The sequence below is a fragment of the Euleptes europaea genome, chromosome 2 (genome assembly GCF_029931775.1).
Source record: "Euleptes europaea isolate rEulEur1 chromosome 2, rEulEur1.hap1, whole genome shotgun sequence".
Classification (NCBI taxonomy): Eukaryota; Metazoa; Chordata; class Lepidosauria; order Squamata; family Sphaerodactylidae; genus Euleptes; species Euleptes europaea.
Genome location: NC_079313.1, coordinates 45,772,954 through 46,926,386, shown reverse-complemented (window position 1 = coordinate 46,926,386; position 1,153,433 = coordinate 45,772,954). Strand labels below are relative to the sequence as shown.

Sequence of the window (1,153,433 nt, the reverse complement as noted above, 5' to 3'; positions counted from 1 at the left end):
AAAATGAAAACTACAGCTGCTTAATAAGTTCAGTGAGAAGAATGTAAAGTGATAAGCCTTCTGTTTATTTCCCCAAAGTTCAGTTCTCTGCTCACTTGAATGCCAGTTGGCAAATAGCTGTGCCAAATAATAGGGTTGGTGTCTCTGGAAGAAGATTAGTTCAGCATTCGTGCTCAGTGAGTGTTTGGCTGTTGCACAGAATCCCAGCAAGGAAGTCAAGTGTAGGGATATCTTTTCTGATGTGGACACCTGAAAACAAGATTGGGGCATTCAGTTGATTGCACAAAAGCCACCAGATGATCACTCCTTCCACATTTCCAGTGCCAGCCTTGGCTGGATTTGAAACGCAGGCATATAAGGGTCTAAATACCATTATCCCCCCACAACAAGCACATTTTTTCATAGCATGCAAAGCTTTCTCTGTGCCATATGCATAAGAATTTTTAATACCTCTTTAAGAAAAGAAATGAATAATACACTACTATATGAATGGCATAGTGTATCATAAGCACTTATGTGCTACATTTAATAGGAACACCTCATAGCTCCTCATGGAACACCAAGTATACTTGCTCTGATAAAAAAAATATTTCCTATGGTCATCCAATGAACTGAGTGACATTAAAGGAGGTTTCTACTGATTTAAGAGACATTAGGATCTACAGAAATCTCTGTATACTCACTGCTGCAGTGATCTTTAATCTATAGGTTGAGACTCTCAGATAGGTTATGGAGCCTTGTCTGCTAGGTTATGAACCCTTACAGTGCTGCCATTTTTTTTTTGCTGCCTTTGGAAATAACAAGGATGCCATGCTTCCTGCCTCTCTTTGCATGTGTACTGAAAAGAGCATAAGGGCAAGAAGGTGGAGAGGATACGTCCATGGTTCTGACCCTTGGCTTGTTTCTCATTAGAGTACATGTCTTGGTTCTTGACTTGTGTTTGCTGACTGCCCCCACCTCTTTTGGTCTGCTGTCCATAGTCCTGGCTTTGAAAGTTAAAAGCCCCCCTCTTCCCATACTATCCAGCCTGCCAGTTCAGATATTCCTCACATGCCCTGCATTCTGTAATCTCTACCTTCAGAGGTGAGGCAAGTGATGGCCAGAGACAGGGCTTTTTTTATTATTGGCATCTTAACTGTGGAATACCCTTCCCTTTGAGACTTGCTTGGCATCTAATCTACTCTTTTTGGGGGGGGGGCACTAGGCTAAAATGTTTATTTTTTACCCAGACTTTTAATATGATCAAATTTGAGGTACATATGTGTTTTGGGGAAAAGAGGCTTGATTATCTTAGATTTATTTTTTTTAAACCCTGTTCTTAGTATTCCAACAAAATATTATTGGGGGGCATGGATATTTAAATCAGCTTCAAAGTTGCATAATCTATAACAGTTGTTAATGCAAATATCTTATGCTTTGGGCCTTGAGAGCTGAAGACTTGGAAAAGAAAAGCTTTGAAGTGCAAGCCTACCTTTGAACCCATGTTATCTCACTGAGAATGAATTGATCTTACCAGAGATGAAAATTCTGTGCGAAAACAAATCAATTTCAAAAAATAAAAATAAAACCACCCCCAAACCAGGAGGGAAATCTCAAGGACAAATGCAGGAGTTTGGCAGGCAAAGACAACCAGTATCCATGAGGGAGGATGTAGTCTGGGACAGACTTGCCCTGGAAGTGGTCTATAAAGGTACCTACAGAGAACAGAAAAGCATGAGAAACCTTGTCAAATAATCATTTATGAAGTTGGTTTGACTTTAGTACAAGAAAAAAATATTTAAAAAGAACCTAGCTGAAGCTGGCAGACATTTTACAAAGCAGCTTAACTGCAGGCAAGATGATAAAAAATGGGCTTGAGCTTAATCTCCAGACCACCTGGGGTAGGCTCAGCAAATCAAGGAACCAGAACCAATGCCGTGTAACTCCAAATAGGTGAAAAATCCAGCTTGCAGTTCAAAATGCACCATGGAAAATGCTATTGACATTTCATCCACACAATGGAAAAAAGAGTGTGATGCCTGCCTTTGTCAAGAAGACTCACAGACTGAAAGAGTTCACAAAAGATGCAGCACTTTCTTCTCAAACCTGTCAACACACAAACAGTAGTAATTGTTGGTAGTATGTCTGCAGTTTGTCAGTAATTTTCTTTACACTTGAAGTCATCTAAAATGGATGGGTATTTTATGTTGAAATGCTACTGGTTTTACATATGAATCTGTTTAAATAGTGCAGTGTTCTTACACATCCAAATGCCAGAAGGCATGAGGAATTCCCATGGGTTTCAATAGATATTATTTCTTCCCATCTCTCTCAATTTCTAGACAAAGGTAAAAGTATGCAAGCATCACAGTAGGGCACTACAATGTACCAAAGGTCTGTGCATCCCTCCCATATCTGGTTCTCTTTCACGGCTTATGCTATGGTGCATGAGTAACTTTCAACATGCAAGGATTGAGGGAATGCTGTGTCACGGCTCGTGTCGTTAAGGGGTCTACACTCTTAGAATGTATCACTTACTAAGAAGTGAAGTTATCTTATTCAGCGAGACTTTACAGACAGGAGTCAATGATAATTCCTACTACTGTAGGCTTTCTATTGAAGTGTGCCAGAAAATTTATAAACAATGGACTTCCTTGCATGTGAATATATACATACTCTCAAAACGTGTCATAAAATACATTATGATATATGCAAGCAGTTTCAAACTATCTTTATAAGCAATTTCTATGTTTCATAATATTTCTCTCTATGAGAGTTTAAACCTTTCAACTTGTATTTCTATTTCATTTAGTATACCACAGTTACAGAAACTTGTAAAAACATGGTTAGTGTATAATCATTACAGAATCCCTATCAAAACATGATTAATATAATGGGAGGGAAGATATGATTAGTAAAAACATCTTAAAATCATTTCAGGTATCATAGCAATATTTCAGGACAAAAGACATGCTTTTGTCTTGCCCGGTCATCTGTAAATCATCTTAACTTCATGGGAACTGAATTTATATTCAGGATATTTATGTTTCAATATGTGTTATCTTTACTCAATGCTGTGTGTAGAGGATAGAATTCCATAAGCTTCGTATTTAATCTATTCTATGTTTATGGACTTTTGATCATTGTTAAGATCCGGAATGCTACATACATGCTGAAAGTATGTGTGTATTTTAACAGTCAGCAATGCAGAGCTTATGTGTTATGTATAATTCATTATGTGTAAGCTTAAGGCTGTATTAATGTTCTATGGAAGACTCAGTTATTCTCTGGCTTTGCCAATTTCAGAGAATATGTTTACTTGGTTAAGAGTCTCCATAAATAAGCCTAATTGGTTCTGTATATGTTTTATGTAAGCACTGCATTATATGTGCCTTGTGCATTATATGTGCCACAGAAAACAGAGATCTTCCTTTCTTTTCAGGAATATCTCTGGCCTCTTACCCTGAGAAAGTTCTGAAGCCCTTCTATTATTTCGAAAAGACTTCTGAACAGATCCAGGGAATTATCTATATAGGATCTATATTGGATATACAATCCTCATGCCTGCCAGCATTTGGAAAGCCAGGACAGGATAAGACAGATCTTCTTTGAGGTTCCATTAATCCTTGCTAGGATCAATTGAGGCTCAATATACCAAATATGGTGAAGATCCAATACACTTGCTGAACTGAATTCCCTTTCAAAAGGTATTTCTAGCTTTAGGCAAGAAGACTGTAAATCTGTTCCATAGTATGCAAGAGATGGTGAGAGAGTGAGGCCTGACAACCAGAGTTGTCTTCCTTCAATCTTCTTAGGTTTTACATCTTTCAAGATGGAGAGAGCAAGGCCAGACAGCTGAAGCTGTCCTCCAGTTACTCTCTGCCTTCTGGCAGTTTGGTTCTGGCTTTTATTCTCTCAGACCAGCGGTCATCTGAGCTGAGAGACCAGAAGCTTCTGCCCTGGGTTGCTACTCTAATACCTATATCCCTGCAATTGGCCACACATGGTGGTGTGCCATTGTCACTTGGTCTGTGAAGAAAGCATTACCATGTTCTTGGCATTGAGTCATAAAGTTCACAAGTACAAGGTTACCATCTGTTATACTGTTTGAAGACTAGGTCTGAATCATTAGATTAGCATTATTGGTAGCATTATTCCCTCCTCGCGCGGTAGCTATCAGAGGGGCTAAACTCCCAGGCAGAAATGACCGTCTTGTTAATGTCAAGAAGAGGCGAAGAACCTCGGATAAGTGATGCTGATATTCTTCCAGACACAACAATCAAGCAGTCAACATTGCATATCATAACCTTGTACTCTTGTAGTTTATTTATCTCAGAATACTGAGAATAGTCTTAGCCAGCAACTCAGTAACATCATGACCTTTACTCTACTTTATTTACTACATCAACAATTCTGTTCAGAGAAATAAGTCTCTATAAACCTTTTTGTTAACCTTTACTTTTATGCTTTACTCATGAGATTCATAGGGAAACCACAGGTACAGGCTCCCTATCACTCAGGTCTGCAACAGCTGTGGACAGGAATATGGGCGATATGGGCAGACCTCTTGTTGATCCTAATGACCTATGCCCATGATCCAAGCAGGAAGTAGGGAACAGAGCCTTACGCGTAAATGTACATGGGCACTGATTCTGTGGTGGGATCATATTGTGCCCATCATTAAACGTTAAAGAATTGGGAACCACAACAGAGTAAATGGAAACCGTGATCTGTTCTCCTGATCATCAAATTTATGGAGCTACTTAAAGGGCTGAGACAGTTTCTCCACACTTGAGGGCAAACATTCATTTTGTCATGAGTACGCTGCAGGATAAGCATAAGTACAATACACACACCCAATGCATAGTGTTTCTGAAAAATGGCATGCAAATAAAGTTAATCAGATGCAGCTGAAATATGCAAATGTGTGATATGGCCATCATTGTCAAACAAGTGACTCACTACTTGCTTAATTAGCAGTACTCTGTGATTGTATATTATAGCTGCAATCCTAAACATGCTTACTAGGAAGTCGGTTCTATTGAATTCTGCAGGCATTCTGAATAAACAGGCATAGGATCAAGATAAAAGTGGTAACTGATGAAGATAATGTGAGCAAAAATACTGGCTGCACATTTCTATCTCATCTTGAAGAAACCAGATGTTATGGGATATCATGCAGCATTATACTTGTGGAGAACAAATGCTTTGTTTTTTCAGAACATCCCATTTAAAAAAACCACAAAAATATCTGAAAGCAGAGATGCAACATGCTCTGTGTGCTCTGTTATTTCAGGACATGACCCACAAAATGAACAGTTATCAGGTACCTAATGTTTCAACATGTGTCAAATGACAAAGGAGGGGTAATTATCCAACACTACCAACTGTTTCATTGATTCCCTTCTTTGGAGAAGGGAATTAATATGCAGAATTAATGCAGGTTTATTTCCACATACCTTTGTTTCGGCTATGCCAAATTATATGAAGGTACTTTCTACTTCATAGCAAAGAAAGAATAAGGGTACATGAGAGCAGTCACAGTTAATTGTGTGTTTGAACACCTGATTTATCAGTGTATACTTTGGCTGGCCAGATGTCTGAGAATTCAGAGCCAAATCAGACATTACCATGCAAACTCATAAGAGTTTATTGTCGAAGGCTTTCACAGTCAGAGTTCATTGGTTCTTGTAGGTTATCCAGGCTGTGTAACCGTGGTCTTGGAATTTTCTTTCCTGACGTTTCGCCAGCAACTGTGGCAGGCATCTTCAGAGGATTAACACTGAAGGACAGTGTGAGACACTGTCCTTCAGTGTTAATCCTCTGAAGATGCCTGCCACAGTTGCTGGCGAAACGTCAGGAAAGAAAATTCCAAGACCACGGTTACACAGCCCGGATAACCTACAAGAACTCATAAGAGTTTGTTTTTTTTAATGAAAAGTAGTTGTTGGAAGCTGCAACTTTGTGGAGGACAAGGGAAAGGGTAAAGCACCAACATCCCCTGTGCTCTACCACTCAAGCTGGCAGCCTCCAGTGGCTGTTAATGCTGGTACGATCCTCACAAATCTGTGCTCGAAAATTGAACTGGCTCCATTGCTCACAGTTAGGGTTGCTGTGAATTTTGCTGCAAACTTGTTCAACTGTTGGGCTTTCCACATTCAGAGGAGGCAATCAGATGTGCGCTGACTACTCTGTGTGTTCACTTTGTTTATAATGGTTGTGATTGCCGGCCAAACTGGTTTCCATTGGGTTTTTCCAAACTGTGCATGTGCACAGATGCTGCTAATCCAAACTGATAGATGGCCATTAGTGTCACAATGACTACCGAAGAGCAGGATTTTATTGAAACACAGCATTTATTAATGACTGATTTATATGATTTGTGAGTGATCCAATTCTCTGTTTGAACAAATGCCTAATGAGCAGAGCATTTATGCAACAAGACCTCAAGTGGGCTATAGAGAATATGCATGTGCGAAAAACCAATTGCACTGTACCGCATGGTTAGTAAGGAATACAGTGAAACAACATGCCAAACACCCATGGACAGATTGATCAACTATAGGGCTGTGCAAAAAACCAAAAATCAATCTGCTAAATTTCAGGTTCAGGTTTATTGGACCCAATTTTTTCTTGTAAACCCAAAATAAGCTGAATATCCATACCAGTAAATATGTGAATTTGGCTTATTTCCAAGTTTACCGGAACAATTAGGGCCCATTTACAGTGAGGGGAAAAAAGTATTTGATCCCCTGCTGAATTTGCCCATTTGCCCTCTGACGAAGAAATGACCAGTCCATAATTTTAATGGTAGGTTTATTGTAGCTGTGAGAGACAGAATAGCAACAGGAAAAACCCCAGAAACCCAGAAGACAAAAGTCAGAGATTGATGTGCATTATAATGAGTGAAATAAGTATTTGATCCCTTTGCAAAAGATGACTTAGTACTTGGTGGCAAAACCCTTGTTGGCAATTACAGAGGTCAGACGTTTCTTGTAGGTGGCCACCAGGTTTGCACACATCTCAGGAGGTATTTTGTCCCACTCCTCTTTGCAGATCCTCTCCAAGTCAGTAAGATTTCAAGGCTGATGTGTAGCTACTCGAACCTTCAGCTCCCTCCACAGATTTTCGATGGGATTAAGGTCTGGAGACTGGCTAGGCCACTCCAGGACCTTAATGTGCTTCTTCTTGAGCCACTCCTTTGTTGCCTTGGCCATGTGTTTTGGGTCATTGTCATGCTGGAATACCCATCCTCGACCCATTTTCAATGCCCTAGCTGAGGGAAGGAGGTGCTCACTCAAAATTTGATGATACATGGTCCCGTCCATCGTCCCTTCGATGAGGTGAAGGTGTCCTGTCCCCTTAGCAGAAAAACACCCCCAAAGCATAATATGTCCTTCTCCATGTTTTATGGTGGGGATGATGTTCTTGGGGTCGTAGGCAGCATTCCTCCTCCTCCAAACACGGCGAGTTGAGTTGATGCCAAAGAGCTCGATTTTGGTCTCATCTGACCACAACACTTTCACCCAGTTCTCCTCTGGGTCATTCAGATGTGCATTGGCAAACTGCACATGGGCCTGTACATGTGCTGTCTTGAGCAAGGGGACCTTACGGGCTCTGCAAGATCTCAGTCCTTCACGGCATAGTGTGTTACCAACTGTTATCATGGTGACTATAGTCCCAGCTGCCCTGAGATCATTGACAAGTTCCCCCCGTGTAGTTCTGGGCTGCTTCATCCCCTTTCTCATGATCATTGAAACTTCACGAGATGAGATCTTGCATGGAGCCCCAGACCGAGGGAGGTTGACAGTTAGGGTTGTCACCTTCTCACCAAGCTGCTTGGCAATAGTCTTGTAGCCCAGTCCAGCCTTGTGCAGGTCTACTATCTTGCCCCTGACATCCTTGGACAGCTCTTTGGTCTTGGTCATGGTGGCTAGTTTGGAATCTGATGGACTGATTGCTTCTCTCGACAGCAGAACCCTTCCCTAACCCTAACCCTAATCTGGCTGGTTGATAGGGGATCAAATACTTATTTCACTCATTATAATGCACATCAATCTCTGACTTTTGTCTTCTGGGTTTCTGGGGTTTTTCCTGTTGTTATTCTGTCTCTCACAGCTACAATAAACCTACCATTAAAATTATGGACTGGTCATTTCTTCGTCAGAGGGCAAACGGGCAAATTTAGCAGGGGATCAAATACTTTTCCCCCTCACTGTATAGGGATTTTTTGAAGCTCCTGGGGGGGGCATTTTTGGAGGTAGAGCCCCCAAGTTCACAGCAAAGCTTGAAGGAACTCTTTTTGCATGGGAAATTGAATTTTCCCACACTTGTAAATTGGGACATTGAGTTTTCCCACACTTGTAATGGCCACTTCCTCCCTCCCTTAAGAACTCAATTTCCCATGATTAACTGCAACCTTGCAGTCAACCATGAGGAAGGAAGCAGACAGGGACCATTACTGCCAAGTCTAAAAAGGTAAGTACTTTAAAAATTCTCCTGGGGGCGTATTCTTGGTGGTAGAGTCCCTAAACTCACAGCATAGCTTGAAGGGACTCTTGTTGCATGACCCCTGAGGTTTGGTGAAGATTGGGTAAGGGGTCCGATTTTATGGGGTCTGGAAGGGGTCGCCCCCCCTCCATAGAGAAATATTGCAAACTTTTCAATGTTTCTCTATGGAGGGTGGTGACCCTTTCCAGACCCCATAAAATCAGACCCCCTTACCCAATCTTCACCAAACTTCAGGGGTTGTGCAACAAGAGTTCCTTCAAGCTATGCTGTGAGTTTGGGGACTCTACCTCCAAAAATGCCCCCCCTAGCCGAACCAGAAAAGCCGAATAATTATAATAATTATTCGGCTTTTCCCAGGAATTGCCTATTTGGCTCGGCTGATTCAAGTGTTTTTTTCCCAGTAAACCCAAGCCGAAAATAAGCTGAAATGGCAATTTTCTGCTTTATTTTCAGCTTGGGTTTACTGATATGCACATCCCTAATGAACTATCAAACTGATAATCAAAAAAATCAGGTCTATAACTGGCAAAAAGGATGTGAGCCAAACAGGCAGTTGTTTGACCATTCCTACTCATAATGCCCATTTTCTCCTGATCCAATCATGCATACTCTTCTATTGTTGATATATTCTCAGTGGAAAGTTCTCTGTATTTTTGAGTTTATGTGTTGCTTTTGCATCTGCACAGTTAGCAGTGTCCATTGGTCATCACTGCACTAAGCATTTTGCTGAAAGCCACTGTTAGTGGGTGCACAAAATTATAATACAGAGCATTGTGACACAATGCAGTAAATCATAAATACCGAAGATTATGCAAATATAACAGTGCAATCTAAGCAGACATACACTCTTCCAAGTCCATCAGCCTCAGTGGACTAAGAAGGATATAACTATGCTTAGTATTGCATTATAAAATTACTATTTGTATTAGCTTAAAAGAAGACAAAATATTTAAGGGCTGGTTCATTAGAACTGGACAAAGGGACATGTCGCTAAACCGTACGTTCACTCTACTATCTTTCTCTTGCGTCTGTCTGTCTCTGTCTGTCTGTCTGTCTATCTATCATCTATCTAGTACTGTTCATACAACTATAGCCTTGTGCAGAAAATAAAGGAATAAAAATGCCTTACTTAGTGTTATTCTTTGGTATTTAATTATTGCCCCTATAAATTGTGCCATAGACAGTGTAAGAGAATTGTATCTGATAGTAGCCATGTCATCTGCAAGATGCCTCATTGAACATTTCCATATTTTTAAATAAAGGAGTAATTAAACTGGCCCTCAGCTAACAGTGTTCTGTAGTGGTTAGGCTAGGATCTGGGAGACTAAGGTTTGAATACCTTTCTGCAATGGAAGCTTGTTGAGTGACCTTGGGGTAGTCAAATACTCTTGGCCTACCCTACATCACAGAGTTGTTGTGAGGATTAAATGGAGGAATAGAGAACCATGTCAGCTTGGGTCCTCATTGGGGAGAAAGGTGGAGTATAAATGAAGGAAGTAATTAAACAAACAAATGTGCAGAACAGATTTGATTTCAAAGTAGTGGTAACAATAACTAAAGCCCAGTACTGAGCAAAGAAATGTCATAAGACATTGGTGTTTCTGTGTGCATGCTCAAATTCTGTAAGATATATGCTGGCTTCCATGCAGGCAAGATTCTGTGTTGTGGAGCATCTCCAAGTCTGGATGTCCTCTAATTTGAAATGTCCTGATAGCCAAAATGTGCTTTGATTGGGGAATTAGCACACAGATGGCAATTACAATATTTATATAGCGAGATGCAACCAATGTATACCAAAGCCCGTATCTGTGACCTAAGAATAATGACAGAGGCAAAGGATTCCAAGTTAAGAGAGTTTATGTAATTCAAACATTCAATGTGGCAACACAAACATACACACACAGAGTCTAGGAACAAAAGGTGGTAAAAAGAGACTTTTGCCAATGTGGCAGGCTTAAAATGGTGGGGAAATACTTCACCTGTCTTGGAGCGAAGTTGTCCTGAGTTCCGTAGGCTAAAGGAGGGGGGAGGGGTATGGATTCCCGTGGCGTACCCAGCAAGGCTGGGAAGCTGGGTGGTCTGGCATTGCTACTCAGACCGACAGAGTGACAGCAAGTATGGAGGGGAAGACCTAAGGTGGGGGTATGGACTTTTGGGGACTCCAGTTATACCTTTCTCTGGGGGTGGGGTAATGAGATTACCCTGGTGGTTCCCACTGTAACACAAAAAAGGTGACAAAACAACTAATGGTTGGCTGCTGGGGTGTGGAGGTTGGGCAATTGAACAAACTATTCTAATTCCAGTGATTTGTGCAATACTAAAAGGGTCAAGAGTTGATTGAAGATGGGATTATTAATCATACACAAAGGCGCTCTTAGCTTTCTCCGGGGTGCGTCACTTTGCATAGCCGGAGGAACGATGTTTAGCTGTTCTCTTAATGTCTGTCGATGGATCGTTGATCGTCGCTGATGATGTAAGGGGAGGAAAGGTGTCGATGGGTGCTACGTGCATGACTGCTCCCTGCAATATGGCTTCCACTAGAACAGGACACACAGGAACATGGATTCCCTCTGGTTCTCTGGAGGGACCGTCTTGGCTGCTGTCCTTTGACTGCCGGTTTTGCGGGATGATGAGGAGCCCTTTCCGTGGTGGTACAGGCTTGCCGCTTGGTCTGGAGAGGCTGCTGCATGCGTCTGCTGGGGTTGCCATGACCAATCCAGGATATTGGCACTTTGTTTCCTTACAGTCCTGTCCTACCTGTTCTTTCAAGAGTGGAACTACACCAGTGGTTCCCAACCTTTTTTTGACCAGGGACCACTAGGACTTTTTTGTTCGGTGCAGGGACCCAAGGTTCAAAATTAAAATTCCGAGAATTCGAAAATAAACTTTAATCATAACTGTTAGTTAAACATTAAACTTAGAATAATATTTGAATATATTTTTATAATAGAGAACTTTTAATTGAAAATATTAATTTATTATGGGTTTATAACTTTGTTTCGCAGACCTTAATTTAGTTCTTGCGGACCCCTGCGGGTCTGTGGACCCCCGGTTGGGAACCAGTGAACTACACAGTCAGTTTATACATATCTATGTATATGTATATATGTATATATGTATATAAATACTAAAAATATAATTTAGTAACACTGTCCTTCAGTGTTACTCCTCTCTCTCTCTCTCTCTCTCTCTCTCTCTCTCTCTCTCTCCCCCCCCTCCCCCCCTTCTGTTTTCAGGTTGGGTTTTATTCCCCTCTTTTTTCTTTGACTAAAGGGAGCCTCCACCAGGGGCAGTAAACATCTGAATCTTAGTGGCAGCAGGCAATATCAGGGAAATGCCTTGGTCTCCATGTCCTGTTATTGGCCCTGCAGAATAATTGGCTGGCCATTATGTGAGACAGAATGTTGGGCTACATGGGCCACTGGACTGATCCAGCAGGACTCTTCTTAAATTCTTATGGTGCCTGAGCTTATTACACTATGGCTCACATTCAGCATCTGAGGTTCCTGGCAAACCCAGAGTCCTTGACATCCTTCAGCTTTTGCAATGAGAAAATGTCTGACCGAGCTATCTTGATGACCAGCACATTCAAAGAAACCCTTCCAGTTTAGACGGCACAGCCTGAGTAACACCTCAATCATCTATCTAGAAGAAAAAAAGCATCCAGAGATGCACTCAGGTTTCTGTCAGTTTCTGCCAGCCTCCAAGTTTCTATTATGCCTCTCAAATTTCATCATTTTGATTGATAATTTAATTTTGCTACTTTCTTGACAGTCTGAGTGTAGTTATGAGTAACAGAGAAGCAAGATATTAAGCCAGTGAAATAACATACTGCCAGTTAAACAGCATAGAAGATGCTAATATAAAATTAAATCTTGTTTACTCAGGAAAAAAGAATGTGGCATCTGTTCTGATCAATCTGATTGAGGAACTTTAAATCAGAAGGCAAGAAGCCTGTTAATACTTGGCACATTCGAGCTCTGAAGTGCCTTACATGGGAAATGTAGAAAAAATACTGCAAATTTGCTTATAATGGCTGGAATTAAAGATGGTGCCCCCTGTCTGATTAGGACATAAAATTCAAATGGATGAGATTAATTACTCAAGGGAGTAATCCTAAGCATGTCTACTGAAAAGTAAGTTCCAATCTTATTTATTGGGGCCCAATAACTATTTGAGTATTTGAGGTGACTATTTGAGATCAAATAGTCACCTTCCTCCAATGTATATGTCCTCTCTCCAGTGCTTAGCGGTCTGTAAACCCTGGCACTGTGATAACCTCATCACTCAGCTACAGGGCCCTGAGTATTGGCCCACGTTATACCCTTCCTATAGCCAGTTTGGCCCGCCATACCAACCCCTTAATTGCTACAAACTAGGAAAAGCTGGCAGGACCCAGTGCATGGTGTGAAGGCTGCAGGCTTTGTGAAAGCCCTTCACTGTCTCACGTATGCACAGTGTATCGAAGGAATATAGGAATTATGGGCAAGTTGTAGGGTTGTGCAAAAAAAAAATTTCAGTAAATTTCGGGTTTGGGTGTATTGGCCTTGATTTTTTTTTTTTTTTTTGGTAAACCTGAAATAAGCCAAATACCTATACCAATAAATATCGGTATTCAGCTTATTTTCAGGTTTCCTGAAAAATGTGGGCCCATTATAGTCTATGGGGATTTTTCAAAGCTCCTGGGGGGCATTTTTGGAGGTAGAGTCCCCAAATTTGCAGCATAGCTGCAAGGGACTCTCCTTAGATGGTCACCAAAGTTTGATGAACTTTGGGCAGGGGTCCAATTTTTGGGCCAGCAAAGGCGTCACCCTCATCTTTCAGGCATTTGCGAGCTGAGCTGACCATTGGTTTTCAGATTCAAAAGTTCAGCGTTGCTGAGGACTGGTGGAAAGAACCGATTCCAGGCTGTTGCCTCAAAGTCTGGGGGCTGCCTTTGTTTCTGGGTCACTTTGCATGATGGGTTGCTTTGCATGCAAATGAGCTTCCAAACGGGTCTGGGTCACTTTGCATGCAAATGAACTTCTAAACGGAGGGAAAAGGCTTAAATGCAAGAAAAATAAGGCACTGAAAACATTTCTTTTGGTGGCAAATGACATTCTGTGAGCAGTCCTTTATTGTGATCATGAAAAATCTGATTCCAAGAGATGGTCATAGTGACAGGAAACAATATCATAGCCAGCCGAAGTCATGACCAAGGCAGCTCATGTTAAGGAGATTGCTCATCCACCCAGGTGAAGGAGTCTTCTTCAGAAGGGTCATGATCAGCTGACAGAAACTAACATTCTCTGGACTGGGTGAGCCTTGTCTTTTAAAGCGCAGATCAGGTCAGCTCACTGCTGTTAGTTGGTCAGACCAAGTTAGCTCCAATTACATGACCCCTACCTCAAAAGGGCCCCAACTATGGGCCCTAACAAAACCTGTCAAAAAAAGAAAGAAAAACGGGAGAAAGCACAGAGTCGTGCCTCTGAGCAAAAGCGAATAGCCAAACCCAAAAAGCCAAATACCTATTCAGCTTTTTCAGGAGTTGCCTATTTGGCTTTGGCTTTATCCCCAGGTTTTGGTATCTGGTAAACCCAAATCCTGAAAATTACCAAAACGGCCAATTTCTGGTTTATTTTTGGTTCGGGTTTATTGATATGCACAACCCTAGCAAGCTGTTGTAAACAACCTTCTAGTTCATGAATCACCTTTTGATGCTTATTTCATAAACTGCTCAGCACACAGAATAATGTCAGATCTCAAGTTATTTATGCAAGAGATATGAATCAAACCAAGCCTGTGCATCTAATAACTAGGCGAAGGCTAATTAACATTATCTTAGAAGATGTTACTTCCCTGTTAATTCACATAGATGATTGAATACTGCTTGGAAAATGAATAACATGGATGATGTTTTATCTTCCAAGCATAAAGCAACAAAGCAATCATTTCTCCTGGAAAGCAGGGGTCATATCACTGCCACAGATACCCCACCATGTCATTACCCAGTTTCCTTTTATTGAGTGGGACTTCCATGCAGGATATTCCCCACAGAGTATAAAGGTATATGCTTCAGACCCTGCTAGCTGCCACTGAACTACAAAAATCTGAGCTTTCAAAAAGAGCAGAGTATTTCATGAGGGTTAAACATGACGGGGATGGGGAGGATTCTGCCTGCTGGCCCCTCCCTGTATGCATATTCAGCATAACCTGAACAGAACATATGCATGTACAAACTGTATGCCCATAAGCTGTCTCCAGGACTGGGTCCCCATTTGAGCATACAAAGAGAATTGAGAAATTATGCTGAATGCACATAGGGGCCAGGACTAGGAAACATGATCCTCCCCAAACACATATGCATTCCCATACAATAGAATCTATCCTAACATAAAATCCTGCCAGTTGTGTAGCAGTGGGTTGGACTGGATGGCCTTTAGCCCTGCTCCAACTTTTTAATTCCATGATTCACCCCCGAAGCTGTGGAGAAGAAAATTGACATTGTAGGTAGCTTGGGTGAAATACTTACCAGGATTGGTTTTACTGGACCTTATAGTAACCAGTGAGTAGTGATGCTACATTTGTTTAGTTTCCACTCATGTATTATATTCTCTTTGACAACATAAACTTATGCATAAAGCAATATCACAATCCCATGTCTCCACCACAATGCACTGTTCAACCAAAAGTAAACAGAAAACATCCCAGGTTTAAGGAACACCTTTATTTCTGTTGCAGAAATTAGTTCTTCTGATTAGAGAGTTCCATAATTTCAGTACAGATTTCCACATCCTCAGCTCAGAGGCATACATCATGGCTTCTCCAAGTCATGAGGACAGATTGGTTTGGACCCATTTTTCACATGTAGGGTCTCCTAGGATAGCACTCAATACCTCTCTTCCACTGCCTTTGCTTTTGCTCTCTTTGAAACACTTAGAAACTTTCTTTTAAAAACAAGAAAAATGGGTGAATAAAATTAAAACAGCCTCGGGTAGTTCTAACTTATCCCACAGCACATGTGGTACTTAACACCCCAAATTTCATTATTTTACCATCGCTGGAGTTCTGTTTTCTCACATGAAATATTCTTGGACAGCTTTCCCAGTGTCTGAGTACCAAAAATAAATAAAAAAATTGTATGTTTCCCCCACTCCAGCATCAGCACACATTTTCCCCCCTACAGAGCATATTAGTTTTATCCAGGATATTAAAGCCCTGACATTCACTAATACTTGAATGCTTCTCCATTTCTTTTTATAATATCCTGAGGTCATGACTGTTTCCACACTGTTGTGTTCTGAGAAATTTGGACAGATCCCTCATGTTGTTGACCCAGGTGTAACAACTGCGCTCCAGTTTTGCCTGATATTCATTTCATGTAAATCCTTAGAAATGACTGTTTACCATGTCAAACTGAACCAAGTATATCCCAAAGCTTTGCAAAACATAGGATTGTCAAAATCGATGCTTCATTTGGGTGAACTATACTTCCTAAGGTAGCTCTTGGCTACTGTTTTCTTTATTAGAAGCATATTTGTGATGGATTTTAATTGAAGTCAAGCCTGCTCTACTCAAGGAGCAGAATGAGGTGTTAATGAGGAACAGAGTGTTGAGGTGGTGGAATGGACTGTACCACTTCAGACTGCAGGTGTAAGATTACATTTTTCAAAGGTCCTCTCAATTAATAATTCCATATAAGTAGAAAACCATAAGTAGAAAACCATATAAGTAGAAAATATTTATACAAAAGCGTAAAATAGCACTGTTCTCCATCATGTCCCAATTTTTAATTTTCAGTGAGTCTTTTTCATGGGTCAGCACTTAAGTATTTTGCCACCTCATTCTGCTGCAAGTGTAGACCAGGTCTTCATGTCTCTGGGAGCCAACCTTGGTTGAAAAGCAAGGTTTAAATGTGATCTATAATTAAGTAATCTAAAAGCCAATATAATGTACTGAAATTGGTTTCTCACCAAAATATAGGCCTGTTCAGAATGCTAATGATACTTATGTTGATTATCTGTGGAAACATCTGGGGCCACCTGAATTATGAAATGGCATCACCACATGGTGGCTCCAACCTTTTGAGCACCCTTGGCCAACTTAGTCTTGGGAGCCACATAACATTCCTGCAATGTGATGAGGGGTAAAGGTTCCCTCAGTGAAAGATATTAGATCTATAGACTGAAAGGATGACAGAGTCCATTTTGCAGGCATAAAAAGATCTAGGGCTTGATTGAGCTAGAAGGCCTAGCTCTAAAAGAAAATCAGGATAGTGTTGGTTTATGAATCAGAATCCTGGCATCCCCCAGTATCTAGTACTAGTCATGCCTATATACAGGACTACTTTGATTTGCATGGTCATAACAGCTCAAAAATACTGCCCCCATTGCACAAATCACAATGGCGCCCAGTATAGTCTACATATGGAGATGACAATTCTCACAAAGCACATCCACATGCACCTTATTGGAAAGTAATCCCATTAGTGGAACTGCCAGTTTACATGCAGCAATTGCTGGAGAGGCTAGAAAAAGCCAGGGAGGCAGCCAGGAGAAAGTTAGAACAGGCCCAACACGGACAAAAGAGACTTTATGACTGAACAGCTAAGGAATGAACCCTACAGGAAGGAGATCAGGTCTTAGTCAGCCGAAGGATCTTTGTTAGATCTATCAGTAGCCTTTGACATGGTGGACCATGATCTCTTAGATCACCGCCTCGCTGACATGGAGATTCAGGGTACAGCCCATCAATGGCTGCACTCCTTTCTCCAAGGTCGGGGACAGAGGGTGACGCTGGAGGAGGAGGTGTCGCAGCGACACCCTTTGGTGTGTGGGGTGTTGCAAGGAGTGATCCTCTCTCCTATGTTGTTTAACATCTACATGCATCCTCTTGCCCAGCTAGTTTGGAGTTTCGGGCTGGGGTGTCATCAGTATGCTGATGACACCCAGCTTTATCTGTTTATGGATGGCCATCTGGACTCTGCCCTGGACACACTGGCCGGGTGTTTGGATACTGTAACTGGTTATTTGAGAAAAAGCCTGCTGAAGCTGAATCCAGTGAAGACAGAGGTCCTGTGGCTGGGCTGGGGCAGCTTGGGGTCAAAGTGCCAACTCCTGGCTCTTGACGGTGTGCAACTGACATCTGCATCCACCGTCAGGAGTCTGGGTGTGATCCTGGATGCCTCCTTGTCTATGGAGGCCCAGGTCGCAACCATGGTCAAGGTGGTTTTCTTCCATTTACACTGGGCCTGGCAGCTGGTGCCCTTTCTCTCCCACCCTGACCTAGCCACAGTGATCCATGCAATGGTCACCTCTTGGCTAGGCTACTGTAACTCACTCTACATAGGGTTGCCCTCGAGACTGATTTGGCGGCTCCAGCTGGTACAGAATGCAGCGGCGAGACTCCTCACAAGGGTCTCGCCCCAAGAACATATAAAGCCAATGCTCTGCCAACTGCACTGGCTCCAGCTGGAGTATCAGATCAGGTTTAAGGTGCTGGTTTTGACTTTTAAAGCCTTACATCTTGTATCTTCTGGACCGCCTCTCCTGGTATACCCCCCAAAATCTCTATGCCCATTTGAAAACAATTTACTGGTGGTCCCTGGCCCTAAGAGTGTGCAGATGTCCTCGACGAGAGCCAGGGACTTTTTGGCCCTGGCACTGGCCCGGTGGAATGCTCTGTCTGGTGACATCAGGGCCCTGCAAAATAGAGCTATTCCACTAGGCCTATGGTTGTGGACAGCCATAAATATCATCTGCTGGCCTCCCTATTCTCCCCCTCCTTTTATATTATTGATGTTAACTGAGGGGTAACTTGCTGCGTATATCTGGCAACATGAGTAGTGTTTAGGCACCATCTGTAGTTCTGTAGTTTTTAAGTTTTTAAAGTTTTAAATTGGATTTTATTATTTTAAATTTAGATTTTGTGGTTAATTTTATTATTGATTAATGTATCTTGTATGATGTTAGCCACCCCACCCTGAGCCAGCTTCGGCCGGGGAGGGCGAGCTATAAATCACAAAATAAAAATAAATAAATAAATAAATAAATAAATAAATTTTTAGTCCAACCTGGACGACTGGGTAAGTCTCCTTATGGCAATGGAAACACACTACCATTGTGGACCAGCAGGCACGAATCATGGATACCGAACTACCGGAGTCCACAATGGCTTTCAGGTTGCGGCCACTCAGCCCAACAATAATCATGAGGGGATCAGGTCTGCCCCGAGTCACTTGGTGTTGGAGGGTATCATTCCATCCCAGGTCACACTCCATGAGTGGACATTCCCTCTTAAAGTGCCTCCACTGGCCACCCATATAACAAGGCGTGGTCCCGACCCCTGCTGGCTGCGGGCCAATTTCTTTGGGAGGTGGTGAGGGTGCAGCTCATGGTTTCTCAGTATTGAGAGGGATCCCTGCCGGGGCCCAGCAGGGATGTCCCAGGGCCCCAGGAGTGGCCTTGGGCCCAAGACAGAGACATCATCAGCAGAGGTTCTCCAGTGTCCCTGGCAGGCAAGTCTTCCCTGAGAGGGCCTCTTTATTGGCTTCCCTGCCTTCCGAGGTTACCGTGTTTTCCAGTAGCCAAGTGCTGCATATAGGCAGAGACCAGGCTGAGGTGCTTGGCCCCTGACCCCACTCCCAACAATGGAGGGTACTGGGGGGAGCAGAGTAGTGTGGGCGGACTAAGTGCGTAACCCAGGCAGCACTCTAAATAAGGAACAGGTTAACTCACCAACACAAGTTCCTTCTCTTCAAGGTCTAGGCTAGGTCCTCTCGGGTTCTGCAGGGAGGCCGGAAGGGCAGGAGTGGGTAGCTGGCACCTAAGCAAGACAATACTGTGCACAGAGATCTCAGCACGAGCAGCAGAGCTTGTGTTAATTAGCAAAGTTGTTCCCACACTGAATGACTTGACAGCCCAAGATTTATGGCTGTTGCTCAGCACTCCCATCCAGGGCCAGCTGTTCTGCACCACTCACTGGTGTCAGTTCTTGTAAACATTTACAACCAAGTGCTTGTAATCTCGCGCTTCGACGCCTCTCCTGCAAACTGAGCCGAACCTTTGATCTTTGCCGGCTAACTGGGCTGGGTGGGTCTTGAGGTGATAACCTTCTGTGTTCCTCTGCTCCTTGCCAATATGCACCACCTTCTTCTGCATCTGCATCTGGCTCAGAGCTACAGTCCAGTCGCCCTGGTAAGACTTCCACAGATGCATCACCCTGCTCTGCCACACCTTCCTCCTCTTCCTCTGAGCAGAGTTCAGGCTGACTCATGACACCAAGTGGCCTCACTCAAGTCTGCTGGTTTATTGTAGGCCAACCAGGCCTACAATAACCATAAGTAACTGCTCGAGCACCACCTTGTTGGCTACCTGGCCTGGCCTTGGCTGACTTGGCATTCAACCAATGGTACGTGACGCCTTGGAGGGCTGTGACGTAGACCCAGGGCTGGCCTGTCCTCCGCCAAGTCATGCCTCTGACCTTTGACAGTACATTTCCTCATTTATCTCATAACGGTCGAGGATGGCCGCCTTTAGCCTGCATTATCCATGGCCTCCACCTTTGGAAGGGACTTGAAGGCCACCTGTGCTGGGCCAGTGAGGTACAGTCTCAACACAAATGCCTACCTCTCCTGGGGCCAGCCAAATGTCTCAGCTGTGCGTTCAGACGTTGCAAGGAACTCTTTGATCTCATCCTCGGGGCCCAGCTTGGTCAAGGTCACCAGCCAGGCCAGCAGGCATTCCTACAGTACTGGTGCCACTGGTGTCTCTCAAAGATTGCACAGCCTCTATCAACTGTCACAGTTCCCTCACCATGACCCCCTGGGCCTCCTGCTGCTGGCAGTTAATTTCCCAGAACAGCCGCTCATCTCACTCAGCGAGCCACTGGCCGAACTGGGTAAAGTCCATGGTGGGTGTTAGGGGAGCGTTGTTGCACTCTGCAACATCTGTCTCCAGATTTATTTTAGAGCCAGTGGTTAGACCGGCCTGTCTTTGAGGGCCTTGGGTAAGTTGCAGCACCTTCTTCTCCTTGCACCAGGTCTTCCTCCTCGCCGCTTGGGTGGGCGTTCTCCCCACATCGGTTGTACTCCAACAGCATCCTCTTTGGCCTTTCTGGGCCCTGCAGCCACATCTCCCTGGTCCGCCTTCCCTGGCGTGAGGCCGTGCTCATCGCCGGCATCTTTCGCTCCCTCTGGGCCTGCAGGGATGGTCCTGGGGTGGCTCTGCCTGAGAGCAGGGGAAAGTCCTGAGACACCAGTAGGCATCTCATGACTCACCTCTTAGTTTCAGTAGCTAGTGTGTAATATGGATGTTGACTGGAATGGGTCGTAGGAACCATATCACTCCAGTCTTGTTCCATCTACACTGGCTCCCAATTTATTTCTGGGTGCAATTCAAGGTGCTGGTCTTGACTTTCAAAGCCCTATATTGTTTGGGGCCAATGTACCTGAAGGACTGCCTACTCCCTTGTAAGCCTGGCCAACCACTATGGTCATCTTCAGAGGCCCTACTTTGGGTGCCCCTGCCTTCTCAGTTTAGGCAGGTGGCAATCCAGGAGAGGGCCTTCTCAGTCATGGCACCAAAGCACTGGAACTCTCTTCCGCCAGCAGGTGAAGACTTTTACATTTTGTTTGGCATCCCTGCGGTGACCCCCCACCCTTTCTGACCAATGTTTTAATTGCTTATGCTCTCCCCCACCGGTCTCTCTAAAGAGGGTTCCATGTCTATTAAGTTTCAAGGCCTTACTTGAAAGAAGTCTCGTCTCTCTCGTCCTGGCTCTCTACCATAGAGCTTACGCGTGGCCTCAGATACTCGAGTCCCGGAGACCGCTCATTTCCAATCCTTTGACTTGTGGTCTCTATAGTTTAATAGTCAACGTTGACCAGCAGCTTTAGACCCAGCTCCTCCTCCTCAGCCTGCGCTCCTACTCTTTCTTTTACAGTTTTCTCTTCACCACTTTCTCCACCCACCAATTAACCTTAACTGTCTTCCCTTTAATTCTGAATTGGTTTCCCCCTGATGCGTCTCCTTCTTGTCTTTCAGAGACCTTCCCATGATCCTGTATTAATGTTTCACTGCTTTCCCCTCCCCGAGGACCTTTCTGTCTCTTTGCTATCGTCTTCCTTTCTTCCCCCTGGTCTGTCAGGCCCCCTTCTCTTTCTCCACTTTGCTTCTCCCGCTGTTTCTCTTTTCTGCCCTTCTCCCTGGACGTCCCTCCCGGCCATGACCCAACACGCCATTTCCTCAGTCTTCCCCCTTGGGAAGTGCAAGGAATGGCACATTGCTGTTTTCATGTCTTGTTTGTATTTTAACGCTGTTTTTGTTTTAATGACGTGTGTTTGTGGGGGTTGCTTTTTAATGGTTTTAAAATGTGACTTTATCATTTATGTTTCAAATTGCTAGCCACCTTGGTGGTCCTTGTGAGGACAGAAAGGCAGGATATAAAATTTGTAAAATAAATAAATATGGAGATAATAATATTATCCTCCCTTTCAAGGTTGTTGTAAAGATTTGTTGAGCAAAATAGTACTGTGTGCTATACAATTAACAAAGGGTTGGATCCAAACCTTCTTTCCAGCTGGCAAAGGGACAGTTCTCATGGCAGTTTCCCATGTTGTGTTCTGGGGAGGTCTCCTGACCCTTCAGGGACAGCATTTCATGGGGGGGGGGCGGCAGTGGAACACAGGGGGAGGGGGAGTGTGAATGTTTTGTTCTAGGAGAAGAGCTTCACTTGCAGTATTTTCGATCCAACCCAAAATCCCTACTCAAGTCTTCCAACGCATTTCACTGAACAGCTATCCACAAGCAAGTAAATCATGAAAACAGAATAATGTCTTTATTTTTTAATCATGGTTCTGAAACCTAAGTTTTCTCCTTCCAACATCTCCAGTATTTTACAGACTAATAATACAATACTAAACAAATTTACATTCCTAAAAGACTGCAATGATTGAACTGGAATTAGAAGGGTGTCATTCTGTTTAGGACTATACTATAATTGTCCCAATAAATTGTATCATCTCATTCAGTTTGTGAGTTGAATACCATGGAGTGGAATGATTTTAATCTGCACAGGAAAGATTTTCATCAGATGACTTCCTCATCTCTTTTCTCCCTCTGCAACCTAAAATGCCCTAAGGGGCAGCACTGGGGGGGATTTGAGGCTGCAGTTTGAGGGGGAAGCAAAAAAATCACACATACTGATGGAGCATTTCTGCTGATAGAGGGATATCCATGGGATCCAAGCTTGTGTTTCTAATTCTATGGGTGTAACATGGTTGCCAACACTTCATTTGCCACAAGTCATTACATTTCCATATTCAATAATATAAATGTTCCAAGTATTTAATAACTGAAACCAATGTATGCCTCTTTAGTAAACAACTACGGCCTAAATGTTTCAAAGAGAATTTTTACAATGCTTATTTCAGTTCTGTTCTATGGAGTCAAGTATGTTGTACGTACTTGGGTGAAATCTACTGAGCAGCAAAATGGGGGGGGGATGTATGCCATTATAAACACAAAGAGAATCAAGTCAGAATTCTATTGTAAAGGTACACTGGCATCAGTACAGAATGTGCGCAGTGTGTACTATTTTAAGGTGAAGTGGAGAGAATCAGAATATTAAAATGAAGGCCTTTATGAAAGTGAATTTAGAACAGAAGCTACCCTGTCATTACAGATGATATGTGACAGTTCGGTGAGGATTGTTGTTGTCATGTTGGCTTTCAAAACAATAAAGATGAACAGCATTAAAATGTGTTCACTGATGTGTGCTACTTAGAGTGATGTCAAGATCAGAAGGAAAATTTCCTAAATTTTGCTTATATTAAAAGATTATTCCTTTTGTACTAACTCCTACAGATATTTAATGAAGGTTCTCAAAATCACAGTGGTGGGGGCTTGGAAGGGGGATATTGTTTCACTGAATCTTCCACGCCCAACCCAGTACACAGAATAGTTTAAGAGACTAGGAAAAGTAGAGGAAAAACTCTAATTGAACAGCCATCAAATGTCTAACTACAGTGAACTCTGTTGTGTGGGTGGGAGTGCGCTTTTCCAAAGACTCTCCAGTTTACTTTATTTTGCAATGTTTTGCTCAGTGGCAAAATAGACAAAAAGGCCATTTAATGATTTCTTTGAACTCCCTAAGATCAGATGATAGTTGTATAAAAAAGTGATTGCATGATACTTTCTCAGGAGGATTTTTTTTGTTGTTGTTGCAATTAGCATTCTATGATTAATTCCAAATTCAGTTTGTATTAATCCAGGCTGCTTCAGCAAGATGAATTGCAGGGAGTGAAAGGCATCCTTGGATGACACATAGGTTGAACAAACTGATTACGGTGGTTGGATCTTCCCTTCCATTGCCCTAACTCCAATTAATGGTTCTGAATAGAATACTTAGCATTTATATGACACATTTCAGGTATTTAAAGTATCTCTCACACACTCTCATGGTAAATTTTCCAGCAGTCTCGTAAAGTCCATCGGGATCATTCTGTAAACTTGCAGAAGAGGAAGAAGCACAGGTTCTTACTAACACAAGAGCCTCGTTTGCCGGATTGCGCTGGGGAGAGGGCAGAGCCGATGCGGGGGGCAGCAGGGTACTGTCAGGGGCCCGGCTAAGGCCATTCCAGGGATCAGGGGGCCTCCGGGGCCAGCCAGCATGCCACAATAAAATGGCAGCTCTCAGGGAGGCAGGGAGCTGAGCCGTAGTGTCTTTTCCTTGGTGGGAGTCTTCCGGCACTGCTGCTTGCCACCCTTTCAACATATACACAGGCCTCGCACCCCAACGGCATTCGACTTCATGCTGTTGGTTGGTGGTGTCCCAGTAACTTCTACAGTGACCACACTACAGCACGCCTCTGCCTAGAGAGCAGGGTTGGGGTAGGGCAGCAGTGAGCCAGATCCCACCTAAAATGTCCACAGATGGATGTCTGTCTGTGGAGTGCAACTTCCCTGCTCCCCACCCCTGCTGCAGCCCCAACCCCCCCCCAATGCTGTTCTGGGAGATTCCCTAGAAATAACTTGAGGGGAGTCAGAGGTCTGCTTGCACCCTTCAATCTGTAGAAATTTTAGTTGTCCCAGTAACTTCTACAGTGACAACACTACAGCACGCCTCTGCCTAGAGAGCAGGGTTGGGGTAGGGAAGCAGTGAGCCAGATACCCAGATGCTGCCACCAGCCAGCTAAGCCTTGTGGTATGCAAAGGAGCCCGCCACGGAGCAGCAGGATCCAGGAGCCCAGTACTGTGCACTGGGCTGGGGAGTGTGCTGGATCAGCTGCTTGGCTAGAGATCTCATGGTTGGGAGCACGTGGTGTGCATAGGATGCCTTGGCACCTATGCTTTGGCACAGAACATGGTCAGGATGGACCTTTGGCTTCATGGCATCAGGCACAGTCTGAGATCATGGTTACAGCGCTAGGCATAGGTGGAAGTTCACCGGGTCCCAGCGGGTTCCCAGCAATCTTATGTGGCAGTTTGGCATGGGGGCTGGATCCAGTTTGGGGGGAAAGCCGGCCTGCATGCCCCCATTCCCCCACTTGGAGGATCCCAATAAGGGATTTTGGGGGAGGCCTGGATTGGGACAAGCCCAGCTCAGGGTCTGTCAGGGGACATGCCCAGCTCAGGGTCTGTTGGGATGGCCTCCCACCAAGTGGCAGGAGACCACACAGCTGGCCTCCATCCAAGTGGGTTCCGCATACTGCCATCTCATAATACTCCCAGCTGGTGGGCTGGGAGTGAATATGCACTGATGGGCAGGTGGGTCAGTCAATGTCTGGGATCATGCCCCAATGTCATGCCAATGCCTGTTGCTGTAACCAATAAAGTTATGGCCATTTCCATACAGCATCTGTCTTCAGTCGCATGCCAGGGTCAATAGTGTAACGGGGGTTGGTGTTGCATGCCAGGGAAGGGTAGGAATCGGGGTCTGGTAGCTGGCTCTGGATACTCCCCAATTAAGCGCTAAGCCAGCAAAGGGTAGTGTCTTGTCTACATCTTCTGTGCAAGTCCATGGGTAGGTGGTATTTGAACCTGGGAGTTCCCAGATCCCTGTGCAGGCCACTGGCAATACAGTGACATTAGGTGGGATCCTAACTAAAATTTCTACAGATTGAAGGGTGCAAGCAGACCTCTGACTCCCCTCAAGTTATTTCTAGGGAATCTCCCAGAACAGCATTGGGGGGGGGTTGGGGGCTGCAGCAGGGGTGGGGAGCAGGGAAGTTGCACTCCACAGACAGACATCCATCTGTGGACATTTTAGGTGGGATCCAAGCCATAGTCAGTGTACAGTCACTGGAGGGCAGTTCTTGAAGGAAATGGAGTTTTTCTTAAGAATTATTCTGATTAAGGACTAAACAAAGTGAGTTTATTCAGAAATCACAAACTTGGTAAACGACTGAGAGACAGGCTTACCGTATATACCCGTGTATAAGCTGACTTGCGTATAAACCGAGGTGCCTAATTTCTCCCCAAAAATGGGGGAAAATTAGGCACCTGCGTATAAGCCGAGGGTCGCCTTATAACCCCTCCCCCCCCCCAGCAGGCTTACCTTAGATCCAGGTGCGCAGGCAGGAGGCGGCAGCGCCCCCCCCCCGCAGCCCAGGAGGCCCCACAGGCCGCTCCTAGGCTGCTCCAGGCCCGGCAAAGGTGGCGGCAGCGGCGGGGGGCCCTCCCTGAGGCCCAGGAGGGCCCCCAGGGCACTCCTGGCCAGGGGGAGACGCGTGCGCCCGGTGGGGCGGCTGCGCGGCCTTCCAGCCGCCGCAGGAGGCCCTCCCAGGCCGGTGCCGGCCAGGAGGATTTGGGCGCACCCGGCGGCAATGGCGGCGCGGGCCTCCAGCGGCCGCAGAAGGCCCTCCCAGGCTGGTCCTGGCCGGGGGGAGCCGCGCGCGCCCGGTGGGGGCGGCGAGCCTTGCAGCGGCAGCAGGAGGCCCTCCCAGGCCGGTCCTGGCCGGGTAGAGCCGTGCGCGCCCAGCGGGGGCGGCGGCGCGGCCTTCCAGTGGCTGCAGAAGGCCCTCACAGGCTGGTCCTGGCCGGGGGGAGCCGCGCGCACCTGGCGGCGGCGGTGTGGCCTTCCAGCGGCCGCAGGAGGCCCCCCCCACGGCGCTCCTGGCCGGGGGAAGCTGTGCAGGCCTGGCGGCGGTGGTGGCAGCGGCGGTAAGTTCCCCCCTCCCTCCTCCCTCCCTCCCCTCTCCCTCCTCTACCGTATTGACCTGTGTATAAACTGAGGCCGGCTTTTTCAGCCCTTTTTTTGGGCTGAAAAACTCGGCTTATACGCGAGTATATACGGTATTTCTAACTAGGGTCCATAACTAAAAGGGCAACATGCGGCCTGTTGCTCCTCTCTTTCACTGTAGCAAGAAGGAAGAGGAGGGGTGCATTATGGGAACACAGGAAGAGAAGGGAGAATGATCACAACCTTTCTATCTATCTAACTCTTACACTTGCTGCCCCCTGCTGATCTTCCTTTCTTTAATTAATCTTTGTGCACTAGACATTGTATTTCCAACAGTTCTTTCATGCAGTGGAATGTAGGGGTGTGCAAAAAAAATGCACTAAATTTTGGGTCTGGGTTTATTGGGCCTGATTTTTGGGTAAACCCAGAATAAACCGAATACCCATACCAGTAAATATTGGTATTCGGCTTATTATCAGGTTTACCAAACTTTTTTGGCCCATTATAATCTATGGGGATTTTTTTTGAAGCTCCTGTGGGGTCATTTTTTGGGATAGAGTCCCCATATTTACAGCGTGGTTTCAAGGGACTCTCCTTAGATGGACACCAAAGTTTGATGAACTTTGGGATAGGGGGTCCAATTTTATCGGCCAGTAAAGGGGTTACGCCATCCTCCAGCCATTTGCGAGCCAAGCTGTCCATTGGTTTTCAGGTTCAGAAGTTCAGCACTGCTGAGGACTGGCAGAAAGAGCTGATTGGCAGGCTGGTGCCTCAAAGTCTGGGAGCTCCAGTTGTATCTGAGGTGCATAGCATGTTGTCCATGCAAATTAGCTTCCAAACAGGAAAACGGCTTAAATGCAAGGAAAATAAGGCACAGAAAACATTTCTTTTGGTGGCAAGTGACATCCTGTGAACAGCTTATTATTGTTGTCATCAAAAATCTGATTTCAAGAGATGGTCATGGTGCGGGGAAACAAAGTCTCTACTCAGGGCAATCTTCAGTTTGAGAGCAAGTTTTTAGGGGGTGATGGTGATAGGAGCCAGCCAAAGTCATGACCAAGGCAGCTGTTGTGAAGGAGATTGCTCATTCGTCCAGGTGAGGAGGCCTCTTCAAAAGGCCAATGAGTAGCTGTAGAAGTGGTCTTTTTTAGTTGGAGGGTATATATCCCGTCTTTTAAACAATCATTTTGCTTTATCCAAATTAACCCACTGAATGGTGATGGACGGATGGTTGTGTGGTTGGATGGTTGGTCAGACCAAGTTGGCTCCTATTACACAACCCCTACCTAACAAAACCAGTAAAAAAAAAAAGATAGAAAAATGGGAGAAAGCACAGAGCCCGTGCACCTGAGCAAAGGCAAATAGCCAAACCTGAAAAAGCCGAATATTTATTCAGCTCTTTCTGGAATCACCTATTCGGCTTCAGGCATATTCCCAGGTTTTGGCATCCAGTAAACCTGAAACAGCTAATTCTAGGTTTATTTTCAGTTCGGGTATATCAATATGTACAACCCTAGTGGAATGTCTTCTTAGACATATTCCACAGAAGTCAATTTGATGGTAAAGACAGGGCCAGAGAAGAGTTGTTCTTCCAATATCCAGACCCCATCAGGAATATGTAGATGGGTAAGATGCATGTACTTGATGCACAGAGGCTAGCAACTGGCCAGAGGTGGTCAGGATTGGTCAGTTTCCTAGTGGTCATAACTATTAGCCTGCCTTCCATTGATTTCTACAAATCCCCAAAAGTAAGAGACTATGGAGCAGAAAGATCAGCAACGAGAATCATAATCCAAATACTAGCTAGTAGAACTAATCTTCTTATGTAGTTAATCAGAAAGAGAATTGGGGCCAGGTCACCCATCCATGTATATCACTTGATAAATATGCCAACCAACTGCATCACTTGCATGTGTGAATAGAGCACCACAACACAAATATAACCTTCATCAGTTTGTGTTCTTTTGGGATCAAAAAGGCAGCAAATGTCAATGGATATTTTTCACTGAAGATTTAGAGGTAGGATTTTAAGCTGCATGGGCAATAAACACCATCTGATATTCTCTTGTAAAAAAATTGCAGGTGACATTCTCCACAGCAAGGAGATAAATATATATTATTTGCTGAAGTCTGCAGATTGAGCTGCTGTCTGGGGCACAGCTACAACAACTGGTTGAAAAATTGGCAAGCTGTATTTTGCATATAAGCAGTCCTCTGTGACCTTGCTAATATATCTAGGTGTTTCCACCATTGGGTTAGATCCTGTGCAAGAATGATGTAAGGACCTCCCAAGAACCCCCCTCTTCCTGGCTTTCCCATTCCCCCAGAAGCCAATTCCAACCTAGGAATTTTGTTTCCAGGGTCATGGAACCCACATGAAGTAATTGCTATGCATGTTGTGAGGCTACAATGGGGAGAGGAAAGGGGATGAAACTGCTCTCTTCTTCCTCTTCTATCAGCAGAGAACTGCTCATAAAAGAGGAAGGACAGCATGATATGGCCCATTCATAGGGTTGCTAACCTCCAGGTGGTGGCTGGAAATCTCCCACTATTACAACTGATCTCCAGTTGACAGAGATCAGTTTACCTGGAGAAAAGGGCCACTTTGGAAGGTGGACTCTATAGCATTAGTCCCCACTGAAGTCCCTCCTCTCCCCAAACCTTGCCCTCAGGCTCCACCCCAAAATCTCCAGGTATTTCCCAACCAGATCTGGCAACCCCACCTCCTGGCCTATGTGGCTATTATTCCATGCCAGTCCAGCAACCCTGGGAATAAACTTTCCTGAAATTGAAAATGTCTGCTTGGGGAAGACAAAAGCTGGGAAGGATGGCAACTGTCAGTGCCTTTGTTGCATACAGGCAGGGACCAGGCTGAGGTGCTTGGTCCCTGACCCCACTCCCAGCAATGGAGGGTACTGGGGGGAGCAGAGCCTGTTGCGGTTTACTCTTCCCAGTAGTGCAGGCAGACTGAGTGCATAACCGAGGCAGCACTCTAAACAAGGAACAAGGTCACTCACCAGCATGAGTTCCTTTTCTTCAAGGTCTAGGCTAGAGCCTCCCAGGTTCTACAGGGATGCTGGGGGGCAGGAGCTGGAAGCTGGTATCTAAGCGGGAAAACACTGTGCACAGAGATCTCGGCATGAGCAGAAGAGCCTGTAGTAATCAACAAAGTTGTTCCCACACTGAATGACTTGACAGCCCAAGTTTTATGGCTCTTCCTCAGCACTCCCTTCCAGGGCCCACTGTTCTGCATCACTCGCTGGTGTCAGTTCTTGTAAACACTTACGACCAAGCGCTTCTAATCTCCCGTTTTGATGCCTCTCCTGTAAACGGAGCCGAACCTTTGATCTTTGCCGGCTAACTGGCCTGGGCGGGTATGGAGGTGATAACCTTCTCTGTTCCTTTGCTCCCTGCCAATATGTACCACCTTCTTCTGCATCCGCCATCTTGGCTGGCTCAGAGCTAAGGTCCAGTTGCCCCGGTAAGTCTTCCACAGGTGCAGAACCCTGCTCTGCCATGCCTTCCTCCTCCTCTTCCGAGGAGAGTTCAGGCTCACTCACGACAGCCTTCTGGTGATGGATCACAGGAGCCCTCCTATGTTTGTTTGTTTTTTCCATTTAAGTAATTTACAAGAACCAATAAGTAATTTACTGTTTGTAGCAAAAGGATGTCAGGTAGTCTGGATCCTGTTTGTCTTTATTTTATTTTCTCATTTATTGCATCCTATGATATCATTTTGAGGGTGGCAGTTGTGCCACTGGGTTATAAGGTTCTCTGTTCAGCAATGTCCCTGGGTGGTTCTGAGCCAATCACAATTTTTCACAGTCTAGGCAGTACAAACTGCATGAGTTCCTCATGGGGATGAGTTCTGGTGGCAACTCATGGTTCAAGGTGCAACAGGGGCAAATCTGAATTAGAGCATGCAAGCATTCAGTGCATGTGCTGATTCCCATTGGAGCAAAAAACGTGGCCCCTCATGACCTTGGGCTGTTTCAGCCACCAAAAACAGCACAGGGGAGAAGGCAGGCATTTCTCCTGCTCTCACACAGTGGCTCCAATTTGAATCAGGCCATACTTCATGTTTACTCACAGGTTGCCACTGGGAACTAGCAGCTTCAGTGTAGCTGCAAATTCCCATGGCAAACACATGCAGTTTATGTGGCAATTTGTGGGGGGGGGGGTGGGGTTCAATCATGTAGAGCTTCTGGGACAGGCCTAGAGAAGGTACTTTTTACTTCTTGACAGAGATTCTTAAATATCTATTTAGATATTTATACCCTGCTTTTCTCCCCACTGTGAACTCACAGCAGCATAGAACATCATTCTCCCTTCTTTCATTTTAGTCAGTCTGTGAAGCTGCTTAGGCTGAGAGTTTGAGGCTGGCCAAAGAGTGAAGATTTGAACCTGGGTCTCCCATGTCTTAGTCTCACACAGAAACTCCTACACCATGTGATGCTACTATCAATATAACAGGTGGAAGTTCAATTTAACAGATCTTATACCAAGCATATAGGTGTGTGGGGAAATGCACCAGCTGAATTTATGCTTGTCACACCATTGTTAAAGAACACAGCAACTCTGTTAGGAAAAAAGATGGCAGCATGGAAAAAAAACACAGTAAATAAATGCATGAATCATCCTTCTGTTAGTGTTAAAGGGTCTGATTTAATGCTGTTGGTTTACATAATCCAGATGATTAGAAAAAGCAGGTGCAGCTGGAATTTTAAAATGTGAAAATGTGCATGATTTTTTTTTAGTCTCTCCACAAGGTAGAACCACTTTCTCTTCCCTTGTCTTCTTTATCTGATTTTTTCTTTCTTCAGGTGAGGCTTCTTCTATGTTCCTGCTTCTTTCTATGTTCAGCTGGAAGCATTAACCAACAGCAAAGTGTGATCCTGTCTCTCCAGTGCTATGTGTTGCCAGGCAATCAGGGCAGAAATAATTAACACATGAAAGTGGTCTCTCAGTCTCCTGCTGAATGCAATTGGAAAGAGTTCAAATGGGGAAAAAAAGATTTCTTAGCTTTACCATTTTCTGGGCTGCAAGCATAGGAGTATTTGGAAAGAAAGCTGCCAGGTTCCATTTTGAGCAGTGTCCCTGTGCTAACTCTAGCATTTGATTATGAATTCCAACCTGATTCCTATTTAATAGGGATCATGTTTACAGCATTTGTTATGCTGCCTTTTTGCCTAGGAGTACTAGAATCTCCCACAGCTCCAGTTATCCAGGAACAATCTCTTGAATCGACAGACAATACCTACATGATCATGAATATGAATCATCAACAAAGTAGAGGCAATGCCTTTATTCACAAGAGAGGTGCCACCCAAACATTACTACAAGAAGCAAAGGTTCAAAAGAAAAACAAGCTAGAACAAGTGTTATTAGTTCAGGTGTGCCTGTACAGCCCCTAATTTATCTGATCTTGAAGAATGACCCCTTAATGTGCAACTGCTGTCAACTGACTTCATTAAAACAGATAGAGTTGACATAAAGGTTTCCAACTAATGGAGGGGAGGGGGAAATGACCTGACTCACTCCCTTTAACTGAGAATTTGGATTATAATGCTGACTCTCTAGATTCCTATGTTTACCATGTTCCTGGACAGGGGCATCTCCAGTCATGAGACATGGTCAAAACAATGCCTCACCAACAGACATATGGGTCTCAGAGGAGTTTGCCCATCCCTGCAATTATCTGCACATGCAAGAGAGGAGTATGCTACCAACTGTAATTCAGGGTGCTTCAAGGCCAAACTAGATGAGACATTGAGTTGGATCCTGTGGTTCCATCCCACTAACAGAGGTGCTTTCCTCAAGCCAACAGAGCCTTGCAGCAGCAGCAGAGTCTCCCACCAGAGAAAAACACATCTGCTAGTGGAACAGACCCACAGGAGTCAGGCCATTGGTGGTCCATGTTCTGATCTCTCATTTTTATTAATGAATTAATCTATTAATAGCAGCCATGGGGAAGAGGGTTCTGCATTAGATTAGGGCTATAGCACCAAGGAAGGTGTTAGCCAAATTGTTCTTTAAATGGGGAAATTAGCTTGAGCAATCGGAAACTACAATATTTATAAAGCAGGAGCAACCTTTGTATACCGGAGCGGGTATTCTGTGACCTCTAGAATGACGACAGAGACGATGGAATCCCAAATTAAAAGAGTTTATGTTTTCAAGCATTCAGTGGTGCAACACAAACATACAGAGAATTCTAAGAAATCAAAAGGTAGTAGAGTAAGGACGGATGCCAATGTGGCAGGAGATCGTTGGTGGGGAAATACTGCACCTTTTCCAGTTGAGGAGTTGTCCCAAGTTCCAGTAGACTAAGACAGCGGAAAATAAAGAGAGGGTGAGGGCAAGGGGTTCCCGTAGACTCGGCCAGCGAGGCGGGAGGGAGCGTGGTCAGGCTGCGCAAAACCTTAACCAACAGAGTAACGGCAAAGATGCCTGGGAAAGACCTAAGGTAACATTATGGGCGGTGGGCACCCCAGGTATACTTTTTTTCTGGGGGCAGGGTGATAGGATTACCCCTCCGAGGCTCCCAGGTGACAAAAGGTGACAAAGGACAATGTCCGGCTGCCGGGGTGTGGAGATTGGAATTTGGAAAACTATTCTAATTCCAGTGGCTTGTGCAACCCGGGAGGAACTGGGAGATCCTTGCTGATGGGCTTAACGATCCTAAAACAAAAGGTGTGATCATAATAATGTCCAAATATAGTGATCTCGCATAGCTGGCAGAACGAGTCATCGTTATCTTAATGTCTCTGAATGGCTTAGCTTAAGCAGTTCGATGTTGCAATGGAGGGGAAATGCAGATGCAGGCTACGTGGTTGTGCGCTTTTGCTGGCATGGCTTCTGCTGGAACGGAGATGACCAGGAACATGGCATCTCTCAGGCTCTCTGGAGGTTGCTCTGGCCTCAGTCTCTCAGTTGCTGGCTGCTCGGAGCACACAGGAGCGGTCGTGTCAGTTTCACTGGCATGCGCGCTAGCCTTCCCTGTAGCGTTAAGGGCAGGCGTGTGGTTGAAACAAGGGCACACACGTAGCCTGTTTGCGGGTGCCATAACCAGTCCGGGAGATTGGCACTTGTGGGCTTCCATCACACCATTTTTCCAGGGTAAGGCACACATAAACCAGGAGCCCTTCATTTCTCCATCAGAGCAAATATGTAAGTGATTTCTCAATTAGGGCCAATAGCAGTTCATGGTGGAGAAGGGGGAAATGGAAGATGTACACTGAGATTAAAAAAATGGCGGTGGGGAAAAGAATAACTTCCTGCTCCCGCGCTGTAGCCCTGATCCGATTTGGCCTCTGCATGGCTGCTAATAATAGAAATGTAAAAAGAGAGCAGATCTTCAATGTCTTGTCCTGCATTACGACAAGCAAAACAGTTTTTGTTTTCACTGTACTGGTGGTAGTCCTCTGCAGAGGCTGTTGCTGTAATGGAGATTTAGTCTCCATTATAACAACAGCAACAACAAACATTAAAAAAAATTATTTATCACTACAGGATTATCTCAAAGAACTCTGATGAACAACAATACCAAGCCTCTGTCTTTCAATTTCCTCTTGTTCCATGTCTGATTCTCCCCACTTTCCACAAATGAGGGAGGTAACTGCCTCTCTGCTTGCTTACCCTAAACAGTCTCCTGTCTCTCCACTGCAAGAGGAGAAAGAGGAAGGAGAAGACTTGGGTTATCCACTTGTCTAACCAGTCCAAGCACTTGCCAGGAAAGCTGCCTGGAATTCTTCCTCCCAGGCTCCTTTCTTGCCAGATCTGTGGGATCTGACCTCTAACCTGAGATGCCGAGATAATAAATATTGGCTAGCTCATCCTTCTCCTGGTGCTAGAGGAACCAGGCATACTTTTAAGATATACCAGACATCCACATAGCATGCAGTTTCCTTTTGCCCACTGTTTGGTTAAAAGAAAAATCTCCCCCACCCACCATCAATGTTAGCATACAGTTTCATGGGATTGGGGGGAATCTAATTGATCTTCATTAGTTACAACCTCATTAATAGTATCTTCATTAGTTACAACCTCATTAATAGAGAATAGTATTTGTGGTGAAAGAGGGAAGGAAGAGTAAACATCTATTTGTGCAAGAGCCTGTATATGCACCAACTCTGGGAGAGAATTTTTTCCAAGCTGCAAGGTAGAAATAAAATTGACTAGAATTCTCTCCAGGAGGAGTGAAGATGGCATGGTATAGCCAAATCTCATCAGATCTCAGAAGCTAACCAGAATTGGTACTTGGATGGATGACCATGAAAGAAAGCTCCGTGGAGGAAGGCAATGGCAAACCACTTCTTGCCAGGGTCATCATAAGTCGGTTGTGACTTGATGGCACATGCATACAGATGTAGAATTTTCTCCCACCTTGCCAGTTTAACTGACCAGAGAGCAAAGACCAGAGAATGGTGAAGGAAATGGGTGCGGCAGGCAGCCTGGTAATGCAGCAAGGACAGGTCACCAACCGCATCAGCTTGTCTCCACAAGGTGAGACAACAGTCAGTCTGAAAGCTCCACACTGTGATTACATTTGAAGCTTTAAAAAACATCATAAACTAGCTGGGGGGGGGGCAGGTGAGCAACAGGGAAAGCACACGAATGAAACACAATGGGAGGAATTTGGATCTGGGGAAACAAATGAGGGAGTGAATTGTGTCAATAGCGGTGGAAAAAAGGTATTGTCAAAGCACCCTTGGGGGAAAATTGTCCCTCCGCTATCAGAGGTTTGGCAACCATTGTTCCAATAGCTTTTCTGCTATACAGCTTGTATCTACATGGTAGATTTGCAGTTTTAACACTCCAAAATTGCTACAGGTTAGTAAGAAAACAAGCTGTCAACATCACTTTAATATCCCCACTACAATGTGTGACCATACTAGTTCAGCTAGCTTCATGTCTACTCAAATCAAGAAGTGTATTTGTACTGAAGCAAAAAATAGACGTAGTCACTATGTTAACACTTCCTTGGCATGTAGGAAACCAACTCCAAGTTGCATAAACAAATTATATAACACCCGGCTCATGACAACTGAAATACCAGGACTGCCATGTATTCTTGAAAGGAAGGATTTGTGGGGACTATGGGGAAATAGTTCCAGTTTTCCTGGTTCTCAGAGAGGCCATGGCACAGTTGAGAGAGATAAAAGAGGGATGGTCTGTGAAGGAGATACATCTGCTCTAAAATGGCTGCCAGCCTTTCTCTCATACTACCAGAAGAGCCACAAATGTACCAGTTGGCCTTGTGTGAAAAGCCCTCTTGCATAAACAGCAGAACCAGAAATCTGGACTGGGCTGGGAGAAGAAAACCTTCAGCTATAAATTTATTTCCACATTACAGAAAATTTAACATCAAAGGAAACTTTAAAAAAAACATTGCTCCAGGGAGCAAGCCAGATATTGTTTCAAATAATATTTTTCAAATAATCTCCCAGCCCCAGTTCAGGAGTAATACTGATGCAATATTTCACCGCTGGTCTTGAGATATATGCTTTGATTATTTAACATGTATAAGATCAGGGCTTGGATCATAAATCCCATTTCTTACATTCACTTGCAGAAGAAGGGATAATTTTTGCCAGTTTCCCCTTCTCACTGCAGCCTTTTGCTTCAACCATTATGATGTTCCTGGGAATCCACTGACTCATAGGAGCACAGTTTTGAGAGCATAGACTGCACTGGGAAGGGAAAGGAGAGAATGTTACCATTTATGCAGCACAGCTGCATTCACACTGTGTAGGATGGAAACCCAGGTGTTCTGGGTCCTGAAAAGATGTGATCACGATTTATAAAATCTGAAGTGGTACAGAGACTGGATAATCAAGCCAATAGCTGAATGGAAATATGGACCTGGGCTTTCCTGCTCAAAGTCTACATTTTAACCAGTCTGCAACATTTCTCCAAATTATTGAATATATATTGATAATAGTTAGGGTTGAGAAAGTGATAACCCTACTGCCTCCCAAAGCACTGTTTGTCTGTCCAGACTCGCTGAGAAAAAATTATGCCTCCCACACCCACTGCAGGTCTTGTCTACTGAAGTGCAACTTCAGCCCTGTTGGCTGCACTCATTGACCTGCTTCTACACAGACCACCACTCAAAGCCTCAACCTAAGCGTCCAGCATCTCAACTCTTCAGCAAGTCAACAGCCATGGAGCTGCCAGGCAAAAGTGTCAAGGAGGTGGACAGAGGCTCTTTTAAGCCCATCTTTCCCTCTGCACCCCACTGGCCAATGTGCATTGGCAACAACAGCAACTGACAGTGCTTGTAGCCCTCTTCCTCCCTGCATCTTTATGCCACACCCCCTTCAGTTTCTGTGGGAGCTTGGGAAAGTACATCCGCTAGGAGAGAGAGTGGCATCACTGCTAGAGGGGGCATGATGACAGCAAACCCCTCAACAGTGGAACCACAACAGGAGAGGGCCCTTGACCACTGCCTTCCTTTTGCCCATTGGACAAAGCAGCCCTAACTACAGAGAATCGTCAACACCTAAGAGTTTACTATTGTGACCAATACAACTGAACATGTCAGATATCCAGAATCGGGAGCTAAAAAGCTAGTAACTTCCAGCTTCTGTCCATGAATTGCTATATTGGTTTTGTTTAGTTGTTTTTGCCCCACTTCTCTCCCAAAGACTCAAAATGGCTCACAATCAGTAATTCATCATACAGCAAATAGTGCTATACGTGAATTCTCTGAAACTCTTCATTCCAGTAATATAGAGTGTGCTGACTCATCAGAAACTTCAGTAGTTCCACCCCTGACTAGGGATGCCAGCCTGCAGATGGGGCCTGAGATCAGTTCCCCTGGAGAAATTGGATGCTTCAGAGGGCAGATTGTATGGCATTTACACTACTGAGATCCCTGTCCTCCCCAGGCTCCAACCCCAAATCTCCAGGAGTTTCCCAATGTGGAGCTAACAACCCTAAACCCTTCCCCCCCCCCCCGCTCCCACCGGTGGCCAGGAGGGACCTGGCAACCCTACCCCTGACCCATTCAATTCTATTCTGTTTCAGCCTCTCCCCTGAAAAGACTTTCAGGTTTTATCCTTCACCTGTCAAGTTCTCCCTTTCTTCCGCTAAACACACCCCATCGCATGCCAGGAGCACCTCAGTAATTTAAAAAAAAAAAAAACAACTAGTAGCCATTAGGACCATTCCCCTTGTGTCTCTGCCCAGTTAGGAGCTGTGAATTCACAAATCTCAAATAGTGAATTCACTGATGATGGAGAGACAAATGCCTCCTTGTGCTTCTGTGGTGCAGCATGATAACTGAAAGGCAATTTCCATGTTCATTTTGCAAGTTGTGAATGTATGACATTTCTTGAATTCAAAGCTCACTGCAAATATTTGACTCAGCTGTAAAAATCTAGTTTTGATATTTCCAGCTTGTAGTGATTGGCAGATGTAAAGGACAGCAAGCGCATAGCAAGAATGGAAAGGAAAGGATCCTCTGCATTTTTCTCTCTGAGATTTTATGGGTCAGTGGCATTTAGGTTGTGATTAGTTTCATGCTTTCACAGTGTGCATAACAATTAGCACCCACTGGAAACGATGCCCCTTTGCTCCGGTTCTGGCATTTTCATTCTGAACTGTGAAGCCAGCATTGCAGTGGCTAGAACTGCACATGGTTTGGGACTGAGGTTCCAATCCTGTCTAGTTTATGAAACTTGTTTTGCCCTTTGGCCAGTCATCATCATTCACCCTATCCTATCTCACTGGGCTGTTATAAATAAAAGTCTGACAACCTCCGTATAAGAGGAAAGTATGAAAATTAAAAATCTAGCTGGTTGATTTGCTGTATTATCCAGTAACTACTTTCATTTTCATAACTGTCCAAGATCAGAGTGGGTAACTGGTGGGATGGTGAGCAAAACAGACTGGGGAAATACCAGTTCTCACCAGTAACCTCATGCTTCTCAGAGCAGCAACAAAGGAACAGAGGAAATGCATAATTCAGCTTTTTCCTGGACTATACCTTTTCAGATATGCAAAGCCCTTTTTTAGTGTGCAGTAGCATTCAAGTGTGTAACCCCCCATTGTAAGTTCATATGGGTGAAATGAAGGCCAAGCAGGTCTGGCCAGTATCCATGAGGAACCAAATAATTTTCCAGAAGATTCTGCAAGGTGCAGCCATTTTGATCAAATGCTCATGGGTCCTCAGCAGACAAGTCAATGTGGGAAAAGCTCCATGATGGTGCGAAATTTGGTTCTTGTAGCCATCATAATCAGAGACAGAGGGAAAGGAAGGTAAGGCTGGACCATTGCAAATTGAATTTTGATTGTGCAGTAGCATTCAAGTGTGTAACCCCACCCCCACCCCCATTGTCAGTCTAAAATGGTACACCAAGGGGAAAAAACACATTATGAATATTTGGATCATTCATTTCTGTTAAACGTGGAACTCACTTCAGCCAAGTTTTGCAACTAGCCATCGTTGTGAGCAAAGGGACCATTTTTAAAAAAGCTGTCCTTTCTGTTCTGCTTTTCATAGAATGCACACGGATAACCTTGACAAACAAAAGGGCAGTGCCAGCACCACATCAAAGAATGTGATTTTGGAAATTGCCCAGATGGGCAATTTTGAAGTATCACCTTACCAGCTCATGTTGACTCCTTCGTGTAGGAACAGGGGCTCCAAACAAGTCAATTTCCATGGGATGCTGGGTTCCTCAATGGCTTACTACGGATTCGTCTTTCTAGGGGAAATGGTGGACTAGTTTCTCTTAAAAACTGTGTCCACTGCTTTCATTTATCGCTTGCAACGTGTAACTTCTGGGGATGTTAGGGGGTTTTTGAGGCACATTCTAAGTTCATATGGGTGAAATGAAGGCCCAACCGGTCTGGCCAGTATCCATGAGGAACCAAATAATTTCCCAGAAGACTCTGCAAGGTGCAGCCATTTTGATCAAATGCTCATGGGTCCTCAGCAGACAAGTCAATATGGGAAAAGCTCCATGATGGTGAGAAATTTGAATATAGGTCCTTGTAGCCATCATGATCAGAGACAGAGGGAAAGGAAGGCAAGGCTGGACCACTGCAAATGGCTTTCCCATCTGCGCCACCAACATGACTCCCCTGCACACGCATCTCTCTTATAGTTCCATGACAATGGTTCCACTTAAAACAATTGCATATATAATACTTTCTTGTTATAGGTCAGACTTAAAAAAAAAAACTTTATGAAATTTGACCTTATTAAATTGATCTGTTATTTCCAACAGTTTATGAATAAGTTTCAGTCAGAAGACTTCTCTTTTTTTCCTCTTGCCATAAAGAAGGTAAGCTGCCTTTAGGAACCAAAAACAAAATGCCAGGAGACAGCTGAAAAATTAAGCGAACTTAATATCAATATTCATAATCATGTCAGTTTTGCTTTTTAAAGCGATTTCTAAAATGTTAGTTTGCCGTAATTGCTGGTCAGAAGCACAAAGGTTAGGTTAAAGCTTCCTCATTAATGACTTGGCTCAGAGCACCCAGCAGTGTAATGTATTTTATGAGTGAGGGAAATGATATTGGTTTGAGAGTTCTCATGTAACAGTCATATCCTGTCCAAATGTAATTTTGAAAACAATCAGAGCCATTATGACCCACACAGAAAAGAAAGATAAAGACAGATAGCTGTATATGGGTTTTTAATAAGTAATTCACCCTGGGTCTTGAAACATCAGATTGCCGAGTAATATTATTAATGTATAAGCATGTGGGTAAAACCCTTTTATTCTTTCCCATTGGCTGAATATATAGATATGTTTCTGATGCAAATATATTATAAGTATATTGACTCCACGTTATGTAAATAGAGCAGAAAATGCATCCGTCAAGTGTTTCCCCTTCATTATTCCACACCCTAAAGAGCTTTTGATGACATCAATCTACATTCTGCCTAAATATAACATTCTTCATCCGTATTATGCACTATTTTACTCCATAACTTATACTAATTGTTTGACAAGTTCATTGCTCATCATTGTGCTGAACTTTAGAATCATAGAGTTTGGAAGGGCAATTCAGGCCATCTAGTCCAACCCTCTGCTCAATGCAGGATCAGCCTAGAGCATCCCTGACAAGTGTTTGTCCAGCCTCTGCTTAAAGACTGCCAGTGAGGGGGAGCTCACCACCTCCCTAGGTAGCTGATTCCACTGTCGAACAACTCTTACTGTAAAAAACCTTTTCCTAATATCCATCTTGTATCCCTCCACCTGTAATTTAAACCCATTATTGCGAGTCCTATCCTCTGTTGCCAACAGGAACAGCTCCCTGCCCTCCTCTAAGTAACAGCCCTTCAAATGCTTAAAGAGAACAATAATGTCCCCCCTCAACCTCCTCTTCTCCAGACTAAACATTCCCAACTCCCTCAGCCTTTCCTCACAGGGCTCAGTCTCCAGGCCCTTGATCATCCTTGTCGCTCTCCTCTGCACCCACTCCATTCTGTCCACTTCCTTTTTGAAGTGAGGCCTCCAGAACTGCACACAATACTCCAGGTGCAGCCTGACCAATGCTGTGTACAGTGGAACTATGACATCCTGTGATTTGGATGTTATGCCTCTGTTGATGCACCCCAAGATCGCATTAGCTTTTTTTTGTTGCTGTGTCACACTGGCCGCTCATATTTGACTTACAGACCACCCATACCCCAAGATCTTGTTCACACACACTGCTACCCAGAAGAGCATCCCCCATCCAGTATGTATGTGCCTTATTTTTGTTACCCAGATGTAGAACTCAGCAGTTATCCTTGTTGAATTGCATCTTGTTCACATCCGCCCACTTTTCCAGTGTGTTCAGATCTCGTTGAATTCTAGCTCTGCCTTCTAGTGTGTTCACTGCTCCTCCCAATTTTGTGTCATCTGCAAATTTAATGAGTAGTCCCTCCACACACTCATCCAGATCATTTATAAAAATATTGAAAAGTACCGGGCCCAGAACCGAACCCTGTGGCACCCCACTGGACACCTCCCTCCATTCAGATGAAATGCCATTGACAACTACTCTTTGAGTGTGGTTCTCCAATCAGTTCCCTATCCACCTAATTATCCTAGGGTCCAGTCCACAGTCCTCTAGTTTACCCATCAGAATATCATGGGGAACCCTGTAAATGCCTTACTAAAATCTAGGTAAACAACATCAACTGCATTTCCTCGATCCAGTAAGCTCATCACTCGATCAAAAAAGGAAACGACTTCGGTCTGGCAGGAACTGTTAGGGATCGATCCATGCTGACTTCCCTGGATCACTAAGTTGTCTTTCAGATGCTCACAGACTGATCTCTTTAATATTTGTTCCCTGGGACAGAGAGCATCTTCCCTGGGACAGAGGTCAAACAGACTGGCCTGTAGTTTCCTGGGTCGTCTCTCCTCCCTTTTTTGAAAATTGTATAACTTTCGCCCTTCTCATCTTGTGGAAAAGATTAAGGGGGAAAATTGAAGCAAAATAGGCATTGAGCCTTTCTGCCTTCTCTCTGTCTTCTGTCAGAGTTACTCCATTTTCACCCAACAGTAGGCCCATGGCCTCTTTCCCCTTGCATTTGCTCCTCACATATCTGAAAAACTTTTCTTGTTGTAGCGAGCTTCCCTGGCCAGCATCAGCTCACTGTGAGCTTTGGCCTTGCTGATGGCTGACCTACTATGACACACACCCCTTCCAACCACTTCAAATATCCCACTCACTCAGCCCGGCCGTATATGCTGAGGGGAAAAGGCGTTGGCCTGAGTATATTTGTGAGGAGAATTATTTTCCTTCTTCTCCTCCAGTCCCACACCCGTATTTACCTCAGTGAAAAATAGGGGACAAGAGGCTTTTCAACTTAAACAGAGAAAACAGGGAAGTTTATTAAAGAGAACTCACAGAAATAGGTTTTCAAGGAAAAGGCAGAATATTTTGGAGGGAAAACTCAGAGCTAGATTGATAAAAGCAAGATTGCTTCAGAGAAATACCGTATATACTCGCGTATAAGCCGAGTTTTTCAGCCCCAAAAAAGGGCTGAAAAAGCCGAACTCGGCTTATACGCGGGTCAATATGGTAGGGGAGGGGGGAGGGGGGAACTTACTGCCGCCGCCGCCGGGCCCACGCCGCTTCCTGCTGCCAAGAGCGGCCTGGGGCGGCCTCCTGCAGCTGCAGGGAGGCTGCCTCGGCCCTCGCCCGGCCGCGCCGCCGCTTCTTGCGGCCGAGAGCAGCCTGGGGCGGCCTGGGGCGGCTGCAGGGAGGCTGCCCTGGCCCTTGCCCGGCCGCGCCGCCGCCAGGCCTGCGCCGCTTGCTGCCGGGAGCCCAGGTAAGCCTGTGGGGGGGGGAGGGGTTATATGCGGGTGCCTAATTTTTCCCCATTTTTGGGGAGAAATTAGGCACCTCGGCTTATACGCAGGTCGGCTTATACACGGGTATATACGGTAGCTTAGATGTTCCCTTTTCTCAAGTTACTTTCAGTTCTCAAGCTTAGTTCTATCTCTTCAGAACTATTATACACATTCAGCTTCAGCTTTAGTTCTATCCCTTAGAACTACTACTATTCAGATTCAGACATCAAAACTGCCATACAGCTTCAGACTCTCAAAACTCTGTCCCCAGCCTAGCTCTCTCTCTGACTACCCCACCTTAGTGGCTGTAATCCTCCACACCTTCCTGATACCGGAATAGCTCCACCTCAGAGACTAATTCCCCTTGGGCCCTCTCTAACCCAAGTCTCACTCCTGTCACTCCCACAGGTTGTGTGTGTCAATAGCTTTGGGTTTCACAAAACCCCTCAGGTTCACAGAGTCTAGTCTGGCTTCTGCTCGGTCTTGCTACCAAGCTCTGAATCTCACACAGCCCTCTCTGGCTGGTCTCAAGCTTCCACTACTTTCTCAGACTCCTCTCTGGCTGGTCCCAAGCTTCAAATCCTATCACAGCCCTCCTGTCAGGCTGGGTCCCAAACTTCGAATCCTTTCTCTGTCTCTCTCAGCTCAGAGTGTCAGCTCTCTGGCTCCACCCACTCTTCGCCTGTCAGCTCTTGCTGCTGGTTAACCCCTTATCCGTCACACCTACAGTGACTAGCAACCCGCAGATACTCTTATTTAGAGGTAAGTCCTTACCTCCATTTCTTGAACATGTCTTTTTTCTCCCTTAGCTCATCATGGAGTTCTCTGTTCATCCACATTGGCTTCTTGGATCCTCTACCATGTTTCCTTCTTGTTGGAATAGTGAGGGCTTGAGATTGCAAGAGTTCTTGTTTTAGGAGAGCCCACCCTTCACTTGCTTCTTTCCCTTCCAGCAGTCTTGCCCATGGAATGATTCTCATCATGCCTCTGAGTTTATTAAAATCTGTCTCCAAGCAGACATCAGGGAAGTTGATATTGCCCAAAACTACCACCTCTTGTTGTTCAGATAACCTGTCAAACTACTCAAGGAAGGTAGCTTCCACCTCCTCACCCTGGTCAGGAGATCTGTAGCAGACTCCAGTCACAATACTGGTTGTCCTTCCTTCCCTTATTCTCACCTGGATACTTTCCACTGGGCTGTCTGTCAACATATGTCAAAGTTATGCCTAGTCTGCAGTTTGCTAAACAGATCATACTGATCAGAGTGACAGCTAAGTCATGTGATGAGGCTGGTCTGATCCAGTTTGTACAGCCAGGAATGGGGATTTCCAGAATGACTCATCTCAGGTGAACTGTGATTGGTCATGAATGTGTATATAAGTCTGTATAGTGAATGTGAGTTACCCTCTTGCTGAAATATATATGCTGGCGGAGCATGCTGTTGCTCAGAGCTGTGAATGTTAACAGCCAAAGGACTCTGTGTAGATATTGTAAATAAACTGTACATAGCAGAACTGCGTGGTATGAAGTTGCTACCAGGTAAACTCCTGAAGTCCAGACAAGCTGTGCGTGACAGGGTTATGGGCCCAGATAGACTGCGCTGAGAGCTGGAGGTTCTATTGGAGTTGGTGAGCTACTGCCGTGAGTTGCTGCTGTGAGCGGTTTGGATGTCTACAGAGGCCAGCGACACTGAGGACCTTGATGTACAGTCTGCAGATGGTTCAGTTGTTTCTGACAAAGAGTCGGAGGAGGAACCAGGGGAAGATAATCAGCTACTGCCGGTGAGCGAAGATATCATGGCTCAAGCTGCTTCTGCCCTGCTGGTTGATAAACTGACTGCAGATAACTATGCCGTGTGGTCCCTGCGAATGGAGCATTATCTTAAGCGTGAGTCATTGTGGACGTATGTGGATTCTCCCCCACAAGCTCCCACACCTGAGGAAAGTTTAAAAGACCAGAAGGCATTGGCCACGTTGATATTAAGTGTTGCTGATGACCAGTTGGTGCATGTGGCGGGACAGGGGTCAGCTAAAGATGCCTGGAATAGCCTCAAGGCTGTATATGTGCAAGACACGGCTGGGTCTCTTATTTCCCTGATGAGAAGGATTTATAGAAAGACTATGGAGCCAAATGAGAGTGTTAGAGCTCATTTGAATACCTTAGCCACGTATTTTCAACTGCTGGCTCAGAGGGGAAAGCAGATTTCTGACCAGGACCAGGTGTTTATTGTCTTAAGTTCCCTGACGGAGCGTTTCGACCCACTTATCTCAGCCCTTGAATCTGTGGATGCAGCAAAGTTATCTTTGCAGTACATCTCAGGGAGATTGTTAGAGGAAGAGGCGCGATATACGCAGCGGGAGTTGGCAGTCAGCCAGACCGGGAGCTGTGCCAATCAAGAGATAAGGAAGGATACAAGCCTCAGCTGTGAAACAAGCAAGCCTATACCTGTGGCTTTACGTGTCAAGAGATGTTACAGATGTGGAAAAGAGGGGCACATTCAAAGATTTTGCCCTGCTGCAAAGAAATACAAAGAAGGAAAAAAGACTCAATTTGTGACCAAACAGCAAGCTACGCTGGTGAGAGCAAGTCCAGACTCCCTGAATGACTCTTGGATAATTGACTCAGGAGCTTCACAAATATTTGTGAGGGAGGAAAGACTACTAATGAACTCACATCAATCGGCATTAGGTCATGTAAGTTCGGCAGATGGACGTTCTGCAACTGTTTCCTGTGAAGGAAGTGTAATGTTTGGAAGTTTAAACCATACATTCAATGATGTGCTTTGTATGCTTTGTATACCCTCTCTTGAGAAAAACTTATTAAGTATAAGTGCACTAGATTCTGCTGGATTCAGTGTGACTTTCAGAAATAAGTGCTGTAATATTCTCAAAGGTGATAAAGTTATGGCAGTGGGGAAATTGAAAGATAATGTGTATGTGCTAGATAACATGGCAGGTAAAGCACAGTGTTAAATAAAAACCCTCACCATAAATGTATACATTTGCTACATAGAAAACTTGGCCATGTGGGCTGGGGCACCTTAAATAAAACTCTTGCCCTGCTGGGCAAAGAGAAGGTTGAAGGGTGCAAAACATATCTGGATTGTGATGTGTGCAAGCAAAGTAAGTCTAAAGCACACCCAGTTGCACCAAGGAGTGACAGAGTAACAAAAACCCTTCTATATCTTATTCATAGTGATGTGGTAGGCCCTTTCCCAGACAGTATATCTAAAAGAAAATATCTTCTTCTTTTGATAGATGATGCCACAAGGTTCACATGGGTGTATCCCATAGCAAAGAAGTCAGAGGTGTGTGACACTATAAAGATGTGGGCTAACAATGTGCAAAGGCAATTGGGGCATAAAATTTGTAAGTTCCAAAGTGATTTTGGGGGCGAGTACATGTCTGGTGAAATGGCTCATTGGTTTAAGACTCAAGGTATTGAACATAGAATTGCTAATGTATCTATGAGTCAAGAAAATGGTGTTGCAGAGAGAAAGGGAGGAGTACTGCAAACAATGATAAAATCAATGCTACTTGATGCTGGATTGCCAAAAATGTTCTGGGCTGAAGCGGCAAAAAATGCTTGTTATATATCAAATAGAATTTGGACAAGTGCCACAAATAATATTCCATACAAGGCTTTGTATGGGAAAGATCCCAGTTTGGATCATATCAGGATATTTGGCAGTAAAGCATGGGTTAATATACCACTGAAACAACGTAGGAAAGGTGGTGAAAGAGCAAAAAAGTTGACATTCCTGGGGTATCAGACAGGAATGAAATCTTACCGTTTTGTAAATGACCAAAATGCATTAAGTTTCAGTCGTTCAGCTACATTCTGTGAGGATGCTAATTGGCCTAAGATACATGCAAACCAATTACCATCCACAGTACTGTTACCTATGAATGATGATTCTGATAACATGCCAGAGGTAAAACAGGAGGTGCAGTCACCAATACATGCAGACTCTGAGAGTGTGCAAAGTGCAGATCAGAGAGTAGTGCCAAGAGTGTCCTCTAGATCTACAAAAGGTATTCCACCTCAAAGGTATGGTGTAACTGCTAACCATGTGTTTGTTAAAGTTCCAACTGATTACAATGATGTGTTAAGTCTAGCCTCAGAAGAGAAAAATGCTTGGCTGCAAGCCATGGAGGCGGAATATAACTCATTGGTGTCAAACGAAGTATTTTCCTTATCTGAATTGCCGGCAGACAAGAAAACTCTGAGTTGCCGTTGGTTGTACAGACTCAAAACCTTGCCAAATGGGAATGTTAAATATAAGGCAAGATTAGTTGCGAGGGGATTTACGCAGGTGGTTGGACAGGATTATTATGAATCATTTGCCCCCATGATTCGCATGGAAACAATAAGAGTTGCATTAACCAAGGCTGGAGCAGAAGGAATGCTAGTTGATCATTTTGATTTTGATACTGCATATCTGAACGCACCTATTGAGGAAGAGTTATATCTTGATCAAATACCAGGGTTCAAATGTCAAAACAGTGTTAAAATTGCACAAGGCATTATATGGCTTAAAGCAATCAGGACATGCATGGAATATGTATATAAAAAATGCTTTAACCAAAAAAAAAAGGGTTTAAGCAGAGTGTGTCTGATCCATGTCTGTATCAAGTGGAAATATGTAAACAAACCTGTTATTTATTACTTTTTGTGGATGATGTATGTTTAATGTACCACAACAAGGAACAGTTGAAATGGTTTATGCAGACCATACAGGAAATGTTTACAATGAAACATCTAGGCCCAATTAAGAATTACCTAGGGGTGCAAGTCTCCAGAAATGAGAATGGTTGGTGTGCACTAAGCCAGGAGACTGAAATGTTTGAATACTGAAAGATTTCAATACTTAAAGAAATGGCTGTGTTTAACAAACGTTTGACTAGGGAGGCGTGTCAACATATGTCAAAGTTATGCCTAGTCTGCAGTTTGCTAAACAGATCATACTGATCAGAGTGACAGCTAAGTCATGTGATGAGGCTGGTCTGATCCAGTTTGTACAGCCAGGAATGGGGATTTCCAGAATGACTCATCTCAGGTGAACTGTGATTGGTCATGAATGTGTGTATAAGTCTGTATAGTGAATGTGAGTTACCCTCTTGCTGAAATATATATGCTGGAGGAGCATGCTGTTGCTCAGAGCTGTGAATGTTAACAGCCAAAGGACTCTGTGTAGATATTGTAAATAAACTGTACATAGCAGAACTGCGTGGTGTGAAGTTGCTACCAGGTAAACTCCTGAAGTCCAGACAAGCTGTGCGTGACACTGTCACCCTCCTCCTCCAGTATTTATTGACAAGCAATCCCTCATCTCACACACAGCGCCACTCAGCCACCTCTTCAACCTTGTCGGTTCTTCTTGAACAACTCATATCCATCCTCTACTACATTCCAGTCATGGGAATCATCCCACCAAGTCTCTGTAATGTCTACTAAATTATATCCGTCTGACTGCATTAGAAGCTCAAGCTCTTCCTTCTTATTGCACAAGCTTTGGGCATTGGTACATAGACACCTGAAGCCCCGCACCTTCATCTTCGTTAGACCCAAACCTCCCAGGTGGGCCTCTGCTGTTTGCTCTCCTTCATTTAAATCCCTGTGTTGGTCATCTCCTTCCCCTTGCAGTATTAATTTAAAGCCCTCTTGATGAATCTCTCCAGGTTTCTTACAAAACATTCTTCCCCAACCTTGAAAGGTGAATCCCATTGCATGCTAGTAGGTTGTCATCCAGAAAATCTACCCCATGGTCCCAGAACCCAAATCGCTCCTGCCGGCACCACCAACAAAGCCAGTGATTCACCTCCATTATCTTATGTTCACATTGTATTCCCCTTTCTCTGACAGGAAGGATCGAAGAGAACACCACCTGACTATGAAGCTGTTGGGAGGAAGCTGAAGGGAATTCCCTTCAGCTTCCTCCCAACAGCTTCATAGTCAGGCTTAATGTTTTTGATGGTGTTCACAGCCATGTCTTTGGTTCTCACATGGACCATCATAAATGGGTAATAATCTTTAGGTTTGACCAGTTTTGGTATCTGCTCTACAATATCTTTAATTTTCACCCGTGGCAAGCAACACAACTCTTGGGCCATGGGGTCAGGCCTGGACACATGATGTTCCATACCCCTCAGCAGGGAGGCACTGACAACTAACACTTTCCTTTTCCTTCCAGTTCTGTTTCTGTCCCCCCATTCTCTTCCCTCTGTCTTCCTTGTGTTCGTGATTCTTCCACTGGCAGTGTTTCCAGCTCTGCCACCACCGCAAGGGTCTGGAATCGATTCCTAAGTTATAATAGCACTGAGTGGTATTAGAATGACCACATGCCCCTGTAACCTTACCTGAAAGATGGACATGGCAGCTTCTTGGGAATATGATTGGAAAATGTCATACCAGTGGGTTGGATCCAAACTAAATTGGCAATTTTGAACAATTCCCCCATTCTAGTGGCAGACCCAATTCATGTTATTCCTCTGGGTCCCCTATCTCCCAGGAGCAGCATTTTGTGGAGATCAGTGGCTTGCAGTGGGAGGATGAAGGCAGGAAAGTAAAGGAAATTTTAGTCTGGATTGAATCCTTTATCTGTATCTGATTCAATGGAAGCATACATAAAGAAGCGGATAGCTTTGATTTCCACAGAGAAGACCACTACAAAGGCAAGATAAAAATATACCCAAATGTTAATGGTTGCTGCACCCCTTGAATTGCTGATGAAAAGATAATGTAGAGTAACTCTTAGAACCAGTCTATACAATCAGCAGAATCAAGAGGTAAATCTTTTCCCAGGCTGTAGCACTTCAGTCAGCCAGTGGTGGAGGGTTTCATGTCTGAATGTTTTCCCCATGGGGGAGAACCTCTCTGAACAATGTAATCTAGAATATAAAGAAGAGGTCAACCTAATTATCTTTTTCTTTTTGCAAAAATAATGAATGAAACCTCTATGAAAATGCAGAGACATATTAGACATGTGATAGCAACATTTGCAACTTTTTCTAATCTTGATCTCCCCACTTTCACTCCTCATGCTGAATTGTTCAGACTTTGACTGTCAGTCGATTAAAGAATAGTTAGCTGATTAATCCTCACTTCCATTTGGACTGACTAATCATTCAACTACATTGAAATAAATTTGCATATTACAAAACTTTGCAACTTTGCTGGTTATGTACCGAATAAAGACTTGATTGATTGATATTACAAAACCCTTGATATAGTTAGGAATAAAATGCCATTGGAGCAGAGAAGGTGAGACCTAGTGTGGGCCAGGGATATTATTCAGGCCATATTAGGCTTGATTTATGGATCTGAAATATGCACATACCCACCTTTCCACTGAGCATCTGAGGAGCCAAGGTGAGTATCAACAATGTAAGCATAATTTGATAAAACAACAGTAATCAGAACAGATGTTAAAAAAATCACTCCCTTTGTAAGGGGAGACCTAAAACAGCCAACAACATGCTTGTAGGGTTGTGCATATCGATATACCTGATCCAAAAATAAACCTGAAATTAGCTGTTTCGGTAATTTTGGGGTTTGGGGTTGACCGAATACCAAAACCTGGGAATCTTCTGGAAGCCGAATACACAATTACCAAAAAAGCTGAGTAGATATTTGGCTTCCTTCTTCACTTTCTTTTCACAAAGGTTTAGTCACCATGTATGGTTGCCTGTTGTTAAAGAAATCAAAATGGTGGCTCAGTGGTGATAGAGGAATCTCACAAGAATCTACAGAACCCTATAGGGCATGTGTGGCTTGCTATACTATTTTGAAAGAAAGCAACAAAGGGGTAAGGAAGGTCATCTTCTCTAGCTCCTCTATGGGGTAATGTCAGCAGCACTGAGATTTGGGGGTGCAGCAGAGGGATTATTGGCAGAAGCTATGTCCACTGCCTAACACATTGAACCACTGCTGGTCACCCAGTTTACAGTCCTAGGGTGTGTGTCTGTCATCAAGTACTGGGTAAAATGATGCAGATGTATGTGTAGTAGGGTTGTGCAAAAAAAAAAATTCAGTAAATTTCAGGTTCGGGTTTTTTCAGCCCAATATTTGGGTAAACCTCAAATAAGCTGAATACCCATACCGGTAAATATGGGTATTTGGCTTATTTTCAGGTTTCCTGAAAAATTTGGGCCCATTATACTCAATGGGGATTTTTTCGGAGCTCCTGGGGGGGGGGTGTTTTTGGAGGCAGAGTCCCTAAATTTGTAGCATGGCTGCAAGGGACTCCCCTTCAACGGTCACCAAAGTTTGGTGAACTTTGGAACAGGGGGTCCAATTTTATGGTCCCACAAAGTGGTCGCCCCATCCCCCAGGCATTTGCAAGCCAAGCTGTCCATCAGGTGCAAAAGTTCAGTGTGGCTGAGGACTGGCGGAAAGAGGTGATTCCAGGCTGTGCCTCAAAGTCTTGGTTCTGCTTTCGTTTCTGGGTCTCTTTGCATGATGTCCATGCAAATGAGCTTCCAAACGGAGGAAAAAAGCTTAAATGCAAGAGAAATAAGGCACGGAAAACATTTCTTTTGGTGGCAAATATCACCCTGTGAGCAGTCCTTTATTGTGGTCATGAAAAATCTGAATCTAAGAGATGGTCATGGTGGAGCCATGATATCGGAGCCAGCCAAAGTCATGACCAAGGCAGCTCATGTTAAGGAGATTACTCATATATGCAGGTGAGGGAGTTTTCTTCAGAAGGGCCATGAGTAGCTGATGGAAACTAACGTTCTCAGACTGGGTGAGTTCCGTCTTTTAAAGTGCAGATCAACTAGTTGTCAATTGGCCAGACCAAGTTGGCTCTGATTACACAACCCCTACCTCAAAAGGGCCCCAACTATGGGGTCCTAACAAAACCAGTAAAACAAAAAGAAAGAAAAAGGGGAGAAAGCACAGAGCCATGTCTCTGAGCAAAGGCAAATATCCAAACTTGGATATTCAGCTTTGGCTTTATCCCCAGGTTTTTGCGTTTGGTAAACCCAAATCCTAAAATTTACTGAAATGGCTAATTTTGGATTTATTTTCGGTTCAGGTTTATCGATATGCACAACCCTAATGCATACATTCTGTATATGTTACATAGAAAAGCCACACAGCATGCGTACACAATGCAAGCAAATATACAAAACCAAGAGTAAAAAAATGGAGAAATGAATTGATCAATAAAAGTATAAATGAGTATAAAAATAAATTTCAGAGGAGAGCCTAAGCTGGTCTATTTAGAAGTAAGTCCTATGTTATTCAATGGCACTTACTCCCAGGACACTGTCTTTAGGATTGCAGTTGAAACTGGAAACTTTTTCTCAGTTTTTATCAATAACACTTATGGGAAACTTCTCCCTAAGTGTGGGTCTCATGATGGCACTGCAAAGAAAGAAAGAAAGAAAGAAAGAAAGAAAGAAAGAAAGAAAGAAAGAAAGAAAGAAAGAAAGAAAGAAAGAAAGAAAGAAAGAAAGAAAGAAAGGAAGGAAGGAAGGAAGGAAGGAAGGAAGGAAGGAAGGAAGGAAGGAAGGAAGGAAGGAAGGAAGGAAGGAAGGAAGGAAGGAAAGAAAGAAAGAAAGAAAGAAAGAAAGAAAGAAAGAAAGAGAGTTCTGTAGTGCAATCATGTATGCAAAACATTTCAAGAATATCTCCTTGTGGTTAACTTTCTCCCCTTTTGTTTGCTAGCAATATAAACCACACCATAACCCTTGTGCATTTGAATAATTTTTAGTTAACAACACCATATGAGAAATTTGTTATTGCTTAGTGAAATACTAATTTAGTTTCCCCTCCTTCTTTGTTTACTAGCCACATAAAAAACTGCCTTATGTATTTGATTAATTTTTAGTTAACACAGCGTATGAAAAATGTTGCATTGCCTAGTTAAATGCTAATTTAATTCCTAGCACCAATGTATGAGGGATACTCTTGTTTGTTGTGATACCTGTGAGCTACCTCTGTTAAAGCAGCAGCAATAAAAGTATGCATTTTTAATCTTTTCAAGGCCGCAGGCCAGTTTTTTTTGGGGGGAGAGACAACAAGAGGGGTAGTAGCAGCACATTATTTGTGAAGCAACGGAGCCTATAGCAGATGGCATGCTGAGTGGGATGGGACCAGAAAAGACAAATAGACATCCGTAGGATTGGACTATAGGTTACCCACCATGGTGTACTTTATCTGCTTGAATGGAGCCAGCAGAACAAGCAGACTTTAGCAGTCCTATTTTCAGCAAGTGTTGAAATTTGGTACTTCATATTACATTTGTCTGACTGGAAAAACAGCACACAGAGGAATCCAAGAAAGAGGTTTGTTCAACAGAAAAGGGTCCAAGTGAGGAATTCTCAGCTGTGAGCACCCTGTTCATGAGTCTGATTGCAAAACAGTGCAGTCATACCACACAGGCCTGGCAGAACATAGGACTGCTTTTCTAAATCCCATGTACATTTCATTTGTGAGAGTTTCAGACAAGCAGCGGCCTGACAAATGGGCCAGGTAGGGCAAATATTGTTTTATGAATTGAATGTCAATTTCAATACTTTGCATGAGATTCAATACAACAAGGACAACCAAAATCTTGTGTGCCACAATTTGAAGCCGCTGGCTTGGATTACTGGTAAGCTGAATACTAAGGATGAGCTGATTTTTCATGTTACATTATTTTATTGTTCCAGAATTTCACTGTACTGACTTTTGTTCTTCTCAATTCACTAGAGAATTTCTATAGCAGTTTCTAGAATGGGAGCATGTAGAGATTGCTAGAGCTCATTTCTATCTTTTCCCTCCCCTACGGCACTGGTATGTACATGCACACTGAAAAAATCCCGCAAGAAAGAGAAAAATCTTGATGTAATTTGTATCTTTGATCATAGCAAGATTTCTGTATATGTTACCTATGTTCTGGAACACTTGCTTCTTTTCAGTAAAGCAACATTTTGTTTGTTTGTAGTCCACATTTCTCAATGCAACTCAAGGTGGATTACAAAATGTAAATCAATATAATCACTAGGATGGGACAGCCAATAATCACCTGAAACCTTAAGCACCTACCTGATCTTGTAGAACAAAGCTTCCTGTCTGCTTTGCAGAAGAACAATCGGTCATACCCGAAAGGGAAATGAATCCATACTCTGGCTAAGGAATTCTATAAGGTGTAGGCCACAATGGAGAGGCAGTTGTTGATCTTGCCTATTTGCAGGGTAACACCTGCAGAAGGCCCTGCTCAGATGAGCGAAGCTGTCATGGTGAAGCATGGGGGAGGGGCCATAACTCAGTGGTAGAGCATCTGCTGGGCATGCAGAAGGTCCTAGGTTCAATCCCCGGCATCTCCAGTTAAAGGGACTTGTGCAAGCAAGTAGGTGAAGTTTAAGATCTCTGCCTGAGACCCTGGAGAGCCACTGCTGGTCTGAGTAGACATTACTGACTTTGATAGACCAATGGTCTGATTCAGTATAAGGCAGCGTCATGTGTTCATGTGTGAGAGGCAGTCCTGCAGACATAAGTATCTAGGGCCATGAAAATGTTTTTAATGTGATTGCTAATATTTTGAACTGAACCCAGTAACAGATGGGCAACCAACAGAGTGACTGCAGACTGGGCATAATATGCATGCTCCACTTAGCTCCCAATAATAACTGAGCTGTGCCATTCTGCACAAAATGAAGTCTCCAAGTTGACTTTGAGGGGAGAGCATTGATGTTACTGTGGCATGGATCCAGGTTGCTAGATCAGCTGAGTCAAGGTAGGGGGCATCTTCTGGGTTAAACTGAGTTGGAAAAAAGCATTTTTTGAAGCTGCATTAACTTGCTTCTCTTGCAGCTGGAGAATCACATCAAGACTTTTTTTTTTTTTTTGCAGTGATAATGAAGGGATCTTTGACTCTCAAAAGATTATACCTTGAAAATCTTGTTGGTCTCTAAGATGCTACTGGACTCAAATCTAGCTCTTGTACTGCAGACCAACATGGCTACCCTTCTTAAACAAGGGTCATGGGTTACTCTAGTATTTCTGTCTCTATGCTCATTCCCTCACTGCATCCAAACCCTACCCCAAACCTCAAATCTTGGTGGTAGCTAAATCCAGCAGCTTGTACATTCATACCTCTTCCTTAGGAACTACACCATCCCATTTATTTTGTTTGTATTTTAGCCATAATACAAAATAGACCTTTCTGGTGCACCTCTATCTTAAGCAGTCTTCCTATGCATATGATGTTAGGATGTGATAAGGAAAGGCAGTAAGGGAATCTGTATTTTTGTGGGGTCAATGTGAAAGGAAGAGGGTGTGCCTGGGGAAACTCTAGATACTCAAAGAAAAGGCTGAAGATCAATTATTTTCTGGGGAGAACTTTTGTTTCTGTATTTTTTCCCTTGCTTTGAACCCTCTTATTTTCAAATTATAAACAATCCCCAAATCTTTGGAATAAACACCTCTATTGCATAAACAAATACATTAGTTCTCCCTGCAATAGCCAGGATGGATGCTGTTAATGTAGCCCTACTGAAGAAAAATTGTCCTCATAGATTAAACCAATGAAAGTTTGCAGCTCTAAGTCAAGCACATTTTCCTAATGGATAAAAGACCATACTGTACATTCCCAAAATATGATAAGCATTTTATTTATTTGACATACCTTACACATAACTGGAACACTCTTGATTGTGAAGAGGGAGTAGGGTTGCAACCTCCAGGTACTAGCTGGAGATGTCCTGCTATTAGAACTGATCTCCAGCTGATAGAGATCAGTTCCCCTGGAGAAAATGGCTGCTTTGGCAATTGGACTCTATGGCATTGAAGCCCCCCCCTCCTCAAACCCCACCCTCCTCAGGCTCTGCCCCAAAAACCTCCCGGTAGTGGCAAAGAGGGACCTGGCAACCCTAAGAAGGGGGTTGCTCTGGCAATTGCTGTACATTCTACTTTCTGGCTTGGGACACTGGCCTGTTTACTCAATCTACATTTCATTCAATTACAAAGTTCAAATTTCTATTGCTTTCCCCCATCATAATACCCCCCCAAGATCCAAGCACTTCTTTCTGTCCAGATTGCAAAAGCTCTTAGCCAGCTTCTTATCTGGCATCTCTCTGCTACTGTAATCTCTGCTTCTCTGGTTTTGACTACTTCAATCTCATCCCTTGCAATCCCATTCAAAGCACTCCTCCTGCAAATATTTGCTTCCTTATCCATCACAATGATTACAAGGTTTGTCAGCCTGAGGGCTTCTGGCAGGCAGCCATGAAGAAAGGAGTTCACTAGGGATACAGGCAGGGGCAGGGGAGATCAGAAGGCAGACTTAACTGAGGCTCCGCTCCAGCACACACACAGGCACAGACCAAGAGTCAGTCTCATCCACTCTCTCTCTTGATGATTTGTGCATCCGAAGATATATCCAAGAATCTTGGGGAGCCCTGACTATAAAGACACAGAGCAGGTTAATCCAGTGCTATGTTTGCATTCTAACTTTCTCATCACAGTTCTTTGACACAACCATTGTCCTAGCTGAGGAATAACAACAAGAAGTGACCGTGTATTGCTGTGCACATGAACACTGAATTGCAGAATGCAACCATATTTAATGGTTTTACTAAAGGAAGGATTTCAGCAAGTAATATTTTTCTGACCCCTGCTTGATAAGCTGTGACTTCTCATATTCCCTCTTCTACACCTCCCTTTACATCTGGTTACCTTAGCTTAGCTACAGGGTCCCCCAAAAGGCTAACTTTGTTCTTGGAACCAACAGTCTCTCAGGCTTCTATATTCAACTCCCTACCTCCTCATAGACTCTGCCAGGTCACCATCATCAACACTGCAAGGGAAAAGGAGGCCCCGGGAACGCAGAACCAGGCACCAGACCTTGCATGATCTCCACCACATGGGTGCAAGAGCCTTCATTAAAAATGCTGGCATGGGAAGATCCAAAGCAGCAGAGCCCCAAGGAAGGAACAGTTTACAACCAGGAGATTAAAATGTCAAACTCCCAGATCATGTTTGCTATCATAACTGGTCTATCACAGCCTTTCCTAATAATTCTGGCTTGTCTAGGCTTCAGATTGGCCTTGGCCTGGTTCTTCTTCTGGTTTGACCTGCATTTCAGTGAGGAACTGGTTGGCTGATCTTCCTGGCCAGTCAGTCTGTAACTGGGAAGTCATAAATCATAAGCTTTGGGGGGAGATTGAACATATCTGCCTCCACTGCTGTTCAGACCAGAAAAGCAGAGGGTAGAGGGGGACCCTTAGAACCCCTGGGTAGAGGAGGCAGGACAAAACAGACCCAGGCCCTCATGGTGTCTGTCTGATCAATGCTGATAGTTGGATGGTGCAGAAACCTGCTATTTGTGTTGCTGGGCACAGACTAAAGAAACTCCACCCAGTTTTCCTTTTATGAACAGCACAGAGGATTATATAATCTGTTGCTTCTTAAAAGTTTTTCTCCCTCAGTGGGTTCAGACTAATTGCCTTTGTGGGTTCAGACTAATTGCCCAGAGACGTCCACAGAGCTGGCTTTTATCTAGCTGAGTACGGCCTCTGAAGCCCCTGGTACACATCCTGCAAAAGCTATCATGCTGGTTCTGTGTGTCCCTTAATCACTATGTTAGTTGAGCAGACTCTAGTCTTAGCATAGCATTGCATTGCATGGTGGATGCCCGATGAGGTTTCGATGTGACTGTGTGCTCCCAAGCCGAACCCATGACCCCCATCTTGTTACACCCTGCCCTCACCCGTAGAACAATCATGCAACTGAAGATACAGAGATCGTAGCTGGATGAAACTGGCCACAACTTTATTGATTGCAGCAATGAATTACTGGCAAGGCATACGGGTGTGATCTGTACCATCGACCTGCCCGCCTGCAGGCCAATGCGCTTAATCTCCCAGCCCGACTGCTGGGACCAAATCGAGATGGCAGTATCTGGGACCCAAGTGGGTGGCAGCCAGCTGCATGGTCCCCTGCCACGTGCAGAGTGGCCTTTCTGTCAGCCCCCCCCCCTTGTGAGGCATGCCCGTGGCAGTCCCACCTTAGGCATGTCACCCTCAGGCCTCCCCCTAAGTCCTTTTAAGGGGATCCTTTAGTTGGGGGAAAAGGGGCACGCAGGCCGGCTTTTCCCGCAAAGAAGATCCGGCCCCAATGCCGGACTGCCAAAGTTGTGACACATGAAAACATAACAAACAAACCATACAATACAGCGGTGGGTGGGGCAACTGGAAGCCAACTGAGAGTTGCTTGCTGAGGGCCCCTTTTTATGCAGGGAAACCAGTCCTCAATGAAACCACCCCTGGTCTGGCTTCCTGCAAGCCCCACCCCCATGGTGAAATGGGCCTGATTGGCCTTTTCAAACCAGAGGCCCCTGGCCACAGCTGCCCAGCAAAGAAGGGGCTCGCCTTTTCCCAGCAGCGACCATCTCTTGCAGCTGTGCCAGGCCCCAAGCTGCATGAGTGACCCACCACATAAGCCGGGCCAATTGAACTGCACTCCTCCTTCCTCCAGCTCTCCTATGCCCCCACTCAGCCCAGGCCAGCAAACCAGGCTTGTCAGAGGTGAGTCAGAGCCTTGCTTAGGGAAGTCTGTTTGATGTACAAAATGCAGATGGAAGATTTTAAGTGAAATGCAGGAGTGATCTATGGACTGAGCCATTCTATCCAGAGGAGATTACACCCAGGGCTTATGTTCTTTCCAACACAGCCCCTCCTAACCTCTGAAAAGCTGCTCCAGAATGTGAAGAGAACCCCCAGGATCCAGAATGGACTCTGATACAGCACAAGGAGCTGCATTCAGAAGGGAAATTCTCATTATATATGCATGGAAGTTGCTACCAACACCAGCTGGTAAAGCCTCAAGGTGTTACATTACGTATATAGGATCTTGTGCTACTCTACTTTGGATCATATAGTTATCCTATTATTTGTGTATTCTTGGTGCAGAACAGACACACACCTAGATAAATTTATCTTGGCATTATGGTTCATTACAGAATTCTGGGAATGTGAATAAGCTTCAGTCATCTTATATCATAATGTCCCACACCTCTGCAAGCTTGTCTGTCTGCGTCATCTTCTAAACCACTTCACTGTTGTGGGAAGGAAAGGTACCTTTCAAAAGCTTACAAGGGCAGAAAGGTAAGAGAGCTTATGCACTCACAATGTCCCACTCTACTGGGACTACATAGGAAGATATTGCTGTTTCCCCTTTCTTTAGAGATCAGTCAGTGCCTTCATAATGTCAGCAGGCAATTCTCACTCTTATCACTATCTGCTTTCATGCCATTCAACCAACACAACTCACACTAAAGAAGGTCAAATGGAGTTACACAGGCCTGGAAGCAGTGGATCAAGAATGGATGTGGCCTGGGCATACTGATGGGTGCGCCACCAGCACAGCTATGCCAAACACATTCCCAGTACTGGTGTGCATCTCACTCATTCAAAGCATGACACGGCAAATATTTTAAATAATTAATATGAACAAAGGGGAAACATCTTGGTATTAAAATACATGCGGATCAGTCGACTTTGAAAATTTTTTGGCCATAAGAAATCTGGAAAAAACACGCACAGAGTGTTTTCATCATTGCAGAGATTTATTTATGGTCTTGTAGTGGAAATTGTGGAAGACAATTGTACTCACGAGGAGGTAGGTGGTGCTCAATACAGCCCTTCTCCATGTGAGAGCAATCTCAGGGAGTTAATTGTCACACCGCACTGTAAATAATGAGCACCTGGTGATGGGGAAATAAATCTGGCTTCGCTCACTACTGAAGAGAAGAGGAGGAGAAGAGGGCTCCAGATAAGAAGCCAGAGACAGAGAGAAGGCGCGTCTGCAGAACAAGGACGGGCTGCCAGACAGGACGGAGTGGCTTGCTTGCCTCCCAGGAGACGACTTCCCATCTTCTGAAGGTTATTAGCTTGGGTAAAGGGTACTGTTTGTTTAATAAAGCTGCATACCTTTTTCTCCCCAATACCTGCCTGTTGGAATCCATTTTTTCTGAACCATGGGTAATACAGGTCTCCACTTGAACCAGGTTTCTTGCATCTTGGAATTAAGAAACAACAGGTATGCTCTACGGCGGCATTAATAACAGAGAGTGTTGTGAGCCACAACATCTTAAATTGTAATGGCCCAAGACAAGAGCTAATGGCCCATTGAAGGACATCCCATGATGTTAATGGTAGTTATATTTTTGTCACTCAATTACACTACAATGTACTTCTCTATATTCTATTACATGTATGGAATAATATAGTTTTCCTTCTATAAGGCTAAAATTCTACAGTGTCAACATACGTCAAGGCACATACCTTGGTATTTTGTTAGACATACATGCAGGAAAGACAGAGCCAGCATCTGTATATTTTGAGGTCTAGAATTTCTGCTTTCCCAATTTTGTGATTCATGTTTTTGATATCCAACTCATATCTATTCTTGAATGCAACTGGTGACTGTCAGAGAAATATGTATAATCTTTTTGTCAGGATGCAATGCTCACCAAACATCTTCTAATTCTAAAATTTCCATATACTTAAAAACCTTCTTAGGAAGTTTACCTCCAATCTTTTTGGATCTATCTTTTTTAGTATCTAATACCCCGTTTATATCACCAAAAATTAATACCTCTCCTTCTTGAAAGTCCAGTAATACTTGATAATTTTTTTCAAAAAAATATTTTGGTATCCTTTGGGGCATATATTGACACTACCATCCATTCTTGTCCTGGTAATCTAATATTTAAAATTAAATATCTTCCATTTTGATCTTTTAATTCTTCAAATACTTCAAGGCTTGGATTAGTAATATATATGGCAACACCTTTTCTTCTTGTTTGTGCTGAGGCAATATATACTTTACCTAATTTTTTGCATTTCAATACATGTTCATGTTCCTTCTTTATATGGGTTTCTTGCAGACAATTTGTTAATTTTTTTTGAGCATTTAGAAGGTGAATTAACAGTGCATTCCTGAGTTTTCGACATGGGGGAACGGCGGGGAGGAGGCGCCCTGCACCAAAAACTCAAAAAAAGCATTTTAAAGGCTTTTAAAATTTAAAATGGGGCTTTTCGCCCTATGGAGAAAAGTGAGGCTGTGCCTGCCGCCAGCATGCCCCAGGCGAAAGGGGCCAGAAGGCTGCCTAACGGCAGCTCCTCCCCCCCAGCCCGCCCCAGGAATGCCTCCCAGGGCGCCGGAATGCCCCCCTGAATGCCGGCGTGGGCGGAAGGCCCCGTTGGCATCCAGGGCAACACTGCCACAGCAGCACCCAGAGACTGGTGTTTGGGCCTCCCTGCCAGTGTTGGGGCCACTAATGCTGGCGTAAGTAGCCTGGATGCTGGCGCAGGGGGCCCTAATGCCAGCGCAGTGCCTTCCTGGCCTCCTAAGGGCTTTTGCCCTTAAAGCTCAGGAATGCCCTGTGAGTCCATTCAGATTTACAGAAAGAATCTTTAATGCAGTCATTTTATCCCCCTCTTCTTTCCCCCCCCCCCCCGGCATTTCTCCTTCTATACAGTTCCAGGCTAATTTTCACAAAGGCCTGCACTCAGTTAAAGTCACACAGACAGGCCACTCGATGTAGTTCATAAACTTTGATTCCAAATCTATATCTATTTATTCTTTCATAATCTGATACCTCCGATTTGTGATTTAAAAAAAATTAAATGGGGCTTTTTTCTCCATAGAGAACAGCTAGGCTGTGCCTGCTAAAAAAAACAGGTGCAGCACCACCGTTCTCACTGCCGGTGTGACGGGCTGAAAGTGGACAGGGTGCCTCCCCCTGGCACACCCTGGGAGCACCCCCAGGGATGCCGGAAAGTCCTCCAGAACACAGCCGTGGAACTTTACACCGGTGGGACCAAGGTCCGGGCCTCCCTGCCAGCGTTGGGCCACTTACGGTGGCATAAGTAGCCCGGACGCTGGCATGGGGGCCCCGATGCCGGCGCAGCCCCTTCTTGGCCTCCTGAGGACTTTCATCCTCAGAAGTCAGGAATGCGCTGTTAGTCTCATTAAAATGGTAGAGAGCTTCAAGAGTCTATTCTTTTATCTAAATCCAACTGATATCCAATGAGTTTGTTAAAATACAACTAAGCAGAAAAGAATGTAATCAAAATGTAATCAAAACAAAGTTCCAAGATATGTCCAAGCTGTAAGCCAAAATATCTCACAGACAGGTAAAATGCACAGTTCCATGGATATCTCAATGTTTACTAGGTCAGTAATTTAAGCAGATTTCTTCTTTCTTACTGCAAACCTTCTCTGGCAAAGTCTCCAATAACCTTTGGAACATAAATTTGTACTGAATTATTTATTCAGTCATTCAGTAATTAATCCTAAACCCATGTAAATTCTGGAAATATAATACAGTTCATTTGGGGCTGGCAGGCTTAAACGTATTCACTGTAATATAGCCGCATCACTTCCTCCCACTTCAGTCAAGATGAAATCCACAGTTAGGAGCTGGGAGTTTAAAAAATAAGCTCCCACTCTGTTACCTGCACTTGTTAACCAGAGCTTCCATTTAGGAAGTTTTCAACCCTCACCTGGCCATTCAGGCCCATGAAGTAGGAGAGCTTGTAAGGAAAGTGCTTTTCATTCAGCTGTCATGATGCCCCCCCATCCTTGCCTCTTCTTAATTGCCTAGCACTAGTCTAATTAGGAAGGAACAAGCCCTATGCTGAAATTTAATTTGAGGTTGTTGTTTTTAACCAGTCCCTATCTGGATAGCTCAGGCTAGCCTGATCTCATCAAATCTCAGAAGCTCCCCCACAACCCACCACCAAATGTAGAACTAAGAAAACTTTAAATAATTTAAAAATAAACCAATGTGTTCAAACCAGTCGATGATCAATGATCTTCACTGGGCAGGTAGGTGTGTTCTAATCCACCTCCAGTTGCAGACTCACAGGCAGCCGCAGCAGACCTCCAGCGGCTCAGAGCAGCAGCTGAAGCTTGGAAGTACACACTCCAGAAACCTCTCACTGCAGTAGAGTCTAACTGCAGCCAGGGCCTGCTTTTATGCTCTTTGCCCATGCTCAGAAGAATCAGAAAGAAAACCAGCTTATGAAACAACTCCTGTGATTGGGCAAAGAGCACTGCCCCCCTAACATGCAATCCTATTTCCCTGTGAAAACGATCTCCTTCCCCCCTCCCTCCTGTTCCCTGAGAAATCAGCTAATGGGACGGAAGCAAGGTTGTTGGACTCCACACTTGAAGCCATACAACCCTGTAAAACAACTCCTGTGATTGGGCAAACAGTACAGCTCCCCCTAATGTGCTATCCTATTCACCTGTGAGACAAGCCTCATCCCTCCTCCGTCTGTTGCTATGGAAACCTCCAAGGATGAGAAAATGTCAACTTTGGAGACCTTTAACTGTTGCTATTTGGCATTCCCGAATAGACCTGAATAAACCTGATTTTTTCAGGATAAGCAGCTACCATGGGGGATTCTCAAATGTGTATTCAGATGGCGGGGGGGGGGAATCCAAAAAATATTGGTAAGGTATTTTCCAAGTATTTTTTTCAGCTTGAATACACTCAGATACACAGCTGTAGTGCTGGCACATCTGCCCCCTCCTCCGTTTCTGCACACCGATCCAGGCAGCTGAGTCCTGGAAAAGCCAGGAACCATATACTGCTGCTGTGAAAATACCATCAACACTTTGCAGTCCACTGATCTTGGGACTGGTCTGGAATAATGAAGTGCCAGCAGTAGTCCAAGACTGGCTCCCAGGATGCCTGGTGTTGGCTAAACCTTTGCATTCTCTTCCTCAGGAGGGAAGAAGATGGTCATGCCAGAGCAGTGCAAGACTTTTTGGACAAGACCCATAAGAGCACCAGTAGTCATTTTCTATGACATCTGAAATAACTGATACATCCCAAACTAAACTTCATCAGAATCTATACATTAAGCACAGTAGGAATTTAGTCATAGGGTTGCTATACATGTATACACAATCAAGTACCAGCTGCTGTTCTGCTTCAGAACGTGTAGAATTAAATATGTGAACATTCCTCAATATTAAATAATATAGGATATCTACATGTCATGAAGACAGCTTTTAGCCTAACCTTCTTCCAGTCTTGCAGAGAATTGCTCAAAATTTGGTCAGCATCCAAACATTCAATAACAACACAATGTCATGAAAAATGAGGGGAAAGAGTACCTCATGGACCTGTGTATTGGCCCAATGAGCTTATCCATGGGACACTGTTGTTACAGGACTTCTTCAATTACCTTTGTTCAAGTGTCTGTAGAAATGAACATTGTGGTGGAGGCTGGCTGTCTGAATCCATTTTTTTTCAGTTTAGTGTGTTAAGCCGCAGCCTGCACACTGCTTAGTACCAAATAAACCCATTGGCTTCAAGGGCAAAAGGATTGAGAAAGGCAGCCTAATGGCATAAAAATCCAGAGTAGGGATATATTTAAATCTGAAGCAGAACAGAAATCTGTAAACAGGTTGTTGATTACAAGGGTAAATTATTCTTGTGCTTAGAAAAGGATGACGCCATAGATACTGACTCACCCACAGCTGACCCAAGGGAACCATCTGGAACAATACCATGGTAGGGGGACTTTAATGGAACTCTGAGATAAGGAGAACATTCTGAATACATGGAAACAAGGACTTTGAAGGTGAAAAGATAACCATCTCCCTCGAATTAAACCTTGAGATATCTGTGAGGAGAAAAACAGAAGAAGAAAAAAATTAAAATGCTAAGCTCATTTCATTATTCAGTCATCATTACCGTGTCCTCCAACAAACCATCAAGTTGATATTTGGAAACATTTATTTTGCAAAGTATCTTTTAACAAATGGAAGGACTTTAGAGGATTTACACACATTTTTATTGAAGGGCCAAACAGCAAACATTACTAATTTGCTAATTTACCCCAATGTTGGTTCAAAAGAAGAGTTCCATTTTCACAGAAGCTTACTGACAAGGCCTGTACAACCCTCCAAACTGAGGGCATGTACTGACATATTCTGTAGTGTATTTCTACCATCTCAGGAGCTTTCTGCAGAAGTGTCATTCCATTCATGCAAACTGGGAGACCACCACTACTGCTTATTGAAAATGTGTGGATCCCCACAATGCACCCAATACATGCAGTTCCCCCTAACACACCTGGAAAATCAGGATTCTGGTTCAAATGAATGGAAGGTGTACCTGCATGGAAAATCTGCATCGCCCAATTCACACAAGACAGCAACCACGTATATCATACTCCCAATATGGAGAGCTGTCAGTTTGTGCAAATGGAACAAAATATCTGCAGAGGGCTAGGCCAGCAACAATATCAGGTTTGTCAAGCCTCTGGTAGGTTGAACAGCATTGGCTTAGTGTGGATCAGGCCTGTACAACCTTTAACCCACTAAGCCAATGCAGTTCAACCTACCAGAAGGTTCACATATGCAAATGGCCTCTTTTTCCATCTCTGTGGGATTTCACACAACTGTGCTCTGGCACCAAGGGTACTATAAATGTATGAAACCACTTTTTGCCAGATTATTGCTCTATCTGGCTCAGAGTTTTCAACCCTGGCAGCAGCTCTCCAAGATCTTGGGTCCAACATTCATCATCTTGCTAGCTAGAAATGCCAAAAATTGAAGCTGGGATCTTGTCCATGCAAAGCATGGACTCTGCCACTGAGCAACTGCCCTTACATGTCACATCATATGCTATGCAAATTAGTACACTCAGAACAATTTCCATGCTTACAGAGACAATTTTGGAGGGGAGAATCACAAGGGTGGGGAGGGAAATAGCTACTTGTATCTGTCCCACTGGATTCCATTTTCTATTAACATCATTCTGTTTACAAGTGCAATGCAAAGCCATGTTGCTTGAAACAATGGTACTGTGATTAAAGAAATTATGGCCAAATGATTGGGTCTAGAGTATATTGCCCCTAATTCTCACAGTGCCTTCTTTTCCTCCCAAGGTTGGTGAACGACTTCCCCAATAATTGCCCTTCTGAGAAGATGTGTAGGATCAACTCTGAACTTTCTAAACAAGCACCATTCATTTGTGCTTTCCCTTGCCTTGGTTATAGAACACACAAATGCACTCTTAGTAAAGGACACTTGTGAAGTCTGGCCTAGAAACAAAGAGCCATACAATTCCAGCTCCTCAATTATGGTTGCATCCACACATCACTGGATATTGTGCTATCATTGAGCTATAGTAATCATTCACACCTGGATTTTCCTGTGTGGATAATCAAATCCATTGGTAATTATTGCTATAGCACAACAATTGCACAATAACAAATGGTGAGTGAATGCACTCTTTTTCTCCCGGGGGAGGGGGGGAGAGAGCTAGCCACCAAGCTGCTCATAAGAAGCCATTGCTCTGCTTTCCTCTCAGTGCTTTCAGTGCCCCCAAAAGTGGATGCTTGATTGAATACTATGCAAAGCATGGATTTATTACTGCTGATTAACTTTATCAGAACAACTCAGTGCATCAATATGTAGGAGTAATGGACCCATGAGAAATCAACTTGGCATTCTCTTCTGTAGGAAATAACCATGTTGTCAGAAATGTCCCAATTAGAAAAGCATCTTCTGTTCCATCTATTGGCAATCTTATAGGGTGGAGGGGCTATGGCTCAGTTAGTAGAGCATCAGCTTGACATGCAGAAGATCCCAGGTTCAATCCCCAGCATCTCCAGTTAAAAAAGCCAGGCAGTAGATGATGTAAAAGACCCCTACCTGAGACCCAGGAGAGCTGCTGCTGGTCTGAGTTGACCTTCGTGAATCATTGACCTTCGTGAATCAACATTGACCTTCGTGAATCAAGGGATTGATTCAGGATAAGGCAGCTTCATGAGTTCATGGAGTCAAATGCCCATGCTTTCCCAGATTATGCTGACTTCTGCAATCACAACACCCTCATTCATATGGAAATAGTTTGTTATAAGGGGGGACCCATAAGACTTGAGGAGGGTCCCATCCTCCCCCTTTTCTGCTGACCTGATGCATGGCTCCCTGACACCCCCCCCCTCCATCAGGAACATCAAGCCTGGCACAGCTTCCAGCCTCTGACTTTGCTTCTGAGCTGGGAGCAGGTCCCAGCCTCCTCATCCACTGCTGGACTGAGAGTGGCGTCCCTCCTCTGCTGCCAGGCCTGGCACAGCTCCCAGTCTCCACTACTGAGTGGCTTCCAGCCACTGACAATGACAAAAAGGTAGGTTTGGGGGGATTTAAAACTGCCAATGTAATTTTTGAATATTTCCAGATTTTTCTGTAAACCTGGAGGGGTCCCCTCAAGTTTGCCAAACTGTTTTCTGTCGGTGTGGTCCCAATCAATGGATTTAAGTATCCACACTTGATTATTAGAATATACGATGGGGAAAATATGTGATTCGTTCAATTTTCAACTTGGTCAAGTTGAAAATTTGATCCTGCTGTACTGACAATATTTTCCAAGATCAACATGCAATGGACTTTCTCTAGAAGCCAGTTTCACAAGGATGCATTTGTATGGCAATTACTGAGGACTTGGGGAGGTGTGGCCATTGCACCCATTCTTAGAGACATGCCAGCTTGATTCACACAAAAAAAGTTTTCATTAACTTATAGGCCACCTCTCCTGCATTTGTGGGGCATACAAATTACTTTCCCCCCCATTAATACTGATTTTTCTGAAAAATAAAGCAAATGCAGTAAGGAAATGATAAATAATGTAACAAACCTATCTCCATAGTGCAAAATGTATCAGCTGAATTCCAACACATTTCTATTTCCCCATTTTTATTTGCCCACTGGTCCATGTATCGAGGAATACTGTAATCTTTTCCTTTTTTTGGTATCTCCATAGGAGTATTAATACTGGGGGTGGGGGGGGACGAAGGCCATGAGGTACCTAAAGGAATTCAGTTGCCATGAGGGGATTCCACAGAGGTGGGAGAATATCCAGGTGACCCAATTACATGGACCCATGGAATCAATATGCTCTCTCTCAATGGTGTGATCATCTCATGTGGAAAGGCACATCCCATCCACCTACTTGTGTAATTCGGACATTCCCCCAGCCATGTTGGATCTGCTCATGCTCCTACACATTGGCAAGAATATCTAAGGTCATCATACATTACTTGTAAGATAAGTATTTTTAAAAATCCAAGAGATGTGGGAAGAAGTATCAGGGAAGATAAAGAATAAGGGTTCAACAGCCATCCTCACCTTGTCAAAGACCCCAGAGGTAGGGGGTGGAAGAAGACACACGGCTTGTCCTTGAAAGGTGACATGGTGCTGGGATTAGAGTATCAGACTAGAACATGAGACTGCCATGGGCCCATCACAGTCTCTCAGCCTAATCTACCTCACTAGGTTGTTGTTGTAGGGACAAAATGTAGAAGTGAAGAACAATGTGATAAATTGCTTTGGATCCTGATTAAGGAGAAAAGTGGATATACATTTTTGAAAGGCAAAGAATGAAGGACAGCCAAGTAGTAAACATCAAGCAGTTGACACCTATCATCAGCTGGTATCCATGAGCAGCCTACTTGTAAGAAAAAACCTCTAGAAGGGCTTTTCTGCATGGGTTTTTTCATCAGTTCTGGCCCCATGTGGCTTCAGTTTATGCCCTGATTTCCGCACACATTTTTGTGCCTTTAGTTTTCACTTGGCTTCTCCCCCTCCCCGGGTTTTCCCAGTTCTTTTGAGACCTTGATGTTTTTCTAGAAGCTGATTTTGAGTCACCTTTTTCTTCATGTGTAATGTTTCTCTTGGTTTTCTTTGTCCCATCCACTCTCACCTCCAACCCTCTTCAATTACTAAACTGTCACGATCAAACAATTCTCTTTCCTCCTGCCAACACTGGTTTTCTTTGCTTTTTTTTAATGGCAGTAAAATATTGTTATATCACTAGCATGTTGTAACAATAAGCTTTGCAAGTTCTCTAAATACTCAGTTTTCATTTTTAAAAGTACGTTTTTAGCCTTTTTCCTTGTGAAGATATAAAGAAATTTGTGTGTGTGTGTGTGTGTGTGTGTGAAGTGCTGTCAAGTCGCTTCCGACTCATGGTGACCCTATGAATCAATGTCCTCCAAAATGTCCTGTCTTTGACAGCCTTGCTCAAATCTTGCAAACTGAGGGCTGTGGCTTCCTTTATAGAGTCAATCCATCTCTTGTTGGGTCTTCCTCTTTTCCTGCCGCCTTTAACTTTTCCTGGCATGATTGTCTTTTCCAGTGACTTTTGTCTTCTCATCATGTGACCAAAGTACGACAGCCTCAGTTTAGTCATTTTAGCTTCTAGGGTCAGTTCAGGCTTGATTCGCCTTATAACTCACTGTTTTTGTTTTTTGGCAGTCCACGGTATCCACAAAACTCTCCTCCAACACCACATTTTAAAGGAATCTACTTTCTTCCTATCAGCTTTCTTCATTGTCCAGCTTTCACACCCATACATAGTAATAGGGAATACAATGGCATGAATTAACTTGATCTTGGTTGCCAGTGACACATCCTTACACTTAAGAATCTTTTCTAGCTCCTTCATGGCAGCCCTTCCCAGTCTCAATCTCCTTCTGATTTCTTGGCTGCAGTCCCCCTTCTGGTTGATGATGGAGCCAAGGAATAGAAAGTCTTGAACAATTTGAATTTCCTCATTGTCAACCTTAAAGTTGAGTAATTCTCCTGTAGTCATTACTTTTGTTGTTCAGCTGTAGTCCTGCTTTTGCACTTTCTCTTTTAACTTTCAGCAGTAGTCATTTCAAGTCTTCGCTATTTTCTGCCAGTAATGTAGTATCATCGGCATATCTCAAATTTTTAATGTTCCTCCCCCCAAATTTTCAATAGGCATAGACAAAAGGGAAGGGGATAGAGACTTAGGTCGTTTATGCATGGGAGTTTTACCTAAGGTTCATTGCTTGTTCGACCCACACTTTCCTGTTGGGGGTCTATGCACCAGCAGTCTCCAAACTCAAATCAGGAAGTATTTGAATCCACACTCCTTGAAATGCTGCTTCCTACTTGGCTGTAGTGAGAGAAAAGTTCCTTCCCCCAAAAACCCAATTGCCACATAAAAAAGCATTTTAAGAATATAAAACAAAAAACGGAGCAATCTGAAAAGAAGGGGTGGAGAAATCCAAGCCTGGGTTTTAAAAAGACTTTCTTCTGCTCAGAAAAAGCTCTGAGGAAGCAGGAAGTATTTGAATCCCCGCCTCTGGACATGCTGCTTTGTAATTGGCTGTGAGTGAAACTAAGCTTGTGTGTCCCGCACTTTGCCTTATGCACGGAGATTTCACCCGGGCTGGAGAGGGAAGAATTGGGTTAACAGAGGAACGAAAAGGATTTGTGAGGGCTGGCAGAGAGGTCATCTCTAATGGAGGGAAAATGCATGCATAACTCCAAGGAACAACCAAGATAGATTGGGGGTGGGGAGTGAATGTGAGTGAAAGTACCCATGCATAAATGACCTTAATTGTTGTTTTTTTAATGAAAGCTCGGAATTCAGAGAAACTGCTAAACCTATTGTTACAATACTCTAGTGATATATCAACATTTTTATTGCTATTTTTAAAAGGGTGTGTGTGCTGTGGTGCCACCAATGACCACAACGCCCTCCCTTGAAAATCCTCATTATTGAAGGTATACAGAAGAAAATAAATAGACTCCACAACTGTGAAAATGCAGAAGGAAAGCAGACATGTGGAAGAACCCTGCCCAAACCAATTCCAATGCTTGTGGGTCGACTGACAAGAAAATCAAGAATAAATCAAGTGTGCAGAAAAGCCCAAGGATTAAGGGTCTGCTCCCAAGCAAAGCAAAAGAAGCAGGAAGTGGGCATGGCTGGAAAGACAGATGAAAAGGCTGGCTGAAGAGGAAGAAAGGGCTCTCAAGAGTTATTACTTGTAATGGAGTTCTAAGGCAACCATGGCTTGCCCTGCCGGAATAGCTTTTACTTGAAATTCAGAATGCACTGCTCAACAGACTGGCCTGTATTTATTATATTTTTAAAGGTAACTGACTGTGCCCCTTTAACTAATCTCTCTCCCTCTCTCCCTCTCTTTCTGGTGCACAGTAGTTGTTATTTTTTGTTCAAAGGAATTGTGTTTTTTCCCCAATTGAACTCAGTAGTTAGAATATATCCAGGGCATAACATGTGAGTCAACTGCTTTTTGTCTGAATGAAAGCAGCGTCCCCAGTCCTTCGCATCACACAAGGGTAATAGGATAGCAACAATTAGATATTTAAAATCCCTCTTAATCCCATGTTTTCCAGCACTGTACAATTGAAACCACTGTCCGAGTTGTAGGTTCTTACACATTTTCTTTGGGACAAACTGCTTGGCTGCTTATTAGTGTCACATGTTAACTGAGCTGATTGCAAAAGATTACTGTAAAGGATGCTTTCCGCCCTGGTACTAGACTGTCTGTGCACACACAGACACTCACAAAAGACAACAATGCTTGGCAGAAAGCCATCTTTTTTTTTAACATCCTGCAAGGGAGGAAAATCTGCCTTTTCCATCTCTGATGTATATTGATCCTACCGATGTTGTAGCTTGTAGTGCTGCATTTAGAATTTAGTTCTGCTTTAAGGTTGCAATTCAACAGATCTGACAGGGTTTGGAGGGTGGTTTTGAGGGAGACACAAACCCACCCACACACACACTCACACACACACAGAGAGGGAGAGAGAGAGGGGGGGGGAGGTTTCTTCTACAAAGCAAAGCAGCTGGCCCCAGGAAGAGAGGACTATTATCTGACATTATCATGAGGTTCCCTCATGCCCAGCAGCTAAGATTAGCACGATGCAGCTGCCAGACCACCAGCAGTCAAAGCAAAAAAAAAAAAAGTCACCTTCTCTTCCTAGAGAGAAATGAACCTACTGAAAATGGAAGCATCCTTTGTTTTCCAGGTTTATTAATGCAGAATAAACACTAGCTTTCCAGCAAGCTAAGATTGGTTTAGAAACCTAACACAGTGTGTTTTAGGATACCTTCTCCAGGCCAATGACCAGTAGAAGGGCCAGGCTGCTATCTGAGGGGCCAGCTTTTACCAAGCAACAGTGATGCAGCAGATGTTGCTACACAAGTTGTCCCCCCAGCCTATTGCTAAATAACTTACATTGTTCCCTAGGTTTCTCCCTGAAGCAGTTTACACAGTCAGGAAAATGCAATCAAAATACAGTACAAAAGAAGTACCATATAAATAAACAAAAAATAACCAGCTTTAGCTTGGGTCAGACTGGTGTAGGGTTGTGAGGTGCATCCCCCAGGAGACTTGAGGGTAGAGTTGGGACTTGAGGGTAGAGTTGGGAGAGGGAAGGCATTGCATATGCAATGCCACTTCTAGATTAAACCTTAAAGTGACATCACTGATATTGTAGGTTTTACCTATCTCTTGGCAAAATCCTAGAATGGTGGTGATGACATTTCCAAATTTTAGCTGCAAGTGATATTGACATGTACACAATATCTTCCTCCTATTTCTCCTCCTGCTCCACTCATTCAAGCAATGGCAAGGGCCAGAAGGTGGCAGAGGGTGGGTAATTTGGGAAGCCTAATCTGATGGGACAATTAATCAAAGGCCAAAGGGTACAAGCCATGGGCCTACAGACTGGCTTTGCTGGGGAGGGCGGGATATAAATTTAATAACATCAAATAAAACCAATAAGAGCCCTTTGGCTCTTGTCCCTGACCACACCCAAAACTTACATCTGGAGACAAATAGAGCAAACAAAAGCTCAGCATGGGTTGTACAGGCAGGAGCAGTGTTCCTTCCAATCTACCCTCCCTCATGAGAGGGATATTCATTTTTCCCCATAGCTGATGGGGAAGATGAGTGGCCATCAGTGCAAGAAACCAGAGGGGCAGGCATGCAAATGGTAACCTCTTCCCCACATGGAAAAGAGCAGGTTTCATTGGCTCTTTTCACTTATAATGCCTGGTTTTGTTCTGTACCATATTGCGCTTCTCCTTAAGAGCATTAAAAAAACTAATTCCAGAACTGGCGCATGAGCAGTTTGCTGCAGCATTCAGTTCCTTCAGCTCATGTGCCTCTTGTTCCCCTTCTATGTTACCAGTGTGTGAAGTCATAAAACTCCACCCCCAAAACAGTAGACTTGTCTTTACATCATTCCTTCCTGCCTGCTGCCTGGAGAAGACTTTAAAGGGTATGAGATATCATCGTTTTCCTTTCAAACCAGTTATTGTATTTGGAGCTTCTTTTCTTTTCATTTATTTTTTAATTTTTATTCATGCCAAAATATACAAAATATACAAGAAGACTTAATATGCAAAAAGAAAAAAGTAAAGAAAAGAAAAGAAAAAGGGAGACATAAAACAATACAGGAACCTGAAGCGGGTCAGTGCCTTTCAGTGCCTATGCTCTCAGAATCGACCCCTTCCTGAGAAGAAGTATGTTATGTTATTCAGTTAGACACCTAATAAGCAGGACTCAACTAATTTCTTACCAGAGTAAGCATTTTATTTAATAGCTTCAAAAATATGTATATATAAAGTATGGAAACAAGTAAATAAACCTTCAATTACAGACTGGAGAGAGAAATTATGGTTGTATAAGAGGATGGCCAGATTAACGGAATTTCTGCATGGAAATGATATGGAAGAATTCAAACAAACATGGTCTAAGGCCACCTCATATTGGGATAAGATGGCAAAAATGGATTTTACGATATTATTTAGTGAGTTATAGAAAAATAATATTCAAATAATTTTAATTTTTTAGATAATAGGTAAACAAAAACTATCCAGACACTTCTTCGGAAGTCAGGTGAAGGGTTACTCTTTTTTTGGTGGGTGTAAGGGAAATGTAAGTATTGGATACTTTGATCGATTATGATTGTATTGAATATGTTGTAAAAATACCCTTTTAAAACTTTTTTTCCTTTTAATATTATTGTATTTTACTTCTTGTTTTTTTATTTTTTAACTTTTGTTAATTTTTTTCTTTTTTTATATTGTATGTTTTGTTAAAATTTAATAAAAATTATAAAAAAAGAGAGAGATTTGGGTAGGACAGGGACCTCAGTGTCAACATGTGTCTAAGTTCAGTCTAGTCTGCAGTTTGCTAAACAGATCATACTGATCAGAGTGACAGTCATGTGAGTATGCTGGTCTGATCCAGTTTGTACAGCCAGGAATGGGGATTTCCAGAATGACTCATCTCAGGTGAACTGTGATTGGTCATGAATGTGTATATAAGTCTGTGTATTGAATGGAACTTTCTTCTTGCCTGAAATATACGTGCTGGCGAAGCACTTTGTTGCTCAGAGCTGTGAATGATAACAGCTAAAGGACTCTGTGTATATATTGTAAATAAACTGTACATAGCAAAACTGCGTGGTGTGAAGTTGCTACCAGGTAAACTCCTGAAGTCCAGACACACTGTGCGCGACACTCAGTGGGTTAAAATGCCATAGAGTCTACCCTCCAAAGCATCTATTTTCTCCAGGGGAACTGATCTCAGTAGTCTGGAGATGAGCTGTAATTCCAGGGGATCTCTAGGTCCCACCTAGAGGCTGGCATCCCTACCAACCACTCACCTAAGGGAGCCTGGGTTAGGAAATATGCCCTAGTTATAGCCACTCATATTCCACTCTTTCTTCAAGGCTCTCAAGGCCAAACTCAATGGGAGGGGGAAGGGACCCCAAACCAATTTCTTTTTAAGATGTGGGTGGGGGTCCATTTAAAAAGAAGACTCAGTGGGGGGAGTGGAGAGAATGTTTAACTCTGCCCCAGCTTGTCTATTCTCCCCTATACTCCCTCATAACCCTGACCTGGATGGCCCAGGCTAGCCTGATCTCATCAGATCTCAGAAGCTAAGCAGGGACAGCCCTGGTTAGTATTTGGATGGGGGGACCACCAAGGAATACCAGGGTTGCTGTGCAGAGGAAGGCACTGGCAAACCACCTCTGTTTGTCTCTTGCCATGAAAACCCCAAAAGGGGTCGCCATAAGTCAGCTGTGACTTGAAGGCACTTTACACACACACACACTCATAAACTACCCAGAGGATACCTTAATTGCATTTTTTTTAATCATTGAGACCAGGGTCCCTAACCTTTTTGAGTCTTTGGGCACCTTTGGACTTTGGCTGCAACATTGGGTTGCCAGCTTCAGGTAGAGAAATAGATTTGTGCCACAGAGTTCTATTGCAAAAGTGGCCGTTTTCTTCAGGGGGCCTGATCTCTGTCACCTGGAAATCAGTTGTAATAGCAGGAGATCTCCAGCCATCTCCTGGAGGTTGGCAACCCTACTGCAACAGGATGTAGAGCCAGTGACAAAATGGCTGCCTCAGCTGACCTTTAATCACACAGTGAAGATCGTCATGCTATGATGGCAGCTGTGCTATGGTGGCAGTTTTTTAAAAATCTGCAAAGCCAGAAGCCTTGCTGGGTAAAATCCCCACCTAGTCCCATCATTTTCTAAAAAACACTTGGCAGGCACGAGGGAAAGTGTTGGCAGGCTCCATGGTGCCCATGGGCACCATGTTGGGAACCCCTGATCTAGACTCCATGACCAGAAATGATCCTTGCTTGGGGGGAGGATTGCCAGGGAAGGGGGATTTGAATGAGGAATTGGAAGGTGCAAAGGGTGTTAACCATTCCTCCTGCCTACCCATCATCTCCTACCCATGCATTTAGACTTCCCACCTCTGCCCTCTTTAACCCCAGCCAGACTATAAGCAAACAGGAAGAGATAAATGCACTCTAAATTGCCACGCTACAAATACAGGCAAATCAATCAATCAGTACCTTTATTGGCATATTGGTTATAATAATAATCATATGCAATGAATTCTAGTATATAAAATACAACTAATAAAATTCATTCATGGTAGTGATCGGGTAAGGTCTGCTTAGTTTCTCGAACTCTCATGGCAGCTAAAAGAAACTTTGCTACCTTCTCCATGGTTCAAGAGTGCCAGACAGCCCAAAGAAAAGCCGCTTTGTCTTTTGCCGAGCGATATAAGGTATCTTTTATCAGCGGTTCAATATGAACTTCCCGTAGAGACTCATAATAGACACAATTCCCAGCAAGTGACGCAGAAAGATGGATTGGGTTAGCTGTAAACTAGCATTTAGAGAATTTATCCAAATTGGGATCCCATAGAATAGCTGGGAAAGCACTTTGGCTTTATAGACTCGTATGGCTGCAAGGACGAACTGGCTGCCTTTGGCATAAAAAAAGTGGGAAACTACCGACAATGTTAATTTGGCCATGCAGGCTAATCAATTTGATACTTGAATTAAGCTGGTAACTAGATTAATTTAGAATTTCCCATTCCAGTTTTATGCTGGCATGATACCAAAGTAATCAGTGAATACACACATTCCTCAAACTGGAGAAAAGTAATAATAAAGCAGACCAGACCCCATTTACATTATCATCTATAAATTTCTTGTCCCAAGCAGTAGAAAAGAGCAAGAGTCCAGTAGCCCCTTAAAGACTAACAAAACTTCTGACAGGGTATGAGCTTTTGTGAGCCACAGCTCACTTCTTCAGATACAGTTAGAATGTGATTCCCTCCATCCTTGAGACAAGTGAATTAGACACACAATGGCAATGTAAATGTCAATTCACTCGTGAATACATAGAAGTAAATGCCACTGCATTCAATGGGGCTTTCCCCAAATAAATATTTTAATATGCTGAAAATAAGGATTATAGCCTTACAAGCAGGTGACCTGCAATGACTTGCGGGGGGGGGGGGTGATCTCATTTTTCACTCTCTTATTAATTCTGCTTTCCCTTCCCTGAAAGTCTATAGCCTCTCCCTTTAGCCTCTCCCTATAGCCTCTCCCTTTTCTCTGCTTTCTTCTCTCCTTCCCACTCACCTGCCAACCTACCTTCATCTCTTCCTTCCCACTCACCTGCCAACCTACCTTCATCTGTTCCATGTCTTCAGCCTTCCTTCCCTCCCCAAGACAGGCTCTCCCTGGGAAAACTCTGTGTGGTTCCAACATCTGAGCTAGGTCAAGCCCACTAATGCAGCAGGGAACCCACAAAGACTTGCAGGGGGCACTTCAAACCCGCTGACTGAATGTCTCTAGGTGTTCTCTCCAAACTGGGTGAATAAAAATGGCAAGTGATATTCAATATGTGCAAAATATGCCCTGGAGCAAAAAATCTACCTTCACACATACATCAATGAGACCTGAACTGGTTGCAGCTAACAAGGCTTCTCTTCCTTCTTCATATGCCCTTCCCTAAAACCTTCATTCTACAAGCACCACAGTGCAATCATATGCAGAGTTATACTTTTCTAAACCCATTGACTTCAGTGGACTCAGAAGAGTGTAATTTTGATTGGGATTGCACTGCTGTTATCCTATTTAAATGTAACAGTCCCAACTCTGTTTCCCTGCCTTTGCTTCTTTCCCACTGCAGCTCCTGCTACTTCCAGCACTCTTCTCCCTGATTCTTTTCTTCCATTACTTACCTCCAGCTGCCTCTTTTAGACTCATCTCTTCAGTCTGAATTTCCTTATAGGCTCTCTTTCTTCTCTTCTTTCCCTTTCCTCCCAGCAGTTTCATCTTTAACTGTAGATTGCAAACCCACACGCAAAGTTTCTTTCACTTTTAATTTTTGTACAGCACCAAGAAGTGTTAGCTGCTTTCTAAATAGTAATTAGGATATTGGGAAGAATATCTTGTGGTTGGATTAGAAAGCTCAGGGGAAAATGTTGACTCAAATGTGCAGTGGCAGTGAAAAAGGCAAACTCTGTATCAGGAAAGAGCTTAAAAATAAAACTGCTGGTCTCATAATTCTTTTATATAGGTGGTGCAGCCGCATGTGGAATATTGAGTAAGAGCAGTAAGTAAACCTCCCTAGGCACAGTTTGTAATGAGCTCACCTCAAACAAGTGATTTGGGCTCAATTTAATATGGAGCTGAATTAAGACAGTCAGTCCCATTCCAAATAAAGGCTCCATTGTAATCAGAAATACCGCAAGGCCTGGCAACTTCTCCCCATCCACACCCATGAACCCTTCTGCCACCCCTTTCCTTTCTCTAAAATATATCTGGCAGTGAGGCCTTGTGCTAGACAAAGACCTCCCATTTACCTACCTGACCAGGCAAATTACCAGCTCTTATCCCCAAGGAATGGAAAAAGAGAAGATAAAATAGCTGCTACATAGTGATGCTCCAAGAATGTCCCCTGATCTCTATGGTCAATAACATCATTTGGAAGTGAAATCACCTCCTCCTCAAACTCCGCCTTGCCCAGGCACCACCTAGAGTTACCATGTGCCTATTAGGTGTGGGAGATCTCCCACCTCCAGCAGACTTTGCATACTGGCTCTCCAGCAGCTGGAGGGAGAAAGAAAATATCTTTAAAAGTGACTGTGACAGCATGATATCACTTTGGTTTCCCCTGGAAATGACATCATACCTCTCTAGAAATTTCTGTAAACCGTATGGTAAAATTATCGCTGATGGTTGCACCCCCATTTCCCCACTGCACCCTGTCTCATGTTGGCAACCCTAGCTCTGCCTCCTAAATCTCCTGGCATTTGCTGTTGGAAACTCTAACTAGAGAAGCCATTCTGTGGGGCCTCCACTAGACCTCCAGCACATTGGTGGCATTGTATGCAAAATGACCCATGGAAAATGTAGTTCCCACAAATCCTGACATTGTATAAAGTTGTCAACTTCTGTGCAAACTACCGTATATACTCGCGTATAAGCCGAGTTTTTCAGCCCAAAAAAAGGGCTGAAAAAAGCCAACTCGGCTTATAGGCGGGTCAATACGGTAGGGTAGGGGAGGGGGGAGGAGGGAGGAGGGAAAACTTACCACTGCCGTCATCCTTCGCCGCTGGCCCGCTCGCCTTCCCGCGGCCTTCCCGCGGCCAGCGGGGCCTGCCTGGGAGCAGGCAGGCCTCGTGGTCGCCCCCCCACCCCCGCCGCCGGCCTGCGCCCCTTCCCGCGGCCTGGGAGCGGCCAGCGGGGCCTGCCTGGGAGCAGGCAGGCCTCGCCGCCGCCACCGTCACCCACCCCCGCCGCCGGCCCGCGCCCCTTCCCGCGGCTGGGGAGCAGCCAGCAGGGCCTGCCTGGGAGGCTGCCGGGCCCGTGCCGCTTTCCGCCGCCCGGAGCGGCCTGGGGGCGGCCTCCTGCGGCTGCAGGAAAGCCGCCCCCACCGGGGCCACGCCGCTTTTCGTCGCCAGGAGCCGGTCAGGTAAGCCTGCGGGGGGGGGGGAGGAGTTATAAGCCGATCCTCGGCTTATACGCGGGTGCCTAATTTTTCCCCATTTTGGGGGAGAAATTAGGCACCTCGGCTTATACGCGGGTCGGCTTATACACGGGTATATACGGTACATCTCCTATGGATCCTTGCGCTCAGGCCTTTCGTCACTTTCTTCACTTGGAGTAGCATTTTCAACTAGCATTTCCATCACTGTAAATTGGAAGGCTGCTCTTTTACTCCAAAGGTAGGACCCTGCGGATTCCATTCAACAGTTAAACTACCAGAACTTAAGACAGACAGGCCATGTTCTGGATGCTGACCCTTTATTCATGCTTTATTTTCCAGCTGTGATGTAAAGGATCCAGATATTCAACTTTTCACCAATATTTTGGACCCTGTTAGTGTTTTTGCCTATCATTAAGTTAGAGAATTTGGTTGCCCCAAACTTAATTATGGAATCAGTTTTGCTTGAGAGCCACAGTTCCTCCACATTTCATGTAGAAAGGCAATTATTTTTTTTCAAGTGATAACAGCTGGCCATGAAAAGCAGAGCTGCCAAGGCAAACAAATTCTGCTGAAGCCCAAATCCAGACACACTATTAAAAGTTTATGAAGAGTAACCAGACAGGAACTATATACAAAAAAAGGTATAAAAATTAATTCTGCAGTGTGAAATTTGCCACTAATTGGACTTCTATATTGGCTGTGGGGGAGGGGGAATCCTAGGGCTATGCAGCATTATAAGACCATTTTATAGCAAAAGCAGAAGTAGTCCATTGTTAGAGGTGCCCTTATCAAGCAAAGGGCAACAGACTTCCAAAAGCAATATTATACCTGGTTGTCATGAGGATAGGCCATACGCTATAGTATAAAATTCTAACTACGGCTGAGCTGAGAGTATTTCCTGCATTTCAAGAATATTTTAAGGAACTTCAAAAAGCAGCTTCTCTTTTGAATTTTCCCCCCTGCACGATGTATGAAAATGGTTGCTTACTCATTGATAGTACCCTCTTCACTTGCCCTCAGTGACATCATCATGTAGAGAAATATGATTGTCTGGGTAGGATTGTTCACGCTGTGGTCTTGAATTGGCTGGGATTACCCCTGTGAATAGGACAGGAAAAAGAATAAGGCAGTATGTAGAAAAGGTGCAGAAGGAGGTAAGGAAAATAATGAACGGATCTAAAAAAGAATCTCATAATTAGGGTTTGGGGGAATATATACTCACCCCAAAAGCACTATTTTCAGCCCCCACATATAAATCGGATCAAATTGGTATAGCCCTATACCCAGCTAATTGATGACGACAGTCAGTGGTTCTCATATTAGCCTTTTGATTACGCTGCAGACATGGCTACCAAACTTTCACAATGGTCTCAACACAGCATATTCCATATAAGAAAGAGGAGCAAGGCATCTTTGGCATCATCAAAAGTCACCAGAAGCTGCATTTAAGAAACTAGGATCTGGGTGTCTGAATGAAGTAAGGGCAACATCCATCTCCCATTCACTGAAGTCTTGCCCTGCAGAGGGTTGTTTTTTAAGAAACAGACAGATTACCATATTCAATTTACTGATCCAAATAACTGATCATCCAAGACAGCAATTTGACAAAATATAGCAAGGGAGCCAGGCTGCCATATCCCCTCTTGATATTTGTCACATGAAAGACTAAAATACATTCCCAGAGTTTGGTGGAGTCTTTCTCCTTTCCCCAACCCACTTCACAAGAAGTATGAAGCAAATGAAAAATAAACAGAAAGTTCCACTACATGAATAGCCATGCCTGATTTATAGATTGATTTACTTTATTTACACTCTGCCTTTCTTCCTGAGGCTCAAGGCGGATTGCACAGTGTAAATCAATGCAATCAACAGGTTGAGACACTTAATAAGCAATAATGGGACTAGGATTACAGAAATCTGCAACAAAGGATGAAGTATTAGACATGACAAGTGGGAACCTGCAAGGACTTGTGGGAGGCATCTCATTTCCCCTTCCCCCACTATTTCCTCTTTTCTTTTCCTGAAAGCCCCTATAGCCTCCATCCTTATTCCAGCTCTCCTTCTAGAGTTTCCACCTCCAGGTGGGGCCCAGATATCTCCTGGAGTCACAACAGATCTCCAAATTAGAGATAAATTTCACCTTAGAGTTCCAGCTCCAAGTTGGGAAATTCATGGAGATTTGGAAGTGGAGCCTTGGGTGGGCAAGATTCGGGAAAGGAAGTGACCTCAGCAGGGTATAATGCCACCCTTCGAAGCAACCATTTTATCCAGGGGAACTGATCTCTGTCATCTGGAGATCAGTTATCATTCCGGGTGATCTCCAGTCCCACCTGGAGGTTGGCAATCCTAGTTCCCATGGAGGAAATGGCTGCTTTGGAGGGTGGACTCTATGTCATTATGCCCCTCTGAGGTCCCTCCACTCCTCAAACCCCACCCTCCCCAGTCTCTAGCCCCCAAATCTCCAGTAATTTCCTAACCTGGAGTTGGCAAACCTATCTCCTTCCCACCCAACAGCCAGCTTACCTTTATTTGCCCTTTATTTGCCAGCCTACCTTTATTTGTGTTCCCTCTCCCCCTCCTCCCAGCAACCTCTACCTAGGAAAACTGTGGTCCAGTTTGTGGTACTGGTCACTGGGCCAGGCCCACTAGCATGGTAGAAAACCCCCAAGGACTTGTGGGATGGCACTTCAGTTTCCCCTGTATCCACCTCTCCACACAATTTCTTCTGTCCCCCTCCTGTCAACCCCCATATTGTCTCCCCTTTCCCTGCCTCATTTGCTTCCACAGCAAGATAGCGATTCGAACCTGGATCACCCAGTCCCTATTTTGAATCTCTAACTGCTACACTACACTGGATTTCATAGGGTGGCTACTCTTGAACAGTGGCAAGCAGCAAGACCTAGTTTAGCCATGAAAGTTGGCTGGTATCAAGTCACTCAGAGGTTGCTTCCAGGCCAAGGGTTGCTAAACTCCATGTGGGACCTGGAGATCTCTCATCATTACAACCAAACTCCAGACAACAGAGATCTGTTCCCCTGGAGAAAATGACTGCTTTGGAGGGTGGACTCTATAGCATTATATCCTGATGAGACTACTTCCCTCTCCAAACCCTGCCCTCCTCAGACTGCACCACAAAATCAGCAGGAATTTTCCATCCTGGAGTGGACAACTCTAGCCAGGCCTAGCCCCAATGAGTCCTTCCTCAAAAGCCAAAATAGGCCTGGAAAGGACCCTGTCCTCTCCCCCTGCCTTTTACTCACAAAAACTGAAGCCTGTAATGCTATGGTTGCCTAGCAAAAGCTACTGAAGGAATCCATTGCTTACAGCTACAGGTGTTCCTTTTATCACTTTCAGGTTTTTTAAACACCCCAGTGTATTTTTTTTTAACATTTCACATTTTTACACAAACCTGGGGCCCTTTTCAGGTTTGTAGAAAGATCTGTCTTGCTCGTTCACAGCTCTAGTCACCGAATTTAAGTATCCAAAGATTTGACCAACTTTGCTATTAGAATATAAGATACTACATACAGAAAACAATATTACATACAGAAAACAATGAAGTGTGAGCAGGATGATAACATACAACAAATAGATAATAATACTGTATACAGTGGTATTGTCCACAGGACTGTTGTATTTATAAAAGCTCCTTCTTGAAATATTATAATTTCAAGCCTTATTACCTTTATAAAAATGGCCTCTTGAACAATTTTGTTTTACATAGATTGCAGAATGATAGAAACATCATTCCTTCTCATGCAGGCCATTTCACAAGTGCATGTAAATGGGCAGTTGTTGAACTTTTGCAAGGTGGTGCTTTTAGAAGGCCTGCTCAGATGAGCAAAGCTGTCATGGTGGAGCATAGGGGGAGAGTCTGTCCTGCAGATATGAAGGTCCCAGACCACCTACGAGTTTGAATGTGATAATTTGTACCTTGAATTGAACCCAATACCTGATGGGCAGCCAATGCAATAACTGCAGAGTGGATGTAACATGCATGCTCTGCCTTACTTCTGATGATAACCGAGCTGTGGCATTATGTACCAACTGGTCTCTGAGTTGACTTTATCCATATTAAGTGCATTTGTCAAATCTCATTGCTACTCAGGCATGGATCCAGGTGGCCAGATCAGCCAAGTCAAGTTAGGGGACTAACTTGAAGTTGCAAGAGAGTGTTCTTTGCAGCTACATTAATTTGCTTTTCTAGCAGTAATGCTGGATCTAGTATAGGCTCTTAACTGAGACAGCAACAGTCAGCTCAACCCCACTGAAAGTAGGATTCACAATCTTCTTCAAGACATCAGTCTTCCCAATCAGCATTACCTCTGTCTTGCCAGAATTCAGTTTCAAATCTTGTGTCAAAGTCTGCGAATAAATCCAATAAGAGCAACAAAGAGACATGGTCTTTGTCTACATTCAGTCACAGATCCTCAACTAATGCCACCAATACTGTCTCCATCCCATAGGCCAGCTTGAAACCAGGCTGAAAAGTGTGTAAAGCAAATATGTAATCCAAAAAGATCTGGAGTTGGTCTGCCACTGCTCTGTCAGTCACTTTGCCCAAAAAGGTGATAATTGGTCACATAAGTATTCGATAAGGATAGTTTTTTTAATTAGTGTTTAAAAAAAACAGCTGTCTATTTGACTGGCCAAGGGAGGGTGCCCTGAGTCAATGATTGAAATGTGATGGACACCAATGACTCATTAATGTGGTCCTTACATGATTTCAGCAATCAGTATAGACAAGGATCCAGAGTATAAATTGTGGCCTTCATAGATCCCAAGACTCTGTCAATATCCATGACAGTTACTGGGTCAAAATGATCCACAACCAGCATTTAAATCAAAACATATTCAAGAGATTTTATCAGCAAAGAAATTTGCCACAAACATCACAACTAATTATCTGTTTTTGAGACAATAAAGGCTCAGATTTAGGAATCAGTATGTGTTGAGATACCTGAAACAATTGGGATGGTCATAAAGTAGCTGATACAACGATAGCAGAGAAGTGAAATTTCTTTGAGACTGTCACCGCTGCTTCATAGGTCTTACAATGAGCTCTATAGCACACTCTGGCAGATTCAGTGTGAGTTTTCTGCTAGTGTCACTCTAGAAATCTCGTGGCCCTCTTCAGAAAATCAGCCCTCTGGTAAACCATGGGGAGAGGTTCTTCCACCTTGGTGGGAGAGGTTGATTAGGGCAACCTTGTCCATAGCTGCTAGGAGCTTCGCATTCCAAGCTCTCACCACAGCCTCAACAGAGCATTTGTTTGGAATCCTAAAATCCTCCAAAGCATTGTGGAATCCAATAAGATCCATGAGTCTCTTGTGGGTGAGCCCTTTTTCCTGTGGGGTGTCAGGCCACTTTAACATTTGCCTTGAGTAGATAGTGGTCAGACCATGGTATGGGCTAAACTTCCAGCCCCAAAGCCAGACCTTCCTTCAAAGGCTCAGAGCAAAAGATTAAGTCCAAAGTGTGACTTTTTAATGTGTTGGGCCCATGACTACTTGAGAGAGGCCCATGGCAGCCAAAGAGGCTACAAAATCCTCAGCTGGCCTTAGCAAGGAAACTTCAGTGTGAACTTTGAAGTCTCATAGAACGCTCAGTATAGGTGTCTCCAGCACCACACCCAAGAACGCTTCTGCCAACTCAGAAGGGTGGCCTCAGGGGATACAGGTGGCTGGTGAACAAGCAGAATGCCTCATCTGTCCATAGACCCCAATATAAGGAGCATAAAATCAATGCCAATGATAGTTTGCCCTGGACGTCTTAGAAAGGGGAAACACTCACACCACCCCTCCTCTCCAGCCTCTGTTTTGGGGTTGATGAACAGCACATATCTAGGCAGAATTAATTAGGACAGATCCACCACATAATTTTCTTCATACCACTTCTCTGTTACACAAGTCAGATAAATTTTATCTTTCTCCAACAACCTAAACAGGGGAACAGTTTTGTTCCTCACTGATCTGGTATAGTACAATATTAAACATGTAGAGGCCCTTCCATCAGCCTCTCTTGGGATGCTACAGATATTAGATAAGCAGAAAACATTCTTAAAACCAGAGAAGTTTGGTGTTCTCAACAACCACTCTCACCTTCAAAAAGCTTTCTGCCTCTACACTGTTTAAAGATTGTTACTACTCTTATAATGGGAAAACTGTCCACAGCAAAGGATGCTTTAGTTAGCTAAAACGATGATTTGTTTTGTATTGCTGCGTGTATTATTTTTCTCTTTAACAAAGTTTAGCCATGCTATAAACATGCCCTGGGCAATGGAGCCAAACCACACTGACTCCTGAGCTGGAAGAGATATTAGTCATTAGTTATAGGCAATCTGCTCAAGCATTTAATGCCAGTGTGAAGTAACAGAAGATTATGACGATCCCAGCCAGTCCCATTTTGTAAGACAGCTAATTTGTTGGTAAAGAAAAGTTTGTTGGCTAAACAGGGAATGGTTTTTTTCCACTGAGCTACTAAGAGATTAGTAAGGTCCCATTTTTCCTTAATGATTTGTCCATTAACTCTTCCGATTCAAATACTTTAGCCTACAATAAAGCCATTGAAAAGCATCTGCAGCAATAGCATTCTCACTGAAAACATGTCAGGATCAGTTGGGATTCAACCACTGGCATCCTTCTGGTTTGCCACAGGGATTCAGATTAAGGAAGAAGAGGGACCTTTTCTCCCCAAGGTCCCAGCATAATTAAACTCAACCCCAAATTCCTCCTGATCTGGCATTGGTGTAAATACTTTCAGTCAAGGTCTGAGCTTTTGCCTGGTCAATACCCTGACCTCACTTGGGTAACTCCCCAGCCTCCCTGCATATTCCTATTTTTTCGTCTCTTCACTTTTCCTACCTGCCCCTTTCTTTCTCTGCCACTTTCACGTTAACCCTTGCCTCCCTCCTGCTTATGCCCAGGGATAGATTTTGTAATTCAAACCCTGGTTTCCAAGATTCTACCTCCATATTGACAGTGCAGGCATCAGCATTGGCTGAGGTGGGGCAGATGCTGAGGCCCACCTCTGCTGTAAAATAGTTGATTTCCCCCCCAAAAAAACCTTGCTAATTTCACATCTGAAAATGGCAACTTTATTACTTTGTGTGTGTATATGTGAAGTGCCATCAAGTTGCTTCCAACTCATGGTGACCCTATGAATCAATGTCCTCCAGAATGTCCTATCTTTAACAGCCTTGCTCAGGTCTTGCAAACTGAGGGCTGTGGCGTCCTTTATAGAGTCAATCCATCTCTTGTTGGGTCTTCCTGTTTTCCTGCTGCCTTCAACTTTTCCTAGCATGATTGTCTTTTCCAGTGACTTTTGTCTTCTCATCATGTGACCAAAGTACGACAGCCTCAGTTTAGACATTTTAGCTTCTAGGGTCAGTTCAGGCTTGATTCGCCTTATAACTCACTGTTTTTGTTTTTTGGCAGTCCACGGTATCCACAAAACTCTCCTCCAACACCACATTTTAAAGGAATCTACTTTCTTCCTATCAGCTTTCTTCATTGTCCAGCTTTCACACCCATACATAGTAATAGGGAATACAATGGCATGAATTAACTTGATCTTGGTTGCCAGTGACACATCCTTACACTTAAAAATCCTTTCTAGCTCCTTCATGGCTGCCTGTCAGGACTTCAGTACCTCGTTGTATATCAGTAATAGTAAACTTCACTCCAGATGGTGCAGCGAGTTAAAAGTTTTATTAAGAAAGCAAAACAAGTTCAGTAGGTCCATACAAACGTAATGTCAGAATACAGATGGGGGAAATACAGGTCATCTTTATAGGGAACATACAATAGAATTGATTACACGTAATGGCGGAACACAAAAGGATAAGATGCAGCAGAGCTGACCTGAATGGGAAAGGATACAAGTTTACAATAAGGAAGTATTTGCCGGTGATTACCCATTACGAGACATACTGGTGAAATTGACTAGTAAATGACCGGGCGATCTCTCGGGCTCCCAGGCATAGTCCTGCGGCTCCAGCTAGCTCACAGCGGATGTCTATTGAAACACTAATGCCGAGCGAGAGAAAGAATGAGCACGGGGGGGGGGGGGGAGAACGGAGCTTGCTTATCCGGGGCCTGAATGGAAGCCCTTGCTGACACTGCCCTTCCCAGGCTCAATCTCCTTCTGATTTCTTGGCTGCAGTCCCCCTTTTGGTTGATGATGGAGCAAAGGAATAGAAAGTCTTGAACAAATTCAATTTCCTCATTGTCAGCATTAATTTCCTCATTGTCAGCATTAAAGTTGAGTAATTCTCCTGTAGTCATTACTTTTGTCTTCTTGATGTTCAGCTGTAGTCCTGCTTTGGCACTTTCTCTTTTAACTTTCAGCAGAAGTCATTTCAAGTCGTTGCTATTTTCTGCCAGTAATGTAGTATCATTGGCATATCTCAAATTTTTAATGTTTCTCTCCCAATTTTCACTCTACCTTCATCTAAATCTAATCCAGTTTTCCTAATTATATGTTCTACATACAGATTGAAGAGATAGGAAGATAAAATATGTCCTTGTCTAACACCTTTGCCAATTGGAAACCATTTTGTTTCTCCATATTCTCTGTCCTAACCGTGGCCTCTTGTCCAGAGTACAGTTTGATCATCAAAATGATCAGATGCTGTGGAACACCCATTTCCTTTAAAACCAGCCATAGCTTTTCATGATCCACACAGTCAAAAGCTTTGCTGTAATCTATGAAACACACCTTCTGAAATTCTCTCATATGAGCCAGTAACCAACATAAATTTGCAATATCATCTCTAGTGCCTCTTCCTTTTTTTATTACTTTATAGTGATGGATAGTTTGAGAAAGTCAAGATGCAGCTTAAGCTCTCACCAAGGCACCGAAGGACAATTTGCCCACACTATTCACACACACTCCCTCTCTATTAAACCAATGGAAGAAGAAGAGTTGGTTTTTATACCCTGCTTTTCTCTACTGTACGGAGTCTCAAAGTGGCTTACAATTGCCTTGCCTTTCCCCCCACAATAGATACCTTGTGAGACAGGTGGGGCTGAGTGAGTTCTGAGAGAACTGTGACTAGCCCAAGGTCACCCAGCAGGATTCATGTGGAGGAGTGGGTAGCCAAACCAGGTTCTCCAGGTTAAAGTCCGCCACTCTTAAACACTACACCATGCAGGAAATCAAATAGTTTCTTTGGAATTTCTACATTTCAGAGATACAACAGGAAAAGATCTTCCAAGCATTGTGTTGGACAGGGTGACAGAAATTGTTGGTATCTAATATTTGTTTGTATCTAATATTTGTGGATAGAGCCCCATGGTACAGAGTGGTAATCTGCAGTACTGCAGTCAAAGCTCTGCTCATGACCTGAGTTTGATCCTGATGGAAGTCAGTTTCAGGTAGCCTCTCATGATTGACTCAGCCTTTCATCCTTCCATGGTTGGTAAAATGAATACCCAGCTTGCTGGGGGTAAAGTGTAGCTGACTGGGGAAGGCAATTGCAAACCACTCCATAAATATAGCCTGCCGAGTAAATGTTCTGATGTGGCATTACCCCATGGGTCAGCAATGATCTGGTGTTTGCACAAGGGATTACATTTACCTTTTACCTAATATTTATGGCCAATACTGTGATAATGGTGCTAAACGAGTTCAAGCCTTTGCTCTAGAAAAAAAAATCCTTAGGCTTTCTTAGTAGCTCATTCTCCCCACAACTGATTTTGTATTGGTGCCTGCTGCAGAGTGTTCTAGAAGGGAAAAGGCCAGGTCCCAATGTTATTGAATAGTGTGACAAATAAAATTGTGGAAAGCTTACTTTCTTCTCTCTGGTTTTATATAAAGTAATAAAAGGTAACCAAGAAAGCAACATTTTGTGTGATTTCTCTTGACCAGAATATGCAAACTGAAATGGGATAGGGAGTGGCTAAAGAAGAAAGGTAGAGCCAAAGAGGAGAGGCCAAGTCGAAGGCATGTTATTAGAAGAGAAAGGGAGTACACCAAAGGGGAAAGGGAGCCCAGTTATACTCCAGTTATACTCACCCAGACTCCATGAAAAGCTGGAACACACCCTGCATATTGAATCTCCGGTGAATCCATCACTATGTTCCACTGAACTCTGACTCAGGGCTAGATCTAGAGGGGTGAGGGGGGCAGCTACCCCAGGAGTAGGAAGAGAGGGAGTGGTAACAGACAGGGGGCAGCAGTGTGGCAGCAGCAGCAGCCACTAGGGTTGTGCATATCAATATACCCAAACCGAAAATAAACCTGGAATTAGCCTTTTCGGCAATATTTGGGTTTTGTGTCGACCGCATACCAAAACTTGGAAATCTGCCCGAAGCCAAATAGGTGATTCCTGAAAAAGCCAAATAGATATTCAGCTTTCTCCCATTTTTCTATTTTTGACTGGTTTTGTTAGGGCCCTATAGTTGGTTTTTGAAGAAGATTCCTCACCCAAGCAGATGAGCAATCTCCTTCACAAGAGCTGCCTTGGTCATGACTTCAGCAGGCTCCGATATCAACCCCCCAAAAAACTTGCTCTCAAACTGAAAGTAGCCCCAAGTAGCAGCATCATTTCCCCGCACCATGACCATCTCTTGAATCAGATTTTTGATGTCTATAATAAACTTCACAGGATGTCATTTGCCACCAAAAGAAATGTTTTCCATGCCTTATTTTTCTTGCATTTAGGCCATTTTCCTCAGTTTGGAAGCTAATTTGCACAGCCATCATGCTATGTGCCCCAGATATGGAGCCCCCAGACTTTGAGTCACCAGCCTGCCGATTGGCTCTTTCTGCCAGTCCTCAGCTACGCAGAATTTCTGAACCTGAAAACCGATGGAGCTTGCAAATGCCTGGAGGATGGGGGCGACCCCTTTGTGGGCCCATAAAATTGGACCCCCTGTCCCAACATTCACCAAACTTCATTGTCCATCAAAGGAGAGTCCCTTGCAGCTACACTGCAAATTTGGTGACTCTACCTCCAAAAATGCCCCCACAGGAGCTTTGAAAAATATCCCCATAGACTATAATGAACCCGAATAGTTTTGGTAAATCCAGAAATAAAGCCGAAATACTCCTTTACTGGTATGGGTATTCAGCTTATTCAGGGTTTACCAAACAAATTGGGCCCAACAAACCTGGACCCGAAATTTACTGAATTCTTTTTTTACACAACCCAAGCAGCCACTGGTCAGAGGCTGCAGGCGGCTGCCCACCTAGCTGCTGCATGCGTCGTCCTGCTGAGCATGCATGGTGGGCTGATGACATCCCTACCCCAGCTGCCCATGTGCCTGGGAAGCAGCATGATGAGGCAAAAGCTGCATGTTTTTAGCTCATGGCCTACAGACTGAGTCAAGCTGCAGCCGATCAGCTCAGTCTTGACTCTTGCTGCCCCCAGCCAGGCCTCAGCACACGTGGGGTGTTACCAGCCCTTCCACCTCCCTCTTCTTTGCCAGTGACCGACTTCCTCCTGACCCGGGCAATGAGTAGCTGCTGCATTAGATTGCAGCCTGGGGGTGGGGAAGGATGCGATCCTGCTGCAGGGGGGAGAAGAGGTGATCCTGCTGTGGAAGGAGAGGAGATACTGGTGCTGGGGGAGGGAAGAAGAAACGATCCGGCTGCGGGGGGAAGAAAAGGCGATTCTGGGGCGGGGGGGAGAACAGGTGATCCTGGTGCATGGGGGGGGAGAAGAGGTGCTCATGCTGCGGCGAGGGAGAAGAGGCAATCCTGGTGTGGGGGGAGGGGATCCTGCTGTGGGGGGGAGGGAAAAAGAGACGATCCTTCTGTGGGGGAAGGAGATGGGATCCTGGTGCGAGGGGGGGAGAAGAGGCAATTTTGGTGAGGGGGAGGGCAGAAGATGTGATCCTGCTGTGGGGGAAGAGGAGACAATCCTGCTGCGTGAGGAATAAGAGGCGATCCTGGTTCAAGGGGAAAAAAGAGGCAATCCTGGGGCGGGGGTGAGAAGAGGTGCTCCTGCTGCAGGGGGGGGTGAAAAGAGGCAATCCTGGTGTAGGGGGAGAGCAGAAGACGGGATCCTGGTGCTGGTGGGGGGAGAAGACTTTATTCACAACTTGAAAGCAGGACCCTTGAATTTCGGAGGGAGGAGATGTTTGATTGCTTTTTGAGTGTTTGTGCATTTGCATGCTGTTTCCCCAGCCCAAGCAGTCATCCCTTGTCATTGTACTATATTAAAACATATCTTGTTATATATTAAGCACAAAATGGCGCTTAGAATATGTGTGTGTGTGTTTAGTGCCATCAAGTCGCTGACGATTTATGGCAACCCTGTGAATTAATTACCTCAGGTCTTGAAAACTGAGGGTCAGGGCTTCTTTTATTTAATCAATCCATCTCATATGGGGTCTTCCTTTTTCCCTACTGCCTTCCACTTTTCTTAGCATTATTGTCTTTTCCAGTGACCTTTGTCTTCTCATAATGTGACCAAAGTGCAATAGCCTCAGTTTGGTCATTTTAGTTTCTAGGGAGCTTTTAGGCTTGATTTGATCTCTGTGTGTGGATTATATGCAGTCAAGTCACTTCCAACATGGCAACCCTATGAATTAATGGCCTCCAAAAAGTTGTTAACAGCTTTGCTCAAGTCTTGCAAATGGAGGGCCATGTCTTCATTGATAGAGTCAATCCATCTCATGTTGGGTCTTCCCCTTTGCCTGCTGCCTTCCACTTTTCCTAGCATTGTCTTTTCAAGTGAGAGGTTTTTCAGAAGTAAACTTGTCTAAAGATCTCACCTACTAGAGTTTTATCATAGATTTGCCATGAAGCCTGAGTAAGGAAGGGGGGATAGGGTGAGAATAGGTGTGGTTTATTCATGCACCTTGATATCTGCCTCAGCCACCCCAGCCACAAACCAGAAATTTTGGGCATTCTTGTTTCAGAACGAGAAAGGGGTTGCTTGTTCAGGCCGGATCTGTAGAAGTCTTTCTTATTTCAGCCTTCAAACCTTCAGCAGAATGATAAGACATGAACACTTTTCAGGATGGGACATAATTTCTCCACACTGTTCCTGGTTCATCATACTGTCTAACCAATATCTAAGCTGTAGGAGTGGAATTGGTTTTCTATTATCTTTGTGCTAAAACTGGAGTTGTTTGTTTTAATCACCAGCCTAGAGGTGAAACACCTTGTAATTCTTTATCAAATATAGTACTTTTAAAATACTGCCCTTCCTCCAAGGAGCTCAGGGTGGAATACTTCAACTTCATTCTTTCCTTCTCCAATTTATCCTGTGAGGTAGGTTAGGCTGAGATTATGTGACTGGCTCAAGGTCACCCAGCAAGCTTACATGGCAGAATAGGGATTTGAACCTGGGCCTTCCAGATCCAAGTCCAATATTCTGCCAATACATTATTCTGGAAGACAATTAAGAAATGGAAAAAAGCTGAGTCAACATGCCATTTTTATTGACATAAGAAATAAGAACATAAGAAAAGCCCTGCTGGATCAGACCAGTGGTCCATCTAGTCCAGCATCCTGTCTCACACTGTGACCAAACATTTCCTCTGGAGGTCTAACAACAGGACATACAGGCTGAGGCCTTCCCCTGATGCTGCCTCCTGGCACTGGGATTCAGAGGTTGCCTGCCTCCAAACATGGAGGTTCCTTTTAGTCACCATGGCTAGGAGCCACTGATAGACCTCTCCTCCATGAAACTATCCAATCTCTTTTTATTTTTAAAATATATTTTATTAATTTTTTTCAGGGTTTAAAAAGGCAAAATAAGGGAGAAGGGGTAAGAAAAAATATAATAGTGATATACAACACTCTTTACCCTCCTCTGGCGCACAGGCAATCCTCATTGCAATCTTAATTGCCGCCCTGATGTCTTTTCTTATATACATCATTCCTACATTAATTCACTAATGTTACCACTATATTACCATATTTGGTCTTTTTAACTTCTATTCATATTTCTACTACTGCTATGCGTTCTTTACATCATTAATTTTGTTTTACCTGTTACGTAACTTATGTTTTCTAACTGATCACCACTCTTTCATCGTCTAGCGTAGCATAGCTAACTCTAATACCCGGCTTGTTGAGGGTAAAGGGAAGATGACTGGGGAAGGCACTGGCAAACCACCCCGCAAACAAAGTCTGCCCAGGAAACGTCGGGATGTGACGTCACCCCGTGGGTCAGGAATGACCCGGTGCTTGCACAGGGGACCTTTACCTTTTTAATACCTATGGCAAAGAAGATACATCAATACATAAAATCACAAATATCTGTCATAAAAAGGTTGTCATCTTTGTTTGTGATCTTCAATCATCTTGTATTGGAGTAAAGCTAAAAGTCTTGACATCGATGCATATTCATGCATATTTGTAATCCACATCCTTAAATCGGGTATCTTCCTGTCTTTCCATTTCATTGCAAACACCGTTCTCGCCGCTGTCATTGCACATTGGTATAGCTCTTTGTACTTCAATTGAATTTGAGTTGGAATTATTCCCAATATAAAGTATTTAGCTTCTCGTTCAAAGCTCGTTTGCGTCAGCTCTTGTATCTCTTTATGTATCAGCTTCCAGTACATTTGTGCTTTCTTACATGTCCACCATTGATGAAAATATGTTCCCTCTGTCTCTGAATATTTCCAACAATTAGAATGATTAGATTTGTACATCTTTTTTAGATCTTTCGGAGCATAGTGCCATCTGTAAAACACTTTATACCAGTTCTCTTTTACTGCTTGTGATCTCAAGAATTTGATATCTACTTTCCACATTTTTTTCCCAAGTTTGCATTGTGGAATCATCTCTCCAAAGTTCTGCATCCACTTCACCATACAAGTCTTCACTTGCTCTGGTGCAGTTTCTAAGGCAAACAGCATTTTATAAATTTTAGACAAAAGATGATCCTGTGTTTTAATAATCATGAGTTCAAATCCCATCAGTTTTATTTGCTTCGCTCCCTGAAGGTAATCCGTTCTTAAGGCGTGTGTTATTTGGTGAAACGTGAACCAAGAAATCTTAACGTTCTCTTCCTTAAGTTCCTGTAATGATTTTGTTTGCCCATCTTTCTTAATTAAATCATTAACCCAATCTCCTTTTAAAGCTGTCTATGCCTGTGGCCATCACAACATCCTCTGGTAGCAAATTCCACATTTTAGCCACTTGCTGTGAAAAGAACTATTTCCTTTTGTCCATCCTGAATCTATTGCCCATCAGCTTCACTAGATGCCCTCAAGTTCTAGTGTTTTAGAAGAGGCAGAAAAAGTTTTCTTTGTCAATTCTCTCCACCCTGCATAATTTTATAAACTTCTATCATGTCCCCCCCCCCTTAGTTGTCATTGTTCTAAACTGAAATGAGACTGCACATGGTGCCACACTACTCTGGATATGCCTATCTTGGTAATGTTATTGGTTATATGTAAATGTACTGGTCTCCATGTCACAATGATGTCAGAATTTCTACAATTGTACAAAGTAAAAACTGTAGAATTGTACAAAGGGCAAACTGTACTTTGAATCTTTGCAACTGCTGTGGATTCTTTTGGGTGTCAGGCACTTGCCTTGGCCAACCAATAAATGTAGTTTTTCTAGAATAAAGTATTTGACAGTGCCCTTAGGAGGCCAGGAAGGCGCTGCACCGGCATTCAGTGCCCCCGCGCTGGTGTCTGGGCTACTTATGCCAGCGTTAGTGGCCCGAACGCCGTTGTGAAGGCCAGGATGGCAATTGCCAGGCGCTGCTGTGGCAGCGCTGCCCCAGGATGCCAACGGGGCCTTACGCTGGCGTCCCACCGGCATAAAAGCCCACACCAGCATCCCAGGAGGCGTTCCCGGGTGGGGTGGGAGCTACTGTTGGAGGGGAGGAGCTGCTGTCCCCTTTTGCCCCGTGAACGCCAGTGCAGAGAAGAGCAAAGCTGTGCCTGCTTTTTAGCAGGCGTAGCATCACTTTTCTCTATGGGGTGAAAAAGACCCATTTCACAAAAACAAGCCGCTAAAAGGCTTTTTGTTTTGTTTTTTGACATGTGGGGAACAGCTTTAGGAGGCGGCACGGTGGCGCTTCCTCACTGCCGTTCCCCCATGCCGAATCTCAGGAATGCGCTGTAAATCTATTTGGGCTCTCTTCATTGGAATTTAAATTTGAATCATGGTGAATTCTCTGCCACATGTCGGTCTTACTGACAGCTTGAGTTTGAAAGAGCTCTTGTTTTATGAGAACCCACCTTCACTAGCTCTTCTCCTTTCCAGCATTAATTATTGTTCTAGGCTTCTGTAGTTCAGGGATAGGCAAGCAGGAAGCAACCATTCAACTCAGGACTCATAAGTTCCCACTATTGGACTTCAGGGTGGTGGGATTTCCAAAACAACTATTCTCCCTTCCATGATTCCTCATGTGTATCCCAAGTTTGTTTATTTATTTCATGTATACCCCACCTTTTCCCCCAGGGGGGGACAGAAAGTGGCTTACATTGTTCTCCTCCCCTCCATTTTATCCTCACAACAACCCTGTGAGGTAGGTTAGGCTGAGTGTGCGTGACTGGCCTAAGGTCACCCAACCACCTTCTGTGGCACAGTAGGAATTTGAAACTGGTTCTCCCAGATTCTAATCCAACACTTTAGCCACTGCACCATGCTGGCTAGTTGCATATTCTAACAACCCTTCTGGTATACATCTTGCTTTATTTAAAAGCTCAGTTTCAAATTTACAGAAAATGTATTTTCTTTTGTAAGCCCATCTCAACTATAATTGAAATTATATGTCCCTGCAATTGAACTTACTGCTGATTTGTTGTTTCTCATTGAAGATCACATTTCTGAGAACGAATCCTCAATTTATTCATCTAAATTTCCAATCTCTATTGCATGCACATGAGTTACACCCTTTGTCCTATTGTTCTCAATATGTCACACCTTTCCAATTGGCAACGAAGACCATAGCTAATCAACAGTTAACAACTGCACTTTCTACAACAGCAGTGGAAGGGTATTATTTATCAAAAGCTATATTGTAATCTCTTGATAGTAAAAGATCAAAGATTGCCTCTTGCTTCAAATGGAATTATGATGCCATAACATTTGATATTGTTATAGCTGGTATCAATCAGTCCGACAGCAGGCTGCACAGAAGGCTTTTCAGTCAATATCACTGACATGCTAGAACATCTGAAATATGGCAGCTAACTGCCATGTACTTTGGAGGGAAACTGGAGTGACAGGAAGAACTAAGGGACTAACTGCTGGGCACATATTCCTAACACCAGCCTCTTGGGAAACCTAATATATGCATGTGATCTTGTCTTCCTATAGCAGGGGTGGGGAACCTTTTTTCCCACCAAGGGCCATTTGGATATTTATAACATCATTCACGGGCCATACAAAATTATCAACTTAAAAATTAGCCGACCAAGCCCCAAGCAGGCAGCTGCCCCAGATGACCCCCCACACACACATGGGCAAGCAGGCAGGCATCCAACCAGTGGCGCACTTGCCCACCTGGTGGAACAGGATGGTCTGTTGCACCAGCCAGGCGTAGCTGTCCAGCCACACACCGGAGTTGCTCCTGCTCGCATGGTTGGGGCCAGATTCTACAGCTGGCTCCTGCTACCTCCACCTGCAGGGATGAAATGAGGACACATTGGCTAAGAACTCGGGGGGGGGACACACATTCTAGCCCTGCCTCCTTTAACCCCTCCATTTTTGCCACTTCCGCCACCAGCCCTCTTGTAGTACAGGGGAATACTTTTCTCCATGGCCTGGATGAGAAAGGATTAACACAGTTTCTTGGGCAATTCTAGCAGCTCCATAGCTAATGACTCTTCTGCAAGGGGGGGGGAAGGTTCCTTTTTTTGGCAAAACAAACTCATATCTGCCTTTACAAGGATGTGTGTGAATGCAAACGACAGCAAAAATACTAGCATATATCAATGACTATCTGATGAGGATGCCATCAAGACACATTGATTGTTGGAGTCACATTACCAAAGCTCTGGAATCCAACCAACATTCCTATTCCAAAGTGATCTCACTGAAGTTCCACTCCAACAGCTTCTGGATTGCACATCAGGGATGCAATCTATGAGCAATTTGTTCTATTTAGGACTCATTCAGATAAATGGGGTTAAAGAGGTTTGAGTGGTTTGGATCCTATAGAAGGATTCCATTAGTGGAAAGGGGTTAGAATTATTGATTCTCCCTTTCTGCTGCAGACTTCTCTCATGCTGTTCTTGGGGGTTCTCTGTCCCCTGAAAAGAGCATTTCAGATATCATTTAGTGTTGCAATGGAAGGGGAGAAGTGAGGAAGTCCCATCGCACTGATGGAAATCCCTTTCATTAGTGGAGACCAAGCCATTGAGTCTTAAACTGGTGATCTAAGGGACCTTGTGCTGTCAATCATCAGCCAGCTCTGGGCACAGGAAGGGACTGAAAAAAGATGAGACACGACATCCAAGGAAGGCTTTTTATACCAATAGACTAGAGCATATGAACACATGGAGTGTTTTAACATTTGTCTGTCTAGTTTATGATTTTCTACTGGCAGCTACAAGTATCAGTAACTGAACATGAGTCTTTTTGCATGCAGAGCATGTGTTGTAATGCTAAGCCACACAGTCTTTCAGAGAAGAGCAACTGATATTCTTTGTTCCATGTAAGTCTCCAGGTCAGGTGTGAATACTGGTTCAAGCAGGTAAGAGACCTGCTCTTGCTGCCTTTGCTTTCCTCTCCTGCTGCCTCTGCATTGTGTGGTTTTCAACTTATCCTATGCTCCGCTTCATAGGAGATGGGTCCAACATATGAATCTGCAAGGAAAGATGTTCATCATATTATTTGATGCATGGACCTAATTACACCAGGAGAAAACTCTATCTGGGTAAGCAATTGCAACAAAGGCACTCACATTGTGTACTGTGCCTGCCTTTACACCCCTACTACCTCTTATCTGCTGTATAGCACTATGCAACTTATGACCAAAGGGCAGACTTGATTAGCTGAGCTTCCACATATGTTTTGAAGTATCTTTCCCAACTGGTTGCATCACTTTATGCTGTCACAGACACCATACTTCCTGACCATCCACCAGGCAACTGATGGCTAACAGACTACAACAGTCCTACTCTTTAGCCCTGAAACACTTATCTCAGTCAGCACTACCCCTTGTTCCTTCTTCTACTTCCCTCCTCCCAGATGATAGGTGACCCAGGTACCAGTCCTTGGGCAACAAGATTTGTAGAGCTGAAACACACAAACGCTTTCACCACCTCTTCTTTTTGCATTCTTCTTCTTGGGATCATTATGTACTTTTTATTAGTGGTTCTTTGCAAGCTTTTAACTCTGTCCTCATGAACAGCAGAGCTACCAAGAACCACCATGGGCCCCTGGACATAGATTCCACTCCCTCCTTTTGACCCTGTTCCCAAACAAATATCATAACAAAACAAATCACTTGCTTTCCAGAATAAAAATTGTTCATTAGATAAAAAACAGTAAAGGAAAAGGGACAGAACTATTAAATAATAGATTTTAAATAGATTTTAAGTAATTAAAAATTACTTAATTTATGATGATTTGCACTGTGCAGACTGCAATAGGACACAGTGCAAAAAAAAAAAAGAGCAAGCAGAATAAGGAACACTCTGCAGCCAAGGGGCCTAGCCAGATTACTGATGTGCACTATAAATTAAATACAGATTAGACACAAACTACCTGAGAATAAGCCCCATTGAATGAAGTGAGACATTAGTCTCACTCAAAAGTACTCAACCGAAAAAAAATACTTTAAACCATTTGTACTCACCCAAAACAAAAAGTTCATAACGACATAAAGATGCTTAATCAGTAAGGAAAATTGGGGAGATGTGACAAGTCGGTGATATCCTCCATGGAGAGGAGGCATGTTAGTTGAGTCCTCTGGATTTTCCCTGAGATTGTCCCTACAGCAGCCATTTCTTCCCCCCACTCCAGAAGGCTTAAATTTTTTTAAAGTGGCATTAGAATATCATTATATCTAACTAATGTTATAAGTATGTGTACCAGGTTCTCTGATTTTACAGCTTTCGTTTTTTTAAAAAAGTAAGTCTTTATCCTCTTCTGCTGTGAAGCTATGAGGAAAGCATATATTAGAAATGGAAGGAGCTAGAGACTTCTTTTTTCCTTAAATGAAAGCTTGGACTTCAGAGAACCCAGAACACATAGGCCCCTGGAACTTTGTCCCCCCTGTTCTCCCCCTCCTGGCCACCCTGATGAATAGTAGACTGATTGTTCTGTCACCAGAACTTACAGCCATGTTGTCAATTTAATACATAGCTTTGATCCCATTTCATACCAAGAGACACCAGACTATGTATGAGATGTTCCTTGTGGTACCCTCCAGATTCTGACATCACTGAAATATGGTGTGAACACAGCAACTATTTGGACAAACCTGAGTATATCCATTTCTGCCAATCTCATTGGCACACTGCTGAGAGGGAGGGTCCCAACAGGGTGGCAGAGACCTATGCAATTGGTTCTACCTGTGTGGCAGTGGTATTCATCCACACACCACAGACAAGTGGAACAGTTCCATGAACAAGCAACACTTCTGCACATTGGTGTGCAAGAGCCCCAAATCCATGTATACTGCAGAAATGTAAGTGTGCTAATGCCATCATGCAGGCTACTATTAACTCATTAAGCCTCACAACTCCATTCCTAGCAGAAAACAGATATGAGGTACTCCAGACAATCCCTTCTAGAAGCAATTGTGCTAAACAATAACTAGAATTGTGGCTTTCCTATTCACACAGACATTGTGGAAGCGTTGTATATACTGCTCCTGCTGTTGCAGAGGATAACAGGTCTGAAAACAGCTAGACAGATTTTCTCCTTTATGTAACATCAGCTTATCTAAGCCTTAAATAATTGACCATTTTCTTACCAGATGCATGCTACACAGCTAATTTGTTGAGCTTAAAATGACTGCACAGCCCAGGAATCCAGATGTTAAGGGGCTACAGTCTGGCATTTCAACCTTAAAAAATTTCCATTGATGTCCATAGCTGCATCTCAGGTGTAATAATATCCTTGCAAAGTTGGCATAATATCCTATTTGTCTTAGAATCTGGCTGTTCTAATTATATTCAAGGCTGTGCATATTTGAAAGCACACCCAGACCATGAATGTGTGATGATTTCCCTGAGTATATTTTTAAAATACTGGATTTGGGCTGCCTTTATGCCAACAAGTCAAGTTGCCACATGATGCAGGAAACAAGCTAGCAAAGCACTGTAATTGCTCGTATGTTGCAGCTCAGGGGCATTGTAGGATACTGCCCTCGTGGGACTATACTATTTTCTGAAGCAGGTGGTGACCAGTATATCTGAATGCTCATCCCTAACATGAAAAAGTGCTAGACAAAACAACTAGCACATCATGGGGAAGGAAGGCTGGTGCCACAAGGTGATTGGAAAGGCAACTGTCTGGTGTGATCAATGCTAGGAGCCCTCATCCAGCCAATTGATAAGAGCCATGAGTGTCATATCCATTAGTGTTAGGACATCAGCAACCACCACCATTGCCCTAATATACAATGTATTCTTTATCTTTCCCCCCTCCCTGTTCTGCCTCCATGCAAAGCCTTTGCCCCCGTGTAACAGGTGCCACCTCAGACAATGAAGTAGCTCACACAAACACAGGTACTATGCTTATCCCTCAGAAATCCCTTCCAATGTGATGGAGATGTAGCAATGATATCTGGAAATTAAAAATTCATTGCCTCAAAACACAAACTGGCAGTATGTTGTTTAGAGGGTAAATTTACTAACTGTTCTGGTTGGATGATGTCCCCGATCAAGCACCTGTCTTCAGAGAAACTGTCTCCCTTTGGTCCTTCTTCCACCTCAGAGTGCCTGGAAAAATGAAATTAGATACTAAGGCATCAGAATAATAGTCAGATTGAAAGGTTTCTGACTTCTCCCAAATGTCAGAATTAATTCTGTTCAGATTTGGAACTTCAGATGTATCTAATTCTGAGCATGGCTCCAGAATGAAGATTTTTAAAATCTGCACAATGGGGACCTGGTAGAGATTGGGAAGATGTTTCTGATTTAAGACAAAAACTTAACAGAAAACAGTTGAGATGAGACAATATACATAAAATAATTTAGAATAGCTAAGTTTGCATGAGAATACCTCACAAGATCTTGGCACCCATTTTAGATTGCCTAGGCAACCACAGCCAATATATCTATATTGTCTGTAGTTGCCAAGATATGGTATTGTCTATAGTAGCCTAGACAATTCAAAATGACTGATGAGAGTCCATGAGATTTCAGTGATCATTTACCTGAAGATGAAACTGAAAGATGGTTAGTGGGGTGGGGGGGGGGAGAGAAGGAGAGCCAAGCATGAACATAGGGTAGGGGAGGAGAATGAATGGGGGAGCAGAGCCAGGATGGTGAAAGGGACAGGCAAGAAGGCTGGGGAGGAGAGGAGAGTTGAAGCAAAGCCAGATGGGAAGGAAAACACAGTGAAAATGTGAGAAAAGGAGACCAGAAGGGAGAAGGAAATTCCTTTCCTCAAAAGCCTTATGTATCCCATCTCCTCATGTAATACATTTATGAATGGACATGCTTCAGGCCTGATCTTGATTAGTAAATCTATGACTGCATATCTCTAATAATAAATTGAATTTGATTAACTGACCAAACAGAGAGGAGCAATGTGGACTCAAGCCATGCTCACCTTGATCTAGTGATCTATTTCAATTTGGAAGTTTGGAGGGATATATATGACACTCCTTACTAGTGAGAGAAAACAAATGCTTAGCAGCTAACAACAACTGGGAGGCTTTAATCCTAGCTACCAATAGAAATGATCAGAAACTATTTTGGAAGATTATTAATAACAGCAAACCTGTCAAATCTGGCTCTTCAGATCTTATCTCTCCCCTCAAATGGGTTCAGCACTTCAATTCCTTATTTGCTCACCTTTTAACTGACAAACATTTCATCAATCATTTATCTCCTCAGTATGAGCATTGGCCTCCGGTAACCGCAGAGGAGGTGACTTCTCTAGTAAAACACCTTAAACCAGATAAAGCTCCTGGCCCAGATATGATCCCCCCTGAACTGTTACTAGTAGATCCAGCCTGGTGGGGCAAATTGCTTGCTCCCATTTTTACCAAAATTAATTCCTCGGGGATTATTCCCAAGGATTGGAAGCAGGCAGTTATAGTACCAATCTATAAGAAGAAAGCTAAAGACTACGCTACAAACTATCGCCCAATTAGCTTTCTATCATCCCAGGCAAAGTCTACCTATTAAAAAGGCTGGAGGACTGGGTAGACTCAGAAGTAATCTTCTATCCCAAAGAGATAGGTTTTTAAAAAGGGGTCTCTGTACTTGATCACTGCTTTATCCTGTGTCACCTTGCCAAGAAATATTCTACCTTCTCAAGAAGCAGACTTTATGTGTTTATGGATCTCCGCGCTGCCTTTGATTCCATCTCGAGATCCCGCTTATGGGTTGCGTATTTAGAGTTGACAGTAGATTCCTGTGGCTAATCTCAAAATTATATGAAAATCAAATTGCACAAGTACGCTTCAGACCTGAGGGCCAACTGACATTATGATCCCTAACGTCAGAGAAGTAGCAAAACATGCTCCAATTTTAGCAGGCCGTGAAATGCCAGTCTTGCTACACTGACGATACACTCTTGTTATCAAGATCTGAATCTGGACTCCACATAGGAATGAACGCTTTTGTTGAAAATTGTAATAGAGGAGGCCTTTCAGTAAACTATCAGAAATAAAAAATAATGAGATTTTCTTTAAAAAAAACATTTGCAGCTCTAAATCGTGGCAGGTCACATGTGGGAAAATTGAGCAGGTTCCACACTTTAGATACCTAGGTATTGTGTTTAGCCATGATCTTTCCTGGAATACCCATATACGTTTAGTGTAGGGCTGTTGCAAAAAAAAAATTCAGATCCGGCAAAATCTGGGCCGTTTTGATCCGGGAAATGCCAAAGTCTGAACTCCCCCGCTTCGGATCCGTGGAATTTGGTGAGACATTCAAGTTCGGGGGAAAATCCGGCCGAATAAAGCCATTTAAAGCACATTCGCTCCTTTCTGCGGCTCTGGGGGGGGGCTTTTTTTGAGGTGGGGGTCCCAAACTTTCAGGGTAGCTTGGTGGGACCCTCCTTGCAAGAACCCCCGAGTTTGGTGACGATTGGGTCGGGGGGGCTGGAAGGGGGCTTGCCCCCTTCTCCATAAAAACCAATGCAAAACCTGTTGCTTAGGGCTTAGGGCTATCCATGGCTACTAGTCAAAGTGAATACTAGTCATGATACATATCTATTCTCTCCAGGGTCAGAGGTGCATGCCTGTTATATTAGGTGCTGTGGAACACAGGCAGGATGCTGCTACTGCAGTCGTCTGGTTTGGGACTGAGATAGTGAAAACTCATGGGAGGTTTTGCTTGGATTTGCCACCCTCTAGATGCACATTTCCACCAGCCAAATTCTCAAAACTCAACAATAAGCCCCCATGCAGAGTTCTGAGAATCTGGCTGGGGGAAATGTGCATCTGGAGAGTGGCAAATCCAAGGCAAAACCTCCCCTGCTTAAATGACCAAGAGGTTCACCCGGCCGTCTTCCCGGGTCTCCCAGGGAGTCAGCTGGGTGGTTCTTTAAAAAGAGTCCCGCACCCAAGCCTGGGTGCTACCCTACCTAATAACTAGTGCACCCTTACACAAAGTTAACCACCAACACCACAATTTACAAACAAGGCAGCTACCTTGAAGCAGATCGATCTCCTCTGCAAGCAGGAATCACACAGGTGAGGCGGCGCAACACTCTAGGAACCCAAGCTAACTTCAACCAAAGTACACTGGATCCCCCCCGCAGGCAGAGACTCACACTGACCCACTTAACTCCAGCCAAAGTTGGCAACCACAAAAAACAGCAGGAATAACACTCCCACAAAGGCAAGCCCACCCCAACCAGAACAGGTAATTCCCCCCCCCAAAAAAAACCAGAACAGGCCAGAAATCACAGCACACACACACAGAGCAACAACCCAAACATCAAATTTAAAATAAAGAGCCCCAAACCAAGCCAAGCTTAACAGAGACTCAGTCAGTAAAAGCCTATGCCAACTCCAGGCCACAGCAGGAATTAGAAAGCCAAACTTGGGAACAGCAACACAGGCCAGAAATCACAGCCCGCACACACAGAGCAACAAACCAAACACCAAATTTAAAATAAAGAGACCCAGGCAGAAGCCTGGGGCTTGCCCCAAATAAATACAGCAGAATCTGCTCCCCCACCCCCAAGTTATAAAGAAAAGCCCCAAATTAAGTAAAATGATAGGGTCAAACTGTGGATGTCTTCTTCTCTTCTCTTCCACGTCCAGGGACCACCATGAAGCAGGCAGGCGCAGTCAGGGAATTATAATCCAGTTAGATACATCCAATTCCAGCAGGCAGGTTTACCTCAGGATCCCAAGAGGAGCACTCACAGCAGCCAGCACCAGCTGGATAGAGGTCTATAAAATTGTGCATGGTGCAGGGAAACTGGACAGGGAAAAGCTTTTCTCCCTCTCTCATAATAACTAGGACATGGGGTCATCTGCTGAAGCTGGAGGCTGAGAGATTCAAAACTGATAAAAGGAAGTATTTCTTCACACAATGCACAGTTAAATTGTGGAACTCCCTGCCACAGGATGTGGTGATGGCTGCCAACTTGGAAGGCTTTAAGAGGGGAGTGAACATGTTCATGGAGGAGAGGAATATTCATGTCTACTAGTCAAAATGGATTCTAGTCATGATGCATCCCTATTCTCTCCTGGATCAGAGGAGCATGCCCACTTTATTAGGTGCTGTGGAACATGGACAGGATAGTGCTGCTGCAGTCGTCTTGTTTGGGGGCTTCCGGCATGAATATACACTGTGCAAGAACTGAAGGAGATCCTTCCAGATCCATTGTAGTCAATGTAGGGTCGATTTTGAAGCTCGCTCAAACCTCTCTTTAAAAAAAAAACTTTCAAAACCTTTAAAATGACTACTCACTGTCCCGATGCAAAAGCAGAAATTCCCACCCCACCCCACCGCACTCGCCTGCTCATTGTTTGCATGTATGTGTTAAGTGCCATCAAGTTGCTTCTGACTCATGGCGATCCTATGAATCAATGTCCTCCAAAATGTCCCATCTTTGACAGCCCTGCTCAGATCTTGCAAACGAAGGGCTTCCGTGGCCCCCGCCGGCGGCAGGATCGTCTGGGAGATTGGAGGGGGGAGATTGGAGGGGGGAAGGGCAGGCGATCCTCCTGGCCCTTGCTGGCGGCAGGATCGCCCGGAAGATTGGAGGGGGGAAGGGCAGGCGATCCTCCTGGCCCCCGCCGGCCCCAGGCCCCAGGAGAGTGTGGGGGTGGCGGGGGAGGAGGGAGGCAGCCGGGTGGATCTTCAAAAAGACCCGCGCTGCCTGGCGCCACCCAGGCGCCTCCTAGGACTTCCTGCTGAGCTCTTTTTTGTTTTGTTTAGGAAGGCAGGAAAATGGCGATTGGCAGCGATACGGAAAGGAACGCCGAATTTATCCGAATAAATTCAACGTTCCCTCGAACTTGCCGAGTTCGGTTCATTGTTTTCCTGCCTTTTTTGAATTTGGTTCCATCCGAAGTAGAAACCGCAGAATTGAGGGAAATTCGGCTGTTTTTTCGGTTAGGACGAACCAAATCGACAGCCCTAGTTTAGTGTCTCAAGCAGCCAATGTTTCTGTGAGGGCTTTATTAAGATACTATTATACTAAAGGTGCCAAGTATGTCCCTGCTGCTATTAAAGTACTTAATGCTAAAATAGTTCCCCAACTACTATTTGGAGTTAGCATTTTGATTAGCAGGGTGACAGAGAAGCTTGACAGTATGCTCCTAAACCTCTTATGGAACATTTTGGGGGGGCCCAGGCTGTTTTGCCGGTACTGCACTCAGAATTGAGTTCACACAACACTCTCTAGAATCCAAAGCCTGGATAGCAGCCCTAAAATTGAAGCTTAAAGTTATGTTTACTGATTCTAATTTGCAGAGTGGTTTTTGCACCTTGTTGACAAAGACAACTTTGGCAGCTTCTGGGAACACCTAATAAATAGCAAGCTAATTTTCCTAGCCTTCTCCCCCCCGCCCAATCTTTGACCAATTTAAAAAAGCAGGAAATTATGAGGGAGATGAAGCAAAGATTATTCCATCTGGATTTCAGCAGTACTCAAAATACAGGACGTCGATTCTGCTCTACTGCTGCAATGGGAATACCTCCCCCAGAAACCCTTCCCATATATTTTGACCTTCTAATCAAAGGCATGCTTTTACTTTGGCAAGATTGAACAGATTCCCTACACAGGTATTGAATGGTAATTGAAACTTTAGATCAACTGATCCTCTTTTGTAAGAAGTGGGAAGCAGAGAGAACCCGATGGATTTTGCCTTTTTTAGTAAAGTGTGGTCTCCCCTTAAAACCTTGGATTATACCGCTCCTTTTATCAGATCTAGACTCAGATACTGAGAAAGTACATCAGATAGAGAAATAACTTTATTGCTCATTAGTCAATGAGCAATAAAGATTTTGGAATTTGGAATTATTTTCTAATTTATTTCAGTGAAGGAAGATACTTGATGCGCATAGGTTCTCCTATGTGCATAAGAAATCTGTGTGATATTGAATAAAAGTGCATAGTAAAAGCTATTCATATTTTTGGTGTCAGAGTGCCCCGAGTCCTAAACCATGACAAAAACTCAGTCACCTTGTGGGGGGGGGGAGGGTTCTTTTATGTACCCTTCTTCAATCCCGGGCAGCTTGTCCCGAACCAAAGAACATGTCAGAAACTGTTAGCAAGGCAGAGCAAAATGACTAATTTGCATTCTTTAATGGCATATAATTGGCTTCATCTGCAAAGCTGGCTGAGTGAAGTAAGATCCTGGCTTCCACATTTTATGTTTGTTTGTATACTGATTTCTCTCTTAAAAACACTAACATCAAGCAATGGGGTCTGCACAATAAAGACATAATTCTATATGTTTAAAAAGAAAAAAATCCTAAATTCATCCAACTACAGCAGAAACAAAGATTCATCAAGATTCAAAATTTGCCAAATGTTCCCATTTCACCACATTGACAGTAAAATTTCCAGTTCACATTTGAATGAAATATATGCCCTTAAAATTCAACAGCTATTAGGGAAGAGCTAGTGCTATGCTTAATGATGTAACTGGACTAAAGCCAAAAGGACATTCAGTTGTCCTTTTGTTCAAAAGAAGCCCCCTCCCCTCAGAGGCATATCCTTGGTATGAAAGGATATCTGTTCATCCCCCAAGGAAGGGGTCCCTTCTAAGTTACTACATCCCCTTACCTCAGAGAGATGATCTCCTTCCCCAAGGTCTCCATCATCCATGACTGGCAGGGAGCCATCATCCTGGGACCGGGATGCGACTATTTCATCCCTGGAGTCCTTATCCACCTCTCTCTCTGCATGTCTCAGCTCCTCCAGTTGAGCTACCTTGGTCTCAAGGAAATGAACTCACTCCTTGAGAGCCAGGAGCTCCCTGCACTGAGCACACACCCATGACTTCTGTCCAGCAGGCAGATAGTCATACATGTGACGTTCCATGCGGCACACTGGATAGCCCCCCGACCCCTGCTGACTACCTATCTTCATAACTGGTATTTTATTTATTTATTTTTGGTGTTTTATCCCTGGAAATGAAAAGTGTCCTGCCCTCTATACCCTGCCTTCTTCCTGTACTGAATAAGAACCTTGTGCCCTGGCTTCCTTGCCCTGCTGCTAACTCACACCAATGCTTAACTCACTCAGTACTCCTGCAGGGCACACAGATCTACTCTGCCCCGATAACTGGATTCTTTCCCCATCCTACAGGGTTCCTGGGCTCAACCCCCAGGTTAAGAGCCACAGGGCAAGAGCTCTTGTGCTCTCGCTCTTTGGTTCATGCCTCTGTCGAGGAGAAACTTTGCAATTTAAATGCTCACAGCCGCCACCTCTCACACACAGCACCACACAGCACTAATCAGAACCTCCTCTTTAACAGGCTACAAACACCTACTCACCCTCAAACACAGTCTTCTCACAGCAACCTCAGTTAATGTTCCCCAGCAGTTTTAGGAAATGCAAAGCCAGCACTCACCTTGACAGCAGTCCTGTTTCCCAGCCCAGCTGATTTACATTTACATACATGATTCCTCTTGGGCTCCCAGTTTGTATCTTCTGATAGCACAATCAACACAACCTTGTGTTGATACTGAAAGTAGAACAATGGGGCCCTGAGAAGTTGGGGAGGGGAGTTGGTTTCAATCAGCAAAACTATGCTGGGATAAATAATTAAAACTCTTCCCCCCTGCCCCACATAGCTGATATCAGCATTTTTTTCATCACAGATTTCCCAGTGCCTTGCCTTCTTTGCCCCTAACTCCGGAAGGTCAACTTAAATTCTTAAATTTAGATTCTCAAGTAATGTAGCTGGCCTGAAGATGAATGGGTACAGGATATGGTTCAAAAGACCAACATATAGAGAGTAAGCATAACAGATTTTGAACCCAGAGTATATTCTTCTTAGCCAAGAGGAAATCTTTTCCTGGGGGAGAAATAACCATTAAGGAGTTTGGTAGGAACTAATCATCTCTGTGATTTATCACAGAAGGTAAGATTTTAATCCAAACTTGAAAGACAATGTGTAAAAAGGAGTGGTTGAATCTCCACAGGTGAGCAGGTGACAATGTCATCTATCAAATGTTGTCAGATACTAAAAATCTTGCATGTCAGCTATCAAATTTGTCAAATGTTAAACAGCATCACATGCCAGCTTTCAAATACCAACCAATATCAGCTGTCAAATATTAAAATCAATTGTCAAGGGACCCCCAAAATGGGGTTAAATATTCAGAGGATACTCGGCAACTATTCAAGTATTGAGAGAACATCCAGAAAATATTCAAAATCAAAATGGTACAAGGAGAATTTTGAGGATTTTACACTGTAAATTCATTTTGGCTACCATTTTAATGGAGATAAGAAAGCTATAAAATATCGCCTTAGTCACATGATCAGCAATGGTGCCAGTCACCCATCAGGGGTGGCGGGGTGGGAAAAAAAAGTAGGTGACTGAATCCATTATATGGTTATTTTACCACAGTGATTCTAATCCCTCCAACCCCCAAATGTATTATTGAACTTTCATTTATAACATGACTAGGACACTGGCTTCATTGAGACACTGATGGGCATCAACTTGGCTATCTGCCATGCTCAAACACTCTTTCCCTCCCTCCATCTGTTGCACATGGAACATGAACAAAAGTGTCCTGATTTTGGAAGCATTGGATCAATTCCAATTTGCTGTGATGCCTGGATGCAGCCATCTAGGGAAATTGGAGTTTGTCTACCCCCACCCCCCCAACCGGAATTCTAAACTGGGACATCTGAATGTGGCCCCAGCAACAGACCTGAACATAACCCCTTGTTAAAAGGCTACAGCTTCACATGCGTATGGATGCTTTTGGTCCCCAAAATGTTTAATCTGTATTAAAGCTCCATTCCTATTGCTTTTGTTTTGCAACAGTATTTGAACATTTATGAATATTGTAAGCTTTTTAATATATAAAAAGTACAATAAAAAGGATGAAAACTGCTGCCATTCCTGTGCTATCTGAACAGAAAACTGCTGTACTTTATATAAAATACCATGGTCTACAATTTTTCATTCCCTTTATACTCCCTGTTAAAATAACCACCTAAGTATTTCCCAGGCAGGTACCAAAATACTCCCCCAAAATAACAATTCTTGGAGAAGGATATTCCTATCTCTTATGCATAAGATATGTATGCATATTCATGTAAAACATTTGGAAAAATTTGTACCAGTTATAATTAGCATGTCTTGTGCATCTATTTTCTTTGCTATTAAATAACAAATGTGTAGTAACCATAGCAACTGAAACCATCACATGGTACTGGTGCTATTTTGGGGATAACATAAGTACCTTTCTTAAAGAAGCATTCACACCTCTGAGCTATGAATTTTAATAATTTTCAAGGGAAAATATCTGGTGTGATCATTTTTTATTCATTTTCTGTAACACTAATTTAATGTAGAATGCATTCTGGTTTTTCCTCCTCCTCTTATTCATTGACTCCTGTTGATTTCTTTTTCAGATTTTTTTTTTTTTTTGAGAGAAAGGAAATAGAAAATACTTCAGATAAAGAATGAGATTTTTTTAAATTCCTTTGAACAATTCAGTCGCCTGATAGCTTTATATGAATGCGAGTGGGGCAGAAAACCTAAGGCCGCCTAGAAAGTGCATAAAGTGAGCGCAAAAGGATTTAGCTAATTTACATATTTACTACATGCCATTAGCATAATTAGCATATTTTTTCATGAAAATTCTGTCATGTGACCAATCTGACACAAAGTAGGGGGACGAGAACACAAAATTGTTGTGGGGTAAGGTTGCCCTGCCTTCCAGCCTTTGGCTTTGTCACATGGAACAGACTTGTAGCAGAAGTTACTTCAACAGGTGCAGCTGATGTCACAGCAGAATGCTACAACAGTGAGACAGACACCACCTGCCCCAAATCCCAAGGAGACTGACAGTGTCATTCTGAGTAGTGATACCCAAACTCCCAGAGGCTCAGTTCGCATCACGATTATGCCGCCTATTTACCGATGATCAGATTGACTGTTCACTGACCGATTCATGGCTGTTCGCTAGGTGGCTGCATTCCTAGCACAATAGCATGCATACATGATCAGCTTTCACATATGCATATTGTCTCAGTAACAGCCTGTGCCACACAAACATACTTCTTTGTTCAGCTACCAAATCACAGATTTAAATATGTTGTGAATTATAATTTTCTGGAAAATGAATTTGTTCTAAAGGGAATCCTACTTTTAGCTGTGCCCATTAATGATATTTGATTATCACCACCAATGAGTGTGGTTCTGTAGGGTTTTTGTACATGTACAGTCTTGCAAAGGCCATGGGAATTGTAGTTCTCCTTCATTTTCTGGTACTCTATCCATCTGTCTCCAACTAGCACAATTAAGCCCACTGTTTTCCAAACTTTTTCTTTTTAAAAAATTTATAGTTATTTTTAATGTAGAAAAGAGAAACTTATTATTTCTGATTTCTACACACATGAGGGTGGGAGGATGGTGGATATTGAAGTGCACCACTGGACTTTAGCTCTACAAAGGGGAAGAAGAGAATGGTCCTGGTGCGGCCTTCGCTTTTAATGCCCAACTGGCTAGGGTTTTGCAGTATAACAACTTGACCCTTCAAGCAGTTCCATGTAGAATGACTGGAAGCAAGGGTAAAAAGAAAAGGGCCCACCACTGCCTTGTGACTGGATGCAGCTGAAAACTTTTTTCCCCAGCTTCTGTCTTGGTGTGCATTCTCATTTGCATGTTCATGCTCCTCCAGAACCCCCCCCACACACACACACACGCACGGACACATTCCATCATGGATGTGGAACAACCTGGTTCATCAGGACTCTGGGTCCATCCGTTAATAAGGCATGGAGGTCAAGCAATTAGTACAGCTAGTAAGCACAAATGCTACTGGGCTGCTGAAAACAATGTGGAAGTAGTTTGGGACATATGCCACACTAATGAACTAATCTGGGGATCAGCTCACCAGATTCACTACCATCAAATATGCTAAATTTGGCTAGTGAACTCATTCACAGTTAATGTTGTGGCATGTCTAATTCTAAGCAGAGTTGCACTGTTCTACGCCCATTGACTTAAATGAATTTAGAAGAGTATAAATATGCTTAGGATGGAGCTGCTGGGGGTGGGGAGAATCCTAAGCCAGTTTCCTCAGAAGTAAATCTTATTGAATTTAATAGAATGTAATCCTAGGTAAGTGTTCTTAGGATTGTAGCCCTAATGTTGTAAGACTGGCCAACCTAAGTGGAGAAAACGTGGATGCAAGTTGCAGCGTAAAGTACATGTCCCCCTTTCTCAAACATGCAGAGTTTGGAGTGCACCAATCAAAACCAGGGGAATTAAGTGGGAGACATGACAGAGCTCAGTTTAGATGCTCCTCATATTTCCACCCCATAGACATTCATGTAGTTCTCCCATGTGTAATAAAGATCTAATCAATAATAATGCTGCCCTTTTATAGTGACCAAGACCAGCAAAATAACATCCAGAATTTCATAACCTGATCATACCCTTATCTGCTAGTTTGCTGTGAAAAGAATGGCTCTTGTGGATTTAAAACATTCTCCAAGATATTTTGATTGTGTGAACATTCAACTTATAAAAATACTGTTCAGAACTGTTATTTTCCTGCCTATTAGGCATGCCACAATATTAACTGTGAATGAGTTCACCAGCCAATTCATTCCTGCCTATTCATTTGCACCACCCAGCAAATGAAGTTCAGTGTTGGTAAGTGTAAGGTGATGCACACTGGAATAAAAAAATCCCAGTTTCAAGTATAGGTTAATGGGGTCTGAGCTTCATGAGACGGGGGGGGGGGCGGAGATCCTGGGGTCGTAGTAGATTGCTCAATGAAAATGTGCTGCAGTGGTGAAAAAGGCAAACTCTGCATTAGGGATTATTAGGAAAGGGATTGAAAATAAAACAGCTGATATTACAATGCCCCTTTATAGATCTATTCTGCAGCCTCATTTGGAATACTGTGTGCAGTTCTGGTCACTCTATCTCAAAAAGGACATTGCAGAACTAGAAAAAGTACAGAAGAGGGTAACCAATACGATTAGCGGGCTGGAGCACATTCCCTATGAGGAAAGCCTGAAGAGTCTGGGACTTTTCAGTTTAGAAAAGCCATGACAAAGGTGTGTAAAATGATGCACATCCTCCTTCTCCCAAAATACTAGAACTTGAGGGCATCCAATGAAGCTGCTGAGCAGTAAATTCAGGACAAATAAAACATGATTAAAATGAGAAATTCACTGTCAGAGGATGTAGGGATGGCTACAGGCTTAGACAGTTTAAAAGGAAATTAGACAGATTCATAGAGGATAGGTCTATCAGTCAGTATTAGCCATGGTGACTAAAGTGAACCTTCTAATTCCTCTGAATACCAGTGCCAGGAGGTAACATCAGGGGAAGGCCTCGGCCTCTGTGCCCTTTCGGTAGCCCTCCAGAGAAACTGGTTGGCCACTATGTGCGACAGGATGGTGGACTAGATGGACCACTGGTCTGATCCAGTCTGGATCCTCTCATATTCTTATGTTCTTTTTCTTAGATTAGTCACATGTGTGATTCCAGGCAACTAGGGAATATATGTTGAAATTGGTGAGGTCACGAAAATATGGCCAGTCAGGCTAGGCAGACCAAGGATTTCTGGCACTCTTGGCCAGGAGCAGATGGGATATCAATAGAGTTGTTTCAAGCTATGGAAATGGAGTCCATCAAAATCTTAATAAGAATATGACAATAAATATGGAAAACAAAACAATGGCCCACAGACTGGAAACGCTCAATTTACATTCCAATATTGAGAAAAGGAGACATCAAAGACTGCAGAAATTACATTAATTTCTCACATGAGTAAGGTAATGCTTAAAATCGTACAATAAAGATTGTTACCATATAGGGAATGAGAAATGGCAGGTGTTCAAGCAGGATTCAGAAGAGGCACTACAGATCATATTGCGAATTTACATTGGTTACTGGAGCATACCAGAGACTTTCAAAACAAAATCAACTTGTGTTTCTTAGATTACAGAAAAGCTTTTGACTGTGGATCATGAAAAGCTATGGTTGGTTTTAAAAGAAATGGGTGTGCATCTGATTGTTCTCATGTGCAACATGTACTCTGGATGAGAGGCTACAATTAGGATGGAATATGGAGAAAGAATGGTTTTCAATTGGCAAAGGTGTCAGACAAGGATATATTTTGTTTCTCTGCCTCTTCAATCTGTATGCAGAACATATCATTTAAAAAACTGGATTAGATTTAGAAGAAGGTGGAGTGAAAATTGGTGAAAGTAACATAAACAATTGGAGATATGTAGATGATACCACATTACTGGCAGAAAATAATGAAGACTTAGTTGAAATTACTACTCATGAAAGTTAAAGCAGAGAGTGCTAAAGCAGGATTACATTTGAACATCAAGAAGACAAAAGTAAAGACTACTGTGGAATTAAAAAAACTGTAAGGTTGATAATGAAGAAATTGAAATGGTTAAAAAAATTATGTTCCTTTGGCTCAGTTATCAACCAAAAGAGACTTCAACCAAGAAGTCAGGAGACTGAGACTGGAAAGGGCAGCCATGAAAGAGCTAGAAAAGATTCTTAAGGATAAAGATCTGTTGCTGCTGACAAAGATCAAGATAATTCATGTCACAGTATTCCCCATTACTATGTATGGGTGTGAAAATTGGACAATTCAGAAAGCTGACTGGAAGATAGTTGATTTATTTGAAATGTGGTGTTCGAGGAGAGTTTTACCTGGGTTAAAGTTTTACGGAAACAGTGAATCGCTGGGGGGGGGGGGTTAAAATAAGTGGGTTCTACCCTGAACTTTCCCTAGAAACTAAAATTACTAAACTGAGGCTATCATACTTGGCTCACTTTATGAGAAGGCAAGAGTCACTGGAAAAGACTGGAAAACAGCAGGAAAAGAGGAAGTCCCTACACAAGATGGATTTACTCTATAAAGGAAGCCACAGTTTGCAAGACCTGAGCAAGGCTGTTAATGATAGGGTGTTTTGGAGGACATTAATGCATAGGTCTGCCATAAGTCAGAAGCAACTTGAAGGTACTTAACACACACAGGCTGGAGTAGGGAAGCCCCTCTCTGCCCTCCTTTCCCATTTACCACAGGAGGGCAGGAAGCTCCCACCTGCAATAATGGCCCTAAAAACAAGGTCCTCACCCCCCCATGGAGGGAGGGAGGGAGGTAAGGGAAAGAGCAGGTTCCCCACAAGCCACCCACTGAGCTGGGAGTACCTTCCTGGGCTGCTGAGTGCCATAGCAGACCTGAATGCAATGGGCAGGTGGGTGGAGCAGTGAGAGGGGCTGGCTGGTGCCTCTCCACTTTTGGTACCCTAGGCAAGTGTCTAATGGATGGGCCAGCCATGCATTCAGGTTTGGCTACGTAGTAATGTCACTGAAGGCAAACTTGTGTTAATTACATGGGTAATCCAAATTCATCAGAGAATATATGAAGAACGATTTTATTTCATAGCCCCATGCAGCTATGGCTATGTGATAATGACATGGAGGGCCAGTGATCTCAATTAAGAGCAAGCAGTATAAATGTAGATGAATACGTTCAAACTGAATGCAAAAAATCTTTTAAAAGGTTTTTTCCATATTGCAAAAGAGTGATTGAAAAATGGAGTAGATTCCCATTGTTAGTGCTTTCCATGCATATTTTCACATGCAACATTTATGCCACCTGTCTCATTTTTATCCAGCCCTTCTTCCAAGAAGCTTAGGGCATACATTCTCTCACCCTTCGCCCCAGCACATTTTCTTTTTGTATCAGCATTGTGAAATGACTGGCCCAAGTTACCCAGTGAGCTTCATGGCTGATCTGAACCCACATCAATGCATTTGGCTGTGTGATTTTTGGTAAGGGCTATTTCTAGTCAAGGTTTTTGCAAAGTTACTGCAGAAATTATCCACAATGAGATTACAATTGTTTTTCTCTCTCATATTCCAGGGCACAGTAAATTATTGAGTAAATTATATAGGTTTTTACAGTTTCCTTTGGAAATATCACCATACCAAAAGCCCTACTGTTAGATTTATTGTCTTTAAATGTCCTGTTCTTAATCAAACTCTGAATTTGGCACCAAAGATTTACCATTGCATTCATTCTCAATAATTTTCTCCATCATGATGATCTCTTAATTGACAGTTCCTTTGTAATTCCTGCATAAGAAAGGTTATTGTTAATGAGGCAGTGCTGGTCTGGAGATGGGAGTGATTGTATCAAGGTTACTATCAATGGCTCCAGTAGCAGGCAAAAGTTGGCACTTTGATGGAAAAGGCAACTGATTGCTGCAATAATGAAGGTTGTTTCTACCCATTATATAGAAATTGAATATGTTTCAACATTGGCGATCCCTGGCTGCTTCTAATTCCAGCAAGAGATACAGGGTTCAACCCATTATAATTGCAAAGAGTACAATTTATTTGGCAATTTTATTCCAACCTGCAAACAGTATGTTTAAAAGCCAACAGCCAACCCATGCAATCTACTCTCAGATAACTGAAAGTGAAAAAAGTAAGGGCAGCAGATTTGCTGCTGGATCCAAAGCATACTTACTAAGGATGTGTATTTTGGATAAAATCTGATCAGAGTCCCAAATCAAAAAAAGTCTCTTTCTTAAGACAATTAGTATAACTAATTCAAACTGGGGGGAAAAGGACAATAATATTTGGAGATGTTCATGTCTCTTCAGTATTTTGGCCCTTGGCTTTCTGGCTCTGAGATCACAAAGGTCAAAGGGAGGGTGACTCAGTAAATAATTTATTTTTAACTGAGAAGGATGTTTTAGAAGAATAAAAGTTGGTTTTTATACCCCAATTTTCTCTAACTTTAAGGAGTCTCAAAGCTGCTTACAATTGCCTTGCCTTCCCATCCCCACAATAGACACCTTGTGAGGTAGGTGGGGCTGAGAGAGTTCTGAGAGAACTGTGAGTAGCTCAAGGTCCTCCAGCAGGCTTCATGTGTAGCGGTGGGGAATAGGGCTGTGCAAAAAAAAAAAAAAAGGTAAATTTCAAGTTCAGGTTTATTGGGCCCAATTTTTTTTTTTTTTTTTTTTTTTGGAAACCTGGAATAAGCCAAATAGCCATACCAGTAAAGGGGTATTCTGGCTTTGTTTCCAGGTTTTCCAAAAAACAATTCAGATCCATTATAATCTATGGGGATTTTTTTTTTCAAAATTCCTAGTGGGGGCATTTTTGTAGGTAGAGTTCCCAAATGTTCAGGGTAGCTTGAAGGGACTTTCCTTGCATAAACCCTGAAGTTTGGTGAAGATTGGGTTGGAGGGGGCAATTTTATGGGGTCTATTAGGGGTCACCCCCCATCCTCCATAGAGAAGTATTGTAAAGTTTACAATGCTTCTCTATGGAGGAGGGGGTGGATCCCTTCCAGACCCCATAAAATTGGACCCCCTGCCCCCAATCTTCACCAAACTTTGGGGTTGATGCAAGGAGAGTCCCTTCAAGCTACCCTGAAAACCTGGGAGCTCTACCTCCAAAAATGCCTCCCCCAGAGCTCATTAAAAAAATTCCGATAGAGAAAAAGCCAATTGTGTAAAAAAATAAATAAGAGGTGTGCCGTTAAAAATGTTCATTTTAATTATTTTTCATAATTTTGGAAAGTGCATGATTATAATTGGCATTAAATTTTGGGACTGTATTTATTGTATTGGAAAATCACATTGAGGAAAAATTCAATTTTCATTAATGTCAGATCAGTTGTCTTCCTATTATTTCTTATGGGGGGAACAGCAGGTTTTCTGGAGCAGATTTTCACCCAATGGCACTAAACTTTTAGCAATTCAAGTCCCTTCTCTCTCTGAAATATTCCCCAAAATTCAAGTGAATTGGACAAACAGGTCCAATTTTATGGCCCCTGAGGATGTCCCTAGGCTTCATTGTTCCCAATGGGTAAAAAGACTGGGAAAGAGGGGGGAGCTATCTAATAATAATAATGAAAAAAATAAAACCAGTCTATATCCGGATGAGGATCCAGCATAGGTTTGCCAACTCCAGGCTGGGAAATTCCTGGAGATTTGGGGGGGTAGAGCCTAGGGAGGATGGGGTTTGGTTAGGTGAGGGACCTCAGCAGGATAGAATGCTATAGAATCTATACTGCAAAGAAGCACTTTTCACCAGGGAAACCGATCTCTGTCACCTGGAGATCAGTTGTAATTCTGGGAGGTCTCCATGCCCCACCTGGGGGTTGGCAACCCCAGTCCAGCACAGGAGTCCAAGCTCCAGTCCAGGGTCTGCATATTCCAAGCTAGGGAACTTCAGATTGCTCACCACAGGCTCACCCTGGGACAAGTTCAGCCTTTTGAGTTCACAGGCACGTGCGTTCGAGTCAGGTATGCTTGTCTTGGCCATAGTTGGGACTTTCTTATGGGAGACTGACAATCTTCCCCTGTTGCTATTCAAGGAGCAAATGCTCTATTTATTTATTTATTTATTTTGGAAACTGAAGGCAAACTCTTTGCCAAAGCAAAACAACTCGTCTTGATCTCCCAACAGCCATTTTGTAGTGGTGCAGGAAGACAAAAGGTAGGTAGGATCTGTTCTGACCACCTCTCTGGGGAGGAAATGGTATTAATTTATTAGAGAGAATGAATTATGTCAATTTTGGAGAAAAGCATTCGTATGAAATTGGTCTGTTGCTATGATGGTATTGAAAATATAAAAATCACAATAAACTAGAGCTTTAAAAAGATGGAAGGAATGCAGGCTATATAATTTATCTGCATTGTCTGTAATAACATGATTTCCGTTTTGGACAAAAGGAAGCAACCGATGATTCCCAGGAGAAGGACAGAAATAAACAGTGTATTTAAAAATCTGAGGGAGTAACTGATAGCTAATCGTATGACCCTGTTAATAAGCAAGTGGGTGGAACCAATCTCTTGCTGCTGCTACTGCTTCTCTCAGCTACTGGAATAGAAGTGTTGTGGTAAAAGAAAGCAGGAATAGCTGGATATCCTTCTGTGCCTTCAATTACCACTATGTGGGGGTCAAGCTGGGATGCAGCAGAGCCAACTGTGTTTATTGTAGCCACCACTAAAAGGGGAGAGGAAGGTTGTGGTCTCCACATCTAATGACTGCTTCTATGCCTTCCCTCATTAAGAAGCTGCTCTGTGAATTAGCCCATCTACATTGTGCATCTTAGCTAAAATGAATGAGGAGAAGACAATACAAGAACTAGATGCACCATTTGAGATTTGGAGGGAGGGCATTTCAATAGAGGGGCAAAATCCTCAGCAGGGAGGTGAGGAAATTCGCTGTGAAGTTTAAATTGTGCTTGGATACTATTAAGATTAAACTGCAAAAAGCAGTGCATTTTAAAGGACGTTCGTTGAGATTCCCTCTTCTGTATCTTGCAATAGCAGTAACAATGTTATCAACAGAGGTCAACCAATGAATCCAATGATCCTGTATTAAGCAAAGGGATTTGGGCTTTTGGCATCCCTACTTAGTACATAGGGCAAATTTAATTATTTAAGAACACAAGAGGCCTGCTGGATCAGACCAAAGGTCCACCTCGTCCCAGATTCTATTTTCAGCAGTAAAAAACCAGCTGCTTCTGGGAGGCTCAAATGCAAGGCATGAAGGAAATTTGTCGTTTTCTACCTAGCATCTGGAGTCAGAGGTTGGCAACAAAGTCACTCATTGTCTAAAGTCTCTGAATTGGCCAGAAATATAATTCCTGAGGAATTATCACATCTGGACTGAAGAAAGAGGGGGTGATTGATTTTTGCTCAAAACCTTTGGTTAAAGGAGCTGATCAATGAAGAAAAGGTAGAGAGAGGGAGATGATCCCCTTACCCTCCATAAATGCCTTGATGGAAAGGGGAAGGGGGGCAGTATGGTGGAGTCTAAGCACGCAGCCATATATTGTACTGAAAACCTCCCAGAGGGAGGATAAATGGGTGGGGTGGGCAAAGACTTTATCGCCCAGTCTGACATGTGTGCCAGCAAGCATGAATAAATCTTTTACCTCTGTCCTATGAGTTCTAGACACTCTGTCACTCTGTGTATGAATGTGGGGTGGGAGGGAAACCAAAGTTTTATTCTGGTTGCTCTGTCCATTTTGCTCTTTAGTATTTTGTATTTGTATTCTCTCTTACAAACCATTTAGATTCCTTATTCTGTTCTTCATTCCTTTCTTTTGGATTCATTTCCACCTGACATTTGCTGTTTTCTACTCAACTGCTATATAATTCTCAGGAATTGAATCCTTCACCAAAAGAATCCTCCCTGCCACATTTTAAACAGTTTGGAGGAAATACCACCATTTTAGTGACAATGAAAATTCTCACTTGTATAGAGGGCACAGTTAGGCATGAATAGGCACATAACATGGTTTCTCCTTTCTCAGGAACTTACAGTGGTGATTGGGAAGGCTATTTTTTAAAACAAAGATGGTATGCATGAATGAGGACACCTAAACCTCACTGCCTCCTTGCTATGCTCCAGTGTTTCTCCCATGCCATCTGACCCCCTAGCCTGGCGAGAAGGAAAATGCTTCAAAAAGTGGATTAAGACAGGGGCAAGGCAGGTTTTGCCCTCCCTCACTCATGTATTCTAGTTTAATTTTAAAATAGACCCATCCCCATTTTACACATGAAATATGAAGTACATAGGGATGTGCACCACACAAAAATTTGGAATTTTTCGGATCCTGATATCAGGGAGACAAAAATATTGGTAATCCCACTTATCTGGGTTCCAAATACCTGTTTGGTATTCAGATCTGGGCTTTATTTCAATATTCCTCTATTATTTGGCTCCATTATTCCCTATGAGGAATATTTCTGGAGGAGCTGGTTTTTTAGTAAGTTGCACCAAAATTGCAATGGAGCTGCTGGTTTCAAGGGAAGGTCCAATTCTATGGGCCCCTGAAGAAGCCATCTTCTGTTTTTTGCTATGGCGGGGTTGGGATTCCATGCTTTCTCCATGGCAAAGAATAGCCAAAGACACAACAGCAAGCAAAGTAGCTCTTGGCCAAAAGCCTCTCAAAGCAGACAGAACAAAGAAGCCCAAAGAACCAATGCAGAACCAGGGAATCCCAGCAGAAGTGCAGAACAATGCGGCCAGCTGAACACAACAAATATACAATCTGAGAATCCGACCAAATGTGAAACCAGAGATTCATCCAAGCAAAACAGAATAGGAATCCTGTTGCAAACCCAACAAATGTAAAATAATAGAATCTGAGCCAATGTACAACCTGAGAATGAAAGAATGCAATGTCAATCCCAAGAATCCACCACAAACAGTAAACCTAACACAAACCAACTTGCGCAAAGAATACAATGTTGCAAGACCAACCAAACCAATATTTACAGAATCAAAGCCAAACCAATGCCAATGTATACAATGATCTTTCAATGGTATGTGATTTTGTGTTGGGGGTGTGTGAGATAACTCTTGGGATTACAACATAAGCCTTTGTTCCCTGCTCCCATCTATTAAGCTCTATATATGAACCAGCAGAGCATTCATTGAGAAGCATGTGGAGGGGCTCAAGTCTCGCCCTCCCCATCACCTCAGCCTTATTAGGTCACCTGATTCGTTAACTGAATTAGATAGTCTTCATTTTGATTGGGATAATTAGCTGTGGAGACTAAGCCTTGCAAGAGGTTGGTTAACCAAGATATTTTCAGCCGATGTATACAGGGATAAGTCTCTTTGGAAAACTCTCAATAAAAAGGCTGTGTGTTCCCAATAAAATGGGGTTTTATTATAAAATAATTTCCAGCACACAATATAAACACACACATAGTTCATCCAAGAGCTAAAGAAAGTAAAGGGTAGAGAGGTGGGAGACAGAGTGTCATAGGCCAACCTGAGCTGCCCTCCTCCTCTGAGGAAGAGGAGGAGTGGGAACCTGGGCCTGTTCCCCCAAGGACTGCACTGGAACAGCAGGAACAGGCATCAGAGCCACCAAGACCTATGGCAGGGGATGAGGGCTGCTCATTCTGGCAGCAAACAGAACAACAAGAAGAGCAGGACTCCTCGCCTGCAAGTTCTCCCAAGCCGGCTGAGAAGCAGAGAATCAGGGCCCGGCTTCAATTAAGGGAACGAAGGCAAAAGGCCAGGTGGGCCTTGAGAGATAGAGCAAAGACAATCAAGCCTAATCAGGGAGGAGTGGAAAACGCTGGAACCACAAGGCTGATAAAAAGCCAGGCAGATTGCCAGAGTTCTTGTGGGTTCAACACATGTTGAAGGCCACTGACTGAGAGAAGCAAACAGAAGCTCCAGCAACTGAAGCTATCCCAGTCAACCCTGGCGTGCAAGCTGACGCCTGATCTGAGAAACAAGGAGATTGGACTGGTAAATGCCTCTACTCCTTTACCTGCTAATTACTTTGGTCTAGCCCGGTCCACGGGAAGAGAAAAGCCTGCATCAGGCTCTGGTCAACGCAGTACTCCCATTGCTGTTATTGAAACCAGAGGCCAAGCCTTGGGCCTGGTTACTGCCTGCATGCTACACTCTTGCCTGAGTATGACACAGAGTTAGTTTTTTGGGTGATATTTATCAATCTAGTAGAGCAACATCCAATGAAAGGAGAGCTGTAGAGGGGGAAACAATCTCTGAAAGCATCTCTGAAAGCAAAGTGAGAGACCTTACATGCAAGTAAGGGGTGAGTGGATCCAAGACAAACACACACACTATGAATGCCACAAGGGCTAATACTGATACACCGAAATGAGTCCTGGGGTGCTATGAGGTAACTAGCAAAGGAAGCTTTATTAAGGACAAAGAACTTTGGATGCTTCTCTGGGGTCCAGACAAACGAGGGAGAGAAGTTTAATGTGTCTCAGGAACCAAAATAATGTCTGTGTGATTGCTTGATTAATTGCTGGTGATTGCCCTGCACAGGTATTAGAATGTGGGGAAATGTTTTAGGGGATTCCGAGGATGGGTGTGAGTCAGATGGGAAACATTTGCTGAACCTCCTTGGAATGCCTGATGACTGGCTTGAGGGGTGTTAAGGTTTAGCTTCCCTGAACCCACAAGCTTGCCATCATCGTTATGTGAGAAGAAAATTTCCCTTGGCTGCCCTTAGATGTAATTAAGAAGCTTAGACGCTGTAGTTGATTTTATAATAACAAAAATAATTGAAGTTTATTATGTACAGAGAGGTAGATAGATTGATAGCTTTACTTCAAGAGAGGCACAAAGCTCAGTTGGTTAGGAACAGTTCCGATCTTGAATGGTTACAAAATCATAGAGTTGGAAGGGACCACCAGGGCCATCAAGTCCAACCACCCGCACAATGCAGGAAATTCACAACCACCTCCCCCTCCACACCACCAGTGACCAGAAGATGGCCAAGATGCCCTCCCTCTCATCATCTGCCTAAGGTATAGAATCATAGAAATGTACAATGCTAAGATGGTTACAAGATATAGCACAGCACTTAGTTACAGCACAGAATCTTCAATCTATTCAGTAAATATTCAGACTTTAAAAAGTAGGTTTATACTCAGTGTGGACTCAGTTTACCCTAGCACAGGAAGGAAGACCTTACAGATCTCTCTTCTCTTCTATGGAGAACACCATAGAATGGAGGTTTATCCACAACCTCTCCCCTTGTTCCTCCCACCTCAGATTTGCCCACACCTTGTGGGAAACATCATTCGCTAAAACACTGAATTAGGAGTTTCCCTATTTCAGGAGCCACCTCCCACTTTGTGACTGATTAAAGGGTTTTTCTGTCTACCCCAATCTTCCCTCTATCACCAAACTCAGGTTTGGTTTATGTGAGCTAGGTAGTTTGTGAACACAAAGGTTCTAAGAGTCTCAACACACAACTGAACAGTTTGGGAGCTCAGAGCCAAAAGATCCAGATCTTCTCCCTCCCTCAGAGAAGGCTCCCTGTCAGCTAACCAAACTCCGTCCACTGCCTGCTGGCATTGGCTGACAGAATTCCTCAGTCTCAGAGTCTACATTTAACCCTGTATCCATCACAAGGGGCATCAGATATGCAGGAGAATAGCTAGGCTTTTCCTGAATAGCTTTGATTGTCACAGTTGATGGAATTTAAAGTTCTCAGGGTTTGCCAGGTGTCTGCTAGGAGTACTTAATTTAATATGCGAGGGAAGCTTTGGCCATTCCTACTGTTTTCAGTCATTCACACCCTGGGCCTTGGAGAAAATGCAAAGTGGTCAACTCCTCTTCCAACACCAAGGTACAGCACAAACACAAAGAAGGATTCCAGGCCCCTGAAAGAGTGGTTCATCTATGTGGAGCAATGCCCTGCTCTCATGCCAGCTTTGGTCCTATATGCACTTAAGGCACCCCAGGTAGCTGGAGCCCTAACAGCTTGGCCTTGGAGAGAAAGGAGGGGGTTTGAGAGCACCTGAATCCTCCTCTTCTCATGGGCTCCTTTCCTGCACTGCCTGGATTAAGTAGACAAGGACCTCCTCACTGGCAGCACTGCAACTGGCACATGCCTCCCTTTATATCCTTTTGCCCCATACACCAAAACAGGAAAGCTGCCTGTGACTGATAGGGGAAACAAAGTCCTCTCGCCTTTATCCCCCACACTCTGTGCAGACCTGTTTGTCCACCAGCAAATACAATTAAAGTATTTGCCCCGATTCTATGAAGGGCAAACACACTGCTTATTACTGGGAAGAAGTGGCAAAACCCATACTCTTGGCTCTGTCTTCCACCTTGGCTGCCCTTCTGGTCAGTGGGTACACAGAAAGCATTGTTCTTGTGGCATTATATAGTGGTTGAGTTTCGCAAAAACACTGCAACCCTTAGGACCTCTCATGATTTTACAGAAGCTAGAAAATACATTCTTCTTTGCTCTCTCAAGAATGCAAGAGCCAACCAGTACCAAGCTTAGAGTTTTAAGTGCCTGGATTTTGGAATCCCTGTTTGTGATACTCATTTGGTTTACTATGGAAAAGTTGTACATTGAAGCTGACATCTTTATGCCAACAAAACTACCATTGAAACTTGCCTGCTGCCCAGCTTTGCATTAGCACAAAACCATCTATTCTCCAGCTATTGCCACCTGTGACAAGAGGAAGAAGTTGTTGCCATGCAGGTCTCGGGCAACATTTCATATTCATGTAATTTAACTGGCAGTGCTTTGGAATACATTGAAACGATTCCAAGTTTTTTGTTTTTGTTTTGTTTTTTGCAAATCTTCTGAGAAGTGTGACACTAAGAAATCCCCTGCTTCCCAATTCTACAAGCAGATAAAATGTTTAATGGGGTGTAGGTGTCTCATATTTATTTTTATTTTTCAAGAATGCATTCCTATCACTGATTTGGAGAAAATAGATCACATAAATCATGCCTGGAGATAAATGTAGCCAACCAAGAAGCATTCTCATTTGGGGCTGCAAGTTTGGCTGCATGTAAATACCAGCAAGCACAAAGAAGCTCAATGATACAATTACTTTTTGTTTTAAAAACTATGGACTAATTTTGGCAGCCACAATTCTTGGATATTAAAACATTTATTTACATGTAAGCCATATGCTAGGCTTCTGTGCAACTCCACTTTCCTTGCACCCAGGCATTTTCCAGATAGATAGGTAAATAGGTAGGTAGGCAAGTAGATTTAGACGGACGGATGGACGAATGGGCAGACCAGTGGATGGAAATAACAATTTTATCTTGCCATTCCTTCAAAGAGCTCAGGCAAGCATGACATTCTGAGGGCAGCTGAACATCAGTTAAAAACACAAGACAGATTGAAGGAGGAGGCTCATCTAGCTCCAGTGCTCAGTTATCTTGTGCTAGAGCACTCTTATTCCCCCCCATTCTTCATGAGGTCCCAGATTGTGTAGGAGGACTGCCTATCACCTTATCCCTGATCATCCCAGCAGTACCTTCTGTTCATTCCCTCCTTGACATGTAAGAAATTACACAGCTCACTCTTGGGCCTTTCCATTGGTGGCCCCTGTGGTATGGGTCTTCCAGAGAATGTTGGGAAGGCATCCACCCTTAAATAAGAACATAAGAAAGGCCATGCTGGATCAGACCAAAGTCCATCAAGTCCAGCAGTCTGTTGACACAGTGGCCCACCAGGTGCCTCTATTAAATCCACAAACAAGACAACTGCAGCAGCATTATCCTGCCTGTGTTCCAAAGCACCTAATATAATAGGCATGCTTCTCTGATATTAGAGAGAATAGGTATGCATCATGACTGGTATCCATTTTGTTGAGCATTGAGCAACAATGTTTTCTGTCTTACAATTTCATAAAAATTGAGGGAACTATCAAACAGATTTTTGTTGTTCAAGAGTTCAAATGCATACAATAATTAAGAAGGACATTTATTTCCAAGTGGGAAGAAGCTGACAATAAGAAAATGATAAGGAAATCAACAACACACTGGATTATAAATGTCAAATTATTAGGATACATGTAAGAAGACATGTAGCTACTAGGGACTAAATTCAGCATCTGTGGGAAGCATTGGTGCCTTTATCACGGCTTCAAATATCTCTGAGGACTCCAGTCATTCACTGTCACACTTCTGGGGTAAGATAATGAGATGCATGTCAACCAAGTGTCCCAATCTGCTTTTTTTGCCTGTTCAGGACACAATGATACATCTCCATATTTTGAAGAGAACTCTAGGAATACTAGACCTTATAAGGGTTTGCCTGTTAATATTCAGTTACGAAATTTTTCTTCTGATATGTCATGTTTTGACCGCAAAGAACACAGGTCAGAAAGGGAACAAGCAGCATGTGGTCATGTATTGGAGTCCTCAGACCAGAATTAAAATGCCAACCATGTCGTCTCTTTGAGAATATTTCATAATGGCATTCAAAACTATGTTCTCAAACACCTGTATTTGACTCCAGCATTAACTTCAGCAACAAAGTACTTCTATAGTGTCTGTACTACCAATGCAGTGAGGAGTAAATTATTTCTGTATGCTTTGGTAGGTTTGCACTTACCAAGATGAAGTACTGCTGGAGTAAAACTACTGAGTGTACTGAAAGCCAGAGTGGTGTTGAGGTTAGCGTGTTTGGCTAGGATCTGGGAGTGTGCTGGGTGCTCCAGATCTAGTCATACACTGTTAGCCTACCTACCTCACAAAGTTGTTGGGAAGATTAAAAGGAAGAGGGGAGAATTATGTAAAGACACTTTGGGTCCTCATTGGGGAGAAAGGTGGGATATAGATGAAGTTAAATAAATAACTTCAGAACACAGGTGTGAACACACCCTGACGCTCCATACCTCTGCAGGCTTACTTGGGAGCTTGGTGGGACTTATTCCTGAGGAACAGGTTGCTGTGCAAGAGCAGTATTTAACTTGCAAGACACTTTGTTTAACTAAAAATTGAATATTAATATCTTACAGAGGATGGTGGGGATATTTACCACATCGGAATTGACACAACTTCTGAGTTTCTTGAATGCATTGGAGTTGTCAAATGAAGTTTCCTTTGTAGACAAATACTTTGGGGCTTTTTTTTATCTGGTCCTCAAAAATATTTAAAAAGATGGAAAGAAATATGCAGATTTGAAGTCTGATCCATACTCCATTCAGTTTCATTCACTATCCAAGGATGAATGTATTGTAAATAATAGTAAATACAGCTGCCTTTAAACTAAGTTCATGTTCCAAGATGCTTTTAAGGAAGAACTCATTACTTTTGGGAAATACTAAAGAGAAAGAATAGCCTCTAAGATTGCTGAACCCAAACAGATGTCCTCCAGGGCAAGAACAGAAGAATCATGACCAGAAATTATGGTCAAATGAAAAAGGGCAGAATGAAAGAATACACACACTGCAGCTTCTAAATCCAGTACATCCATCCATTATTGCAGATTCTTTCTGGGGAACAATTTCAAAAGACCCCCTCCCAGGGATGCATTACCAATTTCTACCCAGCCAGATGGTGAAGGCTGCAATGTTTAGCCTTGTGTTTCAATTCTGTGGACACGTTTGTGAGATAAAGTGGTCCGCAATCCTTCCCAGGGCAGTCTCAGCTTCCCAGCTTAAAGAACAGCATTCCTGACAATCCATTCATTTATTGTAAAATATATTTAGACCTGTTTCCCTTGAGACTACTTAAAATTAAATACTTTTTCAAAACATTTCGTCAAATCATGTTTTTAATCTAATTTATTTCTGTTCTTAAGAGGCAATTGAATGTGCTATCTATTCTCTGAACATGCCTGGAGATAAATCTTCTGGTCCCTCTGCTGAGTTACTTTTCTGTTGTTGTTGTTGTTGTTTTAGATAAATCCATCTCTTTTGACCTGGCTCTCACACAATGTCCTCAAGAGCTTGCCTTGGAAATCTCATAGTCCTCAATTCCATGTGAAATATAGTCCAAGAAGAAAAACTTGCAGACCTTCCTGAGCAAGGAATATACTGCCAAGCTCTGACCTTTAAACCAGTCACCCAGTGCTTTCCCATGGATAGTTTGAACTCCCTTCTCTATCAGTACCCTGACTGCCCAAATCTACTTGGTCTAATCCCTATTAATTTGAGATAGCAGAATTCAAAACTACAATTTGCTAATGCAAGGATCCAAATTAATATACTGTGCATTTAAATTCCGTTTAGTCCTCAAATGAGAAGTAAAACTTATGAACTGCCCCAGAATACTTAAAAGGCTCAAATGAGCTTTGCTCTGAGATGGAGCAATATCTCTGATATCCTAGAGCTGTCCCTGGTCCTGAAGATCCTTCCTAAAACTATTTATTGCCTGCTGTGCTGTTAATACTCTCAAGCTTCCTGACTGCAGATGCTCTGTCTCCCCTGCTGATGACCACCCTTGTTACTCCAAACTGATCCTCTAGTGATCTTGGATAATATCCTGCATGCCTTCTGCCCACCTGGAACAGGACATATTTTTCACCAGGCAATTTTTACAAATGTCAACCACCATTCCTGTCTTTAACCTAGTCATCTTCTAATGTTCAAAATTTATCTTCAAATATATCTCATTCTTTGGAGCACTACAAGTTGCTCCCTTGATGCCTTGATGATAATTCTGCCAATCAAGTTGATTTCAGACAGCACTTGTATAATATATATAGTGAATATGTATAAAACATTGATTGAATTAAAAGAGTCATCCAAGATACTTGGGTACTAAAAAGGCAAAAAAATTAAATAATACAACAAATATTTGGGTGTGATGCATCAGATGGATTAAGCAGTAACTTGGTTGTCCTAATAGTATTCAGTGATGAAGATTTAGAACAGGGTCGTTACAAAGAAGAATAACACATGTATGTAGCCCATCTGTATTGGCAGAGGGAGGAAGTTAAGGCAAGGATGTTTGAAAGGGAGAGCTCCACTCCCTGAATAGACACACAGTTGCTATTGGTCAATTTTTGTTTTTGAAACACACTTTTATGCAAAGGTACAGGGTCAAACACAGAGCTGTATACCAAAGCAAAAGCTTATTGCACTGAAAGGATTTAGAAAGCAATCCTAAGCAGGTCTTTTTGGAAGCAAGCCCCATTTTATTCAATGGGCGTTACTTCCAGTAAAGTGTTCTTAGGGTTGCAGGCTTAATCATACTAATTCTTGAAGCTGCATTTCTGACACCCATTCCATGGCATTCATCATAGGTAAATTGATATAGCTGAAGCCAATAGAAAGACTTACAGAGTATTATAGTTCAAATGTTTCCCAACTGTTATCTAGCTGTCTTTCACATTTTATCCTGTATTCTCTCCAAAGATCTCAGATCATTGTTCACAGGTTTCCCACACTCATTTTATCCTCATAACTAACCTGTGAAATAAATTATGCTAAGAGATAGTGCCCAGTCCGTGAGCTTCATGAGTAGGGATTTGAACTCAATTCTGTCAGCACGATCGCCACACTGGCTTCTCAGTAGTAATCACTAGCAGAGAACATCTAGGGTCATGAGCAGCTGTGTATGTTATACTTCAGGAAGACAGCAAGGAAGGTGTTGGTATTCTGGTCAAGGAGGGAGGTCAAGAAAGGTTGGGAAATGAGTGAGAAGGAAGGTAGAAGCACTTGGAGCAAGAGGGGCCAGGGCAAAAGGAATGGGAGAGAAAAGCAAGTGAACTAAGAATAAGCAATGGGTGAAGAAGGGGTAGAGGAGAAAATGGCGATGATCAGGGGGAAAACACATATCAGGTAGAAAGGACTTTATGTTGTTGATTGTATTTGTTGACAAGAAAGAGGAGCAAGGGAAACCATGTGCCATGAAGATGAAAAGACTGGGAAACCAAATATTGCGTATTCATTTGTAATAACCTGCCAAATCTTTTTGTGTTATTGAATCTTGAACTGAAATTCATTTCAATTCTATTCACAAGTTACATTGAACACACATACAATCCATACACTTGATTTTTCTTTAAACTCTTGTTGAGTAATTATCATGTTACATTCAATGAATATACACCTGAACATGGGATTGAAACCCAAAAAATTATGTAGGTACTGGTCCCAGTTTCATTTGTCAAGTGAACATGTGTTGCTGCTTTCTCACAAACAGATGTATGCATGTACATGTCATCTTACAGTGAGATGTGAACAAGGTAAGATGTAAACAAGGCTTTTGTCTCACCCACCAGAACAGCTGGGAGGCTTAGGACTAAGGACCCTGCACTATGCTTTACTCATGTACTGCTTTAATAATTCATCCTTTGCCACTTGGAAAATATTACACTTTTTATTACTGTAGTTGACTGCTTCACAAGAAAGATACAAGTCTTCTTTTACACATTCGCTAATCCCAAACTGCAGTTCACTGATGTTGCTCACAAGATCCCCCTGTACTATTCATTCATTAATTCAAAGTAACTGCCACTGGTTGGTTCCATACCTCTAGGATCAGCAGTGAAGATTTTAAAACTATTTCTTTCACGTAAAAAGCCATCACTGTAAGTTTCTTTAGCCATTCTCACTGTAAGAACAAGAAGGTCCTTTAAGCGTGCTAAAGGGTAATTAGTCCATGCTGAGTAATGCTGCACCCCGAGGAACTACTAAAAGCAGCAGTGGGATGGTCACTTAACTTCCTGGAAATTTCCTGGTGGGCTGCTCTTCCTGGAGGGCCACTGGCAGCCAAGAGCAAGCAGAGGCAAGGCCAAGCAGCTCTGCCAGTGCTGCAGGAGCCCCTCAGGCATGGACTGTTCAGTGGTGCTGATGAATGGTGCCAGTTCACCAGCTGCCTCCTCTGGTAAAAGAGAAAGCAGTGAGTGTGTCAACACCCATAACTGGCAGTACTGGCTGGGTATGAGATGAGCAGCCCCTACTGTACTGGCTCACAGTACCACAGGAGACACTTGGCTTGGTTTGTTTCTGGGACATTGTTTTGGGGACTTCCCAGTCCACCCCTGACTAAACATCTGGATGGCCCATAACACTGAGAAATATGGTAGTTTCTAGTCCACCATCTATCATAAACTTTCTGCGTTCCAGCTTCTGACAGATTTCGTTTAGACTAAAATCAGGGCCAGTTCACTTAAGCATATGCATCACTTGATCACTCACAGCTCCACCACAATCATTACCTTAACTGTCACTTCCTTCTTCCCAACCACCATGCAAGTGACTTCACATATGGAGTGGAGTCACCATTCTGGTACCCAGTTCCAGGGATATCCTATTCTTGTTCCAAAAAGTAGGAGGATATTGCACGAATCCACCAGTCATCTGATTCATTCAGCCAGTGAGGTGTGTCTGATTAATTCTTTAAGTTATCTACATGTTAGGGGCAAGGAATGCCTGGTCTTCCCCACCCCCTTTTAGAAAGGAGAGCAGGTTCAATCCATAGACCAGGTTACAAATGACAGTGTGAAATGGCTCCATTGAAAAACATGGTGTTTGAATGGATTTGGGGTGAAATAACATTTGTTGGTTTGATGGTGACCAAGCTGCAATGACCCATCACTTAGTGCAGCAGCCTATAAGTGATGACCCAGCCACACATATGAGAGATGCAGTACCTGTCACTATGATGTCCATTTCCTCTTTGGTTTCCTAAATTGGAGCACTTCAAATTGCAGTTCTAAGCAGAGTCCACTGAAGTCAGTGCTTAGGATTGCACCATATGCTTCATACAGTCATCTCAACAATAACCCAATAAGGAAGTATTATTGTATGTTGGCTTAAGATTGGAGGGATGAGGGCAGAGACACAGTCTGCTACACCACCTCCCTCTAATATGAATATTTTTGTAAATTAAGAGCAGGTAAAAGACCAACTGTGACAGTCCAGCGCATCCTCTTGGAAATCCTTGAGCTCAAATACAAAGCAGGAAAGCAGGGTGTGCTAGACTCGTGGAAATGTTGGCAGAGGCATTGATTCAGTGTCACAGTCATATTCCTCAACTTAGGTCTCTGTTTTTGTTTATTTGTTTGTTTTTGTATCTCTACACATAGACACTGTTTTACCAGGTTGATAATTGCACACATATTTTATATGGGAGACATATACAGCCCAGTATAACAACTTGAGACAATCTAACCAGATGTTTGTATACTTGGAAATATACTATAAGACCTATATTCATGCCTGGTCTGATATATCATTGTCTGTGTATGTTTTACATGGGTTTTAATTGCCAAGGAGGAAGGCCAAATAGGCTGAAATGCGTCTGGCATGTGGTTACAGTATATCAACCATAGGAAATGACATTGTGCTGTTTTAACCATATTTTAAATTTTTTACCTTGACATAGCACCTTAAATAAATTATATTTTTACTATCAATTTATTTTATTTATCCCACCCATCCTTGGATACCCAGCAACCAGCCACAGCAACCAACAACCAGCCACAGCCTCGGGTTACATCAACACAAATTCCAGATCTGGTTTGGTTTTTAAAAAGAGACTTCTTTAACTTTTGCTAGAAGAATAGTGTCTGCCATTCAAAGCCAATTGCTTGGCTCAAGGCTAAATCCATTTGCAAAAGGCAGTTTGCACCTTGCATCCCTGGAACCTTTGAAGCCATTAGGCGACCATGCCTCTGGGGAATATAAGAGCCCCTTTGGGCTTCTGCTAGGGCCAAGTGGTACAAGAAGACCTCACAGAAATGTTAATTGTGGATAGCTTCAGAGTGCCTGGAGTGCTCCCCTTCCCCTTCGTCCCAGGCTGAGAGCAAGCTGGCTTCCCACACAATGGTGATGTGACAGAGGTGGGAGAAGTGCTCCTCCCTCTGTTCTCCCTTCACATCTGTGGAAGAACACAATAGCCACTAAACAGTAGCCCACAATGGGGAAAGGAGGGAGGGATTAATGCCTGCTCAAAAGACCACTTGATGAACAACAGTTGCAGGTAAGTGCAACTCTGTTTTCACCTTCGTGGCTTCTATGCAGTCCCTCATGGGAGAACAGCAAGCTCACCTACCATGGAGGTGGGTGTGGGCTTGTCACCAAATTAAAAGACAACTCTCCCAAACAGCTGCTTCCCCCCTGAAATCCACATCTACAGGGCAATGCCGGAGGAATGTAGATGGAAGGATCAGGTTGCCGCTTTACAGAAGTCTTGGAGATCTGTCGTGGCAAGGAAAGCAGCGAAAGAGACATGAGCCCTGGTGCAAGGGGGCTCCTCATGGAGTGGACAGTTTAGTTCAGCATTACCATAAGCACATCGTCTCACAGCATCCACCCAACCGGAAACAGTTTCCAAAGAAGCTACTGCTTCAGCCTTCTTTGCACCATAGACCATACGAATAGGTTGCTTATCTGCTGTACTGAACCTAAATGAAATGGTCTTCTGGCACTGAGTGCATGAAGAGATTTCTCAGCGACTGAGGATTTGGCGGGGAAACAGGTTAGGCAATGTCCTGAAACTTGGAAATGGAACACTACCTTAGGCCGAATTCCAAGCTAGGTAATACTACCTTAACCACATGGAAAGTGATAACATTTTGGTTGAAATGATAGTGACCAGAAATGCCACCTTACAGGATAAAAGAAAAACAGGTTAGACATTGCCATTGGCCCGAAGGTTTTATGCATAATTGTCAACAGTACTATATAAACACCAAACAAGAATAGAGGGCATTAGCATAGGAAAATAGGCCAGTCAAGCCCCTCAAAACCTTTAGCAAACTGGTGCTGCAAATACTGAGTAAATCAAGCATGGGGGACTGAGATGACTTCCAGATGTGCTTGATGGAAGTAACAGCCAGGCCAGTATCATTAAAGAGTAATGACACACCTCACATAATGGTAAAGTATGAGGTTGCAAGCAGTCTTACCCTGATCATTCAAAAAACATAAGACGGTCATGTGAGCAGTAAGCATAATGCTATCAACAACCTTTGCAACTCTAGCTAGGTCCTGTCCGATGGTTTGTGATAACCACAACACCCAATGTTGTGAAGGGACATCGTGGCAGAGTAGGGGCCATACCATAATCAAATCCTCATCAGAAGTAATCCACAGAGTGGGAACAGAAAACATTGTGGCCAATAGGGAGCTATGAGCAACACTGCTGTCCTGGTTCTGTGGAGCCAGGGAAACAGAAAAAAGGCATCAATAGAAACGTGACCAGCAGAACTGGAAATCATACCCAAGGGCCTCATAGCAGCAATGTCCTGGAGCAAAACAGGGACATTTTGTATCGGCACTTGTGACAATAGGACTCTACAAGGGAAAACACTGTTCCCTAAAAAGGGAAACCAGGGCACATAGAGTGAGGAACCACTTGTGGGTTGACGAAACCTGTCTGCTCGGGAAATCCATAACAGAGTACACTTCTCCAACCACCTGGACAGCCAGGAAGGAAATGTTGCATTGTGTGGTCCTTTGCCACAGCTGGAAGAACCTGGCACAGCAAGAGAGGGAACCCTCACACACACACACACATGCTATGGAAATTTACACTGCTGTACTGTGTACACTCATGGCAGTGGATGAAAAAGGTACAAAATGGTACCTGATCATCCTGACTTCCAGTAGAGGAATGTGATCTCATGAGGGGAAGTATTCAGGTGTCTTTTAAAAAGTGCTGTGAGAACCTCTGTATTGGAGAGAACACAGCACAGCTCTGGATACAGGAAGACTATGGCCTTGAAGTGGTATCAGCATAACATTCGCCCTGTCAGACAGGATCTATTCCACTAGTCTTGGAAGGAGTGGGAACTAAAGGGATATGAGATAATCCCAACCATACTAGGGGGCAAAGACTGCAAACACAATATTTTGGTTTATGTTTTTTTGTGTCCTCTTGAAGACACTGTTTTGTAAATTTGGCTACCAGAGGTCTATCGGCCTTAGACCAATGATCTACAATACACACAGAAGGGTATATTCCCTACTCTCAGAACCAAGCTAAAAACCATTAGGTGTGTTTTTTTGTTTTTGTTTTTTTTGGAAGCCACAAGGTAAATCCCCTAGGATCTAGTCCAGTAGAAATGGTGACCCAAAACATTCCTTTTAAGAACTGATCTACCCTTGCAGATAAATCATGCAGCTACCAGAGACTGAAACGCCATGGACCATTGAGCCACTAAGGGATTGAATGAAAAAGCATTTATAGTAGCCGCCAAGAATGCTATCCCTTGAGCAATTACACAAATCAACTAGCAAACCCAAAGATGCATAGGGTTCAGGAGGCTACAGACAGGCAAACCTGCAGGATTGGTAAAATGATTGTCCAATAGCCAATAATCCAGTTACAGATCTACAGCACCACCTGCTGATGGCAGGAAGCAAGTGCAACAGGTCTGTAACTGTAAATCTACTAGGGCCAATTAACATAATTGCCCTTAGATCCAGGACTACAACCAAAAAGGCCCCCAGGCAATAGAGGAAGGATGTCCGAAAGGGAAGTATCCTGAAATTTGGCACCTGTGGATCCATATTAAGGAGTCTGAGGTCCACTCAGGGCCCCTTACCAGCATTTATAGAATCATAGAGTTGGAAGAGGTCATACAGGCCATCTAGTCCAACCCCCCACTTAATGCAGGATCAGCTTAGAGCATCCCTGACAAGTGCTTGTCCACCCTCTGCTTAAAGATTGCCAGTGAGGGGGAGCTCACAACTTCCCTAGGTAGCTGATTCCACTGTCGAACAACTCTTACTGCAAAAAGTCTTTTCCTAATATACAGCTGGTACCTTTCCACCCGCAATTTAAACCCATTATTGAGAGTCCTATCCTCTGCTGCCAACAGGAACAGCTCCCTGCCCTCCTCTAAGTGACAGCCCTTTAAATACTTAGAGAGCAATCATGTGCCCCCTCAACCTCCTTTTCTCCAGACTAAACTCCCTCAGCCTTTCCTCATAGGGCTTGATCTCCAGGCCCCTGATCATCCTTGCTGCTCTCCTCTGTACCACTCCATTCTGTCCACATGCTTTTTGAAGTGAGGTTTCCAGAACTGCACACAATACTCCAGGTGTGGCCAGACCAGTGCAGTGTACAGTGAAACTGTGACGTCTTGTGATTTTGATGTTATGCCCCTGTTGATGCACCCCAAGATCGCATTAGCTTTTTTGTAGCTGCATATTTAACTTACAATCCACCTGTACCCCAAGATCTTGTTCACACACACTGCTGCCCAGAAGTGTAACCCCCATCCAGTATGCATGTCCCTCATTTTTGTTACGCAGATGTAGAACTCGGCACTTATCCTTGTTGAATTGCATCCTGTTCACATCCGTCCACAGTAAGCCAAATGTATACTATATCGGTTTCACGTAACACCCCCCCCCCATTTTATCTGACTTCAGAACTAAGGGAGAGTATCAAATTTTCCAAGCCTATGCCATCCAGATTTACTGCTCTGAATAGAGCTGAAGGATCCCGTGGGTGAGAAAAGCAGGATCTCTGATGGGATCCATCAAATCGGACTGCACATGAGCCCTCCCTCCTTGATGTCGAGGGGGGCATGTCAGTCAACTTCAGGATCAGTGGGAAGACGTTTATCACAGAGGGGATGAGCGTCCATGCACCCATGGAGGTGTCTGCATTCCAAAGCAAGCAACCCAAGAAAAGGAGAAAATATGGCTCTGGGGTAAGAAGGGGGGATGGAACATGGCTAGAAGTCTTTCCCACATGTTGGACAATGTTTCAGCCCTGCTTACCCCACCTGCTTACCCCACCAGCAATGGTGATGCCTGATGTCGAGGGAAATGGGGGGGCTGCAATAGCAAGCCTCCTCCCCGAGTCCAAACGTATGTCGCCTCGGCAGTGATACCAAAGGGCGACTTGGAGGTGAACTTGAACCCACTCGTCTCAGCACCGAGGAGGAATCAGTGTATGACGTTGATGAGAACCAAGCATCAGTTGTGTTGATGCACTGGAGGTGAACCAGCATGGAGGGGGTTTTCACTGGAAGGAGGGGTAGACGTTCCCATCTCCTTGGCATTGCTCAACCTCGAGACCTCCTCCCTGCATGTCATGGGGGACTGATCCCCTCGTGCTGTAGACTAGCAGGCTTTCCTCAGAGCCTTTCGACTTTGAGGTCTTATCCATGCACATCACAGGAGACAGAGCCCGTAGTGCAACAGTAAAACAGCTTACTGCGCAGCCTTTCAACTTTGAGGTCTCAACCATGCATGTAATGGGGGACACAGCCCCTAGTGTTGCATCATATCCAGTCTTTATCGCAGCTTTTCAGTTTCGAGACCTTTTCTGCGCACATTATGGGGGAAACCGAGCCCCTAGTGTATTAGTAAAGCCAGATTTCCTCACAAACATTTGAACTGGAGACCGCAAGCCACAGCACCATGGTGACATCAGAGTAGGCTACAAGGCTGTTTGTCTTTTTGATGGGGGTCTCAGAAGTGAACACCAACTTTTTATGAAGAAACACTGACCGCTGTTAGTGATTTCTCTCACAACACAGGCTGAATGACTTGTTAAAAATGAGAGGGTGACAAGATGAAACACATATCTGAAGCACAGCAAACCATAAATTTGTGACCTACTCATTCTGCATTTAGCAGAATTGTTAAATAAAGCCATATTGGCAAAACAGAAATCAAATGCTGAAGAGAAAACTTTTCTGAGGTAGAAGAAAAGACATGAATCTCTCAAACAGAACAACAATCATTATTTTGTGCCATACTCATTCTGCATTTGGCTAGGGCTGTTGAATTTAAAAAAATTCGGTATAGTTCGGATTCAGCCGAATTCGGCCCGTTTAGATTCGGGATATGCCAAAGTCCGAACTCCCCCACTTCGGATCCGTTCAATTCGGCGGGAATTCAAAGTTCGGGGAAAAAATTCGGCCGAATAAAGCCATTAAAAACACAATCGCGCCTTTCCGCGGCTCTGGGGGGGCATTTTTGGGGTTAGAGGTCCCAAACTTTCAGCAGAGCTTCAAAGGACGTTTATTGAAAGACTCCCCAAGTTTTGTAAAGATTGGGTCAGGGGGGGCTGAGATATGGGCCCTGAAAGGGGTCCCCCCCACCCTTAATGAGCATCTCTCAGCAGAGCTTGCCGCCCACGCACAAAGCTCCCAGCCCCGACAACAGCTGAGAAATTTGCAAAGCAACTGCAAAACAACACAACCTTGTAAAACAACACCTTTGCAACAGGGAAAACCAGAAAACACACAACTGAAACCTCCCCCCTCAAACCAGGGAGCGAGAGACTCGAGGGGGAACACACACCCCAGGCAGAACCGACGAAAGCCCCCTTTGGCTTCCCCCCCACCCACAGAAACTGCTCCCTCCCCACACACACACAGACTCTGCTTTCCCACACACACACACACACATACACAGGAGAAAAATTATAGATTAAAGCCCCAAAGGGGTCTTACTGTGGCTGTCTTCTGTTCCATCAGGAGGGGCTGGGGAGGACTTGTAATCCAAGATGATTCCAATTAGGCACGGGACATTTTGCTCTGGAGAAGATGCACACATGATCGGCTAATCCATTCATCCCAATAGGGGAAAGGGGAAAGCCCATATCTCGGAACCCCCTGACCCAATGTTCACAAAATTTGGGTGGTCTCTTAAGAACACTTGTCTGAAACTCCGCTCAAAGTTTGGGGTCGGCACACCCAAAAATGCGCCCCCTGCAGCCACAGAAAGAGAAAAGGGGGGAGCCGATATTTCTGCCCCCACTGAACCCATCTTTACAAAACTTGGGTGGTCTCTTAAGAAGGATTGTCTGAAGCTATGATAAAAGTTTGGGGGCTGCACCCCCAAAAAAGCGCCCCCTGCAGCCACGGAAATGGAAAAGGGGGGAGAGGGAAAAGGGGTGGAGCCCATATCTCGGGACCCCCTGACCCAATGTTTACAAAACTTGGGTGGTCTCTTAAGAAGGCTTGTCTGAATATCTCCTCAAAGTTTGGGGTCTGTACCCCAAAAAATGCACCCCCTGCAGCTACAGAAAGGAGCGAATGTGCACACACACAAGGATTTCCCTCTCTCTCTCTTTCCCCGGCGGGGCCACACATCAGCTGATTCCTCCAGTACTCAATCCTGACTGATTGGCTAGAAGAAGACCCAGCTTGGTCACCAATTGGCCAGGGGAGGAGAATGCTGCTTACTGAAGGTTATGCTGCTTACTGACGGCCCCGAATTGGCCGGATTTATTCGCGAACTCGCGAACTCGCTGAATTCGGCCCCCCCGGTTGCCCTCCATTTTTGAGTTCGGTTCGTCCCGAACTAAAAACCACCGAATCAAGGGAAATTCGGCTGATTTTCAGTTCGGGCCGAACCGGATCAACAGCCCTACATTTGGCACATTTGTTAAATAAAGCCATACTGGCAAAAAGAAGAAAGAAATCAAATCCTGAAGAGAAAACGTTTCTGAGGTAAAATAAAAGATGCTCTGAAACAAAGCTAGTCCTCTCTCCACAGCAGCAAAGACAGAACTGAGGGAGGAGCTCTCCTCCCCCCACCTTCACGTGACTGTTGGGTGGGAAACCGGCTTGCTCTCAGCCTGGGATGGAGGGGAGGGGGAGTGCTCCAGGTGCACTTCTCAAAGCTTTCTAGTCAGTTCTCCACAGCTGGCCTGCACAAGTGCAGTTCCCATGCAGGACTGCACAGAAGCCACAAAGATGAATACACACATACCCACAGAGAGAAGCAAATTTAAACAGGACTACAATACATGCAAAGACAGTGACTTTCATTTAGGGACATTCCATGATGGTAACAGTCTGAGGTGTTCAGGTTGGAGTGGAGGAGGGATTTGAAGAAAGAACAAAGAAGGTGGTATTCTGTGGCATCTGGAGTTCTGTTTTTTAATTATGTCCCAGGATTGAATTCTCATGCTTAAAACACTCTGAAATTAAGTCTTGGATTCTGTCACACTTTGGTCAACTCCTTTAACTGGGAGATACAGAACTATCTGTGATTATTCCAAAATCTTTTCGGATTTGGGAGTTCCAGATCACTTAGTCTTGCTTCTGAAGTGGATTGGATGAATCAGGAATTCTTTGATTTGCATCTTTACGTCTGAATGTTGTACAGGGTACTGACTATGTGCTGCCTGCCCAGTTTCCATGCTTTTCCCTCTCCTCTACATTATCAATGGACAGATGTGAAGTGCATTGCAAAAAAAAAAAAAAAAAGATTGTTGCACATGATGATTGCAACAAAATTCTTTCTGTATTTTACCAATACACAGTAGCACATGTGTACATCAGCAAAACACAACCCATTCAGAGGGCAGCTTAGTGCACCCAATATTTTGGGTGCATTTTCTCAATGCATGTGGGAGCATGTTCATGAAAGTTAGGGCAGGGAAGGAGATACAAATTAATTGAAGGATGTTGCAGGATCATTGTGCATGTGCCAATTCTGGAATTAATTTTAGAAATTATCCTAATTAAGGCAGAATTGAGGAGGAGTGTATCTTTGCACAGGGAGACCTTCCAGAAACTACAGCAATAGTGGCACAGCATGCAGGAAATATTTATTCATCTACTTTTAGAATGCCAGTATTTATATGCCACCATTGTACCCAGTGGGTCCCCAAGGCAGCTCATAAATGGACTCAAACATATACACCCCAAGTCATGATTTGCTTCCCAAATATGGCTTTTTAAATTAAAGGAGCCTTAGAATTTGTTTTATTTTATTTTTTTAAACAAACCCTGTAGATATTGTGTTAATGTCTCCTGCCTCTGCGCTAGAGAGAGAAAAATTATGTCCACTATAATAAATACTGAACGTTTGGCAAATAAGTAATGCCATCTCTTTTGTTCCCATTACAAAATACAGATTTGCCGTTTTAAAAGAGGAATCTGGAAAAAGAGAAGGGAGAATTTTTGGTTGGAGAGGGCAGCACTTTCTGTACCTCAAGTCATACCTCAAGCTATGGGATGAATCATAATGTAAAAGGCACCAACCTCCATCGCCCCCCCCTCCCTGAGGCCAATGTTTGCAAACAATAGAAATCTAGGATTTCAGAGATGAAACGAACTGTTATGAATCAGCGTCTCTTTCAACAAATAACGCTTCGGGGGGGGGGGGACATTAGCCCGCTCTTGATGTCCCAAAAGAGCCTAGCGGGTCTCACCCAGCATCTTAGAGCAGGGCGGCTCGAGTCACTGAGGATCCGCCCTGACTCTTTTGTAAGCAACCTTCGCCACGAAGCTTTTCGCCGTCTGACCAGCAGGGGGCTCCTTCGCTCTGCCTAATGCAGTTCCGTTTGGCCTCTAAACTGGCACGCTGGGGGTGTCGTTTGAGCTGGCAGAAAGTCCTCGCCCCCTGCAAACAAACAAACAAACAGCGTGGGGGGGGGGAGAGATTACCGCTACCCAACGAGATCCCCCCCCCCTTTTACCCCCAAAGAGCGGGTTATCCCTTCCCATTTCCTATGAGTCAGACGACCTTTTGGATACGGAGCCTCCAGAGGAAGACTTTTCCCGTCCCCAAAGCAAAAAGATGCTGCTGGGTTGGCGGCTGGGCATGCCTACGGAAGAGAAGGCTGGTCAATTGCAAACACGTGTGTCTGTTTGTGTGAATACAATTAACAGTGGATTGGCATGTAAAGGTGCCCGAGGGTGTACATGACCCTCAGTGCATAGTCGTGATATTGTGTGTGGTGGTGGTGGAGATATACCAGCTCCATATACTCACAGGTTTTTGTTTACAGAGTCTTCTGTGAACCGCCTACCGCTCTCTTTGCAGGGAAAAGGCGGGCTACAAACTGTTTGTAATCAAACAATGACTAGGCCTTCATGCGCATGCGTATCCGCCCGGATGCTAAGTATGCCTTGGTGTAAAAGCGGCATCCAGATACAAGCGTGTGTAGTTGCGTCCGTCATCTCCATTAATGGGGATTGCGAAAACGGTCCTTTAAAACAATGAGGCATCCGTTGGGTAAGCATTCCGTTCGGAAAACAAGAAATGAAGGGTGAAGCCCCCTTTTCTTTCCTTACTCTCAAAACATGTTTTTTTTTTAAACGTCCTGAATAAAATAAATAAATAAATTAAAATAATGCTGCCTGCTTGGGAGCTGCACCCGAAGGCCTGGCCTGACCAGGTCCTCCCGGAGCTCTTGCCCCTTTGTCTGGACGTAGGGTTGCCAAGCTCCCGGGGGGGCTTGCAGATCTCCCTGAACACAGAGCTCTGTCCCCCCCCCCCCGGAGAAAAAGGGCTGCTCCGGAAGGGCGGCCTTTACGGTAGTGTACCCCTGAGGACCTTCCACTACCCCAATCCCACCCTCCCCGGGCTCCACACACACACCCCAAATCTCCAGGAATTTCCAACCCAGAGCTGGCAACCGACTCAGCCAGGGGCGAGGGCCGCCTGGCTCCAACTGGGCGGCGGCCTTTGAAATGAGAGGCAGCCCTTGCAGGCTCGGCAGGCCAAGTCGCCGCGCTCTGCCTCTGCTCCGGCGGGGGAAGCTGGCCGCCGGGCGGGCGTTTGGGCGTCGGATCTGCCGCTGGAGCGGTGCTGGTGGGCGCCCAGAGGACGTGCCCTGTTCCTGGCTTGGGGGGTTGCGCCTCCCCCGATTGGGAAAAGGCCCCCGGGAGGAGTTGCCGGGGCGAGGGCTGCTCGGCCACCCTGCCCTGCCGGCAGGAGGAAGACAACGGCTCCGAGAGCGCACAGACAGCGTCTCTTTCGGGCACGCACAGTGGACCCCAAAGGAGCACAGTGGACTGCAAAGGAGCACATGCACACACACACGTGAACCCACGAACACACGAAGCTGCCTTCTCCTGAATCAGACCCTTGGTCCATCAAAGTCAGCGTTGTCTACTCAGGCCGGCAGCAGCTCTCCAGGGTCTCAGGCGGAGGTCTTGCACGTCACCTACTTGCCTAGTCCCTTGAACTGGAGATGCCGGGGGTTGAAGCTGGGACCTTCTGCATGGCAAACGGATGCTCGACCACTGAGCCACCGCCCCTCCCCAGAGCCCGCAAAGGCAACCCGGGGGTGGCGGAGGCAGGCGCGGCTCTCCCGCCTCCCGCCCGTCTGGGGCTCTGGCCCTGGGCAGCGAAGAGCTGCCCCTCACGTCTTCGTCACGGGAGAGCATCGCCCCGCATTTACCTCTTCCAAGAGGAGAGGCTCCTCTGCAAACTGGAGACGCAGCTCCGGGCAGACGCTGGGCACCGCTAGACTCAGGGACATCCAGAGGGATGTAGTCAGCGCAGCCCAAAATATATCACCGACCTGATCTGGCTGTCTTGCTAAGGCTAAAAAACAAAAAACACCAAAGGAAAACTGAATGGCTGCCTGAAAAGGCTCCAGCCAGAAGGTCAGCGGTCCTTCCAGCCACCAAGCAGCGGCACACATAGGGAAGCCTTGGGATCAGCGACTTTTCCTGCAGGCCTTTAACTCTGTCCTTTCACTTGGCGGGGGTCAAGTGAGGTCATCAGACCACGTGCTGTCCCCCAGCCTTCATTGCTGAGATGACAGCTTCGGCAACGGGAAGGCGCCCGCTTACTCCTCGGAGTTGAAAGACGCCCAGTGCGAAGTCCAGTGATGTCACTCCTTTGGGACTGTCCTTGAAAATATTGTCGCGTGCTGATAGGCAATCCTCATCCCACTGAACCCAATGGCAGAACTTCCATAGATTTTGAATAGGGTGTGGATGCACTCTGGTGCTTCTTTCCTTCCTACACAGCTTTTGGGAAGTAGTTGGTTCACAAGCTACACAAACAAAATGTGTGACACGAACACATGTTATGAATACTCCTCTGATTCTTTCATTATTATTATTTTTTAAACAGGGCAAATCAAACGCTCTCCTTCAAGCCAGCGATTAATAATTAGTCCACCTTAGTATCTCCTAATAGGACGTTTTGCATATTATTGATCGACTCCTCGCTTGTGCTGTATGAAGTGCCGCCAACTATCACTGCGGGAATCATACCTGACAGAGAATCAAAAGTTACAATCCTCCCTACAGAAATATCAAACGATCTTTATCAAGAGGCAATTAAGTGAGGGTTTTTCTCCCCTGTTGGGCTGCTGCTCCTCCATAGCTCATCTCTTCTTCCCGCTCAGCTAATTCAAGAGCGCTGAGACAAGCTATCACACCCTCTGTACCCGGAATCATGAGGGCAGAATAGTGACCATTCCCTATTCTCTGCTCGTAGTCTCTAGCAAGAGCCGGAATTCCCATTGCCCATCTTCCAAGGTAGGAAAAGTTAACTCCATCATCAGCTTGAATGGTAGGTATAAAAAAACATGGCTGAGGTGCAACTGAGATGGGCATCCTAAAAGAGAGGTCTGATCTGAGTTACCTTCCTGGCTGACCAGCAGAAATCTCTTTCACTAGGATCGAAACTGCACCCCTTAACCTCCCCTTTGACTTGGCTTTCCATCATATCTCCCTTCTGATGACTAAGAAGGAACTCACACCCTTGTTGGGCTTAAGCTCCATAATTTAACCAAGAGATGACAAGAGGATCTGGCTAAGCATTTCTCCTGGTCCGATCTCGAGGAGAGAACTGAACTGGGGAATCTCTAACCCGTGGCAATGCTGAATATTTTGAACAAAACGCTCAAGCTTTCGCAAATCAACAGAAAGCATCTAAATTCAAAATAGCGGAGAAAAGGGTAATAGTGGACGTTACACCTCTCTCTCTCTCTCTCTCTCTCACACACACACACACACACACCGCTAAATAAATATGTAGAGCCCCAATCTTATCCCTCCGGAAAGTTGCCTGTCTGCCTAAACCAGTCCGCCTGCCATACCTTTTTTGCAATAGGCTTGCCTGGGAGGACTCGGAGGCTGACCTGCAGAGGGCAATCGTTGGACACGAATGATAACAAAGGCAGCTGGGGAGATTAGGCTCAGACACGTGGCTGTGACCCAGGATTGCTGCGTAGGTAGGCAGCAGTGCTTAATTAATGGATATTGAAACAAAAGGGGGGGAGTTGAATCGTTTGTCTTTAGGCTACATTTTCCAAGGCTAATCTAATTCATAACCGTTAGGTTTGTCCTAAAAAAATTAACCCACACTTTTAGGAGACACGTCCAGTTAACTCTAGAATTATCCTAAATACTTAATTGTTTACTGGAACATTAAAAGTCGGTCATTTGGATGTTTCTCCCGCTTTTTAATTCTCTGCTAATCAAATAGGGAAGCATGGAAACTGACAAGAATCTTAATTGCACCAGCCTTTGACAAGAGAAACGTGTAGACTTTGTAGAGGAAGGGGACAACGCACAGACACACACACACAGAGGTTCCAATTCTTGCTAATAAATTTGCAATTAGACTTTTTTTTAAAAAAAATCTGGATATTACCTCTGCTTTTAGACCGGTTCGTTTTTCTTTTTCAGCACCAAGAACGTGGACAGCAACCTGCTCGTTTGCATGTTAGTTTGAGCTCTTGTCAATTCTTGCACAGATATGCATTCACACGAAAATGTCTTTGCGCTTTGAGTCTATTTAAAACCCGCTCTGGCTTAATTTGTTCTGGGGTTGTGAAAATGTAACCCGCTCTCCCATGAATAATGTGCTTATTAGAGAGGATGTTTGTTCACTGGGCATCTTCTATATATTTAAACAACTTGCGAGTATGGACTAAAACCTGTTTAAACAACTTGTATGGGCTTTTAAAAAGCACATTTGGGGAAGAGGTTGTTGGCAGACGGAGTAAATGCAGTTAGGCACGCGCAAGCATACACACACACACACACACAGAGAGAGAGAGAGAGAGAGAGAGAGAGAGAGAGAGAGAGAGAGCGAGAGAGAGAGTCTTCCCCTCCTCCCTTGTCTGAGCCTTAGGAGGGGGGGCATATATAATCAGTGTATGTCCAAATTTCAGTGATGGGAAATGTCTTTTTCAAAAATAATTCCCACTGGAGGAGGGGGGAGTCCAAAAGGTTCCTGGCATTAAACTGACTTTGTGTCACTCGTGATGAAATTAACAGCGCTGAGATTTTAGAGACATTATCAGGATGTACTGAGATCAGATTGACGGTATAGGGTGGTGGTTGTTTTTTAAGCGTGGATATGAACAGGAGGCTGCCTAACTTCCCCTAAAGGACTAAGATCGTGAAACAAGCATATGTTCAGAGCTTGTTTTCCATAGAGAGTTAATATATGTTCCTCTGAAAATGCAAGCTGTGGGAATTGCTTCCTCTGGTCAAGAACATCCCTTCTCCCCCACCGCCAAACCTGCTGAACGGTTCTGCTGGGCACATGTTTGGTATCAGAGAGAAGGGCTGGGAACACAGAGCCATTTTTCTTAGCAGCTTTTTGTTGTTGTTGTTGTTGTTGTTGTTTTACTGCACGTTTACCATCATCCCACCCAGCATCGGTCCTTTCCCTCTGGGAAGTCATGAATAAGAACCTTCTGAAGCCTACACGTCAGATCTTCCTCAATTAATCTACCATTAGCATGTTTGGGATCTAGCGCTTGATGGCTTAACGGCAGCTCGGGTAACTGTGCGCTGGCCACCCCCAATTAAGCTCTGTTCAAAATGAACTCGGCAAGACCAGCCTTTCCTGAGCTGTCAGTGACTCCCGTTTTTCCTTATTTTAACGTTTGTGTGTAGTGGCAGGCGACAGATGGTGTGGATCAGATCGATTTGATTGCATTAGGAGATTTTTTTTTCTCCCCTCTCTCCCTCCTCTTCTCTCCCTCCCTCCCTCCCCCACCATCACTTCTTTTCTGGAAGCCCGCAGCATCTGAAAGGCGATCGCCCGGGACTTGGAGAGCACCAGCATCCGCCGAGGTGGGAAGGCAGCGGAGCACACACAAAGCCAGCTAGAGGCGCCGAGGTCCCTTTCCCAGGGCTTGTTAACTATAATCCGGCTCCAGGAGGGAAGAAGGGGGCAAAACAGCAATTTTCCGCTGCCCAGAGCCTGTTTCCCTAGCTCGTCAGATGACTCCCTGGGTTTTACACACAGTTGGAGTTCGGCTCGAAACCGGGATTTAAAGGGTAAGCACTTCAACAGAGGTGTATTTCTGGGAACTGCATGGGGAGGAAGTGGCGAGAAGTGATTCTGGGCTTTTGAAAGGAAGGCAGCACTTTAATCAAGATAAACATTTATGTTGTTAACCCTCTCCACGCGTTGCCATCCCATTTTATTTAGTTCAGAGTTCATACAAGTCATAGTATTCGTGGTTCGCTTCAACAGCATTTCTCTTCTGTGTGTCCACCTTAGTGGCACGGCTTTAAAGCTATATTCTTCCTTGCTGGTTAGGGCTTACCCTTTTATTTTCTCTCCACCCCCACCCACCCCCCCAATCAGCACAGAGAAACATTTGACATTAGAAGGATCCCCTTGCTTGTCTAGGATTCTGATCCGTAGGTTTGGGAGGGCTCGGTCCCTCCAGTTATTACGGTAGGTGGGGAGGAAGATCCTAATCAACATGGCTTTCGATGAACAAAGGTAGTTAATGCTGATGCTGAGCGTCGCTCCAGGCGCCGCAAGCTGCAAAAAGGTGTAGAACGAGCGACAAAACGCCAGCGATCGCACTCGGGTTTGTTCCTGTTGTGGTGTGGAGAGTGTGTGCGTACGTATGTGTGTGTGCGAGAGAAGGAGAGACGAAGAGAGAGCTCGCCTTCATGGGTGGGGTGGGGTGGAGATAGAGCCAGCTTAAGGAGGTTTGGATTGAATATGCGCCCAGAGGCGAGCGGTCTGGTAGGAAATGGTGCTCTCGTAAGTCATCCTCCCCTGGCAAAGGAGCCGCCGCTGTTTGGCTTGAGGCTCTCCAGATCTCTCCCAGAGCAGCGTGGAGGGGAGTCTCCAGTGATGGAGCTGTCCACCCCGTCTCCGGTGCTGAACTGTGTTCGACCATTTTGGAAGGTGCTCTCCAGCAGGAGGGCCGTTCACGGTAATCACTGCATGCAAAGCCTTAAACGGGGCGCGACTGTACTAGCAAGTTTCGAAAGGGGCGCTTGATACCCAGGGAGGGGACGAGAGGGCTTCTTTCGCAGCCCGGGGAGGAAATTGCCAAGGTAGCCTTGCATGCGGGTGTCCCTGTTTTTCTTATATGTAATGGTGAGAATACTCTTTGGGAAAGTTTGGATGTCAAGGCTCGCAGCCTACCATGCATTTTGGAAGAGAGATGTATCCCAGGCTGGCTGTTTTTTTAAAATTCAGGGTGGCAAGATGAGGTGCCTCTTATCTTCACAGACTGGTCTGTATGTTGACTTTTCTCAAACGGGCTTTTGTGGCTGAGAGTTCAAGAGGAGGAAAGAGCATCAGTCGTTTTTTCCTCCTTCACCCATGCTGTCTATAGTGTCTCAGTCTTCAATTGTACACACTGCAGGGAGAGGAATCTTTTCATGTGCTGGTGTTTCTTTTATTGCCGTTATTTTATAAGACAGCAACAGCCTGCTACTCTCGGGAGGGTTAGAAACGTGGCTGAAAGCTGAACAAAATGGAAGGAAGTTACGTGTGTGGGAGTGTGTGTGTGTGTTAAATTATTATTCACGATGTATTTTTAAATGATTGAAGTGGGAGAAACTGACTTTGTAGAATTTTGAAAGCAGACATTCTTAGGGTGTTGGGGGTTTTTTTGGTGCAGTGATTTGGTATTAAGACAGGCGCAGATACTAAAGGAGGAATCTGGAGAGAATAAACGCAAGCATCTTGCCTGAATGTCACTTGCAATCTGATCTACAAGCTGGTCAGTTGCAGACCTTCGCGGACTAGGCAGTTGCCTCGCAATGAGGCTTTCTAGGAGGACCAGAGCAGAATCCACACCCAGGCTTTTAGCTGTGCTCCTTTGTATTTTGCAGCCAAGGCGGAGGAGAATTAAGAATGTATAGCCCAAACTTAACTGTTGTCTGAAATTTTTTTTTGCTCCCTTTCGGGAACCGAAGGATCAACTGTCATCTTAAGTGCCGTGGTAACCTCAGCTGGTTTGCCAAACAAAGACTTCCTTTGCTACCTCCGCTCTTTGAATAGAGAACATTCATATTTTGTGTCTGAAATGTGCAGCATTACAGGAAGGTTTGGAAAAGAAAACTTTTCCAAAAATATGTGGACGGGACCTTGGAAACGTCTGTAGTAGGGGAGAGAAAAAAAGGGGGAGGGCTCCGTTAAGCTTTCACTTTGGAGATGCGCTGGTCAGACAGTGAGGTGCGCAGAACGGTCCGTGGGATTTGCTTTCACGCGTTCATCAGGCGATTGCGAAATGTTGCCTTAGGGAAACATCACCCACTCGCAGCTCAGACCCAGCTCTTGAGGGCACGTGTGGAAGGAAGTGGAATACTTTTGGAGTTGGAAGCATGGCTTGCCTCACGTTGCCAAGTATCGGAGAGGCCTGCGGTCTAAGGGCTGTCGGAATCCGACCGGTTCGGGTCGCTTTTTGGTAGGTGGCAACGTCGGAGAGGTTTTTTTTTTTCCTGTGAGCCCGGACCTCTCCAAAGGCTCCCAGGCGTGTCTAGGCTTTCTTGAGGAGGGCACCCCCTCCTCTCCCCCAAGCAAACAGCTTGGTAAGATGTGTGTGCTTAACTGTACCTCTCTTCTACAGGAATCCGCGTCGGCTTCTGCGAAGAGCCGTTCAAGTAACACCCCCCACCCCCAGAGAACTCCCGAGAGGGGACGACCAGCGAGCCCCAAAAGAAGAAAGCGGGAGCTGGCCAAGGTACGCTTAGCCGTCCCTGCCCTGGACGGAGAAGTGGATGAAATGACGGAGAAATGAATGGCTGGCTGTCCTGTGCTTGGAGGTATGCAGGTGGCTGCATGCGTGTACAGTCTGTGTATGCAGATGATGCGTCTGTCTTGCTCCCCTTCGTGTTTGATGCGGATGACTGAGCTGTGTGGGTTTCTGGTACCACGCGTGGCATATGTGTCTCTCTAGGCGGAGGCTGGCTCGGCCGCTCTCTTAGCTAGGGGTGCGGACTGCCGGGATATTCCTGCCGTGGTGGACGGATGGCGTGCAGCACCCAGACCCAGCGCCTTTTGTAAACCCGTGTCCCTGTCTTGTGTGAATCGGGGCGCCCCGCCCAAGGATCCACGCATGTGCGTGTGTGGCCAGGGCCGCGCGCCTCCCAGCAACGTGGCGGGCATGCCTGCGTGTGAGTGGCGTTTGCCTGCCTGTCTGCTTGTGTCTTGGCCTCTGTGGGCACCTCCCGGGGTGGGGGCTGCCCCACTGCCGCTCCACTGCTTGACGGCAGCCTCTTCTCCTTTGCCTTGGCAGGCCCTTGGGAGTCCAGCTTGGATTTGGGACCCACCACCGCTAGCCGGGCGACTCCTCTCTTGGATTCTCCTTTCCTCCGGGACGTACCGTTGTGGATTTATTGGCGCGGGGCGTGCAGGCTCCAACACACCCTCTTCGCCTCGACCAGCAGCCACCGGCACCGGCACCAGCTTTCTGACTCTCTTCGGTGACGGGTATTCTTGGGTGGATAATACGGATTACGTTGTTATTGCTTAAGAATACGCGTAGTCGAGGAGAGTACTTGCGGCAGGCGGGTGGGCTGCGACCGTCCTCCCCGTTGGCTTCTTAATCGGCTCTTGTTGCCAAGGTAGCGCCTCTCTTTCTTTCTCCCTCTCTCTTTCTCTCCCCCTCTTTTTTTGCTCTCCTCCCTCCCTTTCGTGGTACCTCGCAACCTCTCAGGGCTCAAGACCTCATCCGGGGCGGGGTTGTCTCCTAGCAGTTTGCTATTCCGGAGTACTGCGGAGAAATGGCTGGCGCCGTCTTCTGAGCTTGACTCCGGACGGTCCACTGATTCTCGCTTAATGCGGATTATTGGACACCCCACCCTTTCACATTAATAATTTCCACCGACTCTCAACCAGAGTGGAATTCTTCCACTCGGTTTCTACAGTGGGAATTCTAATCCGCGTTAAGAAGTTGGGAGGATGGGGGATTTAGTCCGGATTCAATGAAACTCGGATTGCAAAGGGGTGATTTTTTTTTGTCCTTGGTGGATATGGGGATAGATGCCAATGAGGACTAGTGGACTGAGTGTTCAAGTGTTATCGATGCAACATTTGTATCTTAGCTACCACTCCGCTTGCTACCGGCGTTTGTGCGACTCTGCTGGAATTTGGAAACAGACTGAGGTCTGCGTGTCCAATAGGAACAATGCAGAATCTGAGGCATTGCAGCATTTGAGGCACTGGCGAGCCGGTTGCTTTTCGGGCAACATTTCGCCATTCCGCCTCAAATCGTTTTCTTCCCACAGAAGCCTGCGGCTCCCCATGCATTCTGGCTTGCCTGGTGTAAAGCGAATGAAGCACGTTTGCTCAGAAATAAGTCCCATTTAGTTCAAGGAGGCTAGTAAGATCGCAAGAGCCGTGAGGCCCCATCCTAAGCATGCTCCCTTGGAGCAGCCCCAGGATAAACACATTTAATCCCAGGCAAATTCCACTGAATTCAGTAGAATGCCAAGTAAGCGCGCATTGGTTTTCAGCCCAAATCCCACTGAACTGGTCTGGAGATCCTTCGATCCTACTGCACAGGATCCAGCAACACGCCTTCTGTCCGGTTTACTCCCAAGTGAAACAGTTTGGGATTACGGCCCTGAAGCCCTATCTAGGCATGCTTAGTCCGAAGTCAAATCCCGAGGGTTCAATAGTGTTTACTCCCAAATACTGGCAGCTGTAGCGCACCAGCTCCCTTGAAAGAAATGCTCTGGAGTGGCTTCTGGGTGCGGGACCAGGAGAGAATGCCCCAACAAGTGTGTCTCGTCATTCATGGAGGGATGGGACGTATCGCCTTAGGTAGCACTTCGAGCTTGTAAACGGTTGGGGATAGCGGGCTGGACAGCACCGGCGTCTCCTTGCGGGCATGGTGTGGGAGAAGCGCATACCACGGGCATGTGGAGACTATTGTTCTAAAGCGAGGCTTGGGAGCCGCCCTTCCAGGCTTCTGGCATTTGTAGGGAACAGCCAAGTGTCAGGAAGGTATGCGGGAGAAACTTTCTCAAAGACAGGGCGGGGTGTCTGTCCTATTCTTCCCGCCCCGGCCATCCCCTCGCTGCTTTGGGAAAGGAGGGGCCAGACCCTAAGGCAGACCACTCGGTGGGGGCCCTCTCCGCGCCGCATTTGAAACCAGGGCATTCGATAAGCTGTGGGTCCGCCTCTGTGATACCCAGAGGAGAGTGGATACACTGCGGACAACATGCGAAGGAGCGCCCCTTGGAAAGAGTCGCCTCTCCTCTCCATCCAAATGCACAGTCCAAACCATTTCTCGCAGATCCTAACAAGTTTACCCCTCTTTTATATGTAGTCAAAGGAAAGGTCTGTACCCATACACACACATTCGTGTGTATGATGATCCCCTATAAAGGCTACGGAATCGAGAGCTGGGGGGGGAGTAATTAATCCGGAGTAACAGGAATACGACCTCGTGTTGTCAAGTTCACACAAACCCCTTCGCTCTCTTCGGCCCGCCCCTCCAAAATCCCACCTCCGCCCGCACAGGGAGCAAACCAGCCGTGATCCCACCGCCTTGCAACGAGAAGGAACTGGCTGCCTGGGAGGGACGGAGGCAGGCTGTCCCGGCCATCTCCATCGCTTGCAGGACAGTCAGCTCGCCCGCACCAGTCAAATACGCTCCAGGGACCCACAGCTTTAGGCGTTCCTCATCCAGATTCTTCTTGATTCGCACTGTGTTTAGTTCGGAATTACACTCTCACCGGTGGGCCCCACTGCCCGGAGCCAGCCGGCCCCAAGCAAATCCCATCGGGGGCAGAAGCAATACAAATCAGCCGCAAGAAAAAAAAAAGTAGCCCCATCCTCACCACCCCGCAGGCCTAGCAGGCGATGGTGCCAGAAACAGGGCCGCTGTGGTGTGTTACAAAAACAGCAGGAAATCGTTTTTTGTTTGTTTTTAATAAAAATAAAACTATGGCCATTTATGCCCTGGGGGTTTTGCCTTGGATTTGTCGCTCTCTGGATGCACATTTCCCCCATCCAGATTCTCAGAACTCTGCATGAGGGCTTATTGTTGAGTTTTGAGAATTTGGACGGGGAAAATGTGCATCTAGAGAGCGGCAAATCCAAGGCAAAGCCTCCCGTGCATAAATGACCGAAAACTCTCTGGGGCGTCTGAACAGACTGTCTGAACAGCATCAGCTTCCTCACGCATGCACGTATGTTCAGTAGGTAAATGTATATGCCGCCTGAGAACAGAGGGACCGTTTTTTAAAAGGGACCAAGCGATGCCAAAAGTTGAAGAGACGGCGGCAGGTGTGGCATCTCTGGTCCTCGGCGGAGCCTTCAGATCCCTGGGCCCAAAGTTCCAGCTCGCTCCAGCTTTCTTGCTGCTGTTTCCCGTCGTGTCCTCAAATGCAGCTGCAAGGATTCCTTGCTTCCCTGCAATTATTTTTTCCCCAAAGAACAAAGGTCTGCCGTGTGGTTCCTTCATTCGCCCCTCTCGCCTCTGTTCTCCATCCCGATCCGTGCGGCTCAGGGAACGGGCGCTGTGGCGTGGACGCAATCCCCTCGGAAGGAAGGAAGGAAGGAAACGCGAGCCTTTTGTCTGGGGGCTGGTAGAGTGGACATCAAGCGAAGCTTCTTTCTGTCCCCTCACCCTTTCCCCATACTCGACATCATCACGCCCGAGGTTCCTTCAGGCTGTACGGAAGGGGGGAGCAAAAAAAAAGGGGGAATGGAGCAAGAAAGGTTGAGAACCACTGAAAAGGACCAGGCAAGCAGGTGATGTGAAAGATCTCTCTGCCTGAGAGCCTGGAGAGCCGCTGCCGGTCTGAGTAGACAATACTGACTTTGATGGACCGAGGGTCTGATTCAGCACATGGCAGCTTCATGTGTTCATGTGGGTGGAGGGGGAGCTGTGAGATTCCTGGATGGGAGCGCCAAAGTCAGGGCAGTGGTTCCAACCGCGCTGTTGGGTGTAGAGGGGCGAATAGAGAGGCCGGTTGCTTTCAGGAGTTTTTTCCCCCCTCGGTCATTTGGGGGAGGGAAAAGTAAAATCGCCCCACCCCACCCGAGTTCAAAGGAATTCCTCCAGAAAACGTGCTGATAAACGTAGGAGACCCTTCCAGTGAAAGTGAGAGTCCTCGCAAGTACCGGTTGCCATTTGGCGTGTTGGCGCCGTCGAACATGCGGTGTTGGCTGCACCAGAGCTATAGTAGGAGGGGGGGGGTCTTCCTGATGGCGGCCATTTTGCCAAGACTTGGCTATGGCCAGACTTATTGGCTAAACCCCCTGTGACTCCTCATGTTCTTCCTCCCCACTTATTTTTATTTACTGATTGATCGTATCTGACGTTTCATCCTCAGACTCACCAAGTGCCTAACAGCCTGTTCCAAGATACAATTAAAAGTTCAGGTGGCTAAAAAAGGCAAAGTTGTAAAAAGCAGGAAATAGCTACTCAAACTATTAAGTTTCAGTGGCATGTGACTCGAAAGCCCCCCCCTTTAATAAAATATAGCTGTCCTTTCATGGACAGTAAATTAAATAGTATTGGAACAGCAATTCATTTCTTTCCTTTGTCAGTCTAGAAGCCCAAAGCTAGCTTTTCCTTGGGTGTGTGTTTGGCGCAGGGGAGAATGGACAATGATAGATGGCGGTATAATCAGAGGGCTGTATTAGTATGGTTTTCAAATCCAGATATGCTGGCGCTCTCTAGTATTTAGATGGGGAGATATGTTGAATGCATAGTCAGCGAGCATCCTCAGATGTAATGGGTTTTTTTTTAAAAAAAAAAGGCAAGGCGTTGCGGAGTGTGTCTTTCTGTTTTTGCTCTCCAAAGATGACCTGCCTAAAGTAATGGCTATTAGCGTAAATTTCTATTTTGGAAAGGATTAGATAAATAGATGACTATGGCTATTAGTCATAAGGGTGAGGGACCAGTTCACAATGATGTTCTTTCCCTGCATCATCTCCGCATAGGAAAAAAAATAGGAATAAATTTTCATAGACTTGCCACTTGATGTGCGGTGCCTCAGTTATTTCATTCTAGGCCCATAGTTTGAGGAAAGTGTATTGTAAAAATTACATTGGTGAAGTGTTCCTAAGAATGGAAATCTGTGTTTAGGGGCAGAATATGATCAAATAAAGGGGATTAACAACAGGAAAAAGATATCACCACATGTTCTTTTTCTGAATTTCCCAGTAGCATTGGCTGAAAATGGAGTACTGGCCTAGATGGACTTTTGACTGTTGTTCTTCTTATAGTGTCTTCAGTATACATAGTGTGAGTTACATAACGGAAGGTCTGTTCTGCCAAGGAGGTTCCAATCTAAATATTAGCATTGGAGACGGTAAAGGATATAAAAGGGGTACGGAGGAAAGGGGAAGGAGAGACAAACATAGCAAGGGATGACTGGGAGTGCGTCGTTTCTTTGTCATAGTCAGGACTATCTGAAATCAATCAATAATGTCATAGCATACATACTATATATAAAATATATAACAGGGTTTGAGATTCGGGTTTGTTGCCTTAAGTGCTGAGCTATCTTGGCCTAAAAACCAGACCTGTTTCTGTTCCAAATTAAATGTTAATGTTCTGCCTCGTTCACTTTTCCCAACTGGCATTCTACTCTACAGTAGGTGGGGGGAAAGGGCCACACCCTTGACTGACTGGTGGGAGACAGTAATGAAGGATCTATTGATTCCAGTCCTATTGGAAATGCCTCTGATTGAGACCCAATTCCTCCTCATCTTTGGCCTTCCCTTTTTTGCTTTAGTAGCACAAAATTTGGCATCATTTCTTCAGTCTTGATTAACAGTGCAGTCCTAGGCAGCATTACTCCAGTCTTAGCCCATTGAAACCAATGCTCTGACATACCTTTGCAGGACTGCACAGTCAGTGCCTCTTCTGATGTCTGGCATTACATGGATGTTGAGGAGACACCACACTTTGGAACCCATTTTAAAACTCATTCAGGAAGAGAAGAGTGACTGTTGGCCTAAGATAGTCCATTGCTGCCTATTTTAGTCTTCTGTATACCTTCAAGTTTTCACTCAGTGATGCTGTATTGCACAGACTTTGTTAAAGCCAGTGTGGTGTAGTGGTTAAGAGCAGTGGTTTGGAGCGGTGGAGTCTGATCTGGAGAACCGGGTTTGATTCCCCACTTCTCTGCATGAGCAGCAGAAGCTAATCTGGTGAACTGGATTTGTTTCCCCACTCCTACACATAAAGCTAGCTGGATGACCGTGGACTAGTCACACACTCTCAGCCCCATCCACTTCACAGGGTGTCTGTTGTGGGGAGGGGAAGGGGAGGTGATCATAAGAGTCGGCATATAAAAACCAACTCTTCTTCTTCTTCTTCTTCCTTTTCTCCCCACTCTTGAATACATTGGTGGTGAACAAGGCCCTGAGTTGAACTTAATAATTCCAAAGAGGTCTTTTTATCCCCAGTAGAAAATCAGCATTTTCAGTGGTTCTTCAGAATGATGTAGGCAGATCTCACTCCCTTATTTTCTGAAAGCCTCATTTTTGTAACAGCCTCTTTAAAGAAGATTTTCTTTCCCCCTCCATCATAAACAGAATGGGGGGGGGGAGTAAAATTGCTTGTACACTTTTTCCAAGATAGCTCCTCTCTGAATGCAATGTATTATGGCTGGGCAGGGGGCTGGGGAATTATTTCCTTCTGATTGTTTTAATATTGCTGTGATCAGAAACACACACATCCCTTTTAAAAATTATGTTTTAAGAAGCAAACCTAATTCAGATCAATACCTGAGCTGTGCAATCAGAAGTAGCACGGCAGGTGTTCACAAAGTTGTGAGATGGGCTAGAAGTCTCTGGAAAAGCTGGACATGTGTTAAAACCATCTCTCTGCTCAGCTATTTCAATCATCTCCTCTCTTGTATGAAGAGAGCTCAGCGCTGTCCTCATCATCCAAGGGAAAGGCAATGGACAAGGCTTGTTTGCTTTATGATGCAGCTCTGTCTCTTGTGGGGGTTAGAAACTGCTGGGGCCATTCACATGTAAGCTTAGCCAAACATCTTTTTCAACTTGTATTTGTTTCTGTGGTTTAATATGATTAGCTGGTGGATTTTTCCCCCTTTGGCTGAATAATGCCTTAATGATAGAGGCTGATACATTTTTAATGCTTGTACTCTTTGTCATTGTCTAAATTAACATTTTGATGACCATGGGTTTCTCCCCCCTCCCTTCTTATAATGTTTTGGAGATTGCTGCATTGTGGGGCTAATAATAGCAGATGTATATGCCCTGCTTTGAAATATATAATGGCGAGAAATGCTAGAATGGCACAAAGGTAGCTAGAGTTCCATCCCCCGTGGCCTTGTATAACATATATTCCTGTAAATGGCTTCGTGGTTCCTGGGCTCTGCCATCTAGGTGCCATCTTCAAGAACTAGAAATGCAGCCAGAATTCTTGAACGGCAATCAGACTGAAAGCCCTATGGAATGATTATTTCTGTAAAGCTTTTTTTTTTGGGGGGGGGGTGCAAGGAGTATTTATAGTTATCTTACTTTTCTTCACTACAACCCTGTGAGGTAGGTTAGAGAGAGAGAAATAATGCTTTGCTTAAGGTCCCCTGGTCAGTTGTCCTTTGCTGACCAAAACTGTGAGCTACCAGCGTCTCTTGTCTGAACTCAACACTGCATGCATTTGTGCCCAGAAGTAGGCATTTTGTTTTGGAGAAGAGGCTTTACAAAGAAGGGGCATCATAAGAAAACACAAGACATGGAAAAACCTCCGCTCGAGTAGTCTATAATTGCTTACTTTAAAATGAATGAATGACGCCATTTGAATAAAACTCAAAAAGGAGTGCCAGGTGCTTATCACTCATCCCAGTACCTTTGCGCTTGTTGGCCAGTACACTGGAAAGAGAAGTTGGTTTATTTGTTATTATTAGACAGAATGCTGCCTGAAACGTCTTCCCAATCATTAGTAAATGCAATGCTGGTCATTGAAGGAAATGGCCTGTAATATCGTACAGGGAGCCAAGCCCCAGCAGCCCTCCTGGAATGTCACTCAAGGAGCCAAGCCCCAGCAGCCCTCTCTGCTCTTGGCTAAGGCCCTGCATCTGCTGCAGAATGCAGGCAAGAGGTCTGCTTCCATGCCCTGAAGCAGGGTTTCTCCCTAGCTAAAGAAACACCATGCCCATGTTTGCATCCGCCTGTCCATCTCTATAGATCAGCGTGCATCACCCAAGCAATACTGTGCCACAGGGAACAGCAAATCACAGGTCAGTCCTAAGCACTGATACACCCTTCTCAGCTCACTGAATTCCGTGGGCTTAGAAGGGTGTAACTCTGCTCAGCAATGCACTGTATAATATAATTAATAATAACTGTTGTATACCACGCTGCAAAGTGAAAGATCTCATTCTACTGGGGGATGTTAAGTACTCTGAGCAGGGGACAATTCCTTCCTGATCCCATGCATAACATTTGGTGTTTCATGAACCCTAAGGTACAATTTCTCTTTTCCCCTCTCCCAAGCAGGCATTTATTATATATTTATTTATTTCACTTATAGACCACCTTTCCTGCTGAAAAATTCAGTCATTTATATCCCATTTTGTCCTTGTCGCAATTCTATGAAGTAGATGAGGCTGGGAGATTACAGTGATAGACCAAACTGAGCTTCATGGCTGGAGCCAGATCTCCCCAGTTCATTGGGTCTGCTGCAGCACACTGGTTCTCTGCTAACAACCCTCCCCTCCCCCCCCAAAAAAATCTTACTATGAATAATAAGGATGGAAAAAATCCTTAGATCAGTTAAGCTGAAATTGCTGTGTAGACGTCAGTGGTGTTACACCAGTGTAAGCAGGCTGTGACTCATCCCTTGAAAGACCCGATTAATGGATGAAAGGTTAGTTTGCCACTGTTCAGGTTGGAGATAAAAGCAAGCATTGGCTCCCCCTGCATACAGTGTTTCCAAAGAGTGAAAGTGTCTATTTGTCTTACAGAAAAATAAAACTGAATCATACCAGCTGCCTTACACTGCATAGTCCAAAGAGTGCATATTCCATTCTGGGAAAACCTGCAATTTCACACAAAGCAGGGAGACAGAAAACAAAAAATATACAGTTATTTAAAAAATAATGATGACCCATTCCCACTACTTTATTTTCCATTATATTTATATACTAATATTTTAAACTGCTTATCTCTAATTTATCAAGACAACATTATTATTTAAAAAATTTTTAAAACCCAGTGTAAATCACTCCCAGGGAGAGAAAAATACAAAATGTTACAATGTTGAATTTAATTTTCCATTGCTAAGTCCTTTTTTCATAATACAGTGTGAACCCCCCCCACACACACACACACACACACACTAAACAATTCTCACTGCTCATTCAAGGAGGTTAAACTATTCCAAACCCAGATTCTGATTTAACTGGGCTCTTGGTTTATCCTCCCGCCCCCCCAACAATTGAAGTAGATACTTCTCTGTAGCACACAGCAACTCATATGTCATGTTCAGAAAAGTTACATTTTGAAATGGAGGGCCACTGTTACTCTTAAATTCTTTTATGGGGGGAAATTAAGCTGTTTCTGCCATCCTGAATTAGGTACCATTCTTACTGACCTCAGCAAAGGCTGCAAGGGTAGACCATAATTGATATTCAATAGCAACAAGCTCCAAGTGCAAATTTGTCATAAACATGCTTGTATATGCAGTTAATCAACACAGCCTGGAACAGAGATGGTGTTTTTCTTGTGCATTAATCCAGTTTCCATTGCACACCCAACAGGCTTTCTCATTGATTTCAAAGGGGATTATAGTTTGCACCAAATGTTCATGGCCAGTTTTTGTATTGAAGCTATTCTCATAATAAACCTTCCACATTCCTGAGACTGACAAAGACTTCTATTTTAAAGTGGAGAAGCAGCAACATTTTGCACATGTGAAACATTGACAGTGCTACGGGAGACTGCAGAAAAGTTAAGGAAAGCCCTGTTAAGGAAAAGCACTACAACGCCAGTGGGAAGCGGGCTGGGGGGGGGGGATTCCGAACAACATCAAACCCAGGGTCAATCACCTGCATGGAAATGGTCTACATGGCATGAGTGCATTCTTTTCAGTTAATTTACTGTATGATCTTTTCAGTTAATTTACTGTATGATCTTGACCGTCATCTCAATTTGTCCAACACAATAAATTCAGCAAAATTCAAATATAATTAAATGTATATCAAAAAGAAAACAAAGGCCCACATATGTCTGATGTAGTGAGGCATTCATTATATAGTCACTACTCATAATTGCTTGCCTTGAACGCAGATAAAGAATGTTTCAAGGAATCTTGAGCCCTAGAACTGTTAACATTCAAAGAACCTTCAATTAGAAAGAGTTACAACTAGCCACAAGGTTATATTTTAAATTGAAGTATGGTAGGAATGCCATTCTCAACATATTGTTTGTATATTGTTCTTAGTGATCTGAATTCATTGCGTGTTCCCTTGGATTAATTAACCTTTCCATGTACTTAGAGATTTGCCTATCCAGATGTAGTGATCTTGCGCCAGATTACTCAAGAAATGTGAGCCTCTTAAGATGCAACAAATAGGTGTTTGAAAATGTGTTTTGTACAGGTATACTCCTTAGAGAGCCAAAAAAAAAGCAACATCTCCCTGTTACAATGCAATGTTTCTAAGGTTGTAAATCTGGCAGTTGTGGGTCTGTTTGTATCCACTGGGTTGTTTCTATGGATGAAAAGATGTCTGCTGGCAAAGCGCAACTTTCTCACCTCCTCCTCCCAGTTCAAAAATGCCAGATGAAATTCTGTTCTGTGCTGTCGTCCCCCCCCCCTGCCCACCAGCACCAGGAACAGCAATTTGGGGTACATTTCGGGCTTCAGCAGGAGTGCAGAAGTGAGAATGTTGTGCTCAATGAGCAGAAATCTTTCTGTTCGCAGAAACACTCCAGTGGATCTAAACCCTGTCGATGTGGTGATACAGTCTACTGAAGGGAAAATTGCAGAATATGGTAGAGATGGACTTGTCTTCAAATAGTGAGAGGTGGAAAAGGTACAGAGGGGTCTTCTGTAATGTAAGTCCATGTTTGTACAGACATTTCTTTAAATAAAAGTGAGGCTGGAATGGTTCTCTATAAGGTGGAGTGCATATACCACATCGAGTCCTAGTCTGAGGTACCCCAAAATTTTTGTTTATATTATATAGAAGGACAGAGGGTAATCATTTTTCTATCAAATACCCAGTTAAGATAGTTTGGATAAATAAATTCCAACCTTCCTTTTAAAAAGATATTAGAGGTTCCCCTTCTCATCTTGACAGCAGTAGTTAGAAGACCAGGCTTGACAAGAGGAGATACTGTCACTCCTGTCTGTCTTACTCCCCAAGGGTTTCATACACATCAACAAGACTCACACACAGGTGGGTTTATGATTACACTGATTTTTGTTCAATGATCCTAAACAAGTTGTGTAAAGTAAGTTTCAGTGAGACTGCTAGCTAATTCTGTTGTGATCAGGAGGCAATGGGGCACAATTTTCCATGTGTGACTGTAATACTGCAAGTGATGCCCTTGTTCTGGAACCCATAGTATGTAGCTAATGTCAAGTGTGTGTAGAGTTTCAAGTGCGAAAGCAATAAACGGATGCTTGAAAAGGTCTGCCATACAGGGGCACCCCTCAGAGACCTTCTAAGTCCATCAATTTAGGATTATATTGCAAGAAACAATTCTTGGATGGATTTAACAATTCTTGGATGGATGTGTAATTTGATAGACGCCCCTAGCATCTTACAGGACACAATGGAATGGATCCAGGCTAAATTTTGCTTTAGCAGGATGGAAATATTTTGGCTCCCCCCCTCCCACTGTAGCCCACTGTTCTCCACAAAATGCTGCTTCTGGGGAACAGGGCACCCTGAGGAGTGATGGGTGTGTGTGTCTGGAGCAGGAAGGGCAAATTAATGAAAATTGCCAATCTAGTTTGGATCCATCCCAGTCACTTGTATCCTACCATTCTGCTTAGTAATGTTGAAACTTTGTGCCCCCTGTGACCAGGCATACAACACCAATAGCTGAGGTGCAGCACAGTTGCTAAAGTAAACAAGCCCTGTAGAAGGGCTTAAATGGGGGGGGGGATTCCAGAGTTTAGCACCACCATATTGAATATGGCACTAAGCTTCCACCCCACCCCACCCCACCCCACCCCACCCCACCCACCTTACTGGCTGTAGGCAGAGTTTCTTAAAGAAGCTCTGTCTGCCTTTCTCCTTTAAGTCAGAACAAAGGAGGTTTGTCTTTGCTCCAGCTTAAAATGGAAAGTTCCAGGAGTCCCACAAGCTATGGCTGGAAAGAACACAGTGTCATGTGGAAGCTCCCAAATAAAGTGGGGGGGGTATTGTATTCCACTAGGGTTGCCAACCTCCAGGTAATAGCTGGAGATCTCCTGCTATTACACCTGATCTCCAGCCAATAGAGATCCGTTCACCTGGAGAAAATGGCCGCTCTGGCAATTGGATGCCATGGCATTGAAGTCCCTCCCCTCCCTAAACCCCACCCTCTTCAGGCTTCGCCCCAAAAACCTCCCGCTGGTGGCAAAGAGGGACCTGGCAACCCTATATTCCACCCAGGAAAAAGTCTCCTCTATGTGGGAACAGCTTTAGTTGCAAAATAAAGCTATGGGGCTAAAGTAGATTCAGGGTTACAGCCCTCAGAGAGGGAAAAGGTTGCAGTCCTCAAGAAAGGGAAATGGTTGTAGCCCTTGGGAAACTTTCCCAATGCACGCTGTTATCCCAACTGAAAATAGACCTCCTAGGCTGCTATAAGCCCCAGAAGCTACTCTCATGGTATTGATCTTTCCCCTCATTGCTGGGACTTTTATCTCAATATCTAATACATTTTAACTCACCCTTCCTGTGAGGTAAGTTAGGCTGAGAGGGGCTTGACTCCACCAAGGTCACCCAGCAAACTTCATAGCAGAGTGGGGACTTGAATGTAGGCCTCCCAATTTGTATTTGACACTTCAACATACTATACTACTTTTGATTTCTTTAAGCAAATGCAGTGGAAACAGTTCACCTGAAGAAGAAAAAAACTATTTGTAGTGCTCTTTGTCACCTCTCTTCCCTCACTAGGGTTGCCAACCTCCAGGTACTAGCTGGAGATATCCTGCTGTGACAGCTGCTCTCCAGCTGATAGAGATCAGTTCACCTGGAGAAATTGGCTGCCTTGGCAATTGGATTCTATGGCATTGAAGTCCCTCCACTCCCCAAACCCCGCCCTCCTCAGGCTCCACCCCAAAAATGTCCAGATATTTCCCAACCTAGAGCTGGCAACCCTATCCCTAACTCCCTTGACAACTTCCTTTTAGCCTCTAAGTTATTTCTCAGGGGGATCTACAGTACCACATATAGTTGGGGCATAAGAGTTAAACCATAGTTTTGAGGAGGGGTTTTAAGGAAAAGGAAGAGCAAGGAAGCCTCCCATGTAGTACTGTGGGAATTCTAGATATCCAGGGAGAAAGGGCAGAGTGCAGGAAATTTTTGGTTGTTGTCTGAAGGGAGTTGTCTTGGAAGAGCAAAGGTCACAAGCAGGTATATGTTGGGATATGAAGGCTGGGAAGGGGGAAAGGTTGTGGTATCTGAGAGTGAAGAAAGAAAATCGCTTTGAGGGTCAGAAATTGACTTCTTAGAAAACCAATTAAAGAAGACTGTGTGGGCATGTAAGACCATATAGATGGATTGATGGACAGTTAAACCCACTATCTGCAACAAGATAGAGGGTTAAAGAGACTAAGTTCATAAGGCTGCCCATTATTATGTTCCCATTTTCTAATAAGTGTGAAACGAAAACTTAACCTACGAGTTAATCATTAATTTTGCTGCTAATTGAACTACAGTGTTCTTCTTCCTAGAGAGAATTAGGGGTACCGGGGAAAAAGGCTATAGATGGCTTTGCAGTAGGAAAGTCATGTTCAAAATGGGAACAATGCCGCTAAGTGGATTTAATCCAATTGCCAAATACCCCTTCCATTTTTTAAACAATTGGAAAATTTACTACATGGCTGGGCAATCTGCTAGAAAATGTGTGGTAGAGAACAATCCTATACAGGATGAGAGATCTAATTCCCCGGGGCCTTTCCCATTGCTATCTTGTGTAATCTCCCCATGTAATCAAAATCATTCTGATATTTTATGTTATTATCAAGCAGGGGAGAGGGAAGCAGGTCCATACTGGGCTTTCAAAACAAAAGATGTTCTTTCAAATATGTCTCGTGTTCACTGTACAAAACATTTCTATTGTGGTCTCCTATCTCTGTTCCAAAACTAATTGTCAGCAAATGTTGTTTTCTTTCTCTTCCCTGTAGTATTTTATATATATCTCTTGTTCTCTATATCTAAATATATATTCATGTAATGTATGCTCTGGCGAAGTTGATTTAACATCACTATTGAAATATTGTAGCTGAATTTCCTCCAATATTAAAAAAAGATGCTGATTCATGATCCTGGTTGGTAATTTTAGCTGTCCTCTTACTCAGACACACACAAAAAATATATCACAGAATTCTTTTACCCTAGAGGCTGAAGCAGCCTTGTAGAAGTCAGTAAAAATCTATTTAAAAATGGTCATTTGGGGGAATGGACTTTTCTGGTGAGAAGTAAAATAATATCGAGAACTGAGCAGCATTTTAAGCGAACAGTCTATTCATGAAATCCACAGATGGGGGAATATAACGTGCCCGTTTTGCACAGAAAACTTAGCATTTCTATGACTCATTTTACATTACCAGAGAAAAATATCTTTGGGCACTTAACTTTTTACCAAGAAGTCTCATTGCTGGAAAATTCATATTTTAAAAATATAGAGCTGACATTACAGTGGAGGAAGAAGGTTTAAAAAAAATCGAATGGCAGCAAATAAGTACACTGTAAGTAGCTGATGTTCCACTAATACATCATATTTTGGAATCTAAAACACTAATACAGTCTAATTATACATTAAAAGGGAAATGATCATACAATTATCTGAAATGCATGTAACAGCAGTTATCTTCCTAGCTGCTCCGTAGAACATGCTTCCTTCAAATGTAAAATTATACAGTTTAGCGCATGCTGTTTTATTCAGGTGTTGGCCATCACCCACTGTTTTGTCCATAGCAATGGTAGAAAATGGGGGGCCATAAAGAGAGGAAGCATGTTTCTATATCTCTTTTTATTGGGGCGGGTATTTCCTTGTGATATACCCAGTGAGGGGAAGAGGAATTTATTGTTGTGGCTCATAATACATGTATAATGTCCTTCTTCTAAAAGGTACACTGGACTTTATAAAAATGCTTCCTTTTATCACAGTGCAGCTTGAGAAGCCAAGCATTCTCCCCATTTCAGTCATTTGGATTAAATATGTGTTAGCATAAGGAGAGAAATTGTTTAATTTACTTGACTAACCTTCTGCACCTGCTGTTTGTGTATATACTTCTATGATTCTTAAAATTACTCATCAGTGGAATAATGAAGATTGTACAAACGGAGACTGCAGAGTTCATACGCATGAGGACCAGAGCGGCCAGATATCCTCTTTTTTAAAAAGCTTTTTCTTTAAAATGTTCGGGTTCTGCTTCTGTCCAGTAACGTCAACTGCAATGGCTGTGTGGGCTAGATTCCTGACCAGTCTTAGGGTACCCATACCTACCAGCAGTTGGAATGCTAAAACTATCCATGCTGTTTAGGGTGAATTAAAGATGATTTCAAGGGAAAGTGAGGGCCTTGAAAAGTCCACTAAATTAGCACCTGGATAGCGGAATAAGCTGGCACTATGATGAGTTATTTGATTTAAATTATAGTAATTACAAGTCTATGAATGTAAATTAGCATATGCAAATTTGTGCAAATATGTCGACTTTTGAGGGCTCTCATTCTAATTTTTAGTCATCCTAAAATGGCCACTTTCATTGAGACTTGGCATTAATATGATAAGGGGTAGATTGAAGATAAATAGGGAAGCTAGGTAGCATAGGTCTTAAACACCCTCTTTCAAGTTATTGATAGGGTAATGTGTGAAAGAAAAAAGTTGTATAATTTTTTTTGCTGTTTCTAAAGTAGAAATAAGAATACATCATCTCCATTACACAAGACCCTTAGTTTGCAAACTAGGCTTTGTGGGCAGTTGATACAGGCTCATCCATGGTCGGTACCAGGCTAATTTTCATGTATAACTTGATTGAGCTAGGAGAAAAAGCATTGATTGCCTCTCTCGAAACAAGTGGGAATGTAGGCAAACCCTGGATGAAGCAGTCCTCCAACATCAGAATGAGTTTAGTTCCAGGGACATTAATTCCTTTTGTCTACCATGATTGAAGCTCATGGTCCTCTGCTGCTCATAGATGGGAGACTAGTTGTAAGGAGTTGCTTCTTTTCTTTATTCAGGCTGATTTCTTATAACAGGGTTTGAAAAGGTTTTGTTTCAAAAAGTTTAATAACTGGTGATTAACTTAATGGAGTTTAATGGTTTCCTTTAAACAAAATTTGGGCATTTGTTATATATGTGAACTTTGGGTCAGCACTTGTTCAATTTGCATTTCCTGTTAAAGTTGATTCTCTTCCTTAATCTGACTTGGTCAACTTTGATTGAGATTAGAATAGGCAATCTTGGAGCCATCGGTTTTTGTCATTGCACACCCTAGACGGCCAGTTATAGTATTTGGAGGCTACTATTTCTAGGCACTGGTTTACAGACCTGAATTCTACATGGATGATCATATTCTATGATGCAGTTGGCTTAAACTTTAACATACTAGTGAAACTGCCTCATACTAAATCAAATGACTGGTCCATTTTGTCCAGTACTATCTCTAAATTACAGAGAAATATATCTTTAACCATGAAATGCTAGTGACTGAACCTGGGATCTTCTGCATGCCAAACATATGCTCTACCACTGAGTAACAGCCCCTCCCATAGCAGTAAACACTTCCCTGTCAGATGGCATGTGTACCTGAATGTCATGAAGTCACTGGGATGTTTGGTGTGTGTTTTTAGGAGAGTTGAGGAACAAATATTCTTCCTTGTCCAGAGGCAAATTGAAAGTGGTCCTTTTTCATTTCAGGATAGCTCTGAGATACCATTAAAGTACATGATGGAGTATGTAAGGTAACTGATTGCTGCTTTTCTTTACAATTGAAACCATGAACAGAAGGTTTGTCACACCTTGAATAAAATTTGTTAGGGCCATGGGGGTGGCAGATAAAATTGTTTTGAGAGCTATATCCCACCTACAGATCACCAGCTGGTGTCCTGTTTTCTGTAGCGTAATTCCAAGCAAATTGAAACTAGTTTTTTTAAAATCATTTTATTTGCAGAAAGGTAGGGGAAGCAAGATCAATCGGCATTGACCGTTTTAGTCTGAGATTTCTTAATTTATATTTAGAATCCTTGTATATTGCTTTGCTACACAGGAAGAATACTGGCCCTTCAGCTTTACTAAAACAAACCATAGGCAAGTCTCTCCTGTTCAATGCTTCTCAGATTACTTTAGCTTGATGATTTGACTGGAAAACTCTGATAGACATTTAGAGGTTTATGCAGACTAGCTGGTACTAGCTGGCCATTGCCCCAAATCATGAGGAACTTTGCTAACAAAAAAATTGATAGCTTTTGAAATTGACGAAACATGTTGCAGGTGTTGGTGGTACAATAACACAGAATCGTAGACGTGTTGGAGCAGGTCATGTTGAGAGGGCATGACTTTCTGTGTCTTCTGTACGCATGTTGTCCCCAGTAGATTTGCCTGCATAGACAATATGTTTATAGTGTGATACAGATGAGGTACACTATATCAGAGGTTATTTGGGGGGATATGTTGTTCCATGGAGATGTTGTTCCATAATTGGAAAGGCCCTCTCTTGTGTACCGACCAAATAAATTGGCTATTCCAACTGGGGGGGGGGGGATTTTCAAGTTAGGTCATTATTTTGTAGGAGAAGGTGCTTCTCCTCTACCAAATTATTCGTTCCTTTCACCTAAAAAAAATAAAAATAAATGCAAGCATTTTGAACTATTAGACCATGCATAGGGTATCCCCACCTATACTGGCAGCTGCCTTTCTAGTGACAATGCAGTGGGACCTGTGCCAGTCTATGCTAATAAACACTTGAGGCCTGGTTTCAGTGTGATGCTGAGCATATGGTTTTTTAAACAAAATAAAACAAATCTTTTCCCTTCTTGAATCCATGCAGCCTGTGCCTTGTCTGAACCTCTGTAATTTGCATACCAGAGACATTTGGACTGGCAATATGGCGCACCATTGTACATGGGTAGGTGTGATGACCTGTTGTGAGATGTGACTGTGGCTGTGGTGGATCCTGCACAGGTAAGTTCTGTTTTCATCACACTGAAACCATTCCTGAGAAACCATGCCGTGAAATCAGTGACACTTTATCATCCTTACTTGTTTTCATTATTTACAAACTCTTTTCTCCTTTTGGCTGTTATTTGACAATGAAGCCGTTGGGGATCACAGCAGGATATGTTAATATAGCATGGGGTTTGATGGAAATGCATCAGAATCCTTCTTTGCTGTGCAAAAAATAAAGCAGAGAAACAAGTCCTGCTCCATCGCTCAACATGTTCTTCCAGGGGAAGAAAGAGAGAGTCTGGGATTTTCTCCCTGTGTTAACCTGAAAGGACCTGTGTTCACCCAACTGAATGGAGGAGGTACCTGTTTTCCCATGGAATGTATAGCAGATGGGGGGGGGGGTGACTTACAATGGTTTTGGGGAAAATGCTGACCCAATTTGCTCTCTCTCAGGCTCCTTTGAATGTGTAACATAACTGTGGGAGATCCAGTTGTGGATCTTTAACTGTCTTATCTAATTTGGCATTTAGAATTTGGAGCAGATAACTAGCTGGCTCACATGCTGAACTGGTTGCAGCTTTTTATTATTTCAAACTGGTCATATAGGATTTAACATTTGAATGCTCCTCTGTATTAAAAAAAAAAAAAGTCCCACGCATGCAAATTAGTGCCTCATAAAAAAGACTAATCTAGAGCCCTTCGACATGCTAATTTTATACAGGATGGCAATAATCTTGCAGATGGAATATTAGAATGTTCAATCTTCCATCTCAAGTGGTACAGTCCAGCCCAGGCCAGTCATGTGATTTTGCTGATTGCATGGCCTTTACAAAATTTTCAATATTCATGGACTTCTGTCTACATCTGATCCAGTGGCGCAGGGCAGACAGCAACCATTTCAACACAATAAAAAAGTGTCTGTCTTTACCCCAGAAAACTCACTGTATAAACTGAATAAGGCTTGAGGGAGCAAACAAAAAAGGACCGAGAAGGGGATGAAGGAAAGTACAGGAAAACTGCACTGACAATTAAAGGATGTGAAACAATACTCTGTGATGCTTATTACCTCTTATTCGTTTTTGCGCACAAATCCTTTACTGCAGTAACAACAACAATTATTATTATTATTATTATTAGAAATATAATATTTGTTTTCTTATTTTATTTTATTCTTTAAAATATTGCAGCATAAATGGTGATAGGATTCCACTGTCCTTGAATAATAATATCTTGCCTAATGGAACAGAAATAATAATTCCAGAGGGGTAAGTGTATTACAAAAAAAGATAAAAGAGGAGTCTTGGGGCACTGGAAAGACTAGCAATGTTTTGTCTCTGCATAAACTTTCATAGAGCTCACTGACATAGATGCACTTGCCCAAGTGGGCTAAAGTCCATGAAACTTTATGCTGGAAAAAAACCTTTAAGATGCCACAAGACTCCTATTCCTTTCTGAAATCATAAAGTTGTTTAAAATCCTTTTATGCAAGGGATTACAATGGGGTGCTTCCACACAGGGAGTTTTCCTTGCATAGAGAGAAAGACTCCCTTGCAATAAAGGGGAGCATCAAGGTTATGGCTTGACCAATCTGCAATGTCTCATCTTGCTCCCATTTTTCTCCTACTCCAGAGAAAACTGAGCTTTTTTGTGGTGGTACTCACTGGTACTGTGTGCTGGTGCCATTTGGGTCCTGGGGGTAGAGTAAAAATCAGTAAAAATCAGTGCCAAATAAAAGAAGCACTGAGAGAAAATACAAACCTAATTTTCCCTGAGTGAAGTGGAAACTGTAGGGTTGCTGTGGTTGAAGTGTCCATCCAGATGCCACCACAGGCAAGGGGGCCGAACTGAGCTCCACATTTCCCCCATCCTCCTTTCAGCCTCTTAAAGACCTTTTTTACCATTTTTTCTGAGTCATGCTGTAGCAAGACAGCATGGTTGGAAACAGGGGAAAGGTCTTTAAAAGGCTTAAAGAGTAGAGAAATGTGGAGCTCGGCTCTGCTGTTTTGAAGGCAGAGCTTAGAAAAATCCCTTCACAGGGTTTTAAAGGGGGTTGTAGGCTGTAGTAGTGTTCTGCATGATGTGCAGGGACAACAGGGAGGACCAGGCATGGGGGCAGCAGCAGACAATGGGCGAAAATGCATGGTCGCTTTATCCTCCTTTAATCCCTGTTTCAGCCAGGATTCAGCCAGGATCGAACACATGCGTTTCGCCTAATGTGAGTTCGATCCTGGCTAAAACAGGGATTAAAGGAGGATAAAGCGACCGTGCGTTTTTGCCCCAAGTGGCACACAGGGATGGTCTTGGTGATTCTGGGGCCCTGGGTAATGCTTGAGGATGAGGCCTCAGAATCACTCAGGCAGCAGCAGTAGGGTGGCTTGGGGCCCCCATTACTTCCCCACCTGAGTCTCAGGGAGCCCAGGGGATCAGAAGTGGCTTTGCAGCAGCGGTGGCTTTGGGACTGTGGCTGAAGGGTGATGGGAGCTTCCAGCATGGGGCCCCTCCCGTCGTGGGGTCTGGGACAGCTGCCCTGGATGCCCCATGGCTACAACTGCACCTGACAGGAGGGGAACAGGGTGTGTGGATGCTGTCCCTGAATCCTGTGTTTCTACTGTCATGGTGTGGTGTCTTCTGCTGATACAACTGAGTTGAATATGAGCTTAGTATCTCTCTTAACTACTACCCCTTCAATGTTATTGAGCAGTTAAAATAAGAGCATTGAATGGGAGTCTGCAGCCAGTTGCAGCCTCTACAGCCGCTGCAGTTTTCCAAAGTGGGTTTGCTTTATGACAGTTCTGCTAATGTGTATGGGAAGCCTTTTTGTCATGCCTGACAATTCTTTTGCAAAATTCTCTATGAAAATATGCTAAGTTTGTGTAAAGACAGCTTTCTCGCAAGTCCACATTTTGAACTGTGCATCCACAGAAATGGCCAGATATTCTCTACGTTATCCCTTCCCTGCCTAGACACCCCCCCCATTTTATGATGCAGCACTCTTTCACACATCTCTAATTTTAAAGCAATAATTAATATAATTTGATTTGTTGTTTTCAGTACTTGCAAAGCTGTGGTATGTGAACCTTTTTACTGTTTGGCTTTGAAAACACAGATCATAGAGGGATGGGGAACAGCCTTAACATGAATGCATTAAGAGGAGCAAAATCAATTGCAGTGCTCAAAGAGATCTCTACTGGCAAAGAATATTAAATAACCTATTACCAGTTGTGCAGTGATTCTGCTGCTCTAGCAGGGAAAACAAACTAAGTGGTGAATGAACGGGGAGGGTGTGAGAGGAAGAAGAGAAGGGAAAATTCTGCAGCATCTTCCTGTCTGCAGAAAAGACAATCACAGGTGGCAAAAATAAATTCCCTGTTAAATTCAAAATGTGTTTGTTTTTAACAGTCAACACTTTAAAAGGTGAAATTATCGCGAGGAAGAAACATTCTGCAAGAAGGGAAGAATGTGGATGTGCTGGGCGGGGGGAATACAGTGAATTTGCATTTGTAACAAAAAAATCCAGATGTATTAGTTTGCCTTTGGATCTAACTCATCGGTCACTTGTGTAATGGTAAGAGTTTACTTCCAAGCTTACTGCTGCACAACAGCCATCCAGTGTTAGTTTGGTGGTGTATGCCTTTGATCTGAACGCACATATAACAGGGGCTGGTGCAAGTGAACTGTGGCTTCGTGTATGCTGTGGTTTCACAAGAGTGCAGCTAGATTCCACAACATAGTCCTGGGTACACAGTTTATCAAACTGAAAATCTCTGCTTCAGTGTAACTGCGTAGCTCTTTGCCTAAGAAAACCAGAATACACCATTCACAAATTATGCGAGTTGCAGAATTCTGTTTTTGGTGTGGAGGATGTAGATTTTGGATCATGCGGGCACAGAATTTAATTTTTGTTAGCATAAGCAGTCCTGGATTTAACTGGTGCACTTTCATTCCGCATGACTTTTCTCTCTTTACCCATATGCTCAAAAATCCTCCTGGCATTTCCTTCCGCTACATTTAAAATACATTCTGTGTAAGTCAGAAGAGTTGTTAGGTTCCAAATTTGATGAAAATTGGCCAGATCCCTTCTGAATAAACTGTGTGTGATATCACATGTGACAAATCAAACTTTGTATCTTTCAATATGCGCATATGAGGGTGGAAGGCGAGTCGCTGGAGTAATTCAGGCCATATGGTGTGCATGAGTCCTCCCACTTAACTGCAGTTCCAGTTAATGCAGTCTTCCACAGTTCGAAAGTATCTTTCTAACTCCTGTGCAAGTATATTCCCCCAATACCAGCATATCTGCAGCTTTCTTTGCTGTTTAATGTCACACCTGAATTAGCCTTTAAATAAAGGAACCATTGTGCTTTAATATTGTATGCACGTGTCTATACATGTGCCCAATTTCAGTTTCCTCTCACATCAGTATATATATTGGCTTGGAAAGTATCTGTTATCTATGCCATCCAAGTTCCACTAATGTGAGCAGAAACCTAGGACTTAACAGGGGGTTATGCAAATAGGAGGCTTGTTTCTTAGTAGCTCCTGTGAAGTTCTATGGGACAAAGTAAATGGCCTGAAGTCAAGGAAGAGATAGTGCTAAAACAGTCCATTGCTCAAGACTTTGGGTTGGATAAAGTGCTCTGCTTGTACAAGGATCACAGATCTTCACATATTTCCCCTCCCCCTAGTGTTGCCTTCTGAGCCCAAGAAAGTGGAATCCTTGGATTGCAGGACATAGATTAAGAGCCACACAGGTCAGTAGGCTACTGTGAGAAGAGGAGATAGCAGGGAAGATCCGTGACCATCAGTGCCTTCCACTGACAGATTACTGGATCCAATGCACAGCTTTCACCTTCAGCTGGGAACAGTTTAGGTCCCTCTCTGATAGTGTCTCCAAATGCAAGTCTTGCACCCTCATAAAATTGAATGGTTTCCATTTATGTCTGAGGGAAGGTGGATTTCTCCACTAGGGGATCCTGTTATGGTGAGGACAAAGCCTATGTTCATCCTAACATTTGATGGCCTATTCCCCAGTAAATGATGTCTACATGCAGCCAAAGTGCCTCTTTAAGTAGAGGCACTTATGCACAGCCCTCCTGCCATCATGGTAGTGGGCATTTTGCTGGCCAAGTAATAAATTAATTGTGACATCATAAGCAAGGATTTTTTTTAAAAAAGGTGTCACTTTGTGTCCTGCAGTGCTCAGTTCCTTGTTCTTGTAGAAATGTGCTTCTCTTCTGTTTGTGCATGACTGAGTGGTAGATTCCCACACTCTCAGTTGCCAGATTCTTGCACTGTACTGGAGGTGTGAGAAAGTGAACAGGGCTACTTCTTCCAAACAGCCATTCACTTTTTTCTCAGAGGCTATGAGCCATTCCTCATGTTATATGGCTTCCATGTACCTTCAATCTGACACATGTATTTTCAAGCATCTCCTATGCATGATGCATCTCCAGCTGTTCTTTGCTGGTATGCATTTTCACTGTTGTATACTCAATGCCATGTATGGTACAGCTGGTGTGTGGACACAGCTGCCTGGCAGTTGTTTATGCAATTGCAGTTGCACCTTTTCATGCCAAAGCTTTCACACGATCAATCAGGGCAGCCTATCCATGGATAGATTGAATTGGGCTCCCCATGAATGCATCCCCAAGACAAATCAGGATGCCTTGTGCATAGAAGGGTTTGACCACATGAACCAGGCCAAAGAATACAGTGGTGTGTGAAAATGCATGTACCTGTAATGTAGGGAAGCAGCATCCTATTATATGGGTATTCTAGTGCTCTGGTAGAGATTGTGCAAATAGTCCTATAGAAGTTGAAGAAGTTGAAATTCCCAGTGGGAAAGATAAAAGACCGGCATCACCAGCCAGACACCACCACATGGACTGTAGAAGGTCACATTCAAAAACACCCCTCTTCAACTCAACTATCAAATATGATTTGGTTATCTATCTGCTGTATCCAGTTTTCCTGTAGTATAGCAGAGTCCTATGCAAAAATTAACCCATTATTTTCAGTGGGCTTACACAGGAGTGACTTTGCATAGCATTGTGTTGGTAGAAATGCACCCTGGGACTATTCACTTATTTTGCAGCAGCGAAGTGTTCCATAGACAAAACTGAGTGTGCTTTCTTCACATCGTCCTTTTGGGTTCCTGCTTCCACCTTCCTTCATTATTAAATGGTTATCAGGCTTTCCCTAGTTATTGAGACAGTAACTCTGAATGCAAGCAAAATATATATTTTAGAGAACAGGATGATGCAATCAAAGAGGGGAGATGAGAAGAAAGGACAGAACTAATTTAGTAGGCTGATGGGACTGCAGCAAAGCATGAATGGAAAGGGAGACGGGGAGAGGAAGCATTCTAGCTACTGTAATAACTCCTTTATCTTGCTTTGGCCCCACTGAAGTACATAGGACTTCAGTGGAAGCAAAACATAAATAAGTAAAGAAAATGAAAGAAAGATGGAATTGTGCTCTAAGGAATTTACACTCTAACAGTTCATTCCTGAGCCACGCAGCGGCTGGGGACAGTGTGGCCATGGTGTCGCCACAGCACCTCCAAAGAGGTTTCCCGGCCACTTTTTAAAACCCTTTTAAAAAACGAAAAAGCAAAAATGGGGGGAAAGAGCCCCATTGAAAACAGCAATGCTGCACCAAGAAAAACCTGGTTGCAGCAATGCTGTTGCTGGAGGGGGTGTTCTCCGGCTGAAGGGTCTTAGGAAGCTGACTACAGTCAGCTCTGCCCCTGGGAACGCCCTGGGAACAACACTTCCCCCCATGCTGGCACCACATTTCTCTTCCGGGATTTCGGTCTCAGAGAGGCTGCGGCATCGGAGGATCACTATGCAGCTCCAAGGAGCCCAGGCACCAACGGAACTGCCCATGATAAGAGGGCGCTTACGCTGGCGGCAGGGTTACACCGCCTCCATTCCACTTCCAGCCCAATCCCCAGGAATGGGCTGTAAGTTTCAGCAAGAAGGGGTACTTTTCTAGTAATCTTTAAGAAAGGCAATATCATCGCCTCTCTTTAAACAAAAAAAGCCTGCTTGTAAATCAGTATTCTTTGATTCCAGAGGGATAACATTGTTGGTCTGTTGCAGCAAAAAATCAGCAAGAGTTTCAGAGCATACATTTTTATTCTAGTTAAAGCTTGTGCAAAAATAAAAACTTGTTAGACTTTAGAATGGTGTACATTGAAAAACAGCAAGTTATTTTAAAGTTCAGAGGCTTTTATTTATTTATTATGAACAGTGTTGTTATTTTTTTTAAATTCCTGATGTTGCCTGTAACAGCCTGAATGCTCACAATCATTGTACATAAATGGCGAAGTGCTCAAATAGGATAATGCTGATTTTGGGGGAAAAAGCACCAGGAGGATCTTTGATTTGCCTTTTCAGGCAGGTCACACAGGAGGCGTTTGGAACTCTGTCACTTTGAGCGAATATTAGTTGACACTATTTTTTGCAACCTGAAATTTCCCAGTTCCAAAAGAAACTTTTGTGTGTGTGTTTTTTTTTTAAAAAAAACAGCAACAGAGATTGGTTCTTGTAGGTTATCCAGGCTGTGTGACCGTGGTCTTGGTATTTTCTTTCCTGAAAGAAAATCTTACCACACCCTCATTAGCACATTATCTTGATACTTACAGGACAATGATTAGCACATTACCTTTGATACTTTTTGCAGGACAATGATTCAGCTCAAACCCAACCCCTTTCTGACTATATATTACTCTTCCTACACACTTGACACTGAGAGACACTGTCCTTCAGTGTTACTCCTCTGAAGATGCCTGCCACAGCTGCTGGCGAAACGTCAGGAAAGAAAATACCAAGACCACGGTCACACAGCCTGGATAACCTACAAGAACCAATGAACTCTGACCGTGAAAGCCTTCGACAGCAACAGAGATATCACAAATGTAAAGAAATTTCTTCCCTCCCCCCTTTTTTGGAAGAATGCATACACCAGGAGGTAATGGTCCTGCACCTCTGAAGAAGTACCTTGCATCGGTACTCATAGGCAATTGTTATATTTACATCTATACACATTTCTATCTATACACATTTCAGTAACATGATATAGTCCAGTATGGTAACAACCATGCCACAGTTTACCTAGAACAAGATTGGTCAGATACAAAATGGATGACTCAAAGCAATGCTGACTCATGCCAAGCAACTATTGCAGGCAAGCCCTGATCTAACCTAGCATTAAGCACTTAGCTTTGAGGAAGTAGGTGGGTAGATCTGTAGCAAGGGGTCCTGTGTCTAAATTTTGTTTATAATCACATAGCTGTGAGTTGCCGAGTGTTTACTGTTTGGAGCACCCACATGGCGTAAAATGGCAAGATGCTACAAATACAGTTTATGTGAGGGCTCTGGTTTCAAATATATGTTCCCCTCTCACTAATACAAATCTCAGGCACAATTTCTTGTTTACTTAATTTAATTTATAGCAACATGAGAAGTGCAGCAAATCAGGCCTGGGTGTGATCTCCAATACAAAGACCTCCCAGCCAAGGAGAAACTTCTTTAGCAAAACCATTTTGAGAGTTATACGTACATAAATGTAAGTAGAGATAGGGGAGTCAATGCAAAATGCATTTCCAGATTACCCTGTGATTTGGTTTCTTCCAAATCATAAAAGTCATCCTATTAAAACAAAAACACAATGATTTTAGATGGAAAAATGCAGCATTGATGTTTTCATCCTAGTCTTTCTTATCTGAACCCAAATGATGAGATGCCCAATTGTCTAGTGAGATGCTAGATGCCAGCAAAACCATTGCTTCAGTTTCAGATTAAACCAGTGAGACCTGTATTAAAATTTCTGTTTGATCAGAATCACAGAACACAATAGGGTTACCAGCCTCCAGGTGGGGCCTGGAGATATCCCAGAACCAGAACTAATCTCCAGGCAACAGAGATCAGTTCCCTTGGAGAAAATGGCTGCTTTGGAGGGTGGGTTCTGGCATTAGACCCTGCTGAGGTCCTTCCCCTCCCCAAACCCCACCTTGCCCAGGCTCCACCCCCAAAATCTCCAAGCATTTCTCAACCCAGAGTTGGCAACCCTGGAACACAAGGAGAAGGGGCTGCAGCCTCCCTTCCATTCACACTGTTCTCTCAACCTGAAACAGTCTCAATTATTTGCCCACTGGGGACTCCCCATATACTAGGGTTGCCAGCTCCGGGTTGGGAAACACCTGGAGATTTTTGGGGCAGAGCCTGAGGAGGGCAGGGTTTGGAGAGGGGAGGACTTCAATGCCATAGAGTCCAATTGCCAAAGCAGCCATTTTCTCCAGGTGAACTCTATCGGCTGGAGATCAGTTGCACTAGCAGGAGATCTCCAGCTACTACCTGGAGGTTGGCAACCCTACCATATACTTATGGGGTACATGAAGGTTTCCCCAGCAGGGCAAATAGCCCTCCACTGCTTTGGGTTGAGAAAATGGAGGCTTAGGTATGCTATCCCTGAAGTCAGAATTCTTGGTCGAAACTGGGCCCCATGCGCTTGGGAATTGAGTACTTGGTGGAAAACTTGCAAGCGCATGTGGCCGCCCTCAACCCATGGACTGTGTTTTGTATACTTAGGCCTTAGGCAAGATTCAATTAATCTGACTCCCAGAGTCCCTAGTAGGATGGAATGCCACAACCCCCAAGTACACTGTCCTGAGTGCCTTGGAGGAAATGGGAGTTACAAGATTTTGTAAAAAATATCTTTTTATTTGAACAATGTTGTTGCTGAAAGAAGTGATATAAATATAATTGTTGGTAGCAAGCAACACCATCGGAGTACATAAGGAGAAATGCAAATGGACAAATGGGGGGGGGGGGGACAGGCCAATGGCCTAGGCAGACAAGTACAGGCAAGACCAAGGTCAAGGTTCAAAGAAAAGACAAGCAGCCTCTTCCCGTTTCCTTTGATACAGACTTCAGGGATCAGGAAAGGTCAAGTTACCTCAGGTAATCCTGCATTCTGAGGCAGGGCATGGCATGGCCAAAGAAAATTGATTCCTGGTAGTTAGAGGGGTGAGGAGAAACAGACACTCATAATTTTGTTCTCTCTTAAAGTAATTTTAATTCATCAATTTTGGAAGCGAAAGCTAGGAGCCATCCAGCAAGTGTGGGACAGAGCAGATTTAAAGCCATGTCAGATTCTTGTCCATCTCTGCCAAAAATCAACCATAATACATGAGTTTTGGGCAATGACCCAAAAAGCCTTTATCCATTTACTGTAAATACAGCTTAAATCAAGTTTCAGCTGTCAATGTATGTTTCATGTCAATTGTATTTTCTCACCACTGGGCACAATCCATTGGGAACTGCTCCTGGAAAGTGGAGCTATATATGCAATTTCCAGTTTATTGTCACTGGGCTTTGTGCAACTGGATTCCTGCCTTAGGAACTAGCTTGTTTGCATTAGTGGCCTTCAAGGGCCCAATGGTGTCCTCAGGGCAGTTGCAGAAAACGGGACAATGATAGAAGATACTTGTTACTGAACAGGAGATTTTTGAGCCGCCTTTATATTAGAGTCAATATTAGCCAGCTAACTGTCTTGGTTATGGTGGCACACATTAGAACATACTTGGCCTATAAGCATGTCCAACCACATAACTTATGCAAAACCCAAAGGAAAATCAACATTGAATTGTGGATACATCTGTCTTGCAATATGTGAAAACAGTTTTGTTCTCCTTATGAACAAAATGGTCAACAGACATTTTTACCGCACCTTGATTAAAATTTGGTAGAGTAGACAGATAAAAATTTCTTCCATTTGTCATCCCTAGTTTATGGAATTGTTTTTTATGTGAACATTTTCACTATTTTTATATGTGCATGTTGCAGACTTGCCGTGTACCTGCTAACAGCCATAGTGTCTGATGTGCAGCCAACTCTTTTTTTATTCTTCTAATGAGACTGCAGAGCAAGCAACAGCTTCCAAATACATGAATGCAGCAGAGCAGACACATGGTAGCATATGCTGATATACACAGGGTTTTTTCCTCCTATATCTAAGTATGGTAATGTAGAGAAGAGGTTATGTGTGAGGCAGATCTTTAGATGGTTGAAAAACCCTTCTGTAGGAGAATCATTGCTGAGTCACACATTTGTGTAAATTGACTCCACAAGATGTCTCATGTATAGATGGTTTGCAGTGGAACAAATAAAATGTCTGCATCAAAATAACAGCATTCATACGTCACTTTTCCAGAATGATCAAAGTATTTGGGGAGACACTGAGGCTCAGTGCTAAAACGACTGCTTTGCATGCAGAAGGCCAGGTCTTCAGTTGGAAAGATCAGGTAGCAGGTAGTAAGACCTGAGACTCTTGAGAGCTGCTGCCAGACAGAGTAGACAATGCCGACCAGTGGACTGACTCAGGATAAAGCAGCTTGATATGTGTGTTCACATCTGTTGTCCAAGCAATTCTTAGAACAACCCTGTATGGTAGGTCAGTATTGTCATCCTCTTCTATTCATAGGGGTAGTAAGATCCCCTTTCCTATTACCACATCTCCAAACCATCCCAGGCCAGCCAGTGGGTGCTCTCTGTGGTTAAACTGTGTGATTTGTTCATGGTTCTCTAACATTGTATTAGTTGAGGTCCTTAGCCACTACCTTACTTACACTCTTCATTGGGCAAGACCAGACGTAGAAATCATCTGAGATTATACTGTTGTAATGTTATGTCTGACTTTTACTTCTGCCGACTGTGACTCAGTAGTGTCAGTGTTAAATGATGGTCCTGCATTTGAGAACATGACAACATTTTTGGTTATACTTTTTTTTTAACTGTCAGCTTTTAAATCATGAATTTAAACCACATGCTGTTGTTTACGTATTTAATATAGGAAGAATCTAAACTGGCTGTTTAATTTGGATTAACTGATGGAAAATTCATATAAGCACATGAAAGGATATCTTAAACAGCACAACCACTGAAAATGACAAACCTGGATTAGGTTGGCTTCTCCAGTCGCTTTTAAGGCTCTGACAGTGCAATCCTAAGAAGAGCTGCACCCTTCAAATTGGCCTTAGAATGGTGTAACTCTAGTTAGCATGGCACTGTGGAAGGCTCAGATTCTGAATGTTCATGAACATTGCACCTTCTTTTTTACAGCAACCTGTGTTATTTTTTTGTCAGTAGAAAAACCGGATATGCATATCATTTTTTTTCAAAATCTGACTTAATACAGCAATATGTTAAGATTGTATGTTTTGAAAACTGAAAGACAAAAAACGTCCACTGTTGGATTCCCCAATAAAATAATCTTTAAGCAAATGGTATCCTCCTATGGTGCCTCAGTCCCATCCACTTGATGACCTCAACTTTCCTAAACAAACCTATGTTGTTGCTGTGAAGCCCTTACTGCAAGACTCTGTCCTAAAGATTGGCCCTCCATGAGGGAGTTGGATTGCATGTCAAAATGCATTTTCTGTTCTGAAAGTAGGATTTAGCCATCCTTGAACAGGCTATAGAATATAATTCTATAATTTATGAATATCATTCTGTAATTTATGAAGTCCACTGGTGTTTAATCTAATCAAAGATTTGGATCCTTCATTGTTGATCTTAGGATGTAAAGCAGGCATGTGAAGTACAAGATGTTCATGTTGAACCATTACTAAAAGCCCTAGTTGGGTGCTCACTGAAAAGTGGTAGGATGGAACAAGTCACCCTGGTTAGAATGGGTACTTTTATGTCAGAAGGGAGACAGACCCTTTAATATCCTTTCATTCCTCTTTCTTTCTTTCTTTCTTTCTTTCTTTCTTTCTTTCTTTCTTTCTTTCTTTCTTTCTTTCTTTCTTTCTTTCTTTCTTTAAGTGTGTGAAGACTTATTGCCGACCTTTCATCTAAGCAGTCCTATTGCACAAATTACCTAACTAGGGACGCTGTGTATTTAAAATTTACAAATGGGTGATTTTAATCCTTTCCAACAACCAGTTAAAAGCTTCTGCCTGATGCATAAAAATTAAGTTAACAGTAATTAATGTAACCAGCTTGGAACCTTAGCAAGCTCCTGCCAGTGAGTGTCTTTGGGTGTACTCTAGAGGCTGCAGTATGCTTGATAGTGTCAGCAAACAGGTTGTCGATTGTAAACACTGTAATTAGTTAGTAAGTTTCTAAATCTCTACTTACCAGGCTAGTGGTCTGAATTGTTGGAACAGAAGAGAGAAAAACAAAGGAAGGGAATTAGTGAAACTTTGCTTTGCTTTGCCAGCATATGTCACTGGGCCACTGCTTAACCTGGCAAAGATTTTTGACAATGTGATAACTGCAGGCTTTCATGCAGCATACTACCATAGCTACCCCACTGGAATTATTATCATGGATGCCAATCAGTCATTAAAATGATCAAAATTCCTAAAACATCGTTGAAAAGTTTAGCAGCAAGTGTTTTGTTTTTGTTTGTGCAGCAATAAAAGCATTAATAGCACATAAGAATATAACAAACTATTAGGCAGATAAAAATAAAGCATGTAACATTTTTTTTATGTCTGATCAAATAATCAGATCAGCACAGAGAAACTGAAGACTGTTGCCAAGTCACCCACAATAAAAATAAAGGACAAAATACCTGGGCAAATAAAAACATTTTTAACCTGGCACTGCAAGGAATTCTATAACTGCAGCCATGCATTGTAAGGCCTCTGTAGAAGAACTTAATGCTCAAATAGGCTCATGTGGGAGAAAGTGATTCTTACAGTATCCATGTCCCAGCCCATTTAGGGCTTTAAAGATAAGCTTTGAATTATGCTCAGAAATCAATCCATAGTTAGTGAAACTCTTTCAAAACTGGAAAGAACTATTCCTATGCAAATATGTCAGTTAACAACCTGATGGTAGCATTCGGCACCAGTTAAAATATATGATCAGTTTTCAAAGCCAGCATAGACCACAATGCAGTCACCAAAACTGGATGGATCATAACATTCGATAACTGTGGCAAAATGTCCCTTTTCCAGGAAGGGATGCAGCTGGCAAACCAACCAAAGTTGATGGAAGGTACAGCACACCACAGATAAGATTTGAATGTCTATCAGCAGCAGTGGATCAAATAGTACCCCAAGCTACAAGCCTGGTCTTTCAGGGAAGTACAACTTCATCTGGAGTGGGCTGACTTCTAAATCCTTGATGTTGTTGAGCAATAACACCCAGTCTTGTCTGGTGGGCCTAGCTTCAGTTTATTGGCCCTTATAAAGCCCAGTACTAGGTTCTGGTTTAGAACAAGCTTTGCTTGCTTGATCCTGCCAAAAAGGAATAATAGAGTTGCATGTCATCAGTATACTGAAGACTAGGGCTGTCAATTCGGTTCGGTCCGAACAGAAAATCAACCGAATTCTCCTCGATTCGGCGCTGTTCTGTTCGGACGGATCCGAACTCAAAACTGGCGGGCAACCGGGGGGGGGGCCGAATTCAGCGAGTTCGGGAGTTCGCGAATAAATCCGGCAAATTCGGCCATCAGTAAGCAGGCGCGGGGTGCCCATTAAACTGATCTGCGCCTCCCAGCCGGGAGGCGCAGATCAGTTTAAAGGGCAGCCCACCCCCCTTCAGGGGAGCCCGCTGAAGAGGCGCGGGGTGCCCTTTAAACTGATGTGTGCCTCCCGGCTGGGAGGCGCAGATCAGTTTAAAGGGCAGCCCGCGCCTCTCCAGGGGAGCCCGCGCGCCTTCAGGGAATCCCTCTGAAGGAGCGCGGAGGCCGAATTTTTCCCCGAACTCCGGATCCCCCTGAATTTCCGGGGATCCGAAGCGGGGGAGTTCGGACTTCGGCACGGCCCAAATAAAAACGGGCCGAATTTTGCCGAATCCGAACTGTACCGAATTTTTTTTTTGACAGCCCTACTGACGACACTAACCCCTATCTAGTTTACCTCCATGTGTGCATGTGCAGAGGATGGATTGTTACAGCTGCTGGTTCACCACCTTAAGCTAAGATACCCTGTGGGTATAAGTTAACACACCCTTTGAGCAGAAGAACAGCCTGGTCCAACTTACCGGCAAAAGATCTGCTGGAGAGTTGCACCCCATCCATCCCGGGAAGATATATTGTTTCAGAGTAGATTCACCTTGAAACAGCAGTGTAAACAAACAGATAATATACCTGGTTCAATAATATACTCAGAATGTAGTTTTAATGAGGTTGCCAACAATAGTTAAGCTCCAGCTTTGCAATCTTCCTGAAATGCTCTGCTGTACAGCTATTCAAGACAAAGGTTATATTAACCATATTAGTGGAAATTAATCTAAAGCAAATGTGCACTTTATTTCTCCCACAGAATTAAATAATCAGTTCTCACCAAGATAATGCTCACTCCATTTTATGAAGATCAGAGCCCTTTTCAGGTGTTACGATTGCACTTACCAGGAGTATAGGAGCAGGTGGTCTCCCAATCTTCCTGATATGCACAGTCTCCATGTGTAACCAGGAACACTACAGGTATTTAACATATGTCCAGCCTTAATATAAATGAACAGGAACCCTTGAAAATCCAGCGGTCAGTTCACACTTACCGGAGCTGTATGCAGAAGGTAAATATGTGTATTGCCCCTGTTCACACAACATGTCAGCTGCATGCATTGAGAGGAGCAATATGTTGTTTGTAGTCTCCTGATACACCTGATCATAATGTCTGAAAAGGTCTACTGAAACCAAAATAGCCATTTAGCTAAATATTCAGAGGCATCCGGCTGCAATTTTTACTCAGGAATTGAACTCTGTGGGGACTTACATGCATAGTGTCAGGTTCCCTGAGCACCAGATGCTGGGAAGAAACCCTGAGGCCATTTATGCAGGATCGATTTTGATGCTCGCTTAAAGCTGCTTTTTTAAATCCACCCTTTAAAATGACTATTCATGGTCCCGATGCAAAAGTCAAACAAATTCCACCCCCACCCCCCTCTCGCCTGCTCCTTCGTTCTTTCGTTTGCATAGCCATTAGCAATCATTGTTTGCATTGCTAAGCCGCGGCTGTGATTTTTCATGGTTCCTTCAGTTAATGCTTTGATGCAGGGGCAGAGCAAATACAAAAGGTCGCATTAAAGGGGCTCTTAAGAAATGTGAAGCAGGTATGCCCCAGCTTCACAGTGACAGCTGGAATGACAGTTCAGCGTGAAGAAATAAAAAAAAAATATGTGGGGCACTTCAGCCTGGAACGCACTGCTAATTACCAAGCATAAATGGCCTGAGGGAGAGAGAAGGAGGGTGCCTTCATATCCTGCTTGACAAGCACTGCTGAAAACCAGATGCTGGGTTAGAAGACCCCTTGATTTGATCCATCAGGGCTCTTCTTAAGAATGGTTTGTAGAAATAAATCCAGTTTCAAGGAAAAGGGACCGGGGGGGGGGAGAGAGTAAGTGCTTTTTTTTAAAATTTAACCTTATGCTGCTGCCAATGAAGTTAGGAGTCACTGAGATAACTCATTATAAAGTGTAGGAAACTTAAAAAATAAATCTGCAAGAGACAGCTGGTGTTGGAGGGGAACATGAGTCTGAGGCAGCAAAGAATCTGGCCTACAACCTCAATTCTACAAGTATTGTCTGCTTAGTTATCAAGGATGAAGAACCTTCAACAAGAAATGGCATGCTCTGTGATGCAGCAAAGACTCACAGTGTATTCCTAAGGAGAATTACTCAGTTCTAAGCCCATTTATTTCAGTGGGCTTAGACTGGGGTAACTCTCCTTAGGAATGCACTGTAGCAGAGCAATCCACAAGGGGAGGGGCTGAAATGGGATAGGAGCCAGCGTGACCCCTGCACCAGCATTAGTGCCACTTGAGCTGACTAAACTGGCACTAATGCCAGTGCAGGGCCACTTATGCCAGTTCCAGGGAGCAGCACGGTAGCATGAGGCTACGGTAGCATGGAACTTGCACCTACCACCATGGCTCAGTGGTAGAGCATCTGCTTGGCATGCAGAAGGTCCCAGGTTCAACCCCCAGCATCTCCAGTTAAAGGGACTAGGCAAGTAGGTGATGTGAAAGACCTCTGCCTGAGACCCTGGAGAGCCGCTGCCAGTCTGAGTAGACAATGCTGACTTTGATGGACCATCAGTTTGCAGAGGAGCCTCTCTTCTTGGAAGAGGTAAATGCGGAGCGATGTTCTCCTGTGACGAAGACGTGAGGTGCAGCTCTTCGCTGCCCAGGGCCAGAGCCCCAGACAGGCGGGAGGCGGGAGAGCTGCACCTGCCTCCGCCACCCCCAGATGCCTTTGCGGGCTCTGGGGAGGGGTGGTGGCTCAGTGGTAGAACATCCGTTTGCCATGCAGAAGGTCCCAGCTTCAACCCCCAGCATCTCCAGTTCAAGGGACTAGGCAATTAGGTGATGTGAAAGACCTCTGCCTGAGACCCTGGAGAGCTGCTGCCGTCCTGAGTAGACAATGCTGACTTTGATGGACCAAGGGTCTGATTCAGGAGAAGGCAGCTTCGTGTGTTCATGTGTTCATCTGCAGAATTGCTGGTACATCCCTGTTAAGCCCTATGGAGTGGTTTTACAGGGTTTCCCACAAAATAGTCTTTTCAGCTTGCTGCACCTGGCAGCTCAGGAGGCAGTATGGCTGCGCCATCCCTGGATGCTCCCAACCATCACCCTCCACTCAGGATTGTGCTGTAAGAGCTTGCCTGTCCACCTTTCACTAGAACATCCCCTAATAGTCCAATCACTGGGTTGCTATAGCTGCAACTGCACTGGACCAATATGCGAATGAAGTCAGTTGTTGAGTTCAACAAAATCAACTTGTTAATTACTGCAACCTGCCAGCTCTGTGTTGGGAAATACCTGGAGATTTGGGGAGTAGAGCCCAAGGAGGGTGGGGTTTGGGGAGGGGAGAGACTTCAATGGGGTACGATGCCATAGAGTCCACCTTCTGAAGCATCCATTGTCTCCAGATGAACTGATCTCTGTCACCAGAAGATTACTTGTAATATCGGGAGATCTCCAGCCACCACCTGGAGGTTGGCAACCTTATTTGCAGACCTTGCCTTTTCCAAAGTAAGATGGCCCACCGAGGGGATCTTACCCAAGGGACCTCAGAGTCCAGGAGCCAGCACTCTAAGAGGCTTATGGAAGTTCACCATCATTTGCAAAGATATTTATGTCTATCATTTAATCTATCTGCTGACTGGTAAAGATAAGGCTGTTACTCTATCCGTAGTTTATTATTTAATGGCTGCTTTGAAGTGACAACGAAAGTTATAAGCAAGTTATGCCTAAATTCTTATTTGCATACAGGCACTCTTTTTGCACTGGAACGGGAACTCTAATCTAAACGGGGTGTTCTGTAAGCCACATTATATTTAAAGGTAAGTATCAGTTTAGCAAAGGTCTGTCATGTGAGGAGCTGTGGCTTGGTGCAAGAATGCATGCTATGCATGCAGAAGGTCCCAGGTTCTGTTCCCAGACTGACCAGTTAAAAGGATCAGGTAGCAGGTGATGTGAAAGATTTGGACTTGAGAACCCGGAGAGCTGCTGCCAACCTTGATAGAGCAGTCATCTGACTCTGTGCCCATGTGTTCAAGAACAGAAATCTAAGCAGTAAAGCAAATTGCTCTTCACCCCCCATCCCCCATGTTGCTTAACAGCCCATTCATCCTTTTTCTGACTGTCTGCGTGCATAAAGTGACTCAGATGGCAAATTCAAATTAAATTAGGGCTGTAGGAACCATTTCCCACTCATCCCTGTATCTAAACCTGGACTGAAGTTTTTGGTGTGTTTTTTTGGCTGCCAGAGCTCAGTGTTACTGCCTTAGGGTTTAATTTTCATGAGCACTGGCAAGCGGGCCAATTAGACTTTGGACTCTGACCATTCATCATCCTGTCCTCTGAGAGATCATCTGCTCACCTGTATGGTCAAGCTGGCCTTGGGTCAATTTACTGTAATCATCAGGTGTATTCATTTGTTAATGCCAGTGCTTTCTCTGGAATGCATCCTTTTCACCAGACTGAGCAAAAAAAAAACACCCATTAATAATACTTTTATCTTCTAGTAGAAAAGCAAAATAGATACATATAAAACATCTGACAATATTATATGTAAGCATTGCCATCCTAAACAGAGTTATACCCTTTTATATTCATTTAAGTCAGTGGGATTATAACAATATGACTTTCTTTAGGATTCCAGTGATAGAAGATTATCACATATCATATGTGATATTGTGACCACAATCCTATGCATGCTTAAGTAGCCCTGTTGAAATTTTCTGAGTAACCAGGTATAGATCAGGCTATATATTTGGGTTGTGTGTGTGTACTGTAAAGCTGTATCCATTGTAAGTCCACCTAGATCTATTCCTAATTAACCCTCTTTGAAAAATTCTAAATTCCCTCCTATCAAAATTGTTTCTGATGGTGGGTGTTTGTTTGTGTGTGTCTACCATCCAGACATTATTGATAGCATTTCACAGAAGGGTACCAGTGGCTCTGTTAAGATGTAATTCAAAATGCTGGCTTATTTTAACTCTAGTTAGTTGGGATGTGCATATCAATAAACCTGAACCAAAAATAAACCCGAAATTAGCCGTTTTGGTAAATTTCGGGTTTTGGGTTTACCAGATATCAAAACCTGGGGTTAAAGCCAAAGCCAAATAGACGATTCCTGAAAAAGCTGAATAGATATTCGGCTTTTCAGGTTCAGCTATTCATCTTTGCTTAGAGGCATGGCTCTGTGCTTTCTCCCCTTTTTCTTTCTTTTGACTGGTTTTGTTAGGGCCCCATAATTGGGGCCCTTTTGAGATAGGATGTTTTAAAAGATGGGGCTCACCCAGTTTCGTCTGGAGGGATATACGCTCCAACTAAAAGAGCGGACTTCAACAGCAACCCACCAAGCTTCCAAAGGAGATTTCTTCATCCACACGGTTAAGCAATCTCTTTCAGACAGCCCCCGTGGTCATGACTTCAGTCAGCTCCAATACCACCACCACCACCCCATGAAAACCTGCTTTCCAAAAGAAGGATCCTGAGTAGAGGATTCGTTTCCCTGCACCGTGACCATATCTTGGAATCAGATTTTTCATGACCACAAAAAAGTACTGTTCACAGGATGTCATTTGCCACCCAAAGGAATGTTTTCCATGCTTTATTTATCTTGCATTTAAGCCTTTTCCCTCTGTTTGGAAGGTAATTTGCATGGACATGCAAAGCGACTCAAATACAAATGGAACCACTGGACAGCTCGGCTCGCAAATGCCTGGAGGATGGGGGTGACCAATTTGCGGGCCCATAAAATTGGATCCCCTGTCCCAAAGTTCACCAAACTTTGGTGGCCATCTAAGGAGAGTCCCTTGCAGACATGCTGAAAATTTGGGGACTCTTCCTCCACAAATGCCCCCCAGGTACTTCAAAAAATCCCCATAGACTATAATAAACCTGATTTTGGGGTGGGGTGGGAAACCCAAAAATAAGCCAAATACTGAAATCTACTGGTATGGGTATTCGGCTTATTTCATGTTTACTGGGGGGAAATTGGGCCCAATAAGCCCAAATGTGAAATTTACCAGAAAAAGTTTTTTTGCACAACCCTAATGGTTAGTTTGTGAAAAAAAGTATTTGACTTGTGGGCTGTTATTCAAATCCTACTTTGCCTCAACAAATGCCGGTTCCATTGGTCAGGGAGACAGCTAGTGGGAGTTAGCGAAATGCAAGAGTGGTTTCAATTTTGATCCATTGTGGCTAGGCATCTCTGTAGCCTTGAGAGCATGTGAGGATAGCGCTTGTGAATAAACAAGGATAGCTGTATTTGAACATTATGCAAAACCACAGTTAAAGCTGACTGGGGTTAATAAATAAACTGGAAACCATGGTTCTGTTCTCTAAGTAGTCCTAGCTAGTAGGATGACTCATGTTCAGATGATCACATTAAGTATTGTTAGCTTAATTAGCCCTTGTTTTATATGATGTCTGAACTGAGCCAGTGTTCCAACAGCTGTGGGAATCCCACAGTCAGAGTATGAGGGCAAGTGGTGGTTGGAGATCTCTCAGAATTAGGTCTCCAGGTTAAAAAGGTAAAGGTCACCTGTGCAAGCACCGGGTCATTCTTGACCCATGGGGTGATGTCACATCCCAACGTTTACTAGGCAGACTTTTGTTTGTGGGGTGGTTTGCCAGTGACTTCCCCAGTCATCTTCCCTTTACCCCCAGCAAGCCGTGTACTCATTTGACTGATCCTGGAAGGATGGAAGGCTGAGTCAACCTTGAGCCGGCTACCTGAAACCGACTTCTGTCGGGATCGAACTCAGGTTGTGAGCAGAGAGCTTGGACTGCAGTACTGCAGCTTACCACTCTGCGCCATGGGGCTCTCCGGGTTACAGAGAGAGAAAATGGCTAAAGAAAGTGGCTGCTTTGGAAGGTGGACTCTATGACATTATACCCCATTATACCCCACTCCCATCACCAAACCCCTCCCTCCACAGGTTCCACCCCCAAAATCTCCAGTTATTTCCCAAGCCAGAGCTGGGAACCCTAGCAATCCAGTTTGTTGTTGGTCTCTGGATCTGGTATTCAGAGAGATGCTACCTCTGAAGGTGAAGAATTTTGTTTAGTTAAACTTCAAATGGTCATAACTAAACTACAGGTGTAGACAGCTTGAGCACTGGTGGCTAGACAGGTGCAGCCTGACCCAGCCACCATGGATGCTTTTCCTCAACTTTTCCAACTGTCATTGGCAGTTCCATAGATCATGTGGGAGACAGGCTGAGCTGCACAGGGGGGAAGCAGTTACAATTATCCTGGGAAACACTTAGCATGCACAGGCAATCTTCAAATAGTCCAAAGGTGTGCAAATGGGCATTGTGCCTAACAGCTACAGTTCTTTTCTGCATTCAAAGACGGAATGGCAAGTTTGTTTGTTCCAATTATCTGAGTTGGAAAAGCTTTCTCAAAATGTACAGCTACCTGATCGGTTTAGAAAAGAAGCTCACACTGGGCAGGTTGACAGTAGCACTCATTTGTTATGTGAACACTGCAGATGAATTTGCTGGAAAGTGCTTTGGGAGCCACTGTGGTATAGTGGGTAGGGTGATAGACTAAGATATGGGAGATCCAGGTTTGCATTCCTGCTAGCTAGCAAAGGACTTTAAACTGGTCACTCTCTTAGCCTAATCTGGAGATAAAATGGTGATCACATGCATCGTTCTCAACTCCTTAGAGAAACTAAGAGGAAAATGTGACAGGCTGCTGGTGCTTCTCAGGTTAAGAGAACTATAAACCGTTGAGAATATTGAAATGATGCCATATCACGCACTAAATTCTGACAACACATTGGTGATTTAAAAAAAATCACAGTACATATTGATAACAGAAAGCAGTATGTTTTATTAACATATTTTAATATGTGGATAGTTGGGGTGCTATTTTGAATCCTAACTTTTGGAATGCAATGTTAAAATTTCAGTTGTTAGGTCCTATTCCCATTGAAATAGCTCTGAATTTACTGTTCAGTGCAGAGTGTTCCCCTCCTAGGCAACCACTTTAATTTTTCTGTCTGGTTGAACCAGTCCTGGCAACAAACCTGTGTTCATGTTCCCAGGGACTGTCAGAACCTCTCATGATGTGATGCTTCACACCTCTCTTTTAGAGCAGTAATGGGAATATTAGGGGATCTTCATGGCAACTGGAGCCAAGCCAGTCAGCTTCTCTCCCTCTGAATGGTGAAGGCTGTTGCTTTAGCTGCGTCTCTGTTTGCCCCACCAGAGCTAAAGCAGCCCCATAGGATCAGGTAGTAAGAACATTAGCTTTCCTCACTTTTGGACTCTCCAGATCACATGGCGAGCATTCATTTCAGAGTCTGTCCTTGGAGTGTGGCAGGCCCAATTTTCGGCTTGTGTATATTATCCCAGCTCTGGAGCTGTGTCAATTTAGCTTTCTGTGCCTGGATCGTCACCAGAACTGCTGCTGCAATTACGACCAAAAAATCTAACAATTGCAGCAGAAATTCTTTAGTCCTTGGCACGGCTCTCCCAAGCTCAGAAATTGATGGTGGGCCCTGCGGGTCCTTCAGGGATATCACTGGCGTCCAATATTGATATAAATGCTACTCTCCAGCTGGTATCCCCTTGGCTGGATTGTTTCCCAGTTAAATAGTAAATTGCAGCAACCATAGTGTAGCCGACATTATGGAACATGCCAAGCTCAGGCAATAAAGAACCTCGAGAGTGAGTTTCTCCCTTACAGATTGTCCTGTACTGTAACAGCAAATTGGGTTGGGGGCCAAGAGAGCTTTAAAGTCATCTTCTCATCTTTTTTTTCCCATTATGGCCCAGACGAGCAACTGCTTTGTAGCACAGCTCATATCAGCTCCAGCTGTACCCTTTCTGCAAGGCTATTATGCTGAGAGAGAAGCAAGAAAGCATCTGCCGATCTCTTCCTTCTGTATACACAGAGAAATCCTCCACCTATTACCTCTTCAGGCAAAGGAAGGATTTGGCCTGGAGACGTTACAAAAGCTGCACGCTCAAAATTCTGCCTTAGGAGCACTTATTATCCAGCGCAGAATACAGTCTGATCTGAATCAGTGGCAGGCAGATCCTGCAATTACATAAATAATAGGATTTTGACAGTTTGCTGCAGCAGTGTCACCGAGGGCTGCGTTTTCCAAGATGGTTTGTACTCAAGTTTGGATCTCTGAGTACAAAATGCATGTTTATCACATCAGTTATGGGTGCACCCATGTATAAATCACAACATTTCCTTTTAAAGTAGTAGTAATAGCATTAACATGGCAGGTTTTAAATCAACAAAGACATTTCTTATACATTATCCAATTCATCTTTACAATATCCCTGTACGGTAGGCTACTGTCATTATTTATTACATTTTTTACACGTGCTTTAAAAATTTATAAACCAGATTGCCCATGCAGGTCGGTGTAATCAAAATATAAAACAGAATATAACAGTAGAGTAAAAAGATCAATTAGTAGTCAGGAACCAGAGGTATTAAATTCACTTTGGCTAGGAACTACAGATAAACTCAGGGTTTAAGTCAAAGCTACAGGGTTGGTAGGTAAAACATTTAAAATCAAAATAAGTTAAAATACTTAGAAGCCCTGAAAAATAAGGAAATGTTAAGGTTGGCACCTATAAAACGGAGCTCTTAGGAAGATTTCTTTGGAGGCTCAGTGATAGAGCCACTGCTTTGTATGCAGGAGGCCTCTGGTTCAATCCCAGGCATCTGCAGTTAAAAAGATCAGTCAGTAGGTGATTGTAAAGATTTCAACCTGTGACCCAAGAGAGCCGCTGCTAGTTGGAGTATAAAATACTGACCTTGATAGACCAATGGTCTGAATAAGGCAAGTCCATAAGTGCTGATGCAGACCTACAGCTGAATTAGTAGCCAAGGTGATGTATTAAGTAAGACCATCCTGGCTGATACCTTGCACACTTCAGCAGCTGTACAACAGGCTAATAATAATAATATTTATTAGTTATGAAGCAACTCTGAAACTAGGCACCACATAATAATTAAATCCGCAGAACAGTCCCTTCCTACAGGCATGCAGCTGAAAAAGACAAGACAAGGAAAAAAGAGAGAAACAAAAGGATATCTCAGGAGAGGAGCTAGCGATCTCCTGCTTACCGCAAATGTGGTGTGTGTTTTTCTTTTGTTTCAGTGCATTTTGGTACATTAAAACATGTGTGGTTCTTAACTGCCTTGCATACCCTTATAGGAAAGCTAATTATGCAATCTAGAATGAATTAAACTAGGGGCTAGGCTACAAAGTAAAAATGCCTGACCCTCAAGACAAGCAACGTATTTTGTGATACAGGGAGACCAGTAAAAAAACCTATTTTCAGTAAAGTCAAGTAACAGCCCATCTGCATTAGGGCTATAGGGGCAGGTGGCTATACGGCCACCCTGCATTAGGGCTATAGGGCCACCCTTTGTGTGGTTTGGTGGAACAAAATGGGCCCTCTCTCCAAACACATACACTGCTATTCAGGATGGGGTGCGGGGTGTTGAACGGTTCATTTGGCAAAATCATGTAAGGAGATGAAGGATTAATCCTCCCCCTTCCTGCCTCCCTGACTTCCTCTGTTTCTCTCTCACACACTCATAGACACTACAGCTCTGCACCACTAGTATTTCGCTTTTTCAAAGACTTATTCCTGGATCTACCAATGTGTCATCTGGTTTGATCATGAATAACAGTCCAAAGACTTGTGTTTTTTTTATCCCAGTTGGTTATTTCTGTTTTAATGTTACAAGTACTAAAAAATGAATGTTGAGTAATGAGTAAAGTTGTGCAAAAAAAAAAAAAGGGAAATTTCGGGGATATTGGGCCCGGAAATTTTTGGTAAACCTGGAATAAGCCGAATACCCATACTGGTAAAGGGGTATTTCAGCTTTATTTCCAGGTTTACTGAAAACTTCAGACCCATTGTAGTCTATGGATATATTTTTTTAAGTTCCTGTGGGGGCATTTTTGGAGGTAGAGTCACCAAATTTGCAGTATGGCTGCAAGGGACTCTCCTTAGATGGTCACCAAAGTGAACTTTGGTGAACTTTGAGAGAGGGGGTCCAATTTTATGGGCCCACAAAGGGGTCACGCCTATTCTCCAGGCATTTGCAAGTCAAGCTGTCCATTGGTTTTCAGGTTCAGAAGTTCAGCACTGCCAAGGACCAGGGGAAAGAGCCGACTGACAGGCTGGCACCTCAAAGACTGGGGGATCCCTTCATATCTGGGTTGCATAGCATGATGTCCATGCAAATTAGCATCCAAACTGAGGAAAATGGCTGAAATGCAAGAAAAATAAGGCATTTCTTTTGGTGGCAAATGACATCCAATGAACAGTCATTTATTATAGTCATAAAAAATCTGATTTCAAGAGATGGTCACGGTGCAGGGCAACAAAGCCTCTACTCAGGGCTACTTTCAATTTCAGAACAGGTTTTCGGGGGGGGGATATCGGAGCCAGCCGAAGTCATAACCAAGGCAACTCTTGTGAAGGAGACTGCTCATCTGTGCGGGAGAAGAGTCTTCTTCAGAAGCCCAATAAGTAGCTGCTGAAGCTGATGATTTTTAGTTGGAAGGTATATCCCTCCAGATGGGACTAAGTGAGCCCCGTCTTTTAAAAAACCCTTATGCTTTATCCAGATTAACCCAGCTATGGGGCCCTAACAAAACCAGTCACAAATAAAAAGATAGAAAAATGGGAGAAAGCACAGAGCTCTGCGTCTGAGCAAAGGCGAATAGCCGAATAATTTCCGGGAATTATTTCGGGAATAATTATTCAGCTTTTCCAGGAATCGATAGTAAAATGGTCTTGTGACAGATGCAAACAGAGGCTGAGTGTAGAACGGGCTGCTGTTTTTTGGACCAATAATTATTCAGCTTTTTCAGGAATCGCCTATTCGGCTTCAGGGAAATCTCCAGGTTTGGGTATTCGGTAAAACCAAACCCCGAATATTGCCAAAACGGCTAATTTTGGGTTTATTTTCAGTTCAGGTATATTAATATGCACAACCCAAGTAATGAGTACTTTTGTCCTCATGGGCAAGATTCAGAGGTGTTTGTTGTAGGGCAGTCCCAGCATTCTTTTTCCTGCCTTCCAAAGCAAGAGATTTTATGGTACTTTAGTCACACATTCCTGTGCTGATCAGCTTCTCAGAAGTCAGATCACAGTGCTTCTCAGTGGGACTGATGGTTGCTCCCACCAAAAATAAAAAGTAGCCCCACTATTGTTTCTGTGATTAGTCATTCCAGGATGAAAAAGCAGTGAGTCAGGAGCCCCTGATCCTGCCGCTCCCTCTGATTCACACCTTGACTGCATAAACAAATCTCAAGCTGGTGTGAATTCAGGGCTGATATCCCAGAATAAATGAAGAGTGAGCCTGGAATGCTTGATGAGTTTAAAATAATCTCCCTCCCCGCAGTGAATTATGATTCTGGTGTGGCTCTTGTTTAGATTTTGGAAAATACCCATGTTGCTGTTGGTGAATGGGAGAAGAAATATCTTTTGTAAGGTCTGTTCCGGGACCTTTTTGTAAAATCAATATTCGTTTGAATATGTGATAGAACTTGTGAAAGCCTTTTTTCTTTACAGAATCCCAGGCAGAGTTAAAACAGCGAAATTTAGTTCAGAGACTATGGTTACTGAATCTTTTAGGATCAGTAGACTTGTGGAGAAATAAACTCAGTTCCTCACAGAACTGTTAAATAAAAATCAGATTTACTTGCTTAGTTACTTTCATATGGTTAAACTGAACTTACACAAAACAAAGTTACATTCTTACAGTCATGTATAACAGTGTAACGACTGACTTGAATACACTTTCTTAGTATAGTAAGATACAGAGCAGACAGACAGTCTGAGAGATAGTTTAACAAACCCACATAACAGAAAAACAGCAATGTTCCAACTGTCAACAACAGTTGCTTTGCTCTCTCCCTCCAGTAGATTCAAGAGTCAGTGTTCTAATGCAAGGCTGCAACATCCCAACACACCCATCCCCACCCAGAACCTTGTTGGGTTGCCACCAGTGCGCAGTTAGGGAGAGGTACCCATGCTGTGACTGCTGGCTACTCCAGATGTAAGATGTGAAGTGCACAATTCTCCTGACAGCGCGGGAAATCTGTGCCTTCACATACTCCCTGGCAGCCCTGTACAATGAGGTAGGGCTGTCGATTCGATTCGTCCCGAACCGAAAAACTGCTGAATTTCCCCCGATTTGGCGGTTTCCGGTTCGGATGGAACCAAACTCAAAAAAAGGCGGGAAAAGAAAGCGCCGAATTTGGCGAGTTCGGGTGAATGCTGAATAAATTTGGCAGGTTTGGCATTCCCCGAACCTGCCTTTTCCCGTCTTTAAAGACCGACCTGCCCTGTTTCCTGGGAGTCCCAGAGCACTTCCCCCCCAGCTCAGCTGTTGGGTGGGTCTCCCCCTGCCCAACAGCTGAGCATCAGACCGGGAAGGGGGGAAGTGCTAAACCCCCACCGCCCCCCTTCCTGGGACTCCTGGGGAAAGCGGGCGGTGGGTCTTTAAACTGCAAGCAGTTTATTCGGCCAAATTGATTCGGGAATTCAGCCGAATTCCCCGGATCCGAATCGGGGGAGTTCAGACTTTGGCATTTCCCGAATCAAATTCAGGCCGAATTTTGCTGAATCTGAATTTTCCTGAATTTTTTTTCAACAGCCCTACAATGAAGGTATCATGGCCCTGCTCATCATGGTGTGAGCAGAGGGCATGTACTAGGGAGCCAGGTCATGGAGCATTTTTTGGTAGCCGACTTTCTCTACAATGTTGAAGGGCAGCCCATCAAGGGTGATCATCTAACTGATGAAACAAGTGGTCCTTCTCGCTGCTGCCTTAATCCCACCTTTTGGCACCCTACCAGTGCCTCCCTCACAAGCATATCAAACAGAGTTGCTTGGCATCCCTTCCCTACCAGAGATGCTGCACTATGTGCAGCAGGGAGAGCATGAGGTGATCGACTCTTCCCTCAGCTGCCTCCGGACTCCTTGGCCACTGGCACACCAGCCTCTCTCTTCCCCTGAAGAAGCACCAAGTGGTGGTGCTTCATCAGATGGTTCCAGAGTCTGGAGGTCCAGAGATTATTAAGGTCTCTCCCTCGACTTATCTGGGCCCTACACAGCTGGCACTGTAACATGAATCCTCCTCCACCTGGATGTGCTTTGAAACTGAGGATGTGAGGTGGCACCCACACTGCCAAGCAGCTACAGGCATCACCGGAGATGCCTCCTTTGAGGCAGACACAACATGGGGCAGCTTGGGGCAGACACACTGTGTCTAGGGGATGCAGGGAGAGATAGCGGCAAGGGAAGGGGTTGAAATGGTTGCACCTTGGGGTGCACCTCTATCTCTTCCTTTTGCACTTCCTCCATCTTCTCCTCCAGTCTCCCCTCAGAAGGACTGCTGGTGTGTGAAGGAGGCAAAGATGATGGTTGGCCCAGCACCTCTGCAAGCAACTCCACCACCCTCCTGGGCCTTGGGGTGGGCTCTGAAAGACTCGTGTCCATGAAGCTCAGCCACAAAGACACCCCAGGCTGCTCCTCCTTCTCCTGCTGATGGGAAGGGTCAACAACAGCAGGAGGAGGAGGGACAGTCTGAGCAGCAGACCCCCACCCAGTGCCAGCACTTGTGGTCACCTGCATGGGTGGGGCAGCTCCAGAGGCTCCCTCTACAAAGATTCTTCATCACACCACTCCAGCCTGAGGCTGGGGTGATCAACCGAGGTTTTGGAGCTGGTCTTTGCTCAGATTGGGGGAGAACCACAGCCCTCCTTCTCCCCCTCCCCTCCACCCCTCTAGTCTTCTCCTTTGTTTGCCCCCAGGGCTGAGCTGCACCCCTGTCACTCTGAGCTGCACCCCTGCCACTCATTGTTCCCCTGGGCCAAACTCTGGGCCTAGCTACCTTTCCTGTACTGTGATCAGTCCCTGCTCTCAAAACTTTTTATGAATCCTCCCCCAAGAAAACTAAGGGTTTTTTGGTAAAAACAAAAAAAACAGAGGCCCTAACCTAACCTTGAGTTAATAATTTAATGTTTGTTTTTTAAACAACTACCTGGTGATGTGTTCCTGGTCCACAGCTGTCCAAGTTTAACTTCTCACACTGTCCAGGAGATGGAACTCTCACAAAAAACCTCTCCCTAAAGGCAACAATGAGAACGATGACAACAACACCATAGCAGGTCCTCCCCCCCCCCAAACAATCAATCAAATCACACCCACCTTTCAGGTGAAAGCCAGCAATGAGGCAGAGAAACCCTCCAAAATCCAAACAGTAGAACTGTGAAAGAGCAAGCAGTGGAGAAATGGAAGCAGTGCCCCTCCAAACAATCAATCAAATCACCCCCCTCAAACTAGCAACTCCTCCCACCAACCAACAGGCCAAGGCATGCTGGCTTCTAGCAAAATTTAGAAAATAAGCCCCAAGTACAACAAATGGTTTAAAAGGAAAACAATGATCGCTCAAACCCTTTGATGTCTTTTCCTCCAGCAGGCAGGAAGGAATCCAGTCCAAGGAGCAGGTTGCTGTAATCCAGCATGTCAGGATGGGGTACCAGGACTCAGAGGGAGAATCAGGCAGCAGGAGCTAAAGCCAAGCTTTGCCAACAAACTTTCTCAAATCTCTGTGAGGAATGAACACATGAACACACGAATCTGCCTTATACTGGATCAGATGCTTGGTCCATCTAAGTCAGCATTGTCTGCTCAGACAGGCAGCAACTCTCAAGGGTTTTTCACATCACCTACTTGCCTAGTCCCTTTAACTGGAGATGCCAAGGATTGAACCTGGGACCTTCTGCATGCCAAACAGATGCTCTACCACTGAGCCACGGCCCCTCCCCTAAATGGCCTGGTCTGGAAACCAGACCTGCTTTTATATTCTTTGGCCAAGCACAGAAAAGTCTGAAAATAATTCCAGCCAAAAAATACCTTCTATGATTGGTGAAAGAACACTGTTCTTCCTTACCTGGATTCCTGCTGACCAATGAGAATTCCTGGCCCTCCTCCCTTTTCCTCCCTAGGTTGTCCTCTGTTGCAATCCAGGTAGATTGCGCCAGCTGGCTTTGCAGCAATGCAAAATGCACTGCTGCCATTGGCCACATGGGAAACTCCAGTGAGCCTTCCTATTGGCCTCTCCAAGATGCCTGCTCCCTCCCTCCAGTTGCCCTGGAAACCAGCCAGGGGCAGGATTACAAAAAAAGAAGATAGCTCTCCTTTAAATGCAACAAGAGCCACCACATGGAGACTCCGCAGAAGGCGAACAGCCGAAACCCAAAAAGCCAAATATGTATTCGGCTTTTTTCGGGGATTGCGTATTTGGCTTTGGGCAGACCCCCATGTTTTGGCGTTTGGTAAAACTGAAGCCCAAATATTGCCGAAATGGGTAATTTCAGGTTTATTTTTCAGTTCGGGTATGTCGATATGCACAGCCCTACTCCCCAAACCCCACCCTCCCTAGGCTTCACCACAAAATCTCCAGGTATTTCCCAACCCAGACCCACAACCCTACTTTTGCAGCATTCTAGTTCCTAGGTGTTCCCAGGGTTTGGCTGCCTGCATTGGATCATCACAGTTCTGCTGAGGTTTTGATTGTGTCCTAAATAGGGTTGCCAGCTCTGGTTTGCGAAATACCTGGAGATTTTGGGGGTGGAGCCTGAGAAGGGTGGGGTTTGGGAAGGACCTCAGCAGGATATAATGCCATAGAGTCCACCCTCCAAAGCAGCTGTTTTCTACATGGGAACTGATCTTGATCAGCTTGAAAACAACTGTAATTGCAGGAGATCTTCAGGTGCCACCTGGAGGTTGGCAACTAGTCCTAAATCAGCAATTCTTTACTGGTCTTCCTCTCCACAAATATTATATGTTGCCATAGGAAGATGTAAACTTCCACAAACATCAAAGGGCATTTTCCTGCCATGTTTAATTGCAGACTAGCACTGTTAGCCTGTGGCAGAAAAAAAACAGGAAAGGGTCTTGTGGCACCTTAGATTTATTATGGACTAGTATCCATGTTAGTAACACTCTTTCATTGTATCTGGAGAGTATCTCCATTGATTTTAATACAAAACCTAAATGTATAATACTAAGACTTTGTTCATGAATGTGACCAGTTCTGCATACAAGGAAAGAATGGTCTTATTGGTGATGGATCTGGCTGCAGTCAGGGTGATACAACAGCAGAAACTACAATTCTGTTCAGCCTTTCTGATTATGGCTTCTGTCCAAGCTGTTACTGAAACAGTAATGATTCAGGAGAGTGAAAATAATGATACAAATGCAGCTCTAAATTGTACTAAATTGCATCTCCTCTAGTGCCTTAAATTAAAATTACTGCAGAAAAAAAGAGAGAGAAATTATTAGTATAGTTTTCCATCTTTATTGCTGAATTGTCTACAGCTCCATCTTCTGCAACAGCAATTTATTGAACAGGACCACATAGGACTTCTACCGGAAATTATTCCTCTGTATTTTTCAAATGAGAAGGAAGCATATTATTGAAGTGGTGAGATGGGAGAGTCTGGCCTAATGAGTGTATCGTGATCCTTCTTCGTGTGTGCTCAGGGGGAGAGAGAGACTGCTTGCTTGTTTTCCAGAGTGTTTATTTGGAGTTTTAATTTTCTCCTTCTTAGTCCCCTTTACTTATTTTACCTCAGAAGAAATGAGTCACCAGAGGCTTTTTCAAGTTAACAAACAAGAAACAGAGATTTATTGAACAATGTACAAGGGATAGATTTGGAGGGAAAACAGTATGTAGGAAAAGCATAGAACAAGAGCTAATTTTATAAGTTTCACTTCAGAGAAGACCTAGATCTTAGATGGCACAGAATTACAGTTCTTAAATTCAGTTCACTAATTCAATTCAGTTCCCAGAACCTCTTGTGGATGTTTCTATTCAGACTCTGCTGTCTAGCTATCAGGGAAGGTAGAGATCATACAATCTGTCTTCCCTAGAGAAACACAGAAGTATGGAGATTTCTCCTCAAATCTCTCTTCCAGTTCTCACTATTGATGTACCCCACCTCTGTGGCAGTAATCCCTAAAAAACACCTTGTATTTGGAATATCTTCTTCCCAGAGCCTATTCCCTCTTAGTGACCTGAGAAAGGGCCCCTTTCCTCCCAATCTCTTCCTGTCACACCACAGGATTTGTTTCACACCAGCTTAGGCAAAACTGAACCCTCAGGTTCCCAGAGTCAAACACAGCTACTGATCATACTGGTTACCAATATCAGAGTACAATTCCTTTCTTCAGAACAGTGAGAGGGAGTTCCTTAGCTCCACCCACTCCCTTTATCTGTGATTCTCTCAAAGATTAACTCTTTGTTCAGCACATATCCCACCCTCTGAGATCATTGCTAAAGGTGAGGTCATCTCAAGCCTCTCCTGTGGAATAGGTGTACCTGCAAAACCTAGTTAACCTTTAAACATTTTCAATTCTAAACATTACACAACTATCACTACCTTTTCAGCATTAATTCAGATTTTATCTATCATAAACATTTCAGTTACAACATTTTAATTACCTGTACTTAAGGTTGACTCAGCCTTCCATTCCTCTGAGGTTGGTGAAATGAGTACCCAGCTTGCTGGGGGTAAAGGGAAGATGACTGGGGAAGGCACTGGCAAATCACCCCGCAAAACAAAGTCTGCCTTGGAAATGTCGGGATGTGACGTCACCCCACGGGTCAGGAGTGACCCGCTGCTTGCACAGGGGACCTTTACCTTTACTTTTTTACATTATGTTATCTTTCTGGAGAGTGCATCAGCTACCACATTCTCCTTACCTTTTTAAGACAGTTAAATACACACGTTACCATATTCATTTTACATCTTACATACCTTACAGTAGGCTAAACTGTGTAAGAATTACAGTTTATTGTTTCCCCAGAAAAGAAAACCCTGCATTAAACACATTTTAAACATTGCAACGGAATACTTACACACTACACTTATTTAAATAACCGTTCTTCTTCTCCCTTCCTTTTATTTAAGCACTGTCAAAGGGTAAAGACCTCGAGCAACAGACTCCAATGCAACAAGTTGGAACAAAAGCCAATTTAGTTTGATTAAGACCCATATCATGGCTAGACAGACTTCCTTGGGACATTGTGGTTTCCCAGAAATCAGCTTTCTATTAAGGTAGATTCCTGTTACCCGAAAGGAAGGAATACAAATCAAATTGGTCTTACCCTATCTTTACTGTGATTTGTAGGTGGAGTTTTCCCTGAGCTATCTACAAGCAGATATTTAAGGATCCTCAGTACACACTTCCCCTGCCCCACTTGCACTTGGATTGGATTGGCAGACAAGCTCGACCTCATACCTTTAACTCTAGGCAAGCCTGTTGCACATAAGCGCTAACTATTTATTCTCCTCCACACATGCAAGTCTTACAAACCATTTTTTATAGAAATATGGTCTCATCAACTTAATATTCATGTCTCTGGCCTTGGCATTGTACCAGGTCTTCTGCTTCATTTGGGTTCTGTGCATGTTGTCTGCAGCAGCCGTTCTCAGCTCTTTCTGGAGCAGTTGGAGATAGGTGACGACGTCTCAGCTCTTGATGCTGTCTTGTCCCATCCTTGCCTCTTTCAGGATGTCCATCAGCCCCCTTGGTTGATGTTCGAAGAGCAGCTCAAAGGGACTGAACCCTGAACTTTCTTGTGGCACTTCTTGGTAACCGAAAAGGAAATGCTGCAGTCTTTGGTTCCAGTCATTCGGATGCTTGTGTGCATAGGTCTTCAGCATGTGGTTCAAGGTGTCATTGAACCTTTCATTAAGGCTGTTTGCCTGTGGATGGTATGCAGTTGTCGTCAGGTGCTTGATGCCACAAACCTGCAACAATTCTTTCATGATCTGGGACATGAAGGTGGTTCCCAAATCAGTCACTATCTCTTCTGGAAAACCTAGCCTCGCAAAAACGGTCAGCAACGCATTGGCTACGGTCTTTGCCTCGATGTCCCTCACTGGTATTGCTTCAGGGTACTTTGTGGCATAGTCCACAATAGTCAAGAGGTACTTGTTTCCTCTTCTGGCCACTCTGGATGTCCTTGCCAACAATGTCCAATCTTAGAAAAAGCTTCAGTCATGATTGGTATGGATTGCAAGAGTCCCTTTGTCTTGTCCTGAGCCTTGTCCACCAGCTGGCATGCTTCAACAAGTCTTGCAGAAGGCTCTAATGTCCTTTCCCATACTTGGCCAATAAAATCTTTCCTGTACCCTGTATCTTGTGTTGTTGATGCCTAAATGAGCAGCCATTGCTGTCTCATGAGCTAGCTGTAGTATCTGTAGCTTGTATTTTTTTTGGAATGACTAGCTGCTTTCTTTTCTCCTAGAGCACAGTACAGTTGTATCCCCTAGCCACTCGATAAGGTGCAGGGATACTTCACAGTCACTACATCTGGAGAGTTTTCTGCTTTCTGCCACAGTTCTGCCAAATAATCATCCTGCTTCTGTTTTGCTAGAAACTCTGTTGCATGGATTCCTTGTATCAACTCCTCTGTATCAATTTTACTGGGCTTGTGATTTCTGTGGCTCTGCTGATAGGGTCTGCCCTTCTGAAGCCTGAGACCTACTTCTGGTAATTACATTCACTGTGTTAATCTGTTGTTCTAAGTCATTTCCCAGTAAAATAGGCACTCCTATATCATCCAAGACTCCCGTTATACATGTTCCCTGGAAGTCTTTATACTTGATGGAAATTTCTGCCAGTTTAAGTTCAAACTCAGGCCCACTGGTCCCTTTAATATGTTAAGATCGGCCTGGCAAGTACTGGTTTTTCTGTACCAGATGGGGTTTAATTAAAGACATTTCAACCCCTGTGTTCCTCAAGCCTACCAACTCTTCATCATTCATAATTACAGCCTCCATATAATCCCTGTTTAGATCTTCTTTTACCGTCCAGACCTGCAAGACTTTGGCTGGTCTCTCAGGTTGGCTCGCCTCAGCTTGATCAGGGTTATTTGGCTGGTCAGTGACACGGTCTGCCTTTTTCATAAACGTTACAGATTTGGTAGTAGTTGGTGTTCTGGCTTTTCTAACTTTGGACAATGGGATTTTATATGCCCCTGTACTTGGCAGTAATAACAAGTAATCCTTCCCTTTCTGCTTTGTGGAGGAGTGTTCTGCTTTGCAGGGTTGGTTTTAGATGGATCAAACTTTTCTGAGGGGCCCCAAACTCTACTTTTCTTGCTGGGTGTTGGGAATATGAACCCTCAAAAGTCCCCTTCTATTTTATCAAGTAAAGTAGCGGCTTGCTTCACAGTTTTTAGCTTTTTGTCCCTCAGGAACCAACTGAACTATGAGGGAATGCGCTTATAGAACTGTTCCAAGCCTACTAGGTTTTTAAGTTCTACATATGTCTGAACTTTACTTCTTTCAATCCACCTATGCAAGGTTCTATAGACGGTATTAATTTCACCAGGCTTTCTTTTGATTTCCCTAAATGTTTTCCTGCTCTGTTCAGCAGTAAGCTCAAAATGTACTCTCACTCTTTCCTTAAAAAGCAAATAATCTAAGGTTTCCTCCTCTCTCATTTCTGCATAAACTTCACTGAGACTTCCACAAATCTGTGGGCGCAAATGCACCATTCTGGCTTCATCTGGAACTTCCACATCTTTACAAGTTCTCTCAAAGCTAAACAGAAAAGCTTCCACATCATCTCCTTTCGGATATCGTGGAAATCTCTTTCGTTCTCCTGAGGTGATTTCCCCACCATTCTGTGGAACTGGTAACTCTGCTCTCAGCTGTATTTCTCTCATTTTGTAATTAAACATTTCTTTCTCATGTTCTCTGCAGGCTTCTCACTCTCTCTCTCTGGTTTGCCATTCCCCCCGTCTCTTTTTCTGCTTCAGTCTTAGCCTTTTCTTTTTCTGCTTCAATTTTGGCTAATTGAATTTCCTTCTCTTCTCTGCTTCAGTTTTAACCTTTTCTTTTTCTGCCTCAATCCTAGATTTCTCTTTTCTGGCTTCAATTTTAGCCATTTCATAAGTTCTAACTCCTAACTAGGATTTTCCTCACAGGAGGCTTCCCCTGTGCCTCTTTTGTTTTGTGTGGGGCAATTTCTGACAGAGATGTCTGAGGTAAAATTACTCAAAATATTAAAATAGTTTCCTTTTTTTCTATTTAGTATTTATTGTGGGACTAACAGTTGTGAGTTCATTTCATATCACAGCACTGTCACCAATATATCATGATCCCTCTTTGTGTGTGTGCTCAGGGAGAGAGATTGCTTACTGGTTTTCCAGAGTGTTTATTTGGAGTTTTAATTTTCTTCTTCTTAGTCCCCTTTACTTATTTTACCTCAGAAGAAATGAGTCACCAGAGCCTTTTTCAAGTTAACAAACAAGAAACAGAGATTTATTGAAAAATGTTACAAGGATTATTGTCGAAGGCTTTCACGGTCAGAGTTCATTGGTTCTTGTAGGTTATCCAGGCTGTGTGGCCGTGGTCTTGGTATTTTCTTTCCTGACGTTTCGCCAGCAGCTGAGGCAGGCATCTTCAGAGGAGTAACACTGAAGGACAGTGTGTCTCAGTGTCAAGTGTGTAGGAAGAGTAATATATAGTCAGAAAGGGGGGGGGTTGAGCTGAATCATTGTCCTGCAAAAAGTATCAAAGGTAATGTGCTAATCATTGTCCTGTAAGTATCAAGATAATGTGCTAATGAGGGTGTGGTATGTTAATATGGAACCATTGTATCCTGAAGTAATCTGTTAACATGTGAAATCCAAAACTAATCTGCATGGCTATTGTGGACTGTAGTCTTTGTTAGTCTGGAGGTTTTCAGGACAGGAAGCCAAGCCTTATTCATTCTTAAACTCTCTTCTTTTCTGTTAAAGTTGTGCTGATGTTTATGAATTTCAATGGCTTCTCTGTGCAATCGGACAAAATAGTAGGTAGACTTGTCCAGTATATCAGTGTCTTGGAATAAGACCCTGTGTCCTGTTTGGGTCACTCCATGTTCAGCCACTGCTGATTTCTCAGGTTGGCCAAGTCTGCAGTATCTTTCATGTTCTTTTATCCTTGTTTGTATGCTGCGTTGTGTGGTCCCGATGTAAACTTGTCCACAACTGCAAGGTATACGATATACTCCTGCCGAGGTGAGGGGGTCTCTTTTGTCTTTTGCTGATCGTAGCATTTGTTGTATTTTCTTGGTGAGTTTAAACACTGTTTGTAGGTTATGTTTTTTCAAAAGTTTCTCCATCCTATCAGTGACTCCTTTAATAAATGGCAAGAATACCTTTCCTATGGGAGACTGTTTTTCCTGAGTTTTCTGATTTTTGTTTGGTTTAATGGCCCTTCTGATTTCATTTCTGGAATAACCGTTTGCTAGCAGTGCGTGATTTAGATGATTAATTTCTTCCTTGAGAAACTGTGGTTCACAGATCTGTCTTGCACGGTCCATTAATGTTTTGATTATTCCTCTTTTCTGTCGGAGGCGGTGGTTGGAGTTTTTGTGTAAGTAGCAATCTGTGTGAGTTGGTTTCCAGTAGACCTTGTGACCTAATTGAAAGTTTGTTTTACGGATGACAAGGGTATCAAGAAATGGGAGTGTACCCTCAATTTCCTTTTCCATGGTAAACTGAATGTTTGGATGGATATTATTGAGATGGTTTAGAAAGTCCATTAATTTTTCTTCACCATGGTTCCAAATAGTAAGTGTATCATCTACAAACCTGAACCAGACTGTAGGTTTGTAAGGTGCCGATTCTAATGCTGTCTTTTAAAAATATTCCATGTAAAGGTTTGCTATTACTGGACTTAGAGGACTTCCCATAGCTACTCCATCAATCTGTTCATAAAATTCTTTATCCCATAGAAAATAACTTGTTGTCAAACAATGGTGAAAATAGGCTGTTATATCTTCTGCAAAAATCTGGTTAATCAATGAGATTGTGTCTTTTACTGGAACCTTGGTTTGCATGTAGAGATATAACAGCCTATTTTCACCATTGTTTGACAACACGTTATTTTCAATGGGATCAAGAATTTTATGAACAGATTGATGGAGTAGCTATGGGAAGTCCTCTAAGTCCAGTAATAGCAAACTTTTACATGGAATATTTTGAAAAGACAGCATTAGAATCGGTACCTTACAAACCTACAGTCTGGTTCAGGTTCGTAGATGATACATTTACTATTTGGAGCCATGGTGAAAAAAAATTAATCTAAACCATCTCAATAATATCCATCCAAACATTCAGTTTACCATGGAAAAGGAAATTGAGGGTAAACTCCCATTTCTTGATACCCTTGTCATCCGTAAAACAAACTTTCAATTAGGTCACAAGGTCTACCGGAAACCAACTCACACAGATCGCTACTTACACAAAAACTTCAACCCCCCCCCGACAGAAAAGAGGAATAATCAAAACATTAATGGACCGTGCAAGACAGATCTGTGAACCACAGTTTCTCAAGGAAGAAATTAATTCTGATTTTTGTTTGGTTTAATGGCCCTTCTGATTTCATTTCTGGAATAACCGTTTGCTAGCAGTGCGTGATTTAGATGATTAATTTCTTCCTTGAGAAACTGTGGTTCACAGATCTGTGATTTCACATGTTAACAGATCACTTCAGGATACAATGGTTCCATATTAACATACCACACCCTCATTAGCACATTATCTTGATACTTACAGGACAATGATTAGCACATTACCTTTGATACTTTTTGCAGGACAATGATTCAGCTCAAACCCAACCTCCTTCTGACTATATATTACTCTTCCTACACACTTGACACTGAGACACACTGTCCTTCAGTGTTACTCCTCTGAAGATGCCTGCCACAGCTGCTAGCGAAATGTCAGGAAAGAAAATACTAAGACCACGGTCACACAGCCCGGATAACCTACAAGAACCAACTTACAAGGGATAAGCTTGGAGGGAAAACAGTATGTAGGAATAGCATAGAACCAGAGCTATTTTATAAGTTTCCCTTCAGAGAAGGCATAGATCTTAGATGGCTTAGTTGGTACAGAATTACAATTCTTAAATTCAGTTCACAAATTCAGTTTGGTTCCCATAACTTCTTATGTATGTTTCTGAAGCTCACTCAGGGGGATTGCTTAAAGAGCCCCATGGCGCAGAGTGGTAAATTGCAGTACTGCAGTCCAAGCTCTGTTCACGACCTGAGTTCGATCCCAACGGAAGTTGGTTTCAGGTAGTTGGCTCAAGGTTGACTCAGCCTTCCATCCTTCCAAGGTCGATAAAATGAGTACCCAGCTTGCTGGGGGTAAAGGGAAGATGACTGGGGAAGGCACTGGCAAACCACCCCGTAAACAAAGTCTGCTTAGTAAAGGTCGGGATGTGACGTCACCCCATGGGTCAGGAATGACCCGGTGCTTGCACAGGAGACCTTTACCTTTTACCAGGGGGATTATCCTGAATCTTTTCTTCCTCTCTCCCTTAGTAATATCTATCTGTCCAAAAAGATACATTCCGAGGTACTACTCCCCACAAACAGTGACTTGTAGAACTCATTACCACTAGATGTGGTGGTGGCCACTGGCTTAGAAGGATTTTAAAAGAGTTGGAGATGTTTACGAAGGATGGATTTATTAGCCATGATAGCTGAATGGCACTTCCAGAGACAAAATGCCGTGGGTTGTCACATGCTGTGAATAAGTCAGCAGGCTGCCAGTTTGTGGACTTCCTTGTGGCATATTACTGGCCCCTGTTGGAAATAGATGGGCCATTGGCCTGATGCAGCATGGCTTCTTCTCATGTTCATTTTTATCTCACCATTTCCCCCTGTGAACTCAGGGCAGCATATATCATTCCCCTCTTTTTTGTCCTCAGAGCAATTCTGTAAGGTAGTGACTGCAAGAGAATGACTGGCCCCAGGTCACCAAGGAGTTTCATGGCTGAGTGTGGACTTCACTCCTAGTATTGCATCTCTGAGGGACTTGGAAACATTTAGTTTGGAGAAGAGGAGGTTGAGGGGGGATATGATTGCTCTCTTTAAGTATTTGAAGGGCTGTCACTTAGAGGTGGGCAGGGAGCTGTTCTTGTTGGCAGCAGAGGATAGAACTTGCAATAATGGGTTTAAATTGCAGGCGGAGAGATGCCAGCTGGAAATTAGGGGATTTTTTTTACAGTAGTAGTTCAGCAGTGGAATTGGCTGCCTAGGTAGGTGGTGAGCTCCCCTCACTGGCAATCTTCAAGCAGTGGCTGGACAAACATTTGTCAGGGATGCTTTAGGCTAATCCTGCATTGAGCAGGGGTTTGGACTACATGGCCTGTATGGCCCCTTCCAACGCTATGATTCTATGATTACTAATCTGACACTCTGGCCACTACACCACTCTGACTCTAAGGTGTACTATAAAATGTATGACATGGTTGTCATTGCATTGCAGTGCAAGTTTTGCTGCCCATGCAAGCAGCAGCAAGAAGGGAGGGCAGGATCAGTTGTTCATAGTAAGTTGTTCAGGATCAGTTGTTCACAAGCTACAGTAAATGCACATACAATCCATGTATACTGTTCCCTTGATTTTTCTTTATATGTGCATTGAGTAATTCTCAAGTTACATTAATCACATGTACAGCTGAATATGTGATTGTAACCACAGGTATATCCAGGTACTGGTCCCCAGTTTTATTTGCAAAGTTGAATGTACATTGGCTCTTTCTTATGAACAGATGTACTATGAACGGGGCTGATGACATACCATGTGCTGACGTAGTCATAGAGATAGATCATCTCTATGGGAGAGAAGGGAAGGATGGTGGCTTGCTGTTTCCCACTTCAGCCACAAATCTTCTACTTTGTCTAATTTCTAAGGCATGGAGACTCTGAGAGAGAGGAAGGCTACAATGAGAGTATGAATTCTGCTTCCCAAGACAGGTGCTTATGAAAATAACTCTGGTTTTTCATGAGGCATTATCATTTGAGTCAGGCTGTAAGGGCCACTTCTCACATTACAGTTTTTAGGTGTGCCCCTGAGATGGTTCCATTTTTCTTCGAGAGGTGTTGCAGAAAATGGGGGTTCGGGGTGGGGGGAGAGACCCAGAGATCGTTATCAAGAAAAACAGTTTTATTCTAGCTGGTCACCCAGTTGCTCTAGCAAGCAAAAATAACTGGTCCCCGATTATACTGGGGCGAGAACTTTTATTCTATTTCCATGCTCTGACAGGACATGTCAACATTCCACACCTATCTGGTTGTTTTACATAGTCTGGAGCCTAAGAGCTTCAGCGATTCCATCCAGTTATGTTATTGTTCACTCTGACTTCTCCATGACATTTACCCTACTAACTTAGCACACACACACACAGAGAGAGTTATCCTGCCCAGCAACAAGCTATTCCCTTGCTGTCTTAATACATTTCAATACATTTACAGAAAGGAAAAGAGGTTATCACAAATTATTAAATCAAAATACTTAAGTGGATCCTCCACATTCAGAGGAAGTCTATCTTGCTGTCTCAGAAGGAAGATCTTGTGGTGTCTGGGGCAGGGCTTTGTCTGTAGTGATGCTGCTGCTATGGAATATCTTCCCAGCAGAGACCCATCAGGCCACCAAGCAGGCCATTGAAACATTGGTGTTGACCCTGGTGTTTGGAGCTTTTTCCTGGATGGGGGGAGGGTAGTGCTGCTGCATGATCTCATTGGCTTTCAGTTTTATTTTATACTCTTGCCTTAATAGTAGTGACTTGCCCATGATTTACCCATTATCTGGAAATCGCAAGAATAACGAAATCTGTGATGTGATGTAAGATTTTTAAACCCGGAATAAGCTGAATACTCATACTGGTAAAGGTGTATTTTGGCTTTATTTCCAGGTTTACAAAAAATAAATAAATCGGGTCCATTATACCCTACGTGGATTTTTTTAGAAACTCCCGTGGAGACATTTTTAAAGGTAGAGTTCCCAAATTTTCAGGGTAGCTTCAAGGGACTCCCAAGTGCCCAATGCAAGCATTCATCGGAAACTGAGTTTTCCCACATTCTTGGGTGAGGAAGCAGGCAGCCATTATAAAGCATAAAAAGTATTTTTAAAATTCTTCTGGGGGGCATTTTTTAAGGTAGAGTCACAAAATTCACAGAGTAGCTGCAAGGGACTCTCCTTGCATGAACCCCAAAGTTTGGTGAAGATTGGGTCAGGGGGTCAAATTTTATGGGGTCCATAAGGGCTCAACCCCCTCCATAGAGAAGCACTGTAAACTTGACCATGTTTCCATATGGAGGAGGGGGAGACCCCTTCGGGACCCCATGAAATCGGACCCCCTTACCCAATCTTCACCAAACTTTGAGGTTCATGCAAAGAGAGTCCCTTGAAGATACCCTGAAAATATGGGACCTCCAAAAATGCCCCCCTCAGAGCTCATTTTAAAAATCCCCATTGGAAAAAGGCTGGGGAAAGCCGAAAAAAGCTGAATACCTATTCGGCTTATTCAGTGATCGGATATTCCCAGGTTTAGGTATTCGGTAAAACTGAAACCCGAATATTGCCAAAACAGCTAACTTCAGGTTTATTGTCAGTTCTGGTTTATTGATATGCACAACCCTACCTCTCACAGCTTGAAGACAGACAGAAACTCAACAGGCCCAGAGAGATTGTGTTCAAAACTCTGCACTTGATAAACCTCTGCCTGCCAAAGCACTATTTAAACTACTGATTCTCTAAAGGAGGAAGGAAGCTGTCGGTCGCTATTGATGTGAAGGAACTAACACAACACAAAAGACATCCTGCCTCCAGGCTGAGCCTTTATAGCCCCTTTCTTTTTAGCCCATCACTGGTGCAAGGGCTTTTGAGTGGAGAATCTACCTCCAGACCAGTTCATCTTACCTGTTGTTGATTTCAGTAGCTGTTCCGCTAGAAATTAATAGTGAGGTCCTGCCAACTGTGACTATGAATATAATCCAATTCAAACAAAGTTCTGTTAAAAATAATAATAGTTAATGCAGTTCTATAGCTAGAGTGCAGGCTCAATTGTAGAGAATTAAGCCTATAAAAGATGAAGATATTTCAAGAAACCATGAGCTTTGGAATGGAGACTTATGGTGCATTCCTGAGATTGGGGGCTGATTCTCCTTAGGAGGCGGAGTGACCTCACTGCCGGCGTGTGTCTTGTGCTGTGATTAGACAAACTTACGCTGGTGGCGAGGGTAGTTCCGTTGGCGCCTGAGTGCTGTGGAGCCGCGTGCCGCTCCTCTGCCGGCACAGTCTCCCCGTGGCACAGAGAGGCGGCGCCTTGGGGGGGTGTTCCCGGGGAGGGCCGGGGGAAGGAGCCACCGTTAGGTGGCTTCCTGTCCCCTTTCACCTCATAACGCCAGTGCCGAGAACAGAAGGTACAGCCTCGTTGTTCTCTATGGGGTGAAAAGGCCCCATTTAACAGAAAAAAGCAGCGAAAAGGCTTTTTTGTTTGTTTTTCGGCATAGGTGGACTGGTTTTAGGAGGCGGTTCGACTGCACCTTCTCCCCGCCGTTCCCTTACGCCGATTCTCAGGAATGCGCTGTTAGCCTAGCAGGATATACATAAAGCTGATGTAATTTTTCTATCCAAAGGTGGAAATGCAGTCATAAACACAGTCTGCAGATGACTGTGTGGGCAAGCAGCAGTCCCAACTTTCCTTCAGTCCTTTGGTGCATAGTTTCCTCCTTGTCCATTTCTTGAGACCTATTTGCTGTCTTGTTTTCACCTTTATCAGAGGTTACTGCCGCTCTCCTCTTTTCCCTTCATGTGCACAGCACATGGCTCCACACAGCACATGCAACCCACCCAAACATGTTGTGTGGCCTGGGGCCCCACCACCAGTTTGGCAGCTCAGCAGGCATTGGTGGACTCCATGCCTCTGTTTGACTGCAGGCATCAGCTCAGCAGTGTCAGAGTAGCTGGGTGTCAATGAAGAGACACCATGTGGACAGGAATGGCAACTTTTAGACAAGCTACTTAGAGGCATAGATGCCTGGGGTAATTGCCAAGTCAACCATTCTGGCTCCTAAGTTCTCACAAGAGCTCCCATTCTCATGAGACCCCACAAGCACCAACAGGCAAGGAATGGCTTGCCAAGCATTATTTTAAAAGGACTGGAGGGTGACCGAAGAGGACACACTCTGCCTCATTCTGTGGAAGGTAGCCAGTGGTAGCAGAGAGAAGGAGGTAGCTAGTGGCAACATGATCAAGAAGGCCCCAATAACTGGAATTCCTTTCATCAATAAAGGGAAGGGGGAAACAACAAAATTCCAGACTACATGGCACTGTGGGAGATGGCCAACAACTCTCCCAATCATCTGTATGTCAATCTCTAGCTTGTAGCAGGGAACTGCTCCATTCTCCCATTCAAGGCTGGCCTTGGCCTGGGGCTCAGAGAAAAGGACTGAGCTTCATGAAAGGAGAAGGAGCAATTGCTTTGCAAAAGCCACTGATCTCCAAAAGACATTGATGGCTTCCTAAAACAGGGGGAAATATTTGTATTCCTTTGGCAGTTCCTAAGAGGAAGGGGTATTTGGAGGGGCTCCCTTCCAGGTGAAAGCATGCAGTTTTTCCAAACACATGCTATTATCTTCCACTCATTCTCAGTTTTCAGATATAATCTCTGATACCTATGCTGGCAGTGGGTGGGATTTTATGGTATAAAACAACAGCTGTTCATTAAAAAGAATAGCTTGTTACCAGCCCTATACATATTTGTTTTCATGTAAATTCCACTGGATTCAGTGGAATTTATGCATAAGGTTGCAACTGTAATCTATTTCCTTCCTTTCCTCTCTATATTATAATCTAGGAATAGCCATTTACACATATGAGAAGACCATATGTAGTTTCCTAATCTAATTCCATGGAATGAAAAGAACGGAAGCATTGTCATTTATGTGCTACACATTGTGTCCAACTTCTTTTATCAGAATCCTTCAAAGCTTCAGCACATGCAAGTTGTGAACAGAAAAGCAACCAAAGATGGAGAGGTCTTAACCCTTTCCCTCACAGTTTCTCCATTTCAGACCATTCCTCCTATGAAGTTTTGCCTTCCCACCCCTCCCAATGGGACTCAATAAACAGCTAAATGGGTACTTTGAATAATGCCAGGAACAGGGAAGCCATGACAGGGGTAATTTGGAGTGGAGAAATTATGGTTAGGGTGGGAAAAAGTTAAGCACACACACACACACCCTACTGTTTCTCTGCTCAAAAAGTCCCCTTCCGAGGTTACTTTTCTTCAGCTTCTTCCTTCACCCCCACAACCCATCAGAGCACCATTGCATGTACTTGCACATAACATGTAGTTAACCCCAAAGTAGGCTCCTTTTCCAACACAGATTAATCTCCATGTCATAAAATCTAATGTGTGAAGTGGCCCTCAAAATCATATTGCAAAAATAATTCCCATGCTCCAAGTCTCCAGTATTACAGCTGGCAACTGATGTGATGTAAGTGAAGTGTTTTTCCCCTTAAGCAGAAAAGATTTGTCATTAATATGACATGTTAACATTTTAAGATGAAGTACTTCTGTTTCATAAGAGGTATGAATTAGAATTGGGGAGGGAAGCCCACATCTTTTTTTAATTGTAGCAGGTCAGCAATCTGATTAAGCTGATTATTTCATTAAACCAAAAGCAAAAGCTACAGTAGATTGGTTTAGAACACTGACAGAAACCAAAGAAAGCAATGACATACTTTAAGAGTCAAGTCATTTGCATATTTTACCATGGGCTTGAATAGCAACTCCCGTGTAGTTTTCTGATATTTCCATAGTAAATCCAGCCATTACAAATAATTGGGAGCATTTTCCCATTGTATATGACTACAGAATCCAAGATGTGATAAACAATGGCTTTCTTGATCCATCAACAGCCATGTGTGTCTGTTTTAGGGTTTAGATGGCGGCATGTTAGAGAATCATGGGGCTCGAGGGGTAAAGATGGCATCTGGAGAGCAGAAAAGTGGAAGATGTTGCAGATAAGGAAATCTCCCCTTTTGCAGAAGAAGGCCAGTATGTTCAAATAACAAAATTTAAAAGCAGTGAAAGTGTCTCCTAAAGGATTAGTGTCACACTTAGACCTGGTTTATATGTACAGGAAAAGGAGGTGGGAATGGTCCTGGGGGTGATAATATGAATTGGACCAGTTTAGACTGCATATGGTACAGTCCTGCTTCAGAGCTTTCCTTACATGAAAAACAGCCTCTATGCAAATATAAAACTAGCTGTTTTTTGGTTTGCTGGGAGTTTTTGAGTGCGATTCCAAAATGTGACTGTCCATCTGCAGTCTGAAGTGCTGCAGACCATTCTACTACACCATTCTCCTGATGTGTTAAGGAGACCTTTGGGGGGTGTTTATTTATTTATAGTCCACCTTTCTCACTGCAACTCAAGGCAGATTTGTACAATGTAAGTCAATGTGATCAACAGGATGAGGCATCTAACAAGCAATACTGTAGGGCTAGGGTTACAAAAATTTGAAACAAAGCAAAAAGCATTAGACATGGTATGTCAAACAATGCAAAAAAAAAAAGGTACTCCTAAAGTAGAGAACAACAAACAGATAACACATGCCATATACAGTGGTGCTGGTTGCCAGGTGCCTCTTTGCCACTACTGCCAAGTGCTAGTGTACTGAAAGATTGATCAAAACACAGGAAATAAGTGAACTCCCTGACAGTCAGGCACACTAACAGGAATGGTGACCATTTTGCTGATTTTCTGTACCTTTTAAGAGCAGCCACCGGTGGGGGTTTTTTTTTGGGTGGAGCCTGAGGAGGGCAGGGTTTGGGGAGGGGAGGGACTTCAGTACCATAGAGTCCAATTGCCAAAGCAGCCATTTTCTCCAGGTGAACTAATCTCTATCAGCTGGAGGTCAGTTTTAATAGCAGGATATCTCCTGCTATTAAAAAAAAGCAGGAGGTTATTGAATTCATGGTGGGTCACTGTACATAGCTTTGGTTAGTTACAAACAGGACAAGCCTGCTCTAGTGACTCCCATGCAGTCAGTGAGGGTTATGGGGGTGGGGGGAACTGTACCACCAGTTGACACAGGTTCACAAAAAGGGCAAGGCATTAGGGGCTGTGATCTCTGTCCTGAGAGCACTGGGTATGTTACCCTGAATAAAAACTATTGATCTTCGGTGCAAGGACATTTGACACTTAACATGGAGAGCTCAGGGACTGGAGGTTCATTATCATTTGTGGATTTGTGATTCAGCAGTAAATCTTGTATCCTGCTTGAGATGAAACCTTCAATGAGAACTTCATTTGAATGAGAATAAGTTGCCACTGAGCATCTGTGTTCACATTTCAACTCAGTGCTGTGTTGTGAGAACAGCAGAAAAGCCTAAGTCCCTTCCTCTTCTCAACGAGGAATAATTTATTAATTATAGATCCAAGGCCAAACCTTATATTTGGACCATAAAGCAAAAGCTTTTCTCTTAAGCTACCTTTCAGAATGCAAAGTATCCTTGTGTAGGTAAAGCAACAACAAAGCACTCCCTAAAGCTGTCTATATGGGCTAGATTTTGCTCCTGGCATCTAGTTGCCTGTCCCTGTGTTACATCTGACATTTGATGAATGTTGGCATTCACATATAAAAAACTGACAGTCTTGGATGGATTTTGTGACTATACAAAAATAGAAATACATTTCCCCAGTTGTTGTTTTTTAACAAACACAAGTGAATGCAACTGTAATCCCTTTATTTAACCATTAACATTCACCAATGTATCTGACTTTTCACATTTTTGCAAAATGCATATGGAATTGTCAGCTTTCCCAAAGGAACATTAACAGTCACCTTGTATGGACATTCGGCTAGAACATCCAGCCAGCCATCCTGAATCAAAGCACTGAAAACCTTCAGTAAAATGGCTTCCATTTGACAATTATAATGTAGTGCTATAATGAGGCATTTTTTCACTGTTGGAAAAGTGAGTCATATGCCACTGTAAGCTTAAGCACCCTTAGTTAGAAGTGTTCCATTTTGCTCAATGAAACCTTCTGCTGATTACTTACTGCTGAGTAAATGTGTTTAGGATGGAGTTGGCCTAAATCTAAAGACTGGTTCTTGTGTACTTTTCGGCTTTTCCTCCCAATCATTGAAATTGTCCCACAAGTGCCTTTTAACCAGTGCACAGGAGTCTGTTAAATTTTCAGTGGCCTTCATGCACTGTTCACCAGCATAAACTGGAGGGAGGCAAAAATACTATAGTTTGGGTGTGAGAAATGCCATGCCTCCATTTGCTTCTTTTGCTGGCTAATCTACTTCTGCATAAAGGCATGCACTGATTTTGAAGCAGTTTTACAATCCCACCTATATTATCATCAAAACTGAGACAAAAGATGTTGTGGCCTTTACTGAAAAGTGGCATGAGGAGAGTGATAGCCATATTTCTGATGGAATAAACAGCCCTGGTTTAATGGATGATCCCTCCAAGTACACTGGAATTGTCCAGCAAAAGAGCCCACAGTCTCCTAAAGTTAAGCAGGAGTCCAGAGGCATCTGAAAGACAAGACAACAATTTTTCTAGCAAAAGCTTTCGTGAATCAGAATTTACTGCATCTGATGAAGTGAGTTAAGGCTCGGGAAAGCTTGTGTTGGAATAAATAAATGTTGGTAGTCTTCAAGGTGTCACTGGGTTTCTGTGTAATTTTTGCTGCAACTAACATGGCTACCCCTCTGCAATTATTATCATATAAATTCTTAGAAATGTTTATAAATCCTTCTTAGCCTCACCAAGGTGGCTACAGCATGTACCTTCAGTCCATACCCAGGGATTAACACTGGCAGAAATTTTGAAGCCATGAAAACAGCCTCCCCACCCCCACACATTGTTTCAGAAAAAAAAACTTTTTGTGAGAAAATTGAATTATATGCAATACTTCTATCAAGCCTAAACCCATTTTGCTGCATTAGAATGCATCATGTATAACTTGGTTAGCATATTATTAATTGGCTTATTATTTAATTGGCATGGGGGCAAACATACCAGAGTCTGGGCACCGCTGGCCCCTGCCACTGGCATGGGGGGTGTTCCTGGGGGCATTCCTGGGGTTGGAGCTGCCTTTAGGCAGCTTCCACAGCCCTTTCACCCCAGGAATGCCCCCTTGAGCTGCATTTTCAATGGGACATTTCCCCCTGTTTTCAATGGGGCATCCCCCCTTTTTTTCTCTATTTTATTTTTTTAAATGCTTTTTTAGGCTTCACGGTGGCCCTGAAACCTCTGAGGAGGCACCCAGACTCTGACGTGTTTGCCTCTGCACTGGCAATAGGTGCTACCTTATGCACTTACACTGGCACAGGGTCACACCAGCTCCAAAGAAGCTTCACCTCCCCCTTCAGGAATGGGCTGCCCATCTTTAAAAGAATTTCACTAGTGTGTGTGTGTGTGGGCACTCCCTGAATCCCACAATTTTCCACTGGGTTATAATAATAATTTATTAATACGGTCACTGACCAGCAGAAAAAACAACAACAGCCATAACAGGTAATAAGAAAACCACAACAACAGCTACTACTGCTACTACAAATAATCTAAGACTAAAAAGTACAGTTTTCCATTGAAAAGATCCTTGTGAAAAAAGGATTTTCTGGATTTTTTCCAGGTTTTTTTCTGGACTTTCACATTTGTCTCCATACCTTATGACCTTTGTATAAACTTTTTTAAAAGAGAAAGAAGAAAGCTCCTGAAACTGACAATTGACAAAATGTCAGGTTGACAAAAGGGTAACAAAGTGTGTCATATGTTACAAACAATATACCATAGGGTCCTTTATCATCTGTGAAACCATATTGTTGCCAAACCAAACAACATTTTTTGTCTGTTTTTCTTGCAATTAACAATTTTGCCTTTAGCTGTTAAAGAAAAGGCCCCAGCCAGTCGGAAGGCTGACCTGGAATATTTTATCAAGACCTGGGCCCCTTTCAGATTACCATTCTAAACCAGATGTCATCCATTGTTGGCCCATTTCCAAGTAAAGAGATACAGAAACGGGTGTTTCATACAGCTGACTTCAATCCGTCTATGAGCCATCTCTAAAGCACTCTGAAGTGCAAATCTCAGAATGTTTTTAAAAAGCTAAAAAAGAACATGCTGCAGAAAAAGGCAGGGGGGAGGGTGGTCCTTTGAGAAGGGCTCCAGACATTTTAAACAGCACATTGCGGTGATTCAGAAGCGCAAGGAAAAACTGAAAACCAGCGCAAGCAGTTTTCATAAAAATTGGCTGAGCCCCAGGATGCCAATGGGATACAAGTGGCTTTGTCTGAAAAGGTTTTAAAAAAATTAGCAGCCAGGAACCAAAATGGTTGTGTCTGAAATGACACAGAAAATCCGTTAGCAACCAGCTGCTAAAATGGATTATTAGGGCAGTTTGAAAGGGGCTTGATTAAAAAAGCAGGGAGTGTGGATTTTTCTCATTTTTGTCCTCTATGGGGTTTTTTTTTTGGGGGGGGGGTGTACAGCACCAGGCAAGACCTGTTGACCAGGGAGGGAGAGTTACCATTGTCAATTGAGCTTCCATCATCCTTAGCAGGTGCTCCATTTCTCAGAGTCTGGCTTTCAAGTGTATATACCTGGCATTACAGTCTTCTGAATGACTGAGGATTTTGTTGGTGTACTGTCCACTTACCCCACTGGCCAACAGTCTCTCTACCTGGGCTCATGATGGTCTCAGGTTTGGTACTGAGATCCCTGAGGCTAGTTGCTGTTGACAACTTCAATAAATGTGCTGAGGTATATTGACTGAAGTGGTCCAGGACTTCAAGACTGCCATGACAGCTGTGGGGCTGTCAAAAATACAGCATGAGCCCCATGCATGTGGCTGATCTGTTGTTCAGTAGTGGAACTGGATTATATGGGTCAGTGAAGTCTTTACAGCTCTTTTGTCATTAACTTAATATTACCTGATAAGGTTTAGACCAATAGCATCTTGTATCATATATGTGGTAGTATGGTGGTAGGCATTTCCCGACTGCCTTCTGAAAGTGTATTGCTGCCAGTACTGGCTCTTCTGTTGAAACTTTGGTATTATCTGGAATGTGGAGATAGCCTAAGTGGTTGACAATGATCACACCTAAGCATTCACTTTGCTCCTGTAGACCTTAGGTACCTTGATTTACTGAGGAGCTAAGGGCAATGGATCACAGGGGTACTTGGAGCACAAGTGGAGGGGGAAAAACTCACAATGATCATGACTGGTCACAGGTTAGAGCTTGTCTTTGGACCTACTCTGTGGCAGTGAGGTGTCATTTTGTGCATCTCCACAAAGCTGTCCAGTGGAGCTGTTCTGAGAAGTCAGGGGGCTATTAAAAGATTTAGACTCAGAATATTCTGTAGCTCTCTGGGACATTTTTGAAAGCCATTTTGCAGATAAAAGTTGATCACATTCACCAGGACTTTGAGTCTGTTATTGTGACAATACCATTACAAAATGTTATCATTGTTCCATCAAATCACAATTGTTTGGATGAATTTCAGTAATTGTAGCCTGAGAATGCGGGCATTTTGCTTAAAGAAGCCTTCCAACTTCCTCCATGCTTTCTCTTCTCCCTCCACCCCCATTTATAAAAATTAGCTAAGAAAAACTAGCATGTTGGGTTCAAGATGACTAAAAGCATCAGTGGAAGGAGCAATTCCAAGGAGGCCCTCCTGAAAAAAACCCTCTCATGATGTCAAAAAGCTGAAAAACGAACACCATGTTGCTAACACCTTTCTTGAGCAAGGTGCATGAGCAAGTGGTGGCTGGACATCTTCAGGTTTTCTTGGAGATAACTGATGAAGCCATGTTTCAGTCTGCTTTGGGTCAGGTTTTGGAGCTGAAACTGCCTTGATTGTCTTGTGACTTACTCTGGGAGAGGGACAGGAAAAGTGTGTTCCTGCTGATTCTGCTAGATCTCTTGGCAGCCTTTGATACTGTCAACCATGGCATTCTTCTGTGCCCAGTTAGCAAAGATGGAGATTGGGGGCACCATTCTCTGCTGGTTACAATCCTATCTTGCTGATCAGTACAAGAAGATGGTACTGGGGGATAACAGCTCAACCCCACAGCACATGCGCTGTGGGCCCCCAGGTTCTATCTTATCTACTGTGCTTTTTATCATCTACATGAAACTTATGGGTGAGGTCATCTGGACACTTGGAGTGAGGTATCGCCAGTTTGTGAATGACACCCAGCTTTATTTCTCTTTTTCATCTGATTCAGGTGAGGTGGTGGATGTTCTGAATCCTTGCCTGGAGACGGTAAATGGCTGGATGGGGGTCAACAAACCGAAGCTCAGTCCAGATAAGATAGAGGTGCTGTTGGTCAACAAACAGGGCCAATCAGGAGTTGAGGAGTTGGTCTGTCCAAGATGGGGTTGCACTCCACCTAAAGGAGCAGGTTTGCAGTTGGGGGCTGCAAGAATAATATATCTGGTTAGTCTGTAGCACCTTCCACCATCTTTGGCTGGGGAACCAGCTGTGTCCTGACCTTGAGTGTTGTGCTATGGCCACATTTCTCCATGCACTGATCACATCCAGGTTGGAGTATGTATGACTTGCCTTCAAGACAATTTGGAAGCTACAAATGATACAGAATGCTGCAACAAGATTGGTTACTGGGGTAGCTGATACAGAACATATCATGCCTATTGTGAAACAATGTAACGGGCTGCCAATTTGCTTCTGGGTACAAATTCAAGATGCTGGTGTTCGTCCTTAAAACCCTAAATGGCTTTGGACCAGGATGTCTGAATGCTGTCCTGCTTCCATATTTCCTGTTCATCAATTAAGATCTGTATCATAGGTCCTGCTTGTTCTTCTGTCTGTGGTGGAAGCAAGACTTGACCCTACAAGAAGTAGGGCTTTCCCAGTTATGGCATCCCAACCTTGGAATGTCCACCTGTAATGTTCCTGACATTGGACTTGATGAGCTTTAAGTCTTTTTGTTTGTTTGTTTGTTTGTTTGTTCCTCAAGGCATTTTAGGTGAATGGTTAGTTGGGCTTGGTTTAATTGTGCCAGTATTATTTGGAGACTTATTGCCAATTTGGGTAGAATAGTACTTTTATATCTTTTTTAAAACTCTTCTGTTCTATAATAAATCTTGCCACTTTGCTTTGTATATTTGTATGATTGCATGATTGCTCTTATCTGGTTATAATTATTTTACTATAGCTATGTTTATTGGTGGTCTTGTGGTGGGATGGATGTTTTTTGATACATTGTATATTTGTATTTGATATATTGTGAGCTGCCCAAGAGTCATTGTGCTAAGTGGCAGGATATATTTTTAAAATAAATAAACACATAAATAATGAAGTTAAGCACCTTGTCAATTTTTTTCAATGGGTTTGTTAAGCTTGTGCTTAAATATCCTCTTTGAAACGGATGGAACTTCAAGGCACAAAACTGGTCTGGATTGTGCCAATTAATTTTTAAAAGAATTAACCATACCTGCTTATCATTCTTCTGTACTGTTTGATTCTCTTGATATTTCTATTGTTTGATGAGTCACTTGGTTGCTGTCCCTTCATTCTGTCGTCCTCCATGCTATTTCCTAGCTATATTCTGAACCCTATTTATGTAGTAACATTCAAATAGTAGTAGTTACCAAACAGCAATGGATGTGTTATTTGGGGGTGGAAAATAACATGCTTTCTGGTATAAAATACTGCAATTTAAAAGCTCTGAATGTGAACTATCCCCCACCACACACAAAATAAATTTGGAAGAAAGATTGACAACAATTGTGGTATGAATGTATATGTATTATGAGCCTCTCCACCCAAAATCTTAGGTAGATAACCTTGGTTTTTCCCTTCCACAAATGTTAACTACACATTAGAACATGGGGATGGATTCTGTGCTTTTGGTATTGGGAAGGAAACAGACTCCTCTCACTGCCATTCTTGCTTGCATTTGATATGCTTTTCCAGGTATTAGAACCAATGTATAGCAGATCCATTGCTCCAGAGGCAAGCCACAAGTGTGAATGAGTTTTAATATCAGAAAGTGACCCAATCAGAAAGCAGCCTTCCTCCCCAAATGAATACTAAACCATGGGGAATCCATATAGTTGGGCTGTGATAACTAGCACACAGCTTATGGGCAAATCTAACTGGTGCAAGACACAACATTCTTTTCATCCATATCTGAAGAGCTGCACAGCCCACTGCATGGAGGAAGGGGGTATCAATTAAAGCAACCCTGCAAGCCCTTTGTACCCATCATAGCTGTAAGCATCAATGGCACATGGCAGTGCCGTTGCACTGCCAAATTCACAGCATGTTCCACCAATCAGCCACACCCACCATATTGTGCCTTTACCATGCCCTGGTAAAGGGGTATTTGGCTTTATTTCAGGGAAAATTCAGGCCCATTTTAGTCTTTTTTTTTTTTCAAAGCTCCTGTGGAGACATTTTTGGAGGTAGAGTTCCAAAATTTTCGGGGTAGCTTCAAGAGACTCTCCTTGCATGAGCCCCGAAGTTTGGTGAAGATTGGGTCAGGGGTCCAATTTAATGGAGTCCTGAATGTGTAAATTTTACCATGCCAGCCCGATGAGCTCCATCTCCAGGATCATTTTGGCAGTTGCCCTGGGGGGGGGGGATGTGGCAGGTTGGGGGAGGGGCAGCTGTCTTCAATAGAGGCCAGGACAGCCCAGCCTACCAATAACATTTAAAGTTATTTAACTATTTGGAAATCAATATCTTTTGCTCTTTTTAAGGCCTAACAGAAGCCTAATTGGTAAGAAACTGCAGCCCTACAGTTATGGTTCAAAATCAAGGAAAATGTAAACCAACAAGCTCCTAACAGGCCCTTATTAAAGCTAGTGTCTCTAAAATGGCTGAACAACGAGAAACCTTCCAAGAGAGTGTGCTAGACTCAATAAATCCACCAAAATGTTATGCAGACCAGAGAACACAAGAACACACCGAACTGCCTAACCATAAAAAAACCTCTCTAAAGTCAACAATGGGAATGATGATGAGAACCTAAACAAAGCAGTGCCCCCCCCCAAAAAAATAATCAAACCACCCCTCCTTTCAGGTAAAAGCCAGCAAGATCTGAAGTAGAGAAAACCCCAAAATTCAAACAGTGCAACTTTGAATCAGCAAGCAGTGGAGAAATGGAAGCAAGCCCCCCTCCCAATAATCAAATCATCCTCTCAAACTAGCAACCCCACCAAACAACCAACAGGCCAAGGCAGGCTGTCTTCTAGCAAAATTTACAAAATAAGCCCCACATAAGCTAGTTTAAAAGGAAAACAATGATATATCAAACCCTTTGATGTCTTCTCCTTCAGGCAGCAGGCAAGAAGGAATCCAACCCAAGCAGCAGGTTGTAATCCAACAGGTCAGGATGAGGCACCAGGATCCAAGAATGCAAAGGGAGAATCTGGCAGGAGTTAAAGCCAAGCTTTGCCACCAAACTCTCTCAAATCTCTGTGAGGAATGTCCTGGTCTGGGAACCAGACCTGCTTGTATAGTCTTTGGCCAAGCACAGAAAAGTTTGAAAATAATTCCAGCCAAGAAATACCTTCTGTGATTAGTCAAAGAACACTGTTCTTCCTTACCTGGATTCCTATTGGCCACTGAGAATTCCTGGCCCTCCTCCCTCCCCTCTCTAGGTTGTCCTCTGTTGCAATCCAGGTAGACTGCACCAACTGGCCTCGCAGCAATGCAAAATGCATTGCTTCCATTGATCATATGGGAAAGCTCCAGTGAGCCTTCCCATTGGCCACTCCCAGATGACTGCTCCTTCCCTCCTGCTGTCCTGGAAACCAGCCAGGGCCAGGAATACGAAGAAAGGAGACAGCTCTCCTTTAAACACAACAAGGGCCACGAAATGGAGAATCCGTAGAAGCCAAATAGCCGAAACCCGAAAAAAGCTAAATAAGTATTCAGCTTTTCGGGAATCACCTAATCGGCTTCAGGCAGATTCCCAAGTTTTGGTATTCGGCTGAAATGAAACTCGAATATTGCCAAAACTGCTAATTTTGTGTTTATTTTTGGTTTGGGTTTATCGATATGCTCAGCCCTAATGAGCAAATGTCATTCATGTAGGAAACAGGCGGAGCAAAGTACTTGGAGCTCATTCTTTTGGTGTAAAGGAATTGCTAAATGGTAATTAGCAAATATGTGGCATTTTGTATCTTTACCTTCTAAAGGCAACATTTGATGTATCATGGGTGTGAAATGTGAGAGCAAAGGTGGTTAAACATGGTTAAATATGTTCAAGCAATTGTGTAAGTTCCTCCACAAAGGACTAGGCATGGGGTTGCAACAAGGTGTGACTGTTAAGGGGCCCCTACACTTATTTCAGTCCCTGAAAAAGAAGCATGGATTATCAAGGTCCTCAGTGACAGAGAACCTGAACCGTAGGCTTCCCTTTTAGTGTGTGATGGCTCACTGTTTATGATTTTGTTATGAAAACAGTAATTAAGAAGAATACAGAGAACCTGTGTTCCTGCAGAAGCAGCTAGGTTCAATCCCTGCCATTCCCAGCTAAGCAATCTTGGATAGGTATAGGGAAAGACCTTTTCTCTGCCTGAGACCCTGGGAAGCTGCTGCCAGTTAGAGCACTGAACTAGATGGGAGCCCCACTGAACTCAGTGCGATTTACCTCTGAGAAAAACCACACCCAAGCTGTAAGGATGTGTAAGACATGTCCTATTGCACTCTGCAAAATTCATTGTTGAGGAAAGTTGTGCTGGATCAGGTTGCATGTTCTACAGAGTGTTCCTTTCTATATGGAGGCTTTTCAAGAGATGCTCTTAAAAATGGTATCCATGAGATCTCTTAAAAATGGTACCATGAGATCAAACCAACAACCCTGGATTGTTTAAAAATATCGATACTTGACATCTAAGAGCTTGGCTGCAGCTTAGGCTGCTTTTACAAAAGGCATTAGATCATTTATTTGTATTTCCTGTGTCTGCATGATGAGCCTTAGAGGCCTGCATGATTTATGTTCCATTAATGGCTTCATACTCTTAGCAATACCATACCCACCATTGTTTAGCGTAGAGAAGGCCATGCACACACCCATGGATGGTGTGGGACCCAGATGGTCTGCTTCCCTGCTGAACAAAAGGGGAAAAATAATGGCAATCACTGTCCATCTTTAAGGCCACATCTGTTCAAAAGCATGTTCACTAGATCGCTTACATTAAACCATCAAATTTCTAGACACAACTGTTTAAATGTTTTTAAAATGGCTGGATCCCATGTTATCTGCCAAGCTGAATATATTCACAGATTCAAAGATAAAATGGCATTCTTGGCTTTGTGTGTGAAAAGTGATTTTTAAAGGTAAAGAGGTGAATCCCATCAAGCATCTGGGAAGACAAAGAGGTACCTTATCTAAGCATCTTTGATTCAGCACCTTTCATTTTACGCAGCTGACTGTACATTTAGGTTGTTTGATTTTTATTGATACCTTCCAGTTAACTTTGAAGAGCCAATCCAGCACTCTGGGCATCAAAGTATTCTTTTACAAGGAGTGGGGGGAAATAGCTATCAGAACAGCATTTCCTCAATTCTCACAAATCACTTTTCAAAAGATGACTCCCTGCTTTACTCCACTTGCTCGTTCAGCCCAGTTCTTTTAGGCAGTCATCTCCAAACACAGATTGATGTGGGGGTGGAAGAGGAGAGATGCAATTGGCTTACTGAGCCAAAAAATACATATTTGTTCTCTGTCTCTGTTCTTCTTGGACAGCTCACATGGGAAGGATTTGAGCAATATAACAAATGAAATTCAAATTAAGTTTTCCAAATGCCATTATAATAGGACTGGAAAATGCTGCATGGAGAACTGCAGGAGGAAAGCTGAGTTTGTTGCACCATGGAAATTAATTTATTTAAATATCTCTAAAGCCACTGCATGACTGATGGCTCAAACCTGTCTTTAAAAAATTTTTTTGAAGAAACTTCAATTCCAAAGCAGTTCTGGCGGTAAATATGTTGGTGCATGGCAATATTTTCCATGCACACCTTAAATGATGTACTAGGAAAAGGTAACAAGAATAGAATTACAAAATATTCTTTTCTAGATGACTAAATAGCAGTGAAGTATCTTAATTGAAGATTTATTGTACGCTAATTTCAGGGCAGGGTGTTTAACACATAATTTCACAGATAAAAACAGGCACAATTTTGTATAGTTGAAACACCAATCTCATCAAGGGTCACTGTCTGAGCCTCCATTATACACAGAGATAATCTTGCTTTCTCTCACACACATACACATATATCTTTAAGACTGTTAAAGAAGAGCCTGTGTGGTGGACTAGTTAGAGTGTCAGATTAGAATCTGGGAGACCCAGGTTTGAATCCCTATTGTGCCACGGAAACTTGCTATGTGACCTTAGGCCAGTCAATCACTCTCAGCCTAACCTGCCTCACAGGGCTGTTGTGAGAAAAATTGTGAAGATAATGTAAGCCATTTTGGGTTCCCATTGGGGAGAGAGGTGAAGTATAATTGAAACAGATAAACTCCTAGTGAGGACAGAGAGATGGTTGATCATGAAAGAAAGAGCAAAATGAAGAAGGAAACAAGTGTGGAAAAGAGGAAGAGAAATTAAGAAAAAGACAATGAAAGGTTTTATTGTTATCATCATCACCATCATCATTATTATTGTGCTTCAAAAAGTAACAGGGCTGTCCCTTTGGAAGATCTGACTGTGCAGACAAAACTATGGAGCTGGGAGGAAGGAAGAGAGGAATCATAGACTGCTGGAGATAACAACCTTATTAGGCGGCTGCATTCTGGCAATGACTATAGCTTGTCGAGGCTGGTCTTGCCTTGCTCCAGTGCTGGCTTGGCTGAAGGGTTTAGCAGGATATGATCAGCAAATGGTTTCCCTCAGCCTCTTAGTTAATGTTTCAGAGTCAGAGGTCATTTATGCATGGGTACTTGGACTCGCGCTCGCCCCGTCTGACTCGGTTGGTCCTTGGAGTTCTGCATGAGTTTTCCGTCCATTAGAAATGACCTCGCAATGTCTGGGTCTTCCCATTCCTCTGTTAACCTGACTCTTCCCTTTCCCCTGAGCTCAGCCAGGCTGAAATCTCTGTGCAGAAGGAAAAGCAGGGGAAAACAAAAGCTGGGCTTCTCTCACAGCCAATCACAAAGCAGCCTGTAAAGAGGCGGGGATTCAAATACTTCCTGCTTTCTCTGAGCTCTTTCTGAGCAAAAGAAAGGCTTTTTAAAACGGAGGCTTGTATTTCCCCACTTTCTTTCAGATTGCTCCGTGTTTTGTCCTTAAAATGCTTTTTTATGCAGCAATTGGGTTTGTGGGGGGGATCTTCTCTCACACTGAGCACTGCAAGTAAGCCAGTTACAAAGCAGCATTTAAAGGGGCAGGACTTGATTTGCGTTTGGAGACTGCTGGTGTATAGATTCCCAACAGGAAAGTGCGGGTCCAGCCAGCAGCGAACCTCAGATAAAACTCCCATGCATAAATGACCAGAAAGTCCAGTCCAGCAGAATCAGAGCAACTCCTGTTTACTTTGCTCTGCCTTGCCATAGCCTCTAGTGGCTGCAGTGCAGAGCTGCATTCGAATTTTAAAGAATTCGAAGCTCATTCCATGAATGCAGCATGATCATGGTTTCAGAGTCCCTTCAGCTGACTTGGGCCCCTGGAATTTTGCCCCCCCAGTCCCCCCTCCCAGTGTTCTTGCTTCCAAGCATACCATCTGGAAAAAATGGTGCATGTTTTTCTACCCTTGCAAGCTGGATCCCCCCTCCCAACATCGACACAATTTTTCCATTGTCATCCCCTGATGTTTGCCATTTTCCCAGCATTGGGAGGGCTGTCATTGGGAGGGCATGACACAGAGGACTTAAAACAAATTAGTAATGGTTCTTTTGGCTATAGCATTCCAAGGATCTATTGCCACTCCTCTATTTCAAATGTTAATAGAACCATTGTAGCTCTGAAGTATACACATGACGAAAAGAGTGAAAAGGGGGATGGTAGCTATGACGCCATACCCTCAAAAGCCAATGTGGGATCATGTCACTGTAGAGTACCTGTGGAAGCAGAAAGACATCAGAAAATGCACAGAAAACTCTCATGGGTGGAAACTCCATTGCCAATGTGAATGCACTGTGGAGAATCTTCAGCATATGGATGCAGCCTCAGTTTCTATTTTTCAGTCATCCCCCCAGCTCCCTCTGCAGCTCCCTTCTTCAATTATCCCTTCTTTTCTTCTTTGCACTCACTCCCCTCTGTCTCTCTCTGTTTCTTTCTCATCCATCTCTCCCCCCTCCCATTTTTTTCCTATTTTCCTACCCACTCATGCTCCATGTCTCAGACCTGATTTACACAAGACGTACCTGTGGGACTTCGTGCTTGCACAGTGTCTCATGTAAGCTGGATATAAATTAAGCAGTGGCATGAGTTTAAGTAGCACACCAGTGCAATGCCTGCCCAGGCTTTGGACCCCTGGCATGCTAGTTTAGCGCACTGCTGCTTTGCTCTGACAGCAGCCCAATGGGATTCTGTGTGAGTACAAAGCCCTATGGGATGAGTTCTTGTGCCTCACCAGTGTATCGTTTCAATCAGACCTCAGTTTTTCTTCCCTCAGTCTCTCTTTTTGCTTTTCCATGTCCTCAACTTTTTAAAAAACTACACAAGTTGTACACAACAGAATGGCTGGCTGGCTAGCTGCAGCAAGCTGGAAAAACTAGCATCAAGTCCACTGTGTACCTCAGAATCCATTGAGAAAAAGATGAACAATATAGAGGGAGCAATGCTAGATTCCTCCTGCTATCTTCACTCCTGCTAGATATTCCCATAAAACTGGGGAGGGGGACACAGCTGCTAATACTATTTGGAATTCCCCCGAGGGGTGGCAAATATATAGGGAAGAAGCTGCAGGCGCACCACAGGGCTCATTGGGAGGACTGTTCTAAAGAAACTAGCTCACCAGTGATATTAGCAAGGATATATTTAGCTGCATGAAAACTAATGAAGAACCATTAATTGAACCATGATTCCATATTCCAGTTGTGCATAGAAACAATTATAAACATGGAGTCCTGAAAATTTCACCCCTATTTCACAGCCCTTGATATGAATCAGAAAGCAAAGTTTTGATTTATTAACGTCAGCCACGCCACTTCCCAGACAAAAGAATTAGATTGAAAAAGAGAGTTGGGATTAGTGCTCCAAGAGATGTTCTAAAAGCCTTTGGATACTTGTTAATATCATGCTTCTCAATGTGAGCCTCTAAAGAAATAAAAAATGTTGCATGATGTTAAAAAATGGGGTAAAAATGGGATAAAAATGGGGTAAAAAACGTGGAAAGCTATGGTGACCTTCAGAAATGATCTCACCCAGGAAAGTGGAGCTTTTCAACAGCTTGTACCAATTTGGGTTTTTGCAGGATGGGGATGAGAGTATGCGGTACATGTGTAAGAGAGAGACCATTTGACTTCAAAAACATTTTAGGGGTATTTACTGCCATCTTTTGTTATATGCTATAAGGTTTACCTCAGGCTCTTGTAACTTGTAATGCACCAAGTTAAAAGTGCCTACAGACTATGAATTGTGGCCTAACAGATGTTTATTTGATTTATATTTAGAAGAAAAAGAAGAGTTGGTTTTTATATGCTGACTTTCTCTACCACTTAAGGAAGAATCAAACCGGCTTACAATCACCTTCCCTTCCTCTCTCCACAACAGTCACCCTGGGAGGTAGGTGGGGCTGAGAGAGCTCTAAAAGAGCTGTGACTAGCCCAAAGTCACCCAGCTGGCTTCATGTGTAGGAGTGGGTAAACAAATCCAGTTGACCATTTTAGCCTCCGCTGCTCATGTGGAGGAGTGGGGAATCAAACGCGGTTCTCCAGATCAGAGTCCACTTCTCAAACCACCACTCTTAACCACTATACCACATTGGCTCTCTAAAAATATTTAGATATTTTAATGACATTTTTCTCTCTGATGGAGATCCAAATGGCTTATAACAACATTCTCTTCCCTCCTCCTTCATGTTATCCTCAAAACAACAAACCTGTGAGGTAGGTTAGGCTGAGAGGGTGTCACTTGTAGAAACTCCCCGAGCAATCTTCCATGGCCTAGTAGGGCTTTGAGCCAGATCCTAGTCTAACACTCTAACTATTACACCACACTGGCTTTTAACCATTCTTCCTCCACTCAACTTTTAAACCAGGGGTTGTGAAGGGAGGCTTGTAAGGCCTTTGGGAAGTTGCCAGGCATGGATGGCAGCTGGAGGTGCTACAAGTCCCATCTACCATGCCAAACCACCATACACCCCTCTCCGATGAACCAGGAAAGTGCTTAATGGAAACTCCATCTTAAGAGGCAGTATAGTTCTGAGTGACACTGTGGACAGAGAATAGTGGAGCTTGTAACCTTGGAAGCATTTGGCAAGTCACTATTGGAAGCTTCAGTCAGTGGATCAAGTGACTTGATGAAGGCCACACCATTGGAGGAAGAACCACTTAAGTTGGAGGAAGTCTCCTTCGGCTGGAGGAAATCTCCTCGGAGGCTGGTTTGGATCCACCATGCCAAGTGCAAGGCAGATCTGAGTCCCAAGCTCTAAACCCCCATTTTACCCCCATCTTCAAAGGGCCATTTCTGACTCTGAATTTGCTGGTGCATCTTGCTCTTCTCAACCCCTTACCGCAACAAGCCATATTTTAGAAGATTGGGGGGGCAGGTAATTTGGAGAGCTTCACAGACTACTTTCTCCCACACTGTACAATTCACGTATGGAGCAGAATGCAGTTTCTGCTGCTATTTAGATGAGAAAGAAAGAAAGAAAGAAAGAAAGAAAGAAAGAAAGAAAGAAAGAAAGAAAGAAAGAAAGAAAGAAAGAAAGAAAGAAAGAAAGGAAGAAAGAAAGGAGCTGAGGGAGGTTCAGTTATCCACTGGTATTACCCATGATAGCTAAATTGAATCTCCATGTTCAGTGGCAACATGCCCCTGAATTCTAGATATGAGGGACAAATGACAGAGGAAGGCCCTCACTTTCATGCCTTGCATGTGACCTTTCAAAAGTATCGGAAAGGCATAGCTCATGCCCAAATTAATATCTCTTCCAGATCCCCACACTCATTCTTCCCAGATCATTTTACAATTGCCACATCTGCTCCCCCCAAGAAAGAAATATCAATTTTTCTTATTCATTACTAACTCTGTCTCCTCTAGTCTTCTTTCCCCCATACAGCTTCATTACTGGTTTTCTGACTTAGTTCAGAATCAGTTGCCAGGCTTCTGCCTCCTTCAGGCTTCCCCAGGTAGTGCAGTGCCTCTTGGGAAAGGCAGAGAGTGATCCCTGCAAAGCCTTGTATTGCTCTTGGTTGACACAGTGGTGTTGGCACCAATTCTCCTAGGAGCAGCAACAGAAATCATGTTAAAAATAATTCCAGTGACCTCATCCACACTGATCATTAAGGAATCTCTTCCCTGTTCCAAAATGGCAGGAGTGGTAACCAAATGGTCGGCTGCATTTGGCCTGGCAGATTAAAAGTTACTGTCTTTCATGTATGCAGTATAGAGAATCCATATATTAGTAGAAAGGTAATGCTCATATATATAACTTGATCAATTTCATAGCATTCCTTTTAAAAAACAACAAATAACCCCCTATTTTATAGCCCCTTATAACCCTCATGTCTTTTAAAAAAAATTAATAAACCCAAGAGGTGTTCTGATATTATTGCAAATAAAATACTTAACAATGTTACTGCTCCCCCCTTTTTTTTTGGTCTTGCTTGTTCTGTCTTTAAGTCCATTGCCTTGTAATGTGATTGATGAAACCACACTTTTGCTTGACTTGCTAGATGTGAAAAGGGGCAGGAGGGGAACAAGGAAGGAGGAAGAGATTCTCAAGCAGAGAGGGAGGTGGAGTGGGAGTCAAAATTAAAAGAAGGAAAAGGAAAGACAGCAATGGAAGCAGAAGGAAGATCAACTGAGAGAGGGAAGGAGGAAAAGCTATCAAGAGAAACCAAGAGTACTAAAATGGAAAATATATGGAGAATTTTGAACTCCCATCACCTTGCAATGATGTCAGCTTCATCAACTTGAAATCATCTCACTCACTTTTAAGATGTATGTAGCACTTTATGAACTTCATTTTGCATGTGTATTTATATACACATGCATGTATATATTAGGGCTGCCAGTGAATTAAAATTATTTTAGCTATTTATTTCTCATTTAATCAATTTATCAGTCCCTGTTACTAAAACCTTTTTGCATAAAATCACACCATTTAATAAAGCTGCTGTTCTAAAAGGAGAGAAAAAACTTTAACTCTTTTTATTCATTCTTACAGTTATATTATAGAACCAAAACAGCCTTTCAGCTTGCAGCACCAGCAATGAAAATTCTGTTCCTTCCCTGGAGGTTTTCTATTCCTTCCCTGGAGGTTTTTAAGAAGAGGTTAGATGGCCATCTGTCAGCAATGCTGATTCTATGACCTTAGGCAGATGATGAGAGGGAGGGCACCTTGGCCATCTTCAGGGCATGGAGTAGGGGTCATTGGGGGTTGGGGGGGAGGTAGTTATGAATTTCCTGCATTGTGCAGGGGGTTGGATTAGATGACCATGGTGGTCCCTTCCAACTCTATGATTCCATGTTTTACCCCAGCTAAAATTGGCCCTTGCAAATTAATCTGTTAAAGTGTGTGTGTGAAGTGCCATCAAGTCACTTCCAACTCATGGCAACCCTATGAATCAATGTCTTCCAAATAGTCCTATCGTTAACAGCCTTGCTCAGGTCTTGCAAATATGTATGCATGCATGTATATGTATAGTACCTGGACTATCTGGACATTTGTTACTTGCTGATATTCCTCTGTGAATGCAAAGATGTACCAGTGAATGTCATTTTTAGATGTCTTAAAGGTGAGAAAACAGAGGTGGATTTTGAATCATTCAGAAAATGCATCCAATACTCTCTATATTTACATGTGAATGTTGATATTCACTGGATCACTGCAAGGTATATAAAGTAGAACCATATATAATGTTTTTCTTTTGGGTCTGAGTATTGAACTGGTATATGTGTATATGAAAAGCATTCACTATAACCCAACAGTTGCTATTTTAAAAGCCATATGTCAACCCCATTCTTTTCCTACATTCTGAGAAGAGAGGAGAACATCCAAATTTGTTCCAGGGATGCTGGTCTTTTTCTTGAGCCTTGTAATGTTTGTGGCTGTTCATGAAATGCATTTACTACATGCCCAAGTCTGAACTCTCATGTTTAGCAGTTCCCTGTTTATGAAACCACCACAGAAGGCACAGGAATGTGGGCAGCCTGACCTCAGATGAGACCGTGTTTTTTGTGGATGTTCATCAGACCATCACCAACTGAATAGATTCAACCATCTGAAGGATATGTAATAATGTGCAATTTGCTTGTTATTTTTATTTAGAGATGGGGGGATCACACTCAGATTCCACCATCTGAATACAAAATACAGCCTGATAAAACCAATACCTCTCCACAACTGCTGGCAGTTTCTGGATTTTATTTCTCTAACGTTTTCAGAATGTACTTTCCCCCTTTTATTTGGCATCCTTTCAAGAGCAGTTATAAATGCAGAAACTAAAAATACTGTGCCATTTATCACTAACTAGTTGAAGCCTAAGCAAAACTCAATACATAATAAGCTAATAAAGTATTATTTTGGGGAAGAAAAATAAACCCAGCCTAAAGAACTGAAGAAACCCAACCCCTGCTACTGGGTGGGGGGAGATGTAAAAAACACCAGATCAATATAAGTGGCTTAGGAAGGGAAAGAAGAATACTACAAATTAATGACTGGATGTGTAGATGGTGTCGTCAAGAAAGGTTTGGATTTCTGGACCACGGCGTACACTTTCGAGAAGAAGCTCTTCTCTTGGGAGATGGTTTGCACCTCACAAGGGTAGGGAAAATGTGTTGTTTGGTGAGAGCCTCGAAACCTGATCAGGAGGGCTTTAAACTAAATCCTATGGGGAAGCGAGACAAAAACTTAAAGCCTATTATGATGACAATAACTGGAGATGAGAACAATAAAGATTTGCAGGGAGTGGCATGTATGCGAGGAAACAAACTCATGGGTAAGTACAAAAACAAAAACCTCAAGGCACATAAACCACAGATTCCAATGTGTGTACACTAATGCGCAGAGTATGGGAAACAAACAGGAAGAACTTGAAGCCCTAATACAAGAAGGGGATTTTGACCTAATAGGCATTACTGAAATGTGGTGGGATGTCACTCATATCTGGAATATTAAGATTGAGGGGTACAACTTGTTTAAAAGGGATAGACAGATAAGGAAGGGGGAGGAGTAACTGTATGTCAAAGATATGTATACTTGTAAAGAAATACATTAATCTGAGCAGAGAAATCCAGTCGTGAGTCTATGGGTAAAAATAAAAGGAGTAAGAAATAATAGTTATATTATGGTGGGGGTCTGCTATCAACCACCAAACCAGGCAGAGGACTTGGGTGAGACAGTCCTAGACCAGATTACAAAGTTCTCAAAGAAACGGGACACGGTGGTCATGGGAGATTTTAATTACCTGAATATCTGTTGGAAGTTCAACTCAGCTAAAAATGCAAGATCCAATAAAATCCTGACTTGTCTTGCTGACAACTTCCTATTCCAGGAAGTGGACAGGAAATCAAGGGGATTTGCTGTCTTAGACTTGATTCTCACCAACAGGGAAGAACTGGTTGATGAGGTCAAAGTAGTAGGCACCCCGGGTGGTAGTGACCATGTAATCTTGGAATTTACAATCTTGGGGAAAGGAAAAACTGTAAGTAGTCAGACATATAGGTTGGACTTTAGGGAAGCAAATTTTAACAAACTTAAACTTATGGGTAAAATCCCATGGTCAAAAATACTTAAGGAGAAGGGAGTTCAAGAAGGGTGAGAGTTTCTTAAAAATGAAATACTGGAGGTGCAATCACAAACCATTCCTATGAGAAGGACAAATGGGAGGAGCCTAATGAGGCCAGGGTGGCTCCATAAAAAGCTTTTTAAAGATTTGAGAAATAAAAACGACTCGTTTAGGAAGTGGAAGGAGGGCGTTATCACCAAAGAGGAATATAAACAAATAATTAGTGCTTGTAGGGAGAGTGTTAGGAAAGCTAAAGCTCAGTATGAGCTTAGGCTAGAGAGAGATGCTAAACACACAAAAAAAAGGGTTATTTTCCTACGTACAGAGTAAGAATAAGAACAAGGACATGATAAGCCCACTGTGGGGACCCGAAAGTGAAATTGTAACCAGAGATGAAAAGAGGGCAGAACTGATGAATTCCTACTTTTCCTCAGTGTTTTCTTGCAAGGGAAATGGTGCTCAACATGGCATAAACAGAACTCATGATGAGGGAAGGGAATTGCAGCCTAGGATTGGCATTGGGGTAGTGAAAAATCACCTAGTTTCTTTAAATGAAACAAAGTCCTCACTTGCAGATGTCATTTCTGGGCCTCTTACCATTATTTTTGAGAATTCTTGGAGAACAGGTGAGGTGCCAGAAGACTGGAGGCGGGCAAATGTTGTCCCCATCTTCAAGTAGGGGAAAAAGGAGGATCCGGGTAACTACCAACCCATCAGTTTGATGTCTATACCGGGAATAGTTTTTGAACAAATCATCTAACAGTCAATCCTTGAGCATTTAGAAAGGATGGATCTAATTACTAAGCACAGGTTTCTCAAGAACAAGTCATGTCAGACTAATCTTATCTCCCTTTTTGAGAAAGTTACTACCTTTCTGGTTCAGGGGAATGCAGTAGACATAGTTTATCTAGATTTCAGTAAGGCTTTTGATAAGGTTCCCCATAATATTCTTGTTGACAAATTGGGAAAATGTGATTTAGATCCTGTTACTGTTAGGTGGATCTGTAATTGGTTGACAGATTGCACCCAAAGAGTACTTGTTAATGGTTCCTCATCCACTTGGAGAGGAGTGACTATTGCAGTGCCTCAGTGATCTGTTCTGGGCCCTGTGTTGTTCAATATCTTTATAAATGATTTGGATGAAGGAATAGAAGGGATGCTTATTAAATGTGCAGATGATTATTAAATGTGCAGATGATATTAAATTGGGAAGGGTAGCAAATACAGTAGAAGCCAGGATACAGGATGACGTTGACAGCCTCGAGAATTGGGCTAAAGCTAATAAAATGCATTTCAACAGAGATAAATGTAAAGTTCTGCATTTAGGTAGGAAAAATCAAATGCATAATTATAGGATGGGGGAGACTTGTCTTAGCAGTAGTGTGTCTGAAAAGGATCTTGGGTCCTAGTAGATCAAACACCAAACATGAGTCAGCAGTGTGATGCGGTAGCTAAAAAGGCAAATGCAATCTTGGGCTGCATCAACAGAATAGTGTCCAGATCATGCGAAGTGATGTTATCGCTTAACTCTGCTCTGGTTAGACCTCACCTAGAGTATTGTGTTCAGTTTTGGGCACCACAGTTTAAAAAGGATGTAGACAAGCTGGAATGTGTCCAGAGGAGGGCAACAAAGATAGTGAGGGGACAGGAGACCAAGTCCTATGAAGAAAGGTTGAAGGAGCTGGGTAAGTTTAGCTTGAAGAGGAGAAGACTGAGAGGGAGTTGGACTAGATGACCATGGTGGTTCCTTCCAACTCTATGATTCTATTATTCTTGGTCTGAGTTAAGAAGGCAAGATTAAAATCAGGTTTGAAAGAACCTAGTGACTTAGTATTTACAAATTTTAATACCAGATTTTGGGGGAGAGGGGTGAACAAAAGTAAACACATATGCATCTGTCTTTTGCTTGCTTTGATCTGCAACCAATAGGTTGCCTTCCTGATCTTCTGAAACATCAGTGCAAGTCCTGCAATAGGAGAAGCCTCTGATAAATGCACTTATCCCAATTTGCATTTCACTGTATCAAGTCATCAAAGCAATTTTCAAATCACTTGTTTGTCAGAGAGGTGGTGTAAATTTATCCAGGGCTGAAGTTGTATTCTTTCCTGCTGGTGTGAGAAATGAAATGAAATTCTGGAAGCACAACTTGCAGCTTATAAAAGATATCCCAGGGAGCATGATATTTCAGTAAGCTGACATGGGGGGAAATGAGAGCATGAACTTTGAAGATGAGATTGGGAAAAGTTATTGCGGGGGGAGGGTCTGGCAAGCCAAAAAAGGATGCAAGAAGCCATGAAATAACCTGCATTTCAAACATACTTTAATGCCTAGCTTCTTGATCCTGAGAATCATTCCACTGATACATTGATGAATAGGTGGGGCACTATGTAATTTCCATACCCAGACATCCATGAATCTAAATTCTTCACCAAGATCAGGAAAACTCTGTGACATGAATAAACTAAGCAAAGTAAAACAGTTTGTGTACATTAGTGGTTTTGCATGTGTTATTCTGCTTCTCTTAGTCATCAGCCAGAATTTCACCTAACACTGAAGCCCTTTTTTCTACCACAAGGAAGTCCTAACCTCCCACTGGATTCTGGGAAATTAACAAGAATGCCACAAGTTTTCACCATGACCTGTCTGCAGAAATAAGGGCTATAAAATTGCTTTAAAGCGTGAGATTCTTCAGATATCAGTTCTACAAGAGATCTAAGATTCTGCCTTTGTTCAGTGCAAGATACAGTGTACAGCCCTGCTCATTTAAACAGTGTAAATGTTCTTGCAGTGGCTTAACAGTCCAGTGGTTGTACCCTGACCTTTTCCAACAACTTCATGCCAAGTGAGCTTGTTTAACACTGGTTGGACAGATCTGTTGAATTGGAACTGAGGGCTAACAGAGCAGCCTCAACATCTGGTGGTTTTATGACAACTGACTCTTAGTGTTTTACATGACAAATGACACAGGGCACCGTGGTTGAGGTCAGGGGTCACCAAGACATAATAGGTTGGATCCTGCCAGCTTTTCCACTCAGTATCACCCAGTTCCCCTACTCATTACCACCCCCATCCTAAGTGTCTTTTGTTCACAATGATCCTACTATCTACATTATAGCTGGTGGGTGATAAAAAAAGGGTGTCTCCTGCTGCTTTCACCAGTGGAAATGCTGGTAGGATCCAACCCATTGGTACCTGAAATAGAAAATCTAAACTGAAAATAGAAAATCACATCTCCACAGATTGACCTGGGGCTCAATCCACTGGGAAACACTTCTGTGCAATCATCTTCTCATGCACATTTCCCATTCATTTCAGTGGCCATTGAGCTGGAGAATGTCCGGGTAGGTGGGGTCCTGTGGATCTGATCTGCCTATCTAATGGTACAACAAGCTCTTACCGGTAGCTGCATTCCTGTTGCCACACTTATAATAAAGCTTTAGACTTCCTGGGGCCAATGCAACCAAAGTGGCTTCTTAACACTGGACCAAAGACTCTGGGGTCATCCTGTGGAGTACAAGACGTGACAAGGCATGGCAAGTCTGTAGCCAGCAAAACAAGCCCACCGACAGCATTCTCTGTGCTAGTCATAGATTATCATGACTGCTCCTGCGGGGAGGGGGGCTGGTTTGATTATCATGCTGCAGGATCAAACCATTAGTTTTTTGAAAGGATTTGGAACACACTTTAAATAGCCCTCATTTGTTAGGATGGCACCACTGTGTCTGTTTCCCAATGAGCAGAGGAGAGACAGAAATAAAGTAGAGTGTCCTGGGCAACAGTGATTGTTTAACACAAATTGATTTACAGCAGAAATAATAGGACACCGAGGGAACGATGATGAGAAATGGAAGAGCTGGATGTAGAGTCAGAGAAGCAAACAGACATGGGGGGGGGGGTCGATTTAGTAAAAAAAAGAAAGAAAAAGAGCCAATGTTCTATCCTGCCACACAAATTTAATATTTTGTGTAATGAATCATGCACAATCCATGAGTTACTAACAAGGGCTGGCGAAGAAGGAGGAGGAGGAGGAGGAGGAGGAGGTGGAGGTGGAGGAGGAGGAGGGGGTTGGTTTTTATATGCCGACTTTCTGTACCACTTAAGGGAGACCCAAACTGGTTACAATCATCTTCCCTTCCCCTCCCCACAACAGACACCCTGTGAGGTAGGTGAGGCTGAGCGAGCTCTAACAGAGCTGTAACTTGGCCAAGGTCACCCAGCTGACTTCGTGTGTAGGACTGGGGAAACAAATCCAGATCACCAGATTAGCCTCCACCGCTCATGTGGAGGAGTGGGGAATCAAACCCGGTTCTCCAAATCAGAGTCCACTGACCTTTGGATAGTGTATGAGATGAGGATCAGGAAGACCAAGCGCCTGGAAGCTCACTAGTCACCTTTGGGTCAGTCACCATTTCTCAGCATAGCACACAGGGCTGTTTTGAGGTGCATGTATCCAATTGCCTAAGGTCCTTGGAGGAAGACTGGGATACACATTTAATAAAAGCCAAATGTGATTAATGCCAATTCTTTGAGGAGTTTTTGTTTGTTTTGTTTTCATGATGTACATCGATTGTGGAGAACCTACTATCAGGTTTTGTGTTGCTTTCAGTGGCGTTTCACAAATATGTTTGCATTGTACAGTGGCTCATATAAATTTAACTAGCATCCTTTTTGTTTATGCTTTATTGTCAAGATCTTTTAATCGTTTACAGTAAGATTCCTGTATTATTATTTTTTAAGCTAACCTTCAAAAATGCACATCCAGCTAAAATGCTGTGTACATGTGATATTCCAGAGAGGCTAATTCATTTTTATCTACTGAAGAAAAAAACGGTTCCTATTTTCAAATTATATCTGGCTACAGGCTTTTAGTAGTTTGGGGTGCTTTCACTATAACAATTAACAGCTCTCGAAATTACTAATGTAGAAATGTAACCACTAATGTTTTATAGGTATATAGAGAGATGGAATATTTTAATCTTTCATAATGGCTTTTTTTTTTAAAAAAAAAAACTGTATTCCGAACACATTTGTTCAGTCTACTGCCTACAGTACTGACATTTTAAAATGAAGCATTAAAATTAGGAGCCACTAAGACATGGTGTGTGCTGATTCTTCTCATCCTTACACCAGAGAAAGCCAGATGAACACTACAAATAAAATTCATACTCAAATCTTTGACATCTCAATCCCAGGCTATCTAAACCAAAGCTATTTTTTTGGCATTAAAAATGCAAATATGAGAACATTGTACAGCAGCAAATGGCCAAATAATACAATTACATGTCTTCAGAGCTGAAACAAATTATTAAATATCCAATTTGTTGAGAGGGCAGGTCAGCAACTCCCCCCAAAGTGTTGTATAACAAGGACTTTGTAAAAAAAAAAAAAAAAAAGAGTCTTGCATCATCTTAAGGACTAAGGGCTTTTGTGGGCTGGAGCCCACTTCATGAGATGCGCCATGTGTCCTCATTTGGCAGGCACACAACAGCATTGACATACAGAAGATATTTAAACGATGGAATCATACCTCAATGAAATGTGAGAAACACAGGCAGTGACATATCTATATGCATTATTGTACACAAAATAAGCACAATGCCCAAGAGGAGGCCATAATTGTGACTCATTCATAATTGGACAGTGCCAATTCTAATTTAGCAGTTTCATTTTGAAGTCTCTCTTTGAAGTTTTTTTATTGAGGAAAAAACAGTACATTTCTGGTCAACAGCTAAGTGTCCGGGTAGACTGAAATGTTCTCCCACTTATTTCTCAATGTTGCCATATTTGATATCAGATTTAAGTCCATGTATTCATTTATGCAGAGACTAACATCCCAGTCCTGGGGGTGGGTAGTTAGTTGATGGCTGGGAACAGTGAAGCCACACTGCTTCCTGAGAGGCTTCCTGGGCCAGAAAAAAAAAAAAGGTTAAAACTGTATTTTTTGGGGGGGAACACCATGGAACTCCCCCATTAAGTTTCACAGGGATATGCAAGCTATTTTTCAGGCATAACTTGACCCCTGCAAAATGGCATGTTCCTGGGGCAAAAGAGCTTTGGAAGCTGCCTAAAGGCAGCTCTGCCCCCAGGAATGACCCCCGAACACCTGCGCAAGCACTCGTGTCAGAAAAAATCTGCCAGAGCTGGCATAATTTGCCCTGCACCGACATCCATGCCACTTTGGACAGCACAAGTGGCATGGACGCCAGTGGTGGGGTCACATCAGCTCTTAAGCGGCTCTACCCCCCTTCAGGATTGCAGTTAGTATGCTTTTCTAAAAACTGAGTGAAAGTAGTGAAAATCAATGAATTACACATTCTGCATATTTGCCATGTTTTATTCTGCTTATGTTAGATATGGAAATGTGCAAAGAGCTTTCCAGCTGACACTGGTGAGCAATGTCCAAAGAGAAAAGAAGATATCTAGGACCTGCTGCACCTATGCAGACTGCAATGCACCTCTGGAAAGATACAGCATTACAGCACCAGCACTTTGTGTATCCTGCCTCTCCTCCTGCTGCAGAGGTGAATTATAGCCTGCATAAGCTGCACCACACAAGCCACCCTTTCTTGGCTGCATGATCCAACACATCCATGGACCATCACTGCAAAGAGCCATGCAAACCCATGTGAAGTATGAAACTCCTTTATTCCTACTAAGACTACTGGTCCATCTTGCTCAGTGTTCTCTTATCTGCCTGCCAGTAGCTCTTCAAGATCTTGGGTAGAGAGACAGACTACATCTGCTACCTGGCATTCTTCAGCTGGGGATATCACAGATAGGGAAGTGCATTCGGGTAAAACTGAATGGAAAATATACCCCAAAATACCGTATTCCTAGGTTTTCACAGTGCAATAGCAGGCATGGGGTAATCTTAGAGCCCTGTCTGTACTAGCAACCATAGATGAAATACTGAAGGCTACTATAGATGTAGCATTTTACAGCTCCAAGCCCATGAAAAGCAGCTATTGTGATTTTACCACTCTCATCAATAACGATGTTCATTCTGATTTACTTTCCTTGGTACTTTTGACAATAACCTCCCCACCACTACCATCAGGAATTTATCAATTTAGGATCTAGCTCCAACTTTGAATTTAGAATGCCTCTGTTACCGCAAAGAATGAAATTGATCTGGAAAGAGCACTGATACCCAGTGCCTGGTTCCTATCTAGTAAAGGATTTAGAAGTGACCTGAAGCAGTTGGAAAACATATATCAGTTTGCATTCTGAATATATGAAATTTCACACAAGGTTGAAAAAAACATACCACCTGATAACATTTCATGGAACTTGCTTTTGGTCTGGTTTACTGACAGCAGGAAATCTCTGACAGCATAAATTGATGACCCAGTGCTTCCAAGGGAGGTGGCAAGGAAATAAATAGATATTTAGGGCTCACACACCATTAGGGTGTCACATCAAGCAACACCGGCCAAGGAGAGAATTTGTTTACCTTAATCTTAGTCCAGTATGTGATACTTCAGAGCTACAGGGCACAGAAATGCCAGTTGGGAGAGATCCCCTTAACAGGGAGCAGTGGAGCACTTCAAATCTCTCAAGGGGGAATGATAGCTTTCTATTTCTGAAGTGGAAAGCAAGGACCAAGGTACTGATAATCGTGTCCATGGATGCCTGACACTGATTGAAGATGTCAGGTTGGGACTGGGAGCTCTGCATTCTTTCTGCAGGGAAAGATGAGACCAAAAGCCTTGATTGCCAACTGTAGCAATAGCCCCAGTCAAAGTCACAGCCTAATGTTTGCCACCCAGATCACTGTGTGTTCTAGCAGTTGACATCATGTCCAGACTCTGAAAGTATTTCCTCCTCTTTTACTGAATGAACCAAATAATAATAATAATAATAATTCTAACCTTTCTTTTAAAAAATATTTTTTTAAGTTTAATGTTTAATTTCCTCCTTTTGCAGTCCCTAACATCACATCAATGAATGAAAACCATTCATTTGTTCATATGTTTAGCCCACTTCATTTTACTATTGGGAGCCAGCATGGTGTAGTGGTTAAAAGTGGTGGTTTGGAGCAGTGGACTCTGATTCCCAGGTTTAATTCCCCACTCCTCCACATGAGCTGTGGACGCTAATCTGGTGAACTGCATTTGTTTCCCCACTCTTACACATGAAGCCAGCTGGGCGACCTTGGGCTAGTCACAGCTCTTAGAGCTCTCTCAGCCCCAACTACCTCCCAGGGTCTCTGTTGTGGGGAGGGAAAGGGAAGGTGATTGTAAGCTGGTTTGATTCTTCCTTAAGTGGTAGAGAAAGTCAGCATATAAAAACCAACTCTTCTTCTGGTCACCAACTGAATTCTTTCATTATGCATGTAGCCTTCTTAGGTGTTCTGTGTGAAATGAGAACAGTGGTATTGTGGCCCTTAATGGGTTTTGGGGACCTTAGCATTTGCTTGGCCTCATCACACTCTGGGTCAACCTGGGTTATGCCACATGGTGTGCAGATGGTATACTTAAGAGAGCACTCTTAGTTCATTTTAGAAATTATGGCAAGGCATGACTTTTTCATGTAATAACAGCAAGCCATACCCTATGGAGATATAGTATTCAAGATAAGAAAAGCTTGCTCATTCCCTTGTCTCTTGAAGTTTTAGTGATGTTCACAGCTTCACAGAAAAACATTTGACAATCACTTTCATGGGGGGAAAGTCAGTAATGCTCATATATGAAGGCCATATGAAACTGTATAAGGTAACTAGACTTTCCTGACAGTAAAGTTTTATTCCCCTGACCAGGCTTAACATTTTTTCAGACTTTTTCCTTTTTGTGTGCCCATCTCCTATCTGTCAATGGGTTCCACATTTAGAAACAAATGAATCAGTCATCTAGATCCCCTCGTGGCTTCAGGGATCATCTTACCCAAACACGATTTGCAAGATTCATAATTGCAAGGCCATATGTCAACACAATTTGGGTGAGCGTTTTTATTGTGCCTGAGACTTTTAGAAGGTCAAAGTCTTATTATTTCCTGTGTCCTAAGGTGGCTAATAATATTCAGATGATGTTCAGGATAGATAAAAATATACTTGAAATATATGAAAAGTGACTATTGGATTTGTACTGTTCATGGTTATTGTCTCAAAGCTGACCTTTTAATTTTCCCCACCCACTGAAATCTGTGGAACTAAACCAAAGGTTAGGGCTGGGATGAATAGATCCCTGGCTAATTTCAAACCCACCATCGCTTCCAGATAATATGCTGGAAGAGGCAGGGGAGGAGACAAAACAGAAGCAGCCAGTAGAATACAGATGGCAGAACCCATTGATATTCCCTGAGAAATAGCCATAGGACATCTTCAGTAAGCAAATTCTTGAACCCAGAGACCACTGGGGAGCATATAAGTGCACACAAGTGTAAATTGCTTCTCATTGTCTATTAATAGTAACATGTTTTAAAAATCAGTGCATATTTTCCAAATAAAATGACATCAGCTGGATGGGACAGTGCCAGGAGACCCTGATGTTAATTCTCCCCAGTAATTTTAGATAAATTCATGGCTTCATAGGTATATCAGGTCTGATTAAAAAAAAAAACAAGCAAACTTTGTCCCACTAAAACCAACAAGGCTTCATTGTCAGGGTTAACTTAATTTTTTTCCATTTCATCTGGATCGTGCCCTTTATTTTTAAAATGTCAAAGAATGAGTCTGGTTCCATATGCACATTTCCCACATGCAGAATTCATGTCATTCCTTCCGCAAGCACCAACCCATTGCATCTGCCATGTATTTGCAATAGGGTTGTGCATGTCAATATACCCAAACCAAAAATAAACCCGAAATTAGCCATTTCGGCAACATTTGGGTTTCAGGTCGACCAAATACCAAAACCTGGGAATCTGCCTGAAGCCAAATAGGCGAAGCCTGAAAAAGCCAAATAATTATTCAACTTTTTCGGGTTTCAGCTATTCACCTTTGTTCAGATGCACAGTTCTGTGCTTTCTCCCATTGTTCTATCTTTGACTGATTTTGTTAGGGCCCCATAGTTGGGGCCCTTTTGAGGTAGGGGTCATGTAATCAGAGCCACCTTGGTCAGACCAAACTCATCTGGAAGGGTCATTTTCAAATACAGGGCTCACCCAGTCCCGTCCAGAGGGATATACATCATTCTATGCACCCCTGGCTTTGAGGCACTCCCAGACTTTGAGGCACCAGCCTGCCAATCGGTTCTTTCCACCAGTCATCAACAACGCTGAGCTACTGAACCTGAAAACCAATGGACAGCTTGGCTCGCAAATGCCTGGAGGATGGGGGCAACCCCTTTGTGGTCCATAAAATTGGACCCCCTGTCCCAAAGTTGACCAAATTTTGGAAAATGTCTAAGGAAAGTCCCTTGCAGCCATGCTGCAAATTTGGGGACACTCTCGAAAAAAAATATCCATAGACTATAATGGGACTGAATTTTTCAGTAAACCCGGAAATAAGCTGAATACCAAAATTTACCAGTATGGGTATTCGGCTTATTCCGGGTTTACCAAAAAAATCGGGCCCAATAAACCCAAACCCGAAATTTACAGAAATCTTTTTTGCATAACCCTACATAATATGATTTGCTGTAGAAGGCAAAAAAACAGAATGGTTATGAATTAGATGGTACACTGATGTAGCAAACACAGATGGCATTATACCAGTGCAGCCATTGAGAACAGTGCAGCTTCAGAGGTGAAATTAAGATTTCACAAAGGAAGCATGCAAATCCAATGTGGTCAAAGACAAAGTATTATCAGATGCTGTGTGACTCAAATCGGGAGTGTAAGATCTGTGGCTAATGCCTTCATCCCTACCTCTCCAGGACCTCTGGATGGAGGGCACTAAAGGCAGCTCAAGTCAAGATCCTGACACCACAGACAAGAAGCCTCCTAATCCTGGAAATCAAGAGATCCAAGGAAGTTGAATCACATGTCAGTGCTTGCTAAACAGTTCCAAGTCCTGCTCTGTTGCTGGTGGAAGCCCTCTGTGCTTTCAGATTATTCATTAGCCTCCCAATCTGTTGATCCATCTGCTCCAAGGGTTTGCCTTGCTGCTTCACCAACTTTTGTGGATTGGGCATTGTTAACACTTAGACTGGGAGTCAGGGCACCTTACCGTCTTATCCAGGTCCACAGGACCAGGGACCCCACTGTGCCTGTGCAGCATTCCAACCAATCCTTCTCAAGATATACAAGAATCATGGTTCACATCTGAAACAGGCTCCAGGAAGATCCAACTGGGAAACAGCTTGCCTAGCACTGATCTTTTGTAGATATGCAGAGGATCAGGCTGGTTGAGGTGAAGGCTTGTTTCTAGAAAATGAAAGCAGTATCTTGAAAATAATATCACTAGGGACAGAGAGATTTCAATAGGACAGTGCCATGCTGAACCAGGACTTCAACCTCTTATGCTGGCAATTCTTGCAACAAACCATGTGGTATTGTAGGGTGGTGGAAGCAAGGAACAATATCATTCTCCCAGGGCTCAGCATAAATGCCCCCATTTTATCCTTAGGCCCCTATAGGCTTTGTCTGGCTATAAATGCTTCTGTGTCACTGGCCCTGAACTGGCTTGAACGGAGTCACTGGTCTGGTCGCCTCTGAGTCACTGATCTTGTCTGTATGGCTTGCTAGACTTAGAATCATAGAATCATAGAGTTGGAAGGGACCACCAGGGCCATCAAGTCCAACCCCCTGCACAATGCAGGAAATTCACAACTACCTCCTCCACACACACCCCTAGTGACCAGAAGATGGCCAAGATGCCCTCCCTCTCATCATCTGCCTAAGGTCACAGAATCAGCATTGCTGACAGATGGCCATCTAACCTCTTCTTAAAAACCTCCAGGGAAGGAGAGCTTACCACCTCCCGAGGAAGCCTGTTCCACTGAGGAACCGCTCTGTTAGAAAATTCTTCCTAATTTCTAGACGGAAACTCTTTTGATTTCATTTCAACCCGTTGGTTCTGGTCCGACCTTCTTGGGCAACAGAAAACAATTCGGCACCCTCCTCTATATGACAGCCCTTCAAGTACTTGAACATGGTTATCATATACCCTCTCAGTCTTCTCCTCTGCAGGCTAAACATACCCAGCTCCTTCAACCTTTCCTCAAAGGACTTGGTCTCCAGACCCCTCACCATCTTTGTTGCCCTCCTCTGGACACTTTCCAGCTTGTCTACATCTTTCTTAAATTGTGGTGCCGAAAACTGAACACAGTACTCTAGTTGAGGTCTAACCAGAGCGGAGTAAAGCGATACCATCACTTCACGTGATCTGGACACTATACTTCTGTTGATGCAGCCCAAGACTGCATTTGCCTTTTTAGTTACTGCATCACACTGCTGACTCATGTTCAGTGTTTGGTCTACTAAGACCCCAAGATCCTTTTCACACACACTACTGCTCAGACAAGTCTCCCCCATCCTATAATTTTGCATTTGATTTTTCCTACCTAAATGCAGAAGTTTACATTTGTATTTGTTGTTGTTTTTGAAAAATAATTATTCTTTTTAATAATATCACATCAATTTTCATTATATTCATTTAAAGAAAATAATAAAAATTACAGATATAATCGTTACCAAGAGGGAAAAAAATATGTAAAAAGAAAAATTGACTTCCCCTCCATCCTCCTTTGTCCATTTGTATTCTTAGTAATCCCCTTTGCGATAGTTTTCTATAAACATCATTCTCTATCCTTGGATTATATTGAATATCTCCCTATTTAAAAACTAACTATATCATTCTTATATAACATTCAAAGATATACCTTGGGATTAACATAATTCAAATCCTTGGATATTTACTAAGTTAAATTCATTTCCACAATACCTTCTCCATGCCTCCCATTCTCCCACAAATTCCCCATTGTCTTTTTGATTTATCAATGCTGTTAGTTTAGCCATTTCCACTAGTTCCATCATTTTATTTATCCAATCTGTCTTGTCCGGTACTTCAGATAATTTCCATTTTGCAGCATACACCAATCTTGCTGCAATGGTGGCATATATCAAAAAAGATCTCTGAGTTATAATAGTATCCGGTATAATACTTAACAACATCATTTCTGGTGTTTTAGGGATATTTTGCTGTAAAATCAGTCTAAGTTCATTATAAATCATATCCCAATTTTTTTTAGCTTTTTCACATGTCCACCAAATATGGTGGAAAGAAACAACTTCACTTTGGCACTTCCAACACTTTAACGACATATTTCCATACATTTTTGCCGTTTTTTTTGGAGTCTTTGTTGAAGTGCATTTTATTAGTTCTAGCCCACTTCTCCATCCTGCATGTTGGCTCTGTCTTTTACCGTATTTGCTACCCCTCCCAATTTAGTATCATCTGCAAATTTAATAAGCATCCCCTCTATTGTGTGAGGTATTTCTGCCTGCCAACCTGCCTCCCAGTTCTTTAGCCTTCCATCCTGCCATAGTTCTTCAACCTGTCAGGAAATAATGAAAGAAAGTAACAAATCCTCCATAGCATAGTGTTTACAGTGTTGGAATACAGTCAGACAAACCTAGGTTGAAACCAAAGTCCAGTGGCATCTTAAAGATTAACAATATTTATTTCAATATGAGCTTAGTCTTTAAGGTGCCACTGGGCTTTTGGTTTATTTTGCTACAGCAAAGTAAAATATTCTGATCTGGAATAACTATAACAATAACTATAATAATAAATCCCAATACAACAATAATAAAGTTGTCTGTGCACATGTCTAGAAACTAACAGCTTCCTACATAATAGTTCTACCAATCAGAAACAAAGAAGGCCACTGTTTGCATTAAAGATTCCAGTTTAGTTTGCTTACAAGGCAACCTATGTGAACAGCAACCTTGGTATGATAGTTCACTGCTGAACTGTAACACTTCAGACTGGTGGGAACTATGGTTTAAAGGCACCCCCACCAAAAAAAAAAAAAAAACTTCCTTTCTCACATGCTAATTTTCAATGTGCAGGAAATACTGTTATGGAGAAAACAATGACGCATTCAGCCCCCACCTGCAGTAGTAGAGTCCAGCAAGAGATAGATTGCCCCAGGTTGCTGCTTCTGTATTTTGTCAGAAGTATAAGGTGGGAATCCCAGTGCAGTCTGACTAGGGTTACTGCTTTCTGTACCACGGATGCAGCCTTGGCTCACGTGTCACCTGGGTGCCCCCAGAGAGCTGCTGGCATTGCACTAGACAACCACAGGCAACTCATGTCTCAGTTATGATTGCTCTCCTGGTCCGCACCAGAGAGGCAACACAATTCCATACTGTCACTGCTGTTCAGGGTCAGGATATTTATCTTTTAGCAGTCAAGAACAAGGAGCATCTTTTCAGGCAATAAATAAATAAACCAGAAACACATGCACATAAAAACGCTGCAACATACCAAGCCCTCAGTTGGTTTGAATTAGTCGCGATGGCTCAACTGGAGTCAATGGTGTCCTGCCAGTTCCTCCAGCTGAGGACCTGGCCTTATAAATCTATGAAATATTAATATATCTTTATGACTGTTCCAGAATGAAACAGTAGATCAATTTTTTTAAAATGAACTGCAATACATGGAAGTTAATATTAAATATGACCCATCACAGCTGATGGTAAGGATATTTTGAGAGAGGATAAACAAAAACATGTTCTTTTATTATCAAAACTGGCCTTTTAATCCCTCTTATGCACTTCATGTTAAGATGGTCCTTCTTTTGCCTCTATATATTCAATTTTATTCCATCTTCCTTCAAGGAGTGGTGAATATGCCTCCCCCATTTTGTCCTCACAACAACCCTGAGGGTGGGGATTTGAAACTGGGTCTCTCAAGTCCTAGGCTGACACTCTTAACGGCTACATCCCAGTTATAGCACAAATGTACCGGCAATTCTGATTTCTTGCTGAACATGGCTATTTGGGTGGAACATCTTGCTTCATACATATGGAATGAGGAGTGCCTTCCTGCCTGTGTCATGGTCATGCCACCCTGATGGTGATTTTCAAATAGAAACATGGTGATAATTCTGTCACTACACTGAGCTATATGCTTCCATAGTTATTCAACTTAATTTTCTGTCATTTTGGCCCAGATATGGGAATATACACCTACCAACAATGCAAGTTAAGCAACAAACAACACTAATTCTCTGAAGTCCACAGATGAAAGGGGGAAAGAGAATGTTTAGAACCTATGAGTATAGTGAAAGACAAAGCTTCCAAGATGTTTTTAAAAGATGAAGTTCCAAAGTGTTGCATAAATGCTGAAACTGTTAATTGCATCTGTATTTTATTTTGCTGATTATAATACCTGTTATTTCCCTGATCCAGGTCTATTCATGAATAGTTTCATGTCACAAATGACATCATATGTACCCATCAAGTTCAAAGAGCATCAAACTGTACATCAACTTCCAGATGTGCAGTCAGGTCTCCCTTGTTGGTTAAAGGCAGATGTTACAAGAAAGTTGCAAGCTGTAAGTCTAGTATGAAAATCTGACTACCTTAAAATATATCCAATATATAGGTTCCAATAATAAACTATATCATAACAGCATGCTCCAAGTTTTTTGTTTAAATGTAAGATTTTATTGTTCTTTAATAATGGCAAACAAGAGTCAAAGGGATGAGTCAGTAAGGACACTTTTGTTTCTTTTCTTTTTTTCATATACTGCTGTTAACTGTTGTCATCTATTGTGCTGGTGTTGCTGGTCTTTTGTTTCTTGTACACCATTTCAATATAATGTTTTCCCATATTTATACTGTTTGTATTCCATTTACACATATACACCAAGGGAGATACAAAATCGAAATACAGATATTCTAATCAAACTAGCTGACTTTCAAAACTCAGCATCCTTCCAGTAATAAATCAATAGCCCATTGACCAAAACATCTAGGACTCTTATTTCATCATCTGGTCTGTGGTCAAGATCAGCTGACATCTTCTAGAATTTGCTGATCATGGACTGAACCTGGATGGGATGTGAGTGCTGTTTGCCCAATTCGCTTCAAAAGATAGGGCTGGTTCCACACAAATAGGATCCACAAATAGAAGAAGCTGCTCCATCTATTGATATGAAAGTGAAAGTCCTTGCAAGACTGAGAACTCCTTGCAAGACTGAGAATAGGAGCCTAGGAGCCTAGCAGCTCCAGTTTCCTGCAGCAGAATCTGAGTAAGGAGATGCAGTTACTCAGGTTTTCTGCACTTTAGTTCTCGCTATTTTAAAACGAAGACCCTTTTGACATCAAGAAAAACCATCTGCTGTGCATACCACTGAAGAGCTGGCTCTAGGAGGAGAACAGAGAAGAAAATTCAGGGAAGAAAATGGAATGTGAAAGCCAAAGTAGGAAAGACAAAAGCAAAGGATAATTCCAACCAAAAAAAAGGATACTCTTGCAATCATTCTCCTGGGCATAGTTCTTGGAAGAACTAAATCCAAAGTCCCCTTGGGAGCCCCTTCATTGATTTTCTAGTTGTCTTCGGACAAGGCCTTTAAGCATTTTGTGAGCAGAAAATGCATTCAGGACAGAACTCTTAAGCTTTAATTAGCGGCATCATTTTAATGCTTCCAGCTTTATACATTAAAAGCACAATCCCTATGCTCTTATTGTCTCTTGGCAAAGAGATCCAAATACGAATTAAACAAATTTTCATTTCCTAAACTCATAAAGGATACATCCGTTTCTCATGCTTTTTCCTGCTATTAGAATCCTTGCATCATCTATCTTTAAAAGAAAAAGAAAAAGAGGAAAAGATGAGTACATGATTATCACAAGAATCCATCAACATGGTTACTGCTTTGGGACCAATCCACCAAGCATTCACCACTCATTTCAACTTGACTATTGGAAAATAAATGAAGGTTGCCCAGAGGCAGTGCTTAGCGGATTACACATTCAGTCTTTCATTCCCCTTCTCAATGCATCACTTATTAATAACTTTCCTTTGGGCAACATGTTTGTTAATAATGTGTAGCTTGTTTTCATTTCTGAAATCTATAATAAAGCATCAATCTCAGAATTCAGTCGCCAGTTTTATTCTAGTAGGCTTCAGGAACATTTTGCCAGCTCTGGCTTCCTGACTGTCATTGCTCAAAGAACAGCAACCACAGAAAAAAATCCCAACCACAATTAGCACATCTTTGCATTACTAAGCAGGCAAAACATTGAACATTGCTTGATCAATAACTAGCATTGCCAAAGGTCCCTTAAAATCTTCAACAGCTAACAGTAAAGTGTTGCTATAGGCTATGGAACTCAAAATATAAAATGGTGAATTACAGTAATAATTCATGCATCTTGGGACATATAAAACCAACATTATGTCAATAATGCAGGCATGCACTGCAGAAAACATGCAGGATTTAGATGCTCTATTATACTATAAAGCACATATTTCTTGGTGAAATATATCCTTTCTTTATTTGTGTTTTTCATCCTCTTTTTTCCACTGCCACAATGAGACTTTTCCATTATGATATGCACCTAGGGGAAAAAACTGGACAGAAAAAGAGACTGATTCCATGCTTCAAGGGGGAAAGCGCATGCACTTATTGAACAAAGATGCATTAAACATTTATATAACAGAAGGTGGAAGTGTTAGGACTGGTCAACAACACACATTTAAAATATTTGAAATTCAGGGAGCGTTCCTGTGTAAAAATAGACCAACTTAGAATTCCACTGTTATCCCCTCATTGATCATTAAAGGAACAAAACTTTATTGTCTGGAGACTTCTTTAAAGGAAATACACAAAATCCATTTTTATTTTGTTCGGAAAATGTGTCTTGAGTATGTAAACCAAGCTACCCTTGTTTGTTCTGGGTTCCAAAGCAAAGAATAATCTGTTTGCATTTGAACATATGAGACTGTCTTCACTGAATCAGGCTGTTGGTTTCCTAGCCCAGTTCCTTCCATCTGACCTCTGATGGTCAGGTATAGCCTGTATGGTTGTGCAAAAAAGATTTGGTGGGTAAATTTCGGGTTTGGGTTTATTGGGACTGATTTTTTTCAGTAAACCCAGAATAAGCCGAATACCCATACCAGTAAATTTCGGTATTTGGCTTATTTCCAGGATTCCTCGGAAAGTTTGGTCCATTGTAGACGTATTGTGCATTCCCGAGTCTGGGGGCCGATTCTCCTTAGGAGGCGGCGTGATCTCGCTGCCAGTGTAAATGCTTCTTGTACCGTGATTAGATGCACTTATGCTGGCAGTGAGGGCAGTTTGCTGGCGCCAAGAACAGCATTGCTGCACCTGCTTTTTTAGCAGGCGCAGCCTTGCTGTTATCTATGGGGCAAAAAGTCCCCATTTAACAAAAAAAAGCAATGAAAAGGCTTTTTTGTTTTGTTTCTCGGCATAGGTGGAATGGTTTTAGGAGGCGACTCAACTGCACCTTCTCCCTGCCGTTCCCCTATGCTGCTTCTCAGGAATGCATGGTAAGGAGATTTTTTAAGAAGCTCCTATGGGGGCATTTTTGGAGGTAGAGTTCCCAAATTTTTAGGGTAGCTTGAAGGGACTCTCCTTGTATTAATCCTGAAGTTTGGTGAAGATTGGGTTGGTGTTCGATGTAATGGGGTCTAGAAAGGGTGGCCCACTCCTCCATGGAGAAGTATGGTACAGTTTACAATGCTTCTCTATGGAGGAGGGGGTTGACCCCTTCCAGACCCCATAAAAGTGGACCCCCTGACCCAATCTTCACCAAATTTCAGGGTTCGTGCAAGGAGAGGCCCTTCAAGCTGCCCTGAAAACTTGGGAACTCTACCTCCAAAAACACCTCCACAGGAGATTTGAAATAATTTTTCACAGACTACAGTAGCCCTATTTCACACGTGCTGGGAATTGCCAAACCCACTTTCTCATCATTGGTTTCCATGGACCCAGCAATGAGGCAGAGAAACCCCTCAAAATCCAAACAGTAGATCTGTGAAAGAGCAAGCAGTGGAGAAATAGAAGCAGTGCCCCCCAAACAATCAATCAAATCACCCCCTCAAACTAGTAACCCCCCTTCCCACCAACCAACTGGTTAAGGCCTGCTGGCTTCTAGCAAAATTTAGAAAAAACGCCCCAAATGCAACAATTGGTTAAAAGGAAAACAATGATATCTCAAACCCTTCAATGTTTTCTCCAGGCAGCAGGCAGGCAGGAATCCAATCAAAGGAGCAGGTTGTTGTAATCCTGCAGGTCAGGATGAGGCACCAGGACACAGAGGGAGAATCAGGAAGAAGGAACTGAAGCCAAGCTTTGCCACCAAACTTTCTCAAACCTCTGTGAGGAATGGCCTGGTCTGGAACCACACCTGCTTTCATACTCTTTGGCCAAGCACAGAAAATAATAATTCCAGCCAAAAAACACCTTTTATGATTGGTGAAAGAACACTATTCTTCCTTACCTTGGTTCTCACTGGCCACTGAGAATTCCTGGCCCTCCTCCCTCCTCCTCTCTAAGTTGTCCTCTATTGCAATCCAGATAGACTGCACCAGCTGACTTTGCAGCAATGCAAAATGCATTGCTGCCATTGGCCACATGGGAAGCTCCAGTGAAACTTCTATTGGCCACTCCAAGATGCCTGCTCCCTCTCTCCTGCTGCCCTGGAAACCAGCTAGGGGGCAGGATTAAGAAAAAAGGAGATAGCTCTCCTTTAAACGCAACAAGGGCCACAGCATGGAGACTCCACAGAAGGCAAATAGCCGAAACCTGAAAAGCCACGGGGATCACACATTTGGCTTTCGGCAGAACCCCAGGTTTGGGCGTTCGGTAAAACCGAAGCCAAATATTGCCAAAACAGCTAATTTTGGATTTATTTTCGATTTGAGTTTATCAATATGTGCAACCCTAAGTATAGGTCTGTCGTTGCTCTGCTGACTTTTAACTGGGGGTGCTAAGGATTAAACCTGAAGCTTTTAGAACGTTAAATATGTGCATTGCCGGTCAGTGATGGGCCCTGCTTTAATTTAATTTAAACTTTTTGCCTCCATTTTGTTGCAACTTTGGAAAAAAATAAACAGGGCTTTATAGAAAGAGAAATCCACAAGTATCATTATCAATATATATAATTTTCATTGTGGCCCCATCTGTGCATACTTAAATCCAGAGACTGGGGCCACAGACAAAACAGATGTTTCTACAAACCTGAGAAAAGCCCCAGGTTTACAGAGGTTAAAAAAATCTTAGGTGGATTAATGCCCCTCCAAATGAGAAAAGGAGCTCCTATAGTTTTAAGAAATAGATGTCTTCAGAGGCCATTGCTGGGCAACCGTAAGTAGGGTTGCCAGCTCCAGGTTGAGAAATCCCTGGAGATTTTGGGGGTGGAGCCTGAGGAGGGTGGAGTTTGGAGAGGGGAGGGACTTCAATGGGGTATAATGTCACAGAGTCCACCTTCCAAAGTAACCATTTTCTCCAGATGAACTGATCTCTGTTGCCTGGAGATCAGTTGTAATAGCGGGAGATCTCCAGCCAATAACTGGAGATTGGCAACGCTAACTATAACAATATTCAAGCCTTCTTTTCTGTCAGGAAAAGTCAGACATAGGAGAAGGGCCCTTTCCAAGGCAACTTTGACCTTTGATGAAGGACTTATTGGGGCCAGGACTAGCAGCCACCACCAGACATCTTGCTGCCACATGACTTGCATGACACCTAAGCCCAGCTGCTTAATAGTGCTGAACAGCAACCTCTGCATGAAAGCCATTGTAGCAGTTAGAGTTTCGGGCTAGGATCTTTGCTGTGGAAGTTCACTGGGTGACTTTGGGCCAGTCGCCCATTCTAAGCATAACCTAACTCACAGGGTTGTTTTGAGGATAAAATGGAGAAGAGAACATAAGAACATAAAACAAGGCATGCTGGATCAGACCAGAGGCCCATCAAGTACAGCATTCTGTTCACACAGTGGCCCACAAACTGCCTCTAAGATGTCCACAAGCAGAATGACTGCAACAACATCCTCCCATCTATGCTCACCAGCAAATGATAAAAAAGGCATTCTGCCTCTAGTAGAGGGAATAGACATCCATCATTGCTAGTAGCCATCATGACTAGTAGCCAATGATAGCCCCATCCTCCATGAGTTTGTCCACTTCCCTTCCAGGTTGGCAGCCATCACCATATCCTGGGGCAGGGACTTCCACAATTTAACTATGTGCTGTGTGAAGAAGTACTTCCTTTTGTCTTTCCTGAATATCCCACCCTTCAGCTTCATAGGATGACCCTGGGTTCTAGTATTATGGAAGAGAGAGAAAAGTGGCTCCCTGTCCACTCTCTCCATACCATGCATAATTTTATAGACCTCTATCATATCTCCTCTTAACCTCCTTCTTTCTAAGCTAAACAGCCCTAAGTGTTTTTAACCACTCCTCATAGGGCAGTTGCTCTAGCCCCCTGATCATTTTGGTTGCTCTTTTCTGCACTTTCTCAAGCTCTGCAATGTCCTTTTTTAGGTGTGGTGACCAGACCTGTACAGAGTATGCCAAGTGTGGTCTCACCATAGATTTGTACAAGGACACTATCATAGCAGTAATTTTATTCTCTATTCCTGTTCTCATTATGGCCAGCATGGATTTGGCCTTTTTCATAGCAGTTGCACAGTGGGTCATCATTTTAATCGAGCTATCCACTACCATCCCAAGATCCCTTTCTTGGTCTGTCACTACCAGCTCAGATCCCATATGAAGTATATGTGAAGTTGGGTTTTTTGTCCCAATATGCATTATTTTACACTTTTCCATTTTAATGCCCATTTCCCCAGTTTCGAGTAATTCTTTTGTGGCTCTTCACAATCAGTTTTTGTCTTAATTACCCTAAATAATTTTGTGTCATCTGTAAATTTAGCCATCTCACATATTGTGAGCTGCTTTGGATCCTCATTGTGGAGAAAAGCAGGATATAAATGAAGAAAATAAAAATATAGCTGAAGATGGGGGCATATAAAAAGTAGGCTTTTGGGTTATTGGGAAGGACAGAAAGAAGCACATAAAGATGAGGATATGGTGGCTGCGACAAGGATGGAAAGAAGAAATAGCATGGGGAGGGGATATGGGAGAAATTCAGTGGTCCCTCCAAGTTCCTGCAGATTCCTCACTGCACAACTGGACAAGGTTCAGCCAGCATTGCAAAACCTGGGCAAAGTTTTCCCAGGAAGGTGATGCCAAAGGGAAGAAAGGAGGGAAAAGTTGAAGATGGTGCAGAAGAAAAAAATAGGTTGGCTGGTGGGTTGGAAGGAGAGAAGGAAACAGGAAAAGGGACAAGGGATCAGAGCTTTCAGGGAAAGGAAAGGGGACAAACTGGGGGAGGAGAAATGAGATTCCCCCCACAAGTCCTTGTGGGTCCTCCATTTGCTATTAATATTAATAATGGTAAGAATACAAGATGTTTAACAGGTTCAATTATTTGGGGAGCAACTATATAGGATGCAAAATATTCATGGTTGCTATGCATATACATATTCATATTAATATCATACTACACCAGCGTGGTGTAGTGGTTAAGAGCAGTGGACTCTAATCTGAAGAACCGAGTTTGATTCCCACTCCTCCGCATGAAGCCTGCTGGGTGACCTTGGGCTAATCACAGTTCTCTCCAAACTCTCTCAACCCCACCTAACAAGGTGTCTATTGTGGAAAGAGGAACAGAAGGCGATTATAAGCCAGTTTGAGACTCCTTAAAGGTAGAGAAAATCAGGTTATAAAAACTCTTCTTCTAAATATTCATAACTGGTGGGGGAGTCTGACTGGCAGTGAAAATGAAATCCACAAATGAACTGTAAGAAAGCTACAATTCTAATTTTAAGTAATAAATGTGTTCCTGAAAGGGCAAGTATTGTTTCATTATTGCCTTGGTTGGATCAGAACTATTAGTTACAGGTCCCAAATAGTATTCATATAGGCTCAGTCAAGTACGGTCAAGTTGCAGCCGACTGATGGTGACCCCATAGGGTTTTCAAGGCAAGTGATTAAGCAAAGGTAATTTGCCATTACCTTCCTCTGTAAAGTCTTTCTTAGTGGTTTCCCATACAAGTATCCACCTTACTTAGATTATGAGATCTGATGAGATCAGGCTTTATTAAGCCATTCCACACACCCCTCGAGATTCTTAGATATTATGAGAAACCTCTCCCAGAACAATCTGTGTTGTTTTTGTCTGTGGGTGCCACTGGCTGGCTACAGCATGTGTTTGTGGTGTTTGTTTGTTTTATTCTACTGATTTCTCGAGCAATGGCATTTCTCCCTTCCAATTGGATCCTTGTAAGGGAGGAGCACAGATTGTTTCCAGACAAACATCTTTGGGGGCAAGCCTCAGAGAGCTGCAGTTCAATTTCTCTCCCACCTTTGTGAAGGTGGAGCCAAGACCTTGGGAATGAAGACAAGAAGAAATGATACACCTTTAAGTGATAATTAGGATTGCTTAAATATCAGTTGTATTTTTTAAAGGGCAGGAAATGTGATCTCTCTCTCTCCCCTTTCCCCTCCCCACTCCAGCACCCACCAGTGATTCAAACAGGATTGAACAGGTGATCTCTATCATAATGTTACAGTTCATTCCTGAGAGGAATGCCTGCCCAGCTGAAACCTCCTCGCAGCGCCAAAAATCCATGCAACCCACATAGGGTTGCACGGGAGATACTCCTCCTAAAAGGTATCTCGTATCTCAGCCCAAAAAAGGGGGGCGTTCCCAAGTTGTAATGGCTTAGGCAGCCTGACGGCAGCCCCACCCCCAGCCCAGCGCCGTGACATCCCAGGAACGCCTCCCGGGATGACGACGCGGTCTGGGCCCAGCACTGCCGGGGCAGCGGCCAGCAACTGGCGTCTGGGCCTGCACGCCGGCACTGTGGGCCCTTGCGCCAGCGCAGGCCTTCACTGGCCTCCAAAGGCCTTTTGTCCTGGCTTCGGGCACGGCTCAGGAATGCGCTGTCAGAGTGAAGCATAAATGACAAAAAGAACCAAAGGACTCCCTGAGGACTCCCTGAAACATTGGTCCCTTTTAAAATGGAACCTCTTAGCTCATTTGGTCTCTTCGCTGGATGCATGATTATAATGTGGATGCCTACCATTGATACACAGCCAGTTTTAAATCTCTCACTGTGACTGAGCCGGTGCCTCTTGATTTAAAAAAAAAACAAAAACAAAACATGCCAACAGTATTTATGCTGTTGAAAAATGACTGGCTCAATTTATATTTTTCTCTCCACTATCTCTTTTGTCTGAGGGGGAGAGTTAGCTGGCACTCTCTCTCTCTCTCTCTCTCTCTCTCTCTCTCTCTCTCTCTCTCTCTCTCTCTCTCTCTCTCTCTGTCATGCTTACTTTGATGACATGATTTATGGTATGGCACAATGGTGGCTCTCATTTACACTTCTAATCAGAGATGGCATATTGGGAAGAAAATAAAGCGTTATGTACCTTTCTTCAAAAATCACTATCTCATGTGCTTCATAATAGCTACAGCTGGCTGGACCACTGCAACACGGTGTTTGCAAACATTTGTCTGAATTCCAAATTGCTCTTCACCTCAGTGGCATTCTTGCCTCTTTTTATTTCCTATTCACAAAAATTTCACACAAATGCATTCATGTATGTGCTACATATCTGCCAAATTTCCATTGTGTGCAAGGATACCTATATTCTCACGTAAACAGACGAGAATGTCCAGTAACCACAATATCCACCAACCAGGAATACCTGTATAATTGCTTTTTTTAAAAAAACCTTCACTGTTATCTGTTCATTCACTGGACAGGTTAAAAGAACAGAAAACAAGATGCTAGAAGACTCTGGAGATTAGATGCACAGCTTGATTAGCAAATAATGGGCATGATCCTCCTTGAAGTTATTCTGCATAGGCCCCATTGAAATTAATATGTAGACTTGGACACCCTTCATTCAGATCTATGTGGCTCATGCAAAACAAATGTCAGGTAGATCATGTTTATATACACTGAGAATTTATCTTTCAAGAATTCACCACAAATAAATATGAACTTAACCTGCAATTGTGTTTCTTAGCATGACTTATATTGGATAGTTTACAATGCCTGCTCACTCAGAAGTATCTATTCAAGGAGTGATCACATGAAATAATGACAAGTTGGGCTTATGGGAAGAAACTTAAGCTATACAGAGATAGTAATAGTAAATCTCATCTCAAAAATCTGATTTTTTTTCTTGTAACTGTGTGACTTTTAAAATTAGAGGTGTGGCAGACAAGTAGCAGATTTTAGTACTGGTATTATGGGGAGGGGAATTCCTTTTCCAAACATTAACTTTTTCCAGATAAAGCCATTATTCTTATTCCATTGTACTTATTCCCGTTTTTCTCCTTTAAAAGAGGAATTTCTCATTCATTCTCATTGATTACTCTTTGAAGAGAAATCAATTAATCCTTTTGTATAGGGTTGTTGAAATTTTTTTAGTAAAATTCGGATTTGCAAAATTCGGCCTGTTTTAATTCAGGAAATGCCGAAGTCCGAACTCCCCTGCTTCGGATCCATGGAATTGGGCGCGAGATTTGAGTTCAGGAAAAAAATTCGGCCGAATAAAGCCATAAAAACTACATTCCAGCCATTCTGTGGCTGCAGGGGGTGCATTTTTGGGGGTACAGCCCCCAAACTTTCAGCGTAGCTTCAGAGGAGCCTTCTTGCAAGAACCCCAGAATTTGTAAAGATGGGAACAGGGCCCCCCAAAATATGGGGTCCCCCCCTTTTCCCTATTGGGATGAATGGGATCAGCCAATCCTATGCATCTAGAGAGCGGTAAATCCAAGGCAAAACCTCCCATGCTAACCATTGCAATGCAAAGAAACACGCGAGCGACCATGGAAAGGAACAGAAGCGCACTAGGCTAGCTATAGCAAAAAGGAAAAAAGGAGCAGGTGACTTGGACCGTGAAAATGTATTGTGAAAGTCAGATTTTGCAAAAACATTGTTGAGCGAGCAGCAAAACAGACGGTGCAAAAAAAACCCCAGTGTTTGTATTTTCTGCCCTGCTCCTTCTTCTCATGGTGGAGGGATGCTCCCCCTTATGCAAATGACCCCACCAAACTCAAGCAAGTCTCACCAGCACCACCCCCACATCTCCGACCAATACGGCGCCGCGGTGCACCCCCCCCAAACAGGGAAAAAATCCAAGATGCAGGGGATCTCACGCAAGCCGCCCCATTGCACTCAACCCCAGGCTAGGGGCAAAAACAGGGGAAAACACCAAGGAGGAGGCGCGGCCTGGGTGCCGAGTGGAGAGAGACTCGCTAGCCGCCGCACAGACTCAACTTTAAACTTTAAAACTTTAAAAGCAGTATACACACTCCCACAGAGGTGAGCAGTCACACACACCTCAGCAGAATGGGCAAAAGCCTCCTTTGGCTTCCACCCCCCCCACAGAAACTGCCCCCCACACACACAGACTCTGCTTCCCCCCCCCCACATACACATGGGAAAACATTATAGATTAAAGCCCCAAAAGGGGTCTTACTGTGGATGTCTTCTGTTCCATCAGGAGGGACTGGGAGGACTGGGTAATCCAATACGATTCCATTTAAACACGGGACGTTTTGCCTTGGATTTGCCGCTCTCAAGATGCACACAGGATCGGCTGATCCCATTCATCCCAATAGGGAAAAGGGGGGACCCCATATTTCGGGGGGGCCTGATCCCATCTTTACAAAACTTGGGGGTTCTTGCAAGAAGGCTCCTCTAAAGCTACACTGAAGGTTTGGGGGCTCTACCCCCAAAAAATGCACCCCCTGCAGCCACGGAATGGCTTGAATGTGTGCTGTAAATGGAATAAAAATGCACATTAAGGGGGGGACCCCTTTCGAGGCCCATATTTCAGCCCCCCCAATCCCATCTTTACAAAACTTGGGGGTTCTTGCAAGAAGGGTCCTCTGAAGCTACGCTGAAAGTTTGGGGGCTCTACCCCCAAAAATGCACCCCCTGCAGCCACGGAAAGCATTGAATGTGCACACGCACCCCCCCAAGGGGATTTCTCTCTCACACAAACAGATACTCTCTCTTTCTCTCCCCGGGCCATGCAGCAGCTGGGCTCATGTGCTCAATCGCGACTGATTGGCCAGAAGAAGACCCTGCTTGGCCACCGATTGGCCGTGGGAGAATGCTGCTTACTAACTGAGGTTATGCTGCTGCGCCGAACCCCGAATTTGCCGAATTTATTCACTGAACACCCCGAACTCGCCAAATTTGGCTCCCCATTTTTCCGCCTTTTTTTAGTTCGGTTCCATCCGAACTAAAAACTGTCGAATCGGGGGAAATTGGGCTATTTTCAGTTCGGAATGAACCGAATTGACAGCCCTACTTTTGTAATTTCAGCCCTTGCAGTTGTTTTATGTAACACACCACAGGATGGTGCTCTAGCAGGATAATAGGAAAGTTTAGGAAGACGTTGCTTGCCTCTGAGCATCTACAGAGGGAAACTCTAAAATTCTGCAGAACCACCCTAGCTAGAAATTTCTGTTTTATCAAATTGGAATTGATTAGAAACAGACTTCAGATTCCTAAAAAGAAAGACAGGAACAGATTGTTGGATTTCAGGGAGAAACTGGGTAATGAGAAATTAAGAGAATTTCTCTTAATAATGCCAAATTTTAGTTTCTTGAACTCCAGACATTCACTTGTTGCTTTGATCTTTGGATATCTTTCAGCCTTCTTGTAAGCTTCCCTCATTCCACGCTTCTCTTAAGAGAAGACAGTCTGTGGTCTTCAAAGGGAGTGCTTCATTTTTTTTAAAAAAAAACTTCCATTATTTCTCTCTGTTTATTGTTATGAGCAGTGAAGGAAGATGAAATGTATTATTCATTGCTACTACTCATAAAATCAATACCTTTCAAAATCCAAATACAATTCAGAGAAAATGGCACTTGTTGAGCACAGATCCTAATAATGAGTATGATTTCCCAACAATTTCTTAAATTATTTATCCAGGAGATGGGTACTTACATATCCCGGAGAGAATATTACATGTCTGCTGTCACTGTCAGCCCAATGGAAAATGCTAAGCAGTACACCCAGATTTTTAACACCAAAAAACTAATGTTCTATCAATACACATCAATCAACTCAAAATTGCATTGTATTGTTAATGTCAAGCAGGGTATGTAGAAAGATGATCATTTTGACATAATGGAACAAAAGATTAAGATTGAGCTGCTAGAAATCAATTAAAAATATAATGGCAACCCAGATAGAAGTGGTTGAACAGTCATCACTAGGAATATGGCTAGCATTGTGCATTATTAATCTGTTATAAAGCACTTTGGATTTAAGGAATATTTTACAAACTTTTATAATGTTCATAATCATAAGCAGGCTACTTTGGTACAATTCTGTTTCTCCATTTTATACAGAGTGAACCCATGGTTAAGATTCTCTGGATTTTTTGGCCTCTCAAATTCAGGGAATGTGAATTATTATAAAACAAGCCCCATCTCCTGCAATTCAGTTGTCAGAACATTCAGTTTTGATCTCAGTGACCAGAGTTCAAATTTCCTGCTTCGGTCTCCACTTTAGAGCCATCTTCTGTACAGCAGGAATTGCAGTGATTCACAGGATTGTGAGAGCACATAAGATAATATGGTCTTGGGGACCATTCCCAAGGGATATAGAAGTCCTCAACTTTGACTGAATGTGGCCCAAAGAATACAGAGCAATCTATACATCAATATGTACCTATACATTAGGGGCTTTATCAGTTTGATTAATAGGGGCCAATTATAATTATAATATAATTATAATATAGGAGCCCCGTGGCGCAGAGTGTTAAGCTGCAGTACTGCAGTCAAAAGCTCTGCTCACGACCTGAGTTCGATCCCGACGGAAGTCGGTTTCAGGTAGCCAGCTCAAGGTTGACTCAGCCTTCCATCCTTCCGAGGTCGGTCAAATGAGTACCCAGCTTGCTGGGGGTAAAGGGAAGATGACTGGGGAAGGCAACGACAAACCACCCCACAAACAAAGTCTGCCTAGAAAACGTCGGGATGTGACGTCTCCCCATGGGTCAGGAATGACCCGGTGCTTGCACAGGGGACCTTTACCTTTTTTTTATAATTAGTGGGAACAGACTTTATTTATTAATCAACTTTAATTAACTTCACTTATTTTGCCACTTGCAATGTGGGTACACACAGGGGATTCCCACAAAGATCAGTAGAGTCATATTTCCTTTGTTCTCCTATCCCCACTGTGCCCTGTCCCTAAGACATGTTCCTATGAATTGGTATTAACTTACCCAGCACACAGAAATAAGGGTGGAAGGAAATGTGGGAGATCCTTTGGGTCCCCATTGGGGAGAAAGGTGGGTATTAAATAAATAAATAAATAGACTCCTCTGGAAGCTCACAAATAGGGCAATAAACTGATGGCAAAATTCTGGTATTCAAAGATTCAAAGATTTAAGAGACAGCATGGTATAGTTGTTAAGAGCAGGGACTCTAATCTGGAGAACTGGGTTTGTTTCCCCTCTCCTACACATGAAGCCTGTTGGGTGACCTTGGGCTAGTCCCAGTTCTCTCAGAACTCTCTCAGCCTCTATCACGATCCATGCGTACCAAGTGAGAGAGAGACTGCTTTCCAAAATGTTCAATTGGGGTTTTAATTTTTCTCCTTAGTCCCTTTACTTATTTTAAAGGTAAAGGGCCCCTGTGCAAGCACTGGGTCATTCCTGACCCATGGGGTGACGTCACATCCCAACGTTTTCTAGGCAGACTTTGTTTGCGGGGTGGTTTGCCAGTGCCTTCCCCAGTCATCTTCCCTTTACCCCCAGCAAGCTGGGTCCTCATTTGACCGACCTCGGAAGGATGGAAGGCTGAGTCAACCTTGAGCCGGCTACCTGAAACCAACTTTCGTCACGATCGAACTCAGGTCGTGAGCAGAGCTTGGGACTGCAGTACTGCAGCTTACCACTCTGCACCATGGGGCTCCTATTTTACTTATTTTACCTCAGTATAAATGAGACACCAGAGGCTTTTTCAAGTTAACAACCCAGTATCAGAGATTTATTAAACACTGTACAAGGAATGGACTTGGAGGGAAAACGTTAGGTAGGGAAAGTATAGAACCAGAGCTAGTTTATAAGTTTTAATACAGAGAAGGCATAGATCTTAGATGGCTTAGTTAGTACAGAATTATAATTCTTAAATTAAGTTCCCAAATTCAATTCACAGAACTTCCAATACATGTTCCTATTCAGACTCTGCTACCTAGCTAACAGTGAAGTATGGAGATTATACAATCTCCCCCGCCCCAGAGAAAAAAGAAGGATGGAGATTGCTCCTCAAATCTCTCTTCCAGTTCTCTCTATAGATCTACCCCACTTTTGTGGCAGTAATCCCTTATCAAAACTCTGTAATTGGAATATCTCCTCCCAGAACCTATTCTCTTTCAGGGACCTGAGAAAGGGTCCCTTTCCTCCCAATCTCTGCCTGTCACTCCACAGGAGTTGTTTCACAACCGTTTAGGCAAATCTGAATCCTCAGGTTCCCAGAGTCAAAAATAGCTACTGAACATGCAGGTTACCAAGAACAACCTCCCCCATTTTTTCAGAAAAGAGTGAGCTCCTTAGCTCTGCCCACTCCCTGCCAGTTTTTTTCCCTGAGCTTCTCTTTGTTCATCACAGCCTCACTTACCTCACAAAGTGTCTATTGTGAGGAGGGGAAGGGAAGGTGATTGTGAGCTGGTTTGAGACTCCTTAAAAATAGAGAAAATCAGGATATAAAAACCAAGTCTTCTTCTTCATGATAGAGCCATTAGTACACATGGCACATTACAGGATTTTGTAGGGAAAAACAAACAGACCTTCTGCCCAGTGGAGCTCACATGCCAACATTCATGGATGTGTCATGTTGCCCCTTTTCTTAGAGGCCATCACCTGTAGTAGTGAATCCCACAAGCTATTTACATAACTGAAAGTAAGCTGATGGCAGATTGGCTTGAGTTACAAGCTGGGCACATAAGAACATTGTCACATGACTGCACAGATGCTCCCAACTCAATATTCTCAAAATGCCACATAGGCATTGTGAACTATGTGTATAACAGCTTGTGACTCTCATTGTCTCCCTTCAGTCTCATTATGTCATATCTCCAAATCTATTCCATTTGCTGAGAACTGTCCTCCGTTTTCAAGCACAATTGCCCCAAATTAACCATGCAAAGGGTAGTCTTCACTCTGAATGTCATGGCTCTTTAAAGTTCAAGTCAGAATTTTAATGATATTTTAACCTTTTCTATTAGCACATTAGGGGGGCCTCAAATGATGGCTCACAGATAATGTCTTGCAGAGCTGTAGAATGGAACCTTTGAGAACTTTGAAGGGATGGGGAAGGGGAGGGAGATAAAATGTTAGAGGAAACCCAGGAGAATGATTAACAAGTAGATCTGCTTCAATGCATAAGAGGTTAGGTGAATGCACAAGCTGAAAAATTAGTGCAAAAATTAAAAAAAAAGAAACTCATTTGGGACAGGGGCTTACAGCACAGAAAATCAGCTTGGAGTGAATTAATGCTTTATTATTATTAGCAATTATTCCAATGAACTTATCACATCTTTGTGCAGTATCATCTGTGCTCTTCTAACATATACAGCATCCCACTGACAATGTGCTAAATATTGAAATGTAAATAGTATACAGTGTAGAAGGCCTAAGGATCCTTAGAATTCCATTCACACGGATGAGAAAGTAATGACAGAACCAGAGGACTCATGAGAGGTGGTGGTGCTGCCACTTGCCAAATCAGCATTGCCCCAGTTTCTGGGAGGGGCAATGTTGGAATGGGGAACAGCCAGCAGGTGGGCTCCTCCCATCTTTGCTGGGATCTCTCACATTACCCAAGCAACAAAGAAATGAGCCATGCTACAGCAGTTCATTCTGTGCCAGTGTAATAGAAACAGGGACCTTTCCAAACGTACTTTCACATAAATCTATTTAAGTTTGGGGTGTTTTGAAGGTATGGTTAAATTGTCACGCTTTACTTTGTTATCTTTGTATGTTATTATTGTGGTGCATTTATTGAATACAATACAGCAGAACAGTCTGTTCCCCCTTCTGATATTTGTGTGAGTTGGTTTAGTCTCACAGGGTGGAGTCCCTGCTTGGTTCTGTTAGAATTGTAGATTGCAGGGGCTCTCTCGACAAGAAACTGGTTGCTCCCATCCTTGTACCTCCTTGCTAATAAATGGATGTTTTGAACACTTGTCTCTGCTGTGTGAATTGAGAGCAGGAACCATATTCCTAACCTGCAAACAAAAGGAAATGTCACAATTATCACTGTAAAAGAGAACCAAATGCTGTTGATGTTTCAAAAGTTGTTATTGTAGTTTGCTGTTCCTTGTTGAAAGACTGCTTCATAAAAAATGTTGATTGATCAATAAGTACCAGTTACTCATTGCTCTTTTGTAATTCACAAATAACTGGGGTTTTAATTAGAATGTGAATAGTCTCTGGAAGAAGGTTCAATTCTGGCAACATTGTGGCTGATGGTCTTCAGTGTTTGTGTTCAGTATCTTTCAATAGCATACAGCAGTGCTTAAATTCCACAACAAGGAGGGGGGGAAATCACACCTGAAAGCACTCTTAATAATCTCAGATGTGTGGAAGTCTGATATGGTTTGTCATGTCCCTACTTGTGGGGCTTCAAAGGGCACAGCCTCAGCCTGTGATTTTGCCCTGCTGACCACCCCTGGCACCACCACTTTAAGCCACTGGGGAGGTTTACCCCATCAGTGGCCCTATCTTTGTGTGCTCCAGATGTGCAGTTCTGATTATCCTGTGCCCAATCTCTACATTGCCTTCACACTGGGAGCCAGGTGGCAGTTGTAAAGGGTGATCGACCTCTAACAGAGGTGGAGGGTTGGACTACTATTTCACAGTGAAAGCTTTTATTCCCATTCTCTCTTATTACTTCTGCCTCCCTGGCTGGTCTCCACAGACATCATCCTGTATACCTCTTATCAACTGGGGTGAGAGATAAGCCTGACACTTGGCAAGCCCCTCTGAATCCTTGAAACATTACTTTGTAAGTATTTATTGAACCAATAACTTATTTTGCAATTTAGTAACGACAAGCTAAAATCTTTTAATTGGTTTTATAATTTGGTTCAATAAATGTCTCCATACTGGGGTGTTTTTTTTTTCTAGAGTAAAATAATGGTGGTTCAAAAAAAGATAGAATTGTGCTAATGTACAGCTGCTTTTTGGAATATAGATGCTGTCACTGTTTGTAGCAGTGGGGGATCAGTTCTCCGACTGACCTAACCCTTGGATATTTACTGGGTTGCCATATGAAATAGCATGGATTGACTGTATTTGTTTGGGCCTTTAGCATTAAATATTTGACACACACAAATGTATCATTTGAAAAAGGGACCTTATATGGTATACACCCAGTGATCTCCACAAAGCAATATTCTACTAATCAGCCTGCTTCGCTTAACAGCAGATTTACCATTCATAGGAGAATGACAGATTTACTATTCACTGCAGAACTGTATTAACATTTCCTATTGTGTCAGGACCTCCCAAGGAGATAAGCCTGAGATTCTGCACTATTGCAATCATGCTACTCCTATGTCTTTTCAGCCAGCCACGACTCAGAGCACAAAATATCGTTAAGTAAGGGAGTTAAGGCCTGAGCCTACGAGTTAAACTACAGTAAAAAAAAGGATCAGAATGGGGCACAATACCCAATACAACAGTGCGATCTTAGGCCATGCGACATTGCCACAGCCTTGCGAACATAGCCAGAATACCTTACTGGGAGAACAGATTGGTCCTAATATGCTACGAATGCACCAAATATAATAACAGCAATGAATCAAACTTGGGTTTTAGGTCCTGCTGTGAGAAATCCTCACTCACGACGGCTGTGGTGTGTCTCACAGGTATCAGTCCTGCAGATAGCTAGGCAGGGTAGCAATCCCATTTTTTCACATTATGAGATACATCTGAGAAGGCATCAAGGAGAATGGCATTTTACAGAGCTGCTGTGAAGCTATGAAAGGAACTACAAAACCATGAACTATTATTTCTAATTCATATATTTCTTCCTTTATTATATTATTTTTAATTACTCTGGATGGGTTGGTTGCTGCCTAGCAGGCAAGCAAATGAACAGCAGCTTAATGGCCAGAAAATATAAACCTGCCATTGTTAATGGAGGGGTAGAGACCATCACTGCAATTGCAGGCACTCCCTAGAGGACATATCTTCCAAGAACCCATACTTTGACACAAAGTTGGGTTCTTGGGTTGCCAACCTCCAGGTAGTGGCTGGAGATCTCCCGCTATTACCACTGATCTCCAGGAGACAGAGATCAGTTCCACTGGAGAAAATGGCTGCTTTGGCAGTTGGACTCTATGACATTGAAGTCCCTCCCCTCTCCAAATCCCACTCTCCTCAGGCTCCACCCCCAAAATCTCCAGGTATTTTCCAACCCAGAGCTGGCAACCCTACATACTTTTGATAGACGAGTGCCATCCTTATTGATTTTCTCAGAAAATGTGCTTGTCTTCTTTACAATGCATAACACGCATTCATACATTCTTTGGCACAAAGACTATGCCATGTTTCCTCAGCAGAAATGAGAATGCCAATGTCATTTTTTTTAAATCCAGGGCTGAGCTCAGGTTACTCACCATTTTTGTGAAAGTCTGAAAAACTCCCCTGCTTATCAGAACTACTTCCCCCCCCCCCCCGAAGAACTTGCCAAAATCTTGGATTGCCTTGCCTTGGGCTCACTCTCAAATTCCCTCATTCATTATGTTCTTCCATTTGATTTGCTTTGCTTTTGTGTAACATCTGTTTGGACTATATTTTATATTGGATCAATTCAGGAAAAAACAACCAAGATCCTACTGTAAGAGTAGAGAAAACTGAAGAAGCTGCAACAAGGTAAAATAATGGGGACAAACAAGATTGGGGGAAAAGGGCAAACATCCATACAATCTAAATAATTGGGGGGGTATTCTGTCAACCTCACTGTATTTGCCCTGAAATTAAAACTAGCATTTATGTGGCATTTTTAATACATTGGGTTGGATCCAGCCAGCTTTTCAGTGGTTCAAAAAGAGAGGAAGGGTCCAGTTTGACCATCCAAAAAGGTATGCTGGGGATCATGTGACTTGCTATGTGGAATGTGGTCTGTAATAAAAAGAAGAATTAGAGGCTTAAGTGAGGCTGAGTGCAAAAGCTGGCAGGAGCCAACCCACTATTTCCAAGTGAGTTCTGCACATCTGCCATGCAAAAATGGCCACAAGCCTCTTAAAAATAGTCCAACAGGGCTATACTAGGTTTCAGACCACAAAGTCATATGCAGGACCATGCAGTGTAGATCTGGAAGAGGGAGGGGGACACCCAAGAGGCAAATCTTGTACAATAAACAGCTGCCTTAGAAGATGTTACTGAGATAAAAGGCCAAGGGACAAATTTTCTGCTCAGACAGTGTCGGAAAAATTGTGCGCACTACATGTGTGGTTGTCACGCATAATGACTAACACATGATTTGTGTGGAATTTCCTTCACTAGAGTGTTATCAGAGCAGAAAATCAATCACATTTGACATGCTGTACCATGAATCACCATGAAGCAATGTGTAGTTTGGGATGGCAGATTCCAGAGGGGGCATCATTCTCCTGCCTCTGGTCCATCTTTGGGTGTTATTTTTATTTTTTAAATGCAGAGCATCAGGGTGGGTCTAGGGTGGTTTCAAGTTTTACTTCAAATGTGGGGAAATGTGGCTGGTACTGTAATCCTCAGGTACAAAGTCAAACTAGATATTGAAAGATCTGTGAATGGACTTCAGCATGTTTTATCTCTTGGTAAATGGCATCCACAGGAGGCTCTCTAATTTAGGTAAGGGCCTTGATACAGATTAGTGGAATTAACCCTTTCTTCACATGCACTTGTCCTGACCTCAAAACAACTCGCAAACCTGCTATATGCCAAATAGAGAAAACCAGGCAGGCCAAACATACACTTTCCCCAGCATCATATGTTGTTGTTGTTGGTAGTCGGGTTGAGCAAATGGCATGGAGGGAGAGAGTTACGTCACCACTGTCCATGCTGCAGCCCTAATCCTAATAAGGTGGGGGACTGAAGCTGTTATTTGCTAAGGAATTTTTATATTTTGTTAAAATATACTCTAGCTTTCCTCTTGGCCCAAGGTGATTTACAGTAATCGCTAAAACATCCCAAAATAAAATAAACAAAGTCCATATATCTCCCTGCCTCACAAAAGATACCTGCTATTCATCTCTCTCTCTCTCTCTCTCTCTCTCTCTCTCTCTCTCTCTCTCTCTCTGTGTGTGTGTGTGTGTGTGTGTGTGTGTGTGAAGTGCATCAAGTCACAGCTGACTTAGTGCAACCCCAGTGAGAGGCTTTCAAGGCAAGTGAGAAGCAGAGGTGGTTTGCCATTGCCTTCCTCTGCAGAGCCTTCCTGGGTGGTCTCCCTTCCAAGTACTCACCCTGCTTAGCTTCTGAGATCTGACGAGATTGGGCTATACCATGCCACCTTCCCTCCCGCTGCTATTCATAGCACATCAAAATAACTGGCAAAAATCAAGCCTTGCTGCACCTTCTAAAGATTTCCAATGAGGGAGCTCCCTTCACCTCTCCAGGAAGCCCATTCTGCAGAATGGGACCCATGATGGAAAAGGCTTGGGGTCTGGTTGATGCCCCAATTAATTGGGGGAACAGCAAGCAGGTGGCAGGTGGCAGTCTGAAGACTGTCGTGGGTGCACAGGAACACATGGACAGAAATGGTCCTTCAAATATGTGGTTCCCTGGCCATGAAAGGCTTTAAAGGTCATAACCAATACATTGAATTCAATTAGAAGAAGAAGAAAAAGAAGAAGAAGAGGAAGAGGAAGAAGAGTTGGTTTTTATATGCCGACTTTTCTCTACCACTTAAGGGAGACTCAAACCGGCTTACAATCACCTTCCCTTCCCCTCCCCACATCAGACTCCACCGCTCCAAACAACCGCTCTTAACCACTACACCATGCTGGAAACAAATTGGCAGCCAATGTTGCTGTTTCAAAAGGGGCAACATCTGTTCCCATCAGCTAGTGTCTGACAATACTTGTGTTGCTACATTCGGGACCAGGTACAGTTTCTGGGTTGTCTTCAAGGGCAGCTCAACACAAAGTGTGTTACAGTATTCCAACCATGAGATTACAGAAGCATGGATCAATATTACCAGGTCAGCCAAGTCTAAGAAAGCAGAAAGTTAGAGAACCAGATGCTGCTGAAAGAAGGCATTCGTGGCTACTGTGCCCACTTGGTTTTTTAAGCAGAAAGGATGGGTCTATTGAGTACTCCAAAGGCTTTCATCTGGTCTAGGAAAAATAATCTAGAGATCTGTTTACAGAGCTTTCAGCATCTTGTGTTGTCTAACCTGTACTCTCCAGCTCCAAGAAAAGGCTGGATACCTGGCTAAAAAAGGACACCTGACTGTGATTTGGGAGCACCATCTGTACCAGGCAAGGGAAGCACTTAGAATAAGGAACAGCAGTTTATCTCACAAGGCAAGAAGCAGCTGCCACATCTCTCAGCTTCCCACCACCAAAAAAAAATCAAAAAAAATCCCCAAATAAGTAAAGGAAGCTCAAGTCATTTCAACTTGCCTTGAAATCAATACAACCTGAATCTTAATTAAAGTCTATACAATATTTTATTTTGATATTTGCACTGGTTGAAGCCATATTTTTAAAAGCATGGTTTCAGAAAAGGCACCAAGATCCTTCCTATCACTATGCTTAGAGAATGGTCTTTATTATTCTGTTCCCTTTTAAATTTGGAACAAGGTATTCCCTGTAAGCTCTGCTTGCAGGGTTGCTTTGTGGCTCCAATTGAGCAGAATTGTTATTTCTGTCTAATTGCAATGAACTTTGAAATTTATTCAGACAAGTTGCTCAAACAATGTGTTTGCAAACCTTTAAAGTGTTGTTCTTCGTAACACAGCTCTGCTTCTTTTTTACCAAATGCTTGGAGCAGAAATGGACAGCACAACCCAGTACTTTTCTCAGTTTAAGGGTGCAGAGCTGCGTAGCACAATACTGTGTTCAAATCAACTAGGGTTGTGCAAAATAAAAACTGATAAATTTCGCGTTCAGGTTTATTTGGCCCGATTGTTTCTGGTAAACCCGGAATAAGCTGAATACCCATACTGGTAAATTTGTATTTCAGCTTTATTTCCGAGTTTACCAAAAAAATTGGGCCCATTATAGTCTATGGGGATTTTTTCAAAGCTCCTGTGTGGGTATTTTTGGAGGTAGAGTCCCCATATTTGCAGCGTAGTTGCAATGGACTCTCCTTAGATGGTCACCAAAGTTTGGTGAACGTTGGGACAGGGGGTCCAATTTTATGGACCCACAAAGAGGTCGCCCCCATCCTCCAGGCATTTGTGAGCCGAGCTGTCCATCGGTTTTAAGGTTCAGAAGTTCAGCGTTGCCAAGGACTGGCAGAAAGAGCTGATTGGAAGGCTGGTGCCTCAAAGACTGGGGGCTCCCTTTGTATCTGGGGGCGCATAGCATGATGTCCATGCAAATAAGCTTTCAAACTGAGGAAAACGGCTTAAATGGTCTTCAACCACATTGGATTTGCATGCTTACTCTGTGAAACCTTAATGTCACCTCTGAAGCTGCACTGTTCTCAATGGCTGCACTGGTATAATGCCATCTGTGTTTGCTACATCAGTGTACCATCTAATTCATAACGATTCTGGTTTTTTTGCCTTCTACAGCAAATCATATTAGGTAGGGTTGTGCAAATAAAAATTTTGGGTAAATTTCGGGTTTGGTTTTAATGGGCCTCATTTTTTGGTAAACCAGGAATAAGCCAAATACCCATATCGGTAAATTTTGGTATTCAGCTTATTTCCAGGTTTACCAAACATTTCAGTCCCATTATAGTCTATGGATATTTTTTTGAAGCTCCTGGGGGGCATTTTTGGAGTTAGAGTTCCCAAATTTGCAGCATGGCTGCAACGGACTCTCCTTAGATGGTTGCCAAAGTTTGGGGAACTTTGGGACGGGGTCCAATTTTATGGACCCACAAAGGGGTTGCCCCCATCCTCCAGGCATTTGCGAGCCGAGCTGTCCATCGCTTTTCAGGTTCAGAAGTTCAGCGTTGCCGAGGACTGGTGGAAAAAGCCGATTGACAGGCTGGCGCCTCAAAGTCTGGGGGCTCCCTTCGTATCTGGGGCGTGCAGCATGATGCCCATGCAAATTAGCTTCCAAACTGAGGGAAATGGCTTAAATGCAAGAAAAATAAGGCACAGAAAACCTTTCTTTTGGTGGCAAATGACATCCTGTGAACAGTCCTTTATTATAGTCATAAAAATCTGATTTCAAGAGATGGTCACGATGCAGGGAGATGAAGCCTCTACTCGGGATGACCTTCAGTTTCAGAGCAGGTTTTTGGGGGGGATGATATCGGAGCCAGCTGAAGTCTCGACCACGGGGACTGTCTGAAGGAGATTGCTCATCTGCGTGTATGAGGGAATCTCCTTTGGAAGCCTGGTGGTGTGAGCAGCTGTTGAAGCTGGTTCTTTTTAGTTGGAGGGTAAATCCCACTTGATGGGACTTGGAGAACCCCATCTTTTTAAAAACCCTGAAGCTTGGTCCATATCAACCCACTGAATAGTTGGGGCCCTAACAAAACCAGTCAGAAAAAGAAAAATGGGAGAAAGCACATAGCCGTGCATCTGAGCAAAGGTGAATAGCTGAACCTGAAAAAGTCGGACAGTGAAATTGTAACAGGAGATGAAGAGAGGGCAGAACTGCTTAATTCCTACTTTTCCTCAACCTTTTCTTGTGAGGGAAATGGTACTCATCCTAGCATAAACAGAACACATGATGAGGGAAGGGAGTTGCAGCCTAGGATTGGCATTGGGGTAGTGCATAAACACCTAGTTTCTTTAAATGAAACAAAGTACTCAGGGCCAGATTAAATGCATCCAAGGGTACTTAAAGAACTTGCAGATGCAATTTCTGAGCCTCTGTCCATTACTTTTGAGAAGTCTTGCAGAACAGGTGAGGTGCCAGAAGACTGGGGGTGGGCAAATGTTGTTCCCATCTTCAAGAAGGAGGAAAAGGAGGATCCGGGTAACTACCAACCCATCAGCTTGACTTCTATACCAGGAAAAGTTTTCAAACAAATCATCAAACAGTCCTTGAGCCTTTAGAAAGGATGGATCTGGTTACTAAGAGCCAGCATAGGTTTCTCAAGAACAAGACATGTCAGACTAATCATATCTCCTTTTTTGAGAAAGTTACTACCTTGCTGGATCGGGGAAATGTTATAGACATAGCTTATCTAGATTTCAGTAAGGCTTTTGATAAGGATCTCCATAATATTCTTGTTGACAAATTGGGAAAATGTGATTTAGATCCTATTACTGTTAGGTGGATCTGTAATTGGTTGACAGATCACACCCAAAGAGTGCTTGTTAATGGTTCCTCTTCCACTTGGAGAGGAGTGACTAGTGGAGTGCCTCAGGGATCTGTCCTGGGCCCTGTGTTGTTCAACATCTTTATAAAGGATTTGGATGAAGGAATAGATGGGATGCTTATTAAATTTGCAGATGATACTAAATTGGGAGGGGTAGCAAATACAATAGAAGACAGAGCCAGGATACAGGATGATCTTGACAGGCTGGAGAATTGGGCTAAAACTAATAAAATGCATTTCAGTAGAGATAAATGTAAAGTTCTGCATTTAGGTAGGAAAAATCAAATGCATAATTATAGGATGGGGGAGACTTGTCTTAGCAGTAGTATATGCTAGAGCTGTGCAAAAAGTATTTTGTTAAATTTCAGGTTTGGGTTTATTGGGCCTGATTTTTTTCAGGAAACCTGAGATAAGCTGAATACCCATACCGGTAAATATGGGCATTCGGCTTATTTCTGGGTTTTCTGGGGGGGAAAATCAGGCCTGGAAGGGGTCATTTTTGGAGGCAGAGCCCCCAAATTCACAGCGTAGCTTGAGGGGACTATTCTTGCACAAACCCCAAAGTTTGGTGAAGATTAGTTCAGGGGGTCCGATTTTATGGGGTTCAGAAGGGGTCGCCCCCCTCCTCCATTGAGAATCATTTCCAAGTTTTGCAATGGTTGTCAATGGAGGAGTGGGGGCAGCCCCTTCCAGACCCCATAAAATCGGACACCCTGACCCAATCTTTACCAAACTTCAGGGGTTGTGCAAGGAGAGTCCAAAAATGCCACCCCAGGAGAATTTTAAATTCACTGATCTTTTTAGACTTGTGTTGTTAGAAATGGCTGCCAGTCTGCTTCCTCCCTCCCTCATGGGCAAGTGTGAGGTTGCTGTTAATTATGGGAGATTGAGTTTTCCCACACTTGTAATGGCCGCTTCCTTCCTTCCTTAAGAACTCAATCTCCCATAGTGGTATAGGTTAACCACTAATCATACCAACACATGCCAACTATTGGGGTGGAGAGGTGAAGGGAAATTGGGAAGGATAGGTGGGATGTGGCAGGAGAGGATGCTTGTGGGAGCAGCAAAAGGGGTAATAGGGGATTTGGAGAATATTTGGTTATACGGTACAATGTAAATAAAGAAACAGTTTGTATTCTTATTTAAAATTTAAAGCTGTATTTCAGCAGCCTAAAAATCATTTATTGAACCCCCCCTAAATTTCTAGGAAGCCCTTCCCTAAATTCCCCACGGCCTGCCTCCATAGATAGTGGCAATGGAGGCCCCTCCCTGTGATGTTACTGGCTCCTTCTATGATGTCATAGCAATGCCTCTGGCCCAGCCCCATCCCCCATGGGAAATTGGAAAGTCTACGCCCCTGAGAGGCACTCTACATATTCTCAGTTGTACTTTCCATCTCATCTATTTCTCAGCACTGTTATTAAACACAGACTCCTCCCCCTCCCTCTCCTTGTAAACTGTATCACATGGGAAGTATTACATTGTCCTTTTGTTTCATATAATAGCAGACCAAATTAGGGTGTTAGTGCCAATACATTTTATCACTGGTTGACACATCCACAAACCTTAGTAATTTTATACAAGGTTAATTATAATTGATTATTTATACATACTTCTGCTCTGGAGAGGTTTTAAGGTTTCTTAAATCTATAGTATAACTTAGCTTACGGATATATTTTTGTTATCTAGATTTGTATGAGCAAGTTTCCATGTTGTAAGACCCATGGTTTTTGTTAATAGTTAACATCAGGCCACGCAAGATATAAGGTATATATGGTCTTAATAGGCTTGCCAACTGCCTGGTGGAGGCAAGAAAAAGCCCGCCAATTCACCAGGCTCCCTGCCGACCCTCAGCTGGTCAGCAGGCAGAAGAGGGCCAGAGGAAGGGAAACCATAGAGTTTCGGAGGCGATTGCTAGAGCAGCCGCGTTGCTTCCAGGTAAATCCAAAAGTGATGTTGGCACATCACATGGGTTGTACACGTGCCGATCGTGGCTGCCAGCCATGCCCCTGCAAAGCTTTCACCGATGGCGAGGAGCGACCTGGCAACCCTAGGTCTTATATTTAATGATTTTTCAAAATTTTTAAAAATTTCTTGTTATAGTAATTATATTGGTCATATTAATTAGACTCTCTTTTTTCTCCCTCCTCTTAAGGTTTTCTATTTTCAGGTAAAAATACCCTGTCAGGTGAATTTCCAGATGTGTCTTTCATAATCATGTTTTGTATTTATGACCACTGAGGAAGGTCCAATAGGCCAAAACGTGTAGGGTTCTGAATTGGTCATTTAGGTGTTTTATGCATGGTCGCTTTAACCTCCTTTATTCCCCATTTCAGCAGGATCAAATTTTTCAGTATGCACGATATCTCATTCCTTGGAAGCTCAACGCTGTTTTGATGCAAAACGAACCCAGCTTTTCCCATTCCTCTTCTGGCCTGAATTAAATCGTTCATCCTGGCTCATTCCGGAATCACAGAGTGTGCATACTCTGTTCTCGGGTTGAGCTTCCTCGCGCCATCATGCCCCACCCTTTTCTAACCCCCTCCTCAAAGCAGCATGCCGATGGTTAAACAGGAGAAAACAAAAGATTGGCTTCTCTCACAGCTAGTCACAAAGCAGTGTGTAAAGAGGCGGGGATTCAAGTGCTTCCTGCTACCTCGGAGCTCTTTCTGTTCTTAAAATGCTTTTTTATGCAGCAGTTGGTTTTGCGGAGAAGGAAATCTTCTCTCACAGGGAGCACTGCAAAGTAAGCCAATTACAGAGCAGCATTTAAAGGGGTGGGACTTGATTTGAGCTTGGGAGACTGTTTTTCTGTATTCATGGTTCGATTAGCACACAGTTTCGTCCCTGATCATTCAAGCCAATTCATACAGTTTCCCCCAACCCGGGTTACTTTTATGTGCGATGAACCCAGGTCCAAGCAGGGAGATCCAACCCATGCATAAAAGGCCTTATAACGAGAGTATCATCAACTTTGTTGGAGATCTTTGCAACAGTTTATACTGATGTTTTTATATGTAGCCTGTATTTCAGGCCCTGTGTTTTTAACAAACTTATTGTGTACACCATATAATAAATATAATTATTTTGTTATAGATTTTATAGTTTCCAGCTCAAGCATTGAGGTTCCCTAAGTCAGGGTAAGGCCTTGGCACACCATATGTCAGGAAGAAGCATAACAGGCAAAGATAGTTTGCCTATGCCAATTAAAGGAGAATCATGAAAAAGAAACTTGCTTTTGTGAAATATGGAGAGAAAATGAGGAGCAGGTTTTAGAAGGGAACAGTGTGTGTGTGTGCATGTGTGTGGCCTGTCTCTTTCTCTCTCTCTCAACTTCCTGGCTGTATTTTAGTGGTGGGATCAGAGCTTAATTGCAAAGCAAGAGGAGCACGCAAAGCTTTTAATCTGAGCAGGAGGTCTGTCATGGCTCTGCAAATCCCACTTAACTCTAAGGCCCAAACTACACATCATCATTTTAAACTAGGGTTGCCAACCTCCAGATGGAGCCTGGAGTTCTCCCAGAATTACAGCAGCAGTCTCCCAGCTCAAAACAAGACACTTGTGAGTCCCTGCCCCTTGAAATGCCACTTTGTAATTGGCAGTAGTGCTTAAATGTCCTCTCCCGAGAAACCCAAGTGCCAAGTCAAAAAGCATTTTTAAAACCAAAAACAAAATGGAGCTCCCTAAAAGGAATTGTGGGGGGAAGAGAACCTAAGCCTTGTTTCTAAATGCCTTTCTTCTGCTCATAAAGAACTCCAAGGACGCAGAAAGCAGGAAGTATTTGAATCCCCGCCTCTTGACACACTGCTTTGTAATTGGCTGTAGTTCTTTCTGTGACAGAAACATCCCTCCTCCAAGCTTCCTTGTCCCGCGCTTTGCATTATGCATGGGGATTTCAAGCAGTCTGAGCTCAGGGGAGATGGAAGAATCAGGTTAATAGAGGGATGGGAAGTCCTGGGATTTGTGAGGGCTGGCAGAGAGGTCATCTCTAATGCAGGGAAAACTCATGCATAGCTCCAAAGAAACAGACAGACCAGGGGCGAACGTGAGTGAAAGTACCCATGCATAAAAGTCCTATAGAGATCAGTTCCCCTGGATGAAATAGCTGCTTTGAGGGCAGATTCTATGGTATTATACCCTACTGACATCCTTCCCCTTCCTAGACCCCACCCTCACTACGTTCCACCCCCAAATCTCCAGGAATTGCCCATCCTAGAGTTGTCAACCTCATTTGGAATGTGTAGGGTTGGGGTTCCCCTGACTTCACTTTGATTCTTACAGTTAGACATCAAGAGCAGGGAACTAATTTTCCAAGCATTCAGCGACCTTAAGTCAGATTGGGACTTTGACACGTGGGAAAAGGGGCTTCAGCCTTCCCCCCCCCCACCTTGCTGCCATTTTCCTGACCTGAACTCTGGGGGAACCCTGACTCTACATGTCACAAATCATAACACATGATTTGGGGGTGTGGTGGGAGAGGAGGATGCAGTTTTTCAAGAGTCAGGTCCACAAATGCTGCATATGCTCAGGAGTATTTTATTATTCCTTGTCATTCCTACTTAAGAATTCTGAGTTATGGATGCTCTGGTTGATGCTGGGCTAGGCAATTTTTGTTGTGCTTCATTGTTCCATAGCAGCTGTGAATGGGAATATTGTCCCATAGATGGGATATATGTAGTATAGAGCATCTATACGTGTTTATGGCAGATGCTAGATTTAAAGCAGGGATTTTTTTGGGAGGGTGCAATTCTAATGTAATTCTAGAGGCAGTATATGTTTACATAAATATCCCAAGATCTCCATCATTAATTGTGTCTGACTTTCTTATGAAAAATAATAGTAACAGGGAACACGCTCTGTTTGGGATACCATCCCTTGCCACTGACTCTCAACTCTTCAAGGTTGATTTCTTGAATGTATCAACAAATCAGAGGTTGCGAAATCAATTCTCTTGTAAGGCTCCTAAAGTTTCCTAGCTGTCCTTGGTTCAAAATCAATTTAAACAATGTTTTGTGCTGTTGAGCATACCTATAACTATTGTCTAAAACTGGGGAAATCCGATGATCTAGCTAGTCGTTAGTGGTTGTGTGGGATTTGGGAACATTCTGATTCAAATGTCCCCTGTTCACTCATAACATGGTCTGAAGCAAGACTCTGTCTTTCTGTCTCTGTCTCTCTCTCTCACATACACCTTCACAGCTGCAATATGGGAATAATACTAACTGGCTGTATATGCTAGGAAACTGTATGCTATTTTCCATGAACCTATGCTGTGCTATACAGGAGCTAATGAAGCCAATATGGTGTAGGGGTTAGATTCTTAGATTAGGATGTGGACAACCAGCAGGAGACTGGGGAGTTGGTGACATGGGAGGTGCTCTCAGCATGACATTGCTTCCAAGAGAAAAGCTGAAAGTGATGTCACACTGACTATTCCTCGAGAGGACAGATGTCACTTCTAGATTTCTCAGGAAGTGACATCACACCAATGGCCCAGCAGCCATTTTTTCATATTCTTTTTCTCCCACCATTGCTCTGAGCAGCAATGGGAAATGGGAGCTGGGGGCAAGGCAACCCTGCTCCCATGAGGGCTTGGCAGCCCTAGGACAACCTGGGTTCAAATCCCCAGTCTGCCATGAAATTTTCTGGCTGAACTTTACCCAGTCATTCTATTAGTTTAACATCCCTTGTTGTTATGAAGAGAAAATATTGAAGGAAGATTTGTGTATGCTGCTGTGGCCTCCTTAGAAGAAGGGCCATTGAAAAGCAAACTTTAGATAGTTTAAAGGGAGGCTGCAAAATTGTCCCTTCTTTGTGTTAACAACCTTGAAATGACCTTGTTGCTTTGACCTGGGTGGTATCAGCAAGGGGCAATATCACGATGGTGTTGGTTCTCAGTGGCCTAGTTCAGTTGTCTGAAGCGCAATGCCGATTAAAAAAAGCTCAAGAAAACACCTTCCGCTTTCACTCGCCACTTATATATTTAAAGGAAAATCTAGGAGAGCAATTGCTTGATCCCCATGCAAAACAAATACATCTGATTTCATGTATTTAGACACAAAAATCAAAATCACTCCAATGAAACGAGCACCTACATTCCGAAGAAAAATCTTCTGCGCTTCAGTAACCATTGTTTAAACAGGCCCACAGTTCTGACAGAAATCAATACATCATTTAAAGTTACAAGAGCAATGATTAAGCCAATGGAAACTGAAGAGAGAGTAAGGGACACTTTTCCCCAAACAAATTGGGTATCAGAATTATGGTGAGTTTCAGAGCACAACATTCTCTGCAGGACCAGGTCGTGTTGCATTTATGCAGATGATGTCAGGCTTTTCCGACATCGCTCTGTGAACTCCAAAGAGAAACATGTAGTTGAATCTGTTCACTTTTTTAAAAGGGGGAATGTGTGTTTATGGATTTTTAATGTTCTTTTATAAAGATATTGTTATCCTGCTTTTTTGCTAAAAAGCCTGCAAGGTGCAGAGGCATAAAACCACAAACAGCACCGAAAGTTAAGATAAAATTATTGAAACAACAGAACAGAGAAACCACAACACAATTAAAAATAAAAGAGCAATAACCAATAGCAGCCGTCAATATAAAAAGAGCTCAGTCAGAACAAATTTTAAAAAAATGATTTAACTTGGAAAGGGAATTCCATAAGTGGAGAGCCCCCACAGACAAGACCTCAGGCTCCACCTGCATAGCCCCTAGGGTTGCCAAGTGCCTGTTGGCAGCGGGTAAAATCCTGCCAATCCACCAGGTTGCCCGCCGACCAGCTGAGGGCCGGCGGGTAGGGCTGTTGAGAAAAAAAATTCGGAAAAGTTCGGCTTCGGCAAAATTCAGCCCTTTTAAATTCGGGCCGTGCCGAAGTCCGAACTCCCCCGCTTCGGATCCCCGAAATTCGGCGGGAGATCCGGAGTTCAGGAAAAAATTCGGCCGGGTCTTTGAAGTGCTGGGCGCCGCCCTCTTCACTCAGCTACAATTAGAGAAAAGAACAAAGGGAACCACTCAGAATCCCCTCCCAGTAGGCTCCAAGAACCCACTCACTCTCACACACTATCTTCTCTCACAGCCACCTCAGCCACTGCTCCCCAGCAGTTTAGGAAAAACAAAATTAGGATTCACCTCTCTAGTAGCTCTGCCTCACACCACAGCTGCCTCAGCTCTGACCCAGCTCGCGCCTCTGGCCAGAGCAGCCTTCTTAATTAAAGGCTCTCAGCCCCACCCCTCAACAGCCAACAGCAGAGGGCAGGATCAGCAGTTAACCTCAGTCACACAAGCCCTCTTCACTCAGCTACAACTCTGTAGTAGCTCTGCCTCATACCACAGCTGCCTCAGCTGTGACCCATAGATATCTACAAGGGCAGTATGATAGCAGCAGTTTCATTCTCTATTTCTTGTCTAATTATGGCCAGCATGGAATTTGCCTTTTTCATAGTAGCCACATACAGGGTTGACATCTTCATTGAGTGATCCACTATCACCCCAAGATCCCTTTCTTGTTCTGTCACTACCAGCACAGATCCCATCAGTGTATATGTCAGGTTTTTCACACAACGCATAGTTAAATTGTGGAACTCCCTGCCCCAGGATGTGGTGATGGCTGCCAGCTTGGAGGGCTTTAAGAGGGGAGTGGACATATTCATGAAGGAGAGGGGTATTCATGGCTGTTAGTTAGAATGGATATTAGTCATGCTGCATACCTATTCTCTCTAGTATCAGAGGAGCATGCCTATTATTTTTGGTGCGGTGGAACACAGGCAGGATGGTGCTGCTGCACTCGCCTTGTTAGTGGCTTCCTAGAGGCACCTGGTTGGCTACTGTGTGAACAGACTGCTGGACTTGATGGCCTTGGTTTGATCCAGCAGGGCCTTTCTTATGTTCTTATGTTAAGTTGGGATTTTTTTGCCCCAATATGCATCACTTTACACTTGCTCACATTGAATCTCATTTGCCATTTTAATGTCCATTCTTCCAATTTGTAGAGATCCTTTTGGAGCTCTTCACAGTCCATTTTTGTTTTAACCACCCTAAATAATTTGGTGTCATCTGCAAACTTGGCCACCTCGCTGTTCACTCTCAACTCCAGGTCATTGATGAACAGGTTGAAAAGCACCAGTCCCAACACAGATACCTGAGGGACCCCACTGCTCACATTCCTCCACTGTGAGAACTGTCCGTTGATTCCTACTCTCTGCTTCCTATTTTTCAGACAGCTCTCAATCCATGAAAGGACTTGTCCTCTTATCCCATGACTATGAAGTTTGCTTAGCAGTCTTTGGTGGGGGACATTGTCAAAAGCCTTTTGGAAATCCAAATACAAAATCTCCAAAGGCTCATTCCTATCCACATACTTACTGACACTTTAAAAAAAAACTCTAAAAGGTTAGTGAGATATCAAAAAACTCTCAAACGTTAGTGATATCATTTGGTGAAAAACCGTCTGCACAGGGAAATCTGCCATTTTCCTGTGCATGGAAAACAAACATCCATCCAATCTGAATGGAAATGAAACCTGACACATCTTCACAACATGACAACACTTCTAAGATTTCTTAAACCCAATACACCTCCCTTTTCTTAAATTGCAATACAAAATCGAAACAATATCTTTTTTTTCCCCCAGTGCACACCCCTAATAGGCTTCTCGGGGGTACCAAGTTCTGTCACCAGAAAGAACTTAAAAACCCTGAGGCTTACATACTGCACACTGCAGATTGGATCCCTGCCTGTATTGTTAAAACCTACATGTTGATGCACTAAGCATAGATATAGCTACTATTATATGGGTGCAACTGGACATTTGGGTGTGTAGGTATGTTATATAATTTTGCTTCTGTCAGTCTACAGTCAAAAACAGAAATGTGCTATTTTAGGGGACAATGCTGAAGCGGCAAGTCTCAGTACATGTATGCATGAAGTTATTGTCAAGGTCTGAAAGGTTTGGCAACCAATCAAAATCATCCTATGCAGCCCGTTTTGAGATGCTCCTTATACAATGACTGCCAGTTACAATTTCATTAGCACTACATTGTTGCCATGGCAATGTGATACCAACTCAATTGATGGGCTTTTCATCATGGGCTTATTACGGAATTTCTCTTTCCATCAAAGACACATTATAGGAAAGCTGCCAACAGACCCTATAATCTAAACTTTAACAAGGATTTCTTCTCACTATGAGGTGGAAACGAAGCAGAATGTCTGCTTTGTGAAATCCAGCCCAGGCTAGACACAAAGAGAGGAGAGTTGTGATGTGACACACATGTCAAGTTCTAATTCAGAAACCAGGAGAGTTGTAATATTTTCCACCAGGCATCTACATACCCTGCTGTCGTATGCCCAAAGAATATGATAATCATATGTGATATCACATTTTATATGAGAATGCCACAATCTAGGACACTTCCCTAGTATTTCAGACTAACTGTGGATATTTTAGGCAAGGGAATTTCATCAGCTTTCTCTGTACCTTACACAATTTTCAGTTTGAAATAAATCTGCAATCCTACTGAGGTTGATGTTCAAAATCTATTACATTAAAGTAGACTTTATTATTCCTTGAGGGCCAGGTTAACGTATAGCCGAGGAAATGCAAGAAGTCCACAAGCGCGTAACATTCATATCACATTTGCCTGTTAGAATGCTGGGAATCTCCTTTTGTAAAGATTCTAGTCCTCATCATAACAGAGAAAATAGGAAGAAATACAAAAAACACTATATATATTATATCACCTGCACACTGTGTCTTACAGATAGACACAATGAACTTTTAAAGCCAGCCTGCGATTGACTTTTGAATAATGATTTGGACTATGACTTATAAAACATGTCAAGTCTTATGCATTTTATTTGGAAGTAAGGTCCACACTGTCTTTAAATGGGCCAGGTCAGCATGCATAGGACTGCAGTCTGAGACTCTTGTGCCCCTGAGCTGCAGCTGCAAGTAGACCTTAAGTATATGGTGCAACAAACTGTACTAATATTGTAACAAATCCCATTGTCCTGCCAAAGATGCTGGATTTGTCCTGCAATCAAAATTACCACATATATGTGAAAGTTTCTTGTACACTGGGTTGTATCCAACCAGATCCAGTCTAAGGATTTGGGGAACCCTAGGCTAGGGAGCCCAATTGCCCCTCCAACACCATGGAGAAGTGGTAAGATGACAACCCCCCCAGGCCATGAGAAGATTGCTCCCACCTTCCTCCCTGCACCACAGCAAGAAGCTGCTGTTGGCCCTCCTCACCCTCCCTGTGGTGGAATGAGGCATGGTACAGCATTGCCTATCCTCCTCAATCCCACACCATGGCAGAAAGTTACCACCTACCTTCTTGCCCCCTCCCCATCAGGCAAGGTAGTTAGGTGTGGCAGAGTTTAGGAGGAATAGGGCTAGCTCTACCCTGCCCCCCCCCCAACAGAGGGCGAGAAGAAGGGTACAGGCTCCCTGCCAGCCCCCCACTGGGACCAGGGGTGGCTTCCAAAAGCAGGTTAGGATTGAGCAGGATTACCAATGCAGCTTTCTAAAGCTGGATCACCAATGCACCATTCTCTATTGAATACCTGTTGGGAAGATCAGATCTACATGTCTCCCTATCGTTGCAACATTGTTTAAAGAAAAGGATGATGAAATTCTTACATGATGTTGTGGAATGATCTAGACATCCTGTTCCTTTTCTCTACGTTTACACTGGAATTATACCTACCTCTTCACGTGACTTCAGTGATGTTGCTGTCTTCTTTTGCACTTGTTACTCTACTATATGGACTCTGACTTCTACATCACCAATGTTTGATTGTTCTACTAGCTCATACTTCCATTGGAATGTGTTACATAGAATGTTAGTACATATGGTTTACTTGGAATACCCTACTGACCTGCATTTGTCACTCCACATAGTATTTTCAGTCGCGCTGCTCCTTGGGCGTGGCCGGTGCGGGGGTCTCTGACCTGGAGGACGCTGAGGCTGAGACAATCTCTTCCGCCTCAGACCAATCCGAGGGGGAGTCAGAGCTCGACTCTCCCTCGGCCGTCGCCAGGTTGCCACAGGACACACCTTGTAGCTCAACTCTGGCTTTCTTATCCTCCCCGGCAGGCAGACTTCTCTGGCCTTATATACCCTCCAGGCCAGAGAAGCCCCTCCCAGCTCCGCCCCTAACCCTCCCCCAGGAAATCCATATAAGGGCGGGGAGGGCTGGCTTCCACGCCCTAGGCAGTCAGGCGTGGTCCCCGCCGCTTCCCCGCCCTCGCCCACCCGCCGATCAGCTGGGCCGCGGGTGGGGCCGCTCCCGCTGCGGCCCTCTCCATGCCCTTCCCGGGCGCTCCTACTCTGGCCGCCGGCCCTGTAGGCTGGCGGTCCTCAGCGGCCCCTGCCTCGCCGGTGCAGGGGCGGCATGCGGCGCCTCCAGCTGGTGCGCCTGGGATGGCGCCGGTTTGGGTCCCGGCCCCCTCAGCGGCGTCTGGGCTGGTGCAGCGTCGGCCCGCGGCTCCTGCTTGGGTCGGGCTGGCGGGTCGTCTGCTGGCGGCTCCTGCGGCGGCTCCTGCTGGGCTCCCTCCTCGCCGGCCGGCTTGCAGGGCTGCTGGGGGGAGAGGGAGCCGCGGTGACGACGCCCTCCGAGGCCCCCCGGTGAGTGTGGGGGCCGCCTCTAGGCCCGGGAAGGGGGTTTGGGGGCCCCTCCCAGGACAAACCTCTCCCCTTAAGACCCTGGAAACCCCGCTGTCTCCATCCTCGTATACCCGGGACAGGTAGTCGGCTGGGACATGCTGCGCCCCGGGGCGATGTCGAATATCAAAGGAGAAGGGTAGGAGCGACAGGTACCACCGGAGCACTCGGGGATTGTGGTCTTTGGTCCTGTGGATCCACATTAGGGGTGCATGATCCGTCACTAAGGTGAAGTGGTTGTTGTCCAAGTAATACTGGAGGGCTCCCACCGCCCATTTTACTGCTAATGCTTCCTTTTCTATGGTGGCATAATTTTTCTCGGCTGGTCTCAATTTGCGATTTAGGAAGAGGACGGGGTGTTCCTGGCCGTCGACATCCTGAGTAAGCACGGCGCCAAGGCTGGACTCCGATGCATCCGTATGGACCGAAAAAGGGCGAGAAAAATCTGGATTGTGGAGCACCGGCTCTTGTGAGAGGGCCTGTTGGAGATCCTGGAACGCCTTGAAGACTGCTGGGGTCCAACGAATCGTGTTTGGGCAGGTCTTCTGTAGGCAATCGTCAGGGCACTTGCTCGACTAGCGAAATGGGGAATAAACTTGCTATAATAGCCGACCAATCCTAAAAATTTCCTGAGTTGTTTCTTGGTGCGGGGTGGGGGAGTCTGCTCAAGTGATGTGACTTTGTCAGGCAGGGGCCGTAAAGACCCCTGGCCCACGATGTATCCGAGGTATCTGATTTCACGGAACCCCAGGTGGCTTTTGGTGGGGTTTACTCAAAGCCCGGCGGCATGAAGAGCCCGTAGCACTTTTTCCAGATGCCATAGGTGGTCCTCCCACGTAGCACTGAAGATGACTATGTCGTCTATGTAGGCCAGGGCGAAACCTCGACACTGGCTTAACACCTGGTCCACCATCCGTTGGAAAGTGGCTGCGGCCCCATGTAAGCCAAAAGGCATCATGGTGAATTGATAGAGTCCTGAGGGGGTGGCGAAGGCTGTCTTCTCCTTGTCTTCAGGGGCCATGGGGATCTGCCAATAGCCCTTGGTCAAGTCAAGGGCCGACAAGTACTGGGCTTCGCCTAGCTGATCTATCAACAAGTCGGCCCTTGGCATAGGATACGCATCATACTGGGCCAGTTTGTTAATGGCTCTATAGTCCACACAGAAGCGGGTGCTCCCATCGGGTTTGGGCACTAGCACGATGGGGCTTCGCCAAGCGCTTTTAGAGGGCTCTATCACACCTAGGTCTAACATTTTGACCTCTTCCTGCTCTATGGCTTGCCATCGTTGATGAGGAACGGGCCTCCACGGGACCCGTGCCACTTTTCCCTCCGGTGTTCAAACAGCATGTTGCACCCCTTGGATACGCCCGGGGGTCGACGAAAAAACCGGTGGTAAGGAGCTCACTAAGTGCCGTAATTGCTTTTGTTGGTCCACGGGTAGAGCTGAGTCGATCGTGGGGAGGGCTCCGGTCGTCGATGTGGGCTCCCAGGGTAGCTCACCCGTCGGTAAATCCAAGGGTTCTACTCCCAACCGACACTCGGCTTGTATCCCCTGCCGTTCTACCCATTCCTTCAAGTCGTTGATATGGAGCCGTTTACATTGTCGACGCGAGTCGCCACATTGCACCTCATAAGAACATGGTCCCAATACCCGGAGTACTTTGAATGGCCCTCTCCACGGGTTTTTCTCACTTGGCCCAAAGATCCGTCCTTTCACCAGAACTTGGGCCCCCGCCACTAGCTGGCGCTCCTTGGTCCCCACATCATACCGCCCTTTGTCCGTGGCTTGGGTTCGCTCCAAATTTTTCCTGGCCAACTCTTGGGCGATTCGTAGTCGCTCCTGTAGTTGACGCACATACTCCTGCGGCTCCTGTCCCGTCTTGGACCCTGAGACCCCCGTCCATTGGCCTGCCATGAGCTTCAAAATCCCCCGGGGCTTCCGCCCATATAAAAGCTCGAAGGGCACATACCCCGTCGAGGTCTGAGGAGTCTCCCGAATAGCAAACAACACAGGGTCCAGGAACAAATCCCATTGATTGGGGTGGTCTCCCGCTAATTTCCGCAGCATCGCTTTGAGCGTCTGGTTTAGCCTCTCTACCAGCCCGTCGGTCTGGGGGTGGGCCACTGCTGTAAACACCTGGCGTACCCCCAGGGCCCGACACACCTGCTTGGTTACAGCTGCTGTAAAGGATCCCCCCCTATCCGTGACGATTTCCCGGGGAATCCCGACTTGGGAGAAGAACCTGATCAATGCCCTGCATACCCCTGGGGCTTGCATGGTCCGTAAAGGAATTGCCTCAGGGTAGCGGGTGGCATAGTCGATGATCACCAGTATAAACCGGAACCCCCGCGGAGTTTTAGGGAGTGGCCCCACAAAGTCCATGGCAATGCGGTCGAACGGGGTGTGGATTATCGGTAGGGGGTGTAGGGGGGCTTTGGGGGGCCGTCGCCCTTCCCACATCTGGCACCGGGGCAAGATCGGCAGGATTGCTTCACTTCCCTGGAGACTGTGGGCCAGAAATATTCTGCTTGGAGACGAGCCAAGGTATTCTTAACCCCCTAGTGGCCTGCCCAACTATGATTGTGGCTCAGCTCCAACAGCCGAGCGCGATAGGCCAAGGGGACTAGCAACTGCCGGGTTTCGCCCGTACCCCCACGCACTACCCGATACCAGACCCCTCCCTCCTTCTGGATTTGGGGCCAACGGTTGGCCAGGCGGTCATCCAGGATTTGTTCTTCACTTACCGCTACCAGCTTTCGCAACCCGGCCAGTGAGGGGTCCTGGTTTGGGGCTTCCTGGAAGCTAGGGTCGCCTTGCCACTGGGTCGTTCCTCCGGGTAGGTGTTCAGGCGGGTCGCCTCTATCCGGGGAACCTCTTCTCTCAACTCGCGACGGGCCTGGTTGGGCGTCATCCGTGGCCTCAATGATCCAACCTTTATTCTGACTGGTCCGGCGTTGAGTCCCTTTCAACATGTCAGCAAAAAACGGGGCATCCCGTCCAACCAACAGGGGATACGGTAACTGAGACACTCGCGCCACCTCCATCTGGTAAGGCCTGTTGCGCCACTTTACGTGGATGCTAACTATGGGATAATGCTCGACATGACGATGGAAACAAGCGATGGTGGCTATCCGGAGTACCGGGAGGCCTTTAGGCAGTAGGGTCATGCGCACCATGGAAATCGAGGAACCGCTGTCGATTAGCGCGGCCCGTGGACGTCCGTCCAACACGAGCGTATCTACCAGCGCCTCTGGGCGAGGGTCTACCGGCTCCACATGCCACACGTTGTCTATGCCTAGATCGCATTCCATGGTGGGGCAATCACAGCGGAGGTGGCCCCACTGACCGCAAGTGAAGCAGGGTCCCAGCCCCTTAGGCTCGGGCTTATGAGATTCCTCTCCCGTATTTCGACTTCCTTCACTCGCGAGGAAAGGCCGAGACGCCGCGCCTGGTGCGAGCGCCCCTTGAGGACGAAGACCCCAGTTGGAGGGGATCCGAGCCGACTGGCGCGCCCGTCCACCCCTGTTACCTCCTTCCGGGCCTCGGGGTCGCACGTCGCCTCGCCCGGGGTCCCGAGGGAGTTCTCTCTGGTCCAACCCCAACACATTTTCTAGGAGGACCATGGCCTCCTCCACGGTTTTGGGCCTATTGCATATGATCCAGTCCCTCGCTCTCGGAGGTACCACCTGTACTAGCTGCTCCAGCACTATACGGTCCACTATGGCTTTACTTTCCCCTGACTTAGGTTGGAGCCACCGATAGGCCGCGTCTCGCAGCGCATTCACGAAGGCTCGAGGCGCCTCTCCCTTCTTCCAGCTGAGTGACCGGAATTTGTGGCGATATGTCTCATCCGAGATTGCGTAGCGTTCCAGGAGACATGCCTTCAGGCGATCATAATTCCCACCCTCTTCCTTGGGCATGGCTTTTAGGGCAGCTTGCGCAGGACCCATCAAGTAAGGCCCCAGAATGGTGGACCAACGGTCCTTGGGCCACCCGGAGGCCTCGGCCATCCGCTCAAAGGCCTCAAGGTACCCGTCCACCTCGTCGTCCGGCCCCAATTTTGATAGCAACACTGCTGGCATCCGTATTTCGGGGCCCGGTGGGGTTCCCCCGGTTCCTGCCCCCCTTCCTGTCTCGAAGGTACGACATATGTCTCGCACGAGGGCGGCTTGAACGTCTAGAGTTTGCCGGGCCATATCCTGCATCAAGCGGGTTTGCGACTCCTGTTGCTGCCTCCATAGGTCTTGCATTAGGCGACTCTGTTGCTCCGTTAACCACTTGCCAAACTGATTCAGGTCGGCCGGGGTGCCAGTTGGGGCTTCCCCTGGCTCCATGGCCCGGGTCGTCGTTCCTGTAGGCCACTGCAAGAGGGGTGCTCTCAGAATCGGCCATGTAGCTTTCCAGCCTGGGGGGGCGGGGATTTTTGGTGGAGCGCGCCGGCCTATAGCGCCAATGCCCGCATTCTCCACCACCTTGTAGCGCTGCTCCTTGGGCGTGGCTGGTGCGGGGGTCTCTGACCTGGAGGACGCTGAGGCTGAGACAATCTCTTCCGCCTCAGACCAATCCGAGGGGGAGTCAGAGCTCGACTCTCCCTCGGCCGTCGCCAGGTTGCCACAGGACACACCTTGTAGCTCAACTCTGGCTTTCTTATCCTCCCCGGCAGGCAGACTTCTCTGGCCTTATATACCCTCCAGGCCAGAGAAGCCCCTCCCAGCTCCGCCCCTAACCCTCCCCCAGGAAATCCATATAAGGGCGGGGAGGGCTGGCTTCCATGCCCTAGGCAGTCAGGCGTGGTCCCCGCCGCTTTCCCGGCCTCGCCCACCCGCCGATCAGCTGGGCCGCGGGTGGGGCCGCTCCCACTGCGGCCCTCTCCATGCCCTTCCTGGGCGCTCCTACTCTGGCCGCCGGCCCTGTAGGCTGGCGGCCCTCAGCGGCCCCTGCCTCGCCGGTGCAGGGGCGGCATGCTGCGCCTCCAGCTGGGGCGCCTGGGATGGTGCCGGTTTGGGTCCCGGCCCCCTCAGCGGCGTCTGGGCTGGTGCAGCGTCGGCCCGCGGCTCCTGCCGCGGCTTGGGTCGGGCTGGCGGGTCGTCTGCTGGCGGCTCCTGCGGCGGCTCCTGCTGGGCTCCCTCCTCGCCGGCCGGCTTGCAGGGCTGCTGGGGGGAGAGGGAGCCGCAGTGACGCCGCCCTCCGAGGCCCCCCGGTGAGTGTGGGGGCCGCCCCTAGGCCCGGGAAGGGGGTTTGGGGGCCCCTCCCGGGACATTTTCATGTGTGTCTGAGCATATGTTATGAGTTACTAGTAAAATCATTATTATTAGTAGCCATTGCCTGGATGTTTTCCAGTGTTTTTGTATTCACCTAGCCATTTATACTGATGTTTGTATTACAGCTGTACATTTAGCATTAGAGTGGTCAGAAAAGCACGTGACATATTTGCCATCATCCTGGATATTTTTATCAATATTTATTTGTGAATAAACAGTTACACTGCTGAACCTTAAACAATGCATGAATAATGTTCTCAACTAACTGACCATTATCTCAAACAAAACCTAAGAACTGCTTGATTTTTAGACCTGCACAGATATCATAACAGAAGATATGCTAGTATCTCAAATGATCATGTTTATGCACATGTGATACAATTATGTTTGTTAATGCATAAAACATATGACAATTCTCCAGCATCATTTGTTTCTCTTGAAGCCTTCTATAGTAAAGACTTGGTAAGGAATAAATGTCATTCACCAATGAATGGTCTTATTGGCTCAATGAAACTTATTCTTCAATTGAAAATAAATACATATCACTGCCTTATGCCTAGACAGATCATTGGTTTATCTAGTTTAGTATTGTATACTTTGACTGGGCAGTGGACCTCTAGAGTCGTAGATGGGAGGTCTTTCCCGTTGCTTGCCATCTAAGGGCCAAAAAACACAAGTTGGGTTGGGGATCTCCTAACCCCACTTGTGGTCACATGTGACACTAAGGAACAGAAGTTCCAAAGCATTCTAGGGCTGATTCAGGTCAATGCAGTGTGAGTGGAAGAGGGACTTCAGACTTCCCTCCTGTGTGGTTTTCCCCAACTGAAATGTTCACGGAGGGGGTCCTGTTTGCATCAAGGGGGGTGTCACATGCTTCAGCCACTACATGTAGAGCCCCATAGGGGAATCCCAACCTGACTCATGTCACATGTTGTGTCTAGTTTGGCCTTAAGAGCCATTAACTGGCAATTCTGGGAATTAGATCTGAGCCCTTCTGTGTGATAAGTATGTGCTGTACCACTGAGCCTGGTAATAAACTTTCCTTGGATCAGAAATGGCTCTGGAGGAGGGGGAAGATCCTATACCATCAGTGTTTTCTGTTGGTGGTTTGTGGGATGCAAGCCCATTAACTCTAGCCGATTAATCAGCTATGGGGCTTGTTGGTTAATATTGCCATGGAAATAAGTATAGATTGTAGCTCTAAAAAATGAAAATGATTGTCTTAAATGATTGCTGCCAGTTAAATAGAGGCTACAATCCTAAGAACACTTTACCTTTGAGCTTAGTAGGATTTACTACTGACTGAATTGCTCAAAATTCCACTGTAAAGCTGCCATAGATAATACAGTGATTTTAATATTTGTTAAAGGGAAAAACATAAGAAACTGTGTTGATCTGGAGGCTTCAGTGGGACAAATATGACTCTGAGAGCTAAACAAAGGAGAGCTGGGAAGTTCCATGAATGGAGCTCTGAGCGTTTCCCCCCCCCCTCTTTAAAAACTGGTATGTGAGGCCTTGATTTAGATTAAGGCTGTGTCCTGAAGGAAGGGGGAGGTGAAGGTTTCCTCCTGCACTGTTTTCTTGACCTGAAACTGCCCCCAAGAAACTGTTAGTTGCCCCTTTGGGGAACAATTCAGGTACTAATACCAGTTTCAGAGTTCTGCCTCTACTGTAGATGCTGCCTGGTGATGCAATGTATGTGCCCCCAGAAAGAAGAAGAAAAATGCAACATCAAAAGGAGAGTGACGGTTTTGCTTCAGTGTTAGCTGGAGACTGGAACAACAGCTGCTGATAGCTTTAAGGGAAGCAGCAGGTAACTTGCTTACTTGTGCTCAATTTTTTTTCTCCTCATGGATTTTCATTGTTTGGTTGATTATTGTATCCTGCTTAGATAAGGCATACCTTTTTTCCTTCCATTGCACGAGGTGGGTTACAATTCAGTCTATCGTTTCTTAGCTTTATCGTGTTGGGTTTGTTTTGATGTCAATGGTAGATTATAGGGGTGAGATAACAGTCAGGATAATAAAAAATGTGCTTTCCATTATAGATGAGAAGTTTGGTTGACGTTACAAAAGTGCCATCAAAGCTCTTGCTGTGTGAGGAATGACAGAGGTGCACAAATGGGAGGGGAAGATTTTATTCTATGAACAATGCACAATGTCCATGGAAATTGAGGCACTTGGTAGCGTTGCTCTGGTTTGGGAAATTTCTGGAGATTTTGGGGGTGGTGCCTGGGAAGGGCATGGTTTGGGGAGAGGAGGGACCTCAGCAGAATGTACTGCCATTGAGTCCACCCTCCAAAGCAGTCATTTTATCCAGGATAACTGATCTCTGTAGCCTGGAGGCCAGTTGTAATTCCTGGAGATCTCTATCCACTACCTGGTGGTTGGCGACCCTAGCACCTGGTAATTAGATACCTCATCCATGAACCTGGCCAAAGCACTGCAACTACTCTGCTGTGAACAACATGCCATTCAGGAGCTTATTTACTTATTTACTTCATTTATGATTTGCCTTTCTAACCAATGAGGACCAGAGCAGCTTACATTATTCTCTGTTCCTCCATTTTATTCTCACAACAATCCTGTGAGATAGGTTATGCTGAGTGTGTGTGACTGACCCAAAACCATCCAGCAAGCTTCTATCGAAGAGTGGGGCTTTGAACCTGGGTTTCCCAGATCCTATTCCAACAGTCTAACCACTATACCACATTAGAATTTGATCTCCCCATCTTTGATTTAGTTCTTATCTCTGGACTTTTAGCTTGATGTACAGAAGTAAAACTTTTGCAGTCTTACACAGATGAACCAGGAAACTGAAATCTAGAAAAACTATTTTCAATGTCTGGTGGTGTAAGAACAGTAAACTACCAGTACCCTGAACTTGTGCACCAGCTTTCCTTAGCAGCAGCATAAGCAATGTCTTGCCATGTTCTCTCAAGAAGTCCTGGTCCTCTTCTTTATTCTTATTTATGGTTTGCATGCCCTGACCTGGAGGGCCCAGGCTAGCCCAATCTCATGAAATCTCAGAAGCTAAGCAGGGTTAGCCCTGGTTAGTATTTGGGTGGCAGACCACCAAGGAATTCCAGGGTTACTACGCAGAGGAAGGCAATGGCAAACTACCTCTGTAAGTCTCTTGCCTTGAAAATCCTAAGGGGTTACCATGAAACAGCTGTGTCTTTGTGGCACTTTATACACACACATGGCTTGTATGGAGATGGGGGCCTGGAGACAAGTGAATGGTTTGTCAGAGGTAGGCAATCTACAAGTAATTATGTTCAAACACCTGTCAGTTCAGCTCATGTCCTCCTTGCTAGTTGTGAGCAGGGAGCCAGTTGTTTGGCAAGCTGTTCAGATGTGTCTGGATGAATTGGGATATGCCTGTTTGCAGCACTCCATCACTTTCCCACACAATTAGATGGCTTTTTCATAGCAGTTGACCTCCTGCCTGCCACTCATCTCCCACTACTGCTTGCAATTTTAAAAGGCACATAGTAAAAAGAAAAATCACCTGAGATGTTGGTGTTGGATCCAATGATCTGTACCTGAAAGAACTGCAGGTCTTTCCCTCGTTCCCCTTCTTCCATCAAGCCTTTTCAGTACTGGGAAAGTTGATTCCCAAGGTTAGGGGACCCATGCTGACTGATATCCATGCAGGGAAATGGGGCACAACTCCAAGAGACAGGAATGACAATTTTGTCCTCTTCTTCCTTCAAACTCCAACCCCCAACCTGCAGGTCCCCTGACTGCTAGTGGGAGGGGAAAAAAGGAACGATCAGTGCCTTCTACTTATAGATTGTTGGATCCAACCATATGTCTCTGTGTGTCTTCAGTGTCCGTCAATGAACTAAGTTAATCTTGCAATCAGGTCTTGCAATCACTTGTTGAACAGATAACACTGACTACTCAGGTTTAAAGAGGGGATGAGTAAGAAGTGATTCTGTGCTTTATATATCCAATTAATTACATGCCCTGAATGACCATGAGCCTGAGGGATTCTGTGTCCTGAATGCTGGCAGAACTGAGGGCCAGAGGCTGGTAGTGTAGTCAGATAGCGGTCTGAGGCCCAATACCAGGCTGTTTTAGGTCTGTGTCCAAAGTGTCAGTACCAGAAGCAAAGTTCAAATGTTGAGTCAAAGTCCATTCCAAGGCCAAGGCTACCAGGGTCTCAGGCGGGGTCAGAGTCCACAGTGAACACAGCTTGTTCCCATACTGGCCTGGATACAAATGCCGGCTTAAATAGGTCAAACCAGCTGCTGCTTATACTCTGTCTCAACAATCCCTTCCTGGTGAAGTTCATTAGCCTTCTCACTGTCATCAGGGAGTGTTCCTCACTGGGTTTGTCTAGCACTCCTTCTACAATTTTGTAGTAGTGCTGTGAGTCTTTTGAGCCTCTGCTCCAGTGGATTTGGGGAGCTCTCTGGTGACACAGCCTGTGGCTGGCCCTCTGACACAGGTGAGTCCCCTGTGCTGGGTGGCTGTAGACACGGGGAGGACTCATATGTCTGTGGCTACTCAGCCTGCTACTGTTCCTCTCTTTCACTGCCTACTACTTCAAGGTCCTCCTCATCTGAGGAAGCCTCAGCAGGCTGCCCCATGACATACTGCCTCTTCTCTGATAAATATGATAATTTAGTTCTTGTATTGGGCAAAAGTAGCCACTGGTTAGAACAACCATCTAGTTACTGTGCAGGCACAAAGCTATTTGAAATGGTGCTATTGCTCAAGAGGGACTTCTCTAGGAATATCGAGGTGATCCATCAGAAGCCTGGTTCACCTACAATTTAGGGAGTTCAAACAAATTCCCTGCAGAATTGTCAGCATGTCTATCTGCAAGCTTCTAAGTCTCCACCTGAGCAATAGACTGTTCATATGGAGGTTGCCCTGTCCATTGCCTCTCCCCCTTGGGCCACCTTAAAGGGCTGTTGGCCCAGCCCAGGCAGGCCCAAGAGGGTCAAGGTTATCTGGCCATCCTTCACCTTCCACTCCAGGGTTAGGAGGCCTGGGCTGGCTTCACAGAGCTACATGTGGGTTTTCCTTCCCCTATCCTGCCCTGCTTGTTCCCCTCGGCTATGGGTGCAAATGGCCAGTATGGGGGAGTTCAGAGGCTGTGTACTCTCCCGCCCATTGAGCGAGTAGAAGGGATCTCACCAGGGCCACAGGTCCTGCCAGTTGGCATGTGGCCAGTGGCTTGTCAGGCTCCTCCCAACAATCCTCCTCCAGGAAGAGGCTGCCTGTGGGTGCAGTTGGCAGCAATCGGGCCAGCTCCTCCTGCAGCATCTGGGCTCACCATGAGGCTGTTCCACATTGGGCTTCCTGGCATTCAGCAGCAAGTACAGAGGTGGAAGCCTTTACCTCGGACAAGCATTTTTTGCACTTCCATAGCTCTTGCATACAAAAAAAGAAAAAGATCTATGTGATTTCATGCGAGGAATCAGCTCACTCGCTGACTGTTCTTCTTTGCAATAAAGACAAAAGGGAAATGACCAAAACACACACACATGAGCACGATCTATACAGCTACCTCACAAACCAGACAGAATCCTAGCAGGAAAAAGAATTCTGGAGTTGGATGAAGGCTCTTAGTATAATTGCATCAAATTATGGATTCTTATTTACTCAATGACTATTTGCTGTGATTGATTAATTTTATTTAGACTACTTGCTTAGCATTGGTGCTTTAAAAGGCCACCAATAGTGTAAATCAGCCAGTATATATATAAAAAAGGATTCCACTGTAAGTATAAATCAAAAGACTTCGGTGACAGGGAAGAAAATTGTTTGCTGACTGCAATGTCCTCAGAAATTTGAGAGAGAAAGGGTAGTCTGTTTTCTTATTTATTACAAGCAGTGGAATTTAAAAGCCTACATGCAATGCTAGACTGGTACCCAATTTCCCCAAAGACTTGAGGGAGAATAGAATAACAACAAAAAAGTATTCTAAAAAATTCCTATGTACCCAGTTCACATAAGTGGAAATGGTATTTACATGGATATGGGGCTTGCCTTAGAGAAACAGTTAATTTGGATATTTGGCAGATTCAGATAATTGATGTTCAATTAACAGAGGTTCAGGGAATTATTTATTCCTTCCTGACTGTTGGGTAAATATTCACATATGCCTGTTGTACTTCCACCCCCGCTGGCTCCACTGTTTCTGCATAGCTTTCAAAAGAAGCTTATAGGAAGTCTCCCCAGATTTGAACTATCAATATTTTATTAAGTAACCTGAAGGAAGAGTTTGCAATAATCCCAATTTAACTTTTTATTAAGATTTTATTGATTTTTTTACTTATAGAATCATAGAATCAGAGTTGGAAGGGGTCATACAGGCCATCTAGTCCAAACCCCTGCTTAATGCAGGATCAACCTAGAGCATCTCTGACAAGTGCTTGTCCAACCTCTGCTTAAAGATTGCCAGTGAGGGGGAGCTCACCCCCCCCCCAGGTAGCTGATTCCACTGTCGAACAACTCTTACTGTAAAAAACCTTTTCTTATTATCCAGCCGGTACCTTTCCACCTGCAATTTAAACCCATTATTGCAAGTCCTGTCCTCTGCTGCCAACAGGAACAGCTCCCTGCCCTCCTCTAAGTGACAGCTCTTCAAATACTTAAAGAGAGCAATCATGTCCCCCCTCAACCTCCTCCAGACTAAACATTCTAAACTCCTGGGACTCGGGACACACCTGTTTGCTACATTTATGTATTCTATTTCTGGTAGAAATTTTTAAAAGTTTAGGCATACATTTTAAAAGAATGTTGTGTAAAGTGTTATTCTCCCCCCCCCCCCCATCCAATGTAAGGCTGTTTTAGACTTTGATCCCATGGTACAAGCCACTCTAATCTTCCTTGGGCAAATTTTTGCATGGCCAAATATGATGAGTGGTCATAGATGCAGCTAGCAGCAGTTACTATGGTTATGGTACTTCTGCATCTGCTATACTTGTGAGAATTCCTGCCACTTCTGGTATGATCACAGGAGGTTTTTCATGTCACACTCCTTCACATTACTACAGAACAGACGGAACACATAGAGAAAAACCATGTGTGTGAATCAACCCTATTTTTTCTTCTAAAATGTGTTGGAGTCTCTTTGAGTGACTCTTACAATGTTGGAACAATCACATCAGCTGTTTATTACAAGAAACACATATTAATGCATCTGGAGAATAATTTTTAGTTGGAAAAAAACACCGTTGCCTTTCACCTTCTCCTGAAATCCTTCTCTCCTATAGATATATATGCATTTGCATACTTCAACGTCTTTGCATCTACTCTGCTGCCTTTATGAGCCAAAGGTTTTTTTTTTTTTCATTTGTCCTGACTTGAGGCAAGTAAGACCTGTCCCACAGTAGCTGTTGAATTCTGCTTTTTGAATAGAAACAGTCAAGTAATAACTGCCAGTTATTGACGTATGACATGTTTTTGAACTACTCTGCAGCAAATGACCTGGGCAACTTGCTATTAGCTTTGTACTTAATAACCCTCCAAGCTGATAGAAAGACGCACAGCGAATGAATCAGAATTACCATATAAATGATTGTGTATGAACTAAGCAAAGCATAGGGACCTCAAGTATAAACTTTTCTCATAATTTTCTGTGACATATGCATTCAGCATGTGTTCCCAGCCTCCATGGGCTAATATACTATGAAGTTATTGCATCTCATTGCACTTTGATCAAAGCACTGCTTCATTTTCACCCTTGCCAACTCTTGGTAGGTCATGGTGGCTTTTGTTCCTGGTGCCTTCCTGTGCCTTCATAAATCCCAGTCCAATCCGATTGCACTCACTACTTTCCTCTTGTTCTTCTCTGATGTCATTCTGTCACTCTTATTTATCTAGGTTATGATGCTGTCTGGCTCCATCTACTCAAAGTCTGGCTTAGGGCTTGGATGAATATTTCTCATTATTCTAATCTATTATGGAAATGCAGCAGTAAATAACTAGCTTATGTCTATGTGGCAGACATGACAAAATCTTTTTTGCCCCATAACTATTTCCAGGTATAGTGTGAGATTCATCACAGCCAGTGGTCCGTGCAAATGGTCAAATGGTGTCTAATCATTTGAAAGCAAGTTGCTTGTCATAGGCATGAAATGCAACTTATTGTCTCTTCTACAGTTGCTTTGTTGGTTCTTAAAGACAAGGAGATACTGATTAAAGATTGGTGCTAATAGCTGGACAATGGAGAAATAAGGATCTGTGTAAGAAGAAGAGACATTGAGAGAAGACTTGGAGGCCTCCTAGATCAGGCTAGGTTTTAAGCAGAACTAGGTTTAGTCATAGGGTGAGGACCCAGGTCTTGATGCAAAGCAGGCACAACTGAGACTTCTGTTGTCTGTGTAAAGTCCCAACTTCACCAGGAAACCTTGATATCTCTTACAGGTGAAGGAGAGCCGATCTGTTGTCTTCTTCCCTTCAGCATTTGTGTCCCCCCCGCCCCATCAAGTGGCAGCAGTGTATAGGTCTGATAGTTCCCATTTCTAAATCCGGTGGCACTTTCCACCTATGAAATCACTTATATTTGATTTATTGATACTATCACATTTTTATCAACATGTAATAAATACATTCAAAAGAGTGAAGTTAGAACTATGTTCATGCTCTGATGTTATATCAGTCTTTGGGTTTTACTATAATGCCCTTACATATGACTGAGTATGGGTTCTACAGTTATACAACCCCTGCTTTTACCTGGCACTGATAGATTCCTATGTAAAACAAAATACACCTGTGAACCACAAAATTCCAAACTCAGTAGCTGCAGGATACAAATAATGGTGCCCCAAGGCTCAGAATGTTGACCTTGGCCTTTTCAAGGAGGATTGGAAGCAAAAATAATACTATATCATCTGTAATGCACACTGGTGGTACTAGTAGATATAAAAGTCATCAGTCCTTTATAAGATTTACAGTCTTGGGTCCCAAGGCTAGAATAACTAGGTGGGCATGCCACAGCCCCTTGTAGGGACTTGTGCACTATTGTTGGCCCATCTCTGGGTACAGGGACATTTCCCTAGTAAGAGGCTACATCATACATAATCTAGTATACTAAGAATAATATGGATAGAGTAACTGAAAGCATCTGATTGTCAGCCTGGCTGAAAAAAGAAAACACAGCTTTCTTTTCACAAGTGCATCCAGAATTTAAACTTTGAAAGCATCAGATTATGAATACTTAAATGTACAACCATGTCAGTCTACCTTGCTCAGAGCTACAGCTTGGGAGGAATTAAGGTTGCCAGATCCGCCCTGGCCTCCAGTGAGGGACAAGAGGGGGTATGGTTGCCAGTAGGGCTGTTGGGAAAAAATATTCGGTATAATTCGGATTCAGGTTTAAATGGCCTTTTTTTTTTGAGGGGGTGGAATCCCAAATCCCTAATTCCCCTATACCGGTATAGGTAGGAATTTGGGTTTAAATTTGGGATTCCCGAATAATTTGGCCATTTAAAGCCATTTAAACACATTCGTGGCTTTCCGCGGCTCTGGGGGGGACATTATTTGAGGCAGAGGTCCCAACTTTTCAGGGTAGCTTGAAGGGATTCTCCTTGCAAGAACCGCCAAGTTTTGTGAAGATTGGGTCAGGGAGTCCGGAGTTATTGGAGCTGGTTTCTGCAGCAAGAGAGCTTGCTTTTGCAAAAAAACACAGGAAATAGCTTCTTCCATTAAAGATACATTGTATCTCTACAAGCCCTGCTCCATTGTGATGCAGATAGATCGCTCTAAACAATCTGCCTACAGCCAGTCAATGCTTTTAAATGGAGGAAGATGGGAGCACCCCCTTCCAGACCCCATAACTCTGGACCCCCTGACCCAATCTTTACCAAACTCGGAGGTTCTTGCAAGGAGAGTTGCTTCTAGCAACCCTGAAAATTTGGGACCACTATCTGTAAAAATGCCCCCGCAGGAGCCGCGGAAAGTGGGATATTTGGGAATGGCAAATTAGGCTTTGCCAACCTCCCGGATTTTGCTGATTTGGTAAACCCGAACCAGAAATTTACCGAATTTGCATTTATTCGGTATTTTTCCACTTCGGTTTTTACCAAATCAACAGCCCTAGTTGCCAGTTCCAGATTGGGAAACTACTGGAGATTTACATAAGAACATAAGAAAGGCCCTGCTGGATCAGACCAAGGCCCATCAAGTCCAGCAGTCTGTTCACACAGTGGCCAACCAGGTGCCTCTAGGAAGCCACTAACAAGGCGAGTGCAGCAGCACCATCCTGCCTGTGTTCCACCGCACCCAAAATAATAGGCATGTTCCTCTGATACTAGAGAGAATAGGTATGCCGCATGACCAGTATCAATTCTAACTAATAACCATGAATACCCTCTCCCCCATGAATATGTCCACTCCCCTCTTAAAGCCCTCCAAGCTGGCAGCCATCACCACATTCTGGGAGTGGTGCCTGGGGAGGACAGGAACCTCAGTGAGGTACAATGCCATATAGTTCATCCTCCAAAGCATCCATTTTCTCAAGGAGAACTGATCTCTATAGTCTGGAGATGAGCTGTAATTCTGGGAGTTCCCCAGGCCCATGCAGTGTGGATCAAGAAAGAAATATAGGAGGTCTGTTGCTGGCTTTGGCTAAAAGATAGAAGGCCTTTTGCAGGCCAGGGTCAGAGTGGGCCTGGCAGCAGAAGATAACTCTCCATGTGTCATAGAGAATAAAGTGTCCCTGATGAGAGCAGTATGGAGGTTGAATAAAGAATGGGACTTCACAAGAATGTCACTATGAGTATCCTGTAAACAATGACATATATATCAATAGATATATGAAATACAGAGCAATGAATGCTTGAATGTGATAAGAACAATGAAAGAATAATGCAATATGAAAAATGAAGCATTTTGGATGTATGTATGAGAAAGTTGGCCCTGACCTGGACGGCCCAGGCTAGCCTGATCTCGTCAGATCTCAGAAGCTAAGCAGGGTCAGCCCTGGTTAATATTTGGATAGGAGACCACCAAGGAATACCCGGGTTGCTGTGCAGAGGAAGGCACTGGCAAACCACCTCTGTTAGTCTCTTGCCATGAAAACCCCAAAAGTGGTCACCATAAGTCGGCTGCGACTTGAAGGCACTTTACACACACACACACGAGAAAGTTGTAATCATTGTATTGGGATGGACTAGATGACCCTGGTGGTCCCTTCCAACTCTATGATTCTATGATTGTAATCATTCATTCTGAATCATATAGCTCTGATCAGAAGTGGTGAGAATATATTAACAAAAGGGTTGTATAATTTTAGGGGATACGTGTGCTTGGATGATCTTTTACATTGTCCCAATACTATGAGATTAGATTGTGAGCCCTAACAGATTGGATAACTAGCTATTGTTAAAAGGTAATCTTAAGAACCTATAAATACAGGTGTTCTGAACCGATCCAAGCCTTAATCTTCATAGCGGAAGCTCCTTGCCTTGTGAACTTGCTTACTTTTGGGTAAAATAAACTACTTGACACTCGGTTAGTGGCTCTCTCAGTTTGATCAATTATACATGTGGAATGTGTTACTGAAGTTTAGTACTCTTGTATTAGCTGTTGTAGTTGTAATATAATATACTATTAAAATGGAAACAAAGATTCTGTAAGAGTATTTACTTGTGAACTAAGTCTCAGGAGTAATTAAAACATTTTGTGTATATCTATTGCCAGATGGAGAAAAGAAAAGGTATAATAGGCAGCTGTAGTCTTCAGGAAGTAAATGTGCAGGATCTACACAGGCAGATCAGTATGTGAAATCAGGTTTAAACCAATGATGTCTCTTCTAATACAAATGTATGGGACAACAAGGACAATGTGCTTTTATGGCTTTGGTTGAGAGTCAGGCTTAGCTCCCTTCTTTTACATGTCAGATATTTGGAATTAGCTATAATAAATAGGAAAAAAATGTAGAATCTGCATGGTTATAGCACATTGCATTATTTCCCCCACCTTCCTTTCCTTTAACCATTAGTGTATGCAAATATTCTGTTAACAAGTCGTCATGTTTTCTCTTCAATGAATTGCTTTCAGTATGGCAAATAAATATTCATAAAGAAACATGGACAATAAATCACTGCAAAGAGTTCAAAGCCATTTCCTTTTGTCGACTGCACATATTTTCAGCTGAGACTTGTCTTTAATGTTTCATTCAAAAGAGGGACTAGTAGAAGGACAATAGAGACAATGTGTCAAGTAGTAATTAAAATGGGGTGAAATGATTAAAACTGTCTTTTGATCTGCATTGTGCTCAGACATATCCATAATCAACTGTTTTTTGTTAAAATGACTTCCCACTCTGCTTCATAATGAAATGTCACAATAAAGCTTGGTTTACCAATGCCACACAGGACGTTCTGAAGTACAAGAGAAGAAGAGTTGGTTTTTATACTCCGCTTTTCTCTACCATAAGGAGTCTCAAAGCAGCTTGCAATTGCCTTGCCTTCCTACCCACCTCCTACAATGGACACCTCGTGAAGTAGGTGGGGTTGAGAGAGTTCTGAGAGAACTGTGACTAGCACAAGGTCACCCAGCAGGCTTCATGTGGAAAAGTGGGGAATCGAACCCAGTTCTCCAGATTAGAGTCTGTCATTCTTAACCACTACACCATGCTGGCTCTAAGTGTTATACTTACCCATGGAAAGAAGTCTGGTTCTGCCAAGTTGCAAACCCTGGAGGCTTCCCTACAGTCATAGAATCATAGAGTTCAAAGGGACAACCAGGGTCATCTAGTCCAACCCCCTGCACAATGCAGGAATTTCACAACTACCTCCACCAAACACCCCCAGCGACCCCTACTCCATGCTGAGAAGATGGCCAAGATGCCCGCCCTCTCATGAACTGCCTACGGTGATAGAATCAGCATTGCTGACAGATGGCCATCTAGCCTCTACTTAAAAACCTCCAGGGAAGGAGAGCTCCAGGAGATCTCCCACTATTGCAACTGATCTCCAGGTGACCAAGATCAGTTCCCCTGGAGGAAATGGCTGCTTTGGAGGGTGGAATCTATGGCATTACACCCTGCCAAGATCCTTCCCCTCCTCAAACTCCACCCTGCCCAGGCTCCCCCCCCCCCCATGTATTTCCCAACCCAGAGCTGGAAAATTTAGTTTATCACTGAAGATGCATTTCAACAAAAGATTTTCATGGCATGGCTAAATGACTAATTTTTACCAATGCTGGCCCTATTTACTCATCATGAGTCACCAGCATGGAACATTAGGAAGCGGAGTTCTGTGAAAGGACTCTGAAAAGGACTTAACAGCACTCTGGCAAAACCACATTTTTAGGCTTCTTTGGAGAAAGCTATGACATACTAGTTCCCAACTGGTTTACATTTAGAAGTGTTCTAAGACATTGGGTCATGCTCCCTCACATCAAAGGCACCATCACCATTTCTTTTTTTAGTTTAAAAGAAAGGGAGGGTTTGGGGTAAGGAGAAAAATATACACAGAAGAGAAAAAAAAGCAGGAAAAGGTGCAAAAACTAGACATATGCCGTAAAAAAAAGGTTTAAATGTGGACCCCCTATAGTAGGCTAGTTTAGTTTAGTTTATTGGATTTATAGGCCGCCCTTTCCTGGACATGCCAGGCTCAGAAAAGCTAACAACACTTTAAAACCATTTCAAAACCAATTTACACTTTACATAAAAATAACAATTTTAACAATATTAGCAACAAAACCAGGCACCCTAATTATATCTCCAATAATTCCAATAACATAGCAGCAATAACACTTATACCAATCCGTGGGATCATAACAGAGGCAGAGAAAGGGGGGGAGGGGAAGGCCAGCCAGATGGAAAACTATGACTGTTCTCAACCATAAGCCTGGTGGAACAGCTCTGTTTTACAGGCTCTGCAGAATTGCTTTAAGTCCCATAAGGCCTGAATTTCACTAGGCATAACATTCCACCATGCCGGGGCCACAGCTGAAAAAACCCTGGTCTGGTTGAGGACAGCCAGATGCTTTTTGGGCCAGGGATCACTAGTAGATTTTCTCCAGCTGAGTGACTCGCTCTTTGGGGGGGGGAGCGTATTGGGAGATGCGATCCCGCAGGTATGACAGTCCCAGACCATTTAGGGCTTTGAAGGTCAATACCAAAACCTTAAAACTGATCTGGTGCTCAGTTTGGAGCCATGGAAGCTGGTGGAGCACTGGTAGAATGTGTACGCTCCAAGTGGTCCCCATAAGGACCCGTGCTACTGCATTCTAGAAGTTTCTTGAGCCATCTTAAGGGAAGCACTGAGTAGAGTGAGTTACAGTAGTGTAGTTTGGAGGTGACTGTTGCATGGATCACTGTGGCTAGGTTGAGGCAAGAGAGGTAGGGCCCCAGCAGCTTAATCTGGCAAAGTTGGTAAAACGCCCCCCTGGCTATATTAGTGATCTGAGCCTCCATTGTAAGGGAGGCATCCAGAATCATCCCTGGGCTCGACAGATGCAGCTGATGTTAATTGCATGCCTTCAAGTGTCAGGAGCTGGCAGCCCATACACACATACCCTGGCCCAGCCATAGGACTTCCATCTTCAATGGATTCAACTTGACCTGGCTCTGTTTCAGCCATCCCAGCACAGATTCCATACAGCTGGCCAGATTTTCCGGGGCAGCATCCGGGCAGCCCCCCCCCCATCAACAGATATAGCTAGGTCAAAACATTTATAATACTTTGCTATTAATCTATCAGGTCCCGGGGCCTTGTCTAATTTCAGTTTTCTAATAGTATGTGTTACTTCCTGTATTGTTATGTTTTGATTCCAAATCTCCTTGTTTTCCGAAAAACAATTCATTGACACATTCTTGATATATTTCTCCATCCCTTCCAGACTGCTTGATTTGCTTTGATACAATTTTGCGAAAAAGAAAGAAATTGTTCTTGAATATCCTTCTCCCAAAAACTTGTCCTTTTGTCCTTATTATAAAGCAGGCTTTAAGGAAAGTTTTTGCTTTGTTTAGAATGGTTCTTACTTTGTTTAGGAAAGTTGCTGATGCAGTTGTCTCTCACTCATTATTTCGCTTGTTCTTTCACAGTGTTGTCCCTTGAGCAAGTCCTGGTAATTTGTTTATTTTTCTCAAATGAGGGTGGAAGAATCAGACAGCCCATTCCTGAGCTGTCAGTGGCCGGGGACAGTGGGGAGGAGGCGCTGTGGTGGCACCTCCTAACCTGTTTTCCAGCTGTTGAAAGCTCGAAAAAAGTCTTTTAAAGGCTTTTTGGTTTTTAAATAGGGCTTTTCGCCCCATTGAAAACAGCGAGGCTGTGCCTGCTAAAAAGCAGGTGCAGCAACACTGTTCATCCCGGTGGCGTACCAGGGGCGAAAGGGGACACATCCCCTCAATCTGCAATTCCACCGGAAGAAAAGATTGCAATTAATCTCCAAAAAATCATGAATGAGATAACTGAAGAAGGCAATATTCCCCAATCATGGCAAGAAGCCTATATTTCACTTATTTATAAAGAAGGGAACGACCCTTTACTACCACAGTCATATTGACTGATCTCACTCCTGAATGTGGATTATAAATTGTTTGCTTTATTACTTGTGGAGAGACTGAAGAAAAAGATTACAAAAGTGATTCATCAAGAAGTTACAGGATTTATACCAAAAAGACGAATGAGAGATAATGTGCATTTTGTACTGAGTGCTATAGAGCATGTTAAAAAAATAGCATTTATATTTTTATGTTTTATATTTTTATATTTTTAATGATGTTCTTGCAAGGAGAGTCCCTTCAAGCTACCCTGAAAATTTGGGACCTCTACCTGCAAAAATGCCCCCCAGGAGCTTTGCAAAAAAAAAAAAAAAAACCAACAACAACCATTGTGCAAATTGCTGGGAGAATTCCAGTCAGCTCTCACCTAGTTCCCAGAGGTGCAGGAGGAAATTAGCAATTTGCAACTCTCCCAGCTATTTGCACAATGGGGTTTTTTTTGTTTGCAAAGCTCCTGGGGAGGCATTTTTGCAGGTAGTGGTCCCAAATTTTCAGGGTAGCTTGGAGGGTAGCTCTCCTTGCAAGAACCCCCAAGTTTGGTGAAGATTGGGTCAGGGGTCGGATTTTATGGGGTGTGCTAGGCCAGGTCATCTCAGGTTACTGCCAGCTACTGGTCTTGAGAGCAGGCTGTTATCTCAGGAATGCAGGAATCCAGGGAAGTCCCGCCAGGAGCTGGCAACCAAAATAAAGTCGGCATGCGGAGGTAAAGTCAAAAGTCCAGTCCAAGGGTCAGAAGTCCGTTTATCAAAGTCTAGGAGCGTCAGCAACAAAAGTCAGAGATCCTTTTGCAAGTATTGCTTTTGCAACATTTATCTGTTCCAAGCCTGGTTTTAAGCTGTTTCTCTTTGCCTTAGTTCTCATTCTGACACAACTCACAGTCTTGGAGCCGTCTCCTTAGTGCCTGGAGGCACGCACTTCTCCTTTTACTTTGCAACTCCATTCTTCCTTTTTGCCTGTGCTGTTGTTGAGTGACTTCAGGTGAGCTGGGTGGGTCCTGCTTCTGTGGAGTTACAGCTGCATCTGGTTGTGTCGAAGGAGGTGATTCTGTGTTTACTTCCAATTCCTCAGCAGGGCTGGTGTTTACTCCTACCTGTTGTCCTTCACCCTGCCCTGCATTCTCAGCTGCCTGAGGTGCAATGCCCGTTATTTCTCCCTGCACAGGCTCTTCCTCTGATGATGCTTCACTTGTTGAAGTCTGGGCCTTGACATGGGGTCTGGAAGAGATCGCCCCCTTCCTCCATAAAGAACCAATGCAAAGTCTTTGCATTGGTTTTCTATGGAGGAATGGGACGACCTCTTCAAGACCCCATAAAATCCAACCGCCTGACCCAATCTTCACCAAACTTGCGGTTTTTTGAAGGAGAGTCCCTTCAAGCTACCGTGAAAATTTGGGACCTCTATCTGCAAAAATGCAGCTGTGAAAAGCCAAAAAGTCCCCATAGGCTTTAACGGCCGAATTTTTTCAGGAAACCCGAAAATAACCCAAATCCCCATATTTACCGGTATGGGAATTTGGCTTTTTCGGGTTTCCTGAAAAAAACCGGGACCAACAAACCCAAGCCTGAATTTTACTGAATTTATTTTTTTGCACAGCCCTACCTGATGTTACTGGGGAGGGAGTTCCACCAGGCCAGAGCCAAAAAAGCCCTGGCCCTCATCAAGGTCAGCCGCACACTTCTAGGGCCATGGAAATAACAAGTTGTTATCGGCAGAATGTAATGTCCTTTGGAAGGTGTACCAGGAGAGATGGTCCCAAAGGTATGAAGGTACCAGGACATGTAAGGCTTTAATTCCTGGTGTTTATTTCTGTTTCTGTTTTTCCTTTGTTTCAGTGGTTTTTTTTAGCTTGTCCATAATTTTTACCTGCCCATTTTTAACAATAAGATTTTAGATACCCAGAAAATATCTATAAGTAACCCCTTTGATATGTGGTGGAAACCATCCTCCAAAAGCTTTGAGCCCTAGCACATTTTTTACATATATGCTGAAAAATCCGTTAATGAGATAAGTGTAAATAAGACTGGGCAGTGGAGTTGCCAAGTGGCAAACCCTCAGTGCTCAGTCCCAGGCCTCCCCAGATCTTCCAGCTACAGATCTTTAGTTCTGTTATAGAATCACAACCATACTTACCCAATAGGTTTGCCTCATTTTATTATTTCATAGGAGGATACTGTTGCACACCTATGCTCAGTTCCATCTAGGAAATGCACTTGCATTTCCATTGGAATGAGAAATTGTAATGATGCAGTTCCTCATCCAGCTGGGAACAGATGTATGCATACATATGCTTTCTCAGTTTGATCTACCAGCAGGGCTGCACCCATATAGCCCCAGCCTGATACTGTTGAGAACAGAGACTGGGAGGGGGTTAACTTTAGGGCCTGTTCCTCTGTTTTCCAAAGACCCAATTGAGTAACTGAATGGGACTCTGCACACATAGCCCTGGAACGGAGAGATAATTCTTTAAAGTACATGGTGGGTCTACATAAATAAATAAAAGTCAGCTAATTCCATCTATTTCTGCTCACAAGTGAAAGCAGAACCAATGCCCGTTTTTTTGGGGGGGGGTATCCCTGTGTGGTTTCATGGCACAATAGTAGCATAAGCATTTTTGCTTCACCTTTTTCAAATTGAAAAACATAATTGACGGAGACTTTTAATCAATATGTTGTCATTCAAACCTCATACAACTGTGTTGTCCGTGTTTGCAAACACTTCATTGGAGAATTTCTCAATCTTTCCAGGACTCAGTTGTGTTTTGATAAATAACATTTCTAGCTGGCTAATTTTGTAGCTAATTATCATCAAACACTAAGACAGATCTTCTACAGTATTAGACATGCTTTGGAAAAAAAATCCTTTCAACCATGTGCATGAGGGAATACAAATTCATCAGTGTATAGGTTTTTGAAATCTGAAATTAATGGTTCGTTATGTTACCATAGTAGTAAACTATAAAATTTTACAGTTGGTTGATAGTAAAAATAACTGCTAAATTAATATATGATTGATTTCAAAATTAAAAAATCATAATCCATAGGCACATTTTAATTATAAAATATTTTAAATTAAATAAAAGTTATACAAAATTTCTGTTTATGGCAGTACTTATTCTGAGTAAGTTAGGCTAAGGAATTAAAGTTGTCAATTTGGTTTGAGATACTTCGTTTCATCTCTAAAATGTTTGCTTTGGACACAGTCTAGTACAGAGTAAATACTTGTGCCCATTGTAGTCAATGAGCTCAAGAATGCCTAACATTGTAATTAATTCTAAGCAATATGTTTCAACAGAATACAATATGTAACTAACAGCCGTTTTGCAGCTTTTTTTGTTTAACCGGGGCCTTTTGCCCCATAGGGAATAGCGAGGCTGCGCCTGCTAAAAAGCAGGTGAAGCACCGCCATTCCCAGCACTGGCGGAAGTGGCCGAAAGGGGATAGGGAGCCACCTAACCGGTGGCTCCTCCCCCCGGCCCGGCCCCGGAATGCCCCCCTGCGCCGGCGTGGCCTCTCCACGCCGTTGCCAGCACCACAGAGAGGCTGCGACGGTGGAGGGGGGAGGCGCGGTCTCGCGGTGCTCGGCTACTGCCGGGACTGGCCTCGCTGCCGGCGTGAATGCATGTAAAAGCGTGATTAAACACATTTATGCCGGCGGCGAGGTCACACCTCCTCCTAACAACCTTCGGCCCCATTCTCAGGAATGGGCTGTTAAGCTTTCTCATAGTCTACAGCCACCATCCCATAGTCTGCAGCCATTTGAATCATATGGCAACCTCCAGGTGGTGGCTGGAAATCTTTTGTGATTACAACTGACCTCCAGGTGACAGAGATCAGTTCCCCGAGAGAAAATGGCCGCTTTGGAAAGTGGATTCTATGGCATTATACCTAGGATTGCCAGGAGATTTTGGGGGTGGAGTCTGAGGAGGGCAGGGTTTAGAGAGGGGAGAGACTTCAATGCCATAGAGTCCAATGGCCAAAGCAGCCATTTTCTCAAGTGGAACTGATCTTTGTCACCTGGAGATCAGTTGTAATAGCAGGAGATCTCCAGCCACCACCTGGAGGTTGGCAACCCTAATTATATCCCACTGAAGGACCGCCCCTCTCCAAACCCCATCCTCCTCAGGCTCCACCCACAAAATTTCCAGGTATTTCCCAACTCAGAGCAGGCAACCCTACATTTTGGGTTTCAGTACAGCAAGGCAAAACTTTGCAAGTTTCAAAAGCTTCCTCTTGCATATATATTCAAAATTAAACTTCAGAAGCAATGTATCTTAACAGCATTTACTGCATTCACTTATTTATAATTCACACTAGCTATAACAATGTTATCAAACCAGCTCAGTCACTGTCTTTTTTATTATTCTTGCAAAGGGACTTAAGCCTTTGGCATGCATAGCTAATTTCTAGATTCATTTAATTGCTCATAACAGTCATTCAACATGTAGAATGTGTGAGTCGATCAGAGATGCTGGTGTTTCTGAACAATAATAATTCTGAGGTCTGAAATACTATGTCAGGGAAAGGGATTTGAAAGTAACTGATTAGGACTGAGGCTTCATCTCAAGCTCCAAGCTGCTTGCCAAAAACAACAACAACAACATCGACAACAACAGGCATTTGGAAAAGAAAATTACAACCGGGGGGGGGGGTGCGGGGAGGGAACTGGCACCTCAAACTTGGCAACACTATCATGCCAGAATCTGGCTTTGGAAACTATGAACTCTGCTAATGGCTGAAGATGACGTAGGAACCAGAGAATACAGAGGAAAGAGGTTAAACCAGCCTGGTATAGGGTTGCCAACTCTGGTTTGGGAAATTCCCAGAGGTTTGGGGCAGAGTCTGGGAAGGGCAAAGTTTAGAGAGGGGATAGAGCTCAGTGATATGATGCCATAGAGTCTATCATTCGAAGCTGCCCTTTTCTTCAAGGGAATGGATCTCTGTTGTCTGGAGATCACTTGTAATTCTGGGAGAACTCCAAGCCCCACCCGGAAGTTGGCAACCCTAGGTGCTGAGGGTGGAACAGTGATTCTTAATTATGTACAAATCTTGGGGAGGGGCATTCAGAACTTTTTGGGACAAATAGGGAAACACTCAGGATTTTAGGTAGCCCCTTCTCTTGCCATGGCTTTTGACAACTGGGGGAAGGGGGCAATTGCTTTACACTGCTCACTCCATCTACAGCAGTGGTTCCCAACCTTTTTTTGACCAGGGACCACTAGGACTTTTTTGTTCGGTGCAGGGATCCCAAGGTTCAAAATAAAAATTCTGAAATTTGAAAATAAACTTTAATCATAACTGTTAGTTAAACATTAAACTTAGAATAATATTTGAATATATATTTTTATAATAGAGAACTTTTAATTGAAAATATTAATTTATTATGGGTTTATAACTTTGTTTCGCGGACCTTAATTTAGTTCTCGCGGACCCCTGGGGTCCACGGACCCCTGGTTGGGAACCAGTGATCTAGAGGATAAAATCCCGGATCCTAGATATCACTCTTGGGCCTTTAAAAAGGTAGCACACAGCAAACAGAAATCTAACTAACAGGAAAGGGGCAGCTGATGGCCATTAGGCACAGCAGGGATCTCATTGCATGTGTATCAAAGGTGTATATTATAAATATATCTACATAACTAAAGTTGCTTTGCTGTTATGTCATAATTGTATACTTCTGTCATGTGGGGTATGCAACAGTTACACTGTATATTTGGTAGTAGATTAAAGATTAAAAACCACTGGGTTGGTCTAGGGATAAGAAAATCTGAATTAAAACCTCCAACCAGCCAAAAGTTTCATTGGGTGACCTTGAACAATGCTCTCACAGCCAAACCTACTTCCCATGTTTGTTGTGATAATAAAAATGAAGGAAAGGAAAACTGTCACATTTTTATTTGCCCTTCCTTCCAGAAGCTCAGAGCAGTGTGCAGTGATGGAAAGAATTCCTTTTTAGTACACTCTGTGATATTGTATAACTTCCTGACGCTTGTTTGCAGCTCAGTAAGTCCCATACTAAGACTGTGAGATTTAAGGTGGGTCCCCTTTCTAGAAAAATTGAATACCACTATTACTGTGCCATCAGTGGGTGTTTTCTTTTATATAATGTTAAGTGTTCTGCCCCAAGGAGCTTAAAATCTAAAATCGGGCATAAAGGAGACAATAAAAAGAAGAGCGGGTGGGCAAGGTAAAGGAGAAACATAGTTTCCGTAGGGAAAGGGCAGCAGTTGTGTCAAAACCTGAGGTGAAAATAAAGATTAGAGATGGAAACAAGAGTTCTGTTTAACACATGGGTACAGCATAACCAAATCATTCCTTAAAGTCCGGTAGGCCAAATTAGGGACCATTGAGTCATTAATGACATCAGGAGCTAACCCGAGCCAATGTATCTCCTCCTGCTCTTCCTCCTTCTCCTCCAGGTAACAATGACTATTAACATTTTAAATGGAAAACAATCAGGAAGGCAGGGAATTTACTACATCTCTCCCCAGGAGCATCTAGCTCTAGGCAGCACACCAATTAACTGGCTAGGAAATTGGATAAGATAGAGAAAGGAGAACAATGAGGTGTTATTTTCAGATTGATTATAGAGTGACTGACCTGGAAGCTGACAGGCCTTTCTGTCTCCCAAGCTGGACTTTAAAAACCAGCATCAATCACATCAATCTCAGGTCCATCTCAGTCCCCTTCCCCCTGCCTTGCCAAAAGTGAGAAAAATAATCCAAGTGAGCACAAAGTCTGGCAGCTTACCCTGATTCACAGGTGCTTTATGTTGGGGTGTGTGTGGTTTTTTCCCCCATAAAGGCTTTAACTTTCACATTATTTAGTTACTGTCCCATAGTGGGGAATATAGATTTTTCCTCCAGAAACTTAGAAGCACTTTTTTTTTTTTTTGCTGTTCCTAGCTCATCATGAGAATAGGTCAATGCAAGTAAATCATCAAAATTAAGTAATTGCTTAAGAATTGGACTGAAAGAAATTATTCTTGCTCAGAACTCAGGGTCAGCCAATGAAACTGGCAGTAGCTTCAAAGCAAACAAAAGAAAGTACCTTCTTCACACAATGCCTAATTGAAGTACAATATTCACTGTTACAGGGTATGATGATTTTCTCCTAGTTTAACAAGGAATTTGCCAATCCTTTTGAAGGTTCCAGTTCATGGCTTGGATCCAGCGATGCACAGGTGGAAACATAAATGGATAGGGTCGCTGGAGATCTCCTGTTATTATAACTGATCTCCAGCCAACAGAAATCAGTTCCCCTGGAGAAAATGGCCGCTTTGGCCATTGGACTCTATGGCATTGAAGTCCCCCCCCCACTCTGACCCCAGCCCTCCTCAGGCTCCACCCCCAAAATCTCCAGGTATTTCCCAACCCGGAGCTGGCAACGCTATTAGTGGACTTAGCACAGTTGTGTTAGTGCAAGATATTGTGCAACACTACTGCTTTGCTCCCTATATATATTATAGTGCCCAGAAATTGGTTGCACAAGATCTTGCACAAGTGGAAACAGGAAATAAATGGGGATACAGTAAGAGCCAAATTAAATGTGATGGTGATCATAGGTCCATCCTCTGATCGCCAACACCATTTTAAAAGAAGTTGTAGTTCTTTATTTCTGGAGACCCTGATCTGGATTGGGAACATGGTATGGTAGCCCCAGGAGCTCTTGTCCCCCCACCCCATGCCTTTTCAACTGCCCAAATAGGCTGTTTCTGCAACTGAAAAGGCACACATGGGGGAGAAGAACAAGAGCTCCAGGGGCTGTTGTGCCACATGCCTGATCAGGATCAGGGTCTTGCAGCAATTTTTAAAGAAGTGCAACTGCTTCTAAAATGGCATTGGCAGCAATGGGATGGCCACTGTTATATTTTCTTTGGCTCTTGGCTTGATTTGCTGCAAATAGCTATTGTAGTCTTCTTCTTGTGTTTCTGCTTCCTCAAGAGCTCTCACATGAGCAGAAAGTCTGTACCAGATCTAAACCATGTTGTGTATTCATTCATCATAATTGAACAACATGGAAATCCATCTTTCAATCTGATGCATTTCCATTCCTTGATAGAGTTCCCTGGTTCCTGGTGCGGGTGGGGGATCACTTGCCCCCAGCTCCATTCTATAATGCTCCACTGGCAGACAGCCGGGGGGCGGGATATTGATGCAACAGTATTACATTACTTCCAGGGAAAACCTCGAAATGACATCAGGCCAGTCTAGGAATCATTGGGAACTCTGTGGTAAAAACTATAGCGTTTCCAACTATTTGTAGAGTGGACTGATGTCACTTCTGGATTTCCCCCAGATGTCACATGCCGTTGAGCTGACAGTACCCCCTCATATCACATCTTCCCAGACTCCCACTCCTCAAACAAGTCTGCCCTCCTAATTGATATGTGATTCAGTTTATTATTTTAAAAGGAAAATAATAACTTTTCCATTACAATGCCAGCCACTCTTTTTTTTTAAATCATGCACCACCTGCTAACCAGACTCTTGCTTCCCTTTCTGAATTAAAAAAAAAAAAAACCAAAAAATTAAGATAAAATGGCAGGGTTCAAAATGTGACATCAACCTTTGCTAATATATCAGTGGCAGCTGTTGATCTGTGTTGGGGGGCAGAATTTAGTTGCTTTATTGTAGAGAAGGCATACTTGAAAACCTGTTGTTAAAGTGGTTGAAGTCATTTCCATCCCAGAACTATATTAAAAATTTACCTGTATACTTTTATCATAATTTTCTCTTTCAAGCTGAAAATTGGGATCAGTGTTTTGCTGTATTAGTAATTCAACCAATAAAGTTTGTAAAGGCAAATATGAAGAAGTATGCATGTGTCATTTTTAAATTCTCTATTAAATGTGAAATTAAAAAGTGAAACTTTTTTTCTTTTATGTGGGTAGAGGTATTTGAGGCCTCATCTATACATGGAGCAGATGAGAAAGGAATGAATTGGTAGAGTGCTGAGGTGACAGAATGCACTGTACCACTTTAGGGTGCAGGTGTGAGATTTATTTTTTGAAGTTCCCATACATTAATGATTCCCTGTAACTTGGCAAAGTAGCCAATCATACTGACATGTGGGGTAAAACCCTTCATTTGACATGCTAATTTTTAAATTCGCAGGTATGTTTATATGGAAGGACAATTAAATATGTAACTCTCCCCACCTATAGTCTGAAGCAGTGCACCCTATTCTGCTACCTCAAAATTCTACCAGCTCATTTTGCTGTAGTGGTTTCTTAGTGCTTTTATATAGGAAAAACATCTAAACATCTAGAAATATCGAAAAACATCTAAGCTATGACACAGGACCAGAGCTCATCATGTTTACTTATATATGGTGATATCCTCGCATACCCAGCATTCTGGGCACACATGGACAAGTGTGCAGGACGGGAGCAGAGCTATGCAGAAGGCATGCAGTGCGGGACTGGAACAGAACTATGCAGAAGGCACACAGTGCTGTGCACCCAGGAACGGAAGTGACCTGAACTCCATCTTGGACAAAGTTCCAAACCACTGGGAGAAAGAATGTTTCCACCCTCCGCCTTGTTACGTTTGCATAACCATCAATGTGGCCGCTCTATTAAGATCTGCCCAAATAAGATCTGCCCAAAAAACAATAACGCTCCCCTTCACACCCTGAAATTCTTTTCTTGGGACAGCCTGGGAACAGGTTTATCCCGTCTGTTAATTCCTCCTTCTCTTCCCTCACCCACATGCACCTGACAGACTCTTGATACCAATAAATGTCCGGTACTTTCCGGTCATCAAGCATCTATTATTCTCTGGATTGCCTAGCTCCGGTCTTTTCTTACTGTAATATTTCAATACTTGAGAAACAATCATACCTTTGTGCACCTTGACCACTGTTCTGGTGAAGTCACCCTGCCTTGGGGCCGAATTTTAGTATAACTATACCCACCCACCAAGTGGAAACTCTGAACTCGTTTTCCTGGATCCAAACGATTGCCCCATGCCATAGTACGGTTTCTCTATTGTGAAGGGCTGGTGGCTGATCAATCCCATAGCTGCAGCAGCTCTCTTTGGACTTCTCTCAAGACCTCGGATGGTAGATATAAGCTTCCAATTACCCTATCCCTATTAGGAATCTGTGTGTGTTGGATTATTGTGCTCTTTCTTTGTGTGTGTCCTTTTTCATTCCTCTAAATAAAGAAAAGCTGTTTTACTGTTTATTTGCTTTATGTCAGTTTATTCCTCCTGATTTGCTCATCCACCGTATACATAGGTAAAGATCATAGGTAAAGCCTCTCGTGGTGCTCAAGGCGTCTCCTTAGCTAATTTCCCCATCTAAATATTGGAGACCCCCAGCATTCCCCATAACACATATGGATCCATCATATGGTTTTGGGTGTTTGATGTACGTCATTTCCTAGAAGAAACAAATATCAGTGTAGAGTAACTAGATTTTGTGAAGCAGCCTTAGTTGTAGGGTTATAGATGCACAAGGACTAATGATAGGGCCAAACTAAATGCTGCTGTTTTAAATGAGTTGGGTCAGGGTTTTTAAAGAAAGGGGAATTGGGACCCAACTCTTTATAAATAGCAACATTTAGTTTGGACCATAGAGATCCTAACCTGGAATTGCCTTGGGGACATTATTTGGCCTATTGGGGAGTCCCTGTACATTTGGCCCATGGGAAAACCCAGGAAACACGTGGGTTTAATAGGACTCCTGCACTGTTTCAGAGTGAGAAAATGGAACAGAAAGGGGAAGGCTAAAGCTCCTGACCCTAAGGAACCAAGGTCCCTTTCTGCTCTACCGTTTTCACCTGATAACACAAGTGTTTATTAGTCCCAGATGTATGACCTGGCTTGTTGTACTATTGAATTCCATTCAATTCATTCCAATTTCATTCCAGATGATTTGACGCAAGTAAAAGATTAATATCACTTATAAATTGCATCGCCTAAAATCAAGAAACCATTCCCATTCTTGGCAGAAGGTCATTGAAAGCAGATGTATTATACTCGGGGGAGAAGTGCACATCAAACCAATGCTCAGGACAGAAAAAGGGATAGCTGGCTTGTTATACAAGAACTCTTGGGGTAGCAGTTTGTCTTTCTAAATTTTGACTTGGTTTGACTGGAAAGGAAAAATATCCTGTCCATAAAACATAACAGGACTAGTTGAAATCATCTCATTTTCTGTGATCATAGTTCTGCAAGCTGTTACAAGAACATTGGTTCCAATGATTGCAAAGGGAGCCAAGTGTTTTGAAAGTGTGCAGGGTTGTGGCCTGTCTGTACATCTCCTTGTCATAGTTCTATTTCTATATTCAAGAAACATGTTATGGTTACTGTTATAAACTAGGCATTGGACACCTCAGATCATGACTTCGAGACTGAGGAGCCAGTTCAGATATGTATTAGCAGAAATCAGGTTCAGGGATGCTTATATTCCCCAAGGTTGCCTAAGGCCCAATTCTGAGAATGATTACTTAAACAGTAAGACTGCTCTAAATAAGATAATTTGATGTTGGGTTGTGTTTTTGAAGCTAGGGTTCAGATTCCTCAAGGGAGAAGCTTAAATTGGCAGATCCCCCTGACACCCAAAACCTCTCCCTCCTTTCTTAAGCTCCCAGCCAAGAAGATAAGAGGGTGTGTGTGTCCATGTAAAAGTCCAATCCACAAATCAGCCCAACTATAATTAATTCAGACTTATTTGTCCAGCTCATCCAAACATGCTTTTAATGTGCCTAATATTTCTGTTTGTAAAGTTTTCCCCAAAAGAAACGAAGTCTTCTTACTAGACCTTACAGCAACTCATGTGTTTTTGACTATTTGCCAAAACTGTACATAATCCTACAATTTCCATCCAGAACAGGACATCACAGCCACAAGCACTGACCAACACAGTGCTTGAACATGGCAGTGTCCTCTGTCTTTGATAAATGATCTTTCCCCACAACACCCCCATGTTGCGGGAAGTCATCAGTTATTGGTTCTTGTAGGTTATCCGGGCTGTGTAACCGTGGTCTTGGAATTTTCTTTCCTGACGTTTCGCCAGCAACTGTGGCAGGCATCTTCAGAGTAGTAACACTGAAGGACAGTGTCTCAGTGTCAAGGGACAGTGTCAAGGAGACACTGTCCTTCAGTGTTACTACTCTGAAGATGCCTGCCACAGTTGCTGGCGAAACGTCAGGAAAGAAAATTCCAAGACCACGGTTACACAGCCCGGATAACCTACAAGAACCAATGAACTCTGACCGTGAAAGCCTTCGACAATATCATCAGTTATTATTTGGTTATGGATATTTTGGGTAGCCAAACTGAAACAAAGGCTAAGAACAGACCCTGAAACCAGAGAACTCGAGTAAGAAATAAAAACAGGTTCATGCTTCTCTAACCTATTACTTTTCAGAACAAGTGAAACAGGTGTTAGATTTACTCAAAATATATGTTTGAAGACTTGGGGCTCTTTCACACATCCTGAATATTGCACATTCAATGCACTTTGCAGCTGGATTTTACTGTATGAAAGGGCAAAATCCACTTCCAAACCATCACTAAAGTGCATTGAAAGTAGATTGAAAGTGCATTATTCGGGATGTGTGAAAGTGCCCTAGGTAAAGATTAAACGGAACAGGATTGCAGTCTAAAACTGGAAAATGTATTCCAGTTATGTTTAACCAAAAAATTCTCATAATTATTATAAAATAATGCTTTTAGTATAAAAATATGTTGCCTCTCCTGCTCCCTCAGTTCCTTCTCCTTCTTTAAAAGAACGATAGGCACATTTGTGGTCTGACTACACTGAAATATTAGAAAGCATTTTACAAGAAAAGCCTTTGTCAATGCTGCCCCAGATTGCTAGAATAAATTAGTAGACTCACTATCCATTTGTTCATTATGACTTTAAAATGCATTTGGACACTTATCAGTTTCAGAAAGTGGTTGCTTAGTATGATTCACTTAGGTGAGGGTCTGTAAAGCAAGAAAGCCAGGCTGCTGTAGTAATAATAAGGGTTTTCTTTCCTCTCCTTCATGCTGCTCCAGCAAGGGAGGAAGTCATGATTACATATAAAATCCACCCACAACATTGTGCTTTGAATAGCAGCACATAATAGGTTTAGGACAGCCACCTATTTTCTTCCTGGAAAAATGTCTACGTCTTAATGGATGCATGGCAGGCAGAAATTCAGTCGATGCAGCTTTTCCCAATCCTACAAAAGTTACAGAATCAGAAGTTCAAGGAGATGTATAAAAATACAATAAGAATATTTCATCCTTCTTCCAAGGAAGGTGGGGGAGAATGTTTCCCTTGGATGGATTTAAAACTTTATTACAGTCCGCTACCAGCACAAAAACAGGTACAGGGAATAAACAAAAGGGGAGGGGGGAGAATGTTTGTGTTTTCTTCTCTACAGTTTTATTTATGTTTGTCTTGCTCTTCTCCAAGAAGCTCAGGATGGCATATATCATTACCTCTCTCCATTTTATCTTCACATAAACTCTGGAATATGTACCTGGATCCCCTAGGAATCTACTTTCACGCAATATAACCACTACACCATGCTGGCTCTTACAACAACTTTATGAGGTAAGATAGGCTGAGAAAGTGACCAGCCCAAGGCTACCCACTGAACTTCTTGTAAATTGTCTTGAGAATATGTTGTGTTGGAAAGCAAGCTATAAATGTTGTAAATAAGTAATGGGGAAATTACAAAGATAACCAAGGACTCCCAGCAGCACAGCTATCAAAGTCCCCGCTCCTGACTTTCTCAGTAGCTTTTTACACAGAGTGGATATTTTTCACCATGTTACCATAATTTATTAATTTTATTAATTTTATTAATAAAAAATTACCCCACCCTTTCCTCACTACAGTATTTTTAAAAAGATTATCATTTATTTTGGTATTTGTTTCCTATATATATATATATATATATATATATATATATATATATATATATATATATATATATATATATATATATATATATAATTGGTGGGGTACAGAAAGGAAAAACGTGTGTGTGTGTAAAATGTTGAATATATAAAAACAATATAGCAGTTTCCGTTGGAAGATAAACTCAGTCAAATACAGCCAATGTATTAATCAAATATAGTACCCTGTGTTTAAATATAAAATGATTATAGAAATGTGGATATAGAAATGTAAATATCATCCAGATTATCTAGGTATGGCATATAAAAGTTTGAGATTTGCTTACCAGATAGTTAAGACATATTAGGTGAAATATTACCTATTATACATTTTTTAACTAGTCAGTACGTCATATTTACCTAACTAGAAATCATGTAAGTGTAAAATGACTCCCACTTTTCATCAACTTGTTCTATACATTCGTTAAACTTTGGATTTAGCGCAAAAGTCATTTTTGCCATACTGGCATAGTCCAGCAGTTTTTCTTTCCAGTCTTCTATTTCGGGTATTTGCATTTGCTTCCAAGTTCTTGCCAGAACCGTCCTAGCTGCAGTTGTAGCATACTTAAAAACGTCATGAAGTTTCAGAGGCAGGTTTGGTGGCACCATGCTGAGTAAATAGTATTTAGGGTCTAGTGTTATTTTCATTCTTAATATCATCTGAAGTTCTCGATGGACCTTTTTCCAGTACATTTGTAGTTTAGGACATGTCCACCAAACATGGAAATAGGAGCCATCCGTATCTTGGCATTTCCAACAAACACCTTTTTTTCCAGGAGAAGTCATCTGGGAGACCATGTTTGGAGTCAGGTACCATCTATAAAATGTTTTGTACCAATTTTCTTTCACTTCTTGACACACAGTGTATTTCAGTTCAGAGGTACAAAGTTTTTCCCAAGATTCCATATTAATCATTTCACCGAAGTTTTGCATCCATTTAATCATATTGGTTTTTACTTGTTCTTCCTCTGTGTCATATTTCAAGAGAAGCTTATAATTTTTTTTTGTTTCCTAATAATATGTGGTGAGCTAACATACGTAAATGGTCTCCACACTGTACCAGACAGCTGCCATGTTGAATGATTTCACAGGAACTTCCAACTGGGGGCTATAATGTATAAACCTGCCCTAAACCTAATCTCTTCTCTTTTGGATTGGCTGATGTATACTATAGAGAACTCATCGGCTTCCCAAGAGAAGGGCTCAGTTTCCACTGTGAAACAATGCCTCTGTGTAGACTATTTGTATAGCACTACAGACAACATGTTTGAATTGCTGTCCCTATGGAATCAGTGTTTTGACAGGGATGGGGAGGCACACAAACACACACACAAGGAAGAATGGAAGCCACAAAAACAAGTTTACAGCAAGCAGCACTCTGAGCTATTCCATGCTCAATGGGGGAAATACCCGTGTACTGAGAAACATGATATAAATGTTAAGGATCCCACCCTGGGGTCTCCACAAGTCAAAGCCTATCTTTTGTGTGTCATGATGGCACAATAATTTTAGAATACAAATGGAGAATCACCAGTTGTAGAAGCCAAGAATCCCCCCATTGTTTCCCCCTTCTAAGTGTGACCATCTCAGAAGTCATCTGAGGTGAACAACATGAGTTGTGGTGGTTCCATATCTAATAACCATTATGAAAATAGAGATACAGCTGAACTAAATAGGATTAGAAAATGAAAAATGTGTTATGACACCATCATAAAGGAATGGGGTTGCCATATTTTTTGCCATTGTGCCTTTAAAAATAGAATAAGTGCCGCTTTCCCATCATCGCATTTCCATGCTATCTAACGCTGCATCTATTATACTATTTGATGAGGCCATATGCTCTGGAAAGTCAAAGGAACAAGAAAAAAAAAAGCTGGATTTCTTCTGGTCACTGTAAGTAGTGCTGTTTTAGACCTTGTTGTTGCCAGTCTGTACAGTATGGGAGATGGGAAGGGTTAAATGTTAAATGGCTGCCTGATTGCCTGTGAGCAAACAAGTGAAACATGGCAGATAGTGATGAGTAATGGGTGTTAGATGCAGTAGATTGAACAGGAGCTAATTAGCAAGTATAAGAAGGAATGTCATCACCTAGATTCTTTCCATTCTGCATCCCTCGATTCCTCACTCTGCCTGTCCTTAGATGCCCTCAGTTGAGAAGTCAACTGGTGGAGGATGTAATGTGGTCATGATAATCATTTGTGTTATTAGATGATTTTTAAAAAGCCTACAAATAGTGGCAGAATTGTGGGTATTCGTTTTACAGCCAACTTCAGATGTGGCACTATCTTGGAAAGTTAACAAATCCCAATACAATAGCTGTACAAAACCTTTTGGTGTCTTTCATTTTCAGTCATATTTACGGTTTGAATAAATATTGAAAACAAAAATTTTATCATGAGAGTCTAATCTTCATGCATCTTTCTGGATATGCTACTTAATGACTTAACCCACCAAAACAGGAAAAATGCTAGTCTAAGAGATGATGGTGAAAAGCAGTTTACACATATAGACCGGTCATTGTGCATCCTCGGTCAAGATCCAAATGAAAGTTGCTTTTTAACAATATTTTTGTACTGCTTTGCCACCACAAGGCAGTTTATGGATTAAAATCAAACATGAATACAACTCAGTAATGCCCCCCAAAGCAATGATTTTAAACAGAGCCTAAAAATGATTGAGAGTTCTAAAGCAATTATGTAAAAAAACTCATCAACAGCAATATAAGAAACAGTCTTTAAAAGTTATTTGGTATTAAATATCTGGTAAAATAAATTTTAAAAAATCTTCACATGCCTCTAACAAGATGCCTGAGGAAGAAAGAGCCCCAAGCGGTAACTGGTTGAACAATACTGTGGAGACCACCAAAATGCCATCCTCATAGTAGATGCCAGTCTTGTGTTAACCTGAGATGGTATTCTGAGTCCTCGATTCCTGTGATATTATGAAGCCAGACTGCTTAGGGCTTTGAAATTAAAATTTTTATCTATATATGTATAAGAAACCAATGTAGTTCTGTAACATTGGTATAAAGTGCTCTTTCTAGCTCATTCATACCTAAGATAGGCAGAAGTGTTCTTGGACAGTCTTCAAGGGCAGCCTCACACTCATCTTATTACAAGTCTAATGTTGAAGTCAGCAAGGCATGGATGACAGTAATAATGATTCCAGTAGCGGCACATCCCTAGTGGATAGGGTTGATCAACTTAAGATGATAAAAGTTGTTCTTCTTAAATAAATTTTGTTTTTTCATGTTCCATTAACAATGTTAAGAACATAAGAAAGGCCATTCTGGATCAGACCAAGGCCCATCAAGTCCAGCAGTCTGTTCACACAGTGGCCAACCAGGTGCCTCTAGGAAGCCCACAAACAAGGCATGCTCATCTGATCCTAGAGAGAATAGGTATGCATCATGACTAGTATCCACTTTTACTAGTAGCCATGAATACCCCTCTCCTCCATGAACGTGTCCACTCCCCTCTTAAAGCCTTCCAAGTTGGACGCCATCACCACATCCTGGGGCAGGGAGTCCCACAATTTAACTATGATCCTTCAGGGAGAGTGCAATCCCATCCACAGTGGGCATGTTTTTGCTAACTAGTTCCCCAACTCCTTTACCTTGTTAATCTCTATGTTCTCTAGATTAACTTTCAGTCTATTCATCCTCATCCCATCCAATATCATCTGCAGGCCCATGTTCAAGATCTCAATTTCCTCACATAGAGCGGATGACAATGAAAATATAGAGCTATATTTGTTGCACTCAAAAATACCAATGACATTGTATTTTGTATCTCCTGTCCAGCAAATAATACTAATAAGGTAATGCAAGTTGGCCAACCTTCTCAGAGAATTCTAAAATATTGATGCACTACCTACAGATATTGATCTGGGGAATTTTTACAAAGGCCACTGTGGAATGGAAAAGAATTCTTCAAAGGAGAGCTAAGTGGTACAAAAATGTGCATTATAGTACAAGTCTTCTAAGCAAGAAAGAGCAAGAAAAAGAAAATGAGCAGAAGACAGAGCTAATGAGCAAAAATCGATTTTGACAAACTGTTGTGAGAGTCAATCAAGTTCACACATGATGTAAGATGTGTGAGTCCCCCCCCCCCATGTTTGGTTTCACTTTGCAAGCCAATTTTTAATATTGCAGCCTTTGAGATACAAAAGGTCTGATCCTGTACAACCGAAGAACAAAAGGCTAAACTCTTCAAAGGTAAATTATGACAGCATGATACCACTGGTTGGGCAAGGAACCCACTTTCCAGCTGTGATAGTTGTTGGCAATAAATTATTTGGAAGTTATTTGCCAAGAGTTGCTGACTGTCTCAGGACCAGACCCTCCACTGCCACCATGGGAGACAGTTCCCAGAGTCTCCAACCCCACTGCCTGAGAGCCTGGCAGCCTCCTGGGCAACAACACAAAGCCCTTACTTGACACCTCAACTCCAGGTGCAGGTGGAGAAACCAACTGAAGCCCAACACTGGAGTGGTCCAGAGAAGACAGCATCCTCAGCAGAAGCTAGGGTGCAACCAGAGAGGCCTGCACACAAAGGCAAACCAGAATAGAAGCTAGGGCAGGGCCAGAGAAGCCTACTCCAGGGCAAGTAAGCTTAACAGCAGCCCAGGCCAGAGGCCCTGGTTTGGGAAGATTACGGAAAAGCAGGGGACTGAGGGCTGGCAGCCCAGCCCACCCATGCCTTGGCATAACCAATACGGCAGGAGGATAGGCATCTGGGAGGGAGGAGCTATCAGACCAGTAGGAGGGACAGGAGAGGAGAAAATCACCACCTGCCCTCAGAGAGAGGCCGGGTATGCCCAGGGAAGGGATGGGGCTAATTGGACCTTTAAGGGCAGGTTCCTGGGAATGGCCAAGGAGGAGAGGATACAGCTCTTATGTGGCAAGCGCTCTGGTCCTGGGGATAAAGGAGATGGTAATGCAACCCCATTCCCTTTGCCATTCTGATGCCTGGGGAGACCGACTGGAGATAACCAGCAAGAGGGCTGACGGCAAACCAATAGAGCTGGAGAGGGAGGAGCCTCACAGTATTATTAAAAGAACTGATGAAGCCTGTCTAATATTCAAAACTGTGGTCAAGACTAAAATGTCTTCAGGCTATGCCATTACTAAGGCTAGCTCATATGACATCGACCTAGAGCCATGGCATTCTCCATTGTGGCTCCTGCTCTGTGGAATGGACTTCCTGAAGAGGTGAGGGGGTCCCCTCCTTGGAGATCCTCAGGAGGTGCTACAAAGCCTTTCTTTCTTTCTTTCTTTCTTTCTTTCTTTCTTTCTTTCTTTCTTTCTTTCTTTCTTTCTTTCTTTCTTTCTTTCTTTCTTTCTTTCTTTCTTTCTTTCTTTCTTTCTTTCTTTCTACAAAATCCAGAAAAAACAACAACGGGGGTGGGGGGAACTCAAAATCCATCAACTAAATAGATTTTTTTAAAATTAAAAAATTAAGGTATACATAAAGTAGAGACAAAAATATAACAACCTTGGTGGCAGATCTACAAATATGTTTTCTATAAACATCCATTGTTTATAGAGGGGGTATTTATCCATTGATTTATCCATTGATTTAACAGAGGGGGTATTTATCTCTCCAATACTGTAACAGACGTCTTTTAGTTGTAGTAAGGGCACAGAGAGTCCATTTTCATTAACCATCGGCCTCCAAGAGACAGACAAATAGTTTAAAAATATATCAGCATCCTCAAAAATCAGTGAACATTCTAATACAAAATTGATATGAATAATAACTTCTTCCCAGAAAAACCAAATGACTGGACATGCCCAAAGCACATGATTAAGGGATGTGTCCTGTGAGTTACAATGTCAACAGTTAGACACTACTCAATCCTTTGCTAAAGAGATGTTGTGGTGTCCAGTATATCCTAAACATAATTTTTTGCTGAATAAGTTGCAACTTAAGATCCACTGAGAAAGCAGGTATAACCTTTAAGGCCGTATCCAATTTCCTTGGCAAAATAGGGCAATCTAGCTCCTTTTCCCATTCATTCCTGACACTCTGCATATCATATCTATTGACTTCCAATATTTATAGAAAAATATTGTAGGTTTCATTTTCAACCTTGATTTCCAGAAGCAAAGGGGTCCCTGAGACATTTAATGCCACAGGGCCTTATTTAGATACCAACAGTTGTTGCAATTGTAAATATTGCCTTTCAACAGAAGTTGAAAAGATCTCAGCTGAGAAAATAATCATAATCTATCAATTGGTCCAACTGAAAAAAAATCCCCTTTTGGTCCAAGCCTTCAAAAAAGGGTTCTTCCCAATTTTTATGTCTGGATTGGTTCATAGTATTAATTTAGCATTTGAAAACAGATCATATTGATATTGTCATGACATTATGCACCACTGCTCTCTAGATTCAGAAATTGCAGGAGGAATGAGATTCATTCTAGCATAAGTAGAACCTAATGCATTCCACTTAGAGACGAGCACCAGACAAGAAGCCTCCAAAAGAGCCCAAGATGGATAGTCCAACTGCAAGAAACAATCCCAATAATTAGTACAAATTAACAAATATGCCTGATGATAAATCCTCCTTCACTGAATGGAAGCTTCATCCTCTTTAAAGAACTATCAGGTGGTAAAAAGCCCCACATAAATTTACAGAACAAAGTATTAATTTTATTAATATAGCTGCAAGGTATATAGAAAGGAATTGCATGTAAAATATAAATAATCCTAGGTATAATATTAATTTTGAGTGTGTTTACTTTGCCCCATAAAGACAAGTTTAAGGTTGCCCATCTGTCCAAATCCAAAGATATATCAGCAATATATATCAAATCCAAAGATATATCAGCAATATATATCAGATATCATACTCCAAGATAAGTAATGACATTTGGGCATCACTGAAAATGCCCATAGGCAAATACACTCCATGATATATCAGTAGCATCAACACAGATTTTGCCCAATTAATCGAATATCCATACAAGTCCCTGAAGGTATTAATCATATTCATTAACACAGGAATGGAAGACTGGGGTTTTGAAATAAATAATAAAGATAATCTGCATAAAGAATAACTTTAAATTCCAAAGAGTTAGGTACAAAACCATGAATATTATTACTTTGTCTCATAGCACAAGCCAGAGGTTCCAGACATAGCTGAAAAATAAGAGGAGAAAGAGGGCACCCCTGTATCGTACCCTTCTCAAAATGCCATTAGTCAACACCCTGGTTCTGGGAGATGAATAAAGAATTCAAATTCACTTTAAAAATAAATGAGGAAAACTGAATTTAGTCAATGTAGCCATGATAAATTTCCAGTATATTTTGTTAAAAGCTTTTTCAGTGTCAAGTGAGAAAATGTTGCTAGTTCATCTGACTCAGCACTCTCTGCTGGAGGGAGCTCATTATTTCCATTGCTGTCAGCTGGCAGTGATCTTCATAGTGCTTGTAATCTAGCACTCCTTCTAAGCTTCAGTAGGAATGTTCTGTACCTTTGGTGCCACTGTTCCAGTGGCTGTGGACAGGTGACACAGGTGCTGTACACAGGTGAGTCCCCTGCCCTGCATGGGGGACATTCATCTATTGGTTCCTGCTCAGCTTGCTGCTGTTTTCTCTTCCACTGCCTGCAGCTTCAAAGTCCTCTTCATCTGAGGAAGCTCAGCAGGCTGCCCCATGACACCCTTCCAGCCCGGTAATGCCCCCTTCCAAAATCCCAGTGCTGCACCAGGTTTTTTCTGGCACAGCATCAATGTTTTCTATGGGTTTTTTTTTACCCATTTTTTAATTTTAACTTTTAAAAATGGGGTTTTAAGCCTTGCGGCAGCCAGGAGACCTCTTTGGAGATGCTCGGCGGCACCTTGGCCATGCTGTCCCCGGCTGCTGCAACGCTCAGGAATGAGCCGATAGCCTCCAACTCCCTTCCAGGGGTATAAATATACCCTCTTTCGCCACAGCAAAGTGCTGGTGCTTTTCCTGGATCCAAGGTGCTAGCCACAATACTTGCATGTATTGTTTTCCTTTCTTTGCAAATAGTGCAGGTCGTTACTTGTTTCCACGCAGCTGCCTCTATCTGGAACCTTGCTCCCTGGAAGGTAAATATAATTTCCCCTGGGAACCTTCAATCCTTGCTACCACCCCCTTTTCCTTTATTTTCTTAGCTCTGTGTGTATTGGGATTTATGCACGTGTGCAACAAATTTGATTAATCTCTCTAAAACCCTTAAAATTCATAAAAATGCTTCTTTATTGAGAACCTTTTCCACTGGTATGCTCATCTGGCATAGAAATTGGTTTTAAAGGTCCCCACGCCAACCTCTTGCAAAGTAAAGCTTTACCAGTCTCTAGCTAATTTCCCCCAGTAAAAGTAAAATATCTCTGCTTGGTGTAACAATAGTATATTATTTAGTTCATATTTAATGTTTTGCAGTTCCTGATAAAAATCTAGTGTGGGAGATATGGCAAATTGACTTAACAGATATTTCTATCTGTCTTTCAAAGTTACTTCTTTCATTTCTCTAAACTTCTAATGAGAAGGATATGCAATGATTCTCCCTCTAATAAAATCATCCCATTCAATAGCATGAGTAGTAGCTGTTCCTTGATTAATATTAAAATATTCTGATAGCACAACAATCATCTGATTTTTAAAAGTCTTATAATCAAGAAGAGAAATATTAAAATGCCATAAACCAGGTGGTCTAACCCAGTCTGGAAACTAAAGGCCTAACAATATGGGGGTATAGTCAGAAATAATTATAACACCTATATCACAGGCAATAATATGGGGCATCTGAAAAGCTGAAACAAGCAAATGGTCTAACCAGAAACAATTATGATGCACAGAAGAAACAGAATTATAATCTCTGCCCATTGGGTGCAATATACACCAGTAATCAATCAAACCTAGTTCAGCCATATAGCCTTTGAGTGTAGATCTTACCAATGAATATTCTTTGCTTGAGGGTATACTTTGATCCAAAGCTGTGCCTAGAATGTCATTAAAATCTCCCCCCCACACTAGAGTGGCCAGGTCCCAGGGAAGGGGGGGTAGAAGCTGTTTTTATCATAAAGTTTTGCCCAAATACCACAGCATCTCCCCTGTTGTCGCTTGTGTGATGACGCCACTTCCAGAAGTGATGTCATCACACCGGCGACGTCAAGACCCCTAGGCCTCATTTTAAGCCTGGTAAGACCCCCGCTAGCCAGCTGGAAAGTGCTGGGGGAGGGGGCCCAAAGTAGGGGATTCCCCCACCCCTGGTAGGGATCTGGAAACCCTATCCCCCACCAACAGATAGTCATCTATAAAATTTACCAAGTGGCTGAAACACTGATGAAACATGTCTGGAGAGTCCACATTTGGACCATACATATTAATCATAACAATAATAGAATCAGACGTTTTCACCACCAAAAAAATAAAGAAACCACTTGGATTTGTAATCACTTGCTGAATCTGAAAAGAAACGTGTTTGTTTGTCAATATAGCAACACCTTTAGATTGATTAGATGTATCTGCTTCACCAACCCAATTCTTACACAAATAACAGCCCATTCCTGAGCCTAAAGGACGAAAGTCCTTAGGAGGCCATGAAAAGGCTGCATTGGTGTTTGGGCCCCCTGTGCTGTTGCCCATGCCACTTACATCGCCCAGGGTGGCACGGATGCTTACGGGGGGGGGGGGAGAGAGACACGCGTCATCCTCCTAGTGTTGCTGCAGCAGTGCCACCCAGGGTCACCGGGCACAGCCTCGCGCCTGTGTCCGGACAGCGCTCTTCCATGCGCTGTCCTCCCGGGGCATTCCTGGGCCATTCCCATGGCGTTCCCACACCAGGCCAGGGGAGGAGCCGCCTTTAGGCAGCCTCCTAAGCCCTTTTGGCCCAGGAACACCCCTTTTCACTTTCCCGGACATACGCCACCTTTTGAGGTGGCATATCCCCATGCAACCCAATGGAGTGGTTGCATGGGTTTTCCAGGGAAGGTTTTTGGCCTCGGGGGGGGGGGGCGTTGTGCTGCCTCCAGTCACTGGCACAGCCCTTCCCCTCAGGAATGGGCTGTGAGTCTTACCCTTTGCAAATATGAGGGTGTTTGTTTGTTTTTTGTAAAAAGCCATATCAGCTTTAAGATCTTTTCACTTGGAAATTGCCTTTTTATGCTTATTGTAATCCCACAATTTTCAATTCCCATTCATAAAAAAATTACAAAGTATTATATAGAAAACCTTACTATCTATAAAATATGTAGTCAAAACAAGTAAAAAAAATACATATAATGTAAAAGCTTCTAAGACGAGCAAAATAGAGGACAATATTTCTGTAAACTAACCACCAACTATGCAACAAAACTATTTCCATCCATATCCTAAAAGAAAATGCCATATCCGAAATTAGAGATAAATCAGAGTTTGAGAAGCTGATATTACAAGATAAAACTCCAACTTCAAAAATATATACAATTATACTGAAAGATAAATTAAATCAAACAACGGGATATTGGGATAAATGGAACACTTACTTAGAGCGTTAAGTGACCAAGAATGGGAACACATTTTCACAAAGGGATTAGATTTTACAGTCAGTATACAAATGAGAGAAAATCTAATAAATATGGTATATATGTGGTATATAACCCCACTTAGATTAAGTAAAATCCATAAATCAGAAAACAACAGCTGTTGGTACTGTGATAGAAAACAAGCAGATTTTATACACATGTGGTGGAAATGTGAGAGAGCTATATCATTTTGGTTTGAAATAGTGAAATGTCTAACTGTTGGAATGCAGGTGGATATTCCATGTAAACCTGAGATATTCTTGTTAAATCTGGTACCTAATCTAGCTAAAGATCAACTTTGTATGGTGTTACATATGATAACTGTGGCTAGAACAACCTTTGCCAGTCACTGGAAACAAAAATCAACTCCAAAGATAGAGGAATGGCTGGTTACAGTTAAAGAAATATATGTTTTAATTAAGCTAACAGCATTTCAGAGAAATAGAGATACAATAAGTTTGGATTCGGTATGGTCACATACAATAAGTAAAATAGATAATTTAATAAATAAGGGCGGGAAAGAGGAATGCGGTGCGCTCAGTCAGGACGGAATGATGAATATAAAGTCATAGAAATAAGCTATAGCATGGGAGACTTGATCTTATTTTATTATATAATGTATATATGTATATATTATGTGTGTGTGTGTGTGTATGTATATATATATATAATTTTAAATTATGAAGACTGTCAGTAATTCTGCTTTTTTTAGTTGCTGTTATTGTCATTGTTTTTTCCTAATTTTTTTAAAAAACTATTTCCATCCCCCCTCAAAAGAAATCCAGTTGGAACCATGCCAGAACAACAGAACCTTCATTGTTAGTGTACTTATGTACTTGGAGCTTTTAGTACATGGGAAAGTGGGGGAGGGGTGAGAGAAGCAACCTATAGATATATAACCTTGGCCTCTTAGTCATAGACATCTATGTTAGAAATATTACCTTCTCTATGCCACTGTGCAAACTTTAAAAGGGAACTAAACAAATTCATGCAGGTTAGAGCTATCAATGGCTATTAGGCATGATAATTAAGTGGATCTTCCATGTTCAGAAGCAACATGCCACTGAATAACAGGTGTTAGAAAGGTGGAAACAGCAAAGGAGGGATATGGCCTTTATGAAGGGCTCCTGGGCTTCCTGGTGGCATCTGATTGGCCACTGTGGGAAACAGGAAGCTGATCTAGATGGACCTTTGATCGGACTCTGGGCTCTTATGTTGTTCAGTTTTAAATTTACCTACCAAGAGAGCAATATTTGGGGACAGTCAGATAAATGTGCACTGTATCTCCTGTCCCTGTGAACGAATTGAAGATGTTCAACTGTGGGAATTGAGAGAGTGAAGACAAAGACTCGGTGTCAAGGAAAACAGACCTCTGGTCTCAGAGCTGCGTTTTATTTATAGGAAGCAGTAAATACTAACTTGTAAGTTGCAACTGTTATGAGTAACCATGGTAGCGGCAGAGATAGCAAACTAGGTCATACAAGCCTTTGTCTATTGTTCTACCCCCCCCTCTACAGAGGAGGGGCAGTCTTCAGTGACGTGGTCTGCCAGCCATCACCTGACTGCCCCACCAAGGCCGTGCATGGTATAGCGGCAGTTTGCCAACTCGCTAAACACGGCCTAGTGGTCATAGCGGTGGTCTGCCAGCGTCGCCAGAGGGCCACAACCCTACACTTCCCCCTTTTTCGTTTTAAGCTGATGATATGCATAATACAGAAAGTGACGTTGCACATGCTCCTTAGAGAAAGCACACATATTGTAAAGACCAGGAAGACATTGGACAAAGCACCCCAATGCAATAAAACCAGCAATGATTCCAAGTAACGCTAAAAAAGTTGCTCGCAGCCACCCAAAGTCAGGTAGCCAGCTGGTCAACCAATCAAAAAGACCAGGAGCTCCGGAAGTAATAACATTGTTAGTGAGCATATGACGCAATTTCTCCAGCTCGTCCTCAATGGTTTTGTTGAGGTCATGGAATGTGACTTTGCAACCTGCCTGACCAACAATTTTACAAAACCCACCTTGACGAGCCAGGAGAAAATCTAAGGCAAAGCGATGCTGCAAGGTGATTTGATGCAATTCAGAAATCTCTTGCTGTAAATCATGAATTAAGCGGCTTGTAGCATTAACAGTCATTTCCAACCTACAAGTGAGGCCTAAGATGGAACGGCGGTTCTCCTGGGCAATGATCCCTGGGTAGCTCCCCAGAGTCAAAATCCCAGTAAGACCAGCCCCTATGGCGCGACCCCAGTCGCTTCCCCCACTGAGTTGGGTGTCCACAATAACCTCATCGGAACACCCGGGGCCAAGGGGGGCCGCTGCGGCACGCCTCACTTTGTGATTGGCTAAAGGTGTCCCAGAAGCATCCAGGACTTGGACTGGCAAGGTAAGATACCCAAGAGCTGCACACTGATATTTTCCAGGATGATAGTTGGTAGCCCACCCTGACCCCCAAAAGAACCAAAGGTTGGGGTCTCGGATGAGCCAATTGCCACAAATGCTTCCGGATGTGAGCAGGGAAGCATTTGGGGAAAACATCGGTAAACGGTGATACAACTGTTGTGTGGTAGTGTTCATGAGATGGAGATTGGGTTGGAAAGAAGAGTTAAAGGTACCCCAAAGGTAAAAACGGTCAGAACAAGCAGTATAATTGGCTGCATTATTTCCCCACATCTGATCAGCAGCAGTCTTATAAGTCCAGTGGGAAAACAGAGGATTGCTAGCATAACATCAGAAGCACAACCCAGGTAGGTAGCGATGAAAGCGAAACCTTTGGAAAGGAGTACTGTTCCAGTGAGGGTCAGTGGTGGAGGCAAACAGCATGGAGTGGTTCAAATGTTGTAGTTCAGACAGAACCAGTTCAGGAGAGTTAAAGGGAGTAGGCAAAAAGGACATAGCAGAGGCAGAGAGAGGAGGCTCATAAATCAGAGAAACGTTCTTGCCATGAAAAGCAAACATGTAAGAAGCATGACGAACCCATAAGTTCGGAGTAGAGGACTCATGCTTGACCCCCTGCACCCCAGAGCTCAGGAGGCATAAACATAAGACGATCATAACTGAGTTCACAGTCAGCTGGGCAAACACAGCAGCCAGAAAGTTCTCTGGGGTCATGGGCAGGTGCTGCTTAGCCAACTCCAGTTGAGCTTGCTCAGACAAGCGTTTGATGGCCCCCCAAGTTACTGGAGGGCTCGCTCTGCGACGACCACGACGCCTCTCGGCCATGGGCTCAGGGTCCACCAACTGAAGGCGGAAGTGAGGAATCAGGTTGGCCGGAGGACTCGGGTCTGGAGGACTCAGGTTGGGGAGATCCTGCTGCCACGCCATGAAGATCAGGGCGAACACACCGTGCAGGCACCCACAACGGTCCAGTAGATGTTTGGACTGCGGCGTAGCCCCGGCCCCACGTGATGAGAGGCACCGGCCCATGCCAAAGGGGGTCGGGGAGACGGCGGTAGCGCACCAGGGGCTGTGGCAGCGGCACGTCAGTCTGGAAGTGCCGCTGAGTCCTAGTAACAAATTTTGAATTAAAAGAGAGAAGGTTAAGATGGTTGAGGGTAAAGAGAGCCTGAGCAAGTAGGCCCTCTTTGTCCAAGAGGGAGAGGCCAACTCCCCCTTGTTTTTTCAATTTGTCAAGCATTCTTTTGAGAGTGCCATTGGCACGTTCCACGATGGCTTGGCCCGTGGAATTATATGGGATGCCAAAGGTATGGCGCACTTGCCACCGATCACAAAAGGCAGCAAAGGCGGAGGAACAATAGGCAGGGCCATTGTCCCGTTTTCAGAGCAGAGGGAACACCCATAACCGAAAAGGCACGAATTAAATGGGTGCAAACGTGCTTAGCCGTCTCACCCGTTTTGGGGAGTGGCAAATAGGTAACCAGAATAGGTATCTATGACCACATGGAGATATTTCCAGGGAGCAAATGGAGGAAATTGAGTAACATCCATTTGCCACAATTGATTGGCTCCAAAACCTCGAGGGTTGACACCAGTGGAAGGAAAGGAAGCCTGTCCAGAACACTGAGGACATTGCCGAATGATGGCAGAGGCTTCTGCAAGGGGCAAGTGAAATTGTTTCGCCAAGGCATTGGCGTTTTGGTGATGCATGGCATGGCTCTCAAGGGGGGAGAGAGCTGCATAGGAAACAAGGGAGTCAGCCCGTGCATTTCCTTCAGAAATAATGCCAGGAAAGGGCTGATGACTGCGGATATGAGCAACAAACAGCAATCCAGTGCGCTTTGCCAATTGATTGCGCAAAGCAATGAACAGACTCAGGAGATTGTCATCACAGGAAGGAGACACGTAGCTTCCTTCCACCTGAGAAAGACATTACACACATACAAACTATCAGAGATGAGATTGACTGCATCATGAGGGAAAAGACAAATTTTCAGAAGTATTTGAAAAAGTAAAAAAAAAGGACTAAGCAAAAGAAAAAAATGTGGAGATTTTTTATAATTTCCATTAATTTTAGTATAGAACTGCAAAACGCAAAAATAAAATGGGCCCATACAAAGGGACCCTAAAAGGACAAAAAATGTTAGAACTGCAGTTGACTTAAGCACAGAAAGTTATTTCCAAGGAACAATAGAACCTTTTAAACAACTAATTCTTTGGTCAGGAGATGCTACTGAAGGTCTTTGCCGTAGCAACGGGAGGGGAGTACAGCGAGCTGGCTGGCATAGAATTGTTGCAACTTTAAGAATGTGAACGTGTTTGTGTGCTGTGTAGGCACACTGAGTGAAGTGTGTAGCAGAGAAACAGAGAGCAGGAGAGAAAAAGAGGGGGAAAGGTTTATGGCATGCAGATCCAGAGGCCAAAGTGCCCTGGGTGTCACACCCACAAAGACAGCATAAACATTCAAATATATACATTTTAATGGCTGGTGGGAAACTTCTGCAGTTATTTGCTTCGATGCAGATGTAGTCCAATTAAACATAGTTACCACTGTAGAATCATTCACATTATTTATACAATCCATTTCTTTCACTGACTTTGTTATTAAGATTTCATCTTACCACGTGTACCATGAGCTGCAGTCTCATGTTCCCACCTTCCTTTGAAGAACTACATTGTAAATTCATTAGTTTCTCTACACTATTTGTACATATTATAACCTTCATAACTTCCACCAGAATAGTGACATGGGGGTGTCTCCCGGAATGGCCTGGAGAATCTCCCGGAATGGCCTGGAGATTCTCCCGGAATGGCCTGGAGATGTGATTTTTGAGCATCTGGTGCATGCTATTGCCGTTGCAGACACTTATGGATATTTTGGGAGTGTGAGGTGACCTAATAAGTCCACAAAAATGGACTTATAGACAATGTGACTGTTGAGTTTTAAAGGCAAAATATTTTTGATCCTGAGGCTGTAAGGTCAATGATAGCCATATTACGAGGGATCATGTTCTGTAGAAAGCCATGACAAGGCAAGGGCACGAGGCTTAGTCATTAGTGACTAAAGTAGCCTCCTAGTGAGACAAAAGGTCTCGTCCCCAAAGACTGACTTTAAGTGGGACGACAATTGGAGTCACGTACCCCACCTGCTGGTCAGTTGTGGTAGTGACAAGGAGAGGCCGAGCACTTTGCTGTGCCGGCGTGGAACCCCCCACCCCCCAGACAGCAGCTGACTGTTCTAGAGGCCAGGAGGGGTCCCAATCCTGAGGGGTGATCACAGAAACATTAGCACCAGTATCGAGAAGACCTCTTAATTTTTTACCTTGTACCTTATACTCACGAATTGGCTTCTGGTGCCAGATGTTCTCGGTGACCAAGGCAATCTGTAAGGAATCAGAAGAAAAATCCCCCTTGTCCACTCCCGAGGGCGGGAGCGGCACAAGGTGTGCACAGGAAGCACCTTCCTTTAAATTCAAAGGAAGAGCGCTCCAACACTGCAAAACAACAAATACAATTGTCCTGGACCACAACCTTGTCCGGTTGCACATTGATCCCCTGTTGCTGGGCTGCACAGGTATGTAAGGCCAGGTATGTGCCAGGAGGAGCCTCAGCACGCATGGAAACAAGGGCAACTTCACCAGGGAGGGTTTGTTGAAGTGCTTGTGCAACATAGAGTTAGGAGTGTTAGCACCACTCCCTCGGTAGGCTCCCCCACCGGGGGCTCGGCACTTATTCCTAAAGTGATTGGGCTTTTGGCAGTGAAAACAGTGAGATGGCATTTTTAAGCCGATTTACAAAACTTGCATATGACTCATTGGGACTTTGTTTCAAGGCAGAGAAAGATTTACGCAGGTGGATCTCCCTCCCACTCTTCGGAAAGATCCAGGTCCCCATTACAGCGGGCTGCCTGGACTGCCAACGCCACTTTTGATCGAGGCGGTGGACAAGCGGGAGAAGGAGATAAGGGAGCCAAAGACGAGGCTGCAGGGAGGAGAGCCGGATAGGGGGGCGGTGTCACCTCCATAGCAGGTTTCAAGAGCATGTTGTCCGCTGGCGTCCCAGCGCAGACAGCTCTATAAACCTTTTGCCAGGCAAGAATATATTGCACTGGTGCATGGGGCTCACCCTTCAAGTCCCTTCCTATCTGCTCCCAGTCCCCTGGTTTGAGAGTGCCTTCCTGGGGATACCAGGGACACTGACAATCAATCTCCCGTAGGAGATCCTTAAGGTCTGCTGTCGACACTGAGTCCCCGTTATGTCTCACCAATTGATAAAGTTCTTCAGCATGCTTTACCTGCTCTGAAGATAATGTTTCACCCATACTTACCAATGGGGGCCGAAGCCGAGGGGGCCGATGAGCCGTGGGAGCCAAAGAGCTGAGAGTACGCGTAAACCTTTTCCAGTCGTGGTAAGCAGGCGAGACCCAGTGAATCACGTCGAATCACGTCGGCGGCACCAGATGTGGGAATTGAGAGAGTGAAGACAAAGACTCGGTGTCAAGGAAAACAGACCTCTGGTCTCAGAGCTGCGTTTTATTTATAGGAAGCAGTAAATACTAACTTGTAAGTTGCAACTGTTATGAGTAACCATGGTAGCGGCAGAGATAGCAAACTAGGTCATACAAGCCTTTGTCTATTGTTCTACCCCCCCCTCTACAGAGGAAAGGCAGTCTTCAGTGACGTGGTCTGCCAGCCATCACCTGACTGCCCCACCAAGGCCGTGCATGGTATAGCGGCAGTTTGCCAACTCGCTAAACACGGCCTAGTGGTCATAGCGGTGGTCTGCCAGCGTCGCCAGAGGGCCACAACCCTACATTCAACCATAGCAATTGGAGAGGTCAATTGTCTGAAATATGGGAGATGTGCTGCATGCTGCTGACAAGCAAACAAAGTGTGCATGCAGGCGATCAAGATTAACTGAGTACTATGATCTGTCAAAAATGCGAAGACAAGTGTCACATTTATTATGTAAATCTGTTCCCTTTTTTGTCTAGCACAAATCTATGTTTATGACATTTCTGAAAAGACACTTCTATGGATCTGCACTCTATGGATTTGCAGTGTGTGCGCGCGCATACACACACACACACCCCTCTGTAATGCTGCACATTATATTCTAATACAGTAGGTCACAGTTAACATGTTTGTAATGCCCTTACAAAACCTTTTTCTATAACCAAAATTATTTACTTCCATAAAAATGAGTTTTTTATTTTCATATTTTCAAGTGAATCATATATTGTGTAAAGATTGTAAACTTTTTAAAAGGAGCTGGACTCAATGTACATGGATGAGGACTCCTTGCAGATGATTGGCTGTGCAGATATGGAGGGTGTGTGTGCCACCAGGGACTTCATTGCTTATCTCTATTTACTGAAAGTGCAGACAAATTCTAGCTTGAGCTGGAAGGGGATCTCTCAGTCTAGTCTGCTGTACAGAGTTGTAGTAACGATTACATTGGCTATCTCTCACTTATGCTGCCTTCAGCTCCTCAGAGAGGGGAGGTACAAATAATAGTATTTTCACACACAACCATCTCCTTTTTGGGCCACCACAGTGGGCTCTATCTACTTAGTGTAGCCAATCTTTCTTTCCTGCCAGGGCTCAGTATGACAAGTAGAAACTCAACAGGTGAAGCTTTTCTCCGACACACTGATGCAGTAATAGTTGGCAACACGTTCTAGTTGCCACCTCTTTTGTCTGGCAGATGTTTGAACAGCTGTAAGGTAAGCAGAAATCAGGGCCGGATTTAGGTTTGATGAGGCCCTAAGCTATTGAAGATAATGGGGCCCTTTATATGGCCAGCTGTCCTTTGTCAACAACAAATTGTTGCTGTTTTTTGTGTTGAATATATGCTATATGGTAATTTTTGGGACCCCTAAAACACGCAGAATGTAGGCACCCTATATATAGAAATGAGCAAACCAGTGATATTTTAGGGAGCAGGCTAGCAGGCGGGGCCCATTACTTACATCATAGGAGCCTACACAACACAAAACACTGTTGCTGTATGTAGGTTTTATTTTATTTGTTTTTTATCTTATATTTTGGAAATGTACATCGGTTTTTTTTCCTTTAAATTTTTTGGGTCCCCCCAAGAGAGTGGGGCCCTTGTTTATAGCTTGTTTAGCTTATACGTAAATCCGGCACTGGCAGAAATACAAGGAGGGGTGGTATGTCGCTCGACCCCCAAATGCGCCCGCATGCTTGGAAAAAACTTCAGCAGCGAGATATTTGGTTCTTTGGCACCGGTTTAAAAGTAAAGGCGCCTTCTTATTTTTTTAAAAAACACACACCAAACAAACAAACAAACAAACAAACAAAAGTGACCGAATTGGCAACCTGCGCGGTCAGCGCAAAGTATGCTGCACATGTTTTTTTTTTCCCTTTCAGATGCTCTCACGCTCATTATCATATAGTTCAGCAAGTGCAGCTAAGAAATAAGAAAGGCTCTGCAGGATCAGACCGAGGCCCATCAAGTCCGGCAGTCTGTTCACGCAGTGGCCAACCAGGTGCCTCTTGGAAGCCACAAACAAGACGAGTGCATCCTGCCTGTGTTCCACCGCACCCAAGATAATAGGCATACTCCTCTGATACTAGAGAGAATAGGCATGCAGCACGACTAGTATCCATTCTAACTAACAGCCATGATAGAAAAGGGCAAGAGTCCAGTGGCACCTTAAAGACTAACAAAAATATTTTCTGGCAGGGTATGAGCTTTCGTGAGCCACAGCTCACTTCTTCAGATACAGTTAGAATGTGAACCCATCTGTCTTTAAGTAGAGGAGAGTGAATTCAGACAAGCATTAGTATGTAAATCAGTATGTGAATCAGTATGTGAATTCAGACAAGCATTAGTATGTAAATGTTAACAGTATGTCAATGTGAATAGCAGGCGTGATGGGATGAGGTGTGGCGTGCAGAAGTCTGTGATGTCCAGGGGAGAGATGGGTGTGGAGAAATCAGCATTGGCCATGAGCCATGAATGCAAGGTCTTTATTCAGCCCAGGTAAATGCATTGACTTTAATTCACAGTGGGTAGCCGTGTTAGTCTGTCTGCAGTAGTAGAAAAGGGCAAGAGTCCAGTAGCACCTTAAAGACTGACAAGAATATTTTCTGGCAGGGTATAAGCTTTTGTGAGCCACAGCTCACTTCTTCAGATACAGCTAGAATGTGAATCCATCTGTCTTTAAGTAGAGGAGAGTGAATTCAGACAAGCATTAGTATGTGAATTAGTATGTGAATTCAGACAAGCATTAGTATGTAGATGTTAACAGTATGTCAATGTGAATAGTAGGCGTGATGGGATGAGGTGTGGCGTGCAGAAGAGTCTGTGATGTCCAGGGGAGAGAAGGGTGTGGAGAAATCAGCATTGGCCATGAGCCATGAATGCAAGGTCTTTATTCAGCCCAGGTAAATGCATTGACTTTAATTCACATTGACTTTAATTCACAGCCGTGTTAGTCTGTCTGCAGTAGTAGAAAAGGGCAAGAGTCTGGTAGCACCTTAAAGACTAACAAGAATATTTTCTGGCAGCTTTGGTGAGCCACAGCTCACTTCTTCAGATACAGCTTAGAATGTGAATCCATCTGTCTTTAAGTAGAGGAGAGTGAATTCAGACAAGCATCAGTATGTAAATGTTAACCGTATGTCCATGTGAATAGCAGGCGTGATGGGATGAGGTGTGGCGCGCAGAAGAGTCTGTGATGTCCAGGGGAGAGACGGGTGCGGAGAAATCAGCACTGGCAACGAGCCATGAACGCAAGGTCTTGATTCAGCCCAGGCGAACGCATTGACTTTAGCTTGAACACCAACTGGAATTCAGCAGTTTCTCAGTAAGAGTAGCTACTTAATTCAATAAGAGCCACGAATGCCCCTCTCCTCCTTGAACATGCCCTCTCCCCTCTTAAAAGCCCTCCAAGCGGGCAGCCAGCACCACACCCTGGGGCAGGGAGTTCCACCATTTAACGGTGCGTTGTGTGTGCGGGGGGAAAGTCGACATTAAAGCGCGCGGTTCAGCCCCGGGACGCGCACGCGGGTCTCCAAGCGGCGCGCGAGCAGCCGGCGAAGGGAGCGCGCCAATCGCCGCGCCTTTCTGGGTCCGCCCACGGGGGCGGGGCGGCTTGAGTCGCCAGGGCTTTTCCTTTCGCTTCCCCCCCCCCCCTTGCCTTCTCCGGCCGCTCGGGAGCCTGTCGAGCCGGTGGGGCGCAGACAGGAGGCGGCTGACGCTATGGCCCGTCTCCTCAGCCGGGACCCTGTGGATATTGAGGTACCCCCCTTCGCCCTGCAGGGCCGCGGGGAAAGGGACAGGCGCGAGGAGACCAACTTGTGACCCGGGAATGGGCTGCTGCGGCTGCAGCGGCGAAAGGGGACGGGCGGCGTTTGGTGACCCAGGGTTGGTGGCGCATCTGGGGAGCGTGGGGTCCCTCAGAGGCAGCGCCCATTGCCGCCTCCTCGCTAGCAGCTCACCTCGTCAGTCTGAGTTTAGGGGTCGGGCTTCCAGTTGGCTGGATTTTTTTTTTCTTCCCCAAAGCAGCCTTGTTTTAGAAATGGCCAGCCACTAGAGCTTTAACTCCCACCCACCCCCATTCTATTTTAATCAACTTTTCTGAACTGTAAAAGTAGAAAAGAGCAAGAGTCCAGTAGCACCTTAAAGACTAACAAAAATAGTTTCTGGCAGGGTGTGAGCTTTCGTGAGCCGCAGGCTCACGAAAGCTCGTACCCTGCCAGAAAATATTTTTGTTAGTCTTTAAGGTGCTACTGGACTCTTGCTCTTTTCTGCTGAAGAAGGGAGCTGTGGCTCACGAAAGCTCGTACCCTGCCAGAAAATATTTTTGTTAGTCTTTAAGGTGCTACTGGACTCTTGCTCTTTTCTGCTGAAGAAGGGAGCTGTGGCTCACGAAAGCTCGTACCCTGCCAGAAAATATTTTTGTTAGTCTTTAAGGTGCTACTGGACTCTTGCTCTTTTCTGCTGAAGAAGGGAGCTGTGGCTCACGAAAGCTCGTACCCTGCCAGAAAATATTTTTGTTAGTCTTTAAGGTGCTACTGGACTCTTGCTCTTTTCTGCTGAAGAAGGGAGCTGTGGCTCACGAAAGCTCGTACCCTGCCAGAAAATATTTCTGTTAGTCTTTAAGGTGCTACTGGACTCTTGCTCTTTTCTACTGAAGAAGGGAGCTGTGGCTCACGAAAGCTCGTACCCTGCCAGAAAATATTTCTGTTAGTCTTTAAGGTGCTGCTGGACTCTTGCTCTTTTCTACTGAAGAAGGGAGCTGTGGCTCACGAAAGCTCGTACCCTGCCAGAAAATATTTTTGTTAGTCTTTAAGGTGCTACTGGACTCTTGCTCTTTTCTGCTGAAGAAGGGAGCTGTGGCTCACGAAAGCTCGTACCCTGCCAGAAAATATTTTTGTTAGTCTTTAAGGTGCTACTGGACTCTTGCTCTTTTCTGCTGAAGAAGGGAGCTGTGGCTCACGAAAGCTCGTACCCTGCCAGAAAATATTTCTGTTAGTCTTTAAGGTGCTACTGGACTCTTGCTCTTTTCTACTGAAGAAGGGAGCTGTGGCTCACGAAAGCTCGTACCCTGCCAGAAAATATTTCTGTTAGTCTTTAAGGTGCTGCTGGACTCTTGCTCTTTTCTACTGAAGAAGGGAGCTGTGGCTCACGAAAGCTCGTACCCTGCCAGAAAATATTTCTGTTAGTCTTTAAGGTGCTACTGGACTCTTGCTCTTTTCTACTGAAGAAGTGAGCTGTGGCTCACAAAAGCTCATATCCTGCCAGAAAATATTTTTCTTGCTCTTTTCTACCTGAAGAAGTGAGCTGTGGCTCACGAAAGCTCATACCCTGCCAGAAAATATTTCTGTTAGTCTTTAAGGTGCTACTGGACTCTTGCCCTTTTCTACTACTGCAGATGAACAAGGCTACCTACCCACTGTGAATGTACTGTAAAAGAAAGGTCCTTTCCACAACACAGAAGTCTGACTGTTGTAGTGTGCCTTGTAATGGGATTCACCTGTGGCTGCGGAAGGATGGCCTTGACAAAACCTTTTGTGGCTTCTGTTCTCCAGATGTAAAATCAGAATTACAGTGGAATGACAAACACAGGGATGGCCCCAAGACATTTTAGTGCCTGAGGCAGAAAATCCAACCAATGTCCCCACCTCCTCAGGTAAAAATTTACACCCCTTCCTAAATTAATAATTTGCTATCCTAGTACAGAGTTCCAAAACCCATTTGAGTCAGTTTAGCTTTTCTCACCCTGCTTAATGGAAGGGTTGGCCCTGGATAAACAAGATATTTAAGTGTTCTCCTCATTAAAAACGTCATGTGGTAAATCCTGTTGAATGTTACATTTGTACTCATTTCCCTATTTTAAACTTGGTCCGCAGAAACTGCAGCTCAGCATTGACTTCATTGGATCTGACAATCTACTCTTTGGCTGTGAATAATGTAGAAGAAACTGGATTTGGGGGTTACTGATGTGGGACTGGAAATAAGGAACTTTGTTATTTTGTGGTTAGCTTTCCCTTCTCCTCTCCGGGACACATTGTGCATTCCAACTTTCTATGCTTATAAGCATTTGGTAAGATTGTGTGTTTGTGTCTAGCGTGCAATCCAAGGAGACAGCCAGACTCTTGCTGATTCTGAGTAGATGGAGTGAATGACAATTTGGGAGTGCTTCATTTGAGAACAGGTCACTACAATTTTCGTGGGGAGACCGAGATGCATTCAATTCATCCTGGATTAGTGAAGCTTGTTTATTGGGACCAGATCACAAAAGAGAAAGTCTAGGAGCATGTTGTCATATAGAAGGTTCATTTCAGATTATTTTAAAAAAGGTAAAGGTCCCCTGTGCAAGCACCGGGTCATTCCTGACCTATGGGGTGATGTCACAGCCTGACATTTCCAAGGCAGACTTTGTTTGCGGGATGGTTTGCCAGTGCCTTCCCCAGGCGCCTTCCCTTTACCCCCAGCAAGCTGGGTCCTCATTTTACCGACCTCGGAAGGATGGAAGGCTGAGTCAACCTTGAGCCGGCTACCTGAAACCAACTTCTGTCGGGATCGAACTCAAGTCGTGAGCAGAGCTTTTGACTGCAGTACTGCAGCTTAACACTCTGCGCCACGGGGCTCCTTCAGATTATTTTAGAACATTAAAAAAATAAACATTCTCTGATAATCTGGATAACCATTGAAACTGTTCCAGAGATGGTCCCCATCTAATTTTGGATTCCTCTGCAGTGGCAGTACATTGTGAAAATTAATCTGTTTTGCAACCAAATTTGCCCTTTCCATTTTGTTGCATGACAATTTGACCCTCCTTGTGTAATAGTTGTGTTTTGCATTCCCAAAGAAAATATGTAAGTGTTTATGGGGCGGGGGGCAGACACATGTTCCTAAATGTTTGGGGATGTACAGTAAAGGAACCTTATCTGCAGTGGTACTGTACTGCATATCAGTAGCACATTGAGTCCATTTTCTTTCTCACTTTATAGCTGTGGTAAACATTGTTATCATTCAAAATGTCCCTGAGACATCAAGGATGGGAATTTCTTTTTGACCAGTTTTCAAGATGATCTCCACAGTTGCATTTCTACCATGCTTCTGCAGTTCGAGCTAAAGCCCAAGAGAACCATAACTTTTCCTTCAGTTTTTAAACTTGTGTGTGCTTCTCCTTTTGATAGAATCTAACCCCCCTCCCCTTATCACATGAGGCTGCTTTTGCTGTGGACTGGAGTCTTGAGTGTGGTTACTGAAATAGCAGTACTCGCTACAATAAATTTTGCACTGGTGGTGGAAAGCTCCGTCAAGTCACAGCTGATTTATGGCAACCCCGTAGGGTTTTCAAGGCAAGAGACGTTGAGAGGTGGTTTGCCATTGCCTGCCTCCATGTGGGCTGAGAGAGTTCTGAGAGAACTGTGACTGGCCCAAGGTCACCCAGCAGGCTTCATGTGGAGGAGTGGGGAATCGAACCTGGTTCTCCAGATTAATCTACTGCTTTTAACCAGTACACCATGCTGGCTCTCTCTATATTGAATATGTGAGTGTGGGCTAGAGTTGCTGGATGTCTAGGACTGAAAATGGCGGACTTCATGTTTGTTGTTTCAAATCTGGCCATTAATTCATTTGTATTAGCTGTCCCACACTGCTCTAAGGTTTGTGATGGCTTACTTAAAACCAGCCTTACTGTATTGATGTAGTCTAACACTATTTTCAGAAGCATCCAAGTGAATGGTCCTGTGACACTCATACGCAAGGCATGAGAACGTAAAAATGCTTTAAAAAACGTAGATTGTCTATCTCCACTATTTATGTACTGTGTAACCCTGGTAGCAGAAGAGAGAATGCTTCTGGAAAATACTGGGTGTTAATTGTCTGGGTGGGAGAGTACTGAATTCTCCTCCGAGGCAAGGGCATCTTATGATTGGGTGTTTTCCCGCTGCTTCCAGGAGGCAGGACCAAAGGAAACTTCCTGTCTCCTTGGCGGGAAGACCGCCCACTATCCTCAGTTTTAGTCCTGCCTTGCTCTGGAGAGCAGCGACCTTCCTTAGCTCTAGCTAATTCCTTAAAAAAAAAAAAAAATTCCCTTTCCCTTTGTGCCTGTTCTTCCCTCGTTTGTCTCCCCGTTTTTTGCCGCCCCCCCCCCCGTTTGTCTTCCCTCCTTTCCGCTACTGCGGATTAGCGAGGGACTGAAGTAGTCGGCCAGGCATCCAAGATGGCCAACGCTACCACGGAGAGGGAGGACGATCTCCTCTCCGTTGAGGATTTTCAAGCCGGCGGGCTGGTCCATTCCGCCCAAGCCCCCTCCAATGACCGCAGTTGCGGATCGTTGGCCAGGGAGGGAGCCGCGGCGGCAATTCCGGCCGAGGAAGGGGAGCCTGCGCCTGCAAAGAAAAAGGCGCGAAAAACCGCGCCGAGGGCGGTGCCGCTCCCGGGCGCACAGAAAAGAAGGAAGCGCTCCAACAAGCTGAAGCTCGGCTCTTCCAAGCTCCCCCAGTCATCTGCTAAGAAGCCGGCTCCAGCTCAGCCTGCAACCATGGTGCAGCCTTTGAACGTCGGATTACCGGTAGGAAGGCTCCAGGCGGGAGGTGGCAACCCCCCCCCCTTTGAGTGCTGTGGGCGAGGAGCGGACCTTTTCCAGCGAGGAAGCTAATGACCTGGTCAACTTAGCTCTACAGAGGCAATGGCAAGCCTTCCAAGCCTTTCAAATGAGGCTTCCCCCCCCCCTTCCCCTGGGTAGTTCAACAAGCTTCCCCACACCCTTCTTCCTCCTATTCTGCCAGCACAGATAGAGAGGATCTGGAACCTGCTCCCTCTACCTCTGCTAAGTGGCCCACTAAGGCGGCCAAGAAAGCCACAGTACAGTCCACAGTGCTTCAGGATGAGGACCCTTCCTCGGAGGAGGATCAGTCCTTGGACCTAGTTGAACGCGAGGAAGGAGAATATGACTCAGACGAAGACATCCCTCCTCCAGATGAGCAACAGCCAAGGCTGTTTTCTGGGGATGATTTTCAGAGTCTATTAGCTAAGGCCTTACTGGCACTGGACCTCATTGAGGATCAGGAAGCCCCAGAGGACCCCTCCCCAAAGCGCAAGCGGGGAGTACAGGAGGGCTTTCCCAGGAAAAGACCCCAGACTAACACGGTGCCATTCCCAGAATTTTTTCTGCAAGCCGTCACAGATGAATGGGACAACCCCACCTCAGGGAAACAAATCCCCAGTGGTGTTAAAAAGAATTACAGCCTGGCACCTCATGCCATGAGCCTTCTCAAGTTCCCCCTTGTGGAGGCTCCAGTTATCGACCTTCAAAACCCCGGCCTAGTTCCTGAGGATGGCGCTGGTTCCATCAAAGACCAACTAGATAGGAAAGCAGAATCATTGACTAGGAAGGCCCATGAGGCCGCTGCCTTGGCCATCCAAGCAAATGCAACTACCTCCATCTTCGCCAGAGCATCTTACCTCTGGATAAAGAAACTTATCCAGCTGGTCCCTCAGGAGAACCAACGTGTAGTTGCAGGACTGGACAGAGTCCTCAAGGCAACTTCCTTAATGGCTGATGCCTCTCTGGACGCGATTTCCTTTTCAGCCAAATCCATGGCATCGGTCACCTCAGTCAGAAGAGCTCTATGGCTCAGAGCCTGGCCTGCGGATTTCAAGGCAAAGTCTACCTTAATGGCCTATCCGATCCAAGAGGGGAGGTTATTTGGAGAAAAGTTAGACAAAATCCTAGTAGAAACTAGGGATAAAAGACATGTGATGCCTAAACAGTTGAGAAAGGACAATCGCCCATCTGAATATCAGTCCTTTCGTTCCCCCAGAGCTCCCTTCAGATACAGGTCAGAGTCCAGGAAAGCGCCTTGGAACAACAATAGCTCCAACTCTCGACCCTTTCGTAAGGGCGGCAGATTCCTTAGACAGAGTCAGCAAACCCGGTCGGATAAGTCCGACAAGTTTGCCAAACCTAACACCCAGTGACTCCAGTTCCCCCCCCATCGGAGGAAGGCTACAAGCGTTCGAAACAAGGTGGCAACAATCGAACCCCGACAACTGGACTATGCCAATTATCTCCCGGGGCTACCTCCTGGAATTTTCTACCCCACCCCCGGACCGCTTCATTTCTTCCCCACTACCAGCCAAAAGGCAGAAACATCAAAGAACGCTCCAAGCCATTCTCCATCTTCAACAGCTGGCAGCTATAGAGAAGGTTCCAACCCAGGAAAGGTTTCAGGGAGTGTATTCCATCTTTTTTACAGTCCCCAAAGCAAATGGGGACTGGAGAGCAATTTTGGATTTAAAATTTGTCAATCGCAGAATCCTGAAAAAGCGCTTTCGAATGGAAACAATGCATTCCATTGTGGAATCTCTCCTACCAGGTACCTAGGCACTGGACCTAAAAGAAGCCTACCTTCATATCCTTATCCATCCTATACACAGGCGATTCCTCCGCTTTACCTATGCCCAGGAACACTATCAGTTCCGGGCACTTCCCTTTGGTCTTTCCTCAGCGCCCCGGGTCTTCTCCAAGATCCTCATCACCATCATGGCAACCCTCAGACAGGAATCTATCCAAGTCCACCCCTATCTGGACGACATCCTGATATGCACGCAATCCCGGTACCAGTCCCTGGCGGATACCGCAAGAGTGGCACAGATCCTGCAGGAACACGGATACATCCTCAACTTGGAGAAAAGCTCTCTGGAACCCTCCCAGATCATCATCCACCTCGGAGTCCAGATAAACTCAACCACGAACAGCCTTTCCCTGCCACGGAAAAGAATCCACAAGATAATCATCTTGGCCAGAGCCACCATTCTGAACAAAAGATCCAGTCTGAAGGCGCTAGCAAAACTCATGGGTCACATGGTCTCATGCATAAACATCGTGCCATGGGCAAGATTCCACCTTCGCCCCCTCCAGTGGCTGCTCCGACCTTTTCAAAGTCACATCACCCACAAGACACACAAATTAATCCAAGTGCCATTTTCAGTGAAACACAGCCTCCAATGGTGGACCAATCCATCCAATCTGGGCAAGGCCTGAAGTACCTCCATGAAGACCCGCTTCAAGTCTTCACGGACGCAAGTCTGGAAGGTTGGGGAGCGACTCTCAACTCCAAGGTAGCGCAAGGTCACTGGTCGGCGGAGGAAAAGAAGCTCCATATCAACCTCCTGGAGCTTCGGGCAGTTCGGCTAGCCTTGCGGGCGTTCACAAGGGACATTCAAAACCGTCATGTCCTCGTACGCTCGGACAACATGACCACGAAGGCGTATATCAACAAGCAGGGAGGGACCAGGTCCTCGGCCCTTCACCAGGAGGCATCCCTGATTTTCAAGTGGGCACAGGTCAATGTACAATCGTTAAAGGCGGAGCACATCAGCGGAATTCTGAACACCCGAGCGGATTGGCTAAGCCGACAAACTGTGGAAGAGGGAGAGTGGTCCTTGGACCAGATGACCTTCCAAGCCATCACAGACAGGTTCGGACAGCCCGAAATAGATCTTTTCGCGTCGGCCTTCAACCACAAGACCCCTCGGTTCTTTTCCAGGTACTTCCACCCAAGAGCAAAAGGAACGGATGCACTTCTCCTTCCCTGGCCTCAGGGACTGCTGTTCGCCTTCCCACCGATTCCAATTCTTCCCAGAGTCCTGCGCAAGATTCGACAGGAGAGGGCCACGGTTCTTCTAGTGGCTCCCTTTTGGCCACGCAGACCCTGGTTCGCGGCTCTCTGAAGTCTCTCCATTCGCGAACCCTGGAGGATCCCAACCACCCCAACCATGCTTCAGCAGGGCCCTCTGACGCATCCAAAGCCCCAGTGGTTTTGCTTGACCGCTTGGCTCTTGAGCGCTCAAGACTCCTAGCTTGTGGATACTCACAAGAGGTGGTGGGCACCATCCTAGAAGCTCGCAAACCTTCGACGCGACGTATATACACTGCATCCTGGAAGGCCTTCGTCAGATGGGGACAGAGAAAGAAAATAAACCCCTTAAACCCAGGAGTTATCGGAATCTTGGAGTTTCTGCAGGAGGGCGTAAGACTGAAGTTATCAGCCTCAACTCTCAAGCGTCAGATCGCGGCCATCTCCACGGTCGTCCCTTCTGTTGAGGGCGTTCCTACCTCTCAGCACAGGGACATCTCTGCCTTCCTAAAAGGTGTCACCCACATATGTCCTCCGACCATCCACCGCTTCCCCACATGGAAGCTGAACCTAGTATTAAAGGCCCTCACCTCAGCTCCATTCGAGCCCTTGCGGCAGGTTCCCCTTCAGTTCCTTCGGATGAAGGTACTATTTTTGACGGCTATCACCTCGGCCCGCAGAGTTTCGGAGCTCAGAGCCCTTTCAATCCACAAGGGCTTATGTACATTCCATAAAGATAAGGTCGTCTTAAGGCTGGATCCAGCCTTCCTTCCAAAAGTAAACTCCTCCTTCCACAGAGCCCAAGACATTTCTCTGCCATCCTTTTGCCCAAAACCTTCTTGTCAAGCTGAAAGATCATGGCACACCCTGGATCTTCGCAGGGCTATCCGCATCTACATCGATAGGACAGAAGAATTCAGGAAGTCGGACTCGATGTTTATTAATATTTCCAACCCCAACAAGGGGTTAAGAATGTCGCCCGCCTCCATAAGCTACACTCTGCGTAGGTGCATTGTTGAAGCCTACAAAGCTGCCAAGGTCACTCCTCCAACAGGAATCACCGCTCATTCCCTTCGCAGTTCGGCAACCTCAGCGGCGTTCAGCCGACAGGCCTCACTTGACGAAATTTGCCGTGCGGCCACCTGGTCTACCATTAACACATTCATCAAGCACTACAGGATTAGCACCTGGTCATCTGCTCAGGTGGCCTTTGGACGTAGGGTCCTTCAACACGTGCTGGAAGAAGTCTGACCCACCCTCTCTGGGAGCTCTAGAAGGTCCCAATCATAATATGCCCTTGCCTCGGAGGAGAAGGATGCCTTGGTACTTACCGTGAAGGCTCTTTCTCTTCCGAGGCGAAGGGCATCTGGCCCACCCAGATGGAATTCCTACACTTCTGAAGACCAGGTCGCTCCTTGCTCTGTTAATCAATGGACCAGGAAAGACACGAGGCTCACACGGCCGATACCTGACTTCTTAGCACTCAACCAGTGAGTATGAACCAGTAGTCCTCAAGTTTTTGCCCGCCCGTTTGGCGGCCCAGTTACCATGTAACCCTCCGGGGTCATTTAGGTTCACTGTTCAATGTTTTTTAAACACTCTTGTTTCCTTCCTTACCCGTGTACTCCTCTCGGTGTTTGTTTAGCAATTCTCTAGAAGCTAGGCAAGCCAGTAACTGAGGATAGTGGGCGGTCTTCCCGCCAAGGAGACAGGAAGTTTCCTTTGGCCCTGCCTCCTGGAAGCAGCGGGAAAACACCCAATCATAAGATGCCCTTCGCCTTGGAAGAGAAAGAGCCTTCACGGTAAGTACCAAGGCATCCTTCCATAACTGTAGGGGAACATTGTGAGGATTTTGCACAGGACACTTGTAAGGAGATCCGATGGGGAACGCCACAGAACTTGAAGAGACTGGGTGGCTCTAATCTGGCACTTTTGAAATGTTTTTTTTTTAAAAAAATAAATTTTTATTGATTTTTTTAAAATACAAATTTATCATCAATTTAACAACAATTAAAGGTATAAATCTTAAACATAAAAATGTCCGTATGTTGTTGTAAATATGGATTAACTAATATATATGCTGACTTCCCCACCACCTCCATCTACCTCAAAATAAAGTGGTATAATCTATCGTTTATAGTTCTGATCCTAATATTATTCTAGATATCTAATTTACCCTTAGCTCTTCTTTAATATATCTATTTTACTTTTCAGTCAATTATAAAGATAATACATTATGGATCAGATTAAAGAATAACCTTCCATTTTCCCAAAGTGTAATTCTTGTTCACAATAATTCCAACAAACCTCCCAAATTCTCCCAAAAATTGTTCATTATCCTTCTGATTTATCATTGCAGTTAGTTTCGCCATCTCCACCAGTTCTAGCATTTTTAATATCCAGTCTTTTTTCTCTGGAATGTCCGTCACTTTCCATTTAGCTGCATAAAGCAATCTTGCAGCCGTGGTGGCATAGATAAGAAATGTTTTTTGAGTCAAAATGTCATTTGGAATCATGCTGAGTAGCATCATCTCTGGTGTTTTGGGTATATTTTTCTGAATAATCAGTCTTATCAAATTATATATCATATCCCAAAAGTTTTTCGCTTTATCACATGTCCACCACATATGGTAGAATGAACCAACTTCTTTGTTATATTTCCAACATTTCGGGGACATCACCTTATACATCTTCGCCATCTTCTTAGGTGTCAAATACCACCTATACATCATTTTATAAAAATTTTCTCTCATTGATTGTGCGTAAATACCTTTTAAATCTTGAGACCACATTCTTTCCCACTTGTCCAAAGAAATATCATGGCCCAAAGTTTGTGCCCAGTTTATCATGGTCGTTTTAATCCTTTCTTGTTCACAATAGATTTCCAACAACAATTTATACATCCTGGAAATTAGTTGGGTATTGTTATCCAATAGCAATTTATGGAAAGGTGACTTATCTTTAGACAAACCTGTTTTCAAATCTTGTAAGAAAACTGAATTAATTTGGTGATATTGAAACCAGGTTAAAACATCTTTGACCTCCTGGTAATCTTTTAAATAACATTTTTTTCCATCCCATTTTAATAGATCTTGATATGTTACAAATTGTTCAGGTCTAAGCGGGCGCAATGTCAACATTTCTTGTGATGATATCCACATTGGTGTCTTTGGTTCAAAGAGATGTTTATACTTCATCCATATCCTAAATAAAGAGGATTTAATTCTGTGATTCCGAAATGATGCTTGAATCTTAATTTTATACCATAAATATCCATGCCACCCACTTATTTTATTGAAACCTTCTAATGGCACTTTTGAAATGTTGAGACCAAAGGGCGGGTGTCACTACAAGCTATCACAGGATTGTGCTGTGGAGTGTAGGGATGATAACAAAATGGTGGGTGATTACAAGACAGGCATCATGCTATGATGGTGGCAGCCAGTGGCAGGAGTAGCGATGGGCATTAGGGACAAATTGGTCTTTCGGATATGTGGCATTAAGCTATGTAGAGCTTTTTAGGTGAAATCTTGAAGTTCTTAATGTGTCCTTGCAGACTTTGGGCATAATAAACTTCCTCTGAGTTAGCCCTGTCATTTCTGTGCATGGAGACCAGTTTTCAAGGACAGCTTCAGTTCTTGGCAATGGACAGTTGTAAATAAGCATACATCTAAATTAATTAGCACTTGAAGACGAGCAGTGGTTTTTTTCAGCCTCTGAGAATAGTGGCTGTCTTAAATGTAGTTCATTAGGCTCACAGCTGGTGATATAATTAGAGTGGTGTGATTTTTTCATCGTAACAATATTGCAGCATTTTTTTGCTTTTGACATGTAGTTTTGACTTTATCACTTCAGAATAATAGTGAAGTGGTGACCATTACTTTAAAATATTTTAATGTAGTTTAATGTTAAATCGCCTTGCCAAAGGATCTGTGAATATATGGTTAGCTGAATGTAGATGTCTGGTTGCCTTGCCAAAGGATCTATGGCTATATGGTTAGTTTTCCAATCAGTTGTCTTGTTTCTCTTATGGCTATAAATTACCACTCACTAGTTAAGGGCCTTTTAAAGACTGTTTCATTCAGAATGCTTCCAAAGTTCAGTATTTAAAAATCACCAGTTTATAGCCAGTGTCTGCACTCATTTCCATAAATTAAGTTCCAATAATCTGTAAATTGTAATGGGCATACAATGTTTATATCAGTTGTACGTTTTTGTTATAATCTGACTAAATCTGGGTTGGCTATATCAGACTAACAGGGCTAGCTTTCTATTTGTAGTTCAGCACCCTTAACTCCCTTTCCCCAGTTATGAGTCTGGCCTGTTTATTAAAATTGGGCATGTTCAAGAAAATGATTAGTGGGCTCACTCCTTTGCCCTTAGGTGCTGATATTCCATTACAGATTTATTTTGCAAGTGTTGAATTCAACTTTAATGGCAGGTCAGTCACAGGAAAAAGAGCAGCCCTCCAGGATTTAATCCTGGATGAAAGGGTTGACCTGGAATGTATCACTGTGATTTCATTGGGGGAGGGGGGAGGGATTAACCTCTCTCCCAAAAGTGTTACCCTGGGGTACTTCGTGATACATCAGTATAAGTGTGGTCATGGAGGGGGTGTTGGTGTAGTCTATAGGGACTCTGTTCCCCTGGCATAGAGCCCCATACAGGAAACTTCCAGTTTTGAGGCTGTGTACCTAATGCTGGGATTGAGAGACAGGACTGGGAATCTGTTGGGGGTACTTCCCACCCTCCTACCTAAGTGTCTTCCTGCTTGAACTGACGGAATTGGTCTTGGGAATGGCGTTGAGGATCCCTAGGCTGGTTGTCCTGGGGGACTTCAACATTCTTGCTGAGGCTTCCTTGTCAAGAGTGGCTTCCTTGTCATGGCCTCCATGACAGCCATGGGCCTGTCTCAGGTAATATCTGCCCTAATACATAGTGCAGGTCATACTTTTGATCTGGTATTTTGTTCTAGGTGTCTGAGGGAGGAGGAATTGACTGCAGTTCCTTTGTCATGAATGGATCTCTATTTGTGTTTAGACTTACAGGGATACCAGGACTCTGCATGGGTGGGTGATCCATTAAAATGATCTGCCCCTGGAGCCAGATGGATCCAAATTGCTTTCTGATGTCTGTTGGGATTTTCCTGTTGATATGGTTGCTGCTCCTGTCTATACCCTGGTTGATCTTGGAAATGAGGAAATGACCCTTCTAGACAGTTGACAAGATTGCTCCCAGATACCTTATTTCAGGTATTAGAGCCCAGGTGGCCCCTTGGTTTACAGAGGGCCTGCAAGTAATGAAAAGAAGTGTCTAGAGTGACAGTGAAGGAAGACTCAGGGTGAATCTGGTAAGATGTGAGCTAAAGCTCCTTTTAAAGCATACTCTGTAGCAGTGATGGCGACAAAGAAATAATACTTTTCTGTCACCATTGCTTCTGCACAGTGTAGGCCAGCGGAACTGTTCCTGGTGGTCAGAGGATCTGGCCCACAGGAGGAGGTAGATCTCCCAGTGCTCAACACTTTGCAGATAAAATCCCTCACATCTGTACCAACTTGGACTCTACATTACCATAGACAGGGTCAGATAGTGCCAGGATGCCAACTTGTCTGGCTGCTTGGGATACATTTCAGTTTATTCAATCTGAGAATTTGGACAGGGTCTGTGGAGGTTTGAGGCACACCACCTGCTTGTTTGGTCATTGTGGTTCCTGGCCAGTTAAAACTACGACTGGGGGGAGACTGGCTGACTGGATCCAAGAGGTAGTTAATGTCTCTTTGTGAGGGGTGGTGGTTGGCCCAGCCTTGAACCAGGTTGTGGTACATTCACTTCTAAAATAGGTCTACCTTGAACCCAGAAGTTGTAGATAACTGTTGACCAGTCTCAAATGTTCCATCCTTGAGCAAGGTGATTGAACAGGTGGTGACTAGACAAATTCAAACTTTACTTCATGAAAAAGATTGTTTGGATCCTTTCCAATCTGGTTTCAGGCCTGGTTGGGATTGAAACAGCCTTGATAACCTTAGTGGATGACTTGTGTTGGGATATGGGCAGGGGGAGTGTGACCATTGAGTCTCCTAGACCTCTCAGTGGCTTGCAGTACCATTGATCATGTTATCCTACTGGACAGTTTTTCCTGGCTGTCTATGCTTTTCAGCATCTACATGAAACCACTGGGTGAGGTCTTCCAGAGATTTGGGCTGGGTTGTCATCAATATGCAAATGACACTCAGCTCTATCTTGCACTTCCTTGAAACCTTGAATGGGTGCTTAGACACAGTTTTGGAGTGGATGTGGACAAATAAACTGAAACATAATCCTGGCAAGATGGAAATGCTACTGGTGAGTGGAAAGCGTGACCTGGGACTTAAGATGTCACCATTCTGGATTGGTTGCATTCTTCTTGAAGGAACAGGTTCATAGTTTGGGGGTGCTCTTAGACGTAAGCGTACTACTAGAGAAGCAGGTGGCAGCTGTGGCCAGGAGTGCCTTTTATATGATTTGACTGACTAGCCATCTAAGAAAAGCCATCCTGGATCAGACCAAGGCCCATCAAGTCCAGCACACATCAAGTTCACACAATGGCCAACCAGGTAGGAAGCCCACAAACAAGACAACTGCAGCAGCACCATCCTGCCTGTGTTCCACAGCACCTAATATATTCAGCATGCTTCTCTGATCCTGGAGAGAATAGGCATGCGTCTTGACTAGTATCCATTTTTACTAGTAGCCATGAATACCCCTCTCCTCCATGAACATGTCCACTCTCCTCTTAAAGCCTTCCAAATTGGCATCCATCACCACATCCTGGGACAGGGAGTGCCACAATTTAATTATGCGTTGTGTGAAGAAATACTTACATTTATCAGTTTTGAATCTCTCTCCCTCTAGCTTCAGCAGATGACCCCGCATTTTAGTATTATGAGAGGGGGAGAAAAGCTTCTCCCTATCCACTCTCTCCAAACCATGCATAATTTTATAGACCTTTATCATGTCTCCTTTTAACCGCTTTCTTTCCAAGCTAAACAGCCCTTAGCATTTTAACCGCTCTGTGGCCTTTCCTGGGCAGAAGAGATATGACTACTGCGGTGCATGCTCTGGTTACATCTGAATTAGATTACTGCAGTGCTCTCTGCATGGGGCTATCCTTGGAAACTTCAATTGGTGTGGACTGATGCAGTCAGAATTTATTATTTTATTAGAACATTTTATGCCACCTGGAGCCTGCCTGAGGTGGCTTACAAAATAAAAATAATAAAAACAAAATATTAAAAACATTCATAAAAATCCAGCATTAAAAAAGCCCCAGCCCAGCATAAAAAACAGAGATTATAAAAACAGACCAGAGATGGCTTAAAACAAGTTTCCAGGTTCAAACACTGTTAAAAAACCAACCCCTTATTTAAAAGCTGGAGTCAACAGAAATGTTTTGGCCTGGTGTCTAAAAGAAACAAACAGGCGCCAGATGAGCCTTAAGGGGAAGGGCATTCTGTAAGTGAGGTGCCGTAACTGAAAGTCCTGTCTTTGGTTTCCTTCCTCAATTCTGAACAGATGGGTGGGCATTTGAGGTAGATTTTAACTGGGTGGGCATCCGGACGCCGGCAGAAGTCTCCATCAGCATCCGGGCCAGGTACTGCCGTGGCCAGTGACCAGTGTCCGGCCCTGCACGCTGGCGCTGGGGCCACAAACGCTGTCGTACACCACCTGGACACCGGCGCTGTGGGCCCTTGCGCCACCACAGGCCTTCGCCGGCCTCTTGAAGGCTTTGGTCCTGGCTTCCGGCGCGGCTCAGGAATGCGCTGTAAATTTGGTAAATAAATAAGCCCAGGAAATTGGACACTTATTCCAATGTTCGTAGTTGAAAGATCAGTGCTACACATACAACGCAATGCTACCCAGAATGACTTCAGACAAAGCACTTTGAAATCAATGGGCTTAGATTGGAGTAACTGAATGAGAGTATACTTCATAGAACTTGCTGGTAGGTTAACAGTGTGATCCTATGCAGATAATTTCAGTAGGCTCAGACTATAATAACTCTGCACTGGACTGCGCTATTTTGAAGAAGACATATGTTTTCTTCCTTTAAAGCAGAGAGGACATTTTAAGAACTTGCAGCTGCAGCATGACTTTTGATTGTTGGTACTGTAAAACATGTTATGACAACCAGCAAAATCCAGTGACAGCCTAAGAGAGCCAGTGTTCTTCAATCCCACTGAACTCAAAGGGGCTTACAATATTTTTGGTTTATATGTACGGCCTATAACAAATTGGTTATGATTGGTAAAGAAGAGAAACAGCACGAAGGCTCACAGCGAATAAATGCTAATACACTGTAATATGATACAATTCAAATATACAAATTAATGGTAGTTCACAATTTAAATATAAAAATCTTGAAAATGAAACTTAGAATGTATCATCTAAAGTCCATAACAAGTAGTCAGTCAGATCTACGTCTGTGTATCTGTGTACTTGCTGTAAGGCAGACAAGACCAAAATGGGGAAGTCCTTGGCAATCATGGGGCTCTGGGCGGCAATGGCACACGGAGCACAGCTGGTGTGACAAGAAACGCAGTGGAGGCAAAAAATCGGCCGTGAACCTGACTGGCCGGAAGTGGGGAGTGGAGTCCTCCGATCAGATGGGCAGATCCCAGCAAGAGTAGGTAGCCAGAAACGGGGAGCAGATCCCTCCGAGCAGCTGGACAGGTCCCAGCGAGGGCAGAGTCCCAGCAAGGGCAGGGAATGCCACTTCCAGAATGCGTTTTCGCTGAAATATTAGCTTCGTCAGCCTGTGTAATAAACCGTATATATCACCAGTCACAGTAATATCACTTACAAAGTCAACTATGACATTGACTATATAACTAAATCTTAACATATGTGCACATACCTGTTCAAAAATAATATTTAAGTGCCTCAGAGGGTTTGGAGTTTTAGTCACTCATGCGAGTTGAAGGTAAGAAACTTCAGTCACTCATGTGAGTTACTGCATCTACTGACGTGAAAGTTAAAATAGCCACAGGTGTGTGTGCACTAATTGCTGCTTCAACGCAGAAGCAACAACTTAAAGTGAAACTAGGGGAAATAATAAATGATGCGAAAAGTTGACATGATGCATCCAAAAAGGCACAGAATTTGACCTCTCTTGTTTTCTTTAATGTGGTTCCTTTAATGTGCCTTTTTGGATGCACCATGCCAACTTTTCGCATCATTTATTTCACTTGTCATTTATTTCAATGTCATAGTTGACTTTGTAAGTGATATTACTGTGACTGGTGATATATATGGTTTATTACACAGACTGACAAAGCTAATATTTCAGCGAAAACACGTTCCGGAAGTGGCGTTCCCTGTCCTTGCTGGGATCCTGCCCTCGCTGGGACCTGTCCAGCTGCTTGGAGGGATCTGCTCCCCGTTTCTGGCTACCTACTCTTGCTGGGATCTGCCCATCTGATCGGAGGACTCCACTCCCCACTTCTGGCCAGTCGGGTTCACGGCTGATTTTTTGCCTCCACTGCGTTTCTTGTCACACCAGCTGTGCTCTGCGCGTCGTTTCTGCCCAGAGACCCATGATTGCCAAGGACTTCCCCGTTTTGGTCTCATCTGCCTTACACCAAGTACACAGATATACAGACGTAGATCTGACCGACTATTTGTTACGGACTTTAGATGATACATTCTAAGTTTCATTTTCAAGATTTTTATATTTAAATTGTGAACTACCATTAATTTGTATATTTGAATTGTATCGTATTACAGTGTATTAGCATTTATTCGCTGTGAGCCTTCATGTTGTTTCTCTTCTTTACCAATCATATCCGATTTACAGCATAGGTGCTTTCCTTTTTTGGTATAACAAATTGGTGGCAGCGCCCAGACCATGTGCATTCCTATGCTGGGCTGCCAACCTTCCCAGCCAAGACTTTCCTTCACAAAACTGTTTTTAAAAGTCCTTTGTCCCCATAAGGGTTTACTGAACTAGAAGAAAAACAGGTGAAAATAATGGGGGACCGGAAGCATGGTGGGGGGGGGAAGAGGATTATTTAGCTCCCACTCCTTCCTGTGTAAGCAGAATTTTAAATTCTCTTCTCCCCCATCAGACCAAATACTGCAAATGGGTATTGTTACAATATGTGCTGCCTGGCCTCCAGCCCTGGTCATGGCACCCACACCAGAGACTCACTGAGCTGTTTGAAACGTGGCGCCACCTGACCTCCAGCCCTGGTTATGGCAACCACACCAAGAACTCATTGTAATGCCTAAGTAGCAAAGCCCGCTGCTTTGGCAAACTCTCTCGCTCCATGCAAGCCAGGCTGTCCAGGACAAGAGACCGGATCACCCCTGCAGAATCAGCAAAAGGGAAGCCATGATTCCTGATTGTCTCCTGATCCAAGAGCAGCCATTACGCCGAAGCGAGAGCATCACATCGCTCTCTTCTGCATTCCCCCCCCCCGTATCCTGTCGTATCCTGTGGGAAAACATCCTCAACTATCTACATTAAAGGATTCCCCTGCCGCCTCACTAGAGTGTGAAGATTTACAACCTCCGGAGGTTCTGTCGAACGTGAGAAGATCCAGGTCTAACCATCCCTGGAATGTATAAATCAACGGTGCAAGCTTAGTAAACAAATTGCCACTTTGCCATCTCCGATCCTGAAGTCTTTGATCCCTTTTGTTTTGGGAAAGGAGCCATTTGGGGAATCTCACTTCCCCCACCCCACCCCACCCCCAGAGAAGGGTATATTTTCCCCTCCCCGACAGAACAGTTTCTTCTTCTTCTTGTCCTTCTGGCTACACTGTGTGTGTGTTGAGTTTTGCTCCACGCACCCCCCCTCTCCCTTTCGGTGACTTGGCTGGCTCAAGGCTCCGATACATCCCTCGCCTGTCCCCTGCTATATTTCATTTTTGCATTTTTATGCCACGGATTCTGGACATCTTCAAATCCTAGATTGGTAACGTATTTCCAATTAATAACTTCCTTAATGTCTCTAGCCTACCTACTTTATATTTTTAGTTCCTTATATGAATGTATTTGCAACACTGCATGAATGAATACATAAACACCTTTTTAATCTAGAAATTTTTGGTCTGTCTTTATTTTGAGAGTCATTGAAAACAACCCTCGTAAACACTGGGAGATTTCTGCTATATAAATAAATATTGCTACCACTGCTCATGCTAATGTCCCCAATCAAAGAGCAGTTTTGGTAACAGTATGCAGCATTGGGTTTGGTTCTAAGCATGTTTCTTTGAAAGCAAATCACATTTATTTCAGTGAGAAATTTTCAGTACTTAAGTGTGCTTGGGTTGTACTCCTAGTGTTCAATGTTTTTAAAAAGTGATCTTGATCTAGTCAGAGAAGAGAAGGAGAAAGCAAAGCAACAGTGAATTACTTCACTCTTACTAAACCACCATCAATATACTTAGTTCTGAAAGGATAACATTAATTAGCAGAGTTGTGCTCTAATCCTAAGAGACGTGTGTTGTCTTCAACACTGAGTTCAATGGGGAATTCTTTAATAAATTAACAAAAGCTTTGAGATGCTTAATGGTCCTTGGAGACAAGTTCCCAAAGTACACATTACTGGGGACACGTGGGCATCATCAGTCAAGATCTCCTGGGTAACTTTGGACAGAGGAAGCAGTTGGGGAAAAAAATGCCTTTCCCTTGTCCTGCAAGTGGCAGCCAGTTAAATAAGGTGAGAAGTCATGAATGAAATGGCATCAAGTCACACACCTCTCAACTGCACATCAGAGTTGTGGGAATGAAACAAGGATGGTTGCAAGAGCCCAGAAGTTCCCTGGGATGTGGTTTTTTTTATCCTAAGAAATTTCCCTACAGAGGTATAAACAGTTGCTAGAAGTTGCTCCTGATTCACCACCTCCAGATTAATCCAGATCTCTACCCACCCACCTGTACTCACTATAATTGCGTGTCAGAAAGCAAGCTATGGATCTGTCTGGTTCCCTCCCAAGATATCCAGTCAATGTAATATGGTGTGTTTTGTGTTCTGAGCTGGAATTTTCTAATGGCTGTGTGAAGTGGGGGAGCGATTTCCTCCTTAGTTTTTGTGCTCAGGCATTATTTTTCTAGGAGTTGTCTACCATAACGTTCAAGCATGTTGCAACTCCTGTACCTAGTGCAAGGTGAGCCCTGCTAGCTGATGCAGGTTTTCACCCCTAGTTGTGTCTTGTCAGGCTCAAACTGTGTGACTGATTTGTTGATGTTTGGTATGACAAAGTGTAAGAATTTCTGGGTTGGTAACAACCAATTAAATTTTATTGTGGCCACTATAGTAGTGACTTAAATACTGAAATCTCTTATGACTCAGTCTGGTGACCCATTAAAACAGGAATCTGGTTGTTTACTGCTAGTGTAATAAGTTCAAATTTGTATTTTATGGAATATTGCTTTTTTAGGTAATAATCCTTTGACCATAATCTCAAGCTTTCATTAGGAGAAAATTAATGTTAATGTTCCATACATAAAGCAGTCTCTCTTAACATTCTGTGGTACTGACTCCCAAACAGTATTGCTTTACCTTTTTACCTCTCAAATTGGTGTTGGCTCTTTCTTAAACTTTTGCATTCTCATTGCTGGCATAAAATAATGGAGTGTCATTTTTGGTTTTAGGATTTTCTCTCTTTAAGAAAATGAATATAAAATGAGAAGAAATGTACAATTTCCATAGAAAGTGTTCCATTAGATGCTGTTCTTCACTTGGGTTCCCACCTTCCCATTATGATCTAGTGAATACCTAATGCAATTTTTTCTGTACTGCTTTTCCTGCGTACATTCAGTGGGTTTTGTTCTCTAGAAATGAATAGAAAGGTTTAAATGATTAAAATTAAGCTACATTTGAAACTTCTTTGACATCCTAACCACAAAATATAGCTCAGCGAGCAGACTTCTCTTCAGGTTTTCTGAAGCAGCAAGTTGCATCTTTCAGGTCTTTACTTCTTTGTTTTGCAACTTAGTATGCATGTCCTTTTGTCTATGACTTCATTTGTTTGTTCTTAAAATATGGTATGTCAGTTTGCTACATTGCCAGGTTGTATCTGTTGCTGCATTTTTGATTTCTTTTTATTTATGTCCTTGCCTCTGGTTTGGACCAGATATATGGATAACATGTCATTCCCAAGGTAGTTGGAAAAGATCCTCCAGATTGCTTCAACTTTTTGGCAATTTTTCTCCTGTCATAGATAGTTTGCTGTCCTCCACTGTGACACATTTTCATTAAGTCCTTGATCCAAGATGACCCTCTGGGAGTCTTCTTATTCATTGTAAGGCAATGTTTCCTGGCTAGCAATATTAGGACTGTTTGTAGCAAGCTTTTTAAAAATGTGCACTTTGATAAGCACAGTATTCCTGATGAAGTCAATTGTGTTCTGGTCCCTGTAGCAAGAGACCTTGCTTAGTTGCCTCTAGATGATAATTGGAAGAGTTCCAAAGATCTCAAACTTGGCTTTTTAATTTTATAAATATCTCTTTCAAAAGCCCAGGTAAACTATTTGGAAGGATGGAGGTATACAGTTGTGATTGCTAGTAGAATAAGATGACATCTGAATGTTGAGTTGTGGTAACACTTGGGCCTTCTCTTCTCATTATTCCTCTCTAGATGAATGTTACATGCCTAAAAACTGATCAAGATCTGCATTTCTATATGTTCCACATTTGAACCACTTGTTTGAAGGCCCTCTAGCCTTTTCCTCTGTTGTGTGGACTTTTAATATGGGTCATGACTTCTTGTTTTGTGTGAGGAACTTTCAAACAGCCCCCATGCAAAATCTGAGCATTGCATGAAAAGGCCATACTAGTTTATGCTACATGTTTACTGGCTGGACTATGTGTTACAGTGATTCTGCCCTTCATTGATGTTCTTTGTGACCTATTGTAGTAGTGGGAAGACCTGCAGTCTGGTGGTAAACATGGTAACTAGTATTGTAAACTATAAACAATGACCATTTTCAGTGGCATTCCTGTGGTAAATGTAACATGTAACTCTGCCTTGCTGTCAGTACTACTTTAAGGCAAATGCGGTATTGGGCTGCATCAACAGAAGTATAGTGTCCAGATCACGCGAAGTGATGGCATCACTTTACTCTGCTCTGGTTAGACCTCACCTAGAGTATTTTGTTCCGTTTTGGGCACCACAATTTAAGAAAGATGTAGACAAGCTGGAACGTGTCCAGAGGAGGGCAACAAAGATGGTGAGGGGTCTTTCAACTCTTCACAGATGTGAGTCTGTCTGGTTGGGAAGCATCACTGCTGGGTCATCCGGCCCAAGGCACATGGGTGTCAAAGGAAAAGAAGATGAGCATCATGGGGGTCACGCAGATCAGCCCTCCTGTAGTCCACAGATTCCCTTAATGGAGACTGCATATAGTCCTTTCGGCTGTCACTAAATCTCTCTTCAAGCCCTTGAAGGTTTGCCTTAAATGGTTGTGTATGAAAACTCTCTTCCTCACTGCAGTGACTTCGGCTACAAGAGTGTCGGAGCTGGGAGCCGTGTTGGCCAGAAAGTGTCTGTGTGTCTTCCATAAGGACAAGGTGGTGTTCAGGCTGGATCCCACCTTCATTCCCAAGGTGATAGCCATGTTTAAATATTTGAAGGGATGTCATGGTGATGAGGGAACTAGCTTGTTCTCTGTTGCTTCAGAGACTAGGACACGGAGTAATGGATTTAAACTAAGAGAAAAGCGATTCCACCTAAACATTAGGAAGAACGTCCTGACGGTGAGGGCTGTTCAATGGTGGAATGCACTGCCTCGGAGGGTGGTGGAGTCGCTGTCTTTGGAGGTCATCTGTTGGGAGTGCTTTGATTGTGGGATCCTGTATGGTGGGGGGAGGGTTGGGGTCACTGGGGATGTGCGGGGGAGGTAGTTGTTAATTTCCTGCATTGGGCAGGGGGTTGGACTAGATGACCCTGGTGGTCTCTTCCAACTCTATGATTCCATGATTTCCTTTTCCTCCTGCAGTCGTTAAAAAACAGTAGGATTAGAACATCCAGAAGTTGGATTGGTAGATTATGGCTTAGTGGCTTAATCACCCTTTTGTTTTTGTTAGACTGGAGTGCAAAATGGGCGTGTCAAACACCCAGCAGTCCATAATCCATTTTGTTTGGTATGTCATAAGTTGAGAAGGGCATGTCCTAGTGCCGTGTTGGCGAACCTATGGCACGCGTGCCACAAGTGGCACGCCGAGCCCTTTCTATGGGCACGCGTGGAGCCGCCGGGCCCCCCCGCCCGTCCCCCGCCCATCCCCCGCCCGTCCCCCGCCCCCTCTTTGCGGCCTCGACGTCATCTGCCTCCCGCCGCCCCACTCCGCCTTAGCAGCAGCAGCAACGCTGCCGCCCCACCCAGGCGCCGCTCCAGATCCGCCACCGCCCGCTCATGCTCGGCCTCGAGGGCTGCCCTGCCGGCCGCACCGCTACGCCCACCGAGTCGCCCCCGCCCCCTTGGCTGCCCGTCCCCCTCCTCCGCCCCTCCTCGTGGCCTCGGCGCACGTTTCCGCCTCGCCGCAGCCAACTTTGTCGAGGGGCGGGGCGACTCGGCAGGCGTAGCGGGGCGGCCGGCAGGGCAGCCCTTGGGGCCGAGCATGAGCGGCCGGTGGCGGCGGCGGGTCCACAGCGGCGCCTGGGTGGGGCGGCGGCGCTGCTGCAGAGGCGGAGCGGGGCGGTGGGAGGCTTGCGGGAGGCTTGCGGCGGGCAGCTCTTTTGCTTGCCACTAAGAGATGCACATTTACCCCATCCAGTGTCTCAAAACTGCATGGGGGGGGTTGTTGTCTATTTGTGAAAGAGAGGTTTTGCCTTGGACTTGCCACTGAGATGCACATTTACCCCATCCAGAGTCTCAAAACTGCATGGGGGTGGGTTTTTTGTTGTCTATTTGTGAAAGAGAGGTTTTGCCTTGGACTTGCCACTGAGAGATGCACATTTACCCCATCCAGAGTCTCAAAACTGCATGGGGGGTGGGTTTTTTGTTGTCTATTTGTGAAAGAGAGGTTTTGCCTTGGACTTGCCACTGAGAGATGCACATTTACCCCATCCAGAGTCTCAAAACTGCATGGGGGGGGGGGTTTGTTGTCTATTTGTGAAAGAGAGGTTTTGCCTTGGACTTGCCACTGAGATGCACATTTACCCCATCCAGATTCTCAAAACTGCATGGGGGGGGGGGGTTGTTGTCCATTTGTGAATGGGAGGTTTTGCCTTGGACTTGCCACTCAGATGCACAACTCAACAATAAGCCCCCCTGCAGAGTTTTGAGAATGCAGATGGGGAAAATGGTGTTTGTCAGTCATTGCCATGATTTAATTTTATGGATGACAAAGGATAGTACAGTTTGTTCTGAAAATGAAATCCTTAAAGTGTGGAATTCTCTGCCAAATAATTTTAAATCAATGAAAGCACTTGGGATTGCTTTCCTTACTTTGTTTGGATCATTTTATGCTTGTGAGCATAAGATGTTAACGTATGAGTTGTTTTTTCTAAACTAAAACCTCAGTATTCAGGTTAAATTGCCGTGCTGGCACTTTACGATGAATAAGTGGGTTTTGGTTTGCAGTTTGGGCACTCGGTCTCTAAAAGGTTCGCCATCACTGTCCTAGTGTCTATAGTGTCCCAGTGTCTATAGACTACCAATTACATTTTTGTGATGCTTAGAGGTAGAGAGGCAAAGCCATTCTCAAAAGGGACATGTGTATCATGGTAATTGTGGAAGGGGGGTCGTTTGTTTCTTCAGCATGCAACATATACTTGTTTGCAGGAGAAGTAGCATCTACATTGGAGGGATCTTAAACCCCACATTAAATAGGATCCAGCATTCTTTGGCAGGAATCCTGCTGGACCCAACATCATTATTTGAAAAATGGGTGTCTGCAATGGCCAAATGTGTATTTTACCAACACATTTAACTCGTAAGCTTTCCCTCTAGTTGCAAACAGCTGGCCACTGTTCCATGTAGTAATAATCTCAGGGTTTGACCATTGTAAGATGCTCTAAGTGGGGCCGTCCTTGAAGATGACTTAGAAAATACAATTGGTGCAGCAGCCCATCTTTTATCATGGTCGGGAGGCAGGGATCATATTGCATCCATCTTGGAATCTTTGCATCAAAGTACCTGTTGGTTTCTGAGACAAATTCAAGGTGTTGGAGCTTACCTTTAAAAACCCCTCACAACCTGTGGCCTATATACCTGAAGGACCATTATTCCTGATATGATCCTGTGCAGCAGCTTCATTCAACACAATGTTTATTGTTGTTCCAACTGCTTTGAGACTGTATACCGCTCTCGCTTGCACGTGGGCTTTTTCTGTCACCACTCTCTTGTTATGGAATAGCCTTTAGGAAGAAATTACAAAATCTACATCTCTTACAAGTTTAGAGCTTGTAAAAACAAAACTCTTTAGAACAGCCTTTTGGCTCAAGATACTTTTGTGGGTGTCTTAAAGATAAATGTTTCTGTTGGACTTGGTTTTTTTCTTTGCTGGCTCCGACCATGCGGAGCAGGAGCAACTCTAGCGTGCGGCTGGATGGCTATGCCCAGCTGTTGCAACAGACCATCCTGTATCACCAGGTGGGCGAGTGCGTCACTGGTTGGATGCCTGCCTGTCCGCTCGTGTGGGGGGGTGTCCATCTGGACAGCTGCCTTCTTGGGGCTTGGTCGGTACCCCTTCTCCATTCTGGTTCTTTCCCCTCTAAGTCCTGCAAAAGACTCGTAGGGTGGGAAAGTGCCGGATCGGGGCGTTAATGGCTCCCTCGCCTACAAGCCCCGAGTGGCTTATGTCTTACTCTGTCTTGTGTTTGCTGCCCTGCCTGAATCTCTTTTAAATGTTTGACCAAATATAGCAGGCTAATTTTTAAGTTGATAATTTTATATGGCCCATGAATGATGTTATAAATATCCAAATGGCCCTTGGCAGAAAAATGTTTCCCCACCCCTGACATAGATAGTAGTTGAACTGCCATGGCTTCCTCATGAAGAGTGCCCAAAACCACTTCTGTATGCATGGAGGTGTTTCAGATTTTGCTGGTGTCCATTGGCCTTGGTGTGTACATTCTTCATGTGATTGGGGGTATTCATGTATTGGGGAGCTGCCCTATTCCATGTGAAGTGTTGCAACACGAAATCATGTTCTGGTGGCCTCTGTATGGAGGCAGTAATGTTTGAAGAGTTTTGGTGTTCTGTGTTGTTGTTTTTTAACCACCATTATGTCATTCAAACAAACTCAGCGTTTGTTTGAAGCCCCTGAGAGTGGTATTTTGTGTAAATGGGGCCTTGGTTTGGGGACAAGGCCATCCTATGTTGCCCATAGAATGTTGTGAATTGCTGGAAAAGTTCAGGAGAAAAAGAGCAGGTTTTGTTGTTTAACCCTTCAGTAGCAGAGATTTCAAAAGAAAAGCTGCTTTTCACCCTCTGGTTGCCTAGAAACTCCCTCCCTTTTATTAGCATACAGTTTAATTCCCTTTTATTACAGTGCTAAACCACATTGTACATCATTTTTGTTCAGCCCGATGCAGGTTTTGGCAAGCATTTGATTTGGCAAAAGAGTGGAAAATTCGTGATGGAAAAAAATTTGATTTGGTTTTTAAAAGGCCTCCTCTCATGCAGAGCGGATAGAATTGCCCATAGTTGCACTTTCGGTTGCTGTTGAGTTGTGGTTGGATCTCTTAGTCTGTATGCCAGCTGTTGCACACAGATCCACAAGCTAAAATAAAGGCTGCATATTTATTAAACATAAATGACCTGCTGTTAAGGTTGCCAGGTCTCTTGCTATGCGGGATACCTCCCAGCAACCTGTTGTGATACCCAGTGTCACCTGAAGATCTGGCTAGAGGAAATGGAAGGGAAAGTTGGGGTGCAGCTGGTATCAGTGCTCTGATTTCACTTCCAATAAAAACTGGAAGTGACATTATGGATGCTTTAGGATTTGGAAAAACTATGGTTTTACCATGGAGTTTTTGTAAACTCTATAGCAGCCCATGGTGTCATTTCTGGTTTTTACCGGAAGTGATGTCAGCATGCTGGTGTGATGCTGGTGTGCTAGTCCCCACCCCAAGTTGCTCCAGGAGATTGCTGGCTGTGTCCTGGCCACCCTATCTGCAGTAGTTAAAGGCATTTGTTATCTAACTTCACCTCTTGGTATGTGTAATGATTCAATGTCACTGAGACTTATCCCAAAATAGGGTGTCTTCACTCTAGTACGTTCACCCAATATGATGTATTCTTGGCTCATAATATCCCCTGGATGTATTGAAGAAAGCTTTGTGGACACACCAGCATTAAGATATGCTTAGGCCCTAAGTTATGTCAAGTTTAAGAGGCCTCATAGCATTACCAAAAAGGTAACTTAACTTCTAGTTCATATATTTTTATATTTATAAATATTATAAATATATATATATATATATACATTTAGAGGCGCCTCATAAACAAAGGTCTTAAACTGTAGTCTGGATCTAGAGCAATCATCTTGACCCTCCAATATTATTCCTCTCACCATTGCATTCATTCTTCATTGATTATTACTCTGTTGTCATGCTACAGTGTTTGTTCACATTCTGGATTGATTTATTTTTCTTCATTTATGCCCTGTCTTTCTCCTCAATGGGGAAACATAGTGGCTTATATCATTCCCCTCTCTTCCATTTTATCCTCACAACAACCCTGTGAGGCAGCTTAGGCTGAGAGTGTATGACTGGCCCAAGGTTGCCCAGCAAGCTTCCTTGGCAGAATGGGGGTTCAGACCTGTGTCTCCAGAATCCCAGTCCAACACTTTAACCACTACAACACATAGGATCAGTGTCCACACAGAAAAATCTAGTTGTGGATGATGGCACAGCAATAGCCCAATGTGCAAAAAATCTATGGATGTTGCCTCAGTATTGTACTCCTGTTTACAAAAAAACTACAGTGCTACAGGCCCCATCGAAGAACCTCCAGAATGATGCCATACTCCTCATGTGAAAGGTATGGCATCATCCCTGGGTAAGGGTGGCAATGAGCAGTTAATGTGAGGAGGCAGGATATAAAAGCCCTGCCTCCCTAATGGTGCACACAGAGTTGTGAGGAGTGTAGGACAGAATGGAAAGCTTGTCTGAACCAAGGCAGTATTTCATCCTGACCCCATCACGGCTATAAATGGAAGCCTTTTTCTGTGTAAAAGTAGTAAGGCTTTTACTTTTGATCAGATTGCTTGAAGTTTGGAAAGCTGTCTTTTATGAGATGGTTGCCACTGTAGTGGGACTGTCATCACACGGTATTAATGGGAAACGAGCTGTTTAAGGCATGCTTAAGACATGCTGTATCTGGTGGAGGAGGATGGGGACAGGTAGTTGCTGAGACTGTCTGAGCTGCTGCAGCTGTTCTTAACTGAGTGTGTGTGTGGAGAAGTGCCATCAAGTCAAAGCCGATTTATGGCAACCCTGTAGGATTTTCTAAACTGTTGAAAGAAAAGTGTGTGTGTGTGTGGGCTGCCTGGGGCTGTGTCCTGACCAGATGGCTGGGGATATGTTGGAGACAGAGGCTGAAGAAGTGGAGGGCTACAGATCCAGCACAGTGGAGCTGCTGTGGTGGAATTGGGGATGTTGCCAAAAAATGGATTACGCAAGTCTAGTATATTCCCTCCCCCCTGCACACACACACTGCTTCTCCAGGCATGCTTGCTGGATTCTGCTAAAGTTCAGTCTCATTTCCAGATTGCTTTAGGCAAATTGTTTGAATGTTTGGTATTCACTCCATATCACTGCTCAGGCATATTTTGTATCTTCTCATAGTTTTACCCTTTCTGGTCCATGCTGCTTTCTTTCAAATCTCACGAGAACAGTTTGACAGTGTGAATTAACTGGTCAATGACTTTGGAAGTGATGCAGACACATGAAGGACTCTAGATTTCATCCACTGAGTTTTTTCACTTTATCCAAGGTCCAGAGATGTGTGTTTTCCCCATGTATATCCTAAAATGTCATTACCAAAATCATGTTTAAATACATTGTGATCATGCACTGAGTAACAGTAAAACTGCCATTGCTTAATCTGGCAATCTTTTGTTTGAAATTTTGGAATTGCAATTCCGGACATGGTGGCCATATATTTACTGCAGGTTTTTAATGGGTGTACATAGGAAAACATCAAGTACCTGTAATGGAATGCATCTGTGGGATGTTTGCGCCCTAAAGATCTGGAATTCTTGCTGTGGAATTGGACTCCACTGTTGGAAGTAATCAGGTTCTAAAAATAAATAAATGGCTGAATGTATGTCAAATTGGTATTGACAAAATTGACCCATCTCATTAGGAAGGTCTTTGGCACATGCATGACCAAAATAAGTGTTGGAGTTCTGTACTATAAGTTATGACTTAGTTGTGGGGAAGGGACTGTACACGAAGCTCTGCAGCCAAATGGGTGATGGGATTCTTCAGGGCATTCACTGGCAGGCTGAGCAATGTAGGATTGTTCTTGAAGCAATGAATATTTGCCTTGTATGAGCTGGTGATGGCACTGGAATATTACACAACTTGTTGTAAATGTGCCCATTTGCATTGTTCTGAAGCTGGATTGGCTAAACTTTTTGCTGTATTGCACGGTTTAGTTTCTAAGCATTAATGCTCTTTGAAAGAGTACCAAAAATTATTGTGCTACTTATTCTTATTCCATTGTATGTGTTTACCTGTTATAAATCTAGTAATATCTGATGAAAAGCAACCTGGGAAGCAAAGGGCGGCTTTTCCCACTTCAACCTATCACTGCTGCCCTTTGGTGGCAAAGGTCACATGAAACTTGGTTTTACTACCACTTTGAAGTTACTTGTGGTGATGTGGACAACTTCTGCTTCAGATAAATGACCTGGATGGACCTGTTCACCATGAACAGGAACCTGGTGGGAGAGGGAAACAGCCATCATGAACAAGTTAATGTGTGTGATATGTTAAGATTATATTCACTCATGACGGCGGATGGTCAAATTGATTAATTAAAAAGGTAAAGAATGATTAAGAGAATGATAAGGGGACAGAGAAAATCTCAGACTGAAATCCTAGCTCGTCTATAAACTTATCAAGTCAACTTCAGCAAGCCTGACAATCTGCAATATCTCTAACCCAACTCATAGAATTTTCTGTAACTGCAGATAATTAATGTGAAGTGCTTACAACATGATAGAAAAACCGTAAGTATTGCCATAAGCAGAGTAAATGGAATAGTAAATGGAAAGCTTTTGCCTTGGTTTGCTACCTGTGTACCTATAATTCTGAATTAGGGGAGGGGAGATGAGGCACACACACCCCTTTTCAGATGTAAAAGATTTCTAGTTCTTGAGAGAAAACTTCCAATTTTCTATTCTGTGCTTGTGAAAGGCTTGGGTTACTTTGTTTTTTGTTGTTTTTTTTAAAAAAAAACAGCACTTGTTGCATAAAGGAATGAAATAATAAGAAAATTTACAGTAGATGCTGAATACTGCTAATTGATGAAATTATTAGTTCCTTCTGTGCAACTCTTTGTGGAAGTTATTTTTTAAAATTACAGCTGAAGTGAAAGAGGCTTTGAATTTGATGTTTTGTGTGGAACAAAATCTCAGTGACTATTAACCATGTGGTATAGCAAATCTTACATTTAGTTAATGGAATGCTGTATTGGGAACAGATACTGTAGTTTTGTGTTGTGGAATAGTAGTTAAGAGCAGAGGTTTGGAGTGGTGTACTCTAATCTGGAGAACTGGGTTTAATTCCCCACTCCTCCACATGAGCTGTGGACTCTAATCTGGTAAATTGGGTTGGTTTCCCCACTCCTCCACATGAAGCCAGCTGGGTGACCTTGGGCTAGTCACATCTCTCTTTGAGCTCTCTTAGCCTCACCTACCTCACAGAGTGTCTGTTGTGGGGAGGGGAAGGGAAGGTGATTGTGATCTAGTTTGATTCTTTCTTAAGTGGTAGAGAAAGTCGGCGTATAAAAACCAACTCTTCTTCTTGGGAGGGATGCATAAAGTATGGCTTTATTTGGGGTAGGCCTGAGGTATGGTTAATTGTTAGTTCTTGAACATATGGAACTGTTTTATACTGAAAAACACCACTGATCTACTAACAGTGTAATCCTAAACAATGTTACACCCTTCTAAGTCAATTGAAGTCAATGGACTTAGAAGGATGCAAATCTGTTTAGGATGACTTTGCTATATATTTTGACTGGCAGCAGTCTTCAGGGTATCCAGCAGAAAAAGGTCCTTCCTGATACTTGAGATGCTTTATCTGAAAATGACAGAGATTGAATCTATAACCTGCTTGCAAACATGTGCTCTGTTTTAGAGACATAGCCTCCTTATAAGTGGGTCTTACTGTACATTAACCAGCAGTTAGCTGCATTGGGTACAAGCTGTATTGGGTACTGTTTTTAGGAAATTGACTTGCAGAAGAGTGAAAGTGGGATCTACAACAGGAAAAAGCAAGTCATTCAGCTCATTCAGAAGAAAGCAACTGAAGAGCAAAATAGCTTAGTGTGCAGTTTAGGGCTCCAGTAATTTTTTTGTCCTGGTGTTCTGGTCATACATTATTTATGGGTACATTTACAGTACTCAGGGCATGGTCAGTGCTGGTCTTTACTCTGGAGAAGAATAGGCAGAGAGAGAGAGTTGTGTTGCTGCTTCCCTTCTCTGAAGCCCAGCGTGAAGTAACACAAGATGGTACCCTTCTGCTTGCACAAACAGCGTTGAGCAGAGTTTGTCTTGTCTCACATGTTGCTGGCTGTTGGTAAAAGAAAGAAGTGGTGTGGCTTCCTTTTGTTTCTTCTGCTTGTTCAAAACCACACAAAGTGAGCAACTGACCAGCCCCCAGTTCTCTACAGGCATGGAAGATCTCAGGGAAGAAGTTGCCCCTAGATGAGGATTCTATTTAAGGCTTCCTGACACCTACCAGACCCAACCCAAATGCCATATGAAAACAAATCACATGCTACACTCTGTGAGGGTCTAGAGTGATCAGGGTCCCTTGAATTTTGTCTCCCTTGGTCTCTCTCTCTCTCTTCTCAGCAAATCTGACAATTAGGTCCTCTTTTTCACAGGGAGCACAGCAAATCTTTTTCTATCATAGTTTTCTTTTATTGTGGAGAGCACAGAGAGGGGAGTTTTTGTGCTAAACATCCATGGGCGAAAACACATGGGAGGTTTTGCCTTGGATTTGCCACGTTCTAAATGCACATTTTCCCCAGCCAAATTCTCATACTGCAAAAATAAACCCCCATGCAGAGTTTTGAGAATTCAGATGGGGGAAATGTGCATCTAGAGAATGGCAAATCCAAGGCAAAACCTCCCTTGCGTTTTCGCCCCATGATACAGTTGCCAGAGGGGTTGTCTCCACTGCTGACAGGATTTGTGGATGTGTGATGTAGTAGTGACAGAGAAGTTGACTGTCATGAAGGAGGAGTCCTGCTGGAGAAGACAAAAAGGAGGAAGCTAAGAATTTGGATTAAGAACCTAGTAAAGGCTGTCTTGAGAAGTCATATTCCATACCTTTGCTTGGGCTACACCATTTGCTGGTGGTTTGCTGGTGGTGCTAAGGCAAATCTAGTATAAAAGTAATGCATATTCCCACAGTAATTGAGTTCTGAAGGACTGTAGAAGAACTCCATGTCTTCCCTAATAATAGCCCACACTTCCTATGGGAAGTTTGCCTTACTGTTGGAGAACCATGGCTGAGTAAGTGATACAAACTCGCCCACGACATGTGTCATGTAATTGCTTACAGAGCAGCAGTGCCTGTTTCACTGGAATTCCTGTAGTTAAGAAGGTGAGAACAAGATTAGTAGGGTATGTGTTCTTTTGACCTAGGCTCACCTTTCACCCCATCTGACAACACAGGAGCTCATTTTTGTTTGGTTACTATATATGTTCTTTCTCTGCCAGTGTGGTATAGTAGTTACACTACTGGGCTGGGGTCTTTGAGATATAGGTTTGAATTCTCATTCTGCCATGGGAAGCTTGCTGGGTGATTTTGGGCCAGTCCCTCACTCTCAGTCTAACCTGCTTCAGAGGGTTGTTGTGAGGATAAAATGGAGCGCAGGAGGTTGATGTAAGTCGCTTTGGGTCCCCACTGAGTTGAATGGTGTGGTATAAATGAAGCAAGTAAATAAACTTCCCTTCCTTCTTTCCCCTTTCCTGGCCTTTCCCCCCTCTCCATTTTCTCTTTCTTTTATAAAAGAAGTTAAATGTCAGTGGTATTACTAAATAGAGAGATCCATCTGAAGTTGAAGCACTACCCAGTTTACCAGTTGAAGACCAATGGCCTAAGCCATCCTTAAAGGTAAAGGTAGTCTCCAGACCCATGAGGTGACATCACATCCCGATGTTTACGAGGCAGACTTTGTTTATGGGGTGGTTTGACAGTGCCTTCTCCAGTCATCTTCCCTTTACCCCCAGCAAGCTGGGTACTCATTTTACCGACCTCGGAAGGATGGAAGGCTGAGTCAACCTTGAGCCGGCTACCTGAAACCAACTTCCGTTGGGATCGAACTCAGGTCATGAGCAGAGCTTGGACTGCAGTATTGCAGCTTACCACTCTGCTCCACGGGGCTCCTAAAGTAAGCCATCCTTACTGAACAGTTAAAATACCTGGAAACAGGTTACTGTTTCTTCTCCTTTTAAGCAATTCATGAACCCTTTCCTGAAGGTTGAACACTAGCATTTTCCTCCTTTGCAAGATCTTTCATGAAAGATCTTAAATCTGCCTTTGTTTAACAGATCCTATTTATAATCCAATAGTTCTCAATATATCCTAATAAAACTATTATGCAAACCCCAAGATCATGTAGCTAATTAATTCTCTCTCTTACACACTTGTGCTCGCTCGCTCTCTCCCCCCCCTCTCTCTCTCTCACACACACACACACATACACACTCTCTCTCTTGTCCTCATTGGTATTCATAAGGTTTATATCCTGTAATTGCTGAATATTGGAAAAACAAGGGAATTACCTTTTTGTTCCCCAGAGGCAGACTCTATGCTTCATCGCTGATCTATGGTACTTATGACATTTTGAGCAGAGTGTATTCAGAGCTGTCATACAACTTGACACTAAAGAATTTAAAGATTATAACCTCATGGGCCTACAAAGAACAACTGAGAATAAAAATTGGCTGCTGTCTCTGCTTTTGTTCCTTTTATTTGTACTATTTTATTTATTTGGCTTCCTTCTTCAGTGTTCTTTGATGTGATTTGTTTGGTGCTCTTTATCATTAACAGATATCTCTGAGTAGGCATATTTGTTTTTCTTCCTTTCCCTTTCTTTGCTTATTAAAATGCGGATGGTATTTAGAAAAGCCATAAGGAAAAACAGCAAGCTCTGTATGTGCCACAGGTCTATTGATTATCCATACATGATTATCCTGGTGTTTCCCAAACTTGGTGATGGCTGAATTAAAACAGGAGGCACCTTTTTTTGGTTCTTATGTCTGTAAAGGATATTTTTCTGTCTTGGAAAAATCCACCCCTGTGGTCCTGCATGAGTGACCTGTTTGGCTGTGTTTCTGCATTGGAAGGATGCCAGTACAAAGCAGTGTGGCCCATGTGGAGATGCAAAAGGGAGCCCTCTTCTTGGGTGGTACTTCACATTTTCTGGAACATTTAGTTATCTGTTTGTCGTATCACATTAATGTGTCTGGGTACAAAGGTTATCTGGATAAAAGCCAGTTACACAGGCCTCTGTATTCCCTTTTCAGCTTCTGAATGTATTTTGGAGTTATATACCAGCAGTAAAACATCTTGGACCAATTTTCTCTCAACAATTGGCTGGCTGAAACATTTAGTTCTTTTGACCATATTGTCTCCCATTGCTGCATCAGTATCCATACACGGCTTGACCTGTTGAGTTTCTGTATTATATTTAAGTAACAATTTGTAAAATATTTATGTTGCACTATCACATTTTCAAAATCAGGTCTCTTATTCTTTCAGCTGAAGATTGACAGTCTTTCTTTAGTCTTGAGACTAATTGAGAATAAAGGAGCTATTGCAAGTTTTTACCCTCTTCCTTAATCGTTTGCCACTTCTTGACTTCTTGAGTGTTGATCATATCTTGATATGCTAAATAGCCATTGTATTTCGTTACAGATTTGTCATAATATTCTTCTATCAGAGACATTAGTGGTGAAGGTGTCAGGCTTAGTCTTCTTCAGTTGAGCTCCCATATTCTAAATAGACCCCTTCTAATTACATGATCTGTGTTTTGTCGCGTTTTTGTCTCTATTGCTTTTTTAATCCATAAGTAATAGTGAGGTCCTTCATTCAAATTTGATAAATTAGAGAAATTATTACCCTTATTTCAGGATTTTTAATTCAGTCCGATATCCAAACTAGACCCTCTGCTTGATATAATTTTATATTAGGTAGTGCTGGTCCTCCTCTTTTCTTCTCCTCTTGTAGTACTTTAAATCTAATTCTTGGTTTCGTGCCATTGCAGACAAATTTGTTTATCTTTTGTTGCCAACTTTTCAATTTCCCCCCCGGGATCTTCCTGATCATTATATCACACTTAACCTCAAGCAGAACAGCCAAAGGTGGAACTACAGGCATATCTTGCTTTATTGCGCTTTGCAGACGTTGCATTTTTGAGCAAGTCTATCGGCACCATTTTTCCAACCACATGTGCTCATTTTGTGTCTCTTTGTCACATTTTTTGGTAATTCTCAGTGTTGCAAACGTTTTCATTATTATTACAGTACATTGGAAGTTTTTTAGACATAACACTATTGCACACTTAGTAGATTACAGTATAGTGTAAACAAAACTTTTATATGCACTAAGAAACAAAATATATATTGTGTGACTTGCTTTATTGCAATATTTGCTTCATTGTGGTGGTCTGGAACCAAACCCGCCATATCTCTGAGATATGCTTGTAATGATGGCACAATGCAGCGACTCGCTGCTTCTGTGCTCCTCTATTGCTTGTATTCTGGCTCCAGAGGCTAAAGGCATAACCATACATAGATACTAGTTACAGGGAAGGAAGGGAAATGAGATGCCTACTTACTGCACTGCACAGTAGAAAGGCATCATTTTGTAAGTTTCGGACTTCATTTGTAGCACACTTGGCTATCACTATCTTGAATGTTTTCATCCAGAATATTTGTGCAAGATCAGGAGGTGGGACATAGCAAACAGGCATATGGAATCAGAATCCAGAGGGAAGAGTGTGTCTGCATGCATTAGTGTGTTTCTAGACTGGAACGGCTGGATTCATACTGTCCTTGTGATGCGTGCTGCTCTTCATTTGCAATTACACTAAAACTTTCTGGTGCTGCATATTGGAGATAGGGTGGCTCTTCAAAGTTGAAACGTCTTTGAGTAATACATGGTTCCTGGGCATGGTTTAAAGCAGTGGTTCCCAAACTTTTTTGGGCCACCACCCACTTGGTTCCATAAAATCATCCCCAGTGCCCCCTATACTACCCTATAAAAAGCATAATTCAAAATAGTGGTTTGCATGACTCACTAAGGAAGATAATAACAATAACATTAAAAACAGTAACAATTAATTGTACATATATTTAAAATCAAATTAAAACTTTTTAGTTTTAATTTATTCAACAAAATTGATTACCTTGATCCAGTTATCCCAGCTTTTCAAAGTCTGAAAAAAATTCTGATAGTTTCCACGATAGATCAGGGTATGGCCAGCATGGTGCCATACCTTGATCTATTGTAAATAAGTGAACACAGTTGAAGGGGCCCACCTCCAGTGCCCCACTGCCACCCCCTTGTCTCTTAGTGCCACCTAGGTAATCCCACTGCCCCCCAGGGAGCAGAACTACCCACTTTGGGAACCACTGGTTTAAAGGCACATGATGTAGAAAGCATCCTTGTTGAAGCTAAGAAGAAGAATTGTTTTTTATATGCTGACTTTCTCTACCACTTAAGGAAGAATCAAACTGGCTTACAATCACCTTACCTTCCCCTCCATATAACAGACACCCTGCGAGGTAGGTGGGACTGAGAGAGCTCTAAGAGAGCTGTGACTAGCCCAAGGTCACCCAGCTGGTTTCATGTGGAGGAGTGGGGAAACCAACCCAGTTCACCAGATTAAAGTGCACTGCTCATGTAGAGGAGTGGGGAATCAAACCCTGTTCTCCAGATTAGAGTCCACTGCTTTTAACTACTAGCCCATGCTGGCCTGGGTCTGGTTAGCACTGCGGTTATATCCTGAAATTCCGGGACTCTTAAGCATGAGTGTTGGGCAGCAGCACAGGTTTAAACAGACAGAGTTTAATAGTATCAGTGGTTCTCTACCTAGAGTTACAGCAATAATTGAATTAACTTTCTTCTAGAATTTCCTTTAGTCCTTCAGCTTTGCTGAAAGACCTGGAGGAATTTGAAATAGTGGCCTGGTTCAAGGGTTGGAGTTATCATAAACATCACACTTGGATGGACAAAGTACTTTAGGACCCTATGTATAGCACTGTAGCTGTAAGAAAGAAAAGTTGGATATAAATGCAAGGAGTAACAACTCCCCCATTTCAGTTGCCTCTGCATGTGAAATCTGTGTTGTGTCGTTCTAGGGAGAGGAGCCTGTTGCTGACTCTGCAACAGTGATTGCAGTGAAAAGATGACACAAAAAGCCAACATACTACATTTTGCAGTATTACAGCAGCCTTGCTGTTTGCTGTGTGGCATTAGGTAGGTCTGGTTATCAGTCTTTAAAAAAAATGGCCCTTCTAGGAAGCTGTGCTAGTTGGCAAAACATAACATCACTAACTTTGTTGATCCTTTGTTACCTTTGTTGCTGATTAAACTAAGAGTGGCAGTGACTTCAGTTCCAACTTGTCTTGTGATTGAAATCTGTAGACCATTGACTTTTCACCCACTGATGCATGGCCACCTAGGCCTGCTTTGGGGTTGAATAAACACTCATAACCTCTTTAGGGACAGGACCTTTAATCTCCTGGCTGTTTGGAAATGAGGTGGATAGGGCTTCAAGGACTTTGCTGAGGGAAAAGAAAGGGAGTGTGTATCGACTTCATTGATTGCAGCTCTCTTGAAATATTATGTACTTTAAAAAATGAAAGTGAAATATATAGGCAAGGTTCTCCTTATCTAACACTGGAACATTTAAAATACCTTATGTGGGGTTTGGGGGATGGGAGTGATTTGGAAAAGTTTAGACATCCACAGTTGCACAGTACACAATATCAGTTATTTGCAAAAACAAACAAACCCCATTTTAAAAACTAAACAATGTGGGGGAAATGTGAGCTTGTTTTCCTACTTCCTTTGGATGGCATTTATACTTGGGGTAGTTAGAGTTTATTTTTATTTTACATTTGAGGTGAGCTGGATTTTCTGAAACCATTCTGAATTCATAATACTTTTTCATGAAGGAAGACTCTAGCTGCTGCCTCCAAGTACAGCAATTGGGGAACAAAATATGTGTTCTCTGCCTTATGATCCCATTACCCTTGATTCAATCTGAGAAAGCATCTTGCATGATCAAAAGACACTTAGCAGCAGAGAAAGGGAAGAGGTGAAATCTTTCCTGAAGTAAAATCAAGAATACTTAGAGGAACATTATGAATTGCACAACGAGCATGGTTTACACAAGTCTAATTGTATGCCTGTTTTGTTAATCTGAACTGGAAGGAAGTGAATGGACAACCATTCCAGGAACTGTCCTAAAGGAAATTGCCCATTCACCAGGATTTTCCTTACTTGCCAGATCAGCCTTTTATGTTGAGGGTGTTCCATTGGCAGGCTGGATTGGGTCTGGTGGGTTTTAATTTAGGCACGATAAAGAGTTTATTGCAGCATTTTCCATTTTTAGTGAAACCATGGCTTAGATTCATCTGAAATTTCCGCAGACAGAAGGAATTGATGTTTGTGGAGTGTGACTTTCCCTCCTCTGTCCTGGTATAGCCTCAAATGCCCCCCAAATGTTGCTTCTGGGAATTAAGGGACCTCAGAAGGCCTGCCATGGGAAGGGTGAATTGGTGGGGGGAAAGAAAACAAAGTTTTCCATGGGATCCAGTCCCATAAACAGAATCTGAATTTCAGTGTTTTGCAATGTATGTAGTACCCTGACTATGCATGTGTGTATCTCATAACTTTGAAGCCCTTACTACTAAATGATGCCAGATTTAGAGCAGATTTATGTGGCAAGAAGCCAGTTGGTTGAGGAAAGGATTCTGATCATAGGATTCTGATCACCGCATTCCATCCAGCTGTAGTACACCCAGTCGGAGTCTCTGATGCTAAACCAGAGAGCACATGAAGCTGCCTTTATACTGCATGAGAACATTGGTCCATCAAGGTCAGTATTGTCTACTCAGACTGGCAGTGGCTCTCCAAGGTCTTAGGCAGAGGTCTTTAACACATCACCTACCACCTGACTCTTTCAGCTGGAAATGTTGGGGATCGAGCCCTGGAACCTTTGCATGCTCTAACACTGAGCCACAACCCCTTAGAAGGTGAATGTCTGCTTACCAAGAGACCATTTTTATCAAGAGCAGAGCAGTTGCACTCTGCTCTGTCCCGTGATTTAGTTTTTTGATGGCTAGTAGTCATTGTGAAAGTTGATTCTTGTCGTTGTTTTTTCTATATTGCTTTGGGTCTACGTTTTGTGGAGAGAGGGGGGGTTTAAAAGGCCTGAGTAAATACTTTGGTGGGCCATTGATCGAATCACTCTCCAATGCCCTCTGTGCCAGCTTGCTCCTTGGTTTGCTAAGGAGCTTAGAGAGTCAAAGAGGTTGTTCGAATGGCTAGAGTGAATCTGGTGATGTACTGGTGACAAGGCTACGAGAACACACTATAGAGCCCAGCTGAAGGCCTATGAAGTGGCAGTGAAGGCAGCAAAGAAATCTTACTTTTCTGCATCCGTTGCGTCTGATAGTTCACATCCAGCACAATTATTTAGGTTAATTTGCTAACTGATCTCTTTAAAGATGGAGTCCCAAAATGATAGTGATTTGTTATTTAGCTGTGATGTATTTATGAACTTTTTTGCAGATAAACTCTCAAAGCTCCAACAGGACCTGGCTGTTAGTTTTAATGCAAATAGCGTGATGGAGACTCCAAGGGCTCCATCTGGTCCGTTTTTAGACTACTTCTATCCACTCTCTTTATTGGATGTTGACAGGGACCTGAGTGCTGTAAAGCCAACAACCTACTCCTTGGATCCCTGTCCCTCCTGGCTGGTTAAATCCTGTCGGAATGTAGTAGGAGGCTCCCTGAGGCAGATTATCAATTCTCGCTCTCTCAGGACTGCTTCCCTAGTTCCTTGAAGGAGAATGTAGTTAGACTCTATTGAAAAAGCCTTCCGTTGATGAAAAGGATGTAGCCAAGTACCACCCTGTATAAAATTTGCCATTCTTGGGAAAGGTAATTGAGCGAGCAGTGGCTGAGGAACGCCATGTTTTCCTGGATGAGACCTCTGCATTTGACTCTTTCCACTATAGCTCAAGGCCTGGCTTTTGGACTGAGACAGCGCTTACTTCTCTGGTGGACAACCTCTGGCTTCAATTGGATCGAGACGGTTACATGTTACTGATTTTATTAGATCTGTGGGAACCAATGACACAGCCGTGAACACCATCGAAAACATTAAGGGTGACTATGAAGTTCTTGGGAGGAAGCTGAAGGGAATGGGGGCACAGGTGGTGTTCTCTTCAATCCTTCCTATCAGAGGAAGGGGAATATGATGGGAACATAAAATAATGGTGGTGAACCTCTAGCTGCATTGGTGGTGCCGACAGGTGCGATGGAATTCACCTTTCAAGGTTGGGGAATAATGTTTTTGGAAAAAACTTGGAGAGATTCATCAAGAGGGATTTAAACTAATACTGCAATGGGAAGGCGACGACCAACGTAGGGATTTAAATGAAGGAGAGCAAACAGCAGAGGCCCACCTGGGAGAGTCGGGTCTAAAGGAGATGAAGGTGCAGGGCTTCAGGTGCCTTGGGCAATAAAAAGGAAGAGCTTGAGCTTCTAATGCAGTCAGAAGAATATGATTAGTTGGCATTACAGAAACTGGGTGGGACGATTCCCATGACTGGAATGTAGTAGTGGATGGATATGAGTTGTTCAGGAAGAACCAAAAAAGAGATGGCAGTGTATGTGAGGAGATGGATTGCTTTTCAAATACTGGAGGAGGAGGGTGACAGCCCAGTGGGAAGTTTCTGGGTGAGGATAAGGGAAGGAAGGACAAAGTGTTGTCGTTGAAGTCTGCTATAGACCTCCTGACCAGGGTGAGGAGGTGGATGCTGCCCTCCTTGAACAGATTGGCACGGAACGGGGATCTGCATTGAGGTGGTTTTCCTCATTCCTCCAGAGATGCTCTCAGAGGGTTGCCATCAGGGACAAAATATGAGGACTAGATTGCAGTGTTCCACAGGGTTTGATCTTGTCCCTATATATATATGTATATATATGTGTGTGTGTGTGTGTGTATATATATATATATACATATATGCATGAATATATGCGCCCTCTAGCAGAGCTTGTCAGGAGGTTTGGGGTTGGGTGTCATCAATATGCTAATGATACCCAACTCTTCCCCCTCTGGAGAAGCAACCAAAGATAGCACTCTCGGCCTTGAGCCAGTGCCTGGATGCCATGATCAGATGATTGACAGAGATCTGGTTGAAGCTGAAGCCATCAAAGATGGAAGTCACGTGGCTGGGAAGGGCTGGGTTGATGTATGGGTTACAGCTGCTGGTTTTTGACAGGGTCCAATTTGCTTAACTGGACAAACAGGTCTCCACAGCAACGAGGTCTATGTTCTTCTATCTTCACCAGGCCCATCAGCTAGCCCCCTATCGGTCTCAGTTGGATCTGGCTACAGTGATTCATGCCACAGTCACCTCCAGATTGGACTATTGCAATTCACTCTATGCAAAGCTGCCCTTGAAGATGCTCCGGAAGCTTTAGCTTACGTAGAATGCAGCTGCTAGTCTTTTGACTGGCGCATCTCGGTCTATGCACATACAGTCAATACAGAGGCAACTGCACTGGATGCCAATTGCTTTCAGGATCAAATTCAAGATGTTGTTTTTAAGCTTTAAAGTGCTAAATGGTCGGGGGCCCTCATACCTGAAGGATTGCATTTTATGATGTGATCCCCCACGTTGCCTGTGATCTTCATCACACAATGTTTTGGTGGTGCCTGGCCTTCGAGTGGCTTGCCTCTCCTCTACCAGGGCAAGGACCTTTTTTGTGGTGGCCCCTTCCTAGTGGAATGCTTTATCAGGACATGTGTGCCATGCAGGTCCTTGTTATCTTCTGCAGGGCTTGCAAGACAGAGCTCTTCCAACAGGCTTTTAGTTGTTATGTATGCCCTGCAATTCTTGCATTGTTTCCACTGGATCATTTTATTGTTGGGTTGTTAAATGCAACCATGTTCATTAGGAGATTTATATAATTGGATTTGAATTGTGTAGTATATTTATTATTATGGCTTTTAAGACTGTTTATTGAACTGTATTTTATTTTGATGTAAGCCACTTCCAGCCTCACGTGTTGAGGGAGTTGTGTATAAATTTGTTAGATAAATAAATAAATGGCTCATACAGATTAGCCAAGGCATGCATGACTGGTTAAGGCCAATTCTCCCTAGCCATACATATCAATGTTTTGGTTAAAAACTGTTTCCTAATCCCAAATATGTTGATCCGTCAAAGTCTGTTAAATAAGTCCATCCATTAAATAATCCAAAGAAAAGAAAATTACTTAGCTGTGTCTATGCAGTATTCTGTTCATATTCACAGATCACATAACAAATCAGTGAAGAAGAGTTGACATATCTATAGCCTATTAATACAAAATGCCTTTTGATCAGGTATATAATTGTATGAGCAATTAGATCAATACTTACCGTAGATTCGTAGAGGGATTTATGAATGCCGAAAATGTCTTAGTACTTTATACTAGCTCCCGTGAATTCTTTTAATATTTGGTTTTAAATGAAATTTTGTCCTGCCCTTCTGACAGTTCTTGTTGTTAGAACATCTTCTTGCCAATTTACATGTTTAGAATAATGCATTGTATAACCCTGCCGCTTCATATTGTAGTGGTTGATTGTATATTTGGTTGCTTCCTGAAATAAAAGGCTCCCAAATGTTAGGCTCCCTGGGACACAGTTCTCACGGCTCTTCTGATGAGCAAGTTGTCTATGTTTGGGAAGTCTTTTTATTATTAAAAGAGCTTTCAGGTATGTATTTCCCCACCCATACCATGAAGTGGTATATCTGCAGCCTGGGCTGTGTAGATTCTCTTAATGTACTGATCAGTCCTGGTTAGACTTAGTCTCCAGCAAATATAGAATTCCCAGCAAATATAGAATTCCCAGCAAATATAGAATTGCCTCCATTGTGGACCTCACTTGTTGCTTCTCTTTTACAAAAGGCCCACTCTACTTCTGATACATCTGCAAGCATTGGAAACCTTTGTTTTGCCTATTCCAGTTTAATAGTGAATCTTGAGCAGTTAAACCTTTAGAAAACCATTGATTTTATTGGGCTCTATTTAGAGTTGCACTTTAGATCACAATGATTTGGGGAGATTGTAACTGAGGACACTTTGTTTTTGTCATATTGTGTTCATATATATTCATCTGTTTAATCGGACTGGGTTAGGCCAGACAGAAAGGTGTCCTAAAGATGAATGGTTTCCTATTAAGCTGATTAGAATTCTGAAGTGAAAGCAACTTGAGTATAATATTAGGATTCATTGAAAACTTTAATGAGATTAACTGAACATAAATATTTAGTGGGTAATGCATTTGTTACAGTATTAGTTATCCTTTTGTGGTATATGGGAGATTAATTACAATATATTGAAACACCTTTATTTTAGTGGAGGCACTAAATTGCATTTTTGACTCCATGATGTGGAGCTCATCTGTGGAGCAGGCCATTCATGCTTTATTTAGCAAAATGTGTTCTTTTAACCTTACTTGATTTCCACCCCCTAACTTTAAATTTGCTGTTCTATAAATTAGGTACACCTTCTGAAACCAATTATTTATAATGTGAATGGTGGCCTAGCCAGGTATTCTCAGTTTTGTTTCAAACCATAAAGCCTGTCTTTTGATCTGAGCCTCAGAAGTTTTGACTTTGTTTTAAGTTTCTTGAATATTCAACTTCAGAACAAGAACATCTGTGATGATGCAGCAGTTCTGCCACTGGAACCCCAGTCAGGTAATTTTTGACCTAAAAACTGGTCATCTGGATTGGGGTTATGATGGTGGGAAAATGGAGCAGTAACTCTTTCCCCTGCATTGTTTCCCTGATCAGAAATGGCCTCCAGGTTGCTTTAACCTTAGGATGGAAAAACGATGGAAAAACAATGTACATATCTTTCATATCAGGGCTTAAGGTAAACCTTGCAGTTGCTGTTGTGTATATTGTTTGGGAAGGTAGGATCCTGATGTTGGAGCGGTAGAGTAATTTCCCATGACTTTCTGCATCATTTTTTTTGTATTTTTGTGTGGTAGTTGTGACTCTTCTACATTCTATGCGACCAACTGCATTTCCAGATACTTGCTTACTACCTTCTTTCCCTCTTGAGTAAAAAAAAACAAAAAAAAAACCCTCTCTTTTTTGAAAGATGCTGAATTTTGATGGCCACAGTTAAGGCATGAACTTCCTTTTCTATGTATGTATACATGATATATATTTATATATACATAGCTTTAAAAGTACTTTAAAAGTATAACTATATGTTTTAAGTCCTCAGGGTGAGGAGAGCTGGAGAGGTAAATGAATGCAGCAGTGTTGAATATTGTGAGGATTGTGGGTTATTCTTTTAAAATAAACTAGTTTTCTCGTGTACGTAGCCTTCCATTCTTGGAGTGGTATGCTTCCTTACATTGCTTGAACTGGAGAAGTGCAGTGTTTAATAAAAGCTGAGAAGTGGAGTCACAGACAGGCCCCTCAGGCAAAAAGTAAATCTGCTGTTCTGCCTACTTCTGTCACCTCTTGCTTGGGGAGAGTTTCAGCAGAGCTTCCTCTACAAATGATTGTATCATTTTGTGCAGGATGCTTGAGAGAGGAGGAGACTGTATAGCCCTGTGCAAAGTGAGGGTCTAGCTATCAGTTCCTATGCAGTACACCTTTTTTTTCCTCTCCTGGATGTCGCAGAAGATTGGGGTGAGATGGCAGTCCTTTCATAATGCACAGGGTATGAGATTGTGGTGCAGCGTTATCTCTTCTCAGGACATTGGGCCAAGTGAGAAGATCACCTCCTGTGAGAGGGGGAAAGAATTAGTTGCACTCTCGGTCTCCTACTCCCCCCGCCTTTGCTGGAGAAGAGTATATACCAATATATTGCTGTATAATATTTGCAAAATAGATGTATTCAGATTCAACTAGAAGTGTTCCTAACCGGTACGACTTTGATATACCATGTCTGTATATATCCTGCATGTTGAGTTATCTGATCTTGACGAAGCAAAACAATCATACACTTAGATCTTAATGACACTGTTTCAAATAATTATTTGATCGCAAGATTATTTTCAAGCTCAAATAGAACAGATGTCTAGGGAAAGTCATTGGATACTTCTCACTGTGAATCAAAACTCTTTAAGATACTTAGTGTAATTGTTCTAATCTGCTCATTAGTTATGAAGAAATGTGTTCCATTTACTGGGAAACCGATGTACTTTATCCTTTGCAACTAGCAGTGTTCAGTGTATAGAAGGTGAAAAGAAGTTTATAGAAGGTGCTGTTTTACTGATTTTTGTGTTATTTTATTAGTTGCATCTTAATGAGGATTGTAAACCATGTTGAGAACCATTTGGTTTTGTGTGGGGAAAATGTGTCAGATAAAACTTCATCTGTGCATTTCAGCAGAGTTTAAACCTGATTAACAGTGCCATCCTAAGTAGGTCTACTTAGTGGTGGGTTTCCCCATGAAAGTGTTTTTATGATTGCTCTAACTGTTTTTGGACTAGGGCCTGTAATCTGGATTTTCTATTCTATTTGGGACAGCCACCCAAATCTTAATCCCATTCAGTCGAACTTGCATTTATAATTTATTTTTCAACTTTAAGTATTACAAGTAAACAGAAATTTGACTGATCTTTCTACTGAAGGTATATTTTATCAACTTTTAATTTAATACATGAATGTATTCTGGCTGCTTTTAAATAGGGACGGTTGTATGCAGTCTGAATCACATCCTGTAAGTTCTGAACAGCTACAATTTCTGTAGAAACCAGTTAGCAAATCTAAAGCCTATGGAAGATGTGTTGATGATGGCATGTGAAGTAATAAACCAGTAACAGTAGATCCAACTATTGCATGAATGTGTGCTCCAGGGCAGGGTGATTCTCTTTGAAAAATGAAATCCCTAATTGTACAAGAATGTCATTTTTCTTCTTTCCATCAGTGGCATCCAACGTTTCCACAAATGGAGCAAGTTCTTGGGAATACTTATTAATCAGCTTCCCCTTCCCTCATACGTCCCCTGCACCCCTTGAAAAATAACTGCTGGAGGTCAGGGGGCCCTCCTGAACAGTGTGCCATGTGACATGGACTGCTTTTGGGAGAAGATTTCACAGAAATAAACCCTTCTCACTGTGCATGCACAAGATGGAGATCTTTTTGCTTCTGTAAACTCTTGTCTACTCATGGAAGAACTGGATCCAATCCCATGTTCTCTGGGGGTTTTTTGCTTAAGAAATAATGTGATTAATGGGAATAATTCTATGATATGCTCACAGTGCAGTCATTTGTAAATCAAATTTGTCTTGTTCACAGTGCACCTCCATACAAGGGCCTTGATGGCTTGTTCACAATTCAGAACGAGCTGCACTTTGAGTAGTCTTGCATCTGCATGGTTGCAATAAGGTGGCTGCCCAGGTGGTTACAGTTGACATGTATTGATAATTTACTTGGATGACATATGCTCCCAGATATTCATAGGTCACATTGTGGTGAGAAGGCAGGAGCCACACCCAGTGACTTCAGGTAACCTGCCAACAGTAGCCACAGGAACGCAGCTGCTGCCACAGGTGACAGTGCAAACAATTCTGAAACTGCATTGGCTGGTTTTCGGGAAAAGTTGAACATCCGTGCACCTATAGCTGTGCTGGCCCAGCATGCCCTTGTAGTGGGAGGCCAAAGGGAGTAGGAGTAGCAAACTTATTTGTCGGCCTTGGGAGGAGGCAGAGCTCTTCCTTGACTGGAGGTAGCAAGAAGAGAGTGGGGCCCACCCAGTGAGGAGGGTGGAGCTGCTAGGATGAGCTTTACTAAGGCAAAGCTTGGGGTGGGAATGGGAGCTAAGGTGCTGTGACCTCTGTCCTGACTCAAGTCATGGTGGCCTGGGAAGGGAGTGGTGTAGTTTCTGAGAGTAATGTAAAAAGAGGAAATGCTGAAGTAAAAGTGATTACCCAAACAAGCCTGACTATGTGTTTGCTTAAAGGGCTCAGGGGAATTGTACCCATGGGCAAGTGATGATGGCCTGCACCTCCCTGCTGTCATACACATTATTTAAAGCCAACTGTATTAGAGTAGATGGGCTACGTTTGCCTATACGCAAGGGGCATTCATCAGTTGTTGGTGGTCATCACATTGGCACATGTTTAGAGGATGCAGGTGGCAATACCAGAATGTGTAAATGTCTTGTGATCAAATACACTGAATATAGGTAGGCAGTGTAAACAAGGCTGGACTTTTAGTAAGACAAGCTATGCAGCTTCTCCCCTCCCCGCACTCCCCAGCAGGATCAAAATACCTTTTTAGTTCATTATTGTCAAAGATGATGGAAAAGGGATGTGGCAATAAAGAAAGTGTTGTGAGAACACATTCACGAAAAGCTTTAATGGTCCATTTTCAAATGCTCTTGCAGGTGGGGGGGAGCTTTTTTTTGTGCCAGTTACATTCAGGAGCAGACTGGCCCTTTAACTTACAGGAAAGGTTCCTGGTGATCTGCTACTATGAAAGGCCACTGGCAGCCAGGAGCAAGCAGAGTCAAGTCCCTCTACCTAGACCAGGGGTGGGGAACGTCAGGCCTGGGGGCCATTTAAGGCCCGCAGAATAATTTGGTGTGGACCTTAGTGGGTCCTGGCAGATCTCTAGCTCAGAAGGATCTAAGACTGGTGATCTGCCCCCTCCCACTGACAGGAATAGCCTCTATTCAAGGCAGATGTTAGTTTGTTTTGCTGAGAAAAGGAACCTTTCCCCCCCCCCCTTGCAGAAGAGTCATTAGCTATGGAGCTGCTAGGGCTGCCCAAGAAACTGTGTTAACCCTTTCCCACCCGGGCCATGGAGAAACGTATTCCCTCTGTACTACAAGAGGGCTGGTGGCGGAAGTGGCAACCATGGATGGGTTCAAGGAGGCAGGGCCAGAATGTGTGTGTGTGTGGGGGAGTTCTTAGCCAGTGTGTCCTCATTTCATCCCTGCAGGCAGAGGTAGCAGGAGTCGGCTGTAGAATCCGGCCCCGACCATGTGGAGCAGGAGCAACTCCGGCGTGGGGCTGGACGGCTACGCCCGGCTGGTGCAACAGACCATCTTGTGCCACCAGGTGGGCGAGTGCACCACTGGTTGGATGCCTGCCTGCTTGCCCGTGCGGGGGGGGTCATCTGGGGCAGCTGCCTGCTTGGAACTTGGTCAGCTAATTTTTAAGTTGATAATTTTGTATGGCCTGCAAATGATGTTATAAATATCCAAATGACCCTTGGCGGAAAAAAGGTCCCCCACTCCTGACCTAGACCACCGCCACAGGGACCACTTAGTTCAGTTCTTCAGCAGCAGCAATGATCAGTGGCAGCTGACCAGCTGCTGCCTCCTGCAATGCCACAGGAGGAGGCCAACACACATTTTTGGTGCCTCTGTCCAGGTCTCAGCTGAGCAGCCTCTGCAGCGGTGAGTTTCAGGGGCTGCTCAGTTTGGCTTACTCCTGGGTCATTATAAATTCCCAGTCCACCCCTGATTATAATGGGGACACAGAGGTGACAAAGCATCCCTGGTAATGTATCAAAGTTTGCGTATCTGAAGCACCTTTTCTTTTTTCCAGGACTGGCATATTTAACTTTCTTCCTGTACGACCTTTCAATGGAAAACTGAATTTTTGGTTCATAGTTCTGAAGTAATGAAATCCATTTTTGTGAGCTTTTGTATTGTACAAGTTGTTTCTAGTGAACCTAAATTCACATTCCTGCTTTAGTATCTGCAGTTATTTACTTTAGGGCTAAGTTCACACTCTTTAATTCCTTCAAATGATTGGGATTTATGACTACATGGAGAGATGTGGATATGAACCAAGATATACATGTTATGAGCTAGTGGCCACAATGATGGAAATAGCTATGGTTTACACAGCTACAACCCAGTCCTTTTCTCCTTGTGGCTGTCTGTCCTGCCTGCAGGAATGCTGCTTCTTGCTACAGCTCCTAGCATGGCATTCCATGATGTTCTTGAGGTCCTTGATTTTCAAGCTACCACAAAGCTGCGTTCCAAACACTGATAATCTCAATCAACCCATCTGACTTCTGAGATTTCAAACATGCTTTCGAACCCATAAGGAATAGAAAGTTGTGGGTTTTTAAATAATAGCTGGTAGCCAGTACCAAATATTGGTGTTTTCCACACAGGGACAGGTTTGTATTGTTCTTTGTTGCTTCTGCAGCTGGTGACAACAGTGCAGTGATAATGGTACTTGCATGTGGCAGGTTTCCATGCATTTTCTCTGTCCCAGTCTGTCATGGCAGTCATCTTCTCTCCCAACACCACAGGGGGCCTTTCCAGGTTTTTTAAACAGCAATAGAATATTGTTATTACAATGTTATAACTATTTGTCTTTCAGAATTTGTTGTAGAGGTACAAAGGGGAAGCATACCTCCAGAATGGATAGGGGCTAGAGATTGACTTTCTAAACTGAAAGCTGGGAACTAAGAGAACTTGATACATAGAATAGTCTAATGTTATAACAATATTCAATAATGTTTTTTAAAGCCCTTGTGCTGGAGAAATTATCACTGTGGGAGACTGGGACAGGGAAAATGGCACCTATGTGGGAAGGAATCTGGAAGATTCAGACTTTCTCATCCCCGTGGATGCCACCCTGGCTTTGGTGTTATCTTTCCCAAAGCATCACAGGAAAGCATGTCTGAAAAAGATTTTATGAAAGATTGGGAAAAACCAGGAGGTGCACAGAAGTATCACAATGCTGTGGGGAAGCACCCCCACCTCCCAACAGCATCCAAGCCAGGACAAACAATCCACGTGTAGGTGACCTTTGTGGCTTTTCTGTGCTTCTGCAGGATTGTGACACATCCTTTAGTTGTAGTATGCTTTATGCCCTACTTGTGGTATATAGAAATTTCCTCTATTTTAAGTGATCTTTCCTGTTATAAAATAATTCATCCTTTAGTATTGTCTTTTTTCTTTTCTTTTTTTTAATTAACCAGACTTTTCTTTTGAAAGGCATCCAGAGCAGTCAGGACTTGGAATGTGAAAATTATGATGTATGAAACTGCTGATTTCAGAGTCAGATGCTTAGGATGACTAGTGAAGGCCATCGTCTTTTGCCAGGGAATCTTTTCAAGGTTTTTGTTTGACTTCTCAAAGTTTTAATTGGAGCTGCTTTGCATAAAACGTGTCACAGCATCAGGGTTTTGTTTTGTTTTTGTGCAAGAGCTCTTAACAACTTAATGGAATTCTTCTTGGCAGGGCTGTTGCTTCTGATGACATGCCCAAAAGCATGCAAAACATTTACAATATAGAGTGGGTCAATTTGAAGCTATAATAAACCTAAAATACAGAGGAGACAGGATTTTAGGGATGGTGTTTATAATACATAGTGGAAAGCTGGGAGAGGTTATAGCAGAGACATAATATTATGTCCCACAAGGCTGAAATGTCTTTTAAAAAAGGTATACATGGGGGAATACAAACTATTTTGCCATTTAGACGAGCAAAATGATTAACGTTTCCGTAGTGTTGCTGTGGTCCTAGAGAAGAATGTAACTTACATGATCACCTAATTTTTCTCAGGGTTTTTGATTTTCTTGAGGAGGTAAGACTTCCCATATTTTTAAAAGCAGGCAAGTTCTGAAAGAAACGGATGTCCTCATGGCTGTTTTGTGGAGTCATAGCTTCATACGATGTTGAGTTCAAACACGTTGCCGTCCTTGAAACTTTGATCTGAATGCCGCTGTACAACGCTGCCATTAGCCATGTAATGTGATTTGAAAGTGATGTGCATCGACTGCATTGCAAATATGACTTTGAATCAGTGAATAGTGACTGCCTGTGATGGAGGGAAGAAAAACAGCACAGTTTATTGGAAACCTGGTTTTTGTTTAATTTCTAGATAACGACAGTAAATTGAATATTAATTCTCAGGACCGTTTTGTAGTGTTTTACTCTTGCTTGGTACAAAATGTTCTTTATCACTCTAGCAAGGGAGGCAAAGAGAACATCAGGGTGATTGCTACTAGTGGGTATTGCCAGCTCTAGTTGTCTTATGTGTAGATGTCAACAACTGTGCGTTGTGTGTGTCTTTAATGTTCACTGCCAAGGAAACTCATATTCAGTAAGTTTGTGGGATACAAATTTAAAGGAAATAAATATTTGAAACGGCATAGGAATTGCAACACTTTGAAGCTTTTTGTGATCCTCTTTTAAGACATGGTGCATCATGGTGTGTCCCAGATATATTTAAAATTGTCATATTCAAAAAGAGAAATCCTGATGGGAAATGGGAGATCAGCACAGTTTTCCTTAGATTCATTCCTTCTTAGCCAATGTTTTACCCTGTTGATCATACGAGTTAAGTATAAGTGGGGAAAATGACGTAAAGCTGTGCTAACATAAACACAAAGAATTAATGGTGGAATATATTTGCTCAGGCCACTGTCAGTTTTATTCTTGTAGCCAGTGAGAATTTCCCATATGTAATGCCTACTTGTGCTGACCTCTAGCTTCTGGTTCCATGCACAGAACTGGTTGTGCGCAGCTGAGCTCTACAAACTCTATATTTTTAAACCTACAAATCCAAAGATATGGACATTTACTTTCCATGTCATTTGGAAGTTCTGTTTTACCTGGTAACTGCTACTTTTTGCTTGTGGGAACTTACAGCCTGAACCTGCACACTTGTACTGAGAAGCAAGTGCTCCTTGGTTCCCATATGAGTAGGCATAGGGTTGTAGTTTTAGCATTTAAATACGTGATTTTGCTTAGTATCCTTGCATTGTTACTGTATGTGGTCGAGTATAAATGTGGCCCTCTTTCTGTTTCAGCCCAAATCTGCACATGTACCGAGTTAACATGGCAAGATCATTTAGTGTCTAACAGTAAACTAATCACTTGAAAGGCTTTGCTCAATGGTCCAATATGGGTGAGGTTCTCTTCTCTCAGGAAAAGGCAATTTTCTTCAAAAGTAGTGGTAAGATTAGCAGAGGCCTGTAGTCCTACTCTTTCCACTAGCTCTTGGTCTTTTGGTGTCCTGTCTTGTTTATTGTTTTTGTCCTACTCTGTGCAATTTGCCTGGCGTCTCAGTGAGAAAGGCAGACTACAAATAACGTAAATAAAATAATAGCCTTTTGGGGGGCCTCAAACAGAAAGGAACTGAGAGCCAGCATGGTATAGTGGTTAAGAGCGGTGGTTTGGAGCGGTGGACTCTAATCTGGAGAACCAGGTTTGATTCCCCACTCCTCCACATGAAGCCAGCTGGGGGGCCTTGGGCATGTCACAACTCTTTAGAGCTCTCTCAGCCCCCGCCTACCTCCCAGGGTGTCTGTTGTGGGGAGGGGAAGGGAAGGTGATTGTAGGCCGGTTTGATTCTTCCTTAAGGGGTAGAGAAAGTCGGCATATAAAAACCAACTCTTCCTCTTCTTCTCCTCTTCTTCTTCTTTCTGTTTCTTTTTCTTCTGTTTCCTTTTTTCCTTCTTTTTCTTTTTCTTTTTCTTTTGTTTCTTTTTTTTCTTCTTGTCTCAAGATGAAAGACCAGAGAAAGGTAGGGACTTGTTGGCAACTTCATGTGTATAGAGGATGCCAAATAGAAATGTTTCTTACAATTCAGCCGTGCATGTGGGGAATGTGACCAAGCATTTTGGATTAGACTCCTCATTTTTGTTTCAGATAACCAGTTACTAGATCACATTTGCCTTTTTAGCTACTACATCACACTGCTGACTCAAGTTCAGTGTTTGGTCTACTAAGGCCACTAGATCCTTTTCGCACACACTACTGCTAAGACAAGTCCCCATCCTATAATTATGCATTTAATTTTCCCACCTAAATGCAGAACTTTACATTTATCTCTGTTTAAATGCATTTTATTCGTTTTAGCCCAATTATCCAGCCTATTGAGATCATCCTGTATCCTGGCTCTGTCTTCTACCATATTTGCTACCCCTCCCAATTAAGTATCGTCTGCAAATTTAATAAGCATCCCCTTTATTCCTTCACCCAAATCATTTATAAAGATGTTGAGCAACACATGGCCCAGGACAGATTCCTGAGGCACTCCACTAGTCACTCCTCTCCAAGTGGATGAGGAACCATTAACAAGCACTCTTTGGGTCAACCAGTTACAGATCCACCTAACAGTAATAGGATCTAAACCACATTCTTCCAATTGGTCAACAAAAATATTATGTGGAACCTTATCAAAAGCCTTACTGAAATCAAGATAAACTATGTCTACAGCATCCCCCTGATCCAGCAAGGTAGTAACTTTCTCAAGAAAGGAGATAAGATTAGTCTGACATGGCTTGTTCTTGAGAAACCCATGCTGGCTCTTAGTAATCAGATCCATCCTTTCTAAATTCTTAAGGATTGACTGCCTGATGATTTGTTCAAAGACTTTTCCAGGTATAGACGTCAAGCTGATGGGTCGGTAGTTACCTGGATCCTCCCATTTCCCCCGTTCTTGATGATGGGAACATTTGCCCATCTCCAATCTTCTGGCACCTTACCTGTTCTCCCAAGAATTCCCAAAAATGATGGACTGAGGCTCAGAAATTATATCTTCAAGTTCTTTAAGTACCCTTGGATGCAATTAATCTGGCCCTGAGGACTTTGTTTCATTTAAAGAAACTAGGTGTTTATATACTACCCCAATGCCAATCCTAGGCTGCAACTCCCTTCCCTCATCATGTGTTCTGTTTTTGCCATGCTGAACATCGTTTCCCTTGCAAGAGAGGGCTGAGGAAAAGTAGGAATTGAGCAGTTCTGCCTTCTCTTCATCTCCTGTTACAATTTCACTTTCTGGTCCCTGCAATGGGCTTATCATGTTCTTATTCTTACCCTGAACATAGGGAAAAATGGGGGTTTTTGTGTTTAGCATCTCTCGCTAGCCTGAGCTCATACTGAGCTTTAGCTTTCCTAACACTCTCCCTACAAGCACTTGTTTAGATTCATCTTCGGTTATAAGGCCCTCCTTCCACTTCTTAAATGAGTCTTTTTATTTCTCGAATCTTTAAAAAACTGTTTGTGGAGCCACCCTGGCTTCTTTAGGCTCCTCCCATTTTTCCTTCTCATACGAATAGTTTGTGATTGTGCCTTCAGTATTTCGTTTTTAAGAAACTCCCACCCCTCTTGAACTACCTCCTCCTTGAGTATTTCTGACCATGGGATTCTACCTGGCATAAGTTTAATTTTATTAAAATTTGCTTTCCTCAAGTCCAGCCTATATGCCTGACTATGTACAGCTTTTCCTCTCCCCAATAATATAAATTCCAAAATTACATGGTCACTACTACTCAGGTTGCCCACTACTTTAACCTCAATTCCAGTTCTTCCCTGTTGGTGAAAATCAAGTCCAAGATAGCAGACCCCCTTGTTTTCTCCACTTTCTGGAAAATGAAGTTGTCAGCAAGACAAGTCAGGAATTTATTGGATCTTGCATTTTTAGCAGAGTTGGACTTCTAACAGATATCCGGGTAACATGTCAACCCATGTGCATGAAATACATGATATTTTGTCCTTTAAAGTGATAGAAATATCATGTGAACATAAGGTTGCTAGAGGTCCAGTTCTGAACTAGACAGTCCAGTATTTTCCTTTTTGGTCCAGTAAATACTGGACATTTAAAAGTTCAGTATTTGCTATTTAAGTCATCCTACAACCACTGCATCAAAGCTCCATGCATACTTTCTTTCCCCTGTGGCTTGATAAAGTGGTGACACTCCTGTTCGCTTACTCTTCATCTCAGCCAGCAAGGTTTGAAAAGAACCAAATCCCCACCCCTCAGTGGGAAGGCAGGACAATCCTGGAGAGGTCCTATTGGCTTGACTGAAGAAATCTGGAAGGGGGAAGAGTTTCACAGCCAACCAATCAGCTTCCCATATTGGTTACAGCTGACTGTGGGGGAAAATGGTTTCAGGATTGGATCATCTAAAGAAAATTGAAAATGAGATTTTGGATGGTCATGGCGGAATAAAAGGCTGGACAGCAAGTCCCTTGGAGGGCAGTATGTGGACAGGTTGTTTGCCTTGCATTTTTATCTTTTGTGCAGCCTGATGACTGCAGGTGTTTTATAACTCTGAAGTCATTTAAGGATGCAAGGCTATTCACATTTACCCATAAGTAAACACCATGGAGCTCATTGGGAGGGAAAGCTTAAGATAGAGGGGCTGTTGGGTGGGAAGGATATAGGGTTGTTAGCTCCAGGATAGGAAATTCCTAGAGATTTGAGGATGAAGCCTGGGGAGGTCTGAAGAGGGGAGGGACCTCAGAGTGGTATAATGCCATAGACTCCATCCTCCAAAACAGCTATTTCCTCCATGGTAACGAGGACTGCCAACCTCCAGTTGGAGACTAGCGAGCACCTAGAATTACAACTGCTCTCTAGATGATAGAGATCAGTTCCCCTGAAGAAAATTGCTTATTTGGAGGGTGGACTCTTCAGTATTCCCTGCTAACGTTGCTTCCCTCCCCAATCCTCACCCTCCCAAGGTTCCACCCCTAGTTCTCCAGGAATTTCCCAAACTGGAGCTGGCAACCCTAAGGGGAAACTGATCTCTGGAGTTGGAAGATTTGTTGTGATTCCAGGAGATCTCCAGGCCCCACTTGGAGATTGGCAACCTAAGAAGAAGCAGGAAACGGACAGAGGCTTGGGGAGCTTTCAAGAAGAGAAAGAGGAAATAGAGGGGGAGGGAAGAACGAGATGCCTACTGCAGGCTCCCACTTGTGTTAATATAATCATGATGTTAGAAATGTTGATTTTTAAAATTTAGAAATGTGTGACTACAAAGCTGCAATAGATTTGTTAGGCTTTAAGGTGCCACAGGACTCTAGCCTAGTTCTCACATAGTAAACCTGGGTTTGGACTGTACCACTTTTAGATTCAAAATGGAACACTGTTTCATATTCAAAAAGAAATAGCAATTATAGTGAGCTAGTGGTATGTGTTGGGTAGAGTGTAGCGCTAATATCTGGGAGAACCAGGCTCAAATCCCATTCTGCTATGGAAGCTTTCAGGGTGACCTTATGCCAATTACTCTCAGCTTTACGTATATCACAGGGTTGTTGTGAGGATAAAATGGAGGAATAGAGAATGATATAACCTACTTTGGGTCCCCCGTGGGGTATAAATAAAGTAAATTAAAAAACAACAACACTTCTACATGTAGAAGACTAGATGTCAGGGAGAAGAGCTCAAGCTTAGTCTTTCCCCTGACATTTTCCTACATTTTATTACTTGTCCCCTGGAGACCATAATATGAGCAGGAACTCAGTAGTTTTGTTTTTCAGAAACTATAAAGAAAACTTGGAGAACCAGCGTGGTGTTAAGATGTTGGGCTACCTGGGAAACCCAGATTCAAATCCCCTCTGGCGCCATGGAAGCTTGCTAGGTGACCTTGGGCCAGTCATACTTTCTCAGCCCTGACCCTGGCTAGTATTTGGATGGGAGACCTCTAAGAAATACTAGGGAGGCATGACATGGAGGCAGGCAATAGCAAACCACCTCCGAACGTCATAGTGTTTCCATAAGCCCAGGCTCCTGGATTCACCCGGGAGCCTGTTTAGATGATATGGAAGGAAACCAGGCGGGGTGGAAAGGAGCAGCATGCGCGGCTTCTCTCTGCCGATGAAAGACCCTACTATCAGCTGTTTGTTGGGCCTTTCACGCGTGCCTTTGATAACGGCCGGGAAGGGCTTACAACAGCCCTACCGGCCAGCTTGGGGAGGACCGTTGCTTCAGGGAATGGACAGTAGGGAGTTTTCACTCCTGTCTGTTCACTGAGCAATTAAGAGCTGACTTTCCCCTGCCTCCTCAGTCTTCCTTTGCTGCTTGTCCTGCCCCTCCCTTCCCTTGGTTTTATGGTTCTTGTTTATTAATGTTTAGTGTTATTGTAAGCGGTGTTAGCATTGGGCAGGTACAGTTTGGAGAAAGGCGGCCTGTGTGCCCCCTTTCTCAGCAATGGGGATCCCAATAAGGGATTTTGGGGTGGCTTGGGAAAAGGGCATGCCCAGCTCGGGGGCTGTCCAGATGCCTCCTTCCAAGTGGCGGGGAACACCGAGTGGCTCATGCCCAGGTAAATCCCGTGGGCGCCATCCCTGGGCTCCTGGTGGGTGCACCCGGAGCAGGTGTGTCACATCTACCGCATTTGGGCTGGTTGATGTTCCTGTACCTGCTTCCATGCTACGCCGAGGCATCTTCAGCTTTGCCAATAAAATTGGCCATTTTATCCAAACAGAGTGTTTAAAGTTATTTTATGGTTCAATAACACCTTCCGTCTACATTTCCACATTGTCCCTGGGTCAGCAAGTCAGCTGTGAATTGACAGCAAAAAAAGAGAGAACTTGACCTACAGGCTTTGTCTGTGGAATTTTTACTTGCTGCGCAACCGTTTGAACTAGGGTTGCCAGCTCCGGGTTGGGAAATAACCTGGATTTTTGTTGAAACCATCCTATGTGAACAATGGGTCTGGAATTGTAGATATCTATCCAATAGGTCCAGCATATGAAATGTAGGACAGTTTCCCATGTGGAAGGAGAGCATGTGGCAGATTTTCTTGGCCATGGGATTGTTAAGTCCTTCAGATTCAGGGATATATAAAGTGCTTCTGTGGCATGCTGCCATAAATATTAGAGCCTACTCTATTACTGGAGATCTTCATTAAGGATTGTGTTACAAAGGGTCGTTTTTCTTACCCATAGAGCACTGCCAAGTATGACATGATTTATATATATGATGAGTCCACATGCATGTATGTTGCTGTGTGTTTTCAAGGTGTGATTGGCTGTAGCTTCCCGTATGTGAACACCATATAAATATAGCAAAATGTGTATGAAGATAATCATATTTGATGATTTATATTCTGCTCATGCTTTTTCCTTGCACAGACATTGTTTAGCCAAAGCCTAACATGTGAAGCAGGACTTGGTATAATGTATTGAGGCATTTTACAATCACATGAAATAGTACTTTTACAATGGTGATATCTTATTGACTTAAGAATAAACCAAGAGTTCAGCGGCACCTTGAAGCCTAACAAAACTTATTCCAGCATAACCTATTGTGAGTCAGAGCTTTTTTTATCTGATGCATGAATTACTGATTTAAGTGGATACGGTTATCCTGGCTTTTGGAATAATTGGTTTCCACAAGGGCTATAGCTCCAAAATTCCCTGTCTGGAAAATGGGAGTAGCAGCAACTTACCACACAGGTAATTGTGAAAAGACAGAATTAAGCACCCATTCGTACATTTAGTGCCAAGGCTACGCTAAAATACCACAGTGGTGGGATGGTACAAATTCTTACCTTCTTCTAAAGAGCTCAGGATGATATATATGGTTCTTTCCCCCTCCCTCCCTTTCTTGCTTTCTCTAGCAGTCTCTGGGGTGAACTGTTTGAGACGCTGATAGTGTGGAAATCTGCTGTGTGACTTTTCTTTCTTTTTAAAGGAGACAAAATTGCACAAAGTGGATCTGTGGCACATCAGGTATTAATGCCAAGAGCTTGATTCACAAAGAGAGGTTCTATGTGATTAAGAGGAGTTTTCAAGCTGTTCTTTTTCTGCATTACTTCAGTTCTACCTCCCAGCTGCATGTCTGAACTGAGGTGCTGTAGTCCATTAGAAATGCTATCTTTGGAAATGTGTGCATCCAATTAAAAAGAAGGTCAATATACTATTACTGGAATGGAAGGCTTTGGGGGTTACATTTGTACATAAGTCTGCCAGCTTTTTAAATGGCTGATTCTCATACTTAACAGATTGGTTACAATTGGAAATTCAGGGGTGAAGTATTTTCTGCCACAGAGATGCAGTGATCAGGGTGGTGATGGTGGAATCTTCAACGAGTACTTTTCTTCCTGACATGCTGTTGTTTGTTAAAAGCCAGAAAAACACAATGCTTCGCGTTTTTTCTTCCTGCCTTTCCCTATCCATGTACTTGCCGGTGGTATAATTTGAATAATTTTATTGCTGAGCAATGCAGCCATCCCTGAATCATAATGAAATTATAATGAGTCAGTGAGGTAGCATGAGGTTAGCTTTCTGTTTTTTTTAAAGAAGTTCTAAATCCACCGCCCCCTACCCTTTCAGAAGTCAAATCATTGAATGACCTCGGGCAAGTCACTTTTCTCTCAGCTACCCAACAGGATAAGGAGAAAGCTGCACATATTCTCTCCTCCAAGCAGGCTCAATGGATATGCGACAAATTTATTATCTTGTTTCGAAAATGTGAATGTTTGTCTAAATTACAATGTTAATTCAATATCTAGGATGGGGCTGCGGAGATTGGAGCAGGCTTTGTTGCCCAGCGACTGAAGTAACTGGAATCATTGGGACAGAAAGTAGATTTGGCTAGCACCCAAATAGTGTTACTGATTAATTTCCCCCCATAGAAGTAAATGGTGACCACGCTGGGGATAAAGTAAAATTGCCTTTGAAGATACTGATTGGATCAGCTTAGGGTTGCCAGCTCTGGCTTGGGAAATACCTGGAGATTTGGGGGTTGGAGCCTAGGGAGGGCAGGGCTTGGGGTTTATACCTCAGCAGGGTATAATACCACAGAGTCCACCCTTCAAAGCAGCCCTTTTCTCCAGGGGAATTGATTTTGGTTGTCTGGAGATAAACTTCAATAGCAGCAGATCTTCAGGTCCTACCTGGAGGCTGGCAACCCTAGATCCACTGGAAGTGTGAAAAGAAAACCTACGCCAGCCTCTTGGGCTAACTGAGGGCCAAACTAGATATTAACAGAAGGCACAGGTTTGACCCATGGCCACTGCCACCATTTTAGGGAAGAATTTGACCTTTTAAAAAACCCAGTGAGGGTCTGATCCTAATTGGACCTACAGTGCAGGGGGACCAGGCAATCTTGTTTCCCCCTGCATGTTTTCAAGTACTGAAACATTTCATTACTTGAAAAGGTGTGGGGGAGGGTAAGATTGCCTTATTCCCCCCATGCATCACACCTGATCAGGATAAGGCCCTTATGTCTTTTTAAACAGCTGCATTTTAAAAATGGCTGCAGTGGCCATGTGTTGATCCCGTGGCCGCCATAACATCTGTTTTGGCCTTGAACCAGTTTCTGGGCACTGTAAGATATAGGGAGGAAAATTCTAGGGCTCCCCAACTTTTCTGAGACTGCGCACCCTTTGAATTCTGACACAGTGTGGTGTGCACAGCCACAAAATGGCTGCTGCAGCTTACTTTCAGTCACACAGTGTAGATCTTTGTTTTGTGGTGGCAGCTGCTGCCAAAGCAATGTTTTTAAAAAACTGTACATCCAATCAAATTTCCAGGGCCTATCAGAAGCCCTGCTGGGCAAAAGTCCCATCTTGCCCCACCCATTTTCTAAAAACACTTGATGGGAGCCAGGAAAGATGTCAGCGGGCGCCATGCAGGGGCATTGGGGACCCCTGCCATAGCAATTGCAAAAGAGTTGGCACAAGTGAAACTGCCCAAAGTCTGTTTACATTTCTGTTATCGCTGGATCCAAACCACTGCTCTGATTAGGGTTGCCAGCTCTGGGTTGGGAAATACCCGGAGAGTGGGGAGTGGAGTTTGGGGAGGGAAGGGACCTCAGCAGGGTATAATGCCATAGAGACCATCTTCCAAAGCAGCCAGTTTCTCCAGGGGAACTGATCTTGGTCATCTGGATATCAATTGTAATAGTGAGAGTTCTCCAGGTGCCACCTGGAGGTTTGCAAACCTAGCTCTGATGAAATAGTGTACTGTTCATCATGAACACTGAATGGACTGGGATTCCACAAGGGTGTGTGTGTGCACTGCACATTCCCCTGAGGTCTTTGCATTATTTATATACTTTCTTCTTCACATGTGATAATGGCAAGCTTTTTGTTAGCTACATATATTATTCTACATTCAGACACCATATTAATTTTCATTATAACCGGAAATGGATTTTCATGATTCAGTTATCTAATGCCTGAAGCTTTCTCTCACTCTCTTTCTCTTTGTGGGGGGAAGATAGTTGGTCTTCCGTGCCAAACTTTATTGCAACCTTTATTTCCCGAATTTCTATTGGATTTCAGAAACTGTTACTCTTGGAGCAGCCTTAACTGTTGCAGAATTCCAGCAGGAGTAAACATGTGTTTTTCCAAGTTTTTTTTAAACCAAATGGTATTATAACCAGTAGAGTGCATATGTTACCGTATGATGTTTGAAATATATTAATTTAGAGGCTGTGGGGAGATTTCTAGTACTTGGCATTGCTCCAGATACAATCTGAAACATTGAAAAAAGTACCGTCCATATACTTTAACTTCCATAACAATGACCCATAAGGCACCTTCTATGTATTTGCCCATCTAATTTTCATCCTGCCGTTCCTTCAAGGGGAAGCATACATGGTTCTTCTTCCCTCCCATCCTTTTTATCCTTGCAGCAACCTTTTGAGGTAGGTTAGACTGCAAGAGTGTGATTGGCCTAAGGTTACCCAGTGTGGTGTAGTGGTTAAGAGCAGCAAACTCTAATCTGGAGAACCGGGTTTGATTCCCCACTCCTCTACATGAAGTCTGCTGGGTGACCTTGTGCCATTCACTGTTCCCTCAGAACTCTCTCAGCCCATGCAGAGGCAGGCAATGGCAAACCACCTCTGAATGTCTCTTGCCTTGAAAACTCTACAGCAGGGGCGGGGAACCTCTTTCCTGCCAAGGGCCATTTACACATTTATAGCATCATTCGAGGGCCATACCAGGTGTAAATCTCCCGGTGGGGGGGGGAAAGGCTAGGGTTGCCAGGTCTCCGGCCCCCACCTGGAGGTTGGCAACTTCAGGGGAGGCCACGCAGAGAAGGCCTGGAGGGCTCCCCCGGTCCTCCCCCCTCCAGGCGGGAGGGCAGCCAGTGGTGGGCCCGAGCAAACATGGTGCCAGGGAGACGCAGCCCGCGGTCGATCGGCAAGGGAGGAAGGAAGGAAAACAGAGAAAAAGGAAAAGGGAGAAAGAAATGGAAAGATGGGGATAAAGAAAAGGACGAAGGGAGACAAAGAAAGAGACAGAGAGGGAGAGAGAAAAGCCCTCCTCCCGCCCCCCACACACACACCTGCCCGCCGGCCCCACGCAACCTGGCCCCAGGCTCCATGCCCTCCCTGCCCCAGAGTCCACAAAAGGCCCCCTGAAGCTCGATCGGCTCCTGCGTGCATGCTCTGCCGCCGGGAGCCGCGGGCCTGTTTCCCCCCCATTCCTGCACGCTGCGGCTATAGCGGGCAACCTTGGGGGAAGAGTCCCTCTCCCTCCTCTCCCCGACCAACAGCCGTCAGTCGGCGAGAGGAGGTCCAAAGGGCGCCACAGCACCCCTGCAAGCCATGGCCCCAGGAACACCCTCAGGGAGGGCCGCCCTATGCTGCGCCTCCGTGGCAGGGCCCCCCGGAACTCCCGAGGGCCACAAAATATGTCCTCGGGGGCCGCATACGGCCCCCGGGCCTGAGGTTCCCCATCCCTGCTCTACAGGTTCGCCATAAGTCAGCTGCGACTTGACAGCAAAATCACATACACACACACACCCAGTGATTGTGGAGATTTGAACCTGGCCTTCCTAGATGCTAGTTCAGCCCTCTAACCATTGCATCACATTGACTTCTCACTTAGCACTGACAATTTATTTGCTGTGGAAAGAGAGGTATGTTATCTGACATGGTGATATGTAGTGCTAGTGGGAAGCTTTGTAGTCAAGAGTTTTCTAGTAGGAACTTCTGCAATAGAATTCCAAACATATGTCAAATATGTAACGACTGTTTTATAATAGATGACTGGTATCTGATTACTGAAAAACTGGACAACTTGGATCAATTTTAGATTAATTGTTAATTTCTTTATCAGATTTTTATCTCACCTATTCTCCTGTGAATCTGGGCAGAGTACAGAATTACCCCCCATCTTTATTATAGCCTTGTGGGGCAGGTTAGGCTGAGAGAAAGTGACTGGCTCAAGGTTACTCAGTGAATTTCATTGTAGGGTAGGAATTTGAACTCAAGGTTCTTTCTATTTATACCCCCAACATTTGGTTCTATTTGTAGCCCAACATAACGCTGTACTGGTTCCTGTATCTCAGTGTACCGTGTACTTTTTTAAAACTCTTGCATTAGTCTAACATTCTGACCTGATTTACATATATAATTACCGTACTTTCAAATGTGGAAAGACTGTGGAGTTAATAATGCCCCTCTGAACACTACTATGGTGTCATTGATATGGGAGTGTATAAATACATCTAAAATTAGAAGTTGCTGTGCATGTTTCCTTTGTGGATCAAACCCAGCTCACACTGCCACAATACAAATAACAAACATGCAGCAATTAAAATATTATTTCATGTATGTGTCTTTCATCTATTCCATGCTTCAAGCAAGATGCCAGGCTTTTGAAAGTGTATCATGCACATACTTTCGGCTGACCTTGTTTAAAATGTGATGAACAAACACTTTTTAAAATGTTGGGGAAAAAACTGTTCTTGGATGGGAGGGGGCATGATTCATCAGTCCAGGGATCCCCAACATTTTTGAAGCTGCAAAGAGGTGGAGCCAGCCACAAAATGGCTGCCAAAGGAGACAGAGAGAATGAGTTATGCATAACAATAATAGTTACTCTTTGATATTTCCGGCAAAAGCTCTGCTTATAACAGGATGCCTTTTAAAATGAACATATTGTTTCAAAAATATTTTCTTGCATATCCATAGCTTACCTTCAGTCACGCAGTGAAGATCCCTGTACTGTGGTGGCAGCGGCTGCCAAAGCAACATTTAAAAAAATCTGCACAGCCAATAGGATCTCCAGTGGCAGGTCAGAAGCTGTGCTAAGCAAAAGTCCACCTGGCCCCACCCACTTAAAAAAAACGTTGGCAGGCATTAGGAAAGCTGTTAGCAGATTCCAGTGGAACCCATGAGCACCAGATTAGGGACCCCTGCATTAGGCAGTCAGAGCTATGCATCTGGGTTTTGCTGAGTTTGATCTTGGTGAAAAGACTGTATGTCTAAACAAAATGTGGCCAACTGAGTTTCCACAGCAGCCCAACCACTCAAATTATGTATGTATACATGCCATAATATTTCAAACAGTATATTAGAAATTCTTTCGATGGTTGCTCTCTTCCTAATTAATGTCTACAGCCCCCCCTCTCTTTTTAGGAAAGAACATATAAAATGAAAATTATTACCGAGCAACAATATCCAGTTAGAGTTGTAATAATTTTAGGGCAAGCTAATGTACCGTATTTTTCGCTCTATAAGATGCACTTTTTTCCTCCTCAAAAGTGAGGGGAAATGTCAGTGCGTCTTATGGAGCGAATGCAGCGGCAGCGGGTCGCGGAGCCGGCCACCCTGGGAGCCGGCTGGGACGCCCCTCCCAGCCACCCAGCGCAGCGCAGTTTAACCTCCCCCTGCGCTTCCCAGTCCCGAGGCTCAGCTGTTGGGCGGGTCCTCGGACCAGGAAGCGCGGGGGGTGTGTGTGCAGAGGTTAAACTGCACTGCGCTGCCTGGGTAGGCAGCGCAGAGCAGTTTAAACCCCCACCGCTTCCCGGTCCGAGGCTCAGCTGAGCCTCGGGACCGGGAAGTGGGGGTGGGGGTGCAGAGCAGTTTAAAGACCCACCGCCCCTCCTGATTGGGCTTGCTTGACTGGTCCCAATCGGGCTTGCAGTGTGGAAAGGGAGGCTGGATCCTTCCCTCAAGCCCTGCTGTGCACACACTCTGATCTCTCAGAGTGTGCACACAGTGGGGCTTTGAAGGCTTCAGCCTCCCTTTCCACGCTGCAAGCCTGACTGGTCCCAATCGCGCTTGCAGCGTGGAAAGGGAGGCTGGAGCCTTCCTCCTAGCCCTGCTGTGTGCACGCTCCACAGAGCAGGACTAGGAAACTTGAAGTAGAGTGCAGTAATCCCTCCACCCAGCCCTGGCCATAAGTACCTCTCAGCTGTTGGGCGGGAAGCGCGGGGGTGGGGTGGGGTGCGGAGGTTAAACTGCTCTGGGCAGGCAGTGCAGAGCAGTTCAAACCACCACCGCCCCCTTCCCGGGAGTCCCGGGAAGTGGGGCGGTGGGGAAAGAGAAGGAAAAAGAAGAAAAATATATTTTTTTAAAGACACGGCGGGTCTTTAAAAATATATAAATATTTTCTTCTTTTTCCTCCTTTAAAAACTAGGTGCGTCTTATGGTCAGGTGTGTCTTATAGAGCGAAAAATATGTAAGTCTTAGTTCTAATTAAAATACTCCGGACCCTTAAAAAAGCTATAAGGAGGAGAGGATCAAGGCATCTTTCATTTTTTTAAAAAACAAAGAAATAAATGTTAAATAAAATGTGTGTCTTTTTATACAGTTAGTCTTGCTCTGTTTTCTTTAAGCAGAGAAAGATTGATGTGATTTAGTAGTTTTGTGAGTAAGAATATTTCAGCTCTTTCTAAACTTTGAAGAGTTCTTCAAAACAAAGTTTTTTTCTTTTTTCTTTTTCTACAGAATATCCTAGCCTTAAATCCCCGTAAACAAACATATGCAACTTTGAATTCCACAGCAGCCAAGAAACATGAGAAAATGCACTGGAAAAGGAATGCGGATAAAAGCTGTTCAGTAAGTATCAAGTCTGTGTTTGCTACCTTTTGGGAAATGTTATCTCATGGTGAAGGATGAAATCCTTAATTGTATACAAGTTGGGGGTACTCATAGTTCAGTTTCCTGCTGAGTTAAGCTGTCAAACTACGCTCTTAGTTTAACCTTATTGTGAGAAATGTTATTGACAGCAGAGACAGGGCAGTCAAATGTGTCAAATTATGCCCTTGGTTTATTATGGCTACTGTAAACTTTCAAAATTACCAGATAATTCTCAATTTCTCCCACCCGCCCACCCCACGGAATGACATCATTTGTTGTTTTGCTCTTAGGTGATGCTATTTGGCCTGATTTTTTTTTAATCCAATGTTGTGAAATCTCCCACATCAGGAGTCCTAAACGGAAACTTTTCTTTTGGAAGCCCATACAGCTTGGAAACATTTATCATGAATTTTCAAACCTTGTTATGAGCCATTTTGAATCAGTTTTAAATAGATGGAATCTGATTCCAAGACCTTGATAAAGCAGATTAGGGATGAATTAAAGATGTAGGATGTTCTCTTTTACCATCTCTGGGATAAAGTTCTGTGAGCAAAAAAGTGTGGGGGAGAGAAGATGAAGCCAAAAGGCATGTGGGGCATCTGATGTTTGAATTATGGGAAGGGGCTGTTGTTCAGTGGAGGAGCTTCTGCTTTGCATGCAGAAGGTCCCAGGTTGAATCCCTGGAATCTCCATGACCAGACAGTAGGTGATGTGAAAGACCTCTACCTGAGACCCTGGTGAGCTGCTGCCAGTCTGAGTAGACAGTACTGACCTTGATGGGACAAGGATCTGATTCAGTATAGGCAGCTTCATGTTTGTTCATGTGTGAATTCTCCCTCACATATAAGAAGTCTTTATACCTAGGACACAACCATGTCATGTAGAGGGATTCTGGCTAAGCCTCCTCTCAGCCATTGGGTTTAGTACTTTATGTTTTACAAAAGAGTTACGCTGTCTTCAGTGTGACAAGTATTCAAGTTGTGTTCCTGAACTAAACAAAAATATATGCATATAGTGGCAGATGTTTCTCTCTCTAATAATTGCTGTAGTGGAATACTAATTGATGAAGCATAGGTAGAATGTGAGCACTATGAATAGTGACATTCTTTAATCACAACTATTCAACCAATAATTGGCATAATTATTAGGGGGCGTTAGAAGGAGTATGTCGTGGGTCAGCCTGCCGACATTTTCCTCAGACGAAGAGGGAGATGGCAGGGTGAGAACAGAGGAGCAGACAGAAGACTGTAAAAGAAGTGAAGAACAGGAAGTCTCACTGGATCTGCAGCCTGGCAGCTCAGGAGAACCGGCTGTGTCTGGGGTTTAGCCACAGGTGGCATCACCTGGAGGGTCACCAAGACCACTCGAAAAGAAGATCAGGGCAACCATAGACAGCCATCGGAAAAGTGCAAGGCTACAGGCTCTGCATAGAGCACTCAGTGATGATGAAACCAAAAATGCCTGAAAGCCTAATGAGCAACAGCTGGTCTGCATTAAGATAGGGCCTATTAGGCAGGCAATGAGTTCAGTGCTGTGTGGGAGCAACTCGTCCACTTGTAGCTACCTCATGTCTCTGCTACTCTCTGAACTCTTGGACTTCTGTTACCTTGACCTCGGAACTGAGCCTGACCTTGGATTCGGATTACCCCTCTGCTAGGAATTGGACTTGAACAGCATGGTACCTGATCTCCAACTAGTTTCCTGACTATGCTTTCTGCCTTTGGCGCTTGTATCTGCCAGCATTCCAGACAGAGTAGTTTGATTCTTGATTCTTTGAACTAATGTCTGTTTTGGGGCTGCATACTTTTGTAGTAATTTCCCCCTGCATCTTCTGAATGTTAAAGGAACATGTGTTTATATGGAAAGAACTGTTGACATGATAATTATGGAATTTGGATATGTAGTTTATTGTGTATAAAGTAGTGCAAATCCTTGAGCTGATGATATCTAGAGACCCTGACCCAAATCCAGAGTATCCTTGTAGGGATAAATATGTATCCAGAATTGAACTAATTAATGCAATCTAACAAATACAGAGATTTGCCTGAAAATGGCATTAAAGTTGCTTTGTTGGTGGAAGGCTGCCAACAGTGATTATTCTCAAATTTGAGTTTTAGAGAGAGGTTTTCCCTTAGATTGCTTGTTCAGCTTCCCCTTCTAATGCATCTGAAGTCAATGGGAATTACAGGTTCTTATCCTCTCTGAGGATTTGGTTCAAAAGCTTGAAGAGCAGGCTAAATTATTTTAATTATCTGCTATACTTTCAAAGTTGTTTATATCTTTCTTGGTTGTATATATAGTTGAAAGTGTTTATTGACCCGACTTAGATTAAGACTTAAATGGCAAATAGATTTGGTTTGATTTCACAATTGACCATAAGAATCTAGACAAACAAGGTTAGAGATTGTAATGTTTGAGGGCCCTTGGTTTTTTTGTTTAGAAAAAGCATCAGTTGCAAAATAAAAATTTTATTCATAAAAACTCCTTGCAGCAGCTATGACATGGAAGGGGGTGGGGTGGGGTGGGAAGACAGGATCTCTGGTTCCTCACAGTTTTGATCCATTTTCGCATTGTGGCAAAGCTTGCCTTTCTGATGCTTGCTTTGCAGAATTTATAAAGTTTGATTTCCTGTAAGTTTTTGCCAGCAAAGAAACACAATACCCAATACAAACCTATGTATGCTTCTGCATCAGAGTCTGAAAAGCATTTTTTCCACAAGGACTCCAGAAGGGGTAGGAAAATGTATAGTGTTGCTAGGCAACGCCTTACTACCATGGATCATACTTTTGCAAACGTCCTAAATGGAACCGTTTGAGTGGCAATTAGCGAAGTGCAAACAAGAAAAAAACCCTCAAGATGTAGGCATAAAGGAATGATAAGAGGGAACGCGTCACAACACTTTTATGGCGGAAAAGGAAGCCAGAGAGCTTCAGTGATCAATGTAATGCTGCAGAAGGAATGATTGATGGACACTCAAGGGGAAAGAGAAGGGGGAAATGGCACAACTATTTATAGAATGCCATAGATAGAAAAATTAAAAATGAGATTCTCAAATAGAGAAGTTGTCTCTGTGCTTGACTAATACTACAGGGAAAGGTACCAGCAAAGCAATCATCATTGCTACTGCTTCTTGCCTTGGATCTGGCTGCCTCCCTGGCAGAAGAGGGGGAAGACAGGGAAGTAAGAGAGAGGGGGTGGTTTGCTTGGGGAGGGGAAGAGAGGTGGCATGGGCACCACTTGGAAGGGAGGGTAGCAAGCCATTCAAGTGGTTGGAGCAAACCAGCTTTTCTACTGGTGAAAACAGGAGAAAGTAATCCTGTTTCACAGCTGGAAAAGCTATGCTTGGGATCATGAGACCTGCGTGGATGAGAAGCTCTCTCTCTCTCTCTCTCTCTCTCTCTCTCTCTCTCTCTCTCTCTCTCTCTCTCTCTCTCTCTCTCTCTCTCTCTCTCTCTCTCTCTCTCTCTCTCTCTCTCTCTCTCTCTCTCTCTCTCTCTCTCTCTCTCTCTCTGTGTGTGTGTGTGTGTGTGTGTGTGTGTGTGTGTGTGTGTGTGTGTGTAGTGCCGTCAAGTTGCAGCCAACTTATGGTGATCCCTTATGGGGTTTTTAAGGCAAAAGACTAACAGAGGTGGTTTGCCAGTGCCTTCCTCTGTATAGCAACCATGGACTTCCTTGGTGGTCTCCCATCCAAATAGTAACCAGGGCTGACCCTGCTTAGCTTCTGAGATCTGATGAGATCAGGCGAGCCTGGCCCATCCAAGTCAGGGCTGAGAGGCTGTAGGAAATGGGAATTGTAACCACCTACAATGGTAGCTGTAGGAAAGGGGAATTGGGTGAGATTGAATGAGAAAGATTTCTGGATCCAACCTGTGTTACAAACCACATGTGGAAATTCCCCACAGGCACAAATATTTTCTGACTCATGCGGTGACTTCACACAAACTTGGTGCGTTGGTTCAGCATAGGGCTCAGTTAAAGACATGCACTCCCCTGAATACATGCAAAAAAGCAGACAGTGGGGATGTTGTGAAAAATGTGTGTCCTTCCCATATCCTCCATACATTCCTCCCTGACCATGGGAGAGGCTTTGCCTCAATGATAGAGCAACTGCTTTTCATGCAAAAGGTCCCAGGTTCAACCCCAACATCTCCACTTAAAAAGGTTCCGGTATTAGGTAATATGAAAGAACATTACTCTAGTCCCTCCCAGTCAAAGCAGACAACGTGGTCCTGGATAGACTAATGGATGACTCTGTAAGACACTATCATATGTTCATGCTGTTTGAGTTCAAGAGCTCTGCTAAGCCTTATGGCACTCACTCACTCACTCCCTGGGTGCTGTGGCCATCCTAAGAAGGATCTATCTCCTGAATAATTCTTATAAACGGGGCTGTGTACTAGGAAAGCACTTCAAAAGTGCAAATCCTTTTGCTTAACATAAAGATGACTTGACCTGTGAGGTTGACACTGCTATAGGTTTTAGATACAACAAAATAACCACTATGTCTGATCTTGAATGCAGAAAAGAGAGAGAGAAGGTATTTTAATATATCCAATAGTAGAAACGAGCAAGAGTCCAGTAGCACCTTAAAGACTAACAAAAATATTTTCTGGCAGGGTATGAGCTTTTGTGAGCCACAGCTCACTTCTTCAGATACAGCTAGGATGTGGCTCCATCTGTCTTTAAGTAGAGGAAAGTGAATTCAGTCTGAATTAACTCTCCTCTACTTAAAGACAGATGGATTCACATTCTAGCTGTATCTGAAGAAGTGAGCTGTGGCTCACGAAAGCTCATACCCTGCCAGAAAATATTTTTGTTAGTCTTTAGGTGCTACTGGACTCTTGCTCTTTTCTACTACTGCAGACAGACTAACACAGCTACCCACTGTGAATTAATATATCCAAGAGCATGTAATTAAATCTTGCTAAGAATCTACCCCCCCCCCCCAAGCAGTTGGACCTCTCCTCCAGCTAAGGGATTCCACGAAGGCATGGGGGCCAAAGACTGGCATTACAGCAAGACACTGTGCTGCACAAAACGCATGCCTCTCAGAGAGTTTTGGGATCCCTCTTGTGTGTCAAGCCTGGGCAGGAAGGCATTTGACCACTGAACTTTCCCCCTTGCCCTAAGGTGTGTCTGACTGGACAACAGGGCTAGCTAATCTCCACTGTGTCACCCTAAGGTGATTCAATCAGCACTCTGAGCAGACAATTACTGGCCCATCTGCACCCATCCCAGCAATCAGTCAGTATTCAGGAGAATAGCCCAGACATTCTCTTGGGTCCTGACGACTCAAGCCTCTCCTGTGCTTTTGTTGGAACCCTGGAAAAGCCATCAATTCTTTGTCTCTGGCTTTCCTGCCAGCTTACCTCATACCACCTCAGGACCCATTTTGGGGTATAAATATTGGTCCTTTGGCCATTCATTGTGTGTGTGTGTGTTCTGGGTCTGTGCGTGTACCCCCACTTGTATGGGGACTCTTTTACTCCTGGAAATGCTAGTCGTTTTCCTCTTCAGTGCTGCTTTCCCTGGACATCCCTTCAAGACTGGTAACTATCACCTATCCCTGAAACCCTATCCAAATTTCCTCTCTTTTCTCTTAGTCAGCTCTTGTATGCTTCATGAATGTATTTTCATTGCTTGAGATATATTTCTTGTTTTTATTACTTACAATTACTTAGAAATTTTAAAATGTTGAGAATTTTAATTGGAACTATGATGTTTAAATTGTTTTAATATGTTATGAGCGGCCTCAAGCTCAGGCATTGCCGGGGAGGGGCAGGATATAAATAAATAAATAAATTCTTTAATAAAACCCATTTCAACTGTACAACTGCCTGCTCATTTGAGATTTTTCACCCAGGACTATCCTGGTGTACATAGGTTATCAATCCCAGTTACCCCCTCTCGCTCTCTGTCTCCAGCTAATTCCCTCAACTAAAGTGGAGACTGCCTACTTAGGGTAACACCCTCTTTACTAGAATTTGAAATGTTACTCCTGGGAATGCTACGTTGATGTTGTAGGAATGTGTTAGACTGATGCTATGTAATGTAAAACTATTTTTCCACCATTTTGTGGACTCAGCATTCATGGGTGTTGGTGAACAGATGGCATAATTGTTGCTGAGCTTGCCTGCTGCTCTGACAGTCTGCTTAAAATCTTTGATTATAAATTGAGCCCAACATCCTGTTGAGACCAGTTGGGTCCCATTGTGAACATCATCAAAGCTTGGCTCAAATCACAGATAGAGTGTTGGTGGTTGATAATGAGAACAGGAACCAGGCTGCAGGGAAGACAAAGCTAGAGCAGCTAAACTCTGGTTCAAATGTTAATCTGCACCAGCAGCAATCCTTGCATGGTGACCATATCCGCCATGCATCACAAACAACATATGAATTGGGTGTTCTATGATGATGTCTGCTGGTGTGATTGCTTTGCTTTGAAAAGGGGGGGGGAGGAAACTGTGCAAAAGGGGTCTTAACATGACGGTCAAGGATCATGCTCTCTTTGAAGTGTGTGGTGGAAGATGGTGGCTTGCTCCTCCACCACACAAGGACAGTTGGCAGATATGTATGAAGTATGAAGCAGAACATAGGTTCAGGGATCCTCTGCCTCTAAGGACACCAAATAACTTGTTTCAGTAAGATGAATTACATGACTGAAGTTTGTGTCAAAGGGCAGATCCAGATGGCTGCTCCAAGCTCCACTTCTTAATGAAAAGGTGAGCAAGTTTACATGAACATATGCAGCTACCTTATACTGAATGAGACCATTGGTCCATCAAGGTCAGCATTGTGTATTATGATTGGCAGTGGGTCTCCAGGATCTCTACCCTACTGCTTGATCTGTTTAGCTGGAGATACTGGAGACTGAACTGGGGCCCTTCTGTATGCAAAGCAGATGCTGTACCACTGAGCCATGGCCCCTCCTCGTTGACCTTATACTTGAACATTGCTTTCTTCTGAAACCATTTGACAATCAGTTTGAACTATTAGTATATCTGAATTCACAAGTCAGTTTGTTGAGTAGCACCACTCCTTGCAGCCACCTGTGCCCAGAGTCTACAGCATAGGGAAGATGTTCTACTTGCTGGGAGGCAGCAAAGAAGCAAGAGGCAGACATCTCAGGATCGACACACACATTAAGGCTTATTTCTTTATATTAAGAATATACAGATTTCCTTTTTTCATCTCTACTGACTAATGGCAAAACCTACCCCCATCTGTTCTCTTCTATGACAAGCAGTTTTTCACAAGAATTGATACTTACATTGTGATAAGACTGGCCTTTTAAAGATTGGATTCAGCAAACAGTCATTGTTTCCTAACAGCAGACACCATTTGTGGAGACCTGCCATTTATGACCATTTAAAGACTTAGGGGAAAACCCTGCTGGATCAGACCACAAGTCAGTCTCATCGAGTATCCTGTGGCCAAATGCTGCTAGTTGGATACTTCTGGGATGCATATTAGTAGGGCATGAAGGCTCTACAAATTCTTCTTTATTTCCCCCCAAGATCTGCTAGTCAGGCAGTATACTTCTCAGCCTATTAGTATCATTTAGCTGCTATACTGAGTAGCCTATCCTCTGTACAGGCATTTGATTACCCATTGGCTTATGTATTGTCAAATGGCTGCTATTTTCCCTCCTCCCTAATCTAATCAATTCTGCAGGAAGTTTTATTTATTTGTTTGTTTATTATTTCAATTTATAGCCTGCCCTCCCCAGCTGAGACCAGGATCAGGGCAGGTAACTATAAAATAAATATATGCTCAATATAAATATATCAATTAAACAATTAAAACAATAAATCAAGCTACAGCCATCTTCTAACTATGAAAAGCATAGATCCGTGTTGGTGAACCTATGGCACGTATGCCATTTCTGGCACGCGTAGCCCTCTCTGCCGGCACGCAGCTCTCTCCCTCTCTCTCAGCTGAGCTGCGGCCAACATGAGAGAGGAGCACAGCGAGGGACCTCCCCACAAACGGCTGGGAGACAGGAGGACGAGCGAGGGGGAGGCGAAGACACGCACCGCCAGCTTCTGAGCGGCCCGCTGGTCAGCTGGGCGTCGGACGAGTGCGGGCGGGGCAGAAGGCGAAGGGTTGCACCCTTCGCCTTCCACCCCACCCGCGCTCGTCCGACGCCCAGCTGGCCGGCGGGCCGCTTAGAAGCTGGTGGCACGTGTCTCCGCCTCCCCCTCGCCTCCCCCTCGCACGTCCTCCTGTCTCCCGGCCGTTTGTGGGGAGGTCCCTCGGTGTGCTCCTCTCTCGTGCCGGCTTCCTGTAGGAGAGAGGGAACATATTGGCAAGGGACCGGCTGGGCCTCGGTTCCCCCCGGCCCCCAGGCCGCTCACGCGGCCACCGTCCTCCCTTGCCAACGACGTGACCGAAGGGGCTCTTGTTGGCGCGCGTGCTGCCCTCCCGGCTCCCTCCGTCAGGGACGGAAAACGGCCCCCCAAGCTAGCCTCCAGGCATGGGTTGCCCCCCTGTGCGGTAAGTGCGTGGTGTTGTAGAGGGCCCGCAACGGAAGGGCTAACGGCCGTCGCGGGACAAGGGGTTATTGGCCATTTGTGAATGGGAGGTTTTGCCTTGGATTTGCCACTCAGATGCACATTTTCCCCATCCAGATTCTCAAAACTCTGCATGGGGGGTTATTGGCCATTTGTGAATGGGAGGTTTTGCCTTGGATTTGCCACTCAGATGCACATTTTCCCCATGGCAGGGACTTACAATTTAATTTTTATCAATAAATAAGATCTGTTGAGTAATGAGTTTGCTGACCCCTGGCCTAGGGCTGTGCTGTGTTGCCGTGGTGCGCATTGGCACTCGGCAATAAATAAGTGGGTTTTGGGTTGCTGTTCGGTCTCTAAAAGGTTTGCCATCACTGGCATAGATGGTGCACAGTAGATGCTACATCCACATTTGGTCTTCTATTATTTTCTTCCCGATACATTTCCATAAACAGACTAGGTATTGGTATTGTTTTTGACTAAATTGGCAAGTATTTACAAGTTCTATACAAGATGAAACCCTCAGTATTATGGCTAGAACCATCCCCCCCTTTCCCCCTCCCTTTTTAAACATCCAGCTTGATGAGGTATTCTAGAGAACTTGAAAGGTTGCACACTGTGTTTTCTTTATTTTTTTAAAAAAATCTATGCCACCTGTCTACTCAAATACGGTCCCCAAGGCAGCAAACATCAGGGCATTGAAACTGCACTTAAAATGTATGTATAAAATATTTAACAATGCAATAAAAACATATAGGTATACAAACACATCACAGTCAGAAAGGAAGGCCAGTATCTTCACAATCCTAAGAATGGTGGTGGTTAAGTGCCCGGGGACGGCGCACCGCACCGCCTCCTGATTGGCTTCCCGGCCCAAAAAGGAAGGCAAAAAAGGTAATTTTAACAACAACAAAACAGTGAAACTCCGCCATATGGTTTCATGGAGCTATGCCTGCTTTATTGTAGGCGTCACTTGGCACCGGCTAAAGGGGGCATTCCCAGGCAGAAAGGGCTTTGGGAACTGACTAAAGCCAGCTCTACCCCCGGGAATGCTCCCTTTGATGCTGGCACAAACTCTTGCACCAGGAAAACGTTGCTGCTGTTTAGTTGACACAAGTGGAAATAACATTGGCGCTGGGGTAACGCTGGCTCCTAAGCCAGTTCAGCTCCTCCCTGTTAGGATTAGGCTATAAGAGTATAGTCGGGGTAGGCCAAATTAAACAAAAAAGTCTTTACCCGCTGGCAAAGACAATAACAGAGGGAGGCAGACAAATTTCCCTGGGGAGTGTTGTGATGTTTTGGCCAGTCCCAGTAAAAAATGCTAAATAATGTTTTGTTTCTGTTTTGGTTCCTGTTCTCTAAGGATTGTCCTGATGAATTTGATGAACCAGAAGTGGCTTATAAATGTACATCTTCTGTGCCTTTAAATAAAAGGTTCAAAGCCTATTTATTTTTATAAGCAGTTTTGGCTTTTGGGTCAGATGGCTGAAATGGTTGATTATATTTTGTTAGTACTTCTATTGCCATATTTAAATTCCTTTTAAGCACCTCAAGTGTAGACAAAGGTGGGACACAATATTTTATAATATAGAGACAATATATAGTAGGCTACAATCCTCACAACACTAACAATCCATTAAAAAAATTAAAAGTCTACTAAAGGCTCCATTATAAATATTTTGCTGAAGGCTGTTCAGATGAAAATAAGGAACTAAAATAGCATAAATTCTGAAGCTGGAAAGGCTTACAGGTAGGATCTGCTCCAAACCTGGGTTTTTTTGTTTTTGTTTTTTTGCCTACTTTCTCCAAGGAAGCAAATTTGCAAAATTTTGGCATGAAACACCAAGTTGCATTTTCTTTGTGAGCAGACATTGGAGGTTTGTGTTACTGACTGAAATGAGCCAATAAAATGGAGGAGGGGGAGAATATCAAAATTACTTGGCAAGCCCAGTTTCATTTGATTTTTTTTTAGGGCAGAAGAGCAGCATGTCAGCTGGACGGCATCATCCATCTGGGAAAACATATTTTCTGATCGTTCCAGCTCCTGCCTCAGACTCTGGCATTAGATTGCCAAACACACTTACTGCGTTGTGTAATCCCTTTGGAAAAAGGTCTTTCTCATTTTGTGTTTGGCTTGAGCTATGATAAATACATTCACTCTTTACCTGGAGGAATTTTGTTTTGATACAGCTAGAGTATGTGCCATAAGTCTTCAGGTCCCTCAAATAGCTGTGGACCATGTTCTGGGTTAGCGAGAGCTGTCTAGCAAGTGTTATTTACTCATGTTATCATGAGAGCAAAGCTGGAAGTACTGAGTGTTTTGTTGTCAACATTTTTGGGAATATAGAATATAGACACTGTTTTACTAGGTTGATACCTGCATACATAGTATTTGAGAGACTTATACTAACCAGTATTACATCAAGAACCTATTATACCAGATGTTTGAGTAATTGAGAATATAATTTACAACATATACACATGCCTGGTTGGGTTTGAACTGTTTGTATTTGTATTTGTATTCATTAATGTATTTCTATAAATGTGTGCAGGCTTAAGAAAGGGTTTTAATTAACCACTGATGAAGGCCCCATAGGCCGAAACGCGTTTGGTATGTGGTTATAGTTATCAACCTCAGGAAATGCCATTGTGCTATTTTAATGCTTTTAAATAATTTTAACTTTTATATAGCGCTTCTAATAAATTATACTTTCAGTATTTATACATAGACTTACATAAATTTTCCTTTCACCCAACCTTGGGTACCCAGCTTTTGTTTTTAGGTTGGGTTTTATTCCCCTCCTTTTTTCTTCCACTATTGTTTTGAAAGTACTGATCTGTTCAGGAAGCACTACCTTTGCTCTGAATTAACTTATTTTCTCTTGGTGATGTCATCACATAGTCAAATCTGATTGGCTTGTGACTGTATACCATTCTCTGTGTGTTCTCTGATTGGCTGGGATAGTCTGTGTGATTAGTCCAGAACAGAAACAACATGATCAATAGTGCAATCCTAAAAAACACTTCCCTGAGAGAGGGAGTCTCATTGAGTAGACTTGAGTAGATTCTGATTAGGTCTGTTTAGGATAACTCTCTAAAAGAACCAAAATGTTAAACTATTATCAACTGGAAAGGGGAGCTGACAGCAAGTTGGATCAATAAAAGGGTTAATGCTGTACAATTAAGGTTTTTTTTCTGCTTCCTTGAAAGCACTTCTCTTGACATGAAAACTGAAGCACAACAATTTTCAGCAAAGCTTAGTTGTGCTACTATTGATCGTGCTTGTAAGGAATATTGTCTTTTCAGAAATCTCTAGTGTCCTTGCTCTAAGTAAGAGGAACAGTATGAAGGTATATTGAAGGTTACAATATTTTTGTCATAGCAGTTGTTGCTTGGAATAGGAATATTTCAAGAAGGAGAAAAAAAAGTTACAAGCTGAGAGTCTAAATGCAGACCTCTATTCTGAAAACAAATTACAAACTTTTAAAGAGTGGTTCTCAAAATGTAAATTCTGGAATCCAGAAACTGATTTGCCAGATTCTTTTGATAGTTTTTGATGCCTGTGAACAGATTTGAAGAATAAGTCACCATTTTGACATCTAGCCTTTGAATGTGGGCTTGCAACCAACATCAGTGGATTCAGAAGAACAGTCCATGCCCAATACACCAGAAGTTTGGGTTTGATTCATGGCTAATGCAAAAAAGGCTTTTTAGTAAAAGTCTGGTGTAAATCTGTTGAAAGTATTTTGGGAATTAAGGCAGGAAGTTAGTAACGAGTAGGGCACTTGCATATTTCAGATGGAAGTTTTATGCATATGCGTCTAGCTACAGAGGTCATGCTTTTTTCCTGCTGCTCAGATGACACTCACAGGACAATTTCCTAAAGCACCACAGAATACTAGTGGCAGAGTGCTGTAGGAGACCACAGAGCCTAAAGTACTGTTTTGCAGAACAAGCAGTGCAGTCCTAAGCAGACTGCAGTCCTTGAAAACTCATGGACTTAGAAATATGGAACTCTGATTAGGGTCACTCAGTTAACACCATTTATATGCTGAAAAGACTAGAAAAGGCTCAGAAATGTCATACTTTATGAATAATGCACTAGAACAAAATGTCCTCCTCTTCACCCTTCCACCAGCACAGCAGCATTTATTTGTTAGAAAATGTATATGTTGCCTCTTCAGAGATTTGCTTGAATGACTTACCACTAAAACAGTTTAAAAAAATTACAACCACTAAAAACAAAGCCATTAAACCACTCAAATAAGCTGATATTGCGTTCATATGTGAAGATAATAACCCAAGCAACTGATGTTCTGACTATGCTGCCTGTGAAGATGGAGGTACTGTTTAGCTATCATGGCTAAGCCAGTGTTATGTCTATCATTCATGAATTCATGCAGTCACCTTTTAATGGTATTTAAGGATGACACTGGCTATTATATGCAGTTCTGTGTGACATGTACTTTGGCCTTAGTCTTACCACACCAAATGACAATGAATTTCAGCAGGCCTTGACAGATTTTCTTTGGCTGTAGGATAGGGTTGCCAACCTCCAGGTAGTAGCTGGAGATCTCCAGCTATTACAACTGATTTCCAGCCGATAGAGATCAGTTCACCTGGAGAATACGGCCGCTTTGGCAATTGGACTCTATGGCATTGAAGTCCCTCCCCTTCCCAAACCCCTCCCTCCTCAGGCTGTGCCCCAAAAACCTTCCGCTGGAGGCGAAGAGGGACCAGGCAACCCTACTGTAGGAGCTAGTCCCAAAATATAAGAGTCAAACTCATTGTTCAACCCTCAGGATTTGTGTTTTAATAACCAATTTTTCTAATTATTGTTACCACAAAATCTAATCCTATCCTCTTCACAGTTTCCTTAATTTTACTAAAGCTTTTACTAAACTTCTGTAGTATATAAATAACTGTAAGGGGAAACACTCATTATCACTGCAACAAAAAACTAGCCTCTAACCCTAGACTAACTGCTCCCCATAATTCCATTATTGCTTTAAAAAGCTCCATTTAATTGAATACTAGAGCCAGTTTAGATAGCAGCCAGTTAAGACACGAATTCACCCACCACCACCGTTGAATGGTATAAATGTAAGTTTATGTATAAACCAAGAATGATAAAAAACTTCATGTACATTTATTTTTCTGACATACAACAAACAGTACTTATGCAAAACGATAAGCGTTGGATTGGATCTAGCCAGCATTTTCACTCATCTTGGCCAATTTACCGCCTTATTACAGCCCCATTCTGCATGGCTTTAGACCATGCAGGCCCTAAGATTACAAACATAGCCTTTTTGGTGGCCAAAGGTCCATTTCCTCCCTTTTTCATCAGTGAAGAAAGTGATTGGATCCAGCCTTTGAGAACTGAGGCTGAGATACACTACAAAAAACATACTAGATGTCACAGCGACTTGATGCCTGGGATTTGTCAAGTCCTAATAATGTGTTGTGAGAAGGCACTGCCTGGTGAGGCTTATTTGGTGTGTTCCTTATGATAACTCTCTCACAATCTGAATACATTTGAGTGAAGAACTTCTTAGTAAATAAACACAAATAACTTTTCAGGTTTCTAGATATTGTTGCCAACCTCCAAGCGGGGCCTGGAGATCTCCCCAAGTTACAGTTGATCTCCATGTGACAGAAATCCAATTTTTCTGGAGAAAATGGCTGCGTTGGAGGGTGGACCCTATGACAATGTACCCTGCTGAGGTCCCTCCCCTTCTAGTCTCCACCCCCCCAAACGCCAGGAAATCCCCAGCCCAGGCCACCCTACTGCTAGGGGAAATGTTTTTTTCTGCCAGCATCATTCTTCTATGAACATACAGTAACAACACTAACAACTTCAGGTGAAGAAGACAGTATCTCCTCTATATCCTTCAGTGCAAGTGAAATCAGATGCATAACTACTGTTATATACATGCCATGAGGTGAAGAGCAGGCACATCAAAAGAGTGTACTCCGATATTGTTCCAGCGATATGGGTCTCAGATGGGTCTCAGCTTCCTCCTCCGCCATGGGCTCATCTGGAAATGGTAATGTTAAACTCCCTTCCTCGGCTGAAGCGGCAGGCGGGTCTTTTCCCCAGCGGAGACAGGCTTGTTCATGGCATGAGCAGCACCGATGGCCGGTAAAGTTATTTCCCGCCCTTCAGCTGAAACGGTGGGAGAGCGCCCTGTCTTGCATACAGAGCCAGCGGGCATTATTAAGGCAGCCTAGAGAAGCAATGGCAGGTATTCCAGGCTATGTAGCCTTGCATGCCCCCCTTCTTCCTTCGGCATCCCTAAGGTCTCCCGGGAGCGTTTTTTCCTCAGTTTGTGCCTCATAGAGACAATGTGGAAAGGAATGATGTTCAGTTTAGCACGATTGGAACTAGTCATGGCTCAAAGCTGCAAGGAAAGTTGCATTTACAGGGGCTGGCCTCGCTCACCATCGCCTCTTCCGTCCCAAATTCTGAGGAGGACAGGGAGGAAGGGGAGTTTGTCCCTGAGAAGGAACCTTCCATGGTGGAAGAATAATAACCCAGGCTGCTTCTACCTGATGAATTTCAGGGTTTGCTGTTTCCCAGGGAGTGCTGCCCAGGCAATGCTGGCCTTGGACCTTAACTAAGTGCCTGACTTACTAAGGGGAAACAAACGTACCCTTAAATAGGGGGTGAAAGGGTGTTTTCCTAAAACCCACACCCAAGACCTGGTTGGACTAGATGACCCTGGTGGTTCCTTCCAATTCTATGATTCTATGTTTCTAAGACTATATTGTTCCTAGAGTTTTTTCAGGATCACTTAAGTCTGAAAAGGAAAAGGTCCACTTAAATAGACAATTTCCTGCAAATACAAGGGTATTATTCAAACTGGCACCCTAGGCTATCGTCATGCTAAAGAGGCCATTAGTTTACACCCCGAGTTCTTCGCCAGGAAGACCTTATCTTTTCCTGTTCTGTTCTCAGCACTGGGAGCAGTCCTAAGCAGGCCTACTCTAAAGTCCCATTCTATTCAGTGTGGCTTACTCCTAAGAAATGTTGTTTGGATGGTAACCACGATTTAATTTATCCCATGTTCATAAATGTGGAGAAGCACGCTGCCCATTTTGAAATGGTTTGTTTCTTTTTAAAAAAATATATATGCCCCCCTCTGTTTTTTTTAGGCTGTATTTGTTTTTTTAGGTTGTGTTTGAAGGTCACGTGAAGTAAGCATACCTGAATGTGTGTGAACCCGGCTTCCGGGCTTGCCCACCTGGATCTCTTCACCCCCTTTCCCAATTTAAAACTAACTCTAGTTGTTTGTGATTTAGAATTCTGGATTATAGCAGAAAAGCTAACTGTAGTTAAACAGCATGCTTGCATTCCTAGACCTAGTAATGCCAGCCTTCAGATGGGGCCTGGGGCTCTCCTGGAATGACAACTGGAATTACAACTGACTACAGAGATCAGTTCCCCTGGAGAGAATAACAGCGTTGGAGGGTTGACTCTAGCTTCTAGCCTTAGGACTGTTATGAGGATCATTGAGATTGCCACATCTTTTGTTCTTCTGGGGGGGTTTTTGGCTGGTTTTTGATGGTGGTTAATTTTAATGGTTAGATTAAAAAAAAAATTCATCTTGTTTTATTTTGTGAGTTACGTTGATCAGGTCTCTGAAAAGGTGGTATGCAAATGTTTTAAATAAATAAATGAAATGTCTGCAAGGAATGGAGCTTATCTGTTTAAGCCTTGTAAATATCATGCTGTTTTCATTTCAAGGAGGACAGGATGTGTGTATTGCCCACTGCAGAATCTGTAGGGTGACTATATCTATACATATAGGGTAATGCAGAATAAAACATTAATCATCCCGATGCTAGATGGTGGTTTGGGTGACATCTTTTGGCTAGTGCAATAAAATGGGATTTGGCATGCTGGATTATGACTGCCTTTTGTGTCATCACTCCCCACCTAGACTGGTTATTTGGCATATAAATTGGTTATCCTGAGGATAAATCCCCTAGAGGCACCAGCCAGCAGAAGTTGCAAAAAATAAAAAAGGCAAATAATCCAATTCTGCAGATAATTTATTCTTGAGAATAGTGTCACTTGAAAGCATAGAATTAACAGAAGCATCTCCTTATAATAGTATTCTCTGTGGTCACTTAGTCCCTACAGTATAGTAAAATCCACTAGAAAAGAAGCCTGTTACCAAATCTCCGGCACTCTGCCTTTCCGCAACACGTTACTCCTACTGAGCCTTGCTGTCTTGACGCATCAGTGCTGTTTCATTCTTCACTCCCTCAATACAAACTCCTAGCTCTCTTGCACTCTATTTGTTATGTTTTGAGCATGGTCCCACTGCTTCATTCAGACTTGTCTGTCTCATCTTCACTATATCAATATTATATGTTGTGGTGGTCCCAGCTGGATCACATTCTGTACCTGCTGTTCTTTCTGGCTGTCAAGAGCTTGAACACAAGCAAGATCTGGAGCATTAATGCAAAGGAAGAATATATCATTTGATCCACATGTATGGACAAGAGGACAGAATCGCTCAACCAAACGCTCCAAGTCTTTTGGAAGATACATGTGTAAATGTTTTCCTCTACGGGGCTGCTTTTGGAATTTCTTCTGTGGCCAAATATATGTGTCAGCCACTATATCTTGTGGAAAATCCACATGCAATCTAGGATTCTAGACTACAGAGCTCATTAATCCAATGATCACTAACTCAGTCAGTTTAGATACCACAAAATGAATTTTTTCATAATGATCCCAACCCTCATTCATTGTTGCACTGTTTTTCTCATTCCCTTGTGCAGCCTATCAAGACTGAAGCCTCCATCTAGTCATTATTCCAAATGTGGGTGCCTGGATAAGCAGAGGACAATTTCTTTCTTAGTAGGAGGGATTTTTAACCACAGTTTAATTCCTAGTTGGAGGGAAAGTAACCCCAGTTTATTAAGGTGTTCGCTTTTGGATGTCATGACTAATTGGAGTTCGTTCAGGACTTCTACAATCTCAGAGTGTTGTGCAAGGAAAGGAATAAGGTAACACACAAACTTGTTCAGTCAACCAGGTTCCTATCCACCACAAACTCAATTTTTCCATGGAATCTGAATTGAACCTAATTCTGTCATAGTCAGTACCCTTATTACAAAACATTCACAGTGACTGAGTGAATGGGGAGTTTGTGTCTGAGGTAAAACTAGACCTAGGGACTTCCAGACTGACATGTTCTTAGGAATGTATTTTAGTTATTATATTTACAATTAACCTAACAGCCAAACATCATAAACAATACAGTTTCACAATCAAACACAGTTGAAGCCCCCAAAGCCACAAAATATACTATACAATGCTTGTGGCAGTGAAATCAGTGAAAGCTCCAAAAGAATCTCTCCAGACTGGAAGAATGCACGCTAAAATGGCAAATGAGATTCAATGTGAGCAAGTGTAAAGTGATGCATGTTGGGGCAAAAAATCCCAACTCACATATACACTGGTGGGATCTGTGCTGGCAGCAGCAGACCAAGAAAGGGATCTTGGGGTGGTAGTGGATAGCTCGAAAAAAATGTCAAACCAGTGTGCAGCTGCTGTGAAAAAGGCAAATTCCATGCTGCTATTGTACTGCCCTTATACAAATCCGTGGTGAGGCCTCACTTGGAATACTGTATACAGTTCTGGTTACCACATCTAAAAAAGGATTTTGCAGAGCTTGAGAAGGTGCAGAAAAGAGCAACCAAAATGATCAGGGGGCTAGAGCAATTGCCCTATGAGGAGTAATTGAAACACTTAGGGCTGTTTAGCTTTGAAAAAAGGCAGGTAAGGAGAGACATGATAGAGGTCTATAAATTATGCATGGTGTGGAGAGAGTGGACAGGGAGAAGTTTTTCTCCCTTCTCATAATACTAGAATGCAGGGTCATCTGCTGAGATGGTGAGAGATTCAAAACAGGCAAAATGAAGTATTTCTTCACATAAGGCATAGTTAAATTGTAGAACTCCCTGCCCCAGGATGTGGTGATGGATCCAACTTGGAAGGCTTTAAGAGGGGGGTGGACATGTTCATGGATGACAGGGCTATCCATGGCTGCCAGTCAAAATGGATGCTAGTCATGATGCATACCTATGCTCTCCAGTATCAGAGGAGCATGGCAATTATTTTAGGTGTTATGGAACACAGGGAGGATAATGCTGCTGCAGTCATCTTGTTTGTGGGCTTCCTAGAGGCACCTGTTTGGCCACTGTGTGAATAGACTGCTGGACTTGGTGGGCCTTGGTCTGATCCAAATAGTTTTTCTTATGTTCTGACACTGGTGAACTGAGATGGTATGGTGATACAGAATATTCATCTGCCCAGAAAATGAAATGTTTTTCAAGGAAACTTCTTGTGAGGGAAGGAAAAGTTGCTAGTTTGGTTGGGGTTAAAACCATACATACATGCAAGCTGAGGACAGGAAAGAGGTCCTGGGATGCATGAGGCAATGTTCCTTTCTGATAGCTTTTCTTCTCACAACATTGCCTGAGTGGCTTGAGACAGACAACAGAGACAACAACATCAGTGTGGGAATACTGAAGAAAATACATCATTTAAAGGCCTGGATTCCAAGGAGGCTATGGAAAAGAGACAGGGGTGCTAGGGATGCTGGTCAAGGAGACTCTGGTCAATGACTCTAGACCATGATGGGGGAATTCTGTAAAATTTGTATGTTGTCACTGAAGCATTGTGCCCTGGAAACCAAAAGGGGCAGTGAGGGTCAGAAACTAGTATACAAAGAATTGAATTTCTCATACTGATATGAATAATCAGACAGTTCTACAGGTATCTGGTCCACAATTTGAAGGAAAAATTTGCTGATGTAACCTTGTCTTCGCTGTAAGGATGAACTCTTTGGATTGAAGTCCAAATGTTGAAGTCAGTGAAAATGACTTCCGTGTAATTTGTATAGAGCTGACTTGGGGACATATAACTTTTCTCAAATAGATTTCTCCCTTTTATTTGTAGAATTACTGTTACAATAAAAAAGTATTCCTGGCAATGTACATTTCAGCTACAGTGTAACTGTAGGTACACCATATCTCTTGTTTGTTGCCTTAGTTGGATGTGTTGATTGATTCAGTGTGCGTGTACTAATATAAGAACTCCCTATTTGTGTGCACTGCAAATGTCTGGGCTAAATAGAGAATTGACGAGACTTACACTAGAACTAACATAAATGGGGATGCGAAATAGTTAAATAACAGTGCTCTTGTACCTACACAAATAGCAAATCAATCACACACTCACACATGTCAGTCATACAATATTACCATAGCAATACTAACAGTTTTGCACCAGAAAGAATCTGGAAACTCGCAGTGTGCTGCTCCGGCAGAGTTAGCAGTATTTTTATTATTAGCGTTAGCAGTATCTCTAGCCTTGTAGTTAGAAATTTATCTGTATTGTATTAGTGTAAGGAAAAATAGTGCTATCCCTTTAAGCCAGGGGATGCTGGTTATTGTAGTTAATAGCCATACTAGGTCAGATGTTTTGTACTGATTCATTGGTCAACATGACTTCCTGTTCCGGGTAGCTCTAGTTTTCCCTCCAAAAATTTTAGTGTCTTTGTTGTTAATGAGTTCTTGGAATGGAGAGGTGTGCAAGGCCATTCTGTTTTTCACTGAGTTCACTACTGTTTCCCATCACAAAATATGACACTGCCGCTGTATCCCAGCTGAGATGTGAGTTATACTGAACCCTTTTGGATGCATGTGGTGTTAATACAACTTGATTTTTCATTTATTACGGTCACTTTACCAGCATTACTTGATTTGAAACTAAATGGACTTCTTTTGAGCACTTAACATGCAAAAGAGGCATGCTTTCTAGCCTCCGGGCCAAGCATACGTAGTGTCAAAGAGAACAGAACTGGCTTAGGCAAAGTGGTGTGTGTGCATTGAGGGGAGGGGGTCAAGGAGGAGATTATTTTTATACAGAATAAAGAAACCTCCCCTTCTCTCTGGTGATTGGTGGAAATGCTGTGGAAACAGCATTGTCTTCTGTTGCAAGATCTTTTTGACTGTGATGATTGGAAAGGTTCCTTATGAGTTTCAAGTCTCTCCAGATTCAGTCCCCTTCCCTGTGAACTCACTAAGCCAACTATTGTAGTACCAGAGTAACAAATATTGATAACTGATATTAATCTTTTTATTTTCATTACAATCATGAATGGGATATTTATTTAATTTTCCCATAGTTAATGAAAAATACTCATGTAACCTTGCAGCCCAGGTAATGTATGTCGCTTGATCATAAGAACATGCAAGTCTGCAGGGTGCACAATGGAGTGAAGTTATTAGTGGTGTTAAGCTTGTGCTGTGAGCCTAAGAGCATACATAAGAGGGCCTCTTGTGCCCGAGAGTGTTTTTTACAATTTTGTTGCACGGCATCTTCTCTTGATTATTATAACACTCAACACAATCTGTTGTCACCCTCGTTGTAACACCTTCACTTGTTCAGGAAGCTAAAGATGTCTTAACAGCTGTTCAATCATTCCTAATGTGATGGGCCTAACTCGTTCTTTAAAAACAATTATTTTTGTTACAGTACTTGTTGAATCTCTGCAAATATATGATAAACATTGTATCTGGTTATATAATGAACTTTGTAAAAGCATCACATGGGTTCAGTAGCCGTACCATCATAGAACCATCCAAATTCTGCTGTCACTATTCTTAGAATGCATTCCCTTTTTGCACTCTTGCATTTAAAGTTAGGTAATGGTGCAAAGATTGCACAAAGGTCATAGTGGCGAGCAATGGCTAGGGTTGCCAATCTCCAGGTGGGGCCCTGAGATCTCCCAGAATTACAACTGATCTCCAGACTATAGAAGTCTGTTCCCCTAGATCGGAGAGGGTGGACTCTATAACATACCCCCCAGCCCCCCCCTAAATCTCCAGGAATTTCCCAGCCTGGATTTGGCAATCCTAGCCATAGTTCAGTGGTGGAGCTTTTATGTGCAAAAGGTCCCAGGTTTAGTCTCCATGATCTGCAGCTGAACAGGGTCAGGTAGCAGGTGATGTGAAAGTTCTCTGCCTGAGGCCCTGGAGAATCACTGCTAGTCTGAGTAGACAGTACTGACCTTGATAGACCCATGATAGAACTCAATGTAAGGCTCCTTAATGTAATTTTCTCTGCCCCCTCCCAGCAGCCATTTCTTATCCTACGAAAGTTGATTTTCTGGGTTGTGAGACCTGTATGGAGTAATAGCCATGTAGATCAGTGGGTTGGGCTGAGGAAGGGAAAGGAGGCAAAATAACTTCCTCCTGCCTTTTCTGTTAGCAGCACTCAGTTGATGGAAGGGGCTGGAAGGGTGATTTTGCCCACTTTATTCCACAGACCAGCATGGCTATTGCTTCATGGCCAGCTCATGAGCCAAGGAATCAACTTTCCCAGTGATGGAAATGGCTGCTGTGGAGGTGTAAAAGCAGAGAAGAACCACAAGGATCACTGGATCCATTCCAATGCAAACAATTTGTTTGCTCTTCATAACACCATTAGGTAGCCAAATGTGGCTGGCTACAAAGCAGGGCTATATCCTCATGCTTAGTGAATGATTCCTGATTGGCTGGGATCATGCAGTGAAGAAAGAAGCCTCAAAAATAATAAGAAAACAGGAATGATATTGGTGGTGGTAATAGCCATTAAAAAAAGAGAATAGTTTTCTCCCCAAAGGATTTTCAGCCCCTCAAAAACCCACTTTCCAAAAAACAGTGGAGTCCGAAAATTTTGTGCTGTGCTAGTTCTCCATCAAATGTGCCGTGCTAGTTCTTTATCAAATGTGAATATATAATACAATGCAAAGATAGTTGTAAAAGCCTACTCATATATTATGAATAATGATGTTATGTAAATTGCCTAGAGTGTAATGTTGCCTGCCTCGACGGAAGGAATTCATGTACTTTTAGAAGAAGAAAATCTTCTTGTTGTTTTAACAACTGCTGGACTTATGCAATTGATTTGTTAAACATTGGGTTTGGATTCATTCTTTTCTTTCTTTTTTGCTGGTGGAAGTACATCAGTGAAGGCAATTTTTATTTTAACCTTCCCACTGCACCCCCCCCTCCCCAATTCTAGACAGGACACTGCTTTAGAGAGTGCTATTGGCCATAGCAGGAGAGGATTCTGTTGTTTTTAGTAAATCTAGATCTCCCCTTTCCCCCAAGGAGTACGTCGTTGTCCTGCTCTCCACTGTATCCTTACTACAGTTATTGTGATTACTCAGCCCCTTGGAGCAGTTAGGGATTTTGGTCAAACTCTTCCTGCTCTCTCCTTCCTACTAAGTGATTTTCACAACCCAAGGACCGTTCATATCTTACTGTAATACCATGCTCTGCCATCTGGTTGTAGCCCTCTTGCAGAACAAGATGTGCATGGTTGACCATGAACATGAGTTTCCAGGCTAACAAATATTCCCTGACAATATGGGAAGAAGCAATGGGAAAGTGACTCCCATGTTTCCATGGTAACACACAAAGGAACCCAGAGTTGACATTGTTGACCCCCTTTTTGGCAAGGCAATTATTGTATGCAGTAATGATTTCTGGATCAGCACCTTTGGGCCTTCTCTGTGTCTTAATTTCATTATAGGGAAAATTCTGTTCAGAGTTCCAAAAGGAGAATTTTGACAAAGTTCAAGTTTTAAGGGGATAACACATTCTTTTCAGGGGCTATATAGGTCTGTATAAATGAAAGCAGGAGGGGACTTTGAAATCCATGACAATGGTCTATTGCTCTATTTTTTATTAATTGTTCTTTGGCATGTAATCCTGTTTAATTAGATTCCACTCTGTTGTTTCAAGATTCCATAAACTGAAGTCTTTTCTACCAGCTGCTGAAGCAGGAGTTACTGTCTAAATGATATTTACAATGAGTATTTGGAAGGTTTACAATTGTACCCTTGCTAATAAGTTGTGTTATTTTCCCTAACAATTTTAATAGCTAATCTTCAGAAGGCATTTTAAAATTAGCTAAAATTCTGTCAAGAGATTTACAAAAATGGTTAGCATGAAGATAATTATGTCACAGTCTTTGGACTCCATCTCTGATTGTGTGCATAAATCAGAAAATGTCAGCTGTGTTTTCCCTTAATAATTATCCTTGCAGCAATATATTACAGCTTAAATTTCTGTTATAACTTTGCTATGGGCTCATAAAACACAAGGCAGTTGTTTCCTAAAGGTTTTTTTGCTGATTAAATAATCTAAAAGACTTCCCAGAATAACAAGAGATTATCATGTTTAACATTCTAAATATCAATAAGGAGATCAATAAAGGGTGGAGGAGCACATGCTGTGTTGAATTTTATAAATCCTCTCTTGAAGGCGACCGTTGTCTTTAGAGTGTAAGAGCTAGCTTTGTAAATCATACATTTTCACTAGGGTTTCTTAATTTGAATGGCTTGGGGTAGCTCGTGTGGTTCATTTCAGGGACAGATGGCTCCTTCTTGAAATTCAATCTAAGCATTCCAAATGAAACTTGCGGGTCTCCAGCATTTTTAAAGTTACAAGTAAAGAAACCTAGTGGGTGGCAAAAAAGGGGGGGGGAAATTATCAACCCTATTACATGTGGCTCATTAATGTATATATAAAAACATTTTTACCCTGCCCATCCATCCTGTAAGGAGCTATAAAGTAGCTTACAAGCATAATTAAAAGGAATGTATAACCTTTTGGGTTTTAGAGATACAACCACCACATTGAGGTATGCCGGCGTAGTATATTAATTTACTTAGACAGACAATTTCAGGCAGCTTGTATAATAAAGCCTAGGTTTTAATTCAACTCCCTATAAGCTCCTCAAGGCCACATTTGTTTTATATAGGCTGGCTATGCTATTGGTAAAAAATACGTGGAACAACAGCTTGGATTCACATGTATAGAGGAACTAAGTTGAAGAATTACAGGGTACTGACTGGAAAAGGTTAGGCAATGTTAGGATTCTAAAGCTGTATAAATACATGGTTTTTGACGGCGGCTCCAGGGCCCCCCTTTTTTTAAAAAAGGACAGCTCAATAGCCTTTGTCCCAGGCATGGCCTTAGGTACCAGAATTTTTTTTAATTCTAAGAGTTGGCATTGGGTGGGGCCATGGCTAATTGGTAGAGCATCTCCTTTGCATGCAAAATTCCCAGGTCTGATATCTTGGCTCTCCAGTTATAAAGGGATCAGTTAAAGTTAGTAGTTGATGTGAAAGACCTTAGCCTGAGATCCCGGAGAGCCACTGCCAGTCACAGATAGATCAGTGGTCTGACCAAGTATAAAACAACTTTGTGTTCATTTCCCCCACCCCCAAGATATTTTATTAAATTTTTAACAAGAAAAAAACAACCACATACATACGTTTACAATCACACAGATTCTATTCCTTCGGGGAATAGATTTCTTCTTACATCTAATACCTCTTATAAGATTATTTCAGTGTTATACAATATGCTTATTAAATCCTGTATCTATATAACCTAATCATTATCTATATTATCGCTATTTATGAAATTTTAATCTATTCTTTCCATTTAACATTCAACAACTTTGTGTTCATGTATGTGTAAAAGCACCAAGAGCTCAGAAGAGTCCAAAATAAGCTTTACTTCTGTTTCTCGTGCCGGGGGAAAATTCTTTGGACAGATGTGTCAGGAAAGGTGATGCGGTTGAATGTAGTAGACACTTGTTATGCTAGATGGTCTTTGATATGGGCAGATGACTCTGTATGGGTAAAATAGGCTAGGAAAAGCATAAAAATCACAGCACAAACATATATAGGTTTGTACTTGTCATTGGAAGAAAATGCATTCCAAGTCAGTGGAGCACAACAGCTATCCCCATGTATGCTCAATGGATTTCATTGCCGAAATGATACCCATACATGGGTCAAATCACATTTCGCTTTCCCAGGAGGCAAGGAACTGCTTGAAAACAGATTCCCTGTGTACTTACTCAACAATATTGATTGTTTCCTATTTTTAGATAGCTATATACATAGCAAATAACAAATTGGTTTTCATCTCCTAAGGCCTGGTCCCCCCGTGGAACTCCCAGACATAGGAGCCACCCCTCAATTTGCATGTGGTCATGGTGGAGCTTCGGAGTGCCCCCATGGCCCCCAGCAGCACCCCACGACCGGGAGGCAGCTGGTGGATATGGGATGGGTGCTCCCCCACCCAACAACACCCCTGGCGGCAGTGCCACCCAGGCCACCCTAATCGTCCCGTTGCCTTCACCAGAGCTACCTGGATGTGGGGTCCTGGGAAGAGGCCATCGGGTGCAGTAACCGCTGTGCCTGGCCGCCCACTTGCTTCACAGCCCGTCTCTGGCCCATGCATGGCCACGGGAGCGCCCATCTGACCAGGAGGGCCATGGCCACGCTGAAGGGGCCAGGGGCGCCAGTTTCCAAGTGCAGGTGTAGAACCAAATGCCTTCTCAATTCAAGGGAAGCGCAGTGTACATGGGGCTGCAGAACCCGAATATTTGCTCTTGACATGTGCAACATGGCCAAGCTCTAACCCCTCCCCCCAAGCCTCTTACAATAAACAATAGTGCCATCCACAGGGGGTCTGGTGAAGCTCACCCAGCCTGCCGGCCAGTCTGCCACAGCTGTACCAGCATCTGCCTGGGCCTTGGCTCCCGGTGGGGCTGGTTGACCCACAAAAGGCAGATCACCTGCTCTAAGCAGCAGGGCCTCCATGGCCTGGATTGTTCTGACAGATGACAAGGGGGAAGAGTGCCGGCCTGCGTGGGGGGAATTTCCAGCTGCCACATTGCTGCTGCCCCATCAGTGGTCCCCTGCATGACCGTTCTCGGCGGCAGTGGCCATCGGATGTTTGTGGCAGCACAGGATGCTAACCACCATGGAGATTTGGCCAATCGTCTCTGGCTGCTCACCTTCCCCCTGCCCCTACAAATGCTGCTATAGCCACAGCAGGGGTGACGGAAGGCCAGGTCGGTACTAGCATCCACCTTTATTGGGGGGGGGGTGCCCTTCCCAGAATAGTCACCCCGGTCACCTGTGTTTTTTTTAAAGCAGTCAAGATTAGCAGGTCACCCCAGGTGGAGCTCCCAACCCCTCCTGGTCTCCCATCCCACCTAGCCACTCACCGAGAAGCTACCCCTTGCCCTCTGGCCACATCTCCAGGAGACAGCAGAGGGCGGAGGCATCAGATATTTGCACATCATGGACAGTGTACGGGAACGTGGCCACCAGTTCGGTGAAGATGCCAAAGTGGTTACACGGCACATGAATGTTGACACTGTGAAAGTGGTGGCGATTACGATAGACGTGCTGATCCTCGCGTGCTGTGATAAGAGTGATGTGTGTGCAGTCCATGGCTACAACAACATTGGGGAAGCCGGTCACAGACTAGAAGCCTGCACAGGACAGGGCGAGCTGAGCCTTTTTGGTGGGGAACTCAACTTGGGCAAGAAGGTTTGCAGCCCTGGCATCCAGAAAGGCATGAAGGCAGCGACAGGCGGAGGAGGGGGAGACCTGCAGAACTGGGATGGGCCATGGCCTGCGGTGCTAGCCCTTCAGCGCAGGCCCCACCTCCTTGCAGATCATAATGGATTGCTGTCCTGTCAAGTCAGAAGCGGGCCAGGCAATCACTGCTTGACAGACAGAGGGTGCTGATCCTCTCTCTGTACCTGCGTGTCAAGACCCATGGCTCTCCCCCACATGCCACAGCTGCACCGCTCCAAGGTTACAGGGGAGTGTGAAGAGTCCTTATCTGCGGACTCTGCTGCACGTACCCCGGTTCCCATGGCGGCAGCAGTACATGGCAGAGAGCTCCTCAGTCTCCCAGCTGCCATCGTGGCATCTCAGCTGGACTGATGTGGAGAAGGTGCTACTGTTCGAAATAGTGGCCAAGAATGTCGCCATAGCCATCCCTCAGGATTGGCAGATGCCCACTCAGGTGTGGCAGTGGGAGTTTTGGAAGGACGCCACCAGAACAGGCCCATCCTGCCTGAAGCGCTTGAATGACTCATTTGGGCAGGCGAAGAAGCATGTGCAGCACCTCATGGTGCAGGGGAGCACCTTCGAACATGCTCTGTTGACTGGACTGGAGGGCCCAGTGTGTGTTCTGTGTCCCCTCATCCTGGCCACCTTGGTGGCGGGCCGAAGGGTGGAGGTTCTACTCGGTGAGCTGGCCTCAACTACCCAGGGTCCCCTTCCCAGGTCCAGGCCAGGCCCCTGGTTGATCTGACCCCATTCCCTTTCTTCTGCAGCACACGACTTCCAACTGGACTTCCTGGCAAAACCCCCCCCCCCCATCACTGAGAAGCCTGGCCAGCTCCAATTCCCTGGGAAGCCACAACAACCAGGGGCCCACAATCTGGAGGCCCACAACAGTGATCCAAGTCCTGGTGAGGGAGGTTCGGCCAGGGCCCAATGGCTGCTCCAGTCATTGGTCAGGGAGAGGGGCGTTGGGGGTCCGTTGAGCCAGTGGAGCTGACACGGTATGTCATTTGAGACCCCCCAATAATTATTCCATCACTGTTGAAACTTTTAGACCTTATCAAGACCCATAGGAAACAGCTTGGCAGAAAGCCACCAAAAATACTCCCCCCAGTGCTTACATTTTCATTTTCTACTTTAATTGCTACTAAAAACTAGGAATTAATTACTTTTTATCTATTTGTCTTGGTCGTGTCACAGAGGCAAAGTATACATGACAATAAATGTGCTGCAGCTGCTGCCAAACACCTCCTTTCCTAAAAGAAGCCTTTCCATGTGTTCTGATAGCACAACACTATGCTCTTATGTCTGCTTCTACTCCACATCACTGACTGCTTCTGAAGGGGAAAAGCAGAATGCTGTTATCTTCAAAGCATTATATATTCTGCTGTATGTTATGGAGCAGAGAAGGGTGGGGAAGCTACATTCCGAATGCAGTTATCATCACCTCTAATTGGCCCATGCTCTAAAAATGTTTGTCTATTTTGTGTATTGTTCTGTGAATTGATCTTTGTTTAATGAATTCCTGGAAGTAAAATTGTTTCAGTTCTAGTTTGAATGGTAAGCATTAAAACTTCTGAATGTCAGGCATCTATATTCTAGACCTTCTAAGGTACTACCTACTTTAATTCATTTTTAAAATGTGTTTTTATTTGCACAATCCCAGTTGTTGAGCTACCTTTTCTTGCCATTGAATACAAACTGCTTATAAGTCTTTTCCTCAGAAATGAGAAGCAGAACATTATTCTTTGTCTGTTGTAGTTTCCTAAAAAGAAGAGCATTCTTGAAGGAATAGACCAAGTGTTCTCAAAAGCAGGTGTCAAGAGGGGTAGAGGTTCAAATGTGAAATCTTTGGACAGTACCAGAATCCCAGTCACTCTAACTCTATTCGTGGTGGGCTCTGCTCTGGTATAGTACAGTCAGGCATGGATAGGGAAGTCCATACAGCTCAGAGCCCATGTCATGTAATCAGCCCACAAACAATGGTTGAGGGTGTAATACCAGTCAGGATGGGTTTGGCCATTAAACATCCCAGCAACTGCCAGCCCTGCTATTTGGCCCATCTGACATCATATTATAGCTCTTTGTTACACTGGAATAGTGGCCTCTGTGATCCTCCAGTTTTGAGGCTTATTTGGTAGGCTGATTGTGTATATTCCCAATTCTCCAACATGTAGATTGCATGTAGGTAGAGCCACGTGTGAATAAAGCTTGTGAAAGAAGCTGGGCAGGAGAGCCATATCAGTGTTTCTTTTGCAGAGATTGTATCTGTCTTAAGTGGGTACATTTGAGGATGAACATTGTCTACAAAAGCAAGTGTGAAGAGTGGTCAGTGTTGTGACAAGATACACTGTTTTCTCAGAAGGGTAGAGAATTATTGATTCAGTAGAGCTGGGCTTTCACTGTCAGCTTTACTCCAGCCTTCTGAATTGACAGCTGTGGCATGTGGTAGAGAGAACAAGACTCCCAAGATCAGCATTTGGATTGGTTTCTGTATTGTCACACATGGCTACTACCAGTTTTGCTGCTTTTTATACCAGGGCACCAGAAAGTTGAAGATTAACACATAGCTGTGGTCAAGTGGCTTCTGTTTAAAAATATAGCTCTTACAATTGAGGGGATCCGCAATACTTGTGTGTGTGTGTGTGTGTGAATCCCATCCCCTCATTCAACCATTGGGCCAGTCAATTTCAGCCAGCTTGCTTACCTGTAGTGCCGTGCTGTTCCCCAGCATTTAGTTCCCTTGGCAAGGGTAGCATTGGTGACAGCAGGGGTGGGTCCTCCTCCCCTGCCCGTTCACTTGCAGAGGAAGGACACAGTGGTGAGGCTGGCATGAACAGACTTGGAAGTGGAGGGAGTGAGCAGCAGCGGCTTCTGCTTCTCCTGGCCCACCTGCAGTACTGCTTCCTCCTGGGGAAAGGTGTGCAAGGGAAGATGTGCTTTCACTGCCACGCCTCTATATTATAGGCTGCTGACAAAGGAGAGATCCAAAGGGAAAAATCCTATGCTGTACAAAGAACTACTCAACAAAATTAAACAGCACACAGCTCAAATATATTAAACAAGTATATCAATTCAAACTTACACTGGAGATGAGTACATAATGCAAAATGTGACATACACACACAATATACAGACATCCAGATACAAGCCGCAAAAAACCACACCCCTTGGAGCAGGGGTCCTCAAACTTTTTAAACAGGGGGCCAGTTCACTGTCCCTCAAACACTGTTGGGGGCCAGACTATAGCCCAACCCTCTGCACAATGCAGCAAATCCACACCTACCTCCCCCCACACATCCACAGGGACCCCTACTCCATGCACAGTCACATGCACACAGAGGGCAATTTCACATTTACTGAATAACGCACTTTCAATCCACATTCAATGCACTTTAACAATCATTTGCAAGTGGATTTTGCAGTTTCACACAGTAAAACCCAGCTGCAAAATGCATCGACAGTGGACTGAGAGTGCATGTGTGAACGCAACCCAGGAAGAGCCGGCCCCCTTGCCACACATGGAAAAAAAACTCAGCAGACACCGCCACAAGACACGCCTCAGCCGCTTCCACACGTGCACCCCCTCCTCCTCGGCTCGGTCCCTACCCAACACTCGCCCCACCCAGCTCTAAGCTCCGCCCCTGCCACGAGACACGCGTCATCCCCTTCCACACTTGCCCCCCCACCCCTCGGTCCCTGCCCAACACTCGCCCCGCCCATCTCCAAACTCCGCCCCCGCAACAGGGGCACACAGAGAGACACGCAGGCAGGGCCCCGCGCGCCTTCCCCACTCAAGCAGCGCAGCACCTCGGTCGCTTTGGGCGGGCGTTAGCGGCTCCCCTCCCGAGGAAGGCCAGAGTGGCGGTGGCTGCTGCTGGCGTCGGCCGAGGCTGTCCAGCCAGCCGGTCCCCGGTGGGCAGGCGCGGCAGCAGCACCCGGGCCCGCCGTCCTCCTCCTCCTCCTCCCACCTCTCCTCGCGGCCGCCCCGGGGGCGTCGCCTCCGTCCCCAGCCCCGTCGAAGCAACGGCGATGCCGCTGACACGGACGCTCGCGCGTCCAACGCCAAGGCCGTGGCCGCCACCGCCATCTTCTCGCGGCCCGAAGACCAGGAGCGTGCGGGCCTCAGACGGCCCTGCCCCTTTCTGTCGCCGGCAAGGCCGCTTGCCGGGCTCCGCCCCTTCTCGCCTTTTTATGTGAGCTTGAGGAAAAGCCACGCCCACTCAGAAGAACGGGGAAAACTAGCCCCCCCTCATTAATATTAATCGGCAGTGAAGTCTCACGCGCCGTTTGTTTTTCCTTCATGCGCGGGCGCGCGCGCGCACACACACAATCCCCCCCCCACCATGAGTTTTTAAACGGACTTCCTCCCAGCATTACCTTGCGGCTGCAATTTTTTAAAGGGGCCGGGTTCAGGACCCTGACGGGCCGGATCCGTCCCGCGGGCCGTAGTTTGAGGACCCCTGCCTTGGAGTGTCCGTAATAATGTAGCCCGCAATAAGCCTTTAAAGTTCCTCAAAGAGAGTAACAAATCAATGAAATCTCAAATGAACAAACAAAGAATGTGGCTCAAAATACACAATGCCACGCTGGTGAATCCGGCTGATGAACGGGCCCTTTCCACAGTAAGCTGAAGAGTCCAGCTGAAATACGGACCGACTCCACCAGGACTGCGATAAGATCCAGGAATGTGTATTCTAGATAAATATCCATGTTTCGCCATAAGGCTTCTTCAGCCTAAGGGAACAAAAAGCGTGCACAATAGAAAGACATACAATATATGCTAAATTTATTCAATAGTACCACTCCAAGGGGTGTGGTATTTTGCGGCTTGTATCTGGATGTCTGTATATTGTGTGCGTATGTCGCATTTTGTATTATGTATTCATCTCCAGTGTAAGTTTGTGTTGATATACTTGTTTAATATATTTGAGCTGACAAAGGAGAGATGACAGAGCTGGCATCATCGGTGGATGGTGGATAGTCTCAGTAAGCACTGAGACTAAGGAGTTCTGTCAGCCAATGCCAGCAGGCAGTGGGCAGAGTTTGGTGAGCTGAGTCTTCTTGAAGGGAGAGAGAAGTTTTTGATCCTTTAGCTCTGAGCTCCTGAACTGTGCGGTTGTGTGTAGAGACTCTAAGAACCTGTGTATTCATATATTACCTAGCGTGTATAAACCAAACCTGAGTGGTGACAAGGGGAAGATTGTGGTAGAGAGAGAACCCTTTCTTCAGTCACTGAGTGGGAGGTGGCTCCTGAAAGAGGGAGACTCCTGATTCAGTGGTTTGGAGGGAAAGATTTGTTTTCCGCATGTGGTGGGCAAATCTAAGGAGAGTGAAAGGTTGTGGATAAACCTACACACTCTGGTTCTGTGTGCTAGGGTAAACTGAGTCTACACTGAGTATATGAATATGTTGAACAACATCTGAGTATTTTACTGAATAACCTGAAGAAACTGTACTGAGAACTAAGTACTGTGCCTGTAACAGTTTAACATTTTAACTGTTCATAACCAACTAAGCTTTGTACCTCTCTTGAAGAAAAACAACCAATCTAACTACCTCTCTGTAAATAATAAACTTCAATTTATATTAATTATTATAAAATCAGTTAGAAGAAGAAGAGTTGGTTTTTATAAAGCTGACTTTCTCTACCCCTTAAGGAAGAATTGCAGCACCAAGATACGAAAATACCCACATTTTTGAGTCCCAGCCTGAATAATTTTAACATCTAAATAAACTTTTACCTCACAAGAATAACTTTTACCTCAGAAAACTAAAATGCCTGGTCCACACAAAACAGGAGACGAGCAGGGAGATACACAGCCAAAGGGGGCTTCTACTGTAGAAGAGCCCCAAATAAGGAATTGGAGCTGATGAAAATGAAAATAGAAATGGCTAAGATAGAAGCTGAGAAAGCCAGGATTGACGCTGAAAAAGAAAAAAAGCTAAAATTGAAGCAGAGAGAGAAATTCATCGAGCCAAAATTCAAGCAGAAAAAGAAATGGTGGAAAGGGAACTTCAGGAGAGAGAAAAAGAGCGGGAATCTGACACGGAACATGAGAAACAGATGCACAGTTTAAAGATGAGGGCGCTATGATTAAGAGCTGAGTTACCATCTCCTCACAGAGATGAAAATGTACCTGCCATACAACAGAAAAGATTCCCCAAATATCAAAAAGGGGATGATATCGAAGTGTTCTTTTTGAATTTTGAAAGGACATGCAGAGCCTTTGAGACCCCTGAGCGGGACAGAATGAAATATATGCGTTCTCATATTAGTGGTGGGCTGAATGAAGTTTATGCTGAGCTGAGAGATGAAGAGATTATGCTGAGCTGAGAGAATGAAGAGATTATTTTCTCTCCAGAGAGTGAGACTGAGGGTGAGATATGGCCTCACAGTGGAACAAAGCAGAAAAGCATTCCATGAAATGAGGAGAAAACCAGGGGAGACTTATTCCCAATTGGGTGTCCGAGTAGACAGAGCCCTAAACAGATGGATAGGAGGGAGTAAAGTAAAAACCTTTGAAGAGCTGAAGAATTTAGTGGGATTGGAACAATTATATAGATCGGTCCCCTCACAGTTTAGATGGTTCATCAGAGATAAAAAGCTTAAAACCATGGAGGAGGCAGCCACACTGTTAGATGAAACTGAGGGAGACCTGGGAGGATCACTGTTTCAACCTCTAGTGAAAAGAAATAGGTTTTGGGGCACTTCAGAGAAATCTGAGTCAGTGAAAACCAGGCCACTGAGGCAGTATGCTCCAGACCCAGAAAGACACCAGACAAAATTATTCACACCAGACCCAGAGAGAAGGAGGGAGGTGGTGTGTTATAACTGTCAAGGAGAGGGTCATTTGAGGTACCAGTGCCCAAAACTACAGAAAGTAAAATCCCACACGCCAGCCCACAGTTCATCTTGCAGAAAAGTAAAATCCCACATTCCATCTTGCAGAAAAGGCAGAAACTGAACAAAGCCCTCCACATAAACCAGTTTCTGAGGAAAAGCTACCAGAATGACCAGCCAGGGTTTTACAAGTATAGAAAATACAGGAGGACTTAAACAGAGAGTATTTGGAGACTGTGGAAGTTAATAATGAGCAGGTGGTAGGGTGGGAGCGATACAGGGGCTGAGGTAACCCTAATAAAGCTACAACTTGTCCAGAAGAGACAAATCCTACCAGGCCAGACCTATATTACCAAGGGGATTAGTGGGCCAGCATTCAAAGTGCAGTTGGCAGAAATCCCAATCAGATATTAACAATATGAAGAAAAATGGGTGGTTGGAGTTTGGGAAGGACTAGACGTTCCCATGATCCTGGGGAAGGATTTAGCTTCTCAAGTCAAGTCTGTAAAAATCACTACAAGAAGCTTTAGAACAGCCTAGGCTGGAGAGTTCAGCAGTTACTCTGGATACAAGTAGTAGCCACCTAGAGCTGTCTAGCAGGGTTGACACAAGCAGTTTGCAATGGGCTCAGAATGAACAGCTTATAAGTGAGCAGAAACAGTGTCCAACTTTACAAGGCACGGGTGAAGGCTGAAACGTCTCCAGAAGTGACAATTGAGCAACCTTGTCAATTTAAAGTTATAAAAGAAAGGCTTGGCAGAGTTTCAATGAGGCGAAAATATGCTATTGTCTGGGAGAAGCGAAAACAGCGAGTTGTGCCTAGGAAATACAGACTGCAACTGTTACTAATGGCACACCAAACTCCCATGGCAGGACATTTAGGAATTAATAAGACTCGTGAACAACTGCAAGCCAGATTTACTGGCCAACATAGGAAAAGACATCCGCCGCTTTTGCAAGACCTGTCCAGAGTGCCAGCTAGTGGGCAAGCCTAGTGACAAGGCTAAAGGACCTTTACAGCCAGTTTATCTGCGTGGCTTCAATGCAGTAACACATTGGGACTGCACAGGCGCAGGCCAGCCACGGATAAGATTTGTCAGCTTCTAGCAAAATTGAAAGTGAGAGTTCTCCCCCTCCCCTCGGGGCATGCAGCCTTCCCGCCCAGCGGTCACATGACCCAGGGGGAGGGAGCACTCTCCCCTCCAGTTCTTTTTCTGCCGCCACGGAGAGAGAATGTGTCTATAGCTTCTCTTCTACTGCTATTACTGAATGGAGTCTAGAAGGCTCCGTTTTTCAATCAACGTCATTCTTGTCGCACCAAAATGCGAAGACTTATTGCCACAAGGTTTGCCTCCATTGCCTGAGGGAACGGCACTTTCGCTCCACCCTCAGAGCACTGAAGGCTGGTACTGATCGTCTGAAACCGCTCTGCTGATCGCTGGAGGTACATCTAAGCGTGCTAAATCCTCCCTTCGGTCATCAAGACGTCCAAGTCGATCATTCTACCAGCCAAGTCCCTTGCCCCAGCTCCTTCAGACCGTCGTCCAACCTCCGTCAAAGTTGCCTCAACGCCATCAGACGCCGAACTTCCCTCGGCACAGAGCTCCTTCGACCTCCTCGGCAGTGAGGGCCTCGATGCCTTCGGCCGTCGAACTTCCCTCGGCACGGAGCGCCTTCGACCTCCTCGGCAGTGGGGGCCTCGATGCCTTTGGGCGTTGAACTTCCCTCGCCGCAGAGCGCCATCTAACTCCGTCAGTGAGAGCCTCGATGCCTTCGTACGTCGAACTTCTCTAGGCGTAGAGCGCCTCGGCGCCAGTCTTCCTCGAAGTCTCCTTGGTGCTGATCAAGGTCGTCATCACCTCGGCGCCGTTCGTCGATGGTCATCGACGTCTCCTTGAGTCAACTGACTCCAGCGATTGTTCATGAGGACTCCCCTCCTCGTGATTCCCTGGTATATCCCTCTGTTATAATTCAGGGCAGATGCCAGGATGACCGGCGGTTCCGCACGCAGTTCGTGATGCAACTGTACAGCGATGCGCCTTTGCCGTTGCCAAGCCCGAAGGCCTACTCTCTGGGCGCCTACGGTCTCGACGCCTACGTTCCTGGAGCCTACGCTCTCGGCGCCCATGGCCTTTCGGAGCCTACGGCCTCTCTGCGCCCACGACCTCTCGGCGTCTTTCTCGGCGCTCATGGCCTCTTGGCACCCACGGCCTCTCGGCACCCACGGCCTCTCGGCTACCTTCTTGGCGCCCATGGCTTCTCGGATCCCACGGCTTCTCGGCGCCTATGCTCTCGGAGCCTACGTTCTCGGTGTCGACATTCTCACCAATCCAATTCGTCACTTGTCGACCTCTTACTCTGGGTCCAGGCGGCGTAGAGGGATCCGTCGTAGCAGCTCGTCCTCTACATGGTCCCACATTGCAATCCTCAAAGACTGCGGACTCTGTCGTGTTTTCTCTGCAAGGGCAAGCACTATGGATATGCAGTTCGCCCTTGGTCGGGCTACGGCACCTCACACCTCCATGACGTGCTTCTCTATGGGAGTTACACACCTGGCCCTGCAGGGATGTGTCATTTTCCATACCTAGATGACGGGTCAATAGTCGGTTACTCAGAGCCTGCCTTTGCTAGTCAGGCGGAGGTTCTTATTTTCCGTCATAACCAACATGGGTCTCCTGGTCAACTATAAAAGTCTCCATTGACCTCTTCTAAGGTCATAGATTCATGGTACCCACCTGTACTTGGCCACAGCTAAAGCTTACCTTCTAATACAGAACATACGCTCCATTTGGAAGTTAGTTAACCTGTTCTAGAAAAGGTTTCAGATGACCCCTAAAATTCATTACTTGAGACTCATGGCTTTTCCACTGCAGTTGTTGCCTTTGCTCGTCTGCGGATGCTCCCCCTGCACGCTCGGTTTTCTGACAGCATTCCAGCTGAACATTGACCCTCAATACAAAAAGCTGTCTATCCCTAAATCGATTTTTGCCTCCTCGACTGGTGGTCCTCTTGGCCGGTGTTGCCTTTCAAACACCTGCTCCACAAGCTCATTCTTCCTGACGCCTCCTTATCAGGATGGAGAGCTCATTGTACGGATCTTAAGGCCCATGGTGTTTGGCCTGCTCAAGAGTCTGCCCTGCACATTAACTTCCTGAGCTTTTTCTATTAGGCTTGCTCTCTGTTCCTTTACAAGGGTCCTCGAGGATCGACGTGTTCAGGTCACAATGGACAGCACCGCCCAGCACAAACAGGGTGGCACAAGGTCCATTTGCTGTGCACAGAAGCCATTGCAGTCTGGGCCTGGCCATGACACATGGCTCCACTGTCACTGCCATTCACATCGCAGGCACAAGTTAGTTCTCGTAGACTTCGTAAGTTATCACCCTGACGATTGTCACAAGCTCACTGTAGACTCACATTGTCTCCGTTATCTCTTCCTAATCTGGGGCACCCTGCAAATGTATCTCTTGTGACTCAGCACAATTCAGTGTTTCCTCAATGGTGCTCCAGAGCATGGGTGAGCCCACGCTCCATGGGGGACGCTTTCCCAATACTTGATCGCCCCCCCTTCCCCTTGCTGGGCAAGGTTCTGGTCAAGATCTGGACGGAAAGGACAAGTGGCATCCTGGTAGCACCGTCTGGCCCAGGAGATCCCAGTCCACGATTCTAATGCCCCTGACTCAAGGGAGTACTGTTCCTCCCCAAGATATTTCTCACATTCCTTCCAGAATCAAACTGGCAGCATGGAGAATTCTATGTAATCTATGGTCAGATAGGGTGGCTCAGGTTTCTGCACCCCATTAAGTTGTCCACGAGAAGTTTTTATTGAGGCTAAGCGGAGACGTTTGTCCCTGTGGGCTGCTGACAATGGTTTGTCCAGAGCTGCTTCTTTCCTGTCGTTAATTTTTGGCTACCTCTACTACAATTCGGCCCTTCACGCTGAGTTGGACTCTTTTTTCACACCCAGACTCACAGAAGTTTTTTTTACGGGGACACATCAACCTCTATCCCCGGGTATCTCCACCTGTTTCTCAGTGGAGCTTTCCCTCCATGTTGTCCCAACTCGTGAAACACCGTTTGAGCCTTTGGCCACCAGGGACCCCTCTTTCCTATCCTATGAGACTGCCTGTCTGGTCACAATCACCTCGGCCAGTCATGTCAGAGATTTAGCGGCCCTTTGTCGTTCCTCACCGTTTACTAAGTTTCACGCTGATTAAGTGGTGTTGAAACCCGAGCTTTCTTTCTACACAAGGTATCGTCTTAACCGTGTTATTGCCGAACCCTTCTTCCGATGCGGAGAGGGCGCTATACTTTTAAATGTACGGAGGGCCCTCCCTTCTTATCACAAAGAACCTTGTTTGCAGGGAAAACATTAATATGTTATTGCTGTAACGACCACCATAAGGGTCACCGAGCCTCCCAGCAGACCCTGTCCAGGTGGATTACCTCAACCATTAAACTGTCTTATGAGAGAGCATGCGTGGATGGCCTGGACATGATCAAGGCGCACTCCACAAGAGCTTACGCTGCCTCCGTCGTCTTTTCGTCTAAAATTGACCTCTGAGACATCTGCTCAGCGTCGTCGTCGTCGACCCCTTCTACTTTCATTAAGCACTGTGTGGTCGACGTGGATTCATCTAGAGAGGCAGCACTGGGGCGTGCCGTCTTGCAGTCATTGTTTCGGTGTCTGTCCCACACCCGCCATCCGGGTAACCGAGCTCGCTACTCTCCCAATGTGGGACTGCATAGAAGCCACACAGATGAAAACAGTGTTTCACTTACCTGTAACTGTTGTTCATCTGGTGGATCTTCTATTCAGTAACACATCCCTCCCTCCTTCCCCGCTGTGGGACCTCTCCGCAATCATGTGGTTTTTGGTTCCGTGGCGGCAGGTTGGAGAACTGGAGGGGAGAGTGCTCCCTCCCCCTGGGTCATGTGACCGCTGGGCGGGAAGGCTGCTTGCCCCGAGGGGAGGGGGAGCACTCTCACTTTCGATTTTGCTAGAAGCTGACAAATCTTATTCATGGCTGGCCTGCGCAGTCCCAATGTGTTACTGCATAGAAGATCCAGCAGATGAACAACAGTTACAGGTAAGTGAAACTCTATTTTCCTCTTGTGGATGTCCCATTTTCAAGAATTGGAGTGGACCTAGGACCTTTTTCCAGAGCCACTAAGAGAGGAAACAGATACATTCTCACCGTAGTGGACTATGCCACTAAATTTCCAGTAGCAGTACGTGACAGTTGACTCTCCAGCAGCTCTTTTGAGGTGGGTCCTCCTCTCTTTCCATCTCTGCTATCAGTAGGTTTACATTGTGCATGTGCAGGCAATGTTCCTCTGTTTGGTGGGGATTTAAATGCCACTCCCGCTTTAGAGGGGTTTCTATATTTTTCTGCAAACCTGGGGGGTCCATTGGGTCTGCAGAAGCATACACTCTGTCTGAACCTGGTCCCAGTCTTTTAGTGTATTGATTGGCATGGGGTCAGGTTCAGCATTTGATATTGGATAATATTTTTTTCACCTTTAATGGCATGATGGATAATATTCTACCATTACCTAATTTTGAAAATTACTGCTTGTTTTAGCCTCTACTTTAGGATTTTTTTTTCCCTTTTGGTAATTTTGAAAATCTGTCATATGCTAGACCTTTATGTTCTTTTGCATTGTACTGATGACTTTGGGTGCATGTGCACCCACAGTTGTGCATGCATGTAAATAACCGTGTATCGTTCTATGGTGCCAAATCTGTTTTGGGGATGCTGTGAAGGGCATTTCCTTCTCCCCCTTATGAGGGAAGTATGATATATTTCTGATGGGGAAAAAGAATAAAAACGTGAGACTAAGCAAAGGACACAGCTAAAGTGTGGTTTATTTTTTTTAATGGCCTTGCAGATTCCTTGCAAAAAGAGATGAAAGAAAGCATTCCTTACACTGGCTTGCTTCAATAACCTTTGCTGATTTGTTAATTATGTTTTAGCAGTGTCACTAGAGTAGCATGATGTTTAATAGTGTATATTAAAATGTCTGTAGCATTATCTCAAAAGTTATAACAAGCTAATTTTGACGTTAGCTGGACAAATTGATAAGGCCTTTTTAATAAAGTGATATAAAGGAGCTTGGGTAATTATTTTTCATTCATGTTTGTCTTTTTAAAGAACTGTCATAATTTCACAATAGCCACAGACAGGGCATCATTAGGCAATGGATGCAGGATTGGCAGAGAGGGTGACATTATGTAAATACATGTGCACTATCCTCTTCTAGACAGAACACATTAGCACACAGTGTTGGACCACGCATCTAAATATTATAAACAATCCTAAAACACAAATAGAGATATACAATAAAAGAAGATTGATGGACATTTCTTGGTCCCTACATTAAAGATTGTAAAGAGGTTGTTTTTTTTAAAGTGCTGTCATCCAATTAAAGAATTTTTAGTTGATGGATCTTCTGACTCTTAATCTATAGATTGATTACATTAAATGCACATATTTACAAAACCTCAATATTAATGCATGTTTGAAATCCTGAAGGAAATGCATGTTAGAATTTAATATGCCAAAGCAACTACTCACTGTTTGAAAGGATTGTTATCTTAAATATTTTCTTTTATTGCATATTGTGCTGATACACCAAAATAATTTTAAAAATCACAACAAAGGTACATAACTCTGCTTCCAGTGGTTTCATGTAGATGTTAAATAGTGTTGCAGTTAAGATCACCGCCCAATGTCTATGGGGAAGAGCAGGGCTATCCTGGCATCACTGTTTGGATTTTTTCCTCCCAGACTGATTAGAACCATCACTGCATAGTACCTCCTAGTCTTATCTAGGCTGTCCAGAATAGTATTAAATGCTATTAAATGTCCAAGAGAGTTAGGGCTATCCCCCATCTCCTGATTACAGGTTGTCAACTGATATGAGCAAGGTGGTTTCATTGCCAAAAAAGAAAAAGAAAAACACCCCAAAACCCCAAGTCTGAAACCAATTTAAAGGGATTTAGATAATTACTTTAGTCTAAGAAGCCTTGAAGCTAAGATCCTTACACAAGAACGAAATATTGGAAAATGGAAGATGTCAAGGAAAAGTGTGTTTCAGGAGTGATTGTGCCACAACCTCATTAAGAGGAGATGTGACTGCCTCTACCACCTAAAGCCTTCCTAGATGAGACAGATTGTTTAGATCCCTTCTAGTCTGGTTTCAGTTCTGAAACAGCCTTGGTCGCCCAGGTGCATAACTTGTGCAAGGAGATGGGGTTGCAACTCTCATGATTCTCCTAGACCTCTCAACAGCTTTTGATACCATTGATCATGGTATCTTGGACTGTTTATCTGGACTGGGATTGGGAAGCACTAGTCTGTGAGGGTTACAGTCCTAACAGGAGGGTAGGTTTCAGACAGTGGTACCTGGGGGCTGCTGTTCAGTTCTTTGGCCTATGGGGTCCCACAAGGTTTCATCTTGTCCCCTATGCTGTTTAACATCTACATGAAACTGCTGGGTTATGTCATCTGGAGATATGGGCTGGGTTGTCACTGATATGTGGATGACACTCACTATCTCTCACTTCCAGCTGATCCCAGGGAGACTGTAGAAAACCTGAACTGGTGCCTGGATGCATTTTTGAAGTGCACGTGGGCTAATAAACTGAAGCTTAATCCCAACAATATGGAAGTGCTACTGGTGTATGGAAGGTCTGATCCTGGATTTAAGGTTTTACCCATTCTGGATGGGATGGCACTCCCCTTGAAGGAGCAGGTCCATAGTCTGGAAGTGCTGTTGAACCTAGGCATACTGCTGGATAAGCAGGTGGCAGCTGTGGCCAAGGGTGCCTTTTACCAGCTTTGACTAGTTAGCCAGCTGTGGACTTTCCTGGACAAAACAGATCTGACCACTGTGGTGCATGCCCTGGTTACACTGAGATTACTTCAGTGCACTCTACATGAGGCTGTCCTTTCAACATTTTTAGAAACTTCAATTGGTACAGAATGCTGCAGCCTGGATGTTGACTGGAGTGGGTCATAGGGACCACATTGCTCCAGTATTGGCCCACCTACACTGAATGCTAATGTTTCTGGGCACATTTCAACATGCTGGTTTTGACCTTCAAAGCCCTATATGGTTTGGGACCAACATACCTGAGCGCCTAATCCCTTATTAACTGACCATTATGGTAATCTTCGGAGGTCTTGCTTCAGGTGCTTCCGCCTTCTGAGATTAGGTGGGTGGCAAGCTGGGAGAGGGCCTTCTTGGTCATGGCACCAAAGCTCTGGAACTCTCTCCTCAGGGAGACTGGTCTGTGCCCTTCTGTTGCCGTTTTCCACCAGTGGGTGAAGACTTTTTTTTGTTTGGCATTTGCTCAATGATTCCTCCTTCCTAACCAATGTTTTATGTTTTATATGTGTTTTAACTGTTGTATATGTATTTATTTCTTTGGATAATTTGTATGGGATCTTTGCAGACCTGCTCAAGGTGGCTCACTGGTAAAACATTGAAAACAATGAAAATTATATCAATAAGAACAAATAAAAATGAAATAAAATCAATATCAATAAAAGCATTACCAATAAAACAGCCGGCAAACTAGATTATAAAAGCAGTTAAAACAGAGTAGTCTAAAACGTTAACAACACAGTCCATGGTTAGTAGCCAACCATAAGACAGTTAAAAAGGATGAAACCCTTTCGGTAAAAGCCTGTGTTAAAAAAAAATGTTTTGGCCTGGCATCTAAAAGAGAGAAAGGTCGAACACAAGGGTTGTGGACACAGGACCATTTGAAGAAGGCACAGTTGAGGATGCAGGAACTCATTTTTGCAGTTCGTCATGCCAATCTTAAACTTCAAATATTCCAGTTTTGGCTCATCCAGTTTTTGAGAAGGTGCACTGCAGTGGAATGACATATCGTCCAATGTTTCATCCAGGAAAATAGGGAGACTGGCTTCAAAATATTTAATTTTCACAATCAGCTTTTCCTTCCACAAACTACTACATTTATGATATTACAAAGAGAGCATGGGATTTCTCGGGGAATGATGATAAGCAAAACGTAACATCCATAACAATCCAGAATAGGGAAAGGTTCTTATGCATTTATGAGTACCAATAGTACTTCCTTGATCCTATAATGGTTATGGCCATTATACCTATAGTAGCAACAACCTGCAGTGCACTTGAAATCATTAATACACAGTTGCGCCTATTTCATGCTCTAGTGAAGTCCAGGAAAATGTTACTCTGGAAAGTCAAACTTCAGAAATCCCCAGAAGAGAAGTTGCTTCGCTTTTAAGTACTTCTGTACCTTGATGTATTATTGTTAGAAAGCTGTTCCTCCTCAGTCTTCAAATAGGTTGGTGAGTTTAGTTTTCTAGCTGAAAAAAGCAGATTCAGTAATTACTACCATCTTTTCCAGGTGTGCTGAAAACTTTGCAACTACTGGGACCTTGGACTGTTCAGTCCACCTAGTCTTCCTGTGAATTTCAAACCGAGTATACTTTCTTTTATGTGCTGGTTAGCTTCAGTCCATGTGGTAAGGGTATATAACTTTAGTGACACTGCCTGATGGCAGCTCCTTCATAGTTATACCTTCTGCAAAAAAGATAACACACGTTTGTTCTTTCTTCATGGGTTGTGAGTGTGTGTGGGGGGGGGAGAAAAGCAGATCGGAGGAAATTGTATCTCTCACATTATAGAATGTTGATAAAGAGGATTGCCATGGCAACCATATCATAAACGTCATGCTTACTTTGTTGCTGAGTTCACAGTGTCATTTTTAATTACTTCTATGCAATTAAAAGCAAAAATGAGTAATTTGTGTGAATATGTAATCAATATAATCAGCTATGTTTGCATTGAGAGTGAATATGGGCAATTTATCCAACTAGAGTGGAGGCTTTACCCAACATGGAAAAGCCGCTTTTTAATGTGGATTCTCCTGTTCTGTTCTGTTCTGTTTTTTTTTTTTTTTAATCGCAGAACTGTGAGAAGCTGGAAAATAATTTTGATGACATCAAGCACACGACTCTTGGTGAGAGAGGAGCACTTCGAGAAGCAATGAGGTAAGTCTGGTAAAGTCGCAGATGTGGTAAAGAAAGAGTCATTCTTCATTATTGGGGGAACAAATGAGTTCATTGCCACCATTCAGCTGTATTCTCTAAGGTATTAATTTGTCAGTGGAGAGGCTTCCCTTGAGGCTGTACTTGGGTTTTGAAGCTGCGTGAATGCTAAGCCTCTCTGCACAGTAAAAAACGTAAATGTTTAATTTGTTACTAAAAATGCTTAAGGGGTCCCTTGTTTTATATTTATAATAAACTGTGAATGACTGAAAATTGTTCATCTGAATTGTGAAAGTATTAAGGAAATAGTACAATGATTTTTTTTATAAGCGAGGCTGGGTATACTCCTAATTGGTATTTAATTTTCACTATATAGCAGCCTGTGTAATTTCTTTTTCTATTAGATTTTAATGGGATTAGACTACTGTATGTTAAAATGAATGACCTCATCCTTTAGCGTAAGAATACTTTTTCTCATTTCCCATTTTTGTGATCCTATATAGGCTTCTTGAGGAAATCTTAAATCCCAGGACAAAACTTCAGAATTCTTAATATCCAGCCAACCTTTTCCTTTCCCACATAGGCAGGACCAGACCCTTGTTTTCTGAGCTGAAGTGTCTAGCAGTTGCAAGAGGAAGAAGCCTCTAGAGAATTTATTGGGGGACTCAAAAAAAGGATATGCCCATACTGACTTTCTGACTTGTGAGTTCTTAGTCAGTAGTTTGTCTTTTAAGAAATATCAGTTTATTTAAAAAACAGTTGCCATATCAAGTTGCAATGGTTAAAAAGGATGCACATAAAATGAATGCGAAAAGTTGGACATGCAACTCTTTGAGAATATGACAACCTTTGTAAATCCATCCATCTTTGGGATCCACCTTTGCTTAGCTTTCCCTTTGACCTGCATAGTTCTTGGTAAACGGTGTATAACAATGACAATTGCTCAGTGACTCAGGAACCACATGAGGCTCTTCGACATGGCACCCGTGGCTCTTCTAAGCACTGTTCTCTAATGTGACCACTACATTTTCCAGGAAAGTAAGCAAGGCCATTACCTGGTAGGGCTTGTGGTTAGCAGGTGGTTCCCACCCTGAAATAGATACTGGGGGTAAGCTGCAAGCCTCCCTTGAGTTGCAGGCCTCATGCCAAGTATGGAATTAAAGGGTCTGTCCTCTCCAGCAACTCTCCGTCCTTATCTGTAGCCTCTATACGTTCACCCCAGTACCTGGGCTGCAGCAAGGAGGAGAGCATGATGGTCACAGAGAAGAGGGAGTACAACCACCACCACCACAGCAGCCAAACAACAAAAGAACAAGCTGGCCACACTGGGGTGGTGGTGATGTAAGAGCAATATATGTAAGAGCAATAGTTTGTCTTATGTGGGTGGGTGTATTTGGCCGTCTGGGGCACAGGACAGATGGTAGTCCTGTGGCTCTTTTGCTTGATGGTAATTGCGAATGTGGCTCTGCATGAGTCATGGAATGAGTACCATTGGCACGTGAAATGTCTGCTTCAGTGGCCTTAGTCATTCCTTGAAAACATACATAGGGTAGATCCCCCCTTACTTAGCATTCATAGTGCCACGTTCAGTTTCTGTCATGGATATACTAATCCACTGGTGCTCAAATCTTACGTCTGATTCTGCCTCTCTCTGTTTTGGACATATGTGTGTGAAAAATAGGTATACAAGCTTCCATACAAGCTACACAAGCTAAGAACTTGTAAAGGTATCTTCAAGTGCAATGCATTATTTTTTTCCATAGAAGGGAATGAATGGATGCCATTAATTTCAGTGGTCCTGTGTAATTGCCAACTCACAGCTCTTTGCTTCCTCCTCCTATTCATTTTTTTAAATCAGTAATGTGTATGTGTCCATCTGGAGGGTATATGGGTGCAGCGGGTGGGAAATTCAAGGGGACCAAATGACGTAAGGCAGTGGACTGGGTTTCTATAGATGTAAATGGCAAAGAAGACAGGATATGGTAGAGCAAACTGTAGAGTGAACTGTTAAAATATGTTTACTTCTATCTCTAGTAGAATTGCAATGGATAATAGATTTGGCTTTATTTCCTGTTTTAACTACTAGTTATTGCATGCATATGCTATACTATCCTCCCCCCACACACACACTTTGAAAAGATTAGTGTCACTTTGAAATAGAGAGCCACATGGCTTCTAGTTGCAAAATAACTCATTCAGAGTATCTTGTCACTGTATTCCACAACCATGGTTATCTCCAGGGCTTTGGAAAGTGATTGCACTGCCTTAAATATATTTAAAGTATAAATCAAGAAACCCATAAAAGTCTTGTTTTGAGCTTGATTGCAAGATTGATATTTGACAAAATAGTCTCCTTTTATTCTACTGTTGACAAGGGATCTTTATGTTGAGTTGTTTGTCCAACTTCATACAGGCTTATAAGATTGTACAGGCTTAGGTGGTCCTGCACTTTATATTGTCTGAGATTTCCTCTGTAATTTCTGATTTTTTTTTTCAATTGGAAATTTTAATTTACTTTGTGAGCTGCAGAGATAAATCGGAAGGCAAGCCTTCCTCCTTGGAGAATACTATAGCGAAGGGGGATTATGAGAGTGTGTAGAGATTGTGATTTCCCTTGAACATTCCTTCAATCACCTGTCTCAAATAAAACCAGAATTCTTTAATTTTAACTGACCTAAGGTTACATATTATACATGGTCAAAACAGGCAGTTATGAACTTCTATTAAATTCTGCAGAAATGCCCAGAAAGTGTGTTTCAGCTTGCAGACAATGCTGATCGCTGAAATGCTTTGTTCTAAAAACCTGGCTGGCTATAGTCTGTTAAGTCTCTGCAAAATAAAACCACCAGGGGAATTATTATTATTGGTTTTTGAATTGACAACATGTAGGTTTATTGGTAACATAAGTTTTAATTGTGTGCTACACCTGCTAATCACGTTCCTGTTTATTTGCAACAGCGATTTATATCATTTGCAGTGTTGCTACTTTGTGCTGAAAGCAAACCAGCCTGCTTGTTGTCTAATAATATTATTGTAATTGCTGTCATTGATATTGCTGTAATTAGAAATGGAATTCAAGGCATATCTTGAGATGGGCAACATGCCGGAGCCTTGGAAAACTGCATTATTTGCAAATTACACATGTAGTCGTTTGCTTAGCATTCTAGAAATCCCCTCCCCAAAAATAGCCATAAAAACTGAAGTAACCATTCCACCTTTTAAATTTTTATTTTTAGTCTACCTTTCTCCCTGTCTTATGAACTGATTCGCAAACTGTTTGAGAGGCTGCAGTCCTCTTGCAGTGACTATATGTATGTCTGTTGCTGGGCTGGACCACTTCAGAGTATAAGATGGGGCTTGAATGTCCGCTTGCTCTTTTATAAAGTAAAAAACACACACCCCATTTTGTAAACCATATTTTTCACTTCATAAGACGCACCTGACCATAAGACGCACCTAGTTTTTAGCAGAGGCTGTGCAGAGAAGGAAGGGGAGGGACGGAGGGAAAGAAGGAAGGAAGGAAAGAGAGAGAGGGAGAAAAAGAGAGAGAGGGGTTCCCAGCTTCTCCCCCTCACATACATGTGCAAACCTCCCCAGCTTCTCTCCACCACACACACACTCATGCAAGCACAATGGGGAGAAACCTCCGTAGCTTCTCCCCTGCCCCTCCTAGCAAGCAAGCAAGCACCTGGCTGCACTAGCAACCGGGAGCGATTGGGAAGTCACCTCCGCAGCTTCTCCCCCACCCCACCCCTAGCAAGCAAGGAAGCAAGGAAGCACCTGGCTGTACTAGCAACTGGGCACGATTGGGAAGTCACCTCTGCAGCTTCTCTCCCACCCCACCCCCAGCAAGCAAGGAAGGAGGGGAGCAAGGAAGGGAGCAAGCAAGCAGCTGGCTGCACGAGCAGCCGGGCGCGATTGGGAAGTCGCCTCCGTGGCTTCTCCCCCCCCCCCACCCAAGGAAGCAAGCAGGGAAGTAAGCAAGCAAGCACCCGGCTGCACGAGCAGCCGGGCACAATTGGGAAGACGCCTCTGCGGCTTTTCCCCTGCCCCCCCCCCAAACAAGCAAACAAGCACCTGGCTGCCCCCCCCCCAGCAAGCAAGGAAGCAAGCACCCGGCTGCACTAGCAACCGGGCGCAATTGGGATACCTCTCTGCAGCAGGGGGAAGCAGCGCTCTGCCGGACAGACCGCCGGACAGACACAGGAACCCCAGCATTTTCTCTCGGCGATTCGGCTCCAGTTACGGTAACACACACACATTCACTCCATAAGACGCACAGACATTTCCCCTCACTTTTGAGGAGGAAAAAAGTGCGTCTTATGGAGTGAAAAATACAGTAGTTGAAAGCAGCATATTGGAAGAAGGCTTGCCTAGAATCTTTTACTGCAACATGCTACTTTTGTATGTACAGGGAGTGTTATGTGAAAAAATACAAACATTCCACTGTTGTGTGACATGGTATGGGCCAATGAAAGATATTTCACATTGAGGTGTAGATCATGAACAGTAGCTCTTTAGTTTGCCATGTAGGTAGCTCTTTGAACTTGGACAAATTATTGTAGTGATTTCCCTGGGATGTGGCGGATTTAGGCTTTCAATTTCTCTTCCAGGATATGTTCAGAATATGCTGCAAACACTTGGTTGGTTACTCTGGAGCCTTTTTCAGCTGGTCCTGCAGATAGTATGCTAGGGAAAAGTTTCACCTCCCCACCCCACCCCCCAGGAATCAGCCTTGTAGATTGCACAGCTTGTCAGTATTCCTGTATAGGGTCATGGTTCCCTATGAGAATCAGCAAGGAAACAGCACAGGCTGGAGTACCTAAATGAGTATTTATGACTTTCCCCAAGATGTCCTGAAAATTAACCAAAACCTTTTATAGTACACTGTTGATGCTAAGCTGTGGTCCAGATAAATGTCACCATTTAAAAACATTTCATGCCTCTATTTACATGCATATTGAAAAGCACTTCCTTCATGTAGTCTAGAGAACCAGATAAAAATTTGTGGAACTGTGCTGATTTAGGCTTTTAATTTTGAAGAAATGTTCTGTCTCAAAGAGCTCAAGGAGATATATATATGGGTTTGTTCCAGTTTCTCCTTGTGACAATCTTGTGGGGATAAGTAGGGGAACAGACAGGGCCTCCCTGTGAACTATGTGGTTGAATGGAGAATTTGATCAAAGTTTTTCGCAGTTAGACTTGTCTAACACTCCAGCCATGTCACTATCCTGGCATTTCAAAACAGCAGCCTCACATACCCTGTGCAGAACCACCTCTGACGCTGTAAAGGGTCTTGAAAAGCAGTTTTCAGTGTAGGCGATTGGTGTGGGGATCCTGTTCAAAGGGAAAATCTTGGACTGGACAGCTCTGGAGGAGCTCTCTGGTCTGTGGCAGACATCCTCACCATCCGTAATTTGACTTGCTTTGTTCTGTTTTAGACTGTTTACCTGCAGATTGTTGAAAGTGATGTCACTCCCTGTAGGACGCCCCCTGTCCTATATTCAATAAATCATAGGCATTTACTTTTAGTTTTCTGTGATTAAAAAACTTAAACTGTTCCTGCTGTGTTCCAGGCTGCTTGATGCAGCTCACTCCTGGCCAATGCCGTTCCATTAAAATTCTGTTTATTTGACTTTTGTAAATTGGAGAAAGGAAAACAGATTATTTAAGTGAAATGCTCTGTATTAAATGAACTTTAATGAAATCGACATTTTAATTTTGTTAGGATTAGCTAAAAGCAATGTTTAGAAAAGTCAGGTGCTGAAAGTTAATCTCTTAATTCCACTTTTTAGACCCCCCCCCAGTTAAAAGTGATTTCTTTTTTCTTCTTCTAGTAATATAATTTGTAATTGACAGATCCTGCTGAGTAAGATTTATAGCAAGATAAGTTACTGGTAATACTGGAAAAAATTAAGATCTGCTATACATTTACAAGTATATTCATGGGTTTCTTACAGAATTGGCTTAATTGTGTGTGTATGTCTGGCTCCCCTCCCCATTCATTTATTATTATATTCTGCCTGTTCCAAAACTGCAGAAGTCAGGTACATCTCACCAGTTATATTTAAGATAGATATGAATCCTTAGATGGCTGCACCTAAACGCACAGAATCAGACTGGCCTGAGTCATGGGCTAACAGATCCTGTGTGTTCTGGAGCAGTTATCTATTAGATAGTGTTCATTCTGTGTGATGCACTCCTGCCCAAGCACAGAAGAATTTGGAGTCCTTAAAAAGCTTTTACAACCTTTCCTTTAACTGTGTGAAAGGATTGTAACTTACCTACTGTTCTACATTCATGTAATTCTTTTAGAAGTGGGGGGAGGAGGAAGAATTTCCCCCATAAAATTTCAGAGAGTGAGCTGACTCCATGTGGTATCACTTTAACCATCAATCCTTTCGCCTTGAATGGGACCTAAGAGGTAAAAAGATTATACCTCTGCACTAGGCAACTTTTGAGGAAATAGGCCTTAAGACCCTTGACCAACAAGGCATGTTAATGAAAACGGGAACTGATGGACAAAAAAAGGCTGTTATTCCTCTGACCATGTGTGGTGAGCCACAGAAGCCTGATGATGTGAGCTATTTCTCTTGTGCTGTTACATTCATTAAATTTGCCTGTAATCAGCCATTTGACAGATTTTAAAGGAGTATTGTGTTCTTCATTTATAAAACAACAACCCCTCTTTCCAAGATGGAGAGCAATGATTGGGAAAAAAATGTAGGCATTATTTACTAAGCACTCAATTGTTCAAAAAGGCAGATCTTTTGATAAACATTCTACATACCCAATGTAATTGTTTTCCATTACATTCCTGTTCCACACATACCCATTGCTGTCAGTTGTCCATATGTTTCTTCCTGCTGCCCTACCTTTGCTTGTCTTATCATTTCAAAAAAGACACAAATGGGAAACGTTTGTTCAAAGAAACCCTGTGCATATCTGATTTCTTTCATTCATTTTGAGTATGTAATTCAAGTATTGATGCCATGGGCCTTGAAGTATTTTTATTCCATTGTGCAATATTTCTGAGCTGGGCAGTGAGAGCTGTGTAGTGTCCTGGGCCATTAATGCCCTTTGTTTTCAGTTAATGGTGGCATTTCTGAATGTTGACAGCAAAAGCTGTCAAGCTGATGGATTTTTAGCACTTTTGCATTCAGTCATTTGAATAGTTTATTGGGAGCTAAAGCGGTTTAACCAAAATATCTTGAAGGGGAGAAAACTCAACCAATCCTTTAATTTGAAAATAGTATTAGACATGTATTGGCATGTTATTGTTGTACTCCAAAATTCACATAAGGGGGCCATTTATTTTCCCCCCTCAGCACAGATTATTATTTTATTAAAATGAAGATATCAAATCCTTGAAGTAAGATATATTATGTAAGGTATAATTATCTCATTTAAGTAACTGAGGATATTAGCCTACATATGAAGCCTTTAAGATAACTTCCATTTGCACTTAAATTCTAACTGCGGTTTTGACACATTATCTAGGGAGAATGCCATGTTTCCTGCTGTGCTAAACTTACCGAAACAAATAGAAAAAAATAGCATTGCTGTGCACTATCCCTGCTTTACTATTTTGTAATTGGACAGCACAACAGGAGTGACACTTCTTTGTAACACTGAGTTACTGTGATGATCTTGCGATTTCATGCTCTAAGCATAAGGCTGGCTGGGATTGTCTTATATCAAGGATAAAATGAGTATGACGGTAAGGAATCCAGTTAATTAAAAAAATCTTCACAATGGTAAAATCTGGTAAGAAAATCTAGCTTCCCCTGTTGTGGTGTTATTTACCAACATAGCCTAATAAGTGGGATCACTGGCACCCTGGAATTTTGTTCCTTGGGTTTGGGGAGGTCTTTTGTAAGCTTGACCTGTGTCAAAGGAAGAGACTGGGAGGAGGAATGGGCAAAAATTGTACCTTCGCTACTGATGGAAGGGCCTGTCATTGGAAACTTGGAAACACACCATAGGGTACAAGCCATTGATTTAATTGCCTGTAAGATTCCTTGAATAACTGGTGAAAAGAAGGTGTGTGTGTGAATGCACTTGTTAGGTGCCATCAAGACGGTTCTGACTTATGGTGACCCTATGAATTAATGACCTCTTATCATTAACAGCCTTGCTCAGGTCTTGCAAACTAAAGATTGTGGCTTCCTTTACTGAGTCATTCCATCTAATTTGGATACTAAATAAATTAAACTGTTCCTTCTCTTCATGGTTGGGAAACTGGGCTAGTTAGGAAGGCAGATGGACAGGATTTTTGGGAGGCAAGCAAGATGGATGGTCTTGTCGCGGTTCGGGCCGTTAAGTGCCTACACTCTTAGAAAGGATCCCTTCCTGAGAAGGGATATGTTATCTTATTCAGCGAGACACCACTAGACCGGAATCAACGGTTCCTAGAAACTTGTTATGGTTCCTAGAAAATCTCTTGAACACGCCAATAAATTTATAATACTGGATAAGAGTAGAAGTATAAAAAACACATTTATTTACATTATATAATATATGCTTTTTGGTTGCAAAGCCTTAAAATATCATATAAGGCTAGACATCATTAGTCTTAAACATGTTTATGTAGCAAGTAATCATTCACACTCTCTATGCCTCCATAAAGGAGTATCTTAGTCAGAATATAATCATAAAGTATCCTTAGTGCAATGCACTTTCATTCAGAATATAAAGTTACAGAAATCCTGTCAAAATATGGTTAATTCTTTGGAAAAAGATTTGGTTAGAAGCATCCTAACTTAAATCATCATAATATTTCAGTACAGAAGACACACTATACCTTGCTGTGTCATCTGTAGTCCTCTAAGAATCTAAGCTCTATGAGAACATATGAATTTATCCCAGAGTATCTGTATTTTCTAAGTCTTGAATCTTTTAAAGACTTCTATTAATATTCTTAACTGATCATCATTAAGATCAGGCATTGTCTATGTACATGCTATGCATATTCTTTTTAGTTTTAGACAGCAATGCTGAATATATAAATACTATGTGTTAGCTTAAAGCTGTTTAAAGTCTCTTTGGCTGTGCCAATCTGTGTATACGCTGTACAATGTATCAGCATTGTGCATATCTTCACAGAGTACAGAGAGTCTCCTTTCCCTTCAGGAACATCTCTGGTCTCTTGCTCTGAGGAGGTTCAGAAGTCCTTCTGTTAAGTAGAGGACGTTCTGACACAATCTCAGAGGTCTAGCTATTAGTCCTGTGTTCAGGATGCTCTTTAGCATTGGTAAGCCAAATAGGTTTAGTTTGTAAGAATCCATAAATCCGATGGACTCTCAGTGTTCCAATATATGGAAAGATCACTGCACTTAGGTTCCCATTCAAAGAATAGGAATTCTAAGGGTCTCTATCCTCTTCTAGGAATAGAGCAGTCTCACAAGAAGACTGTAAGTGAGATATGTTGAAATATCCAGATCTTGATACTTCAAGATACCTCAGAGAACTGCTGTCCACGCAAGGATCAGAGTCTCAATGTTTTACATTTCAGGCCTCTGAGATGGAGAAATGTTACTTCAGACAGCTGCAGTCTGCCAGCAATAACAATCTGAAGTGCTGGCTGTACTGTGGCTGTATTTATACTGTTTCTAGACTAAGGGTGAAGAGAGATCCTTTATCTCCTCTTCCTTATCCATTAAGAGGGATACCTTTTATTCCCTTTGTCTGATATGATGTGCAGTGCAGAAATGGCTTACTAGCAGCTGCTCAACTATTTATGTCCATATATGGGCGTCCTTTCCTTTCAGTCCACTTTGCTTAAAGTATAAACACTTATTTCTGAGTTACATGATCACGTTATATACATAATTTGTATACCATCCTCTTTGTTAGGACAATACGCATTAAATGAGACTACTTAGAGATCTATAGCACAATGTTTAACTATATAACTCATAAAACACAATTATTGTTTACATTTGTCACTTTGTGAACATCTGTTAGTAACTGACATCCTTGAGCAGATTACAGAAGGCAAGAAAGCATATTACTCATATCTTTGAGAGAACTTTAATGCCTTTAAGCTATAAAAAGCACAGTTTCAGCTATTAATGCACTCTTAGTACATTAAGATATCTTAAGACCTTGAGAAGGACAAAAGTGTCCTGCTTTTGTGATTCTGACATCTGGCAGCTGAGTCAGAAATGTGATTTTGGTCACATCTTATTGATAGATAAGGAAAGGTGCTCTGCTTTGCCCCTTCAAGGCCAGATCAGGGTAACTTTACTAGTCAGCGCTTGATAGAGCTGACCTTGAGAGTATTCCATCAGCCTGTCAGCATTACACAGACTTTCATTATACATTACACAAACCTCTGCAGTGGCTCAGTTTGCATGATGTGTACTAGCTCTATATGGAATTAATCCTGCACATGTTCACAGAATACCATAGTTATGTCAGAGACTGTGACAGTCTAAAGATAGAAAGTGGTGGCCTGGACCTTAAACTTACAAGTAAAGTTCTCCAATTAGAAGGAGATTGAGACTGGGAAGGGCAGCCATGAAGGAGCTAGAAAAGATTTTGAAGTGTAAGGATGTGACTCTGGCCACCAAGACTAGATAAATTCATGCCATTATATTCCCTATTACTATGTATGGGTGTGAAAGCTGGACAATGAAGAAAGCTGATAGGAAGAAAATAGATTCCTTTGAAATGTGGTGTTGGAGGAGAGTGTTGCGGATTCCGTGGACTGCCAAAAAAACAAATCAGTGGGTTATAGATCAAATCAAGCCTGAACTGACCCTAGAAGCTAAAATGACTAAACTGAGGCTGTCGTATTTTGGTCACGTCATGAGATGACAAGAGTCACTGGAAAAGACCATCATGATAGGAAAAGTTGAGGGCAGCAGGAAAAGAGGAAGACCCAACAAGAGATGGATTGACTCAATAAAGGAAGCCACAGCCTTCAATTTGCAAGATCTGAGCAAGGCTGTCAAAGATAGGACATTTTGGAGGACTTTCATTCATAGGGTTGCCATGAGTCGGAAGCGACTTGACGGCACTTAACACACACACACAAAGTTCTCCGAAGGGCCACTCATGGACAGAGTTAAGTTGAGCTAAGTGGCCCCTATAGATCTGGCAGTGCCACATAGTCTGCTTGGCTTGGACCCAGGCCACAGTGGTGATGTCAGTGGGTATGGGCTAGGGATGCTGGGAATTTTGCCTTGATCCTGTTTATCAAAGTGAACATGTTTGAAGGTATCAATCAGATGCTAGTCAATCACCTGATCTACTCAGTTCATACTGAACAGCCACAGACACTGTCGAGCTGGTTTGTGTTAGGTTTTCACAAAACTACATATGCACAAAGATTCTGCCAATTCAAACTGATCAGTGGTCATTAGCATCATAAGGGCTGATCAGAAATCAACTCTAGGGGGTGGGCTTTTAATCCATCCCCCAAGTTGCTTTGTTTGGGAGGGCTGAAACACAACAAAGTCAGAGATGTGAAACCTCTGATCTCTAACTTTGCTGTGTTTTAGCAAAGTGATTGTGTGTGTGTGTGTATGTGGGGGGTGTTTGGCAAGCATGTAAGAACATGCATGCATGAAAACCAATGGTACTGTATGAATATGAATACAGTGAAGCAACCAGTCAAACAACAACAAACCAGTCCTCCAAAAAATCAAGTCCCTGTTTGTGATTGGCAAACAGGATGTGAACTGAACTGGCAGGAATTCGAGCATCCTTAGTATAGGTTCACGTGTCCATGGATGGAAATTTTCCCATACATGACTACTGGCTGTGTGGGAAGGACCCATTACTCCCCTTTAATGAGCTGCCATTGCAACAGCTGGTGGGCATCTCTGGGTGCCTGAGTGGGAAGCAGGAATAGGGTAGGGCCAAAGTTGTGGCTGCAGCAGTTTCCACACCTTCATGAGAGGCCAGGAGTGGCAGGAGGGTATATATGGCATGACATGCCTAATTCAGATGGACCAGGAAGGGGCAGATGAGGAGGTTCCTATTCCCAGGGCCCCGGGAGAGATGACGTGGTGTGCGCCATGGAGAACAAGAAGACGAGTTGCGACCCCATTGCAGGGCAAGTTCCCCCAGTGCACCCGAAGGTTCCGCTGCAGCTGGGCATCCAGTTGCCAGAAGCTCTGCCGCCCGCCCAAAGGACGTGGTGGGCTTCATCGGGGGAGTGACACCGCGGTGGGAAGTGTCTCGCTGTCGGGCACAACTATCCCTGGCCCAGCCAGCTCAAAGGAAAGGGCCTTGTTGGCTGGCCGGGGAGGATCATGTCCCCAGGAGCAGTCAAGGGAGGGGGAGAGGACTTGGGAGGCTCTGAGAGCTGCTCGCTCCAGGCAGCTGCTGGAGGTTGCAGCAGCGGCAACTCAAGGAGAGGCGTGGCAAGGAAAAAGGGGCACGGGAAGGGCGAGGAGGCTGGAAGGCAGGCACCGCCACTTCTCACCAGCTGTAGAGAATGAGGGTGGGGCGCTTAAGGGAGGAGTAAGTGGGTGGTGGGAGGATAAAAGGGAGGAAGGAAGGCAGGCCGAAGAGGAAGCCTGCTGGGAGAGCGATGGTGGAGGCTGAGCTTCAGTGGTGGGTGAATGTTCTCTCAAGTGCAAAAAGACCAACCCTTTCTAAGGCCATACTGTTTCCTCTCAACAGCAGAAAAGGGCAACAAGATGCCCTAGGGCTGCCGGGCGCCACAATACCCATTGTCACCATCGCTGTTACCAGGGTCCAAGCTGAGTGGACCCAGTGACATTACCAGCACTGTAGGGGCTGCTTTGCTGTAACCTGCTGTTTTAACATCCCAGTCCACTCTTGACTGCAGCCAGTCAGGGTTGCAGCTAGACTAAGGCACCACAGAATGAAGGCAAAGAGAAATAATGATTGGCTCAAGGACATATTATGAAATTCATGGCTACCTCAGCATTTGAATGCAGGTCCCCCTGATTTCAAGCGCTACAAGCTGGCTTTCCTCAGTGGAATATTTTGATATCTCTAGGATGTCTTTATTAGGAATAGGAAAGGCAACATAATTTATTTTGCTAATATTTCTGACGAGTGATTATACTTTTCACTGGTTATGAATAGATACTTGACAAACGTTTACTGATGAAGCTTAAGAAGAGAAGAGATTCTGCATACAGCCTAACAAATCCTTTCCCCTTCTCTATCCTTTCCCTTTCCTTCTCTTCTTTTCCTCTTTCCCTTTCCCCTTCCCTCTCTTTTTACTCCCTCTTCCCTTTGGTTCCCTTTCCCTTTTTGTTTCTAGATCCATCCGACTGATTTTGTTGCAGTAGTCGGACCAATGGTCACTTCTTACCATCTTAACCTGCCACCATGTGGGAATATTTTTTCTTAGGTGGTAGCGTAATATTAGATCATATATTAAAGCAGCTTCGTTATGTAGAATATATCAGTTAGACTGATTTTTATGGTTTTGAATTGTGTACATTGTTACATAGAATTTTAATGCATATATGTATTTATATATACAGATGCTGTTAGCCACCCTGAGCCCAGCTTAACAGGAAAGGGTGGGGTACAAAACAAACAAACAAACAAACAAACGATATTTGATCAGTATCTGAGCTGGAATCAGTTCTTCAGTTTAATATATTTAAAGATCTATGTGGAGTGGCCCTATCATGACAGCTGTGTGTAAAGAAAAGTAATGGGTAGCCAGGCTATCCATGCCTACAACTGATTCCTCACTTGTGCAGCTTCTTATCTTCTCCTTTTTGAGGAAGAGGAGTTTTGTGATTGGGACTTCCAAAAAATTAGGCACTGGTATGAATTCCCTAACTAAATGTTGCTGCCTGCCATGGTTTAAGTTGACATGTGAGGATTTTCCATTCTCTTTGGCGAACCTTGAAATGTGTGAATTAAGGCAATGTTGTATGGCTGGATTACTGGGCCACCATTTTACCTCCATACTTTTTCTGTGGTTCTGATGAGTTAAGGAAAGGTGAATGAAATATTTTTGGAGCAAGATATACCGTATATACTCGGGTATAAGCCGACCCGAGTATAAGCCGAGGTGCCTAATTTCACCCCAAAAATGGGGAAAAAGTAGGCACCCACGTATAAGCCAAGGGGGAAATGCACCCCCCCCCCCCGCAGGCTGACCTGACTGGTCTCCAGGCACGCAGGCAGGCGGTGGCGGCGGCCCCCTCCCTGCACGCAGCAGGCCCCGCAGGGTCAGCTGGCAAGCAGGAGCACCGGCCCGGGTGAGGTGGGGGGTGGGGGGGAAGAAACCGCTGCCGCCCAGCAGAAGGCGGGGTGGGGTGGGGGTGAAGAAACCGCCACCGCGCAGAAGGCGCGATCGGGGGGGGGAGAAACCGCCGCCGCGCAGAAGGCGCGATCGGGTGGGGTGGGGGGGAGAAGGCGGGACAGCCCGCCGATCAGCTGGCCGGCGGGAGCGCGCTGGGAGAGGGCCCGGCAGGCGAATTACCGTATTGACCCGAGTATAAGCCGAGGTGAGTTTTTTCAGCCAAAAATCATGGCTAAAAAACTCGGCTTATACTCGAGTATATACGGTGCCAAATAGAATGTTTCAGGAAAATAGTAATAGCATCTGTACACAAATCCCCTGAAACAAGGATTTGTGTAGACTTAAGGCACCTGGCTTCATCTAGCAAAAATAAACCAAGTAATTTATAACCAGATAAAGGAGTGCTTGTGAAGGTTAAGAAAATGAGGAAGTAGAACTGTAGATGACATATGAAGTCTGAATAGATTAGTGGGCCCCATTTTCTTGTGAGCAACAGTGCATCTGGCAGAGACGTGCAGTTAATGAAGAACATCCTCTCGGAGAAGACAAGTACTACCCAGCAGAAGACCTTATACCTCCTTTTAAAGCCTTCTGTACAGGCTTTTTTTATTTGGTAAGTGTGTGTGTGGGGGGGCATAATTTGAACATTGTCTGAGGTCTTAGGGCAGTGCCTTCTTGTAACAATCACAAAAGGCAGATCAGTCAGAGATAAAGATCAGAATCACAGAATGACAAAACTTGTTCATCCCCGGATAAAGTGGATCAGAGTGCCTGTTCAACACCTTGGATTGCTTTGATGACTGGTGCTGCCACTGACATTGAGTTGTTGCTTTTACTCACCAGCAAAATCCCCCAGCAAAGCCGCTGAATCTGTATGTATAACAAATACAGCAGTTGCTTTGCCTGATTCTTGACAGGCAATGCCAAAGGAGAAGAATACAGCATAATCCCGGCATCTAATGCTGCCCAAATGTAGCTTTAGCAGTCCCGTTCTACAGATCAGTGGAAAGCAGGAGCTATATTAAATATATATATATATATCCTCTCTATATATATCCTCTCTAACATGATATGGATAACAGAGCTTGCATCCATAGCCTCATATCCAGCAGGGCAATAGAAAGAAAATCAGAGTGTTGCAGTAGGTTTTTTGGGGAGGGGGGTTGGGGTGTGATGGGAGTGTGCTGAGCATCTTCAAAAATACCCAGAAATGAATAGCCCAGAGGAGGGCACCTGTTGTCAATAGAGAACAAAATAGATGATTTTGTAATCTGTCTTGAGTCTCAAGAGAAAGACAGGTGATAATTGAAGTAAAATAAATAATCTGGCTTCAGACTAGTCATTACCTGAATAGGAAGTTCCAGTGGTAGTCACACTCAGGGTCATGAAGGGCAAAATTTAAGTATAACTAATGATAAATAGGCATTTTGTGAATAGTGACGTGAATACCATCGCCGAGCCAACTCAACTTTCTGTTCTCCGTGAATTAGACACAAGGTATGCTCCTGATCAAATTGGTTTTATGGTCCTTGTTGAAATTCATGTTGAGTAGCTTTGCACCTGCACAGGAGCTGCTTATTCTATAAGTCCAGGTTACTGCAGCATCAGTTCATTCAGTTCTGATTGCCAACCTCTGAACTGCTTGCCTCAGTCACCATTTTTTTTAAAATTGGCACTATTACATCATCACACTGTATCAATAGTGCTAATCAGCTCAAACTGGAAAAAACACACAGAGTAATACGTTTTCCAACACCACTAAATGGAACCAGGAAAGGATTCAGATTCATAATAAGCAGACACCAAAAGCACTCAGAGATACCTAAATAGTAAGTCTCTATTCAAATGATTTTTTTCTTTTGAGTGTTTTTTAAAATTGGAGGTGGCAGCAGATGAATACGGGGGGGGGGGGCGCTGCTGATGAAAAAACCTTGTGATCGTCCTGGAAGGCAGAGTTATCATGCAGCATGAACATATCCAGACAGTTTACCAAATGATTGGCACCCTGTTCATTACTGACAAGAGAGATGTGAGCTGTACCAAAGGGTGCTTGAATATGCCTATAGGTAAGCCAATATTAATGTGGAACAACACAGTGGAACATCACAGTTGACTAGCAATCTAACTCAGTATGTAATCTGCTTTTGAACATTCTTGTCTGACACAGCTTTTAAAAAGATTACTTCACTTCGATATGTATATCTGGGGGAAGAGTTCTAATTCACCCCTTGAAAGTCCTGAAATGTTTGTATTTAAAAAAGAGCCTAACTAGGGTTGCCAACTTCCAGGTACTAGCTGGAGATCTCCTGCTATTACAACTGAACTCCAGCCAACTGAGATCAGTTCACCTGGAGAAAATGGCCGCTTTGGCAATTGGACTCTATGGCATTGAAGTCCCTCCCCTCCCCAAACCCTGCCCTCCTCAGGCTTCACCCCAAAAACCTACCGCTGGTGGCAAAGAGGGACTTGGCAACCCTAAGCCTAACCAATGCAGACAAACATTAGATTTTACTGTTTGCAGTCTGGTATACTACATGATAGAAAAAGCTGTACCACATAAAGCGTCTGATGTCTTGTTTCCAAATAACTCAAGTAACAGCCCTTTCAGGCAGGCAGGTAACATTACTGGGGGGAGGTAAAACAAAGTGGGAGACAGAAAGGGCATCTTGCAAGTTAGTGATATGATTAAACAAGCAAATTTTGAGGTCATAGAAGGCATGGAACAATTTCAGCCATTTTGTGGTAATGTTCATGCTTCTCTTTGAGAGAAGGATGTGGGATGTGCATATGCCTTGAATTCAGACTTTTTCAGTAATCAGAATGGGTTAGTGTGTAATAAATTTCATATTTCTAAGTGGTGCCAAAGTGTCTAAACTATTCTGATAGTCCTGTTTGTGAGTGAGTCTACTAAGAATCCTTCTCAAGTTCAAACTAGTGGGACTTACTCCCAGGAAAATGTTAGTCCCAGTTTCTAAAATATCTGGGCAGTGTGATCGCCACAACAAAGCCCTCACCACTTTTCTGGCTCTTGTAGTGTTAAGATAACGTATGAAGGCTTCCTCTCACTTGAGTGGCTGGCTTCATATGAATCTCTGGCTAGCACCACCCATGTGTGTGGACCACACCACTGAAGTAATGCTACTTACTGATCATTTAAATGAAATCTAGTAGGGGGGAAGGAAGGCTTCATTTTGAGCTTCTCCCTTGGGCCACTTAATTAGAACCAGTAGAGGAATCTTCAGAAAACAAACACTTTTTGTTTATTTGTAACCATGCAGACCCTTACGGCAGTTTCCTTTTAAACTTTGTACTGAATTGTGACTCTCATAATTAGAGAACCAAGCCAAGTTGGTGGTGCGTGTGGGGGGGGGGGGCGCGGCGGCAAAGCTGCCTTTTCGTGTAGCTGGCTACAGTTGCTTACACTGTTCCAAATTCCTTTTCTATGGTAGCATAATGTTACCTAGTGAACAGCTTATGGCTGACACATACAGTGGTGCCACAAATTAATTTCATAGTTATCAGGATGTAGGGTGATAACAGCGACATGAACTGCTGTGAAATTACCATTGTTCCTATGGAGTTACAATGTAATTATGACTTTTGAGGCAACTTTGCAAATAAAAGTGTGTCACCCTTGTAGGTGTTGGTATGTGTTATGTGTCCCCCCCCCCATGCTGTACTTCAAATTTTTCTCTAAATTTTAAATAAAACTGCATTTTTTAAAAGGCTGTAAAATAAATGAGAACTGAAAACCTGTTCTTTATGATATTTGAATCAGAAAGCATCAAATTGCTTGAAATTAGCTGAAAATCCAAAGGACTGCTGTTCTTGGGTTATTTCCAGAGGTAGCATGCTGGCAAGAACAAAAGGCATTCTTGTGGTGTCTCCTTACACAGAAATATTCAAATATCAGAAGAAAAGAAGTTTCAAACAGTTATTATTAAAAAGGCATTCTTGTGCTGGGTTTATGCCATTTTTGTCGCTTTTGGTTGCAGAAGATTACCAAGAATGTAAAAATCATGGGTTTCACAGAATAATAATGAACACAATGTTCATATCTAATTATTCTTATTATTCATTTAATTTTTTCAGCACTTGCAGGAAGAGTGCTTCTAAAATCTAGTCCTTTCTGGATTGTGTTGGCTGTTCTAGTTGTTGCAATGATCCTCTATCAAAGATGTACATCCTTTCCATGTTTGCTACTGGGAAAAAGGAAATGATTTTTGGGAATTTCCCCTTGCTCTGCAGACCCCCAACATGCACCCATCCTGTTCTGGGGGGGGGGATCTGTTGACCCTCCCAGAGGCATGATCTTGGAGGTCAATATCAGCTGCAGGAGGCAGGAAAGATGGGGAAAGTTCACAGCTCCACTCCCACCAGATAGGGAATTTTTCAGAGTGTTGAAACCTGGGACAAAGAGTTTGGCACTGATCCTGGATTACAGTTAGAGGCCCACTTCACTCTGCATTTAAGAAAAAAGAAATGAATTGGATCAAGAAACAAGCTGGAAGCAGAAACTACATTGGTGAGTGCTGTGTCGTTCCTGAGCACCTCGTTGGAGATTGCTGGCCTAAGGTATGTGAAGGATGCAATGCAGAACATGTGATAATCTTTGTAGCCTCTTTGGAAGCATACATTGGGAATAGTTCTTACAGGAGCCAACTATAGACATTTTCCTTCACGCTGAGGCATGGAGGAGTACCCTCCCCATTTTCAGTTTGCTGCTGCAGTGAACACACTGACAGAATCACATGATCCACTGAGAGAGCTGTTTTCAGTTTTGCAAGGAGAGCATAGCGAACAAATGTGAGTAAGCCATGCTTCCTCTGGGATGCACACAGGGAAGAGTTGCACATAATTGCTATAGAGTGAAATGCATGAGCTGTCCCCCACATGTAGGATATGTGCATCTCCATGAAAGAGAGATGGTCAATTTTCAGTTTGCATCATAGTGGAGTGCAAAAAGCATCTGTATCTGATTCATGCTTTATTAACATTGTGTTTATGAGTGGTGGCAATATCACAGAAGTGGGGGTACCTGTTCAGCCCATTTTGAAGCTTTCTATGTCTTTTGCTACAGATGAAGTCATGGTTTCTATGTAATCGTGTTGGATGAAGGGTTAATCTTCAGTAGAAGCTGAGAGATAAGGAGTGGGTGGAGCTAGAAGGCTCACTGTCTGAGCTCTGAGGGAAAGAAGGGATTCGAATATTGGTAACCTGCGTGTGAAGAAGCTGTGTGTGAATGACTCTGTGAAGCTGAGAGTTCAGTTTGGCCTAAGCTAGTGAAACACACAACCTATGGAGTGACAGGATTGAGATTGGGAGGAAAAGGGTCCTTTTTCAGGTCACAAAGAGAGATTAGTCTCTGGGAAGGAGGTATTCTAGTTACAGTGTAGTGTGGGATAGTTCAGTAGTGAGAACGGGAAGAGAGATTTTGGTAAATCTCCATACTTCTGCATTTCTCTAGGGAATAGAGATTGAAAAGTCTCTTCCTTCCCTGATAGCTAGGCGGCAGAGTCTGTGAAACTACTTCTATAGGAGTTCTGGGGAACAGAACTAAGTTTGTGAACGAAGATCTTAAAGAATGTAACTTGTATAACATCTAAGCCAAATATGAACTCAGCTTTCTCTGAAGTGAATCTTGTAAATATATATATCTGGTTTTGTGCTTTCCCTCCAATATAGTTTCCCCTCAAAATCCATCTTCTGAATACTGTTTAATAAATTCCTCAGTTTTCTCTGTTAACTTTAATAAGCCTCTGGTGTCATATTTCTCTCTCAGGTAAAATAAGGTGGGGACTGAAGAAGGAGAAAAATAATCTCCACATAACACACACTGGCTAACAGCAAGTAAGCAATCCCTCTCACTTTCCCTCAGCACAAAAACTGATTAAGGGAAGATAGTAGTAGGAAGGAGGGGGTTCGTCATAGTAATCATTCCAGCAAACATTTAAAAAATGGTCAACACTCTATAAGCACATGCCCTCTTCTACCAAGTCGTTCTGTTCTCCCCTCTGATTTTAAATCACAAAGGCATTTTCTTTGCAAACAGTTCTTGTTGTGTGCCACAGAGATGCAAAAGAAAAACTGTGGGAAATGTGGCCACTTGCCACAGAAACAGCCACATCATCACTCAGTATAGGCAGAAAGAGGCCCTCTCGAACAGCCAGGGCTGGATTAACCATTAAGCAAAATAAGAACGTGCTTAGGGCATCAAGGGAAGGGGGGCACCACAGAAATTTTCCATTGCTGGATTTACCATGGACTATATGGTGCAAAGAGCAAATGGTGCAGCTGAACCAGGGTCCACAAAAAGCCCCCCCCCCCATAAATGAAAAAAGTTACATACGTACAGTGACGCAAAAACAAACAAACACCTGAACATCACAATTTTTATCCTTAAAAACAAAACAAAAAAAACCATAAGGATGAAGAAAAGTGGGAACTGAGAATAATCACATTAGCTCAATATATTATTGTTTTATGTTTTTAAATTATTGAATAATTTAATATTAATTGTTTTTATACATTTCTAAAACTTAAAAAGTAAAAACAAACATCCCCTTAACACTTAAAATTTAATAACCAATGTATCCTCCTTTGTTTCTTAAACAAGCTAGAATTCATTCAGATATGTTCCTTTTGTCATCTTCATATCACAGCACTTCTCATGATGTTGTTTCATTCAGGCCACCAAGACTTGCATTTCTTTGTTGCAGAGTTTGCATTTTGCACGCATGCCTGCCTTACCCATAGGAACTTTAACTTCATTAAAATATTCCCAAACTGGGTCTCTTTTATGGCCTGCTGCCATTATAGGTTTTCTCTTCCAGGGAGAGAATATTATGATAAACCTCAGGCTATACACACAAATATAATAGAATTCCAAAGGCGCTATATCTCTCAGCAGTCCTGGCTCTGGAGAGGCTGGCCTTCCTTTTTCCAGAGGGGAGGAGGGAGGAGGAGAGATACAGTTGGTGGGTCTAGGTTGGAGCAGGCTGGCAGGAAGAACAGGCCGAGGGGAAAAAAAACAGGCTGGTGGAAAAAGCCGGAAAAGGAGAACCAAGGACTGGAGCAGAAAACTTCAGGGATTCCTGCTGCAGGACTGAAGCTCCAGGTAGAGACTTTGTTGTTTGGACAATGTCTGGTAAGCCCTGGGAAGAAGGGCCTGGAACCAGTGAACTCTTAGTAGTGGACTGGCAAGCACTACAAGGCCTTGCCAAGGACTTACAGACCCCAAGAACCAAGATGAAACGTGTTCAGTTAAGTGGTGCACAAAAGTGAAAACTATCAAAAAAGAAACAAGAGAAGACTTTGGATTTAGAGTCCAAGACTGCAAAGCTGACTGATTTCTTCACACAAGTTCTACAACATGATATACAGATTCCAGATTAAAACCAATCTCCATCATCAGAAGTGGATACAAATACCACTTTGATCACTTCAAAATCAAAATACGATGACGGAATCACCGAGGTGTAATGAACCATCAGGTTCATCGAGCACATGTCTCACTACTGATCTCACTTTGCCTGTAAATTCTCTTGATACTTCTACTGCTAATGTTGATTCAAGTTGCTTTACAAGACATTCTGGGGTTGAAATAATTGCTGAAATTGAAGTTTTAGTAGACCATGGTGATGGTGGTGAAATGATTCAGTCTGCAAAAGATTAAGTAAATATAGCAAAAGATCCAGGGTTGTGGCTTAATTCCTCTGCTGATGATGTGGCTTATTGGATTGCTTGTGGACCCAGTGACTGTCATCACCATAATGGGCCATTTGACAAATCTTACCGGCATTTCAGTAGTGGCAAACCAACAAGATAGTGTTCACAAAAACTTTTCATTGGGACAAAGGCCAATGGTGAGAAATACAAGAGAGAGTGGTTATTGTATTTATCATCAACAGGATCAGTTTACTGTGTTGTTTGTAAACTGTTTGCTCCTAAAAATTTCTCACATTTTGTTATAAGTGAAGGGTTCAGTGACTGGCGAATTACTATTGTAATTGATCATCATGAAAAAAGCACTACTCACCGAGACTCTATGCTAACTTACTTAACTTGCAGACAGGGTGCGGGGTTAGGACAACAGTTGAAAAAACAAATTCAGGACGAGTGGGATTACTGGGAATGTGTCTTGAGGCATGTCATAGCTGTTATTCATACGTTAGCTGAACGTGGCTCGGGAAACAGAAGAAAGATTTTGATAATTGCAGAATGGGATTTTTTTATGGCTGATTGAGCTCATAAGCCAGTTTGATCCATTTTTAGCAGGTCCCATTTTGAAATATGGAAATTCTGGCAAAGGAAATCCTTCTTACCTGTCCAAAACCAACTGTGAGAAACTCGTTCAACTAATGGCTCAAAAGGTCCATGCGCTCATTGTTGACAAAGTAAAATATTCTGGTTATTTTAGTTTGTCATTTGATTCAACACCAGATCTATCACATCTCAATCAGTTAAGTGTTGTACTTAGGTATTTAAAAGATGGACAGCCTATTGAACACTTTTTAACCTTTCTGGAAATGAAAAGCCATACTGGTGAGAAAATGGCAAATCAGGTGTTGCAGTACTTACGTTAAGTTTGTAAGCTAAACTTTTCAAAATGTAGAGGTCTTACGACAATGCTGCTAATGTGTCTGGGCGTTGTAAGGGGATGCAGCAATTTTTTTTAGAACAATCAAGTGTGCTGTATATGTACCCTATGCAGCCCATTCACTAAATCTGATAGCTGGAAGTGCTGTTGACTGCTGTCAAGAGGCAGTTAATTTCTTCTCTGCAGTGCAGTTGCTCTATACCTTTTTTTCAGCCTCAACCAGCCAGTGGAAAATTCTTAAAGGTTGTGTTGGAAATAAAAGTGTCTTAAAATCCCTCTCTGATACTAGATGGGAGACACATGCTATGGCAACAGCAGCAATTTTGAAATCTTTCCTTAAAATTTTAGAAGTGTTAGAATGTATAACTGAAGACTGATCATAAAAGGGAGACACTAGAAGAGAAGCAAATAATATTGCAAATAAGATGCAAGAGCTAGAATTCATTTTTATGTTGAATTCTTTGGATGAGATTTTGCAAAATTTTCATCAAGTAAGCCAAGTTCTACAGAATGAGGATGTGAACTTAAAAACGTGCAGATCTGTATGGATCATTCGCTGACCAACTGCACTTCATTGGATGAGTTTGAAAGATATGAAGCAGCTATAAAGGAAATGCTACCAGATGTTGATTACAAGGCAGCTCAAATGCGCAAACGTATCAGAAAGAAGATACCCAATGACAGAGATGCATCAGAAGTCATATATCTGAATGCCAGAGATAAATTTCGTATCACCACCTTTTACACAATTGTTGACAAACTTGAAACTGAGATGAGAAGAGGAGAGATATACAAAGAAATAGCAGAGATATTTTCTTTTCTAAGTGATGTGCCACATAATGTCTCTTCATCATCTACTGAAATTGAAAGGTATTCTCAGTGTTGTCAAAAGCTGATTGAAGCTTATCCAGAGGACTTGAACACTAATTTCTCAGCTGAGCTTCAGCAGTTTCACTCATATGTGCGCCATAGGTTTAGTAAAATTGTAAAAACAATATTCAGTCATGCTGGACTTTATAAAACAATTGTAGAAGACAATATTGAGTGTGCCTTCCCAAATGTAAACATTGGCTTTCGTATATTTTTAACATTAATGGTCACAAATTGCTCAGCTGAGTGTTCATTTTTCTAAGTTGAAGTATATTAAAAATCCCAAGAGAACAGCTATGCAACAAGGCAGGCTGGATGTGTTGTCTCTGCTAAGTATAGAAGCAGATGTGTTACGTAAGATTAGTTTTGAGGATCTGATCAAAGACTTTGCAATTTTAAAAGTCGGAGAAAAATTTTCAAATATAAATAAAGTGGAAGTATACAAATTAAACATTATTTTCCATCTTACTATAAGTTTTGTTTCCTTTAAAAAAATAAAATTTTATTTGATGGTTTATTATTGTTTATATTTTGAATTACATATATATGGGGGCACCAAAATCTTTTAAGTGCTTAGGGCCTCTAAACGTCTAACCCAGCCCTGCAAACAACTATTAGTAAATGCGGATGTGTTGATTAAAAGGTAACCTATACATCCATGTATAGAAAAGTAATGGAACTATACGAGCTAACATTTTTTAACAATTTTTTTTATTCATATAAAAGAGAAAAGCCGGGGTAAGATTATCGAAGAGATCTATTAAGGGCATGGACAAAGAATGGATTGAAATGTTGTATTTTATTCTTATGTCTTTCCCCCTTTTTTTCTCCTTTTTTTCTGTTTCCCATAAAAATGAAATAAAATATTCAAAAAAAGAAGAAGGTAATCTCTAAGTGGGTTAAGAACAATTTCTGATGTAGTTTTGCAGAGAACGCACACTTGGAAACCATTTTCAAATGGTTTATAAGATGTCTGTTACTTAAAGTAGTATATCCAGTCTTCTCTTTTGGTGCCTTAATTGTATATTTGTTTTCTGCCCAGAGTGATTGAATTGTAAAAATTGTTGTTTGTTTGAGGTCACTTCTTAGTGAAACAGAAATGCTGAGAGTATGGAAATATTATTCCAATGAAGGAGAAAATTGATTTTGATGGTCTTACTGTTCCAACGTATTATTATCTGTGTTTTTTTATTTATTTATTCAGAATATAATTTTTAAGGCAATTTTTCCAGAGCAAGTGTTAAAAGGGGATGTGCCCATCTAATCAATATGTGCCAAAGTGGCCTTTTGTCTTCTCAGGGGAAACATTGCTGCTTTTTTATTACTCAAAATGCATAAATCGAAAGAGATCTCCTGCCTGCCTTCAGGTTTCTTGCTTTTCAGAGGTGAGCTCTCCTCTGTAAATGACCAGTCATCGAGGGACAGATTCATCCTGTGATTGCTCACGGCATTCGAAGTAATTCACAGGATTTCTAGGTCCACATTTGCTTGTAACGTCTTGTGTTCTTTACACTGAGTGATTGTAAAATTGTGGCTTTTCTGAGCATTTGCACCAAATGGAAATGATGAAATGTGCCCTCTTTAAGGATTGTTTTGTGGCCACTGTAAATTTGCTTTCCAAGGATTGTGTTGTGTACACAAAATGCCCCTCTACACACACATATATATATGCTGAGCTGGGGAGAGAGGATTGTAAATGGCCTGGGATGGCTGATAGTCCAAGTCACTGGGAAGGAGAGCTAAAGGTTTTTGATGTTTGTATTTGGCCAGAGAAAGAGAAACAAGGCTGCACCCCACACCATCATTGGCTTCACTCAAAGGCCACCAAAAAGCATGTTGGAAAAGCTCTGCTGTACAGAGCCTCCAAAATCTGTGCAAGGTCAGGGTCTCCTCAGGAAGCCCAGCACCAGTGCAGCCTATGAAGGTGCAAGCTTGAGCAGACACAGTTCATCTGCGTGGCTTCTATGCAGTCCCACATTGTGGGGACTGCTCAGGCGCAGGCCAGCCACGGATAAGATTTGTCAGCTTCTAGCAAAATCGAAAGTGAGAGTGCTCCCCCTCCCCTCGGGGCATTCAGCCTTCCCGCCCAGCGGTCACATGACCCAGGGGGAGGGAGCACTCTCCCCTCCAGTTCTCCAACCTGCTGCCACGGAACCATAACCACAGAGAGAGAACGTGTCTATAGCTTCTCTTCTACTGCTATTACTGAATGGAGTCTAAGAAGGCTCCGCTTTTCAATCAACGTCGTTCTTGTTGCACCAGAATGCGAAGGCTTATTGCCACAAGGTTTGCCTCTTTTGCCTGAGGGAACGGCACTTTCGCTCCACCCTCAGAGCATTGAAGGCTCGTACTGATGGTCTGAAAACGCTCGGCTGGTCGCTGGTGGTACATCTAAGCGTACTAAATCCTTCGGTCATCAAGACGTCCAAGTCGATCATTCTACTGGCCAAGTTCCTTGTCCCGGCTCCTTCAGACCATCGTCCCAATCTCCGTCGAAGTCGCCTCAATGCCATCAGACGCCGAAGTTCCCTCGGCGCAGAGCGCCTTCGACCTCCTCGGCAGTGAGGGTCTCGATGCCTTCGGGCGTTGAACCTCCCTCGGCGCAGGGCGCCATCAAACTCCGTCAGTGAGGGCCTCGATGCCTTCGGATGTCGAACTTCTCTCGGCGCAGAGTGCCTTTGACCCCCTCGGCAGTGAGGGCCTCGATACCTTCAGGCATTGAACTTCCCTCGGCGCAAAGCGCCATCAAACTCCGTCAGTGAGGGCCTCGATGCCTTCGGACGTCGAACTTCCCTCGGCGCAGAGCACCTCAGCGTCGGTCTTCCTCGAAGTCTCCTTGCTGCCGATCAGGGTCGTCATCACCTCGGCGCCGTTCGTCGGTGGTCGTCGATGTCTCCTTGAGTCAACTGACTCCAACGATTGTTCATGAGGACTCGCCTCCTCGTGATTCCCTGGTATATCCCTCTGTTATAATTCAGGGCGGATCCCAGGATGACCGGCAGTTCTGCATGCAGTTCCTGACGCAACTGTACAGCGATGCGCCTTTGCCGTCGCTGAGCCCGAAGGTCATTATGCCAAATCCTCCCAGCCTGCAGGTGGAGGTGTCGGCGCTGATTCAGACAGACGTCCACGTCATCTCGACGCCTATGCTCTCGGCACCTATGGTCTCGGCGCCTACGGCCTCTCGGAGCCCACGGCCTCTCGGTGCCCACGGCTTCTCTGCAACCTTCTCGGCGCCCACGGCCTCTCGGCGCCCACGCCTTCTCGGAGCCCACGCCTTCTCGGCGCCCTTGGCCTCTCGGAGCCTACGTTCTCGGAGCCTACATTCTCAGCGTTGACGTTCTCACCAATCCAGTTCGTCACTTGTTGACCTCTTACTCTGGGTCCAGGCGGCATAGAGGGACCCGTCGTATCAGCTAGTCCTCTACATGGTCTCGCAATCATCAAAGTCTTGCTGCCTCTGACATAGGCACTGCGATGACTCTCGCCATCACCCTTGGCATTGCCAACGACAGCGTGATGACCCCCGGCGCCGAGAGCCTTCTCGGAACCGTACGTTGCTGAGGCAAAGACTCCCCCTGGAGACTCTTCCAACCAAGGTCTCCTTCTACATTAAAGGATATGGTCCATTCTGTGTCCGATGCAACGGCTACTCAGGTCTCTGATCCGGAATTCCGCACCTCTCAACCCTCACCTGTGGACATTGCAGGAAATACTAAATCTCATCCCCTTCGGGGGATGTAAGATTATATGTAGAATTGATCCGTCTGGCTAAGGTTCTGATATATGTTCCCTCCCTGGCGTCTCGGACAATGACCATCATGGGTACATTGCATTCCTCAGAGACAGTTCCAGTGGCCCTTCCAATGGTTACAAGCATTTGGAGGTCGTAGTTTCTAATCGGACCAAGCCAATTTTTGGCTCCCTCTTCACCAGAAAAGTTGACAGCCTTTACAAGATCCACCGTGAGGATGGTTATTTTCCGTACCAGTAGCCTGTCCCAAATTCATGTTCACATTCCTTGCCCGTAACCGGGGGGGAAGCAGGCTGGATGCTTTACACAGGCAAGTTTATACTTCCAGTGCCACTGGTTTTCACATTTCTATTTCATGGCAATCATGGCCAGATACTAATATGCCCTCCGGGATGGAATTTCATCCCAAATTAGTATCCTACCGGAGGATCAACGCCCATCAGACTAAACTGCTCAGAGCATAAACATGACCCTTGACAAATAGCAGTTTATTGCGGCGCGTCACGTTGCGGACCCTTCCAGCAAGGTCATGGCCTCGTCCATAGTCCTTTGGAGGCAGGCATGACTTAACCAATCCACCCTTCCGTATGACACCTGGTTGTGTATCTAGCACCTTGCCCTTGAGGGCACCTCCATCATGTGTTGGGAAACCACCCTTTGAAGGCACCTCGCTTTTCAGCGATTAAACAATGCCTTTCTTGATCGTCTCAAGAAGGATAACAGCTAAGTCCTTGGGCATCGCCCCACTGTTCCAGCTTACAGCCAACACACTTTGGCAGCCAATCTCAAACATCTCGCCTATACAGGTACCAAGGTACCTTCCACCCCCAATCTCATTTCTGCCCAGCAGGATAGGGTTTTTTTTGGGGACTCCTAGACCCAGCAAGGGTCCTAGCCCATCTCTCAAGCCCAAGCAGGGTTTTCACAGACCGGTTGTCTGATTGTTACAGTATATGACGTCCATCACGGATGATAATTGGATTCTCAAAATGATAAAGCACGGATGCCTTATTGAGCTCGAGACGCTGCTTCCCTACCTCTTCCGGCTTGCACTACGTCGCCGGCTCCCGCCCAACCCCTACAGGAGGTTCGGGAACTTCTACGGAAAAGGGCCATCCGGGAAGTCCCCTCTGATTGGGACTACGGGTACTATTCCCATTTCTACCTAGTTAACAAAAAGAGGGGGAGCGCCCCTCTCTAGACCTGGGGGCTTGACGACGTGGTCAGGATCCACAAACTCATATGTTGCTCATATGTTAAATACCCAAGGTCCTGCCACTCCCAAATGAGCAGATGGGGTTTGCCATTGGGCTTGCGTGATGCATATTGCACATGACAATCCTCAAAGACTGCGAACTCTGTCGCGTTTTCTCCGCAAGGGCAAGCAGTATGGATATGCAGTTCGCCCTTGGTCGTGCTACAGCACCTCGCACCTTCATGACGTGCTTATCTGTGGGAGTTACACACCTGGCCCTGCAGGGATGTGTCATTTTCCATACCTAGACGACGGGTCGTTAGTCGGTTACTCAGAACTGCCTTTGCTAGTCAGGCGCAGGTTCTTATTTTCCGTCCTAACCGATCTGGGTCTCCTGGTCAACTATAAAAGTCTCCATTGACCTCTTCTAAGGTCATAGATTCATGGTACCCACCTGCACTTGGCCACAGCTAGAGCTTACCTTCTAATACAGAACATACGCTCCATTTGGAAGTTAGTTAACCTGTTCTAGAAAAGGTTTCAAACGACCCCTAAAATTCATTACTTGAGACTTATGGCTTTTCCACTGCAGTTGTTGCCTTTGCTCGTCTGCGGATGCTCCCCCTGCACGCTCGGTTTTCTGACAGCATTCCAGCTGAACATTGACCCTCAATACAAAAAGCTGTCTATCCCTAAATTGATTTTTGCCTCCTTGGACTGGTGGTCCTCTTGGCCGGTGTTGCCTTCCAAACACCTGTTCAACAAGCTCATTGTTCCTGACGCCTCCTTATCAGGATGGAGAGCTCATTGTACGACTCTTAAGGCCCATGGTGTTTGGCCTGCTCAAGCATCTACCCTGCACATAAACTTTCTTGAGCTTTATTCTATTAGGCTTGCTCTCTGTTCCTTTGCAGGGGTCCTCGAGGATCGACGTGTTCAGGTCGCAATGGACAGCACCGCCCAGCACAAACAGGGCGGCACAAGGTCCATTTGCTGTGCACAGAAGCCATTGCAGTCTGGACCTGGCCATAACATATGGCTCCACTGTCACTGCCATTCACATTGCAGGCACGAGTTACGTTCTCGTAGACTTCGTAAGTTATCACCCTGACGATTGTCACAAGCTCACTGTAGACTCATGTTGTCTCCGTTATCTCTGGGGCACCCCGCAAATGTATCTCTTGTGATTTAGCACAATTCAGTGTTTCCTCAATGGTGCTCCAGAGCGGGGGTGAGCCCACGCTCCATGGGGGACGCTTTCCAATTACTTGGTCGCCCCCCTTCCCCTTGCTGGGCAAGGTTCTGGTCAAGATCTGGACGGAAAGGACAAGTGGCTTCCTGGTAGCACCATCTGGCCCAGGAGATCCCAGTCCACGATTCTAATGTCCCTGACTCAAGGGAGTATTGTTCCTCCCCAAGATATTTCTCACATTCCTTCCAGAATCAAGCTGGCAGCATGGAGAATTCTATGTAATCTATGGTCAGATAGGGTGGCTCAGGTGCTGCTGCACCCCATTAATTTGTCCACAAGACGTTTTTATTGAGGCCAAGCGGAGACGTTTGTCCCTGTGGACTGCTGGCAATGGTTTGTCCAGAGCTACTTCTTTGCTGTCGTTAATTTTTGGCTACCTCTACTACAGTTCGGTCCTTCACGCTGAGTTGGACTCTTTTTTCACACCCAGACTCACAGATGTTTTTTTTTACGGGGACACATCAACCTCTATCCCCGGGTATCTCCACCTGTTCCTCAGTGGAGCTTTCCCTCCATGTTGTCCCAACTCATGAAACACCATTTGAGCCTTTTGCCACCGGGAGCCCCTCTTTCCTATCCTATGAGACTGCCTGTCTGGTCACAATCACCTCGGCCAGTCATGTCAGAGATTTAGCAGCCCTTTGTCGTTCCTCACCGTTTACTAAGTTTCACGCTGATTAAGTGGTGTTGAAACCCGAGCTTTCTTTCTACACAAGGTATCATCTTAACTGTGTTATTACCGAACCCTTCTTCCGATGTGGAGAGGGCTCTATACTTTTAAATGTACGGAGGGCCCTCCCTTCTTATCACAAAGAACCTTGTTTGCAGGGAAAACATTAATATGTTATTGCTGTAACGACCACCATAAGGGTCACCGAGCCTCCCAGCAGACCCTGTCCAGGTGGATTACCTCAACCATTAAACTGTCTTATGAGAGAGCACGCGTGGATGGCCCGGACATGATCAAGGCGCACTTCACAAGAGCTTACGCTTCCTCCGTCGTCTTTTCGTCTAAAATTGACCTCTGAGACATCTGCTCAGCGTCGTCGTCGTCGACCCCTTCTACTTTCATTAAGCACTGTGCGGTCGATGTGGATTCATCTAGAGAGGCAGCACTGGGACGTGCCATGTTGCAGTCATTATTTCGGTGTGTGTTCCACACCCACCATCCGGGTAACCGAGCTCACTACTCTCCCAATGTGGGACTGCATAGAAGCCGCGCAGATGAAAACAGAGTTTCACTTACCTGTAACTGTTGTTCATCTGGTGGATCTTCTATGCAGTAACACATCCCTCCCTCCTTCCCCGCTGTGGGACCTCTCTGTAATCATGTAGTTATGGTTCCGTGGCGGCAGGTTGGAGAACTGGAGGGGAGAGTGCTCCCTCCCCCTGGGTCATGTGACCTCTGGGCAGGAAGGCTTCATGCCCCGAGGGGAGGGGGAGCACTCTCACTTTCGATTTTGCTAGAAGCTGACAAATCTTATCCATGGCTAGCCTGCGCTTTCGCAGTCCCCCCAATGTGTTACCGCATAGAAGATCCACCAGATGAACAACAGTTACAGGTAAATGAAACTGTTTTCCCACTGACCTGTGTGGAAGAACTGCTAACCATCCCTAGTATGGTGATCTGGCCTACACATGGGTTGGAGGTGTTCTCACAGATATGAGGGTCCCAGTTGTGAAGAAAACCTAGTTGTGAACTACTGCTCTTGCGCAATGACAGTGCAATACCCAATTATGTGTGGATGCAGCCCAAGTCTAAATTCTTATTTTTGCAGCTGATTGCCAAAAAGGAAAAGGCTATTGTTTGTTGTGAACTCATAGTGCTGTAAAGACTAGCACTGACTGCTTGGGTATCTTCCTGCTTCCCTCTGTTCAACATATATATGCAAATAAACAGTGGCCGCTGTGTCTTAGGATGAGCGGACTGGACTAAGGTCCACGGCTTTATTAATTTAACCTGGCTGAACCACAACATAATGCTGTTTGCTTTGCTTGGGCAATCCCAAAGCATCAGGTCAATGATTGTAATAGACCTTTGTTGCTCAGACCCCTTAAAGGTGAGACACAGGGCCTTTCTGTACCTTCAGCCCCTTAACTGGTAAGTTGTTGACATAAATGAGGCTTGGAGGGCCCCGGGTTTGCTCTCGTCCCCCTGAACTGGTAAGCCATGAGAGGCTGTTTTTGGTAAGCCTCCCTAATTCCTCAGGATGCTAACCAACACACTCTATGCCTCTTCTCCTAATCAACCTGTGTTGAAATTGCCAGCTGTGACTTCGTGGTTTCGTTGTAAATAGGTGACATTACTGAAACCATTCCACTCCAACATTCTATTCCTCCCAGTATTTAAGAGTTTTTTTGGTTATTTATTTATTTCATTTATACCTCACATTTCTCCTCAGTGAGGACCCAAATAGGCTTATATTCTCTTCTCCATTTTATCCTTGCAACAACCCTGTGAGGTAGGTTAGACTGACGGTATGTGCCACTCTAACTTCTGCCTCACATGTTTCACTCCCATGTTCTGTTTCCTGTTCCTGCTTCTCCCTTTCACAGTTTGCATGTTCCTTCTCTTTTTCTCCCCACTGCTCCTCTATCCTTTCTCTTCTTCCTTCACTCTCACTCCCACTTTTTCCTGTTTCCACCTTCCTGTTTTGGTCCTCTTCCCCTTTTCTACTGCTCCACCCCTGGTCATCTCCTCTTCTCTAGCCTTTATAGCTCAGTGCTGCTCTGCCATGCAGCCCATCTCTTCCCAGTCTGTTTCCTCATGGCCTGTTAAGGCCCTTCGACACCCCTGCAGCCATGCACCCCGGAATGGGCCTGAAGCTGCACCCTGAGCTAGGGCAGCCTCCATAGCACTGGCCATGCATGTCTCTTGGCTGCCAGCTACCTTCCTCCTGCTTACCATCTGATTTTGGGCTGGGTGGCAGTTGAGAGTTTCTCACAGCCCCTCCAATGACTTCAGGTCGATCATCCCCAACGTAAGGTCAGCAATTTGGCACCACCTCTGTGAGGTTGTCACATGCCCCCATTAAGGAAGGTGTTCTTAGTTCTTAGGTGTGAAGCAAAATTCAGAGCATAGCATTGCATGTGGTGTTTCACTGACATGAGTTGGTACACAGCCTGGACACATGGTATGGGGGAAAAGGATAATTTGGAAGGACACAGCTGCTTAGCATGGACCAGACAACTCTTCCTTGTCACAGTGTGGGGGTGATGAAAATAAGGGCATGCATTCACCCCAGGCAGTCATGGCTGAGAGAGATGTATCCCTGGTCAGCAGATCTAATCAGATCCTGTGCAGATACACAGGACAGAAGAACACAGAATTAAGGGTTTGAATCATGTCAGTGGCATTTGCAAAGTGAAAAGTGAAGCCCATCTCATCAGTTTTTCTTCAAACTTTGTAAAACTCAGACTGCCTTCTAAACTTGCTCTATTTCCCCCCCCCCACACACACACAAAATTCAACAGCCATTTCTTCTGTAAGGAAATACACAGAATTCTCGTATATAACTGCACACATGTCCTCCACTGCTTTGCATGTAAGACTGGTGCACTGGTTGAACACTGGCAGTAGAAGGAAACCAGGAGTCTTGGATTCTCTTCTCAGACCAGCCAGCAAGGGTAGAAAAAGCCACTGTTGTCAGATGTTCTCTACCTCCCCACTGCTTTCATGGTTAGCATACTTATTTTTGGTTTCTCTAACTCTAACCCTTTTCTTCTTGGAAGAAGAGTCTCTGAATCTGCTTATTTGGGATCCTCTTTCTGGGATTCATTACTTCTGGGGGTGGGAGACAGTACTTCAAAGTTTGAGAAGACAAAATTGGGCACAGCATACTAGGAATTTTATTTTTTTTATTTTTGCACAAACACCATTTCAGATGAATGGGAAATGTACAAGAAGGTGGTAAGTATCTATTAATCTGTGGTTTTTGTGGAGTCGGTCTTTCCAGCTTCTCCTTTTGCTGCAGTCCACTGAGCTCCCCCAAAGAGACTTATGAAAGACAATGTACGACTGATCCTCAGCGCAATCAAATATGCAAAGTCGAAATCATTAAAAACCGCTATGATTTTTTTAGACGCAGAAAAAGCATTTGACAACGTTTCCTGGCATTTTATTTCAAAAACATTACAACAAATGAACTGCGGAGACACTTTTCTTACTATTTTCAACACACTATATTTGACTCAAAAGGCACGCCTTTTAATAAATGGCTGTCTTTCAACAGAATTCAATATTACAAAAGGTACAAGGCAAGGTTGCCCACTTTCACCATTTCTTTTTGACCTATCGATGGAGGTTCTTGCGAACTACATAAGAAATGATCCGAAAATTAAAGGCTTCACAGTAGGAAACGAAGAGCATAAAATTAAAAGTTATGCAGACGACGTTGTACTAATTTGTCAAAACCCTGAACAAACTCTTTCACAGGTATACCATCATATAACGGAATTTGCACAGTATTCCGGTTACAAATTGAACAAAACAAAGACAAAAATCTTGACCTTTAACACTACAACTAACGAAGACAATCATATTAAACGAATCACCGGATGCCAAATAACGAAGGATTCAATTAAGTACTTGGGTGTTAGAATATCTTCACAGAACAAGACACTTTTAAAGCTGAATTATTTGAAAATTTGGGGAGAAATAGAGAAAGACTTGAATTCATGGTCTAAGATGAATATCTCATGGTTAGGAAGGATTTTGGTGGTGAAGATGAACGTACTTCCGAGATTAAATTTTTTATTTCAATTTCTTCCGATTGAAATACCGGACAAAATAATAGAAAACTGGCAAAAGCAAATTAACCGGTTTGTTTGGAATGCGAAAAAGCCGAGAATCAGATTCAAAGTTTTGCAAGATGATAAGAAGAGAGGAGGGCTGGCATTACCCAATCTCAAATTATACTACCATGCTGCTTGCTTAACTTGGATTGCAGAATGGATAAAATATCCAAGAAATAGACATCTTATTTTAGAACGAACGGATTTAGGACAAGGATTCCACAAAGTTTTGTGGGACCCCACAACGATAATCAAAAAGGATAAAATATCAGAAGACTGCGATATTAAGCAAGCGATATTGAAAGTATGGAAAAAGTACAAAAAAAGGATAAGTCCTCTCCCACCATTTATAATGTCTCCGATTGAAGCCTATCATGACAATGTTAGATTGAAACCGGGTGTCCACTTTACCTACAAAGATATGATAGAACCCACAGGAGAAATTAAAAGTCAAGTTAAACTTCAAGAAAATTTTCAAAAATTGAACTGGCTGACTTACTCTCAACTGAAATCCAATTTACAAAAAGATTGTTTGTATCCTCAGCCATTTTGAGAACTGACAGAATTCGAACAGATAATAACTAAGAATGATTCTCATTTATTAGGAAAAATCTACAAACTCCTTTTGAAATATGATACAGAAGAAGAACAAGTCAAAATTAACATGATAAAGTGGATGCAAAACTTTGGTGAAATGATTAATATGGAATCCTGGGAAAAACTATGTATCTCTGAACTTAAATATACTGTGTCTCAAGAAGTAAAAGAAAATTGGTATAAAACATTTTATAGATGGTATTTGACTCCAAACATGATTTCTCAGATGTCCTCTACCGGGAAAAAAGGTGTCTGCTGGAAATGTCAAGATACAGATGGTTCTTATTTTCATGTCTGGTGGACTTGCTCTAAACTGCAGACGTACTGGAAAAAGATATACCGGGAACTTCAGACGATAATGAAAACGAAGATAACATTTGACCCTAAATACTATCTTCTTAGTATGGTACCACAAAACATCCCTTTGAAATTTCATGATGTTTTCAAGTACGCTACAACGGCTGCCAGAACGGTTCTAGCAAGAACTTGGAAACAAACGCACACACCAAAAATAGAGGAATGGAAAGAAAAAATGTTAGACTACGCTACCATGGCCAAATTGACTTTTGTTTTAAACACAAAGTCTAACGAATCTATAGAACAATTTGATGAAAAATGGGAGTCATTTTACACTTATATGAATTCCAGTTACATAAACTAAGAAGATAAGCATGACCGTTAAAAAAAAAAAAAAACTACAAAGGTTTTACTATGTTATATTATATTACATACTATGTTATCTTTGTAAAGGGAAATTGAATGTCAAGTAAACGATCTTAACATTGCAAAATGTATATTTTTGTCTTGACATAGTGCTTCACAAATGATTAATATTTTGAACACGATGAGTTAATCTGTAATGGGAATTGTTATATTACATTGTTGTTTTCCTTTTTTTTTTAAATCTAATGTCTTACCCTTTCCCTATTTTTTCCTTCTGTACCCCCCAATTATATAAATAAATAAATATTAAAAAAAGAAGAAGGTGGTAAGTATCTATTAATCTGTGTTTTTTGTGGAGTCGGTCTTTCCAGCTTCTCCTTTTGCTGCAGTCCACTGAGCTCCCCCAAATTTTGTTCATCAGAGTCAGCAGATGTGCTGAAGCAGCATAGGGGACAAAGTGGGGGTCTACAATGGGAGGGGGGAATCAGTGGAAACTGTCATCTCCTCTTTCACAAATTGAAATGCTGTTCAATGGAAGGAACTGTATGGTTAGATATATACCATGGGTAGTATGGATTGTTTCCAATAATTTCAGAATAGGTCTTTATGGCCTACAATGTTTGGTTGAAATGATTTAAAAGGCTTTTATCTACTGAAGGGGAGGCTTTGGATAAATCAGGAAATAAAAAAAAAAAGATTTTGCATTTTTTTAATGCAAGAACTTACAAAACCTATGAATGGCAAGTGGTACTTCAGAAGAAGTGTTCTTGTCTCCTGAATGTTTTTTCTGCCTCTTCTAAGATGAGGGGGTGATGTGCCACATTTGGCCATCATCTAAAGCCAAAGTAAGCTCCCCCCTTTTGGAACTATTGTTTATTCATATGCAACTGTTATGCAGATTTCATTGATTACTTAATGAATTAATTTACAGAGGTGTCTTTAATGAGATGACAGTCTTAGGGGGAAAAAGTCCCACCGGTTAGCTAAAAATAAACAGTATCCATTTTAAAAGAGTTGGATGCACCTGCACTGCACTTGCATACGTGCCAGAGCTTGAGAAAGCTTGAGAAAGCTGAAGCAAAAAAAATAAAATAGAACACGATCTGCAAGTAAATTTCCCTCTGCAAATGAATGGGAATGGTGCACGAACACTGAAGCTTTTTGCATGGTAACTGAAATATGATTTGTGATAGCTGAAAGGGGAATGGGGCAATGCTCTAACCACACACACACACCCTCTGCAGTTGTCTAGGCTTCCTTTATGATACCATTTAATTTAATTTATTTGATTTGTACCCTGCTCTATCCTGACCAAGGCTGGGCTCAGAGCAGCTAACATCAAAAACATTACAGTATAGTCCATTAAAATACAAAAACATTCACAATAATCCATTAAAATACAAAACATACTCTACAATTAAAATCATTATCCATATATCAAAGATCCAGTTGGCGCTTCAATCCTTGACACACTGGTCAGCAGCCAGCCTTGGTTGAGGACAGCTGAACACTTCACAAACCAGGATTCCGTCAGTATTGAACTAATCTAGGGGGCAGAGAAGGGAAGAAAGTAGGGAACACATTAACCAACTGTTTGTGCCCATCATGAGCAAAATATCTGTTTGTGGGGACATCTGAATGCACCCAAAGACTGCTGTATGCTCAAGCTTGCCCTTATAGTGGCGCACCTCAGGTTTGCTTGGTTGGCCAAAGAATTGGTCTGCCGTGGTGAGAATTCATTCAACATTTGTTTCTCACTTGTCTCTTACTGTGTAGATCTCCTGCTACATGGCTGATGAGCTGACCCTGAAACAGCTCATCTGCTGAGAGCGCTCTAGAGATCCATTCTAAGTTCTAACCAAAGACTACTTGCTAAGACCACTAACGCTGCTTTCCCATGGAGAACAGTACTGATCTTGTGTGCGTACATTTCTACGAGGAATAGGATTAATAATTAATGCATGTTCCTCTGTGTAAAATAGGATAATCTCTGACAGATGGTGGTTTTTAACAAGAACACTACAGCAATTCAGATCCAACTAAGCATGTTTTATCTCTGTGCCTTACTTTTTTTATTGTGGGAAAAAAAATAAGACACATGGTGGAAATGTAAATTTTGTATAGATATCTCCAATCCTAGCTATGGTTACAGGTTGCTCAACATTCTGGATTTTCAGAGATCACTCCTGGTAGGTTTGGGGTTTTTTGCTCCTTTAAAAAAAAAATTCAAATTCAAATTGCAGAAAGGGTTCATTCAATTTGAAAGTCAGAGTGGGAAGACCAAACTGATGATCTGCTGAATTCTGTATTTAAACAAACAAAAATTCCAGTAAATCTGCAGGCTTTGAGAGGACTAATTAGAGTTTGCCTACTCACAAGACTGAAACTGCTGGGATACCCTCTAAATTCATAATCATGATTGTGTGTATTTAATGCTTTACAAAAGTAAAATTCGATGTATAGGAAATCTACATAATAGCATTCTGCAACCAATGTGAATTGAACAAATTAGCATAATTTCTGTTACTTTGCATAATTTACTGTCATTTCTGGTGAAGGGCACAAAGATATGCAGTGCATTGAAGCCTTACCATAACCCCAAGAAATCTTATTCAGCTACACGTCTGAGATTTCCACTGCAGCATTACCACATGCTTTTAAGCTGCCCTAGAGAACAGAAATCTGGATGTGTGTTTTTCATGAAAGCTGAAATTTGTAAAAAACGAATTCTTCCCGAAGTATTACATTCTGCACTTACTTTGCACTCTGTGGAATTGTGGCAGCAAACACATAACTCCACGTGTGAAGCTTAAATGCACAAAGAATTGTAGGATTGATGAAGAATGCTTTGAAATTTGTAAAAACAATGGTATTGACATTTGAACTTGCCTTGTTCTCAATACCTGTTTTGTATTGGACATCTCCTATAATTGCCCCAAAGGTTTGCTTACAATTGAAGACAACAGCATTTCAAGCAGTTTTGCATCTGCACTGTGGCAGAATTCAGTGTGGTGTCTAGAAGGATGGCTGGTGCACTGGTTCACTGGTTTGCTTGGGTTCTGTTTGGCCCTGGGTTATCATGGACAGGTTGTGCTACATTTAAAATCAACTATGTTATAGCTTTTGTACCTGCATAGCCTGCTCGTGCATGCTGAGAATTGAGTGGACAAATCTATCATTCCTAGGTGGCAGCATTAGAACACGTAAATCCAGTGAGCATAAACACTCTAATCTTTGCCAGTTTCAGAGGGAATCTGTGTTGGTCAGCGGTAGAACAGCCAGATTTGAGTGCAGTAGCACCTTAGAGACCAACAAGAGTTTGGGATATGAGCTTTCGAGAGTCAAAGCTTCCTAGAGCAGGGATCCCCAACATGGAGCCCATGGGCTCTGTGGCGCCCGACGACACCTTGTCTGGCACCCGTCAAGTGTTTTTAGGAAGTAGGTGGGGCCAGGTGGGGCTTTTGCCCAGCAGGTCTTCTGATTGGCCACTGGAGATTCAGTTGACTGCAGATTTTTTAAAATGTTGCTTTGGCAGCAGCTACCATCACAGCACAAGGATCTACACGGAGTTACTGAAGTTAACATGTGGTAATCATTTTGTGGCTCAGTCCGCCTCCTATGGCAGCTGTTTTGTGGCAGCCTTTTTGTTGCTGTGCCCACCATGTTTTGTCAGAATTCCAAATGTACCCGCAGGCTCAAAAAGGTTAGGGACCCCTGCCCTAGAGTCTCTAAGGTACTACTAGACTCAAATCTAGTTACTTTCATCTTTGAGAGCCAGGCAAGGAGGAAAAAAGGGTCGGTGTGGAACACTAGAGAGAGAAGCCATGCACCTTCCCCCACTACAAATCCTGGCATGAATGAGATAACCAAGGAAACAGCCTCTTTTGTAAGTTGAATTTTTTAATGTTGAGTGAACGTATGAGGGAAGAACAGCCACAGCATAGTGTTTCTTATCTGGATCTGAGAAATATTGAAATTAGCCAACACACACGAGAGGTTCTGATCTGGAGTCAATGAAGATTGAGTCGGCTTGATTCCTTAGATACTCCTAGTCCAGGAGGTGGCAAGGCTGTCAGCCTCCCCCTTAAGTAGGATTGCCAACTATGGCTTTGGAAATGCCTGAAAATTTGAGGGCTGTGTTAGGAGGGTGAGTTTGGGGAGGGGAGAGGGCTCAGCGGGACAGTGAAGCCATTGGGTCCACCCACTGGTGCTGCCATTTCCTCTGGCAGAACTGATCTCAGTAGTCAGTTGTCATACCAGGAGAGCTTCAGGCCCCACCCGGAGGCTGACAGAATACTGCTTATTCTCAGTCTTGGCTTGGTGAAAACTTTGTAGGCAAGCCTCTCCCAATAAAGACTTGTAAGCACAGTTCTCCCCCCACCCCCAATGTACTGGGGAAGGAAGGCAGAGGTAAAGAAGGCTAACTGGGCTGCTCCTGCTTTTAATTTCTGTTATGAGCAGCAGCTCCTTTCTGCCAGGACTAGAGCCTCTTCTGCTGCAGCTACACTCTGGTGTGAAGAGTAGTGTGGGTTTTGATTTGTTGTTCAATGAAGCTGAATGCTTTTCTTGGCTTCTGGTATTATGGTGATCATTCAGCCTGTGTAACAATTCAAGCACTTTAAAAAAAAATGTTAGATCAGCCAGAGCTTTAAGTGCATGTTTATAAAAGCGCAATCTCAATGTGGTTTATTTTCACTTTGTATTTATTTTGTAGGCACCAGGCCACTGCTTGTCCCCCAGACCTTCCATCCAGAAGTGCATCTTTCCTGTTGATTGTGGGGGTGGTGGTCACAGCTCTTTATATATAGCAACTTATCTGCTGTGGAACAGTAGTGCTCTTCCATAGATATCCAGAGCTGATGAGGAAATGCTGTCCAAAGGCCACTCCCGGGATCTGATGGAACAACTGCCTGGACTTCATTGCCTAGTGATGCTCAGGACAGTAGCTGCTGCTGTCATTAGCAGCCTGAACACCATCTTGGATTCCTAGCAGTTGTTCTAATGCAGAGGAAGCTAACCATAGGCATAAAAATAATGTCATCTTACTGGTTCAGACTCAGGAGGTTGGTGAGGGCTCAGCACTGGCAACATGGAGAGTATATTTGTGGGCCCCTGCTTAGCGCTAGCCTCGCAGGTAGAATGAATCACGGGCTACTGTATGTGTGTGGGTGAAGAGGCCTAAGCAGAGTGGCTTCCCTATAAGCCACTGGTTCCCAACCAGGGGTCCGTGGACCCCCAGGGGTCCGCGAGAACTAAATTAAGGTCCGCGAAACAAACTTATAAACCCATAATAAATTAATATTGTCAATTAAAAGTTCTCTATTATAAAAATATATATTCAAATATTATTCTAAGTTTAATGTTTAACTAACAGTTATGATTAAAGTTTATTTTCAAATTCTCTGAATTTTTATTTTGAACCTTGGGGTCCCTGCACCGAACAAAAAAGTCCTAGTGGTCCCTGGTCAAAAAAAGGTTGGGACTAACAAAATTTCTGGCAGGGTATGAGCTTTCGTGAGTCACAGCTCACTTCTTCAGATACAGCTAGCTGGAAGGTTTCATGAATGGAAGGAATTTCTGTCTGAGGAGCATGACTTCCCCACCTACCTCTTCCAGCTGCAGTTCAGGAGTAGTATGAACAGGGAGTTGTAGGTCTGCCAAGGGAGGCGGGAATTGGCAAAAATTACCTCCCCCCCCCCTTGCAGATGCAGAAATTCTCTGTGAATCCAAGTGAATATTTAGAGCTTGGTCCCAAAATGTATGAAGTTCCCACTTCAAAATTGTTGAGAACCACTGAAATAAAATTGTATAATAAATGCATCAAACTTAAAATGTATCCTCTTTAAGCTAGTAATGTATATGGGAGTCAATTCCATAAATACCGTATATACCCGTGTATAAGCCGACCCACGTATAAGCCCCTCCAGGGCGCTCCTGGCCAAGGGGAGCCGGGCGCGCCCGGCGGCGATGGCGGCGGCGGCGGTAAGTTCCCCCCTCCCTCCTTCCCTCCTCTTCCGTATTGACCCGCGTATAAGCCGAGGTCGGCTTTATCAGCCCTTTTTTAGGGCTGAAAAACTTGGCTTATACTCGAGTATATACGGTAATGCTTTTTCCCCCCCCCATTTGGGGAAGAAGAGTTTGTTTTTATATGCTGACTTTCTCTACCACTTAAGGCAGAACCAAACTGGCTCACAATCACCTTCCCTTCCCCTCCCTCAACAGACACCTTGTGAGATAGATGGGGCTGAAAGAGCTCTTAATAGAGCTGTGACTAGCCCAAGCTGGCTTCATGTGTAGCAGCGGGGAAACAAATCCAGTTCAGCAGATTAGTGTGTGCCGCTCATGTGGAGGAGTGGGGAATCAAACCTGGTTCTCCAGATCAGAATCCACTGCCGCTCCAAACTACCACTCTTAAGCACTACACCACGCTGGCTGTCAAGGGACATGTTGCCTTGAGATTTAAAGGGCAAAGTGGGCACCCATCATTGCAGTCAGTTTGTGTTGGCCTGTGAGGAAAGGTCATCTGTTTTCTTCTGGTTGCTCCTGCAGAGATGTATTAAAACGTTAGTGAATTTCTGATGTGGTATATAACAGCATTGCATATGTATATTTCCTCATTCTATATAAAGAACTATGATAAAGAAGCTCTATTTTTAAAAAAGGCACATGCTGTACTGGGATAGTGGTGATGGATGGGTGTCATTGCTTAAATGAAGGCTTTGAATCGCAAATGTATGTGAAAGTAGTTATTTTCTTCCATTTGTAAAGTACCACTTTAAGCATCCCTTCAAAATGAATAATGTACCACACATCACACCAAAACAATGTCTAAAAGCGCTTCATATCATACTAAATAGAAATAGATATGTCTGCTGCACACAGTATCTAACTTGTATCCTTGGAAATGTCCATTTTGACCTTTTCCTCTGTTAAAAGTGCTTTTTAATGCTATCAATCTGTTCAACGGGAAAAAAAATATATTATTGAAATGGAGAGTCGTGAAAAATGATTTTTGCTGCTCAAAAACTACTTGAAAAGAAAGGATGCCTTCTTTGAAGAATAGAAGCTTTAAAAAGAAATGTAAACATCTATTTTTAAAAAAAGAAATTTCTAGTTCATTTCACCTAAAGAAAGTGTGTACGTCTAATGAATTTAGGCAAAGCATATTTTATGTAATGCATGGATGGCCAGCTAATACATCAAATATCAAATATTCTTCTTGTACTTTCCTTTGTTGTGTTTCATTCATTTATAATGTATTTATAGTGTGGTGAGCCCAAGGGGCCCAATCAATACTGGAGACTCACTGCAGAATGTGAAACAAGATGCAACCATGTGTGTAATAAACAATTGGCCAGATTGTGAAGGCTTCACATTTAACACGTATGGCTTATACTGGGCGAAGAAGCAGGCTGCATCCAAAGTGCTTTTAGGTGTGCCCAATGCCTTGGGGCTGCACAGTGGGGGTTTTAAAATTTTATTTGAATGCACCTATCCCAGTAGGTTCCTCAGGGCACATCACAAACTTTTTTTTTGCTTGTTTTAAAATGTATACACTTCAAAAATGGTTCCATAGAGCCCTTGAGGCAGCTAACTTTATAAACAATAAGACCACATCAGTTTAAAATAAATGTTTCATAACCATTACAAATCATCAACAGAACAAAATATTAGAAATGTGACCAACAGATGTCAAAGATACATGCCAGCTTGTTAGTCAATATGACACATGTCCCCAAAGGCCTATTGAAATAAGAAGGTTTTTATTAAACTTCTAAAAATAAAAGCCTTGTTGGCTGGGTGAGCCATTTTGGGGAGGGAGTTTGACAGTGAGGATATCGCTACTGAGAAGGTCATGACCTTGTTGACTCTTGCCTTCATCAGTCTAGCCTCTAATAAAAGGAGGATAAAGAGCAAGAATACTTAAGATGATCCTGGTGAGCTCATATGGGAGGAGGAGAAGTATTGTGTTTTAATAGCTGTAGTTTATTCCATTGTTGGTGTTTAGACATTTATTCCATTAGAGAGTCCATAGTGAGCAGTCCTGTCCATAGCTGGGCAGATTTGTCCCCTTTGAAAGACAATGTAGGCAGGGGCAGGTTGGCTATTTAGGTTACTGGGGGCCTACCTCTCTTTTAGCCTTCTTTGTCCAAAAGTACCTCCCCCCCAGCCCATTCTACCTCCCTCTATGGACAATCATCTTGCTGGCAGACCTATTGCTGGTGTTGCCTGTGCCTTAGCTGCTGGGGTAAATGCCTTGAAGCCACAGGATGCTCACAGGGCCTTAGCTCCTGCTTTTTGGGGTTGGAAAGGGGATGGAGGCAGGTGATCCAGAGTCATGTTGTCTGTGATAGTCCCAACATCAACTCCAGGATTTCTCTCTTAATCCCGAGCTTCCCCCTGTCTGAGGTTCACTGGAGGGATGTGCTGGGGAGAAGCCCATGTTGCTGCTCATTCAGTTAGCCATTGGAAGACGTGACACCTGTGCTACCACTAATAAGCAGTCTGCCACACAGCAAACCAACTTCTGAAGATTCTTCAAAAGAACCCCCATATAGATGGCATATATATAGTAATCTTGCCAGGAGATTGTTAGGACATGTATTGCAGTAACAAGATTACCTTTTCCTGGGGGCATTTGCAGTTGGTAAACTAAGTTTGGATATTGAAATGTACAACTGACCTTGTGACCATGTTCACCACTGGAGGTGCCTAATCCACAGCTGTTCCATCAGAGGCATGCTGCTGATTCCAGAAGAAACCCACCCAATGTTAGATCAAACAGACCTCTCACCTCCATGGTTTCCATCTACGTTGATCTTCAATTCATTTCTTCATCAAAGACCCTCTTATCCTGCATTATAAATCCTTAGTGAAATAAAACTGACGATCATCAGCATACTGATAATATTGACCCCAAAATTTCTGGAAAACATTTCCCAGGGGGCTCATGTTCTGAAGAAGAAGAATTGATTTTTATAACCTGCTTTTCTATGGTAAGGAGTCTCAAAGCGGCTTACAATCACCTTCCCTTTTCTCCCCATAACAGGCACCTTATGAGGTAGGTGGGACAGAGAGATCTGAGAGAACTGTGACTAGCCCAAGGTTGCCCAGCAGGCTTCATGCGGAGGAGTGGGGTATTGAACCCAGTTGTCTAGATTAGAGTCCACTGCTCTTAACCATGCTGGGGACAGGATGGGATCTGGTAGTATTGCAGGGAATAAATCCCTTGTTTGGAGAAAATAACATGCTTCAAATGGTGGGATGCTGTGAAATAAGACATGCATCTTTACTCCATCCACTTGTGCTACTTTGGTTTTTGTCTTCAAAGAGTCCCCTAACCCTACCTTCCTGTGGGACACTGGGAGCTCTTGGGGGAAGGAGGGAAGAAATATTTGCTTCTGTTTGTGCTCACAGTTCATAATAACCAACTCTTTGCATTTGATTTTTTAAATTATACTGGGCAGCAGCTTCTTCATAGTCTTAAAAATTCAAAGTGTCCTCTAGCTCTTCAGCATTTCCCTCTTTTATTTTCGTTGTGGTCTTAGGAACCTCCTGAAGTATGTGAGGATTAATAGTGTAAGAAACACTTAACAAATTAGAATAATAGTGATTACTCATTAGCTCATAAATTTCATAATTTCATCTCTAAATCCTTGCCAACCCCCCCCCCCCCATAATTATAGGAAAATAGTGATAGGATTTGTCACTGCAACACATTTATATAATCCTGGACTAGTTGTCTAAGAACATGTTCCTACACTCTGTCTCTGTAGCTCAATTTCAAGCCTGATCAAGGGAATAATTTTGCATGTGCATTAATTTACATGAATAAAACAATAAAAATAAGCGTTGGCTTCTGTTCATATACCTGCAAATACAACCTTAGCGGATGATCCATCTGAAGGTTATCAGTTGTTGGTATTCACCCCAGTTGACATACTATATGTTAATATACAATTTTTCTTCAGAGTGGTAGATATATTTCTGAAGCCTTCTTGCTCCTCAATACAATGCAAAAAGAAGAAGAAACCCAAACAACCCCCCCAGCCTATTTCTCTGTCCCATTCACACCCACTTTTCCAGCAATGCAATTTAGAAACTGCTTGTTGTACCCTTATAAATCAAAATGGCAAGGACATTTAGTAAGCAAATAATATTTAACACATATATTGAACTATTCATTTGTTAATGTTGGGTTGTTTTACAGTAACCTCAGGGAATAGGGGAAAGTGCTGACGCGATGGCAACACAAGGGATATAAGCACGCCAACTACATTTCAGTTATAAAAATCGGAGCCCTTTTCCTCCATCTGCACATTCCAAGCAGACCGCTTCATTAACTGTTATGAGATACAATAGGCTGTGTTTCAACGGGTGTATATTTCAGATACAATGTGTAGTTTGCAGGATTACAGTGTATAGTTTATCACATTTTAATGCTATGTTAAATGAAAATATAATTGCATCTCTATTTTCTCTTCCTTCCAAATTTTTCAAATGTAATACTGCAAATGAGAGCTCCCAGGGATCTCAGAGATAATAATCAATGTTCTAGAAAAGACCTTGGTGATGAGCAGTGTTTTAGAAAAGAAATGCAGTAGCTATTTAAAGTCAGAGTCAAACTACAAATCTGGCACTATGTATCTGTACATATGACTTGGCCCCTGCTGCAATAACAGGAAACACTTTTTCCTTTTTCATAAGCTTCTACACAACTATGCCTGCCTGAACTGTGCTCACCAATGGAACTCTGCCCATGCTGTAGAACCCTCTGGTTTTTCAGGCAGGGGACATGTGAACTTGCTAGTGAGACACCATATCTAGCTGGTGTTCAGTGTTCAGTTTAGAGGCTCACAGTTTGAGCAGGCTTGGTGTTAGAGGCTTCCTAGTGCCGAATTCAATGGGGTAAACACCACTAGTAAAATATTACTTATTTTAATGTTTTCCTGTTTTTCTTTCATAATGCAATATTGATTCAAAGACCTTTCACTCACTCATTTGTTTTCTTGTTTCTTGCAGAAACCTCTCACAGAGAGTGTTGAGGTTGAGGAAACACTTGTGGGGAGTATCCTTGAAAAAATGAAACGATAAGATCTTAGTCTACAGTTTTTTAAAAAGTTATATTTGAAATAGGAACATCATAGAGAAAATCTTGACATTCTGAGGGCATTGTCAGATCTCAGAGTTTCTCATTTCTGACCACCTTGCCATCTCTGCACATGCTGCTTGCTAACAAGTAAGGAGAGATCCAACTGCAAGCTTGTCTTGAAGCAACACGGCTGCTTTGATTGGCTGGACCTGAGGCTGTAAGTTCAGGAAGCATCCACTGGGGGAAGGAGATTGATAGGGAAATCTAAATGGCAAGGAGGAGCATCCTGAGATAAGATGAGCAAGTGTGTTAGAGAGACAATGGCTTAGAGCAGATATGTACCACTCTTCAGCATTAGTGGGCTCTTGTTCAAAGTTTGAGAATTCCAGAGCAGAAACAAACAAACAACACCCCCACGGTAAATTAAAAAAAAAACTTTTAAGAGTTTTCAAGATCAAAAACACAAAAATTCTAGTAATTAAGACTGCATTTCTTAGAGGAATAAAGAGTATTAAATGAAGTACTGCTAAGTACATTTTCTGTTTTTCATATTGTAAGTTTTAAGGCTTTGTGTTTGCACAGATGAGTCTAGCAGTTCAACAGTGTGACATAAGCTGAGTTGTATGTGGGTAAAGTGCCGTCAAGTTGCAGCTGACTTATGGCAACCTAGCAGAGTTTTCAAGGCAAGAGACTAATATGGGTGGTTTGACATTGCCTTCTTCTGCATAGAGACCCTGGAATTCCTAGGTGGTCTCCCATCCAAATGCTAACCAGGGCCGACCCTGCCCTGAGCTTCTGAGATCTAACGAGATCAGGCTAGCCTGGGCCATCCTTCTAAATCCATTGAAATTAATCTGCTTTTAAAGGATTGTAATTCAGTTTAAGACTTGACTGCTAATGACTGAATCTCAATGGGTGATTTTACACATTGTGTACATTTTCAGTATGTATTCCTTCCCCCCCCCTTCAATTTTAGTTTGCAAATCACGCCTCACTGTTCACTCCTTTGTAAATGTAACTATAACTAGGCATCTTCACTGGCCACTTCAGACATTTAGCAAAGTGGGCTCGTGCCCAGAATACTTCTTGGTAGTAAAAAAAGAAAGGCACAAAATTTTTGATGGTTTTAGTCCAGTGTCAGGACTGACCCGCATCATCCCAGAGGAATGTCCAAAGTTGTCTCCACCAATGATATGTGCATATTTGCTGTTTCATAAGCAAAAAAATCTTTGAACTCCCTGAATATAATAACATCTACTATGAACAGTGGTTGCTCTTTATGCTTGTTCCTTTAGACCAGTGGTTCTCAAACAGTTCGGACCCCCCCCTTGGTTCCACAAACTCAACCCCAGCATTCCCTATCCTACCCTATAAAAAGAATTATTCAAAATAGGGGTTTGCATGACTCACTAAAGAAGATAATAACAATAAAATTTCAAAACAGTAACAATTACTTGCACATATATTCAAAATCAAATTAAAACTTTTTAGTTGAAATTTATTCAACAGAACTGATGAATTTAATCCAGTGGTACCAGCTCTTCAAAGTCTGGAAAAAAATTCTGATAGTTTCTACCAAATTTGCCAGCATGGTGCCATAGCTTGCTCTACTGTAAATTAGTGCACAACACAGTTGAAGGGGCCCAACTCTAATGCCCCCTGCTGCCCCCTTGCCTCTTAGTGCCCCCTAGGTAATCCCACTGTCCCCCAGGGGGTGGTACTGTCCCCCAGGGGGTGGTACTGCCCACTTTGGGAACCACTGCTTTAGAGTTTGGGGTGATGCTGTATTCACCCATTTATCAGCCATAGCCCTCTTGGAAGTTTTCTTTGGATTTGCAGTGGAGACCAAGATGAAATAAGCAGGTTGTGCATATTTATGTCACTGAGAGGTGACTGGTATAGTTATATGCTAGGTAGCTTTTAACTGGATTGTGTTCATGATGGCTCAAAATGGAGTCTCTGCATTCAGAGACAGTATGCCTCTGATTTACACATATTGGAGACAAGCAGCTTGGCAAGATTTTCCATTGCTCATCATGCTCAGATTGGGAGCTTTCCAGGGGCATCTGGCTGATCTGCTTTGAGTAGTGAACTAGATGGGCACTTGATCTGATCCAGCAACAGCAACTCTTTTATAATCCATTGAAAACAATTTGCTTTCCTGGGTCTCCTTGTGTGTTTGTCAGAATGTTCCTTAGAGAATGCTACCATTGTCTTTTCTGCACTTCCTTTCTTTGTTTTTCCTATTGTACGTTTGTAAGCTGCTTGGGGTCAGGGTTCTGTCTATTTTCCCCAGTGTAACTCAGTAAGGTGCCATGTACTCTTATGGCGCTGTATCAGTGACGGAATGAATAAATAATAGGCTTGTTGTACGATGCTTGTGGAATAATGCTTGTTGCCATGCAAGTTAGTGTCATATACCTCCTTCTGAGCTGACAGATGCTACGGTAATTTCAGCAAGGATCCATGATTTCTTCCCTGTGGCTTTTCCAGGTGCTGCAAGTGCCCGAGGAGTTAAAAATGGCACTAACTTGCACAGATGTCCTTCCTTTGCAATCTGTGGAAGAGTAGATTTCTGTTGATTAAAATTTGGGTAGTCTTGCAACAAAACAGTAATTAACCCAAACGGCTTGTTATCTTGCATGCATGGTGCTTTGCTTATCTGTGCAGGGTTTCTATTCCTCTTGAGTTTTAAGCGGAAATTTAAAGAGCTGTTTTTCCCTTTGCTCTCCACCTCCCACTCCCAATTAATAAACCCTGAAGGTCCAAAGTGATTCCAGAGCAATTCAGCTGCTGTTTGCAAATATATTATGCCAAAGTTTCTAAAAAATCTTTCCCTCCTTGTTCTACCCAGTCATCATGTTATTCCAGAAAAACTAAAATGCTTCTGCTATATCTTCCAGAGGAGAGCCTTTGGCAGACATCATGTTAAAGGGTCTCCATCTGCACATACAAGGCGTGCTCACTACCTGCAATCCTTTCAATGTGCACACTCACCATTTCCTCTGAACAGAGCACCATATGTATCTTCAGTTTGTGTTCTAAACATCATGGTTGGATACCTCCAAATATAACATCTGAATAAAACAAGCTGAAGTCATTAAGTCAGAGGCAGGCAATGGCAAACCACCTCTGTCAGTGCATTCCTGACTTCTGAGGAAGAAAGTCCTCAGGAGGCCAGGAAGGGGCTGCGCCGGCATTGGGGCTTTCCACGCCAGCATCCAGGCTACTTAGGTCGCCATAAGTGGCCCCAATGCTAGTAGGGACGTACCCAGGCACTGCCATAGCAGCGCCACCCCGGGACGCCGACAGGGCCATCTGCTGGCTTCCCACCAGCATAAAGGCCCATGCCAGCGTTCCGGGGGGCGTTCCGGTGTCCCCGGGGGCATCCCCAGGGCGTTTCAGAGGACGGGGCTGCTTGTAGCCAGCCTGCTGTCCTCTTTCGCTCTGTAACACTGGCGCCGAGAACGGCGTTGCTGCACCTGCTTCTTAATACAGCCTTGCTGTTCTCTATGGGGCGAAAAGCCCTATTAAAATTTTAAAAGCCTGCAAAAGGCTTGTTTAAAGTTTTTGGTGGCTGGGAAACTGGTTTGAAGGCGGCGCGGCAGCACCTCCTCAACGCTGTGTCTGGCCGTCAGAGGCTCAGGAATGCACTGTGAATGTCTCTTGCCTTGAAAAGCCTACAGGGTTGTCAGCTGTGGTTTGATGGCACTTTCCACCACCACCACATGAGAAGATCCTCTTCCTCAGCTTTTAGGGAGTCCTGTAAAGTTGCTGTGTTTTTAGAAGTGTGTGTGTGTGTACGCTGCTGAGACAGTAGCTGGAATTTGCATGAGTGGTGTTTGTGTTTCTGTGGATTGTATGATTTGTTACATGTACTTTTTAAAAACTGTTTGATAGTATAGTTTTATTGTTATGTATTTTATGGTGTGTTTTGATCGTGAGCTGCCATTGGCCTCTTTCCAGGCAGTTGGAGCGAGAGGCAGGACACAGATGTTTAAATAAATGAATAAATTGTTCTGCATAGTTGTACTTGTATCATCCAATGTTTGTAATCTTCTTCACTATATTAACCCTTCACTGGAGCGCCATTGTATTTATAGTCTGAAAAATCAACTGAGGAGTTGGATTTTGGTTGAAGTTTGTGGAACATTTGGGATGGTGGATTTCCCCCTCTCCTCTTCCTTGGATTATTTTTATGTTGACTGTTATACTCAGCTTTGATGTATGACATGATTGATAGTTTGTATTGCTCGCTGCTGTTCAAGAATTGATGATCATTTATTGACTTTTTAAAATGGTAATTCTTTATCGGGTTTATGAAGCTATTTGGCTGAGGTTTTTGTTTCTTTGTTTTTTGCAGCATATACATTTTGTAATAAATAACAGAGGGAGCAGAACAGGACGGGGGAGGGAAGGAAGGTGAGAGGCAAGGGATGAAAACATTTAGAAAAACAACTGACTTAGACTTTGGGGATAATGGATTTAGGCAAAAGGTTCATGGAAGAGGTGGATTTTTGAGTTCGAGAAAGAGCTTGCACTGGTAACCAGGGTGGATAAAAATCAATGATTTTTTAAAAAATAACATGCTTTTAAAGGAAAAAAGCTATCTAAATATAGTTTTCTAGTTAATATATATTATATTCCAAAGGTTATTCATCATGAAATACCAATTCATTTTTAATTGTGTGACATGAGGCTGTATATTGATGCAACGTAAGATTATTTTGGGCAATTTTTCTATCTAGAAGATATTATCACAGATGCATGATTTTGCTGTTCTCAAAACTGAATTTGTGTCTGCAGAGATAACATGTCTCCTCTTCACGGCAAAAATGTTATAAAATGCCATTGCTCCTTAGCAAATCTTTGTACACAGAAACAACCCCTTACCTCTTAAGTGGTAAGTTTCAAGACGTTCAATGAATAGAAGATTGATTGGAGTGGAATAGATCTGCACAAGGAGCTAAGTGGGGCAAGTAGTAAAAATGGTAGTTAAACCTTTTGAGCAGAATTCTCCAAAGTCTTGAGATCTTTGTGTGTGTAGCCTGAGGTTTATCATATTATTCTCTCTGTAGAGGAGAAAACCTGTAATGGCAGCAGGCTGTAAAAGAGATCCAGTTTGGGAATATTTTAATGAAATTCCCCTACCTATAGGTAAGGGGGCATGTGTGCAAAATGCAAACACTGCAACAAGAATGGCAAGGCCTGGTGGCCCAAATAAAAGTGATTTGGAGAGATGGAAGAGACTAAAAATTTCCTGGCTGGGAAGAATTTCTACCATTAAGATGAGTGTACTGCCAAGGTTGAACTTTTTATTCCAAATGTTACCATTTGAGTTAGATGAAAAGACGCTGGAAAGATGGCAAATCCAAATAAACAAATTTATTTGGAATGGAAAAAAACCCAGGATCAAATTCAAAATTATACAGGATGAAAAAATACAGGGGTGGACTAGCTTTTCTGAATCTGAAGTTGTACTATAAAGCGGCTGATTTGGTATGGATTACTGACTGGATTAAAAATCCTGATTCAAAATTAGCAAAATTGGAAAATAATGAAATGAAAGAAGTTCTACATTATCATCTCTGAAAGATGACAATAGACCAGAATATGAGAATCCAGCATATAATTAAAAAATTGCTTAAATTCTGGATGAAAGTCAAAAGAAGACTAGCAGCGCATTCCTGAGCCTTGAGGGCGAAAGCCCTTTGGAGGCTAGGAAGGCACTGCGCCAGTGTTCGGGCCCCCTGCGCCGGCACCCAGGCTACTTACACTGGCATTAGTGGCCCCAGTGCCAGATGGAGGCCCGGATGTTGGTTGTTGGGCGCTGCTGCGGCAGCGCCGCCCTGGAACGCCAGTGCGGCCTTCCGCCAGCATCCCACCAGTGTAAAGGCCCATGACAATGTTCCAGGGGGTGTTCCGGTATCCCAAGAGGAGTTCCCGGGGCGTTCTTTTGGGAGAAGCTGCCGTTAGGCAGCCTCCTGTCCCCGTTTGCCCCGGGTATACCAGCAGCGAGAATAGTGAGGCTGCGCCTGCTTTTCTGTATGGGGCAAAAAGCCCCATTTAAAATTTTTAAAGCCTTTAAAAGGCTTTTTTGTTTTGTTTTTGCTGCCAGGGAAATAGGTTAGGAGGCACCACAGTGGCGTTTCCTCCCCGCCATTCCCCCATGCTGAAAGCTCAGGAATGCGATGCAAGTCCATCACCACCTTTACTGATGTCTCCAACAGTATATACTACAGCAGAAAAAAAATCTATTTACTTTATCTTGTATCAAGATATGGTAAAATAAAAATTTAGGACGAAATCAAGACTGAAAGTAAGAAACTAGGTTGGCTGACTTATTGTCAATTAATATCAAGGATAAGGAAAGATTGTATGGAAGAAGGCACTTTTAGAGCTTTAACAGAATTTGATAAGATGATAAAGGAAGACAAAGACCACCTTTTGGGAAGAATGTATAAACTTTTATTGAATTTTGATATGGAAATAGAACAGATCAAACCATGCATGATAAAATGGATGCAAAATTTGGGACATGAAATTGACCTGCAAAACTGGGAATACCTGTGGTCTAAAGTGATTAAATTTATTGCATGCCAGAGCCTGAGAGAAAATTGGTATAAGCAGTTTTATCAATGGTACATTACACCTAGAGACATTAGTCAAATAAGCAAGAGTACCAATGGTCCATGTTGGAAATGTAAAGACGTTGATGGCACCTTTTTTCATTGTTGGTCCTGCAAGAAAATAAAGAAATTTTGGACTGGGATACATCAAGAAATGCAAAAAAATAAATAAAAAAAATTAACTTTTCTCTAGATTCTAAGACAATGTTGTTAGTAATCTTACCACCGGCCATCAGATATATGATAACAGCAGCAGGAGTGACCATTGCTTTCAATTGGAAACAAGAAAATAATCATCATATAACTGGCTAGAGAAATTAGCAGAATACACAGTGATGGCCAAGCTGACAAACATTGTGAACAAGAGACCCAGGGAAGAATTTTTAAAGAACTGGAAATTGTATTATGATTACATGTCAGAGTAACGTAAGATGTATAAGATGATATGAAGTTACAGTAGATATATTGATTCAAACAATGTATTTTGCATGATATTATGGGCATAGTCCTGCTTAAGGTTGTAGGTTGGCAGTTTAGTTATAATTGTTTAAAATTATATTATGTGGATATTACATGGTATTTTAATATAACTATACTATTTGAATAGGTCAAAGCACATATTAGGTTAAAGCACATATCATTAAATTTAGAAAATACATAGTATAACTATGTATTAACTGATAGGCTTACTATACATACGCAGAATTACAGAACAATAAAAATAGTAATTCGTGTAACCTGCAAGGAGATATGTTAATATGTTTAAGTTTTTCCCTCTTTCTCCTTTAAAGCATGTTTAAATTTTATATTTTAGATACATAAATAATTTTCTAGAATAGTAGAATGTATAGATTGTTAGAGAATCGCTCCAAAGTATAGCTGATAAATATCCCGTCATAGCTATGTAAATGTATGTATGTTGTTTGTTTTATGCTGTGTTGAAAATAATAATAAAAAAAATTAACCAAAGAACTTCTTAATGATTGTCTTTGGTTGTTTATGCATTGTTGGTTTGTCTCACAATTCTCCTGTGATTGTCTCGGTTCTTTGCGGGGGTTATGCATGATGTTCATCTCCCTGGGGGCTCAGGTCAATTCCGTCCCGTGACTTCCCTGGGTTTTCCAGTTCCTGTTTTCTCCCTCAAGTAAGTCTTATTCCGAGCTCCTGAGACTTCTCAACAAGCCAAACCATGCATAAGGTTTTCTGATCTCGGGATATAAAAGTATGAGACAAGACGAGCCAGAAACATACTAACCATGCATAAAAGACCTTTATAAACTGGATAGATAATCATGGAAGGAACAAGCAGCATCACAACTATGAAAGGGGGTATGTAGATCTAATGGGACCACCTATCAAACTGGGAAATCAATAAGGGGGAGAAACTCAAGTAGCCCATCTGAAAGAGCCATCAGCTATGAAAATAATTTGGGTTCCAGTTAGTTGCTGTGGAAGATGAAGAAGCCATGTGAAATTGACTCTTTTATTTTTAAAAAACATGCTATTAATAAAGACTTTTTTTTCAAAGAAATAGCCAAGCTATCAATTTTGCCCAAGAATATAAAACATACTATGCATTTTCTAAGTAGAATATGTTCTCAGTTTAAGTAGAAGGAACATAAATACACAATTTTAAGAAAACATACAAAAACATCTTATATCTTATAACAGAAAATGTTGACCCTTTTGCATCTCAAAAGATATCTGGCATATGTTCTATACAGGATTTTGCCAAGCTGCTCAGCACAAATATGGTGTGTCACATGGTATGAGATATATATATATATATATATATATAGAAACATATGTGTTTGGCATAATCTTAATTGTTTTATCCTTTTTTTAAAAAAAAAGATTACTTAATATATTTTTATACTTCATTAAAGCTAACATTTTTCCTTGAAGTACAGACTTCTGAAAGTACACTCCCTTTGTCTCACACCACCGTGTATCTTCTAGTGTTGTTTTTCTGAATTAAAAACTTGAATTAAAAAAAACTTTTAAAGAATGAATATTAAGATTGTGTGTGTGTATGTATTATTTGAGCCAAAATCCAGTTTAGCTGATACCACAATAGTTACTAGTGTTAATGCCCTGGAAATAGGGTCTTCTGGGTTTAGGACTGAAACTGTTGGAGGAAGATGAAGATTTCCTGGGGTAAGGTTATTTCCATCTATGCCTACCCAAGCAGGAGTCTTTTAATGGATCTAAACCTGGGATAGGCAGGCTTTTTATTCAAGGCCTAAGTACTGCAGATAATTTAATAGGTGGGGCCTGGAGCTCTCCTGGAATCACATCTGGTTTCCAGGCTACAGAGATCAGTCACCCTGGAGAAAATGGCTGCTTTGGAGAATGGAATCTATGGCATTATAGTCCACTGAGGTCCCTCCCCTTGCCAAACCCAGCACTCTCCAGTTTCCATCCCCAAAATCTCCAGGAATTTCCCAGCCTGGAGTTGGAAACCGTAGTTTGAGCCTACTTGTTGGAGTAACAGGAAGCTATTTTTCCAGAGACCTGCTTCTGCAGTGTCTGTCTGTGCCAGACCCAGTTCCACACATATATATCTGATCTGGGCAATCCTGGAATAGGGTTGCCAGCTTTGGTTTAGAAATTCCTGTAGATTTGGGGATGGAAAGGGTGAGTAGGGTTGCCAGGTCCAGGTTGGAAAATTCCTGGATATGTTGGGGGTGGAGCCTAAGCTAGGCAGGTTTGAGGAGGGGAGGGACTTCAATGGAGTATAATGCCACAGAGTCCACCTTCCAAAGCGACTATTTTCTGCAGGTGAACTGATCTCTGTTGCCTGAAGTTCAGTTGTAATCCCAGGAGAACTCCAGCCACCACCTGGAGTTTGGCAACCTTAAGGTTTGAGGAGGGGAGGGTTCTCAGCAGGGCATAATGCCATAAAGTCCACCCTCCAAAAACAGTAATTTCCTCCAGAGTAATTGATCTCTCTGTAGTCTTGACCCGAGTTGTAATTCTAAGAGATCTTCAGGCCCTATTTGAAGGTTGGCAACCCTAGACTGGAAGGTTCTGGTTTTGGGATCAGCTCCACTCCCCTTGCCTGTGTAAAGAGCTGCTGCCTAGTAACTGCCAGTCAAGGAACAAGGAGAAACGGTTGCCATCGAGGGCTGAGCAACATCCAGCTGTTAAGTTGAACAACCTTGACAACCTGAGACACTGAGCTCTTTAATGCAAAATTTAATATTAGGGCCTATGTGTCAGCAATTTTTTTTGAAGTTCCCAGCATCCCTAGATATTGCTGCAAATGGCACAGCAACATCTAATGCTGCCAGAAATCATGGGATACAGATATAGTTGTGCTTGCTAGAGTTCTGTAATCTTTGTATCCAGCTCAACCTGGGAAGAAAGGGAAAGGGGAAGCCATGAGAGTTCACAGCTGAGAGTGGAGCAAAATATGCCATGCTAAGTCCATTCTGGACTCTGAAATCAGATAGAGATGCCGCCACGTGGGCACCAGATGAGATAGCAATGCAAAATGAAATCTTTTTTTAAAAAAACCTGCATTTCAACTTCCTCATTTTCAACTATGGCACCATCACTAGATTTAAATTATATATGGGATTGCAGCCAAAAGCCAGAAGCCTAGCATTTGGCTCCATATTAATATCTGCTGTCTTTTCACAATTCCTTTGTAAGAGATTTGAAGTCTGCAGTACTGTTTCTTCTGATATGTAAACAGAATTTATTGTTTCTTTATGCATACTGTGTATACTGAACTAAATAGATGTTAAGTTTAATGCAGTTCATGTTGCTTTTCTAGTCAATGTTCATTCACCAGAGTGCACAGCTGTGAAAGCATAAAAAACTGATATTGTTGAAGCATGATTACCTGTCAAATGAATGTTTGTTTTTAAGGGGAGGGGGACCACCAGAGATCATGGGATTGTAACTGTATCTGTGACTGAAAGTAAATGTTTAAATCTCATCCACGAGCTTTGATAAATAAAAAAGTTTATTAAAGTTTTTGCTTTTTATGTTCTACCTGTGATGTGTATGATAGTTCATAGAATTCCTTCAACTTGTATTTGGGATATTACTCTGAGTGCTGAAATGTTGAGGCATCCTGATAGCCCTGGGCAAGGTGTTCAGGACTAGAGCAAGTGTACAGGGATGGAAGAATGTTTTTGGAAGAAACCTGGAGAGATTCATCAGGAGGGCTTTAAACTAATACCCCAAGGGGAAGGATACAACCAACATTGGGATGGATTTAAATGAAGCAGATCAAACAGCAGAGTCCCACCAAAGAGGGCCAGGTCTAAAGGAGCCAAAGGTACGGGGCTTCAGGTGTCTATGTACCAATGCCCAAAACTTGGGCAGTAAGAAGGAAGAGCTTGAGCTTCTAATGCAGTCAGAGGGATATGATTTAGTAGGCATTACAGAGACTTGGTGGGACGATTCCCATGACTGGAATGTAGTTGTGGATGGATATGAGTTGTTCAAGAAAAACTGAAAAGATCGAAGAGGTGGCAGAGTGGCACTGTATGTGAGGAGAGGGTTTGCTTGTTGGAGTGGAAAATCGCAGAACACCATTGTAATATGAGAAGACAGTGGTGAACCACATGCTTCTCCCAGTCCATAGATTGTCCTATGACAGCACTGGGGTGAACGGGGTTAATGGGGCTGAAGTACTCTATCTTCTCGCCTAGCAAGTGCTCTTTTGGGGAGAAAAAGGGAGGGATGCACCTGGCATGCCAAAGCTGCCTTATCTCCTGACCTTGGAAAACTCCATCCCAAGTTTCTAAGCAACACACACACACTCTCACACACTTTTACTTTCCTATAAGAAGGGGGGGGGGTATTTCGTCCAGAGGGAGAGAACTTCTTCATCCCAGACCATTGTGGAAAATGCTGCTTTTTGTGTTGGAATCTACTCAGAGCTGGATTTTGGGGTCCTTGCAAAGGAAAGAGGCGTGGGTATTCTTCTGGCTGTCATTCTATTGCTTGTAGTCAGTATAACTACTTAAATTCTCACAATGTTGTAATCATTGCCTTTGAAATACCTAACGGGAAATAACCTTTTGCCCTTTGGCAATACACTTGTCAAGAAATACTGGAGGATGCAGGTGACAGCCCCGTGGAATGTATCTAGGTGAGGATAAGGGAAGGAAGGACAAACAGTTTTGTGGTTGGAGTCTGCTACAGACCTCCTGGCCAGGGTGAGGAGGTGGATGCTGCCCTCCTTGAGCAGCTTGACAGGGTATCCACACAACAAGACCTGATAGTTATGGGTGACTTCAACTTCCCTGATGTGTGCTGGGAGACTAACTCCACAAAGCAACCACAGTCAAGCGAGTTCCTCATCCTTCATCAAATGGTGGAGTAGGTAGGAGAGGCTCAGCCATTCTCAACTTAATAATGACCAATAGGTAAGAGATGGTAGATAAGGTGAAGATGGTGGGGACCTTAGGGGGAAATGACCATGTCCTTCTAGAATTCCTTTTGCTGTGGGGGACCTAAGAAGTTCATTGTCACACGTGTCTGTTAGATTTTGGTAGGGCTGATTTCAATAAATTCAGAGGCATGATGAGAATCATTCCATGGGCAAGAAGACTGCTGGAAAGGAAAGGAGCAAGTGAAGGGTGGGATCTCCTAAAACAAAAGCTCTTGCAAGCTCAAGCCCTCACTATTCCAACAAGAAGGAAACATGGTAGAGAATCCAAGAAGCCAATGTGGATGAACAGAGAACTCCATGATGACCCAAGGGAGAAAAAGGGAATGTTCAAGAAATGGAGGAAAGGACATACCTCTAAAGAAGCAGGTTGTCAGGCACTGTAGGTTAGCCATCAGAGACGCCAAAGCTCAAAGTGAGCTGATGCTGGCCAGGGAGGCTCGCTACAACAAGAAAAGTTTTTTTAGATATGTGAGGAGCAAACACAAGGGAAAAGAGGCCATAGGCCCATTGTTGGGTGAAAATGGAGAAACTCTGACCGAAGACAGAGAGAAAGCAGAAAGGCTCAATGCTTATTTTTCCTCAGTTTTTTCCCTGAAAAAGAGAACAGGCTCAACTAGAGATGACAGCAGGCAAGCCACAGCATCTGGGCTGCTGGTTGACATGAACAAAGAGGTAGTTGAAAAGCACCTGGCTGCATTGGATGAGTACAAATCCCCCGGGCCAGATGGTATGCACTCGAGAGTGCTCAAAGAACTTTCTAGAGAGCTTGCAGAGCCTTTGTCCATCATCTTCCAGACCTCTTGGAGGAACGGAGATGTGCCACAAGATTGGAGGAGGGCGAACGTTATCCCAATTTTCAAAAAAAGGGTGGAAGAATGACCCAGAAAACTACAGGCCAGTCAGTTTGACCTCTATCCCAGGGAAGATACTGGAGCAGATATTAAAGAGATCAATAGGTGAGCATCTGAAGGACAACTTTGTGATCCAGGGAAATCAGCATGGATTTGTCCCTGCCAGGTCCTGCCAGACCAATCTTGTTTCCTTCTTTGATCATGTGACGAGCTTACTGGATTGAGGGAATGTAGTTAATGTTGTTTACCAGAATTTCAGTAAGGTTTTTGACAGGCTTCCCCTTGATGTTCTGATGGGTAAACTAGAGGACTGTGGATTGGACCCTAGGATAGTTAGGTGGATAGGGAACTGGTTGGAGAACTGCGCTCAAAGAGTAGTTGTCAATGGCATTTCATCTGAATGGAGGGAGGTGTCCAGTGGGGTGCCACAGGGTTCGGTTCTGGGCCCAGTACTTTTCATTATTTTTATAAATGATCTGGATGAGGGTGTGGAATTATTAAATTTGCAGATGACATCAAATTGGGAGGAGCAACCAACACACCAGAAGATATAGAATTCAATGAGATCTGAACACACTGGAAATATGGGCAGATGTGAACAGGATGCAATTCAACGAGTGCCAAGTTCTACATCTGGGTAACAGAAATGAGGGACATGCATACTTGATGGGTGGGATACGCTTCTGGTCAGCTTCTGGACAAGATCTCGGGGTATGGGTGGACCATAAGTTAAATATGAGCAGCCAGTGTGATGCAGCAACAAAAAAAGCTAATGCAATCTTGGGGTGCATCAACAGAAGCATAACATCCAAATTGCAGAATGTCATAGTTCTGCTGTACACAGCATTGGTCAGGCCACACCTGGAATATTGTGTGCAATTCTGGTGGCCTTACTTCAAAAAAGACATGGAAAGAATCGAGTGGGTATAGAGGGGAACAACAAGGATGATCAGGGGCCTGAAGACCAAGCCATAGAAGGAAAAACTGAGGGAGTTGGGAATATTTAGTTTAGAGAAGAGGAGGTTGAGGGGGGGACATGATTGCTCTCTTTAAGTATTTGAAGGGCTGTCACATGGAGGGCAGGGAGCTGTTCCTGTTGGCAGCATAGGCTAGGACTTGCAATAATGGGTTTAAATTGCAGGAAAAAAGGTACCGGCTGGATATTAGGATTTTTTTTTTTTACAATAAGAGTTGTTCGACAGTGGAATCAGCTACCTAGGGAGGTGGTGAGCTCCCCCTCACTGGCAGTCTTTAAGCATAAGCTGGACAGGCACTTGTCCTGGATGCTGTAGGCTGATCCTGCATTAAGCTGGGGGTTGGACTAGATGGCCTGTATGGCCCCTTCCAACTCTGTGATTCTATTATTCTAACACTGCTGTATAGCCAGAGACAAATGGGGTCTGCTGGCATCTATCTTGTGTGCCAAGCTACAAAGTCGGCTGGGCAAGTTCAGGCTTGTTTGCCTGTTTCCCCTTGGAAGGACACCTGGTGTAACTTGGAAACAAAAAGACAAAGCCAGACCTCTTCAGCATTTGTTTAGCACCCTCCTGCAGCAGATAAGGCACACCTCAATAATCTGATCAGAAACAGAAGAATCTGGATGGGGACAAATAAACTCATCAAGTCACCATCCAAGCCATTTGACTCACCCTGGCAGATAGTTTCCCAGACCTCGCCCTCATCTGAAAATGTATTACCAATTCTGAGGGGTACTCAGCCAAAAGTACCTAGGAATTATTTCTGATCTATCTCACCTCTTGTTCTTTTCTCCCTCCAACTCCTAATCTCATCAGGAGCAATCAGACCTTTTCTCCAAAGACAGGACAATTGCAGGCATAGTGAAACCATACTTACAACTGCTCTTTTGGGTATAAATATCTCCCCGTTTGCCATGGTAAATTGCTAGTGTTTTTGCTTGGATTCAAATTGTGAGCCCTGTACTTGCGTGTACAGTTTTCCTTCACTTTCCTTATAAGAAATGCTGGTCATTACTCGTTCCACACAGCTGCCTCCATCTGGACCTCACTCCCCAGATCAGTAAATATACTTTCCCCTGGGAACCTCTAATCCTTGTGTCCACCCCCTCCTACTTTTGTTTTCCTAGTTCTGAATGTATTTTTATTTGTGTGTTTTTCTCTGTGTGTATGCAGATTTGATTATTTGTAATAAAACCCTTAAAATTTATAAAAGCTTTATTGGGAAGCTTTTCCACTGAAGTGCTCATCACCATACTATTTAGGTTCAAAGATTCCCCATGCCAACCTCTCGCAAAGCTCTACCAATCTCCAGCTAATTTCCCCCAATAAAAGGAGACCCCACTGTTTGGCGTAACAGAACAGATTGTACTGAAATGGACGATTTTGTGGAACTGGTCCATATAAAGAGGTCTAGCATAAGAGCCAATTTGGTTCTGCAGGGCTGGAGCCCGGCTCCCTGGAACTTTAGCCCCTGGTGCTGTTTGTGCATGCAATTCTTGTTTGTACCAATTAGAGCTTCCAAGGTATCTTCAAAGGCAGACCCATGGACAGCATGTTACACTAGTACAATCTGGAGGATACAGTAGCTTGAATCAGCATATTGAGGCCAGCAGAATATATATTAGGGGCCAGTTTATATGCTAGATGTTATTGAAAGAAAGCAATCAGTTAGTAACGAGGGGTGGTCTGGGTGTGTGTGGGGGGAAACAGGCCCCACCCACCCTTCTTGCAAGGCCTAGGTGATAGGACAGGCCATCAGCTCACTGGGGAAACTCAGGAGGCTGTAATGGCCAGTCTGCCCCTGGTAGTAGCTGATGTAAATTACTTCAACCTGAAACCCTGGAGGACTACTGCCAGTCAGAGCAGAAAAAACAAACCTTGATAGATCAGTGGTCTGACTTGTGCATGTTCAGTAATATGCATAGGGGAAATTTGATTGTTGGAATCATGATGAAATCTGTTATAGCATAGTCAAAAAAAAGTGTGAATCAGAAAATCCCTGTCCAAGCCACAAATTTATTATGTAGACCTAGGCAATCCACTGTTTTGTCACTCTGGCACATTATTCAATATGGGGGCAAGACTGACCTATTTAAAGGGTTATTATAAGGATTACTGAAAAAATGAATGTAAAACCCTTTGAATGTACTTCATTGTTATATACAAGCAAAAATCATGTTATTGTTGGTTACTGTTGTGAAGACGTACTATAAATGCTGCCCTTGACATTAATGCTGTAATTGTTTCCCTTACACAAGTAGCCTGTACCTCAGTTGGCCTTTTTCCAAATATAAATGTTCCCCCTATATCTTGTGGTGCCCTGAAATTTTAGGATATGTACACCTTTATGGTTGGATATATTTAAAACACGCTGATAAAAAAAAACCTTTTAAAGCTGACCTTTAAAAAAGGAGTGGTTATGTAATAATCAATGTTAGGTAAATTAGCTAATGAGTTCAACAGGTATAACCATAGTAGAAAAGAAATTGCACTATATATTTAAGCTATATGGTGATAATCAATTTCTCGTGTCTAAATAGTGTGTGTGCTGTGCTATAAGCAAGCAGTTTTGCAGACATTTAGGAGGTCCCAAGAGAATTTTACAAGCCTGGCAAGCCCATTCCTGAGCGGGAGGGCTGAGCTGGTGGCTGGAGGCAGCGCAGCTGCACCACCTCCAAAGGAGGATTCAGCCCCCCCCCTCCGCTGCTAAGCCGGCACTTTGCACTTACCTGCCGAGCCCCTTGGAACTACTCCATAGTGTTCCATGGGGCTAAGCCATCTAAAAAAGTGGCATCACTCCAGGTAAGGGCAAAGGGGTTATTCCCAGCCTGAATGGGAGTTAGGAAGCTGCCTAAAGGCAGCCCCACCCCGGAATGACCCAGGAACACCCCTTGGGACAACGGAGCATGGAGGTGCATCGTCAGGATGCCAGTGGGAGGCCAAGTCGGCATCCCAGGGCCATGCTGTTGTGGCAGCACAGGGAGGCCGGCATGAGTGACTCAACATCGGTGCCTGTGCCAGTCATGCCAGCACAAGTACCGGCACACTTTTATCCACTTTTGTGCATCCTAACGATTTTTGGCCCTGAAGCTCAGGAATGGGTTAGGGTTAGTTTTCCACTATGGGTTAGTTTTCCACTATGGATAAATCACCAGATTTTTCACTTGATTACCTCTCTTGTTTTTGTTTCTCTCTCTCTCTTTTAAAATACTCTGTGTCAAGTTAAATTATCTGAAAACTTTTAATCATGTTAATTGTGTGATTTTATAAAGTTTGACCCTGGAATTCTCCTGCTGATTCTTGTTTTCAGTTTTATGTAGACCTTTTTATGGTGTTAAATTGATTTTTACTTAAAAATTAACATTGTAATTTTTTTACATTGTATTGACTATCACATGCAAAGGCAATTTAATACATTTTAAAACCAATTAAATAGTTGTTCATTGAAGCCTGCCTTTGGTGTTGGCAGTATTCTTAGATGGAGTAGCCAGTGCTGCAGGTCATCACCCATGTAATGGGTAGTGCTTGGCCTTTTCCTTCACTGAATCCCTTCATTTTATTTCTCACTATGCCTCATTCAGTTTCTAGTTCTCAATGTTCTTTGGAACTAGTTTGTAAACTGGTGTTAGGTCTACTTCATAATCTACAGGAAATAGTGTATGCTTGCTTTTCCATCATGTGCCTGCTGTATCCTTTCTGAAGGGGATTTGCAGGTCTGCAAAGACATGGCAACAAATTTGTAGGCTCTTCACACAATGTCTGCCCTCCTCATGTGTTCAAACACACAAGTACAGTTCAGATATTTCAGCAAGACTCGGTTGACCCATAGTGAAACTGCAGGAAACCAGTCGGATGATGTGTGACCTGGCTCAACAGTGTTACTCCAGCCTCCCCTGTCCTCTCATTTCCCCTTCTCTGTTTGTCCTCTGTGCCTCCTGGTGACATAAAGGGTTATATACTGTCACTCTGCTCAGCTAACCGTGGTGCCTTCCTCTGACTCAAGAGCTGCTGGCAGTGGAGAAAGACCCCTTGTGCTGGATGAAGGCACCACCATTGGGTGAGCAGAGGGGTCAGATGAGTCTTGTTTTCTCAGTTCTTATATCGTTTCCATTTGTCCCTTCCAACTCCTTCTGCAGCAGAAGTAATATGTCTGATTTAAAAAAAAACACACACAGCACAACTAGGGTAAATTAACGAAACAGCTGGATAAAATGTTATGAAAAACTCGAGAAAGTAAATACACTTCACTGTTTTGAAAGGTAGTTATTTTTTTACTATTGTTTCACTGTGTATAACTAGTGGTTTAAGTCCTAGTTCAAGACTCACAGAGCCTGGTAGCGGGTAGTTACTGTCAGGCAGTTTTCTAAGGACTTATAAATGATTTTCAAAAGTTGCTTCTGTTTATAAAGTTAACATAGGGGATTTCCGCAGTTATGGATGAAATGTTTGTGAGACATTTAATGAAATGTCTTATGTTTGTCTGCATCATCCCCCCCCCCCCCGGATTGTCTCCAAAACCTTTTCGAGTGATCTTTAGAACGTTGTATTGGAAAATGCTTATACAGTGATGAAAACAGTTAATCAGGTTCTAGGACGTCTTCTGCAATGGTGCGGACAAGTTTGACAACTTTGCGACTAATTATGTCTTCTTCTAATGCCCCTCCCATTTCCCTCCTCTCTTCCCCCTTTATCCCACCATTTTTATCATCATCATCATCATCATCATCATCAGTTCGGACTAGTGAAGGGATATTGGTGTGTTAGTCTAACAATCCACAAGTAATCTGCTCAGGGTCACCACTACTCTTTCCCTGAAGACAATTGTCATTCAGAGCATTTTTCAGTCAGTGGTTTATTAACAAAAATTTTTATTGGTGTTAACATTTCTCTTGGCGTGCCAAAAGCCAAATCCACCTGACACAGGTTGTTGAACATCGAGCTAAAAGTAAACACGAAGTCAGTTATCCACCATTTTTCCTTTCCAGCCCAGCACTTCCCATTTAGTATTTGGGAGGGTTTTTTTTTTGTCAAATCGAAGTAGAAAGAAGCCTGCCAATTTCGGCAGCCAATCATATTGAACCAACACACCAACGTTAGAGAGAATGAGCAACAAAAAAGGGAGGGGGTGTAGGAGCATTGTGTCATTTGCAACGTCATGAATGACACAATGCCCCCTGGCTTGACATTTTTTTTTTTTTCAAAAAAGTGTGGGCTAGACAGTAACGGAGAAAACACGACTCTCCAAAGATGTATAAAGCACCAAAAGTGACTTTGTGTGGACTGGATTTTTGAAATTGCAGCCGAGCTTAGCAGAGGTAACATTATAATAATAAGAATTATGTTGATGAGGAGGAAACAGCCATAATTTAAGCAACTTTATTTATTTATTTGATTTTTTCTACGTTCCTTTGAGAGTCCCATTTTAGATTTAAATGCATAATGATAAAATTTGAATAAAATATCAAAAACATTGATTTTCTGCCTACCCCTGTAGGTGCTCTCTAGAACAAGTCCCCTGGCATGGGCAGAATGGAGCTGATAATCCTCCCCATCAGTAGTCACTTGTAATACACAGGGCTGCTTTAGGAATGGCTTGGGGAGCAATCTGTGAACTGCTGTGAAGAAAAAGGGATAAATAAGCCCTGCTATGTATATTGAACCTACCTTACTGGCTGATTCATACGTCATTGTTCATTGCTTGACCTAGGTCATAACTTGCACATGCAGATGGGTCACTGGAAATGGAATTTATTTCATTATTTGAACATTTATATCCTGTTGTCGAAGGCTTTCACGGTCAGAGTTCATTGGTTCTTGTAGGTTATCCGGGCTGTGTGAGCGTGGTCTTGGTATTTTCTTTCCTGACGTTTCGCCAGCAGCTGTGGCAGGCATCTTCAGAGGAGTCACACTGAAGGAGAGACCCTGTCCTTCAGTGTTACTCCTCTGAAGATGCCTGCCACAGCTGCTGGCGAAACGTCAGGAAAGAAAATACCAAGACCACGCTCACACAGCCCGGATAACCTACAAGAACCAATTTATATCCTGTCTTTTTTTGTTTTTCAATTCAGCTGTGATAACAAGTTGTGCTGAGTACTGAGGTGATGGACATGTGTGTGTGTGGACAAGTATGACAACCCCCCTTCCTACTATTTCCCAGCTCCCAGTAATCAGTTTTTGGTGCTGAGGGAGAAAGAGGGGGATCACCACCTTCTTGTTGCTAGCCAGAGTGTGTTATGTAGAGATTATTTTTCTCCCTTTTCAGTCCTCACCTTATTTTACCTCACAATAAAATATTACACTAGAGGCTTTTTAAAGTTAACAGAGAAAACAGAAATTTATTAAACAGTATTCAAAAGATGGATTTGAATTAGAGGGAAAGCACAAAACCAGTTATATATCTTTACAAGATTACTTCAGAGAGAGCTTAGTTCGTATTTGGCTTAGATGTTACACAAGTTGCATTCCTTAAGGTTCCTTCTTCACAAACTTAGTTCTATTCCCCAGAACTCCTATAGAATTAGTTACTCAAACTCTGCCACCTAGCTAACAGGGAAGGAAGAGATCTTTCAATCTCTTTTCCCTAGAGAAACGCAGAAGTATGGAGATTTACCCAAAATCTCTCTTCCCATTCTCACTACTGAACTACCCCACACCAGTGGCAGTAATCCCGTCACACTACCCTGTAACTGGAATAGCTCCTTCCCAGAGACTAATCCCTCTTTGTGACCTGAGAAAGGGCCCTTTTCCACCCAGTCTCAATCCTGTCATTCCACAGGTTCTGTACCTCACCCTGAGGCTTATTATTTTTCAACTATCTTTACTCAATTTTAATTTTGGTGTAGGGGACTGGGAAAAACTAGAGTCTGTTACTCCATGTCACTTGCTATCTCCTCCCCCCCCCCAAAAAAAACCCCAACACTAATGAGTGTGTTAAGCATGAGAATGCCCTAGGGTTCTGTGCATGGAGCTTGTACATACAGTACATCATGTTCCTTGATATGTCAAAAAAAATCTCACAATAGCAGTGGCTCATCGCACTTATTATTCATACAAATACATAATGCAGCAGGTTTGATAATATTAAACAGTATGATAACAACCCACATATGTGTATAGGGATGTCTGAAAAGAATAAGAAATAATGACTGGTTAATCTCAACTAAACTTTATCAAATTTAGTAATTCTTTGAAGGAATATTGGGATTACTTATATTCCAGTTTGACTCTGTGCCCAATCTATTCTATAAAATTACAGAGCCTACTGCCATGGAATGCCTTCTATTTGTTCTTTTCTGTAAGATAATACCAAATAAATACCTGTCGTACCTGTTGCATTATGATATGTATGCATAATAAGTGATTTTATTAGACCACTGACGAAGGCCATGGCGCCGAAACGTGTTTGTGTTGTGGTTTCAGTCCATCAACCTGTATTAGTTGCCATTTGTGCTTTCTTTTAATGTGATCTTCTAATGTTTTTAATAGTGACATTAGCGCCTTAAAATAAATACATTTCTATATACAACTGAGTTCTTTTCCACCCAGCCTTTGGGTACCCAAGCTATAAGTCTCAACAGAGATAGTGAAGGTTGGTGTGTGTGAGAACAAAATTTTAAATTAAAACAAGTGTTCTGTTACAGTCACACACAGAAATTCAGTAATGAATGAAGCAGCCCTAAGATGAACATTAGTATTTCATGAAAACAGTGTCATTCTTATTTGTAACTGTTGTTCTTTGCAGCACACATTAAGTGCAACTGCAGGCCAGAGTTCATAGTGCCCTCTTGTGGGATTGTATAGAAGCCATAATGATAACATGGGCATTGTGCTATCTTTCTGCTTTTCACATAGACTTTGCATTGTGTGGGTTGGGAGTGTTCTGGATGGGTTCATGTGGTGATCCAGAGTGCTTTTCTCTTCAAGTATTGCACTTGCTTTTAAACATTTTCTTTTGCATTTTCAGTCTGATGTTGTGGCATCTACCTGTTTGCTCCTCACTGTCACCATGGTTGGGATCCACTGTGATACTGGGGGGATTTTTGATTTCTTTTATTTGGATGTCCCAGGCTATATGAGACACTGCTTTGAAAGTCCCCTCGGTTTCAAAAATGGTGACTGTTGCCTAGCAAAATATGATTGTAAACGCTTTGACAACCCAGGTTTCATTGTAAATCTGCATATATGGTGAATGTTTGAGTTCATTCAATCACACAGCTATTATACGGTGCTTCCCTAGTTCCCTTCTCTAATCTTGACTCTTATGAAAAAAATTCAAAATGGGTTCTTAAGGTCACTATTTTTGACTTCCGCATGCAACCCTACGATTGGAGATGGGCCTGCTTAAGATTGAAGCTAAAGTTTGGCTAGTTACTCTGAATACATGGTTAAGACTCAACAAATTTCCAACTGGATTACTCTCTCAGATGCTGAGTGTCAAGTACCAAACAAAATGGTGGAAGGGAATCACAGGTCAACTACTTTAATATGGTCTCTCCCCTGATTATCTCTTAGACTTAGCAGTAGGGAGAGCCAGAAATATTATAAATGAGAGGATCTGGGATATAGAATGCCAAAATGACATTAATCGATCTTCCAAAATTTATCGAATGTTACGAGATCCTCAGAGATCTTATTTAGCAGCTTATTTAAGTTTACTCGATTATCCTAAACATTGCAGGGCATTTTCTAGAGCCTGCTTCAATGCCCTCCCTTCAGCTTCACTAGAGGGCAGATATCACAAGATACCAGCTGAACAGAGAATATGTCCATGTAGTTCAGATGAGATGGAAACAACTGGCCACGTTCTTTTATACTGCATGTTTTATTGTGACATACAAAGATGTGACATCCTTCATCCAACCTCTATTAAGAAAGCTACCTAGGCATTCAGAGGAATTTTATGTTAGGTATCTCCTCTTAGATAAAGATTCGAAAGTCACTAAACCTGTTGCAAAATTCTGTTTTATGGCAACAAGGATAAGACACGCTATGGTGACAGCAACAGATGAAGGATAAATATTAATCTTGATTTTAGATAGTCCTCAGATTTTAGAATGATAATTTAATGTAACTTAATGTAATTTAGCTATATATTGTATTCTGATTTTATTTATCACATTTGCCTTTATATTTCTTTGTTGTTATCATTGTTATGAACACATGAAGCTGCCTTATACTGAATCAGACCCTTGGTCCATCAAAGTCAGTATTGTCCACTCAGACCGGCAGCGGCTCTCCAGGGTCTCAGGCAGAGGTCTTTCACATCACCTACTTGCCTAGTCCCTTCAACTGGACATGCCGGGAATTGAACCTGGGACCTTCTGCATGCCAAGCAAATTCTCTACCATGCTGGTTATGCTGGTCTATGGCCGTAATAATGATAGAATGATAAGTAAATGTTTGATTTCATATAGACATACCATTTGAGAGTGAGTAGAGGCAATTTTTTTATTCCAATGTGAACTGTTAAAAAATAAATCCTGCAAGAAGGACACAGTGAAATGAAGCTGGATCCAGAAGATGCTATTGAAATAGATAACACTCATGACCTAGACATCTTTTAATATACTGGGTACTTGAAAGACTACAATCTGTGAAATATATTAAATAGCTATAAAAATTGGAAATTGAGCAGCCAACTTGAGGTGTGCAGGAAGGCAGATGTGCAGGTATATATTTCATGCAAATTGTGGGAAGTGGGAAAAAGCTGGACTCACAGGCCATTTATGCAGGGTCAATTTTGATGCTCGCTCAAAGCTCTTGTTTAAATGTGAACTTTAAAATGCCTATTCATGGTCCCAATACAAAAGGAGAAATTCCACCCCCACTCACCTGCTCCTTTGTTCCTTCAGTTTGCATAGCCATTAGCAACCACCGTTTGCATAGCTTACGCACCACAGAAATAGCTATAATTTTCTCCATTATGTTTATCTATACACTAATTTTCTCCATTATGATAATGTGTGATTGTGTAATGTATCTGGAATTTACTTAAGCAAGCATATTAAAAAAGTATATATTTACATGGTGTACATAGATAAACATAATGGAGAAAATTAGTGTATAGATAAACATAATGGAGAAAATTATAGCTATTTCTGTGGCCATTTATGCTTGGTAATTAGCAGTGCATTCCAGGCTGAAGTGCCCCACATTTTTTTTTGAGTTTTTCACGCTGAATCGTCATTCAGGAAGTGACTGTGAAGCCAGAGCATATCTGCTTCGCATTTCTTAAGAGCCCTTTAATGCGACCTTTTGTGTTTGCTCTGCCCCTGCCTTGAAGAATCCCCTCAAGGAAGCATGCAAAATCACAATGGTGCGTAAGCTATGCAAACAGTGGTTGCTAATGGCTATGCAAACTGAAGGAACAAAGGAGCAGGTGAGTGGGGGTGGAATTTCTCCTTTTGTATTGGGACCATAAATAGGCATGTATGTTCTGAAAATCTATAGGTCACAAGTTTGAAAAAAATGGCAGTTCAAAAGCCATATATTCATACACATACCTATATACGTACACACATTTGGCAAGTGATGCTGCCCCACAGCTATTTTGAACATCACTGGATAAACTTTAAGAATCCTGGTAGGGAAGAAAAAAGAGAGAGAGAATCTCTGATGAAAACCAAAACTGTGAAAAGATGAAAATATATAGCTTCAGTAAATTCCAGATACATTACACAATCACACATTATCTTGATAGTTTCAGGGTGATTAAGGAGGAGAGAATAAAAGAACACATGCATCATTAAAATAATGAGTTCTGGATTCACCCTGAAGCCAAGGCTTTTGTTTGCCTTTTTCTCTTACTTCCCAAAGCTTGCTTAAGTTTTGTGAAGTAAACTTTAGACATGTTGCCAACAATTTCATAATGCCCTGACATAAACTTGTATAGGCATGTTGCACCAAAAAAGAAGAAGAAGAAGTGCATCCCTTCACTTTATGTTGCCATGAGTTTCGGCACCCAAACGGCAATACATATATAGAGAGAATAATTGGCTTAAAATTTTTCCTTTTCTAGGTGATTTGAAATCGATACTTTGATCAAGCCTAAAATTAAAGTGTGCTTTTCTTTATTCAGGTGTTTTTGCACAAAGTTGAAGGTGCAGGCTGCACTGACCATCTTGAACAACTCTTAATCTAACAAAGCTTGTCCTAACTGTACATTCAATTTGAATAGTATACAAGGTTCTTGTCTAATGCTAGTAGCCCTGTGTTAATTATGATGTATTGCTGTTGCCTAGCAGAGCAGGATTTAAAACATAAAAACCTTAGGAAACTGTGCAATCCTGAAACGGGGGGGGGGGATGTTCTTAGAAGCTTGCATAACCCTGACGCCAGCATCTGTGCCATTTGCGCTGTGCAAACTGGCATGGATGCCAGTGTAATGCCACTTACACTGGCCCCTCTGGACTGCGGCGGCAGCGCAGCCCTCGGGCACCAGTGCAGCCTTCTGCTGGCGTTCTCCCAGCTCAAGTCCCCACGCTGGTGTCCTGGGAGGCATTCTGAAGGTGGAGCTGCCGTGTTCGAGCTGGGAACACCCCCTAATGCATTTTGGTTTTTTAAAATTTTTAACCCGCTTCCCTCCGTGGCGGCTGGGAAACCTCTGTGGAGGCGCCGCAACAGTGCTGTGGCCGCACCACCCCTGGCCGCTACAGTTCCCAGGATTGCACAGAAAGTTGCATCATTGAAATAATCGGAATCCAGTATGTTGTACAGGCGGTGATCTGAAATTTGGGGTCCATATTACACTCCTTGGGATTCTGATGTTGAAGAGTAAAGGAGGACCTTTTAATTTTGCAAAGTAGTCGAAAGGGTTGGGGGCTGTTAACACCCACTGCAGAGACTATAACCACTGATGTTATACATGGTATGCATAAAGAAACTTCAGAGCACATTTGAGGGCATTTATATTAAGGGGAAATAATGCCTTTTATTCTCCCTGATTGAGTTTTTGGAACTTGAAAGTATCATGTGTATTATGATGGGAAATCAGACATGGCAGTCTTCTAGTGTACCTTGAATGTGATCAGATCGTGGGATTAATATGATTTCCTATGGCGGTTTTGCTCCATGGCCAAATCAATTGCTGAAAGAAATCTATTTGATTCCAACGAGGATTGGTGATTTCCCAATGGAGTGTCTTGCACCTGAATATAAAGCAGAAAGTCATTCATTTATCTTGTTGTTATGGCCCATTCTGCAACCCTTCCTATTTCTATTTCTCTCTACTAAAGCTAGAACAAAACTAGAGAGCAAAATAAAATTTAAAGTCATGTTGGTACATTGGTAAGCTTTTGTAATTTTGTGGATGTGCTGTGATACTTTGGGGGCAGCAAATACAGATTCCTAATGTGTTAGTTTAATGAATGTGCCCCAATCCCATACAAGGTGCAAACACCTAGAAAAACTCTACAGATTTATATACAGCTTTATAAAGGGAGGTCACACATGGAATGGTTCAGTGGGATACCCACTATTGATGAGATGTATGCCCTCACACAAAGGACTACATAGCTGAGAAATTAGTTGGACTTGCACAACAATCTTTGATAATTCCTCCGGTTTAAACCCATAGTTCTTCGGGTTCACATTGACTTGAACTTAGTAATGCAAATATTTTCTTTACATGGTCTTTAAACTCTTCAGGAATGTCGCTTAGATTGTATTTTGGTACTATGAATGTTTTGTGCTTCCCACCCCCCTTCAGCTTTATTCTAATTTTCAATATTAACAATTCATGGCCTGTACCACAATCAGCTCCTGGTCTTCCAACAAGGACCATGATAACTTCTCCTGGGGGGTTACCACATTATGTATTCCCAGCAATGTATTAAGAGTTTGAAAATGTTATAAAAAACATCGCTTTAAAAGGGGTTTTGGATGCCACGGCTAAAAAATGGTTGGAAGACGTCTTCACAGCTAAAGGGGCCAAACAAAGTGCAAACAGTAGTTTTTATAACAGTTTCAAACTCTTAATACATTGGTGGGAATACATAGAAAGTGCAAACAGTATTTTTTATAACATTTTCAAACTCTTAATACATCACTGGGAATACATAATGCGGCAACCCCCCTGGTCTTGTTTTGAGTTTACCTTGATTGAAACTTCTTATGTTCCATATTCCTATATGTGCTGAACAGCTTTGAACTTTCCTTTTGCATCCATTCACGTCAACAACTGAAAGTCCTTTTGGCTTTAGTCCAGTTGCCTCAGTCACAATACACTGTTAAGAATAGCACTATTCATAGTTGTCCTCTGCTCTTCCCTGATAGCTGATTAAGTGCCATCCAATCTGGGGGTTCCATCTTCCAGCACTATATCTTTTTTTTTTTATTGTCTCATCCTAGGGTTTTCAAGGTAAGAGATTATCAGAAGTGGTTTACCATTACCTTCTTCTGCACAGTACTAACCAGGGTTAGCTGAAGTGGCACTGCCATTGTCTACGAAAGTTCCTCTACCACTGTCACCTTCCATTGATGCTGCTGCCCAGTAGCTACTCTTGAAGGCTTCCTCCTGCCCCATCACCATTGAAACTGTTCGTTCTCTTCTGCTAATGTGGCCGTTGTTTCCTGAAGGGGGTGGATGTATTTTAGTCTGCTCTCTTAGCTGTGACCATTCTTGCCTTACCCCCTGGCCAACAGGACAGAAGGTGTCCAAGGCAACACTCAGTAGATGGATATGTGGAATGCATCTTACAGGCATATTCATCACAGGAAGTACCAATAGATATACCATATTTTTCGCTCCATAAGACATACTTTTTTCCTCCTCAAAAGTGAGGGAAATGTCTGTGCGTCTTATGGAGTGAATGCTGGCTGGACGCATGCGCGTCGGGACGGCGCGAGCCGGCGTTCCCCACCCCGACGGCCAGCTGGGAGGCGGGCGGGGCCGCACAGAGCCGGCTGAACGCGTGCGCATCGGACAGCGCGAGCTGGCGTTCCCCGCCCCGATGGCCGGCTCGCGCCGTCCGATGCGCACGCGTTCAGCCGGCTCTGTGCGGCCCTGCCCGCCTCCCAGCTGGCCGTCGGGGCGGGGAACGCTGGCTCGCGCCGTCCCGACGTGCACGTGCCCAGCCAGCATTCACTCCATAAGACAAGTTTTTAGAGGAGGAAAACAAGATTTTTTCTTGTTTTCCTCCTCTAAAAACTAGGTGCGTCTTATGGTCAGGTGCGTCCTATGGAGTGAAAAATACGGTAATAGCACTTTCGTTTTATAGTGCAGCTACAACTATGGCCTTTAATACGAATGCTCCTCTGTCAGATAGCTGCAAATTTGCTACCTGGGCATCTGTGTTCACCTTCCTTATGTACTTATCAGTGGAATTTCACCACCTCTTCCAACATAAACTTTGGATGGCAATGTCCTGAAGCACGTGGTTTAACTCTCTGCATACAGATTGGTGGACAGGAGTCTCTCCTGACTGGAATTACTGCTTGGTAACATCCCAAACATTTCAGAATGTCCTCCTCTTTTGAAGGAAAAAAAGAAACATTGGACTTCGTTTGGAGGTTTATTTTGCTTCTAGAAGATCCTCTCAGTATTATTTGAAATAACTTGTTGGGGTTCTATTCTGTGACCACTCAATGGTGTTAAGTCCGCATGGGCGATACACGAGACCAGAGACGGAGTTCCAACAGCAACTGCTTTATTAAGAACAGTAGAACAGAACTGGCGAACGATGCCCAGAACCCCTGCTTATATGCCCGCTCGGCCGCCCACAACCACGCCCCCAAGTCTGTGATTGGGCGGTTGTAACTCGGGAGCCAGTGAGATCATACAACTCAGGAGCCTGGGGAACTCCAAGCTCAACAATAACCCAGCTTCCTGCTGCATACATAACAAATGGTTTCTCTCATCTACCAACCTGTAGACTGTTCTGTATTCAGTAGGTACATTGTTTCACTATTGAAGTCTCTATTAGTGTTAACCAGCTTTATTCTGGATTATCCTTGTCTATTTGTTTGTTCTGTCAGAATCCCTCCAATAAGCAGTTTTATTTTAGTGGTTAGGGAAGACTAACCCTGACAGGAACTCACTGTGACTGGGGATTACTTTCTGAGGAAGTCTTCAAAGTGAGGAAGGTGGACACTCCTTCCCCTTTTGGAGATAGAGCAGTCTGCTTCCTTCAGGGATGATGGGTAGGAGAGTACCCAAACATTTCAGAATTTTGCCTGCTTCTACAAGCAAAATAAACCTCCACGGTATGCCCAATTTTCATTTGGCCAATGAAATGCTCATTGCTCTTTACTTTTGCTGAGGGCAAGTGCGCAGTTTAAACCTCAGTTCAGCAGTTGCCGCTCTGCTTCTCTCCCGTGCAAGCCATCCAGCTGCTCTGTGTCTGCTCAGGCCCCAGTCGCTTTGCATTGACTTTTATACCAGCTTACCATCACTTTTGAATTGTTTTCTTCCATTCAAATTAATAGCACTTTTCACAGCTTTTGCTTTCCTGTCTGAATGTACTCTTTTAATAAAAGCTTTTAAAAATTCTGCTCGGGAGTTGTCATGTCTCATAGTTGCCTGCAATCCGGCACAGCTTTGTCCTCCCAGTAAGGGAAATGATGCTAAGGGAAAATGAAAAGGGGAGTGAAAATGGCCCCTAGCTATTTCCAGATTAATCACTCCCTAGTAAACAGAGGATGTGGTAGTGGATTACCATACCCAATCTATTCAAGGATCCCAGTTCCAATGCCAGGGCTTGTTTTCCTTCCTTCCTTCCTTCCTTCCTTCCTTCCTTCCTTCCTTCCTTCCTTCCTTCCTTCCTTCCTTCCTTCCTTCCTAACACTTCCACCCCTGCTCCTTAGCAAAACACACACACACACACACACACACACACACACACATATATATATATGGCAGGATTAAAATATTATAATGAAACAGCCTGAAATAACAAAATCTGCAACATCTAAAAATCAGCTTTTTAAAATGGGATCACAATCAACACAACAAATCTATCAAAGAGCAGAAAACCTAAAATCAAATAAATTGTCCAGATACCAACTAGCCTGCAAGGAACTCCAAAAAGCACAGTGAAACCTATAAATACTATAAAATCAACAAAAGGCCTAGGAAAACAGGTATGTTTTCACTGTGGTAATGAAACATGTGAAGCAACAAGGGGTGACAAATTCCTCTGTGCATTCCCCCCCTCCCCACACACAGCTCACCACCATAGTAAAAGATCATTTGGTCTAAGTACAAGCAAGGTCCATCTCCCGTCCCCCATCCAACCACCTTTCAGAGACAGAGAATAGCCTAATGATTGCTTGAATTGAGGCCCCCACCAATTATGATAGCTGTTATGGCTACTTTTAGAAAGGGGAGATTTGGCCTTTCCTTCCCTATTCAAGGGCTTATCGGTTTCATTGAAATACCTCCACCTTCCTGCCGTCCATAATCTCTGCCCTTAATATCTTCCCTCAGTATACAAATACATCCCTTTAATTTCTTTCTTCTATGTTGTTGTTGTTGTGAATTTTCTTTTTTCATGTTCCTGATGGTTAGTTACTGGTGTATTTGATTGTTTACACCATTTCTATACCATTAGAACATAAGAAAGGCCCTGCTGGATCAGACCAAGGCCCATCAAGTCCAGCAGTCTGCTCACACAGTGGCCAACCAGGTGCCTCTAGGAAGCCCACAAACAAGACAACTGCAGTAGCACCATCCTACCTGTGTTCCACTGCACCCAAAATAATAGGCAGGCTCCTCTGATACTAAAGAGAATAGGTATGCAGCATGACTAGTATCCATTCTAACTAATAGCCATGAATACCCCTTTCCTCCATGAACATGTCCACTCCCCTCTTAAAGCCCTCCAAGCTGGCAGCCATCACCACATCCTGGGGCAAGGAGTTCCACAATTTAACTACCGTATATACTCGCGTATAAGCTGAGTTTTTCAGCCCCAAAAAAGGGCTGAAAAAGCCGAACTCGGCTTATACGCGGGTCAATATGGTAGGGGAGGGGAGGAGGGAGGGGGGAACTTACTGCCGCCGCCGCTGGGCCGCCCCGCTGCTTCTCCCCGCCGAGAGCGGCCTGGGGCGTCCTCCTGCGGCTGCAGGGAGGCTGCCCCGGCCCCCGGCCGCGCCGCTGCTTCTCCCCGCTGAGAGCGGCCCTGCTGGGCTGTGCCACCGCCGCCACCAGGCCCGCGCTGCTTGCTGCCGGGAGCCCAGGTAAGCTTGCGGGGGGGGGGAGGGGTTATAAGCCGACCCTCGGCTTATACACGGGTGCCTAATTTTTCCCCATTTTTGGGGAGAAATTAGGCACCTCGGCTTATACGCGGGTCGGCTTATATACGGGTATATACGGTATGTGTTGTGTGAAAAATTACTTCCTTTTATCTGTTTTGAATCTCTCACCCTCCAGCTTCAGCAGATGACTCCGCGTTGTAGTATTATGGGAGAGGGAGAAAAACGTCTCCCTGTCCACTTTCTCCAAACCATGCATAATTTTATAGACCTCTATCATGTCTTCCCTTAGCCGCCTTCTTTCCAAGCTAAACAGCCCTAAGCGTCTTAACCGTTCCCCATAGGACAGTTGCTCTAGTACCCTAATCATTTTGGTTGCTCTTTTCTGCACCTTCTCAAGCTCTGTAATATCCTTTTTTAGGTGTGGTGACCAGAACTGTACACAGTATTCCAAGTGTGGTCTCACCGTAGATTTGTACAAGGGTAGTATGATATCAGCAGTTTTATTCTCTATTCCTCGTCTAATTATGGCCAGCATGGAATTTGCCTTTTTTTACAGCAGCCGCACACTGGGTTGACATTGTTATTGAGCTATCCACTACCACCCCAAGATCCCTTTCTTGGTCTGTCGCTGCCAGCACAGATCCCATCAGTGTATATGTGAAGTTGGGATTTTGCCCCAATATGCATCACTTTACACTTACATTGAATTTCATTTGCCATTTTCATGCCCATTCTTCCAGTATGTAGAGATCCAGTCCGATTTTGTTTTACCCTAAATAATTTGGTGTCATCTGCAAACTTGGCTACTTCACTGTTTAACCCCAACTCCAGGTCATTGATGAACAGGTTGAAAAGCACCGGTCCCAACACAGATCCCTGAGGCACCCCACTGCTCACATCCCACCATTGGGAGAACTGACCGTTGATTCCTACTCTCTGCTTCCTATTTTTCAGCCAGCTCTTAATCCATAAGAGGACTTGTCCTCTTATCCCAGGACTATGAAGTTTGCTTAGCAGTCTTTGGTGGGGGACTTTGTCAAAAGCTTTTAGGAAATCCAAAAACACAATATCCACAGGCCCATTCCTGTCCACATGCTTGTTGATGCTTTCAAAAAACTCTAATAAGTTAGTGAGACAGGACCTACCCTTACAGAAGCCATGTTGGGTTTTGCCCAGCAGACCTTGCCCTTCTATATGCTTGACAATTCTATCTTTAATAATGCTTTCCACCAATTTACCCGGAACAGACGTTATATGGTATATATCATTTTTACACTACTAAGTCACATCAGGTATCAGTTTTCTCAATATTTGGAGATGCTGCAAACCTTACAGTGAACATGTTTGGCAGGTAAATATACCTGTGATAGGTAGAGCAGTGAAAATAAGCCCAGGAATGGAGGAGCAGTATCTTTTTCCCTCTGAGTAAACTTTGTTCATTGGCATGGCTTCTGTGCAGTCCCACATGGGTACTGCGCATGCAGGAGGTGGATGCTGCCCTCCTTGTGCAGCTTGACGGTATCCACACAACAAAACCTGGTAGCTATGGGTGACTTCAACTTCCCTGATGTGTGCTGGGAGACTAACTTTGCAAAGCGACCACAGACACGCAAGACAGAGAGAAAGCAGAAAGGCTCAATGCTTATTTTTCCTAAGTCTTTTCCCTGAAAAAGAGAATGGGCTCAACTAGAGATGTTGCAGGCAAGCCATACCATCCGGTCTGCTGATTGACATGAACAGAGAAGTAGTTGAGAAGCAATATGCAGGGGGTTGGACTAGATGGCCTGTATGGCCCCTTCTAACTCTATGATTCTGTATGATTCAATATATGGTTCTCTATGATTCTGTATGATTCTATATTCTAGGTGTTTGGTTGGTTTACTAATTTTTTTTTCAAGATTTTGGTGAAATTAGCTATGAAACATTTCAGCAGATATACCTGATGCTGTATTTCAATTTCTTACACAATTATGAAATGCCTATTTCTATTGTTGTTGCAGAAAGTATTAAATAATTCTAAGTGCTTATATGCATTTCTCTTTTTTTTACTATATGTAGGAATGGGCAAAAATATTTAATGATATTGAAATAATGTAATCAGTCCTTTCTAGATTTTTAAACAATGGGACCATACCTTTTTACATTTCTTCTGTTGTAGGCTTTATTGTTGCTCATTGTGGTGGTAAATAGACTAAATCTGTACACTAAATAACACCTTCTGTAAATGGAAATGACTGGAAATGGGTTATTGCTGTTTGGCGCATGGTGAAGAACGGTATACCTTTGTAAGTAGGCAGTAAAAGATGCAGGTTTGCTCCTGTGCAGGAATGTTTTGTGGAAGAGATATGTGTGTTTTTTCCTGCCAGAATTGAGTCCTTAGGGAGTTTCATTGGCATTAAGCTAACCAGGCAACAGGTGTTCCAAATTTTGAAAAGCTAATTTACACAGCATATGGGTCGCAGCACATAAAAATAATTTCTCCTCTCCTAAGCAGTCTCAGAGTGATGCCTTGATATAAGTCAAAAGTCTTATAACACTATTGGGAGAATAGGCCAGGTGAAAGAAGATTATTGTGTACTAGGAAAGCTATAATAAAAACTGTCAGTTCTGTCAACCCATTCCGTCTAAGGTCTATAGAGGATTAAAAGGATATTGAACATCATATAACAGCTGTCTCCTATTTGGAGGTGGCCACTTTCCTGGTGAACATCAGTGTGAAGTTTTTAAAATGGCTGTTAGGTTTAGTGCAATTTGAACCATGAGTGCTGGGTTTGGTCATTGGAATGCTGAATGTAACAAAGGAATTTTTAAAATGTAGTGAAATGTTCCAACTGGAAAAGGGTTTAGTATGGCTGTTCAGAATGTGTGTGTACATGTGTACGTATTGAATTACACACAGCATATATATCCATTGGAGTCAGCTGACTGCAGACTACTTCATGATAGTAGTTCAGGGCTCCTTTTGAACTGCCCTTATAATCTGTTTCAGCAGCCAGGCACTAATGGATTTGTTTGTCATTTCAGACACAACGTTTTGGCTCCTGCTGCTAACAGTTTTTTTTTTTTACCTCTGCAGACAAAGCCACTTGTGTCCTGTTGGCATCAGTTGTTTTTTTTAATGAAAACTGCTTTCTCCTGTTTTCAGTTTTCCTTGTGCTTGTGAATTGCTGCAGTGTTTTATTTTAAATGTCCAGAACGCTTCCAAAAGGGCCGTTCCCCCCACCCCCTTATTCTGTGGCACGTTCTTTGTCGACTTTTTTTTAATGTTCTAAGATTTGCGCTACAGTACAAATCTCAGAATGTTTCAAAAAGGATGGAAAAGAACATGCCATGGGAAAAGGCGGTGTGTGTGTGTAAGTGCCGCTGTTTGCAATGGCCAGAGCCCTTCAGAGCACTGTAGAGACAGCTCATAGATTCACTCGGAAGCGGACCAACAACAGATGACAACCGGTTTAGAACAGTTATCTAAAAGGGGCCTAGTTCTCAGAGCTGTATGTTAATATAATAAACGTAAAGCAGAACTCCTGTGCACTCAGTGTGTAACAACAACTGTGATGCTGAATAATATTGTTCAGATCACTTCTTAGAGCCCTAAGCTACCCTAGATGGCCCTATACTTGTGCAAATATGTTGCTAATAGACCCCTTCCAAGATGGTAATTGAAGGAGCCCCGTGGTGCAGAGTGGTAAGCTGCAGTACTGCAGTCCAAACTCTGCTCACGACCTGAATTGGATTGTGACGAAAATCGGTTTCAGGTAGCTGGCTCAAGGTTGACTCTGTGGTTTTACGCACAGTGCATTCTGCATGGGTGAACTAACCAAGTATTGTCACTCAGAACTTATTTCTTATGTAAAATTATTAGATTATTGGAGGCCATTTTCACTATCATGATTTTTTATTTATCCCTTTTAATGCCTCTACATTTAGCACTTCTGTTTGAATAATCACATTTAATTTGATTCACTTGGACCCACAGCAGGTTTATTAGAAAAATACAGATTACAGAGCATAATGATGTCTGATGGATTTTGGTTTGTGCACTGTTGTGCATGTCAGATATCTGGAGAATGTGAAGGTAGAAGAAGAAGAAGAAGAAGAAGAAGAGTTGGTTTTTGTATGCCGACTTTCTCTACCACTTAAGGGAGACTCAAACCGGCTTACAATCACCTTCCCTTCCCCTGCCCACAACAGACACCCTGTGAGGTAGGTGAGGCTGAGAGAATGTGACTAGCCTAAGGTCACCCAGCTGGCTTCATGTATAGGAGTGGGGAAACAAATCCAGTTCACCAGATTAGCCTCCGCCTCTCATGTGGAGAAGTGGGGAATCGAACCCGGTTCTCCAGATCAGACTCCACTGCTCCAAACCACCGCTCTTAACCACTACACCACACTGGCTCTCTTGAAGGTATTCCAAGTGCAGCATAAATGTGGTTGTTAAATTTAATCCATCAAAAGAAAGCTGTGTATATTAGTTACTATCACTGATCATGGGTTCTGTGGACAAAGTACATACCATGGATGGTTCTCAAGAGTTTGAAGGTAGCTCTTTGCTCTTTAGAGCTTCCTGCTCCTGCTTTCATTGACAATTTCTGCTGTCAACATCACATATTCCACATACATGGCTACCCATAGTATCTGGACAAACACTGTTTATTTTATTCTTGCCTGAAACTCTTGCCAGACAGCAGCAGCTTGTGACCTCCTTTCCCTCTGGGCTGAAAAGAAGAAGAGTTGGTTTTTATATGCTGATTTCCCCTACCTTTCAAGGAGAATCAAACTGGCTTACAATCTCCTTCCCTTCCTCTCCCCACAGCAGACACCTTGTGAGGTAGGTGAAGCCGAGAGAGTTCTAAGAGAACTGTGACTAGTCCAAGGTCACCCAGCTGGCTTCATCTGTTGGAGATGGGAAACCAACCCTGTTCACCAGATTAGAGTCCACCGCTCATGTGGAAGAGTGGGGAATCCAACCCGGTTCTCCAGATTAGAGTCCACCACTCTTAACCACTACACCACACTGGCTCTTTCCAGCTACCTGGGAAGCTGCAAGTTGCTAAGCTACGTGAGAAGCTGGAAGGTGCTTAGATTCTTTGAGAGCAACTCGGCTCTGTGTTAGAGTAAGGCTAAGAGCCTTATATTACAGAATTACCAATCTGCAGCACCATACCATGTCACTCCAATAGTGCAGGAATGAGGAAATCATGGGGAAGCAGCAGAATCAAGTGGGAAGAACCACATGAGCATCAGAGTCCACATTATAGTGGTGGTGTTTGGTTATTTGACTCACTTTTCAGCACTGTTCTCAACATGAATGTCAATTAACAACACAAAACTTCAAAATACACTTACAAGTTAAGTAAAACAATGTACTGCAGCTAAAAATACCAAAGTCACTAAAGTATCACAATCTGTCACCATATACAACTGAAACTTGACGGTATGAATATGTCTTCAATCGCAAGATGGGTAGAATATGTTCTCTGCCTAATACTGGATATTTCCTTGGCTGTTCCATTTTCAGCCAAACTGTCTTCAAGGGCAACTCAATATACAATGCATTACAGTAGTTTAGATGGGAGGTTATCAGGGCATGTATCAGAAGGGCAAATCTTTTTATGTTGTCAGAGGAGGTTTATCTATAGAATCAACTGAAACTGATAAAATAATATTGTTGGCCATTGCTTCTACCTGGCCTTCTAACAGGAGATAATAATCAACCTGGTAAGAGTGTGAACCATCAAAACAGAGATTTCTACAACTTCACCAGATCTAAGATGGCGATTCTGAGTGATTCTGTCTTTTCTGCATTATGCTTCAGTTTACTCATCCTCATCCAGCCCATTGCTGATCTCAGACAGTAACCTGATTCAGAAGTAAAGGAGATGTAAAATGGATGTCTTTCAAATACAGTCTGTTCAAAACCTCCTGATGATCTTACCCAGTGGGTTCAAGTAGATGTTAATACTTATGGGGACAGAATAGATATGTGAGGGAATATACTTAAACAGGGTGAGCAAGGCAGGTTCAATAACAAATTCTATGAGATCCCAAAGCCAAGGATGTTAGAAACGGAATTAATGCATTATCAGATTGGTCTGTTTCACATGGGTGCATCCTTTGACACTTTGGCAACATGTGAAATGAGAAAATCATGGTGGGGGGTTACATTAGAAATTCTTATGTCAGTGACGTAGTTCTTCTAAAGATGCAATGAAGCTACCATCCTGTTGCTGTATCACTTCAAACTGTGTGGGTGGGGGCTCATAAGACAGAATTCTTCATGTGAAAACATTCATGTATTCAATAAACAAGTATATTAGAAATAAGACCTTCCCTCTGACATGGTTTTCTTTTCAAAGAGAGGCTGTGTTTAATGTTGTTTAAGGAACATTAATTCAATCAAGCCCAGAATGGCAGACAAAGACTTGATCAATGTAGAGTTGCCAGCCTACAGGTGGGACTTGGAGATCTCCCACGATTACAGCTGATCTCTAGACATTAGAAATCAGTTCCCCTGGAGAAAACGGCTGCTTTGGAGGGTGAACTCTATGGCATTATACCCTGATGGGCTTCCTCCCCTCAGTCATCCCCAGGCACCACCACCCAAAATCTGCAGATATTTTCCAACCCAGAGCATGGTACTGATTTGGGGAGATATGGGGTATTGGTGTGGGTATTTCCAATGGGCCCACACATCCTTTTTGGTTTCCTTATTCCATATATTTCTATAACATAGTAGGAGAAACTAGGTATTGGGAAACATCATCAATGCCACAACAGACAAGATGCTGGGAGTTCCATTGTTTGGAGCATCCGGCATGCACAGGATGCCAATTCAGATCAGGACCATGGTGTGGTGGGAAAAGCATACAGGTCATGCATCAGGGCCTTCAGAACTTACACGTTTGTCCAACAGGGACAAAATAGGTAAAGTGATAGTCTATGACAAGTTTCTGGTTTGTAGGCAGGCCTGAGCAGCTAAGAGACCTCCTGTTACTGAATGCAGACAGCATTCTCCCTCCTTCTACTCCCTCCTGGACATATTGTCCAGGAGCTGAGTCTGATGCAATTTTCTTACCCACAAAAACTTACAATCTATTGACTGAAAAACATGAATCAAAATATTAGAGAAATTGCTTCTCCCTCCCCCAGTTTCTTCATTTTCACTTCCACTAATGTCATGTACCTGTTTGCAAATGTGATTTGTGAGGGACCAAAACACTGCACTGGCTTCCATAGCACATTAACAGTAGTTTCAGTGATTCATGGTACCAATGAAATTAAACATCCTGGCTTCAGTTGTGTCCACAGCATTGAAATGCAGCATACAGTCAAAACAAAATAACATTATTCAAACACATTACTAATGCAAGTTAATATTTATAAAATGTTTAAAAATAATATACATTTTGTGTTTGTGTATGTAATTATTGTATGTATGTGTGTTAAGTTTACTTATTTGGGGGTTTCTTTTTCTTGCTTCTCAGCAAATTTTCCTGAAGCAGTTCACAAAAGTATCAAATAATAGTATCTTTTTTTTAAAAATTGTTATTACAAACATCAATTCCATGGGTAACACATATAATATCAACCAAGGACCTTCTAATTTGGAAGTCGTACTTTTAAACAAAACAAAAAAAAGGCATTTCTGACCCTGCCCCATGGTATTACAAAAAAGGTGAGGTATGTTTCATTCCTTTGTGGTGTGAAGGTGGTAGTAGATTTAAATAGTAAAACTCTGACCTTGATAGAAATGGCTATGATCAGTTTAGTTTCTGTAGGGTTTTCTAAGACCTCCTATACCTCCTAAGGTATTATTCTCACAAATGCCCCAGGCTTTGAGACACCAGACACACACTGAAAAGTTCTTCTCATTGAATATCTATGCACTTATTCATTTTTTAAGAAGTGGCAGTGCTCTAGGTTACTTTCCTTGTCCACCTCCATTGATTTAGCTCTGGCTTGGAATGAGGCAGAGAGAGGCAATACCTCGGGGAAGAAACATCTTCAGAGTAACAACACTCCTAAGAATAAAAAAGAAAAGAAAAGAAAAGCACTTGGGAGAGTATATGATTGAGAAGTTGTTGAAGAGAAAAATAGAATTTAGACAAGAGACATCTGATATGTGAAAAGGGCAGAATGGTGGCTGGAGGGGAAGTAAATGCAAAGGCAGTTTGAGGCTGTGTAAAGGCTATGTATGGAAAGCATAGTTTTTTAGGGTTCCTGAGGGAAGAATAGAAGCTGGGTTCTGACAGACAAATGCTTGGTGTTGAGAGGAAAAGGAAAGTACCTGGGCTGCTTTGGTACACTGCCTTTCCAGTTTACTAGCATTCCCTGTGTCCTTTTGGTTCTACTTCTTTCCTGCTTTTACATTTTTCACATGTGTTCTCCACATTCATCTGATGATAAGTGAAAAAGTGTACTGCATGATCTGTCTGTGAGTAAGATGCCAGGTTTCATTTTCTCATTTTGAGTTGGTCTTATATATCAAGAACAGTGGTAATGGTGGGGAGGAACTGTATGAATATCTAAGCCCTAAAATAACATTTTCAAGATTAAAGGACACTACTCCGAAGCTCAAAATGGCCAATGATAACAAAGCAATTAAAATTATGCCATTAAGTCCAAATATTAAAAACAGCACAATGGGGGAAAACACCAGCAAGGGTGTCTTATTTGAATAATTAAAAGCCAAAACAAAACGAACAACCAAAAAGCATGAATAAGCACAAATTATAATTTGGCCAGAAGGCTGGGAGAGTAGCCCTGTGCAGAGGATTGCTCCTGAATGAATGCACTGAAAGGGAGAGCAAGCGTGAGTTCACTGGCCTCACCCCTACCTCCACGTGTGAGCACAGCATGTACACACAGAAGCGGCGCCACACTAGAGTTGCCAACCTCCCAGTGGTAGCTGGAGATGTCTCGCTATTACAACTGATCTCCAGGTGACAGAGATCAGTTCACCTGGAGAAAATGGCCACTATGGAGGTGGAGTCTATGGCATTATACCCTATTGGAGTCCCTCCCCTCGCCAATCCCCACTGTCCTCAGATGCCACCCCCAACATCGCCAGGTATTTCCTAACCTGGTGCTGGCAACCCTAGTCCACGCATATGCTCCCTCCCTCCCTTCCTCCCTGTGATTAGGGATGCTGGTTTCAAAACGTTGCTGATCACAGAGAGGGGAGGATACATGTGTACACTACCTTTGCATGTAGGCACCATGCTCAAGCCGGTGATCACACAGAGGTGGAGCCAATGCTTTCTTGCCCACTCTCCTTCTCTGTACAGTCAGTCAACAAATCTCCATGTCATGTATAGGAGTTACATGTAGAGGGCTAATAACACTGCCAGATCTCTTCCTATAAATCATTTAATGGTCTTGGAGCAACTATATTAAGGTTGCTTCTTCTGTATAATACATTTTCAGTCATTATCTTCTGGTGTCATTTTATGCAGTTCAGCAAGTATTAGAGGAAACAAAAAGTTGTGTGATCATTTGTTTGCATATCTCTGTTTTTGCATATCTCTGTTAGGTTCCAATTTCCCCTCATGTTGAGACACATGTGGTTGGAAACATACTGAGCTTATTATTAAATTTGTAGTAAATCTATACTTGGACTGTCTGGCTGATCATGTTTCTTATACTGCTATTTGCATATGTAGACTAGCATCCTAGCAGACATGGAGAAGAATGATATAGCCCACTAAGCAAAAAAAATATTATTGGACATCCTCTGTCTGCACCTTCTCTGTTTAGTCTCATCAGTAAAGCTATTCTGTGCTAGCTATTTGAGATGATGTGAACAGTATATGGCATTTTCTTGTAGGGAACTGAAGAGTACATGCCAGGGGAGAACTTTTAATATATATTTTTTTCTGGGGGGGAGATGAAGAAGAGAGGGCAATGTATGTCTGGTAGCTCTTACTCTTTCCAGTCATGTGCTGCCTATCTTCTGGTTCCCTGCTGTCTGTTTCTGCCACTAAAGTTATAGACACACTAAAGGTTCCAGATGAAAGGGAACTGATGCTCTGAAGTCAGAGGCACACAACCCCTGGCATAAAAAAATAAAACTCCAGGGTGAATAGGAATACTCTCTTCCTTCTGCTACTTCTGTTCACATGCTTGTACAGTTGTGGAAAAACCCAGGCAGTCAGAAGGCTTCTTGTTTGACAAAACTAGCCAGTGAGGTAGAAAGCACAAGTATTTTCTCCACCCACCCACCTCTTGTTGAAAATTAATATATAATATTATATTACATATGTGTGTAATTATTACATATGCAATAATTGTTTCAGTACCATTACCAATGGATAAGACAATTCATTCTTAAATGTGGATCCTGGGTTTACAATCTGATGTAGGCAATTACTCGTTTACAGTGGTATATTCTTATTCAAGTTTTGTACCTCTTCTTTTAAGGCACAGTATTGACCTAATTATATTGTTGTATACAGTACAATGTAAATATTTCTCATAATTTGTGACCATTGCCCATTTTGAATATTAGCAGCTTTGCCCTCTACCAATAGAAGGATTTGCTCTGATTTGATCTTGCTGTTCTTTACCTGTGCTAAAGCAGCAGTAGCTTCCCTTCTAAGAATGCAAAAACAGCCATTTGTCTAGTAGCGGTGGTGCTCATTTTGTGGCTAGAAGTGCAAAGTCTTACCAGAATTGAAACTTCAAAATTCACTTTAAATTGCTCTTTAGTTTAAGTCAAGGGGTAACTGAAAAGTCACTGATCTTTGTATTGCACCTATGAAAGAGATATAAGAATGAGGCAGGCAGAGGGAAGTGTACTGGCCAAGGAAGGAAATTTTAGCTGTCATCTATTTTGTTATTGTAGGAGCAGTTGTGGATCTCCATTACACTTTCAATACTAATAGGTCTTTTTCATGTGTTCCCATTTGACTTGGAAGAGGTCTACATTACTCTGATTTAGGAGATAGGGTGTACTGATTCTGTTTCTTCTTATCAGCTTCATTTTCCTTCTATTCTCCCTCAAAAATAATGTATTATTATTGTCACCTCATCAGTGTGATTGGTATTTACAGGTTAGGCAAGATGTGTAGATGATTGCTGCTATTTGTAATGACAATAGAAGCAAAAGGTTGCACACACACTACTAGAACCATGGTTTCCCACATGGTAGCTTGAACACTGGTATGAAGAGTATGCATGGAACAACAATGTTACGTGCATCCTTAAATGTGAGATGTAGGCTCCTTCCTCTCGTTGGCTTGGCATGGACCTCTGAAATTGAGTTTAGGTGCAATGTCTTTCGTAGTGGTACTTGATCAATTCATGTGGCAATGCTGAAATATTTCCATAGAGAGCATCAGAATTTGATGTGACTATATCACTTGCAAATTATTGGTAGATGAAAAATATTATTGATGAGCTGGATCCTACAAGCTTTTCTATGGATGAAAGAGCAAGAACCACCAGAAATCCTATGTAGAATATTTCAGGACCCTTTTGACCTCCAGAAATCCTATGTAGAATATTGCAGGACCTATGTGAGCAAAAGAGACAAGGGCTGTAGTGAAGAAGGTAATCAGCTGAGAGAGTGAAAATGCTGATAGGATCCAACCTGATACCTTGCTTACTTTTTAAATGGGTCTTAGTTCAAATGCAAAACAGTGAAGCCAGTTGGAGATGTAAAAGAGGACCTCTGAAGATGAACTTTAACAAATGACACTTCACTTTGAAGTTCACATTGCTTACAGGGGGCAATTTATGTAGAATTGTGGTTTTCAGTAATTATTGGCATATTCCCCCTAAGTACAGAGCTATGTCTGTGATTTCTACAGTATCAGTCATTTCAATCCATTTAGGTAATAACGTTCTGGCATGCCTTTCTGCCTTCTTATTTGATGCCTTTTCCCTGGTTCTTTTGGATGCTTTACCTTTTTTGTTGTTGTTACTGCTGTTTTGATACAGTAAATGCACTCTGTAATTTGTATTATGGCATGGTCAAAGGATAATTTATTGTCAGATAAAAAAAATAGGTCAACACTAATGTCACTTGATGATCTCTCTCCCCCCCCCCCAGTTTAATAAAACATCTCACCAGCATGCATCCTGCACAGCGGTTGATATTTTATTACAACTGCAGTACCTGGGCTATAGCAGTAGTGTAATTACTGAGCTGTCAGAGTGATAAGTGGGATTAATGGCAGCCTGATGCACTTTAGTCTGCAGAGTGCTCTGAGAATTGGAAGATGCTGTTGTTATAAGAGTCTGTGTATACTGGCATATTCATGGCACTCCCACCCCATCTCTGTCCCCCCACCACCCAATGCCACAAATTTAAGTTTGTGTTGCCCTGCCTCATTAACATTTGACATTTTCAACAGCTGTTATTTGCGAGCCTGCTCAATAATAAGAAAAGGAGAGATAATATATTATTTGGTAAAAGATGCATAATGACACCACCTAATAATCTATACATGCTCTAGATCACTTAAAATGGATTCTTGGTCAATTCTTAATATGAGATTTTTTTCCCCAGGTTGGAAATTAAAACATTCACTTGATCTGACTTTTTCAGTGCTGTCTTTCCAATTGTCACATGGGCAGCCCATTCCTGAGCCTTCGGTGGCCGGGGATGGCATGGCCAAGGAGCCGCCACAGCGCCTCCAAAGCTGTTCCCTGGCTCTGTTTTTTAAATGGGGCATTTTGCCCCAATGAAAACAGCAATTCTGCACCAGCAAAAAGCTGGCATGGTAACGCTGTTCTCTCCATCAGCGAACCTGGGGCAAAAGAGGTCAGGAAGCTGCCTACTAGCAGCCAGTCCCCCAGTATGCCCCGGGAACGCCCCCGGGATGCCAGCGCAGGACTTTGCGCTGGTGGGATGCCAGCGGAAGGCCCAGTCGGTGTCCTTGGGTGGTACTGCTGTGGCAGCACTGGGAGAATGGCATCTGGGCCCCCCCTCTGGTGTCTGTGCCACCCTGGATGGCGTAATTGGCATGGGCACGGCCCATGGGGCACAAATGCCAGCCCAGCCCCTTCCTGGCTTCCTAAGGACTTTCGTTAAAATAGTTATAGTTTATTCCCTCTTTGTAGGAAAGGTACAAAAAAAAAAGTGCCCACACAATAATTATTTTTCCATATACATCTTTTTCTGCAATTGGACAGTCCTCTCTTTATTCAAAGCCAACAACCCACATCCACAACTTTTCTCCTCATGTTCTTTCATGACAATGAAATCTATTCAGAAGGTGTCCCTTTACTGCTAATTTAAGGCACATCCAACAAGGACAAAGGCATAAATTAAGGTTGCAGGTAATTTAGGGGCCAAAAGTAAAATCCAAATACAAAGGCTATGTAATAACTTTAATTAATAAAAGGCTTCTGTGTATGGATTAATTATTCTGCTGGCAATACATGATCCAAGTTTACTGCCCACTTCCCATTTTTGTAAAAACTATTTCATCACTGCCTTAGCATCCAAATACTCTCCTTGTGTGGGTTAATGACGAGACCCACCAGAGGATCAGACACCAAACTGGGAACATACATTATAGTAGTAGTAGTAGTAATAATAATAATAATAATACATGACGTGTGTATATAAAGCATGGTAAGTATTTGATGTGCTTCACCTCCACTATTTCACTAATCTTTGCAATAGGAGACACAGGCAGTATTATGGTCTCCATTTTTCAGATTTGGGAGCTGAAAATGAGTAATTGGTTGCCTGAAGCCATCCAAGGACTTTGTGACTGACGTCTCAGCTCATACATTCTTCCTCTGTGCTAGAAAGAAAACTTGGTCCAGAAGGAAGGGGTTTCTTCTTATTAGAGGAATCATTTGGACTTCATCATAGAAAATGGGGAACAAATTCTTGTTGCTTTTCTGCCTTCGGTCCTTGGGTTGTATCCATCTGACATTGTCGGGTACTGTGACCTCATTGTGGTGTAGAAATCATTCATGACTGAATTGACATGCCCACGCAGGGAAAGCCAGTAGCAAATGTGCAACAGTTATATATCCAAAGATTTGTGGAGGCAGATAATACATTTGGAGTGGTCTCATAGAGACATTTGTTGCCCACCGTGATGCATACATCACTCTGTTCATGGATTTTGAAGGCTTTTGTTTAGATTTGTTTTAATTGAAGACTCTGGCAGAAGCTGTTTGATTGGTCACAAGACTAGGGCAAAAGTCATCAATAATTCATCCATCATTGTTTTTTTTTTTAACAGACAGTATGGCCTGTCCCTAGTCTTAGGATTTCCCCCCCCCTTTTTTTCTGGTCCTGATTTTAATCGTCCTTTGTCAGCTTTTCAAACCTTTATTGGCCATTGACCTGTCAGTTTCTCTGTGCAGGTCAATACATTCACTAATATTTATGAAACTCAGTATAGAAACGCTCTGGCTGGTGTTAATTATTCTGCATTCAGTGTAGGGTTTGAACAGTTGGCATTAAATATCCCTGGAACTGAAATAGGAATATTTAATTTTTTTAAAGAAAAGACAATATCCACCACTTGATGGCTTTTCCTGATTCACTGAACAGTTGCCTATTCCTCTCCCCCAAGTAAGTACCTTGGAAGCTCTGGAGAAGAATACCACCTTGCACAATTAAAGTCATAGCACAGAGTTGTTGTTGTTTTATGGTAGCTTGACGTTGTTCTGATGGTGTTTGCCTTGTTTTACCTGTCTAGAACATGGGAATAATAGCATTTCTCTCAGAAGTATTTTCCATCTCTGCCCAAATAGTAAAGCATTATTAATTTTTAGATTGATTAGCTTCTGTCAGGTACACAGAAAAAATTGTATACTGTTGGCAGCGTTTTGTCCTATAAGTCACTTTAATTCATTTACTTTCTTCCCCAGGTGCTTAAAGTGTGCAGATGCCCCCTGTCAGAAGAGCTGCCCAACTAATCTAGACATCAAGTCATTTATCACAAGTATTGCAAACAAGGTAAAAAAAGAGAGAAAGAAAGAGGCTGGTTCACCAAGTCAATGAAAGGCAAGAGTGGCAGTTGCTGCATTTTCCTTTGTGTGATTGAATTACAGCCCTTATCTTTGTGTGTAGCTTAATGAAATAATGTTTAGAGCAGCTATTATAAAATTTAACAGACTTTTCTTAATTGCATAATTATTCTTGCTCCTTTCCTTTGGAGATACTGTGCTGTACATGCATAGTCAGTATGTATGTTAACTATGTAGTTTCAAATAATTATGTATGTTTTTTTTTTTGTACAAGTGTTGGCTTTTGGAAGGATCTTCTTTACTGATGTTACTAGTTAAAAAAACAAGGTACTTGCAGAGTATAGTCACTATAGAACTCTTTGCGAGGTCCCCACCCATGAAGATCTGATCTTTGTAGAGCTCTATTAATAATATAAAAGTAGCTAGACAGTTTGGAACTTGAGCCAAAACTGGCCATGGAGGCGCAAACCTGCGATCTTCTTTGGTTGACTTAAATTTTGTTCCTTTATACAGTCATCTTGTGGTAAAACCTGATGTAAGGGTCTTGTATAAGAAGAAATTCATATGTTTCTTCCAGAAAAATTCCTTTAACAAAAGCCTGTTTTTTTCTTGTTCGCTGTTGCAGCCTAGTTGTAAGAATGGTAACAAGAAGCATCCACTTCAGGTACTATAGTAGAACTAACAACAGCAATATTGAAAGGCACTTGTTTCACCCTGGATGACATACATGTATATTGCAACACAGAATTATAAATTTCTAATGACCCCTTCAAATGTTCCTTTGCCTCTGGGAGTAAGTGTTGGCACCCTTTCCCTTTTGTCTCATCTTGGGAATGAGGCAATAAGTAAACTGGTAGATTCCACATTTATTTGATGTTGGTTCTTCCAGAAACTATAAGAGATCCAGCAAGGTCCTGGCTTTCTAATTCCCTGGGCTAGAGATATCTGGCAACTAAATAAATATAATGAGTTGTATTCTTTAGATCTACCAGCATCACTTTTGTCTGCCTTCTGCTGATGCTGGTATTGGTGGAGTGCACTTGCCGGATCCAAACCTTTATCTCCTAATTCACTTGTTCAGCAAGGAGGGCAGAGTGTTTAAGATGCAGGAAGACCTATTAATGGTCTTGTCTGGAAGACAGGGTGAAATCTGGCTGGGCCCTGAGCGTAAACTCTGAAGTGAGTTAAAGACTAAGATTACTATGACAGGGACCAGTTGTAGTTTGCTACTTATTTTTGTATATCATTAAATAATTTGATGTGTGTACAGTAAGAGTTGTTCTGCAGCTACCTAGGGAGGTGGTGAGCTCCCCCTCACTAGCAGTCTTTAAGCAGAGGCTGGACAAACACTTGTCAGGGATGCTTTAGGCTGATCCTTCGTTGAGCAGGGGTTGGACTAGATGGCCTGTATGGCCCCTTCCAACTCTATGATTCTGTGATTCTATGTATATGTTACCATGGATGTCTGAAATTTGGTGAGTGTCTGCATTCACTTGTGACTATGGCAACCCCAGGCAAACTCTGTTAATGTCAGTATTCACTGGTGTGTCCTCATTTGTCACACGGCACCAGTAAATGCTGACAGTCTCATTTAGTCTTCATTCATTCATCATGCATTCATATATTCATTCATTCAGTTATTTTTACCCACCTTTCTTTCCAACGGGGACCCAAAGCGACTTCCCTCCTTCTCCATTTTATCCTTATGACAACCCTGTGAAGTGGATTAGGCTGAGAGTATGTGACTGGCCCAACGTCACCCAGCAGGCTCCATTGGCATAGTGGGGATTTGAATGTGGGACTCCCAGATCCCACCCTGAAATTACACCACACTGACCATCAATACGCTGGAAAAATTAATCTGGGATTTTTCAATATGTAGATATAGACTATATTTTAAACAATCTGTGTGAAGATCATGTCTAATCTCCATTCACTGCTGTTTATTAACTTGATAATGTAGGCTGTTGCCCATAAATGCTTATGCCACAATTAAGTAGTTAGTCTTTAAGTGGCTCGAGAACTATTTGTCCTTTTCCTGAAACAGATTTGCAAAGCTGGTCTGTAATTTAGGGTGGATTGTCACCAAGCACCAATGCTGTTCAGCCTTTATTTATTTCAATGAATGGAGCATGGAATTAAAAGGAGACTATGTACCAAAAGCACTTGACAGAATGATCCCTTGACCTCTAAAGCCATGTTTTGAGGACAGTGTGGTTGCTTAGGGCAGGGATCGGCAAACCCATTAGTCAAAAGAGCCAAATATCAACAGTACAATAATTGAGATTTCTTTTGAGAGCCAATTTTCTTAAACTTAAACTATATAGGTAGGTACACTGTTTATTAACTTAATAAACTTTAAAGTTTTAAGTCTTAATTAAACTATAGGTACACTGAATAAAACTTGATATCATACTTAATAGTGATCTTATTTATTGATAAAAAATAAATTGTAAGTCCCTGCCATTTCCCCCTCCCCGTCCGGAGTCCTCGTCTGGAGGCCTGGTCTACCGCCATAAAGCCTATTGGTAGACCTGGCCTCCGGCTGAGTCCCATTGGGAGGCCATGTCTACCCACTGGCTTTCTTGGCAGTAGACCTGGCCTCCGGAGGCCCATAGAAGCCAATTGGTAGACCTGGCTTCTGAAGGGGGACTTTTTCCCCTCCTTGGAGTCCAGGTCTACCGCCAAGAAAGCCAGTGGGTAAACATGGCCTCCCAATGGGACTCAGCCGGAGGCCAGGTCTACCAAAGAAGCCCACCCCGCCCAACAGCTGATAGGCGGGCAGGGAGGGCAGGAACCGCCGAGCCGCCCGCCCAGCAATCGCGCGGCTAGAGGGGAGGGGAGGCTTTAGCCTCCCAACCATTGAGGGCAAGGGAAAGGGGGACCCGGCCATTCTCCACGCCGGGGGGGGGGGAGAGACAGCGCTCCCGCTCGCCTGCTCTCTCTCGCTCGCTCTCTCAGGCGCTCCGCCTCCTCAGCCCTGCTGCCGGCGCTAGCGGCCGCAAGAGCAGGGGCTCCGAACCAAGTTCGGAGAGCCGCACTCAACGGGCCAAAGAGCTGCATGCAGCTCGGGAGCTGCAGTTTGCAGACCCCTGGCTTAGGGCTTCTGTGGTTTGATCCACAATGCTGAAGAAAATATATGAAGATGAATGCTATCCATTTTTTTTAGTTTGGATATTTCTGTACCCTGCCATTCATCTAACACAGTCGGAACCCAAGGCAGTGATGCTTGCTGGCACTTTTACCATGGAAACTTAATGTGTATATGTTTGTGGGCTAATTATATGTTGCATAGAATGTGTACAAAAACATTACCTTGTAAATACTGACATGGAATATTTTGTTGTTAAGCTTTATGTCTAACAAACCTAAATGTTGCTGTGATGTTCAGTGATCAATGGGTACCAGTTTTGTCTGCAGGGAGACACAGGGGTGTACTTTAAATTATGAAGCAACCTTTGCATATAATTTACATGTATATGAAAAAAAAATACTTTCCCAGGCATATGAAATCCAAAGCAGCAAAGCAGCATTCTGTGTTCAGAATGTTGACTCTACAAACCTTGAATTCTCTGTCTCTTTCCTGTAGTAACCACCTATATTGATATTGGGTAGGAATGTGACGTGGGTGGGAAGCTGTCTCCCTAACGAGAAAGGGTGGCAGTATGACTGTCAGGCTTTCATTTAAAGCAGCTTTCTTTATAACAGACTATTTTGATAGTGGAGTATAGCAAATGCATTCTTTTGTCAGGTATTTAAGAGCTTTATTGTGTGTAGTATGTTTTGTTGGGAAACTACTGTAGCAATCATAAAAGGTCAGGGATTCTTGTTCTCTAAACCTTGAGGCATTTTAGATATTTACCGATTTTGCCCAATATAACGAGTTCTATATGCGTTGCCAATAGGCCTCAACTGGGCAAGGGGTGGGATGGGGAGAGGGTTGTCTTTCTGGGTTGAGAGGGTAATTGAATTGCCAGACTCCATGAACCTTGAGCCTCTATGAGTAAAGGATGTCACTTGTTTTGGTTGCCACTGTGCTAGGATTTTAAGATTTCACAGAGTCTAGGCCAAAACTTCCTTTAATTCCTTTTCATATGATGGGATTACAGCCCTGCTTTCCAAAGCCTGCAAAACTATTCCATTGTGTCTTTCTAGTCAATATCCACAGTAACGTTCACACAGACTATTGCTATTGTGTACCTCTCAATAGGTGAGACACAACTTTGGATTCCTCATACTGTGAACACTTGTTTAAGCAGGGAGAGAGACAGGCAACAAGCACGTATTTTGTCACTACACAGACTGTTTGCTGCTGAAGATCAGACATTGCATGTAAAGAAATGATTTTGCTGAGAAGCTTGAAGGTATTCATAATTTATTCATGCCTTCACTGGAGACAGTCTCTGCTAAAAAGCAAACATTTGTTCAGTGGAAGAGAAGCAGAAACAAAGTGAGCTGCTGGACACAATCCTTTTGTTTACCTCCCGTTCAGCATGTGCTTAATGAATTGGAGCCCACATAAAACTCCAGGCTGCTTTGTCCCACAGGTGGCTTAAAAATTGGCCTTGGTGCCCCAGGTTGCTAATAGGAGGAAAACAGAGGTACAAAATCCCCTGGGCCCTGGATGCCAAGAAAGATGCATCTGGGAGATAGTAATAATCTGTTCTAACTGTGTGTGTTCTCGGAAATGTGAGGGAGACCCATATACTGTGAGAAGGGGGCAAGGCAGGGCCAGTTCTTTGCACAAGTGGCCACAAGTCAACATAACCAGTAGGGGTAGCACTTTCACCCCAGTGGCCCCATGGCTTGGTTGGCCAGCCCATCCCTAAGTTGTCTAACTGGTTGTCATAGAATCATAGAGTTGGAAGGGACCACCGGGGCCATCAAGTCCAACCCCCTGCACAATGCAGGAAATTCACAACTACCTCCCCCCTCCACACCCCTGGTGACAAGAAGATGGCCAAGATGCCCTCCCTCTCGTCATCTGCCTAAGGTCACAGAATCAGCATTGCTGACAGATGGCCATCTAACCTCTTCTTAAAACCTCCAGGGAAGGAGAGCTTACCACCTCCCCAGCCTGTTCCACTGAGGAACCGCTCTAACTGTTAGAAAATTCTTCCTAATGTCTAGACAGAAACACTTTTGATTTAATTTCAACCCGTTGGTTCTGGTCCGACCTTCTTGAGCAACAGAAAACAACTCGGCACCCTCCTCTATATGACAGCCCTTCAAGTACTTGAACATGGTTATCATATCCCCTCTCAGTCTTCTCTTCAGGCTAAACATACCCAGCTCCTTCAACCTTTCCTCATAGGACTTGGTCTCGACCCCTCACCATCTTTGTTGCCCTTCTCTGGACACGTTCCAGCTTGTCTACATCTTTCTTAAATTGTGGTGCCCAAAACTGAACAAAGTACTCTAGTTGAGGTTTAACAAGAGCAGAGTAAAGCGATACCATCACTTCGCATGATCTGGACACTATACTTCTGTTGATGCAGCCCAAGACTGCATTTGCCTTTTTAGTTACAGCATCACACTGCTGACTCATGTTCAGTGCTTGGTCTACTAAGACCCCAAGATCCTTTTCACACACACTACTGCTCAAACAAGTCTCCCCCATCCTATAATTATGCATTTGATTTTTCCTACCTAAATGCAGAACTTTACATTTGTCTTTGTTGAAGTGCATTTTATTAGTTCTAGCCCATTTCTCCAGCCTGTCAAGATCATCCTGCATCTTGGCTCTGTCTTCTACCGTATTTGCTACTCCTCCCAATTTAGTATCATCTGCAAATTTAATAAGCATCCCCTCTATTCCTTCATCCAAATCATTTATAAAGATGTTGAACAACACAGGGCCCAGCACAGATCCCTGAGGAACTCCACTAGTCACTTCTCTCCAAGTGGATGAGGAACCATTAACTAGCACTCTTTAGGTACGATCTGTCAACCAGTTGCAGATCCATCTAACAATAGGATCTAACTCACATTTTCCCAATTTGTCAACTAGAATACTATGTGGCACCTTATCAAAAGACTTACTGAAATCTAGATAAACTATGTCTACAGCATTCCCCTGATCCAGCAAGGTAGTAACTTTCTCAAAAAAGGAGATAAGATTAGTCTGACATGACTTATTCTTGAGAAACCCATGCTGGCTCTTAGTGATCAGATCCATCCTTTCTAAATGCTCAAGGACAGACTGTTTGATGATTTGTTCGAACACTTTTCCTGGTATAGAAGTCAAGCTGATAGGTAGGTAGTTACCTGGATCCTCCTTTTTCCCCTTCTTGAAGATGGGGACAACATTTGCCTACCTCCAATCTTCTGGCACCTCACCTGTTTGCCAAGACTTTTCAAAAATAATGGACAGAGGTTCCGAAATTACATCTGCAAGTTCTTTGAGTGCCCTTGGGTGCAGTTCATCTGGCCCAGAGGATTTTGTTTCATTTAAAGAAACCAGGTGTTTGTGCAATACCCCAATGCCAATTCTAGGCTGCAAATCCCTTCCCTCATCACATGTTCTGTTTATGCCATGTTGAGCACCACTTCCCTCACGAGAAAAAACTGAGGAAAAGTAGGAATTGAGTTCTGCCCTCTCTTCATCTCCTGTTACAATTTCACTTTCTGGTCCCCGCAATAGGCTTATCTTGTCCTTGTTCTTACTCTTACTCTGTACATAGGAAAAGAACCCTTTTTTGTTGCGTTTAGCATCTCTCGCTAGCCTAAGTTCATACTGAGCTTTAGCTTTCCTAACACTCTCCCTACAAGCACTAGTTATTTGCTTATATTCCTCTTTGGTTATAAGGCCCTCCTTCCACTTCCTAAATGAGTCTTTTTTATTTCTCAACTCTTTAAAAAGCTGTTTATGGAGCCACCTTGGCCTCTTTAGTCTCCTCCCATTTTTCCTTCTCATAGGAATGGTTTGGGATTGCGCCTTCAGTATTTTATTTTTAAGAAATGCCCACCCTTCTTGAACTCCCTTCTCCTTAAGTATTTCTGACCATGGGATTCTACCTAGCATAAGTGTAAGTTTGTTAAAATTTGCTCTTTTGAAGTCCAACCTACATGTCTGACTACGTACAGGTTTTCCTCTCCCCAAGATTGTAAATTCCAAGAGTACGTGGTCATTACTACCCAGGGTGCCTACTACTTTAACCTCATCGACCAGTTCTTTCCTGTTGGTGAGAATCAAGTCTAAGATAGCAGACCCCCTTGTTTCCCTGTCCACCTTTTGGAATAGGAAGTTGTCAGCAAGACAAGTCAGGAATTTATTGGATCTTGCATTTTTAGCAGCATTGGACTTCCAACAGATAGCTGGGTAATTAAAATCTCCCATGACCACCATGTCTTTGAGAACTTTGTGATCTGGTCTAGGAGTGTCCCATCCAAGTCCTCTGCCTGGTTTGGAAGTCGATAGCAGACCCCCACGAGAATATCACGATTATTTCGTATTCCTTTTATGTTTACCCATAGAGTCTCGACTGCACTACCATGCTCAGATTCATGTACTTCTTCACGTGTACACATCTTTGACATACAGTGTTACTCCTCCCCCCTTCCTTATCAATCTATCCCTTTTAAACAAGTTGTACCCCTCAATCTTAATATTCCAATCATGAGTGACATCCCACCAAGTTTCAGAAATGCCTATTAGGTCAAAATCCCCTTCCTGTATTAGGGATCTGAGTTCTTCCTACTTGTTTCCCATACTCTGCGCATTAGTGTACAGACATCAGAATCCGTGGTTTATGTGCCCCGTGGTTTTCGTTTCTGTACTTACCTGTGAGTTTATGTTTCCTTGCATACATGCCACTCCCTGCAAATCTTTATTGTTCTCGTCTCCAGGTATTATCAGCATACAAGGCTTTAAATTGTTGTCTCGCTCCCCCATAAGATTTAGTTTAAAGCTCTCCTGATCAGGTTTGCAAGGCTCTCACCAAACACATTTTTTCCTACCCCCGTGAGGTGTAAACCATCCCCCGACAGAAGAGCTTCTTCTCAAAAGCGTAAGCCATGGTCCAGAAATCCAAACCTTTCTTGATGACACCACCTACACAGCCAGTCATTAATTTGCAGTATTCGTCTTTCCCTTCCTAAGACCTTCAACAGGCAGAACTGACGAAAACACAACCTGCGCCCCAAGTCCTTCACCTTCTCACCCAGAGCCATGTAGTCTCTTTTAATATGTTCTGGGCTGTGACGGGCAATATCATTTGTTCCCACATGAACAAGTAAGAAAGGGTAATAAGTTGTGGCCTTGATGAGTCTTCCTACCCTTTCCGTCACATCCTGGATGTGTGCACCCGGTAAACAGCAGACCTCTCGGGACAACAAGTCAGGTCGGCATACTTTAGACCCTACCCGTCTCAGGAGAGAATCCCCAATTATGAGAACACGCCTCTTCCTAAATTGTGAGGCGGAAGATCAAGTCCTCTCGTGCGCAGGAGCCTGAGGAATTTATTTCACGCTTTGGGGGGATAGCCCTTTTTTCAGTGGTCCAGAATCAGTATCTGTTGGGAGATCCTGGAACCGATACTGAGCAAGAGAGGATCAGGATGTGTCTTGATTTTCCTACTCCTGTGGGCCACATTCTTCCATGCATCCTCCTCCTGTGTTGTTTGTACCTCCATTTGTTCAGATTCCTTACTCTCCTGCTCCTGTTGCTCGCTAAAGAGAGCTTCATGAGTTCTGTCCATGAACTCTTCACCTTGCTTTAAAAAATGGAGTGTGGACAAGCGTGCCTCAAGACCCTTTATCTTCTCCTCCAGCAGGGCTACCAACTTACACTTGCTGCAAGAGTAATTAATGTTACCCTCAGGTAAAAAGACAAACATGCCATAGACCTTGCATGTTACTTCCTCGGCTCCCTCACTAGCTACAATGCTGTGATCCATTTCTGGAGTTTCTTTCCTAGGCAACTCTGATAGTTCCCCTGGCAAACCTTCTTTCAAGGCTCCCTCCTTGAAGAAGAAAAACACTCAGCACATTTAAAAAACAAATTACAGAGCCCCCAGGCCAGACCCCCAGGCTAAGAGCCCCAGGGCTCTCTCCTCTGGCAAGCAGAGCCTGTTTAAATACTCTCATCCCCACCGTCAGCAATCAACAGCACAGCAATAACCTTCAGCCAGCTACAGCTAGATAAAACAACAAAGAGAACCAGTCAGAAACCCCCCTCCAGCAGGCTACAGACACACACACACACACAGCAACCTCAACTACTGCTCCCCAGCCACTGAGGAAAACACAAACTTTACAGTAAAACTTTTGCTGACCTTTCTCTAAGCTCCTCCTCTATCTCTCTCCCAGCTGCTCAGGCCAGCCTCTGGCAAGCAGAGCCTGTTTAAATACTCTCAGCCCCACTCTCAGCAATCAACAGCACAGCAATTACCTTCAGCCTACTCCTACTTAAGGTTGCCAGGTCCCTATTTGCCAATGGTGGGAGGTTTTTGGGGCAGAGCCTAAGGAGGGCAAGGTTTACAAAGGGGGAGACTTTGGTGCTATAGAGTCCAATTGCCAAAGCAGCCATTTTCTCCAGGTGATCTCTATTGGCTGGAGATCACTTGTAATAGCAGGAGATCTCCAGCTTGTACCTGGAAGTTGGCAAGCCTACTCCCACCTGGCTGCAATTTGAAGATCTGTTGTTGCCTGACCCTGATTGTTAGTGGTGGTAGCAGTACTTTGGGAACAAACTGGAGCCCTCTTTATTCAATGGGACATACCCGGAAACATGTGCATAGGATTGCACTATTAACCTGTTAACAGCACAACTAGGAAAGGAGCCTTCTGGCACCGTTAAAGACAAGAAGATTAATTGTGACATGAAGTTTTCATGTATTAGAGCCCCTTTCATCAGATGTGTGGGTTGTATCCTCATTTGGTAGAGTATATAAATATAAAATCACAAAATCATACACATGCATCCAGAGAGAAATATTGAGGAGTACAGGCTGTGTGGAGGGGGCAGACAAAATCTACATTAGATGAAAGGAGAGCATTTTGGCAGGTGCAGCTTGATTTGGAAGAGGTAAGGAAAGCTGCAGCTTGCAAATTAGGAAGTCTCACAAAATTATCATTTATATCTGTTTGTAAAAGAATGAATGATGTGGAAACAACACAGAGAGAATTTAATTCTGCCTCAAAACTAGAACTGTGGGCCAGCCATTGACAGTAGTAGTTTCCAAGCAGCCAAAAGGAAATATATGCTCAGACATCACCTCTTGTATGTTTGTGTGTGGGGTGGGTGTTAATCCCCAACTTATTTATTTATTGGGGTTTAATATTTTTTTTTTTATTTTATTAAAAACATTTCTATGCCACTTTCCCACCCAAACAGGATCTCTAAGGCAATGAACATCAAACTTTTTTTTAAATCAACAAAAATATTTAAAATAAAGTATATATAAAATAGCCCTGACCTGGATGGCCCAGGCTAGCCTGATCTCGTCAGATCTCAGAAGCTAAGCAGAGTCAGCCCTGGTTAGTATTTGGATGGGAGACCACCAAGGAATACCAGGGTTGCTGTGCAGAGGAAGGCACTGGCAAACCAGCTCTGTTAGTCTCTTGCCATGAAAACCCCAAAAGGGGTCGCCATAAGTCGGCTGCGACTTGAAGGCACTTTACACACACACACACACACACACACACACAAAATAATTAATTAAAACATATAAACACATGTAACATAGAATCCAGGGAGGCCTAGAACATTTGTTGGGGGTGTGCCAACCAGAACAAAAAAGTCTTCATCCTCTGGTAGCAGACAACAGTAGAGGGAGACAGACTAGTCTCCATTGAGAAGGGACGTAGTGTTGGTACCACACCCGAAAGGGCCCTTTCGCAGGTTTCTACCTGTCTGTCCGCAGATCACAAGGGCACCTGAAGAAGGGCCTCTGAAGATGAGTGCAGCAGATGAGTAGGTTCATATGGAAGAAGGTGGTCCTTCAGCTTTGTTGGTCCCAAGCAGTATAGGGCTTTAAAGTCCAATACTGGCACCTTGACTTGAGCATGGGGAAAAAAACAGGGAGCCAACGGAAGTGATAGTGATCTTGGACTTGGTTCTGAGTGGGGCTCAAATTCTGGTAAGAGATGTATAGATTGTTGTACCAGTTAGAAACAGTAACCACAATGCTATTAAGTTCAGCATTCATGTCAATTGAAAGTTATCCCTAAAAACTAAAACTGTAACATTTTATTTCAAAAGAGGGAATTTTACAAAAATGAGGGGAATAGTTAAAAGGAAGCTAAAAGGGAAACATAAGAGAGTCCCAAGAGGATCCCTAGAGGATGCTTGGATGCTGTTTAAAACCACGCTAATTGAAGCCCAGGTAGAATATATTCCCTAGGTTAGGAAAGGCACTGCCAAATCTATAAATTGCTTGCATGGTTAACAACACAAGTAAAGGAAGCCATAAAAAATAAAGAGCCTTCTTTTACAAAGTGAAAGGTCTGCACCAATGAATTGAACAAGCGGAACCATAGGCTCTGGAAAAAGAAATGCAAGTAAATAAATAGGCATACAAAAAGAGAATTTGAGGAGCAGATTGCTTAACACATCAAGACAAATAATTAAAAAATTATTTAAATATAACTGGAGGAGGCAATCAGCCAGATAAGTAGTTGGGTTTTTGGATGGCCATGGAATAAATTCAGCCACTGTACCAGAAATCTCGAAAGTAGCAAATCCTCGGCTGGGGATTGATGGCGGGATATAATCTAAATAAATTTGGGTGTAATATACCAGTGGTGTCTTTGGGTGTAATATACCAGCGGTAAAACATCTTATGCCAATTTTTTCCCTAGGCTCTGGCTAGCAGTATATTTAATTGCTTTCTACCACATATATTCCCAGTGTTTTAAATCAACTTCATGGCCCATATTTTGCATCCATTTTATCATACATGGCTTTGTATTCCTTCTTCTGTTTACCTCTTTTCCAGTCCTCTGCTCCCTATATCATGGTTTCACCTATCCCTTAGTTTTCCCCTCCCCTTTAATTTTTTATTACTTCTGCTTCCCTTTTCTCTGTTTTGTGTTTAATTCTTTCATTTAAGATTTAAAATGTAATGAAACACAGACATTAAGACACAAGAGGGCCTGTTCTCAAAATGACAGCTCAAATTGTGCATGCAAATTGGAGACTGTGTGTGAAAGTCTGTACTCATTTGCACAAGCCATGCGCACTCATGCATGCTATTTAAAACGGCTACGTTTAATTTTAATAAGTGGGTCTTCAAAAGAAAAACTGTTTTTAATTTTCGACACAGGATAGATGTCACTTACATGCCATAAGAATGTTGTGGCCCCCCAAAAAATCACCTGCCAGAGTTCAGAAGCAAAATGAAATCTTTAATAAGAATATTTTTTTTTAATAAAAAGCAGCTAAAGCAGCTACACAGAGTTATAATTACATCACAATCTGCATTTTAATTAACCTTTCTAGAAGGATTTTCTAGGCCACTGGAAGTTGAGCTTTATTTGGTATTTTTTGTTCGTCTTGATCTTTTTCCAGGTCACTAAATAGTACAAAGCAGTCAGTAGAAAAGTAGGAATGTTGTTTAATGTATTTGAAACACCAACTTTTCTTAAGATATCTATCAGTACTTAATGTACCGGGATAGCTGAAAGCAGGTTTCTGTTGCCATAGCATAATTATGTAGAATAGACTGTCTCAATGACACTGCTTCAGCGAAAGACTCTCACATCCTAGATGGCCAAAAAAGAATAAAATGACAGTAGAAAAGCTTACTTGTGGTCTTTTTTTGTCAGCCGTGTGAAATTACAGGGCTGTTTTGATGAAGCAAGTCAAACGATGGGATGTAAAGATCAATGGTGTAATAACAGACATATCGATACCCTGTCACCGATTTCATTTGTTATCTTCTCTCTCTTCCTACTTAGACAATGATGTGAGTTACTAGGATCAAAATATTAAAAAGCTTACAATTGGTAGGAGCGTGGTATTTTTCGCTTTCAGCTTGAAAGCAAATACCTTAAATTTAAACATCATGAATATAATAGTTGGTGATGCTTTCCTAGAAGGAAAATGAATTGCTATATACTCCAGAGTATTAAACATACATATCAGGACAGAAAGAGGTAGTTAGGCTTGGCCTAACCCAGTGGACTTTTTACTTTGAATAGCTGATCCTGCACCCCCCTTCCACACACACAATTCCATTTCTCAGACAGCTTCTGAAAATCCTTTCAGTTCTGGTATGAGGAAGAGGGTCCAGCTATTTTTGGACATGCAAGTCTAAAGTCCACCTAGGCTTTACATGTTGTCTAAAGTCCACGTAGTGATCTAGGAAACTCCATCCCAGGACACTAGTTTTCTACATGTAGGAAGTATGGATTTAATCATGTCTATAATCTGAAGTGGTACAGTCTAGGAACAAGTTTGCCACTCATCTGCTCTGTAGCGGAATGAATACCAAATAAACCTATGAGAACATCCTTGAGGAGTTCTATATTCAATATACAACATGCATACTGTACAGTATTTACCTCATTCATCATTCTCTATTGTTCTGCAGTGAGAGAGTTCAACACATATGCCTATTGATTAGGCAGAATCTTTCACTCGTACGCACACACAGTCTTGTCCATGCAATCAAATGTTTTACTTAAAATAATCACAGTTTCTCTACCTCCCATAATGGAAACATTTTTATTTTTTGCAGTTCCTAATACCGCCATTATCTTAAATACCATCTTTAAATATCTTAATACTTTATTTTTTCTTGTAAATGTGTGTGATTTCATTTTAATCATCACTTTTGATTAATGGAAATTTTCCTCAAAAGTTCTAAAAACTTTCCCCAGTTTAAAAAAAATTTTTTTTTTACCAGCTTCCATGTATCTGCTGGCAGAGTTCTCCTCCCCCCCCCCACACAATCTTTGATGAAATGACAGTACAAGGTAAACCTAAACGCTCTAGCAACCCAAACCCTCTTGAAAGGGCCATACAGGCCATCTATTCCAACCCCTGCTTAATGCAGGATCAGCCTAGAGCATCCCTGACAAGTTCTTTAACTCAGTTAGTATTCTCCTTTCCAGGGCTGCCAAAAAGGGAGGTACTAGGAGAAATAAAATGCCAGGTGACCTGGTCATCTCATGGGACCTGAAGAGCTGGGCAGGTGCTGCCCAGGAAAGGGAAGGAGGAAATGTGACCTTGGGGTCAGTCTGTCAAAGAGCTCCAACCAGCCTTCACCTGCTGGAGCTGCTTTGGTTTGGTCAAAAGTTTCCCAAAATATTAAACTCCAGGTTTTCACCCCAAGTTTAACAGTAGTTGCCACCAACCCTGGGGTCCAAAGGGTGAGCCTTCAGGCAAGGAGTCCAGGGTACCTCCAGCCAAGCTCCAAATGTTAAGTGCAATGCTTACCCTGCAAGGTAGAAGCCTGCCAGGGAAAGATTACACTCCCAAAATGTCTTAGGTTTTTGGTAGGTGGTTTTTAAGCTCAAACAAGGCACTTAGAATTTAGGCTTGGAATCCCAAAATCACAGACACAAGCCATTTCAAGGCTAACAATTTATTTATAAGATTCAAGCTGGTTTACAGGAAAGAAAAAGTCATTAAGTGTTAAGCAAGAAAATAATAAACTATTTAGCATAGCTAATTAATACATTCAAAAGCCTTCTTGATTCAAAAGGATTGGCAAAGGTTTCTTGCATCAGATTTATAGTTACCAAGTTCCAAAGATGCTTCCAGCATTCAAAAGTTTCAAAAGGTTGTCCAAAAGGTTTCTCCAAGCAGGTCATGTTGACCAGAGTTTCCCCATAGGGCCAAAATCAAATGGGTTGTGATGCAGCCAGCACAGCCTTCCTGCCGTGCACCCCAAAGCGTGCATAGTTTGTTTAGGGTTGGTCTGTCCTTATATTCGTTTTCTCAAAAGGATAAGCTCATAGAAACCAATCAAGAAAACGAAAGCACTTAGCTGGTAATTAATCGCTTGGTCAGAAATGCTGACTCCTTAAGTGATGTGTTCAGGTGAGGAAGCTTACAGAACTACCTGCACCTGGACATTGTCATAATGGCTGACCGATTAATTACTGTAGCACACCCTGCCTTGCATTCCAGATAGGTGAGAGGAGACTTTAACGAGCACCAGCTGGGGCCTATCTTGTTCCATCCACCAAAAGCAGTTTTCAAAGTGTAACTATTTTACTGCTCCAAAATCCTAATAACACAAAACTCATAGGCCTCCCAGGCCTGAACCAAAGAAATAACACACTCGAAGAAATTGAGAGGCCTCAACTTCTTGACACAGTCATTATGGCTCAATCTAACCTACCTCACTAGTTAGATATGAAATGTGGGGCCACATATACGTGTCTGAGGTCCTTGGAAGAAGAGTGGTGTATATATGTGTGGAATGAAATGGACAAAAATGTGTGGTACACTCATAAAGAACCAGTGATTATCCTGTTCACATGATAGCAAATCATGTGAATCTTGGACTGGGGACAGTTTGGAGACATTTGGGTGGAAAGAAACTATGAAACTGGCTGCTAGGAGGATGGATTAAACAATACCATTAGCAGTGTGGGAAAAACCACAAAGAAGCTACTTGTAAGTGGTTGATGGTGAATGGAGCCTTTGTTAACATGGCTCATTATGATACTAATTTTCAATCAGCCTGTCATTCCGCTACACACTTACTTGGAAGCAAGTTCCATTGAGCTCAACCAGATTTATTTCCGTAGATAAAGGTATTTAGGGTTCAGCTGCCAGTTTTGTGAGCCATTTGGTTTCATTCTTATTATGCAAACCACAATCTTACAGTCACTTTATGCATTTAAGAAAGCTACAATATCAGGAAGTCTCTGTGTGGAATATAAATAGGATGCCAGGATGAGAGGAAAGTCTAAATGCTATGAGCATTTCCTGATAGAAAACGTAATTTCTTCTGGTCTAACAGTATTGATCCTACATCTTTTAATAGGTTTTCTCAAGTAAAAACATTCTCATTTACATGCATATTATGTAATGCTTCCAAGTGATACATGCAAAGATCCAGTTCTGTCTGCTACCAGTTATTGATATCTATTTAAGGCCAGCTTCTGTTCTCTTGGTTACCAATGCAGGACTTATTGACATTTTGATAAAGGGAACCACAAAACATCCTATCCACTTTGATGCAAGCCTTCCTGTGGAATTGCCCAGGAGAAGGCGTTTTATAAACAAAGCATGAGCCGGCATCTATTTAATAAAAACATTTACAAAGCATTCTAGTTCTAAGCCCATTTTTTATTGATGAGTAATGGTGAATGTCAGACTTCCCTGAATAATCATAATTCATGTGTGAGGCCTGCATTCCTGACACAGCAGCCATATTGTCCTTCTGTCTGCCTCGTGTTCAGTTAAATCTCATTAGGTAGGGATGTTGACAGACTTCAAAAAGGACTACAGTGTCTGCAGTAATTGTGTTTCTGAGGAATGCAACTCCATGTCTCATTTAGCCTTCAAAGGGTGGTTATCTTTGATTTATCAATATATAAAAATTTATTTGAGCCGCAGAGAATCAAGCTGGAAAAGATCCTGGCGGTTGAGTGGGATCCTGGACATGAATGCCCCTGGTATACCTCCAAGGCAGAGGAAATCTGATTGTGTTAATTGCTTTGGCCCAGTGAACTAGAAGTGACTTGGGAGGAATTCTGATTTTTCACCTGCAGCTTTTATAGATGGCTATTGGGGTGTCATCTTGAAAAGCATGAGTTGGAATTTATTGTCTGGGTGAAGTTCCTGCTTAGCTGTAAAGTTACTGGATCAACCTTTGATCAACCTTTCATCTGTAACATGGAGAGGATAATACAGCACTTTCTTTCAGTGCTGTTGCTGATGTGCTTAACCGGCAGTCCAATCCTGAAGGGGTGGCAAATCTGCAGTGGCCGGGAGCAGTGCAGCTGCACTGCCTCCTCAGAGGCTTCCTGGCTGCGACAGAGGCAAAAAAAAGAAGATTAGAATTTCTTTTTTTTTAAAGGGGGAAATCCCCCATTTCCTCCAACGGTGTTGCGCCACCAAAAAAGGTGGCACAGCACCGTGGCAGCACGAGGAGGCGTTCCTGTGGCAAAAGGGGCGAGGAAGCTGGCGCAGGCTTTCCTTTCTGGGAAATTCCTGCTGGTGTGGCTGTGCTAGCAGCGGGGGCTGGCGGTGCCTGGATGCTGGCATGCTTGCCCCTGCGCCAGCAGTGCGGGGTCACGCCAGCTCCTAAGGAGCTTCCCCCCCTCCCCCTCCAGGAATGGGCTCAAAGTCATGGGAAAGTATTCAGTTAATAATAATGTCACTAAAATACACATAAACAATCTGGTATTTTGATCTTATTCTGGTGGTGATGAATTCTCTCCATGGTAAGAGTATTGGACTAGGATCTGGGAGACCCACTCTGCCATGGAAACTTGCTTAGGTAACCTTGGCCGAGTTACTTACTCTCAGCCTCACCAGGTTGTTGTGATAGTAAACTGGAGGAGAGAACAATGTAAGCTGCTTTGTCTCCTCCATTGGGGAGAAAGGCAGAGTATAAATGAAGCAGATAATGAACAGTGCATGTGTCAGCCTGGGAGGAGAGGAGAAGAGAGCCAGGGCCAGATGACCTAGGAGAGGCTGTGTATGCATATGCATGTGACAGAGGACAGAGAAGATGAGGAAGAAAAAGAGATGAGGGACAAAGTATGCATCAGGGACAAGGGTGAGACTCAGAAAGGATTCTCTCACAGTCTATAGTGAGGGTAGGGGGGGGGAGGCCGTGTGCTCTGAAATTTACCTGCCCAAATGTAGGCTGTAAGCTTTTAATAATACAGGTTGCAAAAAAAGGTGGACCATTTTTCACTTTAATAGTTGAAGAATGGCTAAGAAGCAGTGTTTCAAACTACAGGAAGGCACACATTTGTGCAAAACTTTCTGAAGGTGCCACCCTACAAACAGGTAAAATCAGCAACTACTCATTCTTGCTCATTCTCTGCGGCAGCTCCCACATGATGGAATGGTCTGCCTGAGGTGTTCAGAAAGGTCCCCATGCTTCTGTTGTTTTGCACAATGTGTAAAACAGAAATGTTCAGGAGGGCACTCTTATAAAGAACTACAGTATAATGAGGCTCAGGAGGTTGCTTCTGTAAGGGGTGTTATAGTATATTGCAATGTTTACTGTACGCATCAACCCCTTTTTACTGCAATTCAGAATCTTCCACTTTTGTCACCCTCACTTTAGTATATGTCAAACTTTAGCCTTGGACAGTTTTTATTTGCTTGGATTGTTTTCCAGTTGTTCAGTGCTACTCTCACTGCATTGCTTTTCATATCAGAAATCAGGGCTGTGATTGAATATATTGTCATATTTTTTAATCGATGTTGAGTCTCAGTGAGAACAGCAGACTAGAAATAATTATAAAATAAATCAATAAACATAAATTATATCTTCAAGAACTTCTAACAGTAACAGAAGTTCAGCAACAGAGGAGATAAGAAGAACTTGAGTTCATCTTTTTGCTTGCTGAATCGTTCTGTACATAGAGGGCAAAAAGATCTGTATTCTGCCAGAAGTGATGAGATTGAACCTCAAACATAACCATTTTCCATGCACATAGGGTGATCTGCCACTGCTTTGAAACATCTGATTGTGGTTTGTACTTTTAGTGTGTTTTAACTGTCTGGGTTGTCCCCTGTATGCTTGTATTAGTGTAATCTGAAAAAAATGTACAGAGGCATTCAAAAAAAAGGAGCACTGAGGTTGTCAAGTAGGAGTTTAGTCTATGGTAATTTAGCTCAAACTTTTTAAAAATTTTTTTAGTATAATGCACTAAAGAATAAAGCTGTAAAAATAAAAACATCTGCTTCAAAAAACTTGAAACCTGTAACTTCTTAAAGAATTAAGACAATTTCACAACCCAAGGGATGTGGCTGGTTTGTACAGACATTGAACAAAACCCACGTCTGCATTGCAGAATTCCCAGTGTGACAAATGAGTGACAAGCTAAAAAATGATGCAAATTTCAAATAGCATTGTGGGGGCCAATGTGTGCCCTAAACCTTCAAATTTAGCCAGCAGGATGTTGATCTGTTATCTAGTCTGTGACACATCTGTTTCCGGACAGTTTAAAATCTGCCCAAGTTCACTCCCTTTCAGAATTTTGGTATATATATGGATATGCAAACCGATGGAGAGAGAGGACTATCTGGGCATCTTTGCCATGACAGTTAAGTGGGATCACCATGTTCAGACCCTTAATTGTCAGATGCTGGGTAACTTGGAGATGGCAGTCACCCTACTGCCCTATTTGTCAGCATCTTGCTGGCCATTATTGGCAGCAGAATTCTGAACAATTTTTATGTTCTTCTTCACAATATACAGTGTGAGCCAATCTAAAGGTGCCACTGTTGCAGATTACTCTGATAATGCTGCCAGATTGTATAAAGATGCCAACAAAATATCTGGGTTCACGTTACCATTGAATCAGATGGCAATTTCTTGCTGACTACAGCTAGGGTGATCAGTGAAGAAGTAAAGAAGAAGAGTGAAGAAGCAAAACCCATAGGTACATAGATACTTCTCAAACAGATGCTGAGAAGATCCCTGCTACTTACATCTTCTGCTTTGCTTTACCAGCCCTGACTCCCTAATGCCCTACACTTTTAAAAAATGTACACCATTATCTTTTTAACAAAGCTTTGTTAATTTACATTATGTGGTGGCCAGTGTATTGTGAAATTGTATTTTTGAGATATACTTTTATAGTATTTTCTTGTTATGACTGTATAACAAAAAATTGGAGGGGGGGGTTGAGCTTTCCTGCCCCAGTATAGTCTTTAATCTAATTAATCTAATTTAAAAGACTAAACTGGCTTTCTTTCCCAGAATTGCTTTATTATCCTTGGATTCTGTGCCATGGCACTTGCCTCATTCTTAACCAAACATCACTCATTCTTCATTATATATTCCATTTTTAATGTACAAGGACTTTACCATCCTTGATGACCCATCACTGCTCTTCCATTGATCATTTTGGTGACCTCTCAGTTGATCTATATCCCGTGTTTTCATCGTAGAAACCACCAGGCTATTCTTGGTCTTCCCTGTGTTATTGATAATGCTACCACCATAATTAACATGGTCAATGTCTTGCCATATTTTGGGTAAGTTAAATAAACATCAGTTTACCAACATTTACCACTAAATTGTTAGTGATGGGAAAAATAATGAATATCTAGAGCTCTCTGTTAGAGGCATCTAATTAGTCTATTAGTCTCTAATTAAGATCCTTCCTTATTTCTGAATGCTCAATATTTTTTTCATTTCACTTTGTATGAGTCGTTTGTTTCAGAAAACATGATAATCATGACACATTTCATATTTTATCCATATGTCCTATTATATTGGACAAGGGAGATATGATTGTACTGCATTTCTCTTTCAATTCTTGTGAAAGTGTTTTTTACCTTCAAATCCAGCAAGTTGGTGCTGGAGCACATGGCAGGTTTCAGGCTAATGCTATTAGCATAACTGTTAAGTAATTAGTCATGTTTGGTCAATTAATTAATGTTGGTGTTTTTCATGATCACTGAAATAATTAAAATATGAAAACAAATATATATGTGTACACACACTCACACGCGCACATACACTAGCCACAAACCAATGCAGGATTAGGAAGATGGATTGTAGCTATCCACTTTAATTCATTCATTACTTTACTATGCTACTCTTTAATAGCATGGCAGTCCATGATGCATATCTCAAACTAGCTGCAACAGTCTATATAAAATGTACATAATGGCTTTAAATTCAATTAATTATGCATTTCAGCATAAATTTAATCACAATAATAATCCAGTAAGAGAGGAAAACAATCAACATCTGAATTTACATAATGGAAACCTTCTAATTAAGATGCCATGAAAGAATGTTAGTATGCAAAAAGTTGTCTTTTCTAAATATTATATAATTAATTGTGTTTTAGGGGGAGAGTGCCGAACAATAAATAGTCACCTGTTGAATTGGTTGCAATTGGATTTTAAAGGGGAATCTTTTGTCAATCAACTAAAATTGCTAGTGATTTGTATGTTCTGATTTGGCACTTTTTGAAATTTCAGCCTTAGTGTAAAGGCTCTCAGGTTTGTACTAAAAGGCTTTCACATTTGGAGAAATATGTGATGCTAACATCTTCTTGCTTTGTTTCCTTGGAAATGACCGTATGCAGTTCATTGATTACCGTATATACCCGTGTATAAGCCAACCCGCGTATAAGCCGAGGTGCCTAATTTCTCCCCAAAAATGGGGAAAAATTAGGCACCCGCGTATAAGCCGAGGGTCGGCTTATAACCCCTCCCCCCCACCACAGGCTTACCTGGGCTCCTTCCAGCAAGCGGCGTGGGCCTGGCGGTGGCGGCGTCACAACCGGGTGAGGGCCGGGGCAGCCTCCCTGCAGCTGCAGAAGGCCGCCCCAGGCCGCTCTCAGCCGCGAGGTGCGGCGGCCCGGCCGGGCAAGGGCCGAAGCCGCCGCCCCAGGCCGCCCTCAGCCACGAGGGCCGGGGCGGCTGGGGCTGCCGGGCGAGGGCCGGGGCTGCCGCCCCAGGCTGCCCCAGGCCGCTCTCGGGCGCGAGGTGCGGCGGCGAGGCCGGGCGCTGCCGGGCGAGGGCCGGGCCGGCCGGGCGAGGGCCGAGGCAGCCGCCCCAGGCTGCTCTCGGCCGCGAGGTGCAGCGGCCCGGCCAGGCGAGGGCCGAGGCCGCCGCCCCAGGCCGCCCTCGGCCACGAGAAGCGGCGGGGAGGCCGGGCGAGGGCCGAGGCCGCCGCCCTCAGCCACGAGAAGCGGCGGCGAGACCGGGCGCCGCCGGGCGAGGGCCGGGGCGGCCGGGCGAGGGCCGAGGCAGCCGCCCCAGGCTGCTCTCGGCCGCGAGGTGCAGCGGCCCGGCCAGGCGAGGGCCGAGGCCGCTGCCCCAGGCCGCCCCAGGCCGCCCTCGGCCACGAGAAGCGGCGGCGAGGCCGGGCGAGGGCCGGGGCGGCCGGGTGAGGGCCGAGGCCGCCGCCCCAGGCTGCCCCAGGCCGCTCTCGGCTGCGAGAAGCGGCGGCGAGGCCAGGCGAGGGCCGGGGCGGCCGGGTGAGGGCCGAGGCCGCCGCCCCAGGCTGCCCCAGGCCGCTCTCGGCTGCGAGGAGCGGCGGCGCAGCTGGGCGAGGGCCGGGGCGGCCGGGCGAGGGCCGGGGCAGCCTCCCTGCAGCTGCAGGAGGCCGCCCCAGGCCGCTCTTGGCAGAAGGAAGCGGCGTGGGCCCAGCAGCGGCAGTAAGTTCCCTCCTCCCCCCTCCCTCCTCCCTCCTCCCCCCTCCCCTACCCTACCGTATTGACCCGTGTATAAGCCGAGTTCGGCTTTTCCAGCCCTTTTTTAGGGCTGAAAAACTCGGCTTATACACGAGTATATACGGTAGCACCTAATTTGGCTGGAGTACTAATGTAAAAAAAAAGAAAAAAGACCACCAGAATAATGGTCTTCTCCATGCTCACCCTTATTGCTTCCCCACCATTACATTTGTGGTAACTGAGTCCAAAAGCTCCCCAACTAATGTGCGTATTTACGCTAAAAGTCGTCTTTTCTTAAGTCTTTCCCCGCAGTAAAATTATGCAAGCTAATGCCAATTTTCTGTCCTAAAATGGACTTGATGATTGCCTCAAACACATAAGTGATGTGTGAAACATATGGATGATGCAGCTTATGTATTTCTGGCAGTTTCCCTTCCTCCTGTTGCTGGCCAGCTGTGAGTACAGCTGCCACTGAAATTCCTCAGTAGCAAATTTCTACTGTTCTGTCAGTTTGTAATATTCTTTCAAAACTGTAGGCAGGCTCTGTAGAATCCACAATGCTTTCATCAAATTGGTGATGTATTCATCCAGAACTACTTCATATTTTCAGTGAGCAGTTTGCATTTTATCCTACCATATCTGTTGCCTTGTGATATTGACATGCTAAAGTACCCACTGCAATCTTGTCCAGTGCTGAGATATCACCTTATGTGTTGCAAGTATACCTGTTTAATTTTTTTAGTATTTACTCACACACTTACATTGCAAGCTCCTCCAATCTAAGGCCATGAGCTTAGACTGAAGTAGGACTGCGTAGGCTTGCATTTTCTTTCCCCCACCGTTGAGACTGCATGACAGTGTCTGGTCCCTCCTTAAACTAAAAAAATTAATAAAGCATTGGATGAAATGAGCACATGTGCTTATGAGGAAAGTTTGAAGTGATGGATTTTTCTGTGGAAATCCATTGCTTTGCATCTAAGAAGGCTTAGCTTCCTATGCATGGAAACCTGTTCCTTGTTACGATGCAGTTAGTTAGGATTTTTTTTAATCCACTAGAAGGAAGTGATGCTTACCTATTGTTTTCTCATATTTGATCAATTGACTTCCAACTTCCTGGTAACATATTCTTTTATTAATCATGAAGCTTGTGCTAGTGTATCATGAATGATTAAGGCATGTAATCAAAAAAACATACCACTTCGTATTGGCTTGATAATTTGGATCCCCTGCCAATTTGAAGAGTGATACCTACATATCTTTTTTTTTTTTTCAGCAGAGTGGCTTGGTTCAGATGTGACATGAAATTTGTCTGCCTGTAGAAAACGTATATGCTGTTTTTTCCTGAGACTTTCTTCTGGTGACATGATCTAATTAAAGTAACATTAATTAATGTGATTATTGGATTGAAAGTTACTCCACTGAGTAGCATTAGGGTTGGGGTCCGTCAAAACAAGGATCTGAAATAATCAAGGTCTCTAGTTCAGTATCACACTTCCAAGACTGGCCAGCTATATCTTTATCTCAGCCAGCTTTGTGGTAACTTGGTTGTTAATCATTCCAAGACAGAGAAAGAAATGACCAAAGAACTGAAATATGAAATTGTGGATCATATATCCACAATTAAAAAATACCCTGCCTTTCTGCCTTCATGCAGTCAAAATATGTCACTAAATTTGGAGGATTAGAGGGTGGCTTCTTATACTGATTTTAAGAAATAGTTATCCTTATACAAATGGAAAACATTATTTAGCATAGGCTTGGATTCTGCAGAATATGAGCACTGACAGATGTGATTGCCATCAGCTGAGTCAGCCTTCCTCGCCTATCTTGCAGCCCCACATTCTCCCTGAAATACTTTACCTGGGGACAAGGACCCCCCACAAACAGGAATGGGATTGGAGGAAACTGCTAGATAGAAGAATAAGCCTTGCTAAGGGAAAACCAGTATTGCTTCTGCAAAGGGAATTTTGGACTCATCAACCTGTTAATATTCTTTGTGTGTGTCAAGAAACATATAGATATACTTGTATGTTCAAGCCCCCTTTTTGACAGTGCCCTTTACAAGAGGTTTCCTGAGTTGATGGAGGGCCATCCGGACTCCGCTCCTGGAGTTATTGGCCAGATGTCTGGAGGCTGTGGTGGGATGACTGAAGCAGAGTCGGCTGAAATTGAATCCATAGAATCATAGAGTTGGAAGGGACCACCAGGGTCATCTAGTCCAACCCCCTGCACAATGCAGAAAATTCACAACAACCTCCCCCACACACACCCAGTGCCCAGAAGATGTTCAAGATGTCCTCCCTCTCATGAACTTCCTAAGTTCATAGATTTAGCATTGCTGACAGATGGCCATCTAGCCTCTTCTTAAAAACCTCCAGGGAAGGAGAGCTTACCACCTCCTGAGGAAGCCTGTTCCACTGAGGAACTGCTCTAAAGGTTAGAAAATTCTCCCTAATGTCTAGATGGAAACTCTTCTGATTTAATTTTAACCCGTTGGTTCTGGTCCAACCTTCTGGGGCAAAAGAAAACAACTCGGCACCATCCTCTGTATGACAGCCATTCAAGCACTTGAAGATGGTTATCGTATCCCCTCTCAGTCTTCTCCTTTTCAGGCTAAACATACCCAGCTCTTTCAACCTTTCTTCATAGGACTTGGTCTCCAGACCCCTCACCATCTTTGTTGCCCTCCTCTGGACACGTTCCAGCTTGTCTACATCTTTCTTAAATTGTGATGCCCAAAACTGAACAAAGTACTCTAGTTGAGGTCTAACCAGAGCAGAGTAAAGTGTAAAGTGTGATACTTCACGTGATCTGGATACTATATTTCTGTTAATGCAGCCCAAGATCGCATTTGCCTTTTTAGCTACCGCATCACACTGCTGACTCATGTTCAGTGTTTGGTGTACTAAGACCCCAAGAGGGGGGAGGTAGTTGTGAATTTCCTGCATTATGCAGAGGGTTGGACTTGATGGCCCTGGTGGTCCCTTCCAACTCTGGGATTCTATGATTCTATGATCCTTTTCGCACACACTACTGCCAAGACAAGTCTCCCCCATCCTATAATTATGCATTTGATTTTTCCTACCTAAATGCAGAATTTTACATTGATCTCTGTTGAAATACATTTTAAACTGGAGTAAATCAACTTGAAGCTGCTTTTTTTTAAAAGCAGACTGGAAGGGGAAAGTGCTTCTTATAGTAGGCTTTCCAGTCACCGGGTTGGATTCTGTGCATCACTAGGCACTTGGGGAATAGAATGTTTGTGTCTTCTCTTCCCACAGCAGCTGCCTGAAGGCATCCAATAGGTGATGCAAAGAGATGGGAAACCTGCATGGATGAAAAGCCAGGCAACAAGGGAGGGGGCTGCTCCCAGAAGGGGAAAATAAGTGAAAGCGCCCCATTCTGCCCCTTTCAGCTGCCTAGTATATTTTATCCTGCTCTTCCTCCAGGAGCTCATATTCTCTCTTCCCCTGTTGTATCCTCAAACACCCCTATGAGGTTGGTTAGGCTGAGAGAGAATAATTGCCTCATAGCAGAATGGGGATTGCAACCTAGCTTTCACAGATTTTCTCTGGTCAGAGGAGCCTCTTCCGCCAGTGGAAGTACCACTGGGTCAAACGGGCACAAGGGGTCATTTAATTCGATTTCCCTCCCTCAGGGCAGCTGACCATGTTGCATGGCTTTTCCTCCATACAGCTGCTCCATTTTTCTGCTCACAGGTGGGAGAAGGAGATGGGGAAAATCTGCTTCTGCCGGTGCCTTCTGCTGGCACTGCGTGGAATCTATCCCCTTGTGAAGAACATGATGTCGAGGTGAATAGTTTTCCTGGAAGAAAAGGAGAGTGGGTTACATTTGGCATTTCCGGTGTGCCCTGTAATATGTCCCATTGAAATCAGCTGATGCAAATGTATTCATTGTAGTGTATCAGCCTTGTGTGTGGATGTACTATGCATTAGCAAATTTCCTTTGCTGAGGACAGTGGTGGAATTTGTGGATATCTTTCCAGTAATAATGATTGATAGGAATTGTCTTGATGGATGGTCTAGAATGAGAAGAAAATTGAGATGAAATTACATTATCTTGTGTTCAGCTATATAATTGGCTTAGGAATGGAGGGTGCCATTACAGGAAATGTTGCACGGATATAATATTATTTTTACAGTGAGACCATTTGGTTATGAAAAAAGGTCTTTGAATCCACCTAAACTTATCAAAACATTTCAGTCTTTAAAACAAGGCAGAAGTGATTGAAACCTGATTTAAAATCTTGTATGGCTTGGTAATGTGTGGCTACTTTTCATACTGATTCTTAACAGGACTATTAAAAAAGAACTTTTCAGCTAACAATGCAGGTGTTGTATAAATGAAACACTGAGGAACAAATCGAGAGCAACTTCTTTGTATGTCTGTGTTCTTTCTTAGATGTTACTGATTTTTTTTTTCTGTTCATGCAGAACTATTATGGAGCTGCCAAGATGATCTTTTCTGACAACCCGCTTGGGCTGACGTGTGGGATGGTGTGTCCAACTTCAGATCTTTGTGTGGGTGGATGCAATTTATATGCCACCGAGGAGGGACCAATTAATATTGGTGGACTGCAGCAATTTGCTACAGAGGTAAGTAAAGATGTATAGATGGCTGGGGTGGGGGGGGGGGGTTGTGCGTACAGGAGACTTTTAAAAAGTGATTCTTTTTCATATTGACAATCTAATCAAGTCAAATATGATGAAATATTGAAGTCGTAAGGAGGCAGCGAGTTTCACTCAAGACATACATTTGATTATAAGAGATAGTAGCATACAATCAATGCGGAAACATGCAAATACAAAATATATTTTAGCCATATTAGGTTCAGGCTTGCTGACTTGGGAGGATTCTAATAGAGTGTGAGTACATAATTGCACCACATGATTCCTGTTTAGGGTTGGGTCGATTTTTTTGTGAGTTTCAGCCTTTGGGTGTTCAATGAGGGAGAACTTTTCCTTGAACAGCTAAATAAACCCCACATTAATTATATATATTTTATTGTTTTATCCCTTTAAACCCTTGATGCTATTCGTAGTTCAGATAAAGTTATGAAATAGTCCCTAGAGGTTGGTCTTTAAGAATCCAGGGATTTGTGTTACCTGAGCTTGGGTTACTTGGCACAGCTCAGGATGCTCGAGCAAACAGAACAAGGGAACTATTCAAGTCCTGAGCCTTTCTGGCCATGTTTAGGGAAGCTCTCCAATACCACTGAGCTATAGCATAGACAGAGTCTCGCTTATATTCTCTGTAAACTCCCCACCAGTCCATGTGGATGTAGGTAGGTTGATCGAGGGTAGGGCTGCTACTAATCACAGCAATGAGGGATGGGGGAGGATTACAGGAAAGGAGTGCTGGCAAGCTCAGGAACTGGATATTATTTTGCTCCCAAGCCTGGGGTCTTCCCTGAAATGTTCCTGGAGCTTTTTCCTTTAGGCTTTAGGGCTTTTACATATATCCATCTAGTGTATAGTGCTTGGATCCAACTCCCTTTGGCTCATATAATAATGATGTCCTCTGCAAGCATCATCTGTAAATGTTTTTTAAAATGATTTTTTAAAATGAAAGCTGGAAATTGACTCACCTGCGCACATGTTCTTGTATTGGTGCCTGGAAATTGTAGTATGGGGAATAGGTGAGGCAGGCAGCACCTTGTCACCTTGGCAAGCTTTGCAAATGAAATGGTTTGTGTCTAAATGGTCAGTTGGTTTTCTCACCAATAACTGAACTCATGGTCTTGTAAGGGTTTACAGTACGACACAGTATTTCTGAGGCATTTTTTTTTAACCAGACATTCACATTGCTTAAGTCAAGAACTAGTTTTAATATTTTGTACATGAAAAGTTTTAATGCTTTCGTAAGGGTCTAATGTACAACATAGTATTTCTAAGGCATTTTTCTATCAGACATTCACATTGCTCAAGTCTAGAACCAGTTTTAATGTTTTGTACATGAAAAACGTTTTAATGCTTTGTTCATTGAAACTTCATTTAAAAGAATTCAGTCAGCCTTAGCAATCAAGGACAGTTTCATGGGGACACAGTAAACAGTTAAAGCAATCAACGTCTGAGCATGTGCTGACAGTGGCCTTGGGGGGCCTGTGGTAATAAAAGATAACTATACAGGTAGAAAAAACTACAAAAATCTGTGGTATTAAAAGCCAAGAGGGTATACATATTGTAATTAATAAATAATTTTTTTTAAAAATGGAGCTCAACAAATTTGTTGCAGCATACACTTTCAGGGACCAGAACCTACTTTGTCAAATGCATGACAATTGCATATGTGCAACTGGCACATATGCACACATATACTAGAGAAGATTCAGACTGTGCGGCAAAAACATTCAGCGGTAGCATATTCCATTTTCAACAGCCACACTCACTTATGAGCCAAGTCTCAGATTTCCTCCCCTCACCACTATGCAACTTAAATAACTGCATCTGCTCACAGACAACTGAACTGCTTTAACAAAGTGGCTTCCTGTGCATGACCAGCAAGCTTAACATGACCCAAACTGGCAGTTATTTGGCCATTCATAATACACACATTATGGGTAGACGCGGAAGATGAGTATGAAAAATTCATAGTACTTGCAGGTAAAAATCATGCAAAAAGATCTGCAGGTGTGGAAATAACCTGAATTTTCCCAATAAAGCCTACAGCTCCAGTGGTGCGTAGATTACGTTCTTCAAACATTGAAACTTTGCTCTGTAGCCATTCAGGCCATTGTAATATACTGAAAAGCAGAAGCTAATGCACCTCAGTTCCAGGTTATAAGTTCCTTTTCTCCTGTGCGGTTTGCGATGGGCAGCAGCTCCTTTGAACCAATTACTTGTTGCCATACTTCTCCTTTGCTTGCAGTTGGCCTGCAATGCTTCCTTCACATGGCTCTGCTAAGAAAGTGATCAAAAATTTTTCTTCCTGCTTTCAGCGGCCTTCATTTTGGTCACAATCCTGTGACAGGCAACCTGATACAATGCCACTGAACTTTGGTCTTCCCAAGGCAAAGGCCAGGAGCTATAAAGTGAGATAACTTGTGAGCTCAGTGGAAGTTGGATCCTTCTACTTGTGTGTTGAATGTTTTGTTTTATTAATATGGGGGAAATGGTTGGCTTTTTCTCTCACACATTTTGCTTTACGCATATAAAATTAACAAGAAAACCAAATGCTGGTGGCATGCAGAAAAGAAATAGATTATACTATTGTCAAATGTGTGAGTGATAAAATACTGAATTATTACTGTTTTTAAAACCAAATGCAAGTAATATCTGTTAAACCTTGATTTGTGTCTCCTTTTAGTCTTAACACTGTGATTAATAGGGAAGAATTATGCCTTGATAGATTTCGCTAAATATCTACCATTCTTCAAAAATCTTTAGAAGTCTATTAAAAATGCTGTGTCCTGGCACAATGATTGATATTAAAACTGGCATAGGATGAATAGCTTCGAATGGTTTTCATCACAGCACTTTACATTTATTTAAAGTGATCTGTTGGTATCAGGAGTTCTAATACAATTGAGCAGTGTGGTAGTTCTGCATAATTTAAAATTTATTGAAATATATATGCACACAAACATATGCTTAGAGCACATACACTATTTATGCCTTACTTGTAGTTATAACTGTTGCATAATTTGGATTTTTTCTGTAATGACTTTCTATATATTACAGAACAGATAAAGAGCAATAATTTATCATATTCATAATGAAATTTTTAAATATTCCACTTTTATTTCAAGCATGGAAGATGGAAGGATTTCTTATATGCAACAGATACGATCCCAGTTGGGGGTTGTTGTTGTTTCATTAACCCCCCCCCCCAATACAAAAATCTCCAAAGCAAAGATAAATGAGAAATAAAATAAAATACATGATCTCAGTAATACAGTAGAAACTGATCAGAAACAAACACGAGCTGCTGGATGATTGTCATAAAATAATAACAATGATAATGATAATAAAATGATGATCGTTCAGTAAAGTGAAAATAGAGGCTAAATGAAAGCCAACCGTTAAAAACCTTGGAGGATTTTTAAAAAGGCATTCGAATGAATGACACCCTAGTACAGGGGTCTCAAAACTGCGGCTCCAGAGCCACATGCGGCTCTTTGGCCCGTTGAGTGCGGCTCTCCGAACTTGGTTCGGAGTCCCTGCTCTTGTGCCTGCTCGCGCCGGCAGCCGGGCTGTGGAGCCGGCGCGCCTGAGAAAGAGAGAGAGAGCGGGCGCGCTGTCTTCCCCCCCCCATGGAGAATGGCGGGGTCCCCCTTTCCCTTGCCCTCAATGGTTGGGAGGCTAAAGCCTCCCCTCCCCTCTAGCTGCGCGATTGCTGGGCGGGCAGCTCGGCGGTTCCTGTCCCCCCCCGCCTATCAGCTGTTGGGCGGGGTGGGCTTCCTTTGGTAGACCTGGCCTCCGGCTGAGTCCCATTGGGAGGCCATGTCTACCCACTGGCTTTCTTGGCAGTAGACCTGGACTCCGAGGAGGGGAAAAAGTCCCCCTTCAGAGGCCAGGTCTACCAATTGGCTTCTATAGGCCTCCGGAGGCCAGGTCTACTGCCAAGAAAGCCAGTGGGTAGACCTGGCCTCCCAATGGGACTCAGCCGGAGGCCAGGTCTACCAATAGGCTTTTATGGCGGTAGGCCAGGCCTCCAGACGAGGACTCCAGACAGGGAGGGGGAAATGGCAGGGACTTACAATTTAATTTTTATCAATAAATAAGATCACTATTAAGTATGATATCAAGTTTTATTCAGTGTACCTATAGTTTAATTAAGATTTAAAACTTTAATTAAAGTTTATTAAGTTAATAAACAGTGTACCTACCTATATAGTTTAAGTTTAAGAAATTTCGCTCTCAAAAGAAATCTCAATCGTTGTACTGTTGATATTTGGCTCTTTTGACTAATGAGTTTGCCGACCCCTGCCCTAGTACTTCATTCTATCTGCCGATTCATTCCTTGAATCAGGTGCCATCCTTAAATAGGTGGTCTCTGGAACCACTACATGCCTAATTTTTGAAGTCAAGGACTTCTGAAACAGCTCTGAAAGGCTGAGCAAGTTCATGCAGGAGTAGCTCGTCCTATCAGTACCTGCATCCCAAGCTATTTAGAGCTGTTTAGATCAAAGCCATAACCGTAAATTGTGCCTGGAAACAAACTGATGCCAACATTTTTAGCACTGTCCTAATATGTTCGTTCATCTTGGATTCTAGTCTAGCTGTCACATTACAATCCACCTGAGATTTCTGAACAGAATTAAAGAGTAGACCCATTTCAATATCCTGACATGGATTTGTTACAAGAGGACGTGGAACTGGCCAGGATATCTTTGTTTAGGAGGGCTGGTGCACCAGACTAAGATGTTACATAAAATTAAGGGCAAGATCCAACAGTACATCAAAGCTATCAACGTGCTGTTTAAGGGAAATGCAATTTCAATACAGGATAACCGCCATCTCCCAGAACCATTAAGATTGTGTATCAGCAATACCCAGTGCCTTGTTGGGATTGAGCTTCAGATTCTTTTTCATCAGGTAGCCTATGTTTCATCCCAGGCATCTATCTGTTTAGTATTTTGACTGCCTCTGCTGGCTCAGATGAAAAGGGGAGGTAGAATGGAAAGCCATCCACATATATATGGCACGTCAAAATCAAATCACCAAACTTCTTTTCTTTGCAGTTTCATGTAGGTACCGAAAAGAATGGGGGAGAACATTGCTGAGGAGACATGTCTTGGTGTTAATCTATAATGCCCAGAAAAAAGTTCTTTCTGAAACTTACCCAACAGTTAGGAGTAGAATCACCAGAACATGTCGCATCTGTAGCTCCGACCAGGAATGTTGATGACTGAAAATATTAAACTATTATGGCAACCATATCCCCCAATATTTTTTGTCAGAAAAAAAGAAAGAGGACAGTGCCCCAAAAGCTGAAGGCAGCAGGGTGAGCCTCAAAAAGGTGCTGTGAAATAGTTTCTTGGCAGAATGTTCCTACAATATAGCTCAACACATTCTGAGTAATAATTATGCTTCATCTTCAGTCTTCGGTGCAGCCCCACATGTTGCGCCTGTGCGCAGGCCTGCCGCCGGAAACTTTTATTAGCTTTAGACCTCTAAGGGGGATGCCCCTCCCCTTGAGCAGCGGGCCGCCTTTGCGCCGAAACCACCGCGTGCTCCTGGGCGGGGCATCCCCTCCCTCCTCAGTTCCTTCTTTGCCGCCGCCAAGAACGGAGCTTTTCGCCTGACCTCAGAGTTCTTTCGTCATTCTACTTTCGATTCGTGAGTTTTTCCTCCAGGGCTGCCGCTCGGGTCCCTCTGACCAGCCCATCGACTATACCGACTTTTTTGTCTACCGTCCAAAGGGTGAGGAGAGAGAGAGAGTTCTGTACCTTGGTTCCCTCAGCCGCGTGCTGAGTCCCGGGATGGCCCCCAAGACCCCGTTTAAACTGTGTCCCAAGTGCTCTACTAAAATACCGCACACGGACCAACACGAACTGGGCTTGCTCTGCTTGAGTGAGGGGCATAACGTATTGACTTGTGGCATATGTCAAACGTTTTCCACCCGGGCTCGTAACGCCCGTGCAGACCGCTTGAACGCTGAGCTCTGGAAGAAGGCCCTGATGGCTCCCTCCCCTTCAACTAGTTCCAAATCACCCAGAAGCACACAATCTGCTCGCTCGGCTCCAACTTTTTGGACACCCGGATCCGGCTCTGATCCGAGGATCTCGACCCCTCACTCGGATCCGACGCACGTCTCTAAGAAGCACAAGCATAAGATGAAGCATAGGGATAAACGCGCCGGATCCAGCCGCCCAAGCTCAAAACCGGCTACTCCCGCGCCAACTCTCCCATATCCGAGGCCCCTTAAACAGGCGCCTCTCCCGGTACCGAAGACCCCGTCGTTCCATTCGGGCTCACCTCTCCAATGCTTCTCCGATGTAGAGCAGGATCCATTAGACGACCCACTCTTACGTTCGGATCCGAACCCCTCAGATCCGAGGACTTCTCCACGACCTCTTCAGAGTCTTTCTGCTCAGCCTACCATCTCTCCAGAGCTAGTAAAGGACTGGATTGAATTTTGCAGGTATCACCAGATCACTCTTCAGGGCAAACCACTAGTGCTCGAGACTCCTCAACTCCCTTCACCTTTCACTCCTCTGACTCAGCGGAGACCTAGGGTCAATTCGGATCTGGATGATTCGGAAACAAGAGCCTCAGTAGGAACGTCGGAGGACGTCTCTGAACCTTCCCCTGATGTTGTCGAAGGCTTTCACGGTCAGAGTTCATTGGTTCTTGTAGGTTATCCGGGCTGTGTAACCGTGGTCTTGGAATTTTCTTTCTTGACATTTCGCCAGCAACTGTGGCAGGCATCTTCAGAGTGTCCTTCAGTGTTACTACTCGGAAGATGCCTGCCACAGTTGCTGGCGAAACGTCAGGAAAGAAAATTCCAAGACCACGGTTACACAGCCCGGATAACACTTCCCCTGATGAGTTGGTGGGCGATACAGAGGCAGTGTCACCTTCAGAGGACCTCAAGTTAAGAACGGAACAGATGATTCGGATAGCAGAGGCTTTGGATATTAACATCTCCACATCAGACAACAAGCCTAAGGACAAGATCCTCAGCCGCTTGTATCCCGATTCCCCGGGAATTGCTGCCTTCCCCATCCTGGAAGGTCTTTCTGATATCACCAAAACAGTTGGAAAAAACCATCATCCACTCCTCCATCCACTAAGAATTCCTGATGGTGCATCTTCCCCCATCCTCCATTGTCACAGGGGAGATGCAGTCTAGACAAAGACAAGGGCATCACTCGACCCCTTCGGACAAGGAGAGCAGATGCCTGGACCATCTGGGAAGGAAGGCCTATACCTCCTCGGCGTTAAACTTCCGTATCGCCAGCTACCAGGCGATTATGGGAGGGTACCAATTGTTCCTGTTGGAAAAGGCTAGCCCCCACATAGACTTAACTACCTGAGGAGTCCAGATCTGCCCTAAAACTTATCCAAGCTGAAGCGACTCCCTTGTCAAAGCAAGAAATTAGCGCAGGCAAGCATGCCGCTGAAGTTGCAGCCAGGTCCATGGCCACAGCCATTACATTAAGATGCCACTCCTGGCTACGCACAACAGCCCTTCCAGCAGACACCAGAACCCAGGTCGAGGACCTCCCCTTCGAAGGTGAAACCTTGTTCACCTCAGGCACCACTGAGTTCTTGACAAACATAAAGAAAGACCGCCAGACAGCAAGGTCTTTAGGCATTACCACTGCCTTTCAACCCCAATGAGATAGATTTCAACCTCGACACCAGAGCTTTGGCACATCCTTCCACAGGAGCCAACGGTACCAAAGATTCCAGCCATATCCTCCCCAGGGCAAGTTTCATCAGCCGGGGCAGCAAGGGCAATGCAAACACAATTTAAGGCAAAGAACCAACACTGGCCCTCAACAGAAGGACCAGACAACCCAACCAGAGGTTCTGACTACCCATACTGGCCAGTCAAGGGGACTTCCCGTTTCTGAATAGATTGGCCAGATTTGCAGAGGCCTGGCTGTCCATTTGTTCGGACTCTTGGGTCCTCAAGATCATTTCAGAAGGCTAGCGCCTAGAGTTAAAGCTTCTACCCACTTGTTCTCCCGCCATTTCTGCACGGGACAACCCATTTCCAGAGTTTGCTCCCCAGTTAGAGGAGCTGTTGTTGAAAGGAGCAGTTCAGAAAGCCTCCCCAACTTGTCCCGGTTTTTTTCTCCAGGATATTTATGGTGGAGAAAAAGGATGGAGGTTCCAGACCCATTATTGATCTCAGAATCCTCAATAAATGTTTATGGATCTCAAAGTTCCGGATGGTCTCACTGACTTCTGTTATGGACCTCATCACTCCCAATACATGGTTTGCGGTGCTAGACCTTAAAGACACGTATTTTCACATGTCTATACACCAAGACCATAGAAAATTCCTCATGTTCCACTTTGGGACAGAGGTGTTCCATTATACAGTTCTACCATTTGGGCTGGCCACAGCCCCTAGTTTTTACAAAATGCATGGCGGTAGTCATGTTATATTTTAGGGACAAGGGGTGCAGCATTTTCCTGTACCTTGACAACTGGCTCCTGACAGCCGACAGTCCTACCCTTTTGTTGTCCCACCTTGAGCTGGTCCTTTCCACTTGCGACAGACTAGGCCTCTTGGTCAACGTAAAGAAATCTAGGCTGGACCCCTCTCTCCAGGCCCGATTCATTGGGGCTGTGCTAGACTCCAGCACGGGTAAAGCTTTCTTGCCATGAGAAAGAGTGGCAGCAATTAGATGCCTAGTGCAACACTTCTTAAGGTGCAGACACCAACCGGTAGTCTCAATCCAGAGACTTCTAGGCCTCATAGCCTCGACCACAGCTGTCACCCCCTTTGCTAGACTGCAGATGAGAGAACTTCAAAATTGGTTTCTCGGGGCATTTGACCTTACCCATCACTCCCAGTTGCATAGACTCTCTATCCCTAGAGGGGTGTTAAGATCATTACATTGGTGGCTTGTTGAACCCAATCTATTAAAGGGTATGCCTTTTGGTCATTGGACCCCGGAATTCACTCTTACCACAGACGCCTCCATGGAGGGTTGGGGTGGTCATTGTGGCAACATGTCTGTTCAAGGGAGGTGGGAATTCAGGGAATCATCCCTGCATATCAACCTGTTAGAATTACGAGCTGTACGTTATGTACTTACCTCCTTCACAGATATCCTACGGGGCTCCAGAACTCTCCTCCAATCAGACAACACCTGCATGGTGTTCTACATCAACAAGCAGGGAGGCACGGGCTCCATCCCTCTGTGTTCAGAGGCACAGAAGGTCTGGCTAGTTGCCCTCTCAAATGACATCCAATTGAGAGCCATACACATAGCAGGGATACACAATACCTGGCAGACTCCCTCAGCAGGAAATTCCTCACCAATCACGAGTGGGAGCTGCAGGAGTGTTTCTTACAACCAATATTCCGGGACTGGGGGGTCCCTCAAGTAGACCTGTTCGCCACCAGGGAAAACAGGAAGGCAGAAGGGTTCTGCTCGCTGGCAGGGAACGACCCAATGTCCCTAGGGGATGCCTTTCAAATCAAGTGGTCGGGCTCCCTTTCCTATGCTTTCCCCCCGTTTCCCCTCTTAGCGAGAGTCCTGGGGAAAATCAGATCAGACAGGACCTCGTGCATTCTGATAGCGCCCATATGGGCTCACCAGATATGGTTCACGGAGCTGCTGCGTTTAGCAGAAGGGAACTACAGACACCTGAGTCTGCTCAGATGGGGCAGCCTTCTTCATCACGATGTGGACAGGTTGCACTTAGCAGCTTGGAGGATAATGCCCAACCAGGGATGGGTCTGTCCTCCCCAGTAAGAGAAGTAATCCTTCAGGCCAGAAAACCTTCCACTCGATATTCATACAATAGGAAGTGGGAAAGGTTTGATAAGTGGTCTAAGACCAAGGGACTTTCGCCTTTTTTCTGCGCACTCCCTCGAATCTTAAGACTACCTTTTGGATCTAACTAAGACAGGCCTCACCGTCTCCTCGATGAGGGTACATCTCGCTGTGATTTCAGCGTTCCATGATAAGTTGGAAGGGTAAACTGTTTTTTCCCACCCTCTTTCCAAATGTTTTCTTAGAGGACTTAACAATTTGTTTCCCCCTGTTCCAAGGCTGACTCCTCAATGGTCCCTTTCACTGGTTTTGGCCAGGCTCATGTTACCCCCGTTTGAGCCTTTGGCTCACACACACTTGTCACTACTTTCAGCCAAGGTTGCATTCCTAGTTGCGGTCACTTCAACCTGAAGGGTTAGTGAACTGGCTGCCCTCAGGATCGATAGCCCATTTCTCAGAGTGTTTAATGAGAAGGTGGTGCTACACCCCAGCCTCAAATTCAAACCTAAGGTGGTTTCTAGCTTTCATATGTCTCAAGACTTAGTATTGCCAGTCTTTTTCCCTAGACCAACTTCCCCTGCGGAAAAAAACCTACATACTTTAGACCTTAAGAGGGCCATACTTTATTACATTGATAGAACTAAGCACTTTAGACAATCAAAATCCCTCTTTATTTGCTTCCAAAGCCCCAAGAAGGGGAAGCCAGCATCCCCCCAGTCTATAGCTAGGTGGGTGGTAACGGCAGTGAAGCTTGCATACAGGGAAGCAAGAGTGACGTGTCCTTTGGAAGTCCGGGCTCATTCTACCAGAGCTCAAGGCTCCTCGGCTGCGCTTCATAGAAGAGTCCCCGTCGGCGACATCTGCAAGGCAGCGACGTGGGCAAGCGAAGACACATTTGTCAGACACTACGCGCTGGACCTGCAAGCCAGGAGAGACGCAAAAGTGGGAAGAGCGGTCCTTCAGACGTTGTTTTCCTAGATCGACACCCACCTCCTGTTGGGTAAGCTTGCTAAAATCCCACATGTGGGGCTGCTCCGAAGACTGAAGATGAAAACAGAGTTGCACTTACCTGTAACTGCTGTTCATTGAAGTCTTTGGTGCAGACACACATCTCTCCCTCCAACCCTGCTGTCGACCTAAAAAAAAGAAAAAGAAAGAAAGAGAAGTAAGTGAATGTATAATACAGAGGAGAGAGTGTTGGAATTACTTGATCATTACTCTTCTGTAGCCGGACCTGTGACTCTTGTCCCAGGATATAGCTGGAAAAATTGTCTACTGCATTGGCTAAGGTTGGCGGCGGGCGAGAAACTGAGAAGGGAGGGGATGCCCCGCCCAGGAGCACGCGGTGGTTTCGGCGCCAAACCGGCCCATTGCTCAAGGGGAGGGGCATTCCCCTTAGAGGTCTAAAGCTAATAAAAGTTTCCGGTGGCAGGCCTGCGCGCAGGCGCAGTCCCACATGTGGGTCTGCACCGAAGACTTCAATGAACAGCAGTTACAGGTGTCGTGTCCCTGAGGCAGAGCCCCCTGAGCAAACCCACCCTCTTTCAGCTAGGGTTTCTTCGGCCTCAGACCACTCAGTGGAGGAAGACAACCCTTCCTCCTCTGAGCTGGCCAGCTTGCTCTCCCCTTAGACACAGGAAGTGAGCTCTTCTAGCCATCCTCATCGGCCTCCACCCATCAAGCTTTATAGTCCTCCCCCACCTGTGCTTCCCCTCCCGTTCACCTCAATCCGAGGTTATATCTAACACCTCCCTCTTCCCCGGCTTCCTTCCTTCCCGTCGTCCCGCCTGCGGGCGGGCCCCCCGCTGTTGGCCGGCTTGAGCCCTCTCAGCTGCCTGGAGTCGGTCCGTCTCTGGGTGAGTCTGGCCATCAGGCCCCCGTCCTCTCCATCTGCCCTCCCCCACAATCCCACCGGGATCGTTCCGGGGTCGTTGGGGCGGGAGCTTCCCCTGGGCTCCTGCCGCCTTTCCTCCCCTCGCCAGCCGCGAGTTGGGGCCACCGACACTTCCCCCTGGCCTTCATTCGCCCCCTGGCTCGGGCGCTCCACCCCGCTGCCGTGGATGCTGGGCCCTGCCCGCGGGTCATGCCTCCCCCCGTCTCTCTCCCCACTCACCAGCTGATGAGCGGGGCCGCTGTCGGTCGCGTGGGCCGCCGGCCCCCCCACTGGGGCACGTGGGAGAGGCTTGGGCCAGCCTCCGCACGCCGTCCCTCCTGGCTCCCTTCCCGGTAAGTGGGGCCTCCGGGGGTCGTTCTCCCCCCTCCCGCCTGCTGCGGCCGGGACTGGGGTGCCTGGGACGTCCCGGGAGCCCGGGCGGGAGGATGACCCGGGACACAGGTAAGCGCAACTCTGTTTTATTGAGAGGCAATTAGGGCTGACTCCTCCACTGTCTAATCATTTTGCTCTGAAGGAGAGACAGCATGCAAAGAGAAGTTCCATGCAGGATCATTCCTGAAATAACTAGCAAAGCACAGCTTCTCAGTGACTTACTAACAAGCATTTGACAAAAGCAGGGAAGATCTTTGTGAAGGATAACTGGCTGCTGTTGACATAGTTGTAGTTGACCCTAAGAGGAGGCGATTTTATTTGAAACCTGTTGGCCAGCAATAGTGTATTTCAAACTGTGTTCCAGGCAGCTCTGAGGATCCTTAGAAGGTCACCAGGGTTTCCTAGTGAGAAGATAAAATGGTGTGTGTGCTTCTGGAACAGGGATGCCATCTCTTTCTTGCTAATATTTGCAAGTGCTATTCTGTTTGGGCTAGGAGATTCTAGTACTCCATTATTCACCTCTCTTGGTTTCACACAGAGCCCAAAACAATGCCAAGTATTCCCCTCAGACAAGTTATCCAAATGCCTCTTCTGATAATAGTTGGTCCGACTATCTTTGAAGTGCTATGTGCAGCCCCCCTTGATCCTAGGGGAAGATGTTACTGGTTTTGAGCTTCCAAGGAGGAAAAAGTTGTAACCTTTCCTTCAATTGGTTAAGCCCTTCTTCCCCCTCCTTTCTAAAATCACTAAAAAAAAAAAGTGTCAGGAAAGGGATATCCAATACCAACCAGCTCTGGCCAGTCTTCTTGGAAGACAACAGAAGTATTGACTAGGGTGCTTATTAAGTGTGTAACTTAGCTAGAAAAAATATTGTATCATCTGAGGTGCAAGGATGGTCATGAAAATGTCTTTTTCACTTTTCTTTTCTACCAGTAGCCCTTGTGACCCAAACAAGCTGATACTAAAGGAGAGGAGAGCCTTGGGGCCAAAATGCCATGGAGTCCAAAGAGCTTTAGTGGGGAGCGGAAGTGGGGCAAAATTAACCCTATATCCCATTAGGGCTTTAATTTTGAAAATCACTTGGCTATGTTCTGAGCTATTCATGGTTCTGTTTAATAAACTTTTTTTGTCTTTTTCTTGAGATCCAACTCCTTACTTGCGTCTTACCAAGTGGCCCTTGTGGTCTCTTCCATGGCCCTTGTGGTCTCTTCCAGCCTTGTGAACTTGTGATGAGGAAACTAGCTTGTTCTCTGTTGCTCCAGAGACTAGGACACGGAGTAATGGATTTAAACTAAGAGAAAAGCGATTCCACCTAAACATTAGGAAGAACTTTCTGACAGTCAGGGTTGTTTGACCGTGGAATGCGCTGTCTCGGAGGGTGGTGCAGTCCCCGTCTTTAGAGGTCTTTAAGCAGAGGCTGGATGGCCATCTATCGGGAGTGCTTTGATTGTGGGATCCTGTTTTTTACAAGTTCATTTATTAATTCATTTTGCTTGGCCAACATTTCCTGTATCTTTTGATGGTTAATTTCCATGATTCTCTGTGGCTTTTTCTTCTTTTTCCCGACTGAAGTTAAATATAAGCAGACAGTCCAGTGTTAGAAAGCTACTGAGTTATGAAAAGAGTCTGTTGGCTTTGGTGCTGTTGCTAGGCAGAACAGGAAGATATGAAGTTGTGAGCTTTCCGTGACTCTCACCCTAATTGAAGAAGGTAGGATTTATTTTGCTGCTGCACTGAGTGAGGCACATCCGGCTCAATCGTCCTCTTTGATTTCCAAATCCTAGAGGGGTCACTTCCTGAATAAAAAACGTGCCTGGAGGACTCTTCTACAATAACCAAACTGGGAATCGAAAGCTAAAGAGTACTCCTCCTCCCCTTCGCACCACGACCGCCGATTGGAAGCTATCAATGCCACTCAATTCTTTTCGGTTGTTTTCATTTGCCTGCTGATTCAATTTTTGCTAATTAAACAGTCTTTTTTAGTTGGAGGATCATTTAAAATCCTGGGTAATGGGGTGCAAAGTCTTAAACATATTTTTTAAAATTCCAGTCGTCTATAGTCAAATTTGTAAGCAAAGGGAGTTCATGTAACTTACACGGAGATTGGAGGACGGGGTTCTCTGTTGTTTACTTGTTTGATATTCGGTGTAAGATAGAGGAGATCGCAACTTGTATCCTCGAGGCGTTCGCGGCGATGGATATCCTCCTCAGCCGGCGGGACTTCGACCAACCCTTTTCCTCAGCAAGAGCTCTCACGGGAGGGGGTTGGGAGTCAGACCGCTCTTCTACATCAGCAGGGGGTTGCCTGCATTCCGATCCACTATTTAGGATCAGAGACGGGGCTTTTTGGTGGAGCCCCAGTTCAAAACGCCTCTTGGTTCCCCCAAGCGATCTCGGGGGACATGGCGCTGGGATCAGCGTCTCTACCGGAAGTCTTGTAAAGAAGAAGTTTGAACAGGTTTCCAAGCAACAAGAACAATCAGCTACACAAATGACTTATAAGATTTATAGAGATGTACGACTGGAGGAAATTATGCAAAATGAGATTTGTATCTCTTTATTTTTTAATTTTTTTATTTTTCTTTCCTTCTTATTATCAATAATATATGACAACTGTTTATTGAAAGCTAAGGGGAAAGTATAATATGAATATGATGACCTATAAGAAATAGAATGTAAGAATGCAAAGGAGATTTTAGATATTTTAGAGAGGGAGGAAGACAGTGGGGAAGTCAAATATTATTAACCATATATAAATATTGAAGACATACACCTAATAATTTTTTTAAAAAAATTATTATTCTTTTATTGATATAGAGGATGTATGGTCAAATGATATGTAAGTAATTATTGAAAAATTATATATATATATATATATATATTTTGTGGGATCCTTCATGGCAGGGGGTTGGACTGGATGGCCCTTGTGGTCTCTTCCAACCTTGTGAACTTGTATGCGAGTGCTGAAGGAAATCCCAAGTGTAAGCAATTAAGGGATTTTGCTGGAAGTACTGCTTCTTCAAATATTTGAGCAATCTTCTCTAACTATTCAGTAGGACACCTGCCCAAGTACTTAGCTGTGCGGTTATAAACCAATTAAGTTGGGCTAATCTCTTTGTTTTCAGCGTGGCACTTAGAAGGGTTTGTTGTCCTGGCTATTTGTGCATTTCAAGATTTATAGCCCAATTGAAAACATACAGTGCCAGCAGATTAAGTGCATTGGTCAGGAGACTTATTGACTCGATGTGCCAGTTCCACAGCACAAAGCCAGTCATCTTGCTGACATTGCTGGTAGAGAACTGCAAATATTCAGGGTTAAGGTGTCATTCATACATATAGTTATTGCTAATTAGCATCACACATTTCTGGCAGTTGCCAAGTATTGTTTAAATTCTCCTCAGGATCTCAAAAGGGCATACAAATTGTCTGTCTAATGCATATAACCAGTTTTAGGAGATATTTATTTTGCATGGTATCTTTGTTGAGTACAATACTTCTTTTTTATGAGGGCATTTGTAGACCCAGGAGACATGAATAAAAGTCTGCTTTTGTCAAATCACATTTTGTTTTTTGTCAGAAATAATGTGTCAGGAGCACCCTGGTTATGAAAGAATGGTACAAAGAAGACGGAGAGGTCCCTCTGTGTTTGCCTATTATCATAAAAATATAAAAAAGAGTGTGAGAGTTTAGCTTCCCTGAACCCACAAGCTTGCCACCATTGTTATGTGAGGAGAAAGTTTCCCTTGGCTGCCCTCAGATGTTATTAAGAGGCTTAAAGGCTGTAGTTGATTTTATAATAATGAAGATAATCAACGTTTATTATGTACAGAGAGGTAGATAGATTGATAGCTTTACTTCAAGAGAGGCACAAAGCTCAGTTGGTTAAGAACAGTTGAGAACCTGAATGGTTACAGCTTAATGTACAACACTAAGATGGTTACAAGATACAGCATAGCACTTAGTTACAGTACAAACTCTTCAATCTATTCAGTAAATATTCAGACTTTATTCAGTATAGGTTATACTCAATGTGGACTCGGTTTACCCTAGCACAGGAAGGAAGACCCTACAGATCTCTCTTCCCTGGAGAACACCGGAGGATGGAAGTTTATCCACAACCTCTCCTCTTGTTCCTCCTTCCTCAGATTTGCCACATCTTGTGGAAAATAAATCTTTCCCCAAAACACTGAATTAGGAGTTTCCCTATTTCAGGAGCCACCTCTCACTTTGTGACTGATGAAAGAGTTTTTCTGTCTTCCCCAATCTTTCCTTTGTCACCACTCAGGTTTGGTTTATGTGAGCTAGGTAATATGTGAACACACAGGTTCTAAGAGTCTCAACACACAACTGCACAGTTTGGGAGTTCAGAGCCAAAAGATCCAGATTCTCTCCCTCCCTCAGAGAAGACTCCCTGTCAGCTCACCAAACTCTCCCCACTGCCTTGGCTGACAGAATTCCTCAGTCTCAGAGTCTACATTTAACCCTGTATCCATCACAGGGAGCTCAACTGTATCCATCACAGGGAGCTCATGCATGTGCACACACCTAACTGCAAGATAGGGCCTAAGAGCAGAGGCATGGATGGAAAGAGAAATGCCTATCACACAACAAGTCCCCACCCCCCATAGTGATGCAGGACGTGGCTTATTTCCAACAAACTACGGCTTATATCCAACAATCTGAGCAGCATGAATATCACGGAAGGTGATTTTCCCATTTTGCTTTGCAATTCATTGATCCCCCCCCCCCCCCGATTCTGCTCCTGGTTGGTCAGGGAACCTTCATGAATACCATGGGACAAAGTTGGTACCTGTAGTGGGGATGAGAATTGGTAAAAATTGCCCCCTTCTACCAAGAAAAGCCTACTTCCATCGGTGGGAAAATAAAAGTAGGATGCAAGCCAATATGCTGGTCTATAAACTATCCATGAGATAGTTAACTGTTGTTTTTTAAAGAAAAAAATCATGGATCTGTCATAGGCTTCAAAGCACTTCTGTGAAGGTGTCCTGCTCCATGCTGAGGTGCAGGAGTCAAGTTACTGGAACTACAACCAACAGTTCACCAGTAAAGGCTGATGGTGAACTGAGGTCTTAAATACCTATGCAAGGAAGTAGAGATCCAAGCCCTACCCTTTTAGGAGCGGGCTTGTATTTCTTAAAGGTGTGGCAACAAGTACTCTGAAGGGACTGGCATGGTTCTTGCCTTTGTGATGCTTGAGTCAGTTGAGGAGAGACATCAGGTATGGCAATAGGCTCTGGGTGGAGGGTTCATTGGGCAAGTCTTGAGTCAGAAGTCTGTGTTGTACCCCAGTGTGAGAGGGTTGACTCAGACTTCTAGGTTTCCTCTTGCATATCAAAGGAGATTCCTGGAGGTGTCTCAACTGCCTCCTTTGGTGGTGAGTCAAGTGCTCAGCTACCTGTTTGTTTTAGTCTTCAGGCTCCAGATGAGGGGGGAGTCTACACTTTGATCCATCACAGAACAGAAGGGTGACTTTTAGCTTCCCACAGATGCCCCCAAATCCTTCCATCTTTGGAAACACTCTTGGAGATCCAAGCCTTTTATCATTAACTACATGCAGTTTATGGCATGGATGTCGAAATTCTCCAAGACATGTGGATTTTTCTCATTATGAGTGGTGCTATCAGTTGCAGCGGGAAGTGTTTATCTATTGTTTGTTTGAAACATTTTAACCTGCTTTTTCCTAGTTTGACACATGAGGCCTCATACAAAATATACAACATGTTTCTAGAACATAAATAATAGCAAATGTTATTAAAGCACAGCAGTCCATCCATAAAAGCAACAATAGCAGTGGTTGATCAAAAAACAGATCACCCAGAGACCCCCCAGAAGCTCTCTTAAACAGGGCAGCTTTGCAGCCTTTCCTTCACAGACATGGAGGAAATCACCTATCATTTCCAGCTAAAGCCCATTCAGGAGTGTTGGAGCAATCACACAGAATTCTCTGGAATATGCCAACAATATGCCTCTCTTTAATCTATGGGAATGCCCAAAACATTGTTGGGAGGAGCACAGGAAAGTATGGGGAGATGTGCTACTTTTGAAATGTGGTTCTTGGGTTGTGAAGGATTTTTAAGGCCATAGGTAGCGGCTGGCCATGCATATTTGATAAATTATTAACTGTCTCTACTTTCCTGTGTGTGAGAGAGGGGGTGCTTTATGTGGACTCTCTCTTCCCATGTACATTGCTCTGTTCATGTTGGATGGGAATACAGTGAGGGAAAAAAGTATTTGATCCCCTGCTGAATTTGCCCGTTTGCCCTCTGACGAAGAAATGACCAGTCTATAATTTTAATGGTAGGTTTATTGTAGCTGTGAGAGCAGAATAACAATAGGAAAACCCCCAGAAACCCAGAAGACAAAAGTCAGAGATTGGTGTGCATTATAATGAGTGAAATAAGTATTTGATCCACTATCAACCAGCCAGGTTAGGGTTAGGGTTAGGGTTCTGCTGTCGACAGAAGCAATCAATCCATCAGATTCCAAACTAGCCACCATGACCAAGACCAAAGAGCTGTCCAAGGATTTCAGGGACAAGATTGTAGACCTGCACAAGGCTGGACTGGGCTACAAGACTATTGCCAAGCAGCTTGGTGAGAAGATGAAAGGGGTTTTCCTGTTCTGTCTCTCACAGCTACAATAAACCTACCATTAAAATTATGGACTGGTCATTTCTTCGTCAGAGGGCAAACGGGCAAATTTAGCAGGGGATCAAATACTTTTTTCCCTCACTGTAGTAGGACCACTCTGTGGCATAGTTTATTATTAGTTCCTGGAAAGAGAGGAAGGAGCTAAATACACTGTATTACAAGGCGTAATGATAAGCGCACTGGACTCGATGCACTGATGTGAATGCAGAATGGTGGCATAGCAGGAGTTGGAGATGGCTTTAACATCAACTATGTGAATATGACAGATGTCCCTTTGTGTTTTTCTGCAGTGACTGATCATCTATGCGTACTGCAGAGAAAACTCACTAATGAAATATGTTTGTTCTCTGCCCTGGAACACCAACTTCAGATCTATAATTTTTTTTTCTCCATCCTTTAAAATTCAGTTGCTTACTTTAAACATGCTTTAGTAACATCACAAAAATGAGAAAGATTTAAATAGATCATAAATACTTACAGCCAAATGTCAAGACTGGAAGCTTCCATTCCATCTGCATTGTGTATTTATGATGTAAAATGTATGTTGCCGTTTCCAAGGGAACAACTGGAACCAGATAATATGGAAAATAGAGTCAAACTATTAACAGAAGTACATGTTAAACCTCTTGTAATATAGGTCAACATTATATTTACCTTTGTCTCCCTTTTCTTTTGTAATGTCCTTTTGCTTTTTAAAACCATGAATAGTTCTTATTGTTTTTGAATCTAAGAATGCAAGAGCTAAACATGCTGTAGAACATAGCAGGCAATAAATAAAAGAGAAAAAGCTCTATCAATATGAAGTCAACAAAATAGATTCACAATTATTGTTCTACATTCAAATATGTATAATTCACACTTACGATGTGTAGTTTTAATTAGGTAGCAAATTATACAGTTTGCAGAAGTTTGTTGAAATTTGGAAGGAACATTCCTTTTCCACACATTGAAAGCCAAACTCATGTTCAAGAGAGACCTCATGTCAAGCCATGTCCACACAGGTTATTTGCTCTAGATTTGATGTTGTTGGGAAACATTTATTTTCCTGTTTCCCCACTTGTTTTCCATTTGTGCAGCTCCTGGGATTTCCTTGGCTTTTCTCCAATCTTTCCCAAACCAGCTTTGCTTTGAAGTTTTGGAAAAGATGGTAGCAAACCCTGGATGGCTGCTATGTGGGTGGGAAAGTCTGGATTTTCCTGGCTCCACCAACAAAACAGCCATTTTCCTTGCCCCTGTTCCTGTAGTGGCCATTTCTTCTCTCTGCCACTGGGGGGCTTTTAAAAAATCAGTTAAATATTGTTATAATGTTATAACTATGCATCCGTTTTATTGAATTCCTAGCTTTCATTGAAAAAAAGTTTTCTAGCGTCTTTTGTTTTGGAAATATAATGAGAGAGGCATAGCTCCCCAATGAAAAGGGCTAGAGACTTACTTCCTTTTAAATGAGAGCCGGGAATTCAGGTCGTTTATGCCTGGGAGGTCTTGCCTTGGATTTACTACTTTCTAGATGCACGTTTCCCCCATCCAAATTCTCAAAACTCAAAAATAAGCCCCCATTTTGAGAATGTGCATGGGGAAAAAATGTGCATCTACAGAGCGGCAAATCCAAGGCAAAACCTCCCATGCATAAATGGCCTCAGAGAACCTAATACACAGAATGTTATAACATTATAGCAATACAACAATATTCAATCACTGATTTAAAAACAAAACAAAACTGAAAAGGCCCTGGTGGTGTGGAGAGGGAGAATGGTGACGGCAGGGAGACTGGGGTAGGGAAATTACTGTGAAACCTGCCGTGTGGAAACTCCATTGTTGCTGCCCTATGTTGGCAGCATCAATGGGGAAATTACACAAGTTGGCCTGCCATGTGGAAAATACCTCAGTCTATATGTTAGTTAGCACTTTATGATTTCAACTGAAAGTTCCCCCCACCCCGATCAGGGGTATTCACATGTGAAGTATAAGTGTGATTTTTTTTGTTTGCAATGCTCTTTTGCCTCGGTTGGACTTGCAGAGAGCCTGTTCTCTAGGTTTTTTTTTTTTTTTTGGCAGAAGCCAGATTTGCACAGTGCAGACTGCTCAGCTGTTGTGTCAATTGCTGTTGGAAGGAATGAACTGTGCAATGTCACTTAATGCTAGCACAGACTTTGGAGCCTCAGGGGAGGGCAGTAGAGAGTCAGTACAGGGGTAGACAGGATGCTCTCTGACCTTTCCTTTGTCCACTCCTGCTGCTGTTTTGTTAGCCAGAATGCTACTCTCAGGGGTTCCTTCCTTCTAGTCACTTCCCTTCTCTCCCTCTCTTCCTCTGTCCACCCTGAGAGCTGAACATGCTTTCTATAATCTCTCTCCATCCCAGCTTAGTTAGATAGCTAGAAGCCTTTACTCTGCCTTTCCTATCTATTATGGAGTTCTCTTACAATAACGAACTTCTATTTCTTTTCTAAGTAACAAGCAGCCAAACTATAGAATTCTGCAGTGCAGAGACTCCATTCTGCTTTCAATTGCACCCTTACTACCACCCTTTTCACAGCAGGTGTCTAGAAAGTGGACTGTCTCTCACAGTGTAAGGCCATGTGATATCTCTGCTGGGTACAGCAATGATTTCTAGAAGTTCGAACCCCTGTGGGAGTATGAGCAATGATCCATTTGCTGGCTTTTTCGATAGCCACTCTGATGCTATACTAGTGCTTCCCTGAGAGCATTCAGCTGCATCCCTGCTGCAGTTTTGGAGGATATGTAAAGCTGATCTTTTAAGAAGGGACTTTGGCTCATCTAGGATGAGGCTTTTTAACACTCTGACTTTGAAAGTTAACTGCTTTGGACACTAGTCTAAATTTGTTATTGCTGGCTTTTAAAATGATGGTTCAATAGTGTTTTTATGTTCCTTGGTTTTATTATTGTCACCTGCCTTAATTCCCAAGCTTTATTGGTGGGTCTGGACGGATTTTCATAAAACAAATACATTTGCTGATCCCATATGTCAGTCTTGAAGCCACCTCAATTTCCTCTAAATAAAATTTAAATTGTTTAAAGACAGCAACATCCTAAGAACCAATATGTTTAGTAAGTATGCTTTTGACTGAGTTTGTGCGGAAGACCTCACCAGAGAAGGGATCAGTTTACACTTGCAGGCAGATCCCTGGTGAGTGCCTAGACCAGTGGTTCCCAACCTTTTTTTGACCAGGGACCACTAGGACTTTTTTGTTCGGTGCAGGGACCCCAAGGTTCAAAATAAAAATTCTGAGAATTTGAAAATAAACTTTAATCGTAACTGTTAGTTAAACATTAAACTTAGAATAATATTTGAATATATATTTTTTATAGTAGAGAACTTTTAATTGAAAATATTAATTTATTATGGGTTTATAACTTTGTTTCATGGACCTTAGTTTAGTTCTCGTGGACCCCTGGGGGGTCTAGACCCTGAGACCCTGGAGAGTAGACAATAATGACTTGAATGCACCAAGAGTCTAATTCAGTATTACGCAGCTTCATGTGTTCATGTGTGACATGAAGCCACATCTTACCTTGTGCTGTATGTGTGGCCTGTGTGCTCCTGGTATCTTGAAAAAAGTTCTGCTTGTCATCATTCTGGCTGCTGGTTCTGTCTTAATGTGGAAATGCTAGTTCACTTAGATGGAGCACTGCCTAGCCATAAATTAGGCAGCTCTGCACACTCCTAAGATGTTCATGGGGTAGGAACAGGGAATACCAGCAAGTGGAACCAATCCAAACTACTAGATTTTGAGAGCAAAAAAATGAGAAGGTAAGAATGGCTCCTTGCTCCTTTTCCTGAGTAGATAGTGTCAGAGGGAATGATTTTTGCTTTCTCATAATACAGTATTTCTTTACATCTATCTAGACAATGATGATATATCTTGCTCCTAATAGGATCTGCACAGTTGAACCTGTTTAGAATTTCATTTACTGCAGAAGAAGTAAAGTTTGTGAAATAGCACCTCAGATCTTTTAGCAGGCACTGAAGCAAGTTAGAAGTTTCAGTGTGTACCATATATGGTCAGCATCAATAAGTAAAATGCTCAGAGAACACCAGGCAGCAAGCGAGACTTTTAAAAAAGATTGGCTTTGTAGCCATATGCACGAGAAGGCAAAATTAAAAGCTACGCACTCAGCCTTAAATATTAGAATTTCTCACATGACTGCATGATTTCTCAACCACTACATTGCAGTCATGCTAGCCTTTACTCCATTTGATATTACAATTGGGTTGACTATTGGCTTGCCCTGCATTGGCCCAATAATGCTTAGTAATCTAAGGCTGACATCTATGTGTGCCTGTAATAAACTGTGTTACACATACTAATTCTGGAATTGTAAGTATGTATACTTAGTACTTTTGATTCCAGGGAGATTCAGAGCCAAGCTACATGTTACGTTAGGAATCCATGACTGAATCCACTGATTTAGTTTAGCCTTTAAAATATTCAGCCTTTAAAAGCAGTTGCGGAGGAGGGGCAAAATTGGATTTGGGGCTGCAACATGAGGGAAGTGGAGTTTGCACTACTCCCAGAGGCGTTCCCCTAATGGAAACTGCCTCCCCCAATGGCGATTAACCTTGGAAGTGAACGAATACCTGTGGAAGGTGAAGTTTCAATAGGAGAAACTGGACAGGGAAAAAGAGTTCGGCCTCTTCCCCTGATACTATGTCTCCCAACCAAATAATACTTCCCACCGTTGCAACTACTTTAAAGGTTAAACAGCATATTGGACGATCCAGTTGCAGATCCAGAATGTAATGAATAGTTTGCCCCTCACTTCCAAGAAATATCTGAAGTTAACAATATAGCTTCCCTTGGTCTATCCTGCCCCTGTGAGTGACCAGCTCACCACATTAACCAGGTGTGTGATCATAGCGGAGATCACTGGCAAAGTGATCTTAAACTTGTTTGCAGTCACCTCTTCTTGGTAATCATCTCTCTACATCTTAGAGGCTGTTTTACAGTTTAAAGTTCATTTGAAGATAAACTTTCTTAATGCTAAACTGAGCCTGTTTATCCCCAGATGCCCTTTAAACTGGCAAACAGTCTGTGCTTCATCCTGAGCATGAGGATAATCTAACACTATATTTTATCACGGGCAATTAAACAACCTGTTACTTGATGCTTAATGAATTTATCATGGCCTTTGTCCAAGCAATCAATTCTGTGTGGATTTCATACTGAAGAATTGGAAGATGCAGAAAGAAAACAATTGTTTCCATCTTGTGACACACGAGGCACTCTGAATTTCTCAGGAATAGGTCCCTAATGTGTGCTGGAAAGACTGTACGTTGCCACATCAGTATCTCTATTGCATTCTTTTCTCAGGCATTTAAAGCAATGAATATTCCTCAAATTAGAAGTCCATCTTTGCCACCACCTGAAGAGATGCCCAAAGCTTACCATGCCAAGATAGCTCTTATTGGAGCTGGGCCCGCAAGTATCAGCTGTGCTACCTTCTTGGCACGATTAGGCTACTCGGACATCACCATCTTCGAAAAGGAATCCTATGTTGGTGGTTTAAGGTAAATACCGTGTTCTTATTTTTGAGATAAGGTATTTCAAGATACTGCTTTTTTTCTCAATAGCCAACTAACCATGCTTAGGCAGATATGTGGATTCTTGCAAAAATAATCACTCTGTTTTTTAAGTAGTGGGATGGATTCAGACTATTGTGAGTGGAGCTTCTCTGATGGAAGGGCTCTTGGCCCTCTTACCCCCTTTTTTCCTGCAGTCCCCAGTGCCCCACAACAAGGTGATCTTGAGAGTCAAGTGAAACTTTGGAAATGGCATGGGACGTGTTGTGGAGGGCTGTAGGGACAAGGGGGAAAACTGCAGGAAATGCTTGCTACTCTTGACTGAATTCCTGCTCCATTTGTAAACGAATGGAGAGTGATTTCTTCCGATGCCCCCTTCGTACTGTACCACCCCATTTGCTACATTCAGTGCCATTCTCAAGGCTTCCTTCACTCCCAGGAGCAGCTTTTGGAGGTGCAGGAGGCTGCAGAATGCAGGGAAAGCAGCAAACACATTTCCTGTGAACTCTGTTTATGGTAGAGTGGGCTGTTGGGTCCAAAGCATGCTAAATCAAATCCATGAACTTTAACATTTAATCTGGACACTGAAAGAAACTCTGGCAGCATGGTAGGGAGCAAAGTTACACCTTCTAAGTCAATTGAAGTCAATGGGCTTAGAAGGTTTCAACTTTGCCTAGGATGGCAGGATGGTGCTGTGATTCATGCATTCTAGGAATATGAGTATGTAAGAAAACTGCCCAAATCAGATACCTACTAGAGGGGAATGTATGGAGTGGATTGAATTTTTATGTTCTAAGTTTTTTACCCACTAATTGCAATAGTAAAGCTATGTAATTCCAAACTTATTTTATTAGGAAAAGAGATACATAACTGAGTAGCATCACAGCTTGCATACACTGTTAACTATTTTCAAGTTAGCAGATTTAAAGCAGATCAAAGAGTTTTCACCCTACATTGTGCTTTAAAAGAAGGAAATTAATGGGGGAAGGAGGAACAGCAAGCTGTAGAGGGAAAGAAGTGAGGTAATACAAGAATTGCTGAAACCAAGAGCAGTGAGGGGGAGAATTTAGTGTTTTGTTTTCCATTATGAAATAAAGAAAGGGAGGGGGAGGAGGTGTTTGTAGTCTTTATCTCAGGCTTAGTGCCAACGACATTCCAAGTGCTTCTTAGCAATAGGGTTGAAAAAGACTAGATAGGAAATATAATTTATCCAATTTCTTTTAAGGGATAGGAGTTTTTAGTAGATTTCCACTCATGTCAGACTTTGGTTACCATTCCTTTTATACTGTATAGTCAGGCTCTTTATATTCTGGAATTCTGAGTAGGTTACCCCCTTTCCATGCATGTGCAATAACATGAATTCCTGGAACATTGTTGCAATGAAAAAGCAGTTTCAGTTTAGGGATAAGTTTATTCTACCATGTACCAGATTTGTATTTTAATATTTATTTATTTACTTGCCTCATTTCTAGTCTACTGCTCTTGCTGAGTCTCAAAGCAGATTGCACAAATTTAAAAAAATGATGCAGTAAGAGTAGTATAATTTATACAACAAACCATGCAATATAGGTTATAAAGATACTGTGATAGTATTCCTTGTAAGCTTGTAAGCTTTGTTGTGTTATTTTTGTTAAGATCTTGTTATATTTTTTTCTTTACTTTTCGCTGTAGTTGCTGATGGGCATAGCTGGTATGTAATCACTAGCTTAGTTGAGTCCTTCCATGTTTAAAGATGTTCTTAGTGCTTTCTGTTTACAGACTCAAATGCAATCTCAAGTTTGCCTTGCATTTCCCCCCTCTAACGTTTATTATTCCAGGGTGTTCGCTCTTTTGTCAAACAGCTGGGAACTGTTTCATGAGCTCTGTTTTATTTGTTCTCTCTAGTACATCTGAAATCCCCCAGTTTCGGCTGCCATATGATGTAGTGCATTTTGAAACCAAGCTTATGAAAGACCTTGGAGTGAAGGTAATGAAAAATATAAAGTGCCTTGGTATAGCTAAGAGGGGGGGGGGGAAGGAGCCAGAGCTCAGCCCAAGATTAACAGCAAAATGTCATGCACATTAGTAAAGAACAATTAAAAGCTATACCAGGCAGAGGCAGAAAGATGCTTCCTCTTGCTCAAGGCATTTGTCTGTCTGCTGTCTGAATGCCACTAGTTTGGAAAAGGGCAATCAATAGTTCTCATCTGGCTTGCCTGCATGTGATTAATTGTCTCTAAGAAACAAATACCTAAATTGCTTTAGGGGTTCTGTGAAGCTATTGGAAGGATTTGATTTCTTTAATCATGTTGTGTGTTGCTGTTGTTGTTTTTTTAAAATGCAACTTAGATATCTCTTAAAACATTCATCTGCAGTTCTTTTCCCTGCCTTGGATTTCTTATAACTTGTGCAATAAAGTCTAATGTGGAAGATTTTCCACCATTAAATCAGGCAAGCATTAACGAGTCCCCTCTTTTTAATAAGCTACAGCGATTGATAAACTTGCTTGGAAAGCAACAGTTTTGTGTGTTCTTTGATCGATTGCTTCCTCCCCATTTTTAATAGTCATAATAGTCTGTTTTTATCCAGATATGTTAAATCAAATTTGCATAGAATTTATTCCAAGATAATCAAACTAATAGACAGGAAAGTAGATGTTGATATGATTTTTAAATCAATTAAATAAAGATATAATTTTTCCAGTTCCTATAAACTTCCTGTGATATAAGCCATGCCCCCGTATACCTACAGCATGAGGAAGGAAAAATCCGTTTCATTTCTTTGTAACATCACTTCCACTTAGAGGTGTTGTTCTCCCATAATAACAATAAGTTATTTCAAATGAAATATGCAATATTGTCTTGAGCACAGAAAGTTATTCTTGATGTAAAAAAAGTTGTAGGATTAGGCCTAAAAATGTTAAATCTTTGTTTTTCAGTATGTATACACACAAACATATAATCCATAGCATTGCATGATATAGTAGAATGATTTATAATTCATGCCAGTGGATATCCTGTTTGAGGGGGTTTGCAACTGTGGTTTATTATATCACTTCATAATGATAAGTTACTGTCCCTAGTAAATAGGAGCTGGAGAGAAGGTAAACATGTGAAACAAAACACCCCACCTTCTTGCATTACAGACATGCATTTATTCTAGTTCCCAAATTCTACTTCACTATAGATATGACCCTCTAATTCTTTGCTGGGAGCACCTCAAGACATGACTGTAAACAGTTAAAGAGTGATACTGACTCAGGTAGAATGAATTGTCTGAACATAAGAAAAAAGCGGCCGAAGAACTCTACTTGGCTGCCTTTGCGGCTACAGGGGCAACACCAACCCGGAAATGAAGGCTGGGCAGCTGGGAGAATGCTCCCGGCTGTTTCTGGCTTGCCTGCATGCTGGCTGAGCCAGGTCAGATCTCCGCCTGGTGGCAGCCTATCACAAGCTATGCGGGGTGGGATCCCTTCAAGGGGGTGGGGAGCTGGGTGGGACACTGCCCCCCCTGGCTGCACCACCCAGCCCTCCCCATAAAAACCTCTGCCGCCCAATTCCTGGCCTTGTTTTCCGGGTGCAGCAGACTCATTTCCCCTCCCTATGTTTAAGTGTTTATCTGTTATACTTATTTGTCACAGCTTGTGGGAGTTTTGGCATTGGGCCAGATCCATGGGGGGTGCCTCTATGCCTGTCTCCTTTATTTGGGGACCCCCATAAGGGGTCTTGAGAGTCGAGTCCTATGGCAGATGCCCAGCTCAGGGGATGTCACCTGGCTCCACTCCTAGGTGGCGAGGGTACCACTCAGAAGTCTGTGTCCAGGTGGAACAACTGACTTGCCACTTCAATCCAGAATTGTTCAGAATTTGTAAGCATCCCTGTCAGTCTCAAAATTGTCAGTGGGCATTTGCAAATGTTCAGAATGGTTGCAAAATATGCGCAGGCACGTGAACACACATACAAATAGATGAGACAAGAGTGGAAGGAGGGGGAGGCCAGGAGGAAGGGAGACCCAGAAAGTCACTCTTCCTGCCCATTAGTTGGCTGAGCATCTACTACCACCAGCACTAGTTGGCACAAAGTGGGGAGGGTAATGATAAGAAGGAAAGGTCTTATAATGACATTTCTGAATTATTCCAGGTCTGTAATTGCCACTAGCAAATAACCTGGATTTCTCTGAGCCAAACTGGGTGGGAGGGGGAGGAGTGTGACATCCTGTCCTGGGTCAAGATAAGGTCATTAAGCTACTTCTAGTCTGATCAGCTAAGTGGCATTACATTTTCTTAGATATCTAATGGAAAGGCTGGCATAACCCTCCTTCCCATAATACTATAAGCTTAACAGTGACTGATAAAGTTATGATGAGCTTTATAATATTACCCTTTCAGATAATTTGTGGAACAAGACTTTCAACACAGGGATTGACGCTCCGTGCCTTGAAGGAAGATGGTTACAAAGTGGTCTTTATTGGAATTGGTAGGAATTCATCATTCTTCTCGGTACTTGGGTTTACTGAAAGTATTGTATGTATGATTAATGCTGCAATAAACTGGCTGTGTTTCTGTGTCTCTGCAAGAGACCTTTGAACGCTTCCAGTGTGCAAGTGATACTGTTAGAGTATAAAGGGTTTTCACCACCCTCCGACTAGTTTTAATGTGACCTTATCTGGAAATGACTACTTTTCCCAATATATAATTATACCTATTACAGATGTGAAATTTTCGTTGAGGCTGTGGAACTATGAATGATGTTGGCCACTGAAATGGCTGCTGTATTACATTAAGAACAGAGTTAGTAAAACCCAAATCAATATGTTCTAGTACAATTATCACATTTCTAAGGAGCACTTTATTTAATAGATGGCATAATTTAGTCAAGATCTCAATACGATCATTAAATCACAAAAATTCTTTACTTATGCTAAATTTATGTTAGCAGATTACTGGATCATTAACTTTTTTTAAATGGACAGGGTTTTTTTACCCCTTCCCAAATGTTTACTATAATAAAATGGATTGTTTTGATGTACATATTCATTTACAATCTTAATTTGAACTCCTATAGAACGTTAATTATTATTTTGTGATCTGCTTGTATACATTTTAAGAGCATGTTGTTCTGGATAACTCTAGTCAGGCCTGATTCAGATATAGGTGTGCACTTTAAAAGCCTTACAGCCCATTCCTGAGGCCGCAGGCAGGCTGTGGCAGCCGGCTGAGGTGCAGCAACGGCGCAGCCGGGAGGCCTTCTAAGGGGTTTCGCGGCAGTGTGTGCCACCAAGAAAAAGGCAAAAGTTTAAAAAGAAGCGAGAGGCCGAGGAGTGGCATGGCAGCACAGGAATGCCGCGGTGTAGCCTGAGGCCAGCCAGGCCCAGCCAAGTCCGCAGGGCAACTTCCGTGGGAGGGATTTCGCTGGGAGGAGGTGGGCCACGGAATGGGGATGGGAGGGGCAGGCCACGAGATGGGAGGCTGCCTCAGGGGAGGAGTGCATGGGGAAGGGCGGGGGCCGCGAGAGAGGCAGGGAGAGCAGGGTGGGAGCACGAGGCGGGGGAGCTCCCGGAGGGACCGGGAGAATGGCTAAAGCACACATCAGATGGCTCTAAGACTACTGCCGAGTAGTCGACAGCGCTACCCTCGTGGGTCCCCACAACCCTCCCAGTTGCCCCCAAGCACCACTCTTTCCCTTGACAAAAGCTCCAGGGTGGCCCGGGGACTGCCAGTGAGACCCCCCTGACCGAAAGAAGGGCTGGGGAGGCAACTCTTGGCCGCGAGATCCAGGGGATCGGCCCCGTCTGCAGCAGGACGGGGGCCGGGGGTGGCTAGCAGGAATGGGCCCACCCTTTCTTGATGGGCGGCTGCATGCGCTGTCTACACCATAGAAAGGTTAGCCCCCTGAAGGGGGGGAGTGGAAAGGGGAGTGGAAGGGGGGATACCCGGCTAACCGCAAGAGCGGACGGAATTCAGCCAGACTAGCTGAATCCTTCCAGCCACCGAGACAAGTCACGGGAACAGCTCATCTCCACAGATGGCTGTTCCTATGGCCATCAAGGCCCCAGGGATCCCAGCAGCAAATGTGTGGACGACAACCTGGCTTGGAAGGCTGCCAGATCGCATGAGGCTGGGATGAGCGGCGGCGGTTCGACCTGTGTGGGAACGGCACACCAACATGTCATGGTGGACCAAGTCCCAGGGGAATTGGGGGTCCTCAGCACAGGGGTGCAGCCAGGGGCCATCTCAGTGCTGGCGGCGGTAGCACCAGGAAGCAAAGGCTGGCCACGAGCGAGCAGAAAAGGATGGCGAGGACTCCATGCAAATGTCCACAGAGATGTCTGGGAGCTGCCATTGCAGCAACGCCAGGCCATGCCCTCTCTGCCTCCCTTCTGCCTCCGCAGCCACCGTGGGAGCTGGCCAGCTGCTGAATCTCAGCCTCCCAAGAGTATAGCCACCAAGTGCTGGCCACCGTGCAGACGGTACAAGAAGGGACCCTTACATGGGCGGCAACATCCCTCCTCGTGGTCTGGGAGTGCCATGTGTGGCCTGGGTGCCCCTACCTGGCCCCCGCCTCCGCCACCAAGGTATGAGTCCGGAGGCAGCGCCTTCGGCCAGGTCATCTTGTGTGGGAGGCACCTGGCCCTGGGGAGGTTGAGAACATACAGGAGGGGGAGGGTGAAGACAGAGGAGGACAGAGGTCACCCGGCCATGGTGCTGGGTGGGCTTATCAAGTGCCGATGGCCACAGCCCCTTCATGCTGTCCTCTCAGATGACAGCAGGCAGGGCTGTCAGAAGGCCGGGGGCAGCGGATGCCAGGGGGTGGCCGGGCTGTGTGAGCCACGGGATGGAGAGGGGGGAAGTGGCAATGAACTGGAAGAGGGTGGCTGTGAGCTCTGTCTTTGAACCAAGGGAGAGATGGAACCCCTGAAGAGGGGGGTGGATCTGCCGCTGTCCGAGCTTGGAGGTGCCTCGCAAGAGTGCATGCACCTCCACTGGTTTGGGCTAGGGCAGTGATGGCGAACCTTTTAGAGACTGAGTGCCCAAACTACAGCCCAAAACCCACTTATTTATCGCAAAGTGCCAACACGGCAATTTAACCTGAATACTGAGGTTTTAGTTTAGAAAAAACAACTCATACATTAACATCTTTTGTCTTAAAAGAAAAACACAATAACTTTTCCTCCAGAAATTTGTCCAATCCCCTCTTAAAAGCATCTAGGCTAGATGCCATCACCACATCCTGTGGCAAGGAGTTCCACAGGTTAATTACATGCCGTGGGTGTTACCCTTTTAGTAGGGGATTTAACTGAAAGGTGGGAGGCGCCACAAAGCCCGCGCTGTGGCCCGAGTGCTCTGCTCCCCTCCAGCTATGCCACGCTGTGAACTATGCTCCCATCCAACCTAGCTCCTCTTCAACCCCACCACTGGAATAACATTTGCCACAGACTCAACAGGCTGCCATCCGCACCGCACCCTCATGCCACATGTGAGCTGCCCGGCATGTGAGCTGCTGTGCCACATGTGACAGGGGAGGGAGGAAGTGCTCCCATTGGGCTGCTGGGCAGAGGGGCGGGTGATGTGAGAAATGCTCTCAGGCGCGCTTGGGAAGGGGAGCAGCCTGGCCCTGCGTCCCTCTGGCTTTCTAGTAACGAACTCAGGTGAACTCTGTACTGGGGCAATGGCGTGTGTGCCCACAGAGGGGGCTCTGAGTGCCCCCTCTGGCACGCTTGCCATAGGTTCGCCACCACTGGGCTAGGGACATTGGACAGTTCCTTCGGCCCCTTGTGTATGCGGGTCGGCTTGTAAAAGTCTCCCGCCAACAGGGCGAGACACGGGAATGACACATCTGTACAGATGGCTGTTCCCATGGCCATGCTAGGCCCCACGCAGCGCAAGCTGCTTTGGCATGGGATGTCCAAGCTCGGAAGACAGCCAGACCCTAGGAGGCTCATTGAATAGCAAGCCAGCATCGGAGTCCCCCTGCCCACGGGTGCCGCTTGCACCGGGAGTCGTTCCCTGCCTGACGCCCCCCCAAAGGACGGCAGTGGCTCCATCCAAATTCCCACAGGGATGACCAGGAGCTGCCAGCAAAATGACGCCAGACCTTGCCCTCTCCACCTCTCCTTCTGCAATGCGGCCACTGTGGGAACTGGCCAGCCTCTGAAGTGCACTCTCCCAGAAGAAACATTCCCAGGTGCTGTCCAGCTTCGGCAGGGCGACAATAGAGGGCATTGGGTGGCTAGGGCCAGAGTCTGGGCCCGGGTGCAAGTGAACAGATTGACGGGGCGGGCTCCACCCCACGCCAGCTCCACTGCCACCAAGACACGGCTCCGGACACCCTGGTGTCAGGGCAGCCCCTGTCTGTGGAGGTCGCATCCCCTTGGGGTGGTCGGAGCCCAAACAGGTAGGGGATGAGGAAGGTGGAGGAGTTTCCAGACTCCATGTCCTCAGGGGCAGCAGCCTGCTCTGGAGGCCGAGGACTGAAACCCGCCCAGAGAATGACTGGCAGTCCGTGCCTCATTGGGAAGGCGCCAGCCACGCATCCCTTCACTGGTTGCTTGGCTGGGGTTGCAGATGGGAGAAATAGCCTCCAGTCCCTGTCACTGGAAGGATGGGGAAGGCAGCGGGCAGAGCAGATGGCGACGGAGAGAAATCTGGCAGTGCCATCCCCAAGAGCAAGAGCTGCTATTGTATTTATTTGAAGAAGACCATTTAGCCCTGGCTAGCCTGATCGCATCAGTTCTTGGAAGCTAAACAGGGTTGGCTCTGGTCAGTATTTGGATGGGAGATCGCCAAGGAAGTTCAGGGTTGCTACACAGAGGTAGAGAGTGGCAAACCACCTCATAATGTTTCTTGCCTTGAAAACCCTATGGGGTTCCATAAGTCAACTGCAACTTGATGGCAAAAAGAGAAGAAGAAAAAAGCCCGTTCAGACAGTTCCTGCCTTACTTCACAAAGGCTTCTTTCAACTTATTTCCCAGTCACTTCTGTTGCTCAGAGGTAGGTGCCCAGCATGCATTCACACAATATTACTATCACATTTTCAATCAAGAGAAAGTCAGTAATTAAAGTGTCCCCCGGAAGAAGTCCCTGATGAGGAATGCATTTAGATATGCCCGGGTACCCTTGCCTTCCTTAAATTCTCACTGCCTACATTGTTTTGGAGCCACTTCTCCATGGTGCTTCATTAGGTACTTCTTTTCATTTGTGGCGCCCTGGCATACCTGAATGTATTCCTGATCAGTTCCTTATTTATGGAGACTAGAAGGCTTTAATTACTGCATTGCTTTTGGCTGCAAAGGGTGCTCATTAATTTGCTTTTCATGATAGTAATATCATAATTGCATGACTGAGATACTTTAAAAAAAATTGATCATATTTGCAGCAGAAAAAAGAAGTAATTAAAGTCTAATTCTTCCCCATCCCAAATAATGGGTTTATTTATTTATTAGAATACTTACACATAGCCTTTCTATTGAAAAATAAATACTCAAGGCAGCTCAACAGTATTAAATACATACAAACAATGTGGCAAATGGGTTACAGATACTAGAGGATGATCTTTAGCTCCAATTAACTGTGCAATCCTAAGCAGAGGATTCAGTAGATTTAAGACTGCACTGGGAGTATGCCAGTGTCTGGTTGGGCTTGTCCACCCCTGCTTAAAGGACATATTTAGCTTTATTCACTAAGCTGTGCCATCAAATGACTTTCAGAGTAGATGCAGTTGTCTTTCTAGCAACATACTTTGGATTGCAATCTTATTATACTGCAAACATCTTGCCAGGCATTGGAAATGATGCCCTTACAAGTAAAATGAGTGCTTATCTGTGAAAGAATGTGAATGTGCAACCAAATCTCTCCCTAGCATACTCTAGGCAGATTGAGAATGCACAGCCAAGAGTGGTATGAGACTTAATGCTCTTTATTGATCTAGACGTTGCCTAAGTGAACGTAATAAGAAACAAGTTGCCCAACTGTTTCCCTCCCTATTATTGATTACAAGAGTGGCAATTCTTTGTACAGCAACAACTGTTGTTCTCCATCTGGGTATTCGGAGTAATAAGCTTTGCAGGTTCGTTCTCTCATGTGAAAATACTTTGTGATTTATATAATCCTAAATCCTCATTGTTTGAGGCCTTCCATGCGTAGGAATTTCCATGGGGTCATATTTCTTGATAATTGTACATGAGGCAATGTGCCAGGTTACCACCCCTCTTGATTTAATCCATCTGACAAACCATGTACCCTTCATTCTTCTTCTCACCCTTGGCTCAGGGGGAAAAAATCCCAGAAGTTAGTGGGGAATACATAAAGAGCTTTTTTGTGGGGGAAGGAGGGTTTGCTTAAACTGAGAGCTAAGCAAAACTACTGGCAATGTCTTCAAGTGTTTTGGGATAACCCAGCTAGGTACAGTTGGGACTTTGGAAGGTGTAAGGAGAAAGAAAAATGACTCCGTTAGATTAGCTATCCTGGATCAGAGCAACAGTCCCTCTTGTCTAGCATTCTGTTTCACACAGTGGGCAACCAGATATCCTCAGAAGTCCTAGATGCAGGGCACAAAGACCAAATCCCCTGTTGTGGCACCTATCACCACTGGTGTTCAGAGGGTTACTGGCAATAGTTAACCAAAAATGATGGCTGAAATCTTGTGAGAAGGAGTCTCATGAGAATTCAAGACCTGGTATGCACGGCTCACCATGGTGCTTTTAAAGAGGCTTGAAAGAGATATGAAGGAGAATAGGAGATTGCCACCCTCCCTGCTACCTTACATTGCTGCATCATGTTACCCTCGTTGATACAGCTGGGCCCTGCCAGCTGGGCTTTTGTTATGATGTGTGGCCTCCAAAAGATGTATGACTGCAGTCTTACACACAGGTGTTTTAATCCCATTTAAATTATAGGGATCAACAGCCAAACTCTGTGGACTGTTGCAGCCAACCTTGTTTAATGAGCTCCTGTATGCAAGGGTGAGCTTCCTTACTGGTTTCATGTGTGGCATGGAATGGATTTTGAGCATTTTCCTTTCTTCTGCTGCTAGATTGTGTTGATTTATACAGAACATTAAGTGAGTGGATGCCTTACTTAAAGATAAGGAGGAAGTCAAATTCAATTTATTTTCCACTTTAGTCAGTCACACTGGACTCCCCTTTTCAATGCCATTCTTATTACCGTAATCTTTTGCATCTTGTGGTTTTGTGGGTGAGATCTGGAAAAGTATATTTTTTCCTGACCTGAAATGGGCCAGTTGGTGTATGAGTAATTGTACTTTTCCTGCAGTAAGTTTGGAATCTGAGTTGGGGATATGTAAAATGCAGTTGTCGGGTTTCCAGATGTTGGTAAATGAAGGAAGGATCCTGTTGAGTAGGGCTGTTGAAAAAAAAATTGGTATAGTTCGGCTTCGGCAAAATTCGGCCCGTTTTTATTCGGGCCGTGCCGAAGTCCGAACTCCCCCGCTTCGGATCCCTGGAAATTCGGGGGGATCCGGAGTTCGGGGGAAAATTCGCCCCCCCGCGCACCTTCAGGGGGATTCCCTGAAGGCGCGCAGGGGGCCCTTTAAACAGATCTGCGCCTCCCAGCTGGGAGGGGCTTGCCAGCCCCCCACCAGCCCTGCCGGGAGTCCGGCAGGGCTGGGGGGGGGGCTTTAAATAGATCTGTGCCTCCCAGCCGGGAGGCACAGATCTGTTCAAAGGGCCTGCCGCTCGCCTCCAGGGAAGCTCTCTGGAGGCGCGCGGGGCGGGGAAACAGATCTGCGCCTTCCAGCTGGAAGGCGCAGATCTGTTTAAAGGGGCCGAATTTGCCGAATTTATTCGGGAACACCCCGAACTCGGCGAATTCGGCTCCCCGGTTTCCCCCCCTTTTTGAGTTCGGTTCGGACCGAACCGAATCAGCAGCCGTACTGTTGAGATCCTGTAAGCCACATACTGGACTTATGGAATTGAATTATATATTCCCGTTATAGGTTCCACACTGTCCCCCTCCCTAGTCCCCTCTTCTAAAATTACCTCTTCGCTGGGAGAGACAGCTACATTCTGGGACTCTGGCATTCATAAAGATGGGACTATAATGTAAGGGATGGATTTTCATGTGTGAGTGTCAGTAGAGAATGATCTGTTGTGGAGTTGGGGACTGCTGTCTGCTCCCAAGGTGGGGTTTTTTTTTTGAATGATGTATAATATCTAAAGTGCTTTACGTGCAAACCAGTGAGAAATCCAGCAAATGGTGGGGACTAGGGTTGTCAGCCTTCAGGTGGTGGCTGGAGATCTTCTGCTGTTACAACTGACCTCCAGGTGACAGGGGTCAGTTTACCTGGAGAAAATTGACACTTTGGAAGGTGAACACTATAGTATTATAACCCATCTAAGTCCCTCCCCTCCCCAAACCCCGCCCTGAAGCGGGTTGTGCTGTTCAGATGATAGGCTCTTAGAATGTATCAGAAGTTATCTTATTCAGCCGGTCATCGAGTAAGCAGGACTCAACAACTTTACCTACTTTTAAAAAGCAAGTCTTTTTATTGATATACTTCTAGTAAAATATGTGTAAATTCAGATAATCAAGTCTTTTAACCCTTCTATTAAAACTCTTGTCAAAGTACAATGTATGTATTTACAATGTATGAAGTAAAAGCAAGTCTTACATACTATTCAGTTTCAAAATCCAACTTCTAAAATATAACAGTCAAATTATTCTGATTCAGTTCAAAGTATCTCATTCATAAAGTCTAGAGCAATGTATTTAAGCCATCCATACCAGTCAGCCTTTTCTTGAGAGCCTTTGGAAGGTTCTGATTTTCTGGGCTTACTTTAGCTGTGTTTATACTGTTTCAGTCTCATTAAGAGTGTTAATATTACCATCAGGAGGGATATCTTTATCCCCACTTTCAGATAACATGAGCAGTGCAATAATGTCTTAGTTGCAGCTGTTCAGATTATTAGCTTCTCCCCATGACCAAATATGGGCTTCCTTTCCTTTCAGTCTATTTTGCTTAAAGTATAAACAATCATTTCTGAGCCCCATGATCACGCCATATACTCAATTTTCATACCATTCTCATTGTCAGTACAATATGAGTTAAATGATACTATTTAGAAATCTATAATACAATATATAACTATATAAATCATAAAACACAATTATTGCTTACATTGTAACATGTAACCATCTGGTCAGTGGGGAAACATAGCCTTCAGCATGATTATACAATATAGCCTTCAGAAAGATTATACAATATAGCCCTCAGAAAGATTGTACAAAGCAAGAAGCTTGCTGCACTTATAGCTTTAAATAGAATAGCAGGACTTTTCTGCTTTTGAGATATGAGCAGCTGACAGCTGGTAGCTGACTCAGAAAGGGTAATTTCAGATACACCTTTCTTGGCAGATAGTGAAGGGTGACTCTATTCTTCTCCCTTCAAGGACAAGACCAGGGTAAGATAGTTAGCTCTTGAAAGAATTCAGACCTTGAAAGAATTCAGTCAGCCGGTTCTAAGGACAGTTGCATTTTGCAAGCTGTTGCCAGGCTTTTCATTACACAAACCTCTACAGTTTGTGGTTCAGTTTTATACGTTGTGTTCAACCTCTATATGGAATTAATTCTGCACATGTACACAAAATACCATAATTATGTCAGAGACCATGACAGCCCTCCTCAGGCTCCACACCTGATTTCCCAACCAAGAGCTAGCAACCCTTGTGGGGACGTATATAGAAAAGCAGCTATGAAAATAGGTGGTGCTAAGAGGGTAGAGCAGCTCCATCTTCCCTTCTCAGTTGGCTTCCTCATCTTTATGTCTAATAGTGAAATATAGTGAAAATAGTGGCCATATCTGTGGAAATCTACATCTGTGGATTGGGGCCACAGGAAAAAAAAAGATTTTACTGCAAACTTGGAAGACCCCCAGTTTTGCAGAAAAATCAGCAACCTGGGGGGAAATATAAGGGGGGGGGGTTAAATCACTTAAAACAGAGGAGTGTTATAATAACCTCCAAACGGTAGCTGTATGAAGTATACCAGCTGTAAATCTGCTCAGGGAAGCACAAACTTTTGATGTATGTTAGGTTGAAAGTTTGTAAGATGTTTAATTCCTCTTGATTCGTTTTTTTTTTAAATTTGAAAAATAAGTTTTAGATCTGTAGATGGCAGATTCTGAGTTTCAGAATGGCATGTATAGGCATTCGCTGCTAGCTGCACATTCCTTGTGCATAACTGCTATCATTTTAATGGTCAGGTTGTTAAAGGAAAATACCACAAACTTTAGAAGCTGATCATTAAGGTATGGATATGGGGGGAGGGGCTGGATAAAATTAGGAGTGAATTTCAACCTTCCACAATGATAAAAAATATGCTACGGAGACCTGAAGAACTGAGTTAAAACTACATCACTTCTTGTATACCCAAGGAACAACCAGTTACAGCTAGCTACTGCTTTAATATAATGAATTTAGGATTATTATTCTGCCTCTTCAGAAACAGAAGGATCATTGAGGTTAAATCCATCTGCCTAGAGCCGTCTGTGTCTATATTTCATAATAATTGATAGTGGGAGGCATCAGCCTTGAAATTAATTGGGATTATTTCCTTTATTCCAAAAGGAAATTCTTATATTTTATTAGTTTAAAAGACAAAATTAGATAATTAGTAGTACAATCCTAAACTGGGCTACTTAGAATCCTCAGATTTACTTAATGGAGTTTACCCCCAGGAAGAATGTTCTTTGCATTGTACTGTAGGCCTCTCACAAATTTCTGTCACCACTGTATCTTATGATTGTTTCAACATGTCTCTGATCCTCCCCATGTATAAAATTTGTAGGAACAGCCATGCTCCAGGTTTTATCTATATGTAGGAAGAAACCAACAAGGGCAAGGAGTAGGTTTTTCTCAGGTGTGGCTGTGGCTGTAGGATGGTCTCCCCAAAGATATCCATTGGACTCAACCCTGCAATAGCTTAGAAGATCGATTTAAACATATTTAGACAGGAATATCATGGAGCTCCTGATTGGTGATCAGTTCCATTTGGTTGTTTGTATAGTTGTGCTTTTGGTTTTTGTTGTTTTAAATGCAGTGGTTTAGATCCAATAGTGTCGGTTGGTGTAGCAGCAGTTCTTTTGATGGGGTGGCTATTTTTTTGCTGCACCCACCCTGTTCCTTCAGGTCTGCTGTCCCAAAGGAGCATTATTTTAGGGAACAAAAAAGGCTGCAGAGAGACAGGGAAAGGTGGAAAAGTTGCCTTCTAGAGTAACTCTGCTTACACTGCTTGGGATCCAAGCCTATGTTCTAATGTCTGTTCTTATATTTATTTATTTTTTGGTGACTCAGTCATTTTTATGAAGAAAAAGTAGGATGTTGAATTTGATTGGATGAGGGGGCTCATGGGTTAAATTGCCCTATAACTATGGTTTACTTCTGGCTTCAGGAAACTATTTCTGCATTGATTCATTTGCCAGAGAACCACAGCACATAGCTAGAAGGTTCTGGATCATGTTCTAGTAACACTCTCTGTTCATGCAGCAATTGGCCTCATCGCCTATCTGGTCTAAAGATGGAACATATACAACCATTTTCTGTGACTGCCCATTGCTGGGGAAGCTCAGTAATGAAACACAAGCTAAAGCCTCATTGCAGGGAAGCTTGTCTACTACTACCCATCTTCTAATGGAGGAACTTTGATAAGCCCACAAGGAACCCAGTGGTCTTTGTATCACAGACTGAAAACAACTGATGTGTAATCTAAAGTGACCACTATGTAAACTTACAAGTAAAGGAGATACTTGGCCTGTGATTCATTGACTGCTGGATGCTGCTGTTCTTCAGGGGGGTGTCATTTTCAGTATTGCAGTAGATTATGTGAATATATTTTTATTAAGTGTTCGAAGAGAAATATTGTTCTTATCTTTCCATGAAACTGGCATTTGGAATTCACACATTAAAAACAAAAAAAATGCTTATGCATTCACTGTAACTGGGGCAAAAATTCACTGTGTATTATATAACGTCAAAAACTACATACAAAAATAAAGAAAATCTTGCATGTAGAACAACAGTACGGAACAGAATACAAAACAGCCATGCATGCAGAGCAGATCAAAATTTTAACAGTAACTCTTGCATGTAGAACATAAGCCTTACATGCAGGAGAAAGACAGGAATCTGGATGTGATCCTGTTTCATTTTACACTTCTTCAGTTTCTTAAATGAGTATATAAATACATGTACCATCCTGTATACAGGTCTTCAGTTGAAAGGCTTCTTAAACAATTTAAAAAAACGTAAATTCTGGAATCCTCAAAGTTCCTGTTTGCTTGCATGATCAACATGGAGGTTATCAACAGCACCAACAAGTTCCCAATGAAAGAAGACCATATCCCAACTTCACAAGTGCTGAAAATGTTTTCAGGAGTTCTACTGAAAGAAAATCGGCAACACTGGAACTTCCTTTTGCAAAAATCAAACTTTCTAAAATTTGAGGCATAGGTAGTATAAGTGAAGGCCTTTGTTATGTCTATTTGCAGTTACCATAGTTTGGCTTGACTGTTCTGTGATTTCTTAATTCATAGCATCAGAAATAGGTATTATATGAGTAGATTTAAATTCTGAATTTATGCTTGTTTGGCTCTGTTGGCTACATTGCTGGTTGTGTTTGCTTTCTCACAAAAGCCAGAGTCGTAGTGATCAAAGAAAGAAGAACCCAAAGTATTTAAACTGAAGTTTCACAATTGGCATTTGTTTTTATATATCATTGGCTGATTACCAGACTTTGAGAGCATCTGTCGGTTCTGTTTCTTCATTTATTTCTCAGCTCTATAAAGTTATAAACCGAATCAGAATGACTGTAAAGCATTAGATATTAATGATTATGTGTGTGTAAAGTACCATAAAGTCTTAGCTGACTTATGGTGACCCCAGCAAAGGGCTTTCAAGGCAAGTGAGAAGCAGAGGTGGCTTGCCGTTGCCTTCCTGTGCAGAAGTCTTCCTTGGTGGTCTCCCTTCCAAGTACCAACCCTGTTTAGCTTCCGAGTCCTGACGACATTGGGCTATAGCATGCTGCCTTCCCTCCCATTACTAAATATCCCTCCCTAGTACTAAATGTCATACATCTACCAACCAATTTCACTTAGAGATAGAATGTGTACATTTATGGATCAAGATTAATCAAGAATGAATTCACACATTTGAAAAATATCCTTCCTGTGTATTCCATTCTGGAAATATTTTGTAATATGATTATGAAATTTAGCTGACCTGCAGTAGAAGGGGTCTTTAAATTTCTCAAGATTCTAGGGGAAAAAATCCTTATGCTGAAGAATTTCTATCACATGAAAGAATTTTCAGAAAACAATACAGTATTCTAAGTTGTGTATTCTTCCCTGTGCCAGCCAAGTAGATTCACCTAACCTCAAGCCGTTATATCACAGTAACCTTGTGTGGGATGATGGAATCCTTAAATGGTTTTCCTTTTAATTTACCCTGGATGTAACTGTTTAACATAACAAAATATACTGATATATGTTTTTGCATCCCCTCTTCACCTCCAGTCCTCACTTTGGAAATATTCTGCCCAAATTCTTTTTTTTTTAATCCAAATTGATTATTTTGGTTCAGACTTGAAGAATTGAAATTTCCAAAATGTCCAGAAGAGTGGTTTATCTGCTATTTTGTATGGAATGTTTTGTCTCATATTCTCTGTTTGGGAGAGGAGACACTGTTTCTTAGCCAAGAGAATTTCCTGTGTTCTGGACTAGATAGTTGGAATGGTACTTTTCTTCTCTTGGTTGTTCTTTTAAGACATAGCCTGCATTCAAAGGACTTTGCTGTGTGGACCTGTCTTAACACATTGTGAGATGCAGTCTGGAATGTGAATCTTGCAAATTGTATCTCTTTCTACATATTTGGGATTATAGAAATGTTTAAAAATATGTAAAATCCACTCCCCTCATTGGTTGGTATGTCACAGTCCCTATCCATTGCAATCCTAAGCAGAGTTATTACACCCTTCAAGGTCAATTGAAATCAGTTGGCCTAGAAGGGTATAACTGTTTATGGCTGTACTGGTAGGTCTCTTACAATGAAGAGCTCAATTGTTCTGTAGTAATTCAAATGCTTGCCTTATATGTATGTGTGTATGTATGCTTTAGGAGCCCCGTGGCGCAGAGTGGTCAGCTGCAGTACTGCAGTCAAAAGCTCTGCTCACAACCTGAGTTCGATCCCAACGGAAGTCGGTTTCAGGTAGCCGGCTCAAGGTTGACTCAGCCTTCCATCCTTCCGAGGTCAGTAAAATGAGTACCCAGCTTGCTGGGGGTAAAGGGAAGACGACTGGGGAAGGCACTGGCAAACCACCCTGTAAACAAAGTCTGCCTAGAAAACGTCGGGATGTGACGTCTCCCCATGGGTCAGAAATGACCCGGTGCTTGCACAGGCGACCTTTACCTTTTTATGTATGCTTTAGAGTTTCACTCAAAGGCCACTGCAATTAGATGTCTAATTAAAATGTATGGGGGAAATGACACATCACAGACATTATTTTATCCATATAAGATGTTTTTCCTGTGTGGCCGGTGGGGCACTGAGGCTAAGGCAGACTGGCTTGCCTAGGGTCACCTATCATGTTCATGGCAGAGGTGAGGTTCAAACCAGAGCTTCATGATTTGTGGCTTACCAGTGAGATCCTCAGCACTGTTAGACCCTTCTAAGCCCATTGAAGTCAAAAATCTTAGAAGGGTGTAACTCTGCTTAGGCTTCCACTGTAGCTATCTTAATGATGTTGCTGCACTCACTTTATTCCTAATATGGTGGTAAAAATCCTCAAGTAACAACATAATAGCTACTTTATGTTCATGCAGCAGTTAAGATGGGTGTTGGTTCTCCAGTTGGGGGAGAATGAATTCGTCAGCACCCGAGGCAAGAACCTGGCTACAGAGATTTGCAACAACCTTGCGACGTTGGCAGCAGCGTGCCCTACCATGGTGATTTTCTGGTCAGATTTAATGGAAAAGAGGTGCTGGAGAGGCGCCCGCAATATCAAGCGGGTAGACATGGCAAGGAGGAAGGTCACCAACGCGGTTGGTAGAGCTGTGATCGGTTTTGGAGGAATGGTCATTCGCCAATGGGACATTTCCTTCCACATGTCTGCATTATATCGGAGGGACGGCATGCACCTCTCCAGTTGGGGCATGGATTTGTGGCTACAGAACGTTCGAGGGGGCCTGAGGAATTGGCTTCAGCTGTGAAAGGTGGCGGAAGCTGCAGGGGTCCGTGAGTACAGGGGTTCCCATGCAGCTTGTTGGTGGATTGGCATGGAGATGTGTCATTTTGGGGGAAGCGCCCGGGAAGTGGGGTCGCTTCCCAACTTCGGGAATCCCAGTTTGGGGTTTTGGGAGAGGCTTCCAGGACATGCCCTGGTGGAAGGGTGGGATGTCTGCCTCTTCCCAAGTGTTGGGGGATAACACCCAGTGGCGTTCGTCATGGTGTCTTCCTGGCACTGCCATCCCGGTTGCCCACAGTGGGACCGCTGTGGGCCGGTTTCACTGTGCGGCCGTTGGCGGTACGGCTGGGACACCTGACACATCGTACATGCTGCGCCACGGGGTCGCAGCTGTTGCCAATTCCAAGTTGTGGCCCATTTTATTCCAACTTCATTCCAATTCTTACAGTTAATTATTGATAAAGTTGATGTTTAATAAAACTGGGTTGTAATAAAATTGTTAACTAAGAAAGTGTCTTATATCTTTGTCAGTGCCTCCCAGTTAACCCTGGTTCAGCAATAACATAATAGCTACTTTATGTTCATGCAGCAGTTAAGATGGGTGTTTTAATGATAATATTCACATGTTTAGGGGTGCCATAAAGTTGTACAAACTGACATATTAAAAATTAACAAGTCATTGGGTCCAGATGGCATACACCTGAGATCTCTTAAGCAACTGAAATGTGAAATTGTTGATTTTCTAACAATAATAAGCAACATGCCACTAAAATAATTTTAACTACCAGAGAATAGGAAAGTAGCAAGCATAACACTATTTTTTTAAAGCTGGAATTAGAGGCATGAAATCCAGAAAATTACAGGCCAATGAGTTTGTTTCAGGTAAATTGGTAGAACCTTATTAAAGGCAGAGTTATTAAGCATACAGAGGAACAGGCCATACTGAATAAGAATCAGCACAGCTTCTGCAAAGGGAAGATTCAATTCCCAAGCATTTTGGAGAGCTTCAGTAATGTTAACAAGCAGGTGGTTAGATATGAAATGATCAATACTTGAATTCCCTCAACAAGACTTCTTGAGGGGTAAGAGTCAAGTCCTGTTGTGGGTTATTAATTGGTAAAATGACAGGAAACAGAGTAGGATAAAATGAATAGATGTCTCAGTGCACGGAAGTAAACAGTAGGGCCCCTGAAGTATCTGTGTTGGAACCATTTCTGTATAATCATCTGGAATTGGGATGAGCAATGAAGTGGCCAAGCTTCTGGATGACACCAAATTTTTCAAGATGGTGAACTTCAAAGTATATTATAAAGACCTCCAAGATGGGCAGTAGCTTCATGACAGACAAAAGAAAGAACTTTACACAACATGTAATTAACCTGTGGAACTTTCTATTATAGAATTTGGTAACAGGCACTAGCTTTAGGTGGCTTTTCGAACCAGATTAGATAAATGCATGGTCCATATAAATATATGGATAAATAAATTTATATTTTTTCCTTTCTTTTAGTTTTAATTTTAGTGTGGCATTGTTCAGAGCCAAATTGGCTGTATGAGCAGTATAATTTAAGTAAGATAAATGCATGGATAGATCCATCAGCAGCTGAAAGACTTGGTGGCTGAATATACCTTGGTGGCAGTATACCTCTGAATGCCAGTTGCAGGGGAATGGCAGCAGGAGTGAAAATTTGGACTCTATGGTTGTATTGTGAGTATTCAAGGGCAACTGGTCAGCCTCTGTAGGAAATGGGATGCTTTACTTGATAGATCATTCATCTGATTCAGATGGGGCTTTTACAGCTTATGTATGATTTTGAAGGACATGGGTCTAAGATTAATGCTGCTTGATCAAAAAATCTTACTACTAGTCATAATCCTAGGAGGATATACATGTTTGTTGGGCAATATCTGCATAACAGGTGCTTTGAATTCATAACACTGTTTGATTAACAAAATGAATTATCTTGTAATTCTGAAATCCTTATTTTTTCCCTTGGTGGACTCTCCATTAGTGATATGTAGGTGTGTGCATGTGTGTTAAGTGCCATCAAGTCGCTTCCGACTCATGGAGACCCTATGAATCAATGTCCTCCAAAGTGTCCTATCCTTAACAGCCTTGCTCAGATCTTGCAAATTGAGGGCCGTGGCTTCTGGTATAGAGTCAATCCATCTCTTGTTGGGTCTTCCTCTTTTCCTGCTGCCTTTAACTTTTCCTAGCATGATTGTCTTTTCCAGTGACTCTTGTCTTCTCATAATGTGTCCAAAGTACGACAGCCTCAGTTTAGTCATTTTAGCTTCTAGGGTCAGTTCAGGCTTGATTTGATCTAAAACCCACTGATTTGTTTTTGTTTTTTGGCAGCCCAGGGTATCCGTAACACTCTCCTCCAACACCACATTTCAAAGGAATCTACTTTCTTCCTATCTGCTTTCTTCATTGTCCAGCTCTCACATCCATACATAGTAATAGGGAATACGATGGCATGAATTAATCTAGTCTTGGTGGCCAGTGACACATCCTTACACTTAAGAATCTTTTATACCTCCTTCATGGCTGCCCTTCCCAGTCTCAATCGCCTTCTGATTTCTTGGCTGCAGTCTCCCTTTTGGTTGATGATGGAACCAGGGAATAGAAAGTCTTCAACAATTTCCTCATTGTCAACCTTAAAGTTGTGCAATTATTCTGTAGTCATTACTTTTGTCTTCTTGGTGTTCAGCTGCAGTCCTGCTTTGGCACTTTCTATTTTAACTTTCAGCAGTAGTTGTTTCAAGTCTTCACTATTTTCTGCCAGTAATGTAGTATCATCGGCATATCTCAAATTGTTAATGCCCCCCCAATTTTCACTCCACCTTCATTAAATCTAATCCAGCTTTCCTAATGATATGTTCTGAATACATATTGAAGAGGTAGGGAGATAAAATGCATCCTTGTCTAACACCTTTGCCAATTGGATCTTTAGGATCTTAGTGCTATTGCGGGGTGGGTGGGGGGATAACATATCACCAAGGAAGGCATTGGTGATACTTACATATGGCTCAGAATTGAGTTCCTGTGCTTTAAAAATGAATCCTAACCTTTTGGCAATGCTAACACAACTTGATTGTTTTGAAATGTTCTGTTATCTAACTCACTTGTATAGGCAAAAGCTATAGAAAATCTAGTGTTATGCAAGATAGATACCTTACCAAACAACCCCCATACCACCTCCTGCAGTACCTTCTCTCATTTTTCTCACTAAGGTAAGTGTTGGGACAGTAAGTATTACAAGGCAAAATAGATAAGCCCCAGATAGTCAATTTGGCTAAAACAACCTTGGAGCTACAAGCTACTTAAATGTTGCCTATATTGTATAGAAAAGGACTTCTGGCCATCTGTTTGCATAGAATGAAAGAACAAAATGCCACTATGGTTTTATCATTTAAGTCCTCTGCCTAAATGTGCAGCTGTGTATAATGGTACACCTTGTTCATTCTGCCACTCAGAAAAAAAGTAGGTACTCCTACTTACAGAGAAGCATTGCTTGGGCTTAACTGTCATCATGAGAGTGGTTGCAAGAATCCACACTAGTTTTGCAATTTTGGCAAAATGCCTTAGATCCTGTCCTCCACATTGATTATATTTTTCTGTCCCATGTATGACCAAAAGTCCAGTGTGCAACCTCTCTGTGTTGAGCTTTGGATATGTTTTCAGCATATCAGGAAATGGTTAATGTGGAAAGTGATGCTCGCACTGGGGAGACAGGTCACTTCATATTAATCTTGCAAAAGTAAAATGGTGGCTGGATGCAAAGTGTTCCTTGTTATGAACAATCACAATGTCTCACACTTCTTTTGCTGCCTCTTCCATGGTTCGCTGTATGCCACCTCTACATTTAAGAAGTTTAGGGCCTTTGGGCAACTTTGTGTATACTCTTTGATCAGCCTGCCGTTCGTTATTGATGTTAGAGAAGACATCAGTGGTTATTTTCTCAATGTATTAGGCACCAAAGCTCCATTTCTGCAACTGCTTAGATAGTGCAGCTGAATGGAATATCGGTAAAGAAGAGAAGGAAGAAATGGAACTTATAGTCTTGCAGTATTGTGTTAAGGATCATGTCAAAGTTTTATCTGTTTTTTGTTGAACAGTGAACCAATATGTTATGTGGGTTTTGCGGCTGAATTTCCTCCCCCCCCATACTGTTTTCCTTTTTGTTGTTTTCCTCCAGTAGTCAACTGTCTGTCTGCTTGTTCTGATCAACGGATGCTTCTTGTACAGTTAGTTTTCTTTTCCTGTTAGGTATTGAAGCCATCTTGTTGAGTTCAATTCTTTCTATTTTTAATAGACCTAATAAGTAACAGTGAATAATAAAACGATTGAGACCTTTTATTAACTTCAGTGTTTTGTTTACAATTCAAAAAGGTTATGGTTCGGCAGTAAAGCACATGCGTTGTATCCAGAAGTTCTCATATTCAGTCCCTAGTGTCTCTAGTAAAAAAGGCTTCAGGTAGCAGTTGTTGGGAAAGACCTTTTTTCCTGCCTGACATCCAAGAAAACTGCTGCCATTCAGAGGAAAGATGCAGAAATAATCTGATTTGGTACAAAGCAATCCTAAGCATACGTAGTTACACACACACAGACACACACACACACACACACACACACATATATATATATGCATTTATTTGGGGTGAGGCATGACTTAGTACTAGAGCTTATGGCTTGCATGCAGAAGGTCTCAGGTTCAGTCCTTGGCATCTAAATTATGGGTGTCAAACATAAGGCCCAAGGGCCTGATCAGGCCCCTTGAGGGCTCTTATCTGGCCCGCGAGCCAGCCAAGCCAGCCACCCCACACCCCCAGTCCCAATCTGGGCTGGCATGCCTGCTGCAGGCTCACCCGCCAAAGCAGCCACCTTCCCCAATCCCGAAGTGTCAATTATCAAAGACTGTCAAATAAAAGAAAATACCGTAAGAGTGTTATTGTTTTAAGAATGTTCACATTTTAAATAAAAAAATAAAGTAAAAATAATAATATCATTAATTGGCTTTGCCTGTGTCTTCTATAAAGTTTGTATCTCCAGTACCTGGCATTAAATTTTATGGTACACATGGCCTGGCCCAGCCAAGTGATATTTATGTCATATCCGGATGAGTTCGACACTCCTGATCTAAATGATCCCAAGTGGCAGTCTGTGAGAAATACTCCTCTCTGCCTGAGGTCCTGAAAAGCCAACATCAGTTAAAACAGACACTGAGCTAGATCAGGGTTCCCCCAACATTGCATCTATGAGCACCATGGCACTCACCAGTACTTTTCCTGGCACCAAGCTTTTCAGAAAGTGGGTGGGAACGTTGTAACAGAGGACTTGTTATTGGCTACTCTAATTCAAATGCAGTATCAGCCACTGGAGGATCACTACAGTTTTCCTTAATCAGGAGAGTTTTCTTTAGAGAGTTTCCTTTAGTCCTTCTTTTTGTTCCTTTTTTTTTTTGTTCCCCAATCTCTTTCTTCCTCTCTCTTCCTCCTCTGGCTTTCCTTAATTTTGTTTTATTCCCCAATCTCTCTTCTTCTTTTTTGGCTCCATCCTCAGGTTTTCCTTTGTTTCTTTTTGTTCCTCTTGTGCAATTCTTTTTCAAAGTGAGGAAGGAGGTACAGGTAGAGTATCCCTTATCCGGACATCCCATATCTGGACTGATCCGAAAACCTGATCTGTGCTGCCAGCTTTCAATTTTTCCTCTCACCTATCAAAAAATAATAATACAATGTACATTTCATCATAGGTGGAGACTGAAAGCCTGCCATTGTTAGTTTGTTTGTTGTTCATTGTTGCTCTTATTTAACAGGTGATTCAGATATTCTGGTGAGATAGTTACATCTTTGCTTTCTGATGGTTCAGTGTACACAAAATTATTAAAAATATTGTTTAAAATTACATTCAGGCTATGTGTATAAAGTGTATATAAAACATAAAGGAATTTGGGTCCTATCCCCAAGATATTTTATTATGTATAGGGAAAAATTCCGAAATATTCCAGTATACAGAAAGTTCTGAAATACATACCACTTCTGGTCCTAAGCAATCTGGATAAAGGATACTCAACCTGTTTTAGGTTTGCCTCCACCTCCTGTGGCATCCATTTTTAGTTTGGTTCTGCCTCCGGCACAACCATTTTGAGGTGGTACTTACCACCTCCTCTCAGAATTCCAGGGGTTCCTGCAGATTCAAAAGGTTGGGGACCTCTGAGCCAGATGGACAAATGGGTCTGATTCCATATAAGTCAGTCCGTACATATATCTTTTTTACTGTATCATCTGTAGGCTTTGGGTTGAAGGAAATGTTTTGGGGTTGAGGGTGTAATTACAATCGCCAAATACTATCCTTGGTTAGTTGTGTCTGTGTAATATAAACATTAACAATACAGTTTCATATTTTAAAAGCATGTTACAGTAATCATCAAATACACCCCACTAGCACTTTTAAAAAAATTACATTGCAGTCTATTTGACCCCTATATCAGTTTAGTAAAGTGCCTTTTAGAAACATAAAAGGGTTTTTCACTTAAGTGGGTAAGGTGGCAGAGATTGCCTATTTTATTTAGAAGGAGAATCACATTTCCATTTTTCAGATGCTGTGATGGTACCCTTATTTTTAGCCAGACTTCATGGGAAGCACTATATGCCAGCTTTCAAGTTTTTGTTGTAAGCGCAGTAAAAGTAAGAAATTCCATGAATGCCTGATCTACCATAGCAACTCTATAGAACCAGCTGAGGCACAACAATTTCTGTTAGTTGTTTGTTGCTTTTGTTAGAGCAATGATGTAGTATAGTGATTATGTAGTGGTTTACGTGTCGAAACTGGATCTGAAAAAAAGTTTGAATCCCTACTCTTCCATGGAAGCTCATTATTTCACTCTCTCTCAGCCTAATCTGTTTTACAGAGTTGCTTTTCTGGGAGAATGAAGATGTAAGCCACTTTAGGTCCCCATTGGAAAGAAAAGTAGGGTATAAGTAACTAAATAAGCATACTACCACTCTGCAAGCTTGGAAGGCTTCCTTCAGTCTGACACTCTCAAATTTATGGGCACTTAGAGCAGTCAAAAGCTCTGCTCACGACCTGAGTTGGATCCCGACGGAAGTCGGTTTCAGGTAGCCGGCTCAAGGTTGACTCAGCCTTCCATCCTTCCGAGGTCGGTCAAATGAGGACCCAGCTTGCTGGGGGTAAAGGGAAGATGACTGGGGAAGGCACTGGCAAACCACCCCGTAAACAAAGTCTGCCTTGGAAACGTCGGGATGTGACGTCACCCCATGGGTCAGGAATGACCCGGTGCTTGCACAGGGGACCTTTACCTTTACCTTTAGAGTAGAAGCTGTGGAGCAAGGCCAGGCTGAGATATTGGGCAGTAAAACCAAGCTCAGCCAATGAATTTTAGACCTGAGTTTCAAGCTTCTTTCTGCCTAGAGAAAGGTTGGAATTCTCATTGCTTAGATTGTTCACTGCTGAAGTCTTTGAAAATATAACCAAGGAGGAATAAACTGCATTTGCAGGGAGTAGATGTAGCTAATTAGCAATTTAAAAAAAATTTAATTTGTGAATTGGTTTTATAGCAATGTTGGGGTTTCTTGTCTCTTTTTCCCCCTGAAAGGTGCTGCTGTATTACACTTGGAAACACTGAAGATGTTGAAGCAAAGAGTTTTACTCCTTTTGTTCTCTATTACAATGTTGCTGTAGTCCCTGTTAGTCCATCTTTAGCTGCCTAGAGATTTTATTTGCCATTCAGTCTTGCTCTATCCTAGGTAACCTCTTTTATGAATGCTCAGAACACATTGTTCCCCTCCCTCCATTTTAATGCTATAGAATTTCTTGCATTTGGAGGTTAAAGCATTGTATTGGACAGAGCAAATCAAATCATTCGCATAAAGATTCTCAGAGTAATTGCACTTGTTCAGTGCTAATTAACATATCATTGGAAAAAAATAATGTCATCAGATAATCTCATTGATCTCTACCAAATTGCACACCAAAAGAGAAATTAGAAGTCTGCACATTGGCACACTTTGTTTATATTTTAAGTCACAAGATTGATTTTGTTCTCTTATCCCTGAAAAGTAAGTAACCACCTCGTGCCAATTATTATCTTCTGATTAACTATGCAGTGCCACCTGGTGTGCAGATGGGAAGAATATTACATATCAAGGGCTCTGTTCACACCCACCCACATGCATTGAAAACCTATGTGACAAAAAGTTAACAGATGTTCATTTTGTTTGTGATACAGAGAGAAATGGGGCCTTTTGCTCCCGATTAATAATCTAAATTTGGAAACTGTTTTGTGCAAATGGACATTTATTTTGACCAAAGGCCAGCAGAAGTATTTAGGGACATAAATATATATTTATATGTGACATACATTTTCTCATGCAAAATTTGTCCTCTCAGTATTATTTTTTCTTTCTACTCCATCCCATTTTTTCCTCCCTGCTGAGATTCTTGCCTCCCATAATGAGAGTGGGAGGGCAACAACACTGGAAGCATTTTTCACAATCTCTGCCTAAGACAATTCCATTACTTTAATTTTTTTAATGGTGTTATTTACTTACTAACTGTGCTATTAAGAACCTAGTTTTTCCATAGAGAGAACTATGAGAAGTATATAGAAGGCAACACCTTTGGGGCCTTGCGTATGTCTTATGGACTTAATTCCTATTGCCATCTTGTCTTATTTTTTCTCCAAAACAGTTCTACCAGGGTTTGGTAGGAAGCTGCAGGATACAGCAGCCTTATTGAAGCTACAGAGATCTGTTTCTAGTCAGTGTTTGGATAGGAGACCTCCTGTGTACACCACCTTGAGTTTCATAATGAGGTGAAAGGCAGGAAGAGTGTCCATTTGATAATAAATTATTTAATAGATTGCTCTAAAATGTCTTTCAGAACCTATTGGTTTGGCATCATTTGGACTCTGGACTTTTTCCCCCAAGAGAGAAGATTTTTTTTAAAAAAAAATCTGATTGGATTAGATTTGACTGGTTGAGACTAGAGGTGCCAACTCTGATTTTGGAAATACCTGAAGATTTGGGGGTGGAGCCTGAGGTGGTCAGGGTTTGGGGAGGGGAGGGACCTCAGCAGGGTATAATGCCATAGAGTCTACTCTCCAAAGCAGTAATTTTCTCCAGGGGAACTGATCTCTGTATTCTAGAGATTGGTTGTAATTCCATGAGATCTGGAAGTTGACTATCCTAACTGAGACGGTTAAAAGATTCAGCTGTAAAAATGTATGAAGACTGAAAGAGGAGGAGGAAATGTATGAAGACTGAAAGAGGAGGATGAAAATTCTGCTCTCCAACATTGAGTTATGATTTACAAAAAAACAAAAACAAAACACAACATCTAAAATACATTGAAATAAGCAAAAATAATGACAATCCATTAAAAGTTCCCATCTCTACTTCCACCTCATTATAGATATAACCACCTATTTTTAGCAAACACAATCTCCATTTACAAATCTATGTTGGGTGAAGTTTTTTTTTTTTGTAAAAAAAAATCTGGGTGGATCAGATTAGTATATCAGGTGATAGGATGGCATTCTAATTGCATTAGAACAATTCAATCTGTTTGCTGTTATAGCTGTCTGTATATATAGAATTTACTGGGCCAGATTACATTGCTAGTAAGTCACAGGTTTCTCTGCTAACAAGTACTGTGGGTTTGCTTGGCAATATCACCAAAATCTAAACAACACAACATCAAGGTAATGAATGCATAGGTATCAGGATTGCTAGGATATATGTAATTGTAACACAATTTGCATCACTCATGAATATTTTTTAAAAAGGAAAAAAAAGAAAAAAAAGAAACACACTGGAAGAAAACAAGGGAGGGAGAAAAACCACAAATACTAACCACACCAAGTCAAACAATGACCAAAGATAGGGTCTTTTCTGTTGTTTGTATGTCTGCAGTTTAGCAGCATCCTCCCTGGGACATTAATCTGGCACTTACTCTGTTAGTTTTTATGCACCAGGCAAAAACATAGTTATTTCATTGGACTTTGGGGTGCTTTTTCCCCTGCTGAAGCTGCCTGTTGCTTTTGGTTAAAGTTATTTTGATTGGAATAAACTGTTTTATAAGCCTCTTTACTGTTTACTTTTCATTTATTTGCTGCTCTCTTATTTCTCTTATTTTTTAAAACAATTGAAAGTGTATTTGGGATTTTGAGGTACTTAAATGGCTTGCATCTAACCACCTGTGCAAAGAATCTTTCCACATTTCTCCCCATTTCTGCAGCCAGCATAGTGTAGTGGTTGGGAGTGGTGGACTCTAATCTGGAGAACCGGTTTTTATTTCCCACTCCTCCACATGAGCGGTAGACTCTAATCTGGTGAACCTGGTTTCCCCACTCCTACACACGTAGCCAGTGGGCTAGTCGAGCTCTCTCAGCCTCACCTAACTCACAAGGTGTCTGTTGTGAGGAGAGGAAGGGAAGGAAATTGTAAGCCAGTTTGATTCTCCTTAAAAGGTCGAGAAACTCTTCTTCTTTTTCATTCCATCGCCCACAAAGATAATTCCTGGTGTTGTGGGACCCATGCATGGACCTGTGCTTAGGGAAAAGAGAGAAGGAACAATTTTATCTCATTGTTCCACTCACTCCAGTTGCCAAACCCTCGCAGGTATTCCTCTGCATGGGTCCTGCAACACCAGGGATTATCTTTCCAGACACTTGAAGGTGCTTAGAGGAATGGGGGTAAAATGAATGCACTCTGCACATGTTCACTATCATTTTGTTTATTTATTTATTTATTAAATTTATACCCCGCCCCTCTCTGATTGAGGTTGGGCTTGGGTTGGCTTACGACCAATATAAACAATTTCATATACAGTCAATAAAGAGTTAAACATTTCTATTTTATATTTCCAATAAAAATCCAGAATTATGGATTAACAAATCCAGAGGCGTAAATGAACATATATAAACCCTCAGTCAGGTGAGGAAGGCGGGTGGTCAGATGAACTAGGCTTAAGTATATAGTAAGCGGAAGCAGGGAGACCAGTTTTGATGGAAAATTTGCTGCCCTCAACCATAAGCCTGGTGAAACATCTGTCTTAGAGTCCCTGCGGAACTGAACTAAGTCCTGCAGGGCCCTGCTCTCATCCGACAGAGATTTTCACCAGGCCAGAGCCAGAGCTGAAAAGACTCTGGCTCTGATGGATGACAGCCGGGAACCACCAACAAGTTGTTATTAGACAAGCGTAACACTCTCTGAGGGGTGTATCTGGAGAGGCGGTCAGAAGTTGTAAAAAATGTTTAACTCTTTCTGAAGGCAAAGGTGCTGGGGCTCCTGAAAAATCTCTTTTCTGGAACCAGCAAATCCTACAGTGCAATCCTGGAAGTGATCACAACTACCACTGACTGCCCTGCCCTCTGCCCCACCAGTCCACATGGGTGTAAGTGACCACTGTAGTTGACTGGTTGGATACAAGCCAATTTGTACCCTCAATTTCCTTTTCCATGGTAAACTGAATGTTTGAATGGATATTATTAAGATGGTTTAGAAAGTCCATTAATTTTTCTTCACCATGTCTCCAAATAGTAAATGTGTCATCTACAAACCTGAACCAGACTGTAGGTTTGTAAGGTGCCGATTCTAATGCTGACTTTTCAAAATATTCCATGTAAAAGTTTGCTATTACTGGACTGAGTGGACTTCCCATAGCTACTCCATCAATCTGTTCGTAAAATTCTTTATCCCATAGGAAATAACTTGTTGTCAGACAATGGTGAAATAAGGCTGTTATATCTTCTGGAAAAATCTGGTTAATCAATGAGATTGTTTCTTTTACTGGAACCTTGGTAAAGAGGGATACAACATCAAAACTGACTAATATATCCTGTAGATTGAGTCTCAACGGACTGATTTTGTTGATGAAGTGAGTTGAGTCTTTGATGTAAGAAGTGGTTTTTCCAATGTGGTCCTGTAGGAGGGTGGTCAAATATCTAGCTAATTCATATGTTGGGGAACCAGTGGCGCTCACGATGGGTCGGAGTGGGACGGCATCCTTATGAATTTTAGGTAGTCCATATAATCGTGGTGGTTGTGCTTCTGTCTTGCATAGTTTTCTGTGTGTGTCCGGATGAAGAGTGGAATTCTTGATCAGTATGCTAGTTTTCCTGGTAATTTTGCAAGTTGAAAAGGAAATTGAGGGTAAACTCCCATTTCTTGATACCCTTGTCATCCGTAAAACAAACTTTCAGTTAGGTCACAAGGTCTACCGGAAACCAACTCACACAGATCGCTACTTACACAAAAACTCCAACCACCCCCCCCGACAGAAAAGAGGAATAATCAAAACATTAATGGACCGTGCAAGACGGATCTGTGAACCACAGTTTCTCAAGGAAGAAACTAATCATCTAAATCACGCACTGCTAGCAAATGGCTATTCCAAGAATGAAATCAGAAGGGCCATTAAACCAAACAAAAATCAGAAAACTCAGGAAAAACAGTCTCCCATAGGAAAGGTATTCTTGCCATTTATTAAAGGAGTCACTGATAGGATGGAGAAACTTTTGAAACAACATAACCTACAAACAGTGTTTAAACCCACCAAGAAAATACAACAAATGCTACGATCAGCAAAAGACAAAAGAGACCCCCTCACCTCTGCAGGAGTATATCGTATACCTTGCAGCTGTAAACAAGTTTACATCGGGACAACAAAACGCAGCATACAAACAAGGATAAAAGAACATAAAAGATACTGCAGACTGGGCCAACCTGAGAAATCAGCAGTGGCTGAATATGGACTGACACAAACAGGACACAGGGTCTTATTCCAAGACACTGAAAGACTGGACAATTCTACCAACTATTTTGTCAGATTGCACAGAGAAGCCATTGAAATTCATAAACATCAGCACAACTTTAACAGAAAAGAGGAGAGTTTAAGAATGAATAAGGCTTGGCTTCCTGTCTTGAAAACCTCCAGACTAACAAAGACTACAGTCAACAATAGCCATGCAGATTAGCTTTGGATTTCACACATTAACAGATCACTTCAGGATACAATGGTTCCATATTAACATACCACACCCTCATTAGCACATTATCTTGATACTTACAGGACAATGGTTAGCACATTACCTTTGTTACTTTTTGCAGGACAATGATTCAGCTCAAACCCAACCCCTTTCTGACTAAATATTACTCTTCCTACACACTTGACACTGAGAGACACTGTCCTTCAGTGTTACTCCTCTGAAGATGCCTGCCACAGCTGCTGGCGAAACGTCAGGAAAGAAAATACCAAGACCACGGTTACACAGCCCGGATAACCTACGAGAACCAATGAACTCTGATCGTGAAAGCCTTCGACAATATTCTGAAAAGGACTTGTTTGGTAGTTTCCCGATCCTCCAACTTGCAGGGGCAAAATCTCTCTGCCCTCTGAATCATCTTAAATTTCCCCTCTAGCATTGCAGACGATAAGGCTGAGCATCTAGCCAATGTAAAAGTCCTTGTATGGCTATTTATTTCTAACAAATAAAGGTAGGCTGCTGTTGCAAGAATATATTTCAGATAAGAGGGCACCATAAATGTCAGTGCTATCGAAAAGTTTGCTTGGCGTTCAATGTCTTTGACTCTTTGATTTATAATTTGCCTAGCTTGTTCCCAGCCCAGCTGTAGAAGTACTAGAAGGGTAAAGCCCAGGCTATTTAATTAGCCTTCTATGGCTGTTATCCATTTCAACCTGAAGGTGTCTCTCAGAATCAGTGGAAATTGATTCTAGGGAGAAAATTGATTTTTTTTTTTTTTACCATAAGTAAAGAGAAAACTGGCAGACCCTCACTACAGAATTTGGCACATATGTTGGTAATTGGAGGACCGCTTTGAGAAACTTAGATTGGACCCGCTCAATAAAGGTAATGCATAAAGGTGAGGTGTTCCATACAACATCTGCACTAATATTTTTGCCTGAAATAGCTTAAGGGCGTCTGGGACTTAATGTGCCCCCTTTGTCCTGAGAAAACTAATTGTGGAGTGGGCAGATCTCTCATCTAGATTGGCAACATAGGTGTTGTGGGCTGACTTAGTGCCGGAGACCTGAATTATCATTACTAAGTATTTAAATCAGGTCACCTGCTCCAGCCTTTGTCCATTTATGCTCCACTTCCTGTTAATGGGGTGTTTGCCAAAGGCCATCACTTGTGTTTTTTCATAAATGATCGTTAAGTGTTCCTTCTAGCAGAATGCAGCCACTCTTGCAAGTGTTCTTCTAAGCCCAACTGGGGTCCTGGAAAGAAGCACGACATCATCAGCATAGAGCAGTATATGGATATGCCTATTCACCAATTTTGGTGGATGTAATTCTGACGTGGTTAGTGAACTAACCATATTGTTTATGTAGTAGGTGAAAAGCAAGGGCGCAAGAAGACATCCTCCTCTATAGGCATTCATGGGATCAGCCCTCTCCTATTACATCTGACTCTTAGCGCTGTCTATTCATGTAGGGTTCGCAACAAAACCAGGACCCTTCTGTCAATACTAGACTAATTTATTATTTAATGTGTCACAAGATTCCTGTTTATGTAAGCTGCAATAGACTAACATGGCTATTCCTCTAGAATTATGGAATGGTTTCTTTATTAATATGGTCATATTGGTTGAGAGGTCAGAAAAAAAATACAAAACATTGTTTTCAATTTTCTACAGGTCCACATGCCATGTATTCCTCAGGCTTAATATGTTTTATGCTGCTCCCAAGTTGTAATTTAGCAATTTATTGATTTATTTAAAACATTTCTGTGCCACCTTTCCACCCATTCTGAGTGCGTTGGAGTCAACCTTACCTGCATTGAAAGGGACACTGAAATTAGCACGTAGAATGAAATTCTACACATTTGGCATTTGCTGATGATATTTTTGTGCGGTTCTTTGCAGATCATATTTCTCTGACCTGTTCTGACTTAGATGCTGATTTAACCAGCGCGTAGGGGTATCTGCAGCACTGTCTAGTCACAAGTGCTTGAATCACTTCAGTTTGGATGTCTTGACAGGTGTTGTAAGGTGCCAGCGAGTGTGAAGGCCTCTACTTGTAGTTTAGATCCATGTCTTTCTAGACTTGGAAAATCCTCCTCCTGATGAGTTACACATACTAGGAGTCATAATGCAGCAGAAAGCTTTCTGCTGCACTGTCAACTTAAGCAGTTGCCCTAAGCCCGTACACAGAGGTACTTCCACTTTCTGGGATTGTGCTTCCTGCTCTCCATCTTTCTGCTTGACTTATTTATTTACTTCATTTATAGTGTGACTCTTTTGCATAGACATATGGTAGATTAAGCCTTTGATATGAACACTCTTCACTAATGAACATACCTTACAGGTCTAGATTAAGGCATGGACGCCCATAGCTCCAGTTCTGCCTTGACAGGAGGTGTAAATACAACTAATTTGAGTTAACTCATGTCTATGTGTTGGACTGCCTTTGACTCTGAATAGATTTAATTCTTCCAGACACTTTTCTGAAATGTTGTGCTCCCTTATTCTATATGAGCCATGACACAATACAAAATTTAAACAATGGCCCCAGAAATGACTGTTCATTTCCCCTTCATTTCCCCTCCCCCCGAGGCAAGTTAGAGAGCTAGACTTGTTGGATTCTTGAAGTGATACAAAAATGGGAAATGTACCAAAATCTCATTTGACGTTTGGTGCCAATTACTGGTGGGGAAAATGGCAGATCTTTTTCATGTTAATGAATAAAGTTCCAAGCAGTCTTGCTGTATAAATTTGTGCCTTATTAATATAATCATTCTGACTTCCAAGTACTCTTCCTGCCCACTCAGTAAAAGGTACAGCGACTTTGACATGTTAGACAAATTTGTGAAGCAGATTTTTAGTATGTGTTGATTGGTTGTCTAGGAACTCTTCTAGGAAATCTGTTCGTTGATTTGTGTGTGTGTGTGTGTGTGTGTGTGTGTGTGTGTGTGTGTGAAGTGCCGTTAAGTCGCAGCCGACTTATGGCGACCCCTTATGGGGTTTTCAAGGCAAGAGACGAACAGAGGTGGTTTGCCAGTGCCTTCCTCTGCATATCAGCGCTGGTATTCCTTGGTGGTATTCCATCCAAATACTAACCAGGGCTGACCCTGCTTAGCTTATCCCACTTGGGTGGTTCTGGAAAAATAATGCTGTTACAGAAGGACCTAGTTCATGTATGACTTTGTTTAAACTAATGGTAGTAGTGGTTAAATTTTGCTAGAGAGTACAGACTAGGTGTCCTGATATGCTGAAGCCACCTGTCCCTTTATTTTTATTTCTAAATGACTTAAGTAGACCAAACCAAAATTACTCACATTTTTTAGAATATTTTGGCAGCTTTTTCCTCTTTCAATGATTTTTTGCCATTTCCTGTGAAAATGTTCTTCTCTTATTTGTATTGCCTTCTTTTTACTGTCTTTCTCAGCTGATTTTGTTTGCCATGGTTGAGATACGCTAATTTGATTCTCTAGAATGTGCAGTAATGTCATCCTGTTAATGTGTGATCCTGGATCGGCTTGCAGGATACATGTGACTGATCTAAGAAGGTTTGCCTTCTTAGGCAAACTGACAATTTCCCCTCTCTAACATAATCTGACTGGCTACATAACATTGCAGTGTGTAATTCCTTTTTTGGCTTTTATCACCTGCATGTGTAATCCAAGAAGAGGAAAGAAGCAGAAAGTGGTGCTGAAGCAGCAGGTAATAGAGAAAGCAATGGTATCAAACCAGATTGAAAAACTAAATGCTTTTACTGTTAGGAAATACTTCCACTGCCCTGAAACTGTAATCCTCAGCCCCCAAATGGCAATGGCAAATATTCAGGACAATTGTAGTGTTAATACTTTCCTCTTGAGTCTTTTCAGAAATGTTTAAAGGCATCAAAGGAAGATCTGTTGCCTAGATGATGGCTCATATTTGATAAGATCTACAGAGGAGACTTTGCAGAGGTGAACTTCCCTGCTACTGCTGCAGCCCACTGATCTACCCTGCAATTTTGTTCTTGGAGGTCAGCATATCCTTACAAAGAGCATGGGGGCAAAGTGGGAATCTGCAGTGGGAGGATCAGCAGAAATCTCTGTCCCTGCTTCCAAAGAAGGAAGTGTCCTTAAGTCTTTGGAACCGTGTGGTTAGATACAAGCTAGCGTTGTACAGATTCAATACCATCTTTGCCTGCTTTAGAACTACCAGGTTTCATGGTGTGAAAGGTTTTTCCCCCCAATAAGACACAAATGTCTTATTATTTTCCTGTGTGTTTGTAGGCCAAGGATAATAGGGGGAAAACACTATTGTTAGAGATATAATTTTAAAGCGGCAATATTGCTTGTTGCTAGGGGCATTACCTACTCTACACTTTCACACTGTTGAAGAAAGAGGCTTTCAGGAGCTTCTGTGCACTATTATTTCCTTTGTAGTTTAGGATCTAATCCAGAAAGCAACATTGCTTTTTCTCTCTTGTCAAGGCTATTTATTTCTTGGGTCATGAAGGAGAGAAGGAGGAGAGTCAGGAGGAATGGGCAGTTTACATAGTGATCCTAAACACATTCCATGAAAGCATGTGTAATTGATTTCAGTGGGCCTTTACTGTCATATAATGTGTTTAGTATCACATTGTTAGGCACCTAATTAAACAACCCTTTTGGAGTGTACTTAAGAGAGCAGTACATCATCTGGTGAATGATACAGGAGCAAGAATAACATGAGGCTACTTTTTCTGATGATGATGATAGGTGATGCATTTTATGCATTTTGTACAGCGTTTGACAAATCCATCATAAATAGGTTTTTTTGCGCATGACATCCCTCCACATTATTACACTATAAATTCATCCAGTAATTTAGAACGGTTGACTTTCTGGCCCAGGACTTAAACAGGCAGGATTTTATAAGCCATGCTTGAGTTGCCTTGTGTGATGTGTGCCATAATTTCTAAGGAGTTTTAAACTTAAATACTTGTACTCTTACTGGAGTGTTTGTGTGTGTGAGTACATGAGAAATGTATGCAAACTTCACAGGAAGCAGTTAAAAAAGACACTCAGACGAAAACTAGAAAAAGAAGCATGCTGGATAATCAAATTATATATTCAAATAAGCATAAACTGCATGCTTATGTGACTAAAGAAAAACATTTTCAAAGTATGTTGTCCTTGGCAGTGTGTTATGTTATAAAGAAATTCACTTGGCTATTGTCTGTTGATTTCCTCACTGAATAGCAACATAGTGAGTGACATTGAATTGATACATAACAATTGAACACTTGGTGTTCTAATTTCCTAGGTATTGCATCACACACTCCTCTTTTCTGTAATTTAAATTGATTTTTAGGCAATGTGTCTCTGCCAGAGATGGAGGAACTATAACATAGACCATTATGAAAATTATAAATAAGTTTCAGCAGCTCAATACTGTACTCATCCAAAGATCTTTCTAATTAATGGTCTTTGTTGATTAGAGTTTAATGGAAAGAGTTCAGTGATTACAATTTAATGGTCAAAAAGATGTGGTCGATTAGCTTTTAATGCTGCTGTTTATAGTTTTGTTGTCAAATCAAAAGTGGGATTTTAAATATATATTATTTTATTTCCAGTGCAGTGAAAACATAATTGGGCCTCTTTGTTGATTTTTTTATTGCACTAAAATGTAGTATTTAACACAAATTAGTAGTTATTTTATTCGGGACAAATACTCTATTGCCTGTAATAGTACCAGATGATTGTTTACAACTTGTGTATAAATGCCATGCCATTATTTAAGCCAAGAGGTCATCATTAACTATAAAGGTAATTAAAGTCAGACCAGCTCCTGAGCAGTCATGGGTGGGGTGAGGAACAGGCAGAGAGTGAAGAAGGCAGGAGAGAGTTGAGTTTAAAGACAGAAACAGCAGATCTTCTCAACCTTGTCTTCATGTGCAGCAGTGTTTAATGTAGTGAAATGCTAAGGGGGTACAAAGTACCCCCTCTAGTGCAGATGGGGAGCACATTTTTAAAATCTCCCCTATGTTAAATGGTACTTGCAAATAGAGAACAGAAATCATTGGGGCTGGGTTGTAACTTTTGTTCATTTTTGGTCTTCTATGCAGTCCCCTATTGGGAATACGTATGTGAAGGCCTGCCAACTGGAGGTTTTTACTTAGCTCTACCACTAGGGGGAGCAGCGTGTTGGCTCCATATGTCCATCCCTGCCTAAGATGGTCTCACCTCTTGAAGCTGCTGCATCCCTCCCCTCAGTTCCTTTTTTGCTGCCATGGGAGAAAGAAGCCTCTACATGCTGGAAATATGGCCTATATTCAGTCATCTCTTCATCAGAGGTGGAATCGTCATTTATCCCAATCCACCCCCGTAAATGTGGTGGTGCTGGGTTGGGTCTGGATAGCCCAGAAAAGTCTTTTCAAGAAGTGCACCGATTGTGGTGTGTAACCCCCGCAGATTGACGAGCATGCATTATTCCTATTCTATCTCAGGGAAAGACATAATGTGGCCACATGTGAAGTACTCCAAAAGTTTATGCCTAAGGCTAGGCATGATAGAGAGTCGAAGCTAAACACTGCTCTTTGGGAGAAGGCCCTTTAGGCTTCCAAGCCATTGGATCCAACATCGGGTTCAAAACCACTTCCAAAACCGTCTTCAATCTCCATCAAATCCAACCATTCAGGGCATGGTTTGGAACCGAAAAAATGGTCAGCTAAGTCATTGTTGCTGTCTCCATGCTGTTTGTCCACACTTCCCTTGAAAAGGTCGAAACTGAAAGAGAAGAAGAGGGAGAAGCGCAAGTTGGATGCAATCCGCCAACTGTTAGAGTCAACCTCAGTCCCCTCTGTTGAACCTGTGGGGAGAACATTGCCTCCTCCTAGGACCCCATTGCCACGTCTTACCTCTCCTCATCATCCATTTGCTGGAGGCAACTTCAGTTCTGGACTTTGAATCTATTTCAGCTGCCTCAGTCCAGGTCCATCAGTCTGACCATTGGATACCATGCCATCAACCTGGGAACATGTCCCCGGCCTATTTGACCCAATGGGGAGAATACTATGGTAATTCTCCATTCACTTTGCCACACGATGGCCATCACCATTGTTTGATTTCTAGCCTAGAGGTGTCGCATGGATCACTGTGGCTAGATTTGGGCTGAGAGGTAAGGTACTAGCTGCTGGGCCTGGCAGAGGTGGCAAAAAGCCACCTTGACCCTGGCTGTGACCTGAGCCTCCATAGATAAGGGGCATCCAGGATCACACCCAGTCTTTTGACAGTAGGTGCAGATGATAGATCTTCTGCTGACTCATTTGGCCCTCAGCAGCCACTTGTGAGACACACTGTCATTTTAGAATGTGCTTCCAAAATCTGAAGGATGGAGAAGAGATATATAAGGGTAATTAATGGATTTAAAAATTAGCCTGCTCTGGCCTGATGGCCTGAGGAAGCAATAAAAAAATCAGCATTGGAATGAAATGTCCATGTAATTTCTTCCATTGAACTCCGTAGGATGTCAAATTAAATGTCCACAGGAGTAGGCTATCTTGCTAAGTGTCTATATGGCTCAGTCTGTGCATGTGTATTCTCAAAGTACCATAACTGCAAATGTGATGGCTACAGCTTCACTCTTTTATTTCTCAAGAATAGCTATACTTTTAGGTGTTTGTGTGTTGGTTTGAAATATCTGCACAATTTCAAGGATCTTCCAAAATCAAGCATGCTTAGTGTGCAGTGTCCCAGTTAGCATGTGTTCTAAAGTGAAGAAATGTTGGCGTGAACCTGAGAGATCCTCATGGCTAAATATAAGACTGATTGTATTTATGTTATTAGATTCATATCCCACACCTTTCCTGGCAGAAGTATCTGTGCCTGGTTTCTCTACGTAGTATGGATACACAAGCTGTTGCAGTTGTGATTTGCCACCTGGTCTCATTAAAATGGCTGGATGAGTCTTTTGAGGTTACATAGAATGCTCACCGCCATCCAAGACTTCTATTAGTTGCACACAAGTAGAGTTTTGTTACCAAAAATGTATCAGAATCATTTAAATATTTTGTTCAAAATGCTTTATTCACAAAACAAAAAAGAAAGTTGGTGATGAGGAGCTGATTTTTTCAGCTATGTATTTCCTCAAAACTGAATGATGGAAGGTTGTTACTCCTCATCCAACATGACTTTTTGTACCATAGAATGTGAAAAGCAGAGATGAAAACATATTACTAGAAGAACTCTTTCTTATTCAGGGAACACTTTCCAGAAATCTAATAATTTCTGAATGTTGTTACCATTATGGGGAAAAAAAGTTTTATCTGATAGCCCTTTGTTCACATTCATTTGTGCATTCTGAAAAGGACTGTCATGATAAAACTATATGGTGTGTACTGTTCTTTTTTTCTGTTTTCTGAAATGAAGTTTTAATAATTTATCCAAAATGAAAAATAGGTTGATATTGCATTGAAGTCTTCTTGTAGAACTAGTTCACTCTTTCAGACATAACAGTATGACTGTTTTGTATTTTATTTAAAGAATAGCCCACATAGACAATTCTATGTATTACATTTGTATATTGTTTTCCCTGTGGCTTAGATAAGGCGTGTGAATTTAATTGTAACCTACAATTTATGGTCTACACTTTTCAACAACACTCAATTCCCAAAAAAGCTGCTACATATTTAGGGGCTTTCATGTTTCAAATGAGCATCCAGTAATAAAGAAGGGTCAGCGGCTAGCCAGTGAGTAAAAGTCAGAATTAAGTGCCTTCACTGTTTAAGACTGGGCACTGATAGAAACTGATAATGTTTGATTAATGAGAGGCAGCTTTGCAGTGGGTGAAAACATCTGTAAGAAATGATTTATTATTTTAGGGGTATTGGAAGCTTGCCGTATCTTGCAGATTTAACTATGTGTGCCTGAATAAAATAAATGAGATGCAACATGTGAAAAATGAAAACACATTACTTGCAAAGGATGTGTCACAAGCAGGGTATTTTCATTCAAGTACACTTTGTCATAGGGATTTTTAATGTGGTTCTGAATACAAATCATTTAACTGGTTCATAAAATCAACTCAGTTGGAATTCTTGCATCTATCATCCAAGACAGAAATGAGGGTTAAACTTAATGTGCTGTAACTTCCCTTAAATGTTCCTGTTTTTATTGTGTGGAGCTATTGAAATGACACTCATCGGGCAACAAAAAAAGGAGGATTCTTATTTCAAAATGAAAATATAAACTACATTGATCAGTTATGTTAATACCAGGGGAAAATGCAACAAGAAGTACTACTCTTTTCAGAGTATGAGTTACAACCTTTACAGTCTTTATACTGTATAACATAATTTCTGATTCCACTTGAACACATAATTTCACATATGGAAAATCTTCTCAGGCTGGTACTCTGGCTGATGACCTTTCCCCCCAGTTAAGCACAGGCAACAGAAGACATCTGTCCACTCATAGAAGTAGACCAGAGAAGTAGTTATTTGTAGGTATCAGGTTTGTGCCTGAGTGCTTGAATGCCTGACTAATGGGAAAGCACCTTCTATTAATGCAGAGACAGAAAAACAGAAAGGTGAATAACGGGAAAGGTGGGCTAACCAATAAAATTCTTCCGTATTTGCTGACTTTGCTGCTTCAACATTTCCCCCAAATCAGTTTGTGTTGTATCCTAGATAGCTGTTTGATAAAAAGATTCTGGCTCCCCATACCCTTAACCTGCCCCCTCCCAGTTCTAGAATCTTTGGTCTGTAGTAAGATCTGGAAGAATGGGAGAAAGCAAGAGCTGGTTGTTCATACATCACCTGTGGCTGTTTCCTTTGAATATCCAGATCTTCTTTTCTTCTTGGGAATTCAAGTCCAGATTGCAAAAAGACCTATTCAGACTTCATGTGATCTGACCCCCTATTAAACTGTTTTAACTTTGATATAAAGGTCATGAACTTGAACCCCACCTGCTATCTCTGCATTCTTCTAGACGTTTATGCTTAATGTCGTCTCCCCCCCCCCAGGCTCTGGATTAAGGCTGAGGTATTTGTTACCTCTTATAGATAGGGTGAACCTTTACTTCTACACTTATACCTCTAGATAGGGTTTACCTTTAAGCTTGAGATAGCTGTCAGAATTTTGGTTTGGTACAATCTGACAAGCCTGGTATTGTGGGTCATGCAAGCAAAGGACCATAACCGAAGCTATAAGGAGTGCATAAAATGGCAGTGCATATTGTCATGTGAACTATTTATTTAAAGTGGATATCAGGACAAACACCATGCTATGACCTGTGACAGATTAAATTTGATTCATCTGCATAAATGACCATAGTAAATTGCTCCAAGTGGTGGCTACCCCACAAGGCATGCAACTCAGGTTTCAAATTGCTCTCAGAATGTGAGATTTTTCAGATTCTTCATAGTTTGTGATGATATACAGAAAATCTGTAGGTTCCTTTCATGAGTAGCTGAATATGAATGCTATGAACTGCTGTGACATCATCATTTTTGCAGCATTCTTAACCAGCCATATTGTTACTTGGTGTGTCTCTCTCTGCCTTTTTATCTTGTCTCCCAGAAAGAGCAGCATATGTGGGTACCCATCCCCATTTTATCTTCACAATAACCCTGTATGGGAGCTCACCAGGAGCTGAGGAGTTGCGTCCGATGCAACCGAGAACTCCATCACTGTTTTGTGTCCAGCCACCCTCACCACAGTCATCAGATAGTGATGTCTTTGAGGTGCTGATGCCATCCTCAGCAGTGTTCGAAGCCCAAGATGAAACACATTGTTCCACACAATGTTGCGGATGAGACCATAGAGCACCCTCCTAAACTAGGGATCCAGCTGAAGCCTGCTGCTCAGAGGAGTGCCTCCCTCCAGGGACCCAGTCCCATGCTTCCACATAACCCACACATCAGTCAGGAGGCAGGGAGAGTGCCTCAGTCAGAACCGACATCAAGGAGACCTAGATCACCAACCCCGGATCCAAGACCCATGTCGGAAGATGAGGTCAGTTCCGACCCGGAATCAGAGGATGAGTTGGAGTGTATATTGGCCCTGTTGCCAGACGAAGGGATGGGAGATCCCTCCCCCATATCACTATCGGAGGACTTGAAGCTGTATTCAGATCAGCTATCCATTCTCACCACAGTATCAAGGGAAGTGTTCCCAGGGCAAGGGTAAAGGCAGGTCAGGAGAATACTCTCCAAGTGACCAACACCAGAAAGGAAAATCTGGCATGTGACTAGTCATAGAGACAGTCTTCCTGGACAGACTTGCTCAATGGGTATTGTCAATAATAAAGCTTGGTTACAGGTTAGGATTTAAACATGTGCCTAAATGTTCTTTTCATTCCACATGCAGCTCCACACCATCACCGGTGCTGGAGAAATTGCCACTTTAGTAGGGAAAGGAGCGGTTCGGAAACTGCCCTCCTTACCAGGTCAAGGGGTTATTCTCCAGATAATTCCTCATCAGTAAGAAAGATGGAGGAAAGAGGCCCATTTTGGACTTGAGGGAATTAAACGAACATCTCCATGTCCCCAAATTCCGCATGTTTTCCTTGGCTGAAGTCCTCCCACTTATCCCCTTGGAGTCGTGTTTTGCGATCCTTGACTTAAAGGATACTTATTTCCAAATTTCGGTCCATGAATCTGAGAGACTGATCCTACAATTCAACTGTAAGGGGACTTCATACGAATACACTGTGCTGCCTTTTGGGTAGGGGTGGCCCACCTTAGATTGCAAGGATGCACAGTCTATCCATATCTCATCTATTGGCACATAGTAGCTAATTCATCCCACAAATTGAGACCAGATGTCACATTGACCATTAGACTGCTGGACAATTTAGGTCTAGTGATAAATAAGAAAAAGTCTCAACTGCAACCCATTCAGTCAATCAAATTTATTGGAGCAGTTTTACACTCCTCCGCAAATAAGGTGGTTTTGCCTATACAAAGGGTTAGACTAGAGCCATTCAAAAACTAGTACACCAGTTCTCGAGATGTAGGTTTCAAAAGGCCCTTCAGCTTCAAAAGTTGTTGGGCCTCATGGCATCAACCACTGCAGTGGTGCCTTAAGCAAGACTCCCTATGTGAAAATGGTTTATTAGATCTTTCGACCCTCTAGTAGAGCTTCTGTGGTGTATGCTGTCCATCCCTTAGGGTCTAGCATGCATGATCTAATGCTATTTATTCATGTGTCCCTTTCGTGTTAGGGGCACATCTGGGCTCACAGTTCCACATCAGAGACCTGATTGCAAGGAGAGGCCCTTATCTCTTTTGCAGGCCTGTTTGTCAGGAAATGACTACTCATGGCCACGGACAACATGACCACAAAATATTATGTGAACAAGCAGGGCAGCACCAGATCCATGAGCCTGTGTTCCGAAGCAATGCAACTGTGGCCAATATTAGTCTGTCGGTCACGGAGTCACCCTCTCAGCCATACACAAAACCAGTCAGGTCAATGTAGCGGCAGACATCCTAAGCAGGGACACTGTCGTAGACCACGAATGGTCCCTCAATGACCGGTTCATACTGCCAATTTTCTAAGAGTGGGGGTTCCCAGTCATAGACCTATTCACTACCAGGGAGCACATGAAATACCCCCAATTTTGATCAAGAACCACAAAAGGCAAGAGCTCACTGGGGGATGCCTTCCAGTTTTGCTGGATAGTTCATCTATGTTATGCTTTTTTACTCATACCTCTGCTACAGAAGATTATAGTCAAACTGAAAGAAGAAGGCACTCACTGCATAGTAGTATCCCCTTTTTGGCCCAGGTTTAGCATGTTGTGGGAACTAGCCCAGGGAAGATATCATCTTCTTCCACCGAGTGCAGACCTGCTGAAATTAGGTCCCCTCAGACACCCCAATGTCCAGTCCTTATACCTTGCAGCGTGGTTGATCTATGCATAAGGAACTGTCCAGAGAATGTCTTGGAAGTTATGACAACTGCTACAAAGCCATCCACACGTCACTCCTACATAAGTAAATGGAAGTGGTTTGAGCTATGGGCTAATTAACACTCAATAAACTGAAAGTTCTCCGCTGCCAGATACCCTTAGATGACTACTTGAATTACAACAGCAGGGGTTGTCTACTATTTTGATCACAGTACATTTAGCAGCATTCCATCTTCTGGTGGGTATGCACATGGTGTTCGCTGCCCCACACACTAAAAAAAGTTTCTAAAAGGTCTACACAATTTGCATCCTCAGATAAAAATCACCCGTTCCCCAGTGGAACTTATTGTTAGTACTGACACAGCTCGTATGATGACCTTTTGAGCCTTTAGCCACTTGTGATTTACCCCACTTGTCGTAGAAGAGTGCCAGTGAGGTGTAGTGGTTTAGAGTGGTGGTTTGGAGCAGTGGACTCTGATCTGGAGAACCGGCTTTGATTTCCCCACTTCTCCACATGAGTGGTGGAGGCTAATCTGGTGAACTGGATTTGTTTCCCCACTCCTACACATGAAGCCAGCTGGGTGGCTAGTTACATTCTCTCAGCCCCACCTACCTCACAGGGTGTCTGTTGTGGGGATGGAAAGGGAAGGTGATTGTAAGCCGGTTTGATTCTTCCTTAAGTGGTAGAGAAAGTTGGCATATAAAAACTAACTACTACTACTCCTTTTCTTCCTCTTCTTCCTTCTCCTCCTCCACCAGGAGAGTTAGAGAATTAGCTGCATTATGGTCAGATATGGTATTCCAAAAAAATTCATGCAGACAAGGTGGTCCTATGCCCCAGTTTAGAATTTTGCTCCAAAATTGTGTCTAGTTTTCATATGTCACAGGACATTATTCTGCCAACTTTCTTTTCGAAATCACAGTCACAAGCAAATAAGACACTGCACATCTTAGATGTCTGTAGGACACTACTCTTTTATTTATATAGCTGTTTAGGAGAGATAAGAACCTCTTCATATGCTTCAAGGGAGAAGAAGAGCAGAGCTGCTTCTTTACAGTCCATCTCATGATGGGTTACATCGGCCATGCAAACATCATATGCAGGAAGTGGAGCAAGAATGTCCACTAACTGTGTACGCTCATTCTACCAAAGCTCAGAGTTCTTCAGCAGCATTTCTGGTGAGAATCGATTTGAGGGACATCTGCAAGGCTTTGACCTAGTCAGTGTTTGTGAGGCACTACTCCATCGATGATGACTCCAGACGTGAAGCAGCTGTAGGGAGAGCAGTGTTGCAGTAAATCTTCTAACGAATGGCCCACTCCCATCACCAAGGTTAGTGAGCTTGCTACTCTCCCATGTGGGACTGCATCGAAGATACAATGATGAAAACAAAGTTGAACATACCTGTAACTGTATGTTCATCAAGTGTCTTCTGTGCAGGCACACATCCCTCCATCCTTCCCTGCTATGGGCCTACTGGACTTACCACTGTTTTCAATGCTCTGGCTCTGCGGCTGCGATTGGAGAACTGAGGGAGGAGCTCTTGCTGCACCTCTATCACGTGGTCATCTGGGCAGGAAGGAGGAGTCCAGTCTCAGTATGGACAGAGGGGAGGGGGAGCACTCCTAGAGCACTGAAAGTTTGAAGAAAAGTTCCTGCGGCTGGCCTGTGCCTGCACAGTCCCATGCATGCTTGCACAGAAGACACTCAATGAATAACAGTTACAGGTAAGTGCAACTTTGTTTTATAAATCTTTCAAGGATGAAGAGGTATTTGGGTTTGTTACTTGGCTTTGACTTATTTGGCAAGTAATGGGATATACAGTGAATAAATTAGATTATTCTTGGAGGAATGAAACAACGTTTCTCACATTTGTGCTGCCTTGTTTGATTTGAACAAATAATGTGTAAAATAGCAGTGACTGAGCCTTGAATATGAACAAATCCTAAGTATTTTTTCTCAGTTTGGGATCCCAAGATTGCAGAAGGTGACAGATGCAAGCAAAAGGCTGGACCAGAAGGAGAACTACATACTTTTGCTGACCAGGGTATCCACTCCAGTCACTCATTCCTAATTGTGAGGAGGGAGCTCTTTTGGCTATCCAAGCTGCTGGTCAGCAGAGAAAAGTGCTGGTTCTAAATAATAAATATTTATTTATTTGGATATTTTAAACTCACTTTTCTCCATTTAGATCAGCTTACAAAGTAAACAAAAATCCATTCATATACAAGACTTAAAACCCAGCACTTTACAGAAACCATTAGTTCGTATTTATTGGCTGCTTTCTCCCCAACAGGACCCAAAGTGGATAACGAATAAAAATACAATTAAGTACAATAAAACAAATACAATATACAAAAAGACACAAGAAGAAGAGCTGATTTTATATGCGGATTTTCTCTACCTTTTAAGGAGAATCAAACTGGCTTACAGTTGCTTTCCCTTCCTCTCCCCACAACAGACACCTTGTGAGGTGAGGCTGAGAGAGAGCTCGAACTGTGACTAGCCCAAGGTCACCCAGCTGACTTCATATGTAGGAATGGGGAAACCAAACCAGTTCACCAGATTAGAATCCACCACTGTTAACCACTATGCCATACTGGCTCACAAGAGCAAACTGAATCATGGGGTCAGTCCAAAATCCGAAAGGCCAGTTGAATCCGACAGGCCACAGGAATAGGCTTTTGCCTTTTGGCTTCTGCCCAAGGTATCATGCCTCCTGGCTCAGCTGGCTAAAGAATAAAAAAAAAATCTGTCCTGAAGTAATAAAGCTGCTGCCTTCAAGCTGGGTTCTTCACTCTGAGCACCAAATCAAGCGTGTAAAGACTATGTTGTTGCTTCTAGATTCAGGCACTTCACACCCTGTCTGTGTTTGACCTCATGCTTTGCCATCTTCTCAGACTGCCTTGCTGATTCTGACCCCTTGCTTGATGTAAGGGTTTTACAGTGTCATCCTAAACAGAATTACACCCTTCTAAGTCCATTGAAGTCACTGGTTTAGAAGGGTGCAGCTCTGCTTTTCATAACACTGTTAGATTCACTATCAATCCAGTACTTCCAAGGAAATTAGCCCTCTTTGGAAGCTGGGTGCTTGCTTCGTTTTTAAAAGAAAAGTGCTTTTTCTTGGTTTTATGTTGTGCTTGAGTGGATTTTTTTTTCCTTTTGGAGAATGAATATATTGCATAATATCAAAGGAATTAAATTGTGTGGGAAATAGTTATCTTTTTGAAATCCTCCTTTTATACTTGGAGAACCAAAGGCAAAATACAGATGCAGAATAACAACAGAGTGGGACTGAGTGAAGAATCCACTCCTCCCTAATTAAACCTCCCTGTGTTAGAAGGGATTGTTTTACTGAAATACACATTGGCTGGGATAGAGGGGCGTACATGAAGGACATTAGTGTAAGTTAAATTAATGCCCCTAGAATAACTATCCAATCAAGACTGAACTTTACAGTAATACCATTTAACTTCAAAATCACAGGCCAGTTTTAGAGATATCAGAGTGGACCACTCCATGACTTTGTTTGCAGATACTTGAGTTAAAAAAGCACCAAAACAGGTATATTCCAATGGGTGATTTGCAGAAGGTATCCCATGCTTCTCCTTTGTCTCAAGCCATTTGCATGAATACAAAGCAAAACAGTTCCATACAACATATCCATTATTAGAATGAAGCTTTTAGGCGTTTGATTAAGGGATTGATCTGTTAACACCATTTTAGAGTGTGTTTTTAGTCTGATGTGGCTGGTGTTTTAGAAGAAGAAGAGTTGGTTTTTATATGCTGACTTTCTCTACCATTTAAGGAAGAATCAAACCGGCAATCACCTTCCCTTCCCATCCCCACAACAGGCACCCTGTGAGGTAGGTGGGGCTGAGAGAGTGTGCCTAGCTCAAGGTCACCCATCTGGCTTCATGCGTAGGAGTGGGGAAACAAATCCAGTTCACCAGATTAGCCTCCACCACTCATGTGGAGAAGTGGGGAATCAAAGCCGATTCTCCAGATCAGACCCCACTGCTCCAAACCACTGCTCTTAACCACTACACCACGGTGGCTCTCTTTTAATGCTGGATTTTAATTAATAACTTCTAATGTTTTGTTTTTATTGTGTTATATTTTGTAAGCGGCCTCAGATATGTTCCCAGGAGAGGTTGCATACAAATGTTCTAAATAAATACCTCCCATGATTTTTTTCAGGAAAATTCAAGGTCCCAGGTGCCTGTTTTGGAGATCAGGAAAGATCTCTGTTGGGAACAGAAGTATACCCTTGTCCTCCCTTGGTGATTTAAATCCTTCCACCAAAGATTGCAAATTAATCATGCAGGGTGGGAACAGAGGTCCTTATGGCAGGGTTGTAGCCACTATCTTCTCTCCTGTGGTCTACTTGTGTTTAGTATAATTTTGAAACTACCAACTCCCCTTATTAGCCAGGAGAAGGGTGCTTGCTCTATCCCCAGGTGCCTACAAGCCTGCCCAGCAGGGCATTCGATCAAGAAGCATGGTGCCAGGGGGCATCTGCCCTCAGATACACTCTACCTGATCCCCTTTACTAGTGGACTTGGATCCTATTTCAAAGTTATGTTGAATGGTGGCTGGGGAAGATGTTAGCAGGCACTCTCAGCCCATTAATTGACTGTAAATAGATGCAACAAGCACCATTCCATTTATTTTTGTTTTAGTTCTGGAACCAAAAATACAGTTTTATCTAATGTCCTATCTCATTAACTGTCTTTTTTTTAAAGCATCTGATGTTTATAACAGATGTTGTCCATAGTTTTGCTCTAGCAATAATTATGATTACCTTCCTAAAACATCCCAGAGCCTAAGTATGATAGAAAAATGACTTTTCAACCTCCAAGCTGATTAGAGCAGTAATGTCATGCCATGCCAACCACCAAGCCTTGGGATTATCTCTATAGCAGATGTAAACCTCGAGAACATATGGAAGAACAGCTGCACGCTAATGTCCTATGGGCTTTAGCAGTATCTTGACCCTTGTAAATTTTGGAAAGAGAAGAATTGGGTAGTTAGAGTTTATGGGTATACTGCTGTGCAGTCGCTCCTGTAATGTATAATTGAAGAAACATGTTGAAGGTGCTGGAAGCAAAAACTAGTTGGGTGAGATTTTTCTGCATCTGTTGCCTCTATACTGAGGGGACTAAATGTTATCACTTAGCAAGCAACTCAGTGTCTTGGCAAGCAGTTATTAGCAGATGTCTTCATGTCAATATCTTGGTTTAGGGTCTTGGAGACCTCTGATATTCCACAGCAGTTTTACTCTGCATTAGGATCAAAGTTCAGAAGTTTGGGTATTTTTTTGTTTTGCTTTGTGTGTGTTTTGTTTTTGGCCTTCTGTTCACCTTACCAGTAGAAAGATGGAAGAACAATTCCAACCTGTTTGTTGATAAGAACGGCTTAAGGAAGTCATGACCAAAGTGGTGGTGGATGAGAGACCTTCTTAAATAACACTTTCCTGAGGGAATGTCAGTGGCTTCAATTGTTACTGATAGGGTTTTTTTAAAAATACCTTTATTGGTATATTGGTTATCATATAAAATGGATTTCGAGTATATAAAAATACAACTAATAAAATTCATTCATGGTAGTTATATGGTAAGTTCCGCTTATTCTCGAATTCTCATGGCAGCTAAAAGAAACTTTGCTACCTTCTCCGTGTTAATGTTAGTATTATAAAGATGGCAGAAATCAATTAAAGAATTGTCTGTTCGCAAAAGTATGCGGCTCCAGTTTTCATGTAAGTGCCCGGCTTTGCAGTCTTTAAAATGAATAATTCCTCCTAGTGGGTAGAGCAATGAACAGTAAAAAGTAAATAGTATCTCCAGTGTGGTGTAGTGGTTAAGTGTTGGACTAGGATATGGAAGATCCAGGTTTGAATTCCCAATCATGCCATGGATGCTTGCTGAGTGACCTTGGGCTAGTCACATGCTCTCAGCCTAACCTACCTCACAGGGTTGATGTGAGGATAAAATGTAGGAGAGGAGAAGGATGTAAGCCACCTTGAGTCCCTATTGGGGAGAAAGGTGGGGAACAAATTAATTAAATATAATTTCCTTAGGACAGCACAGCTTGTAAATAAAGTCTGAAGAATAGCAAGTTGTTCCTACAGCAAGGGAGAAGACTTCTCTGGTGTTATAATAGACCATAGGATTTTATTTGTTGACTGCTGCAGCCATCTAAAATGCTATCTACTGCATTGCATTTCTTTCTCCTAGTATTTTAATTGATTGCATTTGCTTCGCACTTGTGTGGAAGTGCCAAACTGGGACACAGGAGTGGGTCGTGCTTCTTTCCACAGGTTAGCCAGTCGCTTGTTTTTTTAGATTATCAGTCATAACTGGCACCACACATGCCAACTAGAGAATAATGCTTTTGTATCTAGCAAACCAAGCCTCATCATGAAATTGGACTTCCTGGCATTCATACATGTGTCTCTCTACATAAAAACATGTGCCCATTCCTAAAACCTTCAAACTTTCATTTAGTGGAAGAACTAAGAAGCTGGAAAATGGGCACTCATGTTATTTCCCCCTTCAGACATTTTTAAGTCCAGTTTGCAATATCTTTTAAAGTAATGGTTTAACTATTTCTGAGAGGAGCCCAGTATGCTTATTTGCATTCACTGTAATATCATCCGCCATATTCTTAAAACCATGTAGAAAATCAATTTTCAACGTGTTGAAACCACTTTTCATATTTTAATTATGTAACGCTATGGTTTTGTCATTTTCCAAACTGAATTATTTTTTGCAGTTGTGGTTATAAGTGGCTCATTAAAAATCTTTCCAACAGCCACTCCCACCGCACATCAGAATAAGTTTTAAATTTCCTAACTAATTTACTTGCTTTAAATCTCTATAGGTTTTGTTAAACTCTTCTTGGGTGCAATAGCCTTTATCAAATTTCACTAAAATCATTGTACACACACACACATAAACTGTAAAGTAAAATTAATGGGTTTGTAATGGCAATGTTTATAATGGCAAACTGTATTTAAGTGGTCTTGAAAGAACATTTACAGTACCTTTGATATTATTCATTTATTTGATTTACACCTCAAGATAGAGATCAATGTTGATATCATAAGGCTGATGACAAAGATTAAAAGCAATCACTGAAACAGGCTTGGCTGATATCCAGCCACCAAAAACCCACAGACCTTTGCAATCTTTCTCCTCTTCAAGAAGATGTTTGACATTTAGTAAGTATCTAGGGAAAGAAATTTCACAAGTGAGGAACGGCTGAGGGGCACTCTCAGTAGCTTTTCAGTCCTAATTTGATGCTGATGTAGTAGTAAGATGGCCTCTTTTTCTTATAGAACTTATAAATTAATATTGGTATAGAGACAAAATTCAGAGTCTGGTATCTTTATCTTTCCAATGCATATGTAATTATTGTGTTGCACTGAGACCATTGATCAGCCATGTATTTTTGTAGTATATATTCTAAAAATGTTCAAGCAACATAATCTTGTCACTGAGTTGGATCCTTTTTGCCAAGTTTTTTCCCCCCAACAAAGGAAGTCTTTCTTCATCAATGGAAGATTTTATGTGTTATCATAAGAATTCTTTTTTGGGAATGAGTCTCGTTGAACACACCCTAGCAGGATTTTGAGTAGACCTGCTTAAGATGCTTAGGTTAGCTGAATGGAGTAATAGAAGGCCAGGTAGCAAAATTGATTTGTAAGGTTAATCAAAGCTTTCTGAACCCTTAATCTCTAGGGTTATTTGACCAGACCCCTGGGAAATCTTACTAGCATCATCTCTTGGCTACTTGGGACATGCTTATCAAATAGTCAGTGCTGAAAGGACAGTTCCGACATGTAGAGGGGGGAAAGCTTAAATCCTTTTTGCTTCCATGCAAACATCTAATGGTCATTCACAGGCTGTCATAACAGGCAGGGGGGCAGTTCAGAATAAGTACAGACTCCTGAGGAACCCCAAAAAATATCCTCTGATGGTGACAGCTACTTGAGAGTAACCTCAGAAAAGATTAGATTCTGTTAGAAGGATTCTGTTAGAAATATAAATCTGAACAAAAATATTTGCAACAGAATCCTTGGCCGACTTGGCACTCAGAGCTGAGATCCTGGTACAAAGCAGGGAGGCTGGTGGCTAAGGGAAGACAAGAGCAGGACTGTCTGTGACGGGACTAACTCAGTTTAGGATTAGGCTGTGTGAATACATTTTCTAGCATTGTATGCCTTTAACTCTTAAAATCCTTCTTGAGGTACAGGTGTTTAAGGCAAAATAAAACAAATTCTCATGTGATCATGCTTGACAGTTGGTTAACTGGCACACTGGAAGTGCTGGGAGATAATTAAAGTCAGGTAAATTCATGGATTGCTAGCTTTACCCAATGGAATGCCTTTAAGTCTGAAACCCTTGTTCTGTGTTTCATATCTAGTTTCATTTGGATTTCCTAGAACTCCTTGTTAAGTGAAGAAGAGTGTCATTCTAAGTGGAGTTACACCCTTCTATGTCCATTGAAAACAATGGCCTTAGAAGGATATAACTGTGCTTAGGATGGCACTGTAAAGGACACCCCAACCCTGTTTTATAGTATACATTGCCTGTGTATATTTCTCAGCAGGAAAAGGGACATCTGTACTGGTATGACTAATTATCATTACATGCATTTATCATTAAATAAACACCATGCAAGACAGCAAGATTGTTTACTTAAGCTGCATAATACTGGGGAATGGGAGATAGCTCTAAAACACGGGAGTGCGTTGCCAGAATGGTGCTATTTATTAAGCTATGATAACGCTAATGTTCCTCTTTGATGTATAGCATGTGCGACTTCAGCTGAACTTGTAGAGAGCCTTAAGGATGTTTCATTGAACATTTAGTATGGCAGCAAGCCAGAATACATTTAGCCTAAGCCCAGATGACAGGCTGGTAATGAGGTAGTGATTGATGACCACTGCTTCTTTATGAAAACCTGCTTGATATGCTGGGGGTGAAATGCATTGCCAGCTCTTTTCATTTCATTCCCTCTTATACTAGTTATTCTTATTGTAGAAGAGGTACACATGCTTTGGTTAAGCAGTCTTTCCTGAGTTTCCATGAAGGAGCGGGTGTGACATTTTTAACAGCACCATCCTATAGCAATATTTATGTGTAATTCAAATAATAATTTCCCGGATTCTTTTATTACCAAAAATAACTGCAATTATGTTTGCAATAAAAATCCACTATAATACTCTATCTGCCTTCTGTAATTTTACAGGATCTCTGATTCTTCTCCTGTGCCCTTTAAAAAGAATTGTATTTCTGTCTCACATGTAACAAGAATTTTGATCGAAAGGTGATAAACCTACTGAAAAGCATACATACAATCAGGTCTAGGAGGGAAAAAAGATTCTGGCTCATGTGGATTTCTTTAAGACACCTTAATTGAGAAACAAACTTTTCATGTAATTTATTCAATGTTTTTAATTCAGTTCAAAAGCATCCTTTACTGCTTAACTAAATTTTGACCATTTTAAATGTATATAATTTTAAATGATTGTTCAAACTTTGGTGTTTTCATAACCAGTCAAACTATCCCAATTAAGCCATGCTGTGTGAAATTGTCCTGATTGTAGCCAGTGCCTTTATTGTAAAAGATTATATAGTGTGATTGTTACACATGCCCTTTAGAAATCAAAAGTATGATACCTCTTTTGATGTGCTTTTCTTTAAGCAATATTATCTCTGCTTTCAGATATCATGAACAAATACCAAAAGCACATGGCAAACTGGTAGGCTCATGTATAGATTCAGAAACATATTTTAAGGCATCAGAAAGTATTCCTGCACATTAGAGTGTACAAATACACATCTTTTTTGAAATTAAAACTTACATATCTGCCTTAGGAATTGACAACATATGTAATGTGTAACTAGTCAGCAGTTTGGATATAGATTAGACTGATCTAAAGTGACAGCTAGTGTCATGTGACTAAGCCAGCCAGAACCGGTTTAGGTGGCGTGAGCAGCCTGAGAAGGGAATTTCCAGAATGACTCACCATGACAGAGCAATTGTATATGATTGGTCAATTGTATGGATGTAAATGCATATAAGTCCATGATATATGTTCAGAAGTGTTGTGGAGAGAACATAGATGTTTGGCGGAGCAGTTTGTTGGAGAGAACTGTATCCTGACTGTGTAAATATTGTAAATAAATTGTATAAAGCTGTCCTGGTGTGGACTGAATTGCTGCCAGGTATACTGCTGCATTCCAGCTCAGCTGCGCGCGTCAGGGTTATGGGCCCAGATAGACTGCACTGAGAGCTGGAGGTTCTACTGGAGTTGGTGAGCAATTACTTGATGAATGTCTTCAAAAGCCAGTGACGCTGAGGAACTGGAAACACAGTCCAAAGACACATCTATTGAGTCTGACAGCGAGTCGGAGGAGGAACCAGAGGTGAATAATCAGCAGCTGCCGGTGAGCGAGGAAGCCATGGCACAGTCTAATTTTACCTTGATGGTGGATAAACTGACTGCAGACAATTACACCGTATGGTCGCTAAGAATGGAGCATTATCTCAAATGGGAGTCATTATGGACGTTTGTAGATTCTCCCCCACAAGCTCCTACTGCAGATGAACTGTTAAAGGACCAGAAGGCGTTAGCAACGGTGATTCTAAGCGTGGCTGATGACCAACTAGTCCATGTAGCAGGCAAGGGCACTGCAAAAGAGGCTTGGGATAGCCTAAAAACTGTCTATGTACAAGACACAGCCGGTTCCGATATCTCTGATGAGAAGGCTGTACAGGACTGTAATGCAGCCTCAACAGATGGTGAGAGCTCATTTAAATTCACTTGCAACTTATTTCCAATTGCTGGCACAGAGGGGAAAACAAATACCTGACCAGGATCAAGTTTTCATTGTGTTAAGCTCCCTGGCTGAGAGATTTGACCCGCTCATATCTGCGTTGGAATCCATTGACGCGGCCAAATTAACGTGGGGGTATGTAACTGGGAGACTGCTTGAGGAAGAGTCTCGTTACCAGCAAAGGGAGTTGGCAGTCGTCCAGACTGGGAGCAGTGCCAAGTCAGAAGCAAGTTATCACAGCAGCTGCAGGCCCAAGGTCATTGAAACCTGTAAGCCGGGAAATGTAGCATTAAGCGTGAGGAGATGTTTTACCTGTGGATCTACAGAGCATTTGAAAAGATTTTGCCCAGCAGCAAAGAAAGGCAGAGGAGGGAAGAAACTTTCATCCAGCTACACCCAGCAAGCAACAGTGGTGAGACTGGCAGCAGACAGCAAGCAAGAGATGTCGATTATCGACTCTGGAGCTTCAGCTATTTTTGTAAATGATAAGAAACTGTTAATGAACTCACAGCAATCGTCTTTGGGACATGTAAGTTTGGCAGATGGACGTTCAGCTACTGTAACATGCCAAGGGAGTGTGATGTTTGAGTGTCTAAATCATTATTTTGATAATGTTTTCTGCGTATCCTTCCTAGAGACAAACTTACTTAGTATAAGTGTCTTAGTTGCAGCAGGATTCTGTGTAACATTTAAGCTGCAATATTCTAAAAGAGAACAATGTGATGGCAGTGGGAAAGCTCACAGACAGTGTATATGTGCTTGGAAATAAATCAGTTAAAGCACAAGCTGTTACAAATAAGAGGCCTCATCACAAATGCATTCATTTATTGCATCACAGGTTAGCTCACATTGGCTGGGGCACTTTAAATAAAACTCTTGCCCTGTTAGGCAAAGAGAAAGTGGAAGGCTGTAAGACATATCTGGATTGTGATGTGTGTAAGCAAAGCAAGTCAAAAGCACATCCAGTGGCCAAGAAAAGTGAAAGTCTGATACTCCTTTAAAGATTGTACACACCGATTTAGTGGGCCCGTTCCCAAATAGCATTTCTAAGAGAAGATTTCTGCTTGACTTAGTTGATGATGCCACAAGATTTATATGGGTGTACCCACTGGTGAAAAAATCAGAAGTGTGTGAAACAATAAAAATGTGGGCAAAGAATGTACAAAGACAACTAGGGCATAGTATTTGTAAAATCCAAAGTGATTTTGGTGGGGAGTACATGTCTGGTGAACTGGATAAGTGGTTTAAAGCCCAAGGGATAGAACATAGAGTTGCTAACGTGGTCATGCCACAGGAGAATGGAGTGGCCGAAAGAAAGGCTGGAATATTGCAAACCACAATCAAATCAATGTTGGCTGATGCGCAAATGTCTATGGTGTTTTGGGCTGAAGCAGCCAAGAATGTGTGCTATATATTGAATAGAGTTTGGACCAGTGCAACTGATAATATTCCTATAAGGCTTTATATGGTAAAAATCCTAGCTTGGATCCTATCAGGATTTTTGGTACTCAGGCATGGGTTAATATCCCACTGAAGCAACGTAGAAAAGGTGGTGCCAGGGCCAAAAAGTTAACATTTCTGGGATATCAAACAGGAATGAAAGCTTACAGATTTGCTGACAGTCACAATTCACTGAGTTTCATTCGATCAGCTAATTTCTGTGAGGATGCTAATTGGGCCAAGATACATGCAAATGAAATACCATCTACTGTGTTATTGCCTATGCATAGTGAAACAGAAAATATGCCAGAAATAAAGCAGGAGGTACAGGCACAAGTGCATTCAGATTCAGAGAGTGCAAAGTGCAGACCAAGGTACAGATCAGAGGGAAGTACCTAGGGTATCCTATAGATCAACAAAAGGTATCCCCCCTCAGAGGTATGGCGTGGTAAATCATGTATTTGTGAAAGTGCCAAATAGTTACAATGAGGTGTTAACTATGGATACTGAACAGAAAAATGCTTGTCTGAAAGCTATGGAGGCGGAATATAACCCTTTGGTGCCTAACAAGGTGTTTTCATTGTCTGAGTTACCAACTGACAGAAAAGCTTTGGGATGTTGATGGCTGTGTAAACTCAAAAACCTGCCGAATGGCAATGTCAAATGCAAGGCAAGACTTGTAGCTAGGGGTTTTGCGCAGATTGAAGGGCAGGATTATTATGAATCATATGCACCCACTATTCGCATGGAGACAATTCGAATAGCATTAACCAAAGCAGGAACTGAGGGAATATTGTCGAAGGCTTTCACGGTCAGAGTTCATTGGTTCTTGTAGGTTATCCGGGCTGTGTAACCGTGGTCTTGGAAATTCCAAGACCACGGTTACACAGCCCGGATAACCTACAAGAACCAACTGAGGGAATGTTTGTGAATCATTTGATTTTGACACAGCTTACTTAAATGCACCTATAGAGGAAGAGCTGTATTTAGAGCAAATTCCTGGATTTAAGTGTCAAAATACACAAACAGTGCTAAGGTTACACAAGGCATTGTATGGTTTGAAGCAATCAGGACGTGCCTGGAATATATGTTTGAAAGATGCTTTGACTAAGAAAGGGTTTGAACAAAGTGTATCAGATCCTTGTCTGTACAGTGTAAGTATATATAATCAAACCTGTTACTCATTTTTGTGGATGATGTGTGTATAATATATCATACAAAGAAACTATACAGGAATCATTTAAAATGAAGCATCTCGGGCCAATTCAAAATTACCTGGGAGTGCATGTAACAAGAAATGCAGATGGTTGGTTTGAGTTAAGCCAAGAAACCAAAATCAGTGAATTACTGAATAAGTATGGCATGAGTGAAGCTCATGAAGTTACAACCCCTATGACAACCAACTATAATAGAGAGCCGGATGGTGAATTGTTCCAACACAAACAGCTGTATCAATCTTTAGTGGGATCACTACTATATATTTGTTGTTGGACAAGGCCTGATATATGTATTGCAATACATTGGTTGTGCAGAAAACTAGCTTGTCTTTATCAGAAGGACTGGGTGGCAGCTAAAAGAGTTCTCCGGTACTTAAAGGGGACAATGTCACACAAACTGATGCCAAAGGCAAATGACCAAACAGCTTTGAAATGTTACAGTGATGCTAGTTGGGGTGAATACATTGATGGGAAATCTACATCAGGGTATGTGATATATGTATTGGGAGCGTTAATACAATGTAAGTCCATAAAACAGACTCATGTGTCAACAAGTTCATGTGAAGCGGAGTATTCAGCTTTAAGTGACTGCATAGTTCAAACAGAGTGGTGTATTCAATTGCTGAAAGACTTAAATGTGAACTGTCAACTACCAATAAAGATAATGTGTGATAATACTGCGGCACCATAACTAGCACAGGATCAAGGTGTGCGTACCAGAAGTAAGCACATTAATATAAGATATCAGAATGTAAGAAATGCTGTGAGCAATGGATATGTAAAATTGCAGCATTTGTAACACTGATGAAAATGTGGCAGATATTTTCACGAAATGTTTATCTGCAGAAAAATTTCAAGTTCTGAGGAAAGAATTGAGTATGTCAAACTTTGACTAGGGAGGCGTGACAACATATGTAATGTGTAACTAGTCAGCAGTTTGGACATAGATTAGACTGATCTAAAGTGACAGCTAGTGTCATGTGACTAAGCCAGCCAGAACCGGTTTAAGTAGCATGAGCAGAAGAGAATTTCCAGAATGACTCACCATGACACAGCAATTGTATATGGTTGGTCAGTTGTATGGATGTAAATGTATATAAGTCCATGATATATGTACAGAAGTGTGGTGGAGAGAAAATAAATGTTTGGCGGAGCAGTTTGTTGGAGAGAACTGTATTCTGACTGTGTAAATATTGTAAATAAATTGTATAAAGCTGTCCTGGTGTGGACTGAATTGCTGCCAGGTATGCTCCTGCATTCCAGCTCAGCTGCGCGCGTCTGGCTGGTCATGTCTGGTCATGACCAGCGCGTCTGGCTGGTCATGTTTGGTTGGCGCAATGCTGAGCTAGATGGACTGTTGTTTTTGTACTGTATCTACTGATAAAATGCTACACATACTTTCATTTAAGCAAGCCAGTGTATGTGTTTACTTGGTCCAGGTGGGAAAAGAGGTACTGTTAGAGAGCTCAAAGAAAGAGGATGGTAGTGAACTAGCTTATGTCCCTCTGGCACAAAGGAAAAGATAGATGGCATGCAGCCTGTACTCACCTACTCCAGAACCACAGTCTCACCATTTGGGGAATATCAGGCTGGTGCTGCATAATGTTTCTGTTTTTCCACGTTAAATTTTATATGAAACAGGAACATAACATTCTAAGAATTAAACTGAACACATTTTTAATCAAAATTCGTTCAGTATAATTCAGTCAAAACTCTTGAAGGTTGAATTGAGAAACTTTGTTGTTGTTGCTTGTTCTTCATTTCTAAAACCAAATAATTTCTGTTCTTTTCCCATTAAATCTTGAATTTGACAGGATCTTGTTTTTTTAAGCCTGGAAGGTCTGTTACTTCCAAGCTGGTCAGGAAACAGCATGGACTTGGATGTGCACAGAAAGGGAGGATCAGCCACAGGGAAAGATGTGAAATAGTGCTTTAACAAAGAAGAAAAAAATTGAGGACATATTAGATCCATAGGAGACAAGAGAAACACAAATGAAATGCACGTGGATTTATATGAGAACAATGCTTGATATACTGGTATCCTCATCTACCTCCTCTCCAATCCCCACAGTGCTTTGTTATTTAATCTAAATACTGGACAGAAGAAAAATATTTCAGCATTTTTGAGACTCCAGAAAATTCTAATTGAAAGTACATTTTTTTGTTCCCTCAAAATTTCTTGAATGTTTCTCCCAAGCAAGATTTTTTCTTTCTTTCAGGTGAAACTTGGTAGTAATTCTAGGTCTAGAACCACCGCTGTAAACATATGAAGCTGTCTTTATACCAAGTCAGACCACTTGTCCATCTAGCTGAGTATTTCTGGCAGTGACTTCAGGATCTCAGGCAGAGAAAGATCTTCCCCAAACCTGATATTTGAAATCATTTAGCTGTGGACGCCATGGACTAAACCCAGGACCTACTGTTTGCAAAGCATTTGCTCTGCCATTGAGATACCACCTTTCCCTGTATTTAATGTAACTATGTGTTACTATAGATGTGTGACTGCCATAAACAACTCAATTCATTCTTTTTCCCTTCACCATAATGTCTAGGATAACTTATGAATATCTTGAAATCACAATGTTCTGAGGTTCTTCACCCCCAGCAGCTGCCAGTAATATGAAGTTGGGAAACACACTGCGCAATTCCTCTCCAGGTGACTGATCAAATTAGAAATCCAGCCTAAATGGTTGCAAAGCTTAAGTTACTGTGCTGTCCAAGGCTGAATTACACACTTCTAAGACCACTGATTTTAGTAGGCTTTGAGAGTGTAACTCTGCTTAGGATGGCACTGGAACTCTGATCTTGAGAGCTGCACTCTACAGAAGAGTCCAGCAGTGGGAATCCATCTGTGGAAATGCATTTATTTTACTTTGAAAAGTTCTGTCTCACAGACTCAGCCAAATTTGGTTCCTGAGGCCGTGTACAGGTAACAAAGAAGGCATGTTTTGTTGCCCTAAGCAGGCATTCTCCTTGAAAGTTGGAGAGGCATTAGCTTTGAGACCAAGTGGGAGATTGTATGAGAGGAGTAACTGAGACCAAAAGACTGATTTTTACGGGGATTGTCCCAGTGAAACTCTCTAAATAAACCAGGCTGGCATTCAACCCCCCAAAAAGGAACTTTATTGGAGAGAAAGAAAGACAGAGTGGCAAACTTACATAAATGCATACAAACTAACTCTTCTTCTTCTTCTTCTTCTTCTATATGGCCTTCCAGGAGTGGAGATGGGGAGGAGCCTGGGAGGGGGCTGGAAGGAGGAGAGTGGAGCCTGAGAAGGACCTTGGCTATAAAGCCAGAGAGAATGCTGAGGAGGAAGTCACAGGCTGCCAGAGTCTCTGAGCTTAAGGCAACCTGGCAACCACCAAGGGAGAGGACAACTGTGTCTCTCCCTCGGACTGGTCTGAAGCCAAGACTGGTCTGAGGCTCCTCTGGTGCGAGTGCAGCAGGTCCTGGATGGCATTCTGACTCCCCCTTCCAGGCCAGCGCATCACAGTTATATACTTGTTATAAAACTGGTGATACACAATATCTCTAAAATGCTGCTGCATTTTCTAATATTGGAGTTTGTAAACTGTGCTGAACGTTAGCCCTTTACAGTGATCTAGCTTGAATGCACAGTGCATGGATAATCAGGATAAAATCTGCTTCTTAAAGAAGAGCTGGTGTATCACAGAGGAGAACTAAGCCTCCAGCTCTAGGCCTGTTTAACAGTATCCCCAGCTGTAAGTCTGCTGCTTAACCTCTGTTGAGGGTATCCAGAACTGGCTGACCTGATTGCCTATAACTCAACAGTCTCTCTGTTTTATGTGGACTGAGCTTCAGTTTATTTGCCTTCGTGTAACCCATTACTGTCTCCAGGCATAGGTCAGAATATCCACTGACACAACTACCTTAGATGAAAAGAATGAATAAATGAGTGTCATCTGCATAATAATATCATTTTTATTCTAGATCTCTGGATGATCAATCCAGGTGTTATGATAACCTTAACCCTGAAGCCAGATTGAAACCTGCTTTATCCAAGAAAGTGGCTGACCATTTGCTCATGACATTCCTATTATTGGTAATGAAAAGGGGAATGTGCCTTGTTCACTCCTTGGAGATCCATATGTTGTAGAACAGAATGGGAACATCATGTGCACCTTCGGGATGTACAAACATTGTGTTAATTGTATATGAATCAGCATAATCAGTAGGTCTGCATGTTTCTTGAATTTTCAACTGCACATCTCATTAAAAGCTACTCCATATTTTTATTACCATATCATGGCAGCATTTAATTTATGGGCCATTCTTATTCTTCCTCCCTGGCATTTTCTCTTTAACGAAACCTCATTCTCTACTCATCTACTTCTGTGATTTGTTAATCTGCCCATTTAAATAATCGGTAGGGTGTGTAAACTGCTTATTTCATTATTAATTAATATGCCTCTCAGTTTTGTAACATCTGCATTCTTCAGAATCTTGGTTGCAAACACAGTGATCCAAGCTGTTTGTGTAAATAATTGAATGAATAAATAAGTAAATAGCTGTAGTCCCCAACCTCTGCCTATGGAGCCCCAACAGTAATCTCTTTTTGTCTTGTAAAGATTGCATTTAGAAATACATTGCTTTCTTGCCTTTGAGCATTTATTCATTCCAATATGCTAAAATTTGATTTATTTGATGATTTTGCTCCTTAGCTGACAACCTCCACAAATGGCGTGTATGTTTTAAAGAAAACTTGCAATAGCAATTGGCATTAAAATAAATCAGCATTTGATATGTAAATTTACACATTTGAAAGGTCACTATTTAATGCAGCATTTGCCTACAGACCTGACAGTCACCAAAGTTTGTGGATTTACCCCCTTTGAAGTAAAATTAAAGGGGGAGGGGAACCCATAGTTGCCAGTGTTTGTCTTTCCAGTTGTTTCAGATACGTAGAATGTGGGTATCTTGGAGGAAGAAATCTGCCTACCTTAAGAAAAATTGCTAATACCCATCCTAAGCCCATGTGACAAAGCAGGCTAATAATCCAATGTGTCACTTTCCTTGGATAAATATTTGTTCTGACAAATGTTTATTGTCTCTGTAAGACTGATGTTTCCCACTAATTTTTGTTTAGTAGCTCTATTTAAGAGTTTTCTTCTAGGAAATAGGCTTCCTCTCCTTTTCTTTGCAAACTTCTATTTTTTCTAATGAATCAGGCATTCTACTATTTTTATTTGTGATTAATATTATATTAATGGATATTTAAGTTTTTAAATATCAGATCTATTGTTTCCCTGCCATTTCAGGATGTCCTTAGAACTTAGATATGCTTATTTCCCTTAGCCCAGAGATGCTGTTGAAAACTGCTGTCCAAGCAAAAATGGACCCATAATTGGTATAACATTATTTAACGTGACAGATTCAGAAGGGTTTAACTCTTCTTAGGATTCCACTGAAAATATCTAATGCTCTGGGAACAGATTATTTTAAACACTGCCTTTTCCCACATAGGCCTGCTTAACCACTGAGGTTACCATAGGAGGATCCTTCTTTGTGTGCCCCACTATTTAAACTGTGCACAGTGGCAGGCTATAGAGAAAAAAAAAACAACCTGTCGTTATAGCAGAACGACAACTCTGAAGTTCTCTCCCAAGGGAAGTCCAGTTTGCAGTCCTAAAGGCTAGGTTCGGGGAGCTAGGGAGAAGGGGAAGATAGACAAATCCATGCAGAGACAAGTTGGAGTAAAAGAAGCCACAGCTTTATCGGTTACAGTTACTGGAGAACTGGTGCATCACAGGGCATAGATCCAGGTATCAGGAAACATGCCTGTTGGCCAATGGAACCGATTCCTCAGCCAGCATGCCGATTTTCTGTCACTGGCTGATTTTCTGTCACTGGCTGAAGATGGTCATTTAGCAAGCAGTGGATTTTGCTGGTTTTATTTTGGGGCTGTAATCATGGTTTTTCTTTAATATTGACTAATATCTATTTGAATGGTGGTGTTAAACTGAGAAACTTGAAGCTACCTCTAAAGTTGATGATTGATTTTAAAGTAATATTGGTTTTGAAATTTTAGACTGCTTTCAAAGATCTGAGGATCTGTTTCTATGATGGCAGAATCTAAATGTTTTAATAAAATAAAATGCCAATAACCATTTGCCATAGAGATCAGTTCCATAATGCAGAGAGTCTTCATCCACATCCTTGCCATTGGATTCTCAATGTGATGTTAACAGTGTGCATGGCAGGAGATTCCAAACATTAGTACTGGTCAAGGGGATTGCTCATCACGGAGTGGCCATATACAGAATCTTCCCTTCGTGTAGTTTAATGTGTGTATCAATACTCAGGGACTGGATATGCATGTCAAAATAGTTATTATGGATTTTCTTCTTTTTCAGAGGTGTTTTGTCTTTTAAACTGTACTTGAAAGGTGTTTGGGTTTTGTGAGTAGCTATTTGGTCCACATTCATGTGAGAGCTGAAAAATAAGTTATGTTCAGTGGTTTTTCAAATGGAAAACTATCCAGCTTGTTTCATGCCATTGCCAAATTAGTTCTTTCAGCAATCCATCAGTGCCTACACAATAGTGCTGTTGCTGGAGAAAGCCAAAAATAAACCCAGAAGATAGTGTTTAGAAGACAAATTGGTCATATCTTCCTTTGGCAGAAATGCATTATTATACCGTAGAAGTATGGCAGTGTCATCACTGTCAATCTTTAGATGGAATATAGGAAGATATATAGGGTTAGGTTAAGATATCATATGAAACCAAAGTTTAATTAAGCTAAATATGATTATTGTGGTTATTTGAATGCAAGCCACTCCATTAACTATGATTCATTAGGGTGTGCCAAATCAGGATCTGAAAGTGTCATTGAAAGTGGGTTTATTAACCACTGTTAATATTACCTGTGGGTTTTGCTTGACACATGAAAGCAGACAACCTGGCTTCATCCAGGTTTATTCCCTGATGGTATCCTAGGTCTGTGTAGGGAAACTTGGGAAATTGCCAAGGTGATGAAACCAACATTGGTCCATGTAAAGAAAAAGAGGTTTGTGAGCTGAATCCTGGTTTTAAAAACTAACCATGCTTAAAAGAAACCATGTTTTGTTTTGTTATGTTATGTTGGAACTGAGCCTTTCACTCCTCTGCTGTTTCCTTTCTGTTTGGCCTTTGTTTCTGTGACATCTATTTTTTTAAAATAAATGTTCAGTTTTTTAAACAACTTTTCCCACCATGCAAAAAAAGAAAGAGAGAGAGAGAGAGAGAGAGAAAGAAAGAAAGAAAGAAAGAAAGAAAGAAAGAAAAAGAAAGAAAGAAAGAAAGAGAAAGAAAGAAAGAGAGAGAGAAAGAGAGAAAACATATCTTGTTTAAATTCAGCATCATGCCTTTTTGTAAACCTATTGATGTGATTTTTTTCCCTTTAATGACAAGGGAAACACTGATTCCTTGCTTTAAAAAGCATTGCATTGATTACTCAAGAATCTTCTTCTCTAGAACAAGCATTTCATATTTTTCCCCTTTGTGTGTTGGTTTTCTTCAATTACTGTAATGGTGCAGATTTTTTTTCAATTTTACGGTTTTTATGGGCAGTGATTATATAAGTATTTATACAAGTAAAGCAATGTTATAATAACTTGCTTAAAAAAACCTGAAGGTAACTCAGTGTCAAAACCATCCATTAAAAAAGAGACAAACATAGCTAGCTCCATAAATCTTGTATGCTCTTGCAAAAACAATAACTTTTGAGAATATTTTTTCAGTAATGGAGTAAAGTATGTGATGGTTATCAGTTCATCATCAGTTTCCCTGAGAATAGTTTTACCTGAAATAGAAGCTGCTGATCTGACAATATCCAGGCTTTAGACTTCTGACTTCATTTTATTATTAATTACAATAACTGGGTGTTGTGTAATATGAAAACAAACCAAAGTCCCCATTTAAACAGCCTATACTTAAAACACACACACACAGGATTTTCTTAGTTTTGTTCTGGTTTCTTTTATTATTACACTCTCTGCCTCTATTGGTTTCTATTTACAAGATAAGGCAATAATTTCCTAATAAGGATATAGAGAGAACACAGTGTTTCTTAGGGGAAAGGGGGAGACAGGCTCAGGGCTTTCTTGATTGAGTACAAGCAATAGCCACTAGGATTACTGTGCAGTATTCCAGTCTTGAAGGATGTGGGTGAGGGCTCTCCTTTCCTTTGCACCAGCACCCCAAACAAAGTCATGAGACCAAAGGATGGATTTTACTAGTTTATTAAAATTAGCTGATCTATGTCCCCTAATTTAAATATGCTAATATTTAAATGGAGTGGGCTGCACTAGGCAGCTTAGCCAAGGCTGCCTTGGTTTTGGCAAATCCACCCTGGCTCCAAATCTGGCCAGCAGCTTCCACTGGCCTCGTTTATCCTCACATGCACATATTGTGCTGAGAGATGCTCAGCCCCATCCTCCTCTCCTGATGTGCTGTGGAGCCCTACCAGGTTCAGAAGATGTTGCTAAGGACCAGAGATGTTCCTTCCCAAGCCCCATCCTGCTGTAAAGCCAATAATGGTCTGTTCAGGACACACCCTCCATTGCACCCAATGGCTCAGGGTGCTCGCTCCTCATCCCTATCTATCATGAGCAACTCACCCTGTCCTTGCCAAACTAGTTATGGCCTAAACTAGTTATGGCCTAAACAGTCCAAGGCCAGACCTAATTAATTCAAGTTTACACCCTCATCCCCCAAATATCACAAAGCAGGTGAAAACAGGCTTTCCCCATCGCCAGTCAGGGAAAAACTCCAAAATTCCTGTTTGGCCCCAAATGGTGACCAGCTACTCCCATGATATTCTAGGGAGGGAGGGAGGGTCAGCAGCATCTGGCAAAAGCCCATTAGAAAGGGGTGAGGCTTGGATATTTAGCTCCTCCAGCTCCCCCATTGGATGGTTACTTTCTAGCCAGCAGTTAGCATCCTGTGCTTCATATGAAGAGGGACTGTGGCAAATTAATCCACAGCTTTACTGCCATGAAAGCCTCTTCTTCTCCTAATGCCTACCTACTTGCCAAATATTCGCTCTCAGTCTGCACTCCACTGCTTGCCTGCTGCTCCCCAAACCTTATCACCCATCCAAACAAATTTACCTTAATATCCTTCTACTGCCTGCCTGCCCAGATGCCTTACCCTTCTTGTGCCACTAAATTCCCTTGCCTTGTCAGTTTGCCTCTTTCTTGTGCTGCTGTTCTTCAACCTAAGTAGCTGAAGCTTTCCGTGTTTGGAATAGTTTCAGAGGGTAGCCGTGGTGGTCTGCAGTAGAACAGCTAGATTTTAGTCGAGTAGCACCTTAGAGACAAACAAAATTTTTGAGGTATAACTTCTGAGAGTCAAAGCTTCCTTCATCAGAACTGTAGAGGGGAGCATTGACTCTCAAAAGCTTATACCCAAAAATCTTGTTTGACGCTAAGGTGCTATTGGACTAGAACAGGAGTGGGCCATTTCTGCCAAGGGCCATTTGGATATTTATAACATCATTCGCGGGCCATACAAAATTATCAACTTAAAAATTAGCTGACCAAGTCCCAAGCAGGCAGCTGCCTCAGATGACCCCCTCCCCTGCACGGGCAAGCAGGCAGCCATCCAATCAGTGGCACACTCGCCCACCTGGTGCCACAGGATGGTCTGTTGCACCAGCCGGGCGTAGCCGTCCAGCCCCATGCCAGAGTTGCTCCTGCTCCACATGGTCAGGGCCAGATTCTACAGCCAGCTCCTGCTACCTCTGCCTGCAGGGATGAAATCAGGACACACTGGCTAAGAACTCCCCCCCCCCGCACATTCTGGCCCTGCCTGCTTGAACCCCTCCATTGTTGCCACTTCTGCCACCAGCCCTCTTGTAGTACAGAGGGAATACGTTTCTGCATGGCCCTGGTGGGAAAGGGTTAACACAGTTTCTTGGGCGGTTCTAGCAGCTCCATAGCTAGCGACTCTTCTGCAAGGGGGGAGAAGGTTACTTTTCTCAGCAAAACAAACTCACATCAGCCTTGAATAGAGGCTATTCCTGTCTGTGGGAGGGGGCAGATCACCAGTCTTAGATCCTTATGAGCTAGAGATCTGCCAGGACCCATGAAGGGCCAGACCAAATGATTTTGTGGGCCTTAAACGGCCCCCGGGCCTGATGTTCCCCACCCCTGGACTAGAATCTGTTTGAAATATTTCCTAAAAATCATCCCATAAACGTTCATGTTAAATATGGGTGCCTTTGCCTCAAAAAGGGGGGGCTGGCTTTATTTCATCTGTCTGAAATTTGACAGTGCGGGTGTTCTGTGAGAGTACTACAATCCCTCTGTATTTTGTCCAATTTGGATGGAAAACCATGAACGTAAAGACATGAGAAAGAGAGGGATGTCTTCCATTGAAACCAGAGGAAAATAATAATGAAATACAATTATGAAAATGAAACAATAGCAAAAGAAACAGTAATGAAACAAAGCCATATGGAACAACCCAATAATGAAACAGTTCCTTTTGGAATTAATAACAAAAACGAAACAAACTTCCATGCACAAGTCTACCCTGCATATTATGCTTTAATTTATCCCAAATAAGTGAATGGGTGCCGTTCGCTAATATGGTGGAAAGAAAAGTGCTCCACTGCAGGACTCTTGTGGCTATCGTCCATTGTGGATGACCCTGTGGGAGAATCACAATGTGTGCCTGTCTAGGTAATGCAGAAGTAGATATTGCATCCTCCAGGGTACTTTGCAATCAAAGGAACTTCTCTTTACCTTTCTTCCTATCATGGTGATGGGCATATTACTTGTATTTATGTGTTCCTTAACTGTTTAGTGAATTATACTGAGAGAACATTGAATTAGTGTTCTAAAGTGCTGAAGCACGATATTTTGTAGCAATGGTACTTCCTTCTATGTAATGTTTCTAGGAACAGAGCAGTGAGTTTACAGTACTGAAAATTATGGGAATACATAATACCTTTGACCATTTTGTTTGTTTAGCTGTGGTCTCTATCCTGAGTGTCATTGAGCACATTTCATATACACAATCCAGAACCATTCAAATCCATGAGAATTGGGCCATTGACTTCAGTGGAATGTGACTTGCACCCTCTGTGCATGAAAGTGTGTCATAAAAACCCGAGATAATTCTGAAAAATTGATCTTCACTCTGAGGAAGACAAGTGTAAAATGCAGTTGACAAAACATTTCTTCCTCATTCCAATAAAACTGATTTTTAAATATATATTTTTAAATCTAAATCTTAGCATTATCCTTTGTAGATTAATGAAAAGAATGTGTTTACTACAATTGTCAAATCATGGTGAAATCCTAAAATGGCTTGCAAAAAAAAGAGATAATTTTTTTTTAGTTTTTAGTAAAAAAAAACTCGTGTATAGAAATCATCTTTTAAAACTATGCCATTGACTCTTGTCTTGAGCATTTGAGAGGTATTTTTGTAAATGAGAGAATTTTTCATTGGATTATAATATTTAAAGTTAATTAAAGATATAATTTGCTCTTTGATAAACAATATGTTTTGTAACTTCATTAAGGGGATGCTGCCTTCCTTAATTGTAATGGTCGAAAAGGTTGTCAGCAAAGTGTACATTAACTGCAGAGATAATAATGTTTTTATATGCTAATAATTTTTAAATGAATAACTTGTGTGGTTCTGCAGCCACATGGGGGAAATAATTTACATCACTAAAGCTTATTGTAGTGTTAACCCCTTTTCCTGGGCAAGAGTGTCAACCGATCTTGGTGTAAAATGCTCATTCGTTTTACATTAGTGTTAATGGCAGGCCTGTTGGACCCACTGGTGTGAAAGGATTAAAAGCAAAGGCAGCAGCTATAGACATTCACATTTCACTGAGAAATCCTTGTTAAGGGGAACCTATTGGGATTGTGTAACTTGATTTTCTATTTATCGATTAGATGCTTCTTGTTTTTTGTTATGATGTGGAACTCCACTGAGACAGGTATACTTTGTGCACAGATGCTAAATGCAAAAAATGCATTAAAGTAACATTAAGAGGTCTGTTCTCTTCATAAACCCATCAAAGGGAACATAAATATTTTGAGTTCCGGTGTGTGTCCCATGAAAGTCAGGGTCAACGCTTGATGACTGTAGTGGCTTTGTAACTTTTGTTCTTACCAGGGTACCTCTGCTCTTCCAGTGAAACTTTCTATGCTATTCAACCTCTAATTATGAAGAGACTGAGAAACACTTTGAAAATGTGACTGGAATCATGTTCCCCTCTGAGAAAATTTCACTCTCTGTACTCCCCTCCCCCATATCTCAGATGTAGACGCTATCTCCAACCTACAAAATATCCCCTCATTTAGGGTTGCCAACTTCCAGGTGACGCTGACGTGCGAAGGGAGTTACATAGTTGGAGAAGACCATATGTAATTGCAATGCACAATCACCGTGGAATAAAGAGGCACATGTAAGGTGTGTAATAAAGAGACACTAACCTTACATGTGCCTCTTTATTACACGGTGACTGTACATTGCAATTATGTATGGTAACTTCCAGGTGATGGCTAGAGATCTCCCAGAATTACTACTGATCTCCAGGCTACAGAAATCAATTCCCCTGGAGAAAATGGCTGCTTTGTCAGGTGGGTTCTATGGCATTATACCTTGCTGAGGTCCCTCCCCTCTCCTAACCCTGCCCTACCAAGGCTTCACCCTCCAAATCTCCAGGAATTTCCCAACCCAGAGCTGGCATCCTTACCCTAATGGAAATATGTGGTTACTATGCAGAGAGGCAAAAACACTCTGATACGTGCAGTGTTTACAGTTTTGGCATTCAGAGAGAAGATTATTCTTGGCACAGATTTATTTGTATCTACCTAAATAACTTATTTTTCTGTAGCTAGAGATGGTGGGTTTTAAGACTGCCTGGTTACCTTTGGCCTTCTGCAGTGAAGCACATACATATTCTTCTGTAATGAAGCGTTCTGGGTTTTATGCCTTCCTCAGTCCTTTAGTCCTAACCCCAAAATTTGGGTAAGGTGAGGACAGGATCTGGACAGTAGTTATTCATTGGGGAGTAAAAAGCATTCTGCACATGCTGAGAGGCATACATTTTCACAAAACAAGATGGCTTACAATTAATGATTAAAAATAAATACTAGTCTGAGTGAAAGTGACTATAATGTTTTTGTTCCTGCCATCCCCCATGGCCCCACATACTTCTGAGGCAAATTTCCAACTGCAAAGAGAGGAGACAATAACAATTAGTATATATTAACTCCAACTTTATGCCAATATTGTCACTTGTAACTGGACCCTGAATAGGAGAGAAACAAGAACGAAGGAAAGAGCTCTGAGAGAAAAGGCTGTGAAATGGAGTAGAAGAGAATGAATTTGGTCAGAGAGGGACAAAAACTGTAGCACATTTTCCAATATGTCTCTACAGTGGAAAGATTTAGAGACACTTTTTTAACTGAAAGCTTGGAATTAAGAAAGGGGGCATAGCATATTTCTGAGAGGATATTCTCCCCATGTGCCCTTGTAGCTACAGAGGTGAATGCAAGAGGAATATATAGATCTGTAAGGTTGGAACATGCTTAGAACATTGCAGTAAACATGTTCAACCGGCAAACATACTGTTATTAACAGCTGGGACCATTTGTGCAGCAAGCATCAGATCAACTTGGTGCGCCTTTATTGTTCACTACCCAATTTGAGCACTGTTGAACTGTAGTGGTGAACATTATTTCTTTCTGCTCAAGGTGATCATGAACCAGGTAGGTTGTGGTTGGTGTGTCTCCATTAACAAAAACGAAACACAAATAGCACAGCACATGAAAGCATCCCTTAGGTATGACACAATCAGTTGCTTAGAAAGTGCCAGGGCTTCCTCAGACAGAAGAGAACTCCACTAGACAGTGACCATTTGGCAGAATTTATCCCTGACTGCGGATATTTGCTTTTGCAGTTTGCACTTAGCTGTGTGTACACTGCAGTCAAGGCCTACGTTTCTTACAATATTTACTGTGAATAATAATGTTTTCAAATGACTTGGGAGGGGGAATACATTTTTATGTGGTTGTGCAACAATGCACATGTACAAAGTTCTGTAGATCCAGATAGACTTGTCATCATTAAAGTTGATGTGTGTTACAGTCAGATGAACTCCATTAAAAAATACACTGTTTATATATGATGTACTCATTTTTTTTTTCATTTAAACAATTTATACTGGAGCATGGTGAGGTGGTGGAAGTAGGAGGGGAGGGTAATGTGCACCATGTCTTCGTGGGCAGGAAGCAACCTGGCAAACAGTCTCAAACTGCTCATAAACAGTCTGTGCTGCCCATTGAATGATTGGCTCCCTGCTTGTGATGGACAATCACAATATGGGCTGAAGTACAGGGTGTTTAAGTATCTCTCATAATTTTTAAAGTTAATATGTGGCAGGGGATCAGAGGCATCTTTTACAATTCCAGCTCAGTTCTCATGGTGTTTTGGCTAGGCCTTACTGTGAATGCTATCTTTGTATCTAGCACGTTTTAATCTTGCTTTTCCTTGAAGAAGCTCAGGGCAGCATGCATGGTTCTCCTCCATTTTATCTTCACAACAAACTATACACGTTTGGTTAGACTGGGAGTGTCTGATTGGCCCTAGGTCACCTGGTAGAAGGGATTTGAATCCAGATCTAGTCTGACACTACATCATGCTGACCAAACTGAGAACATGTCCTTGACTCAAAACTCTCCAGTGACTTTACATAACAAGGAACTATTAGCCATGGAGTACAAACTGACTTTTGGAGAGGTACATCTTTTCTGATCTTCCAATCTTCTGTAGAGCCTCAGGGTTCTCCAAAATATGATTTGAAAACCACTGCTATAGGTTGTTACTGTAATTTTTGGAGCAAATGACAGAAATTTGATGAATCTTTCTATTTTTCAGTAAGCCCAAAGGAAAATGTCAGAAAAATTTGACATTTACCACTAAATGTCGTAGGCCATTGAGTGTCATCAGTAAATATCTACATGTCTTCTTCATTTCAAGCAGTAACTGGTTGTGGACGTTAGGTATAAATGTCAAAATGTAAATTCATAAAATAAATATTTCTGACATTTCTCAGCAGACTTTGTACATTCTTAAGACTTGCTGGCAAATGTGAACTCACACAACATTATTGATGTTTATTGTTTGTTAGTTATGTTATGACAAAGAACTATGCATCCTTCTTTAACAACACACTTTCCCCCTTCTTTTGTCTGTGAGGCTTACTTCATAAATTACATTTTTAGGTTTACACTTAAAAAATCTAAGAAGTAAACCTTAAAAAAAAAAAAGTAAAGTATGTTTGGAAAGATGCCTTGCACCAAGTCAGAACTGCATACTCTGACCTCCAACTGTACTCAAGTGCCTCAGGTAGAAAGAGGCTTTTTTGAACCCCTCCTGCTTAAGACACCTCAGCATGAAATAGTACTCAGAAAGTATGTGTGTGTATGTCTCTAGGAAACAGTTGTGCACTGCTTGCATACAAATTAAACACATGACAGCACCTGAGATGTCTAAAGATCTAATTTATTTTGCTTCAGAATGTAAAAGTCCTATTGACAATTTCATTTTTCTCCAATGTATTGTGGAATCCTGATATCCGTTCACTGACTGTTGGTACATTGTGGATACTCATTGTTTATGATGGGAATACTGACTTAGCTGTGATGACAGTGGTGCTAATCACAACTGCTCTAATGAGCAACTGTGAACCTCTGGTGTGGAAAAAAGAAACAAGGGCTCTGCTTGTAACCTCTCGACGTATATTTTCCTGTATTTAATACTGTCAACCAAAGGTTTAAATATTACCAAGGGTAATGAGAAGGAATGATAGTTTAGATGCTTTCTTTCCTTCAGCCCCTGGTAGAATTAAATCTTTTATTCCCTCTACAGACATACAAATCTATAGCATCCCTTTGAGATGAATTCAGGAACAGGCACCTGCATTCTTTTATTCCTGAACCATAGATTAAAATTGATCACAGGAGGCACAAGGGAGGAGGTTGCAGTATCACAGCTCAATGCAGTTAACGAGGATAGTGCACGGCTTCTGTTCTACTTAACTCTGCACTTACAGCTTACAAATATTATTGATTGCCAGGGTCATTGGAGGCTGTAGGCAGGTTATGTCATTTGACAGTATTTGGCAATTTTTAAGGGGGAAGAGCAATGAGTCCTCGTAGTGGGTGGGACAGGTATGGTTTAAAACTGCCAAATGGAGATTTATCTACGTGTGAGCTGGCAAAGCCCTTCAGGTAGAAATAATGAATGGAAATTTGATAGGCTGTTTTATCGTAGGTCAAATGATGTGCGGTAGAAGGAGGAGGGAGAGTAAAAAGACTTTAATTATTACCTTTTCGTCAAAACGAACTGATGATGGGTTTTCAGTCCTACATCTGCACTACTTCAAATCCTTTTCACAGGGCATCATTTTTAATATATGTCAGAGATGGTTTACCTAAAGCAAATTGAACAGTGCAGCGTGGGTGGAACAATATGTGAAAAAAATTACTGAATAGTCTTTGGAGTGTGTGCTCTTCCCCCCCTTTTTCTTTCTTTTTTGTTCTTTCATGTGAATGTAAATACTCCAAAGAACTAATGCACGCCATAATAGTTTGAGTTATACAACCTTTCTGAAGTGTCAGAGGGGGGAATATTTCTGTATAAGGAAAGTTCTTTTCATAATCAGGTCAGGCTTCAGGATTTTAAGACCAGCTGGGCAAGAGGTCATCAATCCCTCTCCTCTAACAAACTGCCACCAGGCTCTTCCCTTTCAGGTTCCATAAAACCTACAAAAGGGGAGAGAAAGTGAGGCACCTTCATGGAACAACAGGAAAAGTGGAGGAGAGCTTTGTAAAATGCTTCCCTTAGATCAGTGGTTCCCAACCTTTTTTGAGTTGTGACCCCCTTTTACAATTGCCAAGTAACCTGCGACCCCAGCCACATTTGCGTAATAAAGCCATAAATGACATTTTCAATAGGATAAAGAAAACAGAATACAAATAGATTTTTCAGAATATAATTCCAACTTAATATTTAATTAACGGATTTCATTAAATAATTAATATTTAATGTGATGGTTGTGCTTGCATCTGGGTAACCAGCTTCAAAATTCGTGGCTGAGTGTTTGTTAAAGCCAACCTCATGTCATCCTCAACATTTAGTCTGTTTCTAGTCTTTGTTTTGATATGAAGAAGCATTGAAAATCCACTCTTTCAGAGATATGTAGAGGCAAATGGAATTAAAACTCGAAAGGAGCATGGTGACATTTTTATGCTTTGGGTTGGTTTTACCTGATTACATTAGGGCAGGGGTGGGGAACCTTTTTCCTGCCAAGGGCCATTTGCACATTTATAACATCATTCGGGGGCCATACTGGGCATTGATCTCCCGGCATGGGGGGGGAAGAGGCTAGGGTTGCCAGGTCTCCAGCCACCACCTGGAGGTTTGCAAACCTAGCAGAGGCTATGCAGGGGAGGGAGAGAAGGAAAGAAGGAAAGGAAGGAAAGAAAAGAAGGAAAGCAATGAGGGAAGAAAAGGAAAAAAGGAGAGAAGGAAAGGAAGGAAGGAAAGAAAGTAAGAAAGGAAAGAAGGGAAGGAAGAAAGGAAGGAAAGAAGGAAGGAAGGAAAGGAAGTAAGAAAGGAAAGAAGGGAAGGAAGGAAGGAAAGAAAGAAGGAAAAAAGAAAAAAAGGAAGGAAAGAGAGGGAGGGAGGCTTCCCCCCCACACATGCACACGCACTTGCCAGTGACCCGGGGATCTTGAGCACACACACACATACACGGGGAGGGCTGGGGGGGACCTTCTGGCCGCAGCGCAACAAGCGCGCGGCCGGGAAATGGAGCACGGGGTGGGCTGTGGGGGGACCCTCGGGCAGTAGCACAGCAAGTGCGCAAGCTCGGGGAATGGAACACATGGAGGGCTGGGGGGGAGCCTCGGGCGGCAGCGTGGCATGGAACACGTGGAGGGCTGGGGGGAACCCTCGGGCGGCAGCGCGGCAAGTGCTCAAGCTCAGGGAATGGAACACGTGGAGGGCTGGGGGGGACCCTCGGGCGGCAGCACGGCAAGTACTCAAGCTCGGGGAATGCAACACGTGGAGGGCTGTGGGGGACGCTCGGGCGGCCTCAAGGGGGACCGCCCTCTTCTCCGAGACCTGAACGGGCCGAGCCAGGGGAGCTTCCTCGGCCTCCCACACATCCCGCTGCATCATCTGCCTGGCGCAGGCGTGACTGCGCCCAGGGCTGGCCCGCCCGCCTCTCAGCTGGGCGGCGGGGCTACAGCTGGTGTGTGGCGGCACGCTACCGCGTCTCTGCAGCCCGGCTCCTTCTGGCTGTCGGTGGGCCAGTTCCTCGCCTCTCTGCTTGGGGTCTTCCCTGCCCTCACGGACGGATCAGGGTTACGGGGCGTCTGGGTTAGTCCTGGACAGCCCGGGATGAGGGCTGTCCCAGGACAGTGGCGGCGACCCCCCAGAAAACATGTCGCGACCCACAGGTTGAGAACCATGGCCTTAGATCCTCCCATTACTGCTTGGACAGAGGTCACCAGTGATCATCTGGCCTCAACAGCCTATTTCTGGGAGCAGGCAGAGTTTCTCCTGTGGCCACCATGATCTCAGAAGAACAGTAATGACAGCTGCAACCCGCTGTCAAGAGAACAGGAAAATTTCCAAGTGTGTTCAGTGTAAGCCACCTCAGAAGCTGATAGCTGAAAGGTGTGGCATAAACATTGAAATAACGAGGTCACATGAACTGAGCTCCTCAAAGCCTTTGCATAGATGGCTCATGCAAATAAGTCAAACTGTATGCTAAATGGGGGGTTACTTCATCTTCCCACTCTGTGATGCAGCTACAGAACAGCTTCACCCAAAGAAATTGTGTCACTCCCTCCTCTCAGTCTCTTGGGTTTAGGGTTCCCACAACATTATACAAAGGCACCATAAAGACAAAACAAAGCTTCAGACATCAAAAGAAGTAATACAGTAACTTTTATATTTGCAAGAATCCAGAACTAACACTAAAAGGCCCTGTCAGCCTTAGGCTCCAAACATCTTTCGTGTCTTGCTGCCCTCTGGAATTGGCCCTGCTGACAAGGAGGGTAACACTGCATTTAACTTTATGGAATTAAAATCTTCACATTAGTTCAACTGAGGAACTCAGTCTCCCACAATTCAAGGAAGGGTTTTACCACATGCAGTTATGTCAATTGACACTGATTCCTACTGTATTCCATTCAACCATTTTGAATGGATTAAAGTTGGGAACGTGGAAAAGAAGTCCCACAGATGTGTATTCTCTCCGTGTTTGTGTAACATATGGCACGGGGGATATTCAGCCTAGAAAAATATCATACCACATTTTTAGGCAAGTTGAAAAGGCTTTATTTTGTTGCAGATATTACTGAGAAGTCATGTTGTGTTATTATCTGGCATTCCTTCTTCCTCAAGCAGAATCATGTTCAAAGTAACTTGTGGCCAGAATGGGGATGAGCCTGAAGAGAAAGGAGAGAGCCTTCTCCCTCCCCTCCTTTCCACCCAGTAACAATAATTGCTCCAGGTTGTGAGCAGGTCTTCTGGAACATCAGTTTCACTTGAAGATGCATTATATCTAAACTGAAAGTGTGTGTGTGTGTGTGTGTGTGTGTGTGTGTGTGTGTGTGTGAAACAAATATTCAGGCTAAACAGAGATTGTGAAGAGTAGCAGAAATCACCTAAACACAGTGTAAATCCATTGTGATATCACATCAAGCTTCCCCCAAAGTCCAAGTTCTCTCCAAATATTGGGGGAAGAAATCTACAAACCTATGTAAGCAATTTCTGTGCTTGTATGAGTTGAGTTTCAGCACCTTTTAATTTTACAGGCAGGTGTGGTATTGAAAGAGGTTCAATATTTGGACAGTTTCTAAGGACTTATTGCTATTTCCCTGAATTACTTTGATTGTCCCATCCAAAGACTCTGGAATCATGGGGTAAAAGGATGGGTCCTCTTGTGCATTAGAAACTAGTTAAAGGGGAATAAACCAAAGGACTGACCATATGTACAGTTCTTACAATGGAGGCAAAGATACAAGGATCTGCATTATGTCTGATGCTTTTTTTCATAAATGATCTGGAATCAGGGGCAAGCAGTGAAATGGTCTGGTTTGCAGATGATGCCAAATTATCAAGGCTGCTGAGAACCAAAGTAGATTTTGAAGTGCTCCCAAAAGAAATCTGTCCTAGCTGCATGAGCTGGTGAGAACATGACAACTGATAGTCAATGCAAGTATTAAATTGACAGAGACTGTCCAGGCAAAAGATCTTGAAGGTCTTTTATGCATGGCCTGTTTCCGTCGGCGTCACCCCTCAAGTACTTCGGGGTTTTTTTTTCATGATGCACGTTTTCTACAACCTTTAGAAGTCACCTCTCACATTTTCCCCATGTTTTGTGGGTGCCGTTTAAGCCCAAGTTTAATGTTTGCCTCAATCCTAAATCAAAAGCTGTTCCTGTGTATACTTGTCAATTAGGATTTTTCTCCCCGCATCCATTCTCGTTTCTCCCTCCTCTTGTCTGTCCCCCTCATCCAACCCCTCCCTCGAAGCCATCTTTTTTTTTTTGCGACCCTCCTGAATGCACCATTTTACTCCAAACTAACCCCAGTTCTAGAGGAAACCCAATGGGATTTTGAGCCACAAATGGGACTTCAAGCCAAAGTCACACACACATACCAAGATCCTGCTTTGCCAGGATCAGAGAAAAAATCAAGCCAAACTTTAGATGGGGAGGGGGGTTTAGGGGGAAAGGGGAGAAAAGCAGGGGACCAGCAAAAAGGCTGAGGAGAGGACCCAGGAAACTCAGAGGGTCCTACAACCGGGACCCCCCTGGAATCCTTTGTGCAAACAAGAGTCTTGTATATATCACATTTCTGGAGGTGAAATTGACAAGGTTTGGAACACAAGAAGTGATCTTCAATTGTTACACAGGGAGGAAGCAACTGGTGAGAATCATCAAACTCCCAGTTTTCTTGCTTTCTCCCTGTCTCCCCCACTTTCTCTTTGTCTTTTGACCCAATAACTTCAGCATAATTACACGCCAATAATAAAGCAACTTGCCAGAAACTGACAGTTGTGTGACTTAAATAAACCTGCTCTTCCTCTCTGTCTATCTCTCTCTTTAAAATTCTCCCTCTACTTCAGATGTGTAAACAGGCAAGATAGTGATGGGTTTTTTTCACGGTTTGGTAAATTTACCCCTTTAAATCCCAGAACACACCTCCCGCCAGATTTGAATATAGATTTAGGTTTTAAAAACCCAGTCATAGGCTGGAGCACTTTATCAAAAGGGAATTTCCCCTTTCAGTTGAGTAAGATTGATTCCCAAATGGGATCTTACAAAAAAGGGGGGGGTGGATCTGAAAGGGAACAAAAAAAGGAAAAACTTTTCCCCCTTTATTTTCTTTCTCTTTTTTTAATTTAGAGGAATAGACTGCACTGGGCTATAGAAGAACAGCAGCCATTTGCTTTCATAGGTGATGGGTTGAGTTGGAGGGGGTTATTCTGCCTCATCTGTAAGAACGCTATGGGTATTTATTTTGTGGGTGGGGGACCCCACAAGTTTGTATTCTCTTCTGGTCGGGTTGGAAGGCTTTGCAAGTCCCAGAAAACCAAACACAGGGCAAGAGAATCTGCGACGGGCTTTCTCACTGCACAGTTTCTGCTACTCCGGGGATCAAAGAGAGAGAGAGAGCATGAGAGAAAAGTTCACTTCATGCCTGCTGTTTTCAAAATGCCCCTGTCTTTACTCCACCCGACTAGCAACAGAATGCTGGAATAATCACAAATGACACCACAGCCAATTTCAAAGCAGTATTTTCCCACCACTTGCAATCTATCGGTAGAGTGCATACGAGATTTAAAAAAGGAGGGTGGCAAGCCATGTAGCAATGACAACATCAGTGGCTGTTCCCCCCTTGGTTCAGATGCTCTGCATTTTCCACTGTCCATGCAGTGAAACTCCAAGTAATCCCAAGTACTCCAGGAATTTCTTTGGAGGAAAAACCCCTGTGCATAGTGCTATGAGAATTCGACTGCAAATACGAATTTGCAGCATATCCAGAGGAAACAACCAGTGCATAAAAGGCCAGAGTTACACTGGATAGCTCAATGAAAATGTCAGTTTTAGGAGTCTTCAAAAAATAATTAATGGCACTTTTTGAGTTTGGGTTTATCAAACTGGGAAATTTTTGAGAAATCGGGAAAACCAGATTTTTGGAAAATTTTCAGGTTAATAAACCCACACCTGAAAATACCTGAAGCAGAAAATGGGAATCTGAGAGAAATCCACACCACCCCAATTCTCTGGGCTCCTGAGAATTGGGGCTACGTGGAATTCCTTTAGATTTGTGTTGTGGGCCTTTTCTGAGTCCCGGAGAAGGCCCGCAGCACAGAACTAAAGGGATTACATGCCGCCCCGATTCTCCGAAGCCCAGAGGGGGAGAGGGGATTCCCCCAGGCTTTTTTTTTTTTTTTTAATGGTGGCAGAACTGAAGTGGCCCAAATCATGCTCACACACAAAAAGGTAGGATTCGGAATCCACTTTTCGGCTCCCTTTTGAATTGCTGCCATTTTTTCGGGAGCCCCCCCCCCCCACAAATACCAATAAGTTATTTTGTTTTTGTTTTTTTTGGTTTGGCTTTGCTGAATGCACATCCCTAGTAGCAACATCTACTGGTATTGTTCGCTTGAGACAAATTCATGGAGGATAAGTCCATAAATGGCTATTAGCCACAATGACTAAATGGAGCTTCCATGATCATAATCCGTAACCCTCTAAATACCAGTTGTGAGAAACAACAGATGGAGGCTTTGGCCTGCATGCCCTGTTCGTATGCCTTCTGGAGGCATCTAGTTGGCCACTGTGTGAATTATGATGCTGGTCTAGAGGACATTGCTCTGATCCAGCTCAGCTGCTCTTATGTTCTTCTACAGCTGATGATGACAAGATCTGAGGATGTAAACATACATCACATCAAGGTCCAGCCATGTTTATCAGTTCCTTAGCTCTCTACCTGCTCTCTCAATGGGCTAGTATAGATTTTATCTTCTGTCATCCCCACATGGAGAGAATCCTTCTACAGGATTTACACCTTGACGATCATTATCTTACCTTGGGTTCCATTTTAGCACCAATCATTTCAATTGAATTTACCATTGGACTGGGTCCAGTGACTGATGTTTGTGTTTATTAGATTATGTGTTATCTTACTTCATTTAATGTCTTCAAAGAGGCACTAGTACTGAGTTTGTGTAGGTGTGCATATTTATTTAAGTGTAATGTATTAGTGTATAGTATAGGGTTTTTTTAAACTTTCATTTGTGATCAATCATAATGTTAAGGGGTCACTGCTTTCTAAAGTATGTCGTGTATGATTGCGAAATCCCCTTTGTATCATATAGACAGACAATCTGTTATCTAAATGAGATGATCTAAGTATTAAGATTAATTTCTTAGTGACTTTCCATCTCCTTATTCAATACCATATAAAAATGGGATGCAGTTTAGTTTTACATTTGGTGCATTATAAATGTTAATTACTTAACAGATTAAGACAATATTGTATCCCTGCAGTCAAACCATCTGCTGATGTAATTTGGTGAAGCTCTACTTGATCTCATTGACTTATACTAGTGAAGGAAAGCAGTACCATATAATACAAGCAATGTAGCCATTTATAATTTCATTAGGAATTACTAGCATAGAATGAATATCCACTTTGCCTTTCAATGCTATTTTGCATTGATCTTGCTATCCTCTCATCACATTTAACTATATGGGAATTGATCTTGTTTTTTAAGGATCTTTCCCTCCCCCCCTGCAAGAAAGCATGTCAGGGCCCTTTTATGCTAGATGAAGATATAGATTCTTTCTCCATAAAATTTCATTCTATTGCATTTTGATTCACAATGCAGTTAAGCCATTTTATTGGATCTAAAACAATTTAGTCTTCAGTGACCTCCAGTGATTTGCAGTCTATTCTTATGTGTTTACTCAGAAGTAATTCTTAATGAAGTACATGGAATTTACTTTAAAAGGGGGGGGGCACAAGATTGATGCCTTGGACTTTTAGAATGTTTGTGTGTCACTCCAATTTCCTTGATAGTTGATATGACTCATGGGCATATTTGCTCCAGTTCAGCATGGGAGTACAGCATGCATAGAAGCATAACTAGTGCAGATATGCATTGAGATGCATGTCCTCATATGCATTCAAATCCTCATTTGGTGCTGTGATAAGAGGAAGAAATGTGCATTAAGAAAATATGCATACATCTATGAGCTCAGCAGTAAAGTCTTCACAAATAGGAAAAGGATAATCAAGTAAATTGTGATGGATGGGCTGGGAACCAGAGCAAGCCTGAGGATAAAATCTTACCATTTGGTCAGGCTGTCAAAAGGATGGTTTTTTTTTAATATCCATCTTGGCACACTAAAATTAGTAATGCAAGACTTTGGGGTGATTGGCCAGCACAGGTTTGGTGGAAAGCTTTTAGCCTGCCTTTCCTCTCAGTAATATGACTGGTCCTGAAAATGCACTCCCAGTGTGCAGGAAAGGGGCTAAAAACTGTTAGCCTGGAATGACTATTTGAGCCAGGAAGTCTGTGCCCAGACTCGGGGGGGGGGGAGTACTTGTCAGGCTTCTGTGCTCTTGCATCCATTCCAAAGGTGAAGAATGTAGAGGAATCTGTGCAAGGATAGGCAGAGATAGCATTACGCCTTTCAGTTATTTTGCTTGGAATTCTGCCTCTACTTACCTGTCTTCTGGGTATTTCAGGTTATTTGTGGTTAGTAGGATTTATACTTAGTTATTAAAGATCTGCTCTTTTAATGCCCTTGACTACTTTTGATAATCTTACCCATGAAGATGGCCGCTCTTCCATACCACCAGCATCCAGTCAGGTGCTGGTGGGACAGGTCTAGCTGAGCAGCAGATGGGCAGGGGAGAAAAAAGGGAAGAGGGGAAAAACTCAGTTGCAGGCCTTCATCTGACTCACACTTTGATCCTCCTGGGGACCAGGAGCACTAGGAATGATCACAAAAAGGGGGAGAAGGCTTTTGTTTTGCTGGTGGACAATCTCTATTCAAGGATGAAGCTCTGAAGCCCAAGGGGTTGGGTAAAAGGAATTTTTCTGTAGTTTGGTCCTCTAGAAGTGGGAAGAAGAAGAAGAGTTGGTTTTTATACCTTGCATTTTCTCTACCTTTTAAGGAGTTTCAAGTGGCTTACAGTCACCTTCCCTTCCCCTCCCCACAACAGACATCTTGTGAGGTAGGTGGGGCTGAGAGAGTTCTGAGAGAACTGTGACTAACCCAAGGTCACCCAATAGGCTTCATGTGGAGGAGTGGGGAAACAAATCCGGTTCACCAGATTAGAGTCCACCGCTGTTGTGGAAGAGTGGAAGGCAGGAGATGGGGGGCAAAGAGGAAGGGTTGTGATAGGTGCTAACTGAAATGCCTGAAAACATATTTCTAAGTGAATGTCTCTGTCTGCTGATTATCAATGTGTCAACACATCCATCCTGTTTAAGAAGAAGAAGAGTTGGTTTTTATATGCCGACTTTCTCTACCACTTAAGGGAGAATCAAACCGGCTTACAATCAACTTCCCTTCCCCTTCCCACAACAGACACCCTGTGAGGTAGGTGGGGCTGAGAGAGTGTGACTAGCCCAAGGTCACCCAGCTGGCTTCATGTGTAGGGGTGGGGAAACAAATCAAGTTCACCAGATTAGCCTCCTCCACTCATGTGGAGGAGTGGAGAATCAACCCCGGTTCTCTAGATCAGACTCTACCACTCCAAACCACCACTCTTAACCACACTGATTTGGTTAGCTAACTCCTGTTTGGGGGATAGTGTGGTCTTTTTTGTCTCCTTCTGTCGCCATTTCAGTTCAAATCGCTAATAAGTATTTTATTCCAAAGATATTTACAGGAAGAATTCTGGATCTGGTAAGAGTCTTGGATTCGTCTTTCGTCATACCACTACCTGCCCCTGGAAAGAATGGGATTTTACATTAACAGCATTAGGAAAACCAAATAAGCATGGTGTGGTCTACACAGGCTACTTCTTTAACAGTGGAGGGGGAGTGGCTCTTACCAGGTTCAAAATTCCTCATCAGCAGAGAGATATTGATCCTTCAGCCCTTTTTTAAAAAATTCACAATTAGCTTAGAAAAAGGCAAATGTGGTTTCTCCATCTCACTTGGCTAGTGCAGTCATTAAATAATATGAAGGACTTTAGTCAACCCAGGCTCTTCTTCTGTGGTACAACATGTCAAACAAACCTGATTTCATTCTCTGGAAGGGAGTTGAGGTACTTCATGTCTTCTGTTTGAGACTTCATGGTATTGATCAACATGGTAGCAAAATGTTTTCATAAGTGATAGCTGTGATATGTCACCAGCTGTACCAATGCCAGGATATTCCTGAACGTTGGTCATTTAGGCCCAACTGTGTGAAGTGACCTGTTTTCTAGTAGTTGAAATTCAGGCCTAGAGTCCTACTTGATTGCCTTTGCTGAAATTTCACATGCTCTGTAAATGCTTCATAATGAGGATTTTATTTTTAAAAATACACCAGTACTGTAATGTAATATGGGAACTAGCGCTTTATCTCCCCTACTGCCTTTTTCTTATTAACCATTTGCCTTAATCAGAGAGTTATGTTAAAAGAAAAAAACTTCCTAAAGTAATAAAATCTTCAGTATGTTTAATAATTGGGGGTATGCAGAAGGAATAGTTATATTACAAAATAAATCTTCCCAGGCTTCCACACACACACACAGAAACCACCACAAATTTCAAAGTGCCACCTGCTGTGAAGATGAGGCATTAATCTCAACAGCAGGAAATAAAGAGGAGAGAGGAGAAAAATACAAAAGCATAGACATTAAAGAAGTAATTAAAACACTTATCTCCATCAACATACATAACAAACTAACAAAACAAAAACCTCACAAACACCAAAATGCAGAGGGAGAGGGGAAACAAACCACATTCTATTGAACTTCACAATGGGAAGTCGCCAAGCTGCCAACATTGCAAGACATCCTCCAGTAGAAAAAGGAGTTCTTTTAAAATGCCACCTTCCAAAATGGTTGTCTGGTATGCTAATCACTGTCATCCTGACCTTGAGAGATACTGGTCACCTGCTATTCCTTGTGAAGTCTGCCGTTCTCTTCATCTCCAAGGATCAAACCTTAATAACTCTATACCAAGTATCTACTTAGAGATGACACTGGCTTTCTGTTTTCATTTTGTTCTAATTGACATGGATTTTAATAGCTGAAGGCTGATTGGGGGGGAGAGAGAGAAGATTTAACTGTTGCGAAATTTCTTTTTGTGAAATTCCTCCCACAACAGGCAATCTGTGCCTTCCCTATGAAATATTCTTGTTTGCGAAAGAACGGCATAAATATTCATTTTTCGGCACTTAAAGCAAACTTTACCTGTAATTCTTTTTCATGCACTTCCCATCAGAGGACATCCTACAGGCATTACCTGTCAAATCCAGTGGCCCACACTATCAGTCACTGACATCAGCTTTCCATTGCTTGCTGAGTGGTGACATTGTGAGTCCTAGGGCTTTTCCTTACAAAGTCTTCAATCACAAAGATTTGTTCTCAAATAAATATATTTAATGAATGAGGGGGATGAGGCTGTGTGTTTGAGTATGAATAAATATTTTATGCTTAAATTGCAAAATGTCTACAATGTACTGTGAAGTCTACAGATTTTATCTAGAATGCAGGTCTGGGTTTTTTTCTTCCTTGGGGGTTGGAGGAGGCAAATCTGTTTAATAGTGTACTACTATGAGAGGGAATGCACATTTGATATGCATGGTATTTTAATACTGTATTGCTTCTATAATAGCATGAGGCAATAAGTCCTAATGCTGTTTGCAAGCAAATGCTTCACCTGAAAGCAAAAATGTTAATATTATAAATGGTTCATGTTTTTGCTTATATCAAATTGCTGTGCATTTCAAAGTGTGTGTGGTTTAATATCTAAGGGAAATTTTAGTTTCTGCAAACTAGAGATATATGGAAATGCCTTGTTCATTTCCTTTTGTATGCTATCTTGGTGATTTTTTTCCCCTTTTGACCAATTGTCATTGCTTGTGTTCCCAATTCAGAAGTTTATTTTATGTAACCTTTACACTATTTTTATGCCATTAAATGTAATTGATGCAAACCGGACATCAATTTCAATGGTAATGGCTTGTATCCAATGGAATCTTTTGATGGAGTGGGTTGGACTTGCCTACTTCCCCTTCCTAATTCAGCCTGCCACAATCTTGTTCCTGGGAGTCAGTGGACCATCAGGAGCAGCAGAAGGAGCACAGAAGGTGTTGGTGGTAGGAGGAGGGAATTGCTTGAAGAGCCCTTTAGACTTTGCATGACTGCATGAATGACTGCAAGCTAATGACCTATATCCTACAACTCCACTCAGCAAAGTCTGAAGTCTTCTTCCATCCTGAAAAGCCTTCCTCAAAATTAAGTGGCTCTTCTGCTGGAGGAAGTACCCACTGAAGTTGGTGGGAAGCCTCAAACTTTGCTGAGCAGAGTTCTAGGATGTGTGTGTGTGTGTTTGTGTGTGTGTACAGGGTCATCAAGTCACAGCCAGCTTATGGTGACCCCTTATGGGGTTTTCAAGGCAGTATACTAACAGAGGTGGTTTGCCAGTGTCTTCCTCTGCATAGCAACCCTGTACTAGGATACATGCCAACATTCTGTCAGATTTTATTTGTATGGTTGGGGTTTCATCCTGAGCTGGGAGAAACAATAGCAAAAAGTAGATAATTTGAATTAAACAGCAATATCCTTCCTCCAGACCACTAAATGGGGTTTTTGAAGAAGCTAGAGCTTTCCAGAACATGATATGATGAGTGTGCAAACTGAATTTAGAGTAGGTCTTTTTGTGTTTGCCTGTTTTTTCCTTTTGGTGTGCACTAAGTACCTAACTGCCCTCTCTGTTTCTGGCAAATCTACTAATGTTAGCAGTCATTTTATCTCTCATATGGAAATGCAGAAAAGCCAGCACATATATGGTGTATCCAATGAAACCTATAATATTAGGTGCTGGGGAACACAGGCAGTATGCTGCTGCAGTAATCTTGTTTGTGGGCTTTCTAGAGGTACTGTACCTGGTTAGCAACTGTGTGAGCAGACCCTTGGACTTGATGGGCCTTGGTCTGTTCCAGCATGGCTTTTCTTATGTTCTCAAACAACCTAAAACACAGCATTCCAGCCACTTTGAAGGAGGTGGTTGTGAGACCCCTCCTGAAGAAAGCATTCCTGGACCCAAATGGCCTAATCAAATACCGTCTAGTGGCTAATATTATATTATTGGGCAGGGTGCTCTAGTGGGTGGTAGCTACATAGTGTCAGGTGGTCTTGGAGGAGATGGATTGTCTAGATAACATTTTGGTCTGGATTCAGATCTGTTTAAAGGGCCCCCCGCACGCCTTCAGCGAAGCCCCGTGAAGGCGCGCGGGGGGGGGGGAGCCTGACGGTTATGCTGCTGCACTGAACCCTGACTTTGCCAAATTTATTTGCTGAACACCCCAAGTCGAGGAATTCGGCTCCCCCGTTTCCTGCCTTTTTTGGAATTTGGTTCGTCCCGAACCGGAAACTGCTGAATCGGGGGAAATTCGGCGATTTTTCGGTTCAGGACGAACCGAACTGACAGCCCTAGGAAGAACTATTATTCAGGAGATCAAGACAGGACTTTCTGATTCTGACCTTAGAATCAGAAAGTCCTGTATTGTTTGCCAAGATGGGAGTTAAAAATTTGGATCGAGTGCCTGCATAGTAAGAACAGTAAAAAAAAGCATGTGTGAGATAGTTTCAATACCACTCCTCCCACAGGGGCAAGTCCTAGCAGAATGAGGTAGATTTTGAAATTCCTCGTACGGAATTGCAGGTGGCAAGACATTGAATCATTATTGGTTTGCTTTAACATGGCAAATGGCAATAAGGGAGATTATATGTTAAAATCCATAATGGTCACAGAGGAAATGTCTTCTCATAATGCTTTCTAGTTAGAATATCAGAAAGATAACTGTACTCAATTGCCTGCAATATGAAAAAAAAACATCTACATAAATAGCAGTGCATGCTGTTGCTATTGTTAATATTCTGCTGTCATAGCTGTCTGTTCAAAACCAGCCAAATCCATCTCTTCGTTAAGTCCAATCATTTCAGTGTTCCGATGCCAGGGATATATTTGGCTGCTAATTATTACACAGTGGTAAATCAGTGGGTTTGTATTCTAAGCTTTAATGAATTGTGAACCTGGAACCACTCATTCATGTGTGTTCGCTGATATGCCCAGATCGTGGTTGTTCGAATGCTTATTAGCCCATTAAAACATGGGTTCTCAACAAGGGGGGAATTCACCCTCCAGGGAGAATTTTAGAGTTCCTGGGGGTGGGTGGTTGGGACCACTATTCAGCAAAGTGTAATATCCTGTAAAATTTGTAAAATTTATTTAAAATTTGTAAAATTGTAGTTTGTTTTTTTGAGTTAGACTATCTTGGGAAGGGGGGGATTATATTCTAAACAATGGTGAAAGGGGGGAATGGAGCAAAAAAGGTTGAGAACCACTGCATTAAAGTGTTAGTCTTGCAAGTCTTGCAGGAAGGAAAGAGGGATCATTAATTCAAATTTAACTATTGACTCTGTACAAGTGCTCAGAATGCTGTTTGTGAGAACTGGGACCTCCTGCCAACACAGGATCCAATGGGTATACAAACAAAACAGGGTAGACAGGAAAAAAAATTGATCAGACCAAGGTCACTTCCAAGTAAGGTTGCCAACCTCCAGGTATTAGCAGATCTCCCGCTATTACAACTGATCTCCATCCATAGAGATCACTTCACCTTGAGAAAATGGCCGCTTTGTCAATTGGACTCAATGGCATTGAAGTCCCTCCCTTCCTCAAACCCTGCCCTCCTCAGGCTCCGCCTCAAAAACCTCCTGCTAGTGGCAAAAAGGGACCTGGCAACCCTACGTCCAAGGCCTGTAACAGGGATACAACTTCCAGGGAGCAACTGAGAATTTGCATAGTAGGCCCTTCCAGCCCCACAATTCCTGAGGCATCAGTAGAAGTCCTGCTACTGAAAGCATTTAAGGTGTGTGCTGGTGGGTGGCTTCTTTGTATTCTAAGGGTCATTTCTGTTTTGGTTTGGTACTCATGGGGTAATGTTGGGGGTAGCCCAGCCATAGAACATATCTCTGTGTCCCAGACACTGGATAGGAAGTGAATATCAGAGTCACTGGGTTTTCAGGGGACCAAGGCTGGTGTGTAATTCGCAATTACTGGTTTAGAATGCCCACTAGTTTATATATTAAGTACACAGGAACACACATGAAACTGCCTTACACCGAGTCAGATCAGTGATCTGTCAAGTTCTATATTCTCTACACTGATTGGCAGCGGCTGTATCAAGGGTCTTTTACATCACCTACTTCCTTGAAGCTGGAGATGCCTGGGATTAAACCTGGAAACTTGTCCATGCAACCATACAAACTGCATGGGACTGCCACTGAGCCATGGCTAGCCCCTCCCTCAAGGTAGTGAAGTCTGCAACAGGCATTCCATCCTCTTCTGAGAAGGCTCCATGTGACTCAGGGGGATGGCATATTCTGGCACGGAGGCCATCTACTGAGGTCATGAGGTCTGAGATGAGATCTGAATTGTGGGCTTCCTGATTTGTAATTTTTATAGACTATGCTATACCTGCTTTACCCTGTTTCCAGACAAAGATCCCTTCGGCTGAAAATTTTGCTTATATGCCATGCTTGCTGATGCAGTAGAGTTTAGTATTGCTGTGGCACATGTGAGTATGTGATTTTAGAGGAGTTCCCAGTCTACCAGTAATGGCCAGGAAAACACAAAGATTCTCAGCCAGTTACACAATGATATAAACACCTATACAGTCCCTCCCACAAACTGTGCTGAAGAACTCTTAACTGCAACTCAGGATCTGGGCCATTACTTTCTTAATTGTACATAGTTACTTCCGCTTTTTTTCCTTGTTAAAAACTGATTTAAATGAGCTTCTTAATGGCTTTGCCATTTAAAAACCATCATTTTTATTTTCTTCTTAATTTATTATTAAGCCTTGTTTCCCTCTAGAATTGCTGTTCCCCAGGGCTCACTAATATTCTTTGCTGACAAGCCTTTTTTAGATGTACCTTTGCTTTTTATGTGTACATTCATGTGTGCACAAAAGCTCTTGGATCAGGCCAATAGTCAGTCCATATAGACCAGTTTCCACAGTTCTCATAGTGACCAGCCTTATGTTATTTATTTTGATATTTTCTATCCTGCACCCTCAGCCCTTTCAGGTTCACAAGGCAAAAGTGGAAGCTCACAGCTGGGGCACGTTGCGAAGGCAAAAAATCTCCCCCTGTTGTTGACCTCCAGTAACATATAGTTCTTATGTGGAAAAATGTTTCTCTTATTTGAAACATTTTCTATTCTCGGTTATATGGTATATATTTCTTGAGGTTGGTGTGTGTGTGTATACTTTTCTATTTTCTCCCTTTTTTCTCCTTTTCCCCCCTTGTATTTTTCTCCTCCCTTTCTCTCTCCCTTTTCTTCCTTCTCCCCCCCCTTATCAATTTCCTTTCTTTTTATTCTTTTGCTTTTTTTTGTTTCTTTCCTTCTTTCTTATTTTTTCAGATCAGCTGTACACTGTGCTTAAGGTTGGATTTTGATATTAAAGATATACTTCTAAGTAAAAACATTTAAATAAATAAACTCACCATTGAGTTTTGTGGCCTTAGACTGGTTAAAGTTGTGGTGTGTGAAGGGGGGAGCGCTGAAATATGTTGGGATTTCTTACCCTTGCCCAAAATCAGGCATTCAGAGCAAAATGAAATAAAATTGAATTGAGTTTTTATTTTCACTTCTTTATTTATAGTAGCAGGCCAATTGGTCATAAGCAAATATAGGAAAAATAAGGTACATAATTATAAATGATATAGTTACATTTTGAGACATCATTATTATTGAATGCCGTAGACAGGAATTTTGCCACTGAGAGTCACATGAAGATCAACATCAGCTAACAATTTAGCTACAATCTCCATCTCTGGAGCTGGGGTCCATATTTGAATGTACACTGTGATTCCCTTATCTCAAGCAGCAGCAAATTTGTTGGAGTCAATAAAGAAATGCCAAATTGTGTCTAATTTTCCAGATTTACAGTCACAAAGCCACTCAGAGAAAGAGACCCCTGGAAACCTGCCTAATACCTAATCAGGTGCTTCTTCCCCACATGTGCTACTTCCTCCTGGAGCTGGTGGGAGTGGAGTGCATGGGAACAGGTATAGGCATAGGGGTAAGAGCACTGCCCCCATTTGCTAACGGATTACTTCCTATATGTTATGTTTGTCCTGTGAGAAAGAATAGAGGGCTGATATGTGCATGTTTTTTTCCCTAATGTTCATTAAAAAGCAGCACAATGTCATGATACAAAATATGCTTTTAAAAATAAAAAGTAATAAAGCCAGGCACATACACGCCCACCTCTCAACACCCATAGAGTATACTACAGTCAGTATAAAAAGTCTACATGGCTATGCATGTCAGCCAGAACCAAAAAATGCACAATTTATTATATTTTGTATAGTTATTGAAAAACAGCACTATGATTCTACATCTGGGTAACAAAAATGAGAAGTATGCATACTGGATGAGGGATATACTTCTGAGTAGAAGTGTGTGGGAACAAGATCTTGAGGTATCAGTGGACTGTAAGCTAAGTATGTGCAATCAGTGTGATGCAGTGGAAAAAAGGTGAATGTGAGCTTGGGGTATAACGTCCAGACTGCAAAATATCATAGTCCCACTACACCACATTGGTCAGGCTGCACCTAGAGTACTGTGTGATGTTCTGGAGGCCTCACTTCAAAAAGGATGTGGACAAAATGGAGCGAGTGCAGAAGAGAGCAACGATGATGATCAGGGGTCTGAAGACAAAGCCCTATGAGGAAAGACTTAGGGGTGTTCAGTCTGGAGAAGAGGAGGTTGAGGGGGGACATGATATTTCCCTTTAAGTATTTGGAATCATAGAATTGTAGAGTTGGAAGGGACCACCAGGGTCATCTAGTCCAACCCCCTGCACAATGCAGGAAACTCACAACTAGCTCCCCCACACACACCCAGTGACCCCTACTCCATGCCTAGAAGATGGCCAAGATGCCCTCCCTTTCATGAACTGCCCAAGGTCATAGAATCAGTATTGCTGACAGATGGCCATCTAGCCTCTGCTTAAAAACCTCCAGGGAAGGAGATCTTAGCACCTCTCGAGGAAGTCTGTTCCACTAAGGAACCACTCTAATGGTTAGAAAATTCTTCCTAATGTCTAGAAGGAAACTCTTTTGATTTAATTTCAACCCACTGGTTCTGGTCCGACTTTCTGGGGCAACCGAAAACAACTCGGCACCATCCTCCATATGACAGCCCTTCCTGTCTTTCAGGATGGTTAACATATCCCCTCTCAGTCTTCTCCTCTTCAGGCTAAACATACCCAGCTCCTTCAACCTTTCCTCATAGGTCTTGGTCTCCAGACCCCTCACCATCTTTGTTGCCCTCCTCTGGACACTTTCCAGCTTGTCTACATCCTTAAATTGTGGTGCCCAAAACTGAACACAGTACTCTAGGTGAGGTCTAACCAGAGCAGAGTAAAGCGATACCATTACTTTGTGTGAAGTAATGGTATTTGAAAGGCTTTCACTTAGAGGAGGACAGGGAGCTGCTCCTCTTGGCAGCAGAGGATAGGACTCACAATAATGGGTTTAAATTGCGGGCGGAAAGGTGCCAGCTGGATATTAGGAAAAGGTTTTTTACAGTTAGGAGTTTTACAGTTAACAGTGGAATTGGCTGCCTGGGGAGATGGTGACACCCCCACACACACACATACACACACACACACTGGCAATCTTCAAGCAATGGCTGGACAAAGACTTGTCAGGAATCCTTTAGGCTGATTCTGCATTGAGCAGAGGGTGACTCTAGATTACCAGTATGGCCCCTTCCAACTCTATGATTCTACGTTGCACAAGCCCCCAATTAAAATTTCTGTTGCATTGGCAGGGTGGTAGGCAGGCCCTTGTCCAAAATGGACAGGAGAGGATATTCCCTTTCATTCAGCACCCAGCTGTGCCTTCCCCTCCACACCATTGAATACATCAGTCCAAGAGCACCATGGCAAGAAATGTTGTGGTTTTTGTTTGTTTTTATGCTTTAAAATTTTCAGGGGGGGAAATCAGGTGGTGTGTATGACTAGAGGAAGACATAATGTGGAAACGAACAAGAAAACGTAGCTTTGCCCCCACTCCACGAAATCCATGATAGTTAGACACACACCGGTTGCTGTGTTTTTCTGTCTATGTACAATGAATGTACTTTTGTCCACTGACAACATTAGTGCTGTAAACAATAAACTGATGGTGAACTGAATGTTCTAATTGTCAACATATGAACATTCTGAATTTGTATAGGTTAATGGCCAACAGGATGAAGACACCATTTTTCTTTTCAGTGTTTCATGTTTGCTAAACACTCAGTCCATTTAAACTTTGTATGTGTTAGGTCTACCGGAACCAAAGAGAGAATCTGTATTTGAAGGTCTGAAGATGGATCAAGGATTTTACACGTCTAAAGATTTTCTACCACTGGTGGCTATGGCAAGTAAACCAGGTACCTGTTTTCTGCTCTGTTTTTGAATGTTTCCAGAATATTCATTCACATGTTTATTTCAAGCCTCTGTTTTCTGCTTCCTGATATACTGGAAGTAGCTTGCTTCAATAATTAAAACAATACTAATTTTAAAATTCAAAATTAAATATTATTTAGCCATTAGTATGTGGCTCTGCTATGAAGGAACTAGTAGAAGTTTCTGTGTAGGACATTTTTGTTCCCCCCCCCCCCACTTAAGTCTTGAACCCTTGACAATTAAACACCAAAAACACACCTCTGTTTGCAGGGTTTAGTATTAATAATATTCATAGTCAGCTGAAATTAGATTTGGGCTTCGGTTTTGTGCAGACCTACCTCCTTTTGATTTCAGTGGGGTTTCATTAGTTTCCATGACACTTCCTGTAAGTGAAATGTGAATAGGACCACAGCAAAGTCTAAGCCTAATTTACTTAGAAGTAAATCCTATGCATTGAAATAGGACTGGCTTCCAAACAACTATGCATAGTTTTGCAACCTTAAACATCTGAAGTATCTCCTTACAATTCACAGTAATATTGCATGTTCCTGTGCACAAATCATTACAAAACTGACTATAGGACTCAAATTTAATATATTGGTCCATAATCTCAGCCTTGCAGCTAAATCACAAGAAGTGCTGTCAAGCTATGCTGCTGCTCCACCCCCACTCCATGTTTTTAGAACTTGAATACATTTTTTATTGGTATACCTAATCAAAGCATGTGCTAAAGATTAGTATGTAGAAGATCATCAAGTAATAGGAATGATACTTTCTTCATGGTATACAACTGAAAAGAAGAGAGTCCTACTGTGCAAGAAAGTTAGTCTGAAACTCAAAGTTTCTCTGAGCAGTTAGACCAGGGGTGTCAAACCTGTGGCCTGAAGGCCAGATCCGGCCCCTGGAGGGCTTTTCTCTGGCCTGCAAGCCGAGACAGCCAGCCCCTTCCCCTTTATGAGTTTCTTAGGGCCGCGGTGGCCCTGCTCACCTAGCCAGCGACCTCCTCCTGTCCTTGCCAGGTGCAGTGAGGCCCAAGTGACCCCGCGCGCCCACCCACCCACTTCGTTCCATCTTTCCTGGGCACAGCCCTATCTTTCCCAGGCGCAGCAAGGGCCAAGCCGGCCCCACGTGGCCACCCACCCACTCCTCCCTTCCCGGGTGCAGAGAGGCCCGAGCAGCCCTGCACGCCCACCCACCCCCACCCCGCCACATCTTTCTTGGGCGAAGTGAAGCCCGAGTGAGTTTGTGCACCCACCCACCTCGCCCCGTCTTTCCTGGGTGCTGCGAGGCCCGAGCAGGCTCGCGTGCCCACCCCCCTTGCCCCATCTTTCCTGGGTGCAGCGAGGCACGAGCGTGCCCCTCCCGCTCACCCTCCCCACCTTTCCTGGGCACCACGAGGCCTGAGCAGCTCTGCATGCCCACCAACCCAGCCCTCCTTACCTTTCCTGGGTGCAGCAAGGCACGAGCGGGCTCGCGTGCCCACCCAAACTCTCCCTGCCTTTCTCAGGCACAGCAAGGCCCGAGCAGCTCACGTGCCCTCCCACCTTGTCCCATCTTTCCCAGATGCAGCGAGGCACGAGCGGGCCCCTACCACCTGCCCACCCTCCCTGTCTTTCCAGGGCATTCTGAGGCCTGTGCGGCCCTGCACACCCACCAACCCACCCCTCCTCACCTTTCCCGGGTGCAGCAAAGCACAAGCAGCCCAGCACACCCACCCACACCCACCCCATCTTTCCTGGCACAGTGAGGCCAGAGCAGGCATGCACAACTACCCCCCTTGCCCCATCTTTGCTGGGCGTAGCCCGGCCTGAGCGGGCTCGCGTGCCAACCCATCCCTCCCCAGTTTCCGGGCACAGCGAAGCCTGAGCAGACTCACCCACCCAGCCACCCTGTCCCTTTCTGGGCACAGTGAGACCACTCAGGCCTCACTCGCCCACCCAGCAACCCTCCGTCCTGTTTTGGGCACATCAGGGCCGCCATGCCCCATGAGCCCAGCCACCTACCCTCCTCTTTGTTTGTTTTTTTCTCACTCTCTCCCCCTCTCTTTTATTCTCTTTCTTTCTCTCTTTCCCTCTTTCTCCCTTTTCAGCCACTACCACCCGGTCCAGATTTGGGCTGGCATCAACCCCCCATCCAGATCTGGGCTGGCGAGTCCACTGCTGGCTCACCAGCCAAGGTAGCCCAACCCCCCCCCAGTTTAAAATGTAAATAATAATAATAATATTGTGAGGGACTAGGGATCCTAACTTTATCAAAGGCACAGGCATTTTATGGTATTTATTTATTTGATACACATAGTCGGCCCGACCAAGTAACATTTATGTTATATCCGGCCCTCCTCACAAATGAGTTCAACACCCCTGAGTTAGACTGTTACTGAATCATGGCCAAAGTATGAAACTGGGTTGGATAAAAAGAAAATAATTACAAACCAGTCACAGCCAAAATCTCTTTGATCTCCATGGCTTCCAGAGATAAATATCAGACTTGCAATATGTGAATTAGTAAGAAAGGAAGTGGGTTCTCCAGGTATGTGTTGCCATATAGATCTAGGATTAATTACATGCCCTCCATTTTCTAGGTAACCGATTTGGCTTGTTTTGATTTGCTAAGGCACCATCTAATTTTATCTATAGTTTTCAAAAAATATATAAAGATGACTTTTTCTTTCTTCTGCTCTTAACCTTACAGACAAAACAAGGGCAGGGTTTGATAAGCCCTAGTTTGATAGATTTCCTTCAGGTTAAAGTTTTGGTGCCAATAGGAAAGGGCAGAAAGTGAAAAGAATAGGGAGAGGCTTATTTTTTATTACATTCCTGGTTTTTTAAAAAGGAAAAATTTGGAAGTGCACAGGAACAGATGAGATACTTTCCAATAAATTACTTACTTTCCCAATAAATTACTTATTTAGTTGTAGAAGTCAGATAAAGTCTCAGAAGCAGAAAACACCAATGGAGCCACCAACTGCTGTCTCAGGCCCTGTCAATCACAGCTTTTACCCTCAAAATTAAATGTATGTATATGAGAGTGAAGCCTTAATGAAATTCCATGCTATGTCTGTTTGGAGAAACAAGTGACTTTGTGCTCTGTTGTGATGTTTTTGTATACTTGAGTGTGTTCAGATTTTTTTTTTTTTTTAGTATTCATAGCCCTGTGTTTGAAGGTATTTTTGTATTTGTTCCTGAAAGAAATTGATACTTGTGGTACTATACCCTTGCTGTGAAAATTCACAACTAGCAGTGCACGAAGTTAAGAATTATAGACCATTGATGATATGGTAAAAATATGAAGCTGAATGAAGCTACCTCAGACCCCTTCAGATTACAGGTTTACGCTATTTATGGTATCATTTTAAAAATTACAGTAATTTGTTTAATCAGTGGTTACTTCCATTCTGCCTGTGCAATACATTGTATGGATTACATGCATCCAGTTTTTTTAGGTTTTTTTCTTGGTGTCCCATACAACATCATACTGGATGATACTGACTTACAGCCCACTCCTGAGCCGAAAGGACAAAAGTCCTAGGAGTCCAGGAAGGGGCTGTGCCTGTGTTCGGGCCCCCTGTGCCAGCACCATGCTACTTATGCCACCCAGGAACACTTGGCCTCCTGCCAGCATCCAGAGGAGCACTTCTGTGCACCGTCCTCCCGGGGGCATTCTCAGGGCGTTCCGGGGGGGGGGGCGGAGCTGCTAGTAGGCAGATTCCTGACCCCTTTCGGGCCTGGAACGCCCCCCTCCAAAACAGCATTGCTGTGCCAGCTTTTTGCTGGCACAGCTTTACTGTTTTCAATGGGGCAAAGTGCCCCATTAAAAAAAAAAAATTAAGCCTTTTTTAAGCCTTGAAGTAGCTGCAGAATGGCTTTGGAGGCACAGCAGTGGCATCTCAGCTATGCCGACCCCAGCCACCGCAAAGCTCAGGAATGTGCTGTTGGTGACACTATGTGAACTTTCCTATTTCTTATCCAAACTTAAGAAACTAAAGCTAGTGAGAAACATTTTCCCTCCTAAAAACAAGAAGGCCTCAGAATTTTTCCAAGGATGATGATGCTTTTACACTCCCCTCCTGTTATGGCAATTAGTCTCATAGATGTTATTGTAATGGCTAAAATGTGCTGCTGAAGTTGTGTGCATTTAATGGAACCTCCCAACTGACAGATATGAACACTTACAGAGCTTCTGCCCTGGCCATCAGTGGTAATCCATCTGCACTCAGGCACAAAGCCATTCTTTCTGACTCAGATAACACATTCCTGTCAGCAGCTACCACTGTTGCAAGGTTGTTGGATGGGTTCCTTTTAACTCAGGGGTTACCGCATTATGTATTCCCAGCAATGTATTAAGAGTTTGAAAATGTTATAAAAAACATCGCTTTAAAAGGGTTTTTGGATACCACGGCTAAAAAGTAGTTGGAAGACATCTTCACAGCTAAAGGGGCCAAACAAAGTGCGAACAGTATTTTTTATAACATTTTCAAACTCTTAATACATCGCTGGGAATACATAGAAATTGCGAACAGTATTTTTTATAACGTTTTCAAACTCTTAATACATCGTCGAAGGCTTTCACGGTCAGAGTTCATTGGTTCTTGTACGTTATCCGGGCTGTGTAACTGTGGTCTTGGAATTTTCTTTCCTGACGTTTCGCCAGCAACTGTGGCAGGCATCTTCAGAGTAGTAACACTGAAGGACAGAGACACTGTCCTTCAGTGTTACTACTCTGAAGATGCCTGCCACAGTTGCTGGCGAAACGTCAGGAAAGAAAATTCCAAGACCACAGTTACACAGCCCGGATAACGTACAAGAACCAATCTTAATACATCGCTGGGAATACATAATGCGGTAACCCCCTCAGCCTCACATATGGAACACATATGGAACTTCCTTTCATTGAGTCAGACAACTGGTCAGTCAGGTCCCATATTGTCTGCTTTTCCTGACAGCAGCATCTGGCAGAAGTTATTTCAACTCTGTTATTTGGGATTGGAGATGCCAGGGATTGAACCAAGAATACATGCAAAGCATATGCTGTACTATCTATATGTTTATCTATATCAACCTTTAATGGCATAGGGATTACCGTTGCAATCATTAAAAATAGTTGTATCCAGATAAAATAAAGTTTATATATAAATGGAATAAATCAATCATAACAATCAAATAGGTTTACGCTTGGTTCCTCGAATCCTCATAACAGCTAAAAGAAACTTTGCTACCTCCTCTGTAATATAGGGGCGCTGATCCGCCAGGAGGAAAGCCACTTTTTCCTTTGTGGGGAAATAGAAAATATCCTGCATCAGCAGATCAGTGTAGGTTTACCACAAGGGCACATAAAAGGCACAATGAAACAACACATGAGCCACTGTTTCTGGTTGGTCCTGCGAGCATGAGCAGGTCCGATTACAGACAGGGATGTTCTTAAATCTATCCCAAAGAATTTCAGTTGGGAGGATGTTCAGGCGGGCTAACATAAAAACCTGATGAAGTTGTGGAGATGTTAAGTAGGAAAAATAAGTTGCTAAAGCTCCAAAAGTAGTTCCAGCGGGAAGCAGTACTCGTGACAGACAGTGCCCTGGAACGTCCATTACAGAGGTATCCTTCATTGCCGAGATGGTTCTTATCAGCAACAGAAGCTCCTTTTCCACAGCAGTTATTTCTAATAGTAAATTGGGTACCTCTTGTCAACTGTGACAACAACAAAATCAGGCAACTTGCTGACAAAATAGGTGTTTTTATATTCTCAGGCAGTTTACTAGAGATTAAGAAAATATGGCTGTTTAAATTAACCACCACTCTTCACAAAACACAATAACAGGTGCAGTTGAGATGGGGGCCAGAGGGAATTTAACATGTTTAGGCCTCAGAGGATTTACAGAATCCTGGAGGGGGAAATCCCTTGTGTTCCTTCACTTTATAACTTAGAAAAACTGGATGGGGAAAGCAGTAAAACAGTCAAGATGGAATTTACACATCTTTGGTAAAACACCCCACATGTGCAGAAAATATGATTTGGTACATTGAGAATTGGATCTCCTATATCTGAGCTTGAGCCTGTGCATCACACAGGTTGATTTGCTCATCACAGGTAAATAAAAAATAGTAGACAGCAGAAGAAGACCAGGGGTACACCCATGGATGTGGATGACAAGTGCAAATCCTGCTTATAGAAAGCGATTTCAGCAATTCTACTTCATATTTATAGAATTATGCAGGAAATCAGAGTAATTAGGTCCTCACTTCTTTAGGTCCTCACTTCTGTTTTGTAGTCTACTTGAGAATGAATGAAAGGAGGACAACCATGAAAGGGAGTTATATTGCCATATACGTTTTCTTCTTTCCCTCAAACAATATGTAAACAAATTAAATGGCTAGTTTTTTTAATACCTGGATCATAAATCTGTTGAGCCCAATCTTACAATTCCCTACTGTTTTTTTTTTAAATTTAAATGTGCATTTTAGTTTAATTCCTGCCAAGACAGGAAGGCCGTGTGGCTAAAGGAAGTTACTATGAAATGACATGTATGAGCCTGTCTTAAAAATGGGACTAAAACTGTCTTTCAACGAAGCAGAATAATTTGATAGAAACTCTCCATGCTCAGAAACTGCAAGATGCAATTTTACACTGCTTCGGATACATGTATCTTTTAAGCTGTCATGCAGAAACAGTTTCTCTCCCTGAAAATAGGGTTTTCCTTTCATCATTCAGGAATGTGCGCCTGTCGTTCTCCATTGCCATCAATACAGGGAACGGTGATTGTTCTGGGAGCAGGTGACACTGCTTTTGACTGTGCAACATCGGCTTTGCGCTGTGGAGCTCGTCGTGTTTTTGTGGTCTTCAGAAAAGGATTTACAAATGTGCGAGCTGTCCCAGAGGAGGTAACTTTCACACAATTGAAACACTGGGAGCACTAATGGAACATGCCTTGTAGTATGAACACTGGTTCATCGTGCTACTCAGGGCTGAACTACACATTACACATAGATGCATGTAACTTTCCCTCGACTTTAAAAAAACAAACAAAAAGAAGCCTTAGGAGGCTACAGTCTTGAATGGAAGATGTACAGGGGTAGCACTGATGGGGATACCCTTTTCTCTCAGCTAGTGTTTCCTTTGAAATAAAATACTGCTTTGAGGTGTTTCATGTGATTTAAAAATTAGGAGTTAACATGTTAAGGCTCGTTTTATGTGATCTATAGATCTAAAATGCAGCATTCAATGATGCTTTTGCAATTCTTAAAAAGATTTGTGAGAGCTGTACTTAACTGAATTGTAGGTGTTCCAACCCTTTTTCTTCTACGACAGCTATTCATTTTCATTCCCACTTGACCCTTATGGACCATTCTAACATTATGAATGTCTCAAAGCATACCTTAATTTGGAATTAAACTTACAGTTGAAGTGGCCAGCACACGCACTCTACATATACATTGAGCTGCTGATTGGCATCTTAATCATTTATTTTACTATGAAAGCTTTTTATTTCAGCTTTAATTATTGCATTATGGTCGTCTTGCTTTGTTATAATTTATGTGTCACATATCGTGGATTTTTGCATGATTTACACTAATGAGACATCAAATATACCCCAGCTACAAAATATATGGGGAAATGGCCCACTCTCTTCAGGAATAGCTGTAGATTGTGGAGATCTAAAAGTTACACAAGGGGGTTGGTGGGAAGGTGGAAGAAACCAGACATCTATAATTTTTCCAAATACATAATTTATATTGTGGGGTGTTTTTGTCATAATGTATAAAATTAGGGATGGGGACTGAAGATTATTTTGAACAATGGTAATAAATACACTAATTTATTCAGCACAATTCTGATTATATTCCCCGGCTCTCTATGCCCATACAATTTTTATTGGCGTTAAATATGCACCAGTGACAATGATCATTCTAAAATATTAACCAGCTCACACATTTCAGTAGATTTTACTCAAATTTCTAGTCTGTTATAACTGAATCGATGACAACAAATACCTCCCCAAAGTGTGGGACTTAATACATAAGCAGACGTTTAGTCAGAACCACAGACGGTGCAAGCTCAGAGTTATACACCTATATGGGTTTAGAAGAGTATAACTGGCATTACACTGTGAGCCACAGGTCTGTTAAACTATTACAAGTATGAATTTTATCAGTGTATGTAAACTCAGGAAAAATGAACCCCTTAAGGTCTGGTTTTCAGAAAAGTGCTTTCATTTAAATACCATGTTTGTTTTTACATAATCGTTTTGTTAGATACTCATTCTTTTTGAATAATTCCTACTCCTGTGTTAGTGTTGAAATGACTTGGGCAGGATTAGCAAGTCAAGCATCTGATAGCATGACTTAAAAAAAAAAGCAGACTTACTTATCCCAAACACATAGTGAATTCAAAAGTCAATTCCAGAGAGAACTAATTTAGCTTTCAAATATAAAGTATGAATGTATCAAACCATTGTAAAAAGCACAAATGGTCTGATGTCATGAAATTTATCATTCCATAAACAATGTGAACAATAACTATTTCTGAATAAATTTACTAGACATGGGTTGGATGCAGTGCCAAATTTCCACTTGTGCTAGAACACTTGCACAACCCGAAATACAAAATAAAGACCATGATAGCCACTTCCACTAAATCAGACTTATTGTATCTCCACTTGCATTTCTGCTTGTGCAAGATCATTTGCAACCAATTTGTGGGCACTATGAATATAAAGGGAAGAAAGCACTAGTTGTTGCACCAGATCTTGTGAAAGCGGAACTGCGCTAAGTCTATTTATGTTTCCTGCTGTGCCTTGCTAGATCCAAACCAATGTCTGTACTCCATGAATTTGCATATTCTGTGTTATGTTTGACATTGTAGCTTCCTCACAGGCTTTGGACCTGGGGTCTTCCATGGCGACACTGGGACTCTCACAGATTGTTTCAGGTCCCACACATCAAGCAGGACACACACTGGATTTGACCTTTGGCATGGGGGTGGATATAGATCTGATCTCTACTAACAGAGTGCCGTGATCAGACCACTTTGCCTTGAAGACCCGACTGGGTATCCCGGCCCCTCCCTTCTTGAACTCCCTTCTCCTTATGTATTTCTGACCATGGGATTCTACCCAGCAGAAGTTTGTTTGTTAAAATTTGCTTTCCTAAAGTCCAAACTATATGTCTGACTACGTAGTTTTTCCTTTCCCCCAAGATTGTAAATTCCAAGATTACATGGTCACTACTACCCAGGGTGCCTACTACTTTAACCTCATCAACCAGTTCTTCCCTGTTGGTGAGAATCAAGTCTAAGATAGCAGATCCCCTTGTTTCCCTGTCCACTTTCTGGAATATGAAGTTGTCAGCAAGACAAGTCATTTTATTGGACTTGAACTGGACTTCCAACAGATATCCTGGTAATTAAAATCTCCCATGACTACTGTGTCCTGTCTCTTTTTGAGATATTTGTAATCTGGTCTAGGTGTGACTCATCCAAGTCCTCTGTCTGGTTTGGTGGTCGATAGCAGACCCCCACCATAGTATCACTATTATTTCTTACTCCTTTTATTTTTACCCACAGACTCTCGACTGAACTTCCATGCTCAGATTCATGTATTTTCACAAGTATACACATTTTTGACATATAATGCTACTCCCCTTCCTTATCTGCCTATCCCTTTTAAACAAGTTGTACCCCTCAACCTTAATATTCCAATCATGAATTATATCCCACCAAGTTTCAATAATGCCTATATGATCAAAATCCCCTTCCTATATTAGGGCTTCAAGTTCTTGTTTCCCATACTCTGTGCATTAGTGTACAGACATCAGAATCCATGGTTTATATGCCCCGAGGTTTTCATTTCTGTACTTACCCATGAGTTTATGTTTCCTCACATTCCACTCCCTGCAAATCTTTATTGTTCCCATGTCCAGTTATTGCCATCATACTAGGTTTTAAGTTGTTGTCTCGTTCCCCCATAGGATTTAGTTTAAAGCCCTCCTTATCAGGTTTGCAAGGCTCTCACCAAGCACATTTTTTTCTATCCTCATGAGGTGCAAATCATCTCCTGATAGAAGAGCTTCATCTCGAAAGAGCAAGCCATGGTCCAAAAATCCAAACCTTTTTTGGCAACACCATCTACGCAGCCAGTCATTAATTTGCAATATTCTTCTTACGCTTCCTAAGCTACGACCTTCAACAGGAAGAACTGATGAAAACACAACCTGCACCCCCAGGTCCTTCACCTTCTCACCCATAGCCATGTAGTCTCATTGAATACGTTCTGGGCTGTGCCGGGCAATATCATTTGTTCCCACATGAATGAACAAGAAAGGGTAATAATCTGTGGGCTTCATGAGTCTTCCTACCCTTTCTGTTACATCCTGGATGCGTGCACCTAGTAGACAGCATACCTCTCGAGATGGCAAGTCTGATTGGCACATTTTAGATTCTACCCCTCTCAGATTCTACCCAATTACCAGAACATGCCTCTTCCTAAATTGGGGAGTGGAAGCTCGAGTCCTCTCATTCACAGGAGCCTGAGAAATTTATTTCAAGCTTGGGGGGGGACCCCTTGTTCCAGTGGTCCATAATCAATATCTGTGAGGAGATCTGAAACCGATTGCTGAGCAACAGAGGATCAGAATGACTCCTGATTTTCCTGCTCCTGTGGGTCACATTCTTCCATGCACCCTCCTCCTGTGTTGGTTGTGCCTCCATTTGTTGAGATACATTTCTCTCCTCCTCCTGTTGCCCTCTAAAGAGTGCTTCATGTGTTCTGTCCATGAACTCTTCACCTTCCTTTATAAAATGGAGTGTGGAAAAGCATGCCTCAAGTCCCTGTATCTTCTCCTCCAGCAGGGCTACCAACTTACACTTGTTGCTAGTGTAATTATTGTTACACTCAGGTAAGAATACAAACATTCCACAGACATTACATGTTACTGCCTCAGCTCCCTCACTAGCCATGCTGCTGTCATCCATTGCTGAAGTGATTCAGTCTTTCCTGCACTTCCCTCATAGTTCCCCTGACAAACTGCCTCTCAAGACTCCCTGCTCTCTCGTAGTTCTGCCTCACACCACAGCTGCCTCAGCTCTGATCCTTTACAATGATTGCCTAGCTTCAAGCATTTGGCAGAACATCAAACGCCCTAATATTGGAATAATTATCCACTGTAATCCAATATTGCTTCTGTCTAATGACAATTCAATTCCTGGCAAACACAACAATTCCAGTTGCCCCATTGTCAAATGGATCACCCATGGGATAGAAGCTTTCACTTGTAAGTTCATATGATTTGCAGGTATAGCATTCTTCCATTAAAGATTGAAACTGGGAATTCATTCTTAGCCTCCAAGGGATCTATAAAAGCTCAGATGTGATGAATGTATTTTCTGAATTACCTTCTTATATAAAGGAGAAAGGACCCTATACACAAAATCATTCTTGGTTTAGAAATATGATCTTGCTCCCAATAGCATCTGTCTCTTATTTTCAGGCTACCCTTTTGAGTATTGCTTTCTTGAAGTTGGATACTTTAAAATGAGCCTCTTTAATTTCCTTCTGCTTTATTGCTGCAAGATAGTGTAGTTGGGCAGTGCAGTTGGAAGATAGTGCATATTGATGAATTCATTTTGTAGGTCCTTTTCCTCAGTCTCACAGCTTTGTACCTGCCAACACCCACAATTGATTTGGGTAGTGTTTGATATCTTTATCATAGGACTATGAGTGCATTAGCTGCAATCTCTTTGTGGTTCGTGGCCTGCTAAAGCTATGACCATCCTGACCTGGATGGCCCAAGCTACCTCGATGTCATCAAATCTTAGAAGCTAAGCAGGGTCATCTCTGGTTAGTGCTTGGATAGGAGACCACCACACAGAGATAGGCAGTGACAAACTACCTCTGTTTGTCTCTTGTCTTGAAAATCCTATGGGGGCAGCATAAGTTAGCTGTGACTTGACAGCACTTTCTACTACCAAAACTGTGACCACAGAACTATACAGGTTAGTCTCAAAGATCCGGGGAACTTGACTGATCCCCATTGGCATAGAAAACCATCTGGAACAACAAAATGATGTTCCAGAGGTGGTGAGCATATTGAAGTCCTCATCTGGCACTAAAAATAAAACAGTCCATTGGTGCCTTAAAGAGTAATGTTTATTCCATCATAAGATTTCGTAAATCAGATCTCTCTTCTTCAGATGTGTTGAAATGTACATTCATTAGGTCATCAGAAAAGGAAGATGTTACAAAGAGAGGCTGGTATTCATCTGAACTTATATCCATTCTTTACATCACACACCATAAAGATTCTGGCTTTTGAAAGTTCTTGTGTTTTTTCATTAAAAATAATTTCGTTCAGTGTAACAGAATAGTTTGCTTAATAGTATCTTTACCATGGTTTCTACTGTGATGTTTATGCTCTCTAATAACTTTCCTAGTTGCTGTTGCATGGGATGGAATGGCTTAGGTGGAAATTTTGTCCATATCCTTCTTCCACTGATTGGGCTCTTGAATGGCCTCTCAGGCCTTTGTCACTCCTCAAAACTTCCTCCTGTTATTTAAAAATCTCTCTGTTGCCCTTGAGTCACCAGTCTTTAATTCTTAACTAGTACATTCTGTTGCTGGATCTTTGTAAGATCCCTCAGCTTGTATGATAGTGATCCCCATCAAGGGTAGGTGGTTCCTTTGTTTCACAAGGAGACACCTGTGTTGATAAACACTGCCTTCCCTTTGGGAGGGCTGGTTATCACACGGTTACATTTTCTTGTTTGTTGCATTGAGCTATGGTTGTACATCATTAATATGCATCTGCTCCATTCTGTGGGCATTTGGGGATCCAGCTGACTTTGTGCAATTACTGAACTTGGATGCCGAAAGTGCTTAGAAGGCCCGAGGAACTTCGCGCTGGTGTCAGGCCAGTTACTCCAGTGGCGGTAGCTGGTGAAGGGGGGTGGCGCGGCCGCGCCAGCGCCTGATCAGTGCAGAAGCAGCCAGCAGCGGCCGCGGGGGCATTCCCAGGGTCATTCCCGTGGCTAGGAGGCATCTTAAGGCCCATTCGGCCCGGGAACACCCCCTTTTGCTGCCAAAAAATTACACCAGATCTTGACCTGGCACAGCCCATAGACCACCATGCAAACTCTCTGGACCCTCGTCTTGCCGCCACGCCCAAGCACTGCCCATCTCCGCCTGGCGCCTCTGGAATCTGCCTAAAGGCCAGCCAATGGGGCCAGGGCAGGAAGTGGTGGCACCCTACCAGAGGAGGGGCCTTGGAGCCGGGAATTCCCCTCATAAGCGGCACTTCGCGGCCAACACTCACTTGACAGGAAAGCCTCGCATGGGGGAGGGGTTGGGACTTTGCGGTTTTCTCGCCCCGGCCACCCCCTGGCATCCACCACTGTTGCCGTTCTGATGGCCTTGCCTGCCATCGTCTAAAGGGATGCCATGAGGGGGCTGTGGCTATCGGCCCTTGACCACCCCACCCAGCTGGATCACAGCCAGATCACCTCAGTCCTCCTCTGTCTTCACCATCCCCCTCCTGTGTGTTTGCGACCTCCCATGACCAGGTGCCTCACACCTCAGATGAACTGGACAACAGGGACGCTGCCAGACTCATGACTTGGTGGCAGGGGAGGGGGAACGGGTCGGGGCACCCAGCCCAAACATGGGACTCCCAGTCCATGGGGAGGGATGTGGTCGCCCATGTCCAGGTCCCTTCTTTTCCCTTCTCCAGGGCGGCCTGCGCTTGGTGGCTATATTCTTGGGAGGCTGTGATTCAGCAGCTGGCCAGCTCCCCTGGTGACCGCGGAGGCCAAAGGGAGCCGGAGAGGGCATGGTCTGGCGTCTGCATTGGCAGCTCCCAGACATCTCCACGGACATTTGCATATAGTCCCCGCGTCCTTTTCTGCTCGCTCGTGTCCAGCCTGTGCCTCCCGGTGCTACCGCCGCTAGCGCTAATATGGCCCTTCGGTGCCCCCCTGTGCCGAGGACCCCCAAGTCACCCGGGACTCGTTCCACCATGAGACGTTGGTGTGCCGTTCCCACACAGATGACACCACTGCTACTCGTCCCAGCCTCACTGTATCTGGCCTCCTTCCAAGCCAGGTTGTCCCACGCTGTCACTGCTAGGATCCCTGGGGCCTTCATGGCCACAGGAATGGCCATCTGTGAAGATGAGCCATTCCCGTGGCTCACCCCGGTGGCTGGAAGGATTCAGTTAGTCAAGCGGAATTCCGTCCGCTCTTGCGGTTAGCCCCGTAGGACGGCGGATAGCTGTGTTTCCCCCCTCCCACTCCCCTTTCCCCCCTTCAGGGGGGCAACCTTTTCTATGGTGTAAAGACAGAGCACACAGCCACTCAGTGGTAAAGGGTGGGCCCCTTCCTGCCACCCACCCCTGGCCCCTGTCCTCCCGCTGCCGCGGACGGGGTCGCTAACCCGCATCCCTCAACCGAGAGTTGCCTCCCCAGTCCTTCTTTCAGTGTGTGGGGGTCTTGCTGGCAGTCCCCGGCTCACCCTGGAGCTTGTGTCAAGGGAAAGAGTGGTGCTTGGGTGCAACTGGGAGGCTTGTGGGGACCCATGCAGGTGGCGCTGGCGACTCCTCTGCAGTCCTTTCCAAGGCAGCCGCTGCGTGCCGTCGCCCTTCTCCCAGTCCCTCCAGGAGCTCTCCCATCCTCCTTCTTTCGCCCTGCTCTGCCCGCATCTCCCTGAGGCGGCCTCTCCCCTCCCGTGGCCAGCCCCTCCCATCCCCATTCCACGGCTCTCCTCTCCGCAGTGAAATCCCTTCTCTGGAAGTTGCCCTGCGAGCTCGGCAGGCCCTGGCTGGCTTCAGGCTGCGCTGTCGCATTCCTGCACTGTGGCGTCCCTGCGCCACTCCCCCACTCCTCGGCCTCTCTCTGTTTTTGGAAGTTTTGCTTTTTCTTGGCGGCGCCCGCTGCTGCGAAGCCCCTTAGGAGGCCTCCCGGCTGCACATTTGCTGTGCCCCGGCCAGCCGCTGCGGTCTGCCTGCATCCTCAGGAATGGGCTGTTAGATTGCAAGTTTCTAATTGCTATCTTTTGAAACACACGCACAAACACAATATTTCCACTACCATGTTTAAGTTCTAAATTGAAGGGTTGACTAAAAGCCAGCAACAAAGTTTTGTTGAGCTCAGGATTAAGTTCCTAATAAAGATAGAAACTGTTCACAATAGAGCTTTCCCAGGATTGGATCTTATATACGTTTTAAGATTTGAAAGCAGGGGAATTTTTGTTGATTTCCCCTGCCATTGCAGAGTCCTCTTCCCTCCCCCTCCTCCACTGTCCCATACTGTTCACTGTGGTTCACCTTTTCCCATGTGCTGCTTGGTGACAGGCTTCAACAGGAAGGGAAATCAGCACAAATTTTCCTCTTCTTCTGTTTATAAAAATGCCTTTCATGACTAGAAAACTTAGCATCTAGAGTGGTATTTCTATCAACTTCAGTTCCTTTACCTACAGTCTGTTCAGATGCCAGCCCCTGGTTCACCCAAGGTTTTTTTGCCTGTTGTTGTCCTTCAGTTCTTTCATTCAGTAAGGAGCTGTTCAATTGCGAATTTTTATTAAGGGCAATGTTCCCTGTAGTATACAAAATGTATTTCAAATGTAAAGAGACAACGAATGGACCCAGAAATGCATTATTATTTTACCTTGACAGCCCTGCCTTCTGTATGCATGTCCATTTTAGACATTTGTCGATTTGATAATGATAGTAAGCTTCTCACCAAGTAACCCACAAGGGAATATGTATAGGTGTAGCTGCTATTTCCAGCACAGATTGTGTAGTCTCTTCTTATATTGGAATGTAGGCTTCACTGCCACAAAGTATAAGGATATTTCACAGAGACAAAGCTGTTTCAGTCTGTGATTTGAAATCAAGAGTTCTGCTAACAGATGCTGCTAATTAAAAGTAATACAATTCTAGAAGAAGTGGGTGGCAGATAGGATGGTAAAATGACAGTTTGATCCTGTAGTTAAAAAGGAAAATGTCTATTAAGTATTTTACTGCTTCCCTCTTTTAATGCATATCAAACTTGCTGCTATTGGAATCTGTAAGACAAGCCACAAGAACAGAGGGTGCATAGAAGAATTAGACATCCCAATGCACAGAAGAATTAGACATAAAAATCATTTCACAAACTATGTCTATATTTGTATCATATTTCCTCTCCAGATGGAACTTGCAAAGGAAGAAAAGTGTGAATTTCTGCCTTTCCTTTCTCCTCGAAAGGTGGTAGTGAAAAGAGGGAAGATTGTTGCTATGGAATTTGTTCGGACTGAGCAAGACGCAGATGGAAGCTGGAATGAAGATGAAGATCAGGTGGTCCGTCTGAAAGCTGATGTAGTGATCAGTGCCTTTGGATCCGTCTTAAATGACCCAAAAGGTACTTTTCAGTCAAAGGGGTCATGATCCCAAGTTAAGCACATTTAAGTCTCACTGATTCTAGTTGGAAAGTTAAGCATCTACTTAACTCTCTCATTCAGATTTATGGGATTAAAATTTTGAATTAAATTTGGTTAGAGTGTGCCCTGACATATATTCTATTCCAAGAATCAACTGTGGTTCAAATATGTTTTCCTGGATAATCTGAAGGTTCTTTTAGCAGGGGTGGATTTTAATACTACATTGGCAGTCACCAAATTTCTTTCCCAGTCAATTAAGATTAAAAAATACTAATTTCCTTCTGGGTTATTTAGATAGGTCCTTTCCCCCCTTTTTATTTTGGTCTCAGTGTAACAGTGTTCAGGGCCGAATTGGCCATATGAACAGTATCATTAAAGTAAAGAAATATGTTTTCTTGAAAGTAGAAATGAACTCTGGAAACTTCATCTGATAAATCTCTAAAACGTGTTGTTGTTGCTTTAAAAGTTCACTATGTTGAACATATGATTAGAAGTCACAAATTCCCATCTTGAAAATATGCATTGTTTACACAGTTTTCTTAACCCAGAGAAACACTGTTTATATTAAAGAGCATTAATAAAAAAGTGGTAGATTCCAGCCCTTAAATGGAATGTTACCTAGAAAGTACCAACACAATTGCATTTAATTTCAAAAGAAGAATATGAAGAGATTAGTTATGAAGAGGCAGTAGGGTGAAATCTCTTCTGGACACTTGGAGACTGTTTTAAAATACTATTATAGAAGCTCAGATAAAATTACAATTAGGAAAGAAATAAAAAGTCCAAAAGGTTGTCAGTGCAGTTATTGAACAGATTCAAGGGGATTATTAAAAATTTAAGTCTTCCTTTATGAAGTGGAAGATTTTCCCAAATGCGGAAGGTGGGACACAAATTCTGGCAAATCTAATGAAAGGTGACAATCTGACAAGTGAGAAAAGAATTTGAGAAATGTATTGCTGAAAATGAATATATTATCAGCAAGAAAATGAATCGGGGAGGTGGTTGAAACATGTAACAAAACTTGAAAGTATTACTTCTTACTTTTATTGGAAATGAAACTATTCTGTATAACAGTTTTTGCTGCAGAAGGCACTGGATAAATACCCATGCCTGATCCAGTTTTTTCAGGGGTTGGAGGAATCTTTAACAAGGAATATCTTCCTGGCAAGCCAGACAAGCATAATCAAATAGAGAAAACAGAGTTCTAGGGCAGAGGTTGGCACGTCTTGGCAGGCACACTGAACAGTGGCACATCAGACAGTTTGCTAGGCATCTAAGCAGGTTCTGATGGGCTATGTGTAAGTTTCACCAACAGGGCAAATAGTGGTTCCCTAGAGCCATTTTAGGTCAGGAAAATAATGCAGAAGGGACTAGCGTAAGGGACCATCTTCTCCCATACGTTCCTGCCAGGGAACTAATATCACAGGGAGAGACCCTCTTGGCAATCCCATCAAACAGGAAACTCATCTGGTGGGTACAAGAGAGAGGACATTTTCAGTGGCAGCCCATGATTATGGAACAACCTTCCTAGGGAGGTGCACCTGGCCTCCTCACTCTAAATCTTTAGGAGGCAGCAGAAAACCATTTTATTCATGGTGGTATTTGATTAGTTGATTAGTTCTTCTGCCTACTGGCAGTTTTATATTATTGATTTTAGACTAGTGGTTTTTTATGTATTTTATTGCATTTTGTTAGTATTTACATTGTAAGCTGCCTTGAGTTCCGGCAAGACAGAAAAGTGGTTAATAAATGTTTTAAATAAATAAATGTAACACAGTTAGGCTCTAAGGAGAGTCTCTGAGGTGCTGGCTGCATCACTGGCTCCATGGGGGAGAAGGCAAATGAGCATTGCTTATGGGCTCGCAGATCCACAGAGCTTCCAGCCTTCACCCCCCACCCCCACCTTGATTTGCTGGCACACCATCTTCTTAACATGTAGTTGTTGCAATTTGTTTCGGGTCTAGGGCCAAAAAATGTTGCCCTCTGCTATACTAGGGATCTTTGACAAAGTTAAAAAGGACTAATTGGTGCAACCTGTTAATTCTTAAGGAACTCTAATGTGAAATTGCTGAGCTGATTAAAAATATGCAATATCGTACTTAATGTTAGCCTCCTTACTGGAGGATTAAAAACTAATCTAAAACTAGTTTTAAAAAGAGATTTGGGAGCAGGCTGGAAATTACAGACTTGTTAGCCTTAAGTCTGTCCTAGGTCTATTGTTGGGAAGTGTTACTAAAGCTATAATAGTTAACACATCAAGAACAAGCCTTGATGATGATGAATCAGACATTTCTCCACTCTTTTACAGTGCTTGCTTGGCATGCAAGGACTGCAGTCCTTAGCAGATCTACTCAGAATTAAATCCCATTTATTTAATGGGACTTTCTCACCAATAAATGTGCATAGGATTGCAGCCAAGGTCATCCATTGAAATTTAATGGCAGTACATTTGGGATGGATGCAAAGAACCCAAGAGATAATTAACATGCAATTTTTTGACAGAATATGTAGTAATCACTACTGGCTTAGTTGACTTCTCAAGGGGATTAGACAAATTCACAAAGAACAGATGACAGCTAAATGGAACTTCCATGTTCAGAGGCAGTATCCCTATGCTTTCTTATCTCCTTCTACTCTCCCATGTTTTGTTTTTATAAAGTATTTTATTTATTGGTTGCTTATGTTCCTAAGATCATTTTGACATTAAAGAAACAAGCAACAAGCATCAGTAATGAAACTCTGATTGCTGAAGTTAACTTTAATTAGATCTTTGAAGGGTGTATTTGAAAAGCTTTGCTACTATGTAGCAAGCTGAATATGGAGTCACAGAATCACACTAGTATCACTATTTATAGTCTCATCCAGCTGTAATGTAATATCAATCAGTTTAGTAGCCTTATTCAGTTTATCCTCTTTTATTGTAGCCCTGAGGTTAACATAGCAGCTAATACGAAATCCAGCAGCAGGACTGAATCTCAGCTTTCATTAAAAAAAAATGCTCATGCTCATTGTTGCAGAGATTGTGCTGACATTTTGGCTATAGATAATTGTTCATTAGAAGAGAAAGAATGGCAGTAATGTCAGGGTGGTTATCAACATGGGCCATCTGATTGGATTTGCAGCTGTGAGTGCTCAGTTGTACCAGGACTATGGTCATTTTTTCTTCCCTCCCTTTGCATATGCTCTTCCATCCTAGGAGACCTATAGGCACAAACCAGTAAGAACTAGTGTGCTGTGCCTTGGCTCCCCATTTCCAGTGTTCAATAGCTTTCCCTAACTGATAATTTGACATAGTATGTGTTCTTTTGCTGGTGCAGAGAATGGTGTGGTTGTTGCTATTAGAGATACCATAGTGTGGCAGGAGAGACATTTGCCGCAAGGATCAAAGGCCAGATCTTGAATATATTCAAGACTGTGTGGAAGAAGACAACAAAAAGACATGGTATTTTATGAGCATTTTTGTATACCTTATAACAACAGAGAACAATCACAAATAAAAATGCCCTAAAACAGAAGCCATTCATTCCTTTGATGAAATCCTAGAAATATGTATCCTTCATAGCTTATCTTTCCTTTGAAATGTAAACAGTGAGTGGTAAAAATAAACACATGATAATTACAGGAAATCATTACAAATGTAGTATCTTTTAATGATGAACCTTTAGAAATTATAAAAGATGCATAGTTTCATTGGAATGATTTTTTAAAATAAAGGGATATAATAGAGAGGCTAGCTTAAACACTCACATTGCTGAGTGTTGCCTTAGACAGTGGCTGTGAAGTACAACATCATCATTCTGTAATTATTTTCCTCTCCCCCCCCCAATAGCTGCACAAGAATAGGTTTTCTTCCCTTGTGAATAGCCACATTCACAGTTTCTGCTTATCATTATTTGCCAGATTTCACTAAGAGTTGATATCCTAAACGTTCTTGCTTGGAGAATATTGATAAATCTTACGTTTCACTCCAGACCTGAGCCCAGTACTGTATTTAATTCCCATGTTAGCTACAATGAAAATCAATTTAGAAAAAATAATTCCAAATGTAGTTTAAGGACAGTGTGAGTTGCCACCCCAGATTCCTCCTAGCAAACTCTTCCCTCCTGATCTGAAGAAGTGAGCTGTGGCTCACGAAAGCTCATACCCTACCAGAAAATATTTTTGTTACTCTTTAAGGTGCTGCTGGACTCTTGCCCTTTTCTTCCCTCCAAGTCACCTGATCAGCTACAATATGGGCCATTCTTTTGTAGTGGCTCCAGAATTGTGGAATGCCCTCCCTGAGGTGTCTTAGGCTCCCACACTGGTTATTTTCCATATTAAAAAAAAAAAAAGTAAAAACATTCTTTTTAGTCAGGCAGTCTGTAAGTAGTGGCTCCAGAATTGTGGAATGCCTTTCCTGAGGAGTGTTAGGTTCCCACACTGGGTGGAACTGTTTGAAGGGAAAGTATATTGGGGTTTTGATTTAATGCTGGAATATTTGGGCAAGTCAGATTTTTTTGTAGGCTGGTTGAGCCAGCATGGTGTGGGGAGGAGGCATTGTATAAATGTTTAAAATAAATAAATAAATCTGAAGTTGTTGACTTCTGTTTGCATTGAACTAAGCCTCAGGTAAAACCCCACACCATTTCTAATGGTGGACATTGCAATTACTTTTACCAGAAGGGCTCAGAAATGTCCATCTTGTTCTGACATAATCCCCAATAAAGCAATTTGATCTAACTATTTTTCCTCAGTAGACATCTAGCTAGTGAGAATTCTTGTCCTCCAAACACTGATACCAAATTGACTCATTGTTTTAAGGTTGAGTTACATTTTTTTTACCCATATGATTGTTTCAGTGTGTTATTATTTTTTCCTAACTACAGCCAAGAGTATACTGCCAGTTTTCAGTGAAAGAAGTCTGTAAGATGTATATCAAAAAATAACATTAATGAGCTGCGAATGCCAAAATTACAAGAACTTATGAAATTGGTTAAACATAAAATACCATTAAACTGTTTACTGAGGCTTCACAGATATACTGCAGCTAATGAGCATTTCTGCTATTTAAATAAGCCCAAATTGAACACACATTACATGGATACATAATTAGTCATGGCAGTCAAGCACATACAGTGTCATTTTTAAAGCTTTATTTGAGGAATCTTTTTCATTTGATTTGCTTTGCTAATTAAAATATTTTCCAGATTTCCAATATATCTTAATATTACTGGATTTTTTTCAGTGTGGTCTGTAATTGGCTGATGCTTTTCCATTTGTGTTTGTTTGCATAATTAATTTAGCGGTTTGAACTATACTGCAGCATACAAAATTATTTCAATTGTTGGTTTGTGATGTTGTCTGCCGTTAATTCTGAATGATGCCATGAGATGACATACCTATCATATGTATGCAATACTGGCAGACTTTTGCTTGTTATTAGAATGTAGCTGCCACCACAATGGAATTAAATGGGGATCCTTGTTTGCTAATAGTAGCATCAGGGCTGTATTCCCATGGTTTCTTCTCTCATTGCTCTGGTAACATGAAAAGAATGGGATCGTGTGAGAACAACCACAAAGGCATCAAAGTCTGGATCTGGGTAATAGGGCTTTAGTTCAAAATCCATTCATATTTTAAAGGCAGATATGTAGGTACATAATTGAACAACCAATCATACTATTTTATTTTCACATAATTAGGCATAGTGTTTGAGATTTTCCTTTTGAGACTTCTATACCCAACAATCATTTCTTTAATTTCAGTGGTATGGGAATAGTCAATCATGTTTACTTCAAAAGAGCCATCTCTGAACTACTAAGGGGATCAGATTGACAGCTCATTCCTGAGAGCTGCAGCAGCTGGGGGTGGCATGGCCGCGGCGCCTCCAATGAGGTTTCCCATCTGCTGCAAAACTAATAAAGGGCATTTAAAAAACAAAAATTCAAAAAAGGGGGGGGAAAGCCCCATTGAAAACAGCGATGCTGCACCAACAAAAAGCTGGCGCAGCACCGCTGTTGCTAAATGGGGTGTTTCCGAGCTGAAAGGGGTTAGGAAGCTGCCTTCTGGCAGCTCTGTTCCCCACAATCCACCCGGAATGCCTCCCAGGATGCTGGTGAGAGGACGACGGCAGAAGGTCAGGCCGGTGTCTGAGGGCCACTCTGCTGTGGCCGTCCTTGGGGGCCGGCACAAGTGGCACTATGCTGGTGTCCATTTGAATTTGCACAGCGCAAGTGACACGGACACCGGCATAGGGGTCATGGCGCCTCCTAAGCCCATGCTGACCCCAAGCTCAGGAATGAGCTGTCAAAAGTTCTGTTCCACTGGCAGAACATGCCTCTTCCACCAAAACAAGTGTTCTTGAACTAACTGAATGCTTCTTGAATTAATGAAGTCTTTACCATTACTGGAATGGAACCTCTGAGTGCAACACAATGTGTATTTGATCAGAAATCCCCCCAAAATTGTTCAATGAAGGCTGAGATGTAGCATGTTCCAAACCAAGAATGATGAGTATATTGATGCTTGTTTATGAGTACCAAACAAACAAATAGTGCATGGCACAGTGAGTAGTCTCACAACAGTTACTATTCCTTCATTCAGTTAACTCCCAGAGTGGTTAGGGTAAAACAGAATATCTCTGTGTATGCTACCATTAGTTCCTTGGAGAAAAGGCAGGATGAAAATATGACTGGCAAATAGTAGAGATGTGGAGATTTCATTTAGAGTTACTGAATACTGCAGAGTTACAAATATTTCCAAATCCTAATTTTATACTTCCAGATACTGAGAATAATTTCTAATATTTGGGATCTCATAGATTCCTATAGAACGGCTAGGCTGCTTGCAAGAGAAGGAAAGTGAAATCTATTTCTTAGACAGCCTGGGCAGGCTGCTTGAGAAAGGAACCTAAAACATTCCCCAGACAGCCTGGCTCCAAGGGTGCTGGGGCCAGAGAACTCAGAGTCCCCGATTGGTGTTGCCATGAGTTTTCCAGAGGAAGGCTAGAGGCAGAAGTGGCGGTGTACATGCAGGAGCCATGCAAGATGAAAGAGACTGACCGCTGGGCTTACTGGGCTGAGAAGGTGGCCATGGTGATAGTGGGAGTGATACCTTGCCTACCAGCCAGTGTGTGTTCTCTTGGGCAGAGGACTTTGTCAGTCCCCCTTCACATCTGGAACCTGCATCTGTGGAAATACTGGTTTCCCTTAAGGTCAGCCTACTGTCGCTGTGCTTCCCTGTGGTGCCCTCTGAGTAAGAGAGTAGGGCACATTCCTTTCCACAGTACAGGGTATGCTATTCTTCAGTCTGCTGCCCCCTTTCTACTGTCCTTTCCCTTTTTCCAACTGGTGACTGCAGGACTGTCATCATTCACTCAACTGTACTGTACCCAAGTACATGGAGGGGCCATGGCTCAGTGGTAGAGCATCTGCTTGGCATGCAGAAGGTCCCAGGTTCAATCCCCGGCATCTCCAGTTAAAGGGACTAGGCAGTTAGGTGATGTGAAAGACCTCTGCCTGAAACCCTGGAGAGCCGCTGCCGGTCTGAGTAGACAATACTGACTTTGAGGGACCAAGGGTCTGATACAGTATAAGGTAGCTTCATGTGTTCAATGCTGCTGGGGTAATTCCCACCCACCACTGTCTGTTTGGCACTTCTGCCTGGCTGTAGTATCTGTTGCTGTGTGCACTTGCCATATCTTCTCAAGTCTTGGAGTTGACGTAGACACTGGGAAAGGCCAAGGGAACCCTTTTTAAAAATGGTTTGTCTTTTTGTGTTCTTTTGAAGTGGACAATCATTAAAACCTATTTGTTTAAATGGAATTCCTGATATTCAGAAATTCTGGATTTTCTCAGTTCCCAATTCTGAATCCGGATTCTAAATCTGGATATTGGTACTAGTATACATCCCTAGTAAATAAGTTCCTTGACCAAATTTTCTCTGCTTCTGCTGTCCCTGAACTAAAGTTGTACTTTAATGAAGGGTGTGCTCAAGGCTCTGCAAAACTGTCTGGTTGTTTTATCCTTAGAAATATTAATCACACTCAGCTGTTTTGGATTCAGATATCTGAAGAAAACAAATCTAGACTTGGTTCTTGCAAATTACTTTAGCAGACATAACCAAATACACACTTTGTTTATTTTAGGTTAGTTTAGTTTTCTGCAAGGCCTGGGACTTCAAAGGAGAGTAATCACTTCTGATCCTGAAAGTGACACAGTATTTCTAGTTTTAAAATTAGCTGCTGAAACATGCAAAAAGAGTCCCTTCCCCCAGTATTTTTGTCTAAGCCATCAGTGTCTTATCTTAGCATTCAGAATTTCAAAATATTTTGTGCTTGCCATTATCAGTATTAGCAGCCCTGTGTGGTATTCATATCAATTTGTCATAATAGCATTTTGTTGACTGTATCGGAAATAAGATATAGCGCCTAATTATTCCTTCCTTCTAATGTATTTTAAGATAGTGGCTGTGTGAGGATCTAAATCCAATCATTTCCCCCCTCAAAGCCCACTCCAGTTGAATTCCTTTCCCCACATTAGCAGTCATGCCAGTGGTTGTGATCCACAAAAATTATATATGCACACAGTTGGGAAAATAAACTGCTCATGTAGTTGATTATTGCTTTGGCTTTTTCTCTGTAGCAGTTCCGAGCTGAAGAGGCTTTCTGCTGATAAAGCTTAAACTGGCTTACCTCTTCAGCAGCAGGATCTGTTGCAGAAAATACTCTTTATTATTTTTTAAAGCCTTGGTGATGAACCTGCATATTACTTGATCAAAAGTCCCAAGAAATATTTGTAAAAGAGGCTGAGGATTACTTTGTCCTGAGCAGCCTCACTTTGCAGTTCTATTTCATGCCTCTTGTGAAAGCCCATTATGTCAGGAAAGCCTTTTTTGAAGTCCCTGACCTCACTTGTCTGTCTGTCCCTCTCCAAAATGTTGTCCCCATCTTCAAGAAGGGGAAAAAGGAGGATCCGGGTAACTACTGACTCATCAGCTTGACGTTTATACTGGGGAAAGTTTTTGAACAAATCATCAAACAGTCAGTCCTTGAGCATTTAGAAAGGATGGATCTGATTACTAAGAGCCAGCATGGGTTTCTCAAGAACAAGTCATGTCAGACTAACCTCATCTCTCTCTCTCTCTCTTTCTTTTTTTTGTGAGAAAGTTACTACCTTGCTGGATCAGGGGAATGCTGTAGACATAGTTTATCTTGATTTCAGTAAGGCTTTTGATAAAGTTCCCTGTAATATTCTTGTTGATAAATTGGGAAAATGTGATTTAGATCTTATTACTGTTAGGTGGATCCGTAACTGGTTGACAGATTGCACCCAAAGAGTGCCTGTTGATGGTTCCTCGTCCACTTGGAGAGGAGTGACTAGTGGAGCGCCTCAGGGATCTTTCCTGGGCCCTGTGTTGTTCAACATCTTTATAAATGATTTCGATGAAGGAATAGAGGAGATGCTTATAAAATTTGCAGATGATACGAAATTGAGAGGGGCAGCAAATAGATAGATGACAGAGCCAGGATACAGGATGACAGACTGGAGAATGGGGCTAAAACTAATAAAATGCATTTCAACAGAGATAAATGTAAAGTTCTGCATTTAGGTTGGAAAAATCAAATGCATAATTATAGGATAGGGGAGACTTGTCTTAGCAGTAGTGTGTGCGAAAAGGATCTTGGGGTCTTAGTAGATGAAACACTGAACATGAGTCCACAGTGTGATGTGGTAGCTAAAAAGGCAAATGTGATCTTGGGCTGTATCAACAGAAGTATAGTGTCCAGGTCAAGTGAAGTGATGGTATCACTTTACTCTGCTCTGGTTAGACCTCAGCTAGAGTACTGTGTTCACTTTTGGGCACCACAATTTAAGAAAGATGTAGACAAGCTGGAACGTGTCCAGAGAAGGGCAACAAAGATGGTGAGGGGTCTGGAGACCAAGTCATATGAGGAAAGGTTGAAGGAGCTGGGTATGTTTAGCCTGAAGAGGAGAAGACTGAGAGGGGATATGATAACCATGTTCAAGTACTTAAAGGGCTGTCATATAGAGGAGGGTGCCGAGTTGTTTTCTGTTGCTCAAGAAGGTCGGACCAGAACCAATGGGTTGAAATTAAATCAAAAAAGTTTCTGTCTAGACATTAGGAAGAATTTTCTAACAGTTAAAGCAGTTCCTCAGTGGAACAGGCTTCCTTGGGAGGTGGTAAGTTCTCCTTCCCTGGAGGTTTTTAAGAAGAGGTTAGATGGCCATCTGTCAGCAATGCTGATTCTATGACCTTAGGGAGATCATGAGAGAGTGGGGTAACTGGTTGTGTGTGTGTAGTTGTGAATTTCTTGCATTGTGCAGGGGGTTGGACTAGATGACCCTGGTGGTCACTTCCAGCTATTATTCTTTGATTGCTGCTCTGCCCCCATTGTTGTTCTTCTCCTCTATCCTATTATTTAGCTCATTGATGTAGAAACTCAAAATGGGAAATTATTTAAATGCAGTTCCTTCCTATAATTATGGTTTTGACTCTACAGTGGTTTCCCAAGACAAAACAGCCACCCAGGCTCATGTCTTGTAAAAACAGAACACATCTTTGACACCCTTCAATGATAACTGAGAAATAATCTTGTCATATGCTAGCAGGTTTCTCTTTTACATATATGACAGCACTGCTACATCAGTTTAATTGACCTTAACAATCTGCATCTGCATTTGGTATGTCCCCAAGGGATGCTGATTTCCCCCCCTCCCTGTATTTTAGAGGGGGGGGAAACCTGGGTGCCACAATATAGTAATCACTACATAAAATTCATTTTGATGCATAGTATCAAGAGTAGCTAAAATAATACTTCATCAAAATATGCATTACTTTGAAGATATAGTAATGTGCTAGGCTTTCTAATGATACATTATTCTGAATTTATAATCTATAACAGAGGTAAATAACATTATTTTAAGACTCTTTTGTCATGAGGTGGAAGAATATACTATTCAGAAGTGTTGCTACAATATATTTGTGTCTCATTGTTTTGTGATTCATACATATGTCGGATAGATCTCCCATATCTCTGAATGTTTGATTACATTTTTATCTCACTGTTTCTCCAGTGCATCCCGGGTGGTATATGTCGTCTACCAACCCCATTATATTCTCAACAATCCAGTGAGGTAGTTTAGGCTGCGAGAGAGTGACTTATGGAGGTCATCCATGGGGCTTCATGACCGCGTAAAGATCTGAACCAGGATCTTCTTTGCCTAACCCCACTACACTGCATTGTTTAGATTACTTAAAAATAGGGTGTTTCTGTACATTAGTCACCAAACTGTTATAAAGGCAAGGCAGAATCACGCCCATAAGCTGTTCATATGGGTAGATAGGATTATGAATCAATTTCTTCATTTTGACATTTTATACTGTGCATGGACTATCAAATAGCTATGTGCCTCTTCATACCCCGTGTGATAGAGCCAAGTCCCTCCCCTTTTCCAGTATCTGCCAAACCACTTTGTACCCTGTTCGTCTCAAGAGAAAACCAGAATTGACCAATCAGGGCCCTCGGAATACCTGGAGGGAAAAGGAAAGGGAGGAGCAGAGGGCAAAAGAGCTGTTTAATGGATGTTTGAGCCAGATAGGGTTTAGATATTCTATGAGTAGGGTAGTGATCTTGTTTTGTCTCCACGCACTTGAGGTAAAAGTGCACTATTTAAAGCCCATTCCTGAGACCGCAGGCAGGCTGTGGCAGGCGGGCGGGGTGCAGCAATGGCAGTGCTAGTAGGCCTCCTAAGGGGCTTCGTGGCGGCATGCACCTTCAAGAAAAAGGCAAAAGTTGCAAAAGAAGGGAGAGGCAGAGGAGCAAGGCAGCGGAGCAGGCACGCCACGGTGCAAAAACGCCACAGCGTGGCCTCAGGCCAGCCAAGGCCACCCAAGTTCAGAAGGCAACTTCTGGGGGAGGGATTTAGCAGTGGGGAGGCGGGCCACAATGGCGATGGGAAAGGCAAGCTGCAAGAGGGGAGGGGCCGCCTCAAGCGCAGGGATGCAGGGCGAAGGGTGGGGGCCGAGAGGGAGGTGGTCAGAGCGGGGAGGGAGCCTGCAAATGGGACAGCTCCCAGAGGGGCCGGGAGAAGGGCAATGGCACGCAGTAGCGGCTGTCGAGACAACGGGCGAGTAGTCAACAGCACCACCCTCATGGGTCTCCACAACCCTCCCAGTTGCACCCAAGCACCACTCTTTCCCGGCACACAACTCCAGGGTGGCCCAGGGGCTGACAGCGAGGCCCCACATACACACAACCTGAAAGAAGGGCTGGGGAGGCAACTCTCAGACGAGAGATGCAGCCCATTAGCCCTGGCTGCGGCAGCCAGGAATGGGCCGACCCTTGCCCGATGGGCGGCAGCATGCTCTGTCTTCTCACCATCGGAAAGGTTCTCCCCCTGAAGAGGGGGGAAGGGGAAAGGGGAGTGGGAAGGGGGGAACACAGCTTCCCATGGGGCTAATCCCAAGAGCGGCCAGAATTCCGCTGGACTACCTGAATCCTTCCAGCCACTGGGGCGAGTCACAGGAACAGCTCATCTTCACAGATGGCCGTTCCTGGACAACCTGGCTCGGAAGGCAGCCGGACACAATGAGGCTGGGATGAGCAGCGGCAGTGCCACCTGTGTGGGAACGGCACACCAACATGTCATGGTGGACTGAGTCCTGGGGGAATTCGGGGTCCTCGGCACAGGGGGGCAGCAAGGGGCCACATTAGAGCTGGCGGCAGTAGCACCGGGAGGCACAGGCTGGACACCAGTGAGCAGAGAAAGATGGAGGGGACTGTATGCAAATGTCCACGGAGATGTCTGGGAGTTGCCAGTGCAGTGACGCCAGACCATGCCCTCTCCTGCTCCCTTTGGCCTTCGCGGTCACCATGGGAGCTGGCCAGCCGCTGAATCACAGCCTCCCAAGAGTATAGCCACCAAGCGTGGGCCACCCTGGAGACGGGAAAAGAAGGGACCCGCACATGGGCGGCCGCAACCCTCCCAGCACTTTGAGGATATTAGAGTTCAAGGGCTGGCTCTTCACCTCCAGTTGGAAATTAGCGGGCAGGGGGTAGAAACCCCCGCCAAGGGCAAGGCCGCCCTGCACAGATGTGTGTTGCCGGGGCTGTGCAGTGGCCGCAAAGGGCGGCAGTGGAAAGGAGGTGGGTGGCCGTGGCAAATGAGCTGCTGCCTTCTCGTGGGTCGAGGTGTCGGGGTGGCCAGCTTGGGAGGGCTGCCAAACATAGGGTGGCCCCGGGTGAGGGGGCGGCAAGAGTGGCCAGGTGTGGCTGGGGTCCTGCCTGAGAGTCTGGTGTGTGATTGGCGTGCCGACTGCGTGGGCGTGCCACATTGGCCGGCCAGCACAACTTATCTTCAGTCATGCAATTTAAGAACCCACAAGGACTCATGGGGCCCACTATGTCTTGTCTATAGTGGCCCACCCCCTCGAGGCTCATAGCAGTCCTGACACACACACCCTGGATGGGGCTACTGGGCCATGCCTGTCCCCACTTGTTGCTGCAGAGTGAGTTCCCTGAATTGGGAGGCCATCCATGGGATGCTGCCCAATCCCTTGGCTTGGGTGCCTGGACCAGGGCACCCACCCCCTCCCGTGCCAATCCCCAAACACTATGCAGGCTGTGCCAGTTTCCTCATAAAACTTTATTATCGTGTGAGTTGGATAGTGGCAGGTGAAAGGGCGGGAGTGGAGTGGGACAGTGTGGTGCGACTGGAGTTCCATGAGTGACACCGGGTGTTGGTGGGGGCCAGGGGGGTGGAGAGTCCGCAAGGTGCTGAGACCCGAGGTATCTGCTTCCTCACCTGCCTTCTCTCCTTGTGTGCGCGGATGTGTGGTTGGGTGAGGGAAGCCGGGTAGCCGTGGGAGACACCTGCAATGAAAAGGAAGGGCAAGGGGGTCGATGGCCTGACATCCCCTAGGCGGCCTGGGGGCCACCCAGGAGTTTTGCTCCCACGGCTTGGGGTTGGTCCCGCCCCATGGCTGCGGCACCCATCGCCAGATTCCTCAAAAGGTCTCCCTTGGAGGGCGAAGGTCAGCTGAGGACGGGGCGGTGCAAGGGGCAGCTGGCCAACTGGCCTGCTGGCATCCGGGCTGTGCGAGAAACACAGCGGCATGGAGCTTTCCCGACTGTTGAGATCGGTCGCAGCATCTGGGGAGAAACACAGGTAGGGGTGAGAGGCTCCGTCCCTGCCCTCCCACGAAAGCCATCTCTTGAGTGAGCCCAGGTGTGGACCTTGTCAAGGGCAGTGCTTCGACTGAAGGGGAAAAGGCTGGCGCTTAACTGCAGAGGTGCTCCCCACCATAAGCAGGTGGAGGAGCCATTGCTGCAGCGCCACCTCCCCCCCCCAAGAAGGGGAGTTCAAGCAAGAGCCATGCATGGCCCCTGCAGAGAGGGGAGTTTGAGAGCCACGCACACTTCCCCCAGAGAGGGGAGTTTGAGCAAGAGCCATGCACCTCCACCCAAAGACGGGCGTTCAAGCGAGAGCCATGCACACTACCCCCAGAGAGGGGAGTTAGAGCGAGAATCATGTGGCCCTCGCAGAGAGGGGAGTTTAAGCGAGAAATTTGCAAAGTCCCGGCACAGACCGGCAGCATTCCAGCCCATGCGAGGCTTACCTGTCAAGTGAGTGTCGGGCGCGAAGTGCGGTTTTTGAGGGGAGTTCGCTGCTCCGATGCCCCTCCTCCGGTGGGGTGCCGCCGCTTCCTGCTCTGGCCCCATTGGCCGGCCTCTAGTCGGCTTCCAGAGGTGCCAGGCGGAGAGGGGCGGTGCCTGGGTACGGCGGCGGAAGGAGGGTCCGGAGCGTTTGCATGGCGGTCAATGGGCTGCACTAAATCGAGACCTGGCATAACTTTTTGGCAGCAAAACTGGACGTTCCCGGGCCAATTGGGGCTTAGGAAACCTACTAGCGGTGGGAACACCCCCGGAAACACCCCCACAGCCGCACCACTCCCCTCCGCTGACTACCGCCACCGCCGTAACTGACTGCATGCTGGCTCCCAGGCCATTTGCGCCCACGTAAGTGCCGTTTACGACAGCGCCAGGCCCCTCCAGCCTTCTAAGCATTTTCGGCATGATTCTCAGGAATGGGCTGTTAGTGTGATGGCCTGGAGTGGCATACACTGCTATGTGGATCTCATATGTGATCTTCTCGGTGATTGGAAAGCTATTGGGGAAGGCTGAGGTCTGCATTTTGAAATGGTTCTAGTGATCATCTGAAGGAAGAAACCTGAAGCAAACTTGGCAGTTCCTGGTTAACTCTCCCAAAAATATTCCCCCAACTTCTGTTTGGTGTTCCCTTATGGCTTGGAACTCTTAATCAAGAAGTGGAGAACATCCAAGCCATATTTCTTAGACAAATATTGGAGATACCTAAATGTGTTTCATATTTTACAATTTGTCTTGAAACCGGGCAAAACTTGATTGCCACCAAAGCCTGGATTCAAACAATAAGATATTGGCTCAAATTATATTTTCAAACTGAGCCAGGTTCCCTTTTATATCTTTTGAAAAGTGAACTTCATTATTTCTCATGGGACATATTGATTAGATCTAGACTCTGCCAAATTGGAATCGATTTAGATAATCTTGCTCTGGCCAATGAATCTTACATTTTCAAAAGAATCAAGCAATGTCTCCTTGATGTAGAATTGCAGAATTTTAATCCAGCTCTGCCCCCCATCTGTTCTCCTGCGGCCCTAGGCCTTAATAATGGATCGGGTAAAATGGCTAGGTATCTAGATAACCTAGAGATACCTTGTCAACGCCGCGCTTTTCTATTAGCTAGGGTTAACGCATTCCCATCTAGGATGCTGTTAGGCCGATACCTTCAGATCCCTAGACATGAATGCTTATGCACATACGGTTTAAATTTGTTGGATACAATTGACCACATCCTTTTAGATTGCCCCTTCTATGTGACTCTGCGGGATAAACTGCTATTTACTTTGCTCCAGTACAAGAGATTCAGGAGTAATGAAGTGAAATGCAAATTTCTTTTGAGTGATCATGATCCTAAAATTACGGCTACCATGGCTGAATTTCTTACAGGAGTTCTTAAAGAACAAGAAAAGTTTTATTAACCCGACTTGTAACTTATATGTATTGCCCTTTGGAGGTATATTGTTGTTTTATCTCTGTCTTTTGGTATGCCGATAAAGGTTAATGAAATGAAATGAAACAGGAAAAACCCCAGAAACCCAGAAGACAAAAGTCAGAGATTGATGTGCATTATAATGAGTGAAATAAGTATTTGATCCCCTATCAACCAGCCAGATTAGGGTTAGGGTTCTGCTGTCGGCAGAAGCAATCAATCCATCAGATTCCAAACTAGCCACCATGACCAAGACCAAAGAGCTGTCCAAGGATGTCAGGGACAAGATTGTAGACCTTCACAAGGCTGGACTGGGCTACAAGACTATTGCCAAGCAGCTTGATGAGAAGGTGACAACCTTAACCCTAACCCTAACTGTCAACCTCCCTCAGTCTGGGGCTCCATGCAAGATCTCATCTCGTGGAGTTGCAATGATCATGAGAACGGTGATGAAGCAGCCCAGAACTACACGGGGGGAACTTGACAATGATCTCAGGGCAGCTGGGACCATTGTCACCATGAAAATAGTTGGTAACACACTACGCCGTGAAGGACTGAGATCTTGCAGAGCTTGCAAGGTCCCCTTGCTCAAGACAGCACATGTACAGGCCCGTGTGCAGTTTGCCAATGCACATCTGAATGACCCAGAGGAGAACCCAGAGGAGAACCAGGTGAAAGTGTTGTGGTCAGATGAGACCAAATCAACTCAACTCGCCGTGTTTGTAGGAGGAGGGATGCTGCCTACGATCCCAAGAACACCATCCCCACCGTCAAACATGGAGGGGGACATATTATGCTTTGGGGGTGTTTTTCTGCTAAGGGGACAGGACACCTTCACCGCATCGAAGGGACGATGGACAGAACCATGTATCGTCAAATCTTGGGTGAGCACCTCCTTCCCTCAGCCAGGGCATTGAAAATGGGTCGAGGATGGGTATTCCAGCATGACAATGACCCAAAACACATGGCCAAGGCAACAAAGGAGTGGCTCAAGAAGAAGCACATTAAGGTCCTGGAGTGGCCTAGCCAGTCTCCAGACCTTAATCCCATCGAAAATCTATGGAGGGAGCTGAAGGTTCGAGTAGCTACACATCAGCCTCGAAATCTTACTGACTTGGAGAGGATCTGCAAAGAGGAGTGGGACAAAATACCTCCTGAGATGTGTGCAAACCTGGTGGCCACCTACAAGAAACGTCTGACCTCTGTAATTGCCAACAAGGGTTTTGCCACCAAGTACTAAGTCATCTTTTGCAAAGGGATCAAATACTTATTTCACTCATTATAATGCACATCAATCTCTGACTTTTGTCTTCTGGGTTTCTGGGGGTTTTCCTGTTGTTGTTCTGTCTCTCACAGCTACAACAGACCTACCATTAAAATTATGGACTGGTCATTTCTTCGTCAAGAGGGCAAACGGGCAAATTCAGCAGGGGATCAAATACTTTTTTCCCTCACTGTATATACATATATCACATACCTACAGGGTGGCTAGCCATAAATAGTGTCAAGTACTAGCAGGCCAGTAAATAAGCATTGCTTTGTCTTCTTTCACAGGTGTGCTGGGTGTTGTAAGGGGGGAGTGTGATGTGAACAGATTTTCTCAGTTAATCCCATGGTTAGGACAGTGTCACTGGGTGGCATGTGGGGAGGGGGGTCCTACCAAAAATATTTTAGTGCCACTCCTGCCATCCCAAACTGTCACACCCCTGCACATAGAAAAACAGCATCTGATGAAGAATATCTTTGGCATAGAAAACTAGTGATTGGAACTTGTGATGCATGTCCAAGGGGAGCCAAATTTCACAATAAGGCCCAGCTTTATTTCCTTATCCGCTTTGTATGAGAGCCAGAAGCCATATAATGCCCTGAAGAGAATTGTCTGTTATTTGTATAGAAAGTTTAGCTCAGAGAATAGACAAGATCTCACACAGGGAATAAATTATATTTTTGTGTAACTCAGCTTGGGAAAACATATTTTCTGTTGAATAGTATAGTGGTTAGGTTGTTGGACTGGGATCTGGAAGAATTCACTGGGTGACCTTGGGCCCATCTCCCTCTCTCTTAGCCTTACTTCACAGATTGGTTGTTGTGAGATTAAAATGGAGGAGGGGAGAATGATGTAAGGTTCTTTGGGTTTCCACTAAGGAGAAAAGCAAGAAATAAATGAAAGAAAGAATGAATGATGCCTGCAATTTGGGGTCGAAGCCCAGACAGTGTGCACCTGCACTTCAGCTGGGAGCAGAAGGGGATTGCAAATGGAGCCTGAGTGCAAAAAGCAGAGATGGGTGAACTCTGCTTAACTGAATTCAGTATGGTCTTGATTAAAATGAACTATTTTCCAGAAGCACTGGGGCATAATTCATATCTCCCCCACCTCAGAGTCCAATTCTAAACTTTTGACTTTGCTGCCATTGAAATCATAGGGTGGGCATATAGTGCCTGAATGTATCCCTTCAACTCTGCATTGAACCCTCTGAGCCCTATTTGTCTCATGTCTGAAAGTTGCAGTAGCAACAGCAAGCACACCTTGCAGAAGGTCCCACTGCAAAGCCTCCCTTTCTCGATGTTGTCTGGAATCTTGAAAGGGCAACATGTCTGCTACCAGGCATGCTGTGGTTTCAACGTTCAATATATTTACTTGTTTTCAAAGTGTGTGTCCTGAGGGAAGTGGAATAAATATATAGAATATCCGGGCTGTGTAACTGTGGTCTTGGTATTTTCTTTCCTGACGTTTCGCCAGCAGCTGTGGCAGGCATCTTCAGAGGAGTAACACTGAAGGACAGTGTCTCTCAGTGTCAAGTGTGTAAAAAGAGTAATATATAGTCAGAAAGGGGTTGGGTTGAGCTGAATCATTGTCCTGCAAAAAGTATCAAAGGTAATGTGCTAATCATTGTCCTGTAAGTATCAAGATAATGTGCTAATGAGGGTGTGGTATGTTAATATGGAACCATTGTATCCTGAAGTGATCTGTTAATGTGTGAAATCCAAAGCTAATCTGCATGGCTATTGTTGACTGCAGTCTTTGTTAGTCTGGAAGTTTTCAGGACAGGAAGCCAAGCCTTTCTGACTATATATTACTCTTCCTACACACTTGACACTGAGAGACACTGTCCTTCAGTGTTACTCCTCTGAAGATGCCTGCCACAGCTGCTGGCGAAACGTCAGGAAAGAAAATACCAAGACCACGGTTACACAGCCCGGATAACCTACAAGAACCAATGAACTCTGACCGTGAAAGCCTTCGACAATAAATATATAGAAATTTATAGAAATGTATGTGTAGATCTAGCATCACTGTTGTTACATTTTTGTTTTTACTTTATTTATATATATATATAAAAATAAATGTAACACTATATATATATATAGTCCCAATCTCTGTCCCAATCTCCCCCCTTTTTATTTTAGAAAAAACAGAAGAAAAAACAAAGAAAAAAAGTGATATGTATATATATCAATAGAAAAAACAAGAAAAAACAAAGAATATATATATCACTTTTTTTCTTTGTTTTTTCTTCTGTTATTTCTAAAATAAAAACGGGGGAGATTGGGACAGAGATTGGGACTTGCAATGGCATCCAAAAACTCTTAAGGAGTTGGAAGATGATAAGATTTTAAGCAGGCCATTGCAAGACTCCCCTCCCCAATGCATAGTATCGAAGACATGAGAAGTGATAATTCCACTCTATTCTAAATATTGTCGAAGGCTTTCACAGTCAGAGTTCATTGGTTCTTGTAGGTTATCCGGGCTGTGTGACCGTGGTCTTGGTATTTTCTTTCCTGACGTTTCGCCAGCAGCTGTGGCAGGCAGAGACACTGTCCTTCAGTGTTACTCCTCTGAAGATGCCTGCCGCAGCTGCTGGCAAAACGTCAGGAAAGAAAATACCAAGACCACGGTCACACAGCCCGGATAACCTACAAGAACCACTCTATTCTGTTTTACTTAGACCTCATTGAGTACCATGTGTTCTGGATACTATATTTCAGGAATGATGTAGACAGATTGAAACATGTCCAGAAAAGGGCAACAAAGATGGTCAGCGTCTGGAAATCAAGTCTTTCAAGGGATGGATGAAGGAGCTGGGTATGTTTGACATGAACAAGAGAAAACTGAGGGAGAACATAGCACTCTTATATGTGATTGGCTTCGACATATGAGCAGAGGCTTAAATGACAGGAAGGTTGAATTCAACTGAATGTTAGGACATAAGAGCAAGTCAACAATAGAACCAGTTACCCAGAGAGGAGGCTTTCAGTCATGGAGGTCTTCAAGCAAAGAACTGACAGCCATCTGTCAGGAATGCTGTAGCTTTGGATTTTCTGCATTGAGCAGGTTCAGACTACCTAGAGACTTCATACTGCTAGCCAATCACAGGAATTAGTGTTGTTGTATAGCACTGTTTCCATACACTTCTGAATGTCTGTGTGATACCTGAATGAACACATCTAATAGCTCTGATAGCTAGATTCCAGTCTTATATCCTAGAATTTGTGGTTTAAGGCATCAAGTCCGGTAATATTCTTTGGTGTATACTAGTGGATATAAACAAAACGAAGCACTCCTTCCTGGGAGATGTAGTCTTACAGGACAGGAAGTAGGAGGAAGGAGATTTGACTTGGATGTAGTCCATTTTGTTGCATAATGCCACAATCGTATCTAGATTATACAGTAAACATGGTTTAGGCACAGTTTTAACTTCTGCTTCACGCATTATGTTTTTTTCTTGTGTTTCCTTAAATACAGTAAAAGAAGCTCTGAGTCCTATCAAGCTTAACAAGTGGGGTCTCCCAGAAGTTGATCTAGAGACCATGCAAACAAGTGAGCCGTGGGTTTTTGCAGGGGGTGACATTGGTGGCATGGCCAACACTACAGTCGAATCAGTGAATGATGGAAAGCAAGCTTCCTGGTACATGCACAAGTACATACAGGTGGGCCTTTTCCAAGTACATATTTCCTCCTCACTCCCAAACTTATTAGGCTATCTGTATAATTATAGAACAATTTATATGGGCTTGGAGATGATACATTATAAATCCAACAGAAGGATAATTAATGGGGAAAGTTAGATCATTTAAAATATGTAGAAGCCAATGAAAGGCTTTTCTAAGTTTAAATAGAATTTTGCTTTTTTAGTTGGATTTGAATGTGATTTCTGTGTTAACCAATTAGACTTATTTTTACTCATCAACTCTGATTTTTACCCCAGTGAAATAAAACTTAATATATAATATACTGCATAATGCACCTTACTCAGGTAATTGGACAAACAGCTTATAAATATTAAAATAGTACAACACTGAGCAACATGGGAGGTTTGGAGAGGGTGGAGAATACTTTTGGCATTGTCACTTGGGGTAGAAATTATTATGTATAGAGTGTGATCACACAAGAAATGTTCAAAACACATACAAACTTAAAACAAGGGCACCTCAACAAAGAAAGCTGCCTTTCTGATAAATCTTGCAGTCACTAAAGAGACAACAGGTCTGTGGACTACTAAGAAATGTAGTCCAGCAGGTGAAGGAACAATTCCTACGTCTGGTGCGAAGAGGATTGTATGTTCTACTCTTCACTTGTCCCTATGCCTCAAATAGGACTTCCTGAAATGGTAAACAAGATAGAAGACAGATGCTGTCTGTAGCATATTATAAAAATGAGCCCATTACAGCAAGAGAGAGAGAGATTATGATCCTGTTTTCTAGCACTGAAAATTCCATTTCAAGTTGAAAAGCATCTGTAACAAAAGAGCTAGTGCTGGTTAAGAGAGTCAATGTGGTGTAGTAGTTAGATTGTTGGACTGGGATTATTGTGAGGTTTTTAAAAAATAAAGGAAAGAAGAAAGTAGGGTTGTGCAAAAAAAAAAAAGGTACATTTCGGCTTTGGGTTTATTGGGCCCAATTTTTTGCAGTAAACTGAATAAACCAAATACCCATACCAGTAAATTTTGGTATTTGGCATATTACCAGGTTTACCAAAAAATTTGGGCCCATTATAGTCTATGGGCATTTTTGGAGGTAGAGTCCCCAAATTTGCAGCATAGCTGCAAGGGACTCTCCTTAGACGGTCACCAAAGTTTGGTGAACTTTGGGACAAGGGCTCCAATTTTATGGGCCCACAAAGGGGTCGCCTCATCCTCCAGGTATTTGCGAGCCGAGCTGCCCATTGGTTTTCAGGTTCAGAAGTTCAGCATTGCCAAGGACTGGTAGAAAAAGCCGATTGCCAGGCTGGCACCTCAAAGTCTGGAGAGCAGAATGATATTTGCAACCCTGAGCTCCTTGGAGGAGAGATGGCATAAAATGCACTAAATTAATCAATAAAGAAGAGTCACTGTCAGTGAATCAAAAGCTACTTGCTATTATAAGAGAACATTTCTAACGCCGCTCTTTGTTGGTGAGTTGCTTAACAGAACCATTTAATGCCAATCAAAATGTGTTTAGGGTGAGATTGAGCAATGTTAATTGCGTATAGTCTGTCACAGTTCTTTTTTGTCCATTTTACAAAGGTGGTATGTGGGTCAAGTTCTGGGAACAAAAGCAAAGAGGATTCAGAGTTATTTCCCCTTGCCATATGTTTTCAGACTGGAAAATGGAGAAGAGAATGATGTAGGAGAAGTATCTAAAGTGAGGGTGGTATTTAAGGACTGAAATGAAAGGAGGAGAGGGGGTGAGCTATGTGGGGATTTTCTAATATCCTCTAGCTATATTTTGGGAATAAAAGAGGAAATGAGGATAGCTTCTTTCATCCCATTTAAGTAAGCAAAAGGGAAAGGACTTGCAGCTTATAATAGTGTGAATCTGGTTTAGTATTCCAGTCCAGATTTCTCTGCACGATGGCATGGTTTGTACATAAAAGTAAACCATGACTTGCTACTATGTGCATGAGCTTTGACAGATCCTGAGTGGCTTGGGTACAATTCGCAGGGCAAGCGCTGGTTGGTCTCTCTCCTGGCACCTCTAGTCAAATTGGGGCTTTGTCAGAATGGCACAAGGTGTCACTGAGGGGCAGACATGAGCAGAGGGGATCTTGGGTGACCCATCCCACTCTCTGTGACCCCTGCATCGGCTGCTACTGCCACTCCACCACAGCTGGTGCCTCACCCTGTCCAGAGGGTTCACTCTTGCCAGGGTGGGCACACCTCTGGCTGCCAAAGTTGCCATAGACACCCTACTGGTCCCCTCGCATGCTTGTAGCTCCAGCCCTCCCTCTTCCACCCCAGCCTCCGCCCAATCCGCTTATCCATCTGATGTTTCAGGGGCAACTAAGATTTTAGAGGTTGCACCTCCAGCGAGGGATAAGGGATCAAGATTGGCAAGTGGTGTGCATTTGTGGGCCCATTCCCCTGGCGGCTGCTGCTGCATGCAGGTTAGACTGCCATGCTCACCTGGTTCATGGTCAGGGCGACCCACCTGCCCCCGGCTCTCTCCTGACCCTCTCCCAGCCTCTGCTGCACTCCCTCGGGGCTGGGTGGGGGTGGAGCCATCCTCTACCCTCCTTTGCCTTGTCCTGCCCCTCTACCAGTCTCTGCTGCTCTCCCTCAGGGCTGTGTGCGGGCCATCCTATGTCCTCCTTTGCCTTGTTCCACCCCTCTTTCACCCTCCAGGGCCCTCCCCCCAGACCTGAATGTTGAAGGGCGTGCCCGCTCCATGAGATGCTTTGCCTAGTCCAGCCCCCTCCCTGCTGTGGTCTCCTGCTGCCCCCTTGTGTCTGCCTGCCTCCATGCCAGCCCGGTCTCCGCTCCACCCCCTCCGCTTCGGTGCACCCATGCCAGCATCCACCTCACTGTTGCTGTTTTTAATGCCGATTTTGTGGAGCTGGCCACAGCGCAGCAAACCTCCTAGGAGGCGCCTCAGAGGTGCTCTTGCTGCCATCCACGGCCGCAGCGCAAGTACCCCCCCCCCAGGATTGGGCTGGAAGTTTCTTTGAAATTCCATTACAGTTGTAAGAAAACCCGACCTGAATAAACAGGTCGGGCATTGTGGACCTACTCGGGCGGCTCCGGGGAGAAGAGGGGGTGCCCTCGAGGCGGTGGGGGGGCGCTGCTTGTCCCGCGAGACCCCGTTGGCCCCACGGTCTTCCTGGCCGGCGGGGGAGGGTTGGGGAGTGACGTCAGGCAGCTGCCTGACCCCGTGGGTCTCCCCGCATCATTTAAAACATATACCCTATTTGCTTCCAAACATATTGCGAATACAAAAAATTTTCTGTATATTTTTCCGTGTGGGCATTTTTTCTTCCATGTGGCCTTTTCCATGTGGGCATTTATGACAGCGTTGTTGTTTTTCTGTGCGCAATTTTCATGTGGACATTTTTCATGTGTGTGTTTTTTCTAGTTACCTTTCTTAGGATACAAAGGGCATTGGAAGAAATCTGGCAATTTTTAGCTCGTCAGTTGGAATTTTAGATCAAGCAGGCTTAATACTAGAGCATTTCCGTTACCCTTTTGCAGGTTTTGAGGCAGCTTATTCGACCTTACCATCTCACCATGAAGCTAATGGGAAAAGCCTTGCAGCAATCTTCACAGGAAAGTTTCCAAATGTCAAGTGTCATCTTTCCAGCTGCTAGATGAATGGGTAGCCACGAGGCATTTATTTGGGTGTGAGGTCTCTGTAAAATCTGGTTTCTGTGGTGGCGATTACTGTAATTTGGCAATTGCTTTATCAGTATTTGGACTGGTTGCAATTTTAGCCATCGGATTTGGGGCATATTTTTTGGAAAGTTGTAATTTAGAGACAGGCCAAGGCATAGTAGCTTAAAAAAATAGGGCCAGGACATCACCCATTTTGTCTTTCTTATCTGCATTTGTGCATTCTTCTGCAGTGTTCAGATAGTAGAAGCCACTCCAGCTTGAAATAAAAATATATTCACAAAGCAGTTTGGCACTGTCTCCAATACACAGGATGTTAATGCTTTCAGCTTGCCAATTTTATCAAAGCTTTTATTGCAATTTTAGTTAATGATGTGCATTAGGATATATTCACTATAGTGCAGCATTTGAAAGATGCAGCCTACTACTCCTGTGCAACAAAAAAAGCCTTCATCAAGTATCCAACTGAAAGGTATGATCAAAAGATTAGGTTGGGACCAGCTGGTATTCTAGGATTTGGAGGGGGTGGTGGATCTTTCAGTGAGTCAAAATTTTGCACCTCAGATTGTCATTGCTAGTGCAAGTAAGCCATGAGTCATGTTTCTAAATGCTGTGTTACTTGTGGGATTTCTATAACCTTTAAAAAAAAAAATCTATATCCTGCAGCAAATGTTCTGGGGAGTATTTCTGCCTTTCTTAAGACTTAACTGCTGTTTGCAATGCTGAAGGGAATTCTAATTGTAAAATATGGGTGTGTCTTTGGGAATTTCTGAGCTGAAACTGCCTGAAATTCTCTGTTTAATTTCAGATCGGAAATACATGAAATGAAACAAGGCACTACTGAAATTTCAGGATTTCTGAAATTTATGGTCTGAAATTTCAAGATTTGGGGGAAGTGTTTCAGCTGTTTTCAGTGGACGGTAGACCTAACATCAAACACATATACCCAGTCTACTGCCCTTTGAAAACTGTGGAAGCAGACCTGGCCTCTGCAGTTCAGAAGCCAAGTCTGTTGATATCCAATATTTCTGACTCCCCCCCCCCACCATTACCTGAAATAGAAATTATACCAACACTTCCAAAATTTCAGGCAAATGATAATCATGCTCTTTCTGAAACAACAGAAACAAAATTAAAATAAAATGTTTTGAAGTGCTGACCCCTATTGGTTAGCCACTGCTTACAGTATATACTCGGGTATAAGCTGACCTGAGTTTAAGCCGAGGTGCCTAATTTCACCCCAAAAATGGGGAAAAATTAGGCACCCACATATAAGCCGAGGGGGAAATGCACCCCTGACTGGGCTCCAGGCACGCAGGCAGGCGGTGGCGGCGGTCCCCTCCCTGCACGTAGGAGGCCCTGCAGGCCGCTCCTGGTCCACAGGGAAGGCGCGCAGGCAGGCGGTGGCGGCCCCCTCCCTGCGCGCAGGAGGCCCCGCAGGATCAGCTGGCAAGCAGGAGGACCGGCCCGGATGAGGTGGGGGGAAAAAGAAACCGCTGCCGCCCAGCAGAAGGCGGGGTGGGGTGGGGGGTGAAGATAACGCCGCCACCACGCAGAAGGCGCAATCGCGCAAAAGGCGCGACGATCGCGCAGAAGGCGCGATCGGGTGGGGTGGGGGGTGGGGAGAAGCCGCCACCACCGCCGCGCAGAAGGCACGCTCGGGTGGGGTGGGGGTAGAAGGTGGGACAGCCCGCTCATCAGCTGGCCGGCGGGAGCGCTCTGGGAGAGGGCCCGGCAGGCGAATTACCGTATTGACCCGAGTATAAGCCGAGGTGAGTTTTTTAAGCCAAAAATCATAGCTAAAAAACTCAGCTTATACTTGAGTATATACGGTATGTCATTGCATCTAGATGCCAGGGAACTGTAACTTGCTGGATGTCTACCCATCCTGGCCTTCAGGGCAGGACAATTGCTTGACAGCAGTATAGTGTGGACACATTATCTGTACTTGCATGTGCCCTGACAGTTCATACAGGGATATGTAAATGATCCAGGGAAAGTTAATGTGAGTCATTTAATGAACATCATTTGGGGTTTCACGTTTCAAATGCTGCCCAAAATAATGTATTTTGGTAGGCATTCTTTCACCAATGTTTCTGTTTGGCTGAGCTCTGAAAAGCTACATAATGTAACAATTAATTTCCAAAGCATTACTGAATATGATGGCTCACTTCCTGAACAGTGCAGGAACTTCCACTAGAATCTTTTACATACAATTGATATTATTTTAATCAAGACTGAATCTTATTTACATTGCATTCCAGCAATCCCCTACCACACATGAACACAAATGGATAGTTTTGTTTTCATTCTAGTAGTTGCACGTCTCTGGCCTCCCACTCTTGGTGAGCCCTGAATTGTGGTTAGTGACTGAAGATTCATATTTCTTACTAAGTGCATGCAAGTAATGTGTAAAGCAAGAGGTGTTCTTCCAGACACATTTTACCCAGCATAAGTTTAAGTTTGTTAAAATTTGCTCTCCTAAAGTCTAACCTATATGTCTGACTACGTACAGTTTTTCCTTTCCCCAAGATTGCAAATTCCAAGATTACATGGTCACTACTACCCAGGGTTCCTACTATAACCTCATCAACCAGTTCTTCCCTGTTGGTGAGAATCAAATCTAAGATAGCAGATCCCCTTGTTTCCCTGTCCACTTTCTGGAATAGGAAGTTGTCAGCAAGACAAGTCAGGAATTTATTGGATCTTGCATTTTTAGCAGAGTTGGACTTCCAACAGATATCTGGGTAATTAAAATCTCCCATGACCACCATGTCCCATCTCTTTGAGAACTTTGTAATCTGGTCTAGGAGTGTCTCATCCAAGTCCTCTGCTTGGTTTGGTGGCCGATAGACCCCCCACCATAATATAACTATTATTTCTTACTCCTTTTATTTTTACCCATAGACTCTCGACTGAACTACCATGCTCAGATTCATATACTTCTTTACAAGTGTACACATCTTTGACATATAATGTTACTCCTCCCCCCTTCTTTATCTGTCTGTCCCTTTTAAACAAGTTGTACCCCTCAATCTTAGTATTCCAATAGTGAGTGATATCCCACCAAGTTTCAGTAATGCCTATTAGGTCAAAATCCCCTTCCTGTATTAGGGCTTCAAGTTCTTACTGCTTCTTTCCCATACTTTTGCGTATTATTGTACAGACATCGAAAACCATGGTTTGTGTACCCCGAAGTTTTCGTTTCTGAATTTACCCACGAGTTTATGTTTCCTCGCATACATGCCACTCCCTGCAAATCTTTATTGTTCCCATCTCCAGTTATTGCCACCATGCTAGGCTTTAAGTTTTTGTCTCACTCCCCTATAGGATTTAGTTTAAAGCCCTCCTTATCTGGTTTGCAAGGCTTTCATCAAACACATTTTTTCCTACCCTCACTCATGAGGTGCAAACCATCTCCTGATAGAAGAGCTTCATCTTGAAAGAGTAAGCCATGGTCCAAAAATCCAAACCATTTTTGACAACATCATCTACACAGCCAGTCATTAATTTATAGTATTCTTCTTTCCCTTCCTAAGCCACAACCTTCAACAGGAAGAACTGACAAAAAACACAACATGCGCCCCCAGCTCCTTCACCTTCTTACCCAGAGCCACATAGTCTCTTTTAATATGTTCTGGGCTGTGTCAGGCAATATCATTTGTTCCCACATGAATGAGCAAGAAAGGGAAATAATCTGTGGGCTTGATGAGTCTTCTACCCTTTCTGTCACATCCTGGATGTGTGCACCTGGTAGACAGCATACCTCTCGAGATGACAAGTCTGGTTGTCACACTTTAGACTCTACCCCTCTCAGCAGGGAATCCCCAATCACCAGAACACGCCTCTTTCTAAACTGGGAAGCAAAAGATCGAGTCCTCTCCTGCACCACAGCCAGAAAAATTTATTTCAAGCTTTGGTGGGGGTGGGGTGGGAGGTGATGCGTTGTTCCGATAGTCCAAAATCAGTATCTACGGGGAGATCCTGGAACTGATTGCTGACCAACAGAGCATCAGAATGACTCCTGATTTTCCTGCTCCTGTGGGTCACATTCTTCCATGCACCCTCCTCCTGTGTTGCTTGCACCTCCATTTGTTGAGATTCCTTACTCTCCTCCTCCTGCTGCCCCCTAAAGAGTGCTTCATGCATTCTGTTCATTAACTCTTCACCTTCCTTTATAAAATGGAGTGTGCCTCAAGTCCCTGTATCTTCTCCTCCAGCAGGGCTACCAACTTACACTTGCTGCAAGTGTAATTATTGTTATTCTCATCATAAAGTATTGTGAAAAGTTTGCTGTTAATTCCATAAGATTCTTGAGCTTCCATAAGGCAAATAAGTGCATCTCTGAACTTTAGTTGCTTGAAGAATCCAGTGCCAGGGCATAATGCAAATTGCAAAGCAATGCAATTTTAATTGGAATACTGTCTTTCATACAAAATGCATCCCTGACTGACTGTAAATAATGCAATTATGGAATTAAATAATAGATGAGAGAGCAATAGATGTACAAGAGAGAAAAACAGAAACCTTTCAGAGTGAAATTTAAAGGGGGAGTGGGGCCAATAAGGTACAGAAAAAAAGCACCTTGGATGATGTTTTGGCAGTGTCCAAGAATGGGGGAGACAGATGGAGATAGAGAGGAGCACTTTTGTCTTCCACCCACATGCCAGCCTGCAGCCATCGCTTCCTCAGACAAGTAGGGTAGGGACTGTTAGGAAGAGAGAGAAGAGTTAGTGAAGGATTCTGAAATTTACTTTGTGCCTTTGTATTTAAGTTTTTGAACATAGAGAACACTACTTCCATGCCGTTACTGAAAATTATGTGAGATAATGGAGGAAGCGGAACCTCAAAAAGCAAGTGGAAACATATGAGACAAAATCTGCCCACAAAGCCCTGCCAGAAAGTGAAATTGTGGTACCTCCATTTGACATCTTAATGTTTTCCTTTGGGACATTATGATGAGAACTCTTCAACATCAACCAGAATACACAGGTCACTGCTAGCCAAATATCTTTAGAAAGTGAGTTAACTACATGAACAGGAATAATAAATATTCTGGAGTAAAGGGTTAATTGGCTACAATCAAGTAATTTCTTTGTTCTTTTAGGTTTAAGAATTGATGGCAGAAATTGCTAGATACAACCTCTCTCATATATGTTGGATTTATAGATTCAAGCACTATTTATTTTCTTTTGCAGTTGCTGTTTGTTTATTTGTTTACTCTTGTTTTGGCCAAGCCTTCATTATACAGATTATTTCTTTTAGGAACCTATGAAGAAGTTTAATTTTGTTGAAAGTGTTTATCATAGCTTAAAATAAGCTATCAGACCCCCCCCCCCAATTTCTTCCCGTTTAAAACTTGAAGGGGGCTGAAAAGCAAGAAGGGGGGAGAGAAAACTTTAACATTTATGGCCATTTATGCTTGGTTATTAGGCATGTGATCCCAGTGAGACTCCTCTGTGGCTAATTTTTAGTTATTCATTATTTACCCCACCTCAGCAGTCACTTTGCATCCGCTGTGCCTTTTGCCACATTTCCTGGGACCTGTGTTATCCCAATTTTGGCTTTTGCCTCGAACCCAAAGTGAAGGGGAAATCATGAATAGACAATTCCTCTGGCTTTTCTTTCTCCCACCTCTCCTGCCCCATTCTTGTTCCTCCTCCTAATTCCCCTCTTGCCTGCCCTCCCTCCCCCACCAGCACCCACCATATGCCATATATATATAATAGCGATAAATCGATTGCACTATAATAAAAAATGGTATTCTTAGCACATTTGCGCCGTATTTTCAAGGCTGAAGAAATATGCTCCTGATATGCTCCTAGTTGGTTTTTTGTGGGTGGGTGGGATGGAACTGTTGGAAATGAGTGAGGAGATCATTGGAAATGGGAGTTAAGCTTGTGCTGAATGTGGAAAGAGTCAATTAACTACTCCTACGCTGCGTTAATTCCTTGCTGAGCTCCCCTCTCTGCTGAGTGTCCAGGGTCAGGGTGGGAGATTTCTTTTTGTGGTGCCCTCAAAGGGGGGCAGCTTGCAGAAAGGGGCAGCTTGCTGGCATCAAAATTGCATAAAATCACAAAATGTAAGCTGCAGTCAATTGCAGTTACCAGGGTGCAGAAAAGTTCAGTTCTTTTAATTGCTCTTATTTTTGTAATATTGCTATAATTATCAATGAAATTTAAACAAAATAGAAAACTCAAATTACTGTGCATCAAGGGCATGGCAAACCAAGACAGTAGCAGCAGAGAGAGACGAACAGCATTGAATAAGATCACAAATCGACAATAGCCATTCTGCTGAGTGTACAAGATCAGAACAGGACGCTTCTTTTGTGGCACCTTCGAAGGAGGGGGGGCAGCTTGCCGAAGGGGTATGACCTTGGCATTAAAACTGAAGAAAATCACAAAATCACAGAACATTTTACAAAAAGGATTACGTGCATTCAATGGCAGGTTGCGGGGTGCGGAAGGGCTCTTTTATTTGTTAGTTATTATTTTATTTGTTAGTTATTATATCGCTATTTTTAACTTTTACGTTTAAAAAAAGGATGGGATGTCCTGCCTCCTAGTCTTACATTGCTGAGCACTACATGAGGGGCTCATCTAGGCTGGTGATGTGATTTTCATGGGGGGAAAGCAGCCAATAATAGACTTGGGTATTCCATGGGGGACTATCTGCATTTTGCCCAAGACTTCTTCATTGCGGCAAAGTACTCTGGAATACCATGAGCTTTTAAGAACATAAGAAAGGCCCTACTAGATCAGACCAAGGTCCATCAAGTTTAGCAGTCTGTTCACACAGAGGCCAACCAGGTGCCTTTAGGAAGCCACAAACAAGATGACTGCAGCAGCACCATCCTGCCTGTGTTCCACAGCACCTAATATAATAGGCATGCTCCTCTGATACTAGAGAGAATAGGTATGCAGCATGACTAGTATCCATTTTAACTAATAGCCATGAATACCCCTTTCCTCCATGAATATGTCCACTCCCCTCTTAAAGCCTTCCAAGTTTGCAACCATCACCACATCCCGGGGCAGGGAGTTCCACAATTTAACTATGAGTTGTGTGAAAAGATACTTCCTTTTATCTGTTTTGAATCTGTCACCCTCCAGCTTCAAGAGATGACCTCGCATTCTAGTATTATGGGAGAGGGAGAAAAACGTCTCCCTGTCCACTCTCTCCAAACCATGCATATAGACCTCTATCATGTCACCCCTTAGCCACCTTCTTTCCAAGCTAAACAGCCGTACGCATCTTAACCGCTCCCCATAGGACAGTTGCTCTAGTCCACTAATCATTTTGCTCTTTTCTGCACCTTCTCAGGCTCTGTAATATCCTTTTTTAGGTGCATTGACCAGAACTGTACACAGTATTCCAAGTGTGGTCTCACCATAGATTTGTACAAGGACAGTATGATATCAGCAGTTTTATTCTCTATTCCTTGTCTAATTATGGCCAGCGTGGAATTTGCCTTTTTTTACAGCAGCAGCGCACTGGCTTGACATCTTCATTGAGCTATCCACTACCACCCCAAGATCCCTTTCTTAATCTGTCTCTGCCAGTGCAGATCCCATCAGTGTATATGTGAAGTTGGGATTTTTTGCCCCAATATGCATCACTTTACACTTGCTCACATTGAATCTCATTTGCCATTTTAATGCCCATTCTTCCAGTATGTAGAGATCCTTCTGGAGCTCTTCACAGTCCAATTTTGTTTTAACCACCTTAAATAATTTGGTGTCATCTGCAAACTTGGCTACTTCACTGTTTAACCCCAACTCCAAGTCATTGATGAACAGGTTGAAAAGCACCGGTCCTAACACAGATCCCTGAGGCACCCCACTGCTCACATCCCACCATTGTGAGAACTGACCATTGATTCCTACTCTCTGCTTCCTATTTTTCAGCCTGCTCTCAATCCATAAGAGGACTTGTCCTCTTATCCCATGACTATGAAGTTTGCTTAGCAGTCTTTGGTGGGGGACTTTGTCAAAAGCTTTTTGGAAATCCAAATACACAATGTCCACAGGCTCATTCCTGTCCACATGCTTATTGACGCTTTCAAAAAACTCTAATAGATAGAAATCATGGACAATTATTTGGATATTTGACAACGGCGGCCAGATTAGTACTGGCAGCATCTTGGAAACAGGAAGATATCCCGGACTTGGAAAAATGGCATCAAAAAATGGATGAATTTGCGGTGATGGCCAGACTGACCAGTTCGATAAAAGAGAAAATGACTGAAGACTTCCCAAAAAAATGGGAATGCTATTTTGAATATGTTAAACAGAAAAGATAGATCGTTAGAGATAAAGATTAGTCTATAAAACCTATTATATAGGTTAGAAGGAAATTATTATTTTTTTAAAAACGTAGATTTTAAGAATAAGGTATAGGATATGTGAAATGAAGAGATAAACTTTCCGAAGTACAAACTGTGTGAATGTGTGTATATGTAATTTGTGTGTTTTTTTATTGAAAATGTTAACAAATATCTTAAAAAAACCTCTAATAGGTTAGTGAGACAGGACCTACCTCTACAGAAGCCATGCTGGGTTTTGCTCAGCAGACCCTGCCCTTCTATATGCTTGACAATTCTATCTTTAATAATGCTTTCCATCAATTTACCCAGAACAGACGTTAAGCTAACTGGCCTTTAATTTCCTGGGTCCCCCCAGAACCTTTTTTTATAAATGGGTGTTATATTGGCCATTCTCCAGTCCTCTGGTACAGAGGCTGATCGAAGGGACATATTATATATCTTTGTTAGAAATTCAGCAATTTCCCATTTGAGTTCTTGAAGAACTCTAGGACCATGTTGGCGAACCTATGGCACACGTGCCAACTCCGGCATGCGTAGCCCTCTCTGTGGGCACGCGCGGGTAAGTGGCTCGCTGCGGTTGCATGAGAGCCCAGGTGCACGGCAGCAGCGTCCGCTCCCTCCCGAGCGTCCCGTCCTTCAAAGGCCTCCCGGGTCTGCGACTGGGCCCCTCCCTCTCTCAGCTGAGCTGCGGCCGTGGCTCAGCTCTTCCTTGGCTCACGCTCGCCTCTGGGCTCTGCCCCGCTCTTCCAGGGCTCCAGAAGGCTGCATCTGGGCCCCTCCCTCTCTCTGCTGAGCTGCGGCCGTGGCTCAGCTCTTCCTGGGCACGCGTTCGCCTCTAGGCTCTGCCCCACTCTTTCAGGGCAGTGGCTGAGCAGAGGACAAGTCCTGGAGAGATTTGTAGCCTGCTTGGATGAAATTAGGCTGTTTATGAATGAAAAAGGGCAAGAATATCCACACCTCACTGATATGGCCTGGCTTACCAACCTCATGTTTTTTACAGATTTTACACAACACTTCAATGCACTGAACAAACAACTACAAGGTGTAGGAAAAACAGCAGAAAGAATGTTTTGTGATATCAAAACATTTGAGAGAAAACTGCAGCTGAAATATTTTCCAAATCTAAAAATGCATTTAGAAAAATCTACAATGTTTGCAGACAATCCTACAAGCCATCAGGAAATCTACAAGGAATTTTCTAGCATTGTAGCAGCTGCAAAGGTGAATTTTAGTAACAGATTTTTACAGTTCCGTAAGATGGAGACAACCCTGTGTTTTCTTACTTCTCCAGATAAAGCCAAATTTGAAGAACTTGACCTTTCCTGACTACACTGGTTAGATTTAGAAAATCTGGAAATGGAGTTAATAGAATTTCAAGAAAGCTCTATCTGGAAAAATAAATTCTATGACCTGTGTGAAACACTTGAGAAGATAGAAGGGATGACAAAGGACAGCACAGTTAGTTCTGAAAATGAAATCCTTACAGTTTTGGAATTCTCTGCCAAATAATTTTAAGTCAATGAAAGCACTTGTGATTGCTTTCCTTACTTTGTTTGGATCATCTTATGCTTGTGAGCAGCTGTTTTCAGCTTTGAGTTATATCAAATCTGACACCAGAAACAGGCTAACAGATGACCTGAGTGCTGCATGTGTTGCTCTCAAACTTACAAAGTATGAGCCAAGGGTAGACAAATTATCAGCATGCAGACAACAGCAAAAATCACATTAATTGTTCAAAAAAATTGACGATGTCTTCAAAGATGTCACAAAAATGGTGAATTACATCATGGCTTGTGCTCTGAATTGTCGACAGTTTCAAGCACTTCTTGAGGAGGTTCAGGCTGAGCAGAGGACGAGTCCTGGAGAGATGCATGGCAAATGCAAACTTTTACCTTTCAATAAAAAGTTGTTTGTAACATTGAAAGCTCTGTTACTGTGTTTTTCTTTTAAGGCAAAAGATGTGAATGTATGAGTTGTTTTTTCTAAACTAAAACCTCAGTATTCAGGTTAAATTGCAGCATTGGCACTTGGCAATAAATAAGTGGGTTTTGGGTTGCAGTTTGGGCACTCGGTCTCTAAAAGGTTCACCATCACTGCTCTAGGATGAATACCGTCTGGTCCCTGTGACATGTTAGTTTGCAGTTTGTCTAGACATTCTAGGACTTCCTGCCTGTTACCACTATTTGCCTCAGTTCCTCATTTTCCCCTCTCCAAAATCTCTGTTCAAGAGAAGGAATCTGCCCTGTATCTTCAACAGTGAAGACAGTGAAGATGAGAAAAATTCATTTAGTTTTTCAGCAATCGCTTTATCTTCCCTTAGAGTTCCTTTACTCCCATTGTCATCCAGTGGTCCAACCGCTTCCCTATCTGGTTTCCTACTCCTAATATACTTAAAGAATTTCTTATTGTTTGTTTTGATGCATTTAGCAATATGTCCCTCAAAATCTTTTTTTGCATCTCTAATTATCTGCTTGCATTTCCTTTGTGCAAGTTTGTGTTTGCTTCTGTTCGCCTCGTTTGGGCAAACCTCGTTTGGGCAAAAGTCTCTGAAGGAAGACTTTTTTCTCTAATTGCTTCCTTCACCTTACTAGTTAGCCATGGCGGTGACCTCTTGGACTTACTACTACCTTTCCTGACCTGCGGTTTACAATCTAGCTGAGCCTCTAGTAATGTGGACTTGAGTAACCCCCAAGCCTTTTCCAGAGATTTAACCCTCCTAACTGTTCCTTTCAACTTTGTCTTTACCAGTTTTCTCATTTTAGAGAAATTCCCTCTTTTAAAGTCAAAGGTAATTGTGTGAGATTTCTCAGTCCCTTTCCCACTTACATATAAATTAAATGTGATGCCATTGTGATCACTATTGCCAACTGGTTCAACTACATCCACATCCCGCACCAAGTCACTGGCAGTACCACAGAATATTAAATCCAGGGCAAAGTACCACCATGCAGGGCAAAGTACCACCATGCATCGGGATCTGAAACCTTGCATTAGAAAACTATGTAGCAAGGGAGTGGCAAACGCCAATTTAGCAAGCATAAATGGCCTATATTTATGGCATAATGTGAAGCAAACTGATCAGTGAAAGGCACTACTTTTGCTTCATAGAATAAGGCTGGCTGGACTTGAGGATCTTCCAGGCTCATACAGCCTGACGTTCTGTGTGAATATATGGGTTGCCAGGTGCTAACTTGGAGACTTTGCTTGTTGATTCAGGACAGAGTTAGAGCAGTAGCATTCAGCTGTCCCATTGTCTTTGAAGCTTTTTTTTGCCAGCTGCAAAGTTGCTTGCTTGATTTAGTAGTCAGAATAGAGAAGGGACTGGTACATCAGGTAAGTAGGAAATAGCATCAGTATACAACCTTGCAATGCCTAAACATTTAAAGTGCCAAGCTCATCTCTGGGTGAGCATGTGGCTAGGGCTGTCAATTCGGTTCGGTCCGAACTGAAAATCAACCGAATTTCCCCTGATTCGGTGATTTTCAGTTCGGACGGATCCGAACTCAAATCTGGCGGGCAACTGGGGGGGCCGAATTCAGCGAGTTCGGGAGTTCGCGAATAAATTCGGCCAATTCGGCCCCCCCTTCAGGGGAGCCCGTTGAAAGGCGCGGGCTGCCCTTTAAACTGATCTGCGCCTCCCAGCTGGGAGGCTCAGATCAGTTTAAAGGGCAGCCCGCCTCCCTTCAGCGGGCTCCCCTGAAGGGAGGCGGGCTGTCATTGAAACTCATCTGTGCCTCCCGCCTGGGAGGCGCAGATGAGTTTCAATGACAGCCCGCCCCCCTTCAGGGTAGCCCGCAGAAGGGAGGCGGGCTGTCATTGAAACTCATCTGCGCCTCCCGCCCGGGAGGCGCAGATGAGTTTCAATGACAGCCCGCCCCCCCTTCAGGGTAGCCCGCAGAAGGGAGGTGGGCTGTCATTGAAACTCATCTGCGCCTCCCGCCCTGGAGGCGCAGAAGAGTTTCAATGACAGCCCGCCCCCCTTCAGGGTAGCCCGCAGAAGGGAGGCGGGCTGCCATTGAAACTCATCTGCGCCTCCCGCCTGGGAGGCGCAGATGAGTTTCAATGACAGCCTGCCCCCCTTCAGGGTAGCCCGCAGAAGGGAGGCGGGCTGTCATTGAAACTCATCTGCGCCTCCCGCCCGGGAGGCGCAGATGAGTTTCAATGACAGACCGCCCCCCTTCAGGGTAGCCCGCTGAAGGGAGGCGGGCTGTCATTGAAACTCATCTGCGCCTCCCGGCCCGGAGGCACAGATGAGTTTAAATGACAGCCGCGCCTCTCCAGCGGAGCCCGCTGGAGAGGCGCGGCTGTCATTGAAACTCATCTGCGCCTCCCAGCTGGGAGGCTCAGATCAGTTTAAAGGGCAGCCCGCCCCCCTTCAGCGGAGCCCGCTGAAGGGGGGCGGGCTGCCCTTTAAACTGATCTGCGCCTCCCAGCTGGGAGGCTCAGATCAGTTTAAAGGGCCCCCGTGCGCCTTCAGGGAATCCCTGAAGGCGCGCTTCGGCCGAATTTTCCCCCGAACTCCGGATCCCCCCGAATTACCGGGGATCCGAAGCGGGGGAGTTCGGACTTCGGCACGTACCGACCCCACAAGGGTCAAATTCGGCCGAATCCGAACTGTACCGAATTTTTTTTTTTTTGACAGCCCTACATGTGGCACCATCATTATGGCTCCTTGCTTTGAAACTACTGAGGCATTTATAGCAATCCAATGCAAGTTTCACTATTTTAACTAGATTTTTTCAGTGGTATAATTACTCTGAAAACACGATGTATACAAATATTTAAAATTAAAGGTGCAAATGCTTTCTGCATTTTAATAGTTATAAAATATCAGGTGGCAAAATTATTGGTAACTGGAGTGTTGGATAGAGTACTGGATTTGGACCCAAGAGATGTCTTGAAGTGTGACGGCCTAGAAAAAAATAGAGGATTTTTTTCCCCTCGACTGAAAAAATAAATAGAAATTTTTGGGGAGAATTTTTCTCTTTTAGAATGAGTGATGTTTTTAGGACAAGGGTTTTACTCACTCAAAATGTGTAGTATGAAGATGTTAATGTGAGGCAAGCTACAACATTAGTGATAATTTCTGTGTATACTATAGCACTTTTTCAAGGATGTATTTCTCATGTATTTCATTAAAATGTAATTAATTTAGTCTACAATCAATATGCTATAATTCATGTGATGATAATGCACTATAGAATAGTTAGTTCAGTGTTGTACTTTTTAAGTCAATATCCCAATATGCGGCTAGTCCTTCTGTGACTGTATGAGACTGTTACTATCCAAATAATATACTTTCTTTTGTTCTCTACCAAGTTTGTGTTTTCTGTTCAACATTTTTTCCCCCTTCCTCTCAGAAGATATGTGCTCTGGTAACCTAGGGTGCTAGAGATTACAGCTCATTTGCTTTCTAATATTGGGTTTAGTCATAATTTCTTGTATAAAAATAAGTTTAAAGTTCTAAATTTCATAATTATGCCATAGAATACCATTTGATATACCAAGTTATAAATGATGCATTTGTTGTTGTTAAAGCTGTAAAATAAGTTTATATTATTGCATTTATTCGGTTTTTCCTCAAAAGTCTATTGTTGTTTTTGCTGACCTACCTTCCCAATGGTTTCAACATCTCTGAGCAGGACTTTTGCTTGTCCAAATCAGTATCATTATTGCTGAATGGCAGCAACACTCAAGGGCCTGAAGAACAGAAGAGTCTTTTCCAGTGCATGTTACCAGAGATCCAGTAGTTTTAGATGACCACGGTTAAACTGGGAAGCTTCAGCATGCAAATTATATGCTATGCCACTGAGCTTCAGATTGTCCCTAGTTGATATTAAAGATGCGTACAGAAAATGTGTTTGGATCTGTTGGGGAGTGGCAGACACTCTAGACAGCTGATCAATGGTGGCTGGTGAGTCAAGCAGCCAATGGCAGCTGGCTCTTTAACAGTCAGCTGTCTCACACCCAGCTGTTAGGAACCAAGGAAGGGAAATAACAGGCTTGAGGAGTAGAAAGAAGTAGAAAGGGTGGTGGATGGTGGCTGTGGAGCAGGCCTCTGCACAGATCGGGGGGAGCTGTAGCCCTTCTCCTCACCACCCCTCTAGTCTTCTCCTTTGCCTTTCCCCCTAGGACCCCGCTGCATTCCATTCCTGCTCCTCATTGCGTCCTTGGGCCAAACTCTGCCTATCTACTTGAGGGAAGTTAGCTACCTAGCTACCTGCACTACAACCTACCAGATTCTGAAACCTTTTTATCAACTCTCCTTCCAAAAAAACCTAAGCTTTTGTTTTGTAAAAATGCACCTAACCTTACTTCTGTGTTTTTTGTTGTTTTTAAAGACCTAGTGACTGCCTATTCAAAAACCTGACTATTGTTTAATTGAAACTATCCTTGATATGGAATTTGAAAACTTTTTAAAAAGTATAAAGGAAGTGTATTAAACTTTTCCTGGCTTTTCTGCAATGAGTGCACCTAATACCTTTTCAAGAATTCAGGAGCTTCTTTTTGGAAAAATGTAACTGTAGGACAGTCTAAAGCACTAGTTTCCTAAAACCACCTGGCTTCAATTGTTTTGAAGCTCACAGCAAACACTACAAGTGTGTGTTTGTTGTTTTTTTGTTTTTGTTTTTACAGGGGCAGCCCATTCCTGAAAGGGGGGGTAGTTAGTTGACAGCTGGGGATGGCACAACCACACCACACCTCCTGAGACGCTCCCTGGCCAGGAAAAATAAAAATGAGGTTTTTTTAAACCCTATGAAACTTGCCCATGGGGCTTCATGTGGCTATGCCACCTATTTTGCAGGCATAACTATATGCCTGCAAAATGGCCTGTTCCCATGGCAAAGGGGCTTTGAAAGCTGCCTAAGGCAGCTTTACCTCCAGGAACAGCCCAGGAATGCCCCACTAGATGCCAGTGTGACCAGTCATGCTGGAAAAATACTGCCAGGAAGGCAGCGCTGGTACACAAGGCTGGCGCTGCTGCATCACTCCCCAGAGATGGCATAAGTCACCCTGCGCCAGCATCCATGCCACTTTGCAAGGCACAAGTGGTACAGGCGCCAGCGTTGGGGTCATGCCAGCTCCCAGGTGACTTCACCCTGCTTCAGGATTGCATGGTTAATGTATGCTAATTACTGTTTGACAAACATCATTTTCTCTTCTTAATTGCCTAGCACTAGCCTAATTAGGGAGGAACTAGCCCTATGCTGAAGTTTAATTTGAGCTATTTTAATCTATGCCTAATATGCCCTTATGAAAAATAGCCTTATTTAAAACTTTACCAGAATCTCAACAATTAAATGGCTCAACTGAATCTACAGGAACACAACCTATTGAGGAAAAGAACCCCTCAAACCAACCCTTTCGAAATTAAAGGGGGAATAGGTAACAATAAATAGACCCCACATCCCCTATGCAACTCAAAAGCAGAAGAGAAGGCTTTCAATAAATAAAATCATCAGAAAGTGAAGCTAGGGGAGGCAACCAGAGAAAGAAAGCCAAGCAATAACTCCCCAGACCCCAAAAAGGGGGTGGCAATGGATAGGAATGGTAAGGACAAAAAAGTATATAGCTTTAAAAAACACCAAGTAGAATCCCCCCCCCAAAAAAGTACAAAAAACAAATTCAACCACAACACAAGCAGCACAACAGCAAAAGCAAAGAACCAAACAGAAGGAAACAAAAAGCCTTTAGGCCTTACTAGGCCCTTTGGCCTCAACCCCCCCAACATGCAATCAGGCCCAAAGAACAAATGTAAAGATAAAAAAATAAGAAAACTTTAGATAGTTTTAAAAGGAACCAATTTGTTCAAACCACTTGATGATTGATAATCTTCTGCAGGCAGGCTCCTATGCAGCTCCAGTCACAGCAGACTAAAGGTAGCAGCAGCCCTCCAGAGACGCAGAGCAGAAGCTGAAGCCAAGCTTAGTAGTGCACACTCTAGAAAGTTCTCTCTGTAATGGAGTCTGGCTGAAGCCAGGGCCTCCTTTTATGCTCTTTGCCCATGCTCAGAAGAATGTAAAAGAAAACTAGCCATGGAACAACTACTGAGATTAGGCTAAGAGCGCTGCTCCCCCTAATATGCAGTCCTATTTGCCATTGCCCCCTTGTCCCTCCTTCCTGTTCCCTGGGAAACATGCTAATGGGTGTGTATGCACTGGATACCACCTCCAGTCCAGAAGACAGAATCCAGGTTTTAAATTTCAAAAGCCAAACCAAACGGTAGAAAGCTGCCACCAGCCTCCTGTCTAAAGACCCACTCCAGTCAAAGGCCAGGAGACAAACCATTAACTGCTTAAGTTCACCTAGCCAGCTATCATTTGGGCCTTGAATAAATTAATTCCTTTGGGGAACCCATTTTGTGTTACAAACTGTCTGGAAGATAGCAGGTGCATTTTGCATACCAAATGGCATAGTTACAAATTCAAACAGTCCCAAGATGCATAATAAAAGTAGATTTTACAGACACATCATCCAAAGAAATTTGCCAATAACCATGGCATAAATCCAAAACAAACTAATAAACTTGGCTCTTCCCAAACATTCAGTTAGGTCATCTACACGAGGCAAGGGGAATTGATCAAATACAGTAACAGCATTTAGCTGTCTATAATCCACACAAAATCTTATATCCCCATCTTCCTTTGGGACTAAAACCAAGATGAGGAGCTAGGTCTATTTACTCCCAGTTCCAACATTTCTTGAATTTCATCAGCAACTATCTTCCGATGCTGACTAGAAATTCTATGACTGACCACTGGAACAGCACTCCCAGTATCAATAGTGTGTAAAGCAAGATGTGTTCTTCCAGACTTTCTCGAAAATGCACTTCTAAACTGATTAAATATGGCATAAAGGTGTCCTGTCTGAGAATAACTCAAACCGGGACTGAGAGATGCCACCATCTGTTTGACTCTCAGATAAAAGATCCACAGGCTGATCACCAGAATCAAATTTGAACAACAGAATCAAATTTTATAGTAAACATATCTGCAGAGTGCTCATAGTTAGCTCTAGCAGACTGTAAAATCAGAATGTTTTCGCCAATAGCAAATTCTCTAAGAACAGCTTTCCTATCATAGAACTTCTGGGTATTCTGAGCAGCTTTGAGATTTTTCTGAGCTCCTGCCCACACCCCACTCAAAGTATTACTTAACCTGGATATAATATCTTTCAGACACAGAACCAGTATCCAAAATTCCTTCCCATTGCTCTCTAAGTAGACTCAAAGGATTACATAAACATCTACCATACAAGTTTATTTGGAGAAAACCCCAAATTATCTTGTACAGTATCATCATAAGCACACAGTGGAAAAGGCAAATGCTGGCTCCAATCATGTCCATGTCCCAAAGCATATTTTTGCAGCATAATCCCAATGATTTTATTTAATCTCTCTACCAGCCCATTAATCCAATATGCATATGGCGGGCTTACTCTATGCTCAATATTACCATGTTGGAAAATCTGTTGCATCAATTCAGACATAAAAAAGCCTCCTAGATCAGGTTCTATGAACTTCGATATACTCCATCTACAATAAAGGGTTAATAAAGCCCTAGCATTAATAGTACTTCAGGGAATTGCGTCACAAAATCTGGCACAAAAATCTATAACATTAAGGATGTATTTCTCCCCAGTCTCAGAATGTTTAACAAAAGGTCCCAAGGTATCAATTCCAGAAGGGCTCACCTTCTATAGCACTTGGCTGTAGTGGATATTTAGGGTGATCGCTATCATATCCCACAACTTGACAAGTTTGGCAACTGTGTATAAATTGCTTTATATGGAAGAGAAACTAGAGTTTTTTGACTTCCAGCTCAGCCGAGAACAGCGCTGTGGCAGTGCTCCGCTCCGCAAAACGTTTGTGTTTCTCCAGCTTTCATCTTAGTTATTTTAGTTAATTATCTTCACCTTTACAGCCAGTGAGGTGGTGGTGGGGATGCAAGGGGCATAAATTCTAAAATTATAAGTTAGAATTTGGAATCTAGAACTCGCTGTAGGTGACTCTTTTTAGAAGCTCTCCTGACAAACATTAAATTCATTCCCTGATGATCGGGGCTGCCTTTGGCATGTGCTCCGTCATGGAGATAGCTTCTCTTTGATCTTACTATTGTTTTACTTTGCTGTTTTGTTTGACCAGTACTGCCTGGCTGCTGGCAGGCAGTTGGAGTGTGTTTTCCCTTTTCGTGGGAACTGGTTTTAGCTGAGGATTTTTTTTGGGGGGGGATTGCTCAGTTGCCCAGCCCCACTCTGTTTCTTTTTCTCTTTTTCCCCACTTACCTATTGTACTGAGTGTAGTAGCACGGGTTTTAATACCAGTTCTTTTAAATCTCTACTTTGGTTTTACTCTGATATCAAAAATGGTTTATTTTATTTGTCTTATTTTATCTATCTTAGAACCTGGCAGTGTCTTGGCGCTAATCAGGAAAGCAGCTGGCGTCCAGCTGAGTTGATTGGCAATTAACACTGTTAAGGAGCTGTCCAGGAAAGCAAGCAAACTCTCTGAACTCTCCTTGGAGAGCTAGGTCTAAATCTTGAATAATTCTCTATTACTTACACTCCTTTTCTTCCTCTTTTATTTTCCTTTGTTTATTCATACCTCCCTTTTCTTTAATACCCTTTTATATCCTTTATTCAAAGAGCCCCGTGGCGCAGAGGGGTAAGCTGCAGTACTGCAGTCCGAAGCTCTGCTCACGTCCTGAGTTCGATCCCAACTGAAGTTGGTTTCAGGTAGCCGGCTCAAGGTTGACTCAGCCTTCCATCCTTCCGAGGTCGGTAAAATAAGTACCCAGCTTCCTGGGGGTAAAGGAAAGATGACTGGGAAAGGCACTGTCAAACCACCCCGTAAACAAAGTCTGCCTCATAAACGTCGGGATGTGACGTCACCCCATGGGTCAGGAATTACCTGATGCTTGCACAGGGGACCTTTACCTTTATATCCTTTATTCTTTTACCCTAACATCTTCAGTACTACCTAATACTACCAGTACCACCAGCATTGTACAGTTTCACAAGGCTATATTAGGGAGATTAATGGAAAAGTAGTGAAGATAATAGGAGTTAGTAAGAATGCTACCCTTAATTTTAAATCAATTTAGTTTTAAACAATATTTTGTTTTAAACAAAAATTCATACTTAAACTCAAAAAAATTCAGATATATTATTTTATATATATTATATAGTAGTATGTGGTGATATAATTATATATTACACAAACCTCTACTATATAGGGGACTAGATATGGACAAGAATAAGGATTATCAGGATTATCAGAAGCCACTAAGGTTAGAACTCCACTATGAACCACAAACACAATTGCCCATTTGATGATTATATGTTCCCTTCTCCAAAGCTAAGCAGGGCAGATGACCCTTACAACACCAATGACATTTTAAAAAATCATTCACAGTTCCCCCTAGATCAACCCTCCTTGCCAAACGACATGGAAAGCCTTCACGACTATTCAACCGATGAATAAAAAATGAAGGCTCCTTTGGAATACAACACCTCGCAGAACCTAGCACAACAATTAGACAAAGAAAGAAATGACAATTCAATACTGAGTTTGCTGGGGACACAAACTCACCTCATTGCTAATACCCTAAATGAAATTCATGAAAAAATAGACAATTTAACAAACCTTATTTTAAGTAATTGGGGAAGGCACTGGCAAACCACCCCGCAAACAAAGTCTGCCTAGAAAACGTCGGGATGTGACGTCTCCCCATGGGTCAGGAATGACCCGGTGCTTGCACAGGGGACCTTTACCTTTATATTTTAAGTAATATCCAGAGGAAGAAAGTGGAGAATATCCTGACCCCAAAAAAGCAACTCACTGTTGTGCCAGACAACTACCGTATAGTTCTCGACAACCATTGTTTTAAAGGGGAAACGATAAACTGGATTAGTAAGTGGCTAATAAGAGAACATCTAGCCCACCTATTGAATCTACACCCAAAGTTAGTTGATCTAAAATATTTTGTTCATCTAGCCAGCAACCTTTGCTCTTATTAACTAGTGCTTAAGATTACCATCATTAATCTTAAGCCTCCTTTAAAACTAATACAATTTCTCATTTACTACCTGACATTTTTTTTATTGAAATCACCAAAGACAATAGGATTATATCATTTTGACAGTAGGGGCCCTGCCTTAACTAAGGAAAAGGAACCAAAATATTTGATACCCACTTAATTGACAGTGTTACTCCTCTGAAGATGCCTGCCACAGCTGCTGGCGAAATGTCAATACCAAGACCATGGTTACACAGCCCGGATAACCCACAAGAACCAATGAACTCTGACCGTGAAAGCCTTCGACAATATTTTCCACAGTATGCATTTTAGGTCAAAATTCACAGTAAAGCAGTCCCTTTTCCCACAAGAATTTAACACGTTTATCCATGCATGCTCTTTCATCACTATTGATAGCTTGTCTACAAGATTCTAAAGGGCTGTGCTGCAAGATATCTTTGAACTCTACAGGAGTAAAAGCCAAATCTGTCAGCTCATGCAAGGAATAATCCCTTGTTCCCTTGGTGACCAACAAAGAAGGAACTTCTTTAACTTTTTCACTGACACACTCAGTAGCAACACTCACAGAGCTAGAACCTGAAACAGAGCCAAAACTTTTGTGAACAGTGGTAACAGGTCTATTCAACTGTTCAATTAAAAACTGCTGAAATCCTAGATCATTCTCAAACAAGGTATGATTTTTATCATGCACAAGAATTGGCATTTCCCCAGAGAAATCCTTATAATCAATGTATACTTTTGCAATCACTGCTTTAACAGGATCTACTGCATATGGGCTACCCCAAACTTCGTTTCCCACTATGATGTACCCAGGTAAAACATAGTCACAATGTACTGATGTCAAATCACTTCCAGAATCACATAACCCCACAATTTTTACCTTATCAATTTTAATTTCATGCAAGTACCTTTTCTATTCCTCCAGCCAACTTCTTGCTTGCTTCAATATTTGAAGACTTGGCTGACCCACCTATTGCTTTCCCCATGAACTTTGATCTATGCAGATGAAACCTTTTTCCCAAAGCTGCCACCTGTTTTGCAGTACGAGGATTCCAATCCTTCACAAAGCAACAAAGTTCTTCTGGAATTAATCTATAGAACTGCTCAATTAAGATAAGTTATTTCAAGTCATCAAAAGTTTTCACTCCTTCCGCCTTTAACCAGTAGTCAAAATTCTGTGAAAGCTTAGTCAAAGCAAGTGGGAAGCTGTTGAAGCAGCACTTGTATCCACCTTGCGAAAAGCCAGTCTATAATGTTCAGCCGATAAAGTAAATCTTTGGAAGGCCAAGACCTTAAAGTTATTGAAGTCAACAATCTCGTAAATAGGCAAAAGACTCATTAAATCAGCCAAAAGGCCAAAAATTTTAGATCTCAAAATACTCATATACTGACTCTTGGGCACTCCTAATTCTAAGCAACTCGTTTCAAAGAGAGTGAAATACCCTACCACATCTTGCTCTTCAGAATAAGGAGGGAATAATTTCCTGTCCCAATATCAGGGAGATTGATATCTTACCCCTCCGGAAGGCAGAATCAAGGCAACCTCATGAAGCTGCCTCAATGGAAAGTCTCTCATGCCATGCCATGATCTAAAATAAAAATGCAGCTGCTTTTCTTGCTTCTCGCTCTGGGGAAGGAGTGCATCTTCAAAGTGGATGTTTTTCCATCACGTGCTTCGGGAGGCAGGAACCAAACTTAATTCCTGCCTCTTGAGGGGAAAACGACCCATTTGTTGCTCAATTTGTTTCCTGCCTCGCTACAGGAGAGCTCTCTGCTATAGAATTTAGGAAACTTAATCCTCTACTCTAATCTACTTTAATCTTCTTCTAAACTATTCTAAACTTTATCTAAATAACTACCTTCTCTTATTCAGTCTTTTCCTCTATGCTATCAGGGAAACGGAGGAATCAGAATCAGATAACCTTTATTGGCATGATAAAATTGATGGTCACAAGGTCAGAGATAAACAGATAATACATATCTAGATTAAAATTGAGTTTGAATCTTAACCTTAACAACTTCTGCCAAAAACTCCACCACCTTCACCGTAACATCAGTTGTAATGTTGTTCAGCAAGAATTGGCAAGTGGATATTCTATAAGGGGCCATCCATTTGCTGATTAAGGGGGAAACAGAGGCAATTTAGCTCAATTTTCCCGCCAAAATAAACTGGCGGAGGGTGATTCCGACCCCTATATTTTGCCAGGCGATCTAGACCCCTCCTTACTGGTGGCTACACCATCAGCCCTCATGCAGTCACCACGGTGACTTGAAGGGCAAGTCGAAACAAGGGGGAAACGGCAAGAGGAAGAGAGTCAGCTCTTCCCAGGGCAGGAGAGCCAAGCGGCTGCTTGCTGTAGCATGTAACCCGACCTGGCAAAAAAGGAAACAGCTGCAGCAGCTGCAAATCACCACGGAGGCCCTGAAGTTCGGGGGGGGGGGTCAGGAGCACACAGTGGATATAGTCGCTCAGTCTCCTCGGCGCAGCCCAGAGCATACAGCGGCAGCTGCCGCTCCAACTCCCGGGGCTGCCCGGGAATCACCGACAGCCGCGCTTCCCATTGCCTCCTCCTCAGTTTTCAGCCCTGCAGCTGCGTTTCCCGCCTCCTCCTCCTCAGCTTTTGGCCTGGAGGCTGCTATGCATGGTAATGTGCCGGCGTCTTCCCCTTCGGTGGGGGTGGGGGGGATGGAAGCCCTGAGGGCAGAGCTTATCACCCTCATCAGAGACGCTTTCTCAGAGGGCTTGAGAGCGGTTCACTCTCCTCCCCCCTCCCCCTCCAGGCATGTCTTTCAAGCCACACCTGAGCGTCCTCACTTATCCCAGGGGGAGGAACCCCACACGCTCTCTCAGGGGCAGCAGAGCAGCCGATGACGTAATAAAGCGGCCTTAAAAGCCCAGCCATCTATCAATATGCAAGGGGAAAGAGATGCCTCCCCCTTTTTCTCCAGTGACTAGGAAGAAGAAGAGAGGGAGGAGGGCGAATTCTCCTCCGACTGAGAGGCCCCTGTAGCGAACAGATCTTTGATCCAAATGATTTTCATTCCCTTCTAACTAAGACCCTTGCAGCCCTTGATTTTACTGAGGTCACGGTTGCCAACTCTGCAGGCAAGCAGAAAGGCTCCAAGGATTTTTTTTCATATGCGTGAGGCTCCCCCTCAGGACATACTGGTCCCAGATTATTTTCTGACCCTGTTAAGGGCTGAGTGGGAGAAACCCCTAGGAAGCAAACAATTTCCCCAGGCTTCTAAAAGGTTTTATAATTTAGATGGTAATGCTGCAGATCTATTAAAGGTGCCCCTTGTGGAAAATCCCATTACTGAGTTACATTCAGCAGACACAGTCACAGAAGAGGGACAGATCATGATCAAGGACCCTGTAGACAGAAAGGCTGACCTGGCATGCAAAAAATCTCACAAGGCTGCAGCCTTGGCAATTAATGCATCCATCACCTCGGCCTTAATGTCCAGAGTGGCCATTGTGTGGGCTAGGAAGCTCGGTCAGCTCATTCCCGAGGAAAATAGAAGTGCCTTGGAGGGAGTGTCATGGATTTTAAAGGCGGTCTCCTTCCTAGTGGACTCCACCTTGGACACCATGGCCATCACAGCCGGGGCCATGGCCACTAACACAGCTGCCAGAAGAGCCTTGTGGCTTCGCCCTTGGCAGGTAGAGCACAGGTCCAAGGCAATGCTCATGGGCTATCCTTATCATGGAAAGAAACTCTTCGGTGAGAAGTTGGATAGTATCCTGATAGAGAACAAAGATAAAAAGAAATCCTTACCCAAGAGTCTTCGCAAGGAACACAAGGGGTTTGCAAACCAGTCGTCCTTTCGTTCCTCCCACATGCAACCTTGCTACAGGTTTGACCAGAAGAAGAGCCAGTGGTCCTCCAGAGGTCAATGGAACTCCAATCGTGGGTCCTTTAGAAGGGGAGGACAATTTTCCAAAGCTCCCCGCTTCTCCAACTTTCAGACCAACCGAGGAGACAAGCCCCCCCCCTGCCAGTCCAAACAGTGATGCCACCCCGCAGCCTGTGGGGACAGGCTTACACAATTCCAGGAGCACTGGATTTCCTCCCACCCAGATTCTTGGGTCCTAAAAATCATCGCTCTGGATTACAGAATATAATTCGCCTGGGCCCCGACAGACTGCATGATTTTCTCCCCACACCACCAGAGCAGGGAAAAGCAGCTGAGAACTTCTGCAGCAGTTTAGCACATTTTGGACATCAGGCCATCGAGCACGTCCCTCTGACGGAGAGATCATCAGGGATCTTCTCTATATTCTTTACGGTGCCAAAAAGAGACGGGAACTGGCGAGCCATCCTAGATCTCAGTTCTTGAACAGGCATGTCCTTCAGAAAAAGTTCAGAATGGAGACTCTAAAGTCCATTACCGAAGGACTGAGACCTGGAGATTTCCTCACGTCCATCGACCTGACGGAGGCATACCTCCATATCCCTATCCACCAGTCTCACCGCAGGTTCCTGCGCTTCCTGCACCAAGACCGGCACCTCCAGTTCAGAGCACTCCCCTTCAGATTGGCATCGACCCCACGGATTTTCACCAAGGTCCTCATTACTTTAGTGGCATTAATTAGCAAGAAGGGCATACAGATCCATCCGTATCTCAATGACATACTGATATGCGCCCCGTCGAGAAACCAAAGTTTTTCTCACACTACAGTGGTGTTACAGACGTGTCGGATCATGGCTTTCTGGTGAACCGCAACAAAAGTCAGCTATGCCCCTCCCAGACCCTCTGGCACTTGGGAGTCTACATCAACACTATCTCCAACTCCCTCATCCTTCCAGAGGACAAGGTGATAAAGATGTGCGCCACCACAAAGAAAACGATCAAGTCTCCTTCAATGATGCTAATGGAGCAGGCCAAGTTCCAGAGGCTCATGGTCTCATGTTTTCCAGCAGTGCGATAGGCACGTTTCCACGCAAGACCGCTACAGCGATTTCTCAGCACCTACCAAATGGACATAGTCCGAAAACAGGACAGAAAGCTGACTCTTTCCTCCAATGCTGGGAAGAGCCTCCAATGGTGGACTCGACCAGAAAACCTCTCCAGGGGGCTCCTGTACATCCGCCCAGCTCCGGAACAGATGTTCACAGATGCCTGTCTCTCAGGCTGGGGAGCCACCCTCCAGGGGCAGTTGGCGCAGGGGGTCTGGAACTCCAGGGAGAGAAGGCTAAACATCAACGCCCTAGAAATCAGGGCCATTTTCATGGCCTTTCTACATTTTCATCAACTTCAGGGAGTGAACCTGCTTGTAAGAACTGACAATGTGTCTGCCAAGGCACACATCAACAAGCAGGGAGGTTCACTGTCCTCGGCCTTACACAGGGAAGCAGAGAGAATACTGGCATGGGCAGAGGTGAACCTGTCTTCAATATCGGCAGAGCACATTCAGGGGACCCTGAATGTGCAGGTGGACTGGCTCAGCAGGCAGAGCTTGAACGAATCCGAGTGGTCCATTCACCACGAGGTCTTCCACCTCCTCACACTCCAGTTCAGAACCCCGATCATCGACCTGTTCATATCACGCAACAGCCACCAGCTTCCCAGGTTTTTCATGTGATTCCACCAGACAGGAGCAGAGGAGACAGATGCACTTCTGGCTCTTTGGCCAGAGGGACTACTCTGTGCATTCCCTCTGCTTCCCCTCATACCAAGAGTGTTATGTCAAATCAGGTTGCTCCAGGCCTCAGTCCTACTGGTGGCTCCATACTGGCCTCACCAACCCTGGTTTCCGGCCCTGATAGAGATGTCCATCCGGGAGCCATGGAGGTTGCCAGAAAGACATGACCTTCTAAACCAGGGACGGATTCTTCATCCAGACCCAGGCTGGTACAAGTTGACCGCCTGGGTATTGAAAGGAGCAAGCTCCTAGATTTGGGCTATGGCTCGGAGATAACAGAAACCATCATTGCCTACCGAAGGCCTTCCACCATCCGGATATATAACACTACATGGAAGGTGTTCGCAAGATGGTGCCGGCGTAAGCACGAAAACCCGCTAAAACCCTGCATGTCCAGAGTCCTCTCCTTTCTTCAAGACAGTCGGCAGCAGGGGCTTAGACCATCCACCCTTCGCAGACAACTAGCGGCAATAGCTACTATCATTCCCAAGGTCTCAGGGTACCCTATCACTACACATCCCCACATTAGGGCATTCCTAAGGGTTGTCACCCAGATGTCACCCCCAGTCTTTCACAGATTTTCCACGTGGAAATTACACACAGTGCTGGCGGCTCTAACCAAGCCCCCGTTCAAACCCCTTCGTCAGATTGACCTAAAATGGCTGAGACAGAAGACGCTGTTCCTGACCGCAGTGACATCAGCACACAGGGTGTCTGAGTTAGGAGCCCTGTCTGTCAGACCAGGGTTATGCATATTTCATAAGGACAAAGTGGTCCCCAGACCTGACCCATCTTTTTGTCCAAAGATGAATTCGCAGTTTCACAGGGAACAGGACATTGTTATGCCCTCCTTCTGTCCTAACCCTAGAACTCCTAGAGAGAAGGAGTGGCATTCCCTAGATCTGAGAAGGGCATTGTGCACTTACATCAGCCGCACAGAGTCCATTAGAGCCTCGGACTCCCTTTTCATTAATCTAACTTCCCTGAACAAGGGTAAATCCATGTCCCGAGCATCAGTCAATCGTGTAATCAGGCAATGCATTGCTCAGGCATACAGGTCAAGTAATCTCCCGGTACCAACAGGAATCACAGCCCACTCACTCAGGAGTGCGGCCACTTCTGCAGCCTTTGACCACAGAGCTTCCTTGGAGGAGATCTGCAAGGCTGCAACGTGGTCCTCTGTATCCACCTTTGTCAGGCATTATAAATTGAACATTAACACAGTAAGAGTTTTCCACCCAAAATCAGTTTAGCAAGTAGTGAACCAAGGCAAGACACTTCAGATTTAGGCTTGGAGTCTAAAGATGCTAATGGAGCAGAACCAATAAATATAAAGAAGTTTATTCTATAATAAGAATTGCAGCAAACAGTACTTTGGCAAAGTTAGAGATTTACAAAATTAGAAAGCTGGTCACAAAGCTAACTTATACATTTAAGCAAAGACACATTGGCAAAGAGTAACAAGCCACAAAGGTTAGTTACTAAAAGTCCAAAGTTCCAGGTTGCAAAACAAAAATTCCACTTCAGCATTCCTCCTTAAAGAAAAAACAAAAAACAGAAGAATAGGAGCTGGCCCAGAAAGAGCCATTTCCTAAATGAGCACCACCTCTCTCAAACCAGCTGGAAGAGATTGCCAACTCCTAGAATGGAAAAGTAAATTTTATACTCTTAATTTCCATTAGGTGTAGCCACATACCTGATTAGAAATCCAAGATAGCTTTAGTGGTTAATTACCTACAGCTGGAACTAAGCACACCCAAAAAGGTCATTCTACTTTACTCAAGGAGATATCAATCTGCAGCTAGGCACCTCCCAAACAAAACAGATAGCAACCTTAAATTGGTTAATTAGTTGGAATGTCAAAGCAAGAAGGTGAAACACCAGCTCATTAATGCACAAAGTTCCAAAAAAACCAACAACACCCCAGCATCTTAAAATCAGCAATCCATTACAATAAGTGTTGTGTTACATAAGTGATTGATAAAACAAAAGAATTAAACATTAATTCTTTACAGGTGGGACCAAGGTTGTTGGATTCCACAGTTGAAGCCAAATAACACTGTAAAACAACTGCTGTGATTGGAAAAACAGTCTAGTTCCCCCTACTGTGGTTTCCTATTTGCCTGTGAAAAATGTCTCATCCCCTCTCCCTTCTATTGCCTTGGAAAACAGTCCAAAGGTGGGGGAAAGGTATTGGACAACTTTCCAGACATTTTACTATTCTGTAGTGTACAACATTCCTCAATAATCCCAAATAAACTTGATTTTTTTTCGAGATCGGGATTACTGGCTAGCATTGGAGATTCTAATGTATAATTCCGGGGTTTTTCCCCCCAGCTCATATATACCAACCTCTACTGATAACGGTTTCAATTAATGGGGTTAAGGTTTCCTTTCCTTTTATCCCTTAGAAGCTCCTTGATCAATTGATCTTGAGCAGCATATGTCTAGTGTTGGAGGGATATAAGGACTGAAACAAATCTTGCCACTGACAATGTAGCCTTAGGGTCCCTATCACTTAGTAAAAAAGACATTATGTCAGTCACAGAGGCATGGGATTTGTATATTAAAAGGGGGGAAATATAGTGCGATCGAAGTTCCTCGTAAAAGCGGCATTCCAGAAGGGCATGGGCTAATGAGTCAATAGAGCCAGAAGAGCAAGGGCAGATCCTGTCTGAGTATGGTATATTCAGAATTCTGCCCTGCATTACCATAGAAGGGTTAGCATTCAATCTAGCCAAGCAAAAAGCTCTACAGAGACGAGGAGTTGTTAGATAATATGTATAGGCAGGCAGACCACGTGGAGGGGGTATTCCGAAGAACTGGGATGAACAGACACGACGAGCACAAAAAGTAGTGCTGTTATAATCGAGCTCTTTAATGCGCTTTTTAATTTTGGCAAAAGCTTCAGTTTTCCCAAGATCTGATAACATATCCTGCGAGAAGCCCACAACGCCAGTTTCTCATCTAAGATTTTTTGCCATGAGGATTTAAAAGGGTCATGCTTCAGAGAAGCTAGGAACCCCTCAGTGCTAAAGCACAGTTTAAGGTGTAGTTTAAAGGCGGCCAACCACGCCCTAGCTTCAAGTGACATTTGGCCAAACTCGGAACGAAGAGTAACGCCAGCAACACATTGAGGGGCATTTAGGAGTTTTCGTAAGAACTGAAGCAGTGGACGATCTATAGATTCATTGATGTCTGTAATCCAGATGGCAACACCAAAGAGGATAATTGGAGTAATTTTCAGGTTAAAAACATGAATAGCCCCTGGAATATATTTGCCACCTTTGGTGTGAAAAAAATTGGCAATAGCACCAACCCCAGGTTTAATTTTGTTGGACACTGCTTTTTGATGGGCATTCCAATTTAGGTTATGGGAAAACAGAATGCCAAGGTAAACAAACTCCTTGACTTGGTCAACCTCAAAGCCATCTAATACCCAGCGAAAAAGAGGCAATTTTCTCCTCTTAGTGAAGATCATAATCTTAGATTTATGATGGTTTATTTTAAGACCTTCCCTAGAGCAGTACTCAGAAAAAGTTTGCAAAGATCTTTTCAAACCAATTCTTGAGCGGGACAGGAGAACTGCATCGTCAGCATAGAGTAGAATCGGGGTGGGATGACTTGCAAGCTTTGGGGAGTGGCAAAACTCTGAGAAATTGGTTGCCATATCATTCAGGTATAGATTAAACAAGAGAGGGGGTTAAGGTTTCAGTTAAGTTTGATCCCTAGTTCCCGTTGCTCTTCATCCATGAGGCTTGTTGGGTAACCTTATCCAAGTTAAAGTTTGTTACAGAATTGTGGGAGTAAATATGACAGCTTCATATTGTGCTACCCAGATCTCCCTAGAGAAAAAGGATACATCTAAGGTATATAAGTAATTAACCTTTTTTTGTTTATTTCTACAGTCTTTGTATGGTGCTGAAATTTCTTCTGCACCACATCTGCCTCTTTTCTACACTCCCATTGATCTTGTAGACATCAGTGTCGAAATGGCCGGTCTGAAGTTTCCAAACCCTTTTGGCCTTGCCAGTGCAACTCCAACAACAAGTTCACCGATGATTCGCAGAGCTTTTGAATCAGGATGGGGATTTGCACTGACCAAAACATTTTCCCTAGACAAGGTAAGAAAATCTGTGTTTTTTTCCATATACAAAATAATTTTGTAGCCTCCCTGAGAGTGTTCATAGCCATTTAATATAAAGTTGCTGGTAGCAGAGCCCTTCCCTCTGCCCTGGGCTTCAGAGTAAGAAGTAGTTTAAAATGTGCAGAGCACATGTCTAAATACTATCCACTGCTTCTCAGTATGAACCTGACATCCTGCTTTTCTATGACTGGATGGGAGAACTCCCAAGTAGGAAGTTAATAGTAACCCGTAGGCTTGAGCTGTAGCATCTCTCTCTTTAGGAATTGAGCACTGAGACCAAAGTGAAGGCATTTAGTGTTACACCTATATTTTCAAAGCTGCTGGTGGTGCTTGCTGTTCCCAATGGAAGTATTTGAAAAGCACTGTATACTGCTGGTAATAATAATACTTAGCTTTAATATAGCACTTTCAAAGCATTTCACATATATTATCTTGTAATCCTTCCAACACCCATTAAAAGTTCGTAGTTATTACAATCATCTCCAGGGGGCGCTGGGGTTGAGAGTGACTTGCCATCTACTGAGCTTGTGTCAGAGAGAGGGAGATATGATCCCAAGGACTTTCTGAATCATAGCTCGGTATTGTAACCACTGTGCTACACCCGCTCTCACTAGTGGTATTTATTATTATTGTTGTTGTTGTTTAAAAAAACACTTCCTTCTTCAAAGATTGAGTCCAACTAATGAACGCCCCCCCCAAAAAAATAGTCCTTAATGCAAACAATACATCAATTAAAATTTCGGGAACCACTTTGAATAATACAGTTTTTCTAATAAATGATTTTGTTTCCTTTTTCTATGAAAATAAACAGACAGTCTTCAGTAGGGCTGTCGATTCGGTTCCATCTGACATGAATTTTCCCCGATTCGGCGGTTTCTTCTTCGGATAGAATCGAAGTAAAAACAGGCGGGAAAATAACGAGCCAAACTCAGTGAGTTCGGGCGGACGCCGGATAAATTCGTACAAGTTCGGCGCCTCCAAAGCAGCATTCTCCCGCGGCCAGTCGGTGGCTAAGCTGGGTCTTCTTCTGGCCAATCAGTCGCGGTTTAGTGCGTGAGCCCGGCCGCTGCAAGGCCCAGGGAGAGAAAGATAAAGTGTCTGCTTATGTGTGAGAGAGATCCCTGTGGGGGGGGGGGGTGCATGTGCACATTTGCTCCTTTCCATGGCTCTTGGGGGGCATAGTTGGAGGTAGAGGTCCCAAACTTTCAGTGTAGCTTGAGGGGACCCTTCTTGCAAGCACCCCCAAGTTTTGTGAAGATTGGATCAGGGGGTCCCAAGTTATAGGGCCCAGAAGGGGTCCCCTCATCTGCCCATTGGAATAAAGCCATTAAAAACACATTCGGTCCTTTCCGCAGCTCCGGAGGGGGCATTTTTGGAGGTAGAGGTCCCAATCTTTCAGTGTAGCTTGAGGGGACCCTTCATGCAAGTACCCCCAGGTTTTGTAAAGATTGGGTCAGGGGGTCCCAGGTTATGGGGCCCGGAAGGGGTCCCCCATCTGCCCATTGGAATAAAGCCATTTAAAGCACATTCACGGCTTTCCGCGGCTCTGGGGGGGCATGTTTGGAGGTAGAGGTCCCAAACCTTCAGGGTAGCTTGGAGGGACCCTACTTGCAAGAACCCCCAAGTTTTGTAAAGATTGGATCAGGGGGTCCCGAGTTATGGGGTCCCCCCATCCACCCATTGGAATGAATGGGAGCAGGCAATCCTTAATGTGCATCTAGAGAGCGGCAAATCCAAGGCAAAACCTCCCGTGCATAAATGGCCAGAGAGTCTGTGCGTGTGAGTCTGCTAGAATCGTATTGGATTACTCCTGAGTCCTGACTCCCAGTCCCTGCTCCTGATGGAAGAGAAGACATCCACAGTTTGACCCATTTTGGGGCTTTTCTCTATAACTTTTTTCCTGTGTGTGTGTATGTGTGTGTGTGGGGGGGGAGATTCTGTGTGTGTGTGTGAGGGGGGGAGCAAAAGGGGGTGGGTTTACCTGTTCTGCTGGGGGGTGGGCTTGATTGCCTCTGTGTGGGATTGTGCTTTCTGCTGTTTTCACCGGTTGCCAGCTTCGTCTGGAGTTAACTGTGGGTCAGTGAGTCTCTCTTTGGCTGGCTCCTATTGTTTCCAATGGGCTGTGCAGCCGCTCCTGTTGTTTCTGATGGGCTAGTCTGTCATTCGTTTTAGTACATCCCATGTCAGTGAGTCTCTCTCTGTCTGGCCCGTTCTTCTCCTTCGTTAAGAATTTGCGTCTTCTGGTTGGGGGGGCTGTTCTGCTGGGGTGGCTTGATTGCCTCTGTGGAGTGTGATTTGGGGGGGGTTACCTGTCCTGGGGGGGGCTGATTGCCTCTTTGCAAGTGTGATTGTTGCTGTGGAAGATTTGAATCCAGCAGCATGAGTATCAATCCTGAAGATACAGATTTGGGCAGGTCGCACTTACACTAGTAGCCTTATGAGATGCACTTGGCTGTGTTGAAATGAAAAGATACGTTACCCATGCTAGTTACGCTGTTTACTTACGCTTTGAGCGTTGTTGGATGCACTTTTGTCGTAGTTACATCGGATGGGGGTAACCCCATAACTCGGGACCCCCTGACCCAATCTTCACAAAATGTGGGGGTTCTTGCAAGTAGGATCCCTCCAAGCTGCACTGAAAGTTTGGGACCTCTACCTCCAAACATGCCCCCCCTCGCGGAAAGGCGCGGATGTGTTTTTAATGGCTTTAAATGGCCGAATTTATTCGCGAACTCTGAATTTCATGCCGAATTCCACAGATCCGAATCGGGGGAGTTCGGACTTTGGAATTTCCTGATTAAAAACGGGCTGAATTTTGCTGGATCCGAATTTTACCGAATTTATTTTTTTTCAACAGCCCTAATCTTTAGTTCCAGGGGTTGATGCAAGGGATGGTGGAAGGAGAGGTTGAAGGGAGAAGTGGGCTTTTCATCTGAACCAAAATGGCAGTTCTGGGTGGCACAGATTTTCTAGGCATACCTACTTTCTTCATGGGACTCGTAAGGTCAGCTGCAGGAATTAAAATGGAGGCATGCTGTTTTGTGCCTGTGCCATAGTGTTATATCTGAGTTCAATATTTCTGTTCCATACTGCATGTGTTAAGAGAGAAGCCTTCTATATATTTTTGAATGAACTGGCCTCTGGTGGTCAAGTTGGGCATGTAGGAGTTTGCCTGTATTATATTCATAAAACAGATGGAATTCCCACAAGATTTTAAAAAAATCCTTTAGCTTGTGTGGAAACTTGTTAGAATATCAAGGAAGTTTTTGTTTGTTGTTTGCTTTACTCAGTGTTATACATAGATTTTTAAACTGCCACCCACTTAGAGCCAGAGTCACGTGAGCAGGCTACAAATTTAACCAAAAACAAAACAAAACACACACGTTTTGAATTTTATGTTTTGCATTTGAGAAATCATTTTTGTTTTTAACTTCTCAAAATATGGAGATTAAATTTAATCTTTGGGTCACAATTTAATTTTGGTGCACTTTTCGTTCCAGAAAATAAACAATTCAAGTAGGGCAATAATGACATTGGAGAATACCAACGAAGGGGCTGGAGAAGGGCTGGAGATTAATACTAAAGTGCATGTTTTGCATGTAAAGGGCCCAGGTTCAATCTTGGGTATCTCCAGTAAGGATCTCAAGTAGCAGGAGCTTGGAAAAACATTTTACCACCTCAGTCCCCGGAGAGCTGCTGCCCGTCAGAATCAACAATACTGAGCTATGTAGACTAATTTTTTGACAAGAGAAGGCAGTTTTGTATTGTTATGGCTGGCATCCCTAGTAGTAATTCTGGTTGTTTTAATCCTTATTGTTTTATGGAGTTGTTCTACCAAAATGTCTACATTATAAGTTCTCAGCCTTTTAAGGGATCAGTGGTTTATGTTTGGCTTAGAAAGACATTTGAACAATTACTGGTTTTTATACTTTCTCTTTGAGGCTTCTGTTGTCTTCTCCTTCTTCCGAGAAGGCCAAGGGTACAACCTCCACCAAGCAGTTCCACTATATCCACTCAAATCTAGCATTTGATATAGGATGCACCCAACAGGTCTTAAGATCACAGCCTCAAATATTGGCTTTTCTCCTTAACTTCCTCTCATTTTTAATCATCCAGTTTACACAATGTTTTGTGATGTTTTCTCCAGTCCTTCTAAACAGTATTACACGGCTTTTGTTCGAGGGTTTTGCTTTGGAGCAGCATAGCTATTTGCTTCGTCTGTTGATTTTATGTGATAGTTTTTATATTCATTGGATATGACAGCACAGTTTGACTAATCCACAGACAGCAGCATTTTTTTTCTAGGTAGGGATGTATAGAAACACCATGTGAAATCTGAGAATCTTACAGAAGTCTTTCAGGCTAGATGCAAAGAAAACAAAGGAGGTAGTGAAACAAAGATATTACAGAACATGATAAAAAAAGGCCCAGCCTGCATTCTGTCTTAAAATTGAGAAGATATGCAGATCAATTACATTAGGCTATGTTAATGGAATCATAGAATCATAGAATTGGAAGGGACCACCAGGGTCATCTAGTCCAATCCCCTGCACAATATAGGAATTTCACTACTCCCTCCCCCCACACCCCCAGTGACCCCTACTCCATGCCCAGAAGATGGCAAAAAAACCCTCCAGGATCCCTGGTCAGTCTGACCTGGAGGAAAATTGTTTCCTGACCACAAAGAGGCAATAGGCACTACCCTGGGTATGCAAGAAAGGACCACAAGAGCCAAATACTAATGCCAACCTTCCTGCCCTCCCTCTCATGATCTGTCTAAGGTCACAGAATCAGCATTGCTGACAGATGGCCATTTAGCCTCTGTTTAAAAACCTCCAGGGAAGGAGAGCACACCACCTCCTGAAAAAGCTTGTTCCACTGAGGAACCACTCTTAACTGTTAGAACTTGGGTGGAGGGGGAGAAAGCATTACTTATGCTTTTGAGATGAATCAGTATCAGAAACACTGTCAGAATCACCCTTCCATGCTTTCCCTGTCACTGTACTGACCAGTGGTGGGCAACCGTGCTCATCATTTTTTAATGTCTGTACAAAATTAGCACATGAAAGGCATTAAAACAGCAATAAAATACAACAATTGCAGGTAGCTTTGTTGATCCATTTGCAAATGTGATACATTTTTCTGTACTTCTGCTTTCTGCCTTACAAGGGACCTTTGCGATCTGAGTAGTGCTGGAGGCATATTTGAATACATGCTGGCTTCTACATCTTCAGAGGAAGAGCTACCTCTGCTTCATCCCTGTAGCCTGTCAGGAAATCTGAGATCATTTTACACTTAACAAATGAAGTTGCCCGGCACAACCAAGAATGTATTAAAAGAGACTATGAGGCTCTGAGTAAGAAGGTGAAAGACCTGGGGGCACAGGTTGTGTTTTCATCAGTTCTTCCTGTCGAGGGTCATGGCTTAGAAAGGGAAAGAAGAATACTGCAAATTAATGACTGGCTGAGTAGATGGTGTCGTCAGAAAAGGTTTGTTTTTTGGACCATTACTTATGCGACTTGACGGCACTTTACACACACACACACATCGCTACTTACAATGCAGCTCTGGAAGTGAAATCATTGCATAGGGTGATGTTCTAGGATCCCCCCCCCAATTATGGTTTCACCTATTTGCAGTTCTCTGCTCCCCAGACCTTCTGCTGGTTGCCAGCGCTGGGCTGGTAACCCTACATAAAGAACATTTCTGTTCTCAGTTTGGATAGATGTTGACATTGTAAACAGTTTTACATTTTGATTGAGTTAACTTATTTTTCCTTTGTAAGTACTGGATGCCCTGTTGCAGGTTTTCTATCTTGTCATAAGTTGCCTTGAAAATTAGAACTGTCAAAAGGGTAGGTCGGAAATGTTTAAATAAAGAACTAAATAAAAATATAGTTAGCATTTGATAAAATATTTCTGTTCCTTGGCTCCATCATCAACCAAAAGGGAGACTGCAGCCAAAAAATTAGAAGGAGATTAAGACTGGGAAGGGAAACCATGAAGGAGCTTGAAAAGATTCTCAAGTGTAAGGATGTGTCACTGGCAACCAAGATCAGGTTAATTCATGCCAGCATATTCCCTATTACTATGTATGTGTGTGAAAGCTGAACATTGAAGAAAGCTGATAGGAAGAAAGTAGATTCCTTTGAAATATGGTGTTGGAGGAGAGTGTTATGGATACCGTGGACTGCCAAAAAAAGAAATCAGTGGGTTATAGATCAAATCAAGCCTGAATTGACCCTAGAAGCTAAAATGACTAATCTGAGGCTATCGTACTTTGGTCACATTATGAGAAGACGAGTCACTGGAAAAGACAGTCATGCTAGGAAAGGTTGAGGGCAGCAGGAAAATAGGAAGACCCAACAAGAGATGGATTGACTCTATAAAGGAAGCCACAGCCCTCAATTTGCAAGATCTGAGCAAGGCTGTGAAAGATAGGACATTTTGGAGGGTCGCCATGAATCAGAAGCGACTTGACAGCACTTAACACACACACACACACACAAAAGAGGAAGAGGAAACTCTGAAGTTTAAAGGCATTTTTTTGTCTTCAGTTCTGTAGCCTGTAGTATTTATTTGTTTGCTTTTTAAAGTGCAGTGGGTTATCTGTGTCTCCCCAGGTCATCTCTGCATATGTGTCTTTCCAAGCTTGGAGTTGCCCAGATGGTTGTGTGTAATTGTTGCCAGCCCAGAATTAATTCTGGATCACTGAAGTAGTCACTTCTTTAATTAAGGTGCTGTAACAGCCACCAGTGCTACCATTTCCTGTTACACAGCACATTTGCAAAGCCATTGACCTACTGACCATATTTCTGAACCATCACCCTCCTCAGCCCTAACTTGCTTCAGCCTCACTGTCTCTTTGATTTGTACTGCCATTGCTTCAGAGCAGTGCCTCTTTGCCCCACCCCGCCTTGAACACTTGCAAAAACATATACATTTACTTTCCGCTTTTTCTTCCAAGGCAACAGATTCTAGTTATTTGTGTTTCTGTGTAGCTATCAACATTCTGATTATTACACTGCCAATCTAAGCATTTTAAAGCAAAGGAAGCAGCTGAGCTCTGTTTCTCCCCCTCCACCCAAGTCCTGGAATTGAGCTAATTTTCTAAAATGACTCTATGGCAGAGGAAAAAGCACTTTCCCATGGGACTTTGCACTCACACAGTGTCTCATTTAAACTGAGCTTCCCCCCATGTAGCTACTTTGCATTGATAGGAGCCTAGTTTAAATGGGAAGTTGTGTGAGTGCAAGGTCCCAAGGGTGAGTTCTTTTGCTTCATCCACTGCCATGTTTAAATCAGGCCCGAGATAGAGTTGATAGCAGGAAAACAGTATCTCCCCTGGAAGCTGCTTCTTTTCAATGGCATAGTAAGGCCAACCTTTATCTGATTTTTAAAAAAAATCAGAACAAACTGCATAAGACTTGTGTTCTAAAATATGCATTTTTGAGCACTCCTTTTCTGTTTAATATAATTCTTGTCCTGCTTTCTTCCATAGTTAGGGTTGCCAGGTTCCCCCGGTCACTTGCAGGCGATGGGGGATAGGGTCGCCAGATCCAAGTTGGGAAACTCCTGGAGATCTGGGGATGGAGCATGGGGAAGACAAGGAACTCAGTGAAGTACAATGCCATATAATTCACCCTCCAAGGCATCTATTTTCTCCTGGGGAACTGATCTCTGTAGTCTTCAGATAATTTCAGGGGGTCCCCAGGTCCTACCTGGAGGCTGGCATCCTTATCCATTGTAGGGGCACAAAGCAGCTTACAAAAAATACAAATACAATTTAAACAAATTTAAACAAGCAAAACATGGTATAAAGAACAAGCAAAAATAAAGTCTACAAATGTCCAGGGGCTCCCCAAGCAAGGGCCTCCTGGACTTCTACAGGAATGGCACTGAAGGTGCCTTGCTCCCCTTGGGGTGCCTCCACCATGCCCAAACCGCACCAACCAAGGTGACGTTGATGCACTTACCTCTTGATGGTTCCTCAAAACCCTTGTCTTCACTCCAAGGCTGTCAATACTCCAAGGCTGACAGAGAGGAAGTGCCAGGAGACTGCCAGTAGCTTGCAGCCAAAGCAGAGCAAGAAGGCAGGAGCACCTCACAAGGAGCGCCACTGGACATCAGGGGAATATGTTCCCTAGAGAAAGGTGGAAGTCAGGAATCCTGGGAGTGAGGGCAGACAATAAGGTAGGACATGGCAAAGGATTGGATGAGGGGGGGTGGAAATTCCTTCTCTGGAGAGAGAAAGATTATGGGAGGAGTAGGTCCATTGGTGAAGGAGTAAGGGGGATGAGCAACTTCACTTTAAATAAGGACCAGAGCCAAGGCTAAGGAAGGGATGGGCTAGGGAGATTCTGTAGTACAGAGAACCTGCTAGCCAGGGGTTGTGAGCTGAGTGGCTTTTGCTACTCCCACCCATTCTGAGGGCACTGAAGCTCACAAGGGTCCAGCTTGAGCCAGGGTGGAGGGCCTGCAATGGGACACGCCCAGGGATGTGCCTCACAACAAAGTTGTAGAAGAGTGATACAAATTTGTTTTATGAACAATAAACAAATATCCCAATCTTGACTCTTTATATATAACTGGGGTGCATGAAGCAATTTGCATATTGTATCATCATGTGTCACTGGCCACCAAGACTAGATTAATTCATGCAATCGTATTCCCTGTTACTATGTATGGGTGTGAAAGCTGGACAGTGAAGAAAGCTGATAGGAAGAAAATAGATTCCTTTGAAATGTGGTGTTGGAGGAGAGGGTTACGGATTCCATGGACTGCCAAAAAAAACAAATCAGTGGGTTATAGATCAAATCAAGCCTGAACTGACCCTAGAAGCTAAAATGACTAAACTGAGGCTGTTTAGTCACTGGAAAAGACAGTCATGCTAGGAAAAGTTGAGGGCAGCAGGAAAAGAGGAAGACCCAACAAGAGATGGATTGACTCAATAAAGGAAGCCACGGCTTTCAATTTGCAAGATCTGAGCAAGGCTGTCAAAGATAGGACATTTTGGAGGACTTTCATTCATAGGGTCGCCATGAGTCGAAAGCGACTTGACAGCACTTAACACACACACACACACACACACACACACATCATCCTTCTAGGCCAAGTCAGTCCCCCATTATTTAAACTGTAAAGACGAATGTCCAAGGACATGCATTTTATGTCCCAAGGGCATGCCTCCCACCTTTGAAAGTCTCCAGCTGAAATTTCCTGTCCAGACAGGAAAAAAGAGGTGAATAATGACAATAGTGAAATAACCAATGATGTGTAAGTTCTGTGGGACAAAGCTAATGGAATGCTTTTGGAGGGAAACAGCTGAATTACAGAGACTATAAGGCGAAAACGCATGGTCGCTTTACCCTCCTTTAATCCCTGTTTTAGCCAAGATCGAACACACATTAGGCGAAATGCATGCTTTCAATCCAGGCCGAATCCTGGCTGAAACAGGGATTAAAGGAGGATAAAGCGACCATGCGTTTTCGCCCTATGACACAGATAATTTATTTAACATTCTAAATGGTGACCTTGAGTGTACCCATCTATTTTCTCCCTGTGAATGAGTACCATATACTGATATTAGAACTGGGCAGCCCATTCCTGAAGGGGGGTGAATCTGCAGTGCCTTGGAGCGGCTCAGTCACAGCGCCTCCTCTGAGGCTTCCCAGCCACCATGGAGGGGGGGAAAGCCCTTTATAAAGGTCTAAAATTTAAAAAAGGGAAAATGCCCCATAGTGAACAGCAAGGCTGCGCCAGCAAAAAAGGTGGTGCACCCCGCCACTGCTCAAGGGAGCATTCCCAAGATGACAGGGCTCAGGCTTTCCATTTCAGTGGCACTTATGCAGCGCGGGGTCACGCCAGTTCCCAAGGACCTTTCCCCCCCTTCAGGAATGGGCTCATAGAATCATAGAGTTGGAAGGGACCATAAAGGCCATGTAGTCCAACCCCCTGCTCACTGCAGGACACTGAAAAGTGTTTGTCTAGCCGCTGCTTGAAGACTGCCGGTGAGGGGGAGCTCACCACCTCCTTAGGCAGCTGATTCCACTGCTGAAAACTCTTATTGTAAAAAAGAGAAAAGAAATGCTAATATCCAGCCCTTAATTTAAACCTGTTATTGTAAGTCCCATCCTCTGCTGCCAAAAGGACAGCTCCCTGCCCCCCTCTAAGTGACAGCCTTTCAAATAATTAAAGAGAGCAATCATGTTCCCCCTCAACTGCCTCTTCTCCAGATTGCACATTCCCAGTCCCTCAGCCTTTCCAGGGGAAATATATATTATGTTGTATTATATTAGGGTAAATAAAGTATTTCATTTGGGGACAGCATGGCAAAACCTGATGGCCAGGTCTGAAAATGGTTTGATCACACTGTACTTCCCCAGGAGTCTAAGCAATATACTGGTCCCTCTAACTTGGATATCCTAGCTATCACGATGGATGTCATGTCATTCATTTATATATAATAAATTTATCCAAATTAATACCAGTGTGTTCTGAAGGCCATTGATGTTAAATGAATTTGTCACAATAAATAAATAAATAAATAAATAAGCTTTCTTAAGCACTCTACCAGACCCACCTACAGCTTATTTTTTCTCCCTTTGCTTAGAGCGAATAGCCTATATTTTCATTGATGACGTAACATTTTATCGTATGCAAAGACCAAATGTTGGTGATTCGAAAGGTGGAAGGTTGAAATAAACTGAACCTTTGTTGCATAGCAAACCAATTTAAAAGAGTTTTTTCCCCCTACACAACCATTTAATTTGGTTTCACATTTGAAAAGAGTCTATGTCCCTTTACTTAATTTAAGGTCAATATCTAATTGGAACTCTAACGTAGGTACATTGTAACTTGTTGCTAATGTTTCGATGAATAGGGTTTTTTTTTAAAGTATGTTTACTTTGTATTGTTCTTTCAGTGTGAGATTTTTTCCCATTGTATCTCAAGAGATGTTTGGTGAATTATTGAAATCTGGTGATTAGTCACATATAAATCCTGAAATTTTTTGAGAATGTCTGAAAAATGAGTCAGTTAAATGCCAGTGTTTATCAGATGCCTTAGCTCATAGTAGAATGCATGTTTTTCAAGCAGAAGCCCCAATTCAATGCCCACAATCTCCCATTAAAAGTAGAGCTCAGAGATACCTCTGTTTGAGACCTTGGAGAGTAACAGAGAAGGAACTGTACCAGATGGACCAGTGTTCTCACTCATTGTAAGGCAGCTTCATATACTGTAGAAGAGACTTCTGCTTAACCCCTGTTTTTATCTTTCTTTCTTTCTTTCTTTCTTTCTTTCTTTCTTTCTTTCTTTCTTTCTTTCTTTCTTTCTTTCTTACTTACTTACTTACTTACTTACTTACTTACTTACTTACTTACTTACTTACTTACTTACTTATTGGAGACTGCCATTGATCTCATTTTCTTTTTCTCAGAAGCCTGAGAAATACAGCCTGATACCAAGGTACAACAGCAAGGATAAACACAAGAAGGATGGAATATTTGCTTTGATTTTAGCTGTTTCCTTCAGTGGTAAAAATGTAATTCTGGTTAATCAGTGACATCTGTCTTGCCTCTGCTGGAGACACACATTGATTTTGATGCTGTCGCTTTCAATAACCTAAAAGCTGTTGGCTTTATTAAGGCTCACCAGCAGAATAAACATGTGGAGTGACTTCATCTGAAGTCTCCAACATTTAAAAAAAAAACAAAAAAAAAAACCCTACCTGCTACAATATTTGCCAGGGGTTTCAAAGAGTAAGTTATGATTAAAACCCAATTAAGTTTTGATGACAGGCTCTACAGCTGCAAGAAATCTTCAAGTCAGTTGCAGGCATGCACTGACATGATGTGCAACAACTTACATCAGGGACAATCTGGTGAATCTGCCAAAGTCGCTTGCCAAATAGAGCCGGTGCCTATCTGAATGAGCAAATTGTGCTAAGAAATGGCATTTCTCCATAATATTAGATGCTCCAGTTCGTACTACAGACCAGTGGTATTTTCATAGGGACAGATATGGGAAGCACATACTTCTCTTTGTAATTATAAGTGTAGCACATGAGCACAATGGCTTCTGTTGCTCCCCCCCTCCCACAATGTCAGTATTTGGTTGAACTGAACCCACAATGATCAAGTTTATTAATACGGTCGACTGACCAATCATGTGCCAACACATCAAAATTTCCAGACACAATAGTTTTGTGTTACAGACTGCCCGTACATATAAAGGTGTAAGGTCAATAAAAGCAACCCCTGGTTAAAATTATCACATTAAAATTGTAAAATATTCTAACAATCATTCTCTAATAAAGCTCTGCGTATTTTAATAGCAACAGCACAGAACTTGGCAGTTTGGCGCGTAAGCTGAGGGTCTTCTCCTAATAGGAGCTTCTTTGCCAAAAGCTCAACTGACTCATCAGGGAATTTACCAAGCAGGGAGGAAATAAGCTTTGATCTAACTTCGTGGTAGAATGGGCAACATATCAGTGCTTGTTCAATGGTTTCAATGTCCCCTGTTCCACACTGACATAACCTCTCTGATCTAGGAATCTTCTTATATTTCCCTTCTAAAACAGCCGATGGTAGGGCCTGGCATCTGGCAAGGGCAAAGGCCTTCCTATAATTAATAGACTCAAGATTATAAAAATAAGCTGCGGTTAGACCCAGTATTTAGATTTATCAGGTACTAGGAAAAGTGGTGATTTTCCAAGGTCTGTCTGGTGTTCAATGTCTTCTACTCTTTGCTTCAAGAAACTTGATGCTTGGTCTATGCCCATGGCTAACAGGGTAGGTGGAGAAAGGCCCAGGCATGCCATTTTATTAAGGACCATCTTTAGCTGTGATGACTGGAACTTATCCTGTAGAAGCAGGGGTAGCAGTCCTTGAGGGATAAGATTTAATTTGAGCCAAAGAATAATGGAAGCAGTGCAGATCCTTGCCTCCACCCTCACCAGTCCTTCCTCCAGTCTAGCAGTAGCATTTGATACGCAACGAGGTAAATGGAGGGCTGCTCTCAAGAATTTAGATTGAACCCGCTCCAGTGGGACAAAAGTAGATGAAGGTGGCCCAAGTAAAGTCCCATATGTCAGTTGTGCCAGTGTTTTCGCTTGGTAAAGCTTAAGAGCGGCTGGAAAATAATGCCCTCCCTTAGTTCTTAAAAATTTAATGATGTTTAAGGCAGATTTTTGCCCTTTCTCTGCTGCGTAATCGCTGTGAGCTTTTCTAGAACCAGAGGCTTGTAAGACTACTCCTAAGTATTTAAACTTGAGTACCTGGTCTATTTTGTGGCCATCAATACTCCATGTTCGTACTTTAGGGCGCTGAACCCCCATTGGGAAAAAGCATATCTTCTCTTTCTGATATCACAGCATAGACATTCAGAATATACTAGTTACAATTTGAGCCACGAGATATCCCCCAACCCCTTCCCTCTTGTTTATATTAAAATGAAGGACTTTGATGCTTTTAGTATAACAAAGTTTGTTCCATGGAGTTTTGTTAGAATATGAAATATGAATATTTTGCAATGCAAGTTGTGACGAAGTGCAATTTGCCTAGCTTGCATATGATAAACCAAGTATATGCTTAACGAGGGAGTTGCATGAGAATTAGAGCCCTGCTTGAACACCTGCTTGGAATTTTATTATCCTGTCCTACTGACAGTGTTTCCCTCATTGTTTTTCTAGATTGACAGCAGAATATTGCACTGGTCTCCCCCCCCCCCCATAGCAAATCATTGAGGTGAACTTGTTTCCTTTTCTTGCAAAAAAAAAAAGAAGCAAAAAAGAAAAGAAATTTAAAGCCTGCTTTTGATTTTCATCCTGTAATTTTTTATATACTCTTGACATTTGTAGATGCCAGATTGAAGGCTACTATGCTGTCGCCAAGACAGACCATTGACTTGCAGTGAAATGCCAGTTGATATCTCAGTAAACAGAAATATTCTATGCTTTATTGTGTAGACTATATGAAAGCTACATAGGCTTTCTTTGGAGAGACAAATGATCAGATTGTTAATGTCAAATGGAAAAAAAGGACTATTTGCCTTTCTACTAAATAACATCAAAGGCAATTTTTATTAACACCAATCCTGGAGAAAAAAACCTCAAGCATTTTACAGGAATTCTCAGCCTTGCTGAGCTTTTGCCCTGTGATTTGAATTATTTATTGTTTTGCACATAAATGCTGTGTTGTTCTGTGCCATCTGAAATGTGGATTTGAAAAGAGGGAATTGCATTTAAGAATAGGTATAATGGGCATAACATCTTTTATTTGTTACGCTTCATATCGTTCAAGAAAGGTATGTTTATTTTTTTTCAAGAAAAATGTTGTTTAATCCTGTGTTTTATGAATTGTACTAAGAATCCTCAAACCATTTCTCCCTGCATAGTTCTATTGACTTCAGTTGAGCTGTGCCAGGAAAAAGGATTTATAGATCTCATTCTCTTGTGGATATGATGCTTTAAATAAAAAAATCATAATTTGAACTGAATTTGGCCCTTAAACATTTGACAGTCAATTCATGTTTCAGTATTACCAAATGCTGTTAGAAATTTTTTTTTTTTTGTGGGGGGGAGGTTGCTGTTATTACATTTGTTTTCAAGAACTCGTGGTGGCATGTTTAGAAAAACTCTATGAGTCACAGGAGGATGAGAGAAAGAGTCTCACTTCATGTCGGCCAGGTGAACTTCATGGCTCAGCAAGGATTTAAACTTATGTCTCTCCAATCCAAGTCAGTCATTCCAGGGTACCACATTCAAATGACTGAATTTTAAGGTTTAAGATGTCCTGCCTTGCTTTTTCATGCACTTCAGGTTGTTTTCTATGCTCTTTTCAACATCCAGATTTCCCCCCACATAACCAAGGTGCTTTACATCAGGAGAAAGATATGCTAAATGGTAACCTGTATTCAACTGTAGATTTTGGGAGGAGAGCTGTTTAGTAATGCTTAACAAGATGTGAAATAGAAAATGGTTACACCTATGCTTTCAGTTATGCAATTATTTCTTTGCTGTTCTATTTATAGACCTTTTTATGACATAGCCCTCAAAAAATCTTTTAGACATAAAAGACCAACAATAATTAAAAACAGCTATTAAAAAAAACAAGAGTTAACAATAACATAAAAGACACAAAAAACCTGAAGGAGAACAAGCAAATGGGCTGTGTTTGTGTGTGTGGGGGGGTGGGGGTGGCGGTCAATAATGCTCTCAGAAGGCACTGTGTACTTTGGTAACTTATTATAAAACCTAATAGTCAGTAATTGCAGAACATCTCTTCATACTGATTCAGTGGTCAGCTGACTTGGTATGTGCCTCTAATCACACTCACTGGCTTGGGTGGGAAGCCAACTGTGGGAGAGTGACAGGGAAAACTTACGACACTACTGATTGCACACTGGAAGTGAAGCTTCATACACCTCATATTATCTTAGTTAAGTCTGAAGTATAAATTTGATTCTTTCTTCTTTGCATATGTTTATGAATATTACCATTGAAGGTAGTTATTTCAAGCCATACTTCCCTTATCCTTCCCTTGCTTGCAGAGGAGGTAGTGTGTTGCTATGCTTTTTGCTTTGGCTCTCCAAGCTTATGGGTTGGATCTCATGAATCCATTCCACTAGCATAGGTGTTTTGCTTCTGTGAAGGAGGCTTCCCTGATGTAAGAGGTTCTTCTACTCTCAAAAGAGCCTTTAGCATAAAGGGAAAGATTCCTCACTCCAGATGAAAGCACCATCCCCAGCAGAAATGTATCAAAAGGATCCAACACTTTCTATTTCATGTTTCATTCTATTACAGTGAAAAAAGTTTTCCTGATATCCAGCTGGTACCTTTCCGCCCACAATTTAAACCCATTATTGCGAGTCCTATCCTCTGCTGCCAACAAGAACAGCTCCCTGCCTTCCTCTAAGTGACAGCCCTTCAAATACTTAAAGAGAGCAAGCATGTCCCCCCTCAACCTCATCCACACTAAACATTCCCAACTCCCTCAGCCTTTCCTCATAGGGCTTGGTCTCCAGGCCCCTGATCATCCTTGTCACTTTCCTCTGCACCCGCTGATTGGCTTATTTGTGTGTCCAGGAAATCTCAATGAAGAAATCAGCGTTTTATCACTTCCAATAAGCTGGCAATATGTCTTCTCAGGGACTATTCAACTGTACAAAGTTTCTTTCTCCCCTAGCTGTCATTCTGTCTAACAAATTATCTACTCAATTAGCCAGGGTGTTAATTAAAAAGCCAAAAAAGGCAATAAAGGTAGGATATCCTTGATGTTTTCAACATTTGAAAACATTTTATTTATTTTTTCTTGGCATGGATTCGTACCATGGGGTTGTACCATGGGTATGTATCCGAAAAAGATTCTTCACCTGAGCAGAAGGTCACCTTCAGCTCCAGTCTCATGATTTGGATTCAAACATGGATGACTCCAATAGGTACTACCAACAATTTATTTTTAAAAATTTATTAGAACTGGGGCAGTGGGACACATACTAGTAGTTAGTAACAAAATATATGTTCGGCTTGCTAAGGATAATTGGAATTGGATCATTAACAGACCCTGCTTTAAATTAAATTTTAACTTGAATATACTAGTGTTGAGAACTGAATCCCAGTTGGTCTTTCCATCTCTATTCAAGTTGGAAATGGGATACTTGTGCAGAAAGTTTCTACCTGCTCGTTTTGATGTCCAGTTGTTTCTCCCTCACATCCTTATTTTTCCCTTAAGCTTTCCTTAAAGTTAGACATTTTGTTTCTTTATGGAAGGGGTGTTCATGGTGCTGTGAAGGTTTTCTACTGTTAGAGTTAATGACTGGACTTTAGTGAAATTGAATTATGTCTTGGTTGCCGACTCCTCATCAGTCCACATCTGTGCTAACTCTACATTATATCTACTCAATGCAAAATTGCAAACTTTATTAAGAAAAGGAAGTCCAGAAGAACCAGTAAATCACTGAAAGTTTCTTATTGTTTACAGGTTGAAAAGGAATTAGATAAAATAAGTCATTATTAGGGTTGTTCAAAAAAATTATTCAGTAAATTTCGGGTTTAGGTTTATTGGGCCTGATTTTTTTTCCAGTAAACCTGGAACAAGCCAATTACACATACTGGTAAATTTTGGTATTCGGTTTATTTCTGGGTTTACTGAAAAATTCAGGCCTATTATAGTCTATGGGGATTTTTTTGAGGCTCCTGGGGGGGTGCATTTTTGGAGGTAGAATCCCCAAATATGCAGCGTGGCTGCAAGGGATGCTCCTTGGAAGGTCACCAAAGTTTGGTGAACTTTGGGACGGGGGTCCAATTTTATGGGCCCACAAAGGGGTCACTCCCATTCTCCAGGCATTTGCAAACTAAGCTGTCAATTGGTTTTCAGGTTCAGAAGTTCAGTGTTGCTGAGGACTGGTGGAAAGAACTAATTAGCAGCCTGGCACCTCAAAGTCTGGGGACTGCCTTCATATCTGGGGTGCATAGCATAATGTCTATTCAAATTAGCTTGCAAACTGAGGAAAAAGACTTAAATGCAAGAGAAATAAGGCACAGAAAACATTTCTTTTGGTGGAAAATGAGATCCTGTGAACATTCCTTTATTGCGGTTATCAAAAATGATTCCAAGAGAGGGTGACAGTGCGGAGGAACGAAGCCTCTATTCGGGGCAACCTTCAGTTTCAGAATAGGTTTTCGGGGGGGGAGGTGATATCGGAGCCAGCCAAAGTCTCGACCGCGGGGGCTGTCTGAAGCTAATTGAACATCTGCACAGGTGAGGAAGTCTCCTTCAGAAGCCTGGTGGTCAGCAGCTATTGAAGCTTGTGCTTTTAGTTGGACGGTATATCCCTCTGGACGGGACTGGGTAAGCCCCATCTTTTAAATTACTCTTCTGCTATGCAGACTACTCTTCTGTTGAGTGATATACCTGGAAGATTGATCAGACACAGTTGGCTCCAGTTACACAACCCTGACCTCAAAAGAGCCGCAACTATGGGACCCTAACAAAACCAGTCAAAAAAAGAGAGAAAAGGGGGAGAAAGCACAGAGCCTCTGAGCAAAGGTGAATAGGCAAACCCAAAAAGCCAAATATTTATTCACCATTTTCGGGAATCGCCTATTCCACTTCGGGTAGACTCCCAGGTTTTGGTGTCTGGTAAACCCAAAGCCTGAAAATTACTGAAATGGCTAATTTTCGGTTTATTTTCAGTTCGGGTTTATCGATATGCACAACCCTAGTCATTATACTAATTTATGAACTATGATAGCAAGAAAACCATGGATATAAATTTACCTCATAGATTATATATAATCTGCCATTATCCATGGATTCTGAATGTTTGGCAGGTTTCTTTAAAAATAATGTTAATTAACTAAGGAGAAATAAAATTGGCCAGACTTAGTTATGGGACAACAGAGTTTGAGTAGTGGTAGTGAAAACAAATAAAATATCTTAGAATAGAAAACATATATTTCAAAGTGGTGGTTTTAACAAGCTTTCACTACATTGAGAAGTGATCTAAGCTTTAAAAAAAATCCTGGTTCATGGAATAATGTTAACTATTTTAAGTAACACTGTAAACAGCTGGACCCCTCCTGCTAAAGGGTGCCATGAAGGCGCAAGAACCAAAGGCTAACGTAAGAGCAAAACACTGCTACACTCAAAATGGATGTCACTAAGAGAAGTCTGGGATCCATCTTGAGAGTCTGACTTGGGCGGGAAGGTGGTTGGCAGCTGTACATTTTCCCATAGTCCAAGGTGTGTCTGGCTGGACAATAGGGCTAGCTAATCTCCACTGCTTCACCTTAAGGAGATTTAATCAGCGCTGTGAGCCATTATCTTAGCTGCACCCGTCCTGGGCGATCAGTCAGTATCCAGGATAATCGCACAAACATTCTCCTGCATCCTGATGACTTTCCTGTCTTTTTGTTCGGACCTCTAAAAAGCAATCAATTCTTTGTCACTGGCTTTCCTGCCAGCTTACCTCATACTGCCTCAGGAACCATTTTGAGGTATAAATAATAATCCTTTGGCCATCCATAGTGTGTGTGTGTGTGTGTGCTGGATCCATGCATGCACCCCCACTTGGGTGTGACCTTCTTTTCTTTGCTCCTAGAAACTCTGGTCATTTTTGCCTTTAGTGCTGCTTTCTTTGGATGTCTCTTCAGGAATGGTAACCCCCCCTTCCCTGAACTATTCCAATTTGCCACCCTTATTTCCTTAGCTCTTGTATGAATTGTGTATGTGCTTACCCTCTTGTTTTAGAATTATATTCTTCATTATTTTATTCTTTAATAAAACTACATCATACAACTGCCTGCTTATTTGAGATTAGTCTTGGTATACATAGGTTACAGATCCCCGTTACCTGCCTGTTGCTCTGTCTCCATAGCTAATTCCCCCAACTTAAAGTGGTGACTGCCTATTTAGGCTAACAACACTTCCCTCCAACTTTCATTCCAGAACTACAGCAATTGTTATTTAAACAACAGTTTGTGTGAAGAAAGACACAGACTTTTTGCTAACCATTTGTCAGCACAGGGACTTGTGTGTGTAAGTCCAAGTTGAGAACTGTGTACACCACTATTTATAAAGATCAACCAAAATGGTAATTCACACATGCATGCAAAGTATGATTAATATATAAGAGAAGAAGAGTTAGCAACTCCAACATTCTTTTTCATCTGTGTTTGGCTGTTGTAGTAATTGCGCACTGCAGCTTCATTATTATATAGCTTTTGTTGGTAAATGAGTTCTGTTTATTCAGTAATAGCCAAATAAATAAAAATAGCTGTGTAATCTTTGTAGTATTATAATTAAGTAGGATAGGATGGGAATAGGAAAATATTTTGAAGTGTAAGGATGTGTCACTAGCCACCAAGACTAGATTAATTCATGCCATCGTAGTCCCTATTACTATGTAGGGATTACGATGCCCCACAAGCATTGGAATCAGTTTGGGCAGGGTTCTTCTGCAAGTCTGCCCCCCTGTGCATTTTTACAGTTGTAGAGTCAATTAATTTTATTCCACACATGGCTTAAATACTTAGGATTTTCAAGGGAGGGTACTGTCATAATTGGTGTTATCCAATACAGTCCCCTTATTTTTTTAAAGAATGCCCCTAAAATACTGATATAACACTGCAGTGTTGCAATGATAGTTTAAACAAGTTATCTGAATTCTAGCTTTCATTTTTTAAAAAGTCTCTATCCCCTCCCCTTGTGGAGATAAGATTTTTCCTTATATCTCCACAAGGGAGGGACTAAAGACTTACTTTAAAAAAATGAAAGCTGGGAATTCAGAGAACCTGCTTAAACTACCATTGTAACACTGCAGTTTTATGTCACTATTTTAGGGGCATTTTTTTAAAAAAAAAATTGAAATCACTTATCTAGGGGGGAGATGACAACAGTCCAATCATTGAAAAATGATCTGGAGGTGCATGGGACAAAGAAAATCAATAGAAACATTACACACTAGGAAAAAGCCAACTCAAAATTGGCTTCCAGAAAAACATTGGGGTAAAATTGGTCTCAAAAGAGCTGGGGGAAAACTAGGGGAGGAAACAAAAAAAAAAACCAAAGTGAAAACTGAAGGCACAAAAATGGATGCAGAAATCAGGGAATAAACAAGCAGTATGGGTCCAGAGCCATCAAAAAAAATGTGGAAAACTCCATAGAAATCTTATTCAAGGCCCAATTTCTAAGTTATAAAGAAAAGTTTGGAAATAGTTTTAAGGGGTCTTTTTCTCTCCCCCCCCCCTTTATTTATCTTCATAAACATTTTCCTTTTCCCTGTCCCCCCAAACCGTCCACCCATCTTTTGAAAAGGTGATTCCCAGAACTCAAATATTAAAAGGGGGGATAAGCAAATGCATGGATATGAGTATATTTAGCCCAATTATTCTAGTGGCAGGCATTTTCTGGTAGTGGAATGTAGATTTACCTAGGATTTGAGGTGGGTTTGTTGAACATGGGGATTGGTGACTTAAACAGAAAAAAGACATTCAGGTTGTTGTTGTTTTCCTTTCAGCAGCTGGTCTTTTTGCATTGAACAATTTAAGCCAGCAAAAACTTCAATACATGGACAGACCACTCACTGATTTTTCCTCCTATGTGTTATATAATATTGTTCCCTGCTCTTTGCCCAGAACTGTGTAGTACAGGGATTTGAGAGTGCTAGAAACAGAGTGGTGGTTGTGTATTGGAATGTGTAGAGTAGAGAAGGCTGTCACAGCAGTCAATAAGATCTGAGAGGTGTTGACTAATTGCCTGCTAATTACACAGTAAATTGTCTAATTAAGCTGATGGTTAATTAGGGTGCGCTTGCACAGCAGTCTTGTGGAATTTTTGTCTGATGTCTAGGAAGCAGCTTGTGTAATTGGCAAACTGGTAAAGACTGGCAGAAAACATGACTAGAAAGCACACTGCCAGTAGATGACAGAATAAGGACGCATTTAAAAATAAGGTTTGTCATAAGTATCTTGGTGGATTTGTTAGGATTCCATAAATCTCTGCTATTGGGCAGTCTGAAAAAAATGTAGGTTTTGGAAGCATGGAATACATTAAGCCTTTGGTTCTTATGGCTGGTTGTTTTTTAAAAACAAACTCTTAAAATAAAAAGTTGTGTAGAAGTGCATTGGCTTTTTAAAAGGAAATATGCATTGTTTGTGTGGTGCACGCACACTTGTGTATGCCAGTTATCAAAGTGCTTTAAAGCAATCAAGAAACAGAACTGCCATCAGGGACAGGGATGTAGTCTCCCAACAATGATTTCACTGACTGCCTCTCTTACATAAATGGCTACTGTTTATTCTTGGGGGAGGAGGAGCAAAAATCCTGCAGATAGTGTATGGGGATCAGGAAAGGAGGATGTTTAGGGTGTTGATACAAGGGAATATTGGGCAAAGGAGGGCAAGTGGTTGGGGCAGGGGCAAAATATCATATGATATGTTGGGAATGACTACACAAGAGCTAGGTGACTGCTCGGGAAAGAATTGGGAAGAAGGATGCAGAAGAGTTGGAGTGAGGCCGATGGACTAGAGATCAAAGGGAGGCTGGATTTTTCTCTTCTCCCCACCCTCTCCTCCTGTCCTTGAAAGATCCTGCTTTGCAATCATAAGAAGATTGGACAAATTCACACAACTATCAAGCTCATGGTAGTTATTGGGGGGGGGGGGGATGCTTCTTATCATCTCAATTTCTCCTTAGATACTGCAGTTCCAAACGGTGTAGTTTTGTTTCTGAAGGAATTCTCCATTTTTTTATTTCTGGATTTTGCTGTTCATGCTGGTTTGCCAGTTTTTGTTCATGTCTTTTCCCCCTACTTTTTATTACTAGTAGGTATTGACAAAACATTGCAATTAAGCATTCTTAAAGTGATCAAATGCATGATTGTATCATACATTTGTATAGGACAGGACAGGACTGTGTGTGTGTTAGGAAACCAAGAACCTTCATGAAATCTTACATACAATGATATCTAGGATTTTTTGTAGTGTTTTATCAATGCACACCTTCAAGTTGATTTTACAGAATGGAGAAAAAGATGCAAAAAAACTAAAAGTTGTGGCAAACTGGACATTCTTTAATTGTAGAAATAATTTTAGAAATGCTTTTATTTAAAACAAAATTAAACCAAAGTAGAACACAATGCAGTGCAGACTTCTAAATCAATAAAGGAATGTGTGAGGAAATCCACTTATTCCTACAAATAAAAAGGGTGGGTTGTGGACCCAGCCCATACCAAGCTGGCCATGCATGACTGCCACCATGCACTGAATTGCAGGCAATGGAAAATACAGTAAGCTGGGAGAACATAAATAGAATTGCTTTAGAAATTTTACTTAAAGCAAAATTTAAATCAACCATGGAGTTTCTTAGATGAAACATCTGGAGAATTTTGAAGGATACAAGAGTTTCAGTAAGGCTAGTGTGACAGCGTAACATCTCCGGGTACTAGTGAGCAGTATGTTTCTTGCTGTTCTGATTAAAATGTTGCTAGACATCACACACTCAGATAGTAGATGAATCTATTTGTTTGTTCATATATTCTAAGCTCACTTTTCTCCTAAAAAGGGGGAACTAAATTCCCAGGATGTCTTGCCTATAAGAAGGTTTCTGAATAAATTGTTGGCATTGAGGCTGGTTTCTATCCAGTGTGCCTCTCTGTTAAAAAAATTAAAAGCCAGAATGTATGCTGTTTCTCTGTAAAGTTAATAAGCCCCAATCCTTATTTGCTTTCCCCTATACATTTTACTGTAAGTGCTTCTCCTGGCTCTGTTGAACTGAGACCTAGGTTGAACTTCCTGCTTATCCATAAACAGGTTGAGTAGCTTTGGATCAAAAGTAATGATGATATTTTTGCCAGTCATCTTTCCAAACTAAATTTTGGCTTTTAGCATAGTACTACACCTTTGGCTTGCCTTTGGATGAAATTACTTGGCCAGACAAGCGGGTGAATTCCAAAAGCAGCAGCTGAAGTTCAAAAGGTCCAAAAGCAAATAGAGCAGTCTAGGACAGGCAGAAGATCAAGTTCCAAAGGCAACAGTGTAAAGGGGCAAGGTCCTTTGCAGGGTGACAGATTGCCCAGGCTGGAGTTCATATTCTGAGGAAGGTTTGGTGAAGCCAAACTAGACCTCAAGATCAGCTGACAGCTAAGTCATCTTGTGCTGTAGCCTTAGTAGCATCCTTGAGGAACACAGTCTGACTTTAACAGCCCATTTCTGAACGGGGAGTTGATAGTGGTGGCCAGGAGCAGCACAGCCGCGCTACTTCTTCAGAGGCTTCCTGGCTGCCAAAAAGAAATTTAAACTATTTAAAAACTTTTAGAAAAAGAAAATCTCCCACTGAAATCAATGCAGCTATGCCACCAAACAAGGTGGTGTAGCCACACCGCTGCATGAAGGGGAATTCCCAGGAATTTCCTGCCAACATGGCTGCACTGGTGGCAGGGGCTGGCACAGGTCCACAGCTCACTGACCCCAGGGTGTTTGCTCCTAGGACAGCATAAGTGCCTCTTATCCTGGGTTAAAGGGGCACTTACACCAGTGTGGGGTCATGCCAGCTCCTAAGGAGCTTCCTCCCCTCCCCCCCCCCCGGATTGCACACTAAGACTTGTGTTTCTTGTGACAATGGAGATAAGGTGCTGGAAACTAGTGGCTGGAAGCCCTAGTTGCAGGCACATATATCACAACCCCTTGTACCCAGGTCTATATGGCCAGAACCATGTTGTATATATTGATAGATTTAGGTCAAACCTATTGGGCAGCTTTCTGTTTATGACTACAAAATTCATTATGTTTCTGAAAAGTACTTTCTGTTGCTCCAGGCATTATTGAAGATATTGACATTCAAGATTGTACCAGAAAGAATGAAACTTAATAATGCAATTTAAAATGTATTACTTGCATTACGTATTCATGTTTACTATAAATGTCTTGATTTATTTTTCTCATAGACAAAATATTAAGGACAACAAAAGAATGCATACATCTTAGGGGAAATGTGGAATTTGTAAATTGTTTTGTCGTAGATAAGTGAAGATTCAAGGAAGCGAAGGGAATGTTAAGATCAAACTAGCATGACTATCAAATCTTTCCCTCATTTCATGTGTTTCTTCTGGTTACATCCTTCCCCTTTCATGCCATTAACATTTTCATTTCAAAACACAACACTTTTCTGTATCAGTAAAAATTTCAGCCTGTGGTTTTAAATTATTGATTTTTTTAAACTATTGGTTTTTTAATGTTGAAGGGAAAATTAAAGGTATTGTAGGGCAGATACCAAAACTGGTCAAACCTCAGCATGTGGGAACCAACGACATAGCTAACTATGAAGCTCTTGGGAGGAAGCTGAAGGGAATGGGGGCACAGGTGATGTTCTCTTTGATCCTTCCTGTCAGAGGAAGGGGAATATGACGTGAACAAAAGATAATGGAGATGAACCTCTGGCTGCATTAGTGGTGCCGGCAGGAGCGATTTGGGTTCTGGACCATAGGGTAGGTTTTCTGGATGACAACCTACTAGCATGCGATGGAATTCACCTTTCACGGTTGGAAAGAATGGTTTTGAAGAAACCTGGAGAGATTCATAAAGGGGAAGGAGATGACCAACATAGAGTTTTAAATTAAGGAGAGCAAACAGCAGAGGCCCACCTTGGAGGGAAGCGTCTAAAGAAGACGAAGGTGCAGGGCTTCTGGTGTCTATGTACCAATTCCCAAAGCTTGGGAATAAGAAGGAAGAACTTGAGCTTCTATTGCAGTTAGAAGGATATGATTTAGTAGGCATTAGAGAAACATAGTGGGACAATTCCCTTGACTGGAATGTAGTAGTGGATGGATATGAGTTGTTCAAGAAGAACCGAAAAGGTCGAAGAGGTGGCGGAGTGGTGCTGTATGTGAGGAGAGGGATTGCTTGTCAAGAAATACTAGAGGAGGAGGATGACAGCCCAGTGGAAAGTATCTGGGTGAGGATAAGGGGAGGAAGGACAAACAGTGTTGTGGTTGGAATCTGCTACCCTCCTGAGCAGGATGAGGAGGTGGATGCTGCCCTCCTTGAGCAGATTGAGAGGGTATCCAAACAACAAGAGCTGGTAGTTATGGGTGAGTTCAACTTGCCTGATGTGTGCTGGGAGACAAACTCTGCAAAGCGACCACAGTCACACAAGTTCCTCACCTACCTGGCTGAAAACTTCCTTCATCAAATTGTGCAGGTCGCTATGAGGGGTTCAGCCATACTCAACTTAATATTGACCAATAGGCAAGAGAAGGTAGATGAGGTGAAGGTGGTGGGGACCTTAGGGGGAAGTGACCATTTCCTCCTAGAATTCTTTTTGCTGTGGGGGACCAAGGATGTTTGTAGCCATATGTGTCTGTTAGATTTTGGTAGGGAGATTTTAATAAACTTAGAGGCATGATGAGAATCATGCCATGGGCAAGTCTGCTGGTAGGGAAAGCAGCAAGTGAAGGGTGGGCTGTCCTAAAACAAGAGCACTTGTGTGCTCAAGCCCTCACTATTCCAACAAAGAGGAAACATATTAGAGGATCCAAGAAGCCAATGTGGATGAACAGAGAACTCCATGATGAGCTAAGGGAGAAAAAAGACATGTCCAAGAATTGGAGGCAAGGACTTACCTCAAAAGAAGAGTGTGGGTTGCCAGGCACTATAGGTCAGCCATGAGAGAGGCCAAAGCTCAGCGAGCTGATGCTGGCCAGAGAAGCTCAGTATAACAAGAAAAGCTTTTTCAGATATGTGAGGAGCAAACGCAAGGGGAAAGAGGTCATAGGCTCACTGTTGGGTGAAAATGGAGTTATTCTGACATAAGACAGAGAGAAAGCCGAAAGGCTCAATGCCTATTTTGCTTCAGTTTTCTCCCTGAAAAAGACTCATCTAGAAGTGACAGTAGGCAAGTAATGGCATCTGCACTGCTGGTTGACATGAACAGAGAGGTAGTTGAGAAGCAACTGGCTGGTGGCAAATCTCCTGGGCCAGACAGTATGCATCCGAGAGTGCTCAAAGAACTTTGTAGAGAGCTTTCAGAGCCTTTGTCCATTATTTTCCATACCTCTTGGATGATGGGAGATGTGCCACAAGACTGGAGGAGGGCAAACATGCAATGTCATAGGCCCACAGGCAGACAGATCTTTACCTCCTTTGCTTTCGCTGCTGATGGAGACAAGGATGACTATAGTCTTGTCCTGGGGAAATTTGATGGCAATTATGTGCCCAAATGGAACCTCATTCATGAGAGGGCCTGCTTTCATCAGAGAAAACAGAAGCCAGGGGAGTCTGCTAAGGCCTATATAAGATGGCTGCACGAGAAAGCAGAGGCCTGTGATTTTGGTGGCTGCAAAAGTGAAATCATTCGGAATCAACTAGTAGTGGACATTTTAGACAAAGACCTATCCCCACAACTACAGCTAAAAAGTGACCTCACCTTAGAAGGGGCAATACAAATGATCAGGAATTCAGAACGGATCAAGGGACAAGTCCATGACCAAGGAGCATTTGCAGGGCTTCAGGAAATATCTCAGAAATACTCTGGTTTCCCAAATACTCTAGTCGGGTGGAGACAGGCTTACAACCTTCCCAGAAATACTCCACTAAACCACACAATCTCCCTGTCCTCCAAAACAAGCCCCTAAGTGCACACGCTGTGGAAAAGGGCATGCTCAAAGACTGCTGCCACAAATGTAAAAGGATAGGACATTTTGCTATTGTATGTCATACTCGTGGGGTGAGAGAAGTCACAAAACAAGACAGCACCCCAGATCAGTTTTTTTGGGGGGACCAGTCCACTGCTCCATAACCACTACTGACCCATGGGTGATATCGTTACAAATCAATGGTCTTTCTCTAGACTTCAAAATAGACACTGGGGCAGTTGTCAATGTTATCCCAGAGTCAGTCTTTAGATGCCTTAAAAGTCCTCCTCCACTCCATCAAACGTCCTCAGTATTTTCTAGTCCTAGGAGAGCTAGTCTGAGTTGTGCAGAATATTTCCATGCTCAAACTCAATACAAAGCAGAGAACTACAGTTTTAGTCTATGTGTTTCGAGCCCAATGTAACAACCTATTGAGCCGGGACACTGCTGTCGCAATGGGTTTGATACATCGTCTAGATGAACTCCCTATAGGATCCCAACCTGAGTTGGGAACTCTGCAGATTGCCCCAATAAAGATAAGGTTAAAGGGAAATGCCATACCTTATGCTGTCAGCGCAGCCAGAACCATATCAGTCCCACTGCTTCCTAAAGTGAAAGCTGAACTATATAAGATGGTTCGCTGTGGGGCTATAGAGCCAATTACAGAACCCACTGATTGGTGTGCTCCAATGGTGCTGGTACCCAAAAAGGATGGTTCAGTGTGAATCTGCATAGATCTGAAGCAGCTTAATAAAGCAGTAAAATAAGGAAAAGTATATCCTTCCTACTATTGATGACATCCTTCCATGGCTAGCCAGTGCTCGCATATTTTCACTACTAGATGCAGCAAGTGCATTCTGGCAGATCCGCTTGGATCTGGAAAGTGAAAAATTATCCACCTTCATCACACCATTTGGTCTGCACTATTTTCATAGATTGCCTTTTGGAATTTCTAGTGCCCCAGAGTTGTTCCAAAGAGAAATGACTCAACAGTTGCAGCATCTGGATGGTGTGTCTGTGTACATGTATGACTTCTTGGTGTATGGCAACACAGAGGAAGAGCATGACGCTCGACTAGACAAGGTTCTAGAAGTGCTACGACGGACAGGCCTGAAGCTGAATGATTCAAAATACCTCCTACACCAGAAGACTCTCACTTATCTTGGTCACCGCATAGATGAACATGGCACCAGGCCAGACTTATGGAAAATAGAAGCTCTTTTGGGGATAGACCCTCCCAACTCCACTACTGATTTAAAACGTTTCCTAGGCATAGTACACTATTTGGGCAGATTCTTGCTGAACCTATCAGATGTCTTACATCCGTTAAATGACTTGCTGAAGGAGGACATTGCTTGGCACTGGGGCCCACATCAAGATGCAGCATTCTTGAAGAAAAAACAGCTTCTGACTCAGACGCCCTTTCTAGCATTTTATGATGTTACTCGCCGCACTGTTGTGAGTGCCAACGCAAGCAGCTATGGCCTCTGAGGTGTGCTCCTCCAAGAATTTGAAGGAGAATTGAAACCTGTCGCATTTTGCTCAAGAACACTGACAGATTCTGAGATGAGTTATGCCCAAATTGAAAAGGAGTGTTTAGCAGCCATTTGGATATGTGAAAGATTTTCCAAATATCTTTATGGTCTAGCCTCCTTCCAGTTTTCCCAGATCATAAACCTTTGGTATTCTTGATAAATTGTAAAGATTGGACAAAGTACCAATAAGATGCCAAAGACTCCTTCTGCGTCTGATGAGATTTAACCCGCAGGCAGAATACCGTCCAGGCAAAACTCTAGTCATTGCAGATACGATGTCACGCCATCCACTGAAGACTATTGATGCTGATTCATTTACACTTGTAGAAGAGGTTGCATGTTATAAAACCACTGTGCAAAGCTTGAAGCCGATTTTGGATTCCTTTCTCCAACAGTTACAGACTCTTGCCACCTCTGATGCAGAGCTACAAAAGGTATTGGGATTCGTGAGAACAGGTTGGTCACAACATGTGCGTAGTATACCAAGTGAACTCAAGCCATATTTTGCTGAAAGGGGATGCCTCACAGAGTCCCAGGGGCTACTTCTTTGTGGTGATCACATTGTTATCCCACCACAGAGGAAACAAGAAATTCTGCAGCAGCTCCACGCTGGTCACCAAGGACTTACCAAATGCAGGAAAAGAGCCCAGCTTTCTGTTTGGTGGCCACAAATAGGTCAGGATCTCAAGACCCTGATACAAACCTGTGAATTCTGTCACAAACATAAACCTTCTCAATGGAGAGAACCTTTGATGGTTACTCCACTACCAGATAGACCTTGGGAAAGGGTCGGAGCTGACATTTGTGAACTGCAAGGACGCAAGTATTCAGTTGCCATTGACTACTTCTCAAGATACCTGGAAATAGCACACATTACTAACATGACCAGCAGTACAGTTATTAACTGCTTAAAGAATATATTCGTCAGGTGGGGTTGTCCAGAGGTCCTCATGACTAACAATGCCCCTCAATTTGCAGGGGGAGGGTTTGCTCAATTTGCAAAAACATACAATTTCAAACATGTTACAGCTAGCCCCCACTTCCCACAGTCCAGTGGAGAGGCAGAAAGAACTGTACAAACAGCAAATGAAATTTTAAAACAAGAAGATCCTTTTCTGGCTTTAATGACCTATTGTACTACTCCCATAAATGCAACTGGATTCAGTCCAGCACAGTTGATAATGGGTCGCCCACTATGAACGCCACTTCCAACTTTGGCAATAACTTTGTATCCTCAATGGCCCGATTTGAAGAAAGTCTGTGCTATGGATGAGAAGGCAAAAGCCGCATACAAGAGACATTATAATCAACATCATGGAGTTCAGTCACTGCCAAAGCTCACCACTGGGTCGCAGGTGAGAATAAAGCTCGATGATGAAAAAGAATAGTCTGATCCTGCAATAGTTCTGAAACAGAGTCAAACACCATGATCGTACCTTGTAGAAACCAGTACTGCAACAATCAGGAGAAATAGAAGACATTTGCAACTTGTACCAGAAGAAGCAACAACAAAAGCTCCAGAAACTGAAAACCTGCAAAGCTCATCCCTGTGCAAAGCTCATCCACATGCAAAGCTCATCCACATGCAAAGCTCATCCACGAATCAACAGACCGGAACTGACTCACCAGTGTCTGACCCAGGTCTAGTTCAGTCTACACTTAGCAAATCTTATTCTCCACCTTCAAACCCTGTCAGAATGACCTCAAGAGGTAGAGTGATTCAGAAACCACCACGCTACAGAGATTGACCTCTTTTCCCTATAGATAGCAATAGCAACCTGCAATGGGGCGGAATAATCCCCAGGTGCTATTAGGGGTGGTTGACAGCCTACCCACCACCTCAAGGTAGGAAGTTCATAGAGAATGTTGATCCACAGTTATGAATATACATTTAGTCAGTGTAGAGTTGTTCTGGGGTTTTTTTTGGGAAGGGGAAATCTTTTTTTGTTTTGATTTTTTTGCTTCTAATTCCTAATCTTCTACATGTTTGTTAAAAAGTAAGGGGGGAGAGAACCACTGGATAGTTCATGAACAGAACCCTTTTAACTCAGCTCCTCTCATTGCTATTACTAGTGCTTAAGGGAAAACATTTAGTTTGTTTCATAGATTTTCAAGTAGATAAGGCCTCAAGCAATGATCAAAATCTATAATAAAGATCCTTGTATAGGCAAGTATTGATTTATAATGGTATGAATCTCGTACAAGCTGTAGAAGTGCTGGATTAGCATCAATGATTGAATTAGGTGAAGTTGACATTTCCATGGTTTATTTCCTGCACATTTAAAAAAATTATTCTGCCATATGCATAGCAACCATCTACCAAAGAAATCTTAATGGTACTAGCCGGCAGTTTAGGAAAAAAGACAATCTGCCTGATTAACACTTTGATCATAATCATAATTTCTTAGCAATGTGTCCCATTTAGGGTTTTGCAAAAGAAAAGAAAAGAAAATTTCAGGTTCGGGTTTATTGGGCCCGTTTGGGGGGGGGGTAAACCCAGAATAAGCCAAATACCCATACCAGTAAATTTCAGTATTCAATTTATTTCCAAGTTTACCGAAAAATTCCTGGCCATTACAGTCTATGGGGATTTTTTTGAAGCTCCTGGGGGGCATTTTTGGAGGTAGAGCCCCCAAATTTGCAGCGTGGCTACAAAGGACGCTCCTTAGACAGTCACCAAAGTTTGGTGAACTTTGGGACAGAGGGGCCGATTTTATGGGCCCACAAAGGAGTCGCCCCATCCTCTAGGCATTTGTGAGCAGAGCTGTCCATCGGTTTTCAGGTTCAGAGGTTCAGCGTTGCTGAGGACTGATGGAAAGAGCTGATTGCCAGGCTGGTGCCTCAAAGTCAGAGGGCTCTGTTCATATTTGGGGCGCACAGCATGATGTCCATGCAAATTAGCTTCCAAACTGAGGAAAAAGGCTTAAATGCCAGAAAAATAAGGCACAGAAAACATTTCTTTTGGTGGCAGATGACATCCTATGAACAGTCCTTTATTGTGATCATCAAAAATCTGATTTCAAGAGATGTTCACGGTGTGGGAAACAAAGCCTCTACTCAGGGCGACCTTCAGTTTGAGAGCAGGTTTTCAGAGGGGGGGCACGGTGAAATTAGACCCAGCCGAAGTAATGACCAAGGCAGCTCTTGTAAAGGAGATTGCTCATCCGCGTGGGTGAGGAGTCTTCTTCAAAAGGCCAATGAGTAGCTGTAGAAGTGGGGGGGGGGTTTAGTTGGAGAGGATATGCCTCTAGACAGGATTGGGTGAACTCCATCTTTTAAAGTGCAGATCAGCCCGCTGCATGGTTAGTCAGACTAAGCTGGCTCTGATTATATGACCCCGACCTCAAAAGGGCCAATTATGAAGCCCTAAAAAAAACATTTAAAAAAAGATAGAAAAATGGGAGAAAGCACAGAGCCATGCCTCTGAGGAAAGGTGAATAGCCTATTTGGCTTCGGGGTTTTGGTGTGTGGTAAACTCGAAGCCCGAAAGGGCTAATTTTGGGTTGGGTTTATCGATATGCACAACCCTGGTCTCATCCATGGAACTTAATGCCAAATGAACATACGTAGAATACTGCATTTCCTCCAAGCAGTTATACTGAGTTCACATGGGAGAACTACTATGTGAGCCAAAAGTCCACACCTACAAAATATTGGCGAAGGCTTTCATGGTCAGAGTTCATTGGTTCTTGTAGGTTATCCGGGCTGTGTGACTGTGGTCTTGGTATTTTCTTTCCTGACGTTTCGCCAGCAGCTGTGGCAGGCATCTTCAGAGGAGTAACACTGAAGGACAGTGTCTCTCAGTGTCAAGTGTGTAGGAAGAGTAATATATAGTCAGAAAGGGGTTGGGTTTGAGCCCATTGTCCTGCAAAAAGTATCAAAAGTAATGTGCTAATCATTGTCCTGTAAGTATCAAGATAATGTGCTAATGAGGGTGTGGTATGTTAATATGGAACCATTGTATCCTGAAGTGATCTGTTAATGTGTGAAATCCAAAAGCTAATCTGCATGGCTATTGTGGACTGTAGTCTTTGTTAGTCTGGAGATTTTCAGGATAGGAAGCCAAGCCTTATTCATTCTTAAACTCTCTTCTTTTCTGTTAAAGTTCTGCTGATGTTTATAAACATTGTGCTGATGTTTATGAACATCAGCACAACTTTAACAGAAAAGAAGAGAGTTTAAGAATGAATAAGGCTTGGCTTCCTGTCCTGAAAACCTCCAGACTAACAAAGACTACAGTCCACAATAGCCATGCAGATTAGCTTTTGGATTTCACACATTAACAGATCACTTCAGGATACAATGGTTCCATATTAACATACCGCACCCTCATTAGCACATTATCTTGATACTTACAGGACAATGATTAGCACATTACCTTTGATACTTTTTGCAGGACAATGATTCAGCTCAACCCCCCCTTCTGACTATATATTACTCTTCCTACACACTTGACACTGAGAGACACTGTCCTTCAGTGTTACTCCTCTGAAGATGCCTGCCACAGCTGCTGGCAAAACATCAGGAAAAAAATACCAAGACCACGTTCACACAGCCCGGATAACCTACAAGAATCTACACCTACAGTTGCATATAGAGTTACAGCAGTTACTGTCACAGTGGAAGTCTGTTTTGGTCTCACTGTGATTGTAAAAATTGTCTGTACTTTATGTATTGTGTACACATGTATGGTTGGGGGCATGCACAAACTTAATGCAATCATGTGAAGGACAAAACAATAAATAATTCCATGCTAAAAAAAAAACACAAGAAAGTGAGTGGCAAGGATGGTTTGTGCCTAGTGCTCTGTTCATAATTTGGTACTCTAAAAGCAAGGAGAAGAATCCCCTTGTTTTGCAGTATTTATGCCTTTGATTATCAAGTAACTGGAGGTGAATTCCTTCCCAGTAGGGATTTGCGCACTTATTAATTCTTACATAAGATGGCAGCTTAAATCCTCTCTACAGAAATGATCCATGGCATTCTTTATTTTGGCTTATGGTGGCTTTAAACTCCTGGTTTGTATTGGTATAAGATTAGAATAAGGCCCGAAGAATCTGGCATGTGGCATTGCTGGCTGCAGCTACAGTTAAGAGGATGCAGGTGGCAGCTTTTAATCTGTCAAGCATGGATAGTGCCTGCCTTGTGTTAGCCCATAGGTGCTAATGTTTGCTCACTCAAAGGTATCACAGCCATCGACCTGGAAAGATGCTATAGGATGCCAAGTAGGAGGACCCTAGGTCTATTGGATACTATAAACTGGCATGTAGGAGAATGATGTCTGCTGGTTTACATGGTTACCCTATCCTTTCCTTATGTATGATTTTGCCTTCATTTCTTTTTGTTATGGGGAAAATTATTGGTGACTAGATGCACAACCTCTTGCACAAGCTAAGCACAGAGTGAGAAGATCAGAGGCGGAGTGCACCAGAATGCACATACTAGTACAGATTCCTGTCATCACTACAATAATCTCAAGGGAATACATGTTCCTTTCCACAACTAGCTAGTGTGCATTCAGCAGCCTGGTGCCATAGTGTGCACCAGTTTGCTGATTTACAAACGAGTGTGCCTAAAATTGAATAGAGCAAAAAGGTGATAAACTCAGAAGCTGCTTAGGAATTAATTTCCAAATAAAATCTATATTGGTACCATTTTAGCTATCTGAACTAATGTAGTGATGCTATTTAGTACTTAGTGAGCTGAACTAGTCCATACCGAGAATTTTGGTATAACCTTGTTGTGCATGTTTGCAGCAAGTGGAGCTATGCATATAGAATCCCACTTGAACAAGAAGTACTAATCCTATCAACTGTTGAGAGAGTAAGGATATGCACCCCCTCCCAAACAGCTGACAGGTACAATTACTACTTTTCTTGGAGGGCTTCTAGCATGCAGCTGGACGAAGGAGGGGAACTATATTCACAGCTCCCCATGTTCGATCACAGAAGGTCTATGGCTGAATTTATGGCACATTTATTTATTTGGAAAAATTGTATGCTGCCTCTCCAGGGAACTTGCCTTAGGTAGCTTACAAAATAAAACATGATGAAAATATAAATCATCATAAACATAACTAAAACCCAGCATTGAAAAACACAGCCAAAGCATAAAAAGCATAAAACATGAAACAGCTTAAAATGGGTCTTAGAAGTTGCTCAGGCAAAAACCAGCTTTTATATATATATATATATATATATTTAAAATGAACCCCTTAATTAAAACCCTAGGTTAACAATGTTTTGGCCTGATGTCTAAAAGAAAGTAGTGTAGGTGCCAATCAAGTATCCAGGGGGAGGGCATTCCACTGATGACATGGCACCACAGAAAAAGCCCTGTCTCTGGTTGGCACCCACCTCACCTCTGAAGGTGGAGGCACAGAGAACAGTGTTTGTGAAGCGGATCTTAGTCAGCAGGCTGGACAATATGGGAGAAGGTGGTCCTTCAAGTACCCTAGTACCAAGTCATTTAGGGCCTTAAAGGACTTGGTATGCTCCCTGTATCCCACCCCTCACGGTAGTCTGGCTGCCACATTTTAGACCATTTTGTAAGGCTGCCCCACATAGAGCACAATGCAGTAATCTAAACTGGATGTAATCGGAGCATGGATGACAGTGCCCAGTTCATGGTTTTCAAGGAAAGGCCATAGCTGGTGTATCAGCCAAAAGCTGATAAAATGCACTGTGTGCCACAGAGGAGACCTGAGCTTACAGGTGTTGTCCAGATTCCAGCCACACCCCAAAGATACAAACCTGCTCTTTACAGTGCAATCCTCCATTCTAAACCTACTGAAATCTTGTGCATGGGATTGTACTGTTAACAATTCAGCTATAGTAGACAATCCAGACAAGTTCTCTTGCTCCTTCTTTGAACGTTTCTCTTTAAGCCTCAGTGTGATTACACATAAATATTGTGTGGGCATTATTTAAACAATTCAAATGCAAGTTTTTGTTTTGTTTGAATGAAAGCAACCCCCCCTTTTTTTTCTCTTAGGAGAGTTTAATGGGGCTGATTTTCTAACAGCAATCCAAAAGAAAATATTGTAATGCTGGATCACAATTTGAATTACAAAATAGCCCCTAGAAACAGTTTTAAATACATTGATTATGTGGCTATCCTAAGAGACAACAGTAATTAAAATTATGCCACAGATTGGATCAAGACATGTTAATATTTAATTAGGTAATGAGTGAGTCTTGAACAGGTGTCCATTGTTGTTAAGGACTTTACTAGCATGTGAGTAAATTCTGCCTTAAGCAAATACTTGCCTCTTTGTTTATAAGTGTGATTTTTTAATGTTTAATTACCAAGCATTTCAACCCTGATCTTTGAATGTTGGTGCATATGTGTTTTAATGCTCGCTGCAGCTCATCTATGCCCACTATGAGCTCATCTGGCATAGCCACTCAGAGCTGTGATCCAGATCTCAGTTGTGAACTCACTATGTAGCCTTCGGTGCACCTGGTCTCTCATCATCAGCCTCCACTTGCAAGGTGAGAATAATAAAACTGGCTCACCATACAGGGCTATTCTACTGACAGCTGAGATCCTGCGAAAAACTTTCAGCCTCTGTGAAATTAATATATGAATGGCAAGTTGTTTTATATTTGAAAAAGGTTTTTTTTTTACAATTTCCAGTCAATGTAAATTTTCTTGCCTTCTCCAGATTTGAACAGTGTTAACTCTCTATGTATCAATTAATGCATGCCAAGTGAGATTTCCCCCCTTCAACATTAAGCACCCCCCCCAGCTGCTTTTTTTAAATCTCCTTGGTTTCATAAGCAGTGTCTTCCTGGGGCTAGGATATAGAACTAGTTGAATAATTAATTGTCATTGTTATGACCCTTCAATTATTTTACATTTTGTAATTCTGTATTGTTCCTTTTAATATTCTCATGTAAGTGACTTGGAGTTCTTTTTAGGACACAGAAAACAGGGCTACAACGTTTTTTAAATAAATTATTCTTGGGTCATAACTAAGAATTCAGATCTGTCTGTCTGTCCATGGGCGAAAACGCATGGTCGCTTTATCCTCCTTTAATCCCTGTTTCAGCCAGGATTCAGCCAGGATCGAATGCATGCGTTTCGCCTAATGTGTGTTCGATCCTGGCTAAACCAGGGATTAAAGGAGGATAAAGCGACCACGCGTTTTCGCCCATGTGTCCTACTCCTGTCCCACTAGGATTGCCAGACATGGCCTGGCAACTGGCAAGAGATGGTAGGAGGGTATTTATGGTGAGGGAGAGTGCACAATCATTGTCCCCATGAGTAGTTATAATAGTTATAATACATACCCCTCCTTTCAACTTCCTTCTTATCTGATTTTACTTGAAGTGACAGTTTGAGAAAGAGAAAGCAGAGCACCATTTTGATGAGCCTTTATATTGCTGGATATTAGGTTTATATAAACTGAGAGATCAGAAAGGGGCGGGACTAGCATTTCTTAGCAGAGAGAGTTCTGCTTCTGTCTTTTAGCAACAGTTAGGGCAGGGGTGGGGAACCTTTTTCCTTCCAAAGACCATTTGCACATTTATAACATCATTTGGGGGCCATAACCAGGTGTAGATCTCCCAGCGGGTGGGGGGGGAGGCTAGGCTTGCCAGGTCTCCAGCCACCACCTGGAGGTTGGCAACCCCAGTGGATGCCACGCAGAGAAGGCCTGGAGGGCACCCCCGCTCCCGTCGTCCTCCCCCCTCCAGGTGGTAGGGTAGCCAGCAGTGGGCACGAGCAAATGAGGCGCCAGGGGGGCGCAGCCCGCAGCCGATCCACAGGGAAGGAAGGGAGGAAGGAAAGAAAACAGAGAAAGAGGAAAAGGGAGGGAGGGAGGGAGGGAAAAAGAGGGAGACAGGGAGAAAGAAATGGAGGGAGGGGAAGAAAGAAAGAAAAGGACGGAGGGAGACAGACAAAGAGACAGAAAAGGGGAGAGAAAGGAGAGTGACAGAAAAAGAGGAAGAAAAGAAAGAAAAGCCTTCCCCCCCCCACACACACACACCCACGCATGCCAGCCCCATGCAACCAGGCCCCAGCCTCCACGCCTCCCCCCACACACACACACCTGGCCCCGGAGCTACCGAGGGCCACAGAAAATGTCCTCGGGGGCCGCATACGGCTCCCGGGCCTGAGGTTTCCCCATCCCTGAGTTAGGGTGTGCCATTTTTAGGAGAGTGTGTATGGAGCTGATAAGCAGAGGCATGGGGTGGGGCTTTTTGAGGAAGGATGGGGATATGCTTGTAGGGAACATTTTTGGTACAGCGTGTCTTTGCAGAACTCCAAGAGACTGGCAAAATTACAGAATACATAGAGAGATGTTTTTTTTTTGGTGGGGGAGAAGCTGATCTCTCCCCCTCTCCTCTCCAGCACAGCAGAGACACAGAGAGAATTTTTAAGAGGGGGTTTCCTTTTTTCAAAACCAATATATTTTTTACAGCAAGAAGGCAAACCTCTCCAGCACTTTTCACAGAAGAAAGGGGACAGGAATAGCAGAATGTGCAAAGCCACCACCTGTTCTATATTTCCTTGCAAAAGTAAAAATGTTTAAAAGAGCCCCTGCCTTTCTTTCTATTTACCACCCCCCACCCCGGCTCCCAGAAGGGGCATTTTCCTCTTCCCTGGGGTTCCTGCACAAAGCCCTTCCTTTACCCAAAATGTGAAACACAGAGAGACAGAGAGAGGAATGGGTTAAAACAGACTTCTCACTTTCCAGGGATGTTTCCAGAGTCAAAAAGTTATTTACTTTCAATGGAAAGAGTGAACTGACTTGGTCACAGCCTGAATTTTAGTAGACACACATGAAGAGAGAGAGAGAGAGAGAGAGAGAGAGAGAGAGAGAGAACACAACATTTTCCATGCAGAGGTTTCCCCTCCTGGGTGGGAGGGTTGCCCTCATACCAACATTGATGGGGGGGGGCAAAGTTTCCCCACACACCAAAAAAAGCACAACTAACCAGCTCTTTGCTGTATTTGACTGAGAAAAACACAAATATTATTTTCAAACATCCTGCGATACACTTGTGGCCCCACGGGTGAATGGCTCCTGGGAGAAATGGGGAACAGCAAAATAACCCACCAACCATAGTTACATAAAACAGCAAAAGAAACACACACACACGGTACTTCTGGGTAATAAAATGGCCACAGCTTTTTATTGATCACAACAGAATGGAGCATAGGCGGAAAACCATGAGGTCGGATCCAAGTATCGGATCACCACACCTGTCATCCGATATATCGAAAGCATCGATAAACGGCCCAACTGCCTGTTGGGCAAACCACCGGAGTAGCGCTTAGATGGCCCCACCAGGACGGGAATCTCTGTGTGGAGCCAGCGCCACCTGGGATTGGAGCACCGAACACAAGCCCCGCAGCTGGGCAACAGTGTTGTACTCCATCCCAAGACCCCTTATGGGGGTCCCCACAAACGGGAAGGAAAGGCACATCTTCCCATCTTGGATCAGACCCCATGCGCTGGCCGGCTGCACGCCACTTTTTAAAAGGCGCAGGGCGAGGCTGGGGGTCAGGCAGCTGCCTGACGTCACTCCCCCACGCCTCCCTGATCGCCAGGAATAGCGTGGGGCCGGCGAGGTCTCGCGGGATGAGCGGCGCCCCCCCCCCTTATGGCACTTCCTCTTCTCCCCGGAGCTGCCCCGGTATGTCCACAATGCCCGACCTGTTAATTCAGGTCGGGTTTCTTTTAAAAAGATTGAATTAGCTGTGAGACACACAGGCCATTTATGCATGGTCAATTCTGATGCTCGCTCAAAGCTCTTTTTTTTTAAATGTGACTTAAAAATGCCTATTCACAGTCCCGACGCAAAAGGAGAAATTCCACCCCACCTCACTCACCTGCTTTTTTTTGTTCCTGTTTGCATAGCCCTCCTTTCAACTTCCTTCTTATCTGATTTTAAGCTTCCATTTAAATGTCAGTAATTAACTGCTCTCTCTTCCCCCCCTCCCTTTTTCAGGGGAGAGAGCTGCCCGGTACAGAAACGCTGCCCTCTTGCCTGGCCCCAGCAAACCTGGCTCCAGATGACTGGAACCAAGGACTTATAACTACTCCCATGCAAAGACATCACTTCCAGTACAACCCAAAAGCACTGACATCTAGCACTCGTGCAAAAACTCTAAGGAAACCATAGCTTTTGGGGGCAAGTGCTTGAGCATCACCTTGGCACTTCCAGGTCACACCAAAAGTGGCATTTTCATGTGAGGACAACAACCCCCCCCCCCCGGTTTGGCTAGTCTGCTTCTGCCCACTGACCAACTGATCGTCAGCGGGCACCAGCCAAAATTGCCAGGAGGTTGCCTGCCGTAAGTGGGCACCTGGGAAGCATATATTCCACCCTTGCTCCAAGGAATATAGTTTTCCTCTCCTCCATTTTATCCTCACACCAATGCTGTGAAATAGGCAAGGCTGAGAGAGAATAACTGAGACAAAGTCACCCTGTGAAATTTACAGTTGAGTGAGGATTTGAACTAAGGCCTCCCCAATACTAGCCCAGTACTCTAACTACTATACAACATTGATTTTCAGAATTATAACCAATTTCTAATCAGCTGTAGAATTTTTTAACCAATGTGCCATCACCAGGCAAAAACATTTTGACGTAGACTAATAACAGTGGTAGTGCAGGCTTTTTCCTCTAATGCAACAGAACATTTGCACAATGAATATTTGGTTGTGATAAAAGGCCACAGTCAATAATTAAGACCGAGGAGTTGTCAGAGAGTTTAAAGAACAGTCATTAGTGTTATTGCACACAGTTTTAACATGAGTACTCAAGTACATCAGTTTATTGCAGATTGTTTTTCAAAGTTTCCCTATCTGGCGTTTGCTATTAGTAATAATTGGCTTGCTGCAATTCGTAAATCTGAGTTTAAAAAGCAGCAAGAAACAAAGGCCATTCATATTATTGTGTTTTGGTTTGTTTGTTGGTTTTTTGCTATGTTAAACTTGCTATAAGAAGGATTTAACCCCAGTCAGATCTATCAGAGAGGTTTTTTTGTTTTTGTTTCATTTTACTATAAATCAAAGTAATAATGAATGTTATATAATTAATTTCATACAAATAGGTATCGGAGTAGGGCTGTGTTTTAGCTACAAATAGTACCTATCCTTGAGCAAGTTCTATGAAAATCACTGGGTTTTATGCATGTAAAATAGCATTATACATACCAGTTATTCAAATAATAATTTAGTTATATTCCATTTTATATTTTGTTCTGTCATTACTTCTGGTTTATCTTTTCATCTGTGAAGTTATGTTGACAGAGTCAGTCCTCAGTATTAATTAGATATTTTAATATATATTTAGAGCCCCAAGGGAGGCTGTAAGGTACCTGGATCTCAAACTGAGGACCTTGACAGTAGAATGCAGGCACCTTACTTTCCAGACCCCCATGGTAGCTTGTCTGGGAAAAGAGGTGCTTAGCTATTGCCTGTTGTGTTTCAGTGGTTAGAGAATAGTATTGCAGCTACCTTCTTAGCTTCCTTCTTAGCAGTGGTGAGGTGATAACAGAGGGCCACTGAGGTTCTATCTGGGCCTATAAAGGTTTGGCCTGGCTCCACTTGTTGCCTGCCTCAAGTTTGCTAAGCTCACTTGCCTGATGACAGGTTTTAGGAAAGCTCACCTATAATTTCTCAGGCTTTAAGGGCAGGAGAAAGCTTTTGTAACTCAGTATTGATAGTTTGGATCCTAACTACATTTTCCACTTTCAAAACTGGAGCAGTTCTCACCTATTTCCCACTCCCATTCGAACCCTACACATCCTGTTTTGGGGGTCCACCTATCCAAGTGCAGGATTTCTGGGTGCAAGACAAGTTGCAGCAGGAAGAGGCAAGGTGTCCAACATTACCAGGTTCTGGCTGGAGTCCAGAGCTGTGTTGTCCTCCAGCATTCTTTTTCAACAGGTTTTGCCCTGGGAATGGCTTTAGAAAAGTGAGATTCTCTCCATACCCAGGTCCCCCTTTCACTCTTGCCAGTTGCCTCTCTTACTATACCTCAGGTGAGGTCCAGTTCTTCATCCCTGGCTGTTCTAGTGTGCACCTTTTGAAGGGATTCCTGGGGGTGAGGCATCTCCAGGCTCGCCCAATACCTCTAACCCAAGGGTTATGCCAGAGGGAGTGGCAGGTTTATAGCCCATTGGACTGCTATCAGGAAGACCCACTGCCTCTGCCCCATCCCCTGATGTGACCTTGAAAGTTGTTGTCTCCAGCCCCACCGGGCCTAAGGAGACTGGTGATGGCTGCTTGTTCCCTCAGCCTCCCACCCTGGCTTCTCCCATTGCTCTGATTGGCCAAGAACTGGGGCCCGGCTGCACCTGACCATGCTGCATTCCTGCTACTTCCTGTGGTTGTCGCTGGTCCTTGGGGCTGGCAGCAAGCTGCTCTTTGGGACGCAGGCTGGTCACTTGCTTGCCACCTTGTGTCTTGTGCTGTACTGCCTCCTTCCAGATGTCTCTGCTAGCCTGTCCCTGCTCTCTTTGCCTGTCCTGACTGCCTCTGGGTGGGGCAGCAAGGCAGGATGCTGTGCCTGTGGTGTTGGACTGGGCTCTGATGGCCTTCCCCCATTGACCACCCCCCCAGCAGAGCCAGGAGGCTCCTCCATCCTTGTTAGGGGTAAGCGCAGGATTGGCAATGCTGGCCCCAGACATGAGGTTAAAAAAACCTCTTCCAGAAGCATTGCTGCAAATAGATTCAATTCTAACTCCATTTTTTGTGCAACATAACATCCAAGCCAATGGGCTTGACAGTTCTACTGATTCCTGATTCCCACTGCAGTACCCCATGTCATTCCTCAGGGTCCCCTGTCCCCCCAGGAGCAGCACTTTGTGGAAATTAGTGGGCTGCAGTGGCAGGGGAGAGCCATCATTCTGCTGATGGAAATTTTAGTCTGGATCTACCTAGTGATATGAATCAGAATCCTGTTCTGAAGCTACTGTGCTGCCTTAGGTGTAATATGGCCCATCTGAGGTAATCTGTTTCCAGTTTATTGTATGGTGAACTTGTAATGTAGTTCTTTGCAGCCTTCATAAGAAGTGCAAATAATAGAGCTATTGCTTTATTACAGGAAAGATGTAGCATCCCATCCCTAGCCTTTGTGTATAGGGCATGGTCAATCAGTGATTTGTGGAATCAGCAAGACCTTCAGTCCTGCTGAGGAAGTGGAGGTGTTTCCACAAATAGAAGGCTTATGTATAATAAGGGAGAGGGTAGAGAGGACAAAGAGAGTTGACAGTGGATGTCCAGTAGAGTGAAAACAAAAAGAGAAATAAAAGATGTTGCAGGATATATGTATCCAACAAAGGTTGGGAACAGATGTATCCTGTTTTCTCCTTTTTTAAAAAATGTCCTTTTTGTGGGCCACCCAGAAGGGGGAAATGTAGTTAAATAAAGCAAATTAATCAATATTTTGGTGTTTTCCTCAGACCACATGGCTCTGAGAGAAAAATCCATTGCTCTGTGGCGAGTAGTGTCGGTACAACTGTATATGTTGCTTGGATAATTTGCTCATTCCTTCAGTGGGCTTCCCTAGGGTTTGTGTCATAATTAAAAAGGAAGTCCCAGTATCTGAATAAAATAACGTTAGACTTTGATTCATTTTTGTTTTCATATTACAAAACAAACTTTAATGGAAATGCAGCTTCCCAAAGTCAGCACATCAGAGACTCTACAAGAGAGTCTTGATCTAATAGAACAAAGTCATTGGAAACAAAAGTAACAACCAATTCTTTTTATCCTCTTGTTTGCCAGTAACCATATACAAACATAATGCCTCATGGACATTTTGAAGATAAGGTTGAGAACGTCAATAATGATCAAGGGACATAGATGAGCCATGGCAATAACAAAAACAAGGGAATTGGCCAGGCCACACAGCCTGTGAGATCTTTGTGGACAGAACTCTTCTTCTTAAAAGTGTATATAAGAGTAAATGCAGTACCTTTTTCAAAGAAAACTGGGATATTGCAGCTGTCTGAGGAATTGTCTGAGAGCCAGAATATTAATTTATTTACATTTCCCACTTTGAGGCAGCTAATAATAGCTTGAAGCAAGCATAAATGTATCTGAGATCTACTAGTTTCAAGTATAACTAAGATAGTGTGTGTGTGTGTGTAAAGTGCTGTATAGACACAGCTGACTTATGGCGACCCCGTAGGGTTTTCAAGGCAAGAAATGTTCAGAGGTGGTTTGCCATTGTCTGGCTCTGCATGGGCTGAGATAGTTCTGAGAGAACTTTGACTGGCCCAAGATCATGCAACAGGCTTCATCTGGAGGAGCAGAGAATCAAACCCAGTTCTCCAGATTAAAGTCCGCCACTCTTTACTACTACACTACTTTAGCTATCTATATTTTAATAGGGAAGTCAGCCAAATCTGTGGATACTTAAATCTGGTGAATGGAGCTGTGAACGGGCAAGACATATCTTTCAACAAACCTGAAAGGGCCCCAAGTTTGCCAAGACCCCATGAAGTCCACCTGTCTTCTACCAGGTCTAGAGCATTTTTGGTGGCAGCTTCTTCCTGGTGGAATGTTCTGCCGGGGGAGATCTGTGCCCTGTCGGATTTATCTTAATTCTGCAGGGCCTGCAAAACGGAACTCTTCTGACAGGCATTATTCCAGATCTAGGCCACTGGTTTAGTCTGTTACTAATGTGTTGGGTTTGGGCTTTCTAATTCCAGGCACAGATGTTACTGGTGCCAACAGAACTCGTTGTCATTACCAACCGTTAGCAACAGAGTAAAAGTATTTTTTTATAAACAGTAAACATTAATTAATTAAGGTTAGATAATCTGATTTTTTATTCTGTCATTTCAAAAAGAGTACATTTGGCTTCAACAAGTGAAAAGTAAGTGTTCACTGTTTTACCACCTCATATCACCTCACAACTGGGCCATAGTTTTCATAGATAGTGGCTGCTGGTGGTTGGGGGAAAGGAAAGCTGAAGATGGGGGGCAGATAAAGGTAGGTTGGCTGCTGATTTGCAGAGTTATTTGCCAAGAAAATGTCTCAAATATGCTCAGATTGGATGCTGGTGATAATATACCTAAGACACTAGAAACCTCCAGCACAACTTCTCATCTTTGTATCCCATTCACTTTGATCTGCTTATTGCAATGGATGCTGACAGGATCCTGGGATCTATAAAGACTACTACTTGTGTGTTAGACCCTTGCCTATCCTGGATAAGTATATAAAGATCACATCAGTCCATCTGTAATGTCTATTACAAACCAGTCACTGACCAGGGGTATCTTTCCTTGTGTCTTAAAATAGGCATTCACCCATCCATTACTAAAAACAAAAACAAAAAAAACCCATCACTAGAACAGAATAATTTGGCCAATTATGACCCAATATCTACTTTGCTCTTCTTGGGCAAAATGATAGAAAAAGTGGTTGCAGAGCAACTCCAGGCTTTCTTGGATAACCATCTGCCCTAAACCCCTTTCAGCCTTATTCCAGGTCAGATTACAGGATAGAAATGGCACTGGTGGCCATAGTGAATTACCTCCATGTAAATGAAGACAAAGGTGATTCCTCTCTGCTGTTCTTACTAGATTTGTCAGCATGATACACCAGATTGTACCATCATGTTGAAACATTTGCAGGTAGAAGTAGGGATTAAATGTTGTTTGAATTCATTCAAGTAGTTCCTAGGGGCAGGAGTCAGGACATGGGGACAAGTTATTTGTGATGTGGGACCAGGATTGTGGGGTTGTACGAGTCTCAGTCTTGTTCCCTGTACTATTCACACTCTGTGTGAAGGCCTTAGGAGAAACCATACATGGTTTTGGAATAGGGTTTTGGAATCAATATACTGATAACACCGAGCTCTGTATTTATTTTTCTAAATTGCCTGGTGATGTGTTAGAGACTCTGAACCAGTGTTTGACTGCTGTAGTTAAATGGCTAAGGGTAAACAAGCTGAAATGGAATCCTGACAACATGGAGTTAATGTTGTTTGGGTTCCTCCCACTTTTGGTGTGGTCTATCTGACTCTCGCAGACTAGGTTAAGGCCCTAGGGATGATAATGAGTCCAACTTTATTGGACATTCTGTCAACTCCCCTGAGCAATGGGAGTTGGCCCCCTACTTTGACTGCTGACCTGGCTATGTGGATCATTGATCTCAAAGCTAAACTACTCTAATGCAATCTACATGGGTTTGCCCTTAAAGACAAGTCAGAAACTCCAGTTGGTACAGAATGCTGCAGCCCGGCTACAGGCACTAAATAGAATCTGCATATCACTCCTTTTCTGCAGTCACTCCATTGGTTACCAGTCAGTTACCAGGTTTAATTCAAGGTTCTAGCTATCATCTCAAAGCCCTTAAATGCATTGGACCCTCATACCTACAGGACCACCTCCCTGCTATGTTCTGCCGCAACAGCTCTGCTCATCTAAGGAAAGCCTTCTAAGATGCCACCCTGCAAACAGGTAAAATCTGCAACTGCCCATTCACATGCATTCTCTGTGGTGGCTCCTATCTTATTGGATAGTCTGCCTGAGGCTATTATTTCTATTGTTTCACAAAATGTGCAAAACAGAATAATTCAAAAGGGCATTCATGTAGAGGGAGCAAAGTTGTGATGTAATGGATCAACTCAGGAGGTGACTTATAAAGTTTTTGCTACACTGATGGCCTTCTCGTCTTAAACAGGTATGCATTGTTCTGGCTATCCTCCTCTCACAATCCCAGCCCATCTGCATTATTTGGTTTACTAGAAATCTTTGATGTTAGATTCCAGTGTTGTTGTAACTTCTAATCCACTTGTTGTTATCATATTTTTAATATGCTTACTGATTGACTGAAAAGTTTTTATCATACTTTTAATCCTTCTTGAGTACCAGAAAGGTGAACTATAAATGATGATAATATAGTATATCCTATGGGTATTCACATTCTTCATAGTGTTGCAGCAGCAGTTCAATCCTAAGGAGAGTTACCCCAGTCTAGCTGATTCATTTCATTGGGCTTAGACTGGAGTAACTCTGCACAGGATTGTGCTGTTAGACACTGTGTGTGTGTGTGTTAAGTGCCGTCAAGTCGCTTCCGACTCATGGCGACCCTATGAATGAAAGTCCTCCAAAATGTCCTATCTTTGACAGCCTTGCTCAGATCCTGCAAATTGAAGGCTGCGGCTTCCTTTATTGAGTCAATCCATCTCTTGTTGGGTCTTCCTCTTTTCCTGCTGCCCTCAACTTTTCCTAGCATGACTGTCTTTTCCAGTGACTCTAGAAATGCAAAAAGCAGGCGGTGAACATATGAAGCTGCCTTATAGTAAGTTAGAAAACTATGTGGTATTGTCAATATTTGTTGGCAGAGGGCTTTCCCGGTCTTGTTTAGGAAAGTACTGTTGGATGGGAGGGTGTTTTGTAATCCATGCTGATTCTCTTTTATCAGCTGCTTTGTTGATCAGATAAAACACAGGAATTTATTTACCCTGTGGAGTTCCAGCCAGGAAACAATGAAGTGATGTGTCTAAAAAGGAATGTCTGGGATTCTGTAGGGTCACTGCCAGATGGTATAGATAACACTGGGTTAGATGGAACAGTGGTCTGGCTCAGAATAAGGCAGAATTATATGTTCGTACAACTGAACCATAGCATAGTAAAAAAAATATCAGGAAGAGCAAATTGATTGAAAATAAAGAGAATTCAAGAAGAGAAATTGTGTTGTGGTGGTTGAGGTATTGTGCTGAGTGGTATTTTGAATAGAGAAGTTCTTGTACAAGCTGGAATCCCAATAGCTTTGAAAAGCATTTACAGAAGAAGAAGAAAATAAAACTGATTTTAATACAACTAAAATCTGGAAAAACCAAGGTTTATAATGCTCCCTCATTTCTAACATCAGTATTTGGTAGCGTTTTATAGACCTTTAGAATGGAAAACCACTTCTTCTGCAATTACGAAACATTATTTTAAGAAAGTATTATGTCCTACAGCACTTAGCCTTGACAAACAATTACTACATATCATATTCAACGGAATACAAAAAGTAATCTTTATGACAAGGTTAAAATTAGACTTTGAACAATAGGTGCTTGTGGAGCAATTCCAAACTCTAAACTGCTTTATGCAATTTTCCATTGAGGAGAGGAATGGGGAGGGGGGGAGTGAAGGACATTTGAACAACTTCTTGACAATGTTTTATACAACCATACATTTTATCATATTTGTGGCAGAGTTCTGAACTGCATAAATATGATTAAAACCTTTGTCCTTAAATTGACATTGAACACAAAGAGAGATACAAATTCACATGTAATTCTCCGTTCTGGAATATGAGGACTCTTGCATCTGACCTTGCCAAACATGACTGTCTTGTTTTAAAAGAGCCAGCTAACCAATTAGTGGTTGATAGAGCTCAATAATAGAACATAATGCTTCAACAAGGCTGTTATTTGTTTGATACAAAAAATCAAAGGAAATCATACATATCTATTCTGGAAAAGGACCTTGCTTGGTTGCAAATATGAGATAAGGAATGCTCGCAGGAGGGGGTATTCTGATTCTAGGATGAATATCAGATAGCTGTGTTATAGTAGATCCAAGACAGAAGTCTGAAATTTGCTAGCTCCCCAAGCTGGTGTCAATACCAAAGAGAAAAGTGAAGATTTGGCTCACGTTTGGCTCCCTGAAATTTGGGCGGGTACAGTGGCAGACGGGGAACAATGAGCAAGAACAGGAGATGTCCTGTTATCTCTGTCCTTCGTAACTTTATCATAGGGTACAGAGAAAAGTGGACCTTTATGTATCACTCAGTGTTCTGTAATGTACTGAAGGGCTTAATGCTCCCACACTGGGATAGGTTGAGCATAGTTCCAAATCCTTTATACAGGAACTGATATCTATGTAATCTGGCAATCAACCCATCAAACCATGGTCAGTGCATGGGCCATACACAGTCTCAGTGTTGGATATCTTTCCACAGCTAATACGTATATGGTGTCTGAGCACAATGCAAGCTTTCCTTCCTCTTCCAAGAGCTGATTACCACCTTTAGAATTGTTGCTGAGTAAAACAAACTCTCTGCAATATGGTATGCATAACATTTTCTGAGAGTGGAGGACACACTTAACTACATACAAGAACCACTCTATAGTCTGCTGGCATCTGAAAACCATCATCCACTTCAGAAAGTCCTCTATTTAGCCCTGTATTTCTGATTTGCTTCAGAGGAAGTCATAATGGCTTTCAGCAGGTTTGCTAAACAATATCTAAATCAAGGAAGGGGAGAGGGTTGATGCTTGCCTATACATGTTCATGACAGGTAGTCTAGAGGCAAGCTTGGCTTCAGGCAGGTATGCAGTGGTAAGCATTCTGAAGACTTTAGTTTGTGCCTGAGTTTAGTTTGTTGGTGAATCCCCCCCCCCATACTGCTTTTGGCAGCATCAAAAATATTACATTCTCCAGCCATAGCTTGGAGAGTTCCTATTTCATGTATTTTGGACATCTAGGATACCAGGTTGTATTGTACCATTCCCAGTCAAGTAAGTATGGAGTCCTCCTCCAGCCAAAGGAGCCCTTCTCCAGAAAACTCCTTGAGACAGAGGAAGGCACAGTGCTTAGTTGATTCTGCAGATTATTCTGTACAGTAGTGTCCAGCAGGAGAGTCACTGAAACCTAAAAGGATGTTTTGTTTCTGTTCTGAACTAAAGGATTTATAGCTATCACATTTGGCTTACAAGTAATGCAATGTATTAAATGTAATGTTAGAAACCTGAAGGCTGTTCATGCACACTAAATGTCTGTTTAAACTTTACCTACAATTATGTTATACTGAGAGGGTTTTTTTTGGGGGGGGGATCCTGGAATAGGTTCATAAGACATCTCTGTGGAATTGTTCACAACGATGCCGTTGTGACTGCCTTTATTCCAGTACTGACATTTAGTAAGTAGCAACCACAGTTACATTCTGAAAGTTACTTCACTTAATTAAATTAGCACCAAAGCACTCTGGATGAAGGAAAGGTCATATAAATTAACTTCTAAAAAAGGAGTAATATGATCATTTTTTTAAACTTTTATATCATTTATAATGAAGAGAAACTGAAAAAGGTCATGCAGTTCACTAAACACAACTATTTAATATGCCAAAGTTAACAAAAGCTCTGGTTAAAGTATTTTATCCTGTCTCATTAATGTCCCCCACTATAGCTGCACCCTTTCCGTGCAAAGGCAATGACCACAACAGAGTCACTGATGAGTCACTTTCAGTGACAACAACAGAGTCGCTTTATATCTTTTTATTAACGCAAGCTTGGCTGGTTTATTTCAGATTTCTTTGTTTGTATCTGTTAGGGATGGACGATGGCCTGGGATGACTTTCTTGAGTTACATTACATTTGTACTCTTAGCCATCCTTAGTTCCCATTTTTCCTGAGGTTTGTCATCCATATTATGAACATAAGAAAGACCATGCTGAATCAGACCAAGGCCCATCAAATCCAGCAGTCTGTTCACACAGTGGCCAACCAGGTGCTTCTAGGAAGCCCACAAAACAACTGTGTGTGTGTAAAGTGCCGTCAAGTCGCAGCCGACTTATGGCGACCCCTTTTTGAGGTTTTCATGGCAAGAGACTAACAGAGGTGGTTTGCCAGTGCCTTCCTCTGCGCAGCAACCCTGGACTTCCTTGGTGGTCTCCCATCCAAGTTCTAACCAGGGCTGACCCTGCGTAGCTTCTGAGATCTGAAGAGATCAGGCTAGCCTGGGCCATCCAGGTCAGGGCACTGCAGCAGCATTATCCTGCCTGTGTTCCAAAGCACTTAATATAATAGGCATGCTCCTCTGATCCTGGAGAGAACTGATATGCATCATGACTAGAATTCATTTTGACTAGTAGCCATGGATAGCCCTGTTCTTTATGAACATGTCCACTCCCCTCTTAAAGCCTTCCAGGTTGGCAGCCATCACCATATCCTGGGGCAGGGAGTTCCACAATTTAACTATGTGTTGTGTGAAGAAATACTTCCTTTTATCTGTTTTGAATCTCTCACCTTCCAGCTTCAGCAGATGACCCTGTGTTCTAGTATTATGAGAGAGGGAGAAAAGCTTCTCCCTGTCTACTCTCTCTATACCATACATAATTTTATAGACCTCTATCATGTCTCCCTTAATTGCCTTCTTTCCAAGCTAAACAGCCCTAAGTGTTATAACCGCTCCTCAAAGGCAGTTGCTCTAGTCCCCTGGTCATTTTAGTTGCTCTTTTCTGCACCGTCTCAAGCTTTGCAATATCCTTTTTTAGGTGTGGTGACCAAAACTGGACACAGTATTTCAAGTGTGGTCTCACCACAGATTTGTACAAGGGCAGTATGATATCAGCAGTTTTATTCTCAATTCTTTGACTAGTTATGGCCAGCATAGAATTTGCCTTTTTCACAGCAGCCGCACACTGGATTGACATCTTAATCAAGCAATCCGCAACCACCCCAAGATCCCTTTCTTGGTCTGTCGCTGCCAGCACAGATCCCATCAGTGTATATGTGAACTTGGGATTTTTTGCCCCAGTATGCATCACTTTACACTTGCTCACATTGAATCTTATTTGCTGTTTTAATGCCCATTCTTTCAGTTTGTAGAGATTCTTTTGGAGCGCTTCACAGTCCATTTTTGTTTTAACCACCCTAAATAATTGAAAAGCACCGGTCCTAACACACATTCCTGAGAGACCTCACTGCTCACATCCCTCTATTATGAGCACTGACCACTGATTCCTAGTCTCTGCTTCCTATTTTTCAGCCAGCTCTCAATCCGTAAGAGGACTTGTCGTCTTATCCCATGACTGTGAAGTTTGCTTAGCAGTCTTTGGTGGGGGACTTTGTCAGAAGCCTTTTGGAAATCCAAATACACAATGTCCACAGGCTCATTCCTGTCCACATGCTTACTGACACTTTCAAAAAACTCTAAAAGGTTAGTGAGACAGGACCTACCTTTACAGAAGCCATGTTGGGTTTTGCTCAGCAGACCCTGCCCTTCTATATGCTTGGCAATTCTATCTTTAATAATGCTTTCCATTAATTTACCTGGAACAGATGTTAAGCTAACTGGCCTGTAACTGGCCAGCTCCAGGTCATTGATGAACAGGTTGAAAAGCACTGGTCCCAACACAGATCCCTGAGCGACCCCACTGCTCACATCCCTCCGTTGTAAGAATTGACCATTTATTCCTACTCTCTGCTCCCTATTTTTTTAGCCAGCTCTCAATCCATAAGAGGATTTGTCCTCTTATCCCATGACTATGAAGTTTGCTTAGCAGTCTTTGGTGGGGGACTTTGTCAAAAGCCTTTTGGAAATCCAAATACCCAGTTTCCACAGGCTCACTCCTGTCCACATGCTTATTGACACTTTCAGAAAACTCTAAAAGGTTAGTGAGACAGGATCCACCTTTGCAGAAACCATGTTGCTTTTTGCTCAGCAGGGCTTGACCTTCTATATTCTTGACAATTCTATCTTTAACGATGCTTTCCATCAATTTACCTGGTACAGACGTTAAGCTAACTGGCCTGTAATTTCCTGGGTCCCCCATGGATTTTTTTTTCATTACATTGGCCATTCTCCAGTCCTCTGGTAAAGAAGAGGCTGATCGAAGGGACATGTTACATATCATTGTTAGGAGTTCAGCAATTTCCCATTTAAGTTCTTGAAGAACTCTAGGATGAATACCACCTGGTCCCCGTGACTTGTTAGTTTGCAGTTTGTCTTGATGTTCTAGGACTTCTATGATGACCCCCCTCCTCCTAACTCCCAGTAATCAGTTTTTGTGCTGAGGGAGAGAGAGGGATTGCTTACTTGCTGTCTGCCAGAATGAGTTATATGGAGATTAGGTTTTTCCTCCTTAGTCCCCTTTTCCTCTTTTACCTAAGAAGAGAAATAAAACACCAGAGGCTTTTACAGTTAACAAAGCAAACAGAGAAATTTATTAACCGGTATTCAAAAGATTTTGAAAACTGTATTGAAAGGAAAACTGTATTGAAGGGAAAGCATAAAACCAGATCTATATATTTACAAGATTCACTTCAGAGAAAGCTTAATGTGTATTTGGCTTAGATGTTACACAAGTTACGTTCCTTAAGTTTTTAGTTCACAAACTTAGTTCTGTTCCCCAGAACTCCTGTTAGAATCCTTACCAATTTTAGAATCCTTTCTTTCCCTCAGAACTCAGAGAGTGAGCCCTTTGGCTCCGCCCACTCCTTGTATCTCAGCTTCTACTGAAGATTAACTCTTTGTCCGTCACAACTTCTTGTCTTGTACCACTATTTGCCCCAGTTCCTCATTCTCCCCTCCCAAAACCTCTGTTCAGGAGAAAGTATCTGCCCTATGTCTTCAACAGTGAAGACAGATGAGAAGAATTCGTTTAGTGTAAGGGGGCGGCTACCGTGTTACTCCTGGGTTTGTCCTGGGCTCCCTCCTTTTCCTGTGTTCTGCTGGGGTGGGGGGGGGGTCGTTCAGGACCCGACGGTCCCGACCCTGGTCCGTCTCGGGACACAAGGAATGATATATTTATTTTGTGCAATATTATTTTGTGGACATGCTAAAACAATGTGGGCTAGGGAGTCTATTTGATCTGGACAAAAAAGGCATTTTCGTTCTTCTGCAATAATTTTGTTGTCTCGCCCTTGTATTTCGGCTGAGTCTAGAGCATTACATCTCGCCAATAAGAAAGCTCATCTGAACTTATGAATTTCTAACTAGCGGAAATAGTCTGGCAAGGAAAAAGTTCTGTTGAAGGGTATCTGGAAGAAGCGAGGTGAACATTTACTATTCATGTCCTTAAACACTAAGGATCAATCATTTAAGATCTTACTTTGTAATGGTTTACAGCTTGCTTTCTGAGTACTATTCCTTGCATCTTTCAGTTGCTCTACTGCAGTGGTTCCCCAACTTTTCGGGCATTGCCCCCTTGGTTCCGCAAACTCAACCCTAGTGCCCCCTACCCTATCCAGCAACACAGCTGAAGGGGCCCACCTCTAGCACCTCCCTGCTGCCTCCTTGCCTCTTGGTGCCCGCCTAGGTAATCCCACCGCCCCCAGGGGGTGGCACTGCCCATTTTGGAAACCACTGCTCTATTGGAAGGGAAAATCTTTTATCTTGCCTACTAGTCCAGGTGGACACAGAAATATGTGAGATTAACAACTGAAACATGTCAGGAGCTGTTGATGGCTCAAAGAGGGAGTACAGAAATTTAATGACAGATTGATATATAATAGATGATAAAGTTGGGTGCCCCAGTTCTAGCCATATAGTGGAGGAGGAGATACATCGCAGAATACCCAGCAAGCTTTTAAAAAATTTAACTTGAAGAATATTGAGATGTTGTATATGGCCAGTGTACCAAACCGGAGCAGCATATCTAACAATCAAATGTATGATTGCTCTATATAGGATCATAAGGGCTGGTACAAATTGCCCTCCTTTGCAAAAGTAGAATTTTTTAAGGATGATAAATGAGTAATTTAACTTTTGGATTAACATATGGATATGCAAGTCCCAAGAAAGATTGTGCGTAAACATGACCCTAACCCTAACCCAAGGTACTTAAAATTTCTTACTATTTCTATAGAATTTCTCCGCAGGGATAAGAAATGCACCCTTTTAAGTTTAGATTTAGTGAAGATTAAAGCATTAGTTCTGTTAAAATTTATTTCTAAATATTCTTTAGTGCAATATTCCTAAAACTCATTTTAAATTTTCAAAATACCTGGGAGTGTATGGGCTAACAATACTAGATCGTCTGCATATACTAAGTATGGTATTGGCTGGCCGCTTAGCTAAGGAGGACAGGATCTACAGTCCTGGCTAGGTAGAAAGTCATTTATGTATAAATTGAATAGATGTGGGGCCAGGATGACCTTTATGTCTAGAGATGCTACAAAGTTCTCAGCCAACCTGTTTAGTAATTAAACTTACTTTGTTTAATGCTCACAATTAGACTGTGAGCTGATCAGGGATATCCTTGAACTGCATCAAAGCTCCAAACAACTATGCAGCTGCCTGTTTTAGAAGATGACACAAGTGATCAGGGGATCAGCTGGGAGTCAGGTTCTGATCCACCACAACCCTTCAGCAAAATATCTACACAGTGAAGTTGCAAAAGGGAAAGGAAAAACAGCTTATCTCTCTCTTTTTCTCTGCAGCCCAAGTCAATATCTTTATCCCCACCCATGCTGCACTAAATTGGTTGCATTTCAATAAGTCTGAGAGTTTCCAGGATGAGAGACAGAAGAATCTGACAACCAGCTAGTCAGCTGGGAGTCTCCCCCCAGCAAATATTTTGCTGAGTACAAAACAAAATTTCCCCAGTGGGAGATCAGAAGCCAACTCCCAGCTCAACTGTCATTATCTAGGAGTCCAATTCTGATAGCTTCAAGGAGCCTGTTCCTGCACATTCACAAGTTGCAAACAGCTGAACAGCCCATCAGTTAATTGGCCACCTGATCACCACTGACAAATAGGAACTGAACTGAACTGGCAGGTGTTCATGCATCCCTATTAAAGTCTACAACTGTATTGTGATTTTTACCCTAGACAGGCAGTTGGGGGAATTATCTGGAGACAGAAAGTGAGCAGGGGTATCTGGGAATGATAACCTATCCCGGGTGAGAATTCTTAAATGAGCAGGTGGTTGTATAATTGAAATGGGTTTTATTAAAGAATAAAATAATAAAAACAAGAAATATATTTCAAGCAATGAACAAACACATGCACATTGTACAAGAGCTACCTAAGAGAGAAGGGAAGAAGTTGGATAGGGTTTCAAGGAAAGGTAGTAGTCTTGAAGGGACATCTAGGAGAGCAGAGCTGAGGAGGAAAACAACCAGCATTTCCGGAAGCAAAACAGAAAGGCTCACATGCAAGTGGGGGTGGGTGCACAGATCCAGGACTCACACACTATGAATGGCTGAAGGACCAATATTTATACCCCAAAATGGTTTCTGAAGCGGTATGAGGTAAGCTGGCAGGAAACCCAGAGAACAAAGAATTGATTGCCTTTTCAGGGTTCCGACAAAAAGGTAGGAGAGTTTTGATGGGCTGTTAGGTCCCAAGAGAATGCCCGGGCTATTCCCTAGAACTAATTGATTGGCGGGATGGTGCAGATAGGGTGAGTTATGGTCTGCTTGGAGCACTGATTAAATCACCCTAGGGTGACACAATGGGGATTAACTAGTCCTGCCAGGTACACCTTCAGGCCAGGGGAAAAGTTCAGCTGCCAACCTCCTTCCTGCCCAGGCTTGACACACAAGATGGATCCTAAAACTCTCTGAAGGGCATCCATTTTGGGAGGACAGAGCCCTGCTTTTGACCCCCGTGCTTTCATGGCACCCTTTAACAAGAAGAAAGGTCTGACTGCTCATAGTGACTTGATATTTTTGAGAGCTGCTCATGAAAGTTTGTGCCACAACAAATTCATTAGTCTTTAAGGTGTTAAGGCCCTTGTTTTAGTAATTCAGATATCATGTCCTTATATGAGAAAATATGAACAAAATATTTCAAATATGTCAGATATAGAAAAACTGTGATCAGTTTTAGCTTGGGCAATAAAATAATTTTATACACTTTCATTTTTACCATCTTCATGTAGGAAAAAAGTAGTATCTGAGGAGGCCCTCAGGAGTAGATTGCAATTGAAGAAATGTATAATGTGAGGAAAGTTAGTTGTAATGAAATTACAATGCTTTGTAAAATAATCCTCCTTCAAAGCCTGCATTTTTCTGCAGACATTTTTCTTGCAAAATGTCTGCTTTCCAGTATTTTAATACATGCATAATAAGCTTAAGATAATTTAATTTGTTTTATAATTGTGCAGTGAATTCTTACTTCTTTTGTTTGTTTGGGGTATTTTTATGATTTAAGGTAATGGCATGATTTATTTCTTCAAGGCATTTGTATGATTTATATCTCAGTTTATTAACATTAATTAATTAATATATATGATTCGCAAAACGGTGCCGGAACAGAAAAGTGTTTTGAGGGCAATTGTCCTAATCTCTTCAGTTCAGAAGAGTTCAAATATTTACAGAGATGAGAAGAGCTTTGCTACAAAATGGGTTGCAACTCTGAACATAAGAAAAGCCCTGCTGGGTAAGACCAATGGTCCATCTTGTTTCACACAGGGGCCAACCAGATGCTCTGGAAGGCCAACAAACAGGGCATGAAGGACAAAGCCCTCCCCTGATGATTTCAAGCACTGGATTTCAGAGGTTTTTGGGTCTGAATATGAAAGTTCCCTTTACTTACCATGGCTAGTAGCCATTGATGGACCTATCCTCCATGAATCTATCGAATCCCCTTTTAAAGCTATCTAAGATCATGGCCATCACTAGATCCACTGGCAGAAAATTACACAATTTAATTACTCATTGAGTAAAGAAGTATTTCCTTTGGTCTGTCCAGTACCTATTGCCTATCAACTTCATTGAATGTCCCTGAGTTATATATTATGACAGAGAGAGGAAAAAGTTCTTTCTGGTTATTTATACATGGGAGTTTTACCTGAGGTTCATTGCTTGCTGGACCCACACTTTCCTGTTGGGAGTCTATTCACCAGCAGTCTCCAAGCTCAAATCAGGAAGTATTTCAATCGCCACCCCTTGAAATGCTGCTTCTTAATTGGCTGTAGTGAGAGAAACGTCTCCTCCCACACCAAACCCAATTGCCGCAAAAAATGCATTTTAAGAACATAAAACAAAAAATAGAGCAATCGGAAAAGGTGTGTGTGTGGGGGGGGGAGAAATCCAAGTCTCAGTTTTAAAAGCCTTTCTTCTGCTCAGAAAGAGCTCCGAGGAACCAGGAAGCAGGAAGTATTTGAATCCCTGCCTCTGGACATGCTTCTTTGTAATTGGCTGTAAGTGAAACTAAGCTTGTGTGTCCTGCACTTTGCCTTATGCATGGGGATTTCACCCGGACTGAGCTCAGGGGAGAGGGAAAAATTGGGTTAACAGAGGAACGGGAAGGTCCAGGATTTGTGAGGTCTGGCAGCGAGGTCATCTCTAATGGAGTGAAAACTCATCCAAGGAACAACCAAGACATGAGTGAAAGTGCCCATGCATAAATGACCTCTATCCGCTTTCTCCGCCCCATGCATAATTTTATAAGCCTCTAACATATCCCCCCTTAGCCATATATTTTTTCTAAACCAGAAAGTCCTAGATTTTTCAGCCATTCCTCATAAGAAAGATGCTGCAATAAAAATATGTTAAATGTATAGGACACAGGTATTTGTGAAGGCACTAATAGAGCATCTTCAGCTTGCTAGACCAGTGTCAAAAGAGAAGCACATTGCATTCCTTTCATGCCTTTCTCATTTAATAAGAGTGTAGCTTTATTGGGACAGAAATTGGTAACCGCTTGTCATAGATAATGACAGAAGCTATCAGCCTTATATTTGCCCATCTATTAAATTGGGAGAAATGAGATCACATGGAACATGCTAACTAACAAGACCTCATTTGGAGTATTGTCTTCAATTCTGAGCACCACAGATCAAAAAGAATGCTGAAAAATTGGGAAGGGTTCATCGGAGAGCTACAAAGACCAAATGTTTACAAGGCAAATTCTGTTGGAAAAGGCTTGGGGGGGGGGGATGGATTGTTTCATTAGGCAAAGGATTGGGGGGAAATGCTGACAGGCTGACCCATCCTCTGAGAGAAAGATACTTTGAAAACCATCCTCAAAGAAGCTGTGTGGAAAATAATAGCTGAAAACTGGCTGCAACAGAGACATTGAGAGAAAGAGTTCTGTGACACAAGGCCATTTTGATGCTTGAGGAGTGATGAATGGTATCTGTAGGAGACAAGAACATGCCAGTAAGGGTAGGACTGTGAACTCTGGCCTTCACTCTACACGTTTATATTAATGTGCAGTCGCTTTTACCAATCTCAGCCTGGAATTCTGTCTCTGAGGTCCCTTATGGTGTTTGACACCTGTAGGGAGATACTGTCAGTCTCCAAATACTTTAAAAGTATGCAGAAAGAGGAAAGTATCTTTGCTGAGGACAAAACAGGCACTGTTTGAAAGTACAGGAAAATTAGATGTGGGTTAAGTAAAGGTAAATGTCATCCCCTGTGCAAGCACTGGTTCATTACTGACCCATGGGGTGACATCACATTATGACATTTACTAGGCAGACTATGTTTACGGGGTGGTTTGCCATTGCCTTCCCCAGTCTTCTACACTTTACCCCCAGCAAGCTAGGTGCTCATTTTACCCACCTTGGAATGATGGATTGCTGAGTCAACCTTGAGCTGGCTACCTGAAACCGACTTCTACTGGGATTCAACTCAGGTCATGAGCAGAGCTTTGACTGCAGTATTGCAACTTACTATTCTGCACCACAGAGCTCTTTTTAGATGTGGGGTAAATATTAGGATAAACTCAGCAATGGAAGAAAATATTTGCAGAGGTTGTTGGAATCTTTTATTGATGGTTTTCAAAAAAATGTTCTGGGCAGCCACCTGTCAGGTTGCTTTCAGGTATAGGCAGAGATGCTATTTGTGAATTCATTACAGACGGACAAGATTCACTGCATGACCCAGGGCCTGTTCTTATTGCCCACATCTTCAGAGGGTGCTGGATAATTAATTGAAAAGTTTATTGGTATGCATTATAGTCTTAAGATTAAATTGTTAAAAACCATTTGTAACAGCACTCTAAGAGTTGTTTTTATGTGTTTACATCCCTGAATAGCCTATAAAAATATAATCATACTTGGTCTGAAACATCAAGGGGACTAGGAAAGCCTGCTTACCCCACATGTGCCCCTAGTGTGTATGTGTGGGGTGGTATATGGCATCATTCCTTGACTGTAGAAAGAGTTGCATAGGTTTAATATATCAAATAGAACACAAGGATCTTCTGTATTTGAAGCGTTAGGAAAATTATAACTGCTGGACTACAATGAGGAAAGTGAAAAGAAAATGTAATAATACATTAATGAAAAAACAATCTGATAAAAGGTCCCTATTTCTCTGTGTATGATATGCATCTTATTGCCCACAACATCAGAGAGTGCTGGATAATTATCTGTACAGCTTATTGATTTTCAGTATCTTGGGACAGAAGGAGGAAAATACTATAGAAGTTCTAAGCACTATCATTTTATCCATTATTATAGAAATGTCAGCAATGCTGATTAACAGCTACACATTAATTGTTATGTTTTCTCTACATGTGAATGTATATATTTGTGCATTAACACAGTTTCTACCCATTTGTTATATAATAAATAGTCCAAATGGAAAAACAAATAAAATTACCAAGCATTTGCATACAATATGAAGCAAGTTCCTTTTTCCTTTGCAACGGTAACATTTGACAGATTCAGGAATAAATAATCATTTGTGGTGAGGGTATGCCTTATCAAACATATGCAGATCAGCACTAATTAATGCTAATTAAGGTTTCCTGTCTATCTAGTTGGAAAAACGTCCAAATGTTATGAAATCAGTTAGTATGCCTATTACTCTAATTGTTTTATATGGGATGGATCTTAATTAAAATATGTAAATTGACCTTAATTGCTATATACTAATGGGGGTTCATGCTATCTCTCTAGAAGTGACAAGATGGGGAGTATGGGTACTTAACCAAATAATTCTGAGAAATCCTTATCTAAATGGCCTCTAATCAAAAATATTTTTATTGGAAACTGGCAAAAGAATATATTTCTACACAGCATGTTCTACATAGCATAAATTATTTTTAATACAGGTATGTAGAAGAAGTTAAAAATAGGGGGACTTTAACATAAAACTAAAAAACCCCTTAAACTACCACCGTGTGTGTGTGTGTGTATGAATATGATAAATAATTAAATTGTGGAACTCCCTTCCCCAGGATGTGGTGATGGCTGCCAACTTGGAAGGCTTTAAGAAGGGAGTGGACATGTTCATGGAGGATAGGGCTATCCATGAATACTAGTAATGATGCATACCTATTCTCTCTAGTGTCAGAGGAGCATGCCTATATATTAGGTTCTGGGGAATGCAGGCAGGATGCTGCTGCAGTCATCTTGTTTGTGGGCTTCCTAGAGGCTCCTGGTTGGCCACTGTGTGAACAGACTACTGGACTTGATGGGCCTTGGTCTGATCCAGCATGGCTTTTCTTACATTCTTATGTTCTTATTGGTTCCTTTGTTTTAGCCATAGAATAGGTAATATCCAATATAATGTAGCATCAGTTCCTTTCAGTTACTGTGCTTTCTGCTCAAGTTATACTCAAAGGTTCATTCCAAAACAGAATAGAAACTTTGGACTTAAATTGATCTAAAAGCCAATCCTATGTGAGTACTAGTGTTGGGTGCCTGTGGCTGCTCAGTGATAGTTTTTTTTTTACTTAGCTCATTATCATTATCATCATTATCATCTGAGGAAAACCTGGAAGTGACATCTGTCCTCTCTAGGAATAGCTGGAAACTCTATGGGTTTCCCCTGGAATTGATGTCACCAATGAGGCCCCGAAAGAATAGGCGGGCAATCGAAAGATGGCAGCAGAACAAAGGTGTTATGCAGAGGCTATTAAGAATTAATAATGTTTTGTCTAGTCAGCAGTAGCCAAGCTGCTTAAACAACTAGAATTGTAGATGATAAGATAGCGGTGGTGGTTGTGCTGCATATCTCATTAATTTTGGTGATCTCCTACATTTGTATACTAGCTAGCTGACAAGCTATGGGTACAAAGAAATAGGGCTGTGAATTCAGTAAAACCTGAACCAAAAAATACAGGAAAAAAGCCATTTCGGTAAATTTCGAGTTCGGGTTTACCGAGTCCGCAAAACCGTGGAGATCAGCAAAGCCGAATTTGCAAAACCCAAAAAAGCCGGAAAGCTGGGAACGTCTTTCTGCGGCTTCCCTTGATGTGCATGAATAATTTTTGCTCCAGTGCTGCAATGGTCAAATAGGTTTTGTTAATTTAGGAAATGCTGTGGAAATTGCAATACCTGTTTTCCAGAAATGAAAAGGTGATGCTTCTGGAGATCTCCCAGATATCAGTCCCCCTAGAGAAAATGCAGTTTTGAAGCATGGACTGTATGGCATTATACCCTGCTGAGGTCCCTCCCCTCCCCAAATCCCATCTTCCCCAGGCTCCACCCCCATAGTTCCAGGAATTTCCCAACCCAGAGTTAGCAACCCTAGTACATGGCATGAGCAATTATGTATTTTATTCTGTGTCAAATGCTCTGTAAAATGTATTCTCTGTGTCTGGCATATATCTCTGTGTCTCGCATATACAGTTAGTTCTTCACTGAAATGTTAACAGATACATGTGTTCATGTGACTTCCCTTTCTATTCCTCTGGTTACAGCATTTTTTATGTATCTGCTGAAAGTTTTTTTCAAACTTTCTAAGAACTTTTCCTTTTTTAACAGGACATTGTAACCAATGTTTCTCCAAGAATAATACGTGGAACTACCTCGGGTCCTATTTTCGGACCAGGCCAAGGTTCTTTCCTAAACATTGAGCTCATCAGTGAGAAAACAGCAGCCTATTGGTGTAAAAGTATCACAGAGCTGAAGATGGACTTCCCTGACAAAGTAAGTTATACTTGAATACAAGGATAACACACACACACACACCTGACACTGACAATCATTCCTACTCAAAATTTAAAGCAGTTTAAAAGAAGGATAACTGCTTGTGAGCATTGAAGGCCAACATGGCATAGTGGTGCCAATACAGGGGAGTCTCAGGTTTAAATTCATACTCAGATGTAAAGCTTGACAGGTTACCTTGAGCCACTCACTCTCTTAGCCTGAGGGTTGTGGATTGCTGGGAAAATAAAAATGAGGAAGGAAGAACTATGCATGCTATTCTTAGCTGCTTGGTAGAATAGAGGAATAAAAAATTGATTGACTGATCCCACTGTAGATCCTCACCCCACTTTTGTCTTTGGTAAGTAGTTTTATATGTTCTTGTATAGTTTCAAAAACTGCGAAATCTGCTTGACCAGTGGTATGACAGTGATTTTTTAATGTATTTATTTATTTATTTTACATTTATTAACCAGCTTTCTTTCTTATGGAGCTCAAGGTGGCTTACAATATTAATAAATACATAAAATAGATTATATAAAAACATAAAACCAAAATTTAAAATCACAGCTTAGGACTGCTTTAATTAACTGCAGTTCTGAATAAAACCATCTTCAGCTGTCTTCTAAAGATCGAAAGTGAGGGGGTCAGGCACACTTCCTTGGGGCTGCCACTGAAAAGTCCCTCTCTCATGTACCCATCAAACGAGCTTCTTTGGTTGATGGAACAGTCTTCCCTGTGATCTTAATTCCCAAGCAGGATCATATGGGAGAATACGGTCCTTCAGATATCCCAGTCTCAAACCATGTAGGGCTTTATGATGGAGAAGTTATTTTGAGTAATGCAATGGTGAGAAATTTTTGGCACTTGAGAGGCTTTGTGGAATATAACTTTAAAATAATTTTGTCACGTTTTGTGGGATTTAAAAGTCAGGTTAGCAATTCTTCATAACAGGAAATATAACAGGATTAAAACAGAACTGAGAAGTTTGAGATGGTTACGTTCAAGAGATATATTGTACTTTGAAATGTATCAGGGTGTTTCATATACAAGTGTTTGAATTTGTAATTTCCACTGAGAGGGCTTTCTTGGCAGTCTCTGGTTTGCTTTTTAAACTTAAGTTTCTTTTACACAGTGTTTCTTTACATGTAGGAGTTAGGTACATTAACACACTTCCCCTGTTTATCTCTTAAACTGGCCTGGAATCACCCGTTTCACCAGTGCTATCTCCCATTAAACTCTTAGGAATCACTCTATAAACCTTAGAGCTATTTTCCTTCTATAACTGGTTATGGATCCGGTTCTGATCCAAAAACTCAAAATGTGTTTCTTTGGAGTCCTGAGGAGAAATCCTTCACCAGACAGTTTACAGCTTTCCCAGCTGTTTCCAAGCCCTGTCTGTAAAACTTCTCTCAATCAACTCAATCAAATTAACCATCCAAGTTCTAACTGCCACTATTTGAACTCCCTGTCAATCACAGGGGTTGTATGACTGGGACAACCCTAGAATGCAGCTGTCCATCACAGGCTTTAAAGGTCAAAAACAACACCTTGAATTGGGCTCAGGAGCGGTTAGGTAGCCAGTGTAATTGCTGTAGTATCAGGGCCATATGCTGCTGATAGCTGGCCCCAATCCACAGTCTAGTGGCACTGTTCTGCACTAGCTGCAGCTTCTGAACACTCTTCAAAGGTAGCCCCAAGTACAGTGCATTGCAATAGTCCAGTCTATATGTAACTAAGGTATGGATCACTGTGACTAGATCTGACTGACCCAGGAACAGGCACAGCTGACCCGCCTGCCAAAGTAGGGCAAAAGCACTCTGAGCCACCACAGCCACCTGCTTTCTAAGGTGACTGCTGTGTTGAGTAGCACTCCCAAGCTGTGAACATGGCTTTCTAAGGGGAGTATAATCCCATCTAAAACAGGGGAGATTTGAAATCCCTGGCCTCTCCTTTTAATGCATGTCTTATTATTTTTAAGCCTGGAAGTGTGTTCTCTGTCACCATGATAAGCCCCACTTGAACATGTTACTACAAGGATGTCCAGGGAAGGGAGGTCAAATGAATGCTAAATCCTCAAGAGTGCATAAGTGCAGTAACCCATCCCTGCAAAGATCAGTAAAAGCATGAGACGGCACAAGGCAGAGCCTTTAAATAGAAACAGGGGCAGAGTGCTACAAGTATGGGCCCTCGTAGCAGGAAAACTCTAATTGATCTTCTGGTGGAATCATAGATACCAGGAGAGAAGAAATGAGCCTCTCTGGAAGTTGGGCGGGCTTGGGAGAGCAGTGCATCACCAGGAAAATACCCAGGATGTCTGCTGAATGTCTCAATCCCTCAGAAGGCCCAAAGCAGAACACTTGTAAGTAGGGTTGCCAGGTACCTCCTGGCAAGCGGCAGGATCTTTTAGGAGGCGGATACAGGGGGCGGTGAGCCGCATCCTTGTGAGATGAAGTCACTTCTGGCACAATGTGTAAGCGCTGGAAGTGACATCATCACCCAGGGATTCAGATCATCGTCCTCCCCTTTCCATTGCCCTGCTTCCGCCTGCCAAACAGCTGAGTGTCAGTGGGCAGCAGCAGAAAGTACGAGTAGATTGCCAGCCATTAGCGGGCACCTGAGAAACCTACTCATGAGTGAGTGGAGTGTTCTGTGACATGATTTGTGGTATGAATGCAGAATATCATTTTTTTGCTTAGACAGAGAAAAACAAATATGATGGTACAAAAGTATATCAGCTAGTGGTTATAGTAATGTTAATTATTGTATTATAGTAATATTAAAAACAAAGAAAATCAATGTATTATTACTTCTGCATTGTGAAGGGGGCAGTTTAAACAGGGAGTTAACGAATCAGCATGCCAGAAATTAAGATTTGTTTTCACCATGAAAGTGCATTGATCTGCAGTACAAAAGGAAATTAATTTAAAGAACCACTTTTTAGCTATATAATGTCCAAGTTCCACAGAACCTTAATAAGAATGGAACAAAATAACATCGCATTAACCATGATCCACAAATGCATATGTTGCACATACAGAGAAAAAGCAATATAATATAGATTTGCACCTAGAATACATGTTTCTTTAGGGATATGGCAAAGTCTTTTTTCTGTTGTAAATATAAGCCACCCGCTATTATGATGCTAGCAGACAGGAAAGAATAGCTAAAATGTACAAGAGAAGAACTCTTACTGAGCTTCTGTTGCTCTTTGTGCCGAGGGAAGGGGCATTTAAGAGGTCTTTGCCTTTAAACTGGTGTGAGTGGCTGAGATTCAGATTCAGAAGTCATTGGGGGTAGAAATTATTCTGGAGGCCAGATAGCAGACAAAGCAATGGGAGGCAGCATTTTCAGGCAACAACAAGGCAAGTGCTTACTTACATCAGCGGGCAGGCAGATGAGTAAAATAGAGTTCTTTTCTCACCCACCCCCAATTGGCAATAGGCAGTAGTTAGCTATGGAGACACTGCAGGGAAATGAAGGCAGAGTCTGTTCCCCTCCCTATAAAAGCCTGCATTGCAAATTAGTAGAGGTAGAACCTTCATTCCCCTCCCTCAATATAAATTTATACACACCCAAAAGCCAAAGGAGTTATAAATAGTGAGATCTCTAAATATCTTTCATTGCATTTGTCTTTTGCCTCATTTCTCTCTTTTGTGTGTGCTAATAGCCCTGTTTGGGGGGTAAAAGACAGGCAGTCCCTCAGTGAGGCAAGGAGAGATCTATTTTTTTTTTTTTAAAAAAAGAAAATTAGAGGTGCAGATTGGAGGAACTAACCCCTGCCCCAACCCATATCTGGCTGTGTTACTTGAAGCATATATTTATACTCTGAGAAAAGGGCCAAAAAACATAGAGTGTAGCAGGGCAAGTTTGGGCAAAGACAGTTTAGCTCTGTTTTTTTTTTTAATAGATTTTATTAATTTTCAACATTAAACATAACACAAATAACAAAGAAACAACTAAAAAAGAAACATATACGATACATATAGCAGCACCAACCTAAACTAACATAACAGCTCATATTTTTAACTACCGTATTTTTCGCTCCATAGGACGCACCTTTCCATAAGACGCACCTAGTTTTTAGAGGAGGAAAACAAGAAAAAAACTTGTCTTATGGAGCGAATGCCGGCTGGGCGAGTGCTGGCTGATGGCCAGCTGGGAGGCGGGCGGGGCTGCACAGAGCGAGCCGGCGCACACACCCAGCTGGCTCTGTGTGGCCCCGCCTGCCTCCCAGCTGGCGGGGCGCACAGAGCCGGCTGGGCGCGTGAGCGTCCGGACCGCGCGAGCCGGCGTTTCCTGCCCCGACGGCCAGCTGGGAGGCTGGCGGGGTTCTGTCTATTAATTATTAAGAGCCTTTTCAACTCATCTTTAACATAAATTGCACAACATATGCATTACATAATTCCCATTTCTTCTTGAACTCTTCAGCGGTTCTTTTATTCACATAGTTTATCAGCCTAGCCAACACTGCATATTCGCCGTCGTGGTTTCTTGCAGTCCCACATGGGTACTGCACTTGTGCAAGCCAGCCACGGAGATGACTAGTCAGCTTCTGGAAGAGTTTTGCTCCCTTGGAGCGCTCCCTCCCCCTCCATACTTGACTCAGCCTAATGGCTTTTCCCGCCCAAAGTCACGTGACAAGGAGGGGCAGGGAGCATTCTTCCCTCAGCTCTCTTTCTGCTGCCGTGGTGAGAGGACCTGGTTTCGGCTTCTCCTGTGAATAGCTTCTGAAGTGATTGTTCTTCATTCGGAGATTATTCTTGGACGCTGTTTGTTTGCTGTTCGTTTGTTGTATTTTTTCTGTCATTCTGCCCAAACATGACATTATTCAAAAAGTGCCGGAGTTGCAGAACAAAAATGGCCGCCAGTGATGAACACCAAAATTGCCTCCTATGCCTGGGAGAGGGCCATGTTATGGCCTCCTGCTGATCCTGCAGCCTCTTTACTCCTTAGGCACAATGAGAGAGGGATGAGAGGCTGAAGGCAGCTTTGTATGAATGATCTCTTTGCCCTCAAAATGTGGAAGACAAATGCCATTCTACTTCAGCAGTCTCCATCCCCTCCCAACCTAAGGACTCTGAGGACCATCCAGGTGAGAGTTGCCAAGCCTCCTCTGAACCCCCAAATAATAATAAGAAAGATAAGCACTCTTTGCCAAAGAAATCTTCAAAAAAATCATTGGGATAAAAGTCCTCCGGCTCCGAAAAACCTGCCAGCGATCGCTCAGAGTCGAGGCATCGAAGCTGATCGACTTCGACATCGCCAACAAGACGACATTCCTCTTTGGTGATACTGTCAAAGGTTACATCAGCAGAGGACTGGCATCCTTCGTAGCATTGTCCTACACCACCTACGAGCGAGGAGTTACCGCCTCATAAAGCTCCGTCACTGAGAGATTGGGCGCCTTCAAGGTAAAGATCTAACGTGTATCGGCATTCATCCATCTCACCCCAAAGGTCTTCACTTCAGCATCAACAGGAGCACTCAGCTCCTAAGGCAGAACCTCCCGCTAGAGGTCAAAGACCCACAGTTCCCCAGCAGAGTAGTGCTCTACCTGCCCATAGGCAACCTCGCACCCCATCCCCAAGGGGATTGAATAGCGATTCTCCTCTTTGGAGGAAGATATTGCAGTTGACATCCCTGACCCAGGGTCAGACATCAAAAGGCCTCCCTCCAGGGATTCACACCAGGCTGAGTACCATTGATGCTACTCTAACTGGTCAGCCTGCCGGTGCTGCCCCCTGCCCTGCCACTTGGTGTGCAGTTACTATGGACATCATCATTCTGATCGTGCCAATCCGACCACCTTGGTGCTGAGGAAATCCACCTCAATGGCATCAGTCTCAGCTCCGTATGAGTCATCGGGTAATTGGAGGCAAGTGCAAGGTCGCACGGGTCCATGCTTGGATCTGGAGGAGGAGAAGGGAGACCATGGGTCCAACATCGGTTCCGAAGATACCTCTCTCCCCTCCCCAGACTACGCAGTCAGTGACCCTACCCCAGTATCATCTACTGAGGATTTGAAGTTTTTCACAGAGCAACTTCTCGGTTTAGAAAAAGGGTTAAAACTGGACATAACACAATAGGTTCCAAGGCCCTTGGATCCTATTATGGGGGGTGCTGTACAACCCTGACTTGGGTCCCCCAAAGTTCCCTTTAGTGAACCAATGGCTGGTTGGGAAAAACCAGCTTCCGTTATACCATCTATTAAAAAAATAGAAAATCTTTACAAGGTCTGTGAGGAGGATGCAGAATTCTTAGACAAACACCCTTTTGGGGAAGTTTGCATCCCTTGTGATTTTTTGATCTGTAAAGTCTTGGGTCCAAAACTCCATTAATATCCCTTAGAATCATAGCATCACAGAGTTGGAAGCAGGCCATACAGGCCATCGAGTCCAACCCTCTGCTTACTGCAGGATCAGCCTAGAGCAGGGGTCCTCAAACTACGGCCCCTCATGGTCCTGAACCCGGCCCCCCACCTATTCGCCGGGGAAGCCATAGTTCTTCTTAAGCCCGCCCCACCGTTCTTTCTCTTCTCTCACTGACTGGGAAAGACGCCCATCACCGTCCCTCTCGGCAGCCGGCAACTACCAACCACCTTTCATCCTGTTTCCCTCCCTTTGCTTCATTCGTCCAAGTTAGCCTTCTCGTGGCGTTGCTGGCCAATCAAAAGACCTGTCGACGTTAAAGGGCCTCAACACCCCCTCTTCTCTACCCAAGCAGTTACCTCGGATTGAATTTTTTTCTTGGTCGCCGCGCGCCACAGCCCCCTCCTCTCCCTTCGCAACAATGCCTTTTAGAGAGAAGAGGTGGGGCCATGATCGCCGCACCCCCTTTCTTGGTGGCGCGCTGTTGCTGCTGCCTCAGATGCATGCCATTTTGTGCCCGGCAGCGAGCTGTTGCTTTTTGCGCCGTTTTGTGCACAGTCATTTTAAATATTGCATTGTTTCTCTTATTTTTTGTGCACTACAGATATGTGCAGTGTGAATAGGAATTTGTTCATATTTTTTTCAAGCTATAGTCCGGCGCCCAACAGTGTTTGAGGGACAGTGAACTGGCCCCCTGTTTTAAAAATTTGAGGACCCCTGGCCTAGAGCATCTCTGGCAAGTGTTTGTCCAGCCTCTACTTAAAGACTGCCAGTGAGGGGAAGCTTACCAACTCCCTAGGTAGCTGATTCCAGTGTCAAACACCCCGCACCACTGGGAGACTTCACCAGCAGGGAAGCGAGTCACTGCTCCACGGTGCTTGGGCACCAACAGAACTGCCCTCACCGCCAGCGTAAGTGCGTCTTGTCCCATGATAAGACGCACTTATGTTGGCGGCAAGGTCACGCCATCTCCTGAGAGGATTCCCCCCCCCTCAGGAATGCACGGTCACTGTAATTAAAAATTCCTAATATCTAGCCGGTACCCTTCCTCCCCCAATTTAAACCCATTATTGCAAGTCCTATCCTCTGCTGCCAACAGGAACATCTCCCTGCCCTCCTCTAAATGACATCCCTTCAAATACTTAAAGAGAGCAATCATGTCCCCCCTCAACCTCCTCTTCTCCAGACTAAACGTTCCCAACTCCCTCAGCCTTTCCTCATTAGGCTTGGTCTCTAGGCCTCAGATCATCCTCGTTCTTCTCCTCTGCACCCACTCGATTCTGTCCTCATCCTTTTTGAAGTGAGGCCTCCAGAACTGCATGCAATAATCCAGGAGCGGCTTGATAAATGCAGTGTACTTGTGATTTGGATGTTATGCCTCTGTTGATGCACCCCAAGGTAGCATTAGCTTTTTTTGTCGCTGCATCACACTGGCTGTTCATATTTAACTTACAGTCCACCCATACCCCAAGATCCTGTTCACACACACTGCTGCCTAGAAGTGTATCCCCCAACCAATATGCATGTCCCTCATTTCTGTTACCCAGATGTAGAACTCGGCACTAATCCTTGTTGAATTGCATCCTGTTCACACCCGCCCACTTTTCCAGTGTGTTCAGATCTCGTTGAATTCTATCTCTATCTTCTGGTGTGTTCACTGCTCCTCCCAATTTGGTGTCATCTGCAACTTTAATGAGTAGTCCCTCCACACCCTCATCCAGATCATTTATAAAAATATTGAACAGTACCGGGCCCAGACCCAAACCCTGTGGCACACCACTGGACAGCTCTCTCCATTCAGATGAAATGCCATTGACAACTACCCTTTGTGTGCAGTTCTGCAACCAGTTCTCTATCCACCTAACTTTCCTAGGGTCCAGTCCACAGTCCTCTAGTTTACCCATCAGAACATCATGGAGAACCCTGTCAAAAACCTTATTGAAATCCAGGTAAACAACAGCAACCACATTCCTTCGATCCAGTAAGCTCATCTCTCAATTGAAGAAGGAAACAAATCTGGTCTGTTAGGATCACCAAGTTGTCCTTCAGATTCTCACCTATTGATCTCTTTAATATCTGTTCCAGTATTTTCCCTGGGATAGAGGTCAAACTGACAGGTCTATAGTTTCCTGGGTCATCCTTCCTCCCTTTTTTGAAAATTGGAATAAGGTTCACCCTCCTCCAATCTTGTGACACATCTCCTGTCCTCCAAGAGATCTAGAAGATGATGGACAAAGGCTCTGCAATCTCTCTACAAAGTTCTTTGAGCGCTCTCGGGTGCATACCATCTGGCCCACAGCCAGGTGCTTCTCAGCTACCTCTCTGTTCATGTCAACCAGCAGCCCAGATGCTAGCCTGCTATCATCTCTAGATGAGCCCATTTTCTTTTTCAGGGGAAAAACAGATGCAAAATAAAATTGAGCCTTTCTGCTTTCTCACTGTTTTCTGTCACAGTTTCTCCATTTTCACCCAACAATTGGCCTATGGGCTCTTTTCCCTTGTGTTTGCTCCTCATGTATCTAAAACATTTTTTTGTTGTAGCGAGCCTCCCTGACCAGAATCAGCTCACATTGAGCTTTGACCTCTCTGGTGGCTAACCCACAATGCCTAGCAACCTGTAGATACTCTTCTTTAGAGGCATGTCCTTGCCTCCATTTCTTGAACATTTCTATTTTCTCCCTTAGCTCATCATGGAGTTGTTTGTTCATCTACATTGCCTTCTTGGTTCCTCGAACATGTTTACTTCTTGAAGGTTATCCAGGCTGTGTAACCGTGGTCTTTCCTGACGTTTCGCCAGCAGCTGTGGCAGGCATCTTCAGAGGAGTAACACAGCCCGGATAACCTACAAGAACCAATGAACTCTGACCGTGAAAGCCTTCGACAATACGTTTACTTCTGGTTGGAATAGTGAGGGCTTGAGCTTGCAAGAGCTGTTGTTTTAGGAGAGCCCACCCTTTACTTGCTCCTTTCCCTTCCAGCAGTCATGTCCATGGAATGATTCTCTGTTTTTACTAAAATCTGCCCTACCAAAATCTAACAGACACGTGTGACAATGAACTTCTTAGGTCCCCCACAGTAAAAGGAATTCTAGGAGGACATGATCACTTCCCCCTGAGGTCTCCACCACCTTCAATTAATCTACCATCTCTTTATCTCTCCTTCTTGGAAATCTAATATTGTTTGAAAGAATTTCTCAAAAAAAACCATTCTCTTATGATTCTGCCCCAAGGGTGAAAATCTTCCCCTCAATTCCTTTTGAGCCTCTCTCAGCACCTTTATTTGTGGGGTTTTAATCTAAATGGCCACGCCTTTTTTTCTTTTGCCAGTGAAAAATAAAGATGTCCAAACTTCTTATTATTTAAAATATGTTAATATTTTAGTTTAACAGGTATTGATCCAATACAGGGTATGCTACATCCAGTAATTTATTTTGACATAAATTCAAATTTGTGAGAAAATTCATTTATCATAAGATATAAATTTTGTTTACTACTAGCATAGACAAATAGTGCTTTCCAAGGCATTTAAATATAATCACCAGAAAGAAGCATGTTCTTATAAACAGGAGTGGGGACACTTCCAATTACTGTTGTCTTAGGGACTTCACAAATTTATAAAATGTTTTTCCCTTGAAATTTTGATTTGATGCTGGCTTAAAATCAAAATAGGCTTCTTATTAAAAACCCTCTTAGAGCATCAAATCCCGTGCAATAAGAGAGTTAACAGTTGTAAACCCTGTCAAGTCTGTGAGAAGCAGAGGAATTATCTTGTTATCAATTTAATAATGGAACATTGAAGTAAATGATGCCATCCACTGACACCAGTAACACTGTGTTCCCCTGGGAAATTCAAGTCTGTAGAAACTGTCAATCTAGATGGATATGGACATATTAAACAATATCCCTTCAGTCCATAAATCTATTCTTTCCATGCCGCCTTACAGGGGAAAAAGATTCTGCATAGTGATAAAGACAAGTAATGTAGAATGTCTTGACATTACTGCCTTATAATCCTCTTCACTTTCAGAAGGGACAGGAAAAAAAAATCAGAGAGGGGGCAGAAAACAACTGAACAAATCCTAATCTTTTCCTTGTCTCCATAACATGCATTTAAAACTCACTTCTTCTGGGTATGCCATCCTTAAATATTTTTTTAAGAATTGGGTAAAGATAGGAATGGTGGAATACTCAAATGACTCTTGTTTTGATGTCAAAACCTTTTGCTTTGTCACACTGCCCAGACTGAGATGTTGTTTGTGTTTGGCATGGCAAATAACCTCCTGGCAGATGAATAATCTCAGAACTTCCAAACACAAACACATAGGTGTTTGTTCACAGTGGGGCAGAGAACAGAGAACAGGACTGGCAAATAACAAAGACTAAACAGAGATGTTTCCTTTGAGAGCAGGAAACATTGAGCCTGCAACCATGCTGTACAATATTACATCTGAATAATGCTCACTGTGAATGCAGATCAAGTGAGGCAGATTGTGATCTTGCTACAAACTAGGGAACTGAGCTGCTTACATCCTGTATCAAACATTCCTTTAAACAATTACTACAAAACTGAGGGCACCAACATTTTTCTGTTTTTTTAAAGATAAAAATAAATCTGCTTTGATTGGAATGGCTCTGCATCTGAGAAAGTGTCATCTGGCCAAATGGACTGATTTACCCAGATGCCAAACGGCCACATTTCTGCTGCCCCCTCTCTGAACAAACTGAAAGGAAAGGATAGATGGTCAGCATCTTTGTTTAAATTAATTCACAAATCAGGACTGCCAGAATCAGATGCCAGGTTTTGTTTTGTTTTTACTTGCATAATGTTATTTTTAGATTCCAGCTTTAGATCTTTCAAGGTTTGAGTTCTATAATAAGTAAGATTTTGCATTGAAACCAATATATCAGTTACACTATCATGGCCACCAAAGATGAGCTGGAGTTCTAGTCCTGATGTGATTTTTGTGTGATTGACGGAAAGTCAAGGTTCACAGAAACATAGTGAACTATAGCAAAACACAATTAAAAGCAAACTGAGGGGAGAAAGAAAGAGACAAACCAATACAGTCAACACCTCTAAACCACACAGGGCTCTTTTTAATTAACTCCTCATGACAAAACTAACAAATTCAGTGCCCTGAGAAAAATAATCAGCAGTTAAAAAAAAAAAAATTCAGTGCTTGCTGAGATCTACATTGAAAGAAACATAATTATTGAGTTTTTTTAGGAGTTTAGATAGGTGCACCTGAAGCGATATCAAAGGAAAATCTAGGGCCAGTTTAAGAGAAGAATTAAGTTGCTTACAAATTCATATATGCTCCAAAAAACACAGTAATTGTAAGTTAAGGTGTCCCACTTAATTGTCATGCTATGCAGTCAGGAAGTATGCTCTACCATCTCCTACATTATGCTCACATATAGCTAAGTTTCCATTAACCCACATTTCAGCTCCATACATATTATTGTGCAGATTGAGAGTCTAATTCTCCAATAATGTTTGCATGTACTTTGGTGGTTTTATTTTTTATTAAACATACAAATGAGCTTTGTTGTTGACAGGGCTGGAGAAAGGCACCATGGGCCCCGGACAAAGATTCCATCTGTCCTCTTCTGTATTACCCTGATCCAAACCTTTAAGTCATCTGATTTTAACCTTTGTTTCTTTATTTACCACAAAAGCAGGGACAAATTGCATAGTGGTGCTGGATAAGTACTGGGATCACTGGATTGATTTAGCTGACATATTTTCTAAAAAAAGATTATGTCATTTGTCATATAACATGAAGTTTAATGTCTACAGTAACAAAACAGCATTTACGAAGGCAAATTAGATACCAATACAACAACAACCCACTGTCTGAACACTTCTTTTATATCTAATTTGGTGACGGGGTTCTAACTTCTGTTCCACATGTATAACCGCTAAGACATATTAACATTACATCACCATGTATGTAAAGGAGAGAGCACATTCTTTTACTAGTTTTATAGATCATGGGGAAATATTAACTCCCCCCTGCACTCTGTTCATAATATAAACAATGGTTTGCTGCTATACTACTATTAAATGTGTTCTAAATTGCCAACTAGAGATGAGAAAGAGTTGCAACCCCCAGCAATTCCCCTCCCCTTTGGTGGCAGTGGTTGTTGAAGGAAACCTTTAAAACTTTTAAGTATGCACCTGAATGAAGATTGAAATAGCACTGACTCCAGCTTCAGTAACCCCCCACTCCCGCAACTTGCAGAGGAAAAGGTTTGGAGATGAAAGAACCAGGGGAGGTGTAGGTACATAGAGACTAAATTGCAAGTGAGCACAATCCAATAGGCTGTAGAACTTTGAATGGATCTGTAACCAACCTAATTCTGCTCTTAAAACATGTTCTTGCTTTTTGAAAAAGGAAATTCACTCAATAGCTATAAACAACCAAGTCATGTTCAGAAGCAGAATACCGTATATACTCGCGTATAAGCCGAGTTTTTCAGCCCAAAAAAAGGGCTGAAAAAAGCCAACTCGGCTTATACGCGGGTCAATACGGTAGGGTAGGGGAGGGGGAGGAGGGAGGAGGGAGGAGGGAAACTTACCACTGCCGCCATCCTTCGCCGCCGGCCCGCTCGCCTTCCTGCAGCCTGGGAGCGGCCAGCGGGGCCTGCCTGGGAGCAGGCAGGCCTCGTGGCCGCCACCACCACCCCCGCCGCCGGCCCGCTCGCCTTCCTGCGGCCTGGGAGCGGCCAGCGGGGACTGCCTGGGAGCAGGCAGGCCTCGCCGCCGCCACCGCCGCCCCCCCGCCCCCCCCCGCCGCCGGCCCGCTCGCCTTCCCGCCTGGGAGCGACCAGCGGGGCCTGCCTGGGAGGCTGCCGGGCCCGTGCCGCTTTCCGCCGCCCGGAGCGGCCTGGGGGCGGCCTCCTGCGGCTGCAGGAAAGCCGCCCCCACCGGGCCTGCACCGCTTTTCGCCGCCAGGAGCTGGTCAGGTAAGCCTGCGGGGGGGGGGGGTTATAAGCCGACCCTCGGCTTATACGCGGGTGCCTAATTTTTCCCCATTTTGGGGGAGAAATTAGGCACGTCGGCTTATACACGGGTATATACGGTATCTGAAGATGATAATTGTACAGTTGCATGTATCCTAAAGACCTTGCAATTCTTAAGAATATCTGATTGAGCCGTCATTGGAATAACTTGTGCTCACTCTTCAGTCCAGCCTCTACTCAGTCCAGCTTCTCTCTTTCATGCAAACAGTCTCTACCCTCCAACCACCGTTCAGCATCTCCTGTAAAAGGTGGGATCTAACTGCAACTTCTGTGTAGGCATCTATGGCAGATAGGGTTGCCAGTCTGGGTTTGGAAATTCCTGGAGATTTTAGGGGTGGAGCTTGGAGAGGGGGGGTGGAGGGGAGAAACCTTACTGGGGCATGACGCCATAGAGTCCAGCCTCCAAAGCATCAATTTTCTCCAGGGGAACTGATCTCCGTAGTCTGGAGGTCAGTTGTAATTCCAGGAGATCTCCAGGCTCTACCTGGAGGGTAGCAACGTTAGTGGGAGAGAGCAGTAACTTAAGAGATTAGTAGGGGCAAGTGGATCCACTCCTCTAATTTTTACAAAGCTTAGTAAAACCTCTTTGGGGAAAAAAACCCTTGTGATGGCCACCCTTTCCTTTCCTCTCCCCTCCTCTCCATTCCTTTTACAGTGTTCTCTACTGTTGAAAAATGTGTACATGAATTTCCTTGCTCCACTAGACTACTCTTCATCAAACCCTCATAATTTTTACCCCCTTTGGTTCCTGCCTTGTCCATATAGTCTTGCTATCCTCAAAACCCTCTGATCATTTATAATTTGTTTTGACAGCTCTTTTGAAATATTTGCTAAATTCCCTTGACTTTAAGGACCTTGAGGTAGGGCTGCACCATTTTTATGTTGTGAATGGAACCCAAGAAACAGCTCAAAGTAATTACTTGGAAAAATGGAAGGTGAATTTTCTTGTGCTATTTCAGCCACAGTAGTAAAGGACTAACTGGTTTCTGGAAATAGGCATTGAAGAGGGAAACAACAGCAAAAAAACAAACAAAAAACCAAAAGAGGTTAACTTTGAAATGCTGAAGTTTAAGGGCATTTGCAGTTGAACCATTCCTGCTCACCTGCCAATGGGAAATTTAAATGGCTTCCTGCAAATGTCTGCCAGCCAACTAACCCATTCTGCCAACTCTCCCAGACGCCTCTTACTTTTAAGATATTGCTATGGTATCAAGGGAGCAGGAGAGGCCAAGGCACAATCAAAAGAGCTAATGGAAAGTGGTTATATCTAGTTTTACAATATTTCAAACACATAAACTATAACCTGCAGCAAAAACTTAACAACAGGATGCTGACACCTTATTGATTCTTAAGACCACACGTTGAAAAACAAGGTAGGCAGAAAGCAAACAAATCCCAAGGGTGTTTTTTTTAACCTCCAATACAGATTTTCCCCAACATTTTTGTTTTAAAATGGGACACAAATATCCTGGGTCAACTAATCTAGGCAACAAAAGAAAGAAAAAAACAAATAAAGTATGGTGACTTCCTCAGATGGAAAACTAGGATTTCCATCTCACCTAGTTAGATCCTCAGTGTCATGCTCCATGCAGATATCTAACAACATAATAATCATCAACAATGATTCATTTAGGGGTTGTGTGTGTGTGTGTGTGTGTGTGTGTAAACTGCATTTCTAGCAACTGTAGTCTTCAGAATGCCTTACACTCCTAATTTTAAAAAAATCATTAAATAAAACAATAAACAGGAACCACTCTGTTCACACAACAGGCATTTGAACATTAAATTTACCTTATTCACTGTGTTATTTGGCTGTTGAATTGAGTACTTCATATGATTTGCTCACAATTCATAACAAGCAGCATTTCAGGCGGTTTTCTTTTATGCAATAGTAGCTTTCAGCATGATTGTGCATGTGTATGCTGTGTTTGTTTTCTCTTGACCTGACTGCACTAGACTGATCATTGTAATTGTTGGCTAATTTATTACTGATTTTGTTAAAGGATGCTCTATCACCTGTCTGTTTGGAATTTGTTTGCAAATTGCAAGCAATGCTGTCAAACACTCAAAAATGCACTTCCCTGGATGCCTTTGCCTTCAAAAATGTGGGTAGCAGTTGTGGGGGGAAGCATTTATTGATGCTCTTATGGTGACTCTTGTCCATAAGATCTGCATAAGGATTATAGCCCAGCCAAACTAACAGTATCCCCCTCCCTCATAGAAGGTAGATTGAAAGTATTCTAACACCCAGCAATTAGAAGTCTTGTGAATATTCAAGAAGATCACATCAGCTCAGTGAATCAGTGTTAAAGACTTCACCTAAATGATGTATTTTTCTGAGCCATGGTTATCTCATCTAATACATTCTGTTTCTATTGTCCTACAAGTTGTTATTGCATGTATTACTTGTCTGGTACTTCTGAATTTCATCATTTCTCAGATAGCCAACAGATGGCTCTGTCTCAGAACATCATAAACTGAGGTGCATATCACCATTGATTTTTTTGGGGTCAAGAAACAGATGTTGTGATTTTAAAGCTAAAATAGAGAGTTACTGGATTAATGGATTCCTGTAGCTCATAGTCAAAAGGCCCAAATGAGAGCATGATCTTTCAACATGGTTTTTATGAGAGCATAAAGAATGACAGAGAACAAAGATACAGAACAAAATGCTATGATTCAGTGAATACGGTTTTGTAAAATGATGTCTGTACACCACAGTGGAGAAAGGGCTTTTTGCACAGGTAAATAGAACTACACTGTAACAAAATGGTCAGAAAGTTGCATTGGTAAAGGGCCTATACCACTGTATTGCTACCTATCACTGTAAGTATGCTCCAGACTAGGTAGTTTCTACACCACTTAATGTATCATGTTTAAAAGCTCATGCTTTGTTCAATTGTTTGAGATTTCTGTTTGTTTTCAGTTTTCTGTAGTCCAACTCATTGGATGTCCCATCCTGTTTGCACTTGATTTACACTATGTAATCCGTTTTGAGTCACACTGAGAAAGGCAGACCATAAATAACCAAATAATGATAAATAATAATAAAACCCAAAACTCTTTGTTCCTTCAATCCAGTCTTTTTTATATGACAGTAATTTATATAAGAATGGTTCCATATCTAAATACTGAAAGGGGGCCAGGGGAAATAGAATAAAAATGCAGAAGTGATGGCAGCCAATTTGTGATATACACCCCCATCCACCCCACTCTGAATTCCTGGGCACATTATGAACCATATTCAAACCTCAGAAGCTTGAGCCCAGCTTGTAATAGGCTTTCTGGCAGCTATCCCTCTCTGCAAGTCATCACTAAGAAGCAAACTGCAAAATGCATATATTTATGGAACTATTTCTTTAAAAAGTATTTAGCTAAGCAAACTCAAGTAAGTTTTAAGTCAGATGGGATATCCTTTTAGGTATATTGCTTCTGGTTATGACAAGGCCATTAGTGAGTGTATAGACAAGTTAACAAAGTGATCAACATTTCATTTCCTGTGGTGAAATGTGGTGATGGCTGCCAGCTTGGAGGGCTTTAAGAGGGGAGTGGACATATTCATGGAGGAGAGGGGTATTCATGGCTGTTAGAATGGATATTAGTCATGCTGCATACCTATTCTCTCTAGTATCAGAGGAGCAGGCCTATTATTTTGGGTGCGGTGGAGGACAGGCAGGATGGTGCTGCTGCACTCGTCTTGTTAGTGGCTTCCTAGAGGCACCTGGTTGGCTACTGTGTGAACAGACTGCTGGACTTGATGGGTCTTGGTCTGAACCAGCAGGGCCTTTCTTATGTTCTTATATTCTGTCCTATGCCCTAGGAATTCAAGAGCATTAGCCGCCAACTTTGTCAAAAGTTGGTAGCATACAAGGATGCTGGTTCTGCAACCAGTTTTCTATCCACTTAACTATCCTAGAGTCCAGTCCACAGTCCTCTAGTTTACCCATCAGGACATCATGGGGAACCCTCTCAAAAGCCTTACTGAAATCCAGGTAAACAAAATCAACCACATTCCCTCGATCCAGTAAGCTGGTCACTCGATCAAAGAAGGAAACAAGGTTGGTCTGTTAGGACCTGTTGGGGACAAATCCATGCGGACTTCCCCGGATCACCAAGTTGTCCTTCAGATGCTTGCAGGTTGATCTCTTCCACTGGCAGTGTTTCCGGCTCTTCCGCCACCATAAGAGCCTGGAATCGATTCTGTGTTCTAATGGCACTGAGTGCTGTCTTGCTCAATGCCTATGGGGACATGCTGCAGAACTCTGAAGAGTCTTGTTAGGGCAGGCAACCACACTGTTGTCCCTTTGAATCATCTCCCCTCAAGGCTCCTGTTAATAAAATCCTCCCCTTCCTTGATGTCATGGAAGTGGCAATCCTTTCCACCAGACTCCGAACCTTGTACTCTAAGAGCCCTATCAACTTACATTTCTGACAGGTGAAGTCCATCTTGTTCTCAAGCAGGAAAACAAACATGGGACACTCCCTGCAGGTGACTGGGAATGGTTCAGGAGCATCCATCAGAGCCCTCATAGTAAATTCTTTCATTCTAGAAAGTCGTTGGCGTGTTGGTCCCCAGGCTAAGAACCCTAGGGGAAGAGCTTTTTAGCTCTCGCCCTTCGGCTCACGTCAAAGGCTTGCGCTTCGGGAGAGAGGAGCCTTGTTAATTAAAGGCTGTCAGCCCCACCCCTCAACAGCAAACAGCAGAGGGCCAGGCCAGCAATTAACCTCAGTCACACAAGCCCTCTTCTCTCAGCAACAACTCTCTAGTAGCTCTGCCTCTTGCTCTGACTCACACCACAGCTGCCTCAGCTCTCTCACAACAATCTCTCCCTAGCCTGCTTTGCTCTTCGTATCTATTTGAAATGTATCCTGTCACACTTGCATAGTGTTGCGATATTTGCATATCCGTTTTGTTTTATGCTCCTAGGCCCCAAATTTATTATGAGTAAGCTGCACTCTTCCTGGGACCTTTGTAGCTCCAGAATCTGAACGTGATAGTAAATATGGTCAACATTTATTCCAAGACATGGCTGCCATTAGACAAATCATGGCTGTTTGGAATCATAAGCAAAATCAACCATTAGCAAAATCAAGTGCAATCTTAAGAATACTTTCCTGGGATTATGCCACACGGAGTAGACCTGCTTAGGATCACCCTGTAAATTGCCAAAATGTTTGAAAGTGCAATTCAGCATGACCCTTTCAAATCCTCATGGCAAAAAATCTTAGATGAGAAACTGGCGTGGCTGGGCTTCTCGCAGGATATGATATCAGATCTTGGGAAAACTGAAGCTTTTGCCAAAATTAAAAAGCGCATTAAAGAGCTCGATTATAACAGCACTACTTTTCGTGCTCGTCGCGTCTGTTCATCCCAGTTCTTCGGAATACCCCCTCCACGTGGTCTGCCTGCCTATACATATCATCTGACAACTCCTCGTCTCTGTAGAGCTTTTTGCTTAGCTAGATTGAATGCTAATCCTTCTATGGTAATGCAGGGCAGAATTCTGAATATACCATACTCTGACAGGATCTGCCCTTGCTCTTCTGGCTCTATTGACTCATTAGCCCATGCCCTTCTGGAATGCCGCTTTTACGAGGAACTTCGATCGCACTATATTTCCCCCCTTTTAATATATAAATCCAATGCCTCTGTGACTGATATAATGCCTTTTTTACTAAGCGACAGGGACCCCAAGGCTACATTGTCAGTGGCAAGATTTGTTTCAGTCCTTATATCCCTCCAACACTAGATATATGCTGCTCAAGATCAATTGATCAAGGAGCTTCTAAGGGATAAAAGGAAAGGAAAGGAAAGTGCAATTCAACATATCCTTTCACTGGTATGAATCCTGTTGTCTTCAATGGAATTGCACTAATCGAATTAGCTCATGTCAATTGATCCATTTTTATTTGGGGGATTCCAGCAAACAATTGTCATAACATATAATGTACAGGAAAAGGTTTTAGAAGATGGCTAATAATGACAAAACCCACAATGATTATAGCTATAAATGTATCACTGACAAAAACCACAATGATTATAGCTTTAAATGTATCACTGTTTTGCAATGGTGTGCATAAGCACTTAGTGACCCTCCTTAGCACTTGACAGTACACATCATGGCATTTTAATGGAACATTTCATAAATTAAATTGGCCTGGAAATAAGGATTTCTTTGGCCAGACAGAACTCTGAGTAATGTATATTACTGGTCTTTGAATGACAAATCCTTTCACCATTGGCTCAGAAAAAAATACTTTGGGTCAGTAAATAATGATTAGTTACACAAACTGAAAACCATATCAGGGAGCTAAATATGACAGCAAAAGTATAGATGATGGCAATTAGCTACCACTTGGGTTTTGGAAAACCTGGTGATATTCATAGGGATTTAAATGGTCATAGATTTGTGTTCAGTTGGAGTCTTAGGCCTCTTGATAATAAATACCTTGAGCATTATAGTTGCCATTAGTAATGGCCAAAGTCTCCAAGCTATATTTGCAATTGACAGAGAGCTAATTTCCCCCAAAAATGGAATCATGGTTTGGTTTTTCTACAACCCAATTCTGTCTCTCTCTCCCTCCCCCTTTCCTCCAATGAACTCATGATTGCATATGGAGATACCTCTTTATCCATTTTATCTTCCCAACATTCCTGTGATATTGGTTAGCCTGAAAGAGAATGGCCCAATGTCAACTATTGAGCTTTAAAACTGAGTTGATATTTGAACCCTGGCTCCCTCAATTCTAGTCCAATATTCTACCACAATTTTGAATTTCAAACCCCACTGTTGTGTGTATGTTAAGTGCAATCAAGTTACTACCAATTCATGGCAACCCTATGAATCATCATCCTGGAAACATCCTATTGTTAACATTCTTGCTCAGGTCTTCCAAACTGAGGACCATGGCTTCCTTTATAGAGTCAATTAATCTCATATTGGATCTTCCTCATGGAGTCCAAATCCTTCTGTTCTGCTGATCATTAGATTACATTCTGAGCCAGAATTTTTTTTTCTGGGGTTACTGCTCAGCTTGGTTTGTAGGTATTAAAACTCACCATAGCCTGCATTCCAAGCCTAAGAATTACAAGATTTGGTAGCATCATTAGCTGAAACGACCTCCACGGTGTCTATAAAGGGGATTTCGGTCTAGCAGTACCTTCTTCACAGAGTTAAATTATTTCAATATTCTTTTTCTCTCTCCAAGAATCGTGAGAATCTGTAGTTCTGGCAAGAAATTCAGGGTCCCTACCCAAAATTACAATTCCAAAGATTAATTGTCACGGCCTCCTGCAAAAGAGTGTTATAGAATAGAGTGTTATAGAATAGAGCTGAGGCAGCTGTGGTGAGAGTCAGAGCAGGAGCCAAAGCTGTTAGAGAGTTGTTGCTGACTGAAGAGGGCTTGTGTGACTGGGATTGATTGCTGGCCCTGCCATCTGCTGTTGGCTGTTGAGAAGTGGGGCTGTGAGCCTTTGATTCACAAGGCTCCTCTCGCCAGAGGCAGAGCTGGGTCAGAGCTAAGGTCAGTGCTGAGAGTCAGAGCAGGAGGCAGAGCTGCTAAAGAGGTGAGTGCTAGTTTTTGTTTTTTCCTAAGCTGCTGGGGAGCAGCAGCTGAGGTTGCTGTGTGAGAGGGACTACAGCAACTGTCCTATGGGGAGCGATTAGGACGCTTAGGGCTGTTTAGTTTGGAAAGAAGGCGGCTAAGGGGAGACATGATAGAGGTCTATAAAATTATGCATGGTTTGGAGAGAGTGGACAGGGAGAAGTTTTTCTCCCTCTCCCATAATACTAGAACACGGGGTCATCTGCTAAAGCAGGAGGGCGAGTGATTCAAAACAGATAAAAGGAAGTATTTTTTCACACAACACATAGTTAAATTGTGGAACTCCCTGCCCCAGGATGTGGTGATGGCTGCCAGCTTGGAGGGCTTTAAGAGGGGAGTGGACATATTCATGGAGGAGAGGGGTATTCATGGCTATTAGTTAGAATGGATACTAGTCATGCTGCATACCTATTCTCTCTAGTATCAGAGGAGTATGCCTATTATTTTGGGTGCGGTGGAGGACAGGCAGGATGGTGCTGCTGCAGTCGTCTTCTTTGTGGCTTCCTGGAGGCACCTGGTTGGCCACTGTGGGAACAGACTGCTGGACTTGATGGGCCTTGGTCTGATCCAGCAGGGCCTTTCTTATGTTCTTATGAGAGGATAGTGTGTGAGATTGAGTGGGTGCTTGGAGCCTGCTGGAGAGGGGTTTCTGATTGGTTTCATTTGTTCTTTTGTCTAATTGTTGCTGAGTGAAGAGGGCTTGTGTGACTGGGGTTGATTGCTGGCCCCACCCTCTGCTGATGGCTGTTAAGAGGTGGGGCTGTGAGCCTTTGATTCACAAGGTTCCTCTTACCAGAGGTGCGAGCCGAAGAGCAAGAGCCAAAGGGTTCTTGCCTTGGGACTCTTAGCCTGGGGATCTGGCCTGGAGACCATATAAGTAGTTAAGAGGCCTTTACATTGGTGTTCTTGTAACCCTTTTTGCCTTCAATATACAGTGTTTAGGTCTGTTAGTTTCAGGTTAGATTAACACACCAAGGTCTTTCTACAGTTCAAGAATTCACTACGAGGGTGATGATGGATGCTCCTGAACCATTTCCAGTCACCTGCAGGGAGTGTGCCATGTTTGTTTTCCTCCCTGAGGACAAGATGGACTTCACCTGTCACAAGCGCAAGTTGATATGGACAATGGTGTGGTTGCTTGCCCTAACTAGGCGTATGCATTGTGATAAACCCGAACCAAAAATATACCCCAAAAAAGCCATTTTGGTAAATTTCAGGTTTGGGTTTACTGAATGCCAAAACCTGGGGAGAAAGCCAAAGCTGAATTGGCCATTCCCGAAAAAGCCAGGTGTTTATTCGGCTTTTCTGGGTTTGGCTTTCCCTAGGCAGTGCAAAGCTCCTGGGGGGCATTTTTTTGAGGTAGAGCCCCCAAACTTGCAGCATAGCTGCAAGAGCCTCTCCTTGCCTGAACCCCCAAGTTTGATGAAGATTGGGTCTGGGGGTCTGGTTTTATGGGGTTTTGAAGGGGTCACCCTATCCTACTCCATAGAGAAGTGAGGTGGCCGCGGTCAGATTCTCTATTGTGAACTTTGCTATGGTTCTCTATGGAGGAGCCCGGCAAACTTTCCCACCATTGAAAGCAATGGGCCATTGAAAGACCCGATCAAACCGGACTCCCAGACCCAATCTTCACCAAACTTGGAAGTTCAGGCAAGGAGAGTCCCTTGCAGCTACACTGCAAACTTGGGGGCTCTACTTCAAAAATGCCCCCCAGGAGCTTTGCAAAATATCCTCATAGACTCGAATGCCCAAATTTTTGGGGGGGAAACCCGAAAATAAGCCAAATTCCCATATTTACCGGTATGGGAATTCGGCTTTTTTCAGGTTTCCCAAAAGAAATCGGGCCCAATAAACCTGAACCTGAAATTTACCAAATGTTTTTGTGTGTGCACAAGCCTATCCCTAACAAGACTCCTCAGAGCACCACAGAATGTTCCCATAGGCGTTGAGCGAGATGGCACTCAATGCCAGGAAACTACAGGCCTGTCAGTTTGACCTCTATCCCAGGGAAGGTACTGGAGCAGATATTAAAGAGATCAATAGGTGAGCATCTGAAGGACAACTTCGTGATCTGGGGGAAGTCAGCATGGATTTGTCCCCAACAGGTCCTGCCAGAACAACCTTGTTTCCTTCTTTGATTGAGTGACGAGCTTACTGGATCGAAGAAATGTGGTTGATGTTGTTTACCTAGATTTCAGTAAGGCATTTGAGAGGGTTCCCCATGATGTTCTGATGGGTAAACTAGAGGACTGTGGACTGGACTCTAGGATAGTTAAGTGGATAGAAAACTGGTTGTGGAACCAGTTTCAATATTTTTATAAATGATCTGGTTGAGGGCGTGGAGGGATTACTCATTAAATTTGCAGATGACACCAAATTGGGAGCAGCAGCGAACACACCAGAAGATAGAGTTAGAATTCAACGAGATCTGAACACACTGGAAAAGTGGGCAGATGTGAACAATTCAACAAGGATAAGTGCCAAGTTCTACATCTGGGTAACAGAAAGGAAGGGCATATATACTGGATAGGGCAGCAGTATATGTGAACAGGATCTTGGGGTACGGAAGCTCTTACATAAAATGGACAATAGATGGGGAAAATACTACCCTTAATCCATTATTAACATCAAGTGAACATATGAAGTGGAAAGAAAATGCTTGTTTTGTTTTCACTGAAAGATGCTATTTTCATTATGTATGAGTGTGTATGTGTAGTTGTAAAAATGACTACTAAAATTAATCAATATTTTAAATGGATTTTTCTTAATTAAGAGTTTTTGATGCACTCTATCACCTTCTCTTTATTACAAACTCAAGAGCATTACAAACTCAGATTCCATTAATACCTTTGATGATGCTAAACTCATTTCATTATTTGCTTTGTTTCCTCTTCCAATTTCCCATGGTACAAAATATAGTTAGTTTTGCAGCTGAATTGTCCAGATTTCAAGCTGCATATCATATTATGGTACCAGAATGTATCTCCAAAACTGTTGCTACTCTGTTTCTAGCAATTTAAAATATAGTAGTATGGAGTTTATTTTTGTTAACAATTATTTATTTTGGGTTTTTTCCCCTTTGGTTCTTGCTTATTTTAAATTTTCTGTTGCTGGCATGATATAAGCATGATGTATTTAAGGATTAAATAAAATTAATGATGATACCTTTGATACTGGAAGTGAAAAGTTTATTTCTATAAGGTCATATGTTCTTTAACTGCATAAGCCTTTAACATAGAAATATGCTGCATTACAAAAGGGTATTGTTTACATAATTGACATTTTATTCCTCTGGTGTGGTTTTTCATGGTTGAATAAAATTCACCAAGCAACAGTGATTCATCTTGTTTAATAGAGAAAACATTTACAGTTTTAGCAAAACCAAGGAATGTTCATTCTTAGTCTTAGTCTGAATATCTTCCCCATTTTTGCTACCATATTCTGAACAAATGAAGCTTCCTATATGATCAAATCAAAGCTATTTAAAGGTGTTGGAAAGTGACAGACAAATGTGTAACTTCTTTAGCAAAAAATGGCCATGTATTCTTCAATAAGAGGATGAGTAAGTGGAGCATCATTAAAAGAAAAAAAATGGTGAGCCAAAAGTTGGAATAATCAATGTTTGTATAACAGCCTTTGGAAAATATCTGTAATGCTAGGAAGAAAAAGAAACAATTGAAGAACCTTGACCTAGAAAACTAATTATTTTAATCTTGGGAAGCAGGGGATGAGAATTCCCCTGACAATTCCAAAGACAACCGTTGTGATACTGTCTTTCATCACAGTGGATGTAAAGCTGTCATCTCCAAACCTCTTAATCAAGCCCGCTTCTGTCCAATCTGCCCTGCATTGCAAGTGTAAACATGGTGTTGTAAGTGGCTATCCAGGAACGGCCTCAGACGTCACAATGGAGGTCGCTGCACCCAAGGCCATCCCAGCCTCCAGCCTTGTTGCAGCTCCAGACAGCATGGCCCATGCCCTCGCTCCAGCTCCCGGAGCACCTGCTGGGAGTTGGGCTGGAGGAACAGAGGGAGTGACAAACATGCCCTCCCAGGCTAGCAAGGCCCTGAGAATGCTCTGGCCCTCCGATCAGCTGATCGATGGCTGGACACCAAGCCGGAAGAGGGAGCATGGTGGCATGACTGGTCCACAGCCTCTGCTGCCTGCTCCGTGGCAGTGCCCAACCCTTAAAGCCCAAAGAAGCCCGCCAACTCCACTTAACTTCTAGCCCAGATTCTCCCCAGCAGCAGCCCCCAACAGCTCACCCTCCGGCCATTCCAACTCCCCGCCCTAATGAGTAGGGCGGCCACAGACTCCACCTCCTCTGAGCCAGCAGCCCATCCTGCTCACAAGCTCCTAGGCTGGGAGACAGAACAGCGGACTGTCTGCACTTGAAAGGCAAGGTCCCAGGTGACAGGAGAGCTGGAGGGCCAGCAGGACTGGGGAAGGTTGTCCATGAGGAGTCCTAGAACGCTGGGAAACGAGAAGCCAGAGTGATGGGAAAAGGGCAAGCACCAGGCGGAGGTGGCAGGGGCAGAGATGGAATACCCTCCCCCTTGAGACTCGCCTGGCACCTACTTTACTTTCTTTTAGACTAGAACACATATTTTTACCCAGGATTTTAATTAGGGTTTTTATCTTATCAACCTTTTAATGATCTGCTTCTGTTTTATGGATAGCTTTTATCCTGCTTATGTTTAATGTCTTGTTTTTGTTATGGCTATATAATAAATGCATACAAGAAAAGAGCAGTGTGAGTCATTCATAATGGCAAAGACAAAGAATGTAATACTTTTTTTTTACTATACTAATTTAATCGCAACCCCCTGCAGTTTTTATTTGTTTCTTTACTGCCAATTTCCCATGTATTTCTGGAGACTAGCTTCCGAAAACCAATTTGTATATGTAGTAAAGATTTTATAACACTTCATACTTGTATTCTTTTCCCTAGATGTAGTATTCTGTGAATCAAATAATGCATGTTTAAAAGCAGGATGGGGGGCCCATGGCAATTTTCCTAATTCCAGTCCATTCCTTATAGCTGTTGGTGAACTTAGGGTTGTTATGTTTAAAATCTGTTTAAAATATTGTATGTGACAAGCCAATATTTAATACGAGTGCCTTAAAACTAATTCACGAGGCTTAAGATGTAAGGATTGGAGCATTAAGCATCCTCTGATTTCCAGATGGTTTAACTGGGAAAAAAATGCCTTAGTATTTACATGGAGATTTGAACCCTGGTTTCCCCAGCTCAACAGTCATATCTTCTATTCCACACTGGCTTTTTAATTCTCAGGTTTGTTGTTTTGCAGTTACAACAGCAAAAACAAAAGATTTAAAAAATGTTGAGCTCTATAGGTGTTTCAAAGGAAACGTATGATGACGTGCGCAGACAGAATTATTCAGGAATGCAGCATTGTATAAACCAACATTTATTTATTTTTCAGATAGTCATTGCAAGCATCATGTGCAGTTACAATAAAGATGATTGGACTGAACTTTCAAAAATGGCTGAGGTAATGGCCTCTTAAATAATAGGCTTTCTCTTCCTCTTCTCTTTCCCTGTCTCTCCCTCCATCTCTTTTAAATTCTTTTAACTGTAAAAAAGAAAGGAAATAGAAATGAAAAATGAGACTTTCAAACATATGTATTATTGCTTGTTTGTTCTGTGTTTTCATTAAAACGATAGGGATGTGAATTAGATGAATCTGTTCTATAGAAATGGTCCCTGGACTTTGCATTCTACCTGAAAATCCTTTAGCCTTTGAATCGCTACACTTTTTATTTGCATTTTAAGCAACCTGCGTATTATGACGGATGCCCTGATAAAATTTAATTCTACCTTTGAGAACCTAACTTGATCTTACCTTGCCTTCAGGCAGTCTAGTTTGACAGCAGCAAAGAAATTTTGAATATAAAACTCTTGAATATTTAAAGTATAAAAGGCTTATTTAATGCTGTTCTGGTTCTAATACAGATCTTTAAAAAAAATCACAATACAGATCTTTTAAAAAAATATTACAAAAGCCATTGTACATAATAGCGGTTTGTTCATTTTTCTGTACTATAAATGCCACCTTGCACGAAGGAAAACTTCTCAGACATCCTGCATTTGTATCTATCTTGCTTCTTAAATGCCAACTTAAAAAATACTTTTATCTGGATTGAGCATTGCAAGGAATACTTATGACACTAGTATATTGGATGAAAAATCTGTGTATGTATTAAAAATATAATTGAGGCTGAAATGTTGTTCACTCTTACCAGGAAGCAAAGCTAGTTTAAATGTTCAGTTAAATCAAGGGACATTTCCCCCTGAATTACACTTTTGCAGAGTGGAGATTGCATGTTTGAGAGGACCCACATAGAAACAAAAAAGATTTCCTGCACATTGAGCACTTAAGGCACTTTCATACATACATACACTTTCAATCCACTTTCAGTGCACTTTGCAGCTGGATTTTACTGTGTGAAATGGCAAAATCCACTTGCATATGATGGCTAAAATGCATTGAAAGTGGATTGAAAATGTATTATTCAGCATGTGTGAAAGCACCTTTAGTATGTAATGAAGACGTTTTTTCCATAATACTTGACTTTCATATATGAGCAAGGAGGTGATATATTATATTATATTATATTATATTATATTATATTATATTATATTATATTATATTATATTATATTATATTATATTATATTATATTATATTATATTATATTATATATATATTGAGTCCTTTGTTAAAACATGGAACCCTACCTCTGTAATCTCATCTCATACAATCCAGAGAAAACAATTGCCACTTGGCTCAACTGAATACAGAGCAGAATTCCATAAAAATATGTGCTCCATTAATTTCAGAGGAAAAGGAAGTTGTGAAACAGCAATCCTCAGTGGGTGCTCTAGTCTCCACAAACAGGTTCAATCAATGTTCACATTTTGAGGAGAAAAGAGGGAATTAAGCTGAGCATTTTTAAATAACTGGCTGTGAATTATTTGTGGCATTCTACTTTAGCACTTTTGAACTGGACATGACAAACCTTTGGTTCATTCTGTTTGGATTTTTGTATTTTTAGAAGCTGAAGCTTAGTGCAGTATTTTAACACTCAGCTTCTCTTTCTCCTGTTGTTTTTCTTAACATGATTACTATTGTTTTGAAAGCAATAAAATAACGCCAATTTTGCAAGTTCTGTAGTATCACCATCCATTCTCTGGGGCCTTACAGGAAATTTTTTATAACCCATCTCACTGCCAAGTATTTGTGACCTTCCAAGGTGCATAAGCCCTAGAGGGGTAGTCTGGCCTCTGCAGGAGGTCAGCCCATGTACATTAAAGGTCAACTTGTCATGGAAGTAAATAACAAAACTAAAAACATCCCTAGGTTGTGAAGCACAACACGAAAAGGAAGGCTTGAGCAAAATGATGGATAGCATTTCCCATGATCGGTCTCTTCAGAGTTTCTGACCCATGGCCACACAGCAGGCAAAAGTCACTCCCATCATTCAGCAATAACAAAGTGCAAGCCATAATTCTAACATTGCATAAGTAGTAAAAATGTGTTTACATGATCATATTCCGTCTTGTTAAGCCTGGATTGAGGGTGTAATTTTGTAATGCTAAGGGATTTAATCAGACTGGAAGTGCTGCAAAAGAATTCAAAGAATATGCTATATACTGAACATGATATTTACTGTATTTACTGTTGATTCAATGCTATTATCAATAGCTAATGCAACAAGATAATAAAGTGCAACCATCTGCAATAGAGAACAGGGCTCCTTTGCCCTTGGTAATTGTACAGAAGAGGTGATTTCAAGTGGTAGCTTTTCTCACAACTGTATCATGTGCTATGACATCCATGGACCTGCCAAAAATCTTACATTCCACAGACCATTAAAGAGCCTATTCAGATTCCCTTTCTTGAGAAAGGTCCTGCAGGAATTTTTGTGCTTGGCCATGTGGTTTGTGAACCATTTGATTTTCATGTTGCCCAGAGTTAATGTTAATACTACGAAGTGTAGTACTGTGTTCTGTAGTAGATTCAGACCAGTTCAGATGTTATATTTTCTGGCTTACTCTTGCAAATAACTACTCATAATGAGCATGGTATTCACAGTGTGTGTAGCAAAATGTGAAAGGAGAGTACTCAAGGATTCTCTTTGGTAAGATATGGAAATGCATTTTTTTGGAAGCTGTTACCTTCTGCATTAACTGTTCACACTGTTGGGGACCTGAGCAAACCCCAGGTTCCCTGATTCTGAGGGTAACCAAGGACCCACCCTCAGTGTTGATGAGCCAAAGCACATGTGGCACCTTTAAGGCAAAGCCTACTGTTCCACTGCTTGGTCAGAACTGGCCCTTTAACAACCCACTGCCTCATGAGCAGCTTGTAAAGACGAATGGATAGTGTCCCTCCGTTGATGGGTTCCCACACTTGAATCTAATAATTGACGACGGTCCCGTTCCATAGTCCTAACAAACGCTTCATTCAGGATCGTGTCAGGGTATCTCCGGTCTGCTAATGACATGGCTGCTTTATTTGCTGCATCCTGAAAATCTTTATCAAGGGTAGAGTTTCTTTTTAATCTTAAAAGATGACAATATGGAAGATTCCTCTTCAGGTGACTAGGGTGGAAGGAGGAAAAATGTAACCCTACATCCCGATCTGTGGGCTTCCTATATGGCCTGACCACCAGAGTGTGATCAGGAGTTCTAAATACTTCCACATCAAGAAACGGAATGCTATCCTTATGATAATGACCAGTAAATTTGAGGTTCTCATCTAACGTATTAATCCATTCCTGAAATATGATAAAGTGTTCCTCCAAATCAAAAATAAAAAACAAATCATCCAGTCCCTCCCTTCCCCAAACCCCACACTCCTCAGGCTCCACCCACAAAATCTCCAGGTATTTCCGAACCCAGAGCTGTCAACCCTAGCAGATCTTCTACACACACACACATTGCTCCTCATACAAGTAGAGCAGTTGCATGAGCATTGGAACCAGCATTGGAACCAACTCTCAACAGCCATGTAACTTTGGGGAGGGATCATGTTAGGTTTCAGAGCTCATTCATTGCATGCAGATGATTCCAGGTTCAGTCCGTATCACCACCATTTACAAAGTTCTCAGGTACAGGTTTTGGGGAAGATTTTGCTCTGCCCGAGACTCTGAAGAGCTGCTCTGAAAAATAGATTATAGTGAATTTAGTTGGGCCAGTGGTTTGACTTGCTGCAAAACAGCTTGATATGTTCATGTGATCACAACACTTGTTGAAGAAATACATCACAACCTTCATCTCTAGCAGAGAAATGGGAATCTGAAGGGAGCTGCTTCTATCAAATATGATAACCTGAGGAGCAATAGTTGTGTAAAGATGCAGAGTTTTCTGTAGCTCAAGTGATAAAGTACTCTGGAGGTTAAAGTCTGGAAAGAAGAAAGAAGCTGAGTTGAACACAGAGAACTCTAGTTTCTCTCTGATAATTATTACTAATCTGAGTTAAAGTCATCCTGAGACTTTCCACTTAAAAACTTGAGCAGGACTGCCAAGAGCCACCATAGGGCCCTGGACAAAGATTCCACCTCCCCCCACCAGTATGACCCTGATCCAAACCATGTGTCTAATTTTGTAATTCTGTATTTTTACACACATATATGAATATACAAAAACATCTGATAAAGTGGGCTATCGTTCACAAAAACATCATATCACAATAAATCTTTAATAAGTAAATTAGTAAGAAATCTATTTCAGTTTACCCTTTTATTTTTACCAAGCAGAAAAGCTGTGGCAAATTGATTATGTTGTAGTGCTAGATAAGAAGTACTAGGATTATTGGAATTTGTTTGTTTGATTGATTGATTGATTGATTAATATTTCGCCCCTTCCCAAACTAGGTCAGGCTTGGGGCGGCTAACATCCAACATAACAACAACAACAATACATTTAATCCATTTAAAACAATAGCATCCTACATAACAACAATACAATACAATACATTCAATCCATTAAAAAAAAGCATCATAATATAATGAATACATAATACTATTAAAACTTTGATAAAACTAAGGATTTACACACCACACTAATCCATAGACGCCGTTCAGTGTAAAATATCCAATTAGTCAGGAGGGAAAGGTGAAGTGGGCAATATAAATTCAGATATAGCACAGTCATACAGATGGTAAATGTATAGATGGTACAGATGGTACAGGGAGGCCAGTTTTGATGGAACTGTTGCTGCCATCAACCGTAGGCCTGGCAAAACATCTCCATTTTAAAGGCCCTGTGGAACTGCGCAAGCTCCTGCAGGGCCAGGTCTCATTCAACAGAGCGTTCCACCAGGCTGGGCCAGGGCCGAAAAGAGCCTAATTGATTTTCTAAGATTATGTAATTTGTAACATGAAGCTTAATGTCTATAGTAGCAAAGCAGCATTTAAAAAGGGATATTAGATGTCCCACCAATACAACAACCCACTGCCTGAACAGTGCTTAAAATGCAGTCAAATCTAATTTGTGGGGGGAGGAGTTTTAACTTCTGTTCTACATTAAGACAGATTAACATTCCATTACCATGCATGTAAAAGGTATGTGTGCACCCTTTGTCTAGTTTGATAGATCATGGGGAAATATTACCCCCACATTCACACTTCTGTCCATAATATTAACCAAGGTTTGCTGCTATACTACTTACAGCACAATCCTTAGTGGGGGAGGGGGTAGTTGGGTCTGGCCCGGGGACATCACAGTCGCACTGCCTCCTGAGAATCTTGCTGGCCTGAAAATACAGGTAAAAAGATGCAATTTTTGAAAAATCCCTTAAAACTCCTCCACAGAACTACCTTTTTTGCTGGTACAAGTTCGCACCGGCTAAAGGTGGTGTTCCCAGGGCAAAAGGGCTTTGCAAACTGATTAAAGTCAGCCCCCAACCCAGGAAAGCCCCCTTTGGCACTAGTGAGGCTGCACCAGTGCCCATGGCTGCTCCCCCGAGATGGCATAAGTGTCCCTGTGGCGGCATAAGTGCCAGTTTAGCCGGCGCAAGTGGCACAATAAAACAAGGATTAAAACATTTTAAAGCAATGATTAAAAGCCAGCCCTATAAAATCAGTGAATAAAGGATAGCATGTATCCAGTGGTGCCCTTGAGGCCCCGTGGAACTCTTTAAGGTCCCGCAGTGCACTGGTCTCACTGGGGAGGCTATTCCACCAGGCAGGGGCCCGGGCAAAGAAAGCTCTGGCCCTGGTCGAGGCCAGCTGGATACTCTGTGGCCTGGGGACCACCAGTAAGTTGGTATTAACTGATTGTAAAGTCCTCTGGGGCACATACCAGGAGAGGTGGTCCCACAGATACGAGGGTCCGAGACCATGTAAGGCTTTAAAGATCATAATCAGCACCTTAAACCTGATCTGATACTCCAGCTGGAGCCAGTGCAGTTGGTGGAGCACTGGCGTAATATGTGCCCGCAGAGAGGTCCCACAGAGAGGTCCCTGTAAGGAGCCTCACTGTGGTTTTCTGTACCAGCTGGAGTCTCAAGGGCAGCCCTATGTAGAGTGAGTAGCAGTAATCTAGCTTGAAAGTGACCCTCACATTGATCACCATAGCTAAGTGGGGGCGGGAGAGGGAAGGCACTAACTGCCGAACCCCCCATATTATAATTAATTTTTTACGAACAGAGGGTGGACACTATGTCCCAGCTGCTCTTAAATTATTTCAGGCCAAAACAATGGCCCAACTTCTATATGGGACTATGATAGCTTCTCCTTCTTCTCTTTTTGCACCATTGGAACGGGTGCAAACGAAGTTTTTGAGAGCAGCTCTCCAACTTCCTTGCTGTGTGTCAAATGCTATTCTGCACCTGGAGACTGGCAAGGTCAAAGTAAAGGCTAGGGCATGTCTTGCATCGATCTATCTCTGGCTTAAGTTAAACCTAAAACCTCAAGGCCTAACCCCCTTGATTCTTTTAGATAATTACCAGTCTACATGGCTGAAGGCAGTCGGAGGCAAGTTGGCCAAAATGGGCTTTTCCCCTCAATTGGCCCTGGAAATGGGATATGATCAGGCGAGGCAAGCTATAAAACAAAGGATACTGGATATGGAGCACCAAAAAGATCTAGAGAAGGCACCAACTTTCCTGTCAGCAGAACAGTCCAGATATGTAGCCTCTCCTGCTGCCTACCTGTCCCAATTAGAGCTCTTTAGATATAGGAAAGCATTCACCCTTGCCAGATGCCAAGCTCTCCCCTCGGCGGTTGAGGATGGGAAAGGTTCTCTTGGAGGATAGAGTATGTCCCTGTACTTTAAAGGAAATTGAAACAACAGAGCACGTTCTACTGCACTGTCCATTATATCAAGAGGTTCGTTCTAAGTTTATCTCCCCCTGGCTTAGTCGGCACTCCAGCCATTCAGGTCAGGAGCATACTAAAATGTTGCTTATAGATGAAAATCCACAGGTTACATTAGGAACAGCTAAGTTTTGTGCAGCGGCCTGTAGAATTCATCAGATGCTGCTGAGAACACCGGCATGTCAATAATTTTAATGGGTAGTTTATATATTTTATATAGCTTGCAAAGAGTACAAACAACTTTTTTACTATTTGTATTAACCTGTGGGTAGAGCATAATACTAAGGGTTTTAAAGGTAAATTGTGAAGAGCTATGCTGGTCTATGATTGTTTTTAATAAAGATTGATTGATTGATTGATTGATTGATTGATTGATTGAACTGCTGGACCCGGCGGAGATGGTAAAAAGCTGACCCTGCCACAGCTGTGACCTGTGCCTCCATTGTCAAGGAGGCATCTAGGGTCACACCCAGGCTCCTGACAGCGGACCTAGGTGTTAATTGTACTCCGTCAAGACCCAGGAGTTGGCACCCCACCCCAGGACCACCCTGACTGAGCCATAGGACCTCCGTCTTCTATGGACTTAATTTCAGCCAGCTTTGCTTCAACCATTCAGTCACGGCATCCAAGCACCTGGCCAGTTTGTCCGGGGCGGAGTCTGGATGGCCGTCCATCAACAGATAAAGCTGGGTGTCATCAGCGTACTGGTGACACCCTAGCTCGAAACTCTGGACAAGCTGGGCAAAAGGGTGCATATAGATGTTAAACAACATAGGGGAGAGAATCACCCCTTGTGGAACCCCACACACCAAAGGGCACCACTGCGATATCTCATCCCCAAGCACCACTCTGTCCCTGTCCTTGGAGAAAGGAGCACAGCTATTGAAGGGCTGACCCCCCAGATGCCAATGTTGGTGAGGTGGTGGTCTAAGATATCATGGTCAACCATATCAAAGGCTGCTGACAGATCTAATAATATCAGCAGCCCCAACCTGCCATGATCCAGCTGTCGAAGGAGGTCATCTATGAGGGCAACCAGAGCTGTCTCCATCCCACGGACAGGGCAGAAACCTGACTGAAATGGGTCAAGGATCGATGCTTCATACAGAAATGTCTGAAGTTATTAGGCCGACACTCTCTCAACTACCGTACCCAGATACGGAAGGTTCAACACTTAGTGGTAGTTGGAAAGATCCCTAGGGTCTAACAATGGCTTCTTTAAGAGCCGATGCACCACTGCCTATTTTAACCCCCCTGGGAAGGTCCCCATATCAAAGCACAAGTTGATAATCTCTCCCGGTGGGCCCACACCACTTCCCAGCCAGCCTTGACCAGCCAGGAGGGACACGGGTCCGAGAGGCAAGTGGTGGAGTCTGTCTACACCAGTGTGGTGTAGTGGTTAAGAGTGGTGGTTTGGAGTGGTGGACTCTGATCTGAGCAGCAGATGCTAATCTAGTTAACCGGGTTGGTTTCCTCACTCCTATGCATGAAGCCAGCTGGGTGACCTTGGGCTAGTCACAGCTCTGTTAGAGCTCTCTCAGCCCCACCTACCTCACAGAGTGTCTGTTGTAGAGAGAGGAAAGGAAGGTGATTGTAAGCCAGCTTGATTCCTCCTTACCTGGTAGAGAAAGACAGTGTATAAAAACCAACTCTTCTTCTTCTACATCATCCAAAGAAAGTCAGCTTCAGTGGTCCAATACTGGACTAGAAGATGGGCAAGGGGTCTCCAGTTCCATTACTATGTCAAGGTTGGCCGGCAGGTCATGGTGAGCAACAAGACTTTATCCACAAAAAAGCTTGAAAATGCCTCACAGCCATGGGCCGAATTTATATTTAAATTTGACTGTCCCTCCGACAGTCCAAGACCTAATAATTCTAAACAATTGTGCTGGGCGAGAGCTAGCAGACACAATGGCAGCTGCATAATATGCCTCTTTATCAGCCTTCACTGGCACCTCAAAGGCTTTCATAAGTGTCCTATAAGGTGCTCTTGCACCTGTTGTTGCAAGCACTCCGCCAAACTTGCTCTAGCTGTCTAAGCTCCCACTTCTTATCCCTGGGCCCCGTGGTAAACCAAGTTTTTGCGAGGGCAAAGAGGGCTTCGGGGAGCAATTTCATCAATGGCTGTGAAGAGTCAGCTATGCCAGTCCTTCACAAACACATCCAGAGAATTGCCAGGAGGGATAGGATCCCATAGAGCCCTCTGGAATCCAATCGGATCCATGAGTCTCCACAGGCAAGCATAAATCAGCTCGTCACCCAAATGGTGAAAATGGGAAGTCAGTCCGGGCTTTCAGGACTATGTGGTCTGACCATGATACTTCCTCTTTTGGCATCAGACCCATACCAACCCCAGACCCGAAGATCAAATCTAGTGTGTGTCCTGCTTGATGTGTGGGACCTGAAACAAACTGGGCAAGCCCCAGTGCTCCCATGGATGACACCAGGTCCAATGCCTGCGATGGAGTGGCATCAGCATGAACATTGAAGTCCCCCAGAACTATTAGCCTGGGAAACTCAAAAGCCCAGCCAGCCACAGCCTCTAACAAACTCAGCAGGGTATCTGCCAGTGTGTTGGGCGGCTGGTACACTAGCCAGGTATCCAAACTCTCCTCAGCTTCCCACACAAGGCCTACACATTCAATGCCGGGGTGGGTAGGGCCCTAAAGAAGAAAACCTCTCAGACTAACAACGCCACCCACTCCAGCCCATTGTCCGTGACTGATGGAGGACCGAGAAGTCTGGGGGAGCCAGATCTTTCAGAGCGACTATCTTGCCCTCTCACACCCAGGACTTGGTCACGCATGCCAGGTCCACAACCTGCGTGATAAAAAAGTCTTGCAGGGTGGCAGTTTTATTGCTAATGGATCTGACATTACACTGCAGCAGTGTCGGAGACTGGTAACTGCCGTCCCTCCTACCATAATTTATCAGGATGGGACGCAGGTTGGAAGGGGTCCGAGCCTGTTGACATCTCCGGGCCCCTTCCCTTAATCCACCTGTTCCCACCACCATACCTCCTGTACTGTGCCTTCCCTGTGTCCCTAATGGCTGCAGTTCAAAACTGCATTAGGAGTAAAATAAATTGTGATGTGTTCTGAGTGCAGCATGATGCTGGCTTCAGGGGCCCTCCAGTTAACTTGGATCCCAGGAATTTTGTCCCCCCCAGTCCCCCTCCCTCTTTATGGCCCTGGACTTGAGGCTCTTATGCAATGAGTGGGGCATAAAGTCTTTTCCTTCTGCGTTTTCCTTCCTGTGGCTTTATCACCACCTTATCATTGCTTGGCTTAAAAAGGTAAAGGTAGTCCCCTGTGCAAGCACCGGGTCATTACTGACCCATGGGGTGATGTTACATCCCAACTTACACTGTTTTAATGGTATCTTCATCCTGAAGTTAATGGATTTACTTTGAAGCATAGGTTTCCTGAAGTCTGTATCATAATATGCTAGAAATTACCAAATTTCTCCTGCTTAGTGTTGAACAGAGATCTTCAAGGCATGGCTCATTTAATCATGATAGACCTGCTATTCCTTCATAATTCACGGAGATGGGGAAACTGTTCTGATAAAATAGGACTTCTTTCCTGAACTTAATCTTATTTTAGAATTAATCCTGACCTTTGGAAACTTCTAAAGAAGTTTGGTTAAAAATATTGTCGAAGGCTTTCACGGTCAGAGTTCATTGGTTCTTGTAGGTTATCCGGGCTGTGTAACCGTGGTCTTGGAATTTTCTTTCCTGACGTTTCGCCAGCAACTGTGGCAGGCATCTTCAGAGTAGTAACACTGAAGGACAGTGTCTCTCCAGTGAGAGACACTGTCCTTCAGTGTTACTACTCTGAAGATGCCTGCCACAGTTGCTGGCGAAACGTCAGGAAAGAAAATTCCAAGACCACGGTTACACAGCCCGGATAACCTACAAGAACCAAAGTTTGGTTAACTTTGTTTTATCCCTTCCTCTCCCTTTGCTTCTCACATTACTATACTTCTGACTTCCCATTGGAGACAATAAGCAGTAATGTTCTCAATCACATATTCTACTTATATCCTGCCATTCTTCACCACTCTTAGAGAAGAAGTCAAACTTTGTCTTGTTTCAGCTATTTGTATTTGTACCTGTGAATCCAATGTATTTTGTACTTTAAAAAGAACAAACAAACAAAACAACCCATGAATAGTGCTTAAATTAGTAAATAAAGAGAGATTTCTGTGATACAGTCTTTCTTGAAGCTTTCCTCTCTTTTAGGGATTAAAGGACCAACTCATACGATACATTTCATCTGTTATCTTCCTAAGGCAAACAAAATGTGTGAATCAAGTGAACATAGATATTGCTGGTAACAGTTGCTGTCCTTGGCGGAAATTCCAACAGCTGAATTAGAAGATCAGCTGCCAACTTTTTCTGCAGTCACTTTATTCATACATCATATTCATGCATTTTGAGGTACAGGGGAGACAAAGAGCACACACCATGGAAGAAGTGTTTATTGGCTTTAGTAGTGAAGAAATTGCAATTGCAAAAAAACACTCTTTGCCAGATGACCGGGATGTTCAGAGAAACTAAAGCTGGAGATAGTTCTCTGTGTGTTGTTGATCTCTGGATTGACAAAGAAGCTGAGTTTGCCTGGAAGTAGAATCTCTCAGATCCCACAAAACTGGATCAGGAGCTCCCACATGAAGAACTATCTTGGATTATCTCCCTCTGTTAATTTTACCAGCTCTCTCTCCTCCTAGCCCTTCCCACCACATATGCAAAAGAGGTCCATGGAATAGGTCCATGGAGGAGGGTTAGCTATGGCAACACGAACAGCTAGAGGACATGTTGGGGATGGGTAGGGAGTCCTAGCCAGCCAAACTCCATTCCCCCACCTAAGTGTCATAAAACTAGTTGCTTATCAGGGCTGGAAGCCATCACAGATGTACGTGCCTTGGGGGGATGTATTTGATGTCCTCACACCTTTCCATATTGTATTACTCTTGTGGGGGTCAAACCTCTCAACTAACAACACATGCTCGGCAATCACTTAAGGGATTTGGGCTGTTTAGTGGGCACATGTTTCCTCCCTCTAGCCATACTACTGGGAGAGATGAATAGAAAATCATTAAGTTGGAATAACATCCATGTGCATACTGTGGGTTTCAGGCATAAGTGAGACAGTTCACTCTGGAGGATGCCAGAATTAGTAGCCTGACTTTCCATCCCTATTTCCTCCATAACCACGTCATTCCCCCACTCCTTCTGCCTTCCTTTCAGAAGAAGGCATGAGAGCAGCTGTCATGATTGAAGGAGATGGATAAGTCAAGGGGAAAATGCACACCGGATGGTTGTATCTAAAGGAGCATCTCATGCCAACCATTCTTCTTTCACTTCTGCCAGGATAAGCCAACTGGACATAACTTACTACAGCCTCTACAGTCAACAGTTCAGTTATTCTGGAAGACAATATGTCCCTTCTTTTATCTTCCCATTCCTATTAGATTCTACAAGATTCCTTCTCACTCCTTCATCAGCAGAACTTTCATTCTCTGGCAGAATTATCTCCTTCCTGATAAATTGGAGGAAGTGCCCTAAAGAAACAGGGAGATCAGCCATGTAGTAAGACAGCCAATGAAAAAAGAGGATCTGAGGGAAGATTACTTATAGACTAGGAACTAGGGCTGTCGATTCAGTTCCATCCGACATGGAAAACAGCCGAAAAACAGTGGTTTCCAGTTCGGATAGAGCCGAAGTAAAAAAAGGCGGGAAAACGACGAGCCAAACTCAGCGAGTTCGGGTGGACGCTGGATAAATTCCAGTGACTCTTGTCGGCTCATGACGTGACCAAAATACGATAGCCTCAGTTTAGTCATTTTAGCTTCTAGGGTAGTAGCAGAATTAAATGAGATGCTGTGGCACGCGTGCCGCACCACACAAGTAAGTTCTTGCCTGTCCTGATCACATTTAAGTCAGTCCAAAAGCCATTCTAGATATTGTGCAGAATAAGGTGGCAAGCTGTGGTAATAGAATTTTGGACTGCACCATTTCATACTGTGAGCTATGTTTTTGAACACTGCTCATGGTAGATACAAAGCAACTCAAACTTCCTCCCATGTAGCAAGCACAGTTTTGTGTAAAATGTGCAACATAATCCTTAGTGTGAAATTTTACTATGTTCAGTGAGCATTTTATTTGCATTCTGAAATGGTACAGTCCAGAGTTATATATTCACATTCAGCATAATGGGTTAGATCCACACTAATTTTTCCAGTAATGGAAGACCCATCCATCAATGGAATGGAACTTTCCTATCTTCCCCCTCCTGCTGCAGCTCACTGATCTGCCCAAAATGCTACTCCTGAGTTACAGGAGAAAGGAATGGCATAAGGGACAAACTGGGGGTCTGTAGGAAGTGGAAATTGCCCTTTCCCTTCCATTAGCTGATGATTTAGTGTGGATCCAGCACAATGGGTACAGCACCTCTAACTAAAATGTCACTCAAGGAGGGGGTTCATTTAAGCTATTCACATAAACTATGCTCTGTATGTGTTTCTTTAAAGTTTTTTTTTTTGCTTTGTTTCTTTAAAATACATTTTGCTTTGAATTAATCATAAACTAAAATAAATATTGATGGAGGGAAATATTACATGTGACTTATCTACACATCAGGTTTTCATTTGGGAAATTACCTTGAGTGAAGTGGTATACCATTTGGCAGTTAATATTTGATATTTTCTTCTGCTGTGTCATACAGGCTGCTGGTGCAGATGCCCTGGAGTTAAATTTATCATGTCCGCATGGCATGGGAGAGAGAGGCATGGGCCTGGCCTGTGGGCAGGTAGGACTTTTAACAGCTATCTCTTTCATGTCTTTTTAGCAATGCAGCATCTTTTCATTGATAGTCCTACCTCAGGGACTAGAACACATGAAGCTGATCACTAGACTGGGATTCTCTGGCCTCCCCCTGTTTAAATATTTAGTGCTAGAAATGTGGGAAATGACAGAGTCTGAGATTACACGACACATTTATTTTTATGGAAGACAAAATTGCATTATGTGCTTGACAGGAAGCAATATCATAACAAATAGTTGCCAGAATGCTCAGAAAGAATTGTACTTTATACATTCTTAATGTTGACCAGAATCTCTTGGGAAATGCAGTACAAGCGACTTTCAGCTCATAGGCATTTTACAGAAGGTTAGCTTCAACAATGGGATTTCACAGCTATTAGAAACTGAACTGAGATATAGGAGGTTCCTGTTTGGGACTGTGAATGGACTTCTAACGCATCCTAAACCATTGCTTCCTTTCTGTGATTTTGTTCCCTGAAGCTGCATTCAGATATCCAGTTTAATTTTCTATTAGGCAAGTGTACTGCTGCAACCTATTCCAGTGTTATAACCTGATCCAAATTATCTCCCCCCAACATGGCTGCCTTTTAATGTTAAAGTTCAAGTAATCTAATCATGGATATCCCATATAATCTGTAGTTTGTCCCTGAGATGAGTATGTATAATGTGCTAATAAATAATCTAATATGAATTTTTAACTTACCCCACTTTAAGGGCATGGGATTTGTGGTGGGTAAGCATGCAGAAGAAAACAAACACAAATATAAACTTTACAAGCTGTAACATCTATGAATGACTTTTCCATGCAAATGGACCACAATGAATCTGAAACTACAGTTACCGGGCATTCCTGAGGGGGGGGGTGAGTCCTCTTAGAAGGCAGCATAATCTCGCCACAGCGTAAATGCATCTAATCACGCAACAAGACTCACCTACACTGGTGGCAAGGGCAGTTCCGCCAGCGCCCGAGCGTTGCTGAGCTGTGCCTCACCCCTCTGCTGGTGCAGTCTCTCTGTGGCGCAGGCCACGGTGGAGAATTGCCATGCAGGCGTGGGGGGCGTTCCCGGGGCGTTCCTGGGTCAGGCTGGGAGGAGGAGCCGCTGCTTGGCGGCTTCCTGTCCCCGTTCACCCCATTATGCTGGCGCCGGGAACAGCGTTGCTGGCCTGCTTTTTAGCAGGCGCAGCCTGACTGTTTTCAATGGGGCGAAAGGCCCTGTTCTGCTAAACAAGTAGAATCTGTAGCACATGTTCTGCTCCACTGTGAATTTGGATTCCACCCTCGTGAGCAATTTATTGAGCCGCTTTTGAAGAAACTCACTACTGGAACTGATGAGGGGATGGTCCGCCATTTGATGAATGATTTTAGCTCACATACCACAGCGGAGGTTGCCAGATTTCTGGGAACTGTCCTAACATTTTAAACACCATCTGGACCTCCCCTTAGTGGATGGGCCGATTTTATTTATATTTATATTTTTTATTTATATACTTTCCTAATAGTATTTATCTGATTTTATGTGTTCTTTGTAAATATGAATCCTTGCTCATGATTGTTAATATTGTCTCTATGCCAATAAAGGTTTGGATGATGATGATTCTGCCCTTCATGACAACCTGATGACCCTTCCTGATAATCTGGACAATATTTACCCCAGCTCAGAAAAATATAGTTGGAAATGATTAATTTTAAATATTTTTGGATGTTTTACTTTAAAATTTATGAAAGTTTATGTTAATTGTCTAATATGTTAGGTTCAAAACAGTTTTTGTTGTTTCAAATAAAAAATATAGCTTTTTAAAGAAGCTATACTAGTATGATATGCTAGTGAAGAGGGGTGCAACTACACAAATGATATGATAAAGTTTATTGTTTGTGGCCGAAGGCCATCACAAGCTATAATACAAAACATTAAAATAACATTAAAATAATTTTAAAACAGTCTGACCCCCAAGAAGCTAGTAATTAAATATGTTAAATACCCTGATTGAAAACAGCTTTAGCTTGGATTTTCTTGGCTGCTAAAGCAAAGAGTGACACTTTGTAGGAAACATCAGGATTGGCATCTGATAGGAGAAAGAGCAGCTTCTGTGGATCTGAAAAAAGATTTAGGCCCTTTAGAAATGCTTTGAGAAATTTAGATCTCGGCTCTGTGTAACGAGGACAGAATGAGGTTTAATGAATTAGGTCCTCTGGAGCGGCTTCACAAATACATAGGCGAGAGGCCCATGGTGTTAGGTAGTAACATCCAGTTAACAAAGCCGTTGGCATAGCTTGAAACTGGAGGGAGGTAAAAAGATATTCTGAGGTTATGGAAGGGGATACTGACCCGGTATGAAGCTCTGATATGATCCCTTTTAAACTGTTTAAACCACGGTGAGAATTGGGACTGGGAGATTGATTGCCTGTCCGACGCAGCATCACATTTGAACACCCAATCCCGAATGTTGGTACCTGCTTTGGGGACAGCCTTGGTGTCATCTGATATGGAGTAGCAATGCAGGATGTTGTTATAGCAGGCTAGCTTGTTGGCATCATTTTGCATCATCAGTTTAAAACACTGCCTGCGATGTAAACTGCTTTGCTTTCTCTAAGATCTTAACAGGGCTACATGAACACAGGCCCTGATTGCTCTCATCAGGGTTGCAGGGGTACCTATGGGTAAAGCTAGAATTCTGCTCAAGAAATCATAGAATCATAGAGTTGGAAGGGACCACCAGGGCCATCTAGTCCAACCCCCTGCACAATGCAGGAAATTCACAACTACCTCCCCTCTCCACACCCCTAGTGACCAGAAGATGGCCAAGATGCCCTCCCTCTCGTCATCTGCCTAAGGTCACAGAATCAGCATTGCTGACAGATGGCCATCTAATCTCTTCTTAAAAACCTCCAGGGAAGGAGAGCTTACCACCTCCCGAGGAAGCCTGTTCCACTGAGGAACCGCTCTAACTGTTAGAAAATTCTTCCTAATGTCTAGACAGAAACTCTTTTGATTTAATTTCAACCCGTTGGTTCTGGTCCAACCTTGAGCAACAGAAAACAACTCAGCACCCTCCTCTATATGACAGCCCTTCAAGTACTTGAACATGGTTATCATATCCCCTCTCAGTCTTCTCCTCTTCAGGCTAAACATAACCAGCTCCTTCAACCTTTCCTCATAGGACTCGGTCTCCAGACCCCTCACCATCTTTGTTGCCCTTCTCTGGACACATTCCAGCTTGTCTACATCTTTCTTAAATTGTGGTGCCCAAAACTGAGCACAGTACTCTAGTTGAGGTCTAACCAGAGCAGAGTAAAGTGATACCATCACTTCACATGATCTGGACACTATACTTCTGTTGATGCAGCCCAAGACTGCATTTGCCTTTTTACTTACAGCATCACACTGCTGACTCATGTTCAGTGTTTGGTCTACTAAGACCCCAAGATCCTTTTCACACACACTACTGCTCAAACAAGTCACCCCCATCCTATAATTATGCATTTGATTTTTCCTACCTAAATGCAGAACTTTACATTTGTCTTTGTTGAAGTGCATTTTATTAGTTCTAGCCCATTTCTCCAGCCTGACAAGATCATCCTGCATCTTGGCTCTGTCTTCTACTGTATTTGCTACCCCTCCCAGTTTAGTATCATCTGCAAATTTAATAAGCATCCCCTCTATTCCTTCATCCAAATCATTTATAAAGATGTTGAACAACACAGGGCCCAGCACAGATCCCTACCCCGCCTCAGGATTGGGCTGCCCATTTCCTATAAAACAGAACAGCCTTTCATTTTCATCTAAACACTTGCAAAGTTGGTAGCCTCCTAACAACAACCCATTCCATAAGTTGAGTGTATTAGCAGAAAAAGTGTGGGTTCTGCTAAAGGACAGGTTCACAGTGAAATGTAAGGGCTGGTGTGCTGTTGCTTCCATTGTGTATGTAAATGTTCTGTGTGTATATATATATTCAAAATGGAAACAAGTAACTGAAATCTGTAGATGATCATGGTGCACATCTTCATTCAAGTCTTTCTTTCCAAGTCTGTGAAAGGACTAGGAATAGGGAAGAATGTGGCAAGAGTGTTTTACCTCGGGGGAGGGGAGTGTAAATTGCTTTGAGCCTATAGGATAGGATGGTTTTTTGAATAAAAACAATCAGAAAATATTCTAGGGGTGTTCAGTATTCTTCAGAATGAAAATTATAACTTAACACCAGTTTGGCTTGATTTCCATAACTGGATGTTCCGAGCCAGTGAAATAATATGAAGAATTTATCTTAAAGAATAATAGAAGTATATCTAATATTAAAAGGAAAAAAAACAGCATTACATGGAGAGCAAAGCAGAAAATTGTTACATATATCTATGTTTGTATAATAATATTGTGGGCATATTATTGGTTTATGGATCCAGATTCCCCTAATAGGGGTCTTATAAATCCCCAGGATAGCCTTGGGCTCTAAAATTCTGCAGTTGGCTCTTTAATTCTACCATAGCTGGAAGATATGTAAAAAAGCATGTAGCCAAGCAGCTCCCTACTGACTACACATCCAAGAGGCTTCCAGTGCTTGCATATATTATTCCTGCTGGCGCAGGTTGGAAACAGCTTATGTTAAGGAAAGAAAAGGAGTTGAGGGAAGGTTTAAAAACAACAACACATATGAGCCCTTGAATTTCTGTCTTGATGAGAAACCTTGACCACAAACAGAACCTTTGGGGGGCCAATTTCATCCAATATCAGAAGGCATCAATCTGGCAATAACATTAGCAATTTGTTTCAGACTTGAAGGCTGAACACTTATCTTCCTCCAACAATGACGTGCAGATCTTACAACTGAATTTGAATAACAAAATTAATCCCCAACTCGCTGCTGTTTTTCCTTCCCATTTTTTTGCCCATATCTGCATTTTAGAAGAATCTATATATTCCTGCTTTATTATTATTTTAATTGAACATCCTGCTGAGCTTTTTCTTTTCTATAACTGCAATGCAGAGCTCTGCTTTTTACTGTGGAAAATACTTAATATGGTGAAGATTATTGGCAAGTTCCAGTGACATAATCCCTGTAAGAGAAGCCCAGACTCTATTTATTGCATGTTGGATGGAAATATAATTACAATTTAACAATGACCAAAGATTGATTGTTCCTCTGTGGAATTTGCCATGGTTAGAGGAGGTCAAGGGTTAGAAATAAAATTGACCAGCTGACTTTAAGCTTATCAGCTGCAAGGCAATGCTAAATACCTGTGATGTTTTAGTGACCCTTGTCTAAGTTCCAGTCATTAGTAATGGGCCCCATTCTTGTATCTCCCTTGGGAAATTCCACAGCAACACTGATAGAACCAGGGAGATAATTTCAGACAAGCATACATTGCTAGGTAGTGAGCAGGAGCAATGAGACCCTCTAAAAAATCTGTCAAAAATGTACCAGGGCATTGAACACAAGGTATGAAGCTCAAGCGATATGGTGCCATGTTTTTATTGCAGATTAACAATGTAATCCTAAACAGAGTCACACTGTTCAAAACCCATTAAATTCAATGGATTTTGAAGGGTGTGATTCTGTTTAAAAATACACCGTAAATCACAGATTTTTAATATGCTTCGTGATATTTACTTCTCTTTATACCTGGTTGTCTACCAGATTCATAGCTATGTCTGCACACAGTTGGGGAAATGTCCATGCTGAGAGCAGTGCAGCCCAGATTTCCTTGTTTACTTAATCAGCCTTTCATGTAAGAAGACCTTCTCTTTCTTCCTTTTTTTCTTTTAAAGCAGCTAATGAGAATTTATGCCTAATGGAAGGCAATCACCCTCCAATTATTCTGCAAGTCTTTTGTAGCATGGATGAAGTTTAGGGTTGAATTTGTACAATTGCACAGTATATAAACAAGAAAGTAAGAAACTTCAAATGTCACATTTGAGCAAGAAGCATTGGACAGAGACACCAAAATTTAAGAAAGAGAAAGGTGGTGACAAGTTGGAAAATATTCAGACTGTTTTTCACACATGACACTGAAATTGGCTGCAGTTTTGAATTGCTTTCTGGCACCAGCATAAAAACCTGCATTGGCTCAGACATATATCTAATTCTTTTAAATTATCTGCTGAATTTACAGTGCTCATATGACACTAAATTTTTTTAAAAAAGGAATTCAAATGTATTTCTTAGTGCCACATATAAAGACAAGATAGTCTTAAAGGCAATGCCTGCCACAAGCTGAAGGAACTAAGTATGGGCAGATTAGAGAGGAGAGTTTATGGTGACTGTCATAACTATTAAAAATGTTCTCCAAGTTACAGAACAATTGTTCACCCTATTGAATGAAGGGAAGAAAACATTACTTTGAGTCTACTGAGAAATAAACATAAGGAAGAAATTGCCAGCTATGCAGGGGTGAGTGCCTTATTGGAGACTGCTAGGCAAAAGTTTGAGGAGCATCTGTCATGATATCTGTCATAATACTTCAGGAATATTGTAAGCAGCTGGTCCCCTTCTCCCACTAAGGGGTGCCACAAAGGCACAGGGGCCAAAGACTGACATAAGAGCAAGTTACTGCTCCAAACAAAATGAATACCTCTAAGAGAGTATTGGGATCCATCTTGTGTGTCAAGCCTGGCCAGGAAGATGGTTGGCAGCAGTGCTCTTCCCCTGGCCTGAAGGTGTGCCTGACTTCATAATGGGGCAAGCTAATCTCCATTGTATCATCTTAAGGTGATTGAATCAGCACTCTGAGCAGACCATTAATTATCCTATCTGCACCTATGATGCACCCCCTTTTACCCTCTTTAGTACTCACTCTCTCAGCCTGTCTGTGTATGCTGAGGGAAAGTGTTAGCCTAAATGTATTGTGAGGAGAGTATTTTTCTCCTTCTCCAGTCCCACACCTTGTTTTACCTCAGAGAGAAATTTAACACAAGAGGCTTCTTAATGTTAACAAACAAAACAGGGAAGTTTATTGAACAGAATTCACAAGATGAATTTTTGGGGAAAAGGCAGAATTGGAGGGAAAACACCAAACCACATATATGTGCACAAGATTCCTTCAGAGAGATAGCTTAGTTTAGATGTTACTCAAGTTGTCTTTAGCTTAGATGTTTTCATAAGTTAAGTTCCTTCAGTTCTTAGTTATCAAGCTCAGAATCCTTCACAGCCTCCTCTCAGGCTGGTTACCAAGTTCAGAATCTTTCACACTCTCAGTTCTGATCCCCAGAACTCCTTTAGGTGTGTCACTCTGCTGCCTAGCTATTAGGGGAGAGACCACTCAGCCTCTATTCCCCAAGAAATGCAGAAGTATGGTGATTCCCCCTTGAATCACTCTTCTCACTAAGATAAACTCCACCTCTGTGGCAGTTATATCTCAAACAACACCCTGTGTTCGGAATAGCTCCTTTCAAGCCTATTCCCTCCTAGTGACTTGAGAAAGGGCCTTTCCCTCCCTATCTCCTCCTGTCACTACACAGGATTTGTTCTCCACCAGCATAGGCCAATACAGAACCCTTGGGTTCTCAGAGTACAGAAACGCTTCTTCTCAGTCTCGTTACTCAGCTCAGACTTCTTTCACAGCCTCCTCTCAGACTGGTTACCAAGCTTAGACTCTTCCACAGCCTCCTCTCAGGCTGGGTGGAAAGCTTAGAATCCCCTCTCTGTCTCTCAGAGCTCAGAGTGTCAGCTTTCTGGCTCCGCCCATCTCAGCTTTTGCTGCAGATTAACCCCTTGTCCATCACAGCACCCATCCTGACAATCAATCAGTATTCAGGAGAACAGCCCAGGCATTGTCTTGGATCTTGTTGACTCATCAAGCCTTTCCTAACTTTTTGTTTGGACCTCAGAAAAGCAATCAATTCTTTGTCTCTGGCTTCCCTGACAGCTTACATCATACTGCCTCAGGACCCATTTTGGGGTTATAAATATTGGTCCTTCGGCAATTCATTGTGTGTGTGTGTGTCTTGGATCCATGCATGCATCCCCACTTGCATGTGGGTTCTTTTGCTCCTGGAAAAGCTGGCCATTTTCCTCTTCAGCACTGCTTTCCCCGAATGTCCCTTCAAGACTGGTAACTATCACCCATCCCTGAAACCCTATTCAACTTCCCTTCTTTTCTCTTAGCTAGCCCTTGAATGCGTTGTGTGTATGTTAATTGGTTAAAGTATATTTCTTATTTTACAGTTCTTTATTCTTTAATAAAACTATATTTTCATTGTACAACTGCCTGCTCTGCTCATTTGAGAGTTTTCAGCCAGGATAATCCTGATATACATAGGTTTTCGATCCCAGTTACCTCCCCCCCCCCACTCTATCTCCCCAGGTAATTCCCCCAACTTAAATGGAGACTGCCTACTTAGGGTAACAATATGATGCTGCTGCCCAACTTCTATATAGGGGAATTCAGCTTTTGCTGTACTCATGTTGCTTTGTTTTCATTAGCATGGTACATTTGAAGCCAGGAAAAATCTTTCAGGCTCTTTGCTTTAAAAAAAACAACACTTCCAGATGTGACTAAGATGGCAGTTGTAGCATGATTATCACAGCTTGAAAACCAAAGTCTAAGCTTGACACATTTTTTTCTGCTCTAGCATTACTTAAGCTATTCTCAGTATCAAAAGAACATGAGTCACTTGAGGGGAAACCCAAATGTGATGCTGGGAGTACCATGAATGGAGCACCCAGTGGGTGTCTTTCATTAAATAGCAGATGCTCAGAAGGCAGATTCTGGTCAGAACTGTGGCATGGGGGAAGAGGGCTATTAATATATGCCTTCCTCCTGACCTCACCTCAATTATTTCCTGCAATGTGAATTCTGTGAATGGTTCTTCTGTGAATGGTACTTTCCTTTATCTTACAAGGCCAATTCACAACATCTTTGAGGGGGGGGGGCTTTGCTGTTTTTGTTTGTGGTGTATCTGTATGACTGGCCCTGTAAATAATTTTGCCCCATGATCCAGCAGCAGCTATGTATAAAAGGTTTGGTAGGCATCAGACTTTGGTAGTCTGCACATTATTCAATCATCTTCGACTATATACTAATAGCGAAGTTGGCCAAATCTGAGGACACTTAAATCTGATGACTAGAGCTGTGAAAGGGCAAGGCAGATCTTTCTACAAACCTGAAAAGGGCCCCAGGTTTGCAAAATACTCTGAAATCTGAAAAAAAATATATTGGGGGTTTTAAAAACCCAAAATGATAAAAAGAGCACCTGTAGCTTCAAGAATCAGAAGCCTTCAGTGGCTAGGCACCACAGTATTCCAGGCTGGGTTTCTGTGAAAAAAAAGGCAGGGGGAGGGGCAGGGTCCTTTCCAGGGCTGTTTTGGCCTTTGAGTGAGGACTCGTCAGGGCCAGGCCTGTAGAAGGTTGCCAGCCCTAGGTTGGGCAATTCCTGGAGATTTTGGGGTTGAATCTGGGGAGGGGAGGGTTTGTGTATAAAAGCCAGTGTTGTGTAGCTGTTAGAGCTTCAAAGTAGGGTCTGGGAAACTTGGGTTTAAATCCACAGTCTGCCATAAAAGCTCACTAGGTGATATTGTACCAGTCACATACTTTCAGCCTAGCCTGCCTCATGGGGTTGATGTGAGGATAAAAAGGAGGAAAGGAGAATGGTGTAAGCTGCTTTGGTCACCACCGTGGAGAAAGGTAGGGTATAAATAATAAATATAGCTGAAGATGGGAGACAGATAAAAGGTAGGTTGGTGAATGACTGAGAAGGACAGAAAGGCAGATGAGGGGGAGAGGATATGGTGGTAGCCAGGAGAGAAAGAGGGAATTGTGCAGGGATGAGGATATTGGAAGAAGTGACTCCTACAAGTACTTGCCAGTTGCCTACCATACAAGTGGGCCTGACCCAGCAGCCAGCACCACATAACTGGGCCATACCTCTCCTAGGCAGAGGCTGCTGGAGGGCGGGGGAGGAAAGCTTATATGCCCTTCTGTTGAGGGCAGACAAAGGTAGGTTGGCTGTTGGGTGAGAAGGAAAGAAGAAAGCAGGAAAAGTGGAGAGGCTATGGGGGCTTTCAGGAAAGGGGGAAATGAGATGCCCCCCACAAGTCCTTGTGGGTGCCCAATTGTTATTCCTTTCTTGGTTGTGTTTGCTTGTTTTTGTTTCTTTGTATAATTCATCATTTTGTGACCTGTGGTCAAAGCAATAAACATGTGAATGATTGGTTGATAGATTGATTGAAATGGCTCATACTATCAATCATCATGGATTAATTTAAAGAATAACTCTGCTGGTAATAAGCTCAGAGAGGGGTTGTGTAAATTAGAAATTAGACTTATGTTTCTGTTACATAATCTGTCATTTCTTATCTTCTTATTAATGTTTTTGTTTGTCTCATGTTACTAGGCCATATGTTTTCTATATTTATTGAATTCTGCTGCTTCAGTTATTCCTACCCCCTCTTTTTGCCTCTTGAATATGTTTTCCATCCCCCTCTTATTGCTTTCTGTAATCTCTCCTACTGTTGCTTTCTAGTTAGGATAAAATTGCCATTGCTGAAACCTAGCAATAACTCATTTGGTTCCATATCTTCCTATTGGTGATGGTTAATCTCCTCCCCGCCCCCATCTATTTTTATTTCCATGTTTGTTTTCCTTCTTCCCTTGGATTCATTTTCTTAAATCAGATTTCAAGGACGGAGAATGATTTCCAGGCAGAAGAATTATGAAAGTACCATCTTCAGAGTTGGGGTGGGGGATCATAGGGACCAGTTTGCCAGGTAGGCAATGTTCATGTCTGCTGTGTGAACAGTGGTGTCTCCTGGCACACACATTTAAAAATGGAAGTAGTGACATGAGCAGCCACACCTACATCTTTCCATCTGAGATGTTTCATATACAGACAGCTGCTTAAAGTATGAATTGACTCTAAGGCTAACTCTGAAAACAAACCTTTATATGTTCATTCTGGTTCTTTGTCTGGTGGAGGTTGGTACCAGCAAAGTGTTATTTTTTAAGTGTGGTGTAACACTTAAGGGTAAAAGCAAAATTCATAACAACTCCCTATTCTCACAGATACATGTTCATCGGTCTGCCTAGGCTCCATAAACCTTTTATTTAGTAGATATTGGATTCATGCCACTTGTTGAAACATGTACTTTTTTGGGGGGGTTAAGGAATTTGTTCCTCATTAATCCCTTACAAGTGAAATAGTCCATCTAGCCATGCTAGTAATGGCTTATTGAAATGGCCCAATAATAGAATAGTTTTGAGTTTTAAAATCCTTTTGTATTTTACACGCTGAGACTAATCAAATACTGTCAGCTATTTATACTCTTCCAAACCTAAATAAAGATGAAAGGTCTAGCCAATGCACAGTTGTGCTCTTTAATTCACTCCTGGATCATTGGAGAGACTGGGTTTTTGTGTGTGCAGTACCTATTATTTTCTGCCTTTTTTATAATAGAAAAAGGACTAAAAGTGTGCAATACCTGACCACAAGAGAAAAAGTCATTTGTAAGTGCAACACTCATATATTAGAGAAGGTGTATGCTTTTCCTTGAAATTTCATGTGACTGACATAAACCTAATCAAGCTTTTATGCCCTCTAGCAGATAACCTCTGCATGAACTAAAAACTTGAAATATTGTTTAATCATACTACTTTTTGGGTACAGTGATAGGAGAAATAGTGTTTTGCTCCTATAGAAATGGCCAAGATAAAACGTTTTGTTCTGTAAAAGTTGTCTGAGGGTCATCACTGGTGATTATTTTTAAATAGGCTTGTATTATTGTTAATCCTTCTGCTTTTGTCCATGGCATAACTTGAGGTCAGAGTCTCCTGATTTCACAATGCATTAATAAATCAGTATTGCATGATATGTAGTTATACAACAAATACCAAAGTGGAGAAGAGTGGTGTTCGATACTGGTATTTAGGCATTTGCACATTTAGATACATTTCTCACGTGACCTCAAAGTGTCCAGGATCTGACCCAATTTGAAAATAGCAGAAAATAGTTAACATCCTGCCACCTCCAACACTGGTAATGGGTTCATGTATATATGAAGCTGCCTTATACTGAGTCAAACCATTAGTCTGTGTAGGCCAGAATTGCCTTCTCTGACTGGCAGCCAGTCTTCAAGGTCTCAGGTCTTCTATGCATGGGCTGTTTAACTTACTTTCTCTTCTGGACCAACTTGGTTTTCGTTGGGGTTATGCATGAGTTTTCCATCCCTTAGAGATGACCCCACGACCAGCCCGCACAATGTCCGGGTCTTACCGATCCTGTTGTAATGCGATTCTTCGATCTCCCCTGAGATCAACCTGGGTCAAATCATTCCCATTTCCATGAATAAGCCAAAGCATGGGAGAGGGAAGCTGTGTTTGTGTGTGATTTTTTTTCATAGTAAGATGGGTTTCAAAATGGCGCTTGGGTTTCTCCCCCCCCCCCATTTCTTTTAAAGAGCTCCATTTGGTAAAATGGGTTTTAAAATGGCACTGGGGTTTCCGCCAGGGGGAGAGGGGAGCTGAGGGTGATATTTTTCTCACAGTAAGCACTACAGCCAATTAAAAAGCAGCATTTTCAAGGGGTGGGAACTCAGATGCTTCCAGATTTTTGTTGGTTATTCTGCAGTACTCCAGAAACCCCTGGACTTTCTCTAGGGCAAACAACAACATGCATAGCATTTTTAGGATTCCAAACAAAAAAGTGTGGGTCAAGAAAGCCTCAAACCCCAAGTAAAACTCCCATGCATAAAAGACCTTAGACGTCTTTCTCATCACCTCCTATCTGATCCTTTTACTTAGAGGTACTGGGGATTGAATATGCAACTGTCTTAATTCAGAGCTGGTGTTCCACCACTGAATCACAGTCCATGGGAACTGAACTGGGGAATTGAAATAAGGGGTATAATAAAATTGCATCTCTTCCATACAGTAGATCTTCCTTATAGAGAAGAGCAGTCTTTTTTGGAGCCAGAGTAAACCAATACGAGAGGGGCAAATTAGTGGGACTCCTAGAGAATCAATGGACTTAAATTAGATACATAGTCCCCTTCTCTTGCCCTTCCCCCAGGCCTGTGTTAAACTCTGCTACTAAAAACACAAACAAACAAAAAAGACTCATATATTGACTTTGCTTCAGAAGGAAATAATTTGCTGTTTTCACCTGGCAATTCTCGCTTTGCTCCTTTACTCCAAAATTCAACTATTATTAACCTTTGACAACCAAAGAGAATAATGATTGAATTTGGTCCTTTAATGTCACTCTGAAATCAATAGCTGTAAATGGCAACTGCTACAGTTTTAACTGGCCTGTCACGATTTTATAAGAGCACCATTTGCATGTCACACTTTGCGTTTCATTACTTAATGTTACTTCTTAATTGGGAATTTATAATTTCATATTCTATTTCCAACAAAAAAAAGCAAACAAAATTTGAATAAAGAAAATGAGCAAGATTCAGCCAGTGGATGAAATTGAATTGTCCTTCTTAGGGAGTGGGGGAGGGGGATCTAAAAGAAGCTGGAAAAGAGGAGTAATTGCAAAGGCTCCTAAATAGATACATCTGAAACCTTTCAAAGCAGAGTTGTGCTTACGACTGACAACCCTCTCATCACTATTTATGACTCTTAACAGAAATCTATATTATAAATGTTTGTGTACTGGTCGGTCTCAAACTTTACTGCCTTTTTTATTTTTTACTTTGTGCTTCAACTCAGAAGTTTGGTGTTCTTTGTGCAATGAAAAAGTATCCCCACCCCACCCCTTGGTAGTATTCCTTTGGAGTTCATTGTGCAAATTCTCCTAATAAGATACCTTGAGATAGTTTCCTAAGCATGATATTTATCAGTAAATTATTTCAGAACACCATTGGTGGCCAGACAGTGTTGATGATAATTTGAGAACCTTCAAAGTTCTTTTCTGGCTGTCTATCTAGTACATTTGTATCACACCCTTCTTCCAAGGAGCTCAGAGTGTCTACTTGGTTCTACCCTTCACTTTGTTCTCACAACTATCCTATGAGGTAGGTTTGGCTGAGAGACAGTGAGCTTAGTGGCAGAGTGGCAATTTCAGCTCCTAATCCAACACTATACCATGCTCTCATTTCTTAATGTTTTTAAGCTTCATGCTGCCATCTGCTTGCCATTTCCCCCACTTCAGGTATCTCGCCTGGCACCAACCAGGGCCAATGTTATTTTCCATTTGTAGTCTCCACCCTCTAGATCAGGCTTCCTGAGAAGATGAGGGGGCACCGTCTCTGCAAAATTTTAGGAGGCACCGCAAGACCATTTTACTTGCTTTAGGGATTTTGATGAAATGTCGGCTCGGTGTAGAGGTTTACTAGGAGCATTTATTGCACCTTGCATCTTTTAAAATTTTGATTCATAAGCCACCTTAAACCAAAACAAAAAGGTGGGGTAAACATATTTTAATAAATACATAACCTGGAATTGCTAGAGAGTAAGAAAGGTGATAATTAGTACTTACTTATCCTTTTGGAAAGTCTGTTGTTCCCATTCTAAGTTGAAAAGATTGGTTTTTTATAATAGAAAAAAAATATGAACTGAAGCACCATTAAGACGCCAACCTTCTGTTTAGGTGGGAATGTCTATGCAGCCATCAACGTTCCATTTAACCTTGAATAATCCCTTCATGACCTAGATGTGAATTCAGATAGTTGGGGGGAGGCTCATCATTTGTAAATAGGGTTGCCAGGTCTGGGTTGGGAAATACATGGAGATTTTGGGGGTGGAGCCTGAGGGAAGCAGTGCTTGGGGAGGGGAGGGACTTCAATGTGGTATAATACCATAGAGTCCACCTTCCAAAGCGACCATTTTATCCAGGTGAACTGATCTCACCTAGAGATCAGTTGTAATCCCAGGAGATCTCCAGTCACTACCTGGTAACCCTATTTGTGAAGCTATGCCAGTTTTTGCCTTTTAATAGCATTTTTACAGTAATTGTATGTGTCCTGGCCTCTGAGGGTCTGTTTCAGACATTCACAGTATAAGTCCTTGCAACGTCATTAGTAAGGCAGTTGCCTTAAAGAGTTTTGGGGTACTGTACAGTAGATCTTTTTTGTTTAATGATCTATCATGTGGTTCACAGACAGAAATACCAACAAAGCAAGGGGGGAATAAAATGCTGGGATCTTCAGCTTTGTCACACGTTAGAGATAGAGGTAAAGAATTGTATTTTTATACAGGCACAACGTCTGTGAATTCATTTCAGTTATGAAAATAGGTTGTCTCATACCAGGGAAAACTTTGACAACCCAAACCAATTTGGCCTAAAGAGGGACAATGGCATAAATATATTATTTGTAGAAGTCTTTCTTTTTTAGCTTACTCACTATACATGCTCACTATACATCTACAGTGGATTTTAAGCAGCAATTTGCTATCTAAACATTGTTTAGAAAGTTCCCAATTGTGAGCGAAACCTTCCAGGAGTTTACAGACTTTGGTCACAGTCTGGTGCTGAGCATTTTCTCAGAAGCTCTGACTATTTCTTGTAATACAGGCAGTGATTGGAGTTCTGATGTTTCAGTTCAGCCATGATCCTGTCCAGAAGCAGTCGGTGTGGTTGGAAAAAGGGGAATCTGTCTCCATTAAGGCACCACAGAGTGGAACTCAACTTGAGCGATCTGCAAAACACTTGGCCAATGCATGATACTCTCCTTTGCATTTCACGCAAGGAATTGAGCTTGGATTTTAGAACTGTAATGGGTTATCATAAAAGGAACCCAAAACTATCAGGTCCTGTCCTTATATTGGTTCTTCATCCAGGCTTAAGAAGATGCTCCATGCTGACTTCTGACAACCCAGCTGCATGCTTGCCTTTACTAAGCAAGCAGGAGTTGACCCAGTCATTATAGTAGGGACTATTGGACACTTCTCGGTCAGTTGAATTTATTATTTCTGGAAACCAAAAGGAAGTTCCTGGGGGAGGGGTTTTAAGACTTCTGTTGGTACCTTATACTTAAGTGGCCCTCTCTCCTTTATTTCACTTTCATCTTCCAACTCATCAGTTTGGAAGGAAAGGGGAGTCAGTAGGTGAATTTGTATGTCACAATCAAAGCAATGCAAGGGAGTTCCTCTTTCTTAGAAGAATTTCCTCATCAAAGTCCAATGCACTGCTTTGAAAATGTACCCTTTAATGAGTGACAAAAGGTTGAATACAAGGTCTAACAAGATTTTGGAATTTGTATATGTTAATTATATTCAAAGGCCTCAAGCAGGTTTCTTTCCCCTCAGAGAAGCTCTCCATAGCTTCTTCTTTTTTAAAAAAAATATCATTATTTATTTGTTTACTTACATACGTATTCAGCCTTTCCTTCAAGGAGCTAATGGGGTTATCCCAGTTTTTCCCCTCATAATCCTAACAGGTTTGTTAAGCCAATAGATAGTGATGGGCCCAATGCCACCTAGCATGTATGGGGATTTGAACCTCAGTCTTTGCAGTTCAACAATGCCATCCTATGCAGTGTTATACCCTTCTATGAAGTGAATGAACACAGAAGGGTATGACTGTGTTTAAGATGGTCCTTTGTGTCTATGACATCACACTGAATCTTTGAGTGGAAATTATTCTGAACTTGGCAGTTTAAATTTGGTTTCTTCAGTAAAGATATAACAGCCTCCTTTAAACTTTTTGGAAAAGACTTCCCTCACAAAGAAATATTAATTATCATTCCCATTGCTCCAACCCTTCCTGACAGACTTAAATAGCTAGGAAGAGCCAGAGTTGAGAATACAAGTGGTGCCTTCTCCACTCCAAGGATTCTCCCCACATCCACAGACTGGACAAGATTCAAGATTAAAAAAAACTGAACCATCCTCAGGAACATCCACCACAACCACATATAAGGGGGAATCTTAAGTCAGATCAAATCCAGGCAATTTTATCCACAAAGTGGCTGGCCTATGGCCCCTGCTTCCTTGCCTCAGGTAATTGTTTCATCTGGGTTTTTTAGGCTTCAGCCTCAGCTTTGAAGAATGGGTTGTAATCATCCTTATTTCTTCTCCTCTTCTTCAGCTTTGCTCTGGGGTCCCGACTATAAAAACAGAATTGGAGCCACTCTCTTCCAGCCCACTGCAGGTGCTTTGTTCCTGATCTAGATGCTTGGTTGCAGTAGTGACCTCTGCTTCACCCATCTAGTCTTCTTGTTGCCATTCATGCCACTGAATAGTAGTTATTCCAAAGCACTCTGTGATGAATGAAGCATTAGTTCCTGCTCCTTGTGCTGCTGCCGTCTGCAATTGTCCCTTAGGATAGGGGTCAAAGTTCAGCCACAAAGTAACTTACTAAGTAGGTTGAAAGCACCCATATCCTGTTTCCTTCTTGAGAGTTCCTAGGATGAACTGAGAGCACTTACTGGTTCGTGTCAAAAAGAGGTATCCTCAGAACAGCTGAAAGGTTCAGTCATTGGAAGAAGTCAGTGCCTTGTTTCTTGTTATTACCTCATATCTATTAAAAACTTAGATGGCTCCCTCAAGGAAGAGAAAACGGTGGTGCAGTGTCACCGGGGGGGGGGGGGCTCACAAAAGTTATTATGGAATTTTAAAATACCAGACCATGAAAACACATTGGCAAAAAATCAGGACTACTTTGGCCCTTACTATGCTAACAGAATTCTGATTAGTCAGGAGACTGTTATAACTAGCAATAAGTGGAACTCTCTTACCCTGCACCTGAAATTATTCTGGTGAAATCTGGCTTGTTCTGTATACTGATTTCTGAACAGTCTCAAATAATTAGATCCCTACCAAAATAAACTCTCCCCATCACACTATTTCCTCACATTAGCTTTCCCTCACTTTCAGTGTTGGAGAAGACACACTGTGGCTATCACAGCAGATACTCCATTACGCCGTAGATGCTAGAATACAGTAGATGCTACAGTATTTCTGGATGCTTCCATAAGTTATACATAGTTCCTGTAGTTCCTTTCATTGTTGGATTCTTGCCACAAATACTAGGGACACTGGCAACTACAGTTCTCATTGTTCCTGGTAGCCCTGGACACTGCCATGCTTGCTTGGTAATACATGCCTAAATTCTGAGGCCTATCATGATTATAGATTCCAATAGAAATTCTTGCTACTTCTCCTTGCAAAGACAAGTTTGGGAAATGGTGGGAGGAGGTTTGGGTAATGGGACATGGGTGGACAGAAATTTTGATGCTGGGGTGCAAATCTAAATGGTTCTGGAGAGGGCAAAAACATGACATGGGTTTAAGTATCATGATTTGGCAGACTTGGCTGTTAGAATATACCAGCGGGAAACCACAAAGACTTGCGGGATGAATTGCCCTCTCACCACTATTTCTTGTTTCCCTTCCTTGAGAGCCCCCACAGCCTCTCCCTCTTTCCTGCTTCCTCTCCTTCCTATCTACAAGCCAACCCACCTTCATCTTCTCCCCATCTTCAGTTTTATCCCCTACCCTACTCCTGGCACCCTCTACCCAGGAAAGCTACAACCCACTTGCATGGTGCTGGTTGTCAGGATGGGCCCAGTTGCACAATGCAAGGACTTGCAAAGGGCACCATTTTCCCTGCCTCAGATTTCCCACACTATTTCATCTTTCCCTCCACCTGGCAACCCCCATACCCTCAAACTTCTCTGCTTCCTTCCCTCCTTCAAACTGACCCACTGATGTTTTGTCTGCTCCTCCATCTTCTGATATATTTATTATTCATGTACTTAATTAATACCCCATCTTTCTCAAGAATGGGGACTCAAAACGCCTTACTTCATTATCCTCTCCTCCATTTTATCCTCAGAACAACCCTAAGAGCAGGGGCAGAATGGAAGTGAAAAACTCTGGGCCCCAATTAGGGTTGCCAGGTCCCTCTTCACCACTGGCGGGAGGTTGTTGGGGCGGAGCTTGAGGAGGGTGGGTTTTTTTTAAAGCTACAGGCACTCTTTTTTATCATTTTGGGTTTTTATACATACACATGGTTTTTTTTTTTAAGATTTCAGATATTTCAGCCAGTCTGGGGCATTGTTCAGGCTTCTACAAAGATCTGTCTTGTCCATTCATTGTTCCAGTCTCTGGATTTAAGTGTCCTCAGATTTTTCCAACTTTGCTATGAGAATATACAAGTGTGGGCCCATGAGACTTGCAGGGAGGAATCCCATCTCTCCCCCCCCTTTCTCACTGGGCTCCACTGCAGCTTTTGGATTGTATCACAGCTACCACCAGGCCTGCTGCAGCTCTCAAGCTTTGCTACAGCTGCTGCAGGGCCCACCATGGCTCCTGGGCTCTGCCATAAATGCTGCCAGGCCTGCTGTGGCTCCCGGGCTCAGTTGTAATCACGGCCACTGCTCCTGGGATCTGCTGAAGCCATCAATGACTACGCTGGAGCTAGTCCTTGGGGTTCTCCACTGTTTGCAGAAAAATTTGTTTAGTGTCAGTATGGCCCCGATCTGTGGATTTATATATCTTCAGATAGGGGGCAGACTTCTCTATTAGATATATTAGATCGTGAATTAAAGCTGACTTCTTCATGAGTTCTATTTGTTTGCAAGAGACCTAGGCACACCATGTAAAAAGAGAACAAATTGGTCACATTTTTCCTATCCTTGGATAATGAGGATTTAAATCTGGGTTTCCCCAGTCCTAGTCCAACATTCTACCCATTGCACTTCAACTGTATTTGTAAGCAAACAAAACAAAAGGAGCTGGCACTTTGCATTTACAGTAGTACGCACACATATGTGACTGCACACTTAACTATGGAAATTATTACGCTGGCAATAGGAGCTCCCCTTTACTGTTTCTGCTGACAGCTGTCAGTGGTAGATGTCAGCTGAGTTCTTACTGTCAGGTTTCCTGAGGAGTAAGGAAATAGAGTCTGCAGAACCTAAGCCAAGAGTAATTTTTCTTCCTACCTTGGGAAATTTTTCCTCTTAATTTGACAGGCTTTAAGCAAATTGTTAGCCTTAATTAAGTTTGAAATGGGACAAGCACACAGAGTAAAAAGCCCCTTGCTAGAGTATGAGTCTGCAATAAGATTATCTGTGAAATTCACAAATGGTGTTACTTTTGCTTTAATGATTGATTGCAATTCTGTAATTAGGTACTGTGAAATTTCAGGCAGGATTAAGGCAGATTCAATTTTCTGAAGGTAATTTTGGACATCCCATAGGAGGAGCAGGAAGTGATTATATTCTTGGTGTATCATCATGAACAAGATGAAGAATAATCTGAGGGGTATGAATTTGGATAGTGGAAAGGCACAGAAGGCATTGATCTGCAATAATTGAAAATGAATCTTTCAGCTTCTTTGCATTGCTTGCAGCAGGTTGAAAGCAAATAATAGAGTGCTCATATGTGCCTGATCCTACACTACTGAAGGCAACAGGAGCTTGGCTGGTAATATTATAAAGCTGTCAGCTGAAATACTATAAATTGCTCATAAAATCCACATTCTGTAATAGTCTAGGTTTTAGGATTGTTCATATGGAGTATATGGTAGGTACCTCTGAGTTTAATGGGAAAAGCCAGTCAATGCTGGCACTATTCATCTTGTACATACTTTAAAGGAACAAACTTACAGGCTTGGTATCAAGACCTCGAGCGGCAGACTGAGCTGCTGATGAGCATCATATGGGAAATCACTGGATTTCCTTTTCTTGATAGCAGCTTCTGTGCGCACTCTCTTGGCTAGTTCCTTGAGAGGTTCTGTAGCACCAGGGCTGCATTATCCTGAACTTGCATGTATTATAGATTAATATAAATTGAAAAGACCTGTCAATTTTGATAGCTAGTGAGATAGTAAACCTACCTCACACTGCAGGTATCATCTCAAATGATGGAATGTTCTTCCATACACTAAAAATCCCTGCACACAGAAAACTAGCATATTTGGAACTCTAGGAAGTCAGAAAGTCTCTTCCTAGTGAGGTCTAGTTTTCTACATTCAGAGAAACATTTTTACAGAGGCATATTTAATCATCTGCAATCTGACTGATCCAAAGCAGTACTATTTGTGAAATCGCCTTTCAGAGATAACACATTTATTTCACTAAAACTTGGAAATACTACTTATATATGGCATCTCTTCCAGTTCTCTTGTAGTTTTCAGATTTAGTTAATGGTTTAGTTGAAATTATAGTAGAACATGCACTAACTGTCAAGACTTTTTCTGATAATGCTAGAAAGTTCTTTCTTTTTAACAATCTTCATTTTTTGGCTTTCTGATTTTTGTAGAATGCTAGAAACATGTCCTCTTTCCACAGTCATCCAGAACAAGTGCAATAACTTGGACAGACAGCTGTTTTTAAAGCTGTAAAACAGAAATAAAATCTTAAAAGCACTTTATATACAATTAATGTTCAAAATTCATTGCTACAAAGTTTCCACTTAAATCTTTAGTTAGGTCAGAATCATTTCCAGAACAACATATTCCTCTGCTTTAGTGTCAGGCTGCTATCTCGGTTTCAGTATTGTTTCTGTGTCTGTACTGTACTGTCTAGCCTCAAGGTCGACCACACATACCAAGGCCTGGGAATGCTGCTCCTGGGAAAGTGTACTCTGTTTATGTGTGCTGATGCTGTATAATCTCCCGCCATTTACTGCCTTATATTATCGTTCAGCTAGTGAGACTCTCATAGCTGCCATAGTCCCCTGTATGCACTGTATTGCCTTTTTGACCAGTAAAAGCCATCTGCTTGGACTCTATATGACTCTGTGGTGATTTCTGGTTCGAAGGGTCAGGAGCTTACATTATGGCAGCTATCTCTCACCTTCTTCATTGTACTACTTGTCAGGCTGGAGCCCAGGGGGGTTCGCCTGCCACTTGGATGGGAGCTGCGAGGCTCTCCGAGTGACCTACTACCCTGGATTCCTCTCGGAAGGATCCCACCCTGGTACAGGACATAGTCGCTGAACTCTTCAGGACTACCCTAGAGGTTTGCCGCTTGAGGGACCTGGTACAGGAACAGTGGCAATCTATAAAAGGGATTCTCTGGATGTTAACGTCGGAGGATACTGATACTCGTTTAGATCTTCAAGACTTGGATCAATTGCTGGACGATGCCCGGTTGGCAACTGAGGATTTACAAGTACTAACTGGACTTTTGGATAATCTTATTTCTCGAGAGACTCTTTCCTCTAGTTCTGCCATGGCAGGAGCCCCGCCAGAGGGTTTTTCCCTCATACCGGATGCGGCCAGCTGTCAGGCTGAAGCCAAGCGGGTCGCTATTCGCACCGCTCTTCTCCTTGTGGAATGTACAAAGGACACCCCGGTAACCACCTTGGTTCAAGCTTTGACCTCGACTTTTGGAGCCGATGCACCCGCACTGGCGGTTCGAATACAACCCTTGCTGGGCGGGGAACCCGACCCCATACTCTCACTCCTGGAAACAGAACTTTTACCGCGCATTACGGCGGAGGCTGCCCTAAGACTTGAGAACGCCAAAGTTCTTGCGGATAAGGAAGCCGCCGAAGCGGTTAAGGTCGCAAGAGAGAGAGAAGCTGCTGAAGTAGCCAAGGTGGCAACAGCAAGGGTTAGGGATCGGGCGAAAATGGATACGCGTCCCAAGGACACTGTACAAGGGCTATCAGGTCTGTCATTTTCCCCGGCATTTGTCCCGTCGCGCGCGACCCAACGCGCACGCCGTCTGGCTGACCGACGTCGAGACTCAGGAGAGTCTGAAGACGAGGATCTATATGGAGACAGCTCTCAATGGGCCACGAGCTTCCGGACCAGTAAACCTCATCTTACTGGTGGCCCAAGTGAGGAGGTTCACCTCTTACGAGCCCAGAACCGGGAGCTCTCCGACCGTGTCGATCAACTCCAAGAGCTAATGGAACGTATGCTTCAGGATAACAGGCAATTACAACAAACCCTGATAGCCCAGGCACAGCCCGTTCCGATACCGGGTCAGGGGGTGCCCATCCAGCCACCCCAGCCACCAGCTGATGTGCCTGCTCCACCCCTGCCTCCCGGAGCTCCCGTTGTTCCTCCTCCCGGACCACCCGTGCATCCGGGACAGCCTGCGCCCGGCCCCTGGAAGCAACTCAAATTGAAGACTACGTACGACGGATCTCTCGAGACTCTGCCTTGTTTCTTGCATCAAGTGGACAGTTATATGCGAGAACAAGGACAGCTTTTCCCCACGGAGGATAGCCGGGTGCGTTATGTAGCTTCCCTTCTGACAGGTAAAGCAGCTGACTGGATGGTCCTCCAGTTCGACACCCGCTCTCGTGCTATCCGTTCCCTCAACAACTTCATGACTGCTCTGAGAAGGAGGTTTGAGGACCCCTTCCTGGGGGAAAGAGCCAAAACGGAACTCTTACAACTAAAACAAGGCTCTGCTACAGTTCGAGAATTTGCCGATGAATTTCAACGGCTAGCAAGTAAAATTGTAGGTTGGCCCGAAACCACCCTAATTCACCATTTCAGGGAAGCCTTGCACCCTGACGTTCTGAACTGGTCATATATGCGGGGTGATCCCGATACCCTTGAAGACTGGATTCTATTGGCCGAGGAAGTGGAAAGCCGCCGACGCTTTATTTCTCTAGTCCGTCAAAAGCACAAGGAAAAAGGCACCCAAAAGCCCCAATCCAAGGCACCACCGCCCGTCCCACGAAATCCTCCACGTCCACCTCAGGAACGTGAAGCCCGATTTCAGAGAGGTGCCTGTCTTAATTGCGGAGAAATGGGCCACTTTGCAGCTGTTTGCCCACACCGCCATGGATTATTTCGTCCCAGCACGATAACCCGAGCCAGAGGTCACCGCGGCCACCCGCAGCGCAGCTCCGGGAAGACCCACACCCTCTGCACTCCATGCTGGAGACCCAGCCTCCCTGCCTACTACAAACGACCCCGCCGGGTCTCGGATTACAAGTGCCCCATTGGGGGACAACTTTCCCTCTTCGGATGAGGAAAATCCATGGAATTTTCCAGCCTTAAACCTGGAATCTCCCCTCGACTTGTCAAAAAACGGCTCCGGTCTGTGGTGAATGGAGCGTCTCCACAGACCTCTCCAGATCCTCCTGTTAAACCAAATGCTCCTACCAAAATCAAAGAAGTGGACTCCACCGTCTACGTGGATGCAGTTTTACAACACCTTAACGGTGGCCCCCAACTACCCGTCAAAGCACTCATCGACTCCGGTTGCTGTCGCACTCTCATAAGCGAAGCCACTTTTGCTGCACTCAGAGCCGAATCTGAGGCTTTACCCGCCCCTGTCCAATTTGCCCAAATGGACGGGAGCCATTTCCAGGGGGGTCCAGTTGATCACCGCACCATAGGGGTGGCAATGGGAATTGGCTCCCACTGGGAACAAATAGACTTCACTATAGCCCCTATCCGTTTTGAAGTGGTCTTGGGTATTAACTGGATTAAAGGACACAGTCCCAGTATTAACTGGGAAACAAACACTATCTCCTTCGCTAGTCCCATGTGCGACCAACACCGGCAAAACTTTGCGCTGTTATATCCGCCCGTCCCAGCTTTAACCTCCGAGGTCCCAGCACCTCCAATCCTACCTAACGTCTATCAGGACTTTGCGGATGTTTTCGACCTTAAAGAATGTGATGCCTTGCCCCCCCACCGGGTCTCGGACTGTGCAATTGAGGTGGTCAAGGACTGCACATTAACCAAAAGCAAGATTTACCCCATGAGCGCCTCCGAGCGTACTGTCCTCCGAGACTTCCTAGACAAAAACCTCGCCAGAGGGTTCATTCGTCCATCGAATGCCCCGAACTCGGCCCCTGCGTTTTTCGTCCGAAAGAAGGAGGGCGACCTTCGTCTGTGCATTGACTTCAGAAAGCTCAATGCAGTCACCCAAACCAACGCCTATCCTATCCCATTAATTTCTGATATTTTGGGACAATTACAGGAGGGCCGGGTATTCTCCAAGTTAGACTTGGTGGAAGCTTACTACCGAGTCCGCATCCGAGAAGGAGATGAACACCTCACTGCCTTCTCTAGCTGTTTTGGGATGTATGAATTCCTCGTAATGCCGTTCGGATTAAAAGGGGCCCCGGGGGTCTTCATGCAACTTATCAACGAAATCCTTCATGATTTACTGTATCGCGGGATAGTGGTTTATTTGGACGACATTCTTATTTATTCAAAAACCATAGAAGAGCATGTAATTCTGGTCCGAGAAGTTCTGCAGCACCTGCGCAATCACCAACTCTTCGCAAAACTGGCTAAATGCGAGTTCCATCAAAACCAGCTCACATTTTTAGGATACATTATCTCCCACCAAGGTCTTCGCATGGACCCTGTCAAAGTCCAAGCCGTTCTCGATTGGACTTCCCCCACCAACCGCAAGCAAGTACAACAGTTTCTGGGGTTTGCGAACTTTTATCGAGGGTTCATCCCTAACTTCGCCCAAGTGGCTCTACCCATCACTGATCTCCTAAAAACCAAAGGAAAAGCAAGCGCGTCTACCTTGCCCTCTGCAAAAATCCTGTGGACTGATCAATGTCAAGCCGCGTTTGTAGCACTCAAACGTCTCTTCACATCCGAACCCGTACTACAGCACCCAGACCCAAACCAAATGTTTATTGTGCAAGTCGATGCCTCCGATGTAGCTATGGGAGGGGCCCTCCTCCAGAAAGGTCCGGATGGTCTCCTTCACCCTTGCGCTTACTTTTCGAGAAAATTTGCGCACGCACAATTGAACTGGCCCATTTGGGAGAAAGAGGCAGCGGCCGTTCACCATGCACTGACTCTATGGAGACAATTCTTGGAGGGTTCCAAAATTCCCTTCGAGGTTTGGACCGATCACAAAAATCTAGCTGCCCTCACAGGGTCCCATAAACTGTCGGCGAAACAACAACGTTGGGCAGAATTCTTCGCTCAGTTTCGTTTCGTCCTAAAACATGTTCCTGGAAAACAAAACGTTCTCGCAGATGCCCTCTCCCGCTTGCCGCAGTACCCGGTAAAACTCGAGAGACCAACCGACTCTCTGTTCACCCCTACGCAAAGAGGAGCCCTGCCTGTACTAGCCGTGCAAACTCGATCTCAGCAACAACATCCCAGACCCAGCTCTCCAACTCCTCCAACCCAATCGACTACCCAACCGCCTCCGCAACAACAACGAACCGGCGATTCCACCCCTCCAACCCCACCGGCTGCCCTGCCGCCTGCAATCTCCGCACCACCGCACGTAAGCACTACCCCCATCGCAAGTCCTAAAACCACTGTAGCGGGGGGGGGGTACCCGCCAAGGTTCCCATCTCCGAATCCTTTTTAAATACCCTTCGGGACCACTGCCTTTCAGAACGCTCTAATCACACCCTACCCCCTGGAGTAATAGAACAGGGGGGCTCTTGGTACAAGGACTCAAAATTATATGTACCCAAAGCACTCCGAAAAGACGTTTTATACTTAGCTCATGGAGCAAAAACAGCTGGACACTTTGGATTTCTAAAGACTCTCCACTTGTTGCGCAGACAGTTTTGGTGGGGGGGAATGCGTTCCGATGTTGACTCTTTTATTCGCAGCTGTCCTATTTGCGCCACAGTGAAACGATCACAGGGTAAACCCCCGGGGTTACTGCAACCCCTGGAAACACCCAACAAACCCTGGGAAGTGATTGCTATGGACTTTATGACTGATCTCCCTCTCAGCGGGGGGAAAACTGTATTATGGGTTGTTACTGATTTGTTTTCCAAGCAAATCCATTTAGTTCCATGCGCAGGGATCCCCTCTGCTCAGAAACTGGCCCGCCTCTTCGTATCACATATCTTCAAATTACATTCGTTTCCGCGCAAAATAATCTGTGACCGCGGCAGTGGCTTTGTTTCCAAGTTTTGGAAAGCATTTCTCAAGTTGGTGGGGGTAGAACAAGGGTTGTCTACTGCATACCATCCCCAAACCGATGGACAAACTGAACGTGTCAATGCTGTACTTGAATGTTATTTACGCTGTTATGTTAACTACCACCAAGGTAACTGGGTAGAACTATTACCTTTTGCTGAATATGCCTACAATAATGCTGTGCATCAATCTACAGGTTTTAGCCCATTCTTTGCAGTGTATGGACAGGATTTCGGTCCTGTTACTCCCAGAAATGATGTGGAGGGGGAGGGAGATCCTGATGTTGCTTCCTGGGCACACACCCTCCGTACCACCTGGCCTTGGCTCGTTAGCAATCTCGACCGAGCCAAGCGCAAATACAAAGCACAAGCTGATAAACATCGTTCCCCCGGGGGCGAGCTGCGAGTGGGTAAAATGGTCTATCTTTCCACCAAAAATCTACGTTCCACCCGTCCGTGCCTTAAGCTCAATGCTAAGTTCATTGGCCCATTCCCCATCACACGAGTCATAAATCCTGTCACAGTGGAACTAGCTCTCCCCAAAACCCTGAGGCGTGTACATCCCGTTTTCCACATTAGCCTCCTGAAGCCCCATATTGCCTCTCCGCAATGGCATCCCGATCCGCCTCCCGAACAGCCCATTATGGTGGGGGGGGAGGAGCACTTCGAGGTCTCCAAAATCCTTGACTCTCGTGTTCACCATGGAAACCTACAGTATTTAGTCCGTTGGAAACACTTCCCCCCTGCCTACGACGAATGGGTTCGCGCACGAGATGTCTCCGCCCCCAAACTCGTCGATACCTTTCATGCTGCCTACCCAGAAAGACCGTCCCCCTTACAGACTGGGAGGGGGCCTTAAGGGGAGCAGGATGTCAGGCTGCTATCTCGGTTTCAGTATTGTTTCTGTGTCTGTACTGTACTGTCTAGCCTCAAGGTCGACCACACATACCAAGGCCTGGGAATGCTGCTCCTGGGAAAGTGTACTCTGTTTATGTGTGCTGATGCTGTATAATCTCCCGCCATTTACTGCCTTATATTATCGTTCAGCTAGTGAGACTCTCATAGCTGCCATAGTCCCCTGTATGCACTGTATTGCCTTTTTGACCAGTAAAAGCCATCTGCTTGGACTCTATATGACTCTGTGGTGATTTCTGGTTCGAAGGGTCAGGAGCTTACATTTAGGGCATCTGTCAATTGCCATTTGTTTCTTTAACGTTCATGTATTTCGTATTACATAGATCCCTTTTTGGAAGGTTTTCAATGGGAGCACTCTTGTAGTTTTCAGATTAGAGGCCCAGTTGCAAGACTAGGTGGTTGTTAACCAGTTGCTGTAGACAATATACAACTTATTGGAAAAGGGTAAATTGCAAGGATGCAATTTATCAAGAAAAGGTAGGTCATAACATCTGTCTCTTCTTAGGCTGCCATCAAACTGGTATTTCTGCTGGTTATAAGGTTGCCAAAGGAAAGAGTCTGCATTAACAGGCAACAGGCGAGGGATCTCTTGAGTACACAAAGGGAATTCAAGGGTTTGAAAGTTATGCCAGATTAGGTAGTTAGCAATCAGCAGCTGTAGATGAAGGATGTGGAGGAGAGGAGTAGCTAGATATCTCAGCAGAACTGGGTTGGAAGGTGGTGGGAATAGTGTTAGTATTTTACCTGCATTGTACCCAAGGTAAAAAATGTGGTCACCCTAGGATAACTGCCTAGAGCTCCTTGGAAGAAAGCTAGGAGACAAATGTGATACACATAAAATGATCATGTGCATACCTGGCTAGACTTGGCCAGGATTCCCCAACCATTTGGATTGTCAATCAATCAATCAATTTATTAATACAGTCAATCAGACCAGTAAAAATTATACAGCAGTAAACCTCAGCAGAAGCAATATAAAAACAGTTTTAAAATGTTGGGACATATATATACATAAATTTTAAAAACACTTTACATATAAGACTAAGTGGAGAGAGAAAGAGGCACAATAAGTACAGATAACATCATTTTAGCAGAGATTTACAAAGCTTCATAATAACTGAACAATATTTGGAGACCTTGTTTGTGACCTGAGGATTCTCAACTCTTAACGATTTCCTAACCCTATCTGCTGAGTCCCGGCCTGGATATTTTATCAACAATGGAGAGATCATTTCATCACGAACATTTTCATAACGGGGACAGGATGGTAGAGTTTGTTCCATGGTATCGACCTGTTTGGATTGTCAGATACAGGACAAGAGCATCTTGTTGATGGAATGCTCTAGCCACAGAAACAGGAATGGAGAAAACCAACCTGTTACAAAATCCAGGTTTTTTTAAGCTTGATGTAATAAGTTTTGTGAATTCTGCCTATGCATGAGGCATAAAAGAGTCATTGTTTTATGTTGAGCTGTTATGTCCTAGAATAAGGAATGTTTATATCATGTAAAAGACACCAGGAAATCATAAACCTCACTGTTGTTGGAGGGAAGAGAAGACTTAAGAAGTCAAACACTGTTTTGTGAACTGAGAACCATGTAGCCATTTTGTTGGTTCTACTTGCATTAGCAGAATGAACCATGTCCACAAGCTGAATATGTTTAAATGTGGGATAGCTAAAATGAACAATACCAGAAACCAAATTAAAGGATTTCAGAGTTGCAGTCTCTTGCAGAGTTGCAGTCTCTTATAGTCCTCAGGTCATGTAGTTATTTTTCCTAGATTAAAATTATGTTGCACATTTAACATTATGATTACAATAAGCAGATTAGTAGAAAGAGACACCAAAGCAAGATATATTTTCAGAAAGGCAAAGAATAAATTATACTATAATTATTGTAGCATTGTTTGTTTGTTGTGTTGTTTAGCCCTTCAAATATTAAGATTTGTTAACCTGATTAAGTCAAACCATTTTGGGGTGGTTTGCATTTGTTGATTTTGCAAGTGTAAATGCCCATCTGTTTTTCCTACTAATAAGTTTTGCATATCAAGCAGTTAAAAAATACCTTCCATATACAAGATTCATCAATTGTTTTATCAGCAGTACACGCCTAAGGCTCTCTCATAAATTTGAGTTTTGGATGAAGGAAAGATTTGTATTATACTACTAGTCACACAGGTATTCTGAGCGGAACGAGGATCATAGTTTAATATAAGTTGAGTGCCCCAAGGTATGTTCTTTTATGGGCTACATTCCCATCTTAAGTCCTCCATAATTCCAACCTTGGTATGTTAAAGCCTTGGCATCACATTTTTACACAAAAGATTATAACGCATCCATAACAGTAAAGCTTCAGATGGGATCTCAGTTTCACTAAAATTGTAACCTGTTACAAATTACAGCTCACGGCATCTCTAGTTAAAAGAATCAGATAGTAGGTGTTGTGAAAGACCTCTGCTGGAGACCATGGAGAGCCATTGCCAGTAGGGGTGTGCACAATTTTTTCCGGTATTTGTTGGGTTCAGGTTTAATAGACACAGAAATTTTCAAAAAATCCAAAAAAACACTTGAACACTTAATTAGGCTTTTCCCGGATATTCAAAAATTTCAGGTTAATAAACCAGAACCCAAAAAGTAGAGCATGGAGCTGAAGGCTGTGCTCAGAGCAAGTCCAGCTTTCAGTTCTGCATCCTCACCACAGCTGAACTCCACAGTTCTGCTGCTGTGGCAAAGCAAACTGCAGGTAGGTGAAGGAAGGGGAGGGAGGGGGAGGTTACACAAATGGCAGTGGGGTCATAACAGCCCCAAATTTGGTAATATTCAGGTCTTGCTTTTTAGGCTCCCTTTTATTACTGCCAATTTTTTTGGTTTAACCCCCCCGAAAAATACCAAAAAGGTATATTTCAGGGTTTTTAAGTTTGGCATATCAATATGCACACACCTAATTGACAGTCACAACAGACATATTGACCTTAAAGTTTATGTGTTTATTTAGCACACTTTTCTCCCCGACAAGGATCCACAGTGGATTACCAAAAAGTGATACAATGTTTAAAAGATGATCTGAATGATCAGAAACTAGTTTTAAAAAGTTGTAAATGGCTGTATTGACCATTTCAAAATCCAGAATAAATAAAGCTTTGTTTGCTCTATCATGTGTTTAAAACTCCCTCTAACAGTGAGGTAGTTGATCCCATTTATTTATGCTTATGCAAAAAAATCCTCTACTTTGCCTTTCCTTCAAGTTGATGGCTTACAACATATTCACACTAGACATGTAACAGCTAGAGTATAAAAGCAACATAAGAACATAAGAAATGCCCTGCTGGATCAGATCCGTGGTTCATCTAGACTAGCATACCTGTTCGCACAGCAGCTAAACATTTAGCCTGGTGGGCCAGCAAACAGGCATAGAGGCCAAGGCCTTCCCCTGATGTTACTCCCTAGGACTAGTATTCAGAGGTTTGCTGCCTCTGTATATGGAGATTCCCTTTATTCACCAAGGATTGACCTCTCCTCTGTGAATCTAATTCCCTCTTAAACCTATCTATGCTCATGGTCATCACTATGTTTGCTGGCATTGAATTCCATAATGTAATTACTTGCTCCTGAGTTCTAGTATTATGGGAGAGGGAGGAAAAATATCAACTTTTTCCACTTCATGCATAATTTAATAAACCTCTATCGTGCCCCCTCTTAGCCATCTTTTTTATATACAGAAAAGTTTCAGCTTTTTATAGAAAAGGTGCTACAGTCAACTTGGTTGTCTTCTTTTATCCTTTTTACAGCTAAGCAATATCCTTTTTGAGATACAATGACCAGAACTGAATACAGTATTCCAAAATAAGGCTGCCTTATATATGTACTGCCCTAACATAGCTCAGGGTAGCCTGATCTTGTCAGATCTCAGGGTCGACCCTGGCTAGTATTTGGATGCGAGACCTCCAAGGAATACCATAAGAACATAAGAAAGCCCATGCTGGCTTTTGGAGAAATCCTTTTGGAGCTCTTCACAATCTGTTTTTGTTTTAACCACCCTAAATAATTTGGTGTCATCTGCAAACTTGTACACTTCACTGTTCACCCCCAGCTCCAGGTCATTGATGAACAGGTTGAAAAGCACTGGTCCCAACAGAGATCCCTGAGGGACCCCGTTGCTCACATTCCTCCATTGTAAGAACTTACCATTTATTCCTACTCTCTGCTTCCTATTTTTTTAGCCAGCTCTCAGTCCATAAGAGGATTTGTCCTCTTATCCCATGACTATGAAGTTTGCTTAGCAGTCTTTGGTGGGGGACTTTGTCAAAAGCCTAATCCAAGACCTTCTATATTCTTGACAATTCTATCTTTAACGATGCTTTCCATCAATTTACCTGGTACAGACGTTAAGCTAACTGGCCTGTAATTTCCTGGGTCCCCATGGAACTTTTTCATAAATGAGTGTTACATTGGCCATTCTCCAGTCCTCTGGTAAAGAAGAGGCTGATCTAAGGGACATGTTACATATCATCGTTAGAAGTTCAGCAATTTCCCATTTTAGTTCTTGAAGAACTCTAGGATGAATACCATCTGTTACTGGTGACTTGTTAATTTGCAGGTTGTCTAGACGTCCTAGAACTTTCTGTCTTGCTACCACTATTTGGCCCAGCTCCCCATTCTCCCCTCCCCAAAAATCTGTTCAAGAAAAGGTATCTCCCTATATCTTCAACAGTGAATACAGATGAGAAGAATTAATTTAGTTTTTCAGCAATCGCTTTATCCTCCCTTAGTGTTCCTTTACTCTGTCATCCAGTGGTCCCACTGCTTCCCTAGCTGGTTTCCTGCTCCTAACGTGCTTAAAGAATTTCTTATTGTTGGTCTTGATGTGTTTAGTGATATGTCCCTCAAAATCTTTTTTCCCCATCTCTAATTGTTTGCATTTCCTTTGTGCAAGTTTGTGTTTGCTTTTGTTTGCCTCATTTGGGCAAGTCTTCCAGTTTCTGAAGGAAGCCTTTTGTTACCAAAACTGCTCTTTGATTGGGGAAATTAGCATGAGCAGCGGCACTAATTTATTTATATAGCGGAATCACCCAATGTATACCAGGGTTGTTTTCAGTGAATCTCAGAATAACGACAGACCAAGGAATTCCAGATTAAAAGTGTTTATATATTCATTCATTCAGTGTTGCAAATACATACATACAAGAAACTAAGAATAAAAAGGAGGTAGGATTAGAGACGTTTCTCAAGGGAGAGGATGTTGTTGATTGGGTAATAAGTTACCAATCTAGAAGTGGAGCTGTCCAAAATCCGTGGCATATAGGTACAAAACGGAATATAGCAGGGGATGGGAGAGGGATGTATCGGAGTCTTGAGCCAGCCAAGTCACCGGGAGGGAGGGAGGTGTGGAGCGCTGCAAAACTCAACACAAACGGTAGAAAAGAGAGTTAGGTAGGGCAGAAGAAGAACGAACCTTCTGCTATGTCGGGGAGGGTAAAATATACCCTTCTCTGTGGTGGTGGTGGGGGTTGAGATTCCCCATATGGCTCCTATCTAAAACAATAGGGATCAAAGACTTCGGCTGCAGGGATCGGACAGAGTGACAATTTGTAAATTAAGCTGGCACCAATGATTTGCATATCTCCGGGATGGCTTGACTCGATCTTCTCATGTTTGACAATACCTCAGGAAGGTATTGTCTCTACACTCCAGGGATGCGGCAGAGGAGTTCTTCTTAGTTGTCAATGCAGATTGCGGCGGATGTTTTTCTCACAGGATACTGGGGGGGGACTGCAGGAGAGAGCGACGTGATGCTCTCGCTTCGGTGTTATGGCTTCCCTTTGGATCAGGAGACAATCAGGATCATGGCTTCCCTTTGGCTGGTTCTGCAGGAGTGACCCGGTCTCTTGTCCTGGACAGCCTGGTAATGCAGTGGAGCGCTAGCCCAGAGCAGCAGTCTTTAACACTTAGACAGTACAGTGAGTCTCGTGTGGTTGCCATGACCAGGGCAGGAGGTCAGGCAGTGCATCTGGCAACACTTTCCCCCCTTTAATAGCTTCCTTCACCTTACCCATTAACTATGGCGGTGACCTCTTAGACTTTATTACCTTTCCGGACTTGCAGTATACAATGTAGCTGAGCCTCTAGCATTGAGAACTTGGGTAACTCCCAAGCCTTTTCCAGAGATTTAAACCTCCTAACTGTTCCTTTCAACTTCCTTTTTACCAGGTTCCTAATTTTAGAGAAGTTCCTTCTTTTAAAATCAAAGGTAATTGTGTGAAATTTCCCAGGCACTTTCCCACATACATATAAATTAAATTTGATGCCATTGTGGCCACTGTTGTCAATTGGCTCAATTCCATCCACATCCCCCACTCATTCGCTGGCAGCACCACTGAGTAATAAATCCAGGATCACCTCCTCTCTGGTTGGGTCCATGACCAACGTATCAACGGCACAGTCACTGAGGATGTCTAGAACTTTTATCTCTTTGGCTTCACTGAAGAATACATTTATCCAGTCAATATGAGGATAAAGTCTCCCATTATTTCTACTTCATCACCTTTGGATGTTTCCCTGATTTCATTCTCCACTTCTAGAAAACCCTGAGCCTTTTGGTCAGGGGGCCGATAGAACATCCCCAGTACTAAATTACTTTTGGGGGCCGGTATTTTCACCCACAAGGATTCTGTGGACGAGTCTGCTCTTTTTGTGGTTTCTAGTTTATTAGACACTATGTCCTCCTTGATGTAGATAGCATCACCTCCTCCAATATGCCCTTCCCTTTCATTTCTATAGAGTTTGTATCCAGGAATGACCGTATCCTACTGGCTCTTTCCCTTCCACCAGGTTTCTGTAATGCTCACTATAGGTATGTTTTTTCCTTAAAACCAAGTACTCTTAACTTCCCAATTTTTGTTTGGAAGCTTCTAGGATTAGCATAGAAACACCTCCACACTGTCTCTCTTTCGACTTGCCTGGCATGTGCTCTTGGGCGTCCTTAAGTAGATATCCCTCTTTACTTTATCACCCGCTTTTATATCTACCCAATCCCCATGTGGGCAATTAGAAGCATTTTTCCTTTTTTTCCATTTGTGATGAGTCTACCTGAACCAGATGCTTCACAGCTCCTTTTGGCTTTACCCCCATGATGTGGAGGCAGGCAATGGCAAACCACCTCCAAACATGTCTTGCCTTGAAAACCCTACAGGGTAGCCATAAGTAAGCTGTGATTTGACAGCAAAGAAAAAAGATTTATTACAATATTGGCTGTTTTATTTTCAGTTCCTTCACTAAATCCTCAGTATGGAGTTTGCCTGTTTCATTGCTGCCACACTCTTGAGTCAAAGTTTTAATTGTGCTTTCCACTACAACCTTAAGATCTCTTTCAGTCTTTGTCTTAGGCAGTTCAGACACCATTAGCATATATATTTAAAGTTAAGATTATTTTGTCGAAGGCTTTCACGGTCAGAGTTCATTGGTTCTTGTAGGTTATCCGGGCTGTGTAACCGTGGTCTTGGAATTTTCTTTCCTGACGTTTCGCCAGCAACTGTGGCAAGCATCTTCAGAGTAGTAACACTGAAAGACAGTGTCTCTCCTGACAGTGTCTCTTTCTGACTATATCTTCCTACACACTTGACACTGAGAGACACTGTCCTTCAGTGTTACTACTCTGAAGATGCCTGCCACAGTTGCTGGCGAAACGTCAGGAAAGAAAATTCCAAGACCACGGTTACACAGCCCTGATAACCTACAAGAACCAATTAAGATTATTTGTTCCAGTGTACAGTATCACAAGATTACAAATAAAAATCCACTTCACCTATTCCAATAAGAAAATACGGACCTCAGGATGAACATTACAATCCAGCAGCCTCCAATGAAACTAAGAAAAAGCTCTTCTAAAATTAAAAATTAAGAAGCTGGTAACAACAATGGTCTGAGCCCTGTGGAGCAGAGTGGTAAGCTGCAGTACTGCAGTCAAAAGCTCTGCTCACTACCTAAATTCGATCCCAACGGAAGTTGGTTTTGGGTAGCCGGCTCAAGGTTGACTCAACCTTCCATCCTTCTAAGGTCGGTAAAATGACTTTACCCCTAGCTTGCTGCTGGGGGTAAAGTGTAGATGACTGGAGAAGGCAATGGCAAACCACCCTGTAAACATAGTTTGCCTAGGAAATGTCAAGATGTGACATCACCCCATGGGTCAGCAATGACCCGGTGCTTTACCAATAATGGTACTTTCCTGACCTTTTCTGGGAGGCTATTTTTAAAGGCTTGGGACACAATGGAGAAAGTGTAGAACCAAGCTGAAGGACAGCACAGTTCCCTAAATGATGGAACAACAAGAAGATGGTGGTGAGAGCAGTGTAAATGGTGCAGGGGGTGTCATTCAAACATATGGAACTTAGGTCATGAAGGACTGGAGATTTAAGAACCTGTAACTGAAACATGAAGCAAATGGTCAATCAGTGGAATGTATACTGGAATGTATCCCAGTTAACAAACATTCTCCAGCATTTTGTACTAACTGAAGCTTCCAAGTTGTTTTTAAAAGCAACCCCACGTAGACTAAGTTCCAGCAATCCAACCAAGAAGTTGCAAAAGCATGGATCAGTATGGCCAGGTCACCTGAGTCTGGAAAGGAGGATAACTTTCAAATAAGATGTAAATGAAAGAAGGCATCCCAAACAACCACACCATCGTATTTTTCTAAAGGCCATAGTGGAATAATGAAATCTCACAAACTCTTCACAAAGTCTGCAGCTGAGAGGCTTAACTCAATCCAGAAAGGGCAGGCATTGGCAGTCCCAACCAGCATCACCTCCATCTTGTCTAGATTCAGTTTCAGCTTGTTCCTCCTCAGACTCTTAACTACATGTTCATGGCAGTAGTTCAAGACACACACAGTCATGTCTACATACTTCGTTAATGTATGCGTGGGTATGCGTGTCATCAGCAAAGCTGATTAACACATATGAAATGTGGATTAACTCATTCAGAAGCCTGATGGAAATATGGAATTGCTAAGAACACTGAACCCTGTGAAGCAGTTTCTAAAGAGCTAACTCCATGTCCCTGATGGAAACTTTGTCTCTATGCCTTAAAGAACTGAAGCCACTGGACTGCCGTCCCTTTAACCGCAATCCGGTGTTTTAAATGCTTCAAGAATAGAATAGTCCACTGTGTCAGAAGCTGCAGAAAGATTGAGAAGGATTAAAAGGGATGCATTTCTCTTATCCATTTGCAAATAGAGATTATCTACAAGATCAAATAAAGCTTCAATCCTGAAACTCAGTCCAAAGTCAGCTTAAAATGAGAGAGAGGCAGAAGTGTCATTCAAGTATTCTTAAAGTTATTCTTCTACAACCCAGAAAAGGAAATTTAGAAACATGCTGATAGTTGGCCATCCATTCTTTCACCAAGAAAAAAAAGTTAGATAGTGGTCATGCAACAGATTTCTTCAAGGGCCTATGGAAAATTTCCTCCACTAACAAAGTATTAACAGTTTTCATTAGAGGCAGTCTTGCTTTCTCCAATCACTGTTTAATCAACCAGGGTGGGCAAGGACCCAATTTCCAAGGGATAGCCACTTCCAAGGACAGTGTCCACTTCATTCCTGAAGCTCAGTCTGAAATTATCCATATCTGTGTCCTCTGGAATTGATCTACCTTCAGCCTGGCATCCAAATCTTATAGGACGAAAGAAATGTTACCAGAAAACAGTCTTATGAAATCATTATGGCGGTGTTCATGTATTACAAATCCATGCTGCAGAGGCGTGCAAGTGAATGATACAGATCAGGGTTGCATGTGTAGATCTTTTCCAAGCAAAATCTGGCCCCTGTCCATCAAAAGGAAATTCATTTGGAAACACACATGCAATCAGCTCTGCACCTAGGAAAACTTTATTTGCACATGTGACCATGGAGCATGGGATTAACCTCTGCAGAAGCAGCTCTGCCCAATAGAGGAAGGTCTGGCAGTTCCCGTAACGCATGATGATGACAGTTCATGAACCTGAATGGCAGAAGCACAACTGTTGGAGGTAACAACTAGCCATACTTGTCATCTCATCTCATACTGCCACAAGCTGGGAGCAAGATGAGCCCCATCAGCATGTCAGTACCCTCAGTGGGTTGTGGTGCCTCAATCAGCCACCTGGGTTGCTTCACTGGTGAACCAGCCCTAGTTTGAATATAATGCAGTATCATGTGTGAACCAACATTTCTGTACTTACACTGATGTGGTCTACAGCTGGCACTTCACTATCCTTGCAAAAATGATTATACTCAGATTTCCTAAATCCTAAATACATTAAAGAGTAAAGAGTACATTACAGCAGTTGGATAAATCAGTGTTTGATCAAACTAATCAATTTTCATTAATTTTCTATCATCATTGACATTGCTTGCAAACAAATGAAATTCAGCTTTCTTTTATATGAGGGTTCATCCAAGAAAATGGTAAAGGAGCTCAATATGAAATGAAATAAGGTACTGGTGGTATTTAGGTTGTAACAAAACAAAAGTGGCCGCAATTCCCTTGCCTAACCTTCCGTTTGTACAGTCATTCATTTCTGTAGAGCAACTTCGTGCATGCTGAGGCTGTGGTGGCACTAGCCCTGATCCTTCTTCAGCATCTCAGTAATCATACAGACACATATGCCATGATCCAAAGGCCTACTTTAGGTATGCCCAAGAGCTTGGATATGCCCCCGTTTTTCTTTGAACAGCAGATCTCTTTGAACAGCTAAACTGACAGTCACTGCATGCTGGATTAAAAAGACTTAATGATGAACAATATCGAATCTTCAAAAAATCAATGTCAAAGAGCTTTTTTGTGTGTTGGAATTTCATAATATTTTTATGGCAGCACGGCACATGTGGTTTTGCTTATAATACAAATATTCTTCACATTCTTGTTAAAATGTGCAAGTTGTTTGAATTAGCATAAAGGCTGCAAAACTAGTACTTTCTAGAGGTTCTATGCCTTCTAAAGGGTCCCATCAAGATATTCATAAATGAGCAATGAAAGTCGCAAGGATGCAGCTGCTTTCTGAAGGCCAGTGCAGCGCTCATGAATATTTCATGAAGGCTGCATGTGCAGGGGAGATCACCATTTTTATGAGCTGGAATTTGCAGACCTGGGATGCCAGTAGTTTATTATTCATGCAAATATTCCATATGCCCTATAGATGCACAGAATGTGTCTTCAAATGTTTATGTTAAATTATTAAACACTGGGAAAACTGAATTTTTGTTAAACTGAAGATTGATGAGCAGAAGCATCACATAACACTCTCATCTTAAGCACTGCACAAATTTCATCTTTATCCAAAGAGTCAAGGTGGCGAACATGTAAACAGACAAAACAACAACAACAACAAACAACACATACTAAAACAAAAAAACCCAAAAGTAAACAGTGTATCGGTAATACAGGGCAAAATCAATTTGTAGAAAACCCAGACAGACAATCACCAATCCATAGAGAGCATTGAAGAAAACAGTTGCTTTAGAATGTGGACTCTGTGGTATTATTTTCCTGCTGAGATCCCTCCCTTTCTCCAACCCAACTCTCCCCAGGCTCTACCTCAATTATTTAGGAATTTCCCAACCCGGAATTGGTAACTCTACACAGGTGCTAAACTGAGCAGCCTAAAATTATATAAGCCTATAACGCAGCCTAAAATTATATAAGCCTTTTCCCCCCAGCCATAGCACACTGCTGATTCCTTTCCACGTGTACTGTTACCAAGCCCAGTATCCATCATCCTTTACCTGTGCATTGGCTTTTTGCATTGTCTGTGCCAACGGTGCAGCAGGATGACTCTAGGTAATAGATGTGTTTGCACCAGGTCTGTTCACAACCTCCCCAGGTAGTTGATTCCACTGTTGAACAACTTTTACAGTGCATTCCTGAGCTTTCACCGCTGCACCTCCTCCTAACTCATTTCCCCAGCACTGAAAACTAAAAAAAAAAAAAAAAAGCCTTTTAAAGGCTTTTAAAATTTTAAATGGGGCTTTTCGCGCCATGGAGAAAAGCAGGCGCAGCCTTGCTCTTCCCGCCGCTGGCGTACCTGGGGCGAAAGGGGGCAGGAGGCTGCCTAACGGCAGCTCCTCCCCCCACCCCGTCCCAGGAATGCCTCCTGGAATGCCCCCTGGAATGCCAGTGCTCACCTTTATGTTGGCGCCCCGGGGTGGCCCTGCCATGGCAGTGCCCGGAGACCAACGTCTGAGCTTCCTGCTGGCGTTGGGGCCACTAACACCAGTAAGTAGCCTGGACGCCAGCGCAGGGAGCCCTAACACCGGCACAGTGCCTTCCTGGCCTCCTAAGGGCTTTCGCCCATAAAGCTCAGGAATGCACTGTTAATGTAAAAAAAGAATTCCTAATATCCAGCCAGTACCTTTCCTACCGTAATTTAAACCCATTATTGCAAGTCCTATCCTCTGCTGCCAACAGGAGCAGCTCCCTGCCCGCCTCTGAGTGATAGCCCTTCAGATACTTAAAGAGAGCAATCATGTCCCCCCTCAACCTCCTCTTCTCCAGAGTAAACATTCTCAAGTCCCTCAGCCTTTTCTTGTAGGGCTTGGTCTCCAGGCCCTTGACCATCCTCGTCACTCTCCTCTGCATCCGCTCCATTCTGTCCACATCCTTTCTGAATTGAGGCCTCCAGAACTGCACACAATACTCCAGGTGCGGCCTGGCCAATGCAGTGTTCAGTGGAACTATGACATCTTGTGATTTAGATGTTATGCCTCTGTTGATGCACCCCACGATTGCATTAGCTTTTTTTGTCGCTTTTTAAATCCTAAAGTAATGAAGTAAATCCTAAAGTAATGAAGTAAAAGAGAGTTTGATATTCTGGAATCAAAGAGCTCTACCACAGAGCCATTTTTAATGGTATGGGTAGCTGACTGTCCTCTAAAGGATGTCTCGCCCATGAAGGAAATAAGTGCTTGAAGATTTCTATTTCTAGCCTTTAAAAGTGTGAGTTGATTTCCTTCCCATTTAGCTTTTCGTCATCCTGAACTATTCACCAAAGTAGATGAGTGTTCCAAGAAACCATTTTACCACTTTAAAATAACTGCTTTTTGAAGTTCTTGGGGGGAAGGGGATGAACTGTTTATGTCTTCTTGGTGAATTCATATAAAATGCAGTCACTGTGTGTGTGTGTGTGTGTGTGTGTGTGTGTGTGTGTGTGTGTGTGTGTGAATGAGAGCTGGTGGGGGTCATCGTGTCTGCTGCCCTGGTGAGTGGGGTGTGTGGCGGCAGGCCTGGGGCAATGCGTTGGGGGGGGGGGCTCGTCGTCCTGGGACAGTAAAACAAATCAAATAAAAATGAGAGTCTAAAACACAAATTACTAAACACATAGGCACCAAAATATACAAGTCTGAATGAACTGTTCATTCTGAACAGAAAAACATTCCCTTTTCAGACTTTTTGCCATATAATAGACAGGTTGGCTTACACAGACGAATGGACTCCGTCAGTTCTTCAACCACTCCTCCTTCTTTGGGATTATATTTATAATTTGGGGCAAGTATTAATCTTGCCAATGTTAAAGCATTAAGCACTAAGTCATGGACTTCTTTCCAGAGGAAATCCACACAATTCAGAAATTCACAGTGGGTAGTTGTGTTAGTCTGTCTGCAGTAGTAGAAAAGAGCAAGAGTCCAGTAGCACCTTAAAGACTAACAAAAATATTTTCTGGCAGGGTATGAGCTTTCGTCAGCCACAGCTCACTTCTTCAGATACCCGAAGAAGGTATCTGAAGAAGTGAGCTGTGGCTCACGAAAGCTCATACCCTGCCAGAAATATTTTTGTTAGTCTTTAAGGTGCTACTGGACTCTTGCTCTTTTCTACAGTTCAGAAAGAAAACCTTAGGGGATAATGGTAACCCTTTCCTTAAACCTTGAGAGATCACCGTTCCAATATTCTACTGTTCTGCATTCCCACCATAAATGTGTAAAATTTGCATTAGTTGCAATCTCTTTTAATCATTTTTGATAAATTTTCTTTGGCTGAAAGTTTTACAGAAAATTTTAAACCACTTAACACGAACGCCCAAATCTCTTGATTTAATGGGGCTCTCAAATCTTTTGTCTAGAGCTTTGCCATTTTTTTCCTGCTATTTACTATCAACCTCCAATAGATTATTATAGATCTTAGAGAGTATATTCATTTGCCAGCTAATGCTGTCAGTTGGGTTCTTATTTCCACTTTACTTAGCAGCATGTGTAAAAACCTTTAATATGTCATTACAAATTTCAGTACCTTCCATGGGCTGGATCCAAAGGTATCTTTTTACTCATGGAAGGAATCCTTTAGTTCCTTTTATAAGCAGAAGGGCATCTTGCATCTTTGGTTCCAACCCAAGGTCTCAAAGGTACTTGGGTATGGCAGGGATAGTAAATTCAATATTACCAAATTACCAAAGAATACCAAATTCGGTATTTTTGAGGGAATTTTTGCTTTCCACACAGTGTTCCATGGGCTAGAGGTATATTTTGGTGGAGACTGGTACATTGTGTGGAAGAATTCAGTACAATTGGTGAAGAAATCAGTATATAATATTGTTAATGTGGCATGATATATATACTATGCATATTGCAGATCTATTTTTTTCATAAATATTTAATACATACTTATACGATCTTACCAAGTACATTATAGCTGACAGTGCCATCCTAAGCAAAGTTACAACCATTCAAGTCCATTGAAGTCAACTCTGTTGAGGATTGCACTGTGTGTGTGCCTAATCTCTCTATTATACCACTGTTATCTGAACACATTTGTCACAAGTATTAGCCTCTGAAAGTTTTTTTTCCTGAAATGTACAAATTGACCTTTTCATAACTAGACAACCTCTGTAATAAATTTGAATCAACTTGGTACCATACTTGAGTATGCTAGATTCCAGTAGCACTTTAGAGACCAACAAGATTTTTGGGGTATGAGCTTTTGAGAGTAAGAGCTCCCTTGCCTCTTGAAATTCATACCCTGAAAATCCTGTTGGTCTCTAAGGTGCTCCTGGACTTGAATCCAGCTGTTCTGCTGCATACCCACATGGCTAACTGTCTGAAACTATACTCCAGTAAACTCAACCTTCTGGAACATATATGCTCAGCTTTAGCACTACCTTCAAAGGTGGAAATTTACATATTAAAATAACGCTACATACATAATTAGAAGTGTGGTGTAACATTGAAGCATGGGATTTCACACAGCTTGAAAGCCTTCTTTCATTTCTTAATGTGTGGAACTATGAGCAGACTTCTGTCATGGATTGAGGGAGAGATTGATTTTTCAAAAATAATAAGACCATCAGAAATTGATGGCACACAAGAGGCTTTGTGAGGTAAAAATTTAAAACAGCAGATTTTATTTTCAACAGCAACATAGGACGAGGTTGAGAACAGGCAAGCTAGGTTTCAGAAAAGGTATTTGGCTGGTTACAGACAAATAAAGAGTAGGCAAAATATTGTCGAAGGCTTTCACGGTCAGAGTTCATTGGTTCTTGTAGGTTATCCGGGCTGTGTTACTCCTCTGAAGATGCCTGCCACAGCTGCTGGCGAAACGTCAGGAAAGAAAACCACGGTTACACAGCCCGGATAACCTACAAGAACCAAAGAGTAGGCAGTTCTTTTATTTATATTTATATATATAAAGCTGCTGGACACTTGGTTTCACACTGAGAGGGCTCTGTTTTGGTTGACGGTTTCTGTTTGGTTTTCACTCAACATTTACTTAAACACAATGTTTATTCGGGTTTTAGGAGTTAGGAACTGTAAAAGAAAAACACTTCACGAGTTTATACCTTAACCTGGACTAGGGTCACTCTTGACTCCAGAGAGATTTCTCTTAAACCCTTTAGGTATCAAAATATTGTCGAAGGCTTTCACGGTCAGAGTTCATTGGTTCTCGTAGGTTATCCGGGCTGTGTAACCGTGGTCTTGGTATTTTCTTTCCTGACGTTTCGCCAGCAGCTGTGGCCAGCACCTTCAGAGGAGTAACACTGAAGGACAGTGTCTCTCAGTGTCAAGTGTGTAGGAAGAGTAATATATAGTCAGAAAGGGGTTGGGTTTGAGCTGAATCATTGTCCTGCAAAAAGTATCAAAGGTAATGTGCTAATCATTGTCCTGTAAGTATCAAGATAAAGTGCTAATTAGGGTGTGGTATGTTAATATGGAACCATACGACACCCTCATTAGCACATTATCGTGATACTTATAGGACAATGATTAGCACATTACCTTTGATACTTTTTGCAGGACAATGATTCAGCTCAAACCCAACCCCTTTCTGACTATATTTTACTCTTCCTACACACTTGACACTCAGAGGCACTGTCCTTCAGTGTTACTCCTCTGAAGATGCCTGCCACAGCTGCTGGCGAAACGTCAGGAAAGAAAATACCAAGACCACGGTCACACAGCCCGGATAACCTATGAGAACCTTTAGGTATCACTCACTACACCAGAGTGGCTTCCCTCTGTAGTTTAGAGATCACTCTTTCCTTCAGAGCTGTTTCCACTTTAATTATTAGGACTCTCTCTCCACGCTTAAAGATGTTGTCCTCGTTGATAACCAGTTGTTGACCCTATCTTGATCAGACAACTCAAACAGTGCTCCTCTGGTTTAGGCAGCTGAGGAGAAAATCCTCCCCAGACAGCTCACAGCTCTACCTGGCTGCTTCAAGCTCTGTCTGTGCTTAACTGACTCTCAGCTCACTCTCTCCGTTCTAAACTAGTAGAAAAGAGCAAGAGTCCAGTAGCACCTTAAAGACTAACAAAAATATTTTCTGGCAGGGTATGAGCTTTCGTGAGCCACAGCTCACTTCTTCAGATACTTCTTCAGTTCTAAACTGTTACAGTTCCAACGGCCAACTTCCAGAGTACCACAGCTGTCAATAAGGTGGCTCCAAGGCCAGAACAGCTCCCTGGAATTTAGCAGTTCTTCAGAACTTCTTTGCCCAAAAACTTTGGTTAAAATTTATTTAGCCCGTGGGGGCAGATAAAAATGTTAGGGGTCTGTATCTTTCCAGTGAATACCAAATCACAAAAACAAAAATAATTTTAATAGGTCAACTCCTTGTTTTTTTTTTTAGTCTGAGTGATTGGATAGTACACTGCCTATGCTTTGTTATAGAGCGGAAAGGCGATCTCCCACCCCCGTCCTCTGTTGCCAGCATTCAATCTCATGAGCAGCAGGAGAAAAATTTGGGGGGCACAATGTCACAGCCCAGCCCTACAACTGTCGAGAAATTTACCCAATTGCTGTGGTTTTTGCCATAGAGATTGGGTAAGTGCCTAGAGCATGACAGGAGGAATAGCAGCCATAACGCTTCCCTTCCCAGCCGCTACCTCCAACATCTCTCAGTGATTATGGGCATGGGCCTGGCATCTGTACTTTTTTCTGAGCTGGAGATTCCATGTATAGGGTTGCCAGGTAGCTTAGATTGGTGGGCAATTGCCTGCCAATCCATTGTCCAGTTTGGAAGCAGGGTATGCGTGCATGCACGACCACGCCATCGCAACTGACCTTTTACCACTCAAACTCCCAGTTTGAGTGGTAAAAGGCCAGTTGCGATACGGCACTTCTGGGTGTAAACTGGAAGTGACACAATCCCTGCTTCAGCTCTGCCCCAAAAAACCTCCCACTGGAGGAGAGGGGAAGCCTGGCAACCCTATCCATGTAGCAGGCCACAGTGATTACTTGATCAGTTTTCATGCACTGGATGTAGTTATACTGTTTCCTAGTCCTCCTTGATTTTTTTTTTAATGTTGCAAACACTGTGAAAATTCTTTCTGCTTCATGTTGCACTTGAATGGAGAGCAAAGGCACAGCTTAAGCTAATAAGACAAAGCCTTGAAATAATTTTTTGCACAGCATAGTGCAACAGATTGTCAGAAAGTTTTGATCATGTTACTGTTAATTATGCACTGCATTTGTCTGACCTATTTGAACAGGATCCAGAGCTGGTGCGCAACATCTGCCGCTGGGTGAGACAAGCTGTTCAGATTCCTTTCTTTGCCAAGCTGACCCCCAACGTCACAAATATTGTGACCATTGCAATGGCTGCACAACAAGGTAAAAAAACTAGATGTGTCCATTTGCATTGGGATTTTGGCTTGTAGCGTGATGGTAAACAGTGACAGATAGCTATTATTTAGCTCCTGCATGTGGGGGGAGTGAGGGGAGGGAATCCACATGAGTTATAGTGTATTTCTCAGGCTGTTGTCCTGAAACAGGGTGTCACTCCTTGCTGTGGTTTCAGACCAGGGCCCCTTTACACTTATGCACGAGGGCTGTCCTCCCAGGATCCTCCCTGGCCACCTGCATTACATAAAGGCACCTAAATAGTTTATACACTGCTTAGCCCATGCCTATTCCTACACCTCAGTGCATTCCAAAAGTGAAAAGTTTCTTGCCTTGCTGCACCCCCTCCACCCTGTTGTCTTTGAAGTCCCTTTAGCCAGTTTCTCCCAGGGTTCTTTGGGGACAGAGTTTGATAGCTGGCCAAATGCACCTTCTCTGGCTCACTCTCTCTTCTTCCTCTTGTGTCTCAGGTTTCTCATAGCCTCCTGCCTCCTCCCTTGGCTGGCTTTTGTGACTCTTCCTTGTCCCAGCATCTTTTGGAGCTTCTGAAGCCTCTCTAACTCCACTGTATATGTCAGCCTCCTTGGCCTCTCTGCTGCTGTTCCTCTCCCTCCCCTCCCCATTTCCTTGTATGCCAGACTTTAAATCTTGTGGTTGGATGGCTGAGCCTCCTCTCAGCAACAGAGGTGCATCACTTCTGTTGGTTTGCCAACTACACAAGGATTGTGACTTGTGAGCTTTTCACAGCTTCTGAGAAGATCAAATGCAGCTCCAGAGTTTGTCAAGAGAAATACACCTAAAATTATGTGTGGAAGAATACCAAAAATTATGATGGTTCAAAGATTACCAGGACCTTTTACATGGTGTAGGCATGATATCATTTCTACCAATCCACTCTGCATGTGTATTATCCACATTCTCCTCCCAATGCCGTTAATGCGGATGCCTCAAAAAGGAGGAAGAGATTGCATGAAGCCGCTCTGAGCCTGACCTTCGGGTTAGGGAGAGCAGGGTAGAAATGTAATCAATAAATAAATGAGTCAGACACTTGCATGGGATTCCCAGTTCATTCATGAAATCATCTGTTTGCTGGAGGGTGTGGGACACTGTACCTCTCCCTCTACAATGGATGCATGTATCTGGGAACTGTGCTGGGCTACAGCTATATGCCGAATCATGCTTGATGCAAACAGATTGTGTACCTTTGGGTAATATTTGAAATGGCTCAAAGAAACAAGAGTATATTGAGAATTGGAGCACATGAACATTCCCTATAGTGACCCTGACCAATGGTTTATCAATGTCAGTATTGTACAGTGGCTCTCCAGGTCTCAAGTAGAAGTCCCTTTCACATGACCTACTACCAGATCTAGGGTGGTGCATATTGATATACCCATAATAAAGAAAAGCCTTGGGAGTTTGTCTCCCAGCACACATCAGGGAAGTTGAAATCCCCCATAACTACCAGCTTTTGTTGTTTGGATACCCTGTCAATCTGCTCAAGGAGGGCAGCATCCACCTCCTCATCCTGGTCAGGAGGTCGGTAGCAGACTCAAACCACAATACTGTTTGTCTTTCCTTCCCTTATCGTCACCCAGATTCTTTTCACTGGGCTGTCTCCCTCCTCCAGTATTTCTTGACAAGCACTTCCTCTCCTTACATAAAGCTCCACTCCGCCACCTCTTTGACCTTTTCGGTTTTTCTTGAACAACTCATATCCATCCACTACTACATTCCAGTCATGGGAGATGTTCCAACAAGTTCCGTAATGCCTACTAAATCATATCCCTCTGATTGCATTACAAGCTGAAACTCTTCTTTCTTATTGCCCAAGCTTTGGGCATTGGAAAATAGACACCTGAAGCCCCACTCCTTTGGCTCCTTTAGACCCGGCCCTCCCAGGTGGGTCTCTCCTATTTGATCGTCTTCATTTAAATCCCTTCGTTGGTTGCCTCCTTCCCCTTGTGGTATTAGTTTAAAACCCTCCTGATGAATCTCTCCAGGTTTCTTCCAAAAACATTCTTCCCCAACCTTGAAAGGTGAATTCCATCGCATGCTAGTAGGCCATTATCTAGAAAACCTAGTCAGTGCCCCCATTCCCTTTAGCTTCCTCCAGAGAGCTTTATACTCCGCTTTAATGTTTTCAACGGTGTTCATGGCTGTATCGTTGGTTCCCACATGGACCATCACAAATGGGTAATGATCCTTAGGTTTGACCAGTTTTGGTATCTGGTCTACAATATCTTTAATTTTCGCCCCTGCAACCAACACACCTCTCGGGTCATGGGTTCAGGCCTGGACACATGACATTCCATACCCCTCAGCAGGGAGTCACCTACAACCAACACTTTCCTTTTCCTTCCAGTGCCATCTCTTCATGACCCCCTGACCTCCTCCTTCTGTCTTCCTTGTGTTTGTGTTTCTTCTGCTGGCAGTGTTTCTGGCTCTTCCACCACTGTAAGGGCCTGGAATCAATTCCTGGGTTCTGATGGCACTGAGTGCCAGTTTGCGCGACGCCTATGGGGACATGTTGTGGTGCTCTGAGGAGTCTCGGGGCAGGTAACCATACTGTTGTCCCTTTGAATCATCTCCTCTTTGCTATAAAGTGCCTCGAGGCTTCTGTTAATAGAACTCTCCCCTTCCTTGATGTCATGGACAGTAGCAATCCTTTCCTCCAGGCTCTATACCTTGTTCTGTAAGAGCCCTATTAATTTACACTTCTGACAGGTGAAAACAAACATGGCACACTCCCTGCAGGTCCAAGAGCATCCATCATCATCCTCACAGTAAATTCTTCACTCTAGAAAGACCTTGGTGTGTTGATCTAACCTAAAACTAACAGACCTAAACACTGCCTACTGAAGGCAAAAGCGGTAACAAAAACACCAATGTAAAGGCCTCTTAACTATTTACCTATATACTTATATTTATATGGTCCCCAGGCTAAGAGCCACAGGGCAAGAGCCCTTCAGCTTGTGCCTCTGGCAAAAGCAGCCTTGTTAATTATAGGCTCTTAGCCCCACCCTTCAACAGCCAACAGCAGAGGGTGGAGCCAGCAATTAACCTCAGTAACACAAGCCCTCCTCAGCAACAACAAGAGAAAAGAACAAAGGGAACCACTCAGAATCCCCTTTCCAGCAGGTGCCAAGCACCCACTCACTCTCACATACTATCCTCTCACATAGCCTCCTCAGCTACTGTTCCCCAGCAGCTTAGGAAAACAAAAACTAGGACTCACCTCTCCAGTAGTAATGCTTCCTGCTCTGACTCACACCACTCATAATGGATATGAGTTGTTCAAGAAGAACCGAAAAGGTTGAAGAGGTGGCAGAGTGGCCCTGTATGTGAAGAGAAGGTTTGCTTGTCAAAGAAATACTGGAGGAGAAGGGTGACAACCCAGTGGAAAGTATCTAGGTGAGGATAAGGGAAGGAAAGACAAACAGTATTGTGGTTGGAGTCTGCTACCGACCTCCTGACCAGGGTGAGGAGATGGATGCTGCCCTCCTTGAGCAGATTGTCAGGGTATCCAAACAACAAAAGCTGTTAGTTATGGGTGATTTCAACTTCCCTGATGTGTGCTGGGAGACAAACTCCCAAGGCTTCCCTTTATTTCCCCTTTATTATGGGTATATCGATATGTACCACCCTAGATCTGGTAGTATGTCATGTGAAAGGGACTTCTACTTGAGACCTGGAGAGCCACTGCACAATACTGACATTGATAAACCATTGGTCAGGGTCACTATAGGGCATGTTCATGTGCTCCAGTTCCCAATATACACTTGTTTCTTTGAGCCATTTCGAATATTACCCAGAGGTACACAATCTGTTTGCATCAAGCATGATTCGGCATATAGCTGTAGCCCAGAACAGTTCCCAGGTAAGAGACTAACAGATGGTTTGCCATTGCCTTCCTCTGCAGAGCAACCCTGGTATTCTTTGGTGGTCTCCCATGCAAATACTAACCAGGGATGTCCCTGCTTAGATTCTGAGGTCTGACAAGATCGGGCTACCCCATCCTGCCTTCCCTAAATGCATTATAGACATTATTAATTATAATTAATTCCTTAAGATTGATCACAGTTTCATAGGAAGTGAGCTTTACCTTACTAGGCTTTGGGCTGCTGCCAAAGAATAATTTTCCCTGTATGTTATTATTAAGGTTATCACTGACATTGTTCACAGGTGGTGCAGATGGTGTTACAGCCACCAATACCGTCTCAGGGCTGATGGGTCTGAGAGCAGATGGCACACCTTGGCCTGCCATTGGACTGGGGAAAAAGACCACATATGGCGGAGTGTCAGGTAAGCATGCACCTTTCTTGCGCAAAATTATTCTTTTGAGGCTAGCAAACTATTGGGAGGCTCTTGTAACAGAATTAGGATGTTGTGTCTGCTGTGGCATGCTGAGACGCTTGTTGTGGGTCAGGATTTCTAATAGTCATTACTGATGGAACAGATTGAGTGTCAACACTCTTGGTGAAACACTGCAATGGAATGCAATAACAGATTCACCACTGAAGAAGAGGGAATTTCTTTTCATCTGTGTGGCTTCTATGCAGTCCCACACTGAGGACTGCGCAGGCGCAGGCCAGCCACGGATAAGATTTGTCAGCTTCTAGCAAATTCTAAGAGTGCTCCCCCTCCCCTTGGGGCATACAATCTTCCCGCCCCTCGGTCACATCACCCAAGGGGGAGGGAGCACTCTTCCCTCCAGTTCTCTTTCTGCCGCCACGGAGAGAGAATGTGGTAGCTTTGTCTCTAGCCATGGAGTCCAAGAAAGCTCCACTTTTCAAGAAATGTACCTCCTGTGGTACCAAGATGGCGAAGAATGATCCTCACCTTGAATGCCTCCTTTGTTTGGGGGAAGGCCATATTCCTGCAACTTGTAAAAGTTGGTCCAAACTCACCAACAAGGCCTTGAGGGTTCGGTGGACTCACCTGCTCTCTCATCTTTATAAGGAGTCTCTTCACCCACGAGGTCAATCTGCTGAGCCTGATCCTTCAACCGGTTAGCCGCAATCCGAGCCGGGTCCCCCAACAAAAAAATCCAAGCGGGGTGGCCCTTCTAAGAAGCCCTCGTCGGTCGTTGTTCATTTGGCAAAGTTTATTGCTCTGGGTTCACAAGATGGCCGCGGCTCTTCGCGCCATGCGTCCCGCTCCAGATCGCCTCGGCGCTGATCACCTTCGCGTTCGCCGAAGTCTCTTTGACGCCGATCACCCTCGGCTTCTCCTCGATGCCGATCTCAAACCAAAGTGTCTCAGCCATCGGCGTCGCTTGCCTCTTAATTAGCTGTGCAGCAGCCCATTACCATCGAGGATTCACCTCCTCATTCCCTGGCTACCCCCTCGGTTCCGTGTCCGAGCAGGGCCCAGGAAGACTCAGCTGAGTTCAAACAGCACCTCCTTCACCTCTATAAAGATGTGCCTCCGGTGCTTACAAAGTCCCCATGGCCTGATGATAAAGGGCCTCGGGCAGAACCTACAGAGCTCCAGGTCGGTGCCGATCAACTACCCCCTCCTGTGATCGCTCAACAAGACTCCCAGCAGTCTGTCGAAAAGAACCAAGTGGAGTCTCCAAAAGGTTTTTCCCATATCGAATCTGGCCAACGGCCTCGGCGTCGATCGACTTCTCAACGCCACTCTCGAACTCCGGCTTTGTCCAGATCCAGTCGGTGTCTGAACCGATCCTCTTCTCGACGTCGATCCAATCGTCAGAGTTGATCCGCTTCCCACAGACGCCGGTCATCCTCTCGTCGGAGCCAATCTACTCATCAGAGCCGTTCTTCTCATCGGAGCGGATCCCATCGTCGGAGCCGTTCCTCTCGTCGGAGCCGATCCTATCGTTGGAGCCGATCCATTCGTCGGCGCCGATCTATCTCTCACCGCTCCCAATCTCATCGGTCTTCATCCATACAGTCTTCTTCCAGTCATAGCCATTCACTTCGTTCACATGGTCCAGATGTTCTACCTCGCCGTTCTTCATCCAAACAGCCAAACATCGGACATCGCCGTTCACTTCTTTCATGCAGTCCGACCATTCAGAGGCGCCGTTACTCCTCTAGGAGCCGGTCTCCCTCTCATCGGTGCCGAGATGTTTCTCGACGCCGATATCCTACTCCTTCCATATACTCGGGCTCTTCGGTCGACCGTCATCGTCACCGGCGCTCCCGTTCATGTTCGCCTTCTGGAGGCTCACGTCGGCATCGACACACGCCATCTCACCATCCTGATGATCATTCCAAGGATTCTGTTCGTCCAAGGCAAGCATTGCTTCACAAGCCTCCTCTATCCAGGTCTCCTTCTATGTCAAGGGACACTGATCCATCCAAGTATGACGCCTCCTTCTCCCCTGATGAGGATGAGGAATCCCGTGCTTCAGTTTCCTCACCCGAGGACACTGTTGGGGACTCTAAACCAGTTTCTCCTACGGGGGATGTTCGCTTATACGCAGAACAATTAATCCGCATGGCGAAAGCTCTTAAAATTGATTTTAAACCGGAGGATTCCGGTCCTATCGATGATATAATGGATATTCTCCATAACCCTGATGTAGGCCCTGTGGCCCTCCCCATGATAAAAAGCATTCTCGAAGTGGTCCGTACCAACTGGGCTAAGCCTGCCTCAGTTCCCTCTTCCACCAAGAGTAGAGAATCTATATAAGATTCACAGAGAAGGTGAAGAATTCCTCTACCAGCATCCCCCTCCTAATTCCATTATAGTGGAGGCTTTGCCTGGTAAATATAGGTCAGGAGCACATTCCTCTCCACAGGATAGAGAGGGTCGCAAGCTAGATCTCCTTGCTAGAAAAATTTATACCTCTAGTGTGGTAGGCCTCCGCATTTCCAACTTCCTTGCGGTCATGGCCAGATATCAGCACTCCCTTTGGGATCGTGTATCCCCTCAAATTTCCATCCTTCCTGACAACCAACGCCCTTTAGCAAGGCAGCAGCTCACGGCAGCACGCCATGTGGCGGACTTGTCCAGTAAAGCCATTGCTTCCGCCATAGTCATCCGCAGACACGCTTGGTTGCATCAATCTGCGCTTCCCTAAGATACTAGGGCACATATTGAAGACCTTTCGTTTGAAGGGACGTCCCTATTTAGCGACCAAACAGATACCTTCCTGGATCGCTTGAAAAAGAATAAGACAAATTCAAAGTCTCTAGGGATTGCCCCTCAGGCGCCTGATTTCAAGTGGTGTTATTTTGGCCGACAAACCAACCAACCTTCCTGCCCATACCGTTTTCAAGGGTCTTTCACACAACCTTCATTCCGCCCTTCCTTTCCTCGCCCTCAGAACGAAAGGAAGTTCCAAAGCAAACCTAGGGTCCGCAAAGGCCCCAGAGGGTCTCTGGGCCGTTTCAACAAACCGAAACAGGCATGACTAGACGTGTCCATTGTTTTTTGTGATCACCTGTCCATGCGTGGTTTGCAATTACCAGTGATGTATGGGTTCTGAAAATAATAAATGTCAGTTACTTTATAGAGTTTCTTACGTTACCTTTGCATAGGCCCTTGGCCCGCTCTCTGTCACCAGCCCCTGACCTACTTGTACAAGAGGTTGACAATTTCCTCTCTAAGGGGGCTATTTCAGAGGTTCCATCTGCTGACCAGAACCATGGGTTTTACTCCCGCTTTTTTCTTGTGGATAAAAAGGGGGGAAGCGCCTATCCTGGAACTCCAGGACCTTAATGCCTTTATTAAGACCAGAAAATTTTGTATGCTCTCACTCCCAGAAGTGCTTCCCCTCCTGGACAGGCACATGTGGTTCGCGGTGCTAGATGTCAGCGATGCTTACTTCCACATTGTGATTTACTCAGAGCGTTGCCAATACCTGAGGTTTGAATGTAACGGAAAATGTTACCAGTACATTGTGTTACCCTTCAGGTTATCTACGGCCCCCAGGACCTTTACAAAGTGCCTTGCAGTTGTGGTAGGTCACCTTGCCCTGAAGGGTTGCGAAATTTTTCCTTACCTCGACGATTGGTTAATCGTGGGTCCTTCTCAATCACAGTTGGCCACGCAAGTGGATTTAGTCCTTGCAGTCCTTCATAATCTGGGTCTTTTAGTTAATTTTTCCAAGTGCAAACTTGTCCCTGCACAGGTGCAGACCTTCATTGGAGCACGCTTGGATGCTGAACAAGCCAGGGCCTTCCTCCCTATTCAAAGAGGTCGCACCATCCAAAAATTGGTGGCCAAGTTCACTAAGAAACGCTTTCAGACAGCCTACCACATTCAGCAGTTGTTAGGCCTCATGGCCTCCACCACGGCTGTGGTGGAGTTTGCACGACTTTGTATGCGCCTGCTCCAAAATTGGTTCCTCCGGGCATCCAGGCTCAATGTCGACTCCCAGTACAAACGCCTGTCCATCCCTAGATATGTCATTGCTTCCCTGCAGTGGTGGGCGTATGATATCAACATCCTCTCAGGCGTCCCCTTCCATTGTCCTTCCCCTGAGAGGTACCTGTTCACAGATGCTTCCCTTTCTGGATGGGATGCTCATTGTGGTAACCTTACGCCACGGGGTACATGGTCACATTTAGAATCCCGGTTGCACATAAATTTATTAGAGCTTCGTGCCATCCATCTCGCTCTGTCTTCATTTGAAGGGCACCTGGACAGACATCACATTCAGATCGCTATGGACAGCTCCACCGCCCAGCATTATATAAACAAGCAGGGTGGCACAGGGTCCGTTTCACTCTCCAAAGAGGCCAGCGACATTTGGGAATGGGCCATAGCTTATCATGCTACTCTCGTAGCAATTCACATCGCAGGCAAGAGCAACACGTTAGCGGATGCTCTGAGTCGCCTTCCCAATCAAATGCACGAGCTCACCTTAAGTGATGACTGTCTCCACCAAATATTCCGACAGTGGGGTTACCCGCAAGTGGACCTTTTTGCAACACACCTCAACTCCGTGTGTCGCAGGTTTTATTCGAGGGCGGGAGCCAGCCCGGGCTCATTGGGGGATGCCTTTCAGACGATTTGGAACGGGGCTCTCTTTTATCTCTTTCCCCCATTCCCTCTACTTCACAAAGTCCTAGCCAAGTTGAACCATGACATGACAGATGCCATCATTGTCACTCCCTTTTGGCCCAGGAGGTCGTGGTTCGCAGTGCTCATGTCACTTGCGCAAGGGAACTACATCCTTCTCCCGAAGGATCCCTCCCACTTCCCCCCAGATCTACAACTCGCTGCCTGGAGGGTGTGGCCCCAGGGCAGTGGTCTGACAGGGTAGCTAAGGTCTTATTACACTCTTTAAAGTCCTCCACGAGACGATCTTATGATGCAAAATGAAGACATTTTTCTGATTGGGCTAAAGTCAAGGATGTTTCGCCAATTACTTGCCCACTGTCTGTTGTGTTTGATTATTTGCTAACCCTCAAAGATGATGGTTTATCTAATTCATCCATTAAAGTTTATTTAGCTGCAATTTCGGCTTTTCACCAAGATATCGACTCCTTTTCAGTCTTTTCTCATCCCCTTTCCAAAAAGTTTTTGAGAGGTCTCACTAATTTGTATCCTCCCGTCACTCCACCCATTCCTCAGTGGAGTCTCTCCTTAGTACTTTCTCAACTCATGAGACCTCACTTTGAGCCATTGGCCACTTGTCAAATGGCTCTGCTATCGTTTAAGGCAGCCTTTTTGGTCGCAATTACCTCAGCAAGGAGGGTGAGTGACTTATCAGCACTCTCACACTCCCCTCCTTATACTAAGTTCCACTCGGATAGGGTGGTGCTGAAGGCAAAGGTGTCTCTTTTACCCAAGGTAGTATCAGCCTTCCACCTTACCCAGGACATTGTCCTCCCGGTTTTTTTCTCTCACCCATCTTCAGATGCTGATAGGGCATTACACTCCCTCGATGTCCGAAGAGCCCTCCTTTTTTACATTAAGAGGTCTCAGAACTTTCGTAAGGACGATAACCTTTTTGTTTGCTTCGGGGGACACCGTAAAGGTCGTCGTGCTTCTCCTCAGACTCTCTCAAGGTGGATCACGTCTACCATCAAATTGGCCTACGATCTTGCTCACCAAGAATGTCCTCCTATGATTAAAGCACACACTACCAGAGCATATGCGGCTTCTATCGCCTTATCTTCAAAAATAGATCTCCAGGACATCTGTAAGGCTGCCACATGGTCCACGCCCTCCACATTTATGAAACACTACGCTGTGGATGTGGACTCTGCAAGAGATGTAGCCATGGGACATGCCGTACTGCAGTCTTTATTTCGGTGACTGTCCCACACCCACCATCCTGGTAAGCGAGCTCGCTACTCTCCCAATGTGGGAGTGCATAGAAGCCACGCAGATGAAAAATGGAGTTTCACTTACCTGTAACTGTTGTTCATCTGGTGGATCTTCTATGCAGGCACACATCCCTCCCTCCTTCCCCGCTGTGGGACCTCTCCGCTAGACCAGTGGTTGGTTCCGTGGCGGCAGATTGGAGAACTGGAGGGAAGAGTGCTCCCTCCCCCTTGGGTCAGGTGACCGAGGGGCGGGAAGATTGCATGCCCCAAGGGGAGGGGGAGCACTCTTAGATTTTGCTAGAAGCTGACAAATCTTATCCGTGGCTGGCCTGCACCTGCGCAGTCCCCAATGTGTTCCTGCATAGAAGATCCACCAGATGAACAACAAATACAGGTAAGTGAAACTCCATTTTTCTCTTGCGACCCACAGTTTTTTTGGAATTTTTCATTCTGTCATAGTTGTCAGGCCACATGTTAGACAGAAGCTAGGCAAAGGGCATTGCAAGAAGAAAATACAAACATTCCGAATGCAGTGAGCAGTTTTTATAAGTTGCGCTTGGCACCTTTCTCCTTTCTCACTTTATTTTCATAAGTGTTCTCCTTGGGATGTATAACCACCAATCTAGTATTTCTGCCATGGGTCAGCCTGCTGGGGCTTCCTCAGATGACGAAAGAAGAAGAAGAAGAAGAAGAAGAAGAAGAAGAAGAAGAAGAAGAAGAAGAAGAAGAAGAAGAAGAAGAAGAAGAAGAAGAAGAAGAAGAAGAAGAAGAGTTGGTTTTTATATGCCGACTTTCTCTACCACTTAAGGGAGACTCCTTCCCTTCCCCTCCCCACAACAAACACCCTGTGAGGTAGGTGAGGCTGAGAGAGCTCTTTAAGAGAACTGTGACTAGCCGAAGGTCACCCAGCTGGCTTTGTGTGTAGGAGTGGGGAAACAAATCCAGTTCACCAGATTAGCCTGTGCCGCTCAGGTGGAGGAGTGGGGAATCAAACTCAGTTCTCCAGATCAGACAGCAGGCTCAGCAGCTGCAGGCAGAGCAGCCTTAGACAGATGGGTCCTCCCCATGTCTGCAGCCACAGGCAGAGGAGCCTCAGGCAGATCTCTTGATTCTTATCTGCTAGCATTAGTGAGAGGAGAGTCCTTCTATTTTTACCAGGTTGGCAGGAAATTATAGGGGTAATCAGTTTCCCTAATATGACTATAGATCTTACAATCAAAAAAGGTATGCTCTAGGGTCTCAATATTTCCACATAAGCACACACATTCTGTCTTAAGTCATCAAGTAGGCTTGGCTATTGTGCAAACAATTAGTCACAAACCTCCCTGTGTATCGGCTTTGTCTCCCTGCTATACTTCGGATTCCTGGTATCCTGACTTCTTGGACTGCCCCTGACTCATGCCTTCAACTGCCCTTGTCTGTATTGGTATCTTGTACTCTAACTGAATCGTGTATGAACTTGGACTGCTTCCCAGACTATGCTTTGATCATCTGGCCCTCGCTCTCTGCCTGCAGCATGACAATTTCCCTAGTCTACCTCTACAAACAACTGTGTAATACACACATACTTCATATGTTGGATTCCAGTGCAGATTGATATTTTAACCCTGGATCGGGGGTGGGGGTGGAGTTTTGCTAACTAATACAGTGGTTTATTTTCATTGATGGATTAATCTGTTTGACCCTGTGCCCTCAGTTACTGTGACAACATGAAGCTGGTCCTGCAGAGACAATAGCATGAGCTTCTAGACTGTAATGGTACAGAGATTAGTCTCCTTGGAGATATAACAGTGGTAAATATTCATAGCATAATAGTGTCCTACTGTTTAAGCAAAATGCAGCTGAATCAGGCCAAATATATTTGGAGGAGGCTGGACAGACAAAGGAGAACAGCGTTCTTTCATGTTGTTCTATTGTGTGTCAAAAAACAGGAAAGCTGTTTGGGGGTGATTAGCTTGTGGGTGTTTTTTTAATTGACTTATAACTGTAAGGAAACTAGTTGTGGCAACAAATTGGTCCCCAGCCTTATATAGATAACCACTCTTTGTAGGGAGGTTATAATGGCTGGTGTTTAAAATAAAAATAAAAAGCAGGAACATGCATTGGCTTACTGCAAGCCTAAAAGCTATCCAGTTCTTTGTATGAGGGGTATAGGTAGAGGAATGGACAGGCAGATGAGAGAGAAAGAGGGAAGTCACTTGCAAACTCTTGGGGCTTAAGTACTTCCTACGCTTTATTATCCTATTTCAATTTTTTTCAGGCTACCATGTTGACAGTGAAAGAATAAAAGAGGTCACAAAGGGTGCTGTGCATTAAAAATTAATAAATGAACTATTGCAGTAGTATTTTATATGTGTAACACTGTTCTTTTCTTTTCTTTTCTTTTTCATTTTAATCTGCCATTTCTGAATATTCCTCCACGGCATGTCTGTCCAATAAAATGCTGAAATAGTTGCCTTATGAAAAGCATGTCCGCCATGCCATGGATTTAAAGCATGAGCATGGTGCAGATTATAGCAGCACCTGACCTCTTGGCCCTTTTCAGGCCGGTCCTCATTTTCATTGGAAAAAAAATCTGTTCATCTGCGTGGCTTCTATGCAGTCCCATATTGGGGGACTGCGCAGGCGCAGGCCAGCCACGGATAAGATTTGTCAGCTTCTAGCAAAAACGAAAGTGAGAGTGCTTCCCCTCCCCTCGGGGCATGTAGCCTTCCCGCCCAGTGGTCACATGACCCAGGGGGAGGGCGCACTCTCCCCTCCAGTTCTCTTTCTGCCGCCACGGAGAGAGAACGTGTCTTTAGCTTCTCTTCACTATGGAGTCTATGAAGGCTCCTCTCTTCAAGAAATAATTAAGTCCGATTGTCACAAAAAATCTGCCTTCCTCATGTAAGAGCTGTGCTAGATCACTCAGAGGACATTGAAGACTCGGACTGATCACTTTTACATGGAGTCCTCGGCGAGGTTACCTCCACCTTGAGGAAAATTCCCCGTTCGGAAACTCGGCAAGACATCTGAGGTACGTCTGGGCAAGACAAATCCTCCCTTTGGACCTCTAATCAGTGAAAACCCTCATTAAACCGGACAAGTTTTCTTTCCCCCGTCACTCGGAACGCGGAGTCGCCTTGGCGCCGACCCGCGCCGGCACCACCTCGGTACCGATCAGCAACTAACTCACCTCGGCATCTCCCATCGTCATCGATGTCTCTTGGCGCCGAGTGACGACGTCTACGGAGCTTGAGGATACGTCTCATGATTCCCTGGTTAACCCCTGTTCAGAGCGGGTCCCAGGATGCCCTGGCCCCAGGATGCCCTGGTTAGCCCCTCTGCTCCTGTTCAGAGCGGGTCCCAGGATGAACAACAGCTTCGCACTCAATTCCTTTTGCAGCCGCATAAGGGTGTTGCTATTCCGACAACAGACAAGCAGCGCCTACGCCCCTCGGTGTCTACGGCTTCTCGACGCACACGGCCTTTTGGAGCCCACGGCCTCTTGGCGCCCACGGCCTCTCAGCGACCCTCTCGGCGCCCACGGCCTCTCGGCACCCACGGCCTCTAGGCGCCCACGGCCTCTCGGCGACCCTCTCAGCACCCACGGCCTCTCGGAGCCTACGGCCTCTCGGCTCCCACGGTGTCTCGCCGACCTTCTCGGCGCCCACGGCCTCTTGGTGACCCTCTCGGCTCTATGGCCTCTCGGAGCCTATGGCCTCCCAGCGCCCACGGTCTCTCGGCGACCCTCTCGGCTTCTCGGCACCCACAGCCTCTCGGCGTCCACAGTCACTCGGTGACCCTCTTGGCTCTCACAGCCTCTCGGAGCCTACGGCTTCTCGGCGCCCACAGCCTCTCGGCGACCCTCTCAGTGCCTCAGCGCCCACGCCCTCTCGGCGCCCACCGCCTCTCAGCACTCTTGGCTCCTACGCTCTCGGAGCCTACGTTGCTGAGGAAAAGACTCCCCCTGGAGACTCTTCCAACCAAGGTCTCCTTCTACATTAAAGGATATGGTCCATTCCGAGTCCAATGCAACGGCTACTCAGGTCTCTGACTCGGAATTCCGCACCTCTCAACCCTCACCTGTGGACATTGCACGAGATACTAAATCACATCCCCTCTGGAGGATATGAGATTATATGTAGAATTGATCCGTCTGGCTGAGGTTCTAATATATATTCCCCCCCCTGACATCTCAGATGATGACCATCATGGGTATATTACTTTTCTCTGAAGCAGGTCCTGTGGTCCTTCCAAGGATACAAACATGGAGGTGGTGGATTCTAACCGGACCAAGCCATTTTTGGTTCCCTCTTCAACAGAGGAATTGAGAACTTTTACAAAATCCGCCGTGAGGATGGTGATTTTCCGTACCAGTAGCCTGTCCCAAATTTTATGGTGGTCGAAGCCCTGTCGGGCAAATATAAATCATGTTCACATTCCTTGCCCCTAACCGGGAGGGACGCAGACTGGAGACTTTACCCAGAAAAGTTTATACTTCCAGTGCCATTGGTCTTCACATTTCTATTTCATGGCAATCATGGCCAGATACTAATATGCCCTTTGGGATGGAATTTCATCTCAAATTAGTATCCTACCAGAGGATCAACACTCATCACACTACACTGCTTGGAGCATAAACATGACCTTCGACAGACAGCAGTTTATTGCGGCGTGTCACATTGTGGACCCTTCCAGCAAGGTCATGGCCTCGTCCATAGTCCTTCGGAGGCATGCTGATTTAACCAGTCCACCCTTCCGTATGACACCCGGTCATGTATCTAGCACCTTGCCCTTGAGGGCACCTCCATTGCGTATTGGGAAACTACCCCTTGAGGGCACTTCACTCTTCAGTGATTAAACGATGCCTTTCTTGATCGTCTCAAGAAAGATAACCGCTAAGTCCATGGGCATCGCCCCACTGTGCCAGCTTATAGCCAAGATACTTTGGCAGCCAGTCTCAACCATCCCGCCTATACAGGTACCAAGGTACCTTCCACCTCCATTCTCACTTCTGCCCAGCAGGATAGAGTTTTTGGGCACACCTAGACCCAGGAAGGGTCCTAGCCCATCTCTCAACCGCCCTACAAACCTAAGCAGGCGTAGCTAGATGCTCAAGTGCTTTTCACAGACCGGTTACCTGGTTGTTACAGTATATGATGTCCATCACTGATGGTAATTGGGTTTTCAAAATGATAAAGCATGGATGCTTTATTAAGCTCGAGACGTTGCTTCCCTACCTCTTTCCGGCTTGCACTACTTCACCGACGCCCGCCCAACTCCTACAGGAATTTCAGGGACTTCTAGAGAAAGGGACCACCCGGGAGGTCCCCTCTAGGATTGGGGCTACGGGTACTATTCTCGTTTCTACCTAGTTGACAAAAAGAGGGGGAGCGCCTCTCTAGACCTGGGGAATTGATGACGCTGTCAAGATGCACAAATTCATATGTTGCTCATATGTTAAATACCCAAGGTCCTGCCACTCCCAGATGAGCGAATGTGGTTTGCTGTTGGGCTTGAGTGATGCATATTGCACATTCCAATCCACAAAGACTGCGGTCTCTGTTGCGTTTTCTCTTCAAGGGCAAGCACTATGGATATGTTATTCGCCCTTGGTCATGCTATGGCACATCGCACCTTCATGAGTGCTTATCTGTGGGAGTTACACACCTGGCCCTGCAGGGATGTGTCATTTTCCATACTTAGATGACTGGCCTATAGTCGGTTACTCAGAGCTTGCCTGTTCTAGTCAGGTGGAAGTTTTTATTTTCCGTCCTAACCGACCTGGGTCTCCTGGTCAATTATAAAAGTCTCCATTGACCTCTTCTAAGGCCATAGATTCATGGTACCCACCTGCAATTGGCCACAGCTAGAGCTTACCTTCTAATACAGGGAAGATGCTCCATTTGAAAGATAGTTAACCTGTTCTAGGAAAGGTTCCAAACGACCCCTACAATTCTCTACTTGAGACTCATGGTTTCTCCACTGCAGTTGTTGCCTTTGCTTGTCTGCGGATGCTGCCCTTGCACACTCGGTTTTCTGACAGCATTCCAGCTGAACATTGACCCTCAATACAAAAAAAACTGTCTATCCCTACATCGGTTATTGCCTCTTCGGCTGGTGGTCCTCTTGACAGGTGTTCCCTTTTCAAACACCTGCTCTACAGACGCATATATTCCTGATGCCTCCTTATTAGGGTCAGGACCTCATTGTACGGCTCTTAAGGCTCATGGTGTATTGCCTGCTCAAGAGTCTACCCTGCACATTAACTTTTTTTGAGCTTCATTCTATTAGGCTTCCTCTCTGCTCCTTTGCAGGGGTCCTCGAGGATCGACATGTTTAGGTCACAACGGACAGCACTGCCCAGCACAAACAGGGTGGCACAAGGCCCATGTGCTGTGCACACAAGCCATCGCAGTCTGGGACTGGCCATAACATATGGCTCCACTGTCACTGCCATTCACATCGCAGGCACGAGTACATTCTCGTAGACTTTGTAAATTATCACCCTGACGATTGTCACAAACTCACTGTAGACTCACGTTGTCTCCGTTAGCTCTTCCTAATCTGGGGCACCCCGTAAATGTATCTCTTGTGACTCGGCACAATTCAGTGTGTCCTCAATTGTGCTCCAGAACAGGGGACAGCCCAAGCTCCATGAGGGACGCATTCCAAATGGCTTGGTTGATCTCCCCCCTTCCCCTTGCTGGGCAAGGTTCTGGCCAAGATCTGGACGGACAGGACAAGTGGCACCCTGGTGGCACCATCCGGCCCAAGTGATCTCAGTTCACGATTCTAATGCCCCTGACTCAAGGGAGTACTGTTCCTCCTCAAGATATTTCTCACATTCCTTCCAGAATCAAGCTGGCAGCATGGAGAATTCTATGTAATCTATGGTCAGATAGGGTGGCTCAGGTGCTGCTGCACCCCATTAAGACGTTTTTCTTGATGCCAAGCGGAAACATTTTTCCCTGTGGGCTGCTGACAATGGTTTGTATGGAGCTGCCTCTCTCCTGTTGTCAATTTTTTACTACCTCATATGTTTATGATGCTGGACTGTTCAATCCCTCGACTACTGTTCGGCCCTTCATGCTGAGTTGGTCTCTCCTTTCTGTGTTTTCTTTTTCACACCCAGACTCACAGAAGTTTTTTTACGGGGACATATCGACCTCTATCCCCAGGTATCTCCACCTGTTCCTCAGTGGAGTTTTCCCTTCATGTTGTCCCAACTCATGAAACACCGTTTGAGCCTTTGGCCACCGGGGGCCTCTCCTTGCTATCCTATGACACTGCCTGCATGGCCACAAACACCTCAGCCAGTCGTGTCAGAGAATTAGCGGCTCTTGGTCGTTCCTCACCAGTTACTAATTTCACGCTGATTAAGTGGTTTTTAAACCCGAGCTTTCTTCTACACAAGGTATCGTTTATGTGTTATGGCCGACCCCTTCTTCCGATGCGGAGAGGGCTCTATTCTTTTAAATGTACAGAGGGCCCTCTCTTCTTATTACAAAGAAACTTGTTTGCAGGGAAAACATTAATATGTTATTGCTGTAGCGACCACCGTAAAGGTCACCGGGCCTCCCAGCAGACCCTGTCCAGGTGGATTACCTCAGCCTTTAAACTGTCATAGGAGAGAGCGTACGTGGATTGTCCAGACATGGTCAAGGCACACTACACAAAAGTTTACGCTGCATCCATCACCTTTTCATTTAAAATTGACCTCCGAGACATCTGTCAAGCGGCGACGTTGTTGACCCCCTCTACTTTCATGAAGCACTATGCGGTCGATGTGAATTCATCTAGAGAGGTGGCAGTGGGACGTGCCGTCTTGTAGTCATTGTTTCAGTGACTGTCCCACACCCACCATCCGGGCAACCGAGCTTGCTACTCTCCCAATGTGGGACTGCATAGAAGCCATGCAGATGAAAACAGAGTTTCACTTACCTGTAACTGTTGTTCATCTGGTGGTCTTCTAGCAGGCACACATCCCTCCCTCCTTTCCCGCTGTGGGACCTCTCCGCAATACACGTGGGTGGTTCCATGGCGGCAAGTTGGAGAACTGGAGGGGAGAGTGCTCCCTCCACTGGGTCATGTGACCGTTGGGTGGGAAGGCTACATGCCCCGAGGGGAGGGGGAGCACTCTCGCTTTTGCTAGAAGCTGACAAATCTTATCCATGGCTGGCCTGCGCCTGCGCAGTCCCCCAATGTGTGCCTGCATAGAAGACCACCAGATGAACAACAGTTACAGGTAAGTGAAACTGTTTTTTCATGATATTGTCGAAGGCTTTCACGGTCAGAGTTCATTGGTTCTTGTAGGTTATCCGGGCTGTGTAACCGTGGTCTTGGAATTTTCTTTCCTGACGTTTCGCCAGCAACTGTGGCAGGCATCTTCAGAGTAGTAACACTGAAGGACAGTGTCTCTCAGTGTCAAGGGTGTAGAAAGAGTAATATATAGTCAGAAAGGGGTTGGGTTTGAGCTGAGTATTGTCCTGCAAAAGTATTGTCCTGTAAGTATCAAGATAATGTGCTAATGAGGGTATGGTATGTTAATATGGAACCATTGTATCCTGAAGTGATCTGTTAATGTGTGTAATCCAAAACTAATCTGTATGGCTATTGTTGAATGTTGTCTTTGTCTGGAGGTTTTTCAGGGCAGGAAGCCAAGCCTTATTCATTCTTAAACTCTCCTCTTTTCTGTTAAAGTTGTGCTGATGTTTGTGAATTTCAATGGCTTCTCTGTGCAATCTGACAAAATAGTTGGTAGAATTGTCCAGTCTTTCAGTGTCTTGGAATAAGACCCTGTGTCCTGTTTGTGTCAGTCCATGTTCAGCCACTGCTGATTTCTCAGGTTGGCCAAGTCTGCAGTATCTTTCATGTTCTTTTATCCTTGTTTGTATGCTGCGTTTTGTGGTCCCGATGTAAACTTCTCCACAGCTGCAAGGTATACGATATACTCCTGCAGAGGTGAGGGGGTCTCTTTTGTCTTTTGCTGATCGTAGCATTTGTTGTATTTTCTTGGTGGGTTTAAACACTGTTTGTAGGTTATGTTTTTTCAAAAGTTTCTCCATCCTATCAGTGACTCCTTTAATAAATGGCAAGAATACCTTTCCTATGGGAGACTGTTTTTCTTGAGTTTTCTGATTTTTGTTTGGTTCAATGGCCCTTCTGATTTCATTCTTGGAGTAGCCGTTTGCTAGCAGTGCGTGATTTAGATGGTTAGTTTCTTCCTTGAGAAACTGTGGTTCACAGATCCGTCTTGCACGGTCCATTAATGTTTTGATTATTCCTCTTTTCTGTCGGGGGTGGTGGTTGGAGTTTTTGTGTAAGTAGCGATCTGTGTGAGTTGGTTTCCGGTAGACCTTGTGACCTAACTGAAGGTTTGATTTACGGATGACAAGGGTATCAAGAAATGGGAGTTTACCCTCAATTTCCTTTTCCATGGTAAACTGAATGTTTGGATGGATATTATTAAGATGGTTTAGAAAGTCCATTAATTTTTCTTCACCATGGCTCCAAATGGTAAATGTATCATCTACGAACCTGAACCAGACTGTAGGTTTGTAAGGTGCTGATTCTAATGCTGTCTTTTCAAAATATTCCATGTAAAAGTTTGCTATTACTGGACTGAGTGGACTTCCCATAGCTACTCCATCAATCTGTTCATAAAATTCTTGATCCCATAGGAAATAACTTGTTGTCAAACAATGGTGAAATAAGGCTGTTATATCTTCTGGAAAAATCTGGTTAATCAATGAGATTGTGTCTTTAACTGGAACCTTGGTAAAGAGGGATACAACATCAAAACTGATTAATATATCCTTTGGATTGAGTCTTAACGGACTGATTTTGTTGATGAAGTGAGTTGAATCTTTGATGTAAGAAGTGGTTTTTCCAATGTGGTCCTGTAGGAGGGTGGTCAAATATTTAGCTAATTCATATGTTGGGGAACCAATGGCACTCACGATGGGTCGGAGTGGAACGGAATCCTTATGAATTTTAGGTAGTCCATATAATCGTGGTGGTTGTGCTTCAGTCTTGCATAGTTTTCTGTGTGTGTCGGGATGAAGAGTGGAATTCTTGATCAGAATGCTAGTTTTCCTGGTAATTTTGCAAGTTGGATCTCGTTTTAGTTTTTTGTATGTGGCAGGGTCCAGAAGTTCCTCAATCTTCTTTTTGTATTCTTCTGTTTTCATGATCACTGTGGCATTGCCTTTGTCAGCTGGTAGAATAATGATTTCTGGATCTGCATTGAGGGTCTTGATGGCGTTTCTCTCCTTGCGTGTTATATTGCTAGCAGGGGGCTTTGCTTTTCGTAGAATTCTTGCTGTCTCTCCTCTTATTTCCTCAGCATCTTCTTCAGGTAGATTACGAATGGCAGATTCTACATTTGCAATGATGTCTTCCACTGGAATTTGGGTGGGAGTGACTGCAAAGTTTCCTCCCTTAGCTAAGATGGAAGTTTCTTCAGGTGAGAGTTGTCGGTCTGTCAGATTGAAGATAATCCGTTTGTTGTCAAGTTTTGGACTGTTCTGTCTTCTTTCCTGTAATTTGTTAAACTTTTGCTTCTGTCTGGAAGTATGGCTGGTTAACCCCTGTTCCATTTTTCTGTAGGTGAGATTATCAATCTTGTCCCAATCATGGCTTCTCATTTTGTGGCTAGTATTGATATGTAAGGAAAACAACTCCTTGTCTGTGGCAGCAAGTTCTCTGCGGGTAGTGTGAATTCTCTCTCGTAAGAGAGCCCGTTCTAGATGGTCATAAATGCGGTTAGCTCGTGAAGTTTTAAAGATTCTTTTACTTGTGAGAAAAGATGGAATGGTTCCAGTGTCTCTGCATCGCAGTAGAAAAGTTAAAGAACACAGTAGATGTGCTTTCTTGTTCCGAAGTGTTTCCAATCTCCGGGTCTGTTGAAATATTTCCTCCCCGTAGAGGCGTTCAAAATATTGTCGAAGGCTTTCACGGTCAGAGTTCATTGGTTCTTGTAGGTTATCCGGGCTGTGTAACCGTGGTCTTGGAATTTTCTTTCCTGACGTTTCGCCAGCAACTGTGGCAGGCATCTTCAGAGTAGTAACACTGAAGGACAGTGTCTCTCAGTGTCAAGGGTGTAGAAAGAGTAATATATAGTCAGAAAGGGGTTGGGTTTGAGCTGAGTATTGTCCTGCAAAAGTATTGTCCTGTAAGTATCAAGATAATGTGCTAATGAGGGTATGGTATGTTAATATGGAACCATTGTATCCTGAAGTGATCTGTTAATGTGTGTAATCCAAAACTAATCTGTATGGCTATTGTTGAATGTTGTCTTTGTCTGGAGGTTTTTCAGGGCAGGAAGCCAAGCCTTATTCATTCTTAAACTCTCCTCTTTTCTGTTAAAGTTGTGCTGATGTTTGTGAATTTCAATGGCTTCTCTGTGCAATCTGACAAAATAGTTGGTAGAATTGTCCAGTCTTTCAGTGTCTTGGAATAAGACCCTGTGTCCTGTTTGTGTCAGTCCATGTTCAGCCACTGCTGATTTCTCAGGTTGGCCAAGTCTGCAGTATCTTTCATGTTCTTTTATCCTTGTTTTATCCTTGTTTTACCATGGAAAAGGAAATTGAGGGTAAACTCCCATTTCTTGATACCCTTGTCATCCGTAAATCAAACCTTCAGTCAGGTCACAAGGTCTACCGGAAACCAACTCACACAGATCGCTACTTACACAAAAACTCCAACCACCACCCCCGACAGAAAAGAGGAATAATCAAAACATTAATGGACCGTGCAAGACGGATCTGTGAACCACAGTTTCTCAAGGAAGAAACTAACCATCTAAATCACGCACTGCTAGCAAACGGCTACTCCAAGAATGAAATCAGAAGGGCCATTGAACCAAACAAAAATCAGAAAACTCAAGAAAAACAGTCTCCCATAGGAAAGGTATTCTTGCCATTTATTAAAGGAGTCACTGATAGGATGGAGAAACTTTTGAAAAAACATAACCTACAAACAGTGTTTAAACCCACCAAGAAAATACAACAAATGCTACGATCAGCAAAAGACAAAAGAGACCCCCTCACCTCTGCAGGAGTATATCGTATACCTTGCAGCTGTGGAGAAGTTTACATCGGGACCACAAAACGCAGCATACAAACAAGGATAAAAGAACATGAAAGATACTGCAGACTTGGCCAACCTGAGAAATCAGCAGTGGCTGAACATGGACTGACACAAACAGGACACAGGGTCTTATTCCAAGACACTGAAAGACTGGACAATTCTACCAACTATTTTGTCAGATTGCACAGAGAAGCCATTGAAATTCACAAACATCAGCACAACTTTAACAGAAAAGAGGAGAGTTTAAGAATGAATAAGGCTTGGCTTCCTGCCCTGAAAAACCTCCAGACAAAGACAACATTCAACAATAGCCATACAGATTAGTTTTGGATTACACACATTAACAGATCACTTCAGGATACAATGGTTCCATATTAACATACCATACCCTCATTAGCACATTATCTTGATACTTACAGGACAATACTTTTGCAGGACAATACTCAGCTCAAACCCAACCCCTTTCTGACTATATATTACTCTTTCTACACCCTTGACACTGAGAGACACTGTCCTTCAGTGTTACTACTCTGAAGATGCCTGCCACAGTTGCTGGCGAAACGTCAGGAAAGAAAATTCCAAGACCACGGTTACACAGCCCGGATAACCTACAAGAACCAATGTTTTTTCATGGTTGATAATGCACCTCTTTGGGTAGAGGGGGAAACCAATTTCTGCCAGAAAGCTTGTGAGAAGTGAGGAAATTTTCCCTCTGAACTTAAATGAATGTTAAACAGGTGGTGGTTTTTGCAGTGTGGCTTTAAACTTTTTAAACTTTTACAGAACTGGTTAATAAAAGGGAGGGGAAAGCAACTTGAAGTGATCCAGCCAAAGGAAAGCCCCATTGATTTCAAGGAGAGCTAAGCAAGTGATTGTCTTCTATTAGATTCTTAAAAGTACATAAATTTGATAGATTCCAGAAAAGTAGGTGACTAAACAGTACATTTGCCTAGAGTTTAGTTAACTTTGTGAAAAACATGCATATTTAGGTGATCTGCCAAAGAGTTCTTAAACAGCTTTTGCGTGGTTTTAATTGTTAGAATAAGGAATCGATATGAAAGTAAGTGTTCTGATTCTTTTGGGTTTGCATCATGTAACCCAGGAATTTAGCTTCTGGGTCTGAGTTTTCTGGAGCCAGAAGAAATTTGAACTTTTCAGGCTGTTTCTGTCTTAGGGCTCATACCAATTAAAAGAGACACTCATTCACTTGGAAATGTTCTGCTGTGATGGGTTTATTCCTTCCAGGTCATCCCTGCTTTGAAGAGAACCTGCATATACACACCTTTGAAGAATTTATACAGTGACCCCTTTCCTGCATTGGGACATATATTTCTAATTGCTTTAAGTGACAAAGTGGGTTTGCCCTTGTAGTGAGCAATTCTGCTAGATAAAGGTTGCCTTTCCCATATATGACCTGTTATTGCATTGCCAGTCCATATTTGAAGTAGTACATCTCTAAGAGAAATGCTCAGATTTACAATCCTTTAGATTACACCTCCCAAACTCTTCTGGCATCTCACAGTCACTGTCTAATTGAGACACACTCTCTAGAAAGTGAAAGTGAATACTTGATCAGACCTGTAATCCACTATGGCATAGTTGTACAGGTGATATTGTTTTAGATATACTGTCTTCCTTTTCCCTTTTGTGTTCCATATCATGACTAGTAAAATGTTCATACTGGATTTCACAGCATCTCAGGAAATTTCTTCCCAAGAGCACAACCCTCATTCCTGTATAGACATGCATTGGATAGTTCCCATGTCATCACTGATGACAAAATTCTTGCCTTCCTGTTTCTGCAGTTTCTACCTGCTTATGTTGATTGATTTTGCATTTCCTTCTCTGGTTCTTCAATGTACATCTTTTTTTTTAAAAGTGACAAATTCTTCCTCTTGCCAGGCCAGCTCCATGGCTGTTAAGTTTCCCACCCATACTCCATTAAATGTTAATAGTTATTGCAGTACTGTTGCAGGAGCAGGACTATCAAAAAGCAGCTTGCATTCATTTTTTGGGACTTATTATCTGTACAAGCCATGTGCTACTGCTCTTTTTAAATTTTGTTTCCTAATTTATTCATTTCATTTCACTGTATTTGAGATTGCTTGTAGCACAGCAAGAGTAATTTCTTTTAAAATCCAATGGCATTTATTTACTGACTAGTTTTGTAATCCTGCCCTTCTTACAAGGATCTCAAGGTGGTATACACTGTTCTCCCCTCCTGCATTTAATCCTTACAACAACCTTATGAGGTAGATTTGTCTGAGAGAGCATGATTGGTCCAAGGTCACCCAGTGAGCTTCATGACAGAGAGGGGATTTGAACTTGGGCATCCAAGAGCCAAGTCTAACTCTAACTGCAAGACCACCCTGGGTTCTAGTGCTGTAACATATTCCACATGAAATACAAAGTAATTTTGAGCTGGATGTATTATACAACTTATACATTGCCTGTTCAGTTTCCAGCACATTTTGGTATATTTCATATTCATTTTCTGTCTTAGCAAACATCCATTGATTTATTTAGTATTGGCTAATGCTTTACACTTCTTTCTCCTGCAGTTTGTCATGGTCATCAAAAATGCCTGCTCACATGAATAAACAAAGGTTTACATTATGAACTCTGTGGGTGCTGCTGCGTCTATGGGAAGGGATTGCTATAAAGTCAGTGAACCTTCTTTCCCCACCCCAAACATGCACCAGCCATTCTCTACAAAAGAAAGCTGATGCACTCATTCCATACAGCAATCATATAGGAGAGGGGCACTTTCCCTACACTCCTGCTGTTCTGTGTTGTGCCCAGAAGATACCCCCCCAAGGCCTCAGAAGTGAGAAGTAGTAGGTTTGTGGCTCCCTTCCCAGAGCAGCTGCCAGACTGGGAAGGCTTCTACCAGAGTCCTCCACCCCACCCCCAACATACCATATACTGCACATTGCATAAAAAGGGAAATTTGTTAAAAATGTGGATTTTGATTTCTGACTAATAGGTAGGGTTTCCAGTTATCCCCCTGGGAGCAGGAGATCTCCCACCCTCAGGTCTTGTTGCCCCTCACTGCTCTGGCAGCTGCCAGGAGACAAATAAAGGAAAAATTGCTATTGGTGCGATAGTGTGACATCATACCTGTCTACGAATTGCTGGAAGCTCTGTGGTTTGAGCAAGATATAATGCTGACAGTGTTACACCAAGCCCAGGGGTCTTCTTTTATTGGAGGAAATTAGCTGGAGACAGAGCTTTGCAAGAGGCTGGCGTGGGGATCATTGAACCAATTTTATATGCCAGATGAGCAAACCAATGGATAGAGTCCCAATAACTAAATGTTTTATGAATTTGAAGGGTTTTATTAAACGTAATCAAATTTGTTGCACACACGCACAAAATTCCCAACACATACAGAGCTAAGAAAGCAAAGGTTTCTTTAAAAGGATGGATCTGATCACTAAGAGCCAGCATGGGTTTCTCAAGATCAAGACATGTCAGACTAATCTTATCTCCTTTTTTGAAAAAGTTACTACCTTGCTGGATCAGGAGAGTGCTGTAGACATAGTTTATCCTGATTTCAGTAAGGCTTTTGATACGGTTCCACATAGTATTCTTGTTGACAAATTGGGAAAATGTGATTTAGATCCTATTACTGTTAGGTGGATCTGTAACTGGTTGACAGATAGCACCCAAAGAGTGCTTGTTAATGGTTCCTCATCCACTTGGAGAGAAGTTGGATAGTGTCCAGATCACGCAAAGTGATGGTATCGCTTTACTCTGCTCTGGTTAGACCTCACCTAGAGTATTGTGTTCAGTTTTGGGCACCACAATTTATGAAAGATGTAGACAAGCTGGAACGTGTCCAAGGGAGGGCACTAAAGATGGTGAGGGGTCTGGAGACCAAGTTTTATGAGAAAAGGCTGAAGGAGCTGGGTATGTTTAGCCTGAGGAGGAGAAGACTGAGAGGTGATATGATAACCATCTTCAAGTTCTTGAAGGGCTGTCCCATAGAGGATGGCGCTGAGTTGTTTTCTGTTGCCCCAGAAGGTCGGACCAGAACCAACGGGTTGAAATTAAATCCAAAAGTTTCTGTCTAGACATTAGGAAGAATTTTCTAACAGTTAGAGCGGTTCCTCAGTGGAACAGGCTTCCTCAGGAGGTGGTAAGTTCTCCTTCCCTTGAGGTTTTTAAGAAGAGGTTAGATGGTCATCTGTCAGCAATGCTGATTCTATGACCTTAAGCAGATGATGAGGGGGGGCATCTTGGTCATCTTCTGGGCATGGAGTAGGGGTCTCTAGGGGTGTGTGGGGGAGGTAGTTTGAATTTCCTGCATTGTGCAGGGGGTTGGATTAGATGATGCTGGTGGTCCCTTCCAACTCTATGATTCTTTGATTGAGGGAATTGTCACAAGGATAAAAGTGTCCCAGGGAGGTTATATTTACCTTCCTGAAGAGCGCGATCCCAGATAGAGGCGGCTGTGACAAAGCTAGTAGCAACCAGCACTACTGGCAAGGAAAATGATACATGCAAGTATTGTGGCTCACGCTTTGGATCCAGCAAGTGGTAGCAATTTTACTGTGGTCAATGGGGATATACTTATACCCCTAAATGTAGCTGGAGGCTATGCCTGGCTATGTCTGGGAATGACTGGTCATTGCCAGTGACAAAGGTTGATTGTTTGAGATTGGATTAAGAGGGTGCAGTGAATAGAGCCAGGATGTAAGGCCATCAGAAATTATGTTTGGAGACTTGAGACTTAAGTCCCCAAGCATCGAGTTATGGAATTTGAAATTACAGTGGATTACAGTTATGCTAAAGGGTTGCCTTTGTCTTTTTTTGTCTTCCTGGAAAAGCAGCAACATTCAGGGGAAAGTATGGTACAACATTTCTGGATTCAGCCCAGTCAGCTTTCTGCAGCATTGGCACAAACAAAATGGATACCAGGAGACCCCTTTAGTCTCTGGCTACATAGCACTGTCCCATCCTTTGTACATTAGCTCCAGTCCTGAATACCTTGCAGGGTGTCCCCAGGGTAGCCTAGGGCCAATTAGGATACCATAACAACAGTTCCCTCCATATCCTCCCCCCCCAACTCCTGCATGTTGCCATCTGCTGTCTGGTAACCCTACTAACACAACTGTGTATGCTGTTGTGGATGCAGCAGTTTCTGCAGCAATACAATACCCAAGATAACATCCATGTATCAGAATTTCCAAAGGCCTCCATTCAGGCTGTGGCCTGCTCAGGAATGAATTAGACCCATGTCTGGAGCCAGATTGCTCTAGGAAGTGGAGCTCAGAGCTTTGCTTCCTAGGGTCAACTACACCAAGTCCCATGTAGAAATACTTTGGAGGATTTTGCACATCCCCAAACATAGTGGGAGATAGGGTTGCTAGCTTCCAGGTAGTGACAGGAGATCTCCCGCTATTACAACTGATCTATAGGCGACAGAGATCATTTCAGCTGGAGAAAATGGTCACTTCAGAGGAGGAGGAGGAAGAGGAAGAGGAAGAGTTGGTTTATATATGCCGACTTTTTCTACCACTTAAGGGAGACTCAAACTGGCTTACAATCACCTTCCTTTCCTCTACACACAACAGACACCCTGTGAGGTAGGTGGGGCTGAGAGAGCTCTAACAGAGTGTAATTTGCCCAAGGTCACCTAGCTGGCTTCATGTGTAGGAGTGGGGAAACAAATCCAGTTCACCAGATTAGCCTCTGCTGCTCATGTGGCGGAGTGGGGAATCAAACCCGGTTCTCCAGATTTGAGTCCACCGTTCCAAACCACTGCACTTAACCACTACACCACGCTGGCTCTCTAAGGTTGACTCTATGGCATTATACCCCATTGAAGTCCCTCCCCAAACCCTGCCCTCTTCAAGCTCCATCCCCCATATCTCCAGGTATTTCCCAACCCGGAGTTGGCAACCCTAGCATGAGAAGCCTCTACCAGTCTTGATTAGTATTTATTTTAATCAACCGCAAGATTTTGTCCCATACACTAGGTTATGAGTATAATGTGGCACTTTTTTATTTGGAAGCTTTCCATTTAGAAGCATTTACATTTCAAACTGTCTGGCTGTGGTTATTTCTATGTGATTCAATTGTAGCTACAATTTGCTTCCATAGGTGGACTACCTGCTGTTTTCATTCCACTATGCTATTTTTGTGTCACTGAAATAAATTATTCTAATAGGATTAGCTCCAAATTATAGATTTGTAAATGTAATATCGTTTGCATTTCTTTTCTTTAAATAAAAATGCCTACATTTCAGAATGAATGGCAGCATTGTGCATCTATATATAATTCAAGTTACTGATTTGGATTTCCCTATCCTATAGAAAAGAGGTCTCCGTCCTCAAGACATGCTTTGTAGGGTTTAACATTTCAGTAGATTCTTCAGTGGAAGTGGGGCCTTGTTCATGGTACATAATGAAAATGTCGTACTCAGGCAGGAGTGTAGCGTGCAGGCAGTAACCAGGCCCAAGGCTTGGCCTCTGGTTTCAACAACAGCAATGGGAGTACTGCGTTGACCAGAGCCTGACGCAGGCTTTTCTCTTCCCGTGGACCGGGCTAGACCAAGGTAATTAGCAGGTAAAGGAGTAGAGGCACTTACCAGTCCAATCTCCTTGTCTCTCAGATCAGGCATCAGCTTGCACGCCGGGGTTGACTGGGATGACTTCGGTTGCTGGAGCTTCTTTCAGTCAGTGGCCTTCAACATGTGTTGAACCCACAAGAGCTCTGGCAATCTGCCTGGCCTTTTATCAGCCTTGCGGTTCCAGCATTTTCCACTCCTCCCTGATTAGGCTTGATTGTCTTTGCTCTATCTCTCAAGGCCCACCTGGCCTTTTGCCTTCGTTCCCTTAATTGAAGCCGGGCCTTGATTCTCTGCTTCTCAGCCGGCTTGGGCGAACTTGCAGGCGAGGAGTCCTGCTCTTCTTGCTGTTCTGTTTGCTGCCAGAATGAGCAGCCCTCATCCCCTGCCATGGGCCTTGGTGGCTCTGATGCCCGTTCCTGCTGTTCCAGTGCAGTCATTGGAGGAACGGGCCCAGGTTCCCACTCCTCCTCTTCCTCAGAGGAGGAGGGCAGCTCAGGTTGGCCTACGACAGAAAAGATCTTTTTTCATTCACAATGTAAATCATGCCTATACTATAATAACAAAAAGGGAATAATCCATGCTAGTCCAGCAGTGATGTGTTGCTCTAGCCGGCCCCTCAGGTGTATGTGCTGAGTCTGACTCTGAGTTTGATAAATCCATCTTCCCAGCAGCACATTTCCTCAAGGCTCATCCCCTCCCTGAGAGGGGGCAGGATATTCCTTCTTGAGAGAGCACAGGCAGTCCTCAGAACAGAGTGAGGGTAGTTAAGCAGCACTTCCTACCTTCTCTGAAGCTGTCAGAGCCATTCCAGTGGTTGTACGGCATCAGATGCATCAAATCCATTCCAGTGGGATGGACTGTGTCCAGGGATGTGAGTCGTAGACATCCTGAATGTTGCTGGATGCAGCGATGGTCAGGTAGTTTTCCAACCGGGTGGAAGGGATAAACATGACAACTGTCACCTCACAGTGGGATCTGCAGTGCCCGCATTCTCCACCACTTGTGGCGCTCTAGCTGGCCCCTTTGGTGCGTGTGCTGGGTCTGACTCTGGGTTTGACGAATCTGTCTTCTCAGCAGTGTGCTCCCTCAAGGCTCGTCCCCTCCCTGAGGTAGGGGGCAGGATATTCCCTCTTGAGAGAGCACAGGCAGGCCTCAGAACAGGGCAAGAGGAATTAAGTAGCACTTTCCCTCCTTCCCTGCAGCCTAGCATGAATGGTCTTCCTCCCTGGCTCGAGCCTTGCTGTCCAATATATAGGGGATGTCCTGCCCTATGCCTCTGTCTGCCCCCTTAGCTCCACTGCTTCCCGAGGGCATAAAAGGCCAGTGGAACATCCTCAGATCGAGGCGCTCCTTCCAGCTCCTCCTCTGGCCATCTCTGCCACCTCACTTCCTCCACGTGTCTGTGAGACGCCATGCCAGCTTGCCAGCTCTCAGATCTACTTCAAGACTATGGGTGTCCCCTGTCTTCCAGGAACAGGATTTGGAAGGGCATTTCAGGAAAGGGGAGGTGGGAAAGTTGGGCTTTGCTGGTAGAAATCATTGTGTATGTGGAAATGCTGGTTTGGATCCAAGTGAATGCTCTGATCCATCCAAAATAAAAAATTTGTACCAGATGTTCCCTTTCTGTGAAAAGGCATTATCTTTTAGGGACAGTTTAGGCAATTTGGACCAAATCTAAATAATTACCTATTCCTTGCCTAAAATGAATATCAACCTCTTCCTTTAAGCAGCTCAGATTCAATTTGTCATTCAAGTACTGACCAGTCCAAGACCTCCATAGTTTTAACAATGTACCCACTAGGGTTGTGCAAAAAAAAAAAAATTTCAGTAAATTTTGGGTTTGGGTTTATTGGGCCTGATTTTTTTTTTTTTTTTTTGCAACCTTGGAAAAAGGTGAATACCTATACCAGTAAATATCAGCATTTGGCTTATTACCGGGTTTACCTAAAAATTCGGGCCCATTATACTCTATGGGGATTTTGTGAGGCTCCTGGGGGCATTTTTGGAGGAAAACCCCCCAAATGTGCAGTGTGGCTGCAAGGGACTCTTCTTAGATAGTCACCAAAGTTTGGTGAACTTTGGGACAGGAGATCCAATTTTATGGGCCTGCAAAGGGGTCACCCCCATTCTGAAGGCATTTGTGAGCCAAACTGTCCATCGGTTTTCAGATTCATAAGTTCAGCATTGCTAAGGACTGGCAGAAAGAGCCAACTGGCAGGTTGGCACCTCAAAGTCTGAGGGCTGCCTTTGTATCTTGGACACATAGCATTATGTCCATGCAAATTAGCTTCCAAACTGAGGAAAAAGGCTTAAATGCAAGAGAAATAATGCATAGAAAACATTTCTTTTGGTAGCAAAAGACAACCTGTGAACAGTCCTTTATTGTGGTCATCAAAAATCTGATTTCAAGAGACAGTCACGGTGCAGAGAAACGAAGCCTCTACTTGGGGCAACTTTCCGTTTCAGAGAAGGTTTTCGGGGGGGTGAGATCGGAGCCAGCAAAAGTCTCATCCATGGGGGCTATCTGAAGGAGATTACTCATCCACATGGATGAAGAAATCTCCTTCAGAAGCCTGGTGGTAGGAGGAGTCGAAGATGGCACCTTTTTTGGGAGGGTATATCCCTACGGGCGGGACTTGGTGAGCCCTGTCTTTTAAAAAACCCTTGTGTTTGATCCATATCAACCAACTCAATGGTGATAATGGTGGATGGTTGTGTGGTTGTAAAGTTGGTCAGACCAAGTTGAGTCCAATTACACGATCCCTACCTCAAAAGGGCCCCAACTCTGGGGCCCTAACAAAACCAGTAAAAAAAGAAAAAGGGGAGAAAGCACAGAGCCGTTCCTCTGAGCAAAGGCAAATAGCCGAACCTGAAAAAGCCAAATATTTATTGCATATTTGGCTTCGGGGAGACCACCAGGTTTTGGCGTTCGGTAAACCTGAAGCCCAAAAATTACAGAAACAGCTAATTTTGGGTTTATTTTCAGTTTGGGTTTATGGATATGCACAGCCCTAGTACCCACATAGTATGCCCCCAGACAATTCACTGGGCATCATACTATTGTCAATTCTCTTGACTATTTATCAATAGAATGCCTGCCTGATTTACAAGAGGCTGCATGTGTAATATTTCATTGAAATATCTTTCTTGAAAAAGGTCTTAGCAAATCTGTCTTTTTTTATACAGAGGGGTGAGAAAGGAACCTTATGAGAGAGTGAACTTGTCAGTTGAAAAAGCTGCTACAAAAGATTCTTTGAAAGTACATTCACCAGAATGGGAAAAATACCAGGTGCATAATCATATACAATGTTGATGCTGGCAGCTAGGAATTTTGACACACACACCCAAGCTCTGTGCAGGAATGATGGCATTTAGCAAATAGATAGTGGATATTAACAGTTTGAAATATTTCTTCTGTCCCTAAAAATTTACTGTTCATAGCCTTGTAGTAAAAAAGTGATTAGCCATTTTTTCAATGAAAGTGTGACATGAAATATGTTTGCCTTGTAATTGATTTTGATGACTTGAAATTTGGTGTAGACCATTTCATATTTGGGGGAAGGCTGTTGTCCGTGGTGTCTTGATATTGGTGACAGCCTCCCAAATGTTATCAGAAAATGTCACAGTTATTCTACATTTGTCCTAATGCTGGGATTGACAACTTTGTTCCTGATATATACATTCTTATTCTCCATTAAGAAATAAAATTTTGAAGGTTAGGAACAAGCATTTCTGAATTAAGTACTTGGAGTAAAACAGGGGGGAAAGCATCAAAGTATGTGATGATGTCACATAAGACCCCCACCACTATTTACAATCCCAAAATACTACTTTAACCTTATAATTCCAAGATGCAGGTGAATATTTTCACAACAATAAATGTGCTACCATCCGTGATCTCTGAAGACCATATATTAGGTATACTGTTTTCAGATAGATATTGCGGTTGTAATTTAGGGATCAAAGAAACTGTAAAATATGTTCTATTTGAATGTCCATGGAATAAGAGGGCTAGAAAGAAATGGATCAAACCACTTATGTGCCAGTGAAATGAGCTTCCCCTAGATAGTTCAGTTACTAAATTTTTAGTGGATTCTAAGACAGCAATCTGAGAGCCAACATGGTGTAATGGTTAAGGTGTTGGACTAAGACCTGGGAAAACCAGGTTCGAATCCCCACTTGTGCCATGGAAACTTGCTGGGTGACCTTGGGTCAGTCAGTTGTGGCCCAGTTTAGAGCCGGAAGTGCCTCCTCGCAAGGGGCCTTTACCTCTTAGTTTGAGTGGTAAACAAAGAGGTAAAGGCCCCTCGCAAGGATGTACTTCCAGTTCTAAACCAGAAGTGCCGCACGCTGTATGCACGCGCCCGTGCACGTTTGCCCACTGACCCTCAGGTGGTTGGCGGGCAGAGGGGTAAATGGCCGGGGGTTTGCCCGCCACCAGTGGGCACCTGGCAACCCTATTCCCTGGAATTCCTTCTGGGAATGTAGGACAAGCTTGTGGAACTATTGAAAACAATCCTTTCTAGGGATTCAAGGGTGATTAAGAAATTTTTTTGTCTGGTAGTAATAACTGGTTTGATAACGAATGTCAATCTTTCAAATGTTGAATATCCCAAGTTCATCATCAGCTGAGGAGAGCCTACAGCTCTCAAACATACATTGAGTTGACCCAGCTAAAAAGGAAATTCAAACAAGTGGTCAGAGTAAAAAAGCATGAAGAAGTTAGAAGGAGATGTTTAATCCTTGCGTTTCAAAATAGTGATTCAAAATTTTTCTGTTCCTTGGTCTCTGGTGCTATGGGAGGAAGGAAAGGAATGGATTTTTTTTATTCCTCCAACTGTATGGGAAGAATACTATGCTAATCGTTTTGATTGACCACAAATGGATAAAGAGCTTCTGTGGGAGCAAGGGATGCTTCCAGCTTGGCCTAGGGTCTAAACAGAGGAGACAGTGACCTTAATCAAGAAATTAAAGCCAGGGAAAGCTCCTAGGCCTGACCTGGCTACGTCTTCATTCTGATACTGACCTAGCTACATCTTCATTCTGATACTGGATGGTGGGCCCAATTCCTCGCACCCATTTTTACATCGATCAACAACTCAGGCAAAATGCCTAGATCTTAGCACTAAGCTATTATTGTAGCAATTTATAAAAATGGGGACAAATCTAATCCAGCTAATTACTGACTAATTAGCCTTTTGTCTGTGCTGGGGAAATGGTATGCTTTATACTTACATCAGAAACTTGAACACTGGATCCACACTATTGGCCCTGAACAGGGTGGGTTTATGTACAAGTTGCTGTACACTGGATCAGTGTGCAATTCTCTACTACTTGGCAGAAAAATCTACAATCTCGAGTGGCTCCTTGTATGTTACCTTCATTGATCTACGGGCAGCTTTTGACTTGGTACCAAGAAACCAGCTATGGACAAAGTTGAGAACTACTTCTATCAATTGTAGACTGTTGTGGCTAATTAAAAGACTATATGAGGTCTCCTATGCATGGGTCCATTGTAGTAATGCTGGTCATTTGTCTAGATCCTTCCCTCTGCGGAGAGGGGTTCATCAGGGATATGTTTTGGTTCCCTTATTGTTTAATTTATATATGAATGAAGAAGAGTTGGTTTTTATACACCAATTTTCTCTACCTTTTTAAGGAGACTCAAACCGGCTTACAATCACCTTCCCTTCCTCTCCCTACAACAGACACCTTGTGAGGTAGGTGGGGCTGAGAGAGTTCTGAGAGAACTGTGACTGGCTCAAGGCCACCCAGTTGGCTTCATGTGTAGGAGCTGGGAAATCAATCCGGTTCACCAGATTAGCCTCCGCTGCTCATGTGGAGGACTGGGGAATCAAACCTGGTTCTCCAGAGTAGAATCTACCACTGTTAACCACTATACCATGCTGGTTCTCTGTTTGCAAAGTTGAAATCACCCAATCATCACTCCCCTTCTTTAGCTAATGTTGAAATTCCTGTACTGCTATATGCAGATGATATCCTCCTTCTCTGCCTTAGTCCCCTTTGCCTTCAGCATTTGCTGCAATCTTTTTCTCAGTATTGTTTTTTTTTGGGGGGGGGAATTAGAAATTAATTACAAGTCCAAGGTTATGATTTTTACTAAGCGACATTGACCTCCAATTTATAACTGGGAAATCAATGGGCAAAAATTAGAGCAAGTTAAACAATTTCAACATTTGGGAGTCCTTTTTCATTTTAATTTGCCATGGAAACAACATATAGAGGAGGCCCAATGGTTAGCTGCTTGAACGACCAATGCACTAACTCGAAGAATCATGAAGAATCATGCTGTGTGGCAGGAACTATATTAAGAGCTGAACTAGGGCCTGGGCATCTGCTTTTAGATTTTGGCTGAAACTAAATTTTGCCTCCCCAAAAACGGGTGGGCTCTTTTGACTGAGGATGACGACTTTAGAACAACTTGGCAGAAACTGGTAACCTCTTGCCTGGACTGTTTGGGGATCTCCCCTAATGATATCAATTGCCTCAGTTTGACCTCTACTAGAAATTTGATTTTGAAACTCCTCTATGCCTTAGATGAGTTCAGTAGCAGAATCCAGGCCCATAGAGTTTGTTCTCCTCTCTATTTGGGACTGGAGTATCCAAACTCAAGCCCAGCCTATCGTGACAACTTCAAAGTTCCTCAAATATCTATGAGACTTTATGTTGGTTCGCCTTAATTCAATCCCAATGGCAGAACTTTTTGGCTGCTTTGGGAGGATTTCATTTGCAGATACACTTTGTAGCTGTGACACAGGGAGCCTTGACACCTTGCCCCATTGTCTATTGGATTGTTCAAATTTTCAGAGGTATAGAACCTTGTTTGTCTCTCCCTATTTAAAGGATCTGGTTAACTTTCCAGTTCATTGTAAGCTAAAGACCCTTTTGGCTGGAAGAGGTTATTCAGGATCAGCTTTTCTGTCTCCCTTTAATTGATGCAATTTTTTTTACTGGTTAAAAAAAAGCCCTGAAAAATACTGAAAAGGTATTTTTTGTGGGGTGGTGGTGGTAGTTCACATCGCTAAAAATATTCCAGAAATGAAAGCTTGGTTTTAATCTTCTAGAAATAGAGGACTGATAGGTATAAATATGTGAATTTCAGTCTGGTGCTTTCAAGAGTATCTTAAATTATGCTTATTGATAATTAAAAATTGTGGAGACATTGATAAAATCTTACTTCTCTGTAGACGATCAATGGCTAAAGCAGTGTTAGGAGATTGTAACTAATGGACAGAATCTTAGTTTTTGAACAATTAATCATTAACTGCTATGTAAAACAGTCTTTAGTAGCCACCTTAATCCATTTAATAAATATGATATTAAAATCACATTTTCTGCATATAATCAGACATCTTTTTGTCTCAAACACAGATGGGGAAAAACTGAGTGCCAGAGTTTGGAGACTAAGTTACTGCTAGATAATAAGAATTAAAAAGGGAGTTCTCTTGGGCTGAGACGGAATATAAAATTAATACAAAAATTATGTTTTACTTCAACTTTTCAAAAGACTAATTACATTAAATGTCATAAAAATGTAGCAAAAAGTTAATTTACATTCCTACTCTTCTGGAGTTTCCATTGATGCAAATCATTCTCTATGAACACATGCCACCTTAACTTTGCACTTCTAGATGCTCTTATCAGTTATAACTCTTTAGTATGCCATCACTCATTTTAGCAACAAATGGACATATTTTTGTCATTCTTCATTTATAAAAATAAGGCCTGTTTTAAAAAGCCTATATAAAGGACTTCTAATTCCCACTGTAACATTCGCAATACAATTAACTAAATACTATAATGAAGGTTTAAGGGTTACTCTTAATTTGACATTCTGAAATTCTGAAACCTTATTTTCAAAAGAGCTGTCTTGTTCTGAAAAGGCTTCAATAAGAATTTCTGTGATGCTCTACAGAAGGGGTCCCCAACATGTCATTCATGGCACCCATTGGCATCTTTCCTGGCAACTTCCAAGCAGTTTTAGAAAATGGATGGGGCCAGGTGGGGCTTTTCCCCGCATGTCTTCTGTTCTGATTGGCTGTCAAGATATTTTAAAAGTTGCTTCAGTAGCAGCTGCCACCACAGCACAACATTCTTCACTGCATGACTGAAGGTAAGCTGTTTGTACACAAGTAAATAATAGATTCATTTAAAAAGGCATCATGTTAAACATAGCTTCTACTTGAATTATTGAAGAGTAACTATTAGAATTATGCACAACCTCCCTGACTTTTTGTGGTTGGCTGAACCTTAGCTCCTCTGGCAGCTATTTAGTAGTTGCGCCTATCATCCTGTGTCAAAATTTCAAAGCTCAAAAAAAGTTGGGGACCCCTGCTCTATAGTGTCTAAAGGACTTCACACACATTACTCCTGTTATTTTTAGAACAGATCTATAAAGTGCACCAGTGTCACTGTTTCCTTATTACAGGCCAAGGGCTGAGAAAGAGTGATGCCATGGCTAACATGAGATTTGAACCAGGAACATTCCTGTTAGTGGTTCAGACTTAGCCATTATACTACACAAGTTCTATAACAAACATTTTATGAAATGCCTGCTTTTTTCTTGTGGATACACTGACTCATTTAGTGTTTAATTCGTGTTGGGTGGATCTGTAATTGGTTGACAGATTGCACCCAAAGAGTACTTGTTAATGGTTCCTCATCCGCTTGGAGAGGAGTGACTAGTGGAGTGCCTCAGGGATCTGTCCTGGGCCCTGTGTTGTTCAATATCTTTATAAATGATTTGGATGAAGGAATACAGGGGATTCGTATTAAATTTGCAGATGATACTAAATTGGGAGGGGTAGCAAATACAGTAGAAGCAGAGCCAGGATACAGGATGATCTTGAAAGGCTGGAGAATTGGGCTAAAACTAATAAAATGCATATCAATAGAGATAAATGTAAAGTTCTGCATTTAGGTAGGAAAAATCAAATGCATATTTAGGATGGGGGAGACTTGTCTTAGCAGTAAAGGTAAAGGCAAAGAGAGTTTAATACTGTCCAAGACCAGCATAAAAACATACCAGATATACATACATAACATATCACATATAAAAGAGTATCAAGTGCGAGCCCCTATAACATCTTACAATCTCTCACTCATAAAAGCCGTTAAGCGCATAATTTTAAAAATATTATATGTTTGGAATTAGCATAAATCTAAATCTAAAATCGCTCAACCATTAAGTTCGACCCATGAACGCTTGATCCTCATAGCTTGCCACCCAAATTTGGCCACTTTAAAAGTTATCTCCATATCACATGAACACATGAAGCTGCCTTATACCAAATCAGACCCTTGGTCCATCAAAGTCAGTATTGTCTACTCAGACTGGCAGCGGCTCTCCAGGGTCTCAGGCTGAGGTCTTTCACATCACCTATCCTTGTCTGAGAGCATGTTAGAAAGACTAAAAGCTCTGGATCGCCCTGGGAGGCCCAATTATACAGAAAGAATGGTTTATCATATCTTGTTATAGATTTTGCATTCAAACACAACGTGCTCAAGGGTCTCAGTACTCCCATCAGAGCAGGGGCATAATCGTCCTGCATATGGTATCTTTTTGTATCTCCCTTCCAAGATGGCTGAAGGGAGTGCGTTACAACACATCAGGGTGAAGGCCCTCCTGTAGTCTGGACTATCTAAGTGGGAAAGGTAAGACATCGGGACCATGTTGGTAAGAGTGCTGCAATTGTAGCACATGTTTTTGATTCTACTTAGGTCATGCTGTCTTTCCACGTCCAGAACTCTTTGCCTGATCAGGGCTCTGGCCTGTGGATAGTCCATTGATAGGAGCAGATGTTGTGAGAGACCATAGTAGCCTAGTTTATTCATCAGATTTCTCAACCAGGGGGAAACAAAAGTGTCATACAAAATTAGGTTAACAAGTCCTTTGGGACGTGAAGCTATTTTGAGCCAATAGGAGATCGAGACAATCCATATCCTTGCTTCAATCGTTACTTCCCCTGTCTCCATTCGAATTGCAGCATTGGAAACACTGGGAGAGACTTGTAATGCGATCTTGGGCTGTATCAACAGAAGTATAGTGTCCATATCACGTGAAGTGATGGTATCGCTTTACTCTGCTCTGGTTAGACCTCACCTAGAGTATTGTGTTCAGTTTTGGGCACCACAATTTAAGAAAGATGTAGATAAGCTAGAATGTATCCAAAGGAGGGCATCAAAGATGGTGAGGGGTCTGGAGACCAAGTCCTATGAGGAAAGGTTGAAGGAGCTGGGTATGTTTAGCCTGAAGAGAAGACTGAGAGGGGATATGATCACCATCTTCAAGTACTTGAAGGGCTGTCATACAGAGGATGGTGCCGAGTTGTTTTCTGTTGCCCCAGAAGTTCGGACCAGAGCCAACGGGTTAAAATTAAACCAGAAGTGTTTCAATCTAGACATTAGGAAGAATTTTCTAACAGTTAGAGCTGTTCCTCAGTGGAACAGGCTTCCTCGAGAGATGGTAAGCTCTCTTTCCCTGGAGGTTTTTAAGCAGAGGCTAGATGGTTATCTGTCAGCAGTGCTGATTCTATGAACTTAGGCAGTTCATGAGCAGGAGGGCATCTTGGCCATCTTCTGGGCACTGGTGTGTGTGTGGGGGAGGTAGTTGTGAATTTCCTGCATTGTGCAGGGGGTTGGACTAGATGACCCTGGTGGTCCCTTCCAACTCTATGATTCTATGATGTTATTAAAGTTGTTTTGGAAGTTCATTAAAGGTCTGACTCTGAAAAAAGTCACACAGGTTTCCTTGGGATTTGCATCCTAGGGATGGTATCCAGTGCTTTTGAACAGGGCTTCTAACAGAGGAGTTGAGCCTGGGAGTTCATCAAAGGGAGGTTGAGGGGCAGCAGGGCTGTGCATTTTTTCCAGTAAAATTCAGGTTTGAGTTTATTGGTCCTGATTTTCGGGGGGGGGGGGGACCGAAATAAGATGAATACCCATACCAGTAAATGAGATTTGACTTTATTTCCATTTTTCCCGGAAAAAAAATTGGGTCCATTTTATCCTATGGAGATTTTTTTCAAGGCTCCAGGGGGGGCATTTTTTGAGGTAGAGTCTCAGTCTCCTCAAATGGACAACAAAGTTTGGAAAAGTTTGGGTTAGGTTTACAATAGTTTCCTATGAAGGATGGGGGTGACCCCTTTCGGGGCCCATAAAATTGGACCCCCTTACCCAAACTTTACCAAACTTCTGTGTCCATCCAAGGAGACTGCCTTGCAGCGACTCTGTGAGTTTGGTGAGTACCTTAAAAACGCCCTCCAGAGCTCCTTGAAAAAAATCTCCATAGGATAAAATGGCCACATTCATATCCAAGAGTCATGTGACTCACTTTCCCATGATTTCTAGCAGTGGGCCTGTGCAAAGCAACGGGTAGACTTGGCCTCCCATATATTTGCATAGACCCACTGCAAGCAATTGTCGGAAAGTGAGTTTTCCCATGACTCATGGATGTGAATGTGGCCATTACAGTCTATGGGAATTTTTTTTCGAGGAGCTCTGGGGTGTGTGTGCATTTTTCAACGTAGAGTTGCCAAATTCACTGCATAGCTGCAAGGGACTCTCCTTGCATGACCAGCAAAGTGTGGTAAAGTTTGGGTCAGGGGGTCCAACTTTATGGGCCCCAAAGGATTACCCCCATCCTCCATAGGAATTCATTGCAACCTTCACAATGGTTTACTATGGAGGATGGGGGAGACCCCTTTAGGGGTTTGTGCAAGAAAAGTCCCTTGCAGTTGTGCTGTGAATTTGGTGACTCTATCTTGAAAGAAAGAAAAAACAGAGCTCCTAAAAAAATCCCCACAGGAAAAGGCCTTGGGAATGATGAAGTCCAAAAAAGCTGAATACCTATTCAGCTTTTTTTTTGCAATCGGCTATCCAGATTAGGCTTGATTCCCAGTTTTAATATTTGGCTGAAAATAAATCTGAATAAAGCTGAAATGGCTATTTTCGGGTTCATTTTCTTTTCGGTAAACCCAATATGCACAGCCCTACCCTATGGTTTGAGTTCTCTGAAAAAAGACATACAAGCTCCACATCAGCAAGGAGGGACATATACTGCAGTATCCTTCCAGCTATGGAAATTTGCACATTTCACATAAGCGCTCTGTTTCAGCCCTAAAATGCCTTTAAACAACTGAAGCAGTTGTGAAGGTAAAACTCTAGCAGGGGAATGGGGACTATCCAGTGTTTTGCAGTGAGTGCCAAATGTATGATTATCTGCCCACCAGGAAGAAATTGTGGGTGTATGCTCGATGACAAGTCTCCCCCATCCTATAATTATGCATTTGATTTTTCCTACCTAAATGCAGAACTTTACATTTATCTCTGTTGAAATGTATTTTATTAGTTGTAGCCCAATTCTCCAGCCTGTCAAAATCATCCTGTATTCTGGCTCTGTCTTCTACTGTATTTTCTGGCATAGCGCCGAATTGGAGAGTGTCTTGGAGCCAGCTACTTACTGCAGCCCCACAACCCTGGCCACCCTTAGCATGCAATAACCACCCCATGATCTTTATACTATGATGACCTTAGCATACAATTAAACACGCGGAGACAATAGCTGGAATGGAAATGGCCACAACTTTATTGGTTACAGCATCAGGCACTGGCCTTGCATAGGGGCTGGATCCAAGGTGTCGGCCTGACCCGCCTGCCAACCAATGCATCCTACTCCTAGCCCGCCTGCTGGGAGTAGCCTGAGATGGTAGTATGTGGGACCCACTTGGATGGAAACCTGCTGTGTGGTCCCCTGCCATTGGCCCCCGACTAGGCATGTCCCTATTCCAGGCCTCCGCCCAAACCCCTTATTGGGGTCCCCAGAATGGGGAAAAGGGGGCACGCAGTCCGCTGGGTGAGGGGGACGGCTTCTTAAATACTTAGCTGGAGGAGCCAAGTTCAAAAACTCAGGTATGAGCCTGCCTGCCGGCCTCACCCCTATTCAGCCAGAGCCTGATTGGTCCATTTGAAATATAGGGCAGACCAGGAAGGTATGCAGCAGGGCAGGAAAAGCTCCAGCTGGAGTCAGAAATGCTATGGCTCCTTCTCCAGCTTCCCCATCAACAGCCATTTTGTGGCAGCATGATTGCTTCCCAGCTGAGCCCCCACCCACAGGACTAGCCCCCAAGCCTTGTGCCAGGTCTCAGCTTTCCCCAGCCCATGCCAGAAAACTGGGCTTGTAGGTAAGACTGAGCCCTGCTTGCTACCCCTCCCACAAACACAAACCTTTATTGGCATAATTACGATGCCATTGCCACCCCTCCCAATTTAGTATCATCTGCAAATTTAATAAGCATCCCCTCTATTCCTTCATCCAAATCATTTATAAAGATGTTGAACAACACAGGTCCCAGGACAGATCCCTGAGGCACTCCACTAGTCACTCCTCTCCAAGTGGATGAGGAACCATTAACAAGCACTCTTTGGGTGCGATCTGTAAACCAGTTACAGATCCACCTAGCAGTAATAGGATCTAAACCACATTTTCCCAATATGCCAACGAGAATATTATGTGGAACCTTATCAAAAGCCTTACTGAAATCAAGATAAACTATGTCTACAGCATTCCCCTGATCCAGCAAGGTAGTAACTTTCTCAAAAAAGGAGATAAGATTAGTCTGGCATGACTTGTTCTTGAGAAACCCATACTGGCTCTTAGTAATCAGATCCATCCTTTCTAAATGCTCAAGGACTGACTGGCTGATGATTTGTTTGAAAACGTTTCCCAGTATAGACATCAATTTAATGGGTCAGTAGTTACCCAGATCCTCCTTTTCCCCCTTCTTGAAGATGAGGACAACATTTGCCCACCTGCAATCTTCTGGCACCTCACCTCAAATTCTCAAAAATAATGGACAGAGGCTCAGAAATTACATCTGTGAGTTCTTTAAGTACCCTTGGATGTAATTCATCTGGCCCCAAGGACTTTGTTTCATTTAAAGAAACCAGGTGTTTGTGCACTACTCCAATGCCAGTCCTAGGCTGCAACTCCCTTCCCTTATCATGGGTTCTGTTTATGCCATGTTGAGCACCGTTTCCCTCACAAGAAAAGACTGAGGAAAAGTAGGAATGGAGCAGTTCTGCTCTCTCTTCATCTCCTGTTATATTTTCACTTTCCAGTCCCCACAATGAGCTTATCATGTTCTTATTCTTACTCTGTACATAGGAAAAGAACCTTTTTTATTGTGTTTACCATCTCTCCCTAGCCTAAGCACATACTGAGCTTTAGCTTTCCTAACACTCTCCTTACAATCACTAGTTATTTGTTTATATTCATCTTCGGTTATAAGGCCCTGCTTCCACTTCCTAAACGAGTCTTTTTTATTACTCAGATCTTTAAAAAGCTGTTTATGGAACCACCCTGGCCTCTTTAGGCTCCTCCCATTTTTCCTTCTCATAGGGATGGTTTGTGATTGCACCTTCAGTATTTCATTTTTAAGAAACTCCCACCCTTCTTGAACTCCCTACTCCTTAAGTATTCCTGACTATGGGATTCTACCCAGCATAACTTTAAGTTTGTTAAAATTTGCTTTCCTAAAGTCCACCCTATGTGTTTGACTATGTACAGTTTTTCCTTTCTCCAAGATTGTAAATTCCAAGATTACATGGTCACTACTACCCAGGGTGCCTACTACTTTAACCTCATCAACCAGTTCTTCCCTGTTGGTGAGAATCAAGTCTAGGATAGCAGATCCTCTTGTTTCCCTGTCCACTTTCTGGGATATGAAGTTGTCAGCAAGACAAGTCAGGAATTTATTGGATCTTGCATTTTTAGCAGAGTTGGACTTCCAACAGATATCCTGGTAATTAAAATCTCCCATGACCACTGTGTCCCATCTCTTATAGAACTTTGTAATCTGGTCAAGTCCTCTTTCTGGTTTGGTAGTCGATAGCAGACACCCACCGTAATATCACTATTATTTCTTACTCCTTTTATTTTTACCCATAGACTCAACTGAACGTCCATGCTCAGATTCATGTATTTCTTCACAAGTATACACATCCTTGGCATATAATTCTACTCCTCCCCCCTTTTAACCCCTATCCCTTTTAAACAAGTTGTATCCCTTAATTTTAATATTCCAATCGTGAGTGTTATCCCACCAAGTTTCAGTAATGCCTATTAGGTCAAAATCCCCTTCCTGTATTAGGGCTTCGGGTTCTTCCTGCTTGTTTCTCATACTCTGTGCATTAGTGTGTAGACATCGGAATCCATGGTTTATGTGCCCTGAGGTTTTCGTTTCTGTCGTTACCAGCGAGTTATTTTATTGAATTGTTTTATAATTTTAAACATTTTTAATTGTTCAAATGTTTTAAATGCTGTTTTTAATAGTTCAAACATTTAATTGTTTTTATGTGCTCCACCTGATTGGGTGGAAAGGTGGCATAATATGTTTTAAATAAATAAATTAATTAAGTTTAAGGACTATGTCTGGACTGAGTTTACTCTTGTAGGAGAGAACAAATGCTGTCTTAGGCTTGTAAACAGAAACATATCAATATATGTACTCAACTGATATCCTGCCTTTCTTTAAAGGAGCTTATGTGAAATTTTCTTCCATTTTATCCTCCTACATAAAATATATTAATTTGAGTGACAATGGTTGGCCCTAGGTCATCCTGTGAGCTTCACTGGCAGAGTAAGGATTTGACTCAGCCACTGCACCCCATTGGGTCTCCAAATTCAGCACCAGAAATGGCAGATCATTAGTATATCATGTGATTAGATTTACATATATTTGAAGGATACTAGCAAAATTTCTGGCAGGATATGAGCTTTCCTGAGCTACAGCTCACTTCTTCAGATACAGCTAGAATGAAAGTCCATCTATCTATAAGTAGAGAAGAGTGAATTAGACACCCAATGGTAATGTAAATGTCAAAAGCAAGTGAATTACATTAGCAGACGTAATTGGATTAGGTGTGATATGCAGAGGGGTAATTCTTTTGTAAGAGAACTGCTACTCTTAAATCAGCAACTGAATGTCCTGGAAGGTTAAAATGTTCCCCCACTGGTTTCTGAATGTTGTGGTTTCTGATGTCCATTTAATCCTTGTCCCAGGGACTGGCCTTTCTAATCTCAAAGGGGGATTAGAAAGAGAGACTGCTGAATTACAACTAATAATGAAGCTCAAAACAATGCATTCTCCTGGACTGAATAGAGATCTGGGATTCCTGCCTCATTACCAATGCTAATTTCTCCACGCCTACTTCCCCTCTGCATATCACACTTAATCCAATCATGCCTGCCTAATCCAATCACGCCTGTCATTTACTTGCTTTTCACATTTACATTGCCATTGAGTGTCTAATTCACTCTTCTCTACTTAAGGATAGATGGACTCGCATTCTAGCTGTATCTGAAGAAGTGAGCTATAGCTCATGAAAGCTCACACCCTGCCAGAAATTTAGTTAGTCTTTAAGGTGCTACTGGAGTCTTTCTTTTTGCTACTGCTACTGCTATTGACAGACTAACACGGCTACCCATCATGATCTGTCTCCATTGAAGGATACTGGTAGCCAAAAGATGGTAGCACTGTGTAGCATGTTGTCCTGTAAAATGTTAACCATTGAAAACTGAAAATATTCAGCTCTTATCTTGACTTTTGAGAAGCCCCTATAAGAAAATGTCTACAGTTTTCTAAACATATTATTTCATGAATGAGGAGTAAAAATTGAGTATAATCACACTAAAGTCAAGCATATTGACACCCCCTCAAAAAAATTCAAAGGGATAACTCTGAGCGCATGCTTAATTTTATCCAACTGAAATCAATGGAACTTAGCTATGTTTTTTTCTTTTTTTAAAAAATGAAATATGACATAGTTCAGGAAGGATGGTAAGTTCTGTATTCAGTACCCAATTCAGTGTTTGGATGGTGTGATTAGAGATGTGCAGTACACACACAACCTTGCTTCAAGAGGTCACAGATGAAACATTCTTGCCATGGTTTTAGTTTTAGGCATAGGATGGGAATCAATTTTTAAGTCACTTTCTTTAGCTATATTTCTCTTTCACTTAAGGTAGTTAAGCTGTCTCTTTCTGAGAAGATACCAGCAATATGCTATTTTGTTACATTGATACATACACATTCACTGAAATAATTTTCATTGTTAACAGTGCTAAACTCTTGAATATGTATAAATTCAGCTGAAGAGAGAAATGACTAAGGGAATAATGGCTGTCTTTTAAATTTTAATTTTCTGACACATCCCTTCAAGAAAACTTGGTGGGGTAAGGAGAGACGGTGCTTGCTGCTTTTCTTAGTCACAAATTGTTCATTGGTTACATGATGTCTGCTCTGGTCATTAGGCATGAATCAAAATCTCACCATCCCGAGAGTAGAAATATATGCCATATGCATGTGCCTGAGCCAAAGGTGCAATTCAGCTCCGTTAAAATCAATGGGAACGTTACCATTTATTTTAGTGGGAGGTAAATTGCACCTGGAGAGAGAATCAGACAGAGCAGAAGAGACTACATTAAAGCCTATTTTAGAGAGCAGGGCCTCTTTAAAAAAACAAAACAAAAAAAACCCTCTACTCAGAGAGCAAAACTGCAACACAAATCTGATATGATTTTAATTTGGGGCTATTATTTCTGTTAAGTGTAGCTCACCCATTAGAGCAACTCATTTACATGCATTATGTACACAGACTTACAAAAGAATTCTCTCTTCTCTGTTACGGTAGTGCTCATTTCTCTCCCCCACCCCAACTGCCATCACTGGTCTGTGCAGAAAGAGATCAGAGCCCTAATAATAGATTTTTTGACAGCGAGCTTGCCTGTTACCTGCCCTACACTAATCCTCACTGTTCATGTTTGCTTCATGGCAACAAAGCAGACAGACGGAAAATGCCAAGTGCCGAGTTTGAAGTACAGCCCTGCCATAGCGTGACATTTCAGCAGAATAGCAGTTTATGAGATGCATAATTTTTCATCTGGGACTCAGCTGCCATTTTCATAGAAGCTTGCAGCTCATCAACTGACTTGGAACCAGGGCAAAGGTTTGCACAGCAGACCAAGGGCTACATCCCTGCCATGGCTATTTTTAAAAGTCTGGGGGTGGGTTTTTTTACAAAATAAATAAATAAATTATGCATCTTTTAGATGCTGAGCCATTTGCATATTTTTAATTCCCGAGGTACCAACAAGTTACAATTTCCTTTCTTCCCTCTCATCTCCCCGCCCCCGCGACACACCTTATATATTTTATGCAGTCTTTGTCAATACTGTGTATAGCTTCTTAAATTAATTACACATTAAAATTTACATTTTACAGTATATTTTCTTTATAAACTACTTTTTGGGAAGTTCATGCTTTAGATGATTTACGTGGAGTTCCCTGCACGATCTTCCAATCAGGCTCTGACTGTGCTGAGACTTGTTTAGTCTCCTCTGCTAATAATAATAATGATCAGTCGTAGATAATGCGTTTCAAGCATTCGAGCATTACCTTAGCAAACCATGTAACAGCCTTGTGAAGTAGGTCAGTTTCTTGTTCCCCGTACTGCAGAGAGGATACTGAGGCTGAGAGAATAGCAGTGCCATCCTAAGCTGAGTTGTGCACTTCTAAGTCTGTTGAACTCGGCTCAGATGGGCATAATTCTGCTTAAGATAGCACTGTTTATAGAACAGTCCTAAACAGGTCTACTCAGGACTAAGGCCCGTTTTATACAATGGGGATTTACTCCCAGAAAAGTGTTCTTAGGATTGCAGCCTTACAAGACAATCCTGTGGTGAGTTGCTCAATGAGCTTAGACTGGAGTAACTCCATAGGATTGCACAGTTAGTTACCTAGTGAGTTCATAGCTGAGCTTTGATTTGAACTGGGGATTTTCTGCCTCATGCCACTGTGCTAAGCCACCTCCAAGGGAAAAAAGTCTGCCAACATTTTCTCAGAAGCTGTTCACTGAATCAGTGGTTTTTCTTCCTCCTTCTCTAGACTCCAACAGAGTTATACCAAGGTTTAACTAAGTAAATGAATTATGGTTCTTCGTGGGCAGGGTATCATTTCTTATAGAGTGATTTTACGTATTAAAAATCCTCTCCTGTTTAGGAAAGGCAGGGAAATCCTTGAATGTAGATACTGTCAGGATCTGTTTAATTTAGTGCTATACTTTCGTTTGAGCCTTGATAGTTGTTCACTGTGGCATAGTATTACATAGTACAATGGCACAGTACTCTGGATTAATTAAAGAATCCTTGCAGAGAACTGAGTTCTGAGTATGTCAAGATTTCAATTTTATGTTAAATATTTTCTAAAAGGCCAGAACCTTAAATCTCAGGGGCTGTACCAAGCAGTGAGCTGTGAATTTAACCATAGGCTAACTGCTAATGATAAGGAAAAGAGTCCAACTTGAAGTAGCTGTAATACAGTCATTGGATTAGGCTATCAATCACTCAATTCCCCAAGGAAAAGGAAAAGGAGACAAAACCGTGAAAAGAAAATTAGGGAAGGAAGGCATGACTAGAATGAGATTCTTCACCAAATTTATTTGTTAGTTGGCTAGCATCTTCCAAGTATTAGACATGTCCAGCATTGCTTTCAGGCTAACAGCCAAAGTATTTTGTTCTAAACTCTTGGCATTTGCACACATCAGCACTTGCTATCTCTAGTTCTTATAGGATAGCTTTTTAAAAAAAGAAAAGAAAAGGTGCTATGTTAAATAAATTGGAATCCATGGTTTTAAAAGGGTATCACTCGGCTTAGGGATTTCAGTGTTGGTTTCTGAGGCCAAACAACATAATTACACATAAATATAAGTAACCTGATGGCCTTTTTTTTTTTTTAAATGAAAAGCCATTTTAGGAGATGGTGATTGTGAGTGGAGAAGCAGTAGCTGGCTGTGCCTGTTAGGATTGCATTGTGGGAAATTTAGGGTTCCTATTTGCCAGCCGATTAACCAGGCTGCCTGCTGACCCAGGCCTGGAAGTGATGTCATTGCACCCCGCACATGGATCGCCACCCCTAGCCCCGCCTCCATGAAGCTCCCACCGGTGACTAGGGAGGACCTGCCAACCCTAGGGAAATTCCTGGATATTTGAGAGCAGGTCCTCTGGAGCAGAGAATTTGGCAGAGAACTAAAATCTGTGGTACATCTGCCCTCTGAAAATGCCATTTTTGCCAGGGAACTGATCTCTGTAGTCTGGAGATCAGTTGTAATTCTGAGAGTACTCCAGGCTGCACCTGGAGGTTGGCAACCGTAGTGCCTGACCACCATTTTCATGCTCCAAAGCCCCCCTGTTGTGTTCTAAAAGTCTGTTTGTTGTTACACTTCCAAAGACACACCATTGCATTATCCTGCATTTAGAGATGGGAAGGCCTGGGGGGGCACACAAATATGGGGTGGAGGGGTTTCCCCTGGGTTTATTTTGAGAAGCTAGAAAAGTGTAACTCTGTTTAGGATTGCACTATAAGGCATTCATATTTTTAAATCCCATACATATGCCAATTAGTACAAATTTATTTGATAATTATAAATTATTTATTTTATGGACATTTAGAGCAGTAGTGGACTGAACAGGAATGGCCAGAAGGAAACCAACATTGAATGAGAAACCGTGATTTGGCAAAGTGGATGACTTGGAGCTTATTTTACATTGGGAGCTTCATTATACATTGGAACACTTTGAAGAACTATTTGCCAGCCTGCATTGCAGTCATTTTATAAAAGCACAAAAACACCTGATTTTTAAAACTTTGCCCAGTTTCTAATCTCAAAGCAGAGAGGAAAAGGGAATGAATAAGAGTGGCATTTCAATGCAGCAAAAAAAAAAAAAAGTTATAGTGAATTTGTTTAAAGCATCTGGTGTTTGATTAATGCCTTAATGCTATTAATTAATTAATTAATTAATTAATGTTATTCTTCTCTTTTAGACTGCAAAAAGTATATGGGATGCACACATACACACACCCCTGCATTTAAAAGCTCGAAACAAATTTCAGTAGTCTAATCTCAATGTTAGAAAAATGATCACAGCAGCTGCTCTAGTGTTTTGTCTGTAAGAGAGTTTTTGTAAAGACTCATGACATGCTCCCTGGGTGCTAAATATTGACAAGCATGCTCTGGCAAGCAGGATCAAGCTTGGTGAATTAACACAGCTCAAGTCTCTACGCTAACACAGAAACCTGTGTGAAAACTGCTATTCTGCTGCATTTGTTTTGGCATTATAGGTGGGATTAGGGATTTTATCTATATCTTAAATGCTATAACTTGCAGATTAATTTGATTTGAGATTTTTTTTAAAGCCCTTCTTGAACGCTGCTTGTTCCCCATGATTGGGTTCAGTTATTTATTCTAATTAAAACATATAACGTGCCTCTCTTTTAAAAAAATGACAAAGCATGTCATACAGAATATTAAAAATTAAGCAATAATAGTATAATGTAAAGCTTTATATATTTTTTTCATTTTATACTAGCAACAGCAGGGACTCCAAATGTAATTTCAGGTTCATTCTAACTAGTGCCAAATCCTGAAAAAATGAAGGCAATAGCTGATAAAGTAAAAACTAGTGACTTTTACTTTTATATAAAGCAGATGTCCTACATATTCCGCATATTCCACTAACTTCTCAGGATGGGATTTAAGTGTAAAGATGGGCCCTTGAAGTTAAGAGGCCCTGGACTGTGTCAAAGTACATAGCAGCAAGCAGGGTACACACTGCAGTCCTTCCTCCCATCACATCCCATCCCATGTGCTGGTCACTGAGCAACAATTAGCACTTACTTGCTATCTCTTTGATTAGGCAGGTTAATTCCTCCTTGGCCCAGTCCTTGGCTTCTCTGGTTGTTCCCCAATCTTGTGGCTAAAAAGACCTTGATCAAAAAACTGATGACAACAGTGATTAAAATGTATTGCAAGATGTACTTAATTTTTATAGTATGCAAACCAAACATGTTGTTCTAGGATTGCCAGGCCTCCACTATGATAGGAGGCCTCCTACTGGCAACCAACACTGTTGCCTGCTGCTGCTTTGAGCAGCAGTGGGAGAAAAATAAATAAAACCCTGTAATGTTGTTGCATCACTTTTTGGTAAAATCCAGAAGTGATTTGGGGCAGCTATAGAAATCTCTAGAAACTCTATGGATTTGTGGGCTTCAGTCTCGCAATCTTAGCTGTACTTAATTCATAACTTTTAATATTTATCAGTTCTTGAAATCAAATTTCTGGTGTCTGGCATCAAGGCCTTTTGGGTCAGGGTCCAAAGCAACTACACTGGGTCAGACCCCAGAACTTTTTGCTAGCTCTGGGGTTGGAGCTTTTTTTGCCCTCAAGTCACAGTTGACTTTTGGCGACCCTGTAGGGTTTTCAATGTAAGAGATGTTCAGAGTTGCTTTGCCATTGCCTGCCCCCACGTCACGCCCCTGGTATTCCCTGAAGGTCTCCCATCCAAATACTTGCCAGGGTCAAGACTGAGCGTGTGTGACTGGCCCAAAGTCACCCAGCAAGTTTTCATGGTGCCAGTGGGGATTCAAACCTGAGTTTCCCAGATCATAGTCCAACACCTTAACCACTTCACCACGCTGGCTCTCATGATTGGAGCCTATGTCAGTGTAATAATGGAATTCAAATGCTGGGTTTTAAATTGAAGAAAATATGTCAGTGTGAACAGATATATGAGATATGTTTATTTGTGCCACTTCGCTGTAATCTATTATTTTTTAGGGGTCTGTTTGAGGGAGATGTTTTACACAAGTAGCAGTAGCAAATGTGTAAAAGGGCAACACCCAGACAGCACTAGTGAGCATATATCTTTGGTAATGCTACTTTGTAACACTGTTGCATGGGTTTATTTTATGGTTATTGGATTGGTTGCTTTTTGTGAAAAGAAGTGACCACCTGGGTGGATGCATGTGAGGGAAAAGAAGGAGACCTCTGCACTTGGTTATGTCACTGATTCTTCTACAGTGTTCCCTGTGAGATGTGATTCTGTAATCCATGTTTTGTTTAAGTGCCTTGATAACAATAAAATGTGTGAGTTACTAGCAAAGATTGCCTGGATCTGATGCAAATTGTTTTCAGATCAAACAGACGTGTTCTTTGTTGGTACATGGAACAGAGTTAATTCTACTCAGTTTTGATCAGTGAACATTATGCCAAAGAAGAAATCCACTGAGCACAGTTAGGCAGACTTTTGTATGATTACCAGCTTTTCTTTCATGAGACCAGGGAAATTGCTGTGTACAAAAATTAAGAAGAAGAAGAACAGTTGGTTTTTATATGCTGACCTTCTCTACCACTTAAGGGAGAACCAAACCAGCTTACAATCACCTTCCCTTCTCCTCCCCACAACAGACACCCTGTGAGGTAGGTGGGGCTGAGAGAGCTGTGACTAGCCCAAGGTCACCCAGTTGGCCTTGTGTGTAGAAGTGGGGAAAGCAACCCAATTCACCAGATTAGTACCCGGTGCGTTTCATCGCACGGGTCAACTCCCCTTCCTTCCTTCCTGCACCCCTTCCTCGGTGGCCCCTCTGCAGGCCCTCCACCCACCTCCAGGACCTTTCCAAGCTGAGGGTTCATGGGGTGGAGGAGTGCACGGAGCCCCACTGTCGGAGGCTCCTTCTGGTGCCTTTTCTTCCTCAGCCCCTCAGCAGGTTCTCCACCCGCCTCTGGGACCATTCCAAGCCAGGGGACGCCTAGCCCCAGTAGCAGCACCTTTCCACCCCCTGGACCCCGCACCTCTCTCTCTCCCCCTCTCCCTATGCTCCCGCACCCTCCTCCTCCTCCCCCCAGCACCAACTGGGCATTCAGACCACCTTCCAGCAGGCTGCAGCATGGAGCACAGAGCCCCACCATAAGAGGCAGCTCCTTCTACCACCAATGCTGCACATTTCCAGGACCCGCCACCACGCCGCCTCTGATGGTGGGGCTCCGGGCTCCATGCCTCTGGAAGGTGAACTGAAACCCCAGCTGGTGCTGGGGGGAGGATGAGGGCATGGGAACGGGAGGAGAGGGGGAGAGAGAGAGGCGCGGGGTCCAGGGAGCGGAATCAAAAGGTTCCGGAATTACCCGGAGCCAGCTTTGGTGTCTGGGGCGGGGGTGGAGAGCGGCGGAGCTGCTTCGCTCTCCCGGTCTTGCCCCCCCCTCAGGGGTCTCGCCTGGTTGGGCTAGGGAGCTGATTGCTCCCGGGTGGTCCGATTTATTGGAAAGGTGGTGTTGGTGTTGGGGGGCACCTGCCCGACCTTTGGATGCTGCCAGGTGTAAGGTCACAAACACGGTGGGGAAGACCGTGGTCTCCCTTGGGGGATTTATAGTGCGGCACTGGGATATCTCCCACCAGCTGGCGGCATTATTCAGACCAGATGGGGTCCACTTGTCAGAGTGGGAGTCTGATATATGGCTACATGGCATTCGAGATGCCCTAAAGAACTGGCTGCAGTGCTAAGGTGCGCTGGCGGTAGCTGGGGGGGGGTAATGCCCAGCTAGTTGGCGGTTTACGAATGAGGCTGGATGGGTTTTGATGGGGGGAAGTGGCCTGCGTGCCCCTTCCTCCAACTGGGGGACCCCAATAAGGGGTTTGGGGGGAGGCCAAGGGGTTGAGTTGCCGCATAGGGGGCGGCAGGTTTGGCCTCTACCTGAGTGATGGGGGAACACCAAGTGGCACAAGCCCCGGCATATCCCACAAACCGTCATCCTCTACTACTCCCAGCGGGACCGCTGGGAGTTCAGGCCTGCATCAGTTCGCAACGGGACGGCTGATGCCCCCATCCAGCCTTCCCATGCTTCGCCAATGCGTCAATAACACTGTTGCCATTAATTTTAGTTGTGGCCATGTTTTTTCCAATATGAAAAATGTTTTCCAATAATAATATTGTTCTTTGTTATAAAATTGTTATACGTTTATTAAAGATGAGTAGTACTTACTTATATTCAGTTCTCAGCCCAATAGCCCTTGGACAGCAATCAAAAGGTTCCGGAATTACCCGGAGCCAGCTTTGGTGTCCGGGGCAGGGGTGGAGAGCGGAGGAGCTGCTTCGCTCTCCCGGTCTCGCCCCCCCCCCCGGGGGTCTCGCCTGATTGGGCTAGGGAGCCAATTGTTCCCGACCAGTCGGGCAGGGCTGGGAGGCTGTCGCGAGACAGGGGGGGCTTGGCTCGGCTCCCTCCCCCACTGCTCTGCGCATGTCCCAGCGGCTCCCGCCTGTCGCCTCAGTCTGTCTCCGGCTTTGGCCCACCCTCCCTCCCTAAGGGCTTTAGGTGTTGATGTTATGCTATATTTGTCACAACTAAGGCGATTTACGCATGGGGCTGGATGGGTTTTGATAGGGGGAAGCAGCCTGTGTGCCCCTTCCTCCAACTGGGGGACCCCAATAAGGGGTTTTGGGGGAGGCCAAGGGGTTGAGTTGCCACATAGGGGGCGGCAGGTTTGGCCTCTACCTGAGTGACGGGGGAACACCAAGTGGCGCAAGCCCCGGCGCATCCCACATACCGTCATCCTCTACTACTCCCAGCGGGAGCGCCGGGAGTTCAGGCCTGCATCAGTTTGCAACGGGATGGCTGATGCCCCCATCCAGCCTTCCCATGCTTTGCCAATGCGTCAATAACACTGTTGCCATTAATTTTAGTTGTGGCCATGTTTTTTCCAATATGAAAAATGTTTTCCAATAAAAATATTGTTCTTTGTTATAAAATTGTTATACGTTCATTAAAGATGAGTAGTACTTACTTATATTCAGTTCTCAGCCCAATAGCCCTTGGACAGCAAAGGTGCCTCTGCCACTGCTGCCACTAGGGCCAAGCAGTGGCTTCTCCCAGCAGGGAAGGTGCCCCTTATTCATGGCTAGGTTGTCATTTGTTTGCCCCTGTTGCCCCATGCATTCAATTTTTTGAACACGAGATTGGAAAGCATGAGACAGAACAAGGACAAACAAACGACAACCTAGCCATGTGTTAACTGCCCTAGTTTAGCATACATTATGATCTGTGGCAACACTTCCAGAGTCCCATTATACTAGGGACCTGCTAATAATTTAAATGCAACCTCCTTTTTGAGATGTTTGTCACTTTAGGTGTTTTGTTTATTTTAGGAAGGATGTGAACTTGGATGCCTTTACTTATTGGAAAAGAACCTGGAGTTTCATTAAAATGCTACAAATTAAAAGGCAATAACATTTTCAAAGCAACAGCATTACAAGTACAAGCTTCATTGACTTCTGTGAATATTTTCTTTAAAAAAACACAACGTCAGTGTTTCTGTTTAAAACTATAGCAACATTAGGAAAGAAATATTTAGAAATCGTTATAAAGCCATAATTACAAGAAAGTGTTCTTGTTACACAAGAACACTTCAAATCCTTCATGCAGTGTTTTAATGCTTGTGGTAGTTATTAGCTGAATATTCCTGTTATTACCATTCTGCAAGCAAGCACCAATCTTGAAACTGATTGATGTTTAGGAATAAAGCACATTTGTTATACGGTGCCATCTCCTAAGGACCAATCTTATAAACTACAGCTCCTTCACAAAAATGATGATACCTCATCTTTCTGGAACTAATCAGTGCAGAAGAAATTTAAAACGGTGAAAGCATGATATCTGCCCACCCCCCAACACAGAGAACAACTTTCATTGTATAGCCATTCAGGAACAAAATGACAGTATTTTATCCGCCAAAGGTGACATTGGTGGAAGATGTCTTTATTCTGCTGGAGGGACAGAGACATTAGTTAGTACTGTATATAGTGCAAGGAGCTGGATTAGAAAGGGAGTGAAAGTGAGTGCACATCAGTCCAGTGACAAATCAAGCCTAATGTAATCCAGTGTCATCCATCTTTCCTGGCTAGCAGTGGTTTTCAGGGACAAGAAAAGAAGCTTTTCCTTCCAGCCCTCTTACTTTATCTTTAAGATGCCAGTTTGTTGCTAATTGGTATAATAGTAAACACGTTATTTACCCGCACCACTTCAATTTTTGGGTCATCTGGGCACGATATTTATGCTGCCTTCAGTGTCTGTGCTAAATGACACAGTTTCTAGGCCTCCACGGGGACGAGTGTGTTCCCACCGTTCTGCTCCATTGCTGTTCTCCAGTGTTGTTGTGTCTTGGGTTCTGCTGTCTTCAGGTACTGTTCTGATTGACTCCTGGGGGGGGGGGACACAAAATTGTGGGATTCTTCAACCTATTGTTCATCCCATTCAGTCAGATCTACCAATCCAAATAAGGTTGTTTTTGGAAAGAAGACAGAAACGTATCATACTTATACAGGGTTCAAACATTTAGTTTAACACCTTTAAAACAAGCCCCTATTTATTGTAACATTTTTCTCGCTGTGTGTTGAAATCAGGTTTTTTCAAGAGATAAGTTATTCCCAGAGGTCCCCAAACTTTCTGAGCCTGCAGGCTTCCTTGGAATTCTGACACAGGGTGGTGAGTGCAACCACAATAGGGCTGCTGCAGGAGACAGAGCCAACCACAAAAAATCAGGAAGTGAGGTTATGTGTACTTCTAATTCTACCACTTAAACATATCAGGCAGAAACTCTGCTTAACAGGATGCCTTTTAAAATGAACATATTGTTTAAAAATATTTTTGTGCATACATGCAGCTTACTATCAGTGATACAGTTAAGATCTTTGTGCTGTCCTGGCTGCTGCTGCTGCTGAAAGCAATTCTTTTTAAAATCTAGTCAACCAATAGGATCTCCATTGACCAATCAGAAGCCCTGCTGGCCAGAAGCTCCACTTGGCCCCACCCACTTTCTAAAAGCACATGGTAGGTCCCAGGGAAGGTGTCCACGGGTGCCACATAACGGACCCCTGAGTGATCCACTCTGTTTCATGTGTATGTGAATGTAGAATTTTCTCTTAGCATACACATATTTGTACTTTGTATTTTCAAATGTGGTGGTGGAATGTACTGTGACAGCAGGTAGACCATCAAGTTGCAGCCGATTTATGACAATTCCATAGGATTGAGAGCCAGCATGGTGCAGTGGTTAAGAGTGGTGGACTCTAAACTGGAGAACCGGGTTCGTTTCCCCACTCCTACACATGAAGCCTGCTGGTGATCTTGGGCTAGTCATAGGGCGAAAACGCATGGTCGCTTTAGCCTCCTTTATTCCGTTTCAGCCAGGATCGAACACATGTGTTTCACTGAACATGCATTCGATCCTGGCTGAAACGGAATCAAGGAGGCTAAAGCAACCATGCGTTTTCACCCATAGTTCTCTCTGAACTCTCTCAGCCCTACCTACCTCACAAGATGTCTGTTGTGGAGAGAGGAAGGGAAGGTGATTATAAGCCAGTTTGAGACTCCTTATGGGTAGACAAAATCGGCATATAAAAACCAATTCTTCTTTCCAAGGTAAGAGACATTCAGAGGTGGTTTGCCACTGCCTGTCTCTGCATAGCGACCGTAGACTTCCTTGATGGTCTCCCATAAAATACTCACCAGGGCCGACCTGCTTAGCTTCCAAGATCTGTCAGGGTTTAGATCATATCTTAGGACTAGTACAAGTTAACTAATGCATGAGTTTATTTCTTAGTGGTGAGGTCAGTTTTAATCAGTGATGGCAATTTTTTTTTCTGTTGGCAAGGAGAGGTATGGCCTTTCTAGCAGCGTTCAGTATGTTTTGTTTATCATGGGATCTGTGAAGGCATCAACTTGTCTTCTGGATCTTTGTCCATCCTAGTTGTTGAAATAATATAAGAAGCACATAAAACAGTCACTGATGTTTATCATAAATCAATCATTGACTCAGGGCACCTTCCCTTGGTTACTCAAATAGGTGGTCATCCATCCCCAGCCTAAAAATCCATCCCTACAGAAAACTGATGTGGTCAGTTATTGCCTAGTCTCTAGTCTACCCATTCTGGGCAAAGTAATTGAGACAGACAGCCCTGCTGGACCAACTCCAGGCCTTCTTATAACTCATGCTCTCCGGACCTCTTTCATTCTGGATTCAGGCCAGTCTGTGGGACAGAGATGACATTCTGGAATTCTGGCATAGCATGGTGAGTTCAGCCACAAAATGGCTACCACAGGAGGTGGAGTCAGCCACAAAATGGTTGCCACAGCTTATCTTCAGTCACACAGTCGAGGTCCTTGTGCTATGGTGGCAGCTGCTGCCAATGCAATGTTTTTAAAAATCTATACAGCCAATCAAATGTCCAATGATCAATCAGAAGCCTTGCTGGACAAAAACTTCACCTGGCGCCACCCACTTTATAATAACACTTGGGGGGAACCAGGAAAGGTGTTGGCGGGTGTCATGGTGCCCACAGGCACCACACAGAGATCCCTGCCAAAGACCATGCTATCTTGTTGAAATGTTTAAAGGCAGACGTAGGTATCAGAGGATGTGGTTTGGATTGTTTTAAATAACTCCTTACAGACTAGAATCAAAGGGTTGCCATTGGACTTGACGACCAATCTGGACCAAGACCACATTCACATCAAGATGAGATTATTGTATCCTAGGATGCATTCATTACAGTGTGTAGAACAAATATGATTCTTGCCTGTTGTGGGCTATACTGATTTGGCAACATGACATTTCTCCAGCAGAGCAAATAGCAGCTCCTTGGAATAATTTGTGGTAGGGAAAATGGAGGGGAGATCTAAGCCCCTTTTGCCCTCATCCATTCCATGGTCCTAATTTGAATTGGATCCACACATCTGGGAACATCTCGGTGACCCAGTTTGGGTATATACTTGGTGGAAATGGTAACATGCAGCCACAGAAGAACCACTTTTTGGGAGGCAGTACAAGGACACAGTGCTTGCTAAAACGTGAATAAAGTTATGATCATCAACTTTTCTTTAAATCTGATATTGATTCAACTCAGGGAGTAAATCACAGACATCAGTTAAATTGGTTGAACAATCATTATTTTCCCCATGGAGTTCTGTAACAGGGATCTCTGACAGGGATCTTTGCCAAACTACAATGTTTGTGATTCATTGGAGGAGAGCCATGAGAGTTCTGTCCTAAAACCAATATGAATTTGTTGTTTAGATAATATCCTAAATATTAGGGCTTATCTTAACACTTTCATTGTAGTCTATAAATAATATTCTAAATCAATAATAAATACATAAGGAGAGACAGCCAAATTCTCAAGAGTATTCCTGAATACATCAAAATACTTGGATATTCCATAAACTTTTACTGAATCCGAATTCTGATTTTTTTTGTAAGGTTATCTATAATACTACAATAATTCATTTAATTCTAGAATGTAAGAGTAACTGTGAATGCATTTTGTTTTCCTTCTACAAACATGCCTGCACACTGTTTTTCTTCTGCATATAAATGCATTCATTGGCCATTTTGAAAGATGTGCTTGCTGTACTGTTTCATTAAGCCACTGCGTTATCGGGTAATTGTTTAAACATAAAGCCATAGCACTATCAAAAGGAAAGGTGAACTAATGGCATTTGCAAATGTCAGGGATTATCTTAACACTTTTATTATAGTTTATAAAAAGAAGGTTCAGGGCATTCTATGGCAATTATTTCCACAGAAATTGGTTATTTAAATAAATTGCTAATTATCTGGATATGACGGTATGAAAAACCTGCTAATGAGTTATGTGATAAGTGTAGTTTTTGAAGGCCACCTACAGGTGGAAGAGAGCAAAAGCAATATTGAATTATTATCCTAAATAAGGAGGTGGAGGACTATGTCTTGTTTGTAATATTTACATCTGTCTCTATGAGTCCTTCCCAAATGTTATAGATATGTACAGCAAGTATGCGGAGGATTTTCCTTTTATGGAAGGTCAGACTTCTTTAGTTTGCAGCATTTGCTTGTTTGCCCTAATCCTTAAAATGTCTGGTTTAATTAGTATTTACAGTAACATGTTAACAGTAAATGAATGGCAAATCTTCCTAGATTAATTCCCATTCTGCCATTTTCACTGCTGGTATTTACTTTTCCTTCATTTTTTTGAAAAACAAAAACAAAACAAAAACAGAAGTTATGTTATTATTATTTTCAGTAATATTAACCTTTGCAGGAGTGGGGGGGGGCGGCAGCTGGATTTCAAACCCTGCAATATACTTATATGGAGGAATTGGGTGTAATCCTAAACACACTCATTAGTAAAAAAGTTTCACTGAAATCAACAGGACTTACCATATTAATAGTGGGTTAACCCCACCCTCACCTTCTCAGTGGTCATTAATATGCAAATATGCACTTAAAAAATTACAACCCACCCATCCTTGATATGGGTAGTAACTTAGAGTGCAGTTCTAAGCAGAGGGGTGTGTGTGTAAAGTGCCCTCAAGTCACAGCCAACCTCTGGCGACCCCAGCAAGGGGCTTTCAAGGCAAGTGAGAAGCACAAGTGGTTTACCATTGTCTTCCTTCTAAACAGAGGTATCCCCTTATAAATCCATTAAAGTAAATGGGCTTAAAAGGCTGTAATTCTGTTTAGGATTGCATTGTTAAAGACCTAAAAGTCTAATTAAAATAATTTGATAGTAATTCTTAAAAGACAGGGCAACGAAGTAGGCTAGGAATTCAGTGAATCCTGAAGAGAAGGAAGTTCTATAACCATATAAAGCAAGTTGGTATTAAAATTGGCAGTCTTGTGCACTTCTTGTTTCAATAATGTGTGTGTGTGTGTGTGTGTATCAAATCTGGCCCCCAGTCAGTGTCATCCTTTCCCAGTTGTCACTCCCAGAGCCAAAAGTTGGATGAATATGTGTAATGTCTGTTATAAAAATATAGAAAACCATTTTAGCCTACCCACCACCTTTCCCATGTCAAAATAGACCTCCAATTCAAGTTATTGCTGACTGTTCTAAGGAATGAGGGGCCTAAGCAGTTGGTATCTGTGTGAGTTTAAAATCAAGTAGTGCCTTCCTGTGCATCCAGAACACAGTGGAAATCAGTGTACATGATAGAACAACAGTGTTATAATGCACTCTTGACAACTCCCCACAAAATACCCCCCAGCTATACATGTCAACAGAATGCATGCTGATATGCCATCATTAGTTTTTCTTTTAATAATAGCACAGCATCCAAAATTACACTCCATTCACTAAAAATAAATTGCATGTTTAATAGTATGTTAACTTCTTAGTTTATTCTTAGTTCATGTTTAATATAGTGTTGAATGAATCTTAAATTTAATTTTGCAAGGAAGATGCATGCTGTAATTACTGTAACAAAAATAAATTAAAGCTAAATTTTGCTTTGCTATATGCATTACGCTACTGAGAATTATGACTCAATTCCATTTTTATGCCAGGAACACTATACAATAGATATTGTAGGTGGGATGTTTTTTTCTGTGTGTGTTTTGTTTCTGTTGATAGGCCAAAGGAAACAAGGAGACTTTTAAACTCAAAATTTTATGGTGACGAGATTATAGTGGAGGAGGAGGGCTCATGCAGAAGGGTTAATATTATTTATTATCCTTCTAGAGAAAGTCATTATAAAGACATGCCACAATAAACCATGAGCATAAGACATAATAATCATATAGCGTTCCAGTGCATGTCACAGCCTTCACCTAGTAAGCAATACTGTATATGCTCCAATGAGCTATGTCACAATGGACCGCTCTGTCCACTGATGTTTGGAGTCAATTAATCTAATCATTTACATACCAGAAGATATGAAGTTAGATCCTACAGAAAAACTCACATTGGTCAAGACCCACATTCGGGGAGGGGCGTCATTCAGTGGGGTGGAGGGGCAGGCTGAGGGGCAGGATCGGCCCCTCAGTGGAGAGTGCTGTGGGAAGGTTGGGGGCGGGGACCGAGAGGGAGGGAGGAAGCGAAAGAGGACAGCCAAGGCCCCATGTACATGTCATTTGAAAAGAAAAAGGCTGGGAGTTCCAGTCACAGAACAGCCAGCTTTTTTTTGGCTGGAAACAAGATGAAATCCCAATTTATAGTCCTGGTTTATGGGGAGAAAACAAACTCTAATATTGCCTAAGCACCAGCATTCAAAACTGCAGCAGATTAAACTTCCTTAGAAAATAAGTTTTTAATCATTCATATTTGAGAGGGAGGGAGAGAAATGTGAGGAGGTAGGGGAGTATCCAAGCAAGAGAACAAGCTATGTAAGTACTCTTTACAGGCAAACTTTTGTTTGTTTGTGATATCGGAATGCAGCCATTATCCATCTACCAACCAAGCTTTAGCTTGTGAGCAGTGGACTGGCCATGCATGCTAATGATGGTCTTCAAAGTAATATAATTATTAGCCAAAATGAGAATTTTGTCTCTGTCAGTGAATATCAAGGAATCTTTGTGTAATGAAATTTCATGGTTTGCTGAACATGGCCAAGCCTCAGGTTCACATGCTCCCTTTTGTCTCCCCTTCCCTCATTTTATCTATACTAATTTAAGAAAGTGAACTCTGTTTCATGCAAAGCATAGGTTGCTGTCATGTCCAAATTGGCAAACTATGATTTCTACATGACCCCAAACCAGATTTTTGCAGTCTTGGCTTGGACAAACCATAGTTTGCTGATTCAGACCTAATGACAAATTATGGTTTGCAATAAAAAGGACGTTCCTGACTGAATCAGGAACCATGAGGGGAGAATAGAAGTAGAGAGAAGAAGCAGAATGTGTGAGCTTGATGCTCAGTGAAATCATGGTTGCTCAGTGAAATCATGGCTGCCCATAGCTTAGAGTCCATGGTATATCCTACAGTAAAATGTTGTGGAAGGAGTTGGTGGACCAACAGCAAAGCGGGGGGGGGGGGGAGACTTAACCCTAAAAACAACAGAATTAAGTACCCAAAGGTCAAGAAAAAAACAACTTTCAAGACCAAAGGTTATACAATGTACAGGCTATATCAATACAAAATATGTATAATTTATTACAGACTAAAATCAATAATATATATACAGCCCTGCAATAGCCTGCTAAACCAACATATTCATGTAAACATTCAACACAAATAGACATAAAATCACAGAATTAGACTTTGACAAAATGTGTTTTGGCCAAATGGCCTTCTTCAGTGGTCCTAACAAGCACAGTTCCAGATTAAAAATGTACATGATTATCGAAAATTTTTTATGACTGTAGGTACGTTGTGTTCTGAAAACATAAATAAAAAGATAAAAATATATTAATTAAACCCTTAGCCTGTACATCAATTATATATTAAAATCAATTAAGGCTCCACACTTACTGCAAGATAACAATTAATATATATACCTGCAAAACTTTCTCATCTGTTTTAGGCTTCCATACAAATAGGCAACTAATCCCTATGTTAAGAGGGAAACATGAACATGTTGGTTTGGCAGGCTATTGCTGGGCCTTATATACGTTATCGATTTTAGTCTGTAATAAATATATACACATTTTGAAGGAGTTGGTGGACCAATTTCCCCCTCTTCCATCCCCGAATCCGCCACTGAGGCTAATCTTATTTAAAAACATTCAGCATCACATTGAGGGGGGGGGGTGCTGTGAGGTGGGAGAATCAGGTGAAACTATCCCCCTCTTGCCAATGGCAGACTAACAGCCCATTCCTGAGGCTGGGGGCTGAATGTGGTTAGGAGGCACGCAGGGACTTACACTGGCGCAAGTGGCACTTGTGCCATCCAGAAAGGCGGCACGATGGCGTAAGTGCAGTTAGGCTGGTGGTGGCAGGTGGCAAAAGGGGAAGGCTTGGGGACGGTGGCACAAAAACCTCGCCAGCACCCGAGAGGCGCAGAAGCGGGCACCGGCGATCGAGGTAGCGTTCCTACGGGCGTTTCATGGGCTAGGAGGGTTTGAATGTCATGAAGGGGAAATTGCAAAGTCCCCACCCCATGGAGCTGACCAGCAGCATGCTGGCCCATGCAAGGCTTACCTAAGCCCTTTTGGCTGAGGAATGCCCACTTTTGGTGGCCGAAAGTTACGCCAGGTATTTACCTGGTGCAGCCCATAGAGCCCCATGCACTCTCTCCATCCCATTGACTCTGCTCCTCCCAAAAGTCCCGCCCATCTCTCCTCGCCAGCTGTGGAATCCGACTAGGAGGCTGAGCAATAGTTGCTGCACCCCTGTGGGGGCGGGGTCAGGAAGGCGGGGAATTCACTCATAAGAGGCACTTTGAGGTCGGGCTTCATTTGACAGGTAAGCCATGAGTGCTTTTCTCCATTGAGGTACTGAGAAGACAGGAATGCCTTCTATGAATGTATTGTGGCGTGTACCCTTCTTGCTGTCATAGGCCTTTTATGCATGGTCTGTTTCCGTTGGAGCTGCTGCTCTCTAACTGCACAGTATTTGCAGTTGAATTCTCAAAACACTATGCACAGGGGCATTTTCCCCCAAATAAATTGTGATCAATTATGCATCCCAAGCGAAAATGTGGAGCTTCTGAACCACACAGGAGTCCCTCCCCCCTAAAAACACTGCTTTGTAATTGGGTGTAATGTATTTTTTGAAATACATCGGCAGCCCCCCCCCCCAGCCCCACAGTGAAATTCTTTCATTTGATCTGAACTGTGGTCATTTTACAGTGAAAGCAGAGAAGGGGTTTTGTCTGGACACCCTCCCCCAAAGCAATTTGTTTCTAGTTATTTTAATGCAGCCTACTGATAACCTTTTGGTGGTCCCCGGCCCAAGGAGTATGTGACTGTCCTTGACAAGGGCCAGAGCTTTTTCATCCCTGGCCCCGGCCTGGTGGAACTGCCTTCCTAGTAACATCAGGGCCCTGCAGGACCTTAAAGAGTTCCACAGGGCCTGCAAGATGGAGTTGTTCCACCGGGTCTACAACTGAGGGCAGCCACTGTTTCTCATCTGTGCTGGCCTCCTTACCTATCTCCCTACTTCTTTGGAACCATGACTATGTGGGGGACACTGACTGCTCCATCGGTCTTCAGTATCTGATGTGCTCTGAATGAGCACCATCTTGTTGTATGTTGCATTTGTTATATTTATTAACTTGTTGGTATTTCTAGAATTTTAATTTAGATGTAATGTATTTTAGGTTTTTATTGTATGTATGCTATTAAATTTTGTTTTTACCCATCCTGAGTCTGACCTTGGCCAGGAATTGAGGGCGGGATAGAAATTGAATAAACAAATTAATTAAATAAATAAACATAAAAACACTCAAATGGTCATTTGTGATCATTTCATCATTCCATCGGTAGTCTTGCAAAAAAAAAAAAAGTCTTTCATGCCTATAAGAGGATGTGTATAAGCAGAGGACAGTAAATCAGCCCGGCTATGTTCCATCCTGCCAAGAATTGAAACTCGCTGTGAAACTGACCAAATAAGCAGCCACATAGGTTGTTTGTGATTATTTCAGGTTTCTCTCAACTGTTTGATCTGAAACTAACCAATACTCACTATGAAACTGACCAATTAAGCAGCCTCATGGTATCCCAGCATTATTCTTTCACTAGTGCACTCGCAAATGGCTTCTAGGGAGGGGTTGGATGTTGTGGCTCAGACCCCAGCAAGCAAGGAATCCTCAGGGGAAGAGCCATGCCAGGAGGAACCAACCTTCCTTGAACCTCAGCTGGCTGAGAGCCCATTGCAATCCGACCCACAGCAGGGAGAGAACAAAGTACAGCAAAAGGAATCTGAATCAGAAACCAGCCCTGCTGAATGGTTACTGAGATGCCTGACTTTGTTGATCCAGCTCCAGCTGCAACTCCTCAGATCATCAGCCCGCCCAGCTCACCTGAACTAGTTCGGCAATGCAGACAGTGTTGGAAGGTAGAACTACTCACTAAAAGGCGCAGCGCCAGAGTGAAAGCTCAGAGGCATCTCATGGAGAACTGTGGGTCCTCAGGGGACGAAGGCTGAGGAAAAGAAAGCATAAAAGGCTGGCTTCCACAAGCCAGCCTTGTGGACACAACTTTGCAAAAGAGCCTGAAACTTTTGCTGATGACACTTCTCTGCAGCGACCCTTTGGAATTTTGACTTGGACTGACCTTGACCCAGCTTGACGACTCCAGCTCCTGTTTTCATCTCCCAGCAGCCTCCCAGACAGCTGCTGTTCTGCTTTAGTGCCTACAATCAGCCTCTCTGTAACCTGACACAGCCCAGCACAGGGACAGACATGTGGGAGGGAGAAGCAAGAATGGGCATGGGGAGAAAAACCTGAAGTGACAAGTATGCACAGGATCGCGGCAGACTTTAAACTCAGGGGAAATCAGCATCCTGAAAATGCGGGGGAAATGCGAGGGGAGAGCAAGGTGACTTCTGAAGGTCAGAAAATACATGCATAATTAAAATGAAGCCCCGAAGTAGTCAGGAGGTGACATGAAGGGGACAACCTGTGCATAAAAGGCCTTAGTGTATATATTCCCTTTACCTTGGGGAAAAAAACCCTTTCCTATAGGGTATTTGCCCTCATCTGGGACATGGACCATTGTGTTGGAGACCATGGGCATCCCTTTCCAGCTGAGTTGTGGAAGTGTCATAGTGATATGTTTGGAGTGTGCACACTTCCTTCCTTGTCAAAAGGATATATATTTTTAACTCCCATCTGGAAAGTTCTCAAGTGTGTGGTAACTACAGGGCATGTAGTTTGCACAGTCTTATGAGCAGTGTAAAGTATTTCCCCTAGGTCTTGTCAATTAAAATGGCTTTTAACACTTGAATTAAAAAAACACCTGTGCAACTAAAAAAGAATGAAAAACAGAGTTTTAAAAGTTAGGGTAATGGAGAAAAAATGCTGTACATATTGAAGAAGAAAACATTTATATGTGTGTATTTGTGAAAAATGTAAAAAGAAATATTGGAGAGAGGACCACCTACTACTGCATGGCACCATCCTGGTGTAACAACTTGTTTGGGAACTGTATGACTACAATTCTGAACAAGTGCTATTTTTGTAGGTAGATGTTTGGCTCACTGGGGGATGTTAAAAGCAACAGGAGGGAATGAAGCAAAAGGGAAGTCAGGCTGGGTTAGCTTCAGCTCTGTTTATTGTTAACAGAAGTGCAACAGAAATACTATTTATCCATCTTGTGTTACACCAATATCGTTTTCATAACTTGTATTCAAGAAGAAGAAGGAGGAGGAATCAAATCAGCTTACAATCACCTTCCCTTCCCCTCCCACGACAAACACCCTGTGAGACAGGTGGGGCTGAGAGAGCTCTTAATAGAACTGTGACTAGCCCAAGATCACCCAGCTGGCTTCATGTGAAGGGAACCAACCCGGTTCACCAGATTAGGGTCCACCACTCCAAACCTCCACTCTTAACTACTACACCATGCTGGCTGTCATTGCTACAAATTCTTGTTTTCAGAGAGCTTGAGATTTTGTCTGCATCACTCAATAGTTGCTTTGCCTTCTCAGCAGATTCTCCACTCAAAGATGGTTTTGGTAACGGCTTAACACCGAAACATGGTCATATGAATCCAGTCTTAGAGAGGTTCTGTCCAGATGCCCTCCCAATATATGAAATGTCTTTATTTTGAAACCTCACCTAAGCCTGAGTATTTGCTGCAAGACCATTTCTGTCTGGGCTATCTTCTATTCATCTGATGTAAAGTGCCTCTGGATAATCAAATAAAAACTTACCGGTAGCTTTGTAAGATTTCACATGGCTGTCATTAGCCATCTCATATGACTTGAATTTGTGTGCCAGGGATCCATCTCCTAGCTCAGTGATCTTCAGTCTATGGGTCAGGACCTCAGGTGGGTTGCAGAACCTCACTTGTTGAGTTACAACCCCCTTTAGAGCTGCCTTTTTGTTCTGTTTTGGAAGAACCTGCTGCTTGTGCTCATGTGAATAGAGTAAGGGTGCTATGGTTCCTGTTTTCTTTTTACACATATTGAGAAGAGCAGAAGGAAAGTGAGGCAAATGAAACAATGCTAGAGATGGTTCCTTTTTAGCACAGGCAGGTTCAGGGACTGTGGATCTGCCTCTTCCTGTCACATGACTCTCACTTGTCACATGCTTGCATCTAAAAAGGTCCCGTGCTGTGGCCTGGAAATTAAAGTGGGTCCCAGGCCTAGAAAGCTTGAAGACTAGTGACTAGATGGGTGCTGTGCTTTATTTGGTATTTTATTCTACAGGTTTTGCCTTACTCTTTCAGTGTATTTAGTTACATAAACAATTATGATATTGGACTGTAACTTGATCCATGTATCACTCTTCCATTCTCATTCCCAGGAGAAATTCTTATGTGTTTATTATTATTTCTTTGGTTAGTTGATTACATTTCTTTTGTGCATATCTAGAATTGGACTTAGCTTGTCATCATTGCTCAAGTTTCATTCTATTTTCATGACCTAACTAAATGTAATAATGTTTCTCCAGCATGTATCTCTGGTAGTATTTAATACATTAAACAGGTGATGGGCATTGTCATATCCAGTGTTTCTCTACCCCCTATGCAACAGCTGGTGAATTGAAATGCTGAATGGAACGATGTCATGCCTCACATTTCCTTTTTGAGATGACAGGTGATATTTATGTGAGAGATGCTATAACATCTAAGCCACTGACTTTTAAATGTGTGGCTTAGCCTTGAAGATTGAGCTGTTGTTGTTTTTCTTGTACAATATTGGAGGGTGGGGAGTGTCTTATATCCAGGATACCATGGTTCTGTCTTATTCGTTTTTTGTGACTTGGCTATAGACTCAAAATCTATGCTTGGAATGTGAACGAGTAAGTCCAATATAACTTTAAAAGAACTCTGTGTGTTCCTCTTAGTCTCGTTAAGATTGATTTTGCAAAGTGAACTGCAAATATCAAGCCATCCATTAATGCCCAATGGGAGTTCTTTGTCCTTTCTCTTTTCTCATTCTTATGTTCTGTTTTGCTGTGATCTTTACTTAGACTTTTTAAGGTTTTTTAACAAAAATCCTCAACTTTGGTCAAATATCTGCTCGTGCTCCTGAAGAACCCTATTGTAGCATTCCCCCACCCCCCTCAGCTTAGAGTTAAGTACTTAATTAAACTGCCTTTTTCTCCCTCTTTGGCTTCAGCAGTCACTTTGACTGTGTGAAGTGTAGTTTCACTGCACCAACATGCCTATGCCTAGTAAATTATCTCAGCATTCTTAGCCACTAACTCAGGTGGTTCTCTGTCCCTTGAAGACATGTATTGATACGGCACACCTATCAGGCAGCTTGAATGCTGGTTCTGGAGCAGATGTTGATGGGATGTGAGTTTGGTATTGAAGATGGAAGAAATGCCAGAATAGGTAAATAATGAGGAGGAATCTGTGCTGAAGCAGCTGAAGGTGGCATAACCCTAGAGGATAATTCATATGCTGAATCAGGAGCAGATGTCAATAGAGACAGCTTGTCTGTGTATTTGGATTGCTGATTCAGTAGCAACTAGCATTGATGGGATAGGCTTGTCAGACATCCTGTTTGTAAAGACCAATGTTGACTGTAAAAATGGTGGGTTGTTAGAGGGAGGTGACATTTTGCTACAGGCAATAAGCACAGAAGAAACATCTTTCAAAAAATGACAACACAACAGATTTTTCAATGTTCTATTGAAAAACCATATCAGCAAACATATTTCAGCTTTAAAAACTGCAGTTAAATATTCTCCAATATGGAGACACTTAGCATGGCCATATTGCTTATTTGCCATGCCAAGATGGCACAGTAAGTCTTTTGTAGTGCAGAGGAGAGGCAGAGTCTGGTAGGCCGCTTGCCTGTCTGAGAAAGGATTCTCCTCCAACTTGCTGTTAAATGTTTTGTGCTGTTTGTGCATCTGCTGGATTTTGACTTAAGAGTTTCAAAGATGGAATGAAGAGTGTCTCTGTGTAAATGCAATGTGGAGTATAGCCATTTAAATACACAAAGCAAGCTTCTGGGTCAGTGGCTTGAGCAGCCTGCTCTAGCAGGATGCCTTTGCCTTCCCAACTTCAGGTTCATGAATTCAAGATCATATGTGTCTTTGCTTTATCATGAAAATTATTTAATGCTATGTGAAACCGAAAGCACCAGAGGTACAGGAGACGTTGACTCAATACAGCCCTTGTGTGAAATTATTATTTAATTAAGCCAATTATGCTTAGTGTGATTGCTGAATGTGGTACACTCTTAAGGGGGACCAGGTCTCCCACTATAGAAAAATTTGGAGGAGGGGGGAGTGCCATTGCGGCAACACCATGATGTTACTTCTGGTCATGTAGGAAACCAAAAAGGTTGTGGGGGGGGGGGAACCTTATAAAAGGAAATATAAATGCCAATTACAAAAAAGCTAAAATTATATTTTAAAACTTTATTATTCAAATTATAACTATTAAAAATGGTGCATCAAAATTCATCAATTTTTGGTTACATATATAAGCACTAGGTGTGTGCATATCGATAAACCCAAACCGAAAATAAACCTGAAATTAGCGATTTCAGTAAATTTCTAGTTCAGGTTTACTGAATGCACAAACCTGGGGAGAAAGCTGAAGCTGAATAATTATTTGTCTTTTTCCGGGTCCGGATGTGTGTGTAATTTTTTGAGGTAGAGCCTCCAAATTCACAGCATACCTTGAAGGGACTCTCCTTACACGACCCCAAAGTTTGGTGAAGATTGGGTTAGGGGGTCTGATTTTATGGGGTTCGGAAGGGGTCACCCTCTCCTCCATTGACAAAGTTTGCAATGGTTTTCAATGGAGGAGGGGGGCAGCCACTTCCGGACCCCATAAAACCCTGACCCAATCTTCACCAAACTTGGGGGGGTTGTGCAAGGAGAGTCCTTTCAAGCTATGCTTTGAATTTGGGGGCTCTATCTCCAAAAATGTCCCCCAGGAGAATTTTAAATGTACTGACCTTTTCAGACTTGTTGTCGCAGTAATGGCTGCCGGTCTGCTTCCTTTCTCCCTCATGGTGGATTGCAAGGTTGCTGTTCATTATGGAAATTGAGTTCTTAAGTATGGGAAAACTCAATTTCCCATAATGAACAGCAACCTTGCAATCCACCATGAGGGAGAAAGGAAGCATCAAACCAGTAGCTGAAGTTTGTTTACTGACTATGATAAGTCTTAATTATGTTTCTTCATAATGCATGAATGCAAACAACCCTGCTTAAACCTGTGTTGGGCTTAGCCTGTGGGTTCCATAGTAGAAATGAGGAACTGTGCAGGATGGTAGAACTGACTCTGCTAAAATGCCTTTTGGTCTGTATCATCTAGGGTTGTGCAAAAAAAAAATTCAGTAAATTTCGGGTTTGGGTTTTTTCAACCCCATTTTTTTTGGTAAACCCAAAATAAGTCAAATACCCATAATGGTAAATATCAATATTTGGCTTATTGTCGGGTTTACCAAAATATTTGGGCCCATTATAGTCAATGGGGATTTTTTTCAAAGCTCCTGGGGGGCATTTTGGGAGGTAGAGTCCCCAAATTTTCATTGTGGTGTGTGGGCGTGTAGTAATGTAGGCATATATAGCTTGAAATTCTATATAGCAGTTGCTATGAATGGTAATTAAAGTGGATCTCCTGCATGGAGATTGGCAAGCTTCTAAATCCACAGCCTATTTCAACAAGGCGAGACAATAAACTAAAGGCCGGAAGTCGAGCCAGCAACCTTCACTTAGTGTAAATAATAAGATAACACCGGTCTGAGTGGGAGGTAATAGGCTTTCATAATATAAAGTTAAATAGCCTTGCTTCCCATCTTTTTTATGTCTTATTCTCATTATATTATAATTTGTTTGTCTTTTGAAGATATAATCACATATCTATATCAGTCAACCTTGCTAGACATCCTTGAGATAGGTCTGAAGGATATTGTTTTGAGAAAAAGGTTTTAGATCCTTGATGTGATGTCATGAAAAGATTACTTACAGATTAGAATTCCCATAGAAAGGGTATTTAAGGGCACAGAAATTGTTCAGTAGTTGGGAGTTCTATAGCAGACATGCTGCCCCTATGCTGTCTGTTTAAAGAATTTCCCCAGAAGCATGGCACATCCAGAGGTATGTGAAGTTGGTATTTCAATTGTAACTTTTACTGAACAAGATCTGCTTAAACTTTGTAATAATCTAGTTAGGTTTAAGCTATGTCAAAAAGGGCCCCAACTATGGGGCCCTAACAAAACCAGTCCAAAAAACAAAAAAGAGAAAAAGAAAAAGGGGAGAAAGCACAGAGCCATGCCTCTGAGCAATGGCGAATATACGACCCCCAAAAGCCGAATATCTATTCAGCTTTTTTGGGAATCGCCTATTTAGCTTCGGCTTTATACCCAGGTTTTGGAGTTCGGTAAACCTGAACCCTGAAATTTACTGAAACGTCTAATTTAGGGTTTATTTTTGGTTCAGGTTTATCGATATGCACAACTATAGTACCATCACTTCCTTTTTCTTTCTAGTTTTTGGCTACCTAGCATCTTGTACTCAGTAAAATCTACTGGGGCATTGACTTCAGAGGAGTCATGTGCTTGCACATAGCAGTCTCATGTGCAGCAATTTATGAAATGGTACACTGGAGTGAAGCAATGAACTGACATTGTTGCAAAGGGGGATAGACAGTTCAAGTATATATACTAGGCAAACTTGCTGCTGCTAAAACATTTTTGTTTTTTTCTCAAAAGAATGACTATTGCAACCAATCACAAATTTTGACAAAAAATGGGAGGGGCTGTGGTGGTTAGCTGCTGTCCATAGGGGAGTGTAAGGCACATCACGGCAAGGCTATGCTGAGGAAGGGGGTTTTATGGGAAAGCTTGAATACAAAGAGGATATATAAACAGGCTTTTCCAAATATAGGGGTGGGGGTGCTTAGGAGAGAACTAAGCAACCCTTCCCAAATAACATTCTCTATTTATTTTGTGTAGGAAATGCCATCAGACCCATCGCCCTACGAGCTGTTTCAGCTATAGCTTCCACTATTCCAGACTTTCCCATTCTAGCAACAGGAGGAATTGACTCGGCTGAAAGCGGCTTGCAGTTTCTTCATAGTGGTGCTTCTGTTTTACAGGTATTGTTTTTGCACTTAAAAAACCCCTATATGTTTATAAAAAATGTGCTTTACCATAAAACTGATCATTTTGCCTTACAGCAGGAAGAAGGAAAAGCCCAGTGTGGATTTTCCTGATTCCTTTCACCTGTTTCTGAGACACAGTCATTATGACTAAAGCTGGGCCAAAATGGAGAGGCAAGTTTCATATAAAATTATACTACTTGTTAAACAAGTTGTTAAACAAAATCCCACTCCCCTTTCAGTGATAATTTGTGGGGTCTGCAAAATATGGAAGAAATGTTCCCCTATTTTGACTGATGGCAGGGTAGCTCTTCTCTTACATATTTATCTTCATGAGAAATCTGATGAGCTGTGTGGAACCATGATATCATTATGTTGGCTATATCATGGTTTCCAGCCTTTTGGTATGGTGACTAGGGGTGTGGATTTGGCAAAGCTGAACCGGAAAAAAAAATCAGGGATTTTTTAATCCCTAAAAAAATGGTGATATTTAAGGGAGCCGAAAATTGGATCCCAAATAATGCTGCTTTGGCCCCACCGCCATTTTTTTTAAACTGGGGGGAATCCCCTTTCCCCCCTCCCTCTCCCCCTTACTCTCTCTCCCCCTCACTTTCTTGCTGGGTGGCTGGGTCTTGGAGGCAGCAGGCAGCACAGAGCTGAATGCTGGACTCGGCTCAGCCGGGCCCAGCATTCAGCTCTTTGTCATTGCCACCTCCAAAGTCCATGTGGGCTCAGAGGTGGCAGTAAAATCACAGTTGTATACATGGGGATGTCACACACGTACAAGCATCTTTCCTGTGATCAGGTAAATAACATAAAATACATATAAACCAAATCTGGTTTGGCCGTGAGGTCTTCCTCAGTGGTTTAAATTTGTACAATACACACTATTAGGGTTGCCAGGTCCCTCTTTGCCACCAGTGGGAGGTTTTTGGGGTGGAGCCTGAGGAGGGCTAAATTTGGGGAGGGGAGGGACTTCAATGCCATAGAGTCCAATTGCCAAAGCAGCCATTTCCTCCAGATATACTGATCTCTATAGGCTGGAGACCAGTTGTAATAGCAGGAGATCTCCAGCTGGTACCTGGAGGTTGGCAACCCTACACACCATACAATGTTTTTGTTAAAATTACAAAATGCCTGAACAACGCATTCAACATCCTAAAAAAAAGAAAAGAATTGTAACCAGAAGTGACATCACTCATCTCTGTGATATTCTAGCAATCCCCAAAATCTCTGTAGTTGTTGTCAGCTCTCAGTTGGCAGCCCTAGCCACTCTACAAATTAAGTTGCATCAAACCAGTATCAGCCAGACTATTCCATTACTGAGTGGCAGTATTTGAGAAAGGCCAGATGCTAGTAGATTGTCAACCAGGCTTGCCAAGAAGGTGGTATTATTAAGAGAAATTGATGGACAGATCTAAGCAGGTTCACAAGTCTACAGCAGGAAAGATGGTCCTCTGAGTATGCAGGCTCCAGGTCACGAAAGGTTGTAAAGATAATCATGAGCATCTTGAACTGAATCTATCAGCTTCACAGATGAGAGAAGAAAATTGAAAGTGCACTCATGTGCACGTGTCTTTCTGGTTCAGATGTGTCCATCTTATGTCTATGGTTAAAAAAATAAATTGAAAGTTGTTTATAGCTTTAGGACTATAGGTTTCTTTCTCAGGCTAAATATGATCCACAGTTTTCAGAGTCATTAACTGACTGTGGCTTACCAAGCCCTAGATGCCTCATTAGAGAACATTTTGGAGTGCAGTACATAACATTAATCTTGAGATTAATGATACTTTAGAATCTGGAGTGATGAAAAAACTTAAAGTACATTTTAAGTAGCAAACTGACTGGTAACCACTGTATTTCTGTCTTTTAAGCGACTCAAGAATTAATTTAAGATTCACAGTTAATGATTTATTTATGATATTTTTTACCAACCCTGCGTACAAAGGACCAGGGTGACAAACATTTCAGAGCCTCTCCAGTTCTATGGAAGTACCATAAACAGGATCAGTTTTTCATGTCCTCTCCCATGCTCTGGTAGGCTTCTGGCTCTATGATTTGTGAGGGAGCTGGGGGTCGGGGGCCTGTATTGGGTGCTCCAATCCCAGGTGGCGCTGGCTCCACACAGAGATGCCTGTCCTGGTGGGGCCACCTAAGCACTACTCTGGTGCTGTACCCACAGGTGGTTGGGCTGTTTATCGATGCTTTCGATATATATCGGGTTACAGAGTGGTGACCCGATATCTTGGATCCGCCCCCATGGTTTTCTGCCAATGCTCCATTCTGTTGTGATCAATAAAAGCTGTGGCCATTTATTTCCCAAATAGTACAGTGTATGTGTGTTTATTTGATGTTCCTCCTCCTTCCCCTTTCCTTGGAGCCACTTGCCCGTGGGTCCACAACTAAAACTATTTTGGTGGAAGTCTCAGGATTAATCAGAGCATACCGTAGAGTCTATCTGCAGGCCTAAGGAATGGTAGTAATGGTAGCGAATAGGGCTTTTTTCTCTGCAACCCTTGCATCAGCTGAATCTCACCCAGCTCAGTCATTTAAAGTGGTTCATGACTTGGTAAGACCTAAGTCCAGCTCTGTCAGTGATGTGAATTTGCTCCCTCGTTGGGGAGATTCTTTGTTGATAAAAATCATTCTCATCCATTTTGACTTGGAGGCCAACTTGAAAGTAGATCACTTCTCCTTTTGATATTACCTTTGGATGCAGACAGGGCCCTCAGAAGTGTGAAAGCCATCACTTGTGCTTTTCCTGACCACTGGAGGAGTTGACTTCTTTTAGAAGCCAATCCTGGCTTCTAAAATAATTCTGGGAAAATGTATTAAAGCCCCTTTGAGGCGAGGGTATTCTATTGATTTTAAACTGTAATGTTTTAAATGTGACTTGTAAGCAGCCTTGAGCAACAAGGAAAGGTTGGCTATAAATATGTTAATGAATAAATACATAAGCACAGAGGTCATCCCATTCTATCAGCATTCCTGTGAGGTTGAGCGCTACTGACTGGCCCAAGCGCTCATTGTTGAGCATGGTTTTAACTCAAGTATCTCTTCTTTAAGTCTGACATTCTACCTCACTTTGGCTCTACACACTGGAATGCAGCAGACATTTGTATAATTTTATAGCCACAGATAACCTTACTTTTGTGTAGTAATTTTCTACAGACTTCACCTGTTTACAGAAAAAAAGAGTAATGATGGTTGAAATTTCACTTCTATTCTAAGAAGCTTTTCTCATTTTTGCCATCCTGAATTTGGAGCGGTATTTATATCTGCAGATATAAATGATCAACAAGGGAATGTTCCATTGATTTCATTTATGACTGCTAATTAGAACTGAACCCAGACCAAAGGAGTATATAACTTCCTACAATTTGTCACCGAGCCTCTAAGGATTTCCATTAAAATGTTATATTAGCTGAAATATATTGCAGTGCTGCTTTCATTTGTACCCTACTTGCATTAGGACTTTGATTCAGCTTCAGAAAATGATGTCTTTATTAGTTTATTAATGTATAGTTAGTCAGAATGATTAGATAGGTGAGCAGGTTCATTATTACTCCTTTTTGTCAGCTAGTTTCTGAGTGTAATGATAAATGTTCAAGTGCGACATAATCACAGAGAGAGAAAGGAGCCTATACAAAGGCCATTTCCGCATGCATCACTTACCCCAGATTATACATATTATTTGACAGCTCCTCATCTTTCTAGAGCCTTCTGTTTAGCTAGATTGAATGCTAACCCCTCTATGGTTATGCAGGGCAGAATTTTGAATATACCATATCCAGACAGGACCTGTCCTTGCTCTTCTGGCCCTTTTGATTCACTAGCTCATGCCCTTTTGGAATGCCGCTTTTACGAGGAACTTCGATCACATTATATCTCCCCCCTTTTAACATACAAATCTAATGCCTCTGTGTCTGACATAATGCCTTTTCTACTAAGCGACAGGGATCCCAAGGCTACATTGTCAGTGGCAAGATTTGTTTCAGTCCTTATATCCCTCAAACACTAGATTTATGCCGCTCAAGATCAATGGATCAAGGAGCTTCTAAGGGATAAAAGGAAAGGACTTACCCCAGATATTCCATGTGGTTGATCTGCAAGGCTTGGAATCATATTCTACAATTTTTGTCCGCACGCCTCCCTTTGCAACGTTGTTTTCTGTAAGTGTTATCCTGTCCACACTCTCCCCTAAATGCAATGTTTTCTGGTGGGGAGCATCACATCATTCATGATGTGGTGGATGATCATGCTGTACACTTTCCCTATTGAGGGCAAACTGTAACTTCAAAAAAGAATACCAAACATTGTGATTCATTGTAGTTTGTCTAGTGGAAAACAGATGCACCTCCACTGACTTGGAGTTTCTGCTGGACCTTCAGTAAGTTATCTGTGGTTTTCCTTGGGTGTTTTCTATTCAAAAGCATCTAAGCATCTTTCCTAGCTAATATAGCCAGAAAATCAGCAACTGCACAAATACAAGCAGAATAAATTTAAATGAATTTGACAGCCAAATTGAACATTTTAATTAAACAAGAATGTTCTTGGAGATGTACAGTGCAATCCTACGCAGAGTTATACCCTTCTAAGTCCATTGATGTCAATGGACTTAGAAGGGTATGATTCCGTTTAGGACTGAACAGTTAGGGGGGAAAGTGAGACAAACCTTAACTCTAAACCTCTGACACATTCCAAACATTGTTAATTCCTGTTTTTTTCTAATTACTTGTATTTAATGCTGTATTTTTCTCAGGATTGCTATAGCTTAAAGAGTTTTGATATGTATTAAAATCCTCACTGTTTTAGCCAGAAGAAATAAACCAAAGATAGCAGGATTATGCACTTTGGATTTTCTTGTATATACATTATTCCAAATTCATTTTACTTTAACAAAAAGTGAATTAATCCTTATGTTATTAAACAAAGTATAGCATTCCTGTGCAACGTCTGTTTTTTTAATGTGAGCTCGTTTCCCTGAATCTTTGATTTGTACAAATAAGACTTTCATCTCTTTTCACATATCTCTCTTCTTTCACATATGTGCTCCACCAAGGCACATCTTTTCCTTTGGTAGATTTTTTAAAAGGCTTTTGAGGCAAAGGCATGCATTTTTAGAAGTCATCTCACTGTAGGAAATTAAAAATGGATACAATTATAGAAAACTCCGGTTGAAAGAGAAAATGCATTATGGAAAATGCCATAAAAGCACAAAAATATTAAAGTAAAAAATCACTTCACAGCAGCCCATATGATTCAATTGTAGATCAATAGTGTGTAGTTAATGCATTAGCAGTAGAGCATTAATTCGCAATTACCGCAGGTGATCTGATCCTCTGTGTGCTGTCCATTGACACAAATGACCTTTTCTTGAAAAAGATTCTGCAGTCATTATTTCTAGTAGCTGTAACTGGAAAAGGAATAGAATGAAGGAGTTGCTTTATATGGTGTGCACTTAAAAAAACACAGCAACAGCTCTTGAATATGGAACCTGCCCTGGATTAGCTTTAGAATCCTTTGAACATTTAGTTGTTGAATTGGAAGAATACATTTGTCCTTTTGGCAGGCTATCACAAGATATGGTACTACATACGTTCCAGGTGGATGTGCTTTATTCTGTTCCATAATGGATCTCTAGTAGTTCACAGGATAAAAATGTGCTTTGGAAGTGTACTATGACTGATGCTGCTTTTGAGTAGCCCAAACTAATCAGACTAATATCAGCAACAGCAATAATACTGAAAGAGTGTTGGTCTGTTGCAATTTAATTTCCTTCAGGCCCTTGGTATAAATAGTGGCAAAGAATTCTTAAAAGTGAGCCTTCTTTTAGCTGACCAGAGATCCACTTAAAGAAGTTTCCTTAGACAGCAGACAACTTCAAACATTGATTAGGGAAGTGGTAGGATACATGCTGATATCTCACATTGGACACATTTCTGTTGTAGTTCTAACTTCACAAAGTAGTGTTCATATGTCAGGTCTCACATGTAGCCAAGACAGCATTTTTCCATCTATGCCAGGTGAAGCAGCTCGTGCCCTACCTGTTTCGACAGGACCTTGCCACAGTGATCCACGCAATGGTCACCTCCAGATGAGACTACTGTAACTTGCTCTATGTAGGGCTACCATTGGGCCTGCTCCAGAAGCTTCAGCTGCTCCAGAATGCAGCGCCAAGGGTCCTTACAGGGACCCCTTGGAGAGCCCACATCCAACTGGTGCTCTGCATTGCCTCCAGAATGATTACTGGATCAGGTTTAAGGTTTTGGTACTGACTTTAAGGCCCTAAACGGTCTGGAACCATTGTACCTGCAGGACCGTGTCTCCGTGTACACCCCTCAGAGAGTGTTACACTCATCTAATAACAACCTGTTGGTGGTCCCCGGCCCAAGAAGTATCCAGTTGTCCTCAGCCAGGGCCAGAGCCTTTTCAGCTCTGGCTCGAGTCTGGTGGAACTCTCTGTCGAATGAGACCAGGGCCCTGCAAGACCTAGCTCAGTTCCACAGGGCCTGTAAGACGGAGATGTTCCTCCAGGCCTATCTATGGCCTATCTATCAAAACTGGCCTCCCTGCTTCTGCTTACTATATAGTTAAGTCTAGTTCATCTGCACACCCGCCTTCCTCTCCTGACTGAGGGTTTATATGTGTTCATTGACGCCTCTGGATCTGTTAATATGTAATTCTGGATTTTTATTGGAAATTTTAAATTTTTATGTGTTTATATGATTATTTATTGACTGTATATGAATTTGTTTATATTGGTTGTAAGCTTCCCTGAGCCCAACCTTGGTCGGGGAGGGGCGGGATATAAATTTAACAAATAAATAAATAACTGTAGTCAGTTTTTAGTATCTAACCACAAGTTAACTGTACATATTTTACAATCATATTTAGATTGTCTTGTCTCAAAAGAATGGCCAATGAATGTATTTCCAGAAGCAAATAAATTACTGAATGTTTTTTGGATATATTTATAAAACATTTGAAGAAGCTCCATTTTTCTGCTCCTCCTTGAAAGCTGTTATCTTGGATTGAAAGACAAGGAGAAACCATCTCTTGGGAAGTGTGAAAGTGGGTTTTTTACTTTATTCCTGTAGGATTCTTGGGGTCAGAGAACTTTCCTCCTTTCGTAGATCACAAATAAGTTTCTTTCGTGGACACCAAATTGAGTTCACAAATTCTTATAGCCAAGCTGATGGAGCCCGAAAGCAATTTTAGCGGGAAGAAAATATAGCACTATTGAAGGAAGAGTCTCAGTAGGATGAGAGGTTAATCACCCCAGGACTAAATTGAGGTCCCAAGACAGAAAAATTGTTTTGCTAGCTAGTTTTGATAGACTTCCAGCTTACAAAAATATGGCCTCATAGGAATGTTCCTCAATGGAAAAACACTTTAATGATATTGTTCATTACAAATTTGTGTCTGCCAAGAGTGACGTCTATGTGGACCAAGGTAAATCCATCCTGAATAAACCAGGAAGAGATAAATTCTTTATTTTATAGGAATTTTTTTTCTTGGTATTTTTGGTCTAAACATGTTAAGGTAGTTTTCAGATAGATGTTCCTTTGGTATTCAGTTGGCTGGCTTTATTGCTGCAATCTTACAGGATACATTCAGAATCAGGTCATAAAACTTGGAAATTAAATCATAGAATCATAGAACCAGAGAGTTGGAAGGGGCCATAGAGGCCATCCAGTCCAACCCAGTCCTGCCCAATGCAGAATCAGCCCAAATATCATGTAAGACTGCAGATGGGAAATCACTTAAAATTTTTACATGCAAAATTAGCCGACATTGGTTCATAATAACCTTCTTCCTGACATTTTTCTGTGTGCAGGCAGTCCCCCCCCCCCAAAAAAAATAAGGAACATTTAAGCAAGTAACTCCCACCCCTGCTATGCCATGCAGATACATGTAACCTGAATTGATACAAGCTGGGAAATGCTTTATTGATTATGCTGAGTATATTCTGGTCCTTTCAAATAAACTAGATATTTTGGAAGGTTGAAGTGAAATATTACAATAGGACAGTTGAACAACAGGAACAATGAGGACTGAGAAATTTCCTGATTAGAGATCCTGAGATTTTGTGCTAACAATGTTGCATTGGATTTCACAGAATTTGGAGAGGCAGAAATAAACACTTTCACACAGCCCAAATAATGCACTTTCAATCCACTTTCAGTGCACCTTAACGCTTGTTTGCAAGTGGATTTTGCCAGTTCACACAGTAAAATCCACCTTCAAAGTGCATTGAAAGTTCATTATTTGGGCTGTGTGAATGTGCCCTGAGAGTACTCTTTTTTGCTGATTGGAGGATGGCGGCGGGGAGGTGTCAAAAACCAGATTGTATGTACTTGTGATTTGAAATATCAGAATCCTGGGGAAAGTAGTATATCCATGTGTTGCAACAAGGGGCGGGGGGAATTAGTAAGAGTCCCATCAAAACTAGCCTTATGTTTGCTGGAATACTCACAAAGGAACTTTTCTAAATGTTTTTGTTTCTGTGTTGCAACATATAAATGTGACTTCCTGGGATCTCCAAATATCAGGGTAATGGAATGTACACCTATAGGATTATCTTAAACATCCCCAGTGTTTTTAGTCTGCACAGACACTGTAGGATACAGGTTGAGGAGAAACTCTCCAAAGTGTGCACCATTCTATGACTGGTTATCAGATTTCCATCCAGGTCATTATCTGGGGGAGGACACCAATATTCGATCACAAAATCCACCCTAATAAGATATTATTGTCATCCAATAAAAAAATAAGAACATGTGAAGAGTCCTGCTGGACCAGACGAGTAGTCCATCCAGCCCAGCATAGTTTTTCACACAGAGGGCAATCACTTGGAGGGCCAACAAACAGGGCACAGAGGCCAAGGCCTTCTCCTGATGCTGCCTTTTACACTGCTATTCAGAGGTTTGCTTCCTCTTTATATGGAGGCTCCCTTTACTCCCAATGGCTAGTGGCCATTGATGTCTCCATCCTCCGTGGATTGGTCTGATTTCTTCTTAAAGTTCACTGATTTCTTCTTAAAGTCCATTGGCAGTGATTTCCACAATTTAATCACTCATTGTATTTCCTTTTGTCTGTCATGAACCTATTGCCCACCAACTTGGGTTGCCCCCAATGTCTAATATTATGGGAGAGGGAGAAAACGTCCACTATGTCTACTTTCTGCACCCCACGTGTAACTATATGAGCCTCTGTCATGTCATATCAATAAAAGTGGCAAATGTTGTTCTCTTCACAATATTCTTATCACAAATATTGTTCTATATTTAATATTCATTACCATATAATTGTTGCCAAATAAATATAAACAAGTATTGATAAATTTATGTATTCAGATATTTAACTAATCAAAACCAGAAGCAAAAGTTCTGTTCATTTATATTGTAATATGCTTGACAGTGACAGCATTCAGATATTTTTGGATTTGTCTATTATTCTGGTAGGACGTTGTTCCAAGTGTTATGCATAGTTGTTGCTGGCCTTGCCCTCTGGCAATGTACATTCTGGAAAGGTCCAAAAGACATCTTTGTTATTGGGGTTTAGGAAGGTATATAAGGTGATGCTTTTACATGGGGCTATTTGCTTATTTGGCTGCTGGAGTTACAGAGCATTCCTAAGGAGAGTTACTCCAGTCTAAGCCCATTGAAATGAATGGGCTTAGACTGGTGTAACTCTCCTTAGGAATGCACTGTTAGTCTGTTTCTTTGGAATGTTTTGGCTGTTGGATATTAATGAAGTTGTTTGAATTTTTGTATAAATTTATTGTTTTTAAGGAACATATTTTAATACTGTTTGTTAGCTGCCTCATGTTTTGTGGAAAGGTGGGAAAAAACTGTTCTAACAAATTGGGTTGTATCCTACCATTTCACACAGCTAAGGACTGAGGCCTCCTCAAAAAGAAGATACTCTTCTGCCAGAGGTAGAGTTGCCCTGGAGGCAGGCTGTGCCCTTAGCTGAGAGGAATGGTAGGATATAAGCTGCTGTTTTTCAAATGAACATTCCCAGACTCTTATTAGGTAGGATCTAGCATTTCCATTCTGCTAAGTGAGAAGCCTTCTTCCAATGGAGCAAGGCTCCTTCCACCAGTGGAACACTCCTGAATCACTGGAAGGGAGTTGTTGAATCCAGCCTCTTGTCATCCCTTGTTGACTGTGTCACTGTGTGTGACAGTTCTTATGTGTAGACTTTAATTATTTGTTTTCTTCCCAGGTTTGACTGATAGCCTTGTAAATCAAGGAACCACACTGAGGTGTAGGACAGGAACAAAATTACCTTGTCTTCCTCTTCTGTCTGCGGACCTGCACTTGTGGCAGGAGGCAGTATTTCACTTCTTTCCCCATCCTCGGTGCAACTCCTGAACCACATGTGCATGTGGGTCCTGTGGCCCTGAGAATCAATTTTCCTAGGCTTGGAAGGGACTGGGGGGAGAGATTGCCGCAAAGATACCTGGATTTCACCCTTCATCTGGACTATTTCTACAGAAAAGAATTCCTCTGAATTAGGTACATCTTTATCTGCTGAGGTACCAAATAGGGCTTTATCACCCTATTATTTTGTAACACCAAAGAAAGAGTTTAATTATTATATGTTTCTCTTGAGAGTTTAAACTGAAAACAAGTAAAAGAAGGACCAATGTATTTCATTCAGTCAGTCAGTCAGTCAGTCATTCAGTCATTAAAAATATTTATAAGCCACACTGTCGTCCTACATGGCTAACACACATAATACAAGATCAAAGAGGTTACAAACATTTTTGCTTACATTTCGTACTACTGGTTTCAAAGCCAAATCAGCCAGATTAAAAGTAAAAAATGCAAAACAACATATCTTATGCAGGAACTTTCAAAGATTTCTGAGTCCAGAGTTTTGTTGCTTCTTCCATTTATATGGTCGAAAATTAGGAACTATGAAGTCAAAGACTGACTTCTTAATTTTGAAAATTCTTTGACTTAGCAATCTTATGCAGTTCAGCAGCAAAGCTAACATGTCACCCCCTTTTTGAGAAAGCAAGATGGCATCCTTGTGAATGCTAGAATGTTATCACTTCAGCAGAGAAAGGAAAAATGATGGCAGAAAGCAGTGTTTGTGATCTGCACAAAATGTGCTGCCACCGTAACAGCTCAGATGAAAGAAGCTGCTGTCTTGATTGCCAGGAAGCCACTTCAGAACTCACTTTGATCTCATGTCATCATGGCTAAATACAGTACATAGAGACATCACTGTTTTGGTGTTGTACGGAGACAGCAAATGGGAACAAACATTGTACAAAGTCAAATTTTGTCATTTGCTTATTTGTATGTTGAGATTATTGTCAGTTGACCAGCAGTTGCACACATGGGGGTATTCTTCACAGAGATTTGCTGCTGTTTCGACGCTGATTTGCGTCGGAGTCAAATTTTGGTTATTCACTGCAGATCCGTCTTTTCCCCCACTGAGCAAAATAAGCCACATTAAAAGAGAGGCAATCCAAACCACTTTTGAGACGATCTTTCCTGTGGACGTGTGTTTTGTTGCTCGGATGCCCATGAAAAAATGTTTGCTTCACTCCCCGGGACGTCTCCTTTCTCCTCCCCCAAAAACAGTGATTGGCTGGGGGAGTTTCGTGCTCGGACAAGAATACCGCCCCTTTTGCTGCCTGCCTGCCTGTCTAGAATCCTGGCACTTCTCTCCCTCCATCCCCGCATGCCTTCCCCGCCCCTTGCCCGGGATGGGCCTTGGAGCTGGGCCCACACCTCCAAGCCCAGGGGGACGTCGGACGAAAGGCTCCAGGGGGAGACCGGCGGGGCCACGCCATGTGCTCCTCGCGCGCTGGGGGTGGTGGTGGTGGCAGCTCAGTCTAGGGCAGCTGGACCCGTGGGGGGATGTTCAAGGGAAGGGGCTGTTGGCCCCTCTGCCCCAGAGGGGAGGGGGGATTTTTGAGAAATCGGATGGGAAAAATGTAAATCCTGAGAGCGGAAAACCCAAGGCAAAACTCCCTCCCATCACTCTTCTGAACAGGGGCGGCCAGCCTGCTCTTATCTCCCTCCTCTCTCTCAATGCACTGTGGCCGGATCATGGCCGGCGCGCAATCCAGGGGCCTTCTTTCCTCTCCCCCCACCCCGCCATTCCCACTTTCAGCTAAACACTTCTCTGGGCACATGGATTCCCCAATCCTGTCTGTCATTAAAGGGCAATGGGTTCCACACCTGTAGAAAATAGAGGGATGCTTTGAGGAAAGCGCTGCCTTGCCCCCCCCCCAATTTGGAATCTGACTGTTCCAAAAGCAGAACAGAGCGAGGGTGGAAGAAAAATGGAGGAGACCAGAGGGACTGGTGCTTGTTTTTTGCGCTGGGGCTGATGAACCGCACGAGGTAATCTGCTGGGCGGAGTTGGGGCGGAGCTGGGGGCAGGCATAAACAATGAGCCTATTGGAAGGGGAGGCCTCCTGCAAAAGGGACAGACCAAACCATTGTCAAATACAGCGTACTTTGTTCCCATGAAAAATCAAAACTACAGATAATTGACGGGGATAAATCGCGGCCATGAAAAAAATATTTAAATCGTGTTGTTGTTTTTTTTAGTCCGTGGCAAAACAGAAGCAAAATCTACTGTGAAAAATGCCCCATGGTCTCATGCTGGCATGAGAATGTACAGAAATTGACAGCATCCACATGGAATTTTGCACACTGACTGGGTGAAGGGGTCCAGTGTGGCTGATAGGAAAAGAACAGTTTATTCTCTCACCTCAGTATTTCAGTGTGTAGGTGAATCTCCATATTAAGACGTGGCAACCTTGGTGGTTGGATAACTAATAGGATAGCAATTATGTGATGGTTTGTAAACCCAGTCCCCTCTGATAATGACATTAAGCTGGTATCAGCTGCCCATGAAACTGACTGCTCATGAATACATTGAACAATCAGAGGAAGAAGTCCCTATCATTTTTCCCAGGAAGAGGCCATGTATGTTATCTATTTACCAATTCTGCACCTCAGACTTTTCGAGTGAGGTCTGATTCTAACCACTCTAGGCTATTCTGTCAATCTATCAAGTACATTTTAATCCCTCTCTTTCTCTAAAGAGTTCAGGGTGAGGAACCTCACTCTCCTTGCCCCATTTTGTCCTCACAACAATGCTGCAAGGTAGATCAGGTTGAAGGACAGAGTGATCAGCTCAAGGTTATCCAGCAAGCATCATGGCAGTATGAGGATTTGAACCTGAATCCCCCAGAGCCTACTCTCAAACTACCCTTCACCATTCTGGCTTTCACTTTCCTAAACGCCTCTGTAGAGAAGTTCTCACTAAGGCTGTTGAGTGGTGCATTGCATTGCTTCGGGCCGCAGCATAGCCCCTTTAAATCCCTTCTTTCTTTCTTGAAGGCTGGGACTCTGTCAGTAATTAAGACCAGCTTGGTTTTAGGACTGTGGCAGATCAACTCCTTCTGACCCTGGGAGCTGTCCTGAGTACCTTATTGTCTCTTGCTTGTTGCTGCCTCCCCCTTATTCCCACTCACCTTTTCTAGATTTTGTCTAGCAGTCCAAGGGTTCTCAATCTGGCAGGGACAGTTTGGTGATATGCACTGATGCACTAATACTGATGTATTAGACTGGATAGTCTTTGTGATTCTGTGATAATCTCTAGTGCATTCTGGTGTCGTTTCAGTTCCTGTGATCAGAATGAGGTGATGCACATTAAAAGTCACATTATTTATAAGATCAGAACAGCAATGCGCTTGTGTATTAACCTGCATACGTTGTGTCAAAATAGTGTAGGGCTTCAGCAACCAAATCTGGTTTGGTTTAAATTATATAAACCAGTGTGAGTTACCAGCGTTTTCAATGCTTCCTTTCTTTTCTGAATAGCTAAAAAAAGATACTCATATGTTTAAAAACTAGAAACCCTTAGCAAACAAAGAAATTTAAATAAAGCATCAGGAGGAGGAAATTATAATGGTGTTCTCTATAATTGTTCAGGAAAGAGAGAGAGAGAGAGAGAGAGAGAGAGAGAGAGAGAGAGAGAGAGAGAGAGAGAGAGAGAGAGAGAGAGAGAGAGACCATCTATGGAAAGCATAACAGACCTAATTAATGCTCACACTGTTCCTCCAGAGAAACAGATTTTGTGGAATGTAAATGGGCTGCATAGGAAATGTTCTTGTGCATATTTTATACTTATTCCTTGTTTCTTCCTGCACAGCTGTAGTATACAGTATTTCAAAAGATAATACGTACTTTCCCCACCTGAACAACAACTTGTAAGATGGTATATAACACCATGAATAAAACTTAGATAAGTTTACTGAGGATTTGATCAGTTGTGTGAGCTAATTTTACATTGTGAGATGCGGTGTGTGTAAGAAAGAGAGATCCCTTAGAGCAGTTGATCATTAATTTCATATTTATCAATCTATAGTAGGTGCTTTGTTTATGATAATTGTAGTTCTTTGTTAGTACTACATTGCAGTTGGAATCTGGATAACATTTGGATGCCACATTGTTAGATTTTCATAGCAAGGGCTGCATCCCATGGTTCATTTTCCATGCTAGATCAGAATAACAAGGTAGATAGATAGTAAAAGTTGATTCAAGCTGACATCTGAAGCTGGAAGTTATTTTGTTTAAGACATATAGTAGTATGTCACCATTTAATCCTAACCATGTTCATACTTATTTTATTTATTTATTTAATACCCAGGAACATGGGGGGAGCGAGACCTCTTGAATGACATGATACTCTAGGAATTTCAAAATCTCTTCAGTAAAACTAGAGATTTTTGAAATTCCTAGAGTGTTATGATATCACTTCCTGTTCTGAAACCAGAATTTACTTCCATGTGCTTCTCCCCATTTCCCCCCTGCTGCTCCATTGAGCAATGATGGGGACAGGGAGCATTGCATGGAAGTCCCTTGCCATTTACCAGCTAAGAAGCAACCCTGGTTATGTGTTTACAGTGGCTGACCCTGGAGAGGAGATTTGCTGCCAAATTTGTATCTATTGGAATGAGAAATCTTCAAAGGCACTTTATAGATTGTGTTAAAATAGTCCAATCTGGTGGTTATGTTATAATGGCTTAGTGTAGCTAGGCATCTAGATAAAGGGTCAGCTTACAAGCAAGATGTAATTGAAAGAAGGTGCTCCTAGCAACAGCACCGACCTACTCCTCCATTTGCAAGGTTGGGTCCAGGAGAACCCTAAGCTCCTAACTTGATCTACCATGGAATGCTTAACCCTATCTCAGAAACAGGTTCCATTTATTTACCTTATTACAAGTGAATGTGTCCTAATACATGAGCTGGACAGCAATCATGGTGGCAACAAAGATTCAGAATTCTCAGACAATTTTCACTAAAATGATGAATTTTGACCACTGAACTATCAAATCATAAAATGCAAAAGAAAATAAAAGAATGGTATGGAGTGCCTCTTTCCGTTGAACTGTTTCAAAGTATCTTACATAGCAAAGTATCTTAATATAAAGAGCTACGGCTATTAAAACCATCCATGATTAATTGATGCCTCAGAAAACTATACAGATACCAGCTATCTATAGTCTTTCATAGGGTTGTGTATATCAATAAACCCGAATCAAAAATAAATCCAAAATTAGTCGTTTTGGCTTCATTTAGGTTTTGGGTTTACTGAACACCAAAACTTGGGGATAAAGCTGAAGCCAAATAGGCGCTTCCCAAAAAAGCTGAATAATTATTTGGCCTTTGCTCAGAGGCGAATAGCTGAAAGCTCTGTGCTTTCTCCCATTTTTCTGTCTTTTTTTTTACTGGTTTTGTTAGGGCCCCATAGTTGGGGCCCTTTTGAGATGGGAATTGTGTAATTGAAGCCGACTTGGTCTGACCAACCTTTCAGTGGGTTGACCTGGATCAAGCATGTTTTTTTAAAAGACAGGGGTCACCAAGTCCTGTCCGGAGGGATATACCCTCCAACTAAAAAGAGCCAGCTTCAACAGCTGCTCACACCACGTTTTCTGAAGGAGATTTCTTCATCCACATGGATGAGCAAGCTCCTTCAGACAGCCCCTGTGGTCAAGTCTTCGGCTGGCTCCGATATCACAACCCCTCCCCCCATGAAAACCTGCTTTCAAAAAGAAGGTTGCCCCAAGTAGAGGCTTTATTTCCCTGCACAGAGACAGGGAATCTTGAAATCAATCTTGAAATCAGATTGTTGATGACCGTAATAAAGGACTATTCACAAGTTGTCATTGCTACCAAAAGAAATGTTTTCCATGCCTTATTTCTCTTGCATTTAAGCCTTTTTCCTCCATTTGGAAGCTCATTTGCATGGACATCATGCTATGCACCCCAGAAACGAAGGCAGCCCCCAGACTTTGAGGCACCACCAGCCTGGCAATCAGCTCTTTCTGGCAGTCTTTGGCAACGCTGAACTTCTGAACCTGAAAATTGATGGACAGCTCGGCTCACAAATGCCTGGAGGATGGGGGACCCCATTGTGAGCCCATAAAATTGGACCCCCGTGCCAGAGTTTACCAAACTTTGGTGACAGTCGAAGGAAAGTCCCTTGCAGCCACGCTGCAAATTTGGGGACTCTACCTCCAAAATTGTCCCCCAGGAGCTTTGAAATAAATCCCCATACACTATAATGGGCCCAAATTTTTCAGCAAACCCGAAATAAGCCGAATACTGAAATTTACCAGCATGGGTATTTGGCTTATTCTGGGTTTACAGAAAAAAATTGGGCCTAATAAACCCGAACCCGAAATTTACCGAATTTGTTTTCACAACCCTAGTCTTTGATCATCTGAGTTCTGGATATTCTGTCTCAAATACCAGTTAAGACAACTTTCTTGAAGTAACGTAAGTTTATGTTCTCTGTTCTAGGTGTGCAGTGCCATACAGAATCAAGATTTTACTGTGATTGAAGATTACTGCACTGGGCTAAGAGCTTTGCTTTATCTGCAGAGCATAGAGGAGCTTCAAGATTGGGAAGGACAGAGTTCTTCAACTACAAGGCATCAGAAAGGAAAGCCTGTGCCCAAAATTGTTGACCTGGTGGGAAAGGTATGTTCTGTACCTTATTTTTTTCTCAGCTGTGAATCCTGGGCCCAGGGCCCCTTGTCCCATTGACTTCTAGACAAAGTTAAAAGACAGCATGACTGATATTAAACATGGTTTTTTTTTAATCTCACCAACCTCACTATATCACTTTCTTCATCCTTCACCGAACTAAGAAGAGTTTTTTAAAAATGACGGAAGTACCAGAAAAGCAGTTGTGGAGATGGTCCATCATCTTGTACGGCAGTAGGAGTATGCACCGCTGCCAAAGTCCTTCAGGAGCATATAGCTGGTAAACAACAAAAGCAGGACATTGTTGTGTTTTCTGGTATCATAGATTTTGATTCCACATAGCACAGATGTATACAGTTCGTTTAATCCACGGGAGCTACTACACACAAAGAGCTTGTCATGCAAAGCACCCTTCTCATGGCTGTGTTTCATGCAACCACCACACCCCTCATTGCAGATATGAACTAGGGCCAAAGGCCAACTATCTGGGTTGGAAAAATACCTCCCCGTGAAGATGTGATGAGTCACTATAAATCATGAGAGACACCACTAAATGTCTGCATATTTGTTCATCCTATTGCCCTACCTCATCTGAAGGGTTAAAGATTATCCAGTTACACTGATTAAATTCCTTCTTGCCCCATCCCACTTTTTGCTGGACATCTTGAGGTGACAAAAATAGACTGTTGCCACTGTACTTCTGATTATAGGTGTGGGTGTCATTTTTAACATTTCCCAACGTTTACTCCTGGTAAGTAAAAAGAGTAAAATATAATAACCCTAGTACATTGGGGATGCCAGGTATTCTATCCAAGCCCTCTTCCTGCTGTGCTAGTCTTCTGCCTTCGGGTTTTTTTCTCATAAGAGACACTTTAAAAATGTTGTGACTTCAGTATTCTAGCACCACATTCCTTCTGAGTCTTCAGTTCCAGAGCTGACCTCTCTGCATATCCTTGCAGTCCTGACTCAGAGCATAGACAGCAAACTTAATAAGGCCTTTCCGGTCAATCATGAAAGCCATGTTGGAACATATGAGTAGAAACTCTTAGATATGCTGGACCCAGGCCATTGACGTGCTTTATGGGTCATCACCAGCACTTTGAACTGAGCTCAGTTTGTAACAGCAATCCAGCACAGACATAGCTGTATAGTTCTCTATCACTGTATGGTTAGTACATTTATTAATGCCTTTGAAAATGTCATACCAATTGAACAGATTTAGCATTTGCACATGATTTAAATTTTGAATCATATCCCCCAGAGGATCTCTACTCCCCCCTTTTTACTCACTAATCTGGAGGTGCCAAGAGCCCAGAAAGTAGCCCTCTGAAGCCATGTAGAGATTCTCTCCACGTAGCTGCTGTGCTTAAGCACTCCCAATTTGCAATAGGATTCCTAAGGGACTGTTGCCAGCTGGAATAAGTTACAGCAGGCTCAGGGTGACTTTTACTTTCAACAAGGAGTGCCGTGGTTAGAATTGGCTTTTTAATTTGCTCCCTGACGGCTTTTGCCCCCCTCCACTGCTGAGACTAGATTTTCAGCAGAAAACCTGGGCTTTTGTTTCTGCCTTCTGGAAGAGATTTGCTTTGAAGAGTGCTTTCAGTTATACATCATGCCTATTGATTATCCTTCGAAAAATCTAATATAACATGGTTGAAAATGTTGTATAAAGCAAAGATTTACAAAAGAATAGGATTTGGAGTGTCAGATACCTTCAAATCTTTGCTTATCATTGCTGAAGAGTAGAGTTCTTTTCAGTAAGAGGTTAGAGGGGTTTCTTTGTTCTCTGTGAAGCTCTGAAAATTATAACATTACCTTTCTATTGTAAAGACAATCCTATCACTAAACTCTGGAGAATACAGTATTTCTGCTGTTTTTTTAAAAGAATCAAGCCATTTCTGTTTCAACAACTAACACTGTGCAGTTACAAGAGGTTGTGTACCAACTAATTTTTATAGAAACATACACTTAATATACATATGTCTAATAATGTGCTTGAAAGGAACTTTGGGACTTTCACCTTTTGTCATACCTAAATAGCCATTGTCAGAAAATACTTTTCACATCATTTCAAATGAGAAGGGAGGGAAAATTGAAATCCATATTTTTTACAGCTTGTCACAGTATCAATAATTATCTCTTTATAAGGGTATTATATGAAAAGCTTAAAAGAAACATTTAATAATCCAAAGTAATCTTAACATGAGACTGATGTCTTAAAAGAGGAATGAAGGGGGGAAAAATTGTATCCAAGGAAGCTTTGTTGTCTGTACTAGAAATTTAAAAAGAACAGGAAATCAGCAGATAAATTACTTCAGACAATGGTTTAATGTTCTTCTAATTTTGCTTTAAGGAAAATGCAAACATTGGAGTATTTACCATTTTTTTTAATTAAAAAGGGTTGTTTTATCTAAACAGCTCAATTTAAAACAATAGCAGGCAGAGCAATTCTGAGGTGTGCCTGTGTTGCAGTAGCCAACCATGCTGTAACTATGGCATTGCTAGTCCACTTCCTGTAGGGTTCAATCCATTTTTTTAATGTTTTAGTCACAGACCTTAACAATAATCAGATTAAAACCATACAAGATATATTACACTCACAAGATATTTTACCCACAACATCCAGAGTGACATTGAATAAAAGTTTTAGAATGTTACAAACAATCACATTTACACATATTATTACTGATTTAACATTATAGTTCCTCTAAAATATTCTTGCTATGACAACTTTGGTTCCTAATTTTCAACAAATTTCTTCCTTAATTTAGACACTAACATAATAAAAAAAGCCACACTAAGCATGATCTTAGAATTAACGTTTGCCATTAAAAACCAAACTTGACTTTCAACTGTATCTAATACATATGGAATATGCTGGGTTAATTTGAAGCAAATGAAGTCATAAAGTGGGCAACTGAACAGATTCTGTGGGAGGTCCTCTATTGAACCCATGGAGCAGGGACAAACCTTAGATTATGCAGGATTTTTTTATATCTACCATGGGTATAAGCTGAAGGCATCCTTTTTTAAAAAAATAATTAACTGTTTATTTACCAATATATGTTTGAACAAAGGGCTTAATTTCAAAATACTATAAAACAATAAAAACAAAATCAAATAACAATGGAAATTGCAGCAAAAACTCACAAAACTAAGCCTATAACAACAGGAAAAGAAAAGAAAAAACCAAAAGGGCCGGAGCCCTACAACAACCAGGCACTGCAATTGATTTTCTGGTTAAAACATCCAAACAATTTGGCTCTGGCCCCAGGGTGGGGGGAAGACAGGCAAACCACAAGGAAGGTTCCAGCATGAAATGGACTGACACTGCTGTTGAGCCGTAGCACTTCCAAAGCTCATGTGAACGCACAGTCAGAATAATCAAATAGTCAGAACCCACAACCCATGGTCAAATAGTTGGAACCCACAACTACTGTATCCACTATGCTCTCTTATGGTGTGGGATTCACTACAAAATTCAGGGGCTCCTTTCCTCTAATCCTTCAGCTCCCGCTCCCACATCCAGGCGCTGAAGGCATCGTTTGAAATCGTGCCATTGTAAATGCTCTCCTTAACCCTGGATCTAAAAGTTCTGTTAAATAATTTGAAAAAAGCTTGCTCGATTTGAATAAAGGTTCACATGGCGGCCAGCAGGAAATAAATGTTGGTAACTGTCTTTAAGTGGCCACAGCTGCGTCAACATCCCCAGCAACTGCACCGCAGTGTTCCTTGGCGGTACTGTGGCAAGGTGGCAGGGCTCTGTTGGACAGGGTGGTCAAAGCCAACTATGGGCCGCCTGGCATGGGGGCCAAGCCAAGCACCCATCAGAGCCCAGAGGCATAAAGGGGCACGGCCAGTGGTGCTGGCTTGATGTGAGCGGCACCCCCCCCTTAAAGGGTCAGAGTCCTGCCAGAAGTCCTTGGGCACCTGCCAGTGGCGGCACAGGCCCCAGCATCCCCTCCCGAACACCCCAAGCCAGCCACTTGCTCACATGGAGCAATGGACACCCACCCCTCGGAAAGAGAAGGGGAAGATGTCATCGGTGTCATAATACAAGTGAGGAACCCTCACTACCTTCTAGGGGTCACTTTTCTCCCTGTATCCCCTTCCCCAAATTATTTCTTCTTTCTCTCTCTCCTGGCAGCCTCCATATCTTCTCCCCTTTCCTTGCTTTCTTCTCCTTCCCACCACCAACCAACCTTTCTTTTATTTGTCCCATCTTCAACTTTATTATTTATTTACTTCATTTACACCCCACCTTTCTCCAAAATGAAGATCCAAAGCCTGTGAGGTAGCTTAGGATGAGAGAGACTGGCCCAAGGTCACCCAGCAAGCTTACAGGGCAGATTTGAACCTTGGTCTCCATGGTCCTAGTTTCACAGTCTTATCAGTACACCACTTTGGTTCTCAGTGTTCCCTTCTTCCCTCCCCCTGGCAGCCACTCCCTTGGAGCAATGTGGCCAAGTTGAAAAAGTCGTGCAGTATCAAGTCACTCTGGTGAGTTGTGTGGTTGCTGGTCCCAGCCAAGATACACAAGTTGTATAGAGGCTGCCACTGGACGCAGGCAAGTTGTGTGGCTTCAAGTTGTAGCCACCACTACATCTGAATGATTTACACAAATTACATGGTAGCGAGTTTCCCAGTAGTTACTGCTGGCCCTGGCCCTGATGAGGGAGGAGAGTAGGGGTAGAGTGAGAGGTCAATCTAGCCTTGGAAAGGGTTCTGCCTCCTTCCCCTGCCTTTTACTAACAGAAACCAAGGCTTGAAGGCTGGCAATATTGTTGCGGTTGCCTAGCAAGACTCACAGTGGCTGCTGAGATCTTAGAGGGCATTCATTTCTTAAAGGTACATGTACAACTTCTGTTATGGGGGGGTTAACCCCCCAATATTTGTTTGCTTGTTTACATTTCAGTTGTTTCTGCAAGCCTGGGGCTTTGCTGAGGTTTGTAGAAAGATCTGTCTTATCTGTTTATAGCTTCAGTATCTGGATTTAAGTATCCATAGATGGGGCTATGTCTGATATATTGATATTTGTTATGTAGATATCCCATGTACTTAAACATGTTATATGTACTGAGTATTTGAAGAAGGAGGGCATGTTGCAAAAATAGAGCCCTAAGACTATGTTTTGTTCTGGGTCCCAAACTTCCTTTCTGCAACCCTGCAAAATAATAATCCCTTGGATTAACGGTTAAGAAAATAGAGCTGGACCATTTATGAAGGACCTGATTACAATGTGTCACTTAGCATGTTCTATATTCAGTGCTTTTATGTTTAAAAAGTGCCAGTACTCATATATAGGGTTGTGACAATTGGGTGGCCCAAAATTGTCACTACTGCAATCCCAACTTTGCATTGTTTTAGGAATACATAATTTTACCTTAGTCCACATTTATTGAGTTTTTCCCCCTTTTTTCAGGCAACTATTCTATGTCATGCCTAGGTGATTATAGACATCAGATACTTTTGTTAAAGATTTAGCCAGTCTTTGCATGTTGGTATTTACAAGTATCTTTTGTTATGTATATGCATTTGTGAGATTTTAAAAAAGATCTTTGGGTACCTCCAAAGGTTGCACACATAGACAACCATGCCTTAATCAAAGAGCATGACCTTTTTAAATTTCTTACAGTCCAGGCTCAAACAGCCCATGTTTATCAATTATAATTCCCCTTATAAATCCTTGTGCAATTGCAATTAACACTACACATCATGGGATTTAGTGATTTGTGTCTCTTGCTGCCCAGCCTCTCATAAGTGTCTAACCTCTATTGGTCTGATGCAGACTTTGTCAGTGCTGAGTGTGAATGTCAGGCACCATGAGGAAAGACTGAGTCTGAAATATTAGAGAGACCTCCCATTTCCCCATTTGTCTATCTCATTGCCTGCACACCTGACAGCTATATAAAGATGTGGGGTTGGAGAAAGAGAGTTGTATGGTGCTGAGTGCAGTGCAAGTGCTTTGCTCCCACTGTATTTTTTTTACTATTGTTTTAAAGTAATAATAAGTCACATAACTATGAGGAAGGACCTCAATTATATATTTTGATTTTACTGTGAGCTTCCTGCTTTTAATATATATATTGTCACTATTAAACAATCAGAACAGCCTCTGTCTGAGATACAGCTATAGGGAAATAACCTTATTATTCAGTGCTAATATATGAACACTTGATATAAGTAGTGAACTTTTAATGCTGAATTGTCTTACTATCTTCCTGACAGCAATTACAGTGTAATCCTAAGGGGGGGATGGGCTTAGGACCCGGCATCACCTCTGACCCAGTGATAATGCCACTTGCACGATGCAAATGGGCACCAATGTCGGCGCCAGGCCACTTACGCCTGTGCTGCGGAGTAACGCAGCAGCGCCACGCATGGGCACCAGCACAGCCTCAGTAGCTCCCTAAGCCCTTTCACCCCGGGAACACCCCATTTTGTCTGTGTAGACTTATGCCTGAAAAAATGGTGGTGTTGCCCAATGCAGTCGCAAAGAGCAGTTCCATGGGGCTTGGGGGAATTTCCCAATTGGCTTGCTCAAAGCGACGCAGCGAACTGACTGGCTGCACTGTGGCTGCACTGTCCCCAGTTGTGACAGAACTACCCCCCCCTTAGGATTGCGTTGCCCGACATAATTCTAGTCTACATCTATCTAAATTTTTATCCCCTCCTCCTTCCGAGGAGCTGATGGCACAACAGAGTTCTCCCCTCCTTCTCTTTTTGTATCCCTTCTACTTTACATGAAGTAATATATCAAGGGGGAAAATATTTTTCTTTAAGTCCATCTTCCCAATCGAATCAGTGGGAATCTGTTTACTTGCTTACTTGCTAGTTTGTTTTCTCATATTCTGTGTATTTGATTGGTTGTTTAATCTGTTGTGGGGAGGGATATTTGAGACCCTGTGCTTTCTTCTGAGGAGGCCCTGTTCAAAGTATAGCAAAGTATCCCTATCTTCTGAAGTGAGACAGGTGGGTGTGAGAAATGGGGTCTTCTTGGTGCTTGCCCCAATACTATGACTACACTCTGCAAAGGAGATTTCCAGATTCATTCTCTGTTGTTTTTTTAAAAAATGGCAGGTTTCCGTAAGGGAATTATTTGGGATGGATATAAATTTAATAAATAACTGTTCAAATAACATTTGTTGCTTCAGCACAGTGCTTCTGTGGATCACTTATTTTGTTTTAATGAAAATTTTGTTTTAATATAAATTAGTGATTATAACTGTTTTAATTTTTTTATTGGATACTTTACAAATATATATTTGTAAACCCCATTTGGCCAGAAGGTACAGGACAGAAATAGCTGCTTGCATCTCTTCTGAATCAGCTTGAGGCTATAATTTCATCTAGCAAACAAGAATTGAGAGGAAAGGCTTGCATTCATGTTATGACATCATGGTATGCCATGATACCATGGGATTTTTCACAATATAGCCCTCAACACAGACCTCTTTAGCGAAACTAAACCAAACATGGTGAATTCAGCAGCATTTTTGCTATCTTATTCAGCAGGATGGGATAATGTGGATGATTTCTAGCAATCAACAAAAAATACCTGTACAGCAGAACATAGAAGACACAACTGTACTGTCTAAGAAATATAGGAGTAAAGATTTTTTCCCATGAAAGCAAGCAATCTAGAAGTTTTTCAGGAAAGTGCAAGAAGTAGTCTGATCAAAGTTCATGTGTGTGTGTTTATGTATTTTTGTAGTGTATCTTCAGAAGGTACTGTATTCCCCATGGTACAAATTGATCAATGTGAAATCACTATCTAGTGCTGTCTGTTACTTCCAGGAACCTTACATTGGTTAGCTTACTTTATCTTTTTCTGGAGACTCCCAGCTGGTTGCAACAAAAACTGTGCAATCCTGAAGGGGGGTGAATGCTTTTAAGAACCGGCATGATCCTATGCCCGCGTCTGTACCGCTTCACAAAATCACAAAATCACACAAGGTTGGAAGAGACCATAAGGGCCATCCAGTACAACCCCCTGCCATGCAGGATCCCACAATAAAAAAAACTCCCGACAGATGGCCATCCAACCTCAGCTTAAAGGCCTCCGAAGACGGGGACTCCACCACCACCCCGAGGCAGCGCATTCCACCATCCAACTGCCCTCACCATCAGAAAGTTCTTCCTAACGTTTAGGTGGAATCACTTTTCTCTTAGTTTAAATCCATTACACCATGTCCTAGTCTCTGAAGCAACAGAGAATAAGCTAGTTCCCTCATTAACATGGTATCCCTTCAAATATTTAAACATGGCTATCATGTCACCCCTTAGCCTTCTCTTCTTCAGACTGGCACAGAGTCTGGTGTAAGGCCACTTATGCCAGGCCCCCTGGATCATAGCAGCAGTGCAGCCCCCAGACACCGGCGCAACCTCCCACCAGCATTCTCTCAGCACAAGTCCCTGCGCCAGCATCCTGGGAGGCGTTCCCAGGGCATTCGGGGGTGGAGCTGCTGTTAGGCAGCCTCCTAACCCCATTTGCACTGGGAATGCCCCCTAACGCAATGCCATTGCTGCTCCACCATTTTTGGTGGTGCAGCATCACTGTTTGCAATGGGACCTTTCTCCCCATTTTCGGGTTTTTTAAAATTTTAACCCTCTCCTCCTGAGGTGGCCAGGAAACATCTGGGGAGGCGGCACAGCCGTGCCACAGCCACATCGTCCCCGGCTACTGCAGTTCCCAGGATTGCGCTGTAAGGGTCCCAATGTATCAGCATTCTCAACAATTTCACTTCCCTGTCCATGTACAAAACAAATTTCATACCTCGCACAGTGGCCAGCATATGAACAACGTGTAAATAAAGCTGGATTATTCCTCTGGCAGGCATTCATTGGGTAACTGATCAGAAATACAAGTGCGACATCAGTTTAGGCTCTCTATTCAGATAATATCAAAATACCTTGAGTGTTGAAAGGATTTATCAAGCTAAGAAATTCATTAATTTAATAAATGCTTGGAAAATGGCATAGATTCATTTCCATTCTGGTCTTATTAATTAATTGATGTAGGGGGAAAGTCTCATACTTCTGATTATCAAATGAAAAATATAGTAGGTATTAGTATAAAGATCATATTTTTTTCAAGAGAACTGGGGGGGGACTGCTCCTCTTTGAATGCCAGAGTGGGAAAGAACATTCTTATCACTCTTAGTTAGTTTGGTTCTATTGTTTACCTTTAACTCTGAAATAAGCATCCTTGCCACTTTATTGATTTTGATCAATGCAGGCTGAGCTTGCGAAACTACCGTATATACTCGCGTATAAGTCGAGTTTTTCAGCCCAAAAAAAGGGCTGAAAAAGCCGGCCTCGGCTTATACGCGGGTCAATACGGTAGGGGAGGGGGGAGGGAGGAGGGAGGAGGGAAGGGGGAACTTACCACCACCGCTGCCATTTTCCGGCCGGGAGCGGCCTTCAGAGGCCCCCTGCGGCTGCAGGGAGCCCGCCCAGCCACCCCCGCCGCCTTCTCCCGGCCGGGAGCGGCCTTTAGAGGCCCCGTGCGGCCGGAGGCAGGCTGCCCAGCCGCCCCCGCCGCTTTCTCCCGGCCGGGAGCGGCCTTTAGAGGCCCCGTGCGGCCGGAGGCAGGCTGCCCAGCCGCCCCCGCCGCCTTCTCCCGGCCAGGAGCAGCCTTCAGAGGCCCCCTGCGGCCGGGCCGCCGGGCCCGCGCCACTTCTTGCCGCCAGGAGCAGCCTGGGGGGGCCTCCTGCAGCTGCAGGAAGGCCGCCCCCGCCGGATCCTCTGCTTCCCGCCGCCAGGAGCCTGCCGCCAGGTAAGCCTGCGGGGGGGAGGGGTTATAAGCCGACCCTCGGCTTATACGCGGGTGCCTAATTTTTCCCCATTTTTGGGGAGAAATTAGGCACCTCAGCTTATACGCGGGTCGGCTTATACACAGGTATATACGGTAACTTCAACGTTTCTTATGAAAAGTAGCCTTGGGAGGAATTCAGTTTTGAATGAAGATGCTTAACCCTTTCCCTGGTGGCTGTTCAAATCACACCCTCAAGCTGCTTTTCCCACTGAGAGGTCCTGATGAATTCTTGAGTAAACATGCATTTGGAAGAAGAATAAGAATTGGTTTTTATATGCTGACTTTCTCTACTACTTAAGGAAGAATCAAACTGGCTTACAATCACCTTCCCTTCCCCTCCCCACAACAGACACCCTGTGAGGTAGGTGGGGCTGAGAGAGCTCTAAGAGAGCTGTGACTAGCCCAAGGTCACCCAGCTGGCTTCATGTGTAGGAGTAGGAAAACAAATCCAGTTCACCAGATTAGTACCCACTGCTCATGTGGAGTGGGAAATCAAACCTGGTTCTCCAGATCAGAGTCCACCGCTCCAAACCACCGCTCTTAACCACTACACCATACTGGTAGAACAGCTTTGGAGGAGAGTGATTTTTGACAAGAATTGTGTCAGGAAAGATCTTAAGTACTTCCTCAACCCTGATTTTCTCTTAAAACTCATAGCCAAAGAAGGATCCCATCCAACCATATCAGCCAGAGCAACACCAAGTCCCTCCTTTCTTCTCCATGATGAAAGCAGACAACCAGGACAACTCTCTTGCACCACCAGGCAGGCTGTGCTCCATTGGGGTGGCACCTGTCCTCGCTTGGTCTGAAGTCAGGCTGGCCTGGTGCCACCCATTCAAGCCACAGTGAACCCAGGGCTTGCAGGAGACAGGGCTGCAGGCAGGCTGCAGGGATAGCTCCTAAGGGCAGAAGCAACCTAGTAGGCCTCTGGTGGCAGTGGAGCTGTAAGAAGCAGGCAGGGCTGGCCTCTGAAGTAAAAGGCAGCACTGCAAATAGGTGCTAGGGAAAGGCATCTGGTATAATACCAGATGGATGAGAGCAGGAGGAACCTGCCCAGGCCAATGAAAGCTTTCCTCCAATCCCTTATACTTCCTGGTGTGGAAATGGCATTCCACTGGTTATTTAAAGAAGGCCCAAAAGCAGATAAATGCATACCAGAACAACTATGGGTTGAAACCAGAGATATTATCAAGAGAGATGGATGACTGATGAAACTCTAAAAGCCTTGATGGATGACTGATGAAGCTCTTAAAATTGCTGAAGATAGAAAATAGACAAAAATTATACATGATAGAAATAAAATTAAAAGTCTAAATGCAGCATTCCAGAATTTTGTACAGAGTGATGAACAGAACTGTTATAATAACCAGTGTAAAGAAACAGAAGTGAACAACAAAAAAGGAAGGCAAGAGATTCATTCCACAAATTCCAAGAAATCAAAGGAAAATTTAAACCACGGCTTGGAAAGTTGAAAAATAAACATAGAAATACATTAACTGAGCAGCACAAAATAAAGAAAAGATGGGAACAATACACCAAAGAACTATACAGAAGAAATGAAAGGATGACAGGTTCCTTCCAAGAAGAATCTTTTGAAGAAGAACCTGCCATTTTAGAAAGTGAAGTGAAAGCTGCACACAAAGCAATCCAGAGAAACAAATCACCAGGAGTAGATGCAGACCATCACGTTAATTTCTCGTGCAAGAAAAGTGATGGCCAAAATCTTGCAACAAAGACTGTTACCATATATGGAATGAGAAATGCCAGGTGCTCAACTGGATTCAGAAAAAGAAATGGAGAACCTGGGATCTTCTGGAAGGAAAGCAAGTGTCCTACCACCGAACCCAGCCATTGAGCTGATTCAAGCAGGCCCCTGATATGTATACCGTAGAAGTGGAAAACCAGAAGTGAGTCTTGGGGTTTCATTTCCCCCATTTATTACTCTCCCCCAAGCATGTATTTCTTGTTGAAGTTGTACCTGGTGTATTGTACATATTTTGTTGTTGTTGCCATCAAGTCACAGCTGACTTATGGCAACCCTGTTAGCGTTTTCAAGGCAAGAGATATTCAGAGGTGTTTGCCATTGCCTGTTTCTGTGATTGTACATATTGGGAGCTAATATTCCCATAAGGGTCATTCCCATTGGACAGTCTACTTGTGGTGTTGAGGCACAGTTGAGTCTAGTGTTTATTCCTATGCTCCACTGTATATGGAGCCTGGATGTGTGTGTGTAGTCTCTTACTAGCTTTTGCAGAATTACAAAGAAACTCACATCCTTAGTGAAACTGTGGAATGCTGTAATTTTGGCAACAACTAAGCAATTCTCAATGGAAATTGTTTTTTTAAAAGCACACTGAGATTATAGTGAGATGGACTGAAAAATGGTTTAATCTCTATAGCTTTAATCTCTGTGGCTTTTTATGTACTATATGTTAAATTTGCTGTAAGAACACAGTTTAAGCTTTTGTCTTTTTCAGTAAACACTGCCATTAAGAAAGAGCAGAGAAAAACAACAACCTATAGCTCTGGCAATTTTCATGTGTTTCATTGTTAGCATTGGATGCCATGCCAGGAAAATCTAGCTCCTGATGCAAAAGGATTTAAAAATAAGTCAAGCACTGCCAAAAATACATAATTCTTTTTTGTACTCTCCAGTTTGTTTTACTTACAAAAATGGCCTGGTCATACCCTGCAGCATGCATTCATTACAGTGATCTTTGACTGGCAGATGCAAAGTAATAGGATGCATACTTTAGTGCTTATTATAATACCCTGTCCAAAAACAACTTGACAAATTTGTGATTTCGACAGTGTCTCATTTTGCTGGCTGCGGTGCTCTGTGATTGCCTGGTCCACGTGGCTTCCAGATTATGCATACCACCAATACTTCTCATTAAAATGGCCACAGTTCACCAGTTTCAGTAGCTTGGAACGAACTTGGAATGAATTATTATACAACAAAGAGGCTGCTGTCATGCAGAACAAAAGACAAGCAAAAGAGAGCTTTGGCTTAATGAGGCTAAGTGAGTGGCTCCCCTGCATCACCAGTTACTTGACGGCCTTTGAGCATGGATTTTTCCCCTCCACATGCCAAAACCTTTGGCCTGTTATTTTGTGTTTATGCACCTTGAGGCTAATATACATTTTAATATTCTGCACATGTGGGGGGGGGGGGAATCAGCCATTAGGTTACAACATGTGCATTCCCTGTTAAATTAATGACAGCTGAACACAGAGATAAATTTAGGTTTTCATATTTAATTATAGCACACTGCAGTACATTTAGCAAGGATAAATTGCACTATGATTGTTTCAATTTTTTTGACATCTTTTCCTATTGACCATGAACGCTTACCCCCTCTACCTCTTGCCAAATACAATATCTCTGTATGTTCCATCAACCCCATACATTATCAGAGTTTAATTCCATACATTTTTGCCTGTATATATTTTCTTATATGTGATTTAGGGTTAGATTAATAGATGGATAAAGCAAGTAAAGCAAGCCTTTAGTTCTCATCAGGGAGCATTGTGAGACAAAAGGCAAGGAGACAAATGACTTATGTAGCCAGGGTCTTCAGACACAAATGCACATGTTTGTATTTAGTATCAGCTTTCTTCTGGCTTTTGCTGCTGAATGTGTCTAGGCAATTATGGAGATGGGTCAGCAATATTTTTTCAGCTTTTTCTAAGAGCTGACACCATGAAGAAAACTGTTGGTTCACTGTAAATTCAGTCCTAAGTGGAGTTACACCTTTCTAAGTCTTTTGAAAATATTGAGCTTAGAAAGGTGTAATACCTCTTAGGATTGCACTGTGCATATGATTCGTAGTGTAAATCAAATTTTACCAGGTCCTTTGCTTCATTTAAGGAGCCCCATGGCACAGAGTGGTAAGCTGCTGTACTGAAGTCCTGACGGAAGTTGGTTTCAGGTAGCCCGCTCAAGGTGGACTCAGACTTCCATCCTTCCGAGGTCGGTAAAATGAGTACCCAGCTTGCTGGGGGTAAAGGGAAGATGACTGGGGAAGGCACTGGCAAACCACTCTGTAAACGAAGTCTGCCTAGGAAATGTCGGGATGTGATGCCACCCCATTGGTCAGGAATGACCCGGTGCTTGCACAGGGGACCTTTACCTTTTTGCTTCATTTAACATTTGAGCTTTACCATTCATGACACTGGGTAACATCCCCCCACACCCCTTTTAAAAACTGATTGGCAGCTGCATCCTAAACCTGCTTATTTAGAATACCAACAAATTTGAGTGCAAATGATCTTCATGTTGCAGAATCTCTCAAAATGTTCCTTGAAATAAAGCTCATTTGCACTCAAATGCAATGGTATTCCAATTAAAGAAGTTTAGGATCCCATTACTAATCAAGGTTTGTTTGGGGGTGGGTGGGGAGCATATATACTCTTATAACGGTATCTCTTAGGCTCCAGGTAAAGTGAGAGGCCAAGCAAAGGTTGATCAATTGCATTTCTAGGAAGACAGTCAGACACTGAAATCAGTAAGGTTTACTTTCATGATCTGGAAACTTTGTGTACTTTGGTCGTGTTGTAATCTACAAGATGGAAAATTCTCAGCAGCTCGGTGGCCATGTTAAGAACATAAGAACATAAAGTATTTCCTAGTAAAGAAGCAGAAACCCCTGCAGCTGTGCATTGCCAACCATGTCTGGTGATTGGAGTGCAGGGCTTTGATTTCATTGGAACTTGCATCCAAATTAATGTGTTAAATATTGAAATTTAAGGAACTCTAAAACTATTTATCAATCACCTTATTATTAGTTATGCAGTCAAAGTAAGATACTCCTAATATATTTAAGGTTGGTATTAAAAGAATATTTCAGATTGTACAGTTAATAAAGACTGACATATTCTATGCTATAAATTAATCTCATTTTTTGAGATAATTTAGTTAATGCTGCCACATTGCAAATGGATGATATTCCCATTCGAGAACTGATTGCTGTCTTACCAAAATTCCAATGAAGTTTAATTTTCCCAGTTTTCCCGTTGTGACATGTCCTAGCCATGTTGTTCTGGAAATATTCAAGGCTATTCATGTCTGTGTAGCATTTAGCATTTTTAGTTTGCTTTGAAATCAACTCTGTTCCTTCTCAGTTGTTCTGGAACTGGAAAGTCCAGTTACTCCCACTGCATACCTGAAGGCATCTTCTTTTACAAAAAGAGCTTAAGCAGGAAGAGTTTAAACATAACATGACTATAAAGAAGTAAGATATGCTACAGGCCTTTCGCTTAAATTATTCCTTGTTGGACAGTTGCTTCATGACAAAAGACCCTATCATTTGATGACCAGAGGGGTCATGACAGGAATAATAATCACTGTTTTAAAGGGAATCTGGATCTTAGTGATAAAGTATTGATCATAGCAGACTGCTGGAATCTATTGGTAGAAGTATTTTCCTCAGTGGTAGAGAAAGACAGTTCTTAAAATTCGGACCTAGCAATCTCATTTTCAACTTTGGTTATTTGTAAAGCAATACAAAGTATCTTCTTTGCACCAGTGAAGCACATTTTCAGGATATTTCCATGTCTGTAATAAGAGGTGATTTATTCATTTTTCATAGAAATTGCAATATGTAAAATCATTTTCATTATTTCATCTTGTCCTTCCGTATATCCTTGTGAGATGAACCACTTTGATTGTCCAGTTGCCAATGTATAATTGAGCCTGAAATATCGTGGCCAAGGAACACTTAGGGAAGTTGTCTGCTTTTTCCCACTTTTATTTAGCAATTGCTCTTAGAAGGGCTACATCGGAATAATTTTCTCTATGGAATAATCAACTTCTATCTGTCAATGAAATAACAGTGTTTTGTATAACAGGTCTTTTGCACTGTCCTTTTTATGGGAAAGTCATTGAAATCAACACCAAAGAATTTCAACAGATATGAAGTATCATTCCAAGTGGGTCCCAAGTTTAAAAGTGATGCCATACTTCAAAATGTTTGAGAACCACCACCTTACTGTTTTGTCAATGAGTTGCGAACAGGTCAGGAAATGAGATCTTTGTTTAGGGCACTTTTTAATATCTGCATTAATAACAACATAATTTATGTGTTTATTTATTATTGAAATATGTATACTCCACCTTTTCTTTGTGACTCAACGTGACATTTAAAACATATAAAGAAAAAAACCCCAAGCAAATACCCCTCCCTCCTAAATGTCTGCAACATACCCTACTAAAAGTCCTAGTGAATAAAAAGGCCTTCTAGAGATGGTACCACCCCTTGTAGGGTTGCCAACTACCAGGTAGTAGCAGGAGATCTCCTGCTAATTCAACTGATCTCCAGCCAATAGAGATCAGATCACCTGGAGAAAAATGGCCACTTTGGCAATTGAACTCTATGGCATTGAATCCCCTCCCCTCCCCAAACCCCTCCCTCTTCAGGCTCCACCCCAAAAATCTCCCACCGGTGGCAAAGAGGGACCTGGAAACCCTAACCCCTTACCTTTTCAGGAAGCCTGTTCCCCAGTGTGGGAACTACTATATAATTTGTTTATTTGCTTCATTTATAGACTGCCTTGCTAACCGAGACTCAAGGCAGATTACAAAATATTTAAAAAAAACAATCAGACAGCATAAGACACTCAATAAACAATTACAGAATTGGAAAGCAATGGAGTAAAAGCTAAGTAATATATTGCAATAGAGTTTAATCCAGTTTCCTATCTGCTTATAAAAGTGACTTCCTAAACTGTTCCATTATAATACACACTAATCCCTTTATAAAAATGACCTCCTGAACATTACTGTTTTGCACATTATGAGAAACAATAAAAGTTTAGGAGCCTTCCTGGCCATATATTTCCAACCAGGAAAGGCTGTTCACCTGTGCAACATGCACTTCATTACTTCTACAAGAGAGTTAAGAAAGGAGATACTGCTGCACCTGGATATCCAGTTCATACAACACTTAATTCATTCAGGCTGAAGAGTGTGGCTGGTTTGTTGCAGGGTGTGACTTCCCTAGAAGCGCTATATGATGCTCAGAAGTCAATCTCATTGAGTTCAGTGGTCATACATAAGATTGCATTCTCAGTCTGCAATCTACTAGACAGAGATCCCATCATGGCACTATGTAGCTTGAAAGATTCTGGCAAGACCCTTATTGATTTCCAGGAACCTCATTCAATCTTATTGTACGTGTGTATACTGAGAACTGATGCTTAAATACACCTCCCTTCCCGCACCTATTATTATTACTGTGGTCTGTGGTAATAGACAAGGACCTTGTTTGCCCTTTATTGAGATCAGTAATAGTCCATTTTTAATGAAGCAAGATCTGTGTTATGTTGAGTTCTGCATCTTTGATTTTGATTGTCATGTTAGTTAGGGATTTTCATGTAATTCATTGTATAACCTATGTATAACTGGCTCAATTTATGCCATGCCTAGTGACTTCATTCTTACATTTATCATTGTTATAACCTGTCTTTTAAACTATGGGAAGTAATTAATGAATGTTGCATATTACCCTCCAATAGTGGATTTCCCCTATGCTGTCAATTTATTTCATAGTGCATAAAAACCAACTGAGCTTTTCATTTCATATGTTTGAGTTTACTTTGGATATCCAATAATCATTACAAAGAGATGCCTATTTTGATTACTAGCCATCCATGTAGTGAGCTGTTAATTTTATTTGAATAATTAGTTCCTATCCTATTATTATGATTGTTATTTAGTATTTTCTAATGGGATGGCATGATACAGTGGACAGATTATTGGGTTTTGATATAAGAAATACAGATTTTTTGCCCAGCAACTTCACAGGTAGCAAGAAATTGCTACCTTCCTTTGTAAGCTTGCCATGAAGTTAAAAAAGGATGTATACAAATGTACCATTTTAAGAATTGTAGAAGACATTTCTGTGCTCTGTAAACATCAGTATTTCTGCAGATCCAAGGTAAGCTGTCTGTAGGTTTGATCTACCAGTGAGGGTGTTCGTTGGTCAGAGCTGTTATGCCACAATGCCACCTACAGTTTTGAAGCCATGGAGGAAACAGGAGATTTGGGGAGGGCCCCCCCCCCTGAAACTTAGGGGAGAATTTAAATATATGCAATACCTACTTTCTTATGAAACCTAAACTTATTATACTGTATTAACAACATAAAATGCATAATTCATAACTGTGTTAGCATATAAAATTATAGGATTTTGCATATTTATGACATTTAAAAGTATATACCCTAGTTTTTCAAACAAAATTGCAAGTATACCAATACTAGATAGAGATTGTTGTAAAGTGCTGTACCATACACTACCTAACATATATATCAATTTTTTAATTTGGAAAGCAGAAAACATAAAAGTTTACAATAGATACCATTAATTTTGAAGTATGCAAAAGAAGTTTTATTTTTTAAAAAAACACCCTTGGATTCAGAAACAGTTTTTATACAGTCACAGCATTAAGGAGAGCCCATTAAATACACAACATTATCACTGAATGCCCCCCAAGCCACAAGTAAGCAATTAGAACATAAAGCAGCACTCCAGATGAGATAATATTTTTTAGGTATATTTATTATACATACATATGACATACATATCTCAGGCATACATTCAATAAAGCCCTTGCACATGTTGGCCATCAGCCAACTCCATAATATCAGATTTTATTCTTATTTTCTATGTGCCAGTTTTATAAAGGACTGGGGGAGAAATCAGGATCTGGGATTTTATCCTTTACAGTGGAGTGAACAGTGGAGAGAAGGCTTTTCCTAAATTGCTAAACTCCCCTCATTTCCCCCCAAACCACTCCCCTGGAGCCTGAATGCCCAGTTAACAATCTCTGCTGTAGGTTTTCTTACATCAAAATCATACTACACAGTTCTTACTAGGGATATTCTCTATTCTCAACAGCAGCGGTTCCTAAACTGTGCTCCATGGAGTACTTGGTGCTCCACGAAACATCTCCCAGTGCTCCGTGAAGAGACTGGAAAGAAAAATACTACTGTCATTCGGTTTAGTATATAGGTGTGAGGTGAAAATTAATGCTCCATGACAAATTTCTCTCCTAAAAAATGGTCCATGACTCAAAAAGTTTAGAAACTTTTTCTAAAAGTTTCTCTGATACCGCTCTACAGTATCAGAGGTCCATGCCTATTATATTAGGTGCTATGAAACACAGGCAGGATAATGCTGCTGCAGTAATCTTGCTTGTGGGCTTCTTAGAGGTACCTGGTTGGCCAATTTGTGAACAGACTGCTGGACTTGATGGGCCTTGGTCTGATCCAGCATGGCTTTTCTTATGGTTTTATGGTACCATGAATTTCTCAGCAAACCTCTTTGGCAGTCAAGTTTACCCTGTTTAACATACACCATCAGACTGTGAGGTAATCAGTTTGCATTGACCAGCTCATTCTTTCCTTTTCTCTGCATTCAAATCTGACAACTTGGGGTGGGGAGTACAGAAGGGAAATCACCTGGGCTTCTCATTCCCCCCAACACACACCATTTGCTGCACCTCAGCAAGTCTGAAGGCAGCAAATTTTCCAGGATGGGAGATCAAAAGAACTGGACTTCCAGCTAATCAGCTGGGAGTCAGCTCTGGAATCCTTTCCACAAAAATATAAATAAATAAATAACTTTGCTGGGTGCAAAGCAAAACTTCCCCACCAAGAGATAGAAGCCAACTCCCAGCTGATCCCTCATTACCTGGGAGTAAGCTTCTGATGGCTACAAGTACCCTGTTCCTGTGAATATGCACAAAGATGTTGCAAACACAGTCATCGATGAATTAGCTGTCTGGTCAACACTGGTGAATGGGAAGTGAGTCAAACTGGCAGGTGTTTAAGCATCCCTATTTAATCAACACCAGGGGTTCAATCATTTGCCAACTCAGTTTGTGATCTGTGTGTAAGCTGTGATCAGCAAAAATAAACACTGGACAGTTAAACTGTTTGAACTTTTCACCCATGTTCAGCTGTTCAAAAGCAAAAAAAGCTGATTGTGCAAGTATATTCTCTAATGGTTTAATATTTCAAGCGCTGTCCAGACGTGAGGTATATCCCCTATGGCTCATTGCTAGTTAATAATGAACACGCCTGATGGGGAACGGTTTGTGCATGTGTATGGCATCTTGGGAATTCTAGGTGTTTTTTGGTCAACCTCCCCCATCCACCAAATCCAAAAAGGGTGTCTTGTGGCTACATGGTTTCTATTACTGTATCTCTCTATTCTTGGCCCATCATTCCTGTACAACCTGGTATTTGTTAATAGGAAAAGCTGTCACAAAAGGCAACACATACACTGTTGGTAGGGTTGCCAGCAAGTGTCTGGTAACTGGTAAGAGTGGGAGGGGGGCAAGGACATGGAGCTGCCATCAGTCCAATGCTGTTATGTCACTTCTGGGTAAAAACTAGAAGTGATGCCATGCCTTTCTAGGAGTGGCCGGAAACTCTGTGGTAAAACCATAGAAGTGATGTAACACCATCATGCCAAAGGTAATTTTTTCATTAATTTTTCTCACAGTGGCCAACAGAGTGGCAACAAGCAGCAGGGGTTGCCAGCATCCTGACTATACAGGCTCCAACAAGCAAACTGTGTGAGGGAGCTGTGTTTGAATCCTTGGGGTTATATGTATTCAACCCATAATTGATAAGGTTCTGTCTGCCAACTATTCAAGCACAAGAACTACTGCATACTGCAACACATAAGCTACCTGTGTACCTTACTTACCAAGATGCCCATTACCCCACAGCATACCAACCATCTTATTCATGAAGGCATGTAGAAGCAACTACTGCATAGATGCTTGATGTCATGTGTGATTCAAATTTTGAGCAAAACATTAAGGTGATCTGGTGAAGTGCTCAACTCATGTAAAAATGAACTCTTTGATCACAATAAGGGCTTTTCCACATGGGCTTTTTGGTTGGTTCTGGTCCCATACTGCTTTTGTTTATCCCGTTTTCTGCATGTATTTTTGTGCTTTTAATTTTTGCTTCAGTTTTTTTGTTTCCTCCCCCCCTGGGTTTTCTCCAGCTCTTTTGTGACCACTTTTACCACAGTGTTTTTCTAGAAGCTGATTATGAGTCGGCTTTTTCCTAGTGTGTAATGTTTCTATTGGTTTCCTTTGTCCCACCCACCTCCAGCCCACTTTTCAATGATTGGATTGTTGGCATAGTTGAACCACTCCCTCTCCCTCCCATGAGTGATTTCAGTTTGTTAAAGACCCTAAAATAGTGATGATAGAGTGTTGCAATGATAGTTGAAGCAGGTTCTCTGAATTCCCAGCTTTAATTTTAAAAAATGTAAGTATCTATCCCCTTCCCTTGCAGAGATATAAGGAAAAAGGCATATCTCTGCAAGGGAAAGGGCTAGAAACTTTTTAAAAAAATGAAAGCTAGGAAGTAGAGAACCTGCTTAAACTATTATTGCAACACTACAGCATTATTGCAACACTACAGCATTTAGGGCCATTTAAAAAATAGGGGTTGCTCTGACACCATCGATAATGAAGAAAATAAACTGACTCCACAACTATAAAACAGCACAGAGAGGTCATATTTGTGGAAAAACCCTGCCCAAACTGATTCCAATGCTTGTGGATCGACTCCCAAGAAAATCAGGAGTAACTCTAGCATTCAGAATAGGTCTAAGTTTGAATATTGATCACTTTAATGTCTGCAACATCACTGATACAACCTTGTCTCAAAAAGAATTCCAGTCATTCCTAAAGAGACCATACAGACAGGTTTTAGGAAGTTTGTTTCAACATTGACCCACATTTCCATTAGAATTCTTTTTTTTCTTTTTTTTGTCCTGGGGGGTATCTTTCCAAGACCGTGTATTTCTATTCCTGCAGCAGTTTTGCAAGTATTGTTTAAATATGGCAGGAGTTTTGGTTAGTAGGTAAGTGACGAATTAATAAACAGATAAACGTATAACAGCCCATTCCTGAAAATTGGGCTGAAACCCTTTAGGAGGAGGCGTGACCTTGCCACAAGCGTAAGTACATGTAATTGCGCAATTACATGTACTTACACTGGCGGCGAGGCCAGTCCCGCTGGCAGGTGAGCGCTGCGGGGCTGTGCCTCACCCCTCTGTCGGCGCGGCCTCCCTGTGGCACCAGCAATGGCATAGAGAGGCCGCGCCAGCGCAGGGGGGCATTCCGGGGGCGGGGTGGGGGAGTAGCCGCTGGTTAGGCAGCCTCCTATCCTGGTCTGGCCGGTTACGCCGGTGGCGGGAATGGCGTTGCTGTGCCTGCTTTTTTTTCGATTTCAAACCGAACTCAAAAAGGGAGGGAAACCGGGGAGCTGAATTCGCCGAGTTCGGGGTGTTCCCGAATAAATTCAGTGAATTCGGCCCCTTTAAACAGATCTGCGCGTGGGGGGCCGAATTTTCCCCCGAACTCCGGATCCCCCGAATTTCCAGGGATCTGAAGCAGGGGAGTTCGGACTTCGGCACGGCCCAAATAAAAACGGGCTGAATTTTGCCGAAGCCGAACTATACCAAAAAATTTTTCAACAGCCCTAAAAATAACACCTCATGGCACACTTAAAAAATGTTACAGCGTGCTTATAATTTCTATACAGAAATTATCACAATATGGGAAGAACAATGTATGTAGCCCTATGTGGTTTTTATAATTGGAATGAAAGTGTAACTGACAGTCTGTGGTACAGGGACATTTTTAGACTGAATGCTCTTGATAACATCACAATGGTTTTAGATGTCATTTAGGTTTTTTTTTTTTAATGAAGCCACTTTCTAGTCTTCCTTATTCTAGAAGTCTTGAGAATTTGGTTGCAGAATGTGAAATATATTTTATTTATGTATTTTATATGATTAATGTCATTTGTAGTCTGTCTTTGTCACTTGGATTCAAGGCGGATTACACAGTGTGAGTCAATACAATTGACTGGATTGGGTATTCAATAAACAATATAATAGGATTAGGGTTGTAGAACCAATCAGAAATCTATAAACAGAACTGACGCAAACATAAGCATAAGTCTTAACATGACACATTAAATGATAACAAAAATACATAGCAGGAGGATACTAGTTTCAGTAAGCTAAACACAGTAGCATAGAACACAGTCCCTAATAACTTACCTAAGTTACTTTGTGAATTATTTAGTACAGTGCAACTCTATTGCCTGCATAGAAAGGCTCTCTTTAATCATTCAGTTTTGCACAGTTTGTGGAAAGCCAGGAGAGAGGGAGCCTTCCTGACCTCCTCAGGCAGGCCATTTCATAAGGTGGGGGCCACAACAGAGAAGGCACATGTATGGGCAGTTGTTGATTTTGCCCATTTGCAGGTTGGTACCTGCATAAGACCTTGCTTAGATGAGCAAAGCTGTCATGGCAGTGCATAGGGGGAGAGGTGATCTTGCAAATTTGAGGGTCCAAGTCTGTGAAGGGCTTTGTAAGTAATAGTCAGTACCTTAAATTGAGCTTGGTAACTGATGGGCAGCTAGTGGAGTGATTGTAGGACGAGAGTAATATTTATGATCCATCTAGCTCTCAGTAAGAGCCAAGCTGCGGCATTCTGTACAAACTGGACAAATAAAAACGAGTAAGTCAGAAGACAGAACCTCAAATGATTGATTGTTCTTTGGTTTGAGTCATTTTGGGATATCTGTTTTCAATGATCCTTTATAAGTTCATAAATGCTAAAATTATATTTACAGTTTAAAATGTGGTCACTATGAGAAAGGTCATGAGTAAGGTCTTAATAATATCTCCAGGAAATTATTCAGATTTTGTAATGTTGCAAAGTGCAGGAAAACAGCAGCTTGTAAACTGCATGCTTTGCTCCTGGGCAGTTCAAGAAAGTGAACTGAAGTTAATGAGGTTAACATGCTTGGAGAGTAATAGAGACTTGCCCTCATTGCCTTCACTGTCTCAGCTCATTGCTGGCATGAAGATTGTTCCAGAAAAGAAATGGCTGGAGGTAGCTGTACTGCCTTCAACAGTCATGTGATCTGTGGGATATCACCTTAACTTAAGTCCTCCTTGAGGCAAGTTTTATGAGATTCATACTGGCCAATATCTGGCAGGAAACTGGTCATGAATGTTAATCTTTAGGAAAGGACTAGATAAGATGAAACAGGAATGAAAGCTATGTGGGAACTGAAGGGAGGAGACAGAGTACAGATTTGGAGGGACAATTTTTAGTTAGCGAGTAAATGCCTTCCCATTGAAGTTGTTATATGGAAAGTTTCAAAATATTCCTAAACATGAACAGAAATGTGAATGTGGCTCCAGCTCTTTGGACTCAATCGAGCACATATTGCTAGATTGCTCATTGTACGCATCCACTAGGAACAAATGGTTAAATACTTGGATACATTCTAAATATTATCTTCCTAATAAAATAAAATGTCAAATTTTATTGAACGATACAACAGTAGAGATCACTGTGGCGGTGGCCAATTTCTTAGTCGATGTGTTAACAATGAAAAATTTGGGAAACTCAGTTAGCAAGCTGAATTTAAGTAATGTATTCTGGCTCTGTAGAACTTTGACACACCCACATAATAACACCAAACATCAATGACTTTTTAAGGAACCACCTTAATTTTAGGCATGTCTTGAATATTTACCTTCACAGAACGTTACACTAATTGTTCAATGTGATGTAATTGTTCAATTGTTCAGTGTGATTTAGTGATTAAGAGCGGTGGACTAATCTGGAGAACCAGATTCGATTCCCCACTCCTCCACATGAAGCCTGCTGGGTAACCTTGGGCCAGTCACAGTTCTATCAGAACTCTCTCAGCCCCACCTACCTCACAGGGTGCCTGTTGAATGCTTACAGAGTGAACTGATAAAGCATAGTGGTAAAAAAATGAGTTACAAACCAACAAGTCTGTGATTCTTGCCTCTGCCTTGGTTAAGACACCCTTTCCTAGCTTCAGCAACTCCCCTGACCTAATGTGGTGATGATAATAGTCCTGACCTATTTTATATGCCGACTTTCTCTGCCACTTAAGGGAGACTCAAACCGGCTTACAACCACCTTCTTTTCCCCTCCCCACAACAGACACCCTGTGAGGTAAGTGAGGCCGAGAGAGTGTGACTTGCCCAAGGTCACCCAGCTGGCTTCATGTGTAGAAGTGGGGAAACAAATCCAGTTCACCAGATTAGCATCCACCGCTCATGTGGAGGAGTGGGGAATCAAACCCAGTTCTCCAGATTAGACTCCACTGCTCCAAACCACTGCTGTTAACCACTACACCATGCTGGCTACTTTACAATGCTTTCCTATAGACAATGGGGGCGATCCCTTCGGGGGCCCATTAAATTAGACTCCCTGTCGCCAACTTTACCAAACTTTGGGGTTCATGCAAGGAGAGGCGCTTGCAGATACCCTGAAAATTTGGTGAGTTTACCTTTAAAAATACCCCCCAGAGCTCTTTAAAAATGCCATATATACTATAATGGACCTGATTTTTTTCAGGAAACCCAGAAATAAAGCTGAAATACTCATTTATTGGTATGGGTATTCAGTTTATTTCAGGTTTCCAGAAAACAAATTGGGTCCAATAAATCCAACCCCAAAATTTACGAGAAATTCTTTTTTTTTGCACAGCCCGAGTCCTGAGAGCCAGCATGGTGTAGTAGTTAAGAGGGGTGGACTCAGATCTGGAGAACTGGGTTTGATTCCCCACTCCTTCACATGAAGCCTGCTGGGTGACCTTGGGCTAATCACAGTTTTCTCTGAACTCTCTCAGCCCCACCTACCTAACAAGGTGTCTGTTTTGGGGAGAGGAAAGGAAGCCACTTTGAGATTCCTCAAAGGTAGAGAAAATCAGGGTATAAAAACCAACTCTTCTTCTGCGTCTGCTTCTTCTTCTAAGTCTCGATACTGGATCCAGGATGTTGGAGGGGATTTTGTTTTTGTTTTTTGTTTTTAAATCATCTCAATGATGTTTTGGGTGGTGTTTTTTTGGTAAGCCTCTTTAAAGTGGAGAGAAAAACAGTACGTACATACATACATACATACTCACAGCTCCATAGTTCCTAAAAAGCAATTTTTTTTTCACTATCAAAAGGGTGAAATGTATCAAAAGAGTGAAATGTATCCAAATGGATTGGAATCATGGGGTCTTTTTAACCAATGTGAAAATACATTAATACAGGCAAGGAGAGGTAGAGGGAAAACAGCCAAGCAAAGGGAATCACTTAGTCTGTAAAACCATGAGTAACAGCAGCATAAAATTATGGCCCAGGCTCACCAGGAAGTTCTTTTGTAGTAAAACTTAATACAGATACAATGAGCAATTAATTAGCCTAGGGAAGGAATTGTAGATTACTGCTGAGGGTATTAAACACAGGAAATTAAACATAACTGTGGTGGTGGCAAGTGCTGTCAACTTGCAGCAGACTTATGGTGACCCCATAGGGTTTTGAAAACAAGAGATGTTCAGAGGTGGCATGCACATTACTCAAGGCCTGTAGGCTAAATGAGCAGTATCATTAAAGAAAAAAGAAGTGGTTTGCCATTGCCTGCAGTCTGCATAGCAACCCTAGAGTTCCTTTGGTGGTCTCCCATCCAGATACTAACTCTGTTTAGCTTCTGAGATTTGACAAGATCAGGCTAGCCTAAGCCACCCCAGTCAGGAAACATATATACAGATCAGTCAACAGGATTCACACACAGAAGAGAGGAAAGGCTTTTTGGCTTAGCCTTAAAATGGAATTTTGAACTAATATGACCCAACTTAGAATAGCAATTAAAGGAAGTAAAACAAAATAAATCCAAATGTCCTATAACTAAAATTCACTGTTAGCCATGCCATTCAAAAGGACAAAATATCTGTGGCCAATAGTAGGGGTATGCAAAAAACTTTGTTTGGGTTTATTGGGCCTGATTTTTTCAGTAAACCCAGAATAAGCCGAATACCCATACCAGTAAATGGGTATTCAGCTTTATTTCTGGGTTTCCTGAAAAAAATCAGGTCCATTATAGTCTATGGAATATATTTTCAAGACTGGGGGGGGGCTTTTTTGAAGTAGAGTCACCAAATTTTGAGGGTAGCTGCAAGGGACTCTCCTTAGATGGACACCAAAGTTTGGTGAAGTTTGGAACAGGGGGTCCAATTTTATGGGCCTGCAAAGCAGTTGCCCCCATTCGCCAGGCATTTGTGAGCTGAATTGTCAGTCGGTTTTCAGGTTCAGAAGGTCAGCGTTGCCGAGGACTGGCAGAAAGAACCGATTGGCAGGCTGGTGCCTCAAAGTCTGGGGGCTCCATTTGTATGCGCATATAGCATGATGTCCATGCAAATTAGCTTCCACACTGAGGAAAATGGCTTAAATGCAAGAAAAATAAGGTACAGAAAACATTTCTTTTGGTGGCAAATGACATCCTGTGAACAGTCTATTATAGTCATCAAAATGTGATTTCAAGAGATGGTTACTGTGCGTTGAAACAAAGCCACTATTCGGGGCAACCTTCATTTTGACAGCAGGTTTTCATGGGGGGGGGGGGTATCAGAGCAAGCCGAAGTCATGACCAAGGCGGCTCTTTTGAAGGAGATTGCTCATCCACGCAAATGAGGAGTCTTCTTCAGAAGCCAGATCAGCAGCTGTTGAAGCTGGGGCTTTTTAGTTGGAGGGTATATCCCTCTGGACAGGACTGGGTGAGCCTTGTCTTTTAAAATGACCCTTCTGCTATCCAGATTAATCCAATGAAGGATTATGGATAGTTTGGTCTGACCAAGTTGGCTCTGATTACACAACCCCTACCTCAAAAGGGCCCCAACTATGGGGTCCTAACAAAACCAGTTAAAGATAGAAAAATGGGATAAGACACAGAGCTGTGCATCTGAGCAAAAGCGAATAGCCAAAACCCGAAAAGGCCATATATCTATTTGGCTTTTCGGGAATTTCCTATTCAGCTTTGGGCAGATTCCCAGGTTTTGGTATTCAGCCAAAACTATTGCCAAAATGGCTAAGTTCGGGTTTATTTTTGGTTTGGGTTTACCAATATGCACATCCCTAACCTGTAGTATTTATTCCTTGACAATATGAGATAATAAATATCTCACAAACTATTAATTGGACAAAACATTTAAGTTTCACTTTTTAACAATTTTCATTTATGAAGAAAATTACAGAGTACTATACTTTCCAAACCTTTCCCTTGCTCAGATAGTGGGCTAGCAATGAATGAACCTTTTGTAGGCTTCAGTAAATTACAAAGAATGATGGAGAATAATTCCTCCTTGGAAACCCCCAACGACTACCATATATACCCGTGTATAAGCCGACCCGCGTATAAGCCGGGGTGCCTAATTTCTCCCCCAAAATGGGGAAAAATTAGGCACCCGCGTATAAGCCGAGGGTCGGCTTATAACCCCTCCCCCACCCCGCAGGCTTACCTTCTGGGCTCCTGGCGGTGGGAAGCGGTGGATCTGGCGGGGGCAGCCTTCCTGCAGTTGCATCTAAGAGTAATCTTCCTGAGTAACATCTAAGCTAAATCTAAACTAAGCTCTCTCTCTCTGAAGGAATCTTGTGTGTGGTTTTGTGCTTTCCCTCTAATTCAGCCTTTTCCTCAAAAATCCATCTTGTGAATATTGTTCAATAAATTTCCCTGTTTTGTTTGTTAACTTTAAGAAGGCTCTTTTGTCAAATTTCTCTGAGATAAAATCTGGTGGGGACTGGAGGAGGAGAGAAAAATAATCTCCTCACAATACACTCAGGCTAAAGCTTTCTTTCAGCATACACTGTCAGGCTGAGAGCGTGGGTAATAAGAATAAAGGGGTTGCATCATACTTGTATATAAATTTACACAATAAAATGGTAAATTAAAAGAACATGGATTTCCTTTTAGATTTTGCTCAATCTGTATTTATGTAGAAGAATTTATTGGTTGTCTTTATTACCTTTTTCCTTTTAGAAAGTCAGTGTGAGTTACAGTGGACAAGGAATTAGCCCACTTAGTATTTCGTGATTGGATATGACATAGTAGATTCAATGAAAGTCTTTATGGAAGAATACACTGTGTTTAAATGATAGATGTACAATTACTGGTTCACGGGCCAGATCTGATCTCCCCAGAAAACTTAACTAGCCTCTGGAGACTGTATGAAAAATTATCTAAAATCTGCTAGAAAGTTCAGTCATTTTTGGGGTTGGAACCTGCAATCCGTTAGTGTAAGGCACTAATGGTTGTGGATCTTTGCCACTTCCACATCTCGCTAGTAGACCCCAAGAAAGTTGATTCCTGGGGTCGTGGACCTGTTTGGAGTATTTGCCATGTGTGTCTCCAGGCTGCAATGTGGGAGAAGGGTGAACAATTGCCCTTGTTGCCTCTTCTATCAGGGTAGCTCCCATCCTCCTGACTGCAGACCACCGACTGAGGTTTATTCCACACAGGTCCCCAAGAATCAATTTCCCCAAAATCAGAAGGGATTGCTGGTTACAATCCTTTCATTTGTAAGGAAAAGAAAAACAATTAGCAAGTCATAAGGAATTGTGTATAATGCACTTCCAAAGTGCATGTGTCATTAACTTTGAAGCCCTTACTAGTAGATACCAGTAACTTTATTCTTCAAAATGTGAGAGGGACAGCTTGTATGGTAAAAGATGCTGCTGGTCCAAGGCCACTGTCTGGAGTATAGAGTGATCCCTGACAAAAAATAATTTAAGATATTTGCTGTTAATAGGGCTGTTGATTCTGTTCGGCCCGAACTGAAAATCCGCTGAATTTCCCTTGATTCGGTGGTTTTTAGTTCGGGACGAACCGAACTCAAAAATGGCAGGAAAAGGGGGGGCCGAATTCAGCGAGTTCGGGAGTTCACGAATAAATCCGGCCAATTCGGGGCCGTCAGTAAGAAGCATAACCTTCAGTAAGCAGCATTCTCCTCCCCCGGCCAATCGGTGGCCAAGCTGGGTCTTCTTCTAGCCAATCAGTCAGGATTGAGTACTGGAGGAATCAGCTGATGTGCGGCCCGGCCGGGGAGAGAGAGAGAGAGGGAAATCCTTGTGTGTGTGTGCGGGGGTGCTTGTGCACATTCGCTCCTTTCCGTGGCTGCAGGGGGCGCATTTTTTGGGGTACAAACCCCAAACTTTCAGGGGATATTCAGACAAGCCTTCTTAAGAGACCACCCAAGTTTTGTAAACATTGGGTCGGGGGTCCCGAGATATGGGCTCCCCCCTTTTTCTTTCCATGGCTGCAGGGGGCGCATTTTTGGGTGTGCCGACCCCAAACTTTCAGCGGAGCATCAGACAAGGCTTCTTAAGAGACCACCCAAGTTTTGTAAACATTGGGTCAGGGCCCCCCGAGATATGGGCTTTCTCCTTTTCCCTATTGGGATGAATGGATCACCCTCGAGAGATGCATACATATGGATCTCATATTGGATACAAATGGAATCATATTGGATTACCCAGCCTCCCAGCCCCTCCTGATGGAACAGAAGACAGCCACAGTAAGACCCCTTTGGGAGCTTTAATCTGTAATTTTTCTTTTCTGTGTGTGTGTGTGGGGGGAAAGCAGAGTCTGTGTGTGTGTGGGGAGGGAGCAGTTTCTGTGGGTGGGGGGGAAGCCAAAGGGGGCTTTTGCCGGTTCTGCCTGGGGTGTGTGTTCCCCCTCCAGTCTCTCTCTCCCTGGTTTGAGGGGGGGCTTCATTTTTATGTCTTCAGGTTTTCCCTCATTCATAAGATCAGTTAGGTTATTTTGATGCTTGCTCAAAACTGGTTTTCAAATGGTGACTTAAAGAATGCATCTGCCTGGTCCCAAGTCCAATGCAAAAGGAGAAATTCCACCCCCTCCTGCTCATTATGCATAGCTAGCTGCTTCTGTCCCTTTCCATGGTTTGCAAACTCCCAGGTGTCAGGTGTTGCTTTGCACTGTTGCAAAGGTGTTGCATTGCGTGCTTGTGTTGCTTTGCAGTTGTATTGTTTTGCAAAATTCTTCACACCTGCCCCGCCCTTTGCATGTTTGCAAAGGTGTTGCTTTGCAGTTGTGTTGCTTTGCAAAGTTCTTAGCACCTGCCCCGCCCTTGCTCTCATCAGTTGTTTGTCGGGGCTGGGAGCTTTGTGCGTGGGGCAAGCTCTGCCCAGAGATGCACATTAAGGGTGGGGGACCCCTTTCGGGGCCCATATCTCAGCCCCCCCTGACCCAATCTTTACAAAACCTGGGGGGTTTGGCAAGAAGGGTCCTTTGAAGATCCTCTGAAAGTTTGGGACCTCTACCCCCAAAAATGCCCCCCCCAGAGCCGCGGAAAGGCACGGTTGTGTTTTTAATGGCTTTATTCGGCCGAATTTTTTTCCCGAACTTTGAATTCCTGCCGAATTGCACGGACCCGAAGCGGGGGAGTTCGGACTTCGGCATATCCCGAATCTAAATGGGCCAAATTCAGCCGAATCCGAACTATACCGAATTTTTTTTAATTCAACAGCCCTAGCTGTTAACCTAGCTCAGTAAGACTTGCACACAAGGCTTCTGGACTAAGCATATTCTATTGCTAAACATGGTAAAACTAGTAGATACAACCAAAAAGCATATTTATCATAACTAGTTCCTAAGTGAAACATAACTGAATTTGAACCTCTAAACCAAGTTTCTTTAGCTCCAGATATAGAACTCTGAATACAGAGGCTCTATTAATTTTCAGCTCTATTACATCCCCACTGTATCATCTAAGGCTTAGATCCAAAGGTGTCCCTCTATTCATGGAAGGAGTCCCCTCTGTGAGTGTAAGGGCATCCTGTACTTAGGACATACAGGTGCTTCAGTCCATGTTCCTTCCATGGGTTACCGGTTTACAGGAACTAGAAACTGCTGTTAACTTCACATGGTGAATGTGGTGATGTTTGGGGACAAGTGAGATTTTACCCTGGGAAAACAGATGCTATTTTAATGCTTCCATGGACTAAATCAGCATCTTTGTTTAAAAGCTTTCCCCATGTTCCAGGCAGTTTGACATATATACAGAACAATCCATAAAAATATCAAAATCATTAAACTCTATCACTATACAATTACTAAAACAGTACAAAACAGCCAGAAATAATTTTCATTAAAAACTGGAGATAATTATCTTAGTCAAATTCTATGAAGTCCATTAAAGGGTAAAATTAGCATGTTAATTGAGCCCAGAAACAAATTGAACCGGTGCAGATGCTGTAAGACCAGTTGAATCTTGCCGTACCTCTTGGTACCAGACAAAAAGTGGGTGGCAGCATTCTGCACTAGTAGAACTCATTACAATAATCAAACTTGGAAGGTCTCATGATGTTTTTAAGAGTTCACTTCTAAGACAGGTTTTTGATTAAGAATCATCTTCTGGTAGCATATCATATACATTTTATGTACAGTGTACTTTAAGATCCGAGGAAGGTAAAAACCCTGTGACAAATAAAAGGATGCTCCAACACCATCAGTTATCATGAGAAATCCTCTGACCAGTCAAGAGGGGTATGACGAGAAGCAAATAACAACAACAACAATAATAATAACCTCTTTTATCTCTTGGTCATGCAACATATTAAATCTCAGAAGACCAAATTATGCCCAGGAATAAAAAATAATTTGATTTTTTGCATTTTCAGTGAAGCTGTGGCTTGAAGAATCATGTTTCTGAATATAAAAGCACTGCAGGATCTCTGTAATCACTCATCTGAAAAAAGTGTATTATTTAGAAGCTATTTGAGTGCAGTCAAGATGAAGATGAGACCGTCATTTTAAGCAGAACTTTCACGGTCGCAAAATCTAATTTTCTCTCCAGGTGAAAATAGTCAGGTGGGCTGGTCTATACCAATTTGTGGTTAAAGTTAAAGGCTTGCGTCCATTTCTATGAGTGCTTAATTCTAACTCAGAAGCATTTAGTTTTTCCTGAAGAGTAAACGAAAGAGAACTGACGCATAATCATCCACTTTTGTTTGTTAAAGGGAAACAATTTTGTCCTGTAGCTTTTGACATGGTCAAGAATTTCAGCAAATATGGCATTACTTATTAGAAAAATGTTCATACAGTATTATCATAACCCAATTCCATACTTTTATTATTAGTAACAGGAAATACAGATTGTGGCTATCCCGTTGCCCTAGTTCTGACATCCCAATAAGCCAGTCTAAAAAATATGGGAGAGCTAACTGAACATCTACAAACAACGCATAATAAACAGGTATTCCATAGGACTGTAGTGCTGTTCAATATTTCCTTCAATTAATGGGAGTTGTTTTCCTTTCACCACATTCAGAAATTACAATAAATTGAAGGATCTACAAATTCTTTAGAACACGGGCTGACCAAATTTTAATAAACTGTATGACAAATGAAATTTGTCAAGAGATAAACTATAATGAATTGTACCTAGGAAAGAAGAAATATGAGATGAAAAATAATTGGTTAAACAACACTGGTTCTTAAAAAGTAGTGAATCGTGAGTGATCATGGGTCAACAATATGATTATACATCAAAGGAAAAGTTATACGTTGTATGCCAAGCAACATCTGCAAGACTTCTGAAGTAATACTACTGTTCTAAAGGGATTTGAAGGAATGGCCTCATTTGAAGTAATGAAGTCACACATGTCCAAGTTGATAAGATTATGCTGCAAGGGTTCATTTTTTGATGTTTAAAAAATGAATTGTTGGGAGATTTTCAAATATTTAATGTTGAAAGAAAAAACATTACTAAGCAATTCTGTTGACTTAGACTTAAGGTTGCCAAATTGGCGTGGCTGTGCACAACACAATTACATCACTTCTGAGGGTAAACCCAGAAGCGCGCATTGTGATGGGATGCTTTAGCGCTCTACCCCCCGGGGCAAGGGTCCATTGCAATCATTCAGGGGAAACTGAGTTTTCCCACATTCTTGGGTGAGGAAGCAGGCGGCCCTTACATACTATGAAAAGTAGAAAGCTCATACCCTACCAGAAAATATTTTTGTTAGTCTTTAAGGTGCTACTGGACTCTTGCCCTTTTCTACTACTGCAGACAGACTAACACGGCTACCCACTGTAGACTATGAAAAGTAAGTACTTTTAAAATTCTCCTAGGGTGGGCAGTTTTTGAGGTAGAGTCACCAAATTCTCAGCATAGCTGCAAGGGACTCTCCTTGCATGAACCCCAAAGTTTGGGAAAGTTTGGGAAAGGGAATCCAATATTACTGGGTCCCGAACTGGTCAACCGCTCCATAAAGAAGCATTGTAAATTTTACTGTGCTTCTCTATGGGGAAGGGGTGGCAACCCCTTCAGGACCCCATAAAATCAACCCCCCCGACCCAATCTTCACCAAACTTTGGGGTTCATGCAAGGAGAGTCCCTTGAACCTACCTTGAAAATTTGGGAACTCTACCTCCAAAAATGCCTCCCCCAGAACTCATTAAAAAATTCCCATAGGGAAAAGCCTGGGGAAAGCTGAAGCTGAACAAAAGCCAAATACCTATTCGGCTGATTTGGCGATTGGCTATCCGACTTCAGCTTTATTCCCAGGTTTTGGTATTTGCTAAAAGTAAAACCCGAATATTGTCAAAACGGCTAATTTCAGGTTTATTTTCAGTTCGGGTTTATCGATATGAGCAACCCTACTTACAGCTTCAGTTTTGAATACATGTAGGATATAATCTGAAAACTACTATCACATTGGACATTCTGAGTGGTGTTGCTGCCACCCAGTTGTAAACCAACAGGAGGCAATCTGTTATAGTACTTCATAAAAATAAGAAGAATGTTATCTGTTTTTAAAATCTGGACCTTTATTCATTAGAGCACTGGACAAAAAGCTTTGAAGCATTAGTACAATATCATTTACAACCTGGCCCTATTGATCAGCTTTATCTGCAGTGGCACAAATAGTATAGAACTGTATGGAATGAGGTTATTGAGCTCAACATTAAAAAAATCCTTGCAAGCAAGCCTTGGTTCAAAACATCAATGTACTAACTATATCTCATTCACTCTAGTCTGGCCTACATTTCTTCAGGGCAACAATATTGAAGCAAAATGGTCCAATCAAATACACTTCAGAGAAATCAGTAATAATGAGATCTGCAGCTAAAATTGACTAGTTTAAATCAATATACAAAATTCAAACATGCACCATAGTGACCTCCAGGTTCCTCACTCACAGAAACTCAGCCTACAAAGCTTCTTTGCCTTTCCATTCTGTTATAGATCAGCAACATACAATCACTTCTGTCTTCTAGACCCCAATTTTCCTTATTTCCCTTGTTTTTACTCCTTCACTCCCTCTTCTACCCATCCTTCCTCAGGTACTTGGTTTTCACCCCAACCAAGCTGTATTTCACTTTCCTCACCTAGTCCACAGTGGCTCATCTCTGTTCTCTGTGGCTTTGTATGAGCTGAAGGTGTATGCTCTGTGGATAACTCTGGCATAGTGTGCCTTATTAATTCTTGCTGTCCACTATGACACATTTTCAACAGCAGTATATTAATTAAATTGTGGAAAGTTGTCATGTGAAAGATCCTGTCTTGGATGGTAGTGGTCTTTTCTGATTTCAAGAGCCTTCTTAGATGTTCTTTGTTTTTTAAAAATCCTGTAACTAAGTCAAGTGATTCTTCAGCTGTGGTCCATTGATAACTAGTGGTTCACAAGACCAGAACAACAACAACAACAAAAATCCAGAATGCTGAGCATGATTTCCAGAGCAAGCAGTGTCTGAAATTTAAAAACCAGCCCTTTTCCGTACTCTGGTATAGCTACACTGATATATGAAGTGAAAGGAAAATATTACTAAACAATAAGAAGTTGTTGCTTGGCTATGCCACTGTTGGTCAGAACTCTACAATAAAAAATTATCCACAGTGTCAATAGTACACAGAAATGCTCTTGCAATTCAAAAGTAGTAAAATACACAACCAATCACGACCTGTTCCACCTACCATACTGTGCCTCCCCCCACCCTTACTCATGAGATCAGAGGCCAACTTTGTTCAGCAGACATGTCAGACAAATATCAATGGGTTTCCTATATCAGATTTGAAACAAGAGGCACATGTTACTATATTTCTGTCTCTGTGCTCATTCCAAACTCTGAGTCTAAACTCTGTCCCAAACCTCAAAATTGTTTCTTGCTCAATGTAGCCAAGCCAGTACGAATTTCTAAGAAATTATAAATCCCCCTTTTGTTAGTTTTTCAGCTGCAGTGCCGCAAAAAAACAACAACCCCTTTCTGGTGCACCACCAATTTAAGCAGTCACCCCTCACCCAGGAGAAAATATGGAACAAAAGTAAACTTATCTTTTCATTCCTCTGTATACGGTAGCTATATGCAAGAGCTATAATGTGCTGGTCTGCAAAGAACACCCGTTTTGGAATAATAGTCTGCAATTTGCTATCGTTTAAAAATAGCTTCAGTATTAAAAAAAAGTTTAAAAGTAACGCTGGCTACTATGCCTGGGCCACCAGAGAAACATAAACCATTGTTCCTGCATCTCCATTGGCTTTGACCTGTGGACCTCTAAATAGCCTAGGCCTACCTGAGAGATAAGTCTTCCTTCTTTGACCCATTCTCAGCACTTATTAATTATTGTAATAATAATCTTACTTGCCTCCAGGCCTTCAGAGTGTGGTTTACCTAAAGAAGAAAAGATAATGTAATTGGCCACAGTGCTAATTCGTGTTCTTCTGTATTAGGTAAGGTTGAAGTAAGCCCTGAATCAGCTCTGATCCCTACTCAACCATAACACTACCCATTAGCTCATTGAATATAGAGCTACTCTTGCCTTGCTCCTTGTAAATTGCTGTTCGGGGATGCATTTTTTTCTGAATTGCAATTAGCTTCTCAATATTCCCATAAAAGTAGTAGAATGCATGAGACCTAGTCTTACAAATCAGCAGCACAAACAATTGTAATATGTTGCAATACAGAACACTAAAATAAATATTCAGATTGCAGCTGTCACTTCACAAGGACTTGGATAATTATTATACTTGTAAATAGATGCATTGAAATATCCCTAAGAAGAGCCATGTGATGTCCCTTACTTGGCCCAGCCTAAATCTACCACCAAGCAATTTCATTGTGTAACCCTGGGTTCCAGTATTATTTGACAGGGGTAGAATATATCAATTTACTAAAATAACTCTTGGTGATTTTGTAAATGCTCACCCAGTCATTAAAAAAAACCCTAAAAACTCCAGTTGTTATGCTTTCCTTGTAGGGAATGTTCTCCGATGCCTTAATCATTTTATGGCTTTTTCGTAACTCCTTTCACTCCTATGGTATCTTTTTGGGTGCAGGATGACCAGGAACTGTACAAGTATTTCAAATTCAGACATATCATAGATTTATATGATGTTACAATATGCAGGAGTATTCAGTATAAGCACTTTGTTTTCCATTCCTTTTCTAATGATTCTTACCATAGAATTTTCCTTTTTCTCCACCATAGCCTTCTGAATTGAAATTTTCATCAAACTGTCCAGCATGATCCCAAGATCATTCTGGGCTAATTGTCAGAAGTTTAGACTCCACTCACAGTATATTAAAGTATATGATTTTTTTGCTCCAGTATGCCTCAGTTTACAATGACACTGAATCTCATTTGCCCTTTTATTTCCCATTAACTTAATTTGGAGAGATCTTGTGGAACTCTTCACAGTTAGATCATCCAGGTTCTTGATGTACTCATGTGGAAGATCTGAGTTCGATGTGACTAACTGCCATTTTCAAAACTCCATTTTGGGAGACACAGCTTGGAGAGTCAGATGCTTATAAATATTTTTTCTTTTGCTGTCAAGTCACAACTGACTTATGACAATCCCGTAGGGTTTTCCAGGCAAGAGACATTCAGAGGTGGTTTGCCATTGCCTACCTCTCCCATCCAAATATTAGCCCATTTCATTATTCCACTTCTTCTGACTTCTCCAATTTTCTAATCAGTTTATCGGTTTGCTGCCTAGAGCAGTGTGTCATGAGGCTTCCTCGGAGGAAGGGGAAGCAGCAGACAATGGAAGGGAGGAACCAGAGCAGGCAGAGCAGGCATGGATGGATGGATGTTCCCCATGCCTACAACCATCCAGGCTGGGGACTCACCTGCGTCTGACAGCAGCCCTCCACAGAAACTAGAGCAGTGATGCTGAAAGTGCACAACATTCCTACTCAAGCATAGAAGGAGTGCTAGGTTATAAGCACAACAAAGAGCACTGCCAGCTGATAGCAATGAGAATAATGAGCCTCTTCAGGCAAGGAGTGCTGAGTCAGAGGAACCAGCAACAGCTGGTTTATCCTAGGCTTATTTAAGCAGACACTTGAATCCAGGCGGTTGTGGGAACAACTTATGTTACCACTCTTTGCCCACCACTACTGTACCTGTTTCTGAACCCTGTGTGACTGACTGAGCCCTGACTCTTCTCTTGGACTATGTTTGCTACTTTGACCGGGACTCTATAGATCACCTGGCTGTGACCTTGGACTGCTCCTGATCACACTCCTCTGGCCCTGGGACATGACACTTTGTTCCAAGCACACTCACGTGCAACAGAATGGAGGCAGATGCTGCTGCAGCCAGCTTGACTGCTCAGAACCAAGGCCTGCAGGATCAAGTTACTCAACTCCTGCAGCAGCAGGCAGCTGCTATGAGTCTGGCCTTGCCCATGTCTCCAAGTAAATGCCCGGTAAGCCTGCCTGAGAAGTTTGGAGGTGGGACAAAAGACTTCCCAGCTTTCCTGGCTCAGTGCCAGTTGTACATTGAGCTACGGGCCTGGGATTTCCTTGGTGATAAGACCAAGGTCTGTTTTGTCATCAGCCTCTTAAGGGGGCAGGCAGCGAAATGGGCTACTCCCTTGCTACTGGCTCCATTTCCTTTGCTGAACAACTTCATGGGCTTCTTGACCCACATCAAAGACACATTCCTAACCCCCCCTCCCCAAAGCAGAGGATGACAACAGGCATATCTGGTACCTGAGGCAGGGCAAAGGAACCGTGTCCACATACACCACAGAATTCCGGTCACTGGCCCAGGATCCAGGATGGAATGAGGCAGCCCTCATAGATCAGTACCAGGAGGGGCTGTCAGATGAGGTCCTAGATGAGAGTTGGCATGAGTTGACTGCCCTGCTACCCTCCAAGCCCTGGTCTTATTGTGCCTCCACATCAACGGGCGGCTTGAAGCCTATCAGGCCCGGTGACCCAGGAGATGCAGCCACTCACCCTGCAGGTACAGCACCACCTAGAGCAGTTGCACTTCGATGTGGTTCAAATGCCTTAGTTTCCTGTCGTACTGGGCATATCCTGGTTAAACCTCCATGACCCAGTCATCCAGTGGAGGCACCAGAAGCTACAGTTCCAGATTCCTTGCCCCATCTGATACTCAAACAAGTCCTAGGAACAGCCATGTGTCCAGAGCCATCCAGTCTACCTATGGCATATGTGAACTTTGCAGACGTGTTTGAAGAAAAATGGGCTGATTGGTTACCCCCACACCGGCTTTACAATTGCGCCATTGACCTGGTCCCAGGGGCTTCCTTATTGCCAGGACACCTATATTCCTTGTCCAAACCAGAGTACAAGGGTCTTCAGGAGTTCCTAGATGAAAACCTGAAAAGGGGGGCTAATTCAGCCATCCACCTCTCCCACCTGTGCCCCGGTCTTGTTCATGAAGAAGAGTGGGAAATTAAACCTCTGCAACGACTACAGGACTCTAAATAAAATCACAGTGTGGGACCGGTATCCGCTGCCATTGATCCCTAAACTCCTGGAACGCCTACTGGGGGCTACTCTTTTCACCAAACTGGACCTATGAGGGGCCTACAACTTGGTGTGCATCTGGAGTGGGGATTACTGGAAGATGGCACTCAGCACACGGTATGGGCAATTCAAATACTTGGACATGCCATTCGGACTGTGTAACTCATCAGCAGTGTTCCAGCAGATTATGAACGACATCTTCCGAGACCTGCTGGACCAGGATGTCATCATCTATCTGGATTACATCCTAATCTTCTCAAAGGATCCTGATCAGCATCAAGAACATGCATGCACATTATTGCAGTGCCTCCGACAACATGGACTATATGCCAAACTTGAGAAATGTGCATTACATCTGCCATCCATGGAGTTCCTAGGCCACATCGTGTCACCCCAGGGTATTCAAATGGACCCCTGAAAAGTCAAAGTAATGCAGACCTGGCAGGCTTCACGCAATTGGAAGGATGTGCAGTGGTTCCTTGGGTTTGCTAACTACTATCAACAGTTCATCCTGGGGTTCGCAAACATGTCCATGTCCCTGATCCAACTAGTTTGACCACAAGAACCATTCCGGTGGACCCCAGAGGTCCTGCAGGCTTTTCAGTGCCTGAACTATCAGTTTGCCTCCGAGCCCATCCTCCAGTACCCGGACCTGCAGCAGCCCTTCATAGTGGAGACTGATGCCTCCAGTACTGCTCTAGGAACTGTCCTATTCCAGCAAGGAGACCCCCAACAAATTACCACACCCATGTGCCTACTACTCCTGACAATTCATGCCAGCCGAACAGAATTATACCATCTGGGAGCAGGAGCTGCTGGCAATCAGGATGGCATTTGAGATCTGGCATCACCATCTAGAGGGTGCTCGCCACCCAGTACTGGAGCGAACAGATCACTGAAATCCAGAACTTGATGGATTTGGCGGACCTTGGTCTGATCCAGCATGGCCTTTCTTATGTTATGTTCTCATTAAGTGGTCCCTCTGCATTTCTCAAGGGTCTCAGCAATGACACCCGGCCTGATAATTGTTGATGGGCAACAAAGTAGCAAACATCTTGGACTCCTGCCGCCGGTGGGGGCAGCTGCAATACTTGGTGCACTAGAAAGGATACAGGCTGGAGGATCACTCCTGGGAACCCACAGACCACCTCCATATACCAGACGTCCTCTGCCGCTTCCACCAGTCCTACTCGTAGAAACTGGGTCCCAGCGCGTCTGAACTGGGGGGGAGGCTTGAGGGGGAGATAGTGTCATGAGTCAGCCTGCTGAGGCTTCCTCAGAGAAAGGTGACCTGGAAGCAGCAGAGAGTAGAAGAGAGGAACCACAGCAGGCAGAGCAGGCACAGACAGATTTATGTTCCCCATGCCTACAACCATCCAGGGAAGTGGACTCACCTGCATCCGACAGCAGCCCTCCACAGCCACTGGAGCAGTGTCACCAAAGGTGCAGAACATTCCTAAGCATATGTCAGGATTGTTGTCTCAATGCCTGTCAAAATGTATATTATGTAAATAAATGTAGTCATTGTTAAGGATTGTAATAATATGGTGAACTCTCCTGTCCAGGAGATGGCAAGGAGAGGCAGTGTGTGCATAGTGGCAATGTGTGGTGATTCTCACAGCTCAGCGAAGCTGATGCAACCAGGCTGTAACTTTGAGATAAGACACCTGGAGGGGGGAGGGGGACCTGACAAGCTATAAACTAGACTCTACTGGAATGTACGCTCATTAACGCCTTAATGCTGTATCAGGAGCCAGAGTTCTACTGAGAAGTTCTGTTTGATGATCCGATAAATTCTTGAGTACTTCTGTACAAACTCTGAGTACGTGGAATTATTGAAGTTTTAGCAGAACAACAGGAGACCTCACAGTGTAGAAGGAGTGCTAGATTACAAGCACAACAAAGAGCACTGCTGGCTGACCGCAATGAGGATAATGAGCCTCCTCAAGCAAGGAGTCATAGGAACCAGTAACAGCCAGTTCCTCCTAGGCTTATTTAAGCAGACACTTGCATCCAGGGAACAACTTGCATGTGGGAACAACATATGTTACCACTCTATGCCCACCACCTGTACCTGTTTCTGAACACTGTGTGCCTTTGACTCTAGACTGAGCCCTGACTGTTCTCTTGGACTACCGTATATACCCATGTATAAGCCGACCCGCGTATAAGCCGAGGTGCCTAATTTCTCCCCCAAAATGGGGAAAAATTAGGCACCCGCGTATAAGCCGAGGGTCGGCTTATAACCCCTCCCCCCCCCGCAGGCTTACCTGACAGGGCTCCCGGCGAAGGCGGTGGTGGCGGCGGCGGCGGGCCCCCCGCAGGAGGCTTCCAGGGCGGGGGGAGGCAGGAGCGCTCCGCAGCCGGCTTCCCCCGGCCCTTCCAGGGCGGAGGGAGGCAGGAGCGCTCGGCTGCCGGCTTCCCCCGGCCCTTCCAGGGCAGAGGGAGCCAGGCGCGCTCGGCTGCCGGCTTCCCCCGGCCCTTCCAGGACGGGGGGACGCAGGAGCGCTCGGCTGCTGGCTTTTCCCGGCCCTTCCAGGGCGGAGGGAGCCAGGCGCGCTCGGCTGCCGGCTTCCCCCGGCCCTTCCAGGACGGGGGGAGGCAGGAGCGCTCGGCTGTAGGCTTCCCCCGGCCCTTCCAGGGCGGGGGGAGGCAGGAGCGCTCGGCTGCCGGCTTCCTCCGGCCCTTCCAGGGCGGGGGGAGCCAGGTGTGCCCGGCGGCCGCGCGGCCTTGCAGCGGCCGCAGGAGGCCCTCACAGGGCGCTCCTGGCCGGGGGAAGCCGCATGGGCCCGGCAGCGATGGCGGCGGTAAGTTGCTTCCTCCCTCCTCCCTCCTCCCTCCTCCCTCCTCCCCCCTACCCTACCCTACCGTATTGACCCGCGTATAAGCCGAGGCCGGCTTTTTCAGCCCTTTTTTTGGGATGAAAAACTCGGCTTATACGCGAGTATATACGGTATGTTTGCTACTTTGACCTGGACTCTATAGATCATCTGGCTGTGACCTTGGACTGCTCCTGATCATGGCTCTGAGACTCGACACAGTGGTCTTCAACCAATGGGTGGAACCTGTCTTGCCGGTCATGAGCTCTATAGAGTTGCTATTTTTGTGTTTCATTATGTAAAGGCCTTCTGCATAGGGAGCACAGTTGCAATGCCTCCTACTTGGCTTGTGTTTTTTGTTCTCAGATCTTTTGAACTGCTTCCCATTGTCCTGGCCATAAAGCCTGTGGCATTAAAGCTCTGGCAGTCTCCCTTTCTGCCATATGCTTGCAGCTCAGTGATCATTATTCTGGGACTGGAAAGCTTGAAGACAACCCATCTAGAGCCAAACCAACCGGGGGTTGTATAAAACAAGAAAGAAGAAAGGTTTTAAGATTGTTGGAGAAGGGGCCTCATTCTGGTTTAAGCCAATGAGAATTCAAATGGAGTGTTTCAGTGCTTGTTTTAAGGATTCCAACACCTTGCTAATGGTGACTGTAGTTAATAATGCTTGCTAAGTGGACTAATGACCCTGAAGAGGCTTAAAAAGGATGACCTGCTCCATAACAGGTATAGGCCAACATGGACAAAAAACAAACAAACAAGAGTACACAGATTTCCCATAGTCACTTATGGAAAAAGAAGGTTCTACTTTCTGTAGGAACATGAACACATTTTTCTCTTTCCATAACCAAAGCTGTCTCCTTTATCTTTTTGATGCAGTTTTACTGGTAATATACACCATTTCAAGGTAACTATGGTTTATGAACCATGAACATTTCCAGAGTTTGGTAGCAACCAGAAAGTGAAAATAAGTATATTTGCACTTCTTCCAAGTTGAACATGACAGGATAGGTGCAGGGTAAACACCCAAATTCCATATCTGAGGTCTGCTTCCTCCTTTATATGTACGGGTAGTCTATGATTCTGCTGTGCAAAACTATTGAGTTTGGAAATTTTGATGTGTTGGCATGTGATTGGTCAGTTGACCTTATTAATAAATTTGGAATTGGAGTTCTGCTTCCCACAAGCCTCTTGGATGTTAGGCTAGTCCTATTTTATAAGAAATGCAATTTTATGATTTTTTATTCCATGTTTTTACATCAACTGCTAGGAAAAATTAATTTTAACCTTAGTTAATAGTAGCTTTTAAAATGCATGTTGTTGAGGGCTCATATAATCAAAATTCACAGGGAAAGGAAGTATTCAAAGTGGTGCACAGTCTTGCAAAATAACACAACAAAAAGGAGACGTCTTTAAAAGAATTCTGGTAGGTTTTTCTTTTACCTTCCAAGTAGCTTCAAGATTTTGCCCTAATTGCTGTTATTAAGGTCTATATTGCCGCACAAAATGCAGATAATCATCATGGTGAATAAAATCACTATGTAGCCTGTGGAGGTTTGTAATTTTATTAAAAAGATTAGGTAAAGACAATGTCAGAATCCTTTGTATTAGCTATAAGAGCTGTTGTTTAGACTAGGGCTCCTTTGTCTGCTATGAATATTTTACATTTAAATGAGAAATCTGTAAAGTTGAGGTGGATGGATTACTGTGTATAAGAGATGAATAAGGAGAAGCATTATAGCCTGTGCTGTAAGGAGGATAAGTACCACAGTTCATCTGACATAATAGATGGATTACAGTGAATCTGAAGTGGAAGAAGGTTTATTTAGGAATTATTAGCAATGGTTTGCATTTATGTAATCTATTAGCATAACACAGAGAGAGTTATGTGATCTAGGAGAAGGGGGGTTTACTATTTGCTGTGTACTATGCAGCTCAGAACCTAATATATGCAGATCAGATACATTAAAAATACCTAAAAGAATCCCGTGTGGGTGATAAACAAAATATGACAGATTTCTTTCCTTGACATTTCCATAGCCCTATAAGAACTTGTGTGTGTACACACAATGTACACACATACCTATACTGTGTACAGTGGGAAATGGTCAAATCTAATAGTTGAAGATAATGGCTCAGAGCATCTAACAACAGTGTTATCATACATTCTGCCTCATTAAAAAGACTGTTTCAAGGACCAGGAACTGTCACTCAAGTGTAAAAATACAATAAGATCAAGGAAGAAAGAGGGGGGTGACAAAGAAGAAGGAGGCCAAGTAAGGAACCATTGGTCCATCCCTCACCACTTTGACCTGGACAATACCCACACACTCTCCTAATTTTCAGAATGGACACAGATCGGTCGCTTCTTGGAAGGCTGAGTAGAAACCCATTAATGATAATAATTTACCCTAGTTCACAAGTTCACAAGGTTGGAAGAAACCAGAAGGGCCATTCAGTCCAACCCCCTGCCATGCAGGATCCCACAATCAAAGCACTCCTGACAGATAGCCATCCAGCCTCTGCTTAAAGACCTCCAAAGACGGGGACTCCACCTCCCTCCGAGGCAGCTCATTCCACCATCGAACAGACCTCACTGTCAGAAAGTTCTTCCTAATGTTTAGGTGGAATCGCTTTTCTCTTAGTTTAAATCCATTACTCTGGGTCCTAATCTCTGGAGCAACAGAGAACAAGCTAGTTCCCTCATCAACATGACATCCCTTCAAATATTTAAACATGGCTATCATGTCACCCCTTAACCTTCTCTTCTCCAGACTAAACAAACCCAGCTCCTTAAATCTCTCCTCATAGGGCATGGATTCCAGACCCTTGACCATTCTGGTCGCCCTCCTCTGGACACGCTCCAACTTGTCAACATCCTTCTTAAATTGTGGAGCCCAAAACTGGACACAGTATTCCAAGTGGCACCCCACTGGTCACTCCTTTCCAGGATGAAGTTGTGCCATTAATGAGCACCCTTTGGGTTCGGTTGGTCAACCAATTACCAATCCACCTAACAGTAGCAGTGTCCAGCCCACATTTTACTAGCTTTGTTTCAAGAAGATCATGGGGGACTTTATAAAAGGCTTTACTAAAATCAAGGTGCACTACATCTACAGCATTCCCTTCATCTACCATACTTGTCACTCTTTCAAAAAAAAGATATGAGATTAGTTTGGCATGACCCGTTTTTGAGAAACCCGTGTTGACTATCAGTGATCACAACATTTCTTTCTAAGTGCTTACAGACCGTCTGTTTAATTATCTGCTCTAGTATCTTTCCTAGTATTGATGTCAGGCTGACTGGGCGATAATTGTTTGAGATTTCTTTTTTCCCCTTTTTAAAGATGGGGACCACATTTGCCCTCCTCCAGTCTACTGGAACTTCTCCTGTTCTCCAGGAATTGTTTTTAACTTCCCATTCTGCGCTTTAGCCTTCCTGACTTTCTCCCTGCATGTGCTGGCTACTTGTTTGGATTCCTCTTTGTTGATTTCCCCCTTTTTTCATTTTTTGTAGATGCCCTTTTTAAATCCTATCTCAACCAAAAGTTCTTTAGACATCCATCCTGGTTTCTTCAAACCTCTACCATTTTTTCTCCTCATTGGAACTGATTGAAATTGCTCCTTCAATATCTCACTTTTAAAAAATTCCCATCCTTCATGCACTCCCTTCTCTTTCAGTATTCTTACCCACAGGATCACTCCCAGTAGTTCCCTAAATTTATTGAAATCAGCTTTCTTAAAGTCTATAATGTGTGTCTGACTACTCCTTGCTTCTCCTTTCTGCTGTATAACAAACTCCAGGAGAATATAGTCACTCCCACCTAAGGATCTCACTCCTTCCACCCCATAAACCAGGTCATGATTATTGGTTAAGATCAGATCCAAAATGGCTGTTTCCCTTGTTGCTTCTTCCACGTTTTGGACAATGAAGTTGTCTGCAAGGGAAGTGAGGAATTTGTTGGACCTTATTGTCTAGGCAGAATTTGTCTTCCAGCAGATGTCAGGATAATTGAAATCTCCCATTACTACTACATCTCTCTTTTTTGAATACTTGGACATCTGTTCCAGGAAGGCATCATCAAACTCTTCAGTCTGGCTTGGGGATCTATAATAGACCCCCACAATGACATCACTGTTTTTCTCCCCCTTAATTTTTACCCAGATGCTTTCAAGTTGGCTTCCAGTGTTTAAATCCTGGACCTCCTCGCAGGTATAATCATCCCTAACATATAATGCTACTCCTCCCCCCTTCCGATTTGGTCTATTTCTCCGAAGAAATTGTTGGAAGAAATGGTTCCTGAATTCCATTTCTGTAGGCCACTATTAGGTACCCAGCCACCACATAGCTTTAAGAACCAAATAGTCCCTTGAAAGAATGGCAAATTTACACTTTTAAGAATCGGATCATAGCTGAAGAATGTAATTGTGAACGAGTTCTTCATTGCCAGGAGCTAAATCAGATGGGAGGGTATGGCTGCAGTTTTATTACTCATTAATTGTTTTTCGCAATCTTGTAAACTGGCCAGCAATGCTAGATTTATTATATTCTTTACAAGAATATAAATTCTTTACAAGAATATAAATCATTGCAGTTATATAAAAGGTTTTGGGGGACACCAATCTTAAAGGCAGAACTAATTTTTTTTTAATAACTTGGGATTAGAACTAATGGGAATGGTGAACCCTTCAATAAATGAATGTGGGTTGTATCAGCCATCACTTTCCTTCCTCCAAAGAGAGCAGCCTGATGCATCTAGCTGGAAAGCTAGGCTTTGAATGGCTAGCGTAGGATTTAGGATGTAGATACTGAATTTTTTGAGTATTGCCTGTCATTTGTATAGACTAGCTAGAACAATAGCCAAATGAGCCATGCCTTGGCTGACCAAGGCTTCCTGTGCCAAGACTTACCAGAGAGCAGGTTAAACTTTATCAATTCCAAAACAAAACTTCTTTAGTAGTAAAATTTATTATCCGAAGTTTTTAAATATGTATACTTTGGCTTCTTCAAATAGTCATTTTTATTGAAACTTTCTGATACTTGTTTCAATGTGGCAGCCCTATTTCTCTACGGTGCATTATTATACTATCTGTATTAGAAGAGAAACAAAATAATTATTGTATTGGTTCTGTCATAAACTAATAGCATCCCATCCCGTCCCTTTGTACTCCTGAATTTATGGAATACAGAACAGAGTGTCAGTACCCATGAGGTTTCTTAGGTAATGGTGCTTGTGACTGGTGAACCCGTAATAGCAATTTCAGACAGATTAGAAAAGAATTAACTGAGTAATTTTAATGGATCTCTTGGCAACCTTTGTTAGATGTTGCTTCTCATAAGTGGGATCAAATGACAAGCTAGCAATATATCCTATATAGGAAGCATGGGTGAAAACCTTGACTATAATTAGTGGTGACCTGCTTTGATTTTCCCTTAGCACATACTAGTCTGAAGTGTCTTTAGAAGAGATCTAGACTGGTAATCCTAAAACTGTCCCCCCTGACCCCGTGACTCACAAGAACAATGTATTTTTTTCAGTGTTCCTACCCTTGAAGAGCCCTTCCCACATCAATCTGTCTAAGGTTGGAACATAGTGGTTCTGCTGCAGGCCTGGGTTGTATTCTAGGGTCAACTATCAGTTTGTATGGGAATGGGTGGTATGTTTGGTGTCACTCTCATTGCCAGCAAAGCTGAGCATGTATCTAGGACCATGTCCAATGTTTTTTTAGTAAGATGAAATGATATGACTATTTTAATTTGTTTTTGTATGTTGTAATTTTTATCCATGTTGGTTCACCTCTTTATTTGTTTTTGTCCTACACTCTCTGTGTGGGTGCATTTCTCCCGAGTTTCTTTCCAGTGCCTTAGTTCTTTCTAACCCCTGGAGGGTTTGGTGCTGGGATCACAGGACCCACACTGAAGAACTGCAGTGTGAAGCTAGAGTGAGAAGGGATAAGGAGTTGAAATTACTCTTCCTTTCCACTCCATGTGCACAGTTTCTGCTGGATCGGACTAAGGCCCATCAAGTCCAGCAGTCTGTTTACACAGCAGTGCCTCTAGGAAGCCCACAAACAAAACAAATGCAGCAGCATTATCCTGGCGGTGTTCCACAGCACCTAATATAATAGGCATGCTCCTCTGATAGTGTCATTTGGTTTAGTATATAGGTGCTAGGTGAAAATTAGTACTCTGTGACGAATTTCTCTTCTGAAAAGTGCTCCATTACTCAAAAAGTTTGGGAACCGCTTCTGTAAAGAATAGGTATGCATCATGACTAGTATTCATTTTGACCAGTAGCCATTGAGTGCCCGATCCTCCATGAACATGTCCAAGTTGGCAGACATCACCACATCCTGGGGCAGGGAGTTCCACAATTTAACTATGTGTTGTGTGGAAGAATTACTTCCTTTTATCTGTTTTGAATCTCTCACCCTCCAGCTTCAGCAGATGACCCCGCATTCTGAGAGAGGGACAAAAGCTTCTCCCTGCACACCCTCTCCATATCATGCATAATTTTATAGACCTCTATCACGTCTTCCCTTAATCGACTTCATTCCAAGCTAAACAGCCCTAATGGTTTTAACTGCTCCTCATAGGGCAGTTGCTTTATCCCACTGATCATTCTGGTTGCTCTTTTCTGCACCTTCTCAAGCTCTGTAAGATCCTTTTTAGGTGTGGTGACCAGAACGGTACACAGTATTCCAAGTGTGGTCTCACCATAGATTTGTACAAGGGCAGTATGATAAAAGCAATTGTTTTCTCTATTCCTTGCCTAATTATGGCTAGCATAGAATTTGCCTTTTTCACAGCAGCAGCACACTGGGTTGACATCTTCATCGAACTATCCACTACCACCCCAAGATCCCTTTCTTGGTCTGTCACTGCCAGCACAGATCCCATCAGCATATATGTGAAGTTTGGACAATTTTTCCCCATTGCCCATTCCTGCTTCAGCCCACTGATCCTCACAGCTCTTCATCTGCATGGATTCTGTGATCCCAGGAATTATCCTTCTGTGGGTCAGAGGGATCCACAGCAATGGAAGGGAATATGGGAAAACTGTGTCTGCTTTCCATGGAGTATGCCTGCTGCCTCTGATTTTTCTTTATGTAATGTTATTGCCAATTTACATAATTTATATGCCATTTATACACAATTGATATACAAACTAATGTTGTAAATGCATTAATTAATTAACTGAGTGAGATAAATGGATGTAAAAATAAAGTGTTGAATCCTACAACTCTGCTTAGCCAAGTTTAGAGCCTTCCTTCAGCACAAGGAGCCTAGAACAGTGCTCCTTTGGACAGAAGGCGGCTCTGGAATTGAGTAGAATGGTAGGATACAACCCAAAGAGTCACAGTCCATCAGTTTCTTACAAAAATATATATAGGTAAAACTGGGTTATTTGAATCAAACCAAACTGCTTTTGAAATTTGGTCTTATCTATATACTAATAGCAAAGTTGGCCAAATCTGAGGATATTTAAATCCAGTGACTTGAGCTGTGAACGGGCAAAACAGATTTTTCTAAAACCTGAAAAGCACCCTAGGTTTGCAGAACTGATCTTTGTACTTGGGAGATCTGTTGTGATCTCCAGGCCCTACCTGGGGTTTGGCAAGCCTAGCAAGAGAGACGAAAGCAGGAAAAGGGGAGAGGCTATGGGGGCTTTTGGGAAAGGAAAAACGGAAATAGTGGGGAAGGGGAAAATGAGATGCCTTGCAGGTTCCCATTTGTTCCTACTCTGGTAGTCATGCTTGATCACCAACTGGTATGGCTCACATCCCTTTCGCTGATTGCAAGCAGGGAGCCAGTCTTTTAGCAAGCTGTTTAGGTATATTCAAGCAAACTTATATGTATTTGATTCACATAATTACACAGCTTTCTCACAGTTCCCACCACCACCATCTCCAACTTTTAAAGGAAACCTAGTAAAAAAATTTGATTAAGTTACTGCTTTGGTTCTCTGTATGTCTTCTATTTATGTCCACAAATTCAATTGATCTATTGACCAATACTTGGCAATCAGTTCTTGAATAGATGCCACTAAGCATAGGCAATGCAGTCTATCCAGTGTCAGTCATTAAAATGATGTTCACAAGAGGACGTGAACTCCAAGTTATTGTGTTCCTTGTAAAACAAGTTGGTCAGTTTAAGGACCTGGCCATGGCCCCAAGGATAGTGCTTCGCATGAGCTGAACTTCACCAGGGAACACTGAGGTGATCCAATGATGCCCTTGCTTGCAAGTAGTTCAGGAAGTTTGAGTAAGGTAAGGTGTTCAGGCAGTCATGTTCATACTGAAGCTGAACAGGGGGAAATTGGTAAAGCTGTAAAACATAGCTTTACTGATCAAGGAACTCTAGTTAAGTTTTCAAGGAACCCTGGGATAAAACTATTGTCCTATAGCACCAGCAATCCTAAGTTTAATGTCTCAAAGAACATTCAGTCGTGTGCCCAATCCTGTGGTCTGGTGGAAACCGACTAGAGGGTTACCATCTCAGTGAGGAAAAGGCTATGGTTATCTCCAAAACATATCACTAAAATACCTCTTTGTCTAGAATACTTCACTTTAGAACGTTGTTACTGCAGAAGGGAAAAAATGGTAAAAGGCTATTTTTAGGACAAAAATCTGAATTCTAATAAAGTGGCTTCTTTTTTTATTAATGGCTAAGATAAAAGACCATATTATCTATCACTTTTGGAAACCCAAGATCTGCCTTACTATGTGCACAAACTTCTGTCAGTACAGAATCACAATTCTATGTTTATTGAGGGGAGAGGAACTAAGTTGTATGTCCTGGCCTTTGAAGCATTTATTGATGAATACTGTGTTGTGATCGTTGTTACAACTTACAGTGCAATCCTATGCAGAGTTACTCCAGTCTAAACCTGGACTGGAGTAACTCTACATGGGATTGCAGTGTTAGTCTGCTAAACTGACAGAATCTCATTTCCATAGCTGGGTGGGGAGTCCTTTCTTGTACATGCCCAACAAACTGGAGACAAAGTGCTTGCCAATGTTTTAATTTCTTTTTCATGTTCTTTGTAGAGCGTAAGTAGAATGCTTTTCACTCCACAGTATCATGAATATGATAATCTATGGAAATCACAGAAAGCAGGTACTTAAGTTAAGCACATACTGTACTGAAGAAATCCCTGATGAATTCAAGTCTCTTCTGTTTAGAGAAGATGTTATTGTCTATTAAGTGACAGACTGCCAGATGTTCATGAAGTAGCACAGTAATGTACTGAAATCTTTATCGGTTTTTCTCATCCCAGCCCCTCCCCACTTCCCACCACAGAGGTATCATTCACTTTGGCATCCTTGTTAATCAAGCATTCGATTATATATTTGGAAGTATGCGCCAAATCTTAACTTCTTTTTTGTGATGAATATTTCTTGATGGGACAGCTACTCAGTCATTGGCACACAAAGCAATGCTGTATGGCAGTAACGAATAATTCTCCAAATATTTTAATGTTTCAGGGATGACAAAGAAAGCAGATCACTATGTGAAGCCTAAACAAGAGAGAAGAGGGTTGCCATTAATAAAAGAGCCACAAGATTGAGAGCAGGGAGATTCTTTGTTTGGAGAGTTGCAACAGAATTTCACCTAAAGCTAAACTTTGAGGCAAATTGGCTAGTTACTGCTTAGGCAAAATGTCTCAATAATTTTTGGGAAAGCAAAAGGATGAGTAAAATTTTCGTAGGGGAGAGTGTGTCCCACACATGCCCCAATTGTTCAGCTAAATTATTAGGTATGTAAGAATGCTTCCCCCTGTAAGCATCACTAATCTAATTAGCTATCTTTTAACTTCCTTTGAATTCTCAACAGATGTTTGTAGACAAAATACAGTACATGATGATTCTGTCGGGTAATTTTACTGATCTTCCATCAAAATTCTTATAGATGTTTCACTTGAGCAGTACATGACAATTTTGCTTTGATTTTCCATTTGCTTGAAATTCATTGGTGATTCATTCCTTGATCTGATTCAAATGAAGTCTGGACAATCCATTTCTTTCAGTGTATTGCAGCCAGCTCTCTCAAGTGTAGTTGTGAGCACTTCTATGTATGATAACTTAGTTGAAAGAACAGCCAGATGAAATGGGATGCACATGATGGCAAATTAGTTTAGAGGACTGAGGCCAAAAGGTAGCACACAGAGGACAATTTGAACATTACTGGAACACAGCAGAACAGAACCAAAAAAGCAGACAGTGCAAGACTCAAAGAAAAATGTAGATGAAAAGATGAACTGATAAATGAAGCAATTATTACAACACATGCTTATAAACAAAGTAGATTAACTTTCAGTGAAGCCCAAGAGCATATGAAGATTTCTTTGCTGAACAGAAAATAGAAGACAGAGGAATATAACTGTCACACAGCTGAATACAGAATTTCTCTAAACTTGTTGCTTTATTTGGTGGAACCAGTAGATGGAGAAACTTATGATACCTCTGAAAATATGAACTATCAGGTTTGTCCCCTTGCACATGTTCCATTGGAATAAATCGAACTGGAACTGGAATAAATTAAGGCTACACATGTACAGAGTTCAGCAGCATGTACAGAGTTCAGTGCTCTTAGCTTCCACACAGAAGTTCTTCAAGGATGATGGGTTGGATCCTATGAAGTACTTATGGAAAAGCATGGAAATAATAGTTGTTCACGATCCCAACACTGTTGAATTGCATCCCAGTTCAAGAGGAAATACCTTTGGGCGCTGAAATTGTTTTACTGATAAGCTCTTCCATAGAATAATTACTGCTGTTTTGTTGGCATTACAATCATTATGCCAATAGAAGGCATTAATAGGATGGAAGTCTGTGACTAGTTTAAATTTTGTTCATGTTTCCAGAAGAACTGTCTTCCATTTTAACCTTGAGATGGACACTGGTTTTTCATGGAGTTAAAGGTGTCATAACATGCTCAATTCTTTTGGCCTCTATCTCTGGTCAGACAAGGTTTGCGGGTTTTGGAGAACCCCTGAATTGATGTCTTGTTTTTGACTGCCTCATGGCAAACCACCTCTGTGCCCTGACCTGGATACCCCAGGCTAGCCTGATCTCATCAGATCTAAAAAACGAAGCAGGGTCTGCCCTGTTTAGTATTTGGATGAGCATGATGTGGAGGCAGGCAATGGCAAACCACCTCTGAACATCTCTTGCCTTGAAAACTGTACAGAGTAGCCAGAAGTCAGCGGTGACTTGATGGAACAAAAAAACAAAGAGTGCACTTTTAGCTACTCTGCATCTGATTAAACAGATTTTTTCCTCTGAGCATAGTTTTGAGTATCTTCAAAACACAGCAATATGAAATGTAGTTTCTTTTGAAAAAATTAGGCATTTTGTGTTCACTTGCATTTTAAAAAAATAATTCTTATAAAGAACCAAGAAGGCCTCACTTCACCCTACTTCTTGGAGGGTGCCTTATTGGGAAAGCAAATAGAATAACCCCCTCTCCTCCAAACACACACATGTTACAGGCCTCATTCCAGCTGCCAAATTGGGTTGGATCTAGCACAAGGACCATGAAAGGGCCACATAAGGATCCCTGATCTTCCTAACTTTCCCTTTCCCCCTAGCAGCCACTTCTGATACTGGGAAACCTCTAGCAGCCACTTCTGATACTGATTGAGGAGCAAGGGACCCACATGCAGTAACAACAGGGGTGGACTGGGACTGAAATACAACCCTGGAAAAAGGGGCCCAATCCTGGCTCTGCCCCCAAGAGGGGAGGGAGGGAGGGGCAGCCTGCCTACAAAACTGATGTGAGGAAGGTGGCACCCAACCTACCCAAGCCTTGCATGAGTTGAGGAAGATGGTACATGTACTACCTCCCTCACCTCATGAGGGCCAAGCATTGCCTCCAGCGTGGCATAGTGTGGCATAGTGGTTAGGAGCAGTGGACTCTAATCTGGAGAACTGGGTTTGATTCCCCACTCCTACACATGAAGCCAGCTGGGTGACATTGGGGCTTGGATGGATTGGTGTCACTTTACTCATCTCATGCTCAGCTTGGGCAGGCCAGGCTCCAGCTCCTTTGCTCTGTGAAGGCCAGATACTACCTTCCACACGCTATGCAGAGCTTGGTTGGGCTGGATATCCTAGTATCCCTAATAGCCAATATCCCCCTCAGGAATACCCACATGGGTTGGGAGGCTCCAGGGGGGAGGGGGGAGGGGCAAAACTGTCCCTTCTTCTTGCTCTGTCAGCCAGACTTCACTCATGCAAGATGGCAGGAGGGAGCCGTTGCACTCCTTCATTCACGCATTACCTACATTACCAGAGTGCATGTGAACACTGACAAACACGTCAAAAAAAGCAATCATTATATGATCATATATATGATTATATCAAGATGCTTCTTTCTATGATGCTTTATCAGTGCATTGGTGTATGTGTGCACTAGCATATAATACTGCACAAAAAGAATCTTGATAAATTAAATCATACTTTTGTGGAGTGTTTTATTGGTGTGTGCTAGAGGGAAGAGATGCAAAATGAATTGAGAAAAGTGAAACCTGTGCATATGCCAATCCCAGAATTAATGTTAGAAACCAAAATTAAGGAGGAATAAAAAGCAGAACGGTAACAGTTTGGAATAATGAAGGAATGGATCTGCTAATCCTTAACATTAAAGAAAACCACAACCAATAATCTTAAAATACACTATCAAGTTCATTTCAAATTTCAATTCAAATTTCAAATACCTTTATTGGCATAGTACAATCTGCAGTATATAAAAGGCAAGTTCATTTGTATTCTGCCAGTCCTCCAAGCAGTTCAGGGTGGTATTTGTGATACCTTCTTTCTGAAATCTGTGGATCCTTCATACCAAAATCTACTCTCCTTTTTTACTCTTCCTTATCTCTATTCCATTTCCTGCTCGCGTTACTGTTTCCATGGTCTGTACAAAGAAATTCATTTTCCCAGAGTCTCCAAAGAAGTAAATCTTGGTAGTGGAGTAAAACAATGCCTAGTAAAGTAATCCATGCAAAAGTCCTCATTTTACAATTAAGACTAATAAATTGGTATTCCTCTGTGTGAGTGTGTGTGTGCATGCGTGTTTGAATTTGTGATGGTCACAGTCCAGAATTTTTGTATTATCTTCTGTCTTGTAATATGGCTAGTATTTGTTCCTTTTTAAATAAAAAATTACAGCAATTTGAAAATTAAGATATCAGGCGCCGGTTTCTATTAGGAAGCATGCCTTTTTCTAGTTCATAATATGCTCAATTGGCTTTAGATTGATCTGCGAATAAATTATAATCAAAACAGGCTTATTCACCTTAAAGCTTTGCTGGCTTAAGGTTTCATTGTTGATTCATTATGTTGTCAGTTCTCTATTGACAGTCTAATGCTTTCTATATCTTGATAGAAACAGTTCTACTGGTAGATACTGTTATCTTTAAATGAGTAGGATTTAGCTTATCCAGTGAGAAGAAATTCATCAATGATGAATCCCCAGAGAAATACTGAAACAAACATCACATGCTTGCAGAAGATTTGTACAGTTCATCTGTTACAAGGCTGCTTTTGGAAGTCTAGTGCAAGAGATTTACGTTTGGATAAAAAATAGAATACTTGCAGCCAAAGAGGGGGAGTTATGCCATCTCTCACCCTTGGATATTTTCACATGCTACAAGATCTGCTGGCGAGTAGAGTATCAGTCAATAGCAGAGGAAGGTTCCCAGTTCCACATATAGACACTCACATCAGCAGTTGTCAGGAAGACATGTTAACAATTGTTGTGGATCTTTCAAAGGCTATGTTGTTGAAAACCCATGTTTTCACTGCCCAGATAGTAAAATTGCATGAAAAAGTTGCTAAGGGACTGAGCAGAGATAAAAGGCCATGGTTTGAATGTTGCCTTTCCTATTCATTAGTGATTTAAGAAAGTGTGGTCCCTCATCCTCAGTCCCTCACCTGTAATGTGAACATAATAATAGTGAATTTACAGTCATTGTAAGGATGGCAGCAAGATATGCGACACACTTTGAACACTCTAATCACAAAATGTTAAGTACCATGCTGAGTTTCAACTGTATGAACAGCATGAGTTTGCGCAACAGACACATCTCCACATTTTTTCTCCATTGCTAGCAGTATTTAATGCTTTATGACGTAAGGTTGCTTGTACACGGCCAATGAGAAGCTGTGAGACTAGCTTACCTCACTGAATAAGCTGATATCCGGCTGTTCAACTTCCATGTTGAAATCTGTCCATACCAAAATGAAAATAAGACATTAAGCAGTTAGATGCATTAATTAAGCCCAATTTTGTGAAGTGTGAAGGCATTAAATATTCAGAAGGATGACAACTAGAATATATGAATATGCATTTATTTGTTTTTTAACTTTTTGGCTTGCACTGGAAGACCGTTTTTGTCCTACCTAATTCTTTTGCAAATACTCTGTTTTCATTTGTTTATTTTTCATCATTTCTATGCCATTGATGCAAAGATGGGCATCCATCTTGTCAGCAATATTTCTATCAAATTTTGTTTGTGTGGTCAGGAGAAAGAACAACTGATGTTTCCTCCAAGTGTGAAGAACCAACGAGAGAAACACAAACTTTTACATTGAACCACAGTTGCCGAGACAAAATAGGCTTCTAAGTTTAGCATAACTGGGATTCCATCATGTTATCCAAACCTGCCTGCTGATTTGTTCTGAACAACTTTCTATTTAGTTTAGGGATTGCTAGGTGCTACTAAGTTGGTATTGGAAAGGTTTGTTGAGATCTTCAATCTATTAGATTTTCCAGTTTATGTGTTTTATTTTTTAGAATTCTTTGAATTGATGGCTTCAAATATGTTGAAAACCACTCTGAATGTTTGGAATACAGAGTATGGAAGTATGCTTCTGGTGCCCTTGGTCAAATTCAACTCTGCACTGACATCTGAATCATTTTGTATTGACATGCTATCCAATCTGAATAAAATGTGAAAAAAATGTTTACTTAAATGTGGTTAATTGGATTGTAGTGAAAGGCTGTTAAACAAACATCATTAAACTGGGGAACACTTCTTAACAGTGCCACCCTAAACTGTGTTGACTTCAATGAAGTTAGAAGGTGTAACTCTACTCATGATGGCAATATTAGTCTTCCAGCAGTCTGAATATCCCCCGCCTTGATCTCTTCTACCACCTAGTCAATTGGTGAATCAACTGTTGAGTTGACTGAGATGGGGGGGGGGCTGTATACATAGTTTAAGGGGAGGGTGGATGGGGCGCTAAATTGTCAGATGCATTACTGATTGTTATTGATGGATCAGTTGCTGAAATGGCAGAGGCAGGACTCAAATAGGTGCTCCTCTGGTTTCCCCTCCTAACCCAGAACTGAGGAGATCCACAATCAGAAATCCCAACTTACTGTTTAATGTTAAAAAGTACTGGAGTGAATGTTGGGACTGAAGAAGTAGGGGAAGGATTCTAACCTTTCCACCATCCCCATGGATTTTTATCCCAAGAGCTTCTGTTAGCTCTGGTACAGAAAAAAAGGCAGGCACCATATTGTTCTTCACTATTTCCTTATGGGGTTAAGAGTGCTTGGAATGGATTCTTTCTACCAGGGAAATAGCACATGAGTAAAGTTCCTTCTACCACCATGCTACAGCCCCATTCCTAATCTGGCCTCCTGTGGGTGCTTTTTTAATGTCAGGAAATCCACAGAATTACTATGTAATTCTACTCTCAGTCACCATGCTGATAAGTCTCTGTTCTGTTTATTAGTTGAACATCCAAATGGAACTCTATGCCAAATTCCTCTACTTCTCTCTGTGATGACTAGTTCCTCAGTGACATCACATGGTACATTTCCCTGCCTCTGCTTCTAGGTGACTCTCTAGATGAATCAGCAAATGCTTCTAGGGGGATCCTAGGAATCATACAATGTGATGATTTCATGTCCTGCATTTCAGAAGCTAAATGTTGAGGACGCAAAGGAACTCAATACAAGGTTGCTGTTTTCAACAAATAATGGGTTTAGACTAGAGTAATTCTCCTTAGGAATGCCTTGTTGGTCACACTTGCAGTCAACATAAAAGCCAGGCATCCTAAACATGATAGTAGCTCATTTCATCAAGCCACTGTATAATTCTGGTTATGCTTGCCTTGCTCAGTTTGACTGACTGTTTTCCAGTAGTGAAAGGTGGAGGGAGTTAGTTTTCCCTGGGCATGTTCTGTCATCCAAGAGGCAGCACTGTCAACCAGTTATGATTCATAGCACCACTCGCTAGGTCAGTTATCATAATGACCTTCCTGAGTTGCAACTTGCTTTATCAGATAGACATTTGAATCATTATCTATGACTACTGGCATGTTTAGAAATTGGAACCAGCATTTCTGATTTCCTGGCTACACTTTCAACATTTTGGAATTAAGCATTCTTCCCTACGACCATATTATGTGAAAGCAAGCCCAGAGGCTAAAGCTTAAGAAGCTCAATGAGGTCAAACAGTGGAATGAATAAAATTAGCACTTTCTAGAGTTCACTTGGAACTTCCTGCTATTAGATCCAATATCCCTTTAAGCACAATGTCAAAATAATCTCAGTGTATGCTTTATAAAGTTTGGTGGCAAATCCAGTATCTGTAAAGATTATAGGAGACTGATGTAAAAGTTAACCAAAATGAGTTCTTCTCCCCCTTCAAGTTCTGTGATTATTTAGCACATAACCATATTTGTTCCATAATAAGCAGTCACTAAAGGTCCCAAAATGGAAAGTGATGTTGCAATGCTCAAGGAATTTTCAAATCTCTGTAGTTTTTACTTTACAGCTTTGAACATTTTTAGAGAATTATGTCATTTCCTGTTCCAAAACAGGAAGTAACATCCCAGAACCAATTGACACCATTTCCTCCATTGCTCCATTGAGTGAGGGCAGGAGATGGGGAGTTTTGCAGGGAAGTCCCCAACTGGAACCATATAAGTGGCAATCCTATCTAGGTTAATTACTGCTATATGCTATATGTGGAGGTTCCCTTAAAGGGTGCCTTGAAAGTATAATTGGTATGGAATGCTGTGGCTAGAATGATGACTGGAGTGGGTTGTAGGGAACATATCACTCCATCTACATTAGCTTCCAATCTGCTTCCAGGTGTAACTCAAGGTACTGGTATTGAGCACCTTTAAAGCCCTATATGATTTGGAGTCGGACCCAACATATCTTAAAGAGCACCTACTCCCATATGGACTTATGTGACCATTATGGTCATCTTTGGGGGAAGGGCTTCACCTGAGGTAGAGGAGTGGCAATCTGAGAAAGGACCTTCTCAGATGTGACACCAAAACTGTGTAATGCCCACTCCAGGGAGGTTTATCTGTCCCTTACTATGATTATTGGTTGACATTGGGTAAAGGCCTTTTTGTTTTGTTTGGCATTCCCTTATTAACCCTCCTTCCTGTTCATATTTTAAAAGTCAGTCTGTCTGTCTGCCTGTCTGTCTGTCTATCTATCTATCTATCATCTATCTATCGGCTTTCAAAAGTTGGTTTTAATGTTTTACCTTTGCAGCCTGAGGGCCTTAATTTGCTGGAAAGGAGGGATAGAAATGTTTTAAATAAATAAATGATAACATTTCTGGACTAAAATTGTCAGTGTCTACAAAAGAATCTTGAACACCAGGCCTGTTTCCTTTCTATAATTTCTGCAGTGACCCTGACTGCCAAAAATGCTGGCCATTGCTTCTTCATTATTGGCCACAGTTAATATTCTTCTGGCTAGCTGCAATTATCATGATATTTCAATCTATTACCAGTAGCAGCAATATGTCCTAAGGATGCTTGTAACTCAGCCTGGAACCCAGTATGTTTGGGGATAATGCCTGACAGCAAATATTGTTTTAGGAAAGGTAATTATATTAAGAATTTGGGATTTGGTTCTGATGTTGGCTACACAGTGAATGTGGACAAACATACACAGTTGGAGAGACTGGGTCACTGTGGAAGTATGCTTGAAGACATACTGTTCAGGATTGAGTACAATGTAAAGTTTTACACATTTGAAGTAGAAGCTGGCTGGTCAATTTTGACATAACATGCCCATTTTTCCCCCTCCTGACTTTAAAATATATTTACAGATTTACAAAATCTGTATTTACAATTTAAAATCTGTGATGTACAAAAAAGTAATAGGATGAACATTTTAAACAAAGAATAAAAGAACATGCAATGTTTTAAATATAAAAAATGTGGACAACTTGCCTTGAAGCACAAGTGACAAGCAACACTGTCTGAACAGGCATTGGCATCATTGATCTCATTTCTGAGGTGGGTGAAAGCTGAGGGCACCCCATGTAGGAAAAACATGCTATGACTTCTAATTCCTAGTATATTTTTATACAACCATAGTCACATTAATCCTTATTTTGTTTAAGAAACTTCCCAGTTTTGGTCCCTACCTTGAACAACGCAAGAAGATAACAGCTGATGACAAACTGAAGCAGAAGGAACAGAAAAGCCTTGTTTTCCAGCCACAGAGAAAACATTTTGTTCCCAAGAAGCCCATTCCAGCAGTGAAGGTAAGAAAAGTACATAGTAGGAAAAGTTAGATGCACAAAATAGCAGAGCAGCTTCAGATAGACACACTTATACGAAGTATTGTTGTTCTGTGATATAGGAGTGGGTTGGTTTTCAAGAGTTTATGTTGGTAATGCATAGCAGAACAGCAACAGGAGAACATTTCCCTGTAGTCTCAGTAAGTCTTGACAAAACTTCAATCCTGTAGGGAAAACTGGGTGATATTTTTATCATAATTCTTGTGCACGCATGTTTGGTTTTCATAATAATGTAACTGTTTTTCAACATTTTGTACATCTTCATTTTTAGACATTCAGATGAGTGGACAGATGAGTGGACAGAAATTAGCATTGTACAACACATATGTACTTGATGTGTGGTAAAATCTCCTTACCATTTCACAAGACAGAAAAAAACTCATGTTAGGGGAGTGTCATTGTAAGGATTCTTGGTTCTGGGTTGATTTATTTGGATAATTACCATTCCATATTGAATTCAGTTGAAAGAACAGATGATACTAGTCATTATTTGTGAAAGTGATCAGTCAAAAGCAAGCTCTGGAAACAACTATTGATTGACAATAGCTAGAAAGAAGACTTTCCAAAAATTGCTTTGACATCCTAATACAAGGACCAACTCTATGTCTTTCATTTGTTTTCTAAAAATCTACCCCACCTTTTGGAATGTCATGGTGGCTTATAACAAACTCTTAAATTTCAGTCAAATAATGAGCCATTCAAAATCAAAGAACAAAAGTCAAAAATATTAAGAACAAGACGAATATGCCATCACTTTTAATGCCCCCCAAACTTTTATGAATAGATGGGCCTTGAATCATTGTCTCAAGTCCTGGAGTAAGTAAACAACTGCATCTTCAGTTAGAGAGCATCAAAATACCCGATGTTTATAATCTAAACAGCAGCCAAACTTCACTACAACAAAACTTAATTTGCCAGTGCAAAAAAGGGAGGGGACCATGACATAAAGCCATAAGAACATAACAAAGGCCATGCCGGATCAGACCAATGTCTATCAAGTCCAGCAGTCTGTTATCACAGTGGCCAACCAGGTGCCTCTAGGAAGTCCACAAACAAGAGAACTGCAGCAGCATTATCCTGCCTGTGTTCCATAGCACCTAATATAATAGGCATGCTCCTCTGATCCTGGGGAGAATAGGTATGCATCATGACTAGTATCCATTTTTACTAGTAGCCATGAATAGCCCTCTCCTCCATGAACATGTCCACTCCCCTCTTAAAGCCTTCCAAGTTGGCAGCCATCACCACATCCTGGGACAGGGAGTTCCATAAAGTCTTGTTCTTCATGGCCATCACTGTACTTCTGCAGACAGGAAAATGTACAGCCCATTCCTGAGATTGAGAGCCGAAAGTGCTTAGGACAGTGGTCGGCAAACTCATTAGTCAAGAGAGCCAAATATCAACAGTACAACCATTGAGATTTCTTTTGAGAGCCAAATTTCTTAAACTTAAACTATATAGGTAGGTACACTGTTTATTAACTTAATAAACTTTAATTAAAGTTTTAAGTCTTAATTAAACTATAGGTACACTGAATAAAACTTGATATCATACTTAATAATGATCTTATTTATTGATAAAAATTAAATTGTAAGTAAGGTATCCATAAAATTAAATCATGACAATGACTGACAAACACTTAATGTGAACAATGGCCTTGCATCTCCTTGGAAAGTTTGGGTAAATTAGGTTTGTATGTTGTTATTTTTAATTTTAGGCATGATTCCAGGTTCTCATCAATAAGACGACTTCTCAATTTACTCTTGATAAGGTTCATGCTTGAAAAAGATTGTTTGCATGAATATGTAGAACCGAAAAGGGAAAGAACAGCAAACGCTAGTAGAGGAAGGGAGGGGGGAGGAATGGAGAAAGGAAAGAAGGAACTGGGAAAGGAAAGAGGGAAAAAAGAAAGGGGGGAGGGATGGAGAAAGAAAGAGAAAGGAAGGAAGGAACTGGGAAAGGAAAGAGAAGGAAGGAACTGGGGATGAAAGGATGAAAGGGAGGAAGGATGGAAGGAAGGAAGGAAGAGTGGGGGAGGGAAAGAAAGAAAGAAAGAAAGAAAGAAAGAAAGAAAGAAAGAAAGAAAGAAAGAAAGAAAGAAAGAAAGAAAGAAAGAAAGAAAGAAAGAAAGAAAGAAAGAAAGGAAGAAAGGAACTGGGGAAGGAAAAAGAAGGAAGGAACTGGGGAAAAAAGGCAGCCTGGAGCTGGGCTTTTGGGAGCCGCCTGAGGGGGATGAGGAGGAGAGTTTACCCCTTCCAAGTGGGCCGGTGATTAAGGCGCGAAATCCGGGGCCCCCCCCTGGAAGTTCCCCCGCAAGATCCCGGCTGGGCAAGATGCTGCCTGCGAGGGGGGCGGGAAGGCGATCTGCCGGACCGGCTCCAAACTCTCAGTCTGAGGTGCGGGGAGGGCGAAGCGAGCTCGGTCCTGGCCCAGGAAACATCGTCGCCTTCCCTGCCCGGGGCCAGGCGGAGCCAACAGGAGGAGGAGGTGGTGGGGGTGAGAGGTCGCCCATCTCCGGTCGCCCACAGAGACAGAGGAGGGAAGGCGGCTGTGGCCGAAACGAGGACCGGACAGCCACGCCTCACTCCTCACGGTGGAGAGAAGGAAGGGAGGAGGGAGGGAGGGAGGAGCCCCCTCTCTGCCAAACCAAGGCGCGCAGCTGGGCGGCAAGAAAAGACGGGGGGTGGCAGCTGAGGGGACGGCGCTGGGGCGAGAAGGAGGAAGGGCCACTCCTTCCTCTCTCGGAGACCCTCCTGCTGCTTCGGCCGGCCTAGGGTGCTAATTCCGCACGTGGGAAGAGCCACGCTCAGGGGCCCAAGGAGCCACTTGTGGCTCGGGAGCCGTGCTTTTGCGACCCCTGGCTTAGGAGGACCAAGGGGCCTCGCACCGGTGTAAACGGCCTGGGTGCCGGCATAAGGCCATTTACGGCAGCAGCGGTATTCGGCGTAGGGAAGTGCCATGCTCGTGCCTGTGCAAAGGCTGTGCCAGCACCCAAGCGGCACAGAGGCGGCCAGTGGCAGCGTTTCCGGGGGCGTTCCCATGGCTAGTAGGCCTCCTAAGGCCCAATCGGCCTGGGAACGCCCCCTTTTGCCACCAAAAAGTTACGCCAGGTCTCAACCTGGCGCAGCCCACTGACCGGCATGCAAATGCTTCGGACCCTCCATTCGCCACCACGCCCAAGCCCCACCCCTCTCCGCCTGATGTCTCTGGAAGCCGACTAGAGGCCAGCCAATGGGGTCAGGACAGGAAGTGGTGGCACCCCACCAGAGGGGCCTTGGAGCCTGGAACTCCCCTCAAAAGTGGCACTTCGTGGCTGCCGCTCACTTGACAGGTAAGCCTCACATGGGCTGGCACGCTATCGGTCTGTGCCAGGGGGTTGGGACTTTGCAGTTTTCACACTCAAACTCCCCTCTCTGGGGGGACTGTGCATGGCTCTCCCTCAAACTCTGCTCTCTGCGGGGGCCGTGCATGGCTCTCGCTCAAACTTCCTTCTCTGGGGGGCCTGCGCATGGCTCTCGCTCGAACGCCGCTCTCTGGGGGGGCTGCACATGGCTCTCGCTCAAACTCCCCCTCTCTGGGGGGCCTGTGCATGGCTCTTGCTCGAACGCCAACCACTGCTCAGAGGACCCAGCCCCCTGGTCAGAGGGTGGGTGGGGTGCCCACATCTCCAAGCCATCCCCAATGGTGCCCCCCCAATGAGTCATGGGGCGAGGGGGCGGTGGTCACGAGGCATTCGCCGGGGTGCTGACCCAGAAAGGGTCAGGGCCGGTTTGGAGGGCCAGTGTAATGCGCACAAGTTTGCTTTCACTGGTCCTGGGACCACGGGGCATACCAATGAGGAGGCATGTGAGCATTGATCTCTCAGCCTCTGATGGGTCGATGCATGCATCAGGTCATATAACTTGCTGCCCCCTCCTCACGTCACCAGCTCGTTCTGACCCCTCCACCTCTAATCCAGGATGTTGCCATGACCTTACTCTCCCCCGTCAGCAGTACAAACTCCAGGGCGGCGCGAGGAGACCACTCCCATCCCCCCCACACTGCGATTGTGCAACACCTGCCCCCTGAGGACACAGGTGCTCTGCCTGAACACAACGATGCAGAGTTATGGTTGTGTCCTCATCACACAGTCCATCTCTGACATCTGGGACCTCAGAGAAGGGCAGGGGCTGTGATGGGGAAGAGTCCCGTGGGAGCTCATTGGAACAACACATACCCCTCCCTCTCACCCTGGGCGTTTCCTCAAAAGGCAGGCTCCTCCCTCACAAGCACCTGTAGGACTGGGAGCGCAGGACGTCAAGCCGAGCAGGGGCCCACAATGAGGCGCCAGATTGGTGGGTGTGCAGCGCTGGGGGAGGAGGTTTGGGAGGAAGAGGAGGGGGTGGCTGGGTGGGGAAATGGGCCCTGGCTCATGCCGGGGATGGCCCCCCTTCCTCCCAGAATAGAAGAAGAAGAAGAGTTGGTTTTTATATGCCGATTTTCTTTACCACTTAAGGGAGATTCAAACCTGCTTACAATCACCTGCCATTCCCCTCCCCACAACAGACAATCTGTGAGGTGAGTGAGGCTGAGAGAGTGTGACTTGCCCAAGGTCACCCAGCTGGCTTCGTGTGTAGGAGTGGGGAAACAAATCCAGTTCACCAGATTAGCCTCCACCGCTCATGTGGAGGAGCGGAGAATCAAACCCAGTTCTCCAGATCAGACTCCACTGCTCCAAACCACTGCTCTTAACCACTACACCACGCTGGCTCCCACTACACCACGCTCTTCTGTCGCAGCCCCTTTCGGAGGGGCTCTCAGAGGACTCTGTGGCAGCTGAGGTCCAGCCGACCATGGTGGGTGCGTCTCCTAGCCATTTCTCAGCCACACCTTATGCGGCCCGCGAGGTTTAGGTGGAGCGCACCCCCGAGGAGGGGGGAATCATGGCTGGAGCATCACGGTCACTCTCTGTCCATTGCAGGATGAGGAGGCTGGTGGCAGTGGGTTGTCCGACACGAGCTCTACAGGGGTCAGCATGGAAGCTCATGTTGGGGGCAGGAAAGGTCAGATTGGCTGTGTCTGTCGCCAGACACCTTGCCCTACATGGTGTTATCTAATGGTGACCTGACCGACCCAAGCTCCGCCGGCGACTGGCCAGAGGATGACGACAACACTGCCATCAGTTGGGAAACAGAGGCGTCCTGCGAGGGAAGGTGGGGGTGCAGCCTGCGGTGAGGAGGCAGGGGTAACAGCAGAGTGGAGTGGGTGTCCCAGGGCAAGCTTCTGAGCCATGGCTTTCTTTTGTCTACAGGACTGTCAGCCCCTCACCCCCACGACCTGGTGAGGCAATCATCACATATCGTTCCCCCCCCAACACATGGCACTTGCTGTTCTTGGCCGACAGCCCTCTCAGGGGAGGGCGGCGTGGTGACAGTGGCCGCTTATTGGCAACGGTGCCAAGTGCCTCCCCTTCCCACCAACTCAGGTTGCCGCTGGCCCCGTCTGGAGAGGAGGCTCCCCCCTGCCAGGTCCCCCTCAGGCATGGCCCCACTCAGTGCTCTCACAAACACCGCCCAGACCATGGTCCTGGGTCCCCACCCCTCACGGAGAGATTGTCCTTATCCTGAGCTCCCAGTCGTGTGTGGAGGGGGTGGGTACCCATCAGTGCAGGCGGTACCTCTGTGAGCTCTGCTTCAAAGGGGCCCAATAAAGGGAGCTGCATGCTCCAGCAGAAGCCCATATCTGGCGTCATTGTGTTTCTTGGGGCTGGAGGGATGGGGAGGAGGTTGGAGCAGAATGGGCAAATGAACGGGGACGGCAGAAAGGACGGCCCATGGGGGTGGGGAGAGGGTGGGATCTCTTGGAAGGGTTCTCAAGGGCCACCTTCTGCGTGGCATGCCCTGGTCTCAGTGCCCCCCTCTAACCGTTTCACGGTCGGGGTCCCTCAAGGTGGGAGAGTTGCAGGGGCATGGTCGACCTCTGGGGCGGGAGCGCCACCTTCTCCTCCCGTAGGTTTGAAGGGTTTCTGCAGGACCCAGTCCCATGTGGCCCCCCCTCATCCCCCTCCCAGAGGCCGTGGGTCCATGTGGGTCAAGGCCGCCTTGCTCTCAATGTCATGCCCCGTCTGCCTGTCCCCTGGACTCTGCCCACTCTCGAGGAGAGCCCCATGCCATTGTGGCCCCCTGTTCTCAGAGAGAGCTGAATGAATTGACCAAGGCCTCTGATGGAGCAGGCATGCCTCCCTCCCCCTCGCTGAATTCCGGGGGGGCAGCCTCACCTACTCCCCCCTGATAGCGGCTCTCGGCAGACTCCCAAGCCTGTGGTGGCAGGTGTCGCCAGGCAGGAAGGCCCCATCCCCCAAAGAGACGACAGAAATCCTGTGGCAATGGGCGCCAAAACCATCCTTTATTAGGTTCCCTGTCTGCATACTTGATGACTCTCTGCCCCATCAGCCCGCCAGTGCCCCTGCTGCCCCGGTCCAGGGTTGACAGCCCGTCAGTGTCCTAGGATGGAATTCTGCCTTCCTGGTGCTCTGTGGATACCCCTCCCCTCTCACGCATGCCCCCTGATGGTGGGGACATGCCCCTTGACAGGGTGCACCTCCTGCTCCTCCCGCCACAAAGCCGCTCGCACCAGCTCCCTGGCAATGTGGCCGGGTAGGTCGTGGCTGCCGGCATCCACCTCCTCCTTGAGGCCCTCGCCATCCCCTCCCAAGGCCCCTCAGCGGGGTCAGGGGAGGAGAGGGGAAGGCCCTGGCGGAGGGCGATGTTGTGGAGCATGGCACACATGCCAAAGAGTTTGGCCACCCACTCCGGCTGCATCGCCCGACAGTCCCCCGTATGATGGAGACAGTGGAAATGCATCTTGAGTTGGCCAAAGGCCCTCTCAATAATCATGCGGGTCTTGCGGTGACAGCAGTTGAAGAGCGCACGGTCTGCCGAGTCATCCACCAGGTAGGGTGTCAAGTGATAGGGCCACAGGGGGTATCCACGGTCGCCTGCAGTAGGAGGGGGAGAGAGATGAGCATCTGAGAACAGCCCTCCCCTTGCCATCCGCCATGTTCATCGTTGACTCAGCCTCCACCCACTCATCTAGCAGCCAGCCTTTCCCCTCCGGCCAGGTCTCCAGGAGGAAATGCAGACCCAAGGCATCAAAGATCTGGGCATCATGCACTGACCCCGGGAACTTGGCAACCTGGTCGCTGAAGATGCCTCTGTGGTCACAGGAGGCCTAAACGTTGATGATGTAGAAGTGGTGGCGGTTACGGTACAGGTGCTGGTCTTCTTGAGGGGCCAGCAGAGCGATGTGAGTGCAGTCCACAGCACTGATGATGTTCAGGAAGCCTGCAGTGGCCCGGAAGCCGGCTTGAATGGGGGCCAGCTCTGCCTCCTCAGTAAGAAAGTGGACGTGACTGCCAATGTTGGTGAGCATGGCATCCAGGAAGGTGTGTAGGCACCGGCATGCCGAGGAGGGGGAGACCTCGAGAACGTTGGCTATGACCCCTTGGAAGCTGCCACTGGCCAGAAATCTCAGGGACAGGAGCACTTTCTGGAGGATGAGAATGGGCCAGGGACCCGCCATCATTCCTTGCAGGGAGGGCCCGATCTCTTGACACAGAATCTTGATCGCAGCCCTGTCTAGGTGGAATCTGTCTAGGCACTTGGCGTCAGATAGATGCAGGGTGTTGATGCGCTCCCTGAACCTGCGGGTGCGTTGCCGCCGCCACATACCCACCCACACATAAAGAGATGGCATCAGGTGGAGGACTGACAGTTGGCTCAGAAGTGGCCCCTGGTAAATGAGACACAGATGGGCGAGGTGGCGACCTCCGGGAGCATCCTGCCCATCTGCCATGGAGGATTTCGGGTCCAGCAGTGCCACGGCCGCCTGTCCGCCTGCAGACTAGATAGGCTGGAATGCCTTCCCAGACAATGGTTGCCGCCCTGGGCCATCCCCCCCACGCTCCACATCTGTGCCCCACCAAGGTCATCCGGGCTGCCGAGCGGCCCTTATCGCTGAAGACTCCCCCTCCCCCTCCCTTCCCAGGCACCCAGGGAACATGGCCGAGGGCGCTGAGCATTCCCGCACTCCCTCGTGCCAGCCCAATTGGACAGACAAGAAGCGGCTTCTCTTCGAGTTAGTAGCTGACAACCCATCAGTCGCCCTCCTTCCAGATAGACACATGCCCTCACAGGCGCGTCGCCGTGAGTTCTGGGAGGATGCTGCCCTACGGGTGTTGGCCCTGGTCCATGCGAGCAGGATGGGCCCCTCTTGTCTGAAGCGTTGGAACGACTCCTTTGGCTGGGCGAAGAAACGGGTGCGGCGGCTGGTGGTGCAGGGATTGGCTGTCAAGGATGCCCTGAGCAGGGGCTTGGAGGAGGCTGAGGTCATATTCCAGCTTCTCATTCTGGCTGCGTCGGTGGAGGGAGGAGGGGTTGAGGTGCTCCATGGTGAGTGTCGGAGGTTGTGGGGAGGGAAGGGGGCATTAAGGCGACAGCCTCTGAACGGCGGTCCTCTGCCTTGCAGGATGCGATTTCCAGATGGAGAGCAACAGCACACCAGCATCACCTGGGAGCCAGCCCAGCACCGACTTGCAGGGCAGCTGGGCCAGGAGGGCACCCAGCATCGAGGCTGACATGGCTTCTGAGACTGGCCCTGCCCCTGGATGTTCTTGCAACGTCCCCGTCAAGAAGGGTCACTTACCGGACAGCAGCTCCCTGGAGATCCAGGAGCCTGGGCCAGAGGAGGCCATGGAGGTCTGCCCAGAATTCAGCCTTCCGATGGCCACCTGCTTGCCAGCGCCTGAGAGCGAAGGTCTGGGGTGAGGGTTGGGAATGGAGGTGCGGAGGAGGGATGGCATGAAGGTAAGGGGTTCCACCCTCTCTCTGCAGGTGCACACACCTCAGCTGCCAACACTGGGGCAATTGACATGCCGGGCCACCCCCTGCAGACGCCCCAAGAGGCCCCCAGCTACTCCGGCTGCATCACGCGAAGAGGTGTTACCATGACGAGGTCTCGTGCCTGGGGGGGTCGGCAGGTGGCAGCCGAAGCCTCGGGACCGTCATCTGCAGATGAGCATTCTGAGGACGCAGTGGACCCCCCTCCACCCTGCCAGAACCCTCCTGCCAACACCCTCTGGGAGGGAGCTGCCACCTGCCCAGAGGACAAGGGGACGGATAGTCCGGCCCTTGGGCCGTGTGCCCGCGCCCCCTGCCCATCCCAGCCCACCCCCACTTTTTCTTCCATGTGGGCTGCCATTGAGAGGGATCAGCTGGAGACCAGACGGGATTGGTGAGAGACTAGCAAAAGGGCTGATCGCTGGATGGAGACCTTGGCTGGCGATGTGACCACCTCCTGAGGTCTCCTGGCGACGATGCTGGAGCTGACCTGCTCCATGTCTGAGCAGCAGGCTGGGTTCCTGCAATCCCTTCAGTGTGCCTCCGTGCCCCCACCGCCACCTGCCCAGGCCAGCCGACCCCCCACCCTGCGCACGGCCCGCACCCCACCACCCACGCTCGCACCAGGGCATGTGCCCCCACATGCCGAGGGCGCCCATAGGCCTCTGACTTCTGGCACCCTGGCTTCCACCACTTGGCTGGCTGTCAGTCCCGGCCGACAGTATACTCGTGGTGGCACACATGATGTGTGTGCGGGAGGCCATGAAGGTGGTGTTGCCGAGTGCACGGCAGTCCTTTCCAAGGCAGCCGGTGCTTGCCGTCGCCTTTCTCCCAGCTCCTCTGGGAGGTCTCCCATCCGTCTGCTCTTGCCCTGCTTAGCCCACCTCCCTCGCAGGCCCCACCCTTCGCCCAGCACTCCTTCCCCTGAGGCGGCCTTTCCCCTCTCACAGGCCACTGCCCCCATCGCCATTCTGTGGCCCGCCTCCCCACAGCAAAATCCCTTCCCTGGAAGTTGCCCTGCGAACTCGGCTGGCCCTGGCTGGCCTGAGGCTGTACCGTGACATTCCTGCACCACGGCGTCCCTGACCCCCTGCCCCGCTCTTGGCCTCTCATTTCTTTTGCAACTTTTGCCTTTTTCTTGGCGGCACACGATGCCGCAAAGCCCCTTAGGAGGCCTACCTGCAACACCATTGCTGCGCCCCGGCTGGCCGGCCGCTGCAGCCTGCCTGCGGTCTCAGGAATGGGCTGATAGGGTTTCAGACAATGATTATGTGAGCTTAGAGCTGTACGGATCCTGCGTGGCCCTGCCCGCTTCTATTCACTTATGGTGCCTTGATTCCCTCTTGCCACCTCATTTTCCATGGGAATTTACATGAGAACAGCTAAGGGTTTGCTATCCATGATTCCTTATTTGCCCAACATCAGACAACATTCATGTGGCAGGTATATGAAGCGTACAAGTATATTTTCTCTCCTTTCTGCTCTCCCCAGTTTGTTCACTATAAACATTTTTTCCAGCAATAAACTCTCTCCATTGGGGTATATTTTGCCACCAAGTTTCCTAATATTATCTTAATATCAGATTTCCTCATGACATCTGGTGAGTCCTCATGGCTCCTTATTTTCTTTAAACTCCATTTATTTGTATATACCTTCTGAATACACTTTCCCCTGTCTTCCTATATTACCGCCTTATTTATTTTCTTACTATTTTCTTACAATATTTCATGAGCTTTTCTCATAACTTCATTTCCCCCCCTTCAGGGCTAGTTTTATCTGTTTTCCCTGTTTAATAATATTGCTATTCCATCCACCTATATGATTATTTTGCCTTGTTGCATGTCTCCTCTACTGGACTCTCTGTGAAGATTACGCTCAGCAGTGGGTAAACGCTTTGACCCAGCTTTGTTCATTATACCTACCGCAATATACTGTTCCCTTTACAACTCTGGATCCCACTCTACTCTGTCCCTATGTTACGCAATGTACTCAAATATGTGTCTGCTTAGATTCGACTCCTTTCTCTAGTTGGAGGCCAAGTCTGTGTTAAAATAGCCTACTGTAAGGAAACTATCTACCTTCTTCCACCCCTCATTATGTTTTAATACCCAACTAAATGAAACTCTCAGATCTAGGCGCTGACCTACATGCAAGTAATAATGGATTTGTTTTAAGGTGCCACTACAATCTTAGAAGAATCACTGACGCATAGATAGAAACAAGAAATTATAGGGAATAATACAAATATCTGTACAGGGATATTTGCAGTTCTAAAGCAGTGAAATATCAAGTACCCAATCATTGTAATTTAATTCACTCATTGTAATTTAAAAGACTTAGAAAAGGTGGCCTGAGAATAGGGCCTGGAAGCCTCTGACCCCTGCCACTGCTTGGTAGGGTGCTGGTAAGGAAATGCTGGGGAAATCATCATTGCTCCAACGGTGTGAAATCACTTCTGGCATGAACCCAAAAGTAACATCACTGTGTCATAGAGTTTCTGTGGAATCCTAGAGCATTATCCCATGTAATGACATCACCTCTGGGTTCATGGTGGAAGTGATGTTGGATACCAATTTATGTGCCCCTCAGCTTCCCGCTGGTCTCCAGAGCTCAGCTGGCAATCCTACCTCAGAGTAAAACATCCCTTTAAGTTATCCTTCTCAAAGGATCTTTCAAACTATTGGGGAAATCGCTCCTTTGCAGTTTAGATGAATGGGAGGGCTTGGCTTCTGAAAAGACGTGCTTTCATGCACACATTCTCAGAACTCCACCCCACCCCAACCCCCATTCTTTAGACTGTGAGGGGACATTCATTGAAAGCAATGAAGTGCAGATAGATTGCATCGGTGTTCAGCCGCAAATTTGGAAGTGGATCCAATTTAAGTTTGCAGTCAGAGCTGGATTTATGCACACATGAGAACATAAACACATGAATCTCATATACTGAATCAGACTCTCCAAATGGCTTCAAAGCAGCTCATCACCTACAAAAGTGAATACTACTGTTTTCATGTTGAACATGCCTATAGTGTTGCTAACTGTACAGCATTAATTTATAGGGCTTTATAGCACTTTCTTCTAAGTATTGATGGCTTACATAAGAGTTTGAAAGTTTTAGCTTTTATAGTTTTAATTCAAGTTCTTGTCTTCCCTCTCTGTATATGGAAATATGCAAACATTTATTTATTCATAAAGGACTTAAAACGTTCCAAGATGGATTCGCCTTAGAGGTTTTACAGTTTTATTTTATAGCAAGGAAAATATTTATGTAGTTATATAAAATCAAAAACCAAATCTATACAGATTTTTAAAAATCAGTTAAAATGCAAAAGCAACTTTTAATGCCCCTAAACAGAAAATATTTCAGAGGTTTATACTTTTTAATATTATTTATAACACTTTTCAAAATCCCTTTAGCTCTCTGTAGTGCTTCCTGTTGTTTTCCAAAGTAATTTCAGTTCATATTGGACATTTCAGCTTTTCTGAATTGTTCAAATTATTTCTCTCAGTATATATTGTTTTGCTTTACTGAAAGATCCATTTGCTATTTTGAAACACGGTCACTTGATTTTTAGCAAGTACCCCCGCAGCTTTAAATTTCCTCTTTAAGCAACCAAATAGAATTGGCACCCCTTATTCATTCTTTTTTCCCCTGTATTAGTAATGATTGCATTTAACATTATTAGAATCGAGAAACAAAACTTGAAGCAGCCATTGTGTAACCAATCATTTACTATGCCAGAATAGCTCAGTTTTCAGACTTTCTACTTATAAGGAAAGGCTGTTGACGTTCACTTGTTTGTTGAAGAACCTATTCATGTTGCAAAGGATTCCAAGTCATGCTGTAAGATACATACTTGACTGTTTTCCCCATGAAATGCATGTTGAGCTTCATCCTGTAATATGGATCAAACTGATGTGAAACACCATTTTAACTATATCATGACTGGCTTCCCTTTCTCCACCCTTTTTTTGTCTTTGTTTTTGTCCATCTTATCGATTATAGTGGGGGTCCTGATTGCCCCTCTTGGAATCTCTGTGACATAGTTTAATAATAGTGCCAATTAGTATAATTAGAGTTTAATGGTTCATTGTTTATAATTATTTATAATTGTTTATTGGTTTTAGTGTATAGTCCTGCTGAATTTTGTGTTGGAGTATTTAATTATTGTTAGCTGCTCTGAGCCCAGCCTTAGCCGGGAAATAGAGCAGGGTACAAATTGAATAAAATAAAATAAAACGTCTCCAAAATGGGAAAAATATGTGCAGGGGGTATAATGCAGCACTTTTAAAAATCACTTTGGTCTTCTAAGGTAAACATGGTATAGAAAAGTTGATAGTGATAATTTTTGTCCTTTCCCCATAAATCTAGAACTTGGGTTTGGTCAATTAATTGTAGGGTAGAGATTCAGGACACAGGAGGAAAAAGTTATTCTTCATATAACATGTTATTTTAGGGAGTTCACTGCCACAGGTATGGTGATGGCTACAGGCCTGAAAGGCTTGGGGTAGAGTATGGACAGAATAATGGCGAACAAGTCTGTCAGTGGTATTAAGGATGATATTTAAACCGAATCTTCTGGTCAGAGACAGAATGCCACAGGCTATTGCCTTAATGCCTTGCAGATGGGTCACTGTGGAACACAAGATACTGGCTTGATGGATCTTTGTCTGATCCATCTGGGCTTTTCTTATGTTCTTAGAAACAGAATACCCAACCATTTACTTTGAATATCAGCATTAATGGAAAAGTGGTCTTTCAGAACAACTTCTCCATTGTTGATCTTTAAGAAACATTTGATAAATTTCTGGGGAACTTCAGGATTCCCCAGAAAGAAGTTTGAAAACTACTGTAATGGCTTATTTCTTCTGTCCCTCCATTTCTGGTTGTACACTAAATGCATTACCTTTTTTTACCAGCAGTAGACCTGGTAAAAAATTAATCTGGGTTTCTCAAAAACAGGACATGCAAAACTCATCTCATATCTTTTTTTGGAAGAGTGACACGTATGGTAGATGAAGGGAATGCTGTAGATGTAGTGTACCTTGATTTCAGTAAAGCCTTTGATAAAGTCCCCCATGATCTTCTTGAAACAAAGCTAGTAAAATGTGGGCTGGACACTGCTACTGTTAGGTGGATTGGTAATTGGTTGACCAACCGAACCCAAAGGGTGCTCACTAATGGTAGAACTTCATCCTGGAAAGGAGTGACCAGTGGGGTGCCACAGGGGTCTGTCCTGGGACCGGTACTATTTAATATTTTTATAAATGACTTGGATGATGGAATAGAGGATATGCTAATCAAATTTGCAGATGACACCAAGTTGGGAGGGGTAGTTAATACCCCAGAGGACAGGGTCAGAGTTCAGAATGACCTTGATAGACTGGAGAGCTGGGCCATAAGCAATAAAATGGATTTCAATAAGGAGAAGTGTAAGGTACTTCACCTAGGCAGAAATAACATAAGGCACAGGTACAGGATGGGAGAGAGTTGGCTTGACAACAGTACATGTGAAAGAGATCTGGGAGTCTTAGTGGATCACAAACTGAACATGAGTCAACAGTGTGATATGGTGGCTAAGAAGGCCAATGCAATTCTGGGCTGCATCAATAGGAGTATTGTGTCTAGATCAAAGGAAGTAATATTACCACTGTATTCAGCATTGGTCAGACCTCACTTGGAATACTGTGTCCAGTTTTGGGCTCCACAATTTAAGAAGGATGTTGACAAGCTGGAGCATGTCCAGAGGAGGACGACCAGAATGGTCAAAGGTCTGGAATCCATGCCCTGTGAGGAGAGACTTAGGGAGCTGGGTTTGTTTAGTCTGGTGAAGAGAAGGTTAAGGGGTGACATGATAGCCATGTTTAAATATTTGAAGTGATGTCATGTTGATGAGGGAACAAGCTTGTTCTCTGTTGCTCCAGAGACAAGACACGGAGTAATGGATTTAAACTAAGAGAAAAGTGATTCCACCTAAACATTAGGAAGAACCTTCTGACAGTGAGGGCTGTTTGAATGCGCTGCCTCGGAGGGTGGAATGTGCTGCCTCGGAGGGTGGTGGAGTCCCCATCTTTGGAGGTCTTTAAACAGAGGCTGGATGGCCATCTGTCGGGAGTGCTTTGATTGTGGGATCCTACATGGCAGGGGGTTGGACTGGGTGGCCCTTGTGGTCTCTTCCAACCTTGTGAACTTGTGAATCAACTTTACAATCAAATTGTAAAACTAGCTAATTAAGACTATCACAATATCTAGCTCTGAAGATTTGGTTTATTTCCATGTTCTTGCAGATGCCTGAAAATATCCTTTCCACAGAGTATGATGTTATTCGTCAGGAGAAATATGTACCCTTTCCTCTTTTTTGGTAACTTTGTTCTCATCCATCTTTCTTATAGTCGAGCATTTATCTCCTCCCCCGTTTTTTCTGATTTGCCTTTCCCCATTTCTCTATTGCTGTTGATTAATAACTGCTTGACATATCTAATCTGCAAATCTTTCATTTTCCCAGATATTGTGCTATCTACCAAAATAGCTCTTTTCATTTTAAAATGAACAATGTGACTTTTTATGCACATGCGTGCTCCCTTTGAGTATGTCTTCTGGGATACATAATACAACTATTGTGCTGCAGCCTTGGATAAAAGGATTCCTCTTAATTTATGCCCTGGTCTCCTGGGTTCACAGTATTTTACAGTCCCACAATACAAGAGACAATATGCTCGTCGGTAAACCAATGATCAGAATCATTAGAAAGGAGAGTAGTACTTATTTGAAAATAGAATTTAGTTATTAATTTTAAAGTTCATATTTGAAATTACTCTACACATTTTTGATGCTTTTCATATAGAGAGTACTTGTAATGTTCAGGCTTCTATTGTGTTTGCCATCACACAATTCCTATGAGGCTGTTTATAAACCATTCTTCTTTGTAAAACAATGGGTTTGACAGCTTGGATTACAGCACATTGAATTTCTTTTGGTGGCTGAGGAGGCTAGTCTTACTTTGGCAGAACCTGTTACAAGCCTGTAATTTTAAATGGATGACACTGTGCATTCTTGTACTTGCCCTTGCACCAAACTTGTACAAGCCATTTCTTGTTACAGCTTTAGATTTCAGCCTAGAGTCTGTTTCTAAGATCATTGCCATTGCCATTTTAGGAGGAACAAACCATAAGGTGGACCAAAACATTATAAAATCAGAGTTGCCACTGAAAATGGCAGCACTATGTTAATATCTTTCCTTTTCCAGTTCATAAAACACATTAAAACATAATCACTTCTGTACTAGCAGCAGCCAATAATACAGATCAGAGACAAGGAGATGCATAATGTCATTGTTTCAGGATTAGGGTTGCCAGCTCGGTGCTGGGAAATTCCTGGAGATTTAGTGGTGGAGCCTGAGGAGGGCAGGGTTTGGGGAAGGGAAGGACCTCAGTGGCATATAATGGCATGGAGTCCATCCTCCAAAGCAGCCATTTTTCCAGGTGAACTGATCTCTGTAATCTGGAGATCAGTTGCAATTCCAGAAGACTGCCAGGTCCAATCTGGAGGTTGGCATCCCTACAGTTTATCACAAAGGGGTGAGGGGAAATTCATTTTAAAAATTGGCTGCCCCATGTTTATTGTAACATGCATTTCTCTTCTGAGCTTCAGAGGCAGAGTTTGGTCAGTGCGGGTTGAATGAGCCTAGGTTTTCCACATCCGAATCCAGTTTTTATCTATGAGACCTATAGAATGAGGGGAAATTAAAATTTGTTTTTTTATTGTTTTTATTTTCACAATGATTGCGGGGTTATATCATTAGAAATAGAATTATCAGGTGGCTCCAGTTCTATGCACACACCTCGGCAGCCCCACTGACAAAGGATCAGCTGTACAGGTGTCACCAAGGGCAGAACTAGGAAGCAACAGGATAGCATGGGTCTAATTAAGGGTAGAATTTGGCCGGCAAAATCCTCATTACTGGAGATAATGCACTAGTTGGGAAGAACACAGCTTGACTATCAGAAGAGCTGGCTTGCCCTCTTATAGAGCTGGCAGTTAGCAAAAACATCATTAGGCCGGTAAATTGAACAAACGTAATCCGGGGGACCCCAAGATGAAAGCAAATATGAAATGGTATAATGCCATCTTTCAATATCTTTTGTTTGGAGCCAACTTGTACTTTACATGGGGGAAGAAATAGCAAATTCATCTATATTGTTCTAAGAATTTCCATGCTAATCAAGAGAGAAGGCAGTAATGCTGTAAAATGTTGCACCTGCGAAGGCTCTCCTGCATCCTCTGTTTTTATTACAGCTTCGTAACACATTTTCATGTTTCCTTTCATAAAAATAAAGTTTCAGTTCTTAATTTTACAAAGCAATGCTAGTCGATGGAAGCATCAGCTCCCTGCCTTACCTGGAGCTGGATTTGTGGGATCCGCGCCGGGAGCCAGGAGTTCCCGCCACTTTTCCTCCTTCCGTGGGGGGGGGGAGTGCTGGCGAGGCCGCCACTGGTGCGCCTTTCCCCACCCCAGTTCCTGGAACCGGGGCTGTTCCGCAGGCTGGCTGTGGGCCAGGAGCGGCCGGCGTTGCCCCGCTCAACTCCGTGGTGCAGGGGAAATGGCAGAGGCCAGCCATGCAGCAGGCTGGGTTCCAGCCCCGCCCACCCCGTTTGAATAGGCCAATCAGGGCCCAGGGTCCTTGTTCTTCCCAGCCAGCTGGAATGGGACCTGAGGTTTTCACTCAGGTCTGCTGGCCGGGTATATATAGGGCCGCTTGCCCCGGCTCTGGTCAGTCCTCTGCTTACTTAGTCCCGCCCTCCCTCCCTTTGTTCAGTGTTTGTAAAAAATTGTCACAACTTTAAGGTTGGCGGTTTTGGCATGGGGCCTGTTCCTGTTTGGGGGAAAGCCGGCCTGCGTGCCCCCCCCTTTTCCCAGGCTGGAGACCCCAATAAGGGGTTTTGGGTGAGGCCGGATTTTGACATGCCCAGCTGGGGGCTGTAAGGGTTGGCTTTCCCACGTGGCAGGGGACCACACAGTAGCTGCCGTCCAAGTGGGTCCTGGATACTGCCATCTCAGGCTGCGCCCAGCAAGAGTGGCTGGCGCAGGTTACATCAGCTGGCATCGGGTCACCTGATGTCAGGATTCTGCCTCCATGCCTGCCAATGCCTAATGCTGAAGCTAATAAAGTTGTGGCCTGTTTCAATCCATCCATGTTGTTCTTGTATTCTTGTAATGTCTACCTTGCGCTTGTATTTGCTTGGGGTTCTGGGCCCGTGGTGGGGCGGGGGTGGGTGCCACAGGGTGGGGCTGGACCTCTGGATCCCTTAATTGGCCTGGGCCCACAAATGGAAACCACCTGAAACTTAATGAAGCATAGTTGTATAAAACAGTGATCTAAAATGAAAGTTTCATTAAAGCATATTAATACAAAGAACAAAACCCATAAAACCTCTCTTAGACAAAGTAATCTGAGTGATTGGGAATGGAATACCTTTGTGCCAGTTTCTCTATAACAAATTGCTATAAAAAGAGTATACAGGGATGACTCAGAAGAGAGTCACACCAGGATAATCCCAAATTGCTTTAAAACCAGCTGTACCTTTCTTTTGCCAACCATTTTTTTCTTTAAATTCTAAAATGAAACAAATCACAACCATAAATTATGGTAAGGCATGGCCATACCCCTTAAGTGCACTTAAGTCTTAATGAAGACAGGGATTTAAGCACACATTATGAGCTATTGATTTCCATGGGATTTAAGCATGCCTAACTTTTTTGCTGGATATCTAAAAGCTAGAACAGATTAGGTAGCACATACCAATACAGTGAGTTCATCGATCTACTAAAGCATCTTTATTGATCAACAAATATGGTAGTTTTCTTTGTGGAATAATCAGAAAGGTAAAAAATTTCCCCCACACAATTGGGGACCGGTTGGTAAATGGGGAAAGTGGGGAGCATCCTGTCTGCAACTCATGAATATGGTGCTGTTCCAAGAAAAACCATGAAAGTTACTCTGTGGGCCCTGCAAAAGCATTCAGCAGTATATATAGTTACTATTTGGATTGGTAGCCATAGTCATCATTGTTCCTATTTATGTTAAGAAGAGATGCTTCTAAAATTCGCTTCTGAAATTCTCTTCCAAAGTTTCAAATTGCCTTGTATTGTTGGTAAAGTGAGAGTTTGTATTTCCATGCGCTCTCATGGGTCACTAAGCACACACGGTTTGCTGTGGTTTTCATTCCTTACACTGATTTTGTACCTTTTCTTTCCTACATGCTCATGCACATAAAGATCCATGTGAAATGATGTTAGGCTGGACTCACAATTCACTCTTGATTTCTCATCAAAATGTTCTTCAGATTGAAATTTTATCTATAGAAGTGCCAGTGAGGATTCCATGGAAGGTTAGATTCCTCAGTTTTCTTCCCTCATATCCAGAAATGGTTATCATCAGGAATTTAAGAAGGAAAGAAAAATACCAATGTGTCTGCTATGCTGAGATTTTGAGAAAGTATGACCACATATTGCAATATAGAAATGAAAAAGAGAATCATTTTCAAATATTACTTTTTGTATGCCAACAAACATGTGCACATGCATGCACACACACCATGGGATGTGTGTGTTTGTGTGTGTGTGTGTGCACAGGCACATATATATAAGTATCCAGGACAAAAAGCTAGTTTTGGAAATGTTTGTATTACATTTTGCTATTATGTTGCAGAAGACTGCAATTGCCAGAGAGTCCATGGTGGAGTATTGATCAGACTAGGACTGAGGAGCGCAGTCCTGTTCAGCTAAGTGTGACACAGTGGGTCGGTCACTCTTACAGCCTATCCTATCCTTAAATGGGGGAGACACTCCTTGGATGAAGGGCAGAATAAAAATAGATAGAAAGGTTTTTTAATGGCACACAAAGATCCATTTTGAAAGATTTTTCTATTATATTTCTGTTTCCATGTTGCAGCACAAGTGTACTTTTCCCTAGGACCTGGAATCCATGGGACTTTTAGAAAAACAGAGAAATGATCTCTCTCTCTCTACCCCATGGGCTCTATCCCTCAAACCTCTGCAATATCTGACATAAAATTCTCTAAACAAAAACCCAGGAGTAATCACAGAACAAATAAAATTTAGGATAACGTTGAGGACATCTGCCCTTTCCTATTGATAAAACCTTAAAAGAGAAACCATGATGTTATTGTATATACACTTACATAAAGATTGTTTTGTGTGATGTTTTATCAGTGGACGGGAGCACATTTGCATCAGCAAAACAATATATTTATTTTTTAATCCTTCAGGAACAATTTGGTGTCAGTATTAACAATATCAAAGAAGCATATTCTGTATCTTGTAAAGAGAGCTCATCCACCAAAGAAATTAAAGCCATCTCAGTTCCACAACCAGGCCTGAAGTCTGGGGCAGATGAGTCATCTGGAAAGTCCTAGAGTTGCTCGGCAACAGTGTTCTCTATTACCTTCTTCCGTAAAGGCAGGTTATAGCCTAGAATTGGCCTTCTGATCTGAAGAAGGCTTCTTTAATAAAGACTGCATTGCTGACTCATTCAAAACACCCTTGGGAAAACATCATCATATGATTAGGTGTAAATAATTTTCATTAGCAGCTCTCTCACCATATCCTGGGCAAACTTTTATTAGCCAGTGGGGACAAGGGTCCAAAATATAAGTGGTTGCCTTCACAACTCCTAAAACCCTGTTAGCATCCATCAGACATCCATAAAAGGACCAGACACTGCACACGTATTATGTCCAGGAGGTAAAAGGTAGAAACAAACTGATGGAACAAAAAGTTGAGGCAAACTGTGCACCTTCCATGCCAGAATTCATTTTAAATACCGTACATACTCGCGTATAAGCCAAGTTTTTCAGCCCAAAAAAAAGGGCTGAAAAAGCCGAACTCGGCTTATACGCGGGTCAATACAGTAGAGGGGGGAGGAGGGAGGGGGGAACTTACCGCTGTCACCGCCGCCGGGCCCGCGCACCTTCCTGCAGCCAGCAGCGGCCTTCCTGGGCCGGCAGGAGGCCCCTCCAGGCCGGGCCGTTGGCGCCACTGCGCCCGCGTGGCTTCCTGCGGCCAGCAGCGGCCTTCCTGGGCCGACAGGAGGCCCCTGCAGGCCTGGCCGCCGCCGCCGCGCCCGCCCGCCTTTCTGCGGCCGGCAGCGGCCTTCTTGGGCCTGGAGAGGCCCCTGCAGGCCGGGCCGGCAGCGGCCTTCCTGGGCCGGCAGGAGGCCCCTCCAGGCCGGGCCGCCGCCGCTGCGCCCACGCGGCTTCCTCCGGCCGGCAGCGGCCTGGAGGGGCCTCCTGCAGGAGCAGGCACATTACCGCTGCCGATTCGCCGCCTCTCTCGGTGAGTAGGGGGTTCAGGGGCTCTTCCCCTTCCCCCCTTGGATGGCACTGGGGTCGGGGTGGGTTGGGGTGGGTCGGGAGGGCCCGGGAGGCCGGCAGGAGGGCGACCTGGGGCAGGGGCGAGACCATCCCTGCGCTCTAAAATGGCGGCCGCTCTAAAATGGCGGCCGCCATTTTAGAGCGCAGCATTGCCGGTAAAGGGAATTTCTTATTGACCCTCGGCTTATACGCGGGTCAATAAGAAATTCCCTTTTCTGGCCTCAAATTTGGAGGGGTCGGCTTATACTCGGGTCGGCTTATACCCCAGTATATATGGTACTCTCCTACTTAAAAAAGGAGAAGATGAGAATGCAAAGCAGAAAGACCTTCTGCATCAATAAAGGAATAGAATGGGGGGGGGGGAATCTGTATGTCCTTAATGATAATAGTCCTTACCTCCAATATAAAATTGCTGTTTTGCTCCTCCTACAACCCTCAAACCCAGCTAATATTTCAAGATATTCATGCCTTTTGAAGCATGGGTAAAATGTAACTTCGTGTCTTGCAAGCTTCATTTATTCTTTGCCAACTTTAATTTTAAAGTCTGTGCAACATTATCTTTCTAGTGTGACTTTCCCTGGAATCCTCAACCTTTGCTCTTTTGTTAAATGTCAGTTTCAAAAGCTTCATTTAGAGTTCCAACATAGTAATGCAAAAGTGACAGTGGGTTAAATTTCTTGGTGTGCTGCAAGCCATGATACATTCAGGCCATGAAAGGCTGGATGCCTTTCATGCATTTTTCTACAATCCAGAGCTTTCCAGCATCTTCATATCATTTCAAGGGTGTTTAATGCATGGTCACTTAATCCTCCTTTATTCCCTGTTTCAGCGAGGATCAAATTTTTGGGTATGCACGTTACCTCATTCCTTGGAAGCTCAACTCTGCTTCAGTGCAAAATGAACCTGGCTTTTCCCATTCCTCTTCTTGCCTGAATTAAACCGTGGATCCTGGCTCATTCCAGAATCACTGAGCGAGCATACAACTTTCTCGGTTTGAGCTTCGCCCCACCCTTTTCCAAATCCCTCTTCAAGGCAGCATTCTTATAGCCAAACAGGGGAAGCACAGAAGATTGGCTTCACTCACAGCCAATCACGAAGCAGTGTGTAAAGAGGCAGGGATTCAAGTGCTTCCTGCTACTTCGGAGCTCTTTCTGAGCAAAAGAAAGGCTTTTTTAAAATGAGGCTTGCATTTCTTTCCCCCCCCCCTTTCCGATTGCTCCGTTTTTTGTTCTTAAAATACTTTTTTATGCGGCAGTTGGGTTTGGGGGGAAGGAAATCTTCTCTTGCAAGGTAAGCCAATTACAGAGCAGCATTTAAAGGGGTGGGACTTGATTTGAACTTGGGAGACTTCTTTTCTGTATTCATGCCTCCATTAGCCCACAGTTTCATCCCTGATCATTCTAGCCAATGCATACAGTTTTCCCCAACCCGAGTTACTTTGATTCTGGCTAAAACGGAATAAAAGAGGTTAAAGCGACCATGCATAAATGACCAAGGTTGTTTATGCATCAGTACTTTCACTCATGTTCACCCCCAGTCTGTCTTGGTTGTTCCTTGGAGTTATGCATGAGTTTTCTGTCCATTAGAGAAGACCTCGCTGCCAGCCCTTGCAGTGTCTGGGTCTTCCCATTCCTCTGTTAACCCGACTCTTCCATCTTCCCTGAGCAAAGCCTGGGTGAAATCCCAATGCATAAAGCAAAGTGCAGGGCACGCAAGCTTCATTTTGCTCACAGCCAATTACAAAGCAGCATGTCCAGAGTCAAGGACTGAAATACTTCCTGCTTCCTCGAAGCTCTTTCTGAGCAGAAGAAAATATTTTTAAAACCAAGGCTTGGATTTCTCACCCACCCCCACTTCCTTTCATATTGCTCCATTTTTTTATGTTCTTAAAATGCTTTTTTATGTGGCAATTCTTTTTATGGGTGGGGAGGGATTTTCTCTCACAGTAAACACTACAAGTAAGCCAATTACAAAACAGCATTTAAAGGGGTGGGGACTTGATTTGAGCTTGGAGACTGCTGGTGCGTAGATTCCCAGCAGGAAAGTGCGGGTCCAGCCAGCAACGAACCTCAGGTAAAACTCCTATGCATAAACGATCATGCAGACTTTTAACTGCATCAGGGATGTTGTTTTTTCATACGTTAAGTTGGAAGTAGTAAGTGCCCACATGAATTAAGTTCTGTGAAGGTTGCAAAATAACCCCGATGGAATAGCAAATGTGGTATTGGCACTGACAAGACACCTGTGTCTTTCTTTTTTCCCCCCACAGAAGATCCGATTGTAAGCTGTTTGGGGTGGGCGCCTATTTGGTTTTGTTGAGGAAAGTCTCTAAAGCACTGTGTATATCAAGGATCCCCAATGCAGCACTTGCGGGTACCAGAGTTCTCTCCAACACCTTTCCTGGTACCTGCCAAGTACTTTTAGAAAGTGGACTAGGCCAGGTGGACTTTTTCCCAGGCAGGGCTTCTGATTGGCTACTAGAGATCTGACAGGCTGTGCTGATTAAAAGGCATCCTGTTATACAGCGTTTCTGCCTGAAATGTTGAAGAGTTACTTTGAGAGTTATGCATAACTTGGATCTCTAAAGGTCTGTGGTTTCTTCACCTCCTACAGCAGCCTTTTTATCATTGCACCTGTATCAGAAATCCAAACGTGCCCACAGGCTCAAAATGTGTACATTTTTGGCATGCATCACTAATCCATTTTTATGAGAGAAAAAGGGACTGCAATCTGACAGACAGTTGAGGTGAAGGCAAAATAATGCAAAACAGAATTGTTAAGGAGGACTTTCTTGTAGAAGGAGCAAATCTTTGGTGTAATGGTTCAGCTCATGGGGTGGCTTTTATTTTTATTTTTTTAAGACATTTCTATGCCATCTTTGCACCCAGATAGGGTCTCCAAGGTGGAAAACACTAAAACAGAGCCACCACAGATGGGAGCCACCACAGAGAATGTGCGAGTATGAGCAGTTGCCCGTCCTATCTTTTTGTAGTCTGGGACCTTCAGAAGGCTTTGCTCAAATGAGCAAAACTGTCACAGCAGAGGACAGAGAGGGGGTCCTGCGGTTATAAGGGTCCAATGCCATGAAGGGTTTTGTAGGTGATAGCTAGCACCTTGAATTGAATCTGGTAAATGAGTTCAGGGCAGACCCATGTTAAGTGCATTACAGTAGTCCAGAGGTCCTCAATGTTTTTGAGCCTGAGGGCACCTTTAGAATTCTGGCACAGGGTGGTGGGCACAACCACAAGGTGGCTGCCAAGGCAGACCAAAACAAAAAAAATGTCAGGGAGTGAGGTTATGCATAACTCTAATGATAACTCTTCAGCAGTTCAGGCAGGAGCTTTGCCTAACAGGATGGCTTTTCAAATGAACATATTGTTTAAACATCTTTTGTTGCATACACACAGCTTATCTAAAGAACAATGCATTGCAAAGAAACAGTATATATAAATATATATTAACAAATACAAATGCATCTTGACAATGTTTTACTATTTTTTAAATTTTATTTTGGTAGAATTTCTACCTTATTCTGTATTGTTGCTATGACTTTTTTTGCTAATGCAACAAAGACTTGATGATGATGATGGTGTGTGTTTTTGGAGCCAGGACTGTGTGTTATGACAAGAAGTTTCTTTTCCTGTGGAAGCAATTTGTTATATTGACATTGCCTCCAGGATGAGGTTTGCATATTGATATGCAGAGCAGCCCTGGCTCTTTACTCAATAGATATTTCTTATATCCTTGTAATGTTTCATTGTGGTATATTGTCTATATTTGATCACCACTGAAGAAGACATTGTCGAAATGCACCTCGGCATGCATTTCTGTTCTTTTTGGATGTTTTATGTTTATTGTTTTATGTTTAAAAACAATTGGTGGGTGCCAGCAAAAGAGGCAGCAGGTGACATGTCATCCACGGGCACCATGTTGGGGACCCCTGCAATAGTCTAACCCCAAAGTGTCCCTAGCAAGATCAGCCAACTGAAAGTAGAAGCCCATCTTCTGTGCTAAATGAAGCTGTAAGAATGCATGTTTTGCAGTTGCATTAACTTCACTAGCCGTACATCTGGATCCAATATAACCCTAGGCTCTTAATGAAGTCAGTGAGCGTCAGCTGGGAAGCACAATGTCTTTCTAGACCTCAGCCTTCCCAATCAGCATTACCTGTGTCTTGTCAGGATTCAATTTTAGCTTGTTCACCCTTAGCCATTTAAAGCCCCTGGTTCAAGATCACCAGGTGATTGGATAAAGGAATATAAAGCTGGGTGTCATCACTATATTCATGACAGACTACTCCAAAACTATGACCCCCCCCAAAAAAAAGTAGTATGATGTAAGCCACTTGTGGTCCCCACTGGGGAGAAAGGCAGAGTATAAATTAAGTAAATCAATTAATAAAGAATGAATAGCATGGATGATAAGATTAAGCCTTGTGGAACCCCACAAGACAAGTCCAGCACTAATAACAACTGGTCTCCAGCAGCAACCCTCTGGGTCCTGCCCATAGGGAACAATTTAAACCAAACCCAGGTACATCCCTTAATCCCCAGTACTTAAGTCTGAGCTGGGCCTCTGTGATTAAGGGGTTGGAGCACCTTTCCCATCAGGGAAGGCTAAAGAGGCTGGAACTTTTCAGTTTAGAAAAATGATAATGGTGGGGGTGGCATGAGAGAGGTTTATAAAAATATGCATGATATCTCCCAAAATACTAGAACTCCAGGGCATCCAGCAAAGTTGATGGGCAGTGGGTTCAGGACAAAGGAATACTTTTTACTTAATGAGTGATTAAGATGTTGAATTTGTTGCCAGAGGATGAAATGATGGCCATGAGCACGGATGGCTTTAAAGGGGGGGAGGTTAGCTAAATTCATGGAGGATAGGTTTCTCAGTGGCAAGTAGCCATGGAGACAAAAGAGAGCCTCCATATTCAGAGGCAGTAAACCTCTGAATACCAGTGTTAGGAGCTGTGCCCTATTGTTAGACCTCCAGAATAACCAGTTGGCTACAGCATGATGAGCCCCGTGGTGCAGAGCGGTAAGCTGCAGTACTGCAGTCCAAGCTCTGTTCACAACCTGAGTTCGATCCCAACGGAAGTTGGTTTCAGGTAGCCGGCTCAAGGTTGACTCAGCCTTCCATCCTTCCGAGGTCGGTAAATTGAGTACCCAGCTTGCTGGGGGTAAAGGGAAGATGACTGGGGAAGGCACTGGCAAACCACCCCGTAAACAAAGTCTGCCTTGGAAACGTCGGGATGTGACGTCACCCTATAGGTCAGGAATGACCTGGTGCTTGCACAGGGGACCTTTACCTTTATACTGTATGATACAGGATGCTGGACTAGGTGTACCGGTAGTCTGATCCAGCAAGGCTCTTATATTCTTTTCAGATATTTTATTGCTCTTTCCATGGGTAGTATTGCAGTTTTATCCCAGCTACCTCTCTCTTTAATGCTCAAAGGGACAACTGCAACTGAGCATTGACATCCATTCTTTAAAATGTTTGTTTCCCATGAGTTAATTGATATTCTGGAAGTTTGAATTATTGTATTGATTCTATTTTTATTGGTCTTGGACTGTAATAAATAAATTTGATTTGACACCCATTCCAGCTAGAGATCTTACTTGCAGCTGCTCCTGTTAACTAGAAGGTGCAGGATATTTTCTGTCTGAGCTCTAGTGGCTGAGGTGGTGGTTGCTGTTATGCCATCACGGTCTGTGTTAAACAGCCAGAAAAAAGAACTCATGCAGTAGCAGTATCTGAAATGAGACATGCAGTACTATTGCAGCTGCAGCAAGCTCTGCTGGTCTCAAGAAAGAACCAGCTCATGCATACTGGGGCAGCTACGTGTTGTAGCTGTGTTGTACAAATGTCACCCTCAGTAAAGAGGAGCATGTTGCCCTTTTGTCAATCTCTTCAATCAAATGTCTTCAGAACCAAGACTTTGGTTTCATGACTTCAGTATCTTTTTACAGGGATAAAGTCTTGAATATTCTCTTTAAAAGAATTGGATTGATCAATTGTACCGTGATGGTGATACTGTGTGGTTATTTGGCCATTTGCGTGTCCATTCCAGTTGTGAGGTCTTTTGTTTCCTGTTGTTTAATGGCCCTGTTTCCTGCTCTTATAATGAGTTCTCAGAACTGTGCTAATGAAAAGTTACCATGGACAAGGCAGGCTGTATGTATCATGCCTTTTTGTGGCCCTGTATTGTTTCCTGTTGTGCTAAAACATTGGTCTTTAAGGATAATTTAATTAAATGCCACATTTGGTTCCCTCAGACCTAGCCCCACCACAAAAAATAATGGTAATAATGCAGAGTTGTTCTGAGGACAGGCATATTTTTTCCTCTGGTTTGTGCTTGGATTGCATATACATCAACACTTGCTATCCACATGTTTCAATGTAACATGCCTGAAGTGCTTTCCACTCACCTCATCATCCCCAGCATTGCTGTGGTGCCTGCAAAACAACATCCCACAGAAACATGTTGTCGTGTGCTCCTCTTTGGCCCTAAAACAACCTTGGGTATCTCCAAAGTGTTTCAATAATGCTTTTTCTCCCCCTTCTCACCTCTCCTCCTAGGATGTAATTGGAAAAGCACTGCGGTATATTGGAACATATGGAGAGCTCAGTAATACTGAGCAAGTTGTAGCTCTGATTGATGAGGAAATGTGTATCAACTGTGGCAAATGCTACATGACCTGCAATGATTCTGGCTACCAGGTAAGAGCACAGCTGTAATTAGCAAAAAAAGCAACTGTGAGTTATCTTTTTGCTGCTGAGGCAGGAGGAATCCACTGTCTGCTTGACGGGCATGGGGAAAAGGAGATTTACAAGATACTGGAAATTAACTCTGGCACACTCCCAGGTATAGACTGCATGAAGTGTGTCTGGTCCATTTGCAGTGGTTGTCAATAAAGCAGGGTTCTTAAAGACATGGATGCATGCAGCACTCTCGCCATCCACCAACAAGTATTCTACACAGAATCTGTTGCTGGACTGGCATGTTCTTCCAAGCATTGTATGTTGAAATAAGCCAGTGTCAGCTGATAAATTCAGAACTTACTAGAGCTAAATTTTTCAGTGGCTCCCTGTGATGGTCTATCTATTTAAATTGACACAGAGCCCTAGAGTTGAAAGGGGCCTTATAGGCCACCAAATCCCCTACTCAATGCAGAAAATCCAGAGCTAGAACACTACTGACAGATGACTGTCCAGTATCTGTCTAAGGACCTCCAGTGAAGGAGATCCATTCCACACCTCCAGGTGACTGGTTCCATTGTCAAATGGCTCTTGAGGAAAATTCTCCTCAAGTTCAATGGAAATCTGCTCTCCCGAAACTCAAGCCCATTTGATCTTGTCTTTCTCTTCTTCCATGTGGCAGCCCTTGAGGTTTTTGAAGAGCACAATCATGTCTTCTCTTGACTTAAATTAAGCTTTCATTATCTGACTTCATCAGGGTAAAGTACTCTTCAGCTGGTACAAGATATTGCCAGGTTTCCTCTTCGGTAATGGCTTTTGGTCTAGAAACCCTTCAGGAAGCCTGGATATGTATAATTTTCCTTGGTATAGCCTATCCAGTTTTTGTCCTCTCTCAGTCAGCATTTCAGACTGGCAGCAGCCTGAAGTCTTGCCAGTGTATCACTTTTCCCTTTGCTGTCTTGGTCAAATCTGATTTGTATGTTGTTGTAAGGTTAGCTGGCAGTACACATGCTATCCACAGTGCCTGCAAGCAACAAGCAAGCTGTTTGTAAAGTTCATTTTTAGATATCAGAGGTTACTGCAAATCAAAGTCTGGAGCTGAACAGCCTATCGGAGTCCTCAGAGCTATTTCCCAAGAAAAGGTTAATGCAAGTAAACAGGAAGTTTAAAACAAGTTTTGCACAGCAAAAAAAAACAGTGGAGAGAGAAGATAAGAGCTACCAGCACTGAGTTTGTTTTACGGATTCTTATTATCAAGGACCATCATAGCCTTATAAAAATGTGCTATAATACGTTACAATGACAGTGCTAAAATAATTCAGTTTGGTTTCTAGAGCGATAATGTTGTGGTAGTTTTTTTAACTTACTATTCATAGTACAGGTTAGTACTATGAAATGAAACAAAGACTGCAGTTATCACAGCTACCTAAAATGCATGGCATGGCAAGAAGCCAAAATAAGGGGAAAATACGTCTGTGCACACCAGAAAGCATATAGTAATGGTTATTTGACAAATTTCCATCCAGAATAGTACAAAACAGCCACTCTCTGAGCAAATGTCCCTGTATCCAATTTGCCGATATGTTGAAACTAGTTGTGGAAGCCTGACCAGGGATCTCATTTTGTGAAGTCGCTTCTAAGCAAGCTGGTGAACATTATAAAGATGGTTCCTATACTCCTATGGCTCAGCTTCCTGGCATGTTCCCGAACAGTATAAGCACTGAACCTCCCACAGAACTGAGCACTGTTGGCACTAGGGCTGGGCACTTTTTTCGATATTTTTCGTGTTCAAGTTTAATAAACCCAGAAATTTTCAAAAAATCTGAAAAATCTGAATGCTGGCATTATTTGGGATCTACTTTTTGAGCTCCCTTTAACTGCTGCTATTTTTAACAGTTTTTTTAACTGTTTTTTTTCCCCGTTTGGCTTTAGCCAAATGCACACTCCTAGTTGGCACACAAGAAGAAGAAGAGTTGGTTTTTATATGCCTACTTTCTCTATCACTTAAGGGAGACTCAAACTGGCTTACAATCACCTTCCCCTTCCCCTCCCCACAACAGACACCCTGTGAGGTAGGTGGGACTGAGAGAGCTCTAATGGAGCTGTAACTTGCCCAAGGTCACCCAGCTGGCTTCGTGTGTAGGACTGGGGAAACAAATCTAGTTCACCAGATTAGCCTCTGCTACTCGTGGGAGGAGTGGGGAATCGAACCTAGTTCTCCAGATCAGAGGCCACCTGCTCCAAACCACTGCTCTTAACCACTACACCACGCTGGCCCAAGGAAGTTGGGACATCTGTGTTCCACCCTGGAGGGAAGCCTTTACAAAAACTCTGGCTGGTATGAAAGCTACTGGACTGGAAGCAATGGCCATGATGCACATGTATAGGGAACCCAATAGGACTTTTGCGGTCAGAGTGGCTATGTGCCCTGCTTTCCTCTTTGTTCTTTGGAACAAACAAACCAACTTAGCCAACAAAGAAAATCAGAGCAACTCTGAGGAAACTGTGGCATCCTTCAGGCAGGCCTTTTATCCTGTGACAGGACTTCAGAGTAATCAGTTTGAGGACTGTTGCCTCTAGTCTTGCCAAAACAGGTTAACCACACAGCCTAGACCTAGGATTGCAAACTCCTGTTTGGAAAATTCCTGGAAATTTGTGGGTAGTTCCTTGGAAATGGACCTCAGTGGGATGTGATGCCACAGTCCTCCCTCCAAAGTTGCCATTTTCTCCAACGTAGGGGTGGATTGCGGGGGGGGGGGGAAATGGCCTTGGAAAAGGAGCTCACCATAGTACTGCCCCTCAAAACGGGTGCTGTGTCAGGGGGTGACTCTTCCTAGCGGCCTTAATAGCCAATCTGCCCTGCTCCATGGGAACGTTTCTCTGTAGCCTCCAAGACCTACTTAGAGGTTGGTGATCATATCTATGACCCTTCATATTAGATTTTTTAGGACCTCACCTAAGATTTTTGGAGCAAACAAGTAAAACTGGAATTGGTGAATGCACCATAAAAGGCATTTTCAAAGGCTTGCATTATACAAGTATGCTCATCAGACAGCCAGGATCGCCAGAAGCTCACTGTTGAATATACACCCTAGCAAACCCAGACTTCTTGCTATGTAATAATGGCCAAGCTCCATTGTGTGTATTCAGATGGCTTTGTGTACCAAAATAAGAGATGACACTTATGGAAATAATTCTGTACCATGAGTGCTCAAATGCCAGTAAATCACTGTGCTATGCACGATGGACTTCACTTAAAAAAATATTTTTATAGGACTTAAATATCATGGGCACAACTTGTCCTAAGGCTGATTCTGTTTTTAACCAGTGCAGAGTGGGTGGGGAAAGAGAGATAAATTTTTACTTAGGCGTGATTTGGTTCTACATTTTTAATGTTTCACAATGCATTATCTTACCCGTTAAGACCGTTGCTATAGCTACAGCGCAGTGCAAAACAAAGATGTCTCCGAGCACCTCAGCTAGAGGAAATGCAGATGCTAAAAATGGGGTTGTTCTGACCTTTTCTGTGAGTGACATCAGTGCTATTTATTTCTGCTTGCAGGCTATACAATTTGATCCAGAAATCCACCTGCCCACTGTTACCGACAGTTGTACAGGCTGCACTCTATGTCTCAGTGTCTGCCCTATTATTGACTGCATCCGAATGGTTTCCAGGACAACACCTTATGAACCAAAGAGAGGCCTGCCCTTAGCAGTGAACCCAGTGTGCTGAGGTGATCAGACCAACAGTTAAAGTGAACCTTATATTTGGTTGATTATATTGATTTGCTTTCTAATTAGTCCCAGCAACTCCAACTACGTTAAAAAAAGAAAAAAAAAGAACCTAATGTTGGCAGCCATTATAATGTCGGCTGTATCTACCAATCTCTTTTAAACCATCACACAAAGAGCAGACAGTTTGTCAAATCTTTGTTTTTTGAGAAGCATAAACTTTTTTTTCTTTGTTAGATTCTTAGATGCTGTGATAATTTGGATGATTTTTAAAGAAAAATTAGTGGAGCTTTTGCTAACCAACTGAACCCAACATAAAGACAAACTTAGTTACCAGAGAAACAGGGAGTAATTATATATTCTATTTCATTTTTTAAACTGGTTTGTTAAAAGATGTAATTAATTGCATAACACACAAACAAAGCAATATGGGGTTGTGTGTGTGTGTTTTACAGAGAGATAGAAAAAGAGATTTAAAATAGTATTTCTGAACTATCAATCAGTTTCAACTGCATCAGCATAAGGCATGGTATTACCTTAATTCTCCCTAAATTTGTCTTCTGACTAGGTACTAAAAATAAAATTGCAAACACACTACACTCTTTGGCGCTTAATGTTGTGCAGCAGGTAGCCATGTTTCTTTGCTTCTGTTCATTTGCTCAAGGGTCTGATTGATTTTGGTTGCTTTTGATTGCAAAGGTGTGCTACTTGGCAGTTGAAATTATTCTCTACGTGCTAGTGGACACTTGTCGGGAATTCCTTCCTGACTTTCCGGCTCTTGCACACAGTTGCTCAGTTAACACATTGTGCACGTAGGGCCAATTGAGGTAGGGAGGAGGGCCATTTGCCTCAAGCTCAAAGGAGATCTCACATTTAGCCACTTACTAACATTCTGGCATTAGTTTTGAGATTTCTTTTTATGTGCATCCGGAGTACTTTTTATGGCTAGGAGCCTCAAAATCTGGAAGTAGCCAAGACCTCTCTGTACTTCTGTGAGGCCCTTGATTTCATTAAATTAACTATAAGAACATAACAAAAGCCTTGCTGGATCAGACGAAGGCCCATCAAGTCCAGCAGTCTGTTCACACAGTGGCCAACCAGGTGCCTCTAGGAAGCCCACAAACAAGATGACTGCAGCAACATCCTGCCTGTGTTTCACAACACCTAATAGGCATGCTCCTCTGATCCTGGAGAGAACTGGTATGCATCATGACTAGTATTCATTTTGACAAGTAGCCATGGATAGCCCTTTCCTCCATGAACATGTCCACTCCCTTCTTAAAGCCTTCCAACTTGGCAGCCATCATCACATCCTGGGGCAGGGAATTCCACAATTTAACTATACGTTGTGTGAAGAAATGCTTCCTTTTATCTGTTTTGAATTTCTCACCCTCCAACTTCAGCAGATGACCCCACTTTCTGGTATTATGAGAGAAGGAGAAAAGCTTCTCCCTGTCCACTCTCCACACCATTCATAATTTTATAGACCTCTATCATGCCTCCCCTTAACCGCCTTCTTTCCAAGTTAAACAGCCCTAAGAATTTTAACCACTCCTCATAGGGTAGTCGCTCTACGCTCCTGATAATTTTGGTTGCTCTTTTCTGAACCTTCTCAAGCTCTGCAATATCCTTTTATAGGTGTGGTGACCAGAACTGTACACAGTATTCCAAGTGTAGTCTCACCATAGATTTGTACAAGGGCAGTATGGTTGCAGCAGTTTTATTCTCTATTCCTTGTCTAATTATGGCCAGCATGGAATTTGCCTTTTTCACAGCAGCTGCACACTAGGTTGACATCTTCATCGACTATCCACTACCACCCCAAGATCCCTTTCTTGGTCTGTTCCTGCCAGCTCCCATCAGTGTATATGTGAAGTTGGGATTTTTTGCCCCAATATGCATCACTTTACACTTGCTTCCATTGAATCTCATTGCCATTTTAATGCCTATTCCTCCAGTTTGAAGAGATCCTTTTGGAACTCTTCACAGTCTGATTTTGTTTTAACCACCCTAAATAATTTTGTGTCATCTGAAAACTTGGCCACCTCGCTGTTCACCCCCAACTCCAGGGCATTGATGAACAGGTTGAAAAGCACTGGTCCCAGCACAGATCCCTGAGGGACCACACTGCTCACATCCCTCCATTGTGAGAACTGACCATTTATTCCTACTCTCTGCTTCCTGTTTTTCAGCCAGCTCTTAATCCATAAGAGGATTTGTCCTCTTATCCCATGTGTATGAAGTTTCTTAGCAGTCCTTGGTGGGGGACTTTGTCAAAAGCCTTTTGGGAAGCCAACTATCATTCGTATGAAGATAATTCACAGTGGGTAGCCATGTTAGTCTGTCTGCAGTAGTAGAAAAGAGCAAGAGTCCAGTAGCACCTTAAAGACTAACAAAAATATTTCTGGCAGTGTATGAGCTTTCGTGAGCCACAGCTCACTTCTTCTGAAGAAGTGAGCTGTGGCTCACAAAAGCTCATACACTGCCAGAAAATATTTTTGTTAGTCTTTAAGGTGCTACTGGACTCTTGCTCTTTTCTGTCATTCATATGATTGCCTGAATGCAAACCTCTACACTAACTATGGTTAGTTAGGATCTGTCAGACTAGGATTTGAAGTTGGTTAACTAACCACAATTAGTCTTAACTATGATTTTGTGTGATTTATGGATGTAGGTAGCATGTTAACTGGCAACACTCTCCCAGGTTAGAGAGAGACTCAATGAAACCATTATTTGTGGAGGTAAACCAGGATAGGAGTGATTGTTTGTGAGCTCAATCCTGGTTTCACAAACTTGCCATCATTAAAATCAGCCATGGTTTTATATTCTCTGACTTGAGCTAATGGCAAGAATAACATATGCACTAAGAATTGGATCCAGACAAAATTAGCAATTTCCACTGATTCCTTCTTCCTAGTACAGACCTTAGAATCCCCTGTCCCCCCAGGAACAGCATTTTGTGGAGATCAGTGGGCTACAGTGGGAAGAGATAAGGAGGAAAATTCTATTCCACTAATGGAAAATTTAGTCTGTATCTACCCATAAGGAAGCAGTGGTGGTCATCCAAATTAGAAGCCATGAGTCACGTGCTAAAGTTTTGTCACCACACAGACACAGTGTGTGTGTGTGTATCCCTATAAACCTCTACTGAGCCATCCCCTTCAACCACCACCAGGCAAGCAGACACTATGTGGCGTGAACATCATGGTATCTGAACACCTGAGAAAACATGATACCAATGACACTCACCCACTGGCCTGTGCCTCTTCAGCCCCCGGATACTTAGCCTGTTTCCACAAAGAGCATGAACGTACACCAAGAGCTAGCAAGATGGCTGCCCTCCAGAGGAGTGTAAGTGAGATGCAGGAGGAGCTTACATTGTTGGAAATGTTCAGACATATTACTACACCCTATATGATAGCATCATAGTTGAAGGCCATGGGGAGAAAAGAGGATTCCACTGAAGTCAGTAGGGATCCCCTCCACATGCACTGAGCCTTGTCAATGTGCTCTTCTCAGGTCCCCCCGCTCTCCAACTTCATAGTAAGAATAACTGTGTGTCTGTTTCACTGTATGGCTGTGGAAAAACACACTGAAGGTATGCAAATGTTCTAAAGCTCTGGGAAGGTATCTTATCTGCTTTTTAATGGTCTGCTTCTGTTTTATGGGCAGTTTTTTATGCTGCTTATATCCAATGTCTTTAGATCCAATGTCTTGTGTTTTAATATTATGGTTTTTAATTGTAAGCCACCTCATGCAGGACTCTGAAGAGACAACATTGAAATATTCTAAATTAATAAATAAATTAGAGCTATACCGGCAGCCAACATTCTTAAATAATGTTTTAAGTAAATTTAAGTATATATTAAGTATATATATATATATATATATATATATATATATATATATATATATATATATATATATACACGCTAGGAATTTATTACTTAAAATTGCCTTTGCAATTCATGGCAATGATATGCTGACAACTATTTACCCAAGAAATTTAATCCAAATTTGGTTGTGTGTTTGTTTACAATATAATTATAGTAAAAGAGATGTATGCATAGCTCAGCACTCTAAAACAGCATGTTAGCATCAACTTATTTCTCATTCGCAGTTGGGAGTTTTCATATACTAATTCTTTGCTAGCTGCTTTATTCCAAAGAAACTACAAGAAAGCCATATGCTATTCAATATTTGAAATAGTAAATAACATATCTGTTCATTATACCCTCAGCCATCAACTGAAAATATTGATTATGCATATTAAATAATCATTTTGTTCAAATATGTATTCATTTGTATGTAAAGTGCCTTCATACTTATAAATAAAATCAGAATTGAGAGCATTATGCAACTTGGTTTTCTGTTTTTTCTTAACAGTGTGTGTATGTGTGCATGCACATTTCCACCGTGTCCCAAATTAAGCTATCACTTTGAAATCACTTACCCTCAAAGAGCACCATCCAACCTATGTATGTATGAGTTTGGATTTGGAACAGACCGAAGGCAAACAATAATTTTAAAGAGAATTGAAAGTTAATATGCTCTTTTCTTTAAGCCTAGAATTACCATAGGTCAACAGGATTTGTAGGTTTTTGCAGCCCCACAAAAACTTACCAAAGACAATAGCAAGATACAACAACGCACCACTTTTAACAGACATACTCAGAGCTGGTTTATACAACCAGGTCAATACAATCAAGATCAGCCATGCTGAAAACTTCACAGTGAACATGTTCATGAAGCAAACATACTTTGTTCAAACTCCCTCAATCACAGTACATATGAGGCAAGCAACTCCAGATCACATCACCTCAGTGTTCCCTGACCAAATTCACCTCAAGCATACACCATGCCAAGCAGCTTTCTGCCTGCCAGTAGTCACCATTGTAGCCTGAAGTTGCTTTTGCCTAGCCCAAGAATTAAACCACTTAATTTACCAGAGAAGAGGCTGTTTCCCTTGGGATAATGTTCATTCAGCTCAGAAACTGACAGATCTGTGCAAAGCTAAAGGGTGGGGTCACTTGCAATTTGTCCCTTCTGCATCTCTGCAGTTGGATGCATTCTTTAAATCAGAAACAGCAGATACATATGCATTCCCTGCTTTTTGTACATATACATCCAGCAGCATCTAATTCTGAAATTTAGTTATTTATTCATTTGTTCTGTTATTTATTTAAAAGATTTGTATGCAGCCTTACCACCCAACTTAGGGTCCCCAATGCAGTGAACCATCAAAACAATGTTAAAATACATATAAATATACATAAAACACGTTTAATATTTAAAATAATTAAATAAAACATATAAATGCATAAACACTGAGGTGACTAACAGGAAGGGGGGCAAGTGACAATTTCCAAGGAAATCCCCTCCCAAAAAACCCCCAAAAAAGTCTTTACCTGCTGGTGAAAGATAGAGGGAGACAGATGAATCTCCCTAGAGAGAGAGTTCCAGAGTTTAGGCACCATGATCAAGAAGGCCGTTTCTCAGATTTATTTACTTATTTAATTAATTTATAACTCACCTTTCTCACTGAGACTCAAGGTGGATTACAGAGTACAGAAGGGGGGTATAATCATACAGCATAGGAAGTTGAATGAACAATCCAATAGGACCAGGAGTACAAAACTGAATGACAATGTGAGCAACAATACAGTACAATGAACAATGCAGATGAACAATGCAATACAACTAGGAATACAAAATTGAATGCTGATATCTATGTAATAGGACAAGGAATGCAAAATTTATAATAATGTGAACAGCAGACTGCCCAGGCCAGCATAGTGTGAGCAATGCAGAATGTGGGAGTACAAAAGTACAATGTCCACTCCCTACTCCCTTCTAGACCTTTCTGCCCCACTACATATCAATTCCATTACATGAATGTCCATCTGAACATTTTTGTTTTGCACATTTTGCTGAATGCTAGTACTGTGAGAGCCTTCCTGATTTTCTCAGCAAGGCTATTCTACAAGGTTGAAGCCACCAGTTACCAATCTTCCCAATTTTTATGAAGGAACCTTCAGAAGGTTCTCTTCAGACAACCAAAGTTGCTGTGGCAGAGCATAGTAAGAGAAGTGGTCTTGCAGATTTGTAGGACCTAGACCATGAAGGGCCTTATAACAACCTATCTAGCAGATAGCAGATGCATCCAAAGCAGGGCTTCTGAAGATAACTGGATTGAGTAGTTTCATATGAGAGCAGGTGTTCTTAAGCTATGCTGGCCCCAAGCAGTATAGGGCTTTAAAAGTCATTACCAGCACCCTGAATTGGACCTGGAAGCAAACTGAGAGCTCGTGTAGGTGGAACAAGAGTGATATAGTCCATTCCAATCCATTCCAGTCAACATTCTGGTTGCAAGATTCTATATCAACGGTAGCTTCTGGACACCCTTCAAAGGCAGCCACACGTACAACACATTGCATTAGCCTAATCTAGACGTTGGGAGGGAAGGCAGCATGGTATAGCCAGATCTTGGAAGCTAAGCAGGGCCGGTACTTGGAAGGGAGACTACCAAGGAAGACTCTGCAGAAGAAGACAATGGCAAACCAACTCTACTTCTCACATGCCTTGAATGCCCCTTACTGGGGTCGCAATATGTCAGCTGTGAATAGCACTTTACACACACACACAATCTAGATGTTACCAGGACATGTACCACAGAGGCAAGATCTTTTCTGCCCAAAAAGGAATGCAGTTTGCTCACCAGCCACAGCTGATGAAAGACTGCTGCCACTGCTGCCATCTGTTTATCCAACAGGAGGCCTGGGTCCAGTAGCCCCCAAGCTACAAACCTGCTCCCTTTGGGGGAGTGCAACCCCATTCAGAACAGGAGATATCTCAATTCCTGTTTCAAACCTTCCCTTCACAAGTAGTACCTTCATTTTGTCAGGATTAAATTTCAGTTTTTTAGTCCTCATCCATACCCAAATTGTCTGTAGGCACCAGATCATGTTTCCACAGCCTCCTTGGATCTGCTGGAAATGTGTGTCAACTGCATATTGGTGACGACTCAGCCCAGATCTCTGGATGACCTTTTCCAGTGGCTTCATATAGATGTTATAGAGCCTTGTGGGACCCTGTAGGCCACAGTCCAAGAGGCTGAGCAGTTCCCCAGTACTGCACTCTGATGCCTACCTTCAAGGTAGCACAAAAACCACAGCAGAATGATGCCTCCCAGTCCAAAGCCCAAAAGGCAAACCCCAGAAGCTTCCCATGGAAAAGGTTATTAAAAGCCTCTCAGAGGTCCAGGAGAATCAACAGGGTTGCATTCCCCCTGTCCATTTTATGGTGTAGGTCATTCAACAGGAAGAGACCAAGCCCATGTCAATCCCATAAAAGGTAAAGGTAAAGGTCCCCTGTGCAAGCACCAGGTCATTCCCGACCCATGGGGTGACGTCACATCCCGACGTTTCCAAGGCAGACTTTGTTTGTGGGGTGGTTTGCCAGTGCCTTCCCCAGTCATCTTCCCTTTACCCCCAGCAAGCTGGGTACTCATTTCACCGGCCTCGGAAGGATGGAAGGCTGAGTCAATCTTGAGCAGGCTACCTGAAACCGACTTCTGTCGGGATCAAACTCAGGTCGTGAGCAGAGCTTTTGACTGCAGTACTGCAGCTTAACACTCTGCGCCACGGGGCTCCTTCAATCCCATAACCAGGCCTGAATATAGATTGGAGTGGATCCAAATAATCTAATTCATTCAGGAATCCTTGACATTGACCAACCACCACTTGCTCAAACACCTTGCACAAAAATGGTACATTGAGACTGGGTGATAGTTGTCGAAGGCTTTCACGGTCAGAGTTCATTGGTTCTTGTAGGTTATCCGGGCTGTGTGACCGTGGTCTTGGTATTTTCTTTACTCTTCCTACACACTTGACACTGAGAGACACTGTCCTTCAGTGTTACTCCTCTGAAGATGCCTGCTACAGCTGCTGGCGAAACGTCAGGAAAGAAAATACCAAGACCATGGTCACACAGCCTGGATAACCTACAAGAACCAATGGGTGATAGTTGTTCAAATCTCCTGGGTCCAGAGTAGATTCCTTTAGGAGTGGATACACCCCTGGCCACTTCAAGGAATTATCACAATAGCTGATCTCAAGATTGGTTGGATTCATGGGTAGCCACTGAAGGCACACTGAGATATCAAAGTAGTAAGTGGCAACTAAAAATATCCAACTTAATTATTTTACTATGCTTTTTTAAAAATTGGAGGCAGCACTGACTGAGGAGTGGGGGTGGGCTTGCAACTACAAGAAAGCTATCTCGTGAGAAGCAGTGTAATCATGCTAACATTTAAATTTTTCAGATGTATCTGAACAGCTTGCCAAATAATCATTTCCTTGCTTGCGATCAGCAAGCAGGGCATGAGCCAAACAGGCAAGTTGTTTGAGCATAACGAATCAAGATTGTTTCAAAGGTGATATCCTGAAACAGCTCTTGTTGATACACACATTTTTTCATGTATCACATCCTCAGGTTAATGTGTTCTTGTCTGATCATCTTTCCATGCCAGTAACAGTGGCTGTACTATTGTTTACATGATCACTAATCCTGAAATACAATCAGGTTGTCACCCATCTGAAATACAGCCAAAATCTGCACCTGACTGCTGTTGAGGTTAAGTGCAACCATTTTCTTAATCATTTTGGATGGAGCCCCTTCTCCTCTTCTTGATGGCCAAAAAAGCAGGTTGAAAATAATGAACATGATTTATATGAATTTAATAAATAGAAACAATTTTGTTGCCACAAGTTTTTTCCATATGAAACAAAATCCAAACACATAGTATATTTCACAAACATTGAGGAGAAACTCCTAATGGTAAGAGCAGCTTGACAATTGAATTAATGACCTAAAAGAATGGTAGGCTCTACTGTGCTGGATGTCTTCAAACAGAGGCTGGCCAGCCAGCTGTTAAGAATACTCTTGGTTTGCATTTTCTGTACTGAGAATGGGGTTGGGCTAGATAGCCTATAAGCCCCTTCCTACTCCAGGAGGCTATGACATAAATGCAAAACAATTATAAGCAACTAGACAGCACCAGTTAGAAAAAATCATAAATTGTACACATTGCATGAATTTTTGCATTCTGAATGTATTTCTTCTAACTGGCTGCTTTTCATAGCATGGGTGAAAACTTGGGGAGAGAGGTTCCTCTTTCCTCTTCTGATAATAACAAATATTTTGATAGAAAATCATAGAACATATGAATCAAAGAACATATGATACCACTGTTTCTTAATTTCCCACAAACCATTCCAATTTTAAACCAAGATAACTTAAATTGTGTTGTCATGCATTTACAACACTTAGAAAAAACTTCATGGCTTCAATAACATGACTCAGTATGCAGATTATATAGGACAGAGAAACAACACAAGCATATGGCCAAGCAACAACCTAGTCATCTACCTTCAGCTGAATGATTAGGGGAGCCATCAGCCTTCTGCCAACCAGGCCTAAGGACAGAAGCAAAGGGCTTAGCCATAAACGTTATGGTGGGGACCTCTGCTATGATCAGTGCACTCCCAGATCAGCCAGGCCACAAATTGGGTTGCCAAATCCAGGTTGGGAAATTCCTGGATTTTTGAGGTAGAGCGGGGGGAGGGCAGGATTTGGGAGGGGAGGGACTTCAGCGGGGTATACTGCCACCCTCTAACGCAGCCATTTTCTCCAGAGGAATGGATCTCTATTGTCTGCAGATCTGTTGTAATTACAGGAGATATCCATGTCCCACCAGGAGGGTGGCAACCCTATCTATCTCTGACAAACTAGAAGAACCTTTGACATATATTATTCCTCTGAAATGGTCAGTGCGAACAGAGCAGAAGATAAACTACCTATTTCAAGGTGAGATTTTACATGATCTAAAGAATGTGGTAATAAACGCTAAAGCATCACAGGAGTCATTAAGCTCCTTTAACACCCTGGTGCAGTCTATCTACAAAACACTTTGCCCATGCAAAATCATTAATTCAACTCACCACATAACAAATTCTTGGTTTGATAGGGAATGCTACTAGCATGAAGTTGAGCTTTGAGCTCAATATCGTAACTACCAAAAAGATAATTCTAAGGTAACTTTAAACAAGTATTTTCATTTTAAAAAAACCTGTTTCTTCAGCTGATTAAGGAGAAAAACCGCCAACTTTTCCAGAAGAACTGCGACCTGTTAATAAATTCCACTCAATCTAGGAATAGTAAACAGTTTGGGCAACTGGTTACTCAGACCTTTCAAGGGACCTCGGGACCTCCTAAAAGCTCTATTCTACCTTGGGACTGGCTGATTCACTTTCAGAACAGCTTCCATGACCCCTCCATAGTACCATTACATATATCAGGTTTAATCTCCAAGGATTTATCGGAGTGGCCTTCGGTCAGACCCGAGGAAGTTAGAAGTCTAATAGCTCACCTTAAATTTGGGAAGTCCCCTGGTCCTGACAGTCTACATCCAGAATTATTCCTAAAGCACCCAGATTGGTGGGCTCCTCTATTAGCAGATCTGTTCTCCACGACTGATAAATACAGCTCCCTTCCCAAATTGTGGACCTTTGCCACAGTTTTAATTTCTACTACATTTTTATTATTTATATTATATTGTTATTCCCTAATTATTTATGAATGTATTTAACTTTGATTTGTTAGGAGACTTGATGGCCTATGATTGTGAATAAGGTCTGTTCTGTTCTGTTCTGTTCTATCACACCTGGCTGAAAAATATAGTGATTTACAGGGGAGGATACTTTATGCAGCCTTTAGATCTGAAAAACAACTTTGATCTAATACCTAGAGGTCTTCTTTGGGGAAAATTGGCAAATATGGGAATAGATCCTTGCCTACTTTTCCTTATATGCAAATTATACTCATTGTCTACTTGCCAAATTCACTATAACAAAGGCCTTTTATCCCTCAAAATCTTATCAAATAAAGGTGTTAAACAGAGTTGCGTTTTAGCTCCCCATCTTTTTACGCTACTTTTAAATGACCTTGCTCCAAGCTTGTTTGGAGTAGATGGCCACTTCCCTCAATTGGCTACTCATGCGGTCCCCCTTCTTCTTTATGCGGATGATGCAGTCCTGCATTCTTAAACTCAAAAGGGCCTTAATCGCTTCTGCAGGTTTTTGTGACATATTGCAAAATAAATTCCCTTACCATCAATTATGATAAATCTAAGGTCTTGTTTTTTTCAAAATCCCAGAAGCCATGGAATTGGACAGTTAAGGGAAACAGGAGCAGGTAAAGCACCTTAGGTACCTAGGAGTCTGCTTTCGATATAATTTAAAATGGACTATGCAGCAGAAACAGACCACAAATCAAGCTAAATTAAAATCGGTGGCCGTTTCCTGGTTCTTTTATACTAAAGGCAGCCAGTTCATTCCAGCTGCCATACGAGTTTATAAAGCCAAAGTGCTTTCTCAGTTATTTTACAGGGTCCCAATCTGGATAAACTCCGTGATTTCCAGGCTAGAGCAAATCCAATCTTTCTTTTTAACACCAACTGCTGAGAATTCCAGATTGTGTAGCGTACCCAACACTATGTCTTGAATTAGAGCTAAATTCTCCGGGAACAAGTGGATGGCTTATAACGATCAAATTCTGGCTCTGCAAGTTCTTCAGATCTAACCCCTTTCAGCCTGGTTTGGCTAATGGTAACTGATCATTATCAGTCAAAATGGTCTCAAACTCAGAGCAATGGGAGTCCCATTAGATGCTCTTCTCACATCCAATGAACAGCAAGCTTATAGGCTATTGAAACAAAGAATACTAGACATAGAGAGGCAAACTATATTCTCATTAGCGCGCAGGGTTTGTTCCCCGCTGGAATTGAGTATTCACCCTACTATTGGAGCTTTACAGACTTATTTTTCCTGTTTAACATCTCCGCAACTCCATCGGGTTTTTATGTTAGCTCACCTAAACATTGTCCCGACAGAAATTCTTTGGGGCAGATTTAAGAACATCCCTGTCTGTAATCGGACCTGCCCATGCTTGCAGAACCAACCAGAAACAGTGGCTCATGTGTTGCTTTATTGTGCTTTTTACGTGCCCCTACGGGAAACCTGCATTGCTCCACTGATGCAAGATATTTTCTATCTTCCTGCAAAGCACAAAGTGGCTTTCCTTCTGGCTGTTCAGTGCTCCTGTATTACAGAGGAGGTAGCAAAGTTTCTTTTAGCTGCTATGAGGACTTGAGGAACCAAGCACAAACCTATTTGATTGTTGTCATGAATTATTTATTTTATTTACATATAAACTACTATTTTATCTCAATACATTACATTTAATTATTGTAACTGTAATTCATATGTCATTAAAGGTTTATTGAATTGAATTGAATTGGGGGGGAACAGCTACCCCAGATGCCTGAATAAGGTTCCCATTAAAAGTAATGGCTCCAAATCTCCAGAACCCAAACAAATCACGTGATTTAAATCCCAAACCGGTAATGTCCTGCAAAAACATAAGCAATCACAGTAAAAATCTGCCCACGATCCCCAGACACACGCCCCTTCTTTTTCCAGCTCTGCAATATACTTAGTAAAAGTTTCCTTCTGTGGGTGCTGCTACACTCACATATTATAGGCCTCAAGCTGAAGAATGCTATCCTTCTCTTTACATGGTTAGATGAGATCCCTAGCCATCTTTTCTAAAGATTCATACCAGCAGGCTTCTGGGAAGTATCTAAAAACTCATAGTTTTTCCTGACAAAGTGACTTTGTTTCTACTCAGTATGTCAGTCACACTACTTTTTCTGCAATCGCTTTGAGTGGAAATAAACATGGTCTCCTTGTAGAACAGTGAGGAATCATGTCTTTTTAAATGTCTCACTGTTACAACTTGTTCTTAATTCAGATGAAAGATTTTCTGCTTGAGAACACTGCGTCTTTGGGGAACATTGTAAGAGAAGGTATGCCTTGAGAGTCTGTGTACAGTCTCTTGATCTCCTTTAGGGATCTTCTTGACAAATAATACCCCTCAACTATGGTTTTTATAGGAAGGCTGTTTTATAACAATGCTCATCTCTCCTCTGATGACATCAGTTAATAAAGGCCAAAACAAAACGGTGGGTATATTTCCAAGCTATCTCATGTCCCAGCTCTCTGTTATACTGAGTTGGCTGGAGAAAAGGAAAACAAAGAAACAACCAATCCATGCATATCTCTGAAATCAACTTATTTCTAATTTGTTTTCATCAAGCCCATTGTGTGGTTCCTTCAAACCTATAACATCCTCATAACAGGCCAAGTTAATGCTAGGTGGCACCCTGAGTCCAGGCATTGCCCTCATTAAAGACTAGAAGACTAAGTGGTCCCAAAAGCCTCAATTATAAAGAAAAATGTGTGTGTGTAAGGTTTGTAGGATCTGAAATTTATATCCCTAGTTTCTAGATCTGGAGAGGGTATTGTCACATCATACACAACCTCCCACCTCAACTCTGTGGGCGGGGCACAGGAAACCGCTGGAGGAGATAGCTGAAGAGTACAGGTGGAGCTGTTCCTTCTATAGTACTGGTGATAATGCTTTTTTAGGCGGAAGGAATGGAAGCAGACTTAATTGGTAATAAATTATGTCACACAATGACATAATTGGCATCTAGCCCCAGGCTAATGCAGAGGGTCACAGGGCTTAATATAATTGTAGCTGTGTGTCATACTCAACTGGCAATGTCCAGATGCAAGAAAATATGCAACAGAAAGGTTTTGGAAGGAGAATGCACATGATGTCAACAGGAGTGTACATAACTTACCTGCCCAGCATTCTAAAAGCATGTTGGTCACTATAAGGTCAGAGTTATAGTTGCAATTTCTAAATGTATGATAGACCTTTTTAGAGATAGCATATCTTCAGTCTATTCCTGAAAGCTGTTTCTGGTGGCTGTGTGTGTGTGTGTGGGGGGGGGGGGTTAAAAAAATTAAGCCGGAAAATGGGGAAAAGGGTCCCATAGCAATCAGCGATGCTGAGTCGCCAAAAAGGAGGTGTGGCAATGTCATTGTTTTCGGGGGCATTCCCAGGCTGAAAGGGGTTAGGAAGCTGCTTAATGGCAGCTCTGTCCCCCCCCCCCCAGAACGCCTCAGGAATGCCTCCTGGGATGCCAGCATGGGGACTTGCACCAGGAGAACCCTGGTGGGAGGCTGCACCAGCCACAGTCTAGGGGGCCCAGCGTAAGTGCCCCCCTTTCAGGAATGAACTGCTTGTCATATTTACCAAGGATTGGATGCCACTGTAGCTGCATTAGTGCAATCAAATCTATGTACTTATAACTACAGATATTTGTAGCTATATAACTGACCAGGCCAGATTGCATTGCCAGAAGTCTTAGGTTTCTCAGCTAGCAAGTCCAAAAGTTTTCCTTCGAGATAACACCCAAAAAAAATTAAAATGATGAATACATAGGAACCGGGTACTAATGACTAGCATTTATATATTTGTAGAACTCTTTAACTCTTAACTTTTTGAGCAAAGAAAAAACTAATTGGACTCAACCAAACTCTAAAATTGGCAGAATTAGCTCTCTTTCTTACAAGATCTTGGCAGCCAGACAATCTAAATCTTCTCTTAATTTATTATCTGTCAAAACTCTTGCTGGCACTTGGCACCATTGGGATTTTGTACCCCTCCAGCAAAAAAACAAAAAACAAAGCTTTCACAAATCCTGCTGAAGATGACAATGCTCCCTGACTTTCACGTACTTACCTTTCATTTGGTATAGTGTTTTTAATTGTCAGCGATGTGTGATGTTTTTGAAGCCTGCTTTTGAAATCTTCATCGAACCCCAGAGATAGATTGTTGCCTTTTACTTTAGAAATTAGCAGCCAGAGTGTTTAATACCTCCTTTGAGCAGTCTATGTTTGATTGACAGGTCATCATAGAAGAAAATTAATGCAGATCGTAGTCTTGTGCGCCAATTGTTTCAGCTCCTCATGAAGACTTTTGGCTACTTCTAGTCATAGCTCTTAGTTCAAGAGGGAGTGTGATGTATATGAACCTCATTTCTTCCCATTTTGCTTCTGCATGACATGGGACAAGGAAGTAATTAAATGTCATCAGCATTGGTAGAAAACCAGCTTGGTTACATTCTGAACTGGGTTCCTCTACTTCCCTTCATACTATCTATACACATTTCAAGACAGGTTTCAGCCTAGAATCCACCTGACATGATGATCTCCCATACTGCCTCTCTCCCATCTTCATTCTAATTTTCTCTCCCCTACTTTATGGAAGACCTGACCTGGATGGCCCAGGCTAGCCCGATCTCGTCAGATCTTGAAAGCTAAGCAGGCTCAGCCCTGGTTAGTATTTGGATGGTAAACCACCAAGGAATACCAGGGTTGCTATGCAGAGGAAGGCAATGACAAACCACTTCTGTTAGTCTCTTGCCTTGAAAACCCCATAAGGGGTGGCTATAAGTCAGCTGTGACTTGATGGCACTTTACACACATACATCATGGAATCCCACTACAGTGGTTTCAAGACCTTCAGCAAGGAGTAAGGAAATAGAGGGTTCAGAGTGTATATATTCCATCTGAAATTTAATTCTCCCTTGGTCATTTAATATACTATCACATGATTGATGCCTGTCTCAATTTATAACATTTTATTTTGAGTTCTATAACCTCATCCCCCCCCCACACATACTCATCCCTTTCCCTCTTCATTCCAGATCGTTTGCTAAGTCTGTGCTGAGGTAAACCTCTTTTGTCAAGTTTCCAGTATGCAAACATATGTGCCACTTTATGCTACTAGTCTATTTATTGGATTAAGCAAGAAGATTTTGATACTAAAGCTTAAGATAATATTGAAAGCACAGATCACTTCTATTGTAGCTTCTAACAATCAGCTTTAGAAACAGAAAGACCTTGTAGTAGGCATTATGTGGAGACCTTTAGCTTTTGTATCGTGGCTATACTTTGTTACTATGGCAATAGAATAAACCATTTCATTAATATAACAAAACAAACCACATACTTCTCCTTCTTTGTCCTCATGGATGAACACTCAGATTTCAAAATATTTTACAGTCTTGGCATTCCTGATTCCCCCCCCCCTTGCTCAATGCTCCTGAAGGTTTTGTTTTTATAAAATAAAACAGCAGAGCAGTGTGTTTTATTACTACATTTTCCCCAGCTTTCATTGGCTGTCTTCTGTTAAGTGTCCCCAGGAGAAGGTGAGTAGACTTCCAAACCAATGGACGCTGGAAGTGAGAAAACAGTCATTACTCGTTTAACAACCTCATCAAGCAACAAGAAAGGGGAAAGTGTTTGTTTGGCAAGGAGTTAGGTAATAGTGGATGTAGAGACAGAAAAGTACATAGTTTCTTATATTAATTGCATTCTGTCAGGCAGATTTGTCATCTGTTGTGAAAAGGACACAGGATTAGCCATTCTAAGCATGCATAGGAAGAGAAATTTCAATTCATGCTCACTCTCCAGCAGAAGCCATTGTCAGCCATGCCTTCTTCATCAAAGCTCTATAAGTGAGTAAGTGACAACCTGGGCATAGTATGATAGGGAATGCTACTCTCATTCAAGCTCCCATTGACTTACTGCAATGTGTTTTGCATGAGACTACCACTGAAGATAGCCACTGTGCACCTTCTGGTGGGTAGCAAGATATTTACTGCATAGTCCGCCAACTTTATCACAACTGCACTGTCCACCAGAAAGTTTCTGTTCTGTTGAAACTGCTAATGCTTACTTCTAAAGTAATGAGCAGTCTGGGTGAACCATATTTGAGGGAATACTTCATCCCACATATTCCTCCTTGTCCCTTGAGATCTGGTCTATGTACCTTGATCTACGTACCATCCTGTAGTATGGTAACAGTGTATTGTGGCAGCCACCTTATAGGAACTGCTTCCAAAAAAGACTATTCTCACTACATGCTTGTTTACATTTTGAGCTTAGGATGCTTGATTTCGCCCAGAGAATTCCAACTGCTGACCCTTGGTGCAGAATGCTCTGTACTAGAATAATACCATGGCCTGCAGTCAGAATTTTCTATCATTTCTAAATTTCGGGTTTGGGTTTATTGGGCCTGATTTTTTTCTATGGACGCTCCTGTGGGGGCATTTTTTGAGGTAGTGTTCCCAATTTTCTCAGGGTAGCTTCAAGGGACTCTCCTTGCATGAACCCCAAAGTTTGGTGAAGATTGGGTCAGGGGGTCTCAAAGGGGTTGCCCCCCTCCTCCATAGAAGTGGATGGTAAAGTCTACAATGTTTTTCTGTGGAGAAGGGGGATGACCCCTTCGGGACCCCATAAAATTGTACCCCTGACCCAATCTTCACCAAACTTTGAGGTTCACACAAGCAAAGTCCCTTGAAGCTACCCTGTGAATTTGGTGACTCTGCCTTGAAAAATGCCTCCCTGGGAAGATTTTAAAAGTACTTACTTTTCAGTCTGTAATGGCCACATCCGTACCCAAGAATTGTGGGAAAACTCATTCCCATGAATGCTTGCAATGGACCTGCACAATAGTCCATTCATGGGAAAAGGAGTTTTCGCACAATCCTTTAGTGAGGGGAAGTGGCCATTACAGACTATGAAAAGTAAGTACTTTTAAAATTCTCCAGAGAAGGCATTTTTCAAGGTAGAGCCACCAAATTTGCAGTGTAGCTTCACGAGACTCTCCTTGCATGATCCCCAAAGTTTGGTATAGCTTGGGACAGGGCGTCCAATTTTATGGGATCTCCAAGGGGTCACCCCCCCTTGTCCATAGAGAACCATTGTAAAGTTACAATGTTTCTCTATGGAGGGGGGGCAACCCCAATCTTTGCCAAACTTCTGGGTTCATGCAAGGAAAGTCCCTTGAAGCTACCCTGAAAATTTGGGAACTCTACCTGCAAAAATGCCTCCCCCACAGCTCATTAAAAAAAATTCCCATAGGGAAAAGTCTGGGGAAAGCTGAAGCCAAGAAAAGCCGAATACCTATTCGGCTGATTCAGCAATCAGCTATCCGGCTTCAACTTTATTCCCAGGTTTTGATATTTAGTCTACCTCAAACCCAAATATCGCAGAAATGGCTAATTTCAGGTTTATTTTTGGATAGGGTTTATCAATATGCACAACCCTAAAAGGCACAATGTTGTTACACTGTATAAATACTGAGCTGAATTTTCACAGGTTTTGATTTTCATGTCAAAATATTGGATAGGTGAGCATGTGGGGGGTTTCTGGTGACGTATACAAGCTCTGCAGTATTTCAACAGTCATTTGGGAAGGGTCCTAATTTTCCTGCAGACATATATCTGCAGAGGATTTTTGAGACTGACTACTTATTGCTAGCTTCAGTTACAACACTGAACATTGAAGTAATGAACCTTTACTGTCTTTGTTTTCATTCTGCTATGTCGAACTGTTAGTCTGGATTACTTAATTCAAAGATTACATGGTGAGCAAAAAAGGGTGTATCTGTCTGCACCCACCCCAGGGCTGGTCCCAGGGCTTGATATTAGAACTGGGCTCATGGATGCCCACATCATGTGGGTGATTCTGGATTTTATCTGAGAAATCAAACATGCAATCAAGATTATTTGAGTTGATGTTCAGAGATCAAGCAGCATATGGGAGTGTGTCATTTGTTGAGGCATTTGGAGACAGAGGTAGGTATTAGAGGGTGTGCACTGGACTGGTTTAAACTATTCCTCGTGGACTGGACTGGACCTATTCTGTGGGATTCCACAGGGCACAATCCCACCCCTTTGCTTTTCAATCTCTATGTAAAGCCCTTAGGACAACCAATTCATAGTTTTGGGACTGGCTGTCATCAAATAAAATCAAATAAATCAAGTCAATCAATATGGTGATGATGCCCAGATCTATATCTCCTTATCCAAATCTCTTGGTGATGTGATAGAAGTCCTGAACTGCCGCCTGGCTGCTGTGGTTAAATGGCTATGAGTGAACAAATTGAAACTAAGTCCTGGAAAGACAGGTAATGCTGGCTGGAGAGCTGGAGATCTTGGACTCAGGTAAGAGCATAGGGGTTATATTGGATTCAATATTACTGTTGGAGAAGCTAGTTAATTCAGCTGCAAAAAAAAAAACACCTTTCTTCAAACTCAGTCTAGCCTAGAATATGGCAGCCTATCTTGACACAGCCCATCTGACCCCTCAGATCCATGTCACAACATCAAAGCTAGACTACTGTAATGGACTTTATATAGGTCTTGCCTCAAAGTTAACCTAGACTTCAGTTGGTGCAGAATGATACAGCTCTGTTGGAAGCAACATGGGGCATGCATATTACTCCTATTCTGCAGTGACTCTATTAGCTGCCCATCAGTTACTGGGTTCAGTTCAAGGTATTTGATATCACATACAAAACCCTTCGTGGCTTTGGACCCTCATATCTGTGGGACCATCTATCCCCCTATGCTCTGCTGTGACAGCTTCGATCACAGAGCAGGGTCTTCTGCAGGTGCCACCCTGTAAATGGTGGTTAAAAGAAACAACTGCCTGTACATGCTTTCTACATTGTGCCCCACACCTTATGGAACAGCCTGCCTGATGAGGCCAGGAACATTCCCACTGTCCTGGCTTTCCTCAAACTATGAAGAACTGAATTATTCAGGATGAATTTTTTACACAGGTAATATGGCTGTACTGTAACAAAATCGTTCAGAAAGTTGCTTTGGTAACAAATTAGGAACTATGGCCTATACAACAATTTACAGTTGATACTGTTTGGTAATCTAAGTAGGATCCTACTGTGTAATTTCTGCATTGTTTGACATGTGATGTTAATGCTTACACCTTGTTTCAGCTCTGCCCAGATTTCTGCTTGGTTCCAGATGTCTACAATCCAATTCCATTGTTCATTGGATGCCTCATCCTGTAGATTGTATCAGTTTACACTGTGTAATGTGCCTTGAGGCTCAGTGAGAAATGCAGCCTTTAAATAATATAAATAAATAAAGTATCATCTAATATGCCCAATGGTCATTTTCAAACAGTTCAGTTACAACTGAATTGTTGGAGGCATTAAGAACAATTGCACTTCACAATTGCTGCAGATTTTTAATAGCTGCCTGGCACTTCTGGCCTTCAGTTCACCAGCTTAGTTGTTATCATAAAAAGTCACAGGGGCAGGAATGGCCACAGGTTTCACACATTTATTAATCTAATTATGACCATAATTCTGTGTAGAGAGAGGGGCCTGGCCTGTGCATTCTGCACATTGCTTCCATATCTATTTTGATCAACAATTAAAATCGTGTATCTTTCTTATTTGTTTCTGTTTGCATTTGTGCCTAGATTGGATTATCATGGTATGCTATTGTTTGAATGACAAAATAGGAAGAGTTATTTTATTAAGGGAAAGGGTTTGTTTATAGCTGTGCTGGTACAAAAGTAAAATTCAAAACTAAGAACACAATCCACAGAATATCCTTTATTAGGACCAACCACATGGCATGTAACAAGGAGCGAACTATTGCATTCACACATATTATGTGTCATTGGGTTGCTTCTAATCAATTAATTTTGAATTTTATGGAATTCTAGAAACTTTAATCCTAGTGAAGGAACTTATATCTCTTTGCAATGATCAATAGGAAGAAGGTCTGAAGTCTACCCACCTGCTTGGGTGAATGAGAGTGTTCTGGGCTTAGCTCCTGAATTGTGTTCGCTTGTGAGAAGAAGGCTGTTTGGTAAGAAAAATCATGCAGTTGCTTCATTTTCCTGCACAAGAGGGCAGCGTTTCCTTAAATCCAGGGGACATGGTACTTTGGAAGAGCTTTTGCCAATTTACAGAAACACAGTGGGCCTGTGATATCTTCCTAATTGTTTGGATTTTCTAATTGTCTCCATTGCAAGTAATTTAATGCATGAGGTAAACTCTGGCCTTGCTTACAGTTGTTAATCAACTATCTAAAGAAAGAACAGTTACCCCCAAGATGTCAGGTATTCTGACGCTTGATCACTCCCATCTTGTGTGCCCAAGGATTTATGGCACAGGCTACAAATCAACTCTTTCTATTGCTACTAACATTTTATCTCTGGTGTTACATAAATGTTTGAATACCTGATGTCCCAGTGCTCCAGAGCTGTCTTTCAATAATGAAGGAAAGGAGAAAACTGTAGGTTATGATAGGGCATGTGCTATCTGCACTCACAGATAGGGCATGTGCTTTTCTGCACTCACAGCTCTGGCTTTATCTGGGATATCTGAAATACAGATTTAAAATCTTACAAACAGAAATGTGAGGCATTAAAAGAATTAGTGGTTTTCCCCAGTGGGTTGATAATTTTGAATTTCCCCCCAATTTGTAGGTGGAAGAAAGAGTAACTACATTTTAAAATACCATTCAGTGTTATGGGCTGGTCATGGCAACATTCTAATGGCCTAGAGGGGAACATGATCATTTCTATGGGCACAAGTGGTCCTGCCAAACTGATTTCAGTTTCCAGAATAAAAATTGTCCCCACAAAATAGATCACCAGTACAGCTCCAGCTGGTAACTATGCAACGTTGTACAAAAGGAAGTATTTGGCTTCTTTTTAAATCAGTTTCATTGAGAAGCTTCATCAATAGACAGGCACAAATGTAGACAATTTGGTGAAACTGCATTTTTAATATACAATCATGAGAGCTAAATAATAACTGCCGTATACTTAATTTTCCTGATTGATAGACAGAGAGGCAAAATAGACGTTACCCTTTTTCACACTTTTCCACACTTTTTCAGCATTCCCTGCAGCCACACAGCAGCTGTGAGGAACTGCTTTTGAAGAAAAAAGGAGAGCCAAAACGGGCTCAGCATGGCACCACAGTGGGAGGCAGGACTTTCCCATGAGAAAATCTCACTGGGGGGGAGTTATTTCAGCAATTTTGCTGAAATACACAGCTCCACATACACAGATACTCCATGTGGAGCAGCAAAACTGACAAAATAACACCCCCCATGTGGTTTCTGTGTGATAAAACTACTGGGGGAGGCAGGAAACACTTGAAAATGTGTGAAACCACATTAAAAAGGTAATGTCTAGACTGGTACAGAGTGGGGGAGCCCTTAGTGCTTTTTCAGGAGTCCTCTAGGAGGTAGACTGTATGAATCCAAATGTTGGGCTCCACCCTGTATACATACTATGGAGATTACCAGGGCAACTACCCTGGATCCGGGGGCAATTATGATTTCTTTCCCTCACCAATTCCAGCTACATCCCAACCTTTCAGGAAAAAAAATACTTACAGCCCATTCCTGAAGTTGGGGACCGAATGGGCATCGGAGGAGGCGTGACCCCTACGCTAGCATCCATGCCACTTGCATGGACGCCAGTGTAGGGGCACTTAAGTCAGTCCCCTTGGACTGTGGTGGCAGCGCGGCCCTTGGACGCTGGCGTGGCCTCCCATCGGTGTGCTCCCGGCGCAAGTCCTTGCGCCGGCATTCCGGAAGGCTAAAGCTACAGCGGTGCTGCTTTGCTGTTCTCTATGGGGCTCCCCCCCCCATTATCAGGTTTTTACAAATAAAAACCTTTTTTTCTCCTGCACCAGCTGTGAAACCTCATTGGAGGTGTTGCGGCGGTGCCGCGACCATTCTACCCCTGGCCACTGCTGCTCTCAGGACTGAGCTGTAAATGTCCTATCTCAGGTAGAGAAGCAGGATCTAAATACTTTAAATAGATGAGAAGCAAATATTTGTTTATATGCAGTCTTTTCTAGGGGCTAACTACAAAACCTGTGTAACAATGTGGTGACAGTGCCTGCACATCCCCACACGATGTCTTTCCTCTGTGTCTGAAATGGAATTGTCGGTCTCTGTTGTCAGATCCCATGATGCTGCAGCTGACATACACAGGCTTCCTGGGTGAGTGAGTGGGCCATCCAGGGAGAGTAGCAGAAATGTCAAAGAGTCTGTCAAGTCCGGCTGGATATGACAGCATTGGGCAGCTATCAGAAGCAAATGGTTCACAACACCTCGAGTCTGAACCATGGAAGCCACATACAACCCTGAGTGAGTGAAAGAGCCACTGAGATAGCTGGACTCTAGAAGTTAAATAATATATTAAAAATGCCACTCAACTGTTGGCCCTTTGTTTTATTCCTGTCCCACATGGGCAGAATGAAGGGGAAGACTGTATCCAGATATTTTAGATCGTGCTATGAAAACATATTTAGCTAGTCTTATCTGTTTCTGCTTTTATTCCTCTTTCACTTCATGTTTTGCCTGTGTCAATTGGCTCCCCATTCAGGACTGAATTTATTCCAAATTTTTCTTCTTTTGCCTATAAATGCAATGCTCTGTTGTTACTATGTTACTATGGTTCTTCATGCATTTAGTCCACAACCTCAATCCACTCCCTACCTTCCTCGGGGAGGAATGGAAGGGTTAATTCTCCTTCATAGGCTTCTTTTTCACTACTCAGATTCCAGGAAGTGGTGACTGGGTGTAATCTCTGCTGCTACTGGCAGCCAGTCTCTTTATCTCCTGTTATTGAGAGTTTTCCCACCCTTTGCCCTACAGCTGACTAGGTACCCCCTTTGGTCACTACCACACAGCCATGAAACTTTTTAACTTTTTTTAAAAAAACTTTTACAAGAATACACATTGGAACAAAGAAGCATTGTGTTCCCTGTCAGTTTTCTACTCCAAATTGTACCCCACCCCATCCTAGAAGTTACATGTTGTAAAAAGGAAATAGGTGCCAGCGTTGTGCTGCACACACTTGCATGTAGTTAGGACCACCTCTTTCCATGCCAACGTGCCTGTCACTTAAGATCATCATCAAAGACACTGTTCTGCATCCTCACCTTCTGATATAAAGTGAGTGGTGACTAGGGACAGGGCCTTTTCTGTGTTGTCACCTAAGCTATGAAATGCTCTCCACATAGTGGTTTGCTTGGCACCAGATTAGTTAACCAAAACCCTTTTATTTGCCTAAGCATTTAGTTTAGGTGGTTGTTTTTTTAAAGTTGGTCTGTTTTTATCTGCTGCTTTAGAGTGTAATCCTATGCGTGTTTACTTAAAAGTAAATCCCATTTTATTCAAGGGGAGTTATTCCTGGGTAAGCGCTGTTAGAACTGCAGCCTTAGTCACTGTTTCTATCATTTTTATCTTTTGCCCTAGATTGTGTTACCTGCTGCTTTGATATTTTAAACTTTTGTTTAAAATCCCAAACTTTTTGTTTGGGATTTTTTTATTTTGGATTTTGCTATTTTATGTCCTATGACACCTTACACTTTTCTATGGGGTCTTGGTTTATAGTAGCTTAAATAAATAAATAAATAAATAAATAAGGCTGCATGTAAATAAAACTTAATAGAGGCAAGTGACTAGGAGCAATTTGCAACTATGAAGCAATGGATGGGGAAAGGTTCAGCACCCTGCCCCTCTTCTTCAAGGATCCATACAACATCTCTGTCCCAATATTATTCTCCTTTGTAATACAGATGGAATGCTGAGTTTGGGAGAGATGGGACTAGCTGGTGAGTTTGTAGCTGAGTGAGATTTGAATGGATTTCCAGGTTGGATGTTAAAAAATGTTGGTCCTTGGCAGAAACTGGCAGACTACAGTAAGAATGCCAGTGGGAAAATTGGGTGGTGACAGGGGAAAGGTTAGATTTATTTATTTTGAAAATGTATACACCAACTCTTCAGAGACCTGCTCACAAAGTAAAAACAATATAATAAAATCATAAAAAGTAAGACTTATCAATAATAAAACCAGCTATAAAAACAAGCCAGGGGCATAAAAACAGCATGCAACAGCATTCAGCAGCTGAAAATGGCATTCATAAAAAAAAAGCCCTCAGGCTAGAAGCAGACCATCAAATAGTTCCTGGAGTCGATGGCATAATTGTGTGCACTTCATTTGAGAACAATACATGCCAAACTGTGCTCGTCTATAGTCCTTTTCTTTGTGAATTTCTTCCTGCCATTACACTCATACCGTTCTGCTTTGATTTCCATGTTCAAATCTCCTCTCCTTCCTCCAATGGCTCCTGAGACTTATGACAGCAAGTCACTCAAGTTATACACACTTTGCCTACAAGCTAAATGGGGAACACCAACTCACCTCTCCTTTGTCATTGAAAAGGCAACTTCAGAAGTTAAACAGGCAGAAGAAGCTGCCCATTCCACTAAATAGAGGGATCAAGGACGATTTCACCAGTGGCTTTTCTGTGGTTGTGTGTGTGTAACAGATGGACATTTGTTTCTCATTTGTTGCAGATACTCAGCGTATCTTCCCTTGAGATTTCACTTCTGTTGTTAGGGATATTGTATTTTTGAAGTATTCAAGACACAATGACTTCATTTTTTCTCCTTGGGCAGTTAATCCATTGTATGGTCAATGCTGAGATTGGGCAAATGAAATGGATCCCATTGCAACATAATTTCTGATGAACAACACATTTCATCTTCTCCCCACATCCATACACGATGTGCTTTAGGGTTTTGTTTTGTTTTTGGTCTAATTTAGTTTGGTTTATTATTCCCCTTCATGTTAAACTCCAGGAACAAACATCCAAAAGGCTGCTCCCCTGGCAATGTACCTTAACACCTTATGTGGCATGGATCAGCTACATTATCACAATGGACACAATCAAACCAAAGTTAAACAATCAAGCCATTTTCAACACCATCTGAAGCATATTTATTCAAAGGAGTAGTTATGCTCAGAATCACAGTCTTTGAGTTTAGCCGGAGAGTTGAGTGCAATGAGTTCAGTCTCTCTGAAAGTAATGAGGCTCAAAGGTGCTTAACTTTAGCTGGATTGTATCCTTTCCCTTTTGTTCACTCAAAGATAATCTCAGGTTCCTTAAAAAAATGAGTCAGCCTGTATCTTTGGTTAGTTCACCAAGTGTTAGTGTTTACAGATGGCCTAACTTGGCAATTACAAACATTCTGGGAGTTAGAAGTCTGGTGGGAGTTAAGGCACTGCCAAAAGTAAAGTGTGACAATTACAAATCAGCACCATGCTGCAACTACTCATAACTTAGTGCTATTAAAAACTCCATGAGGTGCCCCCATGTACCCGCATCAGATAGTTGCCTAATTACACAGTAAAGTCAAACCACACAAAGCAACAGATACATTTTGTTTCTCCCATGCAGAGGGATGATATTTTCCCCATGTGTTGATCTGGAAGACCCAGCAACATGGGAGAATATAAAGCTAAGAACAAAGACATCCTCTACTCCCTGTCTCCAAACGTTCTTTTAGGACTGAATATAATCAACATCCAAACCTGTTAATTCTTCTATATGCATCCAACCCAGATCTATGCATGTACATCAGCACAGCAACTATTTTTCCCCTTTTCATTTCAAATATTGGATTTGCTGCTATTGAACAGGCTCATTCTAACTGATACATTTATCATGCTCTTCCCCGCTCCCCAACTGGATGACTACAACTAAGCCTTCTGACACTTCTATAGCAGCTTTAGGCTGCTGGAAATGGCAACTGGCCAGCAAGCCTACACCCAATGTAGTGGAAAGAGTATCTCTTCCTCTCTCACTCTGCTTCTGTTGCACTGGACATGGTTTCTCATTGTGTCCAGTACTTTGCTTGCTACACACTGTAGAATATAGTGTTCAGAGTTCCTGTTATTTTAGGCTTCCTGAGGACTCCATTTCCCAGGGTGCAGCAGATGTTATTTATTTGTTTAGTTAGATAACTGTACCCTATTTTTGTCAACCAAAGGGCATTCAAAACAGCTTATAACATCTTCACAACAACAGGCTTGAGAGATAGGTTAGGCTGAGAGACACTGACTGGCCCAGGGTCACCCAGCAAGCTTCTCAGGTAGATCTGGGCTTTGAACCTGGGTCCCCCCAAATCCTGGGGTGAAAACGCATGGTCGATTTATCCTCCTTTAATCCCTGTTTTAGCCAGGATTCAGCCTGGATCGAGCCCATGCGGTTCGCCTTATGTACGTTCGATCCTGGCTAAAACAGGGATTAAAGGAGGATAAAGCGACCGTGCGTTTTCGCCCCTAGTCTGACACTCTAACCACTACACCACATCATTGATCCATTGATAATTCTAATTCAGAGGCAATTATTATTCATTATTCGTATGCTGTTTATTTGATAATTTTGTTGTACTGTTTTTACTTTGTGAGCCACCTCACAAAGGACTCTGGGGAGGCAGCATTTATCTTCTCTAAATAAGTAAACAAATGAATACATTGTGGTACCTTGACATGTCGGAAAAAGCAAGCAGGATGCTAGAGGAAGCACTGCGGGGGAGGGCAGATTCTCTTCCCACCTTCCTACTTATTGTTTGGCTGACAAAATCAGGTTGGGGCTGCTGAAGTGGTGTAGTTGCCACAACTGCACAATAAGTGCTGTTGTGGGACTGAGGAGGAAAAAGGGAGCAGAGGAAGGGAGGGAGGGGGCTGGGTAAAATAATTGAACAGGTGGTATTTCTTCATTCAGCATTTTTCATTGTCATGTCCCATATGAATGGAGTGGATGAACAATTTCCGTTAATTTCCCCTTGTTCATTTAGGAACAAATGCACTTCTCTGTCCCCAGTTAGATTTTTCAAATATTATCAATCAGCTGTTTGTCAGGGAGGAGAATCTTGGGAGAGATTTACAGTGCCATCCTAAACAGGTCTATTCAGTGGGGCTTACACCCCAGGAAGTGTCCACTACTAATCCAGCACCTCACTACCTTTCTTGAACAGGTGATGGACAGTATTTAGATATTATGTCCAAGTACATTAGTTTGTATAATCATAGGGCATTCCAAACATTCATTGCCCTCAATGGACAAGGGCCAGAACCCTTAGCCACGTATAGGGTAAATTGGGAACCCTTGCCCCTCTGATCTGTTTTGCACATTCGAATGGCCAATCTGAGTGTGTTTCCACGTATTTTTACATCTCCAACACTCACAGCATGACCAGACCCATTGTGAGCTGAGTTAGGAACACGTTCGCCCACCCTAAGGCCGCCCAAAAATGCCAACGTTAAGGCGGCCTCAAACAGAACAACTTCAAAAGGTGACCAACAAATAATACTGAGGCATTTAATTAACCTTACTAAAATATTATGTGAAACTGGCCGGCTAAAATCCAGCCGGCAAGGTGTGGAATATTTCCAACCCTCCACTGCCCTGCGCGCAACAAAAGATGTTCAAGGATCCGAGAACCCTGGGAATGGTTCGGGAAGTAGGTCCGCATCTGGAGCCAGGCAGCAAAACCTCTCTTCCTGGAGACGAGACAAGGCATTGGCGAGCTTGTTTTCAACCCCCGGAACATGCCATGCAGTAAACGTAATGTTGCCTGAAAGGCAAACCAGGACTAAGTGCCACACCGGGCGCATGACCCTCTCGAACTTAGCTGTTTGCTTGTTCACTATGCGCACCACAGCCTGGCTGTCACACCAAATGCAGATGCGTTGATTCTGGAAGGTGTCTCACCAAATAGTTACTGCTACCACTATTGGAAAAAACTCCAAAAAGGTGAGGTCTTTTGTGATGGATGTGCCCTTTCAATGCCCAGGCCATTCCTGTGCACACCATTTCCCATTAAAGTACACACCAAAACCTACACCAGCCGCAGCATCCGATTGAACCTGAAGAACCATGCCCAGGTCGGAACGCTCCTGCCAAAGTGACACTCCATTAAAACCTCTCAAAAATTCCAGCCAAACTTTGATGTCCTCTTTTAACTGCTTTGTTAAACGAATTTGGTGGTGTGGCTGCTTAACCCCTGCCGTGGCCCTGCTAAGGCGAGCACAAAAGGCCCTACCTGGGGTAAACCTTACAGGTAAAATTGAGGTACCCAATTACTGATTGCAATTGTTTTAGGGTACATTTTGTTAAACTCAGCATAAGAGTCAGTAATGCCTGTAGTGCTAGCACCTTGTCTTCTGGGAGGTGAGATGTACCCAACACAGAGTCTATTTCAATGCCCAAAAAAGTAAGCTTGGTGGTTGGACCTTCTGTTTTTTCGTGTGCTAGAGGCACACCAACTTCCATGGCCAAAGAAATAAAGGAACCTAAAAGGTCATTGCAAAAGGTGCTGCCTGCTGGGCTGACAAAAGAAAATCATCCAGATAGTGTGTAACATAAAGCAGCCCAGACCTGTCCTTAACTGCCCACTCCAGAAATGAGCTGAAGGCTTCAAAGGCAGCACAAGATACAGAACAGCCCATGGGCATAGCCTTATCCATGTACCAGCAACCCTGAAACTGAAAGCCTAATAAGCAGAAATCGTTAGGATGGACAGGCAATAATCTAAAAGCAGATTGAACTTCACATTTGGCCAACAGGACCCTGGGGCCGCATGATTGTATGATGCCTATGGCCTGATCGAAGGAAGAGTATCGCACAGAGCAAAATTCGGGAGGGATGGCTTAATTTACTGATAAACCTTTGGGATAGGATAGATCATTAACCTAAACTCACCTGCCGTCTTCTTGGGTACAATCCCCAACGGGGATGCCCTCAGATTAGCCGGGGTGGGGGGGGACTGAAAGGGCCAGCGACGCAGCCAGCATCACACTTTTTTTTAATTTTGGCTGCGACAGCTGGCATTTCTTTGGCTGATTTTAGGTTGCTAGATTCCATAAGAATTCTGGATTCAAAGAACAGAATACAAAATCCTTTTGAAAAGCCATCCCATAACATTTTTGCTTTACTGAGGTCTGGATACCTTGACAGCTGATTAGCCAGTACTCCCAATTTGATGGGTGTATAGGCTAACCTGTCCCTGTTCTTACTCCCTTTCCAGCTGAATTAGTTCCAGAGACTTTGCCCTCTTTTCAGCTTGAACTGAAGGAGGGTCTGCCCCACCGAAAGGGCTGTTGATTACTGTTATTTTTTTGGCAGGAGGACTTAGGGTGTGGGCCAAAGCAATTTTCACAGCAATGATCATACTGGCATCTGGGACGCTGACACTTGCCCAGGTTAAATTCCCAACAAACCTGTTTTACTGTATCCTTTTGGGCTCACTTGCTTGACTTAGCCAACTTTGCTTTGCTTTTTATGTGTGGGCCGACGTTAACCAGGCACAACTTGTCATTGGTGAGGTCCCAACGTGCCTTCTCACTCTGTGAAGCATGCTTTCTAAAAGCTTCATCATAATCCATGGCTGCAGCATCACCAGCCAGAGATTGGGCCCGTAATACATTAGACAAGTGATTAGTTGTGCCAACCCCTCTCAGGGTATGCTGAAGAAACCACCCCCGTGAAGATGGTGTATCCCATTAACCACTTATCAAAAAATCTTTTGATATTGCTCGTTTTTTCTTTCTTTCTATCTTTTGAATGATGCGGCCTCCTCCCTTCTTCCCCTTCAGGTTTGACTAATGAAAATATGTCCACATAAAAACCATCCAAGATGTTCTTTCTTAACCTATGTGGGAGGTGAATACCAGGAGGGTCTTCATCATCCCCAAATGTGGATGCCCTTTGAGTCTTATGGTGTGTTTTTAACAAACCTCGCCTGAACCATCCTTGTTACTCCCTTGATTGCTTTTTGCCCTCTGGCATAATGCCCATGATGGCAAGCCTGGTACTGAGGCTGCTATAGTATATAGTAATCTATAGAACTATCTGAATCCCTTTCATCTGATGATTGCTCACCACTCGATGAAGACCCAACCAAAATATCTACTCGGCATTCTTTATTCCTTCTACTCCGCATCTTCTTCCTGCTGGTCCTTTCTCTGCAATGTGTCCGCCCATCACTGGAACTTGAAGAGGATGAAGGTACTCTTCGCTTGCTGCCTTTTTTGGCAGTGGCACCATGACCACTGGCATGGGATGATTTTGCCACTTCTGGCTGTACTGAGGTAGTGCCCAGATGTTGAGACCTAGGTTCGCCCACCTGTTCAGCCAGACGTTCCACCACCCTGGAAAGTCCCTGAATAGTGGCTTCATCACACTGGGCTGAAGTTGATGTACGCCTTTCATTGCTCTTTGAATGTGCATCAGCATCCTTGCTTGCAGGAGCCAGGCAAGCCCAGAAACAACGGGCTGCCCCTGCGCGCCCCCTGGTGCGAGGAGATGAAGGCTGCTGCCTGCAACCTTTGCCAGACTGTGCTGGCTTCCTCAGAGGCATGATCACCTTTTGCAAAAAAGGACCTACTGGCAGGTGTGGAAAGAGGGGGGGGGGTGCAGTGATACAGCTCAGTGATTTTCAGCTTGCCCCCTCTCCACACACACACACACACACACTGACCAGTGGTACCTTATTCTGCCAAGCTAAATGGTACAGACCTGTGCCAGCCTTCCAAAGAGCTCCACTGAAAAGGATATTGCAAGCTGGCCAGCTGCAATTGCTTTGACGCTGCCTGCACTCCTTTCAGTCTCTCTCTATCTCTCTTCCTCTGATCTGCCTTAAACGAGCAGCAAAGGCAGACTCTCTCTCTGCCTCTGATCTGCCTTAAAACAAGCAGGTTTAAGCAAGCAAAGTCAGAATGAGGAGGCGGGGGAAAGCTGCCTTCTAACTGCTCAGGGAATGGACAGGAGTGAAAACTCCTTACCGTCCGTTCCCCGAAGCAATGGTCCTCCCCCAAGCCGGCCGGTAGGGCTGTTCTAAGCCCTTCCCGGCCATTGTTAAAGGCGTGTGTGAAAGGCCCGACAAACAGCTGATCGTTGGGCCTTTCATTGGCAGAGAAAGCCGCGTGCTCCGCTGCTCTCCGCCCTGCCTGTCTTCCTTCTACCTTCCCCCTCCCAAGTCAGCAAAACAGGCTCCCGGGTGAATCCAGGAGCCAGGCTTTCAATGGGGCTTACTGACGTGGAAGCAAGCGGATTAGCAGTTATCCAGGACACACCACCAGAACTCTTTGCTTTATAGAAAACAGTGTTGTTTAATTTACAGTGCACAGATAAAAGACAAACCGTCACGTACACTTCTCTCCACCAAACTTCCCAACAAAGAGTTACAGTTACATAGGCTTATATACAAAACTGCACCTGAAACTAATAAGGCCACCTGCAGACCTGGCCACAGTATTACATCATCCTTACTACTTCAAACCGGTTAGCTGCAGTTCACCCTAGAACCTGCAAGGCTATTTCTACCTCTTGCATCATCCTAGATACCTCTGATCTGACAGCTACCTGTCAGCTGTCTCTGTCAGATTATTATGGGCAACTTGTTACTCTGACACTCCTTCTCAAGTTGTCATAATAATTTTACCAGCTGTTGAAATCTGTTACTATCTACTGTCTTAGTAAACAGATCAGCTATGTTTTCGTCATCTGCACACTTTTCAATATATACTCGATTTTTGTTTATAGCATCCGCCACATTCTGATATCTAATCCGGATATGTCTGCTTTTGTTTCTGAAACATTGCTCGTTTCCTAATTGCATTGCTGCAGCATTGTCTGTATATATCTTTACAGGTACAGGTACAGTTACATTCAGTTCTTTTAACAAATACATGAACCATTCCAACTGTATTATTGTTTCATTTATTGCACTGTACTCAGCTTCACAAGTACTCATTGCAACAAATGATTGAGTAACTGATTTTCAGTGAATTAGAGCTCTGCCCAAATACAGCACATACCCTGTGGTAGACCTTGCTTTTCCCTGATCCGCCCACGATGCATCAGAATAGGCAACCAGCTCCCTATCACAAACTCAAGTCAGCAAAACAGGCTCCCGGGTGAATCCAGGAGCCAGGCCTTCAATGGGGCTTACTGACATGCAAGGCTATTGCTGCCTCTTGCATCATCCTGGATGCCTCTGATCTGACAGCTACTTGTCAGCTGTCTCTGTCAGATTATTATGGGCAACTTGTTACTCTGACACTTACACCCCAGGAAGTGTCCACTACAAATCCAGCACCTCACTACCTTTCTTGAGCAGGTGATGGACAGTATTTAGATATTATATCCAAGTACATTAGTTTGCATAATCATAGGGCATTCCAAATATTATTTCACATGTAAAACCATTTAAATGGCAAAAAATAAAATAAAAATGAAAGACTGCATACACCCATTTATCAGGTTAAGAGGATTAGGTGCCATATCAGTTTATGATGCTAATACAAAGCAAATTCTTCACTGCTGCAGCATAGGGCTGTCAACAACAAAAAAATTCGGTACAGTTCGGATTCGGCCAAATTTGGTCCTTGTGGGTTCGGTACGTGCCGAAGTCCGAACTCCCCCACTTCGGATCCGTTCAATTCGGCGGGAATTCAAAGTTCGGAAACAAGTTCGGCCGAATAAAGCAATTAAAAACACAACCGCGCCTTTCCGCGGCTCTGGGGGGGCATTTTTGGGCTTAGAGGTCCCAAACTTTTGGCAGAGTTTCAAAGGACATTTATTGAAAGACTCCCCAAGTTTTGTAAAGATTGGGTCAGGGGGGGCTGAGATATGGGCCCTGAAAGGGGTCCCCCCACCCTTAATGTTGTGCATCTCTCAGCAGAGCTTGCCGCCCACGCACAAAGCTCCCAGCCCGACAACAGCGGAGAAATTAGCAAAACAACTGCAAACACAACCTTGTTAAACAACACCTTTGCAACACACAACTGAAACCTCCCCCCTCAAACCAGGGAGCGAGAGACTCGAGGGGGAACACACACCCCAGGCAGAACCGACGAAAGCCCCCTTTGGCTTCCCCCCCACCCACAGAAACTGCTCCCTCCCCACACACACACAGACTCTGCTTTCCCCACACACACACACACACATACACAGGAGAAAAATTATAGATTAAATCCCCCAAAGGGGTCTTACTGTGGCTGTCTTCTGTTCCATCAGGACGGGCTGTAATCCAAGATGATTCCAATTAGGCACGGAACGTTTTGCTCTGGAGAGATGCACACAGGATCGGATCGGCTGCCCCATTCATCCCAATAGGGGAAAGGGGAAAGGGGAAAGCCCATATCTCGGGACCCCCTGACCCAATGTTCACAAAACTTGGGGGGTTCCTTAAGAAGCTTAATCTAAAGTTCCAGTGAAAGTTTTGTGTCTGCACCCCCAAAAATGCGCCCCCTGCAGCCATGGAAAGAGAAAAGGGGGGAGGCGATATTTCTGCCCCCACTGAACCCATCTTTACAAAACTTGGGTAGTATCTTAAGAATAATTCACTGAAGCTATGCTAAAAGTTTGGGGGCTATATCCCCAAAAAAGCGCCCCCTGCAGCCACATAAATGGAAAAGGGGGGAGGGAAAAGGGGGAGAGCCCATATCTCGAGACCCCCTGACCCAATGTTTACAAAACTTGGGGGGTATCTTAAGAACACTGGTCTGAAACTCCGCTCAAAGTTTGGGATTTGTACCCCAAAAAATGCGCCCCCTGCAGCCATGGAAAGAAAAAGGGGGGAGCCCATATCTCGGGACCCCCTGACCCAATGTTTACAAAACTTGGGGGGTACCTTAAGAAGCTTCATCTGAAGTTCCAGTGAAAGTTTTGTGTGTGCACCCCCAAAAATGCGCCCCCTGCAGCCACAGAAAGGAGCGAATGTGCACAAGCACCCCACACACACACACACGAGGATTTCGCTCTCTCTCACTCTCTCCCTGGCCGGGCCGCACATCAGCTGATTCCTCCAGTACTCAATCCTGACTGATTGGCCAGAAGAAGACCCAGCTTGCCCACCGATTGGCCGGGGGAGGAGAATGCTGCTTACTGACAGTTATGCTGCTTACTGACGGCCGAATTGGCCGAATTTATTCACGAACTCCCGAACTCGCTGAATTCGGCCCCCCCGGTTGCCCGCCAGTTTTGAGTTCGGATCCATCCGAACAGAAAAGCACTGAATCAGGGAAAATTCGGTTGATTTTCAGTTCGGACCGAACCGAATTGACAGCCCTACTGCAGCAAACAAAGTAAAACCAAAGGTTGATATACATATTTGGATCTCTTCAGGCTATTCTTGTGGTTACTGAATCTTAACAGCCATAAAATTTAACACTCAGAAATGTAGAAACATAAGATTAGATATTTTGTTTTCTGAGATCTACAGGTGCGCAGCGTGTTATAGTAACATCCCTCCCATGTTTGTAAATGACATTGAGTAAAATTTTAGAACCATAAAACTCTATGTCAGAAGGCAACAGCCCAAAATGCGTATGGGACCCGTTTCATGAACCAAAATAATGGGGGAAAGGAGGAATTCTGAATATAGTTCCTATGGTTTTAAGCACAGTAATCTTTAATTTTGGAACAAGATAAGTTCCTGCTTGTGTGTCTAAGACAGGAACCAATGTTAGCTACATTGGACCCCAAACAGACAGTAGGAAGAAACAGGAAATATTTCTGCAGACAGCTGCAGACAATTCAAGCAATTGAGGGAAAATAACTTCTACAAAGAAAAGTAATGAAATGAGACACTCTTGGGATGCACAGTTATGCTTGCCCATCATCCACTAAGTAATGTTACCCACTTTGCTGCACTTAAAATAATCTCTGATGGTTAATGTAAGGAATACTGTGCTTTTCTTGTGATATTTGCCTTACAAGGGACCTGTGTATCTCATTTAGTGCTGCAGAGATATTTGACTAAGCACTACCTTTGACATACTCAATTGTTTTCTCTCCTTCCTTATTTCAGACGACTTTGTGCAACTTGAAAACCTGTTTTGCATTCATTGCCATCTAATCTAATTCAACGGGCAATACAGTCTGCATTTCATTTTAAGATTACAAGTGCCAGAGCTGGGGCCTTTCCATAATTCCCTGAAAGAACTTATCTTCTCCACACACACCTTTCTTTTTTCTTTTTTTTTCTTTTTTTGTAAAAAACCTCCAACCTGATGAAGTGTTCTGGAGAACTCCTAAGCTTGCATGCTTTTAACTGATATAATGGCTGGTCCTGCTAAAAGGTCCTGCATAATTTGTCTTTGGGAAGCAGTCAGCAATGGAATCACAGAAGAGCTTAATGTAATTGTTTAAAGGACAAATTCTAGCAACTGACACTTAGAAGAAATAGTTACGGAGTGCATGACACAGACCTGTTTGCCTTTAGTTCCTTAATACTGAATCAGAATGTAATTCTGTGTTTCCACAGAGGACTGAATTAGCAAAGTCCTTCTTTATCAGAGAACAATTCCCGAAGTCAAACTATTTTTCATTAGGATGTTGCACAGGCCCAATAACAAGCCTTCTATTTACAAATGGGTTAATGAGTTGTGTTGCACAGTTCTCTATCATTAGAGTACTTAAGCAGTGCAGCCACAAATTTAAATCAAGCTCTGTTTGTTCATTTGACATTCCAAAGCATTGATTCATTCTGTTGCCTGGCCTTTAGTTAGTAGGCACGAAACACACTATTCGATTGTCTTCTCTTTGTTAATCCCCCACACACACACACACAAACAACTGGAGGTATTTTTGTGGTGACACCATTTAGCACGTACATTCCAGAAACAGGCACCTTCCTTACTTCGAAGCACTTCTGTTCACAAGAAGAAGGCAACTTGTGGATGATACATTCAGAGACAAAATATATGCCTTCATAAAGCTAAAATGTCAGATACGCCAGATGGATTCTGGTGGATAGAGGTAATGGGAAGAGTGGATGCCAAATAGCCATACTAATTAGTTATGGGTGAATGGTCCTTTTTTGACATAATAGTATTTGAAGAGCATGAACTACCCAGCAAGCCAAATGTTGAAGTGAGAGATTAGGACAGGGTTTCTGAGAAAAGCAAACAGCCCTCAGTGACTCCAGCATACCTCTCTCTGCCTGTACATATGTTATAAGGCAGCCCTAAGTTATTTGTGCAGGCAGTCGACATGAATAGAGTGATCCCAGCAGAAAAAGCTATCCACATGGTGGCAACCTTGTCTGACATGCTCCAAAGAGTTGTGGTAATATAATTCTGGATGGCTAGACACAACCTGATACATCTTCAGGTTTTTCTGGAGGCTATCATCTGGTAAATGTGTGATAACTGGATTTGCATGGCAACCCAGGCCTTCACACAAATCTAAGCAGGCTCCTTGAAGAGAATTGTTGCTGGTATTAATAATAGTCTTTAGTGCTGTTGAGTCATCAGAGGACTTCATAAGTCCTTCACTGTCTTCATAAGTCTTACAGTAACCCTGTACGGGAGGTCAGAATTTTCTTTCCCTTATCCATGCAGGGTTGGCGGAGGTGGTGATGATACTGAGAGGGCACTGGCTTCCCTAAGGCTTCCTAGCCATTTCAAGGCTGAGGTGAAATTCAATAGATCAAAAGCTGCAGGTATTCTCAAAAATTATGTTGTATGTGTTCTAGACTGAGCTCTTTATGAGGAGGAGAATTCTGTTCTAAGTGTTGAAATATCCCTCATCAGTTCTCTCAGTGAAATAAAACTTTGTGTTTACTTGCACCTGTAGGTGTTCTGTGGTATTCCTTGTTGCTGCAAGGATAGCCTTTCAGCTTTTCTGAGAGAGGTTTAGGGCTGATAAAACTGGATGATAGTAAAGCAGATTTTCACCTTTGATAGAAGGCAATGTGAGCCCTTGTTTAGTTGACATCATCCTTCAGCATAGGAAGCACTGGGGCTTATCACTATAATTTCCAGCCTGATGCCACAGAAATCATTTTGGGATTGCCTCATGCCCAAGTGGAGTCATTAGTTGGTTTTTCGTGCCTTAGGCTAACCTCTTTATAGAGAACCTTATGTACTGGACCAGCCATTCATAGGTTAAGTGTTGATTAATTCTTTTCTTTCTCCTCTGGAAGATTTGCCATTCACCCAGGATAGGGCCCCAAGCTGGATTCTAGTTAAAAGAATTCCAATACACTGAAGATTTTAAAGAGATCTTTAAGAGAAGTTAAAATGGAAGCATGTTATTTGAGAGATTTGTATTCTTATGGATGATATTTCATGTTAGGTCTGAAATATTATCTTTTCACAGTGATCTACTGAAAACAGTGCTCTCAGCTGTGGTTCTTTTTATATAATTGAATGGACTAAAGTCTTCACAGTCCTGGGCTGGACTAGCTTCATTGAAATCAGATATCAAAATTTTATTTATTTACTATTTTGTTAGTGAGGGTTGGACCAACCAATTTTGATGGTACAGTGCAACTTTGGTCCTTACTGCAGAGTATCCCTGAGTGTGAAGCTTTATTTTTCCCCTTAGGAAAAGTGCAATAAAGTATTTATGAGAGAAAATTAAGTGGCGCAGGTGGAAAACTCATTGGAGTGGGCAATGACCCTGTCATACATCCCTCGTTGATTGAGAGCCAGCGTGGTGTAGTGGTTAAGAGTGGTGGTTTGGAGTGGTGGACTCTAATCTGGAGAACCGGGTTTGATTCCCACTCCTCCACATGAGCGGTGGACGCTAATCTGGTGAACCGGGTTGGTTTCCCCAGTCCTCCACATGAAGCCAGCTGGATGACCTTGGGCTAATCACAGTTCTCTTAGAGCTCTCTCAGCCCCACCTCCCTCAAAGAGTGTCTGTTGTGGGGAGGGGAAGGGAAGGTGATTGTAAGCTGATTTGATTCTTCCTTAAGTGGTGGAGAAAGTCGGCATATAAAAACCAACTCTTCTTCTTCATTGCCTCAGTAGCACCAGCTATTAAGACTCAAGTCTACAAGTCCCATCCTGAGTCCTGTTTCTTTTGGCAAGCTAGAGGATAGTTGAACATATTTTTTAAAAGAAACACCTGAATAATTTATTGGGATGCCTAATCAAAGCCTGGGAGGGAAGGCAGCATGGTATAGCCCGATCTCATCAGATCTCTGAAATTAAGCAGGATCGGTCCTGGTTAGTATTTGGATTCTGGCAAATCACCTCTGTTAGTCTCGTGCCTTGAAAACTCCATAAGAGGTTGCCAGAAGTCAGCTGTGACTTGACGGCACTTTAAACACACAATCAAAGCCTATTTTTTGAAGAGCAAAATACTAAAACCCTCATCTGCAGTTAACTGTTTCTAAAACCTAACCAGAAATTTTCTTCAGAAGACTGAAATTTTTCAGAACCAACAGGAACACCTCAAAACTCTATGAAACCACTCCTCCCAAAACACAACACAGGAAGATACTTAAAACAGCTTTAGAAGAACTGTAAAATCAGAACCAGAAGAATGCCAAATGATAAACTTTTAAAAACACTAAGAACTTGGAAAATCCCATCTTTTCCCCAAAGCACAAGCCTTTTAAAAATTAAAAGGCAAACAAGTTAAACATTCTAAAACAAGACCCAAGAGCCAGACCATGGAAAACTATTTTTAAGAAGGACCAGAAAGAAAGCAAAGGCCTCCTCCCCAAATATAACCCCCAGGCAAAAACAAAAAACACAGGAAAACATGAAATAATACTTTAAACAATAGTTTGAAACAAAGGGAAAACTAGTGTTGGCAAAGACAAGAAGAAGGCCTTCCCAGGCAGGCAGCAGGGGGGAGCAGAATTAATCCAAAGCACAGACCGCAGCAGCAGCAGCACAGTACTTCAAAAAAACTCGCACCTGAAATGAAGTCAAGCTGCAGCCAGGCCCACTTTTTATCATTTTTTTGCCCATGCTTTTACCAGAGAACTATGGGATGTGGAATGGTACCGTATAGCCTGATCTCATCAAATCTCAGAAGTTATGCAGGGTCAGTACTTGGAAGAGAGAACTCCAAAGAAGACTCTGCAGAGTAGGGTTGCCAGTTCGCCACCGGCGGGAGGTTTTTGGGGCAGAGCCTGAGGAGGGTGGAGTTTGGGGAGGGGAGGGATTTCAATGCCATAGAGTCCAATTGGCATTTTCTCCAGGGCAACTGATCTCTATTGGCTGGAGATTAGTTGTAATAGCAGGAGATCTCCTGCTAGTACCTGGAGGTTGGCAACTCTACTGCAGAGGAAGGCAATGGCAAACCACCTCTGCTTAATCACTTGCTTTGAAAACCTCGCCATGGTCGCTATAAGTTGGCTGCAACTTGGCAACACTTTACACACAGAGAGAGACATGGAGGGCTATGAGAGAATTGTCATGATTAGGCAGACAGTTTTAGTGCTAACCCTAATGTCTGATCCCACTGCCTCCCTCCCCACTCAATCCGGCTAGCTACGAAACCTGTTAAATGGAAGAAAATAGGCCCCAGATCCTTAAAATGCTGGCCCTAGATATGCCTGAATATTTCCAACCATTTCTGAAAATATTCAGGACCTGTAAACCAACACCAATATGTCCCCCCTTTTTTAATTGGTTTCTTGAGTACATTAACTCTAAAATTTAACTTTAAAACTAAATACAAAAGATGCAAGGATACAAGGGTGTGGAAAAAGCTCTATGGAGAATAGCTTCATGGGGGAAGAGTTTTTTTTTTTCCATTATTATTTTCTTTAGAGATGCCAATCCCTGCCTAAAAACAGCACATTATATGCAAAATGTTGCAGAGGGAAATGAGGGCGAGGTGGGAGGGAACAGAGTGGAGAAAACCACAGCCATAACAAGGGAAGGGAGATTTTGAGAGAAAGACATAGGAAAGAAGTTTGACAGAAAGATTTTATTATTGAAAAGCTGTTTAAGGTTTTCTTTCTGTCAGAATTTTCTTTCCTTCCCATTTTCAAAAAACCAAGTTAAAATTATAGAGGGCTGTCTGTAGTTCCCCTTTCTTCCACACCACGGAATCAAATCTACAGCAAAAGCTGGAAAGGGAACCCAATAGGCAACAGAGCCACAGTCTACAAAATAAACCAGAACCATCACCACACTGCAAACAAAAACATCCACAGTCAACACTCTTCAGCCATACCAAATATACTCCAAACTGATGGCCAACATGAAATCAGGCATCCTGCACACCAAAAGTAGCAGGACCAAGGCAAAAACCACCGACACCATCTCAACCATCAGAAAAAAGCATTTTTCAACTCCACACCATAACCCCAAGCCCCAAACTGCCCCTGTGGTTCCAATAGATGACCAAATGGAAGCACGGCACCCAGGGGGGAAAGACATCAGCCCCACACAGAAAACCCTTGGTGAGGGGTCTGGAGACCAAGTCCTATGAGGAAATGTTGAGGGAGCTGGGTATGGTTAGCTTGAAGAGGAGAAGACTGAGAGGCGATATGATAACCATCTTCAAGTACCTGAAGGCCTGTCATATAAAGGATGATGCCGAGTTGTTTTCTGTTGCCCCAGAAGGTCGGACCAGAACCAACAGGTTGAAATTAAATCAAAAGAGTTTCCCTCTAGACCAGGGGTCCTCAAACTTTTTAAACAGGGGGCCAGTTCACTGTCCCTCAAATACTGTTGGGGGCCGGAGGCTCTGCCACTGAGCCACGCCCCCTCCCCAAAAACATGCATGCAAATTCGCATGTGAGCACGCACAGACCCAGGATGGGAATGGGACACTTTGCCTGGGTGGAGAAAGAAAGAAAGAAAGAAAGAAAGAAAGAAAGAAAGAAAGAAAGAAAGAAAGAAAGAAAGAAAGAAAGAAAGAAAGAAAGAAAGAAAGAAAGAAAGAAAGAAAGAAAGAAAGAAAGAAAATCCCTGCGAGAGGCAAGAGCGCGCACAGCCCGGCCCCTCCCAGCCTTCCCCTCCGCCTCCAGGCCGGCGAACCCGACCCTCTAACCCCGCCCGGCCCCCCTCCTCCTCCGCAGCCGAGGCCTGCCCCATGCGCCTTCGCTCGCCTTTTGCAGAAGGGCTGGGAGCCGAGCCGGGGGGAGGCGGTGCCTGTTCCTGGAAGAGCCCAGCCTGGGAAGTTGGTCACATTCTTGGCTGCGCTTCAAGAGCTGAGGCAGACGCACCAACAAACAGGCAGGGAGCGAGCGAGGAAGCGAGCGAGGAAGGGGGTCCTGAGGAGGAGCGCGCAGCCCGCCCGCATTAGCTCAGCCCTGAACCACCCTCAGTCTGGGCTGGAGCGCAGCGTGGCTGCAGTCGCGACGCCGGAGCGGGTGGGCAGGAGGTGGAGGACGCGGGAAGAGCGGCCGCCCGAGCCCCGGCCACCAGCCAGCCACCTGCCTGCCTTTGCAGGCGGAGCGCGGCTGAGTGCTTCCCTCCGCAAGCCCACCCGCCCCGGCACGCCTGGGTCCGACTGCCAGCCAGGCAGCGAGCGCCCTTACCGGGCTCGCCTCACCTCCCTTCCCCTCCCTCCCCTCCCTCCTTCGGCAAACATGGACAGAGAGGAGGCGGCTCCCCAGGCGGCCGGGATGGACGTCGGCCCCCGCAGCCGCTGACTTCGCCCTGCCGCGCGCCCCAGCCCGAGGTCAGTTTGGGGGGGGTTGGGGGGCTGGAGGGTCGTTTGGGGCCAGCGGCTGGCGGATCGCCGCCTCGGATGGGGGCGGGAGGGAGCTTTGAGACAGCGGAGGGGGCTTTTCTCCCCCTTTTTTACCCCCCTCCTCCCCAGAAACAAACTTGCGGCTCCAATTTTTTAAAGGGGCCGGGTTCAGGAACCTGACAGGCCGGATCCGGCCCGCGGGCCGTAGTTTGAGGACCCCTGCTCTAGACATTAGGAAGAATTTTCTAACAGTTAGAGCGGTTCCTCAGTGGAACAGGCTTCCTCAGGAGGTGGTAAGCTCTCCTTCCCTGGAGGTTTTTAAGCAGAGTCTAGATGGCCATCTGTCAGCAATGCTGTTTCTTTGACCTTAGGCCATCTGTCAGCAATGCTGATTCTATAACCGTAGGCAGATCATGAGAGGGAGGGCATCTTGGCCATCTTCTGGGCATGGAGTAGGGGTCACTGGGTGTGTGTTGGGGGGAGGTAGTTGTGAATTTCTTGCATTGTGCAGGATGACCCTGGTGGTCCTTTCAAACTCTATGATTCTATGAACCCAAGGATCTAAGGATGAGAGACCACCCCCCTCAAATGCCACCATCCCAGGGTCAGCAGTCAACAAAGAGCCTCAAATTCGCTGCACTGGAAGCCTGGTTGACCTTTCTGCATTCCCTTCCTAATCTCTTGCTCAATCCTTTTTGCTATCCTTTCTGCTAGTAGATCCCATCTCTTCTCTTTTCTGCCCCGGTGCTCCTCATCATTCTCTTCTGTCTGATTCAACTCCTTGTGTGACATCTGAAGCTGTCCATTAAGGCGTACTTGATAAAGTTGAGATCTATTTTCACACTGTGAGGTGTCTGTCCAGGGTTGGCTTCTCCATGCCCCTCCACCCGCCCAGTTGCCATCAGCGTTTCCTCGGCCTCTGAGTCTGGATCCGAGGAAGGTTGCCCTTGCTCGACTCCAGTGGCTGACTGGTTGCCCGTTGTGGCTGGCAACTGGCCACTGATTCTCCCTCCTCCCTGGCCTCCATGCCTCACTGGCATTTATCCCCTCCTGCCCTCTATTCCCACCCCAACCGAGCTTACAAAGGGAGCCTTGGCTTCAGGCCTCCCTTCCTCTCCTGACTTCCTCCTTCCAGCCCCTCTTCCCCCTCCCTCCTTCCCCAATGCTGAGGGACAGAAAGCATTTCTGCCTCTCTCCATCACAGCCGGCCTCTCCCCCGCAGCTAGCGGGTCCTCGGGTGGCCGCGGGCCCTGAGTGACCCAGGCGGCCCAGCTGGCTGGCCCTTCTGCTGCCTTCCACGTTACCTCACTTGGCGAGGCTGGCAGTGGTGGCAGGGGCCACGCCTGGGCCTCGGCAGCATCCTCTCTCGGAGCTCATGCTGTGTCGGCTTGGGCTGCGGCTCGGGTGGTGGCGACAGCAGCCTGGCGGCATCTCCCCACCACTTCCCGGAGGTTCAAGTTGCGGTGGGTTGGGCAGCGGTGATGGTGGGTCGGTGGCGTCTTCCTGCCACTCTCCCGGAGGCTCAAGTGGCTGCAGCTCGGGTGGTGGCGACAACAAGGCCTCTTCCATCTGGCTCCCGAGGACTTCCTCCCCTTCGGGTGCCCAGGTAGGACCGGGAGGACATGGGAGTCCTGGAAGCATGGTAAGAGGCCACGTCTTTGGACACACACTCTTTGAATGTTGGGGGTTCGGGGAGCAAGACACTCGTTCCTGCATCTCCATCAGATGTTGGGTGTCTCTTTGAGATTCCAGGGAAATTATCTTCACAATCTAGCTCAGTCCAGTTATTCTCCTTGGAAGATGACAAGTCAGTCAATGGTTCCATCGAAATAAGAGGTGGTGTTTAAAGATTTTTCAAACTCATTCAGCCTTTGTTCATCTGCTGTAACATGCAAGGCTCTCCTACAACTGCTCAAAAGTTGTCATCCATCCAGAATCATGTCCGCAGAGGGGAGAGTTGTAGCTAACGTATCCAGCATTTGAACGGATGTATAATCATATTTAGCAGAGGATGTTTTAGTGGGAGTCCATCGCTGAGACATCTTCTTAGTAGCCAACATAGTGGCCAGAATCGGAGGTTGGGCATCTGAATCTCTAAAGACCCTGATAGGTAGAATTTGGTAGGTGGAAAGAAAGGATTGCATTTTAAACAGCATAGCTGGAATTGTAGCATGTTTAAATGTCAATAACACTCTCTTAAAAGCTCGAGAGCTTGGTAGCCAGTTGACAGTAGATAGGTCGCTAGAATGGGGGCAGATGCACAGTAATTTACTCAAGGAAAGAATAATAGCTTTCTGAGATCCCATTGCCTTTGATTTACTCTTACTAGGGTGACCTGCAACATAATATGATTAGCTTGTAACGTTTGTGTAATAATTTTTTCTTCTGATTGGATTAAGTGTTTGTTATCAGCTCTATGTGGCAATTGTTACACTCATTCCCAGTATTTCTCCCATAAATTAACAACTGTCTCCTTAAATTCCAATAAAAGTTATCAAAAGAGTCTTTAAGAGAATCTAGTAGTTTAATAATTTTTGTCAGTTGCTTGAAAATTGAAGTGACTGGGCAGTCAGCAGACATTGATTTCCCAGGACAATATGATATTTTTCTGATATCTGTTCCGACCAAAAATATCTGGATGCACATCCTTACATATGACACCCCTATTCGAAGCTCTATAGTGTGTACCTAGCTCAGGTAGTCTGGGACACATTCAGAAATCCTTTCATGCAGTAGATCTTGTACCTGGTCCAACTATAGCCCTAGTTAGATGACTAACTTGAATGTTCACAGGATTATTAATAAAATTCATTTGTATTTATATATGACTTTTTGATTGATCAAATCTCTCCACATGATGATGGTGGTGGTGATGATGTTAATAATTTGGGGTAGGCCAATGTTATTTTCTGTAACGCAACTAGGAAGACTGAAGTGTTTTGCCTAAAATCAACTGGTGAGTTCATAGCCAGGTGAAGTTTGAACCAAAGTTCATCATTCGCATAAGACTCTAAGATCCTCTTTCTCAGTGGATTACAAATAAAGTTTTTGCTTGTTTTTCCCCCAATTTGGGCCACCTCCCTGAGAAACAAAAATAATGCCCTCTGGAAATGATTGTTTCCATAAACCCATTGTTGAACAAGAATAATTTCCATGATAAACCTGCCTGTGTATGGAGATGACTCAACAGATAACTGTAAAATTGCAGCAGACGCAGTTCTATTTCCCCTCTTAATGTGCTTTCCAGTAAATCAAAACCAGTACAATTCATTAGAGGGAAAACAGAGGAATCTCTTTGAGGGATGGAGTTCCAAAGTTTCAGCGCCATGACCAAGAAGGCCTATTCTCAAGTGAACACCCACTTAGCCTCAGATGGTGGTGGAACCTAAAGTAGGGCCTCTGAAGATGACTGGAGTGGATGGGTAGGCTCATATGGGACCACATAGTTCTTCAGATATGCTGCCCCTAAGACATATAGATCTTTAAAGGTCATCAAAAGTGCCTTGAATTGGAAGTAAATTGGGAGCCAGTGTAGTTGGAACAAGTCTGGGGTGATTCGGTCCCAACACCCTCCAGGCAACATTCTGGCCGCAGCATTCTGTACCAATTGTAACTTCCATATAGTGGCCAAGGACAGTCTGACGTAGACTTCACTGCAATAATCTATTCTAGATGTTACCAGGGCATGCACCACAGTGACAAGAGCTTTTCTATCCAGGAAGGAATGCAGATGGCTCACCAGCCAAAGGTATCCCTGCCCAACACTGTCGCTACTGATCCATCAGGAGGCCGAGGTCCAGCAGCACACACACACACACCCCAAGCTATGAACCTGCCTCTTTTAGGGGGAGTGCAACACCATTCAGAACAGGAGACATCCAAATTCCTGGGTCAAACCTTCCTTCCACCAGTAGCACATCAATTTTTTCAGGAATAAGCTTCAATTTGTTAGTTTGAAGAATGGCTTTGGAACATCTGTAGAATGTGTTTGTATTGCTATAACAAAGACAAGCAAAGGTTTCTATATCAGAGAGACTATTTCTCACAGTCTTGTGGGATTACCTGTGACTCTTACCTAAGATATAGATTTGATATTTCTAGCACAGCCCATTTTAAAAAAAAAAACGCTACAAGACATGTTAGCTCCTTCATAGCTAGTGCTGATTCTTCTTATTGATCAACCCAGCAGTGCTAGATTTTTAATCTGTTGATTTTAAGAGTCAGAAGAAAAGGAGAACAGATGGATTTAAAAGACAGTTAAGAAGTAATTATGTTTGAATTACATCACCGTTTGATGGGAAGTTGATGGGAGGGGGCCATGGCTCAGTGGTAGAGTATCTGCTTTGCATGCAGAAGGTTGTTGCCAACCCTCCCACACACATACACACATTTTTATCTGCACACTCTTCACTCCCAGCTTGAATGTATGTGCTGCATGTGTAACACTGTGAGCAAGTAAGTCTCAATTCTGATGCAAATCTTTCAAATTTTTTGTGAATGTAGTGCTGTAAGTAATTACAGGATCAAACTGTGACACATTATGGCTATTGCAAATATATGTGTTAGGTTGTTGAGCCGGGTTTGACCTTCCTTCTCCCAAGCACATTTGGAAACAATATGAGGTGGGACTATAGAGGTGTTACCCATGTTGGTAAATTTAAGCTTGTTTTATTTTTATTAGGTTAAAAAATAGTCTTTCATTATATTTAACAGTATGAATTTGTTTCATGTTTAACTCGTTAAGAAGACATACTTTAGACGGATGTTCTGAGTTTTTTTCTTGTGTATTGGGGGTAAGTCAGACTTGGCCGGCAATCAGAATTAAGTTTGTAAATATCAAACTAGGGTGTTCGGGTGGTAATTATTGTTTATGCCTTTATAATAGAGTGATGTTTGTGAAACTTTTTGTATGAGGAGAGACTTGACGAAGACACATGAAACAAGAACACAGCGCCTTCCGTTGTCTTTCCATTCAACTTTAGAAGCTCTCATGTTTATTACAACATTGTATTTCCTGGCTTCAGTTGTATTTGTTATAACAATTTGTATATTTGTGTAGGATTCTCTATCGTGGTAGACCTGTTATTTATGTAACTCGCCCTGAAGACTCAAGAAAGGTACCTTTGATGTATTTGTCGTTAAGGATACAATAACACATTTTATCATCCTCTGTTTGGCAATTTACTTCGTTGTGCCAATTACACAGTTGGTTGTTGATAGTTTGTTCCTAACATTCGTTACTGGGTAACCTTCTTCTTCTTTTTTTTTTTTTTGATGATGATGATGATTTAGATCCTGCCAATCTTTTCTGCTAACTGAAGGGGGGCATTTTCACTGCTTTGCTCCTCCTTCTACAGGCCTCCAATATGTTCTTCATGCTATTCCTAGTAGTGCCCTGTCTCAGAGGAGCAGTATTTTGGGGAATATCAGGGGGCTGCAGTAGATGGTGGGAAGCAGGGAAGTCCTGTTCCACTAACAGGAATGATTGGCATGATCCAACCTTACACTCAGAGTATTTAGAAAGATTCAAACCATTCCTCACCATTCCTCTCTGGGCTGGCTGCTGCCCTATATGCTATAAATTATGCGCCACCAGATTTTAGAATTATGATCTATAGTTTTAATTGTAATTATTTCAGTATTAATTTGTACTGGTTGATGGATGTAATGGGATTTTAATAATGTGAGTCTGGCCTGGCTGGGATAGAGTGGGATATAAATTCAATACCAACAACAACAACAGCAATAATAATAATAGAGTTTCAACACATTAAAGTTGCAAAAATAAAACAAGACAGGTATTACCCAAAACATATGAACAATTTGGCTGCACTGAGGAGTATTATTTGTGAAGGATGGTCCCAAGTCCTGCATTACAATTACTTACGTTGTGTGTGTATGTGTTAAGTGCCATCAAGTTGCTTTCGACTCATGGCGACCCTATGAATCAATGTCCTCCAAAATGTCCTATCTTTTACAGCCTTGCTCAGATCTTGCAAATTGAGGGCTGTGGCTTCCTTTATTGAGTCAATCCATCTCTTGTTGGGTCTTCCCAACTTACATTAGTGAAAGTAATTTTAATATGACATTGCTTCACACAGTTTAATAAAAACTAACCCACACCTTGCATTTTGAACCCTGTACCAACCATTCTGGTCTCTGTTCCTTTCCTCTGACCTGCCTTGCATTGCTGTCTCCTGCATTCCCCTTCTCTCACAGTTTTTATGATTACATTGGTCTTCTTGGGTGCATCTTCAGTATATGGTTTAGGCTGTATGAGAATACCTGTTCAACTTTAAAACTCTGCTGCGGCTCCTAGCATTATGTCCTTATCTAATCCTTTTCATGAGATGAGAGGTTTTTGTGATAAAAATTCTAAATGTTTTTTATTGGCAGCTTTAAAGGTCTGGATAAATCCATATTCCTCTGCCCTTGTCAGAAAGCCTAGGCCAAACCCCTCCCATATTATTTACTGAAATGTAAACTTTACCCACGACTTAGTGAAAGAATTTCTAGTGTTTAAATTTGACTTGTTCCATCGATTAGGCATTTTAGATAAGGTAGGTATTTTTCTCCTAGAAAGTAAAGGCAACTGACATGACTAAAGAAAAGCCTAGTGAACGCCATACTATTGCATGTCACTCACAGAAAATAATAGAATATTACTTTGCTTCCCCTTTTCCTCTCCTTATCCAGGATCATCGCAGCAGTAATTTTCATTATAAACCTTATATTTGTCAAAGCTAAACATGTCCCTATATTAAAAATCTGAGTACAATGATTTATTCCTAGATTGGTATACCAACTGCTGTCTTTAGGTAGCAGGAAGTCTACCAGTAAGTAGAGATAACTTATAGGATACCTACCCCAAGGGCTAAGATGGAAAACATACAGAAGAGAACAACCAAGATGATTAAGGGGAAGGAGCACCTTTCAGGAAGAGGGCATCCCATGAACCTGATAGGCAGTAGATTCAGGACAGACAGAAGGAAATACTTATTTAAAGAACAAGTGATGAAAATGTGGAATTCACTGCCAGAGGATATAGTGATGGCCAAAGGCATAGACGGCTTTAAAAGGGGATTAGACAGGTCATGGAGAAGAGGTCTGTCAGTGGCTACTAGCTATGGTCACTGAAGGAAACCTCCACATTCAGAGGCAGTAAACCTCTGAATCCAAGTGCCAGGAGGCAACATCAGGGTAAGACTTTGACCTCTATGCCCTGTTGTTGGACCTCCAGAGCAACTGGTTGGCCATTGTGTGAGACAGGGTGCTGGACTAGATGGACCAGTCTGATCCAGCAGGGCTGTTCTTAAGGGTAGGTACTTATTGTAGGCAGATAACACACAGGAAGAATTTGGCAGTTTCCCTCAGCAGCAAGTCACCTAGGCTGGGGAAAATCAATGATCTTGGAGTGTTAGAAAGTAGCCCCCTGTTGTCACATGACTTCCTTGACTTCCTAGGATTCTAGGCTTTTGTGGGAATAAGCCCAATCTGGCTCCTTGAAGTTCTTTCCTCTAGTCAGTAGTCCTCGTCGCATAAATAGCAGGTTGCATGTGCATAGTTCTTAGTTGGAGTCCCACTGAGGGTGGCAAGATCAGCATCTATCTTGGATTATCTGTGGCATTCCTAAACCAAAATGTCAGCTACCTCAGGCTTAAAATTGTTCATCCCATAGCAAATGCTAAGAAAATAATGATGGTCATGATCCATGTTAATTTATTCCCAGCAACACACATATAGGGCTTCTATGGAAATGCAAGTTCCTCACATCCATTGCCTGTGGTTTCACACACAGTCTGAATCAGAGGCAACTGCACACAATAGTAGTGTATGACAGAAAAGTAGTATGTAAATATTTTGAATAATATAATAAAATAAAAAAATGTGGACTGAGACAGCAGATGTGTAGACCCATTCCATCTGTACTGCAAGATGGGTGGCAATCTCTACCCTGACCAAAAAGCTGTTTCTTGTGGAAGGGGGTCTCATGAGGTGCTTTGCACTCAGCTATTTAATTTATTCTTATTTAGTCTAAAAAGTATGTCCTGCCAGCTAGCCAAAAATGGCTATCTAGCTAACTTCCAATGTACTAAAACATTTCAAAATAATAAAAGCAAATAACCCTTTCATATGTCATAAACATATCGATCCCAATCCCACTAACATTAGTAGCAACTAAGACTGCGACCTTAAAGAGTTACACCCTTCGAATACCACTGACTTCAATAGCCTTGAAATGGCATACCTCTGTTTTGGATTGCAGTGACAGTCCCTTTGAAACAACGGAGTTATTAGTCACAACTCACTGGCTCCATTGATTTCAAGAAGATTATTTATTTATTTACTTATTTATTTAAAATGTTTATACCACACCTTATCTCCACAAACTGCAAACAGCAAAAGCAGCAGGACAAACATCATAAACGTCCAACAAGTTAAAGCCAAGGCAGAATTAAACTACAAAGTTAAAATTAGCACACAAGGTTCAACACAGATAAAACATTTATCCTCCACCAAAAGCCCTCTGGAATGAAAGAGTCTTGCATGTGTTTCTGAATGTGAAGGTGTCCACTGCATCCACCTTGGTAGGCCATTCCATAGGAATGAACCTACCACAGAGAATACCTGTAACTAGTAGGAAGACCAGGTCTACTGTTTCATGGTATTCAGTAGGAGACCTCCCACTCTGCCTATTCAATGCCCACCAGCTCACCAAGGGCTTGCAGAAGAATTTTTTAAAAAAATGGTTCCATAGCAGTGATGCAACATCACTTTTGGTTAATGCCCAGAAGTGATGTCACCTCACCGGTGTGACATCAATGAGACATTCTAGGATTTGAGCAAAACCCTGATTTTACAGTAGAGTTTTGCCCAAATCCAAGAGCATTGCATCAGCGTCATGCTGGCATTGTGATGTCACTCCTGGTATTTGCTGGAAGTGATGTTATGCCACTGGGATGGCACCATTTCCCCCATCCCTATACACATACCCCTGCTGCTGATGGCTGACAATCCTAATAACCACACTGTAGCCAAATAGGCCATCCTAGATGAGAATACCACCAGGACAAGGCAGTCTTAGAAACACAATTGGAACATGGGAGTATATCAGGAGATGAGGTTTAAGAATTCATATCGGAGGCCATGAAAGGCTTTAAATGAAATAATCAGCACTTGGAATTATGTCCAGAAGCAAATGAGCAACCAATGCAGTCGATGTAGCACTGACTTTATATGTTCCAAGTAGCTGACTCACTGCCACATTCTGCACCAATTGACGCTTCTGAGACTTTTCCAAAGGCAGCCCCACATGGAGCATATTACAGCAGTGAAGTCTGGAAGTTAACGTAACATGGATCAGCATGGATAGGTCAGCAGAGTCTAAATAAGAGGCTAGCTAGATATTAACTGAAAGAAGGCATTCCTAACCACAGCTGACATCAGTGGGGTTGTTAATCTCCACGTGATGCCTGGAGTTCTCCTGCAATTTCAAAAGATCTCCAGACTTCAGAGATCAGTTCCCATAGCAGCTTGGGAGGGCAGACTCTATGGCATCACAACCCTGCTGAGCTCCCTCACTTCCCCAAAGTCTGCCCAGGCACTGCCCCCAAATCTCCAGGAATTTTTCAGCCATATTGTAGACAAAACACAGCAATACCCTTCACAGATCAGTGTAGGCCATGGGCCCACAGAGATGTAAAAAACAGTAAAAAAAGATAGTCAAAGAACCTTTCACTGCTGCCTGGCTGGTCCAGTGTATAAGACAATGCTGAACAATGACTCAAAGCTGGGCTGGAACTCAGATTTTTGCACAATACAGAGACCATGGAAAAGCACATTTGTACTCTTCTTATAAACATTAAAAATAAAATCTGTGCAAGTCATCCACCACCACCTATCAAATTTAAAGCATTTCTAAGCTAGGATCTTTTTTACTGTTCTTCTGAATGAGTTGGTTGTTCAGGCCTCCTTTGTCAGGGAGTTTCACCACTTAGAAATATATTAATTTATTTTATTGATTAGAGCAGTGGTTCCCAAACTTTTCGGGCCACCGCTCCCTTAGTTCCACAAACTCAACCCCAGCGCCCCCTGCCCTATCCTATAAAAAGCATTATTCAAAATAGGGGTTTGCATGACTCACTAAAGAAGATAATAACAATAAAATTTCAAAACAGTAACAGTTAATTTCACATCTATTAAAAATCAAATTAAAACTTTTTAGTTGAAATGTATTCAACAAAACTGATGAACTTGATCCAGTGATACCAGCTCTTCAAAGTCTGGGGGAAAATTCTGATGCTTTCTACCAAATTTGCCATCATGGTGCCACAGCTTGATCTATTGTAAATTAATGAACAGCACAGTTGAAGGGGCCCAACTCTAGCACCCCCCTGCTGTCCCCTTGCCTATTAGTGCCCCCCTCGGTAATCCCTCCACCCCCCCAGGGGGTGGTACTGCCCACTTTGGGAACCACTGGATTAGAGCATTTCTATGAGGCTTTTCTCCCCAAATAGAGCCAAAGTACCCTACAGAAATTTCCAAACTTTCCAATATGATTGATTTAAATTTTTTAAAAATCACATCCTATGTATATTAGACGGGCTATCGCAGGTAGGGTTGCCAGGTCCCTCTTTGCCACCAGTGAGAGGTTTTGGGGGCACAGCCTGAGGAGGGTGGGGTTTGGGGAGGGGAGGGACTTCAACACCATAGAGTCCAATTGCCAAAGTGGCCATTTTCTCCAGGTGAACTGATCTCTATTGGCTGGAGATCAGTTGTAATAGCAGGAGATCTCCTGCTAGTACCTGGAGGTTGGCAACTCTAATTCCAGGTAGGGCTGTTGAAAATTTTTTTTGGTAAAGTTCGGCTTCGGCAAAATTTGTCCCTTTTAAATTCGGGACGTGCTGAAGTCCGAACTCCCCCGTTTTGGATCCACGAAATTCGGCGCAAGAGCCAGAGTTTGGGGAAAAATTCGCCTCCCCCCGTGAAGGCGCGCAGGGGGGGAACAGATCTGCGCCTTCCAGCTGGAAGGTGTAGATCTGTTTAAAGAGCCCCCCGTGCGCCTTCGGGGAAGCCCCGTGAAGGCGCACGGGGGGGGGAACAGATCTGCGCAGAGCAAATTCAAGACCCACCTCCCCTCTTTCCGGGAGTCTTGGGAAGAGGGGTGGTGGGTCTTTAAACCCCCCTGTGCCTGCCTGGCCAGGCAGGCGCAGGGCAAACTCAAGACCCACCGCCCCTCTTCCCGGGACTCCCTGGCCAGGAAGCACAGAGCACTTCCCCCCTCCTGGTCTGATGCTCAGCTGTTGGGCGGGACCCACCCGCCCTGCCCAGTTTCCTGGGACTTCCACGAAACCGGGCCGGGCAGCCTTTAAAGGCAGAAAAAGGCAGGTTCGGGGAAGGCTGAACCTGCCGAATTTATTCAGCGTTTGCCCGAACTCACCGAATTTGGCGCGTCCTTTTCCCGCCTTTTTTTTAGTTCGGTTCCATCCAAACCGGAAACCGCCGAATCGGGGAAAATTTGGCGGCTTTTCAGTTCGGGTCGAACCAAATCCACAGCCCTAATTGCAGGCTCCTGGTCATGACCCACAGGCTAAGAGCCAGGGGCCAAGAGCTAGGCTTAAATATCTGCAAGGAGAGGGGAAAACACACATAGGCCAGATTACATTTTCAGGTTGCCTGCCATGGAAACCTCCTGTCCCCACTTTTTCCTCTCTAGCAGTGGGAGAAAATGGAGGGGAGGTGACATTGCAGATGCAGCTATTTCACTCCCAGTCACCACATCTGCAATGCTCTAAGAATTTCCTTACTCTCTTTGGTCTTTGCCATAGAGATTGGGAGAATTTTTAGAGTTTTGTTTGACATGGAGACATCACTTCTGAGTCTTTGCCTAGAAGTGATGTCACCATGTTGCATGACACTCCCCTCCCCATGACCTGCCCCTAAATGCTCCCAGGATTGTCAGGTAGAAACCTGGCAACCCTAGGCCATATTGTGCTCAGTTGCTCCTAGCAAGTTATCACGATCTTCCCAACTTCCTCTCCTGTCACTATAGAGAAAGCCTTCCTCTCCTTACCACCTGTTTTGCTTCAAATGACAACACTCACAGTTGTTGTATCTTTGGGACCACCTCTCTTGGTATACCCCCTGAAGGACCCTAAGGTCGTCCAATGAAAATTTACTGGTGGTCCCTGTCCCTAAGAGCGTGTGGCTGTCCTCGACAAGAGCCAGGGCTTTTTCGGCCCTGGCTCCAGCCTGGTGGAATGCTCTGCTTGGTAACATCAGGGCCCTGTGAGATCTGAAAGTTTTCCACAGGGCCTGCAAGACAGAGCTTTTCCACCAGGCCTACAACTGAGGACAGCCACTTATAACAGCTTATATTATTTATACCATCTTACTGGCCTCCCCTCCCCTTCTCTCCCCCTGAATACATGAAGCTGCCTTATACTGAATCAGACCCTTGGTCCATGAAAGTCAGTATTGTCTACTCAGACTAGCCGAGATGCTGGGGATCAAACCTGGAACCTTCTGCATGCCAAGCAGAGGCGCTACCACTGAGCCACAGCCCCTCCCCTATAGATCCAAAAGCTCTAATGTTCCTTTATTGATCAGGTCACCCATGCTCTTGGGCTGAAGAACCAAATAGGGAATTTAGAAAGAGTTCAATGTGAAATTGTGTGTAGAGTGGGGACCAGCCCATGGGTGGGGGGAATGATACAGACATACTGTGCTGGGAGGAATCAGGGCACAACTTTACAGATTACAGGTTCCTCAGGACTTGGCGCAGCATAGGCTGCAGACAAGGGGGTGCGGATAACAGCCCAACTGCTGTCAGCCCCTTCTCCAACCCACCTACTAGGGCAACTGAGTAAAGAGTGGTGGTATTAGGGCTGGAAGAAACCACTGTTTCTAGCCATCACCATCCTCCGGAGGGCATTGTCAACTCTAAGGTTGGCGGTCCCCTGCCCCACCCACCAGAGCCTCGGGGTTCCTCTTTGGCCATGACCCTTTTTGGTCATGCTGGGAACCCATACTGTACAACCTGCACTATGTTCCCCAGCCAATGCCTAAACGCCACAGGAGGCAGGCAGCTTAGCTTGCCTGGCTTCACCATCAAACCAAAGGAACCTGTAATACCCACACTAATCCAGCTCAGGGATCCACAAACCATATGGTGTTGCCCTCTTTGTGGCAGTGTACTCCATCCAATCTGTAAAGATCACCTCATGTGGGAAGTAGGCCTGTCGATTTGGTTGATCCCGAACTAGAAATCAGCCGAATCCAGCTTGATTCGTGTCTTCCAAGTTCGGGATGAACCGAAGGCAAAAACTGCTAGAGATTCCCGAAACCGAACTAAGCAGCTTCGGGAAAATGCTTATTAAATTCTGTGAGTTCGGGGGAATCCCCCACGCCTTCCTGCTTTCTTTGACACCAGGGAGTTAAGTTCTTTCTGCTGGCCAGGTCAGAAGTTCAAATCGTAAATTGTCCTGGAGGGGAGCTTTCTTTGTTTCAATTCTTGCAAGGGGGGTCCCTCCAAGCTACCCTGGAAATGTGGGACCGCTAGCTCAAACGATGCCTCCCAGAGCCGCGGAAAGCTGCAAATGGGTTTAAATGGCTTTAAATGGCCAAATTTTTCAGGAATCCTGAATTTAAAACTGAATTCATACCTACACCGATATAGGGAAATTCGGGGTTCGGGGTTCCCTGAAAAAAAATAGGCAATTTAACCCCAAATCCAAATTAAAACGAATTTTTAAAAATTCAACAGCCCTAGTGGGAAGGTCCTGGCTGCTCAATCACCCTAATCCATGGGCTAGAACAAGGGTCAGAGTGCCTTGGAGAGAGGCACTCCATCCAGCTGAGGTAGGGGAGAAGTCAAGGTCCTCAACCACCCCCGCTCTGTAAGCTAAAGCAAAGGCCCCGAGTGCCTTGGAGAAGTGTACTCCATCTGGTCTGCAGACCACCTTACATGTGGAAAAGTCCCAGGTGTTTGCTCACCCCATCCCCTTGGATCTTGGAGAGGGGTACTCCATCCACTACACTCTTGCAACCCAATGCAGAAATTGAGTCTCCTGGAATCAAGAAAGGTGCCATGATAATCAGATGACAGAGGCAGGAGGAAGAACATTTTCCTATTGATGCACTCAACACGGATTTGGAGATCAGTTGTATGAGAGAAATTGGAAGTCATGGCAATTTAAGGCAGGCTCATGAGGTTTCCTATGACTTTTTGTATATGTGCTGACAGCTGCACTCTATCTTCGGTTATTAGCTGTTGCAGTTAAGTGGATAATTCTACATAAATATGAGCACCTGCATTGTGAAGAACAAGGACTACATTTTAATTAGAAACATCTTTCTAGAGCCCTTCCTTTGGTACATAGGAAAACCAGCTGAAACTAACAAGGGAGAAAAAATAGGTAGTAAAACAACAACATTGGGATTTTTAAAATGCTATCTAAGGAACGTGCACCTTTTTTTGTCTTCTTGACACTGGAGCCTGGCAAACTGCCAGCTCTCCTATCATAGTAGAAAATACAATGGGGGCGGTTTTCAAAATTAAAACAGATAATTTTTAAAGTAATCACACCAAGACCTGGAGTTGTTATATTACATGCTGCAAGATATCCTGCAAAGGTTAGCAGTTCATAAATTGTTGCATGCTCACAAGTGATCTGCAGTGTTTAGGGGAAAAGGAATGTGGAGACTATTTTGCTAAGCCTACATTCATATGAGCCATTCATAATATAACTTGTTCAAATTGTTTCTGGCATGTGGTACTATGGCTCTAGGACAGCAGACATCTCGAGGGAAATTTCTTCTAACTGAGATCTTAAAAATCCAAGTCAAGTTTTGCAAAATGCCAAAGTGGCCAATAGTGGGGATAGCAGCCATAAATACATGTAATGGCAGCTTTTTTGATTTGACCAAAAGACATGCAAGAGTGTGAAGCTTTACCAGAGCAGCACATTCACACGTGACTGTGAACAAGTACTTTATTTTTTATCCTAACAGAAAATTCTTCATGTGCTCTCAGAGATATCAGTCAGTTCTGTAGATCCAAGTAGGAAGTGGCTTTCCCCCATAACATCCTCGACATCAGTGTATGCATATGTGTTTAGTATGTACTTTGGTCCTAACAGGTAGATACTTTAGGGATGTGGAGGGAAGGAACACATATCACCTGACACAGCACATCACATCTGATAGTATCTCAATTTGAATCCAAACATTCTGTGTACGAAATTCAGTTGCCATTTTGATGTCAAAGACACTTTGCCATTTGGTTAACTGGGATTATTTATCCCTCTGATTTTGTCAATTGTGGAAAAGAATTTGCAGTTATTTGTGGCTGTTACATGAATTGCTGCTGTGTAGACAGGTGTTAAATGTTGCTCTATTTTATCGGGCTGATGTTTTTACTATTGTACAGATGTTTTGTTATGTTATGTATATGCACAAGTTTTGTGTTATATATTTAATAACATTTTAATTTTATTATTTATGTACTGACTGATTGACTTACTACTTGTTTATTTAGCAAATTTTAATACCGTCTCCTTAGAGACCTGCTTGAGGCAGCTCACAACTAAAACAATACAATAAAATACATATAGCCACTAATACAACAAAACAATCTATAGCATAAAAAGCCATTAAAAACAATCCGGAGCCTAGATACAAGCCATTAAAAACTATAAAAACAAATCCTTAGTCATAGAAGATGCAGCCTTCAGGCTAAAGCACACCATAAAAACAATTTTAAAAGATCAGCTTTTAATTTTTAAAAGATTTTAAATTTTACAATTTTAAAAGATCAGCATGTATAAAAAGAAATGGTAAAGGAGAGTATGGTAGGTGCAAACCTTAAGGAGAATGGTATTCCACAAGTTAGGTGCCACCATGGAAAATGGTTTTTTCTGATCACCACCTGCCTCATGACTACACGTAGGGGCACGGAAAGCAGGTTTTGTGAAGCAGATCTCTGTTAGTGGGCTGGACAGTATGGGAGAAGGTGGTCCTTCAAGGACCGGATACCCAAGCTATTTACAGCCTTACAGAGAAGATCACACTTTTTAAGAAATGGCTGTAGGGCATATCAGCTGAAGCTGATAAAACCCAAGACATCTCACAGAGGAGACCTGAGCCTCAAACAATAGGCCAGAAACCAGCAGCACCCCCAAGCTAGGAACCTTCTCCTTCAGGGGGCCGTAACCTCTAAAGAACAGGCTGAATATTCAGATCTTGAGCACCTATACCTATACATTTAAACTTATATAAGCTAATGATTGTTAGCTTTCTCAGACATCTTATCAGAAAGGCAAGGTTCACCTTTCTTAAATAAATAAATAAGCTTCCAGTTCACCTAGGGATCTCCTCTGCTGGATTGTGTTTTAATATGGCATTAAGTCATCCACAAGGCCAGAACAAATCCATGTGCCACATCAAGTCAACTTACTTTATTTCCTGTGTCATGCGCATCTGTTCCCTTTGTCATTCCACCTCCCCCCCTTTAAGATAAATATAAAAGACTCTTGGTATTTCTTCTCCCAATTCAGAGACATTGTCAGCTGTCCAGTTGTAGGTGCTTCTGCTCAATTTGAGCTCCAGAGTTGACAATAGACCTGACTGAGCCTTAAAAGAGTAGGAGTTTTATCGTCTGTCAGTTAATGCAGAATTCATTGCTTGAAAATGCAGACATTTCTGGGGTTGACATCCATCCACAGTGACATGAAAGAGAGCATTTACTTTCTATGTCATGTCTGAATGGGTTTAGGAGAGATAAATGTGTGCAGCAGAGGTAAGCATGTGAAGTACAAATAGGAGTAACTGGTCTGCTTAGACCTTTAAATAAATTATCTAGGCATAAAGCATCCATGCAACTAAGGGATGCTTATGGTGCCAAGAGAAATTACACAATTTTGAGAGCTCTGCCATGGAACAAGAAAAAGGAAGAACAAGTGCTGGGAGTGTTAAAAAGGCTAGGGTATTTTAATGCAACCAATGTGGAAAAAAAATTGTAGGTGCAGAAAATGAAAAACCATATGGCTGGATTTTACCTTCTGTAATAAAGCTTGACATAGAAGACTGAACTGAAATAACCTGTTTTCATTGTATATTTTCCATTTATTTGGGAACTTCCCTGATATATCCTAGAGCCAAACTAGTTCAGAACATACACAATTCTGTAAAATCGTGGGGGCGTCTTGTACAATTCCTTATGTGTACAATTTTATGCCATGGATATGGAAAACCAGGAAAATAGATTTTGCCCTATCTTTGTCCGATGAAATTTCTCAGAGCTGCTAAAAGAAGGGATTATGGGGGGAAATTCTAGGAGCTTCAGTTCCCCTGGGGATGCATGGAGCTGGACAAACTATGGAAGTTGCTTTCATATGATGTTTGGTTGGGTATGAGTGGTGGGAGGGGGCCCAGAGAAAATCTTTGTCTGGGGGGGGGGGTCTACGGAGACTTTCACCAGCCTTTATCATTCTCCTTTTTCAAATGCAAATTTTGATATAAAAGCCAACATTTTGCTCAACATGTGTCAGGGATTTTAAGAGATGGCTGAGAAACACTAAAACATATACTATTCAATTTAAAATGAATTATACTCCCTGCAAAAGAAACCACTACATTCAAATTTGCACCACAGCAAATTGTAAAAAAGCAAATGTTGAAATTAGTTTTTCATAAAGTAAAAATCTCAAGGGAGAGGGTGTTCTTCTCTCCTGGCCAACAGGTAGAAGGTAAGTCCCAGTAACCACAGGTTCTCACAGAAGGGGTTCTCAGGTCACAGTCCATAGTCCAGTAACACAATCAAAGGCGAAGACAGATTCAAAAATCATGTTACATATTCCAATAGCAGAGTCAAAAGCAGTCCAAGGATCAGGTATAAGGTTCCCGGGTGCTCACTAATAGTGGGTAATTGCCTGCTGATTCCTGCCACTGCCTGCCAACACCCAGCTGGTTAGCGGGCAGAAGCAGGCCAGTGGAAGGGGAGGAGCGATTTGCGTCCCCATGCAATGACATCACTTCCAGCATGAT

At 43.2% G+C, this 1,153,433-nt stretch overlaps 1 protein-coding gene across 1 annotated transcript; it reads left to right on the top strand.

The window, feature by feature from the left end:
• The first annotated feature begins 343,368 nt into the window (after positions 1–343,368).
• On the top strand, positions 343,369–1,093,390 carry DPYD (dihydropyrimidine dehydrogenase). Its single transcript, XM_056844741.1, has 23 exons — positions 343,369–343,407; positions 409,103–409,213; positions 453,025–453,107; positions 546,076–546,163; positions 572,913–573,074; positions 597,151–597,347; positions 599,244–599,325; positions 601,726–601,813; positions 691,543–691,650; positions 698,372–698,541; positions 707,833–708,043; positions 728,901–729,085; positions 762,661–762,876; positions 824,927–825,091; positions 851,537–851,605; positions 865,165–865,248; positions 910,838–910,958; positions 915,153–915,272; positions 983,562–983,704; positions 1,000,558–1,000,737; positions 1,061,430–1,061,573; positions 1,089,462–1,089,602; positions 1,093,144–1,093,390. Exons 1-23 carry the CDS (start codon positions 343,369–343,371, stop codon positions 1,093,312–1,093,314), a joined length of 3,078 nt encoding a protein of 1,025 aa, XP_056700719.1. The 3' UTR covers positions 1,093,315–1,093,390.
• Positions 1,093,391–1,153,433: the final 60,043 nt, after the last annotated feature.

Excerpts from the sequence above, each read along its gene's own strand:
- DPYD (XM_056844741.1), top strand. The coding sequence starts at position 343,369 with ATGGCCCGTCTCCTCAGCCGGGACCCTGTGGATATTGAG. Across the intron at positions 546,164-572,912 it reads TCACAAGTATTGCAAACAAG|AACTATTATGGAGCTGCCAA; the intron begins GTAAAAAAAGAG and ends CTGTTCATGCAG. Across the intron at positions 762,877-824,926 it reads AAACATTTTCCCTAGACAAG|GACATTGTAACCAATGTTTC; the intron begins GTAAGAAAATCT and ends CTTTTTTAACAG.